Source organism: Pipistrellus kuhlii, unplaced genomic scaffold (assembly GCF_014108245.1).
Source record: "Pipistrellus kuhlii isolate mPipKuh1 unplaced genomic scaffold, mPipKuh1.p scaffold_m20_p_4, whole genome shotgun sequence".
Taxonomy (NCBI): domain Eukaryota; kingdom Metazoa; phylum Chordata; class Mammalia; order Chiroptera; family Vespertilionidae; genus Pipistrellus; species Pipistrellus kuhlii.
Window position 1 is genome coordinate 11,087,046 of NW_023425540.1, and position 1,153,433 is coordinate 12,240,478.

The window sequence follows — 1,153,433 nt, forward strand, 5'->3', positions numbered from 1 at the left end:
GGACGGGGCTGGAGGTGAGGCATCTGCAGGCAGGACCTCAGCTGGTCCCCTCTGTGCTGCTCAGAGATTCCTTCCTGGCTGTTTCAGCTGCAAGTTAGGCAACCTGTTCCCATGTCTTTGGGGTGACACCCCAACCCTGCTGCTGGGCCCGCCACTGCCCCATCTTGGGAACTTATCCCACTCCCAGGCCTGCTGGCTGCCTCTGGGCCTCAGCTGAGTTGGCCAAGGGTGGATGAACTCCCAACCCAAAAGACATCCATACAGTAGCCTGCAAAAGGGACTGGCACAGAGCTTCTTGACCAGTGAGGAGAGTACTGGGCCAATCCTTGTTCTAGTTTGCAGAATTTATCCGATAAGAGCAGAAAGTAAAGTCAAAGGCGTCATGTGCAGGAAAAGCAGGGGCCATGGAGGTCACTGGCTTGTCGGGGTTCTGTGAGTTGAAGGTTTGGTGACCAAGATCAAGGACATTGGGGTAGAGGGCATTGCAGCCAGCCCAGTGGGCAGCCACAGAGAGACCAGACAGTGGTGGCCTCTCCTTTAGCAGAGAACGATGTCCTAGATGGGATGCTCAGTTCCAGTTCTGCCAAGGCCTGGCCCAACCGCGTGTCATGGCCTTGAACTCCCAGGACATCCTGTCGTCCTAACACTGCGGTGACAATAAATTCCACCCCCTAACTTGAAGGCCCTGGGAGAACCTCTGCCACTTGGAGGAAAAAAAATATCCCCCAGAAAACCATGTTACTGAGTCAGCCTATGCCAAGCAGGTTTTTAACATTCAGAATGAGACAAGGTCAAGATCAGATTCCTGGGACCCGGCCACACCTGGGGGTGGGTGTTCACCGGGCAAACCTCTCTCCCCTCTATAGTCTTTGCCCCCAGTCTCCTACCAGCATCCCACAGCTGAGTTAATTAACTACCAGGTGAATCTCAACTCTATTCAAAGTCCTTCAAGAGTTACCAGGTGCCCACTGCGTGCAGGGCGCTGTGTGTGGCGGTGGAGGATGTGTGCATGAGGGAGATAAGATGCCCACCTCCCAGGAGTCCCTGGGGCTGTTAGTGATCACGACGCATGATCTCTGCAGTTCTCTGATCTGCCACTCGAAAAACAGACTTAAATAAGAACCTGGCAGCGCACAGTGGAAAGGGGACGGCAGTCACGTGACAGTGGAACGACCTGGCAAGTGCTCCCTCCGCCAAACGATCAAGGTCAACGTCAACAGGGGTGGGTCACGTGGGTACGGTGGACCCTTGGGAGGACGTGATGAAAATAGAATTTACCTCCATGGTCTTCCTCCCCAATGCCATCATTCGCATCTCATCAGGAGAAAAGCAGCAGGCACATTCTGACAGAAGAGCATCCCGCAATATACCTGACATTTTCCTCAAGGCTGCCAAGGTCATGAAGAACAAGGAGAGTCTGAGAAACTGTCATAGCCAAGAGGAGCCTAGGAGACGTGGCAGCTACATGCAGGGTGGGAGCCCCAAACAGAAAATGAGCTATAGGCGAAAACGGAAGAACACTGAACCACCCAGGGACTTTATAACAATGAAGTTAATAAAAAGGGATCAATGTGGGTTCATCGTGTCTAACAAATGCACCACACTAATGTTAGATATTCATAATCAGGGAAGCTGGGAACTGGACATATAGAAACTCTCTGTACTGTCTGCTCACTATTTCTATAAATCTAAAACTGTTCTAAAAATAAAGTCTATTAAAAAAAACTCCCTGCAGCAATGAGGTTTGGGGTGGCCAGCCTGTGCACCCGACTCTCTCCGGCTCCCAGGCATTTTGGTGAGCCGTTCTATGCCTTCTAATCACTCCTTTTTCTGCTTCATCCAGCTGCAGTGGGAGTTCTGTTGTTTGCAAGCAAGAGCCTACACACACCTGTTTACATACAGCGTTTAGAGAAAGAGCTGCGGGAGGTTTGGTGTCATTGTCATTTTCCTTCTTGAGTTCTAACCCTTTTACAAATTCAGGATAGCGAGCCTCAAATATCTGGGGAGAGAATCAAGAATAATGAGACAATATGTGGAAAATGCTTTGAGCTCCCTGGAGCTCCTGAAAAGCCAGGTACACGCATTATCCTCATTAGACAAAACGCGCTTTGAAAACTTTGGCAGGAAGAAGGATAGGAGTGGAAATCAGCTCAATTACTTTTGCCTTTCAAAATAGACAAGTTTTATAGAAGTTAAAGTGATTTTTTTTTTTTGGTAAATTCCTTCTTACTTTCTCTGTCAAACATTACTGTTATGTAGTCTTTCAATTATTCTCAGTCAGGGTCCCTTTGACAATATATCCCGGCAGCTTCCAGATGCTCCAGCAGAATATTCTCAAACTTCAAAATCTATCTCCATTTTGAGAGAAAAAGAAAAAAGCTTGTCTTTAATGTTAGCAGGGCATTTCAAAAACAAATAACATAGTAAAAAACAGGTCAATACAGTGGTAATAATAGAAGAAAATGATTTTTTATTGTTTAAGTTACATTTAAAAAACTGTCAGCTTGCCGAAACCGGTTTGGCTCAGTGGATAGAGCATCGGCCTGTGGACTGGTTCGATTCTGATCAAGGACATGTACCTTGGTTGCGGGCACATCCCCAGTAGGGGGTGTGCAGGAGGCAGCTGATTGATGATTCTCTCTATTCGATGTTTCTAACTCTCTATCCCTCTCCTTTCCTCTCTGTAAAAAAAAAAAAAAAAAAAAAAAAAAAAAAAAAATCAATAAAATGTATTTTAAAAAATAAAAAACTGTCAGTTCATAGAAACACCGAGTGAGTGGGAAGTTGTCATCTGTCCCGTGTAAAGGGAAGGCAGAATGGAGGCCACCATGATGCTTCTAATATCTGGTTTTGTTGGGCTGTTTTGTCTTCAAAGTTCACAGTAAGGAAAAAAATCAAGTATCCGTGGGCACACATGGGGTAACAACAAGGCTGCTTCTCCCCTGGTTTTAAGGTGAGATGTTTTGCCTCGAAAGTCTCCAAAGTGAGTGTGTCAACTAAGGCTCGGTCACGGCAACAGGGGTCATGGGCTGAGGTTTCTCTCGGCCACCTTTTTCGGTTTTTGCTTTTTTCTTTTAAATCCTTACACAAGACCGTACGAATTGGCCAACACATTGCAGAACAGTTCCTACCAAGTCCCCTCATGCTGTCTTGGTGGATACGTGGCCTGTTTCCTAAGATGTCGTTGAAGACAGCCTAATCCGTCATTTTGCAGGCATGTAGCAAGAACCGCCCGTTTCAAAACTGGGCTAAAGGGGTCCTCACTGTTCTCCAGGCAGGCCAGCATTTTAGGGGTTTTTGATTCGCCACACCCACCTCTGGGCACCAAATTCAGATTCAGCAAAGATTCCTGATGTGGCGAGTGATTGGCAACCCAGCGTCGATGACAGAGAGGGCGCCGTGGCTTCCAGGATGGGAGTCTGGAAGGGGCAGATTCCCCAGAAGGTCGGTGCGATGACTCAGACCGGCCGTCTAGCTTTTGTGCGGAGAGTTTTACCCTGAGGCCTGTTCCACTTCCCAGCCAGCAGGAGACAGAGAGGCGGTCTGCCTGCAAACCCCTGAGAGGTCTGAGGGCCACTTGATCGGCCTGCTTCCATATCCATCATCATCGCGGGACCAGTGCTGTGACCAGGGCTCTGTGCTGAGCGGATGAGCAAGGGCAACGGGCAGCCCCATCACTGACACTGGGGGTGGTACCTCCCCCTCCAACACTGGTTTCCCAGGGCAGAAGGTGTGTGCCCACGGAAAATTTGCTTGCCCTTAGGGAGGGGAAGCATCAATAGCTATGCTCAGCAGTGCCTTGTACAAGGAATTCTGCAGTGATTTTCTGGAAATTACTTTGGCAAAAGCTTGAACTGTAAAATTTCTTCTTGGAGACGTTTTTGGGCACAGGTTGAGTATTAGGGGAAAGCAGTTTTTTGATAAGCTCTGGATGAGATGTTCCAGCCATGACATCTAGGGAATAGGTCCTAAATTCAGCCTGCACCACCCTGGATACACACTTATTTTTTCTAGGAAATTCATTTTAAGGACCCTACCTTTAAAAGTTTTAATGGAAAAAATGTATGAATGTTAGCAATTTAATTTGGGCTCTATTTTAATAAGGGGAAGTTTATATTTAAACTTTCAAATATACCTGTCAACTATGAAAAGCTTTGCTGAGAGATCATTTTAGGACATTTAACGCTGTATGTCTTTTTTCTAGTTTCCAAAAAAATAAAATAAAAAAATTACCTCATGCTGCAGGTAAAAGTGCTTATTTCCCTTTGCCAATCAACACACCTCAGAGCAGCAGAACCTTCCGGTGGGCATTCAGATCTCACACACAGCAAGCGGGTGGGTTGACCCACACAAGGCCTTTTTCACAATTACCTTAGTTGAGATTTTTCTTACCAATGCCCAGGCAGAGTTTTCAAAGGCACCACCGATGAGGCCTGGCAAAGCGAGTTCCAGAAATGAGTATTTTCCTTTGACTTTTCACTCACTACCTGCAAAGTCCAGTATGTTGGGAACAACACCACAGGCACAACCCCATCAATACCTTTCTCCTATTGGCCAATTTACTTTGAAGGATTTTCACATGGTTCCTAACATAGCATCAGCTTTGGTGATGCTCTCTGAGACCCGAGAAAAATCACATTCCTTTTCCGCCAGTATCTTAACCATTGTGCTCAGTCGAATTGTTAGGCTCAGTTTTTTCAATTGGGTTTTCACAAGTAACAGAGAAAAGAGGGGTATTAAGCCATTTTTTATTTTTATTTTTGCAAAACTGAAAGTTTGATGTCCTAAGCTAATTTAGCTAATCATTACTTGATTGAAAAATTGGACTGGCTTAACCAACAACCTGGGTTTTTTTTTGGGTTTTTTCTTTTTCTTTTCTTTTCCTTATATTCTTCTCCAAAGGAAACTTGGGCAGTTGTTTGATTGCAAATTTCTACATGTGTTTCTCCACCATGAGAAAGGTTGGTTTTTGCTAGTGTCTTAATCATGCTGATGGAGAAAGCTGACTCATACAAAACTTTCAGCACTTGGTAGATTTCTGATATTCTGCCCCATCCTATAGGCAGGAAAAACAAATCTATAAACATACAAAAAGTGCTGTAAAAATATTTAGACTAAAATGACATTTAAATCAATAATTTCTGTCACAAATCCAAAATAGTTTTGGAACTTCAACAATACTGAAAAGTAAACACACCATCTTTTTGGCATGGACCCATATACGACATTGTCAAAAAATTTTGATTTTTTTAACTATCCCAAAAGGAAAACAAGGTAACTCAAAATGAAAGGTTTTGACATAAACACTTGGTCCCACACTTGTGGAGAATGAAGGCTGTGGTGGCTGGTCCAGGTCTCCAGGTGTGTCTGAAACTCAGAAGGCTGAGATCACCTTTGACTTCCAAGCACCGTGTCTTTGGCCTAACTTCAAACACAGTCTGGGAAGATTTATGTCATCTTTCTTGACAACAGTCTAATTTACCCATACAGGGTAAAGGACAAATGCTAACCTGTGCAGACAGAAGACGGCCCCTGCTCTCTACTTTTATACTTTATTACAGTATATATAAAAGTTAATGTTATTTTAAAAACATATGCATATTTTTATTTAAACAGAAAGCTCATATATTGTACAGCAGGACACAGCAGGACAAATTAGATTTTATAGCCCAGGAGAACATAATGCATTCCCTTAATGTATGCTTTCACTAAAGGCTTTCTTTATTTTCTGCCTATACCTACCATTTAGGGAACTTGTTATTTATCTTCTGGAGTTTGCATTATAAAATAAATACATGTTTTTAATTTTCCAAATATAACGTTAGAGTAGGATAATTAATGTTTTAAATTTTTACTCACCTGCTATCCATATTCTACCATCCTCTCTTGCCAAATCTATAATAATGAAATGGTAAAATGCTGATTACACCGAACGTCCTTCTGGGCATCATTCTGGTCGTCATTCCAGACGAAGCCAGGCCAGAGCAAAGCCTGGGTCCCAGGTGTCGGAGGGAAGCTGGTGCCGGCAGCTGGAGGAAGGAAGGCCTACTCTTGCGCGAATTTTTGTGCATTGGGCCACTAGTACTTTCATAAGAACAGGTGCTTAACATGAAATGAGCCAGCAATGAATCTCAAAGAAGCAGGAGTTATTTTGTGAATTTCATCTACGCTGATTTTCTTAAATGAATGTAAAACCAAAATATTAAAACAGGCAGTCCTCAGGTTATGAATGAAGATGTGTGCTAAAATGCTGTTTGTCATTCATTTAGTATTGTGATTTTTGACTCTTTTCATCTCATAGTACACATAAACTAATTACTAAACTTATGTGGCACCCAAAACATTTATTTTTTGCCGATCTGACAAAAACAATAAATACAATTTTGATTCATTCACACTGGATGGCTATTGTGTTGGCTGTTGCAATTTTTTCATTTGACAATCTAAGGGAAAAGAGGGCAGTGCCCTCTTTTACATGTCTTAAATTCTTTTAAAAAAAATATATATTTTATTGATTTTGTACAGAGAGGAAGGGAGAGAGATAGAGAGTTAGAAACATCGATGAGAGAGAGTCATCGATCAGCTGCCTCTTGCACACCACCTACTGGGGATATGCCCGCAACCAAGGTACATGCCCTTGACTGGAATCGAACCCGGGACCTTTCAGTCCCCAAGCCGATGCTCTATCCATTGAGCCAAACCGGTTTCGGCATATGTCTTAAATTCTTGTGGCACAACAGTAATCTGGTATAATTGGAGGCCATACAGAGCAAAGGAGGACCATAGCGCATTCAACAAGACAGTTACACAGGAGGACAATGAGTATGTTTTCTAAAGAACAACAATGGTAAAGCCAATTCCAACACTTCTGTAATGCTTATTGTGTGCCAGCCTCTGCCTTAAGCATTTTATATAAATTAGCTAATTTGATCCTCATTAACCAAACTATGAAGAAGGCACCATTACTATTCCCACCTTTACAGAGAAACAAGAACATAAAGAGGTTAAACAGTGACTGAAACACTATTTTCTACTGGCCAAGAAAAGTCCATGGATTCCCTACTGGAGTGGAACATGGGCATGAGGGCGAATAATTCCCTAAAGAAGGCTTGCTGGGGAGTGGATCTCCTGGACACATGCTTCATCATTCTTTGGGCTAAAATGTTCAGTAACAAGTCTGAGAGACACAGAGGGTGGGCATTTCCCAGCTAGTGACATGGCCAAGGGGAATTTGGGATAAACAATGGTATGTGTAATTGTTAAGCTCCTGAGCCAACAAGAAATGCCTGAACCATGAGTAGTACTGGAAACAGTCCTGAATTCCAGGGCCTTGAGAGAGGGGGATGGGTTCTAGTACAGAGGGTTCCCAGGATGCCTTTGGTATGGGAGGAGCCACAGATACAGAGATTAAAGGAATTTCTGGGGTAGGGAGAGAGCTGGGACTCCAGGTTTAGCCTTTCTGCCACAAACATTTACTGCGTGCCAATCTATATATAAGAGCCTAAGAGACCGAGCAACACGAACAACCGGTCACCCAGTCGACCAGTTGACCAGTGGACCAGTTGCTATGATGCACACTGATCACTAAGGGGCAGATGCTCTTGGCAGGAGCTGCCCCGTAGTGGTCAGTGTGCTCCCACAGGGGGAGCGCCCCTCAGCCAGAAGCCGGGTTCACGGCAGTGGTGGTGGGAGCTTCTCCCAATTCCATATCAGTGCTTTCAAGCGGCCGCACAGCAGACCCAGGTGGTGCCTGGCCCAGCTCGGGCTCCTCCCTGGCTGCCTGCTACATCCCTCAGGAGATGTCTGACTGCTGGTTTAGGCACGATCCCTGTGGCAGTCTGGCATTTCCCAAAGGGTTCCAGATTGCAAGAGGGCACAGGCCAGGCTGAGGCCCCCCCACTCCCATGTACAAATACGTGCACTAGCCTCTAGTTAATAATAATAACAACTAATATTGACTAAGTGCTTATTCAATTACAGGTTCGATGTTAAACTTTTCCCATGCAACAGTGTTCCAATGAAGACACCCTGATGTCCAGAAAGTCTGAATAATAAAGATGGGAGGCAGGAAAGAAGTGCGGAGAGAATGCCAGAGCCCCGAGAGGCCTGGTTTGAGGAAAAGAGAAACTAAGTTCATTTTGAGGCATTTTGGGAATTTAGGGAAGACCTCTTAAAAAATAGGCTGACACAACTCAGAAATCAATCTTCTTTTCAGGGTAGATGATTTGAGCAAGATGGACAATGAGTTGGTTTCATTCCTCTGACAATCAGTTACCAGACTAATGAGGTCTGTTTGCTTGCACACATCAAAGCCCAATGAGACGGGAAGAGGAGTTTGCAGCAGAGAAAGTAGAGGTTTATTTAAGGGAATGGTGCCAAGCCCGGAGACACAGGTAAGCTAGTGCTTTCACGCATGGCTCCCCAATGGCCATTTCGCACAGGGGCAGACTGTACAGGAAAAAAAATCATTAGTCATGGTGGCTGATGGAGTTGAGGTCATGGGCTCTACTGACAGGGTGGGGCCCGGGTAGGAAGTCACTGATCACTGTATCAGGTCCTGAGGTCAGCCATCGTATCCTGTCTAGGTTCCCTAGGTTGTGGTTGGAAGGCCATTCTGCTCTCATGGGCCTGGGACTGAAACACAACCAAGGCCGAGATGTTATTTTTAATGTGTCTGTTCGTTGGTCGATGGACCAGAGGCTTTACTTTTAAGACAGCTTGACTCTGTCCAGAACCTAATGTCTTAAGGTCTTAATGATAGGGAGTGGACGTGCAGTAGGTCATGATGCTATTAGACTGGACACAGCTAGCTTTTCCCTTAATGAAAAAGTTACATTAAAGAACTGAAGTTCCTGTTTGGTTACAAATCTAAGGAAGGACTACTTGGGCCCAAAAATCTGGGGCTCAAAGAGAGAGTGGAGAGTGACATGGTAAGCAGTGAAAGCTATATGTGATAGAGAGCTGGAGAATATTACAAGTCAAACTGTTGTGGTTCTCGCGATGGGACATATTCCAGCTAGTTTGGCACTAAAGCCTATGGCGCTACAGCCTGGGAGAGACGGATTCAGGTGACAATGTGAAGTGTGTTCCCCCAAGACAAAGGAGAGGCCACCTTGTATAGTGAAGGTTCCCACCCAGCTTTCCAATGAGGTCTTTTTTTTTTTTTTTTTTTTTTTTTTTTTAATAAAAATGAGGTATTCAACCGAAACCGGTTTGGCTCAGTGGTAGAGCGTCGGTCTGCGGACTGAAAGGTCCCAGGCTCGATTCCGGTCAAGGGCATGTACATTGGTTGCAGGCACATCCCCGGTAGGGGGTGTGCAAGAGGCAACTGGTCGATGTTTCTCTCTCATCGATGTTTCTAGCTCTCTATCTCTCTCCCTTCCTCCTCTCTGTAAAAATATCAATAAAATATATTTTTTTTAAAAATGAGGTATTCAGATCGTGCCGTTCTGATGGGATAGGGCAGGTCTAAGGTAGTTGGTAGCACACGTGGGGCAGAGTGCGGGAAGCTGAGCGTTCAGCCCGAGGTTTTCCCTGGGATAGGGAGTGTGTGAGGAACCCCTCTCAGCAAATGGCCACTAGGTTCCTAATAAAAACTTTCTACTCTTAGTTGACAGTTGGAAGTCCATCTCAGAAGACAAATTTCTCCTCAGGGTTCACATGAAGTAACTCTTTCTTCTTGGGGTCCACATTGACAAGACAGCAATGATCTGGGTGGCCTTGACTGCACCCCAGCATCCCAGTGCACAATCATCTTTAGGCTTGAATGACAGTTGAAACAAGTTGAAATACTGACGTTCATAAGTTCTTCAGGCTTTACTGCCAACACATCCAACCAGCCAGCAAGAGCCACTGTCCATCCAAAATGCCTCATGTTTTGGGTCATAAAGACTCTGGTCTGGCAGCTCCCCTAACCAGGTGTTCTTTCTGTGTCACTGTCTAAATTTGAGAACTTTACTGATGTCCGGCTGTGTTCAGTGACATTGTTCAAACTTTCCGATTTGAGTGGTCTGTAGTCTCGATGGTTGGCAGCTCTCGGGACACTCATAGCATGTGCGCAGGCACAGGGGTCTCATCATTGAGAGTAAATGCCAACTTTTCAGAGCAGGACCGCGCTGAAATGCTTTCCTATCCCCCCATGACATTAATACTTCATTCAAAAGCACGGTCGAGGAGAATGCCCATGAGGGTTGAGCAGGGAAGAGGTCTGTGCTGAGAGAGAAGAAAGCAGAAGCCAGGTCGCAAAGGGGAGGCGATGCCTGAAGCCTCTTTGCAGCCTGGTGAGGGGGACTCAGAAGGCAGCTGCCACTGCAGAGAACGTGGGCATGAGTCACTGGGGGGAGGATTTTGTGGAGGAAGTCTGTGATAAAATGTACATATTGAGACATGGATTGTGCATCTGGGGGTATTTTTGGTCCAAAAATAAAATGCCAAAATGTTCTGGTGACTGGTTGAGAATCTGTACCCGTACAGGCATGGAACCAGAGGCAGTCGTGTTCAAGTGCTGAAAAACGTGTCAATGAAAGAGTAACGGTTGCCTCAGCCACGGCTTGCGTTGTAAAGGATGGATATGGTTCCCACAGACTCTGCCAGGCCTGGTCTCCAGGACTTTAGCTGATGGCTCTCAGGCTGAGTAGGAAGCGCAGGGTGCTTTAGATTTAGGATCATGGGGAAGCTGGGATTGCTCAGGCATCTCCTCCATTGATTTGTCCAGGAGTGTCTCCTGAGCATAGTTGGGACCACCTGCTGTGGTAGCCCGCAGCCCAGCATGGTCTCTGTTCTTGAAATTCAGTCTAGTTCACAGGCCTTCAGACTTTCCCTCTGCAGTTTGTGTGGGTAGAAATCCCACCCCCCTTCCCTCCTGGAACCTTAGGGCCTGGGGGTATGGAATATGGGATTGATGTGTGTGTGTGTGTGTGTGTGTGTGTGTGTGTGTGTGTCCCAGCTTCCAGCTCTGCACTGGAGAGCTGGGTGGTTACAGTATGGGCAGCCAGGGCGAGTCCTATGGACTGTGTCTGTGTCTCCTGCAGACAGTCACTGCTCAGGCAGAGGATGTGGGTCAGGGCTGGAGATGTCCGTTGAATTCCAGAGGGAAGCCTCCGCAGGCCCTGGGAGAGGCAGTGGTGAGGGTGTGGAGAAGCAGATGACAGAGATTCAAGGAGCAACAGGGAAGATAGCGAGGGGAGTCACGGCCTTCTTACCTTACAGACTCAGGGCTTTTGGGGGTTTGCCCCAGCATCATGTACTGTTTTTGTGACTTACTTCCACCCCCCCCCCCTAAAAAAAGAAAAAAAAAAACCCAACACATATTTTTAAAATGAGTAAATGAAGAATGGAAAGTCGAGTTATTAAGGGAGGTCTTGCTTGCAGAAGGTTCACCTGTGAAGTCAAAGTGGTGGTGGTGGTGGTGGTGGTGGTGTGTGTGTGTGCGCGTGCGCGCGCGCGCGTGTGTGTGTGTGTGTGTGTGTGTGTGTGTGTGTGTGTGTGTATGGAGGAGGGTTTGGGGCAGCAGAGTCTGCTTTAAGGTGGAGATCTCAGTGAGGCAAGTGCCAGACAGTGACGTGAGGACCCTGAGCGGAGGGGTCGGGGTGGGGCATCCAGAGTCCCCAGGGAGGAGGGCTCAGGTTTACCTGTGCTTGATCTTGTATAAACCCAGAAGTTCTGAGAGACAGCGGGGCCTGGTCCAGCAGGCCGTGCCTCCTCCTTCTTTATGTGTGGAGCATCAACCAAGATGGTAAGCTGTCCTCCTAGGTGCTGGGGATTCAAAAACCTAGTAAGACCTGGTTTTTGTATTTGAGTTTTCAGGTTATAAAAAGATAGTTTTGCAAATAAATAAATAAATAAATAAATAAATAAAAATTTTTTAAAAATTGGAAAACAGGGTAATAAGAGGCATAATCAGGGCATGGACAAATGGGCAGGGAAAAGGGTGCCTTGTACCTGGGTACATCACATATGATCCCCTAGATGGGCCTCAAAAAGCCATCTTTATTCCGATGAGGACCCAAGGCGTTTTGTCCTGGGAGTAAACATGGGTTTTCTAGTTATACCCCATTATTGCGAATTCTGTCAAAAGCAAGAAAAAGGCAGAATTGGCAGTTAGGTGCACAGATGCATGTACACCCCCCAAAATACTTAACCACGAAGGCAGAAATCCTCCTTAAAAGAAAATGAAGTTCTTAAAGGTCACAGCAATTCAGATTACAGTAGTAGGGATCTAATTGCTGTCAACTGAATTGAGTTAGGGCCTAACAGCAGCTAATCTCTTTAGTGGGGAGATCCAAAAATACACACAGACACTTATCTTTGTATTTCTAAGGAGATCAGACAGGTAAACTGACCAGCAGTGCTGTAGACTGACTTCAGGATGCTCTAGGCTGCTTCCACCTTTTGCAATCAACTCAGGAAAATTTGCCACGACTCCAAGTCAAATGATTTTGGCCTACTTAAAACTGTTTAAAAATGGGGTGACTCCTCACTTCTGATTCCTTCTGTAGAGATCAGGAGAGCTGCAGCAGAACCAGGAGCTTCCCCAAACTCCATCCTTGAAGAGGATTTCTGAGGGAAAGTGGGAGCGAGAAAATAAAACATTGATGGTAGGGCTCTCTCAATTGATTCGGGTCTCTTTTCATCAAAAGTTCTTATACATTTCTAGAGTTTCTTTCCCCAAGACTTTGGGTTACCACTTGAACTCAGCAATGAAGAAAATATTGGAGTTTAAAAAGTTCAGGCCACTTGACATGGGTATTTCTTCTAAGGAAATACCGGCCAGTATGTACAGTAAGAAAATGCTGGAAATAGCCTAAATACCAAGAGTAGGTGATTGGTTAGATAAACACTGGTGTACCCACAGCAATAGACTTACTGCTATGGTAGTGGCTCAGCAGTGGTAGAGCCATACTTGGAAAGCAGTTCTGATACCAGACTCACTGCCTTCCACACGGAGAAAATGAAAGGCATTTCTCAGTCACCTCATAAGGGCTGGTTTCCTCTGCAAATAGCAAAACAATCTGGTGAAGCAGCTTCTGCCAAACAGTTTATATCATCAAGGTGAGTGGATACTTTCATTTTAATAATAACAAACGTTAACCCTGATGTTGTGCTCAATTCCGAACAGTGTGCGAAGGTTTAAAATCACCCTCCCATCCAATTCTCACTCTAGCCCAGGAGGGGGGACCCTGGTATTTATAGTGGGGTGGGCTTTGGTTTGCTCCACTTTGCTTTCCAAACAAAGTTTGTGGGGGGAGGAGGTCACCACGGCAGGGGTGTTCACTTTTCAGTTCTTAAACCCCCTGCTTATAATTCGGAAAGACCCTCCTGTTACAGGTAGTAAGTGCAGTTAAGAGGCTTGCTCCAGAAATGTAACTGAAGTAGTGAATTTTTTAAATGGCTCACAGACAAATTTTTCAACGAATTCAAGTAAATTGTGTGAGATGTATGAGACTTCTAACAATCATTAAAATTAAAATTATTCATCGAAACGAAATATTCTTGGATAAAATACAGTCTTTCAAAATGTTATTGATTTAAAAGTTATCCTGAGCTCAGCCAGTGTGGCTCAGGGCTTGAGTGTTGATCTTGAGTGATGTGGACCAGGAGGTCATGGTTTGATTCCGGGTCAGGGCATATGCTGCAGTTATAGGCTTGAATCATAGTTGGGGAGGAGGGGGGAGTGTGGCCTGCAGGAGGCAGCCCATCAATAATTCTCTCTCATCATTGATGTTTCTACCCTTTTCTCCCTCTCTGAAATAAATAAAAATCCATTAAAAAAAAAGTTATCCTGAGTGTTTTGGCAATTTTGGCAAATTACTTTTTCCTCCTATGTAGATTTTGTACACATCATGAGTAAATGTGGACTTGACCTCATATGCCTGCTTTTGTGTTCCTTTAGCAAGGTTGAAAATCTATTGTCTTTGTGGTACAAATACCTGGGATGGTGGAGAACGTGGCCAGGGGTGTGGCCTTCGAGGCCTCTTGAGCCTCTGGTGCCACAGGGTGCTGGGCGGGGTGGTGGGGAGGTGGTGGGTGGCCACTAAGTGAATTTCTAAAGGAGAACAATGGTCAGCTTGGGGTGGCAGTCAGATCACTCCCAAGCCACTAGCTATTATTTGGAGAGGACTGGTTCAGAAGTTTATCTCTAACGGGAAAACCACGTTTGGCCTGGAGTTTCTAAGAAGAAAAAGGAGGAAGTGGTGCACTCTGAAGATAGAGCCCGAGTCCCTTTGCTTAATGACTGGGCCACGAAGACCATGGAGCTGGGCAGTGCTCCACCCCAAGGCCGAAGAGGCCCACCCTGTCACTGCCACTGAGATTCCCACTCATTACCACACCGAGAGTGGCTGACCAGGAGGGGAGGGCGTAGCAAACCCAATGGTGCCCTGGGAGGGGGACACTTCACCTGGTAAATCCCTTGACTTCATGAACAGGCCTCTGGAAATGCTAAAATCGCAGTCAACCTTGAAAGGGGGGAATCCCCAGTGGGAATTTATGCAAATGTGGTCCGCCACAGAAAAAAGTATAAAAAGCAAACCATGATTTGGGCTATTTTTGGCTTCGGAAAGAAAGTCCAAGTTCACCTCCAGCTCAGGGTGCGCTCAGGCATGGACGTGTTTTCACGAGAAATCGCTGTCCTGCTGAGCCCTGCGGATGCCAGGCTCTGGGCCGGCCCCGGGGACACTGGGGGTCCCAGTGACCATCACGCTGGGCCGGCCCAGCACCAAGTAGAGCCCGAGGCCGAAGAGGCCTCACAGGGCACCCCTAGCATCCTCTACCCCAGCTCAGGGGCATATTTTTGGTTGGGTTTCCCACTGTGCCCTCAGCTTGCGCACCAAGGCCTACACTCCTCCCAGTTTGTCCCAAGAGGCCCGATTCTGTGTCCCTTTGGGTGCAAGGGTTGGCAGCGGGTGGGCCTGCTACCAAGAGCGGCGGGAGATTAGGAAGGAAAGGGGGAGAGGGGACAGAAAAAGGGGTGGTGTTTTCCCTGCGGTTCCTCTTGGCCCCTGGACAGAGCCGCGATGTTTCCTACCATCAGAGATCCAGCATCCCCAGTCCAGGCTCAGGTGTGCCCTCACCACTGCGCCTCCACGCACAATCTTTTTTTATTTTTATTTTTATTAGGTATTATATGTGTACATATCTTACCATTGTTTCCCCCCCCCCCCCATTCATGCCCTCCCTCCCCAGAGTTTTGCGTCCATTGTTTAAGCTTATATGCATGCATACAGGTCCTTCGGTTGATCTCTTATCTCCCCCAGATCTCCCTCCTCTCCCCGCTGTAATTTGACAGTCTGCTTGTTGCTTTATTGTCTCTGTATCTATCTTTTTGTTTATCAATCCACGCACAGTCTTTCCACCACGAAGATTTGGCCCGCAGGTCAGGAGGTCCCCGCGGCACATCCCCACCCCAGCTCCGGGGCAGACAGGGAGAAGCCACGCTCCGGCCAGGGGCACCGTGGAGCCAGCTCCCCGTTGCAGCCTCGCCCAGTCAACCCTTCTCGACTTCCAGTGCCAAGCGCGCGCGGTGACACCGGGCAGGGGTGGGGAGGGCACCTTCACAGCTCAGGCGGGCGGCAGGCTCTTCCCACGCACCCCCCACCCCACCCCCAGGCCAGTGGACAAGTCTCAGGAGCACCGTGCCAGCCACAGCTGGTCCGGGTCCTGCGTGCCTTGGGGGCTCCGTGCACTTTCTCCTCCGAGCTGGGCGTGGCCGTGGCAGCCGGAGTTCGCAGACCAGAGGGGCACGATCCGCGGCTGAGCCCCGGCCGCGGTGCCCACGGGGAACTTTCCTTCCCTCGCAACGGCTTGTCCGCGGGGCTCCCGGGGTTCCCCAGCCCGAAGCCAGGGATGGAGATGGCCCGGAGTCTAGACTCCTGGGGTGGACACACGGGCTCGCGGCTTCCGACGCCGAGTGACCCCCCCGCCCAATGCGGGCGGCGGACGCCCGGGGCGGCGCCGGCTCCGGCGGTGGATGTTCCCCACGCGCACGCGGGCTCAGCGCGGCCACCGGGTCCCGCCCGCCCTCTCCCCTCCCGGAGGCCCCCGCCCGCACCCCGGCCCCCACCCCGGCGCCCCGGCTCCGCAGCGATTGCTCTGCCTCTCCGTCCCGGGACGAGCGGCGGCGGCTCGGTCCCCGCGCTGCCGGGAAGCCTCGGTTCCTACCGTAACTTTTGTCGGAAACCAGCCGCGGGGCAGGGAGAGAGGACGCCTCCCCGGCGCCCGGGCCCGCCCCGCCCCCCGGCGCCGGGAAAGCCCCCGCCCCGCCCCGCCCCGCCCCGGGCTCCCCGCTCGGTGACAGTCCGCCCGCCGCCGGCCCGGGACGCGCAGCCGGCGCCCCGCTTCCCGGAGCCGCCGGGGACCTCGGAGCGCGCCCCGCCCCGCCGCCGGCATGGTGCTGCTGGCCGGGCCCGGGCCGGAGGGCGGCGGCGCGCTCCGCGTGGCCCCGCAGCCGCCGAGCCCGCCGCGGGGCCCCAAAGCCCGCGAGGACCCCGCCGCCGCCGCCGAGGAGGAGGAGGAGGAGTACGAGGACTTCTCGCGCCTGCCCGACACCCGCAGCCTCGCCTCGGATGACTCCTTCTACCCGGCCCCGGGCCCGGAGGAGGAGCGCGGCGCCGGCCCGGAGGCAGTCCCCGAGGGCGGCCCGGAGGCGGCCACCCTCCTGCGCGCCGCTCGCGCCAACGACGTGGGGCTGCTGCGGGCGCTGGTGCGGCGCGGGCCGCGCGCGGAGGAGGCGCAGGAGACCGACCCCAACGGCCGGGTAAGCGGCGTGTCCGCAGGGTCCGGCTCCTCCATCGACTCCCCCCCCCCCCCCCCCCGCCCCATCCCCGCACCGCGCGAATCCCCACTCCGCCCGGGTCCCCCCGCGGAGACCTGGCCGCGGTGCAGAGCGCCCTCTCCTCGCTCCCGGGCGAGAGGCGCGCGGAGCCCGGGGGGCGGGGGGAGCGGACTTGTCCGCGGTCACAGCTGCGCGCACCTCTCCCGCGTCCTCACCGGACTGGGCGCGCCCCTCTTCCCCGCCCCGGGGTTCCCTGGGCCCTGATGCCCCCCTCTCCCCCCCCTCCCCCCCGGGCTCGCGCCGGATGCGGGTGGGAAGCCTCTCCTTGGCCTCTCTCCCGCGGGTCCCCTCGGACCGTCCCTTTCCTCTCCTGGAGGGACAGCCCCTTCCTCCCAGCGCCCACGGGGCCATCTTCGAATTGGTGTCCCTGCCACCAACCAGGGCCACCTCCGACCTTGTCCTCCCCCCGCCCTCCCCGCCTGGGACAGGGCTGGCGCCCAGGGGAAGGGCGGGCGGGGAGAGGCACTGGGTAGGTATCCGTTAGGAGAGTTCAGACTCGGCGCCGGCGAGAAACGTTCAGAAAAGGAAAGAAAAAGTTGGCTTGCACAGACTTGAGGGCTGGCTCGCCAAACACCACCCACCAAGCACTTGGAGGGGAAAAAAACAAACAAAAACCGCACAGGGGGGCCCCCGTGGCCACGTGCCCGCGAGTCTGTGCCGTGTGGCCACGCCGCGGTCCCACCGGCTGGGCCAGCCCAGCGCAGGTCAGGCTGCGGGTGTTGTGGCTCCCGAGCCGCGGCCGAGAGAAGATGGTGCTTTCCCCTGGGCCTTTGGTTTCGCTCAGGAGCGGGAGTGTGGTCCAGGGGAGGGAGGTTTGTCTCCATCTGTGGTCTGGGCGGGGCTTTGGCAGGGGGAGCTGGAGTGTCCCACACGCGCTCGGGGAAGGGCGTCAGACAGCGCTGGCCCCGGTTTCCTAGGGCTGCAGCGGCCAAGGCGGGCAGCATCGCCTTGGTCCTGCCAGGACCCTGGGCAGTGCCACACCCTCGCCCTCCCCCTCCCTCTGTCCTCTCTGGCAGTGACTGGCATTTTGAGCTTCTCTTTCTCCAGCTCTACTTTCACTTTTTCAAGGTGAGTTTTCACATGCAGATGTTCCTATCAAAGACTTCTTCCCTGAAGCCCACCGGGATCGGGATTGGGAAGAACAAAGCGGGTCTCTCCCACGTGCTGGGCAGCCCTGGGTCTCCAGGGGGCTGGCCTAGCCCCCACCCTGAGGCTCCACTGGGCACCTATTTATTATGTTCGTTTTGGGGGTAAATAAATAAAAGTTTGAAAACGGCTGCCTCAGAGCCTCAGACCCAGTTTCTGGGCAACTTTTGAGAGCCCCTCCCTCCGCACAGAGTGAGGAGCGGGCAGTGGGACAGAGAGGCTGGCTCAGCCTCCGGAGGCTCTGCCTCTGTTTTCTCCTTGTAAACAGGTCCCTGCGCTGGGAGCGTGAGATGCCCGAACACAGGGCACTCCGTGTGGCCCCTGTTCACCGTCACTGCCCTGCCTTCTCCTTGCTCTGACAAGTGCACCCTCCACCTCGTGTTGTCTTCCGCCAGACACAGCTTGTTCTCCTGGCTTTTCCCTTGGTCAAGAGCCCTGTGCTTCTCTGCTTTGTAACTCCTCCTCTCTGCTCCCCACCAAATCCAGGTGGAGAAATGACACACTGTCAGCCAACCACATGGCTCTGGGAGGGGTGTCTCCTGGTCAGAAGGAGCAAGTCCTGTGTTCTGTGCTCTGAGGAGGGCAGGAGAGAGCTTCCGATCTCCATCTTTCTGAAAAACCAAGAGAATAAAATGTCCCATGTGCAAATGCACGACCCTATAGCGCGTGGAGTTGAGTCACTGCGCAGGGGTTCACTGCAGGCTGACTGTGTGCAAGGCACACACGTGTTAGGTATCCTAGGAGACTTGGAGATGAGCCAGGCTCTGCCTTTGAGGGTCTTAACCTTTTAGAAAAGGAGAGAAGCACTCGGAGAGCGCCTCCATGCTTAGAGACAAACCTCCCTGCCCCCTGAGATAAAGCAAAGGCACAGGTCCCACCAGTTGCTAAGTAAAATCACATCTCTGTCAGCTGTGCCCAGTCCAGAGGCAGGATGGGAAAAGGTACGAGGGACAAGTGTCTTGGATGCAGGCAGCTGAGAACAGTGCTGGAAGCCTCGTGAGGGGAGGCTTTTGGAGGCAGTGGCAGGCATGTGCCGTGTGGTTGGTCGTGGTGTGGCCCAGAGCTGGGAATGTGGGAGCTCAAGCTGGAGAGGCTGACCTGGGCCAGGTGATGAGGGGCCGGTCTAGAATAGCTGGCTAAGAAATAGGACATTGGAAACAAACTGGCTTCAGGCATGGGAGTGTATCCCATAGTATCCACAAAATACCACGGCCTGGGTGAGTCTGTTTTAAAGAAGTGGCATTAGAAGAAGTTTAAGTTTAAAAAATTTGGCATGGGTGTGTCCAACCTTGGGGCCACACGTGATGCTCACTCAGGTTCTTTTCTTTTTCTTTTTCTTTTTTAATATATTGTATATATATATATATATATATTTACAGAGAGGAAGGGAGAGAGAGAGATAGATAGTTAGAAACATGGATAAGAGAGAAACATCGATCAGCTGCCCCCTGCATGCCCCCTACTGGGGATGTACCCGCAACCAAGGTACATTCCCTTGACTGGAATTGAACTTGGGACCCTTCTGTCCGCAGCCGGATGCTCTGTCCACTGAGCCAAACCCGTTTCGGCCTCACTCAGCTTCTTATGGGAGGGTCACCTTCTTAAGGAGGTCTTTCCTCTTACTCTAAGCCAGAAGGACCTGGAGCTGGGTAAGAGCCATCCGGAGTTCCAAGGTGGTTGAGATGGTAGGTGGCATTTAAGTGAAGATATAGAGAAGATATCTGGGGGAAAGGGACTGGCAAATGCAAAGGCCCTGAGGCAAGAGCCCTTGGGCCTGGTCTAGTGACAGTAAAAACCTCACAGAAAGCCCGAGAGCTTTGGCGGAGTAGAGGGGTCATTAATTGCACTAATACAGCTCACAGGTGCAGCCCACAGCCAGCTTCTTGGGGGAAAAATGTCCCTAAGGGCTTTTCTGAGCCGTGTTTGTGGAGCTGCTGGTCTCTGGTCAGCTAAGAAGGGAGCTCCGTCCTCTCTGACAGATGTCTCATTGGACTTAAGTAACTGAGGACCACATGTGTTTTGCTTAAGAATATATGGTCTTCCCTGGCTCCTGAGACTGGGAGAAAACTGGCTGTGGCTCAGCACACAATTATGCTTCTGGAATATTTATCGCTCTAAAAGGATTGCATAATTTAAGGTGCAACATGTAAATATTTGTGCAATAATTCTCTCGTAACAGTCCAAGTGCGCTCTCGCTGTCTTTTAGACTGATGGTTGTTTTGTTCCCTTGGAAGTAGGGACAGTGAAAGCTGCCATGATTCTTCTTCTTAATTCTTCTCTGGTTACTTATTATCTCCGGAGGCGCACCTTTCCGTTGACGGCCCTGGAGACAGCATTGTGACCCAGGGAAGCGTGCCCGCTGTCTTCACTTCAGAAGGAGTGTCAGCACGCTCTTGAACCAAAATAGGCAATTACGCTACGCTGAGAACATTGCACTCCTTTCTTGGTGTCATTATTCTCAGTGTTTAGGGTCCAGGGTCTCCGTGGCACTTTGCAGAGGTCCCTCCACCCACTTGCTCTATCAACTAGCTCCGTGGTCGGCAAACTGTGGCTTGTGAGCCACATGCTCTTTGGCCCCTTGAGTATGGCTCTTCCACAAAATACTGGGTGAGTCTATTTTGAAGAAGTGGCATTAGAAGAAGTTTAAGTTTAAAAAAGTTGGCTCTCAAAAGAAATTTCAATCGTCGTACTGTTGATATTTGCCTCTGTTGATTGATGAGTTTGCCGACCACTGGACTAGCTCATCCCACACCCAGTATGGGGGTGTCTCCCTTTCCTCTTAAAGGGTTTCCATGCTTTGTTGATTTGTCATGGTGATCGGGACCTTTGTCTTGACAGATACATTTGGTTGTTGGTGATGGTGTTTTGAAGGCCACAGAAGATGTAGAAACTTTGGACTCACCTTTTCCTACAATGAGAACCAAGTAGTTTGGTGTTCACACCTGGCCCTCCTGCACTTTTCAGGCCTCTAGTATAATGAAAAATATAGCCTGCATGTACACTAGTGAGCAAAGGGAGGCCTCCAATACATATGTTGAGGGCCATCAATCAGAGGGAAAGGGGGTGAGAAGGGAGAAGGGGGCCTAGGGGCTGGCGCAGAGAAGTGTGTCAGCTGAAGGGAGCCCAGAAAACCTGGACTCGGTGGGCAGGCTGAGAGATGTCTGCCTCTTCCTCCTCCACTGACCATGGCCGGGGTGGAAAGGCCCCTGTGTGTATGTGTGTGCTTTTATTTTTTTAAAGATCCATTTTAGGTTCACAGCAAAACTGAGGGGAAAGTACACAGATTTCCTATATACCCTGCCCCCACACATGTCCAACCTCTCCCATTCTCAGCATCCCCACCGGTGGTCCATTTGAACCTACATTGATCTGTCATTATCCACCCAAGTCCATAGTTTGCATTGTGGTTCACTCTTGGTGTATATTCTGTGGGTTTGGACAACTGTATAATCTGTATTTATCACCATATCATAAAAAGTATCCCATGTGTTTTCATAGAAGTCTGTCAGTTATGTGTGGCCACAAGAATGCTGCATAACAAGTAACTGAAACCTCACTGATGTTTACAACGGCAGACATTTTTGTAAGTTAAGCTTGGCCCAGCTCTGCTGATCCTGCTGGACTTGCATTCAGCTGGGGTCAGCTGTGGCTGGCAGGCCCAGGAAGGCCTTGGCTGGGGTCACTGCTCCATGTGGCCACTCATCCTCCAGCAGCCTGGCCCGGGCTCATTCTCCATGGCAGGCGCAGGGTTCCAAGACAAGTAGAGCCAATAAGGTTCAGTGTCACTTCTGCTGAAGCAAGTCCCAAAGCCAAGTCCAGATTTAACCTGTTAAGTATGAATTTGCTTTTGTTTGTATAGGATGTTATTCACTAACCATGTGTTTATTTATTCATTTTAAACTTATTTTTATTAAGGAAAATGTTAGATAGCTATTTGAGTGAGTAGGGGGCACTAAGACCCTCCCTGTCCCAATCATCCAGCATCAACAAGCAGCTGCTCCCACAAGCCTGTTTTGACGGGAAGGTTACACTAAACGCTGCTTTTTGAGTGTTTGTGTGGATGAAGGTGTCAGGTGTTTGGAAGGGCCACGGTCACTGGATTTTGGAGCTGGGAGAGGTTTTAGGGGTCACTTGCCTCTTCATTTTGTAGTTGAAGAAAGTGGGGCTCAGAGAAGAGGGCATCAGGAGAGCTGTGTTCTAGAACATGATGCCTCTTTAAACCCCCATGGGTCTCTCCCAGGGGCTTCTGAGCTTTCTACCTTTGCCTCCTCGTTATACCTGAGAAATGGGCCAGCTAGATATTCGGTGCGGTGTTTGGGGCGATTTTGAACATCCAATTTGTTTTCCATCCTGTGCTCATCAAGGAGAGGTGATATAAAAATCTAAAACAACAATAGGTTATATGAACTTTTCTGGACCCTCACTTATTCATTTAACATATTCCTATCAATATAAGATGCAGGCTATTATTCAAAAACTATTTTGAATGATAACTTCTAGTAGACGTGGCTACAATACAGGAAAAGCTGCAAGTGTTACTTAACTGATTGTAAATGATTAAAATTCAAACCTTCCTATCAGAGCCTTAGGTCAGTAACTCTTTAATAGTTACAGGATAACTCAGATTTTCTCTTCCGGAGTCTGTCAGGATAACCTTTATTTTTCTAGGACACTGTCCCATTTTTTTCTAAGTTTTAAAGGTTAATAGATGACATTTTTATAGTTCTGTTTTTTAATGTCTGCTATAACTGTATTATATCCTGTTTTTTGAAATGGTGCTGTTTTTCTTTTGTGACAAATATTGTAAAAAATATCTATTTTATTCAACTTTTGCTTTAGGTCTGTTTCTTTTTATCCTATGTCATCAATTTATGCCTTTGTATTATTATTTTCTTTCAGGTTAATTCTACTCAAATGTTTTCTCAAAGAATAACTTCTGCTTCCCCTACAAGTTTTGACATGCCATATTTTATTATTATCCTGTACTAATCTACATTATGATTTCCTCTTTTTTGACCTAAAACTTATTTAGAATTAAGCTTTATTAAAATGATTTTTTTGTTAATCCTCACCCGAGGATATTTTTCTGTTGATTTTTTTAGAGAGTGGAAGGAAGAGGGAGAGACAGAGAGAAACATCATTGTGAGAGAGACATGTCGATTGGTTGCCTTCTGCATGCAGCCCAACTGGGCCAGGGGAGTTGCAACAGAAATACGTATCTGCAGGCCCATGAGCGGATGCTCTATCCACTGAGCAAAACAGGCTAGGGCTATTAAAATAATTTTTAACCTGATTCAGATAATATAGTCTGTGTGACATTTCTTTGAGACTTTAAAGCCCATTGAGTCAGTGATTCTAAATCTTAACCACACGATATTTTATACTTTCTCCAAATTAAGTCAAAACAGTTATATATGTAAAACAATATGTAATTCCCTTTAATTAAATAAATAAGAAGGATGTAGATAAATTATTAAAATATGTCTCATTCAAGATGATCGGGAAGTAACTCATTTAGGTAGCCTTATGGTGCATGTGTGTGCATTTGTGTTCAATGAGGTTAGATTTTACAAAAACATTTTAAAACACTTTTAAAAATTGATTTCAGAGAGGAAGGGAGAAGGAGAGAGATATGTAAACATCAATGATGAGAGAAAAATCATTGATTGGGTGCCTACTGCACGCCCACCCACTGGGGATTGAGACCACAATTGGGCATGTGCCCTGACTGGAAATCGAACCATGACTTCCTACTTCGTAGGTCGATGCTCAACCACTGAGCCACACCAGTGAGGCACAATGAGGTTAGATTTTAAGATGAAGTAGGATTTGAAGAATCCTTTATGTCATTCAGTGTTCGTGTACAAAAAGGATTTGAAAGAGACTATTTTTAAATGGTACTCCTGAATTTGGAAGGCAGTTGAAGGTGGATTTTACTTATTTCTACTAAATCAGAGATACAGAAATTAGAGTAGATATGAAATCCCAAGTGAGATGGTTAGGTTGACGGCAAAATTGGATTGGGGTGGTGGGATTTGAGAGCAATTTTAAAGTAACATAAAAACAAATGTATGCTTCCAAAGGCATACTGTGTCAGCTCTGAATATTCAGATCCCAAGTAGGTGTGTGATGGGATGAAGAACTGAGCATTTGTCTCTGGTCTCTGATTCTGAGATGTAACTCTTGAGTGAGAGGCCACACTTGGCGAGGGACTGTTCAGCTGAGAGGCATAGGCAGGGGATGTGGAGGGAAGCTGTTGAAGAGGCAGAAGCAGTGCTCATGGGAGGTGCCTACTAACGGGCACTAAATACGTTTACAGCAGCACATTTTCTAAGAAAAGGGAGGGTACATGAAGTTGGTTTAAAGATAGAGGAAGACAAAAGAATTAAGCTGAGTGAAAAAAGAGTGCTCTTCAAAGGATTATACACTGTACTAGAGGCCTCGTGCACGAAATTTGTGCACTTGTTGGGTGGGGGGCTGGTCTCTCAGCCTGGCCTGCATCCTCTCACAGTCTGGGAGCCCTTAGGCGCAGGGGTCCTCAAACTTTTTAAAGTGGGGGCCAGATCACGGTCCCTCAGAGAGCTGGAGGGCCGGACTATATGAACTACTAATTCCTACTGTAACAGCTCGGCTGCGCTCACTGCCCAAAAAACCTGGCGGGCCGGATCAGACTCCTCTGAGGGCCGCATGTGGCCCGCGGGGCCGTAGTTTGAAGACGCCTGCCTTAGGGGATGTCCTACTGATGGCTTAGGCGTGCTCCCCACAGGGAACAGGCCCAGCCATCAGTCAGATATCTTTAGTGCAGTGGGGGCAGGAGAGGCTCTTGCCACCGCAGCTGCGCTCACCAGCAGTGAGCCAGGCTCAGGGCTTCTGGCTGAGTGGCACTCCCGCTGTGAGAGCACACTGACCAACAGGAGGCTGCTCCTGAGTTGAGCATCTGCTCCCTGGTGGTCAGTTCATGTCATAGCAACCAGTCATTCTGCTGTTCAGTCGATTTGCATATAAGCCTTTTATATAGGATGATTCCATTTGGTAACATTCTTAAAATGATGCAATTGTAGAGATGGAGAACAGATTGGAGGTTGCCTAGATTAAGGCTTTGGGGAAAGAAGAGGCTGTTAATTACTCTAATAAGATAGCAGGAAAGAAGGGGTCAGAACAGCCCTAAATCTAGATTATGGAGGTGATTACAGGGAGCTATACCTGGGTTAAAATGGCATATAGCTGTGCGCGTGTGCATGCGCACACACACATGCACACACACACAGAGACACACACAGACACAGGTAACTTCTGAACAAACTCTGGACCACAGCAATGTCCGTCTCATGGTGGTACTCTTGGTGCTGTTAATTATGCAAGACGCTGGCATTGGGGAGGATGGCTGAAGGAGGCAACTTTTCCTTGGTTGCTTCTATGTGCCCTGACCGGGGATGCAGCTGGCAACCTTGGTGTATCAGGACCATGCGCTAACCAACTGAACTAACTGGCCAGGTGGAAGGTAACTAACACTTAAGAATGGTTAAGATGGTACATTGTATGTTATATGTATTTTACCACAATAAAAATATTGGAGGGCATGTATTACCTTTTATCTGTAGCCTTACCATCATGAATAGATTCCTTTTTGGAAACTAAAGCAGGATCAGACCTGGTTAATACCGGTATGTAGGACTGGAATCTGCTGGGAATACTGGCTGCCTGAATGAACACTTGCTCCTAAGCATTACCCAGGAGCCTTCCCGAAATGCGGGATCCCAGGCCCCTCCCTAGGCAGACTGGACCAGAATCAGCACTTAATGCAGGGTCTGAGGTGATGGGCATGCACCCTTGTTTGAAGAGCTCCAGAATGTTTCTTAGAATAGAAAACAGGTTTGGTGGCCAAAGATGACAGGCTCAGGTTGGTTACATGATCCTGGAGAAGCCACATGATCCTTTGATCCACAGTTTCCTCTAGATTCCAATCTAGAAAACAGACATGCTAATTATGAGGATGACAGCACCTCACAGCAGTTCCAGGCAGGATAAATTAGTAACTTGTATATTTAGTATGTGCCATGGTATAGGCATTCAGTGAGTGGAGCTGTTGTGTTTATGGACGAATTAATCTCGAGATAGTTTCCCAGTACTGCTCTTTCCATTTCAAGGGAAAAGGGAAAAGGCGGAAACCAATGTTTAACCAAAGAGGAGTCACCGAGAAAACGTCATGTCAACTTGCTGAAGACCCGTTTGTAACCATTAGAATGGGGTGAGAGGTTAGATCTCATGTTGAGGGTATAGACTACCATGAAAGTGGCTGTGGGTGCCATGGCTGTACATGAAGCCAGGGAGTGAGGAGTGGTGGCAGGGGCAGGGAAGGGTGCTGGGAGGGGGCACAACCCGGTGCATCTGGGGAGCGCCTTTGCTTACTGTGGGTGGAGGCCAGGCTGCTGCCTTAGGAGTGGAAGCAGTCTGAGGCCTGGAGGAGAATGAGGAAGGTCCAGACTCTGGCATGAGGAAGAGAGCATGTCAAGGAAGGTCCAGACTCTGGCATGAGGGAAGAGAGCATATCAAGGAGGACGGATGGCCCCCAGGCCAGGGATCATCACAAGCCTTTTTTTCTTACAAGTTTTGTTTCTTCTCCAACATCTTCCATGGGTACAAGTTAGTGCAAAGAGCCCAGGCGTCGGAGCCCCAGGCCACCTGGGACTCTCAGGGGCTGGCCTGTCCCTTGCTCTGCTGTAAAGAAGCAGTGTGGCGGGCTCCCCATTTCCTACTTCTTCTTGGCATCCCAAAGGGCCTGGCCCTCCGCACACATCTGGAAGATCAGTCTGTACGCCTTCCTTCTAGACCAGTGGTTCTCAACTTTTCTAATGCTGCAACCCTTTAATACAGTTCCTCATGTTGTGGTGACCCCCAACCATAACATTTTCGTTGCTACTTCATAACTGTAATTTTGCTACTGTTATGGGTCGTAATGTAAATACCTGTGTTCCCCGATGGTCTTAAGCTCTACAGCAGCGGTTCTCAACCTGTGGGGTCACCACAACATGAGGAGCTGTATTAAAGGGTCGAGGCATTAGAGAGGTTGAGAACCACTGCCCTAGACCTTCCTTCCAGCTTTTGTATTTGAAAGCACCAGGGACAAGAGGCGTGTGCTAAAAATAGCGGGGTGACATAGCTCCTGGGTGTGTTTGCAGGCTGGGCGTTAGGCTGTTTTGCTGGTGTTAGATACTGGGAGGGTTTCTGGGAAGCGAATCCATGTACAGCAGGGCACAGTTGGACTGGGCTGAGGAGACGTGGAGGCCAGGTTTCTGCATCGTGGAGGCCCTTTGTTACCTGGAGACCGTGTCCCTGTCTGACCATCATGCTTCAGAGGTTCCTGGTTGTTGGGGGATCTGCTTCATCCCCGTGAAAAGGGACATAAGAGGCACCATGGGACAGAGGAACAATGACTGTCATGTCTTGACACCCTCCTCTGCTGGAGGGAGGGCTGTGAAAGGCTGCCTCAGGCCCCGGGCTCATGTCCATGCGCTGTGGTGGCTGGGGAGGCACGTACTGGCCTTCGAGGGGCATGCAGTCCCTCCGGCCTGCCTGGGATAGAGAGGCCCGCATCGGGGGAGACCCCTGTGCAGACCAGGGTGGATGGCCACCCTACCCATGAAGGAGGCTTCTGTTGGGACCACACACCAGGCGTCCCCTTAGTGAAGCTGAAAGACCCACAGGCCACAGAATTCCCCCGTTCTCAGAAGCTGGAAGCCCTGCTCTGGAGGAAAGCTGTTGTGTTGTATCCTCTGGAGGCATATCCACTGGGACAGAGTACTGGCCGTGATTGCTTAGAATGGGCTCTTTTATCACATGCAAGAGCCATGGCTCATCCCTGGGACACACGCAGGACAGACAACTCTAGGGAAGGGGTGGGAGACAGGAGGCACTTGCTCAGGGAGGGCCCATGGGGGAGGGTCGGGAACTGGGTTTAAGTCTTCACTGCTATACATGAAAAGTGGAATAAATACAGTTTAAAAAAAATTTCCGTTACTTAAAATGCACCAGGGAAGCTGTGGTAAATTTGTTTTTAATAGAAATCATTAAAACTTTTTCTTCGGTGTAAACAAATCTAAATCCATTGGGCTGGCTTAGAATGAGGCACAAGTGTATTGAGTTAATTAAAAACAACCATGCCCTGTCTCATTTGTTAAAGGCAGCGATTTACAGTAACTCTACTAACAATTTTTATCGGGTCCAAAAATACTCGATACTGTTAACTTAAAAAAATCCCTAATGTTAATTCAATGAAAATAACCGAAAACATATCAACCTTTTTTTTTTTTTTTTGCATCTGGCAGATTTATCTACCAACTTGCAAATACCAATAGCTTGATTTTGAGAGTTTTTAGCAAATACATAGGAGCTGTGTTTTCTTATCAGTAACATGAGTACTTGAGAAAAATGTCTCTGTAGAAAAGAAAAAGGCTTTTTTCCTCCAAAGAATGGATCTTCCTGAATGTTTGCTATTAAGACACATTTTAGTCCTTTTCAGCTGCTGGGGCAGAATTCCAGGCACTGGGCGGCTTATGAACAAAAGGCACTTACTTCCCCGAGTTCTGAGGGTTGAGAAGTCTAAAGTAAGGGCTCTGGAGGTCCCTTGTCTGGTGAGGGTCAGCTTTCTGGTTCATAGATGGTCGTCTTCTCTCAATGTCTACAGATGGCAGACAATTTTAAGCCTTAAAGTTCTAAGCGATGGGAAATGCTCTACTTCCACCCAATCAGCCTCAAAGGCCCTGCCTCCTAACATCATCACATTGGGGTTAGGATTTCAAATGTGCATTTTGGGGGTGGGGTGGGGGCACAAACATTCAGTCTACAGCAAAACAATGTCAAATGCTGAAGGAATAAAAAATTACGTATTTGAAACACCTTATTAGTTGCAGAAGAGGCATATATAATTTTTCAATATTTAAACAGAACTACATGTGCATGACTTTCACAGACACACACAAAAAATCCCAAGATCTCTACCTGGTAATTTGGATAGGTTCAGATATAAATGATCTCCATCTCTAAAAGTATGGAATCCTACTGTTCTGTAGCTTAAAAAATGTCTCAATGAATAAAAATTAAATAATTAAAGTAAAGTAGTCACAGGATGCCTAGAAAACAGAAAAAAAATGTTTTTAAAGAAAGCTAATTTAAGCCTTTAATGTTCTATAAGTGACAGGAAATACCCCAAATACAAAGCAAAAGGGATAACTGATTTTTAAAAACAGCTGTTTTGATATGTAATTTGCATACTATACCACTCACCCGTTTAAAGTGCACAATTCAGTGGTTTTTAGCATCACAGACCGGTGCGAGCATCAGCACAGCCAATGTTAGGACATTTTCATGGCCCCAGGAAGAAGCCTTGTAGTTGTCAACTACCCCCTGAACCCCCAGCCTCTCGGGCCCTGAGCAACCACAAATCTACTTTAGTTACATGATTTGTCACATGATTTTTGAGAAAGAAGCAGTAGGTCTCTCTGACTTCATGTCAACCTCTCCTGACATTTTATTCCACAAGTGACTAAATGCAGCATTCACTTCACCCCAGGGAGTGCTGGCCACATGCATGATAGCGTCACGCATGCCAGTTCCACCTGGAAGTGACTTACCATCAATGTCCTATAAATGTAAGGAGTTAAGTTTTTAAAATAGTGTGTGAAGCTCCAAGCCCTGACCCGGCTCACCTTGAGTGCTGGGCCCAGGGTACATGGGAACTTACCCCAGACCTAGAATCTGAAACCCTGGGGTGGGATCGGCACTCTGTTCAACACACCCCCGTTCCGGAGCAGCTCATCTTTGAGAATCTCCAGTGAATTGCATTTCTGATTAACAGTTCACTTCAGCCAGGGAGGTTTTCCCTTCCTCCTAGGAGGTCGGCATCCCCCTGCTTGTTTGACCGCTTGCTCTGTTCCAGCTCTTACCTGTGTGTTGGGAGTGGGAGTGGGCAGCTGCGTAGGGAGCAGGCCTGGCTGGTTTTGCCCTCCATTGGGTCTTGGGCAGGGGGCTTGGGAGTGCCCAGTAAAGGCTCTGTGTGTCCGTGTCTTTTGATGCTCTGTCTCTTTGGAGAACCTTGACTCCCATTCTCCCTTGGAATATAACCTGCTGGCAGAGCCCCGAAGCTGGTACAGCTGAGACCAGCTCTTGGCCATGTACCTGCATTCGAGGTCAAGTGCAGGATTCCCCCTGCTAACCTCCCAGCCCGTCATTCTTTACATGTTAGAAGCATAGCTCATCATTCCCCGCTCCCGCACACTTTTTGGCATTGCCTCTGGCACCTCCAGGGCCGGCTCAGAGAGTGTGCAACTTGTGCCGTCCCTGGGTCCTGGCCAAAAGCACCAGCCGGTGGTGGGAAGCTCTGCCGCTGCTGCCTCGAAATAAAGGATTCTGAACTGGGGGCTGCAAGTCACATAGCCAACCCCATCCTCTCATTGTCCCTATTTGCAGCCCTGGAGTCGGCCCAGCCTCCCTCCTCTCTAGCCACTTCCCAAGCGCGGGGCAGCCTCCGGGATGGCCCTCACTGTTCACTGGGGTCACTGCTCTCTAATTTGGGCACCGAGATATCTCACTTAAACAGACGCTGTGCTTCCTCTCTGGCTTCCTGCATCTAGACCACATGTGTCAAACACAAGGCCCGCGGGCCAAATCCGTCTCGCCAGGCCTTGCAATGTGGCCCGCACCGCGCTGTCATCACTGCACTCCGCTGCGTTTCCATCACAATGACAGTTTATGACTGTTCAGTAAACCATTCGGCCCGCGATTTAGGCTGGATTTTAGATTTTGGTCCCTTCTCTGATTGAGTTCGACACCCCTAATCTAGACGCATTCCAGTCTATTCGTCTACCAATTCTGGATTGTTTTCACATGTGTGGCTTGTATTACAACAGTATCATCTTCGAAAATGCTTCTTTCCAGGCTCCTACAATAGTGCTCCAAATGCCTAATTTACCCCTCTTCCCTTGGCGCCGCAGAAGCCAGGCGATCTGCTGTCCCCACAGCCTTGGCAGGTCTTTATTCTCCCTGGAATACACCCCCTGACATCTCCCCCACTCCCCCTCTACTGCAAGCCCGTGTCAGATGTCACCATCCCTATGGGCTTCTCCCGTGCTCCTCTCGGCATGTCTTCAGACGATTAAGTAAAACGTGTAAAGTCCTTAGCAAGTGAGGGGTGTTCGGTGCTAGGAGAGAAGCTAAAGCTGGCCGGGCAGGTGGTGCCAGTGTTGGGCTGAGGCCGAAATGTCCCCTCCTGGCTGAGGAGAGCCTCAGCGTGGGGGCAGGGGGAAGTGAAAGTCTTGTCTTGCCCTGCGGCTGTCCAGGGGGAGAGCAGTCCAGACTGAGCAGCAAGAACAAAAGGCCGTGAGGAGGGAGTGCCTGGAATGTTCTGGAACAGCCAGGAGGCCTTAGGGACTAGAGCAGAGAGGCGGGAGGGAGCTGGCATGAGAATAGGTCAGAGTGTCTGTCACTTTAAGAGAGAGAGACAGACGTGGGCAACGAGAGTCAGGGGGGAAGAAAGAAGACCCAGTTCCCCTGGGAAGGGAGCGTTTTAGTGAGGTCTGGAAATTGGGTGCTCTTCCAAGCAGAGAGGTGTGTGAGGCCAGAGGCTCTGAAGGACCGGCTGTGGTGAGCTCCTCCGCCTCTTTCATTCACTTCATTGGGCCAGTGCTGCTTCAGTACCCATGCAGCTACTCCATCGAGTATTTCATGGACACAGAGTGTTCGCACCCGAGGTTCCCCCACCTTGCTCTCGGTTGACAGGCCCATATTTGGGGCGTCCTTAATTTCGGTGTTTTAGACCTGACTTCAAGCTGGCGTGCACATTTCCATTGGATGCGGGTGATTTCAGAATGTGATTATGTGAGACTACCGCACTGGAGGCTTTGTTCTAACGAAAGGGAATCCCGAGAGAAACCCCCAAACCAGAAAGCCCTCCCCGGGGTGCGTGTGGCTTTCCTCTGTCAGCCCCATGGCCTGGCTTCTCAGAGGCCTGCCTGCCTAACAGGTGTGTGGGGCGTCCCCAGGGAAGAGGAGGTGCTAGGCTGTGACATTTGATGGGTTTCCTTGTGGTGATGAGGATACCGCATGGGACACTCACAAAGCAGAGCTGTGCTTCTGGGGTCAGATATATGACTACCTGTGAGCTTCATGCCTAGGGACCCTCTCATCCCTCCTCCTCTGGAACAGATGCCCCATCCAAACACCCTTTCCAGATCTTTACTGATGGCTTCTCCACGCCTGGCTTTTCCGGGAGGAGAACTGGGGGGCAAGCCCTGAGGCTCTGTCTGCAAGGAACCCGCAGATGGCGGCACAGGCTGTGGTAAAGACCCTGAATTCTGGGTCATGAGAGTTACTCCATCAGCTCTGCATGTGCCATGCGCAGTAGAGTTTTTATTTTATTATCTATATATGTAAAAGCCAAGTGAGCAGAATGCCAGAATGACCATAACGACTGGAACAACTGTTTGCTATGACATGCACTATGGCTGGCCATCCAGCCCAATGAGGGGGCAGCCCCTCCCCCTGGCCGACCGTGTACCCGATTGGTCCCCCCAACCCTGATTGGGGGCAAGGTCAGCTGGCCAACCGCCTGCAGCCATTCCCTCCCCACCAGTCCCACTCTGATTGGCCCCCATGAGGAGGAGCGGCTGGGCCCCACCCTTGCATGAATTCATGCACTGGACCTCTAGTGTGACAATAAGAAGTACAGAAACGCAGTCCTCTAGGAGGGAGAAAGGACTGGTGCTGATGTCCTAGCCCGGGGCTCTTTACCAGGTTGGAAATCATTGTTTGAATCTGATGCACTAAAAATACAGTGTGTGTGTGTGTGTGTGGAGAGGGGGCAGGGCGGGGCTGTAACTCACTCTGTATGTGTGTGTTTAATACCTTTTCTCTTTTCCATATTGTTTATAAAAACATTTAGGCCAACAGAATAGTTCTCCCCTTCAGTTTTGTCATGCTTAATTTTTCTTGTGTGTTATCTTAATGCATAATTCAGGGAATTGTTATTAGTTCCCTGTAGTCAGAGGAGATTCAAATGGGGAAATATCTTTGCAGTGCAAACGTGGCCCTCTTCCAATATTTACGGGTCCCAGGTCATCACTCATTTGCTTCTCAGATTTTAACTTAACAGCAGTGCCAACGTGGGCCTTTCATAATGCCTGTCCATTATCAGGGCATTATTCCTGTTTCCTGCTTCAGCAGGGGCCTGTGGTCTGCGGAGAGGCTGGGGGAATCTCTTCTTGCCGAATGTCGAGGGGCGATGGCTTTGGGGGCTGTGAAGCTTTCACTGGAGCAGAATGTTTCTGGTTGGAGTGATTTGTGAGCTTCCTTCTGGACAGAGCTCGGTGTTCCCTGTGCACGATCATACCACCCTCCTTTGCTCTCCACTGAGCAGTAATGTCCAGCAGAAATTTTTTTCTTGCTTCCACTAGAAATATTTATGTGTTTTATTTATTTTTAATGGAAAAATGGACAAAAAATGGAGAGAAAGGTATTTAACTGCGATAAAATGGCTCCATGTGGCCCTGCCTTGTGGAAAAACAAAACAAAACACAAAAAAGACACATTTAGGAAAATTAATAATAATAAAAAAAAGAACCAAGTTAAAAAAAAAAGGAAATAAAAACAAGACACCTACACTGCTGGTAACTGGAGATTAACATTTGATGTGATCTGTCACTCTGTTTACCTATTTCTGAAATTGATTCTGGTTTTTTGGTTTTTTTTTCCACGTATACGCATACTTTGAGTTTATTTCTGTGTTTAGAGCATGATTTTTCAAATCCATTTCTCATAAATATTGTTTATTTAATAATTTGCTGGACATTTTGGTTGCTCCTGAAATTTTGCTATAGACATACTGCCCTGGTGAAAGGTGCCCTAGTTTATCAGAATATTTAGGATAATTCTTAGAAGGTATTTTATTGAATTTAAGAGAATGAGCCTTTTAAAGACCATCTTGCTTTCTAGGAGGATTGTACTAATTTCTCTCCCCATCAGAAGGCTATGAAATTGCCTGTTTTGCTGTATCCTCATCATACTGTACATTAATTATTGAAAATATTAAAATGGCTTTGTTGGTCTTTGCTTACTGTAATATACTCAGTTAGCATAGAAGGGTAAAATGCCAAGATAAAAATCACTTGTCTTAGAGATAATTAATTTTTTTAGACATAACTTCAGTTATTTGATACTAGAGGCCCATTGCATGAAGAGATTCGTGCAATCGGCCTTCCTTTCCTTGGCTTCCAGCACTGGTTTTCCTCCGGCACCCTGGACCCAGGCCTTGGCTCCGGCCAGAGTCTGCCATCTTTGTCTTTGCTGCTTCGCTGCAGACTCCAGCTGGAGTCTGCCATCTTCCTCTTTGCTGCAGACTCCGGTGTCTGCAGTCTTCGTCTTTGCTGCGCTGAAGTACCATTCCTATAGATCCCTTTACCCCTGCCCTTCCTCTCATAGCAGGAGTCCTGCCCCATCCAGCTACTCCAAATCTGGAGCAGCTGGGCAGCTGCCATTTTGTCCTAATTTGCATATTCTCTCCTGATTGGCTAGTGGGTGTAGCAGAGTGATGGTCAGTTTGCACGTTTCTCTTTTATTAGTGTAGATAATATGTACATGTAATTGCCTTTTTCCTTCACAACTTACTTCCTTCACAACTTATTGAGGACATCATTATTTTTAGTTATTTTAATATACTCTATTTCCTGGATATTTTATTTTATTTTATTTACGATTTATTGGTAGGCACTGAGGTTATTTCGAGTTTATGGGTAACATATCAACTTATATATATCTTTGCATATTGACCTAATTATTAGGTGTTTGGTCTTGAATTTGGATCCATGCAGTGAATCCTGTTATTTTCACAAATAATTCTGCTTATCCCTGGAACAGGAGTAGGTTTTCTCTCCATAGCATGACACTTAGCCATGCCCCTTTCTTTGTCAAAGTCAGTATCAGAAGTGACGTGTGTAATGTTGGCTATGCTTTAAGCCCCAGCTTGTGATTTTTCCATACACTCTTTTCTCTCTGCGATGAGACTCACAATATTCCAGGTAGAGGTTCCTCCATCAACCTTAGTCTGAGAGGGAAAACAGCATGGAAAAGACCTGCAGCCCACCTGCAGTGGACGTGTCATATGAGCAAGTAGACATTTATGATAAGCCACTGGGGATTGTTTGTTACTGTGCAAAAACTAGCTTATCCTGCCTGACATGATACATAGCAAATAACGCTCTTAAGAAGAGTGAACCTGCTCACTAGCAAGGTATTGGAGTGCCATGCTTCCATCCTTTGCCAATACTAGCTATTGTGTATGAAACGTTAAGGCAGCTCTAGATGGTGCTGTCTTCTTCCAGAGAGGACTTCATTGGCCTCTGGCAGACAGTGGGGCAGATAATGGTAGGTAGGCTGTAGTCTCTGTACGGTCTGGTCTGTTTCTGCCTGCCTCGTAGGAGCTAGCCCTTTGGGTTCCTTACAGAAATGTGGCATTTTCATAGGCCTTGGCATGCCTATTAAACTGAAGTTTGTCTCCTTAATCCTGAAATGGTGATAGGCTCTGCTGATGCCTCTGACCATTATCTGCTTGGCTTCTCCGTCTTGCAGCAGATACCACGAGGAGGAAAGTGATGAGACTAGAGGCTCATCTCAGGGCTTTTACCTTCTTTCTAGTGTCTCGGGCCTGCAAATCCTGGTTATCTCATAAATACTGTGCCCCCAAGTAGATTAATAAAACACCATTGTCTTCCTTGCTCCCAGGGGAAGAGTAGATGTGATTGAAGCCAGTTTTCCGTAGCTGAAAGTGCATATTACTACCGTTTGTCTTTTTACTTTGTTTATACTATTGTTTTGTTGAGAAGGTATAGATTTTTGTATAGTCAGATTTATCTTTTTCTTTATGGTTTCTAGCTTTGCTATCGGGCTTCACAATGCTTATTAAAAACCCAAGTTTATAGACATACTCATCTAAATTTTCCTTCCAGTGTTTTTATGGCTGTATATTTAATGATTTGTATTGGCATAAGACGTGAGGTAAAGATCCAATCTTACTTTTTCCCAGATGGTTAAGGCATTTGTCCAACACCAGTAACTGAGTAATCCATCTTTTGTGAGTATCTTTTTATAATAGATACTAGAGGCCTGTGCACGAAATTCATGCAAGAGGCTTGGCCCTTGCAGCTGGGCTTCATCTGGAAGGTCATCCGGAATGTCGTTTGGCCACCCAGTCTAATTAGCATATTATGCTTTTATCGTTATAGATTATAATCTTTTGTAGAAATATAATCTTTTTTGTTAGAGACGTGGCGTTTCACTAATATTGTAATTTTCACTACTTTGCTTCTTAGGGAGGTTCTATACATTTCACATATATTCATTGATTCTTTGGTTTTCTTCTTTAATTTATCTGATTTTATCCATTTAAAAAATCATGGTTGTGTATTTATGCTAACACATAACACTACTGTTGGTATTTAAATAATCCCGTGTATGCATCATTACTTTTTCACATTTGTTGTTTCAATGCCTTGTTGTTTGTGTTCTCAGCTGATCAGTAGTGATGCTATAGACTAGAAATGCCTGGGGCCCTCACCTGGGCCTGTACTACCTATGGTGAGCCCGGCCAGAGCCAGTGTTGTGGTTGGACTGGCCCTGTGGTTCTTACTATAATTACAAGATGCTTCTCAGCAACAACTATCAGGGAACGTTGGAAAAACAAAGATTTATTACTCACAGATTCTGTAAAGTACAGTTCATTCCTGAGGCCACACGGCAGAAATTGGGAAGAGAGAGGGAGAGAAAGAAAAGTTGGGGTTCTGTAATGATGGCCATGTAGAGCTTGAATTTATCTGTTTTTTTTTTTTATTATTTTTATTCTAACAGTTGAAAACAAGTAATACTTATATCACTGTCACAAGGTAATTAATGTTAGTCTAAGAGTCAATTAGTGTGCTAGGACTACCTTTTTAGCTGCAATAGCATATTTAAAAATATTAGGGCATATAGTCACTCCTTTCCTTTTTTTGTAAAGCTTTAGTTATTAGCCCATTATGCTCTTAAAAAAAAACAAAAAAGGACTGTTCTTAGCTTTTATAGCTCTACTGTTAAAATTTGAATATGGCACAGGCCTTACTTTGCTCTAGACATCACTCTACATATTAAAACTTTGCAGGCAGGGACATCTCTGTACTTTCTGCTCAGTTTGCTTTTTTTTTTTTTTTTAATTCCTTTTTTTTTTCTTTTTTTTTTTCTGTGAACCTAACACTGCTCTGAAAAATAAAGTCTTATTGAAATTGCAACAACAATGCAATTTTGCAACTGGATGTTTGGAGCTTTTGATCAACATACAAACTGCTGATTTTGGAAAAACCAAGAAGCACATTGCCTCTACATAACACACCTGAAACCAGAATGAATCAGAGGCAGCACAGAGCAGTAGCTTTTCATGAGTCTGTGACTGTGTGTGTAGTACGTGCCATGTGCATCTTCCTGTGGGCAAATAATCCCTGTGAATGTAAACATCTCTTTAACTGGACAGTAGTGGCTTGGAGTAGGTGAGTAAACTAAATGCTGACTAAATGCTGATGAGCCCTGATCAGAACTAGTGTTTTAGAGAACCAGGGTTTATGTTGGGTTCTCCCTATGACAAATGTGGATGCTCTTTGATGGTGCTAGTTGCTCAGATGTTTTTTCTTTTCTTTTGCATTTGCATTTAGTTATTTTGAAGGAACAGCATTTATAGCCCAGGGCTCTGTTTGTGGATTATTCATTCTGTCCACTTCCCTAATCACATATATTTTTCCATTTATTAAAAGTTGAGGTGATGGGTGGCTGGAGGAATAAAAGGTAAGCAAATTAGCAGGTGTTTTGAGTATTGTAAGGCACGGTGCGGTTGGATCTTAATTTTGCACATGCATCACACAGTACTTGCTGCTGACACCACAGGTGTCAATGACATGATGCCCACGGAGGCTGGGGCTGGGGAGGGGGCAGCCGTGGGCTTTCTTCCTAAGGGCAACCTGGGAGTTGCTGGGACATTTTTTTTTTTAATTTTTTTTATTTTAAAAATATATTTTATTGATTTTGTACAGAGAGGAAGGGAGAGAGACAGAGAGCTAGAAACATCGATGAGAGAGAGTCATCGATCAGCTGCCTCTTGCACACCCCCCACCGGGGACATGCCCGCAACCAAGGTACATGCCCTTGACCAGAATCGAACCCGGGACCCTTCAGTCCCCAAGCTGACGCTCTATCCATTGAGCCAAACCAGCCTCGGCTGGAAGGGACATTTTTAATGAGAAAGGACACATATGTGTGGAGGATTGGCGGGAGTCAGGTCAAGAGGCAGGGGATCTGATGGGGGCTTTGCTGCTATTGCAGGTGAGTGAGGGCCAGACCTAAGGGTGACATCTTGAGCAGGAGAGGCAGGAGCGGGGCAAGTGGTGGAGATGCTTGGAGGAACATGGGGTGAGAGTGGTGCTTGGGTATGGATATGCTGGGGTGTGGATATGCTAGTTTCCAAAGCTGCATAACAAGTTAGCAGAGACTTGGTGACTTAAACAGTTGAAATTTATCCTGTCACAGTTCCAAAGGCCAGAAACTCAAAGTCAAGGTGGCAGCAGGCTTCTCTCCCTCCGAAGACCCTGGGGGAGGATCCTTCCTCTGCTCCCAGCCTCTGGCAGCCCCAGGTGTTCTTGCTTTGTGGCTGCACCAGTCTCTGCCTCCATCAGTATATGGCCTCCCCATTCTGTGCATCTGTATCTCAGATCTCCAAGATGACCTCATCTCAAGATGCTTAACTTAATATTTCTGCAAAGACTGTTTCCAAATAAGGTTGCATTCACAAGTAAGTACCAGGGGATCAGGACTTGGACATATCTTTTTTGGGGGTCACAATTCAACCCACACCCTAGCAGGGAGTAAGTAGGTAGGTGAGGGAGAGAGGATGTGGCTGAGACACCTGAGTGGAGGGTGTCTTTTCATAAGAGGGCTCTGGGGGGCAGGGTGTGTGGAGGGGAGGCCCTGAGCAGCTTTTGGAGATGAAACTAATCTTTACAAGTTCATCATTGCCTGCGACGCCATCTTTCTGAGCTCATCCCTGCCTCCCAGCTGGTCATTTTGTCTCGCCTTGTAGTCACCACCGTCTGGGTGATTATGCCTCTGAAAATCTCTGCCCATTGTCCATCTTTTGCCAACCTGATGGATGGATGGGCAGATGTGACAGGATGAACGGAAGAGGGAGGCAGAGGAGCATGCTGGGGGGCAGGAGAGACCCTCCCCCCAATTCTGTTACTCGGTCAAAAGAAATGGATTGCATTCACTGACTCCTGGAAGAGTTGGAGGAGATCTTGTCTTGCATGTGCCTGGGGAATAGATTGCCTTTGGCCGAAGCAGGGCAAACTATTCCCAGCCAGAAAAAAAACAAGCCCAAACGAAACAGCCCAACGACTTAGACACACACCAGTACCCTTTGTAATGAACTGTACTTTCCACTTGAGCTCTGGTTCAAGTTGAATCTGTCTTGTGTGCAGCGGTGATTCTTCTTTGAATTGGTTTAGGTTTCTGGGCCTTTGTGCGTTTGCCAAGAGGACTGGATTTTCTTGCTGCGCTTCTTTCTTCGGCGGGTGACTTTGCTGCTTTCCTAGGGGCCCATGTCAGAAGCCAGTCGCCTCTTCTGACTTCACCCTGCATGCCCTCGCTGAGTTATTTCTGGGTGCCGCTTGTTCAGTGGTGTTATCTCTGCCCAGTGACTGATCCGACCAGAGCCTTCTAATTGGCTTCCCACCTCTGGCTCTGCTCTTTCCACACCCTTCACATCACCATCAACGCCTTGTTGCTTTTTGACCACATTTTATGGTGATAGTAATTCATTGCACTATAATTTACATATAGTGAAGTGCACACATTCTAAAAGAACAGCTGGATAATTTTTGAGAAATTCATGCTCTTGTGCAGTCATCTCCTGCTCATGATATATATAGAGCATTTTCATCCCCATGGCGAGTTTCCCCCACTCCTCTCCCCTAGTCCCTGCCCATCGGAGGCAGCGCTGCTCAGGTTTCTATGCCCACGGCTTAGTTAGGCCAGTGTTGGGACTTCGGTGGAGGCACACGAAGCATGCTCTGAGCCTAACTTCTTTCATGTGATGTAATGGTTTTTAGATCCACCCATGTTATGTGTGTAACACTGAGTTGCTTTTGTTTTTTCTTTTCATTTTTAACAGCTTCATTGAGGTATAATTCTAATGTCATATTATCTGTCCACTTAAGGTATAGAATTAAATGGTTGTGGGCACATTTCATTATGAATTTTTAAGGTGGTAAAATATATATAAATGAAAGTTCCCATTTTAATCATTGTAACCAGCATGCAATTCAGTGGTATGCATTACATCCACAGTGTGGTTCAAACATCTCTGCTGTCTAGTTCTAAACTTTTTCATCGTCCTCACAACCTGTAACTGGTAAGCAGTAACTTTCCATTCCCTCCTCCCTTTAGAGCCAGTAATCTCTAACCTACTTTCAGTCTCTATGCATCTGCCTATTCTAGATAGTTCTCATAAGTGGAATCATACACTATTGTCCTTTTGTGTCTGACTTCCTTATATAGCATGATGCCTTCAAGGTTTGTCCACGTTGTAGTATGTGCCAGAATCTCATTCTTTAATTTAAAGAAATAATATTCTATTGTATGCATAGGCCCAATTGTTTACCCATTCATCTGTTGATGGATACATCAGTTGATTCTACCTTTTGGCTATTAGGAATAATGCTCTACACACAGGCGTGCAAATATCTGTTCAAGTCCCTGTTTTAAATTGCTTTGGGTATATACCTATTACTGGTATATTCCTGCATCATATGGTAATTTTATTTACTTATTATTTTTATTAAAATACGTTTTATTGATTTTTCACAGAGAAGAAGGGAGAGGATAGAGAGCTAGAAACATTGATGAGAGAGATACATCGAACAGCTGCCTCCTGCACATCCCCCACCAGGGATGTGCCCACAACCAATGCACATGCCCTTGACAGGAATCGAACCTGGGACCCCTGAGTCCACAGACCAATGCTCTATCCACTGAGCCAAACTGGTTCCAATATGGTAATTTTATGTTTAGCTTTTTGAGGAACCAACAAAATGTTTTCCACAGGGGTTGCACCATTTTACATTCTCACCAACAAGGCCTAGGGTTCCAATTTTTCTACATCCTTGCCATACTTTAATTTCTGCTTAAAAAAAAAATCCTCACTGGATATGTTTATTGATTTTTTTTTTTTGCAATCCAGGTATGGATGCCCCAACTGGGGATCAAATCTGCAACCCCTTTGTTATCATCATAATTAGCTAATTTCTAGTTTACTAATACTATAATATTAGGAAGAGAGCAAAGGGGAGGTCACAAGTTATAAGCACGGTCGTCTGGGCAGCTTCTCCAGGAAGCTACAGCTTCATGCTCTCCAGGGAACCATGAGTTCACTTGCTGTACCTGTTCACTGGGGGAAGGAATCGAACAAAGAGAAAGATGGGTACATGTGCATGAAGTCAGGGTGACTTAGGGGAGGCACTTGCCTGTCATTGTAGCCTGAGACAATGGATTGGCTAGGGGGTGGGCCCATCAGAAGTGCGCAAAATCTTGGAAAGTTGATTGGTCAGTTTGAGGAAACTCTTGGTTAAAATCCCCAAAGAGTTCCTTCTCTCATTTGCTTGTGTGCTCTCTTGTTCTCTCTGCTCCGTGAACTGCACTCACCATGCGTTCCCCTGTTCTCCACGGCATGTGGCCTTAAGCAGCCGCATGGCCCATGGCCCATGGCCCTGTGGACCCCTTTTGTGGCTGCACCCAAAGAACTCCGTGCAATGGACTGCAGCTTGGAGCACCAGCTAAGCTAGCCAGATGCTGGGCTGGCCTGAGCTTCGATCTGAAGCAGAAATTCTGAGCAGTGGCCTTTATCCTGGTTCCCCTGAAGACAAGGTTGGACTTTCTCCATGGGGAGATGGCAGAAATGGGACTTCGGAGGGAACCCCCTTAATTTCACATCATCAGTAAAGCTTTCCACAAAACCCCATCCTCCCGAGGGAGCCTCGGGGAATTCTTTTCCTTGCGGACCCCAAAGAACTCCACTTCCACCAACAACGCCTTGCTGTGCGGGACAACGCTCCAACCAACTGAGCCACCGGTCAGGGTGCCTTGCTATTTAAAAAAAAAAAAAAATTCTAGTAGGTGTGGAGTGGTTTTTCATTGTGGTTTAGTTTTGGATTTCCCTCTTGACTAATGATGTTGAGCATCTTTTCATGTGCTCCTTGATCATTTGTATGTCTTTGGCTAAGTTGTTTTTTGCTCTATCAGTACTGCGTTGAGATATAATTTACATTTGGGGAAATACATAACTCTTAGGAGTCCAATGGATTTTGACAAATGAATACACACACATACATATCACCCAGGTAAGACATACAGTGTTTCATTCACCCTAGAAAGTTCTCTCATACCCCTTTCCAATAATCCTCTTCACTTTTTTTTTTAAATCACCATAGGCTAACTTTGCCTGTTCTTGAATTTCATTAAATGGACTTAAACAGCACATTCTGTTTTGTATCTGGCTTATTTCATTCAGTGTAATGCGCTTGAGATGTGTGGGTATTGTAAGTGATAGGAGTTTGAGTTCAGCAGAGTCTCTCAATGAATATTCTTACCTAGTCCCTCGATGGATCTTTGTTCGTTTGTAACTTTCGGCTGTTATGCATAAAGCTGCTGCTCTCAACATTCTTGTACTCGTCTTTATGTGGATGTAGACTTTTCTTTTTCTCAGAAATATACCTGTGAGTGGAATTGCTGGGTCCTATGGAGGCATATATTGAACCTTATCAGAAACTGGTAAAGGGAACCACCAGTTTTCCAATGTGGCTGTTTCATTTTTACACTCCCATCTGCCGGGAACATGTGCGTTCCACACCCTCACCGTCGCTAGCTATTGTCAGTCTTTTTAATTTTAGCCATTCTGGTGGGTGTGTGGTGGTATGGTTTAATTTGCATTTCCATGATGACTAATGATCTCAAGAGCCTTCACATTTGGAAAAGGTTATAATTTAAATTTTTACATGAAAAAAAAAATCAAGTTAGAAGACGGTAATGAGCACCTGGAGAACAGGCCTTGCGAAGCCCAGAAGGTTCTGTGGAAGCCCTTGCCCTGACAGCTGTGAGTTAGACAGATATCAGTTTCAGTTTCACCTTAGGCCACAGAGTTGGCAAGGCAGTTAGAAGAGGTCGGTGGGAGGGTGTGGGGGTTCCCATATTTAACGGATATTTTGAAAATAGAGAGAAGAAAGTGGCAAGGCTCTCCCCTTGTACCTGAACTCAAATCTGAGAGGCAGGATTTGAGGAGAATCTGATGATGATGATGATGATGATGATGTAGCCAGTGTAAGACCCTCTCTGGTTCTCTACTGGCTTCAGACACAATCCTGACTCCTTAGCCCCTCCATGCCAACCCTGCATGACTTCATGACCCATCCCCTCCTCTCTGAGCAGCCGGCTGCCTCTGCTTCCCCACGAGTTGTCAGCTCCCAGTCTTTGCACCTGTTTGTCCGACTCTTGGAATGTGGTCTCCATCTTCCCTGGCACCACGAAGGTTTGGCTAATGAGGCTCAGCTGGTTCAGTGCCAGCCCCTCCCCCAGACTGGACCAGTTTCCAGTCCTCATGCTCCCTGGTCCCCTGGGGCAGGGCTGGTTGCCCTGTTTACTTCCCTGTCTCCTTCCCCAGAGGGAATTTCCCAAGGGGAGGGGATGTCTGGTTTAAAGTTGGTCTTTGTCTTCTCAATACCCAGCCCAGATACCTGTCCACCATCAGTACTAGCTCAAAGGCACCTGTGGACGTCAGTGCTAGTTGGATGGTGATGATTGCTCATGGGCTGGTGAAGGGAGGGTTCTGAAACAGGGTGACCCTCTAGCCCTGGGAACCTGCTTTCCATTGGATTTGTTTTGTGTCACATATTGCTGGCTAATATTCCAAAATCTGTACGGCAGATACAAACCACAAAGTCTTGTGATCTCACCTACTCTCTGTGACTCCTCTATGCTGCGGTTCACACCAGTGGGACCAAGGATGACTCATGGTGAAGGATCAGGGAGCTGGTGGCAAACTAGACCAATTAGTTGTTATTTGAGTGGGTGCTGTAGGCACCTGGGCCAGGCCTAGGTAAGAGTATGATACCTGAATGAGAGACTGGGCATGCCAAGAAAGAAGGCACACTGAAAAGAAAAACTAGTGAAAGCAAAAGCTACCAAGAAAAGCAAGCTGAACTCTGTTTCTGGCATCCCGGAGGAGTAACTGAGGCTCCCAACCACAGTGACAGCCGTTGATTGTCACTATCCAGCTGATAGCCCACGCTGATGATTGGCACGCCTCACACTTTATGTCCCGTAGACCAGCTGGGGCTGGCAAAAATGCAGGATCTGACGCACCAGGTCTGGCCTGGGGCCCAGGGTTCTGCATTCCTAACACATTCCCAGGTGATGCTACTGATGGCCCCACTGAACCAATCAGAACACAGTAATGCTTGAGGGAATAATTACATAGGATGTTTATTCTCCATCCACTGCATTGCACTGTGGATGGAGATTAAATTATACTACATTCTGCCACACTATGTGACACAAACCAGTAGCTGTGCCTTTCAGGCCCAAGATTTGTGCAAATACTGCCCTAAAAAGACTTGTAGAGTTGGATCTACACGAGAGGAACATGCAGCAGACCAGCTGGGTGGAGCTTTGCACAAATTGGCAGAGTAGTTGACCATCCAAGGGTTTCAACCCCCGATGCCAATGTAATAGGCAACTTGGATGCCTTCCTTGAAACTTTACAGAGCGTTTTTGCAAGAAATTAGTAAAGTTGATTGTAATTTATAGATCTTGGAAGGTCCAATTTGTTTTTCCTTTATTGACTGCATACTTGGTTGAAAATGTATACCCTCCTCAACTCCTTCCAGGAAAGGATAACCATAGCTTTACTTATTTATTTATTTTGGTATTATTTTCTTCCAAACTATGAATGTGTAGTCTTACTGCTTATGCAGCTGAACAAGCAAGACACCTGGGAACCTTTATCTGAAATTTCTTCCTTAAAATTTATGACTATTAAATAGAAGCAAGTGCTTACAAGAAGAAAAAAAGTGGGACTTTTTACTATAGAAAAGTACAGAGAAAACGAAGTCACCTATGATATCAGCATTCAAACTCAACCACTGCTGAAATTATGGTGCATTTCTTCCTAGTTTTCTTTTCTTTTTTTTTCTTCTTTTTTTTAAATATATATTTTATTGATTTTTCACAGAGAGGAAGAGAGAGGGATAGAGAGTTAGAAACATCGATGAGAGAGAATCATTGATCAGCTGCCTCTTGCACACCCACCACTGGGGATGTGCCCGCAACCAAGGTACACGCCCCTGCCCAGAATTGAACTCAGGACCTTTTAGTCTGCAGGCCGATGCTCTATCCACTGAGCCAAACTGGTCCCGGCTCTTCCTAGTTTTTTTTAATGCATTCTTGAGAGATAATTTTACAACCTTGATTATTAAAGTGTCTATATGCTTCATTTTATATTGTAATTTAAGCATTTTTTTCATGACTAAATGTCATATACCTCTTTTTAAACAATATTTGATCACATGTAAGATTATATAGTAGAAAATGTTTTTTAACTTTTTCCCCTTCTAATTTCAAGAGGAGATTTTTGAAGAAAAAAAAAGGGGGGGTAGGGGATAGCTTTGGTCTCATCCTTCTGAGAATATAGTGAATCCTGGTTTAAGCCGAAAGGGAATATTTCCTGTTTGTGGCACTGTACCTGGCATATTACCTAGTAATTCACAATAGCATTAATGAAATGCTAGGACATTTTATTTAATTGGGTGTTTTATTTATTTATTTATTTATTTATTTATTTATTTATTGTATAATCATATACTCAACCTTAATCTGAGGATCCAGTCGTCAAGACAGAAACATAAATTGTCTGTTAATATGTATGGTTTTCAGAAAATTGTGATTGGTGTTGTCAATAGCTCATTGTTTGCATTATGTAATGTTGCATTTATTTTCTCCCACAGCTTCTGGCTCAGAAATTCAGGAGCAGCGTGGCTGGGCAGTTCTGACCAGGGTCTCTCATAAGGTTGCCATGTCTGAGGGCTGTGTGGTTTGAGGGCTTGACGGGGCTGGAGGCCCTGAGTCTGTGCTGTGGAGACACGCTCCGCGCCCTTGCTGTGTGGCACACCCTGCATCAGATCTTTCTCATAAGGAGGGGCTCTGTTCCATTTGGTTTTTCTGTATTTTATTCTTCTGGCTATTTAAAGCTCTCTGTTGAGCTTTGTGAAATATGCACTGTGGAAATTCCAGTCTTCACTTCTGATAGGTTAGGTGAGTCAGTGGTGAGGGGAACATGCCATTGTTTTGATGATCTTATTTTTGATGATCACTGTCTTCAGGTGACTTGCAAATAAATAGGGTGGCTTGCTATCACTGATTGCTTGTAAAATGACTATGTGGAAACCATTGCCAGCACTGGGCAAGTTAGGTCTTCTTCCTCTCTCTCTCTCTCTCTCTCTCTCTCTCTCTCTCTCTCACACACACACACACACACACACACACACACACACACACAGGATTTGAAGACAGACTATAGTTGAACAAAGTAGTTTCTAAAAATCACAGTCTAAAATTACAAATCTAAACAAGGGGTTTGCAACGACGATAAAATTCACATTGTATGTAAAATGTAGTCTCTAAAGTGAAATTGTTCGGAATCATAAAAACCTTGAATTTACTCCTTGTCCAGAGTTTGCTAGGTGAGCCTGCCTTATAAGAATTCTCCTGACATAGTGTATGCAGTTTACCTTTCACAATGTATGTTTTTAACATTTAAAACAATTTACTAGCCATCTATTTGATGCAGAGAAGCATGAATAAAAATATAAATATCACCTGTAACCTTATTGCCAAAATAACTTTATTTGTATAATGACACCTTGAAAGGACATTGAGACAGATCCAAAATACACAGTTAACTCTCAAAGCCTCCTTTCTTCTGTGTCTTGAATGTGGTCAGTTAAATTTTCATCTCCCTTTAGAAAAATAAAAGATCTTTTATGAACTTAGCCTTCGCAGGAGCCCTGAACACGTTTTAGAAGTTCACACAAAAAGAGGTCCTATCATGTACACTATTCTCACCTGAGGTTATTGATTTCTAAACTTATCTTTATTGTTGAGAGTATTACAAATGTTCTCTCCCCTTTTTCTTTCCTTGACCCTCTCCACCCATACCCGCCCCTCCCAGGCCTTCACCACAGTATTGTCTGTGTCCATGGGTTATGCATATATGCATATAAATTCCTCAGTTAATCTCTCTCCACCACCCCCCACCCCCCGCAACCCTTCCTTCCCTCTGAGATTCATCAGTTTGTTCCATTTTTTTTTTTTATATCTATGGATCTATTTTGATCATCAGTTTATTTTGGTCAATAGATTCTACATATGAGTCAGATCATGTGATAGTTGTCTTTTTTTAACTTGCTTATTTCGCTTAGCATAATTTCCTCCATGTCCCTCCATGTTCTCTCAAATGGTAAGAGATCCTTATTTTTTACAGCTGCATAGTATTCGATGATGTACCACAGCTTTTTTATCCAATCACCTACTAATGGGCACTTGTGCTGTTTGCATATCTTAGCTATTGGAAATAGCACAGCTATGAACATAGGGGTGCATATGTTCTTTCTGATTGGTTTTTGGGTTTCTTAGGATATATTCCTGGAAGTGGGATCATTGGGTCAAATGGGAGTTCCATTTTTAATTTGTTGAGGAAACTTGGTAATGTTTTCCACAGTGGCTGCACCAGTCTGCATTCCCATCAGCACTGTACTAGGCTTCTCTTTTCTCCACTTCCTTGCAAAGAATGCAAACACTTGTCCTTTGTTGATTTGTTGATGGTAGCCATTCTGACAGGGGTGAGGTGATACATTGTTGTTGTTTTAATTTGCATCCTTGGATGATTAGTGACTTTGAGTATTTTTTCATATGTCTCTTGGCTGTCTGTAAGTCCGCTCTGGAGAAGTGGCTATTTAGGTCCTTTGCCCATTTTTAAACCGGGTTGTATGTCTTCCTTTTGTTAAGTTGTATAAGTTCCTTATATATTTTGTCAATTAACCCTTTATCAGATGTGTCATTGGCAAAGATGTTTTTCCTTTTCATTTTGTTGACCTAACATTATCCGGCAAAGGTCTTTTCACTTCATCGCCTGCATTCCAGCCTCGTTCCTGTTGGGGGCGACGCAGAGTCCCACAGCGTAAACGCAGCCAGTCATCTCTTGATGTATATTTGGGTTATTCTCAGGCTTTTGCGATTACAGATCTTTATTTAGATCTCTTGACATACTTTTGATGTCCCTAAAGGGAATTCCTTGGGATGGAATTCTTGAGCCCACTTTCGTATTCTGTGCTTTCACATCAACATAATTCAGCCTCAGATCTGGCAGCACCAGCCTAGAATGATACTTAACCACACGAAAGGCAGCTCTCGTCTTTGAGGTTTTCCTGGGACCTTAGGTAATTTCCCGGCTTGAATATGGAAGTCAGACAACAAGCTCAAAGCTCACATGTCTCCTCGGTTTAGAGGAAGTTGAGTGCTGACGAGGTAGGGGATACTGAAATGGTTCAGGAGTGTTTCATTCATCCAACACATGCTTGCCAGGGTTTTGTACATGTCAGGCGCTGGAGGACAAAGTTAAAAAGATGCACTCACCTTCCAGGGAGCGGTGGTTTGTGCGAGGCAGTCCAATGAGGGCACCAGGACATGGGTGCAAAGGGGCTTGAATCAAGACCTGCAGGAGGGCCGAAACCAGTTTGGCTCAGTGGATAGAGCGTCGGCCTGCGGACTGAAAGGTCCCAGGTTCAAGGGCATGTATCTTGGTTGCAGGCACATCCCCAGTAGGGGTGGTGCAAGAGGCAGCTGATTGATGTTTCTCTCTCATCGATGTTTCTAACTCTCTATCCCTCTCTCTTCCTCTCTGTAAAAAATCAATAAAATATATTTAAAAAAAAAAGAAAAAAAGACCTGCACGGGGGTCAGACCCTATGATAAAGGCCGTGCGGTGGGAGGAAGGGCATTCTAGGTAGAGGCCACTGCCCATGTGGAGACTTGGAGGCATGGAAAACTGACTGCGATTGGCCCTGGGGAGAGTCCAGACCATGGAGGTGTATGTGGCCATGTTGGAATCCCAGATCAAATCCCAGTCCTGGGTTTACTCTCCTCTCATGGCGCTTAGTCACAGGTGAGACTATTGAAACTACGCCTAACACATAGTATCCAATACGTTGTGCTCGTGCGAATGGGAACACACGGCTGCCTTTCAGAAACACAGGGCCTGTCTTTGGAGCACTAGAGTCCCCGAAGCCGCATACAGGGTTCCCCGCCCTGTCCGTAGTGTTATCATGGAGAAAGATATGCTACGGACATGGATTTTTCAAGTAACTGAAGTTTATTCTCTTGGTTACGAACTTTAAAAACATTACATGACGAACGATGGCATTTTTCGCACATCTGAACATGGTGATATCCTTTCCGTTCTGAATGATCAGGACTAATTGCTCTGTTCTGTGCCATCTGCCTATGGGTTTGCGTGTGCTTCTTGGTGCCTCCGTCTCTTCCCTTGGCTGTCTGTCAGCTTCCGCTTCTTCTGCCCACCTCCCTTCCTCTCCGCTCCACAGTCATGTACATGGCTGTTATAAAACCGTAGGTCCTAATGAGAAAGCTATTCATGTAAACATCATGTTTGCTTACTTGCTCTTCATTGTGAGTTAAAATCAGGCATGTTCCTTATAAATAAAGCTCAGTTTAAAGAATGCTAACTGTACAGAAACAGAGAGTGTAAAAAAAATGAAAATAGTTCTTCCAAAGTATTCCTTCGACACCTACCCTGTATGAATCAGGGCTCTCCAGAGAAACAACCAATAGAGTGTGTGTGTGTGTGTGTGTGTGTGTGTGTATCTCTAACTCTGTATGTCTATAGATATCTATAGATACACACAGGCACAGATTTATTTTAAGGAACCGGTTTATGCGATGGTGGCAGCTTAGCAAGTGCAAAGTCTTCAGGGTGGGCTAGCAGGCTGGAGACCCAGGGAGAGGAGCAGCTCAAGCCCAGAGGCAGAATTCCTTCCCACGCTGCTCTCTTCAGGTCGTCAGCTGATTGGTTGCAGGTTCATCCTCAGCACAGAGAACAGCCTGCTTTAGTCAGCATCTTCTGATTTAAACGTTAATCTTATCTCCCAAGTACCTTCGCAGAAACAAAGCCCAGCGTTCCGGCCTGGCCTCCCAGGGCCTGTTGCTCGCTCTGCTCCAGGGCGTCCTGGCTGGTCCCTGGGAGGGCCCGGCGTGTCCTCTGCCTGGGCCTTTCCCTCATGCCCCTTGGCTTGTCCCCTCACCTCCTTCTTACCCTCCCAGTGTCTCCTCGGTGGGTCCACCCAGCACCCTGTTTAAGACGGAACTGTGCCCCCTGCACTCAGCCACTTCCCGTGGCCCAGTGGACCTTCTAACACGCTGTCCCTTACATGTTAGGCCTACAGTTTATGTCGGGGTGAGTCCTCGCCCTCCCCCGTGAAGGCAGGGATCTGGGTTCTCTGGCGTTGCCCAGGCAGGGTGCCTCACGCGTAGTCCCTGCTCAATGAACACCTGAGGATGACCCGATGGGGTCCTCCTTGTTCCCCTGCTGCTGGCTCAGCCCCTTGGGCTCGGCGCCTCTGACCCGCTTCCCTCTCTGTTTCCAGACCAGCCTCATTGTCGCCTGCTACCACGGCTTTGTGGACGCTGTGGTGGTCTTGGCAGCGTGCCCCCATGTTGACGTCAACTGGCAGGACAGCGAGGGGAACACGGCCCTAATCACAGCTGCGCAGGCAGGTAAGACCCTCCTCTCCTTCCCCTCAGAGTCCAGGCCTGAGAGCAGCTGCCAGTGTGTGTGTGTGTGTGTGTGTGTGTCCCTGGGCATGCCCTCAGCTCCAGACATGAATGTAAGGAGGAAACCTGAGCAGGAATCCTGTCCTACTGCTCAGAGGTACAAGACAGGGCGGTGGGTGTGGGGCACACCTTCTGTGCACCTGGGACCGTGCAGTTTACCCAGCACCGGGCAGAGCGAACCCTGAGACACCCCCAAAGCTTTGGGGACTGAAGCTGCACTGCAAGCCCAACCTGGTGGTCACCTCACCTGGAGCATCGCACCCCACCCCGTCGGAGACCCGGGCTCAGAAAGGTTCTGGGAACTCACTAGCGGAAGAGACACACCCGGGCTAGCGATGGTGTGAAAGTAGACATGAGCCCAAGGCCGCCTTGCCCTCGGCCTGGACATGGAGAGCCGGTAGCTACCTGCTGGCGTGTGTGAGGGTCACGAGGCTGGGCCGTGGGTGAGACACCAGGTGAGTGTGTGCCTCCCAGTGAGTGTCCTTCTGCCAGGCTCCTCTCCAGAGGAGTCCCGTGCCCACAGCGCCGGGCGCTCCCTGGCTCTCCGCTCCCAAGATTGCACGCAGGCCTTTGAGACAAACATGACAGCTATGCAGGTCGCCTCAGGGCCGCACTTGGCTTGTAACTGCGGTCTTGACCGGTTTGGCAACTGACCGCTTTCAGAATGCGGGGCTCCCAGGATGACAGCGTTGCATCACGCAGGTTCTCAGTTGCAAAGGAGCGCTTCCGGCTGAGCTGGAAGGACCAGGTGTGGGCGCCTCGGGCTGGAGGGAGTTTGTTGGGAATCCGCCCCGTCAGGGCCCAGAAGCTGGAGAAAAAGCCCCGGACCACACCGCATGTTGGTTATGGAAAGTATGGGAAACATCTGCCGCTGCCCCCTGAGAGGCCTACCTGCCTGTCCTGGCTTGCACCACCAGCTGGTGTCTGAGCAGGAAGCGCCGGAGGCTGGAGAAGCCAGTGTCTGCAATGTCACTCTCCCCCCACCCCACCCCCATGGCAGGAAGCGCCCTGTGCCCATGCCAGCCAGGATGTGGGAGGCGGAGAAGGCCTTGACTTACAGAGGGGTCAGGCTGTGCTCGAACACGGTTGTTTCCCAGGTCTCAGGGGGTGAAACCTTTCCACCACAGAAACAGGGCTGCCCGGCTTTGAAGGCCCAGCTGCACAACTCCCTGAGTTGGGATCGGGCAGATGGATATGCTGACGGGCAGTGACCAGGGGCTCCTCATTCAGCACCTCCCACTGGCCAGGAGCTGGGTCGGAGTCAGGGCATTTCTGCTCTTGGGTAATTCTCCAGTTAATGGCCCATCTGATGGAGCTCTGACAGAGGAGCCTGGATGCCCTGCGGTGAGAACACCCATTTGCCTGCTGGTTCAGGACAGGGGTGGTGAAGGAGGGAGTTTGAGCTGAGTGGTGAAGTCCGAGGCAAGCTGGTCCAGCCATTGCATCCAAAGCCACAGGGCCCAGAGAGGGCCTGGTGTGTCTTAGCAATGGCAGGTTAGCGTGGCTGTAGGCTGCTGTGACTGGGACAGCTGAGGAGTGCAGAGACAATGAGAGGCAATGCATGTGAGTGGCATGAGTCTGGGTGTGTGGTGACGGGGCCAGATGACCCTGGTGGGCCCAGAGGCGGTTTCAGAGGCAGAAAGCTCGGGTCCCGGTGGCTGTGCTGGGGGCGATGGAGGACAGGTCAGGTCTGCCACGCGCTTTCAGCCTCTGGGCCGCGGGCGCTGCTGACTGCGGAGGGGTACGGCACCAGGATGGGCTCCCCGTGCTCGGGCCTTCGAAGGGCTGAGGCAGCGAAGTAAGAGGTCTCCGATGGATGGTGGGTGGTGATGTGGGACGTTCCGGTGAGTTCACAGGTGACACTGAAGCTGCTGGCCTGGGGACCCCTCTTTAGAGGTTCTCTTTATTTTTTATTTATTTATTTATTTATCTATTTATTTATTTATTTAAAATATATTTTATTGATTTTGTACAGAGAGGAAGGGAGAGAGATAGAGAGTTAGAAACATCGATGAGAGAGAGTCATCGATCAGCCGCCTCTTGCACACCCCTCTGCTGGGGATATGCCCGCAACCAAGGTACATGCCCTTGACCGGAATCGAACCCGGGACCCTTCAGTCCCCAAGCCGATGCTCTATCCATTGAGCCAAACCGGTTTCGGCAGAGGTTCTCATTTTAAATGGTGGCTGGGGCAGCCTTTCGGAGGACATTAAAGCTGGGGGCCCAGGGGTCACAGACCTGCAAGAGATGCCAGAGGCACACAGAGCCATCACTAAGCAAAGTGAGAAGAAAGGAAGGCAGCTGAGGGGCTGCTCTTGGCGTTCGGTGCTATAGCACCAGAGTCTGTTTAGGCTTTCGCTGCCAGCGCCAGGCGATGTCCCATTGTCAGCCAGTTCCATAACCAGGAGTACTTATTTGGTGATTTCCGGTTTGATTCCTGGTCAGGGAAGGCCTGGGGTCTCAGGGCTTGGCTGTATTTCAGAAGATGTCTAGTAATAGGTGATTACAATAAAAAATTATTATTAAACAAAAAAGACCTTTTTTCCTTCTCCCAAATGCTCCATCTCCCAAATGGACCAAGCTCCAGCTCCTTGCTCTTTCAGATTTCTCCTTTTCCAACATATGGCCTGCGGCCACTCTTATTTAAATGAGGAGGCTAAGACAGTTGAGATAGTGGTTTTAACTTTTTTCACTTTCTAGACCTATATCTTTTCTACCGACACGCACCGGATTATCTTGTTCTGACAGGCACATTCCTGAGTGTGACTGTATGTTCCTGGCTGTGTCCCCGGTGTCCAATGTCTGGGAGACAGTTCAGTAAACAGTGTCTCACCCGTTCTGTACAAGATATAAAACACTTACTGCTATAAAACAAACACGTATTTAGCAATTCCTTCATGTACACCGGCTGTGCTGCGTGCTGGGTCTACCACAATGAACAGAAGCCACCTACTCCTGCCTCCCCAAGTCAAGTTCATGCGGGGGAAGGGAAGGCATTTGTGTCTGGGGTTGGGGTGCATTTCTGAGGAGGATGTATCTGGCAGGGTCCTGGCTGGGATCAGGTGGAGCAGCAGGCATGCTCAGAGGGTAAACTGAGGAGCTCGTCAGGGGGCTGTTATTGGGGGCAGGGCAGAATGAATGGACAGGGCCCTGGAGAGAGTTACCCTGGCAGAGGGCTTGGCTGCCTTCCAGGCACTGTAACCTGAGCAGGCCCCTGGGAAAGAGGCGGGTGGGGGGGCTGGGGTAAGTACCCCACTCCGTTTCCTCCATCCGGGTCCCCGTGCTGAGCCACACTGGAGACTTTAGGGCAAAAGAGCCGGGCAGATTCAGGAGATTATCTTCCCTGCAAAGCAGGGCAGAGGAGGAAAGAGAAGTGCCTGGATAGCTTCTTAGAGCTTATCAGAGGGCATGTACATTTAATTTTTTTCTTTTTAAATATATATATTTTTTATTTCAGAGAGAGTGGAAGGAGGAGTGAGAGAGAGAAACATCGATGAGAGAGAAACATTGGTGGGCTGCCTCCTGCACACCCCCTACTGAGAGAGTGGAAGGGGGAGTGAGAGAGAGAGAGAGAGAAACATCGATGAGAGAGAAACATTGGTGGGCTGCCTCCTGCACACCCCCTAACTGGGGATTGAGCCTACATGTGCCCTGACCAGGAATCAACCGGTGACCTGCACTCAATCCACTGAGCCACACCGGCATGGGACAGCACTCAATCCACTGAGCCACACCCGCTGGTGGCATGTACATTAGTGTGGCTGCTGCTAGCTGGCCTTTAGAGAAAACTGTACCAATTCATGTTTCCCAGCGAGTTCCCAAAGGCGTTCGTGCCAACTGTGGGCAGGATCACTTGTCAGTGTTTGCCGATGATTGCTGGCAGTTGTGTTTGCCGATTCTCATCGGAGCCTGGTCTCTGTTGTGACGTCTCAGGTGCAGATGGCGGAGTACCCAGTGAAGTGGCTTCCACAATGAGGAAACTGCCCTCTCTTGCAACATGACCGTCTGAAAGCGGTGGCCGGAGGGTGGTTTCATCGGGTGGCTCTGTGATGTCAGGACCCGGGGCCAGCTTCTCAGAAACGCTCTTGACCTTTCCCTCCAGAAGGACCTGGCATGGCTTCCTGTTGCCACACGCAGAGGCCTCACAAAGGAGGAGCAGATCCCTGTCCTGTTTCGTTCTCTAAGATGAAAAACCATTTCCAGAAGCTTCCGGCAGTTTCGTTGACATTCATGGCCGGGTCACGTGGCCAGTGCCACAACAACTGGCTGGCAGGGGAGGTGGAATGACCTCAGTTGACTTGGTCTAGCCAGCGCCGGCCCCAGCAGAATCTGTGTGGCTAAGGAAAACTTTCAACAACCACATGCTAATGTTATTTGCTACAGCAATTGTGTTGGATGTCTGGGAGTTGGCAGCCCTGGCTTCCTGCAGGACTCACTCAGCGTCTGTGAGAATAAATTAGGATGCAAATGCTGTGATCTGCCTGCCGGGCATTCTCTCTGGTCTAACCTCCATGGCTACATAAATGACAATAAAAATACAGCCAAGTCTCCATTAGGCTTTGCAATGGGGAGGAGAATGTTTGACAGTAAATCCTCAAATAATCCCTGAATCTCATTATCCAGTAATTTCCATTTTTACCATACCTCCCCTCGCAAAAATACAATATAAAATCAGACAAGCAAAGAAATGCATAGTAAGTCCCAGGGATGGAATTATGTGTTTCTCGTTCCTCCTTAGCAAATGGCAGGAGTAAGGTGCAGTGAGCAAGCCGAGGGCTCTCTTTGAACTGGTGATAATACAGAGTCGGTTGGGTAGAAGGAAACTTTGATGCATCCTTGAAACTTGTTGTTTCTTGAACTTACTTTAAAGTTTCAGAAGGAAATGTCCCGACACCCGGCCAGCCTGTTCCCATTACTCCCTCCTGCTGCTGGGGACCCCGTGGCAGCAAGATTCCCAGGGGTGACCGGGGTGAGCTCCGATTGCCTGTACCAGGCCTGACTCTGGATTTGGGAAAGGTTTCGCTTTAGGGGAGAATTTATGACATGGCCAGAAGCCAGGAATAAATGCTTCTTCATTCTATTTGTCATATTTGTTATCACTACCCACGATCATAATTTCTGTCTGACTTAATTGTGATTTTTTTTTTAAAGATGTTTTCCTTTCTCTTGGTTTCTACTCTTTCACTTAAGAAACTATAACTTGGAAAATCTCTGCAGTTTCCTAGCATTTGCTTGCCATTTCCTGTAAATTCCAGTTTTTGGAGCCTTTTTGTGCGTGTGTGTTCATTGCAGGGCTGGCCCCTGCCTGCTGGCCAGGCAGGAGTGAGCCTGAACCAGAGCCAAGCTCACCCTGCTCCTCAGTCAGACACCTGCTCTCCCCACAGACTGGGAGGGAGCCCTGTCTGAGTGGCCCTCCCCTGCTCCCCGCCTGCATCTCCTTCTTCAGGATGGGGCCAGTGCATTCTCCCTGTAGTGTCTGTGGGATGTGATATTTCCAAAGTCAACACTTCCCTCTGCTGGTCTGGTTTGGAACTACATTTTGAGTACCTGGTGTCAAACCAATCAAGAGTTTAGACAACCAAATTCTGTAACATCTTTCCATTTTCAGAGCAGTACAAGTTTATTGTCTATTTTATTTCAAGATTCTTAGCCCATCATTGGTACTCAAAAACGTTTGATTAATCAACAATTGATCATTGTGATGGCCATTTAGTCTCAGATAATGTAGATTTATAGCTTGAAAGTTAACCTTTATGATAAGTGTACTTTTTCCAAGGGAGAAGTAGGAATTTTTTGGCCTTTTTATTTAGTAAATATTTGTTGAAATTGCAGTGAATTGGAAGTTTCGGACTCATGAGCAGACTCTTGAGGACTACTGGCCACATGGGAGTGTTGATTACATGACATCATGGCTCAGTTGCCTAACCCACCCTCGGGGGACCAGGGAAGAACTTGCATCAGAAGGGATAGCTCGTCAGGTAGCTGGGTAAAAGGGAAAGAAGGAAGTCCCAGGCAGAGAGACTAGCATGTGCAAAGGCCACCAGATTGGAGAAAGAATGGCACACAGGTGAATTAAACGGAGAGTTGAGTGATTGCAAAGACAACCAGGGTGTTGGTGCAAGAGTTGAGGGTGAAGACGGGATTTAGAGGAGAAAAAAATAATTTTTCCTCTACCCTTCTGAGTTCCTGACTGAGAATCCTATAACACAAGGCAGATTTAACAAGAGAAAATCAGACTTCTATAAACACGTTTACATGGGAGGCCTTGAGGAAAAATGAGTGACTAAAGGAGGTGGCTTAGATCTCCAGCTTATAGGGCATCTTCATCAAAGAACAATAAATTAGTGGAGAAATTTCAGGACAAAGGAAGCAGTATTAGGCTTCCAAGGGCAGCAAATTATGGGAAGGGAAACTAATAGTGGATAAAGGCTAGATAGTAAATTTGTTATGTAGATTCCTCTGATGCCATCCCCAGGCTGATTGTCTCTAAAAACAAACTTTTCCCCTCTTCTTTCTGTACCTATATGAGATGATGGATGTTAACTATACCCACTGTGGTAATCATTTGACAATATATGTAACTCAAATCATTATGCTGTACACTAAACTTATACAGTGCTATATGTTAATTATCCTACCTAATAAAAGAAAAACATGCAAATTGACCTCACCTTCACCACACCCATTAGCCCCACCCACCAACCAATCAGGGCGAGTATGCCAAATCAACCCAACCAAGATGATGGTTAATTTGCATATCTAGGCCAGAGCGAAGACTGCAGACGGTGTAGAAAGAAGCCAAGTGCTGCAGAAGGGAGTGAAGCTGCTGAGAAGCAAGCAAGCAGGCAGGCAGAAGGGAGAAAAGCAGGCAGGGCAGTGACCACAGCAGGAACATCTATTGCAGGAATCTTCCTGCAACAGGCCACTAGTTTGTTATAGCAGCCTGAATGGACTAAGACATAGATGTAGGTATAGATATATATTTAATTTTCAAAATTGAGCTATCAGTTGTTAAAATGCAAATATGTTTTTTTGGAACACTGAGCATACATATCAGCATATTGTTGCACAACAAACAAAGCTCAAATTTTAAAGTATATTTATTGTTCATGCATCTGTGTATGGGCAGGGGACCTGGGGATCTTGACTGCTTTTCGTTGTGTGTCTGTGGTGAGCTGGATCCTGTTCTAGGGTGTGCTTGGGTACCTCAGTTTTGCTTCGTGCATTTCTCATTCTGTTCTCAGGACCATCAAGTTAGCGTTGACATGTTCTTAGGAGGTAGTTGAGGCACAAGTGTGACAGGGAGTTCAGATGAGTAAGTGCATTTCAAGGTTTTGCTTGTAGCACACCACAAATATCCCAGTTCTTGACAGGAGAATTCTGAAGTCACATGGAGAAGAGCAATGTGAAGAATTTGGGCCATGAATACAATCTGATGGATTTACAAAGATGCAGAGGTTTAAGAGAAAGAGGAGATAATTGGTAGCACAAGTACTGGAGAGAAGGAGAGATTGGCATCTTTAGGGGAAGCATCACCCTCCCTTTTCAATAGGAGGGAAGGAAGGACTGCTGTAGATGCGGGACGTTGGCGGGGCTATTGGGGAAAGTTGAGGGAGTTTCCTTTTTGCGGTTTCTGTTCCCCCTGTGAAGTAAGAGGTGCGTCATCTCCTGGGAAGGGGTTTGCTGTGTGGTAGGGGACTTAAGAGTGGGAAAGTTTTAAATTTCCCATGTGGGGATTGAGAGTTGACCATAAACACAGCAGTGTTGTTGGACCTGGTTGAAAATCCAGTCGAGCTTGGCTACCATGGATTTCTACTCCATACATTCTCAGCAAAGATGCCATTGGCCATCCAGAGTGGTACCAGGAACCGAGACTGTGGTGGTACCAGGGGTCACTTTTGACTTCTCTTTCTGTTATATGGCTCAGCCAATCACCGAGGCCTGTCCATTCACTTCTAAAGGTGCATTGTGAGCCAACCATTTCTCTTCATCCTCCTGTGCTCGCAGGGACCAGCCACTGTCTTCTGTCCATTGCATGCCCATCACAGCCTCTCAGTGAGCTCCCCTAATCGTCAGTAAGGGAAAGGGATGGTGTGGAGGGAGCCACACCTGTAAGCCAGCCAGAGTCATTATCCCTACCTTGTGTCTTGTCAAGCGGCCCTCTGCTAGATATCCCTTTTATAAAATAAACTTTGACTTTACAATAGTTTAGACTTACAGAAAAACTGCCAAGATTAGACAGAGAGTTCCTCTTTACCCTGTACCTGGTTTCCCCTGTTCTTAGGATCTGGAATTAGTATGATACATTTGACACAATCCTAATATATAAAAAGTCAGGGGCTGTCATGACCGAAACAACCAGATGGACAACCAAACAGCAGGCTGCATGGGGCGACCAGGCCAGCAGGGGGGTTAGTGTGTGATAACCAAACAACTGAACAGTAGGCTGCGTGGGGCAACTAGGCTTGTAGGGGGTGGGGGGCAGTTTGGGGCAACCAGGCTGGTGAGGAGGGGCAGTTTGGGATGATCAGGCCAGCAGGGTGGCAGTTGGGAGCGACCAGGTGGGCAGAGGGGGCAGTTAGGGGCACTCAGGTTGGCAGGCAGAGGTGGTTAGGGGTGATCAGGCAGGCAGGCAGATGAGCAGTTAGGAGCCAGCGGTCCCAGATTGTGAGAGAGATGTCCGACTGCCGGTTTAGGCCCCATCTCCTCTGTGCATGAATTTTGTGCACCTGGCCTCCAGTGAATTAATAAATCTTGATGTATTTTTATTATTGACTCAAGTTTATTCTTTATTCCAAGTTCCTCAGTGTTCTCCTAATATCATTTGTTGTTGTTCCAGGATCCCATGTAGGACTCCATATTACATTTAATTGTCACGCTCCCTTAGGCTCCTCTTGGCTATGAAGTTTCTCAGACTTTATGACTTCGACAGTTTGGGTAGTACTTATTAGGTAGTTTGTAGAATGCTCTTCAATTGAGATTTGTCTGATGTTTTCCTCACGATTAGACTGCAGTTACGGGTTTTGGGGAGGAGGACGGACCTCAGAGGAAAGTGCCATTCTCATTACATCATATCAAGAATGCTGTTAAAGCCATAACTGGTTTGGCTCAGTGGATAGAGCGTCAGCCTGTGGACTGAAGGGTCCCGGGTTCGATTCCAGTCAAGGGCATGTACCTGGGTTGCGGGCACATTCCCAGTGGGGGGTGTGCAAGTGGCAGCTGATCAATGATTCTCTCTCATCGATGTTTCTAACTCTCTATCCCTCTCTCTTCCTCTCTGTAAAAAAATCTATAAAATATATTTTTTTAAAAAAGAAAAAAAATATTCAATGACACTTGTTATAGATGGTAAGGCAGACCCTCATTAGGATCCACTTGATAGGTATAGGGACCACCACATTGGGCTTTTGCAATGGGGTAGAGGCATGTGGCCCGCCGGCCATGAGTTTGATATGCTTGAGGGATTGGGTTCCACTCCAAATATAACAAGGAAATATGGGTCTTATAGCCCCCACTATAAGGAGCAAGGGGAAAATCAGTAGATGGAAACTTTGGAGAAAACATCAGGGATAAGGGAGATTCTAGCTAAACCAACCTAACAGGGTTGTTGCTTAAGACAGGCCAGGGTGGTCAGTCATCACCTGGGGATGGTGGGGAAGGAGGAGCTTGGTGAGATCAGGGTGGGGTTTCTGTTGTTGTTGCTGTTGTTGTTAAAACTAGATGTTACAAGGAAGTGCACTGATGGCCTAAAAGTTTCAGGAACCTGACTAAAGTTGGGTCAAGCAGACTCTTTGTGAGTACCTGCTATCAATGTGATTTGTCAACAACAGATTGATGTTGGTCTTGGTCACCTGGCTGAGGTTGCGTCTCCCAAGTTTCTCTATTGAGAAGTTCTTTCCCCTCCTACCTTTCCATATTCTACTCTCTGGAGGGATCCCACAAGTTAAGGGGCGCATTGCTGTGCTCCACCTCCTTGAGAGTGGAGTGCCTGCATAAACTATTTGGAACTTTCCTGCCCAGAAACTTGTTTATTGTACCAGGCACTTTTTTTTCAACACATTACCTCTTACAGTCTTCACAATTGTGAGATTTATATTATCTCTTAATTTCCAGATGTAGAAACAGGGACTCAGTGAGGTTGATTCCCCTTCCCAGGGTCACTCAGAGTTTAAGTGTTACGGGGGACTTGAACTTGAGTGTTCTCAGAGCCAACTCTCTCAAGTGCCAAACTCTCTACACTGTTGTTTAATCACCCACTGAAGGTATTTCACATGGACTTATTCCTTGGGTCAACTGTGTCTTTCTCTTAGGCAAGGTAAGCATTGAGGGAAAGATGTTCTTGGGGTCTGCATGGTGAGTTCACCCTTTAAAAGGGCTTTCTCTGAGGACTTGAGGGAATCCTATTCTATAAATCCTATTCTAAGTTGGACTAGGATCAAACTAGATTTCAATATGGTACAAGTTTGGGTTTTATTGTGCAAGGAAGGCTTGCATATCTATCCGTTTTTCTCTTTCTCTCTAGAAAAGGGAAGCTCTCTTTGGTTAATGGGCCTGGCTTCTTAAGAAAAATGTTAATATCTACACATTTTTAGAGACATTGGGTCCACCCTGATTTCATTGAATGATCTGTGTGAGAAGCGGTACTATATTCCGCTACTCTGGCAAAGGCAGTGGGGAGCCAGGAGTGATTTTACGGGTTGTTGAAAGCTCACGCCTGTAATCAGAATGAGTTGGCCACGTGCTGGCTTTTCTGAGCTCCACGTAATATGCAGAACGGATCTGTATAATGGGCTGTTTGCTTTGTGGATTTTCAATTTTTCCTCTCTCTGCCTGTTCAAAGTGTTTAGAATATGTCAGTGCAAAGGGCATCATGCTGAAAATTGGGACAGACATGCTCTTTCACGTCTTTAAAGAAATGGCTCGAAACAAATTGCAGTTGGTTTCACTAGGACCCTGGCTAAATCTGACTGGCAGGTGCCACAGAGCACTGAACCGGACAACCAACCTGAGACCAGAGCGCCCTTTCCCCCATAGTTTAGAGCAATTAAAGTGCTGTGGGCACCTGCCTGCTAGCGTTACCGCCGCCCCTGGCCCTGTCAATGACAGTGCAGGGCCACATGGCTGACATGAGTCAAAAGGCATCAGATGCTGTGGAACCCGTGAGTCACAGCTGAGGGTGACCCCCACCTGTTTCTGGCTTGTTAACCCACAACACGGTCATATTAGTCAGGGTTTCTTTCCTGGAAAGGCTACATGTTTCTCTTTTTAAATTTTGCAGTGAGTTCAGGAGATGTGCTGAGGTCAATGGCAGGCAGACAACAGTGCTTCTAGGAGTCCTCAGTCTAAATTCGGTTGCTTGTTTGTTATTAACTTGGAAATTGATGAGGAGGATTTGATATTGCTCGGGCAGCAGCCCTGCAAGGAAGGAACCTGGGTCCCAGACTCTGTCTGGGGGGATGGGAGGACAGCAACCAACCCCTTGCTGCTGTGGGCGGAGATAACGTTGGGTGACACTCTGCTCACAGCCTTGCCACCTGCAGGGCAGTCAGGTGAGCCCCAGGGGAGCACCTGTCTACAGGCTGCCCATCCTCAGGAGGAGGCCTCTCCTTCTGCCACATCCCAAATCGCACACAGTGCCCTTCCCAAAACCAGCTGGAAGGAGCCTCATGTCCTGGCTTCTCCGTGGTGCAGAGGCCTCATGGGGGAAGGGGGTGGTTCCCAGTTAAGGACAGAGAGTGACTGCCATGCCCACAAGGCCCCACACCTGCAACTCTACAATGCCAGTTCCAAAGGCCCAAGTACATGGTAGGGATGGATGGGGCCTTTCAGAGATCTGGGTCTTCCGTGTCTGAGGATGCGGACCGGGCACCCAGCATGGCCAGCTGGCCCAGGAGCGGGCTTCGCAGTCTGCTCCCACTCCCCAGTACATTAGCATCACCAGTGGGTCCCGGAGGGAGATGCAGCTGAGAGGTGGTCCTGGGGGGTTGGAGGCCAAGGGAAGGTGAAGAGCAGAGGAAGCTCCCTTCCACCTTGGGGTGGTCAGTCCTGAAACAATGAGGCTTGACCCGCTAGGACCGTGCTTCTCAGCAGGTGGCTTTGCCCCACAGGGGGCATTTGGCAATGTCTAGACACTTTTTGGGTCATCACAGCCAGGGTGGGATGAGGGGTGTGGTTGCTACCAGCAGCCAGTGGTTGGAGACCAGGGGTCTACAGTATACCGGGCAGCCCTACACTGAGAATAATCCGAGCCCAGGTGTCACTGGCGTGTGTGTGTGTGTGTGTGTGGGGAGGGATGTTCTTTCACACAAGGGCTTAAGAATAATGGCCGGTGGCCATCGGGCTGCTTGGCCCTTTGACCCAAGAGCCTGTCTTTGTGGTCAGGGAGCCCTGTTTGAGGAAAGCTCCCACTCCATTTTGGTTTTCGGGGGTGGGGGGCTGAAACCCCTAGGAATACTTCTTTTTATGTCACATTTTCCTTTTCCACTTATACTTAGGAGGGTAAGAGTGAGCAGAAAATCAGGTCTCTCTTGGAAGTGCAAGACAATAAAGGGGAGAACTCTGCGTTTTCTAATGAGTATTCTTACCTGCTTGGGTTTTTGCCTGAGGATCTTGGTAACAACACTGGCTGTGTTCCCTGCATGTGTGAGAATGTGTAAGTGTGAGTTGTGTGTGTGTGTGTGTGTGTGTGTGTGTGTGTGTTCGTGTGCTTGTGTATGAAAGACAGGGACCGACACTTCTGAGCAGTAACAGAGGGTGGCAGTGTGCACTGGCACATCCTCCTGCTGCGAAGTCGGCTTTCTCCTCTCAGAAGCCTGGGCGCCCTGGGAAGTGGCCCTGGGACTCACGTTTGGGTTTGCATCTGGGCCTGGGTGTCTCCTGCTGGGAGCTGACAGCACCGGGACCTTCCCCTGACCAGCAGGGTCTGCTGAGGCAGCTCAGCACTTGTGCATGCCAATCTCGCGGTGCCCTGGCTACTCAGGTTCCTCCTTAATGTGTTACCGGACAGCTGAGCTCCCAGTGGGTGGGTGAAGGGAACAAGAATAAAGCAGCAGAGACAGCCACACGTGCCTGTGAATTCTTTCTTGCTGTCTGAGGGGCAAACCCACACTCCACTGATGGGCTGGCCTGGGAGGTGGACCAGGCAACGTTCCTCTCTCTCTAGGAAGAGTGGTCTCCATGGTGTGCAGTCGGTTCACCTGTGCCAATCTCTTTGCAGGCCATGCCACCATCACCAACTACTTGTTGAACTACTTCCCCGGGCTTGACCTTGAAAGGAGGAACGTGTTTGGGTTCACGGCCCTGATGAAAGCTGCCATGCAGGGCCGAACGGAGTGCATCCGAGCCCTGATGCTAGCAGGTACGTCTCCACCGTCCTGCATGTCCCGGGCACCCGAGATGCGGATGTTGCTGCCTTGAAGACTATGTGCTGTAGGGATGAATCAGCCCTGTGGAAACGAGGGCTAATGAGCTACACGGCTGTCACCATCCAAAGGAAACCAACGAACAAGGGTAGCCACCTTCAGGATGGGGAGGGAGGTCACGGCACTGGTCACCTGGCAGGACACCCCTCCTTGCTCACTTCTCTGGTTTTGGCGCTGAGCAGCAAGTCTGTTCTATTGGAGTTGGGCGCAGGGTCGGTGGGTCAGCCTGGTTGCCATCCTAAATCCCTGCTTACTGATGGTTGGAGCCAATGGTGGTGTGGTATGTGGTATGTGGCTGTGCCGGGAACCAATTCCAGCATTTAATAATTACGAGAGTTCCATCAAAAGGTTGATGGGACTTGGTGGGCTCAACAAGAGTGAGCCACATATATAATTTACTTGTTGAAACAGCTAAGGCATTTCCCCCAAACCTGGATAGGATAATTGTTAGCTGCCAGACAGCTCAGGGCATTTTATTGCCTCCTGTTGGCCAAACACCTGAACAGCTGTAGGCTATTCCAGAAACTGACTATCTCTGTAAACCCTTTGATACCTTACCCTTTGAAGTGTATATTTCCACCTTGCCTTGGGACAAATTGTGTTGAATAAAAACTCAGGGTCCTGAGACATGGAGAGTCTTCTAGCTCCTTCAGCTGAAGCTCCTCTGACCCCCAATGCCTTTCAAAACTATCTTTTTGTCCATGGACTCCTTCATGAATCACATGCAGCTTTCTCCAGATTGCTGAACGCTTTGTAAGGCTGGGAAAAGAACCCCGGCATGACGGCTTCCTTTTCTATGAGGGGGTCACAGAGTAGAAAGGTCTGTGTGTAGCTCTGGATCAGCAGGGCACCCCCTTTGCTCTTTACGGCACCGCCATCTTGGAGGAAGCACTTTCTTCTCTGAGCCTCCGGGTGTCCATCTGTAAAATGGGAACAGTGACTTCCTTCTCACCCTCTGAGGATTAAATAGGAAAATATTTTGTAGACTTTCAGAGGCTACGCATGTTTAATGAACAGCTAAATTCCACAAGACAGCCTCAAGTTCTTTCCCCAACTCTACAATGGAATCACAACATGGTTAACACCACCTCATCGGGTTATTTTGAGAATTAAATTAGAAAAAATGTGTGTAAAGCACACGCCCAGGATCCAGCATGGGGAGAGTCAGTCAGTCAGTGTGTGATGCTGCTGTTGACATGAATTAATTTCATTATTTTAACTTATTTTGTTCTTGGCTATGGGCTCACCTATCCCGCTTGGTGCTGTGGGTTCCCCAAGTGCATTTCCCTGCCAATCTTCATATCTGAGGACAGCATCCACACTCTATGAGCTGTCAGCCCTGTCCTTCTGTGTATACAACTTATTTTTAAGAAATAAACATTTATTTTGGAATCCTTTCAGGTGGATGGAAAAGTGACAAACGTAGGACAGAGAGTTCCCATATAGCCTACACTGTATGTTAGCATCTTCCTAAGAGGCTGACATTGGTACAAGACTGTTCACCAAACTCCAGACTTGCTCAGATTTTACCTGTTCTTCCTCTGATGTGCCCTTTCCATTCCAGGGTCCCACCCAGGCTTTCATGTTTAGTTGTCATGAGTCCCCATTCCCCCTGGTCGTTGACAGTTTCTTAGTCTTGCCTCCTTGTCCATGATTGACCGTCTGCATACTGGCCACAAGGCAGTGCCCTCCAGTCTGAGCCTGTCTGTCGTTTTCCTTGTGATTAGATGGGTTATAAGATCTGCAGCTTGGTTTAGATTCTTCTTCCTCTGGCCTGAACCTGAGTGTTTCAGGGGATGCTGCGAGAAGAATAAACTCAGTAAATGAAGATGGAGGCTTTGAAGATGGAAATGTTCTTGGAACTAAAAAAAAGATCGCACTTACATGAATCCCATTGACTGTGCTTTGGGCTCAGTGACAGTTTCCAAAGTGAGACACCAGTTTCAGCAGAGTGTAGGCTCTGCCTGTCCTGTGCCTGGGAGAGACGCTGCTTCTGGTTAAATGGCAGTCAAGCGCTTCATCTGCTTTCACTCTGGACGTAGTTAAAACTTCGGATAGATCATTAACAATTTTATTTTTCAACCAGAAGTGTGTGGTGATCAGTTACATCTGTGCATACTTCCCAGTGAATTTATTTGAATCACCAGCCCTTTTGTTTATAGGCCAGTTGCCTGGGTGCCGCTGTTGTTTCTCCTCCAAGCCTGGCGGAGGTTTAGGCTTTGTCTACACGGTCACAGAATAACAGCAACGCCTGAGTGATGGGCCTGTTTACAGGCAGTGTGCTCGATGTTAGTGTTGTTCCTTTCCCACTCAGTGATGTGGATACCACATTTGGCATTGGTCTTTCTGTACGCTCCTTTTCCTATTTCATCCTCTGTGAGCCCTTTCCCATCAGTCTAGAACAGTGGTCGGCAAACTCGTTAGTCAACAGAGCCAAATATCAAAAGTACAACGATTGAAATTTCTTTTGAGAGCCAAAGTTTTTTAAACTTAAACTTCTTCTAACGCCACTTCTTCAAAACAGACTCGCCCAGGCCGTGGTATTTTGTGGAAGAGCCACACTCAAGGGGCCAAAGAGCCACATGTTGCTCATGAACCGTGGTTTGCTGACCACTGGTCTAGAGTAATCCATATGAGTACAGACCCTGAGGGTGTGCATTCCTGACCTGTATGTGGTCAGAACAGAATGGTCAACAGAACATACTTGGAAGCCAGGACTCCTGGCCTCAAATTCTAGCTCCTCCACTTACCCTGTCCATACCAACAGTCGATCACCTGGTGTTCTGAGCCTCAGTTTCCTCTTCTATAAAAAGGATAGCAGCTGATGTAGGAAGTCAGGGTGGGGGTTGAATGAGTTCCTTGGACTGATGCCTCGGATGGAGGAAACATTCAGTCCGTGTTGATTATTGTTGTTATTATTATTGTTTTTGGTGAGCTTGTGTATTCAGTAATTATCAGTTACATTCATGAAAATATATGGTATATTTTTCCCTTTGAAATGTATTCTTGTGATGAGATACTTAAACTTTCTTATTGACAGCAACAGGCACGTGACTCAGGGTTTCTTAATCTTGGCATGATTGGCATTTGGAGCCAGGTGATTCTTTGTGGTTGGGAGCTGTACTGGCAATAAATAGAAGGCTCAGCTCATCCCTGGCCTTGGACAACAGGTGGCTGCAGCATCCCCAAAACTGACAACCGAAATTATACCCAGACATTGGCAGCCATTCCCTGGGGTACATAGTCGCCTCCTGATGATGTAACCAGTGTAAGTGCGAAAAGATTTCCCCCTCTTATATATGCTTTCTTCCTTCCATCTTGCCCTATATTTCTTCTTCAAATAAAAACCTGACACCTTTCTTGGGGAGCTTTTGCCCCACCCCTTGGGGCTTTGGTTGCAGTATTTAATTTCCAGAATATTTCCATGTTCAACTGTTACTACTGAGTTAGTTTACAGTTCTTTCCCCCCTGGTAAGTGAGTTTCCTTTTCCTTTTCTGGTAGATGTGTGTGCCTGCTTTAAGAGAAAAAAAGTGTGATTGAATGTCTTCCTGGGTTTGGTGGACAGCAATAAAGACACCTGTTACGTGAAAGGTACTTTAAAAACGTGCACAAGTATTTTTGCCTTATTTCCATTTAATATATAATAGCAAAGTAGGAAAAGTTAAAGCTTTTAAAGGTCCTAACGCCTGAGTATTTCTTTAGGATTGGCATTTGTGTGCAGCTGCAAAAGGTACCTTGAGAGCTGGTCACAGGATGGCCGCCCTGTGGCCATTTCAAAGCGAAAGGCATCAGCATTACTGCACATTCAAGGTTGGGGTAAAAACGTGCAGCTCGTCCTCATTTTGTCAAGGGCAGTGCTCCTCTGTGACCGAATGAATTTCCAAGTTGCAATTTCACTATATTCAATAGGAGCTATTTAAAAAAATAAAAAAATAAAAAAAAATATATATATTGTGTATATATATATATATATTGTGTATATATATATTGTATATATACAATATATATATATATACACACACATATATATATATATTATTGATTTTGTACAGAGAGGAAGGGAGAGAGATAGAGAGTTAGAAACATCGATGAGAGAGTCATCGATCAGCTGCCTCTTGCACACCCCCTACTGGGGATATGTCCACAACCAAGGTACATGCCCTTGACCAGAATCGAACCCGGGTCCCTTCAGTCCCCAAGCTGACACTCTATCTACTGAGCCAAACCGGTTTCGGCAATAGGAGCTATTTTCCTTTTGGACGTGATGAGTCATTGAACTGGATGCCCCCCAGAACTGTTTACCTTTTCCAATAGTTCAGGACTTACAGGCACATATCAGCTCTTATCTTAGCTTGTCAGGCAGAATAAAGTAATGTTAGAACGACAGTATCACACGGTTCTGAAAAGCTGATTTATTGGCTCTTTTGGTTTCTGGCTTCCCAAGGATGAGGATGGCGGGGCAGGCTGCGACACCTTGTTAATTCAGGAGAATATTAATGCCCTCCGGTGACAGGCCTGTTGAAGTAAGTGGCGCTGGGAAGCCGTATGAAGGGCGTGATCGTCCCTGAAGAGAGACAGACTCTGTGGAGGCCAGCAGGTTCCAGACTTGCTTATGAGAACCGGGAGGTAGTATCATTGCTGCCACTCCTGGGAAGCGCAGCCAAGCAAACAAAAAGTGTGGAGTTGCCTGTGATGCCAGGGAACAAAGCAGAAGGCGGGAGGCTTGCTGCATGAGGAAGAAGAGGGAGCAGAGGCACGCACATGTCGGCACTGACCGTGTGGTCACGCTGTCCCAGGCTGGCTCTGACTATGGACTTCTGGAAAGCCAAAGGTCTGCTACCACAAAGGGTAGGCTATCACTAAGAGGTTTCTTTCTGTTTATAAGGAAAGCGTGACTTTCCCAACAACAGAATTTGCCCAGTTGGAATAGTTTCAAGCAGTCAAGGAGAAAGAGGGCTAAAAACTAGGCATTCCATATCATCCAGGGCAGAGTCTTAGCTCCGAGACCCATGAAAGCAAACCCCAAGGCAAGGACTTGAGGCCAGGACCTTTTTCTGGAGGATGCCCCTGGGAAGTGGTGTGAAGGAGAGAGAAGTGAGACCAGGAGGACAGGAAAGCTGATAAATTGTGCCGAGGGGCTGGTGACCATTGTGGGCAGCCGGAGTCAGCCCTTTCTAGAACCTCGGGAAGACCTAGTATAAGACATCTCAGACATGCCTCTTGGGTGGGCCAGGGAAACCAGGGTATTTATCCTCCAACGGGGTCCTCAGGGCAGGGGAGCTCTTGGGCACATTAAATCTGTGTGGAGAGCTGGAGGGCAGATGATCTGATGCCTGCTGGGGGCTCTTTCCTGTGACCCTGCATCCTGACTTGTCAGAGTGATTAGACCTCAAGATACAGGCCAGAGGGGGCAAGGAGAAGGCCTGTAGGACTGGTCCACAGTGGTCCTCTGTGGCTGGAAAGGCCTGTGGGCAGGAGGGAGACAGGGCTGGGCTTTGAAGCATAGATAATGTGGGGGTGGGGGTGGGAGAAATAGGGAAGGGAGTGATGCCTCTTGGACTCTGCCCGTGCCCTGCTGGTCCCATGGACCTGGCCATGACCACCTGGGAAAAGTGTCCTCAGAATGAGTGACGGAAGGTAGCTCGTCTTCCTTTAGGACCTGTTTACAATGCTTCCTGCGTGAGGAACAGAAATCCTGACTTGACAGTGGTTTAAAGAAGTGCATTTTTCTCCCTCTACTAATAGAAGTTTTGTGGTAGGCAATCACCACGCAGAGCTGGGCCAGGGCTCTGAGGACATCACAGACCCAGTTCCTGCCTCTTGTCCACTTCGCCCCAAGCTGCTTGTCTGGTCCCCTCATGATTGCAGAATGGTCATCCAGCGTCAGGCTGCAGATTCCTGCTTCAGGCAGAAGGCAGCAGCCCAACCACATTGGTCCCTCAGCAGGACACAACGGCCTTCTCTCTGGGGTTCACGTGGGCCACGGGATTGCCTTGGGCCAGGTGTGGGATGCTTTTGGCTTTCACAACTGGTAGACTGCTCCTGGCATCGGGTGGGTGGAGGCCAGGGATGCTGTTACAAGCCCTACAGTGCACAGGACATGTCAATGGTGCCGAGGTTGTGAAACCCCGGGAAAGACCAATTATGGAGCATTGCTTCGAGCTGAGCACGTTGCTCCCTGAGTAAAATAGAGGATTTTGTGTAGGCATCTCACAGCACTCAACACGGGCAGCAAATGGGCCCTCTGGCAGGAGCCCTACCCCTGTCTGCCTGCCTGGCGCCCTGGGCCAAACAAATTAAGAGATGAGGAGGCCAGTAGTCTCATGGGGAGAAGATGGATACAGTTACGTTTCGGAAGTTTTCCATAGTCTCTGAAAGGGGTACTGTATTTATAACTGTGTTAATCATCAGCACTTGTCTCTCTCATGATTTAATCACTACGTCCAGGGCATTAATATTATCCTTCACAGTAATTTCTTAAGTGATTCCCTGACTTATCGCAGGAATCAGATTCTCGAGCTGTGTTACAGTTAGAGTGGCCTTTGTCCTTTAGAATGTTTGTATTTTTCCAGGATCCTCTGGAAGAGGTACCTGAGGACCAGGAAGGGGCATGCTAAACTTTGGACAGCTGTTCCTTTAGCTTTCCATTAGCGTTTGAAAAATGTCTCTTTCAAGCAGTGTTCATTAAGATTTTAATTCTGCAGTTTGTTCCTTTTTAAGTGACATGCAATTAATTAAGGTTTAATGTGTCATCTATTTTTTGCAATGACACTTTTACTGCCCCCTTTTCATTTCAGTCCGTTTATAAATTGTACTCCAGCTAATGAGTTCCACCTTGATTTCCAGTTCCAAATAATTACCACTCTTCTAATATGGCTATTCTTTAATGTGTCACAGGATCAGGAGCATTACCAGGTGAAACCGGGGGAGCTGGATCTGCCTGGGCCGTGGGCCACGGGCCACGGGCTCCCCTGCTCTGCTGGTTCAGCACATACTGACCAGTCCCCACAGTCAGGCACCCGGGTCTGCGTGGGACGGAAGCCTCAGCCAGCCTGGTCCCTGGCGAGCTCGCAGAGGAGATAGTTGCTCCCCTTCTCCGCATCGCTTTGCCCATGGAAACATGACTAATGGGACTTGAAATCCCGAGTGATTTTTAACTGTAGGTGGGGCTGAGATGGGACCAAGATGAATTGAACAGCAACTCCTTATTAATTCTGAAACGTATGCAGCATTCAGAGGGCCCAGTGGGTGGTGTGGATTCATTAAGGAAGTGACTAGTGTGAGTGAGACTGTGAGGGTGTAGGAGTCAGGGTTCTCCAGGGAAACAGGACCAATGAGTGATATACTAGCACATTAAGACGTTTATTTATTTACTTTTAATATATATTTTATTGATTTTTTACAAAGAGGAAGAGAGAGAGATGGAGAGTTAGAAACACCGATGAGAGAGAATCATTGATCAGCTGCCACTTGCACACCCCTCACTGGGGATGCGCCCACAACCAAGGTACATGCCCTTGACCGGAATTGAACCTGGGACCTTTCAGTCCGCAGGCCAACGCTCTATCCACTGAGCCAAACTGGCTTCAGCAAGACGTTTATTTTATTAAGAGGTGTAAGGAACTGGCTTACGTTGGCTTGGGAGTTGGCAAGCTCAAGGTCTGCACAGCAGTGTAGGAGCTGAGGCTGCAGTATGGAGTGGAATTCCTTCTTCTCGGAAAATTCGGGTTTTGTTTTTAAGACCATCAGCTGATGGGACAAGGCCCACCCATGTTACCTCAGGCAGTCTCCGTGACTTCAAGTCAGCATTAACCACATGTACACAATACCTTCACAGCACACCTGGTTTGTGTTTAATTAAATCCCTGAGTCCTAGAGCCTGACCATGCTGACACAGAAAACTCACCGAGGAAGGGCCTGCTGGTGGGGGTGGGGGGCTAGGTCGGGGGGAGGGAAGTGCCTGGGGAGAGGGTCATGGACTTCTCTCTTACCGGCTTTGAGAGTTCAGGCAGGTTCCTCGGCCACTGTGACCACCATCCATCCTGGAACAAACCTTTGTTAAATGTACGCCTACCACCAGCCAGTGTGCTGTGTGGTGAGAAGTTAAAAGCGAGGCGTGGCCTTGGCATTGGAGGAGCTCACAGTCTGGTAAAGATGACAGAGCCACCATCAACTAACCACTCAGTGTGAGACGTGAAAACGGCTTTCCATTTCTGCAAGATCACGACGGGGCTCCCCTGCTCTCAGAGACCCGGGGGGGGACAGGGAGGTAATAAATACACCGAGTGGCTAGATGATGATGCTCTCTGAACGCATAATAATCTGGCCACTCAGTGTACATCCTATATAATAAAAGGCTAATTTGCAAATTGTTCCCTCGACCAGGAGTTCGACCAGCAGGCAGGCTGGCTGGCCAACTACCGTGTCCCCTCCCCTGGCCAGGCTGGACCCCACGCATGCACGAATTCATGCACTGGGCCTTTAACACACACACACACACACACACACACACACACACGTATGCACCAAGTAGCTAGATTATTATGCGTTCAGAGATAATAATAATAATCTGGCCACTCAGTGTATATCCTATTTAATAAAAGGCTAATATGCAAATTGTTCCCTCGACCAGGAGTTTGACCAGCAGGCAGGCTGGCCGGCCAACTATCATGTCCCCTTCTCCTGGCCAGGCTGGCCCGACTCACCCATCCATGCACAAATTCATGCACTGGGCCTCTAAGTGGCCCAGTGTGTGTGTGCGTGTGTGTGTGTGTGTGTGTGTCTGTGTGTGTGTGTCTGTATGCACACACACACACACACCCCGGGTGGCCAGATTATTCTGCATTCAGAGATCATAATAATAATCTGGCCACTCAGTGTAGATGCAAGGGCCCCAGTACTGTGTATTTTTAGAACATTCTAGCAGCAACAGTCGCCTGTTCACAGAGCACCTGTGTTGTCTTCATCTCTCCATTGCTGGAAAGCCAAGAAATCTCATTGCTTCAGAAATCCCAGTGTTTGGGTGCCGAGGCCAGGTGGTTTTACTTAGGAAAGAGGCCATTAAGTGGAGCGTGCCGAGGTGGTCTGTGTTATAGGAAACAGCCGGGGATGACCAGAGGCAGGTTCATCCAATGTCTGTCTCTACTTGCCCAGGGCGAGAGGCCGCTGTTAGGTTTGGGAAGTTTGACCCATTTCATTCCGCTTGCCACCTCCCTCCTAACTGCCTGTGTTTTTCAGGGGCGGACGTCCACGCCAGGGACCCCCACCGCGGGATGTCGCCCCAGGAGTGGGCCACCTACACGGGGCGGACGGAGGCCGTGCGCCTCATGGGGAGGCTGCTGGAGCGCCCCTGCGCGGAGCAGTTTGGGGAGAAGTACAAGGCGGAGCTGCCGCGGCCCCTCGAGGGGGCCCTGAAGCCCGGGAGCAACAAAAGCTGCCTGCAGAGGCTCACGGAGTTCGTGCGCTCCACGCTGACCCCCCGCTCGCGCCCGGGCCTGGCGGACGGGGGCGCCCTGGACCACATGGTCAGGATGACCACGAGCCTCTACAGCCCCGCGGTGGCCATCGCCTGCCGGACCGTATGCCCCGAGGACCCGCCCTGCGTGGGGAAAAGGCGGCTGGCGGTCCAGGAGATCCTGCAGGCTCCGGGGGCCCCAGACACCCGCGCCCAGGAGAGGGACAAGGCGGAGGAGCCCGAGCAGCCATCCCGGACCCCCCAGGCTGTGGGGGCCTCCAGGGAGGGCGCCCCGAGAGCCAGCCTGGCGGCCCCGCGGAGGACCAGCCTCCTGGCGCTGCGGAGGCGGAGCAGCGTGCGGCCCGGCGTCCCCATCCCCCGGGTGCGCATCACCAAGGCGCCCGCGCCCACCTTCCAGCCCGAGCGGGCGCCCGCCAAGGCCGGCGCCAAGGACAGCTCGCACCTGCAGCTGCCCAAGTGGCGGTACAAGGAGGCCAAGGAGGAGAAGCGGAGGGCGGAGGAGGCGGAGAGGCAGCGCGCGGCGGCCGCGCACAAGGGCCGGCGGGCGGCGCCCTGGAGGAGGCGGACGTGAGGCTGCGGGGAGGGTGCGGGCTGCGCGCGAGGAAGGATGCGCTCCGGGCCCCGCTTTCTCCTGCGGGACAGGAGCCTCTAGGAGCCCCCAGAGAGCAATCCATGTCTGTTCAGGCTGCACCCAAGGGTGAGTGGGTCACAGCACAAATGGCTTTGCCTAAAACCAGTTCTCCTGGCCATCAAATACACCTGGCGGGCAGTTTGCCTAAAAGCCTACCTGCCTTTAGAAGAACCTCAAGAAAATTTGAAGGCCAAGTTATCCAAGGGCATTTTCTGTATAATTTTGTATTTTAATCACGATAAAATTTGCAGCATTTTACTAGTGGTAGGGTTGTTTGTATTTAAGACAGTTTTAATGCATTTATCGAAAGATCCTTTGCTTAAAATGTTGCTCCTAGCAATAATTATGTGTGATATCTCTATGATTTCATACGGAATTTAGGAAAATTCTCCCTCCTTTTTTTGCTGATTTTGATCTTACTTTCCATTCTCATTGTGGGTACCCATAGCCCTGTGTATTCTTATTGATTTTAATAAGTGATGCCAAATATTTGTTTCTATTTGATGGAGACATTTTTTTTTTTTACAGCAAAATGATCAAGTGAGACAGGAATCAGATTTCCTTATATCTTATTTGTTAAAGCTATTTTATTCACACGGGAGTAACAATGAAGAGAAACCTATTGTCAAAGTATGAGACAGTGCATAGAGAAGCATGTATTTATTGCGGGAACTAAACTCACTTTAAGCAAGGGATTTTAGGTAAGCTGCTACAAAATCTTTACCATATTCCAAAACAGATATAAGAAGCAAAACTCTTTTTAATAAAATGGGGGCAAAGCTAATACATTACTATTATTATTATTAGAAAAACAAAAAGTGATATGTGCTCTTTGATAAATAGAGTTCAGGTGTTCTTAAAATATTAGAAAGATGCGAAACAGATAAGGACCCCAGAGTGAAACCCCTGGAATGGAGGGGGTAACTGGTAGAGGACCAGGGATTAGAACTGACTTTTAGGCAAAGCCTCCTCCAGAGGGCTGGGCAGTGCACTCCTCCGACTCAGTGCCAACGATGCCTGGTGCGGACTGCCTTTTCCTTTTCCTTTTCCTTTGAGAGCTGCCCCGATGCTCACTTCATCCTCACACCGACTGTGTAGAATTTCCAAGATGGGATATGGGGACTTTGGCAGAGCACAGATGTGGCTTGCCCTGGGCCCTGAACTCTCAGTAGGAGTTTTCTGTCCACACTTTTTTTTTTTTTTTTTTTTTTTTAATCTGCCAAGCACTGAGAAACTCTAATGAATCTCTGGCCAACGGGGCTGTAGAGTATGGTCACATATGCACTACTGACAGCACTTTATTTATGTCCTGCTTGGAAGCTTAGATTTAAAATATTACAGAGAGTGAGAAGCGCTGCATTATCCTCCTGGATTCACAGGTCAAACCGTGTTCACTGGCGACATTGGGCCCGGCTGTCTCATGCTGCGGGTGGTGGCGGTGGCTCTGGCCTCTCTGTTCCCTCCCACCAGCACTACCAGGCATTGGGTAACCAGGGGTCTCATACTCACTCCCCACACCCTCCCTGCTGCACATTCCATGGGGAACAGGTGTGGTGATAGCTCCGCTTTTAAGGTCCGATTGTAGTGAGTTCCACCTGCATTCCAGAGAGGCACAGGGAGGATGGCACGGAGGGCTGGGCCCACTGTGAGCATAGCTGGTAGCAGCTGCCTGCAGGCCACCCTGGCGCCCAGGAGCTGGGATGGGCCAAGATGAGGGCTGGTCCCCGAAGTGGAAGCATCCCTGGACTCTCTGACAGTCTGGCATCCTTTCAGATCCCATTTTCGGCGTTGATGTATTTTTGTGGCTTTGAATGGCTGGCCGCAGTGTCTCACTCAGGGGCCAGTCCCTGCCCCTGTGACCAGTGTCAGGGCAGGGGCACGGCTGGCCCTTCTGGTTTCCATGTCTCCTTGGCGTTGTCACACTTGTTCCCTGCCATCCCGTTCGCCTCCTCTCCTTTTCCTCACCTGCCTTTTCTTCCTCTGCTGTTTCCTTCTCCGGGTTTGGCTAACTGCCTTATTCATCCCTAGCCCCACTGCTCTGAGGTCTGAACAGGGCGGGAAAGCAAGGCCACTCAGAGAGGCAGTGAGTGTCCCTGCTGAGTGTTCATGTCATGCCCTCCAAACACACAGTAGTGAACGAAGTGCAGATTTTTCTAGCGTCCAAGCAGATGGCTTAGAACCCCCCCCCCCCCCCCCCGTACTCCCTGGCTTTTAGGGAGGAAGCCCTAAGTTTCTCTCCTGACAGATGACAACCCCCCCCCCCCCCATCGATGTACAGAGTGGGGAGGTCAGGTGTCTGCTTGCACCCGGATATTTATGAACTATAAATAGTAAATTTCAACTTGACAGGTACCTTCTCAGGGATTTATATATAAACATAGTTAGGGGCAAAGTGGAAGTATGTTTTAATACTTTGTAGTGTTTGTATGAATTACGATTAAACTAGGCAGAGGAAATGTGTCTAAGGCAATGCCAGTGCTGCTATTTCCCAGGGGGGATGTCTGGGAATGGCCCCTCGGTCAAGGTTTCCTGGTTATTGGGAACCCAGAACCTGCTGCCCCAGGGCTCTGGGGTGGACATGGAGTGGCTTCAGCGCCTCTCGGCGGCCTGTGGATGCGGCCCTTTGTGTGTATGGAGAGAAGCTCACCCGTGGGAGCTGCGGTGGCAGTGATAACACAAGGACCCCTTCATCGCTGTGACTGCAGAGCTGGCTCCTCCCCATCTGACATCGGGGTGTGGTGTGAAATGACTCCCTTTTCTATGTGCTCATGTGATCAAGGCTGCTTCTGCCAGCCCAGCACCAAGCTCAGAGCGGGAGAGCAGGGAACCCTGGGCGGTCGTCTGGGGTGGCCTGGGCATCGGGGATGGCCTGGGCGTCAGGCCGCTCGCACCTTCCAGGGCTCTCTGGCTGCGCCAGGGAGACACCCCAGAGCATTAGGGACCTCTGCCTTTTTGACGCGGCTCCCATGGGTAGCATGCGACACCTCAGGACTATGAAGGCGGGCAATACAGTCCCTTCGTCATCTTAGCTGCGGGCCCTCCTAAGGCCGAGGCTCACTGTGCCGAAAAGGCTGGATTTGGCGATGCCGTTCGGAAGTGGGCCTTGGGGCTCGGAGGGACCGTTCCAGGCGGCTTCTGCGGGCCGTGGGTGACCAGGTCTCCGGCCGCTGGGCTGCCGTCTGTGAAGCGGAATCGCATGGCTGGAGCCAGACCCCGGCCCGGCGACGGATGGGGAGCTGCTGTCCCGGGAAGAATCCTGGGCACGGAGGTTTGAAGAAGCCTCCCTGAGGCGTAAATAACTGAGCCGAGACCACGGAGCGGGTGTGACTGGGCTCCCGCAGCCTCCGGCAGGAGCAGGTGCCCGCCCCGTCCACACTACAGGAGAGGGAGGCCCTCTTCCCAGAAGCTCGCTAAGCTAAGCTCGCTCTGGGCGAGGAGCTGCAGCCCTGCTGCTGTCAGCTGTCCCTCTGCCCCAGCTCCCCTGCAGACGCCCGCCCGCTCACTTTCCCACCCTCATACAACCAGGTCGTTCCCGGGAGTATGAAGGCTTATCCCAAACGATGGGAAGCTCCTATTCACCACCAGCCCTTCATATGCGAAAACGCCAGCACGTGGAACTGTTCGGATTCTGGGCCTGGGCCTCAGTTTCCCCTGCAGCAGGCTCGCCTTAGCCGGGTCCCATCCAGCAGCTGCCGGGAGGGCCGGGGTCAGTCATCTGGGGAAGGAAGGGTGGAAGGCCAAGCACAGTCACTCCTAAGACAGCCGGGTCACGTTTATGACAGAAAACCGCCCGGCAGAGCTGTCGGCTGCCACAAAGCACTCAGCACAGAAACGGCTCTTCCCAGCTGAGGTTGCGCCCTCCTCGGAGTGCACCTCCACGCTTTCAGAACTTATGTGGGCATCTGTTCTGTGTGCCTGCTGCGTCAGCTGCTCGCCTCGGTGCCCTTGAATTCACGTGGCTCCTCATTAACATTTAAAATAAGTGGCCACAGACCTTCCCCTGGAGGTTATTTTTTCAAAGAAAGAGGAAACCCTGCAACCAGCAGGACTGAGGAGCTGATTTTTGAGTGGCTCAGATGAAGGCCAGTGACGCGTACAGTCTACACAACCTCCTCGCTCCGACCCAGCCTGAAATAAGCCGACGTGACAGGTGTGGCCCTGTGGTGCCGTGACAGCCCGCAGCAGCAAAGCTGGGCCAGAGTGGACAGTGTGTGATAAGGTGTGTGTGTGTGCCCATGCGTGCACACACATGCACGCACACACGTGACCTGAGAGGAGACCTGGCTTTGTGCTCACAGAGGTGACTGCTGCTGTGGCTTCACTGTGGCTCCCGGGAAATGTCCGGGGTGACCTGCTTGGACGGTGTGTATTCAGGAGGACCGGACGGCCAAGGCCACTGTGGGCACTCAGGCCAACACACGTGTAACACAGCCAGTGTGTCCTAGCACAGGACTTGCTTTTCAGAGGCAGTTTGGCCCGGGTGACTAATAGAGGAGCTCCTTGGCGAGGTTATATAGCTGGTATGCCTCCTTGACATCCTGGCACGGAGGGGCCCTGACTCGGAGGACTCTGGTTGGAGAGTGGCCACCGGGTGGGGCTGACTCCCTGAGATTTGGCGCCGGGCTGACATAGAATCCACACTTTACCCTTTAAGAAGTGCTAAGAGTTCCCCAAGTCAGCCTCCGTGATAGATACTCGAATCTAAGGTAACGTAGTTTGGGGCTTGAGAGAAACCGGTCCATCAGACTGTGATCCCTTCTTAAGGAAAATGTGGAAGAGAAACAAAAGCGAGGCTGCCGTGCTGGGTAGAGCGGGCCTGTGTTGACCTGATGCATTAGGAAGTTTTGTTTTTTTGTGGGGGGGAGGGGGAAGGGGTCACGTGGAAGCGCTTTCACAGCAGTTGGGGAGCAGAAGGTCTAGAAGCTGGTTTGGGACTGCACAGCAATGTCGAATTTGATGAAAACTATAAAGAGAAGATATACACTCAGAAATGTCACCAGCAACTCTGGGAGCCTTCAGAACTGCCTAAGGAGTTTGAACAACACACCCACTCAAAGAAACAGGGAAAGCCAATCGCATTGAAATTCTCTTCATGCGAATCACCCTGCCTGGGACTCCCGTGGGGTCTGCGGATGTGTGTGAGAGGGACCAGGGTTCCAGTTCTGTTTCATCTTGGGATAAGCTATTGTTCTGGATGTAAAGCTATCTTCGTTGTCATTTCTAAAAATCCGGTAGGTTTCTGGATATTGTGAAAACGTTGGGTCCGGATGTGATTCTGTAACTTTTATAGTGTTTTATTTGGAAGTGAGAGTGTTTGTTTATAGGAGGTATTTTCCTATTTAGACCTCAGGGCTATTTTGGAACTCCCAAATAAATGTGACCCCAGCAGCTTGGGTTTTGATATCCAAAAGGTAAATCATCTTTAAGTTAAATATGATATATTGTTCAGCAGAAAGAATGTACCTTTCCTTTTTAACTTCTAATAAATTCTGTACTTAGTGTTTTAAAAGTGTAGAAAAAAAGATGTGATAATGTAAAAATGTGGGGGAAATTGTAGTTATAGAATTAAAAATCACTTGTGAAATAAATATTCTTATGGTACCAGAGTGTGATATTTGAATAAATTTAAGTGTGTATAAATTAGCAAATGAAACAATGAAATATACCAGTATTTTATAAAAATATATGTTTATTGATTTCAGAAAGGAAGGGAGAGGGGGAGAGAGAAACATCAATGATGTGAGAGAATCATTGATTGGCTGCCTCTTGAATGCCCCCTACTCTGCCCTTGACTGGAATTGAACCTGGGACCCTTCAGTCCGCAGGCCCACACTCTATCTACTGAGCCAAACCAGCTAAGGAAATATATATTATTATTTTTAATGTCACTTATTTGAATCAAAATAAATGTGCAGTTTCTTCTTCTGGCATACTTTTGCTTTATTTTTCAAAGATAACATTTAAAAAATGTTTTAAGTTACCAATGAATACTTTGCCATTCATTAAAACTAGAGGCCTGGTGCGCAAAATTCATGCACAGGATGGTGGGGGGATATCCCTCAGACCAGCCTGCACCCTTTCCAATCTGGGACCCCTCGAGGGATGTCTGATTGTCCATGGATCAGGCCTAAATGGGCAGTTGGATATCCCTCTCACAATCCAAAACTGCTGGCTCCCAACTGCTCGCCTGCCTGCCTGCCTGATTGCCCCTCACCACTTCTGCTTGCCAGCCTGATCACCCCCTAACCACTCTTCTACTAGCCTGATCATCCCTAACTGTCCTCCCCTGCAGGCCTGGTCCCTCCTAACTCCTCTTCCCTGCTGGCTTGGTTGCCCCCAATAGCCCCCCCAAAAAATACCCTTGCTTGCAGGCCTGGTCCCCTGGCAACTACCCTCCCCAACCCCGGTGCAGGCCTGGTCTCTCCCAACTGCCGTCCTCTGCAGACCCAGTCACTCCTAACTGCCCTCCCCTGCTGGCTTGATCACTCAAAACTGTCCTCCCTTGCTGGCTTGGTCACTCACAACTGTCCTCCCCTGCAGGCCATCTTGTGTCCACATGGGGGCAGCCATCTTGTGTGTTGGAGTGACGGTCAATTTGCATATTACTATTTTATTAGATAGAATAATCTCTTTGCAGGCCACCTCTTCTGATCTACACATTAATAGACCAGCATCCTTTAGTCATATTTCCAAGTATTTACATACGTAAGTCATATAAAAATATAGTTTTGTTTTTATGAGTAGTCTTTTATCTCAATGGTACAACGGAAATGTTCTTTAGTTCCTTTTCTTTAATTGAATGACTCTGAAAAGCTTTTTAAGGAATTTAAAAATTTATTTTCTTTTAACAGCTAAAATAGTTCTCAAACACAAAAGAAATCAAGCAAGCAGTATAAAACAGTCTTCGGGGAAAAGTGACTTACCCTCCCCCCGGGCAGCCCCTGAGACCACTTACTTGTGCATCCTCCTGGAAATACGTTCTCAGTGTTTTCTTCCCTGAAGCTGTTATACAATGAGATCCCATTGCATGTACAGTTTCTTTCACCTGTGTTGGGGAGAGCATGTTAGTGTCTTCAATCTTGTTGCTTGCTATGTAGTATTCCTTGGGAGAGGTGCATCACAATGCATTTAACCCTTTCTCCATGTTGGACTATTGCAGTATTTTTGGTTCTTACCTCTTACAAGGGAGGAAGAGCCTTGAACTGATCTATTTGTATACTCAAGTGAATCTAATCCTAAGACGGGTATAAAAGTGGGACCTGCCAGGTGGAAGGGAAGGCAGTGTAGTTGCAATAGTCACTGCAGTGTTGAGGCTGCTGAGATTTGCTGGGGATGGACAAAGGAGTCATTTCTCACCTGCTGTTCATCAGACTTTCTAATTTTTGCCAATCCAATAGTTAAACAATTGTATTTTGCTTTAATTTTCATTTCCCCAATTATTGGCAAGCTTTAGCATCTTTTCATGTGTCTTTGGACCACTTTTGTTTCCTGTTATAAAATTTTCTTATATCTGTTTCTCAATTCTTTTATTTTTTGATGTAATTTTTACTGATTTGTAGAAGTTTGCTACAAATTTTGGATCATAGTTCTTTGACATATATTGTGTTTATTTTTTTCCCATTTTATCTCTTATCTTTTAGATATCTCAGATAAAAGTTTTAAATTATAATTTAGTCAAACTTGTCAAACTAATTAAAAAATATTTGCATTTTGTGTTTCAAGGTAGTTTTTTCTACCCCAAATTTAATATTTTTCTTCTATATTTTCTCCTGATTTATAGAAACTATTTCTTTTCTTTTTAGCTTTAAAAGTATTACAATCACGCACAGTTCGTCATTTATGTGTATTTGATGGGACTAAAAACAAAGAGCTCTTATATATTTGTAAAGTTCTACTCTGCGTTTAAGAAATCTTAAGTCTGATGCATTAAAAATCATAGTCCCACTTATTAAAATTATGATTGAGGGAGGATCTACATAAGAGGTCAAATTTTAAATGAAACCTTGTTCTACGTCAATATTGTTATTGGAGATACTTGCACTCGTTGTTTGTGAAAGAACAAATGAAGTGGTTATGTGATGGGTGGAAATACGGGTGAGTGGGGAGGTAACAGACAAAGGGTAGACGTATTCAAAAAGTCTGAGAACTGGGACGTGAAAAGTGAGTGGGAGAGAGGAAGATTTTCCTGACTAATGCACAACCTTGAAACTCAAAGTTCCTTCCCATGGGACCCAGGGGTGCGGTAGGGGAGGCCTAAGGTGTGCCCCGGGGGCACTCTGTCTGAGGGCCTCTAGAGCAGGTCTGTGCTCCTCAGCCAAGAAGTCACCCTGATGAGGAGTTCTGTGCGTGGCCCTTGCCCCTCACTGAGGCCCTTCACATGGTCGCTGGCTCCCAGCAGGTCACCCCTGCTGTCTCCTTTGATGGGGACTGGGCTGGCTTCCAGCAGTGGGGACATTAAAAGTGGCCTGGAAACCTCCAGCCTGCTGACAAGACAAACTTTGATGTACAAATTGTCTAGGTACGTTGTCAGCTGCCTGCAGCATCCCATCCCTGGTCACACTGTCCCTGCAGCAAAGTCACCGGATCACGGGTCTCCCAGAGCACTGCTCTCCCTTACGTTTTGCTGACAAAAAAATATACAACACAGTACAACACAACACAACACAGTAAAATACATGACTCAAGCTCAAGTCTAGTGCTTCAAAAACATTATTTAACAACAACAAAGTTGAGAAGTCAGTTTGCTGTAAGGATATGATTTCAAATTTTCAAAAACTCTTAACAGAAAAGCCTTGTTTGTGCAAGACCTAGTTGGGAAGCTGGGTCGGGCCGCTCTCCGGGCCACCAGAGCCAGGAGGGCTCAGGGACCTGGGCTGTGGTGGGGAGTTGTCCCTGGCAGATGTCCTCACTCCTGGGCAAAGGACTCCCTTGGATGGAAGCCCCGAGTCCTTCACCCCCTGTCCCTGAGCTGCCCCTGGGAAGGGACCAGCTTTGACCTGCTAACTGTGCTGAGTGGTCACTGAAAGGCGGAACCTTGCCCTCCTTCTTGGCCAAACCCCATTGGGTGAGGCTCCTGTCTCGTCTCCCTCCCTTGGTTGAAGTGCGTGATTCTCTGTGAAGGATGAGAGGTCATAGGTTGCAGGTGGGGAAAGCAACCCCTCCTTCGTTCCCTCCTATGACTAGATAGGTGCTGGGCCCCCCCGTCCCACCATCTCCAGCACCAGCCTGTGTTTCTCTAACTCTGCACACTCATTTTAGTCCCTGACCCAGGTCCTTGAAATATCCCTGTGGCAACAGATGAACCCCTGTGGGTATAGAAACCTCTGGTTCTCAAAGCACCAGGGTTTCCGGTGGAAGAGCAGCTGGAAAAAGTCCGAAATACACCTGTGTGAGTTTCCTGTGATTGCTGGAACCTCAAACATGGATGGCTCCAAACAACAGAGGCAAACGTATTCTGGAGTCCAGGCGTGGGCAGAACCACAGTCCCTCTGAAATCTCTCGGGAGCATCCTCCTTGCCCCTTCCAGCTCCTGGTGGTTGCCAGCATTCCTTTGCTCATGGCAGCCTCTGCTGTCGCCACATGGCCGTTTTCCCTGAGTGTGTGCCTGTGTTCACATTTTTCTCTTTGTATAAGGATACCAGCCATTGGATGAGCGCTCACCCAAATCCATGGACGAAGATCCTATTTCCAAAGGAGGACACATTCACAGGTACCTGGGTTAGAACTTCGACATATCTTTTTGGGAGGGACAACTCAACCTGCAACACCACCCCAGCCAACTGAGCCAGAGACACGGGGAGCTTGGGAGTGCATGCCCCCCAAACACTGCACCCCACCAGGCCCTCGTCCTCACACCCACTCTCCAGTGCTCTCCCTCGTCACTGGCCCCTGTGGTTACCTGCCCGTCCTTTGCCCGACCCTGAAGGAGGCTGGAAGCCAGTTTTAGCCTCTTCTCCGCACCTCTGCCTAGGCCATCACAACAACAGCCCATGGATTAACGTGCCAGCTGGAGGCGGTAGGTATTCAGCTGTGACCTTGCCCAGGAGCTCTAGGCCAGGTGCCTACAGCCCACTGGTTCAAATCCAGCCCCTGCCTGTTTCTAAAATGCAGTTTATTGGAGCTCCCTGCTTGCCATATTGTCTCTGGTGGGGTTTTTGTGTTTTTTGTTTGTTTATTAATCCTCACCCGAGGATTTTTATTTTATTTTATTGATTTTTAGGGAGAGTGGAAGAGAGAGGGAAAGACAGAGAGAAACATTAATGTGGGAGAAACACATTGATTGGTTGCCTCCCGCATGAGCCCTGACCAGGGCCTGGGCCAGGGAGGAGCCTGCAACCGAGGTCAGAATTGAACTTGGGATCCTTTGGTCTGCAGGCTGATGCTCTATCCACTGAGCCAAACTGGTTAGGGCTCTGTGGTGGTTTTTACCCTCCAAGGACACAGCTGAGTTGTTGTGACTGAGGCCTTCATTAGTTTGATAGCCTCTTACTTACCTCACTGGTGGGGGAGGGGTTCTTGCCTTAGGGCTATGGGAATGGCAGAACACACAACTTCCCACACTGGACAACTGAGATGCCTACAGGTCATTCTGGGGACAAGCAGAAACCAGAGGAGGCCCACCCAGCACACATAGGCTGTCATCATCTTCCTCAGTTCATCTGCCTGGGACTCAGGGAATGGACCCCCACCGGCTGCTTCCCACCAGCAGAGGGGGTAGTGGAGGCTGTCCTGCGGGTGCCTGATCAGGCCAAGCCCAGGAAGGTGTAGGTGTTTGACTAGGAGGACATTAACCGACAATGCAAACCAGCTGTGTCAGCTCGTGGAAAAGGCAATGTGGAAGACGCTCTGCTTCATTCCAGCCTGGCTCTTCCCCCAGAAAAGCATACGGGGAGGAAGATGCTTGGTTGGCTTAATTACACCAGAGACAATACACATATTCCAAGCTGTGTGGGGTCCAGGCTTGGCTTCGCTACATGTTTTCTTTGCGGTCCTGGCAGTGTTGCTCATTTCCTTGAAGAATAAATCTCTGGTGCCGGTGCTGGACGGAGAGGTGCTGGGGCCCTCTCAGCACTGACTCCATGCTCACCGCCTTGATTGACAGCCCTCAGGGGCGCTCCACTCTTCTCTGCCTCCAAGAGCTCCAGGTGATCAGGATGTTCCTCAAGAAACCCAGCGATCCTTGCGGGAGATCGATCAGCACAACCCAGCCTGCGGTGGGGATGAGGTCTGACCTGTGTTTGAAAGGCCTTCTGAGCTCTACCGTCCTCCAGTAGGAGTCTTCCTCCAGGGAGAACTGAGTGGGCCCCAGGCCCTGAGCGAGCCCCGGTTCTGGTAAGCTGCCTTGCCACCCCCTCATGCCCTTCCCCCCAGGTGGAGAGGTGTCCCTGCCCCTTGCCGCATTTCACCGTGGTTTAGTGGATTCTACATCCGTGCTTAGCTGCTGTGCTGTCCCCTGTAAGGATAGTTAAATTAACTTAACTCATTATGTTGAAAAAAAATGGCATTAAGGCAGGAAAAAAACCTTGAGCTCTGAAAAGCAAACAGTAAATATATGAGGGATTTCATGAGTTATTTTAACTGGCGGGGTGGGCTCAGTGCCATCCGAGGGTGGTTACATATCTGTGATGTGACATTGCAGGTCCTTTGAGGGGGTTTTCTTATGCTTTCAAAGGGGTCTTCAAACTACGGCCAGCGGGCCACATGTGGCCCGCAGAGGAGTCTGATCCGGCCCGCCAGGTTTTTTGGGCAGTGAGCGCAGCCGAGGTGTTACAGTAGGAATTAGTAGTTCATATAGTCCGGCCCTCCAGCTCTCTGAGGGACCGTGATCTGGCCCCCACTTTAAAAAGTTTGAGGACGCCTGCACGGAAATCTTACTATGCTTTATGGAAATCTGACTTCTGGTTACTCCAAACAGTGTGTCTTGGGTTTTGTTCCTGTAGGCTTTTAGGATGGAATGTCGTTGTTTTTTTGCAGAGAGTCTTTCCACTCCTAAGTCTGCCTTCTCAGGCCCAGTGGGCCCGAGCCTGAGGAGAGGTGGCACCGGTCAGGACGTGGTCTCTCACACTGTCCCGTTAGGCGAGGACAGACCTCACCCACATGCCCTGCTGCAGGTGCCTCTTCGGCCGGGTGTGATAGATACAGCAGGTGATACTCATTCATTTTGGTGATCGGAATGAGGATGTCTTAACTGAGAGTGGGGCTCACTGATACCGAATCATCTTCTGTGGTCCCATAGGGCTCCCCCATTAGCGACGGCACCCAGAAATAGTGCTTTTCAGAAGTGACTGAACCTGAAAGTCTCCAGCCCACTGGTGTGCCGAGGCGGAGGCATCCTGGCACCGAAGGGAGAGAATTTGATGATAAAACACGAGATTTTTGCAAACACTTGTTCTGTCCGTCCGTCTCCTTTCTGAAAGGTGGTTTTTCTGCCCCGTGTGATGTCATCTACAATAGTTGTGCGGGTTGCGTGGAACATGTTCGGTGTCTGAGGGAGGGGAAGGACGCCAGTGTCCCACGCCTGCCATCTAGGTAGGGGGGTGACGGGAAGTGCCAGGGGCTTAAGAAACGGCCCCGGCTCCAAGCGTTGACAGCCAGCCTTTATTCCTCCTGGATGGAAACAGGGTTTGTGGAGGGGCGCTGGGGAGGGGGCCGGGCTGGGAGACAGGGATGCAAGGCGCTGACAGCCTGGCCTTCCCTCCTGCTTAGCTGCTCGCTCTGCAGAGAGACGCCCATTCTCCTCCTCGGCTCTTCACCTGCTGTGTCTTCTGAGCGCCCTGAGGGTAATCAGCTGGAGACACTAGGGTCGAGCACGGAAAACAGGCTGCAGTTGTTAGGACAGAGGCTTCTAGACCTTCCTTGGAGGATATTTACGCAGCTGAGAAAAAACCTGGTGTTCGTCGTGCCTGCCTGGGTGAGTGTGCCCGGGAGGCCATCGAGGGACTCTTATCTCCGCTCGCCTTTGTATCGGTGGCCGAGAACACGGCCTGATGCTGTAGATCCGTCGCCGCCTGCCGAAGGAAGAGGCTCGCTTTATCTAAAACCTTCCATTGCGCCCAGGAGCGAGTCAGCATCGGAGCAATCTGCTATTTTCTGCTCCAGGGACGGAAAAGCAGACGCAGCTTAGCTTTAGCTGCTTCCGCTTCAGTGTCCTTGCCCCCGAAGGACAGATTTCCCCCGAAGGATCCCAGCAGGAGGGGAATTGGCCTTTAATTGTTTAACATGGGCTTCTCGAATAGGGTCATTCAGGTTTCTGAGCCTCGGCACAGCCCACATTTGGGTCCAGATAGTTCTTCGTGGTGGGGCTGTCCTGTGGACGGGGCGGTTTTAAAAATATATATATATTTTATTGATTTTTTACAGAGAGGAAGGGAGAGGGATAGAGAGTTAGAAACATCGATGAGAGAGAAACATCGACCAGCTGCCTCCTGCACACCCACCACTGGGGATGTGCCTGCAACCAAAGTACATGCCCATGACCGGAATCGAACCCGGGACCCCTCAGTCCACAGGTCAACGCTCTATCCACTGAGCCAAACTAGTTTCGGTTGGGGTGCTTTTAGCAGCAGCCTGGGGCCTCTGTTCACGAGGTGCTCCCCACTCGCAGCTGTGACAGCTAGAGGCATCTCCAGACACTGCCCACGGCCTGTGAGGGCCACGTCGCCCCCAGGTGGAAGGCACTGCCCTCGAGATAATGAACATCATTATTAGAACGCTAAGCACATTCCATGCTCCCAGACCATCTCTATTTAAAGAACGACACGAGCGGGTTTCTGGCAGTTTGTACAGAGACGAGTCTTTGTGCTACAGAAAGCTGGGTTCTGCCTCTCAGGTGACAATGCTGAAATGCAATCCAAAGCCCCATTCAGGCTTCCCCGATTGCATCAGTTCATTATTTCATATTGTGTGGGGTCTTCTCCAGGCGACAAATTGGATTTTTTTTTTTTTTCTTTTTTGAAAGCATGGCAGTTGGATTTTTAGTGATATTTAGGATTAAAGGGGAAGATGAGAAAATTTTTATTTTCTTGTTATAAGTGCCCCTAATTGAATTTTAGAAAGTCTGTTTGGAAGAGGAAGTTGGACGTTAGACAACGTGCTGTGAGGCATGCGGATGCTTCAATCTGGTCAAAGTGAGAACGGGTCTCAGATGCTTGGAGGGTCTCGAGAAAAATGAGCAGCATGAGCTTGTGTGATGGTGGTTCATGTGCCAACTTGGCTGGCCAAGGCCCCAGATATTTGGTCAGACATTATTTTGGACTAGAGGTCCAGTGCATGAAATTCGTGCACAGGGGGTGGGTGGGTGCGGGGCATGTCACTCAGCCCAGCCTGCACCCTCTCCAATCGGGGACGTCCCTCTCACAATCCAGGACTGCTAGCTCCCAAGTGCTCGCCTGCCTTCCTGACTACCCCTAGCTGCTTCTGCTTGCCAGCCTGATCACCCCCTAACCCAGGGGTCCTCAAACTTTTTAAAGTGGGGGCCAGATCACGGTCCCTCAGAGAGCTGGAGGGCCGGACTATATGAACTACTAATTCCTACTGTAACACCTTGGCTGCGCTCACTGCCCAAAAAACCTGGCGGGCCGGATCAGACTCCTCTGCGGGCCGCATGTGGCCTGCGGGCCGTAGTTTGAAGACGCCTGCCCTAACCACTCCCATGCCAGCCTGATAGATGTCTAACTGCTCCCCGGCCAGCCTGTTTGCCCTCAACTTCCCTCCTCTGCCGGCCTGGTCACCCCTAACTGGCCTCCCCTGCAGGCTTGATTGCCCTCAACTGCTCTTCCTTGCAGGCCTTGTATCCTCCAACTGTCCTCCCCTGCTGGCCATCTTGTGGTGGCCACCTTGTGTCCACATGGGGGCAGTATTTTTGACCACATGGGGGCAGCCATCTTGTGTGTTGGAGTGATGGTCAATCTGCATATTACTCTTTTATTACTGTAGATAGGATAGAGGCTTGGTGCATGGGTGGGGACCGGCTAATTTGTCCTGAAGGGTGTCCCGGATCAGGGTGTGGGTTCCCTTGGGACATGGGGCGGCCTGTGGTGGTTTGCAGGCTGGCCATGCCCCCTGGTAACCCAAGCGGAGGTCCTGGTATCTGGAATTTATTTTCCTTCTACAATTGGAACTTTGTAGCCTGGAGCAGAGCCAAGCTTCCTGCTTGCTCCATGGCGGCAGCCATTTTTTGTTGGGACTTATGTATCTTCTATAATTGAAACTTTGTAGCCTTAAGTGGAGGCCTGGGCTGACCAGGATGTGTGGAAAGCTTTGCTTCTTCCATTGCTGGGGGCAACCCTAGCCTCCTGCTCTTTCCAGCTTGTGGCTGCCACCATTTCTTTTGGATTTGTTTACCTTCTATAATTGAAACTTGATAGCCTTGAATGGAGGCTTAGGCTGGCAAAGGCAGGTGGAAAGCTTGGCTTCCTCCATTGCCTGGGAAACCCAAGCTTCCCTCCTGCTCTCTGTGGCCATAGCCACCTTGGTTCAGTTTATTTGCATACTTGCTCTGATTGGCTGATGGGTGTGGCTGGTAGGCATGGCTTGTGGGTGTAGTGGAGTGATGGTTAATTTGCATATTACTCTTATTCGGTAGGATGTTTCTGTGAGGATGCTTTGGGTTGACATAGATATTTAATGTTGACATAGATATTTAAATCAGCAGACTCTGAGTGAACTGCAGTGTCCTCCATAATGTGGGTGCACCTCATCAAATCAGTAGAACAGAGACGGACCTCCCCTGCCCCTGCTCCCAAGTAAGATGCCTTTGGATTTGAACTGCAACACTGGCTCTCCTCTGGGTCTCCAGCCTGCTAGCTGACCCTGTAGATTTTGGATCTGCCAGTTTCCATTATCACCAGAGCCAATTCCTTAAAGCAAATATCTATTTATCTACCTACCTACCATCCACAGCCTAGTTTGGTTTCTCTGGAGAACACTGGCTAATACTAGAGGAGAAATCCCAAGCGTTCAATTTCTTGGTTAAGCGTCACCACCCACTCACCCTGTTTTCCAGGAGCATATGGCTGTGGACGCCTCCTGGGAAGGCTACGCAATGCACTGTTTCTTGCTTTTGTTTTGTTTTGTTTCAATACTGCAGAGGCCAGCAGGATGCCGGGTCTTGGGGGTAAAAGGTTTACTTTGGGTTTGTAAGAAGCATTTAAGCAGCACAGCAGCTGTCAAGTTGGAAAAAGCTGTGGAACAGCAGAAGAGCACCTCAGGCCACCAGGGCAGGCAGCAGATGTTCTCAAAATAATTAATAACCTGGCTGGGTTTGGCAATGTCTCCCCTCCCCACCTAGACCCTCCCGTATCCCTGCCCTACAGCTGGTTCTCCATGACACACTGTGGTTTCTGCACCAACACATACATGGGCTCATGTGTGTGTGTCCACACATAGCTTGTGAAGGGACTGGGACTGAGGATGGGCAGCGGTATCCTGCTTCGGGCGTGTGTTATGTACAGGGGAGTCAGTATTCCAGATCCTGACACCCCCCAGATCCACATCTGATCAATGAGGCACCTCCCAGTGCCAGTCTGTGGTCTGACTCTGGACCTCAGGGTTGAATAGTTGTGATTATATTTATTTATTTAAAATATATATCTTATTGATTTTTTACAGAGAGGAAGGGAGAGAGAGAGAGAGCTAGAAACATCGATGAGAGAGAGAGACATTGACCAGCTGCCTCCTGCACACCTCCTACTGGAGATGTGCCTGCAACCAATGTACATGCCCTTGACTGGAATCGAACCTGAGACCTTTCAGTCTGCAGGCCAATGCTCTATTCACTGGGCCAAACCGGTTTCGGCAGTTGTGATTATTTTTGCATCCCACTCGTATGGGTTACAGAAGAGCTTTGAAGAGAGGCAAATGTCTTGCTTGTCAAAAGCTGCTCACAGCCACCCCGGACTTCCTAATTGTTCCTCCCTAAGTCTGTTCCCAAAGGCCCAGAGCACAGGGCCTGCTGCTAGGTCCAAGCAGGGTTTTAATCAACTGCCTTACACTTTTCCATTTTAGGACATTCTAAAGTAGATGATTAGACTCGAGTGCCACACATCCAATAGTCCACTTTGTGTCTGTGAAACAGTTTGTGAAAATACCCATCATGCATGCAGGTTTGTGTTTCTATAGAAACCATCTGGCAACCCTAGTAAAAAGGAAGAGAGAAATGTCTGAAATGTAAGAGAAAAACAGCCACGGGAAGAAATGCAGGGGCTTTATTATAATCAGTATTATTCTGGAAGTTAACAATTGTACTCATTCAGGAAACAGTGTTTTCAGTGAGCTCACAGATACATGCCAGGTGCAGATACAAGTCCGTAAACAAGCCCCTCCGGAAACAGCTCAGCGCTCCTGCCTGCAAACCCAGGCAGCAGCCCCGCGCCGGCATTTCTGCAGCGGAAGGTGCAAGGGTCTGCACAGGCCTGACCTGCACTGCCTGCTCTCAGCGCCCTTCTGGGATGCCAACTCTGGGGGTGGGGGTGGGGAGCTGCTTGCCCCGTGTGCCCCACGACCATGCTGCCCACAGCGTGTGCCTCTCCAAAGCCAGCCTCGGTGTATACCAATCTCTCAAATACCAGATGTGATCACGTGGTACCTTGAAGGTTAGACTCCAGCTCCCGCAAGCCAGTGGGAGGAAACCGACATGGCCTTCAGAAAGCCAGGCAGGGCTTTTCCCACGGGAGGGCCTGGGTCTGCCTGGGTCTGAGTCACGCCAGCCCATTGCAGCCCTGCACTGAGAATGACATCATGAGGCTGGTGGCGGGCACGCTGCTCCCAGCGCACTGCTGGCCTGCAGCAAATGCCACTGCTGGCGAGTGGGGCGGCTGGCCGGGCCCTCCCCAAGCCTCTGCCTGGGAAGATCTGCAGGAGCCTTTGGCTTTTCAGAAAAGCAGGCACTCCACCCCTGGGTCAGAGAGCAGCCCATGGCGGCTGTGGGCAGGAAACGCACAGAAAGCGGGGCCATCTGAGGGGCCCAAGGGAAGGTGGGCCCAGCGAGCGTGACAGGCAGAGGAATCTGGGCTTTCCTGGCCCTAACGGAATGTGGTGTCTCTTGTTCCCAGGGAGACGAGGGCAGGCTCGGCCTGTTATCTCTGCGTTCACTTCTCCTCCCACGCAGCCTGTGCTCCTGCTGTGTGTCCAGACTGGCTGGCTGCCTGCCTGGCCGGTGGCCACTTCCAGAACTCCGACAGCTCTAGAGGTGAGTGATGACAAACACGGGCTTGTCTCGATTGCTCTGGCGCAGGCTGCCTTGATGGCAGGGCAGTGCTGGACTTGGGACCCACACTGAGATCTCCTCCCAGAGGTACTACCTTTGGGCAAACTACCCGCCCTCTAATTTTTCAGCAAGATGACTCCTGGGATAACAGAGCCATCTCAGAGATGCACACTTTCCTTTGGTCCTCCTGGGATCCTGATGTTGCCATGCACAGGGACCCCTGGTCACACAGGGAGTGACATTCAGGGTTGCTGTGGTCTGCTTTAAGTCTTCCTTGATTAAGGTGACCAGATGTCCCGATTTTTAACAATTTGTCCCATGTCCTGCGGTGCTTTTTGGGAAAATTGGGACTTTTTAAAAATGCTGAGGGACACAGGACAAATTATTAAAAATCGGGACTGTCCCACCAAAAGTGGGACGTCTGGTCACCTTATCCTTGATCTGTCTTTCTGAAACCCTCCCTCGTAAGGGACACCCTCATTTCTTATGCTCCCGGAGGTGTGCAGATCTGATTGTCCTAGAACTCAGAAGCATAAAACGATTGAGCTTTCCTCCCAATCTCAATCCAACCCTCCCAATTTGTGCCCCTTTGTTTTTAAGACCACAGGCAGGACTTTTAGTCAATGGCGAAATAGTTCTAAAGCTAAACTCTGAGCAACTTCACTTTGCTCAGGGCTCAGTAGGTTCTCTAATGGCACAGGCCCCTCACCAAACAGGACTCCCTGGGAACAAGGTTTGGGGTGTATTTGTAGCTTCGATTCGGAAATGTAAGGCGAAGGAAGGGTGCGCTGCTTTGCCTTAGATTTCCCACTGGAAAGGTGTTGGGGAGAAAATGCCGTTCTCTTTGCTGGGGAAATGCCAAATGTGGGGAACCAGGCACAGCTGGGGAGGGCGCTGGGCCCTCGCGGTCACTTGCGCGGCTGCTGGATGTGCTGGGTCCTATGGGACGGGTGCTTGTCCATGGAGGCGTGGGGCTTCTGGTGAGCCACCTGGGCAGCCGCCGGGGGGAAGTCCTTGTCGCCCTGTCAGACACACAGAAGGAAGGTATGGCATCATCAACACTGACTAGCTGGGTTCGTGCAGGAGCAAGGTTCCGACCCCGAGTCCACGTGCCCCTGCAATGTAGGTGATGGACTGGGCCTGTGGGCAGGCAGGAGCCTGTCCCCTTGCCTGTGGGGGTTCTGAAGCTCCCTGGGGAGCGGAGGGGCACTGAGGCCCACACATGACCCAGAAGGTGAAGCTCTGGCTGTATCTGCCCACACACCTGCGATCAGGTCACCATCCGACTCACAGGAAACTACATGTGTCTGGGTGTCTTTCTTCTGCTAGAGCTGCTCCTGAATGGTCTGAACTGGGGGCCGAACAGAATCAAACCCAGGCCTTCCAATCAGATGTGCCACCACAGCTGTGAGCCGGGAAGACTACTGAAGGGCAGGGCTGTAGGGTGAGAGACAAGGTACCGCTGGCTCCAGGGAGGAATCACTGGGCGCCACAGTGCCTGTGAGGCTGCAGCCAGGCTGCTCTGGCTAACCAAATGGCCATGGTTGACCTTGAACTTGTGTCTGCATTTAATTTTCTCACATATAGTAGACGTGCCAGTCATCTGTCCCAGTGTCTCAGGACAGCTGTGGAGAGCTGTCCCCAGCAGTGACATTTGCTTCACACAGCATAAGTGCTCAGCTGAATGTGAGCCACAGAACTGTGGGTGGTGGTAGCCTGGCCTCCTCACAATGGGAGTTAGCTGGTGGGAGGGCTGGAGGGACAGGTCACTGGGCTCACCACAAGAGGGCGCTCTTTGTGAAGGGTATGACTAGAGCCCATGTGTTCAGACCAGGGGTTGGCAAGCATTTTCTGTAATATGTCAGGTAGTAGGTATTTTAGGCTTTTCGGGCCATACTCTCTGCTTCAACTCTTTGGTCGGCCTTTGCAGCGTGAAAGCAGTTGCAGACGCTGCATATATGATAGGTGCGGCCGCGTGCCACAAATTTCACGCGCAGACGCGGAAATCTGAATTGCATATAATTTTCACATAATATAGACTTCTTCCTTTGACTTTTTCAACCATTTAAAATGTAAAAGTACTCTCAGCTCAGTCTCCCAGAAGCACTTGGCCCAGGGTAGCTGCGGTCCCTGACCGAGTTCAAAAGGAAGGGAGACAGGTGAGGAGGAGGAGAGGCAGCTGCTCTCACCCCCACTGTGTGCCCACACCGCACTGTCCCCAGTTCCCCACTGCGGGCTCCTGGGCAGGAGACCACAGAACACCACTGGGCCCATGGAAGAACGGGGCTAGCAAAGACAGGGACCGAAAGTCCTCATACTGAGGCCCATGTGATGAAGGCTCTTACCCGGGCGATGACTCCGGAGATGTACACGGTGGGTTTAGGCGGGCTGCAAGACAAGAAGGGAAAAGACAGTTTAGCGGAAAACTCACAATGGGGGCCTGCAGCAGCGACGACAGGTGGATGGGGTCAGTTTGAGGGGAGGGAGTAAGCCTGGCCGAGGAGGGAGGAGAAGCAGGAAGGTTATTGCATCACCACCACCACCTGGCCGCTGGGCTCAGGACACCCGTGGAGTCCTCCTGAGGGAGGGCAGGCAGAGCCCAGAGGAAAACGGATCTTAGCGAACAGCAGGGGAGTTGCTGGAAAGCACTTTCCTTTTGTTCTTTGGTTCATCCTCAATTTGTAACTACGGCAAGCTCAGTGGTTTTAGTTTCAGATTACAGACACAGGGGCTCCCTGAAGCAGTAAGTCAGGGTCACATGGGATGAACTGGAGATTAACTAGGAAGCTCCATTCTGGGAGCTGAGGATCCCCTTCCACAGTCCTCGTGGAGCCCGTGGCTCCAGCAGCTGCTAAAGGGCAGACCCAGAGCCCATGCTCCTGGCCCCTCCAAAGCTATTGTCAACTTTAACATCTTCTCTCCTACTGAGCTCCCCACTGTCACCAAAACTGAGGGATGGACACGGGGCCAAAGTCATACATGTTCATAGCTGAGAATCAGACAAGCCCAAACATGTTAGAATCTAGGAGGAGCCTGAAAGAGGGATGGTTCTGTTCTGATAATTATGCAGCATCACCTTCCAGTAAGGCCCGGCCATCTGGAGGTGTGGCGAGCACGTGACTACTTCCATCACTGCCAGTTTATGTTGGTTTTGTAACCTACATCAAGCCTCCGAAGGCAGAAACAGACACACCCCCTCATCTCCCACAGCAAGAGCCTGTTGAGAAAGTCACCCACAGAGATGAATCCAGTCAGAAGAGATGCGTGATCGAGACCAGATCCTCTACCCCAAAGGGTGGCTGAGGAGGCTTGGAGATATCCTATCTAATAAAAGAGTAATATGCAAATTGACCATCACACCAAGACACAAAATGGCCTCCCCCATGTGGACACAAGATAGCCACTACAAGATGGCCAGGGGGGAGGCAGTTGTGGAAAGTTAGAGGTGACCAGGCCAGCAGAGGGCAGTTGGGGGAGACCAGGCCTGCAGGGGAGGGCAGTTGGGAGCCAGCATCCTGGATTGTGAGAGAGATGTCCAACTGCCCTTTTAGGACCAGGCCTAAATGGGCAGTCAGACATCCCTCAGGGATCCCAGATTGGAAAGGGTGTAGGCTGGTCTGAGGGACACCCCTTCCCCCCAATGCAAAATATCTCATCTCTATCTCTATATATCAGCCTGCAACACTCACCACAGTGTCTGTCCCAGCACCTGCCCACCTCTCTGTGCGTGGAGATAGGGACTCCAGACACGGCGCCCCACCATTGGGCCCCTCACTTCCACCCAGTGGCCTCCCTGGCCTCAGTAAGCCTCAGGTGATCCTTCCCATCCTGGTCCCGGGCGTCTCCCACATTAAACACGATGAGGGTGGGTTCTAGGTCTTGACTGAGCATGCCTTGGGAAATGCGTGTGTGGATGGTTATGATCAGAGGTCGCAGTAACCCTGCTCCAGCCTGGACATCAGAAAATGCAGGCAGAAGCTGCCACCTCATTTCTGCCTCTGAGGCGCAGTGGCAGGTATGGTGTTTACCTTCCTGGCACCCACTAAACGTCTCCCCTCAAGCGAGCCCTCAAGGAGCAGCCGCAGCATGATGCTGAATAGCTATTGTAGAACACTGTGGACTCGGGGGCTAAAGGAGACCCCTCACCTGCTGCCAGTCCCAGCTCAGTCCCTAAGGGGAGTCAGAGTGAGGGCAGACCTAAGGGCCACACAGTGATGTCCCTGGCTGAGCCCGATCTTACAGAGGCACCCACTGTGACTTGTTAGCACTGAAGTTGCTGAGCTTTGAGGGCATTTGGATTCCACTCATCAAAGGGCCGTGTATCAGAGAAGAGCCTGTTGGACTCGGAGGGAAGGAAATAGTCCTGCGGATCCAGCAGCCTGGAGGAGAGGCTCTTGCTGCAAGAGGGCACCATTTCTGTGCTGTTTTTTAAACAACGTCGAAGGATTGTGCTGTTCTTGCTAAGCCTTCTCCGGGCTGGAGGGTCGCCTGCAGCCTGTGCTGCCACACCTCCTTCCTCCAGAGCGCAAGCTCTCCCCTCCCTGCAAGTGTGCTGCAAACCCCAGCTAGCTCAGCAGCTAATGAACATTAAAAAAATCTGCCTTTAAGCCATTTTTAATTGTCCAGTTCAGTGCCATTAAGTGTTCACATTGTTATACAACCATCACCATGACCCATTTCCAGAACTTCGTCTTCCACAGAAACTACTTAGTAAGCAGTGACCCCAGTCCCCCTTCCCTTAAGCCCTAGTATAACTGCTGCTCTACTTTCTGTCCTGAGAATTCAACTACAGTCTAGTACCCCATGTAAGTGGAATCATAGTCTTTCTCTTTGACTGCCTATTTCACTGAACCTCATGTCTTTGAGGCTCATCCATGATGTAGCAGGACAGAATTTCCTTGCTTTTTAAAGGCTGAGTGGTATTCCGTTCTGTGGATAGACCACATTTTGTTTATCCATTCACCTGTGATGGATTCTTAAGTTGTTTCTCCCTTTGGACTATAAATGATGCTGTGGCCATGGGTGTACCAGTATCTGAGACCCTGCTTCCAATTCTTCTGTGCGGACACTCAGAAGTGGAGCTGCTGGGCCGATTTAACCAGAGGAGCCACTGTGCTGATTTCCACGGCAGTCCCAACATTTCAGAATCGCACCAGCAATACACACACTGTTCCAGTGTCTCACACCTCACCAACACTTGTTATTGTCTGTTTTTTTTTTTTTTTTTTAAATAATATTCATGCTAATGTATGAGAGGTGTCTCACTATGGTTTAGTTTTAGCAGATAATTTTAAGAATAAGCTTCTCTGTATCAAGAAATAATGAGTATCAATCTGTACTGAGCATTCATTCATTCAAGGTCTTTGTGACACGAACTCCTCCCATCCCACCAAATGTCTTCTCTTTCCTAAAACTGAAAGGCTGTACTTGATGGTGAGGACGCAGGGCGGCCGCCTGTACTGCACAGTCATGCTGACAAAGCATGTGCTGCACTGCACGTTCCATCCAGTGTGGCTCTGAGCTCACTGCCTTTCCCACCTACAATTAATAGCATCTCAAATTGGTAAACGTTTGTTTTTACATATATAAGGAAAAACTCTTCCTCAACTCCTTGAGCTATGGTAGCTTAAACCAAAACTCACAAACAAGAAACCCTGGTAAAGCGTCTGCTTGCAAAGCCATGTTTGCAAAAACATGAGTATTTTAAATTCCACTAGGGTTCCATGCAAAGCATAACCTACATTTCCAAGATTTTAGAAACTGTGATCACGGCTCTGAGGATTTATTTAATCCGATGGAAATAATTCTGACAGCTGTTGTTTTGAAGATGCAACATGACTTTCTCGCAGGAGACAGAGACACTGAAAAATATCACTCCTGCTTTCCCACATCCCCAGGCCTCCCCAGTTTTAAAATCCACACTTATTTAAAATTTAAAACTGAAGAAACTGCAAGTGAGGCAGAAGTAGTGGGGGCTAGAGCTGGATAACACCTCATACATCTGCAGAAACTAGTTCCACACATGGCCTGCTGGCCCGAGGGTTTGATGCACGGAGGTTTTCAGGGTACCCATGTTAAGGAACACACCAAAGTCTTACCAGTGTCATCTCTCCTGAACAAAACTTGCCTATTATTTATTTTCCTTGATGGATAAAGTGGATGCATTCCAGACAGACAGACTGAAATGCCAGAAAACGCTTTGTAAATGGGTGACCCAGGGAATGCTGACACCCTCAGGACCAGTTTGGTGATCTCATCTTTAAATGAAAGTCCTCAGGGCTGAGAAACGCAATCCACATTTATAAAACTCCCTGAACTCTAAAACAGCCATTACTGAATTATCTGTCAACATATTTTATTCAACTCAACTTACCTAAAACACTACCAGTCCAGTGTGTAATCACCAGGAAAATCATTAGGATCATAGTACTTGTCATCTTTGTGTGCCCTAAGACTTCATACCTGGACTGTCAGTGCAGGTCCCGGGCAACACGACGCTCTCTGACCAGCTCTGAGCAGTCTCAATTGACATTGGCAGCCAGCTTCCCTCCCATGTGGTCATCGGCAGCACTGAGGCTCCCAGAAAAGCTACATGGGGACCTGGGAGGAGGTTATCATGGGGCACGCCCTCCCCTCCTGGTAAGAAAGCGCCTGAGTACTCAGAAGGGATTTCCCCCTAAAAATCTCCCCTAAAAGTCCAAGCTGCCTGTGAGTCAGGGAGTGGCTCTCATACACATTCAGGCCCAGAGAACTGTGTCAGAGTCTCCATTTCCTTTTCCAACAAGCAGGTCAGAGTTCCGTGAGCAGGGGTCCTTCCTCCTGATGCCCAGTGACAGAGGCACCCCATTTAACCGGCAGTCTACTACCCGAGGACAATGCACTGCTCCCAGACCACGCGGCCCTTGGGGAATCTGTGCAGGGCCACAAGGGGATGGGGAGCAAAGCCAGCCCCACTCCGCCACTGACGGGATGAAGGGCTTCTCTGTGCCTGGAGGAGCCACAATGCCACCCGCAGGCTTGACAGGGCTGGCCCAGCCCGTCCTATGGCCAGAGAGAGAAAGAGCAGCACAAACTTTGTCTTTAGCGAGCTTACGCCAGTGCAGGAATCGGGGTTAAAATTTTAAACTGGGATGATGCTAGGAAAGAATCAGACAGGTGCTCTGCTAAACACACTTGGGGGGCCTAATACATAGAGGGGAGCCAACACAGAATGGGGGAGGTGACGTTTAAGCTGAGGTCCATGCACCTGTGCACACAGTGTGACAGGAAGGGGCCACAATACCAGGGCACCAAAGGAAGGGGCGAGATTTAATTTGCTTTTGTTAGCACAAAGCCAGTGAGATCTATGGTGGGAGTACAGGGGGGTTCTCTTACAATGATGGGGTGGGCGATTTGGGGTGCGGCCCGCTCCCATGATGAACACCTGGGAAAAACCACCCTTTTGCCAATCCCCATAAGAAAGGACAGAGCTATATGGCAACATAGAAGCAGATTCTGCTCTAAACCTGCGGCTTTGTGTTTCCATGGAATTCACAGGAGAATATATTCCCACCTGTGGTGATTTTAAATACATTTCCTAGCAAATAGATGGAAAACAAATCCTTTCTAGCCATTTTAATTCTTGCAATAGCTTTTCAGCTTGGTGTTCATTTATTTGGGTTATTAATTTTCTAGTCACGGAAATAATAATTAGCGTGGCTGGTGACCAGAGGGGAACATCTTACTCAATTGCACCTAACATTTCTTTGCAATGTCATTCTCCCAAGTTTGGCAGTCAAGGTTGTTTCTCTTCCAGCTGATTCCGGAGGCTGAGGACTCCCACAAGATGGCACTGCGGGCCCTTGTACAGGGCACTCAGGCTGGCCAGGCTCAGCCAGGCTTAGGACAGTGAGAGCCCACGTTCTGGGCAGGGACTACTGGGCACCTCACCACTTTTCCCTAAGAAATATGTACTTCTCCAGTGAGTCTGACTAAAGGAAAATAAAACACAACCTAGGTGCTTTACATTCTAATTCCGAGAGGACGTAATCTGGACCCCTGTTCCCTCTAGATTTGGGATAGGGAGTTCACAGTGGTTCTGTTAAAGGGCATACGCAGGCTCTCCTGGTGGAGAGCCTTCTAGTCGTGTTCATACTGGTCTTGTAACGAAGGACTGAACCTCAGTCGTCAGCATCAGTGACAGTGGTGGCTTCCTCTGCCCCCTTATTCTGACCCAATGACCCGAGGCTGCCGTGACTTCAAGACAAAAACTTTGTCCAGGCTATCAGAGTCCCTTCCAGAGAGCCTGTGTCTATCTGTGAAATAGGGACAATCCCTATTTCATGGAGCAGCTGACATTCAGAGAGGCTCCTAGGCTCTGCCTCAGAAGTGCCTGCTCACAGCTCCTTATGCAGGGAAACCCTCTGTTCTCCCACAGAGAACACCGTGCACAGTTATCAGACAACCTGTGCCACTATCATATATGTATTAGAAGTTCTAAACGTTACTTCATTTCAGTAACATTTACACTTCAAACCATCCCATCTTTGATTCTGAACACATTTGTTTTAGTGTCTTCCTTTTGAATTTCAATTAAGAGGAAGTGCCAATGAATAGTTAATGCTGACCAGATAGATGCTAAAATATCAGAGTATTTATTATGTATATTGTGAAACGAGATCTAGTGGGCGTCTTTGGGGTCAAAGGTCATGTCTTATAATGGGGTGATTTTGGGGAGGAGGGTGTCCATGGTTCAAAGTACAAAGGACATATTTTCTAGGAGGACATGTATTACAGCTTTAAGAAAGGAAAATGAATGTATAGGTAGGAAAAAAATCTGACAACTGCTAGCAGAATTCCTATTAAAAAGAAGTACATGTTAATCTTATCTAATAAAAGAATAATATGCAAATTGACCTTACGCTACACCCACAAGCTACACCCACCAGCCAATCAGAGCAAGTATGCAAATTAACCCCAACCAAGATGGCTGCAGCCACAGAGAGCAGGAGGGAGGCTTGGGTTTCTCAGGCAATGGAAGAAGCAAACCTTCCCACCTGCCCTAGCTGGCCTAAGCCTCTACTCAAGGCTACAAAGTTTCAATTATAGAAGGTAAACAAATCCAAACAGAAATGGCAGCAGCCACGGAGCAAGCAGCAGGCTTGGCTCTGCTCCTGGCTACAAAGTTTTAATTGTAGAAGGTAAATTCCAGATACCAGGGCCTCCACTTGGGTTGCCGGGGTGTGTGGCTGGCCTGCAAACCACCACAGACACAGGTTGCCCCACACCCCAAGGGAGCCCCCACTCTGATCCAGGACACCCTTCAGGGCAAACCAGTCGGCCCCCACCCGTGCACTAAGCCTCTATCCTATCTAATAAAAGAGTAATATGCAGATTGACCACTCCAACACAAAATTAAGATAGCTGCCCCCATGTGGTCAAATATCTTTCCCCCATGTGGACATAAGATGGCCAGCAGGGGAGGGCAGTTAGGGGTGATCAACCCTGCAGGGGAGGACAGTTAGAGGTGACCAGACCAGCAGAGGAGGGAAATTGGGGGCAAGCAGGCTGGCAGGGGAGTGGTTAGGGGGTGATCAGGCTGGCAGGCAGAAGCGGTTAGGGGCAATCAGGAAGGCAGGCAGGTGAGCAGTTGGGAGCCAGCAGCCCTGGATTGTGAGAGGGATGTCCGACTGCCTGTTTAGGCCCAATCCTACCAAGATTGGGCCTAAAAGAACAGTCGGACATCTCTCGAGGGGTCCCAGATTGGAGAGGGTGCAGGCTAGGCTGAGGGACACTGTGCACGAATTTCATGCACCGGGCCTCTAGAATTCAATAAAATAGCAGACACCAAAAATGGATGTGGTCTGGCCCTACTACTTCTTCTCTGGAAGTCCAGGTGGCTGACCTGAAGTGGGCCCAGCATCACCAGGATGGGTGGCGGAGAATCCAGAAATCAGAGGAGGTGCCAGATTTAATTTGCTCTCGAGGACTTTTAGGGGGCCTCTCTTAGGGAGCTTTGCATCCAGCAAAAATCAAAAGTCCTGGGAAGACTAAACTCAGCTTAGGTTAAAGTCAAGTACCTGGAGTGACTGACAAGCACGTCCGGACTTATCTCTTGCTGGATTCACCAGTGATTATATTCTTAATCCACCCTCCAAACTCATGGCAGGGAGGACTGGGCGGGCTGGCAGCCACAGTCCCTTCCCAGTCAGGCAGTCAATTCAGCTGCTGCCTGGCTCTGTGACCCTCCTCAGACCACCCCATGCCTTCCTGCCTTTTTGGGAATTAGCAGAAAAAGAAGAGCCATGTCAAGTATGTAGAAAACTAACCTCACTACCAATTCTGCTTACTTTTAAACCAGCTAGTGCAGTAGGATGTCTTCCATTCAATCTGAGAGCCCCACCCTACCCCACCCCCATGTGTGAGGCTCACAGCACATACAAGGTGAGACTCAGGAGAGAACTCTGAGGGGTTAGCATGTGCGTCGCAGCAGCTTTACACAGGCCACCTCCACATTCGCTGGACGCGGTTATCACAGTTGTAAAAACGGGGGCAGAGAAGCACTCCCCTACACCTGGAGGATGGCTTCCCTCCTGACCTGAGGCCACACCCCAGTACCACAGGTGCACCGAGTTGGGGCTTAGGGAAGGACTGAACTCCAGCAACTGGGGCTTCCCCTACCAGGCCAGGGTGCATCACAGCCACTGAGAGGGCGGCCTGGAGGAGACAGCCCGCTGATCTCTCAGCAGGCTGGACCTGACATGCTTTGAAGAATGTTAGGGCTAAATATAAACTTAATGTCTAAGAAATCAAAGGAGAGCCGATATTTCATGATTCTCACTTTGCCCTAGCCCTCAGACCAGGGCCTCTCCTTCCAAACTGATGGGCAAGTCTGCATCTAAGGCCCATCTATTCCAAGAGAGTGACAGAAGTGTGAGAACAGCACGGCCACATTTCAGAGGAGCGTGAGGCCTTCGGGGGATACTGATCAACATGTAAGCACCACAACAAATGTAAATGATTTAGATGCCAGCTGAGGTTGGGGAAAAGGAGGAAACGGGCCTTTTTCTTCCTTTTAACACCTGCTGGCCCAGCAGGGAGTGGTTGGATAGTTGGGAGGGAAAATGATCTCAGAGAGCAGATTCTGGCACAGCTGAGATCCAGTCAGCACAAATGCCTGAGGCATGGCGGGTCCATATAAGTGGATCCCTGAACATCAACCCCGTGTCCGTGCCTGTGCATTGAATAAATATTTACTGAGCAACCACCAGTGCCAGCCACAGGGCTGGGTACTGCAGACCCGGTGTGATCAACCAGAGGGGAACGCCCTCCTGGAGCCTAAGGGCACAGGACGCTGGGCTCTGCAGGGAGGATGGGGTACTCATGACAGACCTGATGTCCTTGCTAATGGACCCAGGGCCCTTGTTTCCCAGGTCACATGCTGTAGGTAAGATAACCCCATTGTTCTGCATTTTGTTAGCCAGAACCAGAAAACACTGCCTGACAAACAGAAGTCCTCGTGTGGAAAAGGGGAAGAATACTGGAAACTAGAACTGTTCCCGAAAAACCATACCCCAGGCCCCTGCTCTGGAGGAGTGGGTATCAATCGCCTGGGTTGTAGCACCTGGTGACTGAGTGGTCACCATGGAGACGGAAGGAAGGGCCCTAAGGAACAGCAAACCAGGAGGAAACCTGGGAAGGTGAGAGGCACAGAGTCTGCCTGGGGCATGTGTGTGCATGTTCTCCCCTTGTTAGGAGGCTTTCCCTAGGAAACCAAGAGTCAGCATTTCAAACGAGGAATGTGAAAAAAGCACCCAGTCAAAATCGTCCGCATCTGTGCTGCCTGTTTCAGAGAGGCAGGTGGCAATGGAATGGGGCCACTAACTTGGGGACAATCTTAAAAGAAGTTCTATCATGAATCTCAAACAGGAGTTCTTAAGCTCAAGGTGCAATCTGTCGCTTTTCCTCAGCATTTGCTGCAAAAAGATGCTCATTTGAATATAAAGACAAACCCAGCACCTGTAGGTTTAGTAACAGGGCTGTGCGGGAGACCTAAAACGAGAATCGGTGACGTAAGTACAAACACTCTCTGTGCTACAGACTTCAACAATCACTGCAACAGCAGATGGCAATGTATTTGTCTTCCTGTCCTTTCCTGGAGGCAAAAAACAGCCAACCCTGCTGCCTCTTCTCTGACCAGTTACCCCGTGTAATTACTAACAGTGCCGCCTTTCACTCTCAAAAGCACACCAGCTTACATATGCCACACTGTCCCTCCTGTGAGACACAGACTTCTAGAACGATCCCCAACGTTCTTGGGGCTCCAGGAGCTTCATCTTGCAGAGAAGAAATGCTGGTCTTCTCTCTGCGTGTAAGCCTCGAGCTTGGCCAGTCGGTAAACACCAGTCCAGAGGGAGCTCACGTGTAATCTTTTCATTGCTTTCCCTGACCCTGTGGTCTGAACTGACTTTCCCAGCTGTACTTCTATAAGAACTTCCCATTTATCACACTGCGGTGCAGGCTCTTACACACCTAGCTCCCCCCTTCAAGGTCAAGGTCAATGACGGAATTTGTTGTGTCCCCAGCACCTGGCATAGTGTCTGGAACACTGAGAGACTCAACAGGTGCCATCAGCACGGAATGGGCGTCAGCAGCACAGTCTGCAGGGAGAAAATGAACCCGGCTGATTAACTGGGGTTGTCTGTGGCATGTAACTCCTTGTGCACGGAGAGCCTCAAGGCTTGCAGAGGAGCGATCCGAGATACATGGATTCACCTCTGTTACCTGCAATCTGGCTGAGCAGGATCTGCCCGTGATGGGAGCAGATGGGCTCGTGCTCCAGCGTGAGCCAGACTGAACCTGAAGACTAGTAAACGGTTTTTCTCACTGTTAAGAGAGAGGTCAGGCTAAGAGGTACTTTCTCAGATCATCTCAAGACAAACTTGAGAATGATGATAGAACCACAAACTGAATCTTAAATGATAAGGAGGAAGAGAGGGAGTGTCATGTAAGACCGCTTTTGAGAGTCTGAATTAATAAAATAAAAAAAAAACCCATCAACATTCCCATCTTCCTGGCAATTCCTGGAAGCTACCAATAAAGGCTGGATTTCTTTGCAGGGCTCTTGCCATATTTTCCAAAAAATCTGGAATGGGCCCAGCTGGTGTGCCTCAGAATTGGATCAGGGCACATGCTAGGGTTTTTGGGCGGCATCCTTGGTAGGGGACATCCCCCACCCCTGCTGTACATACAGTGTACAGTGTTAACTCAATAATTCATAATGGATTTCTAAGGCTCATAAAATTCTGCAGGCTTCTGGCGGTGGTTAGCTTCCTGGGCATGTGCTAATTGTTCCGCTGCAGGGAAGCCTGGGTGTGGGAGGACCGGGGAGCCTGTCGAGCCCTGGGGGAGGAGAGAGCAGGGCCCTGCAGTGCGATGGGCCAAGCACTGGCTTGTCTCTGGGAGGGAGAAGGCAGGGAGGGGTTCCGCAATACCCCAAGGCGTCTGGCCAGGTGCCAGGTCAGTGATCAGCAGTCACAAGGTGCGGCAACCTCTCTGAACCCACTAGCAGAACAGCCTGTTCCTCAAACCATGGGCCAGTGTGGTGACATTGACCTTCATGTGGGCTGGTGCCTCAGCATTTCCATGAGAACCCTGATTTCTTATCTGGAACCCCTGGGGTCAGACAGGTTTCTGAATTCAGATTTTCTCAACTTTTATAAGGGCAACATGTTGCATAAATCATATATAATGGCCACCCCTGGAGGGGTGTGGGGCAGAATCCCATATTCAAACACATTAATACTCTCTGCAGCAAAGTGTATGGAGATGACACTAAGCAGAATAAATAAGGACTATAAACAGCCTCACATCAGTCCAATTTAGCCAGGTTATGGGTTTTGGTGTAAAAATATGAAAACCTTTGCAGCTTTCCCAGCCCCCTGGACTGGGCATGGCTTGCCCAGCGGGCACCCTCTGCTTCTGCCTCCCACGAGGCTCTGACTACTGCTTCATCTGCACCAAGAAAGAAATGGATTTGAACCAAACAGGACGGCATAGCTGTCAAGGGGCAAGCAGAGTGCTAAGCATTACTCTGGGATTATAAGAGAAGCTGTGGTCAGCTCTATGTATTTCTCCGTACAAAGTAGAATTTGACTCATGCATTTAGGCCATTGGCAAGACAAAATAAAACAGGCGAACAGGGAATTTCCCCCCAGTGCTGGCTGCCTGCCCAGCCTCTCTGGGTTGAGAGAACTGTGTGCTAATCACTGTGCCTTACATTTGCAGGCCTTCCCCTGATTTCAAAGCCCACTGGTCCACATTCCAGTGACCTCAGTGAAGTGTGCAGAGCGGGCAGCACACAGGTGAGGAAGGCCAGGTTGCCTGTGGTCACGGGGCTGGGAGGAAGTGGAGCCAGGACAAGAACCTGGTTCTCATTCTCTGGCAACTGTCCTCCAGGCGCACAATCCTCAGGACTGTGGCCCCAAATACATTCTGCCCAACACTCGTCCTGCAAGATGCCTCGAGTAACCTTGCTAAAATGAGTTTTGAAACACTGCTTCCTATTTCTTCCTCCCGGAGATGCGCATGCCCCTCAGTGTACTAGGAGCCTGACGTCCTAAGGAAACCAGGCTAGCTTCGCTTTACCCAAGCTTCCTAGGTGCGCTTGCCCCTGGAACCCTTTGGCCAGTACTGCCACAGCACCCACATGCTGGGGCACTGATTTTCCCAGTTTCAATGGTGTTCCAGATTTTACGTCCAGCTGAAAGCAGCTTATCCATTTGGAAAGAGTTTTACCCCGAGGGCTGAAAGAAATCACAAAGAGCTATCAGGAGACCCATGTCCAGGGAATCCATTTTCCCACCCTCCTCCTTTTCCTCTACCTCCGAAGTCCCCTCAGAGCCTCTGGGTCTACAGCCTGCGCCAGCCCCGCTGCTGGGAGCAAGGTGCTGACACAGTCCACGCCTTGTCATTTGTGGTGAAGCAGGAGCGCCCACTGAAGGTCCAATGCCCTCATCAGCAGGCAAGACCTGTGCCAGCCTCGTGGACCATGGGCATTTCTGATGGAGAAAGGGGAACTCCACTTTGGTCTGAGGCTCTCACGTTCTTTTCCAGCTCAGGTTAACCTTTCATGAGGAAAGTCATGAAGGAGGGAATTATTTGATGTACCTACGTATTGGGAAATTCTAGAAATGATGAAACCCTCAGTCAGGTGAAGGAGCTGGACCGCGTGTCCTGGTGGGAGTTTAGTTCCATGAGCCCTAACACAGTGACATTCGTTTGGGCAATGATTACTACTGAAGCCCTGTGAGGTCCCTGGGAGCTAAGCATTTCTCAAACGTGCTGTCAGGTGGGACGGGAATCTCCGCAGTGACCTCCAATTCTGGACTAGGAGTTGAGGTGAGCTCCTGAACACACTGTGCCTTAATATGCCATGACACCCAGAGCTAGCCACTCACAGCGCTTGAGGATTCCTTCTAGTTCTAGGTCTTTTATGTAAAATAAGGAGATAAGGAGTAATAACAAGCATATTCTAATAAGAGCTAACAGTTTCTTCTTACTCTGCCAGGAGCCATTCTAGGTGCTGGAGTCACATGAACTCATGTAATATTCACGACAGCCTGATCATCGCTTTACAGTCGAGGACACCACGGCACTGAGAGGGTTAATAAGCTGCACAAGCGAAGGGGAAGCCAGGATCCAAACTCACAAGTCTGGGCCCCTAACAGTAGCTCAGGCTTTTCAAAGTCCAAACCATTTATGGCTATGGTACAATCGTGTGAATTTACCCAAATGCTTGATTTATAAGAAAATCACAGACAGACAAACAGACTTGAGAATAACTCACGTTACTAATCAATGACCAGCTAGGAGGGATTTCTTGTAACAGTGTGTGAGATAAAATTATGAGGGGATCTTTATCAAATACACACTTTTACTAACTTAAAAACAGCACCCAGGGTCATGATATGCTTGTCTGAATTTCATACATTAAGTTCTACCTAAGAGATCGACAAGCATGTGCATGCAAACCCCACACCACAGGTGAGAACAGGTGTGGAGAAAGCAGGTGAGGTGGGTGGTCAGTGTGCCAGGGAATCCAGATGCACGTAGAGCATTCTGGCTTTTCAGGATCAATGCAAACCTCCCTGTCTTCCCCTAGCCACATAACCTTGGCCAAGTGATTTCTCCTTTCTTGACCTGGATCCCCACTCACAGATGCAAGGAGGGCAGGCTAAGTCCAAAACCCACACAGAGAAGTCAGAGGGATTGGCTTTAAGAGAAGTCAGTGGTCTGTCTGCAAAGCAGCCAACGCGTCGGCACAAATCTGGGGCATCTGGGGCCCAATGTGAAACAAGTGCCGAGAATTTCATCAAAGGCCTACCCTTAGGCAGAGCTGTTACAGGGGAGGACCGGCTGCTGAAGGCCTGGGTACAGCAGGGGGATGGGCAGGACCAGAGGTTTGGCTGGGAGCTGGAAGATGAGAAGTTAGCTGAGCACAGATGGGCACCTGTCTAGTGGAACTTTAAAACAAGTGAGCACCAGACATGGAGGGGTGTGTGTAGGGGCCATGGAGAAGGGACCCAGGCAGTTTGTCTTCTAAAAAGCAGCACACTGGGTTGCACCTGAACAATTTCAGGTTTAATATGCAAAATATTTAACATGGCACCCAGCACTGATCAAAGTGGGGGAGGATTCTGGTGGCATATGGCACTGGTGGCACCAGCCCCACTCACAGCCCCTTCTCTCTTGGGGTAAATTCTCCACGAATTGCACCAGTCTGGTGCCATCACATCACTGCCGCCAAAGGGCTCCAACTCTTTAGTTCTAAGAGCTGGATGTCACCCTCAAGAGTGGAATCATTCTTTAATAGCACAAAGTAATTCCATGGGGGATGCCAACTGGAGCATGGCTGTCCCCCATGGATGTTAGCAGGTAGATGATAAAAGGCACGGCCAGAACATAGAGAGGCCTGGCAGGCAAGGTCAAATTACAACTTTAAGAAGGAAATGTTTCATGGACTTCGAGGAAGGTCATCTAGATGGTTATCCTGCTGTTCAGTCTAATTAGCATATTTGCTCTTTATTATATAGGATTATAATTTGGAAGTTTAAAAAGTGTATTACACTATCATTCATTAGAATGAAGACAAACTGACATTCTACTTTACTAGAGGCCCGGTGCACTAAATTTGTGCACAGGTGGGGAGGGGGGTGTCCCTCAGCCTGGCCTGCACTCTCTCCAATCTTGGACCTCTTGGGGGATGTGGGATCAGGCCTAAACCAGCAGTCGGACATCCCTCTCACAATTCGGAACTCTGGCTCCTAACTGCTCATCTGTCTGCCTGCCTGTTTGCCTCTAACCGCTTCTGCCTGCAGCCTGACTGCCCCCTAACCACTCCCCTGCTTGGCCATATTGTGACAACGTGAGCGTGGCCATCTTGTGATGATGTCGCACATGACGCCACCTAGGCTTTTATAATATAGGGTAAGTGTTTTAGGTTTGCTATTCAGAATATGTACACACATTTCTGTAACAAGCCAGGAAGTACTTAGGGTGGCAGATAGCAAATAAGTCCAATTTCACAGGATCCATAACAGTCTGGTTAAGACAGAGTCACTGTTGCCCAGGATATAAGACCCAGATGGGATGTACTGACAGAGAGGCAGGGGGTGAAAGGTAACATGCTGAAGGCACTCCACCACTGCAGGGGTCACCGCCACCTCCTTAGCCAGGTGTGCTCATGAGCTCCCTGCTGCACCATGCAGAGGGCTGCAAATGGCTTTGGCAAACGCTGGGGTTATAGGGGGTTGTGTGGCTTTCTCTGAAGCTCAGCCTCCCAGGCGAGGTCACAGGTTGCACTGAGAAATCCCGGGCGGGACCACAGGATGACACTTGCCTGACTTCTCTGACCACAGGCCTCTTTTTCAGAGAGTACTTCATAGGCCTGCTAGGAGGCAGGCTTAAAAAGCTCCTACATCTCACCACGGCATTGAAAATGCGGCTAATGTAAAATAAGCTGACATTTAGCTACTCGTAACATGCCCCAGAGGAGGCCCTCAAAGGGAAGAGCGGCCGTCTGTGCTACACACAATTTATCAATGTCTCTCTCGCAGACGTTAGGGCAGTAGCTCAACGTGTGGGCCCCACACAGCAGCCTCAATTCACCTGGAAACAACAGGCTGGAAATGCACACTCTGGCCCACCCCAGACCTCACCCAGAATCAATAGGAGATGCTGACTTGGTAATGAGGGCTGAGAAGGAGCTCGCTCCAAGGTCACAGTGCCTGGGGGAGAGGCAGCCACACCTGGGGTCCAGCCGTCTCCACCTTTTGATCCAGATTAGGGAAAAATCACTACCACACGCTGAGGCGACTAGGACAGACGAGGGAATAGTTTTAATCTGCGCACGAGCGTGAACACACACACACACACACACACTCACTCACTCACTCACTCACTCACTGCAGAAACTATCTCCCTTCCTCCCCCCACGCCCATCTGAAATGACTGGTCCTGAGGCGCTAGGCAGAGCAGAGCTGGCATCCCTGAGCATCTGCACTGGCCAGGCACACGCAGAAGCCGTACCGGCCTCTAGTGTAGGGGTGTCGAACTCAAGCAGAGAAGGGGCCAAAATCTAAAATCCAGCCTAAATCGTGGGCCGAATGGTTTACTGAACAGTCATAAACTGTCATTGTGATGGAAACTCAGCGGAGTGCAGTGATGACAGCGCGGTGCGGGCCACATTGCAAGGCCTGGCGGGACGGATTTGGCCCGCGGGCCTTATGTTTGACACATGTGCTCTAGTGCATTCACTCCTCTGACAAGATATTACTGTCCCATCTCCAGGATGGGAAACTGAGGCTCAGGGTGTTGCAGGTATGTGGCCAAAGCCAGAGTGGCTCTGGGCCTTACCTTGTACAAGTCGGCGTCTTTTCAGCCTCTGAGGGATTATTTTTACCCCTACTGTGTTCCAAGAAGCTCAGGCTCTCAGAATTTGTGTTTTTTCCACAAACAGGCACCACGTACAAAGCTAGCCTGAAACCCAAGGTTTCTGCCCCCACCCTGTGCTCCCTGCACCCCGTCCCACTGCAGAGGTGAGGTGAGGCTGAGCCCCAGGTGCTGTCCCCGAGCCAGAGGAGCAGAGGGGCAGACGAGTGGCAAACGCAGAGGTCTGAGGGCTGAGCATCAGGAACAGGCATCCTGGAGGGGAAGCTGCCTCCTCTGAGTGTGTGCTCTCATTACATTTGAAAGGGCAAAGGGGGATCAGGAGTGGCACATGCAGACCTGCAGCGAGTCACTTCCGCTAACCCGTGTGTTCTTTACCCACTGGAGGGGCATGTGGGTTTAGACGCGTGAGAATCATGCTGGAATCCAGACCCTAAAACGTGACTGGATGCAGTGGAAAATCAGTAAACCGGCACACACTTAGATATGTATGTTTACTATCACATGGCTCTAAGAGGAATAGGAAAAGGGTTCTTAACCCAAAGGGCAGAATCAGAAATCACGGCTCCCACGAACGAGGCGAGGGAAGAAAACACCAACCCTGTAACTTTATTTTCATTCACGTCTGATATTTAGCATTCTCCTTCCTTAGGAATTCAGGCAACAAACCACAGTCCCATTAGCAGTACCTGTAACTTTGTTTCACATTACCGTTGTTGCAGGTATTTTGAAATATTGTTTACATTTGTCACTACTTCAAAGTGACAGCAGTGATTAGACCTATCATGGGATCTTGTTATTCAATCTTTGAAGAAATAAATATATAAATAAATGTCATAATTTAACATCTTGATAACAGGATTTCACACTTCTTATGGCAAGAAAAGCTGCAATATGAGTACATAAAAGCAAAACCAAGAAAAATATAAAGGGAAAACTTCAAAAGGATTTGAAAAATAAGGACATATAAGCCCCAGTACACAAACAGTCCACTGCCTTGTGCTATCTTAAAATCTCACAAAGTAATTCTTAGTAAAAACTTTAAACTTTTTAAATCTTCACCCAAGGATACGTTTTTTATTGATTTCAGAGAGAAGAAGGGCCGGGGGGCAGAGAAGCATGAATATACGTGTGTGTGTGCGCGCACGCGTGCGCGTATGTGTGTTGGGGGGGGGCATTTGTATGAAAAACATTGATCAGTTGCCTCCCATAGGCACCCAACCATGATTGAAACTGAAAGCTAGGTATATGCCCTAACCAGGAATTGAATCTGCAACCTTTTGGTGTATGCGACAATGTTCCAACCAACTAAGCTACCTACCTGGCCAGGGCAAAACTTTGAGAAGATTGGGAGCACAGTATCTTTGATCCTGTTTGATCCTGCGATGACTTCTAATCATCCACCCAGGAATTCTCTACCACCGAGGAATGCCAACAGCCTCAGTGAGGATGGAGCCATCTTCCCTAGGGCTCACCTATGCTCTAGCAATGTTGCAGCCACATAACAGGAATTCCATAAATGTATGACTGTGACTAACTCAGGTGTGTTTTTATTCCTCTTCAAAGCTTGCAAGTATTCATTTTTCCTCATTCTGTATTTCCTCTAAGTCCCTTCAGAGAAATAGTCTTGCCTACAAATCTCATGTTACAGATGAGGAGATGGGCCTGAAGGTTAGTGCCTTACTTGGGCCCACCTGGAAGCCACGAGCCAGGACTCAGCAGCACTCACCCTTTCCCCCCAGCTGGGCACTTTTCCACACTAAATTGCTTTACACACATTTCAAACTGACACTGGAAGGCTGATCATTGGACATGATGTACACCCAAATTGCTTGATTTTGTAGTTATAAATTTGGTCTATGCAGAAAAAGAAAGCTAAGAAGATTATCAGAGAAACTAAGGTATGGACTGAGCTGAATCAAACTCAAGATTTAAGGGGAAATACTTCTCTTTTCTGGTTCCTCATTCCCTAAGGGACACCAACTTGGTGACTCAGAGTGGGGAGCCCTCAAGCTCACCCTAGGCCTGGCTTTCCAATGCCTCTCACCAGAACGATGGCCATCTGGGCACAAAGTCATGAGCTCTAAAGGCCTACAAGATGCTCAGGGTAGATTCCCTCCTCCCCAGGAGGAGAGGTGAGGTTCAGTGGACACTTGATGACCTGAGCACTCTCCTCCTGGCTCCCATCTGACCCAACAAAGGCAACAAAAGCATTTCTCACACAAACCCACCCCGTCAGTCCAGCCCTGAAGCAGTTGGAAAGTCTGTGCTTTTGTTTCTGTCTATGATCACCTTTGGAATCTCTGGCAAAATGAAAGCAGACTCTTCTAACCCTTAACAGTACTTGTTTTGTACCCAGGAGGACCACCCTTCCCATTTAAGACTTATTATTTCTTCTTCCCACTTAAAGTCCTAATGAATTTAGTAGCCATGAGTCATCAGTTTTATACTGATGCCAACTTCCTCTTATTATACTTCTCTGGTCTGATTTCCTTTCTTCGCAGCTAATTTTGGCAATCTCGAATCTATGACTCCTGGAATTTAGACTCCATCTGTGTGTGTGTGTGTGTGTGTGTGTGTGTGAGAAAAAGAAAGAAAGAGAGAGAGAGAGAGAGAGAGAGAGAGAGAGAGAATATGAATATGCATGGACAGAAGACAAGACCTCTGAGACAAACCCATAGCTAACATAATACTCAATGGTGAAAGGTTGAAAGCTTTCACCAATAAAATCAGGAACAAGATAAGGGTGTTGTTCTTAAAACTCCTATTCAACATAGTACTGGAAGTCCTAGCCAGAGCAATTTGGCAAGAAAAAGAAACAATAGGCATCTAAATTGGAAAGGAAGAAGAAAAACTGTCTGTTGGTAGATGATATGATCTTAAACACTACACCAAAAAATAGTAAGAAGTGATAAATGAATTCAGTAAAGATAAATTCATTTGTATGTTGATTATATAAAAGATATATAACCAATACACAGATGTAAGTTACAGTTACATTTCTATATAGTAACTCAGAAATAGAGTCAAATAGTGGTTGCCAGTAGCTGGGAGTGGAGGTATGGGAAGATGCTGGTCAAAGGGTAGAAACTTCCAGGTGGACGATGAGTAAGTTCTGGAGATCTCATGTACAGCACGGTGACCATCATGAACAATAGTGTGTTATGTACTTGAAAGTTATGAGAGTGAGTCTTAAATGTTAATTTATGTGAGGGGATGGAGGTGTTAACGGACCATTTCTTAGTATATATGTGTATCAAATCATACTGTATATCTTAATAATAGTCAATGAAGCTAGGAAAAATGAGATAAAAAAACACCCAGGAGATCAAAGTATGGGGAAGAAAATAATGTGTTCAAATCTGTAGGCAATTTGAAACATTTTATAAAACACAGTGTCCAATTAATATAATTAATAGACAATAAAACATTACATCGAGGCAATTTCTGTTTACTTCTTGTTTTTTGGATACCAGAAAGTAAACTTTTATTTTGTAACATTCACTGTTTTGTGAATTATTTGTTCATGCTCTTTTTATTGAGGATTTGACATTTTTCTTCTTTTTTACTTATTTATTTAAAAAAAATTTTTTTTAATTACAGTTTACATTCCATATTATTTTGTATTAGTTTCAGGAGTACAGCATAGTGGTTGGATAACCATGTACTTGACAAAGAGTTCCTCTCGTTATTTCCAGTACCCACCTGGCACCATAGTTATCATAATATTACTGACTATATTCCCTATGCTTACTTTATAGGAATCTGACATTCATTTTCACAGTCCGAATTAGGTTTTTAATTATCCCTATTTTAAAACACACAAACACACACACACACACACACACACACACACACACGTATAAAATGTTGGGGAAAAGATTCACAGACTGAGTACAGGGACAGGCAGAAAAGATAGCAGTGGAGACCTCTGGTGGACCAAGATTCCATTTCTTTGCCTTATTTTTTAGTTTCAGGGAAATGAGATATAAAATGATGTACAGGTATAGAGTGGAAGATCCTGGATTCAAGAAACTAAAGCAGTGCTACTGATTTATAATCTAAATGGTCCATGAATGTTATTTAGAAACCTAACCTGCCAGTAAGTCCAGATAAATGGATATACTCATCAAACTCCTAGGTTGAAATTAATTGCAAACCAGGAGGAACATATGTTGAAGAGAGTTTTTGGCCATGACCCACATGCAGAGATATCCTCCACACGGAGCCCTTATGCCAATGAATGAGTGAAGAGAGAGGAGACTTGGAGAGCACGTGGCATGGGGCAGGGGTCCAGCCAGCCCGCTCTCCGTCCAGCATCAGCACATTTGCTCTGCCCTTCCTAAGTGCCCATTTACGTCTCTCCTGGACCAGTCCAGCCTCCCCATATGTCTGCCTTTCAGAGAGTCTCAACTTTTCCTTGTTAATTAAACAGCATGTTAATTAACAACACTTAAGCTGCTAATTGTCCTACTTTCCCCCTCAACCACAAAACTCACAAATATTGCAGGGTATCAAAAACCCTTTTTCCAATAGTGCCTGCTTTTCTGAATCCATGTGTAGCAAAAGTTAACCTGAGCTGCAGAGGTCAGCTATTCTGTAGGTAGGAATGTTGTTAAATAAATAGAACCAATTACAGTAGTACTCCTATAACCAAACGAACTTTATAATCAACTGCCACCTTCAAAAATAGGTGCCCACATCTGAACTTGTATATTTCTACTCTATCATCTTAGCAGTCCTCCCCTTCATTTTCCAACTCCCACGATGCCTTCCAGCAATTACTTCTCTACATTCAGTGAGAATGGCCCAAGATGCTCTAAATTTCATCATCACCCTGAGAGAACCTGCTACAAGGAACACTTGGATGTCATTTATAACTTCACTTTCATACCTTTAATCTTTAGTCCTGACATATAAATTCAAAGTTATCCAGAATAAGAGGCTTGTGTTAGCAGTTCAAATTTTTGGACAAATTCTTATAGACCCAGAAATACTTTTTTCTCTAGTGCCTTACGGTCCTCCCAGGGAGGTCACAGCCCACCACTTCCCACTAGCACACCAAACAACCCATAATGATGGTGCCTTCTTTGCAAGCTCCTTAGCCTCAGGCTTGATCTTCATTCTTGAAACCATCTCCACACAGATCCCACTCTGGAGTCTCCTCACAGAAAACTCATCTTTCCAGTGACCCTACATCAATGGAGGAGCAGAAGTGCTTGGCTCTCCTGGAGATCAGCATGAGCATAACTAAGTGAGCTGAAACATACCCATGGGCTCGTGAGGACACTGTCTGACACGGGTGCCAGGACAGCAGCCCCAGCCCACTTCATGTCCTCTCCTCTCCACTGTGAATGCCTGTGCAGAAGACCCTGGCTGCATCAATGGTGGTTAGGAACACCTGTTGGACCATCCTCCATGTGTGGTTTTCCTAGAACAGTGGTCGGCAAACTCATTAGTCAACAGAGCCAAATATCAACAGTACAACGATTGAAATTTCTTTTGAGAGCCAAATTTTTTAAACTTAAACTTCTTCTAAGGCCACTTCTTCAAAATAGATTTGCCCAGGCCATGGTATTTTGTGGAAGAGCCACACTCAAGGGGCCAAAGAGCCGAATGTGGCTCGAGAGCCGCAGTTTGCCGACCATGGTCCTAGAGGATGTGGGGTAACTCCGTCCCTTTTCCTGCTTTGTTTTCCTTCATAGCACTGCTATCTCTCCGTGTGCAGCACATATATGCATTCAGTTGTCTAGGTATGCATCATCTGGTGCCCCTTCCTGACAGTAAACACACTGCTAGCTCTACTTGCCCAGAACATACATACATTCATGTCTGGGTGTGCACTGTCTGGTGCCCCCACCTGACTGTAAGCTCTGTGAGAAGAGAGACTGTGTTTTGGTCATTGTGTCCCAATTGTGGCACAGCATGCCTGGCACATAGTAGGTGCTTTCAGATACCAGGTGAATAAATGAATGGCTATGAGCAGGGAAGTGGAACACTGGGATGTGTGGGCACTGGGAAAGCAGTTAAAGGCTGCTGTTTGACAAAAATTATTGGGGCACAAAAATTCTCTGTCCCATAAAAATCTATCAGAAGAATGGGGGACAATGCGATTCTCTAACTTAACCAGCGCTCTTTGGTTAGTTCTAATGGTGCCCGTAGGAACTAACCTTTAAGATTTTGTCTAACAAAGCCCTCCTTTTTTTCACTAGAAGTTTGTATGGACACTACTATGTCCATATATGGGTTCAAATATGCAAGCTCTGGGGACTAGGTGTGGCTTTAAGAGGGTGGCACCACACTGGAGGTGGGGATCTGTGGCATTGACTAGGTGCCAGTTCTTATTCAGACCCTGGGCCTGGGCTCTGACCTCTTGCTGCTGGCCTCACTGGCCTGAGATCCTGAACCCTGTGCTGTGGCTCCAGAACCTTGATCTCCAGGTTGAGGTTCTATCCTCTGGCTCTGCTGTTAGTACTGCATTTTTGAGTGCTCTGCATTCTGAACAGTTGAAGTCAATGGAATTTATTTAAATAGAGGGTTTAAAAATTTCAGGCATAGTAACTGTAATGTAATAAACTCAATAAAAGCTCTTGTTTCTCTGTAGTTATTCTTATATGTAGCATTATTCTACCAAGTTAGCACATGTTTCATCCTATAAAATCCAACCACTGGAGAGTTGATTTAAATTCAGTTCACATGTTTATGTAATAAGAAAAAACTGCTGATGAATAGTGCAAGCCTTTGAGTAACACCGTAAAAAAACAAAGTCATCCGTTCCAAGAGGCTGCCGGCGGGCAGATGTGCAGAGCAGTGTCTGGAGGGGAAAATTGATAGTTCCACTTCCGTCCTCCCCTCCTTCCGTCTGATAAGAGGAGCTCTCCCAGTGTGGGGGAGCCACAGTCTTGTAAGGAGGCGGGAGGCCGGCGAAGGGAGAGGGAGCAGGAAGGGATGTTCAGAAGCTCATCAATCACACCCGTTTTCCGCATCTGTCCTGGAACCAGATGTTGCGCCAGCACTCCCTCCAAGCCAGTCACCAGCAGCCCGGGCACTGGAGAAAAGCCGGGCTTTTAGCACTTTCCTTCTCCCTTCCAAACCGAAGGCTTCCGGCCCGGTGCCTATGACATATGGAGGCCCACATGCTCCCTCCCTTGGCGGAGCAGCGAGCCTTTGACTTGCTACCTGTCAGCCTTGTGCCTTCCTCTGTGCCCATCTCCACGAAAAAAGAACTCAGAGAGTGAGTTCCTGACAAGGCTCACAACTTCTAGGACACAAGTGCTTGGGTCACACACATCGTACTGTGTTCACTGGGCGGTTCTGAGAAACATTTCTTAAAATGCACATGGTTGTGTTCCTATTGATCATCCTAATATACACATAGCCACAGGCTTCAGGGGAAATGTTTAATTTATACTACATTCGACAGGAACACTGGTAGTGGAGCCACCACTAAGCAATCAAGGACAAGGCGGTTCTTTGTGCTTGAGAGGACAAATGAGCTAAACATGCAAATCTATTTACATTATTTTTAGCTAACAAAAACACCAGATGAATTAAGCTTTATCTCCCATTTGTGGACTGTCATGTCTGCCTGACAGTCCTAGGGCTTTGGAGGAAGGAGTGGGGCACCACCTGCAGGTCCCTGCGCCCCCTTCAGCTGCTTCCAATGTCCTCACCATCTGTACGACACTGTCTGGCTAATGGGGCAGTGAATTAAATTCTCCAGTTTTATTCCTGATATAGCCCAAGCACTAGAACTGTACTCAAATGTATTATGAATGGATTTTAGATAAATTTCACAAAATGAACAAGTGGCTTAAAAAGATTCCTGCACAATAAACCTTTGGAGGCTAAAAACACAAGTGAACAATAATAAAAAAGTTACACTTGTCCTAGTTGAAGTACTTCGTGAGCCACGTTACACATCTAATCAGATTTCACAAGAAGCTGCCTTCCCCACAAAGCCTGAAATCACCAAGAAGGTCATTAGAAATTTAGATTTAAACCCAGATCATCAACGAGAACCCTCATTAATGAGGTTTTAGTAACTAATATTATAAGTTCATAATGATCAGCAAGACATTGAAGTAGTGCTTATTTCAACTTTATCTAACACATTAATATCCATTTACATCCATTTTATGATTTATATAATGTTAGAACTGTATGAGGTATAATTTGAAATGAATACACTTATTGGGGTGCAGGCACAAACGGGTCTTTAAACTGAAGGGCTGCGTGATCCAGCCCGAGCCCCCTCCCTGGTCGCAGAGCATCACCTGTCAGGGGAGGCAGACTGTGCTCAGCAGGCAGCTGTCCGCTGGCAGAGGGAGTCCGTCACCACGAAGCCTCAGTAATAAACTACTGTACTGCCACTGCCGCTGGCCTGGCACAAAGCCGGGGACTGCCAACCGGTGCCTAGTGCCCTGAGGTGCTGCCTGCTAGTAATGGGTTGAGTTGTGTCCCTCGCCCCAGATTCCCATGGTAATGTCAGAGCCCCAGTCCCCGGAATGTGACCTTATTTGGAAACAGTTGTTGCAGACATAATTAGTTAAGATGAGGTCATACTAAAGTAAGGTGAGCCCCTAAGCCAATACGCCTGGGTGCTTATGGAAAGGGAAACTGGATGCAGACAGGCACAGGGAGAATGCCGGATGAGGGTTACAGTTATGCTGCCACCAGCTGAGGAGCTGCCAGAAGCTACAGGAGAGGCCTGACTAGATCCTCCCTCAGAGGGAGCACGACCCTGCTGACACCCTGACCTGGAACCTCAGGCCTCCAGAGCTGGAAGGGATACATTTCTATAGTTTAAACCAGTGTTTTTCAACCTTTTTTGGGCAAAGGCACACTTGTTTCATGAAAAAAATCAGGAGGCACACCACCATTAGAAAATGTTAAAAAATTTAACTCTGTGCCTATATTGACTATATATAAAGTAATTCTCTTGAATAGGAATCAAATAAACACAAAGAAAGTATTTTATAATTACTTTATTATGAAATATTAAGTAAACAAAATAGTGAAAAATTATAAAATTCTTGTCTTGTCTGCACCTACGGCACACCAGGCAACATCTCGCGGCACACTAACAGCGGTTGAAAAACGCTGGTTTAAACCACCAGTTGGTGGTGCTTTGCACGCAGCTCCCGGAAGCAGACACACTGCTTCTAGAGAGAGGCAGCCAGCCTAGGAGGCGGCTCTGCCCACTGAAACGGGATGAGAATGAGGTCCTCTGAGCCTTTCAGGAGCCACGGAGAGCAGTGCTGCCATTAGGACAGACTGCAGACTGTAAGCACAGACAGACACTGGCCCTCCCTACCAGCCTCCCCGGTGCCATCGGCGTGTTCCCAGCCAACTTGGGTGCCTTCACGCTGTTGCCTGTGCTGTTCTGACAAGCCCCGTTCTGCTCAATGCACTTCCTCAGGCTCTGGCACTACACGTTATTCCTGCTTGGAACATGCAAATCTATTTATATTTATTTTTCCTGCTCTGGCCCTGGAATTAACCATTTCTCCAAGAAATCCTGGTTCCCTTGATTAGGGAATGGTGTTTAAAACCAAGATCTAGGCCCTCAGGATGTTCATGGGTACATGGGTGTCAATTTTTTTTTAGGTCTTCTCAGTGAACACAGCTGGGAAAAATAGGTATGTATACTATCCTCCCCTTCTAGATCTATTTCTGCATGTATGTATATGAGTATATATCTATTATCCACCCACCCATCCATCCATTCATGCATGCATCCATCCAATCATCTATCCATCTACCTATCCATCCATCCATCCACCCATCCATCTTTTTAAAACTAGGAGCTCATACTAATACTTCCAGTTCCAACACAACACCACAAAGTTCATTTTAATCTTCTCTCTTGCCTATTTGTAACCTCTTTCTGACAGTGAGCAACTTGGCTCTCACTACCATCAATATATTTACTTATTTGTTTAATCTTAGTATACGTATCAAGCAATTTCAGAATCAATAACCCAATATACTCCTGTAAGAAACACATTTACTAACTGGAGTATACCATTTATGATTTTTTTTAACCTTATAGTATTTGATCAAAATACTGTATCCAAAATTACTTATTTTTTTTTCTCTCCACTCCTTTCGATTAGTTATAGTAACTATATAAGCATTTGTATTACAGTTAGGTTCATCTGTTAATGCTTGTATACCATTACAGGTCTTTCCCACATGATGGATGGTTTGAACTGTATGCTTATTTTTGGGTTATGTGTAACAGGACTACGATCCTAATCAGAGCTGTAAAGAGCTGAGCTCAGCCCACTCCTAGTCCACACCTAAATCCTTCCATTTCTAGTTAATTCTTCCTGTCACCTATCCTGTTTTATCTTGTACCAAGACAGATTCATGTTTGGGCTTTGTACTTGACAGAACTCCAGTATATGTCTGACACTAAACTGTTTTCTTTAGTAGCTCCTACTGAGCCCTGATTTCCATGCTATGTCTACAACTTCTTTACATAATGCAACTTGCGCAACCAAAGGCTTTGAGGAAAATCATGGCTTTCCTTAATTGGGCCAGTTCTAAAATTGGAACCAGCAGCCGCTCAGGAAAGTATCTTCTATGTATTTAAAAGCCTAAGCTACCATTCAACCAAACAACTGGAATGACCAGAACAGCTGGTCAACCAGTCACTATGATGAGCACTGACCACCAGGGGGCATATGCTCAACATAGGAGCTGCCCCCCTGGTGGTCAGTGCACTCCCACAGACAACCTCCCTCGGCCCCTCCCCGGGATAGACTTCGATCACCAGCCAGGCTGAGGGACCTCACTCATGCATGAATTCGTGTATTGGGCCTCTAGTTAATTAATAATAGTTAAGTCTATTACTCCTCTTGGATGCAAAAGGCCACAGGTAACTAGAAGTCAACTGGACAGAAATTCTTGAGCAACATTTTCAGATTTCTGTTACACTCCTCCTGCTTATTATTATTATTTTTTTTAAATGTAGCATCTCAAAACAATTTGACATGGGAAATTATTTGTAAATCTCTGAAAAATAGAAGATTGAAAGGATTAAGAGTGGTATAAATATTTGCAATAAAAAAATTACAAGTAAAAGCTGTGGTATTAGTACTCTTGGGCACAGAACAACCTCTTTAATGCTCCAGTTGTTCACTGTCCCTGTAATCAGTACTTGGTTATCAGATTAATGAAGGGAGCCACCAGAGACCAGTGGGTAAACTTAAAGCCAGTTTAAAAAACTATGGGAAGAAAAGCCAAGTGTTTGGCAAGGGAGGAAACTGGCATCTTAGATCATGTACTTGTTTTTATATCCAGAGAACACTTGAATCCAAACCCGAAAAACATACAAACTTCAGGATGAGCGTAATGTGGATGTGGAAGTCACACACCATGACGTTTCCAAGAGAATAATTGAAGGTTTGACAAATTCTGCAGTAAAGATAGGCCTATCCATATATGAAGTGTCTCCAGTCACTGAAACCTTGTTTTACCCTGACAATTAGACCACCTACTGATGTGAGGGTGTACAGGTAGGATTATGGGCTTGAGGAATATGGAAACAGTTATGGGTAACCTCATAATTTTTTCATTTATTTTATAAGTGGATCCAGAGTCACAGTCTATGTTAATCCAAGAAATATTCTGACAATTCAGAGGACTTCAGTAGCATATTAGAAGCAGGGGCATCTAAGTCAAGACAGACTCAAGGATGACTCCTGGCCTGGCCACCGCCATCTGTGTATCACTGGGTTGGAGAGCCTCCTAAGCCTTTATTTCATCTCCCATGGTCACAGTCATATCAACGCATCGGTGTGTGAGCTTTAAACTCAACGTGAAGCACTCAGCAGTGCCCAGCACAAAGCAGGCACACCATTGGTAAGCACAGCCCAGTAGCTAAGGGTGAGGACTCTGGATCCAGCCGCCACTGCTGGGATGCTTGCTCGGCCACACATTACCATGTGATCTTTGAAAAGTTACTTGTCCTCTCTAAGCTGCTGGAACAGGGTCAGACTTATCGCACTCTAAAATATTAGGGAGGATGACTAACTAGGACTGTTCAGTCAGCCCAGGAGAACAGGGGGAGAGCCCGGTGGTGGAAGCAAACCAGTACACAGAGCACCAAGCTGGTGCAGGGCTTGGGAAAGATGTGTTGGCAGCACAGGTCAATAGCTGACTCCACAGAGGCTGACCCCACCCATCTGTCCACGGTGTGTCAAAATCGAAGCTGAAGTCAGGAGGACAAGAGTGAGCACACCTACAGGAAACCTATGACAGCCACTGGGCTGCAAGGAACAAAGAACTCTTGCTCGTGTGCTATGCAAACCCTACTCTGCAGTCACTCTGCTAAACAATCCTTGGTTCCAGAGAGAACACATGTTTGTGGTGAGCGCGATGCTAAACTCTAGCGTTCTGGGTGCCCGCTCCCTTCTCTGCATTCATTCATTCTCTGGCATATTTATTTAAACAGCGCATCTTCCATAAATGCCACATTCCACCTCATGACAAAAGTCAATAGAAAGAAAACAAATGAGCTGTTCTGTCCTATTTCTAAACATTTTGATAAACTATCACCTCTCACTGTATTGACACTGCTTCACAGAAAAAAGCTATTTGTACCTTATGCCACTTACACTCATATGAACTTTCTGGAATTTTTTTTTCCAGGCACAGCTGTCTCGCTCATCCTCTTTATTCCCTCTTAAACTTAAAGAAACAACTGGATAGGAAGGAGAGGTATCCCAGGTTTTCGAGTGCAGAAATATTAATACCTCCAGGTCCATGTCCTCTCATTCTCCATTCAAGGATCTTCTGAAAGCTCCGTTTCCTTAAAACTCATATGGAAGCAAAACTTAATCTGAACTGACCCAAACATGTAGATTTGAAAATGTGAACATCACACCAGGTCACAATACACTGCTCGAAACCCCACTAAGGGCTCTGATTGGAATGTGCACTATTTTATTCTCCTAAAATCTGTATCACTGGTCCAAAACTCCTACATTTTTCACTGAACTGAAACAGGCCCCAAGATTTTAGACTCAGGATTGTGGACCTCTAGGAATTCATGATGCTGTTATGTTCCAAACACAGCTTTGTGAAAATAGCTGGTGAGGAAGATAATGCTAGTTTTCTTTAAACCACTTCTTTTTTTTTTTTTTTTTTAATATATTTTATTGTTTTTGTACAGAGAGGAAGGGAGAGAGATAGAGAGCTAGAAACATCGATGAGAGAGAGTCATCGATCAGCTGCCTCTTGCACACCCCCCCACTGGGGATATGCCCGCAACCAAGGTACATGCGCTTGACCAGATTCGAACCCAGGTCCCTTCAGTCCCCAAGTCGACGCTCTATCCATTGAGCCAAACCGGTTTCGGCTAAACCACTTCTTTTAAAACCAGAACTTGGCTGGACCTTCATGTTGCTGATCTCATGATTTAAAATGGGCAAGAGTCACTCAGAAACTTCACCCCAAATTTTGTCCGCCCCTCAAGAGACTGCAGGGTAACTCATAGCATCCAGAGATTGCAGAAAACACCCAGAGATTCAGCACATACATGAGCAGATACACGGGGCACACATGGGGCCACCAAGAACATGCATGTTCCTTTTTAGGGGGCACAAGCTAGTGGGAGCAATTCAGTTGGAAGCCTGGCCTGCTCAGGACCCTGTAAGGCATGGGTTTAAATTCCTGCCCCATCCACTTGCAAGGCACCCAGTGTGGGCAAGTTTATCGTCTCGCTAGACTTGAGTTTCCCATGGTTAAATCAGGAGAATACCACCTCCCATTAAGTACTGGACTGAAACTAAACAATGCACCTAATCCACAGGAATGCAGGTAGCTGCTTTCCACACTCTTTCTACATGTTCTTTCCTCCTCTGAGGGAGACACCACCTAGCGGCAAGTTGAAAGGTAGAAAGCTCAGCGATCATGTTCTTCCATGTGGACAAGCTCATAAGCATTTCTGGTGCATGTCTATGTATTATAAGGGGGGAGGCAATAGATTGATACTGAGGTCTTTGAACCAAACTTGACATCAGAACCTCCAAGGGAAACAGTTCATTAACAGAGACGGGGGAATGCAGGGACACCAGCTGTAATGCAGGGAGAGGAGCTGTCCAGGACCTGGAGGGGCTGGGGACAGAGATGTTGTTTAGGGACACCTGGGTGTGGCTGTGCTGATTCTCGATTTGGCTGAAGAACTGGGAAAGCCCAGATGCATGTGGACCTTTTCACAATCAATAGTTCTCTCCCCTGGCTGTGCAGAACACCAGGCCCACCCTAGATTCAGCTAGTATGGCATTTTCAAGGTCTCCAAGCTGCTGCCCACAGATTGAGGGCATATGCTCAGATGCAGTCAGGGAGGGCGTGTTCTAGATACCTCTTTCCTTGACAGGCTGAGAACACAAATACCTGGAGCCACTCCCCCTTCTCCCCCTCCACCAGCTGTTGATTAGAAAAGGAAAAATACACAGCAGGGCCCCCAAACCGCCCAGGAGTTATCAGAAGCACAGGGCAGAGAACAAACATTAATGTGTAACTGAATAATGGTTACGTGTGCCACATGTCCGAGATTCACCAGCACTCTCCTACCTGGGCTCGGCCTCCCACTCCTCGTCGTCCTTGTCTTTTTCTTCTTTGGTGTCTCCAGAATGTGGGTGTTTCTGTACGATTCGCATTCCACCAGCTTTCACTAGAAAGAAAACAAAGAGGGTGTGGTCAGTGTGGAAACAAAACCCCAGGAGGATCAGAGGAACCAGCTCCGAAGTTTTTAGTTGCTCCATGGCCACAAGTCAGTACAGATAACCTGGCATCAGTGGCGGTGATTAACAGAAAGTCAGTGCTGGTGGGGGAAGAGTCACTATGACAGAGCACTCAGCCTGGCCACACTACAGATCCACCTAGAATCTCCCCATGGCGCCTGTTTGCTTCTGGTCTCATAAGTATTTCATAAGAGCAGTAGTGTAACCAGAGTATGGATCATTGGGCAGTGGCTGTTGCTTTAGGTCCTGCATGTCTTCTTGACACTACAAGATCCTCCTGAATCCCTGCCCTATGATACTTGCTCAAATAATGATGATGCTTAAAAAAAAAAATTCTGAATAGTCTTGCATTAGTTTTTATTTTTCAATTATAGTTGACATACAATATGATATTAGTTTCAGGTGTACATCATATGAATCAACATTTACAAACCTTACACAAAGTGATCCCCCTGGTAAGTCTAGTACTCATCTGTCACTGTAGTTATTACAGTATCATTGACTATATTCTCTATGTTGTACTTTACATCCCATGACTTATTTTATAACTGGAATTTTGTATTGTACTTCTTGATCCCCTCCCCCTTTCCTCTCATCCTTTCACCCTCTCCCCTTTAGCAAATATCAGTTTGTTCTCTGTTTCTATGGGTTTATTTCTGTTTCATTTTGTTTGTTAGATTCCACCTATAAGTGAAACCATACAACATTTGTTTCCATGATGCTTCCGATGGGTGACACAGCTGCAGGTGACCCGGGACAGCTGCTGCCACATTCACGGAGGCTGCTTAGGTGGCAGCCAAGGAGACTGCTAAAGCCCTTTCCAGACTGTGCTGTGAAACCGAGTGCTGGTGGATGTCATTAGTTTTTCAAAGCAGCTTGACATATAATTCACATAACAATATAATTCACCCATTTAGAACGTACAACTCAATGGTGTTTGAGTGTATGTATTCTGAGTTGTACAACCATTGACAGGATCAACTTGAGGACACTTCATCTCCCCAAACAGAAACCCCAAATCACAAATGGTCACCCCCTACCGTCCTCTCCCCCAGCAACCAGCCATCTGGATTTGCCTATTCTGGACATCTGACATCAATGGAATCATAAAATGTGTGGCCTTTGCTGACTGGCTTCTTTCACTCAGCATAATGTTTTCAAGGATCATCCATGTTGTAGCATGTGTCAGTATTCATTCTTTTTTATGATTGAATAATATTCCTTGCTTGGGTAGACCACATTTAGTTCATCAAATCATCTGCAGATTGACATTTGGTTGTTTCTACATTGGCTGTTATAATAAATGATGCAGCCATGAACAACTTGTGTACAAGGTTCTGTGCAGATACATGAACATACACCTTCATTTTCTTAGGTATACAACTAATAGTAGGATGGCTGGGTTATAGAATAATAATATATTTACAATTTTGAGGAACTCTTAAGCATCATTTTCTATTCTAACCAGTTTGAGGGCTCCAATTTCTCCACATGCTCACCTATCTTTTCAGTCATAGCCACCCTAGTGGGTCTGAAGTGATATCTTATTGTGGTTTTATTTCCATTTCTCAATGGCTAATATATTACAATCCAAAACAAAAAATGTGGACTCTAGGATCTGTTAAGTGTGGGAAATGCTAGGCTGAATAGCATTAAATGGGTTTCTTCAAGCCAGATGTCTTGCCCCCTAGTGTGCATTATGAAGCTCTATGAGGCGCACAGTGTGCTGTCTTTCCCAAATGCCTCTGACCACTGAACTTTTATCCCGAGTAATCATCCTTCAGGCATATAGTGTCCCACAGGATAGTTTGGAAATGCTGGCCCTGTTTCAAAGAGCCAGCCTTACGTGTCACGAGGTCGGGCTTTGTACCAGTAAGCTCCTCCATGTCCTCACCTATGCGGTCTCAGACTCTGCCCCTAAAAGCGTCGCTGTTGCATCTGCAGAATGGGGATTAGAGCAACATCCTACAATCTACACGTGTGAATGAGAAGAGGGCTGTTGAAATCCTGATCCACCATGTGATGGTGTTTACAGGTGATTAGGTCATGAGAGTAGCAGACAAAAAACTTAAAAACTGTAACTCACAGATGTTTTCTAGAGACCAAAAGTGAAAAGGGCTGTGCAAGTGACGACAAAGAAAACAAGGCATGTCCAGGTGACATTTAAAACAACCGTCAGCCGAAACCGGTTTGGCTCAGTGGACAAGAGCGCGTCGGCCTGAGGACTGAAAGGTCCCAGGTTTGATTTTGGTCAAGGGGACGTACCTTGGTTGAGGGCACATCCCCGGTAGGGGTGTGCAAGAGGCAGCTGATCGATGACTCTCTCTTATCGATGTTTCTATCTGTCTATCCCTCTCTTTTCCTCTCTGTAAAAAATCAATAAAATATATTTAAAAATAAAAATAAAACAACCATCAGCTGAAGCTCACACAGAGTGGCCTGTCCACCCCTCCGTTGAAGTAAGTCCACATGACAAAGCTTGGTTGCTCTGCATTAGCCCTTCCTTTAACTTAGTTTATAAAAACAATTAACTTCACCCATCCCTCACAGTATGTGTGATAGCAAATGCAGCCATAAAAAGTGGCAATAAAAATAATAACTCAGGGCTGAGACAGATTCATTTTAACTTGAAATCCTGCCAAAAATATGACAGCATGTATTTATTGGGATTGTTTTATCACTGCTACTAGAGCTCTTCATTTGTGAAAATACAAAAGCAGAATTATTTTTGCAGACATCTTTGTGGAATATTTGCAAATATAAGTAGTTTTATGAAAGGCGTTAGAAAAAAATCCTAGATTTTTGTTGAGGTTGTTATTCAAATGAGAGCTTCAGACTTGAAGAATAAGAAGCTTCCTCCTAGCAGAAGTGCCAGGCAGAGGTGAAGGACATGGATCCTCGAGCCAGACTCCTGAGCTCAGGTCTCCGCTCTGCCCATGTGCTCGCGTGCGTGTCTGGGCGAGCTGCTAACCCTATCTGTGCCACAGGGTCCCCTGTGCGTGAAGAAAGGGTGCCAACGCTCTTCCCCTGCTCCCCAGGGGCTCTTTGAGGCCCGAATGAGCAAACACTTGTGACCCAGTGCCAAAGGGGCCTGGCACACGGCAAAGGTCCACCTGTCATCTACTCTCATTAGATGGGTTTAACAACTGGCATCTAGTACTTGGAGAGAACTTCAGACTTTGAGTCCTGGGTTTGTCATTGTCTCCTCACTGAGACAATGTCTCCTCCTTTATGTAAAATGCAGATGCTACCACGGCTCGTGGGGTTGTGAAGGAGTAACACCCTGCAGACTGCTCCCCACACGGCTCCCCCGCCCCCCCCCCCCCCCCCCCCCCCCCCAGGATGGCATCAGTGCACCAGCGCAATAAAGAAGCTTCTGGAGAATCGCACATCCTGGATAACTAACTTGGTTGCTCTCACCTCGCTGTGTGCCAGGCAGTGTTCTAGCCATTGGCCACATGTCCTCACACTTTACAGTAACCTAGGTTGTAGGTCCCCAGACGTGAAGTGGCCCAGTCCCTCAGCCAGGATCGCAGAGCTGACTGGACCCCAGCAGCCTGTGCCCTGAACCCCTCCCCGCAGGCCTTTCCTCCTCAGACCATCCAGGAAACAGAGTATCATTGCTCCTCAGAGAAACACAAAGCGCTGGCCTGTGGGCAGGTTCTGGGCCCGCTGCAGCCCAGGGGGGGTGGACTTGCCTTTGATGTTAAAAGTTCTCTGTGGAGCAGCTTCCTGCCCAAGGGGCAAAGGGGGTGAGGGACGCTGCTCCTCAGTCAGACTTGGCCAGGTAAGAAATAACGAGGAAGCAACTGACCACATACACTCCCATGGCCGGGCAGCCCCTCGGGTGTCCAGATGCCTGCTGGGAGAGGGAGTCACCGACAGCTCGCTTTCTACTCCTGCTCAACAGGCTGGAAGGCCCAGCACCGGAAGACAGGCCGGGGGATGGATGAGAGGGGTCTGCCCAGGGCCTCTCACGACTGTAAGTGCCCCATGAACCGGGGTGTGGGTTTTAGCAGGGACCGGGAGGGCTAATTCACACAAATGTCCCTAAAGCACTGACTCAGGCGCTAGAGCTAGACCTCCAAGCGTATGTCATCTTCGTTCTTCCTGAGAGAGCTACTGGAATGTTATTCAAAGGAAAGCCTTAGAAATGCCACGGTCCACCCTGAATTGGGATTTTTTGGAAAAAATGCAGTGACTAAAAGGGTCTCCTTTTTCTTGGCATGGCCAGAGCGAAGGCAGACCTCCTTGAGGCATCTTCAGGCACTGATCAGTGATTGGGCCAAGGACACCCAGGGCATGCTTGGCAAGCCTGTGGCCATAGAGTTAATACAATAAAAAACTTACTAGCCGTCCATTTCCAGCACTAGAGTGGCCTGGAGAACATAAAAACCTTTCTGCAGAAGACAATTCAGGGAGAACCTCACCCATAACCTTTTAAATGCACCTTTAACTCCTGTCTGATTAATATAACAAAGAATTGGATTATTTTGAAATCACTACAAAGAGTAAAGTGATCTATTTCTCATTTTACTTTCAATAAATACAATTGTTTTCTACTTCCATTTGACTCAGGTCTAGAAGGGATATGAGGCCTTTTTATAACCTTATGTGAACTATTAATGTTCAACAAACACTGTTACATATCAGGTTTATGAGAATTTTACTGACATATGGCTTTGGCTCCCCTCGCAAATGGAGAGGACCGGGGCCAGCAAAATGCATTTAACAATGAGATGTCAGCCACATCACTGCCACCAACTCCTGAAGACTGGGTGAAATGAGTAATCACTAGGCTTATAATTATGTCTACCTTCTGCTGAGGCAGCCTCGGACTGGTGGATGGTCAGACCTCACTAATCTTCACTCTGCCAATCTGCATTGGCAGTAGCTCTCCTAGAACAGCAGCCTCCCGCCACTCTCTGCAGATGTTCTGTAGTGGAGAGGTCTGAAACCATCCAGACGGGATTACTTCCACAGGGCACAGCCAGGGCGGAGCAGCACCATCCCCACTGTCCAGTGGCGTGCTCTGTATGTGCACAGCGCCTTCCCTCCACACTGCAGAAGCCTGTGCCCACGGCCTCATTAATCTCACACCCGGGCAGAGACGCAGGGCGTGTGATGGAGCCCCTTGTTGCGAAGGGCTGCCGAGGTTCCTAGAGGCAAAGGACCTACAGGCTGGTCCGCCTGAACTCACCGGCTTCGGCTTCGAAAGGAGACACTCCAAATGGTTGGCCAGTTTTTAGAACGTAAGGTAACTGTCAGTTAAATGAGTGAACAAGAGGCCAGGGCTTAAAACAGTGCCAGTCAAGGGAAGCAGAATACACCACCATGAAATATGCCTCTTTGGTAGAAGGGTCATTTTGAGCTGATTAAAATCAGCAGAGAAGGAGAAGCACAGAAAACCGAGAGCTATCCTTTTGTAAGGGATATTTACATTAGTGATGGAAATTTCCCTTTGTATCTCTCTCTCTGTACTAGAAAGGGAAGCAGGACTAAATCACAAGAGAACCTGAAATCTATATAACAACCTTACCCTGGTTTACCTGGCTTTTCCGGAAACCTCCCATAACTGGCTCCCTACTCCTCAATTTCTATTTATCTTTATTTTTTTTATTGTTAATTATCACCCAAGGATATTTTCCCACTGATTTTTAGAAAAAGTGGAAAGGACAGGGAGAGAGAGAAACATCGATTGGCTGCCTCCCGTATACATCCTGACCAGGGCGGGGGATTGAGCCTGCAACTGAGGTATATGCCCTTGACCAGGATCAAAGCCAGGACCCTTCAGTTCACAGGCTGACGCTCTATCCACTGAGCCAAATTGGCTAGGGCCCCAATTTTTTCTTTTGTCTTTAGCTGAAGTTGGTATTTATGGTGGTGGCTTGGGCCATTTCAGGGAATTACTCCGTTTTCTTGGGACTCTCCCATGTATAGAGGAGGTATTCCTGTTAATAAACTTCAGTTTGGTTTTCTCTTATTAATCTGTCTTTATCACAGGGGATGGGGAGAGGTGTCGCGGCCAGGAACCTAGAAGAGTAGAGGGAAAATTATTTTCTCTCCCCTGTATCAGGTACACCTGATACTCAGCAAACGTTGTTACTACTTGCACTTATGATGCTATCTGGACTGGATGAGAGTCTCAGTGCACACAGGAGACAGCGCAGAGGTAGAGAACACTGCAGGCCCCGCATGCTCTGGGGAAGTGACAGGTGCTAAGAGGTTATGAAGAAACTCACTCAGAAGCCACTTACTGCATATTTTTGTGCCAGGCACTGTGCCAGCTCCTGAGGAAGAAGATATCACCAAGACCCAACCCCGGAAGCAAGAAGAGAGGCAGACAGGTGGAGGTAAACGTGACAGGAAACAGGTAATTTTGTGAGAATGCCCTGGATACCTGGTTCAGACAGCAACAACGAGAAAACACAAAAGAACATGAAGACAGTCATGAAAAATAATTTTATTGTTTCTGATTGAGGATTTAAGCACAAGTCTGTGTTATCCAATGTAAGCACTTAATGAAAGTGTACCCAAAGTTATCAAGGCTGTTATTTTTGATTTATGAACTGTGCTCTTGGCTATACTTGATAATTACCTTTATTATAATGAGCTGCCGTTATGTTTGTTTTCACCATCAACTCTGCAGTATGTCCTATTCTCTGGCCACGCCAGAGTAAATAAGGATATCCAAATACCCCCAGCTTTTTGCTAAAAAGAGCTCTCCCACAGGAAAGTGGATCTGAGGCAAAATGCTGCACATGACAAAACCTATACCTCTGGACCAAGATGCCAGGTCTACCTCTAACTCTGGGCAAATACGGCCCTGGAAAATGGGGAAATGCCAGCAACAGTTCTCTAAGCAGTTCCTGTGAGGCTGGGACCCCAAAGGCTAAAGGATCTTCCTTGAAGTCACTTCAAGAGGTTGTCTGTGGGATTAACTGCCCTTGAACTTGGATTCTGATGACTGGAAGGGGGAGCTCCAGTGAGAGTTACAGACAAAAGTAGCTCTGCTCTACGACGCTCCCAAACCTCCCATTTCATAGATTAGAAAAGCCGAGCCGCCGTAGAGAAGCGATGGGTCTCAAAACTTAGAACTCAAGTTCACTGCTACACCAGCACAAATGAGGTGGCTCCTCCTCTCTCCTTTAGGATAAACTATCTAATTTGTAATTCACAAAGCTCAGCTGTTTAGAATTCGAAGAAAACCAAAGCCTTTCATGGAATTTCCCCAGGGAGTTAATAAGCACAGCTCCCGTCTGTGATCTTAAAAGTCTCCACGTGGAAATGCCTCCATGTGCAATTTAGTTACTCCTACCTTGATTGGGTCTCACTCCGACTTAGGAGCTTTTCTGCCACTCCCTGCCCTGGGACGGGGGAGTGTAAAGAAAGGAGTTCCGGCCTGCGGTGCTGCCAGGTCATCAGGCAGCCAGCAGATGGGCGTGGGCCCACTGTGGTAGACACTAATGGTCAGGTTATCTTTACAAGAAATCTCTTTGAGGTGCTTTTGATTATTATTACTTTTTTAAACGAATGCCACACAATGGCCCCCAAAGCCCATTTTGCACGACAGCGGAACTCCTTTCTAAAATCCCAGGCCCGTTAAGTCGTTAAGTCGCAGGCCTCGGTTAGCCACTTCCCCTCCCTAGTCCGGGGTAGTTTTCGGTGGTTGTTGAGAGCTTCTTTCAGCTGGGCAAATATTAGCTTGGGGGCGGCTCTATTCACTACCCTGGGGGGCGGCGGGCGGAGATCACGGGAGTCTTTACAAGAAGAAGGTGAGACACATGGGCCCCACAGAGCAGCCAATGCTCCCCGGGGCTTCTGTCTTTAGGAGACGGAGTTTACAACGCAAATGTGTGCAATTAACACCCTAAGAGCACCCACAGGTGGGGGAGGGGGCCTGGCCTCTGGGACCCAGGGTCCTCCCACCTGCAGGGGCTGTCACCCCAAAGGTGAGCAGACGCGGAAACGGAGCAGCTGGGACAGCGGACTGGGGTGAGAACCGTCCTGGGGTGGGAAGGCGCGTGAGCATACGGGGAGCTCAGATTCAGATGTTCCATGCAAGTCCTTCCTGGACTTCACTTCCTTGGCCCAGAATTTGGAATTTGAAAACACAAACAAACAAGAAAGCACTCCAAAACACCCCACTTTGGAGAAAAAGCTGAATGTGAAAGAAATTGGGGGACCCCTTCATATTGAGTGATTAATGGTAAAAATGATTTCCACTCCTTTGATTCATTTTTCAGCATGAAGAGCCGTCAACCGACAATCACCCCCTTGTCATGAAAAACATGAACTTTTGCGCCTGCTACCCGGTTTTCCGAAACATCTGGACACTCTGCGTTCACCGCCCCGTTATTATTATTTTTTTCGGAAGTTGTGCAATTGGGCTTATTCAAGACATTCAAAATTTGCATGCAACGGCCACGGGCTTGCGATGGTTCCCCAACTTTCAAGAAAAGGGTTTTGCCAAACGCGGGGTTCAGTTCAACCGAAGACGCCACGACTGGGCAGGTCCCAGGCTGGTGAGCAGCCTGCGCGCCCCGCGCCCCGCGCCCGCGGGTTCGAGCCAGCTGTCGGGGCCCAGGACGGGAGGGAAAGAGGAAAGGAGTCATTACCAGCGGGCGGGTGTCCGGCTTTCGTCTCTGGCTTCTCCTCGGGAGGCGAAGACATGGTGCGGCCGGAGCGGCTGGGAAGGCGGCGGGGATGCTGGCAGCTCGGAGGTCCGGAAGGCGTGCGCACGAGCCGGAGCGAGTTAGCGGCGCGCGGGGGGTGTCGGGGCCGCGCGCGGGAGGGCGGACCGCGGCCGCCGTCGGGGGGCGCGGCCGCCGCGCGCCGACGTGGCGCTGCCTGGCCCGCGCGCGGCTGCGTGTTGACGTCACCGCGCCCGCCCCGCCCCGCCGGCCTCGGAGCGCCCAGTGTACTGAGCATGCGCAGTCTGCAGCGCCACGTCGGAACCTTTAGCTGCAGGCGGAGGAGGGGATCGAGGGCGGGGCGGGGCGTGTGCGGTTGGGGCCGGAGGTTGAGAAGGCCCAGCTTGAGGTTGGCTGCTTCACCAGCCCCGCTGGGTAGAGGGTGACAGCGGTGGAAGTGGAGCCATCACAGGGCCGCTCCAGGCCTGGGGAGTGTGGTCAGGGGACCGCCTGCCAGATGTCCTGGCGCAGCTCACCCTTGGATGACTAATCAGGTGGGAGTGAGACCCAGGCCCAGGATAGCAGGGGTTTGTTAAAAACAGAGAGGGCAGTGCTCTGAAGCCAGGACAGAGGTCTCGAGGGCTGTGTCTGTGCCCACTCCCTTGCCATCTTTCTGTTGCCAGGGATGATGATCCTGTCCAAAGTGGACCTTTTGGTCTTGTGATCTGGTTTGCATACCGTTCGCCTTCTCAAGCACTTGGCGATGCCGGTTATCCTTTCCCTGAACCAGGCTCGTCTTACTGGATAGAGTTTAAACATGCCTCATGTCTTTAGAAAAGGAAACACTGCTACCTCTCTTGGCTGGACCTTTAACAGTACATGTGCCCAAAGAGGTTGGGCACCTCACTCGTCTCCTTCTCTCCCTCCTACCCTCCCTCCCCCTCCACACACACACACAACCTAGTCCAGTCCTTCTGGCTATCATCCAGGTAGCTAGACAGAGGCTGGCCCCAACCACAGAAATCTCTGTTGTCAAGGTTGCTCATGATCTCCAAGCTGCCCAATCCCCTGGGCACCCTTCCACTCTCATCCTACTCCACCTCAGCAGCGTTTGACCTAGCTGACTATCCCCCTTCTTCGTTTCTGGGATGCCACATAACTACCTCAGCACCCAGTGTTGGAGCAACCTTGGCTGCTAAATCTCAGTAGGGTTGGCTGGCTCCTGTTTTAGATTTCTAAATCTTTGAGTATCCCAAGGCTCAACACCAGCCCTCTTCTCTATCTAGACTTTGTCTCAGTGGTCACATGCAGACCCAGGGTATATGACTATCATCTAAACCCTTATGGATGCCAAATCTGCAAACCTATTTCTCTATTCCTGCCTCTCCCCTATGCTCCAGACTCACTCTATCCTGCCTCCTTGTCCTCTTTACCTGTATGTCTAACTACTCTGCATCATAGTGCACAGAGAAATGAACATACCATATGTTGATCTTGGACTTTCCCTCTCACATCCTATATAATAAAAGGCTAAAATGAAAATCGACCAAACAGCAGAACTACCAGTCCCTATGACATGCACTGACTACCGTGTTTCCCCGAAAATAAGACATCTTCTGAAAATAAGACCTACCTACAGGTTTCCTTCTGAGTGAAATATAAGGCATCCCCTCCTAAAATAAGCCCTCCCCCGCCGGCTCTGTCTCACAATGCTATTGCTAAATATGAGAGATTTGGTCCACTGATTCTGAAAGAAATGGAGTCACAAGAAATTCACCAGGAAATTCAGGAATTGGATTGTTATGATGATGTTCCAGAAGATGATGACATGATTGTCATTGAATTAATGAGTAAATTCTTGATACTGTAGGATTCACAGTTTGTCTGGTTTGTGTTGACAACTACTGTACTACAGTACCGAATACAGGTAATAAATTTTCTTTATTTTCATTTAACAATAAATATGTACCATATTCTTCTTCATGGAAAAATAAGACATCCCCTGAAAATAAGACCTAGTGCATCTTTGGGAGCAAAAATTAATATAAGACACTGGAAACAGGGTACCAGAGGACAGATGCTCAATGCAGAAGCTCCCACAGAGGGAGCTCCGCTCAGCCAGAAGCTGGGTTCATGGCTGGCTAGCACAGTAGTGGTGGTGAGTCCCTTTCCCATCTCCATGGCAGTGCTAAGGATGTCCGACTGATGGCTTAGGCCAGCTCTGTATGGGGAGCGGGCCTAAACCATCACTTGGACATCCCCTGAGGGCTTCCAGATTTCAAGAGGGTGCAGTCTGAGCTGAGGGACACCCTCCCCCTCCGAGTGCACTTATTTTGTGTAATGGGCCTCTAGTTTAAATATAACTAATAACAGGATAGCTTTTAGCTAGGTTACAGTAATAATAATAGTCATCATTATTATTCATCAAATCATCAAAGAAGATTTATAGATACCGACCTGGATTCTGAATGGAAAGAGTTTTAAGAATACCTAATCAATCTTACAAATATTTTTAATGTATGTGTAATAGTACTGTATGGTTAAAAAGTCATGTCTTAATAAGTCTAAAACTATTTCTAAGAAGTATAAAATAAAAATTATATGTTAAAAAACATTGTTTTTGTTTATTTGGCAGTATTTCCCCCCCAGTGGTACATAAAGCTGCATATTATGCTTGATGGCATCTTCTATTTAATGGCATATGGTATCTCTAGGGAATATTGGGATAAAAGAAGGATCGTTGGGAGGAAGGAGCCAAGCTAATCAAAGGCCCCAATAGCCCCAAACACCACTGGGATCCCCTAAGGCATGAGAGAACCCATATCTTTGCCTGAGATCTGGTCTGGAGCTACAGTGATGGGGACCCTGGTGTAAGAGCCATGTTTAGTTTTACAAGTTCAAAGCAGAACTCCTCATTCACCCACCAACCCACAGATACTTCCCACCTGGAATAAAATTCCACACTTCTCATTACAGCGTGGAGCATCTGTCTAATTAACATTCCTACTGAAGAAAATACTGTTGTTTAAGGAACATAGCTGGAAAAAAACACACCCATATTTCCAAGTCTCCCTGCCCAGCTTTCCCACTGTATTCCCAGCAATCAAAACCAGAGTAGGCCCTGACTGGTTTGGCTCAGTGGATAGAGCGTTGGCCTGCAGACTTAAGGGCCCCAGTTCAATTCTGGTCAAGGGCATATACCTTGTTTGCGGGCACATCCCAGTAGGGGGTGTGCAGGAGACAGCTGATTGATGTTTCTCTTTCATCAGTGTTTCCAACTCTCTATCCTTCTCTCTTCTTCTCTGTAAAAAAAATAAATAAAATATATTAACAAACAAACACCAGAGTGGGCACAGAAGAAACATTCAGTAGATATTCTCCCCCATAATTATGGAGTACAGGTACATTTAATTTCTTACCACTGTTACCTAATGGAGGAGCTGCAAGTAAGAACAGAGAATAAAAAATACAGTACAAAGTATATAGATAGCATTAATATAGGAGGCCACTAGTCATTGTGCGCATGTTTGTGTGTGTATGCATGTGTGTGTGTGTGTGTGTGTGTGTGGGTGTGTGTATGCACGTGGATGTGTCCTAGATGCTGAGGATAAATGTCAGTTACCACCCAATGGAAACTTTCTATGTGGACGTGCACACTCAATAGATATTATCAGAATTGCTGAGTGGATAATCTTATTTGAAGCTTACTATAACTGAAAGTAAGGCAGAGTAACTCATTTTACCAAGAAAAACAAAAGCTTGTTGGACTTATGAGGGACACAACTTCTGGATCCAGAAGACGGGTTTCAAGGCCCAACCCCATGTTCCCCACTGCTGGCTGCCTTCTGAGTAGAATTTTGGGAGATGCTTCCCCTTCTCTATGGAGACTGTTTTCTAACCCCAAGTAATTCTGAATCTAAGCTACTACTTAATGTGAATGCTATAAGCACTGGAAAAAGTACTCAAAGAATAAGCAGAAAATGCAGATTCTCTTTTCCATGTGTATATTTCATAACCTTGGCTACAACACTGAAACTTTCTGAGCCTCAGTTTCCTTCTCCAACTTCCTTCAGGGATGCTGTTAGAATTCAAGACTAAGTGTCGAATACAAGCTTGTCTGCAACATCCCATTGACTCCCCACAAGATCCCTTTATCAATAGGAGGGTTTTTCTCCTGCCACTCCCCCACCCCCAATGGAGGAATGGAGCCTGTGAGCCCAGGGCTTAGTAGCCCCTGTGGGGAGACCAGAGAGAACCAGCCCTCTCCATGGCCCTGGATGCACATTCGGAAGTGCTCTGTAAACCATAATATACTATAGAATGTACTGTTCTTACTGCAAAGGGAGTTTTCATCAACATTCACGAAATACACACATTGATCTGTGGCTTATAAAAATAACCCCACCTGTCAACCAGTTTGATGAACATTGCTTTTTTATTCCAGGCTGACCCATATGTTCTGTTCTCTTGGTCTTAATCCTCACCTGAGAATATTTTCCCATTGATTTTTAGAGAGAGTGGAAAGGAGAGAGAGAGACAGATAGAAACATTAATGTTAGAGAAACACATTGATTGGTTGTCTAGACACATGGGCCCCAATTAGAGCCGGAGATTCAACTGTAACTGGTATGTGCCCTTGACTGGAATTGAACCCGATACCCTTCAGTCCTTGGGCTGATGATCTATCCACTGATGCAAAGCATTTTTTAAAAGTAATTCCATACCTCATAATGGACATGAGGGTCAAGTTTGGTCACATAGATCAGTTATCCTTTAGCTAAGGGATATAACCTTTGCTAGAAAAATGTAACCAGCCTTAATTGTGGCAAAATAGTCTTCTTGTCTTTATTTGGAAGTTAGAAACGGCAAAAAAAAAAAAAAAAAAAAAAAAAAAAAAAAAAGACTACTTACCGTATTTTTTACAGAATTACAAATGCTCTGTAAATTATTTATGACAAAATGTGCTTTCGCAGAGAAATGGGGGTGGGGTACGGATTGTTTGATTTCTGGCTCTTTTGCTGAGTCATTAGTGGACCTGGTGCAGGCTACTTCCACCTCGGATTATAGTTCTATGGTGGAGGCAATGATACCAGTCATACATGGGATTCAAGTAGTTATTCAATATTATGTCTTAGCATTTATCTCCTTGTATAAAATTTCTTGCAAGAGGATATCAACTGTTATAAGTTTAACACATAAACATGACAAAAACATCAAGAATGAAGAAGTTTTCAGCAAGATAAAATCATCCTTAGGGAGTCTGAAATCTGAAATGGAAAAATAATATATTTTTGTTGGCTTTTCCAAAAAAGAATCTATCCAGGACTCAATGGTACTAGGATATTATTTTACATCTTTCCCTTTATTATTATTATTATTTTTCCCCCCAAAAGGCTCTTTAAGAATGGTGGAAGTGGCCGAAACCAGTTTGGCTCAGTGGTAGAGCGTCGGTCTGTAGACTGAAAGGTCCCGGGTTTGATTCCGGTCAAGGGCATATGCCTTGGTTGCGGGCACATCCCCGGTAGGGGGTGTGCAAGAGGCAGCTGGTCGATGTTACTCTCTCATCGACGTTTCTAGCTCTCTATCTCTCTTCCTTCCTCTCTGTAAAAAAAAGAAAAAAAAGAAAAAAAAGAAAAGAATGGTGGAAGTGGACAGGGTTCTTGGGAGAGGGGTTAGGTTGAGCAGGACCCTTTTTTGTTGACAGGAAATAACAGACCTGTACAATGAGAACTGTAAGGCCTTTGAGGAAAGAAAATGAAGAAGACACAAACACGTGGAAAGATACCCCATGTTTATGGATCAGAAGAATTAATGTTGATAAAGTGTCCACCCTACCCAAAGCTATCTATAGATTCAATGCAATTCCTATCAAAATTCTAATGGCATTTTCCACAGAAATAGAAAAAACCCCCACACAATTCACAGATTTTTAAGCAAAGCATGGTACAAGATCTTAAACAGAAGGCTGTTGGTCATTTCCCCCTCTGAAGCTGCATGCTGTGCCTTCATCAATAGGCCAAGTGGACCTTGATCACTTTGAAGTAAACACTTTTTATGAATATATTTTTAAAATATACAAAAACAATACATCTTGAAAAACTTAAATAACAATGCCCAGTGCTCCTCCATGACCCTACATGCATTAGAATCTACCACTTACAACTTTCTTTGTATGTAGTCTTCAGGCTCTCTCTCTCTCAAAAAAAAAAAAAAAAAAAAAAAAAAAGTAAGAATTCTTTCTAACTATCTCATTTTTTAGATTACCTCTAATATCTAAAATGTAGTCCCCAGAGCCCCAGTGGATGCCTTGGGAAAACTGCAAACTGTAAGAGTCAGGCAACCTGGCTTTCTGTCTGAATAAACTGTACGGGTTACACAGTTTTGTTTTATTTTAAAATTAACTGACAATTTATGTTTGTCTGATGATTCTCTTACTGTTAAACAGGGGTTCTGCTTTTGGGGGAGGAAGGTCATTGAAGTGAAGTGTCATTTTCATCACAAGATATTAAGGGTACATACATGCCCCCAAGAAGACTTCTCATTGAGGATGTTAATCTTGATAACTTTGCTGCTAGAAAGGATTTTAAGTATGGCTATTTTATAATTGTTGTGTTCAGCATTTTATTAGAAACCAGTGTGAACATGGGCTATCTTCTAGCTGACCGATAATGGATGGGTCTCTATTACAAGCATATACCTGAGCATGATTTTTGGAGAATACTTTTGGGCACTTCCCAACTCAGTTTTACTCTCACTAACCTGGGTGTTATAGATGGCAAATACATTTGCTAACACATTTAAAGCTTATGTTCTCTGAAATGATCTGGTTTCTTTTAAAACCACCTTTCTTCTCAGTCAAGTGATGTCATGATTTCACATAATTGATTAATTTATCCCATTCAGTCTGCAGGATCTGTGTGACGTCGCAGGCTAGAGAAGGTGGTAAATAATGATTTGGTTGGCAGCTTAGTTCTCGTCATATTTGCAGAAAAGCTCATTCTGTTCTTGCTCAGTGTTTAGGAAAAGGCTCAAGCTTGAGAAACACGATTCCTGTTAATCCAGATGAGAAGGAATCCCAGGCCCATCCCTCAGGTTTGGAAGAGCCCTCCACGGCACCATTCAGAGCGTTTCCACCAACATAAACTAATAAACTGCCTTTGGCCGTGGAAAAGATGAAGGAAAATATACAAGTGCCAGCACCCACAGGAGACTTATGACGTGACTATTCATCCTCTTAACAAAGAGCCATGGAGCATCTGGGTAAAGAGAATTGGTGCTTAAGCGATTCCTGGCAGGGTCCTCGGGAAAAGGTAAAATGCAATGTGACATTGCTCCCACAAATAATTGAGAGTAGCATGCTGGGCCAAGAGAAGGTACGTCTGGCTTATTTACTGCTCCCTATCACTTAAGGATGCTCTGTCCTTCCCTTCCTACCCCTCCCTTCTCCTCCTCTCTTCTCTCCTTTTCAGAAAGAGAAAAGAACTCCGAGTATTTACCGGAATATTTTCAAAATACCGGAGGAACCCACAAAATTAAGGTGGGGGGCTCCTGCCACCTCTGGAAGGAGGGAAACACTAATACCTGACCTTCTCTCTTTAGCTCGGTTTCAGAGGAGGACTCCTATAATGCTTCATTTTATGTGTTGACTTGACTCGGCTACCGTGCCCCAATATTTGGTCACATGTTACTCTACATGTTTCTGTGAAGTGAATGAATTATCTTTTGGTGAGACGAACATTTAAGTTAGCAGATTTCAAGTAAAGTGGGTTACCCTCCCCGATGGGCCTCATCCAGCCCACTGAAGGCCTCACTGGGAAAGGACTGCACTCCCAGAGAGAGAGAGAGGGAATTCTGACAGCAGGATTCCTTCAAACTCAAACTGTAGCTCTTTCTTGGATTCCAGCCTGCAGGCTTATTCAGAGGGCTGTGAACTTACCAGCCCAAATGCATGAGTCAGTTTCTTAAAAAATAAACCTCTCTGTCTTTCTGTAGATCTCTAGGTCTCTCTCTCTCTCTCTCTCTCTCTCTCTCTCTCTCTCTCTCTCTCTCTCTCTCTCTCCCCCTCTCTCCTTCTCTCCCCTCCTCTCTCTTTTCCTCCCTCCTCTATCCATCTATCTACCTATCTATCTATAATTGGTTCTGCTTCTCTGGAGATCTCTCAAGACCTCAGCTACAGCTATTTTCCCTCCCTGAATCTCCACTGAAGATCTGCTTCAGAAGCAGGAAATATCCTTGAGCCTCATTCTTTATTTCAGGTGCTATACTCTACCTGAGCTTTCTGGCTGCTCATAACTAAACTGAAGTGGATAGAACCTTTACATCCCAGCGAGCTAAAGGAGGAGCCTGGTTAATTAAACAATCAGTGTGAGGAGATATCAAGTAACATTAAATTTGACTATCTCTGCTATTTATCATAAAACATTACTAATCCATTCCATCAGCTCTTTCCAGAATCTGATGTCAGAGATGAGGAGACTCCTGTTGACTATTGTTCTCTCATTGAGAATGTAATCCTTTAACACCAAGTTGTAACATACAGTTAAGAGAATTGCATTAAGTACTACACCTACCCCTTGTAGGGGATAGTCTTAGTAGTTCATAAATAGTGCTATTAATGACTTAAGCAGCAAAATGAGCTCACTGGCCTTTTATTAATGTAACCCATCACCATAGATTATATACCTTATGTAAATTCTCTTGCTTGTCAGAAGCTTCTCAGACCTCGTGGGTCTAGTTTTTCTTCTTTGCACACTTGCAAACTGTACATAAATAAATAGCAATGCCTCTATTGGATTTATCACACAGTGAGAAGTCTTGCTCTCCCCTCCCCTTCTCCCTCTGGCCACCTTCCTTTCTGATTCTACCTTCCTGGCTTTTCAGATACTACTAGAGGCCTAGTGCATAAAAATTCATGCACTGGAGGGGGTGTCCCTCAGCCTGGCCTGCCCCCTCTCACAGTCTGGGAGCCCTCAGGGATGGGAAGTGACCCAGCCATCAGGGGAAGGCAATGCTAACCACCAGCCCATTCCCTGCAGGTCACTGGGGAAAGGGATTTAACAAAGCAGGAGATGGGCTCTTATGCACTGAAGTCTGGGTGACGTAGGGAGGTGCTTGCCTGACAATCCAGCCTGGGAAAAAGATCATTGGTTAGGAGGGTGGAGCCACTGCAAACCTGCAAACTCTTGGAAGGGTAAAGTCCCCAGGTAAAGAGTTCCTTCCTGCCTGCCTTTTCATTTCATTTCCCCCTGCTCTTTCCTGGTCCGCGACCTGCACTCGCTCGCCACGTGGCTTTAAGCAGCCACTTGGTCAATGGCCATGAGGACCACACACACACACAATGGACTGTAGCTGGGAACACAGCCAAGCTATCCAGATGCCGGGCTGTAGTGTACTTTAATATGGAACAGAGGTTCTGGGCAGTTGCTTTAATTCTGGCCCTGCAGAAGATAAGATTGAACTTTTCCAGGGTGGGATGGATGGAGATGGGGCCTGAGAGCGAGCCCCCTTAATTTCACATAATCAATAAAGCTTTCCACAAAACTACATCCTCCTGTGGGGGCCTCAGGAAATCCTTTTCCCTCAGGCACTCCAAGAACTTCACTTCCACCAATAATAGTTTTATAGATATTATTTCACTGAACAAAGATTTTTGAGGTTTTACCATATACCAGGCACTTTTCTGGAAGTTGAATATGAAGCCTCAGCTTTCTGAGTGTTCAGCTTCTGGTCTATCAGTGACAGAGGTAGGCTTCCAATGTTATCCTCTAAAAAACACTGAAATGCTGGCTAACTCCCCAGTTTCTGAAACTTTGGGATGTTAATATGTGCGTTGTTTCTACAGAAATACTACATAGACTTCCTTGGGACACATTTTAAAAGATACAGTTTCTGGTTCCCTGTTTATGGACAGACAAGATCTTTCAGGAAGAAACTTGTGGTGGGAGGAATTGCCTTGGAGACACATAATCCCTTCAGGTGTTGCTCATGCCCTTAGAGCTAGGGCAAGGCTGGTGGTGAGTATGCCATTCTCTGGAGCAGTGTGCACCAATATTGTGCACCAACCAAGTCCAGCCCACCACCTTTGTGTAATAAAGTTTTATTGAAACAGCCACGTGCATTCATCACCTATCATCTCTGGATGCTTTCATGCTATAGTGGCAGAGCTGAATAGCTGCAGTGGATATGGTATGGGTTGCTGAGCCGAAATATTTATTATTTGGTCCTTGACCAAAGGTTTGCAGACTCCTTCACCAGAACAATGGTTCTCAAATGTGGTCTCTGGACCAGCAGCATCTGCATCACCTGCAACCTTGTAAAGAATGCAAGTTCTCACCTTACCCTACATTAATGCCATCAGAGACTCTGGGTTGGGGCCCAGCAAGTTATGATTTTGATTCATGCCAAAGTTTAAGAGCCATCCAACATATAATTTCCCCTATAATTTTTAGAGAACTATAGCCTACCAGCAAGTCAAAGCCCCACAGCACTTTCTGAATTCCTGATATCTCCTTATTAGAAAGTGTTTGTTGCGTGTGGAGATGCATTGGCTGAGGCCCCTTAAGAGAAGCTGTACGTAATGGCATTAATGATTAAGAATTGTGTTCACTGCAGAAAGGATCATTAGCTGATTTTATAACATTTATGCGGACTAATATTTAGCTCATTGATTTATGAACAACACATCAATGTCCCATTTTATAGTTAAATCTCTTTAAATTAATTTTGATCACAGCTAAGGGAAAAATGTTGACTGGTTATGCATATCCATGTGCTATGATTACAAATAACTCCCTGTGTGGTCCCAGGAGGCCATACAGGAGTCTGATTACAGATTCCCTGCAAGTCCTGAGAAAGGCTTAGAGGAGGTCTTTCTCACATGCCTTCTTCCCTGGTCAGTTGTGATGCTACCTTTGGGGCTGCTGACTCCTGCCCACCATTGCCTACCTCTAAAGAGTAAGAAAATCTGTGCCTGGGCCACGGTGGGCTTAAATGTTTGGATTTCTGAGATGCAGTGTAAATGATGGTATGAAAGGTAAATGCCCAGAGCCTTCAGCCTGACATTTGAAAGAGTATATTTCCCTGGTTATGTGGGTGAATGATGAGTGAAAAGATTCCATCAGAACTTTTTTTGGGGGGCAGTTCATTGAGATATAATTGACATGCCATGCTGTGTAAATTTAATGTGTACAGCATAATGATTTGACTTACATATACTGTAAAGTGATTACCACAATAAGTTTAATTGATATCCATCATCTCATATAGATACTGAAACAAAAAAAGAAAAACTAATTTTTTTGTGTGTGTGATGAGAACTCTTAGACTCTACTCTCTTAACGATGTTCAAATACACCATAGAGGAGTGGGGACTATAGTCATTCTGGTGTATATTTCATCAAACTTCTTTGAACTTGTGACTTGCCTGACTCTGTTCCCAGGGACTTGGACTTGAAAAGCCTTCAGGACCAAACCTCTTCCTCTACCTTCATTTCAGGTTTCATAGTTATTATGATGAGCCTTTTCTTTCATTCACATTAACTGTGTCCCCAAAACAGATGGGATTTTCATGGTCAGCCCAGTTGTATGTGTGTGTGTGTGTGTGTGTGTGTGTGTGTGTGTGTGTGTCTGTCATTAACTAAAAGAAATGAATGGCACCACTGTTGTTCGTGATTAGGTTGAAATTCATCATTAGGATGGGGAAGGCAAGATTGCAGGCAATTTCAGGTTTACTTCCCTCACCCTATTGATTCAATAGTCATGCAATTTATAATGTGATAAAAGGCAACAAGAGAATTCACAGGTCATCTGTTCTCTGCTTGGATGGTGATTGTCAATATGGACTCCATATAACTTTCAATTGTTAACATTTTATCACATCTACTTCAAATTTGTGTTTTTAAAAGTGGTAAAGCAATTAAGCAATTAAATTGAAGCACCTTTTGCCCACACATCATCAATCCTGTCCCCCCTCTTCCTGCCCAGCTGTCAACACTCTTGTATTAATAAATTTGGCATTTGTGCTTTTATACTATTTACAGCATTTATGTCTCTATTGCATTGTGTGGTTTAAAATTTTACAGAAATAGTTTCAGGCTATACATAAATAAATAATACATGATTGCATAATATATATGTTTATAACATACACTATATTACTTTGCAACTTGCCTTTTTCACTCAAGTGTTGATGATAGATCCAGCTCATAAACGGAAGCAGGAAGCAGTTGTTAGTGCTGTTTCAGGTGACCTTCCCTGGGGCCCAGGAAACTCCAGCCTGACCACGGCCAGTGAGATTAGGGATGCAGAGAATCCTGCTCTTGGGACAAAACTGTAGAGAACATTCAGGAAAATTGTTGACTAGGATGCTGATTCCAGCTACTAGGGACATAACAATGTGAGATAAGAAAAAAATGTTGGAGTTGTTGTGAAATTACTTTCACAATAACGTCTTGTCATCCATGCTTATTTGTCATGGGGTAGATAAACAGGTGTGGACATTTAAAAATGTCTACTTAACTTTGAGGCAAGTTTTATTCAATTACAAAGTCAGACCTGGCTCGCAGGTGTCTCACCTTACTGATATGTTGCTCAGTAGCCTGGTCAAAAAAGCAGGTAGGCAGACACCAGCTGGTATGAATATGGAGGGGGCACCCGCCATGGCCATTTTATCAAATAAGCTACTTGTATTTCCACTTTTTCATAGCTGATGCATCATGAAAAAACTGAGTACAAATAAAAATTTTCTGGCATATAATATTTCAAATGCCCTTTAAGATCTGTCTCCAAAACATGCATTCTCAAATGGGGTCATCTTGCACTGAAGAAGGTGGAAAAATATACTCTCTTATACATCATTTTTACAGCTTTTTATGCCTAAAGCATGGATATATACATAATACATAAATAGATATTCAGTACATCTTTAATATTAAGATTGCATTGGGGAGTGGTTAGCGCACAAATGTCTAAAAGGCCTTGTTGGGGAGGTGGGGGCAATGATTGAAAAAAGGTTGGGTAACATTGCTCAATGGATACTTTTGTAAAGGTCTTCTATTTTAAAGTGTTATCTCCTAATTAATTTTTAAAATGGAAATCTAAAGTTTTATACCTTGAGATTGCTTCAAGTAAGACAGATCTATAAGAAGTCCATTACTGCCTGAAGGCAACTTTCATCCATCTTATCCACTGCACGGAGACTCCCTGGAGAGTCTTCCAGTGGGGAAACCTGTGACGTGCTGTTATAAAATCACAAGGCTGCTTATTGTCCACACATCCAGAAGCAGTCTCATAATTATTTCATCATCACATCTCTTTGATGATAATTATACTGTAATTACAACACTGCACTTCATAAAACCAAGGCTCTGTTGGCTGTTAAGGTGAACCATTAGGATTTGACACAATGCTAGGATGCCTTGAATAACAGATGCACTGAAGAAATGTTAAGATGTGGGGAAATGTGTATCTTTGGATCAACAAAATGCAGAAACCATCACCAGACAACCACTGTGCCTTCACCACATGCTTAGTTTATCTCATTGAATATTTCACCCATGATGCCTGTTTCATAAGATAGTACTTATTATAATCCCTCCCCCCCCCCCCCCTTTTTTTTTCAAATGAGGACAACTGAGATTCAGAGAAGTTAAGTAACTTGCCAAAGATTGCACAGTTCCAAAATGGTGTAGGAAGGAATCCACTCGAAGACCTTGGGATCTTTATGCCTCCACCTTCTGGTGAATGTGGGGCTGCATCTTTCTCAACCCCTGTTCTATCCCCATTTCCTGGAAAAGCACTTCACCTTCGTTCACTAAATGTATGAGTTTCTTGAAAGTGTACAGAATGAAAGCTTGCATTTTTCAAATTCATAAGGGGCAGGTAATTTTTGGAAGGAATGATATGGAAAGAAGGATTTGATCACATGATATTCCCCACACCCTCCTGACTTGGCAGAAAGATAGTTGATCTTGGAGCCGGAAGGACTTGGGTTTGGTCCTCACCCTTCCACATTCCTGGGGTGGGGATGTGGCTGGTATTCTGGTGTCTAGGGGAGTCCTGAAGCTGTGTCTTGTCAATTCAGGCTCTGATAGTCCCAGAGCTTTGCTAATAAACTTCTGGAGGATGATATGTTGAACCCAATTCCTAATAGCTTTGTAGATTTCTGATTAGGGATTACTGTCAGGGGGAGATGCTCTTATCCTCTCTCGCTGCCTTGTTTGCCTAGCTGTTCTGTAAAGGATCTTGGGTATCTGGAATGTATTTAATTCATTCAGCTAAGACACTCTCTTAATGGTATAGAAATAACCAGCCGTATAGTTTACATTATAATGAAAGATTTTGCCTCCCTCAAGAATATTATAATCTTAATTTATTGTTTGAGGCTCCATTGCCTTTGGATGAATACAAAAATGTGTTTTCTCTTCCCCTATCCAGTGGGCACTTTTTCAAATGGACTGTAACAGACACTTTCTCTGTTTGCATTGGGAGTCATCTCAGGTTTACATTCAGAAAACCTAATAAAATATGAGCTGCAAAAATTGGGCGAAAGCAGGGGAATGAAGAAGTTGTTTGATGAGGATTTCGCAGAACAATGGTACAAGCTCGCAGAGGACTCAGTGATTCCTGAGGGAGCGGAGTTTGCTTCTGCCCACCCCACACATCATTCCTGAGGGCTCAGTGACCCTAATCCCTCATGCGAAACTCTCCTATACACATGAGGCAGAGGATTCTTCCCCACTGGCCTCACTTAGATTGGTGTGAAGTTCTAGCTAAGTTCTTTTCTGACTACGTTCAAAATTATTTTAAACCAAACCCAACCAAAAATAAACAAAAATGTTATGAGGACATATCTCCCAGAGTTTACCCACTACTATTTATTCTGCCAATATCTGAACAGAAAAAAAAAAAAAAATCTGTTCGTTAACTTAACATTTTGCCAAAAGTCAGAAGGAAGTTTCTTCTTTCTAAGATTTCTCCCTGGTTTTCCTTGAGTAAATGTTGTCTACTAAACAAATCTGCTTTGGTCAGGAGCCAGTGTGGCATTATTCTGTTTCTTGCTAGGGTTTGGTGTCATGGTCTTTTGACTAAGAAAACCACTCCTGGGCGTCACTAGACTTAGGTCCTGAGTCACTTTGTGTTCTCATGAGGCTTGGATAAAGGGAGGGGTGGGGAATGAGAACCATTAGGTATAGCATTTTGAGGAGTCAGAAAAAACTATTTGTAAAATTGGGTTGTTCTTCCATGTGGAAACAAATTCCAGGTTGTTCCTATGACCTGCGAATGATTGCTGAGTGGGACCACCAGAAAAGCATCATTCGAGACTTCTTGGATGATTACAAGGTCAAGGGGATGGTTTTGCCTGAGAAAGGGTCACAGGCCATACAGTTTAAAAATAAAATTGCAGACCAAAAATAAATAAATAAATAAATGGATGTCTTTGGTCAAGATCAGGGCTGTTAGCACCACCTGAGGCAGTCAGCACCTTTTGGGAGGTTGGAACACTCATCAATAGCTAATTGATACACCTGGAACTCAGTAAATGGTAAACCTGGGTAATATTTTTAGTTTTTATTCAGATCACCAAATCAGCACTGGTTGCACCATTGTGAACCCCCTTTTCATATGTCTCTCCTCTCCAGTCCCTGCTTTCCTTTGTCCAAGGCCCCACCCTAAGCCCATGTACCCATCTGCCTCATAGACATTAAATACCCTCTACTACCTGCCTTCAACTCCCCATTATAGGGTTCCAACCAAAGGGGTTCTTCCTAGTGGAAGAAAGAATAGGGCCCATCAAATTTCTGGAATCACATTAGATTTACACAACACATATCAAGTGAGAGGCGACTCTAGTCTAGGCACTGCTGTTTGGCATGTATTTGAACTGCTACTTCTTCAAGCAGACCTATTGATATTTACATCAGCCTTCATCCTCACAGTCTTCCCAGGGGAACCCAAAAGGACTGAGCACAGAGGCAAGGCTGAATACTTGCCTGTGGAGTAGAATTGAATTAGATGAAGAGAAATTCTGTCTACCTTCTAGATTTGTTTTTCTATAGCTGGCTATCTGCTGTTTGACCTTGACATCTTCTCTAAATGTATTTCTTCTTCTGCAAAATAGAAATAATTTTGTCTGCTCTGCTTATCTCATACATCATGGCAAGGACTAAATTAGGTGGCACGTGTGGAGATGCTCCGTATACAACGGAGAATCTGTCGTGCAGTGTGAGGCATTGTTATGATTGCTACCATTTCACGTCCAGCAGGGGAGATTGGATCTGGGAAGACTGGCAGACAGCCCAGGGCTGCAGAACCAGGAGGCTGGCTCATTTCTTCACCAGCAGATAAAGCAGGAAAAGCATTGTGACTCATATCAGAGAAAGAGCCTGGCAAACATAGAGAAAATAGTGTGGAGAAAGCTGATGAACCCACAGTTGGAATTCTGCATTGGGGTTTAGAAACATGAGCACCAGGATGCTGAAAACATTGGAGAGAGTCCAGGGAAAGTGATGCTCGTCACTCCAGAACAAAAGGCCCAGCTTGGGAGGGAGTCCGTGGGAAACGTGTGGGCTTTGGCTACCAGGAAATTGTACTTGTTTTTCCAGGATCTCCCAAGGAGAAGATGCTTCTGGAATGTGATCTTGCTTGGAGAGTGCAAGGCATCAGGGCTTTACACAGGGACCTTGAAACTCTACCCTGACTCTGAGTGAAGAAAACAGTAAGAAATGTACCAGAAGAAGGGGAGCCAAACTTTGCTACATGAAACAAAGAGAGTTTATATACCTTTGGCTGCATGTAACAGGTAAAGTAACAAGGTTAAGATCATTTTACCAACTTAACAATAAATCCTGAGATGAGTCAGTACCAGGATTGGTCAAAACAGTAGCTTAATGAAATTGTCTAGGACTTAGTGTATCCCACTTTCCTTCCTTGTTACCTTTGGTGACTTGGTTTCTCCTTTTAGGCTGGCTTCTCTCATGGTTTAAAGATGGCTGCTACAATTCCAGGCATACCACAGATGACAACATATCTGTCTCTTGAAGAGAAATAGGAAATAAATTTCCAGCAGATGCTCCTGCCCATTGCATTTGACCAAGACTGTATCCCCTTTCCAAATTTAAATGTCAACACTCTGGGGAGTGAAATGGCAGTGACTGGAGTAAGCCAAGCAAGATTCATCCGGGAGAGAGGTTGGTCCCCAGAAGCACAAGGCCTTCCAATCTCTGAGCACAGTTGGAATTCTATTGGCAAGTAAGGAAAGGAAGAGCTGCTGGAGCATCAACCATGAACAACTGTATTGCTCTGGTTCATGTGACTCATAGACCCAGGCTTCTCAAAAGTGATATGAGAGATAGGACATTGTCAGTGCTGTGATATTAACCAGCAGGTATTGGGCAGGTTCTCTGCACAAGGTAGGCTGCTAAGCCCTTTCAAGGTATCATCTCATTGAATCATCTCAACAACCTGAAGCCCCCTTATAATGAGGTATTTGGGTTGAAGTGGGAGGGACCTTCAGAAATTGTATCTCCTTGGAAAAATCTAAGGTTATTCCTTTTTACACCAAATTTTTCTCTCTAAATAAACATTTTGCCATGGTTCTGATGAATGTCAATTTCTTTTTTTAATGGTTGACAGAGAGTACAATAATGTGAAAAGCCAGCCCAAAAGAGAAAGTCTTTGAAGTTCCATAATTTATTTTTTATTTTTTTAAATTGGCATATATTTTAAATTCAAGAAATACAAAATACTGTTACAGTGGTGCCTCACACAACGAACTTAATTCGTTCCAGGAGCAAGTTTGTTATGCGAAAAGTTCGTTATGTGAAATGCGTTTTCCCATAACAATACACGTTAAAAAAAATAATTTGTTCTGTAGCATAAAATATGCTAAGATGACACAAAAAAAGATAAATTTTTTGTTATTATTTTTATTTAGATACATCTAAAAACATAATTAAAAAAAAAACACACACATTTTTTTTAATTTTAAGACAGACTAAGTAGAGTCTACCGAATCTTGCACATCTTCATCCATTTTCTGCTTTTTGGCTGATGGTTTCATGAAAAACCTGTCCAAAGTCGTTTGTTTTTCTCTTTTCTCCAACATCTGCTGGAAATAACAGACAAGAGTATCGGAGTAAAGATCGTTGATCCTGTTTGCTTCAGCTGAATCCGGATAGTGGGCATTGGTAAACTCCTGAACTGCTTTCCATTTGACCAGGATGTTCTTGATGTCAGCAGTTGGGATTGGTTGATTGTTTGATTGTTGCTCCTCGTTATCAGATGACGCTTCCCTTTGAGCATTGTCCTGTTGCTGGACCAGAAGTGCTTGGAGCTCTTCAGTTGTCAGCTCTTCTTCGTGTTCCTCAATAAGCTCCTCTACATCCTCTTCCTCTACCTCTAATTCCAACCTTTGGGCCACTGTGATGATGTCCTTCACCACTTCTGTGTCATCAACTACTGCTTCTTCCTGGGTCCACGAAGGCACAAGCATCTTCCAAGCAGAAATGAGGGTCCTTTGTGACACTTCTTCCCAGGCCTTCTGTATAAGTCGTATTGCCATAAGGACATCAAATTTCTCCTTCCAAAACTTTCGGACAGTCATATTGTCTCCACCAAACTCGCATTCTTCAAACACCTTATTAAAGAGGGCTCTAGTGTAGAGTTTTTTAAAGTTCGCAATAACTTGCTGATCCATTGGCTGAAGAATGGATGTGGTGTTTGGTGGCAAATACTGCACCTTGATAAAAGGATAATTTTCCTGCAATATTTCCTCTAGGTCTTTTGGGTGAGAAGGGGCATTGTCAAGTATCAGAAGGGCTTTGAGCGGTAGTTCTTTTTCCAGCAAGAATTTCTTCACGGCAGGAGCAAAGGTTTCCAGAATCCATTCGTTGAAGATAACTTGGGTCACCCAGGCTTTTTGATTGGACTTCCAATGGACGGGCAGTTTGGACTTAATAACGTTATTTTTCTTGAAAATTCTTGGATTTTCAGAGTGATAAAGCAATAGAGGTTTGATCTTGAGGTCTCCGCTGGCATTAGACGAAAACATAAGGGTAAGTCTGTCCTTCATGGCTTTGTGTCCTGGCAATTTCTTCTCCTCTTTTGTAATGAAGGTTCTGCTCGGCATTCTTTTCCAGAAAAGACCCGTTTCATCGGCATTGAACACTTGTTGTGGGCAGTATCCTTCATCCTTAATACATTTTTGAAAGTTAATAGAGAACTTTTCTGCTTCTTTCTTGTCAGCACTGCCAGCCTCACCATGCATAGTAACACTGTGGATTCCACACCTTTTCTTAAATCTAAAAAACCACCCCCTGCTGGCTTTGAATTCTTCTTCATTATCTTGATTGCTGCTACTTCCAGGGACGTTTTTCTTTAGATCACATGTGTCAAACACAAGGCCCGCGGGCCAAATCCGTCCCGCCAGGCCTTGCAATGTGGCCCGCACAGCGCTGTCATCACTGCACTCCGCTGCATTTCCATCACAATGACAGTTTATGACTGTTCAGTAAACCATTCGGCCCGCGATTTAGGCTGGATTTTAGATTTTGGCCCCTTCTCTGATTGAGTTCGACACCCCTACTTTAGATCGTCATAAATTCTCTTGGCTTTGTGACAGATAATATCTTGGGTTGTTACGTCACCTTTCACCTGCCTGTCCTTAATCCAAATCGCTAATAGCCTCTCCATTTCCTCGTGGATTGAAGACCTATGTTTTTCATGAAATAGTTTTTATACTCCTTTGGCTACTTTGGCTGATTTGATTGCATCCTTATTTGTCAAAATGGTGAAAATGGTGGTCTTGCTGAGGCCAAACTCTTTGACGAGGTCACACTGTTTTACCCCACATTCACTCCTTCTAATTATTTCCTGTTTCATTTCAACAGAAATCACCTTCCTGCTTTTTTTAGAAGCCATGATATAAAAAAAATATTGAGTTTAACTTAAAAGGACGACTGCCGTGATATGTGCGTGATTTAATTCGTAATGAAGAACGATTGCAGCGATACGTGCTTAAGTTAAGCGCAGTGACTAACGACTGCCTGCAGTGCCTGCGCGGAAGGATGCAATACATCGGCAGCGATCGTGGAAGCTCGGGCAAAGCGGTCGTGGAAGCTCAGGCGACTTCGTTGTGTGAAACGAAGTTCGTTGTATGAATCATGAAATGAAGTTCGTTGTGTGCAGCGTTCGCTGTGCGAGGCGTTCTTTATGCGAGGCACCACTGTATAAACAAATTTGCTTCCACCTTAGTCCTTGCCCAAATAACCTCTTCCACTATTCCATCCCTCCCTCCTTTCATTATTAATTGATGAGCTATTATATGCAAAGGTTCATGTCAGTTTCAAGTGGGCTCAGGGTAAGTTATGGTGTTATCTTTGGTTCCCCAGCCCTATCCCTTAAATCCATCAATGCCAAGTTCTAATAATCCATCTTTACAAAAACCTCTTCAAGTCTTCATTTCCTGTCTATTCATTGCTTCTCATTGGACCCTTTGGGCAGCCTTCACTGGCCTCCAATATGCCACTGCTTTCTTGCTCTGTTCTGTCTCCATCCTTTTTAAGGGTTAGCATCCCAATCCTAGTGTCTTAGAATGTGACTGTATTTGTATCTACGGCCTTTGAAGAGGTGATTAAGTTAACATGATTTATTTAATGGGCCCTGTCCAATGTGACTGGTGTCCTTATAAGAAGAGTAAATTAGGACACAGAGATGTTCAGACAGGGAAGACTGGAGAAGACAGCCATCTGGGGCTAGAGAGAGGCTAAAGAGAGAGGGCTCAGAAGATATAAATTACGTGGACACCTTGATCTTGAACTTCTGGCCTCCAGAATGGTGAGAAATAAATTTTTGTTGTTGAAATCACCTGGTCTATGGTACATAGCTATGGAAGCCCAAGCAAACGAATACAGACCACTTATAAGCAAATCATTCATTTGCTCACAAATTTTATAATGGCTCCTAACATTAAGGCTCCTGGCTGGCATGGCTCAGTGGTTGAGCATCGACCTATGAACCAGGCGGTCATGGTTCAATTCCCAGTCAAGAGCACATACATAGGTTGTGGGCTTTATCCCCAGTGTGGGGCGTGCAGGAGGCAGCCGATCAATGATTATCTCTCATCACTGATGTTTCTACCTCTTTCTCCCTTTTCCTTCCTCTCCAAAAACAACGAAAATACTTTTTTTTTTTTTTTTAAAGAGACGTTATGATCTGCCACTAACCTACCTTCTTACTGTCTTCACAGCTTATATACCATCTTTTGTGCTTTGGCTCCCACTGACTGATTTCCAGAGTGGAAATGACCTGTGCTTCCCAGCCTCTGCCTTTGCACAGGCTGTTCCCTTCATAAAAAATATTTCTGCATTCCCATATCATGCCCTTCCCTAACTATAGAAATTGTGTCCATTCCTCAAACCCCGTCTGAATGCCAACTCCCTCATAAAGCCATGTGCTTCCCCACACCCACAGTTGAGTGGGATCACTCTTCCCACTCCTCTGTGTCAATCTGTAAAACCTTCATGATGGGCATTTGTTGTGCTCTACCTTCCATGTTGGTGCATTCCTGACCACCCTGCAAAATTCTACATCTTGCTCATCTTTCCATCTGCAATAGATGATGTTGTCATAAAGATGAGAGGGGAACTAAAGTGACAGGCCAGATTGAAAATTAGGATAAAAACAAACAAACCACAGACTAAAACAAAACAAAATTAAAAAACACAAACCATTAAAAAGACAGGAAAGATGGATGAAAATTGTGTCAGTTCTGGGATGACTCCATGTAATCCTGGGTAGGAGAAACCCTGAATGAAGACTTAACTGCTTCCCCTGCTTCTGCAGCTTCAGTTTAAAATAATAGACTACTGAAGATGGAACTTTGGAGAAATGTTCTGCAATATTTTCTGAAGGAAAACCTGTGATCCTTAGAGACACCATCACAGAAGCTTTATTATGGAAAGCCAGCCAAGAGGGGCTTTGGAAGTCTTTAGTCTGAATTCAGTTGCCTTTGAGATGCTTTGGAAGAAGCAGGCCGCAGTGTTCATTGGGCACGTGCTTCCCAGCACTAACACACCCTTAAACCATCTGCTCTGCAAACACATGGATACCATTAATTAGTATGCCCAGACCTGCTGAAACATGATCAAAGAAAGACAAAGTGATTTATAGGACCTCTCCCTGTCCACTTGCCCCCTGGGCCATCATTAGAGTGTAGAACCCAATCAGAGGTAAAAAATAAAAATAAAGCACAAAAATGCTACCCCTCCCCCCCAAATGCCTGCAACATCTGGAAAAAGCACCTTTCCTCTCATTGCTGCAAGAGACCACCAAGTGGTGCAACTCCTCTAGAAAGTAGAAGTTGGGGCTAGAGTGGGGAGAAGGTTCTTGTAAGGACATTGGCTTTCACCTGGAATGAGCTAGAAAGCCACTGGAGGGAGGGCTTAGAGCAGAGGATTGGCATGACCTGGCTATGTTGTCACAGGATTATGACAACCCTGCAAAGTCAGTAATTCAGGCTCAAGAAAAGGAGCAATTCCCCGGTGGTCACACAGAGAGAAGGTGGTGGAGACAGGTTGAACCCAGGGACTCTTATTCTGAAGTCCTTACTCTACTGACTAGGGGTATTTCCTTCCAAATATATCAGTTGCAACATTTTTTATTCTATATGCATGCCTTTTATGCCTCCTTTCAGTCCTGAACATTTTCTGCTTGTTGGGAAGTTATGCTGTGTTAGGTACATTTCATTTCACTCACACTAACAATATTTATTCACCCCCTGCTGTGTGCATGGCACCAGAAATTATATTGCAAGGAGTAAAAGAAGTGGAAAACAGGGTCTCTACTCTGAAGACATTTATAGACAACCTGTAAAGAGAAGACAGGGTTTGTATATAAATTATTTAAATCCAATAGTTTTTTCACTTTTGGGAGTAGTCACTTGTTTTGTTTAATCACCTGAAAGAAAATTGTTATTTCTTTTTATAGAACAGCCTCATATGAGAAGTGGAAGCAGACAAAGTATGGGATCCTCTCTTCAATTTTATGGATTTTGACTCCCAGTTTGACTATTCCATTGGCACATGAAAAGATGACTCCCTCCCTTCCTGACCCTGAACCTTGCAAACCCAACCTGTGATCAGAAAACCCAGCTGTGCACTCGCTATTTCTCGCCTCATTGCCAGGAATAAAGATTCAGCAATCTCTGCTCAACTGACTGTCGCCAGTGACACCTGAGGCAAAGTAAAAACCAGCTCAGCAGTTTGGTGGCAGCTGAGCTGCTGTGACAGAGCATTAGTCAAAGCAAGATGATTCCTGAGCCACCTCTGCCTCCCAACCATTATTGAGGGTGGAGGGGGGTTTCCGAGGCAGTGGGCAGAAATGTTCAATATAGAATCCGTCCTTTCACTTTAATTAGGAGATGTGACAAGGCTAAATGGAGTCAAATGACTGTCCGTTACCTTTGGTCACTCTATTAGGTATTTTCAGGACCTGAGTCTATTAGTTGTATCCTTGGCCTTCAGGCTGGAGCCTCAGGAAGGCACCACATTTTAGGAGGACCAGCTCTGGGTATAAACCGAGACTATAAGGACTTGGGAAGGGGAGGGTCTATCTCTGCTGCAACCTGCCCAGGGACTGTGCCGTTTCCAAGCAACGATTCATGAAGTCCTCTAATTTTCTAAGTAACCCACACAAGCTTTATAAAGGGTCTTGCAGGGACCACAAGGGGAAGCCAACAGAGCAGTACTTGGGCTCTGTAAATCTTAAATTATCCCAATTTATTATAGAAAGCCCACCTATATTCTGCTTGAGCTTGCTTCCCTCTTTTCTGTGAACAAGCATAGTTTCTCTGGTTCTATAGATCAGAAGAAATCTGAGACCCCTACAGGAAGTAGACAATGATCTCTATTTTAGCTAACAGAAAAGTTAACAGATAATGTGTTCTGCTAGCCAGTGGATCCTCACGCTGGTTTCTTACAGCCACTCTTTAATGTTCTATAGTCATGGAGCTACATATCCTTTGCTTATCACAACTTCTTATATGCAAGTCATCCATATATCCATCCATCCATCCATCTAATGAATAAATGCTAATTAACAACCTATTACATGTCAGGTGCTATCAACCAGCACCCATCTCTCTCCTTTGAGAGGCAGATGGTGCAGGGGGTTCATATTTATGCATTTTGCTTTCTTATTTGAGTGTTTTTGCTGTGACAGGTCTAAAAAAAGAGGAAGGTTTTCAGAGTACTATAGTTTCTTTACTGATCAATTTTCTATACATTAAAAATTCTCTGAGATTCAATATCAGATATCATTACAATTAGAAAGTTTTGATTATTTTGTATGAAAACTCTACTTAGTAAACTTTTCCCCTCCAAGGAGCCAAATAAGATAAAAATTATTTCAAGTAAAGTTATAGTCTTATTTCTGGAACTTACACCACTATTGCTTATTTTGTAGCCCAGATTTGGGCTACAAAATAAGCAATAGTGGTGTAAGTTCCAGAAATAAGACTATAGATATGACTGCTATATTACCTGACTTAATTCTGTCTAAAATAAAGTACACTTGAGGCATGCAGAATTTAGCCTGCCAAATAGTTTTGTACTGATGATGAAAAATTAGAGTCTCTTTTTTATATGTGGCAACTGAATTTAAATATGGATCTACCAATGAGTATATCACCTCACGTGTATTCAGGATCCAGTAGTGAGCAAAATAGAGGAGGTCCCTGCTCTCAGGGAAGTGAAGTTCTAGAATCCTAGTATAGGGCATCAGTGCCATGCCCAGCACTCTGTGAGTGAGCATGAGTGTGTGAGTTCCTTTCATTCCAGATAGAGTTCACAGTCAAGAAATGACAGTGAGGCCCTGCATCTCTCCCCACTTTCCCAAACTGTCTCAACGAGCCCTTCAAACCCCTGGCATTAGTTGCCATTATAGTAGGAAAAAACATGTGGTAGCTACCTGGTTGGAAGAAGCAGCAGCAGGCATCCTTACACATTAGAGTCTAAGAAAAGTGTTCCCAGTCTTTTAAGAAAACCATTACTTGGCTCACTGCAAGCTAATTGCACTGGTTCAGTCATTGTGAAAAGGGATACAGATCGGAGGAGGAAGCTAAGAAACATCCTACTGTTAAATTCCAAAGAAAGCCATTTGCTCAGGCTGCACTATTGTCCAGGATGAAGTTTCCACCAAGAAGTAGGGAATTTCTCTTTTCTGCTTAAGTAACTCTTTTAATTAATTATTGCTGACCTATAACTTCATACCTTTAACTCAAAAGGTATGAAGCTAGAGAGAATTAGGCTTGTTGATAGTACCTTCCAGAGTCAAAAAGTAAAGATGAAGGAGATGAATATATTTTTGTCTTCTAGTCTGAGACAAAACTTTGTTTTGCTAGAATCTGCAATTTTGATACAATGAGCTGCAATGGATACAATGTTGTTTTATTAATTTATTTCTATGTTGGTGTGATAAGAGCTTATTTTAAAAAGTAAAATGCCATGATGAGATTAATAATAAAAAATAAAATAATAATCAGAATTACCAGAATTAATCAGGTAATATAGCAGTCATATCTGCAGTCTTATTTCTGGAACTTACACCACTAGTTTCTTCTATTACACAGAGCCTCACTACCTATTGGTTTGATTAAATGATGCCATACTGTTCTCTTTAGTAAGTAAACATAAAGGTGTAGAGTCATTCAGTAACTTTCTTTCACTTGGCAGAAATTCTAATTGCTTTCAGAGTTTGGGGAGAAATGTTAATATTGATTATTAGGGGAGTAACTGTCCTAGAAAACTGTTGTTCACTAACCTTATGATCCCTATGGAAATCTACCAATAGCCTAAAGAAAAATGTCCTAACATCACCTCATATTGACCAATATCTAAGATACACAAGCTTATGTGAAGCTTATTAGAAAGGGGGCAGGGAGCTTAATACCAGACAGCTGGGAAGGGAAAATAAAGAGAGTTGGACATCTGGAAGGAGAACCCAGCCCAACCTCCCAGCTGGCTGGTCAAACAGGGTGGTCAACCACATAAGTGAAGCGACATACCCAAGGGTAATAGCTCGTCAGAGCAGCCCCAGGACAAGAACCCAGGTCTCCCAAACTGGCCAGGGCTGCTTCCACCTTTTTGAGAGAATGTTGTGGTCACTCCTCTTAAATATCCTGCAGGGCCTGTGAGGATAGAAAACTGGAAGTCTTGTTAACTCCTAAGTTTCTTAGTGGGACAGGTGTTGTGAACTACATATTTCATCTCTAATAGTTCGGTTCCCAGTTCCAAATGGAAAGTAAGGCAGATGCCAGTGTCTTATGTTAGAATAAGAGATAGAAATATCTTCTCATGGCTTTTTAAGGTACCAGGGTCTTCTGTCAAGAGAAGAGTCTCTATTATGAGTAATGCTGTAATCAACATGGGAGTGCAGCTACCTATTTGATGTCCTGTTTTCATTTCCTTTGGATATATATGTAGGATGGGATTGCTGGATCATTAGTAGTTTTTATTTTATTTTTTTTAGGGTAACATGGCAGTCCTAGATACCATTATACTAAGTGAAATAAGCCAGACACAGAAAGACAAATACTATATGATGTCACTTACATGTAGAATCTAAAAAAGCCAAACTTGTAGAAACAGAGTAGATTGGTGGTTTCTAGGGGCTGAGAGTGTGGGCAATGGGGGGATGTTGGTCTAAAGGTACAAACTTCCAGTTGGAAGATTAATAGGTTCTGTGGACCAAATGCAGAGCATGAGAGTGATAGATAGCAATACTGTGTTATGTACTTGAAACTTGTTAAGAGAGAAGGTCTTAAATATTCTCACCACAAAAAGACATGGTAATTGTGATGTAATAGAGGAGTCAGCTAACATGATGGTGGTAATCATATTGCAGTGCATGAATGTGTTAAGTCAACTCCTTTACACCTTGAACTTACACAATGCTGTGCTAATAATCCTATGTAACAAAGATGTAATATGCAAATGGTCGTCACATTGTGAAGCGTAACGACCAACTGCATAAAGACCAGATCACAGATCAGCAGTAGGGTGGGGCAGTGAGCTACAAGTGGGCAGCGGAGAGCTACAGGAGGGGGCAGGGAAGCAAGCTATTGGGGACTGTGGACAGCTACAGGAGGGTGGGACAGCAGAGAGCTACTGGAGGGTGGCAGCCAGCTACTGGCAAGCTACTAGCGCACGGATTTGTGTGCAGAGCTACTAGTATCTTAATAAAGTTGGAAAAGGAAAGAAGAAGGACTCTACTAAAATATGTTATAGCATCTGAAAGCATTGAGGCTAAGGCTCCTGTGGTAGGGTAACTAACTGTCCTGGTTTGCCCAGGTTTAAGGAATTTTCCAGGAAATTGAAAATTTCCCATGCTAAAACTGGAAAAGTTCTGGACACACTGGAACAAGTTTGTGGCAGGAAGGACATCTATTTATTGGTAGCTGAAATCACACACACACACATACACACACACACACTCACACATGTATACACATGTGCACATAATACATGTTTCATTGGTCCAACTTTAAAATGTTAGCTACCTTGCAAGCACCCTGACTAATTTCTTACAAAAAGATTAAAATATTCTAAAGTACTCTGGCTAAAATCTTATTCAAATTCTGCAAATATATAAATGTCTGTTCTTTGAATCATAATTGATGACGATTTTTAGACTGTGAACCACACGAGACATAGAACACTGAAGTGAAGCGAAAGGAAGATTTTATCATTTTATTCATGCTTTTTGGAGTTTTAATGAGTCAGGCAAGGGTGATGATAGACTCTCCAAATCACAGCGCGTCTAAAAATTATTTCTTCCCAGATAGCAGAGCCTTTCTGTTTTAAAACTGCCAGGGAGCTGCTGACACTTTATTAGTAAGCTGTTGTTGGACTTAAATTGCCATTATCTCGAGTGACACTTTCCCTCCGCTCCTGCTTTCCAAAGCGTAGCAATCATTACATCTGATTTGGGAAATTGCAGGGGGCCATTCCTCCTCTTGGTTAATACATCGAGTCAATATTTTTGCTTTATATAAACATCACAGCGTGTAGCTGCTTTTCTTGGACATTCACCTTCTCCTTCTCCTTTTTCCCCTTTTCTCCTGGTGGGAGAGTGGATATACTGAAATTCTACTTTTACCTGTGACTCAGAGAGCTTCTTTATTCTGAAGAGCATGTATTTCTTTAAACATACAAAGTTCTTAACTAATGTTTTAAAAAATATTGTATCTCCCCCATTTTCTCTATTTCTTCTTCTGAAACTATTTTTAGTTTTATTTAGCCCTTCTCATTATATGTAACATGATTTTTAATGATGCCTTCATCTGTGCGTACAAACACACACATATATGCATATAAGTAGTTTTAAATTTATTTTTGTTGAATAATAGTTATGCAATGTTTAAAAGCCACACACATGGTTCAATAAGACTTATGATAAGAAAAATAGTTCCTGCCTTATACTAGATTTCAACTCCCAAGCATATCATTTCAACTCTTTTGTTTCTTCTAATATTCACTTCCATATTTCTACAGTATGCTGATCTATTATTGGGCTGTCATCTATGGACTCCTACTATAGAGGATGAGGAGTTAGTTCTCGTTTATACCTTCTTTGAAACACACCTTCCTTCCATTATCTTTCAACCTTGTCATGCAAGTTTTTCTTCCTTCCATCATATTTCTATTTTCCAAAAGGTTATTTTTGTTTCTGAGTTGTTTCTTTTTTTTAAATTATTTCTGTTCTTGTTTAATGTCTTCTCTTGTAATTGAAGGTATTTGTTATGGATATCTATCTATTCCTTTGCTTCTTTTTCTGTTTCTTCTGCTTGTATGAATTGGCTCTGTTTCATTAGAGTTTCCTTTCTGTTTTATTTTTTTTAATTTTTTAAAACATATTTTTATTGATTTTAGAGAGAAAGGGAGAGGAAGAAAGTGATCAAAACATTAACGATGAGAGAGAACAATTGATCAGCTGCTTCCTGCATGCCCCCTATTAGGGATTGAGCCCAAAACCTTGAGCATGCGCCCTGACTGGGAATCTAACCGTGACCTACCGGTTCATAGGTCAGCACTCAACTACTGAGCCCACTGGCCAGGCTGTTTTCTTTTGACACAAAGTTTCCTATCAACTTTTAAATTATCACTCTTCTAAATGAACCTAGCCAAAAAATGATCAAACAGTGGAGGAAGTGTATTTTGTATTAAAAAAAAAAAAAAAAGAGTAGAAAACTTCTCTTCAGTTGCTCAGTTTCCCAATGGGGACATACAGAACTTTCCTGCCTGACAGGTGGACCTTGGCTGCTAATGTTCCCCAAGTCAAATGCAGGAAGGGGCGGGGCTCATCCTGAAGTGTGTAGAACTTCTCTTACCCCTCAGTTTACTATGGTCCTTGGGTTTTGCTGAATCCAGACTCTCTCTGGTTCAACTTGTCCAGAAATTTTCTGTAGGGAATGAGGGGGGAACAGTCTTTACTCATTGTTTTTCAGCCAGTTCTACTTAGAATTCTGCACACACCCTTATTCTCAGATGTGCCAGCATAAAACATCCAGCTTTAAAGTTGGCCATTGTTGGCTTAGGTTTGAGCTTTCTCTGGGCAAAATGTTTATTACTAATGTTTTATTACTGCATCTCTTCCTCTGCCATTCCATTTGTCTTTATTTTATTATTATTATTTTTTACCAGTATCTCTTTGGTGACATTTCTAGGAAAGAGAGGTAATAAATGTTTATGTTAAAGGTGCCATGTTTAACTAGAAGCTCTCTTTTAAAAAAGATACCTCTTTATCTCTCCATGCTGTATTCTAGGAAATTTGTTCAGATCTAAAGTCAGTTGGCTAAATCTTTCTTCAAGTTTGTCTATTCTGCTGTGTAAGTTTGTAATTTTAATGGACCTATTTTACTCTTCCAGATATTCTATTTTACCTGTTAGAAAAATATACCTCTTTCACCCATGTTTTCTTATACTTTCATTAGGGTTTAAAAAAAAATTTCCTGTGATTTTAAACAGATGTACTTTGTTTTTCTAAACTCTCAAGCACTTGACTGTGCCCCTTCTGTTCTCTTTCTTTTCTTCTGGTTTTGTGATGGCTGACTCACCATTATGGTGAATCATTTCCTATTCTGTTATTATTTCCTTTTTAAAATTTTTGGTAATGAGCTTATCTTTAGTGGAGATTTTTTTTTTTTTTTTTTTTTTTTTTTTTCCTGTGGGAGGCCCATGTGTCCTGAGTTATAGACAGAGGATTTTTTGCCTTCACTCCTGTTAGTACTGCAGAGGTTCAACTTGTCTGGAATTTGTTGTTATTTTTTGAAATTTCTATATTTTTGGGATAGTGCAAATTTAGACTCCACATGTATGCTATGTACAAAATTACTGTTTTGATTCCTTATTGGAGAACAATATTATTTTTCATCCAGCTCGCTGGGCAGAGAGAAGCCTCCTTGCCACTTTCTTGGGCCAGTAGGAGGATATTTGTTATTGCTGTTTGTGTTGGTTATTAAGCTACAACCTCTCCACTATAACTCCCCTCCTCTATACTCTGTTTTGTGATGACAGGACTGGGACTTTGCAAGCCACATCTTTCCTTAGCCACCTGCCTGTCTTCCAGCATTTGCCAATAGGGGGCTTAGAGTGAGAATGGAAGACAGAAGGAGAGAAGAGACCACTTCCTTTTTGCTCACTATTCCTCAGGCATCACCTTCGCAATGGTTCATAATCACAGTGATGGTGAGGGTTTTAGTCTCTAACTTCTTTTTACACCACTAATGGCAGCTTCGTCCTGAGACACCAATCAAGCTGGGCAGCACTCCTTCCTTAGAGCTTTGGGTCTTTAATCAGCAAAGAAATACCCCATGTTCTAGGTTCTAATAACCCCACTTCTGGGCAAGAACAATTGGGTTCAGATTAGGAACAGTGTGTTGAGTGAATACTGAGATGGCTCGCAATCATTTCTGTCTTCTAGTAGTCATGCCCTGGTGTAATCCTTACCCCTTGAGTGTGAACTAGCCTTAACAAAGAAATAGAATGCAGCCAAAGGAATAGGATGCCATTCCAAGATTGGTTACAGAAAGAGTCCGGCTTCCACCTTGCTTGCCTTCTCTCATTTTCTTGCTTGCCTGCTCTGATGGAAGTTGGCTGCCATGTTTCAAGCTATCCAATGGGGAGACCCAGTGGTGAGGAGCTTGGAGAGACCTCTGGCCAATACTCAAAATGGACAAAGGCTCTCAGTTCATGTGGGATGAAATCCTGCCAATAGCCACATGAGTGAGCTTAGAACCAGCCCCAGTTGACACCTCTATTGCAATCTTTTGAGGGACTCCGAGATCGCAGCTAAGTCACATCAAGATGCCTGACCCACTGTAACTGTGAGATAATAAATGTTATTTTAAACTGAGAAGTTTGGGGGCAATTAATAGATAATTAATAGCACCCTACTTTTGATAACAGAATAATCTTTTGATGGAGAGAGAAGATCTACAAGGGTTTATGACCCTTACCTCTAGCTTCTAAGGGCCTAAGACCTCATACCTCTCCCAACATGAGCATAAAACCGTGGCCCTCAGATTAGTACTCATGTCCAGAATGTCCACCTCACAGCATCATGTCCCTACAGGCTCCTTCTTAGTTTCTGGCTGCATGGAAAAGTTTCCCTTACTTTTGAACTTGATTATGCACTTTTAAACATTCTGTAATACCTACTCAAGATTCCTCTGTGTTTGAGAAAGAAACAGACATCTCCATTTGCCCATTCTCTTCATTGCCAGGAATCCTAAGCTCAGCGAAAGACTCAGGATAGTCATATATAACATCAGGAAGTATCTATATGTTAATTTTCAATATTTAAACATATTGATCTTTACAAGCTGTTAAAACACAAACTCTAGTACACAATATGAATGATGTCGAAGGATGAATGCCATTAGCACAACCTGGTGACTTAATTGCTTCCTCACTAATGACTTATGACTTTGAACAGCTAGAAAAGTAGGGTATCAAAACAAATAGTTGAAGGCCAAAGATAAAAAATGTTAATAATTAGTAACTTGTAGAAGGAAAGTTAATTCTCAGTGGGCCCATCATGCCAGCTATTTAATACATATTAACAAATGGCATTTTAATGTAAAGGACTTGAAACTAATATTCCAATTTTCCTAGTAAGATTAATATTTCAAAAAACAATAATGTGTTGGAGGAAGGAATTTAGAACTAGGGCATTAACTTTATTTCAGAGATAAGTAAAATGCTATGTGGAATTTATATTTGTGGATAGAAAATTAGACCAGATTGAAATTAGGTGCCACATAAAAATGAAAGGTGCAAACAATAGCTAATTGGAAAGTGGTAAATTTGGTCTTATGACACCAGATAATGAGGCAATCTCTTATTTATTTGAAGGATTATGAAGGATCATTCGGAATTAAAACAGTGTTGCTTTGAATTCTTGGATTTTGTGCTCTAGATAGAGGTTTAATAAATAAATAATGAAACAGGGGTTGGAGGGGCTGGGACAGAGAAGACATCAGGGAAGATTTTTGCAGACTAAGTGACTTTACACCAACAACCTGAAGGGTGGTATGTGTGCAGTGTCATTGGGTAAGAGTTAGCCTGAGTGTTTGGGGCATAAAGAGATGTGCTTTATTTTTATTTTATCCACCAGACTGATCAACTTGGGCCAATTTGTAACCAACCACACTGAACACCTGGGGACCCCTGTAATCCACCATGCTGAGCACCTGAGGCTTCTCCTGTAATCTACAATACAATGCTGAATACCTGGCCCCACTCTGTAATCCACTGTCTTGAAAACCTGGGGTCCCATTATAATCCACCACCCTGATCACCTGGGACTCACCTGTAATCAATGAGGATGTGCACCTGAGGCCTCCCCTCTAATCCACCACACGGAGCACCTGGGGCCTCCTTGTCATCCACCACGCTGGCCACCTCAGGCCTCCCCTGTAATCTACCACAGTATATACACCTAGGGCCTCCCCTGTCATCTAGGATGCTGGATACCTGGCCCCACCCTACAATTCACAACCTTGAACACCTGGGGCCCCACTGTAATCCACCAGGCTGATCACCTGGATCTCCCCTGCAATCTACCATGCTGAACACCTCAAGAGATGTGTTTCAGATGGACTTAAAGGAGAGACTCTCTTCTTTGGCTGCACTTTGGAAGGTTCTGGTGATTGTTGTAATTAGCTAGTTATTGATAATAGGAAAGGAGCAAAAGGAAGACCAGACATTATAGGCATGTCATCTGTGCAGTTTTACCAGGAACCTACAACTTCATGCTCCCCAGGAAACTACTGGTCCACTCCCTACAGATCACTGAGTTAAGGGACCCAACAAAGGGAGAGATAGGTGCATGTGCAAAGATCCTGGGTGAAATAGGGAAGGTGCCTGTCAGTTAAACCTGGGGAGAGAAATCATTGACTAGAAGGAGTGGAGCCAATGCAAACCTGTGAAAATTTGGGGGTGGATAAGACCTGAGACAAAGGAGTTCTCTGTCTTGGCTCTTGGCTCTCTGGTTCCTTTGGCTTTGCTCCTGCCCCTGTTCCCTCCATAGCCTGCAGATCCCAAGTGCAATGGACTGATGGGTCATAGCTGGGGACACAATCAGGCTAGCCTGATGCTGGACTGGACTGTACCCTAACATGGAACAGAAACTCTTTGGCTTTAATCCTAGCTCTGCTGAAGCCACAGCTACACTTCTATGGAGAGAAATGGGACCTTGTAAACTCAGGGGTGTAATTTCACAAAAATAAAGAATTCTACAATATCTCATTCTCTTGTGGAAGTCTCAGAAGATTCTTTTTCTCAGGACATCGCAAGAAACCCACATCCCCCAGGAACAGGTGGGCACCAAGAGAGCTCCCCACTGATAACACTACATTTATCTCTTGCCACAGCAATGATGTGTAACAAATAACCATGCAACCACATGATGCACAGCAACAAATGTTTGTTGCCATGCATCTGAGATGGTTGCAGAGGGTGGGCAGAGATTAACCAAAGTTAATTTTATGCATATAAGATCTTTGGTTAATCTCTGCCCGCCCTCCAGCTCCTCCCTCTCCCCCCTCCCCCCCAGATTCACCAGTCTGTTCCATGCTTTCATGTCTGTGCGTGAGTGTCTGTCCCCTGGTGGTCATTGCATGTCATAGCTACTGGCCAGTCAAATGGCTTTGGCTTTTATATATATAGATTATATAATTAACTGTTATATATTATGCATTATATAAAGTACATTTTATATTACAGACGAGGACTTGACCTCATGCAATTGTGGGAGCTGGTTAAGCAGCTTTTGTAAAACTGTGGTCCCAGAGCCTGATGTTAGATTTTAAGTCCATATGAGTGGCAGTCAGGAAGAGAAGATGGTTATAAACTGGAAGGAACCAATCTCAAGCTGGTACCCACAGCACAGCCTAGATTCCATCACATCTCAGTTCCTTTTGCCTCTGACCTTAATGGTGATGGAGGTGATCTGGCCCTTCATCACAGAGCTAAACACACAGTAGCCCAAAATACCAGCCGGCTGCCTCGGGCCCATGAGCCCGCAGATCAGCAATAATGTGTGTCAGCTTCAAATGGCTGCCGCCCTCCAGATCTTCCAGGAGAATCTCTGCTGTGGCCCACCCTGATGGGAAACACACAGGAAGGGAACTCTGACACTTTGCAAATGACCTCGCCATGGCTGTGTGATACATCACCCTCAAACTCAGTGGTGTGAAACCACCATTGGTTATGCTCATGTATTTAGTGAGTCAGGCATTCAGAGACGGCAGAGCAGCCACAGTTCATCTGAAGCCCGAAGGCTGGGACCATCTGCAGCCTGTTCACTCAGATGTCTGGTGGGTGATGCTGGCTGGAGGCTAGGAACCCAGGTGCCCTCCATGCAAGGTGTTTCCTTGTTTGGCCTCCTTCACAGAATGGTACCTGGGTTCCAAGAGCACACATCTGAGACAGCACCAGGTGAAAGCCACTATCTTTATGACCTAGCCTACAAGTCATAAAGAATCATTTCTGCCATTTTGTCTTGGTTGGAGCAGTCCCCAGGCTCACTCAGCTTCACTGGGGAGAAACACAGATGCCACCCCTCAGGGGAAAGAAGGCAATATGTTGTAAGAACTATGGGAACAGATGTATTCGTGCAGCCATTTTTTGAAATGCCACTTGCCACAATGATGTTGGTGAATAGACTGTGACCATGCCACCTTATAAGGAAAACCATCCCAGGGTCATTTTGTTTAATTTGGGTACTGATTTTATTTTGACAATGTAGGATAAAAAATGCAATAAATTCTTACTGAGGGCTCACTGTGCTCCAGAAAGTTCTAGCACAGAATCAATGCAAGGCTTCCACAGGCCATGAGGGGGCAAAAAACGTGAGTGAAGAATACATTTTGCAGGAGAATTAAGACACTTTTTATTACAAGTGTCAAATACCCAACTCAAACGGACTTAATGCACAAAAGAAAAGGTTTTGGCTCACATAGTGGAAATTCCAAAGAATATTTCTGATTTCTGGTAGAATTTATCAGGGAATAAGATTTTGACTGACCCTGTATCTCCTATCCAGCATGGCTTCATCATTTTCAGTGAGGTTTCCATCCCAAAACAGAAGTCACACTGACCTTAGGACTTCTGATACCTGATAAGAAGAGCATTTTCTTTTTCTGATCATGCTGGCAAGTTCTGGGGAATGCTCTGATTGGTCTAGCTTGGGTTATATGCTTATCACTGAACTAATCAAATGACCAGAGAAATGGAAAACCCTTATGGGCTATCTCTGGGGCTATCTAGAATTCATAATCAGCTATGTGCACACCACATGAGCAGCACAAAGATTCTACTGTGGTTCAGGTAGGTTTCTGAGATGAGATAAGAAGCAGATCAAGAATATTCCACTTCACCACCCAAAGGAGAAAAAGATAATAATCATTGCTGATATTTCAGGGTCACTAGCTAATCACTTGAGTTCTTTCATTAAATTTTTATGTGGATATCCACATGATTTAATTGAAAATAACATAGCCAAAAGAACTCAAGAGAAAAGTCTCCTTAAGTAAATATAGGAAACATTATTTAGCTCCCTGAAGGAAACCATATGCTAACATTAGTTGTCATTCAGTCATTGAAGAAAAATCAGCTCAAGAACTTGGTCTGGGTGTTAGTCTCATGGGGCTTCAGAAACTATATTCCACAGTGGGGAGGCTTAAATGACAGAGCATTTATGGTCTCACACTTCTGGAGGACAGAAGTCTGGGGGCCTGGCTCCTTCTGAGACTGTGGGAATCCATTCCGTGCCTCTCCTTAAGTGTCTGGTGGCTTGCTGGCAATCTCTGGCATTCCTTGGCTTGTGGCAGAATCACTTTGATCTCTGCCATTACCTTCACCTGCCATTCTCCTTGTGCGTGTGACTCCATGTCCAAATTTTTATAAGGACACCTCCCTAATAGCCCCCTTTTTACTTGACTGCCTCTGGAGAGACTTTGTTTCCCAGAAAGATCACATTGTGAAGTCCTGGGGCTCAGGACTTCAACATGGCCCTTTGGAGGGACACAATTCAACCCACAGCAGCCTGGTTTCACTTGAGAAATTTTAAAGTTAACTGCCACGCGTCCAAAGTGGAAACCATCCCCATTTCTTCCATATGTGCTAGAATATTTACGAATTTAAGTTACCATACTTTTCTTTACAGACCTAGAGATGTCACTAACAAGTCTGATTTTAAAATTGGGTGACCAGAGCTGATATGTGAGGTTTGTGGCTAAAGACACGCCTCGGGCATAGGGAAGGCCCGCTGCTTCGCATCTATAGATGCTTATGGCGTACAAAGGGTTAAGTGAATTTAAAATCGAGTTGCTGTCACAAAAGGGAAGCTTTCCTTCTTTTTACGACTGAGTAATATTCCCTGGGGTAAATGTATCACAGCTTTGCTATCCCTCATCTACTGATGGACACTTGAGTGGCTTCCAAATCTTGGCTATTGTAAATAACTCTGTAAATTGTAAATAACATAGAGGTGTATATATTTTTTCAAGATTTTTAAAGTTACAGTTTCCTGTAGTCAGCAAAATCGTGATTTTCTTCATAAATGGGAAATGAAAGGCATGGTCTGTCACTAGCTCGCTGATGTGATTGGATCCCTGCCTAGTGCATACTCTTGGAAATGGAGGTTGAAGTCCCATCTATTAACTGTTACATTTTGGACCTGTGTATGGTTTCTTGTTCATTAAACTGTGAAATCCCCTGGTTGGGAGGTTGCATCTCTGAATTGTTGATTAGCTCTCATTTTAACTGGAACTTTTTAGAAAAATCCAGAGTTCTAATTCATAGAGGCCGAAACTATTTATCTGTAATGTTCAGCCTTTCTTTTCCCACTCATGTGGGGGTATGCTCACATTTACCTTATCAAGAGAGTAAGTTTTAAACTGCAAAGTATTTATTAAAAAATCAACTCTGTCCCAATCAAAGGAGCAAAGGCTTTCCAGGAAATAAAAATAAACTAACCTGAAGCATTTACAGATAACCAAAGGACATGGAATACTAGATGGTTAGAACTCAAATTCAAAATGTTTTTTTTTAATTGCATTTTTATTGCTCAAAGAGCAACAGAGAGAAAAGGCAAGCCATATTCAATTTTATTGTTAATTTTCTCAGGTGTGATAACAGTGTTGTGGTTATGTAAGAGTTTGCCCTTACTTTACGGACATGCATGCTGTATCTTAGGGATGAAATGTCAGCATATTATCAACTTACTTTCAAGTGATTCAGCAAACACACACACACATATATTCTTGATCTTAGTACTTAGATCTTGTACTATTTGTTACACTTTTCTGTATATGTGAAAATTTTATAAAAAGTTGTAGTGAAAAAGGGATGGTGAAGAATGGAGAAAGTTTTCTTCCACTGGTAAGTTTGTCACTTACCACTTGTCCTGTGCCTACCACATTCAAGGTTCAACTCTCTGCTCCCCAATCCACCACCCCAAAAGAACATAGACTCAAAGCCTTTTACAATATTGTTGGCGAGTATAAACGTATACATTTACAAATTATTTTTCACTTAATGGAATATTTTGAGGGTTAAATGAGCTATTTGAGTGAAGTGCTTAGAACTATGCTTGGCACAAAGGATCCTATACAATAAAGAGGGAATATGCTAATTGGCCATCACACCCTCACAAGATGGCAGCGCCCAGTCCCCACAGCCCTGCTGACAATGAATTTTCATGGGACCATTATCTTTTAAAAAAATCCTTACCCAAGGATAGGATTATTTCTATTCTATTATCTGTTCTCAGGAATGAGGCCTAAGCCAGTAGATGGGCATCTCCCAAGGGTTCCAGACTGTGAGAGGGCACAGGCTGGGCTGCGAGATCCCCTATGTGCATGAATTTTCAAACACTGGGCCTCTAATTTTGTTATAACAGCCCAAATGGATGAACAAAAAATTGGTTTATATTACTTGTACCACTAAAATGAATCACAGTGGCTCATAAATCTGCGGTGGAAAAACAAATGGAATGTCTGCCAGCCCCAGGATAGTCTGAGGAAAAGTGACTAAACTGTGTGTCATAATCAGAGACAGAATACTAGGCCCTTCTGGTTTCTGCCCCACATACTCTCCTTACCCTGTGGAGCATTGCCCCACCATTCTCTGAGGCTGTCTTTGGGGTCAAGTTTATAGAATAACTCCATGTGTAGGCCAATCAGCACCTTCGATCTTTCTGATCAGAGGAATTGGCTTCCTGATAATCACAGGTCATGAGTTCCGCCCTTTTAGCTAAGGAGATTCAATCAGCAGGCTTTTATTATTGGGGAAGCATACTTCCTTTTCCTGTTGGCATCTATGCGAAAAGATAATGGGGCTGGAATTGTGGTAGACATCTCAAGAGCACATGGATCTAGAGCAGTGGTTGGCAAACTCATTAGTCAACAGTACAACGATTGAAATTTCTTTTGAGAGCCAAATTTTTTTAAGATTAAACTCCTTCTAATGTCACTTCTTCAAAATAAACTTGCCCAGGCTGTGGTATTTTGTGGAAGAACCACATTCAAGGGGCCAAAGAGCCACATGTGGCTTGTGCACTGCAGTTTGCCGACCATGGGTCTAGAGCAAGGACTGAACACCAAGGAAACAGAACTGAGAAATCCAGAGACAGAAGCTCCAGCCCAATGAAATCATTTGACCCTGAATCAAGCCATACCTGAAGCAGGTCCTTCTGGGTACTTCGGTTTTGTGAGCGAATAAATTCCTTTTCCTTTTCTTATTGGTTTGAGGTAGGGGCTTTGTCACCTGCAGAAGCAAGAATCATAAGTAATACAGTTATGGGAAGTTGGGTTTGAGGAAAGGTGGCAGGTAATCCATAAGATGGCAAGGCTGAGTTGCAGAGACAGGCTGTAAATTTCCAGTAAGCACACGTTCTCCATTCTTTGAAATCATAAAACACTTTGCTTCTACAATTGATATGGCATGTATCACATATTGCCTTGAATTGCAATTACAGTTTTTGTGTGGCGGATACAAATTTCACAACCATAAAACTCCGGTGTGCAGAAATGTAACTTACTTTATTGTTTTATAATTGAGCTTAATTTAGCTCACAAGCCCTCATTTCTGCTAATGGCGGATAACTTAATCTTGCTGATTGCAGGCAATTCTGTCAGTCCTGGTTTAAAACACGGTTTCTTTTGAGGGAAATACTGAGTTAATTCAGGAATCCTAATCCCTCCACCCCCAACCTTTCCCTTGGGGGCAATCTATGTTCTAGCAAGTGTGGCCAGGAGGCAACGTGTCTAGGAGCCAACCTCTGCCCCCCTGCTCCCCTGGACTTCTGATTGATTCATTGGCACTGTGTGCTCATTACTGCAGGCCCTAGCCACACCCAGCTCTTAGTTCAGCCCCTAGAAACTCAGCCACACCCTCCATCTAGGTCCCAGCCTGGGCTGCCCACACAGTCCCTGACCCCAACAGCATAGCTGTTTCCCCCACAGGTGCACCAGCTGTGAAGGCTCTGCTCCCCTTGGCATCCCACTGCAACATGTGGGGACCCTGGAGTCCACATCCTGCGGCAGTGAGGGACACCAGAGGATGGGACTTCTCAGCATCCGGTGGCCCTAAACCAACTCTGTTCCCATTTCTGTACTATAAGAACCACCCATGTGGATCCAGGGCATTCAGGGAGCCAGACCCCCCCACCCCCAAACCTGCCCCCCTCTTACTGCCCCCCACCTCTCCGACTCTCAGACAATCTGATTTGCTCTGGGGGCTGCAAACCTCATGGGAAGGGGGCGTTTGATCTCAAGAGAGGTTCAGAGCCTCACCCCTTTTGCCTCCTGTCTGTGAGATCCATAGTTATCCCCCTCCCCCCCAACAGCCTACCCAAGAAGGGCTCTTGGTCCTCATGTGTACTGTGGGCCAAGTACTTTGCTCTAGATGCCCCCAGGCTGGCCCCAAGTATTACTTAAAAGAATGAGCAAAATATTACTTAAAATAATGATCTGTTCTGTCTCACCTGTGTGGCTCTTCAACACAAAATTGAGGCTCCCAGTTCCTGGAAGTTCACCCAAAGCTCCTTGGAGAGTCTGGTGACTGGTTCTGGCTCCTCGTTGGGGCCAGATCCTCCCTGAGGCCTCACTGTGTGCTTTCAGTGAAGGAAGTGCTGCAGGGCACAACACAAAACCACAGAGCAGAATCCTGGAAGGGAAATGCACAATGGGCAGTGGGCAGTGATTTCCGGCTGTTCTTCCAGCCATTGGAAGCACCTGGTCTGGCGCAAGACATTATTTATCTTGCTCCCCCTGTGGGCATGCGATGGTCATGCGCTGCTGCCTTTGCTGGCCTTTTGACAAGGGCCAAATTCCACCCACTGTACTGAGAAGCACAGTCTGAAAAGGAACTTTCTGGGCTGTGCGAATGTTTTTTCTTTAGGCCAGCGGGTCCCTGGTCGGTCACTGTTCTACTAGCCTCTGAGAGCTGGCCTTAATATTTTCTATCAGCCGCTTCCTGCTGAAGGAACCAGCACAAAGCTCCCTGGAGAGGTGGCGTGGGGTGGAGTGACCCCTGTGGCACTCTGTTGTCCTCTCGGTGTCTTGGGTTAAATTGTGATACCCGTCCCCTTCCCCCCCAAAGCTCTGTGCACACCCTAGCCCCTAGTACCTGTGAAGGTGGCCTTGTGAGGAACAGAGTCCTTGCAGATGTAAGTAATTAAGAATCAGATGAGATGATCCTGCAGTAGCGTGGCCTTGAAGCTCATGTTCCACAGACATACAAAGCGAAGGCCACGTGACCATGGTGCCTGAGACCGGGTGAAGCATCTACAATCCAGGGAGGGCTAAGGATTGCTGGGGGCCACTGGGAAGTAGGAGGAGGCAGGAAGGATTCTTCCCTGGAGCCTCCCTCAGAACAGGGCCCTGCAGACACCTTGACTGTGGACTGCTGGCCTCCAAAGCTGTGAGACAGTCAATTTCTGTCATTTCAACCAATCAGTTGCGCCACTTCAGAGCAGCCCTGGGAGAGGAATTAACCTGGAAACCTCACTCCTGCCCCACGTGTCTCTCCTCAGTGCTGGGGTCAGACATCCCGAGGGCCAGGACATTGCAAGGATCCAGCGGAGGCTAAAGAGAGGATGTTCCTAGGCTGGTTCCCGGGCTGCTCTGAGTCCCTTTCCTGCACTGGTTCCCAGGCTGCTGGGGCCCAGATGTCCTCCCCTCTCTGAGAATTCTGCCTGCATCCTCCTGCCAGTCCCGCTTCCTCCTCCTCCTCCCCCTCCCACCCCAACACACACTCTCCAGAGTGTATCACTCTCCAGAGTGTATCACTCCAGCCCTCTTCTGTCCCGTCTCTGGCATGGCTTCCCAGGAAGTGGACTGAGGCACTAGATTATGGCTCCCAGAGGGTGGACACTCTTTCCCCAGCTCTACCCATCCTCCAGGGTAAGGCGTGACTTAGGCAGGGATTCTCACCTTCAGATCTTGTTAAACACAGCTTCCTGGGCCCAGTTCCAGAGATTCTGCTTCAGTGACTGGGGGGAGCCCGAGAACTGGAAGCGGCATTTCTAACACACTCTCTGGTGTGGCTTCTACTGATCCAGGGACTGCACCGTGAACCTCGCTGGCCTAAGTTAGACGATTGATGGGATCTCCTGGCGTCTGGGCAAGACTGGTGACCTGAGAGGGCAAGCCTGCCAGGAGAGGTGTGCGGAAATTCATTTCGTGCAAGATTTTTGAGGTTCGGCTAAGAATGGAAAGAGTGTGTGTGATGGGCTGAGGGAGGCAGGCTGGTGTGTTTGCCAAGGTTGGTCTCTGGGTCCTGGTCTATGTCAAAGCTGGAGGAGTGAACAGCTTTGGGCAGAAGCCCAGAACTGTTTGCCCAAAAGTCTCTGAGACAGAGAGGTCCCCAAGCCATTCTATGGGCAAAGAACACGAAGCATAAGTCAGAAAAGAGGAGTAGGACATTCTCATGTATGCCTGTGCATCTGTGTGTGCACCTAAATGTGTGCATGTGTGTACGTGTGTGCACACTCATTTGGTCATGGGCTTGCTGAGTGCTTTCCACTTTATCTGTGTAAGACAACCACCACCAGGAACAGCTTCCAATACAAAAGCTCCACCAACATGATAGCTCCACCAACACACACACACACACACACACACACACACACACACAGGCACACACACTGTTCTATTTGAGGTTTCACTCTACTGTGCAGCAATCTGTTTTTCTATGACAGCCCTAGCCTCCCGATTTGCAGTTCCTGACTCTGGTGTTTACTCTTTCCAGCCTTGCTCCCCACCCAGCAAAGCCCAGCATTTCATTTCGCTCTGCCTTTTCTGTGTCATTTACACAGAAGAATTTTGAACCTTCTGTGCTTTTGTTGGTCTAGTCACCTCTGATCACGCTCACAGACAAGCCTGGCCTAGAGACATCACCTCTCTGCAGCCTTCATTATGCTGTGCTAGTTGCCAGCAGGTGGCAGGTGTTCATCCTCCTCCCTTTCATAACAGATCAGGGATATACCAAGTGCCAATCCATCCCCGCGGGTGGCTTTGTCTTATCCGAGTGACAAAGAAGGGGCTGTAAGCTCAGAGCTGAGTTCATCACATTCCTATTTCCAGCACATTCACGTCATCATTCTGTCTGAGATGGGGCTTTCTTCACCTACCCTCTCTCCATCTCCTCCCAGGTTCCTCCTCTCTCAATAAGTGTATCTGCAGGAGGTGCTAACCGCACTCCACCTGGACCCCTTCCCAGGTGGGGCCCCTGACAGCTGGAGCTGGCGGGTGCTGACAGCTCCCGCTGCCCCAGCTCTGGATGGTGACAGTCATTCACTGCAGGGAGTTCTTGGCTGAGACTTGCATACTGAGTGGAGGGTGGGGAATAGGGGGTAGGGAGTCCAGCCAATGATTGGCAGATAAAAGGTACAAAAGGTCAGTCCTTTGTCTCAAAGTGGAATTAATGTAGGATGTGTCTTATGTCCCAGAGCCCTCTAGGGATCTTTCTAGACTTTCCCCAAAACCACGCCCTAGGTGAACTTCTTCCCCTGCCTATTCCACTTCCTTACCCCCTTTCTCGTGAAAGCCAGCTCTCAGAGCATCACATACATCTGAATCTTGTCTCCGTATCACATAGAATGTATAGTGTTGGTGTGTGTGTGTGTGTGTGTGTGTGTGTGTGTGTGTGTGTGTGTTTAGGCAACTTGAAGAGTGACTCTATGAGCTCGCAGCCTTTCCCTCCCTTCCTATGCAGCCCTGTCTACCAAAGTCTCCATTCATCCATCCCGTCTGCTTTAAGTAAGTTCTTTAAAGAACTGCTGATTTTTTTCTACCCTGAGTGTGCTTAGTAGTGTGTGCCACCACACGTTACTGGCCACCTCCCCAGTGAGAAACTCTTTGATTGCCTCTTCTTATGCATGGCCACAGGCCAGACCTTCATGGATATCCTTGTACGAGGACGAGGCCTCCAGTGATGATTTCTCTGGTGGACAGCCGGGAGTGGATCCTGAGCCCCAGGCATGCCCAGACTTAGCTTCATGGGGTCCTACACACCGGAGCTGCATAAACCCAGCAGCAACGCGCCTGTCTCCACACCTCCTCTCCAAAATCAGGGAAGGTCTTCCCTTCCATGTGTTGCCATTCTGATGTCGGTTTCCCGTCATTGTATTGTTTTCTTCTCCATTGCTAATGACTCAGCATCTCAAATTATTTTTGTTGGTTATTAGTGTTTCTTTTTTTAAACCAACTATGATCTTAAGAAAAAAAGAACTTTTTTTATTCAAGACATTAATGCCTTGTTACTTTATACAGTGAAACTATCTTTTTTGAGTGGACCATCTGTCTCTTTTCGTTGTTTATGGAATCGTTTACTAAGTAGAAATACTTAAGAGCAACTGCCTTATGCTCTCATTGTTGCTCAGAGATATTGATGACTGATGACATAGTTCATTAATATTTCACTTGCCCTTTATTGCACTCCTCCAACCAGGACTCAGGCACGAGTCCATAGGGACATGGGGTAAGGGACATTAGAGTTACAGAGACCATTTTCACATAATCATGTTCACTTTTCTTTCTTTTTTTTCATAGTAAAATAAATTTTATTTTAATTTTTTCTCATTTTTTTTATTAAGGTATTATATGTATACATATCTTACCATTGCCCCCAACATGCTCACTTTTCATACTGAGCCATTAATCCAACTCGTATTCCTGCCTCTCTCTTCACAAGCTTGAGTTCTTTTCTTAAAGCTTTATAATCCCTCATGCACGAGGACACCTGGTGGGTCTTTCCCCTGAACTTGAGAGGTGCCTTGATTTGCTTGAACCTCACAAAAAACACATGTTAGCATTCCCAGCTGGTCCCCACACTACAATGTAAACAACACAAGTTTAATTCCTCGGCAGACCCTCCTGAGAGGAACTTTTCATTTTTGTGTGTCTCTATAGGTCCCCAGTCACACACTGCTGCTCTTAGAGTTATCAAACAATATTACAGCCAATGCCCATGTGGATACAATGCTGAACAGCATGATCTACATTCCAAGGGCTGGGAAGGAAGGATTATTATTATGATTATTATGATTATTTTCTGGATTCCTTTGGGGACTCCTGGTGGGATCTCAAAAGATGATTTTGTGCACTGGTAGCTGAAGCACTGAGGAAGGAGAATTCAAGGATGACCATGGTTTTCCACATGGACAATTGCAAGAAGCCCACAGGTGTTCAGTACTTGGACTTCTTTTTTCTTTGAGCAGGTAGTTCTTCCAAGATTTAAAAAAATCCCAAAATGTCCCTGAAATCTGTACTCCTGAGTTAGTAGTTTATAAAGAAAGCCTCATGGAGAGGACCATCATACAGTTAATCTTGACTGAAATGGCCAATGAAATGCGACAACTCCAATCCGTGACATGACAGTGAGGCTTTCTTCTGCTCTTCAGTACTATTTCTCTGTCACGTAAATTGGTGTCTCTGGTTCCACATTTCCAATGTCCAACTAACTCATGTCCCAACATCTCGTCTCTCCAGTTTGCTGCCCCATGTCCACCAGGGAGCAGGAAGAACATCCCACCATGATTCTGGAGGCACTGATGAGCACTTATGACCACCACAGAGACCCTAAAAGAGTAGGGACTGGGGTGAGGCAAGTGAGGCTGTCATTAAAGTTTGAATATTTTACTCATCATGAGTTCTTTTTTAATATTCATTTTTATTTTTAAAAAGACTGCTGTAGGACATTATTTATCTCGGTTACTGAGGGTTTTTTGCTCTTCAATAAATTTCATAGCAAGTCCCTTCTTTGCTACAAATAGAGGGAGGATAAAAAATATCACAGCTTTGATTGAAATTTTGCTTCATGTGAGAGCCTCAGAGAAATGCAGTATTTTGAGATAGGTAAGGGTATGCCTAACGCCTACATAAATATTGACAGAAAATAATATACTGAGAATCACACTCTGAGAAGATAGAGAAGACACAAAGAAGGCCAGTTTGAGATTGAGATTTCTGAGGGGCAAGCTGTCCAGGTGCCTTTCTGGGTCAGCCCTGAATAGAAGACATTGTGTGTTCAGTTTCCCCAGGTACATTAAGAAGACAATTAAAACCCATATCCCAGACCTACACAGCTTTCGATGATTGGGCTAAAGTTAATCAGTGGGAATTGAATGAAACCGCTTGTTCAAGGAAAACTGATCGAAATCTTGATGAGCAACAATGGAAACTGACCACCAGTCTTCACTTCCTTTCCTGAGGGGCACTGTTGTGTAAGAGTACCCTCATCCCTCCACGCCAGAATTTTATAGATGCTTTAGAAAGATGTAATTGGTAATTAATGCCAAATTTACAATGTGGATATAATGGTTTATAAGTCTATGGTTTGTATTTTGTTGTATAACGCGATTCTTAAGTATTTTCTCAACAATAAACAGTTCATTCCAACCGAATTAAGTTCTTTTTTAATGAATCTATTTGTTGTTCTTATATAATTCTGTTATTGAAATTCTTCAGTATTGATCCATGAAAAACTTAAGTAATATGATCCAACAATGTAAACAAAACAAAAAAATAAAAGAAGCTTATTATGTTGTGAACAAATACATATATTACTACTAGAATCCCATGGCAACTCATAAATGCCAAATAAATTGATTTTGGTAAAGATCTAGTATACTTTCCATTTATCAAACTGCAGATAGCAATTTAATTTATTTTGATAATTGGTATGATTTTTCTTTTAACTAACATTTCCCCAAATTTATACCTATGTGGATTTCATGTGAGCATGAATTTATGAAATTGACCCAGATTCTCTCTCAGCAGTAGAATTGATCTTTTTTTTGCCCTGTGTCTTGAAACACACATTGGTGAACTTGCTTGATATAATTGAAAAGAAATTCTTCATAGACCAGGATTACTTGCTAAATGTGTTTCTCTTTGAACATCAGTGGATTATACACCTAAATGCAGGGTGAAAGTGAGAGAATTTTCTTGACCATGATATTACTTTAATCTTCCCTGTTTCATATTCTTTAGGAAACCCCAACATCCCTAGAGCATTCCCACAATGGACAATATCACTACACAATTAGCTATAACAATAAGGAATACCCAGGTCTGGAGAAACTTTCTTTATAAGATTCCTGAAACATAATGTGTTATTCTCTGAACAATGTTCTTTGTTATTTGAATTAAGTTTTCTTAGAGACTTGTTCATATGGTTCCCTCTGTGTCTTCAGAAGAATGAGCTGGCAAATAAACTTTACTATAGCTGTCAGCCACTTGGCACATTAATAAACCCCAGCTGGTGGGCTAGCTTTTCCCCACTGCCTTCCTGAGGATAATTAGGGTCTTGGAGAAATGCATTACTGTCTGTTCCCTGGGCCCAGCTGGTGTGGCTCAATGGTTGACCATCAACTTATGAATGGTTTGATTCTGGGTCAGGGCACATGCCCAAAATGTGGACTCAATTCCTAGTAGAAAGTATGATATACAGGAGACAGCCGATCAATGCTTCTCTCTCATCATTGATATTTCTCTATCTCTCTCTTTTTCCCTTCCTCTCTGAAATTAAAGGAAAAAAAAAATCTGTTCCCTGGGATCAAACTTATTAATAAGGAGCCCTGTTGGCTCTTGGGGAAAGAGTTCTCTACTTGTAATGACAAATGCTACTCTAGAAGGATATGACAGGCAAAGGAGGAGAATGAAAGAAGAGGTTCCCCAGTTGAGTTATGAGAGAGTGTGTCACTAGCACCTGGATAGGGTTTTGAAGGATGAGTAGGAGTTCTGCAGGAGGGAGGACCTTCACCCAGCTCAGTGATGCCATTGTCAGCAATCTTATACTTCACAGCTATGGCCTCTCAGTGACCTTCAGACAGCTGCCCCCTGGTGCCTGCCTTCCTGTCCATAAACAAAGATGTGTCTTCCTGAATGTGTAAGCTGTCCTCACCTCCCACAAGGATGGCCCCTCAAACAAAAACCAGTTGGCTTTGTGAAAGGTGGGGACGACCTTGAGGTACAATGTGCACTTCAGGGCCCATCTTAGGATCAGGTTGAGTCTGAGACTTCACCTGAAATTGTGCCTTTGCTTGCCAGCTGCTTCTCCCTGATTGGCCCCCGTCAACAACATGCCCACCTCGGTGACTCATTGAGCCTGAATCCTGATGTCCAGGAGGACCTACCTCAGAATATACCAGAATAAGAATTCTGGGAGGGGCCACAGCAGCTGTGTGCCTCCGAAATATCAATAGTAAGTACAATGTCAAATGAATTCATACTGCATGTGAAAATATTTTGTGAAGTCTTTTGCTATGCTAACAATTATATCATGTTTTCAGTTTATAATTGTCTTTCCAAACAGGCCTTTAAAAAAAAAAAAATATATATATATATATATATATATATATATATATATATATATATATATATATATGTTATTGATTTTTTACAGAGAGGAAGGGAGAGAGAGTTGGAAACATCGATCAGCTGCCTCTTGCACACCCCCCACTGGGGATGTGCCTGCAACCAAGGTATGTGACCCTGACCCACTGACCTGGAATCGAACCTGGGACCTTTCAGTCTGTAGGCCGAAGTTCTATCCACTGAGCAAACCAGTTTCAACCCAAATAGGCCTTGAGAGAGCTTTCTCAGCATCACTCCTCCTCCCCTGCTTTTCAGCACCCTCCATATGGTTCCAGTGAGGGGGAGAGTGGGTCGTGCCAAAGGAAAGAGATGCTTAAATATCTCCAGGACAAAATATTCCTTTACTTTCTTTGATTTAAGACTTTCACTTGGTCCATTAGAGGCTTTTCAGAGCTTGTATGTTACCACGCTGCTTTCTATCACAGTTCTTTTTTTTTATTTTTTATTATATATATATATATATATATATATATATATATATATATATATATATATATTATTGATTTTGTACAGAGAGGAAGGGAGAGAGATAGAGAGTAGAAACATTGATGATGAGAGAGAGTCATCGATCAGCTGCCTCTTGCACACCCCCTACTGGGGATATGCCTGCAACCAAGGTACAATACATGCCCTTGACAGGAATCAAATCCGGGTCCCTTCAGTCCCCAAGCCGACGCTCTATCCATTGAGCCAAACCGGTCTTGGTGAGTTCTTCGTTTTATGAACCCACCTCCTAACCTCCTGCCCCCTTAAAAAAAACACCCAAATTTCTTAAAAGCAGCTTTTCCCATTCCGTGGATATAGAAAAAATGGTGGTAAGCCAGAAACTTCTCCTCTCTGATGGTTATTTACCTTTTGGCTCTGGCCCATGAAGATCAGGGGCCAGAATCAGATAGAGGCCTCTGGTCCTCCCGGAGTCGTTCCGCACTTACCCGACACCCTGGCGGCTGTGCCAGGCGGCTGCAGGTCGGCCACTGCCTTGATTTAATGCCCTCCTTCGCTGTGGTCCATTTGCCCCCGCTCAATGAGCCATAAAAAACAGATCCTCCGGCAAGCTGACAGTCTCTGCCTCAGAGATGAAAGGTCAATGGGGAACCTCCAACAGATGATTCCCTTTTTATTCAGTGTATTACGAGGAATGATCATCAGAATTAGTGATCCATTTTAGGGGAAGGTGGGCAGAAGCTCAGGCCCTTTACACAATTTCCCTGGGTTTAAAATAACAATTACTCTAAACTCCATTCTTCCTCCAATTCCCTCTCCTCCCTCTTTTCCTCCCTTTCTATCTTATTTTATTGAGAACGATATTTTATGTAGTCAGTTCTCCATACAGCCAAAACTCTGGAAATTCAAAATTAGCATCCTTGCCTCTGAGCTTCTTATAGGCCCCAGAAAAAGTTTTAACTGGGAGCTCCATGTTGTTCTGCTGCGCTTTGTCCAAATGCACCTTTAGGAGCTTGCTGCATCCAGCTTCACGTGGATTCCCTTGCCCACAGTTTCACCCCGGAAAACCAAGTCCTCCCGGATGGCATGGGGCTCCTCGGATGCTTTTGCTTATTCTTTGTTCTGCTCTTTGCCAGCTGGCATCGGCAGAATTTTCCTCTGAGCCATAAAGACCAGGTGCTTCCCACTGAGTGTGTTCTCCAGCTCGTGCACCAGCCGGACTTGAATTTCCTGGAAAGACTTGAGTTGAGGAGCTGGAACAAAGATCATCATAGCTTTCGACCATCCCCAATTTCCATTCCCTGGGCCACTGTGATGTTCAGCCCCCGTAGCCGGGCCTTGAGTTCCTAGTTCATCTCCAGCTCCAGCAAAGCCTAGGAGATGCCAGACTTGGAGTCCTCTGGCTTCTTGCCATTGGGCTTCACAGTCTTGGTGCTGGAATTGAACTTGGCCTTCTCCTGGTGAACGCTGGTCTGAGGAGAGGCCTAGGTCTCTGGAGAGTTCCTCAAATGTCGTGGCAGAAGGTCCCTCTCTTTCTATCTTGAATTTGACTACAGCTTTATAATTTGCTGGATGTTTAGCATGAATTCAGAAGTGAACTTGCAAAAGTTCTATAAAATTTTTTAAAATTGATCGGCAACACAAGCATACAAACTCTTCCACGCAAGCCATTCTGGGCCTCTGCTTACCTGCTGGAGGCAAGGCTGTTAAAGGCCCCCAGTTTCAGGAGAGAACAGGTGCTGGCCCTTCAACTGCAAACTGTCTGACTTCGGGCAAATGTAATCCCATGAATCTCAGTGTTCTCAGATGCAAAAAGGAGATAATTATGCCTCCTGTGCTACAAAGGAAAGAGATATTGCTCTAGTATGTAACTAGCATATAGTCAGAGCTTAATAATCATCATGAGACAAACGCATGAACAAAGATGTTAGGGCTGGGAACAGAAAAGGAAAAGGAAATCTTTGAAGAAAGTGGGACCTAAAAATGTAGAGATCAACTGAAAGACCTGTGTGCATGCATGTAAGCATAACCCATGGACACAAAAATCTGGGCGGCTGAGGACATGTATCAGAGTGGGGTGGGGGGCAATGGTAAGATATGTACACATATAACACCTTAATAAAAAAATAAAAGAAAAAAAGTAGTCTTCTTGGGGGTTGATTGAAATGATTTCTTTGAATCTATCATTGGGAAAGAACTGGGAGTGTGGATGTGGGTGTGTGGGTGGGAGGAGTGGGGGGACAGTCCACAGCCAGATCGGAGGGTGGTGTTTATTTTGATAGCCTCTGCTGAGAAGGTGTTGAGGGTCAGAGTTCAGGGGTGCTGGGGAAATCCCCCCACTGTATATGGGATTCCGTGCCCCCCCAAGCAATGCCCAGCTGAATTGGGTTAGACGATGGGAGTCCACATTAACAACAACTCTTCATCTCAACACAGCTTTATCCCCAATTCAGTTTCTCCTCCTCCTCTTCCTCTTCCTTCTTTGTATAGCCCTCTACATTAGGAAACTGTTTTAAAAATGCTTCTCCCTGTCAGAAACAGAGTGAACAAATGCTGCTTGGAGCGTGTTAAGCAAACGGTCTTCCTGAGGCCAGGACGCAAGTGCTGTTGTTGTTTTATGACCTCATCCCACTCTGCCTGCAGTTGGAGATTGGTATTAATAGCTGAAAATGCAGGGGGCCCTGTATGGGGATTTAGCTGGAGTCTAGATGTCTTGAGCCGGAGGCAAGAAAAGAAAGACCTAAGAAGGTGAAGGATGTGGGAGAATGAACTTTGTTTCGTCTGTGGAGGCTGCACTAAAATGACAACTCTCTCACAAACCTTGTCAACACACACATGTTCTGATCCTCATGGTAGATGTAGAAGTGTGGGTGGAGTGAATTTCTTGACAAATTTCTCCCTCTTTAACCTACCTTACACGCGCCTCTCTGCTTCCCTTTTATAAAAATCAGAACCATTTCAGAGGGGATGCCCTAGAAATCCGCATGTCCTCATTCCTTTACGGACAAATTTGAAAAGACTGAAATACTGAAATATCCAATAGAGGGAAGAGGGAGGGAGGGAGGGAGGGAGGGAGGGAGGGAGGGAGAGAGAGAGAGAGAGAGAGAGAGAGAGAGAGAGAGAGAGAGAGAGAGAGAGAGAGAGAGGAGAGAGGGTGGAGGATAGGAGGGAGAGGGAGAGAACTTGAAAATTAAATACTGGGAAAATGGTAAAGATTCATTAGAAAGTTTGGTGTTTTTTTAAGCCTCTCCCTTTCCTAGATTCAACTTTTTAACAAGAGAGGTTAAAACATATCTTCAATAGTACTTTAAAAAGAGAATCTACAAACTAAGTTTGTAGGATAATCCTAGCACGTCTATGCATTCATCCTCCCCGCTCTCCCCCACCTCCCCCCCCCCCATCAATACACCTGAGAAAATGTTTTGAATAAATGTGTATAGGTATGGCATCTCTGGACAACTTTATGTTAGGGTAAAAGGTTACCTAAGGTTAGGATCACAAACTGGACAATGATTAGTACACCTCAGATTGACTTATACTATCAAATGGAGAGTAATTTTAGTAATTAATGCAACTGTTTAATTACCACATATTTGAAGACTTGTCATGTATTTATCATTAATTTGTAGTGAAAATGGTAATAAAACAAGAAGATCTCAGTCTGAACACAGACGTGATTTTAGTTGATATTAAAAAATAACCTCATTAAGACCCACATTTGTTAATGACCTTATCCGTCACAGACATTGGCCAAAGTTTGAGCTTGAGTTAGCGTGTATGTATTGATTTATAAACCTGTGTTGGATTGTTTTCCAAGCAGAGTAATTGTATTCAGCTACAGAATTCAATCTTTGAATTCTAAAACTTTGTACCCAGAGTCAGTAAATGTCAGTGGTGAAGGTAATGGGCCATAGAAATAAAATTCCCATCATGGAGGGAAGGGTGGTGTGATCTCAAAGTAGCCAGGCCTGTGAGTCTGTTTTACATCAGATGCTCTGATTCTCTATGTGGTGAAGCTTTGCCAACATAGCTAAGTCTAGGGAGACTGAACTTATTCCTTTCCAGCACTTAAAAATCTTATGTATTAATTAGGGACCTGGTGCATGAAATTTGTGCACTGGGGGAGGGGGGCCCTCAGCCAAGTCTGCCCCCTCTCACATACTGGGAGCCCTCAGGGGATGCCCTACTGATGGGACCTCTCCAGGAATTCTCTGGGGGAGAATTTGTTTCTTTGCTTTTTCTAGTTTCTGGTGGCCACCTCTATCCCCTCTACCTGTGACCTCTTGGCTCCTGTCTCCATCTTGAAAGCACATTGCTCCAGTCCCGGTGTCTGTCATTACCTTGCTTTCTCCTTCTCTGCCTTCCTCTGACAAGGACACTGTGATTACCCTTAGAACCCTGTCAGCTAGTTCTGGTAATACCCCATCTCAAGAGCCTTAACTTCCATCTGCAAAATCACATTTTTTTATAGAAGATGATATTTACAGGCCCAGGGTTATTATGTTGTTTATCACATCTTAGAACTCAAATTATTAAGTTTGACCAGGATTACTGCTATGTTCTTTTTTTTTAATTAAAAATAGAGTTATAGAGAACTTTGTATTTTATTTAATCAAAGTTTTTAATCTAAGAAAATAATATGCTTATGATAAAAAAAAATTTAACCAATACAAAAGGTGTGCCAGGGAAAGTGAGGGCCTTTCACTGCAGACTAGGTTCGCCTCAGTGGCCAGTTGGCCTTCTTACACCAGCCCTAGACTCTTCCCCAGAGCTAACCATAGTTTTTCAGGTGCCCTTCCAGAAAGTTTCACATATATAGCATATATTTTTAACATAAATGGAAAACCCTATACATGTTGTTCTGTTCTTGAACTTTTCAGTTATTTTATCTTGGAACTCTTTTCTTGTCAGCACATCCAATTTTATCTTATTTCTTTTAACTGTTGTGTAGTATTCCATTGAATGGATATACCATAATTTGGCACCATTGTCAGTGTGCTGATGTATTATTTTATGAAATCTTTGCCTGTTCCAAGGTCAGATATCCTGTTATGTGATCTTATAGGTAGGTAAGTGGAATCAGCTTTTGTGTATGATATGAGAGGGTAAAATTCATTTTTGAAAATATAACTATTCAACTGATCCTATACCACTTACTAAAAGGACCATCTTTTCCTCGTGACTGTAATGTTACCTCTGTCACTGAAATGCACATCAATTGTGGGTCTATTTCTAGACCCCCTGTTATATTTAACTAGATGTAATTTGATTTAAGAAAAAGATTGTGACCTTTCTCTCATCTGAAAGCCTTGCAACAAATTTGCACCATGAGAATAATTCTGCTTTGATCAGGATATGCCTAAAGAGTTATTTTGAGTTCTTGTTCCCTTCTGTGCTTACGTTATTCTTAATTAGATTCTCTGATCCTTTTTCAAGATCTTTGGAGGAAATAAGCCAGTAACAGCTTTAGGGTAGATCGTCCTGTGAGAGGTTTTGCCTGAGAGAAATGAAGGGTGGGTCTCTGTCAGTAAGTGAGGAGGCTCTTCCAGTGGGTGTCGGACTGTTTCCACAGCATTCTTCCTCCCGTGGTGTCCCAGCATATGGCTCTCTGGTTCAAGATAACCTTGATGGTTCTCCAAGCCAGTTTCAAAAACCTCATCTGCTCATTTTCATCTTGAGTTGTTCCGTGTGCCTCTCCCTCCAAGGCCTCTCCCCTGCTTCTGGTCTCTAGAAAGTGAATCCTCTGTCTGATATCTGTGAGAAAGCCTCTCCTAATCCTGTCAGCCTTATTGATCTTCTCTCTCACCAACGGCTGCTATTATCTTGAATCACCTGTTTTGGCCTTTGTATCATTACTAAATATTTCAAAGGCACTTGCTTTGTCTCTCAAGCTGAAAGCACAGCTTTGTAGAAGGTCAAGGCCTGCTCTTATTCAAAGCAGTTGATCCATAAATATTTCATCGTTGATGAAGGGAATGGTGGGCATGGAGGCAGTTTAGTGGAGGCAACTGGGAGTCACATGCTTTGGGTCATGGAGAAAAGAAGCAGAGGAAGGTCTGATGCCTTCAGGGGAGCCAAAGCCCTGTCCCCAGTTTGGATGCCTGGTGTTCTTTTGCCTCTAACATTTGGGTGTCAGATGACTGAGAAATGCCCTAACCACTTGCTTCATGTTTCCAGATGTTTGGATCAGAAAAGAGACCCCTGCCAAAACCGGTTTGGCTCAGTGGTAGAGAGTCGGTCTGTGGACTGAAAGGTCCCAGGTTCGATTCCGGCCAAGGGCATGTACGTTGGCTGCAGGCACATCCCCAGTGGGGGATGTGCAAGAGGCGGCTGGTCGATGTTTCTCTCTCATCGACATTTCTGGCTCTCTATCTCTCTCCCTTCCTCTCTGTAAAAAATCAATAAAAATTAAAAAATTAAAAAATAAAAAATAAATAAATAAAAGAGACCCCTTTCACAAGGGATGGAGCAGGGCATGACCAGGGTGAGGAGAAGATAACTCGGGTCTGAGACAGAACTTTTTCTTTTTTAGCTGGAAATGGAAGCAACGCTGGCATTCTCCCTTTTGGAAACAAGCCTGCAACCAGGGAAGGTGTGGGAATATGGAAAACAGGCCAACACCACCATCTCCAGGCTTCACAAAGCTGTGTCTTCCGAAGAGACAAACCATCACACCTGCAGGATGAGATGTCCTTTTAAATAGATGCTAAACAGGCTTGGTGTCATGTGCCTTCAGCATAATGTGACAAATGCCTGTGCTGGTTCATCTACTCGGAAAAGCTGTTGAGTTGCAGGTTGAGACAAAAATGGAAGGACATTCGGTTGTTTGGGGATTTTTGTCACTTGCTCCTGACAGATGTTCTTCCCTGAGGTTTCTGGCAGAATGGAAGGAATGACCTGAGACTTAAAAAGTTGAAAAAAAAAAAAATACTGCCACCCCAATATCTTCTTAGTGGCTTCTAACAAGTGTGCAGTATAAAAATATGTGCATCCTCCCACGCCCTCCCCCCCACCCCCCCAATCTAGTTTTTTGGGAGCAATTGGAATAATTTGTAGTCACTTGCCTGATGACAATGGTGGGTTTGCTGTTTGTAATGGGGACATTCCAAGGAACCCATTAATCGCCCTTTCTGGATACTCCTTAGGTACTGACTAAGGACACCTAGAAATGAATAGAAATAAAGTATATGGCATAGTGCAGTTCTGATAACAAAAACCTGACGACTCAACAGTTGAAACCTTAAATTCTCTCAGCATTCTCTGAGTAGAGATGAATTTCAGCCAGCCAGGAGCCCAGGCCATGCAAGTCTTCTTGGCCTTTCCAGGCCTTGTCAGAACCTTCCATATTTCCCACCAAAGCTGAGTCCTATTAAACTGGCTCATAACCTGTTACTCCTGGCTGTTCAGGGGCCACTCCTTCTAGAGCCCCCCTGCATGCACATTATGTTTTTCCTTGGTTAATCTATCTTTTGTTAATTAATTTGCAGCCCCAATCACTCAAGCATAAGTTGATGTAGGAAAAGGTTTCTTCCCAACAGAAGGAAATGCAAAATCCAGTGGAGCAGTATTACAGTGACAATATGGTTGTGCTGAGGGGTAAAAGCAATACGGAGTGATGGAGTAGCTGGTCATTCCTCCTTTCCTGCACAAACTCTCATCTCCCACTGCCCTTATCCTTTGCCACAGTGGAGCACTCATCAGTCTTTGAAACATCTCCAACTCCACTTTTTCTCATATTGGTCCCTCTTCAAAAGCTCTAAACCTTTCTCTCTGCTAAGGATCTCCTTCTGATAACATTTAATGGCTTTATCTTGACAACTTCTCTATTGCTTTCTGCCAGACAGTATTAAGCACTCCTTTCTGTGTTCCCTTAGCAATGTAACCATCAATTGCCCATCTATGTCCCTATCCACAGCTGTCCACTCAGTTGACTATCTCCCTGTTCTTTCATGTATCCATTGGCCCATCCATCTGCTTATGTTTTTGTTCACCCAACACTCCTTCCATCTACCCATGAAAGAAATATCTATCTAAACCCTATATGTGCTTGGATTTGACCTGCACATGAATCAGATTGATTTTATTTGGTTTCAAGGCAACACAGAGTAGACAGCCAATTCCAGAAAACACTTTCAGAATTCCATGTCAGGTTTTGTTTTAATCGTCACTGGAGGATGGTTTTTTTTTTAAAACATATTTTATTGATTTTTTATAGAGAAGAAGGGAGAGAGATAGAGAGCTAGAAATGTTGATGAGAGAGAAACATCGACCAGCTGCCTCTTGCACACCCCCCACTGGGGATATGCCCGCAACCAATGTACATGTCCTTGACTGGAATTGAACCCTCAGTCCACAGACCAATGCTCTACCGCTGAGCCAAACCAGTTTCTGCTGGAGGATGTTTTTTAATTGATTTTAGAGAGAGAGAAAGATCAATGTCTGAGAGAAACACCGATTTTTGCCTCACATATAGGCCCAGTCTGGGGATGGAACACACAACCTGGGTATGTACACTGACTGGGAATCAAACCTGGGACTCTAGTGTATAAAATAAAGCTCCAACCAACTGAGCCAGCTGGCCAGGGTTCATGTCAGGTTTTATGGTAGCTTGGAAGAACCCATCCTCAGGACCCTCTCTGCTCACCTGCCCTCCCGACCAATGGGGTGCTGAGAGAGAAATGCTCAGTTTGAATTTTAGATTAAGAATCTGGAAATTCTAGGGCCTGTTTCTTCTGACCTGGAGACACCTACAATGAGGAGTCAAGGTCAGGGCCATCAATGGGATGCAGTTACTTCCGCTGATTTGAGCTTTAGAATCATGGATATTTTACCACCAAACCGATATTCAATACCCTTTTTTTTTTTTTTTTTGTAGTCTCAAGAACAAATGGACTGTGGTAAGATGGAATGAGAACAAAAAGCCTTAGAAAGTGAAACCAGCACTTGGACACAGAAGCACAACAAACTCCCAGTGGCTTCTAACTCAGAGTTCTCCCGTAGGTGCACTCCGTCATGGAGATAAAAAGAGCGCGAAGGAGTCTTTGACTCTGCCATAAAATTTTCTTTATTGGAAGGGGCTCGCACCCTAACTCAAATGGTGACACCTTAACCACCGTGCTCCCCGTAAAGCATTCGCTGGCTCCTGCTAACACTTGTCAAACCAGGAAGGTCCTGGCTCAGAGTAGAACCAGAGTTTTTTTCCTGCTGATCTCCAAACTCCGCGTGGCAATTGGATGCTCATGGCTGTTTTGAAGAAAAGGTTCTGCCTTCCTGGTAGTAATTTCAGCCTGTGTTAACAGACGTAAACATTTTCACTAAAAGGCAGGTGTTTTTATTTGTTGAGGAATCAGGGCCCTTTTCTCTGACTCTGGCACCCACCACTCACAGTCGTAAATCAAGTGACGCACAGCTCATTTTCCCCTTCTCAGTGAAGGCTGACTCTCTGACTCTTCCATTCATTAGATGTGGAGTGAGAGAAATGCACACTTCATTTTCTTTGTGGCCACAACCTTATTTTCCCTCTTTGAGTCTGAAGAAAACCAATAAACCTTCTATCTTCAAATTTTCAGAGGAGTGCTTTCCATCTAGCTGATTCTCAAATGCTTTTAAATGGGGGAAAAAAGAACTGAAAACAGGCTGCCGTTCGGGTGATTTGCAAGCTCTCCGAAATTACTGTTTTCTTGCTTCGCAGACTCAGTGATTGACAGTGCCTGCCCTCAGATAGTCAAACAGCTGGCATTGGCCAGGATGACGCCGTTCAAAATTGCTCATCTTTTTTTTTTAAATGTCAGTTACCACTGAATGCAACTAGAATTAATTTTTCATGGGCTATTGGTCTTGCATAGCTTCAGTGTACCTGCTGGGTTTATGGACTGGGTAAATAACATTCACTCTCCCTTTTCTTTCTTTTCTTTTCTTTTCTTTTTCTTTTTCTTTTTTTTTTTTTTGTTGCCATTTTTGGTCTCTTAGGAATTTTAGTTTTTCATGCTCTTAGCCCTTCCTCATATCTGCTTTAGTTTGATAAGAGTAGGTCGACTAGCCAACCAGGGGTGTGAGAAAACTCTTTGCAGATGGGGTACAGTGGTCACAGTCAGCAACTGGTGCATTGGACTGGAGCTCGAGGTTTCAGCACAATCCCCTCTGTCCCCTAGCTGTGTCCAGGGTGAGAAGCCATAGGCCGAAGGCCCTGTAGCCCTTTGTATTTTCCTGTAGACCAAGGTTTCTCAACCTAGAGACTATTAACTTTTGGTCTAAAATAATTCTTTGTTGTGAGATGAGGGGCTGTCTGGACTCACTGTAATACATTTAGCAGCACCCCTGGCTTTTATCCACTTCTTCCCCTTGATAGACAACCAAAAATGCCTCCAGAAATTGGCAAATGTCCCCCGAGTGGTGGGGGCATTGTCCCCAGTTAAAAACCACGACTGTAGGTATTCTACCCTGTGCTCCTCTGTGAAAGTCTCCAGAGAAAGTTGGGATGAGTGGGAAAAAGGAAAAGGACGTGGGGGAGGAAATCAGAAATGAGATGAACCCCAGGGGGTGGTAGCCTGTGCTGAGAATCCAGACTAATGAACTCACTGGTCACTACCCCTGGCTGTGCGTTGACATAACCTGGAGAGCTTTTCAAAATACCCACTGTCTGAGCCCAGTCCCAAGATCCCGAATAAATTGGTTTGAGGAAAGCATCCTGTGTGATCCTGTGTGCATGGAACATAGCAGGTGCTCCGGCATTTCTCAGGCCGACTAGTAGAATATATTAGATCACTTACATAGAGTGTAAATCACTCCCTCTCCCAATACTGGGAATCTCATTTACTTTATGGCTCAAGCTAAAGAACTGCAAGAATCAGGAAACCAGAGACAATGAGGATGACAGGGAACCAGGGATGGCATTCATTATACAGAGTTCTAATAAGTATTCAGTAATACCAAACAACAGCAGGAAGGAAGGAACAGAGTAACCACAAAACAGATGGGGCAAGCAGAAATCACAGTAAAGTGGTACACCTAAATTCTGTCACTTTAAAAAGAATATTAAATATAAATGGACTAAACACTCCAATGAAGAGGCAGTGGCCCTTCTGATTTGTCCTGAAGTTCAAGGACCACAACTCCAGCAGACTGTGAGGTACTTAGCTCTTTATAGGCAAACCAAATACAGAGAATGCATTAGCTCACTCATCAGCAACCATCTTAGAAAACAAAAATCTCCTTGTCCCAATTAACAAGGAGTGGTTATGTTGGAGATCAGCCATGGTGTTCTGTGCAGTACAGAGGGATGCTTGACAGGCCCGAAAAGCTTCGTTTGTACTCAAGCCCTGGCAGTTCAGGGGTTCATCTGTGAGGTATAGATGTTCACAACATGGGGATATCACCATCATTTCTGGATGTAATTCCGTGTGTGTTTGTATCCGTCTGGCCCTTGTCTCGCAGTGGCTGTGGGCAGTATTTTAGCTATCTATTAATTTTAAATGGAAATAAGAGTTAAGAGAAACTCCTTTAGGAGTAAGTTGGGAAATTATCATTAACAATAAACAATTCAGGGTTTTTCACTTTAATGTCTGCACTGAAAATATAATCAACAGTGAGGCAGTGAAGTATGATTTTATTGCTCCAGATAGTCTCTCCAGCTCCAAAACCTCTTTCCATCCAGCCTAATACTATACCAGAAAGGTCATTACTAAATACTAAGTACTGTCATTCACACAGCCTATTGAGTCACTGAAACACTGCACCTGACTCAGGGCAGCAAGGCCCGTGTGCTGGCAGGAATCCTTGATTACTGATCTCCATAGCCCAGTGTGCTCATCGCCATAAACCTCAGAAGCACCGGAGGGCACCTAGTGAGCAGCTGTGCCAGCCTCGTCTCTCAGACTGCTCCTGGCACCTGCAAATAGCCCACAACCCCATGTCTTGATTCTATTTTGAAATCTGAGATTACCACGAAATGAAACAGAACAGAATGTGTATTTCTAGTGTCACCTCCTATCACAGAACGAGCAGTTGAGAAGTTTCCGAAGCTGTGGTCTCTCTGGCAGGGCAGAGGAGGCATTCATGCCCTGTGGAGCATTGTTTCTTTCTCCAGGAGGCCGCATCACACACCCGGCACTCTCCCTTCCTCAGCTGATTCGCCACACTTCCCACACATTGTCTTTTATTTATTATTTATTTTAACCCAAAGAACACTCTGTTCCCTGTTCTCCTTGTACTCCCGTTGGGGAGCAACAGCAAGTTGTTGGACACAGGTGGCTATTAATAAATCCTGGCTAACAAGCACACAGCTCAACCCAGGGCTTCCCCCCCACCCCCAACCAGGAAGTAGAAGGGTTGGAAGAAATAATGCCGTATTGGGGAGGTGGAGGGAGGGACATCTCCTCACATAAACATTAAAAATAAAATTAGAATAGACATCTCATGATTCCTCAGCTAGGCAGAAGCAAAATAAGTTGCAATTATTTTCCCTGAGTTCTCATGGCTTGTCTCCAAAGAATGACCTCATTCTTTCTATCTGATAGAAGCATCCTTCGCAAAGGTCACCCTTATAGGTGGCCAGAACCAAGTCCCACGTGGGCAATCCATCAACCACACCGTTTGGCTTCAAATAGTCAGGGGTCACTGATGAGGATCAGTGCCCAGGGCTCATCCTAGGAAACAGTACTGGGGAATCCTGGAAGAAGTAGGATTGATTGAACTTGAAACTATGATGTCTAGCACCAATTTGTGTTGAAGGGACTATGATATCATAGGCAGAGCCTAGGCCCAGGAGCCAACCTGCATAGTTTCAAAGTCCTACCACTTACTGGCACTCATAAGTTGAATGACCTTCTGGTGCCTTAGTTTGCTCAACTGTAGAATAGTTGTAAGTAGAATCTACTGTACAGTTTTGTTGAAAGGCTTAAGAGAACTAATACACGTAGTTTTAGAACAATATTGAGCCCAGAGATGCTATGACTGTTAGTTGCTGTTGTTATTTTTACTGTTTTAGAAAACCTGGACCCATTTCATTAAAAAGCAACATGCTTCAGTGGAAAAAGTTTGGGGCAGAGCACTGGGGTCCTTCCGGAGACCACGTTATCAGTCTGTAAACTGAGAGTGACGACTCCTGCTTTGTGTGTGGATTTCTGTGGATTGCTGGGAAGACAGCATTAGATGCAAAGGACTGTGGCCTAAGCAGACCGAACAAGGCCTAATTTTTCTACCCCCAATCTCTATTCAACCTTCTCTCCTTCCTGCCAACTGGATCAAATCCAATTCAGGCGTCAAATTGGATTGCAGAAGGTCAGACACTGAGATGTTAACTCATCACACTGCACCACTATCCAGCTCACTGGGCCAGCGTTTTCTGAATTACTAGCAATCTCATGAGTTTATTACAGAACCCCATTTTAAATTTATGTGGTTTGGCTTGGCATCTCTGCTGTGACATATATCAAACATCAAATATATCACTTGCCACCCTCTGACGCAATGTGTAGCTACTGGCTATTTGTCTGTGCGTGACAAACACACCTCTCCTCATTGCTCTGGAATGGAGAGTTCATTGATTCCAAAGATTCGTGGGCCTGAGGCATAGGAGATTAGAACCAACCCTTTCCTGGAGATGGGGATAGGGCACCACATTCACAGCAGGACCATTGACTGCGCTGAGCACAAAGAAGAAAGAGAAGGTGAAATGCTACTCCAACCCCAGTGTACACTGCACATTCTCAGGGAAAGAATGCACGCACACCGCGGATGTAGCCCAAAGCGAGTGTCTGCCGTGGAGAGTCCCGTTGATGTAGAGGCAGGTTGATTCCAGCTCATCCTGTGAGGTTTCCAACCCCCACGTGGGCCGGCACCTTGCCTTTTAGCTCTCCTTCATCAGTGGATTCCCTGTAGGTGCTGTGTCCTGGACTTGTTTTGTTCTCAGTCTACCTTTCTTTCTCCCTCAGCAAATAGAGCAGAGTTGACAAGAGGTTCTGATAATTGCTCCCCAAACAAGAAATCTCCGCAGCTGAAATGTGGTCACTCTACGTGGGGCATGAATGTATTGCAAGGAAACCCTCTCCAAACAGATGGCACCAAATGCTGTGATTTCGGCGAAACAGACATGCAGACAGGACTGCTGGAGTCTGGTGCTGACTGCCAGGCGGTGGGAACTTCCTGAGCAGCCACTGTGAAGTCGCTGGAGAGAGAGAGAGAGAGAGAGAGAGAGAGAGAGAGAGAGAGAGAGAGAGAGAGAGAGAGAGAGAGAGAGAGAGAGAGAGAGAACCCGATCCTCACTCTGCTGCTGTTGGTCCTTGGGAGAAGTGCAGAGAATAAGCACAGAAAGGAGGGCTTTCAGTTTCACTCATTCATTCACTAGGTCCTCAGACCCCAGCTGATACTCAGCCAATACATGTCCACGTGGGTGTCCAGTGTTTACAGCCAGCATCTGTTTGATGGATCTGTCCTGACTGCTGCTGCCTTTGCTGTACCCCATGTTAATTGTAAGTGTTGCCCCATTAATCAAGTGGAGCACCCCTTGTTCTCTAAGCACCCTGGCGAGTACCAGAATATAAACACGAGTGGATCTTGTCCTCAAGACATATATAAACTAGAGGGGTAACATAGTCACTTAAAGAAAAAACACAGGGCTAAATTTGATCTAAGCAGTAGCACCAGGTTGCAGTGTTTGAAGAACCGATGGAGGCTTCTAGAGCAGAGCACAATGAGTGGGACCTCCAGGAAGGAGACAGATTCACAAGAGAGTATGGCCCATTTGAGAAAAGGCAGTTGTGGAGTGTGGGTTAGTGCACAAGCTGTGGGAATGGCACGAGCTGTGCCTGGGGAAATGGCAGATAGCATAAAAGAATGTGAATTGATTCTTGCAATTTCCTTGCTCAAATTTGTAAGCAGCAGAGTGATGAGATCATATATGCATCTTTGAAAATCCTCCCTAGCTTAAGAATGAAATAGCAATTAGATGGGCCAATACAGGGAAACCAGTAAAAAAAAGTCATTCATTCATTCATTCATTCATTCATTCATCTATCCAACAAATATTTTTTGGATGTCATATGACAGTGTAGGTACTACAGATATAGTAGTGGCCAAAACAATTTATAATTTAATGAAAGAGTTGGTTTAAATAAACAGAAACCAAAGTAAATATCATATATATAAAAGCATAAGCGACCATTGCAACAGGATGATTGAACAGGCTGTGTGGGGTAACCAAGTAAGGGGGCAGTGAGGGGTGACCAGACTGGAGGGAGGGCCAGTTGGGGGTGACCAGGCTGGCATGGGGGCAGTAAGGGGTGACCAGGTAAGCAGGGGCCAGTTAGGGGCATCCAGGCCAGTGTGGGGGGCAGTTGGGGGCAATCAGGCAGGCAGGTGAACAGTTAGGAGTTAGTGGTTCCTGATTGTGAGAGGGTGCAGGCTGGGCTGAGGGAACCCTCACGCCCCATGCACAAATTTTGTGCACTAGGCCTCTAGAATATTTATAAATGGTAGTAAGTGCGATCAATGAAATTCCAGCATGTTACAGGCATATATGGAGGGTTGAGGGCTTCGTTTCAATGTGTAAGGGAAGTCTCCTTTAAGGGTGTGACATTTATTCTGTGACCAAAAGGATGAGTAGGATTAATTTTGGCTCCTCTGTTAAGCAAGACAGGGCTCAGGAAAAGCTGCTGGCAGCTGGTTCGGTTGTCCCTGGCAGGGATGAGCTGGTGGCTTTGGAAATGTGAGGAAGACAGCTGATTTGAGATGTATTGCGGAGATAAATTTGGCAGTACAGCTGCAGTCTGGGCGAGAGGAGATGAGACTATGAATCAATTCCATGGGAGGAAGCCTGGATTTGAAAGAAGGTTAGAAAGGGAAATCCACGGGGCTTGGTGATGGATAGTGTGGGGAGGGTAGAGCCTAGGACAATTTCTGGTTTTCTGGCTCAGTACCTTGGACAGACAAAGGCATGATGAAGCATAAATGGGGAGGGGCAAGGGGCTGATGATGGCTTCAGTCTCAGGATGTATCTGAGTTGCCAATGGCACATCAAGAGAGACATGTCTAACAGGGAGGCAAGGCTTGGTCTGGAAACAGTAGCATGTAGGAGCCAATGTAGGAGAGTGAATGAGTTCAACCAGAATGTGGGTAAGATTTGGCAAAACCACATCTGAGCCAGGCAGTGAAATTGACCCTGTGGTGCTAAGCATGAAGGCGGGAGTGAGACAATAATGCTGGTGAATTAATGATTGCATCATGGCATATCTTTGTACTTCCCACGTGACCCAAAGTTAAGGGCCAGTCTTGATTTAATGCATTTCCATTCTTTTCATTGAAAGCCCATTTCTAATTAGCAATGACTATCTCTAGGGAATGAGATTAGGAACAGATGGTTGAGGGGAGAATTTTACTTATGTGATAAAATTCTGTATTTAAAAAAATTTTTGCTTAGCAGCAACAAAATGTTACATATTTTTATATAAATAAGAAATAAGTGGTGTGCTTTTAAGTACTCAATTACAGGAGGACTGGGCTTTCCCTTGCCTGTTACACAAAACTTATCTGCCACAAAACTTAAAAGTTGATACTGTCACTAGACTTTTCATACATATAAGTTGTTTTTTTAATTTTATTTTTGACATTATTATAGATACCCTCTTTTTCCTCTCCTCTGCCCCCCTTCACCCAGCCTTAGCCTTCTACCCTCCAACCCCCGCTTCTTCCCTCTGGCCATCACCACACTGTTGTCCGTGCTTATGGGTTATACATATATGCTCTTTGACTAATCCCTTCACCTTCTTTCCTCCCCAGTCCCTCTCTCCCCCCTCCCATCTGACAGTTGTTAGTCTGATCCATCTATCCATGCTTCTGTTTCTATTTTGTCAGTTTATTTTGTTCATTATATTTCATATATACATGAAAATATTGGTACTTGTTTTTTTTCTGATTACCTTATTTCACTTAGCATAATAACCTCCAGGTCATTATTACCTGTCACAAAAGGTAAACTTTCTTTTTTTAGAGCCATGCAATATAAGAACAAAAATTACTCTGCCCATCACATCAGAGTTTTAGTTCCTTGATTGCCAGTAGGTGGGTTCTGCTGAATTGGAGGTGACCACTGAAGAAAGCACCGGGACAGAGCAGCACCCCATAGTCTTTGCCAATAGCTGAGGGCTTGTCCAGTGTCATCTGTTCATCCCACAAATGGACAGAGACGTTCTCCACACATGGAGGGTTTCTCTGAAGCTACTGATTGTAGAATGCTTTGGGTGGCGATGGATTGAGTGGAAGTAGAGGGGGGAGAGGAACCTTGCAAATTGTGACCCATGCTCAGCTGCACACGGATGGAGCCTTTGTAAAGAATGTTTCCCTGTTGTCTCTGTGAGTTTAAATGGCCCATTGAAAATCAAGAAAAGAGGCTGTAATGTTTTCTTCCCCGGTGAAATCTGGAGAACAGTGAGATCTTTTAATCTTTAATGGAGGATCATTGATTTGTTTATGACTCAGGGAACCATACCTACCAGACTCACTTCTCTAACTTTGCTCAAGCTGCTTGTCGTTTCCTTCCTGAGGTCAAGGATTGTTTTGGTATCTCCTTCCCTCCACAAATCACAGGAGCATAATTAAGAGATTGTGGCTGATTACAGAGTTCCTTTTGCTATGGTTAACACTCAGTAACATTCTTAGAGAAAGACAAAATGTGCTAATGAGATTCTTTTAAGAAGCAAGATAAAAGGAGTCTTTGCAGAAAGGGACTTAAAGAGATGGGTTTACCATTGAATAAAAGCGATAAGAGCAGCAGGTGGCATCAGCCCTGGCTTCGACCAGAGTCTGGGATTCTCAGATGTGACTGTTAATACTGCTCTGTTTTAGTTCAATTGCATGTTTTATTCTTAAACAAAAAAGAAAATGAAAGAAGCCACTTTAAAAGTAGATCAGTGTAAGGAAAGGTATTAATTCCATCCAATAAAAGCTGACTTTTCTCTTTGAGCCAGCTGCTTGCTCTGAGCCATCTTGCTGTAGAGGGCCCCATTTATTGGTCTTGTAGGTTAGTAGGGGAGGGGCAATTGATGAATTAAGTGAGGCAAAAGAAAATGAGTGCAAAACAGATTTTTATGTGGACCTGTGCCTTAGTTATATGATTTGTTATACCTTAGATATGCTGCCAAATCCTTCTCCTTGAACCCCTTTGTGTTCTGCTTTAGGGAACATCCAACTAACAGTGCTTGTGGTCATGGTCAAGTCTTGGATACCTACCCAATATCATCACCTTTGGCCAAGCACTTGGCCTTTGCTGCTGATGGCATCAGCACCCTTTTCTCTCCTGCCACTGAGCCATATAGCCATTTGTCTTCGACAGACCAGGGCTGGCCAAATGTCCCTGCTCTTCTGGGTTCTTCCTTCCCTCCACTAGAGCAAGTTACAGAAGGTCATCTTACCCACATTTTAGTTTTTGCCTACTTGACCGCCCAGGAACTAGGGACGTGGGCAGTGATGGTATCTATACTCTGAGCCTGGGTTGGCAGATATTACCCCTCTCCTTTTGGAGTTCTTGCTACATTTATTTTAGAGAATTAGGAAAAATGCTAGCACAGAGTCAAACAGTAGTTCAGGCTGTTCCCATGTTGTATGCCTCATGAGCCAACATACCAAATGCTGCCTCTTTCAAAGCATATTGTAGTGTTTCATTTTTTATAAGAATCTTGCCAGCGTTCTGCATTATCTCCAAACAGTATCATGAATCACCATGTGGCTTTGGTCCACAAAGCTCCATTCACTGGTAAGTATAGGGTGCAGTGTCCTAGAATTTAGACTATATTTATGGCCCCAGAGTCATTAATTTATGCCAAGAGGTAAGGAGGATGAAATAGATTTGAGAAATGGCTTCTATCTTCTAGTAGCTTCCAATCCAGATGGCTAAGTTCACATTGAAATCTTTAACATTATTCCTGCTCCCATTTTCACTAGCTGAGTGACCTTGGGCAAATCTTTGACAGCTTCAGTTTTGTCAGTGAAATGAATATTAAAAACACCTGTCATGGGTGTTTCCCTGAATTGCTGGGTAGAATGTGTTCACGTCAACAGCAACAGCAGAACTTGACTGAATGGGGCAAAATGGAAGATTTTCCAATATATTATCAGGAGAGACTTCTTAACCATCCAAGGTGACCATCACAAGTGTGCTGCCTCTCTCTACAGTGAGCCCTCATTCTTGAGGGCATTCAAACTCAGACCAAATGGTTCTTGGTGGAGATGTCATAATGAGGTAACAGAACTCCTCTCTATCCCCAAGATTCTGTGAAAATTAATATTTATGTAAATTAATGCAGAGTGGTCTTGGTCTATGGTTGGGTTCTTTTGAACTAACAGACATTCATCGGGCACTTGCTATGTACAGAACCCCATTGTGTTGCCTGGCAGCAGTGAACAGGTAAGGAGAGTGTTGTCTCTCTAGTCCTCACTAAAGTGAACACTTCATTGAGGCGACGAACACATATATAGTACAAGGGAGTGAATTAAAAGGCAAAGAAGAGTACTAAGTGGATCCATGAAGACACCTGGAATCTAAATCTCTGGGCGTCTACCCTGGGGCATGGGTAGTGTGTTCTTCCATATTATTTTAGGGTCAAGGTTTATGAGAAGAAAAAGAATTCTACTGGGTCTTAGAGCAGAAGGTGCATTGTAAGTGCTAAAGTGAGTGAGCTAGATGAGAAATGTTACACCACTGTATTCTTAAAATTGAGCTAGCTGGAGCCTATAAAAATATTTTGACCCTGCAGTATTGACCAACTTTTATTATAAAGCTATTTAAATATAAACATTTCTTGGGATTATAGCATAATATATTCATAAATTATATATGAACTACACTACAAAACCAATAACATTCCCATATAATTTAATTTTCTTTGATGGGTAATGTTTTCTTGAAACTAAATTGCTTCCAGTTGACTTAAGAGTAGATTTATGGTTCTTTCTTATCAACTTGTGTTATGATTTCCCCCAAGATGGACCATTATTTGAGTGACTCATTGCGAAAGGTCTATTGTGTGATGGTTAGAATCATGGATGTTAAAGCCTGAGGTTGCCACTCAGGAGTTATTTGGTCTTGGGAAAGTTACTTAACTTCTCTGTCCCTTGCTGTCCTCATCTATAAAATGAGGATGAGACAGTAGTAGGATTTTAATTTAGTAAGAATTTGTAGGATTTCAATGTTTTAGTAAAGATATGAAGTATGTATATAAATAACTGATGTACATAAAGCACTTAGAAGAGTGTAGTACAATTGTAAAAAGGACATGCATTATGAATGTCAATTATTATTATTATTTTTATTTTTAATCCCCACCTGAGGATATTTTTACATTGATTTTTAGAGAGAGTGGAAGAGAGAGAGAAATATTGATGTTAGAGAAACACATTGATTGGTTGCCTCCTGCATGAGCCCAGACCAGGCGCTAGGCCAGGAAACACCAGAATCAAACATGGGACCCTTTGGTCCTCTATCTGCTGAGCCAAACCAGCTAGAACTCAATTATGATTTTTAAATGTTCCTTTTAAATTATGATATAATAAACATTATCTCAGCAAGCCAATAAATGTAAAAGTGGCCCTCAAATATAATGATGAAAGTAACAAGGTCATTTTATGAAAAAAATTTTGTTCATCAACTTATTGCATAATTGCCATAAGGCTCATTGCCCATGAATTGTCCCAACTGGTGGCCCTGACCTGCTAGTGATCTGAAAGTGGGGACACTATCACAGCTCAGGCAGTATTGTGCTTGGCTGACTGATGCTCCAGGATGCTGAGTGACAACTCAGTTCTCACCTCACATTTCTCTGTTTAAACTACTGGAATCCCCATGCTATTTGCTGACAGGGGTTTGACCTTCACCTAGCACAGACAGGTGGACTAAGAGAAAGTGGTCCTACATCATTACAAAGATACTGATACTTTTATTCTTTATATATGTATGAATGTATATATAAATGTATGTATTCTTACTTTATTTTTATTGTTGACACTATTATATATGTCCCCATTTTCTCCTCCTTTGCCCCCCTCCATGCAGCCCCTGGCCCCCTTTTTCTTTGGCTATTACCATACTGTTGTCTGTGTTTATGGGCTACAAATATATTTCAATATTTTCTTGGTTAATCCCTTCACCTTCCTTTATCCAGTCCACTTCCTCTCTACACCCCCCTCACTCCTCTCTAACAGATGATTGTCTGTTCCATGAATCCATACCTGTTTCTCTTTTGTTCATCATCAGTTTATTTTATCAGATTCCACATATAAATGAAATAATATGGTATTTGTCTTTCTCTGACTGGCTTATTTTAGTTAGCAGAATAATCTCCAGGTCCATCCATGCTGCCACAAAATGTAAATATTTCTTTTATTTTTTATTTTATATAGCTACATAGTATTCCATTGTATAAATGATAATTTTACTTTTTAAAAGATGCCAAACATAAAAAAAACATAATATTCTTATACATTGTTATAGGCATTTAGGAAAAGAATGGATAATGTTGTCTGTAAATAATTAGTCAAGGACTTTGAAATACTGTCTAAGAATCAGGCAAAGTGCTGAACACCATGCTGACCCCATTATAAACAGTATTTTTAAAATTCTTAGAACCTACCTATGGTCGAGACATCTTCACAAATGGGGAAACTGAGGGTTAGAGGTCAATTTGTTAAGCACTGAAGTAAATGGAAGAACACAGATTCTCCAGTTATTGATCTGCAAAGCCGTTGCTCTGACCCATCATCTTAATGCCTCCCCTGGTAAGGACAGTGGAGGAAGTAACACCTCAAGGGGAAACTGAGATGATCCTGGCTTTAAAGACAGGAGTGGCCCTGCTGCCTCTGCCATTCTTGGTCTTTGCCCACCAGCAGGTAAGTCACTGTCACCCTACAGCATTGCTCAGGAGAGAGCCAGACCACCAAATTTTAATGAAAACCAAGGGAGGGAAGAAGCTGACTGTCTTCATGCAGTTATGAGCACATCCAATAACAACTCAGGCTTGGAGAGGTTTACAGTCAGCACTCCAGAAACACCTCTTTGAAAAGTGATAATGACCCTCCTGTTGCATGATGCTTTGTTCTTACTATTATTTCTGGGAATTACTAAACCAATAAGAGAGAGATCTCTTAATGAATATTGACTAGAAACATTTATAAAATAATAACAGCCATTGTAATTATTGTTGCTAAAGGCTATATTGTAAAGCAATATGAGGTAGCTACAAAAAGTTAAGAATTATTTACAACTAGAGGCCTGATGCATGAAATTCGTGCAAGAATAGGCCTTCCTTTCCCTGGCTGCCAGCACTTGGTTTCCTCTGGCACCCGGGACCCGGGCTTCCCTCACAGCCCTGGCTTCATCCAGAAGGATGTCTGGAAAGATGTCTGGTCTAATTAGCATATTATACTTTTATTTATTTATTTATTTATTTATTTATTTATTTATTTTAATATATTTTATTGATTTTTTACAGAGAGGAAGGGAGATAGAGAGCTAGAAACGTCGATGAGAGAGAAACATCAACCAGCTGCCTCTTGCACACCCCCTACTGGGGATGTGCCCGCAACCAAGGTACATGCCCTTGACCAGAATCGAACCTGGGACCTTTCAGTCCGCAGACCGATGCTCTACCACTGAGCCAAACTGGTTTCGGCAGCATATTATACTTTTATAATTATAGATGATATTTTGCTGTTATGGTATAGAAAGCCTGCGTTCAGAATTTCCTGCAGGCTGACTTTGACCCTGTTGCTATGACTGAGATATTGGATTTTTTGCTTCTCTGCCTAAAACTTTTTCCAACCAATAATCTCAGCTGACCTCTACTGTCTACCTCATAGAAAAAACTCGTCAACATTAAAAGAGAAATATGTGATTTCTTACGGTTGTTCTCTTAAAATCCTACTATACGGAAGACTATTTTAACTTTATCTTTTTTTCCACCTGAAATCTCTTTGTTAGTTTTTTTTTTTTTTTTCTTAGCAAGAAGCAGCTAATCATTCCAAGGCTCTGTGACCAGCTGAAAATGTTCTATTAACCATACTGAGGTTGTCATAACTCAGATAAAAGTCTGGCAATTGCTTCCTACTCTGCTATCTTTAACTTGAGTAATCATAATAGGAAGACTGAAGGAGGTAGCTTTGTTTTATTTGGAAAGGAAAGTCTGAAAAAAATTCTCAGATAAAAGACACATTGTGTAGGGGGTGGTAGAACATGTCTTCAGTTTACAAAAGACAAACATGTCTTCAGTTTACACAAGGATGATCTTACCTGTGCAGGAGGAATGTCTGGATGGTTGTCGCTGCGGTGGTTATAATTCAACCATGCCTTTAGATTTCCTAAGATGAAAAGAAAGTCAGGGAAAAGGTGAATTAAGAAAACTGTCAAAGAAGGACCCTACTCCCACACTTCAGAATCCATCCTTTCATTTCTTCAAGGAACCAGTGACCCTTTCTTTTCTAGAGCAGAAAGAACAAAGCTTTGTTCATGTCAGTTCCACTGTGTTACCAGTGGGGCACCGAGTGAGGAAACAGAACTCGCTCACTTCGAGTGTAGACGCATTAACCTCGATAACGGTGTTTGGAGAGAAAGCATGGCAGTGTGTTTTAAAAATAATGCCCAAAGGTTAATCTCTTTAATAAGGAATGAAAGCATGATTTAATGTGAGAAAATTTATAAATATATTATAGTGGACTCTTGTAATAAATAAAATGAAAAAAATTATTCAATATATATACTGTATCAAGCCCCAGATTCTTTTTTTTAAAATATATTTTATTGATTTTGTACAGAGAGGAAGGGAGAGAGAGAGAGAGAGAGAGTTAGAAACATTGATGAGAGAGAGTCATCAATCAGCTGCCTCTTGCACACCCCCTACTGGGGATATGCCCGCAACCAAGGTACATGCCCTTGACTGGAATCGAACCCGGGACCTTTCAGTCCCCAAGCCGACGCTCTATCCATTGAGCCAAACCGGTCCCGGCAAGCCCCAGATTCTTGTTAAAATAAATAGCAAGTTACTTTGTTGTAAGATATGAAATATAAAATACAAGACATGCACTTTCTACATATATGCCAATCACATGCATGTGCGCATTACAATAGACACACATCAACCACCCATACAGGTATACATTATATGGAACATTTAATTCACATTTATGTGAACAGTAATTATATGTACATCAGTCACAAGTAAATATATGTCACATTCATATGTCCATCACATGTAAGGCTTGAATAAGTGAATAGTGATATATACACTTTCTTTAAATGCAAAGACCTAAATTGGAAAAATAAAATTTTTATCTAAGTTATTCTATAAGTTCAAAACCTAGTCATTCCCCCTATATATTTGAAAAGAATATGGAAAAGAAGCCACAATTTGTTTTTAAGAAAAGTGAAAGGTGGTGCAACTAGTTGTAGCAGATATAAAATTATTTTATTACTCATTTGAAACAGTACAGTGCTGATGCAAGAGAAGAAGGTTGGTCTCTGAAATGGTGACTCAGCAAGGCTCTGGCTACATTGTGAGAAATAAGCAACAAAAACTCACAACACATTTGTATGCTTCAAAAGTCAAATTATGCACAGGCTTTGACACAGAAGTTTTATTTCTGGAAATTCCTCACTAGGGAAAGGAGACAGGGGTAAACGTGTGGGCAGCAGTGTGTGGTGTGTGAGCGTGCATTTGGAGGCACTCAGGCTTGGGTTTGAGTCCCAGGTTGAGGACATTCTTCCTGAGTGCCACAGATAAGATCAATCACACCTCAGAGTTGTTGTGAGAATTAAATGAAGCAACGCATGTTAAGTGCTTAACAAAACACCTGACATGTTGTAAGTACTCCATAAATTTTCACTACTGTCATTGTCATCACTATTAAGGTCTATCCATATTGTGCAATCCTTCAGGCATTAAAATGATGATTTTTGACACAGGAAGCTGTTTATTGACACAGAAAGCTGTGTCAATAAAAGACATAGAAGCAAGTGAAAATGCAATTTAAGAACGGCATTTGCAATATGAATACATTTCTGACATATATAGTCTTGCTACATCAGGATAAGGGATATTAGAGAGCAGTCATTTAATGTGAATCTACCTAAGTGGGCACAAAAATTTTGGATTTTAAAAAATGAGAAAAAAGGGAAGGTATTTTATAACTTTATCTTAAAGTCATAAAACTAAGAACATAAAATTTTGGAGTAACTGGATATTTTTTTAACCAAATTACAAACTAAGGACCATTTTCAAAAATAATGAATCCTAAGCTGTGTTGGCGTAATTCCCCCTACAAAGTGTGTATGAACAACAACGATTATGCGCTTACTCTATGCCAGCTTTTGTTGGAACAGAAGATTCAGCAAAAAGTGGACATAACTAAGGCTTACCTGGAGCTCACTCTCCAGAAGGAGAGTGGGAACCAGCAGGTAAGGGCCAGAGGGAGAACAGATTCAGGTGAGAGATAATAGTGAGCCTGGGAGTTGAAAGAAGGTTGTAGAAAGTGGTATGGTTGCCTGAGGGAAGGGGGCTGTGGGCAGAGGGAACAGCTGGTGCAAAGACCAGGGGCAGGATTAAGCCTAACAAGTTTGATGATCAATCATGGTACTCATGTGTCTGGATCCGGTCTGTGAGATGTGGAGGAATGCAAACAATAAACTGAGATATAGGGGCCTGTGAAGGGAGGAAAACCAAGAGAGAGTGGTCACCTGGATGCCAAGTGGAGGAAGTGATGCAGAAAGGAGGGAGAGATGCCTTAGTGCTTAAAAGATGGCTAAGTTAGCTATTGGATTGGCTGCCAGAAAGTCATGGACAAGGGCAACATTCCTGGAGAGCAGGTGAAGAGGTGTTATTGCAGTGAGAGAGGAAGAGGAGAAAGGGCAGACAGTTCTTTCAATGAGTTTTTATGAAGAGAAGCAGAGAAATGAGAAAGATCTAGAGATAAGAGTGAGTCAAGGAAAGGACTTGGGGGAGGGGGAGATGGGAGAAATAGCAGCAGTTTGAGTCATACTGAAGGGAGTGATCTGGTGGAAAGAGGAAAACTGCTGATGTCACAAGCCACATCCTGGAGCAGACAGAGGACTGGGTCCAGGGACCCGTGTGGGCTGGCCTTAGCTGGGAGCATGGACAGTCCATCTAGTCATTTTTCTCAAGCCTGGCTGCATGTTAGAATCACCTGGGGAACTTGTTTCTGGGTATTGTTAGTTATAGCATTTATTTTCTTTTAAAATATGTCAGCTATAAGAAATCAGGTAATAAACTAGGAAAAATATATAAAATCTGAAGGCAATGTGCTACATTAACATTAGTTTTTGCTGGATAGGTTATAGTCAATTTACACTTTTGACAGCTTTTGTCATGAACAAATATAAGTTTCATTGCCAAAATAAAAACACAAACAAACCTAACTTAATTTGAAGAAAAGTAGAAGATATGGAAAATAGAATGAAAGTTACTCTAAAAATTTAAAAATAGAATTACCATGTGATTGAACAGTTTCACTTCTGGGTATTTGGTTGTTGTTAATTCTCACCTGAGGATATTTTTCTATTGATTTTTTTTCCAGGGAGATTGGAAGAGAGAGGATAGAAATATTGAAGGGGAGGAGCCTGCAACCAAAGTATGTATCCTTGACTGGAATAGAACATGAGACCCTTTAGTCCACAGGCTGATGCTCTATCCACTGAGCCAAACCAGCTAGGGACCTTCTAGGCATATATTCAAAAGAATTTAAAGCAGAGTTTCAAAAAATTATTAGTGTACCATGTTAATAGCAGCCTTATTCACAATGGCCAAAAGGTGGAAACCACCCAGATGTCCATCAGTGGATGAATGGATAAATAAAAAGTGGTCTATATATAAGATAATTTTCAACTTTAAAAAGGAAAAAATTTCTGACACATGCGACAACATGGATGAACCTTGAAGACATTATGCTCAGTGAAATGAGCAAAGGCTTATTGTATGAGTCCACTTAGATAATGTATCTAGAACAGTCAAACTCATAGGAACAGAGAGTAGAGGGGGGTGGGGAAAGGGAGAATGAGGAGCTGTTGTTTAATGAATACACAGTTTCAGTTTAGCAAGATAAAAAATTCCTGAAGATTGGTTGCACAACAATATGCATATACTTAACATTACGATCTGTACACTTAAAATGGTTAAGATGGTACATTTTATATTATGTATTCTACCACAATCAAAAATCTAAAAATGAAAGAAGAACACTAGCTAGCCGAGTTTCTGAGGAGTGACTGTACCTGAAGGTCAAGTTGACACTGAGTTAAGGTGACTCTACAGATGTCCTCTGAAGATCACTTTAGTTCTATGGATCTGTAAAATGTCAACACTCTCGCCTCACACTTGAAATGAATTTTATCCCCTAAAAGGATTTTATAGCGTGGTTTGTGATCTATATTTTGAGTTTAGACCAAGAGTTCTTCAAGAGCCCAATATGAATACAGGTTTTAAAATTTTGGCCAGATCAGTCAGAGGAAAGAAATGGATTTTTTTTGGGATTCATTTTCAATGTAATCTATTTTTCCAGTTTCTTGTGCACAGGGTAATTCATTTCTAAGGGGCTCTATTTCAGGCTATGTGGCTTTAAGTGGGATGTACATAAATGAAGCCATTGCATCTAATTTATCATCCAGGAACCCACACTTTGTAATTATGTGGCTGACTATTTCCAATCATGACTCAGTTGTGAATCTAAATAGGATGGTTCACCCACTGCAATTACTATGCCCCTCTTATTGGAAAGGTGGTAATTACTTTGGCAGTCCTCATCTCTGGCTCGCTTTCATTTTCTGGAGGGAACTGCTCTTGAGATGTGCAGTGCATCTCTAGGCTCTGCGGTCTGCTTACTAACTCTATCCCAAAGAGGATGGGCCTCCTCAAGACTGGATCATGGTACAACTTCCCACCCAGGTGTGAGGATCAGATGTCTACGGCCCCCATCTTGGAGCATAGACATTATTCAGGTGCTGCTCTTTACAAAGTTCATTCTCAAGATACCAGATCCCCAGAATGGTATATATTGGAAATGCATTCTCGTCAGAAATAAGCAATAGGGTTATTGTGGTTTACTGGTTCATGTATTTTTTTAAGTCAATTATGGAAAATTCAAAAGTTATGCTATGTGGTACAATCTCACACCTGTCAGAATGGCAATCATCAACAAATGACAAGTGCTGGAGAGGATGAGAAGAAAAAGGAACCCTCATGTACTGTTGGTGGGAACGCAGACTGGTGCAGCCCTGTGGAGAACAGGATGGAGTTTCCTCAAAAAAACTAAAAATAGAACTCCCATTTGACCCAGTGATCCCACTTCTAGGAATATATCCCAAACACCAGAAACACCAATGAGAAAGGAGATATGCACCCCTATGTTCATAGCAGCACAATTTACCATAGTTAAGATTTGAAAAACAGCCTAAGTGCCCATCAGCAGATGAGTGGATTAAAAAACTGTGGTACATCTACACAATGGAATGCTATGCTGCGGTAAAAAAGAAGGAATTCTTTTTCTTTTTAAAAAAATATATTTTATTGAATTTTTACAGAGAGGAAGGGAGAGAGATAGAGAGCTAGAAATGTCAATGAGAGAGAAACATCGACCAGCTGCCTCTTGCACACCCCCTACCGGGGATGTGCCCGCAGCCAACGTACATGCCCCTGACCGGAATCGAACCTGGGACTTTTCAGTCCGCAGACCGATGCTTTACCACTGAGTCAAACTGGTTTCGGCAAGAAGGAATTCTTACCATTTGCAACAGCATGGATAGAACTGGAGAGCATTATGGTAAGCAAAATAAGCCAGTCAGAGAAAGATAAAGATCACATGATCTCACTCATTTGTGGAATATAATGAACAACATAAACTGATGAACAAAAATAGATCCAGAGAAGCATCAATCAGACCTTCAAACTTCAGAGGGAATGTAGGAGAGAGTGGGGGTAAGGGGGAGAAATCAACCAAAGGACTTGTATGCATGCATATAAGCCTAACTAGTAAACACAGACACCAGGGGGGGGGAGGGGAGAGGACATGAGTTGGGGGGAGGTAAGGGGCAATGGGGGGATAAGAACACATATATAATACCTTACTCAATAAAGAAAAAAAAAGTTCAAACATTTTAAAAGAGCCAGAAGTCAAATTAAAAATGTTCTCTTAGCTCCTTCTAACTATATCCCTGATAAAAATCATCATTAACAATTTAATGCCCCCCCCCATAGTCTTTTTTCTGGTTATATAAACATGTGGGCATAACTTTTTTATGTTTACCACATCATATCAAACATGGTATTTATTAATTTGCTTTTTATAATTGGCCATACCATAACCATCTCCTATGGACTGAATTGTGTCCTCCCAAAAATTATATCTTGAAGCCCTAATTCCCCAATGTGATGGCAGCCGCAAACCTCCCTGAACCTCACTTTCTCCAGTGGCTGCCTTGTCTATTTCACAGCGTTATGGTGAGAATCAAATAACATAATGTACGTGAAAGTACTCTGCAAACTGCAACCTTGCTATTCAAGTGTTAAGGGTTATTATTTAGAAACTCCAGGAATACCTAACTTATTCAGAGACCCACACGTGATTGACACTTGACTTTACGAAAGAGCATTTAAAATGGATGATGTGTTTGTCATGTATATAGAAGAAATAAATTCAAATTGAAGACAAGGAAGAGACTGGTAATTAGAAAGAAAAAAGTTATAAGAATGAGCAATCAGAAGCTCTTGGATTACTCAGTCTTGAGTATCAGAAACCTGATGGTTGGAAAGTCTCTTTGATTACATTTCAATAAGACAAAGACAAAGAATGCTGGTTGTAGGGACAATGACCAGGAATGTTGTCTCTCTTCCTGACGCTGGAATAGATTATTGTTTTCCTTTCCCTTTGAAATTGGTTGATTAGTCCTCCCCAAAGCCCACTAATTTAGCTTGTTTGCTCACTAGTCATCCTTGAAACACCTACAGACCTTTAACAACTGAAATGCTTGCACATACAAAAAAAGACCCGAATAAAAGGGGATAAGAGATAGGGTCACTGTAAATAAAGAGCTGAGGCCAACAGGTAGAGAGTGACCAGAGTCATAGATGTGGTCTGTCCATAGGCCTTTGGGATCTATTTTCTATTGAGTCTCTGTCCATATCGCAGGATGAGATGAATATCTGTCCCCATACCTCATTCTCTTTACCGAGAGATGCTGAGAATCCACAAGAAAGGCATATGCCCAACCTAACCTGTGAGGCTGTAACTTAGTGTGTTTCTCGCCTTTCTTTAACTCCAAGGAGGATAGAGGAGAGTGGGACAGATTGAACAATAAATAGACTCACAAAATGAAATGCCTTCATCACAACACATATTGCATTCTAATGTTTTATAGGCCCCAAGCTATGAGGAGATGGCATAAGGTTCTCATTTTTTATTCTGTTGACTTTAATTAGTATCAAAACTTTGACAATTTATTGTCATTATTGGTATAACTTTTCAAAGCCAGGAATCTTAACTGTTAAGTATCCTCAAACTCACTCAGCTCAACTTCACAAATTTTAAGAGAAGATACAAGCATATATTTTTCTGACAATTTCTAGTAACAAGTCAACACTGTGGCCATAATATGATATAGAACAATAACACATAAAAATGCTTTATAAAAAAGCTCTTTCAGAAATTCACAAAACACTTGAAAATGAGCCAAAAGGTTTTAGACTATGGAGAAAGTGAGATATGCCTCAAAAGGATATATTTCAGCATAAATTAGTGGCTTTAAATGAGTAGACCAGAAATCCCTGATTTTCTATCCTCTTTGTCTGCTAGTTATTTTAATAAATGTTCTGATCATTTATCCCGATGTCTGATTTCCTCCCTGATCCATTCTGATTTCCTCCCTGATCCATGTGATAAGGACCATATTTTGAAAGCAAAGACCCATGTACAGAGGGTACAGTGCAAATGTGGGGACAAGCCACCCTAGTCTTCCCACCTTTTCTTTCTCCCTTGCATGCTAAATCTTAGAGACTGCTGGACTCTTGCCAGTGGTACCCAGAACCCAACAGAATCTGTGGACACATCTCAAGGGATTCTTCTTGCCAGGGAGATACCTGGTCTTCTAGGCAACTACGTGGATCCTCAGAAACACACACCCAGAGTAGGCATCGAAGAGCAAGGTTGGGTCTGAGGTTGCCATTATGATGTCTAAAAAAACCCAGCCAAATTATCCCACCATCTAATGGGGCCCAGAGAATTTATAGCTTCAGTCTTTTAGTTTCGATTCTGTGCTTGAATTCAATTTCCATTCTTTGCTTGGGGAGATTGCCAGGGAAGGCAATCAGTCATTGGCTGGCTTTGTTTTCTCTGTATATAAAATCTGCTGGCTTTTTTTCCTTTGAAATCTTCTTTTTGATTTCTTTTTTTCCCCTTGGAATTTCCCCCCCCCCCCCCCCTGCTTAATGTTCATACATGGAGGCCTTTTGGATACATGGACCTCATCCTTGATCACTTAACACCCATTGTGTTTTCCGGACTGAGGTCACTGAACATATTCACCTGCCCTGACTGTATCATGCTATGTCACCAACACTGCCAGTTCATGCTGACCCAAAATGATGTGTAATCCCAACTTCAAAAGGGCACCAAATGGGGCACAAATAATATGCTAAGAGGGAAATCCAGAGCATATAATTTTTTCAGATCCTGTGAAAAAAGAATTCAGCTTTACCATGTTTTACTTTCACATACTGTGATAACAGGCTGACATAGACAGTGGAAAGGAACTTTCACAGGCATCTTCTGTATAAGGAATAATCTGATTATTGGAAAAGCTGTCAGTCGCTGAAAGTAGTATGAATCTATTTACTTGTGTTTGTAGATGCCCGCTGGAATCAGAGAGGCTGGGAAAGTTAAACTTGCTTTTCCACTACGGTATTTCCTACCACACAATTAGCATGCTGCTTTCTTGGGGAGTACCAGTTGAGACCTACTGGTTTCTCTTGCTCTCAATAGGTGTCTGTCTTCATGCCCACATCTGGAATATAAGGGAAAAAACACACAACATAAACAAAAATCTGAGCTTCTCCCAGAGCTTTACTGAAGGAGACTCAATCCCAGACACAGCCATGAAAAATACCAAATTACCCTTTGTATTACTTACCCATTCCATTCTAGATAAGGATTCATTAGAAGCTTTTAATATTATTTGAGTCATTGCATGTTCTTGTATGTAGTGTCTGGTTACACTGGGCCAGGAGCTAGTGCTTCTTAATCAGTCCTCCCTCATAATTCTAAGCCTAAAATAGGCTTTGGTTTTCATCTTGCTTTAGGCTAACGTCCTTTTTATTTGTTTGATATCCTCAGGTGCTGTTAGTTAGGCTGGGCAAGGCTAGGCTGCAGTAACAAATTAACCCTTGTCATCTCAGTGCCTGAACAATACCAAGGTTTGTTTCTTGCTGTGATCAAGGCCACTGGGAATCAAGTGACTTTCCTGGGAAGCCTTTGTTCTGGATTCTCTGGATCCTTTCATCGTGCAGCTCTGCCCACCTTAACACGTGGCCTCCTAGGTTGCTGCATCAGAGAGGAGCTAACTAGAGCCTGGCCACTTGGTTCTCACACATGTCCACCCAGAAGTGGGCTTTACCCAGACCCTGACGGACACAGGGAGTTTCCAGGGTGTCTGCCTTATATTTTGTCAGGATCTGCTTTAATCTTAGTTTTATATTTCCCCCAACAAGTTAAGCACTTTTTTTCTTCTTCTACCTCCCACTCCTCTTTTTCTTCCATTTCTTCACTTCTATTCCTTAAACTTTGCCTGATGCAGTTCACCAGGCAGTCTCTACTTTTACGAGTATAGGAGGTGGGGTCAGTTAAGTTCACACTGTTTGGTCAACTTCAACAGGTGGTTCTAGACAAGTTGCATCATCTTTTAAAAACCTCTTAACTTAAACCATGGCTCTCACATTTGAATTTGCATCAAAATCACTCAGAGGACTTCTTCAAACATAGAATTCTAACTCAACAGGTTTGAGGTGGGGCTGGATTATTTATTTTAAAAATAAATTCTCAGCCGACAGTGGTGATTCTGTTGGGCTGGGGACCACATTTTGAGAACCACTGACTTAAAAGTTAAATCTGCATTTGAGAAACAGGTTGTTTTCATGAACCTGGGTTAAGTATTTTTAGAAACCCACATTTTCTGCTTACTCACACAGCTGGGGCAGGATGGTGGGGTGAGGAAATGTGAGACTTGAGCTATTCATTGTTTTGGTCCACGATGGGATATGTCCTTTTGTTCCTCTTGTCTCTCCTTACCTCTTTTTTTCCTGTTCCAAATTTGGAAAACCCTCTGTTTGATAAGCATACTCAGTGTGGCTGCCTTTTACCTCTTCGATGACGATGTTGAATCAAGAGCAGGTGGTTATCAGACTGGAGCAGCAATGGTGGAGGCCTGAGTCTGGGGAAGCTGGGAAGAGCGCTCACCCGCAGTGAGTGATGCGTGTCCTCAGGCTCCCTGTGGAATCTTCCGTAGAATATCATTGCTCACTGATGCCTTGAGTAGTCAGTTTTTTTTGGGGGGGACTGTGAGCACTGACTGTAACTGTAGGTCAGCACCAGGTTATCTTGAGGGACCACAGCCACATTGGCTCATGGGGATGTATCTAATCTCAGGAGTCCTCTTGGATCAACACCAGAGAATCAGCCATTCTGGCACTGTGGAGGATTCTGTATATTGTGTTGATTATCATTCTCATGAAATAGTTCCTTTGTTTCTTTCCTATTTGTTCACATTTAAGTTCATTTAATGGACATTTATTGAGGCTTTGCTGTGCATTAGGTATCTAAGGGCTGACAAAGGTAGCTAGCTATTGCTTGTATTTATTTTTAGAGCCTAAAAATGCTATAGCATATATTAATCTTTTGGATACAACGTGAGCTGTGCTCTCAAATAAATCATGGTGACATAATAAAAATGACTTGTGTAGCTGAAGCTAGGAGTTTGAGCAAAATGAAAGTATGAGGAGGAGTAGGGGTTAACCTCACCATGCCAACAGGCTGTTAAACAGACAGAAGACAGGGCTTTAAAATGGCAAATGGATTAGCCCTAACACATTCCATGAATGAAGAGGGTCAAATGACTGGACATGAAGTTTTTAATAGACCAAGGAAAATATTCTATTCAGAAAAAAATGAAGGAATAAAATGGCCAATAGCTTTACTTGCCTCTATTTTTGTCCTACCTAATTTTACTTTGGTATGAAAAGGGGAGTGGTGATGACAGCCCACAGCAGCGATGGGCAATGGGGTCACAGGTCGGTACCGGGAAAGCTTTTGTTTGCATTTTCTGCATGGCCTGCAGCAAAGCAAGTCTGTAATTTTATCTCAAAACAGTGTTCAGTTAGAGGTAAGTAAAAACAACAACAACTAAGCCTCTGTCTCTTCTGAAAACTGACAAGCTTCCTCTCAGTTCTGTTTTTCAGATGTGCTTAGGTTGCATGTAAGTCTCTTGATATTAACTCTTAAATTACCCTCTCAGGAAAACTAAGCTGATGTTGAACTGAGGGAGCATAGTAAGAATATCTAGTCTTTGTTACTTAAAATAACAAAGAATAGTTTTGGCAAGACAAATGAGACAGAACATGATGCTATATGTGTAATTATGATGAGACTATATTTCAGTTTTGAATTCTGCATGAGATGCTGGTGGCAGGCTACCAGGCAGAACCCAGTGAGTTGGATGTGCCAAGGAGGGCTCTGAAATTGCTTGGCTGCTTGGTAATCCAAGAATAATCCTCATAGCAACCAGCTCTGGCAAGTTACAGAAGATTCTTCAGATTCAGAGAAGTTGAGTCCATTGAATATAAAAAAGGAGGAACAAAATCAACTCCTCCATAGAGAGAATCACTCTCATATTTACAATGTAGAGGAAATGCCAGTTATGCATTCTCTGTTGACCTTTAGAATTTTTTCAGCTCTGATATAGCAGCAAGGAGAGCGACTAGTCTGAGCCAATCAGAAAGGCAATCAGCCACAGGGTTTGCTTTGTTCGTTTGTCACTTCTGCCACATAAATGTGCAGCTGCACATCAGTTCAAAGGAATAATACCAGGTTCCTTGTTAACATTTTTTTTTAATACTGGCCAAGCAGTCAACACACTGAGAATCAATAATGCACTAGACACCATGCTAGGGTAACTGTGGTGCCCATGAAGGCCACAGTTCCTGCCTTCATGGAATCTACAACATGATACCACTTGTCTTACCTGTAGTAGATAATTAAACAACTTCATTTTGTGGGATTAGTTCAATAATAGGGGAGGAGCAGGCACACATATGATGAGTACCTAGGGGAGTGGGGTACCATGACACTGATCTCTGCACTTTTAGAGGAGCCAAGTGGGCTATGGAGTGACCAGGAGAGAGCGTCTGATCTCTCTGGCCAGAGAAACCTCTGGTGGCCTCTCAACCCATTCACTACTTGGTGCCATTCAAGCATTATCATTTCTCTGTGTGTCTAACATGTTAGGAGGCATCATGGTGGAGGGTGGATCCCTGGAGATGATGGTTAATCTGAGGCTTCAAGTTCAAGAAAGAGAATTCTAGGCAGAGGCCATAGCATTTGAAAAGGATTGGAGACCAGGACTATCCTGATACCTAGGGAAACAGTCAATGTTTGGTATAGCTGGAAAGGAGGAGCAGAGGGGAGAAGGGGAGGGTGGGACAGTTGGAATGGTGGGAGCAAAGGGGTCAAGAACTTTATAAGGTAATTCAACTTCCTCCCAAAATGTTGGCAGAGCTATTGAAAGAGCATTCATAGTGGGGCCGGCCACTGGGTCTGGTGTGTTGCAGGGAGGACATGGAGAATAGGAACAGGCCAGCACGTGAGCTGAGTGAGCAGCATGGGAAAGTTGTAAAAATTCAGAGGAGATAGGACAAAGGTCTCAACCAAGGCAAAAACAATTGTAAGCTAAAAAAATCTTTTGAAAATTGTATAGCAAAGTATCAAATCTGACTTTAAAATATGTCAGAGGAGATTTTCTGTATGAATTAAAGATAAGATCTGTGACTACCAATTAGGGCAATGGAATTTATTATTGATTCTTTAATTTTAGGCCACAAAGACATCATGACATGAAATTATGAGAGTGTAGGCCAAATATAAGAAATCTTCTTTGTATTTTTAACAGAGTGGAGTTGGTTCATCAAAAGTAATGCTTCTCTAGAGCTACTTAGAAATATCTTATGTAGACATGACCAGATTTGGTTAGGACAATAAAACCAAGAGAAAGGAAGAAGGAAGTGACCTGTCTGTTGTTTCTGTCTCTAGAGACATTATTCTCATAGCTTTGAATCTTGGGATTTGTCCATCAGCCATCAGTCTCCAGGCTATTTCCCTTCACTCTTTGGAGATCAATGATTCCACTGTGGCAGAGCCAAAGTTTACAAATTCCCACTGAGACTTTGGATACTTTTGGTTTTTGAGAATGAACTTTGGCAATTAAACTGTTAGAATATTGCTAGAAGCTTTGTGAATAATGAGGGTTTATTTATTTATTTATTTATTTATTTATTTATTTATTTTTATTTTGTTTTTATTTCAAGAGCTAGGAGTGAAACACTCACCAACATATTACTTCCAAGTGAAGTCACAACTGTATGACAGTTGTTACTCTTATAGTTACTTGAAGGCAGTTTTAATTATTAACTAATAAGGGGGTGGAAATGGAGACTTGTCATTTTTCATTATTCTCCTGGCACATATTATTCATCATTTTTGGCTTTTAGCATAGTAATAAAGAATATTTCAGTCATGGCTTAGGTCTCCTTCTCCCTCCTGCCATCTCTTTCCCCTTTGTGGCATCAGTTTTCAACTGTGGTCAAAGCTGCCATGGACCATCCCTCAAGGTGGAGTCAGGATTGGACTGCTATGCTTTGGAAACCTCAGTCTAGTCTTTGTAGACTCTGCTTACTTTATTGATCATTTGAAAGGGCATGAGCCAGCAGGCAGTTCTCAACCCTAGGGAGATGGGACTAGATCTAGAGTGGTCTTTTCCATCCCCACCTCAACTCCTTCCTCTGATTGCACCTGTCCCCAAGATGAGCAGAGGAGAGATGTTCTGCAGCCTGAAGACTGAGGTCCCCTCCACCATCACCCATTAGGAATCAAGGGGTGCTTTACATAGAAATTAGGTTATAGTGCTTGAATACCTGAGATTATGGATAAGGTCATCTATTTCTATATACTTACTGGTCTGGTGTGCTGGCTTTGGGGTGGTGGACCATGGAAGGACAGGCTTTCTAAGACGCACTATCTTTCTCGGTTCTGGAAGAACAAATAGAAGGGTATTGGCTCCTTGTGTGGCTATTTGCAATAGCTTTGAGTCGCACACAGGGGAGACATGGGAGGTCTACAGAAGGCTCAAGGGCAGGGAGAGAAGATCAAAATTCCTTTAGCAACCCCCAGATTGCATAGGGTTTGTATATTCTCCCAAATCTGTAAGCTCACCTTGCTTAATGAAATGAGGTATCTTATAAAGAAGATTTGATATAATATTCAAATGACATTTTAACCTTTTTTTTTATATATGCAACTTAATATCAATTCACAGCACAATTTACTTCCATTATACTAAGAATTGTTCCTATGAGAATGTTGACCCAATCTCTTACTATTCTTCTTAAGGCAACATCAACATGGGAAAATCCACAGAAATTTACTTCTGCACCCATATCTCAACCTCCCAATTTGTATCACAAATTGTGATGGAAGAAGATAGGGATTGAAGAAGAGTGAATTAAGGGACAGAGCAGGACACAAGTGGAAATTAGAAAGTGTTGGAATGGAAAAGAAGGGTGGTCTTCAGTGAGATATTGAAAAAGAAGGTTTCTGGTTGAAGAGGAACTGAACTTTTTTCTGGTCTGCCTCAAAAAAGGGTCACACTTGTCACAGGTCCTTTTCCTGGTCACCTTCCTATCCAAAACTCACTTTCATGGGGCCATATTCTTTCCTTTTTTTTCATTTTTTAAAGGAGAGACCATAACTGTTCTGTGATGGCATTAGAGGAAGGCAGGGTTGCTAAGAGCTTTGATAGCTTAATTATCAGGCCACTTCAGGTATTTCAATGTTTCTATATCAGCAATTCTGACTATGTTGTTTTTCTCACCAGAAGCTATTTTTTAATTAAGTTAAAGTTGTTCACTGTCTCATTGTTGACTTTCAAATTTTAAATTGTGCAAGACCTTCCAGTAAGCAAATTCAGAATATCCTCTTTTCACATGAAAGACAGCATTTACTAGGCCCCTATTTGCTGAGCCTGTGGGAATCTTACAACCAAAGTGGTCTTAATGGTGTTTTAATGCTTGAACTCTTCTATTCCTATGTGTAAGGTTACCAACTGGATAAAACAAATGGCCTTGGCATCCTGGTGCTTATTGGAGTTTGGAAAATGCCTGGAAGGGTGGAAAGCTTGTGAGTTTTTCTTTACCAAATGAGAAACAGTTAAACTACCGAACCTGTATGGGTACCACAGGGTTTTAGTTTTATTTCTTTGTTTTGTCTCTTCATACGTTAGGTGCATTGAGATATTCTTGGATAAATACTTATACCAGAGGAAATAAAGATCTCAAGGATGATGATAGCTTGTAAGTCATGAAAGAGTAAAAATAAAAAAGGAATTTTTCAACAGAGAGGTGTTGTGTCTTTAAAAAGAGGTTGATATCCCCCAAGAGAGGCAGAGTAGTTTGGGGGCTGATTTGATAAGACTTCATGTAAGATCTACTTATTACTTTATAGAGTCTTTTACAACACTTACTTCATAGAATAGAGTCTACTTTATTAATGTTATCTCCTCAGATAATTTCAGATCAATAGTTTGAGTAAAATGAAGAATGAACCAAAAGAAATTAACCAGTGTATTAAGTCATCATTTTTTATAGACCTATACTTTGCTTAAAATCTTTCATAACTTACGTGTCCAAGATAACTTTCCTCAATCACTGCTTAACATTGTACTTGTTTTCATACATGTTTGTAAAGAATTCTGTCACTCTGATATGACTATTTCTCAGCACTTGTCTTTTATTGAATGATCATAAGCCAATGTTCCCAGGTGTCAGTTCTCTTGTAACCTTTCTTTTTATCCCGATGTTTAGTGTATTAGGGGAACTCTGATTACATTGCATTGCAGAGTCCTTGAGAACAGACACCGTTCTTTTATTTCTATGTATTTATTTAACCATCTCTATGGGAAATAATGGATATATATTGATAAGTTGATTGGTAAATTGACTGACAACATATCAGGAAAATGACCAGTTGCCTTCCCAAGATTCCAACTCTCTCTGCTAGTTGGTTCATTTTTAGACCCAGCAGAAATAGAATAACAAAATTATATGCTAAAATAAAGTTGTTTTATGTGAAAATCTTGAGAAGATCTCTTTTCCAGTAAGAAAGGGCCTAGCCTGGCCAGTGTGGCTCAGTGGTTGAGCGTCAACCTATGAACCAGGAAATCACAGTTTGATTCCCATCAGGGCACATGCCTAGGTTGCATGCTTGATCCCTAATTGGCAGGGGGGAGTAAGGGGGGAGGAGGGGGAGAGGAGGCATCCAGGAGATAGCCAATCAGTGATTCTCTCTCATCATTGATGTTTCTATCTCTTCCTCTCCCTTCCTCTCTGATATCAATTAAAAAAATGTATAAAAAGAAAGGAGTCTTACCAAATTTTACTAATTGTTTTTTAATTAATTAATTTATTTATTTATTTAAATTTTACTAATTGTTATAAGGTTTTCTCTCACTGTCACTGGTTTGAAAACATGCTGTAATGTTGACCTGCACCTTTGAAACACATTGTTTTGGGATGGAGAACTGACTTGAGAAGATGTCTTATTTTAAAAATAGTTTCATTGTTTTCAGAAAACTTGCCCTTTAGACATATTTATCCTAAACAGAGTGAATTAAGTAAAATTTGAAATAGAGATGTAAGAATATTTTCTGCAATGACTTAGTGTGTTTCACATCATCTAAGTGAATTATTTATTAAAATGGGCAGGCATGAGAGGAGGTCTAATGGGCCCAGATGGGATGGAGTATGTATTAGTTTCCTGTTGCTGCTATAACAAATCACCACAAACTTAGTGGCTGAAAACAACACGCATTTATTATCTTACAGGTCTGGAGATCAGAAGCCTGCGGTGAGTCTTATAGGGAAGAAATGGGTTCCTTCTGGAGGCTTTAGGAGAGAATGCATTTCCTCCCCTTTTCTAGCTTCCAGAGGCCAAGTATATTCCCCATGCCTCTCCTCTTCCACATACCCTATTCTTAATAATTTTTAATTGAGTTTATTTGGATGACATTGGTTAATAAAAGTATATAGGTTTTAGGTGGATACTTCTATAATACCTCACCTGTTATTGTGTTCACTCACCACAAGTCAAGTCTCCTTCCATCACCATATATCCCCCCTTTACCCTCTCATACCCTACACACTCATTTTTAATGGACCAAAGCAGGAGTAATGATTATATACCTTCAATATATCAAGGGCATATACAGCCTGTACATGATAACATGAGCTCTCAATTCTGGATGACTTATGAGACAAGATAGGGGAGAACACAAGGAATCCTGGCAGTCTGAAAAATGCCCCATTGTTCGCTCGGCAGCAGGCATAAGTAACATAACTCCACGTCTCCATCATAGCCCCGTAGCAAATGCATTTTATTGATTATTTTTTATGTTTAAAAGTCTCATCTGTTCAAGTAGCATAGTTAATGTTACAAGTACAACCCAAATAAGTTAAAACTCCAACAGACATAAATGAATTCTAGGATATATTGAAAAAGCTGTAGCAAATTGTGGAACTGCAAGTTTATTTATAAATTAGTTGACTTCTCAGCTTTCCATCTTATTTCCTCCATCTCTTAGTAAACAATATAAGAGCTCTGGTCCACTTTAAGAATAATTACTTTCAAAATAATGTAAAAGCTTGATACCAGGGGAATTTCTTCTCACAGTGATTGTCTAAATGTGCCAACTATTTGACAAGAGTTTCTATTGGAATGAGAAAAACTCTGTTAATAAATGTATTTTTTTATTTTTTTAATTTTTTTAAAAAATATATTTTATTGATTTTTAACAGAGAGAAAGGGAGAGAGATAGAGAGCTAGAAACGTCGATGAGAGAGAAACATCGACCAGCTGCCTCCCACACATCACCCACCGGGGATGTGCCCGCAACCAACGTACATGCCCTTGACCGGAATCGAACCCGGGACCCCTCAGTCCGCAGACCGACGCTAGGCTAAATGTATTTTTTTAAAGTAATTCAAACCCAAATTGATATATGCTTGTCCGATTATCAATAAATTTTTATTGAATAAGTAAATCTCCATTCATCTGTTATTTTCTAAAGGTTGTTCTGAGCACAATGTGAAGTGTTTGCATACCTCCCCCCACCTGCTGTTTCTGACTCCTTGCTCATCCTACTTTCCACTTCATTAGGTGCCTGATGTTACCATTCCTGGACTCTCCAAAGACCCCTGGCACAGAGCCTCACCTGGGCTTTCCCTCCTTACCCTTGTACTACCTTCCAGCATCTGCCATGAAACTTTGAAAATCTTTCCTTGAGGGCAATGTCATCAAATTTCTTCCAGTTATTACTGAGGACCCTTATTCTGTTATTCTCTCTGGATGGCTGGAAACACAAAGCTTTAACTAAAATTATTTAGGATACAAGTTTCCTAGCAGGTAGTAGGTACCACATGAAAGATACATTCAGTTGCCAACTAAACCTTGGAAATTTATAATGCACATTGGCATGAATGAAAACAAAACACCCCAAATAACTTATCTAATGTAATTCAGTATTTCCTAACATAGCGTTCACAGAAACAGGAATGACCTGAGACAACTTCCCCTACAAAAGGGATCTTTAAAAAATGAACATATATGTATAACCCATGGACACAGACAATAGGGTGATGAGGCCTGGAGCGAGCTAGACTAGGTCAATGGTGGGGGGAGTATGTAATATTTTCAACAATATAGATTAAAAAAATAGTTGTCTTTGTCAGTGATGAGCAGGCAGTATAAAGAAGTTATCCATCTGGCATATCTATTAGAAAGACTTTAACAGCAAGTACTAGAAAACATAACTCAAACTTCGACAGAAGGGCAATTATAGGTTTCTTTATTCAAAAGGTAATGGTAGATTTGCTTCAGGTGGGGCTTGGTCCTTTAATAACAAGTGATAAGAAAGTCAACTTAAACTTCGTCAGCAAAAGGAAAGATGTTATCTTCTGAAAATCTGGTCATCAAATTTTTGCCTCACAGAGTACGAATCAGATCTATGCCCCTTAATAGGATGATTTCCTTAAGGGTCAAGGACATTCTCTCAATCTCGCCACCACTTAGCATGGTGCTTAGAAGACTATTTTAGACTGAATTGATTAGTACATTTGCAGAAGTGAATCAAAGGCTGATATTTTTTAAACATCTGTCCTGGGATGCTTCTGAAGCACCCATGTCCATTCAAAAGGTGTGTGTTTTGGACCACACTTGGCTAACTGAGGAAGTCTGTTCCAGAAAAGCTGTTTCCGAACATGCTGAAGACTGAAAAGAAGCAGCCCAGGAAGGAAGGACAGGGCAAGAACTTTTCAGGATCAATGAGAGAGGGTTCTTGTCCAACTTAACTCTGCAGCTTCCTTCTCTCCTGTATCTATCCACAAATTCGATCCTCCTTGCCTTCCCAAACTTCTAGCTCTTCTCAGCTCCACCAGGCTGTGCTCCTCTCCCTGCATACTCTGGGGCTGTGCTGGTGCAATTGCCAGGCTCATCTTGTTCCTTTCCTTTTATGGCCCATAATCCCAAGCAGCCTTTTGTCCAAACCCTTGTTGCATTTATTTTTCCAGGTGTTTATGATGGAAGGGTAAACCTGGCCTCCTTACTCTCTCTGGGTCCTCAGCACTTACTGGGAGTGAGGCTGGGAGTGAGGTTGGACCTAAGGAGACCACGTGGGACTAGACAGAGAAAGCAGAGAACTTCATTGACTACGGAGTTCTGACTCCTGGATGTCTTGTTCACCATTTCTCCAGGTCCCTGATGGCAGGCAATGGTTATATATAATTTTAATTCCTGAGGATGTCTTAGGGTGCATTTGTTACATCTAAGTCCGGTCTTCCCAAGACAGAGACTGCAACATTTGGATCCTTAGCTGTCTCTGAGGCATCAATGCAGATAGGTGACCTAGGTCTGACCCACCACCCTCTGCCATGGGATCCTTCAGTTTGGAAGTGAATGATTCAAAGAAGGAGGTTCTGGGTAGAATTCAACCTCCCAGAGCAGATGGCTGCACAGATTTCTGCCTGGTGTCGCAGTGGTGCAATGGGGTGACCTCGGGGCTGTTTCCTCTGTGCCCCAAGGCAGCTGCAGAAGTACCACTTCCTCCTCAGGCAGCCCTGTGGCTAGGTTTCAGGCTTTGTGCCTCGAGCCTTAACCTCAATTCTGTTTCACTAGCTCTCCTTGTAAATACCACCTTCTTCTCCCTTATCAGCCAGTCAACTACTCTTATTTGGAAAACTCTTACAAATACATGCAATGTAAAGAGGAATGCAAATGTCTGGATGGAACATCATCACCGTGAATATCCCGGTGAGATTTTTTTTACTGACAGGTAAAAAGCTGCTGTGTTGCACAAACCTATGAAAGGGGCTGATAGATAATGAAAAAAATCAACAAGCAAATAAATGAATGGGCTATGAACACAAGAAGTGAGACATTGAACAAGTTAGTTGTTGCTTATCCTGGTAGCAAATTGAGGGTATTTTAAAAATAGTGTCCAAATTCAAAACCAGCCCATTATAAGAAGTGAAAGCTTTGTTCAGCTTTTTGTCTTGTGAGAAGCAAAACTGTAGGTATCAGGGACCTTAGCAATCCATCTAGTTCTATACTCTTATTTTGCCAATAGGGGAAACTGAGGCCCTCAAGGCTAATTATTAGGTAGTGAGAGAGTGCAAGTTTAAGAGGTCACCCTATGAAGGACAGAGCACTGTAATGACATTAAGAATGACATGCTAACACTTCTATGATGTGTCCATTGTGATTAAAATCTGGAAGATATTTTACAAGCCAAGGACAACCTTAGGCTGCAAACAGCAAGTTGAATCCTATTCTCCACTAGTCAAATTGTTAGATTAAAAAGTTGCCTGGGTTCCCACAGCTCTGAATAGTCACTCTCCTCTTAAATGTGGGACCTTAATGAAGGTCTGCAACATTCAGCAGATTGCACTGATGGGAGGCAGGGTTGAAACCAGTGAGATGAAGTGCAACTGCAATTGGAAAGATCAAATGCATAGATGCAAAAAAAGAGGGTCCTGATAAGAGTAACATATCTCCAAAAACAAAAACAAGCAAAATCCTCCAAAGCAAAAACAACCTAGTATTTTAGTTGACTTGAACTTAGGATTTATAAGAGTGTGATGTGACTATTGACTAAACTAAAAAAAAGCTTAGGTTGAGTTAATCAGGGCTCAGTGTCCAAGAGACCTAGCGAAATAAACATTCAGGGTGAACAAATACAAATTCAATACAAGAGGGAACTTTTCTGCTGATTACTGTACTAGACTGGGTTTCCTTAACTTGGTGTGTGTTTCTGGTAGTGTGTCAGGGATGCTGTAAAACTGATTCTGCTTTGGACTAAGGCCCCAAGCCTCACTTTAATTAAAGTATATGAATGAGTCCAAAGGCCAGCGTAACTCTTCAACTTCCATCACTTACTGTGTGACCTTAGACAAGATATTTGATCTCTCTGAGCCTTTCTTTCTTTGGCTCTAAAAACAATTATGTTTAAATATTTTTTAATATCAGGGCTTAAAAAAATCAACATAAGAAATGCACAGCAATGTCCCTTGTGTGGTGCTTAGTAAATGATAATTTTTTAAAAAGTTTGTGCTTTAGAGCTTTCCATTCTTCCATGTATAATAATTCATTCAGGGGTGAGCATGTGACCCCATATTGACTATTGAGATGCCCTGAGACTGTGGCAAACGCTTTTTGGTGTTATTCTTGCTTAATGACTCTAACTTGAGATGACAAACTTCCTGGAGATTCTACTACCTCAGAACCTGGATATCACAGCCAGGACCGCTGGAGAGGGAGTTGAGAAATGAAAAGAAACAGGCTCTTGATAACTTTATCTAAATCCTTAATCCAGCCATGCCTGAATTCAAAGCTGGCTTCTGGGCTTTTCATTCGCATTGTAAATTAATTCCACTTGACTAACTGCAGTCTGGGTCAGGTTTAGTCTCCCACAACCAAAGTATTGGGACAGATGCAGTCCTGGAGAGAGACAGTCTCACACCTTTATAGCTCCACGTGAAGACTCTACCTGGCAGCTACTCCCATCTTCCTTGCATGAAGCTGTGGAGCCACAAAGAGCACCACTTACCTCCATCATCTCTGCGTAGAGTGCAGGGCAGCCAACTGCGACACATCAAGGAGACGCTGACCTGAAGTTTACTTGTTATTCTTGGCAGCTCCCAGCTTACAGACAGTGCCTTTTAAACCCCAGCTGTTTCTTCTTTAATTCTCCGCCCAGTTGCCAAAGCCTGATCAATAATAAACACCTCAAATGTCTTCAAACTTAATTTAGCACCTGGCCTGAGGAGGTAAATGCCAGGTCTGGGTCCAATGGCAAGCAAAAGTTGAAACCAAAATAGAAATGATGAGAAATGCTCACTTACAGTGTGCTAGTATATTAACAGGATTTTTCCTCCCCTCCATCCCCCTCAGTGTTGCCCTCATCTGCTTGCTAATTAAGTTTACCTTGTTAAACCTGCGAAAAATTGGCTTGAGCTGAAGTAAGATTACACCAAATCTGTGTTGCTATGACTGACGAGGTTGGCAAGGTCACTGCTGGCTCTTGTTGATGGCGGCTTGTCTAAAGACCTCTGGAATGCTTCTCAGGAACTCTGAGGAAAGGCGGTTCTGCTGACTGACTTGAACATGAAGGTTGATAGTGTTAGTGCCTAATGAAGAGCTTTAGAGTCCTATTGGATTCTGTAGATGTCAGTCACTCAATGCTAGTGTCTTCCCCAGAGGAGCCTCCTCCCTCTGGTAGGGGTTGTAGAGTTCCTCTGTAAGCACCCCCATCCAAAATTTGCTTCAAATATTGAGGTTGATGATTGTCCATGTACCAGAGAATTCAGAGAAGGCTTATTATTCACTCAGAGGATTTTCAGGAAAGCTGGGCGGACACAAACCCAGTGTGCAAGCTGAGAGTTTTCTGTTGTCTTCTACATGGCCTAAGATGGGTGGACGCCAGGGCTTTTAACACAGTTCTCTAAGGCTATTCTGGCTGCCATAACAAAGTAGCACAGACCAGGTGGCTTAAACAACAGAGGTTTATTTCCTCACAGATCTGACGGCTGGGATTTCAAGGTCAGGGTGTCAGCAGAGCTGGTTTCTTCTGAGGCTTCTCTCCTTGGCTTGTAGATGTTCATCTTCGTGTCTTCACATCACGTTCCCTTTGTGCATGTCCATGCTCTAAATTTCTCTTGTTTTAAGAACAGCAGGCCTATTGGACTAGGGTCCTCCCTAATGACATTATTTAACTTAATTACTTTTTAAACAATCCTATCTTCAAAACTGGGGTTTAGGGATTCAATTGATGGATTTGGGGGTCATAATTCAGCCCCAAACAATCCATTCCACACCTTGGTGCTGACTGAGCAAAGCATGTGCCCTCCTTTGTTGACACATTTCTCTCTTTCTGAAAGTTATGACCACCTTTCAAGGAAGTGTTGAGACATGAGACGGCAAGCCCATGAGGCAAGGCCAGAATGAGACCTCAGAATGGTGACTCAGAAAGTATGGGCCATGTGAATGGTGAAGGGGCTGAGGGATTAGCAGGGGGTGGGGGTGGGGGGGATGGCACAATGAGAACAGCTTCTCACCATCTCCCCTCAGAGAATCCCAGCCTCCCGGGGTCCCCTCTGGACATTCACACCTTGACTTCCACCAACACTGGGGACTTTCATCCACCTCTGACATAAGATCCCAGGTTGCAAATAAGCTAATTTCTTTTTATGAGACAATAGAAAGGCCCGCATTATGATTGTAATTCCAATTACTGAGCAGAATTTAATCTAAACTATGCTAATTAACTCGATGGGGGAATCCTTTCACAATGTATTGGTATATCAAATTGCCACATCATACACTTTAAATATCTTACAATCTTATGCGTTGTGTCAATTATAACTCAATAAAGCTGGAAAAGCTTTTCAAACTCTTGACCTTTTGTTATACATATACCTTCCACTTCTTATCCTTTTTGTTTTATGTGTACGTAATCTTTTCCTGCCTCCACCTCAAGTTGCATAAATATTATTAATTAGCAAATAAATGTAGCAAAAGAGTTTTGTTTTTTTTTTAAAAATCAGAAATAGGCATGAAAATTGCCACCTGTTCAGAGATTCTTCAGGAGAATGCTACAGAAAAAAATAGTTTTATTCCCACCCCCCTAAAGAATTTAATATAAGCTAGATTATTTTAGGAACTTACTCTAGGAATTTAGATATAGATACAGCAAAAAGCTATTTTAAGACTTTTTTTGTTTTTGCCTAGACTCTGATAGTATATGCTATATCAAAAGCCAGATGTGGTAGACAGAGTGGAGGCCTCCCCAAAGATGTCCTAATCCCTGGAACCGGTGGATATGTTACCTTACATGGCAAAACAGACTTTGCAGATGTGACAGTATACTCTAAGGAGCTTGTTGTGGAGATTATCAATGTATCACATGGGTCCTTATGAGAGAACAGAGGGAAGCAGGGGGTTGGGGAGAGATTTGATTGGAGATGTAGAGATGTACCTGCTGGTCTTAAACATGGTGCCAACGAATACAGGTGTCCTAGAGAAGCTGGAAAGACCAAGGAAGCGAATTCTTTCCTAAAGCCCCAAAGGAACTCAACTCTGCTGGCCCATCTTGGACTTCTGACCTTCAGAGCTACTAAATTTCTGTTTTCTAAGCCACATGTGTCAAACACAAGGCCCGCGGGCCAAATCCGTCCCGCCAGGCCTTGCAATGTGGCCCGCACCGCGCTGTCATTACTGCACTCCGCTGCGTTTCCATCACAATGACAGTTTATGACTGTTCAGTAAACCATTCGGCCCGCGATTTAGGCTGCATTTTAGATTTTGGCCCCTTCTCTGATTGAGTTCGACACCCCTATTCTAAGCCATTAAATTGATGGTAGTTTGTTATAGCAGTCATAGGGAACTGATACACCAGGGGTTTACCTGAAGCAGCTAAAATCAAGTGTACAACATTATGGTGGGCCACAGGAACAATGACCTCAGTGCAGCCAAGGTTCTCCTTCTTCATTTTCCTAAAATAAAATACGCAGTACAGGTCATTTATGTGGCTGCCTCCCCCTGCTCTGGGCTGTTCTGGAATCCCAGGCTCAGTGGTGATGGCCAGCACTACCCCACACCCCTTTGGAAGCTACTGGTATTTAGGAAGAGCACTTTTCCCTTGTTATATCTGTTTTCCAAGAATTTTTATGTTGTGCCTTTTACAGGATAGCTTCCATAAATGTGGGTTGATTGAAAGAATGTTAATTACACATTTGTATGGCAGTTTACAATGTCATAAGCAGTGGTATGTTAGCACTGGCCCTTATTGCTTGCAAGAACTGATTGTTAAATTTTCAGGAATTTGCAAGTTGGTTGTTAAATAGTCATTATTAAGTATCCTATATAATAAAAGGGTGATATACAAATAGATCGAACAGCAAAACAACCAACTATTCAAAGTATAATATGCTAATGATATGCTAAGGCTGCTTAACCACTTGCTATGATGTGCACTGACCGCCAGAGGGCAGATGCTCAGACTAGTAGGTTAGCTTGCTGCTGGGGTCCAAACTGGACCGAGTCAAATGGGCTGGACATGCTCTGGAGCCCTCCTATGGTCCCTCCCTGGCCTGATTGCGCACTGTGGGGTCCCTCAGTGTGTCCTGGGCCCTCTCACAACCTGGGACCCCTCAGGGGATGTCAGAGAGCCAATTTCAGTTCTTGGGAGAGCACCAGACGCAGGGCTCATGACTAGTGAGCGCTGCTGCAGCAGTGGGAGCTTCCTCAGATTGGGACTGACTGGGCATGAGCCCACAGCAGGCACAGTGGAGCTGGGATGAGCAGGAGCAGCAGGCTATGTTGGACTGCAGATTTCGACCTGATCCTGATCCCCACAGACCACCCAGAGGGATCCCACCCATGCATGAATTTATGCATTGGGCCTCTAGTCAAATTATATAAACTTACAATGAAATGCATGATAGTGAAAGTAAAGGTAATAAATATTCAGAACCCATCACAACCTAAATATTTTACTGCATTTTACTATTACCTATGCTCTTGAAGTTATTTACATCTACTTTATCTGTATCCTGGAAAGAGAATATGTCTGTAACTGACCATCACTTCTAACTGAATTAGTGACATCTTGGTAGCTTGAAAACTTGGTGTGTGCACTAACAGCACAGAAATTGGCAAATGTTATAAACCAATAATTTTTTTTTTTCCTCTGAGTCAGTTGTTAAACATTTACTAGTATAACACTGGTCACAAACCTAACCAGATCTTCACAAAAACTGTCAGATGGTATTCTTGCCCCCAATTTACTAACAGGGGAAGAGACCCAGAAGTTACCTAGCTTACCCAAACAGGGCTTCTGAGTCCTACCCGCATATTTCCACCATTTTACATAGATGTCACATCTATGGTAATTGACTTGCTTCTCAGCCTTTTGACTAAGATCAAGTAGTAGTAGTACAATAACTGAGACTAATCAATTAATGAATTTTTGAATTGATTTTCACTTTTCCACAAAGCATTACTCCTTAGAAAAGTAATGGCAGAAATATAGTAAATTAAATGAAAAGTCACCAGGAAAAGTACAGAATGCCCAATTAAATTTGAATTTCAGAAAACAAAATAATTCTAGTGTGGTGGATGTCTTGCATTTTTATTTGCTGAGTCCGGCAACCTGAAGGAAATACTATTAATATGTTGGCCTATTAACTATTAGGAAGAGTTCTTGCGTTAGCCCCATTATTTAAAAAAAAAAAAATCTCTCTTTACCACTTTACTTTAGTCAGCTCTCTCAACTTTTCTTTTTTTTTTTTTAATATATTTTATTGAGTTTTTACAGAGAGGAAGGGAGAGGAAGAGAGAGAGTTAGAAACGTCGATGAGAGAGAAACATCGACCAGCTGCCTCTTGCACACCCCCTACTGGGGATGTGCCCGCAACCAATGTACATGCCCTTGACCGGAATCGAACCTGGGACCCTTCAGTCCACAGACCGACGCTCTAACACTGAACCAAACCGGTTTCGGCAGCTCTCTCAACTTTTACTATGATCAAAATTAACTGCAACAAATTGCTTATGATCACCTAGTAACTGGGCTAGCAACTTTGAACTCCCAATGAAATTGTACCTACAAGAGACTACCAGTCTCCTTTCTGATTTTTTAGACATCTCTAAAACAGTCTAAAACAAAATAGAACCATTTAAAAATACAGTTTTCATTGTCCATTTCATGACACAACTTAGCAGTCATTTCCTTGTAGGTCCTAACAGCACACTCGATGCCATGAGCACACTCTGGCACCAGGTCTGTTCTTGCTAACATTTATTTTTAAAGTTTTAAAACTGAGAAGGTAAGTAAAGCTGCCCTTTGGAATTTTTGATCTTGAGTGCACAGAGTATTTGGTTGGGATATTTTCCTAATGGAGCTCATGAATGTGTCTGGACCAGTAAGGCAACTGTTGAAGAACCCATTACAGCACCTGGCCTTGGACACCTGGCGATTGAAGCTGGAGCTATTGCTTCAAATGCTTGGATGCTCTTTATCGACAGGACCCAGGGATCAATATTAATGAGTTTCTCCGGAGCTATGGCGCTGGGAGTTATGGAAACCCAGAAGGCAGTACTTATGTAATTCTGTTTCTTCTACCTGTAGCTCTGATGCCAGAGGCCCCTGACTAAATTAGCCCATCTCAGCTTGGCACAACGCTCTCAGAGCATCACGGACAGCAGAGACATTCTGGTCTTCCAAAGGGGTTGTATGCAGAGACTCAGAATCATAAAGGGAACAGGAAGTTGTTGTCAAGAGGACTTTTTAACACCAGCATGAATTTCCCTCTGCACAACTCAAACCAGGGAATATGTCCTATTGTTACTTTTGAAAAAGTGAAACCAGCTACTCAGTAATTGACAGTAACGTCTATACCACAATGAACTACCTCTATGAACTTTACTATCTCATTCTATGACGAGCACGAAGTGGAATCATTGTGTTTGAGGCTACATATTTATCTCTCTCTGTAGGGACTGAAGCATTCCTGGGAGGGAATCCAGAAATATAGAGTCCTATAGTAAACAGCCCAGCAGGTCCAGCATGTAGGCAATTTGTAGAACAATTCATATGGAAATTTGTCTACTGCTATATTCTGGAAATTAGCTTTTCAGACACAAAAAACAGGCATGAACAAAATAATCTTTTGGTTTGTTTTTAAATTTGGGAAAGGAAACTGTTGACTTTAGACTTGGAGCTGAATTAAACTATGTAGAGCGAAGGGGAGCAAGTTTTAAAGGAAGATGGCAGCCAATTTCTTTTGTTATTTAAGTATTTTATTTTTTTTCCCAAGAACAGTTAACATTTACTAGGCACCTATCGGCCTCAGTCACTTGCATCTAAAGAGCAAAGCTAATTTACCCACAGCCCGTGTTCTTTTAAATGGTTAGCCTTATTTCTTAGCTCTGTTTCTGTTAACCACTAGTCTAACATTTGCTTCAAGTTCCATTTTAATAATCTAATCCATCATTGTCTACTGCTCCCTGTGACGTGAACAAAAAGAGTCTGGGGAGGAATAAGGTGAGCAGTGTACATTTCCTGTGGATACTTCAAGTAATCGGCCCCCAAATGAAATTATTGAGTTGGCCATGGTTTATCGTGTTCTAAGGGCATAAAACACGGAGGGAAACGGACCTGTAGAAAGAGTTGGCATTGGAGAATGTGTGAATGTGTGAAAATCCTATAACTTCACTTCAACCGGCCTACTATCCTGAGTCACTAGATGGTCAGAAGAATAGGTAGAGGATGAAAGGAACAGACAGATGCACATTTACATTGAGAACCAGGAACAGGTTTGTACAAGATGAACAGCAAATGAAATTTGCTTCTGTCAAAATATAACCTCACACAGGTCGTTTTTGTACATACGTGGACATACGCACACCCCACACACGCACAGACACACGAGCAAGAATGTGTATTTTGTAAGATAGGTCCTTGGAAATAGACATTCTTAGCAGATATGAATGACAGATCAATTGTAATTTATTTTCTTTTTAACACTGTATCATCATAAAGAAAACTGGTATAAATGAAAAAGTCTATTTCAAATATCTACATCTAAAATTGTAGGCAGTGAAAAAGCACTTCGTTGACAAGGAGTGTGGAATGATGTGTGTTAATTGTCAGAAACTGCTGAATGCCTTGCTTAGTTGCCACAAACGAGTTCACATATCAGAACGAACAATACTGCTAAATATTCCTTTTTTTCTCCATTTTTTTCTTTGTTAAAACATACCGAGAGAAAGAAAAGGAAAGGAAAAAACTGGAAATCCATACATCTTCCAAACGTTTTGAGAGTGAAGCAATATTTAGAACCATCGATGAGGAAACACTGCGGCCTCGGTGTAATATACACAACGCGCTTCTCTTCTTTAATCTGTAATGTACATCAAATACTTTACAACAATGCATTAACAAAAGGCAAGAGACATCTTGCTGTACAGAGGGACCCCAATGCAACTGGAAGCCTAGAATCACAACGGATGGAGAGAGGAAACAAAGCGTGAGAAGCCGTCCTTCGGGAGTGTGCGACCCGTGCTGCCTGCCTCTGTGCTTATAACCTCTGCGCCCCACCGCCCCACCGAGGCCAATGGGGCCACCGCCTGTGCTGTCTGCACCACATTCAATACCCTTGCATACCCTACAGCTCAAACTAGAAAGGTGTCGCACCAGGTGGGCACCTTTAGGATCACTTTAGCTTTCTATTGACGTCCACGTTAACTTTCGATTCGCTTTAGCTTTCTAAAATAGCTCTTCGTATTTCCTTACTGGTTATCATGGCCTTCCTACGGAACAGGCTTTAGCAAACTAAATTTGCAGGGGGGAAACTTAAAAAGAAGCAATGTCTCGTGGTATGCATGCACATGCACTGTTCCCGGAGCGCCTCGTGCCACCCGCCTCACACCCAGGAGTCGGGGGAGGCGGGGTAGTGGCTCGTTTCATAGTTCAGTTCACTGTAGGGACGGGCAGCCGAGTAGAAGTCGACGTAGTTGCCCGTGGACTTGAGTCCCAGGTGCATGGTGTACTCGCTGGCGGGAGGGCGATGGTGGACCTGGTCCTCGAAGAAGGACTCGTCGTAGTTTCGCGTGGAATTCTGAAACGGCTGGTAGGTCTCGTAATCTTTCCTGCTGGGCTCCTGTGGGACTGGCTGTGCGGAAACCTGTCCGGAAGACAAGACCCACCTGGGTTAGTTTGTTTCCCCTGGATCCAACCTCCTCTTGGATCAAGGCAATCCATGCTCCTCAAGGTCAAGGCTGGGAACGTCACCCAGGCAGCAACCAGCATGACATGTCCCCTAATACCGCCAACTATTTGATGGCCCTTCTTTAAAAATACTGGTGACAGGGTCCACATGCCACCATTCTAGTACATGAGTTTGAAAAATTATTATTGTGGTGAAATATGCGCAATATAAAGTTGACCATTTGAACCATATTTAAGTGTATACTTCAGTGGTATTAAGTACATTAACTGTGTTGTGCAACCATCACCACCATCCGTTTCCCAAACTTTCATAATCCCAAACAGGAACTCTGTCCGCATCAAGCATAACTCCCCACTCCCCCAAACCGTTGCAACCATCATTCTACTTTCTGTTTCTAGGAATTTGAACATCCTAGGTGTCTCATAAAAGTGGAGTCATGCAATATTTGTCTTTGTGTCTGGCTTCTTTCACTTAGCATGATATCCTTAAAGTTTTCCATTTTTTAAAAGGCTGAGTGATATTCCAGGTATAGAGATACCACCTTTGTTTCCCATTCATGAGATACCCATTCATCTGTTGATGGGTGATAGGTTCATTTCCATCTTTGGACTATTATCAAAATGCTGCAATGAACAACATGTATACCAGTATCTGTCGGAGTCCTTTCTTTAAGTTTTTTTTTTGTTTTTTTTTTTTTTTTTTTTTTTTGTATCCAGAAGTGGAATTGCTGGATCTTGTAGTGATTCTGCTTAATTTTTTGAGGAATCACCAAACTGCCACAGCTACACCATTTTTCTAGATAAGCTTTATAAATTACAGAGGTACATGAGATGCTATAGAACACAGCAGTTGATTTGTATCCTCCTCGCATTTTCTCTATTGTTCCTAGGAGCTGCAATCCCAGACAGAATCTTTGGTTAGTGGGAAGGAATCTTCAGAATTGTCAGTTCAATGCTTCCCCTTTGCAGTCTTGTCCTCTGAGGTTACTGTCTGATTTAGGGGACCTTGAAGGTTAAAGGGATCACAGGAGACTTTGAGATATGTGAAGTCAAGAATTAGTTCCCTCTGCTTGGCATGTTCATAGGTTGATCATCAGCATTTATATGCGAGGGCCTAGCTATCTCCTTCCTTGCTGGGGTCCCTTTCTAAGACAACTCCCTTGAAGTGAGCAGAACCTCCCAAGGCATGGGGTGAGGGCCAGACCCACGGCCAGGGCACACAGGCATGCACCAAGCTCTGCTTATGTGCAATAATTGGAGAGGATGTCTACTGTGAATGATAAAGAAACAGTTTGATCATTTTCGAGCCAATTCAGTAATTCCCTATTCATTTAACTAAGGTTTAGCATGGTAACATCCTCCAGAAATTGGTCTTAGTTAATAGATAATGATTTGCAATTAGCAAGTTGTGTGTAAATGAATGCTTCTAATGGCCTTCACATAATTCTTCTCTCAAGTACACAAAACTCCCTCTTCTATGTAATTGATTTATTCTAGTAATCAACCTATTCTTCAAAGGGGTGAACTTCATCACAGCTGCCATCCAGTTCCTGCCACACTTCTAGTAAGGGGTGGTTGAATGATAAAGTCCATAGGAATAGACATTTGTGAATCCAAGGGTCTGGTCATAAAAGGACATTGGAAATGAATCTAAAACATATATGATTAAATGCTGCTAAAACCAGGTCTACCAAATGACTTGGACAAGCTCTTCTTTAAAGAGCTGTGAGGTGATATTGAGCTTCTCCACTCTGACACAGTGCTGCTACCCAAGCATAGAGCATTCAGAGGGTTAGAGCTGGGAGGTTTGGAAAAATTATACAGGGAGGGAACTAGAATTTATTGTGTTGCTTGTTGCTATTTCAGTGGGCACTATATTCAATATTTAACAGATTCTTCTTTGTTTAATATTCAAATAGTAATACACATGTTTATGTCTTTCTATATCTATCTCCACCTCTCCTCCCTTCTTCTCTCTCTAGCTCTCTCTCAATTTTCCTCCCTTTCCCTCCCTCAATCCCATTCCTTCCTTCCTTCCTTCCTTCCTTCCTTCCTTCCTTCCTTCCTTCCTTCCTTCCTTCCTTCTTTCCTTCCTTTCTTCCTTCTTCCCTCTCTCCCTCCCTCCCTCCCTTCACCTGTGTCTACCTAAAAGGCTCACATTAGAGCACCATTGGCACAGAGCAGGGAAAACAGAATAAAGCAGGAGAACTATGTTGGCATCTTTACCTCTTCCTATTGGGTCGGCAACTAAGTAATTGCGGGTTTCACACGTATATGGCTTCAGTTGAATTTTTAGGTTTGCAGACGTAGTACAAATGTAAAACACATTTTGTTATTTGATAGTTGGCTATTCAGCTGTTAATCAGTAAAAAAAGTTTTTTGATCTGTTTTGTAGTTTTCGTTTGGCGTTCGTTGAAAAATGGAAAATCAAAAGGAACATTTTCGTCATATTTTGCTTTTTTATTTCCGCAAAGGGAAAAACGCATCGCAAGCTCATAAAAAGTTATGTGCTGTTTATGGTGACGAAGCCTTAAAAGAACGGCAGTGTCAAAATTGGTTTGCCAAATTTCGTTCTGGTGATTTTTCACTCAAAGATGAAAAACGCTCTGGTCGTCCAGTTGAAGTTGATGATGCCCTAATTAAAGCAATAATCAATTCGGACTGTCACAGTACAACACATGAGATTGCAGAGAAGCTTCATGTATCACATACATGCATTGAAAATCACTTAAAACAACCTGGCTATGTTCAAAAACTCGATACATGGGTTCCTCACGAACTGAAAGAATCACAGTTAACGCAACGCATTAGCAGCTGCGATTTGCTAAAGAAACGTAATGAAAATGATCCATTTTTAAAACGACTGATAACTGGTGATGAAAAATGGGTTGTTTACAACAATATCAAGCGGAAAAGATCGTGGAGCAGGCCAGGTGAACCAACTCAAACAACATCAGAAGCTGATATTCATCAAAAGAAGGTTTTGTTATCAGTTTGGTGGGATTACAAAGGAATTGTCTACTTTGAACTCTTACCACCCAACCGAACGATCAATTCTGATGTCTACATTGAACAACTAATGAAATTAAACAATGCAGTTGAAGAAAAGCGGCCCGAATTGACAAATCGAAAAGGTGTTGTATTCCATCATGACAATGCAAGGCCACACACATCTTTGGTCACTCGGCAAAAATTAATGGAGCTTGGTTGGGATGTTTTGCCACATCCACCATATAGTCCTGACCTTGCACCATCTGATTACTTTTTGTTTCGATCTTTACAAAACTCCTTGAATGGTAAAAATTTCAATAATGATGATGATGTCAAATCGTACCTGATTCAGTTTTTTGCTAATAAAAACCAGAAGTTTTTTGAACGTGGGATTATGATGCTGCCTGAAAGATGGCAAAAGGTCATTGATCAAAATGGGCAATACATTACAGAATAAAGTTATTTAGTTCCATGAAAAAATTGTCTTTGATTTTTAAAAAATCAGCAATTACTTAGTTGCCGACCCAATAGATGGGTGACCAAAGGCAAACCTTACTGACCTGGAAAGTCAATTTCCCATTTTTGGGGACAATAGTTTTTGTCCTTCCACCTGGCAATGAGACGAAGGAAACCAACCAGGAACCCAAGAGGCTATTTTGTTATTATCAGTAATAATTTGAATCAAAATACCAAATCCCTTGGTTTCTAGTTTTTGTTCAGAATTTTTTCCTTAAATTTTTTCAAGGAAATTATTGTGACATGCCAATAAACTTGAGAAAAGAAGAAAGTGTTTTATTTCAGACTACTATTGAAATAGACTACTGAATACAGTGCCCATGGATGATGTCTACAGGTGTTCAGAATTTTATTAACAAAAATTCTGTTGCTATTTGGATAGAGCAGTTAAGTCTGCTAGTTTTCTATATAAGGATGGTATGGACTGCTAAAAGCTTAGTAGAATTTTTGAAGTGTTTCAGTAGTTAACTCTTAAAATTATGTCCATCACCTGTTGACTCCAAACATAAAAACCAAGGATCACAAATCTTATTTCACACTAATGGATATTTCTCCTGGGAGCTTGGAATTCCCTGAAAATGAGACTGGAGTCCTAGGTAGTCACAGGGGAGTGTCATAGCTGAACAACAACCTGGCTCCTTTCCTCTGAGTCAGGGAAAGTCAGTAGTTGCCCAGGCCCCACCTTCACCGGGCCATGCATTGATTGCTTTTGCCTCATTCTCACCTCTCTTTGTTTTTTACCTTATTCTAGAGATGTACCTAAAACCAGTTTCCATTAGGGAATCATTTCTTCTGTGAGAGGAGTCACAGCCCAGCCACCTCTGTGAAGCTCACGAGGCCTACTTGGTGCCTACAACACCCAGGAGACTAGAATGCTCAGCAGAGGACAAGCTTTGACATTGAAACTGAATGAACCCCGAGCGTCTCTCCTGCTTAAATGGTTCAAGATGGCTTTTTACCAGTTAAGAGGTTATGAGGTCACTCTTGGCTCAGGAAACTTCACCAAACAAAGGTATTCCATCTGGAGTGGCCAGCCATGCCCACGTGGCCAGAGAAACTAAATCATGGGTGATGTCTACAGTTATTCCCTAGACCCACCCAATTGGAAGAGAACCAGGTTGTCTCCTCTTTCAAATGGTTAGGATGGTCAAACTTAATTTAGTTCCCAAGTGGGAACTGCAGGTACAGCCAAAGTTTATTTCAATGGCAAGTCTGAAATAAAGCACTTTATTCTTTTCTCAAGTTCATTGGCATGTCACAATGATTTCTTTGAAAATTTTTAAGGAAAAAACCCCACTGTCTTTGACTGATATTTTATGTTTCTTGATATTAGAATGGTATTAACAGTCTAATTGCCAACTTCCCTTTGCTGAACACCTTAGGGTATAATGATGGCACTAAACTTTGGCCACAGGACTCAGCTCTGCTAGTGGCCTGCTGACAACATCTCCCCTGGGCTGACAAGTGATGTAAGGTTTGGTATCCATCCCTGCTGGGTTTCAGCAGCATTCACCTGAGATGTTGTGGCCTTGACATTCACACTGAGGCTGAGTTGAGTACATTCTGGGACACCCTGGGGAAAAGGCTACAGTAGGCTGTGCTCTCTCTTATAGTAGAGATGCCAACTCAGCACATTCATTCTAATTTGTGTAAGTGCTCAGAAGAGGCTTAGGTGAAAAGAATGTGCCCCTAGAACCATTATGGACTGTCCTCTAAAGCTAAATTACAAGCAATCCTTGGAGCCTCCTGCAGCCACACTAAAAGATGCCAAGGGACTCTGGGCCACACGAGGGTGTTGCTTCATTGCCAACAACAACAAAGTTCCAAAAGAAAATGGCTTGTGTAGAATAAGTGGATTCTGGTGGCTGGCTTCTCTTAATCTACCTAAAGTAAAAACTAACCTTCCGCTCTTGGATGCAAATCAGGGTTCTATCACATCCTACAAGCATCTTTAAAAGCTGAGGACAGTTTGCTCACTGTACCTGATATTTGCTAAGAGAAAAAGGGTGGATTTCCATACATGGAATTGGCATTTCCAATATATTTTGTTTCTGTTTTCCTCTATGTGTGAGCAGGCATGTTGACATGTAAATAGTTGGAGGAAACCCCTGGTGACCTCTCCTCTAGAGCTCATATCCTGACTTATTTATTCAATTTATTCATTGGCTTATCTTTCTTTTAGCAAAGGCTAGAACTGAGGGAGGTCGAGTAGATATTAGCAATGTGTCAGGCAGGCTGGAGGGTCCAGGTATTCATTGGGGGAGGGTAGAAGGGGCTGCAAACAACACCAGATGTTTCAGGAGTGGCTGTGCATAAACTGGAAAATTGAGGGCAAAAGGATAACACCTCTACCCATTCTCATTTCTCCTGTTGATGGTTGATTAAAGCAAAAAATAATTTCAGGTCTAGGAGATACTTTTCATGTCCTCTTTCTTCTTCACTGGAAATGGTCCTGCACAGGACATTCTACCTGCTAGAAAGAGGCCCTTCCCTTTTCAGAAATGTCCTGCTGGGTGTTGAGAAATGTCCACAAACAACCCATTGGCCTCCCATGTTGGCTTCCATATGGAAATTGTGATCAAGCAAACAGGTTTCAGGTTTATCCTTTCAGCCCAACTTTCCTGATGCCTGAACGGAATAAAGCACATCGGCAAGAAGCCAATTCTCGCAACAGGTATTAGTGTCCAACAGTTACAAGCATGCCATTCATTCTGTAATGAACACCAAAGGGGGAGAGAAGTATGAAGTTGTCCATCAATGAAGAACCACAGGCTGTGCCTTTCGGCTTTTATGTCCCCACAGAACCACGGAAAAAAAGGGGCCTTGATGAATGTTTGTAGAATAAAACACATGCATACAAACTTAGATCAGTTATTTAAGTATTGACCATCCCAGAGCTCCTTAAACCTGAATGGACACAAAATCACCTGGACATCTGGATGAAATGTGTGTCTGATGCAGACAAACCCTTGATTGGGGTAAGGGTCAGAGAAGAATCTCTGCCTTTCTCACAAGCCCCCAGTGATGTTGGGACTGCTTGTTCTTCACCTGGACTTGGAGTTGCGAGGCACATTAAAATGCATCCTATTTAGTTGTTCTTATTGGAGTTGATGTGTCTATCTCATTAATAATGATCACTCATAATGAATGCTTTCTTCTGAATGAGAGTTGGCTGGGTTATAGGAGTTACTTAATTCTTGTCTAGTAATTAGGCCATTGGTCTAGTAACCGGCATCTTATGCTCATATAATTGGGGCTTGCCTTATTTCTTTTAGTTTTGCATCATAGTAGGAAACTTGCTCTCTGCCAGGAAATAAAGTGTGTGGTTGTGGTGAAATCTAAGACTCTCTCCCAATGTGCGGCTGTTCTAATGACTGCCACCACCCGCATGGAGGCTGGGTGATGCCAGCGGGAAGAGCGGCAGGGAACAGTGCTTTCTTTCCATTGTTGTTCTTTATGCCTGTGAGAAAGAAGTTAATGTATCTTACAATTCTGGGACAGATGACAGGAGTCGAAGGAGAAAATAAATACTACAAACGTTCTGTGTCTCCTTTACCTGGTTATGTTTGATGTCTTCAGTGGGCGCACCATATGAATTCCTATACAAAGTTGAAATTCCAGTATTTTGAGCTGAAAGCAAAGGGAAACAAATGTATTACCAGAGAGACCAAGGTTTCAAATGGAGAACTAATGGTTATCGAGGCAAGTTTTTGCCCTAACATGCTTGGCTTCTCCTGGACCATTCCAAGTGGAAGAAAATCTTTGGTCTCTAACACCTCGCTCTGCATACAGATATTAAGAAAGAAGCACAACTCTTCTATAAAATCCCCATTGCATGGCAGCCTACTGCACTAATGTTCAGAGAGTAGACAGGGTCAGGGCAGGTGCGACAGACAGATGGTCACTTTGAAAGTTTGATGGCCTTCCTTCCTGGTGAAAATGGGCGGATGATAAAAGCTTGTCACTTGCACTGGAGCATGCCGGAATCTGTACCAGCAGCTTCGTGTTTAGCAGGAGAATGTCATGACTGAAATTTCTAATTTGAGTTCACAGAAATGCTTGGGCATCGTTCAGACTGTCCGTTTCTCAAAGGCCGGAAGGACAGGCAGAAGCACGACCTGTGGGTGCCCTGCATGTCTGGCTGGCCGTGGCTCTGGAATCCTGTTAGGCACATATAGGAGCCCCCTCTGTTTTGTGAGCAGCCCAAGGTCTAATTGAAAGTCTCTTCCAGTTATGGGCAGCTTCCAAAGGCCTGGGAAGGATGCTCATTTGCCCACTTCTTCACCTGGAAGCCTTGAGGCTCCTGCCACAAGCCCAGAGGAACGGCCCCGGGCACTGCTCCCTTCATAGCAACTATAGAGTCATGATTAAAAAAAGATTTCGAAAAGCTTCCTCCCCCCCCCCCCCCCCCCCCTTGAGTGTCATTGAGTATAAAACACTCTAGAAATAAAGAAGGGCTTATCTTTTGCTTCCAGTATCTATGGGATAATGAGATAAGATAACACACCATCTATCTGTCATAGAGACAGGCCACTCTAGACACAGAGTCAGTGTAAGCTACTATTTCACCCCTGCTTATTACTATAAGCATATAATAGCTGTGCAATAAAACTCCTCTTCTGAAATTCTCCTGGAGGAGTGAAGGCTGAGAGCCCATTTTCAATTTGAAACACCATTCAGATAGACTCCAGTTGAATACACACCACTCCGATCTCTGTATTGCTGCGAAAACCATCATCCCTCGCCTGGTCCATGGCTACAGAATCCTCCCTGAAGGCCCAGTTTCCATTCTGCCCAAACCCACTCCTCTGTCCACCCTGTTCCCAAGCTGAGTAATCATCTTGTTAGACAAACTGGATTATGGTAAATGCCAAGCTCCTTTTTACGGTCTATGAGGCTTTGAATGATCTGGCCTCTGCCTCACTTTCTGAAGTGTCCCCCACTCTTCCCTTGTGTGCTGAGCCCTAGCTATGCTGGTCAAACCTGCTAAGTTTGTTTTGCTTCAGGGATGTTGTACTTGCTGATCCTCCCCCCTAGATATTGCTTGCACACTCTGGACTGCCTCATCTTGCTGCTGGTTAGGTTTGGGCACAAATGCCTTCTCCTAGACCTTGTCAGTTAAAGTAGTTCTCTATCTCATTACCCAATTTATTTTCTTCCTCATGCTCAACAACCATGTGCCATTACCTCATTGGTGAGCTTGCTCTATTGTTTTCTTTATGTACTACCTGCCTTCCTTTATGAGAGCACAAGCTCTAGGAGTTGACACCTTTGCAGGTATCCTCAGCGTCTTGGACAGTGCCTGGCCTTGGTGATTATCACAGAATGCTTTATTTGCTGAATGAGTGAATTCATAAATCAAAGAAAACCTGCTTTCTGAGGCATAATTTGCTGATAGAAGTTATCACTTCAAGAATAAGGTGAAAAAAATGTTTTCTATTAGAATGAAACGTAATTTTATTTGGTAGACAATGCCCTATGATAGCCTTAGCCTTCCTCCCTGTCATGTTTGTGGCTTCTGAGCTAAAGCCATCTCTACCGGAAGTCCTTTCCTCCTGCTCTTTGGCCACTTCACCTGTTTGGAGGAGAGTGTATAGCTGAGATTGAACTTGTGGCCTTTGCAGACACATGAAGCAGATGTCTTTGTGAATGCTTCACCCTGTATATGGACCTCAGAGTGGACTCATAGGAAGATGCCTTTCCTTTTCTTTATAAGCCTCAATTTCCAACTGAATCAACATAATAAAGATTAGAATGGCTGCAAAAGGTACAAGAGAGACACTGACAAAAACAGAACAGACGGTTTGATGGAAAGGCATTTAAAGCTTAGAAAGGAGGGCAAAATCCCCTGGTGAATATTCAGGTCAGGCTGTGTAGCTGCCAGGATCACACAGCCCTCCTGTGATGCGTGCTTCTGAACACATAATGTTCCCAGGGATCATGACCACCAGGAAGAGCTATCAGTCCTGCAAGCCTGAATGAACAGCTGACTTTGGCTTTCTGAAGACTCCTCCATGGCAAAGAAACACTAAAGACAGACGCATTTTAAGAGACTCCATTTAGGTGGAAAATGAATTTCAAAAAGGTGGATGGAGGGAAGCCTGGAATAAAATCCTAAGTGGATCTGTATTTCTAGGACCTAATAGATGAGATTATAACCCAGGCAAGAAATTGCTTCTACTTTTTAATTTTTCCCAGGTTGCACTTTGAGGGTGAACTTTCTCATGGTTTACCACAGCAGAGGGATTGTTTCATTGGGGGAAATGGTAGGACATCCTCTGATGGCTTAGAAAAGAAGGGGCAGTTTTAATGCACTGACCTGTACATGTCCCCTGGATTTATAGGTGAATGAGAAAAAGTACTGCTCTTGATGCAGAGGTCATTAGACATCTCATCTGTGAGTAAATGTTGGAACAATGGGCACTTGCTGAAGTATTGCCGAGTGGAGGTTGGCAAGTCATTATTTCCGTTTCTATATGATTTATTGTCTCTCATCTGACTTGGCTGGGGACATACTCATACCACTACAGAAAGTGTCAATGCCACCACCAGTCTCAGCACACCATTATCTCCATCATCCTTATTACCAATACCCCATCCATCATCATTCCTGCCATCAATACCACCATCATCACCACCACCATCACTGCACACCACCACAATCACATCTATCACTGTACACCACCATCACCATCACTGTCACCACCACTACTTTCATTCCACACTATCACCATCACCACCATTACCATTGCCACCATCATAACCATCACCACCATCATCACTGCACACCACAACCACCATCACCACCACCATCATAACCACCACCACCATCACTGCTCACTACCATCACCACCATTATCATCAACATCATCACCACTACCATCAAGAACTGTCTTTTACATAGTACTTGTTGGCTTAAAGGGAACCTTCCAGTATAAACACATTATTCAATGAAGATCTCAATGTTCTTCTAGGCTTGCTACATGACTGACAGTGCATTATTGACTTGTGTTTTTAATAAATTAGAGCAACACTGTTTAAGCCTCTATTTGAGTTTTAAAATTTACACATATCTCAATACTGGAGTTGTCAAGATCCCTGCCATTTTCTAGGAAGACTAAAGAAAAAAAACACATTAGATTTTATTTTATTTCATTATGTGTGCAGGGCACGATCATGTGCCATTGGAATTATTTCAACACAGACATCCACATTTAAAAACCTTTGAATGATCACACTGGGCAGGAAAGTTAAAGAGAAAAGTTACACTTAAATGACAATGCAGACAATTTCACAATTTTTCTTTTAATCATAATCTCAATTTATCATCCCAGACTGCCAGTGAGGTGGCTAATCACAAAATGAATGGGTCAGGTGGATTTGGTGTCACTAATACTCTGGACTAATCAGGACAAATTAGATTCTTTGCTGAATGTGTTGACTCTAGGGACTCAGCATCTAAATTCACAACTTTCTTTGTTTGTGCTCATCTATAACCAGGGTGACATTGATGGGGGGAAAGCCAGTGAATGAGAATAATAAGATACGTCCTATGTAATGAGCTCAGTCCTCTCATTCAGGAGATGCTTCAAGGGTGAGAGGTCTCATTCCCTTATAGGGTCTGTGTGTGGAGGCAGAGTGCTGACCTAGGAGTGGGGATCGTGGGCAATTGTTTACTATGCTTTTCTCTCTGCGGTCATGCAGAATTACCATGGAAACGCTGCCTCTGGGGTAAATACATTTACCACCAGAAAAATTTTCTTAGATATGTTCCATCCTAGGAAGAAATCTTCATAAATCATCCAATTTGTCTGTTCTGCTTCTCAGGAGGCTGCTAGATCTAAATAATATTAGAGAGATGCACCCTATGCTTTGAAGATTTTTCTGATAAGAGGGTTTTAGTGTGTGTTTAGGACTGTGCTCTTTGCACTCCAGTTTAATGACTGGTCCAGTCTGGCCCTGCTCCTCATGGCTGATTTTCAGGAGGGACCCATCTCTATATCCATGTGATAAAGAAGGGTGGGACTCCTTAGTTAGAGATTCTGATGACTCTGGCAGCTCTGTTTCTAAAACATAACCCTCTCTACATCAATGCCCCCAAGTCCTTGGAGGAGGGGCAAATGGGGCAGAGGGTAGGTGTACAGACACTCTGGAGGGGATGATGAACGTGAGAGGCACACCCTGCCCCAAAGAGAGTTGTACAGATAATGGGAGAGTTAAGTCAAGTCTGATTATTACACAGGTTGTGCAGGGCACCCTGGAGGGAGGGGTGAAGGGCACCAAGTTTGGCCTCCAGAGTCCTAGCTGGTGAGAAAGGAAAGACAATGGGTATGATTGGGGTAGTGAAAGATGAAGCCTATAAAAGATCAATTTGTCCTCAGGGAAATTGTGGTCATTGTTCTAATGAATTTCCTTGGGAGTTTGGTTTCAAGGTAAAAGGATAAATTGTCTCAACAGAAGTTCTGTGGGTTTTCCTTAAATCCTCTTCCTTTGCTGCCATACCAGTCCCTTCCTCCTCCTCCTCCTTCTTCTCCTCCCTCCCTCCTCTCCTCTTCTTTTCTTATCCTCTTTTTTCTCCATCCATTCCTAATGACAAAACTTGATATACATACCAACTTGGGAGAAACCTTTCTAATGCAAGAGAAGTGAGCTGGGCAAGTGAGAGGGAAAGGGCAGGAAAGAAGGACTGAGGATAATGTGTGTAGAGGTCATTTTCTCTTAGCTCTTTTCAGGAGTACGATGCTAAGGTTTTACACTTCTGGCTTAATCTCCTCATTCCCAGTTCCTGGGGGTCTTCACTGTCAAACTCTCCAGTGACCTGCTAGCTGCTGAGTCCTGCTGAGCTGCCAAGCATGGCTTGGAGCCTGACGCCCCAGTCCTCTGCTCCATCCCAGATAGTCACCAGCTCCACGGGGGAAACGCACGAAGCTGAACTCACCTGTCATGGTGTCTTTCCTGGAAGTGTGTTCTCCTTTAGTCCCGTGGTAAGTGGCATTGCTGCCAGTGGACTCATAGTCTGTTTTCCTTTCTTTGAGGCTGATCATTTCCCGAGGTGAAGCTGGGGCACTTGCTACATAAAGAAATCAAAAGGATGACTTTCCATAGCATGGACAGCGATTCACACAAACAGTTAAGGTCAAAACACACCTGGCTCAACATATATCAATGTGTTGATTTTCTTGTTCTTTGGCTATTGTCTGTACCCATTCCCTTACCCTGTGTCACTTGGAGCTTTATAGTTGAGGGGACACATGGCTTGAAGGCAAGTAATTAAGAACTATATACCGGGGCCATCTTTCTTAGAGAGACATCCTGGTGGGAACATTGCCTGCCCAAGAATGAGATGGATCTTAGTTTCTTTATTTTTCTTTCCTTTTTGTTCCCTCTCTCCTTCCTTCCTCTCTTCTACTTTCCTCCCTTTTTTAAATTAGATTGTTTCAGAGGAGCTATTACTGGTATTGAAGAATCTTTGACGAAAATAAACAGAGTTTTACTTAACTACCCAGCAACTCCCTAAAGGAAGGCAAAGGAAGCAGCTCTCCACACAGGATGATCCCTGGGGGCAGGGTGTGAGGACAGCTCCCTCTTCCTGATGCGGTGTCCTGCTCCAGCTCTTTGGATGAATGCCCCTACAATCCTGCACCCACACTTACACCTTGGACTCTCGCTGCCTATTGGACCCTGGGGAGCGAGCCCCATCTTCCTCTGTGTCTCCATTTCTACAATGATGGGTTGTAACTAGAAGAGTCCCCATGATTCTTTAGCAAAATGGTCCCAGAACACAGAAAAGGCTGAGCTTGGAGTTCAAGAAGCAAACAAAAAGAGGTTTAGTTTCCTTGAAAGAGGGGATGACCTGGGAGGAACAAAGCGGCCCTGACCATGCAGAGACACGATGAAGGACGTAGAGTAATACCTGTGCGTGCTGGCCATGAGGCAGCTGGCGCACAGCCCACCTGTGGTTGTTACCCTCATATGCTCCATGCTCCATAAGACACTACTCAGATCTGGAGCTTAGGCAACTGCATCTACTCAGTGTGAGCTTAGCAAAGTACTGTTCTGCCTCAAAGCCTTGGCCAGCCTCCTGTGCTCAGGGCAGTGCTTCAGAAACTTGTCTAACCTTGAGACTCACCAGCCCTGGACCTTCTGTGACTGAATTTTTAGGGGATGGTTCAAGGAATCCATATTTAACAAGCCGACCTGCTGATTATTAAGGTTTGGGGAAGCCTGGGAACTGGGATTTTTTTTTTTTTAAATAAAATCCTCTTTCCTTGGCTAGTGCCCAGCTCCTCCCCAATCAGGCTTCAGTTTACCCTGTAGCTTATCCTTCACACCCTTTGCAGGATCCCTCAGCTCCAGCCCACTGGGTAAGCTTGATCCCTGAATGTACCCTTATTTTCACTGTCTGAACCTTTGCTTCATTTCATCAAATTTAGTGTCTTCTATATGAGAGACGCTGGGAGACAGAAAGATGAATGCATCACACCTGCTGAACCAGAGGAGCTCAGTCAGGTGAGGAAATGGATGTGCAAATAAACCAGAAGGAGAGGCTGGTGCTCTGTGGGCATTACAGCCAAAAGCTAAGAAGGTAAACAAAGGGGCCTTCCCATCGCTTCCTGTCTCCCACTTCCCAAATCTATCAAATAAAATCGAGGCTCGCTGTTCAGCTCCTGGAACTCCCAGAGGTTGCCAGGCCTGGCTGTCCATTGGAATGAATCACTTGGAATACTTTAAAAAATACAGTTGCTTGAGACCCACACAAACCCAGTTGGACCAGAACCTCTGGGTGTAAATCCAATAGGAAGACACGGAAACAAACCACGTCCCTTTCCCCCTTCCCCTCCCGGAACTGAGCGGGACTCTGTCCAGTTGCTGAGCATCTGAGCATCATCCTGCTCACTTGCACCCGCTCCCCTCACCTCTGCTCTGCAGCCTTCCCTCCAGGGAGAGACCCTTTCCTGCCCTTGCTCCTTTGCTTCTAGGCCTTTCTACATCAAAGGGAGTCTTTTGTTAGTCACTGCCAGGCCATCACAAAGAGACACTATCTTGGAGGCTCTTGACCAAAGCTTCTAAAATTAGAATCTAATATTGCACAGATGGCGGGGCTTATTAAACCACGTCAAGTGTGTAATTATCTCCTGAGACCTCATGCACAGTGGTCTCCGTAAACATAGGTGATCTCTGGAAAGATCATATCTTGCAAATGAGTGTTTATGAGGTGTCTCTGATGTGCCTCGCTTGGGAAACACCTTAGCTGAATGGCTGGGATGATATCCTGATAGGGTGTCCCTGCTCCTTCCAGCACTTTCCAAGGTATTATGTCATTTCATGATCCTAACGCTGATTGGTTCTGAGTAATTAGAACTTTGTAAAAGATATTCTCCTCATGCTTGTGAGGTTCCCTGCTCTTTATCTTTTTAAGAAAGATGGGAAGAATGCAGAACAGGCCCTTTCCGTGCTTCTGAGAGTTTCCCCCGTCACATGGGGTAGGGTCCTGACTCGTCTAGTGTGGGACTAATAAACATTACAAGCAGTAAGACCACTAAGAAATATAAGTGTTCATGGGGCTAGGAGAGGGTCATTTGTTTCAGGCACACATTGCCCATTCGTTTCTGATTTTCCTCGTCATCCTGACACTTCTGTGTGGTGCAGTTTTATGACAGATGTTCTCACGGACAGAGGGGCCTCTGCGGGTGTGTGCTCCCTGTCATACCCGCTGAGCTGCAGTTTCAGGAAATATTATTTCCTCCGCAGTGAGAGGGCAGCGAGGAGCAGGAGAAACGTTCTTAAATAGAAGCCTATGCAGGTGTGTGTGTGTGTGTATGTGTGTGTGTGTGTGTGAATGTGTGCATGAGCATGTGTGAGCATGTATATGTACATATAATTATTTATCCATCCTTCTCACAACAAAAACCAAAATGCAGAAATAAACAAAAGTTTTAAAGACTTAAACTTTGAGTAAAACCACAATAAAATTTATGCCATGTATACACTAAACATTGTGCTCATATTTTGCCTTTAATTTCTTTCTCTCATCTTTGGCATTATATTACATGATTGAAAAAGGGTGTAAAAGTAATGAGAAGGTGACAAAATAAGCAAAACATAGATTACTTAAAAGTTATAGTTGGTAGTAATAAGAATTTATCAATGATTCACTCATTGGTCAAAAGGCAATAATAAAAAGCTAATCAGATATGGAATAGTAATGAAATCCTCAATGATGTAGTTTGGAAATATGCCATTCTGAATTAGGAAATAGCATGTCCCCTCTCCCTTATTCTGTTGTCCCGATTACAATTAATAAAATGCAACTCAAACTATTTTAAGTTGGAAAAACATCCATGAAAAATGCTGATTTGCAAACACCTGGCAGTTTTCTTTATCTTTGTTCCTCATTGAATGTAGGTCTGTGACATGCATTTCATGACATACGGCCTGTCAGAGATTTTTAGATTCTGTTAGAGATTAATTCTGAGTCTGAGTAACACAGTTGCCACTGCAATAAAAAGAAAGCAGTCATTTGATATTTACAGCAGACATCCGGATGGGGGTGGCTCTTCTCCCTGTGAGGGTCAGCTAAGGAGCTGGGAAAGAGGGGGACTCGGCCTGGCTGGTTCTGGTGATTCTTACCTGAGCGGTTGTTGGGAGATACGCGCACAGGGGAGATGGAGGGCGTGCGGGAGGAGGAGTAGGGCCTTTGCCGATCCCTCTCGATGGTTGAAGATGAGGCTACAAAGTGATACTGTGACCATCCATCCTGCGAAGACAGCACGCTCTGATTAAGTGGGGAAGGCAGAGTGATTCTTCCCTTCCTGACATTCCCAAGTCCCACGCGTCTGAACTGGCAAACCATTTCGGTAATCATCAAGGTTAAAACAGATGAATGTGAATTGAGACCCACCTCCGGTTCCCTCCAGCTAGGCTGACAGGGGAGGGCCTGCTTTCAGTGCTTGCTTTCCTTCCCAAATGCGGGATAAATGGTCTCTTGGCAAACCTGCTTTGGCCAGCTTTCATTTAAATGAAAATATCCTGCTCAGAATGTGGAATGGCCCTGGAACTGTCTGCTCTTTGCCTACCTGGTTCCAACTCTCTCTGGCCCTCTTTTCAACCACCTTCTAAAAGTGTTTACATTCGTTCACAGGGCCAGGTGCCAAGCAGCATCCTCCCTTCTGGCTTACCTCCCTTACAGTGCTTTGAACTTCCTTCTCCGCCACAAATGCCTGATCTCCACCTGCTTAGGGCCTTCAGTGTATATTCACACTGAGTGTCTCACCTCCCACTGAGTGTTCAGGCCTAGACTCCTATGCTCTCTGCTTTGCCACAGAAATTGTGTTTTTCCATTTAGAGCATATGCAGATTGCATCCTACCACATTAATCCTCCATGAAGCTTTCAAATATCTACTTAATTCATGAAAAGCATATATACAATTTTTCATTATAAAAACCGTATAAATACATCATGGAGGATTTTATGAATTTAGAAAGCATAAAGAAGAAAGTAAAAGTAGCCAATAATTCCTCCCACCTTCCCTGAGATGTCTTGAAAGGATGTTTTGGTAGTTCCTCCACCCTCTCTCTTTTTAAAGTCAAGTTCACTTCTATCAGAGTACTCTGTCACACAGCACTGGCAGTATAACAAAGCAAAGGACACACCCACCCAACCCCCAATTCCTTCACAGAGGCAACTATTATTTTCAGTTCTTTTAGCTTTTTCTTTCTTTCTCTTTTTTTTTTCTGAACGTATTTAGATGTTTAAGGAACTCAATGGGATATATTTTGGGATTATAAGTAGTGGCTCAGGAAATTGCTTTAGTCAAAAGTTTGGCTTTTGTAATAATGCATATGTTATTAAAGTAATAATATTGCATATGTCATTAAAAGTGAGCAAGCAACGTACTTTGTGATGTGAAAACTGGTTAATATTTGATATGTTCTAAGACCAAAGGGGACAACTGGATATAAGTATAGCACAACCCTAGGTTTTATTGGCAATATCAATGAATTCCTCAGCACTGCTGTCCTATGTGGGTTTTTGGAGCTATGTTTTGCTCAGCAGTTCAGATTTCATAATGCTTAGGTTACTATGGGACCATGTAAGTACTTACATCTCTGGAAATGTCAAGACTGTGGATGTAATAATAAAACTATATGAAGGAAGGCACTCTTATGAGGATACAACCCCAAAGCTTTCAAATACTTCAAGAGACCCAATTCTGAGAATGCTAATGCATGACAGAAATGTGATCTTGCTGGTATCTTGTTCATGGGTGAGGGGATTGGCAGAGACCAGAGGATGATGAGTGTGTCAGAGGCACCAAGACTGCCATCCCTGGGTCAGACCCCTCTGCACATGACCAGCGATGGTGTGTGTGTGTGTGTGTGTGTGTGTGTGTGTGTGTGTGTGGCACAGAAGCTTTGAATGGAGTTGGGAGAGGAAGAGCTTAGAGAACAGGGCAGAGTGGTTAACCCAACCAAGGCTCTTGATTAGTTTCTGAGTCCCAGCTAGGGAGCTCCTGGAGGTGCAAGAAGAGGAGCTGGTGTTACTTCTCCATCTTCCTCACATTGACAGATACAGTGGAAGGTGTGATGCAATGACCGAAACGAAGAACTCTACCATCACTATAGCCAGCAATGCTTAGGAGAGACCTCACAGTTTTAATTGTGATGGTGATATACACTTCCAAATGACATGGAAAACAGTGTAACACTGGATGCTGAAGACCTGGGTACAGATCAATCAACACCCGATTTAGTTATACCGAATAATCAGTTACCTTGAGGATAAGTGTCCTGCCCTTCCACATTTTTTTTTTTTACTGCCTGAAATATTTCATCATTCAGTTGAAAAAAAAAATCTTGCTTTCTAAAAAAGTAAGATTTATTGCTAAGCTAACACTCCTTTTAACCAAAATAGCCATGTAATATTTGTTACCTAGACAGCTTACAATCAATTTATTACTCGTTTACTTCCCGTCATTCACAAAGCTTAAAAGTGGTCTATGCAAACACATACAATTGGGCATGTAGCTTTAAAATCATTTGTCTCTTTGATCACTACTTTTTAGTTTTAACTCACTGTAGACCTCAGAGGCTTTTTCCTGAATTTTATTTTATTGGGTGCTTAACCACAGTTCCCTTTTGCATCAACCCTTTGGCTTCTAGGGGTTAAATAAAATAGCCCCCAGGAGAAAAATAGATGAAGAATAGCCACAGTGACTAGGGAAGGGCCGTTAATCCTTACTATTGATGATAAGGAACTCTTTTAATGTCTATTGGTCACTTCCAGCAGAACGACTCAGAAGTTGTGCCCTTCAGCTCAAGACCCAGACAAACTGTCAAAATGTGGTATGATATCGGTGCCTCAAATTGGTTTTTATTTTTAATGCATTAAACTTAAAACTGGAGGTTGTTAAATTGCTCCAAGTATATAGAGATAGAAATCCAAAAGAGAAGAAGAGTTCAAAGTCATTGAACTTGAAATTGCCAGGAGGAATAATCTGATTTTCTTTATCTTTCCCTTTTCCTGTCCTTCCACCAGTTTCCACTTCTCTGTTAAAGTTCCTGATATGTTTCTTTATGACACTGTATTAGCCTCCAAAGCTACTCTCACCCATATTTGTGCTTTCAATGGTCCAGAATGCAAGAGAAGGAAGGTGATGTTCTTCACAGCCTCACAACCATCGGTCTTCATGGTAGGTCTATGTGCTGTTCACTCTTGTTTTTCCTATGGTTTTCCCCTTAAGCATTTTGAGATCCCTGACTTTATAACAATCTTCATTTTTATGTATTTTTTTTACCCCCCTATAATAAGGTCTAAGAAAGTGGTTTTCAGACTGGTCTCTGTGAGGTTAGGATAACCTGTACTGACCCCATAGCTTTTTATTATGGAAGCTGTGTAGAATCTTCAATGAAGATCAGCACACACATTGGTTAGATTTGTGTGCAAAGATGAGCTAGCGCTGTTTGTCAAGGCAAAGCTCAAAACTGTTCACCTTGGGTCTCTCTGTCAGTAGAGGTAAAATTAGAAAGCTGTCAGGAGTCAGCGCTTCTCTCCAGTTTACACCAGTATCATAATTACTGGTAAGCTCTGTGTCGGTTGCTTTTCCATAAATAAAGGTCAAAATCAGCTTAGGGAGTTTTAAAAATAGTAATACCTGAGCCACAGGCCTTGAGATCCTATTTACATTGTTCTGAGCTGGGCCTGGTCACCAGGATTTTTCAAAGTCCCCAAGTGATGTTAATGAAAACATGGTGAGAACCACTGGCTTGGAGTTTCTATGCATTAGTGGCAGTGACTAATAGGGATACCAAATGCATTCTTAAAATGCTAAATCCTAGGAAGTTACCCACTTCATTTGGGGATGTCAGATAACACATTCTCCAGATTGACTTTCAGCGGCATAAAAATAGGTCCCAACCTCAGGGCAGAGCGGTGCCACAAACGCCCCAATCACACCTGATGACCTGGTATCCACTGCCTGTGCGATTCAATTTCACACGTCTACACCTCAGATCGGTCAGCCCTAAAAGACATTTCAACATTTGAAAAGCCAGGTGTTTTAGATATGCACTCAATAACGGTCAATAAGATCAAAGCTCACCCTGGATTCTAACCTCAAGGTCTCCACATTCCACCCCATTTTACATGTTTCCCTTTTTCTACCTGTCCAGTCTTAACTTCTGCTGCCCAGTTTTGTGCTAGGGAAACAAGAGGCAGGCAATGCATGGTTAGTAAACCACTATTGCCAAATGAAGTATGCCCCTGGGCTTCAGAGGAGCAATATGAGTGAGGCTACTTAGTATCATTTTCTCCCCCTGATGCGAACAAAGTGCTGTGACATCACAGCACAGAAAGCCTTGCTGAATTCTGGAACGCTGGTCCCTAGCAGAGGTGCCTAATATATGACAGTAGCATCTGATGATTTCAGATAACTGCGTTAATTATTGTAAAATGAAATGCTCACCAATGTCATGGGTTTTACAGCTAGCCTCTAAGTTCTTACACTTTATTGTTCTATAAGAAATGAAGGTCATCAGAGCTTTATGATTAAAAAAAAAAAAGTTAACCTAGAGCAACCTTATCAGTATTTTCTTCTGCTGTTGGTATGTGTCTTTTATGACATACTCACAGCTACGCTGAAGGCAGTGTAAGTTTAGGTAAAATGGTACAAAAGAAAAAAAAAAAAAGGCCATTGGCTGCCATCTCCATTTAAAATAATTTCTCAGCTGCCCATGTTTCCATGGGGGGTATAAAAACTGCCTCCCCTTTAACCTACATTGTAAGTAATTCTGAAGCATCATTATGCCTGGGCACATCTGGTCCTGGTTTGCTGCTGAGTCCTTCCATAGTTTGCAGAGCATGGCTTTGCCCATCACCCCAGCCCCACCTCTACTGCTCCCTGCATCCCACAGTGCAGATGCTCATGCACCTGTCCATGGAGGCTACCCTAAGTTCTCCCCAAACACAAACCTTCGGAGAGCTAGGAGAAAGGTGAAGGGTGGGTGCATTGTTTTCTCAATAGATATGTTCCTGTTTTTTTTAGGGCTGGGCACTGGAGCAATACCTACTTCTGGAATGTGCCCATAAGACGGAAAGGGCTGGTTTCTGAAAGGGTCACCTGTGGGAAGGTTGCTGGGCAGGGAACACTGGTGTTGGGAGTAGGGCTGTGAATGCCAGCTGGTGAGCAGAGCATCTGGTGTGATGGAAGGAAACCGAGCCCTGTGGGGGTATTCACAGACTTCCTCCTCCTCTGACTGCTCAGAGCATCCAGTCACCACCTGCTGAGTACGTGGGCACACTCCTACCCCTACCAATTTGGAATCAGAGCAGGATGAGGGGCAGTGCCAGCTAGGGGAGGAAGGAGAGGATTAGGGAGAGAGAAGATAACCAGGAAGAGAATTCTCAAGGGCTGATTGGAGGATCTGGAGATTAGGGAGAAAGAAGAGGTTAAGTACCAAATTCTCATTACTGTGCTTCAGGAGATGAGAGGAAGAGGAAGTGGAATTTCACATCATTTCTGTTGTGACCCCTGACCTCTGGAAGAAGGCCCATTTTAGAGAATCACCAGCAATTGGGTGGAGGGGGACAGCGTGAGTGAATATGGTGAATCAGATGGTGATGCTTCCATTTACAGATGTTTCCAAAGCATGTTTTCTAAGACAGACTTAGAATTTAGATTTAACAAATTGTTTCTAATGACAAGTGGCAATTCTGACTCAGACAATAGCTTTAATAAATAATTAACCCTGAAAATGGAGACTCGTTTATTTCCATGGGCATATTCGTTAGAACTCAAAATATATTCCAATGCTCAGTTAGTTAGTATATAGTCAATGGCAGGCTTTCCTCCCTTTTAAAAACAGCTCTAAACCTGGTAAGATTTATTTGGTCTCTAAACAAAGATTTCTCAGTAGGCACACAGGGACTATTTGGTTCTAAAGTAACAAATACAAGTTTTTTGCTTTAGCTATCCTTAGAAGCTCACAGCCCATAAAGCTTGTCAATTCTAATTTGCTGTGAGTGACTTGAGATATAAGGCAAGTGTGGGGAAAGCCCTTGGGGCTTTTAGCAACCCAAGTTCATCTACTCACTCAACTTAGAACACTTATAGCTTGTTATTTGCATTCACTACCAGGACTTCCTCACCAGGAAACTACTTTTCAATTGAAAGGCAAGACATGAATTGTTGCCATCTACTAAAAATGGTGCCCAGTTAAGATATCACTACTCATTTATGAAAAATTTGATAGCTCAAAATTGTGCCAGTTTTCCAGTCATTTTTAAGTGGAAGAAACATATTAATGTAATCACATGAGGCGGAGAAAGAAAAGTAGTGGTAGTTTTACATACATCCTTCTTATTTCATTAAAAGGTATTTTATTGTGAATGTAAAAGTACTCAGTAATAAATAAGACAAGGTCAATGACCAAAAGAATTCACACAGGGTGATTTGATCATAAATTCCCATTTCATGGTAGGTAGTGCTGTCCAGGCCTACAACTTTCCTAGTAAAAGTCTATCTATACCTTAAGCAAGCCTAGATACATTGTTTTTATATATCTAAAACATACCTTTGAAATGTCAGAATATTTCTCTTTTTCAGACCCCCTCAGAGGCATAACCACCCTCAAGGGAGGACATGCCCTTATTCCATTCCTATTTATTGTAAATGCTAAATGTTAACTGTCTTGTAATCCAATCACAGAGATCTCCCTGCTTGCTTTCTCTGTCTTTTTAATTGACCACCAATGGATTTCATGTCATCTTCCCTACGTTCCTCTGATTCCAAAGGTATAAAAGAACTGTGAGATTCTTGAGAGCATTTTCTTAGTCCTTTGAGATCCTTCTTCTGGGCATGTCCTGAGTGTGGCTCAAATAAACTCTTACACAATTTTCTATAGTTTTGGATGCTCTTACATTAATAATATAGAATATTAATAGTCTGTGTGGTTGAAGACCAAGCCAGATTTTACATGTCAATGAACCCTCAGCTCCTCTTTGCTGTAATCGAACAAGCTTCTATCTATTTTTAAGGAAAACTGTTTGTTAGAGAATCATTAAAACTAATTCCATCAACAATTCCAATAGCTATTAGAGTTAAATATTTAAGCTACATTGTAAGGGCCAAAAGGGAGTATTGGCAGTTTGATGCAGAAATAAATGCCACCTGACATACTAGTTGCTTTCATTAGTTCTAGCTTTGGTGCTCCCAATAAAATGTAATTAAATTGGTTTGGATACTTAAAGTTACAGTATATCCTAAAGCCTAATATGCAAATTGTCTCCTCAGGTGGTCGTTTGACTGCTCGCTATGATGTGCACTGACCACTGGAGGCAGCATGGAAGATGGTGGGCACTGGTGACATTGTGCTAGCAGCGGGTGGCAGTGGAGGCACTACCGGCCCTGATGGGGCCCCAAGGAGAATGGGACCACAGCGGGAAGGTGAAGCAGATGAGCGGGTGGTGCCAATCAAGGCAGGTGTGAATGGGGCCCGACTACCTTGCCAATCGCCCCACAGACAATGATCAGCGGCAGTGACAGAGGGTGAGGTTGCTGCCTGACCCCTAGGTGCAGAGGGATCCAGGTGGGAGACCCAGCCCTGATTAATCAACCAATAGGCGGGATGGTGGAGCAGCTGAGGGGGCAGTGCCAGGCCAAGGCAGGATTGTGGGACTGAAAGGCTGGGGGTGTGAGCTGGGGCTGTGAGGCTAAGGGCACAAGCTGGGGCCTAATCTCAGAAGGCTACCCCAAGAGACCCCACCTGTGCAGAATTTTATGCACTTGGATTCTAGTTTAAGGATAAGAATCTTCAGTAGTACCATATTTTAAACCCAAATACTGAGTAAATCCACTTTAGAAATTTAATTTTACTACATTGGCCTAATTCTAAGCAACCAATATCAACAAGAAAATTTGACAAATTGGAAATAAATTTTATATAATTTGGCTGAAGAAAGTGTATCATCATTAACTGCGAGTAATTAACTGGTACCAATGCAATGCAGAAAACCCACTCCAAAAATTGAAATAAGACTGGATTAGTCCTCCTGTTTTCCAGGCCTCACTTATTAGATCTGCAAACAAAGGTCTGACACTATGTCTTTGTGTTCCAAGTGGGGCTGCAAAGTGAAATTCAGGGTGAAACTAAGCGAAGTCCAGTCTTCAGGTTTGTTGATCCAAATGCCTAAAAGTCATTTCAACATTTGAAAAGCCAGGTATTTTACATATACACCCAATAGCGGTCAATAAGTTCAAAGCTCACCCTGGATCCTAACCTCAAGGTCTCCACATTCCACCCCATTTTTACATGCCTCAGATCATGAGAATGGAAACAGAATCAATGAGGCTTAAATGCTGGGGTGGCTACACCGATGCAGGTATTTAATAAGCATTAATAAGTAGCTCGCACTGTACTAGACACAGAGGCAAGAACAGGGAAAGAAGTAGGCTCGGCTCCTGAGCAGGAGATGGACATTTAAAAATGATCCCCTCACATCACATCGGGTAGTAAGAGCCATGAAGGAAAAGTACAGGCTACTCTGAGATGGTTACTAGCCTTGGAGAGTTGGAGGGAGTCAGGCAGGTTTCCTTGAGGAAGTGACAGTTATACTGAGCTGGGAGCAGCCACGCCTGGTGGGAGGAGAGGGAAGGCAAGGAAGGGCAAAGGGGGTCTAGGAGGCCAGTGCTGCCGAGAGAAAGTGATAGACGAGGAGGCCACAGGGAGGTGAGCTTGGAGAGATGGGTAGGACTTTATCATAAGAGGACTGGAAGCTGCTGCAGAGGTTTAATCAGGGGACTGACAGGGTTAGATTTTGATTTATAAAAGTGTATTCTGAATGCTAGATTAAAGGTGATAAGTCCCAATTGATGTGTATTTTACTTCATATTTTACCAGTGAGCAGAACATGGCTGGCTCTCCACTGAGTGCGTGGGCACTGTGAGGTCCCCAGGCTTCACATGGGGAATGCTGACAGCCTGGCAGGGGCACCATGCTATGACAGGGCAGGGAGCAACAGAAGGAAACACCGAGCTGTGCCCACATCCTAGGCCACCCTCACTTCTTCCCTGAGGTGCTGTAATGTTCTTCATGTTGCTGGAGCTACAAAAAGAGAGTCTGGAAATTTATAATCCGTCCTCTTTTCTGACTGAGCTGGCCTTTCTGCATGGAACTAAGGGGTCAGGGACACTTTTCAAAATTGAAGCCAACTGGTAATTACTGCAGAAGCATTTTTAATTCTTGGAAGTGCTGTGGGCTCTCAAGAAAGTGATTCTCGTAAAAAATGGGCAGAGATTTCTGGAGACCTGGTGTTGGTGCGCACACAACATGAATGTCGTGGGCACAAGCATTTCGGTAGCCTTTCGTTCATTTTTCCACTTTGTAATGGAAACTCTGCATTTCAGTTCGGCCCATTTCTCAGCCTCCCTTGCAGGGATATTTGGCCATGTCACTAAAATCTGGAAGTATTTCCAAAGGCATGTTCTTAAAATGAAAAAAAATCATGTCCTCCCCTGCCCCTGTCCCTTTCAAATGGCTGGAATGTGGACAGACTGGGCATCAGCAGAGAGATGCAGATGAGGGTGACACTCCAGAGCACTGAGTGAGGAGCCGAGATCATGGCTGGAGGTGTGATATCAGACTGGGACCACTGCCCGAAGATGCCCTTGTCCGAATCCCCATGAATATGTTACTTCATGGCAAAAGGACTGGCAGGTGTGATTAAGCTAGAGATGTTGGGATGGGAGATAATTGAGAAGTTCTGAGTGGGTCCAATGTAATCACAAGAGTTCTTATAAGAGAGATGCAGGAGGGTCTCAAGAAGGTGATGTGGGAGCAGGGAAAGATATTCACAGACGCTGGGCTGCTGGTTCAGACTATGGAGGGAGAGTGGCAGTTTCTAGAGGCTGCAAAAGGCAAGGGAATGGATTCTCCGGGAACTTGAGAGGGAGCCATCCACACCAGTACGCTTTAGGGAAGAGTGCTGAAACCCATGGACCTTTGATCTGTAGAACTCTAAGATCATGAGTTTGTGTGTTTTTAAAGCCACTAAGTTTATCGTAATGTGTTCATGCAGTAATAAGAAACTAATATAGAGAGCAATACATTTCTAACTTTTTAAAAGCCATGCTTGCATGATACAACTGATTAGAACTGTGGACAACTTGCTTTAATGAAATGCCTGTGGTAAGGCACTGCAACAGGTTATTCATGTGATTTCCCTCTGTTGTCTCCAATTTGGCTAAGGAACAAGGCAGGGAATAATAGGTGCCCCGTTGGTTGCTCCACGTTCTCTAAGGGAAGTACCTGATCATCCCTCCATAGTTGTGAAGGTGGAGGACAAAAGAGAATTCTTGAGTATTAGCATGTGACCCAGCTCCAGCGTCTATAGATTAGGCTGAGGCTTGTCCAGAGGGTGGAAGGGCCGGTGGTGAGAGCGTCCTTGGAGGTGGGGGTTAGTCATTCCCTCCTCCCGCTCCATAGCCCAGAATGCAAAGCACTTTCTTAGCTTGACCATGGGTTCTCTAGAGTTTGGGGCTTGCAACTTGAGTGATTGTATCTTGAGTGACATTAGCAGGGTGATTCATAGACTCGGTGCTGGGGATATACTGACCCTGGAGCTCAAGAAGCTTAAGTTTTATGCCCCCTCTGAGGCCTGTACCAAGTTTTATATTCCTAATGTGTACTCTCCTTAAACAGGACTTTCAAAATGATCTAAGCTGCAGGGCACACACTCTGATCCACTTTGGTCCATGTGCCATGGAGCCTGAAGTGATGGAGAGTTCAGAGCAGTTACCAGAGGAGGCCAGGTCCTGCCAGGGATCCTCAGTTAGAGGCTGTACCAATGAGCAAACACACCACTGTCCCACGAGACAAGGAGCTAGAATGTGGGTATCACCCACAGACACATGGACTATGCCAGGCTGCCCAGCACTGGCCAAGCTCTCCTCTCTTCCCCCTACTCTGCTAGAGTCTGGTGAGTGAGGGCCACTGAGAGATGGGAAGGAACAGCTTATGAGAGGGGGAAGAGATGGAGCTGGAAAGAGAAGGAACTGACCAGGCTCTTCCTGCCAAGAGAATTAGACTCTCATAGACATAACATCATCCATCTACTGAGAAAGGAGGGCCAAGTTGGAATGAAGTAACAAGAATGGTGATGAACTGGCATTAAACTGAAGGAGCTTTCTAGTTTCTGATCCAACCCCTTTCCCCTCCTCTCATCTCTGGGGTATTTTTGAAGGTTTTTATTTAAAATGTTCAGTGTAAAGCCTCCTGAAGGAGTGAGGCACAGAGGAAATGTTTAATCTGGGCTTTGCTAGGCAGGACTCCGGTGACTTGGGGATCCATCCCACCGACAGCTATAACTTAGTCACTTATTGTTTAGCAGCTGCCATGTGCATCGATTTCCACTTCTGCACAATTGATTTTTGCTTCTGTTCCCATTTGTGCCTGTTTTGGACAGATATCATATGATGAGTGTCTGAGAATTGTCTCAGAGAGGTCAGGGGACCTCATGAAGGAAGCCCTTATTTGTCAGTACAAACATCTAGGAGCAAATGCCTAGAATTGTGGAGGAGACAGTATCAGCTGAGTTAACCTTCGCCTTTTCCTTTTCTCCCCAACCTGACATCAAGTGGTGTAGAAAAGAAAGAACCTGAGAAGCTGAAATTGTAAGTCTCGAGGACACTAGACTTGTTTTAGAATCTGGCTAAACGTCCTTCTGTCCTTCCAGTCATTTCTTTGTGAAGAATTTCCTGGCACAGTAATAAGGTTAATACATTCCTGAGAAGTAATTTCCTTGATACAATGATGGTTCTACATTCAGTAGTTTCATTTATTTCTGTAGAGGATTTACTGCTTTTCTATCATCATCTTAGATACTGCAAAGTAAAAAAAAATCTATTAATTTTCAAAATGGTAACATGTTAATGCAAGTATTAAAGTATTTCTCACCCTTTTTACTGTAAGACTTAAAGACAGAAATTTAAAATGTTGACTGATGTGCTTTCTTTTCTTGACGGTATTTCAAACTATATTTCCAGCCCTCACTGGAGTCCTGTGTTGATTACTGAACGTCCAGTAGGTGAGGGTGACGAAGGGCTGGCAAGCATGAGCCCAGGACTTCAGTTCTCAAGACTTTGAGCTCCTCAGCGGCCAGCGGCCAGTGTCCTGGAAGCAGTGAAGGACAGGTGAGGGCTGTGTTCACTCTCTCATCCACAATGGCTTGGACATCCGAGAAAGTCTGCAGGCATCCCTCTCCTTTTTATAATTACTTATTGATTTCTTGTTTTGTGAGTGCAGTGGTGGCCAGAGCCAATGCAATGAATACAACAGCCTTAAAAAGAGAGCCCTGTGTGAGGCAAGGGAGACAGGCACGCCTCCTCCCCTATCCTACCCTATCCTAGCTCGTTATTCACTGGTGAAATGGTACGTGCTACCTGAGAGTCTATTTCCCGACAACAAAAGGAAGGGCATTTAAAGATTGGTTTTATGTTTTGTTTCTCTCATCCACATGGCAAGAGTGAATGCAGTATCTCTACCTAGAGCACATGTGTCAAACACAAGGCCCGCAGGCCAAATCCGTCCCGCCTGGCCTTGCAATGTGGCCCGCACCGCGCTGTCATCACTGCACTCCGCTGCGTTTCCATCACAATGACAGTTTATGACTGTTCAGTAAACCATTCGGCCCGCGATTTAGGCTGGATTTTAGATTTTGGCCCCTTCTCTGATTGAGTTCAACACCCCTAACCTAGAGGAACATGACCTAATTCCGTTTCAAGCGCAGGTGGTCTGGCATTCTGCAAGACACCAGCTCATTGTTGCAAGTTACTGATATTCCATGGAGCGGGTGGGAGGATGGGAGCACTCCCGGAATACAGCTGGAAAAATGCTAGCCAGGAATATTGGTGTGGGAGAATGAGTCTGTTCCTAACCTGGCTGCCTATCAACAAGAGTTTGGCTCTGACATTTGCTCCGTCTTTGATTTGATCCCTGCATTTATGAACTAAGTATTTTAATTACTCATGGAGATGCTGAGTAAATGGTGTTCTCTCTGAAGCCCTTTGAAATACTTAGAGCAAAATAATCAGCCTCAGTACCATAAGCTAAACACTGGAAAGTTATATCCTCCTGCTTGACAATAGGGACTGCCCTGTCCATTTTCATGGTAACTTCACAGGGTCTGCTTTAAGGGTTTGGGTGTTTACTTGGCAAGCAGCCCACGGAAAAGCAAGGGGATGGGAGGACAGAGGTGGATTTCCCTCAGTCCTCAGGGCCTTCTTTCAGTGCCCAGTGCTCAGAGACATGTTCATCCTGGTGTCCTAGGCTTCCCACTCCTCTTCTACTCCATTGGGGATGTGCTTGTGCCTAAGAGGACAGAGCAGGTTCAGGGGATGTGGAGCTCCGTGATTTCCTGTGGATCAATCACCCTGAGAATTGCTATAGATCAACTGCCATGATCCCAGGGCATCACACTGAATGGGCTAGGAAGGCTCCAGGTTGCATTTTTTTGAAACCTCAAAGGTAGCCTGGACTTTTCTGGGGGCTTTGCTGGGAAGGTGGAAATTGGGGAATCGTGAGGAGCTGGTGTGTTTGCTCCAGGAATCTAGAAATGAGTCCCATGCGAGACTGATGTCGTGGGAACTGAAAGGGAGTCCCCTGCTGGCACCGTGGCCTGGGGGCCCTGCACAACCAGGCAGGAAAGCGCACCTGCACGAGAAACAGTCAGGCATGCTGGTGGTAATCTTTCAATAAGAAGTTATTGTGCCTCAGCTGGAGGGGAGACAGGAAGATCTTGTTTGCATTATTAATGACTGAACATTAACACTGTACTGTGAAGCTATAACTGAAGAAAGATTTTGATCCAAAGCCTAAAAACTGTGTGTTCCATCTTGGTTGCTTCTGAGTGCAATTGGTAAACAAGCTAACATTTTAAGTGACTGCTGTGTAAACAGCACTTGGAAGCAAACTAGGCCACATACATTTTAAAACCGAGGCCTGCTACTGAGTCCCAGACCAATTCAGGAAGCTCCACTGAATTGGTCTGGGACTTAATGCATCATGAAGACCAATAAAACAGTGGTCTGTACTGGCTGGGAATTGAATGAACTTCAATTTTCTTTGTCATTAAGCTGAGGGTTACATCAGAAGCTTCACAGACACTGGTGGCCAAAAGAGGAATTCAGGGCTTTGGCAAGCAGAAATCAAGCAGTTTAAGTAAACTGAGAACTGCGATTTTTAAAAAGTCAAACCATCTACTTTATTTTTACCAAAGAGAGAGAGAGATGATTTATTTCACTTATTTATTTACCTCATTCTTATTTTCTAGCTCAGAGTAATGCAGCCTCTTTCAAGCAGCATTTGTATATTTTATGACACACATTTATGGTATCCCTTAACTCAGAGTTCTGTTCATTAGGGATTGATATTAATTAGACTCTAGTTGGAGGCAAGTTTCCCTGCAATTTCTCTGACAAAATGACTTTTAATGTAAGTTCCTAATGGAAACCCTCCCACAATTAATATTTGAACCAAGAAAGAAAGTGGTTTTCTATAAAAGTACAAATAAATCTTATCTAGATATTAAATATTATAGCACCTAATGCTGCAATACTTTAAGCAGTGGGCCCAAGCTATTTGTGCTTCTTAAAAGTCATTCTTTAAAAGTTTGAATTAAAATTTTTTTATTCATTCAAATTGATTTGTCCTACAATTATTTCAGATTAGTAAGAAATGAGCTTAATTCAGATTTGAGAAAGAGATTAGAGAGATGTTTCTTAGGGAAGGTAATATTAAAAAATTGAGGAATACGAGCAAGACTTAGATGGGCAAGAAATATAGAGGATGGAGCATAGGCTTGTGGAAAAATGGAGGGAAGGGATGGTGAATGAGCTGGGAACACAGGCATTAGGTATATTTAGTGCCTAAGGGCGGGTGGAGAGCTAGGGAGCTAAGCTGAGGCTGTTCCTTCAAGGTCCATGAGCTAACGTGTGCTAAGATGTGTGGATTCTGCCCTGAGGACAATGGGAGCCACTGAAAGATGTTGCTCCGGGAATCAATTTAATCAGATTAGGTTTTTAGAAAGTTCACCCTTACCACCCTCTGGCGGAGAATGGACTGGACAGAAGGAATCATGAAGGTAGGGCCGAGTGAGGAGTCTTTGACAATAATCCTGCAGATGAAGACAGCTGTCTGTGGCCATTATTGTAGAAAGACGTGAATGGGGAGCATTATGCTAAGTGAAATAAGCCAGTCAGAGAAAGATAAATATCACATGATCTCACTCATTTGTGGAATATAATGAACAGCATAGACTGATGAACAGAAATAGAACCAGAGTCATAGAAGCATCAAACAGACTGTCCAACCTATGAGGGAGGGGTGAGGAGTTAAGAGATAAACCAAAGGACGCGTATGCATGCGTATGAGCAAACCAATGGACACTGACAGTAGGGGGGTGAGGGCATAGGCTGGGAAGTAGGGGCAGCCGGTGAGAGGTCAAGGGGGGAAAAGGAGACTTATGTAATACTTTAAACAATAAAGAATTTTTAGAAAACAACAATGAAAAAGAAGTGAATGAAGGTAGAATTCTGGGCTTCCTGGCGGTTGGATGCAGACATGTGAAGAAGAAGAAAGAGCCAGAAGGCTCCCTGGAAGTGGCCTGGGTGATGGGTGGAGGGCTGTGCTAATCAGTGATCAGAGGTGCAGGGAGAGGGGTGGAGTCTGGGAGAAGTAGGTCTGTTCAAGATCTGATTTGTTAGAGGCGCTGTGGGGATCTGAGTAAGTTATTGAGTATGGGGTTAGATGTAGGAAGAGAGACTGGGTTGGAGAAACATTCAAGAGACCACTACATGTGGATGGTGACCGAACCCAGGGAGTATTAGGGACACCCAGGAAGAGGCTGCACATGCTTGAGGTGAGAAAGATCTACACACAGAACCCTGGGGACACTGACACTTATGGTATGAAAAGGAAGAGGAGCCCATGAAGGATGGAGAAGCAGCACTCAGAGAGCTTCTTCAAAGCTCAGGGATGGCAATGTCGTGGGGGTCAGGAGAAGACAATGGTTGTGGATCACGCTATTTTACCACAACATTTTCAACCTAGAAATGACCAGGTTCATGGCACAGCCTTTTCTTGGGGAAATGTGGCATGCATGCTATTTATTAAGCCAGGGCTGGACCTCACATCTTCATATCCCAACCCCAGGCTTCTCCATGGTCCTCAAGCCAGCATTAGTCTTCAACACACTTGACCTGCCATATTGTCCACAAATTCAGCACTAAAATGGAATAAAGTCACTAACCACTTCTAAAACCCTGGTAGCTCTCATTGTCATTAATGGTCTTCCTACGAAACCTAATTTGTTTTAACTAAACCCCACTGTGCAAGACTCTTCCTTATGGGACCGTTTACAATGCAAATACCGTAGGCAGGCACAGCTGCCAAGGAGAATGGCTGTGGGAGAGGATACGGAGTTAGGCATCTAGAGGCTTGGAGGAGATAGGTAGAGGGAATCAAGAGGAAAGCAATCTGTGAAAATGTAGGCTGGAGTGAATGGTGACAATGATGAGATGACAATATCAAATCCTGGACCCACATGTCCAGCTGCCTATGGACAGGATGGCAAAGAGCATCTGTCAGCCAAGCAGCACGGAGAAATGTTTTAGAATTAACAACAGTGATCTTGTTGGTACATGCCTCTCCAGTTTATGGAGCTCTCTGCTGACTGCTGTCACACTGGGGACGATCAGCAATCCTGGGAAGCCACTGTTACGCTGCTCACTCCATGGATGAGAAACCCAAGCTACTGCGATTTGACTGACAGAGAGATGTTGCAATCTCCATGACAGGATGCGAAGACTCTATGATGCAAGGGTTCAGGAAAGTTCAACTCTGGTGCACAAACCCCTACAGCCCTGAGGTCATGTCCATTAGTCTGGAGAGAACGTTGTGCCAGCTAGGAGAACTGCCACAGACCATTTTAAGGGGGCATCTGGTCTTCTGGAAACTGGTAGGAAGGGGTGCTCACAGGTTTGGGTAACTGGAGTGAGAACAGGTCCTGCGCGCTGACCGAGAGGCCTGGTGACTCAGAGGACTTGTTGCCTCTCAGCCAAAAAGTCAATTCTGCACTGATGGGCAAGGGGGCTCAGGAAAATTTGCCCAACCTCACACCGCTGACAGGTGGCAGGCAGTGCCTTTAACCTTTGGCCATTGATTCTAAGTGCTGTGCTCTTTGTACTTCACCAAATAGTGTAATGAGCCTCTGGGACACTATTTGCTCCCTAGCTCGCTCTTCTGCAGATTCATCTCATCTCTTTCTTCTGCAGATTCGATCCCTAGTGTGAGGCATGCAGGAAGCAGCCAATCAATGATTCTTTCTTATCATTGGTGTTTCTATCTCCCTCTCCCTTCCTTTCTGAAATCAATAACAGTGCATTAAATAAACCTTGGCCGGACAGATTCATTTTGAGAGCTACATTGCAGAAGGGGTGCTGTTGAACTTGCATACACGTGGGGAAAAGGGAACGCAACAGTGAAGGCCATGGCAATGCCCATGCATTAGAGCTGAGCATGTCTGGCCCGGGAAGGGCTGGCCTTGTGGGGACAGGATGGCTATGTTATAGAGGGCAAGGCTTTTAGAGGGAAGAGAAATTTGATTTTTGCAAAATGGTGTTGAAGGGCAGAAGTGTCAGATAAAGATTTTTGCTTAATGCAAGTAAGAAGCTCTGAATAAGCACAGCCATTCTGAAATGGAATAATATGCCTCATTAGGTAGTAATTGCAATTGATATTAAAGGTATTTGAACAAAATGAAATGATGTCTGGAGCCAACACTGCCTTTTTTTCCCTCTGGTAACATAGCTTCCTCCTGGCACAAGGGCCTCGCTGCCACCGCCCATCCTCCCTCCAAGCAGGATGTGTGGTATGACTGGCTTCTTGGACCTGGGATGTGAGCGGGAGTCTGACAAGTATCACTTGCTTAAAAGGATATTCCTTGCCCTCTTTTCCCCACTCCTTTCCTGTGGGCTGCAGTGAGATAGGGAGGGCTAGGGAGCTTTGCCCACACAGGCAAGGACAGCATCCCAGTGCCAGACAAAGCAATAGGGCAATCCCAGGATCGCTCACTGGTCCCAGGCCACCTGCCTAACCAGATGTCATGAGAGGGAAAGAGATACCTGTGCAGCTTTGGCTTCTGTATTTTTGAGTCTTTCTGATAGAATGCTGTGTTCAGATTACTATAACTATTTTTGGGAGGTATACAGATTATGAAGGTATTATATCAGGAACTGTAAGCAATGATTTCCATAATTTTATAATCCTATGTCCATCCCCCCAATAAAAGAAAGATTTATCAGCTTTCTTTCAAAACCAGCTGTCCCAACAGTCCTCAACATAGTCAAACATAGGTACTCCATTAGGTCAGTGGCCTTGGTTTTTAAGGTACCGATATTCAAAAAAGCCAAGAACTTTTGATCTCTCCTGATTCTCTTTCATCCCCATGTCAGGCCTGTTCCTAAGGCTCATCTTCTCTTCCTTTAGAAAGCATCTTCCGCAATGACACAGATGATAAGGAAAATTTAAAGTTCTATTTGGTTTATCTAAATGTGGGGATTGGCATATTTATTTTTTATTTTTAAACTACGTATTACTTAGCTGGTGTGTGATGATATTCTCCTGTACTTGTTTTCCCTTCGGGGAGAACGCGAAGTCCAGGCCTCCCTGATGGTGAAGGTCTGGATAATACACATATGTTTCTGCTGCAAGGAATCGAACCTAATTTTATATTAGTCAACACACTCTGCCAGAAGAATACTTTGATGTATTAAATACATCTCTAAGTAAAATACTAGTAAAGGAGTTGAGCTCATAAAATGAGATGCCCGCCTCCTTGCCTGGGATCTAGGAAGAAATATGCCAGTGGCAGGTGGGCCCATAGATCTGCCATTTTCATTTCAAATTTCATGTCTTCACTCATCTTTTTCCTCTTACCCATAATGACCTCACCTTTTTCCTTCCAATTTACGCAAACTCCATGAATGTTTTAAGATTTTGCTCTATGATTTTCCTACTTTTAAGTCATCCCTTAACATCCGTGGTGTATAATTCCAGACTGAATCAAGTTGCCAATAATTATTCCATATTTCATTTTCACCCAGGTAGCTATACTCCAGCTCTCGTATTTTTCTCTGGAACTCTACCTGTTCTAAGCCTAATTAGGTGTTTTGTAAACAGATCTGATGCACAGGTAAGCAAAAGATATTTTTTTCAATGATATAAAAATTGTCAAAGAAGAACAAGATAGAGGTCTATTCCCCCACTGAATAAAGACTATTCCCAAGGTCAAATGAATTTGTTTTTTTCCCCAAATGGAAATTTCCAAAAGAAATGCTTTTATAAACGTTGAGCTTTGCTGTTAGTAGCACTTAAGATACTGAGCACAGAGGCCCTTCCTTCCTTCCACATCTGTGTAACTTGAAAATTATTAACATCAGCTCCTTCTCCATCCTTTCTCATCATGGGCGAATTACAAACATCACCGACAGTTTCTCCAGCTCATGCTTCTCGATTCTCCTCGTATGAAACATGCTTTAAACCGTCTTTCACTTTTAAGTTTTACCTTCATTAAATTCCTGTCAACACATTCTTTTTTCTTTTTTTTAACATGGAAACAGAAAGACAATGATACTTTCGAATTCTACCAATGACATAGAAAAAAAAAAAATAAAAAAAGCAAGGTTGAAAACTCATACTACTCAAGAACAAGTAACTTGTTGAGTCTCCAAAGCAATTTCCCTCCAACACACATGCGAGGATTATTTCAGCAAAGGATCGGAGGTAGAGTGGATTTATTTGAGGCACTGATATTTCTCAGAGCTTTTGTAACCACCGATTCAGAATGACCGGCTTCTTTCTAACTTATGGCGAGTCCTTCTTGTCCCGCTGCCTGTTTAGCTGAAGGATCCTGCCCTGCGAGAGTTCACTCGGCTGCTGCAGGGGCTCGAGAAGGCAGTTACCAGAGATGCTGGCATATGAGCTTCAGGCAAACCAAAATGGAACCCACAACATGTGAGATGAAGGGCTTATCCTAATATGCAGACTGGGTAGGAGAGGATATAATTAGTCTAGAACGCTCCTTTCATGCTGCATTTTTCAATCTCTGTTGCAGCTTTCTCTCAGGGGATAGGAAACTCTTGAAGGGGAAATGCATAGGCTAAACTTTATAAATTTAAAGTGCAAAGTATGAACACTTAAGGGAAATAGGAAGGCCTTGGGGAAATCTACGTAAGTAGAGCCAGTTATTAAGTATTTATATTTTCCCATCAGCTTAAGAAAGGGCAGACTTTCCCTCTGGCAAGATGGGTTTTGCTTCCTCTGACGTGGGCTTCTTGCTGCCGAACATCACCCTCAGCCCAGAACTGGTAGGCTGGGGAGGAAGGCCAAGACATGGGGGCTCTCTCTCCTGCTCCTCTGCCATGCAGGCCACCAGGGGTTGCAAGGAGGCCTGGGGGCAGGTGTTGATGGGCACCCATGCCTCTCCTCCAGCCCTGGTTATGCTTTCTGAGGCCTCTCAGAAATCACTGATGTTTTTCTCCCCTATTTGTTAACTCAAATCTACTACAATCACCAATCACTTAAACTACCCATGTTTGCTGGTCTGGTAACAACAACGCTTGTTAAAGAATTCTCCCTTCCTAAGCAAGAAAGAGAAGCTATGCATACCTTTTAGCAGCATTTGGAAATGAGATGTAGAATCTAAGTTTCTAGATGCAACATTTCTCTCTTCAGGTTTCATTTGTAAACCATTTTGGGGATGAAGACTTAAATATATTTTTTTAAAATTCCTGCCTGCCTTGAGAGAGGGCACTGAACACTCAGCTTCTTCCTTATGCCCCCTGGCTGGCCAGCGGCAGGAACTGGAGAGGGCTGGGCTGGGAACACGGGTCAGGCTGTCGGGCCTTCCACCCAGTGTTCCTGGACTTCCTGAATTGTTTTATCTATCTCTTTCTGTTTCCTCTCCACAAATTCTTGCTGATGCCTGCTGGTTCTTCTTTTTTTTTTTTTTTAATTTTCTTTTACAAAAATCCTTAGTTCATTAATTTTTAGTTGATCATAAAATATGGAAGCTCGTGAAAAGCTTGTTTCCTGTCAGAAGAGCTAGGCTAAGGCCCTATGAGTGCAGATTTGTCTAATCCAGAAAGTTCCTGGGTCTTGGTGTATGTCCAGGGACACTTGGTGGCTTGTTTCTTCTGCTTTGTCATCAATTCTTCCCTTTCAGTTGCTTCCATTACTCAGACAAGTAATCTCCACATCTGGGATGCATTGTGTTAGGACCAGGTACAGTGTCCTTTGGCTGAGGGCCTGTGTATCGCTCATGAGCCGAGAGGGTAAATAAAACCTTACCTTTTTGTAGAGACTCCTCAGGTCTCGGTACTGCCACATGCTGTTGAGGACCTGAGATGCGGCCTTGACCACTTTTGGAGAATGTCTGGTAAGAAAAGACGGGACATGCAAGATGGTGAGTGGACACACGATTGTCAGGACGTGGCAAGAACAGACATCCTCCTGACTTTCTGGCTATTCCTCTCAGCCTGGGAAGCACAACAGATAGTTCACCAGTCTCCAGCCTCATCCTCATCAACACACCCCTGAGGGCGGGAGTCAGGAGCGCATCATAATTTGCCAAAGAATGTTCAAAATGCAAACAGAAGAGTCAGAAGGCACAAGTTTAGCATCTGACTATGCAACAGAACAGAAGAGAAAAACATGAGAAAGGACCAGATTCGGGTGTTTTAACAGCACGTTGTGCAGTGAGATGAACATGATATTCATCTTCTCAGTGGAAGCGTGAGAGCATAGTCAGTGCTGGCTCTCATGCCTGCCTGGCTGCAGGGACTTGCTCTTCACCTGCTGCTGATGCCAAGAGCAAAAGATGGGCAGTGCCGCAGATAGTGGGCACACGCTGCCGTTCGCACTCTCACAGGTACCCAGAGGAAGAGAAAGCATCTACAAGACAACCCTTCATATGATTAACATTCCCTCCTTTGAGCCATAGTGAGACTATAAGGCTCTAAGGTCACTTTAGTGGTTCTATCATTTTTTTTGGATTAGTGGTTCTATCATTTTTTTTTTTGAGTCATGGCTTTGAAAACCCTGTGAAACTTATAAATATTTTGCCTTTTGGTTCAGTGCCACTCTGCATCTTAAAACAGACAGATCAATATGTCTATGTGGGTATACTTCTATCAACTTCTTGGAAGTCACTTAAGACTAGTGGTGAGGGAAGACTATTACTAGCTACCTGCAAATTCTTTGTTCTAACAAGCTGGTTCTACAGCCAGCTGCCCAAGTCTAATGGCTGCCATTGACCTCATGCCCATATCAGGGGCTGGCACACTTTTTTCTATAAAGAATCAGAAAATGAATATTCTCTGCTTTGGGAGCCGTACGGTCTCACTTGCAGCTACTCAATTCTGCCATTGTAGCACGAGAGGAGTCATAAATAATACATAAAGGAATGATGTGGCTGCATCAATCAAGTGTATTTTACAAAAGCAGGTGGTGGGTGAGATCTGGCCCGGGAGCCATAGTTTGCCCATCCTGGTCTATCCTAATGGTAACTCCTAAAGCTGCATAGATTAGAACCAATGCAAAGTACACCCCCAAAGCTGACCCATGAGGCAGTGGCTCCTGAATACCCTGAGAGAGAACATCTAAATCCAGACCACAAATGCCTTCTAAATAGAAAGCGAGCAGATGGTTAGATGGGACCAGGTTGAGGTTGGATTTGAGAGACAGAGTAAAATGGATGTTGTGAGAACAAGCATTTTGTAAAGAAATTATGGGATGTAAAATGTGTACTATTTTTCTGGATCTTCACGTTAGCAATTTACACCAACTAAGTTTAAGTTTTCTTCACCCATTTATTCACGCTAACAGTAACAATCACTCTTACTATTATTAACACTGAGATGGAATCCAGTATTGGCTGTTGGAAAATCTATTAGTATATCATGTACTTTTAAAAGAAAAAATATAGTTATTATAAATTCTAAATTATGTTCCTCTATGAGAGATGAATTACATAGTATAGTTAAGTAACAGATATATTTTCATTTTATTAAAATGGATGATTGCTAAATGAGTTCATAATTTATGCCAGTACCATTATCTAAATATAATATTAAATTCCTTTGACTTAAAGTCAGAGAATTTTAGATCTTTGCATGGATATAGATACAGGTACATTTTAATCTCATACAATCAATGCTGAACAAAGATAAAATCGTATGTTTTGCTGTGTTTTATCATTGTTAGCTGGGTATTTATCCATGACAATAATCAAACAAACTCTAGAGAAACATTAATATTCAGGTAGTGATAGTGTAGTTGAAACATATATATTAATTATGCAAAAATTCCTCTGACACAGAGTAATTTTTTGTTTTTACCTCTTGCTTAGTTACAAAATAAAGACCATGCATGTATAACGATAGTAGGTTTTAACCTTTCAATTAAAATGCCAATACAGCTCAGTGTTATAATAACATGCAGAGGTTAAAGAATCATTGCTTTCTTTAAGCCTTTAACATAAATCCATCCACTAGAGTGGTACCATAGCAACTTCTACTTGAAAAACTATACCTATTGATTGAAGGACTTAAACAATCGAGTGTTTTAAATGTGACAAGTGATTTTAACCTCAGCCACAATACACACTTTCTTACTGACAAGTTGCAGTTGAGTCTGTTAATGGCTTTTCTGTCTTATGACAAAATACAATGGCACATTCAACACGATTACCTATATAACTGTTAAGATTAGAAACAAACAAATTTATTTTTTTAAAACAGATGGATGTGACAGGATGTCCACAATGAGTGTTTAAAATGATGTGAACAGAATAATATAAGTTATTGAGACTGCAAAATGGCAAGTATACAGCTCCTGGAAGAGTCATTAACAATTACACAATATTTGATTTTCACCAGAGGTGTCAAATTAGGGCAGATGACAGTTAGTTCAGTTGATGGTGGGTGTTCGAAACAGCCATTCCAGCAGCAGGAACCCAGACCACTCCCAGGATTGTGTTCACAAGATACGGTGTGTTGTGCAGCTCAAACAGATTGTAATTGGCACCTTGACAGTGTGACTCATTAATATCATCTGTGTTTAAGCAGTGATAACCATATATAAAAGCCTAAGTGATCATTCAACTGGTAGCTATGATGTACACTGACCACCAGGGAGCAGATGCTCAATGCAGAGGCATGGAAACATGGAATAGACTGATGAATTTCAGAGGGAAGTGGGGAAAGGGGAGGTTGGGAAGAGATTAACCAAGATCTTATATGCATACTAGAGGCCATTGGCCCAAGGAGTTCCTCGGCCTGGCCAATAAGGATCAGGTGGAAATCAGCCAGGTGCATGGATTCGTGCACCAGTGGGGTCTCTCAGCCTGGCCTGCAGGGATTGGTCTGAAACTGGCAGTTCGATGTCCCCCGAGGGGTTCCAGCTTGCAAGAGGGCACAGGCCAGGCCAAGAGATGCTACTGGTGAACAAATCTGTGCACCGGGCCTCTAGCTTAAAAATAAAACTTATAGATCCACAACATGGAGAACCATAGGTAGGTTCATTTTTTTTTATTTGTGTTTTCTCATATTACATTTAAAAATCAGGCTTGAATTAAATTTATTTCTATAAATACTTTTTAAAGGACAATGTAAGGCAGACAGATTTGCAAGCATTTTATTAATTAACTAGAGTAAATTGATATTTCTCCTTTTTCCAATTATAAAATCATCTCCAATTTCCAAACTTTTATTTTCAATAAAGAATTTCTGTTTTATAAAAGCCTGTTAGAAGGCTATGGCCGTTTCTCTGACTACTGTCGTAGCAGAGCTGAATGATGAAAGGTGAATTTAGTGCTAAATTCAGAGCAATGCTTCTGGATTCATTTTTAGAGTCGTGAGAGCTAATAACCAAAAAAGTGTGAGAGAGGAGAATATTGGCAGCTATAAAAACCTGTTTTGAACCCCAAATTAGCCACTATATAAATAGGAGATAAATTACATGAAAGAATCCATGAAACTGACTATAACTTGGAAGATGCTTGACTCAAATCAGTACAACACTTCTTATTAAACATGTATTATATATCCAGATTGTTAACATTGTGCCATGAAACTGACTATAACTTGGAAGATGCTTGACTCAAATCAGTGCAACACTTCTTATTAAACATGTATATCCAGATTGTTAACATTGTGGGGGAAAAAGATAAAGGAACAATGAGATGCAACAAGTGGCTTTTCCATAAAAGAAATTTCATTCAAAAAAGAACATTACTGAAATCATCTATCATGAAAGAAACTTCCCAATACCATAGTAGTCAACCAAGTCATGAGTTATTAATTAAATTGAAATTACCAGTGAGACTAGGTTTCACTCTGGGGTGGGAAGACTGGAAACCATTTGCTGTTTTTGTTCTCTTGATCATCAGAGACAAATGCTTTTCAGTGATATTGGATAGTATTACCCATAACCAGGGACTGTCGGGCACACTTAGAACCCATTCTACCAACAGCATCTGACTTACTTATCTCCTTTGCTTTTGGAGATGCCAACCAACTTCTCGATGCCCCCTGCATCCCGTAAGGCCTTGGCGTTCTCCATGTTCTTGGTGATCACTTCATGTAGGGTGCAGCAGACGGCTGTCACTGTGTCATCCGACATGGCCTTGCTTGCTGCATTGTTGCTGTTGTTCCCGCCTGGAAGCCTGTGGACCAGGTCCCGCATGGCATATTTGCCTTTGGGAAAAAATAAAGGGAAGAGTTGAAATGAGGATAAAACAAAGGAAGAGGTCAGAGGGAGAGGTGGGCACAGGGGAGAAAAAGAAACACAAGAGACAAAATTAATGCAATCTTGTCTTTTTCTGTTAGTGAATTAGTCTCCATTGGGTAACTGGGAACACATATAGAGAACACAGTATTTCCTCATGATGAATTCACCGTCTTGGGTTCTAGATGGATATGAGATCGAACCTTTGGATAGGTTATTTCATTGCCTCTTAACCTCATCTTTTCACATCTGTAAACAGGAACAATGATGGAATAGATCTCCCAAGATTGCTATTAAGATTAAGTTAGTAAACAATTAACACACAAGGATTACTGAGGACCTAGGCATGGATAGATGTTAACAATTGGGAAAGGGCAGAGGGTGGGATGGGAACCTGGTGGAGGAGAGCAATGGAGGGGGGAAAAATGAGGAACATTTGTAATAATATGAACAATAAAGATTTATTAAAAAAAACAAAAACAAAAACAAACAGTTGTTTCCTACTTGGCATTCACAGAAGTCAAGAAAACATACAGTAATTCTAATGTAACTGCCAAAATGCTTTCATGGGAGCTATGTTGGGACCTATATTATTTTACAAGAATCACAGTGCAAATATATATTACTTCTGTGTTCTGGCTCCTAAGAAGCAAAGAAAAACATAAGGTGAGAGAGAGAAGCTTAACAAATAATATCTAAAGAGGTGTCTTTTGAATCAGAGTAACTGGATAACCTGTTTGTCTCAATGATAGGATTTCATGGTATGGTTCTACCCATATAACACTTTTTAATTTGACATATTTTTCTTCATATGAAAATAAAATAAAATCCAACTTTGCATCCTTAATTTGTTTTATCGTTATTAATTTTCTACTCCCAATGATAAAGGTACTTATAATGACATCTTTATGGGGTACTTCTAGTTTACAAAGCACTTTAGGCAGTACCAATAACCCTGCAAGACAATTAATTCATCCCACCTGCAGCTTCCAATTCTGTCCCATTAATTTACTCCTGGAACTAAGTAAATGAGTGCCTGTGGCAAAGTTGGCTGTTCTTGAATTTTTCATTTAGAATTGGCACATGTCCAAAGTTAAATCCCTTTCTTATCCCCCATCCCTTATTAGATATGTTTAGCTTGCAGCTAAAAACTATTTGAAATATTTTCCCTCCATACATGCCTGTAAGGGATAGCCTCTTTAGCTGTCTCATTCTCTTGTGCTTAGTGCCTGGGGGTAGGAAAAGGAATCTCTTGGGAGGGAACAATGATATCTTAATTCCAGGCAGTAAAAATAATAAAACATAAGCCTTTGTAATTTTGGTATTTTCTCTTGCCCTATCTATGTATAGGTGACTTGTGTTAGCTTGGATAAAAAAAACAACACTGATGTCAAAATTACTGAAATAAGAAAATGTCTTCATCCACTTTATCATAGCTGAGAAATGTGTGACAAAATGGTTTACCTGAAAACCCCTAAATGTAGCACATTTACTTTATTTTTTCTAAATATTTTTGTTGTTGTTTTATTTTGAGAGAGAGAAAACAGGAGAGATAGAAACACTGATGAGAAAGAGACACCTATTGGCTGCTTCCTGCACACAGCCTCCTGGGGATGAAGCCCGCAACCTGGGCATGTGCCCTGACTGGAAATCGAACCAATGACCTGTGAACCAGTTTCCGGGCAGCATATTTATTTTCTTATGACAGCACTTAAGATAGTTTGGAGAAGATCTTTTGTACCTGGGCACTCCTCTGAGCAACTTGCTTCATCTATATTTATCACTAAGTCATACTCAACTCTGGCTAACAGTTTACCATGTTGAGCTCAGCATGCTGATGACTTTACCAGTTCATCAACCCCCACAACCCACGAGCCATTGTAAGACAAACCTGAGTTCTGTAGTTACTAGAGGATGGATGTGTTCTTTTTTCTTTTTTCTTTATAAGGGAGGAGATGGAGGAATGAATCAGAAAACAGTTTCAAATATTGTGCATACAGGGCTTTCACACTCCTGACGGCGTATGGAAGACTGATTTTTGTGACCTTGGACATCGCCAAGGTTGAAAACAAAAACAAGGAGAGGGCGAGGATTTGGCTGCAGCATTTTAACATTTTCGTTGTTACTGTCATTTTTTTTTTATGACAGCAGCAAAATGTGAAGATGTGGCTTTCTAACCAGGGAGCCCTTAATGAGCGACAAGGTGCCCCTGCCGAGGTTCAGGTGGCAGAGACAGTCACTTCCCCCGGAACAGCCCTGTGTGCTGAGTAAACACTGTCATTTTCCACGTGCTCCGAGGCCTGGAGAACAGCGGGAGCCACTGCCGAGTATAACCCTCACAAGCTGTGGAGGAAGCCCATTGGGTGATTTTATTTCCATTATTTCCAATCTAGTTCACTGACATTTTACTAGGCAACTGGAGATTTTTCATTTAGTCTATTTATTAACCTATTTGAAGGGATACATTTTGGTCTACATTTTAACCATCCAAGTGGAGAAACAAATCCAGGAAAATTATTCCAAAGGGCAGAGGACGGCTGGGAAAAATCTGTTAACTCTTTTAAGGGCATGCGATTGTGTTAGCCTTTGATTATGCTGCTGAGAAAAGCCACCCTCTCACACTGGAATCCTATCTTCATGTGAAATTTGGGTAGCAAAAGTAGCTTTTTAGCTTTTCCTTGTGCCTAGGAACTTGGAAGCTTATTGGCGGGAGTGGGAGATGGGGAGAAAACAAGGAATATAGAATAATTTCGGCCGCAAGTGACCTTGAGTGGCATGCTAATAACAGGTGTTCAGAGAAAGCAGATTGGACTGGGTAGTCGTGGCAGGTTTGCTATGGGAAGGGGGCGTCTAGGATTTATCCCATATATCAGAAGGATAGCAAAATATTTTACAAAGAAGATTCTCGTGCATTAGAAGGTTTCAGAATAGTGATACTGAAGGTGGAAGGCACAGATATTAGCAGTCTTTTTCTTGACAGTAAAGCTCTCTCTTGGAATTTCTACTGCAATTATAAGCATTACCTTACATTTATAATGTTCTATGTCCCCTATTTTCTTTGTCCCTAAATTTCTAAACAACAGAAAGAGTGAGAAAGCTATTCTTGTTACCTAGTAAAAGGAATCTATCTTGTCCCACTCCCACCACTACACCTCCTCAGGTGTTTGGTGTGAGATTTGAGGTCTGAGATTTGGATGTGGAAGTAGTTAACTAACTTTTGGAGTCAATTCTCTTGCTTTGTCACAGTAGTGATAAGGAAAAGTTGCAAGGCTGGTGAGCCAAACATGAATTTTCACCATCAAGGTGATCCAATTGTTGTTTTGGTTTGGTTTCAGACTGAGAAAGGGATGGAGATACGTTTCATCTTGGGCTTCACTCCCAGGATGCTATCACTTTAAGAACCTTGAGGAGAAACAAGTTGAGGTTCTGCACTGGCCCAGGGATGTCAGGGGCACTTGAGGCTCAGCAGTGCCCAGTGGTGAGCACAGGGCTCACCCTGTGGTTGAGGCTGGCATGAGGCAGAGGAGCTTCCTGTCTTAGAATGAACTCTGAGGTCCACAAAAGGGGCAGTGGTGCCAGCAATCAGGGAAGACTACCACGCCTCTGAATTTAATTTGGTTTACAAATGATATGATACAGACCAAAAGTCAGGGAGTGATGCATGCCGATGATATGACTGAGCAGGTGTTATAATTTTTCAGGATAAAAACAAGGTCTTGTAACTACAAAGAGCTGGCCATGGGGGAAAGAGATGGGATCGAATCCACACCTTGGCATATCAAGATGATGCTCACCAAATGATGAGCTACCCAGCCAGGGCTGTGTGTGTGTGTGTGTGTGTGTGTGTGTGTGTGTGTGTGTGTTATAAAATGTGTTTTTTAATAAAGTATAGTTGATATATAATATTATATTAGTTTCATGTTTACAATTTACTGATTCAACTTTATGCACTTTTAGAAGTGATCACCATGGTAAATCCATCTGCCACAATATAAAGTTATTACAATATCATGAACTACATTCCCTGTGTGGTACATTACATCCCATGACATTTATTTTATAACTGGAAGTTTGTAGCTCTTTCACTTTTTCATTGCAGCATTATTTGTAATAGCCAAGATATGAGAGCATCCTAGGTGTCCACTGACAGGTGAATGGATAAAGATGATGTGGTATATCACTTAGCAATAATAAAGAATAAAATCTTCCCATCTGTGACAACATGGATAGACACAAACGTATGCTAAGTGATAGGCTAAGACAGTGGTTGGCAAACTCATTAGTCAACAGAGCCAAATATCTACAGTACAACAATTGAAATTTCTTTTGAGAGCCAAATTTTTTAAATTTAAACTTCTTCTAACGCCAGTTCTTCAAAATAGACTCGCCCAGGCCATGGTAATTTATGGAAGAGCCACACTCAAGGGGTCAAAGAGCCACATGTGGCTTGCAAGTCGCAATTTGCAGACCATGGTGCTAAGAAAATGATAAATACTGTATGATTTAGCCTATATGTGGAATATAAAGAAAAGGAAACACAAACTGTAACAGAAACAACATATAAACACAGAGAATCTATATTTAAAATATTTATTAATAAGGAGAAACTTGTGTTATTTTGCTATTTGTTATCTATATATCTTATATTTTTGTAGTCCCCCATTTACTGCTTCTTTTATGTTTATTTGACTTTTTGCAATAAAATGTTTTAATTCCCTACTCATTTCCTGTGGTGTATATCCTATAACTATTTTCTTTGTGGTTACCATGGCAATTCCAGTTAATATCCTAAAGTTAATATCCTACACTCAATTTAAATGTATCCCAATTTAACTTCAACAACATACAAAAACTCTGCTCGTTATAGCCCTATCCCTGCTCCTTTCACTTATGGATGTCACAAAATTACATCTCTATGTTGCATGTATGAAAATATAAAATAAAATAATTGTTTTTTTAAAAAAGTATCAGTCTCTTAACTTATCTAGAAAACAAAGTATAGAGTTACAAAGTTACAATAGTAATAGCTTTTAGACTAATATAATACTTTAAAAAATACATTTATTATTTTCTTAAATCATTGTGAAAACAAAAAGTGGAGTTACAAACTGTTCTTACAATAGCACTAGCTTTTATAATGACTCATGCATTTAGTTTTGCTGAGATAAATATTTATTTATTTGTCTTCTAGTTTCTGTCCTTCATTTCAAACCACAGCATTCCCTTTACTTGCAGGACAGGTCTAGCAATAACTAATTCTCCCAGCCTTTGTTTACTTGGGAATTTCTCTAGGTTTGAAGGACTTATATTTTGTGTCCCCCAATACCTCTATTTGAAATGGCTTTCCCCAATTCTACACTCCATAGTCAAACTATTAAAACTTTAAAAAGTGTCTTCGGGAGTTCCAAGACTTTGGCTAGGTAACATCAAAGAAGTTTCTTCTGCACTTTATGAAATAAGGATGCCAGCACTAATTAGGTATGTTTGGCAATCTGCGGATTTTACTTGGTTTAATGCTATTGTGAGAGCTGTCCTGTTTATCAAGCCTCTGATATGAAAAGACTTGGCAAGTGAAGAAAGAGAAGTTCAACCTCCACTTAATTATGACAAGTTACACGATTATGCTTCCGCAGTTATGAACCTTTTCATTTGCTTAGGAGCATGCTCCCTTTCATATTAAAGAATGGCACCATAGTGGTCAAGGTTTGAAAAGAAAGATTCCATTTCTAGGTTTAAAGGAGACGTTTTCCTTAGCAGTAATCCTAACACATTCTTTATGGAGAAAATGAAAAGGTCCTCCAGATCTCCCAATGCCCTCATTGTCTACACTCTGTACTTACTTTCATGGCAGTCAGCGACTAACTCCTAAAGCTAAGCTTGTCTCAGTGTTTGCTATTACTGGTTGAGATGAGTAAGTCCTCAGAGCTATTCAGCCTTATCATTGATAGGTGGTTTCTAATTTCTTCTCAGGCTCACCTTGAGACCCCTGCCAGCACAGATCAGTAATTGGGGTCTGTTGGAAAAAACATCCGAATGGCTGATTAAAGAACTCCAATGGGTATTCAACATTTGACACCATAGAAAATAGGTTATTGGTTACGGGCATCCCTGTAAAGTGATAGCCTCACCACAAATGAACATCTCAGACGGCCAAGGGGTCACACCCAATTTCCAGAAGTCATTCACTTTGAGAATCTGCACTGCTAGCTAATCCAATATAAATAGAGCAAGGATTAATTACCTGGGCTAAATAAAACAAATTTGATTGGGGTTAACTTTCTACTTTGAATTGAGTATGTTATAAAAAACCTTGTTCCTTCTATGCCATTTGTCTTTAATGCTTGATTCAGTAGATTATGTTTATATAAACGAGAATAAAACATCTTTAAATGGACTCTTGTTCTAATTTATCCTTCATAATTCATAAAAAGGAAATCCTTTGAATGTTCTTAAAATAGATAAGACGATAAATTATTGGGAAAGGTTAATAATAATAATCCTCTAAATGTAACAACATATGTTGATTGGTCTTGTCTATACCCTTAAAAGAGGAGTTATTTAAATCATATAGAAATGTCTTGAGTAATCTGCTTACTTTCTTTGTCATAGGTTTAATAGACTGAACTAGAATCTGTCCTCCTTTCCAACAGAATAATGAAAAAAAAATCAAATCTTTATCCATGCCATGGGTGCCACATTTAAAGAGAAAATAATTTAATTAGGCCTGAGAAGCCTATTAGAAAAGCAGCACATTTCCTATCTATTTGGAACTAATGCTGTATATCCTCTCAGGACACTGACGTGGTTTGTGCTGTGTGGCTCAGGGAAGCTCAGCCCTACAGGCACTGTGGCTAGTAATACTGAAAAGCTGGAGCTCAGAGGGATAGAATAATCTCTGAATTATAGTTAATGGAGGTGAAGCCTGAGTCTTGGGTCACTGATCCCAGAAGATGTGGTAAAAGGGAACAAAATACTTCTGCTACATAAAGATACCAAAACTACAATCCTAGAAGCTATACCAATAAAACAAAAGTTAACTCTCAACATTTATTATCATACTAGTAGCCCTGCTCACGAATCCGTATGCCAGTAGCTCTCTGCGGGGCCTGGCTACTTTGTGCCTGCTGTCCAAAGGCTCTCCGTGGCCCAGAGGCCCATCCACGGCCAGGTGCGGAATGCTTGCCTCAATCCATGGTGACAACATAAGCTTTCCCCCCACTCCCTGGCTATTCTGTGCCCGCTGCCCAGAGGCCCTTCATGGCTGGGGTGGAACACTTGCCTTGTCACCATGGTGATGAGGCAAGCGTTCCACCAGGATGCTCACACTTCACACTCTCAGCAGCCACTCCCCTTGGACTGGTGTACTCTAATGGGGCTGAGAGGACTGGGCACCGCCATCTTGTGGCTATGGGCGCTGCCATATTTGTGATGGAGTGATGGTTAATTTGCATATTACCTTATTATTAGATAGGACTAGAGATACAGCCTGAGGGGATCGGGCCAAAATCATCAGCCTCCTGCCACTCCTGCTCATCCAGGCTCAGCTGCGCCTGCTGCTGCAGCCGCTCAGTAGGCTCACTGCCTCTCCACTGCAGTCTCTGGGATGCAGTGGCCAGCCAAGAGGCCCGCATCTGGTGCCCATTGTCAGCTGAGTGGTGCTCCTGCTGTGGGAGTGCATGGACCCCTAAGGGGCAGCTCCTACATCGAGTGTCTGCCCTCTGGTGGTCAATGTGTATCGTAGTGCCTGGTTGTATGGTTCCTTGAGCTTTTATGTATATCGACTAGAGGTCCAATGCACAAAATTCATGCAAGAGTAAACCTTTGCAGCCCCAGCTCCTGCCGGCTGCCTCGATCCATCACGGCAGCGGTGGGTGCAGCCCTGGCTTTGTCCAGACAATCGTACTGCTGTCTGGCTGTTCGGTCGATTTGCAAATTATGCTTTTATTATTATAGATAGCTTTAGTTTTAATAATCATGAAAAGAGGTCTTTGTAGATGAATCCACTCTGCTCACTATACCTATCTATGTCTATACAACTGGTCAAATAATAGCCACAAATAGGAAAACTGCTAAACAAACATTTGTGGTTAAATCCGTATCATAGGGGCAGAACGTCAGCACCGGGAGGGGAGGGACCAGGAAGGATAACTGGTACCCTGTTCTGCCTCCATCATGACCATGTGCATATCACATGCTAATACAGCCCGGAGTCAGGAAAGCAGAACAAAGAAAAGGATCAGCCCAGGAAAACAAATCAAAGAGGAAAAAAAGTAAAAGAAACACAGGATCGCCCTTCGAGCTCTAGTCCCAAATAAGGAATCACTGGGCTATTCCCTAGCAGTTGCTGACTCCCAAATCAATTTTATCTCTGACATTTGCAATACCGAGCGGTGAGGGACAATATGATGATCTTGTGAAATAAACTGCTGTTTGCCAGTCTCTTAAGTATGGATCCCTTGCAACAATTTGTTAAGTGAAAATCCCTTTCTGTTGATGCTTTTGTCTTCATGCCTTCCTTTCACAGATTGGAAAATGGTTGTGGTGACATCACCCCTCTGGTCCAGTCATGCCAGTCCCTTGTCCCAGCCTGCTACCCGTTCGTCTCCACATTCCTCTACTCCTGCTTGGAGTGGAATAATGTCTAATGAGATGAAGTGATTTTACAAAACAATGACCCTTCTTTTGTGTATCTGCCATGGTCTTGAATTTTTTATTATTAAAGACCATGGCAGATACACAAAAGAAGGGTCATTGTTTTGTAAAATCAGTTCATCTCATTAGATAATTATTAAAGATGTATCTAAATAGAGAGAGAAAGAGAAAGAGAGTCAAAAAAAGGCATAGTAGGGCAGGATCCACTGGAGCCCAGAATCTGTTAGCTGTCTATGGAGGTTAGGGCACATTCTAAAAGAAACACTAAAGTTCCTTATGCTTCCCCCCTCTCGGCCCCCCCCCCCCCCTAGTAACTATGATGTAAAAACCAAACAAACAACAGCAACAAAAACCTTATAACACATAAAGGATCCTATTCCACATGCCAGAATTGGTAAGCATTTGATCTGAGACAATGATTCAAATAGTAACTTAGCCCTCCAAATAGAAATAATAGAAAGCAGAATCTTACAGGTTTACAATAGATGGTAGGCAGTTCCTTCAAGAGTTATTACCTCCAAATAAATAACCTATTCATCTGTTTGGCAGACAGAAGGAATAGTGTTTTGGGCACCATGAGACTTTATCCAGAGGATTTCACAGAATTAGATTCAGAGAAGCTCTCATATTGTCGAGGTATCAAGAACTAAGGTGATGAATAGAAATACGGGCAAGAAGGTGGCTAAAATATGCATATTTAATTTGTATGAGAATCAATCTAAAAATGAAAATGGCAGTTAATTATCAGGTTTGAAGAGTGCCTTTTTGAAAGAAGAATAAATTGATTTTTGAGAAATATTGAAAATGAGACAAGTGACTGATATGATACATTTTAAGTCTTTAAATAATTTGACTAAATACTAAGCATGATAGCAAAAAAAGTTACCGGTATCTTGATTCATTGCCTAATTTTAGCAGAAAGTAAATAAAGGCAAAAACTTAAAACACTGATTCTAGTTTCAGGGAGGAAACCTAGGAAGGTTTTCTATTTTTAGGTCAAGACTGTTATCCCACAAAGACCCAATATCTCTCCTAGAACAAAAGTAAGAGACAGTAGTCCGGTTAGAGACACGATGAGGTGGGTAAGTCAGTAAGGAAAGTTTGTTTTCAGGAATAGAACCTGAAGCTTGTCTTCCGACCTGATGTTAGCACATTGGAATAACAGTGATACATCGAGTAATGCAAATAGCTTAATGATGAATTACAACATTGCACCCCTCTGGTCTTGCTATCTCTCTGTCAAAACAAAAACGAGTCTCAGTAAAGGGCACAAAGAGAGAGGATCAGCTATCGCTTTTCTTCATGTGTGCCTGCTCACAGATTACATTGCAGAGTGGTTTAACTCTTTCAATTAAAGTCACCTCTATTGTTTCAGTTGCTGCTGTGAATCTAGGGGTGGAAAAAAGGCAGGTATAGTATCCTGTTTACACAAAGACAAGTAAATGAGAGTAAACAAAGAATGGAAGGTCACAGAGCTCACTGTCTCCTGCCTTTAGTACATTTCTGTGAGTCTCTGGCCCCAGAAACTCCTCTCTCCAACTCAGCCCTCTTCACTCCCACTCCAAGCTCTTTCACAGGCATAATCTTTACCACCTATATGACACCTACCTTGTAAGTCATTTTTTCAGTCCTTCTTAGACACTCAAGTTGTGTCCAGATACCTTCTGTATATAATTAATCTTTCTAACAGTAATATACACAGAGGACAGGGTGACAGCTGATAACCTTATGTTTACTGATACATCAATAAGCAATTTACATGGGCTCTTTGACTATACAATGTAAGAAGATGCAACAATAGTCCTTCCATGAGAACTGCATCCACAGCATCCGCTGCTATTGTTACCCACCTCTGGGATATCCTTCTACAGGATGTTGCGTTCTAACAAGAGGTTCAGAATAGCCCAAGTGTGGGAGATGCTGCACTTGGCACTCAGAGGTTTACAATGCCTATTAGCAAAATAAAGTCTGTTCACAGTCCCACAGTTGGATAAAATAAAACCACTCAGAGAACTTAGTTTAACCTAGAGTTTTCCAAGTTCATCTTCATAGAGAAACCTTTCTGAGCACGTACCCATGTCCTTCCCAGAGAACTGGGATTCTGAGGGACTCCCTTTGGGTGGCCCTGATGAATAAGGGCAGTATGTTCTGTTTCTGTTATTATGCTTGTACGTCACCCAGGACCCACAGATCTTTCCTACCAAAGAAATCTTTAATTTCTTAACAGCTTGATTGAATATTGATAAAAATCAGCAACGAAAGAAGTGCTCTGATTTTGCAACACGGGTGGCTAGAGAGAGTGTATGGTACTATATTTTAAGCATTGACTGATAGGAACGGCTTGCTCTAAATACATGGTATTCCTAAATGCATCTGTCTCGCTCTGATTTCTTGCCTCCACTCCCAAGCTCTGCTCACAGAGGACTTCATAAGCCAGAGAAATAAATATCACAGAAGGATGTACAGTTATTTGCCTGCAATGCCACCTTCCTTGTTAACCAGTCAGTTGCTTATGGAGGAAGTCCCACTACATGTTCTCACAGAGAAGAAGTTCATCGATTGAAATTCACTCAATTTTGTTTCCCAAGTTAATTCTTTCTACTACCTACCAGCCAAGCCAAGCATTGTTTTTACTAGGCAATTCTCATTCTAATTTAAAAGACTGATTTGAGCTCAGAACACCAATGGGTCTTGCCCGGCATTGGATGACTGGTTTCTCAGGGTCAGACGTTGCTTATAAAAAACCTGGGTGTGGAGGATGTCTCTTCACTGCTGAAATGAATCTCAAAGGGCCGGTAATTTTAGGCATCCTGGGTCAGTCTGGACCATCTATCAATCTACCCTTCTAACACACATCATGGGGGCCTTAAATTATATGCCAAGGGCCTGATCAGATTCCACATTTTGCAATATCTGTCTCTTCCTATGTTTCGGGGAAAATCTCCTTCCCCAAACACAAGAGAGTTTAGAGAAGGTCTTACTAATAAAACTAATAATATCTTCTTTTTAAAAAGTAAATGTTCTCGTCATTTGTCCTCACTTTGAGATTAATTTTTAGTACTATTATAAATTAGTTTAGAAAACTTGATGTTTAGGTCAGAGCTTAGTTTATGCCAATGTATGTCTTGATTTTTTTTTTTCCAGAATAAAGAAATGCAGTATTTTTTTTTGTATTTTTATAGTACACAGAATTCCAGACTCAAGAGATAATGACAAATTATTTTAATAAAAATTGATTTGTGTTTTAGAGATTTCTCTGAATTCCCTAGCTAGCGAAACATTCCTACTGTAAACCGTGAAAATATCTGGGGCTGGATAATATTGCCTGTTTCTTTATTAATGAACCACAGTGGACATTTCATATGAAATTGTTGGCATTATTAACAAATCCATTGTTTATTCCAGTGTTTATATTGTAGGCTTATGCTTTTAAACTGAAACTTTTAGAGTCTATCCTTGGACGAGTGTGAAACTTTGGTAAATGTGTTTATGCTATACTAAAAAGAAATCAATAACTGCTATTATTACTGTATTGTTATACGAGCAGCAGTGCAACAGGTTTGTTTATACCAGCATCACCACAAACATGAGAAGAATGTTACTAAGCAATAGGAATTTTTCAGCTCCCTCATACTCTAATGGGACCAATCACCATATATGCGGTCTGCATTGACTGAAATGTCGTTATGCAACACATGGACTGTTGACAATTCACAGGATGATAAATAGAAAAAAGATAAGGCATGAAGATAAAGAATAATAAAAAAAAAGAGCAAGTAGACATAAAAGTAGAAGGAAAAAATGAGTCTAGAAGACCAAAAAACAGACCAAAGTTGATTTCTGCTAATCCCATCCAGTCAAATGATGAAATATTAGCTCTGAGCCCAAATGATGATCTTTTTAATATGAGCAACATTTAATATAACTGCAAAAAATCTAGGAAAAGGAAAAAAAGCTAGACAATCCTTTGGCCATTTCTTTATTGTAGTGGGACTTGTAGCAGAGGAGAAAGATACAGTAAGTGAGTGAGATGGCATGGAAGATTAAAAAAACAGGGAAGTATAGACACCAAGTTTCTGTAGGTCAGTTGCCCTAAATCCCAATAAAGTATTTGGTGTTTGTAAACAGTAGCAGTTTTTGAAAACTTGAAGCATCTATCCACCTCTCCCAGCGTGGAGTCCAGACAGGCGAGGGGTAGTCACCCACGTTGGCCTGAGATTAGTAACCCTGGGAGCTGGCACCAGCCCTGCATGGTATCCCAGGTTGCAGGGAGGTGATAGCAGCTTCAGCCCACAGGAGTCTGTGTCTCCTGGCTGTCTCTCTCGCTACAGTGAGATCTGATGGGCCGTCTGTTTCCTGAGTAAGGATGACTTCCTAGCACTGTCATCCTTCTAAAATGGGGACGTCAAGGCCAGTTCACTGTGGTTTAAGGTCACCCAAAAGCCTACACACTGGTCTCTAACAGCTTAGTTATCATTATGTGATGACTGGTGAGTCAGCACCGTTAGATGAAACCAAAACAACCCAAATCATGTGGACCCCAACCCAGCACCAAGCAAAAATCAAGTAGGAGTCTTCAAATCTGAGGGATGTTTTCTACATACATCTCATAACCTAGTACGAGCTGTCTCTGCTACCTTATTTTCAAAGTTGATAGAATCTTTGGGTATGCTTCCAGGAATGTGTGGGCTTGTTTTACAGCATGAAGATTCAGTGAAGTTTGTTTGGTCTGACATACTGACATAATTACATTAGCCACACAGAGATCTCCAGAAACGATTTTCCTCCCAGTGACAAAAGGCAAAGATCAAGTGCGGGAGCTGAGAGGTGGCAGGCACTGGGATGGATAGCCATGTTCAAGGAGGGGAACCAGGCTTGGGAAAGGGCACAGATCATCTGGTCATTCTGCTCTTCCTCAAGGGAGTCAGGCCAGGGTGCAGGTGGGGAGGGAATGAGGACTGCATGGCAGTACCCCCTTAGCCACCTTTGTGGACATAGGGTCTCTGCAATGGTGCTTCTTTCCTCCTGCATTCATTTACTGTGACTGTTGTAGAAATTGCCACAAACTGGGTGGCTTTAAAAATAAAAAAAATTATCTTCTCACAGTTCTTGAGGCCAAAGGCCTGAAATCAGGGTGTCAGCAGGGCTGTGCTCCCTCTGGAGGCTTCAAGAAAGAAGCTTCTTCCAGCTTCTGGCATTTATTGACTTGTGGCTGCATCTCGCTGATCTCTGCCTCCATCTCCCCATGGCCTCCCCGGTGTGTCTATGTCATCTCCTCTCCTGCCTCCTGGAAGGTCATTTGTCATCGGATTTAGGGCCCACCTGGGGAATCCGGAATGGTCTGATCTCAAGAACCTTAATTACATCTGCAAAGACCCCTTTTCCACCGGAAGTCACATTCACACATTTCAGGAATTTGAGTGTAGATTTATCTGTTCGGGCCCACTATTCAATTCACTACACCTTCCTTCCCTTCTCCGTGCCATTGAGTTTTCTTGAAGAATGTTCCTTCTCTTCTCTGTCTTCTCTCCTTTCCTTCCTCTCTAATTAGAGACTCAGGATGGTCATCCTTGCTGGTTGTAATCAGAAAAACAAAGTGGTTGACCCCCATCGTGTGGTGAAGGGAGGAGTGGCTGCTTGCTTACTGTTAGTTAATGGGACTGTTTGGGTAGAATGGCGTGAAAATGGAAAGGCTGCTGTTAAATAGGTAGAACTGTGTCCCCAACCCATTCTCCCCCCATTCATCTGTTGAAGTCCTCGGTTCCATTACCTCAAAATGTGGCCTTATATGGAAATGGGATCATTGTAGATGCCATTTAGTTAAGATGAAGTCATACTGAAGCAGAGCAGGCCCCTCCTTCAGTATGGCTGGAGTCCTTATAAAAGGAGAAATTTGGAAATGGACATACAAAAGGAGAACCCCATGTAAAGATGAAGGCAGAGAGCTGGGTGATGATTTTGTAAGCCAAGACACGACAAAGACAGCCCTCAAACCCCCAGGAAGAGCTTCTCCCTCACAGCCTTGGAAGGAATCAACCCTGCCAGCACCTTCTAACCACTAGAATAGTGAGACAATGAATACCTGCTGTTTAATACATCCACTTAATGGTACTTTGTTACAGAAGCCCTAGCAAATAAATACACTCCAGCATTTGGGTTTAGGTTCATGTTTAGAGCAGGTACTTTGAAGAGAAAACCACAAATAACAGTTAATTTATCTTTTCCTTTATTTGACAGATATTCATATATTGTCAATCATGATGTAATTCCAGGCTGTCATTCCACTTTTAGCACACTTAGAAGTGTCCTTGAATGACACCCTTACCTTCTAAGTCTCTAAAATTGAAGATTAGTGTTTAAAACAAAATAAGCAAAAGGAAAAAAAATTTCTTAAATAAAATTATGACTTTTCAGACCATAGCATATCCTGGGATTATTACTTTGATCACCATTGGATTCTGCTTTGTCCTAGTCTGTTAGAAAAAAAAAGTCACTTTGCATTCCCCAGAGTCTGCAAAGGAAAGATCCAGCATAGACACTTGTAAGGCAAGCTCAAGATCAATTTCTCTCGGAAGTCCTAAATAGCAACAAAACCGAGTGTTTCCCTGGGGATTATATCCACATGAAATACAGAGAGTAAAGTTTAGGATTCTGTCATAAGTTCCTCCTGTCGCTGGGTTTAAGCAGACAGGTGTCATTACCACTAATACCCTGTGAGGAAGGTGCGGCTCTACCAGGGAAGTGAGTCTGTGTGCAGGATCCCTGCCTGGGAAATGAAAGATTATCTGCACACAGTCCTTCGCATGTTTCAGAGAATCAGATAAAACTGCCAGGACACACCATACCTGTCCTCCAACAAGATGATGTCACAACCAGGGAGCTAGGATGTTGCTTCTAAAGGAATACAGAAATTAGTGACTTCACACATACTTTACCTCTAGTAGCAACAAATTTTTTTTTTAATGTAAAAGGCATTATTCGGAGCTCTGGGTTTACAACAAGGAGAGCAATCACCCATCAAAGGCTCGTCTAACTGAGAGAGTGGCAATATACATGTATGTTTAGGTGTATGAAAAAATTGGAAAACATACATAAACACTATGACTTGATTCATTGAGAGGCCAGAAAAATCAATGGAGTTCACTACCTGATTCCATGGCATTGTTACAGCAGGCAGCTGGGAAGGGAGCAAAGGGAGCCAGACTTCTGATTCAACCAGATTAACTAGGAAGGGACAGTTTCACAGTCACTCTGGGTATCTGAGCAGGCAGGAAAGATTGATTGAAAGACAGTTTCGGTCACCCCAGGGATCAACCGGACCATTCTGCTCTGCCAGAGTAACAGGGGGAGGGAGGAAACAGTGAAGGGAAATTCCTTCCACTGAGGCATGGGAAGCCAAGGTGGTGACCATAAAGAGGGAGGGCACTAGCCTGGGAAAACGTCGGGAAAAGATCAGATAGGATAAGGGCACAAAACCCTAAAAGATCCCAAAAAGGGATTGGATGGGGGGAGGGCACAGGCATAGCCCACGAGAAAAGCCAGGCAAGAGATTGGATAGTTTGAAAGAAAGCCTGCTCTTCTCCCAACCCCAGGAAACACATGGCAGTTAGACAAATAACCCAGTACATGTCCTTGGAGCATGCAAATGCCCTTCTCTTGGAATTACAGTTTTTGCCTTTTCTACTAAACTCTAAGGGTCCTCACAAGACTTGCAACCATGGGAGCAGGGAGCAGTGGCAGAGGATGCTCCTTGTGCCTCTAATTGCCTTTCCTGAGTCCACATGGCCACTACAAAAGCCTACTGGCTCACTGGCTCTCTGAGGGCATACTATCTTTTTCCACTCCAATAAATCTTGCCATTATCACTTAAAATCCTCCTATGTGTGTGCCCCTGAAATTCCTTTCCTGCATCACCAGAGAAGAATCCTATTTCCAGAATGAGCTGCGGTATCTGCCCTGGTTCCGGTCCTCCTTCGGTAACAATATAGGTCTGAAGATGCCTTCATAAATGCCAATCAGGGATATTTTTTTCCTTGTACAATCAAACTGAGATCATGCACCCGGTGTACCACCCTTCTGCTGACCACACCTGTGGCCCCCATCAGTTAACAGGTGTAACATCGGCTCTTTGGGCTGGTGAACAGGGCCTGCAGGCCTCTCTCTTCCTACCCAGCAACCCTGCTTGTAATTTTGTAAATATTGCACAGAGTTGGGGCATCAGGGTTTATCTCCTGTTTTTCTTGTTTTCTGTGTTGTTCACTCCTCTGTCTGATTAACTTCAGCTTCTCCAGGCTCAGCTCCTGGGTCACAGCATTTAGGAGGGTGGTCCCAAGTCCCCTCCCCCTCCTCTGGAGGCTCCACTCCCCCACCAAATCCAGGCCACTCTCTCTAGCATCATGTACAGGAGGGTCTGCTCATCCCAGTAACCTCCTCGAGGCAAGGGAGATTGGTGCTGTCACGTGAGCTCCTAGTACTGAGGCTGGCCTGGGTCAAGATAGCCATTCCACAGACATTGCACTAAATAACAATACCTCCAATCTCTACGTCTAAAAAGTAGCCATGAACAAACAAACCAGAACATCACCCAACCCCAACTACTGCACATAACAGTCAGCATCCTAAGGTAGAATTTAAAACTGAAGGATAAGCTATATTCTGCAAGTGGAGGTAGTTGTTTTCAGAGATTTGAAGTTCTCTAACATTAGTGAGTCCTAAATTTAATGTTATGTTGCTTTATATTCACCATAAAATCTTGCATGCACACATATTTCAGTAATGCATTTGGTTGCCGGGGAAACCAGAGGGTCTGTGTGGAGAGAGAGATACGTGGTTTGGAGAGAACAGGCCTCAGAAGTGTTTCTGGACCATTCTCTCATGGTGCAGTCATCCGCTCCACATCAGACACACCTGAGCTGCTGGAACTCACCCACCCCACACCACTCCCCTGGTGAGCAGACAGGGAAAAGGTGACTCCAGCACGGATGAGAGGGCACAGTGCAATCATTTGTACCTGTGGGTTTCCAACTAATTCCATCAGCCACTAAGAGTAGTGCTTTGATGGGTTTCCTCAATGTAATGATTTTCAGACCCATCAGAAGAAGAGGAAAGGATAAAGCACTGTGGGAGATGGGATTGTTCAGATCTCCAGGGCTTCCCGGGAGGGGCAGGCTTCCTCAACTCTGGCACTCTTGCTATTCTAATCATTGTGGGGGGCTGGCCTAAACACTGTGGGGTGGTTTGCAGCCCCCCTGGTATCTGCACACTACATGCCAGTAGCAGATTCATCACCCAAACCAGGTGTAATGAGGAAAATAGTCTCCAGAATTGCCAACTATCCCCTGGGAGCAGAGGGGTGGGTGGGAGGAGCAAACTGTTCCTTGTTGAGAGCCACTGCCCTAGAGATTCACAGCAAGAACAGATAAGGTGTCTTAGCTCGGACTGCTATAACCAAAAACCAACAGGCATTTGTTTCTCACAGTTTTAGAGGCTGGAAGTCCAAAATCAAGGTGCTGGCATATTGGGTTCCTGGTGTTCCTGGCTTACAGACAGCACTTTCTGTGTGTGTGTGTGTGCTCACTTTCTTTGGTGCATGTATATGGAGAGAAAAATCTCTCTTCTAAGAGGAGGAAAGCTTTGTGAGGGTCACCTTCCAAAGCTCCACCTCCAGATACCATCTCACCATATAAATTTTGGGGGAAGATAGCAGATAGCTAGTAGAAATGGGTGAAGGCAAGTCAGTTTCTGAAAGTCCTGGGACTATATTGTGTTAAGGAGCTGAAGGGAAGATTCTTTTTGCTAAAGTCTCCTCATGTCTACTCTGTACTTCGCACTTCGCCTCAGTAACCTCATAAGCCCTGGGAACTTCACGCCTCATGGGCTTTCGGAGGCTTTTGTGTGATTAGAGGGGCAGAGGAGGGATGTGAGTTGGTGTAACTGACAGAGTACAAATTGCTTGTCAAATTTTCTCTCTTACTTGTCTGCAGAGTGCAGTGGTGGAAACATGCACACAGAGAACAATAAATGTCTAAACATGCATTGGCAGGGATGGTGTAGTAACTTTCAACCTGACAAATGAAAATGTAAGACTCGCCAAATGTGTTATGATAACTTCTTTGCTCACCAGCGGCAAGGAAATAGCGCCCTCCCCAAGGAAATCCTGGCAAGTGCTTGAGTTTATACCACTCAGGAGGTGTGTTTACCATCTCCTGATGCATTGCAGGTATATGTGTCTATCCCTTATCTGTAAGGCTTTCTATTTTCCAGACACCAACCCTGTCCCTTGTGCTGGATAAATTGGTTTCAATCCCATTTGTTCAAAAGTAACATACAGAGTACTCTTCACATAAGGAGGAAATATCTCATATTAGTAGTCATATTATTTAAGTACTAGTGGCCTGGTGCATGAAATTCATGCAAGGGGGGAATTTCCCTCAATCCAGCCTGCACCCTCTCCAATGGGGGACATCCCTATCACAATCTGGGATTGCTGGCTCCTTACCACTTACCTGCCTGCCTGCCTGATTGCCCCTAACTGCCCTCCCCTGCTGGCCTGATCTCACTCCTAACTGCTCTCTCCTGCCAGCCTGACCACCCCTAACTGCCTCCCCTGCCAAGCCTAATTTTGCCTTCAACTACCCTCCCCTGCAGGCCTGATCTCACCCCAACTGCCCTCCCCTGCCAGCCTGACCACCCTTAACTGCCTCTGCCTCAGCCCTCACCACCATGGCTTTGTCTGGAAGAAAGTTGGATGCCCAGAAGATGGCTGGTTGACCTAGTCTAATTAGCATATTACCCTTTTATCAGTACAGATAGATTACATAGGATAGGATTGCTTAAATGTAGGGGAGGGAGGAGAAGCCTTTTTTAGCATGAGGAGATGCTCTTGGCAGACAAAAATACATAGTCCCTATACCTGAAATGATAGTCAGCCATTCGCATTTAATGACCTGCCAAACTGGTCATTAAAAAAATCAAACCACTTTCTTACATCTTACACCAGTGGTCGGCAAACTCATTAGTCAACAGAGCCAAATATCAACAGTAAAATGATTGAAATTTCTTTTGAGAGCCAAATTTTTTAAACTTAAACTTCTTCTAATGCCACTTCTTCAAAATAGACTCACCCAGGCTGTGATATTTTGTGGAAGAGCCACACTCAAGGGGCCAAAATGCTGCATGTGGCTTTGAGCTGCAGTTTGCCAACTACAGCTTTACACCAAACAGCTGTTGCCCTTAAAATCCCTCACCAGCCCCCACCTTAGGTTCTGCCTTCACAGTTCACCCAGATTAGGTTCTGATTGGTCGATTTCTATGCTAGTCAGCATCTCCAGGCCTATTTCCAGGCCTGATCAGAGAGGCAGGGCTGGTCAGCAGCCACCTCAGGCTGCTGGAGAGCGGACTGAACTGCTGACCTCTCAGAGAAAGAGAGAGGTGCAGTTGCCCAGTTGCTCAGAGAGAGAGAGAAGCAAGGGCTGATCAGCAGCTACCATGGAGGCTGTGGATCAGAACTTGCTTTTTTTTCTGGGCCTTGCCAGCAGCCGAGGCACTGCTGATTAGCCCTTGCTTCCCCCCCCCCCCCCAAAGAGGTCAACAGTTCAGCCTGCTGGCCAGTCCCCAATCACCCAAGCCTGCTTTGTGCGGAGCCTGGCATTCAGTTGTCCCTGTTTGTTATGGACCATGGCTCTTTATATATATATATATACAGATTACATGTGTAAGCCACAAGCTATTCATTGTCTTAGTGAAGATATGCACTGTTTTCCCTGTGAGGTTGCAGCGTTAACAAGTAATAATGGGGATATTTCTAGCTCTAAGCTCATAGTGGGTCCTAATAAATGTTCAGTGAAAAAGTCTATTGAGTTAAGAGCCACTTCAATAAACTAGTATTAGCCATTTGTTATTTAGAAAGTTTAGACTATAGAATTCTGAATATTTACCCCTTGGAATTTTAACTGGATGCTCTTTTCCTTCCTCCTTATCAATCTGATATATTTCCTTCCTCTTTCAAGCCATTGTCTTTCTCCACTCAGATCTGCTGGTCCCTGGACCCTTAGACCTAGAATTCATGAATATTTCCTTGAAATAAACATACTCAGGTATCTACCAACTCAGGTCTCACTGGAAAGTAGATCCAATGAAATACCAAGTCATATTAGGAAGCTAAACAATAACTTCTGTAAATACTGGCCAGGATTTGATTAATATCTGCCAATTTAGGACCAACCAGAGAAAGCTAAATGTGCTCCCCTGGTCAATTACAGAGGATGCCCTGCTTCCAGTTAGCCCTCCATCAGCTTCCCCAGGCCATCAGCCTCTACTCAGGGTAGCCTTGGGCCTCCCATGATTTCTGCTGTGAAGCTGCCCATCTTCTCTGTCTGCCTATGAGTCTCTGCCAAACACAAGTGCTGGTGGCTAACTCCCTTGCTATAGGAAGCTCAGAATAGATAGCCTTTGCCCTCATTTGGTTGGTCTTTGTTTATTCCCATACCACCCACACTATGGTCCAGCATGAGAACATGTGAATTCTTAAGTAACTTTCCCAGATTGGCTAGTGGCTTTCTTTCTCAAGGATGCTCTTTATTAGAAAATGCCTTTATTTCTAGGATTGAGCACAGCACCTGCACAGTTGTTACGAGAACCAGTGGGCACTCACTAAGAGTAGAACTTGCAGACATAAGAGCTAGTTGAAATGGAAGAGAATTCTGGAAGAAGGACAAGCAATCAGCCATATTGAAATTTGGCCAGGGCAACAAACATGTGAAAACAGGAAAAATGAGTCCTGGTTAACATCACTAATCTTGATAGGGAGTGGCAATGAATTAATTGATCAGACCTTTGTCCTAACTGACAGGAGATGTTACCATACTATGAGCCACGGTGCAATCTTAGTTCATTTGAAACTTCTCTTGGTATGTCTGTCTCTTGTAAGAAAGAATAAATAAATAAATAAACAAATAAATAAATAAATAAATACACATATTTGACACTAATACAGAAGTTTGTAGGATATATGAAATGTTTCTAATAACTGAGAAATCAGAATTGCAAAAAATTCTTTTCTAGAATTTTTTATTTATAAGTATAGATCCTGTATTGTCTGTTTTCTATGATTTCAAAGTGTGAAAATCAACTGTTTGCTATTTCAACAAATATTTATTGATAGTCTGAGATTTTGTTGGCTTTGGATTTATTCAAAAGACAAATAGGAATGACATGATCAGACTTGTGTCCTAAATAAACTCAGAATAAACTTCAAACTAAATTTCCCTTTAAAAATATTCAATTTTAATGTATTGCTTATTCACAACTTAAAGCTATGTATATAGTAAGCACTTCACTCCATTATGAATTCCCACAGTGCTTATAGGATGTACTGTAATACAAACATCTTTGGACATATAAATGTGGTTTCGAATGGGTTGATGCTTATCTTCAGAGGAAGGAAGCACCCACTTCCTGAGAACAGAGATTCCCCTTCCTACTTGGGAAGTAGTAATAGAGTGTGGGTGCAGACGTATTGTAGAAATACTAGAGCCAAATGCTATTAAAATTAAATAAACTAAATTACAATAATTGATAGCTTTGTATTACCTGTCTACCTGTCCATGATGAAAGAGAACTGGAACCCATTACCCCCCATTCTCACCTCCCACCCAGGCCTTCCTGCATGCACACAGTTTGGGAAACAAGGACACAGCACAGTCTCCTGTCTTCATTAACATGACTTTATTATCTCACTGTCTTCATGAACAGCTCCTCCTATTCCAGAAGATTCTTGACCAGGCAAATAACTTGGTTGTTTAAAATAGAAATTTGTGGGAAGGCCCATCAAGTCTTTAGTTGAAAGCATCAATTAACCATTTGTGTCATATGATTTGGAATTCCTGATCCTATCAATCCTGAACCTGCCTTAAACCAGATGACATTCTCAACAAATCTGATGTTACCTTATTGAAGACACTGACAAAGCTCTGTTGAGCTGTGTTATCCCTCACCATGGCGAGCAATCATACAGCTTTGTTTTAGCAGCAGGCTGTGTGGGAGCCAGCATTAGACTCCACAGGGACCATTGTTTACCCACTGGAAATTCGGGTAGAGAGGGCTGTTGGGGAGGAAGAATTTTTTTCTCTACTCTTATAGGTTCTTCTGGCTGGTCTGACAATTAAACTGACATGAGAAAAATCAACAGGAGAAAAACAAATTTAATTACATATGTACAGGGCCCTCATAAGAATATGAGTGCCACAAGCAGTCAGGAAATTAAGGTTTATATGCCATCTTGAGCTAAGGAGAAGGGATTAGGAATCTGCAACTTTACAGGGAACGAAGATAATTTACAGGGAAATGAGAAAAGCAAATGTTTAATATACATGTGTTTGTCACGCCATGCACAGACAAGGGGACACAGTCACAAAGAGGGCTGTGAACACACAGGCCTGTTGAGCTCCCCACACCCTGTCCACCACACCTGGCCCACATTCTTGGTAGTTTCTTTGGCAATAGCTCTTTTCATGGACCACGCCCTCTTTCTACATTCTGTTAGGCAGTTAAGAAGGAGGAAAGAGCTCTCCCTGAATCCTTTGGGCTTCAACTGTCATTAGCTTAAAGTAGTCCGTATATTCAAGTGGCACTTTCTGGGGAGACTCATTCTGAATCCATTCAAGGGCGTGTGAGGCAGAAAGGCTTTTGTGCTTGCCCTTCATCAGATATGCTATAAAAAGTCATTGCAGAACACTGAAGGTTTGTATATTTTAATTAGGAAGGCATTATTCTTGGTCTGTGCCTATAATGCTCTTTCCCCATAAGTCACTTTATTTCTTATTATTTAGAGTAAACAAGACTTAAATAGGGCAATGGCTAGCTTAGTTTTAAATTTAATCAGCCATTCTGAAAGATGACTGAGTGTGGGCAGTTTATTGAAAGTTTCAAAGATAAATTAGAGTAAGAAAAGAATGATGACTTGCTGTAAGCTTACTGCCAGCCCAACTTAATCTCAGATGACTCATCAATTTGGTCTCATTAGAAGCTTCAACCAAAGGTGCTTTTCTTTTTCTCTCCTCTGATAATTTCTTTGCAGGCTTTGATGTTTTTGTAAGTGCAGGCAAGCTTATCAGAGAAGTTCCAGAGGTGGGGGGGAAAGGGGAGCTTAAATGGTGCCTTGAGTGAAATAGCTGAATTTCAATGTCTGTGGGAAGAGACTGAGCTCTTGGGTATAAAGCAAAGCATATTCAATACCAAAGAAGGAATTCAACTACACTGGCTAATGTACTCAAATCCTTCCTGAGAATCCTCATTTCAGAGGATTTGCCTTAAAATGCACTTTTCTCCTGAGAATTTTTTATGGTTCCCTGCAGACACCCCGAGATGGCCCTTTTTTTGGCGCACATTTTAGCCAGTGCAGGGCTGGTGGCACATCAAAGGGAGGTAAGCTCACCTGGAAGGACAGAGCCCCATGGAGAGTATACACGCTCTGGGTCACAATATGCATTTGATCTTCTGGTTTGGGTTCATGTGTCTGAATTGGTTTCAGGCGAGCTTGTTTCGGTAATTAAAACCGAGAGTTCTTGGCAGTTTTTTCCTCTTTAAATTAAGAGGAATAACAAAACAGGCTCTTTCTTTTTTATCAAACACTACACGTGTGTAGAATATAATTATAGGTACTTGGGATTCCAGCTACTCGTGTCATTTGCAGATAGCTCTTTGTTGCCAACACCTTCCCCCATTGTTCCAGTGTTTATCGGTGGGCTTCTTGGAAGACTACAGATATGATGCCTGAAGAAAGAATCGTAGTGACAGAAGTACATTGCTTATTGGGAAAAATTAAGTGTCTGCATAGAAAAAAAAAAGATTTGTGTCTGCCATAAAATAAGAAATGCGATTGGGGGAAAAAAGCCTCATTACAATAAGCTAGGGATAACTTTAAATACTACACTGATTAAGTTTTTAATCTCTTTCTCACAGAACGGAGGCCTCCACTGAGCCCAGAGCAATCTACAAAGGAGCAGAAGCAAGTAAGAAACTCCTGCTAGAACTAGTATTAGAACTGGAACTGCTACTATTGCTGTGGAGCATAAGGGCAATGGCAGCAGTGAACATTAACTCAGGGCCTGCCCGCCCCACTGTGTCCCACGTATTGCACCTGTCTTCATTTATTTCTCAGGATAGTCCTAGAAGGTCAACACTATGATCATCTCTCTTTCATACTTGAAGAAACAAAGACGTAGAAAAGGCAAATAATTTGCTTAAAGGATCCAAGCTAGAAAATGCACGTCACACCCATCAGAGATAAAGGTAAACAGGGAAAAAGATGCTAAAAGGGTTATCAGAGATACCAAGAGCGGGGTGAAAACCACACTTTCTGTGACCTTGTCAGTGGTTCCCTGAAAACCCCAACTTAAGAGTTCCGGCCTACTTGTGTCACCTTTCAACCCCCAACCTCCTGGCTCATCCCAATCCTTGCCTCCCACTCACTGTCTCACACCTCCAGCTTTTCCTTGAGAAGAGCACTGCCTTTTGCCTGGCACTATTGTCACTGGAGTTTCGGAGCGTGTTCACTGTAATAGCTGAAGGCTTGTTCTACAATCAATATAATTAAACACTTACTGAATGACTCAGGGCCTCTGATGGGTTATCATTTATTTTTCTGTGTGTTACTAATATTCTCATGAAGAGCTGTTTGCCCCACACGAAGTGATCCCGGACAGTTCTATTTATACACATACAAAGAGCAGTTACATTTCCATCTGCCAAGACTGCCTGTCTCCTTCTGCTTCCTTCCTTTTAATATACTCTCTAATGTCAAACAGTAGACGGAGAGCTTGGCGTGCTTCCTGAGAACAAGGCATGGGCTACGTGACAGCTGTTTGCCTGGCTGAAGCTTAGTGAGGTGGAGGGGCCGGTTTCCCACCTGCCCTCTGAATGCTTGCCTGAGGACCAGCAAGACCTAAATAATTTCTCTTATACCACAGACTTGAGGTATAAAATCGTTTTTTATATGGCATAGGCTTGCAGAGAGAAAAAAACAAAAGGGCCTGAGAAAGTAGGGTTAAGGACAAAGGAGCTACAGCCACAAGGAAAGCTGAACAAGGACTCCTGAGATGTTGAAGGGACTCAGAAGAATGACATGAAGATGACTTTAACCTGGAGGCCCTGGAGATATAGCGGACTGGAGAGAAGACTTATGGGAGCTTCCCTTACCTGACTAAAGGCAGAGCTTTCTGAGAAGGAAGATGCCATAAATCCTCTCTCCGGGGACCTTCCAGCCAAAAAGGAGGTTGACCATTAGCACTGGGATGAGAAATCACATAAATAAACTTTATAGAAGATGCCATGCCCTTCATATGTGTCCCCTAAAAGCCCTATCCTCATTATCCTCCTATTAAACTACTATATAAACCATTACTCCTAGCTATTCAGTGAATTACTCAGATTGTTGAGTATCCTGCATGCGTGTGAATAAGATTTCTCTCCCCCCCCCTTAATTTGTCTATTAAATATCACCCCCACTACCATTACTATATCACTAGGACATAAGTTTATGGAGAACAGTTTTCCACTCAACAATCTGAAACTAGGAGCTGGGTGTTCCAGGACAAGCATGGTTCAAGGTAGCCAGTGATGGGTTGTTTGAGAGGTAAGCTGTGCTCAGTGGTGCTGTACTAAGTGTTCTTTGGCTTTAGGGAGAGAAGAAACATGTAGGCAAGAGCAAAGAATGGGTTGAACAGCTATTGGCCTAGATTTGAGATTGTGGTGGGTGGTGTTGTGTGATGGGAGCCACAGTGAGAGTGCCACAAGTCACATGGCCAGAGAGGATTGGTTCAAGGTTACCTCTGTGCATTGAAGACAGGGGTGAGGGGTTAATCTGCAATACAAAGTTGAGTGTGAGCTAGTTTCCTGTTTGCAAGAATGCATCAGCTCCCATGTTCACACCTTACATGTAGCATGAGTTCTTAGATATACCCACTCATGAGGACTGAGTTCCATGTTGGGACCTTGAACCATTGGGCCTTTGCTAGGTACATGTTTGCATAAAAATTAGATGTTTGAATAACAGCTCTCATTTCTGAGAATAGGTCCTTCACATCTCAATTCTTTTTGTGGATCCTCTTGAGAATCTAAATAAATACCCATCATTGAATCATAGCACCTAGTATGATGCCCTGAATATGGTAATAGCTCAGTTAATGTTCACTGACTGAATTAACTAAATTATTACTGAAGAAATATTGACAAGGGAGGTGTAGAACAAATAAATTTAAATGAATCTGGGAAAAATTTTTATTCGTATTTTTAGTATGCAACAGAGCATGATAGTTCATGTATTTCAAAATAATGACATCATTTCCCCTCTAAGTTGCTTATGTATTTTAAATTCATGAGTTCATTGCACAATTTAAATGGTACTTGAGCCTTTTCTGGGGGCTAATACCCTATGTAAATAACAATTTAAAGCTCAGTAAGACAGTATGCACAAATGAGATGAAATGGCTGACCTAGAAAGAACTAGAACAACCATTTATATGATCCCCAACCTTGATTGTGTATCAGAATCACCTAGGGAGTAATGGAAACATGGAGATACTCAGGTCCCATGCTGGAGATCCAGACTCAAGAGGTTTGCCATCAGGTTGGGACATGTGTTTTTCTAAATATTTTTGATTTTGGTTCCATGCTGAGCACATCTCTGTTAGTTATTTGTATGGAATCCCTGCCTTGTGCCATATTGCTGCAGACATATGTCTATCTATATAATTATGCTTGTCCTTTAAACTGTGTTATAGAAAGATAGATGCCTTTGCCACATCCTTCCTCTAACTTAAATGCTTCCAAGTACAGGACAGCTGTCCCAGGACAGACATCAAATCCAGAAAGTGGCTTTATTGATAGAGCAGCTAGGAAACTTAAGGGAACAGGAAGCTTACAGGGGTATATTGATTGTTTAATGTGTGGATCATCAATACTACAGAGCTGGTCTCAGTTATAAGCCAAAAAACAACAACAAACCCCATAAAAATATGTTGGGACTTTGAAGGCAGAACCACCATGATTTTAAATTTCACATGAGTCACATTAATTTCTAAAAATGTCTTGGGACAAAAATCACATTGCTTATAAAAATGCCGGTGGCATACAGATATCTAGTTATGTATAAGATTAAGAAAATCATTCATTCATAGCCAACTAAAATGGAAAAATGTATTCAATTAATAAGAAAAAGTATTACAGAAATTCTCTGCTTCTGATGTCTATATCTATATTTATATCTGTACCCATACCTGTAAATAGAAATAGATATAGAATTGTAATTTTGTTGGGCCTTACCTAGGATTGAAAAAGGAGGAGAAAGCATAAATATTTTTTTTCCTGCAAAATAAGGAGAACTTGACTACTAAGTGTCTCTAATGGTCTTCTATCCATTAGATTTATATCTCCTGAAGCATTTGCCTCACCGCAGGCTATTCTCTCACTTCTAAATGTCTGACAAAGTCTCCTGCCAAGACCTGCATACAGCTGAAAAATGGGCGATAAGTTCATTACCAGAGCATTTGTACGGGTGGTGTCAAGGAGAGGTAGCTACCCCTGCTGTGTTCATAAATGTACCAGCAAAGAAGCATTTCCATTTATTTTCATTATAGTATATTCCATGGGTAAATAACCTGGAGCTTCACACGTAGATCCCTAAAACAGTCTCTGCCACATGAAGGACTGAACAAGACAGAATGACTAGGTATGCTATCCTGTTCACAGAAATTCATCTACTCCCAGGAGCACTATAGGAAGGGATGACAGAAGAAAATTTCAGTAGTAAAACTTGATGATGCCAAATAATGAGACTTGGGAAATAAAAGTAAAACAAATAATAGCCAACAAAAGAGTCTAGACCAGTGGATGGAAATCCAGACTGCTCATCTGATGGCCCTCCCGCCACCCCCATCTCATGTTTTTTTCTGGGGGTGGGTCAATAGGCACAATGCCTCAACTGTAGTATATGCATAAGTTGCTGTTTACTATACTGAACAAGACATACTTAAAAGTGCTTCAGAAGATGACCTAAATGTAATTCTAAAATTATTTCACAATAGTTGTCCTACTTTCCAGTAGGGCTCACAAAGAAACAACATTGTCTCTTGTCTGCTTTATTCAAAGGAGGGAAAATTAAGAAGAAAACTATGTAAGAAACCTATCTTTGGTTAATGAGCCAAGAAATGCTTGTGTACCTGTGGCTAGGCGTTTTAAATGAAAATCAGGCTTTCTGATGCTGTTTCTGTATTTGGAGAATTAAAATAATCGGACCATGACTTTAAGTATCTTTTTTCCCCCTACTGATGCTACACTGATTAATATATCAGTCCTGAGCTTGAAACCAATATTTTCAACTTCCTACTGGGCATCTCCCCTTTCATGTCTAAAAGACATTTCAAAATTTCCGTCAAAAACCAAACTCCTGATCCTACCAGCCTGTCTCTTCTGTCAGGCTCCTATCGCAGCAGTTTGTACTTCCATCCATCAGCAGGTCTTGCTTCAAAATACTTCCCATTTCCTTCTGCATCAGCTCTGGTTCAGCACAGCCTGTTCTCTTTTCCAGAGTCCTGAAATCAAGTCCTCACAGGCCTTTCTGCCTCCCTCCAGTGTAGTCTCCAACCAGCAGCCAGAGAGGACGTTAAGTAATGTAAATCCCATCATGCTCTCCCTAGCCAAGACCTTCAGGGTCCTTATCCAGGCTTCAAGACATCTCTCACTCATCATCACGATCTCCAACCTTCCCTGTCTCCTCCATTGGTCTCAGCACTGTTTCTGCCACATGCGAAGATCCCTCCTGCACAGGAGTTTTTGCTCTTGCTGCTCCATGTGCCCAGAAAGCTCTCTCCAGGTGGCTTAATGTCTGCCTCTTAATGTCTGCTTAGTGCTCATTACTCAGGATTTGCTTGGATGTCACCTCCTCAGAGAGGCCATTAAGCATGCTCTTGCCCTTGTCACTTCCTAATCCCTTAAGCTGTTTTATTGATATCCAAAGCAGAAGGTAAATACGGTTTGCTCTCTTCTGAAACTTTCCACCACCAGACCATTACCTCCAGGAAGCAGAGACTCTGATGCTCTCCTGAGATTGGCACACAGTAGGCACTCAATAAATATTGGTCAAATGAGTAAATGAGTGAAATAATTTCACATCTTGGAAACTGATAGACGAGACAAAAATTATGCTAAACCCTTAAACTATCCAGTTATTTCTTATTACAATATCTTGGCAACAGCATTAAACATCGCATTAGATTTTTATGGTATGAGAACTGAATTGTGGAACTTCTAGCCTGAAAGCTGGACTTCTATTTAATTAGTCCCGGGAAAGGTTTAAATCCTCTACTCATTGTCCCAGTAGTGATACTTTATATATAGATAAGAAATTACGATCTAGCATAAAATTCAAACTGTAGTCTTAATGAGATTCAAATGTAATCCTTAAATCTTGCTTGGTGTTTCTCACCACGTGGGCGGCTGCTTTTCTCTGTGTGGTGAGCTCCTTCTGGGGAACTGCAGCTCAGAAATGGTACATTAGAAATGGAATGTGAAAACACAGCACAGCCCTAGCCAGTTTGGCTAGTAGATAGAGCTTTGGCCTGTGGACTGAAGGGTCCAGAGTTCGATTCTGGTCAAGGACACATGCCTGGGTTGTGGGCTTGTATAGGAGGCAGCTGATCAATGATTCTCTCTCATTATTCATGTTTCTATTTCTCTCTCCCTTCCTCTCTGAAATCAATAAAAATATATTCAGAAACAAAACAAAACACAGAGCACATGTACCAGAGAAGCACGTACTTTTACCATCAATTGCTGGCATGTGGGAATAATGCAGAGATCATAGCTACCATTCCTTCATGGTCAGGCTGCCCTTGGGCAGCTGTCTCCAAACTGGCTCCCATGTGCCTGGGGCTACCTGAGGAGTTGTCACGGGATGCAGGGCTGGCTGGGGTTTGAAGGGAATCTATTTCTACATCTGCAATTTCCCATGCAGTCTGAAAACAAAGCTGACCTGCTTGAAAACACCCCTGTGTGCACTTTCATGGCCTCCCTTCTCTGACTGCAAAACCAAGTGCAGGAGCTCCCAGCTCCAGAGTGGAAATCGGCCTCTGACTCCAAGCCAAGGCTCTGCAAAGTGTCAGTGTCTGGGCGGGGAAGAAAACAACTCTAATGATGAGCAGTTCCTCTCTCTCCACCCCCTCCCCTGCTTCAATAACGTGGTTTACAATTCTTTATTGTCTCCAACATTGAAGGAGAAGCGAATCAAAGTGTCATTTAGTAGATAATTAAAAATAACTTCTGATAATGGATCCCAAAGAGATCTGGAAATAATATGCGTAAGTTCAAAGAATCAAGTGCTATTGCTATAAGAAAAGAACTATTTCCTTTAGCTTATATGTGTGAGTGATGCTTCTCAGCATTTAAATCTATAAAATCCCAAAATTGAGAAATGGATGATACAGAATCATGTTCACTCAAGCATTAATTTTCATTTTTGACTATATAAATTGATTGGAATGAAAAGGCTCACCCATCTGAGGAATACATTTCCACTACAGCATTAATTTTTATATTTAAAATTTTAATCAAGATGTATGATACATATGTTATTTTGATCAATTGCAACCTACTAATAACTATAGTAGTAACTTAATCCATAAGACAATTTTAATTTGCAGTCTAATGTCATAAAATATTAAAAAGTAAGTTTTTATTTGTATATATCTTGTTTGCAGAAAGGATGACCAATAAGAAATGTTTACGCATAAAATATATCCATCCCTCAGGGAGCCTCAAAACAAAGAATGACACCTGAATGTCTCTAGGGTTGGGCTCTGGTGATTCTAAAGTACAGCTGAGATCAAGAATTATATTTTAAAAAGTGCTTCACACCTGCTTTGGTTGCATAATAAAAATAAGGCGAAGGTTTGGTTTTAGAGATGCAGCGGTGGTGCTGCATTCTGGGTGCAGAAGGAAAATGCGGGGATGGCTCATCATGGTCTGGGTTATGCCCAATGCTGAATGATTAGGAAAATCTATGTATAACAATAGAAGTTTGGTTTATATAACCATAAAACTTTTATGCGTTCGACCTATTATGAGTTCCAATAAAACTCGGAAGTACAGTAGATGCCAAAACAGCCCTGTTGAGGGAGTCCCAGTAGCAAACAGGGAAGATCATTTTCCTGTTCCCATGTGGCTCACACTCTAGCAAGACAGTAACAGTGCAACACCTATGGCCGCTGTCATCACATTCGCACAACGTGTTGTCTTGTCAGAGCTTTCAAAAACCCCCCTATAACGTTGATAAAGATGTTCTTGTTCCTAAAGAGCTATCAGCTTGGCCAAGAAAATGACACTACTCCCTCTGAAGCATATGGACTAATATGGGTTTTGTACACAGCATTCCTTACCTGCTAAATTCGGGGTACATAGACAAGGAAGATGGGTAAGGAGTGGATAAGAAAGGAGGTGAAAGGATGATTGGGGGGGAGGTGTCAGAATAGCTGAAGTGACGATGTTGGGAAGTGAGTAGTAAGAGCAGGGACAGTGGGGAGAGTGCCCAACTAGAAGGAAGGCTGGTGGACAACGTGCATAAAAAAATAAAAGAACAACCATGGACAAATTCAACAGGTAAATGAAAAATGATAGGGACGAAGTACATGAAAATACTGGAAAACACAATATCAGAAATAAAAAGTTTATATGATATGAAGATTAAACCTGGATAGAGTTTTGAGACTGAGTGGAGGAGAAAAAGCCAACTTGGCAAAAGGGAAGAACACTAGGGAAATTTTATTTGAGAAACCACGATTTATGAACATGTCAAACGCTGCTGGGAGGTTTGAGAAAGATTAGACGAGAAACATGCCCATTCTAGGAAGCACGGGGACTCTTGGGGCCTTATTGAAAAACGGTTCACTGAAAACAAATCAGGCAGCAGAGTTCATTTTGTGTCACTCACGTCATGGAAACAGGCAGCAGAGTTCATTTTGTGTCACTCACATCATGGAAACACTGAATATTCCTTAATTGGAGTCCAATAGGAAGGTCAGGGTGGCAACAGGGAGGGGTGGGAGTGCAGGGAGGGTGAGGGGCAAAGTGGCCCAGGTAGGAAGCACTGTGTGTCCTGCACCTGCTATACTACAGGCTGGAATGAAGAGGTGACATGCACATGAATGATTCAGATAATTGAAGAACTTCCTTCAGAAAGTTTCAACAAGACCCCACAATGGATTTACTGTATAAGGATAGAGAAGAGGAAGAAGAGTCCCAAAGTTTCCATCCATTTCAATCCTTCAAAAAATGAACATGAGGGCACGTAAAAATGGTTTGAGTATGTAAGTTGTAAAGAAGACGAGAAATTGAAAGTCAGTCCACCTTCTGAGTTCCAGACAGAGTGACAGAGTGAAGATGCCTTTGTATCGGGGAGTGTAAGTGAGAGACCCGTCTAGGGCAGAACTTCCAAATCGTGTCCTCGGCATGGCACACATGGAAAATGGCCATACCAGTGATGAGTCCTGGGGCAGGGGCTGTGCCCTGTTGGAGGCCATAGATCCAGGTGCTCGGGCAGAAGCAGATGCTCCCCAGACCTTCCTAAGGCAGAGGGCATTAAAATTTCAGCACACTTGTGACCCACTCATGGTGCACTATGTAGGGATTGCTGGTCTAAAGGAGCAAGTGGAAGCCTGCCCACTGCAGTATCCTCGGTGGGAGTGGCACATGGTGGCCCTTTGTAACTCTTTGCTGTGGGAGAAGACTGCGGGTCATCTCTCTCATACACACCTACATCCTGACATTTAGGAGTAGCAAGGTCACTGCTTCAATGGACCTGACTCTCACACAGACACTAAGCAGATTAGTCTGTGGAGTTAATATTCAATTTAAAAGTTTGACACCACCATTTTCCATCTCATGGCTATAACTTTGAGTAAATTAGATTGTTCAAGGCACAAGGTGAGGACCATGGGCATTTTTTTATCCTCTGGTCTGTCTTTCATACTGAACACCCTCCGATGCTGACGGATTATTAGTGATTCCAACTTAAAAGCAACACATTGCACTTCACTGTACGTGTGTACCAGCCTGGTGTGTTCTGTCTCAGCTTCAGTTGCCTGTATGAAATCGCAGGATGATAAAAATTTGGGATCCCAAGGATATTATGTGCTTTAGGAAACAAGCCACTTGTCTGTCATCATTCCACTCCAAAGCCATTTTTCACACTGACATTGTTTAAAGGCATTACAATATACAAAAATGAATAGGGAAATTTCATTCTGAATTGGAAAAACAGGCTTTCCTGAGAATACATTTTCATGAAGTGTCTTGGTTATAAGAGAAGAAACTCTTGAGTTTCAACTACGTTTCTTGAAAGAACTTTCAGGATATTTTTCTGAGAAGCTGTCAAGAGCTGGCTATCTCTCCTCCTACCCCAAAATCTCTGACTCAAGTCTGGCCAGATGAATAGACCAGCTTCTTCCTCTCAAGAGAAAAATCTGCTCTTGCTGCTCATGCCACTTCATAGGTCAGCCCCTACTACCTGCCTCCAGGGGCCTGGATGCCAGGGGGTGGACCTCCAGGCCTCCATCCGCTCTTGGCTCCCTGGCCTCTTGCCTGGGTTTGTCATGCCTCCTCTTCTCTTGTTTCTGCCTCAGGTGTCCTCCAGGATAGAACCACTGGCCCATTTAATTTATGATGTCAGCCTGCACCCCTTTTTAAGCAGAACCCCCGAATACGGCCATCCTTGCCTAACCTATAATTCCTCAAGGTCCAGTATAATGTGTTTAACCAAATGTAAGCCTAAGTAGCAGAAGGAGTATCCTGTAAACTTTTCAATTAATTTCTAATCCATTATTTTGAGTATCAGAGAGTGAAAAGAACCATTTCTTCCCACAATTACAAGTTTTGTTTGTTTGGCCAGGTGGGAAGATGGCAGTCAACACGTAGAAGGAATACAATTTAAAAACATCATCCTGCTAAAAACCTCTCTTCTATTTTTAGAATCTCAAGATTTGACGTATTTCATTTCTCACACCTTCTTCTCTCTAAAGCTTTTCTTCTGAAACTGCTTGGTCGGGCATAAAATGAATACCTAAAAGTCAAATTAAAGTAAGTCGTGTTTTGCTTTGTTTTTCCTCTCTTTTTTTTTGAGATATTTAAAAAGCCCTGACTCCTAATCAACTGGAAATCTCTCAGTTTCACCTTTTCCCCAGATGGAGTACTTCCGAGGGGTGAACAATTGTCCCATTTAATAAAATAATTATTGGCTCTCAATTTTTTCTTACAAGTTCCCTTCCCAAGGAATTTTTATCTGCCAGAGCCAGCTGCCAAAATTCTCCAACAGGTGGCTGAAGTTAATTAACAAGAACCCATGGCTGCATAGGAAAGGGAGGCAGCATTCATGAGATTAGGTTCCTGGTTTGGGGAGATAAGAGCTTGAACATAGGAACTTAATCTGAAGATACCAAGTTTTGGCCAAAGTGCACAGCTTTGCCACCACCCCCAATTTGGTTTGTAAAATCCAGTTATTAGAGTGGGCTGGCAAAGAGTGCTCCATTGCATCAGCTTGTCTGGGAAAGCAGGCTTCTTTTTAAAATACTAATTGAAATTTCATGTGTTTCAATTAAAACAGCATCTGCTAGGGTCTGAAGAAACATGTTTTGAAAAGCAGAGAAGGTATGTCACCAAAAGGTCTTAAACTGAATTAATAAAGTGAAGCTTTCATATTCTTAGGAATAAAAACAACATACAGCTTCCCTGGGATACTCTGAGAAACATTCCAGAACCTCAATTTGTCTCCGGGCACAGGTGGGACTTTGTTCCAAGGGTCAAAAAGATAGGTATAGAAGGTGCCCAGGATCAACAGGACAGGTAGGGAAGGTGCCCAGGGTCAACAGGACAGGTAGAGAAGGTGCCCAGGGTCAACAGGACAGGTAGAGAAGGTGCCCAGGATCAATGGACAGGTACAAAAGATGCCCAGAGTCAATAGGATAGGTAGAGAAGGTGCCCAGGATCAACAGGACAGGTAGAGAAGGTGCCCAGAGTCAATAGTATAGGTAGAGAAGGTGCCCGGGTCAATAAGATAGCTAGAGAAGGTGCCCACAGTGCTATGTGATGAGAGGTCTGCTCTCCAGAATGGGGGATGAGACAATAACAAAACACACACATGTCTATATTTTAACTGACGGGTGTGCCATACATTATTAGAGCCCCCTATTTCCTTGTTTTGCTAGGAGACACTGTGGATGCAAAGTAATATTCTGAGTTCACAAAGGATGATGATTGGGATGCATTTCAATCTCAGGCTGAGGAATTTAGACAAAATTTTGAGAAATTACCTGCTAAGTAGCATTTGGAATGCCGCTATAAGATGATGGTGGCATCACTTTATTCCCAAAAGAATACACTGGAGAATGAGTAAAAATGTATCCTGAAGTTTGGATGAAGATCAGTATTTATAGGCCTAGAATTCCATGGATATGCAGTTGTGAGAACACTAAGTGAAAGAGAATGCTTGGTGCATATATACAGTGGAATATGATTCAGTATAAAAAGAAAAGAAATCTTATATCTGCAATACATGGATGTACTTTGAGGATATTATGCTAAGTGAAATAACTCAGACAGAGGAAGACAAATAATATATGATTTCACTTATAGATGGAATCTAAGAAACAAAATAAATGAACAAACAGGGCAGAAACAGACTCATAGATACAGAGAATATTTTGACAGTTGCCATATGAGAGAAGTTGGGTGGATTGGTGAAAAAGATGAAGGGATTAGGAAATACAAATTGTTAATTACAGAATAGTCATGGGGATGTAAAGTACAGCATAGGGAATATAGTCAATAATATTGTAATAACTATGAAAGGTCCCAAGTGGGTACTAGGTTTATCAGGGTGATCATTTTGTAAGTTATATAAATGTCTAATCACTGGGTTGTATACCTAAAACTAATATAATGTTGTATGCCAACTGCAATTGAAAAAAAATTTTTTTAAAGAGAGAATGCTTACAAAGCAATATAACATTCAGAACAGAGCAGATACAATGAAGGCTTTCCCCTTCCATTTTTCCAAAGAAAAAATATACTTCCCACTAATAAAAATATGGGATGTGTGAGGGTGGCCTGGGGGACAGGATGGGTAACTGTCATTATATTTTTTTCCTTTATACAGTCTTTATTTTCACTTCAAGACTACTCATTTATATTTAAGAACATTTATTTATTTATTTATTTATTAAGATTTGTTTATTAAAGAACATTGCCCTTTAAATATAACCAGCAATCATTGTCTGTAGAATGGCCAGATGGAATCTTTCATCTGAATATTTAAAACAGACTGTAGCAAGAGCTGGGAATGCCCTCCATCCCTCTAACCCCGTACTCCCAGAATGAATGAAAGGGATGATTGAAACCCTTGTGAGGAGAGAGAACTAGCACTGGATTTACTGCTTAAATCATAACTAATTCCCAGGTCAAAACCACGCTTATTTTGTTCATGATTCACTATTGTGGGAAAGTATGAGATGGGCACTGCTAGGTACACCTGGAGATTTGGGGCACCTTTATCTTTTATCTCCCCTGGGGGGATTAGCTGTGTTTAGAAGCCAGCTGACTCCCCTAGAAAACAGCCCCTCCCTCACCCCAGGGAGTCAGGCTCTGTGTGGTGTTCCCTTTGAGACTGAATGGACCAAGAAGGTATTTATTGCCTGGACAGAGGCTCAGCTAGCTGTCAGTGTGAAAAGGTCAGTCAAATGGGAAGAATAGATCATATAATATGAACGTGTAGGGGCATCAAAGAAGGGTTCTTATAGGTCCTTCCAAATGTGGAGACTCAACCATCCAAATGAGAACAGAGACAGAGAAAGTCATGCAAACTGAGGCAGGCTGGGTCCACCTGGCAGGGAAGGCCCTTCTCTGTCCAGGGCTAAGTGTGGGAGGATGCTTCAGCATCCCAGCCCTGGCTTGCCTACTAGAAAGTGTGGCGAGCAGCCACCACCCATGGAAGTGAAGGAAGGCTGCTCAGTTAGCTCTGCCAATACCATCCGCAGGGAGCAGCAGCTCTGCCAATCTTTGGCAAAGATTGAGACACACAGAAGAAAGCCTTACTATTTCCTACCCTGTCTCAAAGCCCTTCCAACACAGCAGAGAATGAGCTAGTGTGAGTAGAGGCCTGGGCTTCAGTGATTTCCTAAGTTGTCCCTCTTTCCTCCATTCCCTGGATGCTGTGGGAAGAAGCTGAACAGATACTCCTCCATGCCTTCCTCTCTTCATGTGGGGTTCCCCGAAACTCCCCTACATCCATTCTTCAGAATCATTAACCCTTGTTATTCACCCCCCCCCAGTGAATTATGATAGCACATATGTCCTGAGTGCCTGTTACATGTGTAGCAACATCACTAGACACTGTAGGAAATAAAAATAAATAGGGTACCAGAGCCCTGCTTATTAAGTCACCATGAGCAGTTGTGATGCATGCACATACAGTAAAAGACAATACAAGAATAAAACTACACCATGGAAACCTAAGATGAATGAAAATATTTTTTTAATCAAGTAGGTGCTAACTATCCCCACTCTGAGTTCAAAGAGCAGCCCTCAGTGGGAAGGCCACCTAGTGCTGGGCACTGAGTGATGGGTGGAGGTCAGTGAACAGAGACTGTGAAGGAGAGTGCCAAGGAAGTAACAGCTGCAGCCAAAGGAGTGCAAGGGAGAATGATGGTGCAGACACTGGTGTGGCTGAAGAATTCATGAAAAGCGTAGTTAGAGATAAGAGGGAGTTTGGGAGGAGCGTGGACAGCGCCTCCCATATGACACCAAAGCATTCACGGGACAGATAACCTTACATACTGGGAAGCACACATGTGTGTGCCTGGGTTCTAACTATTTTGATACAGCCGTTTGATTTTCTGTGCTGCCTGGAAATGCAGCAAAACAAAACAGCTCCTAGGAAATAGCTCTCTTCAGAGTTATTTGCCATGGATGAGTAGCCATGGATTAAGGATCAATCTTGGCCAAGTGCTAGAATCTCCCCTCTCTAGTATTTATACTAGTATGTGCTGTATTTTTTTTCTTGGGGTCTTATTTGGATTGTTTTGTTGGCAGAGTGGGGGGTGGATTTGGCTAAAATAGATATCTACCATCTTCATCGGGAACTGTCAACCTGCTGACATGTTGGGCAATTTGCAGACTGGTTAAAGTGATATAAAGTTGTTTTCTCTTTTCACTGAAGTAAATTATTACTATTAATTAAAAAAAACAATAACAAGTACCTTTTTGAATGATGAAGTGACACTTGGAAGGATGATTAATATTTTCAGAAGATTACAAAAAAATGTATGGATGGTCATTAAGCCGGACGACTGCACCAAGTCACTCAGAACACAAAGACCTAGCTACACACTCACTGTCCGCCTGGTGGCAGGGACATCTCAGGAGCATGGGAACAGCCTGAGTGGGATATGGGAGAGGCAGAGTGTTATGTTCCTCTTGGTGCTACTAAATGATCCTCATTAGAGCTGATGAGGTAGGGTGATGGTTGTTCAATAGCTTATCTGGAATTTTCCTGATAACAGAGTCGAAGGAAGATAAACCATTCACTGACCTGAGTGTGGTAGCAGCTCCTCTCTCCACCTCAAACTAAAAGAATGATCTAAGAAGAATTATAATTTAAAACAAACCCCCAGAACCAGTGATGGAAGGAACTGGATTCCTTTTGACCTCCGAAGCGCCTGTATACGTCTGGTAAACCTCAGTAGGAAAATGAACTGGCTTTTGGATGATTTTCTTTATTAGTATAAAATCATTTTCTTTGGTTGTTTTATTTAAGTTGCTTACTTAATGATATGCTGATCTGGAATTCAATTCAAAATGATGGTCAGATAGGAAAATATTTAGTTCAGTCATTTGGCAAATATTTGTGATGTTCCTACTGTGGATCGAGGGCTGCTCTAGGCAGGTGGGCTACATCAGTGAGCAAATGAGACAGACTTTTCTGCCCTTCATGGGCTTCCATCCCAGTGAGGGGCATGGCCAGGTAACCAGGTAAATACATAATATGCTGTATATTGGAAGGTAATCAGAGCTGTGGAGAAAAATAAAGCAGGGAGAAGAAGAGTTGGTGGTAGAATGAAATGGAGACCAGAAAAAGTTCTGCTGGGAAACTGAAACTTGGGTAAAGACCTAAATGGGATGAGAACTGAGGCACAGCCGCCCCTGGAGGAAGAGGATTCTAGCCAGAAGAAACAGCCAAGTTCAAAGGCCTGAGGCAGGACTGTGCTCATGTTCTATGGGAACCATAGTGACCCAGTGGCCTCAATAAAGTTAGTGACAGGGAGGTGAGAGAGGTGAGGTTAGAGAGGGACAGACAGCAAGCTGCATCGTATAGAGTTGTGTTTGCTGTAAAAGCCTTCGTTTTACAGTGAGAGAGAGAAGGAGCTATTGGGAGTTTTGAGTGGAGAAATGACCTGCTCTAAGGTTTTAACAGGACACTCTGGTTTCTGCATTGAGAGTAGCTGTAGGGGGCAAGTGTAGAAGCAGGGAGACCAGGCCCAGCTGGTGTGGCTCAGTGCTTGAGAATCGACCTATAACCTGGGAGATCACAGTTTGATTCCTGGTCAGAGCACATGCCTGGGTTGTAGGCTCAATCCCCAGTAGGGGGCTTGTAGGAGGCAGCTGATTGATGATTCTCTCTCATAATTGATGTTTTTATCTCTTCCTCTTCTTTCCTCTCTCTGAAATCAATAAAAACACATTTTTAAAAAAGGGTGGGCAGGGAGATCAGGTAGATGGCCATGGTAATAAACCAGCTGAGAGATGATGGGAGGTGGAAGAAAAGCAATGAAGGTGAGAAGTGTCAGATTCTGAGAAAACACAGAAGGAAGACCAGATTTGTTGATGGATTGGATATGAAGTGTGAGGAGTCCAAAGGTGTGTAAGGTGCCTGGCCTGGACCACTGCAAAGACAAATTGCCATTCACTGTTGTGGGGAGACTGTGGAAGGATGGAGCTTGGGGAAAAGATAAGGAACTCAGGTACAGAGATGTTAAACTTGAAATGCCTGTTAGATATCCAGTGGAGATATTGGACAGACAGTTGGACCCAGAGATGTGGGATTCATACTAGAGATATCTATTTGGGAGTTGTCAGAATATATAATAGATGATTTTCAACACCATGAAATTATGGAAGGCCACCAAAGCTTTGAGTGAGATTTTGTAGAAAAGAGAAGATGCAGAAGTTTATTGCTTTGTTCTTGGTTCAAAATCATTGTCACTTTCCTTTCAGTATGTAAAATTCTATGTAGCATTTTTCTACAAATTTACCACTGATACATTATTTAAAGTAAGAGAATGAGCAAAGGTCTTTCTTTTCTCCTAGATAGAATACAATAGTGTGTTTTTAAAAATTTTAAATGGTGTGTGTTAAATTCTGCTTTTTTTTTTTTTTTTAATTCAAGAAAAATGTCATTGATTCCATAAAGCCTGTGACTGAGATATTTTCACTCCTATTTTTAAGTAATTGGCTCCTGTTCCTGTCTGGTGACATTAGATAGTAGAGGCTTAATTGAACATGGGCAATATGGAGCTCCAAATGTTCCTGCCTCAGACAGAGCGCTAGATAACTGGTTTCCGAGGAAGAAGGGATGCCTGGAAGCTAGAAAACCAATTAATAGTTCCCAATTTTGTTATATTTTAATCCACCAGGAGAAATAAAACACGCAAACTCACAATACCGAGTGGAGAGTATCCAGGCAGTAGACTGATTAGCTATTGATTTTTCCTTCATTTTCTAGAGGAGCAGTGGGGTTTTATCGGAAACAACTATGTACAGAAAAGGAAAGCAGGCAGGGAGGGAGTATCTTGACCTTTTGAGCTAATGGCCTAGTTTCAGTACTTTACAAAATGCACAAATAATATTTAAATTCAATTCAAACATAAACATCAAATTATGTTTGTTTCATGCTTAATAATGTACTGCAAGTATAACAAATCATTGTATGTATTAGAGACAGATTTGAAATCTGGTTTTCTTGTAAATAAATGCACACTGCACAAATTTGATGTTTATTGGAAGAAATAATGGGTATTATGAAATGGCAGCAAAAAATTGCAAAGGGCCTAGTGTGCCGCGCTCAGGAATTTGAATAGCAAAAATGAACCTATGTATTTATGTAAAATCTGTGTATCAAATTTGGATCCACGCTTAGTAGTCCAACTGCCCTAGAAATAAAATCTTGCCCTTTGGCCCACTCACCTACCTGCTTTCTCCCAGATTCCCAGAGGCTAAATACCCTGAGCCTTTGGCATGGGGGTGGTCCAGCTCCCTGCTGCTTGACCTTCATTGACACCTATTACTGGCATTCAGTCTTATCAGGCTTCCTGCTGTGCACTGACTGACCAATGAGCCTTCTGGGATGATCTCTTTGATCCAAGATGCCCACATTAGGAAGATGGTCTTTGGTAGATTTGTGTCTCTTCCCAGGTAGGTCTCTGTGGTTCCTCAGTTCTCTAGGCATCAATCATCCTTGGCCTCCCATCCTCCCACTGAAAAAGGAGGGACAAGGAGGCCTCTCTAGCTGGGCTCCTATCCCTCACTGCCTCAGGCACACCAGGTCCCATGAAGGCCTTGAAGCCTCTGGCTTGCTTCCTGTTCTTCTAGGAAGCCTTCCCCAGAGGCAGCCCTTCAATGTAGATGTTCTACCCCCCAAATATCCACATGGCCCAGTCTTTCCTCATTCAAGTCCTGGCTCAGATGTCACCTTCCCAACAACTCCTATACTGAGCTTGACATCCCATTTAAAATCACAACTCCTTATCCTAAGTAAAAGAAGCCAACACAAAAGCTCACATAGTCTATGATCCCATCTCATGAAACTTCCTCAATAGGAAAATCCTTAGAAACAGAGCACACATTGGAGAGTGCCAGCAACTGGAGGAGGAGAAAGTGGGGGTAACTACTCAATGGGTACAGGGTTTTCCTCAGGGCGATGACAAAGTTTTGGAATTCGGTACCAGTGGCATACTTTAAAATGGTTAATTGTATGTTATATGAATTTAACTACAGTTTAAAAAATGGCAACCTAACATTACTGTCTCCTTTATCCAGGTCCATTTCCCCCCTAGAATGTTCCTAACACACAATGGGATCCATGTGTGCATCTTGTTTATGGTACATCTCTGCTCTCCCGATGTAAACTCTACAAGGGCAGGCTTCCTGTCTGCTTTGCTCATTGACGTAATAATCTCTGGACCTTGAACAGGCCTCAGGCAATGAAGGTTATGATATACATTTGTTGAATATCTAGACGAATGTCTGACCTCTTTACTGTTCATTAATAAAAGACCCTCCCTATTTCTTGAATACCAAATTAAAGAAAGAGGATTCAGTAAACAATAAGATAAAATAGCCAGTATGTTCTCATTCAAACTAAGTGACAAATTCGAGAGGAGAAGCTAAGTGGGGTGGATACCATTACAATTCCTGTTCACCACATGGAAAACAAAGCTTAACAGGGATTTAAAGGATCAAAAAGATGGTATCTAGTGCTGAACATAGTTTTTAATTTGCAAGGATTAGAAATGCCAACAAATACTGCATTTTCCTCTGAATTCTAAAAGATAATTCGGGTCCTTGGATTTAAGCTAGGAGAACTAGGAAAAAACGTGGCCCCTAGTAAGTGCACTATTTCTGCATGCACCTATGTTCTGCGAGTAGATTCAACCACATGGACCCTGCCAGGAAATATTTTCATTGAAAAACTGAGACACTGAGAGAATTGGAAGGAACATACCAATGAGTTCCTTATTTCGGACGTCCAGGGCCATGTTCCGGAGTGCTGTGGCCACTGCGCACACTACACGGTCGTTATCTATTCGGAGCAGCTCCACAAGGATGGGCAGGCCTTTCTCTTTCCGGACAGCAGCTCGGATGTACACTGACCACTGCGAAAAGATGAAGGCAAAGACCTTAGGAATAGAGGAGGCAAATCCTAAGAGCAAATAGCATGTACAGGTTTTCGGACTGTCCTTTGCACGAACCAAAAAGGTTGGATTATCAAAACCTAGTTGTAAAATAGGTTGAATAGGTTAGACATGCATTTAAATGTTTTCATGTTATATTTTGCCTTCAACATATGGTAAAGGTTTCAGGGTGCGAGTCAGCTAGCCACATTTTGCTTCTCTGGTACCAGTGTTTCCTTTCCTTAGATTGGAAAGCCGTTTGTAGCCATTTGCATGATGTGTAAATTTGATGTTTTGAGATGTGAAGGTTTGGTACAGAAAGGGGGCTACTGACATTAAGAGGCATAATAAAACGAGCCCTGGGAAAAGTAGAAAAATGATAAAAGATTGAGTGTGGGTGATTGGTTTAAAAACAGAGATTTAATTTGGAGGTAGGGGACAGAGGTGAGTTGGCAAACATATCATCAATAAGTTCTTTGCTGAAAAATAAACATTAAATAAGTCAGAAAACGGTAGGGGTGAGAAGAGGTAAATAAAATCAATAGTAAAAATTATAAACTAAAAAAAAAAATTAGATCAAAATGTGTTGTGTCAAGGGCTATAGTTCCATGTGTAATTTATAATATAAGATACATAATTTGTTTTGGGTTGGTGATTATCTATTTTAATAAAGCACACCTAATCTTATTATTGAAATGTACTTGCAATATTCAGAATGATAAAGCATTCCAATACATGTCACAGAATGCAGGAAGGCTCAGATTCTTCAGACATTTGCATATACACTTTATACTATTTTACGGTGTTCCAAAGAGCGTGCACTATAAAAACAAACCCATATAGGGTTCAATCAGTCACATTTTCATTTAGGATATAAGAAAATGACATTCATGACAGGAAGTTTTGGATTCTGTGATTGAGACCTCTAGGGGACCACCAAAGGTGGAACAAAATCCCCAACCCCCCTCCATGCCCCTCCACCCCCCTTCCCCATTGGGGCAGACACCCCAGAGCTGGCTCTCACCTGTGGCAGGCAGGGAGCCCCCTCTGGTAGTGAACGTAGGGCATATGCCATGCCTGCCACATCCTCAGCCCAGCCCTGCATGAAATATGAGATTAAAAAAACACACAACTTCATCCCATCCTATGTTAGAAGTCACATTCACATAGTTTCTTGTCGCCATCAACTCTCCCATAATCTTTCCCTTGCCCCCACTCCAGGAAGCCTGAGGGGATGGGAAGCAGCTAGAATCACTAAAGCATCTCTTGATTGCGATCAACTAGTTCACAGACCTGCTCTCAGGGAGCAGCAAAATGGGTGATCAGGGAGTCTTAGACATGGAAAAACATTCAGGTTTGAAAGCTGTTTCTTGGAATTTGGAGGGATATGCTCTGTGAACATAGTACAGAACCTCCTTCATATTCTCCAGAAATTTTATTCTCAATTTGAAATGCTGAGACATGATTTTCATCTACCACCTCCACTATACTTGTAACCCTCTGCTCTCCAGGGCCCAGGGAAACATGAGCTTATGCAGTGCCTGTATTATTGGGTTCATCCTTAAAACTAAGAAGGGAGCTGAGAGAAAGGAAGAAAATGGAAATCAGAATGTAGGCTCAATGTTTACCAATTGTGAGACGAACATCAACAATTGACTTTATACTGGGGAGATATGCTGGCCCTTTGGGAGAGAGTGGCAATGTTCTTGGGAACTTGGGCAGGCTGATGCATGGGCCCTAGACATGGCCTCTTCCCTGGCACACCTCATTCCAGTTCGGGATGCTGGATGTACATTAGCGACCTCTTCTAATTCCCCAAGACGCTGGGTGGTGACAGTATTCATATTTGTAGATGAGGAAATCGAAGTACAAAGTTGTTAAGTAATCTGCTCATCAGGGTCAACTGTGCCCCTCACTCCCAGTCCTGTTACTCCAAATCTGCTTCTCTTTATGATGCTAATTTCCCCTTCTCTGCCAGCATCTCATTTTCTCTCCCCTAATCCTCTGTTCTCAGTCTCCCAGACACTGCCTTGCTCCCCCTGCCATCCTTCCAAACATTGATTGATAAGAACTTGGCCATATTTGAAATGAGCCAAGAAGAGAAGTTTGTGATTGTATCATCTTAGACATCCAGCTATTATATCCTGCCCACATGAAATGGGAAGATGATTTGATGTTTGGAAAAGAATGAGAGTCCTTCAGCTTTGGTGGGAACTTACTTGAGAGTAAAAAAATAAAATAAAATAAAGTAAAATAAAAGAGGCTATCTATGGCCCAAAATGTTACAGATACACTTTTGGTATCATAAAATGGTCAACAGTGGGTATGTTCTCCTTAAGTGAAAAGGGATAACCAGACAACATATTTCAACTCATATATTACAATTGCTGCATAGAAAATAACTTTTATTTTGAAACTTTAATTTTGTACATGTATGGAAATTCCCAATATCAGTTTAAAATAAGATTACTTAGAATAAACTACTTACATTTCACTCAAAAGGTGTTGCAAGTTTTCACATGATAGGGATGCCTTTTAAGTAGCATCCAAATAATCGACCAGTCTCATAGGTAATGTGTAATCAAAGTGTAACCCATCAAAAAAGAGTAAACCCCAGTTAGAGGTGGAAAGGAGAAAGTCACCAGACAAAGTTGTTGGGAAATGAGGTATGAGGTATGAGCTATGTTTTCAGGTACACTCAATTCAGAACCATGCTGTTCCTATAGAGTTTTCCAAAAGAGAAGTCAGTTGCCGTGAAATCATCCACTGTGATGGTTAGAGGTGCATGGGTTGCCAAGAGTTTTGTCATCTAAACAATTGGCATAAAAACATAAACAAGAGAGAAACATATATCATAACCCATTGTAGCTGAAGTGAAAATCTTTGGTCAAAATGAGAGCACTGTGCACTGAGCATATGTGTACAGAGAGGTGAGCTATCAGGCATGGACCAGGATGCTTCTGAGAAGAACAGTCCATGAGTGGAAGAGAGGATACTTGATGATTCAAGAGGATGAGAAGGAAGAGGAGTAGGAAGGGGCGGGGGAAGAATGACAAAGAGAAGATGGAGAAAAAGAACGGTGCAGGAGAAAACAGCCCAGAAATGTGACCCAAATTTCTCCTGCAGAAATGCTTTCCCAATGAGGATTTCAGGAGAGGTATAAGCCCTAAAAATAATCTCAACTATAAGAAATCTAACACCTAACCAAATGCCAGGCACAGTTCTATTTTTTTTTACATGCATTAATTCATGTAATCCTCATCTCGTCCCTGTGATGTATGTACTAGTGTTATTCCCACTTTACAGGTGAGAATAGAGAGGCATGGCAAGGTCCCTCGTCCTGCAGCTGTTTGATCAGGTCCTGAACCCAGGAAGCACTGCCCTAGAGTGGGTGTGCTTGACTACCATTCTCTCCCACATCTCAAAAAGACAAGTGTAAATTATATACATCTGCAATCATAGATATAATTCCTTGCAAATTCACCCATTAATTTTGATCTAATAACTCCTGTTATTAATTTAGTGTTCTAATCATTCTACTCTCCTCTAAACTTCTGTGTTAAAGACCCTTTGAGTATTGTCAATGGAAGTTCTGGACATTTCAATTTGGCCCTGAGAACAACTAAGCTATGCTCAATTCAGCATCCTTCTTGAGGCTGTTTGACCATGTCTTTAGGGAAGGTGACATTATTCATATTTTCTGTGTTCTCTCATTTTTTATTTATTTGGGCCACATGGCAGAAGATTCTGTTTTCACTACATCTATGTTACTATTATGTTAGCTCATCAAATATTAAAAATTAATATTCAAATATCTATTTAGTCTACCTTATTTTAAAAGTAAATAAGGAAAAAAACATTCTTGAGAATAGTCATTTTTTAGGAGAAAAGTTGACCAAACAAAGATATCTAAAATGTTTGGCTTAATAGCAAGTGCAGATGTATTTCTACAGTTCAAATCCTGGGTTTTTACAAAGTTCAATTACAATAAAAAAATAATCCATAAATGGGAGTTCAAAGAACATTTGGTCACATTTTTACAAATCTTTAACCTACTATATCCAATAATTTTATTATTCCGTGACAAAAACATCATTGTATTGTAATAGAGGGAAAGGTAACCGAATTCCACGCTGGCTATGAAAAAATTTATCACTTTGCTTCTATCACAATGCTATTATGTTTTTCTGATGCTCATAAACCAAGTAATGAGGTTTTTAAAGTTTAAAAAGTATTTAGGGCCATTATGAAGATGTGTTTGCTAGTCAATTTGTCACATAAAAGGAGTGTGCATGATCCCCCATAAAGAGTAATTATTGTTTTGGAAGATGAGGTCTATAAAAAGCAATCTCTATGCAAAATACTGGTGTTCTACCTTCACATTTCTGCTTTTGTTTGGGTCATAAAAAGTTAAGGACACTAAAAAAACATCACTAAATTTCAACAGTTGCTATAAAATCACATTCTTGGAACTCTAGGTTTCAGATAGTAACACTATCTATATGAAAATTGAGGCTAATGTGTATCCTAATTTAATCTTTTCCTTAATATTATTTTCTTAAGTGAAATCTTTTTTTAAAGTAAAGATTTACTTATTTCTTGCATTAGTTGTTCTTTTACAGTCATTTAAAAATTATAACAATTTATCAGTGTTTGGCTTAATGAAGGTTTTCTCAAATCATCCCTATGGATTATCTTCCCTCCCCACATAATCTTTTACCATTTAATATGGTAAATTAATAAATTATACAACAGATGATGATAATGTAATTGAATTTCATGCCTGCCCGTGAATTTTCATTTTTATAATAAATCTCTTATGAAAGCACATATATTTTTAACTATTCACAAATATTCCTTAGCAGTCCCTTGATCAGCCTGAGGACCATTCCATTTGACTAAAGTTACAGAATAAGGGAGGTTAGTGCTTCTTATAAGTAAAGTTGCCATTCTGAGAGTCAAAATTCTACTTTAATCATTAGGATGGAAATATTTCTAAAATGATTTCTGTCTTTTAAAACTACTAGTAATAGCCGGGACCGGTTTGGCTCAATGGATAGAGCGTCGGCTTGGGGACTGAAGGGTTCGATTCCAGTCAAGGGCATGTACCTTGGTTGCGGGCAACATCCCCGGTAGGGGGTGTGCAAGAGGCAGCTGATCGATGACTCTCTCTCATCGATGTTTCTAACTCTCTATCTCTCTCCCTTCCTCTCTGTACAAAAATCAATAAAATATATTTAAAACTACTAGTAATAGTTTAACATTTTCTTTATTACAGAGGATCGGCATTATGCTTATCAGTTATTAGAATATATGCAAGACATTGAATGGCCACTGGCAGTTTTCCTCTCTTGCATCCTTATATTAATAGTTACATTTTGTGTTTTGTCTTTGCCATCACAGTATTAACTCTCCTTTCTTCAGCAGATCTTTATGTCTGCTTATGAGAGGTACTCCTTGCTTTTTTTAAAATCTGATGTGGACTAGGAAATTTGATGGCCATAGTTGTTAAACTCTATTGAAAATACAGAATAAGTTTTGTGATACTGACTTCATCTACTCCTTATTGGTCTCTATTTGTAATGGAAAAAAATTACCAAATAAATGTCTACTCAATATGTGTGGATGCATTTCACACTGGGGATAACTGTGCTGAACTAATGGGCAGGTTTATGTACTGAAAACAGTCAGCAAGATATTATTACCAGAAAAAAAATGTATACTTCATCCATAATTCTTATTTTATAATCCAAAGTAGGAGAGAATTTTTGAATATCAAAATAGCAATTTTTGAATATCAAAATAGCATAAAATCTTTAATCTTATTATTTTCTTATTCCAAGCACCTAAAGACCCAGAAATACCTCCGCAGCTCCCCTGGCTTATGATACACAGAGCCTGGTAATTTAAACAGAACTTTCAACCTGCAGGAACTGTGGGATTGGGAAATGCTATCAAAATCTGGAGCCTGCAAAGCACTGATGAGTTTGGAAACTGAAAAGAATATAGTTTTCCTGTTACACTTTTCTATCACAGGGATGATCAGTGGGTGATGTAGAAAGAAATACGTGGGCCTTGGCTTCTGCCTTTAAAGTGTTCACAGTCCAGATTCCTTTCTAGAGGACATTCTTAATAGTTCGGCAAAGACTTCTATACATGATGAATAATTGGTGACACTGATCCTTAATTTTGATATCAATGTGGTGCAGTTCTTAGTACGTAACATTTCTTTTTTTTTCCTCTGGCTGCTTTTAAGATTTTCTCTTTATACTGATTTTGAACAATTTTATTGTGATGTACCTTGATATAGTTTCTTCATATTTGTTGTGCTTGGTGTCCTATAAGCTGCTTGAATCTGTGAGTGTACTGTTTCCATTAAATTAAAATTTTTTCAATAATTAAATTTTCAAATAGTTTTGTTGTAGTTGTTTTCTCCTTCCTTTATCTCTCCTCTCATTTGGGGACTGCAAGTACACATACAACAGGCCACTGTAAATTTTTTTTTCTGTGTTTCATTTTGTATAGTTTCCACTGATGTTTTCTAGCTCACTAATTTTTTCTTCTGCATTGTTTATATGCTGTTAATTGCCATTTCCATGCATTTTTGTTTCAAACATTGTCCATTAATTTCAGAAGTTTTAGATCTTTAATATGTTTCCATTGGTTCCAATGAACTTTTTGAATATATGGAACTTCGATTTTAATTTTTAAAGCAGAGGTTGTAGTCTTACATTTAAAATCTTCTAGACTTCAAATATATGTCTCTATTTTTTAAGTTGTCATAAGAACCTAAATATTTCTTAAAGAAAATAATAATTCACTAAAATGTCATAGGTTCAAGATGACATATTTGATTTGCTACTACCTAGATGGTGTTGTGGTTCAGGTTAGACTCATGACCAGGGCCAGAGCCCACTTTCCCATGCCTATCTGGACAGTCCTCTAACTATCTCAGGAGCTGGATGGGGACTTGTAGCCACTAAGTGCTCTTCTTGGTTGTATATACTGAGAACCACTTGGTCAATGACATCCTGATCTCCTCTTTGCATCCAGTGGCATGATGTAACGTGAAGCATCCACACCTGATGACACACCTGAGAACATAAGGAGGTGCTACAATTTGCCCAAGGGTCACAAAGATCAGAAGAGGTAGAGTCTAAGCTTGAATTGAGACTTGAGTCAAAGCCTCCTAAATTTAGAGGGAGATAAAAATCTAAGGGTTGGTTCAAGATAATGATTTCCATGGTTATCTCTTTTCTACTCATACAAAACTATTCTCTAGAATTCTGCCTGGTGTGACTCTGCTTTTTAAATATTTCTATGGTTGAAAGCAAGTGACAACTTCACTTCCTCTCCCCCAACCTAAATTCTTCCAGTACAGCATTAGGGTTGCCTAAGAGCAGGGGAGGAAAGGGATAGTATGTTCCTTCCTAAGATTCAGAATAAGAAGGGTGAGCCTCCCAGGCATCAGTAGCCAGATCCTGGGAAATATTGTCAAAGACAAGGCCCCCAAAATTGGGAGGTCACACCTGAGAGAGAAGGTAGTGCTAGTGCCGAAACTGTAGTAATGGAAACAAAAGATATCTCTCTCTCTCTCTCTCTCTCTCTCTCTCTCTCTCTCTCTCTCTCACACACACACACACACACACACACACACACACACACACACGGAGGGAGGAAGGAAGGAAGGGAGGGAGGAAGGGAGGAAGGAAGGGAGGAAGGGAGGGAGGGAGGGGGAGAGAGAGAGAGAGAGAGAGAGAGAGAGAGAGAGAGAGAGAGAGAGAGAGAGAGAGAGAGAGAGAGAGAGGAGAGAGAGACAGGAGATCAGATGTTGGATTGTATAATTAGGAGAGGGTGTGACTGCATGACAATGCTGAGGCCAGTATGTGTGGTGCCTATAGTATTAAACTTCTGAGAATTATCTGTAGTTATGTGTCTATATTAACATTGTTTTCAATAAAATGTTAAAGGAGTTATTATGCATATTTCAAATTGAGGCTTTAATGTTAAATGAATGAAAAATGGATGGCAGATGCCCAAACTTCCTCTTTTAATATTTTTCCCCATATGCACTCATTCTTCTAAGAAGTTACTTTTTTTTTTTTTTTTTTATGCAATAAGGCTAAGGCGAGTTATCTCATGCAATAATTAGTGATCAAACTCAAGCATTCTTTGTTATGGTGAATCTCTTCCTACCCAAAAGGAAGGTCATGGAAATTTTCTGTGAAAACCAATCAGTGTGTGTTTATAAGGATTCTAATATTCTGAATCACATATTTGTTTTACTTTAAATTACATATTTATTTTTGCCAGCGATAACTAGCAATACTATTTCTCTCTGAAAGCCAATAATTTAAAAATTCAAGGACTTTTTTTCCTCTGGGAACAGGACCATCTATATCACATCACAGCAATCACATGAGTTTGTATACAAGATGTTTGGGTATTAGCTCCCTTAACAGCCAACAACAGTGCTTTGCAAAGCATCAGCATGTCCCAGTCTCATCTGAAAACCAAGTAGCTCAGATGCACAAGCAGAATAGAGAGCACATCATGGCATTTTCAATGACTACACTTACATCTTGCTGTCTGTGCTTTGTATTGATCTTCAGGGACCCCTGAGCCCTTAAGGAGAATTTTGCAAAGGAATACCTTTTCTAAGTCCCACAGTTCAGTGTAACTGGTCTTTCTCTCACATCCTCAAAAACTTCATTACAATTGCCCTAACTGGTTTGGCTCAGTGGTTGGAGCGTCGGCGTGAGGACTGAAAGGTTCCAGGTTCGATTCCGGTCAAGGTTATGTACATTGGTTGTGGGCATATCCCCAATAGGGGGTGTGCAAGAGGCAGCTGGTTGATGTTTCTCTCTCATCAATGTTTCTAGCTCTCTATCCCTCTCCCTTCCTCTCTGTAAAAAAAATAAAAATAAAAATAAATCAATACAATATATTAAAACAAAACAAAAAAACCCAACTTCATTACAATTGCATTCCTCTGAACTGGACTTGTGCTATTTTCTAAGGTCGTGCTCATAATCCCAGATTTCTTTTTTATGGTAATGAACTAGTCATACCTTCCAGCTCCCTGCAGCCAAGTTCTGCAGGGCGCCTGCTGCCCCTTCCAGCGTGTCTGCATTTGAGCACTCAGAGAGCAGTGTGAGGTAGGGTTTGACTATTGATGGGTGCCACAGCATCTGGATCCCTTTTGGTGGTTCTGCACAGTCGGGAAGAGGTCCTACTCCATCCCACTGGAGGAAGAAAAACAAGAGAGTAAACATCTTTAACACCAACATACTTCCCAATATTTCCTTCTGTGAACATTACAGACCATAACAAAACCAGGGTGTCATAGCATTTGGTGAACATGTTTTCCATGTAGGGTAATGCAGTAGCCTTCCCAAAATAGGAGAGCCATTCCTGCCCACCAGGAGCTTATGATGGAGGGTGAAGGGGGTTGGAGCTTGTACAAAAGTGAACATAACTGGCAGAAGAATGGATAAGCTCCCTAAGAACAATCCTAGGCCATTGCTACAGGAAGGAGGGAGAAGGATTGATTTTGAGTGGGCTGTGAAGAAGGTTGTAGATCAAGGTGGCTTATTTTATAGTTAGCATACCTCTGACATAATGTAGTTAGTAATGATCAAATGCCTTCACTTCTTATGAATATGTGTGAACTCTGATAAATTCCTATATAACTTGTTTTATTTTGAGTACTATGATTGTATCTTTAGGCTTCAAACAAAAGACAGAATAAACAAAAAAATTGCTATGGTTCATTAGATGCATTAACATAGCATAGGCACACTAGATCCTATAGTAATTCTGGTAGTTAACTTTGCTTTGAGTTGAATCTAATAATGGAAAATTTTGTGGTTGAAAATTAATTATAAATAATTTAGAAATTACGGCTTATTTCACAAAGGCATATAAAGTAGCCCATTAAAAAGAATAATTTTGAAGAACTTGTAGCAACTTGGGTAAATGATTACATTAACAGTTAAGTGAACAAAGCAGTATACAAATTGGTATGGATTTGTGTTTTATTGCATGTAAAATCCATCATAAAACCTATGTAATGAAATAAAAACATTAATGAACTGTTTGTTTTCATTTTTCCTACATTTTTAAATTTTTTTGTTGTATTACTTTTATTTAAAATATCAAAAACTGTACTAATGATTCTGATCTTTGATTATACACAGCCTTAGTCTTTTGTGAAAAATAAAGGCAACAAGTATGATGAGGGTAGACATGAAATAAATAGAAAAAATATTCCCATATTTACGTTTGAGAAGAATCACAATAAAACAAAATAACCCTTAATTTTAGGATGAAGTACTAAGTTATTTATCTGCTTTATTTGTGTTTATTGATGATGCTTAAAAATAAATATAGTCTAAATGCAATACACTATGCTTTTTCATAGTATATGTTCTGTACATATACAGTATATGTGCATGTGTGTATATATACTTATATGTATAAATACAAAATTACAACTATATTTCAGACTCTTCGTAAGGTCTGAAAATTTTACTGGAAGAAAATATAGGCTTACTTCATATCCTTGTAGATTAAAAAAGGTAGTGTTGATACAGATAATGTAAAGTTATTTCACTGTCGTAAGTAATTCAAGAATTTCATCATTTATTTTTAAAAAAAAGCAACCCTGAAAACTCAAGCCTTCTTTTCCCAGTTCTGATACAGCTTAGTTTAAGTCAAGGCTAAATCTCAGAGATGAATGACATCTCACAGATGGATGTTGGACATCCTATTAAAGGTCATTTTCAGTAAGAATGTCACTCAATTTCAGCTTTCTGACAAGAACACTCAATGAAGGAATCTTCTTATGTCCTTGTTGTTTTTTAACCAAAGCCAGTTCTAAATCATTCAAAGACGAATTTGCATCTGTGCACAGCCTATCAATGAAATCAGCACAGTCTTTTAAATACACTTCAAAAAAAATGTAAGTGAACCAGTCTTGTCACAGTGCACATGGTTCGCTATGTGAGACTGGCCCACTCTTTTGGATGGAAACACAGCACAAGGATGTTTTCTGCAGAACACCATGGCCTGAATGCCTGTGGCTGCCCGAGACTCATAAGTCAAGGCCCTAATCTCTAAGGTGAGGGTGTTTGGAGGCGGGGCTTTGGGAGGTGATTAGGTGTAGGTGAAGATAAGATGCAAAAGCCCTCACAATGGGACTAGTATCCTTATCACAAATTGAAGGGACCAGAGTTTTCCCTTTCTGCCTTGTGAGAACACAGCAAGAAGTCAACCATCTGGGAACCAGGAAAAGGCCCTCAAAAGACACCACATCTGCTGGTCCCTTGATCCTGGACTTCCAGCCTCTAGAACTGGGATAAATGAATGCTGTTGTTTAGCCCCCACTTTACATATTTTGTTATAGCAGCTCAAGCTGGCTGAGACAGTAACCATAGCAATCACAAAGAAATCTTGGTATCAGGAGGGTCCTCTAGCTACACCATGGCTTCTCCCAGGGTGCTCTCTTAGCCACAGGATGGAAGCAAAACAAGGAAAGTGTGTGGCAGGATTGTGTTGCCAGTGAAGCACAGAGCAAACCAACAGATTGATTTGTCTTCCAAAATAGTGCCACCCTCTAGAACATATTCTCAGTACTTTTTTTCCACTGGGTTTAATGCATGACTGTTTAACTAGTGTCAATAATCAAATCAGTGAATAGTGAATGTCACACACTTTCTAAACTTGTATAAAATTGTGAATATGTGTTATCTCTCCAAGAAGGTAATGCTCAAACCTTTTTAGAAAAGAAGAGAATAATACACTCCCCATTTAGAAGCCAAGGGGCTGCTGAAATTTGGACGTGGTGCTTTCTGGTATGGTCCCGGGCAGGCAAGGAGGGACAGACATGCTGGCCACTGCAAGAAATGTCTGCTTAGGAAGAAAATTACATAGGTGAGGGGATGCGTTCAATGTGTGGGTTAAAAAAAAAAAAAAAAAGGAAAAAGCTTTCCTATGATTTGCTTTTCATACTTTTGCTTCCCTCTAGGGCTTAAATTCCATTTAAAAGATTTCTATCTTAGTTGGCTTGAGGATGGAATAGTGAAGTCATTGTTCCTTATAGGAAGAGAAAGATGTGACTTCGGGATAAGAATCAGAAAGTTCAAAATCTAGAAATTAAAGATGTCCACACACTTCACAATGAGGCTTTGTCCACTGGGTCCTTTAAGGATGGCAGCTCACGAGACCACTTGAATGATCACATTCAACAAAGCCCCTATGGACTGAGAATTAACAAGAGGCTGTCAGCTCCTCCCCTGTGCAGGAGTTTACACCTGTCCTGTTGCCATCTCCAACACACTGGGCTGGGGTCCTGGGAGGTGCAAACGGAAAGAGCTCTCCAAATCAGGAGAAGGCTTTCCATTTCGGGAGAAATGCTAAACCACGTCGCTCCTCGCACGTGTCACAGCCATTTCACGTCTATGTAAAGAAGAGAGCTTTTACAGCTGAGCTGCATCCTAGAAACACAAACAGAAAGGCCTCTTCATCAGCAAAATGCATTTCTATTACCTACATTTCTCTACCGAGGAGGGGCCACTGCCATCAATTCACACGGGCAGGCTTTCAGGTTTCAGAGATTTCAGTGAGATAACCAGAGTCCTGTGATATTGCAAGCAAAGGGAGTGGTTCCGCAGTCACAGGAAGCATTCCCGTTTTAAATCGGACTCTTCCTCCCGGAGGAAGCCACATGTCACAGGAAGAGAAGATGGCTGGGAGATGGTTCCAGGAGGTACACTGTCAGGGGATTTTCTCTCATGCAGGGTTTGGGTGAATTAGGCTGCAGTCAGTACTAAGCACATTAAAAAGCAGTGACCTAGACACAAGCTCATCCACAGTTTGCCATTCTTGCTTGACTTGTTCTGGACAGTAGAGTTATGAACTGACTTTGCCTTTACAGAGTTTCATTATCACTTCCAGCTTTTTCAGATGGGGTGGAGGAGAGGGAGACAGGGAATAGAAGTGATGGATATTAAAAAAAATAAAATCCAAGAAACTGTAAAGAGCCAGAATAAATAATGATTCTTGTGTTGACTCTTGGGGATTTCAAAGGAAAGGGTAACTCAGGTGTCTGAATTCCCCTGCGGGCTGTTCAGAAGCTGTCAGTTACAGGGGGCTGAGCTGTGCAGAGCAGAGAAGGATGCGGGTGAGAGGATGGCCAATGAGCTGTATTTCTGGGGCACACATTGTCTCCAGGCTTGGCTTGCAGAAGATAGGAGGGGGTTTGCATTTGCAAGATTAGGAACCTGTATTTAACAGAGGCAGGATACGTGTTTTCTGAACAAAGCTTCAGGAAAACACACTCAAAGCAAAACAAAACAACAAAACCTCTGAGATATCTTTGCTAAGGGGCACACCTTTCCCTTAGGAAGAGGTGGGAAGGAGGCTAGTAGTGTGCCTACTCCATACACTGGCACAATTAGACCCCTGGGCTGTGCCTCACAGAGGAGTGTCATCAAGGCTGGTCCGCATCATGGAGCTCACCTGCCCCTCCCCCAAGTCATCATGATGGAACCCACTGGAACACCAGTAATGCTCACCTGGAATTCTCTCTGCTCCTGACTTCCCATCCACTTGGGCCTCAGCCTTCTCCATTTCCTGCCTTTTAAAGGGGGCTCTGTTCCTGACCTCCTCCAAGTAATCTTGTAGTCTCATTTGTTTATATATTTAGTGATATGTCCCTCAAAGATAATCTAATACAGTCAACTGGGATGATTTTCCCACTTAAGGAGACAACTGGCTATGTCTAGAGACACTTTTTCTTTTGGTTGTAACAACTTGGGGAGGGGTTGCTATCGGCATCTACTGGTTAGACAGCTGCTCCACATCCTACAATGCACAGGATAAGCTCCACAGCAGAGAATTATCCAGCTCAAAATGTCAATGGTGCTAGGTTGAGAAGCCATGGTCTAGTAGTACAAGACACAGAGGAGTTATTAATGGGCAGATGCTGCATTGTTAAATGTAGATAAGGAACCTAAATGAAACACCTGAAATACAGTTTTAAGTCTGTAAACTTATTGAAATTAGAAGAGCAGCAATTTTAGCTGATAGCATATGTTTTATACGGTTCAGAAGAGGAAGAGGAATCTCATTCATTCCTGGGCATGGCAAAGGAGAGTCACCACATGGAAATGTGCAGCCATGACCTTTGCAGGCTCCTGTGATTTGTTGCTTCGAGGACATGAAATACCATTTCTTGACTCACCAAGCTCCCGGCATATGGTGAGTGAGTCTCTCCTGGAACTGGCCGTGAAGAATGAACGGTAGCTGACATCAGCAGATGGTGAGAAAGGAAATGGTATTAAGCAGCAAAAGTGAAAGGATGATTACTAATTAGGAAAATGAAAACTGTCTCAAAGAAAGAAAAATACCTGTGATATTAGGCAAGGCATCAAGAATATCATGAAGGATGGCTCCACCAAGAAACAATAAATCAAATCAAAATGTGTTTCAATTCTTGCTGAGTGATTAAGGTAAATGTTGGCTGATGTATCCAAAGCCTTAAAAACATTCATTTGGTTTAGATATTTCACTTTTAAGAATTTACCCTTGAGAAGTGATTAAGGATGCAGGTGAGATTTAAGTACACAGATGTTTGTTATACTTTGAATTAGCTAAAATTTAGAAGCAATCTAACTTTCTGACAATTGGAATTGGTTTACTCATGATGGTATAGTGCCACAATGGAATTCTTGGTAGACCATCCACATTCTGGTATTACTAGAGGTTTGGTGCATGAAATTCATGCTCTTAGTGGGAAGGTGGGGTGTCCAAATTTAGAAGCAACCTAACTTTCTGACAGTTGGGATTAGTTTACTCATGATGGTATAGTTTGTGGTAGGCCTTCCACATTCTGGTATTACTAGAGGCTTGGTGCATGAAATTTGTGCACTTGGAGGGGAGGTGGGGTGTCTCTTAGTCTGGCCTGTGCCATCGTCTTGCAGTCCAGGGACCCTCAGGGGATGTCTGACTGATGGCTTAGGTGGTCAGTGCATGTCATAGCAACTGGTTGTTCTGCCATTTGGTCGATTTGCATATTAGCCTTTTATTATATAGGATGTTTACTCACATAATAATTACATGTGGCATATGTATATATATACATATATATACACACACATATATATATATTTATAAGTAGCATCCTTTTTGTTTAAAATAAGGAGAAAATTATTTAAAATTTAAGTTTAAAATTCAAATCTCTAATGCTGTGATTTACAATGAAATTCATTTTTGTGCTTTAGCACACTGACTGCTATTTAGTCTCAGAGTCTCATTTCTAGCCCAATAGCACCCATCTGATGAAATGAGGAATGTGTGAGGCTTTTGAGGATGTGATACCCCAAACAAAGTCATGAAAATCCAAGGAAACCTTCACGGTGATGGGATTTTGTGATAAGTGATCCCACTATATACATCACATGTGAAAGTCTACAGAACAAAGCATTTTTAAGTCTGACATGATCAAAAGCACTGTCCTTTGGATGCCCATATCCACTTGCTGATGCAAACTGTAAATTCTCAGATGACAACTGAGAAAAAGAATGATCATTGGGTTTGGTAATGACTTCTGAATGTTGACTGATGATGTAATAAAATGCAGCCCAGCCATAGGAACAGTGTGAACCGTAATTGAAAGAGGAGATCTGGTGAATATTCTTGGCTCACAGCAGCCCTTGGAAGCAGAGAGTCACCAAGAAGGAAATGGGCAAATCACCGCTACAAACACCTATTCAAAACACCCCCAACAGCAAGAGCTAAAGGCCACCCAGAGCCCCAGAATGACCATCATTCATTCAGCACAGCTGGTGCTGGGCTCTGGGCTAGAAGCTAAAGACAGAAAGGAGACCCACAGTCCTTCCCTCAGAAAATTCCCTCTCTATGGGGATCAATTGCTGTCATAACTCATAGGATGGTAAGCACTAGAGAAGTTCAAGTAAAACCATGCGGAAGTGGGCTAGAGAGTGACTTTTTGTTTTGTTTTTTTCATGAGGGAAGTCTTTTAAGGGTGGAGATAATGTTTCATTTGGTCTGAAAGGACATTTTCCCAAGTAGTGGAAGGAGAGGAGGGGAAGTCCAGCTGGAGGAACAATAGCCCGAGCAAAAGCTTGGAGGCTGTGCTGAGTCAGGAATGTGTGCAGGGAGAAGGCTTCCTAAGTTCTTCCAAGATGTGTCTATTATCGTTGAAATAAAACAAGGGGACATTCAAGGCAAAAACAATACTATAAATGGAGCCCTTTCAAACGACGCCAGAGCTGCCATGCCAGAGGAACTGCCTGGCATGTCTTACTCCTCCAACTTTTGGAATGTTAAAAACAGGGCAAAATAACCATTGACTGGGCCTAAGACAACAGTGTGTCCCAAAGAACTGTTTGCCAAGGCAGCAAGAAAGCAGTTATTATAACTACTGGACTGATGATTAATAGATCTAACATTAAAAACATTGCTTAAAAGGAGTATTGCCATGTTATGTTACCTGCACCTATAGAAATGCCTTCTTCTGTTGATGTAATCATTTCCCTTCCCCTTTCTTATAAACAAACACCCATTGTCTTTAACTCCTAATGGGAACATTATTTGGGCTTCAGCCTGAATCAATGATTCCCAATAGTTATTCTTACTGACTTAAAATAAATGCTTGTTTGCCTCTCACCTTGAGAGGACCTTTTGTTTTTAAGTTAACAAAGGCTGTACAGAGGCAAACTGCTCTTTCTTTTACATATAAAGTATCATGGTGATACCATAAGTGAAATTTGCTGCTAATTATGAATTTGGCAGCTACAATGTAAAACAGGATGGAAAAGAATAACAACACTTACTCTAACACTGACCACAACTCAGTGGACTGTGGAGCAGAGGTTATTGGAGAGACAATCGACCATGTAAAAGTCCTGGATCAGAACCACCTTTGAATTCTGATGGGTGTATGCGTTCACCCATGGAGAGGGATATATACCCGCGTAAATCAAAATATTCACAAGTGATATTCAAGTGGAAAAGAAAGGTTTTGAGTTCTGGGGGAATTCACTTGTTCTGTTTTTTGTCTCCCCCTCTACCCCCACCAGCGATTCTCTGTACATTGTCCAGTTCACACTGAGTAGGTCTTGAAGGCCCAGGTCTGATCTGGCCAGCAGCCAGCAGTGTCCTGGCACCTGTAACCTATGTTTGAGCACCATGGATCCCAGGCCCCCATCACAGGAGGCTTGGCCATATGCCAAAGTGAAAAACAAAAAATGTTTATTTCTACAAAATGTGGAAAAGCAAATAAATCCATTTTGTCTATTCTGTTTCCCTGGACCTGAATGTTTGGCTTGTCACCCCTGCACTGCTGTCCCAGGCCGCTGGCATGAAGCCTTGCTAGGCAGTGAGCGCCTTGCCAGGTGATATGCGCTTCCTGGCACAGGCCGTGCAGACTGCTTTGGCAGACGTTCTGCCCAGAAAGGGCTAGAGAAACTAGCAATTTGTTATAATTCAGCAATAGGCTCTAAACACAGACTGGAGAATTAATGAATTAGCAAAGCCCGTTTGGACTAGAATATGATGCATAGAACTGTCAAATACTTCACACACACAGGCCCTTAGCCTGATCATTCTAGTCCATTTCAACTGCGACCATCTATAATAATAAAAGTGTAATATGCTAATTAGACCGGACTTCCTTCCGGACATCCTTTCTGACAACCATCCTGATGAAGCTGGATCTGAAAGGGAAGCCTGGGTCTCAGATGCCTGCTGGTGGCCAGAGGGAAGCCCAGGTCCCGGGTGCCTGACAGTGGCCGGAGGGAAGCCCGGGTCCTGGATGCTAGAGGGAAGCCGGTGGCAGCAGCGGGGGGAAAGGAAGGCCTACTCTTGCATGAATTTTGTGCATTCGGCCTCTAGTTTTAAGTATGAATGAATCATATCTTTGTATCATATATTTTCTTGAATTATCCATATCTGTGATCTAAATCTAACCTGAAGAATGTTATAGTATTTTTCTTATGCACAGAGTGTCAATGCCAAAGGTAAGAGTCAACATAAGCTCCTGGAGTACAGAATGCACAAGGGGCAATCATTAAATCAATTATGATTTTTGTCACCTTTTGCTTCATGGTGAAACCTTTGGCTCCTATGTCCTGGGAAATCTTTGTTACAGATTAATCCACTTTGCATTTTACATAGCCCCTGGGCCTTTCTCTGAGGCATCTTATATTTAAGAAAAGAAAACTTCTACCTTCCTATAAGCAAACAATGACTTAAGCAGTTAGTGCTTTTTTTAATATTATTTTTTAAATGGTGTTTGAAGGCCCATTGTAGAAATTAGTAAATATGTAAGCACAAAAAAAAAATCAACCAGAATACTGTCTTTCATGCTACCACAGTTTTGTTAGAAACATACTTTTTTGTACATGCTTAACTATATATATAAAAGCCTAAGCAACCAGTCAACTGGCTGGCTAGTAGCTATGACATGCAATGACCACCAGGGGGCAGATGCTCAACACAGGAGCTGCCGAGCGACAGCAACTTTGCGGAGTGTTTTCTTGTGCACTCTGGAACCTCTCGGGGGATGTTAGACTGCCAGTTTTGGCCCGATCCTCTGCAGGCCAGGCCAAGGGACTCCACCTGCTAAAGGGACCCCACTCACTCTGCAGACACCTTCAAGCCTTGGCACCACCCCACTTGGGAGATTGGCTCCAGGGTGTGCTGGTCCCATTTCTCTCAGTCCTGCCCTGCAGGCCACCTTCTAATTAATTTCCATTCAATGTGCACAAATCCGTGCACTGGGCCTCTAGTATTTTATATTTGCATATGTCACCTATTTTACAAAACTGGCTGGGTTTAACCTACATCATATCTGTACCTGTGCACACATCTACTTTTGTATTTCTTTCTTCCCTTCGTATTATATATTTTCTCTAATCACTACAAGTTTTTATTTATTTATTTATTTTTATATATTTTATTGATTTTTCACAGAGAGGAAGAGAGAGGGATAGAGTTAGAAACATCGATGAGAGAGAATCATCGATCAGCTGCCTCTTGCACAGCCCCCACTGGGGACGTGCCCGCAACCAAGGTACATGCCCTTGCCCGGAATCAAACCCAGGACCTTTCAGTCTGCAGGCCAACGATCTATCCACTGAGCCAAACCGGTCCCGGCACTACAAGTTTTTTTTTAAAAAAAAACCTGATTTGACAAGGAGTAGAGATACCAGGGGATGGATGATATCTGACCATTTCTGGAACTGTAAATCTAGATCTCTCTAGAAGCTTCTAGATGAGATAAATCACTTTTCAGCTTCCAAAGGTAACCCTCTGGTCTGGTTTTTGGCAAAGATGGGGCTCTCCCAGGGAGACCTGGGAACATATCCATTTCTCAGGTTCCTGCAATCTACTGGTGAATGGGGCCTTGGGTCTTTCTCTCACTCCAGAAATCCAGACTTTAATTCCTTTAGACCCCTATCCTTTGTTGGAATGGCAGTCTGCTTTCCCCAAGTGCAAACCCCTGGAGGAAATCCTCAGGGTGAAGCACTTGTTTCCTGCAGAGACCCTAGGCTGGCTCAAATGCCAATCCTTCCCAGCAGGTGGCGCCATCTTGACTCTCTTCCCTCCCTACCAAGAGGCCCCTGGATTAGATGGCGCCCTCCTATCCTTCATCTTCACTTCCTCATATGCCCTGCCTGCACTCTCCTCCCAGGTCTAGGCCTTTCAGCTTCTAGTCCCTTTCATTGGTCTTTAAAGGCAAAAAAAGTTTTTATTTTCGGCTGTCTTTAATTAAATTAACTGGACCATACATATTCAAATGGCTTTTTTTAAAAAGCATTTGTCTTTTTACATCCTCTTTAAGCTTGATACCTAAGTTTGGGACATTTCAAAATATTTCTATATTTCAGAGAGCCCTGTTAAAAAGCTTAAAAAAAAACGATCACTTGGTTAAAACGGTAACTTCAAAACTTCCTTATTAACAATAGTATTCCAATGTATTTAACTTACAGTAGTTTCAATGAAACTCATTAAAAAAACCTTCTTTTGCCCGACTGGTGAGGCTCAGTGGTTGAATGTCAACCTATGAGCCAGGAGGTCTTAGTATGATTCCCAGTCAGGGCACATGCCCAGGTTGCAGGCTTGATTCCCACTGGGCAGCTGATCAAATAATTCTTTCCCATAACTGATGCTTCTATCTCTCTCTCACTCTCATTTCCTCTCTGAAATCAATAACAATATTTTTAAAAAAGAATTTTTTTCTTAAAGAATATAATACTTTAATAAAAAATGAGACAAATGAACAATATAAATTTGCATTTAGACTGACAAAAATCATAAAATTATATTAATCATGCCAGTTAACTCAAGAAAAAGCTTATAGATGTGATAAAATGGTGCAAAGAACAGCTTTCCAAGCCTATAGAATTGCTCACCCCAACGTTTCCGGATGCAGCTAACAGCTTGAGAGTAGGGCTCTATTTCGGGGTAATGTCCAGGAACATTCTCTGATTCCTCTGGACCCAGTCAACCCCTAATCTCACCTGTCACTTGAAAGACTTCAAGCCAGGTGAGAGCACCTTAGCAACAGTGAAGAAAGGTTCAAGGCAAAGTTTTACTAAATGAGATACCAGTGACAGGTGCCAGGGACATCAGAAGGAAGCACTTTAGAATCCGAGCAATAGACTGGAGAGAAAGCCTTGTTGTAATCAGAATGACTTCAGTCTCAGTTGGAAGTGTTTTTAGTCAAGGCAAAAATGGTATTAAGGCGACTTCCCAAATATGCCTTCAGAAGTTGCCGGGGCAATTCCAAAAGTTCTGAGCCCTAAGGTGGTGCCAGAGCCCTAGGGGTTGTGATCTCTGGGCAGATTGAAAAGAACCCTATTCCTGCCCGCCTTTCAATCATTATGGTGCCTGCTCCCTTTCCAGAATAAAACAGAGCAGGGCCTGGGCCCCATGGGATTACAGTGCTGAGAACCATCATACCTTTGTAAGGCCAGGTTTAGTTTACTTGAGATTGAAAATGTTCAGAACCCACAATGGCCTGGCTCTCTTAAGTACCAGGTAGGAAAACTGAGGTCTCTGACATCACGTAGCATGTTCAACAAATACCTGCTGGCTGGCCATTCTATTTCCTTGGCAGAATAGCTGGAAGGGGATTGAATTAAGAGCCAGGGCTCAATCCTCTTAAAAGGCTCCTCTGATGCAGGGAGAGGACTCGGAGCACTGAGCCACAACAGGAGAAAATGCAGGGCTGGGGGTTTAGTGCTCAGAGCAGAAGGTCATCATTAGAGAAGCAGCGCACATGCCTCTCCTAAACTACAGGTGTGTTTACGGTGGAACATACAGATCTGCTTGTAGAAGTATCTGGAGCGGCCCTCGGGGCCCATGCACAGCTAGAGACCTGGGATCTACAAAAATGCTAATGCTGATGCATTCAAGTCAAACTTAGGAATTCTATTTAAGAATGCATTCCCACCCATTCTTACTCTTAATAAAATAGTTCTTTTAACTCTTGCTCAAGGTGAAATGGTTTCTAAAATACTTTTTAAAATGGTGTGGCGTGATCTAAACATACTTGGCATGTTTCTTTTGAACTATTAACCTGTCTGTTCCATTTTCTCTGACATCTGAGCCCGGAAACAGTCAGTCCTTGGGTACAAACCTTAGCAGCTGGGAGATGACCACAGAGTCAAAAGAAAGTTGGATAAGTGACCACGGTGTCCAGGGGAAGCTGGACACATGACCACAGTGCCAAGAGGAGAGGGGGAAGCCTGGTGGCAGGGTGGCTGGTTGGCAGCAGGATGGGCACTTCTTCACATACTCCCTGGGGTGCTGGTAGGTGAGGGGTTCAGCCTCTTAGAGACTCCTGGGGAGGGGAACAGAGCCTCTTTTGATTCCTCTGTGATTGCTGGCCTTGACCTCACTTCAGGGCAACCTACACTCAGGGAAAGGCCGCTCCATTTTGCAGCTAGGCAGATTTCTGAATTCATGGGATTGACCCCCGAAGCAAAGCTTCTGATGTCATTCTGCTGGAAAGACTGAGTCTCATGCTGCCATTCCATTTCCACAGTAAAATCACATGCCCTCATGTTTCAAAGCGCTATATGAAATGCATGCTGAATTTTCATGCATCTCTCTCCCTCAGCTTCTTTTCTTTAGACCACACCTATTCTGTGCACCAGAACCACCTGAGAGGCACCTCACCTGGATCCCCCAGGGACCTCTATAAACGTGGGAATCCACACATGGAAGAAGCAGCGCCTGAGGCTGTCTCTATGAGCTGGCACCCTCCAGTCTGCCTGTTCTCCTTTTGAAATTCCCTTTCTTGGCAGGACATGGGGGATCCACTTAATGTGCAACTGTCTCAGCTGTGAAATTCCCACCAGAAAATTGTGCCAATCCATTAGTGATGTTACCGCATGTTGAAAGCCCTGTACCTATAGACGCATACAAAATATGAATGTTGCAACTGGGGAAGGTGATAAGTGCATGCAGCTGCGAGTCGCACATCACCTGGTCCTGGGACTTCTTTTTCTTCTTCTTCTTTCCCCAGCAACCGGAGCTCTCTGCGTCTTTGCCACTGGCCTCCCCACAGAGCAGCCCGTCCAGCTCATCCGTGCCCATGTGCTGTCCCTGAGACGTTTCCGCGGCCAGCCGGTACGAGAGGTTCCTTAAAATGCACACACAGTTTTCAACGGTCTGCAGAAGCCAGGAAAAAGGTAAAAGAGGAATGAATAAAAACTAGCTAGCACTCCGTCCAAAAAAGCAATCAGTCTCCACACACACATTTCTCTTCAGATGCATTTAGCTGTGGGCTCTTAAAGGTTCCCTTAATAGCCACACTGGAAAGAATTTGAGAAGCTTAGAGAGGTCTTAAGACTTCTTCTCCCCACAAAGAAACTAGTTATCAAGAATAGTTACTTCTTTAGCTAGCTGTCATGGATGATGGAAATTTGCTTGTGAGTGGAAAAGAACCTACAATCACAAAGGACCCAGATGTTGTCTACTCAACAGACATCTGAGGACCGAGGCTCAGAATCACCAATGGATGGATGATCGGATTTCCATCAGATCTGGGAGGGTGACACTAATATTTACCAGGGCACTTTCTGGGAGAATGGGCCAGGAGATGCAAACCAGAGTTGTCCTAGGCACACCAGGTGCTGTGGTCACCTGGGGGCATACATGTTATCAAGCTACTGATTTTTTCTGAGCTGGTCGGTGCTCCTATTTTCTTAGCAAAGGGGTGAAACAGTGGCTAAGGACACATGTTACAGAGCTAGACCCTAGGTCTCTGAATATTGGCTGTTTGACGTGGACCAGGCACCCAGCATCTCCATGGCTCCATAACCTCCTCTAAGATGGTCATATGCTTTAGTTTGCTGGGTGGATTAGGTGAGCTAGAGGATGTAAGTGAGGCAGGCAGAATAATATCCCGCCAAGGTGTCCACATCTGAATCTCTGGAACCCGTGAATAAGTTAGACTATGTGGTGTGGGGACAGAGGTTGCAAATGGGATTGAGGTTGCCACTCAAGATGACCTGGAGATGGGAAGATGATCCTGGGTTATCCAGGTGGACCTGTGTAATCATGAGTCTCCTGTAGGTGAAAGAGGGAGGCAGAGGAGTTAGAGTAAGAAGGACATGACCTGCCAATGCTGGCTGTAGAGAAGGAAGAAGGGGTCACCAGCCAAGGAATGCCTGCAGCCTCCAAAGCTGTAAAAGGCCAGAAATCAGCTTCTTCCTGTAGCCCCCAGAAGGAACATAGCCCTGTCCACACATTATTTTAGCCCAACAAGACCCATTTGGACTCCTGGCCGAAATGATAAGACAATAAATTTGTGTTTTTAAGTTACTGTGTATGTGACCATTTGTTACAGCAGCAGCAACAGGAAACACCCATTGTGTACATACTGAGAAGAGTGCCTGGCACACAGTAGAGACTACACAAGGCTTCATATCAAAAACAGTGGTAGAGACAGCACCTCGGGGAGGCCCAGGGCATATGAAACACAGCTGGTCCATCTGCATCTGAGTCCTGGCTTTGCCCTTTAAGGGATTGTGACCTTGCTGTGTGCAGAGGGCTAAATCTCTCTGACTCTATTTCCTCCCAAAGGCCCTACCACCAAATACCATCACATCGGAGATGAGGTTTCAATATATGAATTTGGTGAGGATACACTCAGTCCAAACATCAGCCTTTTGACCTTCATTCTGGATTTGAGGAACTGTGGGCCAAGGAGGGAAAAACAAACAAACAAACAAACAAAAAACCTAATGTAAAAGAAAAGAACAGAATAATAGTGGAAAAAATAGAACTGAGATAAGTATTATTTCATCATTTTTTCGGGCACCTACTGTGGAATAGCCACAGTTCAGGCTAAGAACCTAGTTCCATTATACAGGTGAAGGGAACAAGATCTGAAGTGTTGCTAACTCACAGAGGACTGTGCCACTTCTCTTTAGTTCTGGGTCAGGGCTGGAGGGGGGTCCATCAGGGTCCAAATTCTGCACTACTCCTGCCTATGCCTGACATCTGGTAAAAGGCAGGGTATGTCTTTGTCTTGTCTGAGGGGGCATGGAAATCAACCAGAGAAACTGATCTTTAGGATCTATCTTTACAGCCTTTGCCATTCTAGACCTTTCTTGTCAGCTTTTCAAGGTTTCATGGCTGCTAATCCCACAGGCTTTGAGTCAACCTGATTTTCCATTTCAAGCATCCTCTCAGCATAAAAAAAAAAAAAAAAAAAAAAAAAAAAAAAAAAAAAAAAAAAAAGGCACCAGCATGAAAGCAGGTAAACACAGGATGATGCATGAAAGAGAGGAGAGTCCCTCCCTGGAAGGAAAATGTTGCTGCATAAAGTCAGAATGATTTTCAAATCAGCTCATACTGAGTTTTTCTTACATCAAACACTTGGGGAGAATAAACTTCTTTCTCATCGTCCTGTTCATCTTCCCCGGGGCATCTCCGGGCTTCTGTTTAACAAATGACAACTGGGGAATACATTTGCAGCAGTTTTTGGGAAGTGCTTTATAATCGACCTGTGGCTGGGGGGTGATTTGGGGAGAGGTGAACAGGAGAGAGAACCTGGGGAGGGGGAGCGTGGGAGGGGAGAGAGGAGGTGGTGTAGAGAGAAGACTGGAGTGAGGGAAATCACAGGGACTGAATCTCTTTCTGTCTCTCTCCCTCCCTCTCTCTCCCATTAGGTTTGGTTTGGGAGGGTTACCGATTCAAGCACTTTTCTCTAGGGGACAGCGAAAAGAAAACCGACAGCCACTGCCTTTCTCGGGGATGCCAGCAGAAAGCGAGTGGCAGCTGGTGGTTTTGCTTTTGACATCCATTGCTGTCAACAGTGCTTTTAGCAGATCCTCATGGTCACCAGGGTCATTTGACTCCTTATTTTCTATTAGAAAGGGCTCATTTGGAAGCTGTCCAGAGACTGCTCTACCATATGTTACCCATTCAACAAACTGTCCCAATTCCAGGAGCCAGGCTGAGCACGGGCATGGAGTCCAGGCTTTTGTATTCATTAACGTGGCTGGCCGTAAAGAGAATGTGTACTCATTCCCCCTCCTCACCCCTCCCCTTTCTAACTTGTCATTGTGAAAGCTTAGAGGTGGCCAAGTGGAGGGCTGAGTGGGGAATTATGGGACAATAATAATAATAATACATCAAAACTCAATAGAACATTCTGGCCAGCAAAGCACTGCCAAGCAATTTATCACATGCGATCTTTTCAGCAGCCATGATGATCCTCCTTGTCACAAAGTTGAGGACACTGGGGATGGCCCCCTAGTCAGTGCAAGATTGGGATGGCACACCCCCAGTATGCCCTGGTGTCAAGTCCAGTGCTCTTGCTACTGGATCAGGAACATCTGATTATTCAAATCTCAGGTAGTTTGATTATCCCAATTACTCCAATTTCTTCTTTGGGAGGAAATATGGAATTTGAAAATCTCAACAGTCTTTCAGTAATTTCAGGAGTCTAGTCATCTGGTACCCCAGGAAACAGGTGAATGTGCCGCAGCATCCGTTTTTGGACATGCTCCTGAAGGCTGCTATCTCCACCAGCAATGGTGGCATGGCCCTTGGCCAAGGCTGCCGACTTTCTATTTTCAATAGCAGGGCTCACACAGCATTACAACTCTTCTGGTATCCATTATAGCAAAAGGCTTAGTGTCTCAATGTTTTAGAATTTACTGATCTGAATATTAAGATCCCGGGCATTGTGGCTTCAGTGAATTAACTTCAGTAGCTTAAAAAAAATGACATGTCCATTAGGTTAACAGGTGGCTGTGAATACTCAAGACATATTGACGGGGCACTCCTTTAGGGACTCAGTATTCATGTCAATGATATTAAAATGGCCGCTAAGGGTGTTTACAAGGAGGGATAATTACATTTTTATTATATCATATTCTGTCTTGGGAATTGTTACCATCTACAGTAAACAAAAGGATGCAAACATAACTGAGTGGCAGTAATGAGATGACAAGCCGTGTTCATAATTGGAGTTAACTAGTACTCAAAGGGTTGGAGCCCCAGAAGATATTGTCCACCCAAAATGTAGAGAGCAGGGCTCAGGCAGCAGTAATTTTCTAAGTGTTGCAGTCACTCTCATGTGTAGTTACATTGAGAAACACTATGTTAAGCCACCCACCCCATGCCAGTTAGTAATTAAATGGAAAATCACCATTATTTGTCCTTTATCTTTCTTCACAACTGAATTACACTGAACCATATTCCACTTAGAGCCTGTTTAAAGCTGTATCTACTAAGATGGGCTCTCAATCTAAGATGCACATCGAACCACTGGTGAATTTTTAAAGGTGCAAAGATTAGAGAACAGAGTTAGACGTTGAGATTCAGAGGTTTGTGATGGGCTCTAGACTCATGTGTTTATTAAACATTCCAAAGGCAATTCTGATGAGTCAATATGGAAAACCCTGGGATTAGTGGTTTACAACCAAGGCCAATTTTGCCTCTCATGGGACCCAATTTGGCAATACCTGAAGACATGTGGAACACAAGTGGAGAGCGGCGAGGATGCTACAGGCATCTACAAGTAAAGGCCAGGGATGCTGTTTAACGTCTTACAGTGCACAGGACCATCTCCCCCACCACAAGGAAGTAATCAGCCCAAAATGTCAATAGTGTGCCTCTTGAGAAACTCTAATTAAGGATCACATTTTACACCTATCACTTAAAACGTGCCAGTAAAGTCTGTATTTATATCGGGATCCTTTGAGATTATAAATTTATATTTGCAGTGAATAAAAAGACAAATTAAGACAAACAAAAATAGCTCAGACATGGAATAGCCCACCCAGTTCTATTTTGATTTGTGAACTAAGACTCCACAAACACTGATGATTAATTAACGGGATGACAGCCTCATTTATGTAGCATTTTGACAGCATTTATTCACACTCCATCAGCATTTTTAAATGCCCTTTGGTACAATTAACGATTGTTAAAAAGCTAACTTGTAGGAATATAGGATTATTCATATCTCAGGTAGTTTTAACATTTCTTTTTCTTTTGAAAGTTGATTTCTTAATATAAAACTAGACGTTTGAGAGTAATGTGGCATGCAAAAGTCTATACATTCGTGTGTGTGTGTGTTTCTAACACCTGTGGTTTGAGTAACTTAAAACAATCAACTTATACTTATGGCTAATCAAGAGTCAAGTAATGCTCTAGGCTGGGCTGAGAGGCCATGTCTTGGAAATGTTGGATTCATACAAGAAGACCAAGATGTATTTCAGAGTGAAAGCATTAACATAATTCTTTACTGTTGTCAGTCATTGCTCAGTCCTTTGGGTTTCTTTATTGTCTAAGGTGCTTAATCTATGCGAGTACAACAAACCTTGCTATCGATCTCACTGCTCCCCAGTGCAGACTGGATGATGTAGAGCAGGGCATCTGTGAGGCCCTCACATTCCCGCATCCTCCTGCGGGCCTCCTCGCCGGCTGAACTAACATTCCTGCAAAGCAAAAGGACCTGTTAGCAACCTTCACAACCATCACCAAATGTTCTCCCACACATACCTTCTCTCCTTGTTTCAAAGAAAAACACTTTGCTTGCCTTTTCAGATGTTTATTAAAAATGAATTTTATTGAGTAGGGATGGCTTCAACCACCTCTACTAACTCATCAAATCCATCCTAAAACTGGGGAAGTCACAGATAGCTGTAATGCAACTAGAGAAATGGAGAACATAGAATTCAAACATGTGAGTGTCCAATGACCGCTCAGAATGGGAGACTTTTTGAAAGTCTTCAAAGTTTTCTTCCTTTACCATTGATGAAGGAATCAGAGCTCTTTGATTCAAAAGACTCTTCTTCTTTAAGAAGTGTGAAACATTTTTCAAAGACAGAGCTTCCAACTTACTAAAATACTTTAGAGATCTAATTTTACCCACCTCAAAAATATACCTACTTTGGTCCAGCCAGAGTAAATTAGAAATTTATTCTAAGAACATAGGGAGGAGTTTTTGTGAAAATTTAGCCACAGGAGTGCCCATGGCCCCTTCAAAGGCAGGAATTAATCAAGCTCCTTTCTGGACTGGCATGAGCTGTGCTAGAGCCAACAAAAGGAGCCTGTTGTTATTCTCTGCACAGCTGGGAAGCAGAGAGATATAAAAACCATGAGACAATCCTAGTCACCAGACTTGTAAAAAGCAGGAGATAACCCTGGTCAAAGATGCACATTTGGGATGCTTTTTCATACTCCACCACCTGAAAGTATGTTCTTGGTCTCCTAACCATGGATAGGATTGGGTTCCAGTTAAGAATTTTTGCAGTGACTGACTTACCAACAACACAGCCTGTGGGAGGGAAACTGGAGGAGGTGAGTTTATAGAAAGAGGCACAAAGGGACTGAAACATTTTTAGAAGCTGTGGGGAAGACAGCGAGCAATGGCTCTCAAGAGTTGGCTGTATCAGAAGCTCCTGGAGGGTGTTCATGTAGACTGCTGGACCCCATCCTGAGGTCTCTGGTGGAGTCGATCTGAAGATACTTTCTCCATTTTTTGAAACAAAACAAAACAAAACAAAACAAAACAAAAACTGAGAAAGTATATTCAGTTGCATATTTGGGGGTATTGGTATTGATAATTTCTACTGCTCTAGCGTTAGTCTAGGGAGAGAGTTTGTTGGAGAGGATATTGCTTTCTGTTGACAGCCCTAGGCAGCCACCTGGCAGATCCCAAGAATCTGTGGCCTGGGACAAAGCCCACAAAAGTTGAATAGGGTACATCTCCACACCCACATTGCAATCGACACATACATTCTCATTTCATTTTCACCGTGACACTTCATTCTATTTTACAGATGAGAAAACTGAGGCTCAGAGAAGTTATCAAAAGCCAAATGGGCAGCAAGTGGAGAAGCTGAAAGGTACCTAGGGCTAGATGCACAATATAGACGGACTATGCTTTAGGATAAAATAAAAAAAGGCCTAATGCTAAAATGCTACTGAACGTAAGTGTTTTCTTTGCTATCTAAAACATTCTGTGGAACATGTATTAAATAGGATCTATCAGCATTTTAATGTAATTCTGGGAAAGGTTATTCAATTTAAATTAGTATTTTTGGCATTTGCTGATCTTAAAATATAAACACAATTCCTTAGGCAATACAACTGGGCAGATATTGACAGTTTTTATGTAAAGTGTTATAGATTCTGCTTTGGGGTGGCGAGCTGTCTTTTCTGATAAGATCCCTTGGAAAGGAAAGAACTAACCTCCTCCTAGGGAAAAAGTGGTGAGAGGCATGGTGGAATTATTCTAACCAGAAGGATGGGCTTTGTGAAGAGATCACTTTTAGACCATTCTCCATGAAGAGATTTTCATCAGGTCAAGCTTTGAGGTCTTTACAGCAATAGGTTTGTTCAAAAATTCCAATTGGACCTCTTTGGCCAGAAGAATGTTGTAGCAATGTGTGGTTGTGTTTTGAAATCTTGCCTCTTTGTTCCTTGAGGAGGTCATGTCTTCAAAGAGAGAATGATGGAATTTAGTCTTGAGAGAACCTTAGGACAGCTCACGTACACCCTGGTTTGAAATCCTCTGTACTCTTCCTGCATCCACGAACACCGCTTTCCTTTGGCTTTGGCAAGAAGTTCACCATGGGGGCAGTGAATGCCTCATGATTCCTAAATAAATTTTATAATAACCAGCCTATCTTTTACTGGTAATTAATGAAAGGGCAGGGCCAACCAATGAACCAATGGGAAAGATGAGGAATTAACAACTTTGTCAACATTACAAGTTGCCAATATTAATCTAAGTTTTTTTCTTTATTCTCGTTTCTGTTTGATTCCAGTCAAGTCTTCTCCAAAATTAAAAAAAAAAAAGTTACTAACTGGCTACTATATTAAAGCATTAAAGATATTGGAAAATGAGAAAGACTTATAAGTTAGGGTCCCTACAGGGTAAATGACTGGGATAGACGGATGGACACACACACACACACAGACACACACACACACACAGACACACACACCTCTGATACAGTGGGTAGGATGGAGTTACCACAGTGTCTGCAGGCAGGATGAGGATCAATATCAATTTTTAAACAGAGTGAAGTATGCATATGTCTCTTTTTCAATGGGTTGCAGTGTCCTACAAGCCTTTGGGAATGGGTTTCTACTTTCACCTATTCCTGAATGAGTGGAATATATGGTGAGTACCTTTGGTTTTTCATTCTGGAGTAGAGGAGGGCTTTCTTTTTCTCCCCTTTTCCCCAAACACAAGATCTAACACACTATGCATGCTTTACTGTTTGAAATTTTTATAAAGCCAATAAAATTGTGTGCTGGTCACTGTGCAGTTATTGTAATTTTGGTCCTACCTGTTTGACAATGAGCCAATGTCTAACTTAAAAAGTTCCATCCTCCCCTTGTACTTAAACCACCTTACAACTGTCTTGAGGAGTTACAACTGTCTTGTTCCATGTCTAGCTAGAAACTGGTATAGCAAAATTCTGTGCATTAATATAACATTAAAACAAATACTGGTAGGTTATTGATAAAGATTGCAATGAACCTATAATTTCTATTCATTAGAAATAATCTTTATAATTTGTATTAAATGTCAGTAGATACATCATTTGGAAATTTCTGCTTAAAGTAGATAGTAGATTCTATATACTTTTTTCTTTTAAAGGAAAGAGGTGTTGCTTTTTTAAAAAGTTCATTTTTATTAAATTTAGAGAGGAATCAAGAGGGAGAGAGAGATGGAAACATCAATGATGAGAGAGAGTCATTAATTGGCTGCTTCCTGCATGCCCCATACCGGGGATCAAGCCTGCAGCCCGGGCATGTGGACCTAACCAGGAATCGAACCCTGACCTTCATAGGTCAATGCTCTACCAGTGAGCCATGACACCTGGGGAATTCTATATATTTTTTATCTAACCGATAAAAAATAAAACATAATTTTTATATTTTATCATCAGCAAGGAAACAGAAACCTCAGTCCTACCTGAAGGAACTTTGAACTAGATTCTCCCACTAACCATTAGTAAGGAACACGCCCTGCTAAAACCTCCATTTTAAGCTGGTGAGACTGGTGTCTGATTTGGAACTGACAGAAATTATAGCACAGTATATTTGTCATGTTCTAAGTCACTAAGTCTGTGGTAATTTGTCCCAGTAGCAATAGGAAACAACCACAAAGCTTGTTTTACTCAAGGGTAAGTGGATATTTTTGAACACCATCCCTAAATGTTTCATAAGTCACTGCTTTCCTGGAAACTGTTCAGCTACAGTGGACTCATGCAAGACTTTAGAAGATATTTCTAGATGATCAAATAATTGTATTAGCTTGCTCAAGACTAAACTGGCACATATATAAGAAAATTGAAATCTTTCCTAGAGGCATGTGTGTAGACGAAGAGGGTGGTTTATGAAGCATCTTCCCTCAACTACGCAGAGAACACTAATGTGATGTGGTGCTGTATCTTTTCCCACTGCGAATCTGATGAAGCCATGTGAGTGCCTCCACACGTGTGGCCATCACCTTGGTCTGACTGCTCTCCTGTCTGGCTGACATCTTGTACTCCTGCCAGTCCTCTTTCACGCAGAAGAGACCCCCCCAAAGCTCAGTGTGAACAGAGTGTGCAGGGTTGGTATTATATGCCTTAATGTGGGAAAGGAGGACGCTGGATACAGGGAGAGGACTGAGGCAATTTCCTAGCTCTGCTGGAGTGAAGTCTGTATTATGTTCTCATTGCTTGAAGTGACTTTCTGGAACATCATCTGAAACATCCCCCCATAAGGATCCAGTCCTGTGACCAGTAGCAAGATGAGCCACACCTCTGGAAACATTTATTGGGTACAAATAACAAAAGGTTGAATTTACTTGAAAAGCTCTAGACTTCTTTCTTGACATTTGTGTTTTTTTAATTTTTAAAATTTTCAAAAAGAATAGTTTATGTACCTTTACAGAGAGAGGAAAGCAGAAACATCAATGTTAGAGTGTAACATCAATTGGCTGCCTCCTGCACACCCCCTACTGGGGATTGAGCCCAAAACCTGGGCATGTGCCCTGATCTAGAATCTAACAGACAGCCTTGAGGTGCATGGGATAGCACCCCACCAACTGAGCCACACCAACCAGAGCTCAACAATTTTTTTTTTTTTTAATATAAAACTGGTCCTTCCTTACAGCCAATTTAGAAAAATTTCCAGAGGGAAAAATTTCCCCTTCTTTTCTTTTCAAGATTACACAGTCTTCTGTTTGACTTCTTGCTGTGCACCTTACTGTCTTTTCCCAAGGAAGGTAATTTCTTTATAAATCAGGACAGTGATGGCTTGGTAATTACTTTGCTGAGCTGCAGGGACAGAATGCTTCAGTGGCCTACAGACCAGCTACCTCGTGCAGCTGGCAGAACACTGCTGCGTGCTGTCCTCCAATCTGTAGATGGTAGCTCCTACGTCATCGCCACCCTGCCCACACTGGGAAATGTAAAGACGGACGAGCTCCTTGCCGCTGACTAGGCATCCCTGGCCCCGTGAAGCTCTGCACAGACCGTGCCTTCTGGAGTCAGCTCTGCATCAGGGCACATTGTTCCAGAGGAGCCCAGAGCACAACCAGGATACCTGTGTGAAAATAACCCTATCGCTTTCAAGTACTGCCTAGGGTGTTAGCTACACGATTCCAATTAAAATTGATGGACGCCACAGAGTTAACTGCTCTAGGAAATGTCTGCTGCAGGTTTCCCATTAGGCTAAATTACAAGGAAGTCACAGGGAAGAAAGGGTGAGTGCTGCGTGCCTACCACTGTTAACAGTCTAATTGTGCTGGTGGCTCTTTGTGCTCCGTGACCGTCCACAGTTGTTGCTTAACTTGTGCTCGGGGACTGAGCTGTACTCACTGTGCCTGGAGTCACCAGACCGTGCCTCAGGCTCAGAGCATTGCCACGTGGCCCAACCCCCTTGGCTGCTCTCCCGCTGCCCCGTGTCCCTCAATGTCTGAAACATGTCACTGCAGCACATTTGGGATGGGCTCTTCTTTCCACTGTGCTGGCCGGGAATCCGATGCATCTCCTGTTGAGAGCGGCCACATCCCACCTGGCACCTCTGCTCAGCAAGGGGGCTTCCCATCAAGTCTCCCCATGGTGGCAAGCGCTCCCCTAGAACAAATCCATTCACTGGCCATGGCCCTATTACAAGTGCAACGGCAGCAAAAAGAAAATGTCATAACTCAAAATGCAATTTAAGTACAAAAACATGAATAAAAACAAATGTTTTCTTCCTTTCTGGCTACACCAAATTATTTCTTTATCAACCAGACATACATCAGGGTACATATAAAATACACATAATAAATTAGTAGGCTAGAAAACACTGCAAAACAGAAACAGAATATTCGCTTCACCAAGCAGGCAGCTTTCAGGAAAGCAAGCATCGTGGCTAAATAAAAAAGGAGCAACACTGAGGCCATCCAGTTCCTTGTATTTCCAGTCCTCTGTCTTCTCAGAAGTAGGAGAACAAAGCTGACTAATCAAGGGATTATAGGTAATTGCTTACTTGTCTTTTAAATGTCAGATTGTGGGTTTGAAGAATTTCAAGATTTGGCCTTATGTTCTGGATTATTAATAGCTATTATTCAAACAACCCTTCCAACTCTTATTTCAATTCGTCTCCTAATTCCCCACGTGCAGTCATGTAATCTTTCAATGTATTTACTTGCAGGAACTTTTAACAAATCATACTTCAAAGACTTACTGAAGCTGGGAATCAGTGTTGACTATTAAAAGCTCACTTATCTAGCTGATAAATTTCCTCACGGTCAATTTCTTATTTTCATGATTGCTTTGATCACTTACTGATACTTTATTGGACACCAGTAAGAACAATCGAGAAAATGTCTCCAGAGGAAAGAACTGCTTTAGCTCTTGTGTCCTATCACTCTCTTCTACCCACAGATACTCTGGGCAACTGCCAAGGTCTTCCCCGATGGTTTTACTCTGGGTAGTCACTGTCATACTGATGCCATCGACATTTCTCTACGTTAACTGCTCTTGAACCCTCCCCAGCATGGAAGGGTTAAGTGACAAACAGGTAGCCACCAAGCAGGGAAGGAGGTAGAGAAAGCCCCTGTCACTCTGCTGCTCCAGGCCAGCCACCTATCCATTCTTTTTTGATTTTCTTTCTTTCTGTCTTCTTACATTTCTTTCTTGAAAAAAAAAAAATATCCTTACATGTGTGGGAAAATGCTACTAAAAACAGTCCCTGGATCCAAACAGCTTAAGCTCCATGTCCAAATGGGAAGGGAATGATTAAAAATAAAAACCACATTTCCTTTAATCTTAGTTTACCCACCTCTCCTAATTGTTATCTCATAAATTTAGACATGTGGATGACTCATTTGGTAGTCTTTTGGGGGCCATAGAAAACTTAGACTCTAGTTCATTTGGCTAGTGATCATTGTGTAGTAATGGCTAGGTGAAATAGATTAACAAAGCCAATCTTTGGTCAAAGATCAATTAAAACTGTGAGGGCATCTGTAGCCTAGCTTCTTCTCATCTTGTTTTACAATGGAAAGATGTAGGTTGGGGGGGCTGGGCAGGTGGGAAGGAGGAGGAGAAACTATAAGAATGCAAATACATTTTGTATAAGAAAAAACTTTTACAGGAAACTCAGTAAAACTAAGATCTCTTGGCCTTTTTCACTTTCCCCCCCCGAAAGGCAGGAAGTATACATTGAATCTTAATTATTAAAATATGTTTTTACATTTTGGGGAAAATTCTAACTTATTAAAAGAAAGCAGAGTTAGCTTCTGTAAGAAATACGTATGTGGTCTTTCAAGTTTATGTGCTGGTCTGAATGGCAATTTTGCCATCATTTTTGGAAAAGTGTGTATCCAGTCCCACTCATCTTCCAAGTCTTTCCATTACCACAGAGACCCTAACTCATATTAGGGATGCGTTTTTTAAGAGTCGTTGGCTTTTAAAATCTCGGCTGCTATAGCACTTATGCAGATTCCCCGTCTTCCCCCATTACTGTCAGGAATGAACTTTTTCTTCTTCACGTGGTAGGGAAAATTTGAAAGAGGTCCTCACAAGATTCCTGCACCCCTGGTGGTTCAATCAAACACTAACCCCGGCACTGCTGTGATGGGTTTTTGCAGATGGAATTGAGGTTATGAACCAACTGGCCTGAAGATAGGGAGATGACCCTGCTGGGCCCAGTGTCATCATATAAGCCCCTCATGGTTAAGGGGAAGGCAGAAGGGTCAGTCTGAGAGACGTGGCCAAAGAGGAAGAGCCTGGTATTGGTGCTTTTGAGGAAGGTAGCCAGGAACCAGAGCTCATGGGAGCCTCTGGAGTGGAGGGCAGCTCCCATCCAGCAGCCAGCAAGGAAGCGAAGCCCTCAGTCTACAAATGCTGGGAACAGAATTTAGCCAATGACCCAAATGAGTCAGGAAGCAGATTCTTCCCAGAGCTCCCTGATAAGAATCCTTTGGCAGACACTTTGATTTTGGATATGATGAGGCTTCAAGGCAAGGAACCCGCCCAGTCCCCTGGACTTATGACCTACAGAATTATGAATTATGAATTTTGAGTTGTTCTTATCCACTAGGTTTGTGCTAATTTATTATAGCTGCAATGGAAGATGACTACATTCACATGTCCTCTTAAGACAGAAAAAACCTAACATAATATTTTTCATAAAAGTATTTTCTGAAATACTGCTAAAATATTTCAAAACTTTTAGATAAACGTTCTGCATCTTCAAGTGGAGGTATTTTTGATGCTCTTAAGGATGAGACGATGGCATTAGAATATTCAGATGCCTCCTGTTGCAGGAATGGTAACCTGGATGAGTTTCTCACCAACTCTAGGTAACCTAAAGCTGACTTTTCTTGGTTTACTGCTACTAGATGGTTGGCACTCAACATATGTGGAGGATAATGGCACCACTGGGTGCACAATTTCCTTACTGCTTTACCTGTGAAGGGGCAATGCTTCAAAAATCCAAGAATTGCAATGCTGAATAGAAAGGTCACAGAAAAACATACTTTGAGGAGCCACAGAGTTTCATTAAAATCAGGTCACAGTTGTCCACAAAGAGCTTCGTTTCATTGTTTCTCCTGTGATGCTAAGTAAGTGCTGAAATCAAAGGGATTCTCACCTGCTATGTATGTGTTTCATAGTCTTAAGGGTGAGCCAGGGTTAGGGTTTTATTTAAAAACTGTTCACTGAACCAGCTCAGTGGCTACCCTGAGAATAACTGGAAAACAAAAGAGAACATTTGTGCCCTCCACCACTGGCCCATGGCACATATGCTGTTCTGGCTTCCCTGCTCTTTGCAAATGATAATGGTTCATAAAACTCTGCCACAAACTACAGCAAATCTCATGGCAAGAATTTCAAGGCACCAATGCACTAGAAAAATAAGCCAGAAAATGTAATCTAAAAGCAAAAAAGATTTCTAACTCTGGTAATAAATTACTCTTAATATCAATCCCTTTACATAAGTTAATATGCAAAGGTTTTGGAGATTTGTTAATCAGAAAAAGAAAGAACAATTATAGAAAAGGGTGGAATGATTCCAGTTTTGAACAAAAGAGAAGCAGGGAGAGGATCCTTGTATATTATACAAATAGACCAGTAGATCAAAGGGATCAACTAGCCCAATATTTCCCTAAAATTCCTCAAGAAACATCATATTTTAATCACAAATTCTCACCATTATAGAATGTGCTAAAAATCATCTGTGTAGTATCAGTTCATTTTATTGGCAAATCTTCAAGCAAGTCCTTTTTTTAAAAAAAAAAATATATTTTTTGATTTTTTTTTACAGAGAGGAAGAGAGAGATAGAGAGCTAGAAACATCAATGAGAGAGAACCATTGATCAGCTACCTCCTGCACACCCCCCATTGGTGATGTGCCCGCAACCAAGGTACATGCCCCGGAATCGAACACGGGACCCTTCAGTCAGCAGGCCAATGCTCTATCTAGTGAGCCAAACCGGCCTCAGCGAGCAAGTCCCTCTTTTTTGCCACATGGACACAGCTCAAGGATAATGTGCCCATGACTGACACTCTCCCATCAGAACTGGCCACTCATAGGGCAGTGAGGTGAGTGGGCTATGGGTTACAGCACTTATGAGCCAGCCAGCCACAGCCTCACTCCTGCTTTCCATCCGATCTGCATCAGAGGGGTTGGGTGGAGACACTTACCTCTATATCAGTGTTGGTTTGCTTTTCCTTGTTTGGTTTTAATTCTAAATTTCCATTACCAAAGAGACCCTAACTCCCTAACTCATATTGAGGATGAATAAAATAGGAAGGATGAGAGGGAGTAAGAGAAGTAAGTAGGAGGAAATGACTATTTTTTTAAAAAACAAGCAGAGAGAGAGAGAGAGAGAGAGACAGACAGACAGACAGACAGACACGGGGGGGGGGGGGGGAAAAGGAGAAAAATAAAAGCAGTGCTAACTAGAACCTGCTTTAGGGGTTCTCTAAAGGTATTTTCTTGTGCACAAAACAGGTTGATTAATTGTCCTATAAGTATGTTGTCCTTCATCCTTGACTCCTGTCTCTCCTGAACACCTACATCCAGGTCAGAACATACAGCCAGCTCCAATGTCAGAGCATCTCCATCCACACTCCACCTCCATGGTCCCAGCCAGGTCTACAACCACCACCTTCTCTTGTCTCTTAATGGGTCTCTTAGCTTCTTCTCTCATTCCCCCCACCTCGCAGGATAGCTCTGTGACTCTTCTAAAATGTACATCAGGACAAGAGCCCAAGACCTTCCATTTCTCTTAGTCAATCTCAAAGTCTTGTCCATGGCACATGCCTAGGACCCTTCCTTCCTTTCCACTTGGTAAATCCTACTCATCTTTCATGTCTTTTTCACTAGAAGGCTTTCTTGTTTCCCTGAGCAGGTTAAGTCTATTTGTTCTCACTCATTTAAGGCTCCCTTTCATAACTCTCACCCCACTTACAATATCAGTTTACTTTCCACCAGGATTCCACACTCAGGTCACAGAGCATCAAGCTGTTTTGGGGAGAGCCTGGAAGATGGCCAGTTGGTCTACAAGAAGGCAAGTTGTGGGGAGGATGGGCAGCCATGCAAGCTGACCAAGTGAGGACAAACTCCAATTAAGTTAGGAGAAACCAGGCAGGCGCCCTGCCAGCTGAATCTATGCTCAGGAGCCCAGGCTGGCAGCAAGCAGCTGTCAATGGTCTCGCATCTGCATCCAGGGCCAGTTTTGGTCTGTGACTAAATATGCAAGGCTGCTTGTAATTGATTTCTTTGCTTGTCACATAGATGATAACTGGCTAGAATGGAAAGTAAACAACAGGACTAAGCAACACCAATGCTAATGAACTCTAGCATCAGAAAGGAAATAAAATTGAAAGTTAGCCACTGAATACTAGTAGCCTCCTACTGCCTTCTCCTTCTCGAGCCCTATTTCATTGAAAGTTCAGGGACAGACCAGATGGCATTCTTATCTCAAGCATGAATAAAGAATTTCAAGCAAGAGACTGTAGTTGAAGGCAGTGGGGACTCATGGAAAGAAAGATATGAAAAGTGAAAATGTAATGGAAATACTGCCACACCCCTACTTTGGCAGGTACTGACAGTCATTTGTAGAGAATGAAAGTATGTTATACTTCAAAAGATAACCTGGGAGAGTAGAAAAGCTTGGGTGTCAAATTTCAACTTTGCTATTATCTGCATGGCCTACGGCAACACATTTAACCTCTCTGATTCTCAGTTTCTCTATCTGTAAAGTAGGCTCAGCCGAAACAGGTTTGGCTTAGTAGATAGAGCATTGGCCTGCGTACTGAAAGGTCCCAGGTTCGATTCCGGTCAAGGGCATGTACCTTAGTTGTGGGCACATCCCCAGTGTGGGGCATGCAGGAGGCAGCTGATCGATGTTTCTCTCTCATCAATGTTTCTAACTCTCTCTCTCTCTCCCTTCCTCTCTGTGGAAAATCAATAAAAAATATTTTTTTAAAAAGTGGGCTCATGCTTTGGAAACATGAGATGAGACAAAAATCTGTGAAATACATGAGAACCAGATCTATAGTCACACCTCACACTTTCCCTCTTGACATCTGCTCACCTGGGCATATACACGATAGGGCAAAAGTAGGTTTACAGTGTGAGTACACAAAACATAGAGTTTATTCCTGTACATTATTAATTATTTTACTGTATTTGGGATAAGAAGCGCCATTCATTCTATCTCGACTGTTGATTTAGCACTTGACCAAGGAAGAGACAATGAGATGGCCATGGCTGTTGTAATAATTGACAAGCAGAGAAACAGGCTGCACTGTGTAGTGCTAATAGGCCACGCCAAGGCATCAATGCCACAGGAAAGAATTCTATTTGGATTCTGGAAGCACTGGTTTGAATCAGGGTTCACTCTCTACCATGTGCTCTAGGACAATTTGCTCAATTCCCGCAGTTTCACTTTCTTATTTAAAATTGGAAAGAACATAACAATCTGTCCTTTACAAAGCTGTCATGAGAATTAAGTGATGATTAGAGGTACTGAAGAGATTCTTGCCCATAAAGCACCACAATGATTTTATTTTTGTGTATTTAACTGTGCTGATACGTTGATAGACCAACAGCTTCTTTCACTTGAGATGGATGAGGAATTCAGTATCATAAGAATCAAGGGCAAAATGAGCCAACTCCAAGGACAAAATGTACTAAGCAGGACAGAGAAGACTGTCCAAGAGAAAGATATTCTGCTGTTTGATAAAACTAATGAATGTGTTCATCTTATCTAGCAGAAATATCACAAACACATCAAACAGCAAAAAACAAGTAGCAGTGGATTTCTAATCGAGGAATTAATCTCATACAAAAACTAGTGATCGTGCAGGTAGCGTTACCTCTACAACTGGGAAAATTTAATGAGCACCCAGGAGAGTGAAAAGGTTCCTTACTTTGATGAAAATTAGTACAGGACAGTGATTAGTCAGCCAGCAAAACAGCAAGAGAAGGGCCATCCACTGACTGACTTATTCATTGACTCATTCTGTTGAGAGCTATTTATCAGGTGCCTACCAGGTGCCTGATGTTGTTCTAGGGTTGGAAAAATCTATGATGATTTTATTATGTAGATAAGAAAGTAGCTTATGGAGAATAGGTTGGCAGTTAAACACAAGCACACAGGCAAGGACATCACTGCAAATTGTCAGAAGATGTGATCAAAAGCCCAAGATGCTTTGAAAAGGCATTAGGGAAGGCCTACTATGTGTGGGAGGGAGGGTGTTGAGGAAGGCCTCTCTGAATGGGAGACATTGAAGCTGAGATAAAAAGATAAAGGGAAGAGACTAAAGTCACCCAGGCACTGGGAGTCATGTGTGAAGGTCCTGAGGTAGAAGAGATCTTGGTGTATAGAGTAACAAAAAGGAGGCCATTCTGCAAACACTGAGGGCAGTGGGGCCCAGTATGGGGCTGGACACTCAAAGAGTCTGTCCACATAGTTGCAATGAGTTGATATCAGTCCTCAGAGTTTTAAAATAAAAACTCTAACATTCAGGTAGTCTCTTCTGAGCACTCATGCTGAGTGATATAATAACAAATGACCTTAATAATCCAGAAGTTAGAGAAGAAACTTCTCTGTAATGAAAAGATAAAAGGCCAATAATGTGAGAAAAAGAGGTTAGTCTGGACCAGCAAATGTAGTGGAGATTGGTAGAGAAAGATATAAAATGGGTAGAGAAAGACTCTAGAAGATAGGTTGACAGTTCCTCAAAAGTTATACACCGAGGTACTACATGATCCAGAAATTATACTCCTAAGTGTGTACCCAAAAGAACTGAAAATGGGTGCTCAACCAAATACATGTACATGCATGTCGATATCAGCATCGGTCACAACAGCCAAAGGGTAGGTACGGCCCAAATATCCATCGATGGATGAATTGGACACACAAAATGTAGTTTATCCATACAATAGATTACCATCCCTCTGCTGAAAGGAACGAAGTACTCATGCATGCTACAACCTTAAAAATGTTATGCTAAGTAAAGAAGCCAGTCACCAAAATTCATACACTGCATGATTCCATTTAAATGAAATGAAATAGCCAAAGTAGGTAAATCAACAAAGACAGAAAGCAGACTGGTAAATGCCAGGGCTGTGGGAGGAAAACTGGGGAGTAACTGCTTAGTGGGTACAAAATTTCCTTTTGGGATGATGAAAACATGCTGGAACTAGATAGAGGTGGTCGAACTTATCAACATTCACAATGTTGTGAATGTCCCAAATGCCACAAAATTGTTCACTTTTAAGTGGTTACTTTTATGTTACATGAATTTATTTCATCTGAATTTCTTCAAAATGAAAGAACTGGGTAGGGGAGGAAACACCGAGGAGTAGGTAGTCATGCTGGAGTCCAAGGTGTCCACTGGGTAGAAGGACACGTTTGTGCTGTTGGTCAGACTGACATGATCAGGTTCATCTTATTTCCATGGTGCATTGTGCTTGACCTTTGGCTACACTTGAATTGAAGCCCTTGGAGTGTAAAACGTTTCTAAAGAAAGAGGTGTGACAGGTGAGGTGAGAGGCTCTTTCTCCAATAGTGCTCCTGTCCCCACACAGCTCTGCCTTTCTGAGCTGATGTCCCTGTGGTCTCTGTAGGAGGCTGCTCAGTCAGTTGTCCCCCACACATATCTCTATCTAAGCTCCAAGAAGACTCTGGCTGGGTGCTCGAGAGGGAACAGTATGATAATTTGTCTCAATTATCTCCCTTCAAATGAGCCTTGGACAATCATAAAAAGAAAAAAATCCCAGTACAAGTTAATTTGTGAGCCTATTCCTGCAGATCCTAGCTGAGCCACTCTGCTCCATCTTATTCAGGAAGCACTAGCTTTAATCTATTTCAGCTGCTTAAGGGTGACAGGGGTCAAGGGTAAATGACATTTCATCATGTTTGCTAGTCAGGAAGGCAGTGCTGCCTGCAGAGGAGAAATAAGGTGAGGTTCCTTTATGTTCTAGAAAGAAGCTTATCAGCATTGCTCTTATACATGCTAAGGAAAATTACTGCCCTTCAGGTCCTATTGAGATTTTAAGCAAAGGCCCCAAACCATTTTCTTCCAAAACATGGGGCACGCACTGGCAGTCTCAGAAGGACAAAATGCATTTTCTTACTTAGAATAATTATTTTCTGCAGCAAGCTTCGCTGGCTCCAACCACACAACCCACAAACTTGCACAGAATAGAGAGCTCTTAGAGCTATAAGTACCAATCATGGCGACAATGCCTTCATTTAGCAGGACCCTTGTTTGTTTATATAAATTAGCCTGCAATTACCAGTTACATTGTTGGTCCAAAATAAGGTCAGGCACAATGTGACCCAGGCAAGAACAATGGTCTGGATACAAAAGTCCAGACAGGACTATTATGGAGAATTATGGGAGGTGATTAATCAGCTGGCCTCTTCCTGGGTATTTTCATTCGCACATAAAATCCTTGTGTTAACATAGCTACTCTCTGGTCCTAAGTTACCTTAAGAGAGATGTAATTAGTTGTTAGGATTCATTAGCTCCAGTTAGTACATCCATGGCACAGCATCTTCCTTGCTGGTTGAGTGCTTGCTAATAGGAAATAATGGTGTATTTGTACCTCTTCGGGACAATAACGAAGGACGTAGGGTTAGTCTGAAGTTCTGGCATGTCTGTCCTTTTACTTACCAGACTGAAAAACTGGAAATAAATTTCTGACACAGGCAGAAAAGCAGAGCATCTGAAAAAGCCAGTGTTGAAGGCTGTCAATCTGTTAGCACCTGTTATTACTATTGCTTCTGGTGCTTAAACCTTTCGAGGCAAGAACATCAACTAAGCATAACACCTGAGCAGAGCTGCCCTCTCTTGGGAAAACATTTTAGTTGGTACTTCCAGAAGCTTCTGTCAGCTCAGAACAAAAATTTTCCAACAAAAACATAGGGATATTTTTTACTTTCAGCTTCTCCAATTCCTTGTTTCCAGAATGAGCAATGAGAGGAGAGGAGCAATTCTATAAAATGATGAGGATCCCATCACACAGACGCCACTGGGAGCTCCATGATGCAGAACACAAAAGCAAGTAAAGATTCTCCCATTCACCCACCTGTATCCTTTCTTCCTATGATCCTCTTGCCTCCATAGCTCTCTGGATTCAGAGACCCCATTTCTCACTCCTCCCTATTACAGCTCTAAAAGATGTTGGAGATAAACCTAGGGAATCAGGTGTCCCACTCAACCTTCCCCCATGGTGGGCTGTCGAATGCCCTTAGGTGAATAGTCATATGACACAGGAAGTCATTAATGGTCCATGAGACCAGCATGACAGATTGAACCTTTTCTACTGTTTATTTCAAATATTCTTGATCAATTAAGGAAACTTTTTTTAAATTTTATTTTTTTATTAAATTATTATCTGTGTACATATTTTTACCATTGCCCCCCCCCCCCTCTCATGCATACCCATCCTCTCCAGAGTAATTAAGGAAACTTTAATTTAAATACTAAGGGCCCGGTGCACGAATTCAAATTCATGCATGGGTGGGGTACCTCAGCCTGGCCAGTGATGGGTGGATAGGAGTTGTGGCCAGCCGAGGGGAGGAACTGTGGGAGTGTCTGCTCCCTGGTGGTTAGTGCACATCATAGCGACTGGTCGTAAAGGTTGCTTAGACTTTTATATATAGAGAGATTCTCAGCTAAGTAAGGAACCTGACTCCAGAAAAAGAGAATGAAGCAGGTAACAGAACCGAGACAGACTGTGCAGAGCGCAGTTGGCAGCCAGCTCCCCACTGTGAATTCATACAAAGGTGGGCAGGAGGTGTGCTCTCTGAATTGGTGCCTCTGGATAAATGCTGTTTGTGGCTCTCATTGGTTATGTTTCTCTGTCCTCCAAGAGCAATCACAGCTGCAAGTTGGAGACCTTCATTTAATGTGAATGAATCTGGGCTAGCCTCCACACATGCTCTGCGTATTCTCTGATGAGTTGTACCCATCTTCTTGGTAGGATTGTCCCAACTCTGATAAATTCTGGCTTTATTTTAAAATAATTGCTGCTTAGAAAATGGAAAATAGAAATGGTATGAAAACAGATTTGTTAAAATATTGGAGAAGTTTAGTCCATAAGCAATAAGTGAAACTGCTGGCGAACTCTTTCTTCCTCAATTTATGGTTAATAGACTTATTTCTTTGCTTCTTCTCCAGGGACACTATTTCTGATACAATGTAATATAATTTGGAAGGCAGCAAGAGGAAAAATTATATCTTTTAATATAAAGAAATTATGAAGGATTTTAAGAGTAAACCATCTCTTAAAATTTGCTTTTTATTTATCAGGGAGTTAACATCTTACAACCCAATATTTTATAGAGATAAATATTAAACTCCATTGTGTACTAACTGGGAATTAACTAAGCTTTTTCATTTAATTTTTTTTTTCAGTGGAAGTAATTTGTTCATACTAATGGAAATATTTGAATATTCATCCTCTGAGAGAGACTATTCATATTGAAAAGATAAACTTTAATGTTTGCTATCTTTTTAAAAGAAGTCCATATTTGCAAGAAAATTATAAGATAAATAATTTAGAACAAGTTTTAGTTAGATATTGCATATTTTCATAATTAAATAGATCAAATTTTGCAGAAATAAATGATGGAGACTTAGGGAGGTATGGAATGATGGGATATTTTATATTAATAATTAACATTTTAGGTGAATCATTATACTCTCACTTTTTCTTACTTAGGAAAACAAAATGCTTGGGGAGAAATGATGCCAATTACTATTTAATTGAATATGATTGCTAGGAAGAACTTAGTAAAAATTATAGTCCTCTTGGCAAATAGAAAGGTCTTCTGAAAGAATTGAAAACTAAGTTTTTTTTTCAGACTATTCCTGATAGAAAAGGTAAGAGAAATGAAAAATTTTGAAGTGATAGAAAGCTTCATACCTATAAGATAGAGCAGTAAACCAAGTAAAAGTAAAAAAAAAAAACAAACCTTTTTATATGAAAAGAAAGAATGTATCAGTAAGAGGGAGGTTGGTTAGCCATGAAATATTGAAAAAAGCATATTGCCTATTGAGGCATTATTTAGGAAAAATACACTTCCATTTGTCTAGTCTTGGGGCAGCCTAATGGGACTTAGGGTACATGAAGCTGTCTTCATGACATTACCCTTACTTTCAACAGCAATTGTATCTATTTGCTCTTCACCATAACCCTCAAACCTACCATATGTCTAAGCACACAGTAGGGATTCAAAAGAATAGATACTGACAGAATAAAACTTTCAGTCAATATAACTAACCCCTTTTATTTGGGTACTACCAAGCAGCTTTCTGATGATAATGTGACTTTTAGTGGTTAGTCTATAGAGAAGAGAAGTACTGATGAAAGGTTAGGCTTATGGACTGTTCGTGAAAAACCACCCACTCAAACCTCTGAGTGCAGGAATGTCACTGACTGATGGTCCTGCTAAGCCCTGAAACCTGCCATTGTATCTGACCTACTTCAGAGGCCTCATTCCTCATGGAGGCACCACAGTGTCAAGGCAACCTTATCCAGGGAAATACAGGACTCCTGGGAAGGATTGTTTAGGCTCAAGAACTCTCCAATGGTTTTGCTGAAATCGTTTAAGTCCAATACATTTTCACACAACCTTTTCTTTCCATCCCCTCATCTTTTCTTCCCCTCCCCTCCCCTCCCCTCCCCTCCCCTCCCCTTCCCTTCCCTCTCCTCTCTTCTCCTCTCCTTTCCTTTCCTTTTCTCCTCTTCCTCCCTTCTTTCCTTCCTTCCTTCACTTGGGAGTTGGACCTGCATTATGGTTTGGTGTTTATCCTTGTTCCTCTGGCTCTCTTCCATTTTTCCTCTCAAGTGTTGCCCTAATTAACTATCCTGCAGGGATTGCTAATTCCCTCCTGGTGTCTGCTTCTCATAGGATCTGATCTGAGGCAGCGTCCTGTCCTCAGTGTAAATAAGCACACATGTTCTTGGGCTGCTTCTTGCCTCTGCCTAATGGGACATGGTGGGTGGGTGAAGTCCAGCTGTGCATCACACACCCATGCATTTATATCACCCTTCCTTCTCTTACTTGCTCTATGACTTGGGGCAAGCTACTTTACCTTTATTAGCATCACTTTGTGATTTCTCAAATGGAATAGAAACTCCTACCTTACTGGATTATTGAGATAATTGCATTAAACAGGATGCATATTAAAGAAGCATAGCATTATAATAATGCTAAACCAAAGGCTAATTTCTTCCTAATAGTATTGCAGCTTCAAGGTCCAATTTATCACCAGGTAAGGTCAAAGGTCAGGCCCTACAAGAAGGGTGATGCCCCACTTCGGGTGTCTTCAATTAGGGATCAAGTGAGAGAACATTTGGGGTCAGCTAGCAAATGCCCTGACCATGCTTTACATTTTCTCTTACATTTAATCGGGGACAACTAGGCTAAACCTCTCCTTCACAGCCCTGGAACTTGAGGCCAAGGTCATGTGGCCTAGTTTCCCTCAAGATGTATCAAATTAGGGGGTCAAATATAGAGCTTCTAATTCCAGATGAAAGGTCAGTTCAAATATATTCAAAATTTAGATTTTAAGAGGAATATGTATAAAGATTTTTCTAGGAGTCTTCATTTATTGTTGAATCATTAACAATTTCATCAAACTATAAGACTTTAAAATAGTTAACCATGGAAACCTCAATTTAAGAACAAACCTGGTAATTGGTATAATAATTTTTATGTTGTTATATAGAGAATTCCTTGACGTTCCATTGTGACTACCTTTTCTTGGAGGTAAAGAAAGGAAAGTATTACTTCTACTTGAAAATAGAGACTAAAGCCAAAACCGGTTTGGCTCAGTGGTAGAGCATCGGTCTGCGGACTGAAGGGTCCCAGGTTCGATTCCTGTCAAGGGCATGTACATTGGTTGCGGGCACATCCCCGGTAGGGGGTGTGCAAGAGGCAGCTGGTTGATGTTTCTCTCTCATCGACATTTCTAGCTCTCTATCTCTCTCCCTTCCTCCTCTCTGTAAAATATCAATAAAATATATTAGAAAAAAAAGAAAATAGAGACTAAAAATTAATGATAGTTAAAATTAGGGAATAAGTATACTTTTGGTTTCTATAATAGAATGAACCAAATATGCTTCATACTGATCAACATGACCTGCAAGAATGTTTTAATTTATTAAAAGTTATTTCCCAAAACTATATCAAACAGTGAAAGTCAATTATTATATTATTATATTATATTATATTATATTATATTATATTATATTATATTATTAAATATATTAAATATATTAAATATTATATTATATTGTTAGAGTCTAAATTGTGCCCTCCCCCAACCCCAAATTCATATGTTGAGGTTGTAAACACCAGTACTTCAGAATGTGGAATGTGACTATTTTAGGAGATAGTCTCTTTCAAGTGGTAATTAAAATAAATGAAGACTTTGGAGTGGGCCTTACAAGAAGATGAGATTAGGACAGAGATGCACAGATGGAAGACCATGTGAGGACATGACGAGAAGGTGGCCATCCACAAGCCAGTGAGAGAGACCACTGAGAACCATCCCTGCCAACATCTTGATCTCAGACATCTAACTACCCAAACTGAGAGACATTATATTTATTTAAGTCACGGAAGAGACCTGTGGTACTTTTTAATGATAGCCCTACCAAATGAATTCACATCAACAGCCATCTCCTTCAGATTGGGATGAAGTGAGCTAGAGCAGTGCACCTTGGGAGATCAGAGCCCTTGTCAACAGTGGAGCTGCTGAGGGAGAAGCCCATCCATCCTCTCTGATGGAGTCCTAAAATCTCCTATTCCTTTTGCCCTCCTGAACTCTGTTCCCTTCCTTAGAAGAGGATGTTCGTTGCTGAGTCATGGCCCCTCATTCATAATAGACACAACTGACCAGAAGTGGAGAGCTGCTCAGCAAGGAGCATCTTCTTCTTTAGGGCCAGGTGTAGGAAAATGGGTGTGAGTGGGTGAGGGGTTCTCCTCTGTCTACAGCATCTAGATACACCAGGTCCTTCCCTTTTGAAGGACCTGGATAAGAGTGTTGAACTCAGCTGGAATACATCCAGAGCTCTTTATACAAGACTTAAAAAATACTTTAAAAAACAGATCCTTCTTAGATGAATAATATTGGCAACCAACTGAACATAATATAAAAACAATAATAATTCTTCTTACCTGTGGTTGAGTCCCATAAAATACATGTCCTCGGGGCTTTCCTGCCAGAGTGTGATTATCACTAGTATTACTTCCTTACAGTGTTTTCTCAAGGTCACTCTGGAATTAGTGGTTCCATGGGACCAAGCACTCATCCATTATATGGGGAAAAATGACTAATTGAGGGTGTGAGTTTAATTATATTCATAAGCAAAGGCACAGCGCAGCTCCTCTGACAGGCTTAATAACATCCTCATGTTCACAGAGATCGATGGGAAAAATTAGGGTTGTATATTGTTGTCCTTCAGGACAAGATGCCGAAGTGGGGACAGAATAATAAAAATAAATAAATGACTCAACAGCAGCAGGAAATGAGCTGTGGAAGTTAGCAAAGCCAGCCTTATGCAAATACTTCAGCTGGAGATAAGTCCTAAGCATGCATGACTAAAGGGAAGTACCAGAGAGCGGAGTTGTCTTACTGAGCTGCCAGATTAAAATGTGAAAAGGGTACTCAGCCAGGGCTTCACCTACAGTTCTCTCAGAAGTGATGATAATGGCTGAGACAGGGATCTTTAAGATATTGATTTGTGATACTGTAATTGGGAAGCATGGTCATGCTTCACATTAAATTAAGAAAGCGTCCATTCTGTGACCAGCGGCTGGAGCCAGCTTCCTTAAATGATACATCATGTCATGTGCCCTGCATGAGCACCTATAATGGCTTCTAGCCCTCTGTTATATAAACATTGATATTCACTGTTGTCCACAGGAGGTATCTTAAAAATCAGACACACAGGGTATCCTGGTAAATTCACTGCTCTACTCTTCCTGTCACTTCTCCCCACCTGCACAACTGTCCTGCACAATTGCTCCCACAAACAGCTGACCATTGTGTTCTCTTGGTCAAGATTCACCATAGCTTTCTACTCCTACAGACTCAGGTCTATGTTCCTAAACTCTGCATTTCCTGAAGTTCCCTAGGGTCGAAGACCACCTGCAGATCCTGGAATATCCCCATGTCTGTGTCAGAGCATGCCTGCCACTCTTTTTGAAATTTTTTTCTTTTTTTTATTGTTTAAAGTATTACAAATAGTAGTACATATGTCTCTCCCCCCCTTTTTCCCCACTTGACCTTCCCCTAATTTCCCTTCCCCTCCCCCCTCAGTACATGCCCTCACTCAATGTCTTGCGTCCATTGGTTATGCCAATATGTATGCATACAAGTCCTTCAGTTGATCTCTTACCTCCCTTCACCCTTCAACTCTCCCCAGCCTTCCCACTGTCATTTGATATTCTGTTTGATGCTTCTTTGCCTCTGTATCTATTTTTGTTCATCAGTTTATAATGTTCTTTACTATCCATAAATGAGTGAGATCATGTGGTATTCTTCTTTCACTGGCTGGCTTATTTCCCTTAGCATAATGCCCTCCAGTTCCATCCATGCTGTTGTAAATGGTAAGAAGAAGCCATCAATAAAACAACAAGAAAGCCCATTGCAGGGGAGAACATATTTGCCAATGTTATCTCCGATAAGGGTTTAATCTCCAACATTTACAGAAAACTCATACAACTTAACAAAAGGAAGGTAAACAACCCAATAAAAACAAACAAACAAACAAACAAACAAACAAAATGGGCAAATGAACTAAATAGACACTTTTTGAAAGAGGACATCCAGAAAGCCAAGAGCCATATGAAAACATGCTCAAAGTCACTAATCATCTGAGAGATGCAAATCACAACTACAATGAGGTATTACCTCACACCTGTCAGAATGGCTATCATCAACAAATCAACAAACGACAAGTGCTAGTGAGGGTGTGAAGAAAAAGGAACCCTCCTTCACTGAACAGTATGTCATTTCCTCAAAAAGTTAAAAATGGAATTCTCATTTGACCCAGTAATACCACTTCTAGGAATATATCCCAAGAAAACAGAAACACCAATCAGAAAGGATATATGCACCCCTATGTCTATAGCAGCACAATTTACTATAGCTAAGGTTTGGAAACAGCCTAAATGCCCATCAGCATATAAGTGGATTAGAAAACTGTGGTACATCTACACAATGGAAAACTAAGCTGCGGTAAAAAGAAGGAACACCTGCCACTCTTTCTGGGCACAGTGCTCACCTACTGCATTGACTGATGAGGCCCTTTCTCTGTTTTGCCCCAACACCCCTGATTCTTGACTAATTCTTGACCGCTCTGACTAAGTTCATCACCCTTTCCCCAGCCTTTCCTTCCCAACTATCCTAAGATATTACACTAGGGTTTATTGTATGGGTGGCATTTTCTTGCAGTAGATTATGAGTTTCTGAAAAGCTGGGACTTCTTTGTTTATCTCTGCCTCTCTGGTCCCCCAGGGCACACGGCAGGGATTCAGCAAATGCTTACAGATAGGCTGTTGAAAGGCAGGAGCAAAAAGAAATTTCTTTAATGTAAACAAATTCTGGGTTTTGTTTAAAAAATGAAGAATGTAAATACTGCACATACTGAAATCTATAATTTTCCATCGTGCTATAAACATTTGCGACTGTTTTGGTGTGTTGCCAACATTGGTTCTAAATACGTAGCAAATAATAGTAGATATTTATTGAAACTTTTCATTTACTGAGTCTTAATTTGATAAATTAATTGTAGCCCCTCATTAGGGCTGTTTTCCCCCCCTCTTTGTTCACCCTGCTTATAAATGTGGAATGATTCATAAACACATTCAAATAAGAGAAGAGAAATTATATTTCTTTCAGTATAAGGGCAGAAATTAAATTCAGGGGGAAATGAAATATTCACCATACACTGATGAGTTTGGCTTTGCTGCTCCCATGATAAACTCAAAAAAGTGGGAAAACCCTAAACCTGGTTGCATCCACACTAAGGAAAGTCAATGTGGTTATAGGAAACTCTTATCTAAATCAGATGTCCTCATTTTTTGCTCCCTATGATGTGGTCACTCCTGGCCAGTAGCAGAAGCAGCACCTGGGTGCATGAACAAAGATGAATGACAGGCATCCCATTCTGACCTCTTTGCTCTAGGTCACATCCAGACCCTAAGCTCAGCTAGATGAGCTACAAAAGGGATTCTTGAACCCACATTGGTCTAGCTCACCATCCGAGTTTTCACTGAACAATGTTGAATGTAAGCTCAAATTGGTGGTGATCTACATCCTTACCTCAGCCATCATGAATATTTAATTATGTTGCTATATTATTCAGGGAGAATTTTAACTGATGGCGCTAACCAGGTCTTTGCTGGCTATACTTCTACAATTGATTCTGAGGCGATTCTGTGATCTTCATTAGGAATGATGACGAGTTTACAAGTCAGGAATGCTCTGAAGGAAAAATTACTTTAATAGTTGCAAATAACTGAAATAGACAAATCAGGTATAAAGGGTCAGAAATGCCTACAGTTTTAGCTTTGGGAGAGTTTTATTTCTTACGCTGCCACAGAAGTTTTCAGGATGATAATAGACTTTAAGAAGTTATAAAATAGATGGCTCAACAGGGGGGTTTGGAGAACTGTACATTTGGCTTTTGATGGAGCCTATCCAGAGAAACCGTGTCAAAAGATCATTATTTTGTGACCTTGAGGAAAAGCAAAATTGCTAGAGGATTTCCTATTCCTACGCATGAATGCATGTTGATGTTTATGGAGACAGACTCTCTTTATCTTCCTCTATGCATGCACATTTCACACAAGCACACACGCCCCTCTTCAAGACTGGAGGCTAAGAGCACTGCTATAAATATTCATGAGGTAATTATTATTAATGTCACCAAGGTGATTTTGTTCCTTCTCAATAGAGACGGGTTTTTGCACCTAGAAACCAATCAACTGTAGGAGAAATGGCAGCTTTGAGCCAGTCCAGCAAAAGCAATCCTGCACATTTTACTTTTGAAATATAGACTATTTGACTAGATATTTTAAGTCACGTTTTGCCCCGCCCCAACATCAATCTTATCCAGCAGAGAATCCCAACTCTGGTCTACAATGCAACATCCTTGGGAGCACAGTTTCTAGAGTTTGAAAGAACTTGATTATTACATTCTTTTCTAAGAGCAAAAATTAGGCAAAACATAAGGGTGATCCAAAGATATCTCAAGAGATTTCTGGGAAATGATTTTGTATAAAGATACATTGGGAGAAAATTACTACACATTTACTAGTTTTATTATTTAAAAATTCATATAATAGGTCTTATTAGATAGCTATTCTAAGAGTTATAGGTTTTCAATCACACACAAACAAAAAAAATTAAAATAGCTACTGGCCACAATCAACTAAATCCTTAGGTATAAGTCATGGACTCTCCCCCAACCACCAGCTGACCTGCCTGGTTACCTTATGTGTGTATGTCTTAACATGGGAAATTACTGGAAAGTACTGTTTTCCAGAGAAAATGAACTATTTTTGGTTGAAATGAAAATGTGTGTTTTTTTGTTTGTTTGTTTTTTGCCCAAGACCTCAGAAAACATGATAAACAAGTTGAATACTGGTATAGGTACAGGAGAGTGGGAGATACACTCATCAGCACCTCATTAAAAATGTTTTTACTAACTTCTCATACTCCATTGCCATATCAGCAGTCATCCTTTCAGACACTCTGATCTTGAGTAAAACAGCAATTAAAGTTACAGGATCAGTGAACCTGTATGATGACAGCAGGAGGCGGCATTGACATGGGACTCACCTTAGGCATCCAGTGGCATTTCGCAGCACCTGTGAGGAATGCAGCTGTATTTTTCGGTCATCCTGAAGGGGTGAATTTTCCCAGCCCGAGTGGGGGATGATCACGGCATTGGTCAACACTGCCAGGGTGTCCTGGATGATTGGCATTTTGAGAGCATCACAAGACGAGAGATTCCAAAGGACTCCTGCAAGGTAGACACAGACAGAGCTTTTGGATGGCCACTGTTTTCTCTCATCTCAAAACCATTTCCCCTAATCAGGTTAATAGCATGAGCAGAGGGATTAAGGTAGTTATGTCCTAGAGTGCACCTTTAATTTTAGAACACCTATGTGAACCCATTAAAAAGTACTGTGGCCTGGCCAGTGTGGCTCAGTGGTCGAGCGTTGACTTATGAACCAGGAGATCAAGGTTCTATTCCTGGTCAGAGCACATACCAGGTTGTGAGCTGGATCCCCAGTGTGGAGCATGCAGGAGGCAGCAATCAATGATTCCTCTCATTATTGATGTTACTATCTCTCTTTTCCTCTTTCTGAAATCAATAAAAAAATATTTTTCAAAAAAAAGTTCTAGGACTATCTGACAAGTGGGTGGAAGAACTGTGACATGATTAATTGTTCCATCAGGGAGGCTAAAAGATTGAGATATTTGATTGACTGGAGGATACCTATCAGGCATCCATTTCACTATTAATAGAAGGAACCCAAGTAGCCAAATTCTAACCAAGACCAAAAAGCAGTGAAAGTCATCTGAATTGGACTACCAGGGCACGTTAGTCTTCTCCAAGACCTCTGTATGCACACGTGGTCTGTCTGACTCAGTGTCCATGGAGAACCACCCACCATTGCAAGACCTTATGAGAATCCAGCATCAGGTCTGGTAATGAAAGGTTCAACAAGAAATCTAAATTTCCTGTCACACTGACAGTTTTTTCAGCTTTTCCCTGAAAGCGACCCTTAAGGAGGAGCTACAGATTGTTCTTTCTTATAGAGCAACAAAGAGAGCTGTAGAGCATGTCTTCCAAGGACAAAGTGTAACAGCAATAATGTGGGCTGAGCAAAATAAAACATTTTTAGAACAGATAAAATGGTTCAGGTTTCTACATATTTTTAAAAGAAACTTTAAAATGACATTAATCTTAGAAAAGGCCGTAAGTATTGAATATACATATAATAATATCACTTGAAAATGCTTTTAAAGTAATTATTCTTTTTGTTGTTCAAACAGTACACATAAAGGGAAAAGAAACTGAAAGTGCTGCTCCATTTTACTATAGAAAAGATTGCATTCTCTCTCAAGACTAACATAAATAGACACTATCATTGCAGATATCGGGGGGAAACAGCACAGTTGTACTTAGAAACACATCTTTGAACTCACTTGTTGTTTTTGTTTTTTAAAAAAATATATATTTTATTGATTTCTTACAGAGAGGAAGGAAGAGAGATAGAGAGTTAGAAACATCGATGAGAGAGAAGCATCGATCAGCTGCCTCTTGCACACCCCTTACTGGGGATGTGCCAGCAACCAAGGTACATGCCCTTAACTGAAATCGAACCTGGGATCTTTCAGTCCGCAGGCCGATGATCTATCCACTGAGCCAAACCGGTTTTGGCTGAACTCACTTGTTTAATATGTTTTCAATAATTTTAAACATGTGATTGTATTTTTTCTTCTCATTACGAATAGACCACACTTATTTCTGAAGTTTGCTTTGCTAGTTTCTTGCATTGCACATATTGACCTATCAAAGCATGTTAATATTAGTCTGAAGCTCAATTGTGTTAGATTGTTAATAACTTATGTAGCTAACAGTTTTAAATCAATTCTATAAAATTGTGACTTTAGAGACAAACTCTTCCAACTATCTTTCAAAGTAACATGGGCTGGGGATTTTATTAAAGTAAATGAAAAGAGACAAAATGGTGCCCTGTATGTACAAATCAATCCTTCAGTACAGGGGGCTGGCTTGAAGGCAATCCCTGCCTGCCTGTTCTTTGTAAATAAAGTTTTATTAGAACACAGTCATGGCTGTTCATTTACAAATTGTCTATGGCTGCTTTTTTTCTCCCCTATAAGGGAAGAGTTGAATATTAGGGACAGAGACTGTAGGACCCTCAAAGCCTAAATAACTTACCATGATAGAAAGATTTTTACCTTGATAGATTTGCCCACCTCTGCTTTACCATCATCAATATTTTCTCTGCATCTCTGAATTGCATGTTTGCATTGTTAGTAAGATCCCAAATTGAGCATACAAAAAATACTCAATTGTACACAGAAGGTGCTTAAAAATGTATTTGAATTTGGACTGATTTGAAATACTAGAAACATTATCATAAATATTTATTTTGTTTTAAATACTATATAAACCTGTTTATTTATCCCATTGAGAAATGTTTTATGAAATTTTGGGTAATAAAAATGATTACCTTTGTTCATTTGCAATCTCACAAAAATGTTCTTTTTTTAAGTAATTAGATTTTCATTTTTAAACAAGCACATTAAAATGAAAGTATTATCTACCCTAGAATTATAGGATGACTTTGTAAAATATCACATTAAAGAGCTTGCGTCTGTTCTTCTAAGTATACAATGCAAGCATACAGAAACAAAACAGAAGTTTCATTCATTCCAAAGTCCTAATATGAAAATACCAATACATGAAAATTGAGGTTTGCAATTGTTTTAAATTATGGTTGATATGCTAAAAACATACTCCCTCAAACACTAAATAGTAAAAAAGGAGACTTTTGTAATTTTACCTGCAATAAATTTAAATGATTGTAAAGGGATTTTATGATGATAAAGCAATTTTTACTATTACCTAACCATCAGAAAAGAGGTCAGAAGAGTGGAAAAAAAAAAAAAAAAAAGATGTAAAGGCCTAATATCTCATAGGTGAAAAGTTGGGGGAAAAAGATGGGATCCAAGGTAATTCTTTATTGGGCTTTTCTCGCCTTTCCTTTCTCATTAATTCATTAATTAGAGTAGCCTAATTCAGAATCATGCATGGACAGATGTTTCCTAGTTCACATTCATTTCACCTTCCAGACTGGCTCCATCTGCGCTTCACATCCCAATGAACTCACAGCAGAATGCCTGACCCATATCTCCAAACTCTCCAGCTTAATTTCCATCTACAGCCCACAGTGCTTCCTGCACTTATGAGAACTACAGGTGGATCTCTGATCATGGACAGCTTTACCACCTCTGTTTGGAGGAAGACTCGGCAAATTATGTAATGTGGCAGATTTTCTTTTGGGGGGAGTTCAGCAAACTAGTTGAAGGGTGCCCTCAATACTTTGAATTTTGATTAGATTATGTGGGCACCAGAAATAAACTTGAGTGTAGAATCAGCAGCCTCAGGGGACATTTGAGATAATGAGCAACATATCCTGCAGGAGTCAAAGGTGGGAAACACACACACACACACACACACACACACACACACACACCATTAGTATTGGCCAGAGAAAGATGAGTGGACAAAAATGAACATTTGACAATCTTTGTGAACAAATGAGAAATAGGTATTTTGCTCAAATTTGTCTTCACTCCTTCCTTTTCTGTGTTGGTTTAAATGCCCAAACATTTCCGACATTCCTTTCAAATGGTGGAGTCCAGTCCTTCTCCCCATGGGTGATTCACTCTGACCAACAGACATGGTGGTGACGGTGAGTGACTTCTGAGATTAGGCCATAGAAAAGGTATTGCGGCATCCTCCCAGCTGTCACAAATGGCTTGTCTGAGGGGAAGCCCGTTGTCCTGCTGTGAGAACTCAAAAGCAGCACAATACTCAGACTGTATAGGGTTAATGTTTGATGTTTTAAGCTGCTACAACTTGGGTAATTTGTTAAGCAGCAACAGTAGTTACTGTCCCTTCCCTTCCCTCTCAACCTCCCACTCTCCTTTTTCCTTTTTCCTGTCCTCACGCCCCTCTGTTCCCTTTGTCTATGGGGTCCATTCTTCCCCATATAACATTTTCATCCCCTAGTTTCTTCATTCTAAGTTAGACCCACTTGTGCTCTCATTCCTTACAAGCCCCCTATCCTCTTACTGAAGTCCATCCTGAGAGTACAGAAGACACAGGAAGATCCATCTCAACTTTGTAACTAAATTTAAAATGAATTTTAACTTAGATTGTGAGCGATATTTAACTTTGAAAACTGTGTCCTCTTTATGTTTGAAATGTATAAATGGCTAAATACTGTCTTTGAGTTTGAATAATTCTGTATTAGTTTCACACTGTTGCTGCAACAAATGTTCTACGAATGTAGTGGCTCAAAACAACGTGGATTTGTTATCTTAGCTTTCCAGAGGTCTGCGTCTCCAATGGATCATAGGATTGTGCTCCTCTGGAGGCACTCAGGGAGGATGCCCTTGTGTTTTTAGGCTTCTAAGGGCTGCTTGGGTTCCTTGGCTTGGAGGCTGGCATCACTTTGACCTCAGCATCCACATCGCTTCTCCTTCTCTGACTCTGATCCCATTATGACACTGTGATGACACTGAGCCCACCTGGATAACCAGGACAATCTCTCCAGCTCAGGATCCTTCACTTAATCCCATGTGCAAACTCCCTTTTGCTATGTAATAAAACATTCACAAAATCTGAGAATTAGGACATCCTTGGCGGACCATTACTTAGTGTACCACACATCCCCTTAAAGTACTAGTATTCTGTTTGCTTAAAATAAAATTAAACCTCTAACTGTAGCTTCATGATCAGGCCTTTCCCTAAATTTATCTTCAATCATATCCTTTCATTCACCCATTTGTGCATTCCATGCCTATTAAGGACCTGCTGCTGTGTGCCAGGCTCTGATGGATACAGTAGGCACATTAGTGAGTGCCCTCGTGGCCTTTTATTATTGTAACTCTAGTCGTTCTGCTCTGGCCATCATGGCCTTACTTCTCTTTGAGCACACAGGCTCGCTTGTAAGGCAGATCTCTTGGACTTCCTGCTCTCTGTTTGGACCATCCTTCTCTAGGACTGTTCCAATGTGGGTCTTTCTTTCTGCTCACCTGGCACGTTTAAATGTGCCAACCCAGCAAAAATTTTCTGGATCAGTCCAAACTACCCTCCCAGATACTTGCTATCAGAAACCGTATCTTAGTTTTCGGCAGAAACCTCATCACGAATGCACATTTCCTCTGCATTTCATTCTTTGACTTTCTGTCATTCGCTCGCTCACGTTCTTCCTCACAAGGTCCCAGCCATGAAATGAAAGCAAGGACCCTGTCCGAGTGTTCACAGCATACAGAACACATTCAGCACATAGAATATGCTCTGGCACACACTAGGTGCTCACTAAACGGATGCCAAATAAATATAAGAATTAGTAAATGGTAACACGACTTATAGGATGGCATGTGCTCCTAGCATCAAACATTCATTAAGTATCACAGTGCTAGCAAAACAAAGTGACAATTTGAAAGAATAAAATAGCAGATGCAAGATGTAATGTTACAAATAATAAATCCAAATGAGAATACAAAACTGTTGTTTCAGGGAATTATAACCTTTGACTCTATAGAACTCCTACAATTAGCTAGTAGAAAAAAATTCACATCACTAAAAAACATTGAACATTAATCTGTTCAGCATTAGAAGGCTTATCTCCAGTGCTTCATTTGAGTAATTTTCTTATATTAACTCTCTCATAATTCAAATTAGCCAAGGCAATACAAAAAATTCAATTTGTGAAAAAACTGTGGAGTAAATTGAATTCACAGTGGTATTCAGCAGCCATAACACGCTACTCCATCATTCTTATCTGGAAGTAACATAACAATGTTTTAACATTTTGGTTGATGATTACTAACAAATTTTAATTTACCTCATGAAAAGATGCTAAATTTTTCCAGATTATAATCACTAATAAAATTGTTTTTATTGCATCTTTCCCTAAATTATATGTATTCAATAGCTTTCCTTCATCAGTATAAAATGATTACTGTTTCCAAATATAATTTTGACAGTAAGTTTAGTTGAGAAGACATTTAAATAACTATTTCAAATATAGTTTATTATTATTTCAGGCACAGGATGGCTCTTTTTCTTGAGATTATCCATATTCATGAGCAGTAATTGGCTTATTAAAATTTCTTTAATAAAATCTTAATTACTTTCATAGGCTTCTTTACTTTGTTTTAATAGAGGGTGATTGTGGGGTTTTTCCTAAAAGAGATGTAGGCTATCAAGGAAAAAAGAAACTCAGATTGACAAAAGGAAGTATTTTAATAATTGCAAGTCTTAAATCATGATAAAATCAAACACTGCCTGTGGCTATGCAAGACTTTCCTATGACCCCCTCAGTTGCTATTAATCTTTAGACCTAAAATTAAATCCCTGAACATGATAAAGCTCAAACCAAAGGAAAAGTTGGGCTGAATTAATTTTAAATGAATGCTTCAATTTTTTAAAAAAATTAATTAAAAATTAACTTAATGTATATATGAAGATTTATTTTTAACAAATATATCATTTATTTTATTCTGACAGTGAAAATTTGTGAACCCGGGGAAGGGAGAGAAGAAGAATAGGGACAAACAAGTTTTTGTTTTTTTTTTTTTTTTTTTTTTTTTTTTTTTTTTTTTTTTTTTGTGTGTGTGTGTGTGTGTGTGTGTGTGTGTGTGTTTTAAAGTCAAGGTTAGCCCTGGTTGGGGTAGGAATGGGATGGGACTTGGGGGATCTATTACTACCTTCCCCATCTGTACCCATTCACATCTTGAGTCATGGGTGGGTAGAGGGTGGCTGATAAAAATCTGGGGGCTGCCAAAGCCGGTTTGGCCCAGTGGATAGAGCGTCGGCCTGCAGACTGAAGGGTCCTGGGTTTGATTCCGGTCAAGGGCATGTACATTGGTTGCAGGCACATCCTCGATAGGGGGTGTGCAGGAGGCAGCTGGTCGATGTTTCTCTCTCATCGATTTTTCTAGTTCTCTATCCCTCTCCTTTCCTTTCTGTAAAAAAATCAATAAAATATATATTTTTAAAAATCTGGGGGCCCATGACATCCTGAACCCATGCAAAGTGTATTTGTGTGCATGTGTATGTATGTACATGTGTTTGTGAGCATGTATGTAAGCACTAGTATGCACACGTGCACATGTGCACGTGTATTAATAGGTGTGTGCGTGCATATGTGTACTATGTGCACGCACATGTGTGCACCTGTGTTTATGTGTGTGTGGGCATGTGTATACTTGCATAAATCACATAAATACTCTCAACTTGTCCCTGAGAAGTCGTGACCCTCAAAGTGCGACTGTAAATTAGGATTGTTTTGTGAAAACTTCAGAAAGATTCAGAACCACACTGATTTAATGTTTTTAAAAATAAAACTGTCATTTATTTAAAAATAAAAGTAATCTTGATTTGATGCTAAAGTTTACCAAAATGTTGATAAATGTTGAGAACACCTGTTCTCTCTCCATAGCCATGTGGCCATGTGGGCCCCACACACAATCGACTGCAGCTGGGAAAGCAAGCTAAGCTATCCAGATGCTGGACTGGACTTTAATATGGAGCAGAAACTATGGGCAATGACCCTGCTGAAGACAAGGTGGGACTTCTCCCATTTCAGCATAGACAGAGGTGGGACTTAGAGGGGAAACTCCCTTGATTTTACATTATCAATAAAGCTTTCCTCATACTCCTATCCTCCTCTGGGGGTTCAGAAAATTATTTTCCTCATAGTATCACAAGAACTCTGCTTTCACTGGTTAATAGAATGGTGAATATTATGACAGAGCCTTAATAGATTTTGTTAATAGAATATCAGTATTTCTAGCACGTATGGGAGTAAAATAAATTCTATGTTAAAATTTGAAGCTTTGTCTTACTTTTGTAAACTTTCAAGAGCAATTCATTCTTTGACAATAAGTGATCCCACCACCCAATTTAAAATAAATCTAAATTAAGACCTCTGTTTTCTTTCAAATGCAAAATTCCTCAAGTTTATTTTTTAGGAGTGCCAGGGATGAGCTGCCCAGAACACATGACCTCTAAGTTTCCTGCTTAAATATTCCAAAAGAGGAAACTGCAGAGACCCTGGGGCTCAGACAAAGGGTAATCCTTTTAGAATCAGACTCACTGGTTCCTCCTAAACTGAGAATCTCCCTGAGGTGGTTATGAAAGTGCTGTAGGGCTGGTAAATGTGTGGAATAAGTGGAGAAGAATTCGATCCTCACAGTCAATACCTGCAACCCATCACCCTGCTAGAAATAGGGACAGAAGTTGGTTAACTCCAGAATGGGCAAAGAGTGAGCTGTTCTTTACATTAGGAAGCAGGTCTGGTCTTTGTTAACACACACCAGGCAAATTCTGGTTTATGCTGATTACGTCTCCCTGGGCCTCCATGAGATACTTTAATTCTTGACATTTTTACATAACTTTGTGACAAGATATAGCCATCAATGTTGAGATGCTGCCTTGTTCCACAGCCAAAACTGATCCCACAGCACTCTGACACTCAAGTTTTGGCAGAGGCAGCACACATAGGAAGTTTAGACCACACTGGTACAGACTAGTATAAGCAAGAGGCTCATCTTTGCTTACATTTTTTATTCATACTTCAAAAAATTATCTTCACTGCTGTTTTCAGGGCCTGAGTGAATTTAATTGAAGGCTGGATAATTTTATAGACAAAAGATGATGACTAACTTTTTTTGAAGAAAGAATCAAATTCAATTGTATCTCTTATCTCTGTCCCATTCCAAGTTGGAGTCTGCAGATTCTGGTTTCATTAGATTTTTTTCTTTCAAATACAATACAGGCTGTCAGGCCAGATTCCAGTTATGAAAACAAGGCTCCTCTCAATTGGGATAAGCAGTTCCTATCTAAGAGGGGGAAGCTCGTGATATGGTAATTTTTAGAAAAGTGAATTGTATCAAAAATCATTTTGCATTTGAAGGGTACCAGAATATGCCATCCTGAAATATGCCTCTTTGGTTTATGAATGATTTTGAGCTAAAGGCCATGAGCATCAACAGAGGCAGGAAAAGCTCTAAAAACAGGGCATGAGCTGTCATTTTATAAAGAAAATTTACATTAATTTTTTTTATTGATTTCTTGGAGAGAGGCAGAAAGAGGGAAAGAAACATCAACTTGTTGTTCCATTTATTTATGCATTCATTTGTTGATGCGGGTATGTGCTCTGACCAGGGATGGAACCTGCATCCTTTTTCTATAGGACAGTGCTCCAACCAACTGAGCTACTTGGAGGGTGTCTCTCTCTCTCCTGACTTCATTCTAAATAACAACATTACTAAACAATCCTTGTTTATCATACTTCTCCAAGCACCTTCCCATAACTTGTCTCAGATGGTATGAAAGCCTAAATCAAGCCATGTCTTTGGGTTCCTTTACACCGGGTGCCCCATGTGTATGAACAATGCATATATGAATAAAATTCTGTTTGTTTTTTCCCATAATAATTTGTCTCTTGCCTGTCTAAACAGCAGAACCCCAGCGGGAGAACCTAAGATGGGAAGAGGAAAACATTTTTCCCTCCCCTACTAAGGTGTCAATGTCTGATAGTAACCATCTGTGAAAGTCATGGGTTCCTGTTTGATCACAGCATATTATAAATGAATCATAGAATACTGTATTTCTCAATTCCCCAGGGATCAACAGTCAGGAATATAAAGTTGGGTTTGCTTGAGACTAAAGCCTTCCTCAGTGACCTTGGGTATTCCAGAACCTTGAAAAACAATGTCACCAAAGCATCAGGTTGAGTTTTATAACATCTGGAAATTCTTCCTAAAAGTGACTGCAGTTAAAGATTATGTCCTTTTATTTGACAACTGTCATGTTCTCATGTGTGTGAACAAAAATGAATGCTTATATTTTGGTTGTATTTTTCAGTAGTTTTGTGCCTCCCAAATTATATGTGTTAAATAAAGTAACTAAGTTTGTCTTTTTCATAAATGAGAAGGAGGGAGGGAGGGAGAGAGAGAAGAGAGAGAGAGAGATTCCAAGACAAACATTCCAATTATCTGATGATTTAACAAAAAAGCATGGGAGGAAAAAAACCCTACCAGTTTCTGGCCCTGGGTTAAATGATACTGGGACAGACTAATCTGTTTGCTCCAGCAAACACCTGCCTCTGAAGTTCAGCCTGTGAATAAATGAATTCGCCTACTAAAAGTAAGTTTGCTCATCAGAACACATGTCAAGATGCCTGCCTCATTGCACCATGGGTCCAAAGCTAGCATGTTATAAACTCTGCCCCATGCCAATTGTTTCCTAGGTTACGATACCCACCTTAAAATCACCCAGCCAAGAACCCATGGCCTTATAAATAACCTTGCCTAATTTTCAACACTACCACCATTGCCTCTTTCAAGGTAGCATTCTACCATACTTCAGTAAGTATCATAATAAACTTATCTAGATCTACAGGTTTTTCTGGTGGCCTTTGAGGGAGCTGGCAGTTAACCAACCATGTGAATTATGAAAAATCAGTTGATAGCTAACTTCATCTTTGGTAAACACTGAGCCTGGCAAATCCCTGAATCTGCAGGGCATCCATTAAGCATGATCATAACTTCATGTGAGCAATAATGGTTATTAAACTGTCTGCAGTTCTAGAAAGTACTGTAACCCAGAAGTTATACAGCCCACACACTTTTCATAGCAAACTCTCTGGATGGGCCTCTGGTGAGGAGGTCTGTGATGTAACCCCTATGAAGACAGGGAAGACGATCAGCTTGGGGATTTCTTTCTCAGACTGCTGGTGGCAGATCCTCCTGATTCCTCTTATGGGAAGTAACATTAAGATTCAAATTGAATTTGTGGGAGTATCCCTAACTAGAATCCTTGAAAAGAAGAGAGTTGGGGACACTTTTATATACCAGGGCTATTTTATAGTGTTCCCTTGGTCCCTGTAGCTATCAAAGAAAAGCAGCCTTTATGAAGACATGACAGCAGAGTGAAGAGTGACATGACAGCTGGAAATCAGAGACCTAGGTTCTAAGTCAGCTCTCACCTAGTCAGGATTTAAAAAAAAGGTTCTGACTGAATTGATGAATAATAAAACAAATTAATTGTTGGGTCAAGATCTCAAATTTCTATGACGTGTCCAAAATAAAATCACATTGGGAAAAAAACAAAGAAACCCTAGCCCAACTTATCTAACATTTTGTGTTCTTGTACATTGGGATCTCTGCTTGCACACATTAACTCATGTAAACCTTCCACCACTTCCATTCTATAGATGAGAAAACGGGCACAGAGAATTGAACCACTCGGACAATGGCTTTTCATGTGCAGGTGAAAATGAAGGTCAGACAAGAGTTTGACCATGAGTGTATGAACAATCAGACAAATGTCAGGCACATAAACTTGCTACTTAAAATTGGAGAGAGCTGATGGGCTGGCAGTGCTTAGAAGCAGCATAGATGAATACAGAATGTTCTGCTTTTCATCTTCTGCCAGTTTCTCCTTAGCCTCAGGTCAGGTAACTTGAGACATTTCAAGAACTCATTTGAGTTAATAGAACAAAGAACATTCTGAGTTAATAGAACAAAGTTTTGAAATAACTTTTACAAATAAAATTTTTCTTGCAAACAGTTAATTCTGCTGACCTCTATTAAAAAATATACAGCTATGCTCAGCCAGCATGCTCTGTAATTGAGTGTCGACTATGAACCAGAAGGTCACAGTTCAATTCGCAGTCAGGGCATATTCCTGGGTTACAGGCTCGATCATCAGTTTGAGGAGTGCAGGACGCAGCCAATTAATGATTTTCTCTCTCTTTCATGATGTTTCTATCTCTTTCTCTCCCTTCCTTTCTGAAATCAATAAAATATTAAAAAAATATAAGCTATAATCTTCCATGGATAATACTGGACAAAAACCAGATAAACATACAAGGTAATTTAAAAACTAAAGTCTTCCTCTAGCTATCACACTAATTTTAAAACTAGGTCTTATTTTCAGTTAAATCAAAATTGTCTGATTCTGTCGCTACACTATAGTAATACCAATGGTGATCATAACCCTCATTTATTGAGCCATCACCATATTACATGCACTGTTTTATTAAATCCTTACCCCAACCATGGGAGAGGTGTTGCTATTGATTTCATTTTACAGATTCATAACTAAAGATTTAGTGAGGTTGCAAAATCTCTCAAGGACTGGTAACAAATAAGAGGCACAGCTGGGATATAAATACAGGTTCTCACACTCCACATTATCTTGTCTCTCAGAAACACTCTATTCAGAGGTTATTTTTCATGGAAAATATGATGATAGTGGATAAAAACATGAAGACTCAACTATAATCTCTGCTGATCATTCTCAAATTGATATTTCTGACTTTCATTTTCATAACAACTCCAAATTCGAACACTTGTTTTGCATATTTTCCTCCAACGTATTTTCTTCCCACTCATATTCCCTAAGCTAATCTGCTACCCAAATCAGAGATTTAGGGAAACTTCCCTTTCTTTGTAACATTTTTACTCTTTTCATTTTTCAGCAGATATTTTGTGAGTGCCTATGAAAACAAAATATTGCTAGGCACCCTGGGTAATATGTAATAAATAAGAAGAATCTCCTTGGGGAGGTAGAACATGTGTTTGTCTGATGAAAGATAAGACTTACACTATAGGGTTGTATATGACAGAATCCATTAATTGTCAGAGATGATGTGCCATGACATTTAGTAACAAAAGATCACCAAGAAGGCTCTGGGGGAGAAGGGTCTTTGGTTGAACTCTGAGGGATGAGAAGAATTAGCCAGGCATGGGACTGAGGCACCGAGTCATCCAGAGAGAGCAAAGGCTTGCAGATATGAATAGGTAACAGGTGATAGTGCTAATGTCTATGGGTCCAGTTGTAGAGTAGATACCCCCTAATATGTTAATTGAATAAAAAGTACATTTCTCAACAATCAAAAGGATACTCATCATTTGTGCAATCATCACTTTATATTCAATATTAGAATGTTAGTCATCCTATCAGTCATGGGGAAATTAAGAAAAAATACTCCTGCACAGGCTCTATTTCTATAAATTCTGATGTAAGTGGTTTACAGTGGGACCTATCACCAGTATTTGTGTGTGTGTTTAAGTAGCCAAAGTGAAGAACCAGTGGCAGTTGTTATACCCTATGCCTGGTGAATTTAAGTGTGCTCATCAATGTCAGCTTCTTCTGCCATGACTTGTTCTGATGAACACAGAAACACTATCTGTTAGGATCAAAGTGACTAGTGAGCTTCATAAAAGGGATCTTTATACTTTCCTGTCATTATGACCCAACAACTTCAATCTTATTTTATTATTCATCGATTCAGGAGACACACTTGGACTGTTTAGCAGGACTCTTCCCAGACTTAGTGTGAGAAAGCCACATAAGGGTTCAAGTCCACAAACCCTGGGCAGTTTTGGTGTAATCCCTCTGCACAGCTGGGGAGACAGTGGTGAGAAAAGGACAGTGGTGGTCTCAAGCCCCTGTGAGCTTTAGTGGGGCTCCAGAGACCAGGATGTCAAAAGCTCCTGTAAAAGTCAAATCAGGCAGAGAGAACATCCTATTTAGAAAAATGCAAAGAAGGTCTGTATGACTAGACAGTGTTTGGGATGGCGTAACAGGCACTCCATGCTCTCTCTCCATGCTTAGCTGAATTTTCAGCAAGAACTATGTATTTGAAGCTATGACTTCAAGAAAAGAGTGAGTTGTTCACATTCTTCCAACTTCAGACTCAAGAGAAACCCCTGTGCTTTTGTTTCTAGTTGGCTAGATAGGAAAACTGATGTTCCATTATAAATCCAAGGCATTCGATTTTCTGTTTCCTCCCACCTCCACATCTGCCACACTATGATGTCTCATGCTATGTAGTGAGGACTCTCATTGCTCTTGACAAAAAGCTATGCCCTTGTGCTGAATCCACCAGGCACCTAAGCCCTCCAGCTTGCAGTTAGGTTCAGCCAATGGAGGAGTCAGTGGGAGATGAGAGGACAAGAAGAGAGAACTGAGATATTTCTGGTTCTGATGCACCACATCTGTTACACCTGCTGGGTTGACGCCCACCCTCCATGGTTCCTGATCTCCTGGGCTCTGGAAATACCTTGTCCTTCCACTGTTTCCACAGTCACCAGCCACCTGACTGCACAGGCTCAGTGATTTTGCTCTGCCCACACCTTGGGAATGAGGTCCTTCATTAAATCCTCCCAGAATCTTAGCTGAGTGTGCCTTATATGTCCTTCTGAAATGCTGAGTAGGATGTATAAGCTGAGGGCACATGCTAAAAAGTTTCTGTTTTATCTTTAAGGACAGTGGGACATCATTAAGCAGGTAACTGTCATAACATCTACATATATAAAAGGCTAATATGCTAAGTGTCCCCTCGGGAGTTAAACCTGAAGTTTGATTGCTCCCTATGACGTATGCTGACTAGCAGGGGGTGGCACCTGGAAGACCCCAATCAGCCCTGATTGCTGGCCAGGCCTAAGGACCCTACCTGTGCATGAATTTCATGCACTGGGCCTCTAGTGTTTTTATAATGCTTCATTCCTTCCTGATTGATCCACAGCACTAAGAAATAAAGTGCAAGACAAATTCCCAATTGGTCATCCAATTATAAGAGTAACTTTTACAAATCTTTTGTTTTAAATTATGACAAAGTTTGCATAAGATGCAATTAACCATTTAACATGTACAGATCAGTGGCACTTCATATAGATATTTGCAATGATACGCAGCCATTATGTCTATCTAGTTCTAATACACTTCCATCACCCCAGAAGGACAGCTGGTTTTTATAGACAACAGTCTGGAAGCTTCCAGCAGAAAAATGGTCTGAGATGAGGTAAGACACGAGCAGACCAGTTAGAAGGCTCTATCCGAATTCCAGGGGGGAAATAATCAGGTCAGCAGAGATGGAAGTGGTCAAGTCTGGCACACTATGTCTGGCCAGGCAGATGGACTAGCTGTAGGGTGGGGGGAAATGGAGACATTCTGGCCTTGAACTACAGAGGTGAGGAGGCCTTGCAGGAAATGAGCCTTGTAGTTTTGGATGTGGGAACTTTGAGGTGCCAGGGAGATAGCCAATGGAGATGCCCAGAGGCAGCTGGTGTATGAGTCTGGAACACGGTATTAGAGACAGATTTAGAGCCCTCTGCATTGAGATGGTATTTAAAGCTGCAGGACTGGATGAAAGTCACAGAAATAGAGTTTAAATAAAGATCTGAATGCCCAGGGCTGGTCCTAAACACGCCTACATTTAGAGTCTAATGGAGAAGGCAGTTTGGCCCAAAGAGGAAAAAGCACTATAAAAAGTTCAGCTGCACAAACTGTCAACCTTGGAAAGCACGGCTCCTTTTGAGCCTTAGCTGGTGCCTCTTCTGTTGGCTGCTGAGGTTTTTATTTAAATATATATCTCACAGGTAATCTGAATGTTAAAGTTCTCCTTTTATTATGGTCGTTAATGAAAAACCTAGCCACAGTTCTCAATTAATAGCATCTGTTTTAGGCCCATCATTGGGTTGATTGAGGACAAATAAAAACGAGTCATTCAGCAGATCATTATGGCATACACTCAGGGACTGTAAGCAGAACGAACTACATGAGGGGATAAAATCACTTATTTTAGGTATTTCCTAAATCCAGGCAGTCACAACATAACGAGAGTGTGGCAAAGCATGCGTAATGACAAAGCCTCTATTATGACTGGAATGTAAAGGGTAATAGGATTTTCAGAAAATAATTTAGGAAAAGCGACAATCTTGCTTATTCAAATGCTGTGTGACATTTGACAGTACTTCTTCCGGTAAAATTACAGAATGGATAAAGTGACTCTTAGAGATATCGTTGCATGTGCTGACTAACCCTTAGGTTAATATAAACAGTACATTTTTCCCGAGAATTGAAGGCAACTGTCATTGAGCCTTTCCATCAAGACTTTGGAATTTCTATGCTTTGTCTTTCTCAAACCAAATTTCAGAATGTGTCTCTTTTTTGAAATTAGCATTTTCTCCATGTGACTATATAGCATATAAAATAAATTACCTTTTATATTATAATTAATTGTTATCATATGTTAAGTTAAGCCCCCCCCTCATTGCATGGTTCCGAACATATTTTTAAGTTTTCTAAGATAATAATAGTATATTCTCTGATTATAGCATTAACACATAGCAACCTGAAAGTCATCAGTCTATTAAAAAGGAACAAATAATAAGGTAAAAAAAAATCCACCAAAGATCATCAGATTTGGGGAAAAGCTGCTATACGTCTCTATGTTTATCATACAATCACATGTCACTTTACAGAAAAAAATCACAGCACATGCTGGCTAACTTGCTCTTTGGATTTGTCTGCCATGGATATATTTTGGTATCAACAAATGTCTAGCTGCATCTTAATTTTTAATGCCTCCTAGTGTTCTCTTTGATACAGTGTTTTCATCCAATTGCATACTGATGGACACTTAGGTTGTTCCTAATGCACTTTTTTGCTAACAGTGGCTCTTACTGTGAGTTTTTAAACGTCCTGCATACATATTAACTCATTTGCTCTGAAGATTTTTCAAATAGCTTCTCAATAAACATTCCTGAAACCCGAAGGGCTGGGTGAAGAGTGAAAGCCGAAAGCCAGATCCTGACCCTGTCACCAGCAGTGCCCGTTTTGTGGCCCACCCAGCACTGCATGTCAGCAATCACGTTCATCTTTAGAGATTAAGCCCGAACATGCTATCTCCTTCCCATTGGCCTTCCTCTTAATTAAACTCCTTGTGAGCACATTAGCTGTTTGCATGCTGTTTCCTGAAAAGACAGTTCACATTTTTGGTATTTTATTTCCCAGTTTGGCCATGCATGGTACTCAACACATAAATGAAGCTACTAAAAGTTGCCAACTTGTGAAGACCCTGAAGAATTTAGAAGGCAGGAGAACTAGCATTAATGACTACAATCATTATTTATTTTTCTCACTTTCAATCTTTGTTTTTTTGTAACCCTCAGTCTAGTGATCCCTTTATTTCACTAGTATCAAATTGAGTTTATTGTGGTGACATTGCTTAACAAAATAAGTTTCAAGGGTACAACTCCACAAAACATCATCTGCATACTGTACCATGTGCCCATCGCCCAAAGCAAAGTCTCTTTTCATCCCCATTTACCCTCCTTTTGCCCTCTTCCACCTACCTCAACCCCCTTTTCTCTCTGGCTATCATCACACTGTTGTCTATGACTATGTGTGTTGTGATAAACACACACACACACACACACACACACACACACAGAGAGAGAAAGAGAATGGCCAGATTATTATGATGTCTGAATGCATAATAATCTGGCCACTCAGTATATATCATATATAATAAAAGGCTAATATGCAAATTGTCCCCTCGACCAGGAGTTTGACCAGCAGACAGGCCAGCCAACCGCCCATGTCCTCTCCCTCTGGCCAGGCTGGCAGACCCCACCCAGGCATGAATTCATGCACCAGGCCTCTAAAATATATATATATTTATACACACACACACACGCACACACACACACACACACACACACACACACACACAGAGTGGCCAGATTATTATGCATTCAGAGATCATAATAATGTGGCCACTCAGTGTATATATATATTACTAATTTTGCTTAATCTCTTCACCTTTTTTTTTTTTTTTTTTTTTTACCCATTCCCCTCAAATGCTTTCACTTTTTAATGGCATCTTTTAATTCATTTTTTTTCTATTACTAATCCTTTTTAAAAACCAGGTGACATCTGTCTTTGTTATAGCTTCCCACTGACATGATTCTCCTACCTTGTGACTTGAGGGGAGCAAGCTTCAACAGTTATAAATAGAATGTGAAAACAGGCTTTGGGAACCCGCAGCCAACAGACATATACATTATTGACAAGGGATATTATCATTTACACACTATTTCAATGGCAAACTCTTTTCTCTGTTGCCAGAGACTAAGGGCATAGAGTGTTAGACAGCCACTTAACTAAATATATCCATTGTATTATGTTTGTAGGTTGATGGCAGTTGCATGGATGTGATTGAAAAGCAGGATGAACTCTCATTGAATGAGCTCCTACTTACCAAGAAAGTGATTTCTACCCCTCTCCATACCACTCTGTGAAGCCCAACTTGCACTAATGGGAACTCAGGATTGGCACCATCTTAACTGGTCTCTATTGTCATCACTCAGACTTATTATTTTTAGCTTAAAATGCCACATCATTTCCAGCTTGAAGTATCACAATAACTAACTGTTCTAACCACCTAATCAGGCTAAACATTAATCTATTCAAAGATCTAAGATACTACTTATTTGAGACTCGAGTTTTGTAAAGAAAAATTAATCAAAATGTACACATAATATATGTACAAAATTTATGCATTGCAAATGATTAGAACAGCTTTTACTTATTATTTCCCAGAGACCAAAATTATATTAAGGGAAGTGAGATTTTATGGAGTACCATTTCTTTTAATTTTGTTCAGAGTTATTAGACATATAATATACCCTCATTAAAATACATAAAGTTTACTATTTAATGGAGATGTTTATATCATCCACTTAAATTCTGAAAAAATATTTTGCAGAAAAACCCTTTGCAATTTTTAATACGGAGTTGTTTAATGACAACAATAAGATAGCATTGTTAATTATTTCTTTGGATGAATTATGATTTGTGATGGTAAAATGATATCATTTGATGGAAGTATCCTCAATTCCATTATAGGAAACCATATTTAAATTAATTTAAAAACTATGTCACATTGTATATCAGATAAGTGTATATAAGGTAACACATTAATTTCTAGTAACTACTGGTATGGTGGTGATAGTAGTAGAGGTAGTGGAGGTGGTGGTGGAAGTTGTAGAGGTGGTAGTGAAGGAAATAAAGCAGAAAAACAAGAACTGAAAAACACAAAAGTTTGCCTAGAATTCAAGCTGGGTTTTTATATGACTTGGGAGATCTCCCATTGCCATTGGAATCCTTGCAATAGTATGCTGTTATTGCTTACAGAGGTGTTGACAGAGTGCCACCCTGGATGACACACAACAAGTTCTCACTATGAATCAGAGACGAGTGAGCACTCAGTGAAGACCAGCAAGTCTGCCACGGTTCTAATCCTCCTCTCAGGAAACAAAAAGGAAGATAGAACCCTGGTCATTAGCTGATGAGTATGTCTGAGACTTCTAGTAGATATACAACTCAGTATGGGGGAGACTGGAATAGAGTTTCCGATGAATTAACCAGGAGGGATTTATTGAGCTCCAACTATGTGCTGGGTCCAGCAAGCATCATGAATACAAAGATGACTGTGACAGTCTCTGCCTCAAGGAGCTGATGGGTTAATGTTCACAACACAGGGAGATAACGTCAAATCTCTGCTCTAGAACGTGAATGTAGGGGTAGTGACAAAGAGGCACTTGCACTTGCTGGGAATAATGAATTATGGATCCTGTTCCTGGAGGAAATAACTTCTGAGCATAGGGCACTAATTATGTTATTAGCAAAGAAAATAGGATACTGTGGGCTTTAAAATATAACATGTTTACTGTGCAGGTAGAATTCTCACTTAATATTTAAGCATCAAAAGAAAGATAATTGTGTCTAGTTGAGAACTCACTTTTAAATTTTACACACTGGAGCATAAATGATGCTCTTGTGGCCTGCCATAGTGGGGACCTTGCATCCTGTTGCCTGCAAGGAGATGGGCCCATCTGTCAATGTTCCCGACCTTTCAGGCAGGTAACACAAGTCCCTTCACCAAGACTGGTTCCCCAAGGGCTCATTTGGGCAGACTTTCTCTTGTTTTTATTGATTTTAGAGAGAGAAGAAAGGGGGAGGGGAAAGAGGGAGAGAGAGAAGCATTATTGTGAGAGACATTGATTGGTTGCCTCCTGCATGCCCCTATCGGGGATCAAGCCCACCACTTGGGCATATGCCCTGACCTGGAATTGAATCAGTTAACTTTGGTGACCTTTAGGTCCAGTTCACATGGAGAGTGAGCTGGCTCCTCAGAGAACCAAACTGCAATGTGCACACCTGCAAGGATGTAAACTGGCGACTCAGAGAGAGTTCCTGTGCAGCGGGGAGGCAGGGTCACGTCTGAGCTGACGCTCTGTCCTCTGCTGAGCTGGACAGGACTGAGCTCTCCTGTCAGCCTGGACACATGGGCTGGCAGAGGCTGTTAGTATGTGGGCACAGAATGTATTCTGGGGAAGAACTCCTGCCCTGTGCACTATGGGGACCTGCATGTGTCTGAAGAGGGAGGAGAGCTAGGCAGTGACTGACAAATGGGGCAGGAAATCTCCAAGGAGAGAACTGACATGAGTGAGTGAGTGAAAACCAGCCGCCAGGTACCGTGAGCTGGATGCAGTAATGGGGAGCGTGGCCTCAAGGGCCATAATGGGAGCCATGACTTGAATATGTCTCCAGCCCAGCAACCACAAAGGCACCAGGGAAAGGTGGAAAAACCATTTTTGTAATGCCTGGGACATAAGCAGCACTGTTCAGGGACTCCAGAACGAATTGTAATGCAAAAGGCAGTGGGCCATTTTCCCACTCTGGGCCACAAATGGCCTCCTAGCACAGCCTCCTGGGGCTCAGGGCAGACACCTGTGAGGGCACTTTGCCCAGAGAGCAGCAGGTGAGACCATGACAACCAGCAGAGCAGTGCACACCGTGCCCAGGGGAGCAGTGGTGACCAGCAGGGGAACTGCAAAGCCTGTGACATGAACCGTGGAGGTTCATGCTAAGCCCAGTGTGTGAAATAGATAGATACACAAAGTAAACCAGGAACAGCAGCTCTAATCTCTAATGCAGACCTGCATCTCATGGGCAGGGCTGTGTGAGGGGCATAAATGTGCGACAAACACAGGGGCTCCTTGAATGATGTATGTAAGCATGCCTATGTGCATGTGTGCATGTTGGCATGTGTGAGTCTGCATGGCACAGGCATGCTTAGATATGTGTGTGTGTGTGTGCATACTTGTGTGTGCATGCTAGTGCTTTTGATTTTTCAGAGAGAGACAAATGGGAGGTAGTTGGTATTTTAAGTAGACTTTCCTTAACTTCAGTTTTTTTCCTCCCCATCTACGTGTAGGTAAACTTATTCTTCTACAGCCCACAGGTACCCTCAAAACTCTGGTGCAGGTGACTGCCCTCAACTTACCTTCTTCAACTCTCCTGCAGGTGTTCCCTCCCAAGGATTCAATAGTATTTGCATAAAACAGATAACAGCAAAATAAACTGGGTTATATATGACCCAGGTATCCCTAGCCTGGGTACTGACCCCAAAACTGAAAACATTTATTTATAAAGACATATGTACCCCTATGTTCATTGTAGCATTATTCATGGTATCCAAGACATGGTTACAACCTAAATGTCTTTCGGTGAATGATTGGATATAGATGTGATACATATATACAATGGAATATTACTCAGGCAAATAAATGAATGAAATATTGCCATTTGCAACAATCTCATGGATCTTAAGAGTATTATGCTAAGTGAAATAATTTAGACAGAAAAGGATAAGAACCATATGATTTCACTCATACATGGGATATAAAACAGAAAGCAACAAATGAAGAAACAAAACAAATCATAGACAACAGTATGGTGGTTACCAGAGGGGAGGATGGGGCACATAGAAGAGGGTGAAGAGGTGGAAGTAGGTAATAGAAGAAGATTAGTGCTTGGGTGGTGAACATACAATGCATTCTGCAGATAGAATTGTACACTTGAAACTTATATAATGTTATTAGCCAAAGTCACCCCAATATACTTAATTTTTTAAAGAAGAAATTAGTAAAGTAAAAAAATAAATAAATTGGGAATGGTTAGAGGGGAGACACAATGCCAAGAGTAGCTGTGGGCTGGAGGCCTTGCAAATTTCATGCCAGACAGACTTTTTGTGGCCTAATAATTTTTTATAAAGTAATTTGCATAGATATAGCTGTTTCCATAGCAACTGAAATAGTGTTATATTACATCACAGCCTTAATGGAAGCTTTAGCAAAGCTATGTAGACATGCCAAGGGATAAAACGACTTTTAATAAGACCCTGGTGTTTGAAGGTTCATCAGCAAACTGCAAAGTACTCCTTTCATTTCAAGAATTGTGGGGCTTATTTAAGCAGTGCTGTGGTTTGCTGCTGGGAGAGTTCTCATCCTGGGATTACATGATCATTTATTTCTTTTCAATCTCATTTTCATCAGGTTCAAGTTAAAAATACCTAGTCATGTCTGGCCAGAGTGGCTCAGTTGGTTGAGCACCATCCTGTGCGCCAAAGGTTGCCAGTTCAATTCCCAATCAAGGAACATATCTGGGTTGTGGCTTCGATCCCCGGTTGGGACACATACGGAAGGCAACTGATCAATGTTTCCTTTCTCTCTCCATCCTCCAGTCTCCCTCCTTCCCCTCTTCTAAGCATGTTCTTGAGTGAGGATTAAGCATGTTCTTGAGTATTATGCTAAGTGAAATAATTTAGACAGAACAGGATAAGAACCATATGATTTCACTCATACATGGGATATAAAACAGAAAGCAACAAATGAAGAAACAAAACAAACGAATTCACAGACATAGACATGGTTACCAGAGGGGAGGATGGGGCACATAGAAGAGAGTGAAGAGGGTGAAGTAGGTTCTGGAAGAAGACTGGAGCACAAATGTCCTCCCAGCACAGCCTCCTGGAGACTCAGGGCAGACACCTGTGAGGGCACTTTGCTCAGAGAGCAGCAGGTGAGACCATGACAACCAGCAGAGCAGAGCACGCCGTGCCCAGGGGAGCAGTGGTGACCAGCAGAGGAACTGCAAAGCCCTTGAGAGCACCGTGGAGGTTCATGCTAAGCCCAGTGTGTGAAACAGATACACAAAGTAAACCAGGAACAGCAGCTCTAATCTCTAATGCAGACCTGCGTCTGGCAGGCAGGTCAAAGATCCACTTAATACTCCCAACCTACAAAACATCAGCTTAGCCTAGCCTACCTTAAACGTGCTCAGAACACAATATCAAAAAAAAAAAAAAATACAGGCAAGAGAGCCCACCATGGAGCACCTGCTGTGTATCCTCATGAACATGAATAAAATGACACTGGCCTCATCATGCTCAATGTGAAGTTTAAAAATGACAATAAAACTTCACATCTGTGTTTACACACTCCAATAGCCAAGTTAATAGCCAGGGCTGTTTTGCAGAATATTATTAAATTGACAAACTGATTGAAAATCCTAAATGATCCGTGTTTATCGCATAACCACAACTGTGTGTTAAACACAAATTTCTACTTCCTGTTCATTTATTTCACAAGGCATTAGGAAGTCTCCTGAAAGTGGCATGGAAGGTTAAGTACGTTAACACCATCCTACCCATCAATGTCCTTAGCTCATGACACACCTGTCGCTGGGGATCAGTGTTCACATGGATCAGTAGGCGGCTTCGGGGACAAGAGCAAAGAGGAAGGCATCTCCGCTCACCTCTGTCTGGGAAAAGTAGCCCGAAGCGAGGCTCCACTGCCCAAGAAAAGCAACTGTGTTTTGTTTCTTCTCTCCTTTTCACTCTCTCTTTTCTTTCATTGCCCTAACCAAGCTCAGAACAAATATAAAATTAAACATCTACTCCATCCAGACTACGAAAGCACTTAAAAAACAAAGAACTAGGACAAAACAAAAACTGCTCCAGTTAATATCCAAGACCTCTTTGTATTCCTGAACTGCTTTTTGACCTTGGAATCCTTATTTCTCAGCCTTCCATTTCCAAGCACATTGCTGCCTCTGAGTCAATTTAGACAGAAATAATTTTGAATGAAGAATAAGAGGTGGAGGACAATGCTTCCTAATGTTAAAAATCTCATAACATAAAATATTATGGATGGAAGTCACCTTTTTACTACTGATAATTATGAATGTAAATATGGTTAAATGATAAATATTCACATGCTCACTGATTTATGATGGGGTTACATCTTGATAAATCCATCTTAAGTTGAAAATAATGTAAGTCAAAGATGCATTTAATACTCCTAACCTACAAAACATCAGCTTAGCCTAGCCTACCTTAAACGTGCTCAGAACACAATATCCAAAAGATACAGGCAAGAGAGCACACCATTGAGCACCTGCTGTGTACCCTTATGATCACGAGTCCTACTGTAGTGGAGACTCCCTGCTGCCCAGGGAGTACATAGGAGTATCTACCACATATCATTATACCAGAAAAGATCAAAATTTAAAATTCAAAGTATGGTTGCTTATAAATGCATATAGCTTTCACACCATCAAAGTGTCAAAAAATCCTAAGTTGAACTACTGTAATTTGGGGGCCATCCGTATCAGGAAACCACATCAGAGTGCCTGCTCATGTTTGCTCTTAATTAAGTAACTGCGGAGATAAGCTTTGGAAACTGTATTTGTGAACAAACAGGTTCGCCTCTTGAAAATGGGATTGAGTTAACAAATTAAAATACATTAAAAAAAATAATCAACATGCATGAAAGCCAAATGATATGTAGGGCAAGTGGCTCCTTTGGCTGATGTGGACCGTTATTTTAAGTTCTACATGTGTTTGTCCTGGGACTGCTGGGTGTGTAGTGCTGAAGGCCTTTATGCTCAAGTTTCCATATTTTAAAAACACTTACTTGAAAAAATTCCCATACTTTTAAGTTGGACAACTATTATTTACACATAAAATTAATTGTTGCTCACTACTGGAAATCAATGGTATATGCCAGTTTTTTCTTATCGAAAAGAACAATGCTGACACTGGAAGTACCTCTATCAATATCTTTTTAAAAAATATATATATTTTATTGATTTTGTTCAGAGAGGAAGGGAGAGAATTAGAAACATCGATGAGAGAGAATCATTGATCAGCTGCCTCTTGTCTCCCCCCTTACCCCCCCACCCCCACTGGGGATGTGCCCCCAACCAAGGTATATATGCCCTTGACCGGAATCGAACCCGGGACCCTTCAGTCCCCAAGCCGACGCTCTATCCATTGAGCCAAACCGGTTTCGGCTATCAATATCTTTTGAAGCAAATCAAGTTCTATAGAGAATTATAAAGTACCATCCTCACAATTTCCTTCCCCCAAGGCACTTTGGCTTCAAGAAGGGTATTTAGAGTAAAAGGCAAACATGGATGGAAAGAGAACAGAACTGCTTGAAGCATGCAGTGTTAGACTTTGATGCAAGAAAAGGTCAACACTCACAGAAGGGACCTATTTTGTGTGGGAGTATGTGTGCAAGTGTGCACATGCTCAGCCACGCTTGTATAAGAAGGACAAAGCAAATTTATTCCAATGATGGGAACAGAAATTCTATGAGGATGTATGGGGACTTTACCCCCTTGACTTTCTTCACTCATGTTTTATTCTCTGCTTTCATTACCTGAAAGCCAGACTCACGTTCATCTTTACACATGACTTTCTTCATTCAGTCTTTCTTGATCTCCATTGAGAATTCTCATTTTTCTTCCATGGTCTCCTGTCCCTTTCTCAGTGCTTGCTTTGCAGAACCGTTATCCATGCGTGTCCTCTCTCTCACTTGACTGACAATTCTTTGGGGACAGAGCTCAGGTTCACATCATTTATATATTTAGATCGTCCATTCTGCCTTTCACATAGTGTTGCTCAGATACAGAGTGCAGAACATAGGAAAGAAAGAAGATGAACAGAAAAGCCAACTGCTAAGCACTATGTCCTTATTTTCTGGACTTAGAGGTCTTCAGACTACAGGTCCCTGTGTCAAGAAATCATTTCAGGGAGATTCTTTCTCTGTGAATTCCTTTGGGAGGACACCTAGCTATTGGCATACAGCTGCTGTGATGGCAAATATACCATCATTCATGATGGACAGCTCATTGGAAGAGTCACTGAGTGAAGACAACAACGCTGGTTTCTCCCACCAGGTTGAGTTTCATGCTCAAAGGAAGGAAGTTTATTTTGCACATTTCATCAGTAAGAACAAATAAAAACATCTGTTGGAAAGGAAACCAGGTGTTGGGCAGGAGATGCAGACATTCTTTAATTCTCCTCTCTCCTCCAGGATCCAGTGGGGATTTCCATGTTTGTGTTCGTTAACACTAGTTAATGTAATTTTTGTGATAATTGTAGAGCAAATAGAACAAACTCTCAAACATAATTAGGGAAAAGTGTTTTTAATTAACTTGTAACTACTGAGTCACAAAGTAGAACTACAGATTGGTTATGCATTGTCAGACCTAACGAGCAAAATGCGCTGTGCATCTCCATCAGGCAAATAACAAAACAGAACAAAATGCCCTTGGCAATACTTTTCTTTAAACCTTTACAACATTTTGGCACACTCTGAACTTAATTGTAGGTAATCACAGGAACACTTCACATCGCCAGCACCAGTGATCATGGAGAGTAAAAATGAAGATGGCCTCAAACAACCTGATGACACCACATTTTATATGCTGGGTTGGGTGTACTGAGGTTCTGATGAAACCCCAAGAGGACTGTAAGGAAGTTGAGGACTATAATAGTTGCAAGCCCCACCCCAGTGAACTGTACCATTAATAACAGTTGCTTACTATTGGCTATCAGTTAGGGGGATTGTTGTAGGCAATTTCTGCCACATTTGTTAGAAGTCACTCCATTTTTTAGCTACTATCAGCAACAAATTATTTAGGCATCTCTCAAAACACATCCATGCCTCCTATCCCCTCACCACTCAGGTGCCTACCCTGGTTACAGTTGTCGTGAAGAAAGTCAAAAGTGATGTTCTTCAAACAAGGATGCTCATGAGAACTAAAAGAGGGCCTTGATAAAATGTAGATTCCCGGCATCAGGATTCGAGGCCCAGAACTCTGGGATTTGATTAGGGAGAATTGGAAAATCATTGTGTAAAGCAGACAGGCTAAGGAAACTGGTTTAGGGAATGTACCAAACAATAGCTGAAACACTGAGCACTTTTCCTTTAAATCTGCATTCAGAGCACCCAGCACAATGGCTGATAAAAGATGGGTGTTCATGAATGTTTATTTATCCCTTCTTAGGACATAAGAATGCAGAGAACACTTTGATTCTTTAGGTTAGGCACATTGAAGAACAATCTATATGTATAAAAGCCTAAGCCATGGAACAACTGGTTCAACCAGTTGCTATGATGTGCACTGACCACCAGAGGGCAAACTTTCAATGCAGAAACTGCCCCCATGTGGTCAGTGCACTCCTACAGTGGGAGCACTGTTCAGCTGACCAATGGGCACCAGATACGATTGTCAGTGCTACCGAGTAGTGGCAGGGGCTAAAACTGGCAGTCCAACATCCCCAGAGAGGTCCTGGATTGTGAGAGGGCACAGGCCAGGCTGAGGGATCCCACTCTGGGCTTCTAGTCCTATCTAATAAAAGAGCAATATGCAAATTGACTGTCACTCCAACACACAAGATGGCTGCCCCCAAGTGGTCAAAAATGGCTGGCCCCACATGGACACCAGATGGCCACCACAATGGCCAGCAGGGGAGGGCATTTGGGAGAGACCAGGCCTTCAAGGGTGGGCAACTGTGGGAATCTGGGCCTGCAGGGGAGAGCAGTTGGGAGCACACCAGGCCTGAAGGGGAGGGCAGTTAGGGGTCACCAGGCCTGCAGGGGAGGGCAGGTAGGGGCAATTAGGCTGGCAGGGGAGCAGTTAGGCATCAATCAAGCTAGCAGGGAGTGATTAGATGGTGATCAGGCTGGCAGGCAGAAGCAGTTAGGGGCAATCAGGAAGACAGGCAGGTGAGCCATCAGTCCTGGATTGTGAGAGGGATGTCTGACTGCCCATTTAGGCCCGATCCCTAAACAGGCAGTTGGACATCATTCAAGGGGTCCCATATTGGAGAGGGTACATGCATCCCCCCATGCACAAATTTCGCGCACCAGGCCTCTAGTAAGAATATAACACACAGGAAATAATGTGACATATCAGTTCTAGAAGCATCCACTGGTGTCCTACTCTCTGGCAGTTGTAGTCAAGAAGGCTTCAAGATTGATGTACACAGTCAACAAGTCTCTTTCCAGAATATTAGTATAAGCTAGCGTAAACTACAACTCCCTTAAAAATGTTTTATATCAAAATGTCTTGCTCATTGGAACACAAGTGCCACAATCTTGATCATTAATAAAAAAGCCACACCCTAGGGCAGTGGTCGGCAAACAGTGGCTCATGAGCCACATGTGGCTCTTTGGCCCCTTGAGTGTAGCTCTTCCTCAAAATACCACATATGGGCACGCACATACAGTGCAATTGAAACTTCGCCCATGTGCAGAAGTCGGTTTTCCACCAGGGTAAGTCTATTTTGAAGAAGTGGCGTTAGAACACTCAAGGGGCCAAAGAGCCACATGTGGCCCGAGAGCTGCAGTTTGCCAACCACTGCCCTAGAGAAGTGTGATCTGTGACTGGAAGGAGGCTAGCCTTCTGATGATGGGACAGAGACATTATCACCCTAGAACACTGACCTACATACTTTATTTATGGGAGAAAGAAAGAAACTCACATCTAAGTTAACACACCATTATTTAGGTCTTTAAGAGGAACTTCAATCTCATCACTTTCTAATCTCCTTAACCTGCTTCATTTGTTGTCATAGCACTTGCCATTCCCTGAAATTATAGATTTATTGTTAATTTGTTCTCTACACACAACTTCCAGGAAGGCAGGTCTGAGTTTTAAACATGAAACATTCCACAATGATTCTGCTAATGGATATTGAAATTACACTTCATATCTTCACATAGTTCACTTCTTTTTATTTAAGTTCATTGAAATCCAAGACCCCTCCCAACTGTGCCCTTTCTTTCTCACATTTTCCATCTGGTTCATTGAAGCACAGGCACCACCACTCTAGCAATTAGGAAGGGGTTTCTAGGATTGGTACCTGGGTATTCAGCTAGAAGGTACCTGGATATTCAACTCCTATATTCTAAGCACCTCAAACTCACTGCCACATACTAGACACTCAACTAAGATTTGTTTAATGAATGAACAGGTTAGACCTGTGGTGGGCAAACTGCAGCTCAAGAGCCACATGTGGCTCTTTGGTCCCTTGAGTGTGGCTATTCCACAAAATTCCATGGCTTGGGCGAATCTATTTTGAAGAAGTGGCATTAGAAGAAGTTTAAGTTTAAAAAATTTAAGAAATTTCAATTGTTGTACTGTTGATATTTAGCTCTGTTGACTAATGAGTTTGCCAACCACTGGGTTAGACACACAGCCTTCAGAGCTGTTTCAATCTCTAGGATTAAGAGTGGGGGTGGCCCTAGTTGGTTTGGCTTAGTGGATAGAGTGTAGGCCTACAGACTGAAGGGTCCCAGGTTCCATTCTGGCCAGGGGTACACGCCTGGGTTGTGGGCTCAATTCCCAGTAGGGGGTGTGCAGAAGGCAGCTGATTAAAGATTCTCTTTCATCATTGATGTTTCTATCTCTTTCTCCCTCTCCCTTCCTCTCTGAAATCAATAAAGAAATATATATATTTTTAAAAAGAGTGGGGCCCTAACCAGTTTGGCTCAGTTGATAGAGCATCAACCTGTGACTCAAGGGTCCCAGGTTTGATTCTGGTCAAGGGCATGTACCTTGGTTGTGGGCACATACCCAGTAGGGAGTGTGCAAGAGGCAGCTAGCTGATCGATGTTTCTAACTGTCTATCTCTCTGCCTTCCTTTCAGTAAAAAAATCAATAAAATATATATTTAAAAAAAGAGTGGGGGTGGACAGGAACTAATTATATAAATTTCTTAATTTGATTAGACTCTGCCAGGTTGGAGAGAAAATTAGAAATCAGATCTACTGCTGGGGATTGTTGGGTTTTGCTCTCTGCATTTGGCATAACTGGGCTATCTGCTATAAAAAGATAACCCCAACACAGACATCTCTATAAAGTGTGAAATGCATAGCTGGTTATAAGATGAACAGGGGCCAAGAAGCAGACCAAACACAAACAATTCTCTTTCCACCCCTCCAGGGATCCATTAGAATTAACAGCACTTGGCTGCTGGGGAATGATTCTTCCCCAGGCCTGCTGTTTCCTCCTGTGAATGAAGCATAATTAATGTAATACAGGCCTCTTCTACCCCTTCCCTCATTCTTCCCCTGGGAGATAGAGGGACTTACCCAAGTCATTTGCGGGCATGCGTGGCTTGGCTCAACTCTGTCTTTGCTCCTCGTGGGAATGAGTGGCCCCCAGGAAAACCAGTTCTCCTGATCTCCATTGGATGTGTCCTGGGGGTTGCCCTAATCCAACTGCGCACCTGTGCATTGGTCAATACCTCTGCCTAATTCTTGACAAACGGGCCTAGAAACTGGTCTCCAACAGTACTAGTAATTACTGGAACAGGTTAATAATGTGGCTTCCATTTTCATTTTGTTCAGAACTAAGCTATGGAAGAGAGGGTGCAATAGAGGGTTCTATAAACTATGGTCTGGGGGCCAGCCATCTGCTTTTATACAAAAAGTTTTATTGAAACATAGCCATGCCCATTTGTCTACATATTATCTACTGCTGTTTTCACCCAGTATTGGTAGAACTGAGTTGTAACAGAGATCCTGTGGCCAGCAAGCTAAAATAGTTACCATCTGAATCAAAACAGGAAAATTTGCCAACTCCTGAGCTGGAATCCTGAGGGGTGTTAGAAATGCATGATGCCACTAGAGCAATGTTTCCAGGTAGGAGAGCAAAGGGAAAGTGAAGTGCAGGCAGGACTCTAGTCCAGCAAACTGCTATCCCTACATACATTCAAAAGCAGAGTGTCTACCTGAGGAAGAGGGCTCAACAGGTAGAAACTCAACTGAGCCTCTGGAAAATTACAGGGGACGAACAGAGGGAAATGAGCCACAGAAACATATCCCTTCACAGCAATGAAAGGCGGGGACTGGAAGATGAGGACCTCAGAGCCTGAGCACAAACAAGCACAGGTTTCTGTAAAATCAAGAGCAGCCTCCGATCGGGACTGATGAGGTGATTCTGCAGCCTTTATAGGGACAGGTGATCGCAAGACTTCATAGTACAAAGCAGAGAAATAGCTGTTGTAACACAGGACGGAGGGATGCCTGTTAACAAGCAATAGTGGAAGTCCTGTCACACACTCCCTGCAGCAAAGAGGGTGCCAGCCTCTAAATGTTGCAAGATGACAACCGTGTTTATAATTCCATTTTCCTAAAGAATAGACAATATGCATGGATGGATTCATATTCTCTGTACCCGGTGAATGCAAAATGCATAACCATTTGCTGGGACTCTTTCTCCTGGTTCAGTTAAGTTCACAGATTGTAAACTCTGGAAGCCAGGCACCATCAGACTGGCCTCACCTGACTGACTAAATACAAGGAGATCTCCATTTACTCATCTTCCCTCTGAAACTGTGGATGACAGAATAATGGGCCTCAAATGTGTCCCCGTCCTAATCTCCAGAACCTGTCAATATGTTACCTTATAGAGCAAAAGGGACTGTGAAAATGTAGTTTAAGGATAGGGGGATGGGGAGATTATCCTGGAAATTATTTCTGATTTTCCAGGTGGGCCCGATCTAATCCCCTGGCTCCTTAAAAGCAGAGAACCCTTCCTTTCAGCAGTCCAAGGGAAATGTGCCCATGGAAGATTTATCAGAGACACAAGGTTGCTGCTTGGAGGACAGTGAAGGTGGGTCACTAGTCAAGAAACGTGGGCAGCCTCCAGAAACTGAAAAAGGCAAGAACTATCCCCTAAAGTCCCCAGAAAGAAGCACAACTCTGTTGGAATTTTGATTTTAGCCCAGTGAGACTTGTGTTGGACTTCTAAACTCCAAAACTGGGGGGAAATGAATTTGCATTTATTAAGCTGCTAACTGTGTGGAGCAATGGGTAACCAATGCAGATGTAGCTGAGGGGCTGCCATGGCCTCAGCTAGAACTGGTTTCTGGGTGTATCTGTGACTAGGGTAACTATTCTTAGAGTTTGGATTGGCTTCTTTTCTGAAGGTGATGGTCATGGGCCAGGATTCATGAACACCCTTGAACAGTGAGGTAAGTGGGAGTTGACACGGAAATCATGCAGCATTTGAGGTCCTGAAACTATGGCACCAACTCCAGTGTGAGGCAACCCCACTTTCTAAAGAAATCAGACCTCAAAGAGGCGCAGAGAATCCTTCTGGTAAAGACTGTGCAGAATAAAGTTGGGAAAATGACTTTTCCACTTTAACTTAAAATTTCTGGACTTTGAACTTAAACACAATGGTGAAGAGATATTGATTTTTAGACTTTAATTCCTTTGAACTTTAATGTCTTTGGGCTTCAACATAAAAGTGGATTTGGACTTTGATTTTTAATTCCTCCTTAGAAATTTGGCATTTGGTGGGGTTTATGTTAAAATTCAGAGCTTTTCTCTACATTGCTGGTGTTTCATTACTAGTTGTCTCTAGTCATTTGTATCTTTACAATGCTGTTTAAACCTATTACAGAATCTCTGATATGCTATGTTAGACATTTGAGATAAGAGATATATTTGAGTTTTAAATTTTAAATCTTGGGAGCACATTGATCCTGGACTTGATTTAAATGAATTGCTATTTTGGCCCACTTCAGCACCTCTTGGTGTAATAAATAACATGCCCACCAGGACTCCAGGTCATCACCAAAAGCCTCAGGAAGACGAAGGAAAGGCTATCTTGACAAATGCTTAGCTCTTGCTTTGGAGATATGAGCCAGGCCTCTGGGCAATCATAGCAAATAGTATAAGATGTTAGTGGGAAAAATAATTCTCTGTTCCAATGTCTTCTTCCATGAAAGGTATTTAATTAACATTAAACCCAGGACTCCGTTTGAAATTGTAAGCTTATACTTGACTAACAGACTTAAAGCAATGCTTCCAACGTGGCTTCTATCAGCAACAGAGGTAGTATGTAGTATTATTTACACTTTGTCTTATCAAACTGTTCAGAACTCATGCAGGGAATATATTCTTTATTAGGGACATAATGGAATAAAGAAGACAATGGAAGGAGTAATTCAGCAGATGAGAAATTTCATCACATTTCTGCATGATACAAAAACAGAGGGAGGTGTGTTGGTAGGTAAAACTGAGGGGAGGCCAATATGGTCCAGGATATGCAGAAAGGGGCCTCTTTTTTGATGACCCAGTGATGGCTGGCTGTCCTGGAGGACAGGAAAGACTCATGCTCAGAGAAGACGGGCATGAGTATGTATAAATGAGAAGGGAAGCAATGGAAGGGTGACTGATTTGAAGCAAACAATGTCCCACCTTCTCATTCTCTACTCCTACCTAGGTGTCAAGAACACTTAGCTGCCAGAAAGTTACTGACTCCTCCCTCCGCCACACAAATAAACAACCCAGAAGAATATTTCCTAAGAGGGTGAATGCACTGAGAGAGAAGTAAGAAGCTATTGCAGATATCTGAACATTAGAGAAAAGTCTTCCTCATTCAGATACTTCAAGGGCTCTCTAGCACACAAGCTCACTCCTACCTGCTCAGAGTTAACAAGCTTTGTCGTGTGCACAAAGCTCAAACACTCTATTTCTCTTGTCTTAAAAATGAGGAGAGAACTGAGGGTCTCTACAGCTTTAAAGGAAACTTGCAAAAATGAGGAAGACTCCTATAAAGACAAATAGAAAAAAATGACACCAGAAAAAGAAAAAATTGAGATGATTCATGATAAAGAGAAAAACAAATCTCAGTTCTAAATAACATCCTTAGAGAAATTCAAGAATAGTTTATATTCATAAAATAAGAACAGAGGTTATTAAAAATAGCATAGCATTTTAGAAGTATAGAAATGATGATGATATCTCCCTAAATCCTGCTCTCCCAGAGTCCCTCATAGATAAATTTAGGACAATGTTGGATACTTGAAAAAATCTCTCAGAATGTATGATAAGAAGGCAGAAAGCTCCAATATACCTCTGTTGCTGAGAGGAAAAGTCCATGAGGTTCAAAATCTAACACAATAATTCCAGAGAGAACACAAAAGTGGACAAATTTTTAACAAAATAACAAGACAATTTTCTGACACTTAAGGTTATAACTCTTAGTATCTGATACCAATGATTTTTTAAAAGGCACAAACCTAGATTTAGCATCACAGGCTTTTTATAGTATCAAGACTATAATTAAAATATAGAACATATTCACTAGAAAAATAAATGTCTATGCACCCATATAAAATATCAGTCATGTGTGAAGATGCAATAAGGACATTTTCACAATTTTATCTTCTAAGCACCTTTTTAAAGAAACTTATAAGAGAGTAAACCAAGAAAGAGGAAGGTATGGAATCTAAGAGACAGAAGTTCCAAACCAGGAGAGCTATGCAGCAAGTCTAGAGAGCAATCACCCAAATCTGCCCCAAACAGAGGATTCTGGTAGTGAGAATCTTTGGAATTGATGATGATTGAAATTATGGACAAAGTTGATTTGATGGAGGATCCTTCCAGACATGATGCCAGAAATGTACTCCTTTGACAAGCATCATACTGGATCCATGGTGGTGGGGGAAATGTGACTGTTAGGCCCCACATATGCAAAGGCTGGTCTCTGGCTTTCAAGTCCTTGAATCAAGCTACAGAAAATCTTGGAAGATTGACTATGGTAACAGAAGAGATGGCAAATGCAGTCAACCCTGACAACATAAAAGTCAAGCATAATGACAGAGGTTGTGAATATGAAAGGCGAAAACACGGGAGAACTAACACCCTTAACTTACAAAATGAGTGATAAGAGAAGAAGTCTGAGTTAGATGAAAAAATTGGAGACTTATCTTTAAGGTTACTGATTAAATATGCAAAAGGACCAATAATGGTCATACCATTTTGGTAAGAAGAAAACATAAATGATGAAAATGAAAAAAAATTCTCCTCTAGCATAATTGAAAATCAATATGAAAAGCCCATCTAATTGATGTAGAGTAAAATACACGTATTATTTAAATACATGAAATAACCACGAGAAAATGAAAACACACACACACACACACACACACACACACACAACAAAAAACCCACAAAGGAAAACAAAGCAAATCTAAGCCAAATGCCTCTAAAGTTTATAGGAAGACAGATGAGGCAGGGGACTGCTGTTTTCATTATAAGCATTTTCAAATTCTTTTATTTTTTGATCAAATATATCTATTACTTTGATTGAAAAAAGTAAAAGAAGGTGATGTTTTTAATTATCACCTTTGCTGCTTCCAATCCTTCATAAGTAGTTGCTTTAAGAAGATGAATTATGAAATCAGGCCAATAGGGACCCATTTATTTTAAACAGTGATACTATTAAACCGTCATGGTTTTACATTTGCCTGACCAGTGAATGTGTTTGCTCACTTCTGGAAAAAAGAGAATGAGCAGTCTGGATACAGGTCTGTATTAGTTGCCTACAGCTGTCATAACAAAGTACCATGACTAAATGACTTAAACAGGAACTTGATTGTCTCACAGTTCTGGAGGCTACAAGTCCAAAATCAGGATGTTACCTGGGTTGGTTTCTTTTGAGGGCTGTGAGGAGAATCTGTTCTATGCATCTCTCTGAGCTTCTGATGGCTTTCGGAAAATAGTTGGTGTTCTTTGCCATGTAGAAGCATCACCGTAATTTCTGCCTTCATCTTCACAATGCATTATCCCTGTATGTATCTGTGTTAAAATTTCCCCTTTTCATAAGGACACCAGCCTTATCTGATTAAGGGTTCACTCTCCTCTAGTATGCTAACATAATTGAGGGACTATGGGTTAGCACTTCAACCTATGAATTTTGGGAGAACATAGTTCAACTTATAGCAGAACCCTTTGGAGACTAAGCAACTGACCTAAAACTACTAAGTGAAGTAGGTAAAGTGAGCTCTGTCTCTTTAATTAAAGGAAAGACTATTCAGGTCTGCAAAGCATAAGATCAAAGAATACACTCCACTCGAAGAAGTAGAAATCATAAGGACTCTTGCTTTCAACTAAAATAAAACTTATTTATTAAGTTTTATGGTTCAATAAAAGCTGTCTTATTATGATTTGTAAAGCACTCTGAAATCTTTAGTTGGGCATTTCAAAATTTAGGTTGATTATTTCCATATTTACAGAGAGAAAAATTATATTAGTCAAGCCCAAAGGACATGCAGCATTTCTAATCAAAGTTTATTTGCTTTGGCGCATTTGAAGTAATGGCTAGCATATAATGGCTTCAACTGGATTTAATAAAATTCTGATCATCATCTCACAGCAATTATGGCATAGGAAGAAAGTTATTTATTGCAAGGCCTAACAGGCACTATTTATTCTACTGTGAACAGATATGGCAGTGCAAACAGGCAGCTGTTTTTTTTTAAAGCATGCATGTTTGTGTTGAATGTAAATATATGTAAATACTTCCAGTTTAATATTTTATTATTGTTCAAACAGTTTGTCAAAGAATACTCAGTAAATAATTTAAAGCCATGCAGATCATTCCTTTCTTTGAGTCTTTTATTGCTTATAATTTGGTACTCTAGATTCCTCTATATATAGAAACTAGATCTAATCTAAAATCTGGTTTATAAACATGCTTGATTTAAAAACAAAACACTAAACTTGTTCTTTTGAATATTTGTTTACAAAATACCCATTTGTAAATATCCAGAAAGAAATTCAAAGCTCATTATCCCCCTATGTTTTCAGCACATTTGTTTTCATGCACTTGCTTATACGCAGTGTGTCCTAATGGGCCTCCTGGAATATCCTCAGTACTTACTCCTTGCTGAACTCTGTATTAGTTCCACTGGAGAATTACAAAGGAAGTACTATTTGTTACTTTTAAATCATTGCTTTTTAAATTTTTTTATATACATATATAACCTAATTCCCAAGAGGATTTGGGGAGGAGGGGAAGCTTGTGACAACAGAAACAAAGAAAGCCTCTTTACTCTTACTCTCTACTCTACCCTCCAGAGCCATCGACTCCCTTGCTGCTCACCTAGTTAAGTTTCCAAAATGTGAACATGTTTGTCAAGGACTTCCTAATATTTAGCTGCCAGGAACATATGGTTCGACAATTCAGAACAGGGGCCCACCCATCACAGTGGGCACTGGTGTTAGTTATCAGCATGCCGGTGTGGGTGTGGTCAACTAACGCCAACCCTGCCTATGCAGAAGTCTAAAGCTTAGCACACACCTGACCCTGTAGAAATGCAAAAGCATTTGAGAAAAGACAACTAAGGATGACCTTGAGGTTAAATACTAGGTTTGACTGTACTAAAATTCTGGATTCCCCCAGCTCTGTGGGAGCCCACTGATTCCATGCTCTTATATTTGGCAGATGACCACAGGCTGGTGCAGAAAATGAACATGACTCTCTAAGGCCCTTTGAGGTGTATTCGTTTGTCTCATTTTACCTCTTGCATCAGGCAGTGGAATCAGCTTTGGCTAGATGTGCAACACCATGCTGTGACTAAGCAGAAGTCAGCAGAGCCCTGCGAGTTTCCAGAAGCCCTCAGATTTCTGCCAGTGTGGATATTTTGAAGGCTTGGTCATGACTTGGTTACTTAAAGCCATTTGTCTCACAATGGAATATTCTTATAGATGCTCATTTCTGATTTCTATTTCTAGAGTGACAGCTTGACCAAAGGCTTGTTGTTTTTCCATAGGATCCATCATGGCAAAGAGACATGGCAATAATCTTTAAGAGTGTAAATTTAAGAAAAGATGCTGACACTGGGAGTCTTGAACCAAGATTGTAAAATTATTTATAACTCTGGCTTGAGTAATGTACTTCCTTAAATAGACAAATTCACACAGACTTCATCAGCATAACTACAAGAAAATTTTAGAGCCAAGTCAGAGGTCAGCGGAATCCTGGGTAATGAAAACATCCACTTTTGAGAGCCAACCTTGCAAACCACTGGCAAAATATTTACTTGAATGGGAAAGGTTGATGGACCCAAACAAATATCACCCAGATCAGCCATGTGTATAATCAAGAAGAGCAATCTGAAATTCCATGTTGAGGACACCAATGTTGTTAGCACTCCAACAAGTAAAAGTGCATACTTTAAAAGTGAGGGATGATAGCGAATGGCTGATGTTTACTGTATCCACATGTATCCCAAGAAAGGCATATACAAAGTGCTTTACATGTTCTCATTCATTAATCCTGATGGCTCCTAAGAGGTGTTTCTGACAGTTTTCTCTATTTTACAAAACTCAAACGTTCTACGTTTATGGAAAGGCTTTCTCTCATGTTCACAACCGAAAAGTTCCTTAATATTTAATCCCATATAACCTTAGGACATTGTAGGCATAAATATTTTATAACTGAAATAAACTGTTGAATACAATCAATTCTCTGTTGTTAACCACAGTATAAACCAGAATATATACATTCTTAGCAATAACTCAGATACCAGGCTCTTTAATCATTATCATTTTTTTTCAAACTATAAGATAGCATTTATTTACAAAATCAGAGGTAGAAAAAGTAATTCATAGAATAAATGGGCTTAGGAAACAAGTTATAGAGATAAAGGAAGGGCCCTTGGAGCTTGAGTGAAGAATACAATAGTCCCTTTAATCATTATTCATACCATTCTAATGATGACCTGTGGGTACTAAGTCAAATGACAAAGACTGAAATATAGTCACAGAATTTTAGTGAGGGTTATGTTTATGGATTATAATTATTGAATTGGATCAATCTCTGTGTGTTACATTGAATATGCTCTTAAGTCATTTGTTTCATCATTTGCCAACATCTACTTGAACTGCCTATGGCTGTTAGCCCTCGGAGAGGTCTAGACTCTCCACATTTGCTAGTATGCTGGAGAATGGAGATTGATCTTGAGAGACAGTCATGCTATCAATAAGGATTCTAACCTGTGACCAGCTCCCGGATCTCCAGGTCGGTGGTCTTTCGGAGTAACCTCACCAGCGCTGGGATGCCACCACAGTTTTTCAGAGCAATTTTGTTGTCATCGTTGGCCTTCCCATACACCAAGTTTCTCAAGGCTCCACAGGCACTACGGTGGACTTCTGTCATCCGATGATCCAACAGGTCCACCAGAAGCTGGATGCCTCCTTGTCTCCGTATCTGAGAGAGCAAAGAACACACCTTGTGCCTTAGAGAGGAAGCTTTCGGTTCTTAAATCAAAACGGTTTTCTCATATGGAGTAGCTGCTACAATTAATTGCACTGAACTGCATTAAGGTGCAGAAACAAAAAAAGAAAGCAAATGTGTGCTCTCATTAGATTTTATTGCATTTACTTGCTTTAATATCCTACTGATAAACATTCAAATGCATTTCCTTTCAGGCTACAGAATTTTGAAAAGGAGATTTTAACTTTCTTATGGATTTCAGACCCATCTCTATGCAAAAATATGCCCACCTACTAAGTACTCATGGCATGAGGCAGATGGAGGACTAAGAGTGCTTCTCACTCCTAAGACTGATCACATTTAACCACTGTCTTAAAGGGCTACAGAACTGATGTACAAAATGATAAATTTATTCTTAATAGGAAAATGCTCCCAATATTTCAAAGGAACCAGAAACTAAATAAGAAGCCAGAACATTTCATATAAGATGTTCATTTGAGAAGACCTGGAAAATAAAAGTCACTCGCCATGAGAGCTAGTCAGAACACTAAGACCTAGTGCTTAGCATAGGTATTTGATTAACAGCAACAACAAAATCAATTTTGGTGTTCTTTTTACCCAAAGAAAATTTTGATTTTTTGGTAAAAACAAACATTGCAATATGTTTATAGATTGTGTTACCCTTTAATTTTTAGACCAATTAAAAAATTTAAAGCAAAATACTGGCTAGTTAACATACAGACTGCTTTGTACAAAGACATACTTGGATATTTCTGAATTTACATGAAAAAAATAACATGATCATGATCCATTCAGTAATATTGTTTTCTTTCTTTAATTTTAATATCCCTCAGGAATTGAAGAATTATAATTTGGCATGATAGAGTATAATATGGCACCTTTCTTCCTTAGTTTTCTTATTATAGAAAATCCATTCATCCCGCTTATGTGCTGGGGCACGTGGCTCAATGCTCCAACTCTTTCAAAGACACTCAAATCCCACTTTCTCTATGAAGCTACTCCAACCACAGTATTTAACATTGCAATCTGAACCATGGCCCCGACCCCAATCCAGCATTCTTGTTTTAATTTAACCTGTCACAGAATTCTTTACAGCACTTGTCATGTTTTCACTTCATTGTTATGGTTATTATTATTGTCTGTCTTCTGCTAGAAGTATGTTCTTGGAAGGCAAGTCTGTTTCATTCACTGATAAACTCTATCCCTATCCCCAGTGCAAGGCCAGGCACAGAGTAGATTTTCAATAAATAAAGAATTAGGAGGGAGAGTATATTACTTGTTACAGTAGTGTTTCTCAGATTAGCTGACACTCAGCTTTTCAAAACCCAGTAATATCCCTCTTCAAAGGAAATAAAAGGCCAGACCCTCTGTGACCAGGTCAGAATATCTCTGCGGACTACAGCAGACCTTCCTATACCAGCTTACAAATAAAATGATATACGATGGGCCATCTGATGATTCAGAATATGCCCGTAGGAATTATTTTCATCCATCAAAAAATAAAAACACAAAAAAAGTTGTAATACTTAGAACTCACAGACTGTATATCTATGGAAAACATGAATGTGTTTACTTCCAGTAAGAAGAGAACAAGGAAAGGAAGAGGAAGGACCTGGTTGTTAAGGGAATTAATTTCCCAGAGGTGCCTGCACAGTCTATAGTGATGACAGCACCCAGGGAAGATAACTAAAGGGCCTACTGGGTTAATTTTAAACAGAAAAGATCAAAAAACAACTTTTCCCCAATTTACAGTTTTATTAAGGACCTGTTTGGCACCTATCCAAGGGAGATGAAAGTTTTTACCACTGTATACATGTGTCTTTGACATACAGCTGGGCAATAGCATCAATTATAATACGTCAGAAGGGATATTCCACTTTTACAAAAAAGTTAAGCTATAAATGTCATTTTCTCTATGTGTGTATTTGCATGTGTGTGCTTTACTTAAACATTCTCTGGATTTAGCTATCTTAATAATGATGAAACCATGAAAAAGAGGCAATAAAACCATTCTCACAGTTAACCAATTGATTATATTGTATATTGAAAGCAGATGGTATAGTAAATCTATTTTATCTATAGATTAGCTATATTATTTATTATAGTTAATATTCTTAACTTATGATAATATATTCTCATTAATACAATGTAATGAATCAAGCTATTAAAATATTATTGCAAAGCACTAAAGGGAAAATGAATTCAAAACAAATGCAATATCAATTCTTAACGGCATAATGAGAACACAATGTATTCAGTGTGACCCTAATTAATGCCATATATCCAAATTTATTGCAATATCTTAAATTCTATTTTATTCTATTTAGAGAAACACAAATAAGACAATAAACTTTTCTTTATGATATATATATATATTTTTTTTTTGGAGGGGAGTTGTCACCAGATCATCAATATTAAAAACTTTTGTTTTCTTGGGGTTGGATTTATCTAAGAATGTGGTAATCCTACTTTAGTTTTTCTGAGGCCAAACAGTAATCCAAGCTGATATTTAAACATTCACGGATGTGAAATGTGATGTTGGGTCCTAGGTTCTTCCTCCTCCTGCTGCCACCTCCCCTCTCCCAGAAGGACCAGAGGGTAGCCAAGAGGCAGACTTCTAATTCTCTTACGGGTCTTTATACTTACAGGGATTCTGGGTGGCTGTGGAGGAATCCGATGCTGCACTCTTCCTTTCCCCTCTGCTTTTCTCCTGGATCCTCCCTCCCTTTGACTTTTTCTCACACCCATTCTTCTAATTTCTTCTTACATCCAACTTTAAACACTTATAAAATGCTAAACCTATTTTAAACATTAATAAGGAATAGCTTCTCTTTGAAAAATTATTAGGGAAAATTCTAGTCTTTGAAATGGCAACTTTACTCCCTCTCTCACTAAATGGCAAACAATCTCCATCCCATTTATCCTTTCCATTGATCACTCCCTTTGTTTTAGCCAGTTTTCTCCCTTACTCCCCTAAGTATCATCATGCACAATCCTTCCAATCAAATCTTAAATAATTCTGTTTAATATTAGTAAAATAAATCAATAAAATGCTATATATCTAATATATGTAAAATATCAATATAACAAAATAAAATGCACGAGATAGTAAATTATTATTTACCAATCAATGGAAAAAATGGTACAGCTGTTTTTCACCTGTAGTTTCCTTCTCTCTGACCCTCCTTTTTACTATCTTTAAATAGACCTAGTTTTTTTAGACCAGCTTTGTGTTCACAGTGAAACTGAGCAAAAAGTAGAGTTCTTAAACATATACTCATGCATGCACAGGCTTCCCTATTATCAATATCCCTCACCAGAGCGCTACATTTGTTCTAACTGAAGAATCTGCACTGAGACATCATTATCACCCAAGTTCATAATCTAAATTAGGGTTCACTCTTGGTGTTGCACATTCTAGGGGGTCTTGACAAATGTTTAATCTCATGTATCCATCATTAGAGTATCATACAGAATAATTTCACGACATGCTCTGTGCTCTGCCTTGTTCACCCCTCTCACTCTCCTCCTGATTTTTTTATTGTCTCTATGGTTTTGCCTTTTCCAGAATGTATTATAGTTGAAGTCATAAAGTATCATAAAGAATGTAGCCTTTACAGATTGGCTTCTTTCACTTAGTGGTATGCATTTAATATTTTGATAGATAGCTCACTTTCTTTTTAATACTGAGTTATATAGTAGTGAATTATATTCATAATCTGGATGTAGCACAGCTTATTTATCTTTTTTTTAAAAAAAATTAATCCCCGCTTAAGACTACTTTTCCATTGATTTTTAGAGAGAGTTGAAGAGAAGGAAAGACAGAGAAAAACATTAATGAGAGACACATATTGATTGGTTGTCTCCCACATGCCCCCACCCCCCCCTCCAGGGCTGGAGAGAAGCTTGCAACAGAGGTCTGTGTGCTTGACCAGAATTGAAACTGGGACCCTTTGGTCCACACTATGCTCAATCCACTAAGCCAAACTGGCTAGGGCTAGTACAGTTTATTTATCCACTCACTGATTAAAAAACATCTTGGTTGCTTCCAAGTTGCACAATCCTATATAATAAAAGGCAAATATGCAAATAGGTCAAGTGTCAGAACAATCAGAACAACTGAGCAACCAGTTGTTTGATGTGCGCTGACCACCAGGGATGTGCGCAGAACATGGTAGGCACTGGTTACAGTGGGTGGTGAAGCAGATGAGCAGGGGCACCAGACCAAGGTGTTGCACCCTAGTGGGAGAGGCCAGGCGGGGGCCAGAGGATGACCCAAGACTTGTCCTCATGCCTACTGAAGCCTCAGGGCCCAGAGTTCCTTTTAAGGTGCACAAATTTGTGCACTGGGTACATAGTTATAAATAAAGCTGCTAGAAATATTCATACACATGTATTTGTGTAGACCAAAGTTTTCAACTTTGAGTAAAGACCAAGCACAATTGCTGGATTGTGCAGTAAGGACATATATAGTTCTATAAGAAACTGCCAAACTGTTTTTCAAAGTGGCTGTACCATTTTATATTCCCAGCAGCAATGCATGATAGTTATTGTTGCTCCACATCCTCGCCAGCAATTGATTTTGTCAGTGTTTGGGGTTTTGGCCATTCTTGTAGGTTGCAGTGATAGCTCATTGCAGTTTCTCCTCCTCCTCCTCCTCCTCCCCCTCCCCCTCCCCCCTCCCCCTCCTCCTCCGGCCATTCTGGTAGGTTGCAGTGATAGCTCATTGCAGTTTCTTCTCCTCCTCCTCCTCCTCCTCCTCCTCCTCCTCCTCCTCCTCCTCCTCCTCCTCCTCCTCCTCCTCCTCCTCCTCCTCCTCCTCCTCCTCTTCTTCTTCTTCTTCTTCTTCTTCTTCTTCTTCTTCTTCTTCTTCTTCGACTGTGTGATTTAGGTTTATTTACATTAATAGAAATGATTGAATAAAAACAATGTTGAGGTCCACATAGGGAGGTGTAGCTTGAATTGGATTTGTAATGAACAAATTTTATATCTGCTACTTCCCTGAACTTAATAGGCTCAGGGAATAAGAAAGAGCTCTTCATACATAACTTAGGTAGAAAAATTCATATACTATATGATTCTCTGATAAGTGGTCCACTTTAGTAAATTGTTCCTATATCAATAGCAGTCATTTATTTTTCTACTATGCTATGAACTTCAGGGATCTAGAGAGAGAGAGAGAAAAATGGGGGCTGATCCTATACCAAGAAACAAATTAAAAAATGGATTAACCAATCAAACAAAGCAAAACTATGCTGTACTGCCTGTCCTTTCCAGTGTTCCAGAGAGGGCATTCTTAACCCTGATGCAGTCTCTTGGGGAAAAAGGCAGGGATGTGTGTGCACAGAATCACTGAAGCTCACCCAGTTTGTGTTGCGGGAGAATGAAATGGGCTTCCACACCTTTGCCATGCAAACCATTGCTTTAAAGTATGTTTACAACTTAACCTCTAGAACTAAATGTATCTGAAAATCATTTAGGAGTAGGAAGCGATTTTTTTTTTCCAATCCCTTCATTAGAAGCCAGAATAGATGTAAACCTTTTAAATCAGAAAACAAATATGTAAACAACGGAAGTAGATATAAGAAAAATGCAAGTAATATAATATCACTCATTGCAAAAAATGAACCCTTACCACTTATGAAATTTGTTACTCTTAACATTATCTGCATGTATGAAGGATAATATATACTTACACAATGAATTAGATATTCTCATTAAATTGATATCAGCCTCAGTGAATAATTTAGAACATGTCCAGTTACAACTGTGCTTGTAAGTTCATAACAGTCTTCATAAAATTATAATGAGAATAATGAGGTATAGGGGATTAAAACTTATTTTGACAAGAAATAGAATTCCCCTTGGGGGGCACCTGTCTTCAGGGATAGTGAGACCCCAAAGGCCTGGGCTGTCGTTATTCATAGCAATAAACAAGCAATAAGAAGTAGCTCACATTCTCTGCATCTGAAAGGAGCGGGGGCCAGAGGGAGTGGAACTGAGGGGAGAAGAGAGAAGAGGCTTGGTAGCTTTCTGTTAACTATCCTAGGTGAGATAAGTTCTTCAAAGAGTTAAGGTCCTGGGTAGACATTTCCATACCTTCCAGGATCCATTTGGTCTTAAGCAAAAGGGATATAACTTCGGGCTTCTAGTTTAGTGCTAAAAGAAACTAGCCTGGACCTGAGACTCTGAGTACTTTTAAATAGCCTGCAGCACTAATAATACACAGCATTTCTCTTGGTCTAGATATTTATAAATAACCAAGTCACAATGGCTTATAGAAATCTAGCTAAAAAACAAGTATATTGGATTCAGTGATTTTAAATTATATATTTTATTGATTTTTTACAGAGAGGAAGAGAGAGGGATACAGAGTTAGAAACATCGATGAGAGAGAATCATCGATCAGCTGCCTCCTGCACACCCCCTACCGGGGATGTGCCCGCAACCCATGTACATGCCCTTTGACCGGAATCGAACCTGGGACCTTTCAGTCCCCAAGCCGATGCTCTAGCCATTGAACCAAACCGGTCTCAGCTGGATTCAGTGATTTTAATGTTTCCAGTTAACTATTATTCCTCACTAGTGTTGGTTTAAAAAATTATATGTATATATATTTATGTGCCTTATTAATGTCTAAAAATTAAGTAATTTTCTCTGTTTAAAAGGCTATTGGAAGACACAAAAATCCTGGCTCTACAACTAGGGGCTTAGCCAGAGATCACGGAATCTCACTTCTCAACATTAATGTAGAAATTGCAAAGTTATCATTTGAGAAATACGTATTTTACCTCCATCCCTTTCCCTTATAGTAGATCCAGTTAAATAATCAACATTCCCATATAATTTGAATTGATATATGTATGCATAGTTGCCTCTGAATTAAAGAGAAGTAGAATACATAAAGGCCTAAGCCTTTTTTTAGTTTTATGGTAGAAATTATTTTTGAGAATTTTGAGAGAAAATATCTCCATATATATATAGTTGTGTAAAATAATCTATTTTCTCCACTCAGTAGGTAAACCAAGATGGATTATGTTTCTTTTACAATTATGTTTTAGAATGGGGCTATAGAGCAGTGTTTGGGGATGCTGCCTTTGAAGCTAGAGCAACGGGGTTTAAATCATTCCTCTTTCTCTTAAAACCTGGGTCTCCTGAGGTAAGTTATTTATGTCTGCACAACATGAGCAAAATGTGAACCTGTCTCCTAGGGCTGTTTTCAGGATCAAATGAAATTTCATATGTGAATTGTTTACCAAAGAACTCAATGAGTAGTATTTGTTACAAAACTACCCACTGTATCAACTAGTTAAAGAATATTCTGAATTGACTTATTATCTGGTCAATATGTGAATTAACTTAATAATATGCTAATGTATGATAAATCAGTAGAAGGCAGATATTTCAAAGTTATAACTATAAATTTTATTTAGTATGTAAAATATATTTTATCTGATATTTTATTAATTCAAGCTGGTATATAACTAATGACACTATACTATAAGGTATGTATTTATAATACTAATTCTTAAAGAAAAGCAATATTTTTTAAATATAGAGTAAATCATTAGGCAACGAGAAGGACCATATTTTGATTTTAGTATCAAATTAGCTTCTAATAAACAGACAAAATGCAACTAGTAGCAAACGCTCTATTCAGTAACAAGTTAAATGACTCAGAAGGTTCTAGACTCATGTAGTTCTTCCCAGACAATACTTATGTGCAATGATGAAGGATGTGTAGGTATTTTGGTTTCATCTCTATCTGTGTCTAGCTATTTGGTTTCTGAAATTCATATAGAAAGATAAAAATGTCTGCACATACATTAACATTTTCCTTGATTTCCCTTATTTTCCCAGTCTGCAGACCCAGCATTCCTAGAACCTTTGTCACCCTGCACATACTTCCAAACCCAGCTCCTGCCCCCTGGACAAGCCAAGCCTTCCGCTGTCACTGAAGACCATCACAGAGGGATCTGCATAGACTTAGAACAAAATGAACAGCTGAATGGGGAGAATCTGAACATTTGTTCTTTTTTATATTACTCTCAATTTAAGTGTGGTAGCTGATATTGTACTAGACATGTATTAATAATAGTTTCCGCCCATAACTCTGGTTAAAGAAAACTATTTCCCATGAAAGTCTCTGAAATGACCTATTTTATAGAATTTCAAAATTTCAAGTTCTGCTCACCCTCACAATCCCATCACTTAAAAGATAAAGATAAGAGCTGGGAAAAGCCCTTCAAGTTGGTCGGAATGTAAAATGCACCCAGCGATACATTTTACAAGACACATTAAAAGGAACAAAGCACCGGAAACATGGCACACAAACTCCATACACCACAGTGCGTGGTCCTTTTCAGTCTCCGCTTGCTAACTGGGATCACAGGCAGTGAAGCTTCCTAGACGGTCCCCTGTCTCAGGACAGGTCCGAGCAGATGCACAGTGGGAGTCAGGCTGTCTACTGAAAACCTTGCTGCCCAGCAATGACGCTAGCACAGAGGTCAAAGGGGCCTCAGAGTGTCCCTCTGGGGGCTGGCAGCTGATGTTCCACAAACACTCCTGGGTGCTCAGAACTGCTGCACGCCGAAGACAAGGTCTATTACCTTTAAGAGCACTCAGGAAGGGACCCCTCTTTTCTTTTATTTTTAACAAGAACTTCAAGTGATTCCACACATTCCTTTTCTAAAGGCATCCTTCAGACACACTCAACGTGTTCAGAATAAGTCTAGCAGTTTCCATTACCTGGTCTGAGCAGTCCTTGTACATAAAGAATACAAAATCATGAAGTGCTGAGAATGAGAAAGAAGGCCTCCCAATACAAGTCTCCCTTAGTGTGCTCCAAACTGAACTTAAAAGTTTGCTTTCTTAAAAAAAAAAAAAATATTTCAGAGAGGAAGAGAAACAGAAACATCAGTGACGAGAGAGAATCATTGATTGGCTACTTCCTGCAAACCCTCTATTGGGAATCGAACCCTCAACCCAGATATGTGCCCTTGATCTGAACCAAATCCAAGACCCTTCAGTCCACAAGCTGATGCTCTATCCACTGATCCAAACCAGTGAGGGCAAAAGTTTGCTTTCTATTTCCAAATTAGGTACTGAGTGATAGCAAAATCCCATGGTTTTTTCCCCCAAGTTACAAAGTGTGGATTAAATCGGATTAGTTAAGTACCTGCCATTCCCAGGTCCCACTCAGCTGAAAGAGCTCCAAACTGCTGTCCTTGACTTACCTGGAAGCAAGTGCCATGTGTGAGTGGGTGGGTCTCTCCTGGCAAGGCCACGTGCCAAGGTTAGGGCCCACCTTTCATTTCTCTCCTTATCTGAGTACTGTCCTATCTCCTGAGGGCCTGCCCACACAGTCTGTTCAAGCAGACACACCCTATTTGACTGTAAGAAATGTACTCTATTTGACATTCCATTAAAATATGTGTGAGACCTCATCATCCTGTGTTATTTACATCTATAACATATACAATAGTTAGCACTATAGGCTAAAATAAATACCCACTATCAACAAAGGTGAACAGTGTATTTGAAGAATTCTCTGGATGCTAGTGGGGACACATTTTCTCTCTCCCCCTTTTCAGAGTCTGATCCCTATGGCTTCTTTCCCATGGGCTGGACAGTTGACCATGGACAGCTGACCACGAAGGGGTCTGTCCACTGGGGCCTTGGTTAGATTGTTTGTCCAGACTCCATGTCACCACCTTTGTTACTTAAACGTGGCTCATAGGAAATCAATAACTACTATGGCACCTAAGCAATTTAACACTGAAATTATCCTCACTTAAATCTAGAATGACACAAAGACAGTTATTATCTTAATTATTTAACTTTGTTGTGAATGTGTCAATAAAGTAAAACTGAAAATCAACATAGGGAGATAAACCTACTGGGAAACAAAAAACAAAACAAAACGTATTTTATCAAAATCTACTACAAATATTTCAGAATTAATAAGAGAATTCAATAAAATATAAAAATAAAAAACTTATTTATGAATATGCATTAATCTATAGTTTAGCTATATACTAAAAATATTCAGAATTTTAATAGAAGAATATTGGATTTAAAATAGCAATATGATATATAAAACACTAAGAAAATAAACATAATAAGAATTGAGTAGTTTTTGTATGAATAAAGTTATATGAACTTACTGAGGTACAAAAAAGCAGATGTGAATAAATGTGGAAGTATACCATATTCCTGTATGAAAAAATGTAGTATTATAAACTTACCTGTTTCCTTTCATTAATTTAACAATAGAAGCTGTTCCAATTTAAAACCCAATATATGTTGAAGTTGTTTTTTAACATAATGGCTCTAAATTTCATATAGGACAATAAACATAGAGGCGAGAATCACAGAAAAAAAATGGAGAAACATAGAAGATTGAATATACACTAAAGCACCAACAAATAGAACAATATGCCAATGGCTAAAGACACAACGATAGAAGAGAATAAAAACCCCAGAAAAGATTCAGACTTCAGGATATCGTGAGGAAGCTATGGGGATTCATTATCTAGAATTTTTAAAAACAGGAGCACCATTTGAGGGGGAGGGAATAACATTTGATTTTTTACATTTACACAAAATAAATTTCATATGGATTAGAAATTAAAATGTGAACCAAAACAAACAAATACAATCTAGGAAAATGAATCAATGAATATTTCCATATTACCTTGGATAGAAAGAACTAAGTTTGATAACAATGCCCAAAGTTATAATGAAAAAGAGTGCTACACACACACATTAGAAACAAATGTAAGTAGTGCATGACCAAAAGGTTATATCCTTACTTTACAGATGATGAAACTGAAACACAGAAATGATATGACTGACAATGTCACATGTGAGCAGGAGCAGGGTGAAGACCCAAGCCCATACCCAGGTTTGTGCTCTGAACCCCTACAACACAGTACCCCTACAATACTCATGCTTTAGGTATTTCTTCCCAACGATCCATAGCTTAGTTTACATGTTTAGATATAAGTTGGTGGTATCATGTAGCATCTATTTTTTCTCACTTGCTTTTATCACAGCATTACATTGGTGATATTTATCCCAGTCAACAGGCACAGCAGCTAGGTATTGACTTTTGTTACTGGGAAGTATTCCTTTGTAGGACCAATCACAGCTTATTCTCCCAGTCTCCAATTGGCAGATATTTGGTTGTTTCCAATAATCTGCTTACACAAGCAATGGTGCCATGTACATTTGTGTGCACCGTGAAAGAGTTTTTACAGGATAGACACTTGGGATTGGTGGGGTGTATCTAGATTTTGTTTATATTCAACTACATGATGTGGCCCAAAATCATGCACTAACTTATTCCCCACTGGGAGAAAGTAAGAGTCTCTTTGACCATACTTGGAATTATTGACTACTTTCATATAGAATAAGAAATGGTATCGTTTTTTAGTTTTCATTTGCATTTCCCTTGTTACTAATGAGGTTGAGTCTCCTTAGTAAACTCTGCACCCAAGATATGCAGAATCTCCTGGAATAAAATTAAGAGCTTTTACAGAACAACATAAACAAAACTAGTCATAAGTACAATGAAACACTCCTTCTTTATGAATGAAACAAAGTAAATATTGAAAAGGTTAGGGATTCTCCAAAATGTACACAGTTTCAAACATAATTTTAAAGAAAATTTAAAAGAGATTTATTTCAAACAAGATAAAAAGATTCTTTCATGTGGAATCTTAAGTAAGCAATAAAAACAAAGAATACTTTGTTGATGAAGAATAGTTTTTGATGAAAAAAGTACAAGGAGAGAAATAATGCATCTCATAAATCCTCAGTAATTAAAGCCTGTGACAGCGACACAGAGGTCAGAAGAAAATATATAGCAAAAAATAGAGCCTAGTGTATTTAGAAGTTAATGTGATAAAAAGAATTACAATGCTAAAGAACTGAATTACAGCTTAAGGAAAGTGACTATGCACCATGTACATTCCAAGAATTTTAAAACTAAATATGCCAACTAAAGACAAAAATAATGGAAGCAAATATCTACTAGGATATGATTTCAAGGACTAGCAAGAGTCCTGTACACAAACAAGAATGGAAACTTTATTCTAAAAATAATTGTATATAGATATAATATGTTGCTTCAGCATTTAATTCCCTGATTATACTGATTTTAGAAGTTTGAATATAAGTTTAATACATCCTCATGGGAGTCATACTGATATGCTGAAGTTAGGATACATCTTAACTTCAATTCCAAAATGTGTGGGGCATAGCAGGGCCATGATTTTTAAAGTGGGAAACACATGTGGTAGGGTTGAGAGGAAAGAGTGTATATTTGTATTAGATAGTGCCATATCTTCTTGGCCTTTAAATCGACTAGAGCACATGTGTCAAACACAAGGCCTGCGGGCCAAATCCGTCCCACCAGGCCTTGCAATGTGGCCCGCATCGCGCTGTCATCACTGCACTCCGCTGCGTTTCCATCACAATGACAGTTTATGACTGTTCAGTAAACCATTCGGCCCGCGATTTAGGCTGGATTTTAGATTTTGGCCCCTTCTCTGATTGAGTTCGACACCCCTAGACTAGAGGATTGTGGGGGTAGGCATTATTATTATTATTATTATTATTATTATTATTATTACTACTACTACTACTACTACCATATTTAAACAATTTATGGAGTAGAAAACGTGAGGCCTATGGAGGATACCTGCCCATCTGGAAGTCTGCAGAGGCAGGATGCAGGAGGTGTTTTAGGATGCCAGGCAAAGACCAAATTAGGACTGTTACTGAACACCACGTAAAAAACTACTTGGGGTGTTAGGATGGAGAACCATGCTTTTCTGAGTAGAGGAATAATATGGGAAAGAGTTGTGGCAATGTGGCAAGAGAATTAATGTGCGAGAATGCCAAAGAAAGCATGTGGGTTGTGCAGAAGAACACCTTAGCTATGAAACATCCATTTGCCTGCCATCTAGGAATTTATGAATAGTTCAATATGCATGGGTTTCCCACATCTCTCAACCATCTGTTTAAATTAACTTTGATTTTCTTATTCTGACAGCTCTATGCTCAAAGGCCCAGTGAGGTGACTGGATAAGACCACCTTGTGATTCCTGGTTAACTCTGTTCCCAGAATCAGAGCTGAGGATGCAGGGCATCCAGAGACTGAGCAAAGGGCAAGTCATGAGCTTCCCCACTCAGGCTCCAGGAGCGTCCAGTCATCCAGTGAATTCAATCCCTGGGACCAGCTCTTTTGAGAATCCACAAACTGGAACATGTCAACCCTGTTCTCTCACATGTTCATCTTGAACACAAAGCAAACTGCTACCAAGGCTTTGTCTGCAGCACAGCATCTTGAAATATGAGTTATTCTATGAGACTATTCACTCTTGGTTTTGTCCATCAACCCAAGTAGAACATTTACACATTTGGGACTTGGTGTAATAAAAATACAAACTTGTTGAGTGCATCCCTGACCTTTGAGGTAATAAAAATTATGTTTTAAGAAATCTCATCAAGTGCAATGCAGCGCACCTAGGAAAAGGGGGCTTGATTCTAGACTTCATCATCACGATAAACAGTTAGCCCAGAGATTCTGATGGCATAACAACTGTCCTAGAAATTTTAGTAAGATGGTAGTACCAGATCCATATGTCTATAATGTTATGTATGTATATACTATATACAATAGTATCACAATATATTAATACATAATATATGTGTATATTTTAAATAGAAAGTAACTCAGAAATGTCTCCCTCACTTCCTCCACCAAAATGGGGTTCATACTGTTCCTTCAATTATTCATTCTGTTTCTCCAATTTAAATTTTGTAGTATGATTTTTTTATTTATAACCCATCCCTTGTGGGTTCAAAGGATCTGTTCTTTAGGTAGTCTACCTTCCAATAATTAAAATAGTCACAGAGACTGAGAAGATCATTTCTTTAAATTAATAACTTCTGTTCAAAGTTCCTCAGTCCTGGAGTGAAAACAGATTGGAGGACTGGAGCCCCAATTATAAATCACAAATGCTCTGATTTTACTCCACTGTCAGATGTTAGCTCCCAGCACAGTTTATTAATAAACTCTTTTAAAATATCTTCAACATATAAAATCCAGGCAAAAAAAGTTTCCTTAATTTCTGTCTTATTGATTTTCTAATTATGCCTTTAAAAATACTTGATACATAAATGTCCTGGCTTGCATTTTTAATTCTTTATGAATTTTCAAATAAGTTATTGTGATATTGAATAAAGTTTTTTTTTTTCCAGCTTAGAAGCAAAGCAATAGTTACACTCTGTTTTTAGTAGGCTGGTCAATGCAGAGGACTAATAATAATGAAGCATGGATTTAGGGAAGAATTTTGTTTTGTTTTTAAATCCTCAATATACTGTAGTAAGAATATTCTTCTTTGCTAGCTGCTATGGCTCAATGAACCGTCATGGTTTGATTCCCAGTCAGGTCACATGCCTGAGTTTCAGGCTCAATCCCCAGTAGGAGGCAGCCAATCAACGTTGATGTTTCTCTCTCCCTCTTCCTTTCTCTCTGAAGGTCAATAAAAACCTATTTTTTCAAAAGTAATTTTTTGTTTTTGTTTTTTAAAGCATACATAATCAGATCAGGTGGTTTCTGTTCAAAATCCTCAAATGACCTCCATCACCATCAAAAGGTCAGTAACATTGGCCTTCAGACCTTTGTGACCTGCCCTTGTCTTTTTCTGTCTCCATTGCTCATTGTTCTCTCTTTTACTTCTTTTTGGCTCCAGTTCCCTCGGGCTCCTGGAAGATCCTGACAGCCAATGTGCTGCCCTGGCCTCCTCTGAGTGGCTTCCTTTCCATCACTCTGGTGTCTACCCAATCTGATTTACCATAAAAAATAACCTCCACTCTCACTCCACCACCCTTTCTCTAGATCCTGCCTTTGCTTCCATTTACCCACCTGATATATTTCACATTCATACTGGCTTTCTTGCCTCATTTTTTTTTTTTTTTCAATGCTGAATCCCCAGCACCGAGGGGAGTACCTGGCTCACAGCAGGTACTACACATTATTTTCTGACAATGCAGTTTTGACTACGAACTTTGCAATTTTGAAATCAAACCAATGTTTACAGTCCACCCTGCAGGAGAAACGTCCAGTGCCAGGCATATTAGTACTTAAGAAGAAAGAATTCTGGTGCCTAAGAAGAGATCTTAGAAACTTAGAGTATTATAAAATGGTGAACACAGTGATACTGGCCCATCAAACATTATGCACATAATAAAAATGTTTTTTTCTTACAGGTTCATCTCTTCATTTTAAGAAGGAAGAGTGATTTTTTTCCCACAAGGAAAAGCCAATACTACATACGAAATGCTTCTGCAATACACACACCTGCATCTTGTTTACAGGAGCCAATGCTGAATCTATTAGCTAATTATAGATATGCAGATGTCTTGTTTTTCCTTAATGTAAAAAATATATAAAAGCATGGGAACTAGTGTAGTGCCCTGGCTCATGGTTGAACACTCAATTTCCATTAAGTGAGCTGGGCTAAATGGTAAAGGGACAGAGAAGTCAGAACAATAAGGAAGATTATTCAAAATTCACAATTTTCCTATTCTGCTATTGCCCTTGAGGGCTTAAGACATTAAAATGAAGAAAAAAACAAAAACAAAGAAAAAAACCTAAATTGCAAAACAAATGATCATCTATTGATTCATTTTTTAGGGTATTAATTGCAGAAAAATTAAATCTAGAGCCTGTAGGACTAGCAGAAAGGGGGAACACTTTAGCTTTGGAAACTCTGAGACATACAAAACATTGTGCAACATTTGTTAATATAGATATCCATGCTTACAGGGGTGAGGAACTTTCAAAGTGAATCATGATTTGAAATTTCTGAGAGGGGATTTTAATAACCATAATTGGCACTTGCCCAATATATAATTAATGAACCAACTTTTGAGACTCTGTGGTCCTCAAGATGGTGCAATCTGATGTTATAAAGCCAACTAAGTCAAGGGGAAAATGGTCTGTTGGTGGGACAATTCCAAAATACTATCTGCAGCCCCACAGAGCGGGAGGCACGAGGCATCCTTCGGTCGGAGGTGTGCTTCCCAGGGTTCCTAACTCTGAGTGAGAATCTGCGTTCCTCTAACAGCTGGTGTAGGCAGATTAATGCTGCCACCCCAACCCAAAAATGTCCATGATCCCCAAACCTGTAAATATGTATGTTACATGACATAGGAGATTAAGGTTGCAGATGGAATTAAGGCTGCTAATCAGAATAACTTAAAATTAATTTTTATTCTGGGTTACCTGGGTGGCATTTAGATCTCCTAGCAATGCAGTCCATCACCTCCTGCTTTAACCACCAGCATATTCTCTGGCTGCTGGCCATACCTGATCAAACGGAAGACCTCATACCTGATCAAACTGAAGTCTGGTAGGACCAAGGCACTCATTTCAATATCTGCTCTCCCTAAAAAAGTGCCAAGGAGAGAGAGCTTCTTGTTACCCATTTTCTTGATCCAGTGGCTAGCCCATTGGACAATGACCACCAGTCAGTGTTACATGTTTCTCTTTTCAGAGACCTTCAGCGAGAAAAGACAGAAAAAGTCTCATTGACATCCAGCTTGCACACTGGATGGCTGACCCTGTCTATACAAATAATGAATGACTCACTCTTATAAATATCTTCTTAAATGATCATTCAAAATAATACAACTTGAACAACTGTGAAGATGCACTAATATTGGTTTTTGTCTGTTAATAGTAACCTTCCTATAAACTAGGTTGAAGGAAGGCCGTCTGCCCTGTCCATCATTCTGATAAGGAATCACAGGTTGGGGCTATGATTTCTCTATAGAACAGGATGCAGTATCAGAGGAAAAAAGGCAGGGGGAGCCAGATTTGGAGACATCCTGTTCATGCATCTAGTAGACACCTCCTGATTAAACTAATTTAGACAGTTATTGAGCAAATCCCTGCACTTGACTGGAGTTTTTAGGTAGTTCCTTTCTTATGTCAGTGTTTCTAGCGTCTAACAGGAATTTTAGGTCTCACATTTTCTTTAAGGATGCAAACAGTCTCTACAAGGCCAGGGGTTTTCTGCCATCTCTGGAGACTGGAGGAAAGGAAGTGATTGGAAATACCAACTAAAGAAGTTTAGGTTGAATATAAACTGAGTCTATACTCCTGAAGGAGGGATTAGTTCCTCAGGAAAAAATCTTTTAAAAAAATACGACATAGGCAATCTCATTCAGAAATGTGCCAAGAAAACAAAGCACAGAGACTGCAACAGTGACATGTCTGCAAGCCAAGGACTGAGGGCCACACCAGAAGCTAGGAAGCATTCTACCAGTCTAGGGGAGGTCTGGCCCTGCTGATAACTTGGTATTGGACTTCTGGCCCCCAGAATCATGGGAGAGTGAATGTCTGTTGTTTTGAGCCACCTAGTGTATGTAGTACTTTGTTACAGCAGCTCAGGAAACTAACAGACTCCTGGAGCACAGACAAGCTCACCCCTGCGTCCTACTTGTTAGTTTGCTCTGTGGATGGGAACACTTCTCCTCAGAGAACTCAGTCTGTGGTTCTCTGTCAGTGCCTTCCAGCTCTGCTCAAACACCATTTCCCAGAGATAACTTTCCTGACCCATCTTATGTAGAATATCAGTGGGTCCCACCAGTATCACTCTCTAACCCCATTACTGTGCTGAGTTTCCTTCAGGGCCACTAACACTATCTGACACTAATAAAAGAGAAAGATAAAAATTGACCATAACAGCCAACCAAAAGTGAGTATGCAAATTAACCCAACAAAGATGGCAGGCTAATTTGCATACATAGGCATCAAGCAGCTGGGGGCAGGGCGGGATGCTTGAATCATCACCATGGCAATGACACAGGTGTTCTGCCATGGGAAGGCAGTGCTAGCAGCCAGGGGAAGGAAGCCCATTCTTGCAAGAATCTTTGTGCATCAGGCCTCTAGTGATAGATATAGATCTTAATTTGTCTAGTCATCTGGGTCTAGTCTGTTCACTTCTGTATTATCAGTGCCTGGAACTTTTGGGCCGCTCAGTGAATATAGTTGAATGAATATATTCATTAATTCGACATTCCCATAATATCAGTGAATTAAGTTTTTGGACATATTTACGTGCTCTTGTAAGTTACACACATGAATGATTCTTAGATTCAACTTGTTTCAACAGAGCCAACACAATACAAGCTTCCAATGTGTCATATTGCTGATAATAGATTTCAAAATGTGAATGATGAACAGTACAAGTAGAATACAGACAGACATTCTGTCTACAACACTATGAGCTTGGTTTTACACTGAAATATTAGGAAGAGATTTCCTTAATTTACATTTCTGACATATACTGACCATAATCCACATTTCTTAACCTCTCACACTGGCTGATAGTCCAGGTGTTTTTCCCCTGAAGTTAAGTGGATTCTCCTGACATTTCACAGTCTGGGAAACTGAGACTCAGAGAGGTAAAGAAACTTGCCCAAGATCACAGAGTTAGAAAGGAGTAGAGTTCAAAGGCAGAGAGCCTGGCTCCAGAGTATACTGTCTACTGGCATCTAGTAACTGACACAGACTCTTCTGCAAAAAATACTGAACAATTTATGATAAAGGAAAGAGAAGGAATGGCTCGAAGGTAATCAGCTGAAAAGATGGATGGCATCTTCTCTTGAACTATATGAGGTGGAAAGAACCAAGAATAAAATAAAAATTATGAAGCACTTTAAGTGTAGTAGACAGGAACAAGTTTGATTTTTTTTATGCTTATGGAATATTCTAAAAAGGGGTGGGGGATGGGGACAGGAAGGAAAGGTGTGCATATTTTTATACACAGAAGTTAATTTCTATATTTTAGTTAATGTCACCAAAAAAGATAATGCCAATCTAGGAAAAAATGTGTAAATTGTACAAATATATTGAAAGTATATGGAAATGCATATTCTTTCTCCCTCCCTCTCTCTCTCTCTCTCTCTCTCCAAAGGACCTCACACACACACACACACACACACACACACACACACATATACTCTCCAAAGGACCTATACCCTTAAATCTGAGCCTCTTCTGTCAATTCTAAGTGAGTATAAATTAACTATATTATTCTGGAAAATTCTAATTTAAAATTTTGTGTTATAATCACTAGAGGAAGCAGGAAGCTCTCCCTAACTCCATGAGACTGGGTTTGGAACTTAAGCACCGTAGGGGACCTGCCCTACAAAGGGGCTGAACACTGGATGTGATAGGGCCCTGTTTATCCATGGTCTGTCCAGGTGGTTATAGATTCCTTAAGATAGGATTTATACATTCTTAATATTTGATTCCCCTACTAAACACAAAACTTTTCCCCACTAGAACTAAAAAATCAATTTCTTTAAAAACAAAAAAGGGCTTTATTGGAAGTAGAAGGGTAAGGCAATTAATAAGAGGTTTGTTAGGAATTAGGAAGATAAAATTATCATTGGTTTCCTACATAAATTGTTCTCATCTTCAAACTGTGTAAGTTTACCGTATAAGACCTTCAAACACTTGGAACACTCTGGTTGCATATTTGATAGATAAAGCTAATTTTTCATGTAAAATGAGAAAGTAAGGTCAAAAAAGTAAATTAAATCTTCATCAGTGGTAGTCACCAGTCATTTCCATCACACAGAAGTAAACATAGTTCAGTCCTTCCCACATCACATCACATAAGAAGATTTGAATGTTTTTTAAAAAGGTATGTTATTTAAGTGAATGGTCTTATGTTTAAAATATACATGGGGAAACTAACATTTTAAGTTTAAAATTTTTATTGTATTAATTTAAAACTCAAATTGAATTTTAAAATTTATAATGACATAAATCAAAAGTTAAAAATTTTAAGTATTAAAAAATAATCCATTCCTGTCTTTTGAAAATGAGCAAATACTTTTTTAACCCCTAGATCACATATCACATATCACCTTGAATGCTACCATGTAGCGTACACACAGACATATATGCTCCCGTTTGTGTATGATTGTCCAGGTGTGACTATGGGTGCCTAGCAGTACACCTGCTCTAACGTGTGCATGAGAAGAAATGAGGGGAGATGCAAGAGAGGAGAGTAAATAACCAACAACCCATAACAGGCACCTCGTATTGTCCCCGAACCTATGGGATGTCCTTAAAATTCATAACTTGAGTAGTACCCAGAGAGAATAAAGAAAGACTTGTGGAAAAATACTAAGAAGTAACAAACATTTAGACAACTTTAAAAAAAAATGCCTATAGTATACACACATGAGCAAGTTTTCATGTTAATAACTATCCAGATTATCTGCAGTTCAATTTATTGTGACAGTCCCAACAATTCTGAAGGTAGAATATGGCAGACATAGTTCTTACATTATTGACATCCATCCAATCGTGGCTCTGCCTTTGAAATTAGTAGGAAGACCCATCGACACATCAGATATTCATTAGCTCATGTAAATGCACTGCACAAACTTGGTGCATTGGTGGGAATGACCCAGACCCTCTCCTTCTGCTTCCTCCTTCCCCATGTGTTTCAATTTTTCCTCAACTGCTTTTCTTTTGATCTTAGTCTGGATGGGATCTCCAGTTTGCATTATGCCATCATATCCCAATTTTTGGACACTTGCTGATCTTCAAAGTATGTATAACTGAGTGTTCTACCCTGAGTCAGGGCAGCCAGTGGATTGCAGACTCTACCTTAGTCACAGGTGGTTCCGTACTGACCATACTGGGTCCTCTCTCTCGGTCCCACCTCCCTGATGATTGCCTCAAATCCAAGTTCACCAGACCGGCAGGAAAACTTGTTCTGCTGATTTATGGAAGTGAGTTCTCAGCTCTGTTCTCATTAGTTCTGGAATCATTTTGAACAAAACTGAATGTCTAGGCATCATTATGTGAAAACTGTTCAAAGTACTGTAATAAGGAATGAGAAAGACATGATTTATGACCCTCCACATATAGGAGATTTAATCCTGCTTTTTGCTCAATGGCTTATCCATTGTGTGAGCAAAGTCAATACCAATAATGAAATGTAGACTGAAGAGCTAAATCAATAGAATAAAATGCAAAAGAAAGACTAGAAGACTGAGTAAATTTGCAAAGGCTAGTGCCTGCAAGATTAGTATTTGGACAACAGGTAATTACAAAAATCAATGCCTGTGTATGAAAACATGACTGGCAGTCATCTGTCACAAAGAGAGGACTATTACTAATGATTTCTGCCCTGAGTTAGGATGAGAGAACAGAATAGGTCTATGCAAAATTACACATCTCTCTGAGTGTGCATGTGTGTACACGGGCACACATACAAACACATGTGCATTCCTTGTGTGACTGAATGAGAAAGGGAAACTCCAGATGACTTATTTTATATTTTTACTTAGGCCCTTCACACTTTTCCTGTTCCTTTGAATTTTATTAACTTCCATCTTACTTTGTCAACTTGGTATCAGCCTACATCACTCTTTCCTTTATTCTCATCCCAGACTCCCAGGTCCCAGGGAAACATTATCATGAGGTCCTGGCAGTGTTTGGAGCCTGTCAGTTTGCATACATTCAGTTACTTAGTCCCTACAAAGACTCTACAATGGAGGCATAAGCAGTTCTCCTTTAAAGACTAAAAAAAAAAAAAAAAAAAAAAAAAAAAGAGGCTTGCAAGGTCATAAATCTTATCTTTCTCATTCCTTATTACAGAACTTTGTACATTTTTCACATAACGAAGCCTAGAAATTCAGTTTTGCTCAAAATTATGTCTGATCATATAAAAACAAAGCTGAGAATTCACTTCCATAAACCAGACCAAGGCCCTGTCCCTAAGTTTTCTTACTGGTCCAGTGAACTTGGATTTGAGGCTGCTTGTTCCAGGAGACACAGCTGTTGAGCAGGAAAGTGCCATCGGAAGATGCATCTGTTGACACTGATGTGTGTGTTGGTCACTGCTTCATTGCACCGCCTCTTGTCCACTGTAGGGCCCTGGGGCGTTTCTGCTATGGCCACTCATGTTCACAGCCAGCTGTCAGGCTTCACTGCCACTGACAGGCTTCAAGGCCAGTCCATGGATCATACAGCTGAGCCAGTCAGACCAGTGACTGTGAACTCCCCAGGCCATGGCATCTGTATTGACTGACAGCATGACTCCTTGTAATAGAGTTGGACTCCAACTTTTGATGTTTCGCTTCTGACAGCTTTTCAGCCTCACCAGCTGCCCCTCTGTCCATATCTGAGCAAGCTGATAAGAGAGCTCAGTATTTTCTCCTGCGGCATCAGCAGGGACTTCAAACTCTGTAAGTCCCTGTCCGCATATGGGAACCTCACTCTGCTCTGAGCCAGCCTCCTTTCTTCCTTTCAGAAGCCTAATGGGTCCTGCTTGTGAGCCATGCTGCTCACCCCAGTAGGCCTCATCATATGAGTAACTCACCCTCGTGATATGTGTGTCCTGTCATTAGTCTTGATGTGAGACCAAATTTCAAGATGGAGGGTATGTTGCTTTAGTGGGGGTAACACACACTCCTGAATTAACTTTATACCAACAATGGGATTAAATACTTTTGTGACACTTAGAGAGACCCTCAAAGTTGTAATCTTCAAAAAATGATGGTATGTGGTCCCTTGGGCAGAAATCTGTCCTTCATTTTGAATGGCCATTTAAAAAAAATTAAAAACAGAGAAAGATTAAGATGATTTCCAGTTGGCACACATAAGCTTAATTTACTTGTAGGACAGTTGAATAGGTGGCATGTTTTGACATTTTAAGTTTATCTTAGATGGATACTATTTTTCTTTATCTGAACTTTGGTACTGCTGGCTATGGGATCTGGTTAATTCTCTGTGGTGGGTGCTGTCCTGTGTGCAGCATCCCTGGCTGAGATGCTAATGGCACCACTACAACCCTCTCCAATGGTGAGTATAAAAAATGTCTCTTGATGTCAAACATCCCTTCGGCGATAATGCACCTGGTTGAGAACCACTGCTCTGTATTTGTTCCACAAATCTGACTGTCCTGATAAGAATAAGCATGGATCTAGTCCTTTGAGTCCCAAGGGAAGAGACAGAAAAAAAATGAAAAGCTGCTAGGCTATATATATTCAATGCAAGCAAGCAAAACCTATAATAAATTGCAATTCTGTCTTCAAATTTCTTTCCTCTCTTAAACTAATTTAGACTCATCCTAAAAATTGCTTACATGCTATGGATGCAAGCAATTACATTCATAACTTATAAAATCTTTATTTTAAATGATTACTCAGCTGCTCATATGCAAATGCTTATCCCTTGTCTAAAAACTTAAGAGTTAGCTGTGCTTACCACCATGATTTTCCTGAAATATTATAATGTATACACTTTAACATATTTTTGAATTACAAAGCATGCTAACAATTGTTTATATGATGGCCACAGACATTATTCTCTTTAATGGAACGCATATGTGTATTATATCTGCTGGTACTTTTGTGAATGACTTAGAATTCTTGGTTATAACACAAAGCTGGTTTACTGCCTCAAGTTCCCATCTTATTAATGAGTTTTCCAGGGAAGACAGATGATAACATAGATTGAATACAGAGATCTTGTTGAAAATTGAGGAACCAACATAGGATGCTTTGTATTTTTGTAGGATTAAAAGGCAGAAACAACTCCAGAGATGGAATTGGGAAGAGAAAGGCAAATCATACCCAAAGTACAGCGGTTGACAATCTTACTTTTCTTAACGCTAACACATGTATCCTTCTCCTCCACTCTGCAGTGTTCATTTATTAAAGAAGTGCAAATGGAATGGTAGGCACACCAGTTAATTAAATGGAAAATGCTATGTTTCATTCTTTTAAATGGTTCAACATTTTCAAGCTTTTCTTATTTCTTTCCTGTTGTAATATTATTCCAAAAACCTCACTGATGATTAACCTGGCACTGGTCATTGGAGAATCCAGTAGCGCTTACCTCGGCTTTAATTTTATTGTCTCCAAAGCAGAGGTGCTGTAAATAGGCTGCAGCATTGGACTGGACCGAAGGAAACTGGTGCTGCAACATCTGAATCACTTCAGGCAGCTCCGGATCTCTCCATCCAAATTCTCTGAACAGAAGGAAGCAGGAGAACATGAGCGAGGAATCCTGCCACACTGTCCACACTCAGTTATCTTTTCAGTTATGGAATATTTCACAAACAATTGTTCTGGTTTCCTTACACATGAACCCACTTAAGAAGACTTCCATAAATAAATGGTTTCTATATATATATAAACTATTTCACACATATACTATCTTACATGTGTGTCTACGTACACTCTCATAGATGTATCAACTAGAGTTACATGTGTATGAAGATTGTGAAAAAAAATGACTTAAAATAGCACCTGATTTTATTAATATATAGTTTTTAAATTAGGGCTTAAAAAGATAATTTACAAGGTCACATTTATTTTCTAATATAGTATTTCAACAGTCTGGTTCCAGTACAGTGTTAAACTAAATTATCAGAGAAAAAGAAATATAACTGAATGGATACAATCAACAGTGTCATAATAACAGTTAATATTGTTTTTTTTAATGGTTATCATTATTGCTATTACCTCTTCTTTAAAAAAATTTTCTGAAGATAAATGTGCATCAACAAGAAGGAAATTATTTATTTAAAGAACTGAGATTAGCCATACAATGTTAACACATTTAATGCATTGTATATTGTTTTTCTGTATTTTTCTTTTTATATCTTAGATACTCCAAGAAGCTGGTTGTTTATGTAATTTTAAGAAAAATGCCCTAAGATACTTAAATCCATTCTAAAACATAAGGTTGATTGCACCATTAAACAAAGATTTTTCTGAAGTCAGTTCAACCAATTATAATATCAAGTTAAGAGGGCCAACTATTTGGATTCTATTCATCTAATAGAAAGCCATTTTTTTAAAAAACAGAGAAATAAAAAAGCAACCTCTGAGACCATAGATAAAAACTTGACCCCAGGAGCCACAAAAGTGTCCTATTTATCTGAAGGATGGGGAAGAAGAGAAACTAGGAGGAGACTTTGTAACAACCACTCTACTCCTGGAGAAACAGCTCAAAAGCATACATCCTGCTGATGCCAGGTCAGGGCAGTCATCCGAGAATAAGACTCATGAAAAATGAGAGAGAGAAAGGAGCAGACAGAGGTTAAAAGTTTCCTCGTAGATTCTAACCTGTTCTCTTTATCTTTCCTTTATCACAACTGGGAGAGGTTGTCAAGCAAATCTTAGAACACGTTGGTGTTTCTCTTAGAGCTACTGAAGACATGGAATAGGAGTCCTTTTGAACTGGCTTAGTTTATTTTTATTGGAAATATAAAACATTTAATTTAATATGCAGTGAGCATTTAATAAATTTACCTAAAATCTTAGGCGCGCACACACACACACACACACACACACACACACACACACACATTTTCAAAAGGACATATATGGCACAGTAATGCATTTGCCACAAAACATAATTAAATGATTGCTGATAATGGACAAACTATTGATGTTTTCTTGGCTATGTGATCACAGTGGAGAGCAATTATGGATTAAAACACAGGAAGCCTATTTTTCTTTTTAATTTAATTTCCTTTTGTTGCATGACTCTAAACCACTTTTGCAACATCAAGATAGCACAGTCCCTCTTCTTTTAAGAGCAGCCTCCTAAAATTACATTCTTGCACACTTTTTTTTTTAAATCTACAGAATACCTGTAAATTAAAATGAGAAGTGACATGTAAAGACACTAGATGGCCAGGATGAATTCAGGTAGGCTTGTGCCATTGGAAAATGATTGGTAAAGAATTCATTTCAGCCTGTTTTATTAACCAGATGGTAATGATTCTATTAGGTTTGCATGGCATACATCAAGAACACCTTTAGCTGAAACCTGTTTGGCTCAGTAGACAGAACATTGGCCTGTGGACTGAAGGATCCCAGGTTTGATTCTGATCAAGGGCATGTACCTTGATTGCCGACACATCTCCAGTGGGGGTGTGTGCAGGAGGCGGCTGATCGATGTTTCTCTCTCATTTATGTTTCTAACAATCTATCCCTCTCCCTTCCTCTCTGTGGAGAATCAAAAAATATATTTTTAAAAAAGAACACCTTTGGAGCAAGATCTCTAGGGGAACAGTCTTAGGGACTGCATGCTTACATGCATGAAAATGCATTGTGTGAATGTACACACACACACACACACACACACACACAGAAACGTAAAACAGATGGATACTCCAAAGGATCAAAGGAAGGACCCAAGGGCCTGCATCACAGGTAGAAAGAAAAGAAAGGCTATTCTGAACACAGGTAACAGAACACAGGGAGGGGACGGGTGGGAGAGTCGGGGGGGGGGGGGGTAGAGATGGTATCGGACTGGCCAAAGGGTGGTCAACAGGGGGACATCTCTAATAGTGTTAACAATAAAAGAATATCAAATCCATGATGGTGTAAGGATTTTAAAATATATTATTTGGGTAAGGAAGGTCTTAGTCAGCAATTCAAAAACTCAGAAGTTTTCAAAAATTCAAAAAATTCAAAAATTCTTTTGTTGCAGAATCTCTATGGGCTGGAATGTGAGGTTTTCTCAGAATACACATACAGTGGGTCCATCTGTCATATTGAGATAATGATCCCTACCTGGAAGCATTGTTGGGATGATTAGAAATAATATACATGAGCTGCTTGGAGCGCTCTCTGGCACATTGAGTGGGCCCTCAAGAAATGTCAAGTATTAAATGTAACCAGATGCAAAAGAAAAGAATAAGAAATGAGAACCACCTAAGATTTCCTAAAGATGCCAAACTCATATCTCATTCCTGACTGGGCTTCACTTTAGAAATGTTAATGGAACTAGAGAATATGCAAATGTAACCTTTTCCCCATTAAAACTTGTCACATAGACCAACAATATTGTGACTAAATCCTCACTCTTATAGGGACTGTCTGGGTTGTTAAAACTACAACGTGCTCAGCACAGAGCTAAATAGCAAACAGTTTGGAATTTGGGACTGTTACTCTGGCACCGACACAAAAGAGTTGATGTACTGTTACAACATTGCATTACATTCACTTCTGCACTGAAGAGAGCCCAGGATGACCAGAGCCTTCAGGATCCAAAATGTGATTTTGGGCAAAGCTTTAGGGCAGAGGGATGCTGCTCATGTTGATGGATACCTCAGTCATTTCCACTGGGGGCAGTGCTGTCAGGACATTACTTACATATGAAAATCTCAATCATTTCTAAACTTTTGAACTCTAAAAATTTTAAAGACCATACTGGCTTTAATTTTTATACCCAGGGCCATGAGGTGGCATGTTTTACCTTTGATTTGGTTTCGCTGATAGGGCTGAGTGAGCTAGGGTGGGACGGGTGATTTACATGGAGTGGTCATAAAAATGTTAGTGGATCTTTTGTGATGACAAAATGGAGTTATTTTAATTCTTGTGAACAAGGAGAACCTATCCAATAATAAACACGTGGAAGCATTAATATCTTAATCTTCATTTGTAGAGATTCTGCAACCAAAACAAAAAGCTGCCCTATATGGTTAATCTTGTTTTAAAACATCCTGTGTGTTTATATCAATAGTCACTCTAGAATTATGATTGTCTAAAAAGAAAGTTCAATTGTTATAGATTTTATAAAGAAACGGCTTTCTCCAAGTCTAATGTTTTGAGAAGATGTAACTCCCAAAGCCACATCATAAGCATTAGTTCATTCAACAGTGCCTTCTAGACCTGTTTCCTGATGGAGCAGCCACCTTGCTCTCTGGAGGTGGGCTCAGTTCCTGGGGACCACCCCACTGGTAGCTCCCTCCTCCTCTCATCTGAAATCTGGATTATAAATTACTTTCTTACCAAAAAAATGAAGCAACTCTGGCAAACCATCTATGATGAGATGATAAAACAGAAATCAGAAATCAAGCACACAAAGGGAAATTTTAAATATGATGAGCATAAGGTCAGCATATTTTCTTAATTTGTTTTAAGTGTGTCTCTTTCCTTACTAGTAGCTTTGCCAACAGGAGATAAATTAATATAGGAGAGAAGGGCAGTTCCTGTTAAAGGAAAAGACAGAATGGCCACCGCTTTGTGCACTAGGAAATCAGGAGGAAAGAGTCTGGGACTCTAAGCCTGTCCTGTTATCTGTGGCAGGGTCCTGGTTAGGAGATTATGGCAAACTGAATGATGGCTCCCAAAGATATCCAGGTCCTAATTTCTAGATCCTGTGACCTTATAGGGCAAAATACATTTTGCACAGAATAAAAAGGCAACAAAACACTTAAAATAAGATGCTGTGAAGGGGGAGGAGGGACTCAAGAGCCATGGAATGCAAGGAATGCAGCTCTAGAGGCTGGAAAAGACAATGAAAAGAATCCACCCCCCCCCCCCACCCACACACACACACACACACACACACACACACACACACCCAGCCCTGACATCATGATTATGGTCCAATAAACCAGTGTTTTTCAACCTTTTTTGGGCAAAGGCACACTTGTTTCATGAAAAAAATCACGAGGCACACCACCATTAGAAAATGTTAAAAAATTTAACTCTGTGCCTATATTGACTATATATAAAGTAATTCTCTTGAATAGGAATCAAATAAACACAAAGAAAGTATTTTATAATTACTTTATTATGAAATATTAAGTAAACAAAATAGTGAAAAATTATAAAATTCTTGTCTTGTCTGCACCTACAGCACACCAGGCAACATCTCGCGGCACACTAGTGTGCCGCGGAACAGCGGTTGAAAAACACTGCAATAAACCACACTTCAGACTATAAGAGATTAAATGTGTGTGTTTTAAATCATCAACTTTGTGTTATTATCAGCAAACAAATGCAGAGGCCCATCTGACCTCAGGATATGACCCTTTTTAGCCTGAAAGAGACCAGCCCTCAGGGGAAGGAGGAGGGGGGAGCTGCTTAACGTATTCCAAGAGGCACTATCTCCAAACCATGCCTCTAGGGGTCCTCTCTATCTGTGACTTTTGATTATCTGGCAGAGTCCTCTATTAATTTTCTCTGACTTCCTCTTGTTTATCTACGTAGCACTCCAACTTCTCTGACCTTCAGATTATTTCAGGAAGGCCCGGTAGCCTTTACTTCTGGCCTTGTTCCCACAGGCTGCCTGTGTCTGCTTCATTTTAAACATCCAGCCAATGTCCACGAAACACTCAGGCCTCCAGCCAATGTTCACTGAACGACCACTGGATGTCTAGCCACTGGGGACACAACAATGAACAGAGCAAAGGTTCCTGTCCTTTGGGAACTTAGTTCTAATGATAACTGTCAATTCAATGTTTAAAAGAGCAAAACCTATGATTCATCAGATAGAGGTAGGAGATTTATTGGGTTAAATCATGTCCCCCAGAAATTCATGTTCACATGAAACTTCAGCATGTTACCTTATTGGAGACAAGGTCTCTGCCCATGTAATTAAGAACTGGGACAAGAACTTACTGGATTAGGTAACATCCAAAGAGGGTGTCGGCATAAGAAATAGAAAAGGACACAAAGACACAGAGAGAAGAAGGCATGTGCAGGTGGAGATAGAGATTGAAATGATGCCCTACAAGCCAAGGGATACCAAAAGCTGTTGAACACCACCAGAAGCAGGGAGACAGGCGTGGGGTGGTTTCTCTGTCAGGGCCTCTGGAGGGAATGAGCTAGGCTGATATCTGGATTTGGTCTTCTGATCTGAACTATAAGAGAATAAATTTCTGTTGAAGTAAGTCAAAGAACTTTAAATTTAATACAACATAAATTTAAATTAATACAAAAGAACTTTATTGTACTTTGTCACAGCAGCTTCAGGATACTAACACAAGTATGATGAGGGGAATAAAGTATGGTCAACACAGGGAATACGGGGGAGGAGGAGAGAAAGAGAGAGATAGAAAAAAAGAGAGAGAGAGAGATAGAGAAAGAGAGAGAGAGCACCAACTGTAAGGGTGCTTGTAGTATGGGCACTGAAAGATCTCACTGAGAAGGTGACCTTGGAGCAGAGACCTAAGGTAGTGCCAGGTAGAGAGAATGTTTCAGAAAGGCAGAGCAGTAACAGGACCCAGAGCCAGGAGTTTTCTTGGCAAGTCAGACAGGTGAGAAGACCAGAGCAGGAAGAATGGTGGTGGTCCAGCAGAGGGCGCTGAGAAGCAAGGGAGTCTGAAAGCAGCATTCTGAAGGCAGAGCCAGTAGGATTTTCCATGAGTTGCATATGAATGTGTGGAAAACAGGTACTCAGTGCATCCCTCTGATGGGCATCCTCTACTTGCTCCCCACCCAAAGCTTTACCTCATCTCTTAGGCCCACGCTGGGGCCAGTGGATGGGTTGGTCAGACTAGGACCCGCTTTTGTGGACTGGCCTCTATTATTTCAGAATAAGAAGGAATAATTTCAACTATCAAGTTTTCTGCTGAAGTGGAGAAAAACAGTAAAATAATGAGAAATTGGTTATTTTTAAATTTTTATGGGTACTGGGTAGTTTAAGTTAATCTCAATCAAGCAATGGACTTCTCTGACTTCATGTTATTAGGAGTTGAGAGGGAAAATAATGTGAAATGATTAGCCAAAATTTATTCTATTATTTATCATTTTCAGCCACATGAAGTTTAAGTACTAGTGAATTTCTGTTTCTATTTAAGACAAAAATATTCTAAAAGGCCATTAAATTACAAAGAATTGTATTATAATACATATTCAATTGTATTATAATATATATTCAGTACCAATTAACTTTAAAATACTATTATTTATTAACTGATGTAACTAGACTCTCCCAGTAAAAATATACTCCACAACAAAAAACCAATTTCATACATGTAAGAATTTAGTTGCCCTGGAAATTCTAACAGGCTCTGTTTGCTGACAAAAGCACAGAGGGAGAAAACAAACAAACAAAAAAAAACAAAAACAAACAACAACAACAAAAAAAACCACCAAAAAACAACTTAACAACTTATTACCCTCAAACTTTATCTTTTAGGGAAAATGTTTATATTCTATGACTATATGCCTATTTTAAAATTAACTGCCCACCTGAACTTGTGAAATTATACTGGGAGCAAGAGGAAGGCTATTTGGTGGTCAAGAGGGAAGGCTATTTAGTGGTCAATTCTATTTGGTTAGGGATGCATGATTCAAACCTGTTTAAGCAACAGTGTTAACTTGTCAATATCAGAAGAAGATCAGGATTTTGGCTCAGGATTAGATAAAGAATTGGAAATATACTGTGTACAGATCACAGACTGCGGCACATTTTCTTATAAATGAGGTAACTATCATTGACAGTTTATCTGTGCAAAAATAGTGCTTTTAATGATTCTGTTTCTGAAAACATTCTGAACTTCATAGAGAGGTCACAATTATATATTAGATACATTCTAACTGCAAGAACATCCATCTCTTATGATCCCATGCTGGGCTCCATGTTTCCGAAAGTGAGAACCCGTCCCATGCACCTATCGTAGTGTCTTTACACTGTAATTTGTGAGGGCTGATTGCTAACCATAGTCCAGGTGTGGTTAGCAATCACTTAGTGATTTGAGTCCTACAAATGTCTTGTAGCATGTTCTTGATACATTATTTCTTCTCTGTCATCTTAGTTTGCCAAAGAATCCCAACTAAGTTGATTTCAGACAACACTGACCAGAGATACTTCTTTTAAAGAAAGTCTTAGTAAAATATAACAAAATATGGTTTAGAAAGGCACCATGTGAGAAAGGCGTTTAAAGGTATTTTTAACATGCATTTTATCTGATTTTCTTTACACTGCAGAATGGGAAGGCACCTTACCCAGCATTTCCCACGCTTATTGTGTAGAGTGGGAAGTCAGGTCAAACAGGTTAGGGACTTGACCAATATCAAAAGTAAGCCAGTGCATGGAATCTGGTGGTCAACTATGTAGGTTCAAAGCTTATTCAAAGTTACACTGAGCCAAGATATCTCATCATCAGTCTGCTCTGCATGCATCCAGCCTCTAGTTTCAAACTTCAGTTCCTGTCTTTGGTTTGCTGAAGGAAGAGAACACTTATTCTTTTTTGCAGTAATTTCTTAATGGACATAGGGTCACGTGATGTAGAGGGTGATGTAGAGGAAGAGTATACTTCAAAAAACAAGTTGCTACCCAAGCCAGTATCAGCCAGCCAGGACCAGCAGAATCCCATCTGTGGTTGAACAAAGCTAGACTTATTTCTTCTAACAAATAAAAAGAACCCACACCATAGGACTATCAGGTATTTCAATAAGATGATTTTATTATACAATAGACTAGAATTAGGGCTCTGTTAAATGCTTTTGGGCAGATTCAAGGGAACAGGGCTTTGTTCTGGATTGGTTGTTACCAGGATGTGAAGGAAATTCACTGAGTATCTTAAAGATTCTTTTTAAAAAAAATACATATATGTATATATTTTCTTCTTTATAGTCCCTCCATAACCAATCATTCCCCCTCTACCTTATCTCAAAGGAGGGAAGAATAGAGCAAGGTTTAAATTGGTGAAGAAACAGAAGTCATTGCAGTTAAGCCAGGACACAAGGTTATTTTCATCAGTTCTGTCATTCAGACAACATTTATGTTTTGCCTGTGTTCAGGCATAATTATGGATGGGTCTTGGTTTTGTTTTGATTCAACATCATCAGAATGAGATGTCTGTGTGATGTTGCTAGTTTATGAAATTGTTTATGCTAAAAAGAAGAACACCAAGACTTGGCGGTGGCTGCCAGGTCAGCTCCAAATTGCCTGGGCTACTCTCCTTTCCATTGGCCACAAGGTATGACGCTAGAAGACCAGCTAGAAGACCCAGGGTCACAGAAGGAGGGAAGGTGCTAAAGGTATACATTTACAACTGGCTGCCTCTGTGGAAGTGTCACCTGCTGTTAAAATGGTGTTCTTTTTTAAAAAAAATATATTTTATTAATTTTTTTTTTACAGAGAGGAAGGGAGAGGGATAGAGAGCTAGAAACATCGATGAGAGAGAAACATCGACCAGCTGCCTCCTGCACACCCCCTTCCAGGGATGTGCCCACAACCAATGTACATGCCCTTGACCAGAATTGAACCTGGAACCTTTCAGTCTGCAGATCGATGCTCTATCCACTGAGCCAAACCAGTCTCGGCTAAAAAAATGGCGTTCTTAAGCTTTGTTAACATGATACCAAAACTACAAGTAAAAATAAAAGGAAATGGAAGGGAAGAAACCATTGGTATCTCCATGAAGCCACAGTCTAACTTTTCCTGCATCATTGACCGGTTATTGAAAATCTTGTAGACAGCAAGATTGATGTTGAATTTAACTGATTAGTGACTTCATTGATTATCTTCTTTGTATTTTTTTTTTGTTGTTGTTACCTAAAATGCAGTAGGGATGGAAGAAAATATTTTGGTTTTGTTGCTTAGCAGCTAGAAAAGGAAAAATAAAAACAAAAACAAACAAAACAAAACAAAACAAAAACCCCAAAAAACCAAAAAGACACCAACAATACAATAGACATTTAGTTAGGTCTATAGTTACTAGGGCCCAGGTCAAAAACACATCTGTCTAGGTTCATTATTTCACTTTACCTATAAAGGAGTTATAAAGAAGCTATGAATCTTTGGGGCACATTTCTTAATATTAAATTTAAAAAAAACTACCTTGTCCAAGTGGCCATTCACAATTACTTCTCATTACTAGACATTAAATGCAAAAAAAAAAAATATATATATCTATCCATTGTGTTTCTTTTACCATATTTCATTGCTATAAAACTATTAATTATCCTTCATTTCTGGTATCTGGATGTTTCTAAATATAAAATGTAGAGGATATATTCAACTTTCATTTTGAATAAATTTTCTAACAATGAATATTTATTAGAAGTGCTTCCAGATCATGGGTGAAAGGTGCATGAACAGGAAAGCTATATGCCATTTACTGGGAAATTCCATATCCGAGCACTGAATACATTAACAAGCTTCTTTTTAAAGTGCAGTAACAAAAAAAGAAGGTATTCATTTCAAGATAATAGTGTCCAATTACCTTTAATTTCTACCCATTGGTAAAGTCTTAGGCTAGGCTTTTATTACCTTTGTGTAACCTAACTCTCAGTAGAGTGGCTATGATTAATTTGAAAATTAATTGTACAGTTTGTAATGAGTTTAAAGATATTCTCTGTTATTGCTGCCACAGATCTTTATAGTTTAAAATGGGATATATGGGAGGACAAGACAAATGAAACAGGTGTGATTACAGGAAAATGAGCAAGTGGCAAATAAATATAGTTTTATGGATAAATTTTATTTATGCAAATAATAAAAGCACATATTATTTCTTTTATCTTTTTCACTAATTAAGAATTATGGCTTTTTCATTAAGTATTTTTTATTCACCAGAAAAAACATTTTACATACTATCTTCACCGCAGCACATTAAGGCCACAAGGAAAAATATCATTTGGATTTTAAGAAGGTTAATTCAATAACTGCTTCCCTGATTTATTTTTTCTTTGTGAAAATTGAACACAATAAATGGGCAGAGCTTGATTTTATATAACTGCAGAGGTTCCCAAACTGGATTGGCTCACAGGGCCATTTGTAAGATTTTCACAGTGCCCCTGGGCCCAAAGAAATGCCTAATGGTTCCATTTATTAAGCGGTCAGGATGAACAACTTAGGAAGTGTCTATGTCCTAACAAGTTAGTGTCTCATGGGGCACTGCACAACTTCTCGACCCTTAGAATCAGACATTGCAGTCTTCCATTCCTCTCCTACTGATTTTCAATGTCTTTGCTTTTCATGAAAGAAAGCTTGTGCAGTTATTATGTTATCAAAATAAGTGTGACACAATTGAATTTTGAAGGCAAACTAACTTGAGCTCATACTTCCCTTGGTGTCCGACAGAAGTTGTGTTTCCCTTGACAACTTACACTATCCTGAGGAGCCCCTTGGATTTTCTGTGTCACTCTGGGACACTTTGGAACACAGTTTGGGGACGGTGGTAAAAGGTCCTTCCAGTAGCTATGACCTAAATCTAAAGAATTTAACATAGTGAACAAGTATTGGGAAAGGGGGAGCTCTTGTATATAGGAGTAGGACATTTATAATGATAAGATTTAAATTTAGAATTTCAATTATGTAACACTGTCAATAAGTTCAATGAAACAAATACTTGTCATTTTGGAAAATAGTCTTCTTCATGCATAATAATTTTCCTTTGGTGAATATTTGAAATAGATTATTTATAACTTTCAAAGATCTAAATCACAACAACCCTTAATGGTTCATTATATATTGAGAAGATGCTTATGACAGACCTTGGGAAATAGACCAACATTTAAAATTACCTTCTCCTTTTAACCTTAGCAAGAACACACACACACACACACACACACACACACACACACACACACACATATATATATATATAACAATGGAATCAGCAGCAGACTAACTGCAAACACATCATATTTGGCATGCTCTTCACTGTCTCAAATTTTTAAAAGTTTTCCTTCTTGCACTTAATTTTGAGGGTCCTCCTCACGCCCACTTCATGCCCTTCTCCAGGGTCTTTGTTGGGCTCTATGGACTTTGAGTGCACAACAGGAAATCACGTGAGGGACGTGAAAGCCAAAGTTCAGAAAGCTCTGCTATCAGGTGAAGGTAACAAGCATCTCTTTCTAGACTTGTCTGCACTGAAGTGATCAGAAATTGTAGCCCAGCCAGTGTGGGTCAGTGGTTGAGCATCAACCTATGAACCAGGAGGTTAGGGTTCGATTCCCGGTCAGGGAACATCTCTGGGTTGTGGGCTTGATCACTAGTGGGGGCCATGCAGGAGACAGTGGATCAATTATTTGCTCTCATCATTGATGTTTCTATATCCTCTCTCTCCCTCTTCCTTCCTCTCTGAAATCAATATATATATATATATATATATATATTTATATGAATTGTTTTTAAAAGAAATTGTAGTTTTCTTCCCAATGACTCTTTTTGATAGGGTCTATAATGATCTTTATTGATGAGGAGTCTGAAGTTCAGGAAGTTTCAGTGACTTTCCCAAAATTGATGAAAGGAAGTCCCAAGGGTTTCAATGAGTCCATAACCTGTGCTGGTCATATGGAGCAAAGCCCATCTCTCCCAGGGCCTTGGTTCTCAGGGATGGTTAAGAAAGCTGGAATTTGTGTTGGCACAGAGGAGGAATTTAAGCACAGGTCGTGCAAAGCACACTGTTCCTGTTTTGCTGGGCAGTCTTGACCAACTCAATTTTCCCAGTGATTTTCTGGGAGTGGCTGACTTTCGTTTTACTAAATATCCTAGTTATAGACTGTGCTCAGAGGCAAGATCTTAAAGACAACTTTGTTTCACTAGGTTACAGAACATGCATATTTGCTCCAGTTATGAGAACATTCAGATCTGTTCTACAACAGTGGATGTCAAAAGAAGAAAGCAGAAGAATGTTGACCAAATAGTTCAAATAGAAGTGTGTAAGATCTATGAACTATATCTCTGAGTTAGAAGAAGCAGATTTGAAAACTTATGATTGATCAAACTATTAAACCCATTCCAATAGTCTAGACATAAAGTGCATAAGGTATGACTTAAGGTGGAAAACTGAGAATTCCGCTGAGTCTCTTCATTCTCAGAGTAGTGCCCAATGGTTTAGGTTTTTGTTATTTAAAATTGTAATTCTGGATGCTATCAGAGCTAAAAGTTTAGGGATAAGATTTAAACAAACTCCTTGTGTGTGCCATCTATGAGTATTTCTAAATATACCTTAACCTATTTAGGTTTTAAGTCTCAGCAATATTGGATACTTTAAGTGTATTGCCTACTGTGTGATTTAATACTTGTTTTGTGGTTAAATAGAAGGGGAGAAGGCTTGAATGGAATTGATGACAAGGGGAGGGGCAAACATAAACCTTACTTTATGGAAAACATGGCCAATCCCAGATGCAACGAGGGCCCCAGGCCTAGCCTCCTCTCCCCTATGGCTGGGACTCCAGCTAATTCAGAGCACCTTTTTCAGAGAGCAGGCTGCATACTTAGTGGCTTTCCACACAACCCAATCAGGATGTTAGCAAGCGTGTGGCACACACACCAAAAAAGCATCGGTGGATTCTAGCATTTTTCGTCTTCGTTTAGCAGCTGGGGAGTTATCAAATATTTTCAGAAAAAGGTTTTTTGAACTAAAACCACCATAGCATTATAACAAGTAAAAATTCAATCTTGTCTCATTTTTTCTGAAATGCAAAATCCATAAAGTTGCCAAGAACATAAAGGCTACCCCATCTAGCCAGATGCTGATGAAGGGGAGGGGAGGAGCATCATTATCTTGAAAAAACACGAATATTCGTAAGGGACTATTTCTGTTGGGGAAAAAATATGACTGCAATATGACTTCACTGGTTTTGAAGCTCCTCTATCCTTCTGAACACGCAGCATGCAGTCAGACACAAGGATTATAAATTCAATTTTCATCACAGTCCCATTGGGGGAGCCTCGGCCCCACGGCCTCTTTATCTCCTGATGTTTTCTAATAGGCTTTCTCACTCCAGGCTGGAGGCCCCTGTCTTTCCTCCTCGCCATCCTGACTGCAATGCCACTAAAGGCAAATGGAACATCTTCTGACCTTCTGCAAACTCTCCACTTGTGCTCTGTCACTTTGCTCCAGGATGGCCCCATGGGTGGCCCAGCCTCCTCCCTCTGTTGCACTTTTGTAGTTTCCTGCAGGGCCTGACAAAGTCACGTCCTCCACTGCCAACCTGGCCCACTTCCCATCTGTTGGGCAAATGCCTATTTGCTCAAGAACTCAGCACTTGCAAAAGCTTTTTCCTGATGACAAAGAAGTTGATATTATCCATAGGTGCTTGTTGGTATGTTTAAACAGACTCTTAAAATGTCAGCTTGACATTTGAGACCTGCAGGGCCACACCAGTCTGGGGAAAATGCTATCTAGTTCTTGACATCATGGACACTTCCTTGATTTCTCTTGTGGCAACACATAGAACGTGCAGCCCTCATTGCACTGAAATTCTACACTTAAATGTATAATTGGTTAATGACACTTTTTTCCCCTTGACTAGAGAAATAAACACCAGCAAGCAGAGGTCCTGCTATTGTTTTTTAAAATATATTTCTATTGACATCAGAGAAGAAGGGAGAGGAGAGAGAAAGACAGAAATATCAACAATGAGAGAGAATCATTGACTTGCTGCCTTCTGTACACCTCACACTGGGAGCCTAGCCCACAACTCAGGTATTGCCCTGACTGGAAATTGAACTATAACCTCCTGGTCCAGAAGTCAAAGCTCAACCACTGAGCCAGGCCAGGGGCTGTGCTATTTTTAGCTCATCCTAATGCTCCTTGTGCTATGTGCTGGCTTACATAGAGTAGGCGCACAAAGAACGAGTGGAACATTTCAAAGATAAAAACACTAACAACCACAGAAATGCAAATTTCACATGAGTAGTAACTTAATAGTTACTTGCACCCTTGCGTATCACACTTCCATGACCCATTCATTCATTCATTGAATGTTTCCTGGGTGTTAAGGAGACAGAGTGAACACTGCTCCACCACTGGGCCCCAGGAGCTTCCTCTGGGAGGTGGAGCGGGGATTTAGGAGGGAGAAGGAACAAAGGTAAGTCAAGGTCTCTCAACCTTGGCACCACAGTTTTTTTTGAGGCAGATAATTCTTGTTTGGGAAAAATGGAAGGTCATCACATTGTAAGATATTTAGCGAAATTCCTGGCCTCTACCAACAAGATGCCAGCAGCATCCCCATCTAGTTGTAACAACCAAAAATGTCTCCAGATATTGCCAAATAGCCCTTTGAGATTGGAGGGGGCAAAATCACTCCCTGTTGGGAGCCACTGGTGCAAGGAAGATCTCTGATGTCCCCAGAGAGAGCTCATAGGACACTAATAGGCTCTGGTCATAATGCTGGGGCCTCCATCTACTCCTTTCCTGATGATAATGAAGCCAAAAGATAGCATAGGTTTCCTTGACTACACTTCAGTGGGTCTGGTCTAGACATGTGGATATGAAGGAAAGAGTTGAGGAAGTCCTCACCTCTTCTTTCTTTTGGTTCAGGCACCTACGTGGATGGGTAACTGTCAGCCTGGCCTGAGTCCCAGGAACCACCTGTGACTACATGCCAGTTCATTAGCCATTGTCATGGCAGCCTGATGGCACATGGGCCTTCTATGGCACACACTGTGCCTTCTCAGTGCACAGAAAACCTTTTGGGGAAGGAATGTCTGTTTTGTGTAGGCTCCTTACAGGTAACTCTTCTTGTTTTACAAAACCATCAGACCCTACCATACCGGCTCCCATCAAGAAATAGAGCCGGGGCCAAAACCGATTTGGCTCAGCAGTAGAGCGTCGGTCTGCGGACTGAAGGGTCCCAGGTTCGATTCCGGTGGTTGTGGGCACATCGCCGGTAGGGGGTGTGCCGGAGGCAGCTGGTCGATGTTTCTAGCTCTCTATATCTCTCCTTTCCTCTCTGTAAGAAAAATCAATAAAATATATTAGAAAAGAAAATAGAGCTGGGGTAGTATTTTCCTTGTTTAATTTAAATTTTAAGTATGTATGTGTGTTCTCACCCAAAGACATTTTGGTGGTTTGAGAGAGAGGGGAAGTAAGAAAGGGTGAGAGCGGGAGAAAGAGAAACATCCATCAATTGCCTCCCATATGGATCTCTACTGGGGATTGAACCTGAAACCTGGGTAAGAGCCCCGCCTGGAAATTGAACCCACAGCCTTTTGGTGTATGGAGGATGCTCTAACCCAGTGGTCGGCAAACTGCGGCTCACGAGTCAAGGTTTGCTGCTCTGTTGACTAATGAGTTTGCCAACCACTGCTCTAACCAACGGAGCCACCCTGACAGGGCAGCATTTTCAATTGCTACCTTCCTGGGGTGAAGAATGCTCTTTAGCTGACCTGGTGAGCAGTCTTAGATTTTGCTGGAAGTCAGATGCTCTGTGCGCTGCTTTCATGAGAAGTGGAATGATAGGAAGCCAGCCTCCTATCTTAGGTCTAATGGATTTTCTCTAATAAACCCTGCCCATCAGGGAACCTGGCATATGCCTGCATTGTAACAAGGTTCACAGGCAGATGCACGGTGCAGAGACACTCACTGCAAAGCTGGCAAAACTGAAGGCATTTGCAGGGGCTGGCTCAAACCCAGTTCTCCTTTCCTTTTTCTCCCCAGAAACAGAGAAGCTTCCATCTGCTCACCCCCAAACCCTTAACACACTCACCTGTCAACCTTGCAAAACAAGTGTATGCTGCGGCACCAATTAGGCAGGCTGATTATTCAAGGTAACACACAAAAATCTTACAAAGCTGAAAAAGACTTCAATGTTGCAATTCCCCAACCCAAACTTAGCAAATTTCTCTTTTGTCTATCTTTTCACTAAAAAGGTTTTTAGTTGTTTGTTTCAATAGAAGGGGTTACAAAAACAAAAACAAAAAGACAAAACAAAACAAAAACACCCAAAAAACAAAAACAAAAACAAAAAAACACACCAAAAAACAAACAAACCACTGTAGCTTTTTCATCTTTGGAGTGAAAGGTCATTACATTTGAGATAAAGACTACAGAAAGAAGGAAGATAAGCTTCATCATGCTTCTTAAGTTTAAAAAAATAATTGAAGACAACTCCAGGAATTTCATATAGCATATCTATTTTTAGATTTCATAAATCTTTGACCAAGTTTCATTTAAACAGAAAACTTCTGCACATTCTCTATAACTTTTTCATTGTTGTATTATTATTTTTTCTTTTGTTTTGCCCAAGCAACATGGATTAGGAGTTCTGGGCAAATGCCTCAGCTGAGCTCCTTATGGGCAACTGGCATCGACTGCTTGGGTGAGAGTGTGCCATCTTGGTCGTTGAAGGATACCAGAATATGCCACCCCATAATATGCCTCTTTGGCATCAGGATTATTTTGACCTGATTATTTTTGAGAAATTACAGATAGGACAAGCTCCTAAAACAAAATAGAAATCACATTTATAAAGGAAATCTCCATTTAGGGAGAGAAGGACGACTCAATTAGTAGAAACTCAGCAATGGAGAAGACCTGGACTTAAATCCACATAAAAAAGCCTAACCTTTGTTTAACAGGCTTTCCCTGCTACCTTCCCATAACTGGCCTCTCTTTCTCTCAGCTTTACCCCCACCATCATTTTTGTCTTTGGCTGAAGACAGTACTTAAGTGGGGGATTGGGTCATTCTCAGGGAGTCACTCATTTCTCTGGGTGACTCCCATGCTTACGTGAAGTACACATGTTAATAAACTTGTTTAATATTTTCTTGTTAATTTATCATTTATTATGACCCCAGAGTGTCTTAACCAATAAAAAGGGTCGGGATAAATTACTGTTACTCCCCTACAATGTCAGGTCCTGAGAGGTTGGTACATGATTGCATCCCACCAACGTCTCACCACATCCTGATGAGGAGAATGAAGGGGTACAACAGACCTCCCTAATATGTGCTTCTTTGGCATGTGGGTTGTTTTGAGCTGAAGGCAACCCTGAGGTCTCAGGAGAACCTTGTCCCTTACCTACCTAGAAGAATTTAAATTAGGGACTTCACTCATAATAAGACTTATTACTAGAGATAACTTTTATGACCCATTTATATGACAAGGCGAACATCTAAATACTGAACATATGCTCTTCTTACTAATCTGAGAATTACTCTCCTCCCCTCTGAAGCTTCTGACCTCTTTCTATATTTCTTAGCTTAGGATGTTGCAAATACCTTATTTTACCTTTCTGTCTCTAAACCTTTTATGTACGTGGGGGTCTATAACTTTCTCTATATGTGAGATTCCCATATATACATACGTATATAACTAAATTTGTATGTTTATCTGTCTTATGTAGATTTAAAATATTAGACCAGACAAAAAAACTAAAGGATAAAGAAAAATTTAAATCTTCCAGCTAATCCAAATGTACTCTGAGAAGCAAGAGTTTATGTTAGCCTGTTGTTTAAAGCCAGTAAATTTTGAGGTGGATTGTTATATGAGAATAGATAATTCCAGCATGTAGGAATTTTGTTACATCATTCTTAAGGCAGCTCTGAGCACACCTGTGTCCCTGTTTCTAATGCTTAAGGGGTCATTTTGCCTCCATAGGTAGACTTTTTATTTTATATTAGGGAGAAGGAAATCACCCTAAATTCTTTCTGGGCAAAGGTGAAGTGTAAGTACATACATGCACATGCATGACTGTGGTATGTATCATGCTGAAAATTTCATCTCCTGCCTCAATCAACCCACCTATAGAACCAGACCCATCCCTCCAAGATGTGTGAGCTGATGGCACTTAAAATCTTTACAGTCATGCTGTAGGACTGAGACAATTCATTTCTGTTATTTTAAGCTACTCAAGTTGGTAGTTATTTTTAATGGCTGTTCTAGAGAACGAATATATAAGATAAAGTGCCACAATATATTTTCTTATAATCAACACCCACTTATGTTATAAACAAAGACTTTACTTTAGAAAATAGTTTCAAAGAATAGTATTTTAATTGTGTTTAATTTGAGGGCTCAAGGGTATCTAATCAATATCCTCTTCGCAACCAATTTTCTAACAAGAAAGTGAAACTGTTACTTAACAAGATAACATTTAAAGTTGTCAACATGTATTGAATGCTTTCAATGTGCCAATCATATGCTGAAACTTTAATATCCAAGCTACATGATTATATACACATGTATAATCTTATATTCCATACATGGATGCTTATATATGTTTTATCCACAAACATACAAATTTAATATTCCAGTCTAGGGAGCAGCAAACCTTTTCTGTTAAAAGATATAAAATATTTTAAGCTTTGTTGGCCCCGCAGGCATTGTTGTAACTATTCAAGTCTCCAGCTATAGCTCAAAAGTAGCCACAGGTGAAAAGTAAACATGGACGTGGCTGTGTTATAATAAAACTTTATTTACAGGAATAGGTGGTGAGCTAGATTTGGCCCATGGGCTATAGTTTGCTAACCCTTGCTATAATCCTTTGAGAAAGAACATACTGTTTTTATTGGTTCAGAGGTGAGGAAACTGAGGCTGAAAGTTAAAAATCTCGTGCCAAAATTACCTTGGCAAAAGAAACGTAAGGACATGTGAGAAGCACAAAGACAGGCTAAATTTTATTAAGTCAAAAGAGAACTTCTATAAATCTAGAGAACACAGAGATGTGTCGGAAGAGATTTAGAAAATTTCAACTAAACATCATGGCTATTGGTTGTTAGTGTCTGAAATAATCTATCTGTAACACCATAGCAATAATGTAAACAGAGAAAAGAGACAATAGAAATTCAAGGGAATCAGTAAAAGCTTGATGCACATCTCAACCCTTTTGTTGGTTTTCCAGCTGAAGAAAACATGAAGGGGATTTTTAAAAGTTCTTTGGAAACGCAGAAGAAAGAATGAGTTGTGGCATGGCACAAAACAAGCCCTCTCCTTTTACCCAGCTGTCACACCCTCTGCAATGAACCTCTGCACCTCACATCGCCATCTTCTATGGGACAGTCACATCAGCTAGAAAGGACCACTGTACATCGTGTCTGTTTAACACCGAGTGCTTTGTTGGATCCTAATTTCTATGAGCCCTCTAGTACTGTTCAATGGGGTGTCAAGGCATTCTGCTGTGATGACAAGTAAACATTAAACCTGCCAATATTAGTTGAAAGATCACTCAACATTCCTGAATGTATTTTCTATGGTGTTGTTTTTAAGGGTACCTCTCCTATAGCTGGTTCAGGTGACTTTGATCAATGAGCACAGAAAACCCACCTACTGATAGGTTTTAGAACTCTTTAGCTGAAGGGATTAAATATTTTTTTCTTCATGTAACCATAGCATGATGATGGTATCTCTAAGATCCTCTGAATTGATAGCATTGGAATAAAAGGCATATGACTACTACTTGAGCTTTGAAAACGTCTTAAGTAAAAAAAAAAAAAAAAAAAAAAATTATTTTCCTGGATACAGCTTTTGTTGAGCATGGCAAAATCACTTTGGGACGATAGATCCTTATCTCATTTTCATAATGATCATAAATGCACACACAAGCATAAATGAGGAATAAAGAATTAACTCCACAAAGGCAGTTGGAATAGGACATAAAGCTGCAAAGTGTCCCCACATTTAACTCTCTGCTGTCATTAATGCCACACACAAATTGAGTTAAATGAGTTACTTAGTCACCAGTGACTATTTTCATTGTAGTATTGAAAAATCATAGAACAATGCTGGGAGAATTCTCATCCCAGGATTACCTGGGCTTTGATGGGAGTGTATGCCTAGCATAGCAGCATCTCTAAAACATCCTGTAACTGATTCTCTCTCTCTCCTTTACCTTTCACAATTAGCTGCACACTATTAAGTTAATGCACATTTATCTACAACAATTTGATTCAGAGTGCAAAGAATCTTTCTAGTCTATAATTACACTGCAACAAAATTAGCATAATTTCCTCTGCACATATTTTAATAAAGGAGCTGCATTATGGGTTGGCTCCCCATGTGGAACTCTTCCAGGGAACATCATAAGGAGAGACAAATGCCTCCTAGTCACGAATTGCCACAAATGCACGGAGATGTCTGAAGCCTACTTTCCAGGAATGATGATTGGGGGGAGGGCATGCCTCTCAAGGAGGGGCCCTGATGGAATCTCCCAAATCACCACCTTCCACTGGGACATGAGCAGTAGAGGGCCCACCCCCTGAGATTATTAAGGGGAGTGGGGGGGGTGATGATGGATGATTTGTTGATTGGGCTGGGGTTTGACCTCATCAGTCTGTAAATGTCTAGCCTGAGGTGTGAAAACATCTCTAAAGTTTATTTTGGATCTGTATCCTCAGGGGATAGCCACTTGAGTGCCTCAACTAGCTGTCATCAGTTATTAACTGGCACCCAGATAAATGAGACCTTTAAGAAATTTTTAGTAACTTGAAAGATCCTAAGCCACTTGGTCTCCCCTCCAAAGCTCCTGCTCAGGAAACCAATTAACAAGAAAAGGGAGCCACACTACTCATCTGGCACTGAGATGGCCAATACCTACACTGTGATTGAATGGCACTGCACACATTTTGCAATGATTGGTTGCAAACTGTCCAATTTAAAAGAAAATCTTCAGTTCTAGTAGCTCATTATATTTTACATGTGCACTTATCTACTAAAATGACTTCACCAAAAAGTGTTTGCCAACATTTTTGGTGTTAACATTTTCACGAAGCACTCCTGCTTCCTCTGAGTTTGCCACACAGAGAGGTGAATGTTTCACACAAGGGATACGAAGGTGAGGCTTGAAGGGAATGAGAAAATGCTGTTCTTGTGCAGAAAAACTTCAAGTCAGAAAACTACCCAGGAAGCAGACGGGTTAAACCAATAATGGTGAAACCCAGGAAAACACTGTGTCTAATGAGAAGTGTCGATGGCAGAAGGCATGATTCAGGGGCCTTGCATGCAGTGGGGGTTTACACATGCCTAACATCATGTCATTTCTGGAAAATCCGGGTAGTTCCATGAGACACAGAACATGTGCTTGCTCTCTCTCAAAAATTTCTTTTCCAGATGTGCATTAGAAACTGAAGCATGCTTCTAAACAAATCCTGAGTGAGCTTAGAGTCATTTCACAAGGTACCCATTTACTTTCTCAGTCACCAGAAGTTCAACTGAAAAATAACACAATGAATGTACATAAGGCATCATCACACTATTTACTCTCAATGGGATCAAGGTTGTATAATGAAGGCTCATTCATGTCATCACAATCTGTATTTTTTGGTAGTCACTTTTCAACCATTAAATTTGTATTTATTTCACAATTATGGGTAAGTTTCTTTTATTTTGAAATAGGATTTTCCTAATGGTGAGCAATGAGCATTCAAAAAAAGCATGTTGTGTCCATACCTCACATTCATTGGACATACTTAACGCATAGTTCTATAATAGGGCCTATGAAACAGAGTTACATGTTTCATGTAAGAAGTCAGAGCTCTGATCTCAACAAAGACTACATGTACACGAAGGTCACAATAGACGTTTGGCATAAATGTAAATACTTACAAAAAAGGTGCCTCTTTTTGCAATTGCTGCCAGAGTTCCTCGCTAGACTTGCCCTTTGGAAGCCTGCAGAATGATTTTACAGGAGTAAGCCCTCCCCCTCAGAACAGGCAGGACAGCATCAACATTCACATTCACGTTACATCAGCCAGAGCAAAGCTGCTCAGAGCGCTACATGTCTACTTACGAGCTACAGAACACAAAAGTAATACTAGTGATTACACATGATAAAACATGGAACCTCCAATTGCATATGTTAACCTTGGGATGACTAATCCCATAACATTCAAAAGCTTCCACATTAATAAACCATGACATTCAATTGACAAACATTATACTTCACCACTTCTGAATTCCAAGACGTAAACAAAATCTTCAGGATGAACTGACATGAAATTTGTATCTAAACCCTAAATTTCGAATTCACTTTATGCTAATGTTGGAATTAACTCGAATTTGTTCCTGCTGGAAGAGCTTCCCCAGTGTGGAGCTGCTGTTATTTTCATGTTGCTCACAAACAAGAAATGCCAGCATGGCCGTTTTTTTCTACATAATTTCTCAAGTTCTAACAGGCAACTCCTAATTCATAGATGCAGAGACCCACAGCTTAGATAATACACTTATATATAGTTTATACGCATTGGCTAATAATGATTGGTAAAATACCACACATAAAAACACTGTTGTATTTCCATAAATCTATTCAAAGGAAAACTAGATGGGGGAAATAATCCAGCCACTGTTAATATTTGAACTTAAGAATTCTCACACTTCTGCAGTATAATATTTCTGGCTGGATTGATTTTTATTCAACAGGAAAACAATAGATTATGTAATTTTCATTAAAAATACAGGATCTCTGCTTGGACACATGGTGCCATTAAAAGTAGCATGAGAGAGGACCAAGCTCTTTTCTCCCATTGTACTTAGAGAACCAAGCTTTTTGGCTTCAGAAGCAGAATGCTATCTGCTGTCCCCCGCCCTGCTCCAAAACAGGCTTCTCTCCCACACCCCATCCCCCCTTCACACTGGCACAACACAATCAGACTGCCAAGAGTCCCTGTCCCAGGGTTTAACATTATACTTCTAGGCTACATCTCTTAATTCTTTAGTTGGCATTATTGGACTACTGCAACCCAGTCTTTAGCCTTAATATCAGAAAGCTTAAAATAGCCCACAAGAAAGCTACAACAACCAGCAGATAGAAAAAGCTAACCAAATATAATAATAGTTAGTTTGTGTAAATGCTATGTGGAACCAAAAATTAAAATATTTACTTAAATTAAATTGTATGATGCATTTCCAGGAAGTAATCTATTAATTATTGTGAATTGGCATTTGGCAATGAACTACCAAATATTGAGGAGAATAAAACAAACAAGCTAATAGTTGCCCCTATGACTTTAGCACTATTTTTCAAAAAATGTTAGTAGTGAACCACTCTATGGAGTATTGACACTGAAACTCAGTTCGTACACACTAAAGCATACACATAAATGTATGCATAATGGAATAGGAGAAAAGGGTATCCTTACTAAGGTAGGTGAATTTTGATAGGTTCTTTTCTGTTCCATCATACTCTACTCTGTTCTATGACATTAAATTATTTTCAAAATATGACCAATAAAAGTATTTTACTACCCACTAATGAGTCCCAATCAGCACTTCAGGTATATGCATATTAATATGTGAGAGCTAGGTAATTATGCATATCCACTCATCAGATATACAGTATTGTACATATAAAATATTGTTTGACAATTCGGGTAATACTTAGCTTTAAATACTTAATTTTTTAGACCTAGGGAGAAAGCTTTCTTTTGTGATTTTAATTTATTTAAATTCCTGGTTGACTTACTATTTGTACCCTTTCATTCCTCCACACAGACATATGATACAGTTTTCAGAGACACATGAAGATGATGAGAACTGTGACATTAATAATATCGGCCTCTTCTGTTTAGACACTAATCTCAATTCTCAGGTGGACACAAAGGCCTTATGGCATATTTTATATTCAAATAAAACAGGAACACCACGTTTAGATGATCCATGGGGCAAGATCATGTTGTCCCTTTGAGTATCTCATGTTATCTGCAATTTGGCTCCAATTACCAGTGCATCCCTACCAAGGGCTGGCTGAATGAGAAATGAAAGAGAGATTGAAATAAAATGACAAAGAGAAAGACTTCACTCTGAGATACGAACCATCCCACTTAATAGAAGGAGAAAACTCTTTAGCAAAGAGTCAAATTGTGTAAAATACCATACTGAAGCTGTTTGCAGAATGCAAACTAAAATATTATAAAATATTTTTCTCTACAACTATAATGTCTATTTCTAATAAAGATATGCAGTTATAATTTTTAAAATACCAATTCCTGAGACATAAAAAGAGAAAGAGTTTAGATTATTTTGCACCCAAATTTATGGACTAATTCAGAAAACACAGCAATGTGAGATCATTTTCCTGACCAAATTATGTCATTTCTTTGATCACTCACTTTTTACTCACTCAATTTATTTTATACCCATCAATTATGACATGATTTATTAACATCAAATAGCTGGAGATGTTTGATAATATTGCTCTTCTGTCTGCATCTAGGACATTTTTTAAAATTTTGTTATTCTGAAAAAAGTAAATACTTCTCAGTATTTTGAATGTATTCTATCTCAAGACTCATAGTAAAAATATATCTTAGACTCGCACAAGCACACACATAGATACAAGTCAGATATCCCTTTTCCAACACATAAAATCAAACTTTCTGTACTACAGAAATGTAACTATTTTGTAACTCCCCTCCCCTCTCTTCTCCCTTCCCTTCCATCCCTCCCCGTCTTTCTCATCCTTTATTCTACTCCATTCCTACTCTACTGTACTTTAATATACTGTATTCTATTCAACCTTTTTAAAATTCTGGTCTAACCCTTTAAATTTATTTTACTACTCATTCATGGGTGGTACCCAGCTGGAAAAAAAAAATTGTTCTAATCCAATCAGGTCCTGGACTCCTGATTTTCTTTTTTTTAATCCTCACCTGAGAATATGTTTTCATTGATTTTTTAAAGAGAGAGGAAGGGAAAGGGAGAGAAACATCAATATGAGAAATATTCATCAGTTGTCTCCAGTACACACCTCAACAGGGGACGGAACCTGCAAACTAGGTATGTGCTCTGACCAGGAAGCAAACCTATGACCTTTCAGTGAACAGGATGACACTCTGACCAACTGAGCCACGCCAGCCAGGATGTGAATTCCTAAACTGTATCTATGAGATAGAATGCATCGATCTTACATTAATTTTAATCAGACTGAAAGGGCTACCTTCTAAAACATGTTTTGGCAAAGTATTACTTTTATATTTCAGAGATGAATGCTAGCATTATACCCATGAGAACATTAAACAAATACTATGTTAGAGCAGAGTCAGCCACTGGGCCAAATCTGGTTCAACTTCTGCTTTTGTATGACCCATGAGCTAAAACCAGTATTTACAGATGAATATTTACAATAGATTCAGTGCTAGGAAACACTAATTTTCACCTCCAATCAGGCAAAATTGGGTTTTGTAGGGTTATCTCCGCACAATAACCCTATCCTTATAAATAGATCTGTTTACAAAACATTATCATTTTATTACATTTTAATAAATGATATATAATAAATTACTTATTATTATAAGATTTTATTAATAATAATTTTGGGGAAATTTGTTTCCTTTTCCATCATTATGGAATATTTCTTGACTCGCCAAACCTAAAATGCTATCTAACCCTTTGCAAAAATTTTATGACCCATGCATTAATTAGAATGTTATTTAATTAACATAGACACATGTAAAGCCAGACAGTGATCTGGCTGCAACTATAACCACACTCCGGTGCCAGGTAGGCACACAGGTGATACGTGCACCAGGCATATGACTGACTGCATGCAGGAGCCCCCACCTGTGCTCCAGGTGCAAAATTGTCCCCTTGGTTCCAGCTCAGAAAACTGTTTCTCTGAGGAGCAGGCCCTCTCTTCAGCCAAGAATCTCGGATGTCTTTGTTATAAAGAACTTTGCTTTTGGTTTATTAAGAGCCATAAGCTCAAAGGGAAATTGGGCTTTTGGTTCAATGAAATTGCTTTCCACTTAATTCCCACGATGTCATGGAAAGGTGCACAGAGCTGCAGTGGGAGACATTCTACTTAATAAGCATCTCAGTAAAACGCGAGCAGTTCCTGTCTTCCTTGCAACGGCAACTGCATTCTGAATAGCTGCCACTTATGGGCCCAGATAAATGGTGTTATTGAGCAGCCTCATGCTCATTATGTTTAAGAAATTCTAATTTGTTTTTGGGTTGACATGAAGCAGCATGATACAGCTCCCTCTGTGTATATTTTCCAATAGAAAAAAAAATTGTACTCTATCCTAATACATAGTTAGTCTCCCTAAAAAGATGTTTCGCTCTATTGAGTATTAAGATTTTAAAATTTAGCACTGGGAAAGCACAATTGGAATGAACACATAGATTTTCCAGGGAACAGTTATACAGTTGCTGCTTTTAATTTTTACTGTGTTTTACACCTTGCCTGCTTCTGCTTCATTCTCCTCCGCTCCTCCACACCATCAATACTTCTCTTTTGAACACATTTAACAAAAAGCCTTAAACAGCAACCTCCATCAATAGTCACCCCTCGTTCTCATGTTAGGTAGGGTCTGAGCTAAGGTAGAGTTCACTGGTCTAATCACTGATGGTGCTACTTACCTTACAGGCAATATTCTACAACTCAGTCGGAATCTTAATGTGCATATGATGCATTTTAATCCACACCTTGTTCTTAAAACCTTTGTGTTTTCATACATGTGGAAATTTGGGCCCTTATTAAATTCTTGTTGATGGTATGCCTGTTTTACAAATAACTAGTAGCATTTCTTATGAAACTACCATCTTATTAAGTTCTCATTCCGCAGTGAGGCTCATCAGCATAAATGTTAGACAAACCCAAGGTAGGAAAACAAATGCTCACTATCAAATTAAAAACACAGTTTGGAGGGTAATGAGGAAACAAACATGCAGAGACAAATTAAACAACTTCCACAAAGGCTAGTTGACAAAAAATGACAAAAGCAAAACATGTTAAAAAAAATTCCCTGGAAAAAAGATTTAGTCAGGGTTTATTGAATGAGGTTTTGCCACGCAGACTGAATTAAATATCATCTATCTGGAAATAAACTATAAACTCAAATAATCAAATGTAATAATTAATTATCTTCTCCTTGTATAATATTGTAGCTTATTTTTGCTCTAAAGGTTCTGCTGAAAATAATGGTTTTCATCCAAACAAAGGTTTCTTTGTTAAACAGAGAGTTGATTTTCAAGGATAAAGTATGAGGCCGGTCTACAACAACAGATACAAGAAAGTTCTTAAAAAATCATTAAATATTTCTTTGTCTTCAGCTAGTGCACAGTTAAAAAAATCTTTCAATTGGAAATAAAAAATACATTTGGGGCTTAATGGACATTTTGTCCTTGGATATATCACCATCTTTAGCAATTTCATTATGGTGTAGGGTTGGAGAGAGCTGATAAATACCTACAGGGTAAGACAAGAGTAACAGCAGGTGACTCAACAGGGATTCTAAGTGCCAAGCACCATTACAAGTGCTTTATGCATAAGCCACTCAGTTTAATCCTCATACAACCTTATGAGGTAGGTTCTAATATCATCCCCACTTTACAGAGGGCAAACTGGGGCCAAAGAGAGGAGTACATGACTCAGCTCAAGGTCACACAACTAACAGCTATCACATCTTGCACCAGAGGTGGTGCTCTTGATCCTCAGCACTGTCTCTGGGTAGAGGTGAAGTCAGATCAGGAACCCAGCTCTCTGAGCCTCACTCTAACCATCTTTACACTTAAGTTATTGGAGGAACACAATCAGACAGGATGAAACTGATGCACCACATTCAAATCTTGTCTCTGTTGATTGCTAGCTGTGTGCTGGGCCATTTGACGAATGCCTCTAGCATTCAGCTATAAGGCAGGTAAGACCCAATCCACCTCTCTGGGTTGCTCTGGTAATAAATCAGGCTGCATTGATTCCAGTGATTTTCCAGATTTTTAACCAAACTGATGCTCAATAAACATCATTTCTCTCCCTTACAACACATGACTTTAACTTTTCTCTGTTCTCTGCTTATTTATAAACTTCTACAGCTCTATACTCCAGAGAAACAAACATTTGAAACAATTATAATTGACAAGATTTCAAATTAATTAGGATTCTGTTTTGGCCAATCTGTGGGGGAATGCACCGGAGAAAATGTATTTTTTCAGACAACATTTTACTAATGGTGTTTTCCAATCCATTCAATGTCAGCAAGAGAAACATACAATCTGTACATTGCTAAATATCTGATTTTAATTCTTTTTTAAAAAATATATTTTATTGACTTTTTACAGAGAGGAAGGGAGAGAGATAGAGAGCTAGAAACGTCGATGAGAGAGTAACATCGACCAGCTGCCTCTTGCACACCCCCTACCGGGGATGTGCCCGCAACCAAGGTACATGCCCTTGACTGGAATCAAACCCGGGACCCTTCAGTCTGCAGACCGACGCTCTACCACTGAGCCAAACCAGTTTCAGCTGATTTTAATTCTTAAGCCATCCATTGCTGGCATAAGATCTACAAAATGCAATTAAAGAATGGCCTTAGTTGTTTATTTTAAATTCAAAATTATTGTATTAAGCTGTGTAACTACTTTAAGTGATGTGATTTTCCAGAACATGAAATAATGGCGAATAAAAGAAATACACACACACACACACAATCGCATCTCAAATTACAAAACTATGAATAGTGGGGCAGTAAAATGGCCCCTGAAGAGTTATGTTCAAATCCCAACCTCTAGTACCTGTGAAAAGGAAATAGGATCTTATGTGAAATAGGATCTTGCAGACTCTGTTAAGACTCATAGCCCCAAAGACTGTTAACCAGCCCAGTCTCCTCCTGAACTGCCCCCATCAACTGTGTGTCTCAATTCCCTGCACACAAGCAAACAGAGAAAAAATATGGATGGTGGTAGGTAGAGGAAGGCTCAGTCCTGACCAAGGTGGGAGCAGGGGCTTGGCATGGCCTCAAGAGCAGTGGCAAAAGAACAAACAAAACTAAAATAAGTCAGTATTTATCTTCTTTGAAACAGTATATAACACATTCACCAAACGCAAAATCCTCAAGATAAGTCAGAACTAATGAGCACGTGGCTAGTCGATGGAAAAAAGTAAAGTATCAAACATTTCACCTTTTTGGCTTTCCCCAGCAGCTCTCTGCTCCTGGGGGAAAAGCTTTCTTCGCCTTTCAGAAATAACTACACGAGCCCAACACATGCCAGAGGAGATAAGTTCAGTGAGTGAAAGGAAAGGTCATGTATGTTTACACTGCTGACTAAAAGGGGTTTGGGTAAACCATGTTTTAGAAGTTCATGAAATCCATCAGCTTTTATAAAAGGTTCCTTTAACTACTAACATTGTCATCCCATGAGAGGTGTTAACGCTCCTGGAATCAGACAATTCCAGGAAACAGCAGTCCATGGAGCATAAGGAAATGAAAGACAGGAGCAACAATCTGAAGGGTTGTACAGAATGCAGTCAACACCTGGAGACGGAATCTGTTTTCCTATCATTTGTATTAGTTTGCCAGGGCTGCCAAAATACCACACACTGGAGGGCTTAAACAACAGATACTTGTTTTTTTTTCATAGTTCTGGAGGCCAGAGGCCCAAGGTCAAGGTCAAGGCTTCTCCTGGGCCTCTCTCCTTGACTTGCAGACCATCATCTCACTGTGTCCTCACATGGTCTTTCTTCTGGGCATGAGAATACCTGATGTGTCTTTTCTGTTCCAATCTCTCCTTTTTATAAGGTTACTAGTAATGCTGGACTAGGGCCCACCCTTGTGACCTTATTTAAATGTAATTGTCCCTATAAAGACCCTATGAACAAATACAGTCACGTTCTGAGGTACTGGGGGTTAAGTTTTTGTTTTTATATTGAATAAACTTTTTTTAAAGAGCACTTTTATGTTCATAGCAAAAGAGAGGGAGGTACAGAGATTCCCCCTCCCATACCCTCTGCTCCACACATGCGTAGCCTCCCCCAGTACAATATCCCCCACCAGAGTGGGGCACTTGTTACAACTGATAAATCTACTTTGACACAATATTATCACCCAAGATCACAATTTAAAGTAAGGTCCTCTCTTGGTGCTGTAAAAGTGAACCATGAGTAAATGAATACACTCAAAGTATTACTTTTTTTATCTTTGTTATGGTTCATTTTACGTGACAACTTGGCTAGGCCTCAATACTCAGATATTTGGTTGAACTACATCGTCGATGTTTCTGTGAAGGTGCTTCTTAGATGAGATTCACTTTAAGTTGGTAGATTTTGGATAAAGCAGATTGCCCTCCATAATGTGGGCAGGCCTCGTAGAATCAACTGAAGGCCAGAGGAGAAAAAGACTGACATTCTGGGAAGAAGAGACAGCTTTCGGCATCAAACCTCAATTCTTCCTTGAGTCTCTCACATGTTGGCCAACCATGTATGATTCTGGACTTGCCAACACCTCACAATTGCATGAGCCAATTCCTGAAAGAAAACTCTTGTCTTATCGACACTTCCTGTTGGTTTTTCTGTTTCTTTGGAAAAGTCTAACTAATAGACATGCTGATGATGTAAATGTTTAAAACACACACAGCAGTTTATGAACACACACATATGTGAATAACATCCCCAGAGCAGTGCAAGGTGGTGATCTCCCCAATCCTCAGCGTGTGTGAATAGTAGTCCATCTGCCACCTGCACAGCTGTAAAGGGTGGTCTCAGCATCCTATGAACATGTGGAAAGTGCTGAGGGACAGACACACAATTCTGAGAGTTGCATTGAAAGAGAGTTTCCTTATTCAGGAAAGTGACTATGCCTCCCTTTCTAGCACAGGAAGAGTTCTTTTCCTCAATTATAATTCGAATCACTGGACCAGATCTGAAAACTATACGGAAGTGTTATATCAGTATAATAACTCCACATCACTCAGGGGATGCAATAAACACACATTACCCATCCTCCTGGGCTGTCATGTCTTATTTTTTATTTTGTAACAGAAAATAAATTATATGCTGATGTGTATTATAATTTACAATGTGTATTTTTATTATGAATTAGAGAAAAAATATGCTCTACTAACTTCTGGGCCATGTCAGACATCACTCAGGTATGACACTTAAATAATTCAATGCCTTCTAAGCTATTATGCTATGCAGACAGATGCATGGCTGCAGGTTATTTTTCTTTTTGCACAAAATAATATGCCAATATATGGAAGTGATGTGGCATGGGAGCTGCCTGCTATATAGTTAAATCTGATGAGATGATAATTTCAAAAGAAACCCAAAGTTTGCTCATTTATGTCACTGACCTACTGAAAATCATTTGCATACATTCATATTCTTCTTTTTGTATAGAAATGGCTCAAAATGTTTTTCAGTGTACCTGCAAGTAATTTCTTTAAAGACTTGTAAAAAACAATTGATAATTAATTTTAACACCATGTCAATTATGCTAATAAAATTCCAATTAAAATCCTTGTGATGTAAATCAGTCTTTCTTTGTGTGTTGTATGGGTATACCTGTTTGTTAATTATTATTTAGGCTGTTAGCCATCAGATACTTATTAACTTTATCATGAACCAATACAGTGGGCTTGTACATGGATCTTTTGACATATCTAGTTCTACCTGGCATAAGCACTGGGCAAATTAACGAAGACAGCTTAGTATTTAAGTACCATAGATAAAAGCAGAGAATGCTCATTCTGGAAATGAAAGAACCCAGAAGGCAGGAAGGGAACGAGAGTTAACAACTAGTTTTTGTTTGTTTGTTTGTTTTGTTTTTGTTATTTATTGATTTTTAGAGAGAGAGAAAAGAGATAGATAGATGATAGATAGGTACATCAATTTGTTATTTCATTTATTTATGCATTCATTGCTTGATTTTTGTATATGCTCTGACTAGGAATTTAACCAGTAACTTTGACATATTGGGATAATGCTTTAACTTACTAGGGTGTACCAGTTGATAATGTGAATTTTTTTTCAATAGATGGAGCTACACATAAGCTGATATACATGCAATATAATAAAATAGCATACATATATTGATATGTATGCTATTTTGTTATATTGACAAGTATTATTGGATGAAGATATGTGTAAAACTCAAAAAAAAACTTGCAGAAAGATTAAACGTTGTTCAGCAAACAATTTCTGATCATTTACAAGCAATGGGAAAGATTTTAAAGGAAAGAAAATGGGTGCCACATCAACTAAACGAAAGACAAATGGAAAACCGAAAAGTCATCAATAAAATGTTGCTTCAACGGCTTGAAAGTCTTTTTTCCATTGAATTGTGACTGGCGATAAAAATGGATTTATACAACCCAAATGCACAAAATCATGGGTTGATCCAGGTCAACCATGAACATTGACTGCAAGGCCAAATAACTTCAGAAAAGAAGACAGTGATCTGTGTTTGGAGGGATCAGGAAGGTGTGGTGTATTATGAGCTTCTAAAACCAGGTAAAATTGTTAATTCTTATTGGTACTGACAACAAATAATCAATTTGAACCATGTTTTGATCGTGAAACAACCGGAATGTACCAGAAGACACGGCAAAGTAGCCGAAGCTGGTTTGGCTCAGTGGTAGAGCATCGGTCTGCGGACTGAAAGGTCCCAGGTTCGATTCCAAGGTCAAGGGCATGTACATTGGTTGCGGGCACATCCCCAGTAGTGGGTGTGCAAGAGGCAGCTGGTTGATGTTTCTCTCTCATTGATGTTTCTATCTCTCTATCTCTCTCCCTTCCTCTCTGTAAAAAATCAATAAAATATATTTTAAAAAAAAGACACGGCAAAGTAATTTTGCTTTATGATAACGCTCCATCACATACTTCAAAACCAGTTAAAGACATGTTAAAATATATTGTCTAGGAAATATTAACCCACCCTCTGTATTCACCAGACCTTGCTCAATCAGATTACCACCTGTTCCTGATGGCACATGCACTTTCTGAGCAGCACTTCAAAACGTACGAAGGAGTGGAAAATTGGGTCTCTGAATGGCTTGCCTCAAAACAAGAAAAGTTCTATTTGGACAGAATCCACAAATTACCTGAAAGATGGGAGAAATGTGTAGCTAGCAATTGACACTACTTTGAATAAATCACTTTTGATGTTTCTCTTAAAATTATCGTGTTTTCTTTGACTACAAAATCTGCTATCATTAACCAGTACACCTAGTTCTGAGCTACCTGGCCAGGGCCAGAACTAGTTTTTTTGTTTTTTTTTTTAAGGAATGGGGAACAGAGAATAGGGCACTTGGGATGTTGTCATATTTCAGATTGAGTACAAGCGATTGGTATAATACAATGAAAAATATATATGAAAATCATAGCAACTTCTTTGCTGTAGGATATAAGGGCTCTTGGGGGTGTGTGTGTGTGTGTGTGTGCGCAGGATATTGTAACTTCAATTGCTGCTAAATGTGGAAACCCAAGTGAAACCAGTATGCACATTTTTATTTCCGTCTGAATTACCAGACTTCCCCGGGCTAGGTTCTGGGGATACCACTATACAACACACAGACCCTGCCTTAAAGCAGGATGCTGCCTGGGAGGGACGGAAGCAGTCAGCCAGAAAGCGTGATATGGAGTGTGTTGTGCTATGATGGGGCATCTCATCCAGACAGAGAACCTTGGACGGCTTCCTGGAAGAGGTGGCAGTTGAGCATGGCTCTAAATGATATGAAGACTGACAAACAGGGTGTGAGAAGGCATTCCATATAGAGAAATAGCATGCCTAATAGCTCCCAAATGAGAGAGAGAAAGTAACTGGAGGAAGAGGTTTAGCCATTGTCTGTGGCTGGAGCTCAGCCTTGCAGTAGAGCTTGGCCTTGGGGTTCATAAAAAAAGGAGGTTGTAAAGCGAAGAAGGAACAAGATCCTGACTGGGCTTGAAGCCATCATAGAGAGTGAATATTTTATGTTGAAAGTTCTCTTTTATGTGCGAGTGAATCTGCTAGGCAGGAAAGGCCCTTAGGTTAGAGAAAAGTAACAGCTGGCTTCCAGCTCCTAAGTGGCCATCCTCATGGTACAGGGGAAGGAAAGAATAGGAAGAGGTCTGGCACCTCCAGAAGCAGGCTCTTATTTCGATGACTGGGATTCAATCGTATTCAAACACTTACTAGTATTTTTATACACACTACAGAAATCAGTGCAAGACACTAGCCTGTCATGAGTCTCATGAGACACAGCGGCTAATTAGGAAGAGGAAAACTCCCCTGCTTCTTCAGATACGTGTGCAATTAGTGAGTCAATCTACGTCTAAACATGTGAGCTCTGGAAAACCACACACGGCACATACTTGCTTATAAATCTGAAAAGTCTATAATTAGGATTTTAAATTCTACCCAGGGAAGGAAAGGACACTAAAAGCTAATCAAAAGCAAACCTAGTGCTAAGGCACTAACTCTCCTCTCCACTTAGGAAAACACTTGTGTTTGAACCCTCGTTTTCAGGCAGACGAGCCTGATATGTGTGTGCTGGGAAAAAGCCTATCAAACACAGGCCTCTCCTGTGTGAGGGGCTGAGCACGTGGTGATGTGGTGATTCCCAGCCCCTCTCATAGTTGCCCCTATCCTAATCTCAGGCTCTGATACCATTTCTCAGAGGAAGAAGAACTATTTGGCAGCACAAATGAAGACATTCCATACTGTCTAATAAGACTGCATATGGTATCTTCTCTTATAAAATTGAATTTGGCCAAAAGAACAGCAGTTGTGCACTGGGGAAGTTATTCACTGTCTACTCACAAGAGAGCATCTTCTTGCTCTCAGACTGGTGGTCTGCATCACAACCACAGGCTTGTTCTTCTACAGATCCAGTTTCTGCGGCACCCACTGTGTCAATGGCATCCTTTGGATGCAAGTGACAGCAACGCAAGAGGACAAAACAAGAAGCAAACAGCAACAGTAGCTCTCTGGGCCCAGGGAGCTTATCATCGGGCATGCACAACCTTCCGAAGAGCTGGCTCAGGAGAGCCTCAGGGTCCCTCTCTGGGTCCCATCACTGCTTCTCTGCAGATACTGCCCCTCATCATGTCCATGGCCATTCTTGGTGTTGGTTTCTCACATTCATCACCAGAGATAAGTGCAGATCATCCTCTTTGGTCCCAAGTCCAAAGTTCCAAGGAAGGGCTCTCTTGGGCTCTTCCAGGTTGAGGAGCTGAGCCCTGAAACACTCCCTGTTCCCAGAAGGTGGGACATTCCGGAGGAAAAAAAAAAAAGCTACTACTCTGTGCACATAAATAGAGAGATGCCTACTGCATATTCCTAGAGAATATCACCATTTTTACATGGTTTATGATATTAATTTATAGCAATTTCCTCTCCTCTCATGAGCAAGGATCTATACTAAACTTACTGTATAAGTCTCTTGAAGTAATTTTAAAAAATCATCCCATTTCCTCTTAAACTAGATTTTAAGCTATATGAGAACTAAGGAGGCTTTTAGTTTGATTGAGAACTAACTACGAAGTATCTAATAGGAAGCTCATTGCACAAGAAAAGCTACACTAAGCACACATGTGACTGTGTCTTTGTGATGTGCTGCTCCCAAAGCAGTGAACTCTGCACTCACCTTCACTTTCAGTAATAAAAACATTTGCTTGTCTTTTCCATTTCTACTTCCACCACGCCTCCTCTCTTTAAGTAGCTGTCACTTCTCTATTGAGAATTGCATCTTCTCCATATACTCATGAATGAACTCATGAATAAACAGCCCAAATTTCATGGTGTCAGGGGAACAAATGATTTTGAATGCAACTTCAGAGAGGGCTTTTAAAAACTCTAAAAGGGTCCTAGAGGCAGTTCTGATTCACGGAGGACATTGGGATTAGCCATTCTTGGTCCTTCTCTATGACTTCTGAAGGTGACCCTGGTGCTCTGGTTGAGTCTCATGCTCTGTTTCCTCTTTTACATTAAAAGACATGAATCAAAATCTAAGTCTCCCCCAGACCCTATTGAGTTTAACAGAGTAACCTTAATTGTTTCTTTACCTTAATATAGTAAAGCAGGGTATACTGGGATTCTAATAAAAGACACGTGAAGGCAGCTGGTTTGGTGAAGTTTAACTAAACTGCTGATGTAAGTGGAGTTTTAGGGAATGAACATTTTGCCTGCATTAGAGTTAGTTAATTTACTGAGGAAAGAGAAGTTGGGCACGTGCAGAGAAGCTGTACGTGCCTGCTCCTGACTGAGGTCCAGGCCCGGCTCCACGTGGGACCCCTCCACCCTACATGTGCTATCAACTGAAGGCTAGCCATCCAAACCCTAATGCCACCGCTTCCCACAAATCCATTTCCCTCTGCACTTCCTTTATTTTTTCCCCAGTAATTCCACACTTTCTCATTACCTTAGACTCTAGATTTTGGAATAAATTCGATTGCTCTCTCACTGTTTACTTTCAGTCTCCAACTACCATCATCACTTCCTCTGTGGGTTTTCTCCTAGTCATCGGTCCCCAGTTTCATCCACTTCCTGTGGGTGAATCTAAATGCCTTCTGCACCTGCTGCACCAGTGCCCACCACTTCCAACCCATTGCACAATTATTTCCAGGTTAGTCTTCCTCAGAGACAGCCTTGCATGTGCCTATTTCCTGCCCAAAGTCCTCAATTGCTCCCATTACCTTTAGGAAAAGAAATTAACTGAAAGAAAATGAGTTTGGTCCTCCTCTACCTGGCACCAGTCTCTCTCTTCAGAAGAATTCCTGGAATTCTCTTGTGCCTGTTGTCAAATTGCTCAATTTTTCTCCAAATATCTTTGTTTTAATGACATAGCTCTTAAATATATGAATACTTACAAAAAAATTACTTTAGTGTCTAGTATAAAACTGGGAGTTGATAAATTCTGAATGAAAGAATGAAAGCATATGTAGGTAATATACACACAAAACTTAACTTTCCAATGACTAGCAAAACTGTATCTTCATCCCACCATTGTATTCTGGTTTGCATTTATCATTTTCACTTGATATACCAACCAGATATATAAAGATGTATATATATATATATTTTAAATCCACATCCTGGCTTATCCTTCCTTCTCCCAAAAAATCTGCTCTTTTGAGTTTCTTAGTTCATTGCAGCCTATGAATTTACCCAAGTCAAAACTAGAAACCAGAGAATTCTCTGCCTATCCTTGTTATGCCAGAAACTAATTCCAGCATGTCATAAATGCAAGAAGTTTCATCAAAAGGTTGATGGAACCTTGAGGATTGCCTGCTGGAAATGGAAATTTCCCAACACCTAAAGATTTGCAGAGATGATTGCTGGCTGCCAGACAACTGAGTGCATTTCAATCTACATGTTATTGCTTCCTGCTGGCCAAACACCTGAACAGCCATAGGGTGTTCCTCCAATCTGACAATGGATTCTGTATACTAAACCTTGCCTTTGATATGTATATCTACCTTGCTTTAGGACAATTTGTGTTAATAAAAAGCAAGGGGTCCAGAGAGACAAGAAAACTTGGTTCCTACAGCCAAGCTCCTCTGGCTCCCCAAAATGCCTTCCATATTTATGTTTCATCTCTGAACTCTTTAATAATTTACATGCAGCCCTTATCCAGATTACTGAACCCTTCTAGATGCCAAGAAACATACACTGGCATTGTTATCTCTATTGCAATACAGCAACAAAACAATAATAACAAAATCTTACATTTACTGAAGGTTTACAAAAGGTTATGGATTCTATCTCCCCAAAATTCCTATGTGAAGTCCTAACCCACAGTACTTCAGAATGTGCCCTTAGTTGGAAATAGAATCACTGCAAATATAATTAATTAAAACTACATCATCCTGGAGCAGGGTGAATCCCTTAACCAATATGAGTGTCTGGAGTCCTTATATAAAGGGGAAATTAGACACAGATAAGCACATAGGGAAAAGACCATGTGAAGATTACAGCTATGCTTCCTCCAGCTGAGGAGCCACCAGCAGCTACAGGAGAGACCTGAACAGATCCTCCCTTGGCACCTTAAGGAGTATGACCCTGCCAACACCTTGATCTCAGACTTGCTGTTTCCAGAACTGTCCGGTGATAATTTTCTATTGTTTAAGCCACTCAGTGTGTGGCACATTGCTTTTTTAGCCATAGCAAACTAATATACTAGGGACTGACCAATTGGCTAAAACCCTTTAGAGACTTACGGCATTGAGTTATCTTGAGTTAGAGGTTCATACAATCATTACCCTATTTTACAGTTTTGAAAACGAAGGTCATGGTCACCCATAAAGGGAGGAACAAACCAAAGTGACTATGATTCCAAAACCAAACTCATGATCACTCTGCTCCAAGCCTCTGGAGGACCTCCCCTGACACCTTCAGGCTGGGGCAAGGTCACCTAGGTGGCCCTCCCACAATCCCAGGGCACCATACCACAGTTTCTACTTAGGACATTCCTTAAGCTTTCCATGGAAAAAGACAGTTTATTATTAAATTAAATTCTGAAAACACTTCAAAGTATGTATTTATTCTTAATAAGTAGTGTGCAACCAAATAAAATAATTCATTTTACTTTAGACAAGACCATATTCACCAAAAGGTCCCAAAGGGGACATTATTTTTACATAATTTATCAGATGTGTTATTTAAAATAAAATGACACATAAACAAATTTAACATGCTTGGCTGCATACTTCTTACTGTTTCTTTTATAATGCCAACATAATATTACTACTGCTAAAAGAAATTAAAATCATAGCATCACGCTGTGCATAAATAATGAAAATTAAATTCTGAAAACATTTCAAAGTATGTATTTATTCTTAATAAGTAGTGTGCAACCAAATGAAAAAGCAATCAACAACCTAAACATTACTCACTGATTCAAAGCATTATGTGTACTACTGAACACAGAACATAACCGCCTTTCTTTGAGCATTAACCATGGGTAAACATTATTCAATGAAACGTGCTGTTTAAAAAAATATTTTAGGGCAGAGGTGTAAGGTACTCGATAACATTTTCCTGGTGTTGGAAGTAGTCATTGAATCATCACAAACCAGGGCTGACCTAGAGAAACAATTCTTTAAAAGAAAAAAATAAATTAAAAAAAAAAAAAAATATATATATATATATATATATATATATATATATATATATATATACATACATACACACACACACACACATATATTATTCCAGAGAGGAAGAGAGAGGGAAAGAGAGGGAGAAACATCAATGATGAGGGAGAATCATTGATCAACTGCCTCCTGCATTCCTCCTACTGCAGATTGCGCCCACAACCCAGGCATGTGCTCTGAATCGGAATCGATCCATGATCTCCTGGTTCATAGGTCAATCACTTAGCCATGCCAGCTGCGCTAGAGCAGCAATTCTTAAAATCTGGCCCAGGAACCCTGGACTCCTCTCAGACATTACAAGATTATGACTATTTTCAGAATAAAATTATGATGCGAGTTGCCCTTTCAGCTTTGTTGAGATTTGTACAAAAGCTGCAGAAGCAATGGTGGTGAAACTGCAGTGCCAGAGCAGAATTGTGACAATGACACCAAATTTAAACTCCTCAATGTCTCCCCTCTCTCTCTCTCTCTCTCTCTCTCTCTCTCTCTCTCTCTCTCTCTCTCTCTCTCTCTCACACACACACACACACACACACACACACACACACACTATTTCCAATTAAGAATGTTCTTGATGCAGTTGTAGAAATGATTAATTTTTACTAAATCTTGACCCTTGATTGCATATCTTGTTAATATCCTGGGTGACAACATGGCCCTCTCCTGGAAAAGCAGTGGCTGTGTGTTGAGTTGTGAAGTGAACCAGCTGCCTTTTTCAGGGGACACGAATTTTACTTGAAGGAAAAGACTGAAAGACAAACTGTGGTTACTTGGTCTTGAGTATCTGCAGGCCTTTTCTCATGGACAACAAGGAACAGAGTAAGCTTCTCCCCTTAAGGTAATAACTGATAGTACTTATTGCCAACGACAAAGTTCGAACTTCCATAAAAGCATTAGAATATGAGAAATCTTGAGTCTGCCACTTTTAATTTAAAAATTTTCTAGCATTTAAAGACTCTGCTGAGAGTGTTGGGAACACTAACATATACGGCCTTAAAAAGTGACTACGAACATAAACCGTACAATAAAATATATCAACATTTAGAATATTTGCATAAGTCAGAGCAATGTATGCTGACCCCATTTGTAAATTAAAGATCCATTCAAAGCATTTGAGGTCCATTCAAGACCGAGCAATGAATTTTAAGTGACACAGGATAAAAAGTTCATTGCTGTATTTAAAAATTCTTTATTTCAACTACACTTCAAGAAACTACAACTTGTAGAGTTTGGGTACAGTATCAAAGAATATTCACAATTATCTAAAAGCTATGAAAATACTCATCACTTTTCCAAGTCTGTATTTGCATGAGGCCATATCTTCTTCATGTACTTCAAACAAAATATATGACAGGCTGAACAGACTGACAAAGCAGCAGATATAAGAATATAGCTGCCATTTCTGAAGCCATACACATGAGATATTCAAAATTATAAAAGAATGTCACACTTGGAAAAACATAGTTACTTTTAAATAAAATATTTATACCAATATATAGTGGGTTTATTATGATTACTAAAATAAATTCAATCGATTGTTAGTTTAATACACTTATTAGTAATGAATATTTAACAACTATATTAAATATTAAGCACTTATCAATTTCAATATCTGAGATGGTAAATACTAAAAGATATATCACAGTGATAAAAGCTCTTTGAGATTTTCTATAATTTTTAAGCATGTAAGGGAAGGGGGCCTATCAATAGGTTTGAGAAGAGCCATCCCAGAGATTTGAGAGGGAGGAGTGGAGACTGACTATGTAACAAAATGCCCAAGTAAGCATGCATTTGGGTTTTATCCCAGGAAGCAGAAACTTATGCCACACACCCTCTTCTAACAAATTTCCAAGGGACCCCATTTTTAGTTATTTTCACTTCAAAATTCACAGTGATAATCAAGACAAAGTGAAAACACAGTCATCTGAATGTTAAAATAACAAACAGCACCTCACGCTGGGCAGTTAGTGCTGAGGACAATGGTGGAGAGCACAGCCATACAGGCCCCCCCCACCTTTTTTTTTTTTTTTTTTTACTTTTTGCACGTCAGTGCATTTTATACATGGGGCCATGCCACTATCATTGCATCCTGTCATCGAAACTGCTTGCCTTAATAACAGTACAGCCAAAACCGGTTTGGCTCAGTGGATAGTGTCAGCCTGTGGATTGAAAGGTCCCAGGTTAGATTCTGGTTAAGGGCATGTACCTTGGTTACAGGCACATCCCCAATAGGGGCTGTGCAGGAGTCAGCTGATTGATGTTTCTCTCTCATTGATGTTTCTAACTCTCTTTCCCTCTCTCTTCCTCTCTATATAAAAAAAAAATCAACATATTAAAAAAAAATAACAGTACAACAATCTTTAATGGATAACAAATGCTCACTCTCAACACGAGTTGAAGAGAGTTTCATCAGTGAATTGTTTTATTAGAGGATAAAACAATAGGGTCACATACCAATCAGCTCTTTAAGGTTGTCTTTTCATGTGCCTCTTTTCTTAACTTCAGTGAGTATCTGTTTGGCTTACCCACCAATTCCTATGGTGTGAATTGGCTTTCCTATGGTCATTACTTATATGTTTTTCTGCCTTTGTTTTCCCCACTAAATAAGAAGCTAAATGCTGCTTCCATCAATGTTGTTAGGAAATCTTTTCGAAAGATTATTAGAAAAATAGGCTCCTCGGGCCAGCATCGGATGGGTCCAGGAATGTCTGTTTTCCTATAGCCATTTTCTAATTGAAATGTGCCCGAGTTATCTCACCATCCATTGGATTAAGAATCCAGCTATTTGTCATTTGGTTGCCTTGGAAACAGAATTTAGTTTTCTTGATCTGCTCTCTTTCCAGAACACACAGGTTCACCTTGGGCCTGTTACGCAAGGCACAGCTATCTTTAAAATGTGCGGGTTGCTTTCATATCCACGAACGCACAGGACTGTTGGAAGCTTTGATCTTTGACCATGTTGCTGATCAAAATGCCAACATGCCTCAAAGGTTTGGCTTGCATTGTGCCCGGCTAAAGGCACAGAGAACCAAGTTTGATCTTAAATTCATAAAATCCAGTAGTCTGTCCTTAGTGTTAGCTCTCATATTTTGCCTTCACTGGCCTCTGTTCCCCTCTGTGTGCTGCTCTGGGAGAAGGCTGGAGGCCTGAGTGTAGGCTCCAACAGTGTCCAGGGGATGTGCCCACAGGCGTGACTGCTGTCCTTTACAGTGGCCCCTGTGGGAGGCCGAGTGCTAGTAGGTGAATTGCTTTGTGTCGAGTTTGATGTCTAAGCTTTATCTATGAATTGCCTCCGGAGTCCTGTATCAGTCCTCAGGGTCAAATTAGTCTTTCTAGCAATCGTAATTCTTTCCATACTAAGTGATCCTTTCCTTCTTTCTCTGTTTTTGAAGCAATAATGAAGAGAGTATAGATCAGAGGTGTATGCCCTTCAGATAACATGCAAACCACAAAGTGGTGTGTGTGTGTGTGTGTGTGTTCCCAAGTGTTCATGGGCTCAGGGCACAAAGCAAAGGGTCCAACAGCTGGAGGCAAGCTGGTGGGAGGGAAGCCTCCTTATCCCCAGCATGAGGCGGCTCATGTGAGATGGCTTTTGTGTGGACTTGCTGTGAAACAATAAATAGGCCAAGAGGTTGAGAGAAGTGCCCATGGTTGAGCATGGCCTGTATTTTTTTTAATACGTTCTCATTAATAATAATTTGTATTCTATTACCTCATTGTCTAATGAGATCAGTTTATGCTCATTTTAACTGGTGCTCACTAAGAGTTTTCTAAAGGAAAAAATTATGGTTCCATAAGAAAGCATCAGTCGTTTGGTTTAACTACATAAAGAGTGTGAATTATAAAAATAATTTTCAGAATAAGGGAGATTTATTACTAAGTACATTCATTAAATTGTATTCATAGTGTCGCCTATTAAAAGCTTTGCTTTAATTCCTAGATGCAGAAATGTTGTATAATTAGTTTTTTTAAATTGTATGCCTAAGCCACATTACTCTCTGCTTGGATTACATTTTTTTCTAAGGAAGCTGTCGATCTATTGCATTTATAAATCTACTCTTTTTTAAAATATATTTTTTGTTGTTGAGAGTATTACGGATGTAACTTTTCACAGATTGGTTTAGAAGCAGGAGTCAGCAAACTTTTTCTGGGCAGTGCCAGCCAGGCTTTGTGGGACAGTGTCTCACACTTACCCAGCTCCTCTGCTGTAGTGCAAAAGTAGTGCATAAACAATGAGCATGACTGTGTTACAATAAAACTTTATTTACAAAATAGACTGTGGGACAACCAACACTGATTTAGAAAATGTAGGTTCCAGGCTCCATGAATCACAAACTCTAAATCAGTGATAGACTACATGCAATGTGAAGCCTATGTTAATTTTTTAAAAATATGTTTTGGTTTTGTTCTTATTTTGAAAAGTAAATTTAGCTTCATTTGAGGCAAAAGTAATATGAAGGAATTAATATTGATGTAAACCTGGGAAGTATTTTTAATTGCTCAGATCTTTTCATTTGGATGTGCCATAGTATGCTTATATGTGTCTTTTAAAAATGTATTTACTGATTTACTGGTTTCAGAGAGAGAGAGAGAGAGAGAGTGAGAGAGAGAGAGAGAGAGACAGACATCAATGATGAGAGAGAATCATTAATTGTCTGCCTCCCATACACACCCTATTGAGGATTGAGCCCACAGCCTCGGCAGGTGCCCAGACCAGAAATTGAACCACGACCTCCTGGTTCATGGGTTCATGCTCAACCACTGAGCCACATTGGCTGGACTGTGTCTGTCTTCATTCATTAACAAATATTTGAGCCCTTCAATGGGTGATGTCTTGTGTTAGGCGGTGGCTAGACAGAATAACCCAGCTAACCCCCAGGCTTCCATGGAGTCTGAAGCCTTCAGTACCTTGTTCATGACAAACCCAGTGCTGGGCCAGGCCTGGAGCCTAGTAGGTGTTCAAAACATCTTTGCTGACTGACTGAACTGCTGCATCACATTTGACACATCTAAAGTGAATCCTTAGCTTCCCCTCAAACTTAATACCTCCTTCTGCCTTCATTGCTTCTATTTATAACATTGTTTTCTAAGGTTTAAATCCCCAAAGTCATCTTTGGTGACAGCTCATGGATCCATCCCTTCACTCCATCCTACACCTTATAATCACTTTAATTTTCCTACAACTCAGTTCTGATTCTGTCAATCCTTGTTCATAACACCTGGGGAGCTGTCCTTGACTTTCAGAAGCAAAGGCTGTGCTGCTCTTCATGAGGTAGTCCATGGGGTCCAAGTTTAACATCCCCTTCCTCTCATGCCCTCCTACCCTATCACAAACACACACACACACACACACACACACACATATTACTCATGCACATGCACACTTACACTCTTATCCACCCTCAAAGCCTCCCACACCACATTAGACAGCTGGCTTTTTTCACATACTCTATTTTTTAAATAATTTTTTGCTTTGGTGTTTTACCCCTCCAGAATTCCTTTATCTCCAAATCAAAACACCACTAGAATCTATTTTTGACTCATTCTCTCTGTGGAAAATTACAAGGCCCTGATAGCGCCTGTGGAGTCCAGCCCCTGAGTCCTTATCACACTCTCCTGGAGCTGACTGAAAGCTCCAGCAAACACCTTTTAATTACTCCATACAGGAATCTTAGGATGGCAAGTATAACGTAAGGGGTGTTATTGTCGTCATTTCATATTTAACTGAAATGAGTCACAGAGATTAGTGACTGGTCCAAGGTATGCCAGCCAGGCCCCAGATGAGCTGAGGTAGAACCAAGGTAGATCACGCCCTTGACTGCACTGATTTTTATCCACACTACTGTCTACATTTCCTCACTCATATTCTGGTGAATCCTGCAAATCAGGGTTGTAGCACCCCACTCCCCACTCCGCACTCCCCACTCCCCAAACCTAGTGATGTGAAATCCGATGGTGCATCCTCAGTCCTCAGCAGCCCATGGGACTGGGGATCACAGCCTGTTTCTTTAGCCACTTGCTTCTCTTTATGTAAATTCCCGCAGAATAGGACCAGTGTCTGTTTTCCAATACCTGGACCAGTGCCACGGCCTGGTTGATGCCAATTAGTATTTGTTGAATGAAGAATGTTAAATACACCATGACTTTGTATAAGATAGATAGCGTGAAGAATACACAACATAACTATTTGTAAGTTAAAATGTATATACCACGGATATACTATTTAAAGTAATCCTGTCAAGTTATGTACAAAATTATTTTTGCATGACAAAGCACAGAATAAGTCCAAAGTTATATTCAATTTCTCATATTTGGATTTTCTTTTATGGGAATATTTTAATGTATTCTATATTAAAATGGAGAATTCATTTCCTATTTCCATGAAGCTGCTGGGCCTGCAGCCTCCCAAACAGAAGCTGCACATGTACAGGCACCGTCCTGGTATTTAGGAACACTAATCACAGTGACACAGAAATGATGCTGAGCGCTTTGTACAATACCATCCAATCTGGAGCTTGCAACTAAGCTCACTGGTCATAGGCATTCCTGCCGCAGTCCACTTACAAGAGAATCATGTACCCAAAGGAAATACATGGATGTTCAAATACAACATTTGTGAAATGTTTTTTGTTTTAGAGTTTATAAATTCAACTGACAGTTGACATGTTTTAGTTCTGTGGGAATCACTTTTACTCAAGTAATGTTACTTCAGTTTTTATTTTACTTTTTTGCATTAGGTTTTTATTTATCTTGACTAGAGGCTCAGTGCACGAATTTGTGCACCAGTGGGGTCCCTTGGCCTGGCCTTCAAGATCGGGCCAACACCAGTTCTCCGACTTCCCCTGAGGATTCCAGGATTGCAAGAGGGTGCAGGCCAGACTAAGGGACCCTCACCAGTCTGGGACTGGGGAGGGACGCAGGAGGTTGATAAGCAGAGAAGAGACTGAGGGAAAGCTACAAGGCATGTCTGGCCCATCTCACTCAGTCCTGATTGGCCAGACCCCAGTAGCAAGCTAACCTACCAGTCGGAGCATCTGTCCTCTGGTCGTCAGTGCACATCCCAGTGACTGGTCGACTGGTTGAATGGCTGACCAGACAACCAGGCACTTAGCATATTAAGCTTTTATTATATAGGATATTGGTTCCCTCATAAAAACCAGCAACTAAATCATGGCTTTATAAAAAACATCTGTGAAAAAAAAGTACAGAATAATAAATATTTAATCAGTCTAAAAATTGAAAACAAATATCATAAAACAAAGCTAAAGGAATACTCAATAATCTTACAAACTTCTAAAAAGTGACACCAATTCTTAAGATTAAAGAAATACAATTTAACATATTTTTATGCAACCTATTTTTCAGCTTAATATAGTTGTCTTCATAATTTTAAGTAACAAATTATGTCTTCTATGTTGAAAATCACGCACACTATCCCTTTTTTCTCAAATAAACCGAGAACTTAGCAATGCACTCTAAAAATCAGTTTTATCACCTTTTTAATACATGTAACATAAAACTAAAATGGAAATGGATCCACCAGCAAAAGAGAATTAAAACCGTTTAAGCTATCAGAAAAAATGACATAATAATGAATAATATTTCACAAAACAGTGATTTTTCTACATTAAAACACAGAAAAGGTATTTACTTTTCCCTGCTTGTCACTTGCAGGAGTTGTGTATGATAAGAAAGATTATTATGTCAAATAAATACTACAATCCACGGAACACCCACTGCATTTGCCAGGTGATGGTGGTAAATGGATACAGGTTTAAAGGTTCAAACCGCAGCCATCACGCCAGGAACAAATAGCTCTGACTTACTGCTGACATGACACCCTTCTCCATCATGCCCCCTACCCATGTTGCCATTTAAGAAAGTTCTGTCTTCACTGTAAAATTCATCCTATATTATGGGCTTATCAACAGGAGACATTTTGATAATGCTGTAATACAAGCACAAAGTTGGAATTCTGAGAAGTTTGTAAGAAATAGAAAGTATCACAGTTGAAAAAGGAAGATGGGAAATGTATGAGGGAATAGACTGTCTTGTTGCAAAAACCTTGAAGAAGAAAGAACCACCACCATCGCCCCCCCCCCCCCCCCCCACACACACACACACACACTGAACAAGCACCGAGTCAAAATGTGGTCCTTTGAACATGGAAGGCTGGCTCACAACACTATCCTCCCCTGTCTGATTCTAAATCAGAGGTCAGCTTCCTAGATCCAGTCTTATGTTTTCCCACTCTCTGTGGCCTTGATTGAAGACACAATGAAGAATTCTAATCATGCCATCTCCCACCTCCATGCCCTTCAGAACAATGGAAAGGATGGCACACTTCGCCCCCTGGTGGTGACCTGGGCTGCCCTCCCCTCCATGCATCAGCATCTCCCATGCTAGGTTCCTTTTGCTCCTCACACACATCACACTTTTTGTCAGCCCTGGCTTTGTCCAGAAGGTCGTCTGGAAGGTCATCTGGATGGTTGTTCTGCTGTTTGGCCATCTGGTTTAATTAGCATATTACGCTTTTATTATTATAGATATATTCAGCAAAGTTACACTGTAATAATTCATGTTTCAATATTTTATGAAATTGCTCAATTATATGTATTTTCAGCGGCCTCTTGAATTCATGCACAATACATACAGCTCTTTTATTTTGACAGTTACATGATAAAAAAGAATTTTATTATTAACAGACTTATGATGTGTATAGCATAAAAGAAACTTATATTCAAAGTCAAAATAAATTTCTATCAAAGTACGCTTATTCTGCTTTGGGAGTTAACAAAGGCCATGTATGTTGTTGTTGTTTTTTAAAAGACTTAACTTTTAAAAAGCTTATATGTGGACATATTCTATGTATGGAGACACATGAACTCTAGAGAAGGCTACAGGACATTTTTTTTTAAAAAGAAAGTCATGTAAACTTAGAGTTTAAAAAGCAAAAAGTAACATGGTCTTTAGTTCTGGGAGCAGAGGTGATCATTTGTCAAAAACTGTACACGGCACAGTTAATTTATGTCACTGACATAAGATACCACTTTAGTGATATATTTCTGATCTTCTTCCCCACACACTCTCTTAAATTCCAGGCATCTGGGAAGTCCATGAGCCACATGATCTACAGAGACAACCTGAGTGTCATCACTCTCACCCCAAGAAGCAGGTGACCAGGAAAGCCACTTTGCACAGCCTTTCCCTCCAAGGGACACCATCCTGAGAAGATGTGAACTGAATCCGACCCACATATCTGAACTCTCCCCACCGGGAAGGAAACCACATGTGCTGACAACCCACCGAGAGGAACTAACAGGGCTCATGGCTGGCACCGTCATGTCTCATCTAACTACATCACACTTCATGTTTACTTTACTCCTCACCTTCAGGATGACTTTAAAAGATGCCAGACAACCAAGAAAATCCTCTTTAGGGACCAAGACTTTAAAGTCATCACTCAATTTTTCTTCTCTCCTAGAAATAACTGTGCCACAAAGGTCTCGGCATCTTTTCAAACTTCCTATGTCTAGGGATAGCATGGTTAATTCAGAGAAGAGCGCCAGCCTTTCTCTACAGTATTCTATTGTTAAAACTATGAATGTCTTCAAATGAAAGATTAATAAAAGTGAAGTATAAAGAGGCTATGCAATCGCCTGCACCAGGGGTAAAGGGACTAGACAGAGGCGATAAATATATTCCCATAGGAGACAGTGGTTATTTCAAGAATTATAAAACAAACTCTTGAAATATCTAACTGGTAATCAACCAGTGTGTTATCTTCTATACAACAACACTGTAAACTTTTTCAAGATTTTTTTTTGGGGAGTAATAAATATATATCATGTCAGTGAATAGCCCCTAATGTTTAAATATTTTGCTAGAATTAATGGCCTGAGCACTGTTCCAGCATTCAAAACCTAAATGACATGATCTTGTCATTACTCAATCGTGGTAAAAAATATGATGCCTTTTAATGGTTCTTACTTAATTTGCAATATGCTGACAATTTTATTAATATTTTCCTGACTTTATTTTTTTTCTAAAAGATACACCTTAAGCATTTTGGTCTCTAGTCTCCAGAATCAAACTGTGTGTGTGTGTGTGCGCGCGCGCGCGTATCTGTGCATTTGCCGAGTTCCACCTCTCTGACTCAACTGTTTCACTTTAAGATTTCTCATAGTAGTTGGGTTCTGTTTCGTTATTCCTTCCCCCTTCTCCCTCGCCTTCCCTTCTTTAGACAGACCTGCAGATTTCTGCAGACCCTCCAGGGGGAGCACCAGAGAAGCAAAAGAGATCTTTCTGGAAATTGGAAGAGTGATTTGAATATTGCAGAAGTGTCAAGGAGAAAAGGCCTTTCCATTGAGAGGAGAGCATGTGAAAAGCACAGATGCCTGTAAGGGCAGGGCGGCTCCTTCAGCGGCAGCTGGGTCACATGGAGGAGTATGGTGGGATGGAGTTAGAGACGCAAGGTGGGGCAAATTTGTGCACTTTTATTTCAGAGTGTGGGTTTCTATTTTATGCTGTAGGCAACAGAGCATGAGTAGAAGCTACAAAGAAGGGGAATGGCATAATCAGGTTCGTTCTGAAGATGGTGTTTTTGGTTGCTAGGATGAGGATTCCTAGAACGGAGAGAGTTGGGGGCAGTGGGATCAGGTGAGAGGTCATCGGGTTTGCATGAAGGGAAAAGCAGAGGTGGGGGTAAGTCTAGATGGATGCTGAATTTCGGAGATAAAGTCAGGGAAAGCCTTGTGATTTGTGAAGAGGAGGAGGAGTTGAAGATTGTCAAAATTTTTAGTTTAACAAGTAAAAGGCCACACAGGGCACTGGCTCAAGGAAGCAGAACTGAGTTAGAGTCTTACAAGATGAGATACAATGCTTTTGAGATATCTGGAATAATTACCCAATAGATGCAAATACAGCACTCAGGGGAAGAGCCTGGCACTGGGGATTATAGCTGGGCAGGTGGGGCATAAAGCAGGTAAGCCCATGGCAGCAGGGAACAAGGTCCTCACCAAGGACAGGATTCTAGCCTTTTGGAAAGGATGGGAACCACCAGCACATTAAGCACCGTGCCATAGGGGTGCTGAGCTAAGGTGCTGTGTTTTAAAGATGAGGCCCAGGGAACCATTCCTCATCAGGTCACTAGAGGTATGGAAACTGGCAATGGAGCAAAGGCCAGGTTCTAGGTGACAGGGGGGACCAGCCTGAGCCTCATGTTGGGTTCTTGGAACAGGACTGACATGGTCTTCGAGTTTTCTGACTGCAGTCTGTGTTGACTCCAATGCCTGGAGGGGCTAAACCTGCTTGCGGGAAAAGAGGGCAGGCAGAAGGGTCTTCGGACAAGCCCAGTGAAGCCTTTTCCTATGTTCCTATGCCAAGTGCCAAAATGATCCAATACAACTAAAGAATAATGCCTAAGCCATTCCACAGGTGATGCTGTCCTGTCAGCCTGAACACCTGCCTTGTAGCACCGACATGCAACATGCTTCCTTCATGCGTAGAACATTCTCTAAGTCACAGCCTGCATGCTCTCCACGTGTTACCAGTTGAAAGAGAGCAGGAAAAACATGAAAGGGCATGTAGCAGAAAGGAATTGCAAGCTATTTTCCCCTCCTTGAAACTTAACCAGAGCCTTTCTAGTCAATTGCAATGATCTTTGAAAGAAAGCATGCTTTTCGCTTGCATAACAACTAGGGAGCAGTTGAGAATACTTCCTTTCTCTTTTTCTCATCATGGTGAAAAAACGAAGTGGTGTCACTCCTACCAGGGTTGGGGGCACGTCAGGTTACTGGCAGGGGAGAATCCTGGCTTTCTGGAAAAGATGAAACGCCTAAGGCTTCCCAGCCCAAGGGCAGCCTGCCATTGCTGCACAGTGTGCCATTGACCATGGAGAGGGGGACAGGATGGGAAAGAGCATAGTTGGCCCATTGTCTAAATGGGGCTGCAGACATCCTTATTTGCTGTGTATTAATTGAAAGACACTATTGGTTTTTGTGGCCAGAATAGTTTGCTTCTGAAATTTGCTAGATAAATGGATGCTGATTTCCCAGGAAACTCAAGGCCAAGTTTAATTTTTCCAGCTTTCAACCTAGCCCATTATCCTTCTTTTCTGAAGACCGAAAGCCTTAAATGGAAATCAAAGTCTGAAGCGCAGCACTGACCCCCTTTGCCTGAACTGGTGTTTAAGGGAAATGACACTCAGTGTTTCCTTTCTCACTTCTGAGAAACTGGTTCAAAGGTCATGTCTAATGGAACTCTTCAGAAGTTTTGTTTTCCTTTGCAGTCTTAATAAAAGGTTCCGGGCCTGACCCAATAAAATTTAGACTATGAAGCAATCTCGGTTGTTGAAGGAACCTCCATGGATTTCTCCCTTTAAAATAATCCCAGATAGGAGATCAAAGGCAGTGACTTGCTACTTCATTAAAACAACACATAATTCATCCACACATATGCAGATACCCTTATTTCCTTTGCAGATACAATTTAGCTTTTTCTTTTCTTTTGGATTATCATCATAGGTATGATAATTTAAGGATACACATTTTGATCTGCCATTATAAAACGTGAAATATAATTTTATTGAAAATGCATCCCCTGATGAGATGGATGTGGGGGGTTCAAAATTAGTTTATGTGTCCATGCAAAAGTATTATTTATTTTTTGCCAGAATAAGACAGGTCAGTACCAATATTTCTATGTTGGACTTTTATAGATACAACTATTAAAAAAAACCTGTTCATACAAATATGCAGTGAGGATCAGGGTGAGTCTGAGGTTGGCCTTTATTTGTAAAAAAAGGAAGAGAAACTGTGAAAGGGAGGTGGAAAGAAAGGGCAGAGGGCAAATAGATACTGGAGCAAATGAGGACTTGACATTGATTGCCTTAGAATGCATGGTGCCCCTCCCCCTGGGGACCTGCCACCTTCTGGAAGCCACTGGCCCAGAACTTACTTTCTCTAGAACCCCTGCTTCCTGACAGCTCCACCCCAGATTCTTCCCTGGGGGTGCAAAATCCACAGCATTGTGAAGAAATATTAAGGCCCTTTATTAGTGAAGCGAAGGGAAATGATTGGGTAACACTGACCAAAATGCAGATTCTGGGCAGAAGGTCTGGGCAGGCCTGAGATTCTGCATTTCTAAAGGCTCCAAGCTCTGTCTGAGGCACCCCTGGGGATGTGCTTCGGCTGGAGAGAATGGCCTCCATGCTGGTGAGGTGATGAGGAGCACCTTCCTAATCTGTAAGGAACACTGACAAGGCACCCACAAAGGCAGCAGTGAATCATAACATATTATAAAACACCACGTTCATGGTGAATGTCTCAGGCTGAGCAGGATGCTATGGGATGAAGTTTAAAAGGAATGACTAGATGTGGCTGTGCATTTCACTGGGTCTGATGGAGGCCAAGGGCAGGCAGGTAAGGGCAGAGAGAGGGGATACAGCACTGAGCAAGCCCAACTCTGCGCCATTAGTTCAGATGACCTTGGCTAGCTGAGAAAGGCTCAGTAGGAGAGAATAGAGACATTCAGAGGGTTTAGCTGGGGACAGGGAAGGCAGAAAATTGTTTGAAACCTCTAAAAGGCAAGTTGAAAAATTTGACAGTTTTAAAGGGAATAACACCATCTCATAAACTACAATCCCTGGATAATAAATAACCAAAGAAAAGAGTTCCCAAAAAAGAGCACATAAGAGCAATCTGAGGGAATGATTACACAAATGGTGTTACATCTATACTATGGATGCAGTGCTTAAAGTCAGTCTACATATTTTGACAGAAAAGGTTCCCACATCATATGATGTAAATAAAATAAAGCTGCAGAATAATAAGGATACATTATAATTATTGCAAAAAATAAAGATAATATATACTGTGAGGATTTTTTTAAAAAGTAACTTATGTCTTGAAAAATCCATTCTCCAACATTTTAAAAAGTGAGTCTGAATTTTGTTATTAATTATGCACTGAGTGGCCAGATTATTATGACCTCTGAATGCATAATAACCTGGCCATTCAGTATATATGTGTGGCCAGGCTATTATGCACTGGGCCTCTAATATACATAATTATGTTATACATATATTATGCACTGGGCCTCTAATATGCATAATTATATAATATTATACATATATAGAGGCCTGGTGCATGAATTTGTGCATGGGTGGAGTATAGCTAGTCTGGCCAGAGGGAGGAGACATGGGTGGTTAGCCGGCCTGCCTGCTGGTCGAACTCCTGGTCAAAGGGACAATTTGCATATTAGCCTTTTATTATATAGGGTATACATTGAGTGGCCAGATTATTATGCATTCAGAGATAATAATTTTGCTACTCAGTGTATATTAATTATGTTAAACACCTGGTTCCCCAAATAATTCAGACTTGATAAATAAGGAAAAACTCTAAAATTGAAATAGTCCAATGACCCTAGTACCTTATTATGATGCTAAAATTAAATACAATAAAAATCACATTTGTAAGGTCAAATATGACGAACAACTTCATATCATAGGTTGATTTCTAACTTCTGCAATAAACCGGACATGACATTTGAGAGGAGGTTCTGACTAGCCACGTTATGAGGACTTTCTCGTACACAGAATTCCTCTTAGTGTCCTGTCACAGGGAGACTCTCAGGGAGGGAGTGCACTTACAACCAGCACCCAGGTCCCACACCATGCTTTGACAGCAAGGCTCTAGAGAAGGTGCTAGAAAGTTCTGGTCATTCTAGTGTTGGTAATTTTTTAAGTAGAACAATATATTTTGATGTAAGATTCAGAATGTGGTAGACTGAGTATATTATTTCAGTGATTTTAAAGTAGAAGCAATGAAATGAATGATGGTGATTATTTTGTAGAATTCATTCCATTTTCATAAGTGGGTATACCCAGCTAATCAAAGCAGTCGTGATTTATTAGATTGATGTCTTCCTACGTTTGATGATTTACGTGTGAAACTATCTAGTAAAAGCTACTCTATTTTTTGTAATCTCATTTTCGATAACCGTTGTTGTTACATGCCGTTGAGTCGGCTCTGATCCTGGGGACCCTATGAATGAGTGATATCTGCAATGTCTTGTTCTCACCTGCCCTGCTCAGCTCCTGTAGAGTCATGCCTATGGCTTCTTTCATGTTGTCAATCATCTCATATCTAGTCTTCCTCTTTTCTCATTGTCTTCTATTTTTCCCAGCATTATTGTCTTTTCCAAAGAATCCTGCCTTTCATGTATCACACATCTTTTCTTTTTCTTTTTTTTAAATATATATTTTATTGATATTTTACAGAGAGGAAGAGAGAGTGGAGTGATAGAGAGTTAGAAACATCGATAAGAATCATCCAGCAGCTGCCTCTTGCACACCCCCTACTGGGGATGTGCCAGCAACCAAGGTATATGCCCTTGACTGGAATCGAACCTGGGACCTTTCAGTCTGCAGGCCGATGCTCTATCCACTGAGCCAAACTGGTTTGGGCATATCACATATCTTTTCAAATGGAGAGAGGATAAATGTACATATGTTGACTTGCACATTGCATTTTAAACACTATTCAAAATTCACCTTCAGCAAAGGCATGTCTATATGAGCAAAATGACCAGCCAGCTAACCTGCCTCACTCTGGGCCTTCTGAGAGCAGCTGTCACGCCCCTAAGTCCTCCCTGGAGGACACGCAGGCGTAGACTCCTATAGAATCCCTCAGCAGCTGAATGCCTGGGGGTTCCCATGGATCCGAAGGCAGCTCTGCCTGGGGAATGACAGGTGAGGCAGCCCGTTGCATGAGGTCTGTCCAGCTAGTTTTGTCTGAATACCCACTCTTTGTTCCAAAAACAGCCTCCAACATTTGTCAGTGTGCTAGGGCTGCTGTAACAGTACCATAGGCTGGAAATTGGTTTTCTCCCAGTTCTGGAGGCAAGAAGTCCAAGATCAAAGTGCCAGCTGCTGGGTTTCTCCTGAGGCTTCTCTCCTTGGCTTGCAGATGGCCACCTTCTCCCTGTGTCCCCACATGGCCTTTTCCTTCATAAAGTCACAGTCACACTGGATTAGGACCTCACCCTGACGGCCTCATTTTAACTTAATCATCCCTTTAAAGACCTTCTTCCAAACAGAGTGACATTCTAAGATATTGGAGACCAGGCCTCAAACACATGTATTTGGGGAGACTCAATTCAGCCCTAGCAGCTCTCCTAAGCAAATATGACTTCAAACACTGTACAGTGACACATGACCAGAGAGAGGCAGAACAGGGCAGAAGCTGGCAGCAGCAGCCCTGGCCAGCAGTGCGGAGAGAAGGAGGTCAGAGGGAAGCAGGGGGCAGGGGCAGACACCCCTCACCACAAACGCTCACTTCTCAGCGCCACGCTCGGAGTTCCTGCCATGGCCCCAAAGCAGCTTTTGTATCCAGGACTGTGATCGGGTTTTCAATGAGACCTGCCTGGCCAGGCTGGTGCGGCAGCTTCCTGTCCCTTTCATTCTCCTCTGGGAACTTACAACAAGCTCCTATTGACTGAGGCAACCGGGGTGCATCTTTATTCCTTGCAGTTGGTAAGTGCTTATTACTGGGAATGAGCAAATGAATAACATGTCAAGCAAATGTATGACATGTTACATATAAGTGCTTCTGTAGATGGCATGGGCTTCAATGACATGCACATTCTATGCAGATGAACATGCGGGTCTCCTGTTACATGTTGCAAGCTTTGCCTTCATTTTTATTAAAGCAAAAGTGCAAAGTAATCAAATAAACTCTTGTCCTTTCTAATAGATACAAATGAAAACTTATCATCATCAAAAGCTCACAGTTACTTGAGAGGGTCTAGTGTGCATGCATGCTTGCATGTGTGTATGTGTGTAGTGTGTGTGTGTGTGTGTGTGTGTGTGTGACCATGCATGTACACTGCTTAGCAGACAAGTCCGGTGTTTGTGTTTCTAATGGCTACTTTATAATTACAGCAGTATTGTCTACTACTTTCAGGCTGATTTATGCTAAATTTCAATCTGGTAATGTTTCCGTAACCTTCAAAACAAAGCCTAGCAAATATCTTGGATGGCCCCCTGCAGAAGCATTTCAATCTATCAAAAAGAGCCCATGTTTCATATTTTCTCCCTTAATGTCAAAAGCACTTTCACTGCAGTATAGATGCTAATTGCCACTTATCTTAATGAGTTCTTTTCAAATATAAAATAACCTGGCTGGAAACATAGCAGACTTCTTGGTCACAAAGTGACAACGACAGGCGTTCTGTTGGCTCCTGGGAAAGATGGGGTGTGTTGTATCTTGTCTGCTTCCTTTCTGATTTAGGGCTTTGGAGGGACAGTTGCTGCCTCCATCTTTAGTGTGAGGGGGAAACACTTCATGGACTAGAACTTTGGCTCCCTAAGCCAAAAGCACAGCAGGAGCCTCTGAGGTTATTACAGCGGAATTATGTGGTAACTGGTATAATCAGTTACTAAGAGCAATTTTTAATAAAACTGTAGTGGATAGTTCCCATTTAAATTTGATTTATTTTAAAGTTTATATGATTTTTTAAAATGAGATTATTTCCTAGTTAACATTCCTATCTCATCTCTCCCCTCTAAAAAATGTCTGGTGTCCAGAACAGTGCCTGGTGGCTCTGGATGCTCAATAAATATTTGCTAAATAAATGAATGGATATATTTAAAACTGAACACCATAAGTCACCATTTCTCAAACAATGTTAATAAATATTTTTATTCTATAGAATATTATGCAATCAGTTTTAAAAAGCAATCTCACATTCATTATTTCAACTGAGTCTAATAGCTAATATATTAGGTTTTATATTATGGTAATATATATTATTATTATTTTTATTTAATCATAAGGAAATGTGGCCAAGAGATTACAGGACTTACATAATTGGCAAGTAATAAACGGGCTAGACACTGATTGTTCTTGAAAAATGGGTCTTGGAGCTGCCCGCAAGTAGCAGAAAGCACTGCTTTGCAAAGGGTAAGGCTCAGGATCCATGTACCACTTCTGTTCATTCTTCATCCCAGGGACCCTCATCCGCTGCTCCTCCATCTGACATTGGCTTTTATCTGTAAGAGTAGTGCCTGAGCAGCTTTTAGCTGGCTCTTTTAGTTTCTCCTTTCTTTGCTTTTTGTTTCTATTGTAGCAATGTATGCATAACATAAAATTTACAATTTTAACCATTTTTTTTAGGTGCACAGTTCACTGGTATTAGGTCCATTAGCATTGCTGTCCAGGATTTTTTTCATCTTCCTAAACTGAAACTCCATTAAACACTAACTCCCCACTCCTCACTCCCCATCCTCTGATCCCCTAGTAACCAGTATTCTAATTTCTGCCTCTCTGCTTTTGATGACTCAGAGTACTGCCTAAATGTGAACTCAGACAGTATTTGTCCTTGCTTGTGCCTGGCTTATTTCACTCAGCAGAACTCTTTAAGGTTCATCTACGTTGTAGCATGTGTCAGAATGCCCTTCCTTTTTCAGGCTGAGTAACCGAAAACAAAGTATTAATAACATCACCATTATGTGTGCAGACCACATTTTGTTTATCTGTTTGTCCTTCAATGGGTGTGTAGGTTGTTTGAACGTTTTGGCTTTTTTCTTTTAAGTAAGAAAAGTAAAAAGTTAATTGCACAGGAGATATTGGGAGGAAAGATGATAGCTTGGTCAGATGACCAGGCAGAGTAGGTCTAACAGATCATCTCACAGCTCAATAGCTAAAGATGGTCACCATCATTTATGATCTCATGGTCTCTTTGTGCAGGAATTTAAGACGGGGACCAGCACAGGCGGTTTGTCTCTGCTCATCAAGATCTGTGATCGAAGCTGGAAGAGCCACAGCCCTGACTGGCACTGGGGGACTTGCTCGGAAGGCAGGTGGGCAGGTTGGACCCTCACACTATGGACCTCTCCATGGGGCTGCCAGAGAGCCTTAGGATGTTGAACTGGCTTCCCCACGGACCACAGTCATACACTCAGCTCAGCAGTCCCTGCTGGTCACAGAGGCCAGCCCTATGCACTGGGGTGTGGTGACTTACTTCACCTCTAAAGAGGACTGGTGATCTGTGGCCACGTTCTAGTATAAAATTTTAAGTGAGGACACATGCTTTATTTCACTCAAGATTCAATTAAATGCATGAAATGTTCTGTGTTGCAGGAATCTTTCCCACTGAATTTCCCACTCACTGTCTTCTTCTCTTTTCCTCCTTTTCTTTTTATTCCTCCTCCCCCTCAGACTCCCACTCTTTCAATTAGAATTACCTGGACTCTAGAACACTCTTGGCTCTGCAGTTCAGTTAAGGTAATTAACCATGACCTTCACTAGATTCGATAATTTAAGTTACTAGCCTTCTCAAGCTTCAAGGTATCACATGCAATGGGAAATTCTGCTCAAAATGTTGATTTTCTTACTATAAAATACAAATGTTATCTCAATAGTTATCACTATTTTCAAATTAATGCATGCCATTATACAGCTGCAAAGCATCTCAAGATGCAATGGAAATTAATTTCCATTAGTTACTAACTGACAGTCAACTACCACCTGCCACATAAGACAATAAAAGTTGTGAATCTTCATTTTTGTCCTCCAGTAAATGTTCAGTCACATGGCATCAAGAAAAATATTATAACTGGGCTATGCATAAAATGACCAAAGCTACTTCAGATTTTTGCATGTGGTGAAATAAACAAGGAGGCTCTGAGGATGAATTGAGATAATATAAAAATGAAATAGGCCTTCTATAGATACAGCAGTATAAGTTGAAGAAGACAGTTCTTTTAATTAAAAACTGGTCAAGTTCTCTGACAAGCACGGAGCACTACAAAGAGCATGTAATTTCAAGAGGTTCAGCATATCTATGTGAATGCCTATAAAATACATAAATTAGCAACTAGGCTATGCCTTTTAATGCTCTCATAAATCCATATTTTCATAAGGGAAACAAATCTTATACTTATCTAATTTTGTAAATTTATATTTTTAGTTTTTACCATTCTATCAATATTGATTTAAAGACTGAAAACTTTAGAATGACTTATTTTTAAGTGGTCAGACAAAATAAAAGCAAAGCATAAGAGTTGAGAGGCCAGACTGATTAACAGGCCAGAAGAAAAATCAATACTTGTTATTGTGTCTTTTGCCAACTTAATCACAGTGTGCTTATGCAAGTTTTATAGGTCTTATCTCTATATAAATATGTGCAAAGCCAATAAACAAGTAGGTAGATTGTTTATGTGCATATACATGCAAACACATACTCTAAGCATATAAATATATAGATAGAGATATATATATACACACACACACACACACGGTATAATACATATATATAATTAATGTATCATACATATACAATCTATGTATATACACATATATAATCTATGTGGCACATATATATATATTTAATATTCCATCTTCTAATTCCGTTTCTTGGCTGTGAGGCCCAAGCTCTCAGTCTTCCCTCCCCCCTGTGCTGTGGGATAAAACCTCTCACAACTGGCCTCCCAGCAAGGCATTGCCCGGGGTCTGCTCCTGGGCCTTTGTTTTTCCAACTAGATAGCTTCCAGTTCCTCTGCCTTCTCCAATTTCTTCCATGTCTCTGACTCCAAGTGCCTTTCTCAGCCTGACTCTGTCTGCAGGTACTCCTGATGGCAGGAATGCTTGGTGCAGCAGGAAGTCATGGTAGGAATCTCAGCTAACAATTGGATCTTTCTGTGCAAGGAAATAGCCCAAAGACTTAAACTACTGCATTTTCACAATGACTTTATAAGGAAAAGACTATTATTATGATGCCCATTTTATACAGGCACTTTGAGGGCAGAGCAGAGGAGCATCCTGGACAGAATCAACATTTGCTAAGAACTCTTTTCAGCATAAACTGGACACTCTCCAAGTCCAGGTATCCTCTGTTCCCCTGGAGGGTGAGAGTTTGCACAGCAGGGCTGCACCAAGATCACCATGGGGGTGGGGTGGGAAGGAGAACATTCGAATTTCCACTCATTCATTTACCTGAAGAAAATTGTCATATTTACTCCATGGTTTGGCACTGGCCCTCTCACTGGGTTCACATTTTAGATGACACCATGTTTTTCATTGGAAGCTCCAACATGGTGGTTGATGATGACACCTCTGCTTATTTGGGCATCTCACATAGGGCTCATGACGGCTGCTGATTTAATTGAGTAGTCAAACAATGAAGAAAGAATATGTGGAAATGTTCTTAACACAGATTTACCTAATGATAAGGTATTTATAAGCAGTATTATTTTATAATATTTAATAATATCCAATAATGAAGAAAATATTAATATCTTAAATGTAGCTTGAAACAAAACATGTTGTGTAAATTTGATAGAACCACATTCAGTAGTAAAGATGTGCCCTTGTATTTCTTTCTCTATTATGTTGAGTAAAAAAAAAAATAAGACAGATTTTTACTATAAAATATGTTTACAATAATTTAGATTCATTAAGCTTTTTTGAAAAATTGTTTTTGAGAGTGCACATGAACAAATTCAATATCTTGAGAATATATTAATCAACTATGATGAAAAGATGCTATTACGTATATGTTAAGCTACGTCAATAAATGTCCTACCCAAACTTTTCTTCTTCCATAGAGAACATTTATAGGACCATTAGTCTACCAGGTATACCAGTCTTGCTTTATTTTTCTCCAATTATTTCACTAATCACATTTTCAAAATAAGAATGCTATGTCTTCTCACTTGCAACATCATTGACACCTCTTGCATATATTTTGATTTGAAGATTTATATTTAACCTATAAACTTAAGAACAACAGTATGCAATGCTATATTTGGTACAGCATCAAAAAATGTATTAGTTATGTGACAATTCTTAAGAGATTCACATTTTATGGAAGATAAAAGCTTCACAAATGTAACTGTAAAGAAAAATTTACATTTATAGACATTTTCAAAGTAATCCTGACTTTAAAAAGAGAATTAGACGTTACCGTCTCCTATATAAAAAGTTTCTGGACATTCTTTGTTGAAGTACAGAGAAGGGGCAGTTAATAGTGAAAAGTCCAAAGTTTTGCAACAAAAATCTATATGACTGAGGCAAGCAAGCTAGAAAACCCCAACCCTTCAGAACCAAACCTTTCATATCCTGAGGCTTAGAGTTAGTAGGAGGTCTCTGGTTTCAAGTCTAATGACCAAATTGGGGCATCTTAATTTTAATTTCTTATTTTAAAACACACACTCTGAAAAACTCTCATTGAATAATACTAAAACTCTTTAATAGTGAAAAGACACTCATCTGCCATAAGAGAAATAAGACAGATATTAGAAAAGAAAGGAGAAGTAAAACAAAGACCATACATCCAATAAGCAATTATCAGAGAGTAGATCTACTCAGACCATTTGCATCCTTTCCTTTATTCTTCTCAGCTCCTACATACAGATACCTGGTACTACCATCCTCCAAAATAGTCATAAAAGATGTGAGTATATTCTTTCCTTTTCCTTTTTATTTTTATAAGGAAATAAAAATGTTCATGCCAATATGACGCACAGTACCCATAAGAATGAATTTTAGCTGCATACCCGTCTCAGCAATGTGATCTTCGTAAGTAATTTACACTCCAGTTCTCCCTTTATTTGAGGCATATGGAGATATTAGTTTCCCCCCACAAAGGAGAATTACATCAAAGATGTATGTAAAACTGCTTTGAAATTGTGCTATGGAGACATGTTTGTAATAGCACAGAGGCTTAAATGGCCTGGTATTTAATGATAAATAAAACTTAAACACTCTTTAAAAACATATGCAGGAGAGCTGAAAGAAATCTGAAGACGGAAAAAGCTTAAATCATAAGCAATAATGCCCAAATAAATAACTGTGAACCCTAGAAGTTAAATATACTAGTTCTAGTAATAGTCACTTGGGGAAAATAAAAATTCATTATTTGAAGGATAATGTAAAAAGTTGTCATAAAAATATCATTAGGTTTTAGACTTGAATTTTGGATTTGGGATGTATCTCAATTAAATTTGAACACTTAACTGTAGTCCTTTATTTTAAGGAAACTCTACAAGCAAGGCCTTATTGTATTATATCCCCCATCCGTTTTTGCATGATGCCAGGGTACTGGTTCCTTTTGTGAATAATCACAATAAGACAGTTCTGGTTCTAGATCTGGTTTTGTCTGTTTCACCTGTGCAGCTGGACTTAGAATGGTGGTATGATTTTCTTTTTCAAAGTGAACACATTAAGGCTAATGATTAGCATTCTTGAAAATAACATACTGAATCTGCAATTCATATAATGCTAATCTGCATATAAATTTTACTCATACAATAGAATAGTGGCCAACATTCTCTTATTCATTCTAACATTTCTTATTGGTATTTCTCTTTTTTGGTTTATACAGTGCCCCCCAATAACTATAAGTGACATAATCCATAATTTGAAAAGCTAAGAGCCATGACAATATACTGAAAGAGGAAAAATAGCTATACAAGGGACTAATATAAAATGGAAAGGATATGCCACTTAGTAAAATAAAATGCATTTAGCTTGCAGCAAAAAAATAAAGAAGCTTATCTGTAGCTAGAGAAACATAAATTTGGTTTCTTATTAAGCCAAATTCCCTTAATATGAACATTTAAAACTTCCCCATTGGAGATAAAACACTTATCCTCAATTTAAATATGTAACGTTAAATAAAGCAATGCCAATTCTATATTCTACTTAGCATTTCTTAGCGTCTGCTGTTATTCTATATGTTTTCAGTTGCATGTAAAGAAAATTTATTTTAAAATAGTTCAGTGAGTTGTTATCTGAAGAGTATTCTATCCATACATAACCAGAACATATAAGGATTGGGGACAAATTCCAAGACTAATACTGTAGAGATTGCTGTTGAGGTTGAAAACCTGAATATGCAAGATGCTGCACAATGTAAACGTAAGCAAATGTTTTTAGTTCTAGTAGTTAACAGTGAAGTGAACATTTATTCCAGCTCACTTTTACCATGGAGGTGCTATCAAATATAATATTTAGCATGTACCCTCCAGAGGGGTGCAATTGTGCTGAAGTAGCTATCTCAAAGAATATCATAAAATAGTCCCATTCTACCTTTATTTTTGTAGAAGTGATTTCTTTTTACAAATACTCCATGCAAATCCCTCGACACAGTACATAAGCACCTGTGTGCTCCATCAGAGAAAATTCCTGGAGACAAATTTCAAGTATGCCACCAGAGTCAAGTCACATGCCCTGCTCTACAGAAATACCAGAAATCTGACATGTCGATAGTATTCACAGATGCAGATATATATTTATGGGACTCTATCAGCATACATCAAATGGCTATGAATAAAACATCATTTAATTCTGCAGGAATTCAATTCCAACTTCAGAAGTAGAGCATCGCTACATCCCTTGCCAATGTTGAAAAAGAAAGCCAAAAAGAAACATATCTCAACCTAACAATTTATTTAATATGTTTTTTATCAATGCCCAGGCAACTTCAACATCATGTTTACTTTCAGACACAGAAAAATGAAGATTATATTGATTTTCTAAGGTTTTTAATTTTTAATATAGCCTGGTATATGGACCACTTCACTCGCTGAGAGAGACTTGCATAGTGACAAAGCATGAGTCCATTGATACAGTAAAAACCTAGTCAGTGATATCTGAGGTCAACTGAGATCATTCACAATTCTCAGCTTCCTTAGCATTAAAGAGATAGTTGTTCTAGATCTTATCAAATAGCTGAAACCTCAAGCAACTACCGATGTCCTGATCCCAAGATCATCTCTACTGTTTGCTATTGAACCAACCGCAGTGATACTTGGGATCCATGACCAATACCCACATTCCAAATCAGACAAAAGATTATAAAACCTAACCAAACTCAACCCTTTCATTTCATGCAATAACGTGATTTAAGAAAAAATAACGCCATACATACAATGACTGGTTAGAGAGCCTCTTGGACATAAGTAGGGCAAAGAAAAAGGTTTGTACCCACCTGGGATCTTTCTGAATGCTATCAATGGACGGGGATCTGGCCAAGGTGCCTTCGGGCGGGAGGGTAGGGCCGGATTTGCTGTATGGAGACTCAACAGAGGGACAATACTGCAGCTGTCGGTAGGGGTCGGCGTAATTGGAGGCTGGGCCTGCGGCGTAGCTGGCCCGCTGGAAGGTGGCCGTGGCGGCATTCGGTGGGCCATGCTGGCTGCCTGTGCGCTGCAAGGGGACGGAGTCGACACCAGGGGAAGATGGGGCTAGGACAGGAAAGTAGGGACAAAGTAAAAAATTGAGGACCTGCTCACAGAAACGGTTAACCAGGTCTAGGCAAGGGTAAAAATTATACACATAAAAAAACAACAAGGGTTTGAAAGAATAAAAACATTAATTGGTCATATCTGAACCAATATAGTCAATGTCATCCAGTAATGATAATTAGCATGCGACTTCAGAAATACCCTTTCCAGCCCTAGGGGACAATGCATCTATTGTCTGTATATTGCTGATCAGCATCCAAGAGGTTTGTTAATCTGAGGTCAACTCTGTGTGAAAACAAAACCCAGAAGCTCTAGAGGGAATATTGTATAGGGAATCAAGGACAGTTAACTATTGTTTATGTTGAGAAAATTCAGAAAGTGTTTGTTCATGAGATGCTATGCCAAGTTTATTAAGGGTACAAAACAAACTTAGTAACATAGTTAATTTTCCTGAGTTAAAAAGTAAGGGAAAGTGAGAGGTAATGTGTGCATTGGGTTCAGTGGGGCCAGTGTTGCCCTAATTAGCACTAAGGCAAAAAATGCAGAACTGCTCTAGTGTCTGTCAGGTTGTTCGCAAGAGATTTTCATAGACCTCTTTTCAACCAAAGCTGCCACAGTAACAGATAGTTTGTGGTCGGCAAACTCATTAGTCAACAGAGCCAAATATCAACAGTACAACCATTGAAATTTCTTTTGAGAGCCAAATTTTTTAAGCTTAAACTTCTTGTAATGCCACTTCTTCAAAACAGTCTCGCCCAGGCCGTGGTATTTTATGGAAGAGCCACACTCAAGGGGCCAAAGAGCTGCATGTGGCTTGTGAGCTGCAGTTTGCCAACCATGGGATTAGAAGGGTAGGCATACAGGAGAAGGGGAAGACCAGCCCAACTGTAACCCAGACAAAACAATGAGCTTTCTTGGATTTCTCGGAGCATTTGCATCTTTTCAATGTGTCTAAGTTATTTTTGAGGAGATTTTGCACCAGTTACCAAAACCAGTATGACTATTTCTAAACTGAATTTCAATGTTTTGTTTCCTTCCTGGATTCTTTTCAGTATATTTCATGTCGTGATTCCTGAGGTTTTTCTGGGTCTCAAAAATTTGATACCTAAGATTTAGTTGACCTGTGCAATGAAAGCAGCATCTTTTTTTTTTTAAACATATTTTATTGATTTTTTACAGAGAGGAAGGGAGAGAGATAGCTAGAAACGTTGATGAGAGAGAAACATCAACCAGCTGCCTCTTGCACACCCCCTACTGGGGATGTGCCCACAACCAAGGTACCTTGACCGGAATTGAACCTGGGACCTTTCAGTCCGCAGACCAATGCTCTACCGCTGAGCCAAACCGGTTTCAGCAAAAGCAGCATCTTTAATATTAATAGAATCTGACCCAGGTATATGAATAGCCATGATCAATTTTAGGCAGGGTATTTACTACCTGGCCTTGTAGATCAGAATATACCCCAAAGGTAGCCAGTATCTAGTGTGCTCATTTCTTCCCTGGATGCTCTCTACATGGCATTAGGTTCCAATTATAAATCACGCCCTCCACCCCCATAACTTTGACTCCCTGAGCTTCTTAGTGGATGGATAGTTTATTTTATCCTCTCTTACATTAAATGATATAAGCCTTATCAAACACAAAAAAAAATTATGTCATATCGAGAAAACAACTGTTAAAAGAAGTTAAGGAAACCATGTGTAAATGACACAGTGAACTGGAGGAACATATTCTAATACTGAAAACTGATTTTTAACTAAGAGATCAGTGCTTCTTATTTCCAATGAGCTTCTAATACTTAATCTTATAATGACCAAAATTATGGGAACAGGAACCAGTGAAAACTACAAAAATATTTAAGAACAACTTTCTAAACAAAAGATATGTACATTTCCAGAAGAGCTATCTTTTGAAACGAGGGTTGCTCTGATGGATTAAGTTTCATAATGATCAGATTAGACTAATAAACATGAAGTTTACAACCAGAAAAATCTGTTTTATGTCTGTTAGGTCACCATAAATATGATAGTGGTGAGAATTTATAAATATAAAATCAGAATTCAAGTTCGTAACTCCAAAATGAAATAAATTAGAAACTGATGTAAAATAATGTAAAATACCAATACAAATGTGAAGAAAATACACTATCTTAATAAGAGGTTATAGGACTATATAGAAAAAAGAAAACAACAACATGTGAGAATCTAACAGGTCTCTAACTAGCCATCAGTAATGCCACCTTGTACTGCCTCATGTTTTTAAGCATGGCATTAAAAAAAAAGGTCTTCAACACATAAAGATTCAGTTCTCCCTTTCTTTCAGGCAGACTTAGGGTGGCTTATGCAAACCACGGCTCTCTATTCACATGGATAAACGCATGTTGGTCACACTATGAGAAGACTTTCTTTGAATATAGTATTTCCCTTAATTCCTGTCCTGTTACACATTTTCCTTACTTAAATTTTAGAGCTCAGGTGACCAAATCACCCACCTGGTAGGATAACTCTGTTCAATTGAACCTTCTTGTGGCAAACACTTGAAGTGGAAGGTGCTTCATCAGGTCTGTAAGCACTCCTCCTCTCCCCTGCCCTGCCAACAGCCCCTTCCCCCTCAATGAGCTCTTGGAACTCAATGAACCATCCTACTGGTCTCTCTGAGGAGATTTTAGAATTCACCTCTTCAGCAGGTTGCTTGGTACTTCACCCAACATCTATGTTGTTCATGAAATTATCTGCTCTCCATGGAGCTACACAAAGAAAGGTCTAGTGTGTAAAAAGAGAGATGTTTTACACATTATATTTGAAGGAGGTGAGGAGAGATTCTTTTTAATAAAATCAAACATTCTCCTGGTACTTTAATAATGATAGGTGGTTACGTGTATTATTTACTGACAACGGGGGGGGGGGGGAAGAACAGAATAAAAAGGGTGGGTCTCTAGATACAGAAATATGAAAACATAAAAAACCACATTTACATATGTTACATACATAGCATGCAGTAAGCTAATTAATGAATCCCCTCTGCATGTTCAGAAAATAAAGATAGCTTAGGTGGCAGTGAGTCCAAGAACAAGGCCTACATACCCTTTTTTATTATCTAAAGTTTTACATATGTCCCCTTTTTCCCCAACTGACCTTGCCCTCCCCCTTCCCCCCACCATTCCCACTCAGGGCAAGTCCCCACCGCCCCAGTGTCTGTGTTCATTTGCCCCAGTGTCTGTGTACGTTTGTTATGCTAATATGCACGCATACAAGTCCTTTAGTTGCTCTCTAACCTCCACCTCCCCTGTCTCTGGATCTATTCTTTTTTTTTTTTTTTTTTTTTTTCTCTCCGGCGTTTTATTTATTTATTTATTTATTTTTTTTAATTTTTGAATGGATTATTATTCAAATTTCATGTATACAGTGCAAAATTTAAGATACAAAAGAATATTCACATAGAAATAAATTTTCTCCACTAGGGCTTTGTTACATTTTTCTTATCTCTTTGGAGCTCTTCAGGATAATGGTCAGGGGAAAAAAAAACACAAAAAGTAAAGATTGTGCATTGGGAAAATGACTAAAGTAGGACATTAAAAAACACACAACATAAATTCCAAATTGCTTTGCTTTGCTCCACTTTACTAGTATGTACTCAAATGCTCATCTCTGCTCTCTTCAGTTTTCCTTAGAAATGAATTTCAAGGCCCCTTAGATGTCAAAGCTAACGGGTGATGCTAAAGCAGAATATATGAGTAATCTTGTGGGTATTATAGGATGAAAAATTTTCATGTATGTGTTCCAGTTATGTGAGATTAGAGAATCTACCATCAGTAATCAGTTAGATGACTCAAAAGTTATTCAGAGCAGTATTTTCTTTGAGCCCTCCACACACCTGATAAAGTGTAAGCCCAGAGACCATGTAGAGCACTAGGAACCTGGGCCACTGGCCCACCTGATCTGTTTCCTGGAGCCCTGTCCACATCCGTAATATAAAATCTACAGGACATCAGATTCATGCTGAGAGTTTGGTGTCACATGGCATAACCCTGAGGAGTCTAGCTGTGCCCTAGAGGGATCTATTCTTGTTCATCAAATTATATTGATCATTATATCCCACATATGAGTGAGATCATGTGATATTTATCTTTCTCTGACTGTCTTATTTCACTTAGCATAATGCTCTCCAATTCCATCCATGCTGTTGCAAATGATAAAAGTTCCTTCTTTTTAATAGTGGCATATATTCCGTTGTATAGATGTACCACAGCTTTTTAATCTACTCATCTGCTGATGGGCACTTAGGCTGTTTCCAAATCTTAGCTATAGTGAATTGTGCTGCTATGAACATACGGGTGCATATGTCCTTTCTGATTGGTGTTTCTGGTTTCTTGGGATATAGTCCTACTTCAAGAGAGTTTACTTCTGTTACTTTAGGGATGAGGAACCTTTAGCATCCAAGCAATGACATTTCCAATAGGTTATCATTTAGAATTAATCCTAAAGGTCTTTCAATTTTCTGCACTCTGCACAGGCTGATCCATGCCAAATGCAATGGAAAATATGCAAGATAAATTAAAGATAATCTTTTAATGTCAGATATTGTTACATTTGTGGAAAGTGGCATTTAATGCAGAATTTTTAGTAGTGTGGAATCATTATTACTGGAGTTGATGTTTCTGAATTTTTCCACGAACTGTTCTACTAGCAAACACTGTCTTCTTTCAGCTGTAATTAGATTTTTTACTTATATCATTTTATATATAAAATGAGTTGATATAGGTAAGCATCTGGAAGCTCTTCCTAGCTTTAAGACACTATTTATCATTGAGCTTATTAAACATTTCCATTTGGGTGATAATGTGCCCCTGTCTTCTTAGATCAAAAAATAGTAAAATTTTAAACTAATAAATTATTTGACTTGCTCTAATGGGAAGTAAACAATTTTACTGTTTGAAGTAACAGCATTCACAAACAATAAACTGCAAATAACCCATAGTTTTCTGGACTCAAGTGGTAATTTTAACTGAGAATGTTATTTATGTATCATTGGAGAATAAACATAAAATTTATGAATATGAAGGCTCTATGTAATCCTTCTATAACTTTACTAAGCACTGGCTGGTATTGCATAGAATTAAGATTTTTAAAAATATTTTGCCAACATGTGCAAATATTTTTACCACATTCTTTTATTTTAAAAATCATTTTATTGATTTCAGAGAGGAAGGGAGGAGAGAGAAACAAAAACATCAATGATGAGAGAGAATCGCAGATCAGCTGCTTCCTGCATGCCCCACACGGGGGGTCCAGCCCACAACCTGGTCATGTGCCCTGACTGGGAATCGACCCCTGACCTCCGGGTTCATGGTCGGTGCTCCACCATTGAGCCACACTGGTCAGGCTTTCACCATATTCTTTTTTCTTTTTTATGTTGCAATACTTGTCATCCTCATAAGAATATTCGGCATGTTTTCCCCTTGCAATGTGTCTGTGATAATTCATTCTTTATTATAAGCTGACACTTCCATTACCGAAAGCTCGATTTCTCCACTCTCTTAGAATCACATTTATCTACCGGGAAATTCAAGTGTCCATCACTGATGCAGATGTTGGCCATTCTCACTAGTCTAGAGAGATGTGTTCGCGGGATTGTCAGAGGCAAGAGTTTGTGTTAATCAAATGACTCCCAAGTTGACAGTCATCGATGTGTCTTGAGTTTGAAATACAAATTTGTATTACTTAGTTTCTACTTAATAGACTTCAGCATAAGCAAATTCATGAGGCTCACATATTCCTTGACTGGCTGTGTCTATTGAACAAACTCTGGTTTTTAGAAGCCTTTTTCCCAGATGAAAGGTATGTTTTATTTTCACAGAAACCCTAGTTAAGAGTATGCCTCTTTAAATTTTCTTGGTGCAGGATGTTAGATCGGTTGTCCTGGAAAAGTAGGTGGGCTTGTTTACACCATAGTCTTCCTCATAGGCCTGTTTTTCCTGCTGCTGTACACACTATTGTGCCTCCCTGCCCTGGGAGAAGGCATGAATGGCAGCCTGCCTCTGCTTCTGTCTCTCTCCCCTCATTTACTGGTGAGATGGCACCCTTGGGGGAGCCCTCTTGACCATGAACCACTGCAGATTCAGTAATTTTTATCTGAATAAGAGGATTTTACCTTCTCTGGGGCTGTGAGGCTGACTTCTGTCTTAACTTTCTCTCTGCCTCCATAGTAAGAGAACTAGGGCCCAAGTAGGCTAGCGGGCCACATGAGAGCCCGCACTCTTCTGCTGGCCCAGGTGGGCAAGAGGTCTGTGGTTCTTGTCTTGCAGTGGCTGGGGTGTCTGAGCCTGATCTATCTCAGTGAGGTCTGGGAGTGGGTGGAGAAGGAAAACCCTCTTTAGACCATGTTCTCTGGCATAGCTGTGCCTGCTTAGTTAAATAAAATCTTATTAATTTTCCATGTGAACAGTGAACTTATTTGTATGTTTTACCATCCACAAGCCTGGAGCAAAAGAGAGGAGAGAAATAGGATTTACTTGCCCTGATCCTTTAACATGTATTTAAATGAATATAAATACTCCTAGGTAAATCTCTATCATTAGGGAGATTTATTTTAGGAAAGCCTAGATAAGTTTTTTTTGAATACCCAAAGGTAGTCTGTGCTTCTCATCTGAGTTGATGTCTGAGATTTGCATTAGCCTTTATAATAAAGTCACAGGGGTGAGTGGCTTAGTGTGGCAATCAAACAGGATAGATGGAGGAGGAAGACCAAGAGGACAGATGAGAAAAGATGCTGGGAGGTTGAGCCCAAGGGGCAATGCTGAGAAATCCCCTTTGGTGAGAAGTTTAGGGAGCTTTAACATCTCACCTTCAACATCTATAATTGTTTTTCTGATTTTTTGCTGTATAGTCATCTTGAGTATCTCTCAGCTACAGAACTGTCTGCTATTCTAGAAAGCCTTTGTGGCATTTGGGGCAAAGGAGGTCCAGGGACTCTCAGCCAAGAGTGATGTTGGGACCTGAGGTGGTAGGGAGCACAGCCGTTGCCCTGAATGACCAAGGATGGACATGGATGAAAAACCCACAAAACAGATTCTACCTTTTGATTGTAAGCCATTTAAAAATGTGCACTCCCTGAAGTATATGGGACTGAGCTCATGAGGGCTCCTGAAACAGATGGCCAGCTGTGTCTGGCCCAGGACCTCTGCCTTAGAAGAAACTCTACAGTCCCATTTATTTTTTTTTAAAGTGCAAGCATCTTTCTTTGTCTTTAATCTGGCAAGCATGCATGAAGTATTGATTTCTTACTATAGCTAATTTTTCATTAACTCCCCAGAAGTTTATTAATGAGATCGTTCTAAGAGCTTATGAATACAGAACTGAGAAGGAACATAATCCCTTTGGTTGTCTGTGTTTATTCAGATTAGATACTGAAGCTGAAACCGGTTTGGCTCAGTGGATAGAGCGTCGGCCTGAGGACTGAAAGGTCTCAGGTTCCATTCCAGTCAAGGGCATGTACCTTGGTTGCCGGGACATCCCCAGTAGGGGGAGTGCAGGAGGCAGCTGATCGATGTTTCTCTCTCATCAATGTTTCTAACTCTCTATCCCTCTCTTCCTCTCTGTAAAAAATCAATATATATTTTTAAAATTAGATACTGAACATCTCTGAGGTTATCTCCATCTTATATAAAATTACCTTAATAACATGCAACAAACTAAACATTAAACCAGCCCAACCTCAGACGGGTGTGGGTTTAGCAGGTTGATGATGAGAGAGATTCTGACAGAAGAATAAATGGGTATTTTTTTCATCTACACAAGATAGGTATTATTAACACTGGATGGCATTTACGACGTCAAACATAAAATCAAGAGTAATTTGTCCCGTTGCCTATGGTGCCGTAGAAAACGGAAATGTAAATACCAATAATCAACTATAAAAGCAACTTAGCTTGACTGGATTTCAAAATGTGCAATTTAGTATCATAATGCAGTTTAACAAAATTGCTGCGCTCTATGCGGTGGTGACTAGAGGAACGACCATCTCAAGAGGCAGAGCCCTGTGAGCCCAGGTGTAGACTAGAGCTTCGCTTTCCCAGCCTCAGCCCCTGTCCAGGCCAATGTGAAGAGTTAGGAAGGAAGGAGAGAGCACTGCTCTCTGCAAAGAGTCTACAGAAAATTTTCTGAGATTACTTAGCAATACTCAGCTTTATAATAATTGCAACCCTCAACATCTTAATTATATCCATTTTGTAGTTAAGTGTTCTCTGGCACACAGAGTCATGACATTTGACCATTTTTATTTTGCCAATGGCTGCACATTCTGGGAAAACACGTGTCTTTCTTCATGTGGCCTCTGCTGGTATTCAATTCAAAATATAGATTTAATCCGGGAAAGTTATACAGTTGATGGAACTGCAAGCAATGGCCAACATCCAATCTTTAAATAATAATTTCATATAATTCAACCTAATAGTGCGTACAAAATAAATTCTCAGTTTGCCTTACAAAGTATGCTGCATTTTGTAGTCAATATGTTTTTCCCCCAAGCTTGCCAAGTAGGTAGACTACATCATTTAAAAAATACTTACCAGAATTAGGTATATGCCTTTGACATCCCATATAATGACCGTGCTTTCTGGAGGACTTATACTCATTAAATATATTGGTAAGGATGAATAAGGAATTACTCCTAATTGGTAAGGATGAATAAGGAATTACTCCTAATTCCTTCAGTTGCCTGTTTGACAAAATAAGCTTACACCCTCCATGGTATGTCTTTCATTCACAACATACTTAGGGAGGTTTGGTTTCCATCATCACCATCACAGAAGCAGGTCACAAAGCTTGTAGGGAGAGAGGACACACACACACACACACACTCCTTTCATGAGGGAGGGTGGTGGGGCTCCCAAGCATGCCCGCCCACCCTGGACAGGGCTCGGGGTGGGTCCTGAATACACACCTGTGCTCGTGCGGTAGGTGCCGGAGTGTGCTGGCGGCAGAGGGTCCCCCTGGCTCTGGCTGAGACTCCTCATAGGGGGCTTCTGATAGACGCGGTCTTCATAGATGGGGTCTATGTGGTGCTCCGGGGACTGCAGGGCCCGCAGCTCCGGGCCCAGGTGGCCGTGCTGGCTGCTGTACGAGGCCCGGGACCCGGCTGGAATAAAATAACAGCAGGCATGAAGACCTGACCAGTATCAAAGGCATGTTTGATATTTTTTTAACAAAAATGTTGAAATCTGCAGAATATCAAATGAATGACATGAAATGGCAGAAATACGTCAAGTTAATCAGCTTATCGGCATCACCCAGCTGCCTAGCTTTGCTCCCCAACCTCATCGCCCTCTGAGGATAACGAAGCTGAGATAAATCCACACGGAACCAAGGCCACTGAAACATCCATTTTCTCAGTCTATCGAATGTTGCTTGTTTTCCTTACTAACGGGATCAGGCAGACAGTCAAACCTAAAACCCTCTGATCATCCCATAGCCCTTGCACCTTAAATTTTGCAACAAGTTATTAAACTCATGATCCACTGAATAAGCCAGGATGGCAAGCCATCTTTATGTTGTTTCTGAAAAGTGAGCCCGAATTTGTTCCCATCAGCAGTTTTTCCCTGGACAACGAATGAACCAAAACGTTTAGACTTACAACAACCGAAGTCTCTGAGGGCAGATTTTTTAAAGAACGTTTTTAAGTTATATATTGCTTTATCCTTACCCTCTAAATTGAAGCTTAGTGCACCCTGCTCTGAAGAAGATACAAATAGCTGGTTTAATTTATAAATCGAGGCTACACATTACTCGCCTTATAATAGTTATAAGTCACTGTATGTTTCATTTCCTTGCGTTGTATGGGGAGTGGTGTGACTTGAGAGCCATGCTGTGAACCTCTGCACATGGGGAAATAAAGTTTTATGAGGGCTAAGCAGTTGAGTTGACACAAGGTAAGGAGGACGCTGATTGAGAGCCAGTATTTCGGTCAAGGTCCGGTCAGAATCACAGCAACAGTGCCAGGAGGATCATCTCCATTGAGGCAGATGAAGTAAAGGACATGGAAGGACAATGAAGGGTGTGGGGCTTCCAGGATAAATGGCTTCTCTAATGAGGTGAGCAGAAAGCACACAGGAGCCAAATGAGGCTGCAGCTGATGTTAGGAAAGACCATTCCCTAAGTCTCCAAAGCTAATGCCCACAGGGCATCCTGAGGTTTAACTGTCAACTGCCTTTGAATAGCCCCAGCTCTGAGCTCCCCACTCAAACCTACAGCAACAGGGTGTTGCAATTCCTTGATTTTGTAGGTGCTTGTGGGCAGCTTTACCTCTGTTCCTCTGGTCCAAACCCTTCACTGGGGCCCACCTTAAAACCTGCTTCCTGAGGATCCCTTAACCAAAATGATTTCAATATTCTTATCTAGTATATTTGAGAAAAAAGCCCCTCAAATGTTTTTAAATTGGCAATAAATGTTTTCCTAATATATATTTTACACGGGGTGCTGTCAAAATAACAATCAAATAAACAAACAGGAAACAGGATTTCTGGATGATTGGTGCAGTGCTAAGACTTCTATGAATTTAGTGATAATTAAAATCACTGTTTTGAGGAAAGGCAAGTTCCTTACCTTTCCCTTTGCTAGTAATTATTTCAATCCTGATTCAGATCGCATGCAGATGAATGATAGGTCCAAAATAACTGCTTTGCATAATTATGTTCATTGCATCTCACTGATCACATGCCAACATCACACTGAATATTATCTCATTTTGACATTTTCCAAAAATATATTTTAAGTATGATAATCCATGTGTTCCTGCTGTCAACTCTTGCTACTACTTGGAAGTTTTAGAAATAGTGCCAAAAACTTTCAAGTCTAAAAGCAAGGAAACAGTCTTTGCAATTGACCATTGAACAACCCGTGGGTCAGAGGCACTAACCCTCATACAGTCAAAAATTCCTGTGTAACTTCTGACTTCCCAAAATTTAACTACTTCTAACCTAATGCTGACCAGAAGCCTTACAAATAACATACATGATTGACACATATTTTGCATGTTTTCCTGTATCATATATTGTATTCTTACAATAAAATAAGCCAGAGAAGAAATATGAAGAAAATCAGAAAATACATTTACAGTATTGCCTTTATCAATACCATAAGTTTATGTTGTCTGTTTACAAGATGAAAAAAGCTGCATATAAGTGGACACATACATTTCAAATCTGGGTTGTTCAAGAGTTACTACACCTAAATGTTTTATAAATAAGTGTGTTATCCATTGCTAGTAGTTAGAAATGTAATTTTATCACTTTTCTTTATTCTAAGCCCCTGAAAACATCTAAGGGTGTGCAATGAAAGCACCTGCTGACCCTTTAAGTGGCCATATGATCTGAGGGCGTATGTGAAAATCCTCTTAGTAAAAGCATTTATTGGGCATTAGGACATTTTTAATAGCATACAATGAATCAGAAATCAATGGCCAAGGGACATGGATCTTACAATAAAGTCTATCTTTGTGGATATCACTATAACTATATGCTGACAGTAAGAAAAAATATAATAGAATTATTAAATATTTGAACAATATATTTTTTATTAGCATGTTCTTGATAAAACTATAAGTTCACAGTGTTTCCCTGTGGAAACATTTGTGCAAACCCATTTGCATACATAAGCATTATGCACAGCACTGAATGAGATAGGACTTTCTAAAAGGAGCCTTGTTTATACTCCTTTCTATCCATTGTGATCCTTTCAATTGCTCACGGGTGGGCACAGTTATTGGCAAGAGCAACAGAGAGATTTAGGAGAAAGAAGGGAGACAGGGAATAAAAGGTGAAAGGTGCAAGTTCAGGAATTCATGTTTTCTACCATTCAGCCTCAAGTAAGGCCTATATGAACAAAACCTATTTTATTCCGGGTAATTCCAAGAGAAAAAAAAATCTCACACAACCTCTTCTGGGAATATGCTGCAAAAGTTCACGAGGTGGTGAAGATATTTGCTGATCCAAAGAAAATGTACTTTTCTTTAGCAGTAGTTTCTTTCACCATTATGGTCTGTTTGACAATAAGTCCTCAGCATTCTGAGCTCAGAATACCATCAGTAAGCATTTGTATTTTTGACAGGAACTGAAAAGATGTTATCATAGCAAGGAAAAATGCTGGAGAAAGTGACTTTATCCAAAATGTCACAGATGTTCAGGGCAATGAAGAACAATTCTGAGAGCCTCACCTTGACTGAGATGAGGGTTCAGAACTACACCATGACAAGGTGCAGTGAAACATGGTGGCCAGAGAGAAAAGGAAAGCAGACCCTACAGGCCAGACCCACTGCAGCAAAGAGTTCCCCACCATTGCAGGCAGAGGTCATGCAGATATAATACCTGTGTCTACAGAGCACTTTATGATCAATTTTCTCAACAAGGCTTACCTCATCCAATGTCCACCTTGCCTTTTTTTTTTTAATTGATTTTTCACAGAGAGGAAGAGAGAGCGATAGAGGGTTAGAAACATCGATGAGAGAGAATCATCGATTAGCTGCCTCTTGCACACCCTCCACTGGAGATGTGCCCACAACCAAGGTACATGCCCTTGTCCAGAATTGAACCCGGGACCCTCCAGTCCGCAGGTAGACGCTCTATCCACTGAGCCAAACTGGTTTCAGCAATGTCCACCTTACAATGCTGTCATATCATTTTACTTTTCCTATTTCTCTTCACAAGACAACATTTGGGTCTAGAGAGCTAAGGCACTGGTAATTTTCATCTGTAATGTGAATCTGAAATTAATGGAACATCTGGAACATGAATGGTCGGACTGCAGGCTAAGAAAGGTTGTGACTCTGGAGGGTGCTCTGTGAGGGCCACACCTCCTGCATGTCCAGGAGCCCTGGAGGACAGGGGAGAACCTGCAAACTGATGTAGGACCAGGCCAGGGACAGCCGTTGTACAAGAGCTACCTTTGGTCATAAAACTTCCATCGCCTGCTCACTCCTGGCCATTCTGCTGTGGCACTGGTGGTAGGAGGGGAGAGGGAAGGAGGGTTCAGTCCTGTGGCAATGAGGGAGGTTTAAGCTCCAGGGGCTCAGAGGGGTGGGAAGACGGGACCACTGGAGAGGACACTAGACCTCTGATATCCCCTGCTTCTGTGTAGGCATCTTCACACTAGCACCACCATTTACATGAGCAAGCCCTATGTAGAAGCTAGAGAGCATGGCTCACCATCAGGTTCTGCAAATGAAAGGTGGCATTATGAGTGTGGATGTATCATGTTCAACAGTTTGAAGTAAAAATAGATTGCATCAAAAGTAGTAATTCTACTGCTATTTCTTGAGTAAATTTTGCCCAAATAACCTGAAATAAGAAGACATAATTTGGGCTCCAGATCTGTATCTAATCAGTTGGGTGAATCAAGGGGAGTCACTGAGCCTCTCCGAGCCCAAGTTTCCTCCAGTGTAGAAATACAGACAGTAATGCATGCATTTGTATGGCATGAAATAGTGAGAGGATCAAGATGAGTGTGACTATGTCGGAAAATGGATACTTTTTAAAACAGCCTACGATGAGTATTCCCATGTCATTCAACCTCAGGGTCAAATTATATTATCTCATGAAAATATATCTTTTGATTGGGAGAAAAACTTCTTAACAAAACCCTTCAAAATATGAAAAATGAAACAGATTTAACTTAGAAATACGTGACAAAAATTTGATAATTTTGTAGAATATTACAAAATGTAAATCATATTTTTATGATCTTAAAGGAACAATATCAGGGTTGCTTGGTAATGGATAATTGCAGGAATGAATTAAGTCCAAAAGGGAAAGATATATTAAAATGACCAAGAAAAGGCAGAATCCTTTTAGAAAGGGGTATGGCATAAATTAAACCTGCACATTAAGGACAAACAAACATTTGCTAATCTAGTAGAAAGCCAGCAACAGACTTGTAGGGAGCTGTTGACATGGAAAATAATTAAGAAGCTGAAAAGACTGCAGTATCTCTCATGGCCTTGCTTGTCTCATCCTCAACACCACATTTTCACTGGCTCAGAGAATCCAACAGGCTCTGTTTGCATCTGACAAGCAACAGGCAACATTTATCATTTTTTAGATTGATTTGCAAATGAAAGTCTATATGCTTGTATCATTTATATGTACCAGTTAATCTATATTGACCTATATTTTCATTCATTCAACACATATTTACTGAATGTCCAGGCAACTTCTAGGAGTTACGGACACCAAGGTGCTTCAGACAAACCAGGTCTCTGGCCTTGGGAATAAGTAAGAGATCACCTTTATGTAAGTATAGACATAGAGGCTGAAGTAAAATTAAGTAGGATAGGGGAGAGGAGACAAAGTGCTGGGGGTATATTGCTTCGATAGTGGGGTCAAGAAGTTCTTTCTGAGCATCTGGCATTTCAGCAGGAAACTTCAAAGGACCAAAGAAGGAGTCACAGCAGCATGATGCCTACTTTTCAGCCAAAGAGAACTAGTAGCCAGAGCAAAGGCACTCTGTAGAGATTCATTTCCTAATATTTATAGAAGTGATTTTATTAGGACCTACTTAATCCACACCGTGTTATAAAAGAAATAAGTTCATACTGAGTTGACAGTAAGAACTGAACAGAAATTTTCTTAACTCAAAATGTCACAACACAGTAACTACATTTTTATCAAAAGGATTTGAAATATTCAACAGAAGATCACACATAAACTCATGAGAATTTCATTACTAAAGATTCAGCTCAAATACATTCATACACACACACACACACACACACACACACACACTAGACTTTTCTTTCCTGAGAATATGATTCATTCTCAAATCTTTGTTTATTCCACAAAGAATATTCTGGGGGACTCTGAAATAGTGACTCCTGAACACAACCTCCAAAAGAAATGGACTCAGTCCACCTGAGTGTGGGAGTGGCACTGTGTGTTTAATGGGTATCCCCACACTCATAATTATATAGAGAGATAGGAGACAGGCATAGTTAAAATAAATAAATAGTGTGTTACAACCCTCAATTTATGACTTCTTGATTTCTTCAAATAATATCATTTATTACTATGTTAAGCCAAATTACTTAATAGAATGAAACAAATTTGTTCCATTTTTCATTATGGCCCATTCACATTTTTAATCTCTATACTATATAATTGATGACCCCCTAATTTAATGCAAATTAACTTGCTTTGCATGCAAAGAAATAAATTTGTACATGTTTTCATTTAGAAATATCAATATAAGGTTCTTAAAGGGGAAAAAAAAATGCCACTGATCTCTTCATGTCAAATTTGGGAGCCAGTTTTAAATGTTCATTTGCAAAGAAATGGAAGGAGGAAAGAAGGGCCAGATGCCAGGGTGGTCAGGGTGAGCCAGCAGAGCTGGCTGACTGAGGCCTCTGCAAACAGGCGCCAGCGATAAGCGCTCTCATTTCTGAGATAAAGAGCTGTCTGCGGAAGAAGAGCTGTACATTTCCTGTGCTGTGGAGGTAAATACAAAGTAAATCCTTGGAATTCATTTCTTTAAAAAAATTGCACACTGATATTTATTAACACAATTACATGTTTGAAGGGCAAAACAGAACTTTTATAGAAAAGTGCAGAGCCTAGAGGAGAAGCAGATTTTCCCCTCACAAACCCCTGCTGTAACTCTTCCCCTTGCTGATTTCAGGGGTTTGGTCCTGCCCATCACTAAGCAATGTGTCCAGGAAGCATGACCTGTGCAGTAGGTCCCCTTCCCTCTGTGATGTGTATGGATTTGAAGAGTTATTTTGTGCCTCTTAAAATATGTAGTTTTATATATGGTTTCATTAAAATTGAGGGGGAAATATGACATCAATGGATAAGCACTTTCAGAAAAACAAAATATAACAATTTTGGTTATAATGTTATTATATCATATAATACAATACATGTGTGCTAATTGCTAAGAGAGGTAACTATCACATCTTGGATCTGAGGAATACCTCTCCACAATAAAAACTTGTTTTTTCTTGATATTTTTGCTCTTGACTCAAATCAAAATTCCAAAATCCACATCCTACACCTATGTGTTATTTCAGAACTTAATTTTAGTCTTAACTTGTTAACCGGGGAGTTCCCTTTTTAATGAGGCAACCTGTAACGGGCACGTACTTTTTCAGTAGGACGCGTCAGTACATCACGCCCGAAGGATGTAATTTCATATTATTATTTTTTTATTTATACTTAATTAAAATAAATGAAATATATATTTTTTCATTTATTTATATATAAAGCACAAAGGAAAATACAAAATTATAAACAAATAGAAAAGAATACCAACAAAAAAATGGAAACATTGAATTAAAAAATTATAAATTTTACAAACAATGATAAAGATTACAAAAAATATATAGCATCCCTTTCAGGGCGCAACATTTATTTCAAGGACGTATTCATATGTCCTACCCGTTCCCGATATTGTTTATGTTTGACGTATTTATAGGTCCCACTCGGTTAACAGGTTAAATTATTTCCTATGTATCCTGACTCAAGTCCATGAACTAAATTGCATTTGCAAGTGACCATTAATTCATTAAATCAGTTTGAGATCTTACCTCATGTTGTGATAAGTGTTAAAATACATGGGCCCATTTTCCATACAGGCTATGAGCTATATTTCAGACTGATGTTTAGAAGGGAGATGATTTATTCACATGGATTCAATGGTAAATCTGCAGTGAAGCCTAATAATTTCATGTGACAGGCCATCTGATGATATAAAATAATCTACAAGTTTGTTTTGGAAGGCAAAACCTGCCCTCCTGTTTCATCTATTTTATAAATCCCAGATTCGCATATACTAAACTAAGGAAATACAGCTTTGCTGCTGTGAACGAAAAGAGCCACTTGCTAACCTGACAAGCTCAGGGTAGGCCTCTGTGGCAGTCTTGCAAACTCAGAGACCTAAAATAACCACAAAAGATGGTTTGAAAATTAAATATCTAAGTACAAACAGGTTATAGTGGGTAGTCATGTCCTATGATATTTCACCTGACAAAGATCAACTTAGAAGATATCTTCTTTACTGAGCCCATTTGCCTTTTTGCCTCTAAGATAACATATCTGTGAGATGTCTGGGTAACTTGTAACTTCCTTTTTACCCTGGACCTCTCAGGGCACAACAAATGGCCTCAAGAAACATTCCCTCATTGTTATTGTTATCAAGTTAATTGTCAACTGTTAATTGCTTTAAATACCCATCTCTGTAAAAGAAGCACATGTCCATCATTTCACCTTTTACCCTATCCCAGAGGTCCCCCCCTTTGCTCTGTCCCACCTCCCTAATCTAACACCAATGAATTTCAGGTAACTCACATAGTCCCTTTCCTTTGATTGCAATGATAAATACAGATGTAACCCTGCATTCTCCGGAGCATTATCTCAATCCGTTGAGGTTGTGCTTCCCAGCATATGTCAAGACAGTTTGGCTCAAATAAACTCACAAAAATTCTTCAAGGGTTTCAATGTGTTTTCCCCCCCCCCCCCCCCCCCCGTTAACACTATCACAAGTAACTTGCATGCTCACACAGTCTCTGACAAATGACGAAAACAGAAGGAATTGTTCCTGTAACTTTCTTGATGATGTTTCCAGCATAACTTATGGTAATTATGAAGCTTCACCACACCTATTTCCAAATGAACAATGTACTCTCACATACTTTGCAGTAAGAAAAATTTAAAGGCCAAAGTCACTGGTCTGGATGCAGCAGTAAGGGTGCTCACGTGACCTTATCCTTTATAAAAGCAGGCACCCCTGGTTCTTTTATTTTCTAACCACAAGCATTTCTCCCCAGGCTGTTAGAAAAACAGGCTTCTTTTGTTTAGCTCCTTTTGTGACAGACAGGCATGTGGAAAGTGACCAGACTGGGGTAATGGGGTCTAATGAGCTCTGTTGAGTCTGCTATCTGCATTCTTAGGATGGGCCATTTCCATTTTTGTTTTTAGTCAAAGGTCATGGGGCCCTGCACCTATGCTGCTGTGAAGGGTGTGCTGTGTCAGCACTCAGGGATGGCTCTGTGTTAAAGAAGGGCCTGCGGAACCTGCTTGTCTAAGATGGCACTGGCACTAGTGAAACATACTGGGTAAACTGGGGTGGTTAGGCGCTTGTGCCCAATACCCACCTGTGGTTTCCTATGGCCATTCTCATATTCACACAGAGACTCTTCTTTATCAACAAGGTACATTCAATTAAATGAGTGCCATTTGATTTCTCAGCAACTGCTTCTCAAAGCCCCTCACCCATCAGTGAAATACGGGGACTCTACATCTGGAGTCTAGACCTATTTGCTAAGGATAATTGTGGATATTTCCATGGAAGGAATCCAGAACGAGGTGCTCCTAGCCCATCTTTTATATATATATATATATATATATATATATATATATATATATATAGAGAGAGAGAGAGAGAGAGAGAGAGAGAGAGAGAGAGAGAGATGAGAGATGCATAGCAGGATAGACCAACAAGTTTCCACTGATAGACAGACAGGCTTCCTCTTCATGAGACCCCAAATAGCAAAAGGAATCTTGAAAAATAAGAACAAAATGGTGATATCACACAAGACTATAGTAATCAAAAGCAGGATGAGACTGGCATGAAAACAGAAACATAGGTCAATGAAAGCAAATAGGGAGCCCAGAAATAATCCAACACCTATGAGGTCAATCTATGACAAAGATAGCAAGAACATACAATGGGACAAGGACAGTCTATTCAATAAATGGTCCTGGGGAAATTGGATAGATACATGCTAAAAAATAAAATAAACTCAAAATAGATTAAATACTTAAATATAATATGTGAAACCATAAAGCTCCTAGTAAAAAACATAGGCAGTAAAATCTTGGACATTACTCTTAGAAATAGTGTCTCTCTAGTTCCTAAGTCCCATGACTGTCAGTTCCCAAGTCCATTCTCTTAATCACAGTCTCCTATATTTGTTGAACTCACTGGAATGCAACATAATTCTTTCTTCTTCATCTGCAATTAATTGCATTATCCCTACTCATTATTTTAATTATTCTGCTCTTATATATTAAAACAACCTAGATTCTTTCAGACTTATGCCTACATTCTTGACTGTGGACTTTTTGTGTTGAGTCCCACCTTTCCCTACTTGCTAGTCTACTGCCAAGTTATCTGTATTCTTATGTATCTCTCCCCGGCCCCCCACCACATACACACACACACTGGGCCTTCTCTTCACCGCCCTGGGACTTCATTCGAGTCATGTTCATTGTGTCCTGGATACCATGCTTCTCCTTTCATGCCCTGATATAGCTGGAATACATCAAGTGTTGTAACTTTCTAGGGAAGGATACACAGGAGATAGATTTTATGAATATTTGTGAATCTGAAATTATTTGGTCCTCCCTTTATGATGATGGATAATTTGGCTACATATAGATTTTGGGTTGAAAGTTATTTTACCCCAGAATTCTGAGAGCATCACTGGGTTGTTCTTTATCATGTAGTATCACTACTGCAAGTCAGGTAGCGTCTGTTTTATTTCTTCCCAAGGGTGCTAGGATATTCTTATGTTGGTGCTCTCAAATTTCGTGATGTAGACTATGAATTACTTTTTATTCTAAGCATAGGGTATTTCCTATGAAGGCACAGGTGCCTCAGCTCTGAGGAATTTTCCCATATTACTTCATTGATAACTTGTTTCTCTCCATTTTCTTTCTGTGACTCCAGTAATGTTGGATCTGGATTTGTCCTGCAAGGCTTTCTGCATATTCTGATATTTTTTGTCTTTCTCCCTTTATGTTCTCCCTTCCCAGTGATGTCCTTGACTATTTTCCAGTCCTTCTATAAATTTTTAATTTGGGTAGTTATATTTTTGTGGCCGAGAAAATATTTTCTTTTTATTGAACCTTTTATATATCATCTAGTTCTTACTTAATAAACACAAAATTGTCTTAAATCCTTCTTAGCACTTAACCTAAACTTATTGCTAGTTTCTCTTAATCTCTTTTATTCTGTTAATTATCTCTATTTCTGCTGAGGCACAGTTCATTTTTTTCTATTTTTTCAGGCTTCTAATCCTCCCAAATTCCTCAATAATCCCTACTATAAACGTATCATATTTGAGAAAGAAAATCTCTGAGGTTTTTTCTTGTGCTACAACCTAAAGAGAAGTGTTCCCATTTCTAAAGGCAAATGTTTCCCATTATGCATCCCTAAGGGAGAACTAGGGACAGGAGGTTGGGACATCCAGGCTGGCACTTTCCTTCTGAAAGAGAAGGTCAGGGGCAGTCCTGAGCCACCTGCCAGCTCACTGCCCACAGAACGATATGAAATAGACTGTAGTAGGCCATGGGCAGCCATAACCAAAGTCTACTTTCTCAGACAGTTTGTTCAGTTTCTTCAATAGTCAATCCCTGTTCTTTGCCTTGGAATAGGCATGGGCTATATGGCAATATCTTGGTAGGAGAGAAGGGACATGTGTGGGAGGAGGCAGCCAACTTAGAAATGCCTGGAGCCCTGGCTTTCAATGGATCCCTTCATCTTGAGGCCTCTCTTCTCTCCCAGCCCCTCAGCTCAACTATGACCCTTGAGCCTGTCCAAGAATTCACTGAAGACAGCCAGTCCACCTCCGCTGTGCTGACAGAGCAGATTCTTGGGAGAAACATGGATGTTTTTAATTGCTTACCCCTCCTATCTATTTTGCTTTCTAGAAAGTTCCTAAAAAGGCTGTTGGTGACACCCACCCCCTGGCCTCAGGCCTCTGTACTCTTTGTCTTTTTTGTGATGTCATTCTTGGTTGCAATCCTGTACGTTATTTTTCAAGGGGTCTGAGACATGGGGAAGATGTCTGAGACAGAGGGGACATGATTGGTCAGACTATGCCATCTTGTACTCTTGCCCAAGATACAGTTTCATTTTTTAAATTTACATTTCCTAGTTAAGCATGATCAATATCATATAAGTATCAATAATACTGCAAAAGCTTTGGTTGAGATCTACATAAAAATACCATTTTCCTACCAAAATAAAACCTGGGACAAAAGCAAGCCTGGTAACCTCATTTTAATTAGCAAGGTTGCCATATGGTAGGCAGGGAAGGGGAGGTATTCATTCCTGTGACTCAACAAAAGAGAAAGACATCAGGAAGGCCTTTGGGGCCACCTATCAGCCCCAATATTGAGTTTCAGAAGCGGCCACCAGCTTACTGTAACCAGATGTTAAAACAGCCTTTCGCTGCTGCAGTCTGACCCAGACACAACTGGACAGAAATCAGATAGCAACATAATCGGGCATGAGATGCTGTGCAAAGTGACTACGAAGGAATGCCTGGTCACCGTTTCTGGGAGTGCTGGGTCCCTGAGCAGATGGAGGCTGTTAGACAAGAGTTAGCAGGTGCAGAGGAGGTTTGTCAGAGAGATGGCAGTATCCATGCTCTTGGTAGGGAGAGCCTGGGGATAAGGGACTTCCATGGGACCCCTCGGAAGAGGGTTCTCTGCTATAAAATGGGGTCCCAGGATCTAGGGGGCAAAAGGCTGAAGGAATGTTCACTTTGATGTTTGATGAGGGGAGCAGGAAAGGGTCCATATATGGGAATAGACCTGCACCTCTCAAGCTTGTTGATCTACAGGATGGCTGGGTTTGGCTCCCAGAATAAGAGCACATGGGGAAGGGACCTGGGCTAAGAGGCACAGCCTCTGTGCCATGCCATAGAGCTTCTGAGGTTGGGGGAGGGGGCTAGTTCAAAAGACTCGGAAATTCTGGTGGAGAGTCAGCTTTTTTAACCACCTTTGAAAGATTAAAGTGTGGACTGATTTCACTGGTTGATCACTTTCTAATTAGCAGGTCTAGACTATGGCTTTATTTTATTTTATTTTATTTTATTTTATTTTATTTATTTTTTACTTCTGGGTGAGCAGGACATTCTCAAGAACCGATCAAGTATTTGTGCCCTGCAGGCAAATTTCACCTTCAGGAAATGCAATGTAAAAGAGGAGTGAAAGCCACGTGTATCATGTTGCATTCTGACCATATCTCAAGTGCTGTGTGTTAAACAAACCGGCTCATTATCTGGGAAGACTTCTTGTTTCCTCTGAGAACCTGCCACCAGAGATTGCAAAGCTTTATTCTAAGATTAGGCTTTTTATTTTTCCCCTTTTCCTTTCTTATAACAGGTGCACCTGGCAGCACTAGCAAGTCTGAAATCTGGAAATATATGAAATTTGGGATTTTTAATGTGCAATCCACTCAAAATACTGAGTTTTAAGTCCATCTGGTTGGGGTACAAGGTGGACATGCCTTGACTAAATTCTTCTCCATATTAGCTTTGCAATCATTAAATGTACAAATCTACATTTAATCCGTTTCATGTTTGCTTCAAAATATGCTTGTGATGTTTGACATAACTTTAATGCATATTTATAACTCAGATTCCTATTTTTAATGGGATTAATTTTGCTCTAAGCAAGAAAAGGAAAGAATCATGCTCTTTTTCTTACAGAAGTGAACAAGAATTGGTACTGTTAAGTTATATTCCATAGAGTGATGATAGCTTGTTAACCTAATTTTAAATTAGCAAGGTTGCCATATGGTAGGCAAACTTTTGCTTTCTTTGAAATCACCAGTCATTTACAAAAGTTAAAAAAGTATATATAGCATTTTACATTCTCGGTGTTTTTCTTCAATAACACAAATATTCTTTCTACCCACATATCATGTATATTTAAGATACAGAAAATATGGACTCAAAGGAATCTAGGTTCCAATCACATCTCTGTGATCCAGACACATAACTTTGGGAAAGAAACTTATCACTAATCAGTCTCAGTTTTTGAATCTGTACAGTAGAGCTGAAAATTGTACATGAAGTTATTGGAGGCAACATAAGACACAGCTCGCTATGCATCTGGCACAATGCCTGGCATTTGCAAATGCTTTATATTGGAGTTTATAATTATTTTTTGCCTAATTTTATTCATTGTGAATAAAAGGAATACATTTAACTTTTAATTTGTAAACAATAACATTAAACAACCTATTTGTTAAGAGAAAAATGTTAAAACTACTTATGTCATTTATCTAGCCTTCTTCTTCCTGTACTATTTATGAGTGATAATTTTTGAATTGTCACATTTCAAAATAAATGGGTGAAAGTTTTAATAACTAGATCTGGGAGCAGGGACGGACTCTTCAATGCCTTTCTAGGTGTTTCCCTGCCTATTTTTTCACTGAAAGTCCCTTCTCTGCACAGCCCCCAGAACAAAGTTTCTAATATGTTCTGCTGGAAGGGTGAAACTACAAATCCTTTACCATTCATCTCCTTCCTTATCTCCACCCTCAAGCCCATCACTCTTTTCTGCCTCAAGAAAGCCTGATCTGCTGACCACCACTACACCTTCCCACCGCACCCTTCATCACACCCCTCTTCTACTCTTGGACTTCACTGCAGCTACCTTTTCTTACTAGTTCCATTGATAGTGCCTAGTTAGCCCTGGAGCCATCGCACTAAGGAGGCATTTGCAGCACACATCTGATCCCCACTATAGCAGGCCCCTCTAGCATGTTCCCATAGTAACCAACCTGACTCATCCGAGCACTGGATTTCAAACCGTCGGTTCTTATATCCATTACCAATTAGGTCTCTTGAGGGCAAGAGTTATCCTTCACTCATCTCTGTATGCCCAACACAGACACTGGCATGTTTGGAGACTCAAAAGACCTGCTGATTGTCTGAAACTAAAACAAATGACCTCTTCCTTGTACATCCAAGTTAGTATGGCAGGCATTATTAAGTAATAGGAGTTATCTTTTATTGAGCTGGCCAATGTACTAGAATTTTACTCAATATGTTTTTCCTTATATATGTCTGACATTGTGAGATCCATTTTATTGTAAAAACTTAGATTTTTTAACAATTTTAAGCAGGCAAGTAATGCACCTAAGGTTAGGGGCCTCCATCAGGAAGGCAGAGCTGGGTTTCCATGAAGGCATCACTATGGGATGAAAAGAGACAATCTAAAGAAAGAGAGAAAAAATTCTGAGATCTTTGGAGTCTGATGACTTAACATATGAGAAATTACACTGTTTTAGGCTGGCTCTGAAGTGTGCTGTTTTCCACAGAGGTGGAACTCTGAGATCACCAGCAGGACTTCAGAAAGCTTGGCCATCAAGAAGGTCTAGTGCAGTGGTCGGCAAACTCATTAGTCAACAGAGCCAAATATCAACAGTACAGCGATTGAAATTTCTTTTGAGAGCCAAATTTTTTAAACTTAAACTTCTTCTAACACCACTTCTTCAAAATAGACTAGCCCAGGTCGTGGTATTTTGTGGAAGAGCCACACTCAAGGGGCCAAAGAGCCACATGTGGCTCGTGAGCCACAGTTTGCTGACCACGGGTCTAGTGGAACATGTGGGTGTGTGTTCTTCACCACATAACTGATGACCCAAAATCCTCAAATAGAACTTCTACACTTTTGGATATACTTGCAGCTAAACAAGAACCACTTCTTGAAAACATTATGCACGTTTTTGAATTCCAGTTTTTCTCCTCCCATTCTCTATTGGATCTCCACTTCCAGTAAGATTTCACACCTACCCTTCACTGAAACTACTCATTCAAACTCACCAGTGAATACACTCTGCTAAACCAGTGTCAGCCAACAGTTTTCCTTTGTCTTGACCTTTTAATGGTGCTGGACACAGTTTATTGTGACATTCTGTTCTTTTGGCTTCTAAGGAATGACACTGACCTTCTCAACTATCAGACCTATACATTTGTGGGAGGCACTAAGGCTAAGACCTCTTTTCATATTTACTTTCCAGGATAATTAATACTATCTACCTGATGATGACTCCACTCCCTAATTTTTATCACCAGCCTGACATTTTCCCCTGAACTCTGACTTGCGCATCAAACTGTATACTTCACATGTGCATTTTGATTCTGATAGGTACCACATGTCCAAAAGCAAAATCTTTTTTTAAAATATATTTTATTGATTTTTTACAGAGAGGAAGGGAGAGAGATAGAGAGCTAGAAATATCGATGAGAGAGAAACATCGACCAGCTGCCTGTTGCACACCCCCTACTGGGGATGTGCCCACAACCAATGTACATGCCCTTGACCAGAATCGAACCCGGGACCTTTCAGTCCGCAGACCGACGCTCTACCACTGAGCCAAACCGGTTTCAGCTCAAAACCAAAATCTTAATATTTATGAGCACTGTCCCCAAATCCAATCAGATCCCTCTGCAGCACACCTGTCTCAGTGGTGACTCCTCTTTCTCTTATCATCATCACCTAGTGTGATAAAATCCAGTGGGCTCTACCATACATATACACCCAGAATCACACAACTTTTCATAACCTTCAATGCCACCATCCTGGCCCACATCATAATCATTTCTTGCTTAGATTACTGCCATAACCGCTAACTGGTATTCATGCTTTTGCCCTTAACCCCCAACAGGGTATTCTCTACAAGCACCCTGGGGTGACTGTTATATAAACTAAGCAGATTATGTCACTCCTCTGCTGAAATCTTTAATGGCTCCCATTGATTTAGCACAGCCAGCAGCCTCAAGTCTCATCCAACTTACAAGACCTTCCTTGCTGGTCAGTTCACTGACCTCATGTCATTTCTTTGCCATCTCTCTAGATACACTCCCCTTGCTGTCCTGCAAACATATCAGACATGCCCCTACTGACCAGCCTAGCATGTCTGTTCTTTTTATTCACAATGCCCTTCCCCTAGATATTGATATTGCCGGCTCTCTGACAATATCAATATTTCACTACTGACTTCAAAGTAGCTTCCAATTAGAGCTTTCCCTAGCCACTCTATCAACAATATTTACCTTGCCTGGCTGCCATGGCTCAGTGGTTGAGTACTGACCTACGTACCAGAAGGTCACGGTTTGATTCCTGGTCTGAGCAGGTGCCCGAGTTGTGGGCTCAATCCTCAGTAGGGGGCGGGCAGGATGAAGTCAATAAATGTTCCTTTCTCATCATTGATGTTTCTATCTCTCTCCCACACCCTTCCTCTGAAATCAATAGAAATATATTAAACAAATATTTTCCTTGATTATTTTGTCTTCTCCATTTGAAACAAGCTGAAAGATATTGGTTGATATTGATCACTATTCTCTAGGCTCTAAATCAGTGCCAGTAAATCAGAGGTGCTTAATGAATAATTATGGAATTAATTCATTCAAAAGTGAAAGTCACTACTTATTCCATACTTACATGTCTTAGTTATCAGTGACAAATCTACAAAGTAACAGCCTTGAAAATCCAAAATCTATTTTTCAGTCTTGACTTTAATGGTACTTTCAATTAGCAAACAAGGTGGCTCCAAAGTTTATGACATCTGGAATGCTATCAGGAACCCTGATGTAGGCATGGAGTCCAAAAGGTGCAATATTCCTGGTCTCTCACAAACATGTGTGTCCCCACACCTTTCCTGGGCCACAGTTTTCCAATTTCTAAATGTGCCATCTGATCTTATGCAACCTAAGTAACATTTATGTAGCATTAAAAATATAAGGTGGGGCCACAGTGGGTTTACAGTTGTTCATATAGAAAATAATACAATAATAAATAAATAATAGTACAAGAATAAACTCTGTTTTGTGTACTTATGTCTGTAAATCTACGTTTGCTCCACCCTGGAATTTTAAACTCATAACCACCAGCAGCAATTTATATAAAAAGGATATTTAAATGAGCATTTAAAAGCATGCATTTTAAACAAAGTATTTCAAACATTAAACACTGAAGCTCTAAAATTAAAAATGTTAGATGACAAGTTGATTTTTTTTCACCAGGTAGCAAAAATGAAATATGGTCAAAGAATCTGAGGAAGAAATGGAAATGGGGAAGGAAGAGAGAAGACACAAGGGACTTTGTTGACCAACTGCAGTTCTCTTTCTAGCCAAAGCCTTTACACTGCCTCCCAACCAACACATACACATGCGCGCACACACACACACACACACACACAATCAGACCCTCAGAAACATTCACTCTAGATACTAGCATGGGATCAGTTTTCACAACATACTTAGTTTTACAACCGTTTCCTTAATTCATGATATAATAAGAAGTATGGATCTGTTCCATTGACACACCCCCGACCTCTCCACTAGACCACACTCCCTGTTCTTAGTAAAATAATGCAGACTATGCACACGTTTAGCATGTATAACACGTGGGACAGAGCTGGAAGCTAAGGCAATGAAACAACCTTTGGCAAGTCACCTGGACTCTTTGTGCCTCAGTTTCCTCTTCTCCGTGGTGGATGGGAAGAATGTCATGGAGCTTTAGTCTCCCAAGAGCTCCACCAGTTCCCCACCCTTTGTAAACTTATAAAACAAAGTTTCCATACATGTCTCCTAGCCCTCTGTTTCACCCAGAGTGCTTCTTACTTCCTGCCTCACAGATATTTTGGTACGAGTAGCAGTTTGGCATTAATAATGATCAATCAATTAATAAATTAAAAAAAATGATCTACCTCCAAAATTCTATTAAAGAGAAAGAAGGAGTGAGTGATAGAGAGCACTATGTTCACTTCAGTAAACACACTTAGCATAATTGGGGGCAGGGGAATTGCCACCTTCACTCTGTTATGTCACACCAGTACTTTGCAGCAATTACTGTGTAAAATGAAAGACACCCTCGGACACCTGCTTCATGTATGCAATGGTTCCTTTCTTCATTTTATTCTAGAGGCCCAAAGCATGAAATTCTGCTCAGCCCTCACAGCCCCAGCTACCTCACAGCCCTGCTCCCTACCCTCTTGTTATTCTGGAAGGTCATTCCACTGTCCGGTCTAATTAGCATATTAGTACTTTATTATATAGGGTATCTTCATAGTCATTTATTTATGTCACAAAAGGAAACTTGTAAACACAGCATCTGTTACTAGAGTGACACAATTACCTAATCTATATAATAAAAGCCTAAGCAACTATTATGGCAGAATGACCAGAACGCTCAGAGCTACCCCCTGGTGTTAGTGCACTCCCACAGGGGGAGTGCTGTTCAGCCAGATGCCAGGCTCATGGCTGGCAAGTGTAGTGGTGATGGGAGCCTCTCCAGCCTCCGCAGCAGCTTAAAGGAGCAGTGAGCTGAGTGGTAAGGAGCAGTGAGCAGGTGGGCAGTAAAGAACGAGGACTCCTGGACTGCGAGAGGGTGCAGGCTGGGCTGAGGGACCCTTCCCCAGTGCATGAATTTTATGCATCAGGCTTCTAATATACATATTACCCTAATATGCAAATAGACCAGATGGTGGAACAACTGATCAAACAACCGGACACTATGACATGCACTGACCACCAGGGGGAGTGTGTGGGACATAGTGAGAGTCAGCAGCAGGAAGGAGAGCGCAAAACATGGCAGCAAAGGCCATGGTGGGATGGTGGACCAGATGAGTGGGGGCGCTAGACCAAGGCAGGGAGCTGGGTGCTGTCATTGGGGCGAGCCTCTAGGGGTTACTGAAAGTTCTTTGCCACAGCCCCACCTGGCACTTGCACCTGTAGCTGGCTCTGGCCACACTCACACCACTGCCAATGCCCAGCGCTGGCCCCACTCACTCAGCACTATCAGCAGATGTCAGTGGTGGCTGCCGGCTCTGATCGCTCCTCAAGGCTTCTCCACCTCCCCCTGTTCCTGAGGGGTGATCAGGGCTGGCAGCTGACTTTTGCACCCACTACCTGTGCCAGCCCCACTTGCACCTGTAGCCGGCACCCAATGCCAGTCCCAATAGCCCCTGAGGGCTTCTCCACTTTGCCCTGCTCCTGAGGGGCGATGGGGGCAGCAGCTGCTACTTGCACCTGCAGAAGGTGCAGGCCCCGCTCACACCTGCTGCTGGTGCTGGCCTCAATGGCTCCTTGCCCATCAGTGGGTGGGAGCAGGTCTGGCAGGGTCAGCGTGTAGGAGCAGTGGGGGCAGGAGGAGGGCTGTTGGCAAACAGGGTACCAGGGACTGATGCAGAAGGGGGCTGGCATGAAGGATGAGCCAAGACCCACCCCTGTGCCCACTGCAACCTTGCAGTCCACAGTTCCTTTCAAGGTGTGTGAATTCATACACTGGGCCCCTAGTACTTTCATAAGAAGAAAAGAGCTGCCATTAAACCCAGCTGAGTTGTAAGGAGCTTGGGGGACAACACATTAGTTTTCTAATCATTACATCTGGTTTAGCTGAACGTATGGTGCTACCAGCAGAGTCACCTGCTAAGCCCTGCTTGGCACTTGCACCTGTAGCTGGCTCTGGCCACACTCACACCACTACCAATGGTTTCTGATGGACAAAAGGACCAACCACAGACATGTGACCTACTCTGTATGGGCAGGGAAAAGCAACCCCAGTCCAGCCCCTCATTCCCTATAACGTACAAGTATACCCTTTCCCCATGTAAATTCACTGGCAGGTGTGGGGGAGTTTTTCACTTTCCCCAGTGACTAAATTTAGACAAAATACAATAAATTCCAGCCATAACCAAGTAGTAAAATTTCAAGGCAATTCATCATTGGTTACTTTTTTTTCACTACTATTGAGATCAATGTAAACGGAATGTCTACTTTGGGGGGAAATCCAATACTTTTTTCTAAGTGTAAATCACTATAAAGTAATCATATAAATACGGTTTTACTTGCATCGGTCTTTTTCTGAATACAATCAACAGGTCTATGTGACTCCCCATTAAATTTGATTTAGTCTTACGAATGTCTGAATCTTCTGATGGGGGAGGAATTAGAGTTTGAGAGACTGCCTTACTTTTTAAAAAGCAGCAGCCTATTTTAGTTCAGATCCTCACCTACCCTAGAGACGCCCCACAGAGGCTGGATGGACCCTGGCCCACAGGCAGGCCCAGCATGAGTACTGCTCAGACCCAGGTGCGTGTCCCCACCCTGCACACCAGCCACCCCACAACGCGCCCAGGTTTACCTGCCAGGCTGCCCGGCCTCTGGAGGGTGGCGGTGGCATACAGCTCCTGCGAGTGCTTGCTGTACTGGTCGGCCGCGTGGACCAGGCGCTTGGTGGGCGACAGGGTGGCGTAGGTGCCGATGGTGGAGCTCAGCTGGTGGATGGGCGAGGAGGAGATGGTGGACTGCACGGTGGGGGGCGAGGTCACGCGGATCGGGGACAGGCCGGCCGAGGACACGACGATGTTGATGGGCGAGCTGGTGCTGTAGGACTTGGCCAGGCGGCTGGGCGACTGCTTGGGCGAGGAGCCGCGCGGCGCGGCGTAGGCGGCGCCCTCGGGGGCCGAGCCTCCGCGCTGCAGCTTGGTGGGCGAGCCGCCCGGGCCGGCCAGCGGGGAGCCGCCGCGCGGCGGCGCGGGCAGCGTGGAGCTGGAGTAGTAGAGCGCGGCGGGCGCGTCCGGCAGGTGGAAGGCGCTGCCCAGGCTGGGCGCGAACGGCTCCCGCGGCGGCGGCGGCGGCGGCGGCGGCGGCGCGGGCTCGGGCCCCGGCAGGTGCCCCGCGCGGCTCGTGGTGCCCTGTGCGCGGGAGAGCAGAGGACACGGCTTAGCGGGAGCGCGGGGCCCGCCCTCCACGCCCGCCCCGCCCGGCGAGGGAGGGACGCGGGGCGCCCCGCCGCCTGGGAGCACCGCTGAGAGTGGGATCCCGGCGGCCCTCCAGCGACAGGCAGGTGTTTCTCCAACAGAAAGAAAGAAAGAAAACACACACACACACACACACACGCACGCACGCAACAACCAACCAACTAGCAAAGGCGGCTGACAGTGGCATCAGGTGTGTTAAATGGGACAGGAGTCTGCTTACGGAGCTAAGATGTTTCTGGAATAGCCCAGGCATCGCAGGCGTCACATAAGGATTTTTAAAAGGCCACCGGGAGCTACTTAAGGGCAATCAGGATTTGTTAAGTTTTAAAGCGGAATTCAGGCATTCAATCTTTCCCTGCTGCAAACTCTGCCTCCGAAACCGGCCCCGCTGCAGACTGAGTCTGGAGAACAGCGAGGAGAGCATGCTTCCCGGAGTTTATTCTGGGCTAGGGTCGCGCGCGGGTTCTTTTTGGATAAGAACATTAAAAGGAGGGGGAAGTATTATTTCTGCAATGAACACGCTTGGTCTTTCAGTGTGATGGGAAATCACACACACAGTTCTAGAGGAATCAGAGCGATGGCAAATGAAGACTAAAAAAGCCTCTCTTTTCTAGAGCTTAATCCTGAGCTCCAAACCATTCAGTATGGCGCTCGCCCTCTTTCTGTGGCTCACTTCTAAGAGCCCCCCGCCGCTGTGTCTTCACATTGAAAAGTCAGTGGTCCCCCTTTATACACAAGAACACAAAAGCCCACAAGGGCTGGGGCTGAGGGGAAATCACTTTTCCTTGAATCTCATCCAGAGATACATTTGCATCCGAATGAAAACACTACATTGTCAACCACTTCTGGGCAGGAGGTCTGGGGTGATCTGGCTTCTCCTGGAGAGGAGAGGTTTCTGAGAGCGGCTGGTGTGAAGAGTCCGGTGGGATTGTAAAGTGGGATTGTAAGGAAAGAGAGGCGCTGGGAAGGAAGGCTTTGGAATTAGGGACGGGAATTGGATGGGGAGGAGGAGGCTGATGAGATGAAGGGAAGGGTGGGAGAGACTGAACAGATGCTACCCATTAAGAGTTTCAATGCTGCCTCTCCACCCGCTCTGGAATGGCAACTGGCAAATAACAGACTGGGCTCTTCCATCCCCACATCCAGAACATTCCAAATTTTGTCTGGGATGCCAGACTCCTGCGGAAAGCTGAGGGAATGAACTGAGCAACATCAAAATCCTCTAGTAAGAGCTGCATGGAAAGACAGGGAATCAAACTGTTGAAAGACATTCTCCATGTGAGGGTGTGTATGTGTGTATTTATTTACATATAATATATGTATTTGATATGTATGTATGTGTAAGTCTCTCTCTAAGTCTCTCTCCCTCTCCTTCCCCCGCCACTGATAACAATTCTCTCCTTGAGCAAACCCTAGTCAAACCACTGTTTAGAATGAGGCCCTGTGCTCATCTCTGCATTGCACGGTTTTAGCAAGCATCCTATAGAATCCCTTCTTCCCCCATGTCCCTCACCCTCCATATCAGACAGAGTTCCTCATCGGCCACCGTCCCCAGGTGGCATCTCAGCACCCAGGCCTGGCTTCAGCAAGAATCCTGTCGGGTCAGTTTAACCAGAACCCCTTCCCCATGGTGTTTCCTCTCAGTAATGCTCTGCCCACTGACCCCGCCCTGGTCTTCAGCTATACGTTCCCATTTTTTAATGTTATATTCGCAATTGAACCCAGTCTAGACTGAGGACTCTTTCCTCTAATGCAATTGTGTATTTCTGAATAAAATCTGTATTTACCAGTCTTCTGTTCAGCCTGATTCTCCTCTCACACCACAGAGCATGTATTTTGAGTTTAATAGTTAGTGGGAAGTAAATGTAGGCTCCATGATTTGTTCTGATTCATAGCAGAGATGCCACAAATGTTGACAGGATAAATGAACAAACTGTTAGTAAAGCTGGTCCCAAGGCATTGGCAATGAGGGCTTGACTGCTTGTAGGGGTGTCGAACTCAATCAGAGAAGGGGCCAAAATCTAAAATCCAGCTTAAATCGCGGGCCGAATGGTTTACTGAACAGTCATAAACTGTCATTGTGATGGAAACGCAGCGGAGTGCAGTGATGACAGCGCTGTGCGGGCCACATTGCAAGGCCTGGCGGGACGGATTTGGCCCGAGGGCCTTGTGTTTGACACATGTGGCTTAGAGGAAGGTGGAGAAGCTGTGTGGAACTGCTGTGCTTACCCAAACCCCAGAGATACATTCCAGCAGCATCCACAGTCATGGGCGTGCTTAGACCCAATTCTTGCTTTCCTCCTGGTAAAAGTTCTGAGCATGAAATGTACAGATGGGACTTCTCAAACCTGGCTGCACCTTACAATAGCTAGGGGAGCTTTCGAAGAAGTCTCAGCCCCCATGCTGTACACTAGCCATTCAGCTCAGAATCTCTGGAGGTGGGGCTTATCAGGCTTTCTGAAAGCTCACCAGGTGATTCTAATGTGCAATCTGATGTGAGAAAGAGTTATCCCCAGAGCAGTGGTTTTCCAACTGTGGTCCTTGTTCCAGCAGCTAGCATCCAGAGCAGTGCTGGCATCCCTCCCTCTTTACTGAAGCAGAGACCAGAAGAAGGGGCCCAAGGAAGTGCATTTTAGCAAGTTCTCTGGATCACAGGAATTCTGGTGGTCTCTGAAGTCTGCAAGCCACTGAGCTAGAAGAGACTGTGATGCTGGGGTCAGAGTGGGACTGAGTGTCTGCATTTCCAGCAGCTGCTGCTGGTCTGGGAAGCACTTGCTAAGGCGCAGGCAGTGAGCTTCTGCCTTCCTTCACTTCTGAAGCTCTCCTGGGGCCTGAGCAATGTGCAGCAGCACAGGACCCATCTGGCAAGGGACAGACAAGCCCCAGGCAGCGATTTCTGTGAAGTCTTCTCACAGGAGCACAAGGAGAAAGAATTCCAGAGGGTGTGAGGACAGTCCCTTGCTTACAACACAACAAACACTTTTTCTTATGTCTTGGATATACGATATTCGTAATAACCCAAGGAGACTTTAATAGTGCTATTACCAAGTAGCAGAATCCTACATAATAAAAGCCTAATATGCTAAGTATCCAGTCATCTGTTCCCAATCAAAGCATAATATGCTAATGATAAGCTAAGGCTGCTCAACCGCTTGTTATGATATTCACTGACCACCAGGGGGCAGATGCTCCAACTGGTAGGTTAGCTTGCTGCTAATCGCGAGATAGCGAGACAGGCTGGACATACTCTGGAGCCCTCCTACAGTCCCTCCCCAGCTGGCCAACCTCCTGTATCTCTCCCCAGCCCAGATTGTGCACTGGTGGGGTCCCTTGGCCTGGCCGGTGCCCTCTCGCAATTCAGATGTCAGAGAGCCAGTTTTGGCTCGATGCCACGGCCATGCTGAGGGACCTCACTGGTGCATGAATTTGATACCAATATAAAAAATTATTCTAATATTTAATATTGACACAGATCCTAGAAAAACCTTGAATACATTTTGCAAACACTTTTCTTTTAATCTGTTGGAATGTGTTTTTTTTTAATTTGTTGGAACTTTGAGTCTCATGAATGCTAATTTTGCGGATACTATTGTCTAATAAGGTTTGTTAAATAGCCACCAATCTGCACAAGTTTTGAGCACTTCCACACTAGCTCCACAAATTTTGACAGGCTGTAGCAGCCAATCAAAACTATTTCTAAATACTGCAAGATATTGGTAAAATTTAGCCAATAACTTTTCACATGAGAAGAGAAAAGCGTAACCATTAAAATGTTATATACTCTTTCAGACTGATATTGTCCATGGTGGAAATGTTTAAAATCTTCACTGTCTAATATCACAGTCAGCAGACACAGTGGCCTAGTGGGCACTTGACATGTGCACTGGATTTTCACACACATTTGATCTGAACTATTTGACTTAAGTTGAATTTAAGTCCTCACATGTGGCCAGTGGCTATGTTACTGGATCACACAGTTGTATCAGCCCTTTTGCAGTTTACAATATAGAATCCAGGAGTGTTACACTCCATTTGGTGGTTTATGGAGTAAAAAAGTGTCTAAGAATGGTTCTCTGGCTAATCTAAGAAATATGTTTTTAACACGAATTGGACAAAAACAGTAATCTTTTGGGAACTTGTTTCCATTCTTGTGTTTATTTTTTGTTCCATTGTATAATTCATTTAGCAATTCTTAGCCAGTTGGGGATACAAAAGGCTGCACTTAAAGTCTACCGCCTAATTCAAAGGCTGGCTTATTACTACCTAGCTCATTGGACTAAATACAATATAAACACATTTCAACACACAAAGAATTGCATTCACTTCACTGTCCTGGAAGCTCAATTCTACCTTAAATGTAGGTAAATACCATCAAACTGTAAATGCAATTTTAAAGTTAGAATTGCAAAACTTCACTTAAAAATGAAAAGAGACAACCACACCCTTCATCCCTGGGATAGCTGGATAAGTATATGTACTAGCAATGGGAATTAAAATACTATTTTCATTGATGATGGGACCTTTAGAAGAAAAGAGATGATATAAAACTTTTTCAATGCATTTGGAGAAGACTGGGCTCCAGAACTGTCCTGGATCACAGCGTGAGCTCTTGGCGGGAACAGCTCCCTTTGGTGTGTTTATGTTCAGCTCTTTGAAGGGCTACTTTGTCAATCCCACCCCTCCAACAGGGGGCAGCTCTGTGAAACTGATAAGTGGAACATTGCCGGCAGATGGCAGATGCCCTGACAGAATAGCCTCTGACAGGCAGCATTTTGTGAACATTAAATGTCATTCCTTTCTTGCTTCCTATGATGGGAACTTCATCAAGAGAAAAAATGAAAAACATCCAATTTCTATGAACGCCTTCTGTAGATTACACTTCAGATTTAAAACATGTAGGAATTGTGTTTTAATGAGACAGGAGCAATACACCTAACTCAATGAAGCTCTGTCATCTTAAATATTTCATCTGCATGATAGTGTAAGTTTCAGAGGGATTAGATTTAGAATATACTACAGTAGTGGTTTTTATATTATATGTTTCCATGTTTCACATGTGCACACTGAGCCCTCCTGTGTGACTGTGGAGTGCATTTATGACTACTTTATACCAACGTTTAAGGGCAGATGTATTTTCAAAGTGCAGTGGAAAAAGTGAAATGGATGGAACTTTAGGCAATATTTATATTATTCTCATTAAATAACAGCGTTCAAGTTCTATGCACTAATTTGCCCATTAAGTCAATAAACCATTAATAAGAGTTTACTGTAGTCCATGGACAGCTGAGGAGATGTTGGTGAAGGTCTCCTTATAATCCTCTCACAGGGAGTATTTCACCTGGACCTTACTTGGTTGATCTGTCATTGTCGAGTTTTTGTTTGTACAGAATACTATCTGCCTCACAACGATGACATTGTTCTTATCCGAGCGTTTGAGCCCCTGAAATTAGGGTGCTCTTGTACCAGAATGTGGAATCAGCCTCAATATAGAGCTGAGCTGTTTCCAGATTCCTTCTCATTGTATCTTTTATGAAAGGGGTGGGGATGGCTTGGGATGATAGGGAAAATTTTTCTCTGAACTTGAAAACTCATGTAATCCTCATCCTTTGGGGGTTTGGCAGTGAAAATCAAACCAAACCATCTCTTGGAGCTAGTCGACAAGAGCCTTGAAAGTGTGGATTCTAGAGAATCTTGACTGTGAATAATGTGTACCCAGGCCAATGAAGAAAACCGCATTCAGAAAGCAGGTCCTTGGTTTACCAGCAGTCCTCTCAGAGATGCATTTAGGCCTGCCAGGCTTCCTGGAATTGCCAGGCAGGTTCCAACTTGGGATCAGAAGGATATTTGCCCCAATTGCTAGGCAGCCAGGCCCATGGGGACAGGGTTGGCTTCCCTGAGGGAAGCTTAGTGACCTGGGGTAAGTAGTGTGTTCCCCTTTGGCTGTAATCATCACTGGTCATTTTTGGGAATTACTATCAGATCACAAGCTTAATAATTCATGGAGTCTCCCCTTTGTAGGCAGTTCTGGTTGTGGGGACTAAAGTCCCTGCTGGAAAGAGTAGTCTTGGCAAAACAGTGTCCAGAGAGGCAAAGCCAGCCCGCACATTTCAAAGGAAGGCAGAACCACAGGGTTAGGGCAAGGGAAGGGCCACGAAGAGCCAGAACACAGGAGCATGGCAATGGATTTGGTGGGGAAGGAGTGGGGCGGGTTGTTAGAGCAGCGTTTTTCAACCGCTGTTCCCTGGTGTGCCGTAGGTGCAGACAAGACAAGAATTTTATAATTTTTCACTATTTTGTTTACTTAATATTTCATAATAAAGTAATTATAAAATACTTTCTTTGTGTTTATTTGATTCCTATTCAAGAGAATTACTTTATATATAGTCAATATAGGCACAGAGTTAAATTTTTTAACATTTTCTAATGGTGGTGTGCCTCGTGATTTTTTTCACGAAACAAGTGTGCCTTTGCCCAAAAAAGGTTGAAAAACACTGTGTTAGAGGGAGTGAAGAGAGGGTTAAGTGGTGACAGGGCGGTGAGAGAGTAAGAATAAGGAAGGAAGACTTTTTTTTTTTGAGGAGTAAAAAAGCCTGAATAATTTTTAAATACCCCCAAACAGGACACACTTTCAGATACCATCTTTGAAGAAATCCACTCTAAATCAAAACAAACTGGTAGTGTGATTTAGTAATATCAGCTACGTATACTGATTGCAATGTCTGAGAATTTGTGGAGCTTTTCTAGGCTGCGTTTGCATAGGGCATGAGGCTTGCACTTGTATGTGAGCAAAGACATTGACTCTCACAACTTGGAAACAAGAAATCAGGAACTCCACAATGTAAACAGTCTTCCTTGGAGTCAGATGAAATGTCCTGTAATATGATGCAATTAAAATGAATCTACATCCACACCTAAGTTTTGTGCCCTTGAACCTACTCCCTGGAATAAAATGAATGTGCTTGAACACTTCTAGCATTGATTCCCAAATTTTGCTTCTCCTTGAAATTGTCTTCAGAAAGTGCCACTTTCAACTTATTCCCAAGGTAGAAAATCCTGATACTGTGAGAAACATTTGATTTCAGAAATAGCCAAGTAAAATCATCAAGTACCTTGTCTAGCAATTCCCTTGAGGAGAGCTGGTTTTGGTAAAAACATTAAACAAAGGAAAAAGGAGGCTCTGTACACAGTTCACAGACTGTCCCTGGAGTCACTACCGCTGAGATGAGGAGAAAAAGGCTGGGGTTACCCAGGCAGTGACATCCTGCTAACATTGAACGTGCCCAGGGCAAAGTAAACTTGAGTAACTGAAAAAAACAAAGCACTTGGAAGGAATTCCTTCCTCTGGTGAGAACACCTCATTTCAAAGAGAGCTATGATTTTGGAGACAAAAGGGAGACGATCTTAAATGCTTTTCCTTTGCACAACTGTCCCAAAATTATAAAAGAGGTGTAGAGTGTGGGTGAGAGAGATCTTACAAACCACACTGTCCCTGTCAGAGGAGGTGAATGGAGGTGACAGTCCATCCATTTCCCAGGAAACAGGTGCTGTAGGTTTTTGTATTCTGGGTGGTTTGCCTTCCCCTGGCCTCCCTTTGATAAAAGTATGATTAGGATATTTATAATTGAATATTCCAAAAGTATTTTGTATGGTCATTAGTAGGGTCTGCCAGGGGGAAGAACTTTTAGAAGAAAAAATAAAACTTTATCTCTGAGAACATATAAGGAGGGGCTTCTTGATGGCAGCTCTTTCTAAAACAAAACAAAACAAAACAAAACAAAACAAAACACGAGCTTTGGCAAAACTACACCGCATAAAACTTTTATTTCACAAGATGCTCATTTAGTATGACTTCAATGGCTCAAATATTTGCTAAGAACAGGAAATGTAATAGTAGAATGCATACATGGCTCTCCCTGCCATGAGAATGTTTTCAATTATTAAAGTCAGATTAAATATATTTATTCTGGAAAGAGAAAAGGGAGGGAGAAGATTTTAAAGCAGAACAATGACAAAACATTTCCAGGAGATAGGCATCTGAACACTATTTCAAAATCAAATAAAATGCCTCTTTCCCAAAAATATGCCAAGAAAAATATACAAAGTTATATCATTTCTCCTCTGAATGCTGCATAATGTCCACTAAACGTATCTCTGCAATTTTGTGTTTTCCAAGTAAACAGCTTATATCATAATTAAGCAAACTGGAGTGATGTTACACTGGTTTTTCTGTATAACGCCTGTCATTATTCCATCAATGTAGAGGTGTTTATTGGGGATTTGCTCATCCTTTTGCACTCTGTGGGTCTCTGTGTCCACCAGGCCACTGTCCACAGGGTTCTCCCTTCCCTGGACCTTAGCAACTGCCTGACGTGAGAGTGCACCATCTGCAATGTTCCAAACCCAAGAATGCACCAGCCTCTGGCAGAAGTGAGTACACAGCATATTTATAATTATGATATAGCATCCATGAGAACCCTTAAGACACAGAAGTCAGTGCAACATTAAATAGTTAGGCCAGATAAAAAAGAAATGGCAATTTTTGATTCTTGAAAGCTTATTGCTTTTCTAGAGCCTCCACTACTGTTCCATTTTATTTAACAGAACTATCACACAATTCTTAACTCCCTGCAGCAAGCAGACATTTCCCTGGGATTATGCCTGTGCAGGCACTTCTTCAGTGCTGCTGGGGAACATGAAAGTGGCTTTAAAATCTTTGGTTCCTGTGAGACTTTCTTACATTTTGTGCATTTGGTTTCCTTAAAGGGCGGAATGCTTGGTGAGACTGCTTTATGTTTGGACATGGGGGGAAACCAACGTGTTTAGAGTGACTGCTCTGTGCCAGAGGTTTCACATCCAGCATCTCATGGAATCCATAGGAAGTGGAATGCGAGTGGAAGCAGATAGAGCCTGGGGGACAGCCAATTTCCTTAACATCTCACCCCCCATGGCCTTTGGCAGTTTGGTTATAAAGAATAAGACAGGAGTTGGAGGAACCTGATGCGCATCTGGTGAACCCTGAGCCAGTTACTCAGTTACTTGGGATATGGAGATTAATTCTGTAAGTTTCTGCTCCTGCAGCAAGGCAATCTGATGGGAAGAAACAGGCTTACATGCCACTTGCTGTAGGGTATTATTACATGTGATAGGACAGAATGAAGATTTCAATATATAGGCTGAACCACGTTGTGCCTCTGCTTAACATTCTCTATCTGCCCCTCATTTCAATCTGAGTAAAACACAAGCTCCACACAATGACTGACTGGGTCTCCCATCCCCTCACCATTCTTGCACCCATTGTAACAACCTTGACCTCCCTGCTGTCCAGTCAGCAAGCTAGGCCACCCCATCCAGGAGCCATGCATTTGCTGTCCCCCAGCTCCCTCCCTCTTCTCTTTCATGTCACCTTCTCCACAAGGCCTCCTATGCCACACCCGTCCTACACTTTGAGTCCCACTCATCCTATTCTGCATTTGTTTCCTCCTTATAGGAACCACTGTCATCTAAAAAACTGTGCAGCCAGGACCAGTTTGGCTCAATGAATAGAGCGTCGGCTTGGGGACTGAAGGGCCCCGGGTTCGATTACGGTCAAGGGCATGTACCTTGGTTGTGGGCATATCCCCAGTAGGGGGTGTGCAAGAGGCAGTTGATGGATGACTCTCTCTCACTGATGTTCCTAACTCTCTATCTCTCTCCCTTCCTCTCTGAACAAAAATCAATAAAATATATTTAAAAATAAAAATAAAAAAAATAAAAAACTGTGCAATTGACTTATTTACTGTGCTGATTTTCTGAGTCCCTACCACTGATTCTAGAATAGTTCTTGGAGGACAGGGTCCCATTTTTTTACTATTTCATCCCAAACTAATATATTTGCTCATGGCATACAGTAACCAGACAATAAATACTCCGGATGCTTTAAAGAATAACCCAGAGAGACATAAATGTAGTGGAAAAACTAGCTCTATTTTGACAAAGGCTCCTCAAAACAGCCACACGAAGGTCAAGGTTGGCCTAGAGGAGGAAGGGAAGAATGGAGGGGTAACTAACAGATTATTAAATGCTGGAGAGGGATGGCTGAGAAGAATGCTGAGGGCACGTAGAAGAATAGATATACATGGACTCCTATTACTTCCGGGAAAGGGCTCGGGGTCCTTGGGAAGAATCTTATATGCTCTCTCCTCCAGCCAGGCCCCACAAACTCATCCTAGAGCCTAAGGAGAATGACTTTCAAGGATTTTAGTTAGGGAAATGCAAGAGAACAAATATTTTATGACAATTTTTGTGACCCAGTTTTATTCAAACTGATACAATGGGGCAATGTGGGCTGCACACATATTGCCAGGGCTTGGCATAGAGCCTGGTGTTAATAACCAAAGCGATGATTATGTTGAATAAACTAGATTTTTAAAAATTGAAATTAGCATCATTGAATATTTGCAATATTGCTTTGCTTTGAAATTACATTTCAATGTGATTTATGAATGAGAGAAAATCACTGAGATTGAAAAATCACTTGCTTTAGAATTACACCTCCTCTTCAAGCAATGAAATGTTTTTCTGTTGATTATTGACCTTATTAAATTGGTCTGACATCTACTGCCATAATTTGACATTTACTAGCCCTTTTTGGGACTTTATGACTACAGGATATTCCAAAAATTAATCTAGACTCAAAGAAATGAGCTTTAACACACATCAGAATATTGAAAAGAATGAGTCACAGGACTCTACAAAATAACTGGAATAAAGGGATTCCCAAGACAATCCTATGAAGAAGATCTTACTGGAATGGGATATGGCCTCTCTGTTTCCAAGGTATAAAGCTAACTGCTGAGTGAAAAATGCTTACATATTAAGCATTTCTCTGACAATTTTGAAGTCACAGGTCCTATAATTCAGTAAAACACACCTCTCATACTGCAGCACACTAAGGCTGAAAATACTAGTAAATCATGGTACTGATAGCCATCCATCACTTAGCTGAAATAAACAGGACTCAGATAGTCACCAACGGCTTCACTTCTATGAATCAAGTGAATTAGATTTTAGTATTTAGATTAGGTCCTACCCACCTGCCAGTGAGTAATGCCAATAACCTTTGCCTCAAACTTATCACCTTGAACATTCACATTTATAGATGACTCCAAATTATAACCCTGAGCTCTGATATCTTTACAACTTAGGTATACTTTCTGATTAAACTTTAAAGCAGACTTTAAATGTGAGGCCCAATCTTGTCAATTAGAGTTTCTAACGTTTTACTCCATGGAAGTTAGTGGAAGATAGACTCTCACAACATGAAAACAGATACATCACCACATTGCTTGTTCGGATCTTATACACCTCTTAATAGGTTCAAACTCTAGATTCATTTGATTGAAGTGATTATATATATTATGACAATTTGTGTGACCCAGTTTTATTCAAACTGGTGCACAAATATTCATGCAAGAATGGGCCTTCCTTTCCCTTGCTGCTGGCACCACCTTTGCTCTGGCTGGAGTCGCCTTTCCGCCTTCCCATGATGCCCAGAGGCCCAGAGAGGCTGGGATGGTGCAGAAGGCAAGTGTCCTGGCTGCTGGGTACCTGTTTATGCAAGTTAAAGTCATCTTTGTTGGGTTAACTTGCATACTCACTCCTGATTGGCTGGTGGGTATCATGAAGGTACAGTCAATTTGCATCTTATTCTTTTATTAGTGTAGATATTAAAGCCTAGACTTTGGGTGGTGGGCACTTGTTGCAATATAAAGATCTTGTGACATTAGAAACCCACACCTAAAATCTATACGTTCATGCTGACCAATGTCACCCCAATCAATTTAATAAATACATTTATTAATTTAAAAGACCCCCATGAAACACTTTCTTCTAGAATGATCATATTTCAACTCAGTCAAGTTTCTGTTCTCATTATCACTGTTTCTGCCTTAAAATGAGGCATTACAGCTTGTTTAAATGTGATGAGTTTGAGTTTCCAAGTCTCTAAAATGCAAATCGTAATATAGCTCTTTTGGGGAGATTAACTATGAGGATGTGTGTAAAACAGATTATTTCTGGGTGCTCAATAAATGGTAACTGTTAATTTTATAAAGAAGCTTTGATTTTGCAGCTAGTTACTGCACAGCTAAGCGTGAGCAGGTTTACAGGATGCTCACAGTTGGGGTATAACAAAGGTGATAAGTTGGAGGCAAAGATATTGGCATCATTCATTTACCTGGGAGGTGGGTAAGTGAAAGCTATTTTGCATTTTATATTGATATTTCCATTTTCATGATGCTCATTCCATATTTTCATAAGGAATATATAGATTTCTTTTAAGTTGACTCAATGTTTTCAATTCAAATTATAGGGGTATTAGATATTGATGAGCAAAGTAGAACTTTATGGTTTTTCTAGGTACATGTCTAGGAACTGGTAAAAGCTAAGTCCATAGTTGTCATAGGTTAATTTGAGAATGAAAATGTGCCTTATTTCTGAATGTGGCTTCTTCCACTTAGAAGTATGGCTGGATATCAGGGTTAAAAATTGCTGTATCTCACTTGTTTATTTAAAAAAATTAAATACAATTTTTTATTCTCACAAAAAAGCATGAAATTACTCTTTGGGTTTACTCAGATAAAGAAAAAGGGACAGGCCTATCTTCTCAGTAAATCTTTTATTTTCCACTCCCTTTTATCCACAAATTCTATAGCTCAGCATTACCAGGTAAAAGTTACAAAACAGCAACAGACAAGTGTTTTTCTTAAAAAACACAATTGGTTTTAAAATATATTGCTGGGCAATAAGTTAATAATAGAAATGCACTGAGACTTTTCAGGTTTTGCTTCCTTTACATCCATGTCTCCTAATGTAGGCATCTCATGGTGACTGTACTATGCCATTCTAAGTTGCCTTGCCTCCTCTCTGTCAGCAGACATTACTTGGGAGCCATGTGGATGGCAAGAAGCTGCTGATTAAGATGAAAATGGTCCTGCCCCCAAGTAACTTTCAGTTTAGTTGCAAAGACACATGGATGGAATAATGACAATAAACTGGTGACAAGGAGAGGTTTGGCTGTTATAGGAGCCAGTGGTGGGTCAGATAGCATATGTACCACTCAATAAATGCAGAAAGGATAAAATCAACTTAGCCAGCTAAAGGGATTGCTTTTGGAGCTGTGGGTTCTTCATTCTAAGATCAAAGGATTTAAAGGGGCCTTATGCTGCTGAAAATAAGTTCAAAATAGCTTAAAACAAAACACATTACACCTTCTAGGTTGATAGAATATATCTTGAACTCTAAAGTTATCAATACAAAATACCTACCAACCTATATACCCATCCATCCAACCATCCATCCATCCAGCCACCCATCCATCCAGGATCTAGCACAACATTTACACTTTTTGTGTGTGTGTGGGGGGGGGGGGAAATCAGATTAGTAGCTACTATTAATGTCTACTAACCTGGAGCTGGTTTGAATGGCAGTTAATGAGTCTGCGCACTGAAACTATAAGAACAAATATCCACCTTAAAGGAATAACTAAGGGCACATTTAAAAAAATTGACAAAGTGTAACTATTCCTGAACTATCACAATTATCTTCAAAACAGTTCTATGTACTTGATTATGCATTGGCATTACGTTTCTTTACATGAGTTACCCAAAGAATAATTTCATGCTTTTTTAGGAGAATAAAAATTGTTTCAGGTGCACACACAAAAGCAGAACACATGCGATCTTTATATCTCAGATAGACACAGAAATAGTAAGGACACACATTCACATATCCACACAGATAAATATATACAGTGTAAATATAGCATGAGCACCTCGCAGAAATTCCTAAAGAACACCTGCTTACAACTCAGTGTTATTTCATGATGGTATTTTATTATTCATTTCCTTCACTCACGGCACTAAAGGCATCTTTAGGAAGTTGTGGAACATGCCACAGGAAGGCAGGAGGGGTCCCAGTGGCCTTCTCATAGCTCTGCTCCAGGACTGTCCCCTGGGAGCCCACCGACTAATACAGCAGAGGGCCCCATTCTCATACATACCTGGCTGAAGCTCTGGCCAGCACCTCGGGCTTGTGTGCTGCGGGCGGGGAGCGATGGGGCTGTCTCACCCAGGGCCAGGGTCTGGTTGCTATGGTAGCTGGCTGGAAACTGGAAGGACCCTTCAGGTTTGGAATTGAGCTGAAGTGCACTCTGGGAGAGCAGGCTGGGCCCTGCATTGAAAGTCATTTAGAGCAGTAAGTGACAGCCTCAGTGAAGCAGAAATGACATGTATTATTTATTGAGAGTAGCCTAGAATTATCACACACATGATTCCAGCCATCTATGCTTTGAATTCTGAGAACTAAAATGACCATATAATTTGACTCCAGCTCTTAAATGAGATTTTTTTTTTTTTGAGATTTAGAGTTCTCAAATGAATAGATTCCCCCCCCCCCCCCCAAATGATCTCATCCTGACCTACATAGACATATTTCTTAGGAGACAAATTAGTTAATCAAGTAGTTATTTTTGGATCAGACAATATCAGAAACATTTAAAAGTCCACCTATTAATGCACATTAATTGCATTATTATAATCATATCTCCTATTTAATTATCAGGCTGCTAAAACCCTCAAAACCTTCCAATCAGTAACAAATTTTATCGTATAAATAGTGATGCAATACCTCAACCACTGAAGGGTTGACAGTGCTTAAAATATTAATAGCTCTTCCTACAATGTGGAATTCGCTCTTTCTCAGAGGATCTCTGATGGCTAGTAATCTTTGCCATCACATCTGTGCACAGCAGGAGAACAAAGACAGGAAACAGTGCTACAAATGGTGATGGTAACATGGCTGACAGTGCAAGTGATGGAGCAGTGGGAAAAAGTTCCTGGCTCCATCCTTTAATTATACTTTGCAAAAGAACTGTCTTTTATTTTCTTGCATTTCAGATAGATAGTATCCTTGCAATAGTTTGCTCATTTTCTTTTTAAGCAACATTTCTTTAATCAAATTTCGTATTTACTTTGGGAATTAAAAAAAAAGAGAAGTATAGAGGAGTGGAAGCGTACTTGTCAATTTCCATTGTGTATGTTTGAGAAGGGATTGGAGTAAGTAGAGTGAGTTGGAAGTAGGAGGATTTGGCAACACAAATTTTCTCATGTTATGTTAATCACAGAGCAAGTTACTTCTTTTTGGATAAAAGGAAATTACATACACACAGACTATGACATAATCGCTATCTCATCCTTTACATATCTCTCTCTGGCTGTTTTAGACAATAGAATCTTTTGTAATAAGTGTGAGCAAATTTCAAGATCTTTATTTCTTTCTTTAAAAGAACATAATTTTATATTTCAACCAAGACTGCATATTTGATGTGGCATAAGCCTTATTTTTATGAAATAATGTGTGCTCTTTAAAATACATTGGTTCATGTAATTTTTACCATTTAAAACAGTCCCATCCCTTCTGATATCCCAAATGGACATTCTAAACAATGAAAAAAAATATTTTTTCATTGTTGGATAATGAGTAATAAGCCAATCAAATAACATGGTAAAGACTTTGGAATCTGTACAGTTCCTGGGGAAAAAAAAGTCAAGGAAAAAGATAAAAACATTTCCATCCAACCCAATTTCATCATGAAGAGCATAACAAAAGTACAATTGTAATTCGTTTTGTTTTAATTTAGAAAATAGAGTCCCAAGAAAACAGTATATACCAGATGGCGAAGTTTGCAATAGCCTGCAAAAAAATCGTTTAATCCATACTAATGGTATTATAGGCCCAATCACCAGCTATATGATTCCTCTATGGGGAGTGCATACTCTGAGTGCTTCATTCTGGATGCCAGCAACATATTGTCCCCACTGTTGATGTGGAAACTGCCAGAAAGGGAGCCAGAGCCAACAAGTAGACTTTAAGGCCCAAGGGAGTCAGGCTGAGGCATGGGAGAGCTTCTGGAAGGGAAGGGAGACCACAGATGGGAAAGAAAAGGGGGACCATTGATGGGGACAGAGATGGATGGGGACTGATTGCCAGGGGAGGAGGTATAGTAAGCACTGGGAGGATGGTGACGAATTCTGGCCAAGGGTTTTCTCCTTGGTCCCTACCTTCCTGAAAGCCACAACCTAATGGGAGAGAGTGAACTATGGTGGAAGAGGCAAAGCCCTTTAAGGCTAGTGGTCACTGACAACAGGTATCTTCCCACTAGACTTTCTTGGGCTATTTTTCTGCACATCTGCCCCAAGATAAAGCAACTCCAGGGCAGTGAAAACTGAAACTGATACAACAATGCACAGACTTTTGGACATGTCAATAAAATGGAATAAAGTAAAATATTTACCCTCATATAAACAGTTTAACATAATCTATAAAGCAGAAGAGTTGCATGTCCTGGTTAAAACAGACCATGTGACTTTACACTGATGAACTTTATTACAGATATAGTTAGCAAGTGAAACGATTTATAGATTCTGAATAGATTCATAAAATTATCTCCAGAAATCTACAAATGTTTTCCTTGTAGGATCTTAAGGTGACAACTGAAAACATCTTTCAAAAGGTATTTCAGTTAAAAATATGATTTATGTGCTCCTGAAATATACATCATGAAATAATCAGATTTGTTCATCTTTTATACCATCAGCCATGTATTTTATCGATACTCAATGAAAACAAACCAAAATTCTCTCTCTCATTACTTTGCTCACACATCTACAGCATAAAACCTCAATGTACTCTGACAAAGGTAATTGAAGTAATGAGCAATATATCAACAGTGACACATCACCTGTCAAGGACGAAACAGTCAGACAACAGGCAAAAATTATAGAGCGATTTTTCCATAGCTCACTAGGTTTCAAATCAACAGCATTACTCATTCCAATTTAGAAAGAACAGCTACATGAGAATTTGGAAAAAGCTAATATGATAGAAAAAGTCTTAATTACTTTATTATACAAGTAAAATTTACATATAACTAACACTTGATTAGCTTTACCAATATTACTGTGCATCGAGGTAGAAAATACCAATTTTCCATAGATTTAAAAAGCATTATTGCTTTTAGCTCTAAACCATGATTTTTCCCCCTCTAAAACATAAGGGTTTCCATCAAGTCTTGCTTGGGCTAGTGGTAAAATTAGGCTGCAATCTTGAGGACACAATGCATCTGCAAGGTGATGGGCAATGTAAGAACACATAATTGGGAGGAGAGAAAGAGACCTAGACTTCAAACTCCACCCAGGGAAATGGAATCTTGCGATCACTGCAGTTAACTGCAACAGAAGAAACTTCAACTATGAGGAACAGTGGGTCACAATGTCCTCTGAAGTCACAGAAAGCAGAAGGCACACTCGGGTATGTATTCTTCCAGGACACTGACCTGGTCACAGTGATGTCTTTGACCATTGTGAACTTTACACATCATTGGACAAAGCTGAACTCAAGTATCTACTCAAAATAACTCAGCCCAGTGGCCAGGAAGAGAAAGTGAAGCCATTTTTTAATAAACTGATAAAACTCCAGACAGCATGTGTCCTTGATCTGATTGAGACACACTAGTCCCAGCTGGACAGAGGGGAGAAATTCTAAGGGTGCTATAGAGGTGAGGGCCATGGAACCTGCCAATGATCCTACAAAAACACCTTGGGCAAAACTGGAGTGACATGCTAATGTCTCATCATGCTTTCAAATATATGAAGTGACTACAGACCACATAATCTGTGAAAAAAACTTCCTTTGTATCTTTTCCCTTATTGTTAGAATTGTGGAGAAGTCAGCCAGCGTCCCACACTTGGTAAAATGAAGATGAGACTTGGATCCTCATCTTCTATCTTCAAGTCCAGAAGTTGTTATCATTAAACATCAAAGCGCTATTTAGGTCACATACACACACATAAGCATTTAAGGTTGAAAATCCATCCCTGCATAGAAGTCGGTTTGTTTGCAAGAGAAATCTTCACCCCTCAGACTGTGGAACTTCCCCGAGGGACCTCTCCTTCCAGAATCTGGGTGCTGTCTAGGAGAAACTTGGGGTCCATCATTAGTGGGAGGAGACTAATTTCAGCACATGAAAAGATCACCATGTTAATTTTTTGTGTAGAAGTTGAGACTCACGTGCAGGTTGTAATAATACATACACTACCATGTACAGACAATTTCTTCTCCCTTTTTTAATGTATTTTTATTGTTGATAGTATTACAGATATCTCCAGTTTTGCCCCTTCTTGCTCCCCCTCTTCCCAGTCCTTACCCACCCCCTAGCTATTCACTACTTTATTGCCCATTTCTATGGCCTATGTATATATGTATGTAAGTTCTTTGGTTTAGCTCTTCTTGTTCCCCCATAACCCCCACATTAAACTATGTCAGTCTGTTCCATGCAGCTGTAAAAAAGAGGGATCTCTTACCCTTTGGGACAACCTGGATGGACCTAGAAAATATTATGCTAAGTGAAATAAGCCAAACTGAGAAAGACAATTTCTTCTGAAAGGAACTAGATATTTTATGGTATTCATAATCATGTGTACTCATGTTGTTGAGTCTTCATCTAGAATTACTAATTATTTCCTCTTTAGCTGAACACCAGTCCTAGAATACAGGAAACCTTAACTAGACTACATTCTTTGCAATAATACAGAAAATGCTAGAGGCCTTCAGTATGGCATTCCCAAGGCATTATTTAGAATTCAGCAGTCCTGGGCTCTAGTCCACCTTCCATTGGTGAAAGCACAGATGATGATGATGATGATGATGATGATGATGATAGTAATACCAGCTACTCTCCACTGAGCACTTCCAAAGTTCTAGGGACTGCCCTGGGAACTTGATGTCTATTAACCTATTGAATGTTAACAAGACTCCAGAGAGGAAGGTACCCGCATCCCTAGTTGTGGTGACAGACCTGGAGGTCCCAATCACTGAGACTGCAGAGCTGGTGGTGGGGTTTGGTGCTCGCAAGGCAGTCTGGCTTCAGAGTGCCTGTTCCCTACCACACTGCAGCTTTCTGTCTCTACAAATTTAATCTCTGCACATTTGAGCACCTAATGAGATAATGGATGTGCAAGTGCTTAGAAAAATATAAGTTACTCCATAAATGTTAGTTATTAGTATCATTATCTAATTATCTAATTATATAGCCACATGGTCTGAGAATAATAAAGCCTTAATTGGAATTTGTCCTAAAAACCTTATGACAGTATGATCCCATATATCACTTAATGCTTTCTTTCAACACCCTGTGTGAGCTTTCATTTTACAAATGAGACTTTTCAAGACATAGATCATTAAAATGGCTCGCTTGATATTAAAAACAAAATCTAGTGTCAGGGCAAAGAGATAAGAAAAACAAAGTTCTCTCTCTGTTCTCCCAGCCTGAAATTCCATTCTTAATCGACCTCAAAATTCATTCTTAAAGTGCTGTTTAAATGTCCCCTCTATGCAGCCTGCCCTGATGTCTGGCTGTCCAGGGTACAGGATCCTATCCCTCTATGTTACCTTAACCCTCTGAACAGACAAGACTGGGGGATCTTAATTGTTTAGCAGAGGGATTTTGCAGAGTATTGCACATCTGGAAGGAGGGGGATAGGATGAGAGCAGAGATTCTAAACATACTGGAGAGACTAGGACCTAGGGCTTTGCTGTGCAGAGAAATGAAACCTACAGTAATCCCAGTGGGGGTAGTGGCTTCATTAGGAAGGGAGAGGAAGTTGCTTATGTAAGAGACATTTTAAAAGAAAAGCTGATGAAGTCTTGGTGACCAAGTGGAGATAGGAAATGAAGAAGAGCCAAAAGTTACGGGACACTCTTCAGCTGACCACTGGAAGGATAATATTACTGCCATCACTGATAAGTCCCAAGAGTTTCCCACTCTGCCCAGTGCATTATTCTAGAAAACTGAGCAGACAGAACTGCCTTGTGACAATCAGCCACACACCTTCTGTTTCCACAAGTTTTAAGGTGATTTATTGGGAGTTGCTAATTCTGGTCTGCCTCAGTTGAACATCTGTCCCGGAATACAATATATATTCACTCAATGGGTATGGAGAAAGCAGAAACTTCTACCATGTGGTATTGCCAAGGATAAGATTGGCAGGAGATTGTGTGTATTGACAACTCAGTGTTTTGGGGTAGGATGGACTTAATTTTTAAATTACTTGGAGGAGATGGTGGGAATTTATGTAGTTAGAAAGCTACTCTGGGCTTGATTTTAACACTGGCTCTCACATAATCTGACAAATTTAATCCTTCTAGGACTTAAATAATTTCCAAGCTCAACGTTTGATTATGTGTAAATGAAATTTTAGGACAGAGCTATAACTATCAAAATCATCAGTACTGAAAGCCAAAGCCACATGAATAAAACAAGTTCTCTAAAGAGTAATTATCAATTTAATTCCAAGGGATCATCTTACTATTAAAAGGAAAGTATTAACAAGAATTCGTTAAACAGCTAGGAGATCTAGGCAATGTCTGAAATAGGTGATCATGAGTGTTTTGTGAGCCTGCTAAATCAGGACAGTTAGAGAAATAAAAAAACCTACAAATTGAGATGGAACCTTGAGCCCTGGACACTTGACAGTGGCGGCTTTGTTTAGATTTATCTTTGTCAGGAAGTTTAGAAACATTCCATAATTACTCTTAGGTTAATTTGATTCTTTAAAATTATATCAAATCTTTATGTAGCCCTTGAAAACAATGGCAACAAGATTCACAGGTATCGGTAACTGACAAGAGAATTGGCGTTAATTCCCACTCTCCTGCTATTCACCCTCAGTGGAAGTTTAAGAATGATTTGGAGGTTAAGTGTTACTTTATTTTAAACGAGAGTAAATTGCTAGAGCAAGATCAAATAAAGAGAAAGGGGAAATCTCTTTATATAAAGCATTAAGTGAGAATAAAAAGAAGAGGGGGTGGAAATTATATATTACACACAAAAGAACTGTTATAAATTACAAAATCAATTAGAAAATCTACCAATTCTTTGTATGATTATCAAATTGATTTATACCAAGCTCAAAGCACTTTAGTCATATCTAACTACAAGTTAACTCTATAGAGTAGAAATATTGACTTTTGTTTAAATTGCCCTATTAATAAGGTTCATTGATAGGAGCAGTTTCTTCTTTATGGGCTTTGAATGAACTTGTCAATTTACTAACTTACTTGGAATAAGAAGTCCCTAGCCATGACACATTGGCTCTTTCCCCCCAGTCTTCATTAGTAACCCAAAAACCTCACAGTACAAGCTCTGCCAAGGAATCCCCTGAAGACAGTGATTGAACCCAGCTACCATTCCTAGAATTAACTGAGGGGAAAACTTGCTATGCCAGGAAATGTAGAGCGATGTGGTTGTTGTATGGGCAGGTGTGTTTTTAAACTTCATTTCAAAGTCTATTCCCAGAAGATCGATTCCATGTAGTCAACTGCTTTTCCTGTTTAATGTTTTATGTGAAAATTAAAGCTATAATGGTCTCAGGAATAGAGAAGTACTCACTTAGCTTTTAAAACTGATTTAGATTCAAGCAATGTTACTGGCTTAATTAGTTTGCTTTTCAAGTTTTACCATGTATGGAGAATTGAGCATTGGTTAAGTGTCCAGACGATGCAATAACTTTCTTACTTTTTTACATCTGTGCACAGGGAGGGACGTAAGAAAAAACTAAAGTTTAAATGTACAACTTTAAATAAAAATGTATAGTTCAAGAATGTATTTTATGCATTGGATTTGACATGACACATATGACCTGTATAATCATAGAATGATATTTTATAGTTTGCTCCATTCCTTAAGTATTTTCTTATAGAAGTTTATATTCAGATTATATACGATTTAAAAAGTGAATGTATCACAAAGTCAGAAAACATTTTATAAATATATATATATATTAATTTTATATTAATATATATCAATATACATATATATATTAATTTTATTTCTTAGTATCAATAATTACGCAAAGGATTGAAAATTGATACAAATAAATTTAGAAGAAAACTAAATTTAAAAGTTCTGCCCTGACAACACTATACTTTATTTGTGGACTTAACACCAGCATTAAAACCAGCTTTGGATTTGCTGGAAATCTCTTCCTTGGCTACCCACATGGCCTGCTTGTGCAATTTACTCAGGTCCCTGATCAAACACCTTCTCACAGTGGAAGACTTCCTGGCCCTTTGATCATTCTCTCAAAACAAGAGAGGCTCTCAAACTTTCCAGTCTCATGAACTTTCACACTCATGAAAATTACCAAGGACCCCAGAGAGCTTTTATTTCTATGGGTGATAAAGAAAGCTACTTCGTGTATAAACACTGGAAAATATTTAAAACAAGAGCATACATCAATGCGCCCTCTAAACAATGATGCTTTTATTCCCCGTGGGGCTCTCATCCTGTGAGACCCTCGTTCTCACCCTAGCTCTCACTGTGCGGGGGTGAGCATGGATAACATTGGAGAATTATTGTGAAAATTGGTGCCTTTTATTAGAGCCCCTGGGAAGGTCTCAGGGGCCCCCAGGATTTTTAAGTACCCAGTACCGGCTTTGGCATTGCTTGCAGTGAGCATCCACCTGAAATTACAGTATTTAGATGGCTTGATTTCAGAATTCCCTGACTAGAGTGTAAATACCACAGGGCAGAGACTCTGTGGCAGTGTTAGTAAGTGTTTAATAAACAAATGTAAAAAAATGAGTGATTATAACACCTACCTGGGCCTATGGTGATATAATAAAGCCTCAGTATATTAAGATTTGCTTACATCAGTTGCTGTGGAAGTGACTTATTTGATCAGAGGCAGTTTTAGTGTTGTTGTTGTTGTTGTTTAAATATTTATTTGTAATGATTTCAGAGAGGAAGAGAGAGGGGGAGAGAGAGATAGAAACATTAATGATGAGAGATAATCATTGATCGGCTACCTCCAGCACATTCCCTACTGGGGATCTAGCCCACAACCCGTGCATGTACCCTTGACTGGAATCAAACTTGGGACCCTTCAATCCAAAGGCCAAAGCTCTATTAACTGAGTCAAACAGGGTAGGCTTAAGTTTTAACTTCTGAGAGATCTCACAACACATCTCCATAAGGTGTTACCAGGAGACCTCGCCTTTCGCTGTCTCTTGGGGAAAGTCTGTTTATTCTGCTTATTCTGATTTTTCTAATGAGGGCTTTCAGCCTCTACTTTTTCTCATGCTCATACCAGTTCTGATACAGTTCTGGCTTTTTGCACCTGGTGCTCATATGAAAGTTGTAGGCATCTATGGTGCCTTGAAAATTCAAAACCTAATTATGTTTCCATTAGAAATTTCCACCAGGTGCTAACTTTTTACTTTACCCAGAAGACCCTAAGAGTGATGTTTTTAATGAGAACTCTACATTGTTCTTCCTTGCTTAAGGAGCATTTGGTAATTTATGTCTTTGCCTTCCCTTTGATTCCTAGGTTTGACTCTGAGCTGGTGACCTCTTTGGAGAAGGCCTAACATGCTTCTTAAATACCTACGTGTTAGAAGAAAATCAAAGAAAAATAAATTGAACATTAGCTAAAAAAAAAAAAAAAAGGTAGTGACAGTATCTGGAAAGAAAGATTATAGCTCCCTGTAGACAGAATGACACCCGGTGAGACACCTGGATTTTTCCTGACTTTTGATCACAAACTGCCACTGCTGGCTTCCCGTAGGCTCTAGAAATGGGTGGAAGTGGGTGTGAGCTAATTTGGTATCTAAAAACTTGGAACAATAATGATCTTCTGGAAAGGAGACTGTCTCATTAGTTTTTCAAAACTTGGACCATAAGGCATAGGATAATGTGATTTCACGGGAAATGAACAATCTGAGGATAAACTCAACTGACTTGAATAAATGCTTCCAGGAAATGACTCAGGGTCTTCAGAGTCCTAGTGACAGTCCTCAATCACGGGTGAAGTGAGGCAGCAGCAGGACTTGAATCCTGGCTCCAAGGAGAGGGGAGGCTAGGCCACCTGTGCCCCCACCCAGAGGCTCTCCACCCTGTCAGGCCTAACTAAGCCTTTAGCTGCCACCACAATAGAAAATCAAACAAGCCAGTAAATCCTCTTTCCCTGAGAATGACATTAATAATGTGAGTCACATAATCAATGTATTTCTCATTTTGATTTGCTTTATAATTATTATAAAAACCTTACCCTCCTAAACCATTTCAGCATCATTTGTGAATTGGAATTATGCAAATATTTAACTTGGAATTATGCAAATATTTACCTCATAAGGATGTCTCTTACCTTTATTATTATTGCATAAGAATATATGGAATTATATCTTAAAGCATTTTAATAACATGATCTCCCAACAATTCTCTCACTACACAGAATTAAGTGTACTCACAGTAACTAAATGAAAACGACCAACTATAAATCAAGAGTACATGATATATTCATTTTGTCAAACTACATATGACTGTTTTATTTGGATTTCACCTTCTCAGATGGTACCTTCCATGATTGATTCTTGATTTTTTGAATATATTCTGATTTGAAAACTCAGACTAAGATGACATTCCATTCTCTGCCATAACATTCAGAATATATTAAGCTCTTAAAATTTTATTGCTACTGGATGCTGGTATTTTCTAGGATATGGTGAAACTTCAATTTGCTACAGACAGAAATAATTACTATTTCAAAATATAATATTTAAAGCAATTAACAATTCCTATAAACATGTAAGTCCTTTTTTTCCCAAGGTGTCCATTCAATTTCTGATTTTGACTGACATATTTTTGTTACTTTTTGGCTGGTATAATCACCCCTTTCTCTGAGCTTATTTCTCAAAGGATGCATGGATTAAATAGGGTAGCTTGTCCATAGCAGTTTGGGTCAAGCTGTACATTATGTGAGATGCTAATGGCCCCGAGCTTCTGTCAGTAACATTTTTCCCCCAGAAAAGCAATAGCAATTTTCCTAGTGACTATGTGACATATATTTGCTGGAATTGAAATTACACAGCTGGCGGTCACAGAACAGTGCCAGTGGCTAAGGTTGTATACATGATTTGCATACTGTTCAGAATGGATGCCACTTAAAAAAATGCCACGTGTTGAGAAACACTGGTAACTGTATGATACTATAGTCAGTACAGTAGAGCCGTTATTACTAGTCTGTGGGTCAAGAAGATTGGCTAAGACTCAAATTTTATTTTAATCAGATTTTGGAAAGAAATATGGAAAAAGCTTTTAAAAACAATAAATTAAGTACTATGCACTTAGAAGTAGAGATTGGTTGCCACTTAGAACTGTTCCATGCTGCTTTTAGACTGTATTTAGTGTTGTTGTGTTTTCTGAGTTAGGACTAAGAGGCTGGCTCTCAAGGGCAGTGTGCCAGGTCCAGTTTTGCATTAGCTATTTCATATCTGTTCTAGCTAATGAATCCATTGATTGGATAATCACAAAATCAAGGGACTAGCAGAATCTGATGGGCTCATAATACTAGATGAAATGTGTCATAGAGCCACAACATATCTATGTGCTGAATTTATATATCAAGAATATAAACATGGTATTTTTCTTTCACTGACTGGCTGATTTCACTTAGTATAATGCTCTCCAGTTCCATCCATGCTGCTGCAAATGGCAAAAATACCACATGATATCACTCATTTATGGATAGTAAAGAAAATTACAACCTGATGAACAAAAAGACAGATACAGAGGCAGAGAAGCACCGAACAGACTGTCAAATTACAGTGGGAAGGCTAGGGAGGGTTGCGGGGGCAGGTAAGAGATCAACCGAAGGACATGTATGCATACATATAAGCATAACCAATGAACAATGGACACAGATACCGGGGGAGGAGTAGAAGGAGGGCATGTTCCTGGGGGTAGGAGAAGCCAGGGGGAAGTCAATGGGGAAAAAAGGAGGCATATGTACTACTATATGTAATACTTTAAACAATAAAATAAAATTTTTAAAAATGAAAATAAAAATCAATAAAAAATAATTTAAACATGATATCTTCTTCCAGCCTTTAGCAGAATGTTCTGCTGATTACTTTCTTTGCTCCCCATATTAATTCTCTGCCCTTTACCCCATATACACTGTAGCACAGGAGTCCCTTCTGTTTGTTTTCTGACTAGATTTGGCTATTAGGAAGCGCAGGAAGGGCAGAGAAGGTGAGAGGAGAGAAAGGTCCTATGTTATACCTCTGCTCCTGCCATGCCTCTTGACTCTGCTGCTACTATTCCCTACACTTTCCTTCAGGACTGAGGGTGGAAAGGGCTTCTGTTTGTTGCTGTTCCCTGTGAATCTCAGCAGACATAATTTATTCCATTAATCTTTGTAAATAGTACCTCAAATTCCCATCAGTTCAACTCTTTTGAGAAGAATCTATTTCCATTTTGAACCTTGATACAGATACAAAAACTTGGATTTTATTTGATAAGTACTTAAAATTAGCAACAGTTAATATTCAAAATATTAGTTATCCACTCAATATTTTTAAATTAATTTCCTAAATTTTTCTCAATTAATTCTTCTCAAACTGACTCTGAAAATGTTAAGAACAACAATATTTCACATTTCACTGTGGTTCAGAGCCTATGGCATAAAACTTTTAGGTGGCACTTCTACAACCTGTTTCTTTCTTTGGTTGTTATTGTGTTTGCCTTATTTCTTTCCTATCTCCAAACAAGGAAGGGTAGGCTTATAAAAAAGATAATCAAGTAAAATCTTAGGAGTTTTCAGACAGCTAATTCAGTAAATAATAACTAATCTTTTTGAAAAACAAAAATCCAGCAGTGATCAAATTTGTTTCAGTAGATCCCAAAGCCTGGTTCTTAATTTTAATATAATTATACTAGAGGCCCAGTGCATGAAATTCATGCATGGGGGGGGGGGGGTGTTCCTTAGCCCAGTATGCACCCTCTCCAATCTGGGATTCCTCGAGGGATGTCTGACTGCCCTTTCAGGCCCAATCCTACCATATTTGTTGGGATTCATTTATCTTCTATAGTTGAAACTTTTTAACCTTGAGTGGAGGCCAGGGCCAGTAAGGGCAGGTGGAAAGCTTGGTTTTCTCCATTGCCAGGGAAACCCAAGCCTCCTGCTCTCTCTGTGGCTGCAGCCATCTTGGTTGGGTTAATTTGCATACCTGCTCCTGAATGGCTGGTGGGCGTGACTTGTGGGTGTAGCAGCAAAGGTACTTTTGGGACTCCTGTGCTACAGTGTATATGGGGTAAATTTGCTTATTACTCTTTTATTAGATAGAATTTTTGCTTATTTTTTGTTATTCAATTTTAGGAGTTATTATTAAAATGTGACCTTTATATGCTTTTTAAAATTGATTTCAGAGAGGAAAGGAGAAGGAGAGAGAGATAGAAACCAATGATGAGAGAAAATCATTGATTGGCTGCCTCATGCATGCCCCCTACTGGGGATTGAGTCCACAATTCCAGCAGGTGCCCTTTACCAGAATAGAACGTGAAACTTTTCAGTCTGCAGGCCAACATTCTATCCACTGACTAAACCGGCTAGGGCTATACTTTTAAATGTATAAGATTGTCTTTACCATGTGGTAGCAGATCAATATTTATAATTATTCCTTGGACATATATAAAAAATGTATATTACCATTCAGCAAATATAAGTTAATTTATTATATTTGTTCTGGATTTCTATGGCTTTTTCCTCTAGTATTCAGTCTAGTTGATAAACAGGCATTGATATATTCATAATATTTTTCATCAACTTTATCATTTTTAATATTTTTGTTTTAATATCCAGATGCTATGTAGTTTGGTGCATATATGTTCACTAGATTTTATTATAAGTTTATCACATCTTTATAAGTTGTTTTCACTTTGTTTTTGACCATGCTTAGTGCTTCTGCATGAAATTCCACTTCACTCACATTTGCTTTTCAATTCCACTTTTTGTGTTCTTTGTATTTGCAGTCACTAGTGTATCTATTCCTTTGATTTCAACATTTACTTCATTAATATTAGTGTCTCATAAACATCACATCACTATTTTATCTTTGTTTACTACAAACTTGAATTTTTATTTTTTTTCAAAGAAATCCATTGTGTTTACAGGTAGAGCTAGATTGGTAGAGTCAATTTATCTCATTTTAATTTTACTTTTTCTTATTTTTATATACTTTCCAGGTATTAAAACATCCCCTCTCCTAACCTCATAATAAAATATATTTATTATTTTAGTGTCAAATATGAGATATCCAATATAATCCTAAGGTACACTATTTTATCTCTGCTTTCCTTACTGTCTAATAAAGGGGGACTTTAAGTACATCAAATCTTAATTAAATATATTTTAAGTTCAACTGCCGATAAAAAGGAAATAAATTTATTGACTCAGAGAGAAGAGGAAACTATCCTACATTTTAAAATATAAAATAGAGAGAACAAAAATCATGGATCTTACTTTAGGAGCTTTATTGAGGGGATCTATTTAAATAAATTGAGATATTCATGATGATACTGCCCTATGAGTAGTGGAATTAGAAAGATTATAGAGAAACTACACTAATATGTAAGTGAAATGGTTTCAAGAGCACTATACTATTTTATTCTTATATCTTCTTCCTTTTCTATGGCAAACCTTGATGAATATTCAAGGAAATTTTATTTTTAAAAATTAAGGAACAAAATGCTCCACTGATTTCTAATGTAGAAATTATCAAGATAATGTAAGTTTTAATGATTTAGATTTTAGCTTTTTATAGGATTTTATTGAAATGAATTAAGATAATTTTATGATTTATTAATGTGAGGCTCATTTCAATTCAGCACTTTTATTTTACATCTCAACCAGTCTGGTTGAAAAATATGTAATTAAGTGGAGGTAAAGAAATCTTTAAATACTCTATTGAGATTAATACAGCAATATAAAATTGCTAAATATAGAATTGTAAAAAGTGTATTACACTTAAACAGTAGCATATATTACATCCAATTTCCTATTTTGTTATATAATTTTAAACCATATGGTTTAAAATCTCTACCAACAATAATATGTAGGAGTAAGGCATTGTCAATTAATTTTAAAGCAGACACTGATTTGATTAAACACATATATGATGTGTTCATACAATGTGCTGGTCTAGAGGCTAAAATGTTTATCAGAGAATTGTTGAGAATCACAATTACATCAGTAATTGGTGAAAATAATCATTATATCAATAATTGGTGAAAACATTAGATGCCAATTACTGATTTAAGAGCATTTACAATTTCATGTGAATTGGGGAGGGGTAATGTGGGAAGGAAGTAGGTGAGAGTGAAGCGAAATACATAACATAAGTATAAATATGTCTAGAAGTCCTATTCAATATGTCTCATAATATTAGTTATATTAGAAAAATAATGGCATGATATTTTTTTAATTGTGTTTGAATATAATTGTCACTTGACTTACTTTCACTTGTGGAATAATCCTGTGGGTCAAGTATTCCAGATTCCTGCAGCGATCTAATACAGGAGTCCACCAGCTCCAGACCTGTTGTGAGTTCGTCTTCGATATCTTTTTGACCATCTGAAATTGTAGTATTTTAAAGTCATAAACATGAGATGATATTAAAGCTTAAGGTAATCATTTAAAAATCAAAAGTACTATGAAGTTCTCAGTATCATAGTGTAATCTTCAGTCAATCAGCATTAAAAGCTAACTCCCGCCCCCCTATCCCCCAATTCCATGATCACATGAAGGACAGAAAGTGACTAGGGAATTGTGAGAACTTAGGTCCCATGAAATTGTGAGCTATCACAACTTCACTTAATTTTAGTGTTATGGTGTTGTCATGCTCATTTTCATAAGTCTCTTCCTAAAGTTCATAAGGAAATTAATCAATAGAGACACATGTAATAAATGTTCATCAAGAAGGCATACGTGGCCCGACCCACCTGGCTCAGTGGTTGAGCATTGACCTGTGAATCAGGAGGTCATGGTTCAATTCTCAGTTGAGCCATATGCCCCGGTTGTAGGCTTGATCCCTGGTGTGAGGCATGCAGGAGGTAGCCAATCAATGATCCTCTCTCATCAATGATTTTTTTTTCTCTCTTTCTCCCTCTTCCTCTGTGAAATCAACAAATCAATAAAAATATATGTTTCTTTAAACAAAGAAAGCTTACTTTACCTTGTGACTGCCAGTGAAACTGCTCTTCTGCTGAACTGTAAGAAAGAGAACACATAGGTATAATGCATGAATTGGAAACAAAAGGACCCTACACAACATTAGGGTAGTAATGGTGGCTCCTGGGACTTGTTTTAATTTCTTACTGAAAAAGAGACCTCCTTTTGATACAATCTTAACTTTAATCCATTTGATGTACACCCCTTTTGATTCACAGGTATTAGCATATTATAAATAGATATTGTCCAGTAATTTTCAAAAGAACAGCTCAATTTTCACAAAGCCAAACATATTATACTTGTTCCTTATAATAGTTTTTATATACATGCAGTGCTTTTAAAACACAAGTCTGAAAAGTTTCATGTAGACTTTGTAATGCAGTTTAAAAAAGAAATAATACTCCCCCTTTTCATTACAAGGATGACATAATAAACTTATACCTTCTTATAGACATATCAGGTGAACTGTTCCTTTAAACTGATTATTATAGTTTACATTAAGTAATTTAAAAATTATAACATTTTACTACCAATTGAATATGCAGTTCCCAAATTCTCACTGTATACATTCATTTAATAAAATGACCCCAGTGTGCGTATGTTCACATGCATAATATACCAAAGATATTGTGCAAAATGCAACTATGTAGAAAACAGATTCATTTTGAATGCTTTATTAAATATATGCATACATTTAAAATGTCTAAGTATAAAAAATTCATTATACACATAAATACTTCCAATATGCCCCATTTAATATGTTAATAATTGAGAAATCTAGATGCCAATCACTGACAGACATCACTTCCAGAATGATTTTCTACATTTATTCCACTGCATCTTTTACTCTGATCAAGTAGCTTCTATGAATAGCTCATCAGTTTCCCAACAGCAAGTGGGTTTTAGAACACTAATCTATACCTTGGAGATGACTTTTGAATACATTTACAGGAGGAAAAAGGAATTCTGGCATAAATCAGGGTTCAGAAAACCCATGATTGATATAAATGAATACATGAGTAATCCCTTAAGAGACATATAGCTTTTACAGGGTATATTGCTTTGAAGCCAATACATATGAGCAAACTTGAAAATGGTTTTACAGTGATGAGAGCTATAGACATTAGATACATGAAATGATAACATTACAAAGTCAATCCAGTGCAACTTTTACCATCTATCTACAAAGCTTAACACTTAAAACAGAATTGTCATCCTATAATCAATATTTTAAAAACTGCAGAGCATGTTCACTTAATAAGAGATGCTAATATAGAAGTAGAAAATACTTTCATACTTATAGCAAGTGGAAGAATGGCCCTCTCTCCTCATAGATATGGCCACATAAAATCCCTAGAAACTAAGAATTGTTATTGGGGAAAAACGGTTTTGCAGATGTAATTAAAAATTTCGGATGAGTTAGTCCTGAATCCAATGATTAGTGTTTTTATGAGAGATAGAAGAGGAGGGAGAGAAAGAGAAGGCCAGTGAGGATGAAGCAGAGATTGGAATTATGCCTCCACAAGCCAAAGAATGCTTGGAGCCATCGGAACTGTGAAGAGACAAGAAATGATTAATCTCTAGGGTTCACAGCTCTGCTTGGAACTTCTCTTCTCCCTCAAACAATTAAGTTTCTTTTGGTTTAACCCTCACAATTGCAGTAATTTGTTATGGCAGTCCCAGGAAACTGACATTATTTTTTCTGTTATATCCTCCAGGATTTAGGACAACATTCCTTTTATCAGTGCAGCCCTTTTGTAAGTACTTACTGAATACCAGGTCTCTGCTTATCCACAACAATCACACATTTATTTTGGCAGATGAAGAATAACATGCTTATTGATGCTAACTAACTTGACCACAGGGATCTTAAGGAACTCAGTAGGGGATTAAACTAACCAATTCAACTCCAAAACTCACATTCCCACCTCCTAGTCTACAGCTATAGAGAAAAACACACTAAGGTTAGTTCCCACCCAATGCAGTGAGTGAGCCAGTCACTGAGAGCTTCCCCCAGGGCACACTGAAGCCCCACACTTCTCTCTCTGCAGGCACAATGAAGACCACACTTCCTGCCTCCTTGCACAGAGAAGGAGCCATGTGAAAGTCTGTGAGAAGAAGGGACAAGTGTCACTTCCTGCTCCAGGCAGAGAAAGGCAGGAATGAGATCTTCATGCTCATTTCCTGTTAAGCCCTGTGTTGCGATGGGTCCCTCAGTAAGGATGTGAAAGAAAGATCTCCGCCAGCCAACCCATACACGACAATGCATGAGTAAGAAACAAACCAATGTTTGTTAAAACTCTGATGGAGGATTGTTTCCGTAGAATAAATGTCACACTGAATAATACAAAAATGTGTCATCACCTGCCGGTGTGGCTCAGTGATTGTGCATGGATCTATGAACCAAGAAGTCACGGTACATGTCTAGGTTGCCTGCTCGATCCCCAATAAGGGGCATCTGATCAATGATTCTTTCTCATCATTGATGTTTCTATTTCTCTCTCATTCTCCTTTTCCTCTCTGAAATCAACAAGTGTGTGTGTGTGCGTGTGTGTGTGTGTGTGTGTGTGTGTGTATATATATATATATATATATATATATATATATATATATACATACTATAAGTATAAAAGTATTTTCTACTTCTATATTAGCATCACTTATTAAATCACTTATCACTTTAAAAGTGCCATCATTTATATTCATAAGGCATTTCCTGCTTCTCTCTCTTCATTTCCACACATTGAGCTGGGAGGTGTCTTGTACCCATCCTCTGAGATTTAGCCTCATTGACAATACTGGGTGATTTCATAATACAATAGTTATTTTTAATTCATGTCTTTCAAAAGTATTTCTATTTTAAGATGCAACAGAAGAAAGAAGAAGCATTTTTTTATTACAATTAAAAAATACCATTGGCAGTGACTATAAAACTATCTTCTCCAAGCAGAAGGGCATTCCTTTGGGGCAGTCAAAGAGCATTAATCACATAAATGGTTTCCTGATTCCATTGGTGCAGTTAAAATGCATTAAAAGTATGAATGATCACAGAAAGTGGAAGTCCCAAGAGAGACCTGGTTTGGATTTTATTTCCTCTGAATGTACACTTTACTCTTTTGGATAGGGGATTCTATGCAATTGCATAGTTTATTCATTAATCCCTTCTCTTAAAAACTGCTCTGAGGTGGGTGCTTTTTAAAAAGCAAACAGCTATTTATACATTTAATGAACATGGATTAGCCTGTGTCTCCATCCTTCTTATTTCAGGTGTTTAGGAATTACTCATGGAGAACTTTCTCCCAATAATATTATCCAATTTACTATAACACAAAAGTCATTTTTTGAAGCTGTTGTAACTACATGCATGTTCTATTTCAAGAAATAAAGTTGGCTTTCATTAAAAATACTATTTATTGAAATAGAAGTAATTATACAGAAATATATAAATGTAATTTAGAACATTCCAAATATATTTAATCATAACTATGTTTAAGTTCCAGAATCCAAATATTGTGAGAAAAGAAATGTATAATAAAGGCTATCATATGTAACATTAACCTTTAACTATATATCTAAATATATATATAAATCAATGATATTAAGAGTTTCAGAAACAAAATATGAAAACGACCAATTTTAGTAGCTAACACTTTATACCAGACAATATGGTAGATGATGTTCATTCCATGTCTTTTAAGATAATTAATATGTTCCCATTTTATAGATAATGAAACTGAGGTAAAAGATGTTAAGGAACTTGCTGGATATTTCAGAGCTAGCAAGTAGTAAAGCCAGAATTCTGACCCTGCCATTTGGTATTAGAGGCCACTTTCTCAACTGCCATTTTATCCACACAGTTGGCTGCATCAAAAGTAAACTCCTAGGTGATAAAAACTAAAACATAAACACTAGAAATCAAGTTTTAAAACAAGTCACATCCTAGGAGAAGCTATTTGCAATGCAATTAACATACAAAGAGTTCATTTTCAGAACATACAAAGAACTCTCACAAAGTAATGAGACAGAGATTAAGAGATCAAATAGAAGAGAGGTCAACAAATATATGTACAGCTGAGGCATAGAAAAATCAATAAGGGATGGCAACTGAACACATTAAAAAAAATACTCAACCCTATTAGGAATCAGAGGATTGAAAATTAGCCATGAGATACCTCTTTATACTCTAGGCTGTCTAACAATTAGGAAGTCTGACAGTACTCAGTGTTGGGAGAGGGTAGGGAAATAAGAATTGTTATATATTGTACATCAGGGAGTAAATTAAGGAAACACTTGGGTAAGCCATGAGACAATGCCTGGCAATGTTTTACATGCAAATACCCAACCACCCAGCAGTCTGCTCTGGGTAGAGCCTCCAGGGAAACCCATGTACCTGAGCCCAGGAGACTGTACAGGATTGTTCATGCCTTCATGTCCACAGTAACAAAACAATGGAACAACCTAAGTAATCAGTAATAGGGGAATAGAAAAATATACTGATATGATTACATATCATATATGACATTCATCTAGATTAAATTATTCATCAGTTAAAATAAGTGTGAGAATAAACAAGTCATCTTTTCTGTCAAAGAACAGTTTAGACAGCCACTATTTTGGACTGTGTAATTTGGCAGCTGCCATGTTGGCCGCATGGCTTGCAACTCCCCTGGGGACCCCATCTTGAAACTGGAAAGGCCAACCCCTCCCATCAAACTAGCCAATTGAGAAAGACTGTGAGCCTGAGCTCCAATCAAGAGTGAGGGGCAGGTCACATGCATCAGGATTAAAATCCCAAGCAGACCACCTGCTCAGTGTGAGAGTGCTTTCAGACCATGTGCTGCACACCCTTCTACATAGAAGTAAAGATATTTGCCTTGTTGCCTGACTACTAAGTATGTTTTGTGTTCTATTACCAAAACCCCTGAATTTTGGGGCTTATTTTATTTCTTACATAAGTTAGCCAGATACTACATAAATATCAACATGGGTAGTTCTCAAAAACAAAAATAGAGTAGAAAGTGCAACTTACTTACACATAAGAAATGTACTGCATGATCCCATTAATGGGAATTTTAAAACTGACTGAATACTATATATGATATATGATATGTTACACACACACACACACACACACACACACACACACACACATATATAAAATGCAGGCATTTGGAAGATTAAATAAGTTTATCTCAAGTGACTTATTAGGTGATCAGGGCCTGACCAAGTATGAATTTGCTTCCTATTTTATTACATAGTAGCGGCCCGGTGCATGGCCTGGCCTGCCTCCTCTCACAATCTGGGAGCCCTCAGAGGCAGAAGGTGACCCAGCGATGAGGCGAAGGTGATGCCCCCCCATCACACCTCTGCTGCTGCCACTACCAGCAGACGAGCCTCAGTCAGCCCTGGTTACCTGAGTCTTGGGCGGCCCTGGGAAGCTGAGCAGCCACCATCTGAGACTTGCCTATGCCTCAGACTGCCCTGGGTGGCTAGGGAGCTGAGGGGACTTGGAGATTTTGGAGGCAGGTGTATGGAGTGGCTGGGCCCAGCAGGCCTGGCCTTGCTGTGCACCTGCGGCCTTGGCAGAGCTGATGGGTATCACCATCTCTGAAGGCATTATAGTCAATTAGCATATTCCATCCTTATTGGCTGTGGGTGCCATCATCTTTGGGGATGTGGCATAAATTATCATATTTCCTCTTGATTGGCTGTGGGCACCACCATCTTTTGCAATGGTGTAAGGGTCAATTAGCATATTCTTTCTTTATTAGATTGGATTATTATATGGTTTATAGATTATGGTTTATACTAATCTATTTAATCCCTAGGGGTACACTGAAGGCCATTATGGGAGGGTCAAAAGGGGGCATATATGGGGAAATGGAAAGAGCAGGCCTTAAGAAAATACCTGAGTTCCATGGCTAGGCTGTTGGTCACAACCAGTCCTGGAGAAAATGGTAAGACATTCTCACCACAAACTCTTGGTGACAGCTTCCTTGGCTTTTCATATCCAGAGCAAGCTGTGACTGCAGTCTAATTAGGATGTGGGTAGGAAAGCACACAGTACTGGAGAATCATGGCAAGAAGAGATGCATTCAAGGCATTCTGGCACACCAGGCCATGGGACCTTGAGCACATCACATACTTTTATCCAAGCCTCAGTTTCCCTAATTGGAAATTGTGAATACAACTAGAATTTTCCTCCTGGGAATCATGTGAAAGTTAAGAAGACTGTAATGTATGTAAAACCCAACCAACAGTGCTGGGAACATATGAGGCTTTAAAGTGGCGGGAGGGTGGAGGGAGTGGAATGGGGAGAGGGGGGGGGGGGATAAGCTATTGTTATCACAAGAAGAGGAACAGAGGCCTGAGAGAGCACAGCCAGCTTAGAGGAGAGACAGTCCAATAAGTCAACAACGTGGAATTCAACATGTCTGTGCTTGGGGCCAATAAATATTATCACGAAAATGTGTTACAGGCTTTGTGGAATTGAAATTGTCCATTTTCCCACACTCAACTGGGGGAGAAAAACAAAGGCTGTCTCATCAAGGAAAGATGATTCTCTTTGACAGTGTAAGTTTTCCAATCTGTCCCACACAGGATGCTTCTCCTTGCAACCGATACTGGTCTTGCCTTAGTAAAAGCTTAGAGACAACTTGTTATTTTTAAAACCCTGGGAGAAAACAAATCAGACCAAAAGTGCTATTATGAATTCTCTTTCTGGTGTGAGGCGGAGGAAATTCACATTCTAAACTAATTTCGTTGGAGTTGGACAAATTATGCAGATGACTGATACTGCAGAGAGGTACTAGCTCCCACACTGTAGCCTGGATACACATGGTTCCAATGTTTATCACAGAACATACCACACTGTCGGGCTTGTGAGCTGGCCAGCTAGAGCTAAACGAGGGAGAATTTACATGAATTCTATTTTGTTTGTGTTCCTTCAAAATACATACTCCAGTTTCCAGCAAACACAAAGAATTAAGCCCTAGGCTCAATCACTCAAAATGTGCTAGCTACACAAAAGCCAAGCTCTTACTACGGGAAAGACATGAATTCAAGTTTCTGTACTTATATTACAAGAGACATTATATATCTATATATCTATATATCTGCATATCTATATGTCTATATGCCTATTTGTCTTATATCTATATGCCTATATATTATATATAATTTAATATCAGAAGAAGAAACAAATGGTGAATTATAAATTAGAAAATTCTCCCATTATATCCCCCTCCAGAGTTTTCTGGGAGATTTCTCATGATGGGCTAAGCTTTTGTTTTTTTGTATTTTTGTTAATTCTCACCCAAGGATATTTTTTCCATTTTTTTTTTATAGAGAGTGAAAGGGAGGAGGAGAGATAGACAGACAGAGAAACATTGATGTGAGAGAGACACATCAATTGGCTGCCTCCTGCATGCTGCCTGTAACTGAGTGACATGCTCTTGACCAGAATTAAACCCAAGATCCTTCTGTTCATGAGCCTACACTGTAACTACTGAGCAAAACAGACTAAGGTTAGGCATTCTTTTCTTAAACTGCTTATACAATATGCCTGAATTTTACTGAAGTTGAAGCAATGTTTCTGAATACCAGCCACGTTAGAAAATAAATGCCAAAATACCTTTCTCTGTGAGCATTGCATGAATTGGAATGTGGTGAATTACACTTGCAGATGACCAGAAATACTATGCCTTGATGACTCAGATCTTACAAAATTCTCAAATGCCTTCAAACTATAAAAAATGGAACAGTTCATGTGGTTTATGTGCCAAATGCATTCTCTATTGTTATATTACTGACTTCCACTGGTGTTCCCGGCACCTCATAGTTAGATCTTTGATTAACCTGATCTTTTCATTCACTGATCCTGTGGCGGAAAGACAGCTCCACTCTGTTTTGCAGTCTGATCATTCACAGCTAATTTCTCAGGCAGGAGAAGAGCAGGTGGTGTGTTGGCAGACAGAGGTGGCATCTATACTAAGGTTCTCAGATGTTCCAAGTTTTAGTCTTCTGTATAGAATATCCCAGAATTGTCCCGGTCGTTATAATCCTATCTGTGAAGCGAGCTCCTTCACCTTAGGCATCTCTGGGCAAAAAGAGATGTCACATTTATGTTTTTCTAGCTTCTTGTGATTGTGTGCATATGTGTGTGTTTGTGTGTAAGAATTATGTTTGTGTTTGTGTGTAAGAATTATGTTTGTGCATGTGTGCCTGTGAATATGCATATGTGTGTATTTCTCTACAACACACCGATTTGCTCAAAGCTTTTCTTTCAATTGCACTTGTTTCATAAGTGTGTTGTCTATTATGGTATTGAATTGAACTGAAATTGATTTCATTGATATACCTGAAGCTGATACCTCATATAGTTAATGGAATTTATGCAAATAACCACTTCTGTTTCATAGGAAAGAGAAAAGTGATCTTTTGTTTTGTGACTTGAATACCAACATATGATTTTAAAATAAATTTCAATTGTAGTGTCCTTACAGAGCATAAACTATGCAATATTCATAAACAACTCTCATAGTATTATATTACTTCCCTTGGAGCAGCAGTGCTTTATATACAATTTGAAGTTTCAGTTTAATGGGTGTCCAAATGTTCATAGCAGTCTATTCCTAATTGCCAACAACTAGAAACAACCAAATCTTTTAAAACAGGTGAATAGTTAAACAAGCTGATAAACTCATACAAGAAAGATACTTGCAGCAATAAAAAGAAATGGGCTATTGATATATATGACAGTGACAACTTAGAGAGATCTCAAGGAAATTATGCTGACTACAAAAGATAAAGAACATTCTTGAAATAGCAAAATTACAGAAAATAGATTAGTTTTTGCCTGGGCTATAAGAAAGTGGGTGCAGTTATAAAGGGGTAATATGAGGTGATGATGGAGTGGTCCTATATGTTGATTGTGGTGATGGGTACACAAAGCTATTTATGCAATAAAATTACATAGAAACACACACACACATACACACAAATGAGTGCATGTAAACCTGGGGAAATCTATGGACTGCACCAATGTCTATTTCCCGGTTATAAAACTGTCCTACATAGGTATGCCTGATGTTTCTATTGTCAGAATGGGGAGAAGTTACAGGAAACTTCTCCAAGTATTTTACTTGACAACTTCCTATGAATCTAGAAGCATTTCAAAATAAAAAGTTAAAAAAATCGGGAGGTATGGTTTGATATACTTTGCTCTTTTCCCTGAACTGATTCTCCAATATGCAATATGCCCCTCAATTATTTCCTAGTAATAATTAAAGTAGAATTTTAAAAGTATTGGAATAAAAAGAAAGGAAGGAAGGGATGGAGGGAGAAGAAAGAGAGAGAAAAAAGAAAACCAATGCTGATTATCCTTTTTGTTCTCCAATCTTAAGCTGCTGGAGCTCAGGTGACACTGCCTGAGCTCAGTCCTGCTTTGTTCTGTGAATGAAGGCATTAGTCCTGGGACATAATATACCAATCACACTGCCCACTGCAAATCGGATGCAAGAGCTGTGCTGTTTCTGAATGAAAACTCATCCATTATAGCTAAGCTCCTCAGAGGCCTGCATGCACTTACATTGCCATATATTTACAAGGAAAATAAAAAATGGCATTTTGGCTGACAGTACTAAGTAGCAGTCCTAATGCATTCTGTGTGAGTCTGGGACCTCATATAGTACACATCGGCTCTCTGGGTGTGTGTTCGTGAAAGTTATGCTTTTGCTGGGCAGATACGCTCTTGATAATTCATAGGGGAGCTACGGCCCTACCAATCCGCTTCTATGACCGCCTTCCCACGGCCCCAACTTCTGGAAACCGGTTTACTTGATTACATCTGTTTCTTTTCATATTTATTGCAGTGGAAAAATGTTACATCAAACTATCACCCTCCCTCCAACATTTAATATCTGATATTTGAAACTAAGCAGCTGGGTCAGCCTCATGTTCTCCTCGTCTCCCCATCGAATGGCAGCTGTGCTTGTCCTGAAGTCCTCCTTCGTGAAAGAATGAGGATTTGAATGGGAGGTCTCACTAAACAAATGCACTTCTAGTCAAGATGTATAAAATCATTTACAAATGCATGAATTGAAGTATTTATTAATGTTCTTAAAATATTTAAAAGCATATCTTCTGCAAAATCCCTTTTGAGATCCTAAGCTTCTACCTATCCACTCTTCCTTGTAAATGTCCTTTGAAACCTACTCCCCTTAAATGAAGTGATTGGAGCTTTTTATCATCTCTTGCCTGGTGGCAGAAAATGCTCTGTGCCTTGAGGATGGGAGTTGATTCTTCCCATGGACAAAGATTCCCTCCTTGATCAAAATTTTGTTTGGCTCTTCTATGCTCTCGTTTTTACTAGGTGCAATCTTTTGAGTTCAGTTTTAGCAAGAATCATTCTAAGTCAGTATAACCAGAATCCTGCACACTCCATATCTGATAACTCCTGATATCTGAGGGAATTCTTCATCCTCCACCATCCCGCAGGAGATGTCTAATCACTTTGGCTGGTTTAGCAAGAATCCTGTTAGGTTGGTTTAGCCAAAATCCTCCTTTTCCCCTGATGCCCCCTCTAGTAATTTCCCATCCACTTTACTCCTTGGCTATAAATCTCCACTTTTCATTATTGTATTGAGAGTTGAGCCCAATCTCTCTCCCTCACTACAAAATCACATTGTAGTAGCCCCTCTTGGATAAAGTCTGCCTTACCATTCTTTAACAAGTATTACCAAATAATTTTTAGACATCATCACAGCTTCCTCACTGCCCCAGAGGAATACGGATGAAGTCACAGGCCCCCTCTATTCTCAGTCCCCTCCAATGTCCTGGCATAATGTAATCATGGTGGGCTCCATGAGAGTGAGCCCTGTGGATTGCCAAAATTAAAACTGCCCCATTCTCAGAGAGCCCCAAGCTTGGTTTAATGCTCTACTCCTGTCATCCTGAAACTCAATAATTCTACCTTTGGACTACTTTTGCAAGTGAAATTCAGTGAGACAATGGAACATGTACATGAGTGGAGAAGATATACATACTTTGCACACTCTCTTTCCTTGCTACCTCATTCATATATAACATTTGTTAAGTCCTGCAGGACCCATGATGCATTGTGGGAGTCCAGCAAAACTAAACATCATTACAAGGTAGGTGTGTTAAGTTTAGGACAGTACAGACAGGAGTACCAACAGACCCAGAAGGCTATGTTTTCCCTTCCAACTAGAATTTGCTTTAAATGAAGAAGGCAATGACTGTCTATAAAACATGAATGATAATTATCATATCCTTTCTTATTCATGGTTACTCCCCTATGTTGGCCAATTACTTATGCTGGAAATGATGACCTAGAAGGGAAGGGAAAGACAGGGGACCTGGCAGATCTATTTTTCTTTTTTTCAGTCCTTCTTTATCTTCCGTAAGAAAATGTTGGTAGAATATATGCATTTTGCAGAGGGAAACAGAAATAGTTGAAGTAGGCTTGTGCAGTGTTTTCACCGCTCTGATAAGAACGAAATACATATGCATATATGGGCTATGGAATATGAATTGCCTAATTTCAGTGATTTTGTGTATAAGTAAATGCTCCTATATTTGCATTTAAATCTGGCACTGCACAATATAAAGATAAATGGTGAACTTCATGTCAATTACTTAAAATTTTAATTTTTACTTACTTGGAATGACATTTCATAGTAAATAAAAATACATCATCACGAGTCAAGAGAGAGACCATGGAAGAAATAAAAAAGCTTTAGTATCATTTAGTACTTTTCATAGCATTTTTCCTGCCCCTGCTTTTTGAACAAGTTCATATTTTCATTTTGCACTGGGCACTGCCAATTTTGCAGGCTCTTTACTCCAAACTTGAGATGCCTCAGCTCACCACTGTGGGGTTTAGATGATAACATAGATGAAGGTCCCAGGCACAGAGTATCAACCAGTCCTTCTCTACCTCTCCTTGGTTTACTCTAGCAGCCTCCCTCCTATTCTTCATGCCTGCAGCCTTCTTTTGCGCCAATCAATTATCCCCCATGTCAGTGAAATCAACATCCGGAGGCAGAAATCTGCCAGTGGAAATCCCTAGTTCGAAAGTTGTCAGCGGCCAAAACCAGTTTGGCTCAGTGGATAGAGTGTTGGCCTGTGGACTGAAAGGTCCCAGGTTGGATTCTGGTCAAGGGCATGTACCTTGGTTGTGGGCACATCCCCAGTAGGGGGTGTGCAAGAGGCAGCTGATCGATGTTTCCCTCTCATTGATGTTTCTAACTCTCTATCCTTTTCCCTTCCTTTCCGAAAAAAATCAATAAAATATGTTTTTAAAAAAGTCTTCAGTGGTTCCCCATTGCCTGCAAGATAAAACCCAAGCCCTTTGCAGAGCTTGCTTGATCTATGAGGAGCTCCTTGACCAACCGTGAGGACTCATAGCTGCCTGCCTTAGATGTCTAGTCTGATTGGGACTCTGCATCCTCTGAGTCCCCTGAGCAGCTTGATCATTTATCAAAGCATGCTATGATGCTTTGCTTTTTAATATTTGTCAAACTGTGAGTTCTTTGGGGACAGAGAGCAAATGGCATTCCCATGTGTTCCACAGTATGAAGCTCTGTTTCTAATACTCCTGAAATGTTCGTTCAGGAATGAAGATCAGCACTGCTAGCACAAGGAAGAATTTCCAGTTCATACTGTCAACACAATTGTTATTTATTTGGCTGAATTTTGTCTTCCTACAAATTGCACTGTGACAAAAATGGACAATATAATATTGTTCTTTTTTAATTTGTCATAGGAACAACTCTATATTTTTCACATTTAATATTATTATGTATTAGTTCCAGGTGTACAGCACAGTGGTAAGACAATCATATGGATTATATAATCCATCCTTCTCAAGAAAACATCAATTTGTATTCCAATATTTAGTAAACTCTTTTTTCCCCACATGTTAAATTCTGTTCATCCTATAGACTTGAGCAAAGTAATTTCCTCCCCTTAATTAAGCCCGTTCACTCAAGCTTCCTGTTAAATGAAACATTATTTTCACTTATAAATGTTCCATGATGTGTTCCTAGTGGTTTCTAATTGAAGACAATTACACAAAGATAAATCAGAGCTCATCAGTGGCAGTTGTTATTAGCATGGCCCCTGATCTGCTTCTGAGGGCTCCATGTTGGTTTAAAGCAATAGGGCAAAGCAGGGCCTCAGAGGGAGCTTTGATGAAGAAGCTCGGGGATTTCTCAGGCAGCAAGGGCATCCTTCATCTTTAATTTGTTGGTTTAATCTGGCTAGAGAGAAACTGACAAAATCCTCATCACCTAATGTGCTTAATGGTCTAAATGAAATGAGTTGATGGTGTTGGTTTAGTCCCTCTTGGACCCATTTTGAAGTCATACAAGTCCCACATAAATTACTTTAATGAGCCCTTCTCACAGAAAATTTGCCACGGAAACTAGACCCTGACATTTGTAAAGATTTTCCTAAAGCATCAAAAAAGTGAAATGATTAAAAAGTCTCTAGAAAGTGGGTTATCACCCCTCAAAACACAGGTCATTCTCAGCCAAGGAGAAAATGATATCCCGAATGGAGGAGAGATTTTCTTTCATTTCTTTTCCTATTCAGACAGAGAAAACCAGGAAAACAAAAGTAATATTGATTTTATTTCTAAGTGGTGGAACTGATCTCCATTTTCACTAAAGAAAAGTAAAGTGACTTTATTTTTATTATTGAGTTAATATTAAACCTCTCTCTCATGAGAAGGAGTAAAATGTTGAAATGGGACTTAAAATAGAATAAACTGATTCCTCCAGCTTCAGGTAAGACATGCTTCTCTTGCTCTATTTATAAATGATTAATAGTTTAAAAATAATAGTGCAGGTAAGGACATTTTAAATTTGTTTGAAGAAGCATAAAGGCAAAACAAGAATAAAAACCCTACTTCCTTTTCTCTGTCTTTTTTTCTTTTTTTACCTTCAAAATGTGAAAAACTACCACTGATATCAAATTCACCCTCCCAACTTAGAATTTTAAATAGTTAATGCACTGTCCTGGGACATGACTTCATATTCCCCCTAGATGAGCTAGACCCAGAAAGTCAATTTGATAAGCTGATGAATATGTGTGCTTCATTATTTTGATATTATCTATTTAGACTGCCTTGCATGCAAGTATACACCACCTCCCTCCATTGCCCCTCTCCACACACACACACACACACACACACCTCACCACCAATAGTGACAGCATTTTTTTTTTTGGGGGGGGCCTAATTTGGAAGGTGGAACAGCATGCTGTGTCAGGGAATAGAGCACATAAATGTCTAGTATTTAGCACAATTCTTCCTTGTGCTAGCAGTGCTGATCTTCATTCCTGAATGAACATTTCCGTATTATTAGCCTTCAGTTTTATATAAGGAAAATGTAACTTTTGTGTTCACAAAGCATTAGGGTCATACTTAATATTTCCCATTTCTTCTCCTTTTTAGAGGTTCAATAAAAAATTCTAGCCTGTCATGTTATAAATGTGAGCAGCTTCATGGACCTGGGTCTATTTCCCTCCTTGCCCTTGGATCTGGCCTGGTCATGACTTGCTTAGCCTATTAAAATACAGCAGAAGTGATGCTTTCTATCTTTCTGGTCTTAAGACATATGCATCTGTAAGAAACCTTCATGATGGAACGCTCCTTTTTTGGAAGTCTGACTACTGGTGGCATCTATGCATACTATTTTGAAGAGAAAGATACTTGCAGAAACACAGGGTTACACATTTAACTTCTTATTTCCTTGAATCCTGAGTACAATTATCTTTTATTTAATGTCATTCTTCAATTAATTAAAGTGAATACGAATACACTAGATATACTCCATATTGTATGTTTCTAGGGTTGAGATAATTTTTAAAAAGAAAGCATTTATGGTTTGTTACCTTGAACAAAGTAGTTTGAAATGGAAATGATGTTTAAAACTAGAAATTAATATTGGGCTACATAGGAAATGTTACACATTTGAATAAATTGGGAATATGACAACATAAACTTAAAAAAAAAAATGAAGTGAACTTCACCAGAGAGATATTTGGGCAGAAGTGTGGTTTGAACAAAATCTTGAACGAAAAGACTGGGTAAAATTGGGTAATGGAATGGAGGGGAATTTCACACCAGTATTGGCAAGGCAGGTTACTAATATAAACTAAAGATGAAAGAAAAAGATAACTTACTTAAGTCAGTTTAACATTTCTAGACAACACCATAGGTAAACTCTGCAGAGTATAATTTAGCCTGAGAAATATTTCTCTCGCTGCTCTTGTGGTTGATAAAAGGGAAGGATTAGGTGGTAAGTGGTTATTTCAAATGAGCAGTGACATTTGGGATAGATCGGAAGGAGAGTGAGAGGATAAACCAAACCAACCAAACAAAAATCAAGCAACCTACCAACCAGTCAACACACCTACCAGCATAAAAAATACAAAGTAGTGAAGACCTACTGTAGAGATACATTGCTTTGGACTTATTGATGAAAGAGAGAGAGAGAGAGAGAGAGAGAGAGAGAGAGAGAGAGAGAGAGAGAGAGAGAGAGAGAGAGAGAGAGAATGAATGTGTGTTTACAAATGTATCAAAGCAGATAGCAGGCAGGATTGGGCCCTCAGTCCATTGTTTGCCAACTTCTATGCATCTGAAGACTATTCATAGTTGAATTACTCTGTAATGTCACACCACAAATTTTACAGTATTTATAATCTGCATATTGGTTACAGATAGTACATTCAACTAGTATGTCAATCTTATTTTTTCAAGTCTTGCAATTCAAGTGACTTTAGGGACATAGCTCTTATTATCTGAAGACTTTTTTACAAGATGATTTTCTGGTTAGGAGATGCTTTGGAGCCTGTCTTCCTTTCAACTTCATTGGGTGTTAAATAGTCAAGTTTCTGCTACTTGAGTGCCTACCAATTGGGATTTTAGTATTCATGCATAACAATGAAGATAAAATGATAGTTGGGGATACAAGTAAGAGGAGCATTGAGGTCAAGCCACACAAGGCTTCTCCCAGGCACAATTAGGTATGCTTGAATGGGCATCAAAATCATTCCTCTTGGGGGAAGGCCTACCCTGCAATGAAGATGACTTGTGGATGGTGGGAGTGGTAGAGGGTCCCCAGATACTGTAGTAGTTGCAAAGAGTTCATCTTCTGTTCAAAAGTTATTCAGAAGTTTTGGGGGCAAGCTTGTTAGCAAAGAAGTGAAAGTCAAACATTTTTTCCTTTTGATTCCTTTAATTTCTTAATAATAGGTTGACTGTGTAGAAAAAGATGGGATGTATACATATGAATAGTTTCTCCTAAATAGTTTGATTTATGGTTCTAACTGGGACACTTTTTGAAATAAAATCAAGACGGGGGTGTGTGTGTGTATTAATAATTAGACCCAGCCAAAACCGGTTTGGCTCAGTGGATAGAGCATCGACCTGCGGACTGAAAGGTCCCAGATTTGATTCCGGTCAAGGGCATGTACATTGGTTGTGGGCACATCCCCAGTAGGGGGTGTGCAGGAGGCAGCTGATCGATGTTTCTCTCTCATAGAGTTCTAGCTTTCTATCCCTCTCTCTTCCTCTCTGTAAAAAAAATCAATAAAATATATTTAAAAAATAGTTATACCCAGACAACTGGCATATATCAGGGCAATCCAAGAATGGGGTCTCTTCTCTGTAATTAACAGAACTTCAAAGAGGCCATTGTTAATATTCAAGTAAAAACATCAGATAGCTGATTCTTTGTTCAATATGACATATTTCCCTTCATCTCTACATAGTCTCTCATTAACTTTAATGTATGCTAAATAGTGGCTTTCCAACTATTCAAATCCTTGGTGGAACATGGTTCTCTGCATCAAAATTTTCTGTGATCAACACTTCATCTTACTGTGAACTTTAAACCATCTTACTGTAGGTTTTTACTCTCCCCAAGCTTCATTTCTACATTCCCAGTCAACTAGCAGCATAGGCTATTACCTGTGATATGTTATAATCCTAGGGTGTGGGTTTTGAAAAATTATTTAATAAGACAGGGAATTTACCTTGATTATATTGGAATTCCCAGGAAAAGCTCTGAGTAAATAAAATGTATTTCCAAATTCTTACATACTATTGGATGAGAACATGTTGACTTCAGAGAATCCCCAATAAGAAATACTGGGAAAGAATTGAGCCTTATTTCAGAAACTGAGAAGACTAAAATGTAGTTTGTCTTGCAACTACTATTTGGGAATGCTTACAATACCAGCATTATAAAATATAAATACTGATATTTAATGTTAGGGTGTCAATACAAACAGTTTTACATATTTATGATAATGTAAGTGTATTTTGGGGAAAGGTAATTCACAAACAGATATATTCCTTTTGAAAATTAGAAGTTAACATCCAGAAAGCAAGAATAAAGCCTATTCATGATGCTCTATTTTCTATGCACTTGCCAAACATATTTTAGCCCTAATAGGCTAAGCGCATTCATATGCAAACTTAAATATAACACGAATATAATCACATAGAGGGAGAATATATATTTCTCCATGAATGACTGTCTTTCATGGAAAAAAATATAAACTATAAAGAAAATATCCAGAGTTGCCAGAAAGACAAGACTTTGGGATTTAAGGAATATGCTACTGTTCATCTAAGGAGCTGAAAAATATAATGTACTCCAATTATATTAATTTTTTTTTAATCCAGCCATTTTTATTGTTGAGTTCATTACATTTACAATTAAAAGAAAGAAAGTGTTCAGGGCTCCAGCAGGTATGGCCGCTGACTGCAACTGTACCCAGGATGCTGCGGGGCAGCATCTCAGCTCCATTAGTTGTCTGGGGGAAAGTACATCAGTCAAACATCTTCTCCCTTAATCATCAGTTAATGTGACTATTAACCAGATATTTTCGCCAATATGTGCTTCCATTAGCATAATTCTGAGCCCTAATTGCCTTATGCTTTTTTCTACTTTAAATATCTCTCATAAAATTACAGTAGCAAATAGGCCCGTGTGGCTTTCTTACCCAGTTTTTTCCCCCCAAACTTGTCCAGGATGACATTCTTTTATGTGCCTTTTCATCTATTTTTTCTTGGTTACTTCTTAAGACTTTTTAAAAAATGAAAGTAATTCATCCTGATGGTGAAAACTTAAAAGTTCAGTAAAGTTTAAAAATTAAAATTACTTTTAATACCAAGAGATGATAATTGTAAACTTTGCATTTCTTCTACTATTATGGATTAACATATTTATTTTTTTTATTTTAGAAAATTAAAGTCATACTACTTTTGCACTTGCCACTGTTTTATAAGCATTTCTCCCAAATTTTCATTGAGTGGAAAAATAATTCATCATGGCTACATATGAGGCCACTATGGATGTACTGCAATATTTCATGTTGCCTTATTTTTTTAAAATATATTTTTATTGATTTCAGAGAGGAAGGGGGAAGAAAAGAGAAGCAGTAATATCACTGATGAGAGATAATCATTGATTGGTTGCCTTCTGCATGTCTTCAATGAGGTTTGAGCCTGCAACCAGGGCATATGCCCTGACCTGGAATCAAACCATGATCTCCTGGTTCATAGGTTAGGCTCAACCACTAAGTCACATCTGCAGGGCATGTTAACTTATTTTTGATCATTTACTTTATTTCTAATTTCTTTCACTTACATATTTATCAATTTAAATAAATTATATGTATATTAGTAAATATGGTTAACTGTGTGTATTGATATGATAAATATCTTTTATAAAACTGGTAGTTTTCTTTGAACAAGTTTCTATAAGTGGCATCATGAAGACACATAATGAAAACTATGTTAGTGTTCTTGATTAATTTTACAAATTCCTTTGCAAAACACACTGTTTACAACTAGTCTGACAAAAGTTCAAGTCTAATATAAGGCTTTAAAAATATCTGAACTTAATATTAAGACTTAGTGACACAGTAAAGGAGAAACTAGAAATTTTCAATAAAAGCAATTTCCTAACTCATAGCATATATGAATAGTTAAGATCCATAAATTATACACAGATTACTTCCAAAGAGGTGAGGATGTTGAAAAAACACTCTGCCCTTTTATAAAACACACAATATATCTACTTTTTGTTATCCTTATTTTCCTCAACAGAATTATAAAAGTAATTCTCCTAATATTAAAACTCTATACATTTACGTATAATAGGGTTAATTTCCTTGGTTCTGATCAATCTCAATTTAATTTACCAAGAAAGAACAAATAGGTTATTCAGTGGGTTATTGTCTTTCTTTACAATAATGCTTACAGGTAAACATTTGACATAGTGCCATTAATTATTAAATCTTTTACGTTTTTATGACTATAGTATCTGAAATTTATATCTAGATTTTGAGAGCATAAAAACCTCACCAATCTCATCTTTTATTTACAAAAACTCAATTTTCTTTGCTTTATTAAAGAGCTATCTATGCAATATTCCAATATAGCTTCTAAAACATAACCATGAAAAAGGTACTAATCCTAGTATATCTACCAAACAGGTACATTCTATTTTGTTTAATAGAATGTAGAGACAGAACATTTGTATGTTTTCTACTACTCAGTTTTGCATTTAAAAAGCATGTATATATAGATACAAATATATACTGGATAGACTGACAAAATTAGAATCCCTTGTGCCAACACCAAGAGTGTCCAATTAGTGTGCTCTGGATTTGGCTGAGAGACTCCACTTATGAAAACATAAAATTAACCCTGTTATTGCTGAATGGAAATATCTGACACAACTTAAACAGATTATTCATACACCCTTGGGAGAAGAAAGAAGAGATAGCTTGACAAAACTTCTAGATGTCCTTATTGTGAATATGGATTAGTTTTGGGAAATGTGTTTTCATTTGCTAAAGGCTTTCTTAGTGCTCATGGGGTGAATATAGGGTGGATTCAGATGTACTGTATTCTGGTTTTGAATCTAAATAGTTTCTGAAGTTTAAGGATAGAAAGAGACTTGTATCAGTGAGATAGTTGGGGGGAAATACATTCTATCTATGGGATTACAATGATGATATACACCATGAAGTAAATAAGCAAACAGCATATTGGTTTATACCTGCATTTTACTGCAAGTGCATTGGAAGAAAAGCCTTTGATGGGACACATGAAATTACACTGGCACCATGGCATTTGTATACAATGCAGGACTCTTCTATTTTATACCAACAAATCTACATGCTGACTATTTATTCTTCATACACACACACACACACACACACACACACTTGATTAATTCAAGTACTCTAGTTAAAAATTATCTTCCAAATTTTCATCTTTATTTTGTTCTCTATTTTGATTTATTTTTGTCCTTGTCTTTACAGTCGCTTAAGTTATACACTGATGCTCTTAAAAGAAAAATACTAAACCAAACATGATATTTACCAGTACTGTAAACAATGAGAAACCTGTGCTACAGAGGAAACAGTTTTCATTTGGAAACCACATAAAATCAAGTTCAAATTCAATGTGTTATTTCTCAACAGCCTAAACTTGAGATTTTTAAACACCCCGTGAGTTTTCATGTTTCTTTTCCAAGATAGCATTATAATATCAACCTTATTGGGTGGGCATAACAAAAAATATGCACTGGATAAACATCAGATTCCTTCTGCTTAATCCATTTATTCCACCCTGACACCAACTGTTTATTGGCTGCTTCACAATAGTACCATTTCATGCACACATAGGGATAAATAAAGTGATTAATTACTCTCCACCAGTAGTGCGGATATTGGCTTTGATTAACTCAGTTCAGAAACAGTAACTAGAAAAAGCTAACTGACTGTTTGTAAGAGAAACTATGCTTTGTCTCACTAACATTTCATTGTACCTGTATTGGAAAGCAAATTAATTGGTCAACTGTTTCAAATGAATAGTGAATTCCTGGAAAAATTAGCATCTTTAGGCTTTGTCAATAAACATGAGACTTCATTAGCCCAGCCAAACACCACATGGTTACTGACCATTGTGATGCCAAGATCAGCCCTTCATCAAGAAGCTATTCCCTTCCATCCAAAAGGGATAAATAGCAGATGGCCTTCGAGAGGCAGGAGTCATCTGAGGACCAAAGAGTGAAGGCAGGGGCTGCACATCCAAAGAATAACACACAGGGGAGTTAACTTTCTATATTAAAGAAAGAAGGAACTCAAAGCAGAGAAGACAGAGATCCAAGACTCCGAAAACATCTGATCCCTAGTGACTCTGCTGAGTGACACCAGCCTGGATGGTCACTGCAAGAGAAATGAGACACTAAAGTAATTCACTGTGTTGGTTTTTCTGTTACATCTGAAAGCTTCCTAACCGATATGGTATTATTATTCATTTTTAGATGTCCCTGAGTTTCATAAAGAAGTATTACTTATTGCTAGTTATCCAGTATCTGTCTCCTTCACTAGAAATCCTCTCTGCCAGAGGGAAGATCGTTTCTGTCTCCTTCACTTGTCTCCGTCTGGCACACAGACCCTCAGTAAAGGTTGACTGAACATGAGACAGTATTCATTGGATCACTGTGTAGAATTCATTCCAAGGAATTCAGCATCTTTACAGTTGCCAGATAATATGATCTGCTACAGTTGTATTCCAAGAAACTTGGAAAGTAGTCTTCCTTTAATAGAATCAGCATAAGCCAAGTGATAAAAACACCCTTCGCAGACTTAGCAAAGTGCTGGTTTGTCTATAATAAATCTTACATATTCTTAAGACTACTTGCTTTTTGCAGATCAGGGCTTCAACAGCTCTCCCAAACTCGGTATCACTTTTATAAACTGGGTTGCTTTTTACGTTTCTGTGACATGTATTATAAATTTCACTAGCAAGATTCTTTCCTATACATGTCCAACCTGGGTAAGTCAAAAGTGTTGCTGGCAAGTTCTGTCATGAAATCTACAGAAGACATTATTCCACATGTCAGCCTAAAAATTTCTAGGATGGGAGTGTTGTGCCATGCAGGGGGACAGACATGCCTCCAATGATGGTGTAGGCGGGTAAAACTTAAAACTCTTAAAAATGACTACCACTGTTGGGGAGAGTTGTGGTGTCAACTGCTGCACCCATTTATCCAATATTTTACAGGGAGAGGAAGCCAGTGGGTCCCAGGGTTGGGTCCACTAATGTCCAGCCCACAGCAGGCTTCTTCCCAGGGCTGTGTACTATCAAAGCTTCGAGACAAACATGAATTTCTGGAAAAAGACTGAATACGAACTTAAAAATGTGTTCCAAAACAGTCATGTTATGGACAGGTTTATTTGTCATTGCACACACCCAAAAAATGTGTTGATCCATTTATCAATATAAGAGAGTATATTTTGTTCAGATCGCCTCCTTTTTTTTCAGATTACTAAACCCATACTTGCAAGGTTGAAATTTTAGGAACAATAAATGTATATTTAAGATGAAAATTAACCACAATCCACAACCAAGAGCTATAAATATAACATTAGATTAATATACAAGTTAACCAGAGATACTGTGTTTTTCATGTGTCTAGCTTCTCTTTTAATGCACTGTTCTCACAACTATATAATGTCATATAGAGTAGACACAGAAGGCATCATAGGAGTGGTCTTTAATATAAAGGAGTATTTATTGTTGTAAAATTTCTGTTTTATAGAAAATTAAAAAAAGGATGAAAGTGTTAACTTTAGACCAGAGTTTCCTGTATACTACAGGTTAGGGTTATACATATGGTACCTATACATTTCTGAATTAGTCATATCTCTTAAGTATAATAATCACAGTCTTGCAGTATATAAGCTCTTATTATGGTCAATAAAGAAGTTTTGGCTTTGATGGTGGACACACAATGCAATATCCAGATGATGTGTCATGGATTGTACATGTCAAATCTATATAATATCATTAACCACTATCACCTCAATACATTTAAGTTAAATAAAAATCCCCCCAAAAGAAAGAAAAAGGGCTTTATAGCTCATCTAATGCAAAAGTCATATTTTATATAAAAGTTGGAGGCTGGAAGCACTCTATCCCCCCAATATGACCCTCATTTAGTTGCAGAGTCATAGCTAGAACAAGGGGCTTTAGAAACACACCTAGTGCAGTATAATTCTTCTCCCCAAACCGTATGTGCCAAAGACACACAGAGGCCTTGTAGTCTTTAAAAATTTTCCATCAGAATGATCTTAGAATTGGTAATATTATAATAACAGCTGACAAAAATACCAAATCCTAACGGTACATTTGTTATAAAAGTCCTTTTCAACTTTATTTTTTATTTATAACCTTAACACATTAAAGATGTAACGTTTGCATAAATCCTATAATATTCTTATTTTAAATTCAAAACAGAAAACTGATTAAGTCTTATTCATACTGAACAATACATGTGAATGACGCATTCTTTCATTTAAAAAATGAACATAATGGCATTTCCTTCTACTTAGCATTATCCTTTAGTTATTTGTATCCAAATAAATACCACTGGCAGCCACAGCATTGCAAAGATTGCTCCTTTTGCTGTTTGCCCACTAGTGATACTTTCCATGGTGATTATAAGGATAATCCCAGGCTTAATTGTACATTTTAAGTCTAACCATGCTTCAGGAAGAAACTTTAAAAATAATGGATTAGCTCATTTTAATGATGTTACACTTTACATCCCCGTGGGCTAAGTACCCGATGCTGGCATAAACAGGATGAAAAGCCAGGCTACAGAACATCAATAAAAAGAGAAAATGGAATTCAATATTTGTTTTCTGTATCCTGGTCTTTCAGCTATTATGGCCAATACAGTTTTATTGCAAGTCTCTGAATTAATGAACAGAATATACTGGTAAATAGAAATGCATTTCATGCTGTACCAAGGGAAACTGAGTTGCTATGGAAAAATATATGCCAAAATAAAAATGAAAGTTTATGGTTTCTCTAAAAATAAAATCCCCATCCTAATTAATGTGATTTAAACTTTTCTGAAATGCCAGGAAGTCTCAAGTTTTTCTGAAATGAAAATATTTTAAGTCATGTGATTTAAACAATTTATTACATAATTAAAATAAATAAATTATGTGAACGGAGACACTGATGCATAGGGAGTAGCTTGGAAACTGTTGTAAAGTTGCTGCCTCCCATAGGAAACTCACTCTCTACAGTTCAGATCAGCTAACACAAAGAACTGTGTTCAGGGTTTCAGTAATGAATGTCATTAGACACCAGTATCTACTGATATTTTTCAAAAAAGCAAAATACAGCTAAATGCTGGCTGACATGAGATTGTTTGGGGTTCTATTCTTTCTACCTATTTATTCTCTGTAGCTTATTGTAGCAAGAATATTTTGACCTGCACCTAGTAATTTATACAATACTAGAGGCCAATGCATGAAAATTCATGTACTGGAGTGAGGGTCCCTCAGCCCAGCCTGCCCCCTCTCACAGTCCAGGAGCCCTCAGGGGCAGTGGCAATCAGGGAAAGGCGACACCCCATCACACCTCTGCTGCTGCTGCCATTGCTGGCAGTGCAAGCTTTGTCTGGCCCTGGTTACCCAAGCCTTGGGCAGCCCTGGGCTGAGGAGCAGCTGCCATCCAAGGCTTTCCTGCACCTCCAGTCAGCCCTAGGTGGTTGGACAGCTACCATCTGAGGCTTGCTTTGTGCCTCACGCCCTAGCGGGGCTGAGGGAACTGGGCTGTCATCTTGTGGCTATGGGTGCCACCATCTTTGAGAATGGGGCAGTCAATTAGCATAATCCCTCCTTATTGGCTGTGGACCCCAACATCTTTGTGACAGTGTGAGGGTCAAATAGAATATTCTCTCCTTATTAGATAAAATTGGCTAATTTCCAGGAAGAAAAAAAAGCTCAGACACAAAACCTAACCCTAAACCTCTTTTGAAATAGTTCATATAAATGAACATATGAGAAATTTTATAGTTTGAGATACACAGATTATGTGTAAATATTTGTTTGATGTGCATCTGTTTGAAATCTATCAAATTAAAGTTGAAGAAATTTCTGGAGAAAAAATCTTACATCCCACGCATGCACAGCTACCAATGATGAGTCCCTGGGCATGTCAGGTGCTTCCAATGAACAACTGGGACTCTGTCAACTAACCTGAGAAGCGAGTGTCATCACCTCCACTCTACAGGGCCGAGGGCTGGAGTGACTCACCGGAGCTGGACAGTTCCAAAGAAAGTTGAAGTTTAAATCCAGGTCTCAGTGACTTCAAGGGCACAAGCCTTTCCACTATGCCTCCCTCCTGACACACGGCTTCTTATTTAGACACAACTACCCTACTAGTGAATCCACCTTCATGAGTTAATGCACCAACACTGGTGATAGCTAATATCACAGCTGATTTCTAACACTAAAATCTATGACATCAGCTGCCACAGAACAACACTCAACTTTTTATTAAAAATTTTTTAACTCCTTTGGAGAAAGGGCACTATAAGAATTTAAAATCAAATTATTTCTAAATTTATTGGGACCTAATCACAGTTTCTTTCCCACTGTCTTACGATGCTCTAAGCACTGGGAAATCTGGCATGGCTTATAGTAAATCAAATACAGTTTGAACCAAAAGGAACCCGAGCATTATTTATGACAAGTAGTTAAGAGTTTTCCATCAATGCAAGGTTGTGTTCTGGTTTTATTATACTGACCGAACACAGAACCCAGTATTACCAGCTATGACACATCCTGTCCCTTAACAAAAGAAAACCTCATAGAAAACAAAGTCAACATGCCTTTGTGTAAATAGGTATTTTGTTTTGCATTAGGTAAAATGATAACATGGCTCTTTTATTTTTTCCTTCCATACACACTTGCTCTCTCCCTTTTGAAGATCATAGTACTCTGCTTGAATGCTATTTAATATATGGTGAGATATAACTTTTTAAATAAATAGAAACAGGAATATTTTATAAAGAACTGAAACTCCTTCTCGTATGGACTACTATTATAAATAAAAATTTACCTTATCAGCATTCACAAGTAATAGGCTTTAATATATTTAAAAGGAGCTCTTTGAAGTGAAATATTTAATTTGTTACTTTCCATATTCTCTAAAACACATCTTAGATGACATTCAAATTTTATTTAGAAAAAACATAACAAATAAAATAGGATTCGCATAATATTTATTTTGTTTTTATGTACTCTAAATCAATTCATATATATTCAGATCAAATGTATCCTTTGTTTAGAGAAACCCTCTGCTAGCTGCATATTCAACACTCTTAAGACATAATGTAATAGAACACATATGACAGGAAGTTTTAGTGCTATTGTGTGTGTTTTTTAGAAGAGTTATCTTCACGTTATTTTTTACAAATAGAATTTTTTTGGGTATTTGGAAACTGAATGCTGGTAAATAATTCAACTCCTCTTTTCTCATCATGACTGAAGTTGGAAGACTTCAACTTGTACAAGGCCTAAGCTGAACAGGATAGGGACTGGCTTCTGTTTTTTGTTTCTGTCTGTCTATATTTTTGGTAGGCATAGGAAGAACACTTAGTACTAGGTCCTTAGTTTAAACCATTCAAATACTGGTAGTAAAGAAAGCCAAGTGGGTCCCTGGAAAATGAACTTGAAGTTGACTTAAAAGCTGTTTTATTCCGATGCAGAAGAGACTAAAGAGAAAAATCAGTATTATATTCTCTGTTTTCAGGGTGAAGCTTGGTGCAAAGACCCTTGTTTGTTTCTCCAGGTATAGCAATAATAATACTGTTTGTTTTGTTTTTTTGGATCTCTTATCATTTTTGACTTGCTCACTTTATCACAGGGTACCCACACAATATGACTATGATCCTCCATTAGTGGAAATAATTTATCCAAACCACACATATTTGTGGAGACACAATGCCTGACACAGAGGTGGTCTGACACAGTGGTGGCCTGCCCCTCCTCCCTCTTGATGAGGCTGATCTTAATTTAGATTTCCAAGAATTCATCGGGACTTTCAAATCAAATAGCAAGAGGTGACCTTTAAAGTCTCTTTCTAGACAGAGTTTAGAAAGTTCTGTGGGGATCATTACCTCCTTCCTTCCTCTTTTTTGCTTTTCAGGTTTTGATGTGTTGGTTGGGAAAAAAAATCAATCATTTTGTCATTCAAGAAATGATCATACATTTCCACCAGGAGAAGAAATAAGGGCTTGAGAAAAGATGACTTTTTAAATAATGGTAACTAATGCTTATAAAGGAAGCTTTATTCTGCTCAGAATTAAAGTGATCATATATAATAGGAGTTTAGCATTTTGCTTTCATCCAAACCAACACTGCTTGCTCAGGCACCTTTGAGAAACAACACAAGATTACTTATGCTATTAGAGCTGTCAGCATTAATCTTCCCCACTGGCACTGGGGACTTTTATTTATCTATCTATCTACCTACTTATTTATTTTGGAAAAATGAAACTTCTGTTGTGCCAGAAAAATGAATGCTAGTAAATTAATACAATTAAAGGCAATAGGACGTTTTATCCACTATTAGGGATTAGTCTTCACAGAGTACAGCATCCACAAGACAGCAAATTATATTTCAGTCTTTATCCACTTGGGCAAAAGCACACATTACCATCATTCATTTAGAAACAAATTCAATCATCAGGGCAATAGATTTTAATAGGTTCTGCAACTTCTTGATGTGCCCCCGGGGAGGAAGGATTGTGTTTGGTTTTTCTCCCTGCATCAAGGAGACAGCGTTGGTTTTTAACCCATGCAAAAATATGCTTACTCTGCCTGCTTGCTGTGCAAAATAGGGCATGGTATATAACAGACACTCACTTTAGGGAAATCCTTCAGGTTTACTTGATAGTCTACCCATAGGAACTGGAAGTTATAAAGACTTATAGTCTGACACCAGTGTCTAGACACAGGTGCAATGACCCAGCCCAGCAGAGAGCTATATCACATGTGAGTAGAGAAAATATTACTTGTGCCCTTAGTTGTACACTTCTACATTTCAACCCCAACACCGGGAGGGGGCAGTATCACATCTGTTCTATTAATTAAAACTTTATCATAAATTACCTTTTCCAAAACTATTATCCAGAGTAAAGGTCTAAAAACTATTCTGTACAGATCATCTCCAAACTTAAAATTTTCTAGAAGCAGAATTGCTACATGTTCTCAGCTTCACAATGGAGAAATAATATCAATTCACCACATTGTATTTGGATGACAATTGAAATGGCATCATGTGAATTCTTTTGATACTCTATGTGGCATTAGCCACACTTTGAAGGTCAAAATTGGTAACATCTTTTGTTCCAGGTCACAGAGCTAGTTGGTGCTGGTGCTAGGACTGTAGATTCCATAGTCAACATTCTTTTCACTTTATCTTCTTAAGAAACTTAAACACTCACTGATTCTTCATTAGTAAAGAAGGGGTAAAGCATTTGTAGCTCCTAAGGGCCCAATAAGGCATGTTGGACCACCTCTCTATTGATGCACATGCTACCTTCTTAACATCCTTCAGAAGATTCTTGCCATCATTCTGAATGATTCCAGGACCCCAAATCATTGGCCTTTAGGTTCTTGCCCATTGCCACTGCTGGGACATCTGCTTCCATCCCATTTCAGCTACCTTCTGGAGCCCGCTGTTATCCCCCTGATTGTATCCCCTTATATTACTAACTCCCTTAGAAACTTAACGGTCATACTAACTGATGGGAGGCAGACAGCACAGTGTTGTTTGCACGGATTCTGGAATCTGATCCCTGGATCTCAACTCAATTCCAGTTCTGCAGTTTACTAGCTGAACATGTATTCCTGATATGATAAGAATAATAGCGTGTACTTAAAAGAACTGGTAAGATTAAATGAATTAACACATGTAAAGAGCTGAACAGCCTAGCATTATTTAGTTAGTGTGCAATAAATAGCATTTAATTAAGTCCTTCCACCTTTAACCCCTTCCTTCTCCCTATCTTCATCAATGTATAAACACGGGGAAATCCCACAGGATTTGCTGACTTCAAAGCTAACACATGTGGCTGTGGATCTGTAAGAGAAGGAGAGAGCATCTTTATGGAAATCTTCTGGGTAAGCTCTATGAGAGCTGTTCTATACCCAACAAGGTGGCATGGATGGGAGCATGGTTGGTAGAGTTTACTCCCTTTCTTCTCTCCATAGGGTTCTGATCAAATATGTTACCTTAACTGACTCTTCTCTATACAATAGCACTCCTCTCTTCACTATCCCCGCCTGTTCATTCTCATTGTTCTTTAAGCTTTTTTAAATTCTTTCTCCTTCCACTAGGTGTGAACTTCATAAAGGCAGAGATTTTGTTAAGATTGTTTGCTGTTGAATCGTAAGTCCCTACAAGTTTATATGAAATACTAGAGGCCCCATACATGAAATTCGTGCAAAAGTAGGGAATTTATTTTCTGAGAAATAATTTTAGATAAGAAAAATAAGAGATGAGTCATTGCTTCTGAGAGATGATGTGTACCATCTACATAAATTCTGGATAAAAGTTAAAAAATCACACAAGAATAAAGCAATATAAGCACTTCCTAATACCATCCCACTGGGGGTTAGGACTTACCATATGAATTTGGGGACAAAGATACAAACACTTCAACCATAGTAGGTGGTTTCAAGGCCTCCACAGAAGGTCACAGAGATTTTTCCTCGCTGATGAATTATTGCTCCTCTCCTCACTGTAATCCACTGATATTTAAAAACACTTGTACGGTGTGCCCACTTGTACCAACCAAGGGCATAATTTCTGACCAAGAACCAAGAGCCAGGGACTAGAGAGATCATAGTTCTAATTTCAGACACTAGACCATTTTTATCTCCAGCAGAGGACTCAGGTGATCTCCCCTCCTCTCTTTCCTACAGGCCTGGCCTGGCTTCTCAGTATTCATTTTGGATTTAATCTAAAGCAAAAGCACTGACACCTGCCAGACATCGACTCTCAGTTTGGCTCCGGGCCTCAGTGCCTCCTGGTTTCCCAGCTCCTCACTGCCCATGGCTGGCGTGGTGTTGGACAATGTTCATTATTTGTGACCAGGCTCCAGTCTTGAGTTATTACAGATGCATTTATGAATGAAATATTATACTTAATTTTTGCAGAATAATAAGGATATTGAAATGAGCTATGGTTAGAAAAATGTCAACACAAAAACTGAAGCAAAAATAAAAAAAAATTGCATTTAGAAATATAAATGAGAATAAAACTCCATTAATGGGATCTCTGAAAGCAACTAACTTTTATGTGAAACAGTGTTTTGTTTAAATTATTACAAATGTCAACAAAGAAATGAGCTGCTACAATTCCAATCTCTGTGTTTCTTCACTTTGGCCTACAGTAAATAAACGATCCCAGAGTAAGAAAACAAGCCAAAGGACTGCAAAATTAACCATCCAGAGACAGCCCCTGCCCCATGCGGATTCTGTGTGATGCCCTCTTCCCTGCATTGGCAGACTCCTCAGTCTTGATGCCAAGTGTGGACTACCCATCAATCTTACTCCTACATTTAAAGCTCATTAGAAATCTGTTTGCCATTCCTCTCAAAGATTAATCGCACAAGTCTAACATAATAGCTTTGCCGATTTAAATGCTCCTGCTTTAACATTTTATTTCAAGTGTACTGTAATTATATTATAATGCTTCTGGCCAAGTTAGAAAACACATTCAAATAATAATCTTATTTTTGGTATATGGTACATTAGCAGGGCTATTCCTCCTGTTAACTATGCACAAAAGTTGAAAATATACTCATAAGGGAATCTATTCCTTATATTGTACAGTTATGTAAATATCCATAAATCTATAAAAGGACTATCGTTTATCCTTTGGCTATTTTGGGGTTTTGTACAACCACTTTTCTATCTTACACTTGTGATTTTAGTAATAAGTTGACACAGGGGACCTCCGTCATTGGCTTGCTCACATTGATAAACAGGAGTGTAATGGGAACAGGGTTCCCAGTTATGTGGTTTCAGAAGTCACTTGTGATTATTCAATCTTAGTAAGTTAGAGAAAAAAGCACTTCCCAGCATCATTCTCCACTCTACCAACTTCTGACTTTCTGTTTTCCAGGATTAATTCAGAGCACAAACCCCTTGCCATCGCTGTATTCATACTGGAGAAAGCATATATGGAGTTTCAGAAATCCTTTTTCCCTTTGGCATGCAAACAACAAACACTCAATTCCTTGTTGTTGTTGTCTTTTTCAAAAATATGAATTGGAAATCACTAGGCAAAGAGGCAGGTGTTTTATGAATCACAGGTCCAGGAAAATGTTCCTTCTAAATATGACTTTATATGTAAATGAGAGGCAGATTTCCAGTTTTCTTTTCCATTCACAAGTAATTGGTAAGGCAAGTGTTGCAAAGATGGCCAAAATCAATGTAAGTGTAGAAGCACCTTTAATTGTCTCCAGTTATCTTTTGTTAACTAGTGTGACAACTAAAATTCACTTTTGAGATCATATAAGTAAGTGATTAAAAAACTAAACTGTAAATATGTTGGATATTTCATGCATTCATCAGATAGTTATTGATTCCCTACAACATTTCTAGGCTGCTATAGGTTAAAAGTTAACCAAACAATTTTTTAAAAAATCCCTTCACTTACACTTAAGAAAGATAATAAAATAAAGAAGTAAATAAATATGGAGCATGTGAGAAAGTGATAAAATTGAAAACAGGAATACACAGTGCCTAAGGGTCAGTTCTAAAGACAGTATTGGAAGGCTTTCACTGAGCAGGTGTTGAGAGCAAGCAGGTGATGAAATGGAGCAAAGTCCAGGCCTGAAAGGACATTTTCAATGTCCTGGAGGAGGAGGGGGGTTGGGAGGGAGCACCCCAAGGGCAGAGCACCTGCAGCCCAGAGAGGGGCGGAGTAGCAAAAGATGAGTTCAGTCACTAAAAAGACTTTGAAGATTACCCTGAGCATCCTGAAAGGCCATAGGAGTATCTGAACTGGGCGTGAAAGAGCTCCGACTTATGTTTTTAAGGATCACGCTGGCTCTTGCTGAGAACCGACTGTTAGGGAACTCAACCTGTGTGGGGCCCAGGCAACTATCAGGTTCAACAGGACAGTGGGGCAGACAGGCGAGGTGGTGGTGAGAGGTGCTTGATCCTCCCTGGATTAGGAAAGGAAGGTGACAGGACTGGCTATTGGGTAGAAGATAGGGTTTAAGAGATAAAAAGAGCAGAGACTGACTCAGATATTTTAGTAACAAAAATTGTAGCAATATTCAATCATGGCTTTGATGTAGGTGCTCACAGTCACTTTGATCATATTTACTAAGAATTCCTAACAGCATGAAAGAGGAAATACCTTCTCTATTTACCCTGACTACAGGTAGAGATCCCAGGATGATCTCTCCTTGCCTACTTTGTTATCCACAGCTAAAAGGCTATTTCTTTCTTCTCATTCCCAAAATATTTTTTTAGACTTCAGAATCGTTGTCTCTATTGGTCTTCCAGAGGACATACGTATTTTTCTTAAATAATTATGTTAAAATTACTAAAACCATTCTGTAATTTCACATAGTTACTGGTGTCTGTTATTAACCTGCATAGTTTTTCCCATTACGCTGCATTAAAGTTTTTCTTAAAAAACTCAGCCATTCATTACACATGCTCATTCATGAAATAGTACAAAGCACCCAATGCTAGCCTGTTCTTCATTTGTATTCTCTTCCAGCCTGTGTTGATACTTTCACAAAGTGAGTCCAGTTAATGGGTTGCCCTCCATTACTGTGGGTAGGTAAGCATATTTTAGCAAGTGGTAAATATCTGAAACATAATAAATGCAACAACTGTGCACCTGGGCATCCTCACATGATCTGTGCCCCAATTTTGGAATGCGAGGATTAAGCTGACAAACAAAAATGAGACGGCTTTCCGGTCATCTTCACTTTTGCTGAACTGCCAGGAAAAGAAGATCACCTTTGATGGTGTTGTTCCTGCTCTGGAATTATTTCAGCAGCAGCTCCTAAAAAACTCAGAGCTATCACACAACATCTGCTTTTCCTTCCAAAATGGTTCAGACCCTGAAAATATGAAAACCAATTAAGCAGATGAAATAAATTTAGCAGGCTGGTCCGGTTTTGCCTTTCCAAAAATACCAATGAGAAGATAACCAAACCCATCTGGAGTTTGTTATATCTTGGGATTTCATTATAAAAATGTGGGTGCTGCCGCAGTGCAGGTGGCTTCCTCAGAGCCGTGGTCAACCCCAGTCCACAAGTGCAGTTGGCTACTTGGAGATACCCTTTCCCTGGCTTTATGGAAACAGAGGAGGGGATACCACTAAACTTAATGATGGAAGTTTTTCTTTTGTAATTTAAAAAGATAAGACATTTTAAAAAGAGACGTGTTTTGTCGTACAGCTGTTCACCTCATTTAGAAGAGCTACTGAGTTCTAGCCCTTTTGTCGGTATCCTGACCTTCAACTGTCAGTTTGCTAATGGGTTCCTTCAACTCCATTGTCTCTGGAAAATAATTGAAAACAATATATGACAAAATGGACTAGCAAGTGTCTTCCAAATTCTACAATCAAATCAACGCCTGATTATGACACATCGCATTTAGAGAGAAGTCTACAGATTTAAGTGTAAAAATAAATTACTAAGACTAACCAGTCTCTCCCTTTTCCAAAGTGTTAAATATTGCCAGCTACCCTCCTCCAATCTGATTTGAAGCACTTACAAAAAAAGCATGCCTCTAAAATGACCATCAAGAAATTCCTTGCTGCCCTAACAGGTTTGGCTCAGTGGACAGAGCGCTGGCCTGCGGACTCCAGGATCCCAGGTTCGATTCCAGTCAAGGGCATGTACCTTGGTTGCTGGCACATACCCAGTAGGGAATGTGCAGGAGATAGCTGATCGACGTTTCTCTCTCATCCATGTTTCTAACTCTCTACCCCTCTCCCAGCCTCTCTGAAAAAAATCAATAAAATATATATTAAAAAAAGGAAAAGAAAAGAAATTCCTTGTTGAAGAGCATCCCCGCCCTAGACTCCAGAGACAACGACAAGGTGACACTTGAGTGCTGATTCTGGAAGAATCTATATGGCAGTGATGGGGACTTTTCATCCACATGCTCATCCCTATATCACTTATAAGTTCCTTGTGACAAAGTCATTTTTGAAGGAAATGATGTTCTACTGACGGTTGGGTTTTGGCACACACATGTACTGCAGCAGAGATGCTATACAGGTAGAATCAACACTGAAAGGAAACTGCTATGCCACTCTTTCCAGGGTTCCAGGCATGGTGAGTGGGGTCTAGGAGGGAGAGAGGGATGACACAGTAAAGGCACAGAGCCCAGACAGGGCCCAGATGCCCAGGCCCAAGGGTGCAGTTGCTCATGGGTTACTCACAGAAACCATATAAAAGCACAGGAAGAAGCCACATCTTCAAATTGGCCTAGATGTTCAGAAAGTGTCCATGGAGTCTGCACAGGCTGTAGACTCCATTAAGCGGGTGAAGAGAGCTAGCATCGCCACACTTGACTGTCCCTGTCATGGACACAACAGGCTGGCTAGCACGTGTGATCACTTCCTCCTTCATTCTTCACTTTCCTCTTCCTGCAGGGTTTTCCCTCTTCCTGCAGGGTTTTCCCTCTTTCTGGCTTTATCTGCAGTAGTTCAGCCATGAGATGCCCCTCTCCTTCTTTGTGGTTATGGCCATGTCTTAGCACATGCCCAAGGCTGAGGATGGTCTTGACATTTGTGAGGTTCTCTGGGCTGAGTGACAACTCTGTCAGTTGCTGTTCTCTAAGGTGGGCTGGTGTAGGACCCTACCCAGAATATTCATGTTGGTAAATAATAAGAAACATGTTCCAGCTTTGAAATGTAATTTCTTTTGCTATCTCCGTGTGTATATATGAATAAAAATAAGTGGGAAAACAAACAAGCACATATTAACTAGACTTTTGAAATTAAAAAAAAAAAAAAGTGTTAGAGCTCCTAGCTGGGGGAGGGGGAATATTTATGTATTTACAAAAATTCTAGTGTTATTTAAGCAGTAATTATTGAGGATTTAGTTCTAGTGAATTCTAACCAATTAGTTGTATTGTGTGACTAATATTCCATTTTTAAGTTATGCAGAAGTACTTAAAACTTTTAATAAGTGTCTTTAAGTACCTAATACATACACATGACATTTATGGGGCAAGGTGATAGATAAATAAGAAAAATTTCCTGCCTTTAAATTTAGTTTATAAAAAGAATAGGATAAAATAATGTATTGACTCTTAGTGATGCTGTGGTAGTCTTTCTTTTTTAAAACATATATTTTTATTGATTTCAGAGAGGAAAAGAGAGGGAGAGAGAGAAATAGAAACATCAATGATGAGAGATAATCATTCAGCAGCTGCCTCCTACAAACCCCACATAGTTCTGGATACTGGAAGTCCCAGCTCAGGAAGCCAGCATGGCCATATTCTGGTGAGAACTCTCTTCCTCACCTGGCAGGGAGGTGAGAGTGAGAGATCTCTCTGGGGCCTTTTTAATAAGGGCACTAATCCTATTCATGAGGGCTCCACCCTCATGACCTAATCATTTCCCAAAGACCCCATTCTCAAATACCACCCAAAACCTCCCTACATGTGCCCTGACCAGGAATTGCTCAGCCACTAAGACATGCCGACTGGGCATAGTCTTTCTCATTTAAGTATTTGTAAGTTTTTTCTTTTTCTATTAATTCAAATTAGAGAGTTAAAAATGTCTCCCTATAAAATGCCCAGCTGGAATCTTTACTCGAATCTACACCAAGATATGGCAAAGGCAGCAGGAAGAATGAGGCTTTGAGCACAACTAATGTTGACAGAAGACTGTACTGTTGAGATATTTCCAGGGTGCCACGTATCCTGGGGTTAGGGTGGTTCTCTGCCCCTGAAGGAGAATAAACAACCTGATAGGTAATCTGATCCTTTGGAATCAGAATCCTTAAGTATCAATCAGGTTTTTTGGTCAATGGAGATGACTGGGAAAGGGGAAAAGCGATCTTTTCATTGTGTGATCATAAAATAGAAAATCATTAAGATGAATAAAAAATCCACTATAATATTTTTGGTGTAAAAATAGGGGGATTATGAGGCACCTTTCAAACAAAACAAATCCACTCAGGATAAAAATGTAGGGAGAGAAAAAATCTATCTCAACGGTTCTATGGTGTAAACCACAGAAAGTGATGAGCCATCAAAAGAACAGCGAGTCTTCAGATCACCCTCTGGAGACAGTATCCAAGAAGTTTGTCGGGCCACTGTCCTAAAGTGTCCAAGGAGTGTACGGACATACTTGGGCTACTCAAACATTCCCATGATGCTTTAATGTTAGTGACTATACTTGTTCATTTCTAGAAACTTTATTTGGTTCTTTTTCAAATTTTGTAGTCATATAATTATTGTTCCTTTCATCTTGCTCTAGTAACTCATTCCTGGATTGTTAATCATTCTGTTTTTTCAAAATGGTGACTCCTTCATGGTGATTCATTCCTCTTGTTACTTGACATTTTTAATTCTGAGCTCATTTTCTGTGGGGTTTTCTCTTCTTATCTGGAATGCTTATAAGATCTGCTTTGTGGAAAGGCCCTTCAGAGAAGTACGACATTTGCCTATGCTGGGGTCCTCAGTTTAGACAGTTTTCAGTTTAATCTTTTCTGCACAACATACATAGTGCAAGTTCAGACCCGATCTTCAAAAATGTCTGGGTTTCTTAAGCGAGAACATTTTCCTTACCCATGGCACTGAGTGTGCAAGTTGCTCTGTTGATCCCTTCCAGTTGCCAGGCATTGTACAGACACCTTCTTCTAGTTCCTTCCTCATCTAGCCTATGTGGGTGGTATCTAAGCCTGTTTAGCTGCTATAACAACAAACCATACAGTGGGTGGCTTATAAACACCAGACATTTATTTCTTACAATTCTGGAGGCTGGAAGTCCCAGATCAGGGTGCCAGCATGGCCAGATTCTGATGATAGCACTCTTCCTGGCTTGTAGAGGGCCAGCTTCCTGCTGTGTCCTCACCTGGCAGAGAGGTGAGGGATCTCTCTGGGGTCTTGTATATAAGGGAACTAATCCTATTCATGAGGGCTCCTCATGATCTAATTATTCCCCAAAAGCCCCACCCCCAAATACTACCAACTGCCAACTGGGAGTTAGGTGTTTGTAAATATATAAACTTTGGGTAGACACAAACATTAGTTTATATCAGTAGGCTGTTAGTATCTGGTCCTCTATCTTGTTGGATTATATCTGGATCTTAAAACCTTGAGTTTACGTGGCAATCTTTTGATTTCTCCCATCTTTTTCCTAAAGATTTTTTCTTTTATTCCCTAAAGATAAGTTATGTATTAAATATTTTTTGTTATATTTTATGGATAATTTCTAACAGTTTATTATTCACAGAAGGAAGTCCAGCCACCATCAGCTCAGTCAGCCATGTTGTTGAAAGTCAAATAAATCAATATTGAAGGAATCACACTAAACCCAGGATCCTCTTAATTTACTCCCAGCCAGACAGGTGTAAAACTGCTGCACTTATTGGAGCAACAGGGCACTAAAACCTGAATTCATGTTCACAGAAGTCAGTCAATCACTTGACACTGCTCTTTACAGACAGAAATGATCACATCATGGTGGCTGACAAATGACATCCTCTACGTTGTCTGGGTCAGACTAGAAAACTCAGAGCCACACATTTAAAGCCAGTTCCTTAGAAAGTTCTCCACCTTCTTAAGTTCTCCACACATCCACTTGTGACTTTCTCACATATTTTTTTCTTAGTGTTTTAGATAATCAGACCATTTCCTTTCTTTTGTGAACTTTTCCGAACGTTCTATTTTCAACTTGAAAACCATCACAGTAGACGTTTCCCTCCACTCACCACCTCACCCTGTTTAATCAGGGATTAAGTGCCATTAGCTCCAATGCTTTATGCACTTGCCTCCTGCTTCCTATTCATTCTCACTACTACTGCCTTGGCTCAGGCACTCAGCCCTGTGTTCTCTGGCTCTTTAAAGTCCCCTCATATTGTCCAGGTGGCATAGTGCAGTGGTTGAGCATCAACCTATGAACCAGAAGGTCACACTTCCATTCCTGGCCAGGGCTCTTGTCCAGGTTGTGGGCTCAAACCCAGTAGGGGACGTGCAGGAGGCAGCTGTTCAATGATTCTCCCTCATCATTGACGTTTCTATTTCTATCCCTTTCCATTCTTCTCTGAAATCAATAAAAAGTAAATAAAGTCCCATGATCTGATGTTCCTTGTGCACAAGAGCACTCACAAGGCTCTAGAATTAATATTTTGTAAGTCAATCCTTCAGAGGTCCCCAAAACTATCGAAATAAATGCCGTACAGCATATAACTCTGTGTTATTTTTTCTGATTGCCTTAGTTTTTATCCAATCTCCTTTTTTTTTTTTTTTTTTTTTTTTTTTTTTGTCTCAGGAATCCATCCGCTAGCATTCCACATTACATGTAGTTGCTATGTCACCTTAGGCTCCTCTTTGCTGCGACAATTTCTAACTTCTCTTGTTTTGTTTTGTTTTTAATGACCTTGGCAGTTTTGTGAAATGTCTCATTATTGGGATTTGTCTTATTTCTTTTTTTTCATGATAAGACTGTGATGATTGCCAAGACCGGTTTGGCTCAATGGATAGAGCGTCGGCTTGGGGACTGACAGGTCCCGGGTTCGATTCCGGTCAAGGGCATGTACCTTGGTTGCGGGCATATCCCCAGTGGGGGGGGGGGGTGCAAGAGGCAGCTGATCGATGACTCTCTCTCATTGATGTTTCTAACTCTCTATCTCTCTCCCTACTTCTCTGTACATCAATAAAATATATTTTAAAAAAAAATAAGACTGTGATGATGTATTTGGGGAGGAAGGCCACAGAAGTAAAGTGACAATTTCATTGCATCAAACAAGGTACATGGCATCAATATGACTGTACTGTTGATGGCGACCTTGATCACCTGGCTGAGGTGGCATTTGTCAGGTTTCTTCTCTTTTCAAGACTTGTAATGTACTGACTCCTAATGGTCAACATTGGTTCATGGCACACACTTAAGAAGGATTTCTTCAAGGTTCCCTTGTTGTTCAATTCTATGTTTTTATTTTTTCCCCTTCATCCTCTATCTCCATACCTAACTCCAACATAACCTCTCTAATATATAACAGTTCTATTTATCCTCTCTCTGTTTATCCGACAAAATGTGGTATTTTAACATGAATAATTTTAAACACAAACATATGTTCTAATATCTTTAAAATAATCTCTTTTTAAACAACATTCTGTTTTGGGGAACCATCCAGTTCATTCCTGCTGAATGCTGCCTAATAGTCCTTTGGATACACCAACCACATTTTCTTATCCATGACTCCAATGATGGAGACTGAAATGCTTCTAGCTCCTGTAGCCCTACCAAACACTGGAGTTGATAGCTGAGATGAGTTTCTTTATGGTCCTGCTATACAATTTCTCCCTGGAATATACCTGCTGGTGAAAATGCTGGTGCTGGGCTAAGCGCAATCTGGCTCCAGAGTGGCAGAGCCTGTTTACATGGGATGTGAGTGCCTCTTTGCCCACATCCCAGCCAGGATTTAATATTGCTTGACTTTCCAATAATCTCCACATTGATGGGTATAAAGTATTTCATCCTTACGGTTTTAATTTGCACTTTTTTATTATTAATGTATTTGTCAGGTTTCTCTCACCCGATGGCCAGTTTAAGGTGACACAGAAAATTAACCATCACAATTAGCAATATCTGTCTTACTTTTACACATCTTGGCATTTGCTTTACTGTGAACTGCCTGATCATTTCCTTTGTCCACTTTTATTTTGTATTTTATTGTTTTGCCCTCCTAGTGAATGTGCTAATCTTCTTTGTGTACCCTGAATAATTGAATCTTTTGTTCCTTTTTCATTCTGCAATTACTTTGCCCCAGCTTTCACCTTTTTTGATATCCTTAATCTTTTATTTTGATGTAGTCAAATATATAAAATTATCTGCTTCTGCTTCTGCTTATGCTTCAGTCTTTCGGTATTTTGTTTAAGAAATATTTTTCTTCCTCATAGTTACCAATATATTGTCCTAGATTATGAAATTATACAATTTAATATTGAACAAGAAGTAATCTCTCTCCATGTAGTGAGCCAATTTTCAACACCGGGCACTAAACTACTCTTCTGCTAGCCTGGATTTATGATGCTGAGACCACGAAATCCCCTTAAGATCCCACGTCTGAGAATAGACTCTAGTCTGTTTGCTGGGTTATTTGTCTAATCATTCATGAATATTCACTACAATCAATGTAGGTTCTAGTAAAATCCATAATTATATAAGTTAGAGTTCAAAGAGCTTATGTTTTCCCTGTCCCTTTATCCATACTTTACTTGTCTTTCAAAATCCAACCTCTCTGTGGATTCTTCCCAATGACCCATTTTAATTTGCTTAATTCACTGCACGTTCATGTCCCCTGTAACATTAAACCCAGGAGAGCTAGCAAAACACAGAGAAAAGGGCAAGGACTTTGATCTTGGACATCTGGGTAAAATCTTTCCCACTGCATGACCACTGGCATGTTACAAAGCCCATTGGAGCCATGTTTCCCTCTGCTTCAGGGCAAAATAAAAAAGACAGGATTAATAATATTATTGCACATCCTCAAGGAAGCCCTGGGAAGTAGCCTACTTTATTACCTTCATTTTATAGACACACACACACACACACACACACACACACACACACAAATTTAAACAAGTTCTAACTTGAAATGCTACTAAGTAAATTGGAGAGCAGGGATTTGAACACAAGATATCTAGAGATAAAACCTGCATGCCTGCTATTATGCTACATTCCCTTATTAGGACAATGGGGAAGGACAAGGAGAAATCTGTGAGGTGCCTACTTCAATAATCAGAATTTCTTATTTGCCCAACTGCTGAACTACGAAATAGAGGGCAACATATCTCAAAGCCTCAGCTTATCCAGAGGCTTTGTGACAGCAGAGATAACATACTCTAGGAGAAATAGAAATAGAAAATGTATTATCTTAATCTGAACAAAAGCAAAGAAACAATATTAGTTCCTTGGTGTTGTGGGCTGACATTGTTTTGCAAGCCCTATACTAAGTAAGCACTTGGGTTCTTTAACTCATTCAATACTCAAAACATTCTGATGTGGTAAATACTTATATATCTACCAGGCTCAAAAACCCTCCCCAAATTATACGATTAGTATGGGCAGAACTGGGCTTCAAGCCAGATTTCTCAGATTCCAAATCCTTCTATTCTAACTACTATTTGGCACAAAGTCTATAATTTATCTTTATTTTTCCTTTATTGATTAAGATATTACACGAAGTCTATAATTTTAATGTAAATTCCAACCTTTAGTTTTGTTTTTTCTTTTTCTTTTTATGCTATTTATATATTTTATAATTTAAGAAATAAAATTTAACACATCTGAATGTTTTATACCAAAGAAACGTGTGTGTTTTTTCTTTAACAAGGAGAAACAAGGACTGGCTATACACAGAATGCATTATTTCTTACTATTTTTGAAGGATAGTTAGTGATGTTATCAATGTCTGTAAATATCAAATTCCAGGAAAAATATTGATTTAGATAAGGGTATTTACCAACAGTAAATGCTAAATGAATTGGGAGTACATGCTACCGATTTGTGAGTCCCTTTCTATTTGACAGACACACATTGACTGTGACTTTTAGAAGCTCAGACACATCATTCTATAAAGGCCAGAAGCCAATCCATTAAATATTGTGTCAAAATAATTTTGAGAAAAATTGATATGGGAACCTCCTGTCATTGTAAAGACTAAATTTCAAAGTAGGAGTTCCGAAGGCCAATGAGAAAAATATCACTGTAAAAAAGAATAGAAATTAGGTGGAATTTAACATACCCCAATAGTTCTCAAGGTAAAGCCACAAGTACTGGAATGGAGTACCAATTTAATATTAAAATTGTTAAGGCGAATAAATCTATGTGTGATTCCATTTTGTCCATAACACAGGATGGCAAGTCATTTGTCCTTCCTGTTACCACATGTAAAACAATTCAGTCTTCAATTTATTTTCAGGAGATAGCATTATAATATCGAACGATATTCCCTGAAATTGCTTAATTTCTTGCTTTTAAATTTATGTGCTGAGTAAGCAAAAGTTATCACTGTGTGAGGCTCTCATTTTATATGAGTACTTATTCATCCTGATTTATTTAGGGTAAGTTCTCATTTAATCCTTATGATTGCTAAAAAAAACACTTAGCTTAATAGATCCTTACTGCCATGTTAATTGTTACTTTATAGCTGATGGGAAAACCAGCAATATCAGTAGAATTTTCATGCTTTGCCATTGCTTTGAGTCAAATGCTTGACACTAGTACTCTGTGGGTCTAATTATTTAATTTTTGGCTTTTATAATTGAAAATTTTTTTTACCTTTCTTTACTTTTTAAAAAAATGGTTTTTGCTTTATCCATTGATTTTTACAGATATACTTTTGATTAATGTTTCTTTTTTATATTCCTACTTCATTCCTAATGAATTGTTTTTAACTGACGTTTTATTCAAACTATATATATTTTGAAATGACTTACATCTTTTCAATGCTTAGTGTATAAGTCTTTAAACTGATTATACTTTGGGTCATTTCTGTGTTTTTGCATTTAGATTCCAAGCATTTTTTTGTTGAAATAACTTCCAAGAATGTTACAGGTTTGCTGATAATAAACCTGAAATCTGATACTGTTACAATTTCTAACAGGTTCTTACAGATAGCTAGAACTGCTATTGATTTCTATATTACAGTATATTTTCTAATTTGTAAAGATATATAGTATGAAAGTGTTAGACCGACCCACAATCATATGACATCAATTTCAGTACACAGAGTAAAATGGATAAAACAAAATGTGTCCTTCTCTCATCTACGATGAGAGACCACTACTGATTAAGTTTTAGCAGTGCCACCTGTATTCAAAATTTAGTGGCAGTTATAATCTTTAGCAGAAAATGGAAAAGGAATTGCTAGACCTCAAGAGCTAACATAATGGGATTCATTTTATACTTAGACCCCTTGAGTACCAGACTAAATGAGAATGAATGACAATTACATTTTCAAAGATTTTATGGCATCACCCTAGGCAAGCCAATGGCGGAAAAGAGGGAGGAGATCAAATGCAAAATCAATAAGATGCAACTGTAACTGTAGCAACTTCTAGCCCAATCCTGGCATTGACTATCCACGCGGTTTACTGAAAGTAATAACGTTCCCTCTCCCATGTAATGAAGACATAACTAACACCTGGCATCCCAAGGGCATCCACTCAGCTGAGAAGGGAATGGAGTTCTGGATGGGGCAGCACAGACAGCCTTCTAGAGCAGGAGGGGGAGCCCATGCACGTTGGCTCTCACTGCTGAAGAGGAGACTTCACTGGTGTGCTCAATAACAGGGGCAAATGGCTCTATCACCAAGCCTGGAAGAGGTTCCCATAGGGGACAGTTAAGAACCTGCCCTGGAACACTAAGGAAAGGGCACAGCAGATGCCTGCACACTCAGCTTACTGTGAGAGCACCGGGGATGAGGTGAAGAACTGAGAAGAAAGTTAGCAAAGAAGGATCGGGAATAGCAGGAAAGGTCTGAGATCAGAGGATTTAATGAAAGTCTCTGTAAGAACCACTGCTACTACCAATGGGCTCACAAAAATGAGAGCTATCTGTATATAATTCTTTAGTTCACACAGAGAAAAAACTCTCAATCTTGGCAACTCCAGATTTTTGTGTTAAAAGTTCCCTCAGGGCGTGGGGCAGTCTGAGTGAGGACATCTATGGGGGTTTGTAGGCCAGCCACTCCCCCTGGTGACACAAGTGGAGGTCCTGATATCTGGAATTTATTTACCTTCTACAACTGAATCTTTGTAGCCTGGAGTGAAGCCAAGCCTCCTGCTTGCTCTGTGGTCAGCAGCCATTTCTGTTTGAATTTGTTTACCTTCTATAATTGAAACTTTGTAGCCTTGAGTGGAGGCCTACACTGGCAAGGACAGGCAGAAAGTTTGGCTTTCTCTGTTGCCTGGGAAACCCAAGCCTCCCTCCTGCTTTCTGTGGCTGTAGCCATCTTGGTTGGGTTTATTTGCATACTCACTCTGATTGGCTGGTGGGCATAGTAGAGTAGTGGTTAATTTGCATATTACTCTCTTATTAGGTAGGATGGGCAGAAAGTGAAAGAATGTAGAATTGATGAATTTTTTATTTTCATTTTTTTGTCCAGTAAGATCAAGAGGTTGAATGGCTTGTCACAGCTTGCTCAAGTAGTCATATTGCCAGAAATAAAATTTAGGATTCCAGATGCTCAAGGAATAGTGAACAACTAATTCTTATTGCCTTTTATTCATCTTAGAACCTAAAAGTGAACAACTAATGGTATAAAAATTTCAGTACATAATTTTGAATCACTTTGTGTCCAATAGGATTTCTCATGTGCCTAATTTTGGTGTGTAAAACATTTGGTTTGACTTTTGCTCTAAAGAAATTTATGTAAGTCATACATATAAAGAGTAAGTTCCAATCAAGAGAGAAGAAATGTCCAAACTTTGATATGTTATATTTCTAATGCTACTGAGGCAAACTGGGACACAAAAATCTAAGAGTGGTGCACAAAGTCAACTAATATAAAAAATAGAGTCTGGTACAGCAAAACCTTTATATTCTTCTATTTATATAATTAAATCTGGGGCTGCTTTGGGCATCTTATGTCCTATATTCATATAAAGAAAAGAAATAGATTACTTCCTGTTGTCAAGCCTGACTGGACTCAAACCAGATTGATTCCGAAAACTAATTAACTTGAAAAACCACTTAAGGACTTATAACTCTATCAATAGTCTTACATTATTAATGACTTTTCAGAATTTTTGAATGTCTTTCAATTCCCACTTGACCATTCTGTGCTCAGCTATAATTGCAAATAAGAGTTATTACTTGGACAATTTACTGGGTGCCAAGCATCATATTCGTGAGTTACATGCAAATTCCCTCTAACTTCTCAATAATAATGCAAGAGAGGTATTTTTATTTATGTTTTTAATGGAGTGCTCTGATGGGTAAGGAAACCTCCCAGTGATCCCATCGGCAAACAGAGGCAGAACTGAACACTAACGCGGCTGATTCCATACCACTTGCACATATTAAAAACTCCACACACCCACTCACCCAGCAATCTTTCCCATAACAGCTTTCCACAAGTTTCTTTTTCTGTAAATAACATTCATTTCCTATCCAGTAATATGGATATACCCAGAAGGTATTATTTCTGGGTAGAACAAAAAATATATACTCAACTCACATGATTACTATTAGCATTTAAATAACATACAGCCCAAAACACATTAAAATATAAAGTCCTATATAAATATAAGGTTTTCATACTCTATAGTTAAAAATAATAGTATACAATGGTGTACTGCTGAGTAATAGTTGTGCTATTAGCTATTTATGTGTTTGCCTCTCCTTCCTGTTATAATATAGTACAGGAATGGAATGAGTCCTAGTTATTGTTGAAGGGCCTGTGATGAAACTCCCCCCTTTTTATAAAAGCTCTTATATTAACATAGATCACCATGGGGTTATCATTTAATACTATTTGACTAAGGAAATACTTGGCCCTCAGTCATGTTTCTTTCTGCCTTGACTGGAATAAGTTGAATGTCAGAAGAACGATACCACATTGAATGACTATTTTATGAATTCACCCTCACAGCTGTATAAGCAGATCTTTTATGTCTCATTGTTTTATTAACAGGTTATGATTTATACCACAATTATCATGATTATTAACTGTCACAAACCATTATTAACTCTCAACTGTATAAGACCTATTTTTGAAAGGCAACTTTTGTATTTTTTACTTTTTTTTTTTTTTTTAACAACTTAACTACATGAGGGTAATCTTTGACAGAGTAGACACAGGCCTGTTAGGAAGGTAGACTCAGCCCAAGGAAAAATGTTTATGAGTTGAATATCCATTGCTTATCTTGACACTAACCCCAGTTTACAAGTGTATCTTTCCACTATGGTTACAATGATCTATGAGAAATTTCTTCTCACTAGTCATGGCTTTCACTTTTCCTTAAAACATTTGGGTGTGACAAAGAAAAAAACATTGTATAACTAGTGACTCGCTGATTCTTGTGCTGCCTGTCTAATTTTTAGGGAATTAAGATCAAGCAAATAAATATAATCGATGTCAAATAATGGTATATTTACCCTAAATCAGCCATTTTGGGGTGATAGAGCTTTATCTCACACTGACTCAGTTAAAAAATCAGTCTGACTTTGGTAAAAACGAACTTGTCTATTGTTCACAAGTGCACTAGAATTATTTTTCATTATCTGCCTTTACTAGACTGTCAACTAGCCTTGCTCTTTGATATGCATGAATGGAGAGAGAGATAAATATGTGTGTCATATTTTGCTTCATTTTCACAGAGGACAAAATTGTTGTAAATTTCTCCCACCCTATTTTAACAACTTGTAGCTATTTTGTCATGGGTCTACTGCCTTGGCTATGCTTAGGAGACCTCTGGATTTAATCTCTATTTTACAAAGAGCAGTTTTTGTAATGCAACTGATTGAATGTAAAATCCTGCATTTTACCTGTGGCTGTGAAATTGCCCCTGTCCTTTGCACTTTCATAAACTGCTTTCATTTCCTGTGTGTGACCTGTGAAATCTGGCCATGTGGCTCTTAGAAGGTGGAAATTGCTGGAACAGTGGCTTTTCAGTCTTTTAAGCACCATATCTTTGGAGCACTGTCAGAACACATCATACCAGCCACATCTGTTCATTTATTTGAACCGGAGAAAACAGCCTTTCTTTTAAATCTTCTTAAACCAAGCATATTGCTGCTGCTTGATTTCCTCCCAAAGGTATATGCCATTGTTCCCCTTGAGGAGCTGAACTAACCATTGGCCCATGCTAATTATGCATTTCACTCTGCAGTCCTTTGAAATTTGCACTGGTCTTTGAACGCTCCTGCTCCCTGAAAGCAATACTAGTCATCACCACTGCAATTAATCGTGAACTTGAACTTTTTAACAAAGTCAATCCCAGGAGCTTAAATCTGAACATAGAAAAATGCATGCAGGAATAGATCTACAGCTAGGAGAGGCCAGATGGAGACTCTCTGCTCTATATCTACCTCACTTAAAATCTAGCCATTGTCATAACGAGTTTAGCAATGCAGGCATTTAAAAAGTCCTGGAGCCCATCCAGTGTGGCTCAATACCTGAGGACTGACCCAGGATCGGAGAGGTCAAGGTTCGATTCCTGTCAGGGCACATGCCCGGGTTGTTGGCTCGATCCCTATTAAGAGGTAACTGATCAATGATGCTTTTTCTTTCATCAATGTTTCTATCTCTTTATCCCTCTCCCGTCTTCTCTCTCTAAAAATCAACAAAAACATATTTTTTTAAAAAATCCTGGAGGATCTTCTACACACTAAACATCAGAAGGGCAAACAAACTGGGAATCTAAATTCACCAATGTCACTCTGAGCAACTGGGCAGGGTAATGACTGCTTCCTGATTTAAGATTTCCACCAGCAAAGCACAGACCACACAAAGTTTGTGTCTCCTGTGCAATCACTTTAAGGAACTGATTACAGAACTTTCTTCTCCTGCATGCTACTGTCATGATGTTAGTTAGGGGCTTAGATGAAGAACACTGAAAAGTCCCTTCAGACTCCCAGTAGCATGTCTGATGCCAGTTCAGTAATAGGTCTCCATTGTGACGAACTACTTAGACATGTTTCTGTTAACTAAGTCTAAAATATAATGCACCTTCTCTATGACCCAACAATATGTGTGTTTATTGTATATGTGTACGTCTATCTGTCTACATAGTTAGAAAGGTTAATTATATTTCAAAAATTTGTAAAATAAAGAGTCCTCATGCAGTCAGTAGTTTTGTGGTACATGGGATGGGCTGTCTGGAAGACAGGTGGGTGGGAAGATGTTGATGTTGGGGGACTCCCTGTGCTGGCAGAAGCCAGAGACCCTAGGAAGGCAGGAACTAGGATTGTTTCTTCCATCCAGCAGTGTGGGAATAAATGTAGTGTGCAGTCAACCAGCAGTGCTGTGTTGAGTCATATTGGAACCCAGGAAAAAAGGAGAAGTGTGCCCTATATCCCCTCATCAAGGTACACTCTCAAAACTGAACCAATGGAAAAAGTGAATCAAGGTTCTACAATCAAACTGCATAACTATAAAGTCCCATGCCGCCCAGTCTTTTGCATGCCATTTTTAACCCTCAGAAACCCACTAGGCCGTGGACTGTTAAGACATGGTAACCTATAGGATCATGGTAATGCAGGATTACAGAACACACAACTCTCTGTGTTTACTTATAATCTCCATATCATATTCATCATGTGCTGTTTACCTTAATTTGGGTTTTTAATTTTTTAATTTTTAAATGCTGAAAACAGCATTTGTTTTGATTGACTATATTACTTCGCTCTCCATTAGGTTTCAAGACTTTGGGGAGTTCCTGCCTTACCCTGCCATAATTAAGAAAATAGTGATAATAACATTTTAAAAAATGGAATTATCTGGATGCCTCAAGCATATGAAATTTAAGTCTTATTTATTTTTAACAGTCATATTTGTATGGTCAGGATTAGGTCATAAAGTGTAGTCCCAGACATGCTGCAAAGTCACAGGCTAAGGAGACAAAATCAGAATCACTGGCATAAGCAGCCTGTGCTTGCCTCAGAATGCACTGCTTGGAATGTTTGCAATTCTGTTATTTCTATCTGCATTCCTATGGAGTCTTTTCACTGTAAGGAGAGAGAATAGCGCACAGCATCAGGGGGTGAGGGAAGTGCCTGACCCCCTGCCATTGCTTCCCTGCCTCTGAAGAACAGGTCTTTGTACCAGTTTAAAAAGTATTGTGAAGTCTAACCCTCTCCCATCATTGAAGCCCAGATTCATACATGAACATGGTTATGCTCTGGCCTCTATGGCACTGACCCCCACACAGCAGGGACTGGCGCCTGTCCGGATTCCCAGAGCCTTTCCTCTGCATGCTGCTGTACATCACCTTTCTGGCAGCTCCTCAGTTTGGGGTTTGTATCTTCATATGAGGTCTCTATAGATAGAGGTCTGCAGAGCAAGGCCCCTTGATGAAATGTCAGCAAATTTGTGCTGCTATGCGGACCCAGGCTTACAACATTTGAATGCTAAGTATTCTGAGTGCTGACCCCAAAGAACATTCAAGATTCAGTGAACAGAAGCCTTCCTGAATGCATCCACTTACCCATTCCTTAAATAAGGAATCACTGAGCGCCTTTCGTGTGTCAGACATTGTTCTAGGGACTGGGAATGAAGCAGTGAGTAAAAGGATCAAAAATCCCTGCCCTCAAGGTGCTAACATTCCAGGGGAAAGGTGCCAATAAAGCAGCCACATAAGTAAAACAGACAGGAGAGAAAAATGAAACAAGGGTGGAGGATAGAGACTGCCTGGGTGAGTGAATGTCATTGTCGTTTGGTTACAAAAAGTGACTGAGAAGGTACTATTTGAACAAAGACTTCAAGGAGGTGAGGAAATGAATGACTAACTAATTAGTGTATGGGGTAGGATTGAGGGTCCAGCAAATGTGAAGTCCCTGATACTGGAGCTTGTCTAAAAGACTTACCAACCAACCAGGAGATGAAAGTTCTGGGCAAAAATTGTTGGATGGAGCATTGTATGAAGGTGGGATGTGAGGAAGGGAACAATGAGAAAAGGGAGAATGAGAACTGTGTATGTAGTATTTAAGGCCACAGTAAGGTGTATGGCTTTTCTCTGAGATGGGAAACCATAGAGAGACATGGACCAAAGAGGTTTACTTGTTTATGGGCTCCCTCTATCTGCAGTTGATAGGAGTTTGCAGAACAAAGTTGGAAATAGGTGGACAGTGGTGGCTCAGACAAAGGTGGTTGCAGATGAGCAAAAAGAAATGTCTGAATTATAGATAATTTTTGAAGTAAGAGCCAATGGGTCTAATGAATTACTCGGTGTGATAAAAAGTGAGAGTCAATGACAACCCCTGAGTTTTCATATCTGAGCAGCTGGAAGCATGGAATCGCTATTTTCTAATTTGGAGATGAAAGTGCAGAAACTATAGATTTGCGATGGGTGAAATCAATAGTTCACTTTTGGGCATGATGAGTGTGAAGTGCCTATTAGATAGACAACTGGACAAGAGAATTAGGAGCAAGGAATTTTGAATTCAAGAGAGAATTCTAGGCTGTTTGGGAGTTCAAGGGAGAATTCTGAGCTGGAGTTAGATATTTGGCAGTTGGCATAGAACAGATGGCATTTAAAGCTGGAGCAGACCCAACTGGCAGGCTTGGTTCATTGTGCTGATCAGTGTTTTAAAAGAGGGAATTTGTATGCTGTTAGATGGAGCATGTAACTTCTGGTTTTCTACACTGGCCATCATTCTTGTTGCCTTAGAGCTACCCTACTTCACTCATGTATAAAGTCTCTGGTTCCCTGCAAGAGAAGAGATCTTGATCTTTATGGTTAAGTAATGCATGTTCTTGGCATGTGTCAATTCTCAGCAAATATCTGGCAAACAAATGAGTGATTTCTGGTGCAGAAAACCAAGTGCTCAATAAAGGCTACAGGGAGTCAACTCCTAGAAGTATATTGAAAGACTACAAAGTGGGGCAGGAAACAGCCTTGAAAGACCTTGGAGAAGGAAAACTAGATTGCTCATACAAGTGACTTAAAAGAGAGAATATGAGAATGGAAATTACAAACAGGATAGAACAAGAAATCAGAATAGGCCTGGGTCAACACGGCGGCACAAATTTGCTGGCCTCACCAACTGGCTCTCCCCAGCCAGGCTTTTTGCAATGGCATCTCAACCACACATCCCACATTTTAGTAGCTATGCTGGGGACCACCCCACATTCCACAAAGGCTCCAAGTGCTTTCACACATCCTTGGCTTTGACTGCATCCCTCCCCATGCTCTTCCTCTACTGCCACCCGTGGATTCACTGAATATGCAAAGCTCTCACCAAGAGTTTTGCTTCTCTGACATCTCATACCACTACTACATACTAACTTTAGATTCGGTCACATGGTGTTGAGGAGAGTTCACTTCAGGTCTGAATGTACACACACACAGCACAATGCCTGTGTGATAACGAGTAAATGTCTGTTACATTTGATGAAGCACAGGATCTAAACACAGAGAGCTGCCCAGGAGAAAGGGCGAGTCTTTCATGGGAATGTGCCATACCCAGAGGGAAGCAGCATTTTACTCACTAGGAAAGGCAGCATCTATGCCCTGCAGATCATGGTCCATGGATTTGTGCTGCCCCTGTGTTTGATTTCCCCCCTCTAAATTTTATGTTCACAAAGCAATCTTTTAAATGTTAATTTAACTTCTCACACCTGACACTAAAATGACCACCTTTGACTGAGGATCAATATTTGGTGATAAACTCTCTATTTCTAAAAGACATATAAGGCATTTTTCCCCTGATGTCTGTTAAGGGGCTGATATCCAAAATATATTAAGTTATATAATTCAACAGCAAAAACAAGCAAATAAATCTGATTAACAACGGGCAAAAGACCTGAATAGACAATTTTCTAAGGAAGACAAACAGATTGAGTTCCAACTGGTACATAAAAAAGTGTTCAGCATCCTTAAACATTAGGGAACTGCAAATAAAAAAAACACAACAACGTATCACCTCACACCTGTTAGAATAAGTATATAAAAAAGACAAGAAATAACAAGTGCTGGAGAGGATGTGGAGAAAAGAGAACCCTTGTTCACCATTGATGGGAATGTAAGTTGGTACAGCCAGCATGGAGGTTCCTCAAAATAGTAAAACAAGAACTACCATATGACTCAGCAATTTCACTTCTGGGTGTTTATCCAAAGAAAATGAAAACACTACTTCAGGTATATGCACTTCCATGTTCATTGCAGCTTTACTTAGAATACCTTAAATATTACAACAACCTAAGTGCTCACTGGTATAAAAATTGATTAAAAATTGTGGTATAGATATACAATGAAATATTATTCAGCCATAAAAAAGAATGAAATCTATCGCCCTTAGGTTCAACATTCACTTGTCAAAGACATGTGGCTAGTTTCTAGCTTCTGACTGTCACAAATAAAGTTAGCATGAATGATATGTATACACAGCTTTGGTATAAATGTAAGTTTCCATTTCTCTAGGGTAAATATCCTGAAGTTTGATTCTGGATTATGATTAAGTATTGCTATGCTTTATGTTATAAGAAACTGCCAAACTGTTTTCAGAGTCCAACATTTTGTATTCCTTTCAGCAACAGATACGAGTTCCAGCTCCTTTGCACTCTCACCAGAACTTTGATTGTCAGAGCTGTAAAAAATTTCTTTGTAAAGAAATTTTGGCTGTTCCAATAAGTATACTGAGTGGCCAGATTATTATGATCTCTGAATGCATAATAATCTGGCCACTAAGTGTATATCCTATGTAATGAAAGGCTGATATGCAAATTGTCCCCTGGACCAGGAGTTTGACCAGCAGGCAGGCTGGCCAACCACCATGTCCCCTGCCCCTGGCCAGGCTGGCTTGTCCCCATCCATGCACGAATTCATGCATTGGACCTCTAATATAGCCCCTAACACACACACACACACACACACACACACACACACACACTTGAGTGGCCAGATTATTATGCGCTCAGAGATCATAATAATCTGGCCACTCAGTGTAAGTATGCAGTGTTTTTCATTTGCCTTCTCCTGGTGGTTAATGATGCTGGGCATTTTCCCAAGTGGTTATTTTCCACCTTTCTCCCCTTTCTCAAAGTTTCTGTTCACATTCTCAGTATACCCTTTCTTGTTAAACTACGGAGACACTTTGTCCCTTTTCTAGATAAAATGTATAAACTATAGAAATCTGGCTGGATTAGGCAATCTATTTGAATATTTTATGCTGTCGACTCGTTTTCTTTTTATAAGTTCAATAAAAATGCTCTGGAATTCACTGAATAAAAATAAGCATGTGAAAATGCAGCTTTTCAACACGCAGTTCTACTTCCTTCCAGGGAAATGGAAACAGAATGAATTGAGAGATGCATTCTGGATAATGTAACCAAAAATGCAAAAGAGAACAAAGCTAATGAGCAATAATGCAGTCGGCAATGGGCACACTGCTGCCCACATAACTTTTACATTCACATTTACTCTCTGTGCTGGCTCATTGAGGTGTCCTAACACACATTCAATTGTTATTCATTTTATTTATGTTTTTTTTTAAACTGGATTTGTTATTAGGAAAACAATTTTATCATGTGCAGGCACAGCTGTGTGTGAAATGACAATTTAGTGAATGCACATGAGACAGATTCTGCAAATTTTGTTCTAGGTTTTTTGTGTTTAGTGCAATGCCTCCTCGTTTCACCTGCTGCATAGAAAAGGCTCGGATTCATATTCCAGAAAGTTCTCACCAGGCAGTCCAGAGGCAGCCTCAGCCCACACTGACGGTGCACAGCATCCCTGATGGGAAGCAAACCTCAAAACAAAGCAAAACCTAAACTTCTGCTCAGGCTCCCTCTGTATCTTTATTGTGTTAAAATTTGACGTCTTGCTACCGAACCTTGCAACACAATTTTTAAAACTCCAGTCTATGAGATTTCCAAAATTTCCATATGAAAAAATAATGATGCATGCAGTTTTGAAAACAGATATTAACAAAGAATGGGAAAATGTTTCACAATTATGTTTTTTTCCTATTGGAAATGATAAAACGTTTTGAGAAATCTATTCAGTTTTTTCCTTTGTGTGTTATTTATAAAACACAAACATTAAAAAATATAGATTTTGCCTCCATGCCTTTCAATTCATTCATTGTTTTGGAAATTAAATGCACATTTCCCACACATTTTTCTCTTGAGCAAACAGGGCCTAGGCACTAACTAAAATATCTGAAAGAGCCTCAAAATGTCCTTTAATGAGGATTACTTAAATGTCTCAAGCCTTTTCATTTTGAATTTTATATTCCAGTTTTTGTGCCTGACAACAAATGTTGGCTTTAAGAAACAAGATAGAACCAATGCATGTATGGACACACACCTATTCTGTATTTTCATTGCTTAGATAATCTGCAACCTCACATTCGTAAATGTTAATAAGTATATCAGGATACATGACCACAAGTAATCACAAGTCTTGAATAATTTCTAGTCAACACCTTCCTTGAAATAAAATATGCCAACGAAGACACATTACAATAAAAACAGGAAAGACTGCTTATGATGGAAACTGTAGTCATTATAAAGAAAACAAAAAGAAAGATAAATGTGACTACTAATTTCCAAAGTTTTGAAGAGGTAGACAGAGTAAATTTTTATAAGGACTTTTCTTTCAAATTCCATGTACTCTGCAATCATGATTGTGATTACTGCCTGTGACACACCTGCCCTGATCTGTGCTGCTTCCCCAGTGATGTGTGACCACCTCAGGGTTATTGGGTGAGGCCTCCACTTTGGAATGTGCAATGGGATGGACCACTTGTTATAGAATAAGTGCAAATATTTAAATAGCTCTTTCTGGGTACCATAGACTGTTCCAACTGCTTTCCACACATGCTCTCCATACATGCTCTCAATAACACCAGAAGATAGGCATGTTATTAATACCACCCCCAATTCATGATGAGCAAGCTAAGGCATAGAAAAGTTAACGAGCTGCCTTAAGTTCCCAGGACTAGGAAGAAGCAGAGCAAAGATTCCAAGCTGGGCAGCCTGGCTCCAGAGTCCACAATCTTATACCCAAACTGCCTCCTACGACAGAGATGCAGATCGGCCTCCTAAGAACAGATGCCAGTTCTATATGGATGGTCTGGAAAGACTGAAGACGCCCCTGAACAGTCATCACATAACACCCCCTCTTGGCAAGCGCTCAGGTTCCCTGCCAGAGCTAAGACGCATGAAGCAGTTGCTGATGCCACAATGGGAAGATACTAACGTGCCAAGTCTGATTTCCAAGCAGATACCCAGTCAGTGTCTTAAATAACATACTTTAGACAGAATCCAGCGACTCAGCCACCACTCATGACGAATTCTTTCTAATTACCATTGAACATTTGGTCTCTCTAGACACTCTGCTGTCACTAACACACTACTTCATGGAGGAGAACTTGCTTAGCAAAAATATTTTCAAAAGAGTGAGAACAGCTGTCAAAAATGATCATAACCTTTGAATTATGAAAAAAGCTGTTGGATATCTTTATGTGTGAAATGGAAACTGGGTACTGCACTTGGATATTTACCTTAAATCTCATAACACACAATGCTATCTTGCACACATCCATATATCTGCCGTTTTACGTGACTAAAACACTCTTGCAAGTGCTAATTCACAGGCTCTCCACAGCCACTGGGTAAGTTGGATAAATAGGTATTTTACTTGCTTTTTCTCAGAAAAGGTCTTCAAGGCTCCAGGAGGTTTAAACACTACACTAGTGTTACTAAACATGTGACAAATTAGCAATGTAGACTAGGATTATTCCCTTTAGAAGAGGCTATTGATTCTTCAAATCTTGATGCCGTGGTGCCAGGACAATGGTGTGGGCGTGTCTTACACATATTTATAAGTATGTGTAAATATCAGAAAATGTCTATATATCCCATTATATATATATATATATATATGATTTCTGTGAATTAATTTTCAGATGTTATATCTATACCTAGACTTTTTCTTTCTCCTACTAGCATTGTGTTTTGTTGTTTGTTTTTTTTTTTGTGTGTGTGTGTGTGTGTTTTTTGGGGGGTGTGTGAAAAAATGGACTAACACATTGTAAAAAGAAATATATATTTTTATTGATACAATTATTCAATTTACTGGGTTTGATTTAATAATCTTCATGGCTCTGATCCAAATCTTGACTGGCCGTATGAAAAATAAAGGTTGCAAATGCAGTATTTCATCCTTTCTTATGGCTGAGTAGAGCGTGGTGGTTGCCAGAGGAAATGGACTGGGGGGGGGGGTGGGCGGCTGAAGGGGATCCTAATATATGAAAGATTTAACTTTGGGTGGTAGGCACACAGTACAATATACAGATCTTTTTTATTAACTTTTTTTTTTTTTTAATATACAGATCTTGTAACATGAAAACCTACACCTGAAACTTATATGATCACATTAACCCATGGCACTCCAATAAATTTAATAAAAATTAACAAAAAATAAAAGCTGGAAGCCCATTTAAGAAGAAAAATTAGTAAATAAATAACATTATACTAAAACAAATAAACAACAACAAAAACCACCACTAAGCCAAAGGGTGAAGGCATTGAATGAACTATAATACATCTCTGCCTTTTAGCCTGAGGTCTACAGAATCCCCTGGTTTCAGGTCTCTGATGCTGCCTGGGAAGAGGGGAAGGAGGTGAGATTCTAGGCTCCATACCTACCAAGCAACTTAAAACTTCTCCATCTGGGCTGACTTACAGACTGCACTTCTGAGGAAGATTTCACCAGAAATTTTAGATCAAAACATATGAAAATCTCCGATCTTTAAGGAGATGTGAAGCCTCTGACCTTCAGATGATTTAGAGATGTATATTTTTGTCATTTAATTCATCAAAGAGACATATTAAAGTTAAAATGTATTACAATAGAGTGTGGCATCTTCATTCTCTAAACATCTAAATATGCCAAATACAGAAAATTATCATATAGCTGTTTTAGTAGAGCTGACAGTCTAATTGCCTAGAAGTCATTTATATCTACTAAATTTAATATGAAACACACACACACACACACACACACACACACACACAGATGCATTTATCAAAGCAAGACTGTCACAAACTATACTATAGCCTTACTGAGGTTAATCTAGGTTAACTATAAGTGATTATAACAAAATTTCATTAAACAGAATGTCAATCTCCAGACTTTATTTTACCTGAATTAATGAGGTATTACATAACACTATTTTCCAGAATGGGAAGCTATTGTTTGGGGAACAATTTTGAATTCAGCTTTGCTAATTTTCTCTATAAACCTTTACTATATGAAAAAGGTTAAGGGTCCAAAAAATGTTAGTCTAGGATAAATGCAAATTCTAGTTGAAGTAAGTTAAATTTATGAATGTCTGAAATATTTCTGACAATTTTAACATACATAATATTAGGGTTGTCAAATATCACAGTGATTAAAAAGCTTTTTTATGAAAAAAAAAAACTGGTAGAATTTATGCCTAAAAATATTTAGATTTAAAAGATTGTTAATTTGCCCTAGCCAGTTTGGCTCAATGGATAGAGTATGGACCTGTGGACTAAAGGGTCCTGGGTTCCATTCCAGTCAAGAGCACATGCCTGGGTTGCAGGCTCGATCTCCAGTAGGGAGCTTGCAAGCGGCAGCCAAAATCAATGGTTCTCTCTCATCAGTGATGTTTCTCTCTCTCTCTCTCTTCCTTCTTCTCTGAAATTAATAAAAATACATTCAAAAATAAAATACAAGATTGTTAATAATTCCACTTATAATAAAAGATCTCTTTTTGCTCCCTAATAATATATTAGTTTTTATCCTCAGAAACAAGGTTCTAAATCTTTCAAGGATAATTAATAATTGCTAATGATTAGATGGCTTTATGGATATTTTCTGGTTTGTTCCTGTGTCATCATTTGACTAAAGAAGACAAGTCTCATTTTTCAGTGGAAGCAAACATTTTTTGAAGCTCAATTCTGTTACTGCATTCATCTTATTTGCAAAGAAAGGGAGCTTTCTGATGTATAAATGCCAACTATAATATGGCTCAACTATGGGTGAATAGAATTTGAAGAAAAATGTTGGCATGAAATAAATATAAATAATTTTCAAAGAGGTGCTGCCACCTTTTGGTTGCTCTTCTATGAAATGCACATGCATTCCTGCAGGCTTGCAAAGTCACACAAAATGCTCATTGAGATGGCCATGAATGTGTCAGAACTGTAGGCAATTCCATTATGTTCGTATTTCTTATTTAGATGGCTCCCACTATTTCTGATAGGTTTCAGAAAGACTCAATGATATGAAGTGATTTTTTTTCAAATGTTAATATAGCAATAAAATAGAAAAGTTCCATTTCAGAAATGGAGAAATGTTCCATATTTTATTGAGGTCAGGCATATTTAATACTATGCCTAGGATATGGATCAAGGAAATAAAAAGTAATAGTTATTGTATTGAGCAAAAGACAAGAAAAGATCACTTACACATTCCATTCTCAACATTCTAGTTAGACTCCAAGTCTCGTTTCATCATTGATTATTTCTCATATTTGTTAATATAGTTTACTAATCCCGCTCTCTAAGTACAGGAGGGGTAAAGTTTATCTTCTCTGCTTTTTTTTCTTTCTTAAAAATAGTTTTATTTATCTAAGAGAGGAAGGGAGAGGAAGAGAGACATAGAAACATCAATGATGAGATAAAATCATTAATGGACTGCCTCCTGCATGACCCACACTGGGGATGGAGCCTGCAACCCGGGCAAGTGCCCTGACCAGTAATTGAACCATAACCTCCTGGTTCATGGGTTGATGCTCAACCACTAAGGCACACAGATGGGGTTTCTCTGCTTTCCTTAAAAGTTCATTAAAGTTTCTTTCCTCCATAAGAATATAATTTGCATTAGAGTTGAAGGAACAGATGCCCCTAAGAAAATAATTTGCCTACTATAGTTCCTGCCTAATAAAAAACTATAAGAGTTAGGCCTTATAATGTTTCAATGACTTTATTTAACTTACTGTCTTGAAACTGGAAACATTTTTGAGTCAAGTAATTATTTTTGCTACTCATCAAAATATGTTAGCCAACTGAAATATTAATAAAGGCATTGCTAAATGCCAATTATTTCACTTTAAAAACCGGGCAGGTGTCTTAAGGACTTCAGTAACATTGCCAATGTTTATAGTATTTCTTCCATTTCTTTAAAATAATTAATTACTCAAATCAGTGAGTTTACATCCCAAAGATTTAAAGGATTTCCAAAATGCATCTGCAACCTAAGGCATAGTGGCCCACCAAGTGAGTCATGGGCTAAGTCCAAAGGACTCAAGGGAACAGATTTAACTCAGGTTTTTATGCTAGCATTAACCTGGAACTGCTCTGGAGTGTAAAACCTATAGATAAGCTGAGACCATCACTCTCCCTTAAGTGTACAACATGGTGCTTTGGAGCCTTTTATCACGTGGGTGGGTAAATATCCCAGGCCCTCACTGGATATTGCACAGTGAAGACAGGGCACTGTGTTCATCCCTGGCTCTTGGACTTCTCTCTTCCTGTAGCTACCTTTCTCCAATCCCTTGCAGACCAAGTCATGAAGCTCAACCGTTAGGTTACTTCTGCAACATAATCTCACCTCAGTTCAGAGTCTAGTCTCCCTTGCGGAGGGCTGAAGAAGGTTGGGGACACACAGAGCCATTCCCATCTCCCTCTCTCTCTCTAACCCCTCAACCCAACACACGCACATACTGCACATTGCCTCAACCCAATGGCCACAAGGATGTTTCTTCTCCAGGAGAAACTGTATGGCTGGCAGTGTCTCAAGTCATTTCCTATAATATTATTGCAATTCCTCTGCCATCCTCATCCCATATCCTGCCTCATGGTCCCTCCTAATTAACTCACTTACTCAGCATCCTCTATCATAATTATTCAGAATTGAGAATGTTACATTAAACAATTCCCAGAATGCCTCTTCATTTGTCTCCTCTTATCTGGATAAAATAGCACCGTGAATAGCCTGCCAAGGCTATATTTTAAGTTTATTTATTAACATTGTTGTAAGGCATGAATAAATAGTAGAGACCATGAAAGTGTGTGTGTTAATCTCAGGGACTTTTGGGAACAAACAGGATTCAGAACCACCAGGTCAGGTTCAGTCTTATTTCTCTGTTGGGCAAGTACTGGACACCCTTATTATCAACCAGGTCACATCAGAAGTGTCACATTTGGTTTCCATCACACAAGTGATTCAGGTCATCACTGTTGATTTCAAGATTTTTCATGGGGCTAGCACAAATAGAGCAGTTCTTTAGGCACATGATGTACAAAGAGAGCTCCTCTAGGGTAGTGGTGCTGGCTGGGTCAACATCAAAAAATGCATACAAGGTTTTCAGAGTTCCCTTACCTCCCACCCCCAAGTTAGGAACTTGGATAAAACATTATACATCTAGGTGATGAACTTGGGAGAGCTCTATGTAATCAGGGGAGACATATAATTCCCTCATTATTGTCAATAAAGGGAATGTCCAGGAATAGAAGCCTCTGTTTATGTAGTATACTAGATGCCCAATGCACGAATTCATGCATGGAGGATGGGGTGGTGATTATGTGAGGTTGGCCACTGGCTCCAAGGAAGGAGCTAACCCTCAGCCCTCCTAGGAAAGGGGCCATGTCCACTGCCACTCACCCCTGGTCTCCTGTCCCAGCCTGGGGCCTGAAGGTGCCAGCAGGGTTGCGAAAGGGGGCAATGGTCGCCAGGCCAGGCATGGAAGAAACGGACACTGGACACCAATGCCACCCTGCCACCACACGGTTCCCCACCTCCCCCACTCCTCCTTCCCTTGCCGCTGTGCCACCCACCGCAGCAGGAGGGTGGGCCCCAGGGAAGAGAGAGAATGGAATGAGACAAACCTTGTGTCCAAGGCTGACTTTCAATAGATCGCAGCAAGGGAGCTGCTCTGTTACATATGAAACCCCTACCCAGAAGCAGGACAACTATGCATGATTTTGCACCTGGTCCCGATAGGGGAGGGACCAGGGGCGGTTGGCCAGCTGTGGGAGGTTGACTGTGGGAGTGCACTGACCACCAGGGGGCAGATTCTATGTTGAGCATCTGCCCCTTGGTGGTCAGTGGTCCTTAGGCATATATATATATATATATATATATATATATATATATATATATATATTCCAAAAGCCCTTCATCAGCCAGTGGCTTTTAATTAGAAATTCATTTTCCCATAGAAATGGCATTACACATGACCACTAGTTCCACATTCCACTCATCAATTTACTTTACTACAACAACTAAGTGCACTCTTCGGACCACACTAAGCAGGGAGTGTGACAAGGGATCTTAAATGCTGGTGATTCACATGACCTCACTCATTTGTGGGTAATAAAGATCATTATAAACTGATGAACCAAAAGATAGATACAGAGACAGGAAAGCAACAAGCAGATTGTCAAATTTCAGTGGGGAGGGGAGGAGGATCTGGAGGAGATAATAGATCAACTAAAGGACTTGTATACATGCATATAAGTACAACCAATGGACATAAAGCTCTGGGGAGGGAGGGGGGAAAATAAAATAAAATTAAAATTAAAAAAAAAAGATATCTGAAGATGAAAAAAAAAAGAAAAAGAAAAAAGAAACAAAAGTCCAAAAAGGAGCTATTTGGTTCTGTATTAACTTTGCTGATTATGTTATAAAGGATAATTGGATTTAAAAAATAAATAAATTAATTAATTAATTAAAAAAATAAAAATAAAAAATAAAATGCTGGTGATTCAGTAGGTGAGTGGGACTGGCCCCAAACTCTGGGGAGGAGAGAGACAGCATCCATCCTGAATTCCTGATGGTAACTGCACAAGGGCAGAGGCCCTGCATCTGCTCTGTCACTACTCTTCAAATGAGCAGTCGGAGTGGAAGAGTACAGAGGTGGTGCACACAGACACGTCAGGCCACTTGGAGAAGAGGGAGACCTATTTAACCCTAGAGCTGGGCCTCAAAGTCATGCTTGTCTGTCTGCAAGAAAAATGAGTACTGCATGCAATTATCTCAGCCTGACACTGCACATATTGACCAGCTCGTTATTTCAATAGCTCCATATTATAAAAAAATATATTGAACTTTAGTCTGTGAAGTATGCAGTGTTAAACGCATCTCAGAGCAGACTATGATCTTATCTGAAAATCACAAATAGAATTGATTTTTTATACTCTCAGGTAGAGTCAAAACCTACTACTCATGGAAAACAAAGGGGTGTTATTATTACATATGTAGTCAAAACCTAATGATCCCTGCTATAAGGATCACATTTGGCAGAATATAAGCATGTCAGCTGTCACTGCCTCTTAATTTGCAATTTAATCAACAACTGCCTTGCAATATCTCTATCATTGAATTTTCTTGTTTAACTTTATTTTGCTTCTCAAGCATATTTTGAAACTCCTAGAAAGCAGCAGACTCCAGCAGACTCACTTACAGAGACAGGGCTTAACTGATCATTAACTTGTCATTAACGTGTTAAAGCACCACCGTGGTTACAAGTTCAAAGCAAACTAACACTAAATAAAAGGATGGAAAAGGAACAACTCTTGTCCTCAACAGACTTGTGTCTTGGAGCTCCTATTCAGCAGGATTCCTGAAAGCTGAGGGGTAGCCTGAAGCTTCGCACATTCCAAGAACAAGGCAGGATGAACCCTTACCAGATAAGGGCCCTACACCCCCAGAATAAGGGTGACACCCTAGAACTCTGTGCTCCTGCAAGAGCTGTCACCCACTGCCAAGGGGCAGTGGCTGCTGGCTCTCTGCTGACCCAGGACCATCCACGCGAGCATGTCCAAAACAAAAGCCACTGAAGCCCTGTCTCTGAACACAGAGAGTGCCTTCTAACACAATTTGAAATTCATAGTTACACTCATAGGTTCAAACCAATTCAACAAATATTCATTATGTGACTCTGATGGTGTGCCAGGAGTTTTTCTAGGAACTGACTGAACAAACTGATACCTTTTCCGCAGAGAAACTAGAAACTCAAGGCTTCCACGGAGGGGAACAGAATCTTTCCACTGTGTTCTTTTTCACTCTGTCTTCATGAAAGGATGAAAAAGAAGTCTCTCAATCCCAAAGCAGGGTGTTAAAGGAATCATCCTGAAAGAGAGGACCTTGAAATACAGGTAGAAATTTTGAGGTCTGAAATGGAGGCAAAGTGCATTTTACACAAAGGAAATACAATGAATAGAGAATTGGAAATGGAAATACATGTATAAGTGCACAATTTGGATTTTAACATCAAATAGGAGCTCCAATGCAAGTTTTAATAATGCCTACAGTTAGTGTGTGAAAATCTAATTGCCATCTAGATTATTACATTTACATTAGAAATAGTATCAATGAATGAAACTGCATATAGGAACCAAAATAAGCCTAGAAATTGTAGGAAGGGAGTATAGGATTCATAACTTCATAGGGGGACAGCAGGCACTTGTCCCTTATGCAATCACACAAACACAGCCTGGAAGTGCACATGGCATGCAGGAGAGCACAGCTTACCACAGCTCCTGGACAGACAAGTGTCTGAACAAGGAGGGTATTTTCATGATTAATAAGAGTTGGCAAGTCTTAGTTTTCTGGCATTCATTACCCTGACAGAAACAAACTATGTCCATAATCCTTTACTTCTGGGCTATTACACTTAGCTTGAAATACTGACCTCAATGGAAAGATGAGTAGTCTAGGTGGCCTCAAAGTGTCCAAGGTGACTTCTTTGAGGTGTTTAATATATGATTATCAACTTTTGCTCCCAGCTTTTATTTTGGACATTTTTCATAAACAGTGATGACATGCTTTAAAAAAAATAAGCAAATAAGCGCCGAAACCGGTTTGGCTCAGTGGATAGAGCGTTGGCCTGTGGTCTGAAAGGTCCTGGGTTCGATTCCGGTCAAGGTCATGTACCTTGGTTGCGGGCCCAGCCCCAGTAGGGGGTGTGCAAGAGGCAGCTGATCGATGACTCTCTCTCATCGATGTTTCTAACTTTCTATCCCTCTCTCTTCCTCTCTGTAAAAAAATCAATAAAATATATTTAAAAAAATAAGCAAATAAGCAAATAAGTAAATAAATAAATAAATCTTTGTTAAGGATGCAAATAGCATAAGGAGGTAGACTAAGATATTGTTTGTATTCAAAAGCAAATATTCTGTGCAGGATTATTAACCTCATACAGAGACAGTTTTAGTCATGAGGGTGGAAACACAAAAAGAATTCACCCAAACTCTAGGCAAGCCAGGGAGAGCTGAAGATCATTACACATTTTATAATTAGATTGAGCATTATTTTTCTTTTTGTAAACTGGCTTATATCTGCTTATACCCTCTACAATACCCATACATGCCATATGATTATTATTTATGGGACAAATAAAAATGTTACAGTAAATAAGAGGTAGAAAAAGTATCTAAACCTAAGTATGTTCTCCTTAGATCTTTTGCAATCTCTGATCTTGGGAGTCAGAGCCATTCGAGAGCAGCATGAAAGGAATTCACTCCCAGAAAGAAAATTCTTTCGGAATTATATCAGTTCAGGATTTCCATGTAAATGACTTTACTATTATCCCACTTTGAAAGATAATTATTAAAGCACAAAAATACGAATGAGAGTTCAAAAGAATCATTGCATTTATACCTGACATTATCTGGAAGCTAATCTGAATTTTTGGTCATTATTAGTAATTTTTAAAAGTACATAGGATCCAAAAACAGTTTGGCTCAGTGGATAGAGTGTCAGCCTGTGGACTGAAGGGTCTCAGGTTCAATTCCGATCAAGGGCATGTATTGTACCTTGGTTGTAGGCACATTCCCATAGGGGGTGTGCAGGAGGCAGCTGATCGATGTTTCTCTATCATCACTGATGTTTCTAACTCTCTCCCTTCCTCTCTATAAAAAAATCAATAATATATATATATATATATATATATATATATATATATATATATATAATTTTTTTTTAAGGACATAGGATAACTACAGAAAGTACAAATAGAGCATTTGCTTCTCCCATCCCAACCCCACCCTCTCTGTGGGGCCGTTTCCACATCTTGGATAAAATAATTGCGAGGTGGTCTTATCTCCCCCTATTCCTTCTATTTTCTTCTTTCTATTCTTCATTTTATATTTATTCAAATTATAATTTCCGAAGTCCTTTGGTCACTATCAATCATAAAAGCAAGATAAAATCAGTAATTAAAATGCCCAGTCTCTTTTAGAAGTCAACATTCCACAACATATGTATAACTTCACCAAGCCTCTTTCTGAGTTGGCACCTGCTTCAGTTGGGAAGCCTCTGCTAGTAAAGTGGAGATGTGCTTCACTTCTTTTGATTTGCTTGCCTTGCATTTCTTTCCCTTCATAACCTGAGCCTGTTGGCTGGGCTCCCCACTCCTTCAAGGTCAATGGTCAATGTGGTGAAGGGTGAGTGGTGGGGATGGAGGAGGCTGATTTGAGGACCAGTGTCATGGCCTGGCTTCCATGCTCTCTACATAGATATTTGTTGAGAGCTGAGTCTTTCTCTTGTGGGAAGATGTTCTACAGGGATCATCTGAAAGCCATGTCCTTGGCATGGGACCTGGACAACACCTCTCACTCAGATCTACCCAAGCATAGCCTTAGCACCTGGTAGTGCCCCTGCACTCTCCTTTGCTGAGATTTCTGCTCCAGGCAGGTCTCTTGAGTGGGCTTCCTTCCAAAACAATCCAGTTCAACTTCCACCCACGGAGGCCACAATTACTCTCTGTCTGCCCTGTGGTCCAAAGGCCATCTTCTCTCCATTGCCCTTCCCTCTGCTGCCCTGGTGACTTCAACTAGTTTCCCACCTCGAGGCTGGTGTAGGCTTTTGTCATAGCATAAACTGGTAAAATATTTCTGTAAAAGCAAGTTAATGTTTCTATGAAAAATAGGTTGAATGCTCCAGAAATTCATTATAAAAAATTGAATCACCAATGAAAAAAAAAATGGCAAAGCATACACAGAATAATACATTTTTTGAAAAGTTAGTCAAGAAGGTATCTGTGTTCAAATTGCTTTGCAAGTAACTCTAAGATCCCTTCTCTTTAGCCAAACCAGAACTGGAGGAGGCTGAGGCTGGATTAGACATGCAATTTATATAGTAAGGATGGATGGGAGGACGGGGCAATCAGCCAGCCCACATGTGAAGAAAAGGCCCAGCTTCTCAGCAAAAAGTAGCAAAGGAATAAACATTTATACAGTTTTTGTTAAAATAAAATACTTAATGTAGGTATGTGTCATCATTATGATTTTCTGTTTAAATCAGTTTTTTGTGTGTGTGTTTTTTTAGTTCTCACCTGAGGACTTATGTTCTGGCTGTTATGATTTAGAATTACTTTAAGCACTGTTTAGCTTATTTGTTTATCATTTTTAGAGAGAGAGAAGGAGTGAGCAACATAGAGATAGAAATAGAGACAGAGATAGAGATAGAGATAGAGACAGAGATAGAGATAGAGATAGAGAGGAACACCATGTGTGAGAGAAATATCTATCAAATGTCTTCAGTAAGCACCTTGACCAGGGATCTAACCCACATTCTAGGTATGTGCTCTGACCTGTCATTGAATCCACACCCTTTTGGTGTATGGGATGAGGTTCCAACCAGGCCAAAGCTGAGCCAGCTTTTTCATTTGCCTGACCATCTGCCCAGTATTGTTGATTTTTTAAGAACAAAGTACTTCCATTTTGCCATGTTGTCCCCATTTCTCAGGTTGTGGGGTCAGAAAACAAAAGGAAAACACACAAAATCTGTGAGGCACAAAACAAAAAACAAAGCCCTCTTCTCAGTTTGGCTTCTCCGTTAAGCCATCCTCCCATTTCTATGTTTTCCTTAATGCTCAAAATTTTTAAAATGTTAGTCTCCTTCTGTCTCCATGTATGCACTTTACACCCGCTCAAAAGTTCACTACTGGCAGATTTCCAGAAGGTATGTCATTACAGCCAATTTACAAAAGTCAACAGCTCCTCACAATCTTCTCTCATCCAGTTATTTTCGAGCATTGACACGCAGTCTTTTTTCTTGGTGTCTGTGCTAACTAGGTTAGGTTTTTCCTATTTCTCTGACTATTTATATTTCCTGTTCTTCTGTGGTATGTTCATTGGCCCAACCCAAGATCCTGTGCTTTGGCAAATTATCTTTCTCATGCTCACAACTCCTTAATTCTAGCCCATTATTGCAACTCACATCTCCAAGGTGGTACCAGTTGTGCCTGAGTCCTCACAGCTCAGAGCATTGTACTTGGCCAATGGCAAGAGTTCAGCTAAAACTCTGAATAAATTACTAATTTTCAAAGCTACATCATTACCTTGACTTTTCCCAGACTCCAAATTTACATGTTTGAGGACTATACTAGGGACCAGAGGGAGGGCCAAGGATCATACTTTATCTCCAATGCTAGCAAGTTGTGTAGCTTTGGAAAAGTTACTTAATTAAGACTATTTTCTTTTATTTAAAGATATATAAGTGATAAAATATCACAATGATAAATGATAAACACTATACTACAAACAATATGATGGACATCACAGTCCAAAACACAGCAAGTCCTACATAAATAGGAGCTTAACCTGCTTGCAAGATATGGATGCACTGATGTCACCTCAAATTAGTCCAAAACTTAATCCATTACCTTTCATTCAAAGAGTGATTCTGCTCTGCATCTAACAATTTAGTAACAAAATTGTCACAGCTCTAGACACTGAGACTAGTAATCGATTTCTGAGTCACTTTTACTTCCTTCTTAACCCTCACATCCAATCAGTTATCAAATCCTGCCATCCATCTACAAATTTAGTCTTAAGCTGAGTTGTGTTCTTTTTTTCTACATGGTCAACCTATGTCTGGTCATCTTTTATTGGGTCCCCTGCAGTAGGCCCCTTGCCAGGATATTGTACATGAATTGCCTTGCAAAGTACTAACCTATAATAGTTTCCCTTTGCTTCTATAACACCCTTCTATGGTTGCCAATTATGTGCCTAAAAATGTTTCTAAATGGCTCAGAAACATACAATGGTTCTTTACCACCTGAAGAACCAACCCAGGCTTCTAAGCACTTAATGATTTGACCTCAACCCACCTTTCCAATTTCCTCTCCCAGGTACTGGCAGTCAGGTACCTGTGATTTGCTGTCGACAGCACTTTTTCACATTTCCAGCCCTCCAGTCATTGTATTCCCTTGCTGCAGAAGAGATTCTGCTCTCGTTTCTGACCATTAAAGTCCTACCTCTGTTTCTGACCATTAAAGTTATACCTGTTTCTCTTTATTAAAGAGAACAATCACTAACTGATGTCCTCTTTAACAAACCTTTTTGGAATCAAGAGTGCCTTCTCCATGTTTTCATGACATTTTTTCAAAACTATTATAAAAACATATTTAATAACAATATATATTATAGATATCTATAGATATAATATCTATATCTATCTAGAATCTCTCTCTTTAAATAGATTCTGTGTTCATTATGGATTTTCCAAAATACAGTAATGGGTGGATTGAAAAAAATGAATACATTCTACTGTATATAAATCTAATTATGAGTAATGGTATTTTGAAATGTGTTGTGAAATATGTGATAGGAAACACGCATATTTCCAAATCATATGAAATAAATCCCAAAAGTTGTTAGCCAACACTGACTTATTTATTACCTATTATAAATTTGTCACAATCTAAATAAACTTTTTGGTTGGAAAAAATCAAGATCAGACTTCATATGAGTTTGATTTCGGCTCACTATGTGCTAGATTACTCACATATTCCCATTAGAGGGCAGAAATCTGGTGCCTACTAGTAACTAGAGCATTCTTCTGTGTGTGTCTCTCTCTCCACTTGGGTCATTCACTGTCTTAGGACTTACAGGCCTGTTGGGTTTCTGAGAGTTTCCTCCTTTCTCCGTGGGCCCTTAGGTGCACATTCTAGTATGGCCCACCTGGCACTGTCATTTGGCCTTTCTTTTAGATGCAACCAAACACCTAGAATGGTTTGGTTACCAACCACTGTGCCAACCCAAATTCCCAGAGACCAAATTCTCTCCTGGAATTTGACATCCTTTCCTTACCACCTGTTAACCTGGCATTAGTCTGGTGAGAGAAGAAACAGCCTAATGTTAGGGGATAATCTCTCTTTCATGTGTAACAAGGGACAATCAGATTAGGAAGCCACTCTGAGAAGAAAAAAACAAGCACTGTTTAGCCTATTTGTTTTCCAAAAGGGACATATTAAAGATGTATCAAGACTCATTAAAAAAGAGATCTCTGCAAAAGAATGGTCTAACTATCATTTGTGTCCAAATTTCAGTAAGTATTCAATACCTCATTAGAGTATAGGGATATATATGATGTTTAGATTCTCCATTTCTACCTGTTCCCTTTATGCAAACTGATGTGGCCGGAAGTCAGCCTGGTGGTAACCAGAGAACTTCTACCTTTCAACACTCACATGAGACAACCTTCCTAAGGTCGTCTGCAATCTACCCTGATGCTCCTTTCCCCATGCTTTATTTCTCACCTTTTAAAAATATGTATTGTCTCATTATGCATTGAACATCTAACTTTCTCTACTACCGGGACATCTGAGTGCTTAGAGGCTAGAAACTATTTTTAGGTTAACAATATATGCCGTAGCTTCTAAGGCAGTTAAAATCCCCAGCACAGAAGTATCAGTTTAAATGTTTGTGGAAGGACTGCTTGAAAGAATTCGAGTTTGACTCAATATAATGATTAAACATTAAATTGGAAAATAACTGCTTATTATTTATCCTGAAAATTGTTCCAGAACCCCCCACATTTCATATTTGGGGGATCTGTTAGGTATCTCTGGAAACTGCAGGCATTTTCCTGCCATGGTTGATTAAGATCTCCAGCTAATTACGTGTTCTGGTTCTGTCATGATGGGGTTTTGTTGGGGAATTTCTGAAGTCAGAATGGTGCTATTTTAAGTATTGCAGGTCCTGCATTTGATACTGGCAAATGGACTTTGACTTTACAGTAAATTTTCCTCTTTGGGTGAGAATATTACTTTGGGGAGTCCTTTTGGTCACACAGATGGTACATATGAGCCCCCAGGACTTTCAGTATTGTTTAGTAATTTGCGTCACATGTATTTTGAGCCAGATTATGCTTATGAAGAAGCACGAAAGCAGCACTCTACATCTGTGTTTAAATGATGTCCACATTTACTCCAAACAGTTCTCAGGTGGGGTTGAGGGTGGATGGGAGAGCAGGTACCAGGGGCGGTCTGCTCCCTACCTGAACTCCCATTAAAGGAAAATCTATGACTAGAAATTGGACTGAGCTTGGTCCCACATAACATGGGTTAGATTGCCAAACTATTTTGAGCGGAATGTAATCAAGATCCACCAGACTCAAGAAAAACTTTTACTTCTCCCTTAACTATCTTAAGAAATTCAGACTGAGGTCTGGCCCAGAATGAGATAACTTTTATATAAATAACTTGTCTTTATATCAGGGCAAGCATCTAATTACTATACATCTGATTTTACTGTCCAGTGAACAACTTTCCTGTCCTTTGAAGTTCCAGGGCCCTATACCATTCCTTAGATCAAGATGGCATATATGCCTCAATTTCTAGGCTTGGCCTTGGCCATCAACAAAGTAATATCTTCACCTGAAAAGGAAAGTCTACTGTAAAGTCAAATTTCATTTGCCAGTATCAAATGCAGGACCTGCAATACTTAAAACATCACCATTCTGACTTCAGAAATTCCCCAACCCCTATATCATTCCTTCGCTCAAGATGGCATATACACCTGGATTTCTCGGCTTGGCCTTGAGGGTCATTGTCTTTTGGGACCCTCATTTGCACCCAATGAAATTTGATTTCCTCCTCTTAATCTATCTTATGTTAATTTATTAGACCAGCCAGAAGAACCTAAAAAGGTCTAAACATGTTTTCTCTCCCTATCACAAGTAATGGAGTATATACATTCCACCTCCCTGTCCAGGAAGACCCACATGCAATGCTCAGAAATACTTACGGTGGACTTTGAGTGGGCTGATCGCCAGCAAATAAGGATAGGTGCACTAGGTATATAAGGCAGCGGAGTTTTATTTTGTCAGCATTAGCTACTAAGGAAGGTGACATTATTTACTACATCTCTTTGTCTTCGGGTCCCTTATGTTCTGGCTGTTATGATTTAGAATTACTTTAAGCATATAAAATAACATCCTATCCTAAAGCAATAATGCAGCTACTAGTAATAGCTGGCCTCTCCTTGGGTCAGGAGAATTTTGCTTATTTGCTTTTCTGAGGGGAAAAGTTGGAGTCTGCTTTGGAGCCAAAGTTGTCTCTTCCACATATTCATTTAAATACAAAACTTTAGGCTGAACTGGGACTTGACTTTTTTCCTAGCATTTATGTTGACGGTCTGCTAAGCAATTACCTTGTTCCTGAGACCTCAGGTGGAAACAACAGATGCAATGGTAGAGAGAAAGGACTTCCCTTCTGCTTCTGATATGATAATGCAAAAGAGAAAATTGGTTTTCTTTAATGGAGCCCCAAACACCATATATCAACACATTATTAAGTGAAATAATCTATTTTCTGTGGTACTCTGAAAAAGTTTTAATATTCGTGCGGAAATAAAAAAAATTTTAGAGTTAGAAAAATTAATATAAAAATATTCTCCAGGATACAGCACAGTTTCTAGCTTGTCATAAAACTACAGAACAGGTGATATTAATGTGGGATTGAAGGGAATTACATAGATATATCACAAAATTGGGGTGACTTTAATATGACATTTACATAAATTGCCTTTGACATAGGTAACTTATTGATACCTTTTGATGTTTTTAAGACAAAATCCATCAATTGCTTTAAAATACAAAAGGGTATTGCAAAGATAAAATAATTAAGCGTTAATAAAAAAGACCACATTCACAGTAATTCCAGCTTGGCATTCTGTTGGTTTCCCTGAGGCATTGCATCATTGAACAGATTTTAGTTTGATCGACTAATGGGAACAATTCTCTGTGAGTACAGGCATTTATACTTATAAAAGGTGCTTATAAAACAAATAGAGGATGCCAGAAATTACACACATGGAACTATAAAAAAAATCTATTTAAAAAGCCTCCCCATAGATTTTCCAACATTTACTTAATATGACACAGCTTTACTAATATATTTCTCCTGATTCTGCTATCTAGTAGACTTTATTTTTTTTGGGGGGGGGAGGGGAGGAGAGAAATAGAAAATAAAGTAAATAATGGGGAAAAGTAAAAAAAGGGTGAGGATTAAAGAATGGAGATAATTGAGTTTGTTTAGGTAACTTTTTTTTTTTTAATATCCTCACCCAAGGATATTTTTCATATTGATTTTTTTACAAAGTATATGTTGGGGGCTAGGAGTTGAAGAGGGAGAGAGAGGGAGAGGGAGGGAGGGAGGAAAAGAGGAAGGGAGGGAGTGAGGGAGGAATGGAGAAAGAGAGAGAGAGAGAGAGAGAGAGAGAGAGAGAGAGAGAGAGAGAGAGATATGCTGACATGAAAGAGAAACATCCATGTAAAAGAGACACATAGATTGGTTACCTCCAAATATGTCCCTACTCAGGCAGGGTCAGAGATTGAACCTGTAACTGAGGTATGTGTCTTGAGCAACTGGCCAGGGCATAAGTATCATATATAACAACTTTGTGTTTATGGTTGTGTAATTAAATAATCTAAAATTTTATTTTTCTTTTATGAATTACTATGAGGACCCTCTCTAATTGCACATATCTGTGACTGGCACTAAAAATTATGTAAGAATCCAAAGTAATTAAAAAGTATTGTAAATAGATTCATTAAAATGCATTTCAATAGAAATTCTGTCTCTAGATTTCATCAGCATATTACACAAAGGAAAATGTAGCAGAGTTTCTACATGATAAAACAGGAAACTTTGATAATGTGGTAGTACTTCCAAGATTTTGAACTTTATGATAATAAGGCCTTGCACAGTAAAAGCCCTGTGGCATTTCGTGCTGTCCTGCTGAGCGCTGATTGGAGCTATTCTTTAAAGGAATCCTTATTCTCAGCATTTCCATCATGTTTTCTCAGAAAATGTTAAAGGTCACTTCACTTTTCTAAGAAAAAATATCTAACATTTAATGAGTCAGAGACATATCATTCTATTTGGTTTCTATCTGTTTTAAGCAAAGATCAAAACCAAAGTTTTAACCTGGGATGTGTCAGGAAATTAGAATAATTGATCCAGAGCCATGGCTGTAGGGAAGATTAGAGATGGCAGAAATCCTACAGTAGAGCCAAGATTGTTTTAAGAAGGAAGGGTAAGCTGGCAAAGGTTAGTGAGCAGGGAGTCAAGACAGTAACTCAGGAGTCCTAACTCCTAGGACTTCCCCTTCCATTCAGTTTTCCTCAGATTTAGAAGGTGATGAACAAGTCCACCTGGGGACATCTGGAAGATGGATCATGTAATTTCTAGAACTGTAGTGAAAAACTGTCCCAAATAATTATTTTATCTCTCATTTTTCTCCTGCCCATTAATTTCCCCTGCATATGCCAAGGACTGAGCTTGAGGCTGGGGTATTGAGATGAAAAGACATCATAAGAAATCCCCACAACCCCCAATTCTGTATTCCAGTGTCCTATGGACTTCTGTCCTAGGTCATGTGCACTTTCATTCTAAGTAGTTTTCCTGAGGGAATTATATGCCAGCTGCATATTGCTAATAATGCTCAGCTCTTTATTCAAGATTTCACCTCTCCGCTGAGCTCCACATTCATATATCTGACTGCCTGTGGACATCACCAAAAAATTTCTTTTGAAGTCAGTTCAAGATCATCAGGATAAATCTACTTTGCATTCTTATGAAGCTATTTTCTGTCTGAGTTTCATTCTCTTTTAATAGAACAATGGCACACTCACTCATTCAAATATAAAACCACAAATATCCTGTATTTATCTCACTTCCCACTCATTCCCCAATCAGGGCTGGCCTCATGGCACTTGACTTGTATAGTAGCTTAGAGTCCTGCACTTAGAAGTCTATGCTTGCTTTAATGCTTTCCTAATGCTATCTTAACATGCTTAACTATTTTTGAACAAAAGTCCCCCTTTTTCATTTTGAATTGAGCTCTGTGATTTATGTATGTCTGATCTTGTCCCCAGATCCTGTAAGTTCTGCCTTTAGTGCCTCACCTCTCTTTGTACACTGCCCTACACACTGTGGCTGAAACTATTTTCCTAAATCAAATATAAGCAGTGCCTCCATTGTTATTTTTAAGGCTAAAATTCTGCTATCATTTTCCCAAAGAGCAAAGTTAAAACAAATGTCTTTGGGCCTTGATTGCACTTAATCCACCTGTGTAAATTCCCATGCATTTTTACCCCTGCATCCCACCCCGGATTTCATGTATTTGTGTCACTATCACAAGGACTTCAAGTCATTTTCTCCTTCCTATCTTTGACATACTCTACTCATCCTTCAAGATTCCATTTTGCTAATGTGGTCTTCACCTTTCATCACCCGCCCCCAGTAGGTACAGGAAGTAATTACCAGTTGATTGACTCAGGGCACCAAGGGAATGAGGAATGACTCTTCCAGTCCATGATTTATTCTGAAAGCAAGGCTAATGATAAGAACAAGTGAGACAACTTGGGCACATAATTAATTATATTAGCTTTGACCAAAATCAACAGGGAAAAAAACATGCTCCCAAACCACATCTCTCCAGCTCAAACTAGTATTTTCACACTAATTCCAAACCATTCTCTCTTGACTTCATTGCTTCTCTATAGCACAAAACTCTCTTTTATTTCCTTCCAGATCTTCCTGAAGGTGGCACTAACTCATTCACATTGTACTAATGTCAGGCACTGGGCCTCTAGTGTATTTATAATAAATAAATCATTGAAGATATCAACCAGTAGTTAGCTATATGTTTTGATTGATATATACAGGGGTGGACAAAAGTAAATTGTGAGTAAAACAACAGCAACAGAGTTTATTCTTGTATTATTATTTATTTAATCCGCATGTTTTCTCCCATATGAACAACTGTAAATCACTTTTTCCCATCTTGTATTAAAAGATTTGAGATAAAAACCCACTATTTGGCAATACAGACAAGATAATCTAGGGGTTTGAATTGGTTTAGTATCAATATTTCTTGTTCTAAAAAGAAGATAGTTATGATCTTTCCCTGGCTATATTCACATGATGAATTTTAAACTACTAATACATTTAAGAGTATGAATATAATACAAATATTTAAAAATTCTCTTCCTCTATATAATTGCACAATTCATTTTAAGGATGATCAGCTGTCAAGCTTATTTTACTGTCCCTTAAACTCTGGCAGTAAAAAAAGATTGTCTCATCTTTAAATGTCACAGTGTGACCTCAAACAGCAAAGCTGCATGAATGTGCAGTGACAGTTATGCACAGGAGTTGGTATTTAAGCATATGCATAGGAAATATGAAAACAAACCTCTAAAGTACCCATTTGATTAAACTCTAACCTTACTTCTGCCAAAAATTGCAAACACACCCACACCCACACTCACACCTTAAAGAATTGTATGCAGTGATATCTCTATAGAATATACTCACATAGTTTTTGCATTGCCTTCATAAAAAGAATATTCTCCAACATTTGTATCCCATAATGAGAACGTGAAATCAATCAAATTTCCTTAAAGGTAGGGCGAGCAAACAAGCCAACAAACAAAAGCAAACAAAAAAACATGTATCTTATTAATCGGCACCAACAAAACCAATTCTCTGACAAAAGGGGGTGCTTTTCTTTGTTGAAGCATCATGGTCATCTCACTCTGAAAGTGCATTTTCTCTGCATGGGGAATACCACAGTGATTTTCTTCAAATATTAGTCCATTTATTTTCCTCATATAATAAAAATGACACTGGAAGGTTAATGATGTGAAACCCTGCAGACAAAATGAAGCTACTAGCCTCTTTCTGCTGACAAGCCTACAGTAATGCAATGTCAAAAGAGAGGAATAGAGTCTCAGATTCAGTTCAATTCATGGTGCAGCTTAACCAGCAGGGCTCCATTTTACTAGGTACCATGTACAAGTGCATAGAGTTACTTAATTATGGGTAAGAGGCTTCAGATAGTTATAATCAAGGGGTGATCTAAGTTGAAGTAGAATGTATTCTATACCATACTGTATTCTTGAATTTCTTTGTAATTGTTAATCCTGGACATAAAAGCTAACCACAAAGATATAATGACATGATTTTTGCAACACTACAAAGTATGTCTTTTTATGAACATAGAACCACATTGGGCTTTAAAATAACAAATTGATGTTTGAATTTCAGTAGCAATTACAATTTCAATTACAAGGAAAACCTAAATATTCAAGGTACACTTTTCTGTTAAAAGGCTCTAAAATTATAGACTCTATAATAAAATATTTTAATATGGTCAAAAGAAAACTTGTTAATAGTTCAATTCAGGTAAAAATATTTACTTAAATTATTAAGTACAATAGTTTCATTATTAAACAAGAAAGTGAATAAGAATAACTGAATTTTCAAAGTCACTGACAATATAGCAAATTATAAGTAACTAGAGGCCCAGTGCACTAATTTATGCACCAGTAGGGTCCCTTGGCCTGCCTGGCCTGTGGGATCAGGCCAAAACCAGCCCTCTCACATCCCCCAAAGGTTCCCAGATTGTGAGAAGGCACAGGTCAGGCTAAGGGACCCCATTGGTGCACGATCAGGGCCAGGGAGGAATGCAGGAAATTGGCCAGCCAGGGAGGGACCATGGGAGGTCTCCAGGGCATGTCTGGCCTGTCTCGCTCAGCCCTGATCTGCTGGATCCCAGTGGCAAGTTAACCTACTGGTCAATTGTCTGCCCCCTGATGGTCAGTGAACATCTTAGGGAGCAGTTGAGTAGCCTTAGCATATTATGCTTTGATTAGTTGACAACCAGACTCTTAGCATAGACTTTTACTATATAGAATGGCATCTTAAGTTATAATCCCTAAAATTGGGATCAAGACAAAATTGTTCATTATCACTATTTTTACTGATCATGGAAATGGAGATCTTGGCCAAGACAATTAAATAAGAAAAATAACTAAAAGACATTCATATTGGAAAGGAAGAAATAAAACTTTCTGTTTACAGGTGATATGAAATTACACAAAGGAAATCATAAAAATTCATAAAATAACTTTGAAAACCAATAATCAAGTTTAGCAGGATTATAGAACATAGGATCGATACATATAAAAAAAAAAAAAGTCAATTGAGCCAAAACCGGTTTGGCTCAGTGGATAGAGCATCGGCCTGTGGACTAAAAGGTCCCAGGTTCGATTCCGGTCAAGGGCATATACCTTGGTTGTGGGCACATTCCCAGCAGGGGTGTAAGAGGCAGCTGATCAATGATTCTCTCTCATCGATGTTTCTAACTCTCTATCCCTCCCTCTTCCTCTCTGTAAAAAATCAATAAAAATATATATTTTTTAAAAAGTCAATTGAATTTCTACACACTAGCAATAGACAATCTGAAAATGAGATTAAGAACAAAATTTCATTTGGAAGAAAACCAGCCCTACATGGTTTTTCTCAATGGATAGAGCATCAGTCTACAGACAGAAGTGTCCAGGGTTTAATTCTGATCAAAGGCATGTACCTCGGTTGCAGGCTCCTCCCTGGCCCAGGCCCTGGTCAAGGCTCATGCAGAAGGCAACTAAGCAATGTGTTTCTCTCACATTGATGTTTCTCTCTGTCTTTCCCTCTCTCTTCCACTCTCTTAAAAAAAAAAAGGAAAATTATCCTTGGGTGAGGGGAAAAAAAAGAAAAAAGAAAAAAGGAGAGCACCAAAATAAATTATTCAAGAACAAATTTAACAAAAGAAGTGCATACCCTAACTAGTTTGGCTCAGTGGATAGAGCATCGAACTGGGGACACAAGGGTCCCACATTTGATTCCAGTCAAGGGCATGTACCTTGGTTGCCAGCACATACACAGTAGGGAGTGTGCAGGAGGCAGCTGATGGATGTTTCTCTCTCATCAATGTTTCTAGCTCTCTATCCCTCTCCCCTCCTCTCTGTAAAAAATCAATAAAAAGAAGTGCAAAATCTACACTCTAAAAAAATTGTTAAAAAAACAAAACAAAAAGATCTAAATAAATTTGCAGACATTTCATGAAAATTTGAAAATTATTAATATTGCACATTACTCTATAGATGTAATACAATCTCTATAAAAAAATCTCAGCTTTTTTATATATAGAAATTGAGAAGTTAATCGTAAATTGCATATAAAAAATGCAAGGAGATAGAATAGCCCAACAATACTAAAAAGGAAGAACAAATGTGGAAAACTCATACTTTTCAATGTCAGATTACTAAAAAGCTGCAGTAATCAGGCAGTGCCATACTGACATAAAGATTGATGATCAATCTGACATAAAGATCTACAGATCAATGGAATAGAATTGAGAATCCAGAAATAAATCCTTCAACTAAAGACAACTGATTTATATAATGGTGAAAGATAATTTAGTGGGGGAAATAACACTCTTTTCAACAACTGGTAGGTACAAGCAAAGAAATAAAGTTGGATATCTAACCTCACAACATACACAAATTTAACTCAAACCATGTCACAGACCTACATGTAAGAGCTAACACTATAAAATTCTTAAAAGAAAACACAAGAATAAATCATAATGACCTTGGGTTAGGCAATGGTTTCTTATACATGACACCAAACAAATAAGCAAAAGAAGATAAAATTAGAGAAATGAGTCTTCACCAAATTAAAAGCATTTATGCTTCAAAGAAAACCCCTAAGAATGCGAACCAAACCCAAGTCATGGTATGGGAGGAAACATTTGCAACCCAATAATATGAAGGCAGCCCAATTGAAAAATGGGCACATTATTTGAGTAGACGTTTTTTTTTTGTTTGTTTTTAACAAAAAAAGATATAGAAATGGCCAATAAGCAAATGAAAAACTTTGATATTATTAGTCATTTGGGAAATGTAAATAAAAACCACAGGGAGATACTATTCCACTCTTAGTAGGAGGCTAAAATAAAATAAAATAGGTAGACACTAACAAGTACTGACAAGAATGCTGAGAAATTTGAAAACTCATTCGTTACTGCTGGGAACATAAAATGGTTCTATATTTTGGAAAACAGTTTTGTAGTTCCTCAAATTATCAAAGATAGAGTTACCAAATAACCCAGAAATTCCACTTCTAAGTATGTACTCATAATAACGAAAGCATATCTCCACATAAAAAACACTTTATAATAAAGATGTAATATGCAAATTGACCATCACACCTTTGCATAAGATGGCCACCCCCATGTGGTCATAAGATGGCTTCCCCATGTGGTCACAGATGGCTGCCACAAAATAGCTAGCAGGGGAGGGCAGTTAGGGACAACAAGGCTGGTAAGGAGGGCAGTAAGGGGTAACCAGGCTGGCAGGGTAGGGCAGTTGGGAGAGATCAGGCCTGCAGGGGAGGGCAGTTAGGGGCAACCAGGCCAGCAGGGGAGGGCAGTTGGAGGCAATCAGGCCGACATGGGAGCAATTAGGCATTGATCAAGCTGGCAGGAGAGTGGTTAGGAAGTGATGAGGCTGGTAGGCAGGCAAGTAGCTGGGAGTAAGCAGTCCCGGATTGTGAGAGGGATGTCCTACTGCTGGTTTAGGCCTGATGCCAATCAGGCTAAACCAGCAGTCTTACATCCCCCAAGGGTTCCCAGATTGGAGAGGGTTTAGGCTGGGCTGAGAGTCACCCTCCCCATGCTGCACCCCAGTGCTGGCTGAGGGATACCCTCCCCACACCCCTCCCCCAGTGTAAGAACTTCATGTACTGAGCCTCTACTTGTATATAAATATTCTTGCAAAATTATTCATAGTAGCTAAAAAGTGGAAACAAATCAACTATCCATCTACCAATGATCATATTAACCTTATGTGGTATATCCATGCAATGGAATATTATTCAGATAAAAACAGAATTGAAGTATTAATATGTTACAAAATGAATGAACCTTGAAAACATTATGCTAAGTTAAAGAAGCCAGTTACAAAAGGTCACACATTGTATGACTCCATTTATATGAAAGGTCCAGAATAGGCAAATACATAGAGACAAAATGTAGACTAATGGTTGGGAGGGGTAGGGGGAGAGGAAACTAGGGAATAATAGATCATGGATATAGGATTTTTTGGGAGGTATTAATGGAAATGCTCTAACGTTAGATAGCGATGATAACTGCACAATATGTGCGTAAGTAAAACTTGCTGAAGTGCACATTTTAAAGGGTGCATATTACTGCATGTGAACTTACTCTCAACAAAGCTGCTCATAAACACTTCATCTTTAGTCACAGAGCCACTTCCTCTTTGTCATGAAGGAATGTATACCTATAGCTAAGATACTCACTTTCACTCACTGAAGAGCTGTACTCATTGAGCCAGAGATGTTTTGGAGTCCATTAGGAAGCATTAGAATGAAGACCAGCTACCTGCAGATGGTACGAACTGTGTGGTCCTTTCTTGTTTGCATAGCATCAATCTAATTACCTGATGCTTCACTGGATAGGAAAGGACCACACCGACCATCAGAAGGCCCAGCTTTTATCATTTGTCTACTTGCAAATGATAATCCCAAGTTACCAAGTCTTTCCATTTGGAAAGTGAGAATTTTCTTTTACCATCCCTGCCTCCAAAAAAATGTTGCAAATTTAAAACCAGATATATTTAGAGGCACTGCCCTCTTAAGTAAATTCAGTAACTATAGTTCCTAATAGTAATAACTATTGCATTGTTGTTGTGCATTGTTCTCACTGCCTAAAATAAATCATGCAAAAGAAATGTATATTTCTTGGGCAAATGTATTATAATTGCTCCCAATTATATTTCAATATTTCAGATACCAGAGAGTTCTAGTTTCTGAAAAAGCAAACCTTGCTGTGTATAAATCCCATATGAGGTATGTGAAGTACACAGTGCTAAGAACCCAGCACAAAATACACTCACATCATTCAATTATCCACTTATTCCTTCAATCACTGACTTAATTTGATCTTCTATAATTTTATATCTACTAATAACTCTAAAACATAAATGTATTAATAAATCTAAGAAGAAATATAAAAAGGCCAAGCCTTTACATCTCACCTCACAGGAACTAAGTTACTTGCATACAAAATCAAATTAAAGTGATTCTCAACATGTCTAAATTTTTCTCTCTAGGATAGGATAATACTACTTTAAGTAATAATATTACAGAAGTAATTTTAAGATAATATAAATTTTACTCCCCACAAAATATCTACTTATTCTTTGTTTGTTTTTAATTTATTTCTATGCCCTCTACTTACTCCCAAACATACATCAAATTTAACTATATGGAAAGAAGAAAATTAACCCATGTGTCAAGCACTAAATGCATTTAATAGATGAAGTAGCTAAGACTCAGTAAGGCTAAACAACTAGCCCATTCTATCATGGCTCACTACTACTAGAGCTAAAAAGTTCAGCTCAGTCTAATTTTACACACCACACACTTGATCATTACATTCTTACCCAACAACAGTATTTAATGCTCCCTTTTACAGCAAAACTTTTCAAAAAAGCTTCCATTTCTTTTGTTACTATTCACCTACTTTAATTGAACTTTCATGCCTACCATTTCATTGACATTGACCTGGCCAACATCAAGGGCTTCCATTTTAACACATCTAACAATTACTAGTCTTAACTCATCTTACATATCTTCTAAGCAGCACTGAACATGCCTGGCAGACTCCCCTTGAAATCCTCTCTTCTTGGCCACTGTGATTTATAGGCTTTTGTGGTTTGCTTTTTATTCTCTTCTGTGGTTTGCTTTTCATTCTCTTTCTTTCAAATGACAAATATTAGGGTGCTTCAGTCCTGAGCCTTTGGCAACTTGGCTTCTGTATCTGCACATCCAGAGGTAGGCACAAGCTGTTTGGAATTATCTGGAGTTTATTTTCTTATTTACTGGTTTATTGTTTCCCACACTGGAATGTAAGCTCTGGGAGTATTTATTAAGTTTCTCTGCATGATTAATGGAAGGGAGGAAGGAAGAAAAGAAGGAAGGAATTGGTATACACTTTAATCGCCTTTTTCTGGAAAAACTGACTTAACCTGATAAGGAATGACTATACAAAGTCTCTATTTTGGGGCTCTCTTTTCTGAAGAAGTTTGGATTTGTTTTGTCTGCAGTTTGCAACCCATTGATTCCCACAACCTAGGTCAATCTGCATCATCATTTTTTACTCCAAATATTATCATTAACCTAAATACCGACTCTTAAGATAAATCGAGATTAAAAAGAAGAGCCAGGTCAGTCTTGATACCTACCATGAGTGTGAGTCTTCCACTGGGGAATGAAATCATGCTAGATTTAACCACCCTTTCACCAAGCAGGGATCCCCAAAATCATGGGAGCAGAGTGAGGCTTGTACTAAGGTGATTAAGCTTAGGGAAGCAGGGTCCCTTTTATAGGTGTTTCTGAGAAGCATCTGGTTTAGCATCAGGCCTGAATTCAGTCATAGCAAGCTGTCACCCACAGGACTCGCCAAGGCCTTGTTTAGTTTCCTTTGAGTCCTGCCTAATGGCCGTAAAGTATGGCCCTCCTAGTTTTGACTGCCTTCATTCAGTGACAGCTCATCACCATCCTGCCTCCTGCTTCTCCCAGTCAGATGGGCTGCCCCCACTCTTGATCTCCAGCTGATGCTCAGCAGCTCTTGTGGGGAAGCTGTGTTATTTCATCTGCCATATGCCAGAGCTTAGCACCTAGCAGTGTGCAATAAACAGACATAGTACAGTCAGGATTTCTGTTCTGAAGAAATGCTAATGATGATAACAATTTACATTTCACAATGGGAAAGTGTGATTATATGAACCTAAAGAAACAAATGGAAATTATTACTTTGTGCGGTTTGGTTTACTGTTTTGCTTAATGCAATTTTCATTGTTTTCCTATTTACTATATTTCCTATTTCTATTTCATGGAGAAGTAGAGGCATAATTAGAATGTTCAAGTTGATGATGTACTTACTACTACTTAGAAGTAAACATTAATATCCAGGAAAAATTGGGCATTCCAGAAAAGCGACGTATTCAAACTTTTTGTCATGTGTTTTTCAAAGTTAAAGTGGTCACACATGTTTAAATGCTATTTACTTTTCTTTTTAAAAAAAATATTTTTTATTGATTTTTTATAGAGAGAGATAGAGAGTTAGAAACATCGATGAGAGAGACTCATCAATCAGCTGCCTCTTGCACACCCCCTACTGGGGATGTGCCCACCAAGGTACATGCCCTTGACCGGAATCGAACCCAGGACCTTTCGGTCCATAGGCCGACGCTCTATCCACTGAGCCAAACCGGTTTTGGCTACTTTTCAATAGTTCTTTTAATTTTGCCCCCTTCCTAGTAACTGTAATGCCAAGTGAATCGTATCTACCATCAGGCATACTAGTATACGGGAGGGTCCTTCTCTCTAACTGACCTTTCCTTGATTATTCTTGATCAATTAATTTAATCTATTTAAGCCTCTATGTCTTTATAATTCTCACAAAGGAATAATAATAGCTATACTTTAAAGAGTTGTTCTGGCCTGGTTGTATAGCTTGGTTGTTGAGTGTCAGTCAAAGCACCAAGAGGTCATGGGTTTGATTCCCAATCAGGGCACAGGCCTAGGTTGCAGGTTCAATCTGTGGTGGTAGAGGTGGAGGTGGTGTGGATGTGCAAGAGGCAGCCCATCATTGTTGATGTTTCTCATCAATATTTCTATCTTTCTCCCTCTCCCTTCCTTTCTCTCTAAAAAACCAATAAAAAATATCTTAAAAGAGCATATCCTTGGATGAGTTCTTTTTTTTTTTTTTTAAAGATTTTGTTCTAAAGATTGAATGAAATAATCCAAGTAAAATATTTCACTCAATGCTTGCCCCATAGTAAATGCTCAGTGCATGTGCATCCATCATCATACTACGATCACCATTAAACAAATGTATAAGCAACCCATCTACTTTGAATTTTCTTAACATTCTTTTAAAATAGTCTGCCACACATTATTACCATTCAGATCTTAACACAGTATTTGGCAGAAATTAAGCATTTAGTAAATGTATACTGTGTGTTCGTCATGTACTATCTATTGTACCTCCTTTCTATAGTTCCACTGAGGCATAGAGCACACGACATCCCTCCCAGGCTGGACACAGTGTTAGGGACAGCAAACGCAATAGATGCTCCATGAAAGAAGGGTGCACAGCCAATCACAAACAACCCAATCACAAACAAGATGATGCAGAGAGCTACATATTCATTACAATGGCATGTGACACTAAACGCACTCTCAATAAGAAAAATGTATAAACTCTCCTGCCTTGCTCTCTACTGATTACTGATCACATGCATGAAGAATGCTGCTGTTAGCCATCCAGTCTAACCAGCTGGCTGAGACCAGCTTCCCTGGTACTGCTAAAGCACAGTGATGAAAGATACATTGCAAATCAAGCAGGCACACTGCCTGCCCATTAGCTCTTCTGCCTGGCATCAAAGAATGTATGAATTAAAACCATTCAATAGCAAATAGGCAAATATTAAATACAGTGCAATCTACTTAATATCGTCACTTAAAAAGATTTTTAAGTTCGTTCTTGTTGAAATAAAGATCACACATTTTGCATGATCCACGCAATGGAGATACAGTTTCGTATCCAATCAATATACTGTGTGGTTTAGTGGCCAGAGCCCTGGACTGGAAGTCCCCAAATTCTTTCTGTATAGTCCTGGCTTTGTAATTTTTTTTTTATAAGGATTTAGCTTTTCTCTGAAACGTGTCAGTTCTCTTCCAATCCTACAATTCTAAGTCTCTAATAATAACCCCATCATCAAAATCTGGGATTTTGTTAGCATCATCTTCCGGAAACAGTGCCACAGACTACAATCAACTCCATTTTCCACCTTAGAATTCAACAGTCCATCCCAGCTCTATCTCAGGGAGACAATATCCAATCAGCACTCACAATGCAGATTTGCTGCAGCCAGCCAGCTCCTTCTCCACATGAATGGAAATCTCTCACACAGTCCAAAGACATCATAAACCAGCGAGTCCCATTTATTTTAATCACAACCTGCCCAGATAAGACAGCAGGTGATAGGGCCATAGCAGGAATCAGAACACAGTATTCAGGACTAATTAAATCCCATTATTCCAAATAGACACAGAGACCATTCTTTGGTGATTAAAAAAGAAGGCAGGCATTTCTGAACAGAAGAAAAAATTAACATAATAAATAATGTCTTTATAAGCTACACATACACATATATTTTTGTATAGAAGCACAAATACATCCTAATCACTTTTAAAATTAAGTTTTTGTGGGAAAACTAGGATATTTGGCATAAGCATATGCAATGGCCTGGCTTCCCCATGTCATTTGTTATTGAATATGTAAATACTTTTAAAAAGCCCATAACTGGTACTAATTTCACACTTAATCTACATACATTGGCCCTGTTCAAGACTTAATACATAATACAATTTCGAAGAAAAAATTAGGTTTTCTGCAAGACTTATTCTAATTCTAAAGCAAATCACTCTACAATACCTGCAGTAACATGTGGATGTGTAATACTGGTGTTTTCAAATCACATGACTTTGTTTTAAAATTCTTATGGTTTCTGATTTGGAGTTGTTTCTATGTATTTAAAAATAAATTTCCAGTAGACATAAATACATAGAGTTGTATAACCATCAAGTCCCTCCAACAATTAATGATCCTATCTATCAATAACAAATAAAAAATCCCTTTAAAATTTTATTTATATTTTATAATTCTATACCAAGATAATCTCAAACTCTATAGGGACATTTCTCAGATGTTCAAGGGTTTAGTGACTGTTTAGGAGCAGATTACCCAGTGCTAGAGTGCACATATCCTGGAGGAATTTAGGATTAATATATATAGCGACCAAGTGGAATACATTGAGAAGAATGGACTGGTCCACTGGCTGGTATCTGAAAAGATACACCCTGCCTCTCCCCACCCCTAACCTGGCCTCCTCTGGCTGAAATGCTTTCTCTAAACATCTCCAACTCCTGCTCACCCTTCTCAGCAGGTCTACTTACTCCCTCTCTTCATGAGTCCTTTGAACACTGCCAGCACTGCTAATCCCTCCTTGCTATAACTGCTGGACACAGATCTACTGCATCTCTCATTTCCCTTTCACCAGGCTCTGCCTGAACAACAGCTAGGGCTCTACCCACGGCCCTGGGTCCTGGTGCTTTATCTATGCTACTGTCACACTGATTCCTTAGCTAATTAATCCCCTGGTTATACAAGTTCAACCATGTTTAAAAAGCGATCTTCATAAATCATGATGGGCAGAAATGCTTGTTCAGGAAAAATTCCTTAAGGGCCAGTTCCTTTTGCAACTGTCTCTGTTGAAGGTAAGACTTCAGACAGAGGAGGAGCTTAAAAGCTGTGAGCTGGAATCTCAGATATCTTCACTGCTCTGGCATCCCACCACTCCTATACCTCACCCTTAGTCTCCACTTTTCCACCCCCACTCTGCCTGACTCCCCCTCCAATTCACCACTGAGTCACAATGCCTGCCCTTTCACCTGGGCAGAGCCCTTTTAATGGTTTCCTTGACTTGGTACAGCCTGACTTCAGCACAAACACATTAAAACATTCAACCGAAGGTATTCTTGATGTAAGTTACAGAGTGAAAACTTTTGTTCTTTGGGTAACAGAACTTCAAGCATCAGTAAACAGGATGTTTATTGTTGTTTGGGTCTAGAAGGACCAGTGAAGGGGCACTCAAGTCCTTGTTGCTTTAGCAGTGGGCCCAGAGAGGGTACCAATTCACACACTTTCCCCAACAAAGCCCTCTCCTAAAGGATTTTAGGCAATTTGAAGATTGGGAGAGAGCACAATTGGGGTGAAAAGCTTCTATCTGTTCCTTCACAAGTATCTCTTTCTAAAAAAGTTCACTTTTTCTCTTTTCAACAAAGCACCAACACACTTCAATAAAAAGTACTGTCCATAACAAAATAAGTGAAGTATGAACATTCTCCAATGGTCATATACACTGGAACTGGTATCATACATCAAATTGTTGGTATAATCAATTCATTTCTCAAAACATCCCTTCACTTCCCATCAGATTTTTTTTTAAAAAAGACTATATTGTTGTCATTTTACCCAAGTCCTTTAGATGCTACCTTCATTGATCTCATAGCTCACTCACATTCTCAAGATGCTTTGTACGTTATTTGACACAGGGCTTTAAACAGAATAATTTCAACAGATTTAGGAAAGTAGGTTGGCTAAAGAAGCTAAAAGTGGTTTAGTGTTTATTATAATATGACCTCTTCCCAATGACCATGAGCAAACACATCCATGGTACTAACACCTGCATAGGGAATACGCTGTCCAGGGCTCCAGTGCTCTTTAGCCATGGCCAAGTGTCCACGCTGGAGGTCCATCTCTAAGGAGAGTTTTCCCTCTTAGCCCAACACACAGCTTTCAGAGAACCATTAGCCATAAGAATTGGTTATTGATAATCACTTATCAATAATTGTTGAACTGTCAACAGGAAATCCATGTCTGAATAACCCCCTTAACCAGGAGGCTTTAGCCAATACACAAGGTGTTTCCAAGTTAACATTATAAACTGCACAAACAGATACACTGTGAACATTTATAAAATCAAAGAATTTAGGAAGGCAAGATGCTTTGTTGGATAAAAGTGCTGCTGCTTAGACCCCACTTCCAGGTGCTTGCCAGGCAGGCTCTACAAGAAAGTGTCTCCAGGTAAAATCCACCAGCTCCCATATACCAATTCCCCTCTAAACATGTCTAAACATGTTTAATCTTTAATCTTCACAACTCTGCTCATTAGGCACTATTATTATTCCCCTTTCATACATAAAAACAAACAAACAAAAAAAACTAAGGTCCAAAGTTAAACACAGAAATACCATTGTAACCAAGAATTTCTTCTTCTAGATACATTCCCAGAAGCATTGAAAGCAGGGACTCAAACTGATCATTGCACACCCATGTTCACAGCAGCAGTATTTACAGTAGCCTGAGGGTGGAAACAATTAAGTGTTCATTGGTGGATGAGTAGATAAACAAGATGGGATATATCCATACAGTGGCTTATTAAAAAGGAATGAAGTTATGATGTATGCTACAGCGTGATTAAGACAATATGCTACGTGAAATAAGTCAGACACAAAAGAAATGCTGTTATATAATTGTATTTACAGGAGGTACCTAGAATTAATAGAGATAAAGTAGAGACTAGGAGGAAGGAGATGGGAGTTATTGCTTAAAGGCACTGAGTTTTTGTTTTGGAAGATGAAAATGTTCTAAAAATGAATAGTAGTGATGGTTACAAAATACTATGACTGTATTTAATGGCACTGAATTATACACCTAAAATTATAAATTTTATTATCTATATTTTATCACTGTAAAAAAATTAAAAAAGAAATCTAAGCTGAAAAAAAAATAGTAGAATGCCATGTTCCAAATCATTGAGCTTGTAAATGGCAGAGCTTGGCCTGGAGCTCAGGCAGTCCGGCACCTGAGGCCATCCACACACCTGCACCCAGGTCTGCCATCAGGGTTAGTTTGTGAATGGACCAAGATACTCATGACTGACTCCTGTTTACACTGGCACAGCCACAAAACCTCCACTAGACTCCAACAAGGCCATCTGCAAGGCTGCCCATGGCTCTTGCCTTGTCTCCGACACACCTCCAACTTGGACCAGACTCTGTGTCTCCGGCACCCACTCTGACTCAGCTCCTCCCCTCTGTCTCTTTCCTTTATCTCCATGTTCCACAGATCATCCTTCCTATTTTGTACATGTTTCACTTTGGATCAATAGAAGCACAGAGGAGTCAATGGCTGTCCCACCCACATCCCCTTCCAAGACATTCTAGAATGTATATCTGGGAATTTATTATTTGCTCTTCTAATGATAGTTTCTCACCAGTAACTCTGCCACCAATGACATTCTTCTAAGCTATTATGTCACTGTATTTAATATTTCATATACTCATGTCTTCTAATCTTTACTTTATACTCTTAAAGAAGAGAGGGTGATCTTATGATTTATTTATCCCTTGGCACTTAACAGAGAACAACGGACACAGAGACACACAATAAACATTTGGGTAATGAATGTCATCCTAATGGGACCCTACAGTGTTATAAATGATGGCAAAGTCTATGATTTGGACACTGGGATGCATTATGATTCCAGAGTGGTTTTCTAAACAGATTTCCCTAGAAAATTAAATAAAGTAGAGTAATACAATAACATTAACAGGTTAAATTAAAAATAAAAAAACCTCTTTCAGTATAGGCATACATACAAAGAGAGGCACATTTAAAATCCCTTAGAGGACTTATCAATCAATGTCATTTTCACAATCAGTCTCTAAGCCCAAACATCTCATACAGGGTTCAGAAACAATGAACATAGTGTTACTCCCGCAATTGTACTTGGGGCCAAGTGACAACATCATCCATCAAGAAGGTATCACTGCAAATTCAAGCTCAGTCTGCCTTGGGCTGAATGCATAGAGGTTTTTCAGAATATTTTTTGGGGGGTGGCTCAAAGCCATGCTCTTAAAGAACGACTGGCCAGCTTTTCATTGGTATACATACTTTGAATTCATCAAGTAAAACACAGAAACCTATGAAATAATCTTTGTTCCCAATGGATCACTTGAAAATGAAATTTGTTCTCATATATACGTAGGAGTTAGTCCTCCATCTTATTAGAAATTTTAGAAAATAAAAATAATTGAAATATAGGGGAAGGATTAGGACAGCCCTGATGGAATGAGAAACAAGGTCTCTATGATCTCACCAGAAGGCAGATGCAGGATCCAGGGCTGGTGACAGGGACTTCTGAGTCCTCAGGGATCTCTATACCAAATGTCCACTACAAACAGACGCCAACCACCACTCAACCCAGCCTGAGCCTGCATCAGGGAAGATGGCCACTGAGAACTGAACCTGCTGGCCGTTCCCAGCTAGACACCTGGGCCAGTCTAGACCAGGACCATATAGGAAATGAGCAGGCAGACAGGTATGACTGGTATTACTTTGAATGAATCCCCTGTCTGCCCTGATTTCAGTGGGGACAGAAGCTGTGTGTCATCATCAGAAGCAAGTGGCCCCCGCTGCTGTAGGACCAACCAGAGCTTTCTGGGGTTGGCAGTTTACTATGTCTTTGTCTTTAGGGGACACACCCAGGTTTCTGATCCTCTGACAGGTATCAGAAGGCTTGTGTATCTTGGTGCTATCAAAATAATTGGGAAGAGAAACCCCAGGATCCCACGGTGCCAACCTGGGCAGATGGTGCTTGCGGTAAGTGGAATGCTTAAACCAAGGTAGCCTGGCCATGTTTGGTTTCATGGCTGAGAAATCTGGGGAAGTAGGTGTTGCTGACCCCTGACCAAAGGGAGCTGGGTAGCAAGGCTTGACGCAAAGGAAGCACTGTCTCCATCCTATAAGAAGTCTTCCCAAGTGAACCTGCGAATGTGAATTATGAACACACTACCCAATGCTGGGACAGAGCTCAGTTCTAATGTTCTATCCATTTGTGAAAAGCATAGATTTTTTTTTTAATGGAGATATTGTTATGTTTAAGAACTGATTCATTTAATTTCGTTTAAAAAAAGTAAATGCTCTGTAAAGCCAGTGCCCTCTTTCCAGGAAGTTATCTGTTATTTGTAGATATTCAGAAAAGGAGAGAAAGAGAAAGGAAATTCTTCTATAGCTCATAAATAAGAAATACACATTATGGTTCTACATCACACAGGCCAGCTCTGATCTATTTTTAACTCTACTGTGATGCTCACAAGAAACTCACAGGGGGAAAAAAAGATTCAATAAAAAGCAATATAAACAAATAAATAAATAAATAAAGTAAATTTTAAAAAGAAAAAAACAAACAAAAACAGCAATATCTTCACAGGAGCATAATCAAATAAAGCTTAGTTTGGAAAGTGGTTCTGCAGTCTCCTAAATACAAAGCATGCAATGGATTTACTATATCTCTAGCAAAACCATAAATATGAATGAGGACTTCAGAGTTAACCCAAGATTATGCAGCTAGTTTAAGCTTTATTCAGAGCAAAATTTCAAATAGGTTTAGAAATATTTTCATAAAAGAGGGCTAGAAAAAGATTAATGGTATTTTCAAACAATCTAAAATCATGGATTTGAAAGATCTTTCTTTAGTTTATCGTCTTTAAAATTACTCAGAACAATATGCACTTAGGTATCTAGAAGAGAATTATCAAAATCCTTTTGCACTGATAACTCCATCATTCCTGTATTATTTAGAAATAGCAATTTATCTTGAAAATTACATACTGTATGCCATAAGATTACTTTTTTAAGCTGTACTTTTTCCTGAGCTTTAAGCTATATATTTCCTGTATCCTGTTGTTTGCTAGGTTGAGAATACCAAAATATTTCTACCAAATGGGCATCCTAGATTCCCCTGAGTATAACAGTTCTTTTGGTTTTAACTCTCTAAGTGCCCACCTCAAAGTTTTCATCATCAAAGCCAACAGTACAATTCCTTCTGGTAAGCAAGTGTGAGATGAGGATTCCAGAGAGTCTCATACTATCTGAATACATAATGAATAAACAACTGAAAGCTTCTTTTGGTGAATATCAATATCCTAAGATGGTGAACAATTGGTGAATTATCCTGTCACTACAACCATTATGTGGTTTAAAAGAAAACAGTTTTAGATCCAATTGGCCCACGTAGACACAAAAGTCATACAGCCTAGATTTATTGCTGGGGAAGTCACTTTCTCTGCTTTCAGGCATTGGGGCCAGAACTTTCCAGGTGAGAGGACTGTTCACTCCCAAATGGACACAACAGCATTTGCCTGGCAGGAATGGCCAGTCTCCAAGACCCAGTCTTCTGAAGCTGGGAAGATGTCCCACAGGGCCCTGCCCTCAAAGTCCAAGACTTTCCAGAATGCAAGATTTTCCAGAATTTGACACTACATAAGGTTGACAGGGCCTTTCCAACATTTTGAACCACATGTATGTATTCACATCATGCCTCATCCATGACTACATGACACCATCACTCCTTTGATTTGGTCAACCCCCTGGGATGGGTCTCAGTACTCATTTTTGAAGGGCCCAGGTACCAATCCTAATTTAGGTTCTCAACTGCTAATTATTCATCCTTAGGGTAAAAAGTAATGTTAACTTGCAAACACCCACACATATAAGCACCCTGTTAACACGGAGGTATTTTTAAAATAAACTACGCAGGAGCAATATAACACAAGGCTTTTTCCCCTGCAAGCAGTAAGAACAACATGCTTGCTGAAACCGGTTTGGATCAGTGGATAGAGCATAGGTCTGCGGACTCAAAGGTCCCAGGTTCTATTCCGGTCAAGGGCATGTACCTTGGTTGCAGGCACATCCCCAGTAGGGGGTGAGCAAGAGGCTGCTGATCGATGATTCTCTCTCAATTATGTTTCTAACTCTCTACCCCTCTCTCTTCCTCTCTGTAAAAAATCAATAATATATTATATATATATATATATATATATATATATATAAAAAAAAAGAACAACATGCTATAGACATAACTACCATATAAGCCGCTTACTCCACTGGTGGGAGAGGAGTGACAGAAAACTTCAATGCCTTATTAGAATTGCTTACTCTGAACATACTAAAGGGTTTGATGCAGTGTGAGCCATTGTCTCAAAAAAAAAACAACCAAGGGTAGCCAAGAAAAATGGGAGTAGGGCAATGGCAACATGGCAAGTGTTGGAACAGAAGCAAACAAGAAGGGACAAGTGAATTAATCAAAACCAATCTATGTGACAGATAAGGGAGTGGGGAACAGAAGGTGATCATGGCCCTTGGGATAAATTCAAACACTTAGGGTGAGCCAATGCCACGGGATAATTACCATAAGGTAGTAAATATTAATTATTAAATTAGAACCGCTCGGAAAAAGAGCAAAGAATAAACTAAACGCCACCTATCATTTTGATACCTTTTTCTAGCTTCCTGTCTATGAATATTTTACACAGTTGACATATTGCACAAATATTTTTATAGTCTGCTGTTTACATCAAAGTTTACAATAAGCATCATTTAACAATTATTTTGATCATTGATTTGGCTTGTCGGCTAAAGTCCAGTAACATTATTGCAATTCATGCTAACTGCAGTGAGTGCTGCTCTGCTCTGTTCAGACCCCCTCAAGAAGGGAATGCCAATTTGCCAAGCTGCTAGAACACCCACCAACATCAGTTGTCAGCCCCTTGTGCAGGGACTCAGACGAAGACTCTCTCTCCCTTCCCGGAGCAGCCTGCATCCCATCACCTGTAGACTTTGGGGTATAGAGGCCCAGTCTCCTTGCCAGAAGCAAACCCTACAGTTGCCCTGGTAGTTCAACTGGGGCATTTGTTGTGAGGACCCAACAGTTCAACTTCTCCCTCATCCAGGCCTGCTTCCTTCTAGGGCGCCAACTCCAAGAGCCCCCCAAAAATCTTCCTATGTGCTACTCTTCATGGAGAGTGGGCTTCTTAGGAAACCCAACCTAAACACTAAGCACTTATTAGGAAAAAAAAATATTTAATTTCCAATTGTTTTTGAGATAGTACCTATAAGAGAATTTCAATTTCAAAAAATTTAAATATTCTTTCAGTCAAAAAGAGGTACAGATCATTAAAGCATAAAGCAAGTTTTTATTAAGCCATTGAGAAGCTACTGTAGGGTATTGGCCTTGCCAGGGTCTGAAATACATGACTAAAATAAGCATAGTCCTTGATGCACCATTCTTGATGTATAAATTGTGTGTGTGTGTGTGCGCACATGTGTTACTACAGGTGATATACTGTGTGCTGTATATACATATGAAAGTTGGGGCGAGAAATCTAAAAAGAACAGAACTATTTTTTAAAATGGTGTGAAATTAATGGGAAGAAAAACACTATGTCTAAAATATTTTTCTACCATTTTTAATTATTTCAATAGGCTCAAGAAAATAAAAAGGGAGTTTGGAGAAAACTAGACATCTGCGCTCGCTCAGGAAGTAAACTTGAAGCAATATTTGATAGCATACATTGTTACATTAATTGCTGAGGTAAGATTTCCTAACTCACCCAAGGGGTGCTTGTTTCCCCATTGACAGGGAAAAAGCGGGGAAGGGGATGGGAAAGCACTTGAAGTAGTCACTCTTCATAAAAGGAATATGATATTCAGAGGAAAAGAGGAGGTTATGTGTGCAATTAATGCCTCCTTTAAAATGATAAGGCAATTAGTGGAAACTGTAACACCAGCCACTGGAGTTCCTGTGAAGTGGCAGCCCCAGGGGGCTGAGAAGGGGAAAGGTGGAAATGCAAGTTCACAGAGACACTTGAGCCAAGAGGAGTCAGGAAGAGCTGACATCTATGTGCAGAAGAGGTCAGTGGTCTTCCCTCAAAGCACTGAATGTACATTAATTATTGCATCAAATATGAGACTGAATGCCTAAACAGAGAAGCAGTTTTAGTAGGAAACAACGCAACAGTGCTTATATCTCTGAGCCATCAGTTAATGGCCCTCAACAGCCCTGTTAAATAAATCATATTCAAATAAGGTTCCTTGAAGTCCTATAGGGACTTGACCTCATCACTCCTTCCCCGTGGAGCCCACAGCTACCCCAGGAAGAAAATACTTTCCCAGCAGCCACTGGGAATCATGAACAAAAGCTGCTAAGAACTTGGGTATGAGCACCATTTGGCCAGTGGGCCAGCTGGAGCCTAGAAGCACAGAGGAACTTGGCCCCACCTAAGCCCTGATATCCAACACAGCCCCTCTGTCCCTGATGGCCCATGAACTCCCTTCAAAGACCTCCCCTCCCACATCAACATCCTCACCTAAGGCAGCTCCCCTCTTTGACTACATGGAGATACAAGTATTACAATTACAGGGGCGCCTGGGAAGCTTCTCTCAAACCCTGACAGGTATTCAAATTACCCCAGCATCCTGAGATGCTGTGTGTCAAACCAGCTGCCAGGGGATGCTGTTCCTGGGTCTGGTACCTCACTCTGAGAAGACAGGGCCTGGTGATCTAGACAACAGAGGGAGGAGAAGCTTGCACAATGTTACTGAGTGTACCCTGCTTTCTCTGTTTAAGGGATTGAAGGTATTCAGAGCATATCGGCTTCCGTACAGCAGTCAGTGACTTACAGGATCATCCTAAGCCAATAGTTTCCTCCGTAGCTCACCCCAACCCTTCCTCAAAAATCAACATCCATCCTTCCCCTCTCAAATGGCAGGAATGCAAAAATAGCCTTTCTCCCTCCATTTTCCTACTGTTTCTATTTGGAAAATCATGTCACCTTCTACATTAATTTGATGAGTAAAAACATACTGTGGCATCATTGAAAACCAAAAGGCTGTTGCATGTAACTGTGGACTCCCTGGGTCTCCAGGTTGTTGCAGGCCCCAGAGTCCCATTTTCCTTGGGGGAAAGTATAGCTCCAGGGGTGAAACTCTGCCCCGGGACCTGCCACATGCATTTCAAATCAGAGTCTCAGGCTCCTTGTCTAAAACTGGGAGTGATGCCTCCTATTCAGAGTTTTTATCAGAATAAAATGCATTGGAGTAAGGGACCTCTTTGTGAGTTAAATATTCTGAGACACATAGCTAGCTTTTTCTCACATACTTTTCTGAGTACCCACTCATTCTGCTCTAACTTAACACTTAAAAAATAAAAACAACCCCATTTACTTCTTATGAAAAATTAATTAATCTGTATTAATGTAAAATGCAGAAGCAATTCTAATAAAATGATTCACTTCCTTACTTTATCAATTGCACTGCCTTGTCAAAGAAACAGCCTGCAATATGGCATAAAGTGTCCTTCAAAATGCCCATGTAGAATATCCTCTGGTGTGTGCGATGGCATTGCACTATATTTTGTTTTCCAGTTTGTTTGTTTCCTATAAGTAATTTTCCCCATAGGTAGTATTATGCTGAGTGTGAAATTTCTTACCCTGCTTTCTTTATTCTCCATTAAAATAGGTGAACATTTTAGACAAGTGTAATCTTGTATGAGGCAGATTTTTCTTTGTTTATTCCTTGGGTACATACAGATTGAAAGGAAGCTAAAAGCATTAATGCATCCTTAGTCTCACAGATATTATAAAAGTACTAGTAGCCCTGTGCATGAATCCATGCACAAGTAGCTTGCTGCTGCTTGCCTCAGCTGGCCACCTGCCCACCCCTGCTGGTAGCTCTCACCTGCTCATGGCTCACTGCCCCATCCTCCTGGAGCTCCTCCCATCTCCAACCATAGCTTGTTGCCCTGCCCCATCCTGTAGTTCGCTGCCCCACCCTCCTGCAGATATGTGATCCGGCCATTATGCGGTTGGTCGTTACACCCGGATAATAAACATATTCCTCTTTTATTATATAGGATATGGCATCTCCATGTTCAACACATCTCAGGAATATGGAGTTGGTGAAATACAAAAAATTATAGAATTAGTGAAACTTACAAAATGGTTGACTTAGGAAGGCTTTTGTCTCCCCCTGATGTTACAAGTATGAGCTCTGGACCTCCACTCCTGAGTTCAGATCCCAGGGCTACCCTGACCGGTTGTATGACTTAGGAAATTACCCTGAACTGTCACCTTTTGTTTCCTCTTCTATAAAACAGGATTACTCCAGAGCCATCCTCATAAGCTTGCTGTGAGATTTAAATGTAATTCTACAGTGAAATGCTTAAAGAGGTCCTTGATTCAGAGTGAGCACTCAATAAATAACTTTTATGATTTCAAAATGCATTTAGCAGTGGTTCTCAGTGTGTTCCTGGGCCTATAGGATCAGCATCACTGCGAAACTTAGAAATATAGCTTCCTGGTCTTGATCCGGCACCCATTGAGCCAGAAATTGGAAGGGTAGGCTGAGGAAATGGTGGTTAACATCTATAAAGAACTACTTAGAGATGACCCAGGTAACCTTAACATAGTTTTGATCTTTATGATACTCCAGTAATCTGAAGCAACATTTGTCTGCAGGTTAATAAATAGCTGAATGATAATATAGAAATTACCCATTTTGTTATGGTATAACTCTATGCAAACTTAAGTGCAAATATTGGCATTAAGAACTTTCATCAAAAACCTTATGGGACTGAATAGAATTTATATACATTGTATAGCTCATAGCTTTGAAAATCCATTGATTCTCAGATACTGTATGATTCTGTTTTGAGGTGGAAAAGAAAAGCAATGACAAATGATAAAGATACACTTAGGTTGAGGAAATAGGCACTCTTGTAGGATGGGGTTCAGAAGAGAGTATTCCTCCCAAGAGAAAGAAGAAAGGTAGAGTATTGCCCTAAAGTGTGATATTAGCTTTAGAAATAGGATTAGGAAAAGCATATTTTTAATATCCTTTATAAAAGAGAAATAAAACTGAATAAAGTACATATTCATAGGCGTACATATATTGCTTCATCATATTACCTGATAAAGTAATAGTATATAATGTTGAATAGTAAGTGCTACTATCCAGCTTATTAATCACCAGTTTACGACTCTACATTCACACACAATATTCCTAGCATATACTAAAGGAATTCAAGAGCCTATCTGCCATTTGGTGGATTCACCATGGACTAAATCTGAAGAAACTCTTCCTGCATGATCATTTCTTTGGAGCAGATTATATCCGTGCTCCTACTGGTTTATTCCAAATAGCAACATATCAGGTGTCTATAAACCAATCTTTTCCTTGGGACTAGCAGATTGAGCATAGACTCAAATCCCATAAAAATTGGGCAGACTCAGTTTCCAATTACTTGGAATAGTATAGAAGTCAGGATTTTCACCCAACAGAAGGGTGGGAGAAGGGAAGAAAAATGATGGATTTTTGCAGACATGCAGTGAAGCTTACAAATCTATGCCAATTGTGTAATAATTTTCTGCCAAAAAAACTCTGTTCATCCAAAGGGAGCACAGCCGTAGCCTGTACTTGTTTAAACACTTTCATCAACCTAATAGCTTTCTCATTTAACCAAGGGCCACTATGCTTAAGAGCATTCTTACCACATCAAAGTAAGGGATGCTGTATAAACAGGTCAAAGAGATTTACTTATTATAATGATTTTCTTCCTTAATTTCAAAGATTAATCCCTACCATTAACACTGCTACTTCTGCTAATTTCATAACACTTTCTGGATGCTAAGAAACCCAGTAGGTAACATGGCAGTTGAACAACTTTTTCCCATATGTTCCATCATTACTCAATGACATTCTACTCAAGATACGGACTCTTAATAAAGAGAAAAGGAAGTAATCCAGGTGTCTTGTTATCTTTTTGTGAAGAGCTCTTTTCTAATCAGACTGGCTGGCAACACTTAGGTTGATGCTTTCTGTTTTGTAGGGCTCTCAAACAATTCACAGGATGTTATGCTTAATGACAAAGTTTTTACAAACAATTCTCCAGTAGGCTAAGATTTTTCACCTGGCTGTCTACAATAAAAATTAAGTGACATCAACAAAAGCCATAAATAATTCTGATAAAAATTATGTGCAGCATGTACACTATATTTTTAAATCCCTAAATTATTGCTTTTAAGATTAATTAAAAGTATTGCTATTAACATCAATTTTTTGCTTCCTACATGTGTGGTGTAAACTTCAGATCAATTCAACTTTTAAGTGTAAAATGGGTCTTGGTGCCCTGCATTCAGTTTGTGGAGGATTTGAAGATGGTCATGTCAGGGATAATGCTCTCCGGAACACCCCATGGCAGATGCGAGACACGGGATTCCTCAGTGTGTATGTACGAAGACTGTTAAGGTTGTTCTTTGACTTAGAAGGCACTCTGGCTCACTACAGAGTGCATCCACATTTGAGTTTTTATCCCTCCTGACTCGTGTCTTGGGAGAGCGCACCTGACTCTGAGGCCCAGGTCCAGTCCTTGGTCTACCATTCAGCAAGTTTTTTCCACAACCCCTGAAGCTAAGCAGTGTCAGCCCAAATGAAACATGTCTCCTCCTGTCTTCCAATCATCTTGTCATTCACAAGTGGCTTAGGGATACTGAAGTCACTCTGTGGTGCTGATCTTTAAGGAATTATTAGTATAGGTCTATGGTCTAGATGAGCAAGTCATTCAGTTGCAAGAGTTGACTCCATGTAATACTGATGCAATTAACAAGTCATGGGTGACTCCAATGGCCAGTGGCATTCCCAGCCCTTCTCCAGCTGATGCTATGTCATTAGTATCCACAGAGACATTCACAGCCCTGTCATGTGTCTCTCCCTGGCTCATTGGTTGAACCATATGAAATTGCTAGAGATAAAGGTTGCATGGCAGGTTATTATAAATTCCATATATTTGACCTAATATTTCTATAAATCTACATACTATTTCACATGGCTCCAGGTGAAAATGAACTGCATTCACACCTACGTTCTTGCTGCTCACTTTGGCTTCAAAAAATCGCTTTCTCCTTCAAAGTCCCTCTTTAGGGCACTTTCATGTGGCCAGCATAGCTCTTTATGGCATGCTCCTCACCATTATGCTGTTGAGGACAGGTCTTCTTGAGGGCTGCTCCATTCCCCTTCACCTCTGTATTTATATAGATCCCTTTGCTCCATGTGAGTAATGCTCACACTTTATTTGCAAGAGTCATTGAGAATCCCAGAGGAAGTAGAGAAAACGGTTATTATCCTAATATGTGGTCATAATGCCAATGTTTAAATCCTAAGGCAATTCTTTCCTATTGGTTTATACCCACTTGAAAATGGAAATAATAATAGTTTATTTTTATCTCATAGGTTGGTAGGAGAATTAAATGAGTTAACTCCTCAAAAAGTGCTTAAAACAGGCAAGGATTCAATGAATATCTGCTATTATGATTATTTCAAAATGACAAATGCTATAAATTAGTCTCCTGTAGACTCAGAGTCAAGCTCTTCCACAGAGGACTAGACTACAGACTACAAAGCTGTTGGTCTGATCCAAAGCCAGGTGTGTACAGCCCTGGGCATCTTTAATAGGAAAAAAGGCTACTTTAGAACTCAAAGAGGAGGCCATGACTCCTGGCTGCAGGAGTCATCTGGGGCCCTTTAAAAGCTGAGTCCCCAGGCTCCTTCTCCAACTAGTAACATCAGTCTCCTTGAGACTGATGTCCAGGGGTCCAGGCATCAGTCTTTTATGTTTCCCAGGTGATTCTAAGTCCAGCCAGACTTGAAAACTGCTAATGTAAAACACGCTTGGACACTATTACTTATAGTAGTTTGGAACTATCTATAGTTTTGATAAGCAACCATAAAAAAAGATTAAAAAAAAAGAGTCCCCACACTCCAATATCAATTTTTGACTTTGATTTCCTCAAACTGTGGCCACCACCACTTAAGGACATCAAATAATGGAATATACTTCCCAAATTTCATTTAGTAACAAGAGTTTAGGGGTCAGGGAAAAAGCATAACTAAGCTTCTTGTCTTAGAGAATTATAAACTTGTTTGCATTTTTCTATAAAGAGCTAGAGATAACAGACAGGAAATAGTTTTATATTGATAGGAGAACATTTGTATACTTCACCTACAGTAAAACTTTTCTCAGGACACAGGACTCCAAACGCAAATCAGGCCCCAGCAGTTGAGTTCTATATGAGACATCTCCAGGTTCTCAGCGCCATACTTTTCTGCCCTTCTTCATTATTAGCCCCCTTTGAAGTCTTTTTAGACTCCCTTCCCCCTAAAATCCCCATTCCCCCCAGGCAATTTTAACACTGTGGCCTTTGGAGGACCACAGAGCACTATAGTGTCTGAGGTGATTTTGCCCTTCCCAACAGAAAACAAGGTCTGCCCCCTTGAAGCCATTACTGCCTCTGTTGAGAATATTTGTTGCAACTTAAAAGGCTCTATCTGTTGAGAGCATGAGCTGTGAGGGGCTGCTACAGAGGAAATTTAAGAGGATACTTCTCAAAGCTTAGATTCAGTAAACTCATTCATAGTCAGTAACAAACTGTGTCAAATTCTAACAGTTTGCCCTGTATCATGCTGCAGAGACCTAATGTCTGGTAAAAGCAACCTTCCTTTGAGGAAAAGAAAAAATAGATAGAAAATGTAAAATTTTAAAATGACTCTATTCATTCATGATTTCAAACATCCTTTTAACATTGTGGGTTTTTCTGCTCATTATTTGAGTAAATTCTCAGAATAATAATTCTGTTAACTTCCTTTAGTGTTAAAATAAACAATTTGATGGCTACAGCTGCTGACATAACTTGGTAATATATAGCAGCTTGCAAACATTTTATTACTATCTACAACAATTTCCATTTACATTATACTTTACTATTTAAATTTTTTGCACGTATCAATATTATATTATTTAAGTAATGACAAGATGGTAAAAGACTTACGTATTTAATAATAAACTCAAGAAAGCATATAATCCATTCAAGTTATTAAAATTATACTTTTGAAAGAAATGAAAAGCTTGCTTTACAACTCAACCCAAGCAGTTTCTAAGTAAACACATGAAAGAGAATGGCTTCCATTTTTACTTTTAATTGTGTGTATAAATCAAGACTCAAGCCTCTTCTGGAGTACCACAAAGCATTACTAATTCATCACTCTGCTTCCCATTTCTGTGGGCTCTGCAACACCTACAGAAGGGAAACAGAAGCTAAACATTTGGGGTGAACTTCATTTCTGAATTCTAGTACTCTCGTTTATTAACGCTGGGTCTTCACATAAAAAAATATCAGAGCAAGCAATATATATGATTGTTTGGCATATGTATAACTCAATAAACACATGTATACATCCTCTAACCGCACTCTGGGATCAAAAGAAGGTATTGGAAGTATCCTGTTTCCCCGAAAATAAGACAGTGACTTATATTCATTTTTGCTCCCAAAGATGCGCTAGGTCTTATTTTCAGGGGATGTCTTATTTTTCCATGAAGAAGAATATGGAACTCATTTATTGTTAAATGAAAATAAAAGAAATTTATTACCTGTATACGATACGGTAGTACGGTAGTTGTCAACACAAACCAGACAAACTGTGAATCCTACAGTATCAAGAATTTACTCATTTATTCAGTGACAATCATGACATCATCTTCTGGAACATCATCATAACAATTCAATTCCTGAATTTCCTGGTGAATTTCTTGTGACTCCATTTCTTTCAGAATCAGTGGACCAAATCTCTCATGTTTAGCCTAGGGGACTTTATTTTCGAGGGATGCCTTATATTTCACTCAGAAGGAAACCTGTAAGTAGGTCTTATTTTGGGAGGATGTCTTATTTTCGGGGAAACATGGTAAATGGAATGAACGTTTGCCTGTGAGTCCACTCAAGCGACTACTGCTAAAGTCACTGAATTCTTCTCATGTCTAACTTTGAAAACTATTCAGAGATAGATGACATGGACAGGTCCTCTTATCTTCTATGCAGATTAAGTCTGTAAATATCCAAGGGAGTAAAAATATTTCTTTTATAAAAAAATATATTTTATTGATTTTTTTACAGAGAGGAAGGGAGAGAGATAGAGAGTTAGAAACATCGATGAGAGAGAGTCATTGATCAGCTGCCTCTTGCACACCCCCTACTGGGGATATGCCCTCAACCAAGGTACATGCCCTTGACCAGAATCGAACCCGGGACTTTTCAGTCCCCAAGCCGACGCTCTATCCACTGAGCCAAACTGGTTTTGGCATAATATTTCTATATGTTGAAGTAGAAGAGGAATTGAACAGAAAAGTGATGAACTGTGCTGTCCACTCCGAGTAATTATTCTATAAATATATAGTCACTCCATGATCGAAAGAAGCTGTAGCAGGACAATGGAGTTTAGGGCATTTCTATATACATAGAAATTAAAAAGCTTAATATTACTTGTTTGTAACAACTAGATAGTTTGAAGGATTTTTAAGGGCTGGTTTCACTCTAGTTTGTGAATGTTTTATTCACTCATTGAATTGAATACACAAGTGGTGATACATCCATACAATGGAATACTAAACAACACAAAGCAATGAGTTATCTAAATCTGTAATAACGAAAATTTAACAATTCTTTGTGATAAAACACAATTATAATTAAAAGGAATGACTTTAACTTGGTAAAATGAATCTATAAAAAACTACAATTAAGCAATCCCACTGGTAGCTATATCCAACAGAAATGAAAACATATGCACATAAAGTCTTGCACATGGATGTTCAAAGCAGCACTACTCATAATAGTCCAAGAGAGGGAACAATCTAGTATCCAATAACAAATTAATGGATAAATAAACCATGGTATAGCCATACAAAGAAATATTATTAGGCAATAAAAAGAAACAAAGCATTGATACGTGATTCAACATGGATGAAATGTAAAAACATGATAAGTAAACAGAGTCAATTATAAAAGACCTCATACTGCATGATTCCATTTATATGAAATGTCCAGAAAAGGCTAAGAAGAGTATGAGAATTCTTTTTGGGGTGATGAAAATGTTCTAAATTTGATTGTGGCAATGTTTGCAAAACTGTGTGTGTGTGTGTGTGTGTGTGTGTGTGTGTGTGTGTGTATAAACATTTTATATATCATTAACTTTTATATTTCAAATGAGTGAATTGAATGATATATGAAATATATTTCATTAAAAGTATTAAAAATAACAGAGTGACAAATTTCAGAGGGTAGGCAGAGGTGGTGGAAGTAGGTGGGAAAGAGTAACTAGGGAACTTACATGCATATATGCATAGCCCATGGACACAGACAATAGTGTGGTAACAGCCTGGAAGGGGAGGGTGCAAGGTGGTGAAAATAAAACAAAGGGGACATCTGGAATACTTTCAATGATAAATATAAATTTAAAATAAATTAGTTAATAAAGCATAACAAATAATAACCCTGAAGCAGTTTTTATAGTGCTAAAGATTAAAAACCATCAATGATGAGAGAGAATCACTGATCAGCTGCTTCTTCATGCCCCCTACTAGGGAGTGAGCGCTCAAGCAACCAGGGCATGTGCCTTTAACCAGAATGGAACCAGGATCCTTCAGTCCACAGGCCAAAGCTCTATCCACTGAGCAAAACCAGTTAGGGCAAAGTTAACAAGATTTTTTAAAAAAAGACATAATTCCATGATTTTCACAGATTACTCACACAAATGCCCTGTTGGATTCTAGAAACAAGTTACAAAAATAAAAGAGTTTAGCAAGTTTGCTTGTTATCAGATCAATACATAAAAATCAATTGCATTTTTATATAAAAAATAAAATCTTAGCAATTGCACTTTATAAAAAAGATAACATTTCTAAGATAAAAAACAAAAACAAAACAAAACAAAACTCCATGGAGCTTAAGAATGAATTAAACAAAGATCAGAGCAAGGCTTTTAAGAATAAATTTATAAACTTAATTGAGAGACATTAAATAAGATAGACTGACATCAGGTTCATAAACAGGATGAGTCAAAATAATAAAGATGTAGCCTGGCCAGGGTGGCTCAGTGGTTGAGCAATGACCTATGAACCAGGAGGTCGCTGTTTGATTCCCCATGGAAGCTCATGCCTGGACGACAGTCTTGATTCCTAGCGGGGGCCATGCAGGAGGCAGCTGTACTCTTAAGGTAAGATTTATTTTAAAAGATTCCAAAAACGTAAATCCTAAAGGAAACAGACATCAGAAAAAAATGAAACAACAAGCTGCAATAAGATGTTGTATCATTCAACTAACAAAAGATTAGTATCCAAATATATTGAGAATCAAAATCAGAAAAAGGAAAACCACCCATCAAGAGATGTACAAAAGACATAAACAGGCATTTAATGAAAGACTAATAATGAATATTTAATAAATTTATATAAAATGCTCTTAGTGCAGAATTCAGGGAGATGCAAACTTCAAACCCACCATATTTGCACCAACAAATACTTTGGAAAGAGTAAGTTTCACTGAGTACACGGAGCAATAGATTATTCATTGCTGATGGGGGTGTAAGTTTGAACAGCTACTTTTGAAAGCTTTTTGGCATTATAGAGGGCTTGCAGATATTCATATCCTATAAGACAGCCAGTGCTTTTCCATGCACACCCAAGAGAGACGCTTACACATTCTCAGGAGGAGTCCTGCATAATTATGTCCCGAGCCATATGTTTCTAAAGGCAAAACCTGCAAAGTCTGCAAATGTTCTTCTCAGGAGAAAAGATAAATGCATTTGGCATATTCACATGATAAATTAGGAGGCATCAGTATAAAAAACTCGGCATAATCCTCAAGCACCCGTATCAACATGAAAAAAAATCTGAAGAACATTACAGTTGGGTTTTAAAAAAGCATGTTGCAAGAATATGGAACATAATCATGCAAGATTAAAAAACAGGCAAAGCAAATAATATCTTGCATATTTGGATGCATATACTAGTATGTAGGAAAACATAAAAAAATCCAAGGGAAAGGATAAACACAAGATTCAGTAGAATATTGACCTCTGAGTTAGAGATACCAGGAGAGAATGGCAAGGAAGAGTCTCCAAATATTGATCAAGTTCTATTCCTCAGCAGGGCTATGGCATTTTTAAACCACACACATAAAAATGCCACATATTCTCCACTGTAGATATCATAAATGGAGTACCTATAATACTCTATATACCACTATCTTATCATAAAAGATTGATTTCCAAAAATTATGTTTGTATAGCATACTCTTAAAATGTTTTCTTTATTACTGAAGCTCTATTAATAAATGACAGCATTTTAAAAATAGGCCACCAGTCCATTTTAATAGAATACTTTTATTTGGAAGCATTTTATTCCATCCACCATTTATCCCCATTGTATTCAAACAGCATCTCAGAATTTTCCTTGATTTTGTACTTTTCTAACTGAAAATGAAAGAATTCTCCCTGGGAATAATAATGCAAGTTAAATCTTCTGTGAAAAACGGTGTATCCAATCCCCTAGTAGAAACACTGCCATCTCCTCTATAACTTACTTACTTCCTAAAATTCCCTTATTTTGTAGTTTTTTACTATTTCTTTAAATAAAAACTTTCAAATATTGTATGGAGCTTCATTTCTTCATTGGTTTCTGATTCCTTTGTTCTGACTCCATGAGTTGCACACGGAACTGAGTTCTGATTAATTTTTTCCCTCTGGAATGCTAGTCCATTAGCCAAATATAATAAGTATTTGAAATGGCCAGATTTAAGCTTAAAATACATGTCTGCATCCCTATCCCAAAGGGAAGATTAAATAGAATTGATCTCATTTAATTCTCTTTGGAAATTTGATTCTGCATTTGCTGTGTCCTCTTAGTATTAGGTGGTTGATCATGCACATGAAGGTTAACTTGATTAAAACATTGTGTTATAGATTAAAAAAAATAACAGTTTTAGTCTTGTTATTTATTTATTTTTTAATTTTAAATTAAATCTTTATTGTTGAAAGTATTACATAATGTCCCCTTTTACCGCCCCCATCCCTGCCCTAGGCCTTCCACACTATTGTCTGTGTCCATGGGTTATGCATTATGTGCATACAAGTTCTTTGGTGGATTCTTCCTGCTCATCCACCACCTCCATATTCCCTGTGAAATTCCATAGCTTGTCCTATGCTTCTATGTCTCTGGATCTATTTTGTTCATCATTTTGTTTATTAAATTTCACTTATGAGTGAGATCATGTGATATTTGTAAAGAGAGAGCAGTTTTAAGAAGGGAAAGATCTTGTTCACATTCCTATTAAGTAAAGTCACATTCTAAAGGCAGCATTAAGACTGTAAGCTACATGAAGTCAAGGAATTTTCTTTCCTCATTCAGAGTTGTATTCCTAGTGTCTATTACACACACATAATAGGTCCATGATCTCTATATGTTGAATAAGTGAATGAATGAATGAATGCGTGGATTAATAAAATCTCACATTCCTTCCTGTCATAAGGAAGGACTTGCAAACCCATATTCCTACAGATTTTTCCTTCTTTTGTTGACCCAGAAACCCACCATATGATCATAGGCAATGCTTCTCTGAATTAGGGACCTGATAGGCAGACTTCAACTTTTAGCAACAAGGTCCAAGGAGAAGCCCCCAAGCTCATCAAGGTCCCCAGTGCCTAAAAAAAAAAAAAAAAAAAAAAAAAAAAAAAAAAAAAAAAAAAAAAAAAAAAAAAAAAAAAAAAAAACCACAAAACACTAACCATTCCAATGTCTAAGTAATGTTGAGGATCCTCTATCCTTCATCTCTTTGGTAAAATTATTTTCTAGTACCAGGTTACCAAGGCATTAAATGAAACTTAGTAGGACATAGACACTGAAAATCACAGTGACTTTAAGGAACTATCCACTTGAGGGCAAATACAGTTTTTGTGATAATGAGAAATTAAACAGTATGATGCGTCAGTGAATCATGTCTACATTATTACATATATGTTGTTCAGTCATTAATTTAAGAACACCTTTTTACTGTGGTATTCCCTGGCAGAGAATGGCAATAGTTAGAATACACTGTCTTCAGTTAACTTGATGTCATCATAACTACTCACTAAATAAAATAAAAAAGGAGAGCAGGTATAAATACATGTCATTCCCCTATGAAGATAATGGCATTTCCCATCTATTTGTACATGAAAAAATAAGTCATAACTGTAATAGTCATGACAATTAATTAACTAATCAGGAAGAGGACCAACCCACAAATATAGAATATTTTCTCAGTGGTAAACACTGTTATTTGTTCTAAACACATTTTAACATGTAATTCTAACAACCAACTTCGAAGGTAAGTATTATTCTTCCCAATTTACAGGCAGAGGAATGGAGTTTTTGGAGGACCAGCATATTTACCAAGTCACACAAGATGACAATAAGCAGACGAATATTTTATTCCAAAACTTATAGTTTCCAAACTCCACTGTCTTCAATAGCACCCTGTGCCACCTCCTAAAATTAGAGCTTCCATATTTGTTGGGCAATTATGGTATGACAGGCAATACCTACATCCCAAAAGACAGAATGAAACTCATTGCCTTAAATGAGAAATGTCAAGACAAGGCAGTGAGCTCTTCACAGGTGGAGACCATCATTTACACTTTAAAGAGAGGTTAATTGCTAAGTTTTGGGTAAAGTTGGCAGTCATTCCTTTGGATAGAGCTTTCCAATAACATCTTGCTGAGAGTTAAATTCTCAAATAAATGTGAAAGACTAAGCAACAATGTGTGAAGATTTTTTAAACTTCCTCAGCTCTTGAGGTACTAAACAAACAGATGTTTGAGAAGGCTGGGGCTTATGAATACAGCTTTACTGTAAACAAATTAGGTAACATCTTTGCTGCCTGCTGCTAACGCAGCAATCTCTCACATTTGAAATTCTATGATAGCTTCTCCTGGATAAAGGGGAATTAGGATACATTCACATACATGAAATAAATAAATAAAAAATCCAAGTTTCCTTCTTGAAAATGGGCAACAGTTGTGGTACAAAGTAAGCTCACAGTGTTGGCCTCACCTACCAAATGTTTACTTTTTTTTTGTTGAAATAAATAATTTTGCAATCCTACACTGTTTCTTTTGATACAGATGAATCCACAGACCCTACCAACTCTAACCATGAAACCAATGTAAGCACTCAGGACCTTCCAGGAAGTTTTCTAACCTATCTCCTGGACAAGAGCTACCATCTCCAACTTGTGCTGCAACCACCAACCTCCACAAGCTTCCATTCATTCTCCATGCAGCTGGCAGAACCAGAGCTGGCCTCATCACGTCCTTGGGTAAAAACCATCTTGACATTCTGTTTATTGCCCAGTCAACAAAACCCAAAGTCTCTAGGTCTCTGGCCTGACCTATATGGTGGATCACAAGAATGCTTATGTCTGTCTATACCTTTATCCAACACCATTCTGTCCCTTGGACTTGCTATTCCAACCACAGGGATTCCAAATTGACTCTTGTCTTTCTGACTTTGCACACTCACAATTCGTTCCTTGCTAATGTTTCACATGATTAACACACACATATCTGTCTTTGAAACCATCTCATGATTTCCTGTTCTCTTCATCACACCAAGGAATTGTCTCATGCTTTCTGTCTCTGTGAACACCTGGAGGCCAGGAACTGCATCATATTCATGCCTGGTGCACAAGAAGTGTTGATTAACATGCTGGACCCTCAGAAGTACGCATAACATTTGTTTAAAGGAACCAGTGATTATATATTAAAAAACCCACTCCACGTGATTTCTCGGTGTGAAACATTCTGTTCCAGTTCCCTATCTTTACCCCTAGATTCAGCCAAACTATCTCAAAATCTCTGAACCAGGAAGCAGGCTCTCAGCAGACACCAAATTTGCCTTTGCCATGATCTTGGACTTCCTTGCCCCTAGAAATGTGAGAAATAAATTTATGTTGTTTATAAGTCACCCAATTTATAGTATTCTTTTATAGCAGCCTGAAGACACTAAGACAATGTGATAATGGCATTTTATAGACATAAATATTAGTATAATTGTTCATTGGAAATATGAAAGAGAATAATGAATAATTACTCTGAATATATTTAAAAGCAATGGTAACATATATTAACACCTTTTACTTCATATGTATAAGAATGAATCTCAGAAACATATTCTGATAAAGAACTTCAAAATAACCATAATCATTGGGATGGGTAAGGGAGGCGGAAAAAGAAGCAGAAATTAAGTCCTAAAATAAAGTGGGTAGAAATGAACTGGGGTTATTTAGATGGTCATTTACAACATAATTCAAGAACAAGCATTGTGGTGAGGCATTTTAGCATGTGTACTTGAGAAATAAAGATAACTGGGATCAAACATCAATGTTTGGTCACTAGCTGTTGGATGTTATGAAACTGAATTTTCCTCTCTGAATTGTAGTGTTCTCCATTCTACAATATTTAACAATAAGATTTAACTCATGGACTCACTAGGAGGAAATGGCATAATGTATATCGATATAAGCCAGGTAATGTTGTGCCTGGCCTATGGGAATCTCAATAAGTACTACCATTATAAATATTAAAATTAGGACTATTATTGATATTGTTATCACTATTCTTATTATCTTAAGATCAGAGTGAAAGCATGAGACTATATCATCTACAAATTCACACACAGAGTACATCAAACCAACAGGCCCTGGTAACCAGGTACCATTTCAACAAGAAAAGTGATAAGAATGAATAATGAAACATAATATTCTAATCCAGCTTGGTAAAAAAAAAAATCTATAATATTTTATATGAATTATATTTTATTATATATGTGTCATACATAAAACATATTCTGGAATATAGAGAGATGGTAGTATTTACAGATTAATAAAACTGTTAATTTTATGCAACATTAGCAATGGAATAAAAACAGTAATAAAAGTACTGAATATTCATTCATTCATTTATTCATTCAGTACTGACTGAACAGTTACCATGTGCTGGCCAATCTTGGGCATATACTCCCAGGCCCTGCAGTTGGGGAATTGGAGATTAGGGGAGAAAACATAAGAGTGACAGCACCTACTTCTAGTTGCTGAGAAGGCTACACAAAGACTCCCTGTAGGTGAGGAGAAGGCAACAGCTTTAATCCAGGTTGTAAATTTTGCTGCAGGATTAGAAGTTCAAAGGCACCAGGGTACTATAGTGGTGGCTCAAAATAGGGACCCTGGACTCTAGGCAGGTGAGAAAGGCTCACAGGCCTGACAACTGGGAGTAAAAAAACAAACAAAAAAACCTAGAGAAATAAATGCTTCCTAATTAAAAAAGCAACAGCTGTAAATGCTCTCTTTGAAGGAGAAAGAGTTCTGAGTGGAGGCCAGGACAGAAATGTGATGGTGCTGGGAATCATGAACATGAACCCTGTGGTCCTGGAAAGTATTCTTCAATATTCCTCCTAATTTATGTAGGAAAAGGGAAAACTATAATAGGAAATCCTAAAAGAATTATCTCATCATTAAAAACAAGCAACTGAAAAATATATAAATAGAGATAACAGGGAAAGATCGTGGTACAAGGGTTAAGACAAGAAGAACACGGGTTCATGAAGAGAATTAAGAAAATGGGGAATATTCTTGAGGGAGGTTTCTGGTATGGAATTCAGATTGGAAGGAAATAAGAGAAAAATAAAATAAAATTGGCAATGCAGAAAACACTATCAAAATATAGTCTTTATATTTTGTTCTTTTCTTCTGTTTTTATAATGAAGCAGACATTCTAAATGACTTCACAAATGCCACTGCAATGTTATTTCTGATTACCAATTCAATAAATTAAATGTCTCATTTAAATAAATCTGTATGACTTTGTTGGAAGAGTAATATTTTAACCACATGAGAAATTATTATGGGAATCAACAGCTGTTCTCTAATTTTAAAATTAAAAAAATGTGCCCTTAGCCTGTTTGGCTCAGTGAATAGAGCATCGGCCTGTGGACTGAAGGGTTCCAGGTTCAATTCCAGTCAAGAATATGAACCTTTGTTCTTCTTGCTTGGGTTGCAGGCTCAATCCCCAGAGGGGGGCATGCAGGATGCAGCCGATCAATGATTCTCTATCATCACTGATGTTTCTATGTCTCTCTCCATCCTTCTTCCTCTCTAAAATCAATAAAAAATATATTTAAAAATAAATAAATAAATGCATTTAATAAAAAATTAAATTAAAATAATTTATTTGAAAGTGATTATTTAATTTTTTTTACTGGCAAGCATGGTAACAATAAAGAATTCTGACTATGAGTAATTTTTAATCTTTGGCTACATAACTGTTTTGGAAATATATGTATATGTATATGTATAAATAACAATATAATAAAATGTTTAAAAAACTAAAAAAATTAAAATTAATAAATTATCTAAGATGTGTGGTTTTCAAAATAAAATATTTTGATTGACTTATTCCTTCTGCATATAAAATAATAAATATCAGTATCTACTTATTTAAGAATATCATATCCTATAGAAATTTTTTAAAAATGCACAAAATGTCTGACTTTGAGAAACAATTGTATTAATATATGATTTATTTCCTTAAGAAAGTTCAGTGTCCATGCTTTTAAATATAAACATTTCATTGTCAATAAATATATGGAGCTACTTGACTTGTGTTTCTTCTCAACACAAGTAACTAAATAAACCAGAAGTCAGCATTTTCTCTAAAATAAGCCTGACTTCTTTGTAGGAAGGAAAAAGATCTGTACACTATTTATAGAATTGTTGGCATTTAGGCTCATAGGAGTTAGTTAATAAAGAGAACAACCTTTGATAACACTTATAACATTAATTCCTTTTGTATTCCACTCTCCAAAGTACGGCAGGTATTTGTGAAAATGAGTTTGCAAGAAACTCAATAATTCACCTGCAGGAAAAAGACAGCAAGACATTTTCATGTATATATTACATTTGTCATTTTAAATATATACATAACTCCAATCAGCATCTTGGGCATCTACATTAAAAAATGGTGACGCTAAATTGATTGCTTTATTTAGTTGTCCTTATTCTACACTAAATAATGATTCCATTCCACATTCAAATACTTCCACTTCTTAGAATCAAAACAGCATGTTGTTCTAATATGTAAATTCAAATGCATGTGTATATGCATGAAAAATAAAATTGGATATACAAATTAAACTTTTGAATGGAATACAGGTAGTCACAGAATAAAACTTATTTTCTCTAATAAAAAAAAACTTGCATAATTCAACTTGCTATAATATACAAATGGGGCAAAAGTAGGTTTACAATTGTGAGTATACAAAACAGTTTATTCTTGCATTATTAGTTATTAATTACCATATCATTTTCCATGCAAACAACCATAAACCTACTTTTGCCTCACCCTGGATATCTAACACAACCTATTAATATTAAAAAGTATTGTAGATAATTACTATCAACTTAAAACAATGTCTATTTTTTTAAAAAAAGTATAGTTTTGCAAATTTTATAAAGTTCAGGCATGGCATAATTGGGTTCTCTGATAAGGATTTCACAAGGTCTATCACCAGAGTTTCCCCTGGGCTATGTTCCTTTTTGGAGATTCTGAGAAATAATTTACTTCCAAATTTATTCAAGCTGTGAAATGAACTCCTTTTGGTTATAGGACTGAGGTCCTCTTCTCTGTAAGTCAGGAGTCATCCTCTGCCTTTAGGAGCCATGTGCAGGGCTACCCATGCTGTCAAGGAAGACTTTATCATGTGTCAAATTTCTCTGGCACTGAATTTCTTGACTTCCTTCATTTCTGAGCTCTAGACCATCATTTTCTTCATCATCTTACCATCATTGTTGTTCGTCGTCATCATCATCATAATCATCATACCTTTCAAAAGTCAGGTTTTCCTTAGCAGGAGTTTATAAGATATGTCCAACTATGATTTTAATCTATTTCTCTCTCACTATGTTTTTAGTACCTATGAGAATCAAGGAGTTCAAATAGACATCGATTTTGTTGTCCTTAAAGTTTCAGCAGCACCTAAAAAAAATCCCTACACATCCTTTGTTCTGTGGCAGGGGACCTCTAGAAGGGTCAACAGAGGCTCATCCTCAATGCTTTGTTAAGTTATAATGACTCCTAAGAAAGGGACACCTGGACCAGTTTAGACAGGTCAAGGGGGCATTTGGAAGGGTGTGAGCCCTCAGCTGAGTATTCAGATCCACAAGGAGAAAGGGACAAAGCAAAAAAGAGAGGGTATTCTAGGTGGAAGGAATTCCTTGGTCACAGGCATGGACTGGGAAATACTGGTATACTAATGAACTAACAGAAGTGAGAGGAAAGATCCTGATAGAGACATGATTCTGATTTATGCATATGCAGATCTAACTCACACCACATGGAGGACAGATTTGCACAGACTGCAACCAAGAAGTGAGTTAGAATGCTAATTCCGGGGTGTAGAGCATGACAAGGGCATGGACACAGGAAGGTCCTCAGACTACTGGACTTATAAAACCAAAACAGGGGTCCCAGTCTGCGAGGGAATAAATGGCTCAAGGGGCTGCTAGACAAGACTTCCTGGACAAACCTTTGCCTGAGGGACAGGTGTGGGCCAACTGGCCAGAGGGAGGGCGTGGGCTTTTAGCAAGAGGGATTTTATCCTGATCCTGAATAAAAGGCACCATCAGAGCAAATAATGTTCCAGTTTCAAGTCTAGATGGCTCTGAGGAATCAGGGAGAAGGTATGGACCCAAACTAATGGTAGGATGGGGGAATAATCCAATATATTGGAGAGGTTTAGCCTGGAAGCAGAGTGCGGAAACCAACATAGGAAGAAATGGTGGAAGTATAGCTGCCATGAGAAGCACTAATAATTTCTTGGTAGGAGAATGATAACACTCAGACAACCACTAAATGATCTGGATTCTTAAAGCTACAATGTGCATTTGGGTGTGTAGAAAAGTCTGTGAAGAGTTTAAAAGATCACAACGGTCCTATTTGTGGTTACCTCTACTGTAAACACTTGGATGCAGAAGCTGATAGCCTACAACATTGGATCCAGAGTCTCCCTTCTCCAAATTCTCAGTACTCTCATTTTTTATTTGATTGGTTATTATAAAGTTGACTGTTATAAATGCATACTAATAACATTTTTCAAAAAGTTCAAACTGTCATTGTGACTCCCAGAAATGAGGTCTGAGAAATCAGATGAAGCAATTTCCTATCACTAATAAAGGCAGAGGATAACCAAACTAGAATTATCATTTTTATCATTTACATAACAAGTTTGAAAAATATTTAATTTTGTTTTATTTTTGTTATAAAACTCTCTTATCCCTCCAGAATATGAAACATCTAAATTATCAGACTCTTTACCTGTCCTCCTTTTTCAAAAATTGTTTATATTCTATTTTTTTATTTTAAAATATCTCTTTTGATGTGCTAACTAGGTTAGTCTATTACCCGTTATAAAGACTTGAATTTCCAAAGGTGCATTTTTGAAACTGAGCAAATCTCTAGGTTATGACACACACACAAAGGGGAAGCTATGTGTTAGATTTTCTCCAGTGAAATATCAGTAAATTGCTTGTACTATTCAAAGGTAGATTCATGCATTAGAGGTTTCCAAAATACAAAATAATTAAGCTTCATGAAAACTGAATATTATAGAGGTATATAGCAGAGAAAATAATTAGGCAGTGTCTGCTTCTCCTAACACTATTACTTTATACACATTTAATACAGAATTACTGATAATGTACGATGAGCTGCAAGCTAAGGATACAAGTTATAGGTGAAGAACCGAACACTGTCATGGGTAATTTTTCTGTATAGTTTGGTAGCTCAATGATGTGTTCTATCTAAGACACTTTGGACTTGAGAAAAGAAATCAACTCAATTCAATAAAATGAGGGGGGATAAAAGTTTTCAAGAATATAAATGAAATATCAGAGATGCAGCAGTCTTAGTGATAACTGAACTGGTCTCTGTAACATTCCGAAACAAGATGATCCCTGTAACCATGGACTCCTCCATTGGCCACCATCTCCCCAGCATTCACCCCTGGAGGTCACAGATCTGGGGTCACTTATTTCACATTCTCAAGAGTAAGAGCCCAATTTCTTTCAGGCTATTCACTGAACAAATTGTCCTTGGCTTAGATATCTACTTCTAATCCAATCAGAAGTTGGAAATTGAGGCACAGGGTACAACATGGTACCCCAGACCTTCTCCTACCAGGACTGGGGATGGATGAAACAAAATAAAAGTTGTATAGTATGCAAAAATACCACACAGAAAGATTAAGAATATGCATTCAACAGGTAATCTGGCCAATCAGGAAACAACTGGTTTAAAAGCCAAATAGATGTCAATTCAGTGGTGTTTATAAATCCCCAGAACAGGCTTAGCTTCTGAGGAGGTGTTCAGCAATAACAATCAGCTTTTTAATACATATAGTAATAAAAATCTACACTTATAAATATTTTTCTCACTACCTTATACCAGACAACCTTGTGAACACAATTTCACTTTTTCTTTTTCTTGTCTATCCTTTTTTTGTTAATTTTGGTGTTTAGACAAGTAGGTGATGAGTTTAAGAGACCACAATTTATCTACGTGCTGCTTCTTACTACCAAACTATTACAGAAGTGAATATGCTTCCACATACTCCAACTACGGCTTTGCAATTGAAAACGATCTCCATTCAAGTAACCTAGTCTAACAATAAGAGTAGCAGTAACTTCTACTTAAAGTGTACCCACTGCCTCAGGAATACAAGAACAATGTTAAAAGACTAATGGCAGGTGCTTCCAACATGACACCTTCCAACAACAGACTTTACCTTGCAATGATAAATACTGTATTTTTCGGACCATAAGACGCTCTGGACCATAAGACGCACCAGTTTTTAGAGAAGGGAAATGAAGAAAAAAAGATTCTGAAACAAATAGTGTCCTAAAATATTTTATGTGCATTAAAACCCAACATCACAGTCATAAACACATGTAATCAACCCTGTAAAGTAAAGAGCAGCATTTAGAACCATTTTAGAGCCGGGCAAGCACACAGAGACCACACAGAGCCGGGCAAGTAAAAAAACTTTTTTTTAAAGTATATGTGCAGGCTGTATTTGGACCATAAGACGCAGGGACTTTTTCCCCCCACTTCTGGGGGGAAAAAGTGCGTCTTATGGTCCGAAAAATACGGTACTTTAGAGCAATGGGTACAGTGATGTTTTCATTCTTTTGTGGCAGCAGTTGCTAAGAGCTCACCAAACTCAAGCTCCTGCTTCCTGAGTAGAGTGGGTGTCCATGCCAGGACCAGGAATCCCTGCCCCACTCATCTATGAGAGGCCATGTGACTGGTTCTCACCAATAGGATATGGGCACAGTGATGTGTTTGACAATGAGGCCATAGGGGTTCTCAAGAGTTAGGCCTATTGCTCCCGGCATTGAGGGAAGCAAGGCAGCTCCCTAACCAGCATCCCCTGCCTCTCTCTGTTGCATGAATGAAAAGCAATCTGCTATTTTGTTGTTACTATAATGTTGAAGTTTATTTGCCATAGTAACTATTATTTCCTTACCCAAGACATGGCCCTAAAAAATGTAGCATCAAACACAGCATAGAAGAAGGTGACAGAAAAGTACAATGCATTCCTGATAAATGAAAGTTGACTTATAGAACTTTATGTATGTTTATTTCAATTTCACACACACCTTTCTTTTTAATAAAAACAAGGTCCTAGGGGGAGCATTTATTCTGTGGCCAAATGACTATATTTTGTTTCATTCTTAAATATTTCATAACCTCAAACTACCCCCAATTTAATAATTAATCATTCTATCTATGGACTTGAAATATTTTTCACACATGGCAATTGAATGTGTGGTAAGTACAGGAGGAACAATTTTATAATTTAACATCATATATTAGCAGACGATACAGATGCATTGAAATGCCCTCTCTCATTTCCAGAACCTGCAACTCTAGATCATTTAGAAAAGAACAACAAACTGGGAGAGTGTGATATGGCATCTTCTGCTTTCAAGCAACCTGCCTGAACTAAAAGCCTTCTTTTGTACAAAATGATGCATCATTTGCATTCAGGGCAGGGATCGATTGTGTTAAAAGAGTTTCAAGTAAAAACCAGGCCATTTCAGACTTCTTTTGAACATCTGAAATCAGGTCGGTTACAATTCCTTTCCAACATCGGACTGAATGCTCCGATTCCACTGCCAGGTTTGTAAGGAGAAGATAAACCCCGCCATTTACTTCCCTGGCAACTCAAAGCAAGAACCCCGGGGGATGGGATGCCCAGTACCTGATGCTGCTCATGCTGCCTGTCTCCGACCCCAGCTTGCATCGCTCCAGCTGGCTGGCTACGATCTGGCGTTCTGCCTCCAGCTCTCGAGTCAGTCTTTCAAACTGTAATTCCTGAAAGAAAACCAGCAAAAAGTTTAATTCTGTCATCTGTATAGAAAGTGGAATTCAGACACAAATGACAGGACAGTTGAGGGGAGATATCTGGTTTACAAAGATGGCAAATGTAAGAAGTAGAGAAGATTGATGTGGAATCAAAGAAAGATTGCAGTTCAGACAGACCCAAGTTTATATCAGAGTACTGACCCTTTAGCTGCAGGTCCTTGAATAAGTTATGTAATCTAAATAGCAACTGTATCATCTGTATTGTGGGTATGGGTGAGGACTAAGTGAGACAGTGTCCATGAAAAATTAGCCTATGCTATGTTTGGCAGATGACCAGCAACCCCAGATAACAAAAGTGGAACATTTAATTTTTCTATCATCTGGAGTATAGTGTTTATTCCTTACTGGCTTTTTAGCTGCCTCAATATACTAATTTGATTCTCATATTACTAACCTATTATATACTGAAGAAAAGCAATGCTAAATCCTACACTTCTTTATTATTTAAATTTAAGCATAATGGCATGATACTGATTCTACACAGGCTTGAGAAAATTACTTTTAACATTTTACTATATTATTTTTTTAAAATAGCCAATTAAACCAATGAAGAATGGTTCTACAGAGCTGCCCAAAATCCACTGTTAAAGGATCACCTTGAGTGAAAAATGATTCAGTGAGTACATCAAGACTCCTGGCTATTCCAAATATTGGACCTGGTACCGTAGTTCAGTTGTTATATTATATTTTACTTTTCTATACACTTAAGTTCTTAAATAAGTATAATGAAAGCAAATTACATGTTTTAATTAAAGAAATGTTTTTACAATGTCACATTTAACTTCTTTTAAAAATATCTACACAGTTATATTTAGGCGATTAAGAAAGAAGAATGCTGAAAAATATTGAAATATAGGGTTAAGGTTAGTTTGGGAAAACTAAAACTCCCAATGTTTCAAGGATTTGTCTTTCCAGAGAAGATTACTTATTTCTATTTACTACCCTAGAACATTCTTGGGTGAGACCTTTAAAAAGTGGGATCTACTATTGTGTCCTCTTCACGAATTAAAAATACCCTTGCTCTTTTCCATAAGAGCAGAATATTTTTTGTTGACATTATTTAGTGGATCTAAGTTTGAGACACTCTGTATATGACAGCTCAACTTTTCCCGTTGGGGTGCTAAAACAGGAGGCATGCTGTTGTTTGAGATCAAACTTTTATTCTTATCTATCCAGAAAAACAGCAAATACTCTTTGTAAAAAGTGACTACCAAGACTTGTGCTGAGCGTATTATGTGCAGCTAAGTTTCCCTTCTTCTCCTTTCAAGTTATGCTCATTTTTGTCAGTTTCTTTCCACAAAAATATGAAAGTTCTAGAAGATTCTTCATTCCCAGGCTGTATAATATAGTATTTTAAATTTCTCTATATAACAGGAAACCAACTCATACCTTTGAACTGGAAACACCTTAAAAATACAATACCTGGGGGCTACAGCAAACTCCTTATAGGTAGGTGGAAATTCATTATTTGTATAATTTAAAGGACTTCAATTTGCTGCATGTTTGCATATGTGAAAAATAGTCCAATAGGGTGAGATAGCTCAGCGTACTGAGTCCTGGGACAGAGGCTGTCTTGCCTGTGCTTGCTCCAAGGCTGTGACAGCACTGCATGCTTTCTCCATTTCATTCTTATCAATGGGAGGATATAGGAGGCATTTTCATTAGCAAGCTGCCTTTCAAATATAGTCAAAACTTCCAGTGCTCCTCATCACGTTTTATGGATCTGTATTTCCATCTGGCACCATTTTCTTTCTGTTTAAATGACTTCCCTCAATATTTTTTGTATGTGGTTCCTTAGGTGATAAATTTTTCCAGCTTTACATGGCTCACAGGAGTCTTTATTTCCCCTAATTTTTTAAAGACATTTTTGCTCCATGGTCCCCTCATTTGGGCGTTGTTTCTGACAAAGAAAAGAAAAAGTCTATGGTATTACTTATCTTTGTTTTTTGTTTTTTTTTATATAATGTCTTTTTTCTCTGACTCCTTTTAAGATTTTCTTTTTCGCTGGTGCTGAATAACTAGATGTTCATGTTCCTTAGAGTTGTTTCCTTCATGTTTCTTATGCTTGGAGTTCACTGGGATTTTTCAATGTGTGGATTTATGGCTTCCTTCACATTTCAAAAATTTTAAGCCATTATATCTTCAAAGAATTATTTATCTTCCCCACTGTCTCCTCTTATTCAGTGAGTACAGTTAAGTGTATACTAGGTCACTGGGAATTGTCCCACAGCTCACAAATTCTTTTCCCATATAAAATTTTTTTCTCTCCCTTTGTGTTTCATTTTCAATAATTTCTATTGATGTCTTTGAGTCAACCAGTCTTTCCTTGTGCAATGTCAAATCTACCATCAATCCTATTGAGTGTGGGGTGGTTTTTTGTTTTTTGTTTTTTTACCTCCAACGAATCAAACATCTCTAGAAGTTTCATTGGGGAACTTTTTATATCTTCCATGGCTCTATTTAACTTTTGAAGATATGGAACACATATAAAAACTGTTTAGATGTCCTGATTCTAGCATCTGTGTCAGTTTCAACTGAGTGATTTTTCTCCTTAGTATGAGCTCCACTTCCATTCCTCTTTACATGTGGTCATCTTTGAACACAAAACATTTGAACGCTACCTTGTTTGGTCCTGGTTGTCTTCATATACCTACAGGCATCTTAAGATCTGTCCAGGGCTCAGTTATATGGAATGAATTCGTTACATTTGAGTCTTGTATAGATTTGTTTAGAACAACAGAACAGCATTTGGTGTAGGGCTAATTACCCTATATTGCCTAGGCAGCCCCTTTGGCGTCCTCTACTCAGCATCACATGAACCATGGGTTTCTCAGCTGGGCTGGTGGGCACCAGCACATATCTTGGCCCGGTGTGAGCAGCAGGTGTTATGTCCTCCCGTTCTTTCAGATGGTCTCTCCTGCCCCCTTGGCTTCCTTACACACATGGGCTGCTCAGTTCTCTACTGAATAGAAAAACGTGAACCTTTGCAGATCTCAGGGGTTCTCTGTTTGAGTAGCAATATCCTTTCTTCTCTTTTCCCCTGCAAATTCTAGCCACCGTTAGCTTCCTGGACTTTCAGTGCTGTCTCCCCAACTCAGCAAGTTCTCTGGCTCTGTCTGGGTTACCTCTTCAAGACTTTCCAGAAGAAACCTTCCCACGGCAGTAAGCTGGGACAACTGCAGGGCTCACCATTTATGCTTCGTGTCTCCAAGGAATCACCATCCTTCATTGTCTAAAAGTCAGGGACTGGAAAACTGCTGTTTCATTTTTCTGATCTGTATGTTTTTGTTGCTGTTGAACATATTTCCCGATTCTGTTACTATATCTTTGCTGAAAGCTGGATAATTTTTAAAGAACTAACAGGTTGTCCTCTATACTTGATTTTTAAATAAATATTTACATATTATTTAAAAATTCACACAAAATGAACAAGCAACTAGCTCAGTACCTAAGTTTTGATACTTAAAAAATGTTGTACACTATTGCAATATTAAAATTTGAGGCTAACTTTGGGTTGTTTCTTTTATTTGCTGGATGTCTTCTTAATTAAATTGACATTTTCTTTATTAAGGGAACTGAATCAATGTGCTGCCTTTTAAAAATGTCCATTCCTTAAATGCTTACTTTGTCATTGCGTGTATGAAACAAGCAAGTAATTAAGTGAATTATTCCTCTGTGCTTTGCTAAGGAGTACACAGTAAATGTCAAGGCCCTTAGGTGCAAGTACTTTTCTCTTCTTCATCTGAAATATATTTTATTAATATAATAACACAATATCTAACAAAATAGGATGCTAACATGTTTACTGAGTGCTGGCTATTGAGTGCTTAATTACTAGGACAGTATACATGGCAGGAAATATATATATCTTGTCAAATTTCATCAAATTTCACACATTAAATATATGCACCTTTGTTGGTATATCATGTACACTTTAAATTGCTTTAAAACTACTCCAAAATATGATTCAAAAACTGCCCAGAGAAATTGGGAATTCATGGGAATGAAAAACAATGGGTGGATTAGAGAAGACAGCCTGGAGTAAAGGAAGTTTTAAAAAAACACAAAGTAGTGTTAGACCTAAATCTCCCCATTATGTAGAAATTGTCTTGTTTTAAAGATCATAAAAATTTATAAGAGTAGGAAATGTATAATGCCAAAGTTCATTAAAATTTATGAGGAGCCAGATTTAAATGATCGCCTCTCTTAGAATAGCACATTGAGTCACATAATACATTAAGATTATAAGAAAAAAATTATACTGTTGTCTAACTTTGCCCTAAATAGACTAAATGAATCATTAATTTGGCTTAATTAAATGGTGTTTATTAAATATTTTTAAATGGATAAAAGCATGTAAATCTCTTACAGAGGCTTAGCTAACTCAGTATGAAAATGAAATCAGAAAACACATACTCCTGGTTTCATTAGTTCTTTCAATAAATACTTAATTTAGCATTGTGGGATAACATCAGTTAGGATCATACAAGCTAGACTTGAGAAAATATAAAATCTCAGACTAAAGAGTGAATTAAGTAAATATAGACTTGCCATGATTTCCCTAATATGAGAAGGTGGGAAAGAGATCAAACAGGAGTAGATAATAGAGAAGATGGATAAGATGCTAGACATTGGAAGTCAACATGATTCCACAGTTGTGGCTCTGATTGCTAAAATCCAGTGAGGATCTGGTTGCTAGAATCCAATGTGGATCTGGCTGCTAGAATCCCATGATAGGATTTGAACTGCTCATGCCAGCTAGATGAAGTGGGAAAGTGGACCCATAGTATATCCCGACACTGTGTGGACTCTGCATGCTCACACATCCATAGTCTTTGTCAAACTCTCCTCCCAAATGAAAAAAAAAAGAGAGAATATTAATGACCAGCAGACACAAGATGGTGCTCCTGTGCAAAGGTGAAAGGCACAAGGACAAGAGCAGAGGGGGTATGGGGCTTCCTAGGTCTAACCACTGCAGTGAAGGCTCCAGGCTTCTCCTGGATATTCCTCCTGCTGAGTTAAGTTAAATGAGAAAGGGAATTCTATCAATGAGCAACAGAAGTACCACCATTCTAATGATTTCTCAATTGTGTATACTATTATTTGTGATCCAATGGTAATCAATTTATTCCTTTATTCTTATACTTTAGGTGTTTTATCATGACTTTCTGTTCAAGCATTTGTAGTCCTCCTAGATCGTAAATTTATTAAGGAGGGGATTAGACCCAACATCATCTGAAAGCAAAGTGTCTGATATGTAACTGGGCTAAGTAAGTGATTGTTTATGAATGAAGAATCCATGGTTCTGGTGTTGCAGCTTCTTGGAATGGGATGGCCAAGTGGTTGGTTATGCAATAATTTTTTTCCCCAAAGTATTTCAAGACTCCAATAGCATGAGAGAATACTTCTCAAGAATTTAAGAGAATCACTAGTTCTATGAAAAGTCTTCATCATCATGTTATTCTCTCAATTCATCACTCTAATCAATTGTAAGAATAAAAGTGTGTGAAAGAATTGTTAAAGATTTTTCTGGTGGTGTCTTTTTTGTTGTAATTTCCTCTTCTTTGCTTTTTTTTCTTTTGAGTCAGTAAATACTTGATCACATATATACATACAAAATTTATAAATGCAAATACCTATATAAAATTATATATATCACAGACACTCATATTTTCACTCTATATATTTAATATATTTTTATTGATTTTTATAGAGAGAATAAGGGATAGAAATAGAGAGGTAGAAACATCAATGATGAGGGAAAATCATTGATCAGCTGTCTCCTGCACACACAACACTGGGGATCCAGTCCAGAACCAGGGCACGTGCCCTGACTGAAATCAAACCAGTGATTTCCGGGTTATTGCTGAACCACTGAGCCACACCAACCAGGCTGTAATTATTCTTAAATCCCAATGTACCCAATGTACATACGTAAGTTGAAATGGGCCAAATATGTCTCAAGTTTATTTGAAAACCAGTAGCAATCCCTATTTTCTCCAGAAGCAAGTGTTTTCAGTCCCACTTTCTGACTTTTATTTCCATGTCTCAATTAACTTTCTGATATTATTATTCCTTAAATGTTTAGTTATAGGCTTCATCAATGGAATTCTCACAATGGAAGACGAGAATTTAGCTTCATTTCCTCATCTATCATCACGCTAACACACATTTCTCATTACCCAACAAGTTCCCCATAGAGATAACCTGCAATTTTAGGTAGAACAATATCATGATGGAAATGCTTTACTATGTGGTTTCTTTAACATTAATACACAATATTTTGTTTTCCTTATGTGAGCAGCTTTCCTTTTTGTTACTATTGTCCATTTGTTCCAATGTCTATGTACTTATCATGAATTCAACGACAAAATTTCCTCAATTTGTATAAACTTCTCTCAACATAATCAAGTATGTCAATTCCACCCACTGAGGAAATCTCTTCTGGTGCCTTCCAATTCGCTCTAATTTGGCCTCTCCTCACAGCTGTCACCAGGGGACCTCCCTTCACCTCCAGGCTGGGGATCTCCTTTGTCCCTCTTCTGTGGTTTCCTTCTTTCCTGAACCTGTTGTCTTCATTTTCCTGTATTACATTCTTTTTTTAGTGAAAATGATCTTTTCAGAGAAAGACTAAGTGGGAGGCAGTTTTTTGAGATTTTATGTCTGTTTTTATTCTACTCTCATGTGATTCTATGGCTAGGAACAGAAATAGATGATTCTAAGTCAGACAGATTATTTCCTCAATGTTTTGAGATACCCCTACATTATCCTCTGAGTTCCAGTGTCACTGTTGAGAACTATAAAACATTCTGAGCTTTTATTATTTTTGTATGCCTTTACTTCCTCCTATAAAACTTGTGTCTTCTATTGGTCCCTACTGTTCTAAAATTTAATTGTGATGTGTATTGATATCTATCTATTTTTAATCATTTTCTGGACATTTTAGAAAGTTATGTTGTACTATCCTAGTCCATTCTATTGAAATAAAAATGTATACTTTTCTCCCCTTTGTTTTAATTATCTTTCTATTGTTTTTTCTTTAACTCATCATTCAGATATTAAAATCTGCATCAGTTCTCTAAGATTCTTCTTCTAAATTTTTTTTCTCTTCTAGTTTTCAATCTCTTTATATCTTGCTTTACTTTCTGGAAAGTTTCCTCTGTTTAATCATTTAGGTCACTAACAAGTGGTTCATTGCTGTTGTTAAACTTTTAAAAAATATATTATTGATTTTAGAAAGGAAGAGAGAGGGAAAGACAGATAGAAACATCAATGATGAAAGATAATCACTGATTGGCTGCCTCCTGCACACCCCACACTGGGATCAAGCCCACAACCTGGGCATGAATGGGTCATCAAACCATGACCTCCTGGTTCATAGGCCGATGCTCAACGACTGAGCAACACCGGCTGGACAACATTCTTTTAATTTCTAAGAAAATTTTTTTCCCTCTGAATATTTCTTTTTTCATCCAAGATTCATTTTATAAATGTGAAGCCATCTCTATTCTCTCTCAATGATGATGCTATTATGTTTCCTTCTCTCAGCATAGTTACTATTTATAATGGTTTTGTTTGTTTTAGAATCTATCTTTCATAGAATAGGCATTTTGAGACATTGAGTTCCCTGCCTTTTATTTGGAGAGGCAGGGTGAGGGTTAGTGAGCTGTCAGACTCTTAGCATAAGTGGGGATTGCTAGCTATGCTCCTGCAGAACCCCCAGGTGTGCATGTAAAACTCCCAGATAAGATTCTCTCAAGCTCCAGGTTAAAGTGTAAACATGTGGCTGCCCCTATATTGAAAACTGTGTGGAGTAGAGTCCAGGGGCAGGGAGGGGCTCAAAATTTAATAAGTAAAATTTCACTTTCTCCCACTCTCAGTTTGCAAAGCACCGTTTTAAACACTCTTCTCAGTGATCCTGGAGTTGAGACTAATTTTATCCCATTCAGTGAATAAAACTCTGGTCTTTGCAAGTATGGAGAACAGTCAGCCAGCTATGCATGATGGGGTTGGGTATTTGACAGTCAAATTATTATAAACAGATATTTGGCTAATCTCCTGCTTCTAGCTATACTTCCTGACTTACATACCCACTCCCACAAACTTTGGAAGATGTTACTTATAAATTGGCCAATATGTTTACTTCTACTGTATGGAACCCAAGAAGTTATTTACCATGTTATATTCCACTAGAGGCCCAGTACACAAAATTTGTGCACTAGTAGAGTCCTTAGTAGCTGGTGGCAGCCAACCAGGGCCTCCCTCTCTTCCCCTGGCTGGCCCCGCCCCATGGTCAAACTCCAGATCGAGGGAATAATTTGCCTACTATGCTTTTAGTATATAGGGTATTTTATCAGTTCTAAGATTGATCTGTTCTAAGATTTTAATTTTTCTATTTAACAGGGTTTACCATCTCTTCAATTGTGATGACTTATCCTATATAAAAAAAGATAATATACTAATTAGACAAACAGCAGAATGACTGTCCAGATGACCCTCCAGAAGAAGCTGGGGCTGCCAGGGCCAAGCCCCTTGCACAAATTTTGTGCTTCGGGCCTCTAGTATTTCACAAGGTGTCTAGAGGTCTGATGCACAGATTCATGCATCAGTAGGGTCCCTCAGCCTAGCATTCACCCTGTCACAATCCAGGACCTCTTGGGGGATGTCAGACTGCAGGTTTCAATTATGAGAATCGCTGATTGGCTGCCTACTGCACACCCCACTGGAGGTCCAACATTCCTCAAGGGATGTAGCCATGCGCTAAGTGACAGGTGGTCAGGGAAGAGCTCAAGACTGAGTTGGACACAGCTCTGTTCACTCCGGCCCAGCTGTGCCTACTGCCACAGCCACTGCCACCCAGTGAAATACAGTTCATTATTCATCCACTTTCTAGGTTTATGGAGGTTTCCCTTTTAAAAAGTCTCATTACCACACTGCCATTTCCGAGAGAGAGTAGGAGTTAATCTAAGAGTCCAATTACCTTCTTGACTTGTAGGTCAGGTCATTTTAGAAAGGAACTTGGAATTTTCAGAGAAAGGAGTGCATACCTGATTAAGAGTGAACCTATAATGTCCTTGGCCTTTGTGCCATATGCCGAATGCCCTAACCTAGAATACTCTAAGTTACAAAGGTTGGTCCTATTACTTTCCCTCCAAGCAAAACCATATCCCACATCAGGTTGTAAGACCTTGTTCTTAGAAGCACGAATAGCAACACAATCATATCAGTTTTATATAAAATGAAAGGATGGAGGCCCATTTCTGCTATTACTCTTCAGGCTCTAAAAGTCAATGATTGTAGGGACTCTGATTCCATGACTATGCTTCCAATACTGGAGCTAAATGACTGTACAAGTGTTCTGATGTATTTTATTACAAAGCAAACTATGGTAGGTATTATTACTTAAACGTGGTCCTCAGATATTCTTCTACCTGGGAGAGGATCAGAGTCTAGGGCTGTGGTTCTTTGTCCTCTGGCTCGTGGCTCTGCAGAGAAGATGAAAGACCAGTGTAGATGGGCTTTGTTCCTGGTATCTCTCATGCCTGTATTCATTGAGGCTTTGATCCTGGGTGGCCTTTTTTCCTCCACAATGCTTTTCATTTCCATTTAACATGAAAGAGTTGACTTCATAACCACAAACTCCTGGCAATGCTAATTTCATACCACTGAGACACGCTGTGAAGCCAAATGTGAAGGGAAGGTGACACAAGTGACGGGGTAATAATAGGAAGCCTACAGCAAAGTATCCAACAAATCTGGGAAGAACAAGCCATGATGTCAAGATGGAACGGAACAAATCAGTGTCAGCTGTACAACAGCGGAGACCTCGCTGCAGTGTCAAAAACAGAGGCAAAGAGCTGTCTACAAAAGTTCACAAAACTGACAGAGAAATGTTTTAAACAACCGCCATGTCATCCTGGGTCACCTAGCAAGACAGAAGATGACAGGAATCAGCGCCCTGAAGTGGAATCACAGGCCCCTTTCCAGAACGGTTTCAATAAAATGAAAATATAACAAAACACATCTTTCTGACCCAATCCTTTAAAGCTTGGTCTGCTTTGTTCTGCCATTTTATCTTGCCAAGTGCCTTGTTACCCAAATAAAACATCTTCACAATAGTTTATTTAATTAATCTAAATAAAATAAAGACTCTAGGCAGCATTCCTGGTTGCTTGAGATGATGTAAAAATCCATAAATAATGGTTTAGTGATGACTCTCAACTATGTCACGATAATCTCACAAACTCATTTTAATGCCTGAACTACAAAATGAAATTTCATAGGTAATGGGGACCTGATATGTACACTTTTGAAACATTTCTGCTTGTAATGTTTATGCTTACACCTGCTTGGGAATGACTATGACAATAGTAAATTAATATTTTAAGTATTTACTTGGCATGTATCATACACACTTCTGAGTGCTTTAACTTACTCATTCCTCTCACTGACCTTATAAGGTAGGCATTTTATTGCCTGAGACATATCAAATATAATGAGTTTAAGTAGCTTCTCCAAAAGATTAGCTGCGACTAGAACTAGGAAGTCTAACTCAAACTAACTCTTCAGAACCCATTGACTCAAAACTCAAGGACTATTTACTTTTACTGTTTTAAGAGAGTCTACAAAATCTATAAATTTATAGTCAAAATAATAACACAAATGTCCTTAATGAGGAATGAGTACAGCTTACAATTTCACATACTCTTATTTTAGTTTTCCTTGCCTTCCTATAAATAAAATATTGCAATTATTCTGTCCAACCATATGAATAATTATACTCAAGAAATCCACATAAAAAAAAAACTCAATTGTATAGGTGATATTTTCCTATACATTCATGTTATATCATTTGCATGGCAGAATAATCAATTTTCCTATGATGGACCATCTTCCTAACATAAAAATTTCTAATGTATTTTATTGGTATCTCTTTAAGTGCTGAGTATCTGTTAGTATTTCAGGATAAGGGAGAAATCTCAAATCTCTTCAGGGGACCTTTAAATTCTCAATAGATACTTGGAAATCAAAATTATTCCCCAACAGAGTGGTGACATTTCTGCATAATTTCTGCTCTTCAGCACTATAATACCAAACTTATCTGGTACATAAGTGAATACCGCCTTTGCACTAACAGAAACTGTAAGTGGGGATTGAGCCATCCATGCTTACTTGTCTGGCAGCAAACTACAAGTCACAATTATTTTTTGAGTTTTTATGTTTAATTTTAAGGCAAGGACAGTGCTACCTTTTTCATCCACATCTTTAGTGCCCACCACACAGTAGGTACCAAAAAACAGTTAGGGAATGACTGAATAAAATAACAGTAGGGCAACATATTATGTGTGAAACATTCTACAAGGTATTGAATGACAGGTAGAAAAGACATGGTACAAAATTACTTCAGGTATGAATCTTGTGATGGTTATTTTTGTTATTGTTATTAATCCCCATCAAACGATATTTTCCCATTGATTTTTAGAAAGAGTGGAAGGGAGGGTGAGAGACAGAGATACACTAATGTGAGAGAGACACCTTGCCTCCTGTACTCCCCTAACCAGGGCTGAGGATGGAGCCTGCAACCAAGAATCAAACCCTGAACCCTTCAATCCTCAGGTCAAGGCTCTCTTCACTGAGCCAAGCCAGCTAGAGCTTGATGGTCAATTTTATGTGTTAACTTGACTGAGCTAAGAGAGGCTCAGATAGCTGAAAAGACATTATTTCTCAGTGTGCCTATGAGAAAGTTTCAGGAAGAGAGATGAATATTTGAATCAGTAGACTGAGTAAAGATCACCCTCAGCAATGCTGGTGGGCATCATCCAATTCCTTAAAGGTCTGGATAGAAGAAAAGGCAGAGGAAAGGCAACTGCTCTCTCTGCTTGAGCCCAGACATCCATCTTCTCCTGCCTCCAGGCATCAGCACTCATCGTTCTCTGTGCCCTGGAAATTGGCTCCCCTGGTTCTCAGGTCTTTGTGTTTTGCCTGAAACTACACCAACAGCTTTTCTGGGCCCCCAGTTTACAGATGGAAGATTGTGGAACTCTCCATAATTGCCTGATCCAATCCCTCATAATAAATTTTTTTTTCTCTGTATCTCTATATATCCTATCAATTGTTTTTCTCTGGAGAACCCTGGCTAATACAGACCATGTTGGTAGTATTTAAGTGTAGTAAATAAGAGGAAATCTGTGCACCGTTAACTAGAATACAAAGTAAAATGCTAAACTGTGATAAGAGACATAATGGATTTAAAAGATGACAACAAATTAGGGATGTTAGAAGGGGGTGGGGAGAAGCGATAAATCAGGCACAAGCAGAAGGAAGCATCTGAGATGTACAATGAGAGTTTGCTCTCTTACTATGTGAAAGGGTGGAGGAAAATATTACAGATGGGAGAAAAAGCATGAATGAAGGCACTGAATTAAGCAAAGGCATAATGTTTGCATGTGTTGGTTGACATAGTAATTAGAGTTCAGTTTGATTGGAGTGTAGAGCCCAATTGAATATTAGACAAAGTAGATTGAAAGTTTTGAGTTAAAAGGTAACTATTCAACAATGAACTGATTTCCACAGTCATTGAATGTGATGCACCATCTCATCTATTTCTGTACTGCAAGTACTAAGAAAACCTTTGAAAATTTATTGAAGTCATTGGTTTTATTAGCAAGAAAATAGTTAATAAAACTTAACTGGTTTCTTTTCTACTGGTTTTTAGAAAGAGGGGAATGAGGAAGAGAGAGAGAAACATGGATGTGAGAGTAAACCATCAATCAGTTTCTTCCTATACACCATCTACTTGGGATCAAGCTCGTAACCCAGGAATGTGCCCTGACTGGGAATCAAACCAGCAACCTTTTGGTGCATGGGATGACACCCAACTGAGTCACACTGGCCAGGGGGTCTTTACTGTTTTTTTGACATGTGAAGTCAACAGTGTTAACATGGACCTTGCACTACATTACAAGAATATAGTGCTCAAGGATATTTGTTCGCCCATCCCTAATTGTCCTTGTCAACTACAGCGCTTTTCATAATTAGGTGGACAGAGTAAAGTCCCCTGGCACTGTGGACACAGACAGCTATCACCCCTACAGCCCAAGAAACAGTCCCATTTCGCTTCTGCTTCATTTATATTGTTGACATCTTTCCTGTGATTTTGTGTGTGTGTGTGTGTGTGTGTGTGTGTGTGTCTTTCAAAGCCTCCCTTCCTCTTTGCCTCCAGTGTGATTTTTAATTGCTACTGTCACATCTACTGTTCAGAGAACTCATAGGGCTGATGTCAAGTAAGGGGGAGATGTTATTATAACTGTACCCTAATATAAGAATAGAATGATTTTTCTACTTGTATAATCAAATGACCCAGTGGAAGATTAAGTGTAAGAAATATAATCCATTTGTGGAAAGAGGAGGAAACTGGAAATTAGATGGGTTAAGTGAATATTTCAAGATTACTCAGCTGGTGGTACAACAGAGACAATACCACAGTGACAACCATGTGACCTTTCTTATTCTTGATAAGATATATGAATGCACACAAGTCAACTCCTTTGTTTCATCTGTGAAATATATTTCTCCATTGCTTATGTAGTAACATATTAAAAACATTATGAAATCCACTTGTATAAATCAAAATGGGATGATAGGATTTGATTCCACTTTCATTTCTTATAACATTACACATTCCATTAAAAAAATACCCTCTTCACTAGAGTAGCTTCATGGAACACTTCAGTATGATCTGTTCTCACATCAACTTCAAAAGACTGAATTAAACCGATCTTCAAGCTGTGAAGGTTTTAGTTTTCTTTTCCTTTATTTTTATTTTTTCCTTTTGAAATCTCTCTGCTGGGAATGAATTACATACAGTCTAACAAGGCATACATCCATATTCGCATCCTACAAACACACAAGAACTTGCTGAAATGTAGCGCTAATGAATATGCTGCTGTTGAATGAGTTTCTGTATGTCGGAACAAAATGAACTGTGACCAATAAATCGCCTGTATCATCACCATCCTTTCTACATCTCCCCAATACATGGAAGTGTCTTAATGGATGTGCAATACCAAAGTTTGCAGGCTTATTTTCACTCATAAAGAATAGTGTGCCAGATGTTCCTCGTACACTGAATTTGTCACACTGTAGACAAGCTAACATCATTATGTGAGACCACAGGGGAAAAAATAAAAGACTCACATTTAATCCAGATTAACTACCAGGAGACCCATCAAGGCAGTTGGGCTAGCTCATGATACAGCAGCTTCTAGCAAATTAGCAGCCCATAACAACTTACTTATAATGAGCTCCAAGATCTTATGCCATAAGCTTGACTCCATTAAAGTGAATTCTAGTACATGAATTCATGTGCAGAGTGTAACCTTAGCATCTGTCTGTGCTCAGCCAATATTTTGTTTATGCCTTCTTAGGAACAATCAAAGGATCCTCCTGTCCCCTGAAAGGAGGAACAGTCATTTCCATCACCCACAGTTTCTCTTGCTAGAGAAGGCAGAGCTCCCTGGGGTTCCAGGAGCTGTTTTGTACATATTAGGCCAGTTTTCCCCAAAACAATGTCCCCTTGCTATATAAGTGGGAAAATCAATAATCTAATCAGAAATTAAGTAGTCAGCAAGACATGCATATCTAATAAATATTGTAGAACTTGTATTTAGTTAAGCCAAATGGCTTAAATTGTATCCTACTAAATAAACTCAGCATGGAGAACTTTTCTCTTTTGATAAACTTAGGCTATTCCACCTCCTACCCTCACCCCCCAAAAAAAGCAATGACCTCCTTCTCTTCTTATTGTGGATACCCATAGAGATTCTGAAAATAATACTATTAATAATCACTATTTAATAATAGTTATTATTTATATTTTATATATCAGGAAATAATGGAATAAATTATCCATGGATAACTGGTTGCTAAGTTAAAGGAACAGGCATTCAATATGTAATTTAGGGTATTCCCATGGACTTTTAGATTACAATGAATAAATATTTATGTGAATAATTTAACTTTCCCATTCTTGTTCTATCTTAAACAATAGGTATATATGAGTCATTGGGCAGTGCTTTCAAAATTGAAACCCCTCCTCTTATTTCCAGAAATCTTAGCATGCAAGAAAGTGGGTGCTGCCAGTATCATGGTGGGTTTTTTTAGATTTTTACACATCCAAACTGCATCTTGTTCTCATCAATATATACGTTGACTTCAGAGAGAGGAAGGGAAAGAGGGATAGAAACATCAATGATGAGAGAAAACCATTGATTGGCTGCCTCTGCAAGCCCCACACTGGGTCAAGCCAGCAACCTGGGCATGTGCCCTGACCAGGAATTGAACCATGACATGGTTCATAGGTTGACACTCAACCACTGAGTCATGCAGGCCAGACAACCACATATTCTTTTCTGTGATTTCAACAGGAGCAATTCAGAAGTCTCAGCATTGTTTTTAGGGGTTTCCTCATTCCGGCCACACCTCTGCATTATCTCTAATTTGTTCATGCCCTCTGAATCTTCGTTAAAAATACTCAACATTTCATATACCCTTCCAAGCTCAGATTGAAAAGTGCCCATTACTTAAGCATGACTTGTAGCACTGAAGCTGCATGTTGAATTGAAACATCAATGAAACCTAGGATTGGATTAGATATCTTAACCTTGCCCAACAGTTACTTTATATGAAACTTGAATTCAAGTAAACATCTAGAACCTTCTTCCCAAATTGTTGCCAAACCATATACCCACACATGATATACATCTGCAATTGATACCTTTGAAAGTATAGACAAGCCTGGACATAGATATCAAATTTTAACTTTTTGTTTGTAACCTCATTTTGTTTGTTTGTTTTTTCTTTCAGAATTTTAGGTTTTTCTTGGAACCTAAATTTTTATCACACACATGTAATTTTCTTAGTTTTTGGTAATCTGAAAATCCTATGAGACTGCTTTAAAGACATTAATCAAATTCTTTGGTTATAGTTTTTTTCTTTTTTTTTTAAATGTGTTCTTATTTATCTTAGAGAGAGAGAAAGACACATCCATGTGAGAAAGAAACATCACTTGGCTCTACCTCCTGTACGTCCCTTATTGGGGATTGAGCCTAAAACCTGGGCATGTGCCCTGATAGAGAATCAAACCAGTAACCTTTTGGTGCATGGGGCAATGCTCAAATAACAGCCACACTGGCCAGGGCTGATCATAGTTTTAAATGGAAAGGACCTAGCTCAATGCTTTTCCACCACAGACTCATTTTCATGTTTATAATAATCTTAAACAGTGGATCCAAAGAGATGCATAAACACGAGTCTAATACATGTCATCAGCATGCAAAGATCAGCTTAAGCCTTGGTTTGTCTTCTACATTTGTCTTTCTGCTCTCCTTTCTGGGTCAATCAGAATGGAATGGCTGGTTTGTCATGCACTAGTTTTACAACCGATGAACAATCATTCACCATGATGTGATATCTTTATCAGTGACCCCCTAAATCAAGACTGAGAATGTCACAAGGACAGATAACCGATTTCTCATAGCACAGGTTTTGAATTTGAATTTGTTAATTTCCCCATACTGTGCTGAGCTGTGCAGCTCAATCAAACCAGCAGTCATCTCTGAAGTGGGGTACCTAAAATGATCCACTGAGGTAGGGAAAATAAAGTTTCACTTATGTTTACACTTACTGTTCTCACTATTAAAATGAGATTTTTATTATATAGAACACTCCCATAAAATATATATGCACTTTAACAGCTGATAGCTCAATTTTGACAATGAAATGTATTTTAAAAAACCCTGCTTTTACATATTTTGGGGGGGAGGGACACCTGTATTTTCTAAAATATATTTTTTTGGTACAGTGGTATATTTATATTGCATACAAATAAATGAGCAGTAATGGATGTTCTTATTCAAAAGACTTTTTCCTGATTGAGGAGTGGCATTAACAAAAGCTGAAGACACCTGAGTGAGAACCCACACAGGATGGGCCAGGGATCCAGGTGAGATCCCCACCTCAGGCATCCTGCTCTGCTCCAAAGCTAAGCAGTGTGCCCCTAACTCGCCCTGGGATGACCTCCAGAAGAAATAATAAAAGCCTATTCACTTCATTTGGAAGGGATCACAGTGTTGAAGCCTTTAATTTTGTAGGTCTAGAAACTGAGGTGCAGAGGGCTTAAGTGACAAGGCTGAGCTGCCTAAAGCTCTTCAGGAACATCCGAGGGGAAATACAGCAAAATGAAGTAGAATTAATGCCGGAGCTGGACCTGAATACACTCCATTGCTCTTCCTCCCAATATATTACCCCAATATGAAAACAAACAAACACGGAAACAAAAATCCCAAAAGCTGAAAGCAATGCCAAAGAAAGAAAAGGAAGGAATTAGAAGGCAAGAGTTTACCCAATTGCATCTTTTAGAACTGCCCTTACATTGACCAATTTTCTGCTATAGCCTTTATAATAAAGTTATAAAAATATTAACCCCCTTTATAATTCTGCCTTCAAAAATAGTGAACATCCACACTGTTCTAAGGTGAACAGCAGGTACCAAAAAATAAAGGTCTACTGGTACAATGTAGGAACGCCCACCCATAATCTTGATACAGTAAAATGGCATTCTATAGAAGAAAGAGGAAGTTACCATAGACTGTATAAATACTATCACTTTGCACCTGAACCACAATGTTAAGAATGTCACTGTTCTTAAAGAAAGTCATGCACAAAGAGTGTCCACATTTTCTTTAAGTCCTACAATTAGACTGTACTGGGAGCATAAAAAACCAAGCCTGTGACCTGCAGGCCCCCATTTTTTCCCTCTACACCATAGCTAAGGGACCTGTTTCATACCTAGATAAATACTGTAAGAATTTTGTCTCCAATAAAAACTCACATATTCTTAAAGTTTCCCCCCCAATCTCAATGTGGCTTTTTTTGCAAACAAGGGTGATACGAAAGTTGTCTAGCTTACAGAACATTGACAGTAATAATTTGATGCATGTAGCCTCCATGTGACCATAACACACTCAATCCCTAGATTGTTGTTGTTCGGAGGAATAATAGTCATAATAGTCATTGATTCATCTTCTGCCCTGATAGTGCCATGAAGGCAGTGTGTTTAGACCTTTATATTTCTGGCTTTAGAACAGAGACTGGGTACAAGTTCAGTATATTGTAATGCATTTAGTAATAACGATGTTATGCCATCTAACTTAAAACATCCTTTTGAGTTGATTTGGAAATATTAGCATCCATAGGCTTATTGGATAGGATGAAAATGATACACAAAGCTGCTCAATAGAACAAGCAACACAATGAAAGCAGTGAGGAGGAAATGAAGAAGTGGCCTGAGGAATGGGGAGGACATGGTAAGATCAGGCCATCACCCACATGTTTGCCATTCACCTTCTTAGCACTAAATGGCCCATCCTTGTATCCAGGCTAACTATACCTTCCCTCAGACCACATATCTCCTTCTCTATTGTCTTATGAGTGCACACACAAATATAGTATGGAAGAAAGTGGGCCTTGAATAAAAGATTGAAATCAATTACATGCCAATGGTGATCCCTTTAATCTCTTATCACCTTGAACCTGACACCTGCATGAGTCTCCCATGTGGCAGACAGAACTGCTCTAATCTATCCAGCCGCCAATTCTCTGCAGAGATTTCTCAGATCACCCTTGAACTTGTCTCACTCCTCGTCCCTCACAGTCAGTTTCTGAATCTGAAAAATCAGATAGCTGGTTTCCAAATGCTCATGGGTTGAGCAATCCTCCAGGGAACCCATTAAGAATGTAGATGTCCAACTCCAGCCTTTGAGACAGTGAGAAGGAAGGTGCATTTCTAACAGCTGCTCAAGTAAATCTAATGTGGATATTCAGTTGCACCCCCCTACCAATCCCTGAGCTCCAGGCCCTGCAGGATTCCAAACTGGAACACACTGATTAGTGGGTCAAACCTTTTGGGAGAATAGCCTGGAGTGTCTGGCTAGAGGTGAAGAGTAAAGAAAAACAAAGGGAGAGATGGGGGTGGGGGAGCAAGATGGGGATGGAGAGATGTAAAAGGTGTATCTGTAAACAGAAAAAAAAAATCTAAGTAAGATTTGCAAAACTGAAGTGACCTGCTTAAATTCATCAGTGCTTTTGGTTAGAAGGCAGAAGGTGAGTGAGCTTCAGAGTTAAGCACATGTGGTTAACTAACTCTTGCACTAATTTCTGTAATCTTAGAGATACTGCCTAACAAAATAATTACTCGGCTTAATGTTTCTCAGCAATTATACAGAGATATTATCTAACACATAGGGATTTTGAGAGATGTTGAAAACAAATAATCAGGATGGCACTGGATCTGCCCAATAAGTGTACCAGTTATTATTTCAAAGCAATAACAAAAATAGGGTCAGATTTATAAGTTTTTAAACAAAAAATGCAAAGTTCCTATTTAATTCCATATATCCTACATGAAAAAATATGCTATGTGGCCAATATGTGTGAACTGAATTTGCCAAATATACACTGAGTGGCCAGATTATTATGATCTCTGAACACATAATGATCTGGCCAATCAGTGTATATCCTATATAATAAAAGGCTAATATGCAAATTGCCCCCTTGACCAGGAGTTCAACCAGCAGGCAGACTGGCCAACCGTCCATGTTCGTAAATAACATGCGTGCAGGTGATCCCCAACCTCGGCCCTAAATTTAATTACCTTTACCATTACAATGCTGAGTATAGGATCTCTCACATAAACTCTCTTAATTCTGATGCAAATGATCAGAAATTGGTTTGGAAGGGCATAAGGGCTTGAAATGAGCAAAAGCAGTTGAAACTTGTGAAGAAGGGACATATGGTTGTATTCAGAGCTCCTCTCTGAGGAGTGTGTACTCAAATGTTATGCTGTAAGTGAAATGGCATCGAGGCTTATGGGATGCAGAAAGACTATAAAATCTCTTTGCTCCATACTGAACAGACAGTTTGCCAATAGCGGACATGAGCTTTTCTTCTTTAAAAACCATCCAGTGCCATTTGAAGCTGCAGACTAGCTCCATACTTTGGTTTCTAGAAGAAGTGGCTTTGAAAAATATTCACACACTATCGGTCGTTATATAATTGGGTACGTTATAGTGTTTATTCCTTGAGCTGGCAGAGTTTATTTTTAAAACTACATGTGCTGAGTTTAATTACATTTGTCAAATGTAGGGTGAATTTAATGGGACAGAGGCTAGCGATCTGATCCCTAAATTTTGAGGTAAGCCGGCATTAGATATGGTCAAAATCTATAAAATACCACTATGGACATGATTAGTATCTATTGGTGATTTTTAGAATCCTAAGAATGTATTTTGTGTGTTTTTTTTTTCTGTAGAAATTTAACAGAACTGGTTACTGAATATGACCACATAAATAATCCAGGCTATTGCATAATTTTTCTTCACATCAACGTATATTAAAAAATTATAAAATACATAATTTATTATTTTAGAGATTGTATACACTGTCATAGCAACAGGCACACCTCTTTCTGCGGAGGCAACAGACAGCTACAAAGGCTGAGTACATTGGTCAAGTTTCTACAGCTAGAGAGTACATAGGCTTAGAACAGTGGTCGGCAAACTCATTAGTCAACAAAGCCAAATATCAACAGTATAACCATTGAAATTTCTTTTGAGAGACATTTTTTTTAAACTTAAACTTCTTCTAAAGCCACTTCTTCAATATAGACTCGCCCAGGCTATGGTGTTCTGTGGAAGAGCCACACTCGAGGGGCCAAAGAGCTTCATGTGGCTCACAAGCCGCAGTTTGCGGACCACTGGCCTAGAAAAATAGGCTTAGAGAGTGATAAAATGGGAGAAGATGCTAGGACTTCTCCCTTAGAGTCAATCATTGGTCACAGATCTTGCCATTGACAGGAAATTCTGAACTCCTCTATTTGTATTTGACCAAAAAAATCAGTAAAAAACCCGTGCCCTCATGGAGTTTACCTTCTAGTGGAGAAAACAGATGTTAAACCAAGTGGGCCAATGATTAGGGAGAAATCCACTGGAGGTAAAGGCAATGGAGGATAAGAATTTAGGAAAAGAAGATGGGGGAGGCAATTTAAGTTGGATTGCCAAGAATGAATTCACTGACAAGGTGACATGTGAGTCAAGATCAGAAAGAAATGCAGGAGTGAGGCATGTGCTTATCTGGGCTGGGCTTTGGGGAGGAGAGGTAGTGTATGTGTGTGTGTGTGTGTGTGTGTGTGTGTGTGTGAGAGAGAGAGAGAGAGAGAGAGAGAGAGAGAGAGAGAGAGAGAGAGAAAGAGTGTGTGTGTGTGTGTGTGTGTGTGTGTGTGTGTGTGTGTTATTTTATTACATTTACTGAGGTGACTGATTAATAGGGCGGTAATGTTTTAAGTATAGGTAAGTATCAAATGCAAAAGCCATGTGCTGGGATTCTGTTCTCTGGTAGAAGCAAGGAGTTTTGTATGCTGGAGCAGAGAGAAGAGGGAAGGAAGACATAGGAAACGTGGGGTAGACAGGGCTGCAGACTACAAAGGGGCTTGTGTGCCCTTTGCATTTACTCTGCATAAAGTAGTAACATGATAGGATTTACATTTTTATAGGATTTCTCTGGCTGCCACTGGGAAATAATCTTCATAGCCATCCACTACCAGTTATTTCACGCAAGTCACTTAACCTCTCTTTATCTCAGTGAAGCTGGGAGGAGCATATTAGCATATTTTAGTGCACTGTATAGAGCATTGTTTCATGCTCTCCTTGGCCATGCCTCCATTACAGCAATTATTTTACTGCCTTACAGTCACTAGTTCTCACATCTGCACCCTCCCTGATTTTTAAGTCCTTGGACCCTAGGGAATACCTCTTTCTATTTTTGTACGCAGCACCTCATATAATGTTTATTTTAGCACACAGGAGGGACTAAACAAATGTTGCTGAATATAAGGTATTGCAAACATAAGAATCATAAAGCTATAAAACAAAACTCTAAATCAGAATTTCCAAGTTGGTAAGCTACCTGTAAAAATACAAACACAAATCTGTGTACCTAAATCATGCCCACTGGAATATTTGGTTAGATGTTCTAGCTATAATCCCACAACTTGACAATGTAATCAGCTTAGTTGGACCCAATCTGAGATTGTCTGGGTAAATATATTTTTTAAACAATTGAAACTATTTTTTCTTAATTGTGTGCATAAAAATTAATAAACCAGAAAGAATTTTGCAATGAGGCATTTAGAAATCCTTAGAATGCATATTTCTTTTAAGTTAAACTTTGTCTGTCTGCTTGCTATGTGCTAGACTACAACCTGAAGAATCTTTGGATATATCCACATGATATACATATCTGAATTAAAACAAACAAACAAACAAACAAAAACACCTTGCAAATAGTTTAAATTTCCTTCCCATATTAAATATTTCTATCTGGCAATGTGGGGGTAATGGGCTATCTAGCTAGTTAATCCTTTAAAAAAGTACACACATCTCATTATTTGGATAACATGCATTATAATGCAGAGTTAATATCTCTTGAACCTTTACATTGATATTACACAAAGTATGAATGCCTAGACCTTATATTCCAAAAGTAAAGCTTCACAATCATTTACCTTACATTTGACAATATTATTAATAACAGTTAATGCATGAAAAACACTTTCAAAGGTTAAAGTTTTCTTGACTCACTTTTTCAATCTATATGATTAAGGTTTACTTTCATTCACCAAAAATGAAAAGGTCTCTGAGCCTTAATAGGATTAATATAAACTTGTGACTTCTAATTCATTTAAATAAAACATTTACTAAGAGGTACCCCTAGAAAATAAGTGAGTGATCCCTTGTTAGTATCTTCAAAATAAACTATATCCACCTTAGGCAATTAAAATTCTAAAACGTGTGCTATGTTTCTGATAAAAATAAATTATTTTGTATCAGCATGGTCATTATTTGTACTTAGTACATGAGCTACAAAGTCACTGAAATTTCAAATAATTTTAATTAAGTAGAAATTTTATCTTGTGATTGACATAATTAACTTGAAAATTAATCTCTGTCATTTGTCATTCATTTGGAAACACTCAAAAGATAAAAACTTCAAGACTTTCCAAGCATTCGTATTACCTACAACTCTCCAATGTACACGTTTTACAAATTAATTAACAATAAAATATACAACTCCCATAGATTTCCATGTTTATAATCACCAGATGTCTGAAATTCTGAAGCCAAAGGATTTTTTTTAGTCCGTTGAGCATTATAAATATTGTTAATTCTAAAAGCGATATAGTTAATATCTATGAAGTCATACATTTGGGTCAATAATTTTCTCAATGAGTTATCTGAGTAAAAGCAATCTAGAGAACTTTGTACGGTAAAGCTTTCCCATAATTACTGGATGTGTGCATCCCATTTATAACTCTTAGAATTATCCAAAACATGTAATTATTGTATTATATTTCCAATGTAAAGTTCATCATTGAGAACCGACTAATCTCTATGAGAAAGGAAAGCCAATGCAACAAGTTAGCTGTCCAATACTGAATTTCTGCAGTGGCTTTACACAGTGATACTGACCAGGGAATTTTTATGCCTTTACTCCCAATGAATAATGTCTTTCTGTATAAGATTATTAGTGTAATTGTATGCCCAATGAGAAAAAAGGCCCACAGTTTTTAAATCAACTTTTAATTACTTAATACTTAAATATAAATGGCTCTTTACATGGACAATCATAACTTTCACAAAATCTAAAGGCTATATCTATGACAAACTAAGTCTTACTAGAACAATTATTGAGCAGTTATAACCGTTAGCTGGTAGAAATGGCACATCGATCCTTGCAATTGCTTTCCTTTAATTCAGTTACTTGCCATTTACAATTTCAACATCAATGCACTGAATAAACTGACAACCGTGAAGCCGGAAATCAATCGCACCCATGTTTTCTACACAGAACACTCAACCTGCAGTTCTAAAACTTTAGCCAAAAGCATCACAAAAGCAACATCAATAATGAAAGAATTGAAGAAGAAAGATATGTTTAGTTTTCACTTTTTCTCTTTTACCTTTGGAAACAAACGATCCTTAAACACTTCCAAACTGCGGTCTAGGCAAACAAGTCTCCTAGTCACAGAGATGAGGGGCGACTTTCTCCCCGCAGACCAGGCAGCGGTGCCGGCGGTTCCAGGCTTCTCCCACCTGCTCCTCCCTCCCCGCGCCAGGGCTTCCAAAGGACCCCAGGAGAGCTCAGAAATCACGAAAACCACGAAATGACTGGAAGAACAGCCTTGAAAAAGGACGCCAAATTAACATAGTTTAATGTCTGCTTCCCTTGCAAGCAGTTTAAGAGAAAGCAAAGCAAGATGTATCAGAGATACCACAAGCGTAGTGGTTGCCTTCTTAAAAGAGAAAAGCATTGAGTTCGGCCAGGCACAAAGGTCTCCATGGCAACAGTGAATTTAGACCCCCATTGGCATTATTTATGCAACATTTCATCACAAAAGGACCCTCCCACTACCCTGCCTAGCAAATTCTAGTTTTCTAATCTTCCATTCCTTTGCCCTAAGTTGGTGCATCTGAATCCTTAGCTCTCTGTATCTCAACAAGAAATTTTAAAACAAAGAAAAGAAACGAGAAAGAAAGAAAGAAATCCCACAGAATTATAAAATGTTCTCAAACTGAATGTGGACGTTTTCCCCTTGGTGAACTCAAAGGCAAGAGATAGATTCAAATTTGTTTGAAGTTCATATTCAAAACCAACCTAGTTTTTATCTCAAAGACAGACAGTGTGACAAACACGTTTCCTGAAAGTATTTCAATTTTTAAAATGACACTGTAATTCAAAAAAGGCATAAAATGTGGCAAAATCTGAACAACCCAAAAGATTCACAGAAAAGAGAAATTGTCTAGATGCCGACTTTGAAGATAAACTTTATGCATTGATAGCCACCCCAGCTATTACAGTACCTTGAATAACTTCTGAGTCTTTTACCTGATTTCTCTCTTTTAACCATGGCTTCTAAAAAACATAAATTGAGCAAAGTATTTTAGATACTTTTTATTGAACCGTGTACCAAGTACTCCCCAGACCCACATTTATAATTAGATGACCTGGGGCAAGTTATTTAAAACAGAGATAACCCCCCAAAGTAATTAGGCTATCATAGCTATTAATATGATGGTATATTATTGAAGAAATGTTTTCTTCATAATATTTGATGATGTTGAAAAGATAACCAGTTCTCATTTGACAAGGATCCTACATAGTGTTAACTAAAATAAGAACAAAGAGACTTTTAAAATTAGGTTTGGTTCTATTTAAAACAATATAAGCTTTTATAACAACTTCAGACTGTACATATCTCCCCATACCAGTCCAACTCTCTTTTAATACATCTTCATGACTAGATTTAAATCACGTACTTTGATCTAGGTCCTAATTGAATCTGCCATTTCTAAGACAACTAGGTAAGAAAGGGTGCCTGTATCCTGTCGATGCATATTTGATAAGATTTTCTATTGCCTGCAAGATAAGAAAATATCTTTGCTTCACAACCCAAGACACTTTATTCAAATAGAATGTTGCCTAAAAAAATACAGCCCACCCTCATTTTATGTGAGGGCAATCCTGGAGTTAGAGAGCTCATGCCCCTACTTAGTTGATTATGCAACATCTAGGAATAAGACATTCACATTGCCTTCTGACAATGAACATTGAAAAAGAATATTACAAAGCCAGGCCTATATTCTTCTTTTAGAATTACTTTCCCAGGTGAGAACAGCCATCACCCATACATTAGATCCCTTCTTTCTTCTACATCTACTGCCTTCTTTTTTGTTGGTTTTGTCTTTTTTCCCCTCTCTTCTGTTTTACTTCCTCTTAGCAGTCCTCTATATCTCTGCATTATCTCTTCTTCTTGATGCTTCTGACATGATTTTGTTTCAGCAATGGCTTTATCTGTCCCCACTTCCCTACCAGCATTGCCAGCTCATTGTTATTCCTTTGATGCATCCTTTGTCTCTCTTTGATTCAATGCATTTTCTTTGTCTTAAATGTCCTTAGGCTGTGAAAACCAAGTATGTGACTCTAGAACAACTTCTTCATTACTTGGGGGATGTTTTATTTTTCTGTAGTTATACATTCTCTGCCTTTTGAGTGGGAATGTACAATGGTAAAATAAATTTTATGCTTGTCAATCTCTTTTAAAACTATTTCTAGCATACTGTGTCTCAGCAATTATGCTCCTAGACATACACTCAAGAGAAATGTGGACATAAGTATACCTGAAGATATAGTGTGATGTGATGCTCGTACCAGCAAGATTATCAGCCCCAACTGGACACTATAGAAATGCCCAGAGATGACAATGGATGGTAGTATGATACATGTGCAAAACAAAATCCTATTCTGCAAAGAAAATAAATTAATAACAAAATGCACATTTATAGCTGTTTTTACACACATAATCTTGAGTAAGCTGTATACTTGATATATGCCTTTTTCATTATTTGTGTTACACTTAAAAAACAAATTTTAAATTATTTACAATCCTAGATTTTGGGGAATTATAACAGACATGCATGAAAATAGGAACATTAATTGCCTATTAATGTTTGTGACTTAAAAATAAATATGTACCATTTTAAATTCAGAGGTGTTGAGCAATATCCTTACCTTTTTTGTTTTAAAAGAAAATAAAGAATTTTTAATTCTTACAAAATAAAAGTAGAACTGGAGGATGAAAAAAATCACTATTTATTGTGGCATTGTCAATTCTAAAATAATTCACTATTTTGTGGTCCTTTTGAACAAATAATCCAATTGCTGAGAAAAAGTTTTCAAGAGAAATAAAAAAATGCATTTTAAAGCCCTGGCCACTTTTATCTACTAACTGACAATAAGGAAGAAAAGTAAGTAGCACTAATATAGGAAAGCACTAACATCTATATGATGAAAGCCTAAGAAACCATTATAGTGGAATAACCAGAATGACCAGTGCTGTGATGCACACTGGCCACCAAGGGGAAGATGCTCAACGCAGGAGCTGCCCCCTGGTGGTCAGTGCATTCCCACAGGGAGAGCACCACTCGGCCAAAAAGCTGGGCTCACAGCTGAAGAGCACAGTGGTGGTGGTGGGACACTCTCCTGCCTCTGTGGCCATGCTTAGGAGTAATGAGCCAAGTGGTAAGGAGTAGCAAGCAGGCAGGCGATAAGGAGTGAGGGATCCCGGATTGCAAGAGGGATGTCTGCCTGCTGGCTTTGGCCTGATCTTCTGAGGGGTCTTGAACTGTGAGAGGGTGCAGGCTGGGCTGAGGGACACCCTCCTCCCCCCACGCCATGCATGTATACCAGGCCTCTAGTTATAAATGAGTGAGCAACTTTAGAAAGGTTTCCAAATAAGTTTAATATGAAGAGTTTGGTTTTGCTATTTTAATAAATTATCGTTATAAACTATTTTTTAAAGACTTGACTCTCCAAAAATTTTAGCTTTTCATTTTCTAAGAATCCACATTCCACTGTAAAAACTCTCTAATTCTATTTATTATCCCTCCAGACTCCAAGGTATAAAATTACAAATGACTGACAGTCAAATTACTGAGCCTGTCTTCCAAGGGGCACGGTGGAGCTCCAGTGCAAAGATTCTTTTGCAATTAAATAGCTGCAAGGAGTAATATTTCTAGGGCCGGCTCAGCTTTTCATTTGTAGTCCGCAGTTATCTCTGCTGTCCACAGCGAGAATGGATGGCAGGCCATGGGAGAGGAAAGAAGAGGAGAAAAGCTGGAGGAAGGAAGTCAAACAAACAATGCTGGACGTTTGCCTGGGGCCCTGGTAGTGACAGCTTCTCCCATAAAACCAAAACCCCTGTGCTGCCTGCTGCTGCTGAACATGACCTAGTGTCGGATCCACTCAGAAATAGGACATTTGGTACTTAGAGGGGGGGAATACATGACATCATACATTAGCACTCACCCCTGATCAGTGTAAGTTTGAACGCTGTAACTAGGAGGGTAGGCTACACAAAATCCCATTAATAAAATATATTTTAGTTTTCATTTGCCCTAGCTGGGCATAAACTTCTAATACGAGAGCTTTACACCAGACAAGCTGCTCACTTTCATTCACTCTATGCCTTAAAGTGAAGCTCAGGCAAGGACAGATTAAGAAGACCAGAGAATTTCAGGGGCCGTGCTCTAACCTGGCATGAAATTAATTTCACTGTATGCAAAGCACCCTTGGCTTCTCCAATAGGATATGTAGTTTACCATGCGGCAACAGTTCAGCAAACTCCTTGGCTTTCTGACCGTATAAATGAGCAATTATATGAATGGGCATCTTTGACATAAACAGAGCTTGAAGGCAGGAATCCCCAGCTACCAATTACATGATGGCAATTGTTACAAGAGAATGAATATAGGACACAATTTGTAACATGCATTAATCAGAGGTTGAAACACATATGCTCTATGGAGTACCCCTAAAATGCCATAATGCACCAGTTTTACTATGAATATATGAACTTTCCAAATAATGTTAATAATAACAAATGCAGATACACATTTTTAAAGTTCTCTCTTTCTCTCTCTCTCTCTCTCTCTCTCTCTCTCTCTCTCTCTCTCTCTCTCTCTCTCTCTCTCTCTCTCTCTCTAAGATGCCTTGACAGAATGCATATTTTAACTTACAAAGAGAGGGTTTCCTTATGGCAGAACTCAGATGCAAAGTGTCTATCATATTTTACCCTTTTCCATATCTCAATCCCATATTGAAGATACTGTCTTGTAAGACATAATTCATTTTATCTGACTACTAAGACTATCGCATCTTAATCTCAGAGTATTAAGAGAAGCATTTGTTTCATTTTTTGCATAATTAGCTCCTGTCTTTATGTGATATTCTTTCACATTTATGTGAAGCGGTGATCATGAATAATACTCTGTCAAAACAGAGTGGGCCCTGTTTCTTTTGCAGGATTTAGGTATTAAGTCATTGCCCTGGGCTGAGACACCTAAGGAATACCAATAAGAAAGCGCACAAGAGTAAGCATTTTAAGTCCTTCCCACAATGTGTTTGGCTAACCCACTAGCTGAAGAGAATACTTTAAAAATATTCTCTAAAAAAAAAAATACTAAGGTTCCAAAAAATCACAGGGGTGTATTTGAAACAAACATGAGTATATTCTTTAAAATGGGAGACATTTCCATATGTTCAACCGGAACTATATAACTATGTTGGTATAATGATTCCCTGTAGGCTAAGTTCTCCTTGGGTAGTATTACAATTTCTTACATTTCCTCTGGAACACTGTCCTCTTACTTCCAAATCTAACTTGTGTCTCAGGAAGTTATAAAGGATGGTGGCTGCCGTACTCTGACATGGAAGAGGGGTTACAGAAGGATAGGCTCCATAGGCTGGCATTCCTGTAACTCTAGACTCTACACTCTCCTCATGCTTTTTGTTTGTCAACATTATTTTCAACGGAAAGCGGTATTAAAATATTTGGTCAGCAATCTTTTATGAATCCTAGTGTATTTGTTCCATTTCTTCTTCAAGGCCTCAGAACAGTCTGAGTTGGTTCTTTGTCCTATGTTGGGGTTGGATGTGTGTGTGGTACAGCATAGGGAGCAAGACTCACAAGTCCAAAATGATCTCTCTCTCTCTCTCTCTCTCTCTCTCACTCTCTCTCTCTCTCTCTCTCTCTCTCTCTATATATATATATATATATATATATATATTAGCCTTTTATATATATATATATATATATACACACACACACACACACACACACACACACACACACATATATATATATATATATATATATATATATATATATATATATATATATAAAAGGCTAATATCTGGTGTCCCTCTGCCCTTCTGATAGGTCACTATGACATGCACTGACCAGCAGGGGGCAGACGCTCAATGCAGAAGCTGCCAAGCTGCAGTGATTTGGCAGTGGCAGTTCTCCAGTGATGCACCCCAAAGCCTGAAAGGAGGGAGCCTGATTCCTTGTGGGGCCGCGCAATTCCACCTTTGGCTGTGGGTTATGTTGTTGCTGGGGCACTGTCAGCCCCATATCTGGTTTACTGCACACTTGCATCTGTGTTCCCCAGCAGGAGCTATAGAGAGACCTGCAGATTCCTTCCCTTTGTTTGGGGTTTGGAGGTGCCCAGATAAAGCCCAGCTGTGAAGCAATGCAAGCTGTTGTCTAGCCTTGGGTCTTCTTTTGGAAGCTCTGGGGTTCTTTGACCCAGCTGCAGTACTTTAGGTTTCAGATTGCAAAGGGCCAGGCCATTCATATGCAAAAGCCTATGCACACAGCTTGGGTGGGGTTATAAATTGGGTAGAGTGGGGGGGAGGGGTGTCTCAGGAAATCACCAGGGTGGAGTAACAGCAATGGCTGACCCTCAGCCCTGCCTGGAAGAGGTCCTGTGTCTCTGTCCAGATGCACCATGCAGGAACAATGATCACTGCAAGCAACTCTGAGAGAAAGCTGCCCTCGAATTCTACTTGATGCCAAATAGTCAATTTTCTCCCCATATGAGTCTGGGTCCCCAAAGTCTCACCCAGAACTGAAGTTCAGAGCAGTCAGGAGCTTGTGTCTCTCTCCTGATTGAAAAAGACAACAGTGTATCAGTTGCCAGCCCTAACCACACCTCTATAACTCTGCACTTCACTTCTGCACCTCCGTACCTCCTCCATGTCTCAGTGTGCTTTTCTCTTTCCTTCTTGTTGTATAATTTCCACTCAGCCAGCCTTCCTGTGGTTCTGGATGATACCCGTTTCATCTTTTACTTTTAACTTTGAAGTGGTTGTGTGAGGCAGCAAGTTCAAGTGTTTACCTATGCCACCATCTTGGTTTCTCCCATAACCCAAAACAGTTAATGAAATATTGGAACTTGCCAGAAGTTTTTACCAAATATGGTATTTTCTCCAAAATGTGATATCTATGGCTGGCAAAATATTTCAGTCTTTTTGTTGTTGTTTTTGCTGGTTCCTAAAATCCAAAATTTTGGAAACTCTGCTTATCTATGAGGTCAATGTGGATCAAAAATGACTTTTTTGCCTGAGAGTACAGGTCAGTGATGCGTGGAAACAACAGAAAGAGATTAATAAAATATAGTTATTAATCCCATTGGGGTTCCTAGGCCATATAGTTATTATTTTCATAAGATTTGGCACATGGAAATAGCCATCCAATTTCTTGAGTAACATGGGAACCTCAAAGGTACAAGTTTCTTCTGATATTCTGATAACATTCTATTGCCACCAAATTGATACTTGAGTTACATGCTAAGGAATACCAAAATTAAGAAGTGACTCAAAAAATGGATCAGTGTACCTACTTTTAGGAAATCCCAAATATTGGAACCATAAATGTTTGCTATCCAATTCTGAATCACATATATAGACTGAACATAAATAACCCATAATTAAAACACATAATGACTCCAAATTCCACTTCTCCATCAAGCACCAATATTTCCTTCATCCGATGTAGTTAGGTGTCCAAGACGAACACTGAGGTGTTTACCTACTAAGAGGATTGTATACATATTTATACTAATATTTCAATATGTGAGCACATTGTTTTTTGGATCAGTGTGTGAAAAACATTGGTTGATATTTAAATTCCAAGTGAGATTTGGATCATCCAAAAACCATTAAAAATATCTATCTATGTATAACATGTATCAATATGTTCTAACAATATATTACATCCATTGTATTTTTTAGCATGTATTTGTTAAAATAAAGACTAATTCAGTAAATAGTATTTCAAAATCACTGGGCAGAACACTTTCAGACTGATGCTGGTAATGAAAGGTTTTACTTGGAAAGAAATGTCAGCAATTAGCCCAGCAGGAATAGCACAGAAGTCGGAGGAAATGAGAGTATTGGTGATAAACATGTAATAAGAACAATATTATAAAGGCATCATGAGGGCATGCCTACTGGGGAGAATGAAATCTAACAGATAAACAGCTGAATTAAATGAAAGAATGTAAAGAATTCCAAATCTAACAAATACAGTCATTCAACTTTTATAAAGCAACAATGACATTTCTTTATGAGTAATACACTATTTTAATGATACTGTATTTGGATGTAGAAATATTTGAGAACAGCTCATCAATGAAACAAAAGAAGGTGAATTATATGACTATGTATTTGTACCAATATATATGTGAACAAGAACACATATTCATACATTTCACATACACATAATGTTGAGCAAGAGATGATATAATAATTACAGGAAAGCTAATTTTACAAATGTTTTGCTTCCTTTTTCCACACATATTTTTTATCAGGTTTATGACATAATTGAAATGGTCCTCTCCCACTACGGTCCATTTCTCAGACTCCTTCTTAGAATGCTATAGAAATTAGTATATTGTTAGAATATGAATTTTATTCCCTTGCACAGAGAATTTCCCTGAATGGAAGTGGCATCATAATAAGCTATAAATAATTGGGACAGATTTAATTCAAGTCATTAAAAATAAAACTTGGGTTTCTAAATTCTAATGTGGTCTGTTTGAATATCCTTGGTCATTGTGAGTTTATTAAAATTATTTCATTAGATTTAATTGTTAATATTTAATTGTTCACTTCTCACAACTCATTAAGATTTTAATAACTCATTCTTTTCTAAATGAGAAAATATATCATAATAATAATAACATAAATATATCTATTGCCTCATAGTTTACAAAATGATTTTCTATAAATTATCACTTTTGATCTTAATAGTCATTTAATTAGATAGTACTATCTAAAACCAGAAAGCTATTATGACTTTAATAACAGAGAGCTAATTTATATCAAAATTTTTATTTGGGAAGTTAAATTACCAAGCTAATTATAAAAAATACTCAGGCAGATATTAAAATACTATATTGAAGTAATGCTCATTAAAGAAAGCACTGAACCCCTTCAACCCTTCTCTCCTGCCCAACTTTATGAGAGGTTTTGCCAAAAGGAACAAGGTGACCCGTTCCTAGGATCCTTTGTCCCCAAGGTGCAGGCAGGCAAGAACACATCTCCAAGGGTGTGGTAATTAAGGCTCTTTAATAATAAGGGGATATGAAGCAAAATGAGCTTCAGTTTCTCTTGTTATAGAAACTGACATAATTTCTTTTCTTAAATATATTTCATTATTGGGACATAGGCCACCATAATACTGTTATTCTTTTTCTTAAATAAATTTTTATTGATTTGAGAGGGGAATGGAGAGGAAGAGGGAAATAGAAACATCAATAATGAGAGAGAATCATTGAACGGCTGCCTCCTGCACATCCCCAACTGGGGATTGATCCCACAACCCAGGCATGTGCCCTTTATAGGAATCAAACCTGAGACCCTTCAGTCTGCAGTCTGATGCTTTATCCACTGAGCCAAACCAGCTAGGGCATAATTTTATTCTTAACACTGAAAATATCTCAAAACAATGTATTAGTATCACCACTTCAATATTAATATGACTAGAGAATTATAGGTAGAAAAACATTAGGGTTTTGTTGTTTTTTTCACTGTTGGTACCAACAATAGCTCCATAGTTTTTGTCATCTGAGACGACTTCAGAACCCAAAGCAACACAATGAATATTACTTTCTAGGCAAGTTCCCCATGGACATGTGTCAGTGTGCACAATAAGTTTGTTGACATTCGATAGCACTAGTTAAACACGTTCTTGGCAGTCAGAACAAGAAGCCAGGGCCCTGTCCTTTGACCATGGAGACCAGAGCACTTCACCCAGGGTCTGTCCAGTTGGGACAGTGAGGCCGGGGGGTGCAGGGGGTATGGGTGAGGGGCACTAATGGAATAACCTTACAGAATTCGGTTTGAAAACAACATAAATCAAGACACAGTTCCAATTTCTCTGTAAATATTAGCCAAAACAAAGTCAACCATGTAAAATACTGCTTTTCACTGTCCAAGTTAATAATATTGATGTATAATAGTAGATTGAAATAATCCTTGTTCTAGAATTCTCCTGTGCCAGTGGTAGCCTAGAAGCAATGAGTGGATAAATCCTGAACATTCCAACACTATGAGAGGACTTGTAAACTAGTTGATAAATATGACCTATTTTAATCACTGGGCAATATAAAAGTAAAAATGCCACTTGGGCTTTCTGTACCCTATGACAGAGTAAAGAGACATTTAGAGCAGGTTATTTCACAACATGGTCCTTACCAAATAAACAAAGTGTTGACTCTTTATGCCAAGCATTTCAAACTCAAAGGCTAACACAGGCCAAATAAACAAGGCATGCTGCCTTAGGGCGGTGAGTTTGACATGTTTGCTTTATGCCTTCATCTCTAAAATGCAACATATCCTCTTCATCAGCATCCTATATAATAAAAGTCCAGTGACAAATTAGCAGAACGACCTTTCTGACCAGAATGACCTTGGCCCCTCACCACTCCTGGACCCACCCCCAACCGAGGACGTCCACCCCAATCAGAGGCCCCCATCAGGACAAGCCAGCCGGCCCCCACATGTGCACTGGGCCTCTATCCTATATTATAAAAGGCTAATGTGCAAATTGACCAAACAGTGGAATGACTGGTCACTATGACATGCACTGACCATTAGGGGGCAGATGCTCAACACAGGAGCTGCCCCGATGATCAGTATGCTCCCACATGGGAAGCGCCACTCAGTCAGAAGTCAGGTTCCCACTGGCAAGTGCAGCGGCAGTGGCGGGAGACTCTTCTGCTTCCAAAGCAGCACTAAGGATGTCCAACTGCCGGTTGGGCTCTTGGACTGCGAGAGGGCACAGGCTGGGCTGAGGTACCTCTCCCTGAGAGCACAAATTTCATGCACTGGGCCTCTAGTGTAAGTATAAATGTCACAGCTGCATAAATCTGTTGAACAAACTTTCATCTGCATTTCTATATTAAAAAGGTGGCCATCTACTTTTTAATAAACATGGAAGACATCCATCCTAATTTCCAAAATAGATTCTAAATATATGCATTTAACTTGAACCATACCATGCAATAAACATAATGAGTTTATGCACATTATAATTTTAAATGTTACAGTTGTAGCACTTGGTGGTTTTCAACCTTAGGATCCCTTGTCTATTACTGTCAGGACTTCATGGGTTGCACCAGGACTTTTGAAAAACCCATCTGTTATTAAGAAACCAAGATTATCTATCCCATACGTGCTTTGAAAGTGAAATAGACTGAAGGTCCCAAAATAATCCATAGTACATGGCTAATTATTGAAGTGCCGCATTCAACTTTGTAATATTATTGTATTATTTTAATGTAAAACCCAGAAAGAATAAAAAATAAAAAAAAAAAGAAATACAGATAGGTCTTACAACCCAAGGGACCATCACAGATAATTAACACCTACACAAAATGAAAAGGATGGTATCTCACACACACACACACACACACACACACACACACACACACACAAAAAAAAAATGCTATGAAGAAAACAGAATAGTCTGATAAAATGATCAAGCTTCTGTAGGAGTTACCAGGGCCTTATAGATAATTTCAAGGTTTGGATTTTGTTTTAAAGGAAGTCATTGGAGGTATCTAAGTGACATAATCTGACAGATTGTTTTTAGGAAGATCCACTTAATATGTTATGCTAAACGTAACAGGAAACTACCTGGAGCAATACAATCTTTGAAGAAATAGTTATGTTTGGATCTGAAAAGCTCCCATTCATAGACATCATGCAAATGATCAGTGAAGAGGTTAAGTTGTGATGGTTCCTGGTGATATGTTGGAAATGGTGAAGAAAGAAAAACAAAAGTGTGCTAAAATGGAGCTACAGTGCCCAGCCAGCATGACTCAGTGGTTGAGTTGACCTATGAATCAGGAAGTTATAGTCTGATTCCCTGTCAGGATACATCCTGGGCTTCAGGCTCTATCAGCCCATCAATGCTTCTCTCTCATCATTGATGTTTCTATCTCTTTCTCCCTCTCCCTTCCTCTCTGAAATCAATACAAATATATATTTAAAAATGGGAGGTGACAGGACATGATAATAACATGATGCTTCTGACTAGAACTCTGAAAATATCGTCCTCCCCCAAAAGTCCTGTGCTACAGTAGTTATTCAACCAAACATTCAAATAAGTTCTACTGTAATGGGACTTTAAAAATGGACTTAAGGTCACACATTAGTTGCCCTAAAAATATGGAGGCTACCCTGGATTATCTAGGTTGGCTCCATTTAGTTACATGAGCTCTGAAAAGCTCTGAATTTTCTCTGGCTCAAGCCAGAGAGATAGAAGGGGAGGTCAGAGAGATTCAAAGCCACAAATGCTGACTTTGAAACTGAAGAGAGAAAGCCCTGTGCCAAGAAACACAGGTGAACTCTAGGAGCTGAGGATGACTCAAAGACACCAGCCCACAAAGAAATGGAAATTTCAACCCAAGAACTGCATGATACTGAATTTGGCTGCCAACTTGAATAAATGTGGAGGCAGATTCTTACCCAGCAACTCCAAAAATGAAAAAAGAAAAAAGAAAAAAGAAGAAAGACCTGCTGACACCTTGATTTTAGCCCAATCAGACCGACCCATGGTGACTTCTGAGACAATGAGATATATACATCTAAGTTTCCTTAATCACCTCACTGAGTTGTGATGATTTCTTATGCAGAAATACAAAACATATACAGCAATGAGATAGATATTAGAAGGCAACAGAGAAAGAGACATGTCAGGATGACTCAGCTTTTTGACTGAGTTTAGAGGGATAAAGGGAACATTTACTGAGATGGGAAAGAATGATGGAAGAACATTTGAGGAAGGAAATACAAAACAAAAATTTGTTTTGAACATGTTAAGTTTGAGATGTCTATCTTTATTATTCTCAGAGGTAACTAAATGGCAGGTGGAAATACAAGTTTGAAGCACAGAAGAGTGATCAGGCCTGGAGATGTAAATTAGCTTCATAAAGGTGTTACAAACACATAAATCAGGCTAAATGGGTGCTTCTACGAATACACATAAGAGAGAACATCCTCGGGATTTGTTCTAATAGTGTCTAAGGAAAATTGGAAATGTTAGGAAGGACAGGACATCACACACTTTAATGGGTAGAATTGTATTCTCCCAAAAAGATATACTGGCATCGTAATTCTCAAAACACGTCAATGTGACTGTAATGGGAGATAGGATTTTCAGAGATGTCATCAGGTTAAAGTGGGGTCGTTAAGTTGGTTCTGAATCCAAAACCAAATTATGAAAGGGGGAAATTTGGATAGAGACAAGCTAAAGCTAAAGGCAGAGATAAATGTGATGTATCTGTAAGCCAAGAAGCAGCAAAAGTGGCCAGCAAACCACCAGAAGCCAAGTGAGCATGGAACGGACTGTCTGTCACAGCCTCTGAAGGAAGCACACCTGGAATTTTGATATTTACCCTCCAAGACTAAGAAACAATAAAGTTCTGTTGTTCTTCAAGCCACCTGGTTTGTGGTGCTTCGTTACAGTGGCCATAAATAATTCACACACACAATATTCTGAGGCAGGTGCACAGAATATTTTGAGCAACACACTCCATTTGGCTCACACATATAATATTATTAGCCATTTAAAATAAAATAGGTGAACCTATGGTAAGGAAAAACGACCTATTAAAATAACTAAATCAGTAATCACACAATTTTAATTATATAGTTTTAAAGAAACAGCAAAGCACATATTATCAAACATAAAGTCACTTAGAAGTCAAAGTTTATTTTATCGATATTAGATGATTACAAAATCTACTGCAATTCAGTTGACACAAATTGCTATTATCTAACCATTAATCCTCCATATAAAATTATGGAATAAGTAGCTCAAGGGTGTTAATTATGAAACCACTTCTCCATGACATTTTTTTGTGTGTGTGTTTATTCAACTACTGTTTTATTTCACTTAGACCTATTACAAATGTCAAACTATCCACATTCTAAGCAGACAAAACGCAGAACTTGAATATCTATGACCAAGGCAGTTTTGATAACACCCTCCAACTTCAAAAGGCACATGCCATCTGCTATAAGGAAAATTCCAAAAACAGTCCCCCCCTCATCCATGGTTAATTTTCTTGTTTTGGTTATTTGTGGTAAAATACAACCTAAAAATGTAATTCCAGAATTAAATGGAAAGTTCTAAAAATTAACAATTCATAAGTCTTAAATTGCATGCCATTCTGAGTTATGTGATGAAATCTCTCACCATCCCAGTCTGTCCTGCCTGGGATGTAGTCATCCCTAGGCCAAGATATAACTTGACATATAAAAACCCTGAGTCATAACAACCAGTAACAACCAAGGCTCAACCAACTGGAAGTGAGTCCTATAGTCAGCACTAGGTTGGCAATCCAGCACTGATTGCTTTTGATGCAGGCGTGATGCCCCAGCACTGACTGGTAGAGCGGGTGCGAATTAGAGCCAGAGAGAGGCCTGAAAAAAGAAACAGGGAATGATTCCTTGAGTCTGTAGCAGCTTTTGATCAGCACTTGCTTCTCTCTTTCTCTCCCAGTCTGGCAAGCAGTCACGCCTCCATTTCTTTCCAGGCCTCCACTGGAGCTGCTAATCAGCACTGCCTTTGATCAGGCCCTGTTGATAGGCCCAGAGATGCTGACTGGAATAAGGAACAGACCAATCAGAATCAAATGTGGGTGCTGTGAAGAACCAATGGCTGCCTCGAAGGCAGAGCTTCTGACACTGACTGGCATATAAACCAACCAATCAGTAGCAAATGTGGGTGCTGTGGGGAGCCAATGGCTACCTAGGAGGCGGAGCTTCTAACGCTGACTGGCATAGAAAATGACTAATCTGAACCAAATCTGGGTGCTGTGGGGAGCCAGTGGCTGCCTAGAAGGCAGAGCTTTTGACTCTAATTGGCATAGAAACCAACCAATCAGAACCAAATTGGCTAGCAGAGGATGGCAGTTGTGGGCAAGATTTGGCCAGCAGGGGAGGGCAGTAGAAGGAAATCAGTCCAGGAGGAGAGGGCAGATGAGGGGGGGGTAGATTAGGCCAGCAGGGGAGGGCAGTTGGGGGCAAACAGGCTTGGAGAAGAGGGCATTTGGAGGCAACCAGGCCAGCAGGGGAGGGCAGTTATGGGCGATCAGGCAAGCAGGCAGAGGCAGTTAGGGGCAACCAGGCCAGCAGGGCAGGGCATTTAGGGGTGATCAGGCTGGCAGGCAGAGGCAGTTATGGGCGATCAGGAAGGCAGGCAGGTGAGCAGTTAGGAGCCAGCAGTCCCACAGGGATGAGGCCTAAACTGGCAGATGGACATCCCTCAAGGGGTACCCAATTGGAGAGAGTGCAGGCTGGGCTGAGGGAATCCCCCACTCTGTGAATGAATTTAATTCACTGGGCCTCTACCGTGTTTCCCTGAAAAAAGACATCCTTCGAAAATAAGACCTACTTACAGGTTTCCTTCTGAGTGAAATATAAGGGCCCCCCCCCACCCCACCCCCAGGCTCTGTCTCAGAATACTATTGCTAAACATGAGAGATTTGGTCCACTGATTCTGAAAGAAATGGAGTCACAAGAAATTCAGCAGGAAATTCAGGAATTGGATTGTTATGATGTTGTTCCAGAAGATGATGACATGATTGTCACTGAATAAATGAGTAAATTCTTCATACTGTAGGATTCACAGTTTGTCTGGTTTGTGTTGACAACTACCGTACTACCGTACCGTATACAGTTAATAAACTTCCTTTATCTTCATTTAACAATTAATGTGTACCGTATTCTTCTTCATGGAAAAATAAGACATCCCCTGAAAATAAGACCTAGCACATCTTTGGGAGCAAAAATGAATATAAGACACTGTCTTATTTTTGGGGAAACCGGGTAGTGTAATAATAAAAGTGTAATATGCTAATTTGACCAGACTAAGCTGGGGCTGCGAGGGAAGCCCGGGTCCCTGGTGCCAGAGGGAAGCCAGTGCTGGCAGCTGGGAGAAGGAAGGCCTGCTCTTGCACAAATTTCATGCATCAGGCATCTAGTAGTACAATAAAATAGTTAGAAAGAGAAAGAGAAAGAGAAAGAGAAAGAGAAAGATCACAATTTCATACCTTTTATTACAGTATCTTTTATTTTATTATAAAATAGTTAATTTACTGAGTTAATTTCTTACTGTACCTAACTTATAAATTAAACTTTATCATAGGTATGCATGTACAAGAAAGTATATACAGTATTGTGTGATTTCAGGGATCCCATAGGGGTCTTGGAAAGAACCCCCCTCTATTAAGTGAAGGCTACAATGTATGCAAGAAATGTGCTTAAAGTTGACACTGTGCATTATAAGAGAATTCCAGGTTCATTCTCAATCATGAAAAAGATTCAGGAAATACTCTGATAAAATATAGCACTTGTAAATCTTATCAACAATTTGCAACGAACCTAAAAATAGAAGCTGCCAAATTAATGTATGATGCCAAATGTACTGTCAACCCACCCAGAGCAATGGAAGCTATAGAGTCTTGTTAAATTCTGGAAAACAATCATTCACAGACACTCAGAAAGCACATGACTAGGAGAAAATTAATACATGTTATCTTTTCCATGCCCAAGGCATTAAACATCATTTATATGCTGATTATTCCCAATGCTTTCATCCCAGTTCTGCCCTCCCCACTGAGCTCCAGACACTAGCCAGCCAACTATCTAGTTACAATTTCCACTGGGTATTATTTATTTCTCTAAGTTTACATTTCTCCTATTATCCCCATACCATCACCCCAAATCTTTCCTCATCTCTGTAAATGGAACCACAAGTCCTTGGGGACAAAAACATAGAAAGGATTCTAGACCAATCTTTCCCTATATCCCATATCAAAAGATATTAGCAAGTTCCTGATGGTTCTGCTCTCTAGCAAAGTATACCCTGAACTCTACCCATTCACATCATCCTTACTCATGCCAACTAGCCCATCATTTCAGCTCTGAATCTCTGCAACAGTATTTATCTGGTTTCCCAGTTTTCCTTTTTGTCCCACCTCAACTGCTTCTAGACTTTACTTTCCACAGAGAGTTTTTCTAATTTTATTTTTATTATTATTATTATTATTATTATTTTTAGTTTAATATATTTTATTGATTTTTTTACAGAGAGGAGGGGAGAGGGAGAGAGAGTTAGAAACATTGATGAGAGAGAAACATCGACCAGCCGCCTCTTGCACACCCCCCGCCAGGGATGTGCCCACAACCAATGTACATGCCCTTGACCGGAATCGAACCTGGGACCTTTCAGTCTGCAGGCGGACGCTCTATCCACTGAGCCAAATCAGTTTTGGCAGAGTTTTTATAATTTTAATCAGATCATTCACTCTTTTGCTTGAAGATATTCAAATGGCTTCCAATAAAACAAATCATCATCATCCTCATCACTGCCATCATTGTCCTCTCATTCACGGTGTATCTATATTTGATCCCTGCCACTTCTCTGACTTTGGTTCCGCCATTCTTCCTTTTATTAAGCTCTAAAAATATGTCATCTTTCTTCCTCACAACCCTGAAGCAATTTCTTTAGCCTGAACCATTCTCTCCCCAGTCCTTTTCCTGGCTGCCTCCTGTTCTCTGAGCTTTAGCACATAGGATTTTTATCTAGAGAAGCTTTCCCTCAGCTAATCTTGCCCGCCCCTCCCACACTCTCTCTCAATTTCATTACCCAATGTATTTTACTATCTTCATACCACCAACCATTTCCTGAAATTACATATATTTCTTACCTATTTTTTTTTAATCTTACATATTTATTGTTTATCTCCCCCAGAAATCCGGTATGGTTAAATTTCTCTTTACTTTTCACAAAACATGAAGGTATTTTTTCTTTTTGATGAATTATGAACAGTTGACCTATGAATGCAACTATTTTTTCTACTGAACACAGAAAATGTATGCTCTTTAAACATATGAATTTCTTTAGAAATCAGTGGATCTCAAAATTATTAATCACTCACTGATACCCTAGTGCAGTAGTCAGCAAACTCAACAGAGCCAAACATCAACAGTACAACGACTGAATTTTCTTTTGAGAGACAATTTTTTTAAACTTAAATTTCTTCTAACGCCACTTTTTCAAAATAGACTCGCCCAGGCCATGGTATTTTGTGGAAGAGCCACACTCAAGGGACCAAAGAGCTGCATGTGGCTCGTGAGCAGCAGTTTGCCGACCACAGCCTTAGAGGAATTGTAGTAGGAATGAGCAGAGGAGGAATGAGAAACCATGTAGGAAAGGTCATCAGGATGGAAAGCCTTGGGTGCCTAGCTACAGACAATTGTATATGAACCTTTCCCCAAGGTGACCTTTCCTCCCCTAGCATATTACTGGTCATGCAGTTTTAGGACCCCTGACTTTCAAATCACTGGTCATGTGGATGGGACCATCCCCTGACCTTTCTTCCCCTGGCATGACACTAGTCATGTGGTAGACGCCCTTACAGAAGGAAAAGGTGGAAGGAGAAAAGCCTCATATGTCTTCCATACAAGCCCTTACATGATCACCCACTTAAGTGTTAAGCCCTTAAGACAATGAGGCTCTAACCAACATCAGATATTCTCAGGAACTAAGCCTCAGGTCTGCTGACAAAGACAAAGTTTTGGTCAAACTAGAGATGACATCTAGGTCTAAGTTGTGTTTCAGCTCCAGGCCCAGAAAACCAGCAAGACCAGGTGGGACAATGCCACAGCTGATATCAAGACCAGCTACAATGAGTAATGATCCCCTGCCATGGTGCCAACCAATCAGAGGAGGCCATGACCCTGAGGAGATGAGGGGACATAGCTGGAAAGCTGATGAATAATCTATTGAGATCCTCCCCTGAGACTTTCTGATAAAAGCCCTTAAGATAAAGGAATCAGTGCAATGCCTTTCCACTTCTCTATCCCCCTTGAGTGTTCTCTTTGCCTTTCTCTCTACTAAGTTCCAAGGGCCCATCTGTAACTGGTTTTCTGAGTCCATACAGACCTCTTGACTCCCTTCTTCTATGGCTCACTTACTGCTCTGTGAATTAATAAACTTTTGCTTGTATCTGAATCTTGACTCTGAATTTTTTCTTAGCCAGAACTCACTGACTGAGGTCTAACAATTGGTGCTGTTCAAAACTAACAAAAAAATTGTTTATTACTTTTTTTGGGGGGGGGGGGGAGCAATAGTATATTTTATAATACCAATAATGAACAAAATTTCATTATTTTTTGGCCCAATAGAGACTAATAATGCCCAACACCAACCAGTGATATAAGAGGAAGAAATGAATGCTTTGTCAATCTGTGTTTGAGTCCTGGGAAGATGTATCTAGACAAAATCTGGCCTGAATCCAGGTCTCCTGAGTTTTGAGGCCAACTTTCTAGGGGAAGCTTGAACATGAGAGCTCCCCATCTTCACACCCAAGGTTGGGATCATGACCTTACAACTCAGTGATAATAAACTTCCTTCACTTGGCCAGATTATATCAAGCTTTTGTCATTATAGTTTTTTCCTAACAAAATCACAATGAGAATCTTTTAACCTACACAATGACCTCCTTTAAACATGTGGAGAAATTTAGAACTGATTTATTTGACAACAATTTGGTTTGAGTCCTAGTATTTTGTTATGCTGATTTATAATAGCAATATACAATAAATGTTCATGATAAAGAACTTTATGATGGCATCCAGATACAAAGTTTGACTTTAGCTCTCCATACACTGAGTTTTCTCTAAAGACACGGAGGACAGTTACAGGGCCATTCCCCTAGAGTAGTCCAGCTAACCCAGAGGAAAGCAATGCCTTTCATAAATGGGACCGGAGCCAAACAAAGCATCCCTTGTTAAGTTGGAATGGAAAAATACTGGGTTTGTACCATCAAGGAAATAACATTCAAAAGCTTCATTTTGTTTTGTATAGATTTATTTTAAAATTCTAGAGATTTCAAACTGTTTAGTTGAGAAGTTGTTGAAGAATAGCTGGACATTCCAAATACTTTCAAGTTAAACCTGTGATAATCTGATGTGATATTCACCACAATCCCTGAAGGCATGCATGAGAACAATAGAAATCCCATTTCAAAGGTGAGAAACTGAGGCCCAGAGAAAACCCGAGTTTCCCAGGTTTACAAACCCTAAATTTTAATGATTGAATTTTACTCTTAGAGGAGGGTACCCATCCTCCTCTAAGCCACTTTTCTTCATCTGCTTATAAAAACAAACCCTTTGATTTCTAGCTGATGATCCAAAACTGGCGATAAAACATTAAGCAATAAAACATTATTATGAATGTTGCCCAAATCAATCATAGCAAAAATGTTGATCCAAAAATGTCATCCACAGTTCTACTTAAGAACTGTGAAAATTTCATATTTCCAATATGAATGATATATTACTCACTTGGCTATAATTGTTGCACTTTAATTAATTGCATATATGTTTATGGGGGAAAAAACACTATTGCAAACTATTAAAGGAAGCTCTTCTCTGCTGAAATGAGGAGACATTCTACCTAAGACAAATAGGTCAGAGGTAGACCGTCTCTCTCTGGACAACAAAAACCTGTCAATTCTACAAGTAGAATTTACAAGCATTTCATCTGAAGCAACATTTAGGACCACCCTGGTACATCTGCCTTTAAATTATGGAGTCTTTGGGTTTGCAGCCTATACAATGTTTATCAGGAGGCAATGATCAAGGTCTTTTGAACCCAGATAAGAGGAGGTAGACACCCTCAGAGACCCGATCAGGTCCTCTTTTTCTGGGTCCTGTTTGGCCAACAGGTCCTGAGCACCCTAAGTGTCTCTACAATGACAGCATCACGCACACAAAGATTCAGCCCTGCATTGCAGCATTGCAGCCTTTTGCAGATTGGTTCTTTCCATTGGAGTCCTTAGCAATCACCACTCTCGTTGCAGCTACAGGAAACCTTTGCTCATCTCTGCTTCAGGGGTCAGATGTCACAGGAAGCTTCCTTTGCCCCTCACTCCACAAACAGGGATCACATGTGCACAGTGGCACCTCGCAGATTCAGCCTTCTCCAGACTTTGAGCTCTTGGAACACAAGGACTGTATCTTACTCCCAATTGTATTTCCAATTCATATAAGTGTCAAGAAATATTTTCCACCAAAAGCAAAACATCACATCCTTTTAATTTATGTTGACATAAAATCCCAATACTAGGTATTCAAAAAAACCTAGACTGAAAGGGAAAATTACAAAAGTATTATATATAGCTCTTTAAACCTAACAATGTGTATATGTAAAAGCAGTCTGATAGGAAATCCCTAATACCAGAAAGCAGGCACTCTGTTCTATCTCTTCAATGGCCACTTTTTTTTTTACACGGAGTAGCAAAGAGTCCCAGTCCCACACCAGACCCCCAGCCCAGGTTCCCAGAGCTAGGAAAAAGGCCCTATGGGCCATAAGAATTACAGGCTGTAAAAACCAGTACAAATTGCGGCTCAATGACTCAGAGGCTGCTGGAGACCCAGATGTTCCTCTTAAAAGCTCACAGTATGAACTGAACTTACAAGGCCCTGCTTCCTCTGAGCTCCAGCACCAGAGCAAGGGTCTGGAGAACAGACACGTATGAGGAGGTACTGGATTGTCTGGCACTGTGGCTTGAACTCAGGGGAGGTTTGCTACCAGACAAAAGTGGTCACAGGGATCATTGTTCCAATGCTGGGACTATCCCTGGGGGATGCAAGGCTGACTGGCAGCATTTCTGTTTGCTCCACTATGGTAGTTCCCTAAGATCCCACCTCATACAATTTACAACCCTACCCAAGCAGTTTGTAGCAACTTTTGCATATGAATGGCCTATCCTTGATCAAGCTAAAATTTCTCAAGTAAGCTGCAGCCAGTTCAGGGAGTCACAAGCCTATCAATAAAAGGCCAAAGACCTGGTACCAGCCAATAGCCTGCCTTGCTTCATAGCTGGGCTTCATCTGGACATTTTCAAAACTGATACAAAGAGGAGGAATCTCCTGATCTCTCTGTAGCTCCTGCTGGGTGTTCCTAGGCAGAGGCTGACTTTGCATCTCTTGGAGACCCAAGAGCCAGTATACCCAGTGGTCAGTGTCAGACCATACCAGATTACAACTCTACAAATCAACACACTAAAGGGGCAGACTCAGTGAGCACCAAAGCCCAATTGAAGGAAGTCCTACTCCATAGGGATGTCTCCTGCACAGCATCTCTCCCTCTGTAGTCACAGCTGGTCCTCACAGCCAATTGGCATGGAGGTCAATTCCTCCCAAGGAGACCAACAGCAATCACGTCTCAACTGCAACAGGACTGTGCTCACAACCCATACAGGGGTGAAAACTTTTCAGATAAAGCATCGTTTTAAGAAATTAGATTGCTTAATAAAACTAAGGGGTAACCAACCTCTAAAAACAACAAAAAAATATATAAAAAACTTTCCGTGTTCTCTGAGGCTCATTAACAACAGTTACATCAATTCCCATATGTAACTAGAGGACCCATGCACCAGGCATGGCCTGCAGGAATAGGCCGCCGTGAGAGCACCACTCATCCCAGTCAGCAAAGCAGCACTCCCACAGTGGGAGTGCACTGATCACCAGGGGGCAGCTCCTGTATTGAGCGTCTGCCCACTCTTGGTCAGTGCACATCATAGCTGCTGGTTGACTGGTTGTTATGGTCGTTCTGCCATTCAGTCAACTGGGCTTTATTATATAGGATAGTCACAAAATTTCCATCCTGGGTATGGCATCAGTTCTTGGGTACACCCTTTACCCTTTGAACTGAATAATATTGTCAATGAGATACATGTGGAGTGCCATATCAGCTGCCTCTCTGTTATATTTTCTAATAAATGTTTGCCAATGTCAAAATTTATTAATCAAAATCCATTTTGCTCTGGAGATATATCTATTTTAATGTCAGGATGACATTTATATAGCAATTATCCTGTTTAAAGTAGCTTGTATAACAGTGAAATTATGGATTGACTTTCTTCTTTCTTACAATAGTGTAGACATTTGTGAGAAAGAAGAGATATATTATTTCTAAATATACTACAGACAAGATATACTCTTTCAAAAATAAAGTATTCACCATCATTTCAAAATAAAACTACATGTCAATTGGTCCAATGGATTCTTTAAAATCCTATATTTCTAACGAGGGTTTAAATACAGTGTTTAAGTCATCATGCTTTCTTAGAGAATAGAACAATACCTATGCCTTCTTTCAGATTTGCCAATAATTACCTAACATAAAATTTTGGTTAGGAATGATGTAATGTGTTCCACAAGCTCTCAATATACTTTTAAATTATGATTTTTATAGGAATTTATATTAAATAGATTCTATCTCCCATGGGAAGATTTACTTCAACTCTTAAATGAACTTATTTTCTTACCAATGTAAAACATGATGACTATACCATCGATTGGAGATAAAGACTAGCCAGCTTAATATAAAACATCAATAGAAAGCAGCTACATCTATGGAACTTCGTAGTAAACACAGTAATGATAATATACAAGACAGTTTGGACTGTTTTCTTGTAAAAAGCCCCCTATCAAAAATAGAGATCACAGCTGTATTTATGTTGGCTCTTGAATTGAACAGTTTTTGTTGATCTGATTTTATTTCAATCATCCTAACTGGCACCATAGATCAGACTGGCCATCCAGTCAAAATGGCTAAAATGATCATATTGACTGCAGCTCTGCCCACTGCTTTCTTGAAAGCCATGCCCTTGACAGAGGCAAAACTGTCCCCACAAAGGCAGGGATCTGAGCACTTCCCACCTTCACACAGCAACGTCTTCTTAAGCATGTATTTACATTCAAACTGAGTTGAGGTTTATCAAAGGAGGAAAAAAATGGAGAAAAAAGCAAACCAGCAAATAAAACTAATATCTTTCATTCATGTTACATTCAGAATGACTAAATCAGCCATTTTACTCCCAAACATGTGAGATTTCCACTTCTGAAAACCTTTTGGTTCATTGTTAATATTTTAATCTATATACTATCACTATGTCCTTCAAAGTAACATTAATGAAATGGCAGGATTCCTTCTGGCACCATAAGAACATTTACTGGCAAACTACTCCCACTGGATGTGAATGAGATAGTGCTTAAATTGCCCTGCTGGTCTTTGAATTATTCCTTCCTCCAGATAATGTATGAGACTTCTAACCTCCAGGCAGACTGCTCTTTATTTTATAGGGGGAAATGTCAAACCAGGAGAAGCATGCATTCATGAATTTGCACTAGGTTACTTTTATTTCCTTTGTAGGCTGATAAAGAAGTATAAAGTTAAGGGATACAACCTGACATAAAGTGCTAAAGGCTTTAGAATAGATCTCATTGGAGCCCAGCTGAAATAGCACAGTTGCATGAGAATTGCCCTAAACATCATAAGGTGGCCAGTTCAATTCCTAGTCAGGGAATATGCCTGGGTTGTAGGTTCCCAGGTTCAGGGACCTATGGAAGGCAAGCCATCTATGTACAAGGATGTTTCTCTCCCTCTCTTCCTTCCTCACTCCAAGCATATTCTCCAATGAGGATTCTATATGTAGATCTCATTTGATACTCAAAGCATAGTCTACTGTTCTCTCTCTTTTCCAGATAAAGATTCTAGAGGCCAGAAAATGTACATCTTTGTTTTTAATTCATTAATTAATATTTTTTAAGATAGATTTTATTGATTTTTTTTTTTTTTTTTTTTTTTTTTTTTTTTTTTTTTTTTTTTTTTTTTTTTTTTTTACAGAGAGGAAGGGAGAGGGATAGAGAGTTAGAAACATTGAAGAGAGAGAAACATTGATCAGCTGCCTCCTGCACACCTCCGATTGGGGATGTGCCTGCAAACCAAAGTACATGCCCTTGACCGAAATCAAACCTGGGACCTTTCAGTCTACAGGCCAATACTCTATCCACTGAGTCAAACCAGTTAGGGCTAATTGATATTTCTTTAAAAAACTCTACATGTGTTTGGCATATAAAACTCTACATGTGAAAGGCATATAAAACTAATCTCTAATATTGGTGCCCATCTCTTGATAGGTCTGCTTGAAGAACTGTCATCTCTCTGTCTATCTTTATAGTTCAAGGGCTTGCTTATGGCACTACGTTAGGAAAAACTGTCCTCATCTAAGCTGTGAGTCAATCTATCTTTCCCAAGCTTTCTTCATTTGAGGAAGCTTCCACTCTAGGAGCCAACCAGGCATCCCATGTCACTTTTGAAATAAGACGAACTGATCCCATTTGGAGATTTTTGCTACCAGCCCATTGCTTTGAATGACACTATCTGTGATACAATACAAAATCTTGAGTAGTCAAATGGATCTCGCAAAACTCCAACCATGAACAGCATGCAACCCTTGGATCAGTCAACGACATCCTTCTCCTACAACCACATATGTGACTTTTGTTATAGACACAATTCCAAGAATATCAGTTATTTCACACTAGCCCTACAAATGATGTTTTGAGTCAAAGATGCTTATGGCATGAAGTAATGAGTGATACCAAGAAGTCACAAAAAAATGTAAATACAAAGCCAAAACCTAGTAATTACAGAAACAATGTGAAGCCAAATGATGGCCAAATTAAAAACAATCCTCTAACCAGTATCAAATGGTGTTATCTTCCTCTTTCAAAGACTGAATACAAAGTACTAGATACAATGGTACCTTTATCCATGGTTTTCCTTTCTATCATTTCACTTAGCTGAGGATAACCTCAGTCTAAACATATTAAATAAAAAAGTTCAAAAATAAATATTTCATAACTTTCAATTATGCAACATTCTGAGCGATGAAGTCTCTTATTCTCCCACTCTGTCCAGCCTGGGATGTGAATCATCCCTTTGACCATCAACACTATGTAGATGCTATCCACCCATTAGTCACTCAGTAGTCATCTCCGTCATCAGATTCATAGTGCTGGTGTGGCAGTATTTATGTTCAAGTTACCCTTATCTATACATATAAAAGCCTCAGTGACCTGTCAACCAGTTGACCAGTCGACCAGTCGACCAATTGCTATGATGTACACTGACCACCAGGGAACAGGTGCTCAATGCAGGAGCTGCCCCCTGGTTGTCAGTGCACTCCCACAGCAGGAGTGCCACTCAGCTGACAGACCTGTCCTTGTGGCCCACCAGCTCAGTGGCAGCCACTCACTTCCTCAGTGGTCCTGCAGGTCCAATCTCTGGAGAATGGGCCAGGCACTGACAGACTGGCACCACTAGCATGATCCCTAAAGTCTGCTTCCCCTCCTTAGACACTCCACAATGAAGAAACTGTATAAAAGGGGCCGCCAGGTGGCTCCCAACAACTGGAGATAACTTCAGAGGGGCAGACCCAGATCCCAGGCTGGCAAGGGCATCCCACCACCCACCTGGAGGGCCCACAGTCTTAGGCCCTTCCCACTCCCTCTAGATGGGCACCAGATTCAGGGTTCACAGCTGGCGAGCACCACTGCAGCGGCACAAGCCAATCCTGACTGGGCACCAGCATACTGCAGTCGCAGTGGGAATGGGATGCACTGGAGCAGCAGGCAGGAGTGGAAGGCAGCCTTGGACTATTGGTTTCTGTCCAGTCCCCACAGGCCATGTTGAGGGACCCCACTGGGCCAGCTGGAGGGAGGGATGCGGGAGGTTGTCCACTGGCCTTACCCCTGATTGGGGTTAGGGGGAGGCGATCAGGGGTGGGGTCAGCTGGCGTAGGGGCCACGGGCGGTTGGCAGGCCAGCCCCACCCCTGGTTGAATTCCCAATCAAACTCCTGGTCTAGGGGACAATTTGCATATTAGCCTTTTATTATATAGGATAATGACCCCAAGGTGTAAGAGTAGTGATGCTAGCAATTTAGATATGCCAAAAAAAAAAAATTCATAAAGTCATGTAAGTAGAAGAAAACAACTATACAGACAGGTAGATAGGTAGATATTTAGATAGATAGGATGTTTAATACTATTGGCAGTCTCAGGCATTCCACCGGGGTCTTGGAACATGTCCCAAGCAAATTAGGGGTTACTACTACATATCAGATATCTGGTGTAAAATAAGCCTTGAAGCCATAATGGAAGTACAACCCAACTAAAATCTAAGAACTGGTTATGAAGCGTTTGTTTGCAAGCACAGCAAAAGACATTACTTCCACCCAAGTCTTTTGTTACATGATGATACGAACTCGTCTATGTCCCTACAAACACTAAACAGTGTTGACCTCTTATTTCATTTGATTGTATATTTCAGATTGATTGCTTATTCTGGCTTCCTGATTACCTCATTAAAAAATTTTAATTGCATTGTTACACAAGTGAAAACTATAGCATGCATGATATTTAGTAATGAGTAAAAACTAAACATAATCTTACAGGTAAGACATTTACATAATTCATTGAAATTATATAAAACACTAATGTATTAGAAACATACACAATGCTAATTACAAAATTATGTTCAACCATCACAACTTGAAGAGTCAGGGTGTTCAAGTCACTTAAGTCGTTAATTGGTTGGTTCTTGAAATGTGTTTTCCATTTTGCTAAAGTCTCCAACTTTGTCTCTGGTGACTGCCACTATGTAATTAATGTTCTCTCTGTGGCAGAACTAAGACAGAGAGTTTGCCACTGATATATGACACCCCATATCCACCCACCACACACACTGGCTCACGCTTTTTACAAAATGAATTATATACTCCAGACTACACATTAAATTTTACATGCAAATAGGAAAGTAAAAGTATGGGAAAAGTTTTACACACACACACACACACACACACACACACACACACAAATCTGAAGAACCAACCCATTGGTATTTTAAGCTAAGTTGTAAAAATCTTGCAAAAGTGTTGTTTCTTATTTGATGTGCTGGAAGCTCTTTCACTATTTCTGCTAAGCCGGTTTCATCTATTTTAGCTGCCAGGTGGAGGACAGATGGTGAATAAAATTTGAGTTAATTTGCAGAGATGTTTGGAAAACACTTGAAAAATTACTGATGACCACTAGGTTCCAAAATTGGGTCATCTAGAACAAATTTCATAAGATAGATCTTATGTCTTTTTGATAGATTTATTAGAACTGGGAAAAATAGGGAATTCTGTGAAACAAAGCTTCTGAACTTGAGAAGGCTATTCCTAGTACAGTAGCTCCCCTTATCCACCAGGGATACATTTCAAAATCCCCAATGGATGCCAGATCCCATGGAACCACACACACACACACACACACACACACACACACACACACACCATTGTTTTTCTTAGACGTACACACACTTTATGGTTTCTCTTTGGTATATCTAAATTGCCAGCATCACTACTCCTGTACTTTGGGGCCATTAACCTAATATATAAAAACTCAGATTCAATAACATCCAAAACAACCAAAGCCTTGACCAACTGGAAGTGAGTGCTGGGTTGCCATGGCGACCCAGCACTGACTGCCCACAGCTGCAGGCGCTGTGACCCAGCACTGCCTGCTGAGGGGGCTGTGGATCAGGCCCAAGTAGAGGAAGCAAGGTCTGATCCGCAGCCTTTATGGCAGCTGTTGATTAGCCCATGCCTCTCTCTTTTCTCTTGGGGTCTGGACAGCAGCCAAGCCTGTCTTTCTCTTGGCCTCTGCTTAGGCTACTGATCAGCCCTGCCTCTCTGATCAGGTTCGTTGATAGGCCCAGAGACACTACCTGCCATAGAAACTGACCAATCAAAACCAAATTTGGGTGAACTACAAGGACCAGATTGCTGCCTAGGAGGCAGAGCTTTTGACACTGAGTGGCATAGAAACTGACTAATCAGTACCAAATCTTGATGAGTACGAGGAGCCAATGGCTGCCTAGGAGGCGGAGCTTTTGACTCTGACTGGCATAGAAACCAACCAATCAGAACCTAATCTGGTGAACTGCAAAGGCAGAACCTAAGGTGAGGGCTGAGGAGGGATTTTAAGAGCAACAGCTGTTTGGCATAAGGTGTAAGGAAGTGGTTCAATTTTTTAATTAGCAGTTTGGCAGTATAGTGCATATGGCTGGCTATCAGTCCAGATATATAGATTATGTATTTTTGTCTGCCAAGAACATCTCCTCCTTATGAAAAAGCCCCACACCCCATTTAAGTAATCCTATCATATATAATATATCTGTACTACTAAAAGAGTAATATGCTAATTAGACCAGGTTGATCGGCCATCTTCCAGACGTTCGACTTCCGAAAGCCATGATGGTGGAGGCCAAGGCAGAGGCCATTGGGAGTATAAGGCCAGTAAGAGAGGGCAGTTGGGGGCAAGATCAGACCAGCAGGGGAGGGCAGTTGGGGGTTATCAGGCAGGCAGGAGCAATTAGGGATAATCAGGCAGGTAGGCAGGTGAGCGGTTGGGAGCTAGTGGACTCAGATTGCAAGAATGATGTCTGACCCCCGGTTTAAACCAGCGGCCAGTCATCCTGCAAAGAGTTCCCAATTGGAGAGGGTGCAGGGTAAGATGAGGGACGCTCCCCACCCCATGCATGAATTTTATGCACCAGGTCACTAGTCTTTAATAAAAGCATAATATGTTAATTAGATCAGAAAGCTGAACAACCTTCTGGATGACCTGGACAAAGGTGGGGCTGTGAGGACCAAGGAAAGCAACTGTGGTTGCAAGGGTTGAGCCTCTTGCACAAATTTCATGAATCAGGGTTCTAATCTATATTTAATACCCTAATATGCAAATAGAACAAATGGCTGAACAACCAACCAAACAACTGGTCAATATGATGAGCTGACTACCAGGGGGCACATATGAAATATGGCAGGCATCGCTAGGTGGGATGGTGGAGCAGGTGAGCAGGGATGCCAGAACAAGGTGGGACACCAGATGCTGTCATTGGGGTAAGCCTCTGGTAGTTACTGAAAATTCTTTGCTCCTGCATGCTGCGGTCCCACTCAGTACTCCCACTTGCACCCACAGCTGGCACTGGAGCCGATGCTCGCACTCAATGCTGGCGACCAGCACTAGCCTCGATCACTAGGCACCGTCAGTGGGTGTGAGTGGGGGCTGTGGGCCCTGATCACCACTAAGGGCTTCTCCACCTTCCCCTGCTCCTGAGGGGTGATTGGGGCTGGCAGCTGCCACTCACATCTGCTGCTGGCAACAGCCCCTCCTGCACCCACTTCTGGTGCCTGGCGCCAATCCCAATCATTTGGAGCCATCAGTGGGTGTAAGTGAAGCTGGCGTCATCAGTGCATGGGAGCAGCAGTGGCAGCAGGAGTGGGACTGCTGGCAGAGAGGGGACTGAGGGCCATGGCGAAAGGGGCAGGGCGGGGGTGCAGAGGATAGGTCGAAACCTGCCCATGTGCCCACCACAGCCTCATGACCCACAGTTCCTTTTAAGGTGCACAAATTAGTGCACTGGGCCCTAGTTAAATAATAAAAGGGTTACTTGAACACAAGTACAGTGATGTTGAATCAGTCAATCTGATTAACTGAGATGGTTACTAAGGGACTAGTGGGTGGGTAGCATACACAGTGTAAATACTCTTGACAAAGGCATGATTCATGTTAGGAGCGAGAGGAGTGGGGTGGCTGGAGATTTTATCACACTGCTCAGAAAGGTTTAAAACTTATAAATTGTTCATTTCTGGAATTTTCATCTAATATTTGGGGCCATAGTGGACCTAGGGAAACTAAAAACACAAAAACTGAAACCTAGGATAAGGAGGACCACTGAATCCGGAATACCCTTCGAACTCTCATCATATCTGTTCATTCTTCAAGACCTATCCAGATGTCACCAGTTCTGCATAGCAGATCCTAGTTAATCCAGGTAGAGTCACCAGCAGCTGTTCAGTAGTTCCACTAAACAGACTTTCTGTTGTGCCATTTTATTAGTTGTGCATCACAGTGTTTCTAACAATGTTTTAACACCTCCTTCCTCTACTTCAATGTAGTCTTTAATATAACATAATGTTTGGCTACATTAAAATATCAACAAATATTTTAGAAAAGCTGTAGATGAAGTCCTACAGACAAAATGAAAAATAGTATGTATAGGTAGATACTTAATGACAACATGAAAATAGTATTTACTATTTAAATGAAAGGGTGTTATAGCACCCAACTGACTTTCTTATTAAATTTGTGATTTGCATAGGGGTAGCTATTATTTGGATGACAGAGGAAATCAATAAGTTTTCATCATGCTGGAATAATGACTTAAATCTTAAATGATGACATTTAAACAGGAAAAATAAAAAGTTCTAATTTCAGGTAAAAATAATTTAGTCTGAGATAGGCACACTGAAGCTTAATAACAAACATAGAAGAGCTTAAATTAACAGGAAATATTTATTGAGCATTTGTTCTGCATTAGTTTCAATACTTCTGCAAGTATCAGTTAACTCAGTCCTTATAACATTAAAAGGTTTTGATACCCAATTCTCTTAAGTAAAAGATGAGGCCATTGGCAACTGGGAGGGCTTAACTAACCCACCCAAGGTCAAACAAATAATATGTAATATAACATGGAGTCAGATCCTCAGCTCTCTGGGTCAAAAGCCAGGCTGTTGACCAACTCGCTACACTGACAGGAGGGGATGTAGGCATGACGTGACCCCTAAAAAATATCAGTAAGATTTTATGCTGCATTAGTAATGTGTTAAGTCCAGACTAAGGAGGTTGACTGTTCTTCACCACTGTTTCTACTTATTATAAACTAGAGGGCCAATGCACAAAATTCAAGCACTCAGGGCAGGAAGTGTCCTTCAACCCAGCCTATGCCCTCTCGCAGTCCAGGAGCCCTCAGGAGATGTCCAACTGACAGTTTAGGATTATGAGCCATCAGTCAGACATCCATCAGTTGAACATCCTTAGTGCTGCTGCGGAGGCAGGTTCCCACCACCACCACTGCACTTGCCAGCTGTGAGCCTGGCTTCTGGCTGAGCAGCACTCCCCTTGTGGGAGTGCACTGACCACAAGGGGGCAGCTCTGTGTCGAGTGTTTTCCACCTGGTGATCAGTGTGTGTCATAGCGACTGGTCTTTCCACCATTCAGTCAATTTGCATATTAGGCTTTTATTAAATAGGAATTATGGGTTGTTCACATTACAGCATCTTTAGGGTGGTAAAGGGTCCATAAAAGAATGAGTGATGACAAGTTTTGAGAAGACTTGGAAGGACATGACAGCCATCTTGACATGTCTGGAGAACTGTTATTTGCAAATTGAATTTTACTTTTGGCATGGCTCCAGAAAGTGCAACATATGCTAATGGGAAAAACCATTTAATAAGTACAAGTGTCCAAAAAAACAGAACAGGCTAATTTGTGGGATGAGACATTCCTCTGTGCAGGAGAGCATTTATGTGAAAGGTGGCTGATGCAAGTCCCAGGAGCTAGCCCAGGCCAGCAGGTTTGACCCGGTGACCACAAAGTTACCTTCCCAATCTAAGTAGCTTTAATTCAATATTAATCAATCTAGTTAGCATGAAGATGTTAAAAGTTATGATTCAAAAGTAAGATCCATGTCAATCTTTTGGAAAAATGCATGTTAAGCATCTCTGAATTATTAACTTTATCTAAACTTACATTGTCTAATCCAGAAAAGTAGAAGTATCCCAAAGAGAAGAGGTTAGCAAACTCATTAGTCAACAGAACCAAATATCAACAGTACAAAGATTGAAATTTCTTTTGAGCACCAACTTTTTTAAACTTAAACTTCTTCTAATGTCACGTCTTCAAAATAGATTCGCCCAGGCCATGGTATTTTGTAGAAGAGCCACACTCAAGGGGCCAAAGAGCAGCACATGGCTCTCGAGCCACAGTTTGCCGACCACTGCCCAAGAGCGTCAATAAGCCTGAAGCCAATGAAGACAGAAAGAGATGGGCCAGATCTGGGTGGTGAAATATCAGCAGCTGTGATAATGGTGTTTGTTTAGAAAACACCTAAGTATTGTGTCTGAAATGGAGCAGCTTGAACTTATCAAGTAAAAACTAGCAGCAATTAGGGGACATCGTGACTTGGTTACCAAGCACTGAGCTAACACCACTGGCTGATTTGCCCATGTACCATGTTATCCATTGTATGCTTTATTTGTAGTCAAGCACTGTTTAAATCTGAACCCTTGTTCAATTGCTATTGTAAAACATAGTTGTTCCCCAAATCAAACAGAATATACTATGCCACGCTTAACTTGTTGCAAATTAAAATGTCTTATTTTTTTCAATAGGAGAAAACATTGAAATCTGTGTACTCCCCCTTCCCCAGTGAAAACCTTCCTGATGGTCTATGAAAGGTCAGTCTTTTTTTAATATTTGTTTTTGTTTGATTTGGCCATCCTCCTCTTCCTCTTCTATCTTCAGTTCAGTCTCCAAAGTAACTCACTAACTGTATTTAATATATGTTCTTCTAACCCCATCTCCATATGAGTATCTAGTTATAGGATTATCTTTGAAGAGGATTTATTGTGCATTCTAATTCTAATTCTGTTTCCTATTTTTTACATCCAACATTCTGATCGTGTGTGCCCGTGTCTCTACAGAAATTTAATTCATTACTTTGAGCTGATACAGTATTCTCCATGAGTCACTCTTTGCTTATGCATGCCTCCACAGTTTTGCCACTCTCTACAGCCAAACAACAGTGTAATGCTTGCCTGCCACATGGCTCCTTGGGACTAGGAAAATGTTCTGGTAATGCATGCCTGGGTAGAGTGCAGGGCACTGGGCAACATGCAGAACAAATTTCATCCAGTTCCCCTGGCTTCCAGAGGGGCTGGCAGTACCCACACCTATCAAGAGCACCAGCAGGATGCTTCCCTTCCCTCCCCTCTTCTATTTTGGATAGCACTTGATAGAATCCACTCTTGCCAAAATGATTGGTGAAGAGAGGTAATCTTTTCCTTAAATTTCATTCACAAGTTGCCCAAAAATGATTTTCAGTTTCTACAACTTGTCCATTTACATGCTTTACCCATTTTTAAATAGAATAAGCTTTTCTTTTTTAAGTTTTTTTTTAGATTGTTTCCTTATAAATTTCAGTACTAATTCTCTGCTAGTAAATAAACTTGTCTTCTCCCAGTCATCTATTTCATGCATTACTTTCTCCATGTTGGCCTTCCCTGATTAGAAATATTAATTCTGATAAAGACATAATATCAATGTATTCCCTCATGATTTCTGCTTTTTAGAAAAAAACAAACAGAAACTAAACTTCTTCATGAAACCTTCTCCTATCCAGCTGTCATTAATATATTCTCTAATATGTTATTCTATAGATTTTATATTTTACTATAGGCCCAGTGCATGAAAATCATGCAAGTGGGGGGAAGGGGCTCAACCTGGCCTATCCCTCTCCAATCCAGGAGACTCCTCGGGGGATATCTGACTGCCTTTCACAATCCTGGACCGCTGGCTCCTAATCACACACCTGCCTACCTGCCTGATTGCCCCTAACCTCTCTGCCTGATCAACCCTAAACACTTCTGCCTGCCAGATGGCCTGATCAATCCTAACTGCTCCCCTACTGGCCTGATCACCCCTAACTACTTCTGCCTCACCCTGTACCTGGGACCCAGGATTCCCTCCTACAGCTGGTCACAGGCACCCACACTCCAGGCCAGCCTCAGGAGCAGAGGACCATGGAGAAGTTTAGTTTCTGTTTGTTTTTTTCTAAAAAGCAGAAATCATGAGGGAATACATTGATATTATGTCTTTATCAGAAATAGAATAAATATATTAAGTCACTAAAGATATTCAAACTAGATTAAGAGACATAGTGCTAAGTTACAACAAAAACATCCATATATTATCATTAATAAAGAGTCACTTCACCATATTTACTCTTAAGAATAAATGTTAATTTTTAATATAAGGAAAAGTTGGATAATGATCAAGGTTTCCTACAGCTTAAATCAGATGCCAAGCCATAGTTTTCTCATTTCTAAAATAAAGTGAATGGACAAGATATGGCTGAAAGTCTGCTTGAGCTCTAAAAATTTTTATGAGCCAATAAAACCACCCAAATAGAAATTTCAGTGAAAAAAGGCAATGTCCAAGTCTCTAACTCTGGACAAATTTCCTAGAAGGTAGACTTTCCTTGTGTATTCACCTTCATGCCTCCTTTCAAACATAAGATCATATGTATACCAACTGAGAATATGGAAACAGCCTTTGGTCCAAGGTAGTTATTTGGAAGTTAAAAATAGCAAAAGCAACATAGAACAATGACATTTTATGAAAAATCAATACCTAGTAATAAAATATACTTCATGAAATTGAGAAATTTAATAAAATATGAGCTAAAAGGATTAGAGGTATCTCACAAAATAAAATCAGTATACCTGAAATGATGTTATCCAAATAATGTCCTTAAGAATCAATTTTATGTAGGTACAAAAAGACACCCTATATCTAAATAATATAGGCACATGTTACTGAAATTTTCTTTGTGAAATGTCAGGGAAAGAATGGTTCATCATTTTTGGTACATGTCATTATATCAATAATATTATATGTAATATCACTTAAGAAACTATCAATAACACATCAGTTTTCCTTTTGGACAAAATAGTTTCTTCAATATTTTAGAGAAAATCTACAGTAATTTTGAAAAATATAAAGTATTTTACTTAGGGGCATTAACATACCTTTCATTATCACAAATTTAAAGTGAGACAACATTGCACACTCCTCAAAATATCTGAAATAAAGACAAATAACAAATGTTGTCTAGGTCATGGAAAAACTAATCATCATACATTGCTGGTAGAATTGTAAAAGGATACATATACTACTTTGGAAAATAATTTGGCAGTTGCATAAAAGTTGAACAGAAAATCACAATACACAGAAACACACTCCTAAATATCTGCACATCAAAAATGAAAATTTATGTGTGCACAAAGACACGCATACAAATATTCAAAGAATTTACTCTTAATAATAATCCATGCCACCCCCCCCCCCCCAAAAAAAAAAATCCCACAATACAAAAATGTTCATCTATGGGCAAAAAAAAAAAAAAGGGGGGGGGGGTAATCCAAACAATGGAATACTATTCAACAATGAAACTGAATGAACTACTGCTACATGCTAAAACATGGATGACAATCAAAAGCATTATGATGAATGAAAGAAGTCATAGGCAAAAGATTACATCTTGTATGATGTCATTTTTATGAAATGATTAGAAATGGCAATGTTACACAGTTAGAAAGCAGTTTAGTAGCTGCCTAAAGCTGCGGTTGGTAATGGATTCAATTGGAAAGGGCATGAGAGAATGTTTAAAGGTAATGAAGATTCTAAAACTGGATTGTGGTATGAAAGCACTTACAAGAATGAAGGTCTGAGGACTTCAGGTCTCCTTTCATCAATGAAAGAAACATAGCTGCTAAGAATTATTAAACAACAACCCTTTAAAGTTTCTGGAAATTGTCTTAAGGGCATATAGCACATGAAGAAACATTTACTCAAGATAATCAACTAAATCTCAGTAAGAGGAGAGTCAAGGGCTTTTAAACCATAATATACTCCCATCCTTGCTGACAAATATGATGGAAGCTCTACTGGGGAGGCTTGGACATGAAGCTAGGGCTCCTCCTATCACCACCTACAAGTTTAGCTCAATGGCTACTTCTCAAGAGGGACACACTACCAGCATTACTAATCCCCTGCAGCTCCATGTTGCAGGAGATTGATTTCAGGCAGCTATGGCTGAGAGGTCTGAGGCACTCCTCTTCCGCCCATCCTATTTGTAGGTTGGAAGCTCTTGCCCAGCTGCAGCACCTGACAATGTTTGGCTCTGATTAGCCTTGCACCAGCTTGCTGATTAGGAGGAGTTTCCTTGCTGGGAGATGCGAGCTGAGACCAGGAGCTACCATCCTAGCTCAGTACCCTGCGCATAAAGCAGGAGTGTCACTCCAAAAGAGGTGGGCCCTCGCCTCTAGAGCAGTGGTGGAGATGTCCTACCCCAATGGGGAGGTAAGGTGAAATAACAGAGGGCCCCAGTGCTCTCCCTAACGGGATGGGCTATATTTAAACCAGAGCAGGAGGAAGTTCAAAACTAGTTTAATGGAAAATAATGGAGATCTTGGTGGTGAGCCATTAAGAGAAGGCTAGTAGCACCATAATAGCAATAAGTGAAGTGGTAGACCAGCTAGAAGCTTACCAGAGAGTCCAGGAAGATACAGCATGAAGACAGTTCTGAAGGTTGAAGCAAATCAAAGACAAGGACAACAAAAGAAAAGGACTGTGAAAGAGAGACTGGCAGAGGGAGGACATTGGGAAGACCATGCTAATGACAAAGGATTTACCCTCTGATACTATACAAAGAAAGCAAACTTCACTGAACTAGTCCAGCCAAGTTACTAGAGAAAAAATATGCAAATAAAAGAAACCAAAAGCTCAGGTGTATGTGTGCAAGGAGGAATCAGGATCCAGAACTATTGCAATATATTATCTAAAATGTCAAGTTATACACACACACACACACACACACACTAGAGGACCAGTGCATGAAATTCTTGCCCTGGGAGGGAGGCCCTCAGCTCAGCCTGCACCCTCTCCAATCTGGGACCCTTTGGGGGATGTCCAACTGCCAGTTTACAGTTTAAACTGGTAGTCAGACATCTCTCTAGCAATCTGGGAGCTGGCTTCTAACCATTTGCCTGCCTGCCTGCTTGATCGCTCCTGCCACTACCTGCTGGTCTACCCCTAACTGCTTCCCTGCTAGCCTGATCGCCCCTAATTGCCTCTGCCTGATGGCTTGATCACCCATAACTGCTCCCCCATCACCCTAACCTTGCACCTAACTGCTTGCTCCCTTGATGGTCTGATAGCCCCTAACTACCTCTGCCTTGGCCCCTGCCCCTGTGGCTTTGTCTAGAAGAATGTTGGATGTCCAGAAGATGTCCAGTCAACCCGGTCTAATTAGCATATTACCCTTTTATTAATATACTAGAAGCCTGGCACATGAAATTCGTGCACAGGTACTGTCCTAGGACTGACCTGTGATCCCCAGCTGCCAGCAGCTGCTGCCACCCACCCCCGATTCCCCATTCACCATTGAGGGATCAGAGCCCACCAGGGGGAGGGACCAAGAAGTGGTCAGCACACCTCATAGAGACTGGTTGAGTGGTTATTCTGGTTGTTCCGCTGTTCCATCGATTTTCATATTACACTTTTATATATATAGACTAGAGGCCCGGTGCAAGAAAATTCATGCACTCGGGGAGGGTTCTCTCCACCAGGCCTGTGCCCTCTCACAGAACAGGACCCCGCGGAAAATGTCCCCCTGCCAGCTTAGGCCAGCTCTTTGGGGAATTGGGCCTAAGCTGGCAGTCAGACATCCCTCTGGAAGCACAAGAGCCCTCGGGGGATGTCTCACTAACAGCCTGAACTGCAGTCAGACAGCCTTAGTGCTGCCAAGGAGGTGGGAGAGGTTTCCTCCACAGCCACTGCACTCACAGCTGTCAGCCCGGCTTGTGGCTGAGCGGAGCTCCCCCTATGGGAGAGCACTGACCACCAGGAGGCAGCTTCTGCATTGAGTGTCTGCCCCCTGATGGTCACTGACTACCAGTCATTCCCTGTAGTTCCACTGTTAGGGTCAATTTGCATATTATCCTTTTATTACATAGGATATATACAGTGTATATTTGAGAGAGAGAGAGAGATTTACAAAGACAGAAAAGCATAAAAAGGACAAAATATGTAGAGAAAGTACAAAAAATGTAGAGATTAGAAGCTGCCATTAAAGGGACCCAGATGGTAGATTTAGATTTCAAAGCAGCTGTTATAAGTACATTCAAAGAACTAAAGAAAATCTTGCTTACAGAATAAAAGGAATGTCTGAGAAATGCCTATCAAACAGAAAATATCAATAGCTAGAAATTCTCAAAAAGAACAAAATGAAAATCCTGGAGTTGAAAAGTACAGCGACTGAAATAAAAAATTCACTAGAGGGAATCCATAGACTTGATCTAGCAAAATAAAGATGCAGCGAACTTACAGATAAACCCATAGAGATTATGTATCCTGAGAGAACAAGGACAGTGGTGCTAGGCAGCTGGGGTGAAGCCCAGTTTCCTAAGTGTGCAGCCTGCAGTAATAGATTCTGTGAGTACACTGAGTAGATTAGTGAAAAAAGAGGCTATTATTTTGGCAATCTGGAGATCATGAGTGTTTAGAGCAATTTTAATGTTGTATTGTGGGCAGAAGATATAGTTAATAGGTTGACAGGTAAATAGGAAATGGGGAATTGGACACAAAGAGTATACAGCACCCTTTGAATGCATTTGCTGGGGGCAGCAAAGGAAAGATAGCTTGAAAAAAGAAAAAAGTAAAGCAATAATTTCTCCCCCTTCTTTGGGCATGTTTTTAGACAAAGAATATAGAGCATTGGGGATTTATTAAAAACCTGAAGAAGAGAATAGGTTATGAAGTAAGATTCAGAAGAACATAGAACAGAAGAATATGGGGGGGGGGTTAAATGTTATCTTTGGAATAAATAAGACACCCTCTTTTTGAGGCAGGGTAATAATTGGGCAGAAGGGTGAGAAAACAGAGTCTGTAGGTCACCTCCTACACATGAGGAAACAAAACAAAACAAAACAAAATAAAAACCTGTACATGGAGGAGGAGAAACAGAGCTTCCTATGAACTGTGTTATCATTTTCCTATAATAATGTCATAGGAACCTGAGGAGATCAGTTGAGATTGGAAAGGACAGAAATTCAGACTTTCTGAGGGATGTTAGGGATAATACCGTTCTATTACTCACTTCTTGAGCTCTCAAAATTGCCGATTGTTTTTTTTTCCCCCTAGAATTGCCACAACTTCTCAACCACATTTCAACACTCTACATGTCTTATTTCTAACTTCATTTTTTTCCTGTTTTTGATGACTATATTTGAGTAAATCAGTGCCTTGTATTTCCCATTGGAAAGAGTATCCTTTATTCCTTATGGTGTAGATAGGCTATTATTCTCACCCCTGCTTGAAGGCACCTTTCCAGTCTCACCTTGCAGACTGGATTCACAATTCTACATCCCTTTAATGGAAGTTTTCAGGGGACGAAAGAAAAATATGAAAAGCCTGCCCTTTAAATGAGCACCACAAATGATCCTTTGAAATATATCCCATTTAGCACAAATATCATACTTTCAATGGAAATTAAAGACACGTACAAACTGTATAAGTTCACTATAGAATATTTTATAGCTGTAGCTATAGCCAATCTCAAATCTATTCTTGCCTAGGATCATTCTACAGGAAATATCAGCTTTTCTTTCCCTTTCTCCCATTCTATGTAATAAAAGCCTAATATGCTAAGTATCTGACCATTCATTTAACCATTCTACTAGTTGGTATGATGAGCACTGACCACCAGGGGGTAGACGCTTCAACTGGTAGATTAACTTGCTTTTGGGGTCCAGCAGGTTAAGCGGCCACACTGGTGCAAGAATCCATGTACTGGGCCTCTTGTTATGGAATAACATATCTATTAAATTAGGAAGTAGTTTTGGGAAGCAGTATATATAGTGCTTTGCTGTGCCCATGCAGATTTGAGTGATAGCAGAGGCTTCATGTCCTCAGTAAGAGCAGAATGAAACTTTTACTAGAAACAAGTGACTAATAGTCAGTAATATGAGGCAGTTACAATAGTCCAGACCACCTTCAGTGAGTATTTCTATTCCCTCTTGATAATTCTGCAGCCTCCGATACAACTTGGCAAGCTAGCTACCTCCATTGCCTGAAAAAGTGGAACACTGTTAATCAAAGAAAATCAGGCCCAATTCTGGAGTCTGGAAGACGCTTCTGAAACATTATAAAGTGTGTCATCCTGACAACCAGCTGGAGTGCAACCATTTGGAGCAGATCTATTTATCAGTGCACACAGAGAGCCAGCTTAAGACCTGCACATTGGTGTTGAATGGAGCATGAAAAAAGAGCAGTGGAGACCACATAAATTTTACCCAATGACCTTCCTTTGGTGGTTGGAGGCAATTCCTCACATGGGCTTTTATGATTTAGAATTTATTTCTCTGGGTGCCAAGGTGTAGGTGTATTGTATGAGGAATAAATAATATTCTGATCTAGAAAAGCATTAAAAAAAAAAAGTTACCCAAAGAAAAAGAAGCCGAAACTGGTTTGGCTCAGTGGATAGAGCGTCAGCCTGCAGACTGAAGGGTCCCGGGTTCGATTCCAGTCAAGGGCATGTACCTTGGTTGCGGGCATATCCCCAGTAGGGGGTGTGCAAGAGGTAGCTGATGGATGACTCTCTCTCATCGATGTTTCTAACTCTCTATCTCTCTACCTTCCTCTCTGTAAGAAAAATCAATAAAATATATTTTTTAAAAAAGAAGTTACTTCCACAACAGATGTCAATTTCTGAATGACAAGACAATTATTTCTTTTAGCAGCTGTAAAATTTTAAAAGAAAATGAGCACCTTCGTAATACAATCATGATCTTGGAAGATATTTACTTAATGTTTTCTATTTGTAAAAGCCCAACAAGTTTTGCTTACATAATAGAGGTAAGGTATATGCTCCCCAATAAATTGAGTTCTTGCCAATAAAGCATTTTAATAGAACACACAACTCAGGGGTACAGAGGTATATTAAGACTGTCTTGCTAACAGCTCCCTTGAAAAAAATCAGTACAAATGCCCAAAACCAGTTGAGATGCTGGCTTATGCTCAAACATAATGTACTTTAAAAATATTTTCATCTTGAGAATTTGTATGTCAATACACCTTGTGGTTAATTTTCTCCCAATTCCTTTTCTTATAACATTTTATATGACAAGCTATTCTTATTTGAATTGCTTCTTATTTATCAAAATCTCCTAGTATAGCATTCTACTTCTTTAGCCTCAGCACACTACTACTAAAACTTGAACCGATACACAACATCTGTGATACCAATTTCTAATTTACATAAATGCCTCAATCTTCAGTTTGAAATGATGATAATGACCTTTAATTTTGTTCACAACATAAAAAAGACATACCTTAACCCCATCAATCTACTCACCAAAAGAGTAACTGTTTGTAAAATATACATATTTATGTGTTTTTAAATTATTATTTACATTTCACTTTCACTCTCACTTTGGCTTCTCCTCCCTCTATTCAAAACCTATTATAGAATTACTAAGACATGTTACCTTGAACCTGAATGAAGGAGATCATAGTGATCATCTAATCTAAAACCTTCATTTTATAGATAAAGCCATCAGGTCCCTGTTAGTGATGTAAATTGAACATGAGTTTAATCTGCCTAAGAAAAGCAATACTGTACAACAAGTCAGATGTAAAATTTAATGTAAAGAACTGGTCTCCAAAGTCTTTGCTTGTAATGAGAAAAGATAATAGCTTCTTTTTTTTTTAAGTAATATGAATTAGTTTCAGATTTACTAAAGTTTTGTTAACACATTCTTAGAATTTTAGATTAGTTGAGCTAGATGAGAGGGTAGCATTTTCCTATTCCCAGCTGCCCCTGTCGGAGAGTAATAGCTTGTGCCCAGGCCTGGCTGAAGCAAGTCTCTTGCCTTTAGAGCTATAATACAAATGTCTCCAGACTGAGCTTTTCATTCCCACACATTCTGCCCCTGGCTCTCTCACTAAAGAATTCATTCCTCGGAAAGCTATTAACATTTATTTTTGTTATTTTATTTTATGTTTGCTAATCTTTTTATGCCCAGTGCATTAAAATTATGTACTTGGGGGAGGGAGGGTCCCTCAGCCCAGCCTGTGCCCTCTCACAGTCCAAGAGCCCTAGGGGGGTGTCCAACTAATGGCTTAGGCCCACTCTCCATCAGGTGGACATCCTTAGTGCTGCTGTGGAGGCGGGAGAGGCTCCCACCACCACTGTGCTCCCCAACCATGAACCTGGCTTCTGGCAGAGCAGCACTTCCCCTGAGGGAGCGCACTGACCACAAGGGGGCAGCTCCTGCATTGAGCATCTGCTACCTGGTGGTCAGTGTGCATCAAAGCAACTGGTTATTCAGCTGTTCAGTTGATTTGCATATTAGCCTTTTATTATATAGGATTTTACTTTTACTTAAAGCTGCAAGAAACATTCATATTACTCTAATAACTGGTACTCCAGTAACAGACTGGACGTCTTATTAAATTTTCTTGTTGGCTCTGCATGAGCCCTTCAATTATCTGAAGCCATTTCACTCTCTGGTTCTAGAAAGTCCTTTTGAACTATAAATGTATTTCCTGGAAAAAGGTCAATAAGTGCACACCAACTATCCCTATAAATTGAAGAGACCCACAGACACCCACTACTTTCCAGTGACCTCGATTTTGGAACAGGCTATTTTCTTATTGCTTTTTAAGGAAGAAAAAAACACACCACAATTTGTCACGTTGTAAGTATCCATCTTGTTTTGACCAATCATTTCCATCGGAACTAAGAAGGGATACTTTAGAAATCAACAAAGCATTTTAATGGGTGGTTTTCAAATGAGAGTGATTCCACCTCCAAGGGACATTTGGCAAGGACTGGATACATGTTTGGTAGCCAAACGGGTGAAGAGGTGCTGCCTACCGCCATGTAGTCACCTACTAGGTAGAGGCCAGCAACGTTACTGAGCACCCTGCAATGCACAGGACACCAGACAACAAAGAATTATCAGCACAAAATGTCAATAGTGCCAAGGGTGAGAGCCCTGATTTAGCTTCTTGTTACTCAGAGTGTTGTTTTCTTCCTGGCAGGTTTGGCCTTCTAGAAGAGCTTATTAGAAACTTAAGCCCCATTATAGGCCTACGGGATCAATTTATATTAGCAAGATGGCCAGGTAAATCATGTGGACAGTCAAGTTTGACAAGCACTGATTATAGAACACGTAGGCAATCCTTAAGTGTTCTAAAAGATCATCTGTTTCATAGCCCAAAATAATACTCTCAACTTAAATAACAGACTCACTGTTACAGCATCCTGTCTCTAATACAATATTATCATTATTACCATGAGTTCCATTGGATATTGGTAATTATTACATATAAAAAAAATCCATTGTTCAGTAATATGGAAAATTCTATGTCAGGCAAACTTAAATGCATTGGGACCTCTAATGGGATAATAATCCTCAAGAATCTCCCCCGAAAGGGCTATCATATGTACCATTTTCACAAATTATTTAACTATAGAATCTATCCTTCCTCAGATTATTTAATAGACTTAAGGTTTCTCAGAACACATTTTCCCTTTCTCAGCATGGAAGCTAAAGAAGAACTGATTAAAGTTCAGATCTCTCTCAATGGAGTCTTGAATTATTTAATACCTAAGATACATACTATTTCAACAAAATGCAGAACCCTAGGCCTACCTTGACAATGAAAGTCACCTGACAACCCTGTAGAACCACTACAAGAGCAAACCTTTATCAAGTCCATGCCCATGTAGAATCCTACAAATGGAACTCCTTACATACAAAAAATACAGAAAAATCTGTTGGTTGCAGTAGCATGGTGAAAGGTCAAACCAAGTGTACTAGAAGGCCTGGGGATAAATTCCTAAAATGCCTCATTCAGAAATCATGTAAAAGGCACATGCTCTCCTCATATTATCTTACTGCTTTAGTGATATAACAGTTTACTCAACATGTAAAAGGGGGAAAACATTTAACAAGCAATTCTTGAGAGCAAATTGAAAAAAAAAGGGGGGGGGGCGGGGAATAAGCAATTCAATGCCAATGGAGACTTTATTATGCACACAAATTCTACGGAGTCACAGATTGTCTCTTTTTACTGTTAATTATATTAAGGGTTATTTAAGATTCACTTAATGAATAGAATCGCCATGATGTGAACAGCTTTGCAAACTTTGAAGATTTTCTCAACAATTAACAATTCATTAGGGTTGGCACAGACTCAGTTCAAATCCCTGGCATCTAATTCTATGTAGATATCTATAAGTATAGTGTTATTCTACCAAGGGGAAAATGTGTACATTTATAAATGTGATTAATAATTAAGAGACAGGATTTAGTCACACATATCCGGTTCAAACTTTAACAGCCCTCACTTATTCAGGCCTGAATATTAACCATGCCCAGGGTCCCCAGCTTGTGGCATCAGATATGTGACATGTGAACAGCAGAACATAGAGTTTGGTATCTAATAAGGCATCACTGTCAGCAATTCCTATTGTTATATTTAATATTTACAATTTTAAGGCTGCCCAGCTATGCAGACATTGTTGGTCAAAAAACAGTCATTTATTTTACCAAAGCTATTCTCGTGGAAAGAGCTTCTGAGGGAATAATGAGCCCAATAATCTCTGCCAATCAATGGTGTGATAAAGGAATAATAGGCCCAATCAATTCTGCTGATCCACGGGATGATAAATGCCAGAGCCACATGTACTTCACTTGCACTGAGTGTAGCATTCTTTCAGAAAAAAATGAAATAAATTCTGGAGTTTGCTATGAGCACAGGGTGAGCTCCAGGTGTTGGAAAGGTGTTTTCCTAAAGGTTGCCATGCATATATTCAAGGCCCCTCTCTCAGCACAGGGTTTTAGAAAAGGTCAGCCATCCTCTCCTTTTGTGATTCCTTGCGAAATTATGGAATAGTTTTTGTTTCTTTAACGGTACAAAAATATCAAGTAGGTACCTTTTAATCCACTCTAATGTATGCAATGCAAGAGTTAAATATGTAAACCAGACACATCACTGGTCCAAAAACAACATAAACTGCACTCCAACCTCCATTCTACTATGATTATCATGTCCCATAGGAAAAGCCATTTAATCTATTTTAGCATCTGTTCCCTTCATAGAATAAAAAGAGATTTTTTTTTTTTTTTTTTTTTTTTTTTTTTTTTTTTTTTTTTTTTTTTTTTGCCTCGCTCACAGCTTACTGAAAGAATTCATTTAGGTAATATAAAACAATTTATATGTTTAAAAATGATAAAGCTGTTCATTGATTCCATTACATTCCCTTTTCTTTATGGTGCAGAACATAATCACACCTCTCCCACAAGGCTTAGGGTAATTGTTTGTTGTTCTCCATGAATATAAAATGGTACAAGCTTGACATGAAAAATTATGGAAAACTTTTTTAAAGTGGAAAAAACACACACAAAGTTTTGAAAACTTTGTACCCACTGACAGCCACATAGTAAAACTCTAGATATAGCTTTCAACAAATTTTGATTGAGTCCCCATTACATGTCAGGTACTGCCCTGGTGTTTGGACTGTATCAGAGATGAAGACACACACAGAAATCCCTGAATTCATGGAACTCAGATTCTAACATTAGGAGGCAGAAAATAGTGATTATTTGAATAAATCTACAAGTTACACATTCAGTTGGAAGCTGGTAATAATGCATTTTTATTTTTTAATGTTTTTAATTTTTAATGTAATTTTTATTGTTGATAGTATTACAGTTGTCTCCCATTCCTTCCCCCTCCCCACTGACAGGGTACTGACAGGAGACAAGCTGTCACTGCCAGGTCTTAAAGGGAAAGGATACAGGTGCTCATAGGTGGCATATTGGGGACAGAGCACCTGGGGGCAGGTAGTAAGGGTACACTTAGTTTTTAGAGAATGAAACTAAGAAACCAATGGAAACTCCTGGGCTTTTCTTTCATACAATGGTCAGCATCTCTAAGTCATGTCACAGATCAAGTACTCCTTGAACCCTAAAGTTTCTATTGGTCTAAGTGCCACTTAATTGCTGTGGTTACTGTGGAATTTTACTTGTATGTAATGTACATAATATATCTCCCTGCTATACAGTCAACCTCCCCAAACCTTATACACTTAAGCCACCTGCATTCCTTTCAAGGGGACTTGGCAGTGGTCCAGCATGTTTGAACTTGCAGTCAGTGTCTGCAATCCCTGGTGGAACTAGAATCCTGACAACAGATTCAGTCAGGATAGTGCGGTGAGGATAAATCAAAGAAACAGATCCTGAGTTACATTCTATGTGAGCATGCGGCCTTTTATTTGTATTTCAAATTTGAAACAGCAAGAGACTGCAAATTTGAAACATGCATGTAATATTTTACTTTTTTCCAATTACAACTTCAGAATTTTTTTAAAAAATGGTTGTTAGTCATCTTTTATAACTGTAACTTCTTATTAAATTGTAATGTTATTATTCATTACTATGAGATACCAAAAATGTGTGTGTAGTTTTTTTTTTTTTTAATTTCTCCCCACTAATGTACTAATAATTACTAACCATTACTTTTCTTTTTTGTACTGTAATATCTGCTGGTCTCTATCAGCCCAAAGATACCTACAAAGTAAAATCAAAGAAAATTTCATTTCACCTTTGCTTCAGGTTATTATTATGGACTCGATTTCATAATTATTATAGAGAACAACTTTTTGAACAGAGGAGAGAGTGCTACAAAATGACCCATTCCAGCTTTCAGATACAGGGCACGCCAATGATCGGGCAGCTCTCTGATTTTGTTTCTTAAATATTTACTGCAGGAAGCTCCACCAAGCCATTTAGTCCGAAATAGGCTGGCTTAATTATTTTGGCCACTCTTCTCCACAGTGGGAAAGTTTCATTAATAATCGAATCAATAATTAGATCAATAAGTGAAAACAACCTCAATAATAGGATTTTAAAGGTTGATAGGGAACATGTCATGCAAGATACAGAGGTGTCACTCTATGTAATATGTATGGCCATAAATTAGTTTATTTTCTTGCTTTGAACCTCAGTCTAGAACATGGAGTAGACTTGGAATCAGGAGCGAGAGCTTGGCTGGATGTATTAGGCAAACAGATATATTCATTGATTCTAACAATAGACCCAATTAAATAAGGATGATGTATTTTAAATGCTGCTGGTTTTATAAAAACACAACAGAAAAGAAAATCCAGCCAACCTCCTGCTCCTGATTGCGAACCTACACTTCTAATTGCTTAGCTGCCAGTTTCCTCAGAAGTCCAGATTTCTCTCTTACCACCTGGATGGCATATAATTGTGTTCACAAACAGGCACAGGAAGAGGAGTTCTTAGCTACATCTTGCTTAACTTTTAGATCTTAGCCTAGATAGTGCTTGGTCTAGGAAACCTTCCATAAGTGCGAAACCTGTATCGAGTGTGTCTTTTACCCTACAGTAAGTACTACCATAGTGCTTAGCAGACTGTATTATACAATAATTTTTATGCAAGTTTCTCTATCTCTCAGCTGATTGTAAACTGCCTCCATGAGGACAGAGAAAACTACTTATTTCCCCACTACTCTATTTACAAGAGTTGCAGCACAGTGCACCTAGCAGGTGCTTCTATATGCCATACATATTACATTATTTTATTATTTCTATTACTGAAATGAACTAAATGGAATATAATCTGCCTTGGTTCTCTCTTCATATGTAGGTCACCAAAGCAGGATTGTTGTCTGCCCTGTTAACCTCCAGGTCTCAGCTGTCACTTTGCATGGATGGTTACACAGATATCTTCCTCAAAAGCCCCTACATCATGCTGATCAAACCTTGCTAATAGATGCCAATGAAGCCATGCACTTAATCACTTTTCAGAAAAGAATCATCTATGGCGCCATTTGGGTCCAGATTTACACCTTGCTACACTTTAAAAAGTCCTCCCCATAATTATTCCACTCAGGTTTATTTCGATTTATTTAGCAGAACGAAATATTTCATGGATCTGGAATTTGTATTCCTAGAAATAAAGATATATATATATATATTTTTCCAGTTGGCTAATTACCTGAGCACTGTTTAATGAACTCTTCAAATATGTCTTAGTGATCTATAATTTCCACTCTACTAAACAGTAAAATCTCCCACTGCCATTGGAATCTACAACCAGCTGCCCAGATTCAATTCCACACAACACTCTTGGCAGGTCATTGAGCCTCTGTGTGCCTCTGTAGTTCAGGGGTAACCACAGTCACTGTCTTTCAGGTTTATGGTTAATTTCTATGGGAAATGCTTAAAGGAGGACAGATATAAAACAGACCTCTATGTGCTGCTTTGTACTATCGCTGTCATCTGCTTTTATCCTTTATCTTCAGCTCCAGTCACCTGATCATTGTTGAACCTGTGCCACAACTGTGCTAGTGCTACAGAGGATAACAGGTTTCCACATCTAGGAGAATAATGCCCAGAGGCATCAACCTCTCCTCCCCTTATTCACTTCTTACGTTTAATAATAATTTGGCTATTTGTGTGCAATTAACTTTTAGTAAATTCTTTCCCCACAAATATTAATAGTAACAGCCAACTATTATTTAAGGATTAAGGACTGTTTTCTGTGGGTCAGGAATGAAGTCAAAGCTTTATAGACACTGATATTTAATCATATGATGTTAGGAGAATAAAATGAAGAACTGGAACCATTAACTAAGAGACCCAGGTTGTTTGATTCTGAAACTTGTACCCAATCTCTCTCTATATAAAAATGTTTAATATGCAGTGTCACCTCAGGAGTTTGATGGGGAGACTGGGAGTTTGATCACTGGCTATGATGTGCGCTGACCACCAGGGGGCGGTACGGAAAGAAAGCCTGGCTGGCAACTGGAAGAAAGGCCCCCCAATTGCTGGCCAGGCTTAGGGACCCTACCTGTGCACAAATTTTGTGCACTGGGACTCTAGTAGGATTATACTGCAATGTATTAGCACTATCATAAAAACAAAACAAACAAACAAATTCTTGTTGATATTGGGCTCAGATTTGGAAAAAAATATGTATATTTATTTGGGAGAATTCAAAGTGTTGACTACTAAGCCTTCCTATATATTATAATTATTCTTTATCCAATTTGTTTACATTTTTATTCAAATATTATATTGTTAATTAATATAGGTAGATTACTAATACATTGTAGGCATCATTTAAAGCTTTACAAATATTAACTAATTCTTGTCATACCCTTACAGCATTGACATTATTATTTTCTTTTCACAAAAAATGCAGGCAAAGAGATGTCTCTTTAAAATTAAAATGGGTTAATATCACATAGACAATGTGTGGCAAAGCTTGTATTTTTATATATTGTCTTGGCTTCATAACCCATGACATTTGGCCACTAAACTTTCAGTCTACCTCTCAAATCATGGAGAAAGTATATTTCTGCCTATTCATAATTATTGATATCTGTGAATGGGAACTTTTCATTCTATTTCTATATTATTATTATTACTAGTCTACAGGAAAGCATTTTTTGTATATTATTTTTCTACCCTGTTTAAAAGTTATAAATTCCAATTATTTACTTGTTGATTAGGCTGGGTTATCAAAATAAATCTAGGTGTTTTTTTTTCTCAATATACAAATTTATTATTTTACATTCTTTTAAAAAAATGTTTTGGTTAGTAATTTCGGAGCAATTTTAAATAAACAGATTTTTCACTAGACATACTTGCCCCATTCCATTTTAGTGGGAATTCCTCTCGTTTTTCACTAGTATGAGAGCTTCTACTATTTGTTTTTGTCAGGTGTGTACTATTTAACCTGTTAGAAAAACACTGGGCTTTGAGAGTCTGACACTCAGTCAGTTATTGATTCCAATTTCCTGAATCTTTTATTATTAAAGGTGTCAGAGCTCTTCCACTGCCTGCAAAACAGGCTACACTCATTCAGTTGAGAATGTGCATCATCAAGTAGAACTCTGCTTTCCACAATATAGACATGCTACTAGTACCACATTTTCCGGTGTATAAGTCGACCCCCCTAATTTTATAGTTAAAACACTAGGTTTGGGCCTATATTTGCTGTATAAGACTACCCCCCACTTCCGAGGCAACACCAGTTCTTTTTTTTAAAAGACCGCCTCTCTGACTCTGGCCAATCTGAGCAGGCTTTTCTTTCATTTCAAAAGTCGTCTTATACGCCAGAAAATTTGTGAATAAAAATGAGAGGCATGGGAAACAGTTTATTCCCCTTATTCCAGTTATGATCAATCCTTCCAAGTTCACCTGAAAGCATTCCTATTGTCATATAAAAGCTAAGTTTTAAGGAAGACATGCATTGTTCAGTTCAAATTCATGTGGTTTTTATCTAAATAAGTCACAATGCAAATGGCAGAGAGTTTTGCTACATGCATTGATTATTTTCATTCAGGCCTAAAAATCAAATGAGATCAACCCAAATGGACTAGAAGCAGCCCTAAGTAGCTTTCATATATTGCATGTATGGTTACGCAGTAAGTACATATTACACATACTTGTGGTTTCAGTAATTGAAATGGCCACTAAAGTGGCTCCAAGGTTCCCATGTTGTGTTTGTTTTTCTTTTAATGATGATGACATACTCTCATTTGGTTTTTACTATGGGAGGGACTGAGCCAACAATCTTTGACTTACTTACGTAACAGAATTATAAAGGTTATATATGCAGCAGGTTAATCTTTGACTTAGTTAAAAAAATATATCATTTAAGCTTTTAAAGTAGCTCTAAATAATTCCACTCCAAGGTTGTCGTTTTTTTAAGGATTTTAGAACTTAGATGCAATTACACAAAAGATGCATACCTATAAATTGGTATGGGAGTTACAAACTACAGCCAGAGAGACCAGAATATCAAGAATGATGAACCTGGGTGTTTTTAATCTCTATGATGTATGTGTTGTTTTCTTCAGTTTTAATTCACATACATGTTTCACAAAAATAAAATCCGCCCAGCCTGTGGTTGAGCATTGAACTATGAACCTGGAGGTCATGGTTAGATTCCTGGTTAGAGCACATACCTAGAATGCAGGCTCAATCCCCAGGTGGGGACAGGCAGGAGGCAGCCAATCAATGATTCTCTCTTATCATTGATGTTTCTATCTCACTCTCCTTCTCCTTTCTTCTCTGAAATAAATAAAAATATATTTTTAAAAGAATAAACCCATAAGTGGCTTTATGTCTCTGCTCTTTGCATAATTCTGTCTGCAATGTCACCCTTTGCAATGATCACATCCAACACTCAAGAAACTAAGCGCAGTGTGGACCTTTAGAAGCTTTCCTTTGAAGCTTTCTCTACAAAACCTCTACTTCTGATCTCTGCTTCTATACAGCCTGCTGTGCATGGCCAGAGAAAAATTCCATATTAATGTGGTCTAGAGAGATTACACAACCACATTTTTAGTCTTCAGAGTATTTGTTGAAGGTTATTTGTTATCCAGATTCTCTATCCCAGTAACTACCCCAGAACTGATTCCAAACCTACATCATCCTGTCACCACTAGCTTCCCACCTAGAGATAACTTGCTCCTACTGACCCAAGAAAGGAAGGAATGTGCATGAGAGAAAGCCTCCAGGCTTACAACTGCCAGATGAGCTTTAAAGCAGAGCCCCCCATAAGATAAACAATTACTATCTTTGAATTAACCACACAAGCTCAGTAATACCAACAAAAGAAGTGAATGGTAAAATAGTGCATTCCAATAATTCTGAGATGCACACTTTTTCACACTTTAAAATATCAAAATCAGCTTCTTACAATCCGTTTTAGGCAGATGGTAGTCATGTCACAGTTCTCAAGCCCTGCATATGTAGGAAATAGGACTCTTTGTGTTTCACTCAAAATGCTCTTCTTTTTATCCTTTTGAAAAATTTTATTAAATTTATTGGGGTAACACTGGTTAATAAAACTATATAGATTCCAAGTGTACAATTCTATAATACATCATCTGTATATGGTATCAGTCTCATAGACACATTTTAAGACTTATTTCAACTCATCCATTCAAGACCAAGAGCAAAGAGAAGAAAGAAAGAAATATGCATCAAGGAAAGTGGTCTAAATATCAGCAACATTCAGATGCTTGATGGTGGTGGTACATTCTGGGAACATCTGCCATTCGAGGGCGGATCAGAAGGAGTCAAGTTAAATTACTGATGACCAACCAATAAACAGGATCCATTACTGAAAAGCCCTTATTTCCTGTCTCCCTATGCTACTGGGTATTGCTGTATTCAGTGGGAAACTCACTAAACTGATAAACCTGACATCCCTCATCTTTGTCAAGGCCCTAAACACAGCACAGTAAATGTCTGGAAGTCCCTTAAGCCCCTAGCTCAGTGCACTCAGCATGGGAGCTCTCCATAAATGATGGGAAAGTGCTGACAGGAAGAAGTGACAAATGAGTGAATTAAAAATTTACACTGCGCTATATGACTGCATTTCCTGACAATTAGCATTATTGGCAGCAAAAATGTGTTTGAAAAAGAGTTACAGAACTTGAAATTTTATATATCGAGGATCTACGTAATACAAACAAGTCACTTTAAAAAAATACTTTTAATGATTTCAGAGAGAAAGGGAGAGGGAGAGATAAAAACATCAATGATGAGACTCATTGACTGGCCACCTCCTTCACTCCCCTCACCCACCCACTGGAAACCAAGCCTGCAACCCAGGCATATGCTCTGATTGGAAGTCAGGTTCATAGGTGGACACTCGACCCCTGAGCCATGCCAGCTGGGCCACATTTTTATTTAGTGTACAAAGAATAAGTGAAAAGAATGTATACATCTACAATGAATTAAATATTTTCATAAAACTAGAGGCCCGGTGCATGGGATTTGTGCATGGTGGGGGCATGGCCTGCGGGGATTGGCTGGTTGGGGAGTGCTGCTCATCCCAGTCAGCCTAGCAGCTACAGCAGGAGCAGTTGTTCATCCAGGTCAGCTGAGCAGCACTCCCACTGTGGGAGTGCACTGACCATCAGGGGTCAGCTCCTGTGTTAAACATCTGCACCCTGGTGGTCAGTGTGTATCATAGTGACTGGTCAACCAGTCATTCTGGTCATTTTGCTGTTAGTCACTGGGCTTTTATTAAATAAGATGGTGAGTATAACCAGATAGGATTTAGAAAACATTTTAACTTTTAATAAAAATTTTAAAAATTAATTTCAGTCCATTGTGTACAAATAATAGGCTGTTTTGTTGCAAACATTGTTAATATAGTATACTGGAGTCCCAGTGCACTAAACTTGTGAACTTGGGGTGGGGTGTCTCTCAGCCCAGATTATGAGAGGGCACAGGCCAAGCTAAGGGATGCCACTGGTGCACAATCAAGGCCGGGAAGAGATAAAGGAGGTTGGCCAGCCTGTCTTGCTCAATCCTGATCAACTGGACCCCAGCAGCAAGCTAACCTACCTGTCAGAGCATCTGCCCCCTGGTGGTAAGTGCACATCATAGAGACTGATTGACTGGTCGACTGACTGCCCTTTGGTGGTGAGTGCACATAATAGTGAGTAGCTGAGTGGTCTTAGTAAATCATTAGCATATTACACTTTGATTGGTTGAATGGCCAACTGGACGACTGGACACTTAGAATATTAGGCTGTTATTATATAGGATGGTATTTAGAATGAATACTTAATTCCTATAGAAGAATAACCTTAGTTGTGAACTATGCCTATACAATCATAATTCTCATATTTTCTAGTGCATTATAGCTTTCCAGAGTTAGCAGGTATATTAACGCAAGTGTACGAGGTGTCAAACAGCTCTGCAGCCAGGACTTACCAGTGAACATGGGAATAAAGACTGGTGGAGCTTAAGTGGACACAGATGTAGTGGCTCCTCCCAAATACCAAGCTTAGGAATGAAAACACCAAATACAGCTTCGATGATAACCATTATTTTGTGTGTATGTGTGTGTCAGGCTTCTCTCTGTCTTGCTGTCTTTTTCTCTTTCTCCCCAAAGCCCAGTGTCTGTTCCTTGTCATTGCCATTCTGAAATAATGGGTGTCTGATTCTATAATGTTTATTTTGTATGTGGCTCCAGCTTCAACTCTCACCCTAGGGCTTATCCTTCCTGGAACCAAACTAAATGGTTTAGCTCTTCGAATGTATCACAAATTGGTTTTCTTTGGGGGCCTTTCCATATGCCCTACTCTTGCCAGAAACATTGCTCTTGTAGATATTAGCTTGAGCCATATGTAACTGCCATGTCTGCAGGTCCAAAAGAGTGGACTCTCTGCAATATTGTAAGGTTGTAAGGTTGAACCTAATATTCTTTCTTCATGTCTCTAGTTAAATATCCCCCCCTCAAGGACATTTCCTTAGGCTGCTTCTTTTAGCCTCATATAGCATTTGGTACTTGTCTGAATTTTATGTTACTTATTCAGTTGTTTGATTTGAACATTATCCGTGAGGTCCTTGAAGTCATGAGTCACAATGGATTGGACAACATTGTTATCTTTAAAGCCTGGAAAAGATTTTAGTGCGTGTCTTAAGTAATATTTCCTGTCAAATAAATGCTGAAGATGAAAGTCTAATAATAGACTTATTCAGTGAACGAAATAATTCAAAACAAAAATACCCTTTAAGATGAAGATAGTATCTTTTTTTCATAACTTTACAGCCTAATTCCTGGTTCAATCATTCTTTTCTTGAATGAACAGGCATATTATTTGCCTTAGGCAGTGCCCATTTATATCTACAGGTATATCATTTACACAAATAGCTATAAGCTAGTTGCTATGTAAATGCATTTATATTGAGGGCAATTCCCCCAGAGGCCATCTGTAATGGGGTTGGGAGGCTGGTGAGATTTAAGTAGGAGAAAATAAATTTAAAAAATAAAGTAAACAAAAAAGCAGAAGAGGTGAACTTCAGAGGTATTTTTCCTTATTCTTTTTTGGGGTTGTTCCAGTTCACATTGAACTTATTGAAGTAGTCAACTTTTTTCAAAGTTTTATCTAAAATCTGCTGAAAGTGAAATATACATTCTATATAATAAATAGCAAATAGGCTAATTAGACTGGAGGGTGGAACAACCTTCTGGAATGACTTTCTAGAATGACCTTCCGGAACAACCTTCTGGAACAGCCAATGGGCAAGGGTTGGGGCCACCAGGCAGCCTGGGAATGAGGCAGCCCGGGCCGAGAGGGCCAAACCCCTCTTAGGAATCTCGTGCATCTAGCCTCTAGTAAGAATATAATTTGATACCTTTCTCTCTCTATGTACAATATATACTAGCAGGTAATTCACACCTGAATAAAAGTATAGATCATTTCCACTTCCTCTAAAAGTTGCCTCGTATCCCCTTCTACTTAGTGCTCGAACAGTATTTGATCTCTTTCATCATGTAAGTAGTTTTGCTTGTTCTTGAAACAAGGATGGGGCTGGTTGTTAGAAAGTCCAAGCCTTTATTAGAAGCTTGGGATTTTAGCTCCAGGTGAGGGTGGGGGGAGGAAGAGGTGCTGGAGATGGAGTTACCACCAGCCAGCCATTGATTTAGCAATAATGTCTATGTAATGATATCTCTACAGCACCTTCCAAACCCCTGAATGGTTGGGTTCAGAAACCTTCCCAGTTGATGAGCACATTGAGGTGCTGGGAGAATGGTGCACTCACGAGAGCATGGAAGTGCCATATACTCCTCTCTCCTGACCATCTTACCCTAAACATCTCTTCCACTTAGCTGTTCTTGAATGTGGCCATTTTAGTAAACCAGGAACTGTAAGCAAATGAATTGTTTTCTTGATTTCCATAAGTCTTTTTAGCTGAGACTTTTGGGGACTCATTCTGTGCAGGAGCTCTCAGCCCTTAACCAAGCGCCTGAGGAATCAACCCATGCAAATTTTACATTTTCCTCTTCTCTGATATCCTGAAATTCAATTAATCATTTCTTCAGCAGCACCAAACTCTCTCTGTTCCTTAGTTTAGTCCTCCACTTCCCCTCCATGTCAGTTCTGGAAAGCCTAGGAAGAAAGCTGGACTCCTCAGATCCTTCTTTGCTCTCAATAGTCACACCTGCACAAGCTGTTTTCCAAAGCCTGAAAATAAATGCCTCATGTATGTATTCAATGTCTTAGTTGCTTATGTCAGACAAACCCATCTTCTGCCAGTTAATTCTTTATGATCAGAAACAGAATTCCAATCAATACAAGTTGAGAATAACTGATACTGTTGTAGTAATAATTTTTAACATCAAGGAACCCTTTCAGGAACCCTTACTAGTATTTCTAGTGAGCATTAAATAGATTAAAATACTGAGTACTTGTATTGAAGTAGTAAAAACAAGGATGGAATAGAATTTTGGACTTCTTGAGTATGAGACTGGCAAAGGGGAAGCTTTAGATAATTCTGAGCTAATGAGATGGATCAACAGCTTTTACTTGAGGAAGTTTAATTGGACAAGTGACTGGGAATGGGATGATCTCTGCAACCCGTAGGATGAGAACCGCTAGCAGGGTCACCTAAAACCATCGGAAACACAGATATTTACATTACGATTCATAACAGTGCAAAATTATAGTTATGAAGTAGCAATGAAAATAATTTTATGGTTGGGGGTCACCACAACATGAACAACTGTCTTAAAGGGTCATGGCATTAGAAAGGTTGATAACTACTGGCATACAGAGACCAGTCATGATGCTGCCACAGTAAGCAATAGAGGTCATGAAGAATAATGGAGGTGGTGAGGAGTTTCATTCAAGGACAGGAGTTAGTTACGTTAAAATTTAATGCAAGCACAGGAGTAAGTTATGTTAGAATTTAATGCAAGCACAGGAGTTAATCATGTTAGAAATGTCTACCACTGGATTAGTGCAGTGCAAGGAATGTAAAGTCAAAGAACAATCAAAGGCTTGGAACTTCCCTGGTTTAGGGATAATGAGATGAACAACCATTAGAAATAAGGGATTTGAAAAAGAGTAGCTGACTTCAGGAACAATTATATCACTCTGTCATCTTTAAATGTGTGGGTTACCAAGATAATGTGTTGAAAGAGGAGATCCAGCTGTAAATGACCAGTAGATGTAAAAACATGTATCAGGAGCCTCTAGATAGGGCTGAGTTTTGCACAGAAATTTGAGAATATCTGTATGTATGTAATTGATGAGTGAGTTATACAATAGGGGAAAACCAGAACAGTGATATTTACACTGTTTCAATTATTCATACATTGTCTGGGACTATTAAACACTGGCATATTTAAAATATTCATCTATTTTAGCGTTTGTACATGTGTGTGTGTCTCAAGTTGACATATTAAATCTTGCAACTGTTTTGGTTGTAATGACACAAAATTATCCATGAGATAATAAAGTTAGAGCCCAGTTTGTGGCTTGCAGGAGGCAGCCAGTCAATGGTTCTCTCTCATCATGAATGTTTCTATCTCTCCCTCCCACTCTGAAATCAATAAAAAAATATTTTAAGAAAGAATAAAACATAAAAGAAAATTCAGTCCAGTTTTTCTGAAAAATAATTTCTGAAGGATTGAAATACGAATTCATGGAGATTGCTTTTTGATCATTTGTTATACCAAACCCCAAAGAAGGCAGTCTGTTACAAAAGTTACTAGAAAATCAGTGATTTTTTAAAAGGTCAATTATAATTATTATAGTAAGAGATTAGATATAAGTAGGAACTTCTAGATTTGAAATTAGTATTAGATAAAGTCAAGAAGCTCTCTATTTTGGCACATTTAGATCTTAAGATACTACTTCAAAGACATCTTAGAGATTGCTCAAGCTAGAGATAGAAACCTGAGGTTCAGAAAGGTAAGAAAAATGTTCACTGAATAAAGGTAGCAGCTCTAGAACTACAGTTCCTACCATTTAATAACTGCCTCCTGGACCTTTAAGAAACATAGACCCTGACTTTCACATGTGTCAAACACAAGGCCCGCGGGCCAAATCCGTCCCGCCAGGCCTTGCAATGTGGCCCGCACCGCGCTGTCATCACTGCACTCCACTGCGTTTCCATCACAATGACAGTTTATGACTGTTCAGTAAACCATTCGGCCCGTGATTTAGGCTCGATTTTAGATTTTGGCCCCTTCTCTGATTGAGTTCCACACCCCTACCAGTGGTCCTCAACCAATGAAGGCGCTTGAAATGTCAACCCTTTTTAATCTTGTGAATTTCTTTAAAGTTACCTCTTCAGAAATTTACAGTTCTCAAAATTTGCTTTTCCTAACCTGAATAAATCATCTTGAAATTATTCTGATGTGATGTTAAAATATGTAGAGAAGAGCTTCATGAAAGTACATATTAGGTCTAGTAATAATTAATGTCGTTTTCTAATACTTTTTTTAAATCGAATTTGTTTAAACAATACAACAAAATTTAATCAACAATATAGTTGCCGTTGTTTTCTACTACTTGTGCCCAACGCTCAGGAAGCATTTTAATCCCTCTGTTGTAAAATTCTCGTGATTTTGATGCAAAAAATTCGGTCAATGCATTTTTGAGGCATTCTTCATTATTCAATTTTTTTCCAAGAAGAAAGTTTTGCAAAGAACGAAACAAATGGTAATCGGAAGGGGCAATATCAGGAGAATATGCAGGTTGAGGGAGAACTTCCCATTCCAACTGGCGCAGTTTTTCAGCAGTGATTCTTGCAGTATGCGGTCGTGCGTTATCGTGGTGAAGAATTACGCCCTTCTGATTAATCAGCGCGGGTTCTTTTTCTCTTAAAGCTTGGGCTAACCTTTCCAACTGGGCACTATACACTGCACTTGTAATGGTTTGGTTAGATGGTAAAAGTTCATAATGAAGAATTCCTTTAAAATTCCACCAAACACACAACATCACTTTTTTCGCATGCAAGTCAGGTTTTGGCGTGGGCTGCGGGAGCCTCATTTTTGTCCAACCATTGAGGCCGCCTTTTCAAATTAACATACAGCACCCATTTTTCATCTCCAGTAACAATTTGCTCTAAAAACGGCAAACGGTTTTGACGAGAGAGGAGCGAACTGCAAATTGTGACTCTTTGATTAGGGTTGTTGTCTGTCAACTCATGAGGAACCCATTTTCCAAACTTTTGAACTTTGCCAAGTGCACACAATTGATTCGAAATTGTTTTTTGTGAACAATTTAAAGTTGTCGCAAGCTCTTGTTGGGTAATTTGAGGATTTTGCACCAAAAGAGCTTGAAGAGCTTCTTGATCAAAATTGGACACACGGCCTCGACCACTCTTGTCATCTAATGAAAAATTTCCCTTGCGAAATTTCTCAAACCAACGCTGGCATTTTCTGGCACTAACTGCATCTTGACCAAGAGCACTACAGATGTTTTTTGCAGCCTCACTTGCTTTTCTTCCTAATTGGAACTCGTAAAGCATGCAGTGCCGAATATGCTCTTCATCCGCCATCTTCTTAGCCCTAGTTTTGCAACAAAAACCAAACCAAACACAAACTTTTTCAAGCAAAACTTGTTAATTGCACTTCACACATTCTGTAGATACCATGTGTTTGAAGGTTATGTCAATAGAAGTCAACGCCAAGCAAGATTTTAAACGAATGTTTAAAAACGACATTAATTATTACTAGACCCGTAGCTAAAGCTTCTGGCAAATTTTATCTTTTCTAGGCCATTGACAGAGTCACTGTGAATGCCAAAAATGGAAAGACCTATTTCCCTCCTCTTTGGAAAGCCATAACTTCTTTCTGATTGGAAAGAGTAAGTGGGGGGAAAAAGTTTAGATTTCTGGCACAGAGATGGAAATAAATACATTTTCTTTTCCTTATTACTTTTCAGAGACATAAATAAATTCAGAGTAAAGAGTGAGTCCTAACTGATGTAGATAATGGGAAAAACATACTCAGCCTTTTATTTTAACTCATTCTACAAGCTTAAACATGATTACCAGACAATTGCTTAGACAGATACCACCAGCAAATAAAGTAGCCAAAATATTTCCAGCCTGCACTTGCTTAAAAAGAAAAGCACCAGAGAATTAGGTCAAAACTAGCATTGCATTAAATAATGAGATAAAGGAAATCATTAAAGTGAGGAAGGAACCAAATAATTCCTAGTTACTTTTAAAATTTTCATTTCAAATAAATGCCTTAAGTCTGGGTCTTAATAAAGGCAAGACTCAAACATTGCACCCACCAAATCATAAAGATGGCCTTTCATGCATTTGGACTTTTTGGAAATAAAATGACCATGGCATTATTGAAGTGTATCTGCATAATTGTTTTGAAATATAAACTTCTAATAAAAATTGATTATCCTAATATTCTCCACTTGTCTACATATTGATATATAATGAAAAAGAGAATAACATTTCCCATTAAAAAGGAAATAGTCAACCATGAACTTAAGTTTCCATTCCTATCTATAATCAATATTTTAATGTACACTGTCACTGATATTGCTTGTCAATATATGAAGTGGAAAACAGAGTCAAATTATTAAGGTGATTAATGAGTTAATATAGAGATACTAGAGGCCAGGTGCACAAAATTTGTGCATGGTGGGGGTCCCCTCAGCCTAGATGGCACCATCTCCAATGTCTGACTGCCGGTTTAAGCTTGATCCCTGGGACTGGTCCTAAACCAGCCATCAGACATCCCTCTCACATTCTTGAACTGCTGGCTCCTAATTGCTCACTTGGTTGCCTGCCTGGTCACCCCTAACTGCTTCCCCACTCCCTCATCCCTCACAGCCCCTCCACCAACCTGGTCACCCCACGCAGCTGCTGTTCAGTCATTATATTGTCCTTCATAAACCCCTCTGCTGGCTTGGTCGCCCCATGCAGCCTGCTTGTTCAGTCGTTTGGTTGTCCCTCACTAACCCCCCTGTTGGCCTGGTCACCCATGCAGCCTACTTGTTCAGTATTTTGGTCTTCCCTCTCTGACCCTCCCCTGCCAGAATGGTTGTAGGCAGCCATCAAATTCTTGTGAGGGTGTGAAGGTTAATTTGCATATTATATCTTTGTTATATAGTATTCCTAAAAGAAACCCATCTAGTGCTGGCAAACCTCTCAGTGGGTATGAGAATTTGTGCACCAGTGGGGTCCCTTGGCCTGGCCTGTGGATCACCCTAAGGGCTTCTTCACCTCCTCTTGCTCCTAGGGGCAGTCAGGGCAGCAGCTGCCATTCACACTCACTGAGGGCACCAGCCCTGCTCACACCCACTGCTAGTGCTGGCTCCAATCACTCTGTGCCATCAGCAGGTGTGTGAGTGGGGCCAGGGCTATCAGTGCATGGGAGTGGCAGAGGTGAGAGTGAGGCTGCTGGCTTACAGGGGACTAGGGAACTGGCCAGGGCTTAGAGGATGGGCTGAGACCTGCCCTTGTGCCCACTGCAGCTTCGTGGCCCACACTTCCTTTCAAGGTGCACAAATTCATGCACTTGGCCCCTAGTATCTAATAAAATAATCCTGAAGGGATTCAGAACTTGACATAGAAATAATCCTATATAGTAAAATCCTAATGGTAAGTGTCCAGTCATCGGGGGGCAGTTCAATCAATCAAAGTGCAATATGCTAATGATATGCTAAGGCCGCTCAACCACTCACTATGATGTACACTAACACTAGGGGGCAAACACTCGATTTGTTGACCAGTCTCTAGGATGTGCACTGACCTCCAGCGGACAGATGATTTGACTGGTCCAATGCTTCCGAGGTTCGGCTAATTAGGACTGAGCAAGATTGGCTGGACATGCCCTGGATCCCTACCATGGACAACCTCTTGTGTGCCTCCTGGGCCCTGATCCTGTACTGGTGGTGTCCCTTGGCCTGACCTGTGCCCTTCCACAATCCAGGACCCTTCAGGGGATGTCGGCAAGCTCGTTTCTACCCTATCCCGCAGGCCAGGCTGAGGGACCCCACTAGTGCACAAATTCGTGCACTCAGCCTCTAGTTAGATAATAGTTATTCAATGTTAAGATATGCATAACATTATTTAAAGGTATTCTTTATTTTTACCATTGCATTCATGGCTAATAGCATTAAGTAACTTAAGTTATTATGTCCTTGGATTACATTAGTTTATCAATTTAATGTTAATGATGGTAGAAAATATTTTATTGGAAATACTCCAAAGAAGCATTTCTTAGTGAGCCAAGGAAGTAGAAACCATCTCAAGACCAGATGCTACTCCATCTTTAAATTCCATTAGCTGCCAACATGTTTCAGAGCTACAGAGGAGTTAATTAAAAGGGTTTAGTCTTGAAATTCATTCAAATCTGAATGCTTCAGTTGAAACTGTTAATGAAAATGCTACTCCATAATAATAGAAATCAGTTGCCAACTTTATATCTTTATTCAAAATGTCATATGTCTATCAAATACTTTTGCACATACCATATTATTATCAAAACAGCATTTGCAAAAAAAAATGCTGCTGTGCCATACTTTGAGAAACATAAAAAAGGAATTTTTCACACCTGATTATATTAAGAAGATTTTATTTTTTTATTTTTTTAAATATATTTTATTGATTTTGTACAGAGAGGAATGGAGAGAGATAGAGAGTTAGAAACATCGATGAGAGAGAGTCATCGATCAGCTGCCTCTTGCACACCCCCTACTGGGGATATGCCCGCAACCAAGGTACATGCCCTTGACCGGAATCGAACCTGGGACCCTTCAGTTCCCAAGCCGATGCTCTATCCATTGAGCCAAACCGGTCTCGGCTGATTATATTAAGAAGATTTTAAAAATCAAAATAGATAACTTACTTTATGTTCCATAACTTAAACTCGTGATTAGAAAAACATTTGTTCATTTCCTGAGTCTCAGATGGCTGATTATACTCTCCTCCAAATTATCAGGTCTAATTCATGTGACTTGTTACCTGCCCCATGGATAATGATCTGGGGAAAGCTGGAATTGACGACTTCGTTTTCCACTCTTCACAGAATGAGCTGCTCCAATAGATCTTGTTCAGGGAATGGCATATGAAGTATGTAATTACAGAATGAAAGCAAATTAATTGCTTTGTGAAATCAGCACTTTGGAGGAAGAGCTCCAGTTAAAGGAATGGCTCCTTTGAATGAGAAATCCCTGAAATGGTCACCTGGTTTTTTAGTGTTCAAGGTGCTGGTCCTCTTTACCTGATAACTGTGAGGATAAAATGGAAGCTAATTTTCCCCACACAGATTTTTTATGAATAACTAATGTCCCGGTTGAGCTCATAGATTACTGGGCATGTATTTCTAATGGGTGCATAGTGTATGTCAGTGTGGAGCTCAATACTAAAATGTGTAAATCACAGATTCAGTGCCCAGTACACAGGCAGTTGGGCACTTTGCCTGGGAAATCAGCTCCACTGCTCTGAGATAGTGAGTAAGGTACTCCAATTGATTGTTTTATTGTAGAATTGAGGAAATGACACCTGTATTAAAGAACTGTTGTAAGGTTGATATAAATTGCTCTGCACACATCTAGTTCTAGCATAAAGCCAATTACTTAAAACAGAACTCCTGAGACCTGCTTGTAATTCTTACTATATTTCCTCAAACACAATGTTAATGTCTTTAGGGATTTCACTAAGAGAAAAATAGACTTAGTGACAAATCGGCTTTCTCTCTTATCAGGTGATATAATTTGGTTTTATATTTTATGCTATATAGGATATTGAATTGAGCATGGTTATTTCCTGGATAGTTTTAACATTCCATAATGGCAGATTTACATAATATCACACATCCTATATAATAAAAGCCTAATATACTAAATGTCCAGTTGTCCAATCGGCTGTTCAACCAATCAAAGCATAATATGATAATGATATGCTAAGGGCACTCAACCACTCGCTATGATGTGCACTGACCACCAGGGGACAGACACTCTAACTGGTAGATGAGCTTGCTGCTGGGGTCTGGCTGATTAGGACTGAGCAAGATGGGCTGGACACACCCTGGAGCCCTCCTGTGGTCCCTTCCTGGCTGGCCAACTTCTCATGTCCCTACTCAGTCCCAATAGTGCACCGGTGGGGTCCCTTGGCTTGGCCTGCACCCTCTTGCAATCTGGGACCCCTCAAGGGATGTTGGAGAGCCAAAATCAGCCTGATCCCACAGGCCAACCCAAGGGATCCCACTGGTGCACAAATCCATGCACCAGGCCTCTAGTATTTAAAAAAGTATCAACTTCCTCTTCTTTCTCCTTCTTATTACAGATGTAGAATTGAGAACTGAGTAAGATGCATGTTCAGAGACCAGCTAAATAACAAGTGATGGCTCTTGGCAGTCACTGACCTCAGCCTTGCCCACCTTACCTTGCAGGAATTCTTGGCTTTTGTCCCTCAAAATGGACCAGATATTCTCCTACTTCACAAGAATGGGGACATGCTTAAGATTCTATGTCAGAAGGAAGTAAAATTCAGCATATTTTTCTTAATTACCACTTAGGAATCAAATGTATTATGAGCAAAGAAATACAATTTCCAAAATTCTGAGCCTGTGACCATATGATTATTAAATTCACTTCAAACAAACTGGAATTTGTATTATAGAAGGATGGAGAGGAAAGATGAGACTTAAATTCCAAACAGAAATGATGGGAACCTGCAGACAAGTTGAAACCTGAGATAAAAATCACAGCATCCAGGTCCAGTTGCACAATAGTGTGCACTGCAAGAAATGCAATGGATGGAGAGGTCGTGTGAGGTTGCAATGTGCCCCTCACTACCTGCTAAGCCATGTACCCTGGTCTGGGTCTTCCTGGAAAGAACAGCTGAAGTCAGCAGGTTTGCATCAGTTTAAAGGGAAAAAAAACCAAACCTTACAAACCCAGAATGGAACAATATGTTAAGAAGGGAACAAAGACTACAGAAAGAATTGTTTTTGCCTAGAAAGATCAACACACCCTTCAGAGAGGAAATTTTACAAAGCATTTTCATAGATGGGATCTTTTGAATAGTCCGGAATTACAAAATTAAAAAAAAAAAAAAAGTTTTTCTAAGATTAAGTTGGAGGAATAAATAAAAGTGCACTGTCATGTGAACATAAAGTGGGACTGATTGTGCCTCATCACTGGAATTGTTCTCGCTTTGCTTGTCGCCTGGCCCACTTCTGTGCTGTACAAAATAAAGAGCACTGGTGAGTCTTAACTCCTCCTTTGTCATGTAAAGTGAACGGTTTCTTCTCCACTTCAAACAGAATCTGATTTCCATGAAACTGATATAAAGTCCACAAATTTGGAATACAAAAAATGCTGAATCTAATGTTTTAGCTGGTCATTTCAATATTGACACATTATACAATCATGAAATCCAGCAGCTCCATTTTGGGAACATATCACTCCTTCCAAATTTTCCAGAAAGTCTGTAACTTAAGTGGGATCAATGTAAGTTTCCAACCCAAGAAGGGAGCAGGAGGATAGAAGCTCTGGGTTGCAGATTTTTACTGCCCGTAGTTATATCTCTCTCTCTCTCTCTCTCTCTCTCTCTCTCTCTCTCTCTCTCTCTCTCTCTCTCTCTCTCTCTCTCTCTCCATATGCATTTATAGATATATTTCAATAGCTCTTATTCTCTCTCTATATATAGATACAGATATAAATGTCATTGTATTATGAATGCATGTTTGTGGATTTTGCAATCTCTTATTTATGAAAACCTGCTTCAAACATTGAGTGAAGACATTCCAAATTATTGTGAATAATTTTTCAGATGTTTAGTTTTTTATGAGTTATTATGAAATTAACTTGAGATGTTGTTATTTGACATTTGGGAATTCAGTCTAATACTCTTTTCCCCATAGTTTAAAAATTTATTACAAAGAAAGTGTTAGATTGTTTGGGAAATTTTGCAATGGCCTCAAGCCCAAAGCATCATGGATTCCAGTAATATTAGTGTGATGATTTACTTATTCAATATTAGGAATTTAGCTGATTTTTACATTAAAAAGTAAGGTGACACTTTAGGCAGGACTTTATTCATGACTTCAGATAAGAAAAAATATAGGATACAAAACTGAAAAAAAGTATTTGTAATTTCACATTAGCTGAAGGCTGTCATTGATCAACACAAATCCTAAATCAGAATTAGGAAAAGGGGCAGAGACATATCCCAGGTGTTAGCTTAGAGTGAGGTTACTGATTTGAGCATCACCCCAATCCAGTTATGACCAGAGAAGTTCAAGATGGAAGGAAGATTGATTCAATTTAAAACAATTGACCAGATTTACGCATATTCATCACCATTTACAAAAAAAGGGAGGTGGGAAGGGGGAGCCATATTTATTCACAGAGGTTAGGAAATAGATAAAAGTATGCAATTACTAGAAAAAAAATATTTGAAAATTAAAATGAGTAAATGAAGTGAATTTTTAGGTCCTAAACAACTACACAGTTTGTTTAGTTTAGATGTTGTCTTTGAGTGTCTTTTGAATGTCAAATGTAAGGCACACAGGTAGATGTTAAAGTGAAATACTACCTAGATAATTGTTCTTCATGAAATTATCCAGGGGATTTCAAATTGATAGTAAGTATAAAAGAGCCAATTTGATAAAACATGTACCTAGTTTCATTAAGTGCTTCATAAGCTACTTGGGGAAGACAGAATTTTTGAGTTGATTCAAAAACTCAGAATAATATTTCATATGGAACTAATCTATCTGTAAGACAGCACTGAAGAAAGCACAACATTCGCTTTAAAAATAAAAAATAAAAAGGTGAGGAAGGAGGAGGCAGGAAGGGAAGAAGAGGAGGAGGAGAGCCCTTAGCAGCCATACTTCTACTTGAAATGGAAAATAAACCAATCAGGGTAAAATAAAGTGCATTCTTTTTTAGCCCATTTTTGAAACATCCCCTGACATGGCCAACAGAGATTGATCTAAACAGAATCTGTGTTCGCCAGGTGAGTGCAGACATTTTGAGTCCAAGTGCAGATGGATGCTGGTTAGGACAGCACTGGGCATGAGGGGAAGGAAGCCTGAGTGATCACAGAGCACGTGGGCTAGTTCTTGCTCCTCTCAGACCCCACCTTCTCTCACCACCTCTGTGTAACCAGACCCCTCTCCAATTTTTATATTTTCATTTTCTCTTCCCTTTTCCCCCTGCACTTTGTCTTTTTCAGTCCTTCAAATCATAGGTGTTCTTGAGGAAATTTTTTAAAATATTTTTTATTGATTTCAGAGAGGCAAGGAGAGGGCGAGAGATAGAAACATCAATGATGAGAATCATTGATTAGTTGCCTCCGGCTCTCCCCTCACTGGGAATTGAGCCTGCAACTTGGACATGTGCCCTGAGCAATAATTGACCTCCTGGTTCAATAATTGAGCCTCACCACCCAGGTCTGAAGATATTATTTTTAATGTAACAAAATCAAAACTGTTCCCTGTGAATAAAACATCTATAAATTCACTGAATATAATTTTTTTTAAAGAATGGAAGTCCTACATATATAACCTTTTTCAATTGCTTACATATAATTTCTCTGTTTTTCTCTATTGCCTCTCAGCTATAAAAACAGCTTTATTTAGCACCTTGCTTTCTAAAGAGATAGGCCCTTATTAGAAGCAGTAAGAAATTCTACATCATAGCTTAATATTGTCACGATTCTTTTGTTATTCTCAACTGGGTCACAATTACTGAGAAAAGAGGTGAGAAATTCTTAGAGTCATAAAACATGGCCTTGAAATAAATGCTTCACACATCTTCAGCATTGTCAGTCCTTGGGGTTTAGAGCCCAATTAATGGAAAGAAGAGTTAAGGAGAAGAGTGAGGTAAAATTCAGTGATTAAACAGAGAGGAGCTCACAAACAAAAACTGGATGGGTATTTATGAATGATGTAAATCTCCCAAGTTTTACAACAGCGAGAAGAATACTGAACTGTCTATGTTTTGGGATGCTCACAGCAGTGAAAGAAAATAAGATGGATATCCTCCAAATCTCTCAGAGCTATTTATTTTTTCAGTACCTGAAAAAACTTTAATCACAAATGATTTTTTTGCCACATTTACCAGGCATCACAGAATTTTCAGCCTTTGAAGCAAACAAACTATATTTTATGTTGTATTGAGGTTTCCTAGTATTCTTCATGGCTTCTGATTCTAAATCTCAGAATGTTTCTAAAGAAATGTACTACTTTGATCATGTTTATGTATTATCAGTAAATTTTAAGTATATCAAATATTTCACTTTCTCAAAATTATCTCATTCTCTCTAAAGGTTAATCCAAAGCTTAGTTCTCAATTCATTGCTCCCATTGTAAACTCATCTTCCTTTCTCTACTGGCTTGCCTAATTGATTCTATGGTTACTTTTGGGTGCTAAGTGGTTTTCCAGTAAAGAAACACCAGAGAGACTATTACAGTGTATTCCATTCCCTAGAAATGGAGGTTAATACAAAAACACATTAAAAGGGAGAAGAGGAAATGGCTTTGAGTAGAAATACTTAAACCTCTGATGCATAGTAATATACTTAAGAAATGTGGGCAATTCAAAAATGTACATACGGTCTTATACAAACCCCCATATATTCAAGTTTGTATTTTCCCACTTGCTGTTGGTCAACAATGTGAAAGGGCACATGCAAGTGAATTCTACTTTGACCATTGGTGTGTATAGTTTCCTCACAGAACACCTAATTGTCATCCATGCTTATCTAATGACATTTCTAACCAGAAGTGGATTTGTGGCAGAGGTTGAGTTAATCTGATCCAATGGTCTTACTAAGGTTGGAAATGTATTTTTGTCTTTATTTTCTACCCTTCCAAATATTATTATGGTCCAATTGTCCCATAAATAGGTAGTGCACTCAAAAAAATGGGGAAACACGCCTTCATCATTGTAGGAAAAATAGCCACTCTACCATAGACCTTGGAAGAATAACCAATATCAAATCAGAACTTTAACATTAAGCAATTTAACCTTATTTTGCACTTGGCAATAAGCATGCATGTGTATAATGTCTGTATTCCTTATAATAATCTGAGCAGGTATTTTAGAGAACTAAAGATCAGACCAGTCCTCTGGGTGCCCATTTGGAGTTACATCCCACTTTGACAGAAACAAGCTTTGATTTGCCAATTACATAGCAGCAGCTGAACAAGAAGAGACTGGGTTTTGTGAGCAGCGACTTCAGAACTTCAGGACTGAGTTTTAAAATAACAGAGTGGCTAGAGCTGTGCACCTGCTGAGTCAAGAGTTAAAGCAAAACTCCCCACCCAGGGATCTTTCATCTGGCTAGCCCAGGCTGCCACCATGCAGATGGCAGAGCTTTTGAAAGATTTCAAATGAAATTAGGAGGATTAGATAATGCTGTGACAACCATCAGCCTCCATTCAGAATTTAAATGTTACCAAGGCAAAGCCCTCTGGCACCAGTCACCATTGATACTAGCCACAGATTAAGTTTAACATGAGGATCTGCATGCTTTGCATCACCCCATGAATTAATTGGACTAAAATAATGCAAGCCAGGCAAACCATGACTACATACAAGGAATAAGCTGGTCAGGAAAACAGAAGGAATAGCCAGAAGAGTAAAAGGAAACCCAGAGAAGAGAATATTTGTACTGAACAAGGGAAGTAGTTCAACAAGGATGGACTGTTCAACTGTGTAGAATACTATTACGTGAATGGAGTCTGGAGATTAAGTAAAATGAGAAAAAACAAAAAAACAAAAACACAGGTCCACAGATTGAGACTCAAATGAATGAACCTAAGTGATTGTCGAATGACATCTTGGGAACGTAATAAAAACTTTATACTTTTTAAAATCAAAAGCCTGTGTCCACACTGACATCTAAGTTCTGCCCTTTCAGTTTACCATCTTCTTTCTAGATTTGGCTTCTTCTCCCCCTCTCCCCCATACCCCTCCTCCCCACTCTCCTAGCTTTATTGGAATATAAGTGACTTATAATACTGAATAAGTTTAAAGTGTATTATGTGTTGATATGGTACACCTAAATACTGCAAAAGGATTAACCACCGTAGTGTTAGCTAACATCTTCATCACATCGCATAATTTCCATTTCTTGTTTGTGGTGAGAACACTTAACATCTACTGTTTTAGCATCTTTCAAGCATATACTATATTACTACGAAGTGTAAGTACTAGGCTGTACATAAAACCCCAGAACTTATTCTCCTTATAGTTGGAAGTTTTATTCCTTGAGCACATCTCCTACTTTCTCTCACCACTCAGCCTCTGCTACCCTACCATTTTAGTGTCTGCTTCTTTGAGTTCAGCTTTTAAGTCCTACATATAAGGGTAGCATACAGCACTGGTTTAGCTTTTTAAATGAATGTGACTCTGCTACCTATTCCACTGGACTTCTACCATGTACCTGCTAAAGGACTCTTCTGGCTCTTGAGATAATAAAACATTCCCGTTCTATTTTCAGTTGGTAAAGTTAATGATGGGAGAATAAATGGAACAGAAAGTAGAAAAGACTGATTTATTTGCACAAGCCAACCCTTTTTATAAGTACACAGTAATCTTAATTATAGAGGCATTTATCACAAGGCAATTACAGTGGCCATCCACGTAGACGCATTCTGCAATTTCATGCTTAATTCCTGAAACCAAATCAGCTTATATCCATCAAAAAGAAAGATCTTGCCAGGTAGCTGCAAGTTTACTAATTACCCGTTAGGAAGCCCCACTGACCGATCAGGAAAGGGTCACTATTTCTCAGCGGCATTCTCTTGGCCACACTTTGAAGCAATTATCACAATATAGTAAGAAGCATACGAGCTGCCCACATAGGAAATGACGGGAACAGCTTGCAGCCCTTATGTACAGGTAAGTGCGCGGCTTGTTCACCCCCAGGGACCTGGAACCAGCCCAAGGCCTATCTATAACTCCCCGTGGTTGAGTCATAGCACAAAGTTATGTAGCATCTGAATTCTTTCTGGTTTCTATGAAGACATGGGAGGCTGCACTCTGGTTTAACATATGGCAATTTCATTTTCTCTTCCGAGACACACAGGTCTTTATATTGAAGTTATTCTCTGTACTGAGCCCTGGGCACTTCTACTGAGCTGTGGACAATATTGATCAGAAAACAGCGGATGGAAGTAAGATGACAGAGACAAACGCAGGTACTGAGTACATGAATGTGCAATATTCCACAGGTGATCCAAAAGCAATTTACTAAGAATTATTTGTGCAGTGTGCCAATGCCATCTGTAGACATATAAAAATATGAGCATGCCTACTTGAATGGTGACTGTGCTTAAAATAAAAAGATGCCATACAATGTACCCTGGAAGGACATTTGCATGTAAATTTGAAGGAAAAAAATATAATCGTCCTTCTTTAATTTATTTCCGAATAAGCCTTTTGCCATATTCATAAAGGTCAACAGACTTAGTGCAATGTCAATCCTAACATTGCACAATAAACAGAAGGTGAGCAGTAGAAGGAGACGTTAATGTTGTCCATTGGCACCACTGGAATTACTAACCAACTGAAATGTATTAAGAACTCTGTTAAGTGCAGGTAAAACAGAGTCCTTGTTCTTATAAATGAAACAAATAATGAGGCTAAGACACTAATCATGTTGACCTGTCATCTGCTGTTCAAAATGAGATAAAAAACTAACAACAGAAATAACCCTGCCACTTGAAATATCACAGAAATAAACACCTATGTAAGCGGAAGAAAAGAAAGGGAGGAGTTTGGATGTACAAGCTAAATGTGTGGAAAACATACCATTCAATAATTAAATAAGGATGATTATTAAATTTCTTGAAACATCATTTATTTGCCAGTCATTCATGCACTGATTCATAATGCCACTTGTGTTTTTATGGGCCAACTTGTCCTGCTAACTTATAGGTTTCTGGGTTATCTCTGTAAGTAGTTTCTGCATATCACTTAGAAACCTACAGACACATAGTTTAAACAGGGAATAGACTTTTTTAAATGCGGTGTATTAACCAGAATATTAAGCTTCTGTGTCAAAATGTAAACTCCAATGAGGGGTAAAAAGTCACCAAAGCAATTTTAAGTATTCTCAGCAGGCTTCACTGGCAAGTAATTTTTACTTTCTCCTAAGTCAATCATATGAATTTTGATTTATAACCCATGGTAAAATCATCAATACAACACTTATAATCCAGTATAAAAGTGATTTTCTTCCAAACCTATATTTATCTTTTTTTTAATGGTTTATAGCACAATCTGAGTTAATGGTCTCGGCATTACTGAAGACTATCTGCATTTCACGGTACTTCGCCAATAATCAGTATATTCTTTTATTTTTCTACTAGACTGCTCTTTATAAAGTGCTCAGAGAGAAAATGAGTGCATATCTTCATAAACTTTCAAGGCAAGGTAAATATACACAAGGAAGTGGACATGTCATGGCTAAAATGATCCAGGGGGCCAGATATCTTAACCAGCAGCAATGAATTTCCAGTCTCTCTCCTTCAAAAAGTCACTTGAAATCACAGAGGGCAAATCTGCAATCTCTGTTGAAACCCCATGGAGAAACAGCACACAGAGCTCCAGGCAGCATGGAGGTGTATTTCCATCATGATGATTGAGCGACAAACCAGGTCAAAGCTCCAAGTCACAAAATTATGCCTTTGTCTCCATGCCCCCCATGTGTAACATGAAAGTTTTGGAGAAAATGAATTCTGAGCTTTCAGTGGTTCTAAAATGTTACCCTGACAAAAGTGCTAGGATTGCAGGATTTCAGGGAAGAGCCGGGCATTGCTAAAAGGTCTCTGGAGCTGTGCCAGCTCTTGGGGAAAAGAAAGCAATATTGCTTTTGTTTGTTTGGTTTTGTTTGATTGATTCACAATGACCCACGTTCCCATGTCCCAAGGAATAGTAGGCCTTTCACAGTGATTTTGCTTTCAAAAAGAAATTGTGATCTTAAGAGTCTGTGCTTTGATGCTTAGTCAGGTAGATATATCCCCACACCCCAAAAGGTCCTTTCTAACTATGAACCTCAAGAGGGCTTTCAAACTGCTGCAGAAGACCAGAGAAAACCAAGCAATGCTTAAATAAACAGAGTTACACATTATTATTATTATCATCATCATCATCATCATCATCATGCGCAGGCCCAAAGAAAAATGTCTTTCAAATTCTGGGCAAAAAACATGGAGGAAGCTTTCCTATTTATACTTTTTCCAGCTCTTTGTCTCCCGCTTAAAGGCTTTTCCAGTCCCCTTTGCAAGTTCTTAAAGAGCCCTCTATGCTGGGGCTTTGAGACCTCAACCAAAGGCTTGGCCTGGCACTAGCACTGATAACTTCGTCTGGGGAAGGTTTATGGCCTCTCTGGAATGGAAGTAGTCTTATTTTCCTTATTATTTAAGCAAGCAAGTGTTTACAGAAGCCAAATAGCAGGGATACGATCTCAAACAGCAGTTTTTATATAAGATGGATGCTTCAAACCCACAGTTACTAGCACATTAGCTGCATTGACCCAGGGCTCTTCCAGGAGCATTGGTGAACTCCAGACAGATGACCCAGAGCCTGGATCTCCAGCTCCTCCTCCACGGACAGCTCTCACTAATGAACTGCATGAGGGTAACACATGCTTGGTTATTAGCACATTAAAATATTCAACAACATGGTTTATTAGCAGTATATATAATACTTAATACTACAGAACACTATATATTCATGAAATATAGAAATTTCAAAATATAAAGTAGAAAACTTTGCCAAGAAGGTAAGAAAATGGAACTTCCATATTTTATGATGATATTGTGACATGTAACACTAAAAGTTATAAGAGTCTGTGTTCATAAATAAATAAGGGATAAGTTATATCAAATTACCTGGAAACCTAAAGTAAGGAAATTTATTTCCTTCTACTTAATCTGAGGCTTACTGTTCCTGTCATTGCTTTGCAATAGAACAGTGGTCAGCAAACCATGGCTCGTGAGCCACATGTGGCTGTTTGGGGCTCTTCCACAAAATACCACAGTCTGGGAGAGTCCATTTTGAAGAAGTGGCATTAGAAGTTTATGTTTTAAAAATCTGGCTCTGAAAAGAAATTTCAATCATTGTCCTGTTGATATTTGGCTCTGTTGACTAATAAGTTTGTAAACCACTGCAATAGAATAATTGTGGTAGAGAAAGTTACTTTAGCATAGCAGCATTATGATGCCTGGCCTTGAGTAAGGGATAGCAAATGGATAGTGTGAATGAATCCCCATTCTTCTCCCTCCTCACACAAAATCGGGAGAATTTAGCACTAGCCAAACATCAGGAACCTGTCTGTTTCTCTTAAACACAATAATGTGAGTGTAAGTTTTGAAAGAGTATCATTCCAAGTTTGGCAATTTTCAAATTGTCACATTTGTAAAGTGACAAGTAAAAGTGACAAAATCAAAGAACATGCATTCTGATGGAGAAATAAAATCCGTGCCAGGAATGAGCCAGAAGGAAAGGGCATCCCATGTACCAACCATTGGCACGGGGCTTCTAAACCATGTAACTATTGACAAATATTTACGCAACGCAGCAGCTTAAATGTACAACTAACCAGGAAAATAAGAAAAAAATCTGTCAAACAACAAACTAATAAAAAAACAAAAACAAAAAACATTATTTAGTGAAAACTGTGCGGTCCTCAAAATTTTCTTCATTGTTACAGTAACACCCAGAAGTGAAATAAAGTTCAAAGGAACAACTGGCTCCACAGCTCTTCCCACTCAAGCAAGTGGAGGTTCTCACTTCAGAAACTGTGCTTTTCAGAAATACAACCCTTTTACAAAACAATAACCTTGATCAGTTAATTGATAAAAAACACTGCTGTGTGCACTAAGGGTTCATATAAAATCAATAACTCCACACAGATGAATCACAGCATGCTAACATAAAAGCATGTTGAAAAGAAAAAGTAAAGCTTTTGTTAACAAAATGCAATGATCTTGGCCAAGGAAGCAGCTGAATTGTTTTGATTTTTTAAAAATTCCATCAGACAGCAAGTGTCCAAAAGATAAGGGCAAAGAAAAAATTTTTTAAAAATCTTAAAATAAATTATTCACTTTGCTAAAAATCTCTTCTTATCTCTCCCAAAACTTTAATAAAAATCTCCATACTTCTTCAAAGTTTATTCCTAAAAGTTGCTGGGTTGTCCATTTTCATATATTGTTGCATGTAAATTCACAGAGTCCAGCAACTAAGAACGTTTCCAAAAGTTAACTCTAATTTCCAAAGAAAAAAGTGATAGTCTACCAAAGGCAAAACTAATTAGCACCATGATGCAAAATTCACCTAAATGACTGAATCTGAAGTCTTGCTCTCTCCTATGGCATTTAGTATATGAAACTTAAATATTCAGGAGTCATGCATATTTTCTATGACTATATTCTTAGTATATGGTTGTCGATCACACTTAGAACATACTATAGATCAAGTCAACTTGGGTTTGAAACCCAAGTTTGCAAGATACTATATTTTATCTTGTAATTTATTTAAATTATTTAAATTAGAGTTTATTTTATTTAAAATGGTGGTAAAAAATACCTACTCTGTAGCGTTGTTGAAAGGCTTATATAATACACATGAAGTACTTGACACAGGCACCTAGAAATTCAAAAATCTTAATTATAATGGCAATTCAATGAGGGCAGAAATATTAGTGTCTTTTGGTTACTTGTTTGTTTTTTTTAATTTTTAATTTTTAATTATATTTAAATTTGTTGGGTAACATTGGTTAATAAGATTATATAGGTTTCAACTGTTCATTTCTATGACATAGCCTATAGAAATGCTCAAAACATATTTGTTGAACAAATGATTTTAAGACTTATTATTCTAAGAATTTTCCTTAAAGTACCATCCTAAACATAATTCAGTAGATTCTCATTATTCATAGTAGCTATGCTCTACAAAGTCAATGTGAGCCCCGAGGCAGTGAAAATTGAACCTGATGATAATATTGTCATCAACCGATCAACATATAACCTTTTTTTTATGTGTATTTCTCTTTAAAGACACTTATTCAATACATATTTTTGATTCATTAGCATTGAACTCACAGCCAATAGCATTATAATTCAAGCCTCAATGAAGCTTACCTAACCCACTATCACAGCCTTCCTTCTCTTAGGCATGCTAGAAAGCACTTACGCACTATGCTTGAGGGCCTTTTTAAACAGCAAAAGCACCAACAAAACAAAGCTAAACTAACAAAAACCAAAGAAGTGAAAAAAAAAAGGTTACAGAGTAGATTGCAAAAAATACACTTGTTTATTCTATGAGAGTTGGACCCAGAAGGTAAAGTGTAGCCTTGTTTGATCTCAGCTGGAAATGTGCATGTCAAGTGATTAAAATGTATCATCACTCTGCTTAAGTCTTATGAATGACCCAAGGAAACATAAATACTGATTTTGGGGTTCCCAATAAAGTTTAGCAAATAGGCAAATTCATAAATGTAGAGTCTTCAAATAATGAGGATTGACTGTTTATCTAACAGAGAACAGAAAATACTCACATACGGATTGCAATTTCTAATTCTGTGTATCTCTCCCCCACCCTTCCACCCCCCTGTTCCTTCTCTCTCTGTTCAGCAGTATCTTGAGTACTGATTTTCAAGAAGTAAAACCCAATCAGTGCTGGCTGAATAGGAAAATCAAGTGTTTTTGGAGATTCTCAGTCCAGTGGAAACTAAATAGGACTTAGAACCTCTCAATTTTGCTTGTCACCTTAAATATACATGGGAGTCTCCACATGTATGGTAGACAGCCGGTCATTTTGAAAGATGTTACCTAAAGAAGTGTGGCCTTCAGTGAACATTATTGGCTTGTGGAACTATGGACTGCAGGCAGATTATAATCATAAAAAGGTCAGATCAGGAAGAGGTAGCCTGAAGAAGAGGGATCACACAAAGGAGGAAGATGGTTTATATAGTATATTATTAAAAATGCCAATTCTGTCATATCTTGTCACATCACTTATTGCTCAAGATCAGTGTCTAGTAACTGACCTTAGAGGAAATGAATTCAACATCATATTCCATCCAAGTTCTTGTTCAGTGGCAAGCCGTGAGGGGAAAATATTATTATTTTTTTGACAGCTCTGTGTCCTACCTATTGGGTTAGAACTTTTCATTCCATTGTAGTTCAGGAGTAGAATTATCCACCTTAGAATCATTAAGATCTAGGTACAAAGCACCCACCAATTCCCTTTCTTTTTTTTCTTTTTTTTCTCCAATGGAATGGATAAATAGTAAGCAATTAAGATATGTTTTTCTAAGTATGTATTATAATAATGCTCTTTTATCTCTTGAAAATAATGGAATATTTTTATTCCATAACAATGGCATATTCATATTTAATTCTCTAATGAAAAAGACTATGCAGACTTCCTTTTACTTACATTTGGCATATGGTGCTCGGGGTAAGAAATTCGTGCATGAAGGGGAGGGGGTTTCCCTCAGCCCAACCTGCTGCACCCTCTCCAATCTGGGACCCTATGGGGATGTCTGACTGCTGGTTTAGGCCCAATTCTGGGGATCGGCCTAAACCGGCAACTGGACATCCCTCTCACAATCCTGGACCACTGGCTCCACTTTACTCACCTGCTTGCCTGCCTGGTTGCCACTAACTGCCCCTCCCCTACTGGCTTGATCACCCTTCACTGCCTTTGTGTGCCAGCCTGATCGCAACCTTACTGCCCCCCTCTCCCCACCAGCCTAGTTGCCCCTCACTGCCTCTCCTGCCAGTCAAATTGCCCCAAATTGCCCCCCTGCCAGCCTGGTTGCCCCATGCAGCCTACTGTTCAGTCTTTTGGTTGTCCCTCACTAAGCCTCCTGCCAACCTGGTCATAGGCAGCCATTTTGCGAGGGTGTAAGCATTAATTTGCATATTACCTCTTTATTATATAGGATACTAAAGGCCCAGTACACAAATTCAAGAACCAGTGGGGTCCTTTGGCCTTGCCTGTGCAATCAGATTGAAACCAGCTCTCCAACATCCCCTGAGGAGTCCTGGATTGCAAGAGGGTGCAGGCCCGGCAAGGAACCCCTCCAGTACATGATTAGAGCTGGGAAGCAACACAGGAGGTTGTTCAGCCAGAGAAGAGCCAGGGGAGGGCTTCAGGGTGTGTTCAGTCCTGATTGGCCTGACCCCAGCAGCAAGTTAATCTACTAGTCAACTGTCTGCCCCCTGGTGGTCAGTGCACATTATAGCGAGCATTTGAGCAACCTTAGCATATCATTAGCATATTATGGTTTGATTGGTTGAATGGTCGGACATTTAGCATAGGATTTTATTATATATGATTGTTATTTTAAAACTGATGCAAGCTTTTTTTCATTAGAATGAATATACATTTATTAAGGCAATACAGCAAAGTAAATATTATTACCTATTATCCCTTAATTTTTTCCATCCTTTTCTCATTACATACATATATTAAATATTAACACTGGGGTTATAATTTATATTTTGTCTTGAATTGTTTTAAATATTTAGTACATCTAAGTATTGTCTGATATCACTAACCAATCTTATAAGGTAGTTCACATCACCTGCAATGTCTGATGTATTTAAATATTTACCACATTTTTATAGATATTTTCATGCTTTTTATGGATATCTATAACTTACTTTAAAACACTGAGCATGGACATATATTAAGCCAGGATCAACGAACTCTTTGCATAAAGGGACAAATGTAAATATTTTCAAATTTACGGGTCATAAGGTCTTTGTCCCAACTAGTCCTCTCTGCCATGTCACTGCCACAGCTGGGACACACAGTGAATAAACAAATTAGCAAGCTGTGCTCCTATAAAACTGTATAGATGCTAAAGGTTGACTTGTGGATAATTTTCATGTCAGAATATTCTTCTTCTTTTGAATATTTTCCAATTACTTAAAAATAATTGGAAAATATTCTTAGCTCACAGGCCCTAGGAAACCAGGCAGTGGTTGCATTTGGTGCTGGGGCTGCACTTTGCAGTCCTGGTCTAGGCCACACTGAAAGATGATCAAGTGGCCTCCTGTGGAGTTACTGCTCCAGGACTGACCTACTCCCTTTCCAATCAGAAGCCCTTTCCTCCAGAGGGAAACTCAGGCCAGAGTCTCAGCAATCTTTATATCTGATCAATAGCAGATAGTTTAATAATTTGCAACACAATAAATTTGCATGTGTGAAATTAGTGGTTTGTTAGCATAACAGATATTAGAAATGCCCCTTCATTGTTGAAATTAATGGCATCCAAGTGCCAGCTAATCGCTTTTTGAGGGGCATTAAAGCTGACTTCCTGCAGATCCTAACGGAGGTCAGAAGCACTCTGGGAACCCAGACAGGAACTATATACCAACCAGCATGGAGGATTATTAGTTAGCAGTATATATATGGTTGTGCTAATGCGTAGCAGCTGAAGATCAACCATGCCTAAGAGGATTCTCTCTGATCCCACAGACAATGGCATGAACTCCTTTGTGCCTGCTTGAGGTTCAATGTTTGCCTGAAAAATGCCTGCCATCACAGCAGGATTTGTTCTGAGAACTGCTTTCACTTTTTAGCTGCTATGTAGAGGTTGGAAATGGCAAAGCCTCACCCAATTCTATTAGCAGATGTCATTCCATTGCCCTCACAAAACCATTTCTGTCTCAGCAATATAGTTTTAATTTATTTGAAAAAGTCTAATTTGAATTCACATTTTTTTGAGAAAATATTTGCTAAGGTTTTTCTATGGGCCAGAAATAGCTGGAGCCATAGTCTTAAAAAAAAAAAGGCAAATATGTTTAGTGCCCTGACAGTGTTATTATAGAAGAGGGAATAAAAAATAAGCAATTAAAATGTATTAAACATTATTTTCTATTTTATAAGCTAATGCTAATATCTATCTTTATGTATATATAAAAGGCTAAGCATATAAGCATATAATATGCTGTTTCCATCCGACTGGAAGCTATGACACACACTGACCACCAGGGGGCAGGTGCTCAATGCAGAAGCTGCTGAACTGCAGAAACTTGTCAGTGGCGGTTCTGGGGGGATGCATCCTTGAACCAGAGAGGAGGGAGTCCGATTCCTCATGGGATTGCACAATTCTAACTTTGGCCTTGGGTTATGTTGTTGCTGGGGCACTATGGACCTGGAATCTGGTTTATTGTGCACTTGCCTTTGCATTCCACACCCTGTACAACAGCAACTTTGCAGAATGTCCTCTCACACTCCAGGGCCCCTTGGTGGATATTGAAGAGCTAGTTTTGGCCCAATCCCTGCTGGCCAGGCCAATCAATGCCATCTGCTAGAGGGGCACTGCTCACTCTGCAGATGCCTTTCGAGCCATGGCACCACCCCAGGTGTGGCCCATCAGCAAGGGATTGTGGGAGATTGGCTCCAGGGCATGTCCAACCTGTCTCATTCAGTCCTGCCTCACTGGCCACCTACTAATTTTCTTTCAATGTGCATGAATCTGTGCACTAGGTCACTAGTCCTATAAAATAAAAGTCTAATATGCAAACTGTCCCCTTGACCAGGAGTTCAACTGCAAATTAGACCAGGGGGCAGGGCAGGGCTGGCAGTAGTAGTGGCAGGCGACTGGGGGAAGGAAGGCACCCCAGCTGGCAGCTGGCAGACACTAGGGACCCTATCCATGCACAAATTTCGTGCATAGAGCCTACAGTATAATCACTAACAGAGGGATTTCTATGGGCCAGGCATTGTCCTCAGTGCATGACACACATCAACCTTTTGAAAACCCCAACCACAACCTTCTTAGGTAAGTCATTCCTCATAATATTATATTTACCTTTCAAATGAGGAAACTCAGAGATAGAGGGATAAGGAATCTTGTTTCTGAATTTAAACCTGGCCAATTTGAGGCCAGCCAGTGTTCTTAATTTCTGTAACTTCCAAGTGTGGAAGAGTTAACTTTGGGTGAAAAGTGGGGGTTATTCAGGTGGGCTGTCAGGGAAAGCCTGTCTTAGCAGGGATAACTTAAACAAAAACTGAAGGACGGGAAGGAAGCACCCATTACAAAAAAGCCAGCATCCCAAACAAAGCATGTCTTACACGTGAGGACTGCCTGTAAGCTGTTAAAAAGCAGTGGTAAGCGGAGACATCTGTCTTCTTCATGATCTTAGTAAAAAAGCTTCAAGTTTCTCACCATTAAATATGATGTGTGCAGTAGATTTTTGTAAATAGTCTTTACCACTTTAAGAAAAGTTCCTTCCTATTCCTAATTTACACTTAGTTTTTATTATAAGTGGGGGTTGGATTTTGTCAAATGCTTCTGCTGTACCTATTGATATGATCATGTGGTGTGTTTTTGTTTTGTTATTTTGTAGTCTGTTGATGTGAGGGACTACATTAATTGGTTACTGGATTGTGAAGTAGCCTTGTAGACCTGGGATGAGACACATGTGGTCACAGTGTTTCATTCTTTACATACTTTATTTTATACAACTTGCTAATAGTTTGTTGAGGATATTTGCATCTATGTTCATGAGATATTGGCCTGTAGTTTTCTTTTCTTGTAATGTCTTTGTCTGATGATGGCATTTGGGTGATGCTGGCCTCACAGAGTGAGTTGGGAAGTAGACCCTCTGTGTCTATCCTCTGAGAGAGTGTGGGGAATTGGTAACACTTCTTCCTTGCATGTTTAGTGGAATTCACCAGTGAACCAACATGAGCCAATGACTTTCTGTTTTGAATGCTCTTAATTATTGATTCCTAAGAATGGAATAACATCTTTTCAGGTAATTCAGATAATCTTTTCTACTTGATTGAGTTTTGGCAGATTGTGTCTTTCAAAAAATTGATCCATTTTATCAAGGTTGTCAAATTTGTGTACATAAGAGTTGTTCATAGTATTCCTTTATTATCTTTTTTAATTTCCATAGAATCTATAGTAATGTCACCTCTTTAATTTCTGATATAATTTGTGTCCTCTTTTTTATTTTTCTAGGTATCTTGGCTAAAGACTTACCTATTTTATTTATTCTTTAAAAAAAAACAGTTTTGGTTTCACTGATTTTCTGTATTGATTTACTGTTTTTAATTTCATTGATTTCTACTCCAATTATTTTTATTTCTTTTCCTCCACTTATTTTGATTTAATTTCCTTCCTTTAACTCTCTCATAAGATGGAAATTTAGATATTGATTTTGGATCGTTCTTTTTTAATATATGCATTCAATACCATAAATTTTCTTCTAATCACTGCTTTTGCTGTATTACCCAAATTTTGGTACATTGTTTTCATTTTCATTTAGTTACAAACATTTTAAAATTTCTCTTGATGTTTCTTCTTGACTTATGCATTATTTAGAAATATATATATATATATATATATATATATATATATATATATGCGCACACACACACTTTTTAGGAATTACTATTTGACTATTTTTTATTCTTTTATTATTGAAAGTATTACATATGTTCACCACCCTATTGTCTGTGTCTATGGGTTATGCATATATGCATACAAGTTCTTTGGCTGATCTCTTCCCACCCGCCCACAAGAGCAATCTTTTAAAAATTGCCACAAGTTATGCCAACATTTACCAAGTGATCTTTGTGTAAAAAGGTTGTTACACTCTATATTTCTGTTAAGCATTGGGATAATATGGCCAGGCCTACGTTTTAGGAACATGCTCTGTCATTGTGTGAGTAGGCTGGCACAAATCAGAGTAAAGGCCAAGAGCCCACTGGGAGACAAAGTGGAGAGTCGGGAGTCATAAAAGCATGAACTAAGTGGAGGTAGAGATGGAGGGGAGCAGATGTTAAAGAGGTAAGAGGAGAATTAGGGCTTGATAATTAATTGGCTGTGAGCAATGAAGGGGCTTTTTCTTGGAAGTGGCAGGATGACTGAATCATCTGAGAACCAGAGCAAGGACGACAAGAGCTTCGAGAAGGTTAGGAACAGAGAAAAAATGAAATTAGTTATGGATGTGTTAAGTTTAAATTGTCCTTGGGGTACAAGCAATTGAGTGAAAAACTCTGAATCAATGAAAAGAATATTGGGTAAAACGTCTGTAGATGTTCAGCAATGCAAGTGACAATAAGGGGAAGATAACATTCTTCAAAGGCACAGGGAGAGGAAGAGAAAAGGGTCAAGATGAGAATATTTAACAAACAAGAAGAGAAGGAGGACCCTCCAAAATATATGTTGTCCGTGTTATTGGTGGGAAGCGGGGTATCCCTTTCCTCACTGAGTGCTGGGGATGGCATCCTTCTGATACCTGGAGAAAAGATCTCCGTGGGAGGATGAGTGATTTTTATTTGTGTGGAATTGCACCTCTGGGTTTCTAAAGCCCATTTCTCTTAGTCTAGTCATAGAAGAAGTGCAGTTGGGAACTCAGTAGAGATCAAAGGAAAGCCAGTGTCCAGAGTTTCTGTTCCATGTTGCAGCCAGGACCAGTTCAGCATCAGGCTAGTTAAAGCTCATTAGTCCATTGTGTGTGGGTCCACATGGACCTGGACCATGTGAGCGAATGCAGGGAGCAGGAGTATGAGAGCCCAGCAGACTAGGAGTCAACCAAGAGATCCTGAAATGAGAGTCCAACAGAACTGAGCTAACGAGAGAAAAGTGCCATTTTAAAACAACTGATGTACCTGAAATTAAGAGGACTGGGGTTACAATGTAAACACTCTGCTGAGAAGATGCTTGCGACATTAGTGATGACAGAATCTGTGCAACCTGTTCAGGATTACTCTCAGAAGATTAACTTTGTTTCATTGGTATCACATGTAATCAAATGGCAAATGCTTTACTAAAAGGATGCTCATTTTGGTTAAATATTTTGTGATCATCTATACCAGTGGTCGGCAAACTCATTAGTCAACAGAGCCAAATATCAACAGTACCAACAATTGAAATTTCTTTTGAGAGCCAAATTTTTTAAACTTAAACTTAAACTTCTTCTAACGCCAATTCTTCAAAATAGACTCGCCCTGGCCGTGATATTTTGTGGAAGAGCCACACTCGATGGGCCAAAGAGCCACATGTGGCTCGCGAGCCACAGTTTGCTGACCATTGATCTATACTGTTTTACATAATATACAATAATTTTCTGTGGTATCTAATTGAACTGTCAGAATTCTGAAAGGGTTTTTTTAAGATAACCATGGGCCACGGGTGGACATTTCTCATTTTTATTTGAAAGTACAGCAGGCTTTCTGAGAATCCATTCCTGCTTTAATGAGATCAAAGTTCCCAGTAAGAGGAGCCCCCACACTACATCCTCAGATAGAAACCTTGCATGCGAAGAATTCTGCCACTGGATGTCAGAGACAATGCTGAATGCCCACAATGAAAGTGTGTAAAGTATAAGTGAATTCAAATAGAAGTTAACTGACAGCCTAATGATATCAAATTCAGTCAATAGATATCTTCGACAAAATGATTATACATGCACCTCAAAGAATTTTTATACATTAAATATTTATATTTATTTTACTTTAAGCTAACCTGCTGAAACTATACTGAGATGTAGAATTTCTATTGATGAGTTTCATATGTGATTGTATATGCAATGACAATATATAAGAATGAAATTTCATCCGCATCATTAACTGTAACAATCTGTATATTAAAATTCAAAAAAATATATACTTATACATTCGTAAAAGAATGAAACTATAAGAACGTATAAGAAAGAAAAAGTGTTATGACCATTAATAAAGTATATAAGCCCCTTAAAGTGTAAGTATAGAATGTCTTTTATAAAGCCTTAGAAAACATATGGCTATAAGTATGTCATCCATATAATTTGTCATCCGTCACACAAAAATAATGCTGAGAAAATATTTCATGATTTTATCAGTCAAAATAGGCTGGATTATGCTGCATTAAAAACACCCTAGCCCAATTGGCATGGCTCAGTAGTTGAACTTCAACCTATGAACCAAGTCACGGTTCAATTCTTGGTCAGAACACATGCCCATTTGCAGGCTTGATCCTTAGTAGGGAGCATACAGGAGGTAGGTGATCAATGATTCTCATCATTGATGCTTCTATCTGTCTCCCCCTTTGTCTTCCTGTCTGAAATCAATAAAAATGTATTTTTTAAAAACACCCAAAAATATTAGTGGTTTAACTCAACCAGTTTAGTAAGAATTAATTTTGCATGCAGTCTCTTGGTTTGACCGTGTAACTGGTAATGGCAAAAATTACACAAGCAAAGGCATAAAAAGCACTTTGCATTTGGGTGTGTCTTCTATCTCATGCCTCAGCCATTGCTAAGAGAATATGCAAGGGCATGCCGAGGGGAGAATGAAACATAAGTGAGCAGAAACTGGGCATCCTGTTGTCCCAGCTGACATCCAGCTGACCCCAGACGACGTATAAGGGAGGACAACTCAGATCAGCAGAGCTGAGCTGTGAGCAATAAATGCTTCCTGTTGTGTAGCACTGAGATTTTGTAGTTGTTTATTATACAGCATTACTGTGGTAAGGGATAACTAATACAGCTGTCAATCCTTAGGTATCTGATTGTAGCTCCCAGTTTATTTCCCTCTTCTGACAGATACTAGTTAAAATTCGTCTCAGACTTACATCTCCATGTCAGTCTCTCCAATCCACAGCCCAAGACCTAAAAGGAATACATGAAGGAGGTGCTCGAGAGCACTTGCTTTACTGTACTTCTTGCCGACATGATGCCTCATGTTTAGACCAGTCATTGTCCTTGACCTGGTTCTGCTCTTCTTCAATATCATTTAATTCTTCTATCCACCTACCAAATCACCCATCTCCTCTTCCTCAGGGAGCAGAGAGATAACTGCACAGGGGTATTTAGTAAGTAAATAAAAATAACTTTAAGCTGCTGAGACCGGTTTGGCTCAATGGATAGAGCGTCGTCGGCTTGGGGACTGAAGGGTCCCAGGTTCGATTCCAGTCAAGGGCATGTACCTTGGTTGTGGGCATATCCCCAGTGAGGGGTGTGCAAGAGGCAGCTGATCGATGACTCTCTCTCATCGATGTTTCTAACTCTCTAGCTCTCTCCCTTCTTCTCTGTACAAACTCAATAAAAAAAGTTTTTTTTTTAAATTACTTTGTCTTCTGTGTCTGAAAATTTTTTTTTATTACACGTTTTGATTGATTTTAGAGAGAAGAAGGGAGAAGGAGAGAGAGAAAAGACACTGATGTGAGAGAGAAACATTGACTGGTTGCCTCCCATATGCACCCCAGCCAGGGACTGAACCCACACCTAGGCATGTGTCTTGACCAGGAATCAAACTGGCTACCTTTCCTTCACTCAACCTACTGAGCCACAGGGGCCCTGGAAAAATAAAGAAAAAAGATAGTTCTTTTAAAGACTGGTTTTAATTATTTATCTAGATATGTTACATATTTTCCAAATAATTATAATTTGGAATAAGATACAAAATATATTTTTATCAAAACCAAATGTCTTTGAAATATGAAGAAGGAGCAAGGAAATACCATCCTGGAGGGAAAGATTCAAGAGATCATCCCTTGTCTGAGAAGTTCTCCTGAAATCTTTGTGTAGCATCTCAGTGTGTGTACTAGAACCTGTATCTCAAGGCATCATTCATCCACAGTCTTACAATTTTTGCATTTTTCATGAGGAGGATATAGAATTAGAAAGGACTTTTGAACAAAAATTTTGAATATGCTATTTTAACCACAATGACAAAAGACTAACTGTAGTCAGGCTCCTTTGAAATTAATTACCTAAGAATCCTCAATGGTGCTCGTCCTATCAATCTTGTTCAAGTTTGACCTGAAAGGACCACCCACAAAGGTGTGAAGACAGCTCACATTTCAGAACAATTCCATGCATGGCCTTGGCTGACACTCACTACATGAAGATTAATTATGGAGCTTTCTCAGCATACAGGTGCCTGCTTAATGAGAACTGAAGTGACACATACCATTTTTCACTTAGGTCAAGAAACAGATGACAGAAAGTAGCAGATGGTTAACTTTAACATGGGCCTGATGAAAATATGAGTGACTGCCTCTCAAGGGCTGAAGGCACGTCCATCACACACAGGGATCCCAGACCCAAGCCCTGAGCATCAGGGATGCAGCTCAAGTTCTGGCTCCTAGGCAATAGCAAACATGAGTGGAGGTCACTAAGGTTCAGAACCGAATGTTCTAGTCCTAGAGATTCCTTTACTACATTAGCTCTAATGAATGCATTCCAACCTTTAATCCATAATAAGACAAATACCCTTAAGCTTACAGGCTCAATGAATATACACTCAGCTTGTTTCTTTGGAGACTCTCTGTCAGGCCTAATGATGACATGGTTGTTATAGGTTAGTTGTGGCTCATGGTTAAAAGGGAAAAGCTGCCTCCGAGAAGGATGTTTACTTGGCCCCCTTACCTGAAATTGGCTGGAATTAGAAAAAATAATTGATGCAATCACAATAAAAAAAATGGAAAATATCTATAACACAAACACAAACTCAGTGACACCCAACTAAGGACAACCAAGGCAAATGTATTTCTCTCCAGAGCTTGAGCAGAAGGCAGATTTCTCTGGAATTAAATAAGGGAATCCTCACTGTCTTATCCAATGATCTATTTTCGAACAATTAAATAGAGAAACTGTCTGAAGATGAAGCCAGAGGGTAAAGAAAGAAAATAGCTACAAGCATCTGAAGAATTGATAATTGTCAGTAGTATGGGAATAATTAATCAAATACCCAATCGAACACCTATCAGGGGCACACACCACACTGACCTCTGCCTCCCTATGTGATACACTCCTTTTCCTCCAGTCCAAGGAAGCTTCCCATTATTCGTATGGGAACAGACCACATCAGAGCAATATGCCAGCCAAAAGGACCTCCCCTACCAAGTTCCATGCTTGAGCCCATCTTATGCCAGTCCTCCCTATGTGTCCCCCCCCCCACACACACACACACACACACACACACACACACACACACACACACACACACACACACACACATATATACACCACAGGCCCAGTGCATGAAAATTCATACACTGGAGGGGGGTTCCCTCAGCCCAGCCTGGCCCCTCTCACAGTCTCGGAGCTCTCAGAAGCAGGAGGTGACTCAGCGATCAAGGGAAGGTGATGCCCTATCAGACCTCTGCTGCTGCAACTGCTGGCAGGGCAAGCCTCAGCCAGCCCTGTTTACCTGAGCCTTGGGTGGCCCTGGGCACTGGGGGGTTGAGCAGTCTGGGGGACTCCAGAGGCAGGTATGCCTGCCACCCCAGAAAAACTGAGGGGGCTGGGCACCACCATCTGTAGCTGTGGGTGCGGACATCTTTGAGGGCGGGGCAGTCAATTAGCATATCCCTCTTTATTAGATAGGATAGGCATATAAATAAAGTGATATTTGGAATAAGACATCTGAGGCTGAAGAGTGAGTTAGAGGAAGGAATGTGAAACTTCTACTCTCTATTCATACATTTTGATTCTCTTGAAATATCATTTTGTTATGTGTGTGTTTTTTAAAATATATTTTATTGATTTGTTACAGAGAGGAAGAGAGAGGGACAGAGAATTAGAAACATCGATGAGAGAGAACCACCAATCAGCTGCCTCTTACACAGGCCCCACTGGGGATGTGCTCACAACTAAGGTACATGCCCTTGACCAGAATCAAACCTGGGACCTTTCAGTATCAGGCCGATGCTCTATCCACTGAGCCAAACCGGTTTTGGCCTGTTATATGTTTTATTTCAATCTGAGTTGAGCTAGCCTCTAGTCTAGAGAGACTAAATCTTTCTTCAGGGAAATATTGCAATGTAGTGTCAAATTTGAACCTTTGCTCCATCCACCCCCTGCCAAACCCTCATCCACACATGCTCAGGAATTCCCTGCTCCAGACTCAGTTCCCACTCCTCCTTCCTCCCCCCATTTCCCACCTGTGTCCACTGTGCCCTGAAATTCTCCCCATCAGTAACCAGCAGGCTCCTCTATAGCTTCCGCCTGTCCATGGTGCACAGACTTTAGATTGCCCCTCCCCCTCGCCACCCATACACTTGTCTGTCTCCTGGCATTTACAACGTTGCATTATCCTTTCCTCTTTAGTGTGGGCAGGAGCTGTGACAAGCTTCTAACAAACAGGATATGGCAGAGTGAAAGGATGTCATACCTGTGATTGTACTACATCATCTAAGATTCCATCTGGCTAATACTCACTGGAGAGACTCTCCTGCTGGCTTGAGGAGGTAAGCAGCCACATTGGGAAAGTCCCCAGGGACTGACTCTTAGGCTGTGGGCAGACTCTAGCCCCTGACCAGCAAGAACCCCGGACCCTCAGATGTAAAGGTGCAAGAAAATAAATTTTGCCAGTAACTTGGGTAAAGATGGAAGCAGATACCTCCTCAGGTAGCTTTCAGAAGAAAACCCAACCCAGCCACATCTGGATCCTGAGCAAAGAACACAGATAAACCTTTCCTGAACTTTAGACACGCAGAAACAGTGAAATAATAAATGTGTGTTGTTTTAGGCCAAAGCAAAATCATTCCCCTGGGTGTGATCTGAACTATGGTGGCAAAACACACACAGGGGAGAGACCAGTGTTCTCCAACCATTTTTAAAAAGTCGAGTTTATAGAGGCAAAATTTACTTAAGTAAAATCCACACTTGTTAGGCATAAAATTTAACAAATTTAGATAAATGTCTACCAGCATGTAAGCAACATGACAAGAAAGATATAGAATAGTTTTATCAACCCAAGGAGTATCCTCCTGCCCCTTTTTCCCAGTCATCCACTGAAATATCTGTCTGTAGCTTTGTGGGGTTTTTTTTGTTTGTTTGTTTGTTTGTTTTAAATATATTTTAAATATATATTTAAATAAATATATTTAAATATATATTTTGATTTTTTTACAGAAAGGAAGAGGGAGGGATAGAGAGTCAGAAACATCGATAAGAGAGAATCATTGATCAACTGCCTCCTACACATCCCCTACTGGGGATGTGCCCACAACCAAGGTACATGCCCTTGATTTGAATCGAACCCGGGACCTTTCAGTCCACAGGCTGACACTCTATCCATTGAGCCAAACCGGTTTCGACTGTAGCTTTGTTTTTATGTGAATGCTTTATAAATGGAATCAGAGACTAAGTACCCTCTTATGTCTGTCTTCTTTCTCTTAACATAATGCTTTTGAGATTCATCTAGGCATTGCATGACTAGCTCCTTTTACTTTTTGAACTTGCTCACCAGGGTAGCCACTACAGTAAAACATTAAAAACAAAGCATCCCATCACTGTGAATTTTGACAACTTGTGACTTCGGAAACAGAGCAGCCCTGCTGGAACCATCCTCTCCTTGACATGCACGAACCCAATGATGTTCCCCAGCCTCCATTCAGAGGCAGAGGATGACCCCATTGGATAGCTGCCTTCATTTTGTTTTGTTAATCTTTACCTGAGGATATTTTCCCATTGATTTTTTGAGGGGGAGGGATACAGAAAGAACACCCACGTACGAGAAACTCATAGATTGCTTGCCTCTCGTATTCTCCCAAACTAGGGCAGAGGATCTAACCTAAATCCAAGGTAGGTGCCCTTGACCAGAATCTAACCCAGGATCCTTCAATCTGCAGGCCAATGCTCTATCCACTGACAAAACTGGCTATAGAGACAGTGTTTGCTTTCTTTTTAAATGTTATTTTAATCTTCATTTTTGAACTTATTACATAGACCCCGTTTTCACCCATTGACCTATTTTAGTCCATCCCAACCCCCTCCCCCAACCACAGGCCCTGTTCATGGGTTATACAGATATGCGTACTGCAAGTGATCCAACCCTTAAAAACCTCAAATAAATCCAAAAGTCAAAATGACTTTTTACTTTTCCAGGCTTTGTAGTCAAGAAAGGTATTTCAAAAAAGGCTACAACAGATGATGAGTGACAATCCACCATGCCCAAACCAGGAACAAAGGACATGTGACCGCCACAGTACGGAGTAAATGATAAAAGTTCAATTATTTTTTTAGATAAGACTTAAATAGTAATAAAAATTTTAATGTTTTCTTCCTACTCTCTCTGTTATGGAAATAACATTTTATAAGCAAAATTTTAGAACAGCAACAACTTATGATTTTAAATTCCATAAGTTAAAATTTTCCCTGCTTTCCCAAGGGATGAAAAGCTTCAAAAAAGCCTTGAAGGCTGTCAATGTGACCATGTAGATAAGTCACTGTGCGACTTTCCTTAACCTTCTGGAGCTTTCAGTTCTACATCTTCAAAGAGAGTTACGTATTTCTAAGAACTTTTTAACTCTAAATTTCTGTCTTTTGCTAATTCTAGGACATTATTTATGACACTAACTGGAAACTTATATGTTGTCAGGAAAAATACATATTGTCAGTTAAAAATATTTTTTAAAAGGTAGGATTTTAAACCTGTGTATTACGTGACATTCAGTTAGCCCCAACTCCTGGTGACCCTGTGAATGAGTAGCGGCCATAATATCCTGTTCTCACCTGCCCTAATCAGCTCCTGAAAGACTTGTACCTATGGCTCCTTTTATGGAGTCAATACATCTCATATCTGGCCTTCCTTTTTTCCTGCTGCTTTTATTTTTCCCAGCATAACCATCCTTTCCAAAGACCCTGCCTTCTCATGATGTGCCTGGTGTGGGACAGCTGAACTTCTGCCATGTTGGCTTCCAGGGACGTTTCAGGTTTAATTTGCTCTAGGACCCATCTGTTCATCCTTCAGGCAGTCCAGGGGATTCAACGTGCTCCTTCCGTAGCACGTTTCCAATGTATCCATTTTTTTCTCCTATCAGCTTTCTTCGCTATCCAGCTTCCACATCTGTACATAGTAAATGGAACTAGGAGGCTGTGGATGACCTTAGTCTTGGTCTCTAATGACACATCTTTGTTCTTGGTGATCTTTATAATACTTCCATTGCTGCCCTTCTAGGCCTCAGACATCTCTTGATTTCCTGGCTGATCTACATTTGAACTGAGCATGGAACCAAGGTAGGTAAAATATTTAACAATTTCAGTGTCTTCATTGTCTTGTGTGAACATTGTATGTTTCTTCTGTGGTCATGATTTCCGTCTTCTGGATGTTCAGATGCTGCCCTGCTTTGGCACTTTCTTCTTTCACTTTCATTGGAAGTCATTTCAGATCATTGCTGCTTTCTCCCAGTAAGATGGTGTCATCTGCATATTTTAAGTTAATAATATTTCTTCCGCCAATTTTCACTCCAACTACCTCTGTGAGTCTAGTCCAGCTTTTCCTAGGATATGTTCTGCATACAGATTAAATGGGGAGATAAAGTGTACCCTTCTCTGACACCTTTGCCCAAGGGAAACCATCTCTCTCTCTCCATATTCTGTCCTATCAGCTTCCTGTTCACAATCCAGGTTCTGCATCAGGATAATCGAGTGGAGAAGCACGTCCATTTCTTTCACAACCACCCATGGCTTTTCATGATCCACATAATCACGGCTTTCCTTAGTCTATAGAGCATAGAGTAACCTTCTGAAATTTTTTGGAGCATGCCAGTATTCAGGGAATGCTCACAATTGGATCTCAAGGGCCTGTTTTCTGAATCCAGCTGGACACGCAGCATTTCTGGCTCCATATAGAGTAGAAGCCTTTGCTTCATCACCTTGAGGGTGACTTTGCTTGTGTGGGAAATAGAGCAGCAGTCCTGTAGTTACTGAACTTCTTGGCATCTCCTTTTTTGAAGACTGAGATGTACACTGAATGCTTCTAGTCTACAGGCAGTTGTTCTGTTTCCCATATTTGTTGACATATTCTAGTCAGGATTTCAACAGATTCAGCCTTAAAATAATTCTACTGGAATCCCATCGATACCTGGTGATTTATTTCTTCCCAATACTTTCAAGGAAGCTTTTGCCGTATTTCTAGAATTGCAGGTTCTTCCTCATTAGAAATCTTAATCAGAGGTGTCTGTTATCCTAAATGATAGCTCACCTATGTTCACAGGAAATATATTGACATGATTAAGATATATTTTAAAGTTAATGTTTTAAACCTAAAGAATAGTTGAGTGGATTCATCAATGGTAAAATATGAAAATATCCAGTGGAGAGTAATCAGCTGGATCTCGTTTCTAGAATAATATAAAATGTGCCTCGGCTTATTGAAGAGAGCCATTAAACATTATAAAGGGGGCTGACAGATTTTAAGTAAGAAAAGACAACATCCTTCTGCAAAGGGTTTAATTGGGGCCCTCTTTAGACATTAGAGAGATTCAAATACTTCTAATGCTATAATAACACTAACAATGACTCTTTCCTTTACATTCTATTGTATCTGCTAAGATGTCCATCCGTACCATCTGAATAAGTACATCTAACACCAGAGGCTTATTTTCCTTGCATGATGAGGCTGGAGGCGTTCAGTCCAGGACTTCTGTGTGTAAAGCGAGGATGCTGTGACCTGGGCTCCATCTTTCTTGATGCTCACCCTGCCTGGATGTGCTGCTGGCCAGCTCAGGGCCATGAGCTGCTGTTGTAATTCCAGGCATGGGTCCACTTTTGAGTCAGGGATCATGAGGAATCACAGTGCACTGACCATTTTCAAAAAAGCAAGAACTGTCTCAAAAATCTCAGCTGGTTTCTGCTTTTATTTGTCAGATCTGTGACTCCTGGCACACCTGGCTACAGAAGACGCTGAAAGATAAAATCATCTCTTCCATTTTTAGAACAGAGTTTGGAAGAGGGAGAAGGTAGTTGAACTTGGCCAATCTGCAGTGTCTGCCAGAGACTTGGGAGTTCAAAGTGCTTTTGCAGCCATTATTCTTTAAGGACATTAGCGGCTAGAGTTAACTCCCAGGCCCAGTTAAACAGAGGTGCCAGTGATCTCTTAGTGATTAGAAGTCTGAACTTAGTGGGAGAAGTCTGAACTACACTGTGATAGGGTGTGTGTGTGTGTGTGTGTGTGTGTGTGTGTGTGTTTCATTGTATAATTTAATCATGCAAACGCTTCTCTTTTTTCTGATCTATTAAGATACTTGTCAAAATGTCAGATAAAATAAGTTGCTGAAGTAATACTGTACTCTAACATTGTACACAGTAATGCCAAACACTTTCTGAGTTATTTTATTTTTTCCTGTTTACTAAGAACTTATGATAAACAGCAGAAACAATGTCAAGTCCAAAGTTATATGCAGAAAGCAAAGATGCATCTCAGAGAGAATTGCTTCCATCATTTTTAAAATGGTAGACAAAGTATCCAGAAAGAGTTAGTCTCTCTAGATGTCATCAGTGAGCACAAGATTGGGATATTTTTATACAGGAATATTTTGTAAAGAACTATATTTTAATATTAAACTCATGTTTTGTTAGTGAAAACATACTACAGTGAAACTGTCATCTAAGTATAATATATTTTAATAACAGAAAATATGCCCATTGGAAGAAAATTAAATGTAGATACTATAAAAATCTCATTGGTAGATTATTACCAAGAGGTACTTATTTAGGCAAATGCCTGCAGTATTTCACGTAAAATCTATGAATGCAATGCATTCATTTTAGAAATTAACTTAAACCCATTGGGACCTTCCAATGTAGTAAGGGAGAAAGGCACACCAGAACTGCTAATACCATTAATGGGGTACTAAGGATCCCCAGAAGGTGCAGGCAAAGGAGGTAACTATTCCCTGGGGAGACTGTAGGCAGGGTTTAGCCAAGAACACTTAATTCGGTTCTCGATCTGCTTTGCTTTGTCTCCATTTCCTAAATCACGTGAAGGTTTCATCTGGAAGGATGCACTAATTCCTGCCTGTGACTGTGAACATCCAACCAGAGATCAAATCTCTCATCCCAGCTCTCTCCTATTTGTGTCCATTCCCCAGGCTTCCTGGTTGGGTTAGGCCAACATTTTTTTCTCTCTCCTGGAGTTTTGCAAAAGCTCCCAACTTTTCAACAAGACTGCTGGGGTCACTGTTTCCCCTCAAAGGATTATCAGATCATAGCATCTCTCTGCTTTAAAACTCAACCAGTGCCACCAGAACAACTACAGCACCTCCACCTCCTAATGTGATTTTCCACTCTCTGCAGAACAAAATCTAAACTCTCTCTGTTGGAACACACTGCCTTTTATTATCACCAGGGAAACGGTACAGTTTTCAATTTGGAGTGATAGAGAGGATGACCCAGAAAAGTAATATACAGTATGAATGAAGAGCGGTCCCAAGCCTTCTACTAGTATTCCTGGGTAACCTCATCTCCAGTCTCTGTGCCTGTGTTGACACCATGAGACTCTATAGTGGCATCGCCTGGTCCCAGAATTCCCCGGATGTCGATGGCACCCCTCCCCCACCCTCTCACCCCTATTCCCTGCAACTGCTGGCAACTTCAGAGGAATTACCCGCTGGCTGGGGACTACAGACTTTATCCTTAGATCACAGTGGCTCTGTTCTAGAGGCAGCCTGAATGACTGGTCATTGACAAAGAGAGTTTTGGGGAAACTTTTATAGTCAACCAACTTCAAACGGGACATTTTCCATGAGTGACATATATGGATTTATTATAACAGATCCACTTATAGGTAAAAGTAATAAGCCTTCTCTCCAATAGCATGGCTAGGATTATTTCTTTGATTTCAGCACACGCTTTGAGAAGAAAACTCATTCTATATAATCTAGACAGCGACTAGGGAAGAACATTACGAAGGCATCTTCACTACATTATTCCTTGTCTCCCCTTACTTTTTGCTTGTACTAATTCCTCAAGACACAGATTACATGGTGGCATTCTTTTCTCCTCAATTCTCGGACTAGGGTTAACCATTTCTCTTTCTATGTTATCATATAGCGCATCTGCTATGATTTTTATCCTGTAATTTTGTCAGTCATTCCATTCGTTCCTGCTCTCTATTTAAATTTCTTGAAATAGCACAATTTTTCATTAATCTTTCCAGTTAAGGCATACCATAGTGGAATGAATGTTTGTTGATTGGATAAATCTATATCTAGTTGAATGAACAAATGAATGAATTTTCCCAAGATGCTATTGTATACCTAATTTGCTGCCCCCACTATATGATGCAAATAATCTCATTTAGCACATCTCTTGCAATGCTCCACAACAGATGCTCTCAAAATCCCAGCCCAAAATATATGAAGAGATATAGGAGTTGTGTCTAATTTTAACTGGGTGGAGCCTCCAATAGTTATAAGGAATGACTCCAAGGCTGTGTGTATGTGACAAACTGTATATCTCTTGGAAGTTAAAAAGAACATAGTCAGTAGTAAAATAGTTGAGAAAGAAGCCAAACATGGTTTTCCTGCACACTTATCTCAGAGGCAATAAAAGGATGTCTAAACTTTCTCTTCATTGACGTTTTATTAATGCAAGCCCTCAAGGTAGATAGAAGAAGAAGAAATTGATGACAATCAACACAAACTTCAACTTTATGTATCTAGTCTTACTAAATACCTGAGCCTGCTCCCTCCTCCACTTGCTAGTTATATGGGAAATGTATTTTTTTGTTTCAATTGGCTCAATACCAAGCTATCTTACATAAATGCTCAGCTTTCACTATTGCTTTTTAAATAAAACATTAAGAATGTATCCTTAGGCTAATACCAAATAAAAATAATAGCTAATATTTATCATGTTTTAAGCTCTTTGCATACATTAATTTTGAAATTCTCATAAACTTGTGAGGTAGATAATATTATTAACCATATGTTAACAAATTAAAAAAAACCTGAAGCATAAATAATTTTTAAAATATACTACAATATGTTTTGTAAAATTCTCAATTAGGAATAACCTTCACATCTTAAGCATTCATTCTTTGCCACATACTATCCAGATGACATTAGGAAACTCATTTCATTAAACCTCAGTTTACTAAAGTATTAGATGAACATTGCAATTGTATAAGCTACTAGGTGAGAAGAATTAGTAAAATAGTAAGATGGTGTGGGTGGTACAAGTACTTGGCTCAGAGTAAGTTCTCAATTTTTAGTTATTATTAATATTATTATTATTAGAAATTCAAATATGACTTCTAAACTTGGATCTGGAGTTTATAATTTGAGTAATGTTGGACAAGACACTTAAGCGCTATGTTTCCCCAATTTTTTTTACCTGTGGGGTGAAATCAACTAAATGTCCCCTGCCAACCACATGATGTAGTTCAAGATTAAACCAAAATATGTTTTCAGAAGAAGTCAGTAAATTGTAAAAGGCTATTCACATACAATCATTTTTTAAGAATCAAGTAGGAGAAAATTGCTTTGACCTTTATTGCTATAATTACCACTTGAGAAAGTCTGAAAGATTCTGAACTGGCACAGCTAAATGTTTTCACTTCATTTTTAAATGATAAAGTGGTGGATTACTTTTAAAAATTAGCTTTTGTGAATATATTGTATTAAACACAAGAACTCTCATAGATTTTCTTGGATATAGGTCCCTCTATCATAGACTTTGCTGCCATTAATATGGATGAAACTCAGTAAATTTAGTATTCCCATTGATAACACCAAGACATCAAGAAATTATTAAAACATTTTCAGTGTTAGTTTTAATTCACTAAAAGCACATAGAACACTCTTAAGATAAAATTAATTTATGAAGATAATTTAAATAAGAATATCATAGTGCTAATAAAGGTCAAATTGTAATGAAATGTAAATTATCCTATCTATTTCAAACTCATTTAACAATTAATGCTAAGCAAATGGGTATAATTTAAATAACATTTTTATAAATTTGAGATATAATTTTACTCTCATTTCCATATAGCAAACAGAGAGTAAAATAACACTAACAGTCATTAATTTCTGAAACTAAAGTTTAGAAACATCACACAATCACTAGATGGCTTAAATTAATTTTTAAAATATACTAATTTAAGAATGAAGTTTGTATAACATTAATTGTTTATTGGTTATATTCCATAGTAAAATTATAAACTTATTTTCTGTAGAGATATTTAGCACTCAGCCACATAAGGAATGAAAATAAACACAGAACACAGAACAGTTCTTTTCCTAGTACTTTCACTAGGAAGGAAAGACCCTACACCAACAACCTCAGTATCACTGGAAAATTTAAAAGTCAGCTCCATTTATTTATTTTTTGTTAATCCTCACCCAAAGACATTTTTTCCACTGATTTTTAGAGAAGCGGAAGGAAGAGGGAGAGACACAGAGAGAGAAACATCAATTGCAGAGAGCCACATGGATTGGTTGCCTACTGCATTCTCCCAACCAGGGCCACGGATAGAGCTTGCAACCCAGGTATGTGCCCTTGACCAGAACTGAACCTAGGACCCTTCAGTGCTCTAAACCACTGAACAAAATGGCTAGGGCAAAGTCAACTCCATTTTAATAGGAAGTTATAAAATTTAATGTAGAGCTACAATTCTGAATCTTCTTTGAGGTACAAAAAGAAAAGAAAAATTGTGATGCATTTGAAGTTAGTCTGAAGTTAGTCATTAGTGGTTGGAAAAACTCCATAAAACCTGACCTTGCCATCTGGGCCTACTACTGGTCTCCTAGAGATATGGCAAAGGCGATTTGGGTTCCCTGAGGATTCCATGTTACACCCATGGCTGTAACAAGACTGTAGCTTTTACAGCAAGTTAAGTTTTAGTTTAATTACAAACTATCCCTTATAATTAATTTTGTTGCATGAGTTGTGTTTGTTTACTGTGAGTGATGGTCTAATTTATTTTTAAAGAGAACCTAAAAGATTTCCCTCAGATTGTATCTGAAAACAGAGTGAATGAATCTGATGGTGCAGTGTTCTTGTGGAGCTAAAATTGGTAGAAAATGAAAAAGGAAAACCCCGGAAAAACTGACTGGGAGTGGATCTTTCAGAGAGAGAAGCAAACGCCTCAACAAATCTTTAAATGCTTTTATCATCCCAGGGATAATGACTTATTTCTAGGAACAACTCTGTTTTTCTAAAGATCATTGCCTGAATTTCTCTAAAATACCTTGCTCAACTAGTTACCAAGCATAACATTTGTGGTTTCACTCACATACATTTAGAGGGAAGTGTGGAAGCAAACTCATTTTAAAGGCAAGAAAAGTAAGGTTTGGGATCCCAACTCTGAAATTTGACAGACCGTAAGCAAGCTTTAGAATTTCTCTTGGTATCATTTCGTTTTAACATGAAGATAATACATCTTTCTTTATATCTAAGTTGTAATAATTCAGGAAGATAAAGGAGGAAAATTTATTTGTATAACATTATATAATTTTAGTCAGTCTGGCCTCCCTTTGTGGGAGGCGACCTGGCTGATCAGGGGAAGGCACCAGCCCCATCACCCCACTGCTGCAGCCATTGCCAGTCACCACAGCCACCAAAGTGTTTTCATCAACACAGACTCGGACTCTAGTCCCTTCACCATGGAAAAAACGACAACTTTCTTTAGGCACTTTCAAGATGTGTCTTTCATAGGATATGACACTTCTTTCTTTTTTTAAATCCTCACCTGAGTATATTTTTCCATTGATTTTTAGAGAATATGGAAGAGAAAGGGAAAGACAGAGAGAAACATCAAAATGAGAGGAACACTTTGCATGAGCCTTGACCTGGGCCCCAGCCAGGGAGGAGCCTGCACCCTAGGTACATGCCTTTGATCAGAATCAAACCCGGACCCCACTGCCGGCAGGCCTAAACATTATCCACTGAGCCAAACCGGCTAGAGCAGGATATGACATTTCTTAGCCCTCCAGCAGCAGAATTTTGTTTTTTCTCCAGGAGTGTGGTGGAAAAGCTCTAGATCACTTTTTTGGATTCTTATACCAAAATTACTAAGAATATTACAAGTGGCATACAGGGAGCTTAGCCAATGAGCGGTCAGAAAAAGTGTTTCCTCTATACTTCATACCTATCACCTCTGATCTTTGGCTCCACCCCTGCCAAGGCCTAAAACTTCCGGACCAGGTAGGGGCCCCCAGATTCCTCTGATTGCTGGATCCACTCCTGCTAAGGCCTAAAGCCTTGGGGCCTGGGCAGGGGACCCCCAGCTCCCTCCAATGGCAGGCTCTGCCTCTGTCCCTGCCCAGCTCCCTCAGATTGCCCGCTCTGCCCCTGCCCAGGACCAAAGCTTCTAGCCAAGGCTTGGAACCTGGGCATGGTCGCCCCAACTCCCTCCAATTGCCCACTCTGCCCTGCCTAGGACCTAAGCGTCTGGTTCCCTCTGATTGCTGGCTCTGCCCCTGCCTAGGAGTCCCCTGGCTCAGGCCCTTCTCAGATTGCCCAGGACCCAAACAGGGCCTATCTCGGAGTGACCTGGGTACTGAGAAAGTTCCCAGGACCCAGGCTGCTGGGCCCTATGTATGCAAATTAACCTCCATCTTTGTTGGGTTAATTTGTATATTCACTCTGATTAGCTGTGGGTATTTTGGAGGTATAGTCAATTTACATGTTTGACTATTATTAGGTATGATTATTATTATTATTATTATTATTAAGGACAACAATAGTAATTACATAAAAATAAAATATTGTTTGAGGGAGGCATGATTTCTGTCTTAGATTGAATTTCCCTCTATTGCCCATGTCCAGACTGATTTAAAAAGAAGAAGAAAAAAACATGCCCTTATTTAATAATCAGTACCCTCTGAGCAAGTTTATTCTTTCTTGACCACTGCAGATGTGAGCTGTGCTATCAGGTATAAACTCCTTATTTACTCATTTTACACATGAAGAGCATCACCAGACACTGCCTTTATCTTTAGATTGTCACAACTTTTATTTGTTTGGTAATCTAAAACAACAAGGGACAATGCAAGTTGTGATATTTTCTTCTTAGGAAACTCTGGCTCCTTGTGATGACTTCTTAATAAGTATTCCATATAATAGTTAATTAAAGAACTCTCTTATTAGTCAATCAAGTCTTTTCACCTAAGGAAAAGATCCTATAACCAACTACAGAATGTTGCCCAAATCACAACAGGAGGGGAGCAGATTTCTCCTTCTGCTCTTTAGAAATTCAATTCTAATTTTGCCAATAGTGAACGTCCTAAAATGCATCAACTCATTTATCACTTTTAAGAAGCATCTGGTATGCATCTTTAAAAAGGAGAAAGTCATGGGTCTTCCTTTAAAAAGCTTACCCACTAAGTCCTAAGTACATGATTTAGCTAAGACACATTTGGTTGTAAGTCACAGATACTCAATTTGAACTAGTTTAGCAAAAAACAATAATGACAATAAAACAACTGTTAGGGGCAGAAATAGAATATTGGGGACTAGCTATAATTTTAAGAAACTAGAGGCCTGATGTATGAAATTTATGCACTTGGGGGTGGGGGGGAGGTCCCCCTCAGCCAAGCCTGCACCCTCTCCAATCTGGGATCCCTCTGGGGATGTCTGACTGCAGGTTTGAAGGATCGGAACTAAACCAGCAGTGGGACATCCCTCTCACAATCAGGGACTGCTGGCTCTGAACCGATTGCCTGCCTGTCTGCCTGCCTGATTGATGCCTAACTTCTCCCTAGCCAGCCTGATCACCTTCAACTACCATCCCCTACAGGCCTGATCCCCCCAACTGTCTTCCTCTGCTGGCCATCTTGTGACAACGTGGGGGTGCCCATCTTGTGATGCAAGGGTGTGAGGGTCAATTTGCATATTATCTCTTTATTATATAGGATATTAATCATGCTCTGTTAACCATGATTGTTCTGTTCTGATTAGAGAAAGTACACTCTAACCTGGCTGAGAGTTGTACGCCCTGGGACATGGGAGCTCACATTGGAATGCAGTCAGTCCATACTCCTTTCCCAAGAGCTGCCTATCATTATAAAAAGATTTATAACTTCAAGTCTGAAACAATCTAGTCCTAGATGAGCATTCCCTTTAAAATCCCCGCAGCACTTATTGCCTGGTCCTGGAGGTGCCCAGAGGCAACCACAATCTTCAGCCCTCCCCAAGCCTACATTGCCTGTAACCTACAACCATTACAACTTGCCTACTTCCCCATGCCTATAATTCTTACTTTCCCACGTAACATTTGCCCTTCTACCCAATATAAGCAGCTGGCTTATGGGGAGGGGCAGAGCCAATTTTTGTGGATGACCTACTACTTTTCCATACTGTTGGCATTCTTGGGATAAATATTCATATATGATTCAACACTGTCTCTGCTTAATTGGCTCAAGTAGTGATAGGCAGCCTGGTCCATTGTTTGTCCAATTACAAAACAACAAAAAATAATTTATAGGGAGGATATTAGGATATCTAGTGATATCTCAAAAAGTTCAACAACAGACCACTCTAGATTGCTTCATTGGACAGAAAACAAGGTCTCCAATTACCCAAATCACATACAGTAGACTGTCAGATTTCACTCAATAAACACTGCTGAGACCTTGTTTTCTGTCCAATATAACTATTTAAAAAAGGGCAGAAGAGTATAATCAATCAAAAGACTCAGAGAAATGTGTTTCAGTTCTCTGTGGCCAGCACAAACATTGGGTGTCTGGGACGGTACATAGAGTAGGAGTTTAGGGTGAGCCTGGCAGCCACCCCAAAGAGGTGATGTTTCTCTTCTCTGGTGTACTTCTGGAGTCCTTTACATTATTCTGAAAAAAAATTTATATTCTTATAAAGTCATTAGGCTTAAAAAATATATAGTCTAGTCAAAAATTTTAAAAAAATAAAAAAGAATAGCAATTTAGTTGTGCACACAGCTAATTAAGTATATAAGGGATTTGATTTACATGGGTTAAATTGCTCTGGCTCTGAGCTCATTCTTCTGTAGGAACTGTCCTCATGTGTGACCAAGACAAGAAGGCAACTTGCTTTCTTTAGTCCCCACAACCCCACCCCCGACCCTCCCCAGACTTCTGGTATCAGACATGCTCTGGGATTTGGCTACACACTTGTGATTTTAGAGAATTTTAAATCACATAAACACAAATGCCCTGATTTCTAGACACATTTATTTCTTTATGAAGAGTTTAATTAAGAAAAGTGAGAAAAAAAAATCTACATATTCTCCCAGAAAGTTGAAGGTGGAGAAATTTAACATAGTTAAGTGTAAATCAAGGAACTTCAAAAACTGCCCAACCTCTTTCTTAACATTATATTTATAGAACATCTCCTGTAAGAATCTGACAATAAATAAAATTCTAAAGGCTAATGTATTATGGTTCTATCTCAGCCAAATATCCTCTTCCTGTTTCCCAATTTCCTAAGTGACAATCAAACAAAAAGTCAGTTTACCTTTGGGTTTCATGAATTCATCCTGAGTTTAAGGTTGTGTATTTGTTTCATTTTCTAAGAAAGACTGGTGAAGAACAACTCATCAAGTTGATATAAACTAATTAAGAAGCATGGATTCCCATCTGATTGTAATAAACTAATAAATATGTGTAATTTGTATTCTAAGATTTGATTGCCTTTATTTAATCAAACTCAATTTCTGGGAGATGTTACCTTAACCAAGGCTCAACTAAAGATGGATCATTGGAAATGCTAGCAAGTTGGTACTGGTGTCAGCCAAGACTATAGATGGTGCTATATATGCACTCACAAATATAAATAAAGTAAAAATATGCACACATACACAAAAAATCCCAAATAGAAGCGAAATACAAAATAAGCAAATAATGAGCAAATAATTGAATCACTCAATACTTAGGTAAACAGTATGTTTTCAAAGGGTAGTTTAAATTTATTTTTAAAAAATAGCCAACAAATATTTGGCATAATTGCATATAAACAAAAAGGACTGGGTATTTATGTATTTTTATGTGGAGTTGATGATTCATGTGCTAACTTGGTAATTGTTTATTTTTTTGTCCCTTTTGCTAAAATAAGGCATGCAGTCTAGTTTGAGGACAAAGATAATCACCTATATATTTTATTAATGAAGATCAGGTTTAGGTTAATGTACCTCAATTTAAGCTGAAAATATCTCATTCCAAACAATTAAATGAGTTTCGATTCAAGTTGTTTACAGAGGAAATTGTAGTTCCAGGGGCCTGGGATTCATCAATGTAAATGGGCTAATTCTGAAACCATGTGAAGGTAGCTCACAGGGTTAGACAGAGATCCAATACAACTATTTAAAAAAGGGCAGAAGAGTATAATCAATATAACAGTGGAGATGAGACCCTTGTTCCACACAACTAAGCTAAGGACTTTTATCACAATTTAGCATAACATTTGCTTTTAAGCCAAAATAGAATAGGAAAACACAATAAATTAATTTATAAACTCATACCCTCAATACAAATACATGGGAAATAGCTGAAACCAGTTTGGCTCAGTGGATAGAGCATCAGCTTGAGGACTGAAAGGTCCTCGGTTCAATTCTGGTCAAGGGCATGCATCTTGATTGTGGGCACATCCTCAGTAGGGGTTGTACAAGAGACAGCTGATTAATGATTCTCTCTCATTGATGTTTCTAACTCTCTATCCCTCTCTCTTCCTCTCTGTAAAAAAATCAATTACATATATATAATTATATATATATAATTTTATATATATATATATATATATATATATATATAAATTTTTTTGTGTTTGGAGTTTTCTGGAGGCTGGCAACCAAAAGTTAAGAGGCTCCCGTGGCCACAACCCTACTCCATAAACAATTCAATAAAGTCAGGTGTTTTTTAGAAAATGATGTAGTTGTTAATTATTATTAGTATTAATAGCAGTGTTATATACCTAGGACTAAAACTTTTCCTTTCTATTAAATCAAGTCACAACAGTGAGGAAAAGGTTTTCAGTATCAGGTTACCATACAATCCAGAAAAGCTCCCAGTATAGTAAGTTCTTATCCCAGGTCCCCATAAAAGTTGAGTCATCATATAACTACAGGATATTAAAGTTGGGCTGTTGGAAGGTGTTTCAGTGGAGGGTTGAAATCTTGTTCTTGATATAAACAGAATTCCCAAAATACAGATATTACAGTATAGATTCTTAATGGGAATAGGTCCCAAGAAAACAGAAACACCAATCAGAAAAGATATATGCACACCTATGTTCATAACAGCACAATTTACCATAGCTAAGATTTGGAAACAGCTTAAATGACCATCAGCAGATGAGTGGATTAGAAACTGTGGTACTTCTACACAATGGAATACTATACTGCTTTAAAAGAGAAGGAATTCTTACCATTTGCAACAGCCATGGATGGAACTGGAGAGCATTATGCTAAGCAAAATAAGCCAGTCAGAGAAAGATAAGTATCACATAATCTCACTCATTTGTGGAATATAATGAACAACATATACTGATGAACAAAAATAGAACCAGAGACAGAGAAGCATGGAACAGATTGTCCAACCTATAAGGGAAGGTGGGGAGGTTAGGGGCTAAGAGATCAACCAAAGGACTTGTATGCATGCATATGAGCATAACCAATGGACACAGGCGGGAGGCGGGGATAGCGGAGTGAGAGCATGTGCTAGAGGACTGGGGAGAAGTCAATGGGTGAAAAAGGAGACTTATGTAATACTTTAAACAATAAAGAATTTAAATTAAAAATGAATAAATAAATACATTTTTTAAAAAGAAATAAACTTTAAATATAAGGACTCAGAAAAAATAAATAAATTGCCTCTGGCCATTGACAGGAGGTCTACAGCAGGCAATTTCAGTAATGTAGTACATGGTACTATTTATGAAAAGTGTCTGAGTTAGCTAATAGGTGGGTTTGATACAGAGCAGATGTTTTGTTTTCATGGGGCTTCTCCTCTATTCAGGAAGCGGGTGTGGGTACAGGCCAACAGGACTATAACTGTACTTCAAACACTACAAATCAACTCAGACTTAAGCACCTTGAACTGATAACTCAGAATTCTACTTCCCGGAGCAGAAGTGATGGCAATCTCAAAATGTGCATTGGGATTGCTTGTACTTGCCTAAAGCAATGATGGAATCATCTTGGATGAACTATTTTGTAATTCTAAGTTTTAATTATGTACATAACTTCTTCACCCCACAGACCTTCCAGGATATGTAAGCTTCAGAAGGCATCCCCAGATAACAACATGTATGGACTTGGTGAATGGATCTATTTAGTATTGGCTACTTTCAATGCTGAAGAATACCTGTCAAAAGTTATATCTGTTAGTTTTGATCTTATTCATATTGTGTCTGTTCTCCTGATAACAAGGCAAGGAGTCCACCTTCTTTCAGAGGCCTGGAGTGGAATGTGAAAGTCAGGACCTGTCATTAGTAAAAAAGGAGGTGATGGTCTTCACTCTTCTATGGAAGTGGACCATATAACTGGCTCCTTTAGAGCCCAAGGTATGGATCTGCACATTCCTCTAATTACTGCAGCTGAGTGACAGCAACTTGAACATGATCGATGGGCTGCCTGAGGCTTTTTACTTGTGCCCCTGATGCAGGCTAGAGATAACGTCCACCCAAGCCACTGCCTCTCAGAAACAGGAATGCTGGAAAAAAGCAATGCTGTGGTTTAACCCACAGAACTCCCTTCCTAACACATCTCCTCTGCAGACATTCACAATGAGGTATCTAAGTTCCCTGAGTTATTTTTATTTGGACTCCTATTAGCAATTCCTTCAGACTCCAAAAATATAAGGCAAATCAAATTGATGTAAAGTTACACACCTTCCTTTTCTTAGTTAAATAAGACCTAGGCAGGCAGGGGAACCATTAAACTTGAAATCAGCAAAATCTTGGTCATAGAGAAATTTTTCTCTTATAAAAGAACTAGAGGCCAAGTGCATAAAATTCATGCACAGGGTGGAGTTGGGGGAGTCCCCTCAGACCTGCCTGCACCCTCTCCAATCTAGGACCCCTAGGGGGATGACTGACTGCCTGTTTAGGCCTGATCTAGGCCTAAAATGGCAATCAGACATCCTTCTCACAATCTGGGACCGCTGGCTCCTTACTGCTCACCTGCCTGCCTGCATGATAATCCCTAACTGTCCCCCGGCCAACCTGATAATCCCTAACTGCCTCTGCCTGCCAGCCTGTTTGCCCCCAACTACACCCCTGCTGGCCTAGTCATCCCAACCGTTCCTCCTGCCAGCCTGGTTGCCCCTCACTGCCCCCCCCCCCCGCGGCCTAGTCACCCCCAATTGCGCCCCCTCCCCCCTCTCCACTCTCCCGGGATGGTTGCCCATGCAGCCTGCTGATCAGTGTTTGGTCGTCCTTCACTAACCCCCCTGCCAGCCTGGTCACCTCATGCAACCTACTGTTTGGTCATTACTGTGATAATGTGCTAGACAATTCGCATATCCCTCTATTATTAGTATAGATAATATAGCAAATGTATCCTAAACCATTTTATATCTAAACTAGAGGCCCAATGCATAAAATTCATGCAAGAGTAGGCCTTCCTTTCCCCAGCTGCTGGCACCGGCTTCCCTCTGGCACCTGGGACCTGGGCTTCCCTAGCAGCCCTGGCTACATCCTGAAGGCCATCTGAAAGGTTGTCTAGTCTAATTAGTATATTACACTTTTATTACTATAGATTATAAGACAATGTAACATAATGAAAAAGCACTGGATTCAGAGTAAAACCGTCTAACTTCTCATTTCAATTGGACAGCAATTTCCTATATGGCTTTAGGTAGGTAAAATGAATATATATATATATATATATATATATATATATATTTTTTTTTTTTTTTAAATCATCAACTTTTGATCATAAATAGAAAATATCACCCAAAATTATTACTAAAGAAAGAAGTCATTAATTATATATCTGATGAAATGCTTTACATATAGATTTTATAGATATTCATAAATATAAATTGTAAATAAATTTAATATGTGTCCTTTAAAAATGTCTTTGTTATTCTGAGGTACTAATTAACATCATTTCTTATTCTATGATAATTGCTAGGATACTTGGTTTAGTTTCTCTGAATATTGAAAATGTTTTCCCCATTTACTCCTTCTAGAATATTCTGTCTGTTAATTTCCAACTTTGTGCAAACCCTATGTAGGGCACTGACTATTATACTCAGGACCTCCTGCTTTATATAATAGGTCCTGCCTGTGGCTCCCAGTAATTAAGTAGGACATATTTTCCCAGTGAGTTTGTAAGAGTCTTTAAACTCTTTCTCAAAACTGCTCCAGGCAGCTCCTGTCAAAGTAGACCCAATTATTTATGTACCAGGAAACATAACATGTCTTTTTTTTTGGGGGGGGGGGGGGGGGAGTGACTCAACCTAAGTGATCAACAAAGATGGGAAAGTTAAATGACATTGTAATATTAAGTAATTCACAGTGAATCACAGTGAATCACAGCCATTAGGAAAATGTTTACAAATAATATTTAATGATATGAAAAACTACTCTTAATGTAATGTTAACTATATCAAGTATAAATATTTATAAAGCAAAATATAACACTGAACAAATAATTATATAGTTGTATAAAAATCTTATAGTGAAATCTCCCTGAATTTTTATTAACAACATCTAGTTGCAGTTATATTCTATATAAACTTTCAACTTCATTCTTTCCTGAGTTTTAAAACTTTTCTACAAGGTGCATGGATTATTTTATAATGGGAAATTCATTAAAATATTAAAATATTGCATTTAAAATAATTAATGTGATTTCACATATAAATATCTAACAAATAATTCTAATGATAAACATGAAAGAAGCATTAGAAATGCGTCCTGTTACAAACCACACATACCAACAGCTTATGTCCTCATTTAGCATATGAAAGCTTAGTCCATTTATATTTTCCCCATCATAGCCTCTAGAAAAAAATACCTTCAAAGAGGAAAGAGCAGACAGGAAATAAATTAATACTTAGAAGAGAGTATAGACTGATTATAAAGATAGATAAAAGCACATGTGTCTTAAGAAGAGTTATAAACTAAAATTTTAAGGGGGAAATTATGTTTTGGGGGAAAGTGAAAATAACTTACCAGCAATAATAGAATAAATATATGGGAGCATGGAGTGGGAGCAGAGAAAGATTATCACATTCCCAGGATTATTCACTCATGACTGAACTCTTAAATTAATTCTTATACAAGTGGTTTGTGAGCCTTGTTTTTCCTTGATCTCTAGTCCCTGCCATTATTTTTGTGATGAAAAAGATTCATTAAAAAAACAGACTCACCTCACACCCAGGAAGTCTTGTCAGTCTTTCCTTCCTACTCTGAACTCCAAAATTTGACATAAGCCCCCGGTCTTTCTTTGCCCTGCTGGAAGTATGAACACCCAATGTGGTCAGTCTGTCTGCCCCTGCCTGCCATTAATGATATTCACAAGGCTTTCTGATATTTCCTGACTCTGAGCTCTGCCCCTTCCTTGATATTAACTAGACCATTAACTAGGTCCCAGTTCCACAGCTTCTGGCTGAGTTCTATCTTGTCCTTTGTATCTCAATCCATCTTAAAACCAACAATGACTGATCCCAATGTAGTCTAGGTTCTATAATCAAAATTCAGGAAAATTTTGTTTTTCTTAAAATATTTTCAATGGGCATGTGACTTGAAACAAGGTAAAAAATCATCAATTAAGTAATTCTCATTATAATTTTGATATTCACTGTGGCACTGTGATATGTATAAAAAGGTTCAACTGTGGCACTGTGATATGTATAATTCTTTTCTTCTCTGATTAAATGAATATAAAGTTCACTAGTCTTTGCTTATAATCCTTCTCTATCTTCTTGACCTTTCTTAAAGGTGTTTTAATTTCCTTTTCTTCATGGATGATAATTTTGCCATTACTTTCATAAGATGCTTTCCAAAATATACTCTGGAAACTGATTAATAGTTATAGGTCATTTTCCACATTTCATTATCAGAAACTATTGCTGCACATTATGGTAACACTAATAATGCTGAAAGATCTTGCAGTGATATGTGGCACTGGAAGAATACTAATCAAGGAAGCAGTTTATAGCATGTTCCTTTCCAATAATATTCTTGTTACACAGAGCTAATGTGTTTTTGCAATTATAAGTGTAGAAGCTAAATAAAAATAAAGGCATGAAATTGTCACATGAATCCATGTAAAAGATCAAGATTTCATTAGATTTTTAATGAGGTATCTATTTAAATGCTTACTACCTTCATTCATATGACACAGCCAATCTAAAGTGCTCTGCACAATGGTTTTGCCCATAGTGAAAGCTCAGCAAGACCTTTACCCTTGCCTTCCTGTAGTAAGTACAGTCATAAAAATGATCAAAAGCGAGAACTTCTGCTTTACCACCTAGCAATTACCAAAATCCTAAATAATGGTACTGAAAAGTTCCTCTAAAATCAAGACTATAATTTACAATCTGTGTGGAATTTAAACATCAAGAGAAATTATTGTAGTAATAGTGTGTCTGTGGTTATAAATGCTGTCAATCTTAAGGAATGTTTTTATCGCTATAAATTATTTGCAGTTTGCTCATTTCAGGACTAGGGAGTTTTCTTAAACTTTTATGTACAGATTTTAAAGAGCTTATCACTCTTTTTATAGTTTGTTGTGTTTAGTTTTAACTCCAGTCTACTTGAAGGTAAACTCTAAATCCTAAATCCATGTATCTCTCAGAGGAAGCACAGTTCCAGGCATACAGTAAGTAGACACCTGACTAACACAATTAAATAAATGCAATGAATACACACATTTGCATGTAAGTACTGGTATAGACCCAGACATTTGCTATGTAATCTATTCATGAATATACCTGGCTAGTAGAATTATTACAAACATTTACCACGCCATAATAATTTACAAATATCAATGAACTAGAGGAGCGCTAAAAGATTTAAAAAATGCTCCAGGATTTTTTCAAGCTTATGTGTGAAGACTCCTTCTATGCTAACTTTGGAAGCACTGATGATCAGATGAAAAACTGATCAACTGAAGGGAAAGAAATATTATTATGAAATTAGTATTTTTTTCAGAAAGTTATGTTTTTTTCCTTAGGAATACAGTATACACTTATTTAAGATAAAATGCATACAAAGACCAATGCTACATAGCATGAGTTAATGCAAATTTTTGTCCAACATTATAACAATTTTTTAAAGAGTGTAAGTAACCAAATGAAGAGCAGGAGGGCTGCAGGCCAATCACGAGCAGATGTATATTTCTCATGGTGATGATGCCACGTCAGGTCTCTCCATTAATGCGTGATTCCAGCCTCAGCTCACTCTTTCTCATCACAACTGCTTTACCATCATTCTCACAAGGGCTTGCACATAGTCCACAAAAAGTTTACTCTCTCATGTCTTGTTTTGATCTTGTTTCCCAGAGGCAGAACCCAGGTCTTGACATCTATATAATAACAGCCTAAGCAACCATTACGGCAGAATGACCAGAATGACCAGTTACTATGATGCACACTGACCACCAAGGGTAGTTACTCAGCCAAAAGCCTGGCTCATTGCTGGGGAGTGCGGTGGCAGTGGCCGGAGCCTCTCCCACCTCTGTGGCAGTGCTAAGGAGCAGCAAGCAGGCAGGTGGTAAGGAGCCAGGGATCCTGGACTGTGAGAGTGCAGGCTGGGCTGAGGGACACACGCACACACTCCTAGTGCACAGATTTTGTGCACCTGGCCTCTAGTTAATTATAATTACTTTTAAATTCTTGATTTCAAGCCCAAGGTTCTCAAGCTTCACCATATGTATGCATTCACATTGTGAATCCACCACCCCTATCCATTTTTCTGTCTATATCCCCTTTCAATCAGTATCATTCCAAGATCCATCATAATAATCGCTCTCTTGCATACCTCATCTTTGCTGCCTCTGCCTCTTCACCTTGGCTCAGACCAACACTACACAGACTCCATGCCATCAGCCTACCTGCAACCACATCCACGGCCCCTCTCCTGCTCTCACGAATGAATAATAGTTGTTTCAAAATCATTTCCTCCACTGGTGTACTGGATCCTATTCACTCAGTGACTTTTCCTCTAAAATTATCAAACTCTTCCTCCTTCCCCAAGCATCATTAATTTATCTTCTTGGTCATCGCCATAATCATAGGGATGTCTCTCATCCATAAAAATAAATCCCTCAACTTATCTTACTCTTTAGCCTCTACATCTGTGATAAATGGTTACCAATCACCTTTGCCAGTTATTTATTCAAATAATATGACCAGGATATCACACAACCTACTTCTGTCCTCTCCTTATCTTCTGGTGAAAGACATTCACTTACAGGATAGGAAATGGGAACCAGTTATCTCTCTCTTAAATCCCCATACGAGGAGAGACTTAGGAACAGTCATAAATTACATGGTCTGAAATACAGGCAATTACCCACAGGGTATAGCAGAATTCAAGGTTCTATTTATGTTGACATAAAAATGTAAAATTCACCAGTTAAAAAGCAACCAGGGGGCAGGAGAGTCTGGGGGAAAGTCAATGGGAGGGGGAAAAGGAGATATGTATACTACTATGTGTAATATTTTAAACAATAAAACTAAAGTAAAAAATAAAAATAAAAAAATAAATAAAAGTAATACAGCTTTACCTAGTATGACCAAAAAATGAGAGAGAACACTCTAATTACTGGAATCAAAAATGAAAGATGGAATACTACTACTTACCTTACAAATATTTTAAATTTTTTAAAAGAATACTATAAACAAAAAACAAAAAAACAAAAAAAAAAGGGAAAAAGCAGGGGGTAGGAGGTGAAGAATACTATGAACAATGGTACACCAGGAAAAAAAAAAAAAGCAATCAAAATGGGAAATTAGAACAAAGGAAAAAAAATCATCAATGAATAGCTCTTCATTGAGCAATCCACAGCTGCTGAGTCCAAAGATACTAAGTTTTAAGTTACAAATATCTTAATCATGCCATACAATGCTATATGGGATGTATTTCACGATCTGGGGTTTGCATGACTTAAGTTCCATTATATGGTTACAAACTAGAATTTATTTTTATGCAGTTAGCCTGCCAAAAACTTGTGTACTTAGTCTCATTCACAACATATTCCAATGACCTCTATCAGATATTTTTCTTTATATACACATTTACTTTTTACCCTTTATTGTGCTTTGTTTATATAAGTTGTTCTGTATGTTTAATGAATGAGCAAATCAACTATGTAACCCATTACATGGCAGTCAGATGGCTTCATCTTGCAAAACTGACCTCTAAGGAGACAGGACTACAGTAGTACAAAAGTGTGGTATCAAAAAAAAAATTACTTCAAATTCCCTAAATTTATAAATAGGATTTTTACTTGAGAAAACTAGTTCTTATTAGTACCAAAGAGGACAAACAATATCTTTAAGTGAACAGATTTATAAGAATATTATGCATATAATCATTAAGAATCATAGAAGGAATTAATTTGTAAAGTCACTTTTCCATAATCTTGGCCAATCTCTTTAAAAACTATATTTAACTTAGTTTTAACTCCAAAGATGATGGTCTATATCTGAGAAAAAAGGGAAAAAGAAACCTTAAGAATAATTTAGAACAAAACCCTCCAGTAAAGGAAGAGAACAGTTGTTTGTATGGGTCATACCAAGGAAGTCTATGGATTTGGCCTTTGAAAGGGCAGACACTATACATAGTTCCTCACAGTCAAGCCTCTGATGTGGGTATTTCAAGTTGCTAATCTCTGCTTCCCAGGACAAATTTTCATTGCTCCTCACATTACTTATCTGCCACAAAGAATCTTACAGCTTTCAATCAAACATGAACAATGAATTTATTTAAATTATCAAGGAAAAAAAACAAACTCTTCCCAATACATTTTTATTTAAGTCTCATCAAGGATTTGGAGAGGCCATTTTTTTTTACCCAGGAATGTATCTTTGCTTAAGACAGCTTATCCACTCTCTCAACTACAGACATTGCTATTTTAGCTAAAGGAATATTTCCTATTATCCAACTAATATTTATTCTGATCTCCCAATTCTTTTCCCCATTTTTTTTTTCTCTTCCTAATCCTCTACGCCATCTATCCACACCCATTTCCATAAAATTGAAAACACAAATGGTAACCAAGACTAATTGATTGATTGATTTTCTTTTATACTTTTGTAGAAGCTCATTAATATGCAAAAAATAAAACATATTTACTATTTTTTTAAACAAGACAACATAATACTATGTCATTTCCTTTCTAAAATCCTCATGAACTTTTTCAAAGTTTAGATATATGGGTCCAACTTATTTTTATTAATAACCACATAGAAAGGATATATCTTTCATAAGAAGTATTTTACATAAAAGACATGTCATATTTTCAACTCTTCAACCATAAATACCATTTCATGTTTTTTTCTATTGCAAATAATTTTACAGTAAACTCCCATATGCATAAAAATCTTATGTTTTAGTTCACTCAGTTTTATAAAATGTATCAGTCTAAGTTAGACTAATCAAAGGCTATTGAACATTTCAAATATCAATTCATAGAAAAATATAATTTTCAAAAACATAACAGCCATGCAAATTCACATTTTGAATGAAAAAGAATGTGAATTTCCTCAAACCTTAACCCTTGGCTCACTTACAATATATACTACATTTTAATGTTTATTATTTGGTAGATTAAAGAAAATTATATTATTTTGAATTTTATGTCCCTGACTTGCACATTAGGATAAAAAGTATTCATTGGTTACTTGCATTTTAATTCTGTGAATTGTCTTTTCATTTTCTTTTTTTTGCCTAGTTTACTATTCTTTCATTTATCCTTAATCAATACCGGAAGTCTTGTTATTTTAATGATATCTGCACTTTGCCTATATTTGTGGCACGTATATTCTCTTGGCCCATTTTTCTACTTTTTATGTTGAGTTTTTCCTTGTTATTATTTTTGGTATTGATTTTGCCAATTTGCACCAATCATTCATGTACTAGTGGCCCCGGTGGGGGGAGGGGGGGTCCCCTCAGCCCAGCCTGCACCCTCTCCAATCTGGGACCCCTGGAAGAATGTCCAGCTACTCACATGCCTCCCTGCCAGCATTTTCTGCTCACCCCCCCCCCCCCCCCCCAGCCAGCCTGATCACCCCCAACTGTCTCCCTTCCAGTGTGCTCCTCCCCAACTATCCCCTTGCTTGCCTGCTCACTCCAAACTGCCCCCCCCGCCCCCCATTCTCCTGATCACCTCCAACTAACCCCCACTGAAAGCCAGCTGGCCTCCAACTGGATCCCCTGCTGGTTTGCTTACCCCCAACGGCCCCACCCCCACCATCCTGCTCACCCACAACTGCCCTCCCCTCTTAGCCTCTAACCACCTCTACCTTGGTCCCACCACCATGGCTTTGTCCAGAAGAACGTCCAGAAGGTCTCCCAGTCTAATTAGCACATTAAGCTTTTATTAGTATAAATAGAGGCCTGGTGCACTTGTGGGGGCTGGCTGGTTTGCTCTGAAGTGTCCTGGATCAGGGTGGGGTCCTGCTGAGGTGCCTGGCCAGCCCGGGTGAGGGACTGATGTTTGTTTGCAGGCTGGCCAAGCCCCCCAGCAAGGACCCTCATCCCATGAGGGTGTGGCCAGTCTGAATGAGGGGCTGATAGCCATTTTAAGGCTGGCCATGTCCCCCAGCAACCCAAGCTCCCAGACCCTAATTTTTTTTCTATTTCTTTTCTTTCTTTCTTTTTTTTTTCAGCACCTCCTTGAGTGGAGGCCAGAGCCAGCTGGAAGCAGGTATCTGGGATTTATTTATCTTCTATAATTGAAACTTTGTAGCTTTGAGTGGAAGCCAGGGCCAGTCAGGGCAGGGGAAACCCAAGCCAGGGGAAACCCAAGCCTCTTGCTTGCTCCAGCTCCATGGCTTCTGCCATCTTTGTTGGGCTAATTTGCATACTTGCTGGTGGGTGTTTTCTTCCAGATGGTTAGCCAATTATGTTAATGCAATCTAAACCCCTGCTTTGTACTAAAACAAAAATACTTCAAATGCATATAACTCCAATACTATATGTTTGATCCTGTTCTGAACATGCAGTTATATTTTCTAGAGATCATTCTCTATGTGGGAAGTTAGACACTACTGTGATGGACATATTTGGTAAGGTGAAAATCTCTCTTATAAAAAATTTCCTTGGCCTCATATATTTATACTTCTATGTAATCTTTAATATAGTCTGATCCAGTTTGCCAAAGAAATGAACCATTGGCCACAGCTTTCTAATCACAACTGTCTAAATGTTGTATGTCAGTTTGGGAGCGAGTAATGTGATTATGATATTAAGCTTTTCTACACAGGATTGTGGCATGACTTTCCATTTATTCTGAATCACTGTATGTCCTTTGACAAAATGTTATAGTTGTCATCAGACAGGTCTGAGAATTTTCTTATTAAAGTTATGTCTTGTGTTTTATATTTTGTCATTATTATGAATTTATTGGCCTAGCAAGGCTTCCAAATAATGCCAAAATAATGAAGCCTGGGATAACCCAATCATTACAAGCAGTACCCTGTGCATGGAGACAAGTGGCATGAACCTTTGTTCACCTTTTCCACTGTTTCTTAAAAATAATCAGAAAACTCTCCCAGGTTGGCATTTGAAAGTAAACTAATTAAGCAATACTGTCTAGGCCTCAAACCAATCTCCTACTTACTATTTTCACAAACTACATTATCCAACTAAACTATTTAACTTTCTTTTGTGTACCTACTTAGCTGGACACCCCCTGATCTGGTGGCACACTTTGCTTTTGTTTTTTCTTTAAAATTTTTTCAATTATCATTTCCCATTGATTTGTAGAGAGAATGGAAAGGAGAAGTAGAGATGGAGAGAGAGACATCAATGTGAAAGAGACACATCAGTTGGCTGACTTCTGCAATTGGCTGGCTTCTGCAATTGGCTGGCTTCTGCATGAGCCCTGACCAAAGCAGGGAATTGAACCTGTAACCAAAGTATGTGTCCTTGACTGGGAATCAAACCCAAGACCCATCAGTTCATAAACCTATGCTCTAAGCACTGTGTAACTGGCCAGGGCCTGGCAATGGCTTCCTTCAACTTCCCTATTGATAATTTGACCATCAAGGTGATTTCCTACTTTTATTTAAATTAGTCCCAACATATAACAAGCAAACAAACAAATAGACCAAAACTTAGAGTCCTTTTTTGAGTAGAGTAACTGTCCTTCATTGCCTCATTTAGACTATTGATCTGTTGAGATATTCTTGAAATTAGACAAGTTATGCCACTCTCACCCACTGTGTTTGTTAATTCAACCACATAACCCAATTATATAACCCACTTTGTTAATAACAATTCTCATTTATATTCTAGCACATGCTAAAAAAAAACTGAAAAATACTGACTTTCCAGTTTTCTTTAATTAGTTACTACCTCTTATTTACAAGGAATACAACTTTTAAGAAATTAATTGTTTAGATCTAAGCCTTCAAATTTTATTTATTTATCAATTTTTATGGCAAAGTAATGTGAAGGAAGAAACAATCAAAATGTCAATTACTTTTAAAGGGGAAATTCTTGTGTTCTTCCAGACCCATTCTCTCAGAAACACTGAGAAGGCAAATTTGAATTGACCCAATATTATATACACCTGTTATCACACATGCTTAGTTTTCAGCCCTGTGGATATATTTTGATGGCTTATTAGACTTTATATTTTCTAAGACAAATTATTTGGCTTAGTGCATTTAATAGTATTAAAAGTTAGGTCCATCACCAAATCTGCCAAAACTTCATCAATATGTAAGCATGACTGTAAAGTTGTTTTTGCCCTTTGGGCTATTATTTCAAGAATATTTGCCTAAATTATGAAAAAACAAACAAACATGGAGTCAAAAACAATTATAGCCATATCTTTATGTTAATTGGATAATGAATGCCAACAATCCACTAGTAAATCATGATTTTTCCCCCCAACAATCATTGTTCAATAGGAAAGAACTTTTTGATTAAATACGCCCATAAGTATAAGTGGAATGTTTCTACCTGTTCTTTGACTGAGGCAAGAATGGCGGAGGTGGTTTCTGTTTCTGAGCCATCCCCGTTGGAGGTGGTTAGGCCAGGACTCAGGGAGCTGGTTTTCTCTGAGGCTGACGAAGGCTGGTCGGGGACAGGCATAGCTCCTGCAATACAAGAGGAAACACTCAATGCAATCTGATGATATCACTGTCCACAAACACAACTAGCAGGCAACTCTGAGCCATACACTTTGGCAAAATGGAAATTATGAACTACAGAGAAAACCCATAACAAAATGGCAGAAGGGGAAACATATGAATAGAACAGTTCCTCGTCCAGCAACCCCAACCAAATTCCCCAATACATGCACAACTTTGTGTTTCATCTTCAAGATAAGTGGGGGAAGGAAAATGAAAGTAAGATTACAAGAAAGAGTTAAGATATAAAGAAATATTGAGTTTAAAAAGAAGCTAGTCAAACCACCTTTACATATCTGTTAGGTAAATTTATTACTTGGGCATTGGCATATTTCCACCTAAAAAGAAAACTTGTTAAATTCCTCTTTCTACAGAAATCACAGAAAAGAAATGGTTAATAATTTATAAATAATTAAGAAATAGCACAATTAACATAAGAAACTTAGCTGGTTTTGTAAAATATAGTAAATAACTAGCCCACTCCACAAATATTTACCAAGTTCTCTCTCTTAAGGAGTAAACAAAGCTCCTTAAATCTGGCAAAGCTCATTTGCCATAGTTTGTTTTGTCTGAGTTCATTTATGAAAGGAAGGAGAAACTCATAGCATCATCCCGGTTCCTAAATGAACACACATGCTCAGGTTAAACTAATATCATTTTATTCTATTGCATTTGTCTTAAACAAAATATTTGTCACATATATTATCTAGCAATGCTCACCAGTATAGGAAATAATAATTAACTGAAAATATTGTTGTTTTGTTTTCTTAAATTTATTTTTATTGATTTCAGAAAAGAAGAGAGAGGGAGAGAGAGAGAGATAGAAACACCAATGATGAGAGAGAAACATTGATCGGCTGCCTCCTGCATACCCCCTACTGGGGATTGAGCCCACAACCTGGGTATGTGTCCTGACTGGGAATCAAACCTTGACCTCCTGGTTCATAGGTCAGTGCTCAACCACTGAGCCATGCTGGCTGGGCAACTAACAACATTTTTTAACAAGAAATTACAAAATCATTATTCATTAAAAAAGACTAGGACTAAATAAAGGTAACTTTCTTACCTAAAGCTATCATATCCCATGTCCTTCCAGGAACCAGTGCTCTGTGAATGCTAAAACGTATTTCCTATTACACTATGTCTGTACATTCTGGCTTTTACACTAAGTGACATAATTTTCATAGCAGCCCTCAGACTGTATTATTAGCTACACTTAGTTAATAATTTAGGGTTATGCAAACCCAAAGAGCTCCATTACAAATTTTCCTTTAAATATGTGTAGGGGGAAAAAAGGAGTTCTATGCAAAGTAACCTCATATAGTGAACAGATTATAAATTATTAACTGGGCAGGCCGTGGTGGGTAGTCATGCCTCAAGCCAATAACTTTAGTAAACGGTTTTAAGCCAGCCCTATCCATTGTTCTTGTGCATCTAGGTTAACGAGCCTTTGAAATACTGCTTGATGAGAATATTAACCCTCAAGAGAGCATATAATCTTGTTAACTCTCTTGTAATCCAATCCTCTCTGAGCTTTCTCCAGTTTTCCTACATCCTCTCCTTAATTTCAAATGCATAAAAGATACCCCAAAACAGTCTTCAGAGCAGATATCTTGTTCCCCATCTATGTGGCCACTCAAGTAAACTCATGAGAATTCTTTATAGATTTGGCCTTTTCTTATGCCAGTAAATATATAATCAAAAAGAAAAAAGTGGTCATCGAATTTGCTCATTGGTAATTTCCACTTAGTTTTAACTTGTTTTTAATTTTTGGTAGTGAATTCTTTATGCTGCTACCAATAGAGATTGGATCAGCATTGGAAAAATAAGTCTGTTACAAACAATAGATGAGAGGGTTGGGGAAATAATACTAGGAAGCAAAGTTTGAGAAAACAGTAAGGATCAAAATAAATATAATTTGTTAAAATGCAACCATGGCTATTGAGAGTAGTTTAGGTGATGGATGCCAATAGGATTAAAGAAACAGATTTAATTAATTATGGTGGTGGGATCAGGTGGATAATAGGTACAGTTGTGTATTCAATTTGCTTTCATACCTGTTATTTTCATTTGTTCAAATCTCAATGATAAGGATGTAGATGAACAGGTGAACAAATGGTAAAATCGCTTGAAAGCCATGCCCTTCTGTTAGGAGAGGTTTGGGAGATGAAGGAAGGGGGCAGGGGCAGAAAGTAAGAAGGAAAGAAAAAGGCTAAGATGACCCACCTTTGGCTTTGCATCTGCACCCACAGGCATGCCTGTGACTTCCAAAGGGGACACTGTCCAAGGCAGCCCAAAGCTGAGAAAGGAGGAGTCTTATGTATTTTAAATTATTTTCATTGGGCCTACGTGAATTCAGGCTATGGGCCAGTATTACCATCAATACTTTTTTTTTTTTTTTTTTACAAAGAAATTATATGAGGTCTCAAAGTTATTAAGTAACATAAGTAGACCTAGAACCCAGATTTTCTCTCTTTTCATTTCTATTTTGGTGTTCTTTGATGTGTCAACCTATTTCACATAACCTGTACTGCCTCCTAAATGCTTGTCTACACACCAATTTATATAAAATGTAACTCTTAAAAGTATGATAGTAACCTATCATAATAAAATATGAGATTTAATAGGCAAAGAATCAAGGTATATCCTTAGGCACTTGACCATTCTGATCCCCAGAATATAAATAATAATTTAGTCTGTTTATCTGCGCCTCCTTTCTCCTATAGCAATAACAGAAAGGGAAGTGAAATTCACAAGGCTTATCCCCTTGAGACGGAGCTACTGTGACCCAAGGCAACCTCTGTGCCTGCACAAAAATGGCTTGGAATAATTTTCATGGTTCATAATTTTTCACGTCTGGAGTTAACTGAACCACTAGGTCATCACTAAGTATGGATGGGGAATCCAATCAGCCTCCACTCCCAATCTCCTTATCTCACAGCACCGGGAGGAGAGGGAGGGCTGTGGATCACCGAAGGGTAAGCATAAAGAGCCTTAAGCCTCCCGGCTTCACAGTCTATGGGTAAGAGCTTCAGTTTTAATTAGAGATAATCCACTAAAATTAGTAGTTAATCTATGCTAAATCCAGAAATGTAGGGACACACACACACACATGCACACACACACACACACACACACACACAGCAAAGGAAGAGCAATCAGCTGTAAACCTGCCACCCCAGATAGTGCATGCACTTTGATATTTTGGTAGATGTTTTATTGATATTTTTTTCTGAAATGACTCGTTTTGCATGATAAGTTTTATATAAGGGGTCTCAACGCAATGCTTTCTATGTAAAAATTTTATTTTGCTCAGCAAAATACCATGAACTATTTCTTATATCAACAAAGTTTTTTCTATAGCAATGTAACAAATATTTGTACCAATAGCCATAGGTATCAAAATGTATCTATTTTTTGCAAATATTATTCCATTTTTACATTTTTGACAGTTTTAATAGATAAATTCCTGAATCTGGTATTGATGGAATGAGGAAGCTGTGCATATTTCAGACTTTGGGGAGCCAAAATAAACTGCCCTGCTGCCCACCAGCAGTGCCCTGAGAATGTCCCCTCCTCATGTCAGTAACAACATGGGCACTCTATTCTATCCTGCTTTCACCCTTTGATTTTGCTTTCATTTGAGGAGTACAGTGGACATTTTCCCACATACAACACCTACATATTTCCCATCGTACATAGAACACCTTTTCATATTCTTTACACAATTACTGTGTAATAAGTCTTTCCAATCTTAGTCAAATGGGAATCTACAAACACCTAGATTGCATTTTAGACAAAGCCATCTTCAACAGGAGGAAAGAGACAATAATAAGGAAAGAATAGTGTTAAATTGGGGGTGGGTAATTCTCTAGCAGAACTTATAAGTGCTATGTCTAGAAAATACAGAACAACAACAACAACAACAAAACCCAGCAGTAAATCGTGTTGTTCCATGCCCTCACATGCATGAGTAGTGTTATGGACTGAATTCCTTGCTCCCAGCTGCCATCTTCACCCCCACCTCACCCCCAAATACATATCGTTCTAGTCCCCAGTGTGACTATATTTGTAGAAGGGGCCTTTAGAGAGATAATGAAAGTTAAATATGGTCACGGGTTGAGATCCTAATCCCATAGGGTTGTTGTCCTTAGAAGAACAGGTGTTACTCTCTACCTTAGGGGTGTCGAACTCAATCAGAGAAGGGGCCAAAATCTAAAATCCAGCCTAAATCGCGGGCCGAATGGTTTACTGAACAGTCATAAACTGTCATTGTGATGGAAACACAGTGGAGTGCAGTGATGACAGCGTGGTGCGGGCCACATTGCAAGGCCTGGCGGGACGGATTTGGCCCGCGGGCCTTGTGTTTGACACATGTGCTCTACCTGGTGAAGACACAGAGAACAGGTGGCTGCCAGGAAGAAGATTCGCCATAAATGTGCCCTGCCGGCATACTGACCTTGGACTTCTGGGTTCCAGAGCTGTGAGAAAATACATTTCTACTGTTTAAGCCACGCAGGCTAAGATATCTTCTTACGGCAGACCATGTGAACGAGTATGGGCAACATTAGATTGTTCTCAGCTTCATCCTCTGAATCCTCTCAGGCAGTGGCTTGAGAGGATTGCTAACTGGTGAGAATAGCAGGGTGAAACTATTTAAAACAGCTCTCTGTTGACATCTTCACTGGATATATACCCTTGGCATCAGGAAAAGGCATGTGCTACTTCAAATCAGAACACTTGGGTAAATCCAAGCTTATGAAAGAAAATATCCATTGGTAGGAAATTATCTTGGTAGACAAAACACGATCTTAAGAACATCCATTTTATCACCACTTTCAGATGGGATACAGTAAGACATTTAGAGAAATTGGCTGGGATGACAATACTAACAAAAGCAGGTTGCCCCATAAAGTGAAATGCCCTTTCATTTTAAACCCTTATATTCAAATGTAATAAGATTATGAGGTTCAAATGAATATCCTAAAATTTTATATCCCAAGCTGTCCACTCCTATAAGGGTTATATAGTATAACCCATTGGCCTCTTATTCTTTCAATTCTCCCCATTCTGTCACTCAAAGGGCCCTCATGCTCTGTTGATTCCAAGACTTGTTTCTTTCTTTCCCACCCCACCCCCAGATTAATAGGTCCTAATTGCTTCAAACTCCAGAATATCCAATTTCTTGCCATGCTATGGTAGACTTGCACTGTCCAATATGGTAGCTCCTAGCGATATGAGGCTCTTTAAATCTTAATAACATTAAAAAGTCAGTTCATTAATTGCACTGTGTACTTTTTACTTACCCAGTAGCCATATGTGGTCAGTGGCTAATATGCTCAACAGTGAAAATGTAAACATTTCAATCAGTGCAGGAAGTTCTATTGATGACCCTGATCTGTACCAGTATTCAACTTTTTCATGCAATCTTTCATCTGTAACCTTAATTGTAAGCAAGAGAGAATGTGAAAAGTAGTCAGATTAGGAATATAATATAAAGGGAGAACTGTGAGGCTTGCATGTGGCATCTGAGAAAAAACAAAAAGGAGTCCAGGTAATTCCAGGGTTTGGTCGGAGTAACAGATTTGGGGCAGGTAAAGGTGACCTGGCCTGTTAACCTACAACCTAGCATATACCTATGACTCGCCTGTGCTAACATCTGGGCAGCTGATAGCAACTCTAAACAGAAACTATACTCTGATGTGAATGGGGGAGTGTAAAGATTGAGGTTTTCTAAACACTACTTGTTAAATGCTATTTTTCTCTTTTCTTTAGGCAGGTCCCTTTTTATCCTTTCCTTTACAGTTGCTAGAAACTTCCAGAAAAATCTTTACTTCCTTTTAGCTAATGGCTTCAATTGGAGACTCTCTGGTGTTAACATCCTTAGTTCCCTGTCCCTCACACAAAACAAACAAGTAAACCCGGTGTGCTGCCACATCTAGCCTTAGCTCCTTCTCTCAGGTGTCCCATCTTCTTCCAGAAAATTCCACCCCCTCCTCAGTTCTCCAAACTGTTTTCTAAAATACAGAAATATTAACACAATAGACTGACCTTTAGTTCTGCTCCCATTGTTAGGCATCACTTTCATAATCTGTCATCACTTCATGCCCAACATGATAATGACTGGTCATTAGAATACTTCAAATATTGTTATTTATATTTCTATGTACATATGCAATTTAATGTATGAAAATTGAATAATTTAACATATTGACTGGATTTTTAAAAAAAATATTTTATTGATTTTTTACAGAAAGGAAGAGAGAGGGACAAAGAGCTAGAAACATCGATGAGAGAGAAACATCAATCAGCTGCCTCTTGCATACCCCCCACTGGGGATGTACCCACAATCAAGGTACATGCCCTTGACTGGAATCGAACACCGGACCCTTCAGTCCGCAGGCCAACACTCTATCCACTGAACCAACTAGTTCCAGCTTGATTGGATTTTTATAGCCTACCACTCCACAGGGACATTTAAAAGACCACAATTATGTACAATTGAAGAATAAGCATAAACACCTTATTAGTAGAGTGCAGAGAATGTGTAGATTAATATATTGTAAATTAGCAACAGGACCAAAAATATTGAATACCTCATTTGTGCAATCATTCTGCTCACCAAAATGACAATTCTGTATTGTAACTAGTATGTCACTACCAAGAGAAATGGTACAGAATCATTCATTGTACACACCGAAATACACCCATCCCTGTTTCTTCCTTTCAAAGAAAAATTAGATATTACAGCTTTTCCTAATAACATACACAATATAATAATTTATGGTTGTCATAACTAAATACAGTTAGGGCAGAAGCTCAATCTTTCTTGTTCTATGTTCAATTTCCCACACTTAGTTCACTATCTATTATACACCCAGTTAATAAATACTTGTTGAGTTAATGTATGCATCATTATTGTAAAATCAATAATGGTTGCTTAGTAGAGCATGTAGCATAAGTAATATGGGCTTTGCATTAAGAGCATTTCTCTAAATAGCATTTGAGATTACACCTTTTTATTTAGACTCAAGAAAGCTGCTTTCTGAAATTGTAGGACTAGTGTAAAGTTTTTGCCTTACAATGGACTAAGGCAAAAACTTTACACTTGTAAATTGTAACTTGAAAACAGAATCTGGGAAGATCCATGAAGAGCACAATGCATGAATGGGAAGAAGCAGTGAGCCATATTTGGAATATGTAATTATTCCAAAGGTGCCAGCAGGCAAAGCCAGGAGGTGGAGAAATGTCCAATTCTATCAGACAAGTTGAGGGTGAGACATGAGACATTATTCATGGAGTCAGAGACACAAGTCCCTTGCTTCTGCAGTGGAAGAGCTGATTGGCAGGATGGAGAGCTATGGAATCTGACTGCCGAGTTCACAGATCAGCACAGGGGATGATTGCTCTGTGTGTTCAGAGAACTGGGAACATTAAGAGGTTGAACCTTACTAACATGGGAGGTCAGGACATCCATTTTGGGTCAGCTATTAATCATTGAAGAAAATGGCACCAACTTAAATATCACCACAGACTTAAGGCCACCTGAATTGTTGTTCTTAGTGACATAAACTCCACTCTCAAATCCCATTGCTCCTCCCTTAACACCTTACACTAGTGATGCACCAACCTCCAGGTGTCCTGTACACACCTTAGTGAGTCAAATTTCCCTTCCTGTGGGCTTTTATCATCTCCAAGACTTGTTTGGCTATCAAACTCGTCCTGTATCATGGTGCCATAGATGCATTTCTTCTCCTCCGAACCCTTTTTGAATAATCCGACAAATCATTGCCCCCTTCATTACCTTTGTGAAATTTCCTCAAGCATTGGGAGCTGTAATTATCTTAACCTCTTTCGGGATTTTTGAAAACCTCTTGATGTTGCTGAAATTAGGATGCTTCTTAACATGACTAGTGTACCCTTTTCCTTTAAGCCATCTGGGATGGATTTTCTGTCACTTACAACTAAAAAAAATAAATAAATAAATGGTATATCACCCACTATCTTAGATTTATGGAAACACCATATATTTTCCATGATGTGTTTCCTAATTGGTTATTAATTATTTGAGCACAGATACTGTCTTATGCCTATCTATAGCCACAGTATCTAAAGTAGTGCCTGGTAAGGAGATGGCATCATTAAATGCTTACTGAATAAGTTTTAATGAAGGAACATTTATAATTCATCATCAGCTCTACTTAAAATTATCGTAGGATTTTACACTTCCAGCAATGACTGGTATATAAATGTCCTATAAATCTTCCCAAGTTTATAAAATAGAACTGCTCAAATTATTGTGTTTGGGAAGTATATACTATTAAAGTAGCCAAATTATGTATAATTTTACTAACCACACATATGTCTACATTTCTGGTGGGAATATATCTGGAATGAAATTAATGATTGTGATAATAACAATATATAATTTCCGTGTTCATCTTTATAAAAAATAAAAAAGACAGTGACCCAATTCTTGTATCAATAACAATCCAAGCTCCCCTAGATTCCATGAATGTTTTAACAGCTAATTTCATGAGTTTCATAAGCTATAGGAGCATTTCATCTTATGCCAAAGAAATAAAGTCTAAGATGCTGCAATTAGAGACCCATCCCAATGATGGTAGGTTGAACAGAAATTGACATAGGTGCAATATCATCCATTTTTACTCTCCCTGAATAGGAAAGAATTTTCTAATCCATTCTATAACTAAGAGGCTCAGTGGCAGGTTTACTATTCCTTTGGCCAGAACTTCAGAGAAGCGTGCTTAGTACAGCTTCTAACATGGTGCTTTCACATTCAGTGACTGTCCAGAACACGTTGTCACTACCAAATGTCCCTGGTGCTCGAGTCTCCCTTCCCACAACTTCTAGAGATGACTCATCCATCTCCTACACTGTATCACTAAACCACAGCTCTTAAGCTTATAAATGAAAAGCAACCTGTCTTGCCCTGATCAGTTTTGCTCAGTGGATAGAGCATCAGTAGAATGGACTGAAGGGTCCCAGGTTCAATTCCAGTCAAAGGCATGTACTTTGGTAGTGGGCACATCCCCATTAGGGGGTGTGCAAGAGGTAGCTAAGCAATGTTTCTCTCTTATTAAAGTTTCTGAGTATCCCTCTCCCTTCTCTGTAAAAATTCAATAAAATATATTTTTTTAAAAAGAAAAGCAACCTGTCTTCCAAATGTTCCTCCTAATAATCCTATATAACAAAAGCCTAATATGCTAAGTGTCTGATCATTCATTTGACTGGTCGTTATGACATGCACTTACCACGAGGGGGCAGATGCTCTGACTGGTAGGTTAGCTTGCTGCTGGGGTCTGGTTGATTGAAACTAGGCAAGACAGGACAAACACACCCTGGCACCCTCCGCGGTCCCTCTCCATCCCCAACAATGTGCCAGTGATGTCCTCTGGTCTGGCCTATGCCCTCTCTGAATCTGGGACCCCTCAGGAGATGTCAGAGAGCTGGTTTCAGCCTGATCCCCGCAGGCCAGGCCAAGGGACCCCACCAATACAAGAATCCATGTATTGGGCCTCTAAGTAGTTTAAATAAATTGCTAATCATAAATTAACAGGAGAAAGTCTGGTATCAAACAAACAAAATATCATTCTCTAAAGCCAGTCCACAGGCACAATCTATTAGACAAAAAGTCCCCAATGCCAGTCACACACTGGCCTTCACCTTCTTTTCACTTCACAGTAATTGAAAGTGTCCACTCAAATTACAGTAATTTGCCCTTCATATTTATTCTAAATTTTGCCTGCACTTCACAATGTCTCATGATACTGGAGCTCAACCACACTTCTCCCTACACTATCCCCCAAAAAAGTTACTATCAATGGGTACTAAAGAACAAAATCTCATACTGGAAATATCCTCACTCCTTAGCCAATATGGATAACCCATCACAACAGGGGAATTGCCATTGCTTTACGTCTACTTGTAGAACACAGAGTTTCCTAATCTTAAAGAATTTCAGTTACTACCACTGATTTGAAACCTTTTTAAAATAAATATTTCCACTGGCCTTAAAAGGACAAGAATAAAAGCAAACTAAGGAAAAGCCAGAACAACTTCAGATAGTTGCCAGGATATGTTGACATTTTTTACCCACAAACAAGAAATTTTGAAATTTTCAGTGATATAATTAGCGTGTTACAGCCCACAATTTCTATTCTTGGCAAATTAAATCTAAATTATATCTGTACAAGAGGTTTTATTGTACTTGTAAAGGCTAGGCAGCAAAATACCTCTTATTGTTTTGTGTATATATATTCATTAAATATTACACATTGGAGGTCAAATATCCCATTATTTGACCAATAAATAACTTGAAATGGATTTATGATTGGATATTATGAAAATATCCAAAACCTAACCCAGTTTTTGCCAATTTGTGTTTGGGTTTTCTAGTCTTTGTTTCTATGAATTTGGCTTTCTTAGATCCCACATATATGTGAGTTCATACAGTATCTGTCTTTCTCTGTCTGAATTTTTACTTAGCACAATGCCTTCAAGGTCCATCCATGTTGCCATAAGTGGCAGAATTTCCTTCTTTCTCAAGGCTGAAGATACATTCATATCTTCTTTAACAATTCATCCATTGATGGACACTTAGGTTGATTCCCTACCTTGGCTACTGTGGATAATGCTGAATGAACACGGGGTGCAGATAACTCTTCAATATGCTGTTTTCATTTCATTACAATATGTACCTAGAACACCAATTGGTGGATCATATGGTAGTTTTATTTTTAAGTTTTTAAGGAACCCACACACTGTTTTCCATAATGGCTATACCAAATTACATCCCCAAAACAGTGTACAAGGATTTCCCCCTTTTCCACATTTTTATCTCTTGTTTTTTCCCATTCCAACAGATTTGATGTGATATGTCATTGTGGTTTTTACTTGAATTTACCTGATGATTAAAGTGCTGAGCACTTTTCATATACTTGGCTATTTATATGTCTTCCTTGGAAAAAATGTCTATCAGTGCCTCTGCCCATACAATGACATTTTAAATTGTAGAATACATCAGACAAAACACTAATTCCAACAACAAAAAACAGTCATCTTTTACTCTATGACTGTTCGACTGTTATATTTCTCTTGCAGCACTTTATCAACTTTACTGAGATTATAGATAAAAATATTCTGACCTTCACATCAAATAAATAAACTAATTACTAAAAACCTCATTTCATAAAAGAATAATGAGACTTAAAAAATGAATAGCAAGTCCAGTGTTAGAAGTCAGAAGTCAACAGTGGTCATGGATTTTAAGCCAAACATCTGATATCTTCTCATAAGTCATGCTAGCTAGACTAAGATTCTCAAGGTTTGAATGTAATAAGCTTTTTTACACTTTACAAAAATAATTATAAAACAATTTTCATCAGTTTGGGGGAATCATTTTTGTGTTTATAATTTAAATAAACCTATATCTTGAAGATAGAATGTCATCTTTTTAACTCATGATGCCTACAATTTTTTAATATGTTGTGAACTCCCTTATCTTCTCTGAAGCTAAGCTTGTTCAAACTCCCAAAGGCAAATTTCAAGAAAGTTGTTTGAAAAGAAATTTATCTATATATTTCCATCTAATACATTTATCAACTGTATTTTTTAAAGATAATTTTAAAGATTATTTTTTAAAGATAAATGTATCTAATACATTTATCAACTGTATTTTTTAAAGATAATTTCTTTCACCATTAAAGTATTCTAAGTATGGGGACAAGTCTCTTTCCAACATTGGTTTCCCCACTTTTTTCTTTTTCTAATTGTTTATATCTCTCATTATCAGCAATGGCCCATCTCTAACACACAAATTATCCCTGAATAGAATGTCATATATTTTAGAATTGAGTTCTTATAAAATTTCAAGTATTTAAAAAAATTTAAATAAATAAGCATAACCCTTATAAAAAAGAAATTGTGGCTTTAGGTTTAGAGACAGCAATAAAGTTTCTGCCAATTAACTAAACAGTTCATACATTTTATGTGGCAATATTATGGTGCTATTGTCGGTCTTTCTGAAGAAAACAGTGAAAGAGTAAACTTTATTATAATCTATGTTTTTATGTCTCTCTTTAATGTCAATATTTTTACTGCCTCCAAAAGATGACTGATAGATGAAATTTCAATCAAGAATGACATTATTGAAAAAGAACATAGCATAGGTAAAAACCTGTACTCTCCAGCTCCCTCAACTACATAAAAATTACAACTATAGAATACCTACTACACAAGGCCACTCTACCAACTCAAGGAGACATAGCAGCTCTACCCAATACATAGAAACAGACACAGGGAAGCAGCCAAAATACAGAGACAAAGAAACATGTCACAAATAAAATAAATGGAGGAAAGGAAACTACTGGATATTGAGCTCAAAACCACTGTTTTAAGGTTACTTAAGAATCTGCTAGAAACCTCAACAACAAAAAAAAAGTGGAAAAGGACCATTCAGAAATTAAACATACACTGACTGAAATAAAGAATAATATACAGGGATTCAACAGTAGAGCAGAGGATTCTGAGAATCAAATCAGTGATTTGAAATATAAGGAAGCAAAAAGAAGAGCAAAAATAAAAAAAGAATCCAAAAATATGAAGACAGTGTAAGGAGCTTCTGGGACAACTTCATGTGTACCAACATTAAAATTATGGGGATGCCAGGAGAAGAGAGAAAGCAAGATATTGAAAGCCTATTTGAAGAAATAATAACAGAAAACTTCCCCTACCTAGTGAAATAAATAGACTTACAAGTACAGGAAGCACAAAGAAACCCAAACAAGAGGAATCCAAGAGGACCACACAAAGGCACAACATAATTAAAATGCCAAAGGCTAAAGACAAAGAGAAAACCTTAAAAGCAGTAAGAGAAAAGCAGTTAATTACCTAAAAGGGAATGCCCATATGACTGTCAGCTGATTTCTCAACAGAAATTATGCAGGCCAGAAGGGAGTGGCAAGAAATATTCAAAGTAATGAATAGCAAGGGCCTACAACCAAGATTGCTCTACCTAACAAATCTATAATTTTGAATTAAATGTCAGGTAAAGTGCTTCACAGACAAGAAAAAGCTAAAGAAGGATAGTCTTTAAGAAGAGGAAGAAGAAGAAAAAGCAAAAGATCAAAAATATGAACAAAATGGCAACAAATACATACCAACAATTGAATCTAAAAATTAAAAATAAACAAATAAGAAATCTATTAAACAGAATAAACTTGTGAATGCAACAGAATCAGAGGCATGGAAACAGAAAAGACTGGTGATTTTCATTGGGAAGGGAATTGTGGGGAAGGGGGAAAAGATTCAACAAATATCTTATAAGCATATATGCATTACCTATGGATATGGACAATAGGGTGGGGAAGGCCTGGGGTAAAGAGGGAAGTAGGTGAAGGGAGGCAATTGGGGGATAGGAGAAGGGGTACAACAATAAAGACTAAAAAAATGACATTTTTTTTTTCAAAAAGGGGAAAAAAGGTTTAATTTCTAATGAATGTGAAAATCTTATTAACATGCATAGTAATAAGCATTTGAGATTGACCTTTTTTAAATACAAATGTCCAGTGGTGTTATGGAAATATGACCCAAAGATATTTATTTAAAATATTTATTTAAAATCTCAATTATGTAAACTCAAGTTTCTGTTTAGAAAACATAGTCAACTATAATTTTTTTCTCTTATATTTATCTTTCCTATAGTCAGATACCCTATCACTTAATTTCTATAGTTCTTAGATGAAAAAGCAATTTAAAAAAGGCATAGATTTGTCATATCAATCCTAGCAGGTATTATTAGCAATAAATATTCTTGCGCAAATGAGGAAATAGTTATGAAGTTATATTTAAATAGCTATGACGTTATATTTAAATTTTTAAGTTACAATTGAACAAATATTTTTATAAAATAAAAATGTTAATGTGTACTTACTCTTCAATAGGCCTTCTTCTAAATTCTTCACCAGTATTGACTCAATTAATACCAAATACCTATACTGAACTTCTCTTATCATCCCCATTTTCCAGATTATAGAACTGGGGTCTGGAGAAATTAACCTCCCTAACCTACCAAGGGAAGAGCTATTGTTTAAAGCCATGCAGCCTGTTGTTCATTAATTTAAAAAGAATTCACTGGCCACAGAGTATGCTAGGCCAGAAATAGGCATTGAATACTGGATACTAAAAACAAATAGTATATAATCTCCTCTCACCTAGGGGGTGCTCTGAGGGGAAATAATAAATATGGACATTGGAGCTAACCTGTGGATCTTTGTTGTAAAGGGGGAAAGTTTACAAGTCGGAATGTCTTCAGAGCACTTACTATCTTGGTGTCCCAGTGCATAGCACAATGACCAGCATATTTTCTAGGAGTACTTTTATTGGCTCCATTTGCAGTGACCGGCCCCTCTGCACCTCTGGTCAGCTGCCCCCACTGCACCTCCGCAGCTGCATGAGGCTCTCTTGCCCTCACTAGTTACAGAGCAGCTTTCCAGGAGCTCATTGTTTTGTATCCAAATCCATTCATTCCAGGTTAAGCTATAATTATATTATTCCATTACACAAATGTAAAACATTGGGAATAATTGCATCAAGAATAAGAACGTTCGTTTCCTTGTGAATGCTTTGAGGAGGCTCCGTTAAGATAACCCATTTTAAAATATTGTGGAATTAATTACAGATTAATGCAAGAGGCTAGGGAAAATTTATAAACATCTAGAAGGATTCTTCCCTAAAAAGGCTTCACAGGTGTCTTAGATTCCTTGTGGAAATTGTAAATTTAAAGGATGCAAACAGGGGAGATCAGGGTAAGTGTGGGGTCTACAAAATGTTTATCTGGCACTCCTATGGGTAGACCCATATTTAAATAAATGACCTAGGTCCTGTAAAATTAGTGAACACAAGTACAATTAAGTTAAAAATCAAATGAATATACTTTTATGTATTTTAATAACTCCCAAATTTTAAATGACTTCTCTTTCTTTACTAACTCGTCCCAACCTCTTGTTTTTTGTTTGTTTGTTTGTTTGTTTTTAATCTTTATTGTTGAAAGTATACACAAGTCCTCCTTTTTCCCCCATTACCCTCTTCCAGCCCACTCCTATCGTCCCCCACCCCAGGCCTTCACCACCCTCCCCTGCCTTCTTGGTTTAAAGAGATTTTGGTTTCTTTTCTCTTTTCTTTTAGCATTCCTTTTTTTTAGAGTAAGTTCCTTAATACTTATGTAGTGAGTCAATGAATGAATGAATGAATGAATGACTATTAAATGAACTGTAATGTTTAACCTCTTCTGTCTGTTATGTGATTATTTAGCTGGTCTTTTCATTGTATAATCATTTGTTTGGCCTGGAATCATTTACTTCCCAGATCGATGAGTCATTTATTTATTTAAGAAACAAGTGACTACTGGTGTTGTTGAAGTCAACAATTCCATCAGGGAAAAAGGGCAGGTTTAGAAAGAACCTTTTGTTTCACACAGATTCTGTCTGAATGTGGCATCCGCATGAGGCAAAGCTGTCTGATAGACTACGTTTATGAAACAGTAATTATTTTGAGAACCATGCTAAAATTAAATTGTTCAAGTGACTGAATTTTAATTTAGAATAACAAATCTACACATCATCTTATCGGAAAATCATTATCTAACGTCTGTGCACCACACATATAATGTGCACAACTGAGAAAAAAATCTCTTTCAGTTAACTGTGTTTTTTAATCTCTAAACTTTGAGCACAGGATTAAAATTTCATTGATATACTGAACAAATTGAACAAATAATAGGGTGAAGAACATAGTCTTAAATTAACTTGTAAATTTTATTTTCAAGATCATATATAACTAGTCATAATTTACTCATTATATAGGTAACTAGAAAGAAATAACAAAATAATGAATTTTAATTTTACATATTTAAATGGATATCATACCACATACTCCATCATTAAATTCAAGTTACTAGAGGACTGTGCTTTGGATGTATCAGACCTCATCCAGTTGCCATTTAGGCACACTCAGGATGGAAAACCAAAATCTCCTAAATTCATGATTTTATACCTTGCCCACCCTCATAACAAACAAACAAAAAAAGTGTAGCTTATATATTGGTCACCAAGAAAATTTCTGACTTAAGATTAAATTGACCACATTAGTATACAAATTAAGACATGTTAGAAAACTGGACTCTTATCATGATTAGAAAAATGTGAGAACTAAAACAATTGAAGGACTGAATCATGTACAGCAAGCATTATTGCTTGGATTAGTAAGAAGAAAACCTGTTATTCACATTTATTATGTGGATTTCTACTATGCTTAGTTTGTAGTTATGTGCAAGGTAAAATGAACCTTTAAATATGAAAAATATATTTGTTGGTATAGCTAAGTAAAATCTCAATTCACTTCAGCAAACTCCACACCTCTGCAATGACAACCATTGTGCTTCTTGGCACAGAGCAAAACCCCAGAAGCACAGGAGCAGCCCTGAGCAGTGCGAGGACTCTGCAGACACATTTATAAATGGGAGGGTAATGAGGCATAAAGGGATTAAGTAATGCTTTCAAGGTCATACCCTGCATCTTTAATAGAGCAGAGAATAAAACCATAAGTTTTGGCTATTAGATACATACTATAATGTCTAGAGCAAGCTTCCAATCCTGCACAATGAACCAAAAGGAAGAACCGGGCACTGGACAGCCCTCTTATGTGTAATATGAAACACTTGCTTATCCAAGACAAGAAATGATCCAAAAAAGAATTATTTCAAAAAGTAAATGAAAGATGAAATAAGGTGCATTACCATTCCTAAATGAGAGCTTGCTTTAAGATAAATGACAGTGTTCAAACTATATTTCTTCTTTGCTTGCTTTTTTCATGTGCTCTGCACTGACCTTGTGAGTGTAATCTAGGGCAATATGAATTAGCTGTCTTGGAATGGCAATGAGCAACTCCATACAGGAAGTATATCTTCTGAACAAACCAGTCAACCCAAAACACTGACCTGTGTACTCTTTGCTCCTGCTTCTCTGTGGGTTTAAATTTGAAATCACACATTTGACTTTGCAAAAGAAAAAGAATTCATCAACTGACTCTTGCCTGGACAATTGTTCTTAATAGAAGCTACAGAACCCTTTTCCACTTGCTGCCAATAAAGCTTGAGAGAGGCAACAGAAATGGGAGAAACACGTTTTCATTAAGAGCTATTACATTCTCCCCAGTTATTCCAGGCAACCCAAACCTATGAAAACAAGATAACTGACTGACAATCCTTTAAAATATTTCATTGTGAGAAAGTGACCTGTTCTGTAATAATTGTTGTTGATTTTTTTAAAATTTAATATCCCACCTGCCAAGGTCAACTGACTAAGGCAGTGGTTGGCAAACTCATTAGTCAACAGAGTCAAATATCAACAGTACAATGATTGAAATTTCTTTTGAGAAACAAATTTTTTAAACTTAAACTTCTAAAGTCACTTCTTCAAAATAGACTTGCCCAGAGCATGGTATTTTGTGGAAGAGCCACACTCAAGGGGCCAAAGAGCCGCATGTGACTCCCGAGCAGCAGTTTGCCGACCATGGGACTAGGGCAACCCTTTTATAGAAGAAACTCCAGTTGGCTTTAATTGTTTACCAACTTTGTCAATTGGCATCACAAAAGTTTTCAAAGTGAGTAATGAAGGCATGGGGAATGGCTTATCTGAATACTACATTAGACATTTCATACTGGCAAATTCACTCATCTAACTTCAGACATCACTATAAGGTGAAACATCTTTCAAATGAAAATTTTAGTGTTAAAATTGGACACTATAAATTTCAACATGTGCCATGGAAATCTATTGTTTCTGTCTGGCCAGTAGCCTCTCTCCCTGCTTTTGTTTGTTGAACGTGACTTTCCTCAAAGGAATTATCCATCCTAGGCTGCATGAAGCTTCTTGGGCTCCCCAAAGACGTCCATGCTCCAATCACTGGAACTATGATTATGTTGCATAACATACAAAGGGGAATTGGTGCAGATGGAAGTAAGGCTGCTAATTAGCTGCCCCAAACTGGGAAGTTTATCTGGGTAGCCTAATATAATCACAGGATCCTTATTAGTGGAAAAGAGAGGCAAGAGGATCAGAGTCAGAGAAGGAGATGTAACAACAGAAGACAATGAGTGATGTAGTTGCTGACTCTGAAGATGGAAAGGGTTCATGAGCCAAGTAATGTGGGCAACCTCCAGAAGTTGGAAAACGGAAGGAAATGAATTTTTCTCTAGAGTAGGGGTGTCGAACTCAATCAGAGAAGGGGCCAAAATCTAAAATCCAGCCTAAATCGCGGGCTGAATGGCTTACTGAACAGTCATAAACTGTCATTGTGATGGAAACGCAGCGGAGTGCAGTGATGACAGTGCTGTGCGGGCCACATTGCAAGGCCTGGCGGGACGGATTTGGCCCGCGGGCCTTGTGTTTGACACATGTGTTCTAGAGCCTCCAGAAGCTTAGTGAGATCCATTTTAGCCTTTGGACTTTTAGATTATAAAACAATTCATTTATGTCGTTTTCAGACACTAAACGTGGTAATTTATTAGAGTCATGGTAGGAACTAGCATGCTTTCCTGGCCAGTTGTGAGCATGTCCTAAATGAATGGGCTTCTCCTGAGATCTGAACTTTTAGGAAACAACATGAGGATAGAAAACAGTTGCATTTGTTTCTGCCGAAGTTACTGAGTAATAGTCTCTTTATATCTCTAAAATTCTCCTGGGTCCTGCCCTTCTTAAACCCCAGCTTTTGAACATTTCCTTTTCTTTCATGAGCATCTCATATTGTTCCAACTTAAGCAAATCAGTGGATCTTACACTTATAACCAAGGACACTAAATGATACAGTTCATTCAGTCAGCTACTTAAACTGGTTGAAGCGATGCCTTTGGTTCATTGTGTGATTTTAAAAAATCTTTATTTTCCAGGGACCAGACAATGAGTTAGGTATTGAGAGTCAAGAAGTGAATGAGAAAAGCAGTGTCCACTATGAAGTGCTTGCTTATATTCTAGTAGCCAAGATTGCAGATTCAATTCAGAGAAATGAAAGTTTTACTAAGAAAAATATGTCTGGATATAAAGCAAGGAATATCATCTCACTGGTACAAACTCAGACTGTAAATATGTGTAGAGTCTGTTGGCCTTGGGGCATGGTGAATAGTGTAAAATCTATTCTCAAGAAGTGAGTCGCTAAATCTCTCTTCAGATATGGCCCTCCCTCCCTCTTTTTCTTCTTTCAATTTATGCACGCAACAGGTGTCCAGGAAGCTCCTCTTTTATACACTGAGCACAAGGAATACCAGGCATAGGAGCAAAGTCACAGAGCCAGGGAGAAGAGTTCCAAGGGGAACAGGTGGCACAGAAAAACAGACAGGGGCTGCAGTGAGACTAATGTTCTGACAGAACTAGGCAGGGACAAGAAGGTCAGGAGCATGCCTGGGGGACTCCATGCTGAGCTGGGTCCTGCAGGACAAGCAGAAGCAACAGCAGAAGGATGGAGGAAAGACCAGCCCCTGTTACAGGGCGCATGTGTGCTGGCCTGAGGCGGGAGCACAAACAACAAGGCTGTCAAATGGATTGGAAAAGTGGAGCAGAAACTTCAAGAAAAGAAACCAGGAGATGTGACTGAAAAAAAGGGAGGTCCAGGTCAGAGACGTTGGGTCTTGTGTCCACACGTTTGAATTTGCACTCTTTAAATATCCTGAAGAACCTAGTGAGGGATGAAAGGATTTCATGCATATAATAATGACCTTCAAGATAAGATTTTAACATTTTGAGCATTGTTTTTCCAAGGGCAAGTCTAAAAATTAATTTTAAAAAGGTGTAGGACTTCAGACAGGATCCCGTTAGAAGACTCCTCTGGTCATCTGTGTACAAATGACTCAAATGAGGAAACAACAGAGCAAAGTCGAGGGATGCCAGGAATCAGCATCAAGTAGCTGAGTTGATGGACACGGGATTGTCAAAGTGACTCAAAACTTCTTAGGATCAGATCACAACTTAAATAATTTATTAATAATGAGCTATTACAATATTTATCCAAACATTTCAATTAAAACTATTATTGAAATACTAAAAGTGTTATCCACTCATTGCAGTAGAATACATCCATTATACATTGTGGATTTTGTATGATTTCTTAATAACTACAGATGCCAAAGAGATAGACCAAAAGGCTTAGATTTTCTTAAAAAAGGCTTAGATTTTCTTAAAAAAGGATGTACCATAAAGCAGTACTATAAAATTTAATTCCAGGAAATACACCAGGCATTTTAACCATTTCACTCCTGTAATGACAACTCAAGTTATACATGGTTGTTATTTTTCCATTAAATTTAATAATTAAATCACATTCCAATAATAAATTATTTACAGACTAGAGGCCCAGTGGACAAAATTCATGCATTGATATAGTCCATCTTCCCCAGCTGCAGGCAGCCAGCTCCACCCCCTCCCAATACCCCCCACCCCCAATCCCCCAGCCACCTCAGGTTTCCCATTTGCCAACAGGCACTTAGAGCTTGCAGGTGGTGGGGAGGGGAAGGTTACCAAGAGGTTGGCCATTCCAGACCACTCACCAGCCCAGCCCCCTGCTGTGGGTGGCCCTCTGTGTGTGGGGCGACTGGCTGGAGTGGGGGCTTTGGCCTGGTGCCACATGAATCCCCTGCCACCCATCCCCAGTTCCCCATTCCTCATCAGGCCATCTGGGCCTACAGGCTGGGGGAAGCTCCTGTGTTGAGCATCTGCCCCCTGGTGGTCAGTGCACATCATAGCAACTGATCATTCCTCTGTTCCATCGATTTGAATATTACCCTCTTATTTTATAGGATACTTGTGTATTCACCATGTCATTGGCTGACAGAGTGAATGCACATCCTACAGGGAGAATAAGTAAAAAGCACTGCATAGGGATCATGCAGTTACAATAATATTAGTGTTGGTGGCTTGGAGCCACTTCTTAACTAAAATATAAAAATTCTAGGTTGAAATGACAGACTCCTTCATTTCTATCAATAATCCAAAATGTGGGTTGACATGCCTGGTCACAGAAATTCTTTTCTTCTTCTAATTATAGTACTAAGCATGAAAAAGCTCTCACACACACGAAGCTTCACAAAACTGAATGAGCCAAGTTTTCTGTGGTCTCAGTCTGTGGCCTTTCAGACCACCACAGTCCAACAGCACAGACATAGGATAAATCAGGGGCAGACAGGGCCACCCAGAACCCAAAGACCTTCCTCCCCGGTCAGGATGTAATTAAAGAGCCAAGGCCTCTGGGATCCTAAGCATTTCCGAAGCTCACATAAGCAATGAGTGAGAGGAGACGCAGAACCCGGCTGCCTGCCTGGGTTTAGCAGCAGGGCACTCTGCCTCTCACAAGCACACATCTCCGCTGCCTGACAAGCATTACCTGAGGTTCATTTCTAAGGACAAGCCAGTGCCACAGATAAATCACTGTGATGCTCCCAAGAAAAACAGACTGTCCCACAAGGACACTGAGTCCCATGTCTTCAGGATCCTGGGTCCCCAGACACCGGGAGAACTCAGTGATGGACTGCTGCATGGGGCTGTTCCACCCAGATTTGCTTCTGTAGGAAAGAGCTCACTCAGCTAACATACTAACATCAATTTCTCTTAAAGGACAAAGAAAAGTGTTTGCTTTTTCCTTGGCTTCCATAGCCTATATAATAAAAGCCTAATATGCAAATCGACTGAATGGCAGAACGACCAGCCGCTATGACAAGCACTGACCACCAGGGGGACAGACTCTCAAAGCAGGAGCTGCGCCTGGTGGTCAATGTGCTCCCACAGGGGAAGCACTGCTCGGCCAGAAGCTGGGCTCATGGCTGGCTGAGCACAGTGACAGTGGTGGGAGCCTCTCCCGCCTCTGCTGCAAGCGGGCAATAAGGAGCAAGGGGGCCTGGACTGAGAGGCCTGGACTGTGAGAGGGATGTCTGGCTGCCGGCAGGCAGACATCCCCCAGGGGTCCTGGACTGCAAGAGGGTGCAGGCGAGGCCAAGGGGACCTCTCCCCCAGTGCACGAATCTCAGGCACCACGTCTCTAGTATTATATAATGGATGCCTTTCCCTTCTGAATCAAGTCAATAGGTCTCAAACTTTGGATCTACTGCTGGGTCACTTCAGAGACCACCTGCCCTGCACCTCTCTTTGAAAATCCAGACACAAACTGTAGTAAGGTTGTTTCTATGGTAACTTCCTGGGGCCCAGTGGTGGGGCCTCCAGAGTGTCTCTCTGAAGGCTGATGCCACCTGGTTCCAACAGTAGGAACAGAAAATGACGTAGATAACATACATATTTATAAGGTACTACAATAATCACATATTAATGGAAGACAACCCTTTCATGTTTATGGCTATACAACTAAATCCTTAAAAGAACTTAGTTTTATATGGTCTTTAAATAATTCACACAAGGTACTTACAGTGTATATTATATTATACATAAATATTAAAATACCATATAACATAGCATTCTTCTAGAGCTTAAAAATGGCAATTTATTTTACTAATCTTTATATAGTTTCCATTTACCTGCAATATTGAAGTAGCTATTTGATTGCCTACCATCAGAATTACATTATCTGAATTACATTAATACAAATTTAAACATCAAAGCAGATAGTACCTAGAGATACTATACAGTGGACAGCATATATATGTAAACACACACACACACACACACACACACACACACACACACACATTCTACATGCCCCAAAATAAGGAATTCAGCTAAAATCATTACCTTATAAATGATTGGTAATTATATTTTCAAATTCCAAAAATAAGATAATTTGACCATTCATAAAAATGTATACTTTTTCTGTACCAACACTATTGACACACAATTTGTTTTCCAAACCCACTGATTTTCTGCAGACAGATGCATCATTTTCCAATTATGAAATTAAACATTCGATTTGAAAATAAGCTGGCAGTCTTATTCCAGATTTAATAACTTTCTGTTATTTAGGACTATATTCGCTGGAATTCTGGGGAAACTCATGAAATTCTAAAAAGCTAATAAATCCAAAGGAATATAGTTAGCCTATGAGAATTATTCAAGTCAACTACCATGATGCGCTCCATTTTAAGGATAGCCTATGCATTTAGGTGTGGGAGAGGCTTCTGAAAGGGGAGTCACATATTAGAGAGGAAGAAACAGAGATGTCCTGGGGCTTGGGAGCCCTCTTCTGCATCACAGACTTAGAGACACACTGAAACCAAGTCTCCAGGTCTCTGTAGTTTTCAAAGCAAGAACAGGTACTCATGGAATTTGATAGCAATGTGTTATTCCTTTTTAAAACATATATATATGTCAATTTATATGTATTTTTTAAATTGATTTTAGAGGAAGAGAGAGAGGGACATCAACTTGTTCCAATCATTATGCATTCATTGGTTGCTTCTCGAAAGTTCTCTGACCCCGAATTTAACCCTCACCATTGACTTACTGGGGGGGGGGGGGGTGTAACACTCTAACCAATGAGCTACCTGACCAGAACAACAGCTTATTATTCTTAATTGGGATCCTCAGTATTGAATTAATATTGCATCAAGTGGACATAGTTAGAATATATAAAAAGTTTGGAAACACTAATGAAGATTCAGAATTAGTTTGTTAGGGTTATGCAAAAAAAAAAAAAAAAAAAAAAAGACTTTAATATGGTTGATGCATTTTCAATTTGGTTGAATTTTTCCTAATGTATGCAGGGAGCTGCCCAGGTGCACCCTGTGATCCAGGAGGGAGCTGACATGTGTTCATAAAATGCTAAATCCCGTCCCAGAGAGACGACCTCATTTTTTTTTTCTATTGGCCACAGCTATAAATTGTAAAATTCGAGAGTAGTGAGTTTCTGTATTCCCTCCATATCGACTGGAAAAGGGAGGTGAACAGGAGGAGAGAGACAGAGAAAAAAAGACTAGCTTCACCTATTTCCTGAGACTCAGACATGTTCCTCTTGGGTAATGGGAGACTCAACTATATCCTTACAAACAAAACACAAACCACTTCCTTTCTTCCACATGTATGAGAGTTAGATCCTATCAGAATTACATATTCCTATTAATGTACACATAACACAACTATATATGACTATACATATATGAAATTACATGTACACATTTATATGTGACATTAGAAGTTTTTACAACATAACAAAGAAAGGGATCTGGATTTTTACCATCCTGGAAATATGTGCAATTTTCACAGGTGCACATTTTCAGCATTATTTTTAGGACTTGATATAAACTTTAAGATTTTTTTTAATTTATCCCATTAATGCAGGACTACAGTATAAAATATAAAATACAGATAAGTGTATCTATATATATGGCCGGTAGCTATGGTACGCACTGACCCAGACCTTGCTGCTGGGGCCCTGACAGACACAAACCTGGTGGAGAGAGGAGGGAGCTCAATTCCTTGCAGAATCAGCCATTGGTTAGCTTGCTGCTGGGGCCCAAGAGCCCCAAATCCGGTTCACCCACAACCCAGACCCAGACAGAGGGGAGGAAAGAGCCCAATTCTTCGTGGAATTGCTGTTAGTTAGCTTGCTGCTGGGGCCAACCTCCCGTGACCCCCTCCCTCTAGCAAGCTGTCCCCCCCCCCAATCCACCTCAATTGCCAGGCAGGCCGAGGGACCCCATCTGTGCACAAATTCATGCACTGGCCTCTAGTATATTTTAAAGGGAATAGAGATAAAATACTTAACACACCCCCATTTAGAGAAAGTCTATATTAAAAAGTTTATATTTGTATGAATATGATATTTTTAGCAGACGCATAGTTACAAATAAAATGATATGTAAATTTATAACATGGAATCTCCAATGAATATCTTCTCCTGATCCCCTTCTATATGAGAAATAATTTATTCAGTGTCATTTTAATGATTTCATTATATCTAATTAGCTGATGCATTGTGATTTATCCATTCCATCTGCTGTTTTGAATATTTAACGTGTCTATAATTTTCCACCATTTTAACAGATTAAAACAGATATTTTTTATATACTTTGTCCATTTTCTTAAAGAAATTATGTGGTGTGGGATTATTGCCTGAAGCCCTGGACCATTTTAAGGCTTTCGGAACATATTAAAAAATTACACTCCAAGGAGGTTGGTCAATTTATGGGCTCAGTAGGCACATCAGAATGCCATGCTGGATGCCAGGAGTTCTTGGTCAAGTTTGTTATCTGAAGGACAAAGAGTTATCTTATAGTTTTGATTATGAGGAAAAATGAGTATTTCCCTCCTCCTGACCATTTTTATTCCTTACTTTACAATTTGCACATTCATGATCTTGCCCATTTTTCTACTGTGGGACAGTGATTTTCCTTAATAGATTGTTCCTTGTAAAGGTGAGAGATGAACTCTCTAACTAGCATATGAATGCATCAAATTATTCCCTGTCACATTATTGTACATTTTACAATGGTTTTGCAGATTAGAAATTTGAAGTTTTAATATTATTCAATCTTTGACTCTTTTCCTAGTTATTTCTGCCTTTGATCTTCTGATATTTTATAAATACTTATATTTTCTTGTAACTACGTGTAAACTTTTCTTTTTTAGATTTAAAATTATACCTTTACTGAGTTTATTTTGACAAAGACTATTAAAGTCAAGTAGTAAGACATTTTTGTCTCAGGTTTCCTGGTGGTATTAATAATAATGAATAACATAAAATTTAGATAAGAGTTCTAAACCTGGGGTCTGAGGGCTTACAGTAGATTTGTAGTATTTTCAGTGGCCTCTGAATATTAATAGTTGGGTGCCTATGCCTTTGTGAATTTTACCAAGAAGCCTCCACAGACATAAAATTGGCAAAGAGGTACATGAATCCTAAATGGTGAAGAACTTTGCTCTAAAGAGTAAAATATGGATAAAACACACAGGGCTCCCTTTCTTTAAAAGGTGGTAAATCCCTTTCAATTTCATAACAGACCGAGTTGTCTGATTTTCTGCCCACTGAATCTTTTGTCCCAATGAAATTCCACACAAAGCCCAACAGATCAAAGCAAAGTTCTTCCGTTAAAGCAGGAGTCAGGGAGCCTGAAAATTTGGAGCAGAATTTTAAAATACTGTATTAGAATATGGTTCAAGGGGGTAAAATATATGTTATATGAATATATATTCTACCTTTTCAGACAGAAGTTCTCAGGACTCAGACTTGTGATGATTATAGAATATGAAAAAGAAATTACATAGTGGAGTAGTTAAGGGAGATTCACTCTTGCCTCAAAGAGCTGAATATAAGATGACCCAGGTCGCCATCCTGTATCCGTCTCTTTGGCATTGGGCAGAGTTGGATTGGCGGTATCCTGGAGCGAGCTTCCTGTGCTGAATGGTGACTGCCCACAATGAAATCAGTCTCAAGTACCAGTGGAGGCCACTAACCGCCCAAATTTCCTCTCAATAACGTTCATTAACACATTTAAAAAGGGGCATGAAAAAAATCCATCTGCCTATGAATTTAAACATGTCTGGAAGCCCAAGCAAATGTAATTATTTTTTTTTTCAAGCAGCAAATTGTTATTTTTAGCTTTCATATTTTGTGCTGTATTAATCATATTGCTCAAAACAGTGTATTTTTATTTAATGAATATTGCCAATTAATTTGGAAATTATTGTGATGCAGATTTAATTATGCCACGCTGAGCCCTGGCCCCAGCAGCTATTTAAGAACAGTACACTAATAATTTTGTTTTTGATTTATAACTAGTTTCCATATATCAGAACCTAATTAAAAAAAAAAAAAGCACAGGGGAAAAAAAACACATGCCAATATATACCCAATCAATTTTAAAAGGAAATCATCATGTAGAAGTCATTAAATTCAACTTTTAATACTAAGAGAATGAACAATAGGGTTGATTCATAGACATTATCTTTTAAATTTTGCACTTGCTGTTCTGAACAATTTGTTAGAGGAGATAAAATAGTGAACATGTTGTCAAACAAGAAGGGATTAATTAGTACATTAATCTGTAGGATGGAAACTGGTTATCAAATAATGTTGAGCTGAAGGAAAATTCAAGTAGTAGCTTTGAAAAAAGAAAAAAACTGACTAGACCTTAAAATTACTGTGTCATTTATTATTCAAGAAATATACAGAATACTTCACTGGAATATATTTCAGGCCTAAATCAATTTGCTTATTTGTTGCTAGAGAAAAAAATAATAATACTGGCTGTTGTCTGAAACACTGGTTTTTATGCTAGTGGTGCTGATTATTGGAGTCACTTAAATTTTCATTTACAAAATGGAAAAAACATACCTCAGCGTTGATCTAAGGAGTGTATTTTTTCAACTGTAGACTACTGCTCAATTTGGTGTTAACTCATTGATACTGTGCATTTTTTTCAAGGATTCAAGTGAAAATGGCTGTGTCCTTAATCCAAATTTCCAAACCAATGTGCAGGCCAGCTACCCAGGCTTTTCTGCAGGTAGAAGAGACTGTCCTTAACAACTAACTTCCAATGCTGGTGGTTTTCCACCTACTACACTGTTCAGCCGGAAATGCAGCACCAGCTCCTCACTTCTTACATCTACTCTAGTTTTCCTTCTGTCCCACAAAACACACCTCTTGCCTGACTTAAGAAGACAGAGAAGTAAAGAGGATGTAGAGGAAATGTGTCTTCGGCGCTACATACCTCTTTCAAGGAGTGGAGGAAAATGTGGTTTCTACCCCACTGTCTTCTCAGAGCACCCCACCTTTCTGACCTCAGGTAAGAAAAGATGAAAGAAGTTCAGTGGGAAATTAAACAAAAGAGAAAAAGAAACACCCTAAATCTTGTAGATCAGAAAAGTACGTGGATGTTTGAGGTGGAGAAAATTGGATAAAAATCTCCTCTGCCAAGTATTACTTGTAAGACCTTGGAGAAGTCCTGTAACTTAAATGTCCATTTCCTCAGCTGTAAAATTGAGGTGATACAATACACAGGGTGGGGCAAAAATAGGTTTACAATTATTGATATGGAAAATAATACAATCATGAATAAATTACAATAATAAACTGTTTCACATACAACTGTGAACCTACATTTGCCCTACCCTGTAACCTGAGATAAACAGAAGGATTTAGATCAGTACAGCAGGGACCATTCAAAAACTGTCACCTGTCCCTCCAGTGCATTGTCCCCAACTCTCTTGTTATCTGACTTATCACTTTCTCATAGAGAATATCTCTCATGAAGTTTCTACAGCTGTGACATTTTACCTAATGAGATGATGTAGATAATATAATAAAAAAGCTTGGCTTGCTGAAACCAGTTTGGCTCAGTGGATGGAGCGTTGGCCTGTGGACTGAAAGGTCCCAGGTTCGATTCCAGTCAAGGGCATGTACGTTGGTTGCGGGCACATCCCCAGTAGGGCGTGTGCAAGAGGCAGCTGATCGATTCTATCCCTCTCTCTTCCTCTCTGTAAAAAATCAATAAAATATATATTTTTTAAAAGAAAAAAGAAAAAAGCTTGGCTCCTTCCATTCCCCCAGAATTTCACGGAGGGCTATGGGTTGTTCTGATGGGTATTGCTGACTGCAGAGGAGTCAGGGAGGAGAAGCATATGAGAAGCCCCAGTTTCCAGAATGGATTGGGGATGAAGCATATGGCAGCGGCCTTGCTGTACCTGCTTGAATCATGTCCCCCAAAACATATGTTCACCTAGAACCTGTGAATGAGACCTTATTTGTTAATAGAGTCAGTGCAGATGCAACCAAATTAAAAAGAAGTCACACTGGACTAGTGGAGCTAATCCAATGACTGGTACCCTTATAAGAAGAGGGCAAGTGGATTCAGACAGACATACAAGAAAGTTGTCCATGTGATGATGGAGGCAGAGATCCCTATATGCTGCCACAAGCCAAGGAATGCCAAGGATCGCCAGCCACCAACTAGAGCTAGAAAAGGCAAGGAAGGATTCTCCTCAGAGCTTTTGGAAGCAGCATGGTTGGCCCTTCTGAAGAGATGATTTAGGAGAATAAATTTCTATTGTTTCAAGCCTCTTCAGTTTGTGGTAATTTGTTACAGCAGCCTTAGGAATCAAATACACTTGGGGTGCAGGAGGGCACCAAGTCTTGGTTTTGCTGTGGTCATGAGGATGCAGAGCAGTGGGTTTGGGGAACAGGGGCTATGACTTCCATCTCATCTGCCAGTAAGAAAGGCAAAAGATGTTGAAAACACTGGAATTTGAAACTGTCAACTTCTATATGATATCTATCAACAATACATTTTAAAGAATATTTTCTGTGAATTAAATTCCTAATCATAAGCCTCTAGTTTTCTGCAGGGACAGTGATGGGAAAAAGTAACAGATGCAATCTTTGTGCATCTAAAATAGGTACCATTATTTAAATATGTACTGCATGCTAGGCTTATTGCATAAATTATTTTTATCCACAGAATCAGAAATATCAAAATGCCAATGGCTTTATAGATAGGAAAACGAATCCTTAGAAAGATTAATTAACATATTCAACATCACAAACAGCTGATTAGTGACTGATCTGGGATTTCCACATAAAATATATCTGATTATAGCTATTACATGATTCTTTATCCCAGGGAATTATTACCAAATTAATCATGTAGCAAACAAAAATAGCATGTTCCTTAAATAAAAAAAAGGCATAATCTTGCACAGGAGAAGATAGCAATATTTTTAAACATTCAGTAGTTACAAGTCTTTAATAATGATGATCAAAATGAATGAGACCTAAGAAACATCCTATAATAAATAATTAAATTATATTATTGGCTGTCAGTGCTTTCAATGAAAAGCACTATATAAAACCTAGATTTCAAAAAGAATAATTTATAGGATGATTACTTATTAAATATTTTATCTTCATTAAGAAAGATTTAACAAATATGCAATAGTCCTGACATATGGGTGTGATATAATTTTGTTATTTAAAAAAATTTAATTGTATAGCCACATTCTCCCTTTCAATTACTTTTTAAAATATACTCAATGAATTATTTAAATAAATTACCATAATTGACCTCCAGGAAGCAAAATGCCAAGAAACTTCTCTTGACATCTGAATTTGCCTTTCAGCTACAAATGAATCACCTTTCTCTTCAATAAACACGGCTTTTGTACACAATTACTTTAACAGTACCCATCTATCATTCATCCAAAGATGGCATATTACCTATGACTAGATAATGAGTTCATTGACTATTGATTACAAAATACTTCTTGAGTTAAGCTGTCCATGGCATTTCATGTGTCAGCATTCAATACATTGAGTGTGCTAGCTGCAATGTTTATATTCCTATTTCCCATTCATATGTTTCTCTCCAGTGAACGAGGTTGACTTGATTCATATTTCCAGCTCAAGATCTGAGACCAGGCACATGGAGTTGGTTGACTGGCCAGGTGTTGGCCAAAGCTTAGCTCCCTGAATCTTGAACAGAAGCCACCATAAAATTGGGAAGGGCAGGCTCTCTAATGAGTGTCAGGGACTGTGCCTGAAGTAGGGAGTTGGGTGCTCGTTAGGAAAAAAAGAACAGCAGGCATCATCCACAGAAAAATGATCCCATATCCAATATTTTATTTTTTATTTTTAGTTCTCAAACATCAGTCATATCATAATTCACTTGAAAATCTTGATAAAAAAATACAAACACTAGGTCGTCCTGAACTTTCATTGACCCTATTATAGTCTTTATTAGCTTTCGTAGGTGATTTGATATTCCTAAGCACTTGAGAACCAGTGGTCTATGACATACACTTGTAATTTCAGCACCTAGCATTGGGTTCTGAAACCAAAGTGGGGTGTTTAAGACTAAGTTCGTTGTCTCACCATGTCAGGGAACCATTGTGAGCCCAGGAGAGAGAGTGGAGTGAAAAAGCTTGCCCTTTTTAATCTAGGGGCAGATACATGCCTTGCTAGTTTTTGATTGGTCCTTTCAGAGAATTTTGCCTTAACAACATCATTGGGATTGGTTTATATGCCTTACTGCCTTGCGATTGGTTATTTGCAAAATATCTATAATATCCTGCTAAGCAACATCCATATATTTTAAAGTTTGTCTCCTGCATGCACCCTTCCTTTCTCACTCATCTGGGTTCTCACAGTAACTCTGCTTAGCTGGGTTTCCCAGTTCTCCCATGGTCCTACCCCTGCCTACCTAGCCTCCTCTGTCTCCTCAGGTCCAAGATGGGCCCAAAATAAAAGAAATTCAGAATCCAAAGATGATTTTACTACATGCCAGCCCATGTACTATCTGTACCAACCACCTGCCTATACCTTTTAATTTTAGAATCAAAATCTCCAGACCCAAGGATGTGAATGGTCAGTTATCCAAGTGATTCTGAGCAGCAACCTCAGCCAGGGGATCAAGGTCAACATCAACAGAGATATGTCATGTTGACAGGACACAACCTTAATATTATGTGATGGGAATGACAGGTTATCTCTGTGGTCTTCCTTCCAAAACCCATAAACCCCAGTCTCATCATGAGGAAAGCATCAGACAAATCTCAGTAGAAGAATATTCTAAAAACATGCCTGACCAATACTCCTCAAAACTGACAAGGTCATTGAAAAAAGGAAGGTCAGAAACATGGCACAGCCCAGAGGAGCCTACAGAGACAGGATACTAAATACAATGTGGTCTCCTGGGTGGGATCCTGGCACAAAAGTGATAGTAAAACACACACACACATACACACACACACACACAGAGAGAGAGAGAGAGAGAGAGAGAGAGAGAGAGAGAGAGAGAGAGAATGTAAATCAACTATGGACTTTAATTAGAAGTTTAACTACATTTCTCATATTATCAATATAGGATCATTAAGTATGAGAAATGTAGTATAGGAATGTGAGATGCTAATAAAAGAGAATATTTGTTGTGAGGCACATGGAAGCTCTCTGTACTATCTTCACAATAATCCTATAAATCTAAAACTATTCTAAAATAAGAGAGTTTTCTAACAAAATTTCCAAAAAAAAAAAAAAAAGTTAAAGAAAAAAGATGACAAGAAATTGATATATCCCTTAATTTCTTTTTTAAACACAGAATATGATTTACACTCAATCTCCCACCTTTTCATGGTAGAACAGACCCTTTTGGGGTCTGCAACTGGAAGGGTCTGGGCCTTGGATACAAAGCCCACATCATCCTCCCAGTGCTAGGTGACACAGGACACATCCTATTGTAGATGACCCTTGTGTCAGGTTACCGAAAGAGAGAGGGGAATTAAAAACAAAACTGAAATAGGAGAGCAAAGCATTTTTTGTATGTTTACGAGTTTCTACCATACTTTTAACTGCTTTCTCACACATCCTAATCCAACACATCCTTTCTCATACATCCTTTTTTCTTACCTTCCAGCTTTTAGCATACCTTTCATTTAAACAATAAGTCTTCCATGTTGCCCACTCTTTCCATTGGCTTAGTTGCTGTTTGCTAAATGACCTGTTTGTGATAACACAACAGACACAAACAGGTATGGAAACAAGCTTTCTTGACTCCAGTTCCCCTGTGAAGGGAGAATCACAGGCTGCCTCGTAGGGAGAGCGTCCAGCAAGCTGCTGGTGCCAGTCCTAATGGAACACGGAATATGACCGCAGTTATGGCATTGGTTGTGGGCTGTTGGACCAGGCAAGTCTCTTAGATGGAGGTCAGCTGTTACCACAGCTTCTCTTGGACTTAACAGATACTTTACCCAATAGATAATTTATACACATTTACAATTGATTGATTATCTGTGCTTAACAAAATGTACTTGCAATCCTTTTTCCTTTGAATTTCTCTACACTGAATGCCATTCACAAAGTATCACAATTATTACATTGGATCACATGATCATGTATTTGCTATCTACCCTCTCTAATTTCAAAACACTATTTGCAACATATTACTTTTAAATTATGGCTGCAAAGATGCTTAAATGTGTCTATATTTTGGAACCATCTAGGTTTTATAATATGTATCTTAGTATCTGGGTCCCTGTCCAGAAGAGATTCTGATGGAACTCAGCTGGGGTGTGGATTAGAAATAATTTTCATTTGCAGACATGTTTAAAAATCATTGTTCTACCAAATACTGAATATAAAAAAGTTATCTTTTGTAAACTTACTATTTTTACAATTATTATTGCCTGAAATAATTTCTTTTTAAGAAATGAGATTGAAGACCCATAAGGGCAATAATAATTCACTATCATACTCCATTATGATTTTAGGAATTTATTTATCTGTTACATGTTGATCTGTCTCATGACTATAACAAATTTCCCAAGAGGTATGATGCTACTATTTTAGGAGACTTAGTACATTGTTCAGTCTTTTAAAATATTATTCTAAACTCATGTTTAGGGGCCAAGTTTAGGACCAAGGAAAAGACTGATGCAAGATTCAAGCAAGTGAACATAAAATTTTTACTTTTAATGCTGGTCTAGTGGGCTTTGGAGACTGTGGCTCACAGTTGTGTGCCAGAAGGAATCCTGATATTGAAGCACATATACGTACTATAAATAGACCTATTGAAGGAAGCTGCCTTTGGCCAACTTAATAAATTACGAAATAGAGAAATGGAGTGGGAAGATCTCAAAGAGAAGAGAGAGGGAGGGAGAGGGTGGGATCATACACACCCAGATTCCCCAATCACCTGAGGAGAGATGAGTGAGGAGTGAGGGTGTTGAGAGAAGTCAAGACAATTTCCCTAGCTGGTGTACCTCCACGTGGCCAGAGAGAGCCAGACAAAAGAAGTTTCTGTCCCACTGCATGCACGTAATAGATATACTGCAGACCTGGTCACGATCTCCACTAGGAACTGCCAAGTGCACTATTTTCTCTTGGCAGCTCTTCCCATTTGCCACCTGCAATTATGTCATCTGCTCTATTTTTTTTATCAAGTTTATTAGGATGACATTGGTTAATAAAATTAGAGGTTTCGGGTGCACAATTCTATTGTATAATACATCATCTGTATATGGTACTGTGTGTTCACCACCCAAAGTCAAGTCTCTACCTTTGCCATGTATCCCCTCTTTACCCTCTTCTTCCTGAATTCCCCTTTTCCTCTGGCAATCACCATACTGCTATCTGTGTCTATCAGGTGTTTGTTTTGCTTAATCCCATCACCTTTTCGCCCAGTTCCTAGCCCCCAGCCCCTCTAAAAGCTGCCTGTTTTATGGATCTATAAATCAGGTTCTATTTTGTTTGTTTATTTGTTTGTTTTATTCATTAGATTCCACACAGAAGGGAAATCATAAGGTATGTCCTTTGTTGACTGTTTTTACTTCACTCAGCATAATGCTTTCCAGTTCCATCCATGCTGTGGCAAAAGAAAAAAAATTTTTTTACAGCTAAATATTATTCCATGTGTAAACGTACCACAGCATTTTTATCCACTCATCTACTGGTGGGCACTTGCTTGGGCTACTTCCTAATCTTGGCTATTGTATCAATACATAATTCTGCAATGAATATAGAGGTACATATATTCTTTAGACTCAGAGTTTCTCAATGTCATCCATCACCAGAGAAATGCATATTAAGACTGTGATGAGATAACACTTCACACCTGACAGAATGGTTACCATCAATACATCAACAAACAAGTGCTAGGGAGGATGTGGAGGAAAGAGAACTCTCATGCGAAGCTGGTGGGAATGCAGACTGGTATAGCCACTATGGAAAGCAGTATGGTATTTCCTCAAAAAATTAATAATGCCCCAGTGATCCCACTTCTGGGAATATATCTGAAGAAACTCATGATACCTGTTCTATTTCTAAAAGCCATTATCCTTCCTCACAGCTCAGGGATTCCCTGGTTTCCTTCCATGTCCACCAGGAGAAGTTCAGGCCCTGATCACCAGAACTGTGTCCCCTTCCCAGGATGTCCTGGATGCTGGCTCCCCAGGGCAGCCTGAGCAGTCAGCAGAGAAGCTAGAAGGGCCAGGGAGAGTATTTGTAAATCCACTTACACAGCAGAAAGTCACAGCCACGTTTAGTAGATGGAATACCTACTATCTCCCCCAAGTTGCTGCTGCAAAGCAAAGCAGAACCAAAATGTGAACAGTTTGCAAAAACCACTAAGGAATAAGTAGACTTTCTATTGGGAATCAGTAGACAAACACACACACTTCATACTGTAAGATTATTATTGCCTCGTTGAAAATCACCTAAGCTATGAAAAATATGATAATAGCTGATATACTCAAAAGCACACAGGAAATCAAACAAATGCTCATGGACTTCAAATGGTCAATGGAGAAAAAGGAGAAATGAAAAATATGTAACATTAAAAATTTTGTGAAAATATCTTGCTTTTAAATGCTAAACTAATGAAAATAATATAAGTTCTATCATATGCTAGTGACTCAAAGAATACCAGTGATCACAAATTTGGGAGGTTTTTCCAAAGGATGGGGATATGGTAGTCAGAACTCTGAAATGACCTCCAATTATCCAGGCCCTTTGCTATGCCCTCCTCTTCAGTGTGGGCAAGGCTTGCAAATATAATGAATGACTATGCACTGACTATACAGTAATTTCAGGCAGTAGGCTTCTAGTCAACTGACTAACAGTTCATCATAAAGGATATTATCCTGGTGGGCTTGACCTAATTAGGCTTGCTTTTTAAAAAGAGGTCTATTGTAGATAATTTATACATACAGTATAAGAATACTACTCTAAACAACTTTATATATATATACGTATGTATGTATTTTAAAGGCAGGTCTGGAGTGAGAGACTTACAGCAAAAGACTATCCCCTATTAAAGGTTTTGAAGAAGCAAGACTTAGCCCAGCTGGCTTGTCTCAGTGGTTGAGCATCCACCTACCAAACAGGAGGTCACAGTGTGATTCCCAGACAGGGTATATGCATGGATTGTGGACTTGATCTCCAGTGGGGGACATGCAGGAGGCGGCCAATCAATGATTCTCTCTCATCATTGATGTTTCTATCTCTCTCTCCCTCTCTCTTTTTCTCATCAATTAAAAAAATATATATATGCATTTTTTAAAAAGAAGCCAGACTCCTAATTCTACAGTAAAATGGAAATGAGTTCTGCCACCAATCTGAAAGATCTTAAATGTGGAGCATTTCATAGTTGACTTTGCAGATGAGACTGCAGCCTGGTCAATGCCATCACCAGAGCCTGGTGATATGCTGAGCACAGGACCAGCTAAGCCCTGCCTGGACCACGTGCCTATGGAAATTGTGAGATAATACCCCGTTTCCCCGAAAATAAGACAGTGTCTTATATTAATTTTTTTCTCCCAAAGTTGTGTTAGGTCTTATTTTCAGGGGATGTCTTATCTTTCCATGTGCTAGGTCTTATTTTCGGAGGATGTCTTATTTTCAGGGAAACATGGTAGATGAGCATTGTTTCAAAGCCACTAACTTTATGTTATTTGTTATGCAGCTTTATACATACAATTGATACAGGGATAGTTTGCACCGCACTTTTCATCTAATGTTAATTCAAATTAAGTGACTACATGTATATCTGTCTTGCTCATATGCACACACGCACATTAAAAATAAAGAAGTCCCCTTGATTAGAGTTGTTTCTCTAATCACAGTAACGTATACATACATAACTTTTCACACACACACACACACACACACACACACAAACACACACACATAAAGGATTTACCATGTATATTGAAAACTGTAGTACAGTGAACCATAATTAACATGTGCCGATATTATAGTATCCACATATACCTAGAAAAGGATAGTGTTGGTCAAAAACACTCACTAATTATTTTACAAGCCAGCTCTCTGGAAGCAGGACAAGTAGAGATATTCAAAAGAAGTATCCTAAATAATGATGACTTAGAGAAAGGCTAATCACCATGGTTTTTAACAAGATCACCATTTTAAATACTTCTCAGTCTCTTGAACATCAAATATTAAAAGCTATTTTTTTAAGTTCAGTTTCACTTAAAAGTGACTCCAATATGAATTGGTTGCTTAAATGTGTGTTCTACCGAAATAATCTAAATTATTTAACACAGTCAAGAGAAGGAGTGAAATGAAAATATGCTAATAACATACTGTTAACGTGATTAAAAGGCAAGAGCAAAGGAGAATGTATCCCAAACCTGATGGCTATATGGTGAAAAAACCTGTAACAGCCAGGATAGCATTTATACTCGCAGAAAGGAGTGCGTGGGTTGAATGTGGGAGATGGGCTCCTAGCATAGCTCCCAACTTTCTGGAGAGGAGAGGAGAACTCTGTGCCCCACCCTCGCCCCCCATAGGGGAAGGAGGACTGCTGGAGGCTAAGACCACAAGCAGTTACAAATGCCAGAAGTCCTTTAGAAGGCTGATGGGCTTTGATATTCAGCAGGGCTGAAAATCAGCATATAGCCCTGCTTTAGGCAGAATGGCTGAAGCCTGATGATAGTCCTTATATTGTTTACAAAATTTTTCCATTGATATGTTTGTTTGCTTTGCTAAAGGGCAAATGTATATTCAAGCGAAGAAAAGCTAGGGATTCAAAGAGCCTCTCCTTTAGAAAGTAAGATCTCCCCTTGGCTACCCATGCCTTTTAAATTTATATTTCTAGTGTATCCTTTTGTACATCAGCCCCTTCTCCAGACCTTAAACCCCAGCCTAAAATGGATGTGTTCACAGAGGACATGTTGGTAAGAGGGGTCAGAGTGTTTGAACTTCAGCACCTCCCTCGTTCTCAGCTACCAGACAGGGAAGAAAACAGCTCCTGCAGCATGACTAACCTCTCAAGCTGGAGGGCCAGGAACAGATATCCTGCAGGTGTCACCCTTAGCACCTGTGCTCCCGGGAGCATCTCCAGTGCCCAGATCACTGTACTCTTCACCCTTCTAAACTGGAACATCTATTCCGGAAGTACTGGTGAGCACCAGGTGAGCACCAAGGCGGGGCTCTAGGCACCAGGCTGGCTCTCAGGCCACAGTGGCTGCTTTATCTTTCTCAGTAATCACAAGCCACTTCCATAGCTGTCATAATTGTATTTTAGAAAAGTAGAGTGTGAGAAGGGAATTCTTCAATTTTCCTATTTCCTGGACACTTTTTTCTGTTACTCAATTTATTAACACTTTTTAAAGTGATGCAGCTTCCCAGGGTGCTCTGTCTAATAAATCATTGAGGTGGTTATAAATATAGCATTGCACCTGTAGTCCTTTGGTACCTAGCCCACAAAAGTAACTGCTACTGATTTTCTAGAGAGATGTTATAAAAACAAGTGATGCTGAAAATCCACTTTTTTCCTATAGTTAGGAAAGGCTGGAGCAAGAAGACCAATGAGATATTTCAGATGCTGGACAGAACAAAATCCAAGTGACAAAGGTGATGTGAAACTGTCCTAGGACCATTGATGTTAGTTAGATTATTTAGGACTAAAGAAACTAAAGTTAAAAAAAATAAATTTTCCTCAAGCTCTCTCTCTCTCCTTCTAAGTTTGGCATTTTTTTCTTAATAACTTTCATAAATAAACATCCATTTTCAATTTCCAAAGTTCTCAGTGTGCTAATAGACTGAGCTTGTGCTACCCAATGATACTTTAGGGTTCACTCACATTTTATTTTACGTATTTTTTAAAATATATTTTTTATTGATTTCAGAGAGGAAGGGAGGGGGGAGAGAGATTGAAACATCAATGATGAGAGAGAATCACTGATAGGCTGCCTCCTACATGCCCCATACTGGGGATCAAGCCGGGCACAGGTGCATGTGCCCTTGACAAAACTGAATCTGGGGCCCTTTAGTCAGCAGGCCAATGCTCTATCCACTGAGCCAAACCGGCTAGGGCTACATTTTATTTTATTATTGCACAGGAGTTTCATTTTTTTCTAAGTACTGGCATTGAATTGGGTACCAGAAATCATGAAAATGTTGGAGGAAGGGAATCCTTACTCTTCTAATACATGTCCTCCATGATGATGCAAAATTGCTTAAGCAATAAAGTCACATCATAGCAACAACTAAGGTGTCCTCATAGAGAAATCAGCTCTGGGTCTGAGATGCTTTGGTTTGAAGTACCCTTGACATAGGACTTCTGGACTGTGCAGCAGTGGGCAAGTTATTAAGGTTGCTAAATTTTCTTTTAATGCAAGCCTTCATTAATATGAATAAATGTTCTTAACTTAAACAATGGTATCTTTATACATGTTCTGGTTAAATAGACCTAAGCAAAATTGTTATGCATTTGTACTCTTAGATTGAAATGTCTGTTCATAATCAAGATATACAGAAGGATTCCAACTGCATTACCAACTCAGAAAAAGATTTGAGATTGAACATAAATCAGAGTTAAAATATATAGAACAATGCTAATAACTGTAATTGTTGATTGATTAAATCCTATATTTCAGCCATGTTTCTCGAAACTTGTGTATAAGCCATCGTGCAGCCACCATGGCCATACCATGAAATAGATTCTCCAGTGAGGACTATTCTAATCTTATCTGCCATTGATTTAATCATGTAGAATTGTAAAGTTTGCTTTCTAGTTATTAGTGGACTGAATTTGAATCATTTTAAGATGTTTAGTGAACACAAAGGATCATTAAAACTTCATTTGAATTTTCTGTGATTTATATTAAAAATAATTGGACATTGTTCATATTATTACACCACTTATTACAGAGCTCTTGGTGTGTGTGTGTGTGTGTGTGTGTGTGTGTGGTGTACGTGTTTGTGCATGTGTGTAAGTGTATGCTTGAACAATCTGGATTTCGAATTTAAGATGAGCTAGGAAGGGCCATTTCTGGGAAGATCTGTTAATACAGCTATTTTTGGAGTTTAAATCAGATAGGTGAAAGTAATTCTCCACTTCTTACTAAGAATGAGTTCAATTTTTAATGTACTTTTCCATGGACGTGTACAGAAATTAATTTGTAGTGACAGAGCTCTATAAATTAATGCTAGGTTTCCCAACAAATACAAAAGATATGCTTAAAAACCCAATGATATTTCTCTTGTTCTAATGGTCTTTTTCAAAATTTCCAGATTTTAAACTTGAAGTCATTACATGAATGGCCACAGCTAAACTTAACTCTAGTTGGTTTTATTCGGTTTGATGATTCCTTTTTTAAACAATTTAAATGTTAAACAACCCAGTGTGGTATTCAGGACTTTCCTGGTCTAGCTATTAAAGTTATTTCAGCACATTAAGTCAGCCTAATAACTTTATGCTCAAGACAATGCTAAGTACCCTACGTACCCTTAGTACTTTAAATTTACCAGAGGACTGCCTTCAACTCAAGTTAAGACCAAGGTCTGTCAAAAGAATTATTTTTTAAATTACGATTAATATATATGATTCTTTTAAATTATGATTAAAAGTATGATAATATGTCAAATATATTTTTGGCATCTGTGGAAATTACCATGGGCTTGCCCCCCCGAGTAATATTGAACACTAAGCCTTGACCAGTTTCCCAGTGGTTAGAGCATTGAATCTCAGACAGAAGGGTCGCAGGTTTGATTCCCAGTCAAGGGCACATACCTGGGTCATGGGTTCGCTCCCCACCCTTGGTAAGGATGCTTGCAGGAAACAACCACGTAATGTGTCTTTCACATCAATGTTTCTCTCTCTCCTTCTCTTACACTCTCTCTGAAAATTGAACTATGGAAAAAATATATTCTGAAGAGGATTAACAACAACAAAATATGAAATTTTATTAATTAGTGTTCTAATATTGGGCCATTCTTGAATCTGAAATGAAACTGATTTTGATATATTTTATATATATGATTTTATGGTACTTAGCATTTTTGCTTGAATGCTTAAGAGGAAGGTTGATCTATACTTTCTTAACCTGCTTTCCATTTCTAGTTTGGGCAATAGGGTCCTGCATTGCTTATATGATTCAATTTCTCTAAAGTAGTCTCCCTTGGTTAACCAACCAAATTACAGATGCCACTGGCCTGTTAGCCTTTGCAACACCATCCCCCCTAGATTGTGTTTCACTCATTGGGTGCCCACCATATGCTTCATTGCTAGTTCAAAGAATAATTTAATATAACCCTCTGGCTACAGTTGCAACGTCATATGGTTGCAGAATGAGCACCAGTTTTGGAGTCATCTGATGGCCCAGTGTGACCCATTACTGTGTAAATTGAGACCTATTTCCTTCTCTGTAAGATTGACATGATACCACTCTGCAAACTGCTGTAAGGACTAAGTTAATGGTCATAGAGTATCTGGTATACAAGGTTTTCTATAAATAATGATGGTGATAATTTTTCTTGATGAGCATAGACATAAACATTTGCTTCTTTGAATATGTCTCCTTGGTCTCTGCATATCCAGTGATGCACAAGATTTACACAAGAAATGCATACATATCATTTATAAAAGAAAGGGTTACTGGTAGTCTTATGAGAATGGACTGGTGTCAGATCTTGGGGCAATCTGACAGTGGAGGGATGAAAACCATCTGGTAGGAATAGCAGTCCAAGTAGCAATCTTTTGGGGTTGAATTGCATCATCTCAGAAGATATTTGAAGGGCTCTGCTCTCCCATCCCAAGTATCTTGCTTGTGGCATTACTTGGAAATAGGATCTCTGAGAATATAATTGGCTAAGACGAGGTCACACTGGAGTAAGGCAGGCTCTTGCTCCTAAAGGACTGGTGTCCTTATAAAAAGAGGGAAGACAGTGTGAAGACTTTGGCACATAGAAAGAATGCCAGGTAATGAGAGAGGCAGGGATTAGAGTGATGGTGATGCAGCTACAGGGAAAGGAACACCTGGGCTTCCTGAATCTGGAAGAGGCAAGGAGGGGTCCTCCCGCAGAAAGCTTCAGAGGGAGCATGGCTCAGCCAACCCCTGATTCTACTGTAGACTTCTAGCTCTCAAGACCCTAGGTTAACACCAGTATATTTCAGTTGTCTTAAACCACCCAGTTGGAGTAACTTGTTACGGAAGCTCTAGGAGGATATGACGGGTGAGATCCAGGGAATGGGGTGGAGATGCAGGTTGTCAGTGAAGTACACCAAGAGGAAGGTGGTACAGTGCCAGAAATGAGGAAATGTTGCTATTAAGTCAAATGTAATCTAGCTAGGGCAGAAGTAGGAACATGTTCTGAACTGTGCACCAGCCAGAACAAACAGGGACAATGGCAGAGAGGGACAGAGAAAACAGCCATTTACATCATAATGACTAACATTGTATATAGGATGTTCTTCATCTATAATGGGTGCCATTTTAAGTGCTGGAATAGCCGAAACTGGTTTGGCTGCCGAAACCAATTTGGCTCAGTGGATAGAGCGTTGGCCTGCGGACTGAAAGGTCTCGGGTTTGATGCCGGTCAAGGGCATGTACCTTGGTTGCAGGCACATCCCCAGTAGGGGGTGTGCAGGAGGCAGCTGATCGATGATTCTCTCTCATGGATGTTTCTAACTCTCTATCCCTCTCTCTTCCTCTCTGTAAAAACTCAATATATATATATATATATATATATATATATATATATATATACACACACACACACACAATATATATATGCTGGAATATATCTGATAACATGTTTAGTTAGCAAACATTGCCATGGAAACACAATTTCTCGGGGCATAGTGACACTAGACAGGTTACATTCTCCAATGATATTTTATCACAAAAGATGAACTAGCATCTTGGGCACTGAGATTCTTTCTTGCCTTGTAACTCGCATTTATGCCCACCATTCACTATGGCCAAATGTTCAAATCCACAACCTTTCTTTGATAGTGCCAACAGCCAATCTTTAAAATTTCACCTTCCTCATCACTCCATTTTTTTCTAATTAAAACCTAAAACTAAGTTGATAATTAATATAATCCGATCTGATTCTCTAGGCAAGCAAAAATCAGCATTCCAGTTTCACTCTGGTCAAACAAGATGAAAGATGTGGAGGCCATGCCAAGAAAGTGGGTGACTGCATTTAACATTCTACAAATAGAATTAATTTACTTGCTTTCCAAGTCATATGATGGAGCTATTCTAAATCTGGGAATGAAACCAGAATTCCTCACCATCAGTTCTCTTTTCTCTGCTCCAGTCCAGGCAGTCTCAAAATTTTTTTATTCTCTGATGATAATCAGTTAAAATGAGAGAACTTCTGCCAAACTCAATGCTCTAATTACACAGTAAGGAAGGACTGATAATGATTATTGCAATTTCCAACCCCCCAAAATTATCAGGCGATATGATTGATTTAGTTGCCAAGATCCAATTTTCTTTAGAACATTTATGCATGCATGTATGTTATCTAAATGTGTTATATTTGAAAAATCCATCATTAATGATTCTTAGCACAAACCTGCTCCTATTAAATTAGTTCTGAACCTTATGTTTTGCTTTCTGTTTTCAAATAATTAAAAAATACTGTTTAACTCAATGGATATTTTATTCTCACATGGTATGTATGTTACTATACTGTTTAACTCAATGGATATTTTATCCTCACATGGTATGTATGTTAATATAAGAAGGGGAGAAACATCCTGAGAGACTTCTTCCCTGTGTCGTTTTGTGCAAGCGTGAAAGCTTTCAGAACCTGAAATATGATTACAGTGGGGGTCTAAGAGAAAGCATATCAAGGCCAATGAATAGAGTGTTCAAGATATTATTCATGCTTGACATGGCTTTTTATAAAATCCTCACTTCTTGTCGCCTAGAGTTTTGCTTATTCTTTCTTTTAATTATCAAATTCCATGGTTACTTCCACCAATAAAACAGCAATGTCCTCTTGAAAGAAAAATATTCTAGCAGCGCACAATGCTCCTATTCTGCCTCCACTTCCTCATCCCCTAAGGAAAGCTTCCTTGCCAGATCCCATTCACAGCCAATGAACTCTTGCCAACAAAGACTTGAAATGATAAACTAACTCAGGGATCAAATGCATAAGCTCCATTTGTTTAGGGGGGGAAACAGTCCACATGTACAGAACTCTATAATGCATACCATGATTAACTATTTTTTAAATTATAGATGTTTGGATAATTAAAAATTATCTTATGCAATGAACATACTTTTTCACACAATGGCTAATTTTTTAAAACATATTTTTATTGACTTCAGAGAGGAAGGGAGAGGTAGAGATAGAAACATCAATGATGATAGAGAACCACTTTCAGCTGCCTCCTTAATGCCCCTTACTGGGATTGAGCCTGCAACCCGGGCTTGTGCCCTGACAGGGAACTGAACTTGGTCCGTAGGTCACTGCTCAAACACTGAGCTACTTACGTTTGCTGGGCCACACAATGAGTTATGGATATAAATATCCATAGATAGAAAACCATGTGAATATTTTCTTCTTTGTTTTAACAGTTTATGGGAACTCTGATCCTAATTCTACACCTACACTTTTCACATGGGCCTATCTAACTCAAATCTTTCCTGAGCCCCACATCTGATTTTCCCTGCCCATTTGCTTCTCTGTGTTCCCTTTCTCAGAGAATGGCAGTTCCATTTTCCTGACTGCCCAGTCCCTCAAAACCTAGACTCATTCTTGACTCTTATTTTCACACACAGCATTGATTATGGGTAAAATACAATAGTATCCACCAAATTCATTTGTTGAGGTCCTAACCAATGGCTCAGAATGTAGCCTTATTTGGAACTCACTTCACTGTAGATGTAATTAGCTGAGGTCACATTAGAGTAAGGTGATCTCCCAATCCGATATGACTGTGTCTTTATGAACAGGAGATATGGGACACAGACACACACACAGGGAGAATGTCATGTGAACGCTGAAGTTATGCTGTCACCAGCCAAGAAACTACCAGAAGCTACAGCAGAGCCTGGCCAGAGCCTTCCCTCCTGCCTCCAAGGGAGCACAGCCCTGCTGATCCCTGGGTTTCGAACTTGGCCTGCAGAACTTTATTTTCATAAAGTTCTGTTGTTTGAAGTCACTTACTCTGTGGTATTTGGTCACAGTGCCCCTAATAATCTATATTCAATCCATCCGCCAATTCCATTGGTTCTATACACCTATGAAATTACTTGGCAATCTTTTTCTTCTAACACGAGAATTATTCCCAGATTTATTTCCTGTGAGGCAGTTTTTGGAGAAATACTAATACAGTTAGTTTCACCTTGACTTCAATACCCATAGCACAGAGTTACTTAGAAGGATATATAATGAATGCTGTCTACCTGCTGCAGGTCCACACATACAAGTCCCACCTAGGAGAGGCTGTGCTTCAGTAATCCAACACTGGGCTCTGGTGATCTTTGCTCTGCAGTTAAGCTTTCCATATTAATACCATTTTAATATTAATGCTTATTTGCATGAACAAATAAGACAAATGAAGTTATTACCTAAGCACTATATTTCTCAATGTATTTTAATACACATGTTGAAAATGTAGCTGAGCTAAACTTAGAAGAAAAAAAATAGCGGGTCTATTGTAAATAACTCCGCAGCAAATCAGTGTTTTGTGTTTCTTCAGATATGTCTCCAGAAGTGGAACTGCTGGGTCATAAACAAGTTCTGTTTTTCACGGTTTTGAGGTAACTCCGTGTGGCTTTCCACTGTGGGGGCACAGATCTGCATTCCCAACGCCAGTGCACAGGGCTCCCTTTGCTCTGCACCCTGGCCAACATTAGTGTTTGTTGATTTATTGGTAACCGTTCTGACAGGCATGAGGTGATATTATGGTTTTAATATGAATCTTTCTCGTCAGATGTTTAAAGTTGGGTGACATGAAACATCCTTTCACATGCAACCCAGTGCCCATCAGCAGATGAGTGGATTAAAAAGCTGTGGTATATTTACACAATGAAATACTACTTGGCTTTAAAAATTTTTAAAAAGGAAATCTTACCTTTTGCAACTATATGGATGGACCTGGAGAGTACTAAGCTATGTGAAATAAGCCAAGACAAATAATAAATAATTTTGCTTATCTGTGGAATCTCAAAAGAAATTGACTCATACAGAGAGCATACTGTCAGGGAAGGGGGTTAGGGGACTTGGTGAAAAAGCCAAATATTTTTCTTAAATGAGCTCTCTTGATAAAACAATTGTGGAGGAAAAAAAATCAAGGGCATAGAATGGGAGGGGATTGATAATTCTCAGGGGAAAAGGGGTGTCTGAGTAGGGGGTATGGGAAGAGACTGGACAAAAATCATACACCTATGGATGAGGACAGTGCAGGGAGGTAAGGGCAGAGGGGGGTGGAGACTGGGTGGAGGGGAGCTATGTGGGGGGGGGGGGGGGAGAAACAATTGTAAGAATCTGAACAATAAAGATTTATAAAATTAAAAAAATAAAAATAAACATAAAAAGTCTCCTCCATTCACCACAACTGAAAAATAAAAAAAATCACTGTGCACTGCAGTGCGAGCCGCCAGACTGTAGACAAGGCCTGAGGGCCACTGCATTCCTGTGGTCCTCTCAGCCTACTCCTGGCCACCTGTCAGCACAAGCTGCAGGACAATCTGGCCCTCAGCCAGGGCGACCAAAATGGTCAGGGAAGAGGGACAGATCTTTCCTTCATTTGAATGTAACTCAAGATTCAGGGGTCCATGGCATGGTTGTCACAGGAAAAATTTATGACCAAAGATAAAAATGCATAAGTATTTTATGTAATAATCACTTGCAAACATCCTACCCTAAATTGAATGTTCAGTAAGGAATATGTTCTTCTCAAGAAACTCATCTCTAAATTTATATCTCCACATTATTTACCTGAATAATCTAAATATAAATGCATATAATTATATTTCTGAATGTGGATTTTATTTTTAAATATTTAAAATTTTTATTGATTGCTTTTAGAGATAGAGAGAAAGGTAGGAAGGAGAGAGGGAGGAAGGAAAGGAGGACTGTTATAAAAATAACAGATTGTTTTAAAATGTGTTTGGTAATAAATATTTACTAGACCATAAAAATGTAAGATTGATTTTTAGATTTAGACTTTGCCTATATCTATATATTGTAATAATCTAAATTTATAGTATAGTTGCCAAACTTATAGAAGACTAGTGGCCCGGTGCATGGATTAGTGCACATTGAAAGGAAAAGAGTTAGAAGGTGGCCAGCAGAGCAGGGCGGGACTGGGCAAGACCAGCCTGACACAACCTGCAGCCAGCCTCCCGCAGTCCCTCTGCTACAGGCTGCACTTGGGGCAGCACTGCAGCTCGAAGGGTGTCTGTAGAGTGAGCAGGATCCCTCAGCCTGGCCTGCCAGAGGGATGGGGCCGAAACTGGCAGTCTCACATCCCCTGAGGAGTTCCAGAGTTCCAGAAGGCACTCTGCAAAGCTGTTGTCATACACAAACACAAGTGTGCAGTAAACCAGATTCAAGCCCACAGTACCCCGCAACTACATAACCTATGGCCAAAGTTAGAATCGTGCAGCCCCGCAAGGAATCAGTCTCCCTCTTTTCTGGTTCTGGGGTGCCTCACCTGAGAACCTCCGCTATCAAGTCACCGCAGCTCAGCAGATCCTGTGTTAAGTAATCATCTGCCCCCTGGTGATCATACCTACTGGATGGTAGAATGGTCGGATGGTCAGATGTTCATCAGCCTTTTATATTTTTAGATGATGTCATGAGTTGCCCTTCTCCTAAGTAACCATATGCAATATTTTTCCTGTATGTTTAGCAGTAAATTTTGGCTGTAGTTTAAATATACCAAAGTGAAAAGAGAAAGAGTTTTAATAGCCTATGGTTTTTGGGTTTTTTTAAACCAAGATATTAACTTACTTCTTTAAGTATTTTAAATATTAGCTTTTTTCACTGGAAACTATTTTCCTATATGATAAAATTTTCCTGTTCTAACTGATGTGTATGCATGCCTGTGTATACATATGTGTGTAAAGTAACAACACATGCTTTAATAATGTTTTCTACAAATACAGTAGAACAGTAGAAAGCTAACATGAAAAAAAAAGGTTTTGCAATAAAACATACTGAATACATTCTATTTGGCATATAAAATATGGTATAAATCATGGTTAGAAAATGTGCCTCTCATGGTATAGATGATCATTGTTTTCATCTGCAGAATTTAACTGGCAGTTTCATTCATAGATAAGAATGTTGTTTCAGAAATCTAATACCTGAAATAAAATGTTTCTTTTTTAATATCTTTCTTTTTGAGCGTTCTTTGAGTAAGTTAACCTCTATCAACCTCAATTTACTTCTTGGTAAATCTTCAACGCAGTACTAGCATTTATTTTTAAATTTGAATACTAATGTAAAACCATTTAAAGAGATAATTTCTAGGTAATATGAATTATGAAATACATTATCCTAATATGTTACATGAAATAGAAAATTATGTTTGCAATGCAATATTTTTGTGAAAAATACATTTACCAGTAAATATGTACACATTGGTAATTACAAACAAAACAGTTTTGTATGAATCAAAGAGCAAATGAATAGCTTAGAATAAAAATGATTTTTACCCAGAAGAATCTGGGTAATTTATTTTAAAGTATAGAATTTTAGAGAATAACTCAGAGGAAAAGGCCAAATTTTTAAAAAGAGTTTGCTTCAATAAAATCCATCAAAAGAAGTCTTAAATGCATGAGAGCTGTGCCTGATAAATTGGACAACATATTTTCAGGCAGGTTTATTCCTTAGAAATCCATTGCCACAGAAAAATAAAAAATAATAATAATAAAAATATTTTTAAAAGCAATATATTGTTAAACAATTGAAAACAAGCTTTTAGTCCACAACACTAACATATTTTGACAACCAAATATGTAAAGTATGTGGAAAACCCTGATACAAATAGATGTTGAGCTTTGAATGGAATTTTTATTTTCAAATAATTACAAACACTGCAGAGTGTTAGTTTTGGCTTTCCCTGTAGCAACCTATTTGAAATTTATAGCACTCTTGAGAGGAACTGAAAGCAAAGAGGATGCTATGTGGTATTGCCTACAGGTACCTGGGCTCCTAACAGTGGATACTGTCTGTGTGATTCAAAATGCTTAGTGACAGCCCTGGCTGGTTTGGCTCAGTGGCTAGAACCATCGGCCTGCAGACTGGAGAGTCCCATGTTCGATTCCAGTCATGCCCTGATTGCGGGCTTTATCCCCAGTAAGGGGGGGGGGGGGGGGGGGGGGCATGAGGGAGGAGGCCAATCTGTGATTCTCTCTCATCGTTGATGTTTTCTGTCTCTCCCCCTCCTTTTCTCTCTGAAATAAATTTAAAAAATATTTTTTAAAAAAATTTTTTAGTGACATAAAACACCTAGAGAGATATACCTCAAAATTCAATGTAGAAGTGATATACTCAGTACTGTCATCATAGAACCGCATAATACAAATAAAGAATATTATTGAGTCTGGTGATCTAAATAGCAGAATAAGTAAGGAGAAAATGATCAGCATACATTCTTTAATTTATTCATCCACGTGTCAGATATTTGTTGTGTTCCTACTGTGTGCCAGACACTCTGGCTGGGTACTGAGGTGACAGTGGAGAAGATGACATCACCTTCTGTCCACTAAAGAAGCTTGTGTAACAATATTTTCACGTGACCCCTCTGCATATGTGAAATAATGGTTGATAAAAATGGAATCGACTGAAATAATGGAGCAGACACAGTTCCTTTCAGCAGAATAATAAATAGCCTTGGTCATAGTATCTTCAGCTAATGAGAAATCTAATCATTCTTTTTTAAAAATAAGTATTATATTAAAGCCCAACGCTAAAGTAGTAGACACTTTACAGTATGTATAAGTCATAAACACGTTTTGGAATTTCCTTCTCATACTTTCTTGACTTTCAGTACTAAAAAAAAAGGGGGGGGGGAGAGAACAACATATTAAAGAGACTCATTTCCTACAAGAGTAAACATGGCTTGGACAATCTCAGGTGTGTTCTTTCATAACCATCTTTCAAAATGGTACCCTATAAAATAAATACTTTATTTTGTTGCAGTTGTTCCCCGGGTTAAGCAAATAGCACACTGGCAAAATGTTTTGGTAGCTGAGAGGTACCAGGTAAGCATGGAGCATCTGTATATGTTTGCACCGTGGTTTTATTTTCTGAGCCAATACACAGCAAATGTAATAATGAGCAAACTCTTACCAACTAGGGTGAGTAACAGTGCTAGCTGCATTTTCCAGTACAACACACTGAAGTGATGCTACGGCTTTTTTGGGAATCTCATAACTCTCACATCTGTTTTTGGCTCTGTGTTTAGTAACAAAACCTGGGCTTTTGTTCAGTTGTAAATGACCTAATTTGAGTGGGCACAGAGATGCTTAAAGTCAATGCTGGGTTTTTCTAACACATGATAATTCTCTAATTATAGCTTCCATTTTTGCGTTACTTCTGGGGGGACTTTGTATCTCACAGCATTTGAAATGAGAATGGCTGGTACATCCAGGTAAATAACTGAGTAATCTCCATAGGCAGCAATTACTTTTTGTTTTATTTTTGTGGGGTTTTTTTGTTTGTTTTTGTCTGTTTTTTGTGCAAGTATAAAACCAGCACCTTTCTATTGTCAAAGTTAAAAGTAACACTATAATAGGAAGTTATTAACTAAGGTATTTAAAAAAAAATTTTTTTGAGGGGGGAGCAATTCAATGGCTAATTATATGGCTAATTATAGGACATTTGGAAAGTACAGAAAAAGCATAAAAAATAAAATAATCCTGACACTTATTAGATATTAATGTTTTGGTACACTTTTTTCCAAACTCATCTGTATATGTATCTCATATTAGAATCATATTATAATTATAACTTTATTTATTGTTTGCTACAGTATAAATACTTTACCAGGTTGGGTACAACCCAAACATAATTTTAATAATACAGAGTCAACCACTAACTACATGAATTCTAGCCTAATTTATTTAACAATTTCCTACTATTACCTACTTGGATAATTTAACTATTACTTGCATGATAATGAACACTATTTTAGCAAATATAATATATATATATATATATATATATATATATATATTCAACTCATAATATTTGAATCCTATATTTGAGCAACTAGCTAATAAATACAATATTAGCTGTCAAAACTTATACTCCAGTGTCCTAGATTGGCTCTGGAACAGCAAACAGCAGGGACCTTGACACATTCCAAGATACTTAGAGCATAAAGAGAAGTGGAAATGTATGAAAGGTTTATTAAGAAGGAATGAGCCATGGTGAGGCTTTTAACAAAATTAAATAACTCAACACTCAGGAAGAGGAGCTATTGAGATATTTGACTTTGTGTTTTTAACAGACTATTTTAGTTCAGATGGACCTGACATATACAAGATTGAAGAGAGCTAGCTGGTTTAACATTATCCAGTTATGATTGGGTGACATAAATTAGGGCGCCAAGTGATTTTTCAGAGGTGAGTTCAATAGGACTTCTTAGTGAGTCCACACATGGGGAAAGAGGAAGATAAGAGCCCATTAATTTAAGCTAGTAAAACAGGAAGGGAATTAAACCTTCTCCTGCCATCTGACTGACACAGCTCACCTTCTGGGCTTTCACAGGATGTCACTGTCTAGTAGTGTGAGACGAGTTGATTTCTTATTCTATAGCCTGTTTCTCCTATTGTTTCCAATGGAGATACAATTTTATGCCACTCCTCCCATTTATCAACATTTTATCGCAAGTGTCCACTCATCCCCATCTCTGCTTTTCCTATATTGCTGTCTGTTTTTTTTGTTTGTTTGTTTTTTACTTATATTTGTGCTCTAATCTAACCGGAAGAAAAAAAAAGTAACTCAATTCTAACACCTGCTCTTTATTCTGAGCATTCATATGAGTTCTCCACTTTTTCAGAGACTCCATACTTTCTGGAATAAGATTCGCAAAGGCTGATTCAGGGACTTCTAGGTAGATGCTATTTCAAGTAGAAATCACGGTTTCTTAAAAAAAAATACATTACACATTGAAACAATCAAATAACCACTATATATCCATTAGAACAGCTTAAAAAACATACCTCACAACATCAATTTCTGTTGAGGATAAAGAACAACAATAAATCATATTCTCTGTTGATGGGAATGTAAAAAAAAAAAAGTGCAGCCACTTTGAAAGACACTGTGTCCAAATTATAGTATACATTGTTGTGCACTGCTGGTGGGAATGCAGACTGGTGCAGCCACTGTGGAGAACAGTATGGAGTTTCCTCAAAAATCTAAAAACGGAACTCCCATTTGACTCAGTGATCCAACTTCTAGGACTATATCCCAAGAAACTAGAAACACCAATCAGAAAGGATATATGCACCCCTATTGTAAAGATATAGCAGCACAACTTACAATAGCTAAGATTTAGAAACAGCCTAAGTATCAGCAGATGAGTGGTTTAGAAAACTTTGGTATATCTACACGATGGAATACTATGCTGAAGTAAAAAGGAAGGAACTCCTACCACTTGCAACAGCATGGATGGAAGTGGAGAGCATTATGCTAAGTTAAATAAGCCATTCAGAGAAAGGTAAACATCATATGATATCACTCATTCGTGGAATATAATGAACAACAAAAACTGATGAACAAAAACAGATCCAAAGACAGAGAAACACTGATCAGACCATCAAACCTCAGAGGTAAGGTAGGGGAGGGTGGGGGAAAGGGGGAGAGATCAACCAAAAGACCTGTATGCCTGCATATAAGCCCAACCAATGGACACAGAAACCAGGGGGGTGAGGGTATGAGTGGGGGTTGGGGGTGGCAATGGGGGGAAAAGGACACGTATGTAATACCTTAATAAATAAAAAAAGAAAAAAAAACTACATGCTTTATGTAAATTTTATCTCAACAGAGCTGAGGGGAAAACCTGCATGTGAAGCTTGATAGTAGCTTTATACATTATTACCAAAACTGGACGAAACCAAGATTTGCCTTAGTAGGTGAATGAATAAACTGTGGTGCATCCAGACAATGGAGTATTATTTTGCACTAATAATAATAATAATAATAACAACAACAACAACAAAAGAACCATTATGTCATGGAAAGACATGATAATTCCTAAAAGCCTATTGAGTGAAAGAAGCCAGTTTGAAAAGGCTACAAACTGTCTGATTCAAAATATGATATTCTGGGAAACTATAGGGAGCATAAGAAGATCAGTGGTTTGCTAAATGCAACTACCAATATACATTTATTTCCTGATCACTTTACCAGCAAAGCATGACCTTACAGTATTATACTGTCCAGGGTCAAGTCTCAGCGTACAGAAGTAGGAGCAAGTCTAAAACTGCTATGTAAAAACCTCAGCTAGGGAAGACAGAATTTTTTTCCCTAGTTACAAAATCTTAGTATTTTGACACTTCAATTTAGAGAAGTACAAACAGATGGGAGTAAGAAGTTTTATATTAAGTATTGTTAGTGCTCAAAAAACGAAATCACTGTGTTGTATATAAGATTCATTGGTATATCACGCATAATAATTAATTCCAAGGCTTTTATTAAGAAAACAGCAAAAATATTGAATTTTGAATTAAGTCTGGGGTAAAAGGGGCACTCTGAAGATGTATTGATTTATTTTTTTAGAGCAATAATGAAAGTCTACCTAGAATGCATAATTGAGTATATGGACATAGCATGTTGGGTTTTTAATGTGCAGAGATACTCGGAAGGAATGTCAACAATTTCCCAGTAAGCCAAAAATCAAGATCATATCTTATATGTCAGCAGAGTAGCTCTAGGTAAGGTATAAGGTGGGGGTGGGGTTGTAAAGACTTAGTGGGACTTTGATAGACAATTTTACAACCTTCTTTTTCTTCAATAAAGACTTATCTCGCATCTTGCTGTCATTAAAGGCAGTTGTTCCTAAAATTTTAATCTCTTAGGCACAGCCACAAAATGAGAATATGGAGTTCTTCATTTCCCCTCCACTTTAATGTGCCCAGTTATACCTCAGTGCTGTAGCAGAAGTACCTGGCAGACAATGCTGGGATCTTATCATCCCCTCAGCACTGACCTGAGGAGACCCGTGTCCTTTCTCCGGAGTTTAATCACAGCCTCACTGTGGCCTTTCTTCTTTCATGTCCTTGTTCCTAAAGCAAAAGTGGAACTGCTTCTTGGTTGTTTTTGGATAGCACTGGGATACGATTTTAACTGGGTATTCTTGAATTGCTCTTACAATAAACCAATTTTTATCATCTTTAAATTAAAAAAATAAAAACACATTATACCACTAAAATTTAAAGCAAAGGAAAGCAATAAGAACTGATAACCAGAGTCTACATTATGCTGTGAATACTGAATGAATACCTGAAGGAATTTGAAGATCAAAGGTATCTTAATATCCAATTTACATTTCATGAGGTAGGACACATTCAATAATAATTTTGTAGACAAGCATTTGCTTATTCATATCCAAATTTCATTTTCTGAATCTGCCACGTATTAGCAATGTGTCTTGTTTAAGTTCTCAACACTCTGTGTTTTTGTCACATCATCTCTAACATAGAGAGTGTAAAAGCTCTTATAGGACACAAGGAAATAAAAGGAATAAACATATATAAACCACATAAAAATACTTACCATAACAAATATAAATATCAGTTGTGATTGTTTATTATCATGAAGAAATTTTCCTTTAAAAAGATGATCAGTAATTGCCCTCCTAATTTCATTTGTACTGAGTATGCTGTGTGTGGGGGGGTTGTGTGTGTGGGATGGAGTATTTGGTAAGAATATGCACTACATTGTTAGTAGCAATTACTTTTTAATGAATGGACCAGAGGTGATTTTAGTTTTCTTTATGCTTTTCTGTATGTATTAAATTATTAAGAAATATGCATTAACTTGTGGTAGAATATTTAATATACTGAATCAATGTGCTATATTAAGCCAATGTTTATATCACTTTTTAAATTATATATTATTAAGATAATACAGGCATGTTAAAAATGCTAAGTGTTCAGTAACATTTATATTGTAAAGCAACTATTTTCTTCCTCATCTTGTTCCACATTCATTTCCTCACTCAATGTTGACGACTTTAACTTTTTTTTTCTATTTGTGCTTCTCCTAGTGGTTATTTCCAGATCTTGAAATATTGTATCAAGAATGTTTCTTGTAGCAAATTAGACATTGCTTTTTTACTTCCTACTTTACTAAATGAGAATTTAGCCCATTTAAACTATTGCTACTATCCTCTGTTTCCCAGTATTTGGGACTTAGAAGTTTAAGTCCCTGCATTCCTTAGACTAGTTTAAACTAGAGGCCTGGTGCATGAAATTCACGCAAGGGACTCAGCCCCCACAGCCCTGGTGGCTTACCTCGGCCCTTGAAGCCCTGGCTTTTTCTGGAAGGTCGTCTAGTAGGACATCCAGAAGGTCATTCAACTGTCCAATTAGCATATTACACTTTTATTATTATACATAATATTCATCAGCCTCTGTTTCTTTTGCCGTTAATGTTCCCCAGTATTACTTCAGCAAATACAGTACTAAGGTCACCACATCCAGAGGAATGGGGCCATATAATCCACAGTTCACAGATGTGATCTCCATGGTGCAATTTATTGACAATTTTGGAAAAATTCAGACTTAATCTCTAATATAACTTGAGAATTGTAAACTGTCTGATCATTAAGTTGTGGCAAAGCCAACTGTAAAATACTAGAAATTTCTCCTTGGCACTTTGTCTGCAATTTGCATGTACCAAGACCACCCATGCATGTTCCCATTGGCTTACTTAAATCAAAGAAAATGCATGCCATGGTTTTCTATGAAATGTATATTAAGAAGGCCATTAGTATCCAAACCGCTAAGCCTACAAATGAATTGACATGTATGATTCACAATTATATTTGTGTAAGTTATGTGCAGTTTGCTATGGTGGTTGTCAACCTTATTTTTCACTTTGGTATAAAGAAAAGTGGAAAAATCCTCAACAGATGGAGGATACCATGACATACTGGAATTCGGATGGGATGGCATGGACCCTGCAGTTGAAAATAAGTCCCACTTCTCAATCCAAATGTGTCCTGGAACCACATGACCCCTTTCTTCCCCTGCCTTACCTACCACACATCAATATCATAGAGTTGAAAGATAATGTAAAGACAGACAGACAGTCACTGAAGCATAACCACACACATTTCATTCACTTATTGGCCAGATATTTAATGAACAGTCACCTCCTGCCAAGCCATGTGCCTGAAGCTGAGAACCCCTCCTTCAACAATATAGATGTGCCCCCTCGGTCTAGAGAGGGTACAAAGATATTAACAGGCAATAATAATGCAGCTCTATGATGACTAAGATCCATTATCTCTTAAACCAACCCTAACTTTCACTGGGAATTCCTTAATTTAGAAGCAGATCCTCCCAGGGCTTTTCTGTAGCTCTGGGCTTTTCATGCCAGCTGCTCTGTGGTGCTTCTCAGAGCCACTAGGAGTTCATCTCTGTTACAATCAGACAACTCCTGTTTTAATAGGTTTTCCCTCCTAGGTGGTCTGTCCACCACTTTGGACTCACCTGGATCTTGCTTCCATGATCTCTCTATTAGAGGCACCAACATCAATGACACTATAAACCACAGCCATTCCCTGCAGCTTAGCAATAAGAAGCAACATTTTCCTAATGGTGGCAACATTTCTCTATGCCTGATTGTGACCTCAACATTTTCTTAATAAAAACAATTCATCTCTCTCTTTTTCAGGCTCCTCTGCTGGTCATCTGGATCCTGGGAATAGTTATGTGTTTCTATTTTAAGATTCTTTTGGATTTAGAAAGATTGACCTACCAGTAGCGTCTGGGGTGGTATTTGTAACCATCCATGGTGATCCCCATTAAGTGGGATTGAACCATGCTTGCCTACATTGTGTCATCAGTCCAGGTCAGATTTTTCGGCCAGTGACTTTCCCATGAACACATAAAAGAGCTTCTGATTTTCAGGGCCTTACTTTTCCATTTCCAAATTGCAGGTTAGGCATTGAGGACCTGCACACATCACACTACTGGGCCTCTGAACAGTCATGTAGATATGTTAACGCATATCAAGATTTCTTCTCTAAAACAATTTTATCCTTCTTTAATTATTCATTCCAATCCATCAGAACCTGGATCCATGGTCTGGAAATCTTTCAGCAGAACTAATTTGTACTGAAAGGCACAGCACATTTCATCACCATACTTATGTGACCAGAAGACCGGTGGTTATGAATAAATTTCATTCTACATTTTATTATAAAAGGAAGTTGAAAGTGGAAATGAGAGTTATTGCCAACTGCTGATAAATCATTCAAGAAGATACTAAGGAAATTAACTTGATCCACTAATGACACAAGTCCCATAAGCAGGGGAAGCTGCCACACCTGTCACCACTGAGACTGCTGGGGGAGATTTCCCTCTGTGTTCATCAGGGAAAGATAATTCCCAGAAGGCAACCCCCTGGGAAGGGGGCAGGTTGGTCCCTGAGCTGAATTCCAAATTTTTATGTAAACCATGAAAGCACAACCTTTTTTGTGATAGGGATGGGGACTCTAGATGTATTTCATAACCAGGTTGTTAATTATGGCATCCTTATTTTAAGCCTCTTAGTACAACTGAATCCTAGTGCTATTTATTCTAGCATTCCATATAATTACATAATTTTTAAAGTGATGTAAAGCATACACAACACAATAAAATATATGTGTGTCAAAATAAGTTGGCAGGATTCTAAATTAGTCCTTTCTCCTTAGACTATATATTGAGAAGGTTATATCATAGATCAAGGAACATGCATGAACTAATATCATTACCTGACTTTGAATCTACCCACCTCCATCAGATACCATTAGAGCATGAATCTAACATATGACAAATCCATGCTAGAAGTCCGCATGTTATATCAGGGAAAGGACTAACTGAGGTCGATGGACTCACGGGTCTCCGACATCAAGAGACATGTCCTCATCGTCCTCATCATCACTAAATACTGATTTATCACTGGTGTACAGTGCCAGGGTAGCACTCCAATTTATACCAAGTCACAGGAATGGGACATGGTTCTTAGAAGGCTCACAATTTAGTTGGATAGAAACAAAAAAATACAACTATAAAGAGCTGTATTTGGCAAATACATACATAGTTCAATCAATAACAGTTACAAGGGTACAGGATGTGGAGGAGCTCACTGGAGCCCTATTGTAAGAATTCAGTGCATTGGGAGGATGGATTTGCACTAGTTTTTAATGAAGAGGAGAATTTGAGAAACCCATCAGCTTTGAATGCTGTCCTTAATGATCCAATAAATGGAGCAAAGACAGTGTCAGTCTATTAAGCAAACACATTAACAGGTATGGAACCTGATAATACTCTACTTTTTAAATATTGAGAAAACCATGTACACAGAGACACTTGGCACCAGACATATACAAAGTAAATGTAAGACCAGATGCACCCAAGTTGAACTTCATACTCTTGAATATATAAAATATTTGCATATAATATGCCATGTTTATAAGGAAAATCTGCATCTGGTATCAAGCGCAAATGTAAATGGTGTGATGTACATTTCCTATGCAGTTGCTAAAGATGCCATCTGAGCTATCACGTTAATTGGAGTTAAATTGCTAAGATTATGACATAAGCTTAAAAAGCAATTAACAATAACTGTGACACTGATGATGAAAACAAAGAAAGGCCTTCATTAAGGATGGCTGTGGTGTTTGAGAAGATACTCATATTTTGTTTAAAAGATTTACTATAACAAATTAATTTTTCAGCTTAATCTTAAAAAGCAATTGGATAAATTATAAGAAATGTCAAACAACTGCCTCAAGCAATGTTTTGAAAAGTAAATGTGCATTGCATTAAATTTTAAAATGTAGATTACTACTTTTAATAAATGTTGATTTCTAAGTTAAAAATGAGCATATTTTCCACTTACTGTAAAAATAATTTGCAATTACATCAATTGTACTGTGTCAGAAAATTCATTAACATGAAAGATAACTTTGTTTCTAATGCTAAATGTACAGCACGATTGTAATTTGAAGAGCAACCAAATTACTGGTGTGCGTATGTAGTGGGTCTGTGTATCTGTTCAGGTATACTATTGATTAAAATGAAAAGCAATGACCCTCTTAAGGCAGCTAATTAAATATCGACATACCACCTTAAATGTGAGTTTCAGATCCCAGGGTAAATCAGTTAGTAACTGGAGCCAGAACTTATGGACCTATTTTTAAAGAAAGATATACATTATGATAGGCAATAGCGAAAATGATTCGTAATATCTGTGTCCATGATAGAATATTTTATACAAATCATCTGAACTTTACTGTAGTTTGTATTATGACTTAGATATGCTCATTACAATTTAAACCACAAGGAATCATCTTAAAAATGAAAAGTTTGCACTGAAGAAACATTGCTGGAAAAAATGATGATTTTTCAGATCACAATCACTTATATTGGATTTTCTAGGAAGCAGGTGCTCTTGGGGTGTGTTAGTTACAGAGGAAATAGAGCCTGATGGAACTGACCTGAGCATCACTGGTACAGCCCTCCTCACACAATCTGCAGCGGATCTAAAATCTGACCTAAAATCCAGCCACAAAGGCCACGCTCTCTCCACAACACACTTCTGCTTAATTGAGAACCAGGTAGACAGTATCAAATACTGAGAACAGGCTAAGTACTGACTTAGGAACTTGAAACTCCAACTCTGGTGGTCAGTTTAATGGGTCAGTACCATCACTGACTGGATCTGGCTACTTCACTGCCATCTTGATTTTCCTGTTGGAATGCCCACGTTACCTGAATGACTCTAGATTCGATTTTTTTTTTTTAAAGAACTGTAATAAAACAAGATGACGCGTTAATACCAATTAATCTAATAGGCTATCAGAAGTTCTTTGTGCATAAGTCAATATGTAAGTGGCCAAAGTTTCTATTCTGTGCATTTAAAAGCCAAATGCACCCCCTCTCAATTTGTAGGAGACAGTGTTCAGTGGATGCCCTTGTTTTATGCTGTGCATTGTTTAAGTGCTAAAAGGTGATTTAAAGTTCTGATTTACTTTCATTTTGGCATGTATACAGGGGACAATCAGTCATGAATTCCCCAATTTCAATAACAGCAGTATCTGTTCAGTAAAATCACACGGTATTTAGTTACACTGTCATTCTCTAATTTAAGGCTTAATAGCCCAACCTCCTTCTAGACATGGGATCTACAGATAAGCTGTCTTTTGCTGACTGAATATGTATGTCCATCTCCATGCTCTGTACCAAAGTCATATGCTGAAGCCTGGATGGCTGTATTTGGAGGAAAGAAGTAATAAAGGTTAAGTGAATTAATGAGAATAGGACCTTGTGAGGATACAGCAAGAAAGTGGCCATCTGCAAGTACAGAGGAGAGCTCGGACCAGAAACTGAATTGGCCAGACCCTTGATCTTGGGCTTCTAGACTCCGGACTGTGACTAAATATACCTCTGTTTAAGCTGCCTTGACTGAGGTATTTTGTTATTGCGGCCTGAGCTGACTAATACACTGTCCTTTCCTGGACAGAGGAAAGTTAAGGTCAGCATTAGGCACAGTGTCCCGAGAAAGATATATCAGTGCTTTCAGTCAATGCATTCTTTAAAAATTTTTAGTAAAATGACATCCTCATAAACTTCAAGTGTTGCTGTAACATAACATAAGGATATATGGCAATGTAGCCATTAACTATTTCTTAAACACCTACCAAATGTAATAGTGATTCTAACTCAGTGTTCAAAATCTCTGCCCTCATGGAACTTCCTTCTAGAGAAGAGACATAAATACTAAACACAGAAGTAAAATTAGTATATGATAGATGGCCAGTCACAGAGTGGAAACTGAACTGAGAAAGTGATTTGAAAGTGCTGGGTAAGATATTTCTCCTTTATATGGAGTCGATCAAGATGAGAACACTGATATGAATTAAGATGAGAGGTCACCAAAGGGGCAGCAATCAAATTAAGAATATTAATTACAAACTCATATCATGATCATTACTCAATGTATGCAATCTTTGGTATTCTAGCCCTATTTTATTATTAGGTTATAGTAGAATATTTTTATTTCTCTGAAAATATATTCTTTAGTTAAAAGGTTGGTTTAGAAATAGGCCCAAATCCCTTCTGTCATTGTATAACTGCAAGCCTGGACACAATCCATGAGGAGGCCCTTATTTATCCTTCCAGCTTTCTGTTTCACATTCCCCCCAACGACAAACACTGCACTCACCCCGGCCTTTATTACTTTTCTAGCCCATTTTGCAGTAGTCCTGGGCTTTTTACTGAACTACCTTGATCACCACATTAAAACAAAACTTCGGAAAGAGACGTATCAGTATCCCAAATCTAATATCCAAGAAATTCATTCTACTGACCTCAGATGTGGACAAAACCTAGGACAGGAAATTAGAGCAAAGTTGAGCACTTTCATTTAGAGAAGAAGAAAAAGAAGATTCCTTTATAATAGTGAATAATGAATTTGGAGATGTGAAACCCATAACTATTGCAGCCTTTGTCTTTAAGATAATGGAAGATAGTCTGGGATCAATCTTCCTCTTAAGAGAGGATAAAGTGAAGGTAATCATATAGGCATGTTATGAAACCCTGACCAAACCATTCCTGAAGCCCATTCTATCAGTAGGTTTTTAAGACATGTCAAATAAAAACCCATGATTATTTAATTTTTTCATGCTTTATGAGACCAAAGCAATGTGAACGACCACCTACCCAGATGCACACATGCTTAGATAGATAGATAGATAGATAGATAGATAGATAGAAAGATGATAGATATAGATATAGATATATTGTAGATATATTAATAGATTTAGATATAGACATAGACATAGACATAGACATAGACATAGACATAGACATAGACATAGATATAGATATAGATATCTTCATGAAGCCGTTTAATTGGGCTTTTTAAAAAATCTTATTTGTACTACATTTTTCTAGAATGAAGTGAAATAGCATAGGTTGACCGTAACTGCCAAAACTTTGGAATTTCTTCACAATTTGAAGTTTTCTGTTAATTTATCATTTTAATAGCTTGAATAACTCTCATCTCCCTACTACTTGTTACAGAAGTGTATTCTACTAGTTCTGCTTTTAATTGGGATTGGAATGAACTCATCTACATATCCAAATATTTCCCTAGCAACTAATATTTTTGGTAGTACATATATTTCCTTTAAGTCATCATCCACTTTCTAAAATAGTCTGCATCTGTTCTAAAACAAACATTTTTCATGAGTCTTTTAATTGAAATGTTACCAAGGGTATAATATGAAGCTATAATTTTTATGCTTTACTACAAGTCATTGATGGGCACATTTACTGCCCCAGGTAAATTGTGTAAGAATTTGCATAATTATTTCAGTAGTATAATCTATTACAGCTACCATAAAATTCCTAATAGAATTAACTATTATGCTAATTTTATTTTTTAATAAAATATATGCTTGCTTACTTATTGATATTTAACATTTTCTTCACTCACATATACTGTACATATCTATTATTTTCCATTCTATGCCTTTCTAACAATGATAAAAGTTAAATATTTAAAAATTCATTGGGTGGTATCTAAAATATTTTAAAGTATGCCAGTGCAGATTTAAAATGGTGTGTATAGCCGTAACTGGTTTGGCTCAGTAGATAGTTGGCCTGCGGACTGAAGGGTCCCAGGTTCGATTCCGGTCAAGGGCATGTTCCTTGGTTGCGGGCACATTTTCAGTAGGGGGTGTGTGCAGGAGGCAGCCGATTAATGTTTCTCTCTCATCAATGTTTCTAACTCTCTATCCCTTTCCCTTCCTCTCTGTAAAAAATCAATAAAATATATATTAAAAATGGTGTGTATATTTAGAAACAGAATGTACTTTTGTGTACCAACACAGCTCAATCAGGAGTCTCACATTTAAGTAGTGATGATACCTTGACACTGCAGAACACTGAGTTCCCAGTGGACACACATTTAACTAAAATATGTGGTAGATGATAGCAGTTCACGTCCATGTGCGTGGGAATTCACTGACGGGTGCATTAACACTAAAATAGATTGCTAACTTAAATAGTTCTACGACAGTGAAACAGGTTTGTCCTAAGTTTGCAAGTAATAGTGACAGCACATGGGCTGATGGATGGAGAGCCACAAGGTATATTGGAAAAGTCAAGTGAATGGCACCCAGCCAGTAGGAAAGGGAGAGCAACACAGCAAAGGATGAGCCACTGATGGTCAAGACTAAGCTACTTTGAATCATATCCAAGCTGCACTTTTAATGGGAAAATGTCAAGGATCTTGCTAGAAATGCTCATGCCTCACTCTGAAGGACTCTGCAATGTCACTCAAATAAAAGGCTTTCTCCACTGGGTGAAAATAAAATAAATATCAAATAAAAGTACCGCAGAGAGAACAATGCAATTCCGGTTGTGAGGTTACAATATAGACAAGGTTTCTAAGCATGAGTAGTGAATTTGTATTTTCATTATTATCATAAACTGGTACTAAATTTTAATTGCTCAGGACTGATTTAATAGATTTATTAGTTTTGCAAATGCTATTTGAAGGACTTATTTTTAAGCCTGATTTTGTAGGATTCTCATTCATGAGAATTTTGTGGGTGCCAGGATCCTGCTTACAAAAGGAAGTATGTCTGCAAATTATATCTAAATATCAAAATCCCTGCAAAATGCAGGTTCATTAAGAGAGGACAGATTTCACTAAGTAGTGATATGCAGCCAGATAAATAAATGACATGAAGATTGCCAAGAATGAAACGAAAATAAGTAAATTTAAATCAATTCAAAAGCACAGAGCTATGTGAAGTTTCTGAACCAACAAATGAAAATTTAATGTTACTTAAAATCAACATTAATGAAGAATTTTCACCCATATTACTTACTCTAGGAAACTTGGAGAAAATACTATCATCGTATACCTACTTACATAATTATGCTAATAATAGCAAGTGTTTAAATGAAAGGTTATTTGACAAAAATTTTATTTTCAGCAATTGACAACTAATAATGATTTTTATCTTATGCAATCCTTATGAGTCTCAGTTATTCTGATTATAGATCAGTCGTTCTTTATGCTGAATAACAAACATTAGCTTAAATACAGTCCCAGTTTTTTAATCTAATTCTGTTAAATGGAAAATATATGCCTTACATGAAACCAGTGTTAGTGACACATTTAGTCAAATGAAGTATGCCACCCGTGTAACAGGGCTTGTGTGAGCAGTTGTTAATGAAACAGGACAAGGAATGGAGCAATCCCTGCTGTCAGGCATTTCAGCAAAAGCCCCAAGCAAGTTCTCATTGTAAGAGTCTTCCTCCCAAAATCGCTAAAGGGTGGAGATTTTGGTGCGACCTGTGAAAGTAAAGAGGATTCTGCTTCCATCCTCCACACACTGATAGCATACTCACTATATGTGGAGGGTAGGTTGGTTTATAGCAGTAATACAAATAATACAATACAGTAATTAATAAATAACAATGCAAGCATAAACTGTGTTTTGCATATTCACAACTGTCAACTGACTTTTGTCCACCTCTGACAGCTTGCAAGGAACTCAATATTACTAACAGAACTGAGTGAGGGTGGATGCAGATCCTTCCCAAGCAAACCTTCAGATGAGACTGCAGAACATGACTTAGGCCTTTTGAGAGATTATGCAACACAGGGCCCAGTTTTCCCAAAGAATGATAAATGAATATTGCTTTAAACAGAAACAAACTTATAGATATAGAGAATGAATTAGGGGTTGCCAGATGGGAGGAGGCTTTGGGAGACTGAGTTAAAAAGGTGGAAGGGATTACTAAGTACAAATTGCCAGTTATAAAAATAGTAACAGGAAAGTAAAGCATAAGATAGGGAATATAGTCAGTAATCCTCCTATATAATAAAGAGATAATAAGCAAATTGACTGTCACACCCTCACACAAGATGGCCAGCTGGGGAGAACAGTTGGGGCGACCAGATCAGCAGGGGAGGGCAGTTGGGGGTGACCAGACCAACAGGGGAGAGTAGTTGGGGAAAATCAGGCTGGCAGGGAAGCAGTTAAGTGTTGATCAAGCTGGCAGGGAGTGGTTAGGGGGTGATCAGGCTGGCAGGCAAGCAAGCAATTGCGAACCAGCAATCCTGGATTGTGAGATGGATATCCCAGATTGGAGAGGGTGCAGGCTGGGATGAGAGACAGCCCCCCATCAGTGCACAAATTTCATGCACCAGGCGTCTAGTATGGTAATAACTATGTTTGGTGTCAGATGGGTATTAGACTTTTTACTTCATTAGGCAGATGTGTCTAATCACTATGTTGTATACGTGAAACTAATATAATATTGTATATCAACTGTAACTGAAAAATACATTAAAAATAAATAATAAAATAAAACAATTCTTCAACAAAAATTAATTTTTTAATGTATATTGCTTTAAATTGTTAAATTACATTGTTTTTGCCTTATAAAATAATAATAATACACTTAATATTGCTATGTTAAAATTATTCAATTATTCTAATCACTGATGATCTATATTTCATTCCAGTTTCCTTGAATCCATATTCTGAGCATAATTTTAATACTGGTGTCAAAGATTCAAATATATACTGAGCTAAATTAATGAGAATTCTGTTCAGAAGTAAACACTAATTACAGTGAGAAGGGTTAAAGAGCTACATGCGGTGAAGATTTCAAACCTGGACACTTAGTACCCTCCCAAAAGATGAAAAGATCGAGGTAAGGAAAACCACCAATGATGCATGCAGCTCTTCGTGATGACTGTGTTTTCAAGTCTGGGCTGGCTTACATCAGAAGGACTATTACAGTCAATCAGGAATTGTATTGACTCAATTTTGTTCTCAAATATTTTCAAAGAAAGCAGTATTATTGTTAGCTTGATTCTAAAAACATTACATCCACAGATACAGAAATACACTAGTAGCCTACCCAAATTATTAATCACTGAGGATAGTCTCATATGTTCAGTGTATTAGTCATTTTAAAAAAAAAAAAAAAACACTTAATTTTTAGCTGTTACACAGCTAATTTCACTAACCAATTTGATGTTATATATCTTTACATGATAAAAATTTCATAAATAAGAACAATATTCTCATATTAGTGGTAAATTTGGGGGGAGGTATTACTCATGATAATATGTAAAAGATTTGCAGGCTATTACATGTCACATAGTACCATATTATACTATGGCATTCAAAAATTAAAACTTTAGTAGAAATTACTAATGACATCCAAGGAAATGCTCCCATGAAAAATATAATACACAACATGGGCACTTCTAAGCACTAAAACTCCAAAGATTATGCAGCTACACTCTGTTACCAGCATCCTTATCCCAATCCTTTATTATCATGAATATACACATGAGCATAAAGGTAAACAATTTAAGTAGAATAAAGAAAGCTTTTGCTGTCTTAAACACTTTCCACTATATCAATGTATACTTGTAGTGAACAATTGGAAAATTATATAAAAATTATATTTATATTATCAAAGAATATGAGATATGTAGGGATGTCACAAAATAACTTCCAAGATTTATGCCCTAAAATTTATAAGTAGATGATTTGAGAAAATAAAGGGAAGGTGCCTGGCCAGAGTGGGTTGGTGGTTGAGCCTTGACCTATGAACAAGGGATTTAGGATTTGATTCCTGGTCAGGTAAACATGCCCAGACTGTGGGCTCCATCCCAGGAAGCGGGGTGGGGGCGGGGGAGAAGGAGTAGTGCAGAAAGCAGCCAATCAATGATTTTTCTCTTGTCATTGATGTTCCTACCTCTCTCTCCCTCTCCCTTCTCTCTGAAATAAATAAAAACATTTTTTTAAAAAGGAAAGGTATATATTTTACTCATAAATTGGAAGACTCAATATTATTTCATGTATTCAAAGTAATCTTTAAATAAATGCAATCCTAATCAAAATTACAACAGTAATTTTTGTAGAAATGGACAGGTTGACTAAATTTTGCATGGTAAAGAGAAGAACAAAAATAATTTTTAAAAAATTTTAAGTTAAAGGAATTATATCATCTCATTAAAAACATAATATGAAGCTAGAGTAATCAAGGCAGTGCCTTTTGACTCAGGAATGTACATATGGAGTGCGGGAATAGAATAATTTAGAAATATGCTCACTTATATATGTGAGTCAACTGCTTTTTGACAAATGTACGAACACAACTCACTGGACATCAGAACGTCTCCCCAACAATTGATGCTATAACTGGACATATTTGTAAAAATATGCACAAAAAGAACCTCCCACTATATGAAAAAATCAACCTAAAAGGATCTCAGACTTAATGTAAACTAAAGTGTAAAAATTATAGAAGAATACAAGAGAAACTCTTCATAACTCTGCGTTATGCAAAGACCTCAAGCTCACAAAAGGTATTAGTCATCAAAGAGAAAAAATAAAGAACAGAATGTTACTAAAATATTAAAGTTCTGCTTTTTGAAAAGTACTGACATAGAAATGAAGACAAGTCACAGAATATATTCCCAAAAAGCATATCTGTTAAATTGTATGTATATTATACAGCAAATCTTCAAAGCACCCTGAAACAAATTTAAATCCCAAGAAATGTTAATCATATGACAGAATCAAAGTACTAATGTCATGACAAATTACAATAAATATTTGTGGGAGAGGCAGATGAGCTAGGAGGAGGGATGGGAGTAGTGTTTCCTGGAGCAGCCAGGAAGCAAGTGACACCTAAGAAAAAGAGAAACTTAAGGAATAAAATGAAAGCACCCATCCAGTGACAAAATCTAACACTCTTATTACATGCATCCCCAAATGATTGCAAAGAATAAGATAGCCGCTTTCGTAAACATATGCACTTGAAAAAAAAATGCTTTAAAAAATGACATCATGATCTTTCCCTCTGCTTCTCTCTCTCCCACTCCACCCATCTTTACTTTCACCCACAACAACCTACCAACACCGGCATCGACAGACATTCTTCCGACGCATTCGCATTCCGAGTTTCCTTCACTAGGTAACCTGGGAAGTCAAAACAAATAATTACCCCATTTGGTTTCTAAATTTAAGATCAAAGGCGATCTGAAAGCACTCAGTTAAAAGGAATATGTACCTGCACACGTATCCGCCTTGGCCCTGCCTTGGATACAATTACAGATGACCTCTCATGACATCACAGAGTAAAAAAGCCTGCCTCCCACCTTGGAGGAACCAGAACCACAAAATCAAGACCTTCCCAATCTCCTAACTGCAAGGCCTTTCCAGTTGGCCCCTTTCAAGGTGAGATCCCGGAAGAGACATAGGACTAAAGAACATTTTCAGGTCCATGGCTGAGGAAAGGAAAAGAACAAAGCTGTGCAGGACTCCCAGGATACCCTAACCTGTGTGCAGTGTCTTAGCGCCTCCTGGCTCTCCGATGAAGCTCTAACACTCACAGAATCCACTCAATACATGCCATGCACTGGACATAACAAATCACAGCTTAATAACGGTAATTGATAATAATAAAAAGATAACAGCACCAATGGAAGATAAATTAACTTACCTGTTTAAAACAATCTCTTTCCAGCCAATTGTTCTGACAGGTTATCTGATAGGGGCTCCTTTAAATTAATTTAACTTAATCCAATATCTAAGATAGAAATCAGTGTACTTGTGCAGAAGTACAATCAAAACCAGTGGCTAGAACCTCAGCAGCACTTCCTCTTTACACTGGTAGACCTGATTAGTATAGGTTTATCTGACTATTTCTCAGGTAATATAAGGCAGTTCATGCCACAGACCCATACCCAGGTAACAACATGTAAAGTGCATGGTCATCTCAGAAGTGTTATGAGACATTTCTTTAGATGATACCAATGATAAAATTATCTATTTTAGAAGTAACACCATTTTCATTTATTGTAATCTATATATATGTAAAAGGCTAAGCTACTGACTGACCACCAACCGGCTGTCTGATAGGTATGACACACACTGACCAGCAGGGGGTAGATGCTCAACGCAGGAGCTGCTGAGTGACAGCAACTCTACAGAGTGCCCTCTTGAATTCCAGGACCCCTCAGGGGATGTTGGACTACCAGTTTCAGCTTGATTCTTGCAGGCCAGGCCGAGGGACCCTACCTGCTGAAGGGACCCCGCTCACTCCGCAGACATCCTTCAAGTCCCGGCTCCGCCTCAGGTGTGGCCACCCAGGGAGGGACCAAAGTTTGGCTCCAGGGCATTCAGGCCCATCTCACCCAGTCCTGCCCCACCAGCCACCTTCTAATTAATTTCCTTTTAATGTGCACCAGGCCTCTAGTAAAACTATAAAAACATATACATATATGCATACATAGGTGTATATAGACACATATATCCATATCTATCTATCATCTATCTATCTATGATATACTATTTTTGTAAGTCAAGTGAAGAATTTTGAAAATTCACTGTTGTGGAATACCCCCACCCAAGTACCCTTTTCCTCTCTATAGAGTAAGTTTTTGTTTAACTTTTACTATGAATCCATCATCTCCCTTACTTGTAGGCTTCACATTTTTTAAGTTTTATTTTCAAGTTAACAAACAGTAAAATTAACTTTTTAACGTACAGTTCTATGAACGTTAGCACATGTATAAAATCATGTTACCACCATACAGTAAAGACACAGAACATACCCAGCACCCAGAATACTCCCAGTCTCCTTGCAGTCTACCCTCCTTTCAACCCTTAAGCCCTGGAACCACAGATGTGTTCTCAGTCACTTACACTTTTATCCTTTCATAAATACCACAAAAATGAAATAGTGTAATATGTAATCTTTGGAGATTGGTTTCTTTATGAAGTGTATATATACAATAAATGTATAGAAACATATATTACTGTCTGTAGTCAAAATTTGAGGAACAGGACTGATAAGGCCTCGTGACTTCAGTGCTTCAATGAAATTTTTAGCAAAACTTTATTTTTTGTTTTATGAAATGTTTAGCAATTCATTATTTGTTTTGTTTTGTTTTAACTAGCATATGATAAGGCAGGGAAAACCAGTCAAGAACAGGGAGGACAGGTCACTGTAAGTGGTGGCAATCTGGAATTTCAATTCATAGCTGGAAGTTATGCCATGGCCCTAGCTGTTAGGTTTGAGTAAAAAAAAGATTTGTATGTTTCTCAGCTCTTTTACCCTATCTCTGAGGACCAACCAGCTACTTTGGACAAGAACTTTGAAGTTTTTGTTTTTGTTTTCCAGATCAAAAACTTTTTATCGTTTCTTCAATCTCAAAGACTCTGGCATATAATCTAGAGTAAAAAAGGTAGGCAATTTCTGGTCACAAATATCTACAAAGCAGTTGGTTATTGGATTTATGTGTCACATTTTGAGAAGAAGTCAATTCTGAAAACAAATAGATATGCTTATGCTCTTATTAATATTCCAGCCCTTTCACTCATCTCCTCCATCAGAACAGCCATTGCCCTATGACAGACTCTCACTACCTGGAGCATGAAGTACCAACAGGCACTGACCACCGGTTTTCCTGATTCTGGTCTCTCACTGTGCTGGGACAATCAAATGCACACACAGCTTCTATTCTGAAAACAGGACTCACGTTCTTTGTGCTTTCTCTCCTTTGTATCTTCATGTTGCCTGCCCTTCCCCGCAACCCAGAGGGAGCTTCTTAGCTCACATACTTTCCTGTCCCCACAGGGGAATTCCCTAATTCTCCACAACTCCTCCCTTTTGTTTCCACAACACATCACACAATTCCTGGGATTTACTTATGCTTCTTGTAATTTCTTTCCTTCCAGCTCCACAGTTTTAAATTCAGATATACGTGGACAGTTGAAAGACACTGCTGTGGAACTGGGGGAATAGATTCTGCCCACAGGTTAGAATGACTGAGCCCTAGAATAGATCCACCCATGGAGCCTGTCTTAATTTTTTGCTGTTACAATTCTTTGCTAGAATACTAGAGTACTGATATTGCATCCATTTATTGTATCCATTTTTTTCACATTTTAACATCTTTGATAGTAAATTTTACCTTAAAATCTTCCTCTTAAAGATATGTGTCAGCATCTTTTTTTTTTTTTTTTACATTGGCATCTGACATCCTGGGTCATCTTATAATTAAAACCTAAAGTTAAGAAATCCTAACCTAACTTTAAAAGCAAAGCTATGATCAAATAAGTATTTTAAGATGGAAATAAAGTGACAGGATGACAATATTTATATATTCATTTCATTCAAGTCCAGAAAACAGGAATTGGTATTTTGGTGTGGTATTACCTAATTGCCTAGAAACTGAGGTCTTTCCTTCCAGGAGCCATGAAAGGGGAGGCAGGGTCCCCATTCCAGTTTTGCACTTCTTGACTTGTGTCACCAAACTCAGGTTCACCATGAGAACCTTTGAGAAGATATGGAGCTGTCTATTTCTGTGTAACAAACTACCCCACGTTTAGTGATATAAAACAAGACATTTCTAAAGAAGTATTGCTTCTTATCATGGCTCCTAGAGTTACCTGGGCTCAGCTAGGTGAGGTTCACGAGGGGTCTTACATGGGTTGCAATCAGATCACAAGTGACTGGGACTAGAGGCATTCACATGTCTAATGCCTCAAATAAGACACAAACAACTGGGGGCTGGAACATCCGGGACCTTGGGCACCTCTGTCAATCTCTGGGTGACCTGTTCATTGGGTCTCTTCTCCATAGTTAACTTTCTTACAGACAGGCTCAGCACTGTAATGGTTAATGTCTCCAGAGACAGAGAGACAGACACAAGAGAGAGCCAGTGGAAACGGCTCAGCTCTTTATGACCCAGCCTACGCAATCACAAACCTGCTGTATTATACTTGTTAGATCCAGTCACTAAAGCTAGTCTATATTCAAGGGGAAGATCATTAAATTTATGGGTATGTTTTAAGACTGCCATAAAGAGGTATTTTAAATATAAGTGATCATTCTTTGAACAGTAAAGCCGTCTTCCATTTTAAATAATCTCTACTGAGAAACTTAATCACTAAAATAATCTGATATTTTAATTAAAATTTTTATTCAAATTACTGCAATATTTTTTATTAGTAAGAAAAAAAATCATAACTACATGTAAGTTCTCTGCTGAGGCAGACAGAATTCTAAACAAAAACAAAACAAACAAATTAAAAAAAAAAAAACACAACAAAACCCAGAGATACAATGCATGTCTTTCCTAAGGAAATGGAACCAGTACAAAACATTGCTTAAAATAGTGTAAATGACGTTTCTTTATGAAATATTGTTGACTACCATATGTTGAAGATCATTTTAAAAACACACTGTAAAAGGATTTGTGTGCCTCAAAATTAATTATCTCAGGTTAGTGGATGCTTTTATTTCTTATTTATGAACTGCATCCAGAGGAATGTGAAGCCTAGTGACCTGAATCGTCAAAACAATACACACGGGCTCTCTGCTGTGTCAGGTTTCAATGAAGCAAATGTTCAATGAGCAGATGCCTAGTCTCTGTGGATTCTCCATTAAAGACTTGTGCATTTGAATTGAATGCTGCAAGCTGGACCCATTGAAGTAATTCTGTGTTACCTCATAGTACTTAAGTATCTTGAGTGCCTGTGCATAGGACTCTGTGCTCTTCGGGTAAAAAGTCTTTAGAATTAGCATTCTGAAGCTAATTTTCAATGGGGAGTGGGGACAAGGAGAAATTATAGGTTTAATAGGTAGGAATGTTGGGAAATCGTGCATTCAACTCTAAAACAAGAAACACCCCAAATCTGTCTGCTGGTCCATGTGTGATGAAATAAGGTAATTTAGAAACTCCAGTGTTTAAATGCCCATACCTATCCTAACAGGCAGCCACTGACAAGTTTTAAAAATATGTTTCCAAAGTAAAAGAGGAATAGATTATGTAAAATATATATTTAAATTATATTTTCATGTTAATGGTATTAACGTAATCAACATTATTTTAAACACCATCATGATTACATGAAATATATGATTTCATTTATTCTCACCACAGACTTCTAAGCCTAATGATATCCCTTCAATTTTAGATCTGAGAAACCTATAGTCAAAATCAGCCAATTTTCTACAAATAGCCAAGGAGTCATTTCCTCACAACAAACAACAATGAAAGAAAAAATAACCATCCACCGTGCAATTTTGTCCATCTTCTTTCTCACTAGCCTGTTTTTTTTAAACCAGTTTTTCTCATGCTGGTCACCATAGCGTTACCCCAGCCTTTCAGGACATGCACCTCCCAGATCAGCAATTAGCTAATCCCAGGCAAAATAACAATATCTCTTTCTCTCTCTCTCTCTCTCTCTCTCTCTCTCTCTCTCTCTCTCTCTCTCTCTCTCTCACACACACACACACACACACACACACACACACCAAAAACAAACAAAAAAATAAAACAAAACAAAAAAATCCATGAAAAAAAACAAGACATTGCAACTCCCTGCTTCATAAATTACTGCAGTTAAAGAATTAAACTTGAAATATGGATCACTGAATTTAAGCCTCACATTGCTTAAGTCAGTACAAACACTGACCAAATACTGTGTGCCAGGCACCTAGAATAAAAGCGGACCTTCCATGTCTAGAGGTTGAGTTTGATGGGAAACAAATAGCAACGTGGTAGCAGTGTGAGAGAAAAAGGAAGCAGGGCCAGGTGTGCCCAGTGACCCTGGCAGGGAGTAGCTCTCTGGCTCTCTGGGGTGGTGGCATTTCCACAGAGGGAACATTATGCATAATATCTTGTCCAGAAACTACCCTGCTTTCCCTGGCAAAGTCATGTCGCCCCTTTTCGTCCAGGTTTCCTGCTCTGTAAAATTAAGAATTGGACTGGAATGGAATTTAATAGCACTCCATGCTCTGACATCCTGTGACTCTGAGATCTTTCATTAAGAAGCAGGCCTAAGAGTGAGGAGTTTGCTTGATTAGCTCATCTGAAGAAGCTCTGACTCTGGAACCAAGAGTATGAGTCTATCACTAAGCTTCACTTCCTTCCTAACACTCCCTGTCTATAGGCAAGATCTGCTCTCTTCTTTTGAATCTAAGAAGGCTCTTTCACAAAAGTTGCTGTGCAATACACACAATCTTTCTTCTTTTTTTCTTCTTTTTTATATCCCTTTGACCTACTTATTATACAACAGAACTGTGTACCTTTTGACCCTCTTCACTCACCCACACCACCCCACCCAAACACCACTTTTGACAACCAGCACCATGTCTGCTGTATCTATGAGCTTATTTTGTGATTTGTGGTGGTGGTTTGTTTGGTTGGTTGGTTTTAGATGCCACATATAGGGTAGTTCATAAGGTATTTGTCTTTTTCTTTCTGACTTAATTCACAGGCCCATCTTAGTTGTTATAAATGGTAAGACTTCATTCTTTTTATGGTTGAATAATATTCCATTGTATATATGCACCACATTTCTTATCCATTCAGCCATTGATTAGCATTTATGATGCATCCACATCTTGGCTATTATAAATAATGCTGCAATGAAAAAGAATTGCATATATCTTTTTGATATGTTTTCTAATTATCCATTAAATCCCCAGAAGTGGTATTGCTGTATCACATGTAGTTCTATTTTTAGTTTTTTTGAAAACTTAATACAGTTTTCTTTAGTGGCTTCACCAATTTACATTCCTACCAACAGTGCAAAAGGGTTTTCTTTTTGCCACATTCTCATTAATATTTGTTATTTTTTGTCTTTTTTATAGTAGCCATTCTAAAAGGTATAAGGTGATATCTCACTGAGTGTTTGATTTGCAATTCCCTGATGATTAGTGATACTGAGCATCTTTACATGTACCTATTAACCATCTGTATGTCCTCTTCAGAAAAATATTCATATCTCCTATTTTTTATTCTGATTACAGTTCAATACTATTTTGTATTGGTGTACAGTATAGTGGTTACACAATCAATATATTTTACAAAGTGTTCTCCCATAATTCTAGTATCCATATGACACCAGACACAGTTATTATAATATTATGGACTATATTCCCAATGCTGTACTTTATGTCCCTGTGGCTATTATAAAATTGTCAATTTATACTTCTTAATCATTTCACATTTTTCACCCCTTCCTGGTGACTCATCTACCCATTTTTTTAAATCAAATTTGTTCTGTTTTGTTTTTGGTTTTGTTTTGGATATTAACCCCTTAACAGATATATAATTTGTAAATATTTTCTCCCATTCCATAGGCTGCCTTTCCATTTTGTTGATGATTTCCTTTACTATACAGAAATGTTTTAATGTGATGCAGTCTCACTTAGTTTTGTTTTTGTTGCCTTTGATTTAAGAGATTCAAAATACATTGCCAAGACTGATGTCAAAGGGCTTATCACCTCTGTTTTCTTCTAGAAGTTGTATGGTTTTGGGGCTTACATTCAAGTATTTCATCTATGTCATGTTAACTCTTGTGTGTGGGGTGAGATAGTCATCTAGTTTCATTCTTTCACATGTGGCTGTCCAGTTTTCCCAACACATTTATTCTATCAATAAATGAAGAGACATATATATTAATATGCAATTTTTCTGAACAGCAAGGAATTTTCAGGATTCCACATTGATTTATCTTCTTCATCAGATAGTGATAACTAGTTTGTTCAATTATTTACTTATCAAATTCTCATAATCTAAAAAATACCAATAAATTTAATCAATTTCAATGCAGAAAACCTGCTCTTTTTTATGACATGAAGGATGATAAATAAATGGCACCAGCAGTAGGGATTGCACAAAGAGAGGAGGTGACTCTGAATACATCACTGAAGAACTAGGATCCACAGTGACCTCGTATGCCCAGTTGGATGGGCTAAATCTAGTAAAACAGCAGAAACAAATGCAAAATTTGATACTGGGGATTAGGAAACCAAATGAACAAGAATAGCATGGAGGTCTGGTAGCAAACAGATGAAGAAAGATCCAATAGGCATTTTGGCAGTGATACATATAATTTGGAATAACTGATAGTAAGAGTTTCCCTCAAACAATTGTCCTAGGTTTTTGCTATCTAAAGTGTGGTCTCTGAGCCAGCTTTATCAGCATTTCCTTGTACCAGGTTAGAAATGCAGAATCTTAACACCCACTTCACACTACACAGTCTCACTCTGAGGATAGAAAGATTTTTCAGGTGATTTTTTATGCGTATCAAAATTTGGAAAGCACCACCCAAGGCTTTTAACCAGATGAGACCAGTTAAAGCTCAATTCTTGTCTAAAAATTGCCTGTGATCTCACATCAATGAGATAAGATCAGAAAGACAGGGGAAAACATGAATATCTAAGACTATCAAGGTCATCCAAAGACAATGAGGATGTTTAGTTCAGAATGTGCTATCTACCACAAGGTAGCCAATAGCCAATGACACAAGAACATTTAGCAGTTATAATGAGGCTGCTCTGGCTGGATAGCTCAGTTGGTTGGAGCATCATCCTATACACCAAAAGGTTGTAGGTTCAATTCCCAGTCAGGGGACATACCTATATTTGGGTTTAGTCCTTGGTCAGGGCATGTATGGGAAGCAACTCTTATCTCTCTCTCTCTCTCTCTCTCTCTCTCTCTCTCTCTCTCTCTCTCTCTCTCTCTCTCTCCCTCCCTCCCTCCCTCCCTCCCTCCCTCCCTCCCTCCCTCCCTCCCTCTCTCAATAAACATATCTTCGAGTAAGCATTAAAAAAAAAAAAGGAAGCTGGCTAAATTAAGTTGTTCTGTAAGTATCAAATCTACCCTGACTGCAAAGACTTAGTAAGAAAAAAATGAATGTGAAGTATGGCTTCAATAACTATTATTTTACAAATGTTGAAATAATATGTTCTATGTGTTGGTTTAACTCAAATATATTACGAAAATTAATTTTACCTAATTCTAGTCACACTTTTTTTACATGGTTACCGTAAAAATTTTAATTACTTGTGTGCCTCTCATTTTCTTTCGACTGAACAATTCCGCTTTAGAGACCACCAGGAGTGGGCATGGTAGTTCTCCTCAAATATATGGAGCACCACTGTATGGAGGAAATATGAGACTGGCGCAAATATCAATCCAGAGCCAGGATTGAGCCAGACCTTAATGTTGTGTGATCGAGGGCAGGTAAAGAATCTTCACTTGTTTTCCAAGATAGCCCAGCAGGGAATGTCATCACTCCCGCAGATTTATCACTGGATCTAAGAGTCATGAAAAGGTTGCATTTCTTGTCTTACAAAATAATCTGAAAATATGGCGATGAAAAAGAAACAAGAAAACCTAACCACCTATAAAACCCTATAAAAAACACTGCCTTGTGAGCAGCTTCCAATGCACTCTTTCCCTCCAGAAAAGAACCACAGCATTTCCTTTTCTCTTTAGAGAATGAATGGTGGAAATCTAGGCAGACAATAACATGATCAGAGGAGCTGACATTCATGCCTGCAGATGAATATTTTCCTGAAGGTGCCACTTACCCTTGCTAAACGTCCTCAAGGATAAATTACACATCATCCATTAGAACAAATATTACCCAAACTGTCATGCTTCCCAGACAGCCCGCTTCGGTACTGCAGGAGAAAAGAATAAGTAAACAAATGAAGCCTCCCTGTTTCCATTAACCCGATCTCAGCAAAATATAATCAAGACTGACAATAGTTTAGCAAGCAGTATCTTCCTCAACATTATGATACTGAAGATAATGCCCAAGAAAATAACTATCATGTCTTGATTTCAAGATAAAGCTACAGAATGTTGGCTAACCATTAGTTCTAAGTAGTTCATCTTCTTAATGTCCATTAAAGATGCTCAACAATTATTTATGGTCCTCGGAGATTGACGCTGACCCTATTTGGATCAATGACATCTCAAAAAATAAATGCTTTCAAGGATTGTTTATTTGGTTTTAATAGAACCAAGCTTTTAAAAGGAAAATGAAAGATTGTATCATTTGATCTGACACTGAGGACCTTAAGAGTAGTTGGGTCTATCTTCAAATTATGAAATATCAGTGGCCCAGAGTGACTCAAACACTGCTGTCTGATTTAGATTCAAAATAATTCAGTTCTTAATCTCATCGTGGTCAAATTGTTGAGATTTTCGTTTGCTCGGCGCTGAATGAGGGCATTGGCTATTTTCTCCCAGTTCTAGCTTTCCACATCCTCTGGTGCTATGTAAATGGAAGGGAATTTCTGCTCAACCAAAGAAAATCCATATTTTTCCAAATAAAACCTAGGTGAAATTTAAGAATGAACATCCTTACAGAAATATTTTAATACATATTTCTAAGAAGGGTATGTAATAGCTCCCCAAAGGCTTTTTAAAATTTATAAAGCCGTCTATCTTGAATGCTTTATGAGTATTTCTAAGTAGAGGATGGATAGCCTGAAATATATCAGCGTGCATGTGTGCGCTCTCTCTCTCTCTCTCTCTCTCTCTCTCTCTCTCTCTCTCTCTCGCACACACACACACACACACACACACACGCACATGCACAGGCTCACACATTCATACGTACACACGTGTGTGTGCACACACACGCCATTCCTTGCCAGATTCTAAAGTCTAATAATGCAACTTCCTAAAGCAAATTAGGATTTGCATTTGCAGATTCTCATTAAAATGAAAGCAATAATTCTTTCACTCATTCTGCAAATTGGGAAATCTGTTATGGAGTAAAGCAGCATAGCCCAGAACGTCTATCACTGCGTTTTTAACTGCGGAACTGATGGGTTTGTAGAACACGTGCTGTTTACTTGAACCTCAGCTCTTTCAGAGAGGCCATGCTTCTCCTGTTGCCAGGTTTTGGATGCATTGATGACTTTTCAGAAAATCTGCAAAGCTAGGTCCTTTTTCTTGTTAATCACTATGTTCACCTCAGAAGCTACCTTTTTAAAGAGTGAATCTATGTATGGAAAATCTCATTAGTGTCCTTAGTCAAGATTCGTGGGCAGTGTCAGGGTCAAATTCCCACATCACAAGGCTTCTACAAGGAGCAGCAGGAAGGCGAGGATCCAAGAAATCCCTTAACGGACTGGGTGCCCAGGAAGCTGTGGCCTTATTTAGTGAAAGGAGCTGCGATATGCCCTGACCGGGGTCACCTAACGGGACATGGCAAGGGCCTCCCTCTCCAGAGGCTCCAGGGCAGAGGATGGCCAGGGAGCTGGAGCTGTGGGAGAGCAGTTCCGGGGTGGAAAGCAGCATTCTGTAATCAATGTTTAGTCATGGGACATCCAGGGATGAGAGCACAGGTCTTATCATCATTATGAGTTTGACCTGCCGGTCAGATTGATAAAATCGGGGGCTTACCATTTAGTTTTAAAAAATAGCTTCACCTGCCAGTCAGATTTATAAAATTGGAGGCTTAACATTTAGTTTTAAAAAATAACATCTGCATCACAATAACTTTATCACTTATCCTCACCATAGTACTACCATTTAGTAGGTATTAATATATAATAAATATTTGTTAAACGAAAAATTTTTGTCCACTCCACTGTGGCAATTATGGGTGAAATTGCATCTCCCCAAAAATTCAAATGTTGAAGTCCTAACCCTCAAATCCTCAGAATGGGACTTTACTGGAAACTAGGGTCTTTGCCGAAGTAATTAAGAATGGGCTCTATTTGGGGTGCAGTGAGCCTCTAACCCAATGTTACTGGTGCCTTCACAAAGAAGCACCATGTGAAGAAATGACAGGCACACAGGGAGAACGCCTGTGAATACAGTCTGGGGTGATGCGATAGAAGCCAAGGACCACCAGCCACTGCCAGCAACCACAGGCATGGTGTCATGCAAAACAGATCCTCATTTGCAGCTTCAGTGAGACCCCTTGGTCTTAGACTTCAGGCCTCCAGAAGGGTGAGGTAATAAATTTCTGTTCTTTAAACCGCTCAGTTTGTGGTAGTTTGTTACAACAAGCCTAGCAAACTAAGAGTAATCAAGACAACTTATGACTTGATATTTATAAACAAAAATGAAAAGTTTAAATCCACATAAAATCAATAAAATATTAAAACTTAGAAATTACTTTTCAAGGAGAATTATGACTACATTTAATGTTTAGATCCCTAAAAATTGTACTTGGTCTGCATTTAGAAAGGCATATACAGATAAACTAAGTTAAATCAAAATATCTAAAACATAAGCCCTTTGAAAAAAGAAAGTTTCATTTTTTCATTGACACATCCCCAATATCTAAAATATACATCCTAGCCGAAACCGGTTTGGCTCAGTGGTAGAGCGACTGTCTGCGGACTGAAAGGTCCTGGGTTTGATTCCTGTCAAGGGTCAAGGGCATGTACTTTTTAGTTGCGGGCACATCCCCAGTAGGGGGTGTGCAAGAGGCAGCTGATCTATTATTCTCTCTCATCGATGTTTCTAACTCTATTCCTCTCTCTTCCTCTCTGTAAAAAATCAATAAAATATATTTTAAAAATATATATATATATTTATATGTATGTATTGCTTAGCTCATTTTAAATGAATGAATGAATGGGTAACACAGAGAAGTACAGAGTGTACTTAGTCATTTTGGTAGACACATGTTTCATAACGTGGCAAAAATAGGCTTATAGTTGTGAGTACTTGAACCACAGAATTTATTATTTTATTATTTAATTATTGTATTATTTTGCATACAAACAATGGTAAACCTACTTTGTCCCACCATGTATAACTCAAAATACAGAAGCAAATTGTTGAACATGCTTAATAAAATGTCAACAACTAAAAATTCAAACCAGAAATAGATTTATATAAAGAGCAATTTTTTGACGAAGGATTTGTATGTATGCATATAAGCATAACCAATGGATGCAAGACACTGAAGGGGGGTGTGAGGGCATGTGCCAGGGGGTGGGGTGGGTAGGGAAGTTAGGGAAAGGTCAATGGGGAAAAAAGGGGACATATGTACTACTATTTTTAATACTTTAAACAATAAAAAAATTTTAAAGCAACTATTTTTTAACGAGTTCTACCTAAGGAATATTGTAATTTTTTAAAAAAAATTAAATATATGTCAGTGACTAAAAAGGAAATCCTACTATAAAAATTAGAAATATGCCATATGTCATCAGCTTGAAAAAATGACACTACAATATTTCAAATAACTATTTATCAAATTTTTGCCTCATGCTGTGCAGATGGCAAAGTTGCTGTCGTTTTAAGGGATGGCTGGAAATAAACAATGTGGAGATAGATACTGAAACTTTTAAGTGAAAAACATAATTATGCCAACATATCCATAGAAACCTTTCTTAATGAATTACTTGTGGGTTATTTTGTTGAATAGTATATTAAAAGCTTTCAATAACAATAGTAGTTTTTACAAACCTGGCTACTGCTTAGAATTCTGTAAAAAAAAGTTATTTATGCTTATCTTTAATTTATGGTAAGATACCAGTAAGAATATTATAGTAATAAGGATTTTTCCATACTTCTAACTAACATTCACACATTCCATGCTATGCAAGGTAAATTTCTGCCCTCTGTCTTTCTACTTTTAATGTACTTTGGTCAAAGTGAATGATAAGCTATTTATCAAACTGCTTCCTTGTGTTCAAACAGGACTAGCTCCTATGGGAGAAAAATAAACAAAACCTGGCTTAAAGGGTATAGCTTTCAAGAAAAAAAGGACACTGAGTTTTAAATTACATTTATTGCAAAGTTACCTTAACAAATACAGATGCCAGGAGGCTAACATTCCTTAAGTTTACAACTATTATACATATATCTATATATATATATATATATATATATATATATATATATATATATATATTTAAAGTTATAAAATATAAACTATTTTAAAATAAATTAAGTTCAAATTAACAGCATCAATACATTGATATAGTGTTTGACCACGCTGCTTAGGAAAATAAGTTACCACTCACTCTATAAATTTAGGACTGACCAGTAGGTTGTAAATCTCTTCAAATTTGCTGTGTCATAGGACAACTCAATTTTCCTCCTACTTTATTCACACAATGCCAAGCCTTACTTCCTACAGACAGCCTTCATTTTGCATAAATCCGTATGAATTGTTCAGAAGCCCATCCTTGTTCTTGCCAACAACCACCAAATAGTATTTACAAACACAGATATAAACACAGGGCATGAACTCCTGTTCAGCCCACTCCTGTCTGGCTTCCCCTGACACCACTTCACAAAACGATTTCTGCTGAGGACACTGTTCAGCACCATGCCATAAACCTAATAAACACCTTTTAATCCTTTGAGATTATTACAGATGTCCCTTTTTTCCCCCCATTCTCCCCTCCTCCACCCAGTTCCCACCCCAGCCTCATCCAATTTATAACCCACCCAAGCTGTGTGCAGCAGCTTTTGAATATGAATGGTCTTTCCTTGCCCAGGGTAAAATATCTGAAACAAGCTGCTGCTGGGTCAATAAAAAGGGCCCATTCAAACCAGAAATAGATTTATATAAAGAGCAATTTTTTGATGAAGGGTTTGTATGTATGCATATAAGCATAACCAATGGATGGAAGACCCTGGGGGGGGGGGGAGTATGTGTCAGGGTGTTGGGTGGGTAGGGGAGTTCAGGGGAAGGTCAATGGGGACCAGCACCAGCACTAGCTGGGCCTCATCTGGGCACTTCCAAACCTGATAATAACCTTCCCCTGGCAACTTCAGATGTGCCCAAAATGTGTCCCTTGTAATACTGTCTCTGGCTTTAAGGGCATGCCCCATCCTACTGCTTTTCCTCCTCTTCCCTCGTAGCTTTGTGCAGCCTTCTTCTATAATGATAGACAAAACATGATCAGTATTATCCTGAACCATTATTTCCCTATTTCAACACTAACTCGTAGTCTAGGGGCAATAAAGAACAACCGCAAGAATCGGTAGCGGACAAAGGACTGTATTGTGAGAAAACTTATTTACATGGGCACTTCCATGGGCACAGCCTTGTGCAAAGGAAACCGCTGAGAGCTCCCTTTCCTGAAAGGAGACTGGCTGCATCACTCATCAGAGAAACCACCGTCGGCGTGATGCACATACTACTGAGTACACCAACACACGTCTAGGGAAAAAACACTGTACATTTTAATTTTAAAACCTCAACATTTTTATTTGAACAGTGTTGGAAAACAGTCTTTTCTGAAATTGATCTTGAAATGACACTTGCCCTTTAGAGATAGCCCATGGAATCTTTGAACTCTACAGTAAAAAAAATAATTAAAAAAAAAAAAATATATATATATAGATATATATATAGATATAGATATAGATATAGATATAGATATAGATATAGATATAATGGACAGCTAAAAATGTGTATTTTGAGTCACTTGTTCACAGAAATTAATTATTCATCAGAAAAAAAGAGGAAACTAGAAATGAACAGATTTCATAATATGTCTGCCCTTAACACCTGCCCTCTCGCAGCTGTGTTCCCAGTGAGCACTCTGAGTCAACCATCCTGTTGTGTCTCTGCAAAGAATCCACATTTCCCAACCTCCTCTGTGTCTCACATTCTATGGAGAACACTCCATTCAGGCTTTTTAAATTAAATTTATTGAGGTCATCTTGGTCAACATCAGGTTTCAGGTGTGGGTTTCTATGTTATAAGATGTATATATTGCACTGTGTGTCTACTCCTGCCACCCATGACAACTGCTTTTCTCAGGACCCTCAGTGACCTTACCTGTGCCAAATGCACTGCCAGTCCTCAAGCCTGGTTGGTTTAGCTATCACAGTATTGCCGTCTTCATTACAACCAAGGTCTTGCCTAGTCCTATTTGACTTCATGGACATCATACTCTGCTGGTTGTCCTTCTACTTCACTGACCACCCTCTCTCTCTTCTGTGGTTTCTTCCTCTCCATGACCTTCCCACAACATTGCACCAGAGTCAGTGGTCCTATGTCTGTCCTCTTGTTCATTCACACTCCCTTCCTGGGGATCTTATCCAGCCTCCTGGCTTTAAGCAACATGCTCATGCTGATGAGTATGGAGGCACTCTCCCCAGCTTGCACCTAGAGTCCTCCTCCCCCTGCCGACTCAACACTGACATCTGGATGCTCAAGACGCCGTTTAGAGGTGGCCTTGGTTAACAGGATCATATAGGTCTCAAGAGTACACACCTATGATACATGATCTGTATATTGTATTGTGTTCCAACCACCTGAAGTCAAATCATCGTCCATCACCATATATTTGGCCCCCTTTACCCTTTATTTCTGGTAGCCACCATACTGTTATCGGTGTTTACAAGTTTCAGTTTTATAGCCCACATATGAGTAAAATCATATGGCTCTTAGTAGTTTTTCTGACTGACTGATTTCACTTAGCATAACAGTCTCAAAGACCACCGATGTTGTCACAAATAACAATATTCCATGTCTTCTTATGGTTGAGGGTATTTCCCTTTATTCTCCCCATAGACACATCATCCTTCTTGCTATTCACAAATCCTACCCCCATATGTGGCCCCTTATCGCTGCTGCTCTCTGTGCCTGGCCCAGGCTTCTCCCAGGCAGGTTAATGGTCCACTCCCTCACCTCCTTTACTTCCTGCACAAGGGTCACTTCTCCCTAACTACCCAAAGTAAAACTTCAATGGCATCCCCTTGTCTGCTCTCCTTTCTCCCTTGCCTTGTTCTACATCTCTTTTATGTTCTATAAAACATCTTGGCTTCTAACATACAATGTAGTTTAGTCGTTTATGTTTATTGCTTATTGTCAGTCTCCCACCATTACAGTATAAACTCCAGAGTAATAAGTGTCTCTGTGTTTTGCTCACTAATATATTCCAAGCACCTAGAAGAATGACTGGTTTGAAGAAGGGGCTCAGTAAACATGTGTTTAATAGGTGAATACTCAAAAATCTAACTTAAAAATGGTATTCATTATTTGCAAAATTTCCCCTGATTTTTAGAAAGCATGTGTACTTCATTTTAATGTCCCTTCCTAATATGAAGGGACATCCACACTGAACTGAGAGCTGAAAACCGGGAGCTAAACCTGGATTCTGCTTTTATGATTTGGCCTTAAATAATTTCTTTCACCTCTGAGCCTCAGCTCCTTCCCTGTAAAATCAGGAACATGTTTCACAGTTTTCTGTTGATGCTTTTATGTTTAAAACCGAAGATGATGATGCATGTAAAACTATAAGTTCAAAAGTGCAAGATCATATGATCAGAGGAGCCACTCTTTTCTCCTGAACGGGGCCATTTGCCGTGCGCTGTCATTTTTTATAAAGCCAGTGGTAAAAATATACTTTAATGGTAATGTGCAGCTGCACTCACAGACCAAAATAAATCTGATTAAGACACACTTTCTTAAAGAGTGATGGTTTCTTGGGTTTTCGCACTCAAGCGTAAAAATCCTGTGATTCCCAGAGGGCACCTTAAACCGGGGGTTAACATGAGATGCCAAAAGGATTTGTGGAGAAGGCATCAGGCCAGAGTTGAAACAAGGACAACAGCAGCTCTTTTTACCTAGAGAGAGACCAAAGAGGTGGTGAGGTGCCCTGGTTTGACCCCTGGTTCACCTACCTTTACTGTGGAGATGGCCTCAAACCAATGGCTTAATCTGCCCTCATTAGAAAAAAAAAAAAAATAGGATCAACTCCTAGGAATAGCATGAGGATTAACTAAGCTCCCACCTGAGAAGATCTATGGTCAACAGAAATCCTTTTAGGTAATCAAGCATGGGGAAACAAACAAAAGCAACGTTCCATGTATGCATGCAGAAGGTTAAAACATTTGCCGTGCCAATACGGTAAAGTCCAGATGAGCACTGGTAGGGAAGCACCTTCTCATTAGGTAAAGAAACTCTAAAACCAAGGGGGTACATGCCATCCCAATTAAATTTAATTAATAAAAACCAAAGGGGTACATGAAATACGCATGACCTGATTATCCACCAATTGTGCCCTCTCTGACTCAGTAATTCAGGACAGAGTGCCAAGCCATTGCTGCTCCGGCAAAACCTGAGGTTCTCTCATTGGGGTGCTGGTACAGCAGCAACCACATCCCTTGTTAGATCCCTGTTAAACACACACCTTCTTGGACCTCAGCAAGACTAACGAGTCAAAAAACCATTGGTCTGGGACTCAACCTTCTGAGTTAAAACAAGCCCCCCGATGGTGGGGACATGAACCAATGTCTGAGAACCACTGCCCCACACCACTGACTGCCAAGAGAGAAGATACTGATGGGGAATCAAACTTGATTCTGTGCTGCTATGTCTGAGTGACTAGTGTCTAGTATTTGGTTGCAAGGAAACATCTTTAGAAAACACTGAGTAAATAGAGTGGTCATTGGTAAATTGTACTGTGCTTGGCAGGACACAATCTTCAACTCACAAACATCTACCCAGCAATAACTGTGTGTCAGCCACCATGCCATTAACTGGGAAAGACGGTAAGAATAAAACACGAGGCTTGGTTCCTTGGAGTTTATAATATTGAGAGGTACTTAGACCTGACAAGAATACCAAAACTGTGAAGCCAAATGTAGCCCCAGCTGTCACTGCTGAGAAGAAGCTAAGTTCTGGAAGGTTAGTTGTGCAAGGAATGATCTCAAGAGCAGTTGGTCAGGCACAGCCAGAGGGAAGGAGGACACAAGGGACGCTGCGGAAAAGGAGTCTAGACATGTAATTGGAACATTAGTGTCACTGTGAGGAGTTAAGTCTTTATTACCTTTTCAGTACAAAGTTGTTGAAGGTTTTAGAGAAAGGCTACATTTCTCTCTACCCGCCAGACGAGGCTCAGGAGGATGGTTTAGCAAGAACTTGAGTTTCCAAAAGGAAAGAGGCTACATAGAGACTGAAAGAACAGATAATTGTGCAGAAAGGAGAAGTGATGAGGATGAAATGGAAGGAAGCACAGTTAGGACAGACTGTTCCAGGGCATCAGTGACTAGATCTGCAGAATGAATTAATAGGTGAGTGTAATATTGTTCCAGGTTTAAAACTAATTACATATATATTTTTTTTTTCAATGTGTATGTAGTATGGTGTATGATGCTTTTACAGATAATGTGGCTGAAACTGGGCTACATATAACATGATTAAAATGTATAATTCAGACAGAATAAATTTGAGTTTTTTATGATGTTATTCTCACAGAAAGAAAAACCACAATCACAACACTTGAGAATATCAAACCAAAAAGGACACATAATTATCGAAATGCCTATAATACTATATAGACACATAAAACTATTCTTGAATTTATCGAATTTCCAAACAACCTCCTAAAGAGTTAAAATTAATCAGTGATAAAGATATATTAATGCCCAATTAGTTGACTTAAAATGTTCATTTTAAAAGTATCATATCCTTCACTAGATGTCTGAACTTGAAAACCATGCCTATTGTACTCAAATCAGGACTTGATTCCTAAATTCTAAAGTTCATTTTATCCTGGCTGGTATTGCTCAGTGGTTAGTGTCAACCTATGAACCAGGAGGTCACAGTTCGATTTCCAGTTAAAACACATGCCTGGATTGTAGGCTTGCTCCCCAATACAGGGCATGCAGGAGGCAGTCGATCAAAGATACTTCTCTCATCATTGATGTTTCTCTCTCTCTTTCCCCCTCCTTTCCTCTCTGAAATCTATATACATATTGTTATATATATAACAATTTATAAAGTTTATTTTAAATAATTTTTAGAAATCTGTTTTCATATTTTAGATTATTTACTCTCACGTGATTAATTTAAATTTTATATAAAAAACAAATATAGAATGTGCCTCCCTATGGGCAAAACCTTTGAATAAGGCACAAGATGATAAACATGAGCCAGCTATATCAAGATATAAAGTTCTTTCAAAATGTTTACAAAGGAACAGGGGGCAGATGCAAAGGCAATGAGGCAGGGGCACATCAGTGGTACAGAGGTCAAAGGGGAATGTCCTTGCTGACCATGTTAAAAATACTCTTCCTAGTAGGAATTGCTGGGATGGTGGTACGCAAGAGAATAATAAGATCCAACCACTCTTTGCTAATGAGTTTATACTTGTATTCTAATGAGTAATGCAAATCTTATCATCTGGGTCCAGAATAATGTAAAAAGCTCTTGACTCATAAGAGTGTTACCTTTGGGGTCAATAAGCATAAAAGTTAATACACATTAATTATGGGTTAAACTATTTAACATCATATTTAATAAGCTTAAGCTAAGCTACAAATGTATATATTTAACCAATGATTACCTATACTATTTAAAGAAAAAAAACATCTCAACATACTAGTATGGGAGAGTATGCCTCCCTGCTCTCTGATGTATTTTGAAATAGCACAGAGCATACAGTAAAAGGAAGAATACAAATGTAAAATATTATGAATTCAACACAAATTTTCCAACCAGGATCCACGAGTCTGACAAGGGCTGCTCCTGGACAGCACAGCCTAGAGAGGGAAGAACTTCCCGATATGAGGCATGTCCACTGTGAGTTCCTGAGGAACTTGCTTGGGGCACACACATCTGGGTCCCTTTACAGCACGCTCTTTGTGCCCGACTTTCTGCCACAAAATGATTGTGATAGAATGAAATTACAGATAGTGGGGCTCAAACCCAGCTCTATACTCTTCCTAGAGTAAATTTACACTAGATTTGCTCATGGTTATTTTCCACTCTTTTCCCTCTGGTCTTATTTATTTATTTATTTATTTATTTATTTATTTATTTATTTAAAATATATTTTATTGATTTTTCACAGAGAAGAAGAGAGAGGGATAGAGAGTTAGAAACATAGATGAGAGAGAAACATAGATTAGTTGCCTCCTGCACACCCCCCACTGGGGATATGCCCACAACCAAGGTACATGCCATGGACTGGAATCGAACCCGGGACCTTTCAGTCTGAAGGCTGATGCACTATCCACTGAGCCAAACTAGTTCTGACTCCCTCTGGTTTTAATTCGATCTTCATTACCAATGCATCCCCTATAAGCCATCTCAACCATTTTCCAGAACAACCCTAGACTCTATCTAATAACATAAATAGGTGGCATGACTGGTCTTACTAAGTACCTCTGAGTAATGGCATCAATATGGAGGTACACAAAGAAATCCCCACATTTTATAGGTACTAATAGTCAAATACCCAGCTGACAGGAGTAGAGTGAGAGGGTGGAAGGTAGAGTGACATTGAGAACTTGAAATGTTTGTTAAATGAATAAAACTAGAATTACTTCCACTTGCTGTTTGTGTTAGTTTATAATACAAGAACAAAAACACCAACATTTGTCCTATTTTTCTAATCTGACCTTCTAGTACTGCTCTACATGAATCCTGTATCCAGTTATTTTATTTATAATAGGTGCATATTCTTTAGTTCCAAAGCATTAATTACTCTGTCCATTCTACTTGTAACTAATCTAATCAAATAACAAAAAATGTGGTAGGCACAGCAAAAATAAAAGCTAATATTTCAGCCAGATTAGATATGCCATTCCCCCACCCCCCAGGTTACATGCTGTATATGTATTATCTACAATAGACCAGGGGCCATCACGTTGTAAACCAGATGGACAACCAGTCTCCAGGCTGGAGGGAGAGAGGGGGAGACAGGAGGAGGGCAGCAGGGGAGTGGCGGGGCAAGGCAGGCTGGCAAAGTTGTTAGCCTCTGGCTCAGGCCAGGTGGAGGCCTAACGACCTTGCTGCTGCCTGGCGACTGTGAATCAGGCCTGGAGAGAGGCCTGGAGGAGAGGCAGGGCCTGATCCACAGCTGCCACGGAGGCTGAGGATCAGGCCTGGAGAGAAGCTCAGAGGCAGAGGGGTTTAGGGGCAATCAGGCAGGCAGGCAGGTGAGGGGTTAGCAGCCAACAATCCCAGATTGCAAGAAGAATGTCCAACTGCCAGTTTAGGCCCCAAGGAGTCCCTGATTGAAGAGGGTGTAGGCTGGGCTGAGGGAAACCCCACCACCACCACCCTGCAAACATTTCGTGCACCGGGCCTCTAGTCTCATTTATTTGAAAAACCTAATGAAGTAGCACAGTGATGGTCCCTGTTTCACCGCTAAGACTTTAGAGGGTCTCCAAGTTTGCAAAGCTAATGTGTCCAGCCTGACCCTAGACCACACTTTAACTGCTACAATAGTGTCTCCTTCAGGACTCTCTGCTGACACGCAGCCCAAGCTCCATCCTGTGTGTGTGGAATCTTTGCTGTCCTCTAACATTGACATCCCTTTCCTATGAATGATGGAAGCAGTTCATTTCTAGACCAGGCATGTTATACTTAAACACAGTACCTGGGACTACAATTTATCCTATCTCAGCCCAAGTTAAGTTCCCCATGCACACCTTCAGAGGGATACAAGCCTGGAAAAACAAGATATACTAAACAACAGCCATGACAAAATAATTAAAACATGCTTCCGTCAATCCGCAGACCCATAATCATGAAATTGATCCAGAAGAATAAATTGCCAGTTCGTAGATAAAAGGGGACTCTCGGGTCCTGTATGATCTCGCCCTTGAATCTCCACATGGACTGGAGGGCTTCTCCTGGTCTCCATCCTGCTTCTCACTGGCCTTCTTTCAATTCAGGATCCAAACTTTTCATGTCCCAGACAGTCTTTACACACACACCTTCTCCACAACCTCTTTATTCCTTGATAATTAATGTTCACCATGTAGACCCACCTAGGTGTCTGCTACTCGTGCACTTCACAAAACATTAGTTCCTTCCCAGTATTCTCTCTCCCAGCATCTTGACAAGGACTGGAGGGCTTCTCCTGGTCACCATCCTGCTTCTCACTGGCCTTCTTTCAATTCAGGATCCAAACTTTTCATGTCCCAGAATCTTTACACACACACATACTTAACCTTCTACTCAGCAGCACATCTGCCTCCCACACAGGGCCACACACCATGAAAGCAGGTAACTGATCTATTTTGTATTAAGCACTCTGTCTTCAATACCTCTCTTAACATGGCAAAGTGCAGTAGATACTGCCAGAAACATTTAAGTACATATACCCCCATCTTTAATGTACCATATATGCAAAGAACTGTTACAGGAAGAAAAACATCAATTTTGAATTGTTGCTCTATTTTTATACAGATGTCAATCACATGTTGGTTCATCTCATGAATCACAACCAACCACATTAAATCTTTAAAATATTGCTGATTCCATCCGATCATGCTACAGAACAAAATGTAAAAAAACTGAACAACTTTACTGAATAGTAAATTTGAAGTAGTAAATTCATTCAGAGACTGGACTCTTTTTTTATATGTCCTGGATTTCTAATCTGCCAGGTAATGCCAGAGGAACATCACTTCTATCAGTATTTCAGCACCTCCACTTCAATTTCCCACAAAAATAGAAAGTGCAGAGGTATGAGAATGAAAAAAAAAATTGCTACTTCTTACAATCAATTCTGGTTTTGAAGCTTATTTTTTTAAGCAGTGTTCTTAACTCTATTATACTTGCTCACTCATATTGGAATTAACTAGCAAGTGATTTCATTACTTATTATAAAGTAAATCCATAGAGAATATGGATGTACTGACGGTGTATTTGTAATAAAGTTCCTTTCTTAATAGGGATGTTTTGTAACCAAGGCTCACTAGATCACTAGATATAAAAATATTTCAATCTCACGTTCAATTTATCTGCTGAGAAGCATTACATATTCCAAGCAAAATAGCATTCACACTTCCCTCTATGCAATAACTTTCTGCAGATTTACTAATGACTCAACCGCTGGTCAATTCTGTAATCACTTTTGGACAACTCCGTTCCTAGTAAATCTTAAAACAGGTGTGCATGCTATTGTTTTAATAATACCATATTTTGTAACACTTCAAATGATACATGATAAATAGCATATTAACACAGAGGTTAATAACCAGTTCTCTATTAGAGATAAGTACTTTTAAGCTCATCTGTAAATTTTAAGATGCTTTTTAGCATCTTAATTGGATTTCTGGTAATTCCACCTAAAATTCCATGAAAGCCATAAGCTGTATTGCCATTAAAAAATAGGAAAAATTAAAAACATGTACAGAACTTTACTTGAAACAAGTACATCATATGGAAGCCAGAGTTGAGTTGGTTGTCCATTTTTTAAAGAAGTGCTGTAATTTACCTGACAGCACATTTATAGAGAAGCTAAACCAGGGGATTAAAATACAAATTAAAACTTTTCACTGACTTTAGTCCAAGCAGTGACCTCAACTACTGTGATACGGCATTTAAATGTCAGAGATTTTGAAGGAGATTGGCAAGCCCCATTATTCAGAAATCACCCATAAAACACTACATGCCTGTAAGTACTGTCAATAAAAATTTTCTCCCCATAAAACAAAAGGTTTCTTTTTGTTCTTAAAGGGTAAATATCATGTCTTCAGAAATCTCTCTATTGCAAATCACAATTAAATAGCATTGTTAAAGAATAATTCCCCAAAAGGTAGTGGGATGTTCTTCCTGTTACCTCCCTCTACGTGGTAAACCATTGAAAATGACTTGAAAAGAAAACCAAGAACAACACACAAGTTTCAGCACATATGTTGTCCACTTTTATATATATACAGGGGTATATATGATATGATTACCATGTTTACATTGTAGTCCCATTCAGACCTCTCCAATCAGCTCCAGACACCTCTACTTCAATGACTAATAAACTGTTGTCACATGACACACCATAACAACATAATTGCAACATAAGAACAAAAGAAGAGTGATCTACTGAACTCCCCCCTCAAACTTCACTGTCTCCCCTCTCAACGGATGGCAGTGCTCTGTCAACAACTTGGAGTCATCTTTTACCCTTCTGTTTCTAACGCTGCTGTCCAATTTGTGAGCAAACCTTTGACCTTCAGAACATACTTAAAATATGATCACCCTCTCTATACCACTGTGCAATCCAGCATCTCTTGTTTGGATCCCTACAACAGCCCTGCACCTGAGCCTTAGCTCCCACCCTCACCCAAACACAATCTGACAGAGCAATCAGAGGATTCTTTAAAAATGTGAACTTCCCAGCAGGTGTGGCTCAGTGGTTGGGCACTGACCTATGAGCCAGGAGATCACAGTTCAATGCCTAGTCAGGGCACATGTATGGGTTGTGGGCTCACTTCCCAGTGTGCTCTGTGAGGCAGGCAGCCAATCAATGATTCTCTCTCATCACTGATGTTTCTCTCTCTCTCTCCCTCTCTCTTCTTCTCTGAAATCAATAAAAAATATTCTTTTTTTAAAAAATCAAGACTTTTTCCAAGTGCCTATTTAACCAAATATCTACATTTATACCATATAAATATGTACCAATTGTTATAAAACTTTGCTCAGACTGTTCTGCTTTAACCAATAGAAACTATAATAGTAAGTATGATTGTGTTTGCTATAATAATTCATGTTTGCTATTGCACTTTAGGGCAGTTGGTCAAATTTTGAGGAAGTTTTCTTATAAATTATAGAATCCATTCAAGTATTCACTAATGTGACCTTTTTATACTTTAAAAGTGGAATAGTTTTTAAATAAACTTACATTTCGTTTATTCAAAGAGCCCATGCCCAAGGTACATTTGTATAGCATGGCATTAGGAAAGTGAAAAGAAATGATGCACTTCTCAACATCAGTGCTGACTTAGAAGTTTTAGTGTTACCTTATAATCCTGAATAAATGATTTTTTTTTTTTTTTTACCAGTTACTACCCTTCCCTCAAAAAGGAGTCTTCACTTTATCACAATTATTAAAGCATCATTTCTTGGTTATACTTTAGTATATTTCCTTTCACACATGGCTATCTCTCCCATTTTTAGCCTCCTGACATTTCTCAAACTCCTTCGTATTTATTTGCCAATCCATTTCTGAATACAAATAAGGTGATAGAAATAAGAGCTAAATTAAATTGAATATAAAATTGAATAGGAATATGATATTCAGTAAACATCATCTGAAGACTCAAGATAAAAATAGTCTTTTGTATCCCATAGGGCTAAAATAAAATATAAAGACTAATTAGACTTCAAGACTCAGTTATTCAACTCAGACACAATCTGGAGGCTCTGATCAGCTTAGCGATCCCTGTTTTAGCAATACAACCTGATCACATCTATTTTCTCACTTTTGATTTAACCCTTAAACTAATGTGAAAACATTCATGTGTTTAAATCATGTCTTCCTAATAAAGTTGAAAGCTTTCTCTTAAACAGAATAAGCCATATGTTAATACGCATAAACATTCTTCATGGTAACCAACATTGTTATGCAAACAGCTATTCAATGATAAAACTATCGATTGCCAAATAATTCCTGTTTCTTAGCATCAATAATATACTCTGAAAACTATTATCTTTCAGAACGTGAGGGCTGTGGATCACAAAGGATTTTACTCGGTGGGGATAAATCAAATTATGGCGCCAGGTATATCACAACAGGATCCCAGGCACAACAGTCGCCCAGGCTTCCAACCCAATTATTTTTGATTGATAAAAGCATTACATGGAAGGATGCTACCAGAGCAATGAAATCATTAATAACTTCCAGCAGTAAATTCAATTATTAGGACAATAGGTACCTTGGGCGAAGCAGGAGGGGAGGGAAGCTCTTACTTTTTAGTGCTGATTTTTATGAAAATAATAAAACCTGAGCACTGGAAGCACAACTTAACAACATAGGTAAATATCAATGTGCTACAAGTACATAAGCAGAATAAAATTGTAATCACCATCCAGAACTTGCTACTTCTAGCAAAACAGCGCTTCTGTCTAAATTTGAGATTATAATCACACTAGAGGCCCAGTGAGTGATTGAAATCGTGTGAGGAGGTGCCCCAAGGGGCACTGGGCTGGAGGTGCTCCATGCACCTCCTGGTGACAGGTTGTGGTCGTGATGCCCATTGGTGCCCTTTCCCTTCCTTCCCCGCTGCCCGGAGCTAATGTGCATGAGATGCCTGAATGAAACTGGGGCCCCAGATTGCGTGGAGACTGCGTTCCACAGGAACCTGCCTGGTCCAGGGAGGGTTGGGGTCACTCACTGTGGAAAAGGTGCAATTTAAATGAAGCCCCTGCTTAGACAGGAACCAGCTGAGCCATTTGACTTTTGTAGAGGGTTTATCATCCCTCCTGGCTGTTTCCTTGGAAACCACAAACTCAAGATAGCAGTGGAATGCTGCATCCCCTTATCTGAAACCCCACTTCTTTGGCGCTGCCAGCTGCCTGGACCTGGGCTTGACTCACACAAGGCTGGCGGCTGGGGGAGTCAGGCCAGACCTGCACCACAAGGGGCTAGAACCCCCACCTGACTTGCATTGTTCCCTGGCCCCCCCGCCTGTGTCTGCTCTGGGGCCACCCAAGCCACCACTCTGGCTTGGGCAGACACTTCACCCCCACCACCACCCCACCCCCAGTCTCTGTCTATATATATATATATATATATATATATATATATATATATATATATATATATATATCCCTCCCCAAGGCAACATATTCTATAGAAGTTAACACACAATAAAGAATAGTCTTGCCCTAACCAGTTTGGCTCAGTGGATAGAGCATCGTCCTGTAGACAAAAGGGTCTCAGGTTTGATTCTGGTCAAGGGCATGTGCCTTGGTTGCAGGCACATCCCCAGTAGGAGGTGTGCAGGAGGCAGCTGGCCGATGTTTCTCTCTCATTGATGTTTCTGACTCTCCCTCTCCCTTCCTCTCTATAAAAAAAAACAATAAAAAAATAGTCTGGTTTAGAATTATCTGAGACAAAGACATGGCTTTATACCTTTAAATTCTAGAATTCCCTCCACAGTTCTCTATGAAAGTAGGTACTTGAGATTGGCAGATATCTACTCAGATAACACCTTATCTAAGGTCTAATTTGTAGTTCATCTAAAAACAAAACTCAATTCCCCACTGGCTTGAGCCTTCTCTATTGGTTCACCACAAGTGGCTCATAAATATTTGCAACTTTTTATTTAATTGCTCAGTCAGCATCCCCACTTCCTAAGTGTCCATTGATTTGCTTTGTTTCCATCAAACAAGGAACACAGACCTCTACAATGAGAGACTGGCCTCTAACAGCTGATTCAGGGATGACCAGCAAGGGCCTTGGCTGACATCCAAGTCAAGAGAAAAAAAAGGCTTAGTTCACAGTAACTGGTCATCATTTAATTTTAAAAGGAGACAGTTATGCCTCTCTTCTTAGAAACATTTATGCAGTTTCTAGTAGAAGACACTGTTGTAGCAACAACAAATGTGGAAGCCAAACATGGGAAGGATATTTGGATATTTACAAATTCTCTGAATATGATTCATGTAAAACAAATGCATAATCTTACAATCAAGAAAAGTGAAAAGTTTACCCAAAGGTGTTATTTTGCTTCTCTTAATGACAGCTCTACTTCCTGGCCTCAGCCCCTGCCTGGCTTCTGCAGACCTGGGCCTGGCACTCAGGCAGACCCCTGCCTGGTCCCTCCTCATAGCCCCATTACCTTCAGGAGAGCTTCTCAACCATGAGGCTGCTGACATTATGGGGCAGAAAACTCTTCCTGGGGGACCCTCCTGTGCATTGAAGGATGTTAGAAGCATCCCTTAACTTGAGAAACTAGATGCCGGTAGCACTACCGCGCATCCTCCCCTAGTTGCGAAGAGTACATGTCTCCAATCAGCGCCAAGTGGCCCCTGACCAGTGTCAGCCCAGCTGTTGGTGGTGGTCGTAATCTGTAAATAGGATTAATAGAAGATAGAGAAAGGCATAGTCACTCAGGTTCTTTTCAGGAAGAATACTCTATCGGTCTGCAGTTCCTTTCTGTTTTCTTTTGGTGTTTTAGTAACCCATCTGTCACTGACAGAGAGAGATTTCAAGGGGCCTGAGATGGGAAGAGAAAGGAGGGGAATTTGCCAATAACTCCAGAGAAAAGGGAAAATGGGGGAAAGGTGGTATAATGGTCTACTTCTCTTTCCTTCAACAAACAAATAAAGTCCTACCATACTTGAAATAAACAGCTGATTAATAGAGACCAGCAAGGAAGTTAACAGCTTATTAATAGAGTCAGAATGGAAAAGCAGAGACACCCTCCAGGGATGTCTACATCCTGATCCTGGGAACCTGTGACTAGTTCATGTTACATGCAAAAGGGAGTTAAGGTTGCAGATAGAATAAAGGTTGCTAATCAGCTGATGATGAAATAGGGCTGTGGTAGGCAAACTGAGGCTTGCGAGCCACATGCGGCTCTTTGGCCCCTTGAGTTTTTAGCAAAGGGCCAGCTTAGGAGTAACCTAATTAAGTTAATAACAATGTACCTACCTATAAACTACCGTGTTTCCACGAAAATAAGACATCCTCCAAAAATACAATAATACCTAGAGCATGGAAAGATAAGACATCCTCTGAAAATAAGACCTAGCGCAACTTTGGGAGAAAAAATTAATATAAAACACTGTCTTATTTTCGGGGAAACAGGGTACTTACATAGTTTAAGTTTAAAAAATTTGGCTCCCAAAAGAAATTTCAATCGTTGTACTATTTTTGTCTCTATTGACTAATGAGTTTGCCCACCACTGAACTAGGGAAATCAATTATCCCAAGCAACTCACAAGGTCCTGAAAAGCAAACTGAGGGTGCAGACCAGGAGGTCAAAAGGATGGGGTATGAGGAATCAGCCAGGTGTCATTGGTTTGGAAGACGGAGCCAGGGGCCACGAACCAAAGAGCGTGGGCAGCCTCTAGTTGCTGAGAGAAGCAAAGAATGGATCCTCCCCTGGAAGCTTCTGAAAGGAGCACAGCCCTGCTGACATCTTGAGGTCAGCCAGGTCAGGCCCATGTTGGACTTCCAACCTAAAGAACTATAAAAGAATAAATCGTTGTTGTTTAAGCCACTAAAAATATGATAATTTGTTACAGCAGCAACAAAAAATTAATACCATCGTTATAACTGATACAGTCTGTGAGGGACATGGCCTGGCTACAGGGAAACCTAAGAAAGTAAACTACTGGGAACTGTAACCATGGAAGATGCCCAAAGCCCAATGACTATATAGATGGGAATAGAGGCCAAGGTTAACCATCCACAAAAATCAAGAGGCTCTAGCTGACATCTATGATACAGGAAATTAAAAAATAAATCCATCTCAGAGACTCATTGGGAGACGTGGAGGACATTCTGTATATAAATGTGGAGCACAGTGCCTGGAACATCCTAAGCACTCAATAAATGTTCATCACGGGTATTATACTGCATTTTCCCTGTGAACAAGTAAAAGAGCTCTTGCTATAATGGAAATCATCTTTCCTGGGCTGGCCTGATAACAAGCTACACTACTTTCCTGTAGAATACACCGGGAAAGAGAGAAATCACGTGCCATTAGGTCTCTCTTAGAATTCTGAGAATGATCAATAACTGCGTGCTATTCTGTGTGGTCCCAATCGATACATGATTCCAGTCATCATGAACTCACTCCAAGTCACTGCCTCCCTGACACCTTATCAGGAGCAGCAGATAAGCTGTAACAATTTTTCTGAGTATCTGCAAGCACATCTATCATTGTGACAAATGCATGACACAGCATTAAACTTTCTCTACCCAACCTCCCCGAACATCACAAGTCTGTGTGTGATAGCACATAAGCCTGATTCGAGCTCGCAGTTTAATGCCTTCTGGACGGCCAAGGCATAATGACCTTGCCTAGGACATCCAGCTGGCAGGCTAGTGCAGAATATATGGTGAAGCCAGGGAGGTTTCAACAAGTTGCTGTTCCAGAGAAGCATGAACTTGCAAGAAGCTGCAGTGCTAATTTTACACCATGTGAATTCTAGCCAAGAAAATTGCCCTTTGCTCAGACTTTGGACCGATTTCAGAAAGAAAAAAAAAAAAGAGCATCCAATAATTATTTGAGGCGAGAAATAATTGCTGTTTTTGTTTTTATTTGCGGGAAGAAAATACGAAATCACCATAAAACATTACAGACGAAGAAGAACAACTCAGATTAGTATAATCAGCCCATCAGAACTTTAATGAGGTGTTTAAGATTTTCCTCTCTTCCAATGAAGATGGCAGCTCTGTTGCATTAACTGAATGCTCTGTCACACTAGCAGGAAACTTGGAGGTTACTCTCTGAGAGATAAACGAGCCTCCCTTTTAGAATCATTTTGTAATAGAACTGAGAGTAACTTGGAAGACCAATTACTTTTTCTCTTAGTGAAAGACACGGCGACTCTTTTCAGTCACTCTTTCATTCAACAGCAATATCTATGCTCAATAAGGCCTGGGCAAATATCAAATAGTCAGACAAGGACTCCTGAACCACACAGCAAGTCAGTTGCAAAGCTGTGATCCCAGAACTTGCACAGATCATAGCAATGTCAACTTGCATTGTAATTTAAAAAAAATAATATATTTATAGATCGTAAGAACATATAAAAAACAAAAGTAGAATCCAAGCCATCATGGCCATCTAAAATTTCCTCTCATTTCCTGGTTTGATTCATGTGAGACTCTTTTGCCCAATCACCACAAAGCTGGCACCATATGCAGGGTCTCATTTTCAATCAACCAAGAAAAACCAACTGAGCAGAATGGGAGCAGCATGAACAGACTGCCAGGATGGAGAGTGGCTCTGATATGTATAATACAATCACATAGCAGTTAATCGATATTAGAATGAAACCTCAGGACGCCTGCATTTAGGATACTGGAGCATGATGGCCACTGGGCAAATGCACGCAGAGTGACCGAGTGGGAAAGGTGCCATGCTGGAGTCCACTGCACTCATCAAAGCGGCCTTGTGGAGAGGGCCAGGAGGGCAGCTAGCCACTAGCAGGAGTTGTCCGGCCCATAATGCCAACAGTGCTGAGGCAGAGAAATCCTGCTCCACATGGAATCTGGCCCTGCTTGGTGGTCCATCCAGCCACTGAAATGGAAAGACAGTGACTGACCCTCATGACCTAGCTATGCAGGCAGAAATCTCGAAGACCCAGATCTTCTAACCATGAACATGCTTTTGCAAAGTTCCCTGAATTAATAAACTTAGTGATAAACTAAAATTTCCCTTAGCTCAATTTCCTATAAAAAGGATATGTTAAAAATGTATCAAGTGCTAGGCTGGCTTTGACAAGACAGAGCAGGAAAACCTGTCATCTCCACATCACCAAGGAGCCGAGAACAGTTCTTACTGCCTGATGCTATCAACGCCTCTGCAGCATCCAGTCCTGGGGAACTGGCCCCAGGACCTGCAGGGCAAGAACTGGCAGGACAATGATGCTCTCAGTACCACGAGGGAAACTTCCACAAATTTCAAGTCTGATACTAGGTAGAGGTCAGATCAAGACTAAGTTTGTCACATTAACTTACAGAAAAAGTAGCCTTTGGCCCAGCTGGCATTGCTCAGTGGTTGAGCATTGACCTATGAAATAGGAGGTCAAGGTTCTATTCGCAATCATGGCATATGCCTGGCTTCAAGCTCCATCCCCAGTGTTGGGCATGCAGGAGGCAGACAATCAATGAGTCTCTCTCATCATTGATATTTCTCTCTCTCTCTCTCCCTTATCCTTCTTCTTTAAAATCAATATATATAAATTTTTTCTTTTTTTTTTTCTTTTTTTTAAAGAAAATTAACCTCTAGTGGAGACTCGGGAATGAGGCTTCCTTCTAAGCCACCAACAATGGACTGGATGTTTGTGTCCCCCCAAAATGCATATGTTGAAATTCTAGCCCCCACTGTGACAATATTTAGAGGGTGGGCCTTCAGAGGTGATTGTGTGATAAGGATGGAGCTTTTATGAAATGAGCTTATAAAAGAAATCCCAGAGAGCTCCCTTGTCCCATCTGCCCTGAGAGGACACAGCAAGAAGATGGCCATCTATGAACCAGAAAAGTGGTTCTTATCAGACTGCAAATAGTATTTAATCTTAGAGGCTACAAACCCCACCATTTTAGAGAAGGAATCTGAGGCTCAGAAAAGTTCACTGTGATGCCTGAGATACTAGATTATCTAAGGCCAATATTAAAATAGAAATGGTGAGTAGCTACAATCTGAAAACTCAATATCACAAAAATGTTCTTCTCATTGTATATAACGGTATACTAGAGGTCTAGTGCATGAAAATGCATGCATTCAGAGGCCAGGGGAGTCTCTCAGCCCAGCCTGCATGCTCTCACAATCTGGGACCCCTCGGGTGGGTCCAGTCCCATCACATCATGGCTCTGGTTCCCCAGAGCCTGCGGGCTGGGAGAGGGACCCAGAGGCCAGACTGATGGCATCATGGCTCCATTCCCACAGCTCCCTTCTGCCGCCGTGCCACAGGCGGCCAGGACCTAGGACTGACTCCTGCTATGCCAACCGGGACCCTAGCCTGGTGTTTAGTCATGACAGACCCTGGCTCTTTATATCTTATATATTTTCATATGGGGGGGGGGATATGTCTTAGGAGGAGACAATATTTTGACATTAAAAATGTTATTCACTGTATCAAACATATTCATATTGCATGTAATCTATAAGCAGTGGTAAACCAACTATAATTTGGAATAACTAATTAAGCTTATCGATGCCAAAGTAATATTTCTAAAGGTTACAACCAAATAATAGCTTTTATTCTAAAACCCACAAGAAGAATGAATGTGACACTATAAAGAAATAGGACTAGAATAAGTTAGTCATTTGATTTTGGTTTCATAACTGCTGATCCGTATTCAAACTACTGAAATAGCTCATTCTCTGTATTACTTTGAAGCAAACCCATAAAAATGCATTCAATGAAGGCTTATTCCATGGATTCCATCCTTTCTGTTTACCATTTAACTTCTTTCAGAACTATCTAAATTATACCAATCTACTTTTTAAAAAAAGAAAATATGGTACAATCTATCTGACAATTTACCAAGTTCTTATAAACTGTACCAAAGACAGACTTTCTGGCACTCTCTAAAGGCTCAACTTGTGTCTCTGAATGATCTCCATGGAACACTTGGTTCTTCCTGTGATGTTGTTAATGTCTTAGTAATTTAAAATGAAACAAGTATTCACAAGTTATGAGACATGAGGAGAAATGAGAATAAAAGTCAATGGGGTCGTAAGAGCTTTCATTGGAAACTTTCCTGGTTTATTATTGGGAAGAAGAAATGATTAAACATTTTTAGAGGAGATGGGAAAAGAAGTAGTATGATTTGATTTGATAATTTCTAGAAATGTTCTGCAGAAACCTATTCATCCCTCAGTAGTTATTCAATGGTCTCTTGCCCATCTGTACAGAACTCCTAGGCAATAACATAAAAAAGTAAAAGGTAGTTCTAAGAAATTTATAATGTGTGAGGCAGAGCACACTTGTGCACAGATATTTAAGAATTCATGAGTATCATGACACTACCTGAAATGACCTGAATTGACACTTTAACATGGAAACAGTTGCTCTAACCCATGACCATCTTTTCCAAACCAAACAAGGCAGCCAGCAGACAGTGAATTACGGTGCATCTGCTCCCACTACCAGGGCATGGACAGAGCCATATCCTGAGAAAGCTAAGGCTTCTTCTCACTAACCACTACATTTTTACCTATCAAAGTGAATTAGGTAACAAGGATATTTCATTGACTCTCTCTGAGTTTTCCATCTACTCATAAACTTAAAATAAAAATTACCATATTGCACATAAATCACCTCTCTATTCTGAAACAATTAAGGGAAATTGGATGGGACCAAAAATATGGCATCTCTTTAATTTCTGGCAGAGCTGAATGGCCAGCTCTATTCTCATGAAAAAAAATGGAAAAACTTCATCATGTTTATGATTATATATATGTAAATATATATATATTTATCTACACATGTATATGATTATATATATAAACCTATATATAACCATGATGATTATATATGTAAACCATGTGTATGATTATATATGTAAATATATAATCGACTGTAATATATATATATGTACATATATACTCGATTGTAATATATAATCTTTCAACAAGGTGATCTGGGTCACAAATGCATTTCACAGAGAAGAATTCTATTTCTAAAAGTGTACAAGTTTAACACAATCATAGAACTAAAATTAATCATATTCCTTCAACTGATTCTCAATACACACACACACATATTAAAGTCATATAAATATTTAAACAAAATAATGGGCTAACTTTACAGAGAATATGACGTTGAAAGAAACAGTCCAAGAATGTGATATGGATAAAAGATTATCTTAACACATACCATGTATTTGTAACCATTTAATAATGCTATGGATTGAAACAAGTATTTAAAACTAACACTGTTTTGCTTTTCTCTTTTACCATTTCGGTTGACCTTAAATTATAAATATTTTATAAAAGTTAGTTATCATGTCTCTAACTTAACTTTTAAAAGTAATGAATTGTCACTATACATTAGACATAATAGAAATAAGCCATATTGAACATGCTGATATTTGATCCAGAAAATATGCTGAATTCTCTTTATAGTTTTGATAGCTAATTCTAAAATTCCTTTAGGATTTATATGTAAACATCCATGCTATCTGCAAATATTTTTAAAGATTTTGGTTTTTCCAATTGTTTTTTCCATCTTTTCTTGTCTTATTGTGTTGGCTGAGGACAAAGTAGTGAGAATACCTCTTCTTTTGTTTTCATGATCAAAATAATACTATAAACCTAGATATTCAGTATTACTTAGGATAAGAAGAATCTCCTTAATTGCTAGTTTACTAAGAATTATTAATTATGACCTAGTGTTAAAATTTATTGAAGACTTTAAAACACTGATTGAAATGACCATTTACTTCTCTCCCTCATCTGTTACAGGAAGCAATTACAATATAATAACCGCTGGCTGGTCCATAATGGTGCCCTCAGGTCCACCCTCTACCTTCCCAGATCTGTCCTATATCATGGGGTTGCCTTGCAGGCAGTTTTCTGTGCATCTATAGCTTCCTGCTGACTTGAGCCAATGACAGGCCCTGAGAGGAGGCTGGAGACTGAGTAGGAGGGCACTACAGAGTATTACTCACCCTTCCCCTCACCTCCCACAGCTTCTGACAGCAGCTGCACTCTCTCCACGGCTCTGTATCCTGCTGGATGGGCCTCTCCCACTAGAAAATCCAGAGCTAATATTCTTGAGGCCATCATGTCTTAATCTCAGCACTACTGACATGTGGGGGCGGGGGGAAACATAATTCTTTGTTGTTCTTGAGTTACTTCTCTGCTCTTGTTTTAAAGTCTCAGCTTTTCTATCAACTATATAACCAATACCCTACATTAAATTTCTTTTGCTGGAAAAGCTGTGGTCATCTGTGACTGAGAAAACAAATCCCTATTACTAAAGCATGCTTAGATTCTTTGGACTGACTTTAGATGCATATTTGTAATACTTGCCTTTTATCTGCTTCCATTCATTTTATTTCATTGCCCATTTTTTTCTAATTTATTGAGATGAACACATCGATTATTAATAATCAATTGTTATTACTTTCCAATATAAAATGAAATGCTCAATATTAGTCTCTATATACTCCACTAACTACTTTCTTTGAGTTTTGCAATTTGCTGTTTTAATTGCTATTCAGTTATAATCACTTTCTAAAATTGATTATGATGTTTCAAAGTTACTATCTGAAAGTAATTTAAACTATCCTTATAAATCACGCAAAAATGAAATCATCCATATTCAATTTGCAAAAGAAGCAATTTTCAAAAGATAAAGTAATTTTTAACTCTCAGTATTACTAATAATTGCATATGCTTGAAAACATTTTCCAATGCTTACGATATCTAGAATGAGAAGTATTTCATATTACTGCCCAATCCAAAGCTGGAAAATAAATTTTGGGGGGGAAATTCCTCATTTTCAATAAAAATAATTATCATCATAATCATTTTATATTGAAAAATATCAGCGATCTTTAATTCAAAGACACGAGAGAATCAAAATGTGAAGGACTAACATTTATTTCCCTTGGGGAAAAGTACTATAGTGCAGGGAAATAAAAAATACAATTTAAAATTATAAACATCAAATTCTATTGTATAAACTACATATAACTCCACCTAACAAAAAAAATATGTAAGCACCAAAGAGCAGCGTGCAAAATTGTTAGACTTTTTTATATGGCAGAATCAAATCAATACGTCTTGTATAGAAGAAAAGAAATGCAGAAGCTTTCTATTCAAGCTTGCTTCCTTTAAAGGAGCTTCGCAGGATAACTTAATTTCATACACACTAAGAGAGAGGGACACAAAAGAAACAGAAATTTTGGAAGCAATAAAAAACATACTCAGAATTGTGATTATATCTTTCCTGAATTGTTTTTTTTATTTTATACTTGAAAAACTACATTAGTGGGGGAAGATGGGGAGAAAAACAGACAGTGCTTGGGGCAATGGGTGCATGATGCAGTGTGCATGTAATGTCTTACTGAGTTGTACACTTGCAACCTTTATGGTTTTGTGAACCAATGTCATCCTAATAAATTCAATTTTTTAAAAAAACTACATTAGTGTGTATGAACAAAGACAGTATAACAAAGTTATAAAACATCTATTTATATATATAAAAGCCTAAGCAACCATTACATCCAGTCGACCAAATGACTGGTGGACTGGTAATTATGACGCTTAATGCAGGAGCTGCCCTGTGGTGGTCAGTGCACTCTCACAGCCAACCTCCCGTGGCTGGCCAGCATCCCTCGGTTCCTCTCCACCACCGCTAGCCCTGTTCAGCCCTGATGGCCCTGATCGCCCCAATAGCCCCGATCACTGGCCAGGCTGAGGGACCCATCAGTGCACAAATTCGTGCACCGGGCCTCTAGTTCTATTATAAATACTGCACATTTTTCTCATTTCTTGTTCCCTAAAGAATTTCTTCCTTGTCTTCTTTGCTCTCTCTCCCAGCAAGATGTGCCCTTTATTGTAAAAGTTAGCTCACTTGTCTCCAGGATGTAGTACTCCCCAGAGAGGAGGTCAGGTCCAAGTTGGGCAGGGTTCAGAGGCTCCTGAGAAACAAACAGCATTTGTGCTTCCGTTTATTCCCATCTCAGGGTAGGTCCATGCTTAGAGAATGCAGGGAAAGCAATGGTTTGGCAGTGTTCTATCACTCAGATCTCAAACTGTGTGTAATTGTATCAGAAAACTCTTCTACAGCTTGTGCACCTGCAAAAGGGACTGGGAGTTATTTCCAGAGCTGAAGTATGTAGCTTAAGACTGACTAACCATAATTTGGTATCTATGGTTTTGATGTTGTTGTTGTTTTCCAGATATCATTTCCTAAGAGCCATGGCAGGCTCCCTCATGTCAGCAGCTGCCTGGCACCGAGACTGATTCCTGCCCAACCTTCATGCTGCCTCCCCAAATTTCCTCAGAACCCAGGAGAAAACAAGGGCCCCAGAGAGCAGGCAGCGCGTGGATGTGGGAGGACCACATATGCAAGGTGCAAGGAGAGATGCGGCCTCCAGGGAGTTTACCACCAGTGTGGATGTCTCAAATTAATAACATTTTTCATTTCTGTCTCAGCAATTACACTGGAAGCTTTTTCCAGGGCTCTTCAAGGCCTCCTCACTCTTTGATTGCCTCTGCCAGCACCAGCCGCCTGGCGCAACAGAGCTGCCTGCAGAGCAGTCTGTGGTTTCCATGGAGACGGTGCCCACATGGAGGGGGATGGAGAGGCGAATGCCAAGTGGAGCAGTCCAATCTGACCACAACACCCTAGCTCCTGAGGTCCTGGAGGTGTTAGCAACCAGGTCAAGAAGAACAAGGAAATGACTCAGATGAGAAAGAGAGATGTTTAGAATTGGCAAGTGACTTTGGATAGGATGTAATGCTTCCACCAAAATGAAATGCAATCAGGTCTTCAAGTTTATTTTTTTTAAAAATTCTATATTTGTATGCATATACATGTATGTGTGCATATAGGAAAATTTGATCTTCTCTTCACATCTGGGAACAGCATTACTAGAAAAGTGAATTTTCATGGAAATACTGAAAACCAGCAAGATGACTTTGGAGTGTGCAACCATTTAGATTGAGCATGTTATCAGAATATTTATTTCTGATCATGATTCACACTTTATTCTGTGCCATTAAAGAGATGCTACTATTCATTTCCTCCTATGTTTATACAAAATCCCGTTTTTATTTTACGTACAAGCATTCTGAAGCAAGTTTTGTTTGCTCATAAAAGCTGTAGGCTCACACAGGCTGGCCCATAAAGTTAAAGTACTCAGGTAAGCGGCCAACATTTTTTTCTCTGATGTGTTCAGGGCTGTTAACCAGTATCCCATTCTCCCCATTCTCTAGACATACCATAGGATTGGGCTCCCCTTTCCCTCTGAAGCTGAGCTTGGGCATATGCTCATAATTCACTCTGCTTCTTGGAATAGAACTGAGTGACAGATGACCTAGATTTCACTTCCCTTTCTTTACCTTGGTGATCATGGAAGAATGTACTGAGATGCAAGAGACATTAGCCTGGGTCCCTCAGTGACTAGGATCATCTAAGCCTCCATCCCCACCTTCCACCGACCCATACTGAGGATGTACTAATGTCTACCAGTTTTCTCATTTTCATGTTGAGAGTACATTTATTAAAGCTAAAATCAGGGAAACAATGGAAGGGCTTAAGATGGAAAAGGCAAGTTCATAGCAATAGAAATGCAGTAACTGCTGAAATTTGGGGTCTATTTGTTAAAGCAGCATAACCTAGTTTATCTTAGTGACTATACAACCTCCTGGTTCAATCACAAAATCTGTAATTAAGGTATTATGTGCATTCATATGATGTATCTAGACAATTATGACCAGTTTTCTCTTCAAGGTCACAGTCTGACAAATTAGCAGATGTTTAATATAAAAGGTAATATATTAAATACTCCATAGTGAATAAAGAACAAAATTTCTATAAGAATTCACTTTAAGCTGAGAATAAGACTAGAAGGCTTAGTGCAAGAAAGCAGCATTTAAGAATAGTGATGTTGAAGAATTAATAAATCAAGAAAGCCTTCTACTACAAGTAAGGTGTGTCTATGACATACAATAAAAGTTCATCAAGTAGTACTATTGTTATTATTTTTTATTTTTATTGGGGTCCTAGAGAAAAAGATATATAGAAGTGTCAATGCTGAGAGAGGATCACTGATTGGCTGCTTCCCACACCCTCCACACTGAGAATGAGCCCACAACCCGGGCATGTACCTGAACCGGGAATTGAATTATGACATTCTGGTTTATAGGTTGACATTCAACCACTGAGCCACTCCAGCCAGGTGTTATCATTATTAAAGCCAAAAAACTGTAGGGCCTTTAGTGGTCAAGAGACTCTGCCTGGGAAGGTCCAACAGGATCTGAGTTGGAGAAAAACAACTTTATTTTTTCCCCTAAAGACTCCATCAAAAAATTAGTAGACTTAATAAATGAATTCAGCAATGTAGCAGGATACAAAATTAATGCCAAAAAAAATCTATGGCATTGCTATACACCAATAGTGAACTTACAGAAAGAGAGACTAATATTTTCTTTTTTAGTATAAGTGTGTCCCATGTAATATTTGCAACATACTTACACTAAAAAATAAAAACAACTATTGTTTATTGCAATTTGAATTTAACTGTGCGTCCTATATTTTCATTTGCTAAATCTTGTAACCTGGGGATAGCACAGCTTATGTAGTTTGTGTAAGCTGGCTAGTAGCTAGGTGTTAAAGTTATCAGTAAGATGATTCATAAAATAAGAACTACATTTTTTGGTTTTGTAAACTGAAGAAGGTAAAATTCCCATTTATTTATTAAAACATTTTCAAAGCAGATGATGAAAATGCCCTTTACTTATCTAAAAGCCACATATTAAACAAAATGCATTGAGAAATTTTGCAAATGTATCCATTTCTTAAGATAATAAGCCATCATCAGACAAAATAAAGTAGGTTTTCTTTCTTACTGCTTTTTTTTTTAATTTAGAGAAATGATTCTCCCTTCCTTTATCCTAATCATAAATCCAGGAGATGAATGATTAAAAAAGAAGATAGTTACTGCTGACCTGCTATTTATTAATTAACAAATCAATTTAATAACAGTTTGAGCCTATTAAAATCAAACTTAAATGTCCTATTTTTTTCTGAGATCTCTGAAAACTTTAAACATATATTTTAAACCTTCTAGCGCTAAAAATTAAATTTAAAAAATAACCTTTATCTTTTAGGATAGTTTTAGGTTTACAGAAAAGTGGCAAAAATGATAGAGAATGCCCATATACTCCACACCCAATTTACCTTAGAAACCCTTTATGTTAGTATAATACATTTGTTACAAGAATGAACCAGTAGCAGTATCTTTTTATTATCTAAAGGCCATACTGTTTTCATACTTACTTAATTTTTCCTTAAGTCCTTATCCCATTCCAGGATCCCCCTTGGAGGCCATATCGCATTTAGCCCTCATGTTTCTTGGGACTCCCTCTGAGTGACCATTTCTGACTTTCCTTATTTTTCATGACCTTGGGAGTTCCGAAGAGTGCTGATCACTCCTAGATGTCTCTTATTTAGGAGTTGCCTGTTGTTTTTCTCATAACTGAATGGGCTACAGGTTTTTAGGAAGAAGTCACAAACATCAACTGCCATTTTCAACACATAATATCAAGGGTATAAACCAAAATTTTTAGTTGACACTTTTTATTAATTGCTTCCTTATAGTCTGGGAAACTAAGGTACATTTTAATGACCCCAATGTAGTGTTACCAGCACAACTAACCTAAAGAAAATGTCTGGACAAGACTCGGGAGCTTCAATCATATAAATGAATGACATTCAAATATGGGTTCTGGCATCATTTAGAACGATCAACTGACATTTTACTAGTGAAGTGGGAAAAGAGAAGTTTCATGAAAATATTAGAACATTACATTTATGTGTCCTTTAAATGAATTCTGTGCAGCTTAAAGACCAAAGTTACAAGCCTAGAGGTAGGCCAAGAAAACAGGAAAGATAATCACTGATATACATAGAAAGAATAGTGACCTGACCTGTGACAGAGTAACAGCCTGCAACCTGCTGCCCAGGGCCAACAATACCCGCTGACAGTTCTTTAAGTGTCTCAGGGATGTAAGTTAATTCTTTCCAGCCTTGCCAGCCCTAATCCAATCAATGATTTCCCACATGACCCAAGAGTTGGCACGTGTCCCATGGTACTTGAAACACAAAAGAATTTGAATCTCTTATTTGTTATTAACCCACTAACTGGTGAATTTCAGGGGAAAAGTATAGATGTAATTTTGCAATGATTAATTAGATTAATTTCCTTGATTAATGAGATTAATGATTAGGTTTAGGTTGCCATTTTGTAGGTCAAAGGCAGTTGCATGCTAGCAATTTCAAATGGTTCTAACCAACACTCTCAACAGCACAGCTATGTTAGACCTGGGTCTGTGTTTTTCAATTTCCCAAAAGGACTTGTAACTAATGGGCTTTTCGAAGCATGTACTACCCTTGGTAAACAATCAGGTGTGAAAGTTCCCATTTCCTTCTCTGCATAAGACTTAGAGCCAAAAGCTGAAGTTATCAGACATCATGCTGAATGTCAACAATGCAACTGAGTATAGTGAGAAGGGGCCAGACTGCCACCTTCCACCGAGCTCATGGGGTGACCAACATCTGGGCATGCACACAGATGACATACTTTCAGTGACAAGTCCCCAAATTGCTCTCCAATACTGAGCTATGGCAGTGATTTTTAAGTCATGATTTACAGACAGATTCAGAGTTAAAGATGCAGAAATATGTAGGCAACGCAGGCTCCAAGAAACAACTTAACCCAAATCATTGCTTGAGTAAGTGGCAATAAATTAAGAATCAAAGGAACCTATTTAAAAGAGCCTCCCCAACCTAATGATATTAGTTCAATAACTGCAAGAATTTCCTGCATATGACTAAAGGCATAGCTGATTGAAGTCAAAAGAATGGGGGTAAGGGGGTATTTTTGTGATAGCAGCATCCACACCTGAGATATGGAAGTTGATGTAAGCAAAACACTTCTTTTCCCGATAATATTAACTATTTCCTGTATGTGATGAAATAAAAGTCAACATGTAATTACTAAAATACCACTATTGAAGTCACATGAATCGGCTGATATTTTATTATGTATCCATTAAAAAATTCCATATCTCTGGCACTAATATTTACTCCTTATAAAACAAATAAAATTTTCAACATATATCATTCAAGGTCTTATGTCAAGTGTGAGGTTTGGATCATTTTGTATTAATTTCAAATAATTAACTTTTCTTTCAGTTGGCAATATTCCAAATCACAAATGGCATCTTCAATTTAAATATAATGGGAAAATGTAATACAAATTCACCTTGAGAAAATAAATCAACTCCTGATAATTATATATAATATTTTCATAAGTTTTCTTTAATAATACCAATAACTATATATAATATTTTTCATAATTTTCCCTTGATACCAATACTTTTTCTTAAAATAATGTATGTCTTGATTTTTTTAAAAAAAAAAAGTCTGGAAAGTTATCATTTAAGTCAACATTTCCCTTTATTTTATAGCCCACTATTTTTCTTTACAATGATAATTATTGTTCTATGAAAACACAGACATTGTACAGATCTATTTTTTATTCTAAAAATAAGCTTAATATCCTCCAGCAACACAATTCCTGGCATATTTGTATTTCATTTAATATGAGACAATAGGCCTTTGAAAACAGCCTGCTATACTTGAGGACACCAGAAATCATGCAACAACTGGCCTATACATGGAAACACACTAGGTTATTAACCAATCACATTGATCTCTGACACTTAAGCAGCCATAGATTATCTTCTATCTTCCCATTTCAACATATTCTGTTATATGATTCAATGATTATTCTATATTAATATTTTATCCTAACTGGCCATCCATTTAAAAGCCATATATGTATTTAATATTGGTGAGTTTCTAACTGTATTACATAAGTATAGGATGAATTTTAAATTAATTTTAATGACCAACCTTCAAAGCAGAGATGGGACCTGTGGAGGAATTAGCATTAGATTATGTAGGAGATGAGGCCTTCATGAGGGAACTGGTGGTCTTATAAGAGGAAGAGAGAGAGAGAGAGAGAGAGAGAGAGAGAGAGAGAGAGAGAGAGAGATGGACCAAGGAAATGCTGAACAAGGACATAAAAAAAGGGCAGCCGTCTGCAAGTCAGGAAGATAGCTCTCACCAGGAACCAAATGAACAGGCGAATGAGCAGGCACCTTGACCTTGGATTTTCCAGCCTCCAGAACTGTGAGAAACAAGTATCTGTTGTCTAAGCCACCCAATCCTTATGTAAGCCTGAACTAAGACCATCTTTTAGAGCAGTGGTCGGCAAACTCATTAATCAACAGAGTGGCAAACTGCGAGCCACTGTTTGCCGGCCACTGTCTAAGAGTGTTCTCATTTCCTTCCATAGTCAGGTTGCACCATCACAACAGACAAGCCATTGGACAAATTTTCCTAACTTCTATGACTGAGGAGAACATGGCATATTCTCACATTTGGAATGAAGTAGTATTTATGCCATTCAGCATGGTACTCAATTATCCACTCAGTGCTGCTACAGAGCAATCTATAGACCTGCTGTCAGATGTTCTATCATCTTATCCTGGTGATCCGCAAACAGCTTCCCAAATCTTCTGACATGATGTTCAGTATAACATCACACATCTGCACACTGCAACACCTGCAGTCTCATACAGTATCTATATATTTAGCTTACTATGCACAGGCAGCTTAGCTTCTTGAGGATGACTGCAAACTTTCCATGTGCAAAGTGCTGAGGACCATGTGCATATACAGGGATAACCCACCTTCCTTGACTGCCCTTCTCAGTGCCTCCTGGATGTAGAAGCAACCCTACCTTTTGCCAAATAACCAGCAATATCTATCATCAAAGACATGTTAACAAGGAACATATCTATAATAATAAAAAGTAATGTGCTAATTAGACTAGACATCTTCCAGGCGACATTCTGGATGTCCCTCCTGAAGAAGCTGGGGCTGGAGAGAAGCCAGCTGGTCCGGGAGCCCATGGGTGGCCCAGGGGAAGCCAGCCTGGGTCCCGGGTACCTGCCGGCGGCCAGAGGAGGGAAGCCCACATCCCAGGTGCCAGAAGGAACTACTCTTGCACAAATTTTTGTGCATCGGCCTTTAGTAGGTAAGAATGTTCCACTTATACTAAAACTATTCAGCAGAAAAACTGAAATTACTCCAATAGCATATGAGCAGCTATCTAAGTACTAGAATTTTCCCTTATGGACCACCAAGCAATTCAGTCCAAAAAGTAAAAAGAAGAAGAAAAGTACTCGGGCACCAAATGTAGTGGTGTAAGCATAAAGGACATTGACAGAAACTGTGAAAATACTTGCATTTAAAAGTATCTTCTTTGGGTCGGGAATGAAAAATGCATCTAGCCACCACATCCTGGACCTGCCGATTAAGCTAGAATGGTGACTAACTGTGAGAAATAGCACGTGTTTTAAAACTGGGGTGAATATCAACTAAGGAGCTTCTCAGAATAACCGAACGTGACAAATGCTACTCTGGGTTCAAAAATCTGTTGTTTTCAAAATGCTGATCCTCACTCTCAGAAGGTATAATATGGGAAAACATTTGCAACAAGTAGCATGCCGTAAAACTCAAAAGAATCGTTTTGCTTGTATTTCCTCCAACACCGTTTTCAACACCAGGCAGCACCTGATCAGCTGTCACTCTGCTCTCCCAGTTGTGACTGCGTGTCACCTGCCATTCTGTAGATATGACTGCACCCCTGTGAAATGCATACTCTGTCAGGCCACCAGGAGGATGCCACACACTCATATATTACATTGTGTGAAATATTTGTGTAGAGCACTACAACGGCTTGAGTTCTACAGCAATTACTGCATTTTAGTAGAGCTGACACACAGAAGAAAAGAAATGTCCGACCTATGATGGGAGACGGCCACATGCATTTGAAACCCTAGTTTGGAAAGAACCAAAGTAGCTCACCACCCTTCAGCCAGAGGAACTGGCTAAACTACGCGGATGGGGGCAGGTTTTCCAGCTCTGGAGTAGCACACTGTTCGCTGCTATTTATAACTCCGTGCTTCTTCAAAACTTATCATCGGCACTACTTATTGAGTGAATGGATTAATCAATGAGCAACTGATGAGCCCATTAAAAAAGTTTTGTTGCCAAAACTAATTCAAGCTACTCACTTCTTCTTACTTAAAATGTCCACCCTTGTCACTAGGTGTTAACCAAACTCCCACCCCCTCTATCAGGGTCAGCAGAACACAGTCTTCTGTGCCCACAGGCTGTACTTGCCAAGGAAGAAGAGATGTCACCCATCACTCGTCATCCAAGCAAGTGTCTGTCTCCCCAGCCATCCTCTTGCTGCTCTCCTCTCACACTCTGCTCCTTCCTGGCTCTCACGTGGACAAGCTAAGGGGGCCCATGAATCTGCTCGGCTGCTCAAGAACTATGGGCTCACTATACAATGTGTCTGCAACCTGCCGTCAGCCACAGAAAGATTTTAGGTGAGTAAGAAAAAAAGACCCATCTCTGAAATTGCTATAAGCATGAGCAGCATCTCCTCTTGAGTGGCTCCCACTTAGCTACTCATCAGGAAACACAATGAGGGACAGGAACTTCCCTTCTGTATTTCCTTCAAAAGTTTTGAGGAGAAGAACCAAATTAAAGGTTGTGTTTCATGACTTGCCCATGATTTCTTTCTATTGACAAGCTCTAGTTAGAGTGATGAGAATTCTCTGAAATTCTGTTCAAAGTATTTAAGGAAACACGCTCGGAAAATGGAAGCCAGCTACAGTTCACACTTCTAAAACTGTTCTGATAAAGCCTCCCAGGTGCCAGACTCGGCAGCCCACCAGGAGAGAAAATAATATTCTGGGGACATTTGTGCAGACTTCAATCTCTGAGGAACAACAGGGCTCCATTCTACGCCCCTTTTAAACAGTGAATATCTGTACAAAGGGGAAAACACACAGAGAAACCATTTTCTGAGCTATCTGCTATGACAATTTTTGAAGTGGTATAAAGCGATAACAGGAATTACTTCCAATGATGAATAAAGGAGAATTCTTCCTATGGACAATATCCAATGGCATACCTTTACAACTGTGGGATATTTTATAGCCATTTAGTAACAGAGGTCAGAGATTCAGTTTTACATTCAAGGAAATCTTTGACTCCATCTCATACAAAAAACAAACAAAAAGTAGGCCGGGCCTTTGCATTTCAGTTGGGTGTCATCCAATACACCAAAAGGTCTCCAGTTCTATTCCCTGTCAGGGCACTTGCCAGGGTTACAGTCTTGAAAACATTTAATTCTTGGAATTAATCTGCAGAAATAACCTGATGAAAACTATTTAGTTTCAATCACAGCATCATATATACTGGCAGAAAACACCCCAAAGTAGCAAGTTATTTAAGTAAATGATGTTACAGAAAGTATGAAATCCAAACACTAAAAATGAATACCAATTAAAAGCCCCCATACATGTTAAAAAGTAACAAAGCAGAATATGATAAATCTTTTAAATAAAAATGTGTAGGGGTTAGCATTTCCGATTTAAAAAAAATAGTTATTTCTGGGGCCCGAGATTATGCATAAACTTTAACTCCTTTTTATCATTTTTGTATTTATAAACAATTTTAATTATGTTTTTATTGATTTTAGAGAGTGGAAGGGAGAGGGAGAGCAAGATAGAAACACTGATGAGAGAGAAACATCAAATTGGTTGGCTACCTTCTACTCAGGATGGAGCCCACAAACTGGGCATGTGCCCTGACTGGGAATTGAACCAGTGCATGGGTCAATGCTCATCCACTAAGCAACACTGGCAGGGCTATAGTTTCAAATTTTTAATGAGCTTGTATTCTTTTTAAATCGGGGGGGGGGGGGGGGGGGGAATACACATTTTTTTTTTTAAGCATAGTTCCCTGCCCTAGCTGGTTTGGCTCAGTGGACAGAGCATCAGTCCTGGGTTTGATTCTGGTCAAGGACACGTACCTTGGTTGCAGGCTCCTCCCTGGCCCCGGCCCTGGTCAGGGCGTGTGCAGGAGGCAACCAATGGATGTGTTTCTCTCACATGGATACTTCTCTCATTTTACCCTCTCTCTTCCACTCTCTCTAAAAATCAATGGGAAAATATCTCAAGTGAGAATTAAAAAAAAAAAAAAAAAAGAATAGTTCACTCAAGTGCCATAGAGTTCTCAAGAAGACATCAGCTTGCTAAACCTACTCAATATGTCTCAAATTTAAAAAAAGAAAATCTAGGTATCGGCTTGATTAGAGTATGCAGAAGATGCACTCCATGTAGACACCCAGCTAATTAATGAAATTTGTCCCAAAGCAAATATATAGTATTATTCTCAAAAATTTAAAGATATGCTTTTTTTCCAAGCAATATATCAAACTATGATATATTTGATGAAAATATAATCTAAAAAGAACAAAACACTGTCATAAATGCTATGCTCCTGTGTTTGTGTGGATACGTGTGTAGTATCATATTCAATATTGTATTTTGCCTTGACTTTCTTATCCTTCAGTACCATGAATACTTTCCCTATAATTATTCTTTGAAAAGATAATTCATAGCTGCATAACCCTTCTTTGGATAGAGGTGCCATGATATATCCATGCACCTACTATGAATTTCATATTAGTCTTTCCAACCCAACTCAAGCCAGATAATCTCATCCACACATGTGCCCCTGACATCCTGCACCACCTCAGGTCCTGGGTAAATGTGATATGATTTCTAGTCTCTGAGACAGCCCATTACCCTGGTGTGCCCTTCTGGAGAACTCCACCCCCGCCTCCCTCACCCAGAGACTCCAAAACAGAAACATGCTCATCACCAGTAAGGACTGTGTTAGAGAAGCGAGACTGAATTTTGGCTCTTTTATAGTTGGGAGACGGTTTGCTGCCAAAGAAGTTGCTCTTCCTGGAAATTAAATTATTCTGTGTTATTGAAGGTAATAACTGCCATGTTACTCTAATGTTTGAAAGTCCAAATAAAATATCTGAGAGAGAAGAATAAAATTTTATTTTAAGAAGCGAGTCTTTTTTTTTGGTTGAGTAGCCATGCTCATCATGAAATAAAACATCATGTCTATTTGAAAATTCAATTTTTTTCTTCTTTATTGACAGTGCCCATGATTGCTCCTATTAAAAGTTAAAATGCTAAATGACAGCCAACCTCTAATTATCAACACTGAGGGAGAAAGTGCTATGGATAAAAGCTTGCATGGATCATCATTTATATATGGTTTGGGAAGTCAGATTTTGACTTTTTCCTTTTTATGTCTAATTCTCACTACTTCCAAAGACTTCCAATTACTGGCAGTCAAGATCTAGCATGGGGAGTAAGGAAGAAATACTGAGAATGAGTTATTATAAAGCTGGCAATACATAAATCAGTTGAATTTCATGGACCATACTCTCTATAAATCAGTCAGGGCTTTAGACACTCCCCTGATAATTCCTGATATGGTGTCAAAATACCATGAAATATTTAAAAAGCTCAAGTACTAAGCAAAATACCGTGAAACCTATTTTATCCTAAATTCTACAACTAGAATTCTTTGTAGACCATGTCACTGAGGATCATTTCTTCCCTACGTGGGATGCTGCCTTCCTTCCTTCCTTCCAGGTGAAGGGAGCTTAATTAACAAAATAGTTTGGGCCTTGCCCCAGCACTCCACGTTCCCCGACTCTGAAAAATAAGGGACCAGGCTGGCTTATCTTCCTTCTTCCTTCCTCTGGAGGTCTCTCTGCCTAGAGAGAGCAAGGCTTGGGCTCTAAAGCTCAGAGGCAGCTCTGTTCCTGTGTGTGTGTGTGTGTGTGTGTGTGTGTGTGTGTGTGTGTGTTAGGGGGTGGGGGGTGCGTGGCAGGGAGAAGGCCAAGGGTTTCCTGGGAATGTCCTTTGGCATCATACCAAACTACATGGAATCAAAACTAGCATTTCACCTTTGATGGCCACTCCTTTATATTTTTTCTTCCAACTTTCTCAAAACCTGGAAGGTTCAGTGGGGTTGATATTTATTGAGGTCCTTAAAAATAACAGACAATCCACATTTCTGCTCATTTTATAATTTAAGGTAAATATATACCTTTCTGGTTCATTTTGTTGCATAAGATTATGAAGAGGCTCCTAAACCAAAAGAATTCTAATATATAAAAACCCAGGGTCTGTAATGTTCAAAACGACAAAGGCTAGACCAACCGGAAGTCAGTCCTGCAGTCAGTACTGGGTTGCTGTGCAGACCCAGCACTGACTGCTGCAGCTGTAGGCACGGTGACCCAGCACAGGCTGCTGAGGGGGCTTCGGACCAGGCCGAGCAAGAGGTCTGGAGAGAGAAGAAGGGTCTGATCTATAGCCTCTATGGCAGCTATTGATCAGCCCTTGCCTCTTTCTCTTGGGGCCTGGCCAGCAGCCATGCCTCTCTTTCTTTCAGGACTCCAAAGGGGCTACTGATCAGTCCTGCCTCTCTGATCAGACACAAAGATAGTCCCAGAGACAGACTTCCATAGGAACCAACCAATCAGAACTAAATTTGAGTGAAGTGCTAGGAGGCAATGGCGCTTAGGAGGTGGAGCTTTTGACGCTGACTGGCATAGAAACCGACCAATCAGAACCAAATCTGGATGAAGTATGAGAAGCGAATGGCTGCCTAGGAGGTAGAGCTTTTGAAGCTGACTGGCTTAGAAACTGACCAATCAGAACCTAATCTTGTTGAACTGTGAAGTTAGAACCTAAGGTGGGGGCTGAGGAGGGGTTTTAAGGGCAACACTTTTTGGTGTAAGGTGAAGAAAGCAGTTCAATTTTTTAATGACCAGTTTGGCAGTATAGTGCATATGGCTGGCTATCAGTCCAGCTGTAAGGATTATGTATTTTTGTCTGCCAAGAACATCTCCTGCTGAAAAAGGTCCCCCATCCCATTTAAGCAATCCTATCCTATATAATCTATCTATACTAATAAAAGGGTAATATGCTATTTATACTGGGTAGACTGGCCATCTTCCAGACATCCGACTTCCTTCTGGACAAAGGCCTGGTGGTGGGGGCTGAGGCAGAGAGGGCAGTTGGGGATGAGATCAGGCCAGCAGGGGAAGGCAGTTGGGGGAAACCAGGGTGGCAGAGGAGGGCAGTTGGGAGTGAGATTAGGCCAGCAAGGGAGGGCAGTTAGGGGTGATCAGGTAGGCAGAGGCAGTTGGAGGTGAGACCAGTCCGGAAGGGGAAAGCAGTTGGGGGCTAGATCAGGCTGGCAGTGGAGGGCAGTTAGGGGCAATCAGGCAGGCAGGCAGAGGGGTTATGGGCAAACAAGCAGGCAGGCAGAGGCAGTTAGGGGTGATCAGGCAGGCAGGCAGGTGAGCAGTTAGGAGCCAGTGGTCCCAGATTGCTAGAGGGATGCCTGACTGCCTGGATAGGGACTAAACTGGCAGTTGGACATCCCCCAAGGGGTCCCGGATTGGAGAGAATGCAGGCTGGGCTGAGGGTAACCCTCCCTGCACAAAAAAACCCTCCCTTCATGCACTGACCCACTAGTAATTATATAAAACCTATTACTAAATGCATGCTTATTAATTCGTACATATTTGATCAAATTTCTTTTTTTTTTTTTAATATATTTGATTGATTTTTTACAGAGAGGAAAAGAGAGGGATAGAGAGTTAGAGACATCCATGAGAGAGAATCATCGATCGGCTGCCTTTTGCACGCCCCCTCCTGGGGATGTGCCTGCAACCAAGGTACATGCCCTTGACTGGAATCGAACCTGGGACCTTTCAGTCCGCAGACCGACGTTCTACCACTGAGCCAAACTGGTTTTTGCTATTTGATCAAACTTCTAAGGACAGTTGTGACAACCACATTAGACAAAACTGTTATTAATAAGAAAAATTCCACCCTTACCTATAAAGAACGACATTCTAATTTTAATGATAGAATTAACTATCGCTGTAATCCAACACTATAAACCAAACAACCTATATATTAATCTGTTCCGTATCACTCAAAACTTGCAGAAATTTTGAAACTTACATTTTTTTAGTCAAACATAATTGGCTCACCTGCCTATTTCATGCGAAAAAAACAGAAAGGTGTTTTATTATAGCATGTATTTTACTCTAGTAACTTATAATTGGCAGTTCCTACAACGACACATAAATTTGAATATAAATAACCAAATTTATTGTTAAAGTGTTTTTCTCACTGAAGATAAATTATCAACTGTTACACAGGTCACAGTCGATAGCAAATCCTCAGGTACATCCAAGTGCTGTTATTATAAAAATCACATTGCTGAAGATCGGAGCTCTACCTCACAGGAGCGGGGTGATCACGCCCTGAGAAATGGGGTATTTCACTGAAGCTACTAGGAGTGAAATGATATGTGAAAATGACCACTTATTTCAAAAAGGTACCATGCACACACTTTATTTTTTTAAGGACTTGAGTATAACAGGAGGTGGAGTATAGTGGAATGGGATGAGATGCTGTGGGCCTTCTATTTATTAGGTAAACCAAGTTTCTTTTCTTTGTCACAATGATATTATGATGGAACTCATGCTTGTGGTTCTAAGCAGAGCAGATATTTAACATCTGACCTCAACCAAGAGTGATATCCTTAGTAACATATTAATTATTATAGAACATTTAATCTTAATCACTATCAAAATTCTGCCCTGGTTGGGTGACTGGTTGGTTGCTGCATAGTCCCACAGACTAAAAGGTGGTGGGTTCTGGTCCCAATCAGAGCACATAGCAAGGCTATGGGTTTGATCCCTAGTCAGGGTGTGTGCAAGAGGTGACCCATCTGTTTCTCTTTCTCGCCTTTCCTCTCTCTAAAATCAATGGGAATATATCTCTGGGTGAGGGTTACAAAACCAAGGCATTTCAAAGTTCTGCCATTTCTGACTATTAGGTTGAAATATTTTTCAATAATGATGTGCTGGGACGTGTCGTTTACTTTTTTTTCACTTAAATATTATATATATATATGTGTGTGTATATATATATACACATATAATATATATACATATATATATTGGGTCGGCAACTGAGTAATTGCGGGTTTCACACATATATACTTCAGTTGAATTTTTAGGTTTGCAGACATAGTACAAATGTAAAACAGATTTTGTTATTTGATAGTTGGCTATTCAGCTGTTAATCAGTAAAAAAAGTTTTTTGATCTGTTTTATAGTTTTCGTTTGGCGTTCGTTGAAAAATGGAAAATCAAAAGGAACATTTTCGTCATATTTTGCTTTTTTATTTCCGCAAAGGGAAAAACGCATCGCAAGCTCATAAAAAGTTATGTGCTGTTTATGGTGACGAAGCCTTAAAAGAACGGCAGTGTCAAAATTGGTTTGCCAAATTTCGTTCTGGTGATTTTTCACTCAAAGATGAAAAAACGCTCTGGTCGTCCAGTTGAAGTTGATGACGCCCTAATCAAAGCAATAATCAATTCGGACTGTCACAGTACAACACGTGAGATTGCAGAGAAGCTTCATGTATCACATACATGCATTGAAAATCACTTAAAACAACTTGGCTATGTTCAAAAACTCGATACATGGGTTCCTCACGAACTGAAAGAATCACAGTTAATGCAATGCATTAGCAGCTGCGATTTGCTAAAGAAACGTAATGAAAATGATCCATTTTTAAAACGACTGATAACTGGCGATGAAAAATGGGTTGTTTACAACAATATCAAGCGGAAAAGATCGTAGAGCAGGCCAGGTGAACCAACTCAAACAACATCAAAAACTGATATTCATCAAAAGAAGGTTTTGTTATCAGTTTGGTGGGATTACAAAGGAATTGTCTACTTTGAACTCTTACCACCCAACCGAACGATCAATTCTGATGTCTACATTGAACAACTAACGAAATTAAACAATGCAGTTGAAGAACAGCGGCCCGAATTGACAAATCGAAAAGGTGTTGTATTCCATCATGACAATGCAAGGCCACACACATCTTTGGTCACTCGGCAAAAATTAATGGAGCTTGGTTGGGATGTTTTGCCACATCCACCATAGAGTCCTGACCTTGCACCATCTGATTACTTTTTGTTTCGATCTTTACAAAACTCCTTGAATGGTAAAAATTTCAATAATGATGATGATGTCAAATCGTACCTGATTCAGTTTTTTGCTAATAAAAACCAGAAGTTTTTTGAACGTGGGATTATGATGCTGCCTGAAAGATGGCAAAAGGTCATTGATCAAAATGGGCAATAGATTACAGAATAAAGGTATTTAGTTCCATGAAAAAATTGTCTTTGATTTTTTTAAAAATCCGCAATTACTTAGTTGCCTACCCAATATATTAAGGACTGTTACATTGCAGAGTAGAATATTTGATGTGTCGTATATGCAAATATACAAAATGAAGTAATATTAAAATATGGGTAGGGTGAGAATATTTCCACTTAATAGCCTTTGTTACAGAGTGGTGGCCTATAGAACATGTTTTTATAATACATAAATGAAGCATAGTACCCATCTTAATATGTGTATATAGATTTCTTTTGTTTCTACAAATGTTTACAATATACAAGTTCCTTATATACTCACGTACTTTATCCCAAAACCTATCTTTTGTCTTATTGTACCCATTTTATAGCTAGTAATACTGAAGTAAAATCTGAGTATCACATAAATGGCCAAGGGCTGAGCTAAGAAGAGACTGAGCTAGGATCCATCCAAAGCCATTGCTCTCTCCGCATCTCTGCACCTACCTGAAACAGAATCCAAAAAAGCATTACACTTATATGTATTCCAATATTTTAATATTTATTGTAATATTATATATATTCATTGTAGGACAGAGCTCAAGTTTTCCCTAGAAATATATCTCTGACTTAAAATTACAATTAATGGAATAATAAATTTTGAAATATGTAATTCCTTTTACAGATAACTTTTCAAAAATCTCGCCAAGGGATACAAGTGAATATTTGTCTCACATAGGAAGCTTCTAGAAAACACTGTTTCACTTATTTACCCATTTTTTCCAATTTGTCAAAAACTAATTGATACAGAGTATAACTTCAATATCTTAATATGGCTAGGACATTTCCTACAAATCAATTAACCATGATGCAGAGCTTGAAATCACACTTAACTGCTATGTGATCAAAAGATAAACAACTAGAGGTGTCATAATTGCATATTTTTGTTATCAGTCTTCACATTTTTAATGGACTAAAAGCACAGTATGATAAAATGCATCTGTGAGTTTCCTGTGCTGAAAGTACTGTTTGTGACTATAATTGGATTCATTAAACCCAACTAGGCAGTTTATTTAATCAGTAAGCTAGATTGGCAGACAATGTGATAGAAACTATTTATTTATGACATGTTTAATATTTTACATTAATATAAAAGCTGTTGCTTTGGCACATAATCAGATAAACTTGAAGCCAGCAACAAGTATCATGAACTCTTCCCACTCAAATTAACTCTCCTCCCACATCCACACACCAGGTATCATGGAGCCATCGGAGTATGTAGCCCTGAGGACACCCTCACACTGTGGATAAGGAAACCCAGCATGGAAACCAAGGGAGGAGTTTGACTTGTCAGTCAGCCAGCAAAGACCCATTGTACTAAGTCATCTACAGAAGTACTGGGCTTAAAGATATCTGCCTGTTTTCTCTGGGTACCTTTTTATCCTCTGAATTACCGCATTCAGGTGAAAGGACTCTCAACCAATCTTTATTTTTTTTAATTGAAACTTTTTAGGAAGAGTGATACTAGCATCTGCTAATTACCTACCAAAAAAGTGGACATAATAGTTACAGAGAAACAAGCATAAATGGATGCTTCTTATCTTCTTATGGTTAATCATCAGAAAAATCAAAGAGCACTTCGCAACATTTCCCATTTTATTTCAATCGGCTGGTTACAACCAGATGCATTAGTTCATTCAAAGGATACTGGATTTATGGAAAACTGCTATAAATTATTTAAAATGTAATTTTACTGTTTCTTACATAAGGACAACCTGATGAAATTACTCTGGAGAACTCTTTTCTGCCTCATGCAGGCATACTACACAAAAGACAACTTTGATAAAGCGAGTTCTATAACGTTTTCAGGAAGAGCATTGTATATTCAAATGTCAAAACTAATGTTATATTTGAGAATATTATTACTTCTTTTTTAAAATTTTAATGGTCATTATGAAAGTGATATTACCCTTAGAAATTATTTAACAAAAATATAAACTGCATTTCCAAACTAATATCATTTGAATTTCATTTTTCTCTCTGGCGAATCATTTCACTGGGAGAAGGAATTGGCCTGTATTCTACAGTGAAAGATGTGAAGTTGATGGAAACACTGTAATTTGACAGTGCATGACTTTTATTACAATGAAAACATTAGCGACATCTATAATGATTAGGTTATACAACTACACAAACACACACCAAATTAAGTAACTTCATTCCACAGGCTATGACAATTCTATTAAAGCAACAACCTCATGTAACTCCTATAACTGCCATTCAATCAGGCACTCTCACTTTCAATTCGCAACATAACATAAAACCCACATATACAGTACATGTCGTTTTTCCCATGCCTCTCAGCTGCTCTCTGTCTGCACACATAGGCACATAACAATATCTACTAGCCCTTTAAGAACCATGTTTAAAACTGTAACCTCAGACTCAAATTAAGAAAAGAGAAAAATGGACGTCTTTACATGCTGCTTGTTTTTGAAAGAAATTTCATATCAAAGCAATGCAAGGAGCAAAAATAGCATGCTCAAAGTGCTCCTATAAAGTTCTCGAGTGGGAAGAGGTGAAACTAAAGCAATATTGGTAAACCAAATCACTCTATCCACTTAACTCAGGCTGTACAAACCTTCCTAACCATTCTGCAATGCTGAGACGTGTCAGCTGTCTTTATTACAGGACTCCCAAATTTCAACATCTGACTCCAAATGCAACCATCTCCATTCAAGCCCTCAGATCTTGCAACCCACAGACCAGTAAGGATGCCACTCAGCATTCTCCCCAAAACAGAGAAAATGGATTCTGCATGTGGCAAAGAGATTTCATAGCGGTTTAAAGCAGCTAGTCCGTATCTGAGGATGTCCCCACCCCTATCTGTCACACTTCGAGAGCGAGGCCCCAGAATCATGCAGTTTCATCCCTGTAACTCGATCATGGACGTATGAAACACTTCATGGGATTTTATAAGTGGTGCAGCTCCAAAATCTTTAAATCCCGTAGGTGAATTAGTAACAGCCAAGTGATGAACTGAACTACCAGCAGCAGCCTAAGCTGCGACTGTAGGGATGCACAATGAGGTAACTCTTCGGTAGTTTCAGCACCTCCCTGTTTCCACGGAAGACGCTGCAGAAAATCCCCAGCGTTTAGGATAGTGGGCACACAGTTCCTAAAAGTGAACATCCCTGCCTGTCAGAGCCAGCACTATGTCTAACAGATCCCTTTTTCTTAAAGCAACCTATTGACTTGATAACAGTAGGCATGCCTGTGACTACCACCTTTCAGAGCCAAAGCAAATCGGGTCTTTCAAAGGAGGCACGCAAGGGGGAACATCTTGGCCCCACAACCTGCATTCTTTTTCTCTTTCCCCACACCCTTCATGGCCCCCACACTGACAGGGACACGCAACTTGGGCGTTTTGGAAGTAACTGTTCTTTGTGGGAAACACACACACACGCACACACACGCACACACACGCCAGCCATGCCTGAGACTGTTTTCCTGCCATGCAGACCAGGGAGGCCGCACCACATCTAATGACTTAATTCTGAACGTAGTAGTGGCTCCAAGCGGCTGAGTAGTAATCGATGGAAACACATTACACCCCAGAATCGGAGGCAGGTCTGCAAAAAAAAGGAGCAGCGGCTCTCCTTTCGCCATGAATTACCGGTCACCCAAACATCGCATCGCAGTCTCCCCGCACGCAGTCCCCAGCTCTGCAAACCTGGGGTTCAGGCGGCGCTGCTTCCCAGAACCTCGCTACCTATTGTCAGGACGCTGAAGCCCCCGAAACCTGTGAATCGAGCTGGAGGGAAAAAAAATGCTTGCTCGGAAGCCGCTAAATATAGACCGAGGGGGGCTGTGGGGCTGGCAAGCGGCGAGAGACCCAAGACACGGCCCTGGATGCATAGGACTAAGTATGTCCATGTTCTAGCCACACATCCTAATGACATTGAACATAAGGGCAAGAGACTGGAGGGAAGTCCTCCCCGCCCCCACCCGTCTTCTCCTCGCTAAGAGGGACGTCATGTATGCAGCGTGTATGTGCTGGACGGTGGCAGGGAGCAGTATGGTTAGCGTTGCCCTATATACGTCTCCTTCTCCGGGGGAGATGGGTGGCGGGGAGGAGGGGGAGCACGCGGGAGAAGCCACTTGGTAAACGCTCCCAGCAAGGCACTAGCCGGGCCCCCATCCCAGCAGAGCCTCCTCTGAGAGGGGACCCGGCGCGATCGCGGTCCTGCCCCGGTGATCGGGACCACGCAGCCGCCACCGCGCCGGCCGGAGCCCGGGACCAACCCCCACCGGCGGCCGGGAGGAGGAGGAGGAGGAGGAGGAGGAGGAGGAGGACGCCTCGGAAAAGGACGCGTCTGGCCCCGGCAGCCCGGCGCAGGCAACTCACCGAAAGGCGCGGCGCCCGGTTTCTTCTTGGCGAACATGCACCCGCCGCGAGCGACAGCTCCTCAGTCCGGGGCGGGGGAGGCGTGCGCGCCTCCCGGCTTCAGGGCAAGGTCCTGACCTTGCCCAGCGGCAGCAGCATCCTCCGCTTTTGTTGTCTGGGCGCCGCCGCGGGAAGAGGCTGCCGGCGGGAGCCGGGCGAGCGCCGCGGGGGAGAGGCGGCTCCCGGCGCGGGTGCGCGGCGCCCGGCCCGGCTGCCCCTCCGCTCGGCTAGCGCAGCGCCCCCTGCCCGGCTCCGCGCGCTCCGCCGGCCCGAGCTCCTGGGGGCTCCCGGCGGCTCCTGCAGACGCCTCCCCGGGCTCCGGGCACCGCGGGGCTGGGGAGCTGCCGCCGCCGCGCCCGCCGCTCCGCTCGGCCGGTGCAGCCACGGGCGCGAGCCTGCAGCCGCCGCGGCGCCCGGCGCCGAGCGCTCCCGAGTGCGCCCCGCGCGCCACCTGCGCCGCCGCCGCCGGCGAGGCTCCTCCCGCGGCTCCTCCACCTCCGCCTCCGCCTCCGCCTATGCCCCGGCGGCCGGCTCGGGCGCCCGGCGACTGAGGGAGCGTCCGCCCCGCCGCCCAAAGCTGCCCCGGGCACCGAGCATGCCCAGTGCCGCCGCCAGAGCGCCAGGCTTGGCAGCGCGCGTTCCACTTCTCCTGGTTTTCCAGGCAGCAGGGCGGCAGCGGGAGCGAGGGGAGGAGGACCCGGCTGGGAGAGGGCCGAGCATCCTCGGGAGCACACGCCCTGGCCCCTAGATGGGAGGAAGGATGCTGGGGAACCCGGCTGGAGCTAGAAGGGACCAGGGAGGCCTGGGACCGGTTCGCCAAGGGCCGGTTCCTTCGTTTCCAAAGCAGATGCTGGCTGTTTGTTGTGGTGGGGCCACTATCAGGCTGTAAACAAAGGGCCAAGGGCGGAGGGGGTTCTAGAAGAGCTTGTGGGTGTGTGTGCTGTTGGGTGCAGAAGGATGCTCTCAGATCCTAGGGTTCTAGAGCAAAGAAGGCAGGACATCCATCCGCACACGGTCCCCCCCACGGTGCCCGTCCAATCTGGCAGCCACCTCCAGTGCTTAGAGGAAACACACTTTTCACAGAAGGAAAGACTTTCTCCCTAAACAAAACCCCTCTGGTTTTGTATCTGGAGTGGAGGTAATCTTTCTGCAAGAAAACCCTTGTCTAGTCTGGACCTGGAATGCATTCCAAGGACAGGGCTCTCCTCCTGCTGCTTCCACTCGTCCTTCTTTCTACTTTCGCACCTCTGCCACTTTCTCTTCCTCCTCCTCCTCATTCCCCTCTCAGGGCTAAAACGGAAACCCTCACCTGTTCTTTTCCCATAGTCTTTCTATATGCGCTGGGCTGCGTTCTTAATTTTCAGATTGGTTTTCCCGATTGTCTCATGGTTTGACAGCTCATGGACTCCATCCATGCCTCTCTTGCTGTGAAATACAGCAAGCGGAATCGCTTTAGTGAACAGAGAAAGTCTCATGTTAGGAAGCAAGACCAATGCCATGAGCCAAGGAGGTCCTCTGGGCCTTCACCTGCCCTTCACTCTAGCAGAGCACAGCCTGCCCAGGGGCCGGGCAAGTGGCCCCCTCATTAGGCCACAGCTCACTCTCCCTGATCCTGTAGAGACAAGACTGCCTGGGGTTGTGATCTAACCACTCCATCCCTCCCCGGAGCCGGTTTCTGAGACCCAGATAAGCAGACAAGAATGCAGGAAATGGTTATCAGAGGGAGTTGGGGGCTGATGGGTCTCAGCAACCAAAGTACTTCTCTTGTGTCAGCAGACATTGTCCAGCAAAGGCAAATGACTGGACTATTTATTCAGGGCTATTCTTTTTTATGCTTTGAAGTAAGTTAAAATGTAACTTTAAGTAAGAGCAAAGGAGGAGACTTTGAGACGGGCTAAATGGGTAAAAGCAAGGAGCAGCAGATTAGACACGGACTTTTGACAGCAGTGCAAATGTTTGTTTTTAATCCTCCTACCGCCAGGATGGACCTGTATGGACTGGCTTGGTCTGGCCTCCAAAGTAGTTCTCCATATTGAAATGGCCCGGATTCCCGTGAGGGAAGACACTGCAGGGCCATTTTTCAGCACCTGTTGAACTACATTTGTTACTTTAGTTGTCAGAAAGGCCGGTCAATTACTGTGGAGTACTTGGTACTAGACGAATTAGCAACACTATCCATTAGGCCACATTACTTTTGAAAGGATGCTCTCTGTACCTATCTTAGCTTCAGTCAACACTCTTCTTTGCATCTTTTAACTCAAGAAGTCATTTGCGGGAGGTGGGGGGCACAGATCAGTTACATTTTGGATTAAATTTGAAACAGATGCATAGATACTATACCGACAGTGTGTGTCTTTTATGCCTATATAGATCTAAGTTAAGAAAATTGTTTTTGGAAGTTTTTTTAGAGTCACTTTTTTGAGATTAGCAATCATACAGCTGATTTTCTAATTGCGATCCTTCAAAATAACCCATAGACAGTCCCTATAGACTTTTTTAGAGGGAATACGAGGTGGGTATTTAAGGAAATCAGTGATGCCCTTGACTACTTAGATTTATTTTATTCTGTGCTTGATTCCTTTGAGACATTTGTGATTTTTATTCTTCTAAAATAATTTGTAACTTAAGATATTATTAAATGCACACGTGGGTAATATTGAAAAATTAAAGCCAGGAGATCATGTGTAGTGTTAGATCTTGGAACGACTCACTACTGCCATCTTTTGCCTCCTACTTCTGGTAGTTCCTGTAAAGAGGAATGTTCTGAATTCCTCAATTCATTAAGAGATGAGAAAATTATTAGCTTATTCTCATAAAATTATAGATCTCAATGCTAATTGAGAAATCTTTATTGTTTCTTCTTATGTTTATATGTCAATATATTTATGTGATACAGAAATCACACCTAAATACTAACTCTTGTATCTCTTGATTTCTCAAATCACTTTCCAAAATTTGAGGCAAATATATTTTTATATGGAAGTTTTAATTAAATTTTAGGAATCAAACCCATTAATTAAAAATATTTTATAAACTTATGTATCATATTTTATAATTTAAAATATGCCAATGTTAGGAGAGCAGACCTGTATTCAATTCAAAGCAATTGAAATGTAGTACTTCATCTTACTGTTGAAGTTCAAATAGAAGGTAATATTTCTATAATGTTTAATGTGAATTACCCATTAATAAACAAATGGAAATTTTTCAAGTTCAGACATAAATTATGCTAGTGATCATTGTTGATGGCCCACATTTAAACAGAGTAATGACACTCCCTTAGAATATACAATTTAAATTTTTATATCAAAGTCTCTAGAATAGTAGCTCAGTAGTGTCATAATAATTTTTCATGTTATACATGTATGTACATATATGGAGGGGGCTAATATGTTATTGCTCATAAAAGATATGCATTTGTTACTAGAGAATTCTACTCTGTTGTTTAAGACTTTCCAAATAGTTAACTAATTAGAATTAAACATGTTAGCTAAGATCAATGTTCAGGTCATTTCACTATTTGATTAAAAACTTCACACTTTCCCACAAACTACCTTTTAATACAACTTCTACCGTATTTTCCAGCATATATGATGACCGGGCATATAAGACGACCCCCTAATTTTACAGTTAAAACAGGTTTAGGCCTATGTTTTAACTGTAAAATTAGGGGGTCGTCTTATACGCTGGAAAATATGGTACTCAAATGATAGTATCATTCATTTATTTATTCATTCATTTACCAGCAAATGTGTATTGAGCTTCTATTGTGGTTCAGACATTGGGCAAAATTTAGAGGACTAATAGTGACAATAGATAAGACAAAATCCCTACCCTTGAGGCCTTTATGTATAAACTAGAGGCCCAGTGCATGAAATTTATGCACTGGAGGGGTGGGGGTCCCTCAGCCTGGCTCTCGGGGGATGTCCGTGACCCCTTGCCCTTACCACAGGCCTAATCACTGCTCCTTAATGCTACCTCAGAGGCGGGAAAGGCTCCCTCCACTGCCACTGTGCTCGCCAGCCATGAGCCTGGCTTCTGGCTGAGTGGCATTCCCCCTGTGGGAGTGCACTGACCACCAAGGGCAGCTCCTGCATTGAGTATCTGCCACCTCATGGTCAGTTTGCATCATAGCGGCCAGTCATTCCACCGTTCAGTTGATTTGGATATTAGGCTTTTATTACATAGGATTGGGATTGGTGAATGATAGGAGAAAAGGAAGCCACAGAGGAAATAACCACATTCAGAGATCTTCATTTCCTTCTAATTCTCTATGTGCTATGAGGTGTTGACAATTCTTTTACTCACCTCCTTTCCTCCCATGTCTTCTCAATGTCTTTCCTCTTCAAGGGTTTTTGTTTTTTATGCCAGGACAGAGGCGGCATAATGAGGAAATGGGACCTATCGATAGTATGCTGAAGCAAAGCAAGGAGAGAAAAGAGAGAGTGTACTCTGCAGTGGTTGAAGTTCTTGGAGACGCAATGGATCCAGGAGTGGACTCCTGAAGCAATCAGAGAGCAGTGGCATGTCTACATAAAGGCCCACATGTGTGAATCAGAAGTCACCTGGTACTAAAATATCTAAATTCAATGTAGGCTGGTTAGGCATAGAGAAAAAAGGATCAGCATTATTGATCAGAATTGGACAGTGGGTCAGAAGTTTAGGTTGACAGACATTGATGAATTGCATATACAGATAAGAAGGCATCAAATAATGGACTGTGACACTTGACACAGAATCTTAATAACAGACACTGGCAAAAGGAAAAATAAACTCTATCCTATGATTTATCAGCAATGCTTATAGAATTTCCAGGCTCCTAGAGAATGAAGGTTTTGACTCCCTGAATTGACTGCCTTAATGTCTACATTCAAGAATAGGAAGGAGAAATTGCATGCAATGAGATCCAAAGAGTAGACTAGGGTATTTTTATCAGAGTTCATTCTAGTTAGGCACAGTTGATGTAGTATCACAATTGCTGGCTCCTAATCGCTCACCTGCCTGCCTGCCTGGTCACACCTAACTGCCCCCCATTGCCAGCCTGGTCGCCCCCACCTGCACCCCCACCAGCCTGGTTGTCTCTAAATGAACCTCTCACTGGCCTGGTCACATCTTACTGCCCCCCCACCCCCACCCCGCTGGCGTGGTCATCCCCAACTGTCCCCCTCTGCTGACCTGGTTCTCCCAACTCCCCCCACACACCCCCCCATGCTGGCCTGGTTCTCCCAACTCCCCCCTTGCCAGACTGGTAATCTCTCATGGCCCTTCTGCTGGCCTGGTCACACAGTCTGCTTGTTCAGTCATTGGGTCATCTCTCACTAATCCCCCTGCCAGCCTGGTCATAGACAGCCATCTTTTGAGGGTTAATTTGCATATTAACTCTTTATTATATAGGATGATCATATATACTGTAGTTCCAAGAACAAAAGCTTGGGGTCATTAACAAGTTTTAACCTTGCTACTGATTGTAAAAAATAATAATTGATTAATCACATAGCAAGCCTCAAAACAGTCCTGCATAAACAAGAAGAATCTACAAATTAATGTTGACTTTTCTTCAGTCATACTTCCTCAGATTCGGCTTTTTCCCTTGATTTTCAACTTTTATTCATAATACCATCTTATTGTGTTGTTTAGCTTTAGAATTTTTATTTGGCCTTTTTGATTCATTTATCCTCTACTTTTTATTTTTTTTAATTGATTAAGATATTACATATCTTAATCAATTAAAAGGACTTACTCCCCATTGCCCCCACTCATGTCCTCACCCCGCCCCTGGTGTCTGTGTCCATTGGTTAGGCCAGTGGTCGGCAAACTCATTAGTCAACAGAGCAAATGGCCAATAACCAATCAGCAAATATATAAAAGAATTACAATCATATGCGATTCAGATATTGGAATTAACAGACAAGATGTTTAAAATAATAATGACCAGAATGTTCAAAAGAAAATGATAATGTAGAAAATAATAGAGAAAAAAGAAAAGATGAAAAGATGAAGAAATTCACCACAGAATTAGAATCTAGAAAGAACCTATTGGTAATTTTAGAACTTAAAAATATAATAACTAAAATTAATTTCATTTATACATGTTGTTTAACCCATTACATATAAGTCATTATAACGTACATATGTAATATTTGACAAAATCAACCAAATGCTGGATTAGAAAACAAGTTACAACTTTAAAGTGAATATAATTATTTAGAGTATATTCTTAGACAACAGTGAAATTAAGTCAGAAATTATTGTAGTAACTAAGAAGATATAGAAAAAAAAAATTATCCATTATGAACTTGGCCTATGCTACTTCAATAAAATCTACTTAAGAAAATTGAATCATTTTCACATAAAAGATAAACAATATATGTGTATCAAAGCCTGTGAGATGCAACTAAAACAGTTTCTACAATAACTATTTGTCAAATACAAAAATGTAACTGCAATAAGTTGCAGGCATTGGACAACTGCCAATGGGAGGCTGCTATCCTTGAGAGAGAGGAGGTATGCAAAGGATGCCCTATTTTTATAAGGGCTTTTTTCCCAGGAAAGACATCTGGGTGTGGTTCATTTATGTAAGCAAGAGAAGTGGTCTACTGGGCAGAAAAGGCAGATGTTTCTGTGGGGTTACAAGCAAAATAATACAAAAAATAAGGCTAGCTACATTTTAAGTTTGAGGTCTCCAGTGAAGAAGCATGGGGGAAAGCTGTATTAGGCTTCTTCGAAGAAAGCTTGAAACCAGGTTCTGACAGATCAATTTCTTCCACTGGTACTTCACTGTCTACCAACATAAAAGTCAAATTTTTGAAGAAAAAATAACTAGCCCAGGACCTCTTCCAGGTATTATTTTAAAAATTCTGAATACATTAAAAACATTAGATCTGGAAAGAAAAAGAAAGACTAACCATACAAAAAAGAAGGAAAAGAGGTCAATAAGTTTGTTGAAAACTAAAGATTGAAAAAAAAAATTTCAGAGCAGATAAAGAAAAATAACATTGGATACAAGAAAATAATAATTTGGGGAAATTGTAGATTTCTTGAAGAAATTTATAAACACATAAAAGGATGGAACAAAATATTTAAAATGTAGAAAGAAATGAATGTCAACACAGAATTAAAAATGTATTGAAAATATACTTCAGGCATGATGACAAATTAAAGACATCCTCAAATAAAAGAATAAAATATGTGCCAGTCAGTTGGTGGTAAGGTAAAGGGACTCATATAGTTGCAAGTTTTCTGTAACTTCATTGATGTGGTGCATTATGTCCTCTAGCAACATATACTGGTAGTAAAAATAGTGCCAGGAGATTTTGCTAGAAAAACAATAGATCAATCAAATTAGGATATTAAAAATATTCAAGTAATTCAAAGCAAGGCAAGCAAGAGAGGAACTGAAAAGAAGGGACAAAGAAAAATTGAATATGTTGGTGGGTCTAAATCCAGTCTTATTAATAATTAGGTTAAATGTTCATAGTTCAGGTGTTTAAATAGCAGATATTGACATACAGTGTAAATAACAAGGAAGATCCTATTGTATGATGCCTACCAGAGGCTAAATACAAAGGCACAAATATATCGAAGGTAAATAATAGGAAACCATCTACCATGCAAAAATACGTGAAGAGTGTCAATATTAATGTTAGATAAAAATAAGTTCCAAGACAAAGAGAATATACTGAGATAAAAAGTAACATTTCATCAGGATAGAAAAGAATTGTATCAGTGATGTCTTTAAAAATAAGCTTGGTACAGGAGGACATTCTGAATGGGGAGTAAGGAAGGAACCTGCTATCACAGACATGTCATGGAGGATATACATCTTAGGGGAAGAATATATATAAAGTTGGTCATGTGTTAAGTGACTTTGTTAAGCTGAATGGTACCATCAGGAGTTAGCATGTCCCAGGTGGGGACTATTGGTTGACCCAGGGAGCTCCCATGCCTTTTTCAGGTTCCCTTTCTTAAGCTAACTGGTAAGTAAATGGAGTTTGCTATTTTATTCTTTTATACTTATACTAAGCTATATCTGGATTTAACATTAAAATTACTGATTGTACCTGTGGTTATGGAATATTTATAATATCTAAATATAAATCTGTAAAAACACATAGAATTATGAAATATGTAATCATTGAAATAATTTTAGTAATAATAGACATAAAAATTTAAACAGCTTTGCAATGTCAATATTTCCCTATCAAATTTGCTAAGTCTTTTTCCACATATAATATTCGGTTGGATGGAATGGAGAAATGCTAATGAAATACACATCATCATATCAGTTTCAGCTTGCAATATATGTCAAGATTCCAGCAAGCATTCGAACCTTCCTCTAGTTCATGTAAAATATTTGTGAAGGACTTGTTTTTGGTTTATTAAACAGAGCATGGAAGATATAGTTAAATCTTTCTTTAATAACTCAGAGCAATAATATAAATGTTAATGCACTTTGATACCATGATAGTCTCAGGTGTCATTACAGTGCCTCTTGCTCCATATTAATGACCCTGTTCTCTGAACACTTAGCCATTACCAAGCCCAAGTTTATCTTATCTATATGGGTTACTTGAGTGCCTCTGCTTTCAAGCTGGACACACACACACACACACACACACTATCAAGATTTCTACCTCCTTTTGTAACACAGTCCCTGCATTGCTAGAGTTCAGGAGACTTCCCTAGGGTTTGTCTATCTTTATTTTTAAAGGACATATAATATTTTGCAAAAAACTTCCAACCCCCCCAAAAAAATAAAATAAAATACTCAGCAGAGTAAAGTTGTGAAATGGATTTCTACAGTTATTTAAGGGATAGACATCAACCTGAAAAAAGGCCTCTCCATAGTTTGTAAGTGGCCTTGCTGTGAGTCATACTGTCCGACGATAAATGTAATGAAGGTACAGAAAGCCTTATATCAGGTTGGACAATAGAAAAATGTCAGAGAAAGAAGAAATTCAAAGAATTGAAGACAAGATAAAGTCTGAAAACATATTTCAGGAGATGAGCACACTGATCTGACATTAACAAAATGAAAATAAATTGAGACAAACATTCCCTTAGGTGAATACCATGGCATGAACAAATCCAACTGGGGAGTGAGAGATTCTGTTTTTTTGTTTGCTTGTTATATATATTTAAGAGAGGAACAGAGAGGGAGGGAGAGAGAGAAACATCAATGATGAGAGAGAATCATTGACTGGCTGCCTCCTGCAGGCCCTGCCCCGGCAGTAGAGATCGAACCAGCAACCTAGGCATGTGCCCTGACTAGAAATGGAACTATGACCCGCTGGTTCATAGGTCAAAGCTCAACCACTGAGCCAAGCTAGCCAGGCAAGCCAGAGATTTTGGATAGCAAGCCACTCACTGGCTGCTCCCAGGTGTTGAAAAGTTTAGTGCTCATGGGACCAACTGCTTCCCACTTCACTGGATCTACTTACGGACTTTTCCTTCTAATGCCTTCAAGGGAAGGTTAATTTTCTACCACTGCATGTTGCTGCTAATTCTATTATAGTCAGAGGTGAGCATTGATGACACCAGCTAATCTAATCCACACCTGCCTGGGCAGCTACCCTCATCCTAGTATCATTGGACATGAAAATTAAGCAGCAATCACACCTGGAACCTCATCTAGAATCTGCCTAGTTGTGACTCTCAGTACAGCTGCTGATAGCTGCTACTTACAGTTCAAGTCCTCTGGTCTCTTAGCTTCTTGTCACTCTCTCACAACTCTGTGTTCTCTCCTGGAATTTTTGATTTCACAGTTAAACTCTTCTAAATTATTTTCAATTAGTTTTTTTCCCCCATTTTTAAATCATTTTTATTTTGCCAAAACAGGTTTGGCTCAGTGCATAGAGCATCGGTCTGCAGAATAGAAGGTCCCGGGTTCGATTCTGGTCAAGGGCATGTACCTTGGTTGCTGGCAAATCCACAGTAAGGGGTGTGCAAGAGGCAGCTGATCTATGATTCTCTCTCATCAATGTTTCTAACTCTCTATCCCTCTCTCTTCTTCTCTGTGAGAAATCAATAAAATATATTTTAAAAAAATAAATCATTTTTATTTTTCCAACTTCATTTCTTATTAGTTTTAATTTTATTATTAACATTCATGAATTTGCACTACCAATTTTTCAAAGACCTATTGGTATTTTCAGGTTGACATGTATCTTTAAATTCAAGTTTCCTAGTTCTCTTTCCATATAATTTATCATTGTTTTTCTTAAGCATAAAGTAACCTCATTTATTTACACTGATTAACTAACAATATGCTAAAGTCATAAAAAAAATTTTCATTTCAGCTTCAATAAGTAAATTTACAATAGTTGTTGCTCTGAATCAGGAATATTCCACCAAATTGTGCTTCACTCAATCAGCTTTATTTAAAGCCAAAATCTTTTCTAGTTCTCAGTAAAAATTAACAATAGATCATTTAAATGTCTTTTAAATTAGAAACACAAGTTACATCTACTTCCAGATAAAATATTATCATAAGTTTGATTTCCCTACTTTATTAAAATGTCTTTCAGGCTTGATTTTAAACTTAGAGTAAATACTTAATACATCAAACATTCGTTCCTTCATCGCTATTTTTTACTGTACTTACCTCTGTATTTCTAAATAAGTTTCTTTACTACTAATTCTTGGCAAATCTAATTTACTTCTTGCCAATAATTTATGGTTTAGTTCTTTCAGCCAGTCACCCTATAACTTCACTCTTTTTGGCCTGCTAATTCATTCAATCATGCATTCACTCACCTGTCCATCACATATTTACCAAAAGCCAATTCAGTTGCAGGCCATGTTCTCAGTACTGAGGCGACAGCAGTATTACTTCCCTCATAGAACTGATATTTCTGAGGGAAAGGAAGTCAGTAAACACCAACTCTCATCCTTCCATGTTATACCATCAGTTTGTAAGTGGTAATGTCTCTGAAGAAAAATAACAAAGAAAATAGTGCTAGAGTTTTCAAGAGTGCTACTTTTGAAAGAGTGTCCAGGTGACACATCTCTAAGTAGGTGACATTTGAGTGCAGATTTGAATACAGTGAGAAAAAACCATGATTTAAGAGTATCTAGAAGAATGTCTACTTATCAGCAAAGGACACAGCAACAGGAAAAGCCTTGGGAAGACGGTTCTTAGCAAATGTGAAGGATGACAAGAAAGCCTCTGTGGCAGCCAGGGATGATACCATGAAGAGCATTTAGGTCATGGAAGACCTTTGCATTGTAAGTGTAGTGAGAAGACACTGGAGAGTTTGTGTCCTTGATCAGAATAGAACCCCAGACACTTCAGTCCACAGGCCAATGCTCTATCTACTGAGCCAAACCAACAAAACCAGCTAAGGTTGGCAAAGTAGTCCTTAGTGTCTTCAGGAAAATTCTGCATTTTAATATATATATTTAACATATGCTACACATATTATGTTCATGTTCCTAGAATCCTAAACAGCCCCTTCACTTGTGGAGTGAAGAAAGTGAGGAACCTGTGCACAGCTGGGATTGAGGGTTCAATATTCAGGCTAATCAGGATCATAGGTGATATGTGCCTTTCAAGTTCATGGGGAGAGGGACTTTGAAACAAGACCTGCTGTTGTTGCTTTCATTTCTCTTTGGACTCGAAAAATTAAACTCTGGGTTTTTCAGAGTTGAAACACAAAACAAAACAAAAAAAAACCTTATGTGTTTTCCAGGAACCACAAATTCTCCTTACATTTTTTTTTCTACAAAATTCTTTCAAGGACACATTACTCTTAAATCTTAGTCAGATCCTGCACCGATGAATAATTATAATACTTTGAATAGGCCTGGCCAGTGGGGCTCAGTTAGTTGGAGCATCATCAGTGCCTCTTCAAAGGATAGCAGATTTGATTTGTGGTCAAGGGCACATATCCAGTTGCAGATTTGATCCCAGGTCAGAAATGGGAGTCATCAATATTTCTTTCTCTCCCCCTCAGGAATCAATAAAAATATATCCTCAGGTGAGGATGAAAAATAATAAAATATAGTATTATAAATAATTGATAATTCTGCTATGGAGTACCTTTGACAGTTTGTAAGACCGACTTGTAGGTGTACTGGTTCCCATGCTTTGCACTGAAAGGGATTGTTTCAAGGTTACGTTGATGACTGTGAGCACATCACTAATATGACTGATGCCAGAGAAGGTTCATATTACTTTGAAGATATTGGGGTCAGGCCATTGTTGACAAAGTTTCCATTTGTGAGCAAAGGGCAGTGTATTTACAGCACTGAAACTCATAGCTGCACTAAAGGAAGAGGATAAACTAGTCATACTTGTGGAAGTATGGTCTGGAAGCCTGACCCCATGTGTTGATGCAGTTTCTTACACCAATTCTCTGTAATTTGGAGAACTGCTTTTTCAGGCTTTACCAATATGAACTATGAGCCTCCTAAGGACATACTAGTATATGTATATATACATATACCCACAGACACAGACAATAGTAGAGGAAAACCTAGAGTGAGGTGGGGGCTGAGTGGAGGGGGGCCAAAAAAAAGAAAGTGGGGGACATCTGTAATACAGTCAACAACAGATAAATAAATAAATAAATAAATAAATAAGCCTCCTGTCTTGAGACACTATGAGTAGCTAGAGTAAATACAATATGGGTTGCAAAGATGATTTCGAAGGACAAAGTTGTGTTTCTCTTATATAATCCTGGGAATTAACTTTTTGTTTGAGATAACAAATTTTTCCAATGATTTTTGTCAAAATGCATATATCTTTATGTCCCAATTTAATTTTACTGAATGTAAATTGTATATCAATAGAAAAATATAGAGTTGAATATATCTGAGAAAACATTAGTATTAATCATGTATTAATAAAATCATAGTTTATATATTTAAGGATTTAGTAATATTTCCTATGTTCCTTCCTATTCCCATTGTAAGAGAGTCATTAACCTCCTTATGATCAAAGTTAGTGACCTCCATCAGGATAAGTCCTCATAGTGGGTCAAATAGGGTCCCCAAATAATTATGTCCACCAGAATGTGACCATATAATCCTCAGAATGTGCTCTTATTTGAAAATAAAGCCTTTGCTGGTGGAAGCAAAAGACAAAATGAGGTTATACTGCGCTAGGGCAGGCCCTAAAATCAATGATTGGCACCTTAGTAAAGAAGAGGGAGGAACATACAGCAATCACAAGGAAGAAGGCTATGGGGAAGATGGAGGCAGGGACAGTGGTTGGCAAACTCATTAGTCAACAGAGCTAAATATCAACAGTACAACGATTAAAATTTCTTTTGAGAGACAAATTTTTTAAACTTCTTCTAATGCCACTTCTTCAAAATAGACTCACTTAAGACGTGGCATTTTGTGGAAGAGTCACACTCAAGGGGCTAAAGGGCTTGTGAGCTGCAGTTTGCTGACCATGGGATTAGAGCAATACAGCTTTGAGCCAGGAATTGTGTGGAACTGTCAGAAGCTAGGAAGAGGCAAGGAGCATTTCTTCCTTTGAGCCTCAGAGGGAGCAAGGTCCTGCTGACTGACAAAGCTCTGATTTTAGATGTCCAGAGAGCAGAACTGCCAGAGAAGAGCTCTTTTGGATTTTAAGCCCCTCCCCTATGTGGTTATTTGTTATGGCAAACCTAGGAAACCAATAAACTTCTCTTCTTGCCCAAAGAACCTGGGGGGCAGTGATGACTGGCAGTGTCCCCTGGTAAAAGTGTTCCTTCTTTGGGGACCGGGGCTTCTAAACCTGAGGAGTCCAGCATTACAGGGACAGAAAACATAATTTGTAAAAAGGAAATACCCTGTTCATACCCCTTAATTCCTGACCCATGTACTCTTCTCAGGGACACAGCACAATTTAAAGGCCTTTGACCCCAATGTAGACTGTGTCCTGGGAGCAAGGTCACCTCTCAGCTGACACACCGGCTGTGCCTCTAACAGCTACCCCTGAGTGGCGAGGAATGTGATAAGACGATGGGTCCGATGGAGGTGGGCCTACTCCTGCACCTCCTTTCCTGCCCTGGCAGGACCCTGTGTGATGTGAGAGGGCTGGCAGCTACTGTGGATTTGGCTGAAGAGGCTCAGTGACAATAACAACACAATACAAGCTATGAAGCATTCATATTAAATTTAGTTACATTTAAAAATATATTACATTTGTCATTTTGTGACAATATAAATTAAAGAAAGTGCTATGGTTTCTAGAAAATATATATATCTTTATTAAGATTTGACAACAAATACAAGACATGTATCATTCTGATTGTATTAGGCCTCTGGTTGTGTTTTTGCCCACTATTACAACTATCATCATCTCAGAGTTTGAGCTGATCAAATTTGTGCGGTATACACTAGGCTAGGCTTGCATTTCATTAAAGAAATAAAATTTGCTTTAATTCGAGTCAGTCGATACAAATGGCAGTGGTGTTTAGGGGAGAGGAATTATCCATTTGAAAAGGTCTATCAATGAATATTTAAAAAGTTGGAGTAGCTACCTTTTTCTGTATAGTAAATTGCCACTACATTCTGTGGCTTTACAACAACAGCAATCCTTTATTGACCTGTTACAGTTTCCACTGGTGAGGAATGGAAGGACTCAGTGAGAACACCTCGTCTCCGCGGCAGGTGTGCAGCCTCTGATGGAAGATCTTATTCGGAGGTTTATTCATCCCCGGATCTGGGTTTGATGCTGGCTGTTAGCTGAAACCTTAGCTGGCACTGTCAGCTGGATACATCCAAGTGGTCTCTCTTTGTAGACTGGGGTTCCTCTGAGAGTGGTGGCTCTTTCTCTGGTAGAGTGAGGGTGAGAGCAGGAGAGAATGAGAGAGAAAGAACACACCCAGGAGAGAGCCAGGAGGTAAGTGTTATCACTTTGTTGCATTCCATCGTCTGGGGAGCCAGAAGCCCCTCCAGTGTCAGATGGAGGAAAGGGACTGAACTTGTCTGTGGGTGTGGGAGGGGTGCCTGGGAATGAAAGAACCATCATCGATGTGCCTCTGCTCTGTGCCTGTTTAACCTCATTTTTCATGAATCCTGATAGCACCTCCATGAGACAAATATGAGTCCTTTTTTTTTACCCTAAATTTGGGCAAAATCCCATTGCTGGTCAATTCGTTTTGCTCATTAGATTCCACAAATAAGTGAAATCATGTGATATTTGTCTTTCTCAGTTTGGCTTATTTCACTGAGCATATTTTCCAGTCCATCCATGCTATCCCAAAGGGTAAGAGATTGCTTTTTCTTCCTCTTCTTCTTCCTCTTCTTCTTCCTCTCCTTCTTCCTCTCCTTCTCCTTCTTCCTCTCCTTCTCCTTCTTCTCCTTCTTCTCCTTCTTCTCCTTCTTCTCCTTCTTCTTCTTCTTCTCCTTCTTCTTCTTCTTCTTCTTCTTCTTCTTCTTCTTCTTCTTCTTCTTCTTCTTCTTCTTCTTCTTCTTCTTCTCCTTCTTCTTCTTCTCCTTCTTCTTTTTCCTCTCCTCCTTCTCCTTCTCCTTCTCCTTCTCCTCCTCCTCCTCCTCCTCCCCCTCCTCCTCCTCCTCCTCCTCCTCCTCCTCCTCCTCCTCCTCCTCCTCCTCCTCCTCCTCCTTCTTTTTTTACAGCTGCATAGTATTCCATAGTGTAAATGTCCCACAGCTTTTTTATGAATATAGGAATGCAGGTATCTCTTCAAGATCCTGATTTCATTTCCATTGGGTATACACCCAGAAATAGAATTGCTGGATCATATGGTAGTTCTATTTATGATATTTTGGGGGAAACTCCATGCTGTTTTTCATAATACCACCTAAAATCTACCCTGCCTAGACTTGTTATCTCATGTCTTTTGGAAAAATATCTATCTTAATAGGTGTGAGGTGATATCTTGTGATGATTTTAATCTTTATTTTCCTAATGTTTAATGATGTTGAGAACCTTTTTCTATACCTGTTGACCATTTATCTTCTCTGGAAAAATGTTTATTCCATTCATTTGCTAACCTTTTAATCAAGTTATTTTATTTTTGCTATTGAGTTGTATGAATTAATTATATATATTTGGATAGTCACTTCTTATCAGATGTGTGGTTTACAAATATTTTCTTTGTTTCTTTAAGCTGCCTTTTCATTTTGTTGTTGGGTTCCTTTATGGATTAGAAACTTTTTACTTTAATGTAGCCCCAATATTCTCACCCTTATACCTACTTAAGCATATCTGATGTGGAATTCAAATGCACAAAAGGTGTTTGTTTGTTTTTCAGTTCTATCTTATGATCTGATAGAAATAAGTTTATTTTAATTAATCCTGGTTTTAAAAATTGGAATAGAATGCAGATGTCAGTTAATGAATATTAATGTATGCATGAAAGTCACATCAACTAGATAGAATGTGAAGAGGCTACTGTGTATATCCTTGATATTGTATGATTAATAAGGATGAAAATTTATTATGTATAATCAACCCCAACTGGATTTTGTAGGAATTAATTGTGTCCCCTTTTAATTTCTATGTTAAAATCTCCATGAGATGTTATTTGGAGATGTGACTTTAGAGAGGTAATTACAGTTAATGATAAGAGTAGGCCCTGATCTGATGAGATCCATGACCTTATATGATGAGGAGGAACCAGAGACTCTCTCTCTCTCTCTCTCTTCTCTCTCTCTCTCTCTCTCTCTCTGTTTCTCTTTCTCTCCCTCCCTCCCTCCCCATGCACACCTGCACATGAACTCAAAAAGACCATAAATGTGCACTGCAAGGAGATATTACTCAAGAAAAGAGCTATCAGGAGCAACAGACGCCTCAGGACCCTGATCTGGGACTTCCAGTCTCCAGAACCGTGAAAAAATTAATTTTGGTTGCTTAAGCTATCCAGCCTGCTGTATTGTTACAACATCCCAAGGTGACTGATACTGGTGTTTTTTCTGGCTATTCAGAATAAAACAGCAATTGGATCAATAATATTTCATTTAGCAATAAATATAAGTTTTTCTTTCAAGTGTAATTTTCTCATACTTAGAACTCATGAATTCCATCATTTAGGTTGTAACAATAACTAGAAAACTATGACTTGGAGGTTAAAACAGGAAAATAGAGTTACGGTGAATGGTGAACCAGGAGGGTTTTGCAGCACAGCATATGAGAAAGGAAGCAAAATTAAAAACATCAGGGACTTGGATTTGCATTTCAACTCACAGGTAAGTGAAGGTTTTGAAAAGAGAGGCCTTTTAAAAAACCTGGCTAATGTTGTTGGAAATTCACATTGAATGGCATTGTTATTTAATTTGTGCATTGATCTGCTACCTGAAATAGTGAATTAATTAACATATTAACTCACCTTACTAACTCTTCAAAGGTCATCTAACCACTTTCCACTCTGCGGGTACACCTTCTCCTCAGCTTGGCAAGCAATGATGGATAAAATAATGTGAAGGTGTGTTTCCCTCATGAGCTCTGATTCCTCAGGCCTGCTCTGGAGCTAATGGAGTCCGATGATACTCCAGCTCACCCTGCAGTCAGCTGGCCATACTCATCCGATGAAGCAAAGAAAAAATGGTGGCTTGATTGTTGTTTAATATCAAATGCTCATGGAACAGAAGAGAAAGAGGAAGACTTCAGTGTCACAAAGTTGTGATTTCCACTAGGATAAGTAATAAGTGGACTTCAGGGTTGGGATCTTCTTTAGATGACAGGGTAAAGTTAGGAATTGTGCTTTAAATAATGATTCCACTTATGTGAAATGGGGAGAACAGGCAAATCTATCCAGACAGAAAGTGGATTAGTGATTGCTTAAGGCTGGGAACTCATGTACAGGGAAGAGTTGGGGGAGGGTGACAGTAAAGGTTTTTCTTTTGAGGTGATGAAATTCTCTGAACATACTGAAAACCATTGAACTATATACTTTAAATGATTATATTTTACTAGAGATGCGGTGCATGACATTCATGTGTTTCTTGGTTTCTATTGCCTTTCCATATAAATTGGCTTGGAAGTAATGATTTTAAAGTGTTCAGAACTCTGTGGGAATCTGAAAGATTATACTTTAAGTTTATATTTTTGAACTTGATCTTTTTAAAAAATTAAATCTTTTTTGTTGTTGTTGAAAGTATTACATAGATTCCCTTCCCCACCATTGACCAGATTTAGTCCCCCTCCCCCTCTCCCTTACCTCCACCACCCTGGCATTCACCACCTATTGTCTGGGTCCAAGGGTTATGAATATATGCATACAAGTTCTCTGGTTGACCTCTTCCCCACCACTCACCCTCCCCTTCTTCCTTTTGAAATCCCATAAGTCTGTTCCATGCTCCTCTATCTCTATTTTGCTCATTAGATTCTACATATGATTGAGATCATGTGATACTTGTCTTTTTCTGACTGGCTTATTTCTTTTAGCATAATACTCTCCAGGTCCCTCCATGCTTGATCTTTTTTGTTTGTTTGTTTGTTTGTTTGTTTGTTTGTTTTTGTTAATCCTTACTGGAAAATATTTTGCCACTGACTTTTAGATAGGGTGGAAGAGAGACAGAAAGAGAGAAAAACATCAATGTGAGGACAACACATCAATTGGTGTGTCCCAGACTGGGAAAAAAACTTGCAACCAAGACACATGCCCTTAACCAGAATTGAACCTCAGGCCCTTTGGTCTGCAGGCTGATGCTCTATCCACAGAGCCAAACCAGCTGGGACCCTCTATACTTGATCTTGATATTAAATGAAAAAATAAGTTAGATCACATGTATCATTTTGTTATTATTATTAAGTGAGGTTATACTTTTAAAATAGACTAAAATATGCTTTTGGTTTAGATTTTAAAAAATCAAAGAGTAAAAAAATAGTTTGAGTATTATTTTTTATTAATATACATCACCACAGAAAGCAACATAATCAAAAGGAACACTTGGAACAGATCATAAATGTTAGTACTTTTGCTTTCAATTCTATAGCAATCTGATTACTGGAAGCAAAGGAAATATTTGACACAGACTTTTGTTATTAACCTGAATATGAAACCAAGGTTTTTAAAACTATGACAGTTATTAAACTGATTTTTTTTTCACATGAAATTATTTCCAGCCTTCAATTTTATGGTTCTCATATAAATTGGTAAAAGTTGTCACAAGAATTGAAAATGAGTTTTTTTGTAAGAGAGTTTTGCAATCTTTAATACCAGTGAACAGTAAATAAATGGGAAACATTTACACAATTAAAATACACACTGGATAATATCAAGCCTCGAGCTTATTTTAATAAATAAAATGTCAATGCTAATATGATAATTGTGTTATAAACCCATATTAAAAATTAATTTATTAGTAAAAATATAATAGTTTTCAAATATTACTATATTAGGCTTATAGGGCAAAATTATGTCTGATTCCACTGTGTCTTTTATATCTAATTAGTAATATTCATCTAAGAGTCATTTTTCCTTTATACGAGCTCCCTTGTTGACTGAGACTTTCTTTGAAATCTTCATCTTTCCCTGTTTAAACAGAGAAGATTATGTGACCTGTAGAAGTCTAATGGATCAGCAGTGAGAATTACGGGTTGCCAAGTGATAGAAAGTTTGTAAGAAAATAATGCTGGTACCATAGGTAGGCATGATGTTGTTTGACTTAGAACCATGACATGTGGTCTTTTAAGACCTATTTATGCTCTAGCTGGTTTGGCTTAGTGGACAGAGTGTTGGCCTGGGGACCAAACGGCCTTGGGTTCAATTCTGGTCAAAGGCACGTGCCTTTCTCTCACATCAATATTTTTTGCTGATTTTCCTCCTCTCTTCCACTATCTCTAAAAATCAATGGAAAAATATCTTCTAGTGAGGATTCAAAAAAGAAAAAGGAAAAGGAAAAAAAAAAAAAAGACCTATATATCCCAAGATCTTCATTTCACAGATTGGAAAGAAAAAGAGGGCCAGGAAAATAAGAAATTTGCCCAAAGACAAGAAGGCAGTTGTGATGAGATCTCTGGGGTTGTGCATTTTAGGGTAGAGTATTTCTTATATATCTTATCATCTTACAAAAATCCAAGATCCATAATTAGAGTAAAATTTGGAAATGTAAATAAAGATCAAGCCACTACCAAGTATTAGAGTAGAAACTTCTGGATCACATAATCCACTCCTCTTACTTTGACATACATAAAATCCTTGGGGCAGATTTTGAAATGATTACATATCACAAATTAGTTTTGAAGACTCCATATAAAAATCTCTCAATGTCAATACTGTGTGTCCCTTCCTTTCAGGAATTCAAACCAAGATAACCACAGCCTTCTGTAAATTCCCTTGTAGAATCTTCCTTAAAAAAAAGGGGGGGGGGTATCTTTGTCTTTCTTTCTGTACATTTCCCTAGAACTTATAGCATATCATGATTTCACATATCTCTAAAGAGACTTTAAGTTCTTGATCATATTGCATGTATGCCCTCTAAAATTTAGATATATGACTTGCTAACCTTCATTCTTCAGTGAACCATCTGTAATTCCCATCTTTCTTAGACTTTGTTTCTTTTTCTTTGTATTCATCATTTCTTTCCCACAAACCTTTCAGACATTCATTTCCAAAAACTTGGGGCCACCATTGATTCCTACCCATACCTCCAATACTTCATCAACAGATAGCTAACTACCTTTAACATATATCACAACCTGTTTCTTCTCTGTACTTCCAGTGTCACTTCCCTAACCTAGATTCTCATTAAGTTTCACATAGGATAGTGTTCTCCTACAGCCCAGCTATCCTCAGTCAGATTCAACATAACATTGCTGTCAGATTAATTTTCCTTAAGGCTATTGGATTAGCAGTGAGAATTATAGGTTGCCAAGTGATAGAAAGTTTGTAAGAAAATATGCTACTACCATAGGTAGGCATGGTCTTGTTTGACTTAGAACCATGACATGTGGTCTCTTAAGACCTATTTATGCTCTATACTGACTATGTAACTCTCCTGTTGAAAAACTCGGTTTATTCCTTTTACTTCACAGAGTAAAGCCCAAACTTCCCAGCCATGTGGTCACTGTACTCCTCCTCATCTTCTTCTGAAGTTCCCTTTCCTGTTTATGAGCTCCTGTAACTCTTAATCTGTGCCTCTCGTCTCTCTTTATATGCTCAGCTCCACACCAAAGGTATCTACTCTGTTTCCCCGAAAATAAGACAGTGTCTTATACTAATTTTTGCTCCCAAGATGCGCTAGGTCTTATTTTCAGGAAATGTCTTATTTTTCCAAGAAGGAGAATACGGTACACATTTATTGTTAAATGAAAATAAAGGAAATTTATTACCTTTACAGTAATAAATTTATTACCTTTACGGTACGGTAGTACGGTAGTTGTCAACACAAACCAGACAAACTTTGAATCCTACAGTATCAAGAATTTACTCATTTATTCAATGACAATCATGTCATCATCTTCTGGAACATCATCATAACAATCCAATTCCTGAATTTCCTGGTGAATTTCTTGTGACTCCATTTCTTTCAGAATCAGTGGACCAAATCTCTCATGTTTAGCAATAGCACTATCTTTAAATGAGTACTTCTTGTCAAGGTAGCCTGCTCCCAGTGCATTTGCAAAGCAACTGTCAGTGATTTTCTCCCATGAATTCTTCACCCAAGTCACAACTTCTTGCAGTTTAGGTTTCACAAAGTTTCTGAGACAGAGCCTAAGGAGGCCTTATTTTCGGGGGGAATGCCTTATATTTCACTCAGAAGGAAACCTGTAAGTAGGTCTTATTTTTGGAGGATGTCTTATTTTCAGGGAAACATGGTATGTAACTGTCCAAGCTTTCATGCTGAACAGAGATTTATAGGTAACATATCCATGTCTGAGTCATCTTTTCTTCTTTGCAAAATTTAGAATACTTGACATTTGTTAAACAATAGACATTGAATAACTTAGCCAATAAACAAATATCTATGTAGAAGTCATAAAAATACAAGGATAGTGGCAAAATGCAATCTGATAAATGTTGCAATTGTGGCAAAATTATATGCCCTGGAGTCATAGTGGTTAATTTCCATAATGAAGATGTTAAACAGGGTTTGGATTTGAGATAAATCTTGAATGAACTGTAGGATCTTCTACATAGGATTAAGGAAAAAACAGCACGCTAGTGAGAAGAAATAACTTCAGAAACTCTTTTGACATCAGTTACATAATCATCTTAATCTAGGTCAATAATAGAGAATCAGATTATTTATAGTTTCAATAAACTATAAAGGGTTGCAATAATTTGACCATGTGATTCAAATTTAAGTATTTTGCACTAAATGTAAGAAACATTAGTAATTAAAGCTGTAAAAAATAACTATAAATTGTCAGTGACAAAGAGAGAATAAAGCTGACATAAGACACGAGTTTCTTCCTGACCTCAGAATGAAGTAAAAACACGTTCACTGTGGAAAGTTTGGTGAGGAAGAGCTTTGAAGTTACTGCTTTAGGAGCTTTCTGATGAGATCTGTGTTTTACTTTGGCATAAACAAAATACATATGCAAGATTGGCCCCGTTTTCTTTCTTCTTTCATTTACTAAGAAGGAAATATCCCCAAGGGTTGTTTAACTAAACCTTGACTAGCCAGAATATTAATTCATAAATGAATGGGTAAACTTGATATGACAATGAAAACAGGAAACTTTTAGCCTTCCTAACATTTGCTTTATCTCATGTGTGCTGGCAACCATTGTCACTGTGCCCTGTAATGATTTTTAACCAAGTTGGCTCAGGGGAGAGATGAGCAGCAGTGGATCAATATCTGGAGAGGAAGTTCTCGGGTGAAAACAAAATGCATAGCTGTGATATCTCCGATTGTTTTCCCATCTTGGGAATCTTTAACCAACGGAAACATATTCCAGGAAATGTGGAAATGGCTATGACTCACATGAACTCAGCCAGTGCTTACCCACGTGGCTCCATTTCTTTGAAGAAAATGTAGTCAATTTTCCTAGAGGTAAGAAGTGGTTCTAAGCCACTGAACTTCAAATCTTTTTGGCTTTGTCCCAAAGAAGGTCAAGCAGTACAGCACATCATGGGGTCAGAACAATCTTTGGCTCTGTCAGAAGCAAAGGACTTCCTGTCATTTACCACCTGCTGGCTTGAGAATTGAGCTATGCATGCTTCCATAGAATAATGTCTTCATGCTCTTTTGTGCTAGCCTGAAACAGAGAGGTGTACAGGTCTTAGGGATGCCTCTCCACCCTGCCCTGGATCAGAAAATGCACTGGCATAAATATAACTTGCCCAGATCACGTGGAGATCACCAAGAAAAGGATAACAATCAAATGAAATGTTCTTTTTAATATTTTTTAAATTAAATGTTCCCTGGCTACTCCAACATAGTTTGCACCACTAATAGGATGTTAATCACATCTCACCTTAAAGCCATCACCTCTTGGACCTCCTCACTAAACCTCTTGGCAGATTCTGCTTTTGAGTTTGAGAGGAAGGCAGCACCAGCACTTTGCTTTACACATGACAGGCACTCCCTACGTTTTCTGTGTTTGAAATGCCAAATCTTAATTCTTGTGACTTTTCTCACAACTCTCCAAATACTGTTTATATTGATATAATCAGTATATGCTTGCTCATATAATTTATAGTGGGCATTGTCAGAATTATTTTATTACTTTTATAACTAGACCATCAATGTGTCTGCACTGCCTGTTACTACTTGAGCCAATTAAGTGGGAGAGAAGCAGGTCACCCACAAAAATCTGCTCTGCCCCCTACCATGAGCCAGCTGCTTGCATTGGGTAGGAGGACAAAGATTACATGGGGAAGTAGGCAAAAAGGCAGGCCAAATGGGCAGTTAACAGTTAAAGCAGGCTGGAGATTTGCAAAGGCCTGTAGGTATGCAAAAGCTGAGGGTCTTCAAAAGAGCTGGCAGCTCTGGTTTCTACAACAAGATAGTTAATCTTTTCCTGGTAACAGGCAGCTCCTTGATGGGGAGGATGGGCTGCATTTTCAGGCGAGCTCCCAGGTCCCCTGTGCAACTCCCAGAACAAAACAATCAAGGTTAACAGAGCATGATTCATATTTCTTACAATTATAGCTGGTCCCCAATATCCTATTTCTGCCTCTAACAGTTTTGCATATTTATTTGAATATTCTGAGGCAACCTGTCTTGAATGCTTTATCTTATGATTGGCCATTACTGAATAGTCTTTACATTTTGATGACTGCTCCCTTAAGGCTGATGTGTTGGGAGCACATGTGTTTAAGGAGGTCCAGGATCATATACAATCCTCAGAGGGTAAGTGGATAATGGACCAATAATTGCAGTTGATTGCAAAAATAGATTTTCACCCTTTCATGAGCTAAAAGGGAGCATTGTTTAATTGCTGTAAATGTGCCCTAATCCCTTCAGGAATTGGAGTCAGAGATATTGCAGTGTTACACCTGGGAATCTAAGAATGGTTTGAACTGATTGCCAATTATTATTTTTAGCTCTTTGTGACCTCTTGTCATATGTGCTGCTTTATGAACACTCTGATAATATCCCAAAACAATCCCATGAATTATATTAATGTTATGCTAGTATTCATGAAAGGGGTCAGTGTGTTTGATGGATTTATACTTTTAACTTAAAGACAGGTTACATGGTCTGGCTTGCATAAGCAGGATTATCAAATAAATTAGTGAAACAGAAGCAATGTTTACCTTAATATTGTATCTATTACCTTTGTATCTATTATTGTACTCAACCTTAAGAAACAGAGGCCTAGTCCATTGAAAGCAAACCTGGTAAATGAGGTTCCTGCACAGAAAAGAAGAAAAAAAAAAAAAAAGTAACTTGATAGTGATACTACCTCATAGACAGCTTGGAATTAAATTTCTTTTTGAGATATCTAAGTCATAATTCTGATTTGAGTCTTTAGTTACTGTTGACTCTTTCCCACAATTTCTCCCTGTTGTATTTTTTTCCATTTCTGACATCAGAAAATGTACGTTTTCATTTCAAGGGAGTTTGTGAAGTACTTTGAAGCAAAACAAATGCAAAAGGTAAATAGCATGAAACAAATTATTATGGCCATTCTCATTACTAATTATCAAATGATACCAAAATAACAAATATTTCATTGGTAACTACCATTACCATTGATCAATCAAGTGAACATTATACTAGAAACTTATTATATTTCAGTCTGTTATTACAAATTCAGGTCCCTTGGCATCTTCATGCTTCAGTTTTTCTAATAATAAAATAACAGTTTTAGGGCAGCATTAAAAAACCTTTATTGTTAAAGGTATTGCATTTGTCCCCCTTATTCTCCCATTGACCCCTTATAGTCTGCAGCCACACTTGCCCCAGGCATCACCCTGTGTCCCTAGGTTATGCATATATGCATAGAAGTTCTTTGGTTGATCTCTTCCCACCTACCCACCCATCCCCACCTTCCCTCTGAGATTCAACAGTCTCCCAAGCTACCATGTCTCTTGATGGCAGCATTTCTGCCCACACATCTTTAGCAGGGTGTTTGGGTATACACACCTTTTAATAAAAAGCAAAGCTGTTAGAAGAAAATAATTTAAGTTACATCAACAGGTAAAAGGACATTTCTGTTTTTTAAAATAATTATTGTTGAAAGTATTACATATGTCCCTTCCCCTCCCCCATTTACCCCCTCTAGCCCACCCCATCCCCTACCCTAGGCCCTCACCACCCCATTGTCTGTGTCCATGGGCCATGGATATATGATCACCTCCTACCTACCACCCTTCCCTGAGATTCCGCATTCTGTTCCATGCTTCCATGAAAAGGACATTTCTTAGTAAACCTCAATCTGCTATTAAAATAAACAAGTACAAATATTATTAAACAAATATCAGAGACGTTTGTGTCTTTGGATGTAAAGAACATTTTCTGTTTAAGGACCATATTTAAAACATAAGAAACATTTCAGATGGCATCATTTCTGAAAAACTTATTTGTGTATTTCACTAATGACTCTGGGTACAGTTCCATTGTGCTATTTTATCTTAACAGAAATCATGAAATTCAAATAGTTTTCCCCACAATATTATTGAAGGAGAAATTCCAAAACTGGTAATGCTTTCTTTATAAAGAAAAATATCAGGACTTAGGTAATTCATGGAAAATCAAACAATCCTAATCCATGATTTTGGTGACATATGTGAATGTGATGAAGAAAGGGAGTCTGAATAACACAAAATTAATACGTGCAGTGTGTCATTTTTTTCTATATGGAAGTCAGAATTTTATTTGTTTGGTGATTTTACCTTTGGGGCCTAATTAGATGGGAGAATGGCTTCCCATTTACCCCTCCCCCTATTTTATTAAGGGAGCATAGAGAATTTTATTGACAGGAAAAGGGGAAATTGCTTAAAAATAGCCCTGGGGCAGAGGTGTCTAGACTCTTGCAAGCCTGATGCTATCTGCTACTCAGATTAAATTCTCTCACAAGAAACCTTGCACAAGGAAGCTTTTGATAGCTTTTCCTCTATTGCCACTGCTCAAAGGGATGAAACAAATATATAAATCTCACACCCCAACCCTCAACAGAACAACTCTCTACCACCTCAGTTTCACTTCTTTTCCACAAAAGAAACATGAAAGAAAACACTAAAAATCTAAGTGATAGACTCTTGTGGATCATTTCCCCCTCCCTCTACGATCTCTCTCAGAAACTGCATTGTAAAAGTACCCTGTGAGAAGAATATTTGTGAGGTTTTTGATTCAAATAAAATCACTGGGAAAATTAACTGTATGCTTGAAATGATGGGGCTTCTACACTTAAAAAAAATCTGTTCCAGAAGATTGGCTTAAAATATGTACTTCCAAAGACAGAAGAACATTTCTCATTATAGCTTCCTTAGAGAAAACCATGGATTTAGGCTGGTTTTTCAGAGGAGAAAAGATCAATTAGCTTGTAATCACTGAAGCAGCATAAGTGTGAGGAGGCTAAAGTAGGCACTCTTTCCTGTGTGTCAAGAAATTGATTTCTGTTTCTAGGTTGTGAAAGGAGCTCTAAATTTTCAGATATGCCAACCATGCAGAGACTGCCCCCAAAAAACAATCAGGCAGCACAGGCAAGAATTGGAAGGGTTTTCACAGGAAGTAGAACTCAGTAGTGTGAATTAGGCATGAGAGCAGGTCACTTCACCCCAGAGAGCTAGCTAGCCAGGTCGAGGAACATTTTAGTTATCATGTTGGCATGTTTTATAGTTTTTGCTTAGTACTTTTTATAGGTGAAGTTTTTTTTTAATGGATTTATTGTTATTATGGATGTGTTTCACTTGCATGATAATATTGTATATGAACATACCTATTTCTCTACAGCATTTTCTGCAGAATCTGTTGTCAGATTTTTGGATTTTTGCTGGTAAGTGAGGAATGGTATTTTGATGTATAATTTTTCTTTTTTTAAATACCCAATTCCACCCCCTCTCCTATGGCAATATTTTTTACTTTAATATTGTAAAGATGCCAACTTATTAAAAGTATCTTTTTTCCCCTGCAATTTCTTAAAAAAACACGATATATCATTACTTCAAATTTTTAAATATATTCTTCACGGAATTTAATTTCTCACTATACTCTCAATATTCTTCACGGAATTTAATTTCTCACTATACTCTCAATTTCAATTTCTGCTCATCCATCAGAGTAATATATGTGTTTATTTCTATACTGGTCTCTATGCTGTTGTTATGCAAAATATTGTCTTCATAAAATAACAAGGCCTGTCTTTAGGTATATGGTGCCATGTTTAATGATTAGAACTCTATTATAATGATCTTTGTAAATAATGTAACAGTTTTAGTACTCTTAAAAAATTCTAAGCTTACTTTAATATAATTCTGCACACGAGATTAGTAAGTGCTCCTATAATGATATATTCGATGATTAAGACAAACAAATTTTTAAGACAGAGTGAATCAAAGTTTTCCTTCACATTTTTCATGTGAAGAGTCATGAAGAAATTAGCATAATATTCTTCAAGACTGCAGATGAAAAGATCTCTACAAGATTTACTTTCTTTAGATTCACCTGTAGATATAATTTTCCGTCACCCTTTAATGTTTCTTCCATCTGATTGTAATTGTTTCCATAGCATTTTGATGTTTGCGCGATGGCCCACTCCTTTAAATAGATGGTGCTATATGTGAGGGTCACCATTTTTAGATTACTGGGACATGAATGCTTTGAATTTTAAGATTCATAATTCATTAAAATATTTTAGAATATTTTCTTTTTGCTACAATTAAAAAGTCACACATAACAAATAGAATAGATCATAGGCATCATGTTTCTTTTTTCTTTTCTTGGAATCCAACATTATTTCTTAATGAAAAATCAAATTAGAGCCGAAACTGGTTTGGCTCAGTGGATAGAGCATCGGTCTGTGGACTGAAAGGTCCCAGGTTTGATTCCGGTCAAGGGCATGAACCTTGCTTGTGGACACATCCCCAGAAGAGGGTGTGCAGGAGGCAGCTGATCGATGATTCTCTCTCATAGATGTTTCTAACTCTCTATTCCTCTCTCTTTCTCTCTTTAAAAAAATCAATAAAATTTATTTTTTAAAAATCAAATTAGAGGACTATAAACCAATTGAGTAAATGAAAATTGACCAGAATCATTTGTAAGATATGCATTTTTTATATACACTTATCTCTCACTATCGTTTTTAGGTTACCCATGAAAGTAAAAGTAAATTATTTATGGAAAAGTTTTAATTCTTATGGCTTTAAAAATAATTTTACCTTATTAAGAAAACTGAACATAAAACAATAGTAATGCTACTATAGCATTTGTAAATTTTGAGTAAGAGCATTTGAGACTGGTGAACTTCATACTGACAAGGTATTATTTAGGGTGAGCACATTAAGGTACCACCAGGGGAAGATGACAAATGTAATTTATGTAAATGGGACAGTCAATCACTGAAACTCTTTCCTGAATATTCACCATTCTGAACATTTTTTGAGGTTTTTTTTTTTTTTTTTTTTTTAGAGGCTTCTCATTTCTTGACAGACCTATTTGTTCAGAAATATTAGCTGTGATGGTGGTAAAGAGTGAATTGTTCTCTTCTAGAAACAAGGAAATCACTCTAACTTTAAATGACTATTCTTTTCCAAGGTATTCCAAATTGGTTTGAGATCATTTGAAAATATCCTGCCTTACCACATGTTAAATTTCCATGCTTGCCTTTGTGTAAAAAAAGCTGTATTTATTAGTGTTCAAGTGTATAAAGACATGCACGTACAAATAATCTTTTTTCCTACTTCACATTATATTTTAGCCTAACATCATTAATTTTTTTTTATAGGATTACAAGTCTGTAAACCTGTAAAAACCCACTTTCAATAAATGAGTGACTGTGTTGTCATTAAAACATGTAATGGACTATTAAAAACTGGAGGCATCACTGGTCTAAAAGCACATAAAGGGAAAAACAGTAATATGTTTTTCCCTTTATGTGCTTTTTATTTCCATTTTTATTGTTCCGTATTGTTTATTATTAGCCAGTTAACTAGAGTATCTGTTTTTGTTTGTTTGTTTTGTTTTGTTTTTAGTTAATTTGGATAAGGAGTTTTGCAAAGGAGTAGCAGAAAGAGCAGCTGAGAAGCAGTTTTCTCAGGACGGAGCTTTTAGGTGAATGGTTTGAGGACCTCAGCAATTCCTGTTGGTGAAAGAGCCTCATGGGATTTTTGTCTGTCCTTCTTTGTAGGAATATCTTTCATGACCCAGGAATATCTTTCATGACCTGCGTGGAACCCAATTCAGGGTTCAGGTTCTGGAGAAGGGCCAAACACACAAATTAAGAGACTTGTGACTTGAAGAAACTCAATTTGGTGATTTGGGGGGGGGGGGGGGGCACGGGGAGACAGGCGATAGTCCAACTCTAGTGGGAGAACTACTCACTGCTCTGGCCCTGCCAACCCCTTTTATTGAGGCTTTGGGGAAAACATCTTAGGCGACATAAACAGAAATTTACATATAGCCCTTAGGCAGGAAATAACAGAAACTTACACTGGACAAACAAGGTGGAGGCTGCTTCAGCTAACAATGCCTCAACTAAAGGGTGAGTGGTTAGAGAATTAAGGTTGTTGACCAACCTTCCTGGCTTCCTGTCAACAACTCTTTTTAGTGAAACTGATTTGTTTTCCAGCACTTCATCACCTCCAAATCCTTCTGTTGGCTGAAGTTGGTCCTCTAAATATCTGTTATCCAGAAGGGATGAATTGGATGGCAAAATGAATATGGATGACAATCTTGGAATTGGTTTTATTTTAGATATTTAAATCTATAATAATTTTTTTAAAGTCTAAGTTGACTTTGGATGTAAGACTATCACAGTTCTATATCCAGGTGCATGAGTTTTTCTTGTGGTTAAATAAAATGTTACAAATAAGCACACTTTGATGCCAATGTAATGTTAATAAATATTTACATATGAATTAAATTTAAAAATCAATGGTGACTCTAAAATAATGTATTTAAAAAGATTTTACTGGGCAGAGCTGGAGAATTTATTTCCTTTCAACAAGAAGCACTCCAAAAGTATTTATTGACCTGGAATCATCTTATCTATTAAAATTATTGTTCCTTGAAAGAGGCCACCTTTGTCCTAGCTGGTTTGGCTCAGTGGGGAGTGTCGGCCTGAAGACTGAAGGGCCCCAGAGTTCAATTCTGATCAAGGGCACATGTCTGGATTGTGGGCTTGATCCCCAGTGAGAGGTGTGCAGGAGACAGTTGATCAATGATTTTTTTCTATCTCTCTCTCCCTCTCCTTTCCTTTCTGAAATCAATAATATATATATATATATAATATAAAATAAACAAGACTACCTTTGAACCCTACGCTTTTAATCCAATGGTTAAATCTCTATATGTTTTCCTTTCAAATGTCTTTGAAACTTGAGTATTTAAGCCTTGCAAAATTTTGCTCATTAGATGTGGAATTCAATTTGGAGACAAAAATTCAGAGAAGATTGTGAGAGTAGCCAAATTGCGAAATGGGAAACTCAATGGTTTGGTAGTTTTGTTTAAAAAAAAAAAAAAAAAGCAAAGACAAAATGTAAAAAGGAAAGAGGACCGCAGAATGGTGGACTCTACACTTGCATGCTGAAGATAAAGCTGACATCACAGGAGTTGTCAGTCTGATTGGGACTATTCAGTAACAAGAGCCTGGCTCTAAAATTAGAGCCAATGGGCTACCTGTTAGAAAAAAATTTTGCAGAGACTTTGGGCTGCTTTTAAAGTTCTCCATCAATGCCACCTATAAGTTGAATAACTTCTTTCATATAAATCCATATATCAAATATATATTAGAAAAATTACTTAATTTATTACCTCAAGAGTACTACTATTTTCAATCTTAAACTATTTTGATATTGGCATCAGTAGATATTTTTTAAAAATTAGCTCAAGGTTTTTATATTTATTTATTTGAAAATATAAAATATCCTGAAAATATTTGATTTTTGTGTAGTGTGGTTTTTATATTTATTTATTTAAATATATTTTCATTGATTTTAGAGAAGGAAGAGTGAGAGATTGAAACATCAATGATGAGAATGATTGATTGGCTGCCTCCTGCATGTCCCCTACTGGAGATCAAGCCAGGCATGTGCCCTTGACCAGAATCAATCTGGAACCCTGCAGTCCCCAGGCCAACTGAGCCAAACCAGCCAGGACTGTGGTGTATTTTTTTTAAATGTGCATTTTCTAATTCTAAGAACACAGGATAAAAGAGTATAAATTCTGATGGTATAGTCATCTTTATTTATATGTATACTTTATCATTTCTTTCATTGAAATGTTATACATCATTTGTTAAGATTTATATTTAGGTACCTTCTATTTCATTTTAATATCAAAGCAAAATTTTAATTTTATTGAAAAAATGTTCTAATTGTTACAGTTGTTTCATCAAAAACTATCTATTTTTACATATTGATCTTGCAGCTACCAATACTGTTGAAATATATGATTTTTGTCTCCATAATCTCCTAATACAGTTTGTATATAATACTTTCCCAAATAAACGTATTTCCTCTTAACAATGATAGTTTATTATTTTCCTTGCAATCTCAAATATTTCATAATTTTGTATTGTTGTACATCATATTCTTTGACATGTTTTTATGTTGTACTATTAGCCAGAATGGTCACCTGTCTTTGGTTTCTGACTTTAAAATAAATGCTTCTACTATTTTTCCATTTAATGTGATGTTGGCTGTGGATTTTTAATAATACACTTATCATTGTAAGGAACTTTCCTAGTGTATTTGCTTATCATAAATGTTTTGAGTATTTCCAAGTAATTTTCCCACTTCTCCTGAGGGTTTTGTTATTACTTTCATGAGTTTTTTTTTTTTTCTTTTCTATTTACTGTATAAATATGATGAATTACACTGGTAGATATGAATGTAGTAGAGAAAAAAATAAGATCATTTTTGGCTCACTGTGCAATAAAGTCTCTCTCTCTCTCTCTCTCTCTCTCTCTCTCTCTCTCTCTCTCTCTCTCTCTTTCTCCTCTTCAGCTAACCCAAGTAGTAGCCACAGAACTTCAGCTTCCTTCTCCACATTGCTATCTGAATAGCATTTCTTTCTTTCTTTCTTTGTAAAAGTATGTTATGGTTTTCATTCAACTCATCATTCTCCAGCTCCTGCTTATAGTCAGTAAGCTATGACAGACCCCTGTCCAGTGGTTTTGTTCCATAGTTTAAGTGATGCAGAAACAGGGGTGAGGAGGTCACTGTGCTCTTGTGGCATGCTCTCTTAACCTATTCCCACCGGGCCCTGGGAGGACTGCTTCACAATTAAAAATTAATAGTGTTTCCTAGTTACACTGACTATATGCTTTCCCCTTCCTCTTCTATGCTGCAGGCTCTTTATGGCTTTCCTTTGTTCAGAGACAGGAGAGTGAAAATGTCTTTACTTACAAAATTAATTGGAGGCTCTGAACATTTTTCAAAAGGTCACAAGTGTATGCTGGAGATAAACAGGTCTACAACATTAACAGTCTAAACATGTGCACAAAAATTTTGTTATATATTGAAAACTATACAACATGCTTAGTAAATGCTTAGTGAAGAGGAACTAGTCTGTTGATATTCTTTGCCCCAAGCTTTAGAGATAATTTAAAAACTTTGAATTAATAAATTGTTTTAAGATGAGATATGGTAAATGTTATATGAATAAATTTGGAATAATAAATATTTTTGAAAATATAAAGGTGAACATATAAAAATTATCAAAATTATTTAATTGTTTTCAAATATTTGAAATTGAGAATAAATGTAATAAAACAGAATGTAACAATAAATCCATAAGAGCTATAACTTACACTGTAAGTTGATTCTCATTTCTCTATCTACTAAATCTGAGAAAATGTCACATACATATTTAAAAACAAAGTTAATAATTTATCAATTTGCTTTCAAATATATTATTGAATTACTACTAATTGGGAATATACCTCATCATTTTATTGATTTTAGAGAAACAGATTTATATTTTCCATGTCTTCCTAAATTATCAGAAATGCATGTTCAACTGGATATTATATCATTTGATTAATGTCTTTCACTCATATATTACTTTAAACTTAAAATTTAGATATAAATAATCACTATTTATGTAATTCATAGATGTCAATATGCATTTAATAAAAATTATACCCACTTATATAATTTAGCACAAAAAGTGGCACTAAGTTATAACTATTAATTCATTTTCAGGAAAATATAAATTCTTAATTTACAATTGTCAAAATTATGGTTTATTTTCTTTCCAGAAAGCTAAAGTACAGCTTGATTTTGTATTGTTCAATCCTGCTTGCAATGAAATCATTTTACTGTTTTAATGCCTGGATATCCTTGGGAAAAGGACAAGATATCTGTTACTTATTAGAAAAAATAATAGTAATAATGAAAATTAAGGTAACTTCTAAAACATTTTTTTTGTGTCTAAAGATAAAATGGCAACTCAGGGTTACCTATTTCAAGTACTTTTAAATTCCTGCATATATTTAAAACTAGTGGCCTGGTGCATAAAATTCATGCACAGTGGGGGCGGCCCTCAGTCCAGCCTGCACCCTCTCCAATCTGGGACCCCTTGAGCGATGTCTGACTGCCTATTTAGGCCTGCCTATTTAGGCACCACTCCCCTGCCAAACTGATAAACTCCTACTGCTCCCTGCAGGCCTGATTGCCCCCAACTGCCCTTCCCTACTGGCCTGGTCCCTCCCAACTACCTTCCTCTGCTGGCCTGATTGCCCACAACTGCTCTCCCCTGCCAGCCATCTTGTGGCAACCATCTTGTGTCCACATGGGGGTGGCTAACTTGTGTGTGGGAGTGATGGTCAATTTGCATTTTACCTCTTTATTATATAGGATATTTTGAAGGAAGGGGGAAATAAATTTAGATTTTTATGTAGGTTGTAACATATTTACTTATGTCGAGTTATAGTTTGAAATAATTCAGCCTCAACATGAGAGCTGAACACTAAAGTAAGTTGAAGCCCTACTCTCTCTCCATAGACAACCAGTTCCTTTACTTGGTGTTAATTTTTCATATATACAATATGTTTATTTTGCAAGTTTTAAAGCTTTACAAAATTGTTTTCTATATCCTTTTATTCCACTCAAATTATATTCAGTAATAGAGGCCTGATGCACAACATTTGTTCAAGAACAGGCCTTCCTTCGCCTGGTTGCTGGCATCAGCTTCTCTCTGGCACCCAGACCCGTGCTTCCCTCCAGCTGCTAGTAGGCACCCTGGCTTCCCTTGCAGCCTCAGCTTTGTTTGAAAGGACGTCCAGTCTAATTAGCATATTATGCTTTTATTATATTATTATAGATTGTGAGTGCATGTGGCTGGAATGTAATTTTCACTGTACATTATTATTTTGCAAGAATGTATCTCAGTTGATTACCTAATTGCCTGCTGATGAACATGAATATTATTTCTGATATTTTCCAAAGGCAACCAATATTGCTCTGAGCATTTGCATATGTGTCACTTGTTCACATGATTGATAGATTCTTTAGGATATACCAATGAATGAAATTTCTGAGTCTTTCTTTTATTTTTTTGATTTCTAGACGTTGTCAAACTGGTTCTCAAAGATCATATGCCAATAAACACTTCTAATAGTAGATATAAAGAATCTTATTGCTTATATTCTCAGTAGCATGCAGTATCTTCAGACTTGGCATTTGTCAATCTGCTTAGCATTAAATTGTAACTAATATTAACTTAATGGTTCTCTAGTTTTAATTGGCTGGTCTTTGGTAACTGAGGGGTGGCTCAACAACTTTTCAAATGTTTATGGGTTATTTGGATATCTTCTGCAAGTTGCCTGATTATGTATTTTGTCTTTTCTATTGGGTTAGTTGGTTGTTTAATTTTTAGGAGCTCTAGATTATTTTGAAAAGTAAGTTATTTGTTGAAGTATACAGTGCAAACATCTTGGTTGGAAAGTTCCATTTCCCATTTTTAAGAACTGTTTTTGGAGTCAAAAAACATTTTTAATCTCACTGTGGTTGTTCATATTTTGTTTTTGTCTTCTTTAACAATATATTTTCTAAAGCCATATAAAATTCTTCATAATCATCTAATTTATTCAGAAGTTTCCCATAATTATGAATCAATTTCTACTTGACTAACCTCTTAACAAATGTTAGTATTTCAATCTTTGCTTATAGCAATCTGCAATTCATTTAGTTCTTTTAAAATGTAACTAACTTTTATAAAGTTCATGTAAACCTTTGTTATGTTTGTTCCTTGGTATTTTATATTTTATTGCTATTGTAAGTGGCATTCTAAAAATTCTATTATTTTGATACTTTTCTTCTAATTTTTTTCCAGGTTAGAATCTGCTCTTACTTAAGGCATATTTGTCTTTTTAGCCAACAACCTTGCTTACTTATTATTTTTATTTTTTTTAGAAATTCCTGCATTTTCTGTGTAATTTCACAGTTGAACTTCTACAAATAATGGTAACTTGTTACTTCAGGTTTATTTTCCCATTTTTATATTATTTATTTTCCTCACTAAAATCACTTCTTGAGATTTTAAAAACAGTGTTGAATAGAAGTGGTGGTAATAGGTACTTTCAACTTTTTAAATGTATTCCTTCTAAACTTTTATTCCTCCTTATGTTTGTATTGTTCTCAGCAAAAGCCAGGAGTAGGAATGTGATATCAGCAGAAACCCTGCCATTTTGAAGGATAGGGAACAGAGAATGTGAGAGAAAATGAAAAGAGGACGTTGGATTGTTGGATTCTCGGACATAGACCCTGCTGGGCTCTGAACTGCACCATAAAACTGCAAAATGATGCCTAAGAGGACTCTCAGACCCTCAAGGCATTCCCATCACAGACCCAGAAGTGAGGCTGGTTCCTCCTGGGTTTCAAAGTGTGGGGCTGCCTCCCTGGTTTTGGGGTGGATGGAGTAGAGTGTCCTCACCCAGTGATCTGGGGCAAGGCCCTCCCTGAGACACAGGGGTGGTGGGAGCCTTGTTTAGCTGAAGGGCAGGGCAGTCCTTCCCAGCTGTGGGGGAGATGCTGCCACCTAGTGGGCCTGGAGGGCAAAACACTTAACCAAAGAGGTTCAGTCTTGAGCTTTTAAGCTCCAGATGGAATTTGCTTTGCTAGCTTTGGGACTTGATTGGATCCCATCACCTTTTCTTTCTTTACTATTTCTCCCTTTTTTGGGGGAGTGTATTTCCTATGCCCTTTCTACCATTGTATTTTTAGGAGCACATACATTGTCTGGGTTCACAGGTTCACAGTTGGAAAGAAATTTTGCTGAAGGGTGAATCAGACCTTTGAGTCTCACCCATACCTGATTCAGATGATATTTAGATGAATCTTTGGACTTCAGACTTGTTGCTGGAATGACTCAAGTACCATAGTAACCACTTGCTCAATTTTCATCACTCCTCTAAAGTATTATTATTCTTTTGATTCTTTATGATTTTAAAAAACATTTTCCATATTTACATATGTCATTTGAAAATTATATCATCTGAAGTATACAATTCAGGAAATGATATCTGATTCTGTTGTTTATTATTTCTATGGAGTCTCCTTAATGGTTTATTTTATTTTGCTTTTTAAATTTAGTTTTAATTGTGATGTTATATTCACAAAATCAATAACTATCTCAAATATAAAATGTGATTTATTCACTCAGTGAACTATTAAAGCAAGCACCTATGAAACGGAAAAGTTTAGATAAAGAATTCTCAAATGTTTTGTCTCAGGTTTACTTTAAATTAAAAAAAATTATTGAAAACCCCAAAAGCATTTACCTATCATATTTACTATATACATAATTAATATTGAGAAAATGCAAAATCATTATATATAATTAATTTTAAAGGTAAAATTGTTATGGAAAAATACCATTTTCTGAAATGAAAAATAATAGAAGAGTGGCATTATTTTCATTTTGAAAATCTCTTTAATGAATTTCTTCATAGAAAATACCTGAATTGTCATATTTGCTTCTATATCCAACTTATGTGGTATCACATATTATATAGCTTCTGGAAAAATCTACTATGTACTTGTGAGAGAATGAGAAAGTAACCAAAGTATTAGTGTTATTATGAAAGTATTTTGAGCTTGCTGTCGAACACGCACAAAACTAGAGAAATACTGATTGAGAATATTAGCTACAAACTTGGGGAAATGGCCGTGCTGCAATAAATGAGAAAGCAATTCTTAGCCATTAATTTTTAAAATTAGATATCTATTTATTTATATAAGATATTTAATATATTGTTGTATATGCATGTACATGTGCATTGATGCTTCTATATATGTGTGTGTATTAGTATTTCATACTATATTAGTCTGCATTAGTAATACATACTGTTAAATATAACTTAAAAATTCCATAAAGACAGAACTACTACAAAAATGCTTATGTTTGTATAAAGTGCCCTTAACACTAAAGAATCTCTGGGAGGAATTCGCCTCAGAAGGCTAGCATTGATTATCTGAATATATTCTTTTTTATTGCTGCATAGCGAATTATCACAAACTAAGAGGATTAAATCAACACCCATTTATCATCTTCCATTCTATAAATCAAAAGTCTGGCAAGATGTGAGTTAGTTCTCCCTTGCAGGTATCTCAAGGTTGAAATCAAAATGTTGGCTGCATTAAGTTTTCATCTGGAGGCTCTGGGGAAGTACCTGCTTCAAAGCTCATGCTTGCTGTTGAAAGAATTCACTTCCTTGTGGCTGTACCAAGATCCCTGCTCTCTGGCTGGCTGTGAGCCTGGAGTTCCTCCCAGGTCTTAGAGGCTGCTCTCTGTCTCTTTCCATGTGACCCTTTTCATCTTCAAAGTCAACAATAAAAATAATCCCCTTTGTTTTGTATCCCTCTCAAAGGTCTACTCTCTCCGAGTGCATCTTCTGCTACCAAATGCAGAAAATGTTCTGCTATGAAAGGGCTTGTGTGATTCAGCTAGGTCTAAACAGATGACCTCCCTCTCTTAAAGGAGATTGCGCAGGCCAGAAGTCTTAGGCCATTTCAGTTTTTGTCTACCACGTGGCCTTGGGAAATCAGAGGTTAAAGATGATGCAGTAGGCAGCCTCTGAGATGGCCCCCAAAATCTCCATGATCTAATATTCATGCCTCCTCTAATCTTCTGACGTCAAGTGTGGACTGTACCTAGTAACTCGCTTCTAACAATTAGAATATGGATTCAAGAACAAGGTATTTCTTCTGGGATTAGTTTATAAAGAGACATCTTGCTCATCCTTTTTTGTTCATTTAATTACTCTGATGGAAGGCTGTTACTGTGCTGTGACTTTCCCTAGTTACTGTCCCAAAATAAGGAGGAAGACCTCCCATCAACAGCCAATGACAAACTAGGACACTCAGTCCAAAACCCAAGAAATAATGAATCTTGCCCACAGCCATGTGCCTGAGCTTAGAAGTAGATCCTCCCCAACTTGAGCCTTCAGATGAGACTGCACCCCCTGCTGGCTCCTTGATTACAGCCTGTGAAAGAACTTGACCCAGTGGCACTCAGATAATTGGTGCTCAGATTCCTGACCCACAGAACCTGTGATATAAGAAATATTTGTTGCTTTTAGCTGCTAAGATTTATGATCATTTGTTATGCAGCAATAGATAACTTACATAGGTGATAAGGAAATAAAATTACTATACATAAGTAGAATAATATTCATGATGTATCATTAAGGACAATGTGACTTGTGACCTTTTACTTACAATATTATGGAACACTGAATAAGAATTTGTATAATGACTCAAAATTCATGTGGACAATGAACATTAATAAAAAATTATTCTGTCCCAGCCAGTGTGGCTCAGGGGTGAGCACTGACCTATGAACTGGGAGGGCACAGTTCATTTCCTGGTCAAGGCACATGCACAGGTTGTGGGCTCAATCACAGGTGTGGGGAGTGCAGAAGAAAGTCAATGAATGATTCTCTCATGTCTTTGATGTTTCTATCTCTCTCTTCCCCTTCCTTCTTCTCTGAAATCAATAAAAATATATTTAAAAAATTATTCTGTTAAGGCGACTCTTTTTATATGGGACCAATGGTATAGAAATACCGGTCCCTGTCCCACTATCTGATCTGGACTAAATATTTATCATGCATTCACCTGCAAAGTGTCTGGCCATTATTGTCAATGTGGAGCATCAAGAAAAAACTGGATGCTCCACACCTGAGATAGGAAATGCAATTGGAGTGGAAATGTAGTTGTCAGCAGGACAAAATATAAGAAAATGTCTTAAGGGTGAGTATGGAATTTGGGGATGAAGAAAGTGGTAGGAATATAGGAATCATAGAGCAGAGATGTATATACCTACTGTACTTTAGGGAATGATAACTGGAAATCTGAACATAAAGGTTTGTTATTTACTATTAAGAATGCCTACAAATTTTATTTTCTGACAATATTGAACAAAAGTGCATAGACAATTCACTCCTGAATTTCTCTTTAGGTTTATCAGCATTATATTAGTAAGAATAGCTACATAGTGTCTTTGCAGACTTTTCCTAAGTCTTCCTTGGGGAAATGCTGAGGGATGGCTTTATTTTTTTCTTTAAAAATTTGTGTTGTGTGGGAAGTCTAGAATTATATCTAACTTGATATTGGATTTAATAAAACAATAACAGAGTAGTGGAGTTTCAGATATACTCAATTGTCTGTTAGAAATGTTTATTTTATTTACTTTTGTACATCTATGTCCTATGAAACCTGACTTTAAAAAAAAATTAAACTCAGCCTCCAAACGACCAGACTATACACAGCAGCTTTTCTTTCCCTGCTTCTTTGATTCTATTACTCCCCAAGGCCATCTTCATCTCTTCCTCAGTAAGCCAACTTCCATTGCTGACAAAAATATATCAAATTTCACTATCTTTCTGTGTTATTGCTTAGCTTCATTGCTCTATTCATTTTTACAAGCTCCCGCCACCCCCTTCCTCTTTATGGTTCATTCTTTTCTTCTCCAGAGGTCCCCTTTTTCCTCTTTCCTTTATTTTGCACTGTTCTGTCTTTTTTTCTTTTTTCCCAATCAGAAGTAAGAGGTGATATACATGCTAAAGTGCTGCCAATGAACTCCACTAATCTCTGAAAGCCATCTGCTGTTTGTCACTTCTGTATCACTGTTTCCTGGACAGTGAGATCATGGATTGGTGCTCTCAGTATTAATGGTTTATTTTATTTGTTTGTTTTTAAAATATTGATATATTCTATTGATTTTTTTACAGAGAGGAAGAGAGAGGGAAAGTTAGAAACGTCAATGAGAGAGAAACATATCAGCTGCCTCCTGCACACCCCCTACTGGGGATGTGCCCACAACCAAGGTATATGCCCTTGACCGGAATTGAACCTGGGACCTTTCAGTCCATAGGCCGATGATCTATTCACTGAGCCAAACCAGTGAGGGCAGTATTAATGGTTTAACTGGATTGTAGCATTCTTCTGAGAGTCCCTTGTTAGCCTCAGAAGTTTAGAGTTATAACTGTCCAACTCTAATAAACCACTAGAGTTGGACATCATTTTATATTTTCTTATCTAATGATTGTGTGGTAACTTCTTTTCTTATATTTTTATTTTATCATAGTACTTGTACTCCCCCCCCCCCCATGGTTTCATGTATGAAACATTAATCCTAATTAGGTCTGATGATTTTAGATATGGGAATTATCCAAACTATTTGGTGCCACATGTCAGGAAAGAACTTGATGCTTATAATGAGTCACTAAATGATAGGAGATCAAAAAAAGAAGTTTGGATAGAAATTTCCAGAACAACATGCTGATGTTACAGAGGCAAGCTGACTTATTTGACCTTTTTTATAATAATACTTTCCCAAATGACTTCCCTTCTCTCATACAAACATGATAATATATAAGTGTTTATGGCTTTGAAAGGATGATGACTAAATGATGATGGTAAACATTTAATTGCACAAATTATATAGGCTTTGGGGGACTCTGAAGAGCAAAATAACATATTTAAATTACTGTCACACCAAAGGTCTAAATCTTCTGTTTTGCAGATAACTCAGAACTCTAGTGGGCTGTGACTATGGAAAGAAAGATTCTGGAAAGAGTAACAGATAATTATATTTTGCCAAGTATGCTTTGGGATGCAAGTACAATTCTTATGATTGACTCAATCTATGGTTTAATACCAAATGTTTAAATGCAGATTTACTTTCCTCTTTCTTCTTATCTAGACCAAGCCCTGGCCCCCACACCTGACATTGCTGATTTAAACTGCACATGGGAGTGAGAATTTTATGCCATAGGGACCTGCCTATATTGAGTAATGTCTCAACAGTTAAGTGTCAATACAGAAAATGGTGTTATATTATGAAACGCACCTGAAAAATGGCACATGACAAGCTTGGTAGTGCACGTGACACCACTGAAAAATGGCACATGACACAGCTCCTCATAAGCCTTGGGAAGTGTCAGAGAAGTGACAGGCAGAGAGAGCAAATATATGTGTTTCAGGGCTCAGTCCTTCTGTTATTTCAATGGGAAAATAAAATCAAAGTGATGTTTATGCAAGTTTTTAAGAACAAAATGATCTTTATAAAAAATAGTACAGATCTTTATAAAAAACTTAGAAAGAAAACTGTAAGGTAGAGATAGATAAATAAAGGGATATTGTTTCCAAATAAACTGAATATGAATGGGTTCCTAGTTTAATCAAGTGAGAAACTGAATAATGCTCTATAATTAAGATTCCATGAGGATCATAATTAGAAATAAAGCATGATTTCCATTAAGTTATCTTTAATGGAAATCTAATCATCTTAATACATTAATTCTTATGTCGAAGTACAAAAAGAAAAGATTTTCTTATGGAGAAAATCTTTCCCACTATTAACATGACAATGGCCAATAGATATTTGGATGAAAAATGACCTTTATCTATGTATTTCATGTGTTGCCTTAAGCTGTAGGACTTCCTTTGCAGAGGAAGGTAAGGCCATTGGCAACTCAGATACAGGGGGAGGGGGTGGGGGGAGAAACAAAACAAAATAAAGTGAGCTAATAAGCAAAACTTTCTGGGGTCAAACAGAAGGAAAACATCTGAAACGTATCAAAGGACTATGTGTTCTTGTTTCTGGAGAGGAAGCATTTTTTTTTTCTTTTTTTAGTCGATGAGCTGACTTGAGAAATGAAAAGTAGGGTAGCTGCTAAAAAGCAAGTAAGATATTCCATGGGACCAATTTTGCAAATCCTTAGCCAGTGACCAAACAATGCAATGGAAGAAAAGCTCACATATAAAAATAACTAATCGGTTGGAAGAAGTGGTTTAGTGCATATCAATATGGAATTTTTAGCCAACATCCAAGTTCTAAATCCAAAAATGCAAAAATCACACAATAAAGTTTAGTTTCAGGGTCCAGACAATGAGAAGCAGTTGATAGGACCCAGGAATGTGTCAGGAACCGTCAGAGTCTAGAGAAAACCAAGAAGTAAGGACAACTGAATGCAATGTGATATCTGGCCTGGAATTCTGGAACCAAAGGAGGACATTTGTGAAAAATCAGGGGGATCTGAATAAGGTCAGTGGTTTAGTTAATAATGTGGTATCAATGTGCACCTCTTTCTTTTAATAATTGTATGATGAATGTAAGCTGTTGTGTGAGTGGAATCTAAGTAAAGTGTTGCTTAGGAAATCTCGGAACTATCTTTGTAATTGTTTTGTAAGTCTAAATTTATTTCAGGTTAAAAGTTAATAAAACTAAACATATTTTTAAAATCCCTGTTGAACGAGGGTCAAGTGCATAGTCTTTCAACACTATCTGGTGCTTTCTTTCTTACCTATACCTTGCATGTAAGGTTATGAGAGGACTTGGAAATCTATTGACTCACTTCTCAGACAGTATAAAAAGCTCAGTGCTTTAACAAATATTAAATGGTTAGATATAATGAATTTATATTGCTTTATTGTACAATCTTTTCAATAAGACATGAAATAAGCATAACTATTTTTATAATTTGAAAAAAACCACATTGTTTTATATTTTATTGATTTCTTTATAGAGAGGGACAGAGAAGGACAGAGAGGTAGAAATATCTAGCAGCTGCCTTCTCTATGACCCATACTGGGTATGGAGCCCATAACCAAGGCATATGCTCTTGATTGGAATGGAACATCTAACTCTTCAGTCCGCAGGCTGATGCTCTATCCACTGAGCCAAACCAGTTAAGGCTGAAAAAATATTAGTTCCATGTAACCAGGATGCTTTCGTTGAAGAATTTATATATACCTATATACACATTTATCACGTAACATATATACTGAGTGGCCAGATTATTATGATCTCTGAAGGCTAATATGCAAATTGTCCCTCGACCAGGAGTTTGACCAGCAGGCAGGCAGGCCAACTGCCCATGTCCCCTCCCCCTGGTCAGGCTGGCTGGACCCTACCCTTGCACGAATTCATGCACTGAGTGGCCAGATTATTGTGCATTCAGAGCTCATGATAATCTGGCCACTTAGTGTAAACTGCTCTATTTCACATGGCATTTATAGGTCTGAGAAGCAATAGATATTTAGAATATTCCAAAATAGATTAACAATGAATGTATTGGAATAATGATATTTTGGGGAGCAACCAAGGTAACTTAGAAAGCTCAGTTAGTTTATTTAAAATGTTTAAATTGTGCTGATGAGGATATCTGATCCTGTAAAAAAGATGAAGTGGGAGAGACATTTTAAAGGTCTTGTTGAGAGTTTATTTATTTATGGATTTATTTTTATTATTATTATTTTTAATATATTTTATTGATTTTTTTTGCCCCCCTCCCTCCTGGTCTTGTTGAGAGTTTATATATAAAGTACTTGGACTTCCAACCTTTGTCTTTTTTCATCATAGTATTCAGTAGTGTGTAACATCCTAATTATTACCAAGAATACATTTTTATTCAAAAGGATGCATATTTTAATGATAATTTATAACATAATGGGATTGACTACACTAAAGTAAATGTTTTACTATTAGTAAAAATAACTGCATAAATATCAGTTTGAAATTACAAACCAAGTTCAAAACATCTATGGTACTTAAGCTTTATTGCTTAAACACATACATAAGTGGATATTAAATACATACATAAATGTATAAAATATTTTATTGTTTTTGCATGTATTATTAAAATTCCAATAATTATTTAAAATAATTACTAAGTATCATCATGGACTCTCAATAAATAAAGAAAAAAATTTTGTTATTATCTCTTTATATTAGCAAGAAATACAACTAATTATATTGCTAATAATAATATTCATAATTCTGGTGTCAGATGGTGTAAAAAAATGTTTCTGTGAATTTTCAATATTTGAATTTTATAACGGCACAGAAAGGTTGCAAACACAACCCAGCTTACTCTAAGTTAGCATTAGTAAAGAGTCATTTCTTTTTTCCACTATTGTGATTCCACTGCTTATAAAATAACTGCAAATGCATTTTCCAGTTAAAGTTCTTCTTTTAAAAAAAATCTCTATTTTTTTCTCAGATTCTCATCTACACTTAAAAATATTTTTATTGATTTCAGAAATGCAGGGAGAGATAGAAATATCAATGATTAGAGAATCATTGATTGGCTGCTTTCTGCACGCCCCCCACTGGGGATCATGCCCACAACCCGGGCATTGCCCTTGTCTGGAATCAAACCTGGGAACCTTCAATCTGCAGGCTGATGCTCTATCCACTGAGCAAAACCAGCCAGGGCACCCAGTTACAGTTCTTTATACAGTATATGTCAGTGGGCTTTTACAAGCAATGTGCAAGAGAACTTGTTTGTGAAGCCAGTTTGAGAGAGGCATAACTCTGGGGATTGTTGTTGTACTTAGGACCCACCTATGCAATGCCTAATTGAGTTAGGAACTTGCAATATATGTAGTTAATTGGAGCATGAAGGAAAGACAGACATGTCTTTTGTCCACACATGTGTAAATACACTCGGTTATGAAAAATGTCTTGAGCCACTTCTTTACACTCAAAGAGTTTGAAAATACAGGGGGAAAAGTAAAAGGCTGAAAAAAAAAAAAAAGTAACATGTTCAAGAGAGGGATGTTCTAGTTCAGAGGAGGAACAAGATTTGCCAGAAGAATATTAGATTTCCCTCCACTCCTCCTGCCTAGAAGCCGTAAATTAAAAAGCAAAGCAAAACAGTAGTTTGGGGTTAGTTTGCCATTGATTCCTGGCTACCCAGGATTGGGTTTTAAACAGATCTGTTAGCATGTTCATGAATTTAAGGATAGTTTAGAGATATTAGAAATATTAAAAAGCTTTTAAACAAATCCCCAATCATTTATGTAAATGATTTTTATATGACGTAAGGTGCTGATGAGAATATCTGATCCTGCAAAATATTCACATAAATGGCATTTGGTACGGGCCACATTATGGCACTCTACAACTTGTTCTCTTGGCCTGGACTTGTGGCCCTGCCTGATGACAATTCTGGAAAGTAAGCAAGCATTCTAGCATCTGTGATCCATTAACATTTCCAAATAGGCAATAGAGCATCCTTCTAAGTGTGTTCAGGAGGAGGCAAGGGTGTGGGAGGTTTTAGAAACAATTAAGGAATAAGACAAGTGGATCCTCAAACGATCCTCAGAGATTCATTAGTGCGTTGCTTTGCGCTCATTACAGTGCTTTTCGGTTGGTTCCATAGGAGTTAATTTTGAGGTCAGAGACCTCCTGAGCATTGGCTTTCCTAGAATTTCAACCAATGGTCCCTTAATTGTATAATTGCCTTGTGCTGCAAAGTTGCCTGGATTAAAATATTAACCCCTACCTCTTTTTCTAGCATCTTCGCTTCACTCCTTTGGGTTGTCAAGGCAATGTCACCTTCAAAAAGCTCCTCATTAAAATGCACTTCGGGGAGGTGCTTAGCATCAACTACATTGGCAGAGAACTGAAATAATAGACTTCTATAATAGACAGAGAGGGTTTAATAGGAGAGGGTGGGGGCGGGGAGAACAAAGCCCATCCTTGCCTATTTGCTTTCTTAAAGCAGCAGTATCTCAGTGGGGGCCCCAGAAAGCCAGTTCTCAGTCAAGGGCAATGAATATTCAATTCTTCTTGCAAATATCTTTTATATCTTTCAACCTACATTTTTCAGTTTTTTTCTTATGAAGAAAAAGTTCCTGTTACTTTCTGATATGATAAATTATGATTCTCTTAGGCAAAAAATGTTCTCTTTAAAGTATAATATACTCTTTCCTATGCTACCCTTGCAGTTATTTAAAAACTAACTGGCTGAATATGGCTTTTAAGACTTTAATCAATGGGATTAAAAAGTGAAAGTTGCTGCATTAGTAGTTGCTCACCCACTCATTTCCTAATAAGCAGCTCAGAATTTTGACATTGTAGTCAATAAATATTGCTGAAAAAGGAAATGAAAATGCACATTTAATTTTATGGCAGAAAGTGTCATTACATAAGCATGTTGCCTTATCTCATACTTTGAAGGTATTCTGTGCTTAATCATTTTATTTATATTCTTGGAAGGCAGCACTTCTAAAAAGGTTTTTGGCAGGAAATTACTGAGTCAAAATTTTCAGAGAAAGATATTACATCATTTACTTTAAGAACTTGGAATTCTGAAAGTTCAGCATGATTTTGGAGTTCTTTGAAAAATCAGTGTAGGTATTACCACTCCTTCTAAGCACCCTTCAAATTATGCAGATGTTAAAATATCTCTTTAAATTTCAAAACTGGATGGTAAATAAAGTGTAGTAATGTGCCTGTGTCTGTTTTCCTTTAGTCATCTCTTTCCTCTCTTGTTTCTCATTTTACAAGCCTTAAATATAGATTCTGTTGCTAATCAGATGCACTCAATGTTCCCTAGCGACTTATTTCTTCTTCCTTCTTCCCTGCCTTCAAAGATAAGCACATATCTTCATAGATCTTTTAAATTCCAAAACTGGATTACAAAGAAGCAAGATGGTGTTTTGTTTTGTTTTGACAATTCTAGAGTCCTGTCTTTTGGAACCTAGAAACATTATTTCCTCCATGGATTTAATATAATTATTTTAGGTAAGTAGTATCTGTTTCTAATTAAACCCAGAAAGTTCATTGTTTATTGGCAATAGAATGGGTATTTCCCTTTCTCTCTCTCTCTCTCTTTCTCTCTCTCTTTCTCTCTCTCTCTCTCTCTCTCTCTCTCTCTCTCTCTCTCATTTTTTTATACTGGTGAATTAACTAATGTTTAGATAATATCACAAAAAGTTTGTATGTGCTAAAGGGAATCCTAGTATAGAAAATACATTAATATTACAGAATAACATGCTGAAAAGTCACCAAAGGGTATTGTTGAAATGCAGGTTCTGATTAAGCAGTTGTAGAGTGGGGCTGCATTTTACCAGGTTATGTGGATGTGGCTGGTCACCCCTTGGAGGAGGAAGGCTAGGAGGATGGGGCATATATTAGATGTCCTCTAAGGCAGGGTTTTTAATCATTTAAAAAAATATATGATGCATAGGCTCCGTTGAGAAGTTAATGAAGTCTATGGGCTTTTCTCAAAATCCTATATAATAAAACCCTAATATGCAAATCACCCAAACAGCGGAATGACCAGTTGCTATGATGTGCATTGACCACCAAGGAGCAGACACTCAATGCAGGAGCTGCCCCTGGTGGTCAGTGTGACTACTCAGCCAGAAGCCGGCTCATGGCTGGCAAGTGCAGTGGTAGAGGAGGGAGCTTCTCCCACCTCCACAACAGCACTAAGAACACTTTGGACAATGTCCAACTGCTGGCTTAGGCCTGCTCCCTGTTGACATCCCCCAAGGGGTCCTGGACTGTGAGAGGGTGCAAGCTGGGCTGAGGGAAACCCCCCTCCAGTGCACGACTCTCGTGCACTGGGCTTCTAGTCTATAATAATAAAAACAAAATATGCTAACTAGACTGGACAGCCGAACAACCTTCCAGATGACATCCGGACAAAACCGGGGCTGTGAGGTAAGCCCGGGTCCCAGGACCCTTCTAGAGGGAAGCCAGTGCCAGCAGCCAGGGGAAGGAAAGCCTACTCTTGCCTGAATTTCATGCATTGGGCCTCTAGTAATATAATAAAGTTCATAAATGAGCATTATAAATATCTTTATCAAACTATTATGTAACCGTTTACTATTTAGTAATATGTGTGTTTTATTATGAACACATTAAGTATAAAGGCCTAACAATTGTGCCTAATAACTTTTGTGATTTCAAAATAATGATATTTTGAGATGTCTGAAGTTCATAGTAGGATATGGAAATATCAGGGATTTCTCTGTGAGACAGTTACAACTACTACCAATGGGCTTGTTGCCCATGTTTGTAATTGGGGAAAATGGATATTTTAGTTGGTGGCTAATGAAAATAAAGAGGCTAATTTCTTAGAACACGCTCCACATTCCTTTGTAGCAGTGAAATTTCAAGACTTGGAACCAACACAAACATCTGATTCTCTTTACAAAATACTTTATAAATTGCTAAATACAAGAGGCAAAACTCAGATTGTTTATGCCATTTTATCAATGACCCTTCACTCTTGCTGTTCTCTTTTCCCAGTTTATTTATGTAAATTTTTATAGAGTATATGACTAACATTCCTGTGTGTATCCTTACAAACATTGTGCTATACATTAGTTTAGTAAACATAAACAAATAAATATTGGGTTAAAAAACAATTAGGCTCTTTCCATTTGAGACTATATTGTATTTTTTTAAAATATATTTTATTGATTTTTTACAGAGAGGAAGGAGAGAGATAGAGAGCCAGAAACATCGATGAGAGAGAAACATTGACCAGTTGCCTCTTGCACACCCCCTACCGGGGATGTGTCCACAACCAAGGTACATGCCCTTGACCGGAATCGAACCTGGGACCTTTCAGTCCGCAGACTGACGCTATACCACTGAGCCAAACCAGTTTCGGCTATATTGTATTTTTTAAAAAATATATTTTTATGGATTTCAGAGAGGAAGAAAAAGAGAGAGATAGAAACATCAGTGATGAGAGAGGATCATTGATCGACTGCCTCCTGCACGCCCCCCCCCCCCACCTCACCCCTACCACTGTATGTGCCCTGGACCGGAATTTAACCTAGGACCTTTCAGTCTGCTGGCCGACGCTCTATCCACTGAGCCAAACCAGGTAGGGCTATTGTGAGTATTTTTACCCGTTAGTATTAATACCTCTCATGAACTTGGCTTTTATAGCTGGGTATGGTGATATTGTCCTGCCTGTGTCCCACACACAGCTGTTGGTTGAATCAGGTGCCTTTTTAGCCTGTTGTGACATCAATACTTAGACCTGACTGCCTTGGCATTTGCTCTTAATATTGGTTAAACTATTGTGTTTCTCTCTCTCTCTCTCTCTCTCTCTCTCTCTCTCTCTCTCTCTCTCTCTCTCTCTCTCTCTCTCTCTCTCTCTCTCTCTCTCTTCCTTTTTTTTGTGATTGTAGATAAGCTGAGCCCCTCTTCCCATTCTCTCTTCCCAGTTCCCTTCCTTATTTTGGACTTTTAAAGCTTAAAAATGAATATAATGATGTATGTCAACTCTAATTGAAACTAAAACATTATTTTAAAAATCCCAGTGGAATATAAATACCTAATTCCATTCTTTGAGAAATGGTTGCTTCTGCCTGATTCCTTAATTATGCTGTTAGTGGCTTGCACTGGAATTCAACATTCCCTTCTCCTTTTGTACTGTGTTGTGCTTGCTATCTCTCCATTCTCAGGCGTGTCACAGGTTGTCTGGCCTGCCTGTCCAGATAGTGTCTGGCATGTCTTGATATTGTCCCACCTGCCACTGTATATCTCTTTAAATGTGTCACACTTGGGAGACCACAATAGGAGGGAATCAGAATATTCATGAACTTTTAAAAAGTTTAGAAGTAATTCACAAAGAATCATTAAAAAAATAAAACAAAAAAACCCTATCAAAATGTTTATGTAAGTTTTAATTACCAGAGTGTATATCAGTAATAACAATAAAACTAACACTAATAAAATTGTAAAATAAATAAAGTACATACCCTGGCTGGTTTGGCTCATTTGGTTGGAGCATCAGTCCCTGTACCAAACGGTCAAAGGTTCAATTCCCAGTCAGGGCACATACCAGGTTTTGGGTTTGATCCCCATTCTGGGTGCATAGGGGAGGCAACCAACCGATGTTTCTCTTATTACATCAAGGTCTTTCGCTCTCACTCTCACTCTTGCTCTTCTTTCTCACCATCACCAATAACAACAACAAAAAATCACAAAAAAATACATCCTTAGCTGGGCTTGAAAATACTAACAACTAACTAACTAACTAACTAACTAACTAACTAAAGTACAAAGGTTACAATTGATAGATAATACCCTGCCTCTGCCTTGGGGGTGACTTGCAGTCTGTAGCTCACCTTCACTTATGATCTCATTGATTCTTTAACCCATACTGCAGTGTAGGGAGAGCAGGATCAGTGACCCCACCTTACAATAAGAAAATTTACATTTGCATTTTTTGGTAATTGGATCACATATAAATCATCCCAAAGCCAATCCCAGTCTATGTAAGGTACCATTTGTTTCATCAGTAAGAAAGTTCCTTTGTTTCTAGAAGGTATTTTTGGTTTTGGTGTGTTTTGTTTTTCATCATTTCAGCAGTACAGTTATTCTGTGTTGAATTTTTTTTACAACTTAGAAAGATGAAGTGGAAATCTATTTTAAACTTATACTCTATGCTAGCTAAAAAAGAAAAGAAAAAAATAGTGCAGTGAGCAGATCATCCTTATGTAAAACACTCTAATAAATCAAAGAAAGCAGACTCTCTCAGATGTTAATTAATAAAAACTAGAATTTGCATGATTATAAAGGATGACTGTGTTATAATCAGCATTTTACAAGCAGCACAGAATACTCTCTCCTTTTTTTCTTTCTGTTGAAATATATATTATTAGTATTTTCATTGACTTGTTAGCCTTATTAGTAATCTAAAAGTGAAATAACATGAAATGAAAATAAAAAATATATATATTTTTAAATGGGGAATATCATCATTTTATAATTTAAAGTTTGGACATCATTTAAAAGTTCTAATTTCTTTCACTTGACTTTGATTCATTCATCTTCAAAACATAATTTATCTCAGTTCAAAGAGCGCTAATTCTAAAATGGGCAATTCAATAAATGAAAAGATAAGGCAGCCCCACTCTGGATCTAAAAATTCAGCAAGGATAATATGCTTTTTATTCTAGCTTCTAAGAAATTCACATAACTTCAAATGCCTTTGAAAAATGTACAACTTGGTGAGGATTTTTATACCCTCACAGACTTGTACAATCACTACCACTACTCTGATTTTATAACATTCTCAACACCCAAATAACTCTAATACTCACTAGTAGTCACTCTCCATCTCCCACTATCCCCAGTCCCTCAGAAGCATTAATGTGTATCCTGATCCTAAAGATTCGCCATCTGTGGACATGCTGTATTGAAAGGAATCTTACAAAATGTGCTCTTGTGTGACTAGCTTTTTTTCACCGAGCATAGTGTTTTTAAGGTTCATCCATATTATAGTATGTATCAGAACCTCAGTTTTTAATTGCCAAATAATACTCCAGACTGTGGGCATACCAGATTTTGCTTATTAATTTATCAATGTTAGAAGTAAAAATGTTGAACATAGAGTTATATGACTGAACAATTGCATTCCCAGTTAAATACCCGACAGAATTTATTACATACTAGAGGCCCGGAGCATGGATTCATGCCCTAGTGGGATCCCTTGGCCTGGCCTGTGGCACTATGACATCCCTCAAGGGGTCTCGAATTGTAAGAGGATGCAGGCTAGGCTGAGGGACCCCATTGGTGCATGATCAGGTCTGAGAAGGGACCACAGGAGGGCTCCAGGGTGTGTCTGGCCCCATCTTGCCAAGTCCCAATGGGCTGGTAACCTACTAGTAAGAGTACCTGCCCCCTGGTGGCCAGTGCACATCATAGCTACTGATTGAATGTTTGAACATTTGAATGGTCAAACTGTCCCTTAGGTTTTTATATATACTGATGGCCATGCAAAAACATACATACAATTGCTCAAAGCATCACACGTATAACACAAAATGATAGAATAACTCAAATGTCCATCATCTCAGCACTGTTTCTTGTATAGAATTCAACACTCTCCTGTATTTACAATGTTGGATCTCTCTTATAGTTTCTATATTGCATGTTTTCTTTCTGTACTCTAGGTTATTACATATTCATCCCTGGGCTACAGGTTTGTAGTTTATTTTAGTGTCTGACAGGCAAACTCACCTTTCTTGCTTTCCTTAGAAATATCTAGGCCATTTGTGAGCTTTTGAATATTCATACTCATTTTAAAACTTGCTCTCCAAATTTTACTTCAAAATTGCTTTCAAGCTACAGATCAGAATGGCTAGTGGTTAACACATTTTGAGTTTTGTTTTAAAAAATTGAATCTAACCTTTGACTAGAGAATTTCTCTTTTGAGTTTTTTTTTATATATATATAAGTTATTATATATTATAGAATCCTTGGCCAGCTTCCATTTGCTTTCTTCCTAAGAACACTATTTTTTTTTGTTGCCATGACAAGAAGGCATGTCTTAATTAGATTCTTTGTTTATTACTTTGTAGAGAAATACAATTTTTCTATTGATATTCTATCCAGCACCCATGATTCTCTTGGATTTTTTTATGTAGGGAGTAATTTTATCTGCAAATAAAACAATTTGTTTTTCCTTTTTCAGCCTCTCTCTTTTTAAAAATCTTATTTATCTACCCCGAGATTACTAGTTCAGTCTAGAGAGTTGGCCAGAGACCACACTGTGGGTACCCCTCAGAGCAAGGCTAGGGATACACCTAGATGAGGAGGGGTAAGGAATAATTGCTGACCTTGGTAGGAAAGGTATGGATCTCACCTTCAAGGGAAGCAATCATGCTATTCTGGAAAGATTTTTATAAATATTATAACATAAAAATAATTTAAAATTATATAAAATAAAGCTAACCATCAGTGGACAGATTCGTTTAACTTATTCCAATTCTTCACCAAAGAACACAACGGGGACTGTCTCTGTCTAGCATTGTCATAGGATGATTGGAAGTTATAGTTATGGATGAGCTGGGAAGAAAGATCAAGCTGACTCTGAAGCCCTGGAGACTTCCTCATTTATTAAACCAGGTCACCTGAGCGTTGCTCTGGGGACCATTTGGTCCTGAACTCCTGCAGCATGACAGCTCCCCGGGGCAGTTCCCCTTGGCCTCCCATGAGGCCCTGCGTTAGGAAACAGCACCGTGAGGGCTTACCGCATAATCTGCAGGTGAACACATCCTGCCACTCTCACCTGAGACCCAGGCTGAGAAAGTGATATCAAGATAATTCCAGGGACAGTTTTGCTGCTCGAGGATATTTTCTCTTCAGTGACTCTGAGAATTAAACAAGCAGCCATCTGCAGCTCTCTTTGTGTAGTCGGGATGCTGAGAACCAAAATCTGGAACGTTCTCTGATTTTCATCCCTTCAAAAGCTCTTACTTACTTTCAATCACTTCCTCCCTTCCCCCATAATCGTAAGTACAGCTGGTTATTTGAATGCATACTTTCATTCTAGCATTGAAGGTGGAATATGTTACCTTTCATTCTTTTTTAAAAAATATATATTTTATTGATTTTTTTACAGAAAGGAAGAGAGATAGAGAGCTAGAAACGTCGATGAGAGAGAAACATCGACCAGCTGCCTCTTGCACACCCCCTACCGGGGATGTGCCTGCAACCAACGTACATGCCCTTGACGGGAATCGAACCTGGGACCTTTCAGTCCTCACACCGAAGCTCTACCGCTGAGCCAAACCGGTTTCGGCTGCCTTTCATTCTTAATTGCCTAATCTCAGGTGGCTGCACGCGTTCCCAACATACGGCTCCGGAGTCACCCAAGAGGACCATCTTAGGAACCGGCCACAGGTGCTTCTCTTTCAATAATATCAACTGCGTGATGTTGCTCTCCTGAAAAAGCCTTCATAGCTCTCTCGGCTTATAGCAGAATGTCAACATTTATTGCTCAACATGGTCCACTATTGTACCTATAAATTCCTATCTCCATATGGCTCCTGATGCTATTCTAGAGAAATGGATGCTTTTATTTTTTTGCCCTATAATGTACATTTATTTAGAAAATTACATGCTAATTCATGCTGTTTTATGCTTTTCTAAATTCATTTACCCTCCGCCCATGCTTCAAAATCCCAAATAAAAAAACCTGAGATTTAACTCGGCTGGCCGAGGGGAAAAATAATTCTCTGACTTCCAATATTATTTATTACCTGAATCAGGTTTTAGCATGAATTTATTATCGCATAAACCTCCCTTCTGAGTGGCTGCCTAGGCCAAAAGGGATTTTAGTCTTGTGACTCGTGTTGTTTCCTCACATATATGCATCTCCCTTTGCTGGCTGTGCAGGAAAGAGTTAAGTCAACATGGCCGTATTTTCCGGCGTATAAGACGACTTTTGAAATGGAAAAAAAAGTCAACCGAAAATCGGGGGCAAAAGACCAAAATTGCACAAAAATTACCTGCAGATCTTGATGGCAAAGTAAGTCTTTTCTTTGAAGTGGGGGGGTAGTCTTATACAGCGAATATAGGCCTAAACCTATGTTTTAACTGTAAAATTAGGGGGTCGTCTTATACGCCGGAAAATATGGTAATTTATGGTGTGCACGCGGGCAGAGGCGGCCTACAGGACCAGCCTGAAAAAAATCCTGAGCTCTGACTCCTGACTTACCTCTGGAAGAAACAGTGCAAAGGTGCTGCTGCATCTTCACAGCTGGAGCAAACACACTCTGGAGCAAACACACTCGGTGGGACACTGTTCATGCTGGAGGGGAGAGGACGCAGGGACCTGGGCATGCGTGTCTCCAGTCTCTGTCTGCTGGTTAGCAAGCCTCAGGAACTCCTGGGTCAACACTGAAACTGCCCGTATGTGGAGGGCAGGGGGAGACTGAATAAGAGGAGGATGCTACTCAGGACAAGGGTGGTACCCACACCTGTGCTAGCTGCCAGCAGCTGCCTCCTATCTGCCCTTCCTAGGCCAAGGCCAGAGGGCAGCTGTGTCCAGAGTGGACCCCAAGCCTCACCCCTACTCCCCTAGGGAGCAGCAGCACAAGCCTTATTCCTGGGCAACTACAGACAGAAGATTCTCAGCATCCAGCGTCCAGAATCTTAATGATGTATAGAGAGGCTTCGCTGGGTTCAGTCTTGTGTACTGTCCTGGTCCCACAGCGCTCTGCTTCCCTGGGGCGATGTTCTGGAAAGCAGTGCCCTCTGCAGGGACCGTGGGCAGGCACAGGTTGTAAGGACAGGGTGGGACAGAGGAGCCTGTGGTTTCAGGGTTCAGCTGGCAGGTGCCCTGTCTTCTAGATGACCATCCCCAGCAGTCCTTCTCCCCTCTGCGGATGCCGCTGTGCCCTCTCTGTGTGGTGGCCAAGCACAGACCCTGGTGCAGTGGACAGCAGTCCTGCGAGTGCCTCCAGTGATTCTCCCAGTGGAGTGGGCATCTGGGACCCCCTCTTCCCCGAGCACCGCCTGACTGCTGTTAAAGTGACCGTCAAAGTGCAAACTAGGTCTCATCCAGCACTGACCAAGACAGGACCTGGGAGTTGGCACGTGAACAGGAGAGCAGCAGGATGCCGCTTTGGCAGGAGGAAAGCGTGCAGATGGGGATCACTTTCAGGGCAGGGTGGAGAAAGCTGGGTGCAGAGCAAGGTGGGGTGACAGCCGTGCTGATCCCTCTGGCTCCCCAGTCAGCGCAGGACTGGCAAGCACCAGGCGGAGGGGCCGCCTCAGCACCAGAACCTGGAGGAGAACTTGGATGAAGTCTCGGCACAGCTCCTCCAGCCCAGGCCTTTCACAAACACCAGGGCTCAGGTGCCTTCGCTCGGGGGAAAAAGGAAAATCTCCAGATAGAGGTTCTATAGTTTTAATGATCCTGCATCTTTGCTGCTGTGTCTCTGTTGGGGTGGCAGTTGACAAAGCACATATCCTCCCCCCCATCCCCCCTCTCTCCTCCCGCCTCAGATACCACAAGTTTCTGAGCAGCGTTTGACCCTTTGGAGTTATATCCATAACTTCACAATCCAGACGTATCAGACTACTGAGCACAATTTACAACTTGTGAGACCCCTATCAAAACAATTTTTAAAACTTGGCCCTTTCAGTTTTTATTAAATTCTCTCCTTCAACACAGCAGAGGCTACAGGCAGGGCTTTGTGTCCCGAACACAGCCCTCTGCAGAGCTGTCTGGACTGAGATCAGCTGAGCAAAATGTGTTCCTCAGGCATCTACTTATGTACTTCACCTGCCTCTCAGAGTTCGGCAATGGAGAAAACATTGGTTCTCTATTCCGCACGGCAGCGGGAAAAGAAGCAAGCCCTGATGAAGAAGGTTAAACAAACGAAGCGAAGAGGAGCTGAGGAAAGAGGAGGAAAACCTGTTTTGGTCCCTTTCAGAGGCAGGGCTGCTCGCTCCCGTTGAGTCCTGGAGACACCTGTGCTCCTCTTATTACTTCCCCTGCTGGGGGGGCCAGGCCTGCTCAGCGGGAGGGCTGAGCTCATTATGCACTGCCTGGCTTTCATTCTCAAAGGGATTTTAATTAGATTCAATCTCAGACCTATGCATCCAACATGTAGGCTTTCATTTTTAAGTGATCAGAATCCAGCACATTCATATGTACACAGCAGGCTCTGCCTCTGTCTCTGTCTCTCCACATGGAGAATATATAAAATATATTGTGATGACAGACAGTAATAGATATTAAGATACTATACATAGCTGAAACCGATTTGGCTCAGTGGATAGAGGGTCGGCCTGCAGACTGGGAGGTCCCAGGTTCGATTCCGGTCAAGGGCATGTACATTGGTTGCGGGCACATCCCCAGTGCGGGGTGTGCAGGAGGCAGCTGATCGATGACTCTCTCTCATCGATGTTTCTAACTCTCTATCCCTCTCCCTTCCTCTCTGTAAAAAAAAAAATAATCAATAAAATATATTTAATATATTTATGTATATACTATACATAAATCCATAAATTAATCACTAGCATTTCACTTTTGTTTGCTTCCATTTCTGTCTGTCCTCTGAGGGCCTCATAGATCATGAACTCTACTCTAAAGCCTAGAGCCAGGGCAACATTAAGTGATTACTTTGTACCTTCACATGATGCACAGCCTCTGTCCCACCCCACTCTCCACGTGAGTCCCGCATGCCTGCTCTGACTTATTGTTCACATGGCGGTCTGCTCTGCTGCCAGTCTCAGCATCTGGACCTGCCCTATCCTTACAGCATCTCGTTGCCTATGGGACTTGACACAGTGCCTCTGTCTCCTCATTCTACAACAGTGCCCACTGTCTTTCCAGCTTCTCTCTAGTCAAAACCCCATTGCATCTGCTCTGGATCCCTCACCTGGAGCACTTAGCTCCGAATCCTCCTGAACTCGCTCTGGCACCTTGTCCTCCTTCTTCCCCCAGAGAATCATCTCTCCCTTAAAATGGGCTCAGCCAAACCAACACTGCTCTGCATGTGAGAACACGGTCAGGATCAGTGCAGATGTATACACTTGGGATTGTATATCATGCAGCACTGGCATGGATGGTGACAGGAGTGTTAAAAATGAGTGCCACCATGTATAGAGTCACTCTCTCAGGAAAATGTAGCCTGGAGCATGATGACTAAACATAAGGGGTGGTTCATTTGGATGAGAAAGTATTAAAACTTTGCGAAAAGAAGAAACATTATGAATATTCTTAACAAGTCAGATACGATTTGAGAAGATAAAAGGTGTTCCCAGCACAAGATGTTAACTTGGCTCCTATAAACAGTGAGAAATGAAATAAATCTGACATCTTTCTCTTTCTTTAAGCAGTGCTGTTTGTTCCCGGGAATCCTGACTTCATCCTGGGATTTTAAAACGGACATTTTAATTTAAATTTCTTTAAATAAGCTGAGCTTTCTGGTGCATACAGTACCACCCCCATCCACCTCCCCATTTCAACCAGAATTACTGCATTGACTCCTGTGTAATTCCCAGCCATCTTGGCCATCTTTTAAATTCTTAAAATGATAGCTAGAAGCCTTGTGGTGACTTCTGCCAACACCTTAAGTGCCTTATTAATTGGGTTTGAAAAATTGTATCTAGATTGGACATTTAATTCATTTAATTAAAATTAACGAGTATCCATGGGCTGCTCATTCAGAGGTGAGTTCCTGCCATAAGTAAGATCTCCTTCTTTTTGGATAAAGCCCCTGTCAGAGTCAGCAAATGATTGCAGAGCTCTTCATCTCTGCCAGTGATTACTCAACACCAGTCCCCACTCTGACCCCAGGGATTTGGTAAAACACGTAACCATTTATGGGCCATAACTTTGGCAAGCCGGATGATAGATTTCAGGGTGCTACAATAATGCTTACTCCTCTTGTAGATAATGAAATACTTCTGGGCTGCCTGGAGAGATTTATTTGAAATTGTGGAAAATACATGTTTTTGGGGAAAACAATGTTTTAAGAGGATGGATCTGAGAATGGAATTTTTGGACATTTTAAATTGCTTTTTTTTTTTAAATATTCTTTGGAATCTAATCTTCACCATTTAAAAATTATTCCCATGATTCTAATTTAAAACGTTATTTAGTGGAAAAAATATTAAAAATAAGTAATTTAATTATAACCATTAATAATGTAATTGTACTGTTATTGAATTCTTAGCTAAGTAGTGATGATTTTCAACTTTTCCTTGGCATAGCAACAATATCTAAGTGGGTTTCAAGGGAGTATAAATAAAAATTTTTAAATGGAAAAAATGTATAGCATGGTATCCTCCCTTACTGGACTATAAGATAATTTGGACATCGGGACTAATATATATATATATATATATATATATATATATATATCAATATCAATATATATATATAATATATTATATATAAATATATAATATATAAAAATTGTATATATATATATATATATATATAGAGAGAGAGAGAGAGAGAGAGAGAGAGAGAGAGAAAATAAAATATATATATATTTTTTTCTTTTCCGCAGGGCTCCTATTTGTACCTGGCTGTTGACTATTCACTTGCTGCTCAAATAAATAAAATGAAGAAAAGGAAGTTGAATTTACCATTATGCTTATGAATTAAAGCACAAAGAAGCAAATGCATTCCCATCCCTAAATTTCTGAATGTCACACGTTTAAGGTGCATTAACATGGCATGTTGGACTCCATCTAGTTTTGGAGCTGACTGTAAAGCCAAAACGGAATCACTATGGGTGCAGCGGGGGGAGTGCCACTTATCACATTGATCTAGAATCGCTTCTATTCTGAAACAAACACCCTGGCACTGTCCTCAGCTTATATGGTACATAACTTTCAAAGAGCTGTACTTGGATACCGACCAAGTGAGAAATGCAAGCATAACTATAGAAACACTCGTTCTGCTCTGAAGAATAAAGGCATATCATATCATCAAAATTAAATAGAATTACATGGTTTTCACTAATGATGGTTTAATTAGTAGAAGCCGTTTCTGTAGAACAAGGGCATTTCACTTTGCATTCCTTTATCGTAAGCTGAAATATACATTACAATATCATTCAATAAGGCTAATAAGCCTTTGTAAAATTTGGTGGAAAAAGTTGAGCTTTGTTCTAGCCATATTTCTGTCCTTAACGAATGTGGTTACCTGGAAGAAAACACTAAATTTCCTCATTGTAACAAGTAGGAATTGAAATTGCTGTCTATCCATGGATACAATCTAAAATATTTTTGTTCTATCTTACTCAGGTGTAATCAAGTTATTATTTTCAATTGGTCCAACGTATATCAAACAGGACCTATCTAGTTTTATGGGAAAATGTCCATGATTTCACAGAAATAAAGACCCTCTAGCAAGCATTATTTTATCATCTTTCTTATTTAATCATCCTCTGCTACCGTCTTCTCTAGTATACAAGGACTATTAATACTGCCAAATCAACTCCCACTCTTCAAGGAATAACTTTCCCTGTACTCTGTTCCTGTCGTTCTTTTCAAAGTTCTCCATAAAATGTCCTTTATATTCCACATCATTAGCTCCCTCAGTGGCCACACTCTTCAACCTCTTTGTGGCATTTGATGGTGCTACACACAACATCCAAGAGATGCTTTCCAGTACCTCATTATTTCTCAGCGTTTCTTCCCTGTTGCTGCATTCTAACCATAAAACAGCCCCATAATATCTTTTGCTTTAAAAAATGAGACATAATAACCCAAAAGTCTTGTAAAAGTGAAGGCAATGCCTGCTTCTCCGCTTAAATTGCTTACACCTCACATCCGCATTTATCCAGTAATATTGACCAGGCATCCACTATGAGTATGGCACTGAACAAAGGTATTTAGGCAAAAAAATGATCAAATAGATACTAGCCCTGCTTTTCATGTGGGAAGGCATTTCTAGTTCTTCCCATTGTTATGGGAAAGACATATTGATAGACATAACGGTCACACAATACATGTTACAGACAGGTACTCCTAAGGGAAGGGTCCAGTTTTGTGGCAGACCATCCGAAGAGAGCCTGACCTGATTGAACAAGCAGGATATGAAAAGGGCCTGTGGTAGAAAGTAGCATGGTATGTTTTAGGGATTGACAAAAGAGAATTTGCAAGTATGAAAGGGGGAAAACTACAAAACATGATGTTGCTCCGATTTATTAGGCAGCTGGACTTGCCATAGAAAATGATGCTCACCTATGTAACTATTGGCAAACTGATTCAAACATTAGGTCTCTAAAGTTACCATTGGCTAGGGTATTTTCTCAACACTGTGGACAATAAACCTTTCTCACACCCTGTTTGTTCTTTGAATATGGACCTTTACCACTTATAAGATAAAGATAAAGCCTTTGGCTTGACAATTCCACAAGTTTCAAATTATCTATCTATCTATCTATCTATCTATCTATCTACTATCACCTATCTATCATCTATCTACTATCATCTATCTATCTATCTATCTATCTATCTATCTATCTATCTATCTATCATTTATCTATCATCTATCTATCTATCTATCTATCTATCTATCTATCTATCATCTATCTACCTTTCTATCTATATCTAAATGTTAGTTTGATCAGTGTTTGTGTTTAGGAGGTTGGGGGATCATAGATAAACTATTGGACATATTAGGTATTACCAATAGTCTCACAACTACTAGTAATGTTTGCTTGAGCATAGACTCATCTTTTCCTGTCCTCTGAGTAAGACAGAGTGAATGGGCATTCAGAGGACACAAGGGAGCCATGGTTGTCTCGGGGGAGAGGTGCTAAAATGCTCTCCAACACCTCCTATGATAACCTTCAGAAGGTCTTAGGTCTTGATGATGCTTGTCATGTAATGACCCTCCTCAGGGTGACCTAACATTGGAGTTTTCTCATTTGCATGGCTTCCTTAGAGACTAAGACTATAGGTTTAAGGCATCAATGACCTTAGTTCCTTAAGGAATTCCCAAGTAATAGATATAATCAGCAATTTTGAATATAAAATTCTTGTAATCTTGACCAGGATTTTCTTATCAGTAAAATGTTAGTAACAAAACTTTTCTTGAGTGAAAATATGGAACTTGCTTATTTGTAGAATAAGATTTATTTTAAAAGAGTAATTGCAAATGTATCTTGGGAGTATTGTACTTGAGGCACATCATCAACATGGCTAGTTCCAATCCCCTAAACCAATCCATCAGTATTCAGGCTAAAGTCTGAAACATGTAAATATGATTTCCACAAACAAAAATTATAACAGGCCTGTAAATAATAATCTGCTCTCTACAAGCCAATGTAAATTTCTCAGTGAAAATAATCTTTCTAAATAATTTCCCCAGATGATGGAATATTCAAAAGAACTTTTCTTATGCCAGTTCAATTCCTCTATATATTCTCAATTAATTATATATCCTAATATTTACACAGCACTTTATCACTTGCAAAATGACTTCACACTTACTCATTTATTATCTCTTTTCAAATTAACAAAACTCCTTGGTAAGATAGGTGGGAATTATATTTCCAATTTGAGGGTTGTAGAAGAGATTCAGTGAAGTCATTAATTTGCCCAACGTCAAACAAAAAGTGATTTGCAGAGCTAATAAGAGTCATCAGCGTTTACGAAGCAACAAACACAGCCTGGCTGGTAAGATAGGTGCTCCGTCTCCCTTTGCCTGCAATGCAAGAATCAATCTTCCAAGGCAAGTAATGCTGCCACCAATTAAATGATAGAAGAACTGAGGTTAACTCAGCTAAGTGGCAGAGCTTAGAACTGAACTAAGAGCATTTCACGGTCATAAGATAGTCTGTCTGGCTCATTCACATTAGCTTCTTTTCTCCTCATTTCATAGTTATGCCAATGAATTTTTTATGATAGCAGAATAATTTGGGTTCATATTTTTCAGGTCGAATGATTAAACATAAAACAACTCGTAGTTGGTTCCTGGAGATTTTGGTAGATGGTGTCTTCTTTTTAAAGCAACTCTTTTGAATAGTAATTTTCTGTCAAATTACCAATTTCTTCTCTTCCCTGCAGAGCAATTTAATAGGAGAGGCAGCATACAGCAGTGTTGACTTGGTGCTGCAACATAAATTAGCTGGGAATGTCTAACTCACACTCCTGTTTATTAAATCTTTTCTTCAGACATTCCTTTTAGCTGAGATTTAAATAATGGAGTAGAGATGAAATTTCATGGAAGTTTCATGGTCATCAGCAGCCTCATCATCAAATATTTCTAAGCACTCCACAAAATAAAGAAGATAAAATTCCTTCTTTGTACACATAGTCTGGAAAGAGGTAAGTCTAAAGACGAAATATCCAGAATAAAGTTTACAAATAAAATTAAGTTTTAAAGAATAATTTCAGCCCTAGCTGGTTTGGCTCAGTGGATAGAGATTCGGCCTGCAGACTGAAGGGTTCCGGGTTCTATTCTGGTCAAGGGCACAATGCACAGATTGCAGGCTTGATTTTTAGTAACCCAGTAGGGGGTACAGGAGGCAGCCAATCAATGATTATCTCTCATCATTGATGTTTCTCTCTCTTTCTCCTACTCCATTCCTCTTTGAAATCAATACAAATATATATATTTTTTAAAAGATTATTTCAGTAAAGAAATATTGTGGAAATGTTTGAAGGTAAACATTACCCTCAAGATGTATCAAAGTTGTATAATTGACAAATCAGTAGCAATTTTTAGCAATAGGTTTGATATTTATATTGAGTAAAAATAAATGAAACTATAAAAAGAAGAAAAGACTAGATTTTATTTTCCCCTGAGGATCAGACACACATATTGCAGCTCTTGGATTTTTAAAGTAAGGTGCTCAAAGACTAAAAATGATATTTTTGTTTTTCTTTCCATATCTTTGAGAAGGAAGTTTGTTAAGAAACATTCCTTCAATTTCAAATGTTGATGTCATCACAAGATATATAGTGAAATAAAACTAGATAAAAAATTTGGGATTTTCAATTTGAAAGAATGAGTCACTCATGTGGGGATCCAAATGCAGTAAAAGCTTCAACAGCTAGAATTTACATCATACCAAAATATGATGTCATTCAGAACATTAGTCTTCAAGGACTTTTCCTGTCTTAATTCAATAATCAGGAGGAAAACAAAGATAATTTATATATTTCCTAGTACTTGAATATTAATTTTGAAAAAATACTGTTCAATTTATGACTCTCATGTTCATATCTATTTAACCCATTATTCGAAAATACCTCCATAACTTACATTAAACAATAAGATTAGTGTTATCAATTCTGGCCAGGTTTGTTATTGCTTAGCTATGTGCAAATTTTAATTCTTCATGTCATGACTACCTCTTAATTCCTCTGGATTTGATTCTATTCCATGAAGCAAAATTAAGTTATTCTAGGCACAAGAGTTAATGGGGTCATTCTTCCACAATGTCTGGAAAACTTAGTTAATATACAGGTTTCTGTATGTAGCACTGCCCTCTACTGGGTAAAGAAAAATCTGATGTCATTAATGGATTTCTAATTACTTAAGAGTAGCTTGGAAGAGAATATATAAAAAAAAATAATTCAAATTTAGCTACCCTAACATTTTTTAAGTTGAAGGAGCTGGAAAATATTGTCATAAAATATGAGAATCTTTTGCATCTTTGTATAGTCATTTTTACTTCTTTATATTCTCATTTTGAACAAATAGATTCTTTGGTTTGACTGTAAGATCCTTATATTTCTTTGGTACTTAAACATGTGAAAAATAACTGGTGCCAAGTATTATAAACTACCTACGTGATGATTAAATTAAAGACAGTTTGGCATCCATTTCAAGAATTATTTATTTGAGCTGGTGCTCAGGAGGCAGGGAGAGACTATCTCATTTATAACTTCATTTTGTGCAGAACTCCAGTTCTATTTATGATCAGCTTACATTTGGATGGTGATTGAATATTGGTTGCTTTTAGATATCCTTTCTGTAAGATATCAGTGAGGGCCTGTGGGATATATTTCTTCTTTTCTCATTATTCTGTTTCAATGTAAGCACAAATTTTAGAAATTAATACCATACCTGATTATGTTAATTACCTTTCAATCCAAAAGTCAAGTGTTCAATACTAGTACCAGTGTGTCCATAAACATCAATTCTAAGTAATATGGAGTAACTATTGAAAAATAGAAATAGCTGCATCATTAAGTTTTAAAAAAATTATTTGGACCAAAGTGGGAGAAATAATGGTCAGCCTATTATGGGAGAACATTTAAAGGTGGCATATAACACTTACACAAGATGTTTTTCTATATAATTTTAGTGATGTAAAATCCAATGAAGTTCATGCCTTTATTCATCTCACATATCATATTAATATATGTTTGTCTCAACCAAACTTTCAGAAGATTCAGAATGTCAGTCAGTTCTGTATCATATTCCCTTTACAGGCATCTAAAATGATGTTATATATTGCCAAAACCGGTTTGGTTCAGCGGTAGAGCATCGGTTTGCGGACTGAAAGTCCCAGGTTCGATTCCAGTCAAGGGCATGTACATTGGTTGTGGGCACATCCCCAGTAGGGGTTGTGCAGGGGGCAGTTGGTCGATGTTTCTCTCTCATCGACGTTTCTAGCTCCCTATCTCTCTCCCCTCCTCTCTGTAAAAAATCAATAAAATATATTTTAAAAAATAAAATGATGTTATGCTTGATAGGTATACAACACATTTTTAAAAACTGGTTGAACTAAGATAGAATTGACACCCTCTTGTGGAAACTGAGGATACAACACTGATATCCTCCATCTAAGAGCAAAGGAGCACCTTAGGGTGTGGCCAGGATTCTTGAACTTTTAACAAGGATCATTATAAATAACTGGAATGAGGAGCACCTTTTGGAAGAATTACTGTTGTATTGTCTAGTCAGGAAATGTGAAAGTATCACCCTCTGAAAGACAAGGAGATGTTGGTTTAAACTCTTGCATTTTGAATTCTCATCTCATGGCTTTCTGTTGTCATTGACAAATGAAAGTGAAACTTAGCCCAAATATGTTGGTCTAATTTTTATGGCAAGTGATTTAATGAATGGCAATACATTGATGAATTTACCTTTTCCTCTAAATTCTCAGTAAGTCTTTTACTCTCCATCCCTATATTTAAAGATTCCTTGTCTGATTCAGATGGATATTCCTAGAAATTATCTTAGTACACATAAAAATATTCAGTAATATTCCTGAAAAATTAATACCTGCCACTGCCATTATAATATGCTGATTTAGATGAGAAAAGGAATATTGATTCAGTATTAACAAGAAATCTCATGAATACACGTGTAATCTATGAGATTTAGCTTTCTAAGTTTAAATTATATTTACGTGAATGATTATTATCCAAAACTCTTAAAAGTAATTATATCAATTCTTCTCAGAAATAAAATATCATTATTATTGGGAGATACCATCAAAATAATCTCTTCTAAAATTGTAATTTGTATTTTAATTTGTTATATGAATAAAGGATAGCAAAATTAATTTTTTTTAATAGAAAAATAAATAGTGTAGTAGCACATCGTCTAGTAGCTTAGACTTGAAAGCCAGACACTCTGGAATCCAATCCTGGAAAGAATAATAACTATGTGACTTCAGACAAGCAAATTAAACTTCTCAAACTTCAATTTCTCATCTGAAAACAGCAATTCTAATATGGCCCACTTCACAGTATCATTGTGAACTTATAATGAAGTACTTAGATTACTAACTAGAGAATGACACTTTTATCTATAATAATAATATCGTTATCATTATTGGTACAGTACACTTCCTTCCCAGTAGGGAGAATTTAGCATAAATTGGCTTACTGGGCACTTCTTTGTGACACATATGTCTATCTGGTATAAATAACAGTTTGTTGCATTATTAACTGGATATAAATTACAAAGAATGTATCCCAGGGTTTTTAATGACATCATTTATGCTTCCAATTAAGGAAAGTTGCATTGTAGCTTTTCAAGCATCTAAATTTTTATTGCTGTGTTTCTCCTTTGTCAAGCTTCTGTTCAGTGAGTCTCAGGATTTTGAAATTCTCAACAATGGATGTTTCACTGACTCCCATTATGACTGACATTATAATGGCCAAATGGAAAAATCTGGAAGTACCAACTACTTGTATATTATTAATATGTAAATAAAAACTTTCCCATAACATTATAAAGTACAACTAAACTGAAGTAATGTTTAAGATAGACTTAGGTACATATTAGAGAACAAATGTTAAGGTTGACACTGTATAAAGACCTCATATGAAATCATACATTAAATTATAATTATTCAAATGGTAATGACCTTCAATTTGATTTTTTAATCATCACCCAATGATATGCTTATTTATTTATTGAGAGAGAGAGAGAGAGAGAGAGAGAGAGAGAGAGAGAGAGAGAGAAAGGGGACACACAGAGAGAAATGTGAATGTGAGAATGTGAGAGAGAAACATCCACCTGTTGCCTCTCCAGGGATCTAACCTGAAATCTAGTTATGTGCCCTGACTGGGAATGGAATAGCAACATTTTGCTGCACAGGATGATACTCCAACCACCCAGCCAAGACTTAAAAATTACTAACCTTATTTATATCAAAAGCAAACTTTATCAATTCTTTAAAAAATTAAAAGATTTCTAAGAACCAAGAACCTAACATGTCATTGTATGTACTTAGAGAAACCTGAAGGAGGTGGCTTATTTGTCCCATGCGAGCATACAGATATCTTTCTCCTGATAGGAGGCAGATGGTAGCTGCCGGGGCGAAAGAGAGTTCACCCCTGAGGCTCACTGCACCCGGCCTGCTGAATCTGGATTACAATCCCTGGACCTCCACCGTCTGCACTGAGTCTGCACCCAGAACACTCCACAGTCATGTCTTCCCTTCACGTTGCCAACCTTCCCTTTGCTTTTCCATTCCTTCTCTTTGTTACTTATGGTGTTTGTTGGTACATGGCAGCTATCTTTCTAGCCCCAATATGTTGAAATTTTGGCCATTTCACCGGTTGATTGTGTAAGACAGCAGGACGATCTCTCCTCAGCCAGCAAAGCCCAGGGAACTGGGCTTGTGACTGAGAGGCCTGTGAGATGGTGTGTACTCACAGGGAATGACCAGCCACCTAGATGGCACTTTCTGTCTCATTGCAACTTTAAGCCAGAGAGGTGGTCTCCTGGAAGAAAGATTCCTTGGCTATCGTTACAGCAGAATGGAGGTGGAGGGAAAGGGGAAAGTTCTTTATTCTCTTCATTCCCTTCCCTTTCCTGCCATGATTTAATTTTCCACATTGTTCTGAGGCATAGGTACTACAGGTGGCTTTGAATTTTAGACTCCACATATGGGATTTTGGAAGAAAGTAGTTTGAGTGTGTGAGCCTGATAAAAAGAGGCCCAGGGACTTGTAGGAAGCTGGAGTATAGATGTAAAAATGGTGCAGGAGCCTGTGGTTTCCCAGCACTCACCCTACAACTGCATAGACATCTGCTTGGGAGATCCCAGCAGGTTCTATCTCTGGACAGTGGTATCTATGCTATTTCTTATTCTCACTCTTCATATTGTCTTAATGTACATGCTTCTTTAAAAACATTTGTTTTTATTGATTTCAGAGAGAAAGGGAGAGGGAGAGGGAATGACAGATAGAAATACCAATGATGAGAGAAAATCATTTATTGGCTGCCTCTTGCATGTCCCACACTGGGGATGGAGCCTGCAACCCGGGCATGTGGCCTGACTGGGAATTGAACTGTGACCTCCTGGTTCATAGGTCAATGATGCTCAACCACTGAGTCACTCCAGCCAGGCTACGTGCTTCTTGATAGAAAATGACTCTTTCCTTGCTCTACGGCCCAACAGTATAGATTTCTTAAACTATCAGCTCAATATTTTGTTGACACCATTTCATCTGGAAAACTTGAAATAACATTTCCCTCCCCGCAAAAAGAATAATTTATTTTGAAGTGGAGAATAAATATGCATCTGTGTGAAGTTGTTACAGAAATCAATATTAATAAATAAAATCCAGCAATCGAAGGCATGCTTCTTCAAGAAACTGAATGATAATTCTCCAACTTTATTTCCTCAAGCCTTTCTCCACTACACAAAATTGGAGAGCATATAAAATTTAGGTCATTTTACCTTCTGCTCAGCAGGAATACAATTGCAAAATTCTGTAACTTGCAGAAAAACCACACTTTCACATTTTCTTTAGGAATCTCTCAATTATAAACTTTTATACTTCCCAATTTGTGGTTGGAATCTCATTTTCTTTTGGTGTGATTTGAATATTCTCTCTGCTTTACAATTTCTTTTCACAAAAGGTTTTTGGAAACAAAAGTTATATAAATATTTATAAGTAACATTACCAGTTTAAAGGATGTCTAACTAAGTAATAACTTATTAATAAAAGTAATAAGAAAACACAACTGTCACTTAGAAAAATACTAATATTTACAACTTCATTATTATTAAATACACTTTATTGGCTTAGACACCTTACATTTTCATTAAGCTAATCCTACAAAGTGTTTTTTCATTCAAACCGTAGAAAATGGAATTATTGCTCTAGTTCATCATATTTTCACACACAAAAAAGAAGGAATATATTTGAAACACATCTAATTTTTTAAAATATATTTTTATTGATTTCAGAGAGGAAGGAAGGGGGAGAGAGAGAAACATCCATGATGAGAGAGAATCATGGACTGGCTGCCTCCTGCAAATCCCCCACTGGGGATCAAGTCCACAACCCAGGCATGCACTCTTTACTGGAATCGAATCTGGGACCTTTCAATTCACAGGCCAATGCTCTATCCACTGAGCAAAACCGGCTAGGGCAAAACACATCCAATTTTATGTCTACATTTATAAGATTAAAGTATCGATAAACATTAAAACTTTTATATGGTAAAATGGAATCTGATTTATTTATTTATATATTTTTGGTAATAAATACAGGTATTAAATAATGTTTTTAACAATAATGTTCCTATTTTATACTAAAATGACTTTCTTAGCTGAAAAACAAGAACTCAGGTTAAAATGATAATAAAGCTGTTAGCAATATAGAGTGACTGCATGGGTATTCTAATTTCGCAGCTTGTTTTGAATATGTTGGTGGGAAAAGATGTAATAAGTTTGAGATGTGACTTTTAATTTTGAGCAAGAAAGTGACAAATTATATGACTGGCTATGTCTCAGTCTTTTGCAAGAACATCCATTAAATAATTTTGATGTTAGAACATTTTCTCATGAAATTGAAAGTTATGTTTAAAGTTTTCTAAAGTATAAATTTCATTCAAGTTATTATTTTGCTGTTTCACCAAGAAAATTTGACTAAAAGAATGATCGATGGGACAAAAACACAGTTTCACTGTAAGTCTTTAAAAAATTGGGCAAGTATAAATGTGCTCTAATTGGCTACTCTGCAACTTCTCATTTATTTAGAGGACATGAAATGATAAGCACATTTTCATTATTTACACCAAACCAAGGTTTGCTCTATGTACCTTTAAATATTTAATCATGATGTTACCCTTCCTTGTGATATCATCATGGACAATTTACAGAAATAGAAATGTTATCTTATAAAAAATTACTTTTCTGAAATTTGGTCAGGTTTAATAATGATAATGTTTAGATTTATTAAACCTGCATTTACTTATTTTTTTAAAAATATATTTTGTTGATTTTTTACAGAGAGGAAGGGAGAGAGATAGAGAGCTAGAAACGTCGATGAGAGAGAAACATCGACCAGCTGCCTCTTGCACACCCCCCACTGGGGATGCACCTGCAACCAATATACATGCCCTTGACCGGAATCGAACCCGGGACCTTTCAGTCCGCAGACCGATGCTCTACCACTGAGCCAAACCGGTTTCGGCAAACCTGCATTTCAAGAGTAGTGTTAATAGGTATTTAAGGAAAATATAATTTTTACAATGTATTTGGTGAACATTAAATTCAACAAAAACAAGTCCTGGCTGGTATGGCTCAGTGGGTTAGGCTTCATCCCAAGCATGAAAGGTCGCTGGTTTGACTTCTGGTTAGAGCACATGCCTGGGTTTCAGGCTCCATCCCTAGGAGTGGTGTGCAGAAGGCAGTCTATGTTTCACTCTCACATCCATGATTCTCTCTTTCTCTCTCTCTGCCTTTCCCTTCCTCTCTCGCCAGAAAAATCAATACAAATATTTCAAAAACACTCAACAAAAGTAAACCAGTTTATTCACTGTATTTGTTTCACATATATTGCAGCGGAACAAATTATTTTAAAAGTAGATTAAAACTTGGTATTTTACATTTCTGGAGGTCGAGGGTCTGCACGGGTCTCACTGGGCTGAAATCACAGGGCTGTGTTCCTTCCAGAGGCTCCAAGGGAGAATTCACTGTGTTTTCAAGCTTCCTTGCATCCCACCTGCATTTTAGGGCACCTGCCTCTTCCTTCATCTTTAAAGGCAGGGGAATCTTTTTCTGACTTCAAACCCCTTTCTCCTCTCCTCCTGCACTTTAAGGGTCTTTGTGATTACCTTCAACCTACCTGGGCAATCCAGGATAATCTATTTTATGCTCAGCTGATAAGCAAACCTAAAGCTATCTACAGCTGCAATTTCCCTTGCTCTCCAATGTAGCATTCTTACAAACTCCAGGAATTAGGGTTTGGCTATTGTATAGGGCCTTTAAACAATTAGCCATTTTCATATGTTGTAACCATTTTTATGCATTTTTTGTGGGATGATTAGATTGTGTAATGCTTTTAAAAAAATTATAACATTTATTCGGGTGACATGGGTCAACATGGACATATTGGTTTCAGGTGTGGGTTTCTATGTTACAAGATCAGTATATTGCACCAGGTGCCCACCACCCAAAGTCAAATCTTCTCCCACTACCTTAAATTAAGATCCCCTTCTTCCTCATCCCCTTCCCTCTGGCAACCACCACACCGTTGTTTGTGTCTATGAGTCTCATATCCCACGTATGAATGAAATGATAGGATTTCTGACTGACTGACTTCACTGAGCATAATGTTCTTGAGGTCCAGAGAGGACTGGATAAAGATGTGATACATGTAATGTTTATCAAGAATGTTTAACAAGAAAAGCTGTTTCTTTCCCCCTCTCCTTTCTATACTTTTCTTCTTTTTCAAAGACAGTGTTGCTTTTTGAGACTTTCAGAAAAGTTGAGTCAAACCAATTCATTCTACGCACCAGATTTTCTTCTGCTTTGTAGAGGAAAGCCTACTGCCTTCAAGAACAGGGCTCGCTGGGCAATTCCTCCAAAGTCATTCACTCACAAGATTTTTACTGAACGCTGTTCTAGTCCAGCTTCCCTAGAAGCAGAGCTTGAGATACTGATTCTATTCTAAGTGCTTTCAGGGGGGAATGAGGGCGGTACAACAGCTTAGCAGGGATGAGCTAGGCAAGAATGTGGTCTCAGCTGGAGACTGACTTCGCTCTCATTCCACAGAGCTCTGAATGGGACTGAAGTGCTCCTTATCCTACCTTGGTTGGTACAAGGTGAGCAGATATGCGTACTGCATGTTAGTCATCATTGGCCAAGCTCTACATGTGATGTGTGTGCAGCCTCTGAGGTGAGTGAAGAAACCCCTTAGGGAAGGCGGCTGTTATCAGCCAATACTCACTGCAGCGGAATAACCTGTCCTAACCAGTTCTACTGGACTAGAAGCTGAAGGCTGGGGTGGAACAGATTTGGTGAGCTGGGCTGGGGACACAGTAGGTGTCACAGAATACTTAAACTCCTATCTAAAATACACATATTCAATTTAATACATTTGATTAACTGCAAATATGTACATATGTGTAATTGACAGAGAAACTACTTGGGTAATATTAAATTTCCTAGGAAATTAAAAACAAAAGCAGTTATCATAAAAAAAAAAAAAAAAGAATTCCTACTTTAGATATTTGGATTACCTAAGCTGCTAACCCTTGACATCAAGATTCTGCATCTTGTGAGGAATCAATTTAAGGCCCTGAAAAGCACCAGTTACCAGTACATTAAAAATTAAAAGTATCAGCATTCTAAGATTTTGCCACTTTTTCCTGCTCACCCAGAAAATTAATGAAATGTGGCAGCTAGACATCTCAATAATAAATTAATTCTACATTAAGGATTTGCTGTGTGTGTGTGTTTCTAGAATTTATCAAACAAGGAGCAATTTGATAAAGGGGAATAACATTTCATCTGAAGTTCAAAGGACTGAGTTTGAGCTCTGTTTCTGGAATTTATAAACTTGTCAAGTGAGTGAGCCTTGGTTTCTTCATCATTATTAATTAGAGGTATGAATAACTGTGTTATCTCGCTCAATGTCAAATACTTTATAATAGTAGATAATGATGAAAATAATTCTTCAATCTAGACCATAAATACGTGTCATTATAAGATGTATCCTACAGCCGAAACCGGTTTGGCTCAGTGGTAGAGCGTCGGTCTGTGGACTGAGGCTTCCCAGGTTCTATTCCAGTCAAGGGCATGTACATTGGTTGCAGGCACATCCCCGGTAGGGGGTGTGCAAGAGGCAGCTGATCAATGACTCTCTCTCATCAACATTTCTAGCTCTCTATCTCTCTCCCTTCCTCTCTGTAAAAATCAATAAAATCAGTATGATGTATCCTACAGCTGCTTTGCAGTAGGTGAGCTCAGGGATACCTGGCCCTGTCTGACCCATGCAATTGGACTTCTTTTCTGCTCACTGATTGCTTCTCTGGGAGAGAGGATCCTGGAGATGTGATCTTCTGATTCTTCTGTTTTCTCCTCCAACTTCTCTGATAATTTGGTAAACTAGCCTTTCTCGAAAGGCTTTCTGATGAACCACCCCCAAAGTATCCTTAATGCATTGGATTTCATATATATATTTGCCATCTGCTCGAGCTCAGAGAGTCAAATATCAAACAACATTCACAGGTTAATATACTAGTATATCTTCATCAAAGTTCACAGTGAATTTTCCTTTATAGCATCCTGAGTACTTTAAGCGAGAAGACTCTAGATGCAGGCCACCTGGTTCCAAATCCTGACTCCTTAGCTATTGATCTTGATAGAACTTTCTGTGATCCATTGCATTCTGCTGTGAAATGTAAAGATCAAATGAAAAGCACAAAAATGTAGGGTTCTTCTTTAAAAAGTAGAAGCAGAAAAAGCCTACACAACCTAAAATATACATGGAAACTTTGCAGGGGTGGTAAGTATAGGCCACATGAGCCACATTTATGAACTACTGGTGTTTTTTTTTTTAATCAGCCAACACTCACTGCAGGGAAATAACCTAACCAGTTCTATTGGACTAGAGGCCTGGAGCATGAAATTCGTGTGTGTGTGTGGGGGGGAGGGGGAAGTCCCCTTAGCCCCGTCTGCACTCTCTGGCAATCCGGGACCACTGGCTCCTAACCACTCACCTGCCTATCTGCCTGATCACCCCTAACCACTCTGCTTGCCTGCCTGATCAATCACCCCTAATCACTAGCCTGCCTGCCTGATCACCACTAACCACCTCTGCCTTGGCCCCCACTGCAGCAGCTTTATCCAGAATGACTTCTGGAAGGTCATTAGGCTGTCAGGTATAATTAGCATGTTATGCCTTTATATTTAAGTGTTTAGAGAGAGAGGAAGGGAGCAGGAAAGAGGAAGAGAAACTTGATGTGACAGTGAAACATGGATAGGCTGCCTCCTGCATGCCTCCTGCATGGAGTCGCAATCAAGGCATGTGCTCTAACTGGCAATCAAACAGATGACCTCTAGTGGCAAGGGAAGATGCTCAACCAACTGAGCCACACCAGACAGGGCAGAAATGTTGCATTTTAACGTATTTACTTTCCACAAAATGCCAAAGCATTTTATTTAAATCCAGTACTTTTTAGTTACTAAAATATTGAGAAGTCATTCATTTATTTGAATCTTATCTGAACTTTAGCAAGTACTATTTGCAAGGTTGGCCCTTGACTGACAGGTGAGCATTTGTATTTCCGGAGGGTTCTCACAGTTCTCTAATAAGAATGATTCTCTGGCCTACACTGTTTATGCAAATAATTGATTTGTGCTGAACACCTGCTTTCTTTCTCAGAGTCTCATCATTTTATACATGCTGGGAAGATCATGACCACAGGAACAACTCAAATACAAACCATAGGCAGTGAGCTTGCCAAGAGCTTCCCTGGCAGGCAGCAGTCCACGTGTATTCTCAGAACTTGCTGCTGGGAAAATGAATCTCATCTTGTGAGACTCCACTGATTGAGGACTCTTGAAAGCTTTGCCTGGTTTCCTCTAGACTTCACTGTATGCACCTTTCCCTTTGCTGATTTTGCTTTATATATATATTGCTGTAATAAGTTACTGTTATGACTATATTCTGAGTCCTGGGGTTCTCCAAGAAAATAATTAACCTGGGGGGTGGCAGTTGGTCTTGGGGACCCCTGACACAGCCCAGAATATATTTTTTTATCTTAATAGCAGTGGGGTTGCCCAGCCAGTGTGGTTCAGTGATTGAGCATTGACCTATGAACCAGGAGGTCATGGTTCCACTCCCAGACATGGCACATGCCTGAGCTGGTTGTGGGGCCGATCTCCCCTGGGCATGCAGGAGGCAGCTGATCAATTATTCTCTTTTCATGATGTGGTTTATGTGAGTGTATTAATTTATCAAAACTTACTAGAACTGTATTACACTCAATAAAATATGTGGAGAAAATAATCAATAAAATATGAAATTATGTTGGATGTTAATTTTTAGTTGTGTGCTCCATCAAAGGAAGTACTGTGATGACATGACAAAGGACAGTGCCACTGTGAAGAATTATAAAACAGGTCATTGCTTATTCTGTAGAATGAAATAGCTCTGGAAGGGACCTCTGCCATTTTCCAACTCAACCAAAGTACGGAAATCAGAGCATTCTGGTGGTCCTGAGAGACTTGCTATTCTCCATGGCTCCGTGATTATTCAGAAAAACACTTAGCGTTACATTTTCTTAAAAGGAATTTTCAAACTTTTTATTTTTTAGGGATTGAAAGACATGGACTGATTGGACTCAGACTTTTCATACTACTTTTCCAGCTGCCAGTTGTTGGCATGTTGTCCCAGGCATGCCAACCTTTCAAGTGGACTAGACCTTGGTATCTCAGGCGGGGCTATTTAGCTTCCCAACATGAGATTTTTCTTTGCAAATAATAAACTAAATTAAGATCAGAGACTATTCTAGGATAGGCCACACAAGAGTTTATACTAACAGATATTTCAGTTGGACACAGAAAGGTTCTATCATCAAAGAAAACAAGACTCTTTGTTGCAGCAATTTTCAGAGACAGCAACGTGTTCGTATGAGACATGACCATTCAAGACACAGAAAATAATTTAGTGTTTACCAAACCTTATTTGAAGATAAAACATTTCCCCCCAGGAAATATTTCTCAAGTACAGAGGAATGTAGGTCCTGTTTGGACTATTTTTCTTGAAGAAAGATAACACATTCCGAAAGGAAAAAATAATTGGCCTTATTTCTGGTGTTATTAAAACTCAAAGCCTAAAATACATCATGTACATTTGAATAAAAAGTTATATACTGAATTTACCAGTTATATAATAAAATTAGTATGCAAATTATGGTGAATTTTGTGCATTAAAAATTAGAAAATTGAGTTAGTGCTCTACTGAAAATTTATATTTATTGTTAAAAGTAAAACAGATGTACCCTTTTTCTCCCCATTGACTCCTCCTAGTCTGCTCCCTTCCTCCACCCCAGGCCTTCACCACACTATTGTCTATGTCCATGGGTTATGTATATATGCATATAAGTTATTTGGTTAGTTTCCTCCCACCTGCCTGCCACTCACCCTGCATTCCCTCTAAGATTCATTAGTACTAAGTTAAAAAATATATTTTTAGTACTCACCAGAGGACACAATTTATTGACTTTAGAGAGAGATAGAGGAAGGGAAGAAGGGAGAAAATGAGAGAGAGAGAGAGAGAGAGAGAGAGAGAGAGAGAGAGAGAGAGAGACTGATCAGTTGCCTCCTGTACTCTCTCTGACCAGGGATCAAACCTTAAGTGGTTATGTCCCCTGACCAGGAATCAAACCCATGACACTTCAGTAAACAGGAAGAAACTGAGCCACACTGACCAGAGCAAGTGCTAACTTTTAAAGTTAAAGCAAGGCCATTGAGAGTCTAAATTGTAATACAGAGTTGGTTTTTCATTTTACTGATTTGTCTTAGGTTTAACAGTGAAGGGTAGAGATAGCTTTTGGTAGTCCTGGAACCTTCTCATTGGTATGTATCATTTAATGAGGAATATGCAGGTGTCAAATGGATAACAATAAAGAGGTCTTTTCCTGCTGGCTTTGCTTAATTAGGGTTGATACAGCCAGATGTTATCTACTGGTATGTAAGGAGTTTTATACACTACCGAGGAAGAACATGAACTTTACAGCATTTCTCAACTGATGTTTTTAATTTAAACCAGTTTCCTCCAGCCGAAACCAGTTTGTCTCAGTGGATAGAGAGTCAGCCTACGGACTGAAAGGTCCCAGTTTCAATTCTGGTCAGGGACATGTACATTAGTTGCGGGCACATCCCCAGTAGGGGGTGTATAGGAGGCAGCTGGTTGATGTTTCTCTCTCATCGATGTTTCTGGCTCTCTATCCCTCTCCCTTCCTCTCTGTAAAAAAACAATAAAATATATTTTTAAAAAAATAAACCAGTTTCCTCTAACCCCACCAAATTGTTATATAGAACTTTGTTTCAGTATTTTACCAAATGGAAAACACTAGAACCCAATCATTTTAAACCCACATAAAAATTGATTGGTCTAAAAACCAGCTCACCACCCATTATATCAATGGATGTTTAAAGAACCCTTATTGAAAATTCAGTTAGTGTTGTATATTCGACAGGCAGAATAAATCAAGAGAAAAATATTTTTTCTTCCTCAGAAGCATCAAAAGTTAGTAAGAAATGAAAGTCTACATTAGAAATGTAATAACTTAGAGATATCCTGCAAAATAATGGCTGTAAACTACCATGTCTTAACATCATATGTTAGTCTTATGATCTTCCATGATCTCATGAAAAAACAAAATGGACCATATAACTTTTAAGCAAATTGCTTATTTATGACACAGTATGTATTTTGAGCATAGTATAATCACAAATCTACTTTAAAAATCATATTTATGTAGATCCTAAAATTTCAAAGATGTATAGTTTTTATATTTTATTACTGCTTTTTAACTTTCAAGAAGTAAGTTTACATAAATTTTCATGAAGGCGAGAGCTGTGGATTTCCAGGGATTTATAGAATGAGTATGACAGTGGATTTTAATGATCACAAAAAGGGGACATGATGTGTAAAATTACCAACATGCACCAATTTGGAGCTCACAGAAAACCATGCAATCTATGATATATGTTCCATTTACTAATTCTTTCCAGAAACATGCAGATGCATGTGACACAACCATTGGCTTCATCTTTAAGGCATTGAAATGCCTGAAGCTGATGACCCAGACACTGCCTAGGCAATGCTTAACTTCATTTAATAATTACGCATTGAGAAGTGATTATGTAATTTAGCAATTATGGAAATTAAGCTATCTTAATGATGAGACAGGTGATAGATGACTTTGGGTGACAGACTTATTATATTACTGCATATCTTATAAATGCCTGTAGACAGGCACAAATTTCCAACATGATACTCATCAGCTTCTTTTTCAAGCAATGAAAGTTGCAATAGACTTCTGCAGTTGGTTAGACATAAATTGAAATCCACATGAGAAGGTAGACACAATCTCTCATGGCTTCTCAATATGGAAATAAGCTTGTATTCTTGTTATTAATTGTGAGAGAAACTCGCCCAACATTTCATTTATTTGATAAGTTACTATCTATGGGCCTGCGAAAGCCTGTCTGCTGCTTGGTGAAAACATTTCTACTACCTATCGGATGTGTAAGTCCTGGAGAAAGTCACTGCATTGGCAAATGTACACGATTACTGCTACCCAATAACCCAATTGGAGTTCTCTTCTGCCTAATACCTATGGTGAATATTAATTCAATCAAAAGATCCTAACCTAAAGAAGGAAAAAGATTATGTTTGGAATAACTTCATACTAATTAACCGCACAATGTGGTTATAGGCACATAAAAATATTTTAAAAGAATGATGTAGTTAGGTAAGCGTGTTGTGTTTAAATAAGAATTTAAGACAATGCATCAATCTTTTAACATCACCAAAGTGGATCATAAATCTTGACTTAAAATCTATGTAGCTATTCTTATCAGGGACAGTGACACATTGAAATGCATTATTGTGCACACATGCAACGGGATGTTTACAGATGGCTCAAGAGCTGACTCCTCTGTACAGGTGCCTTTTCCTTTGTGCTCACATATTATGTGATGTATAATTTACGATGTAGGACTCAGTACACCAATTTTTGATTATTGGTTTGGCTGTTTTCCTCCATCATTACATTGCGAATTATCTAGAGAAAGCCCGACTTCTGGTATATTGTTTGTTTGTTTGAATTCAGCAACTAAAACAATGCCTGGCACTTAGAAGGTGGTATTTATTTATGTAAATAGAAAAGTGGAAAGATAGATGGATAGTAATGAAAGGGTCAATTGTCCAATTGCAATCATAAATATGTAGGCACCGAACAATAAGGTTTTCAAAAATGTCTGGCTAAAGCTAAAGGGTTAAAAAAGGAAGTAATTGATAGATTTAAAAGTTACTCAGCAAAATATTAGCAGATTGAATTCAGCAATATGTAAAAAGTTAATAAAATAATGACCAAGTAAAAATTGTTTACCACAGAAATACAAGTTTGATATCAAATTTGAAAGTCAATGCAACTTACTTTGTTAGGAAAATAAAGAGGAGACATTATAAAATCATTTCCATAAATGTACAAAAGCATTTTTAAAAACACTCATACCTATTCATAATAATAAAACTCTCAGTTAACTCTTAAAGAAGCAAACTTTCTGAATATAATAAAGGGCATAAAAATTTCAACATATAACATGATTAACAATAGTGAAGTATTTAACACTTGTTCTTAAAATAATAAACAAGTAAATGCTTCCTCTTACCACTTACAACCAATATTATACTTGGGTCTTAGCTATTACAATAAGTAAAAGAAATAAATGTTATAATGAGGAAAAAATAAAACTGTTTATTTGCATATGACACAATTGCTTATGTAGAAATTTCTAAGGAATCTGTAAGATAATTTATTAGCACTAGTAAGTTAAGATATAAAGTGGCAGGATACAAAGCTAGTATGCAAAAAATAAAAATATTTTTTTGTAAACTAACAGCAAACAATAGAATATAAAATTAAATAATCTGTTGCAAATGAAATAGTCTTAAAAACATAAAATGTTTAAGGAATAAATTTAACAATGATGTGCAAGACCTCTACAATAAAAGTAATATAATACTGCTTAGGGAACTTTAAAAAGAGTTAAAAAATTAAATAAGCTGTGTTAAATAAGCAATTTGATTGACTCAATGCTCTCTCAATCATAGAACTAGTGGTATTTTTTTAAGACATAAATAAGCTAATTTTAAAGAATATCTCAGGCAGTCTTAAAAAATAACAGATTTGAAGGCCTCATACTATTTGACCTCATACTTATTTTGAAGCTGAAGTTACCAAGACTGTATTACTGGCATAATAAATGACAAGTGAAATAGAAAAGAGAACTCAGAAATGGATCCAGACTTGTAATTTCATGGGTATTATTTTTAGAAATTTTAAATTTACATATTTATTGATTTCAGAGAGGCGGGGAGAGGGAGAGAGAAGTAGAAACATCAATGATGAAAGAGAATCATTGATCAGCTGCCTCCTGCAACCCCCTCCCCCAACTACTAGGGATTGAGCCCACAACCAGAGCATGTTCCCAATGGAACCTGGGACCTTTCAGCCTGCAGGTTGATGCTATATCAACTGAGCCAAACAGCTAGGACTAATTTCATGTTTTTAATATGAAAATGCCAAAGGAATTCAATGGGGGGCGGGTATTAAAATCTATTAAACAAATTTCACTGGATAACTCTACAGAAAATAAATGAAAATCAAACACTACTTTCCATAATAGATAAAAATACAAAAACAAGAATCATTTAAAATGATTTCTAAATCTATCTGTCTGTCTATCTATCTATCTATCTATCTATCTATCTATCTAATATTTCTACCAGAATGTCTCTAATTGAGAGTTGTATCCATACCTTCTAGAAGAGTGCTTGTTATCTAGGAGAAGCTAAACAAAATTTAAGTGGATATTGAATAAATGGTAGTCCACTTTTCTATATCTTCATCTCAAAGAACAATTTCTTTTCCCAACTCTTCATTTTGTGAAACATAGTTTTCAGCATAATATGAACAGATAAGCAATACTGGCACATTTAAAAAAATATATGTAAAGGACACCATGCTTCCAGAAATTAGTAAGTGTAGAAAGTATATGACAAATTTCAAATTCCATTAGTAGCTATCTCTTGCTCTGTAATAACTTTACCAACAACACAACCAGAATCTCTCCTGATCGCATAAACACAGCTAACTCTAATTATTCAAGATGATGTGATATGAGAGCAGAATAAATTGAAATTCACAAGCGATTCCCTAGTCACATTTGGCTCAGTATATTAAATGTCTCTACTTCCGAACCTTTAACTAGAGCTGTTGGCATTTAGGAAAGTGGGCCCCCTGCTTTGAGTCCCTTCACCCTCAAGGAGCTGAGAGACTACGACATGTGTAAATGACAAACAGAGGGAAGAGGCATAACAGGGGCATTTGGGATCCACAGGATATCTCTACATAATTAAATATGCAATAGAGTGAAAAAATTCATGTCATAAGACTTATTTTTCACCACCTTGTAATTCTGGCACTTGGTGACAAACGTTGGCATTCTATCATTTAATGTTTTCACACTTTTCTATGCAGTTATTTTAAGTACTTTGGATATTTCATAAAATCACGAGACATGACTCCATATAGATAACAGTGCATTAATTGTGTGAGAGATATTGGAGTGTCTTTCGATTTGTGGAGTCTTCTCTATTTTATACAAGTTTCTTTGAATTACATCTTTTGCTCTTATTTATTTGGTATTCACTAAGGATACAGTTAAGCATGTATTGAACCTATCTTATTTGTGTGTTTCTTTGTATTTCACAGACTTTCTTATTCTCCTCTGCCAGGTCTTTTTCAAATGAAACATCCATTCTCCTTGTCACTTTTCCAATGTGACTAGAATTTTTCTTATGGTTTTATATTTTGATTAGACTTCTTTCCTGAGCTCTGCCTTCTTATATTAAAAATCCCTTTATATTGTTTTATAATGTCCTACAGGAGCCTTTCTTTTGAGCTGTTTATCGAAGTCATTTTTATTATTGTTTGACTCTATGAGGATTTGATTAAGCAATTTCTCTGGCTCCTGACAAAGTATGCTTTTTTTTTTTTTTTTTCAAATGTGTCTTGATTTTTATTTTTTTCTATTCACTATCATTTCTTCCTTGCAGGATACTTATATGCTTCTAGTCTAATTCCTGTTTCATTATTTATATTTAACTGAGAGAAATTCTTATTAGAACAGATATTTTAAAAATAATAATGTACAGAAATGCCTGCAGGAAGGACCCAAGCCTTTCATGAAAACCTAGTGTAATGTGAGTGTGTCTGCGTGATTGGTTGGCTGAAGGGCATGGGACGGAGAGATCATAGAGGCAGAGATATTGTCTGCTGCGTTCATTCATGACACCCTGAAGACGAATGCTTGGCACATAATGCACATGCAAATAAGTATGTTTTGAGTGAATAAAGAAGTGAGTTAGCTTTGATACATTTCAGCTGATCAAGATTAGTAGTGCAGTGCTGTGCACAACCAGCTGGGGTCTTCCTTGCCTTGTGGTTTGCAAAGTGGACTCATCCAAAGATTTCTAGACTCCTACTCGCCTCCCTACATATGCCACGCTCTCCACCATGGTTCAGGGCAGGTCACATAACATCCTCCCTATGCAGGTCTTGTTTCAAACAACAGGTCTTTGCTATTATCCTTAGGATGAAGATGAGGCCACCTACTGGGGAACTCTCTGCTCTGAGATTTTGCTGGATTCTTTAAGCTAGGGATCCTCTCTTTTGTCGTCTACCCTTGGCCTATATATTCAACACCCTCGGCAGTTCCTCTACATAAATATTGTAGATTTGGTTATAGGTTTCCCTGTTTTCCACTCCTCCTTTGTTTTCATTGTTTGCAGATAAGAGAAGGGCCAATATATTTTCTTTGTTATTTTAAGGTTGTAACAACACTCATCTCTCCTACTTCTTTTTGGCATGTATCTTTATCATTTTAAAACGGATTGAGATTATGTGGTTGTACATCCCAGTATTATAGGGATTGGGATTATAAATCTGATTGTATATATTGATAGAGAGAATGACCTCAATAAATAACTTGATTTAAATCTTTTCAGAAAGTGTGTATAGAAATGAACGAACTCCAAAGGAACAGCATTGGAAAACGTTGCCCCACATTACACTGCTGACTCTTCCAGCTGTCCTGAGCAAAATCAGAACTTAAATGAGATCATTAATGAGATTGCTCTAGTACCAGGTCTCTTGACAGCTTTTGCCTGCTGGGAAGTTTCCCAGGCTCAAATGCTCTAAGTAGTGGTGTCAGGTGTGAAACCATTGAGATTTCAGTCATTTGCTTAGCTTTTATGGGCCCAGAAAGGTCATTTGTCTATCTCACTACTGAAGATGTGTAGAAGATCATCTACTTATCTGAAAATCGTAGTTACGATTGTTAATTGTTGTTGAAATAATTCCAATTTATACTTTGTGACATTAAACAGATGAGGAATTATCCTTAATCAGCAACACTGATGATCTTTACTTCATACCCCTAAAGGGAAACATGATTTTAAAGCTGCACTCTAACTTCTATTAAGCTGTATTTTAAATGTTGAGAAAATTACCAGTTATGTGTGAGTTTTGTGAAAGCATTTAGCAAAAGTAAGAAGTCAGATTACAAAGAGCCATGTATAATAGTGAGAGGTTAAATATTTTCTGAGGACAATAAAATGTTAATAATAGTTTGAGGCTGGTCTCTAAAATGACAGACTAGTATCTTGGAAATAGGTTGAACCAGAAGCAGTTTGTAGGATAGATTATTATAGAGCGGAAGATAAAAATGAAGGTAAAAGGCTACTGTGGTCACAGAACATATTCTGGCTCTGAGTTAAGTAGTGGCAATAGTGATAATGAAGAAAAAGAATAAATATGAGATCATTAGACAAGAAGGAAAATGCAGAGGCTTTGGTGGTGACATGAACAAAGGTCAGAAAGTGAAAACTAAAATAATGTCCAAGTTTTGGTTACTAAAAATATAGTGGCACTACCACCAGCAGATATCATAATGGGAGAAGAATGGTGAACTCAGACTTAGGCTGATTAAGTGAATGTTTCCAGATGCACATTAGGTTGAAATTGCAACAACCAAGTACACATATAGATCTGGGGCTCTTGGGAAATATCGGGGGTGACTAAGAGATAGATCACTTGAGCACCAATGAAAACCAGAGTGGCTGAGACCGGTTTGGCTCAGTTGATAGAGCGTTGGCCTGCAGACTGAAAGGTCCCGGTTCCATTCTAGTCAAGGGCATGTACCTTGGTTGCAGGCACATCCCCAGTAGGGGGTGTGCAGGAGGCAGCTGATTGATGATTCTCTCTCATCGATGTTTCTAACTCTCTATCCCTCTCTCTTCCTCTCTGTAAAAAATCAATAAAATATATTTTAAAAAAAAGAAAAAGAAAACCAGAGGGGACTGCTGAGAGTGAGAAGAAAATGATCTAATAATGGAAGTGATAGGAACTTGAGTATATTTGTAGGAAAATAAAGCTCTTAATTCATATTAATATTTTCTAAAATAAAATTTTATGCATATATCTACTATTTACTAAAATTTGAACTCAAATAGTTTGCAAGTAAGTAACCCTGATAAAATTGATTAATAAATATTCATAAATGAAATGTATTTTCAAAGGACAATATGACATTTGGGTAGCCCCTGTCTGGCAAACATTGGGAAAAAGAAAATTATTTTTGGAGAAGAGAAGAATGGGAGCAAATAAACACAGACAGGAATTTATTGGAAATTGTTTCAGGATTATAAAATTTAATTGATTGTAGGTTTGCTAGAATACATACAAAGGAAAAGGAAATAAATATGGAAAAACAGATTTGGACAAACCAATGGAATTTAAACTTTGTTATTTAAACATAAATTATACAATACATATTTTTATTAAATATTACAAATTTAATTAATTGTGTAATTTATTCTGAAAACTAATTAACATTGCTTCAAATTAAGGAGCAGAAAACCCTTTCTAGCATGCTATTTCATTCCATTTCAATACCACTATTTTAAAATCTTAGAATTGAATTATAGTCTAACTTTTCACTTACATAAAAATCTTATTTTGGCCAATATCATCCTATTTATATTCAAAGGAGAATTTTGAATAGGGTTTTATTCCCTAGAGTTGGATTGGTTTAGTAGGGTAGATGGTATCATCAAGACCACTGAAGCATCTCAAACGCAATTTAACATGTTTAAGACACTGATGTTTTATAATGCAAAATAGAATACATCTTAGCTAGGTGTTCATTGTTTAACATTGAAATGCTGCATCACTTTTATGAACTCTTTACACATTGTGTTTTAAAAATGCAATTCTATGTGAGCATATATATATTTTTTAATATATTTTATTAATTTTGTACAGGGAGGAAGGGAGAGAGATAGAGAGTCAGAAACATCGATGAGAGAGAGACATCGATCAGCTGCCTCTTGCACACCCCCTACTGGGGATATGCCCGCAGCCAAGGTACATGCCCTTGACCGGAATCGAACCCGGGACCTTTCAGTCCCCAAGCCGACGCTCTATCCATTGAGCCAAACCGGTCCTGGCAATGTGAGCATATTTGAATAAATTGCTTATGTACTGTACTTATGGAAAGAATAGTCAGAATTCAAAGGGTGTCACATTTCCATTCTGGTAGCAATGAAATGAGAGTCTTCATAGCATAGGCTTTTATCCCATAGGCTCTTTTCATCTACAGGTTACACTGTAGTTCTATAATTAGGTAATCTGGAAAAGCATGTCATTTTAGCAAAGAATATTAGACAGGCAGTATATTTGTTTGCACATTAAATCTTACATGATCTGGAACAAAGCCCAAGGCACAACACTTATGGGAAAAGGTACAATTGAAATCAATCAATGAAATGTTCTAAATGAATATAGACATGCATTTTTTAGTAGAATTAGCATTTTATTTTAGATAACATCTATAAAACAAATAGAAAAAATGTAAGCAGTTTGTTACATAAAGTGTGTGATACAAGCTTCTTATTGAAGTGTATATAGGGTGTCCCAAACAAATGTATACACACTTTAACAGCTGATAACTCAATTTTTATTCCTTTTCAATATTAATAAACACTTTTATAATCTTTCAAAGTGTGTATACATTCTTTGGGATACTATATATATATATATATATATATATACTCAAAATAAGAATAAAAATGTAAATAAGTATGATAATTTTCAAAAAATAATGCCATATTCTCAAGATGACTGTGTGCTATAAGATAAAATTGTGCTTACTATCTAATATTTAATAATATATTTATTTTATATTATTAAACATTAACTCATTATTTCAATTATTAAAATATTAGCAGTAAAATTATGTTAGAAAAATAGGAGGTAAAAATATTAAAATGGAATTATAAATGATATAAAATTCAAGAAAATGTAAAAAACACTGACAAGTGATTTCAATGAATATATGGAAACAGGATAACAAAAATTATTAATATTTTATCCCAGAAATAATCATTAGAAATTGCCATAATGATTTTTTTCAAACATCTTCTCAAGAGCAGCACAAACTGAGTGTATGTCTCCCTTTTGTGTAAAACATTTGTATAAGTGCTTTATGCTGAAAATATATAATGTTATTGAAGTCTTTAAGCAATCTGGGAAGGTACACATTCAGTAGAGATAATTATCTACCACTCTCTGGGGATTTGGCTTACAAAAGTCATTGAAGATGCCATCATTTTTTAATGAGTCAGATGATTGTGTTTGGAGGATTCCAATTTAGCTAATTTCATAATCATGAGCCTTCCTTCTGTTCCCTTCTCTTTCCCTTCTGGTCTTCTTCCTTCTCCCTTTCTTCCTCTTTCTCTTCTTCCTCTTTTTTTAAACATCTATGAGTGTTTAGTTGACTGTACCTCAGTTCTACCACATGCAGTTGTTTTGCAGGTGCTGGGACGGGTCCCTGCACAGAGAGCTTATAAAAATAATTTATACTGAGTCTGCCTCTGTAAAGTGAACTTCTTATTTAATTGTGGCAAAGTTCAATGTGACTTGCTAAAGCTGTGCCTACATGAGAAAGTGATGAGGTGTAGCAAATTTAGGCAAAACAAAAAGGATTAAAAAAACAGCTATTTTTCTGTTGAAATAAATTATATTTATCAAAAAGCTTAATCTGTTACATAATTTCTGAACTATTCAAATAGTTGCTTTACTTTATATATGGAATAAATGCCTTTTGTCTCTCACCCATTCACACGATGCAGTATTATAATTAGGCGATACTTTAATTTAAGAAAAAAAAGCAAAATAATCAGGCATCTGCCATATCCAAAGCCTAAATTATCTCTCAATCTTTGTTACAACTTGGGTATTTTTGCCTAGCATTTAGGGCTTATTATTTCATTAGGGGGTGATTACATGCCAATAATAAATGCAGTAATTAATAGCTTCAAGGATCAATGTTAGCATTCTCTTAATGTAGTTTTAAAGTCCCTCTCAAAGGCTTGTCTAGGAAAAGATTCACTGGTAAATTATCTATTTTCTGGACAAAACTTGTTTCTTGTGATGGTACAGATCCAATAAATTATTGACATAACCCAAGGTAAGATTTCTAACATCAATCCTATTGATGACTGATGGTGACAAAGAGGGTTAATGTCTTACTAGTTTAGAGATTTAAGGGAAGTCTAACTGCATTTGCTAACCTATTCATCAAGAACAATCTCAGCATTTCCATGGTAGACTAAATGATAGCCCCCAAAGACATCCACATCCTAATCTCTGGAACCTCTACCACAAAAGGGATGCGATTAAGTATCTTGAGATGGGAAGATTATCCTGTGTAATCCAAGTGGATTCTAAATGCAATCGTAAGTGTCCTTAAAAGAGAGAGCCAGAGGTAGATTTGACTGTGGCAGAGTAGGAGGCAATATAATATAGCAACAGAAATTGTGTGATGCAGCCGGGAGCCAAGGAATGTGGGCAGTTCTAGAAATGGAAGAAACCAGACCAGATTCTCCTCCAGAGCCTCTATCTAGACAGAACAAGCCTCATGAAGACCTTTACTTTAACCCAGTGAACTGACTGCAGTCATTTGGTCTCAGGAACTGTAACACATAAAATGTGTTTTAAACCACCAAGTTTTTGGTAATCTGTTGATACATCTATAGGATACTAATAAGATATCATTTTAAACTTTTTTCCCATTAAAAGTTTACAAAAGTCACTCTAAACTGGTAGACTAGAAACACCCATGTGTGAAACACATGTGGTTATTCATATGTCTATAATTCATTTATTTTGATAATTTTGGCTTAGTGCTTCTTTGTTTAGTATACTTAGATTTTTTTTTAAACTTGTGTTTATTTCCTTTGTAATTTTCACGATGCAATCACCAACATTACTTCATCAATCTGCAAGGCAAACAATGCACCTGGTTTTAAGCACAATTTATTTTTTAAGTGACTCTGTATAGTTAAAACTATTTTCATAATGCATTTATAATTAAAACATTTGGCTCCAGAACAATGAAACCTCATCAGCTTTGCAGAATATTTAAAAATTCTGAGAGGAGATATCTCTGTTTTAAAATATGAGTGATAGTACACCATCCATATATGACTGGGAAAGTTTTATAAGGTTGAAAGTACAAGTCTTATATATTATACCATTTTGGTAGCAGATTGCAGAGTAAATCTCTGATCACACCAGTAGTATAGAAAATTCAGTGTAAGTACATCAAAAACATTCACAAAACAATTTAGTAATTATACAGAGCATAGAAATGCATATGAATCAGCCTAAATGAGTACTTAATCTTGTTTTATAAACATTGCTGACTATGGAAAAGAATATCAGATAGCCTAGATTTAACTCCAGTTGAATTGAATCACCTCAGTCTCTGAGCTACAGTTTTTCCCAGAAAAGTGGTAAGATTGGCTGAAAAGATTCTGTGGATTTTATGGTCAAATTAATGATAAAATCTCGCTTTGGAATTGTTATTTCTAAACTATAGTGCCAGCTGCAGAAGGCTGGTTAGAATCAGCAAGGAACTACTCATTTGGATCCACAACCAAAAAAATACAACCCTACTGTTATTCTTAGAAACATGGGTTAATAGTGCATTTCCTTCTTTATAATTATATAACTAGTTAGTTATCCTCAAAAATGTTTAATGATTTTTAAAAGTTACATAAGAAAGAGAAGAAAACCTTTCTAAATGGGATTGTCTATATAATGACTTGCAATTATAATTGTTGAGAAAAACACACATGTATGTCTTCATCGGGTTATAGAGACAATTGTGATTTATCCATGTACAACCCAAAAATGAGAGAGCAATGGCAAGTTACTTGGCATGTATTATGTGATCCTTAGAGCTTTCAGCTCCTAAACAAAATCCAAGTAAGTTTCCTGTGTGTATGTATGTGCACATGATTATCTATGTGTGTGTGCAGAGATGTGTGTGCATGTAGGGGGTGGGAAGGAGAGGTGGTTTGCTTGTTTATAAAGGGATGTTTGGGAACTGGCCTCATATCCATATATAATGTATCTGACAAGAACTCTGACCTACATTTTCTCTTAGGGCTATGTATTGGATTTTATTTCTGACGACATGGGAATTTCAAGTCAAAGTAGAGTTTTTTGGGAGGGATTTTATACACATAATGAAAATCAACATTTACACAGAATTTTAAAAGATGTAGGTTAGGCAGAAGGCCAGGGAATGTGGAAGGAAAGAGAAAAGAGCCTTTATAGGGAATTCAATTTCAGTAATTAAGGAAACCTGAAAAGGTAAGCTCCTGACAATTTCTCTCATAGACGCACCTGAAAACATTAGACAAAGGGCAATTTAATATGGGCTTTTCACTAAACCAGCTGATATGCCAGCCCCTGCAAGATGGCTGACCCTGGTGGAATCAGATCTCCTAAAACATTGAGTGTTGCACCAACAGTATATTAGAGTCTCCAGTGCTGTTTATTGACCTGGCTGTCCTTTCCTTTGTTGTCTATTCTTGGCAGTATTGTCAAAGATTAGTTGATGGCATCTGTGTGAGTTAACATTTTAAGCAGGAGGATATAATAATCAACTCTATGGTTCAGGAAGGTTAATGTGGCTTCAGTGTTGAAAAACGAGCACACATGCACACACATCTACACTTACAGACACATAATTAGGCTATCGAGCTTTGCAAAGGTAAGAAACAATATATAATATGACTTTGTTTTACCAGAACTTTGGATATAAGCCTAAGTATGCATTGAGAATATTTGTTACAATATTAAATGGTTGGGTTGAGATATAATGCCTTGAAACAAGTCAGTTGAAAACAATTCTAATAGTGCAGGGGAGACATAATAAAATTTGGAAATAGAATAGAGATATTTTAAATATACACTGTCTATGAATTAGTAACTAAATATATATATAAAAAGAAAGGCACATTTCCTCAAAGTGGGTCAGAATTCTCCAACCTCAGATATTTATGAAATTATTCTGAGAAAAGAAGGAAGGCTCTACTCGGATTGAAAGGGTGTAAATTTTACCACTGTTTACACATTCACGGGATGAGCTTGAGATTATGCTAGAAAAAGAGTGGACCTAGCAAGGTCAGCCAACAGACAGATAAGATGGGATGGCAAGGTTTAAGACCATGTTTAGAGGATTATGTTTCCATGGAACTAGAGTTTGGGTCAGGGTGAAGGGTCTCACAGATAAGTTTTCTTTGTGTAGCATTGTCTTCACCAGGATTGGTACCAAGAATAGCAATGAGAGGGGGAGTCTATATATGTCATAGGCTTTTGTTAGGAAAAATCGATAGAGAACCAACCACTGGTATTTAAAGTTGTTTTTTAGTAAAAGGAAGACATGGTAGATGGAAGGAGACTTGGCTAAGAGAAAAATAAAATGAATAGAACTAATACTGGGTGGCAGAAATAAATACAAAGGGATGAAGTTTGAACACAACGTAGAGGAGCAGGCATCATGATCCTGATGGAGATTGGAAGGATTGACAGTGTTATATTCCAAAAAGACAGACAGGTAGGTGACCATATTCTTAGCAGATGAGAAAATATCCCTTTAATAAATGGGACAAAATTAAGTATAATTTAAAAATTCTTAAAATATGGAGAGCACTGTATTTTTAGATCATTCCAACAGCCATTCCAATTGTGCACCAAAAGCTCAGATAGGATTCTGTGCCTGTGCCAGTATCACATGTAGTTAGGGGCATGCCAGGGTTCTTGTCCCAGGATTACAAATAGTTCAGCAATCTGGAGAAAGGAGCTGCACCTAGATTCAATAAGAAGTCCAAAGAGGAAATATATTTTTGAGAGCCATTGGGACTCAAATGAACTTTGGCTAAAGGAGCTAAAGACTTCCCTTGACTCAGGATCCCATGCTTTATGTTAACACATTTTGTCCTAAGGCAAGGTGGAGATAATACACTTCAAAGAGTAGGATTTCAAATGATAGGGTTTACAGAAGCATTGTCAGATTGGGGAATAGCCTACAGCTGTTCAGGTGTTTGGCCAACAGGAGGCAATAACATGCAGATTAAGATGCAAGCAATCCTATCCAGGTTTGGGGGAGATGCTTTTTAGCAGTTCAAACAGGTAAACTACATATGTGGCTCAGCCATGTTGAGTCCACCAAGCTTTATCAACCCATTGATGAAACTCTTGTAATTATGACATGCTGGTATTGGCTTCTGGCAGGGGCATAGGTCCTAAGGGCAGAATACCTGGGTTCCATTCTAACTACCTATGTGACCTGGATGACCCAATCTCTCAAAAAATGGGGATATAGTGGTGTCTACCTCAAAAAGGGATAATGATGGTTGTTCTTATACATAAAGCTCTTAGAACAGTGCCTATGGTCTGTATTAAATAAACATAAATACAATGCACTATGGAGCCTTTTTCATTCCAAATTTATAGAATAAATTTCAATATAAAGAGGAATCAACAAGGACTTCCCATCTGCTTTAGAAATAACTTCAATCCTGAGAAATCCTCAAATGTACTGACTTTTTTCAGATCTCCCATCTTCTTGAGAATTACTAAAATCAGGGCGGAAATTCAGAAACAGGATGGGTTCTCTATGTTAACTCTAATTTTTCAAGATCCTTAAAATGGCACCTGGGTCCCATTCCTTCATAAAATAAAAGAAATACTAGTATTCAATAGATGAGAGGACTGAGAAATAATAACCAAAATAATATTTTGGCATTTTCTATCAGGATTCCTTTATTGCAAAACTCTTTCCATATCTTTATTAGAAAAGCGAAGACTTCAGCTTAAATTGGATCCTAAGGGTTAAGTAAAATCAATAAAGAACTTCAGTGTGCAGAGAGCTTAAATTACTGATATTCTCTGGGACATGAAATTCATCACTATGTCTACCCTGCAGCGGAATTTGTTTGCTTAGAAATTATCAAAAACATATAAATTATGAAGATCTACTCCACAGAGACATACTGATCTTATTTTCAAAAATTAAAAGATTCTTGGAGGCAAAACACAAGGCAAAAAAGTTCTTAGAATACAGACATGAAATGAGCTATGGTGATTTAGGAGGATGTATAATTTTACAAGTGTTAAGGGCATATAGTTATACAAAGAAAACCTTAAGATAGCATTCAGTGATTAAAAGTATATATAATACATGTAATCATTTGGGATTTCCCCTAGTACTAGGTATTCAGCGTAGTTATAGGCCAAGTGTCTTTCATCTAACCTTGATGCTCTCACGCCTCAGTATTTATGCATAAATACATTTTTTTAATTTGTATAACCCAGAGCTAGTTTTATGATTCCAGGCTTGTTATAGGACAAAATAATTTATAGTTTATTGCAGTCTTTTATTTTCTAAGTGTAATTTCTCCACCAGCCACATCTCCAAAGAAACATTTAAAGGGAGGGGAAAATGAAAGAAAGAAAAAATGATGAGGAAGTGGGTAAGACAAATTAGACAGTACTAAATAAATAATCAAGACATGGAAACATTGCTTTAATTTAAGGGCTCCTCTGGGAGGCGAGTGAAGAAGACACCAGTCTAACTGCAGACTGCTGTCTGCTTTGCCTTGGATGTGGCTGATTTCCTCTGGTTGTCATTAGATTACCATCATTATTGTATGCTCTCAAGCTCTCATTATCGAAAACTCCTTCTATTTTATTTACACAAAATGCACCTATGCCAATGCATTCAACACACTAAAGGTCGTCTTGATGATAGTTGGGAGGCAGAGGGTCAGAAAACATGGTGGAAGAGTTTGCTAGGTCACTTTCCGACTTGGGGGCCTTCGTCTAATAAACAGTGAATAAAATCTTCTCAGAGTTTCCCTGGAATTAAGTGAGAAAAAAATTATGTGAAACATGTGGACAATGCATTCTAAATTTTGGCGGAGGAAAGTGCACTTGCCAAGCCTATCAGTTTTTGCAAAGTCACACAGGGGCTGAGGGCCAGAGCCATGCTAGGAAACCAGGGTTGTCTACTGCCTGCCACCCTTTCCTAAAAGCAAAGACATTACAAAATGACTTGTTAGTCTGACTTTGGGCAAGTCCCAACCTCTTGCCCTTGGTTTTCTAAATGACTGTGTAATGATATAGTGCAGATTTGGAACTCAGACTTGACAATGCAGAGAAACCATTCTTTATGATCATTTCTGAAAAGCTGGTGGAAGTGAACAGAAACCGGTGAGACTAAGTGAGGTAATAACGCATCAATGTGCAGCTTCTGAATGATTAGTGGCAAATACTAGCATTCATGGAATTTCATATATTGGTGCCAGTATATATATATATATATATATATATATATATATATATGATTTATTTTGAAAACACCATATTCAAATAATTTGAGTATAGTAAGGGATGGCCATCGTTATGATCTAATGAGAATAATTTAAATGATTTTAGTGACTACCTTTATTAACTATTAAAATTATTTCTCATTAAAATGTCCCCCAAACCTCAGAAAATTATAATAAAGAAAATAAAATTCACTGAAAATTTCCCCCATGATAAATCATTATTTTGAATTTGTTGGTTTGTTTAGCATTGCATATATAAAGTTCCCTCATGCTTTCCATCCTTAGAGGAAATAGTGCTAGTAATTCCTGGCTATCATTTTGTAATTTGTATTACTATTAACAATTTATAGTATTGTTCTGTGCCTTTAAAACTTACATAAGAATTATGACAATGTACAGAACCTTTCACAATTTCTGAACTTAACTTTACATTTTAGTTATTTACCCATGTTAGTACAAATAGGTACAATTTATTTCCTTTTTGCTGTTGCAGAATACTTCAATGTTTGAAAATAATTATAACTAATACCTGAGAAGGAACTCTGCAAGTTCCCTGACTTGCTATAAAAACCAGCCTGTTTTGTTCAGTGGACAGAGCCTCAGGCCATGGGATGAAAGTGTCCAGGATATGATTCTGGTTAAGGGCATAAACCTCGGTTACAGGCTCAATCCCTGGCCTGTGTGGGAGACAACCAATATGTGTGTCTTTCTCACATTGATGTTTCTGTCTCTGTGTCTCTCTCTCTCTCCTTTCTACTCTCTCTAGAACACATGTGTCAAACACAAGGCCCGCGGGCCAAATCCGTCCCGCCAGGCCTTGCAATGTGGCCCGCACCGCGCTGTCATCACTGCACTCCGCTGCGTTTCCATCACAATGACAGTTTATGACTGTTCAGTAAACCATTCGGCCCGCGATTTAGGCTGGATTTTAGATTTTGGCCCCTTCCCTGATTGAGTTCGACACCCCTACTCTAGAACAATCAATGGGGAAATATCCTCAGATAAGGATTAATAACAGCAACAAAAAAGCAGGGCTACAGTAAAGATGTGAGATGAGTCTCCTCAGGCAAATGTAGTTTCTTTAGTCATACCACTGGATTGCTGAGTCTCAGAGTGTTTGCATTTTCAACTGTACTAAGAGTTGACAAATTGCTCCAGGAGGTTTTATCAATTAATATTAGTGTTCCCATTTTTTCACCCTCACCAATTATGTTAGGTATTGGATGTTAGTAAATCATGGGATAGCATCCCCCCCCCCCCCCCCCCCATTAATTTGCCTTTCTCTCATCACTAGTGAAGATCAGGAACTGTTTCTGTAACAGTTGGTGATTCAAGTTTTCCATGGTCATTTCAGTGAATGACATCACCATCCATCTCCAATCCCAGCTAGAAATCCAGAAGCCATTCTTGGCTCTTCTATCTCCCTCATTTTTTGATTCGGTTTCTCAGACGTGTTTCACATCTAGTCACTGACTGGTGTCTCCATCGATATTCTTTTCAAGCCAACACTGTCTCCCAGCCCCCATTATGACCTCCGTACTTTGCATTATCCATCCACACATCATCTCATGAATAAAACCACTTGTACTCAGGAAGAGTTTGCAGTACATTTTATCTAGGCCAAGATCAGCTCATCTGGGCCAAGAGTTCTCATAGAAAATTAATAGATTATTCTAATAGATTGTGAAAAAACACTTTAGTTATCAGGCAATCAGATTTGTTAGAAGAACGCAGTGTCACTATGGTTACCAATCCTAAATGATTAGATCACAAATACTGTACACTGATAATCTGCTTCCCACCTTGAAAATCCTGCCTTAAACTGCTTGACAGCCCCCCAAGATGTATAAATACCACTTATTACAGACACTACTGATATCTGTTAATAAGGTGCTGCAGTGTCTAATGAACTTGATTTTTAGATACACACATATTAATATATATATTTGGAGGTTTTTTTGATGAGTCATGATTGAAAAATCATCTTCTGGGTCAGAAGCTCATATTAACAGTCCATCAATAGGCCTCTATATGTAATCTATATGTCCATTTTAGACAGCCCCTTTCTTTTGCCTATCAAAAAGTTTAAGAAATTTTCTTCATTAACATTACCCTGAAAAATAAAAATAAAAAATTAGATGGCATTCATAGACAAAATAAACTTCTTAAGAATTTGATGTGGTCACTGTAGTGGAAGGTAGAGTTTTCCTTGAGGGGTATGTAGGGTTTATATAGATGCCACTAGAGAAGAGCAGTGATGGCTGCTGGTGATCCTCTTCTCTACTTTTACTCTGTCTTCCCTTGCCACCTATTATTAAGAAGGTGACCACATAAAGGCACATGGGGAAACTAGTACCTCCTAAGGAGGCTTAGGTAGCCTGCTCAGGTCTCAAATCACAAAGGTGAGGAGGCATTTGGTATTCATAGATGATTATCAGAGGTGACTAGGCAGTCCCAGCAGTGCGCTTTGTACTGTTCCCTTCAGCACCTGAGGATGACTTGTTAGTCTGACTTTGGGCAATTATTATAAATTCAGGCTTAGGGAGTACAAAACAGAAAGCTGGCAATGGGAGAATTCTTGATCACAACCTCTAATTCAAGGGAGTGACACCAAGGCTTTGATTGATTTCATGTGAAATGCCAGTTACTTGACAAGTCACGGTAACTAGGAGTGAACTTGGAAACTTTTAAATTATTCAAATGTAGGAAATTATAAGTTCTTGAATTATAACTAATCCAAATATTGTTTTTCTACTCAGAGGAACCTTTCTGCATGGAAGGGCTGTTACTGTGGTCACCCAAGGTAGGCTTTAGCAGATGCTGTGTGTGTTCAGAAGAACCACTTGAAAGGAGATTTCAGCAGATGTCTTATCCTTGAGGCAAATGTAAGAGAGCCTACACAGTCAAATGGGTGTCTCTTTGGAGCATCGCTTTTCACAATTAAATTGGTGATCTTTTCAGGGCTGACAATTCTGATAATCTAAAGAGTATCACATTAGGAACTCCTTTAACACCCGTGAGATTGTTGTGAGCTGAGTATCATAAAATTTAGCTGTAGTAAGTTGAATTACTAAAAGCAACTTCTAAAAATAGGATGTGATGTTACATTTATTCAAAATCTGTCATTTGTATTTTCAATTCTGTTTTAAGACCCAGATTTTAAATCTACATGAACATTAGACATTAGGCACTGATGATTTGTTTGTTTTTCCCCCACTCGATTAATGGTTTATTACAAAGGGTACTAATCAATAGTCAAATGAAGACATACAGAGGCCAAGGTCCTGAAATAGGAAACGTCTGTCCTCATGAAGCTTGGGGCCTGGAACATAGGCATGTGGAAGCATTCTGGGTCCCCAACATGGCAGGTCTCTGAAAAAGCATGTAGTCTTTCTAATCTAATAGAATTTCCAGACGATTGTGGCATCTTTTGACTTACCCCAAAAGAAATAATGCAAAGGCAACAAGTTTGAGATTGTTTTGAATCTATTTATAGATCATTTCTTGACCTAAATATAAAGTCTATTTTGGTATACTTCTTAAGATAATAAAGAAATTTTATTTACTAACTAATACAAAATTAAAATTTCTTTTAAGTCATGAGGACTATGTAATGCTTATAACTAGGGACTTTATCTCACTTAAGTGGAATATTTAGAAGGACATAAATAGCATATGCCCTCATTCAAATAGCATAATTTCCACAAAATGATGTTAATAGATATAAAGATGATAAGAATTATTCTCCTCTGGGACTACTTAAAGGTGTAAAAGGTGTCAGATTGATTGTTCAGTTACTACCCTCCACCAAGGCGCCTGGCAAGCCTATGTGGTCAGTGGGAGCTGAAACCCACTACACAATCTTCAGACCCAACCAAGGGACTCAGCTCCAGGGTGCATCACTCAGGAAAAAGGTATTCCCTTGTGAAAGTGCAGGAGAGGCCCTGAGGGTGAGCATTAGAGGCCCTGAGGGTGAGCATTCCCTACCCACCAATGGGTAATTGGTCCTGAATTAGAGCAGGAGAGGTGAGTTTAGGACTGTAATTGATGGCGTAAAGGGAAAGCACAAAATCATTAGAGTGTTTTATTACACTCTTTGAAATACTTCTCTTTCATTTCTCTATTAAAAAAATAGTGTCCTAATATATGTGATATGCATCAAAAGACATATTATAGAATACTGAATGGCAGCTGTTCTGAAATAAATTACATTCCAGCTAAGATAACACTACACTTGTTCACGGTTTAGGTGATTCTCCCTTGACGGGTATAAATTCAGGTTTAGAGAGTACACAACAGGGAAATAGGTGTCTGAGTGTTGCAAATCCTTCTGAAAGTGGCGTAGGGAATTAGAGTATTCAGGAGATGAGTTGTAGAATTAAATGGAAAGATCTTCTGAAACATGCAGAATAAGTAAAACCGGATACCGTGGTAAACAAGGGCCACGGGCGAAATACTGATTGGTGTTCTGGGTAGGTAATCATTGTTGGAGTAGGAGCTGGTGCAGGCAGGAAGTATAGGATGACTTTTCCAGTTATACACTCAATATGTTAGATAAATTCCCTATTTCTATAGCCACAGGTTAAAAATACACAATGTCAAATATCTTACTATTAGATAAGTTAACAAATGGAACTGATAAGTTAACAAATGGAAAGTGAAGCACGTGCTAGGACATGGCGCTTCCCCAAAATGTTGCCCACTGGGAGACATTTGCAAAAGACTGGAGACATTCTGTTTAATCTCAACTGGGGAAGGAGCATGAGTGGCATCTACTGGGTAGAAGGTAAAGGTGATAGTGTTTCCTGAATTCAACATGAAGTATCTGTGAATTCTTTCTTCCTTTTAATGGAGAAAGACTTCACAGAATTCTTTATTCATTAAGATTCTGGAATTTAGTGGTAACCTTTCTGACTTTGTAATCATTATACTGCAAAGCTCTTAACATTTACATAAAAATATTCAACAATTGCTTAATAGTGACTAAATATATAGGCTTTTACTCTGATTCATCATTTCCTGATCAGTGTTTTTTTCTTTTCTTAACATGATTGAAGTACCAACATTTCATTAGCTAAATGTTAGCTAATCATACGAAACTGGTTTTTGAAAAATGTGCATATCAGTGATTTTTGCCTTTCTATAATATAGCTGAAAATTCCTAGTGATGAAACTCAAGTTCAATGGATAGTCCATAATTTTAAACTGATGTCCAAACATTAAAAAGTTATTTAGATCAATATAATCTAATTAAGTGAACCAGGCACACAAAATCTAAAAACAGCATAGATAGAAAAATATTTTAACTTATTTGAAAATAATGAGTAAATTGTATTCCAATTTAGATGTACTATTTTGGATTAAGAGTGGCACTATGAAAACAATTTTGGAAACAAAGTATAGATTTTTATGCTCACCTAAAAATATATATAAGGACTCTAGAAAGAGTCCTCCCTATATTCACCAAGTATTTTGACCCTCCGTTTTGGTAGAACTTTGTTTTAACCCAATAATAACTTGATTATCTGAGAAAAATCTACAGTATGTGTGGTAAACTAGGAAGAATAGCTTGGACAATCCATTTAAATAACATGAGTTTTAGAATATGACCCTAAAGTGACAGAAATTATAAAGAAGACAGTCATTTAGAAAAGGAAAACTGTAAGAGAATCAGTGTGGACAGCTCTCAGCTGGAGGTCAATGTGCCAAATATGATAATTGCAGTTACTGTAGTGAAATAAATGATTTATAAAATAATCATTCTCAGGGAAACTCTGGAAACTGTCATAAAGCTGGCAATGGGAGATATCAAAAGACTTGAAGAAGCTAAGAATTTAGAAGAAAACAAGTTTAGGTATAAGATATATAAGTTGTAAGTATACCATAATATTATTACTATGCATTAGTTTAATATTGACTTATTGGACCTACTATTCATTATGGAGGAAAGCCCATCATTGAATAGTTGAGTGGATCTTTAAAACTTCCATTAGAACCAAGTCTGAAGTCTTGGTCTCTGTAATTATTTTCTTTTTTATTTGGCCAACATATTTATACTATATAAGTGTGTTAATAAATTATTAATGAATGTCTCCTCTTTGCAGTTAGGTGAAACACACGTTAAGGTTATTCCACTTGTACACTGACAATTTCACCTGCTCTCACATGTTCTTTATTTCAGAGAAGCTAAGCTTCTGGTGGAATTCTCAGAAAACTTTACAACGTTTAGACACACAAGCGGGCTGAGGATACAGAGAAACACCACTGCATCAGCACACTCAAATCCCATCCCTTCCCAGGCAAAGGGTTGGTGACAAACCCCCGTCAGTCATTGGGTATTTCATATGGTAATTGTTTTCTAATCAGTGACTTCAGCTATAATTGCCTAGAAGGCACATGAGGATGGTTCATATTTAATTAAAGTAATTATCAAAAATGACCAGAATTTGTAATAAACACATGACACAGAAAAACATTCATTTATAAATACATCTGGCTGATTTTATTTGAAGGAATCTTTAAGATATTTAATTTGAAAGAAGCTTTGACTAGGGATAATAATTGTTGACATAAATAATACAAGGCTTTGCTTAAAACCTTTTCATAAATAAGATAAAGAAGTGTAGAAAACATATATGACCTGGTGTCCAGAGGTCAGCAGTGAATTAAAGTGCTATTAGAAATCAGCCAGGTGGACTGAGAATGTTTTTAAATTTGTCAGTGTATCATGGCTTTGGGTTGATCTCTAATTCATTGAAAACAGAGTACATTCTTACCAAGATTTAACAAAAAAGCTTTGTTTGACTCTCCCCAATAATACAGAACAATAAAAGAATCTAGAGTCTAGAGTAAGGAACAAAGATTGGTAAGAAAGAAAGTAAAATGCTATTCTTCCACTCTCTTTATCCTCTCCATTATAACTATATGTAAAAATATCCATTATATTTATTCATTATATTTAATTAGAGGCACAGATGGGGTCTGGCTAGCCCTCCCTGATTGGGGCTGATTGAGTTGGGCCAGACAGGGGAAAGGGGTGAAAGCGGTTGGTGGCTGGCCCCCTGCCCTGGTTGAATTTTTGGTAGAACTCAGGTTGAGGGGGCAATTTGCATATTAGCCTTTTATTATAAATTCAGGCTTAGGGAGTACAAAACAGAAAAACATGATAAGCTATATATCTTTTTAATTTTAGAGAAACCATTATACCATAAATATACCTTTTATGCAGCAATATTTCATGGTCATGAACAAAATTAAGTCCTTTCCTTGACATTAGCACTGAAAATCCTTAGTGTACAAATTGCAGTCTCATTTATTTCAATACTAGTGGCCCAGTGCATGAAATCATGCACATTAAAAGGGAATTAATTAGAGGAAATATTTTAATATTGCTATTTTGTTTCCATCTCTCCTACTCCAGTCTCTCCCAGTCTCTGTCTCTTTGTTTTTCTCAGCAGTCCTCCAGGCCTCCCTGCCTCACTCTCTCCCTCTTCCTCTTTCCAGGCTGGGAGGGGACAGGGTCAGTGGGGGCAGCTTCACCCACTGCCCACCCTGAGGCCTCATTTTGAGAGAGGCTCTGAGAGCAAGCTGGGAGGGAGGGAAAGAAAGGGAGAAAAGGTTGTGAGCTGGTGGGTGTTGTGTGTGTCTGTGCAGTTGTGAGTGAGTTTGAATGCCAGCCCTGACTCTCCTGTCCCTGTCCTGGCTTCCACAAGTCCCCACCTACCAGAGCCTGCTGCATGTGCAGCCTGGGCATTAAGTAAAGCCTTTGGTCATTTTGGATGTGACAGACCTTGGCTCTCTGGCGCTCTCTCTCTCTCTCTCTCTCTCTCTCTCTCTCTCTCTCTCTCTCTCTCTCTATATATATATATATATATATATATATATATATAATCATGTTAGACTAATGTATTTCTTTTTTTTTTCAAATTCATAAGAGCTTTGTTTTTTTAATATTTATTGTTAAAGAGTATTACAGATGTCCCCTTTTTTCTCCCCAGTGCCTCCCTCCACCCAGTTCCCACCCACCCCAGGCTTTTACCACCCTATTTTCTGTGGCCATGGGCAATGCATATATGCATATAAGTTCTTCGGTTAATCTCTTCTTGCCCCACCTCCCCTCCACCCCCCTAGATTCCTCCATCTGTTTCATGTTTTCATGCCTCTGATTCAATTTTATTCATCAGTTCATTTTGTTCATTAGATTTCACATATAATTTCTTATATAATCTGTAATTCTGGAGTGATTGAAAGAAATTGTGTTTTAAAAAAAAAGTAGATCTTTCTCTCTCTCTCTCATCCTTCCTCACTCTCTCTCACCCTCCTCTCCCTCTCTCCTTTCCCCCACACTTTGCTGATTAAAACACGGCTGCCTTTCCTGACAGATTGGCAAGGTGTCAGAGTCCTGATGAATTGTTGAAGTCATCAATATGGTTGCAATGTAAGTGGGAGGAAACATAGAAACCCTTGGGAAAACTGAATGTCTTCTTGGAATACAAAGTAAGTAGTGCTGCATCCATGTTATAAAAATGGAATAGGAAGAGAATATATGAAATCTTTTTTAATAGAAGTAATTACTTGAAATACCAATCATAGTGGAAACTCGTAGAAATGAATACTTTATATGCAATACACAGTCCTTCACATCATGTGTGTAGTCAACCAAAGATTGCTAAAATAGTTCACAAATTGAAATATAGGCACTTCTGGAGTAGAATTGAGATGGGATCTGATGCTAGTATATCTAATAAATCTCTCAAGGTGAAGGGCAAATCTCTTTAACTTTGAAATTACTGTAAGAGTTGAGTTTATAAAGTTACTACTGCAGTGAACACTGGGGCAACCCATCTACTCCTATGTACATCCTTTCTTTTAAGAAAAAAAGAAAGAAAGAAATGATTTATTGCTTTAAAATTGGTTCAAAGTTCACAGTCAATTTCTCCCTTAAATTGGAATGCTGCAATAATACTAGGAAGTTCTTTGTAATTGCTAAGGTCCAATGCTAACATTTTATGGCAGTTATAATTATATCTGACTCTGGAATGTGAGAGAATTTTTATTGCCAGGGAAAATTATTGCAATAGTTTGAAAATATAAGAGAATATAAAATAACTAGTGGCCGAATTCATGAAATTTGTGCACAGGGGCAGGTGTTTCTCAGTCTGGCCTGCAGCCTCTCCAATCTGGGATCCCTCGAAGGATGTCCTACTGCCAGTTTACAGGGATTGGGCCTAAACTGGCAGTTGGATATCCCTCTCACAATCCGGGACTACTGGCTCCAGCCGCTCACCTGCCTGCCTGCCTGCCTGATTGCCCCTAACCACTCTGACTGCCAGCCTGCTTGCCCCCAACTGCCCTCAAATGACCCCCCACCAGCCTGATCATCCCCAACTGCCTCCCCTTCTGACCTGCTTGCTTCCACTTTACCTCCCACTGGCCTGCTTACCCCCAACTGCCCCCCTGCTGGTCTGCTCACTCCAAACTGCTCTTCCCACCCCCCCCACTGTCCTGATCACCTCCAACTGACCCCCACTAATGGCCTGCTCAATCCCAATTGGCCCCTCTGCTGGTCTGCTTACCCCCAACTGCCCTGTTCACCACCAGCCTGATCGCCCACAACTGCCATCCCATCCTGGCCTAATCACCCCTTGGTGACCCAAGCTCCCACCCCCTCCTTTTTTACTTTTTTCTTTTTTTTTCAGCACCTCCTTGAGCGGAGGCCAGGGCTAACTGGAAACAAGTATCTGGGATTTGTCTTCTATAATTGAAACTTTGTAGCTTTGAGGGGAGGCCAGGGCTGGCCAGAGCAAGCTGGAAGCTTATCTTCCTCCATTGCCTCCTGCTTGTTCCAGCTCTGTGGCCACTGCCATCTTGGTTGGGCTAATTTGCATACTCACTCCTGATTGGCTGGTGGGCATGGCTTATGAGCATAGCAGAAGTATGGTAAATTTGCATGTTTCTCTTTTATTAGTGTAGATTACATTGTTATACATAACATTGATATACTTTATGTCTTTTGGTGGCAAATACATATTATTTCACCTTTTCTGGTTTACCAATGCATGTATAATTGATAAAACAATTTTAGGAGCCTTAAGTGGAAAACTAACATCTATAAAAAGTATGTTTCTCTATTTTTTGCATCTTTTTTCTTCAATTTTTCAATATTCAACCTTGCTTAGAAATTGGGTTGGCCAGGCACCATTGAGGAGAGGTTTCTTACTTGCAAGAGCACTGCTCTCAGGATATGCTTGAGCTGTGTCCCATTGTGTGTCTAGTCAGGCAGTGGCCTAGGCCCTCATGTGCTACCAAGGCAGATATATATAGACAAACCTCAGGCTGTATTGTGAGAAGGAAGAGGCTTTTCAGAGAGGAGGAATGTAATTCTCAGATGGCTATCATGGGCTTCAGATATGTTTGAGCTCTTGTTTGCCAGGCAGCAAGATTAAATAGCTCTAGAGAAGCCTGGCCTGTGTGGCTCTGTAGTTAAGCATTGACCTATGGACCAGGAGGTTGCCTGGGTTGTAGGCTCGATCCCCAGTTTGGGGTGTGCAGGAGGCAGCCAATCAATGATTCTCTCTCATCACTGATGTATCTCTCTCTCTCTTCCTATCCCTTCCTCTCTGAAATCAATAAAAATATATATTTTTAAAAAATAGCACCAGAGAAGTCTTCCTAAAATAACCCAATAGCAGGGACAAATCCTCATTCTGATCCTCACACAAAAGGGTTAACTATCATGAGTTACCTTCAGTACTGGATTCAGAGGTGAAGCAGAATAGTCATTATACAGGCAGCTTGCCCAGGCTCCACAATTTCTATTTTAATTAAACTGTTCATCCATTTACTCAGTGTTTATAAGTATTTGGGGTATGCTACTGACCCAAGAAAAATAATTTGACCCACTGCATTGCATTGAAAAGATAGGAAAAATACAATAAGCAAAATAAACAAGAAAAACAGAGAATCATAAGGTATATGTGCCAAGGAAAATAGAAAATAAGAGATATGGAAGGTACTATTTATAAATAGGATGGCGAGTGCACTGGTAAGCCTCATTGAAAAGATCTTTGAGTTTTTCTCTAGTTCTGTTTTGACCCTGTAGTAATTCCTTTATTTAGGAGAGGATATAATTTATCTTGTGCTAACCAAATATGCCTGTTATAAAGGAAGCTGTATAAAACATGTTTAGTTTATAGCTTTTTTTCTTTTATTCATTTTTCATTAGAATATTTGTGTTCAGTTAAGCCCATAGGTTTGCAAATGGAAAATACCGATGAGCATTTATATTAGGGGAAATGGTATCATACTAATGGGTAAATTACATGCATGTTGCCTAAGAATTTAATCCAGAGACTAGATTTATATTAAGTATAAATTATGCCCCCTCCCCTTAAAACTTGTTATATGACTATAACAAAAATTCTTTCTACATACAATGCATTAAAATTTTAAGAGCCTTCTTTTTTTTTTTTTTAATTATTCATACCAACTCAGAACAGCTTTAGGAATGAAGAAAATGAAAATTCCATCCCCGCCCCCCCCCCCCAAAAAAAAATAACAAAACAAAACAAACAAAAAAAATCTGGGTCAGTCTTTTCCCTTGTTCTATCTGTTTAAAAGCACATATTTTATATTTTTCTGTAAATGCTTATCACTCCTTATGCCAATGCTTTTCTAATCCATAAAGTTTGTATTCCTATACATCATTCCCCAATGCTCTCTCCATGTTTTAGTTACCCTTGGCCTATACCTTGGCCTTCTGTTGCCTGTCTCAATAAATTCTAAATGCAAGCATTTACCTGCAGCAAATGCAAATGGTTCTCCTCAGAAATATGGCATCCAATAAAAACCAAAGCCAAGGGAAACAGAAAGGTGAGGTTGGGCATAATTTTCCCATCACAGTCTCCATCGCCTTTTTTTTTTTTAACTTAGGCACTATTGATCTTTGTCTGTTTTTATGGCTATACCAATTCTGCTATTTCAATGAGTCTGAATTTTCAGAATCAGATCATTGGGGTAAATTTAAGAAATGTTAATCTCTAAAAAGATTGTGGGGGAGAATGTTAAATGTAGGGAAAAATTGAGGATGGCAGATCAAGAAAACACTGTAGATATAGAGAAGATCTTAATATTTTGTAAAGCGAAGGTGGAGAAAGAACAGTTAGGCTTGTATCCGTCCGTCCAATGTTGGCTGTCAAATCCTCTAAGTCTCCCTTCAGCAGAACTGCAGGGCCAAGGCCAATTGCATCCCAAGTCAGCAGAAGAATAAGAAATCCCAGACTAAGCACTGAATAATTCAGAATAAAATCAGAATTTCTAATGCTGAAACTTTGACTATCCATCCACCAGCAACTGATTGTTAGAATTTCAACCTTTGCCAATTCCCTGCTTTTAAAATAATGAATGTGTGACTTTTGCCCCTATTACTTAAATCATTTCCTTGTGTCCCACATAATGCCCTTTAGAACATGGGCCCTGACTTTCTCACACATTTGCATGGCCTGTAGAAGGACCCATTGTTTTCATTCCCTATAACTGAAACCGACCACTTCCCTACACTCTCAGATGTTGGCAACCTAACCATCTGGTTTGAGAGTTCACTCCTCTAAGAAAGACTTCCCACTTCCATGGATCTCCATGTGGCCAGCAGTAGCCCTCCCACAAGTGGATGTGGCTCTCCACTACCAGCTACAGAAATGCCTTAAAAGACATATAGGCTACAGACAGTTATCATAGAGAAATATACCTTTGAGTTTGAAGATATAAACAGCTTCTGCAAGGTATTTTCTATGATTGCCTAACTTAATGGTCATGTTCTGCCTATATCATGTTCAAATTCAACCTCAAAGTCATATGAAGGAGATTGTGAGGGAGAAGCAGGGGATGTGAAAAGCCCGGATGTGAAAGTGACATTTTCAAATGGGAGAAAAAGAATGAAAGGTATTGTGAAAACAGGACTAGTGCATTCTTCATATTTGATCAATTGTTTTTATTACTTCTCCAGACCTGCCTTCCTCATATTCAGGTCCCAGAACCATTTTCCTTAAGGATATAATTGTGATAGCAAGTCTTATTTTGTAGATGATGATATTTATTTTTAAAAATATTCCACTACAGTATTGTACAAGAGATAGTCATATAACTGCTCTTTCTAAGTTACATGGAATATAAATGGGGGGAAAATCCATTATCTCAAGCATCAAGCAAATGTAAAATATAGAATCTCATTATACTGAAGAACATAGATGTAATGAAAACCAACTTACATATTTGAAATGTAATTATTTTGGATAGAGCAATTTTAATATTTACTGTGAAGATGGTAACCTATATTTTCTTTTTTTTTCTTTCTTGCTACATTTTTTCTATATTTCTCCCTAGCTAATCAAAAGGCAAAGGGAAAACAGTGGCATTGTTTTAAAATAGTGCCAATATTTTGACATATTGGCAAAAGCATTAATTATTTTTATTTTAAAAACTTGTCAATTGGCACATATAATTATTGTCATAAAATATACCCATGTAAAACAAAATATATGTATTACATATAAACTACAATGATTTTTCAACTCTTTAGAGCTTGCATAATTAAAATATTAATTAGCAATGAGAATGTACTAAAACTATATACACCAAGATAGATGCATAATTAAACTACTAATTAGCAATGAGAATGTACTACACTATATACACCAAGATAGATAAATATTTAAACTTAATATTGAACAAAAGAAGCTAAGCACAAAAATGAATCTATCATATGCCATTTATGAGAAGGTAAAAAACATGCAAAAGGTACTTAGGGTCTAGAAGTTAGGATAATTGTTGCCTTGTTGGTAGGAATAATGCCCAGAAGTATGAGTGTGTGTCTGGTATGATAACTTTTCATTTCTTGATCTGGGTACTGGTTTCATGGGTGTGTTTACTTTGGGAAAGTTGGTTGAGCCATATTCAAATGATACACACACAGATGCCCTAAGGGACATCAATACTTGCTTTGTATAAAATGCAACTGACAATAACCTACCTATGGCTGTAATTTTATTAAAATTATGGCATAAATTATGCTCATAGAATGTCTCATGAATTTCTTTGGATTACTGGGGAAAAGGAAAACAATTATTTTTATGTCTTTTTCTTCCTACCTATCAAAAGCAATAACAAAAAGAAAAGTAAAAGTAAAAAACAGATAAGATTTTTTTAAATGTTATGATTTTATACAGAAACAAAATTAGTAAGCATAGCAGCCAACAGCATTTTCATTGCTTGAAATGCCTTTTAGTCTTAAAAAAAATGTGTCTTAGTGTTCAGGAAAATGAAAGATTCAAAGCAATGACCAACCCAGAATTTTTTTCTCAGGCAATTATTCTGTTACCACAGAGGAGTATTGTCTGGTTCTTGAAAGCTTATCTATTGCAACTTTAAGGTGAAGCATTGTAAACTTTTTATATTTAAATGAACATTATCTCAGCCCCCAGGCCCAAAATAAGTGTGGGCCATAAGTCAGCTTTCAGAGTGCTGACAGGAAATATAATGCCCCAGTTACTGCTATCTCTCTAAAGGTTTAAATAAAAATAGATTTCTCAGAAAGACTTTAATTATTAACACAAAATTTTATTATTTAGATTTTGGCCAATCACTACCAGGTTAGTATAATGATTTAGGCATTTAGAGAAGTACGATATTTCAGCAGGTTAGTTCTGCTAGTGAAACTTAAAGAGACTAATCATACTTATTGAGGGAAACAATAAGACAGTGGTAAAAATGGATGTACATAGCAAGGATCCTTCTTAATTTTTACCTACTAAGTGGATAGAATACATTCTTTAGGCGGTGTATTATTTAAATACTCTTTTGGGAGAAGATGACTGATACAGTATTTAATTAAACCATAAATTGTTCAGAAAAAAAGAAACACACTAAAAAACAGAACTCTGGTCTAGGGTTTTCAGTGGGTGATACGAATGCTATTCCCAACTGCTCACAGTGTGGCCTTTTAGAGCTCAGGTGATTTCCTGACCTCTGCTGCTCATCTGAGATTTTAGGAGTATGTACCGAATCCTCTGTAAGTTTCTCTCCAGTTCCTGTCTCCCAGCCCTTGGTAACCACCATTCCACTCTCTGTACGAGTTTGTCTTTTTTAGATTGAACATATATGTGATATTATTGTAGTCTTCAGCAAAAATACTCTATGATCCTGTGATTGAAGCCTTGAAATAAATTAAGTGCATTGTAAAATTTTCTACATTTTTACCTTTTTCTTTCATACATGGTTCTGAATTTTCCAATGTGTATCAATTTATGAAGCACAAATATCTAGTTTGAAGTTTTTAGACTTTAAAACCCTTTATCTTAAAAAGTTTGATAAAGTCCTTGATTTACTTCCTGGACTCTTTAGGACAAAGAAGAAAAGATGCATCATGATTCATTTTAAAAACACAAAGACTAATGCACAAAATTAATCAAATCAATACTGAAATCCCTGTAAAAAGTAAGGTAAATGTGATTTTTTTTTTTAGTCTGTGAGATAAAAAGTGTGATTCAAATGGAACTATGTTCTTTGTTATATGTATGGTGATATTTACCTACAATATATATTTTTTACAAACCTTTATTGATAGACAGTAGTTATTTAATAAAGAGATTATTAATCTTTATATAAATACTCCAGATAATGAAATAGCTTAATAAATCATGATACTGATAAAAATCAGTCATTCATCCAAGAGATTAAAAAGAAAAATGGAATGTAGTAGAACAAAATTAATGTTTCAGTTTCTTCGTCTTAGTGATGGCAAAGCCAGGCAATCAAATAAGAAGGACATATTTTAATCACTTTTTTGCTAGTCAAAATATATAACTTATAAGAATCCTGGATGCCAGACAGCAATATAGAAAAAGGAATTGATATAAATATTTATGTCCTTATGAATACATTATTTTTTTATGATACTATTCCTCTATGTGAATATAAAAACCTGAGAGAGTTGTCATTTCATAACTTTTTGGCAAAGTAATCTGACAAAAATGTTCCTATGAAAAAGGATAATTGTAATACAATGTTGAACCTAGTTTAGATGCTGGTTTGTACTGATTCATTAATCTGTTATTCTATGTAAAATATTTAAATATTTATAATTTTGATTTTAGCTGCATTTGTCTGCTCCCAATTCTAAGGTAAGGGGATATTTTTCTTCTTTTAAAATAAATATTGTTTTGTGTCAGTTAACTATTATTGAATAATTAACCACCCCCAAAACTTAGAGTCCCCAAACAGTAAAAAGTTATGATTTCATAAGTATTTATATTGCTGTGACAGTTTTATGATTGGGCTTACCTGTCATGCATCCGTGTTGGTTTTCTGGGATCTAGCTGGTCTGGAAGTCCTAGGCTGGGTCTACTTGACTGTGTCCAGCTCCACATGGTCTCTCAGGTTCAGGAGGTCAGCCCAGCTTGCTTCTCATGTGGGCGGGGCTTTATGAAAAACAGCAGAACCAGCATCTAAGGGCTAAGGTAGGTCACGGGGTCGGCCCAGATTCAAAGGGAAGAATTCCAGCCATGTTACCAATGGTGAGAGGACAGAGGAAGCATCACTTTTTTTGTATCCGAATACAAATTGTTCAGGAATTCAAAAGAAATTTCTTGAAAGATAATCACCATTGGTATTGGAGAAGACTTAAACCATTATTTTACTATTTTACTTATGTTTGAATCTTGCAGTTCCTAATTAGACAATGTCTTTTAAGCATTTTATATATATATATATATATATATATATATATATATATATATATATATATATATATAATTTATATCTTACTTATTTTTTTAGCAGCTGTAAATTAATACACTATATGGACACAAATGACACATCTAGTTTACATTCAGTGTGTCAATTTATCAGGGAGACATAAAGATACAAGAAAAAAAAAAATGTCATTGTTTTCTAAATGCTATGTAAAATCCACTACGAAAACCATGAATGAAGGGTCATTGAGGACTTTCAGTAGGAATTAGGGAATGTTTCCTATAGACCGGGAGGCTTGAAGAGATGGCCAGGACTTCGCCATCCAGAAGGGAGGTACAGATAGGGTGTGCCCAGTCCGGGGGGGGGGCGGAGGATGTTTTGCATGGGAACAGTAAATAAATCAGCAGAAATCAGCAGAGCTAGGAGAGGTTAGCGTTCCAAAGTGAGCAGGGTATAGATGGTGAAGGACCTTGTAGGCCCTCGTCAGGAGTATGGACTTCTGTTAAGAGAATTGGTAAATCCGTAAGTCATTCAAACTCCAACTATGGACTCACAAATTCCCATGGGCATCAAGAAATCTCGACATTTCATATTCCATCATGCCTCATGCTTTTTTCTTTTTTTTTTCTTTTTTCTTTTTTTCCGTCCTGCCAAAATATTTGCTAATCTGACTTTGGATTCTAAGAAAGTGATTGGGTCATTTTCCTTTCTTTTGTTATGTTTTGTTTTTCTCTTCTCCCCCTTTCCTTAGCTCCCTCCATCTCTCATCAGCAAATTTGTGTTTTGAGAGAAGTAGGAGAGTGCATTAGATAATATGGTCAAAGACAGATAACAAGAAGCCATGGCATCAGTTTTTCACTTTCCAATTCCAGATTCACGTAGCTAGGCTGTACATTTTTTTCTAGTTCTTCAATATTATAAAATCATCTATGTGTTTAAACAATGTATGTTTTCCTGCATGAGCTAATTTAGTCATAAGCCAACCCATACATATATTAGCATTTTTGTTTTAGAAGCTTCTGCATGAAGTCTACCAGTAGGAATACCATTTCTGAAATGTTCCCCCCAAAATATTTCCTTTTAAATTATTTTCTACATTATTAGGTAGCTAGGATTAGTGCTACTGGATATGACTTCCTTCAAGCCATTCTACTTCTCAGTTCTTAATGTGACCTTTGGCTACATGGGGACCTGCTCCACAGTCTCTGACATATTGATAAGGAGCACTGTCTAGCTGGTGAAACACCAAGCGTGACCAGGCCACGTTTTGAACACAAGCTTCCAGCTCAGCTTTCCATTCTGCAAACATGTGCTCTCTCTAAAGGTCAAAAATGGTACCACAGGGATTTTTGATTATATTATCCTGATTCCCTGGCAATGAATCACTTTCTTTCCAAAGCTACAGAAGCAGAGGCGCTAAAATAAATGTAGTCATTAGTCTTTACGATATTACCTTCTCTCTTTTTGCCTGTCTGGCAAAATGCCTGATATTGGCTGACATTGGAAAAGAGCTTTTCAATTCTGCCTCGGAAGAAAAGGGAGAAATAAAATAAAATAAAATAAAATAAAATAAAATAAAATAAAATAAAATAAAATAGACAAAATGCAATGGGCTTCTAAATACTTCTTTCTATTTTCTATTATTTGCCAATGACTGATTTTCTAGAGCACTGATCATGCCTTCTTAAAAGTTCAAATCAGTGTTCCTATACAATTTCATTTGTTATTCAACCCATTCATTCATTGGCTGAGAAAGATGGCATTGAAATAATTCTTCATTTCTTTAGGATAAATCATTTATTTGCTTTTAAGAAATATTTTATCCAGAGAGAACCAACTCCCAGCATCACAGTTCATCTCTATTTTTAAAATGCTTATCTTTAAGAAATCTAAATGTGGTAAAATTTTTGAGAGCATATGAGGGATTGTCACATAATTTAGTATTTAAAAAAATCACATTAGATGAAGTGTGTGATTTACTAGATTTATGCTTAGAAGTACAGTTTTGTTTTATTTTTGTGTTTTGTTATCATTTGAACTTGTAAATCTAATTTATTAATATAATTGCAAAATAACTTTATTATCAACAGATAGAAGAATAGTTACTTGTAATACTCATGTATTCCTGCATGAGCTAATTTAGTCATAAGCCAAACAGATTTTTATAAATGTTATTTGTTCATCCTCTCATGACTCAAATGAGTTATTTTCATGGATAGTACCTTTTCAGCATTAATATTAAGCTAAATGTTAATCTTGTATGATACCTAATAAAATAATACACTAATATAAAGCTATTTCATGTAAATATTTATGTTATATTCCAATTGTATACTTTATTTGACTATATTGTCATCATTAAGAAAATGATAAAGCAAAATTAATGTTTCTTTTGTCTTAGCCACTTGGACTATATTAGCATATTATCTAACCCAGAAAACAAATTTCTAACAGCCTTGAATGCTGAATGCCATAAATAACACAAGTTTTTGATGATTTGGATAACAGGAGAATCTGAAAAGCTGTTTTGAAATGTGCCATGATAAGTAGTAAGGACTGGTTTTTAATGAAACTGGCATTGTACAATCAAAATTTTCAACCACCATGCAATAACTTGAATTATAGGTAACAACTTCCTTTTACATTCTGGATGCCAGTAGCTCTTTAAATTGGTCTCCCCCTCTACAAGCATTATACCTGCAAGTAGAGATTTCTCTTATTTTTGCACTATTTTTTCCTCTTGTAGGATATTTGGAGGTCCCACCAAGAATTCACCCCCCTGCCTAACATGTGATGTGGATGTGATAGCACAGAGGCATGTGCTTTCCACTGGCTCCCTGAAATTAGTTTGCAGAAGTAAGCTCCACTGACCTTCGCTGCACTACTTGGCTTGATAAAGCAGTTTATCATGACCAACCCTTGAACAATACTGAGGTTAGGGCCACCTCACAGTCAAAAACCCCCGTGCAACATGGGACTCATGCAAACTTAATTATAGTCAGCCCTTAGTACTCACGTATTTGTGAAAACATTATTGTCAATCTGTGGCTGGGAGTCCACGGTTTAGAAACTGCAGCTGTGAAATTCAAAATACTGTTTTTGATCCGATGGGTTTGTTGAATCTAGCGATTCGAATCCCAAGGATACACAGGGCAGTTCTGCTTGCTGAAAACCAATCTGCATATAAGCAGACCTGCACGGTTCAAACCTGTGTTGTTCAAGGGCCAAGTGTAGCTTCCTTCCAAAAATCCGCCGCCATCCAGGAGAGCAAGGAGACGATGGAGAAAGAGTCCGACGGAGACCCCAGACTGGTAGGTGGCAGGTTTAATGGCAATGGAACTTAAGTAGGAGGCTTGTCTTGGGAGCAGTCCGAAGGGTAGATTTCTGCACCCGCCCGCCCGCCAAATCTTAAATTGTATGCACATTGTCTATTGTGAAGAACGCTGCAATGAATCTAGGGGTGCAAATATTTTCAATATAGTGTTTGGGGTTTCTTTGGTTATAGAAGAGGCCTCAGCAGGATTGCCTCACATATACTGCCAGGCGATCCCAGTAATACCTCGTTCTCTCATGGCTGCAGCTCTGAAAGTGGCTCCCTCTGTGGGAGCAGTGGGTAGAATGGCCTTCCCAGGACAAGGAGGAAGTGGGGCGCCCCCCTTTCCTAAGGGCTCAGCTCGGACGACCTCCTCTGGATGACCTCCAGGAAGCCCTCAAGCCTTCCTCCTGTTTCCTCCGCTTCTCCAGTGAAAGAAACCGCCTTTCCAGCAATGAGTCGCAATGCAAAATTGGGAAATTCCCTCTGAAAACTGTTGTTTCAGTGACTGTGCTACTCTTAAATTTCAAACCAAAGTATAATTTCCAACATTTTGGATTTTAAAAAATTGATTAAACTTCGATTATTCAGAACCAAAGTAATTAGTTACAAAGCAACGTGTTGCTTATTTTTCTTGTCTCTTTAAAAACATAGTAAATTATAAATAAGAGGGTAATGTGGTATATTAACTATAATATATATTGGATATTCCTATATAATAAAAAGCTAATATGCAAATTGACCAAACAGTGGAACGATTGGTCTCTATGATATGGACTGACCACCAGGGGGCAGATGCTCAATGCAGGTGCTGCCCCCTAGTGGTCAGTGTGCTCTCACAGGGGGTGCTCTGCTCAGCCAGAAGCCATGCTGGAAGCAGTGGTGGCGGGAGCCTCTCTGGCCTCTGCAGCAGTGCTAAGGACCCCTTGGGGGATGTCCCATTTACTGGCTGACCAGAGGGCGGGAAACCCAGATCCCAGGTGGCTGTGGTCGGCTGGAGGAGGGAATCCTGGGTCCAGGATGCAGGACCGAGGCAGAGGTGGTTAGGGGCAATCAAGTCAGCAGGGGAGCAGTTAGGGACAATCAGGCTTGCAGGCAGAAGCAGTTAGGGGCAATCAGGCAGGCAGGCAAGTGGTTAGGAGCCAGCAGTTTTGGATTGAAAGAGGGATGTCTGACTGCCAGTTATCCCCTGAGGGGTCCCAGATTGGAGAGGGTGCAGGCTGGGCTGAGGGACACCCTTCCCCTACTCCCTGCCCTATGCATGAATTTTGTGCATCAGGCTGCTAGTTTTAATATAAATGTTTCAGCTGTATTATATTTTATAATGGACATAAATGTATCCTCACCATAATGCAAACTCTAGCACAGTATTTGTTAGTGATTTGATTTTTAAGAAAATTTTGTTTCTATAAATAAAATACACTTGTAAGTGTTTAAAATCTTAACACATGCTTCATAAAAGTTTGGGAGGTTTGGGAAACGTAGAAAATGCCTTCACTGGTCTTAATATTGTATCTTCTCCTCAGGGTAACATGAACTGACTCCATAGTTGGTTGTGTTTCATTCGATAATAAGGACTTGTCGTTTCTCAATAGGTTGTCAATGTTATTCTCTTATTATTTCTTAAAAACTCCTGCTACAGGTTATAAATCAGAAATTAAATCTCATGGGAGAAATAACAAGAAAGACCAGTGTCTCAGAATGTTATTAGGAAAGGCTGTGACAGGTTGATGGTTGGGATAGAGGTAGGACCGTGGGCTCAGGCTCAGGATCAGATGACCTTGCCTCCGGAAGCAGAAGACATCTCATGTACTGAGATGACTGAGCCATGGCTTCCAGATTTCTACTGAAATAGATGGTTTCTTAAGATGAGCTGCTGACTAGATCAGGAGAACGAGAATTAGTTATGTAGGTCAAGATGAAGCTAAAGAGGAAACATTTAACTGCACTTATTTGCCTTGAAATATTGCTGATATTGTTTTTAATGTTCTATTTTCTGGTAGGACTGTGGGGAAAAAAAACTTTAAAAATTTTTAGCCTTCAGCTTCAAAGGATATACTTGGGAAAATGGGAATGACACAACTTTTTAAAGGTGACTTTTCTAATTGATCACTCAGAATTCATGCAGACTTACCTTAGGGAAATTGTATATGTAGTATAAACAAACAAAGAATTGCTAAAGGATATAATTCTTTTGAAAATATTAATTAGATTCATAATTCTTATCTAACAGCAGTTAACTATTCATCTAAGTGATTTTTTTGAGTCCTTTAATTTTATGGCAAAATACTTATTTGCATAGGGAAGCAACAATCAAATTTTCAACCATGGCCATGCCAGAGATGTAATATTCAAAATAAAATGCCATTTGATTAGATATGACATCCCACAATTAAGGGAATCAGGCTGGGTTTCATACATGGAAATTATGTCTGCAAGTTCCTCCTATTAAAAGGGTGTGTTGTGCTTGATTGGTAGCACATATACTAAAATTGGAACGATACAGAGATTAGCATGGTCCCTGCACAAGGATGACATACAAATTCGTGAAGCGTTCCATATTAAAAAAAAATAAAAATAAAAAGGTTCTGTTGCTACTCTGGATTTACAGAATTCAGCCTCGCAGGAAATAGAGAATGCTATTTCTTGGCAAGTACATCATTGAACTTGGAGATTCTGGTTTCCATCCTTGGAATGATGACAAGAAAAGGACCATGAAGTTATGTTTTGCAGGAAAACGTGCTGAGTAAATAACTCTAATGCTTTAAAAGTGTCTAGATTATTTTATAGTTCTAATTTTGTTAACTGTACCACAAGGGTAACATTTTACATTAATCATTATCATAGGTGACCCTATACAAATAAAATAGGCAAAATAGAATATATTATCAACTTAATATTTATGAATTAAAAAAAATCACCATTTAATGAAATCTATGTCATAATGTTTGGCCACAACAGGGTCCTAGGTAATAAATCTGCTTTCTGGCTCTCTGCTTTACCACACATTTTGGCTGTAGAAGCACAAAAGGAGGCAAAAAATAGCGTATTTTTCTCAAAATCAGAGATAATCAGTTATAGAAACTTCCTGTAAGCCATGAAAATTAGAGCCTTCACACAACCTTAAATTTTGAGACTTACCTTCTAAGACAGAAGCATCTTTTTCATTAAAGAAAAAAACTCATTATATTATCACATAGACATTGGCAAATATCTGAGATAAACCATAGAATGTTCAGTCTTACCAAAACTGTTATACCTGTGAAAATCGTATGCCTAGTGCAAGGATTATCATTTATGACTTCAGGTTATTATGCCTGTTAGAGGCTTAATTTAACTTGATAGAGTTAAATTGGACACTGATTATATTTCATTATCTGTTATTCAATGAAGATGGTGGAGGGAGAAACTCCTGTTTTATTAAGTAGGAAATTCAAAGAAAACACTTTTTTTCTCTTCATTCATGAAGCTCCATTGATAGCTTCATATTTATATCTAATAGTGAATATTGTTGACTTATTTTTAAATGGGTATTTGCATTTAACAGTGTGCCTACATATATACTTCATTGCATGTTGGCTTATACTAAGCAATTTTTTCCTAAGTGTCAGTTATGGCTCTGCACTGTCCTGGGCATGGCGAAATGCCAGTGAACCCAGCACACAAATACCCCCATTCTAAAGGAGCTTGAATTTTAGCAGCTGGGAATGAAAAGAAGCAATAAACAAAGAACTCGACTTATAATAAACATGCAAACAATCTGATATGCTATTCGGTGAAATGTTACTGAGGCAAGGAGCAGCACAGATAGGACATGAATGCAGTGGAATGGGAGGGTGGAATGTGACAGTATTAAACCGAGTGATCTGGGTAGGCTTTGTTGACAAGTACCGTATTTTCCGGCGTATAAGACGACCCCTTAATTTTACAGTTAAAACATAGGTTTAGGCCTATATTCGCTGTATAAGACTACCCCCCACTTCAAAGAAAAGACTTACTTTGCCGTCAAGATCTGCAGGTAATTTTTGTGCAATTTTGGTCTTTTGCCCTCCGATTTTTGGTTGACTTTTTTTTTTTGTTTCAAAAGTCATCTTATACGCCAGAAAATACGGGGTAATACTTGAGCAAAAAGGAGAAGAGGGCTTTAAACACGTGGCTACCTGGGTGCAGAATAATTCAGGAAAATAAAATAGCTCATTTTGAATGAAGAACATGATAGGAGTTTTAAATGCAACACAGAGTCAACAGTGTGGATGGAGGAATGTGAGCAAGAGGGCTGTACCTGGCAAAGGAGATCAGAGACATCCCAGAAAGCAAAAACTCTGAGGGAAATCGAGGGTCACAGTTCACTGTCATCGTAAAGGGACATTCCCAGCTGACTTGTTAAGAAAATACCGGTGGGGCCCAGCCGGCATGGCTCAGTAGTTGAGCTTCAACCTATAAACCAGGAGATCAGGGTTCGATTCCAGGTCAGGGCACATGCCCAGGTGGCAGGCTCAATCCCCAGTGGAGGGAGTGCAGGAGGCAGCCAATCAATCAATGATTTTCATCATTGATGTTTCTATTTCTCTCCTCCTTTCCCTTCCCCTTCCTCTCTGAAATCAATAAAAATAGATATAAAGAAAATACCAGTGGTGGGGGTTAGGGAAGAGCAGAAAGAACTTTCAGGAAGCGATTACAGTGATCCAAGTGTTGAGTGATGTGGTATGAACCAAGATGGTAGCATTGCAAAAAACATGAAGGTCATATGTGAGGAAAAACTCCTTGAGAGCACAGACTGTGTGATAATTTTTCTCTAGCATCAGTAGTACAGGGTTATTTTCTACAGCCTGTATTAATGGCATGAAGGAAGGCATCATATATGCAGCTTCAGATATTTTACATTTTGAAACTATGCAATAAGAGTTAGCATGTCTCCACTAGATAAATTCTCTTATTTTACTTTGATTATGAACAATGTACCTAATTGAAACTTCAAGTTTCTTATTATCTCAGTGATTTCTACTATCATTTAAATTTTTAAAGAATGCAATTAGAGACAAATACAAGAAAGTATGCTATGAATGGTTACATGATGAAAAGTATAGAGAACTTCAAGTGGGAAACCATTTGATTTTGTGGAAGTGAGACTGTTATAATGTGTCTGGAAAGATGTGAACATTTGACTAGGTGAATTCCAATGCTTTAGTCTAGATTCTGCTTAAGATATTCCAAAAGAGGAAGGATTTCTTTATAATTGGGATATTTTTTTCCATTGGTTTTTAGAGAGAGTAGAAGGGAGAGGGAGAGGAGAGAAACACCGATGTGAGATTAACACATCAATTGGTTGCCTCCTACAAGCCCCTAACCAAGGCTGGAAGCCTTCAACCAAGGTAGGTGCCTTTGACAGGAATTGAACCCAGGACTTTTCAGTCCGCAGGCCAATGCTCTATCCACTGAGCTAAACTGGCTAGGGCTAATTTTTATTGTTTTTAAATATGGCTTTTGTTAGGCCTTGTTTTAATGAAGAAGTATTTCATAACTAGCAAGTTGATGGCTTAAGTAGTGTTTCCTGGCCAATATTAATGTAAAATTGGGTGTGAAACTTTTAAGGAGCTTGAAAACTTATTTGAATTATAAGTAGTACCTTTCAATAAACACTCAAAATATAATTATAACTGGAGTCTTATTGACACTTGAAATTTTCCTACAAAAATGGTGTTATGAAGCTTCATTTTCATGAAAAAACAAACAAAAAAAACAATTAAAGCCAAAGTAATCATGTAAATTTTACAAAGTAATATAGTCCAGTAGGTTAGACCTATATTGTAGATCCACCTGTTGTGGCTTAGATAAGCATTGTCCTCCTTAATACCCCCTTACCCCCATTTTAAATTAAATCTCACTTTTTGCTTTTCTGTAGACTGATATTTAAGTATAGCTTGCCTTTGTCTTAATAAAATAAAAAAATCAAATCAGTGAAAACTCAATTGATAAACTATATTACTTTTTTAAAGTTATGTGTTCTAAATTTTCCAACTATAGGAATGAGGAGGTACAGTATTCATTAGGGAAATAATTAAAACAATGCAAAAATTATAATTACATTTATTTACAAGGCCATTGCCCCAAAATCTGAATCACAAGGAACTTTTCAAGGTAAAACTTATTTTTCTCAAAATTTTCAATTCAGTGTTTTCTAAGGAGTTGAAGATAAGATTTTTTATTTTTATTTTAACAAAGCTTTGCATCATTTTACTACAGCAAAAGTTGAGATATTATCACACTATTACAATGAAAATATTACTATTTTCAATACACTCTAGCAGTCGTCTGGATATATCACTTGTATGGTTGACTAATTTTAAATAGGATGTTAAAAATTCATTTAGATGTCCTCAATGAAATATCTCAGTGATTCACTTAGAGAATGGAAAATCCACATAACTACAATTTTAATCAATCAACAGTTCTAGTTGAGCTTCACTCACAATAAAAATAACCTCCATTTATATAATGTTTGACAGTAAGATAGATACTATCTTGTTAAATCATACCAATTCTTGGGGTTAGCAAGATAAGTACTGCATTTTATAGATTAAGCCATCCTTAGTATGAACAATGTTTGGAATATATATGTAACATCTGAACTTAAGTTGTTAAGGTTCTAGAAGGCCAGAGCTATTATCTATTTCATCCCTATATTTCCTAAAATACCTATCAAAGTGGTCCTCAACAAATGTTTGCTGAATTTTAAAAAATATATAGGAGTTGGATAGTCTGAGTCTATCCTGATTTTAATGGGGAGACAAAGGTAATATATTCAAGCACCTATGTATGTCAGGCCCTTGGCAAAGCACTTTCAATCCTTTAAGATAGATATAATCATTTGTATATTTAAAAATGAGTAATTTGAGACTCTGCAACATTAGATTTTCTGTAAATTATACGTAACAAAATCAGTAAAAGTCCAGTTTTATCCATTTCCAAACCACCTGCTGTTTTGCAGTTCCTAGTAGTAACTAGCTATAGTTCAGTAACAAATGATAACTCAGATTCCAAGTGGGCACATTGTATTTGTTTTTCTAGTTAGAAGTGTAGGGAATCTCATATTAACTGTTTTTACACAATTCTGGGCTTGATTCAGGTTTTCACTTATAATTTCACACCAAGTTCAGCAACAAATCATCCTGTCCTTACAAATATATTTACTTCCATGCATTCACAAAAGCCCAGTTCTTGCTCTCAAAATTAAGGAATGATATCATGAGTGCCCTGGGCACAGTCTTTAAGATTAACTCTCATTTATCAATTAACTAGATAAAGAATGGCAAGTCAACTAACCTCCCTCCCTCCCTTTCCTTTTTTTTTCTTCTCTATTTTAGTTAAAGATATATTTTCCAGGCTGTCACCTACCCTAGTGCTTCCAATACAGTACAGAATCTTAAGAAGTCAATGATTTAGAAGGAAACTTGATTAAAACAATGACTTAGAATTTTTCATATATTCAGTCATAGACAGTAGTTTTTACAATATTCCAGGCAAGTTACTTAGACATGGAGTTTAAGCTGTGAGATGATGACTGCTCTGGGCAACTAGTAATATTGTGAAGTTGCAATTGTGTAAATATACAAATATTTACAATAGAATTATAGCAAAAAAGAAGAGACTTATAAAATGTTTAATGACATCAAGTTTTGATTGCCTGAAATACTGCCCCCCACCCCCCCCCAACACAACCACATTAAAATATACTCCCGCATCCTGCCCTGACGGGTGTGGCTCAGTGCACCAAAATATTGTGGTTTGATTCCAGGTCAGAGCACATGCCAGGGTTGCGGGCCTGATCCCTACAAGGGGCCATGCAGGAGGCAGCCCATCAATGTTTCTCTCTCACATCAACGATTCTCTTCTCTCCCTCTCCCTTCTTCTCTCTCTCTCAAATCGATAAAAACATACTTAAAAAATATACTACCCTATCAGTTTCTTTGTGACTATGATGTCACTGTGCTTCTATTGATAACCAACAACTCTTGCATTTAGAGATGTCTTCTGACATGTGGCAGACGTTCAGTAAACATATGTTCACCAGAACTGATATGGATGACAAATGGACTTGGAGGAGTTTAAAGGCTTTAAAGAAAGTAGCTTAATCCGAATAAAAGAGGAGAATGCAATGTGGCTAAAGGAAATGTTGACAATTTTTGCTTGGCTCAGCTTTATCACAATGTAACCTACCAACACAACATACTTCTCACAACCTTTGCACACTCATCAAAGTTTTCAGCGAGTTCTGAACTAAAAAGTGCATATAACCTAATTTCTGCAAGTGCATATATTAAGTATTTTCTCTAATGGACTCATGTTATGTTAGCAGCAAAAATGGTTACCTTTCTACTAAAATAATAAGTGGCTGCCATTTAGGGGGAAACTTTGATTTTCTTTTAGTAGGCAATCTAAATATAAATGATAATGAAAAGTGAAGAAATTTTCATGTTTCTCTCTAGTGATCACATAAGAGAGAAAGATGGGCGATAGAGGATTTCATTCTGTAAAAGCTGGCAGACAGATAAGTGTAAAAGTTTAATCTTTGGCTTTAAGATTCTCAAGACTATATATCTTTTATTTTTTCTTCCTCTTTAAAAAAATGTATTCCAAGCCACTTTATATCTTGTTGCATATTCTACTCACTCAAGAACAAAAATACAGTTTGTGAAGACAAATAAAAAGGTAGTATTTGACATCTTGGATTTTAAAATAACAAATTATTGATGTTATTTGATGTATAGTTGCATTCCTTTTGGAATCCTCTAGAACAGTGGTTCTCAAGTTTTCTAATGCTGTGACCCTTTAATACAGTTCCTCATGTTGGGTTAACCCCCAATCATAAAGTTATTTTCATTGCTACTTTCTAACTGTAATTTTGCTACTGTTATGAGTCATAATGTAAATATCTGTGTTTCCAATAGTCTTAGGCTCTACGTGACCCACAGGTTGTGACCCACTAGCAGGGTCTCCTAAGACCATCAGACAACACAGGTTTGGCCATGAGCATCTCACTTAAGATGTCTGAGCTAGAGAACCAGGGGACAGTTCAGGTTGGGCCACTGGGGAAGAATGGCAGTGTATGCTGCTTATAACCACAGCAGGTCATCTTCAACCAGACACATTTTACTAAGCCTTCCCAATATTTTAAATTATTTGACTTGGGTATCAATATTTAAAAAAGCAGAAGGTTCTAAGTAAGCAGCTGAATCTCACTTGGAAAACTCTCTAATCAACCAATATTATCTCTTTATTCTCACATGTCCACAAACGACTTCAGTCAAGAGAAGTTGCCTTTTTGATGGGGGTAACCTCTTCAAGTGTGCCAGATAATGAACTGCAGTCTTTTAAGTTACTTACCTAGTCCTGCCAACATGTGCTACTTCTACCTGTGTCAGGGAAGAGGTTCTTAGAAGTGTCATTCTCCTCGGATGGACAGAGAAGTTCTTTAAGAGAAACTAGTTATACATTTCATATAAAGAACGTTGCAAATTAAGAAAGCAAAAGAGAAAGTACAAATGCGATGTATGCAATGTGTGGTTTTAAGCTCTTCCTGCTTTTATCATCTCTCTAGATTTTAAAAATTAACAACTTTTTCTACATGTAGAAGGAAAAGGAAAACACATCGATTTTGAACCAACAGCCACGTGCTATTTATACTGCTTTTTAAAATGCAAGTGGATTTTTGGAATGTGCTGACTACCCTGGTTTGGGCAACTTCTCTCCTGCTCATTAGCTATTTCACATAAAGTAACATGAGAGTCCCGGCTGTACCTATTAATTCATTAGAGAACTGATTGCATTTTCATTTTCACCATTTTAAGCTGCCACATGCATATTTATTCCTCATAAACATGCCTTCACTTGCTTGCTACACTTCGGCTTTCATTTTAAACAAAAATACTGATTCTCTCCCCCCACCCCCTTTAGATATTATATATTTAAACTTGTTGTTTGCTAGAATCACCAGCGTAGAATGATTTTTGCTGCTATTTCTTCTTCCACCAAATTTGAACAGTTGATGAAGATATATTTTGATAAAAGGATCTTTTGGATATGTCTATTTCTAAATGAAATGGAAATTCTTGAAAATTTACCCTGCAATTCAAAAGAATTGATGGTAAGTTTCTATCAATGCAGTAACAGTTATATTCAATAAAGATTTTCCTGCCCAGCTGGCATGGCTCATTGAGTGGTTGAGCATCACCCTAGGAACCAGGAGGTTATGGTTCGATTCCCGATCAGGTACATGCTCAGGTTGCAGGCTCGAACCCCAGTGGGGGGCATGCAGGAGACAGCCCATCAATGATTGTCTCTAATCATTGATTTTCTGTCTCTCTCCCTCTCCTTTCCTCTGTGAAATCAATAATATATATTAAAAAATATTTTCCTAAGGATAGAAAGATATGAAGACATATTGCCATTAAGGTTAGGAAAAGTGAGTTAAAACTGACACCTAAGTTTGGTACATCCCACTGAAAATCTGAATAAGCTCACCATTTAAAAGTTTTCTCTTGCCGAAACAGGTTTAGCTCAGTGGATAGAGCGTAGACCTGTGGACTGAGGGGTCCTGGGTTTGATTCGGGTCAAGGGCATGTACCTTGGCTGCGGGCACATCCCTGGTGGGGGGTGTGCAGGAGGTAGCTAGTCAATGTTTCTCTCTCATGGACATTTCTAGCTCTCTATCCCTCTTCCTTCCTCTCTGTAAAAAATCAATAAAATATATAAAAAAATAAAAAAAGTTTTCTCTTACTGATGCATAGTGATAATACTCCTTTACGTATCTCAAAACAGTTTTCAAATTGTAACATATACTAAACCCATGAAGTAGTCTATTGGTTAAGCAAGTTAATAGAAATATGGTTAAAAATAATAGGACAGTCATAGTCTCAGAATTAATTCTGAGAAGTGAAATAATGGGCAGTGTGAGTGCAACCCTTGTTTTCTTCTTTACCATTTATAGATACAGAATTGATTATACCCATATAATTATTTTGTCTACCCCTAATGAACATTAAGAATTCACTTCATAATATACCGTATTTTCTGGCGTATAAGATGACCTTTGAAACTAGTAAAAAGCCTGCTCAGATTGGCCAGAGTCAGAGAGGCGGTCTATTAAAAAAAGAACTGGTGTTGCCTCGGAAGTGGGGGGTAGTCTTATACAGCGAATATAGGCCTAAACCTATGTTTTAACTATAAAATTAGGGGATCGTCTTCTACGCCGGAAAATACGGTACACTGAGTCCTTGAGTGAACCTCAGATGTGAGGTGAGCAGGGAAAGATACCAAAACATGCCAGGACCTTGAAATGGTGCTGACTGTGATCACTAGCTGGTAAGAGGTCCTTTTCCATAGAATCTTACAATGAGTCTCTATTCATCTTTCAACCACTGAAGTGGCATAAACAGTATAATGATGAACATAAAATGAGCTAATAAGTACGTATTTTACACCATGAAGAAGGGCCCTTTCACTTGTGAACATACCTAGCAAAGAAGGCAGAACTTATGTCTAATTTCATGCCCATATTTAACCTTGCAGGCTAGATGTTTGGCTGGAACTTGATAAATGCAAGATAATGTTTTGGTAGTGTCAGCTTGAGCTGACTTCTCCATGTGGCCTGAATAGTCTTCCTGTCCTCTGGGAGGCAGACATTCAGGGTCATGACCCAACTACTAATTAAAAAGATTTCCCTTATCATTCTATCTATATGTATTACATTCGAGTCTGACTATCCAGATCGCATGTAAATGCATTTAACTAAGTAAAATACATTTAACTTCTCAAGACTGATTAATACATTTTTCAAATTCCTGATACACCTAGTTTCCTGTGATTCAGGGAAATACTCATATCGGCTGAGCAATGCAGTTATTGAAAAATGCAGATAAAGCACTACCACTTAACACATTCCTACACTGGTTAAACTTTGAAATATTAATCAAAGCACATTAAGCACTGAATGTGGAGTGTAGGGAGGAACAAAAGGGATCTCTGCAATTGATTGAAAGAGAAAGAGTCTAGCACTAGGGACCTGTAATCACAGTGGCTCAGGCTGCAAGATGCTGATCATTGCCATAGCAACAGCCTGTGTTTTGTTACATCATGGATATAAGGAGTGAGAGTTATGAGTGCAAAATCCCATTTAGGGGATAAATGCAAAGCTATTATAGGAAAGGAAAATAAAAGATGTAGTCACAGGTAACGAACATTTTGGAAAGGGTGATAATGAAAGTGCATGAAGATAAATGAGCAGCTCATGAAAATTTGATTCTATTTTTATATCAAGGCTTCAATTTATAATCGTTTTTAATCTTCTTTTTTTTCCCATTTCTTTCAATAAGGCACAATAGAATGTAACTTGAAAAGTTCAAATTTTTACCTTTATTTTCTTAGACATTACAATATGTACTATAGCTGATTTAAAGGGGAAAAAATTACATGTTTAATTCTTTATATTATAAAAATTGCACTATTATCCATTTATTTGTCTGCATTTATTTTATAATGTGGGAAAATATATATTCAATGTATGTGTTCTGATTGTATATACATGTATGTATATACATATATAATATGATAAACTTAAGTATGTTGATACATTATTAAGCACAGAATTCATTTTCATAGCAGACCTACATTTGTTCAAAGCCTTAGTATGTTCAGATGGGACTTTCCACAATGACTGAGCAGCTCCAGGTGGACAAATGTTGCCACAGAGAGCAATGATAGAATCTGAACATGATATAATACACGGCTGTCTGAAAGCACTGGGCAATGAGCAGAAGCGGGCAGGTGTGGAACACTGAGCTGAGGGGTGTTGTAAAGAGAGTTTGTTTCCATTGTTTCTAGTCTGAGAGTCGTGGGCTCACATGGAGCTGGGGGATGGGGATGGTAGAAACCAGAATCTTTCTCCCCTCAGGGTCACGTTTAGAGGTCAGAGCAATTCAGTCACATCGGAGACTGAGCAAGATACTTAGCACAATAACTGGTCATTTCTCTGAAAGATTTCTGTCTGACCACATTATGGCTGATCTTTGAACCACACTCGAGTAGAGCAGACTCAGGGACAACAGGTCAGCACTGAGGCTGGAGCTACTGTCCAAGAAACAATTTCCATTTTGTGGTGAACCGAGTTAACTGCCTGCTCAAAAAATAAGGAAACGTTACTTATAGAGAATAATAATAGATTTCAGAGTTTCCACATCTTTGCATTCTAAATATCTAGGACACTGTCAAAGATAATTTTCAAAAAAGAAAAGATAAAATTATGAGCCTTATACAGATATAAAAATGAACATATGTAAAATATTTTATTTTATTCACTCATCAAGGAAGGGACCAGGTGGATGTTATGAGTTTTCTCAAATGGAGGCAATTTTTTTTTTCTACACCAAGGAAAAAAAAGTCAATTGAACTTTCAACAGATAGACTAGAATTTGGAAATCTATAAATTACCCCAAACTTGCAGAATTATGTAATTGCTCAATGACGAAAAACTAGAGTCAGAATATAACCTGGAGAATATCTTCTAGCCAAACGCATTAGTCAACGGAGCCAAATATCAACAGTACAAGGATTGAAATTTCTTTTGAGAGCCAAATTTTTTAAACTTAAACTTCTTCTAATGCTACTTCTTCAAAATAGACTTGCCCAGGCCATGGTATTTTGTGGAAGAGCCACACTCAAGGGGCCAAAGAGCCGCATGTGGCTCAGGAGCCACAGTTTGCCGACAACGGTTCTAGACAATTCGCAGTTTTCCATTGAAATTCAATATATTTTTTCTAAACTCAGGAAACAATTTCCTAACATGAAAAGGGTCAAGAAATTAAGTAGCATACTCATTGAAAATACAATGAAATGAAATCAGTCTGGAGATGGTCCAAAGGTTGGAATTAGAAAATCAGGATTTTGAGAGCTGTGATTAATTACTCAGAAAGGTAAAGGAAAATTAGCTTTCAAAAAAATGTATAAAAACAGGAAGCCTCTTATCAGAGAATTAGAAACAATAAAAAAGGAACAAAAATTCTAGGACTGAACATTTAAGTAACTGAAATAGAATAAAAATAATTAATTGGATGGATTTAACAGCTGAAGGGAAAGAGGAGAGAAAAATATTCAAGGTATGTGCTCTGAATATAGAGGGATTAAATTAGAGATCAAATAATCTCTATAAACACCAAAATATCTGGAAAGTAAAAATACACTTTTGAATAATGAAAAGTTCAATTAAAATATTTTCAAGTAATTGAAAATAAAAAGATTTGTGATATTTGACTAACACAGTGGTTAGAGTTAAAACAGAAATTTTGGACTGGAATCCAGATTCTTTGCCGAAGTCCAAGAATGAATCCATGGATGGAAGATGGTATAGCAAAGGTGGAAATTTATTAAAGAACAAGTACAGACTCCCACATAAGGAAGGGGAAGAGTCCCACAGAAAGAGTTACCATGTAGGGAGGGTGAAAGGGTCCCCCTGAGTTCCTTTTCCCTGTGGCTTATAAAGGCTGCAGATCCTGGTGCCTTGATATTGCCTCCGATTGGTTACTATTCCCTTAGACTGGTTACTATAGTAACTCCTGGGTTCAAAGTTGAATCTTACCTGAGAAACTTGAAGTTCTCTCCCCTCCCCCACACCCACTTCCTTATTGTTTTCCTATTCCCTTTGGGCTTTCTTCTTCTCCTTTTAGATGAAGGGCTTCCTTCCCTTTATTTTGTAAATACAGACCTTTTGCTGTTCCCAGCTCCCTTATTCTATGGAAATGTACCTGTTGCAGCTTTTCAGCTTCCCTGTTCTATGGCATACATCTGCTGCTGCTCTGCAGAACCTATGCTTCCTCCCTGGTCCTCTTAACTTCCAAAATTTCTAAAATTTCCTAAAACCTATCTTTTTCACCCCCAAATGTTCCTGTTTCAGAGGTAAATTTGTATCTTTAATATTTATATTAAAAAACAAGAGAAATCTCATATAATGATCTAAGCTTTTACCTCCAGAAACTATAAAAAGGACCAATTAATTATCAAGAAAGTTGAAAGAATGAAATAATAAATATATTAGCTAAAGTAAAAAAAAGTGAGCAAATAGGAAAATCCCAGAAATACAAAGTTATGAAAGATCAATAAAATTGATAAAATTATAGCTGAACTATGAAGAAAGAAAACAAAAATTATAATCTCTAATTTATGAATGTTATAACATCAGTTATATTCCTACAGATATTAAAATGATAACAAGGTAATATTATCAAAATATTATGGTAACAAATTTGACAACTTTGGAAATATTCTTTGAAACATAAAAATTACCAAAACAAAACCTTGAAAAGTAAATATATGAATTGACCTGCATCAAAAGTAAATATATGAATTTGATATAGAATATATAACTAACACCTTCCGTAAAGAAACTTCAGGTTCAGGTAGCTCTAAACATAAATTCTACCAATGGTTTAAAGAATAAATAGCACCAAACCTACATTAAACCTTTGGAAAACAGGAGGAATAAATACTTTATAACTAAGAAAAAAGTTTTGAAAATGCAGATTGGAAGGGAAGAGGTAAAACTGTCTTTATTAGTAGATGACATCTATAATAATAAAAGCATAATATGCTAATTAGACCGGATGTCCTTCCAGATGAAGTCAGGGCTGCAAGGGAAGCCTGGGTCCCAGATGCCAGAGAGAAGCTGGTGCCAGCAGCTGGGGGAAGGAAGGCCTACTCTTTTTTAAAATATATATATATATTTTATTGATTTTTTTACAGAGAGGAAAGGAGAGAGATAGAGAGCTAGAAATGTCGATGAAAGAGAAACATCGACCAGCTGCCTCTTGCACACCCCCTACCGGGCATGTGCCTGCAATCAACGTACATGCCCTTGACTGGAATCTAACCTGGGACCTTTCAGTCCGCAGACCGATGCTCTACCACTGAGCCAAACCGGTTTCAGCAAGAAGGAAGGCCTATTCTTGCATGAATTTTGTGCATCAGGCCTCTAGTCTATATATGTGAAGAGCCAGGGTCTTACCATCCAAAACAACTGAAGGTTTGACCAAATGCCAGCCTGAACATGCAGCAGGCTAGTGGGCTGAAATGCTAACCTCTTGGAGAGAGAGAGAGAGGTTAATCAGCAGTGGCAGCAGCTGCTGATGAGGCTCGGAGAGAGAAGTAGGGTGATCAGACCCTGCTTCTCTCTCCAAGCCTCACCAACAGCCAAGCCTCTTTCTCTCTCCCAGAGGTCAGCAGTTTAGCCCACTCTCCAGCAGCCTGGAGCAGCTGCTGATCAGCCCTGCCTATATGATCAGGTCTGAAGATAGGTCCGGAGATGGAGATGCTAACTGGCATAGAAACCGACCAATCAGAACAAATCTGGGTGAATGTAAGGAGCCAATGGCTGCCTAGGACATGGAGCTTTTGATGCTGGCTGTCATAGAAACCAACTAATCAGAACCAGCAGGCAAAGGGGTTAGGGCAATCAGGCAGGCAGGCAAATGGTTTGGAGCCAGTCATCCTAGATTGGAAGAGGGATGTCTAAGGGATCAGGCTTTAATTGGCAACCAGACATCCCTCAAAAGGTCCCAGATTGGAGAGGTTGCAGGCCAGGCTGAGGAACCCCCCACTGTGCACAAATTTCATGTACTAGGCCTCTAGTGATTTTATAAAAAACCTAAAGGATCTACAAAATAATCTACTATAATTAACAAATTAAGTTTGCAAGATGTAAAGTCAATATACATTAACTTTATTTCTGTATATTAGCAATGAACAATTGAAAAATGAAAATTAAAACAACATAATTTAAAACATTACATAAAAAATACAGTATTTATAAATAAGTTTAATGAAAATGTAGACAAGCTTTACACTGAAAATTACAAATTACTCCTGAGGAAATTTAGCTTAAGTAAATCAGGAGATACATTATTTTGATGGATAGAATTATTCAATTAAGTGTCATTCCTCCTCTCCCCAAATGATTTAATTACAGATAAAATACAATACTAGCATTCCTTTTTGAAGAATTTGGCAAGTTGTTTATAAAATTACCTGGCAAAGTGAGGACTTTGAATGGACACAATACATTTACCAAAGAAAATGTTAGATATTTTATTCTATTTGATTTTAAGAACTTATCATGAAGCTAACCAAAACAATATAAATCTATCAAAATATAGATATCTATATCTCTACCTAGATATACACACATATGCATACATATATAATACATATATGCATTTCATTGAAACATTATAGGTTCTAGAAATAGACCAAGACAGGACTTTCAATTGTTTTTTCAACAAAGGTGACAAAATAATTCAATGGAGATAGAATAGTTTATTCATCAAATTGTTTTGGAACAATTAGATATACATATGCACCTTTTTCTTAAACAGGAAACAAAAGCACAAGTTATGAAAGAAAAATATATAAAATGTAAAAGTAACTTCATCAACATTGAAACTTGCCTTTCAGAAGACAGTTAAGAAAATTGATGCTCAAACTAGACTGGCAGAATATATTGGCAAAAGTTATATCTCACAAAATTTCTAGAATAAAAATATGTAAATAACTTACAACTTAATACTAGGAAAACAACTCAATTTAAAAAAATGGGCAAAACATGCAAATAGGCACTTCACTCATTAAGATACACTAATGGCCTAAACCGGTTTGGCTCAGTGGATAGAGCATTGGCCTGTGGACTAGAAGGTCCCGGGTTCGATTCTGGTCAAGGGCATGTACCTTGGTTGTGGGCACATCCAGTAGGGGGTGTGCAGGAGCAGCTGATTGATGTTTCTCTCTCATCGATGTTTCTAACTCTCTATCCCTCTCTCTTTCTCTCTGTGAAAATCAATAAAATATATTAAAAAAAAAAAAAAGATATACTAATGGTAAAAAAAAATTGTCCATGAAAATATGTTGCATATTTCTTGTTATTTATTCATGTGAATGGCTGAAACAATTCCAAGTGTTGACAAGATAGGGAGAAACTATAACTCGCATCTGTTATGGATTGAAATGTAAAATGGTTCAGTCAATTTGAAAAGCAATTTTAAAGTTCTGTGTAAAGTTAAACATATATTTCTTATATGACCTACCCATTCCACTCTGAGGTTATTTATCCAAGAGAAATGAAACATATTTCATTTGTTTCACAGAGACATGCATGTGAATGTTCTTAGCAGCTTTATAGTAGTCCCAAAGGACAGAGCACCCAGGTGTTCATTAACTAGTGCATAGATAAACAAATCCTGCCAAATTCATACCACGGATTTATCTGATAAACAAATCCTGGTACATTCATATCATGGACCTACTGAAAACACAAACAAACCTTTTGAAACAGACTAGTTACAGTATGACACAATCTATATCAAATTCTATGAAAATCAAAACTTGGTTAAGAGTAAGCAAATCAGAGATTACCAGGGATTGGGGGTGGGACAGTTTTTATTACAAAGTAATGTAAGGGAACCTTTTGGATAAATGTAAATATTCTATATTTTCAATGTGGTAGTGAATTCAGAACAGTATACATTTATCAAAGCTCAACAAACAGCACACTTTATAAGGGTGTGTTTTGTTGTCTAGTAACTATACTTCAGTAAACTGGATTTTTAGAAATCTTTGCATTTTTATGATGTGGATGCTAAATATATATAATTAATTGTAACATTAAACACCAAAATTGATGCCTTACATCATGCAAATTATTGAGAGAAGTTGGATTTGTACTAAATGATTATAAATGAGAAGATCTAAAACTTATTTCAGAATGACTACTTAATATATGAAATCACTTTTAACATTCATTCCATCATTTTAATTATGTTTATCTGAAAGCAAACATTCTGCATAAAGTACAAGTATACCAAAAAGTGGTACCAGTATATATCATAGATAACATTTTGATTCTACCACGTTCAATCCAGAAATGCATATTAATCATCAAAACATACTAAAACTAATTTATTTGCTGTTCTCTATTTTACTTAAAATGAATAAAGATAATGCAGAAAAAGATTTCAGTACCAAATGCATAGTCCAGTTTTCGTACATTTGTCTTGTGGGAATAGCTGTCATAATTCAGCAAATCTAATAAAAACAGCATAGGGTTTATTGTCAGAAAAATCTCATTTTGATACTGACTCTATTTACATATTGATTTAAGAAGAATTATCTTCATGCATAAAAACTGAGTTTGTAACAGTAAAATCCCCCCAAAAATTATGTATTGTGGAATTAACTTTTGCTACTATAAGAAACTATCATGTTGTAGCTTGAAACAACAAAAATTATCTTAGTGTTCTGGACATCAGAAATTTAAAATCAGTCTCACCGTATTATAGTCAGTGTGTCAGTAGGGCTGAAGGCTCTAGTGAAGAATCCTTTTCCTATTTTTTCAGCTTTAAGAGTCCACCTGTGCTTGGGCTGACAAGGAGACCCTGAGCAACGGATGAATGGATTACTCTGACACATGATTCTGTGAAAGAGAGGGCTAAGGGACTGCTTGGCTATAGCAACTAAACAGCCTCATTCGCCTGCCTCCTTAGGCTTTTATTATAACTGCAGTTTGAACTAAAATTAACTGTTAGATACTATCAGTAGGGTAAGCATCCTAGAGAGAGCACATGCTTCTACAAGGTGGTATCTAAAGGCTAAACGTAGAAATTCCAGTCCAACACCAGGGGGCTTGGACTTGTTTGTAGAAGTCAAGGCAGGGGCTGCTGCATTTGACAAAGTCACACTAGAGGCCCCCGACCTTTTGAAGAATCCTCCTTACAGACTTTCCAACCAAGTCCTGTGCTTTCCCACACATCTGACTTCCTGCTGGCCCCTTCCCCCATCTTCAAATCAGGGGCATAACCTCTTCAGATCTCTTACTCTGACCTTCCTCCTATAAAATCCCAGGGGGTCACACAGAGCCCAGTGGGTTGACCCAAGATCATCAACCCAGCTCCAAATCCTTAACTATCTAATATACAATATTATTATTATTTTTTTTGTCATATAGGACAAAATATTCACAGGTTCTGAAAAGTAGGACATGAGCAGTTTTGGAGGGCTATCATCCTGCCATAATTGCCAACCCTGAACTGTGCTCTCAACTGGGCTTTCCATGGTAACTAAGAAAGGCTGGGCACCTTGACCTGGACTTAAAGTCTAGTAGGAATTTTGATAAGTGTTAGCAAGGTGATGTAGGACAAAATGCAACTTATATGAAAAAAAACCCACTTAAATAGTTACAATATTCTCACAAAGGAGAATGAAGTATAGTAAATATATTTTAGGTAGTTCACATTAAGAAGTTAGTAGTAATTAGGAAATTGAAAATTACTATGAAAGTATTCCAGTAAAAAATTATATGACAAGATGTGATCAACAGCAAAGGAAGAATGCCATGTTAGTAGCAATTTTTATACTTTTAAAAATTGACATTGAAGAAGAGAGGTTAGGTGCACCAAAATTAATGTGTTTGATAGGTTTGTTAGCACTTTTTTTTCTGGCCATATTTACTTTATTCTTTACTCAAAAATTGATGTATGAACATAGACACACATTTTGATGGATAATTGTGCTGGGAGAGAAGCCAGATTGGTTATTTAGTACCCTGAGCTTTTAGCATGAGGATTGACTAGGGTCAAGGCCTTTTAGTGCAGTGATCTTTCTAGAGTGAAAGTCCTTTGTGATGTTCTCAGTGCAGAACAGGAACAAGATGTTAAAACCCAATGAAGTATCAATTAGCTGATGAGTACATGTAATTGAGGTTGTCATGGTGATGGTACTGGCAAGGAGGAAAGCTGAGTCCCTGGGAGTGCCACTGCCACATCCCATCAGCTTTTCAGTTAAGCCATGGTCTGAAGACTTTGCCTTCAGTATTGTACATGAAGGTTTCCTTTGCCAGATATATTCATATATTTTTTGAACAGGATCCATGTTTTCAGTTAACATTATAAAATTGTTTTTCTTATAATATGTTGTGATTTTTAAGCAAAAACTAAAAAATAAAACCATGAAATTTAAAGGTTATTATTTTAATGAGTAATTTTTCAAAATATTCTTTGTAACCAGTGAAGAATTTTACAACTATTCTTTTGGAAAAGATGACAAATGAAATTACTCTACCTTTCCAGTTGGTTTTGACTAGCAGCCTAATAACATTGTACTATGATGTCTGGTAGCCCAGATAAGAATTCAAGTATACTTCTTCCTATAACTTATGCTAAAAATTTCAAATATGCAAAAAAGTTGAATGAATAGCTTAATGAGCATCCTTGGATCCTTTATACCAAAATTATTTAAATTTTGTTATATTTCTTATTTTTTTTAGATAAATATATGTAATCATATTTTTCTCTGATGAGCCATTTGAGAATGTTGTAGACATAATACACTTCATTGCTAAGTACTTTAGCGTTAGTTTTCAAGGAACAAGTATGCTCTCTGATATTATAATAGTATAATGAACACATTCAAGGAATTTAGCACTGATAACAATTTCAAATTGCTCTATTTCCTGAATGGGCTTTATAGCATTGTTTAAATACAAAATCCATGTTAAATAATGCACTATATTAAGGATTTATCTTTCTTTAACTTTTTAAAATCTAGACTAATGCTCCAGGCATTTTTTGTTTGTTTTCATAGAATTGGTAATTTAGAAGAACCCAGGTCAGTTGTCAGACAATTGCTTTTGTCTGTTTCTTCATGATTAGATTCACATGATGTGCGTTTGTACCAATACTTGGTGATATTCAGTTAGATCACATGGTTTTCTTTATTGTTAAAGTATTATTTCCACTTACTGATAAATAATCTACAGGTTTATTGATGATATGCGTTGTTATCTCATTGTGGTTTTAATTTGCATCTCTCCAAGCTGGTTGTGCAGAAGGCAGCTGATCTATGATCTTCTCTCATCATTGATGTTTCTATCTCTTTCTCCTTCTCTCTTCCTCTCTGAAATCAATAAAGAAATATATATTTTTTAAAAATCTCTAGTTAGTTTGAAATAGTAAATCAATTCATTATTTCAAATATTTACTGAGTTTATATTATGGGTTTAATCACATTTTATGATATTTCTGAATTTTTCAATAGAGTATCATTAAAGAGAAAATCACAGACCCTACAGGGCCTCAATTGAGTTAATGCTCATGATACCAAACCAGATTTAGTACCTGATCCAATTGCTTGCTGTTTCAGCCTTTCCTAGAAATATAATCTTAGCCAATCAGTGTGGAATTTTCTGGACACCTGAGAGGTAATCTGTCACATAGGCCCTCTCCATCCCTCTAGAAATAAGAGGCAATTTGCTTAATAAAGCCTTACCCTTTTCCTTTCTCTCAAAAGATGTCCTAATCTAAAAACAATCCTTTCTTATCTTTGGTTAATAGCTCCCTTGCCCCAATCTTCTTTCTATAAAGCCTTCCATTTTATACAACCTCTCTGAATGTCCTTCTAGTTGCTAAGTGGGATGTAGCTTGATTCCTGAATTGTTTAAAAAAGCCAATTAGATCTTCAGTTACTCAGTTGAATTGTGTTATTTAAAAAAATTTTAGCCGAAACCAGTTTGGCTCAGTGGATACCTTGGCTTGTGAACTGAAGGGTCCCCAGTTCGATTTCGTCAAGGGCATATATCTTGGTTGCTTGCACATCCTCAGTGGGGGATGTGCAGGAGGCAGCTGATCGATGTTTCTAACTCTCTATCCCTCTCTCTTCCTCTGTAAAAAATTAATAAAATATATTAAAAAATTTTTTAAATATATATTTTTATTAATTTCAGAGACGAAGGGAAGATAGAAACATCAGTGATGAGAGAATCACTGATCAGCTGCCTCCTGCATGCCCCCTACTGGGGAACGAGCCTGCAACCTAGGCATATGCCCTTGACCAGAAACAAAAACCCAGGTCCCTTCAGTCTGCAGGCTGATGCTCTTGTCACTGAGCCACACCAGCGAGGACTGAATTGTGTTCTTTAACAGTCATCTAGCTTCACGTCCTTTTTTTTTTCTTTTTTTTTTAAGAATCTTATTAGAAAGACTTCTATTTAATTTGGCTTAATTTTGTAATATGATTGGAATTCTTGTTGCACTGTTTCTTCCTACAAATTTCTTAACTGCACCCTGGTAAGAATATATTAGTTCCATGAAGTATTTACAAGATTATTTTACCTAAATGGAATTTCTGTTCTTTTATATATCCAGCCATTGAAATTGTTGGTATTATTAATCAAACTCTATAATTATGTTTTAATTTAATATGTTCTTATAATTGTTACAGTAACAAAGAGATTTTAATCCTCATACTAAAACCCATTATTTTCAGCCAACTTTATGCTTATTGTAGATAAAAGTTGAACTCAGTTTTAGATATAATCTTTGCTAAGTTGGAATTGGTGACTACTGTTGTTGGTCTTTAAATTATAAAGGTACACACTTATTTGCATTGTTTTCTGTTATGTATTTCAGCAGGGCTTTATATAAATGTAGGACAAAGAAACATTTATCTTTACATATTTATTTTCCCTTTCCATTAAATCTTTCTGTGAAATACTGTAGTGCCTACTAAGTTTTTAAGAATTCCCCATTTTACAATTTCTTGTTGAATCTTTGCTAAACTACTAATTACTAATAAAAAGTTAGGGTATATCCTCTTTCAGAAGTATGGACCCAATTTTAAAGTGTTTGTGCCTGGCAGGGATGGAGGGTATTTTTTCCTACATCTCCCAAAAACAACGCTCTGAGACACCAACTGGTTCTCCTAAATTCAACTCAATTATGACAGATTATCTGGAGATAGTCAGATCCTACAAGCCTGTGCACCCACTCTGCCCCAGCATTTGTTTCAGACTTACTTACTGGCCATAAATCCAAGTTTCCTGTGACTCCCTCCTTGGGTTTTATAAATTTGGGTTTTAGAAATTATAAATTCATGGAAACATTTACTTCATAGATTACCAATGTACTATTAAAGGATGTTATTCAGAAACAGCCAGTTGAAAGAGATGACTGTGGCAAAGTATAGGGAAAGAGCTTGGAGCATCCATACTTTTATGAGCAAGCCACCTTCTCCAAATCTCCACATGTAACCAGAGGCAACATGATTACATAAACATGATTGTTTCAATCATTGTTCATTTGCAATTGATTCTACCACTAGCCTTCCTTACCTGTTTGGTTCTTCTGGCAACCAGCTCCTGTCCATAGGTGCATTACAAAAGTCACCTTATTATTATTAATAATAAAAATACTCCTTTATGACTCACTTCACTTAGGAAATTCCAAGGGTTTCAGAAGCTCTGAGATAGAACTGAGAATGAGGAGCAAATATCTATTTCTTATTACCGATCACAATATCATAGTGCAAAATAGGCAAATCTTAATGACTGAAAGTATTGAAAGCCTAAACATAAATTGTGAAGATTTCCCACTGCTTTTCTTATGAATGGATGAATGAAAAGGAGTGTTTTCCAGGGCCACTCTACTATTAGACAGTGAATCCTCTAAAGTTCAGAATCAGGGACTTTGCCTAAACTTAGGACTACTGCTGCAGTCTGGGCTGTTGAATGAGATTGTTGAGTAAATGAGTAGATTAATCTAGCCTGCTTCTTTATTGAGTGGGTCTGTCTTCTAATATTTAATGAGAAAATGATATTCTTTTTCTGTTTTAACAGTCTCAATAATACTAATGAGACCTGAAATCTGCCAATTTTTCATGAGGAATTAAACATAAATTAATAGTAATGACTCTATTTCCATTTTATTCATTTGTTAATTATCCTTTCAATCACAGTTTTGAAAGATTTTTTTTTCTTTTCTAACAGATGGCTGAAACATCTGTATTTGGCCATCTTATTATATCTGATGTGCAGTGTAAAGTGTGTATGCTATCCAAAATGAATACAACCACTCAATAAAGGAGTTTTCTAATAACAAATTTCTTTGTGTTATGAAAAGGATCCTATTAAGCTTCAATAACCTTCAGTTTGCTTTGGCTTTCCTTTATACGATATTATATATTGATATTTTCATTAATCTAGAAATGTGGCTTAGTTTTGAATTCCAAATCTCCATATAGATGAGATAATATTTATTTTATTTTGAGGGGTATACATATAATTATTTCAAGGAATATATTTTCATTTTGTTTAGGAAAGAAATTAAATTCAATAGAATCAATAACAAAATGTCCTGAGAATGAGTGACTGAGAGTGTATAGAGGGTACAATCTCTCAAGGGACTATTCTGAAACGTTCATAGACTGAAATGATCATGAATCAAGTCAAAATTTTTGTCAGAGACCAAGTTAATCAGGTGACAAAATCTTCATAAAAAGTAGCTGATTAGGTTGAAACCTGTTTGGCTCAGTGGATAGAGCATCGGCCTGTGGACTGAAGGGTCCCAGGTTCAATTCCGGTCAAGAGCATGTACCTTGATGGCGGGCACATCCCCAGTAGGGGTGTGCAAGAGGCAGCTGATCTATGTTTCTAACTCTCTATCCCTTTCCCTTCCTCTCTGTAAAAAATTAATTTAAAAAAATAGCTGATTAGGAGATGTTACAACAGAGTAGGCAGCTGACATGACATTCAAAGCTGGGGACAAAGTTTAGGCAACCAGACACTCAGTATATTAGGCTTTTATAATATAGGATAGTAAAGATTTTCAATGATATTCTCAGAGGAACAGGTCAACACTCAGGAAATTCATCCAGAAAATAAACTATGGAAAATAATTCAACATGTTTCCCTTACTTCATTTGCAATGATCTTATTTATTACTACTTTTATTTTAATTTTATATATATTAAACTTTTTCCTATCTCAGAAAGTTCTTTCATTTGCTAATTTTGCCTAAAAATTCATAGTCTGCTCCTTTCCACTTTTATGTATTAGTTTAAAATTTACCTCCTCGGGCATGTTTCTGTTGACAATTTAAAAATTCCCCTTTAACTTCTATCTCAGCATCCCATTAATTTTCTTTACCATTTTTATTATCAGGTGTAATTAATTATGTAACTTAACTATTGTGGCATCATGGAGAAACTGTCTTCATTTTTTCTACACAGGGTTTTCTGAACTAATTTTGCCAAAATGGGCTCCCAGACTAAAAATAAGTTTCTAATTATTTCTCCTGGAAAAAAAAAAAAATTTACAACTATGGAAATTGGGAGAACTCTCACCTTTCAAGGAGGAATGACAATAGGGATATTGGAGCCATCTCTGCCCGGAGAGTTTAATTCTTCATAATTTACTAGTAGAGTTTTATTCCTTTTCTAAAGAATTGGAGGAAGACCCAGCCCTGTTACATTTCCAAGGAGACCCCATTAGGAGAGGAAAAGAGCAGCTGCCTCTTTCCCCATTGTGAGTGGAGATAATCATTGCACCCTATTCCTTGCTCATGGTACAGACATCACATTTTTATGCATAGGAAATTTCACTTGGCTTTTATTGTGTTACCCAGAATAAGAATTTCAGTGTGGGGAAACATGTGATCACTTTTTAAAATCAAAATAATTATCTGTGTCTGATTCAGAGCACTTCACATGCACAACAGGCCAAAATTAACAGATATGCATATTAAAAGCCCAACACATATATGGCTGGTTAATGCTGGGAAATATCTAAGTGTGTATGTGTCCATGATTCTGCGAGTGTATTTATGCATGTGTTCATATAAACTTGGAGACTTAGTCATTATTGCTCTTAGTCATTTTCCAGGATAGTTTTTACCCAGTTTTGCCCCTCATTGTCATATAAATTGCTTGATTTTCATCCTGTTTGTTTCTTTGTTCATTTATTTGTCATAAAGTTGCAATATCTGCATGTTTCTTAGCCCCAGATCTGCCATCATGAATGACAGGCTCCCACATAGGAAAGCAGGCACATGTGCATTTTCTATTTCTTTGCCCTTCAGCATAATGTTCAGCACAATTAGACTACTCACATATATTTAGTCAATAAATACCCTTCCAAAAAATGAAAATGTTGGCAAATTAAGTAAGGGCAATCATGATTTTGTAGCTCTCCCCAACATCTGTTAAGTATGTGCTCCCATTACATCTGTATTACTATTGTGACCTGCTATGAGTAGAGCCAACTATAAATTCAGTGATGTCCACAATGTCCTGTCCTCTCCTTCCTTGCTCAGTTCTTTTATGGAGTCAATCCATCTCATATTTGGTCCTTTCCTGTTCCTGCTGACTCCTATTTTTCCAGCATTATGTCTTTTCCAAGGAACCTGACTTTTCATGATGTGCCCAAAACAGGACAGCTTCTTTTCCATCATTTTTTGCTACCAGCAAAGTTTTGGGCTAAAGTTAAACCTATAGACACCTGTTAATTATACCTACCTATTTTCACTTAAAAACTAATTCTACAAATCCATGAAAAGTTACTGATGGATATTTAGAAGGTTTGTAGTTTATCTATACATTTTTGAGGCTTTTGGTTATTAATTCCATTCAATATATACTTGATGGTATTTCAGATTGAAATCAATCAAGCAAATGAAAGATACATTTGATTCTATGTGGAATTTACAATATTCTAATGATTCCTAAGGCCAAAAAAAAAAAAAAATTAAACTGCCTAAACTCTGGCAAAATTTTATATCTGATAACTTTTTGGCAAAATTATTTTCATTTTCTTTGAGACTTAACTCATATAGTATATTACAACACCTCATCTCATTATTCACTTAAGTTTATAGTACTTTTTAAAAAACAAGAATGTATAATTGTTTTCATATATTTTTCACTTTATGGATAATATATATTTTTTCCCCTTCATAGTGATGCCTATGTCATGGCAATTGCTATTGGATTTGTGTTCCATTTTTCATGTATTTTATTGGCAAACACTTTAAAATTGTATCATCAAATATAAATTACAATGATTAATGCAGCATACAAATTGAAAACAGGATAATTATTTGCATTAAAAAAACCTACAATTTTAGAAATTCAATACATGGGCATCATAATTTGAGTATTCACATTATTTTAATCTTATTGTGAGAAAATCCCTTGTACAAAACAAAAGTAAGTTAATTTTGCCATTATAAAAGAATAAATGAAAAACTTACCCAGATCCAGAGAACACAAAAGAATTGGAGCAAAGTAATATAGGCCATGTTTAATTCAAGTTAAAAATAATCATAAAAATACTCACTTATTATTTTTAAAAACACTAGTTTTAGATGAATAATGAAATGAACCTAAAACTAAGATTTTAAAAATCTGTTAGTTTTCTAGTTACATGCTAATGTAGATTTTTTTCCATAAAAGAAAAACAATCAGATAATGGATTTTATGTAATTATTTTTTCCTGTAAATTATCATTATTATCTATAATTTGGAAATAATAACAATAAAATCAAGTTATTGCATCAAAGTAGTCAATTTCTTCATAGAAACATAATCTGTAGTATACTAATATATTAAGAGATTTAAGGAATGTGAATAGAAGAAACCAAAATTCATAGGGCAAACTGTTAAGTTGAAGATGTAAGAGGTAAGAGCTGACATTGCAGTATTGAGTCTGAAAACTGGAAACTGCAGCAGAATTTCTCTGTTGCAGTGTGGAGGCTGAATTTCTTTTTTAAGAAACCTTCACTTTTGCTCTTAAGGCCTCAGTTGATTGGATGAGGCCCACAGACATTATGGAGGACAATATACTTTATTTTATTTATTATTTATTTTAAAATATAATTTTTATTGATTTTGAGAGGAAGGGAGAGGGAGAGAAATAAAACCATCAATGATAAAAGAGAATCATTGATTGGCTGACTTCTGCATGTTTCATACTGGGGATTGAGTCCATAGCTCGGGCATATGCCTGACCAGGAATTGAACCATGGCCTCCTGGTTCATCGGTCAATGCTCAACCACTGAGCCATGTCAACTGGGCAATAATATGCTTTATTTAAAGTCAAATAATTGTATATGTTAATCATGTATTTAAAAAAATCTTTACTATTATCACCACAATTTAGTCAAATTGACACAAAATTAACTATTAGTAACTAAGATTTCAAGTGACAGAAACCCTAAATTCAAATGAGTTATTACCTCACATCAAGGAAATCCAATGTCACACAAGTGTTGGTAGAATCAGATTCTTTCTGTCCTTTCAATCTTGTGTTTTCTATGCTGACTTTATTCTCAAGCCTATAGTAATATAGCTATATATTACTATAGGCTTGAGAAGCCTCGCATCCCAGAGACAGAAGGGAAAGACTGTTTTCTTTTGTCTCCTGTTTAAAATTAAGAAATGCTTTTCCAAAAACCCTACCATCAAACTTCTCCTCACAGCCCAGACTCATCTTCTCCATTCCAGTTGTCACATCACTGATACAGACTTTTTGATTCAAACCTTCAATAGGTATCGTTTTTTCCAGTGTCTATCTAACCAGATGCCTCCCACTTTTGAACTACACTACTGTCAAAGCTACTTTTCTAAAATTCAAATCTGGTCATCATGAAGACCTACTCCAAACTCCTCAACAGAAACTTTAGCTGAAGGATTAAAATCTTAAATACTTTACTAGTATATATAGCACATATACTATATACATGGATAGTACAGATACTACACTGAGTGGCCAGATTATTATGATCTCTGAATGCATAATAATCAGAAACCCAGTGCATGAATTTGTGCATGGGTGGGGTCTGGCCAGCCTGGCAAGGAGAAGGGGACATGGGCAGTTGGCCAGCCTGCCTGCTGGTCAAACTCCTGGTCGAGGGGGCAATTTGTATAGCCTTTTATTATATAGAATATAACTACGTGGCCAGATTATTATGTGTTCAGAGATCATAATAATCTGGCCACTCAGTGTGTGTGTGTGTGATTATGTGTGTGTGTATATATATATATATATATATAAATATATGTGTGTGTGTGTGTGTGTGTGTGTGTGTGTGTGTGTGTTCTTTGAAGTCTTTTAACATTACCAACTCTTTTACATAAAATGGTGCCTGATACACAGAAAATGCTATTTATTATTTAACAAGCATGATTTGTCCCAGCTCTTGACCCTTTCCTACACAAATCTTCATTCCAATATTGTTTCTCATGTCTTCTAACTGCCAATCATTCCAAGTCCCTTCTTGATATTTTTTTTTCCGGTTTATTGACATGGTCAAATGGATATACACTGAGTGGCTAGATTATTATGATCTCTTAATACATAATAATCTGGCCACTCAGTGTATTTGTATGTCAAATGGGTACCAAAAGTATTGTAGACTTTTGCTGGAGATCAACCACCTATTTGCCCTGAGCTTTCTATCAGCCAGTACAAAGGGGAAAACTAATCAGTTGCATGATTTATTATATCTTTGATATCAAATAAATGAGGTACTCAAGAGAAGTACACTAAGTGGCCAGATTATTATGCATTCAGAGATCATAATAACCTGGCCTACTCAGTGTAATTCTAGTTTAGTCCCTACTCTAAAAAACTCCTAACTTCCTTTGTGTGATTATGAATGCACTAACATACATTTGAGATGATTCTGCTTTTTCACTTTTTAAAATAGTTTTGTTATAAACTGAAGTGATATCTTATTTCTGACTAAGTGATAAATGAGATTGTATTTTAAGTAGTTTGAATATCCTTAGCAAATTATTTCTCTCACTCTCTCATTCATCCAACCACAGCCAAGGGTCCCATTGCACTCTGCTCTTGGCCTTTGGAAGATGCTTTGCTCCAGGTGATTATAGCTTGGCTTCCTACAAGGCTGTGTTCTTTACAGTCAGATGCTATGACATACAAACCTGAATGGCTAACTTGGCAATTAGGGTCTCAGTAGATGCTGGAAAAATGGGCAATGGGTAACAATAGTTAAAACCTCCCTTTCTCTTCAGGGTGTGGATGATTTTTTTCTAATATTTCCAGTTCCTTACTCAATTTCTAAAGGAAAGGCACTTCCTTACTTAAGTATGGAGCATTGCAATATAAAGAAACAGAGAATAGATATTTGCAACACAATGAATATTTGTCTAAATGGGTGTCAGAAAATAGAATATCTAATTCTTAAGTAAATGATTTATGTGGTGATTTGAAATATGTATTCAAGAGACAGAGAAATAGAAATAAAAGCTTCTTTTATAGAGCTATCACTTTCTTAATTATATGGCCAATTGTAAATTCACTTTTCATCTTCACCACCTCCTAATTGAATATAGAATTCTTCGAGAAACAGAATTATGCAAAGTATGTGATTACTCTCACAACTAATTTGTTTTTACAAAGATACTTTAAATATTGCCCCATTACTTAAGAGGAAATTAGTTGCTTTCATGAGAAAATTGGACCATTTTCATTGTTAATTTATTATATAATATGTAATTTTGGGCTATTAACAAAATATGCTGTTTATGATTAGACCAGAATATGTTCTTCACATTTTAATTCATGCTGTTGTAGGTTTGAAAAAATGGAATTGTGATTTATGATTTTGCTGAGCATATACAATTTTTGCTTAATGTAAAAACACACTAAAAGATTTTCTATTGTTTATCCTCTGAAAATAGACTTTGGTAATTAGGTGTGTAATATATAGGGTATTCTATATATTTTTAGCAATTACAATTTTTCCTTTAATAAAGAGCAATTTTCAGTGTCATAATGCATATGTCTACCTTGTATTTTCAGTGACTACTAAGTGTTCCATTGGGTGAAGCACTGAATTCCAAACCAGCTCCCAGCTCTGGAATGCTTAGGCTGTTCTGAATTTTTTACTTTTTAAATTAAGTTGTATCACATATCATTGAAAGTACATACCCTTAGGCAAATATTCTGAAAATTATATTGTGAAATCAAAGCATCTGCACATTTCCAAATTTTATACATCCCCCATTATTCTCTGGATAGGTTTTGTCTTTTACACATTTCTCCAAGGAGCAACTTGAAATTCCGACCTGCACACATCACAACCAACATAATACAGGCAGACAAAAATTCCTTTAACAGGTCATGTTTACTTTGAAATAACTGCATTTTAGTACAGTATAGGTTGTCCCTAATTTACATGGAATTTTTAAAAAGGTCACTGTAAAGTGCTGTTTGGGGAGGAAGGGGTGAAAGTAATAATTAATTTGTTCATATACTGCACTTAACCTAATGTTTTCTGCTTATGTTTTTGTATCATTCTGCAAACCTATTTTTATTAATAATATATCTAAGCCAGTGTATTCAAAGTACTAGACTGAAATTTGCAAAAGTGAAAGTAGGAGATGGATACATCTCTCTTGTTCTATTGCTATCCTGGTAATATACATTTTAATTGCACAATTTTATAGGTCGTTTCAGTAGTTCTTTCTATGATTCTGTTTTACTCTTCCAAAATCTCAACTATCACAGCTGATTTAATGCTAAAAATATATATTTCTGCTTATTGACCCTAAAACAGTAACTAATTCGTTGATGTCAACTTGATGATGGAGAGAAAGTGAGGCATTTGAACTCATGTCCACTAAAGAGTAAATGACTTATAGCAGATTAAGTCTGTTGGGAGAGTTACTTTTGACAGTAAGTGACTTACCAGGTGTATCAGTTAATAACATGGATTTTTTTTCAATAGATAGAGTTACACACATGTTGATATATATGATTTGATATGTATGCTATTTTGTTGTATTGACAACAAGAAAAGTTCTATTGGGACAGAATCCACAAATTACCTGAAAGATGGGGAAATGTGTAGCTAGCAATGGACATTACTTTGAATAAAGTACTATTGATGTTTCTCTGAAATTATCATATTTTCTTTGATTACCAAATCTACCATTACTAACCAGTACACCTAGTTAATATATCTGAGAGATGTAACATCTGAGAACTGTAACAAATTGAAGAATATTGAATTGAGTCATGAATAAACCATGTTAGACTATTTAAACAAATTATTTTTAATATTTTTAAATTAAGGGATAACAATCCTGCAGTAGAGTATATTCAGTATGCTAATATGAAGTGTACAGTCAATGGTTTTATATATGTACATAGGTTAATCATTAACCAGATTAAGATGTAGAACACATTGCCCTGGCCATTGTGGTGTGGCTCAGTTGGTTGGGCATCATCCTGTCCTGTGCATCAAGAGGTCCCTGGTTTGATTGGATGTTGATGTTTTGCTCTTAAATTGATGTTTCTCTCTCTCTCTCTCTCTCTCTCTCTCTCTCTCTCTCTCTCTCTCTTCCCCTTTTCTCTGTAATAAGGAATATAGAAATCTTAAAAATAAATAAATAGGTAGATGGCTGTTATTTATAGTTGTCATAGCTTCTGTGCAATGATAACTCAGCCCCTGTGGTTCATAATGTCATCTCTTTAGTTGCAGTTAAGTAAACTGCATGCCATGAGTTTAATTGCCTTTTGAAATATATCCCAAAGACAACATTATGACTTGATACTAAAGAAAAGTTATTATGTATTAAAAAAATGGCACAGAAATAGAGCAGTGGGCAAATATTTCTCAGTGACAAATACTCTTTGGAGGAAGAATGTCTTCCATTGTTCTTTTTGGGGTTAAAAAAAATCTAATTTATTTAGTATTTTTAATTTTTGTCTATGAATGACATAGATAAGTGATCAAACTCATTGTCTAATTATAAAAGAGCTCATTGAATAACAACAAAACTAAAGCTAAGTTATTAGGAAACATTGTGGCCATAGTTTGTCTTAGATTTTTTTTCTCCTTAATGCTGCATAAAATCATGATGCTCTGTAAAATATATGGCATCTTAAAGTCAATGAATTACAGCGTTGCTCTCTGTTCTTTTAAGTTGTTTGTGCTTTTTAGTGCTTTGTATATTTCCCCACCCTATTCCCTCGGGATCAGTTTGGGCAGTTTGTCCTGATAAAGAAACGTGGGCCCTTCGTTTGGGAATGTGAGTCTCTCTATTTTCTAGAGGTCATTTAGCAAGCTGAGGACTATCTGAACACAGCATTTATAGAGTGAAAAATTGGAGGAAATGGGAAACATAATGACAATCTCTCCCATTTGCTGTTTTGCTGGATTCACCTTGCCCATTTTCAGTAATTGTTTCAGTTACTATCACAACCTTTTTTTGCTGACTTCAACTATATGCCATTCATTTCCTGCAGTCAGTACTTAACACCTGCAAAGGATCAAAGTTCATCTTTTGGGATGATATTTCCCAGATGTATTTTAAAGACACGTTACTGTTTCTCTACTTTTACAGCAGGTCTCATAATTTCCCCCCTTATGTTGGCCCATGGAGTGTGTGCTTCCCACATGGTCTGCACAGCTGGCAACAACTGTCGGAAATGCTTTCCTAATGTTTACCTACATCCAGACCCTGGGTGGTCATCAAGTAGACTTTTATTAATACCTCCCCTAATTTTGTAATGTAAGTCAGAAAAACAGTTTGACTTGCTGAACTCTATATGACTATTGAGAGCACATATTTAGTGTTAGCACTTAATTGTTTTTCTGTAAAGAAATTGACACTTCAGCCAAGCTGGTGTGGCTCAGTGATTGACCATCTACCTATGAACCAGGAGGTCACAGTTGGATTCCTGGTCAGGACACATGCCTGGGTTGAGGGCTCAAACTCCAGTGTGAGGTGTATAGAAGGCAGCTGATCAATGATTCTCATCACTGATGTGTCTATCTCTCTGTCCCTCTCCCTTTTTCTCTGAAATCAATAAAAATGTATTTAAAAATAAGAAATTGACACTTCAGTCCATAAACTATATTTCAATATATTTTCTAAGATGACAAAGATATTTTTCATGTTAAAAAATGTAAATTAGCATACAATAGGCCTCATTATTGTTCTTTGGTGGGTATTTTGTAATAGAACATATTTAGCTCTTTAATAATTATATGTTGAGGGATGAATGTTATCCCTAACCTTTATAATTGATCTACATATAAGATCAGGTTTGGGGTGGAAGAAGATGCAAAATGATAATTAGAAATTTGTCTCTCTTTGTCTATTCTCTCCTCCTTCACAGTGTCACCTAAATGAAATATTTTATGCTAAGATGTGTAACTTGTGTATACTCCATATAATCTTGATATTATTATTAGCTTGAATCCTTATCAATTGCAGATTATGTAGGTTAAGGATAATCACAAATGACAATTTCACATGGTACTTGCTGTGGAGACTTGAAGGACGTATTGCTGCAGAGATGCTGGACCTGGGAATGTTTTCCCCTGGAAAATTGTAATTATAATTAGTATTGATCACTGTGTATGTTTCAGATTTTGCTAAAAGTTGTTTCACTGTTTTACGTTCTTTAATCCTCACAATTTGATGATCATCATAAAATTTTGGTCCCCTGTTAAGGGAGTAACTGCATTTCAAAGCAATGAGTAAATTTCTTAAGACCACACAGCATGGTAAGCACCAGAATGTAGTTTTAATCCCAGACAGTCTGACTCTAGAGACAGGACCCTCAACCCTGATGTCAGACTTCTCCTTTCTGACTTCCCGTACCTATTCCATCCACATATTCTAACTTTAGCATATAATCTAAAATTATTCTTTTCTTAATGTTTTCTTCCTTTTCTATGAACACTAGTGGCTCATGATTATTATCAAAGCAAGCAAGGGATGCTGAGAGAAGTCTCCCATAACCGCTGCACCAAGTCATTTGCTGAGATTTGTGGTGAAGAGTAGTGTTCACTTAGGGCACTGTGTCTCTGTAATCCCAGCATTGACCACCAGCACAGTGGGGCACGTGGTGGGAGAAATTACGACAGACAGTAAAGATTGGAGGGTGAGTGAATGTCTTGGGAACGTTCTTGAAACAAGCTGTCCCTCACCCCCACCAATGCCTGAAACAGACAAATAACTTTACATGGCTTGAAATTTTCTTAATTAAAAAAAAAAAAATCAAGACAGATACAATGTCAAGCTACCAAAAATACAATCATGTATGTATTATCAATTTACTTCTTCAGACTAAATTACTTGATAGCTTGTGGACTAAACTGACATAGAATGCATAGTTAGTGACTAAAACCAATTTTTTTTCAGCTCTTAATAGTCCTCAGAACAAACTATACACAACAGAATATTAATTCTTTTTAAAAATTTCACATTTTGTAATGCACACTCTTTTCCTCTAGCAGCTTAAGAGATTTTTATAGTTTCTCTCTGCATATGAAGCTTATCCAGTATAACAAAAGCAGTTCTCTTAAACTTGACAATCCACAAAAGGGCATTCCAAGACAGATCCTGTGTGCGAGAGTGTTTCAGGGTGCGTGAAAGAAGAATGAATTTCTTGGCTGCACTAGGTGTTCTCAGGAACTATCACTTTCCTTGGCTGTTAAATGCTTCTAACTGATTCTTGTCACCAGTGTAAGTCATCCAAAGCCATCACAGCGATCTTAGCACATGGCATGCCTGGGAGATATTTTTAACCTGACACCCTCCAGCTACTCTCACCCCAGGAACAATCCTGTAACAGGTGCCTGTTCCTTCAGCATTTTCAGCAGCCTCCTGATACCAGTAAGGTTACAGCTTTTCATTTTATAGTTTTTGTATAATTTTTTTTAGTTGGAAGGATTTGATTCCTAATCTGCCAGACCCTCAGGGATGTTACTCAGCTTGTCTTTTAGATTTTTTTTTTCCTCCAGTGACTCACTCAGGTCCTCTGGAACCTGTGTTGTGCTTCTTTCTGCATGGTGTAACTTTTAGGTTAGAGGATACTATTTTATAGGAACAGCTCCCAGCGTCAATTCATGTCTACATTTACTCTCCCATTAATTCATTTTTTTTCTAACACTATACTCTTAATTGGTGGTGGAGAGGTTGTATGAATTAAAGGTTAGATATTAACTACATGAGCATTATCTAGGTAAACTAGTTAAACTTCCCTCAGTTTCTATCCAATGCTAAATGCAGCTGTGTTGGTAAACTTCCTTTGGGTTATCATCATCTAAGGCTATTACAATGCTAAAGTAGTTATTAAGCCAAATTAGATATTGTATATTGATATTGGCAAGATCCAGACTCTTCTTTTTTCTTTTTCGTCTTTATTGAATTTTTGATCCTTAAAGAGAGGAAGGATGGGAGGGAGGGAGAGGGAGAGAGAGAAGGAGAGAAACATGGATTTTTGTTGTTCCTCTTAGTTATGCATTCATGGGTTGCTCTTTGCATGTGTCCAAACCAGGGATTGAACCCACAACCTTGATATATTAAGATGATGCTCTAACCAACTGGAATACTGGTCAGGGCTCTTTTCTTTTCAATTTTGACTATATATACTGCGATTAAATTCAGGTATTTTTTAACGTTCAAAAAAGATTCTTGAGCAAAGCCTATGCTTCAGTCACCTTTCTGGGAGAATCAGAATTCAGTAGTAAGCCCAAGAGATGAAAACGCTTGCCTTCACACAGTTCAGTATCATAGAAATTTTCTTTCCTAGAAGTGAAGGGACTGTGTAAAGGTTTGTAATATTCCTGACCATAGGCAAATATTGATAAGTAATATAATTAAAATTCTGGAGGGAAACAAAATGATTGATCAGATGCATAAAGATTACAGAAGCTGTCAAAAAATAACATTACTTACCTACGTATCATACTATGGCAGATTTATAGCCATCCATATTAAGAATAAGTTTATTTTTTGTTAAGAGTTAATTTTAATTATAGATAGGATGCTTGTCCATTTTAAAAGTTGCAGTAAAACAGAGGAATGTAATGACTGATGGGTAACATTTTGAAATAATATTTAATAGGTTTGCATTCTTAGTAATTACTTTTAAAGCACATATCCTCTTCTATTATAATTAGACTAGAGGTCAGATGCACAAAGATTCATGGAGGAATGGGCCTTCCTTCCCCTGGCTGTCAGCACTGCCTTTGCTCTGGCCAGAGCAGTCTTTCTGCTCTGGCCGGGAGTCACCTTTCTGCCTTCCCACGTGGCCCAAAGGCCCAGAGTGGCTGGGGTGGTACGGAATGCCTGCATCCTGCCCCATCCCTGACCACTGGGCACCTGTGTATGCAAATTAATCTGCCATCTTTGTTGGGTTAATTTGCATACTCACTCCTGATGGGCTGGCGGGTGTCATGAAGGTATAGTGAATTACCATGTTACTCTTTTATTAGGTAGACTAGGGGCCCGGTGCACAAAATTCATGAACTGGGGAGGATGTCGTTCAGCCCAGCCTGCTCCACTCACATACTGGGAGCCTTCAGGGGATGTCCTACTGATGGCAGTCTGGCCTTCCTTTGCAGGAGGCGACTGGGCTGATCAGGGGAAGGTGCCAACCCCATCACCCTACTGCTGTAGCCACTGCCAGTCACCACAGCGGCCAAGGTATTTTCATCAACACAGACTCCAGTCCCTTCACCATGAAAAAGTGACAACTTTCTTTAGGCATTTTCAAAATGTATCTTTAATAGGATATGACATTTTTTCTTTCTTTTTTGTTTTTATCCTCACCTGAGGATATGTTTCCATTGATTTTTCTCCCTTCACTCTGATTGCAGGCTTGGCCCTTGCCCAAGCCTAAAGCCTAGGTCTGAGTCTTTAGGCTTGGGCAGGGTGCCCCCTACCCCTCCAATCACGGGCTCATCCCCTGCCCAAGCCTAAAACTTCGGCCAGAATCTTTAGGCTCGGGTCCCCTCGCCCCTCTGATGGCTGGCTTAGAGTGATCTGGGTGCCTAGGATGTTCCCAGGACCCAGGTACATATGCAAATTAGCCGCCATCTTTGGTGGGTTAATTTGCATGCTCACTCTGATTGGCTGTGGGCATGTTGGAGTTACTGTTAATTTATATGTTTGTCTATTATTATATAAGATAATAAAATTGTAGGTTTCTTGGAAAGTGCTGACTACATAAAACTTGCACCAAAATATGGCAGAGCACATACATGACTATGGGTTTACCTGTGTGCAGTACTGCCTGCTGAATGTATTCAGGTAAGATGGCTGAGTTATGCTCACTGATTCATGTAGTTCCAAGGACACTATATCCAGATATAAAAATTACTAATGAGACTTAATATATAGTTAGTAGCTGTATTACAAGGCTAAGCCTCTTATGGCCAAGGATGTGTGTGTGTGGGGGGGGGGGGGGAGGTGGAGGGGAGGGAAGGGTGCCATGGTACAGTCTGGAACTTATATCTGATATTTTTCACAAATTTCTGATGAAACTACTATTATTTGGATGTGTGCTCTTTTTTTCTGCTTTGCATTTTTTACTGTTAAATAAAGTGATTTATGGAGCATATTATATCACATAAAACCTTTATAATCATTTCAATACAAGGTCCAATGGTTAATGTCAGTGAACATGTAGCTGGCAAGAATCCCCCTTCAGCTCACCTAACCAGAGCCATTTTACCTGATCTAAGAAAATAAGATGTTACAACACAAATAGAAATTAGCAGATGATATCTGCAATAAGAAGACAATAAGATATGAGAATTAAAATGCAGATAATCAAAAATTCTCCATAAACACTAATCACAATAAAGAAAGAACTTTTGGCAAACTCTCTGAACCAGAATTAATTATCCTTAACTAAGCAATTGCAGGCATAATAAAATTCCCTAGTTAGAAGTGTTAAGAAACTTGGGAAATAAATGAAAACAACAAAATAAAATGCCAAGAAAAACATTAAATGAAAATTAAACAAGCCAATACATTAATTAAAGAAAAATTAATTTTATAATATAATAAAAGTGGAGTAAAATTAAAATATGTATATTAATTTGGACAAAAATACAAAATTACTAAAGGGAAATTAGATTTCACCAAAAAGAATAATAATGGCACTAAAAAAAAAAAATAAAGGAAACAAAATTTTTAAAGATTTAAAATAGATCAGAAAACAAATTCTATCTCTAGAAGATAGGACAAGAATTCATTATATTTTAATGAAACTTTGAAAGTGTCACTATGTACCTGGAAAAATCAACCTAAAGCTTTCAAAATCAAGACATCTATGATAAAATGTTAATAATAAATGTAGATACTCAAGGACTTAGGCAAAAAGACCAAGTCAGATACAGTGGAATGAAAATCTATTTGGCATTGGACTTAAATATACAAATCAAAGAAACTTCAGCATTTCTAATAAAATAAAGGAAAGAAAGTGTGAAGAGAGATTTTATATCCAGCCAAGCTGGAATCCAAAATTCAAGGCTAGAAAAGTGTTCAATTTGAAAAAAAAAAAAAATCAGAGAATATACATTTATGGCAAATACCACAAAAACTCACTGCGAGATTGGTTTATCCAATCAAAAATTAAAATGGATAATTTCCAAAAGGATTGATGGAGGAAATTGAATATATAAAACTATAGATCTCATACTTAGACAAAAATGGATTCATGTGTGAAAAGATAATATGTATAACAACACAGAAATATTACAGTGTAAAAACTGTGATGAGAAGGTAAACAAAAAAAAATTAATGTAAATTTATTCATTGTCACAGTGTTTGTATGTGGGAGTCAAAGAAATCACATGGAACTGAAGCACAATATTAGATGCCACAATAAGGGAAAAGGGACTGAAGGCCTTGGAACTGTATTGGTATATACAGGACCTCTGGACCAAAATACAGACATCCCTTAAGACTCAAAAGAAAGCAGAGTAATTAAGTTAATTCAAGTCTTCATTGTTAAAAAAAAAAAAAATCACGTGAATAAAAATATCTTGTTAGAGTAAGAACAATCAAATTAGTTATAGAAATAAATGTGGATGGGCTTCATCCAAGCATTAAAAAATCAGAAATTTCCAATTAGCCTGCAAAACACAACCTCTAAAATGCTGAATATAAGAGAGAACCCTAAAATGAAGTGAATCAGAAAGTTAAAAAGAATAAGGGGATACAAAGAAAACTGAAAATAGTCTGAAAGCAGGGGCTTTTAATTCTCATAGCAGGAAAAATTTAGACTGGCACACATTAAATGCTACAAGATTCATAAACCATCTTGTTATTGGAAAAATGCGTGGATTGCCTTTCTTCTTTGCTACTGGGAGAGGGGTTCTTGGGGTACCGTAAAATAATTTCTGGAGGTCCCCATGGGAGGATGCAAGGTGGTATAAAGCTTTATTTACATGCAATTATACCTCTTGGTTTGCAATGTCCTGTTTCCCTTAATCCAGTCCTAGAAGATGTATAGCTAGGGATTCAGGAGAGCTAGAAGGAAAGCCAGTGACCAGAGTTTCTGTCCCATGTTGGAGCTGGGTTCAGCATTGTCTCAAGCTAGTTGCAGTCTCTTGGATCATTGTGTGGAAGGTCCACATGGCTGCCATGTGGATAATGCAGGAACCTGAGAGCCCTGTAAGTCAGGAGTCGAGGGTGAGCAAGCAAGTGCCAACCAAGGGAGCCAACTCCTCTGTTTAGAAGATTAAATATCTTAAATCTTCCTGTGCTTGCAGTGGCCAGGCCTACTCTGGCCAATGACTGGTTTCCAGGTGTGACTGACAAGAATATATCTTTCCTGTGTCACCCCGGACTTTACCGGCATGCATCTCCAAAGTAGTTCCCCAGGAGTGTTAAATTTCAACTTCCGGGCAAAGCTGCACAAGTGGCATGGCATGCCTAGGAAAACTGAACTTTCTCTCTTGCACCTTCTTGTCAGAAGATAGCTTTGCAACTTGGAATGTTGGGTTCTTAGCCTCCCATAGAGACCTACAGATAAGACCTATTTCCTTGATGATTACATTTCAAAGGGTCTGTGACAAAGACATTCCTGGGGTGTAGAAGAGAAATAACTTATAATTATGATTTTTCTAAAGTTAAGTGCTCAGGAAAGGGAGGCCAGGCTGAGGGGAACGTTAAGGCAGGCTTAGTTACCACTTAGATAGCTATCAAATTGATTTGCATAAAGAAGGCAAAGTATCATCCAGGAACCTTTTAATCTCAGTTTTCTATTTAACTCTCAGTGGGGTGTATTCTAAGCATGAAAACAATTGCAAAGTAATATTAAATTTTTTTTAGTTGCTTTGTTATTAGAACTGATATGGAAATAGTGCTTTTTTTTAAATACAAATTTGGGATCATTGTAAGATTGAGAAAGTAATTAACTGCAAAATGTATGTAGTAGGTGGCAGTTGAATCCTGGGGTGAGATGGGCAGTGATCAAGGACATTATTGGGAAAATTGGGGAGGTTTTGACACTATATCAGTGTTAAATTCCTTGTGCTTGATGACTCTATTTTGGTTATGCAAAAGGAAGTCCTTGTTTTTTTAAAACATCTTGAAATATTTATTTGTGAAAAGACATGGTCTGCAATATATTCTTAAATTTTCAGAATTGTGAGTGTGTGAGAGAACATAAATTTGGCAAATTATTACTAATTTCACTATTAGTAATAATGCTAATAATCTGGTGATTCTAGGTAAAATGTTATTCATTTTACTGTTCTTTTAACCCCTTTGTAACATTGAAATTTTCAAAACCGTAAGTAGAGAAAATAAGTTAGTGCATTATGGACAAAACTGCTGAAATAATTATTTTCTAAAGTAAAATGACAAAAACAGCTTATTTAGATATTGTTCTTCCAGGTTTAGTAAAACAGATACATAACCAAAAAATGTAAGTATGGTCTTTGAGTTGTAAGATAGGCCCTTAAAACTTACAGGGGAGACATTGGTCTTAAAGAAAAAGGCTCTCTCTTGCTGGAGAGAATGTTTAGATTTTGGGAAACTCCTCACTGAGTTTTCACTATACTCGTGTTTGATTCTTAAATGCTAATGATTTGATACATACCTGCTGTGCCCTAAAGCACAAGTTGTGTTTTGGATTGGCCAACTTTATTCATGCTTGGAGCACCAATGCTAATGTAGACATATACTTATCTATAAACAATATGCATATTTTGTAGTAATATATTATTTACATCAACATTTTCATACCAAGAATGCAATTTTAAGGAAAATAATAGACAAACGGGAGTAGAAGTTCACATGGGGTTCATTTTCAGTGTCCTGTTTTGGAGACTAAATGCTAGCTTTGGGAATACTATGCAACAAGGAGGGACTTTGGTCCACAGCTCCAAGTGAGAAAAACCTAAATGGGTGGCAGAGTATAGAGAACTGGAAGCAGCAGCCACAGATTTAATTACTGATGGAAGTCTCTGAACGCACTCACTCAGGACAGAACTTTGGTGGGTAGACCAGACAAAGAAACACCAAGTTCTTTTGGCAGACTACAAGAGTGCTCAGTCTACTGCCTGTCTTCAGCTGGTATAATCAACAGGCAACAACAGGTATTTCCCAGAAGCTGCAAGTCCCATCCTGTTCCAGAAAGTAGAATAACTGTGAAGAAGTGAGCAATACGGCGACAGTGGCTTAGGAGATGAATGAAACACAGTGTCCAGGGTCCAAGAATTGTAGTCAACAGGCCAGTAAATGTGAACAGGGACTCACAAAGGAGTTTAAGTTTTAATTTTCAATGGAAAGAATTTCACTATAAAACAAAACAAAACACCAAAACACAATTCACTGAGTTTTCCTGGAATCAAAAAAGTAATTTTCTGTTAGCAGGCATAATGGAATTAAAAGCTAATATTACATTTTTATAATATAGTTTACCTTCGGATGATTAAAATTGTTGTAAAAAATCCCCATCTGCTACCTAAAAAAAATTAGTATTTTCTTTACTCCTACTACCAGAAAAAATCACCAGTGATTTCATGAGAATATTCCTTCATTTGTTGGAATAATAAAAACAAGTGTAGTATATATATAAATCAAAAACATAGTTTTTGATAAATATTTATGGAGTGCCTACTTGTTCATGACCCTGTTCTAAGTGTTGGAGAACCTGTGGTAACAAAATAAGAAAAATAATTCCTGCGCTGTGTTCTAACAGATTTGTTAAGAAAACTTCAAGAGTATTGCTTCAATTCAATTGTTAAATATCAATATGTTTTGACAAGTGAAGGGCAGCATATACTTAAACTTCTTAGTCTCAGGCAATTTCTTATTAATATTGGGACTATATTGCTTCTCTAAGCAGAGTAATAGGGTACATTTTCCCCACTCTCTCCTTCCATTTTAAGAAAAAAAAAAAATCCTGGATGTTCAGGAATTAGTTCTGTCAGAGGATACTGCAGATAGGTGGAGTTCATAGGGTACCAGCAAGGAGTTGGTAAGCCAAGCTTTGGCCAATTTAATACCATGTTCAATTAAATACCATGTTTAAGGACATGATTACTCTGGTTACCATGGATGTGGAATGCCTTGGTTTATTGAGGATGTGGAATGCATTGGTTTAAAATGTATTTTAAATGTACTGTGTTTGACCTACATTTTGATTTTCCCAATGGTTGAACTTATGTTAAAAATCACAGATAAAAAATTATATTTAAATAATTCTTAAAGTGACTATAAAAATATTAAATAACAGGAAGCTTTTAGATAATTCTATAGTAAGCTTCTGATTTGTATAAGATGAACTTGAAGAATCAAACTAAAAGAAAATATATTTAAGTAAAGATTATGTTGAATAACCAAGGAAAATCACCAACTTATCTATACACTAGAGGCCCAGAACATGAAATCGTGCAGATAGGGCCTCTAGGCCTAGCCTCCAGTGATCAGGGCCATCTTCTGCCCATTTGCCAGTCCCCAGGCTGTATGCCACCTCTGCTGTTGGGTGTCAGTCTGTTGAGATCACCAGCTTATCCCAGGCTGCTCCGTGACTCAGGCCTGCAGAAAAGCAAGTGCCTGCGACTTTACCTCCATGTACATTCAGGGCTGGTCACTGATGGAATGTGCTGCCTGCTTGGGGCTGCTGCTGCTGCTGCCACTGCCCCTGCTGCTGGGACTTGAGGTGCTGACAGAAGCTGTGGGATGTGCCCATGACCTACCTGCCTGGGCAAGAGTGGCTCCAAGCAGGCAGCATGTTCCATCAGCAACCATCGTGGTGCACATACATGGAGGTGAAGTCACTGGAGCCTACTTTCCCACAGGCTTGTGTCCCTGAGCAGCCGAGGATGAGCTGGTGACCCCAATAGCCTGACAGCCAACCCAGTCTTCCTGCCACACACCCTGATTCCCCCATTCACCATCGCTGATCCATCGAAGCCTGTGGGCCGGAGGGCAGGGACCAAGAGGTCAGCAGTTCAGCTTGCTCTCTAGTCCCCTGTCCTGCCCTGACCTGCTCAGTGAACCTCGTGGTGACTAGTTGTTTGCTTGTCCTGGTTTCCACAGATACTAGCTATAGATGATAGATAGATAGACGATAGGTAGATAGATAGATGGTAGATAGATAGATAGATAGATAGATAGATAGATAGATAGATAGATAGATAGATGATAGATAGATAGATAGATAGATAGATAGATATAAAACCCTAATATGCAAATAGACCAAATGGCAGAACAACCAAACAACTGAACAACTTGTCGCTATGATGTGTGCTTACCACCAGGGGGTGCATGCAGTACATGGCAGGCATCGGCAGTAGGCAGGATGGTGGAGTAGGTGAATGGGGGCGCCAGACCAAGGTGGGGCAACCATCACTGTTATTGAGGTGAACTAGTGGTGGTTACTGAAAATTCTTTGCTCTCATGCGCCATGGTCCTGCCTGGTGCTTACACTTGCTGCTGGTGCCCAGTACAAGCCCTGATGGGACTTCTCCACTTCCCCTGCTCCTTAGGAGTGATGGGGGGCAGCAACCGTAGCTCACACCTGCTGATAGCACCGACTCCACTTGCACCCACTGCTGGTGCCAGCCCCAATTGCTCTGCATTGCAAGCAGGGCAGGCACTGTCAGAGCATGGGAGCAGCAGTGGGAGTGGGGCTGCCAGCAGAGAGGGGGCCACAGACCGTGGTCGGAGGGGCTGGGCAGGGGAATGGAGGATGGGCCAAGATCCACCCCTATGCCCACTGCAGCCTTGCAGCCCACAGTTTCTTTCAAAGTGCATGAATTTGTGGACTGGGTTCCTAGTGTTATATAAATGGACAACTTGAATAATTCACATAAGGCTTTTTTAAGACAACAATAATATGAAAAAAAAAAAGTGCCAAATGCAAATAGATTATCTATGTTTTCTCATGGAGGAATTATGTTCAACAGTGGAATATATCAAGTTCTAAATGTCTGTCAGTTTCAGGCAAAAATGATACACTAGCTATAAGCAACGCTTTGGATACCTGTCAAATTAATTCAAAGTAATGTTAATATTATGTTGATTCAAGTTCCATTCAAATTTGTATATCCTGTTCTTTGCTACTCCTCATTTATTTTATGGATTTTTAATGTGAGTTATTAACTATTTTTCTTGGCAAACAATTTCCTTTTGCTCACATTCCACTGTTTTATCATTATTTTAAGCTCTTGGTTTATTGCTTTATTGCTTTATATTTTTATTAGGTTCTATTTAAAAAAGACTTAAGGGAGTTTTCTTCTGCTTCTTAAAGTTAAACTTTCACTCTTTGTTACTTATCAGACATTTGCATCCTATGTTCCTTTGAAAAATAGGTACCCATGAGTGTATATGTATGGAGGCATGACTTTATCATAAAGTTATATGGCTGATTACCACCTTTTCTTTATATTTCAATTATACTTAATTTGGGCAGCTTGTAAATCTTCTAATTTGTTCTGACGTAGTTTGAGTGAATTCCACTTAATAGCTTTCCAATCTTAACTTTATTTTGTTTCTTTTATTAATTAGTTCTATTGTTCTATTGTTCATTAAAAAGAATGGATTTGAGTACATTCTTACTGTGCTTTGAGTGTCAGTCAATGTGCTAACTCTGGAGAATCAGCGATGACATAGAAGAAAAAAACAAGTTAAATAGATCATATATTAGATAATGAAAAGACCAAAGGGAAAAATAAAGAAAGAAAACGAGATTTAATTTTATTGGATTTTTTAAAATGATTAATTTCCTATGAAACATCAGAAAACATCAAACATTTGCCTCAAATTAGGTCTTATTTTGAAAATTATTATTTTGGCACAAGGTTTGCAATGTAGAAATAGATTTCCCTTTACAGCGAAAAAATTTTACTTCAAAATGGACGAGTACATGGTCCCACTGAAACTTCCTCACACAGTTTTATCTAATCATAATTAGATATACACATATAACATAAATTTCTTGAATATTTTATCAGTTATACAATGGAAAAAATGAAGCAAAAGATAAATTTTTAGTGTTTTTTGAGCTTCTTTTGTTATGAAAGGGAAGAGAGGGAAGATTTAAAAAAAAAAAATCCCTCAGCAATCTGGGTCAACATTCTAAATAAATGAAAGTTGAACTTTCAGTGAATTTGGTACATTTATTTGCATTTCAGGTTTTCAAAGCATGAGGTGATTTCTTCTTTCTTTCTTTCTTTCTTTCTTTCTTTCTTTCTTTCTTTCTTTCTTTTCTTTTTTTTTTTTTTTTAACAAAGATAAGCTGTTCTTCCACTTCTATTACTATTATCATTATGTCCCATCATAGAGCCAATGCATTTTTTTTCAAGGTACAAGACCACTGTACTCTAAATTCTCTTTAAAGATTATTTCTGGGCCAGCCATCTCTGCACACAGTATGAATTCCTACTATGTGAAAGGAACTCAGTAAGTGTTTATTTAGCAAAGAGACATAGAGAGAGAGCATCCTTCAGTTCTGAGCACTCTGCTGGATGTTATAAATACAATGTTGGGAATGGAAACTCAGTTCCTGCTTCATAGAATGTCCAGTGTACCTTGGTAGACAGACATTCAGACATAATGCCTAACAAATTAAGGGCTATGAAAATTAAAAGGTGACTTGATTCAGTCAATAATGCCAGTCAGGAATTAAGTCTAACAAAAGTAAGATAAATCCCTGAACTCAACAGTCACATCCATTGTTGGAAATATTTCTAAAGAAGACTTGTTTATAGAAATGTTGGTGCCATTTAGAGAGACAGAAAGTACAAGAAGTTGACAGGGGAATGTTGTATGGAAAATCACCTAGTACCCTCTCATGTATACTAAGCAAGCTATTCTAGAGATCAGGGAGCAGATTAGAATAAGATGTTAACAATACATGTTTTATTTAATTCATTTCTTAGAGCAAAGCAAGGAAAAGAAGATGGAGTGAGTTAACAACCTTACCATAGGGGGTAAGAAAATGGAAAGATTATGTTACCTGAATTCTATGTTATGTAATATTCTTAGGTCCTATCACTCTCAGTGCACCAATTATTCCCCAATGATGGTGAAGTGATAAGGAACATAATTAAGGTTAAAGAAGGGATTTTGCAGGCAGATTGCAGCTGGAGCCAATCTGATTTTCACCATGCACATTTACCAAAGTTGCTTCTCAGTGAGCCTAATGGATAGCTAGCTTAAGTGTCATCTGAGTTTCTTGGCAGAACATGAGACATGAGAGAGACTCTGCCAGATTATAAATATTGTAAAGGCATGATATAGAAAACATAGTTTCCTGGGTCATTGGGAGATGGGAAAGCAGCATACAGAAGGTGGAGTACTTTTTTGTAGTAGACAGATAGGATCTTATTATATTATCTTATGGAGAGAGAGATACATGATCTGGAACAATGCATTTTAATTTTTTATATTTGGTAAAAACAGTTGAGGAAATAACAAACTGATTATTTGTGTTTTATTTGAAGTAGAATGCCAAGAGTTTTGTTTACCTGCCTGTAAATGTGTTTATTAGTGGTGAGGGTCTGCTCGGGATAGTGATTACAAATTTAGGTATTACCATTCATTTTGTGATTGTGTGAGAGTCACAATTGTATAAAATTTTATTGAATAAAACTGGGTGTGAGAATTGATTAAATCACTGGCTTTTATAGGATGGGAATATTGCCAGAAAACATGAATGAATACCAGATGAATGAAATTTAAATTATCCTGAACAGAGTGATGAGATTACAGCTGTGGAATCTAAGTTAGAGACTAACATTAATAGGGTAAAAGGATTTGTAAAAATTGAATGGGTTAATTGGCTCGTGGTCTTAAAAATTCAAATCCAAAATAGTACAGAGATGAAAACTTTCAGAAAGTAACTAAAAATAGGTTCTGAATTGAGTGCAGTAAGAAGTCCTTAGAGATTAGGATAATATAAACGTGGTAAATCAGGGTGCTGGTGAGCAATGCAGGTAGAATCCCTGCAGGATGTGGCATGCTTTGTGATAGGGATTGATTTTTGAAAGTGAAAATAACCTTGAATTCTTTGGAATAACTTATTGGGTCATGATGTACTATACTTTTAAAAGTCACTTCTTTTTATTATTGGAGGATTGCACGGGTGAAATTCCTCCATTGCTGGTGGGAGTGGGGTTCTTATGATACCAGGAGAAAAATAATTTTCTAAGTCTTGCACGGTAGAATGAGATGTGGTAGGAAGGTTTATTCCCATGAAATTATATCCCTTGGGTTACAGAGTCACATTTCCCTCAAACCAGACCTGGAAAATATTCAGCCAGAGCTGTAGTAGAGCTAAAAGCAAAACCACTGTCCAAAGTTTCTGTTCCATGGCCAAAGCATCAGGCTAGTTGTAATCCATTAATCCATTGTGTGTAAGTCCCATATGGCCATAAACCATGTTGGTGAATGCAGGGGTTCAGCCCCCCTCTAAGAAGAGAACCAGGAGGGCAAGAGGGCCAAGAGGGAGAACTCCCATTGTTCAGGAGTTTCTGTACCTCAGATTCTGGGACCTTGCAGTAGCCATGCCTACTCTGTCCAATGCCCTACTCCCTGACAGCCAAGCACCTTCCCATGTCACCCAGACCTTACTGGGCATGCATCTATTGTCCAGTCCCTTCCCAGACCTGCAGCTTCCTGGCAAAGCTATACAACTGGCATGCCTATTTTACCTGGCCTTCCATTAATCTTTTCCTGTTAATTAATAACCAGGTTATTTATTGTTGGTATATATTGATATACCCAAATACCAGTATTATTATATATTAATATACCAAATATTGTGCTGTGTTTTTCCATTTTTTTTCATAAATGATACTAGTCTGTAATCAGTAAATACTTTTATTTGTATATAATTAAGAGCAATTAAAGTGCTGAAAATATCAATAGAACCTGTGAGGGTCAAAGGAAAAATGTCCAGTGCAGGTTAATCCTCTTGGTTGCTCTTATCCTCTATGTGTCTCTCCTGAGCCATCACAGGTTCACGGGGAGGGTGAGAACACACACAGAACTGAAAGGAAACCAGTCTGTTTTCCTCTGAGATTAAGATATTTGTGACATGTTTGAGAAGATTTCTTTATTTTGCTATCAGATTTCAACTTTACCTTCTTTTGCCACACCCTGTATTGGTTGAATGAATGAACTCAAGGTAGTTGATTGAAGGACACAATTTTTCATCATCATGAAGTTGTGTGTATACTGAAACTTTTTGGCAATACCTTTTCCTGTTAAGTAAAGGCAAAAAATAATCAGCCCATTTTAAATTTACATTTTACCAAATAATATAATTCAAAGCATTCATTGAATTTAGATTATGGAAATAATTTAGTCATTCTAATCTTAGTCTCTGTAAAATACAGTTTTCATTCTGAGTTGGGCTCTGCATTTATATGAAGGAAAGGATGATCAGATACCATAAATTAAAATCACATTCCAGCAGAATATTCTATTTTTGAATCACATCATATTTCTTTCTGAAATGGTTTTTAGAGTTGTCATTGAATATGTATGATACACAACCAGCATAGCCTCTTTATGATTTAGAGGAACAAAAGCTCGCTATGGATCAACTTGTTGTTTACTTAAAGTTTTATTGTAATCTTAGTTTATTATAACACTCTATAAAATGTATTTATTTCTTAACCATTGTAAATAATAAAAGTTTGTGCTTTCATCTCACATACAAATAAGTTACAATTGGAATTTCACTCAGAGACATTCTGTGCATATGATATGTAGGAAATTATTAAAACTTCTTGGGAACTTCAGTTTTAACTGTTAACATAATCAGAAATTTCTAAATAAAAATGCCGTAGGCACAAATGATTTACATTTATTGTATTTTAGATCATAACTAACAAAAATTCACTTACAAATCCTGTAACTATTTTAGCATGATTATTAAGTCTTAAGAGAAAAGAGAGACACATTCAAGCTTACCAATAAGATAGTTTTAAAATCGGAATAAAAATATTATATCCAGATAACAAATTCAGTGTGTCCAGTTATGCATATTTGTATGTAAACTCATGGGTGAAGTATGAATCAAATAAGTAGTGGAACAAAACCTAGAGCCTGCCCCTCTTGTTATTTTCTAGAATTTAGTTTTGCCATTCATGTGGCCATTGTCTCAGTTACTGGTGTTCATCATGCAAGCCATGGTTACCCCCATATGGTCAGTCATCAGCAGAATTCATTGGGTGCAGCCTCTCCTTAGAAGTTAATTCATTTCACTTAGGGTCTGCTCAAATTCACTTTTGCAAAATGAATTTCCCTGACAATTCTTTCTAAAATATCAACCCACTGCTCCAGTAGGTTTGTCTCAGTGGATAGAGCATTGGCCTGTTAACTGAAGGGTCCTGGGTTCTATTCTGGTAAAGGGCACATGCCGTGCCAGGGTTGCCAGCTTGATCCCCAGTAGGGGGCATGCAGGTGGCAGTTGATCAATGATTCTCTCTCCTCATTCATGTTTTTATCTCTCTCTCTTCTCCCTTCCTCTCTGAAATCAATAAGAAAAAATTAAAGTATTAATCCACCAATTACCCCACCTCGTTTTTTATACCAGCACTTTTAGCCACCTTACACATTACATATGGATTTGCTTATTCATCATTGTCTTCCCAAAGTGGAATGTAGGCAGTAGGAGAGCCAGGCCTTTACTTGGTTCTGTTGTATTCTGGCACCCTCAGAACCTGGTTAGGTACTCAGTAAATATAGGATAGGGCAAAAGTAGGTTTAAAGTTATTTAGATAGAAAACAGTACAATCCTATATAATAAAAGCCTAATATGCAAATCATCTGAACAATGGACCAACTGGTTGCTATGATACGCACTGACCATCAGAGGGCAGACACTCAACATAGGTTTACTCCTTGGTGGTCAGTCCCTCCCACAGTGGGAGTGCTGCTCAGCCAGAAGCCAGGCTCACAGCTGGCAGGTGAAGTGGTAAGGAGTAAGGGGTTCTGGACTGCGAGAGCCCCAGACTGCAAGAGGGATGTCTAACTGCTGGCTTATGACCTAAGCCTGCAGTCAGACATCCCCTGAAGGGTCCCAGACTGCAAGAGGGTGCAGGCTGGGCTGAAGGACTCCCCTGTATCCCACCCCCCTCCCCTTAGTGTATGAATCTTGTGCACTGGGCCTCTGGTATTAATAATACAGGAAACAACTGTTTCACATGCTCACAACTATAACTACTTTTGCCACAGCCTGCATTGGTTGAATGAATGAACTCAGATTAGTTGATTGAAGGATACAATTATTTTTTCACCCAGAGAGAAAGATTCATTCTACCAGAGGACTAAGTATAATTTAACTTTCCAAACCAGCAGCACATTCTCCAGTTCCTGCCATCACTGCCCAGCAGGATTCACACTTGCAACCTCTTCTGAGCTACCCTGGGATCTTCCTTCCTACTGCCTGATGTGACCAGTCTTCTTTTCCTTGATAAGGTTTCCCTGATTAGTAACCACTTGTACTGCATGTCCAATGAGGTTTCACTGTGTCACTCAGTAAAATCTACCCACCAGCTCAGGCTCTTTTCTATTCCTGCCCCACAGTTCTGCCAGTTCTTAGAAGGGCCTCATCAACTCATTCCATTTGGTCTTAGAAGCAATCCTCTGCTGCTCTCTACTCGTGATTTACAGCTTATCCTGCTGCTGTGTCAGGTTTTTAATGTATTTTGAGATTCTGAGTTTATGCCTTCTCGATTTAAGTAAATATAATTTTTGCCTTCCTACAGTATAGTGATCCAGACTTTCAAAGTACATGTATATTACTTTAAGAAAACAGGCATAGCTTTTATTTGACAGCAATTGCTAACAATAAAAAAAATGCATCTATAATTTTTTTTTCCTATTTGGTTAAAAAGAATACATTTCACTAAATGACAATTCCCCTTGCATTTATGTTTTGGGAAAGAGCAACTACTCTCTGGCCCTAAGAGAAAACAATTAGTCTTCTTCCTGTAGCCTCAGGGAAAACATCTTCTCAAAGGAATTAATCCACCTTAAATTCACTCAAACATCCCTAAGATTATCTCACCAAATATTGCATGCAAGTACCCAAGTTTTAGTTCCTATATCTCCTGAGATAGTCAGTTATATTCTATCCCTAATTTAATTTAACTTACATAGCTTAGACCCTGTCATGTATGGGCATATCCTATATGATAAAAGCCTAATATGCTAAGTGTCCGATCAACCAGTTGGCCATTCAACCAATCAAAGGTAATATGCTAATGATACGCTAAGGCTGCTCAACCACTTGCTATGACATGCACTGACCACCAAGGGGCAGACAGCCAACCAGTCAACCAGTCAGCCAGTCACTATGATGTTCATTGACTGCTCAGGACTGAGTGAGATGGGCTGGACATATCCTGGAGCCCTCCTGTAGTCCATCCCAGGCTTGCCAACCTCCCGTGTCTCTCCCCAGCCCCAGTTGTGCACTGGTGGGGTCCCTTCGCCTGGCCTGTCCCCTCTCACAATCAGGGACCCCTTAGGGGATGTCAGATCAGTTTCAGCCCAATCCTATAGGCCAGGCCAAGGGATCACATTGGTGCATGAATTTGTGCACTGGGCCTCTAGTCTTTAATAATAAGAAACAATAATGAAATAATAATCACAAAACACCATATATTTTCTAGTCAAATTGCAGCCTTTATGTATTCAGCACCTCATAAATGTTATTCTATTTACTTTCACTAAAATATGTGGGCAGTAGTAACTGATAAATAGGGATAAAGGAATTAAAAAATTCAAAGGGCAAGCAGTTCTTAAGTGCTTAATTGAATCTAATTGCTCTCCTCCACTATGCTAATGAACCCCTCCTGCTCTGCTCCTGAAGTTCACTCAATCAACATAAATCTGAATGCCTCACCCTTGCTGAGTTCATATGCTAATGAGCTGCCCTAAGAATCAGAAGAGTTGATCTATGTAAATTGGCAACCTAGGTGTGGATGAGCATTAGCATCAGCTTTGGGTTTCAATCCACTTCTTCATTGGAAAGAGAAAAGGTGTTGAGATAACTGCCCAAGTGTATGTTGCTCCTTTTGAGGGATTTAGAGAGAACAGAGCAAGTCTAAGTGTCTTGCCTTTCTTATAAGCATTGATTCCACTCATTTGTACTGGTTCCAAGTGGATGGATTCTGTCATCCAGCTTCAACGGATAGTGAAAACCTATGAGGAAAATCGAAGGAACATGAAAACTTCAAATTGAACTCCGGTAGTAAGAAAAGGGAAAGTATTCATTTAGGAGTATTTTCTACCTGAGTGCAGACTTTTAGCAAAATCTTGCTTGTCTTTTCTTGTCTTGACGAAACAACAGTGGCATCACAGCAGAAAAGTTTAGCTGAACTGTTTGTCGCTGGGGAGTCCTCTGCTTTACCACTTGTTGTGTGTGGAAGTGGGCTTGTTGGGGTGCCACAGGAACAAGAATTTCCTGAGGACTTGAGGGGAAGATGAGGTTTTCTGAAAAGCTTTATTTTTGTCGAATTCAACCCCTGAGTTTCCAAGATCTGAGTTCCCTCCGTCCTGCCATGGGAAAAGTCCCATTTTGTCTTCAGCAGAAGTATGGGTAAAACCATTGCCGAGAGCCTCCACTCCATATTTGCACAGTCCAGTCCAGCATGTCGTTAGGCTAGCTTATGTTTCCAGCTGCAGTCCAATGCATGTATGGTCCAGATAGCCATAGGCATGTGGCTTCTAGGGACACATTGCTATGGGTGGAGCACATGTGAGTAAAAGGAAGCAGGGGGAAAGCAAAAGGAACAAAACATTCCTTTGTCTTGAGGCTATGTATTCCCAATGTTTGTGAGATCAAAATTGTATACAATTTAGATTAGGTAGATTATGCATGTTGTGTGGCTTCTGTGGCACTTGCACAATAGTTGGACACGGTCACAGACATTACACAAAGTTCAACTTGTGTTGTTAGGGACTCCTGGTCCACACATTCAGAGCACAGGACTCTAAATTCTTTGTAACATTTCTATAGAGCCTTAAATCAGCTTTAATTATACCAGGGGGTAATAAGAACCTTTAAAGAATATCATTCATGCAATAAATTGTGGCACTTTCATTGAAAGAAATACTATTGCAACTATTGATGATGATATGGTAGAGCATGTTTATTTAATAATGATAGTACTTAGAAAATGAACATAAATTATTTGATGTCAAAAAAGGAAGACAATGTGAAGTGTGTTTTGTTTTGTTTCATTTGCATTCCATGTGTGCACATATAATATAAAAGACCATGCCCCAAAAGGAAAGCAGTACTGATCTCTGTATGGGAGATCATAGGTTCTTTTCGCTTTATTTATGTTCATATGCATTTTGTAATGTTTTTACAATGAGCATCTATTACATCAAGAGAAGGAGTAATATAAACAACAAGGGTGAAGAGAATCAGTTCTGCTGTGTCTGTCAGTTTTTTAACTTCTGATCTAAGGTTTCCAAGAGAAAAAGGCTACAGTCACTGTCTCTTTAACAGCCAAGTAGCAAAGTGGCATTAGTGACAGCAGCCAAATTAAGGTGTGAAAATAGCAGCTGTCCCCTGTCCCCCTTCCCTTTTCCCTCTTTAATTATGCTGCTCAAGTTTGGTGCTGCTCACATCCTCTATACCCTCCCAGCCCTCACATGGAATCACATAAACCAGTCCACGATGTTAAGCATTATTCAGTCGCTACCAAAGGAGGAACAGTTTCTCAAAGTTGCCTCTGGAATTTTGATCTCCAGGAAGAATGATTGTTACAGAAGACCGGAGATAAACCAAGCCATGCTTAGAAAAATGGAGTTACATTTTATTATGCGCAGGCCCAGAGAAAAATGTGTCTTTCAAATTCTGGGCCCCCCAACATGGAGGAAACTTTTTCTACTTATACTTTTCCTAGCTCTTTTGTCTCCCAAATTTGGAATGAGACTTTCAGGCCTTCTAACAAAGAAGGCCTGCATGCTGGGAAGGGGCCATGGGACCATATCTCAAGGCTTGTCCTGGTGCCCGCACTGACAACTCTTTCTGAGACATCATTTATGGCTTCTCTGGAATGGGAGTAGTCTTATTTTCCTTATTATTTAAGCAAGAAAATGTTTACAGAAGCCAAAATAGCAGGGTTAAAATTTCAAACAGCAGTTTTTATATAAGATGATGTTTCATGATCATACAGGGTAGTGGCCTATATATGGCTTTGGGTGTGCCATGCAGGTCCAGAATATTAAGAAGAAAGCAAGCACTTTAAATGCTAATAAAGATTTTGGGAAAATTTTTAACTTGTCTGTAGAAATATTTAATTTATCGTGGGAGAACAAGTGAAGTTAAGAAAACAATCTAAAGTGGAATAAAAAATTAAGAATCCTGTGGTGTAAACACTAATGTAGATATAGGGATAATGCATTTAATTTTTGTGTTTTAATTAAACTCATCCAGTCTTTATCCCCAATGGACCCAGCATTTTTAAAAATTGAGGGTAAAATATCAAGTTTAGAAGTAACACTTACTTGATTAGGCACTAAATACATTTTCTGTATTTTTTGACACTGTGTAATATTTTCTCTTGAAAAATAATTATTTTTAAGACATATGAAAGCTTTTTCACTGATAAATTAGGAACCTGTTTTGAAAAGATGAATAATGTATTTTTTTCTAAGTTGTGCTTATCTAAATCTTTGATTTCATTGATTTATGTTCATTTAGATACTTCTGAAATAAAATTCTTCAACTAAGTACTGGTAGCATTTGAAGTAGGATCCTAAATGAGATTTTAGTAAAGACTGTGGGGGAAGTTCCCACATTTGGGAAAGAAATAGAGAGATTATTATATACAGCAATGTTCTGGTTGTCTGGCTCTTTCTGTCTATCACAGTATTATTAAATATGAATTGAAGAGGGACATCCTTTTACAATTAAAGTGTTACATAATTCCTTCTTTCTCTCAGGTGAAATTTATGAATTTTCTAATTTATTTCTTTAACATATTAAAACATGCAGATAGCATAGAACAATGGATTATCACCCCCCCCACCATAATTGTGGCTATCATTTACATTATCTCATTTAATCTCTATGTACATTTAGAGTTTTAGAAAGAGAAATTGGTGAAATTAATTTAATTGCAATTTTGCACAGCTAGTTAACAGAAGAATTAAAACTACAGTTCACTTTAGTCTGATTTTGAGCCACCTCTACTGTATATGGACTGTGGAAATTTTAGAGCAGATTAAAATTTTTGATGTATGTAATATTCTTGGAATACAAAACATTTTGAAGATAGCAATGAACGTTTGAATGGAAAATGGAAAGATTGGGCATTTGAAATCATTCATGGAATTTTAGAAAAGCCTCTTCCACATTCTAATTATTTATGTTTCTCATTTTTTTAATACCCTGTATGGACTGTTCTCTGTTTTCCATGTGATAATGAATAGAAACTCTCTTAACCCTTAACAAAAGAAAAATCCCATGCATATGTGTATGTATCTGTATCTATTCATCTACCCATCTATTTATGTATATATACACACACACAAAAAAAAAATACACACACACACACTCTCACATGCATGCACATACTGACACCCACACATTATCTCTATAAATTTGTTGGCCCAGACTCCTATTGCTGCCTAGCAAACCAGCAATCAAAAACGCTTTCTCTTAAACCAAATAAATTATTATCTTGTCATGGATCTTCAGTTTGACCAGGGCTCACATGGCTAGCTTCTCTCTGCTTTTATGACGTTGGCTGGAGTGGCTCTAGTGGGGATGGGAGGGCCACCTCCTAGATGGCTGGCAGTTGTGTATTGAACTTGGACACCCTGCTCTATCCTGGCCGGAAGCTGGCTATGCAGCTCCTCTCCACAGAAGCCTCCATGAGCACCTCTGTGGGTTGATGGGCCTTCTTCACAACCTGGTTCCTTGGTTTCAAGTCTGAACACCCCAGGATAGATAGGCAGAAGCTGTGTCAACCTTTAGACGGATTCTCAGAAGTCATATAGTGTTGCTTCTGCAAGGTAGTTATAAGAGCAGCCTGATTTAAGGGGCAGGCATATAGACTCCACTTCTCAATGGGGTGAGTAATGCCATCTGGGTGGTGAAGTGCTTGCAAGTAAAATTAGAGCTTTTGCTACTTGCTCTGATTGAGCTTTAAGTAAGGTGATAAAGGCAGCTGTTTCCACAGACAGCCTAAGATTGACTTTATGTTCAACTGGATCAGTCTGGTATAAAATCAGGTTCTCCCTTGGGTACACATCCAGAAGTATATATATATATATATTTTAAAGGTAGGTAGTTGAAAGTTGTAACTTTATGGTCCTAACAGTATATGTTATGCTTCTTTAAGGAATGTAGCTGGTGGACTATCAGAATTTTATCTCTGCAAATGTGACTTAAATTTTTTCTTTTCAAGACAACATTAAACTCATTTCAAACTGGTTTCATTATGCTCTGCTTGGCACCCCACACACCACCTTGCACACCTAGGTGTTTAATAATGTGATTCCATTATGAATTCCTATTATAAATCCTTCATGCGGTTCAAAATATTTCACTGTATGATTTTTGGTGCAGCATTTGAGTAAAGTCTTTTTATTTTCCTTTACTCACTTAATAAATATTTATTGGGGATTCCCAAATCAGAGTTTTAAATTATGAGCTTTGGTAGCTGAACAAAGGAATCTAATAAATACCTAATCATTTAAAAATGATATAAGGTCCAGGATAGGTGATAATCTAAAACTGCTTATTCAACTTAAGTATACACAAGGCTGTGCATATAGACCTACCCTGGTCCTTGGAGAGAAGGGACTGGTTGTTCCTGTCACTTTGGAATATAAGGCACTTGGAGGTGGGCACTTCCGCAGGCACTGCTGCACAGATGGCCTGACCTCTCTCCTGTGAATGTCCTCCCTGCTCAGGAAGTCAGTCTGTGGTGATCCTCTGGTCACTTTTATGATTTATATGTGCATTGTAATAATCTGAAATACATGTTTAGAATACAAAGTTAGTGCAATCCCTGGGACAACTCTAATTTTTATTTACCTATTTAATAGGATTTGGGCAGCAAAGTGGAACTAGGAAGACTCTGAGAGAAGCTTTTTATAGTTAAATAACCACTTCTCTTGCACTTTTCAATACACACTTCTCCAATATCACACAGAGACCAGCTCTGCCGAGGTCCTTGGCAGTGGCAGGGCTGCTATATGTTGTTCTCCATTCAGTGGTTACTTTTCTAAACACACATAGCATTAACCTGAAAGTGATAAAGTTACCTTTCTTTATTTATAGACTAGGGACCTGGTGCAGGAAGATTTGTGCATGGGGGGTGTGTCCCTCAGCCCGACCTGTACCCTCTCCGATCTGGGAGCCCTCTCCAATCCAGAGTTTGTGTCTGTCTTTGAAATCAGTTTGGTTTGGTGCTCATAGAATAATAGGGTCTTTTTTTTTTTTTTTTTCCTTTCTTTGCTCCATTGCTGGAGATTTCCTAGAAGTTGCAGGGTGTCTTCCCTTTAAGTTTTCCTGGACACCATGACTTTACTTGTCTCTCACCTTTGCTTTCCCTCCATCCCCCACCCACAACAGTAACTTGCTCCAAGCTCACTCTGCTCTAGTGTCTAGGAGACCTGCAATGCATCTGCCACCAGAACTATGATTCTCAGCATTCTTGATGCTCCTTGTGCTCTTGGTTTCCTCTTCCTGTCCAGGGCTGCACAAACCAAGAGGACTATGAACTCCAGTCGCCCCCAGGCCAGGCTGATAGGACTGGACAATCCAGTGACATCCCCAGGACCCTTGCTGCTGGGCACCGGTGCGTGCCCATGCTGGCCACAGGCTTGAAGCAGGCAGGGTCCTGGGGATGCCCGCCTTGTCACCTCATCTATGTGGAGGGCAGGTGGGCATCCCACCCTACCCCCAGCCACTTGGCACCTGTGCGTGTAGGCATTGCCCACAGACCTGCTAGGTTTGCAGGGCTAATTTACATACTCACTTCTGATTGGCTGGGCATCACAGAGGTATGGTCAAGTTACATATTGTATTTATCTATTATTAGTATAGATTGACTATTTCCATTTCACTGTCTCACTCAGAGGCTCACTCTCTCTCCACTCCCCTTAGTGTTATGCTGAATTCTTAATAAAATGTCAACCTCTCCTCCTCCTCCAAAGGTTGCTAATTTGTCAGCTTCTGGGCACATAGACAGTCTCCTCTTGGTGAACAGTGTCCTGCTGCCCTGGCCTTGGGTGGGACAGGGGCTAAGGGAAGGGCTATTCGGCCATGTGATGCCAAGTGTACTGGCCATTTATTCTGCATTAGCTGATATGCTAAGAAAGGTGTTCATTCCTCCCACAAGCCTATTCTCTTTTTCTCCAACTACAAAACTACATTTTTTTTTTGCTTGTTTTCTTTGTAATTTATTGCCTAGAAGAACATTATTGTGTATAGCTGAGAGTATAGGTACTGCTTTGAGGCAGTTTTTGTCCTCCTTTGAATTGTAATTGCTTTTTAAATGACTTATGTTTTTTTAGTGATGGAACATTTATACTGAGAGGGCAGGGTGGGGCAAGGCTAACTCCTGACTCCATTTTGTATTGTGGGGCAGGGCGGAGCTATCCTCCATTTTGTGTGACTCGACCCTAGCCCTCACCCAACCAATCAGGGTCAGCCAAAGCAGTGACATCACCACCCTTATAAAACCCCTTGATCTGTTGAAGTTTGCGCTCTCTTTTGCCATGCGGTGGGAGTGTGTGGGACAGAGCCCATGTTAACATGGAAGAGGCTCTCTTGTTGATTGCATCGAACTTGGCTCCCTGCTGGTCTTTGGGGATCATGGAATCTCATGGAATCTCGGTACAACATTACCAATGGAAATTAAGTGACATTATTATCGATAGTATTCCTTTTCCTGAGTTGAAATGATTTCTCCTATTAATTCAAATATACTTTCTTTTTATTGCCACTCACTTGAATTGCTCTTCGGGTACAAGCAAAGTTCAAATCTGTTTGATTTTATAATGATCCACTTCAACCTGGATTTATAAGATTAGAGCCTGGATTTTATAGTTTAATTAATTTGTAAAAGGTGAAGCTTGAGCTGTTGTTCCTGTGTGTTGAATTCTCAACTGATGTTGTAAGCAACCTGCATAACCTGACAAGCTATCTGGCCTTTGATGGGAACACATAGTCTTTGGAGAAATGAACTAGACTAAAGGGTTGGTATTAGAATAATGGTGAATATGGGGGGAAGTGGGTATACTGACATTTAAGGCATGAAAAAGAGGCTGTTGTAATGTTTATCTCTTGCACTTGACAAATTATCATAATATGAAAAATTCTCTGTAGCACAGGTATTTGCTCATTCCTTTCATCGTTTTCTGGGTCCACCTGTCCCTATGCTGTTTTAAATCCTCCCAATGAGCAAGCTAATGGTTTCTAATTGGTTTCAGCCTTTCAAATTGTCTTGAAGCAAACATATTCCACTGACCTCCGTGCAGAATTCTTTACACTTACTATAGAATATTTTGAAATAATTTGCAATAAATATAACAGAGATCTAAATTACTTTTTAAAATTATATATATTTCATTGATTTTTTACAGAGAGGAAGGGTGAGGGATAAAGAGTTAGAAATATCAATGAGAGAGAAACATCAATCAGCTGCCTCTCTCATATTCCCTACTGGGAATGTGCCCACAACGAAGGTACATGCCCTTGATAGGAATTGAACCTGGGACCCCTGAGTCCACAGGCCGATGCTCTATCCACTGAGCCAAACCAGTTAGGGCCTAAATTACTTTCTAATGGTTAGAATTGAAAAAGAAACTGTATTGATTCATTGACTATGTATAACTCCCAGAGATGGTTGGTGTGTGTGGGGCGAGCAATGCTGGGGACAGTGGAGGGATTGAACAAAAAAAAAGAAAGAGAGAACTCATGGACATGGCCACCAGTGTGGTGATTGTGAAATGGGATTTTTTAGGGGTGAAATAGGCAGGTTTAGGGAATTTTTAAAATTAAGTTGGTCTATGGAAGAAACACAGGAAAAGGTTCCATTTCCATAAGACAGGGAACTTGGGAGAGGCAGAAGTTACATTTCCATAAGATAAGGGAACTAGGAGTAGCCAAACGTACACATTTACAGAATAAAAGGAAGGAGAAGGAAAGCCAGAGGGAATAGGAGAACAATGAGGAAGGAGGACCTCATGCATGCATGTGAGATTTTGATCTTTGAGCTCAGGAGTTACTATTGTGACCAAATCAAAGGGGAATAATGACCAATCAGAGGGGATATCAAGGCACAAAAAACTTCAGTCTTTATAAACTGTGGAAAGAGGAACTCGGTGGGACTCTTTTCCCTTCCCAAGTGGGAGTCTGCGCTTGTTCTTTAATAAATTCCCACCATCTTCTGTCTCTGGTTTCATTCTTTACTCCAATGGATAAAGAGCCCAGGAAGCCATCTTGCCCAGGGGGAACACCATGTGTTCCAGTCCAAAATTCTCATATCAATTGTGAGGCAGTGGGTAGGTGGGGAGATAGAAAAGAGCATGGATGGGATAAATGGTGATGGAAAAAAATAATAATAATTCACTCTTAAAAGGTAATGTCCGCACTAGCTGGTTTGGCTTTGGAAGGATCCTAGGTTTGATTCTGGTCAATGGCATATGCTAGGTTGTGGGCTTGATCCCCACTAGGGGACCTGCAGGAGGCAGCTGATCAATGATTTTCATCATTGTTATTTCTATCTCTTCCTCTCCCTTCCTCTCTAACATCAATAAAAATATGTACTTTTTAAAAAGAGGTAATTTCAGACAAAACAAATTATCAATCCCTGGAGGAACTAACCCAAAATAAAAATTAAATCTAAATCCTTCTGTTGTGTCAATGGCCCAGGAGAAGGACAGCCAGTACACAGAGGAATCAGGAAAGTAAGCCTTTATTATGCAGCCCTGCTAGTCCAGGCGACTCTTATCCAAAGCTTGAACTGCCATTGTGAGGTTTTGATAAATATATCTTCCTGTGGTGGGCCCCTGGGGGTGGTCTTTGTAGCTCCACCCAAGTCAGTTAGAATGGGGAAGTAAGATTACTGTTTAACTAGATACTGAACTAGGCTATAAGCCCACAAAATTGCCCGCCTATTTCCTTCTCACTACCCTTCTCCCCAAAGTGTAATTAATGTGCCAGAGTGTAAATTGATATATTTCCCCCCACACACAATCCGATTTCTTTAAACTGTTGAATGTTGTTTTATGAATAGTCATAACTGCTAGGAAATATGCTAAGCAATTTTTGTGCATGTACACGTTACGTGCAAATAATTTATTAAGTTAGTTTTTCCAATGCCAACTTTTAGACAGCAGTAAGAGTTTTACACTGTTCTAAAAGGTATCGGACAAGCCAATAACCTGGAAAGTTTCCTGCTGCTTCTGTTTTACCTTTAGCTTCCATGTATGACAAAGTCACTTGTTTATGCTGAAGGAATATTGGAGAACAACAGTGTTCTCTTGTCCCTTAGTTAACTCAAAATCAGCGACTTCTCTGAAAGGAGCAAGTAAGTAAATTGCAGCAATTAGGGTTGCCACGAGGTGTGAAGTTGAAGGAAATGTTCAAATTTGATCTTAAAGAGTGAATAACAAGTCAAGCAACATTTTAGGATGTTATGACTCATTGTTTATTACTACTCCAAAATTTGAGTATAATTGACAAAGCAAGGGCAGAAATTATGCCCAATAGCTTTGTGTTTAAAAAGGATAAAATATCTTTTTAACATTATAAAGGTTCCTAAGAAATATCCATTAGGTAAAATAAGAGCACCATATAAACACTGAATAACTGATTTTATTCTTTCTACATTTTTTTTTTTTTTTGCTTTAACATCACAAACCAAAACATGATGCCACATAGCAAAATGAAATTTAGAAAGAAGTAGCATATGTTGTAGAGGGGCATTGTAACATTTTTGAATTAATGTTCTTTATCTTGAATTGGGTGTTATCTTCATTGGTGTGGATTTATACTTAAACTAACAATAAATATCAGTGTTATATATAAAATCTGCATCTTAAATAGGTTTACATACATTAACTTTACTATATTCGGAGTGTGAACACTGAACTTAATAATCCTATATGTTCCTAGAAGCCTAATATGCAAATTGACTGAATGGCGGAAGGACCAGTGGCATGACAGGTTGCTATGATGCTCACTGGCCACCAGGGAGCAGATGCTAAATGCAGGAGCTGCCTCCAGCCCACAGGCCCCAGGCCAGCCAAGGCGGGTGCCAGTGGGGGTCCCCCCTATCACACCACTGGTCACCCCACATATTGGCCCTGATTGCTGACCAGGCCTAGGAACCCTACCTTTCCACGAATTTTGTGCACCAGGCCTCTAATAAAATATGTATTTTAATTTGACCTATAATAGCGTAATGATTTTGTTTTTGTTTTCTTTAGGTTAATTTGTGTCAGGTATGGTTCTGAGTACATTAACGTCTCAAACCCACTGAGCTCTGTGAGAGACAGACTATGGCAATCACCTCATTAGAAATGAAATTGATCCAGTCCCAGAAAGAAGTATCACATGATCTCACTCATTTGTGGTATATAATGAACAACATAAACTGTTGAACAAAAATAGATCAAAAGACAAAGAAGCATCAAACAGACCTTCAAACCTCAGAGAGAGGGCAGGAGAAGTAGGAGAGGATGTAAGAGATCAACCAAAAGACTTGTATATATGCATATAAGCATAACCAACAGACACAGACAGTATGGGGATGAGGGCTTGTGCTGGGGGTGGGAGTGGGCAGAGAGAGGTTAATGGAGGGGAAAAAAAGACTTACATGATATTTCAACAATAAATAATTAAAATAAAAAGAAATGAAATGGAGGCAGATAAAGATATTTATTTGCTTACTAAAGGCCATACAAATCAGTGGCAAAACTGTGATCTGAACCGAGGCTACCCTTCTCCAGGGTCTCTGTTCTTCATACTAAACAGGGCCATGTCTCAGATGGTAGAATAATTATAGCTACAATTTTGTAGTTCTTATTAGAAGTCAGAAAATGTGATTTCTCTGCAATATCTTACTTTATCCTCACAGAAAACCTACAAGATAAGGAAAGTAGTTTATCCTCCTTAAAGATGAGAAGATGCTGCTTTGGAATGCTGAATAACGTTCCCACTTGCTCACAGGTAACAAGTGTAGATGAGGTTGTGGAAAAATTAGATCCTTTGTATTATATACTGTTGATGGAAATGTATTGGTGTAGCTGCTTATGGACAGCATATGGAGGTTCCTCAGAAAACTGAAAATAGAACTTCCATATGAGCCAGAGAGCAATCCCACTCTTGCATGCATATCTGAAGGAAATAGTCTCTATCTTGAAGTAATATCTGCATCCCATGTTCATTGTTGCTGTGGAAACTAAAAAAAAAAATAATAATAATACTTTTTATCCCAACTTCTAAATTATTCTAAACTGGGCTATTAATCAGACTAACAAAGACAGATTAACAGGAGAAAGTCACTTTTAATACATACATATGGGGAATTCATATAGATATGAAAATTCCAAAGACAGGGAAGCAGCATTGGGTATATCAGAAATTTTTAGACAAAGGAGAAAATGGGGGGAATGGAGTATTAGATTTCAAAAGTAAGATTGGGCGTTTACACCTACTTTGGTGAGAGGGAAACATATATGGCAGGACAACTCTTGCTAGAGGATTCAGAAACAGTGGGACTCTCTACTTAACATACTTAATTCGAATTAGGCTAAAGTGACAATCCTAAGATCTTCTGGGAGCAGGTATCGCTGTCTAAATCTTGTAGGCAGGAAATAGGGGAAGGGTCAAAGGTTCCCTCTGAGTCCTGTTTCTTAACAAACATCTTAAAATTAGTAATGTCCCGAAAAAGGAAGTTTCAGGGTAGCAAAACTTTGGTTCCCTTCACAGCTTTGTACATTGACAGAAGAATTCAATGAAATATAATTCAGCCTCAAAAAGAAGGAAATTCTACCTTTTGTGACAACATGAATGGATCTGGAAAACATTACACTGTGTAAAATAAGTTAGTCACAGAATGACAAGCACTGCATGGTTCTGCTTACATGAGCAATCTAAATTACTCAAACTTATACAAGCAAAGAATAGTACGGCAGTTACCAGGGAATCTGAGCAGGGTGAAATGGGGAGTTGTTCAATGAGTATAAAGGTACCATTATTCAAGGTGAATATTTTCTAGAGATCTGTACAACACAACACCTATAGATAACAACATAGTAATATGCACTTAAACTTTTTGTTAAGAGGGTAGATCTCAATTTAAATGCTCTTAACACAAACAGAGAGACAAAAATAAAATAAACAGCACAAAACAAAACACAAAGGGACAGGTAAACTTTCAGAGCCAATGGATATGTTTATTGCCTTGATTATGGTGATGGCATCATGGATATATGTATAATTAATGTATACAACTCATAAAGTTGTATACATTAATTATGTGATTTTTTCATGTATAAATTATACCGCAATAAAGGAGTAAAATGTAAAAGCTGTAAACTGCTTTTAAATCAATTTTCAGTTCCAAAATATGATAATATATAAAAAGCCAGGGGCTGTCATGACCAAAACAACTGGGTGGACCACTGAACACAGGCTGTGTGGGGCGACAAGGCTGGCAGAGGGGTTAGTGAAGGACAACCAAACGAATGAACAGCAGGCTGTGTGGGCCACTCTGGCCAGCAGGGAGGCAGTTGGGAGCAACCAGGCCAGTATGTGTGTGTGTGTGTGTGTGGGGTGGGGGGGAGACAGCTGGGGGCAACCAGGCTGGCGGGAGGGACAGTTAGGGGTACCAGGATGGCAGCAGGGGCAGTTAGGGGTGATCAGGCAAGCAGGCAGGTGAGCTGTTAAGAGCCAGCAGTCCTGGATTGTGATAGGGATGTCACACTTCTAGGTTTAGTCCTAGTTCCTGGCATCAGCCAAAACTCGCAGTCTGACATCCACCAAGGGGTCCCAGACTAGAAAGGGTGCAGGCTGGACTGAGACCCCCCCCCCACCTCCCCCCATGGAGATTTTGTGTATTGGGCTTCTAGTCCTATATAATAAAAGCCTAATATGCAAATCAGCCCTATGGCGGAATGACTGGTAGAACAACCTGTCACTATGATGTGCAATGACCATCAGGGGCAAATGCTCATTGCAACAGCTGCCCCTAGCCCCCAGGCCCCAGGCCAGCCAAGGTGGGTGCCATCAGGTGGCCCCAAAGAGGGATGTGACCAGTGGTGGTGGGGTTTGGCTAGTGAGCAGGCAGCACCAGGACGGCCAAGGCAGGTGCCAGCAGTCCCCTCCCCCCCCAATCATCCCATCAGTTGCCCCCACAGATTGGCCCTGATTGCCAGCCAGTCCTAGGGACCAAACCTGTGCATGAATTTCATGCACTGGGCCTCTAGTTAAAATATAAACAACCTGGTGGTCAGGGAAAGACACAGCAGACTGACTCTTGTTTACCTTCTGAAACATCTGCTATCTATGTCTATGAAGACTGACAGATGAGAGATACATAAAAGAAGAAAGAGATCAACATATTGCAGTGCAAACTTACAACCTAGTCATGCTGATAGCTCATCTTTTGAGCATTGAGCCTGGGACCCAAGAGGCCACTGGTTTGATTCCTGGTCAGAGCACATGCCTGGGTTGAGGGCTCAATTCCCTGTGGAGGCTGTGCAGGAGGCAGCCAATTGATGATGATGTTTTCCCCTTTATCCCTCTCCCTTCTTTTTTAAAAAAATCAATAAAAATATGTATTTTTTAAAAAACAAAAACTACCACCTTATGCATTTTGCAATGAGCAATACAGATTGCTTAAATATCCCACGCTAAACATAAAGGATATAAGCTAAAGGAAAGAGTTTTGGTAAGTTGTTCAGGACAGCAAAACAGAATTTTGATTGATAGATTGCTCAGTTTAATTTCCAAGACCATCTCCATGTGTCCTTTTTTATTTTTATTTTCCCAAAGTTGAATGTGTGTCAGAGAAGAAATTATCATTATACTTATTAACATCTGCTCTGAAAATCCAAAGCAAAGAAAAGTCAGGAAAACAGTGTAAGCAAAAGGCCAGTGAAAACATTCCCAGAGGGGACTTTCACTAAGACATGTATAAAGACTTAAAGAGAAATATTGCTTCATAATTTTAGTGAAATGAAAAACAGCATATTTTTTCTTAAAACAAAAACAAGAGAGATCTGATTCAAATGTATGAGTTCAAAAAATCATACAGAACAAGAAGGAGAGAAAAATTGAGCACTGACTTAAAATAGAAAGAGACAGTAAATCCTTCACAAAGTGAAAGCACTTTAGAAACAACATAAGGGCATAATCATGACAGATGACACAGTCAGCAATATGATAACAAGGGAAATGAAATTCTATTTATGTAGAAAGAACAAGAATACGAGGCAATTGTGGAGAGCTCGGTGGCTATGGGCCAAAAGAAAAGGGGTCCAAATGATGATATAGAACTCCAAGCATTAGAAAATGTCATCATATATTCAAACAGGTGATGGAAAAAAGATCCTGAAGTTAGGCAGACTGGAATCTGAAGATCAGAAGAGGTGTGGGTGATTGAGTGAGGGACAACAAGTTATGTTCTGAACCAGACCTTCAACAAGAAGCCATATCACTTGGCTGGTGTTGCTCAGTGATTGAGCATTGACCTATGAGCCAGGAAGTTCTGGTTCTATTCCTGGTAATGGCACATACCAGAGTTGCAGGCTCTCTTCCCAGTAGGGGGTGTGCAGGAGGCAACCAATCAATGATTCTCATTATTGATGTTGCTGTCTCTCTCCCCCAATCTTTCTGAAATAAATAAAATATCCTAATATGTAAACCCAGGTTCTGTAACTTCCAAAATGACTGAAGACTCGACCAACCAAAGTCAGTGCTGGATTGCTGTGGTGACCCAGCACTGACTGATGCAGCTGTGGGAGCCCAGACCCAGCACTGACTGCAAAGGGGCCTGCACATCAGACCCAAAGAGAAGCCTGGAGAGAGAAGCAGTGTCTGATCCATAACCTCTGTGGCAGCTGTTGATCAGCACTTGCCTCGCTCCTTTGCTCTGGGCCTGGCTTCAAATAGTGACAATAAATTAATGATATAAATTTTTGAAATAAAAAAATCAAAAGAAATATAATTGCAAATAAGGAGCTGATCCCTAAACAGTGACTAAATAAGTGAGAAGAGTCCCATCTCTTGATGTTTTTCATAATTGATTTTTCCGTTAACTCCAAAGGGATATCCTTTAACATTATGTTTTATTAAGACTAAGAAACTGTTAATTATGAGCTGCATAATTATTTGATATAGTATGAATTAATAAATAAAGATTGTGAATAAACTATGACTCATGAAGAAGATGTCCTTGATGGTATAAGGCATTCTGGTTTCAAAGAGTGTATATTGGGGAAACTCAGGTACCTTTAATTGTTGCAACTTCATGTGTCTTTTGGTGAAGAAGCATTTATTGAAGTTCAAACATTCCTTAATTCACCATAATATCTACGTATTATGTAACCTTTAAGTTTAGGGTCTCTATTTTAAAACTAGAGGCCTAATGCACTAATTTCGTGCAAGAGTAGGCCTTCCTTACCCCAGCTGCCACACAGGCTTCCCTCTGGCACTTGGGACCTGGGTTTCCCTCTCAGCTCTGGCTTCCTCCAGAAGATTGTCTGGAAGGACATCCAGTCTAATTAGCATATTATGCTTTTGTTATTATAGATGACATATACTTTTATTTTAATGTAATAAATATTACATTTATTCATATATTTAAATATATCTTTATATTTCTTTTTCACTGTGTCTTTCTCTCCTTTATGTATTCATTCTCCTATCCATCTATCCCTACATACTAGTATATCTCTATCAATAGAAAGAGGTATTTAATTGTCTTCATCACATACTAACTAAGATTTATTATGTGATTGTATTTAATGCCTGTGTGTGTGTGTGTGTGTGTGTGTGTGTGTGTGTGTGTGTATCCTTTTCTCTTTGGTTCTATTCTTGAAAATTTTGTATAGACATCTATCAAATTTGCAAAGCTATCATTATTCTTAGAGAAATTGTTTTCTATCTAGGAATAACAATGCAAAAAAAATTCTTGCTATTTTTCTAAGAAGAAATTGTTGTATTATCTACCAATTGCAGAGAGTTGTTCTGATTTCAATAGGTGTGATCCTGCATATCTAGTTTGGTTTCCAGGCAATTTCTTTACCACTTTTTGCCTCATAGCACTTTTAAGAAGTCAAATATATAGATATATGTGTTATATAACACACATAAATACACACAGATACACATAGATATAAATAAACATTTCTTCTACTGTTTGCTTCAGAACAATTTACAGAAAACTGCAAAGAAGTAGCTGAGCATATACCGTATTTTTCGGGCCATAAGACGCACTTTTTTCCTCCCAGAAGTGGGGGGAAAAAGTCCCTGCGTCTTATGGTCCAAATATAGCCTACACATATACTTTAAAAAAAAAGTTTTTTTACTTGCCTGGCTCTGTGTGGTCTCTGTGTGCTTGCCCGGCTCTAAAATGGTTCTAAATGCTGCTGTTTACTTTACAGGGTTGATTACATGTGTTTATGACTGTGATGTTGGGTTTTAATGCACATAAAATATTTTAGGACACTACTTGTTTCAGAATCTTTTTTTCTTCATTTCCCTTCTCTAAAAACTGGTGCGTCTTATGGTCCAGTGCGTCTTTTGGTCCGAAAAATACAGTAGTGTTTTCAGGCAGCTGAAATCCTGGTGGGCATTATTGGTTTTTCTTCTTGTCAGTAGATTGAGTTGCTCAGTCACATGGTAGATCATGAAGGTTTTTGGTCCAGGCTAATCAATCTATTTACTACTTAAAGAAATACTTGTCATGTGATTGTTTTCATTGATAGGTGACTTATTCTATAAATAATAGTAAAATTTAAATCACAAGTAAATAAACTAATGATCAAGTAATCCTTAGTCTATCTACATAATTAAATTCAAATTTGAGCCAAACCAAGAGTAGCTTGGAGAAACATAGAACTCTAACTCTGCCAATTATTAAAAGTGTGTTATTGGAGAATGTATTTAACTTTTCAGAACTGTATTTTTTTCATTTATGAAGAATAGTTTTTGTGATGGATAAATGATAAAGTGTATGAAGGTATTAGCAACATTATATGTCTGATCTATAATTGTTTTTAATAAGCTCTACGTATTATATATCATATATTGTGCATATACTAAACTTCTATCTAAATGAATCAACAGCAATATACATTCTTCATTAAAGTAGTGCTATGAACAGAAAGAAAGGAAGGACAGTAAAACTACTCTGGGAGCAGACCTTTGTGAGATGCCAGGGACTGCAATAGAGATCTCACCTTGACAATCATGGAGTTGCAGAAGGAGTAGAGACTGACCCCAGCTGGGGACTGGACCCAATGTATCATTGTGTTAGGGACACAGCTCAACCAACCCTGTAGAATTTTAGCACACAAGCTGCCAACATAAAACCAACCCAGAACTGGGGACTCATACAATCTGGAGAATATAACTGTGATACAATCAGAGTAGAAATAGCATCCTCAAAGTTATCTTCAAATATAAATACAAAACATCTCCCTTAATATTTGTATGTACATAGAAAACTAATAATATCTAACACAGACAACAAGCAAACAGAAAGGAATGAAGAAATTGAATGTATCCTGGAAGACTTGGAATAGGTATATTTGTAATCCACAAATAGAAAATGGAAAAATATAGTACCTAAAATGGAATAGAATCTATGAAACAAAACCAGAATAATCTGTTAGGATATCTAGGCAACAATAATGGCAGGAAAAACAAAACAAACAAATAATGACAACTCTGACACTTCATTTTTATTCACTAATCTTCTGAAATATAATAAAAAACAATGTTCTTTGCACCTGTTGATTATGGCATTGATTTACTTATATGTGAAGTTCATGGCAGGTGGTCTTCACTTTTATGCCTTTTAAATTTGGGGAATTTACTTAATCTCTACAACTTCAATCACCTCATTTGAATATTGTTAAAATTAGTAACTCAGTGGGAATCATTGAAAATTAATCAGCTAGCGCAGTTTATTTCATAGTTAACACACAATATTAACTCTGATTACTGATTGACAATGTTTAGCCTTGAAATGAGCCCTCTGATTTAGTCCTTTTGTATTTATTATTTTGATGAACAATGAACTCATTATGGGTAGTTGCATTTTTCTTTGTTTGTTTGTGTTTATACCCATCGCCAAGACAATTTTTCCCTCATGGAGGAAAAAAAAAAAAGATTAAATACCAAGTTCAAATTCCTGAGTGACACCCTCTTCTAGTAAGCTAGTATATCTTCCACTGGTTTTAGAACATTACACAAGGTAGAAGTTTGCTCAAAGAATTGTATAGCTGTTCTTTATATCTGTTGTGTTGTATTAAATCCTAACTGTATTACACTCCTACCTGCTAGCAAAGAGATGGGTGAATAGCTAAACTGGTGCTAAATCACGTTGACTTACTTGACAAGTGAAAGAAAAATCATGAAGGAATATTGTATAAAAATTTCCCAGAATTGGAAATATTCTGATTTCTTTTATTCTTTCAGCCTATATTTGGGATTTTACATATTTTTTGGGTATTAAAAAAATAATTTGAACATAGCCTTTGGAAGCCCTACTTACAGACCATCATTGTGAAAATCTAAAATGTCCAATATATGTGTGTGTGTGTGTGTGTGTGTGTGTATATATATATATATATATATATATATATATATATATATAGTATTTTTATTGTTATTTGATTCAATAGTTCTTTGTATACAACTTTACAAAATTGAAGCAACTGTATTTGTGGAATTGAGTATTTACTTCAGATATTATTTTTATTATTTTCATATAAAATAAGTTGCAGCATCTATACAGGGTTTGAGAACTAAACATTTTGCAGTAAATATATACTGTACTTTTTATTTTTTCACACCTATTTTTGAATATTCAAGGTGAAAATATAAACAGGAAAATTTTAATTATTTCTAAACAGCATATTTATGTATTTGACTGCCAATGTGTTGGTTTGAATATATTTTGATTTATGAATTACCACTTACATCTTGATTGTCTTTAAAATCATAACTAAGAGAGAAAATATGTTGATATCTGTATATATATATATATATATATATATTTTTTTTTTTTTTTACTAGTATACTATTAGAAAATGTTTATGTGTGTGTGTGTATACCCTATATAATAAAAGGTTAATATGCAAATTGTTCCCTTGACCAGGAATTCAACCAGGGGGTGGGGTTGGCAGGCTGGCTGCCGCAGTCCCTTCCCCAAGCTGGCCCTGCCCCTGATCAGCACTCCCCCGCCGCCACCCTGATCCGGGGCAGGGTCAGCTGGCCAACATTTTGGGTTCCCTCCCCCTGGCCTGCCCCTCCCGATTGGCCTCAATTAGGGCAGGCCAGCTAGACCCCACCTGTGCACAAATTCATACACAAGGCCTATAATATATATATTTTATATATATATTATATATATATATTATATATATATTTTATATATATATTTTATATATATATATTACACACACACACACACACACACACACAAGTACAATGTTTACATTCTGCTTAAATATGTGTACTAGTTTGTTAGGGCTGCTTTACCAAAGTAACATACACTTGATGGCCTGAAGCAATAGAAACAATAGAAATTGGAGGCTAGATGTCTAAAATCAAGTGTCAGGAGGGCTGGGCTTCATCTGAGGTTCCTGGAGAAGAGCCTTCCTTGTCTCTCCAGCTTTTGGTGTTTCCTAATAGCCTCTTTATAATTTGATTACCTCTGTAAAGACTCTGTTTCCAAATATCTACACCCTGAGGTACCAGGGCTTTGGATTTCAACATATCTTTGAGCGACATATTTCAACCCATAACAGTGTGTTTATTTTAAAAAAAGTTACTTTTGAGTGGCTATACAGTGTACTTCCTTGTATAAATGAAGTGCCTAATCAAGATCTATATGTTTCATCTTCTAACCACATTTAATACTTAAAGAAATTTTCATCCGAAACCAGTTTGGCCCAGTGGTAGAGCATAGGTCTGCGGACTGAAAGGTCCCAGGTTCAATTCCGGTCAAGGGCATGTACATTGGTTGCGGGCACATCCCAGGTAGGGGGCATGCAGGAGGCAGCTAGTCGATGTTTCTCTCTCATCGATGTTTCTAGCTCTCTATCTCTCTACCTTCCTCTCTGTAAAAAATCAATAAAATATATTTAAAAAAAAAAGAAATTTTCAGATGTGCCAAAATCTTGAAAACATTCACATTTCTCACTTTTCTTTTAAAATAGGTTGTGGTTTTATTTTTGTTAGTTTCCTCTTTAAAATATGAACTGAACACTAAACTTGCTTTGAGATTAGATTTTTGATGATTGGTTCAGCAGAATAAATTCTGCATACTTTGTAGGGAAGGAACATATTTATGCTTACATTTTCATCACAAATGGAAGAAGGTCGATTCCTTAGGGGGACTTTGACATTATGTTAATGTGTCCCAACTATAGCATTATGAGAATAGGATGCTTAAAGAACAACATCTGCTGTCTGGAGGTCTTACTCCCAAGGGAGGCATCATTCCATTAAGTGGAAAGTCTTTTCTCCAAAATGGCCATCCTCGAAAAAACCTATAACCTCTCTGTAATCATGAGAAGACTTCAGACAAATACAGATTGAGGAACATTCCACAAAATAACTGACCAGAAATCTACAAAGCCATTAAGTGACTCCTCAAAGTCAATAAAACCAGGAGGATGAGAAACTGTCATAGCCAAGAGGAAGCTGAGGAGACATGTATCTCATGCAATGTAGTATACTGGCTAGAGTCCTGGAAGGAAAAGGGATGTGAGAGAAAAACCAGGGGCCTTTTAGTCAATTTGTTAATTACAATGCATCAAGAGTGGATTATTAGTTGTGACAAATGTACCATTCTAATGTAAGCGGCTATCAATAGGGGAAACTGTGTGGTTTACAGGAACTCTATACCATTTACTCATCTTTTTCACAAATGTAAAGGGATTCTAAGATACAAAGTTCATTTTAATAAGAAATGGAAGATGACGCTGACATTTGACATCATGCAGCTTCTCATGCTGATGAAAAGGTTACTAAATTGAATATAGAAATAAATCTGATCTTATCAAAGAAAAATATGGTTGCTACTATCCAATGAGAGGAAGGAGGCATATGTTGGGAATGTAAGATTTCCTCTGTGACACCTCATAGTACTCCCATGTCCTGGATGACAATCAGTGGAAAATTATCCTATATAATATAAGTTTAATATGCAAATCAACCAAATGGTGGAACAACAGGCTGGAAGGGGGTGGGGCTGGCAAGCTGGCAGCACCAGGCCAGCTAAGGTGGGTGCCAGTGGGCAGAGGGAGGGGAAGGTGATGGAGGGATGGCAGCAACTGGTGGTGGTGGAGGGGCGATTGGAAGCAGGGTCAGCTGCTTACTGGCCAGTGCCATCCCTACATCCGACCCGCAGAGTGAGGCCAAACTTTGGCTAAGCTGTCAATCAGACATCCCCGAGGGCTCCTGGTCTGCAAGAGGGTGCAGACCAGGCCAAGGGACTCCCAGGAGTGCACAAATTTTTATGCACTGGGCCTCTAGTAGGAATATAAAAGAGCCAGGGCTGGACTGGTAATGGCTCAAAACCTTTATACGTGATGATAATATGGCTCACCCCATAAGACAAAGAACCAAACCCAGTCAAGATGCTTGCAGACTGTGAAGAAATAAAGTATGGACAATGAAAGGACAAAGTAGTAGAAGCTATATGCATGTGCCCATTGTGGAAATGAAGATTGTAGTAGTTATGCTATAGTTCCTTATTCTGATATGAATATATTAGTATAGGGTTAACCCATTTTCCTCCTTCTTCTCTACATCTGTCATCTCACATAGAAGTGTGAGTAGTCAGTCATCTTATATCTTAGCATTTGGGCTACATCATGTGAAAGGTGTATAACTCAGCTAAAAGTGGAGTGATCCTCATACAGGTGGACAGTGTAGCAGTGTATCCCCTTTGGGGAGCCGTGAGACCGATTTTCTGTATGAGAAAAAACAGAACCACTGCAGATGAAAGCATGGTCTTATTTATATGAAAATTGTGTGCTTAAAAGGAATGTGCACAGAAGCCAAGACAAGAGGTTGACTGTGGTAGCACTGAACTGTGCCAGCTGAGCTTTGTTTCCCAGAATTATCTGTATTGTATGTACTGGATTAGAGAAAGCTGTGCAGGATTTGAAGGCAAAACTGGAGCAGCAGTCCGTGTGGTGTAAAGATTACTGTGAGACACGGAGGGGCTGTTACTCACACACATCCTCTGATCTACTGGCTCATTAGTCCAACCAGGTGCTCTGCCTTCAGCTTCTCCACAGCCGGAGCCAGGCACCTGTGTCAGGCTGCCAGCTTTTTCTGCAGATCAAGGTTGGAGGCACTGCCAGACTGACATTCTCTTTTGTTCTTGAGGGTTTTGGTGTGTCCTCAGGGGTTTGAATTTGTCTTTGCTGTTTCCTGCTGCACGTCTAGCTATTTTCTTGGCCCCAGGCTCACCACCACAGTGTGTAAGGACTCATCACCACAATCAATGCCCTTTTGCATGTACTGACAGTTCTGCTTCTCTGATCACACTCTAAGTAATAAAAACAAAATAAGACACCAGAAAATAAAGCTATGAGGTGGCAGGAATTCAGGCTGTGTCTAAGAATAGAGTCGATGGGTGGACTAGAATGGGAAGCCAGGGAACAGGCATGAAGGACACTAATCAGAAAGGTAATCTGGAGATGGAGGCTGATATTTCCTTGCCTGAATCCCAACATGGCTTGAAGACGCTGAGGTTAGCAGGTGTATTTGCTTAAGAAGCAGAGCAGCTACCACTGGTTGCAGATTCAAGGAGGTGACGCAGGAAGATAGTACCACCTTGAGGAGGTGAGAGCACCAAGGAACAGAGATGAAGATGCCAACTCACCCCAACAGGCAGTATTCCCCAATCTACTCAAATACAGGGAAGAACATTCTGTGACCAATAGCATTTGTACTCAAAGACAAAGGAACACATTATTAAAATAAAAGAAAAGTAAAAAAAAAAAAAAAAAAAAAAAAAAAAAACCTCTCTCATTACCGGAAGAAAAGCTGGAACTTGAAACTTTAGCAACAGAATGATTAATAAACCCATGAATGCTCAGGAACAACCCCAAAGCATTTAGAGATTGAAAATAAATGTGTGTAGAGACAATAGTCATGATCTAATTTCCCCCCAAATATCATTTTTATAAAATAGGGGAAAAAAATGTCAAAACTTGAAACGTCATTGTCAGCAAATTAAGAATGAAGACAGTATAATACACAGGATGAAAAGCAGAGTGAAAAGGCTGAGCTTAGCTGCAAGGGAATATGAACTGGACTCATAATGAAATTTTCATTAGATATGCTGAATGTGGGATGACAAAGCAACAGCATAAATATAATATTTGAGGAAAAATTAATTTGAAACTAGATTTCTCTGCCCCACCATTTTATAGTTTGTGGGGGGGAAAAAAGACAAATAAAGACATTTTTTTTTTTTTTTTAATATTTAGAGGATCTCTATGAAAGAATGATTTAAAAATAGTTTTGAGGAAATTTTCACCTGAAAGAAATACTCGTACTATAGGAGTAATACTGATAATATTACTAACAGGCAAATCAAAATAATGATAAGGTTGAATTGGACATAATCTCAGTGGTTCAAACAACCAAGCAAAAAACCCTGTGCAATAGTCTATTTAAAGGTATAACATTTAAAGTAGAAATATTAGAAAGTTTGAAAACATTGGAAGGGAACTACCTCCGGATTAAAGAAGTTTAGGGTAGATTGGGCCTAACCATGGAAAAGACATTTCACCTGCAGTTTTCCCTTGGATGGGTGCATTCTGGCCTCAGAGAAATCAGCTGTGCCTGCACTGTGGAGGAGGTCCTGCGGCTTTAACTTCCTTTTCCTCCCAGTGGCCAGGCATCCGCCATGGAAGTAGGTAGGCTGGATGTCCCGGGGGAGGGCTGTGTACACAAGGTGGCCCTCTCTTAGGCCATGGAGATGACACTCTGCATGATTTGGCGGCTGGCAGCCTCAAAAGGAGAGCAAAGTTGGGTGGTTGAGTGGCTGGTCAGACTATGAGCCTCTCTCACTGAGGATGCCTTTCGAGAAATTTGCTTCGGCAAGTGTTCTTAAACTTTGCAGTCTGCAGCAGATGTAAGGGGATGTAAGAGAAAAGAATTAAGAGATTCCACCTATAAACAGAAGTCATTAGTGAAGTAGATCTTAAAAGGGAGAAATGAAAATGCAAAAAAAGTTGGGGGAGGCTTGTTTCTGGTGGAAATAGGGGATGAGGTTAACTACATGCCCCCATGCACTCATGCACCAATACCTGTGATAAACTGCACTTGATCTTAGCCAAAAGGCCGAGAAGCAATTACCTGTGATAAACTGAAAAGACGCTCACCGCATCCTCCCACAGTGCAGAGAGCGCCAGAAACAAACATGGCTACATTCATGGAACTGGGAAAAGGCAGTTGAGAGATGAGGCATTTTCTCTTAGGGCGCATTCTGATAGTGTCTCCTTTAGAATCATAGACTTTGGATATAGACTGCAGGATGGGAAGCCTGGCTCTAACACTGACTAGATTTTGATACTTGTATGCAAAATTCCCATAATGATCGAATTCATGGGGTCATTGTGAGACTTAGATCAGTCATCCTAGCCTTACTTTTGCCTAGCCTTACTTTTGGCTCAGTTAATGTCCAATAACTGTTATAATAATTAGTCTTTCTCCCTATTTGATTATTTTCCAGAATAGTAAAGCACAAAGAAACACACATATAACCAAAATATGGCTATATATATATGAAAAAGGGTAGGTAGGAATACAGGCAGATCTATATATAGATATACATACTAGGTATAGATGGCATATGTTGTCTCATGGGAAGTTTTTCAACATGAGACAACATCTGTGCCATCTATACTTAGAACACATTTATTTATGATTCCATTTCTTATTAGATAAGAAAATATATAATTCATTTTTTTGTGGTTTTTAAAAAAATGTATTTTATTGATTTTTTTACAGACAGGAAGAGAGAGGGATAGAAAGTTAGAAACATTGATGAGAGAGAAACATTATCAGCTGCCTCCTGCACACCCCCTACTGGGGATGTGCCCACAACCAAGGTACATGCCCTTGACCAGAATTGAACCTAGGACCCTTCAGTCTGCAGGCTGACGCTTTATCCACTGAGCCAAACCGGTTTCAGCTATAATTTGTTTTTGTATATGCTCTAATATGCCAGTCTGAATAATAATAACAATAATAATAAAATTTTCAAAACAAACTGCATCTCAGAAATTTTACATTTATTATGAAAAATAATCGACCCTTATAAAGTCTAGCTTAGAAAGCAATGCCTTATTTTGCTCATTAAGGTTCTACTGAGTCAGTTTTAACCTAGAAGTAAATATGCCTATTTTTCTATCCGAGATAAATTTCTACCAGATGCATTTCCCGGGATGAAAAATACCAAATGCTTTTCTCTCCCTTTATCTCTCCTTCCTTTTACCTCTCTTCCTCTTGCTTCTTTCTTTAAAATATATGTAGAATTTAAAAGAATATTTTACATTTCTTTTTCTAGTAAAAAAGGAGGTAAGTGAATGTCTTCTGATGTTCTAAAGTGGATAGCAAATCCTTCTCTTGTGTTTTTAGACTTTATCTGAAGTTTAACAAAGACAGAGAAATGAGAAAAATCTTAACAGCTCAGTGAAGTACCACAAAGCGAATGCCCCTGTAACCAAGAGCAGGTCTTACATAACATTGAACCTTTTCCCACTGGTGGAGCCTCTTGCGTCTCCCCCAGTCATTAACCCTCCGCTCCTGCAGAAAATAGCTATCATTAATTCTTCACATGGCTATCACTGATGCCTATCTGTTTATGACTTGCAGTAAATTAAAACACAAAACTGGAACTGTTTTGTGTGTCCCTCCCTTCTTTGCCACAAGATTTTGAGATTACTTAAATTGTTTCATAGAGCTATTGTTTGCTCTTCAAATGCTTACTAGTAGCCATTGCCATGCTGATTAACCTGTGAATTGTTCCCAGCATTTGGCTGTTAAGAATAATGAAGGTCTGAACGTTCTGATGAGTCAGATGTACTCATGCATGCATTTCTGTTGAAAATACTAGTAAACTGAAGAGTGGAATTGCTGAGTCGCAATGTGTGTATGTTCAATTTCAGGATATATGTATGGACTGCTCCACAGTCATCCAAAGTGTTTGCACTGGTGTCCTGGCACCTGACATGTAGAATCATTTCCTTCTTCTACAGCCTGAACAGCTCAAGGTATAGTAAACCACTTTTTACCTTTCACCCTATCAGAGGGTGTATAATGATAACTCCTGTAGAATTTATTGACAGCATTTGGATTAAATCTTTATTGGACATTGAGTGCATAATTTTTTGGTTCACTTCCCTGTTCAAGTTTCTTGCATTTATTTCTATTGGGTTGTCTATGTTTTAAGAAATTATTTAGCAATGTTTTGATTATTCTGGTCATAAGTCGTTTTTCAGTGCGTGTCCTGTAACTATATTGTGGCTTGCATTTTCAATCTGTTTAAAATATTTTTTTTTATGAAGTTAGAATTTCCTATTAGACGTAGATTAATTTGCCCATATTTTCCTCTGTATTGTTAATGTTCCTTGTGCTAAATCATTTATTTACCAAGCTCATAACTTGTTCCCCTATAGTACTTACCATTATGTACATAAATATACTTCTTTTCCAATTCTATTACTGGGATTTTGTATCAAGTGTTTGCTAGAAAAAAAAGAGCTATGTGTAATTTCTATTTTCTTGTTTCTTGAGATGTCTAAGATTGACATGATTAATTTCTGAAATGAATGATTGAAATCTATAACGAAGTCAAGTGGACTGTGAATTTGTTTGTGGGAAGGTATTTAATTATATACCATATAAATTATTAGTCTTTCAAATTTTATTAATTTAATGTCCATAGGATCTGCAGTGAAGTCCCCCTTAACACCTGAAAATGATTTGTACTTTTTAATATTTTTTGCAACTGATCTTGCCAAAAAATTATGAAGTTTGTCTTTTTCAAAAACCAGTATTTCTGCTTGATCTCCTTAAATCTATATTCTGCTGTTACTTTTATTTCTTTTTATTTCATGTGGATGCAATGTGTTATTTTCATTCACAGAAGAATGTGTAGCTAATTTTTTAAAATTTGTTTGCTTATTTAGTGAATACATTTAAGACTGTAAAATGTTCTTTAAGTATGGCTTTGCATCTTACAAGTGTTAATAATTATATTCCACTTATTATTTAGTTTAAAGCATTTACCAGTTTTCATTATGATTTCTTCCTGAAACAATGAATTATTTTGACCTCTATATTTCTTAATTTATAATCTATAAATGTTCCCAATTATTGCATTACTATATACATCACTAGCTAAATTGGAGGTGGTATGCATGAGAACATAGTTTATATGATTTCAATCTTTTAAAATTAGTGACATTTAATTGAATATATGACAAAATTTTGAACTTTTCCATTTATTTGTTATTGCACTGACTAGAAATTTTAATACATGATTTTAAATTACTCCTTTTGTAAAGATCAATTGACTGTATTTGCATGGGCCTCTTTCTAAGCATTATATTTTGTTTCATTGACCTATTTATCTGTTATTTTTGCCAGTATCATTCTGTCATTCTATCTTGACACAGATTTATAGGATATCTTGAATTTGGATAGTGCGAATCCCCTGCATCCATTTGCTTCTTCAGTATTATATTGATATTCTGGGTCTTTTGTCTTTTTATATAAATTTAGGATCAGTTCATTGATATCTACAAAACAACTTGTAGAGATGTCAGTTAGGAAACACTGAATCAATAGATCAAGTTGTATGGATCAGCATCTTAACAACATTGTTTTCCTATCAATGAAAATAGAATACTTTTCTATTTACTTAGATCTTCCTTAATTTCTATTATGAGTTTTGGAGTTTTCCTCTTACAGACCCTGTATGTATTTTATTACATTTGCACATAAATATTTAGAGGGATGCTAATACAAATAATAATGTGTTTTTAGTTTCAAATTTCAAAAGCTCATTTCTGACACTTAAAAAAAGAACTGACTTTTATATATCAACCTTGCATACCATAACTAGTGTACTAGTATATTACAGCTGTATATAAACTAGGCTTGCCCATCAAAAATAAATTCCACTGGGTCGTGGTATTTAATTCTTTATAAACATTCCTGGTTTCAATTTGTTAATATTTGATTGAGAATTTTTGCATCTATATTCATGAGAAATGTTGGGCTGGAAAATTAACAAGAAATAATATTCCCAAAAAAATATTTTAAGAAGCATTGCCTACCTTATAGAACTACTAAAATTATTGTTAGAATATATTAAAACCTGTTAATGTAATAGTTTATAATATTTTACATTGTAGCTAGCTATTTAATAAGCATTCATTGTGATTCATATTCTCATATTGTATGTAGTGTCCCATTTTTGAAAACAGAGAAAAACTAGCTATCCACTATTCAAGTAAAAATTCCCAAAGTGTATTAGAGCCAGTTTTATTTAATCTCTAAATTTTCTTCCAATTAAATTGCTTTATGTATCAAAAAATCAGGTCTAGGCAGTTGTGTCATTGCTTTTTCTTTAATTTATTCTCAAGTGACAAATTTTGCCTTTCTATTACTGAAATTCCTATCCATGGTAACTGAATATTTAAGCTTCAATAATAACAGAATTATGTTTTGTTTTCCTGCAAGGACATTCATGGTTTGACAACATTTCCATTAGTTCTCCATATAATGATCCAATTGTCTTTACTTTTCTAATGAGAAAAGCCACAGGTGAAATTGTTAGATGACCTTGATTTGTATATAGATGGCTGTTTGCTGGGAGCAAGAATAGGCATGGATCAGGGAACTAATCACTTCACTCCTCTTCCTAACTCTCAAATCTAATAAGAAAAATGTACATTTATCCAGTGTTTTAAAATTATTCAAATAGGTTTTGCCTTTGGATTATTGTTTTCCAGAGGCTTATATCTTCTAATTACATTCTTCTAATTTTATTCTGAATTACTATTGTTGCCTCATGCTTCAGTGTCTTTGTTTTTTCTGTTTTAAAAATGAATCCAACTCTTGCCCTCTGTATGAGGAATAATAATGAAATATATAACCAGTGTAATGCTTTATATTCTCCCAAAGAAACTTTTTTCCTGATTAAAAATTAAAGGTAGCAATAATAGTTTTAATGTTTTTTTTTTTTTGAGTAAAAATATTTTTTTATATTGGATCTCAGTCATAATGATTAAGTGTGGCTGGTGTCTGTTATAAATGACCTGCTTTAGAATAATTGAAGTGGCAGTGAGATTTAGAAGACTAAGTTTAGGCTATGTGTTCTGAAGAAGGTCAAATTTTACATGTAACAAAGTTTTTTGATGTGGACTTAAACTGTATATCTGTGAATTAACCAGAAGTGTTTATGGGCATCCCAGGTGTGCACAGCATAGTGAAGGCATGCTGAAGGGCATAAGTTATAAAAGGGATCACCTAGCCCTAACTGATTTGGCTCAGTGGATAAAGCATTGGCCTGCAAACTGAAGGGTCCTGGGTTCAATTCAGGTCAAGGCCACATGCCCAGGTTGTGGGCTCTCATAATTTTGGCTTTATAAGTCAAGTGCAGTAAAGTGGCCAAATCTACTGAATTATGATGTTGGCATTTTGTCTAAAAAAAGCTGTTATCTGCTCTAAAATGACAAATTGTATTTCAATTTCATAACTTGATATCCTCTTAAGGTTGCAAGGTCTTAATTATTTTTCTGGATTTTGCCCAATTCTAAATTTCTATTATAAAATATAATGCCACATATCTATATCTAAATGCTAAAACTAGATAAAATATTCAATATACCTTTATGTGTGTTGTATCATATTTGGCTTAGTTATTAAGAAATTCAGTGATTCACCTTTACCTTGGGTTCCATTTATGAGTTCTTGTACAAGATACAGTGTTGTTAAAGGAAATGTAGCTGATCTGACCGGTTTGGCTCAGTGGAAAGAGCATTGGCCTGTGGACTGAAGGATCCCAGGTTTGATTCCAGTCAGAGTATTACCTTGGTTGTGGGCACATCACCAGGAGTGGGTGTACAAGAGGCAGCTCATCAATGTTTCACTCTCATTGATGTTTCTAACTTTCTATCCCTCTCCCTTCCTCTCTGCAAAAATACAATAAAATACATAAAATATAAAAAAATAAAGGAAGTATAGCACCTGAGGACATGATTGTGTGTCACCTGTTGAACATTAAACAGCTGCATTGGTGTTGCCAATGCTTTGGACCTCTGCAAATCACATGCTTTTCTAAAACTGAAGATCTATGTTCCCATTTTGCAACTCTGATAAGCAAGCCAGGAATTTAAGACGAGTATCACTAAGTTTGAGTCTAGGTTGTAAATATTCCAGTACTCACTTTAATGAAAGTGAGCTCACAGGAAAGGCATCAACTTGTGTTTGTCTTTGGAAGTCATTATATGGCCCTTTGGCTGCAGATTTGCCTACTGCAGCGCTTTCTGGTAATGTTTAACGTATTTTACATTTTCTCTTTTTATTCACTTGATGAAGCCAAGAAAGTCTCTCAGTAGAGTCCTGAGAGGCTAAAAGAATCCAAATTTGGATGCAACTTTTATTACAGATATGGAAAGGGGGAAATGCACAGATGAGGAATTAGAGAAGTGAGAATTTACTGTCTGCATATTAATATAATGTTTGACAGGCCAGAGATTTATCTAGTTTTGAAGAAGAATCAAGAATTATTTTTGAATTCTCAACTACTCCTCAGCCTTGTATCATCTTTGATTTTTCTCTCTGAAATAATTTTAACATTTTAATATTTAATATAAATTTTGAAAATAACCACATTGGAAATCCAGTCACTTGTGGGCAGGGTATTAGAATGAATCTTTCATTTATCCAAAGCACAGTTTATGCAATTTGTGCTAGAAAAATTTAGTTACTCTGAAAACTATCATTTGTATTGTATTGATATTTTAGAAATGCAGCTTTTAAAAGTAGTCTTTTTAGCATTAAGAGCATTTATTTATCAGGGGCCTGACTCCAATTTAATGAACAGAATTGTGTTTTTTGCTTGTGTAGGGAACTATAATAATATTATTTTTAATGCTCATAGCCTTAGTACTCACTTGTAATATTTTGGCTTATAAGAGTGTTAGAGGGAAATCATCAAGGGCCTGATGACCTTGCTTCAGCTCTTACTTCTACTATTTATTAACTGAATGACCTTTGGGAAACCCACCTGCTTTCTCCAAGAGAATGTTGACCTGTTTATCAAATGAGATTAAAATGGCATTTAACTATATATTTTTTAAAAATCTACAAACTAGGTCATAGTATGTGATAATGCATGCACAACTCTGCTCAAACCTGTTGGCCATATGACAAATTTAAGGCAATTCCAATTCCAATGATCACTATATGAAGTTTATAAGACACGTGAAAAAAGAATTATGATCTAAGCCATAATATTTGCTCTAACATGTGCCTTTTAGAACTTATTGATCACACAAAAGAATCTTGATAATTTTGGTAGGTCAAACAATTGTCTGTAGCATTGTATAACCCTGGAAGTCATATCTATCCCTCAGGATGATAAACATGGAGAATTACTCATGGGACATTTTCATGTGCTAAGCTTGCCAGAAACTCACATGGTTTATACTTTTGTTTATTGGACTAGAATCAATCAGTTACCCAGTTAAGACAGCAAATGAGGCTGAGAAGTTTAGTCTAGCTCTATGTACAGGAAGGATAGACAGTTTTGTTTGATGAGACATCAGTGAGAGTCATAGTCTGGTAACAAATACCATTTCATCCTTCTTTCTAATCATAGGGGCTATACCTAATTCCTATACCCAACCACAGATCAAAGGTTTTGAAGGATGCAAGTCCTTTTCATTGGCCCAAGATATGGAACTTCCAAGTCTAGTGACCTATAAACTAAAGATTTAAACTATGAGCCATTTCCTACCTTTATTCTTATAAAGCAAACACAGAATATTAAAGCAGGGACAGTGTAATTGAACTAAATTTTTTTATTTCTTTTTTTTTTTAAAATATATTTTATTGATTTTGTACAGAGAGGAAGGGAGAGAGATAGAGAGTTAGAAACATCGATGAGAGAGAGTCATCGATCAGTTGCCTCTTGCACACCCCCTACTGGGGATATGCCCGCAACCAAGGTACATGCCCTTGACCGGAATCGAACCCGGGTCCCTTCAGTCCCCAAGCCGACGCTCTATCCATTGAGCTAAACCGGTCTCGGCTAAATTTTTTTATTTCTTGTATTTCCTGGCCCAACAGTTTTTCTCTCAGCATACAGGCAGCTATTATGAGGTTATTAGAAATAATGACATTAAGTGAAAGAGCATGTTCATACATATGTCCCAGACTGAATATTAATAAGACTGTGTCATGCAAAGCTGCATGTATATTTAATTTCATACCTTTGCAGTATAGAGGCAATCAGTTTTTCCAACACTTCAAAGCCCTAAACTACTATCCTGTTTACTTTCATTTCTTCATACAAACAGACTCGTTCTCTTCCGAGTTTATCTTTTCTTGTAACCCTTGCTAAAAGCAGAGTAAAAGCCAGAATGCATTATTACCCCGAAACCCTGCAGCATTTTCACCTCCATTTAAGCTCAGTGGCCTGTCTTTTGCAGGTGCTTATTTTGCTAAATATTTTTGTGCTGCTGCATGACATCATTTCTATCCACCAATATATTTTAAAGTATTCCCCAGGTGTAATTGGGAAAAGCCTCTTAAGCAGGCACCAGGAGATTTGCCAGAAATTTCTACATGAACATTTCCCTGTAAAACAGACTACCTAAATTGTCTGCACACCTGACTTATTCCCGTGTCAATGCTTACTGGAAGCATACAGAGGAGGTCACAACTTAATGAAAGGTGACTTGTTCTTCAATCCCTGAAGTCTGAGAATCATTTAAAGGCAAAGTCCTTTGGACAGCTGAGAGAAAAGTCAAACTCTCTGCTTGCAGGCCTGCATGTCAGAATGTGTTGGCATCCCCTTAGTTCCAGATCAGTCCCCTCCAAGATCAACTGGACAGAGATTTCCTGAGGTACCCTGGCTCAGGCATTAGCATCCTATTCTTCTTTTTTTTTAATCCAGGTCACCATCATCAATAGAATCTGCTGAAGGGTAGTGTTGCTTTTGGGTTTAGGTAATCTAGACATTCTGGCTGTCTTAGTGATAACACTATTCAGCTTCTGCTATTATTCTTTTAATCCTGCATTCTTAAACATGGTACCTAAAAATAAAT

General features: G+C 40.0%; 3 protein-coding genes, 1 long non-coding RNA gene, 1 other non-coding gene and 1 pseudogene across 13 annotated transcripts; 3 read left to right on the forward strand and 3 right to left on the reverse strand.

The window, feature by feature from the left end:
- Positions 1-547: 547 nt before the first annotated feature.
- LOC123651186 lies at positions 548-1,738 on the forward strand. The gene is made up of 2 exons (XR_006739719.1): positions 548-1,222; positions 1,323-1,738. It is a non-coding gene; the product is annotated as an uncharacterized LOC123651186 (long non-coding RNA).
- A 14,576-nt stretch (positions 1,739-16,314) lies between these two features.
- Positions 16,315-80,115, forward strand: ANKRD33B (ankyrin repeat domain 33B). 2 transcript variants are annotated; one of them, XM_036411214.2, is made up of 4 exons: positions 16,328-16,753; positions 50,800-50,929; positions 64,203-64,343; positions 73,646-80,115. In XM_036411214.2, exons 1-4 carry the CDS (start codon positions 16,385-16,387, stop codon positions 74,452-74,454), a joined length of 1,449 nt encoding a protein of 482 aa, XP_036267107.1. In that variant the 5' UTR covers positions 16,328-16,384; the 3' UTR covers positions 74,455-80,115. The 2 variants fall into 2 exon arrangements, with proteins under 2 accessions (XP_045427832.1, XP_036267107.1); XM_045571876.1 differs by lacking the exon at positions 64,203-64,343 and having other exon boundaries at positions 16,315-16,753.
- A 13,202-nt stretch (positions 80,116-93,317) lies between these two features.
- Positions 93,318-135,198, reverse strand: LOC118703894 (death associated protein). Of its 2 annotated transcripts, XM_036411216.2 has the most exons (4): positions 135,021-135,198; positions 126,233-126,332; positions 95,065-95,107; positions 93,318-93,741 (listed from the first exon to the last, which is right to left on the reverse strand). In XM_036411216.2, the coding sequence occupies exons 1-4, from the start codon at positions 135,073-135,075 to the stop codon at positions 93,628-93,630; spliced, it is 312 nt and encodes a 103-aa protein (XP_036267109.1). In that variant the 5' UTR covers positions 135,076-135,198; the 3' UTR covers positions 93,318-93,627. The 2 variants fall into 2 exon arrangements, with proteins under 2 accessions (XP_036267109.1, XP_036267108.1); XM_036411215.1 differs by lacking the exon at positions 135,021-135,198 and having other exon boundaries at positions 126,233-126,438.
- A 49,588-nt stretch (positions 135,199-184,786) lies between these two features.
- Positions 184,787-217,467, reverse strand: LOC118703006 (annotated as a pseudogene).
- An 18,138-nt stretch (positions 217,468-235,605) lies between these two features.
- Positions 235,606-952,018, reverse strand: CTNND2 (catenin delta 2). Of its 7 annotated transcripts, XM_036410289.2 has the most exons (24): positions 951,392-951,636; positions 824,710-824,846; positions 682,321-682,433; positions 564,689-564,723; positions 563,971-564,087; positions 548,622-548,791; positions 533,965-534,517; positions 512,979-513,173; positions 503,783-504,038; positions 461,548-461,610; positions 439,407-439,539; positions 415,216-415,429; positions 376,417-376,600; positions 350,913-351,030; positions 345,557-345,742; positions 332,107-332,280; positions 324,060-324,134; positions 322,867-323,017; positions 279,157-279,367; positions 274,962-275,046; positions 253,691-253,817; positions 249,999-250,130; positions 244,617-244,690; positions 235,606-237,509 (listed from the first exon to the last, which is right to left on the reverse strand). In XM_036410289.2, the coding sequence occupies exons 1-24, from the start codon at positions 951,426-951,428 to the stop codon at positions 237,249-237,251; spliced, it is 3,801 nt and encodes a 1,266-aa protein (XP_036266182.1). In that variant the 5' UTR covers positions 951,429-951,636; the 3' UTR covers positions 235,606-237,248. The 7 variants fall into 7 exon arrangements, with proteins under 7 accessions (XP_036266182.1, XP_036266183.1, XP_036266184.1 ...); XM_036410290.2 differs by lacking the exon at positions 461,548-461,610; XM_036410291.2 differs by lacking the exon at positions 324,060-324,134.
- A 116,181-nt stretch (positions 952,019-1,068,199) lies between these two features.
- On the forward strand, positions 1,068,200-1,068,302 carry LOC118704078. The gene has a single exon (XR_004983291.1). It is a non-coding gene; the product is annotated as a U6 spliceosomal RNA (small nuclear RNA).
- Positions 1,068,303-1,153,433: the final 85,131 nt, after the last annotated feature.

What these genes read in the sequence shown, in the direction of transcription:
- ANKRD33B (XM_036411214.2), top strand. Translation starts at nt 16,385, where the DNA reads ATGGTGCTGCTGGCCGGGCCCGGGCCGGAGGGCGGCGGCGCGCTCCGC. An exon ending in AGACCGACCCCAACGGCCGG is followed by an intron (nt 16,754 to 50,799) that starts GTAAGCGGCGTG and finishes CTCTGTTTCCAG; the next exon opens with ACCAGCCTCATTGTCGCCTG. An exon ending in AATCACAGCTGCGCAGGCAG is followed by an intron (nt 50,930 to 64,202) that starts GTAAGACCCTCC and finishes ATCTCTTTGCAG; the next exon opens with GCCATGCCACCATCACCAAC.
- LOC118703894 (XM_036411215.1), bottom strand. Translation starts at nt 126,423, where the DNA reads ATGGAGCAACTAAAAACTTCGGAGCTGGTTCCTCTGATCCTCCTGGGG. An exon ending in GAGTGGGAGGCCGAGCCCAG is followed by an intron (nt 95,108 to 126,232) that starts GTAGGAGAGTGC and finishes CTTGTCTTGCAG; the next exon opens with CCCGCCTAAACCCACCGTGT. An exon ending in TCTCCGGAGTCATCGCCCGG is followed by an intron (nt 93,742 to 95,064) that starts GTAAGAGCCTTC and finishes TGTGTCTGACAG; the next exon opens with GGCGACAAGGACTTCCCCCC.
- CTNND2 (XM_036410289.2), bottom strand. Translation starts at nt 951,428, where the DNA reads ATGTTCGCCAAGAAGAAACCGGGCGCCGCGCCTTTCG. An exon ending in GGATTATTCCACAAGTGAAA is followed by an intron (nt 548,792 to 563,970) that starts GTAAGTCAAGTG and finishes CTTTCAATGCAG; the next exon opens with GGCCCAGCCTGCTCTCCCAG. An exon ending in AATGCCACTGGATGCCTAAG is followed by an intron (nt 351,031 to 376,416) that starts GTGAGTCCCATG and finishes TTTGCTTTGCAG; the next exon opens with GAATGTTAGTTCAGCCGGCG.